At 36.8% G+C, this 1,136,376-nt stretch overlaps 4 protein-coding genes and 2 long non-coding RNA genes across 22 annotated transcripts; all 6 read left to right on the top strand.

The window, feature by feature from the left end:
• Nucleotides 1-66,614: 66,614 nt before the first annotated feature.
• On the top strand, nucleotides 66,615-78,556 carry LOC138105685 (uncharacterized). Its single transcript, XR_011148615.1, has 3 exons — nucleotides 66,615-66,905; nucleotides 68,494-68,587; nucleotides 78,206-78,556. It is a non-coding gene; the product is annotated as an uncharacterized lncRNA (long non-coding RNA).
• A 74,094-nt stretch (nucleotides 78,557-152,650) lies between these two features.
• Nucleotides 152,651-163,003, top strand: LOC138105684 (uncharacterized). The gene is made up of 3 exons (XR_011148614.1): nucleotides 152,651-152,768; nucleotides 160,330-160,408; nucleotides 162,317-163,003. It is a non-coding gene; the product is annotated as an uncharacterized lncRNA (long non-coding RNA).
• Nucleotides 163,004-185,205: 22,202 nt separating this feature from the next.
• Nucleotides 185,206-239,214, top strand: LOC138105683 (homeobox protein MOX-2). Its single transcript, XM_069005798.1, has 3 exons — nucleotides 185,206-186,032; nucleotides 224,733-224,905; nucleotides 237,922-239,214. Exons 1-3 carry the CDS (start codon nucleotides 185,522-185,524, stop codon nucleotides 238,144-238,146), a joined length of 909 nt encoding a protein of 302 aa, XP_068861899.1. The 5' UTR covers nucleotides 185,206-185,521; the 3' UTR covers nucleotides 238,147-239,214.
• A 17,682-nt stretch (nucleotides 239,215-256,896) lies between these two features.
• LOC138106448 (alkylglycerol monooxygenase-like) lies at nucleotides 256,897-454,091 on the top strand. Of its 2 annotated transcripts, none has more exons than XM_069007061.1 (13): nucleotides 256,897-257,079; nucleotides 263,697-263,827; nucleotides 277,160-277,311; nucleotides 335,924-336,027; nucleotides 341,189-341,284; nucleotides 359,395-359,461; nucleotides 360,940-361,005; nucleotides 361,111-361,190; nucleotides 362,099-362,233; nucleotides 362,720-362,830; nucleotides 369,856-369,938; nucleotides 371,086-371,191; nucleotides 450,640-454,091. In XM_069007061.1, exons 1-13 carry the CDS (start codon nucleotides 256,951-256,953, stop codon nucleotides 450,718-450,720), a joined length of 1,341 nt encoding a protein of 446 aa, XP_068863162.1. In that variant the 5' UTR covers nucleotides 256,897-256,950; the 3' UTR covers nucleotides 450,721-454,091. The 2 variants fall into 2 exon arrangements, with proteins under 2 accessions (XP_068863162.1, XP_068863161.1); XM_069007060.1 differs by having other exon boundaries at nucleotides 362,720-362,836.
• Nucleotides 454,092-496,137: 42,046 nt separating this feature from the next.
• On the top strand, nucleotides 496,138-921,843 carry LOC138106446 (diacylglycerol kinase beta). 9 transcript variants are annotated; one of them, XM_069007051.1, is made up of 33 exons: nucleotides 496,138-496,266; nucleotides 498,464-498,521; nucleotides 509,940-510,051; nucleotides 510,793-510,935; nucleotides 511,019-511,058; nucleotides 511,241-511,355; nucleotides 539,289-540,335; nucleotides 548,231-548,533; nucleotides 618,575-618,835; nucleotides 650,931-651,007; nucleotides 655,808-655,828; nucleotides 669,900-670,053; nucleotides 671,850-671,885; nucleotides 673,257-673,397; nucleotides 675,159-675,208; nucleotides 676,533-676,607; nucleotides 677,099-677,218; nucleotides 686,433-686,550; nucleotides 689,286-689,374; nucleotides 689,455-689,571; nucleotides 693,599-693,697; nucleotides 704,926-705,042; nucleotides 709,439-709,512; nucleotides 716,443-716,517; nucleotides 723,998-724,083; nucleotides 726,375-726,464; nucleotides 729,003-729,163; nucleotides 783,971-784,035; nucleotides 840,476-840,566; nucleotides 846,174-846,369; nucleotides 907,612-907,732; nucleotides 909,497-909,557; nucleotides 919,429-921,843. In XM_069007051.1, the coding sequence occupies exons 9-33, from the start codon at nucleotides 618,766-618,768 to the stop codon at nucleotides 919,534-919,536; spliced, it is 2,412 nt and encodes an 803-aa protein (XP_068863152.1). In that variant the 5' UTR covers nucleotides 496,138-496,266; nucleotides 498,464-498,521; nucleotides 509,940-510,051; nucleotides 510,793-510,935; nucleotides 511,019-511,058; nucleotides 511,241-511,355; nucleotides 539,289-540,335; nucleotides 548,231-548,533; nucleotides 618,575-618,765; the 3' UTR covers nucleotides 919,537-921,843. The 9 variants fall into 9 exon arrangements, with proteins under 9 accessions (XP_068863152.1, XP_068863151.1, XP_068863155.1 ...); XM_069007050.1 differs by lacking the exons at nucleotides 496,138-496,266; nucleotides 498,464-498,521; nucleotides 509,940-510,051; nucleotides 510,793-510,935; nucleotides 548,231-548,533 and having other exon boundaries at nucleotides 510,948-511,058; XM_069007054.1 differs by lacking the exons at nucleotides 496,138-496,266; nucleotides 498,464-498,521; nucleotides 509,940-510,051; ... (3 more) ...; nucleotides 539,289-540,335; nucleotides 548,231-548,533 and adding an exon at nucleotides 587,077-587,257.
• A 1,677-nt stretch (nucleotides 921,844-923,520) lies between these two features.
• On the top strand, nucleotides 923,521-1,038,789 carry LOC138106445 (ETS translocation variant 1). Of its 8 annotated transcripts, XM_069007042.1 has the most exons (14): nucleotides 923,521-923,636; nucleotides 923,865-923,936; nucleotides 973,646-973,779; nucleotides 974,605-974,692; nucleotides 976,440-976,487; nucleotides 986,288-986,341; nucleotides 1,006,143-1,006,272; nucleotides 1,007,843-1,008,031; nucleotides 1,011,875-1,012,122; nucleotides 1,024,125-1,024,193; nucleotides 1,026,576-1,026,644; nucleotides 1,029,679-1,029,848; nucleotides 1,033,372-1,033,473; nucleotides 1,035,970-1,038,789. In XM_069007042.1, the coding sequence occupies exons 3-14, from the start codon at nucleotides 973,735-973,737 to the stop codon at nucleotides 1,036,189-1,036,191; spliced, it is 1,434 nt and encodes a 477-aa protein (XP_068863143.1). In that variant the 5' UTR covers nucleotides 923,521-923,636; nucleotides 923,865-923,936; nucleotides 973,646-973,734; the 3' UTR covers nucleotides 1,036,192-1,038,789. The 8 variants fall into 8 exon arrangements, with proteins under 8 accessions (XP_068863143.1, XP_068863144.1, XP_068863142.1 ...); XM_069007043.1 differs by lacking the exon at nucleotides 923,865-923,936; XM_069007041.1 differs by lacking the exons at nucleotides 923,521-923,636; nucleotides 923,865-923,936 and adding an exon at nucleotides 973,009-973,133.
• Nucleotides 1,038,790-1,136,376: the final 97,587 nt, after the last annotated feature.

Below are 1,136,376 nucleotides of genomic sequence, written 5' to 3'. Positions count from 1 at the left end.
GGGAGCAGGGCTGGTCCTTGTGTGCATAACCCTGCCAGCCCAGGCTGTGCCACTGCAAATAGAGGTGGGGCTGGCTGGGGGACAGGCAGCTCTTTGGCATTCATTTCCAGGCAGAGCCTTCTTACCGATCCCTGCAGAGACTTTGCTGCAGGTGCATTGTACCCTCAGCCCAATCCAGACACTGGCTCAGCTCCTTCCCAGCCTAACAGGCCTGGCTGGGACAGTGGCTGAGCTCAGGACCCTGCTTCCCCAAGGGACCATCAGTGGGAAACATCCCCACATCCCTCTTCACTTCTGCCTGCTCTCTGCCTGGGGCTGAGGCTCGTAGGATGAGGAGGAGAAAACCCTTGGGAATATTCCACCTGAATGAATTTTTTGAAAGAAAACACATTGTCTACAAAGTTGAAGTGATCTCTGGAACAAAATTGGAATAAGTCAGGGTTTTTAGCTGATTTAAAATATGTGGGCTTCAATCAATTCACCAAAGCCATGGCCTGGCATTTCTGCATTGCCGTGCTGGCTTCAGAGGAGAGCAGCTCAATCTCTTGTCCCTATCTTGCAGCTGTCCTCTGCCAAGTGCCTGAGGGACAACCATCTTCTTCTTCTGAGGCACTGAAGCAAGCTGCAGGCACAGGGAGAAAGTCAGACATCTCTGGAGTCTTTCTGAAAGATGTTCAGCCAGGAAGATTACTCCACAGGCAAGACATGGCATTAAACAGCAGAATATTCCTCCCATGGGGCAATACACTATTATAGGGAATTGCAGTTTAATACAAAACAAAACAAAACAAAACAAAACAAAACAAAGCAAAGCACTTGAAACAAGATGAACTGTTTTACTTTGATTGAAAATACTCAAAAAGATGTTCCAAAATTTCCCTTTTCTCTCACTACTCATATCAAGAAAAAAATGAAAATGCCCTTTTCTGGCTTTGATATAGGCTGAGGATACTCAAATGTCAGACTTCATGGAGCGACAGAAAAATCATCTGTGCCCCTCAGTTCTTGCTGCAGAGCAGTGATGGGAGAGACGATGGAGAGGTGTGCTGGAGGCAGCGGTGCAGGAGGAGAGGGCTGTACCAGAAAGGGAGGGGCGGACAAAACAGCATCTCTGGAAGCACCTGAGAGCCACAAAGAAATGGGCTGAAACCCTAAAATACTGAGCAAGAGGAGAGAAAGTAAATGCTGATGAGGTTAAGATTGGTCCTGCGATAAACGTACAGTGTTACACCTTAGCATCCTTTTCAGCGGGATGCTCCTGCTGAAGGCGGCGGTGAGGGGTGGGTAACTGCCGGGGGCCGGGAGCAAACACGCCCGAAGCCGGCAGGAGCGGCGGGCTCGCCCTGCAGGGGGAGTCGAACACCAGGAATGGGGAGCGGCCGTCGCCGGCAGCAGCGGCGGCTCCCGGGGCTCCCGCGGGCGCTCGGAGCCCGGCGCGCTGAGCCCGCCTGCCGTCGGTCACACACACCTCTGCACCTCCTGAGCCCCTCAGCAGCTTAACCCTATTAGCTATGACTTATGTGCTGTATGTGGTAAAGGTTGGTCGATGGGTTTAGCTAATGCAAAGTACTTTATAATATTATGAGGAGGATGTGCATGTGTGGGGAAGAGGGAGGCCTGCTGGCATGTACCAAGGTTCAGGTTGTGGACTTCCAGCTAAGGAACAGCCTAAAATCTCTGCCCTCTGATGCAGGCAGTCAGTCCCAGGCCCACGGGTACCTCCATCAAACTTAAACTGTATTAAAACTTAAAAAAAGAAAGTATATTGTTCAGCAAATTCTACATAGAATTTTTTAAAATTATGTTTGTGATAATTCATTATCTTAAAAAAAATGTCATACAATCACATATTAATGGCTGAGGATAGAATCAGCAAAGGCTGAAGATAAATATCTGTTCAATACCAAAGTGCTTGCTCTCCGGTTCTTACTTGCCTTCTTTCTTTAGGATAGCGTGTGCAGAAGGTGTGGGCTCTTCCCAAGTGGGTCCAGAGCAGTGTTGTGAATGACAGTCTAGAGCCAAGGGAGCTGCACCTGGTATGTAGTTTGGGGAAACAATTACCAGCTCCTCAACAACTGCCAGAGCCAAGCAGGGCTTGAGGCAGCTGCAATAGCTGCCTGTGATCTCTGTCTGGCAGACACTAAAAGTACATGCACATGCACAAAGTCACGTTCAGAATTGCACCTGCACACATATTAATTTATAGGTCCAGTGTTTAAGCCAGGGCCAGTCAGTGCTATTCCCAGTTGTCATCAATCTCTTTATTCTTTTGCACTGTTTGTTGCATCCACTTATTTTAAGCACTAGTGCTAGAGGTGTAGTCAATAAGTGCCTCACCCCAGCTCAGAAAAGATTCAGCTCCAAGTTGGTTGGACTCCTTTGCTCAATGTCAAAGTTGTCTAAAGACCACTTACATGTAAGATGTTTGAATATCCTATAGATACTGAATCTTTTTACATACTTTATCCAACTTAAGTGCTGACTGTTATCAGTGTAATAGACAATATTCTGGCTGTATCAGCTTGCTGTATGTTTGATTGTTCATATAGTATTAAATACAAGTGTTGATAAATGACAGATTCCCTTTCTCCATCTATTTATGAACACATCACACTTTTCAGACAGATTTTTTTCAGATTTCACATATTTTACCCTGTCAGCTCTTTCCAATTAGTCTGACCTATTTGAGACAGACATCAAAGTTTTCCACTAGTTACTATTAGCATTAGCTTAAACAAGTACACGATAAAAATTCATTTTCAGTGGCTTATATGTAACATTTTGCATGGGAAGATGACCAAGTACTTTATAAACATTCATTGAAGGTGACAGCAAGCAATGTGTAATAGCCAGGGAGAGCTGTTCCCATTTTGCTGAGAGACACAATTTCTTAGTCTTGATTTACCCGCAGCCTTGACAGCGAGATAGTGCAATTACACTTCTTGACAGCAGCACAGCATCAAGAAGTGCTGCTATCTCTGCCCCCAACTTTCCTTACAATGTGACCCTTCTCCATAATAGCTCATTGGCTATTTCTACAGAAGACTGTGACAATCCAGCTGTTTTAAAGGATTTAGCTAGGTGCTGCATTAAAAACTAACATGACTAATTTTGGTTCACAGGTACTCCAACTAAAATCCATAGTGTCCACATTAAAGATCAGAAGCTTACTCCAGACAGAACTGTAAAGCAGCATATGGTTTAACCATCTCTTTGTGTATGCTATTCATAGAAAGAGAAAACAGCTGCTGAAACTGCAACTCTTCCTGGTACTTTCAGCCACGGACAGTCCAGTGAAGCTCCCCTGAAGTCGGCAGTTTTGTCCACCTGGAATCAAGTAAACAAATTGTTCATGAAGTGCTGCTGGTCTCCATGCTAATACAAGGGCATATTGAAAGCAACTGAGGGATCTCAGCTGTCTGTGTGGAAGGCTGAAAAGGGTATAATTTAATGTAATGGTTGCATAAATGAGAGGAATAAGTAGAAGCAGAAAAAAGACATGCCTAGATATCCCCCCCAGCAACCCAGTGGTCCAACCATACTTTGCAAGGTGTTACTTCTGGAGATTGTAGACAATATTCCCCAAACAAATCAGCTTCCTATTTATAGGAATTATTTGTTTCGTTCTGGGCTTGCGCTTATAAGCACTGTCTTTTGCAAGTCTTACTATCTCACTTGCAACACAGGCCTGGCATGACTGTGTTGATTTGATTCTTGTACTAGCCTGGCTTCTGTTACTTGTGATTCCTCTGCAGTATTCCTTTTCATGGTATAGAAGGAAAAGGAGCAGATACCAACAAACAGCTTGTTGCACAACCCTGAAAAGCCTTGGGAGAGTCCTTGTGGGGAGGTAACTTAGAAGGACATTGATGCAATGAATGATTATGGGTTTTCTCCTCAGGAAAAAAAGTTCAATGCATTCCTTATAAATATACAAAATTTTTTGAGAGAAGTATTGATTTCTGCACCAGCTTCTCTTTGGAACAGTCCAAACTCCTTGAATGTTGGCCAATTTCTCAGGTCCTGAAAGATAACAAGAGCAGAAGTTTTGACAAATTGTCCAAGATACTTTATCAGATTTCTCCTGAGGAATGGAGACCAAGAAACTGTATAGCTCAGTAGTCGCCGGTAAAAACATTTGCACTCTTATCTTCTGAAGTGGAACAGGATTTAAGTCACAGGTACAACCTATGGTAATCTCCAAGTAAGTTACTATAAGGACTGGGAAATTCTTAAGATAAAGGCTTGTGTTTTGTTGTTTTGGTTGTCTTGCCACACTGTAGAGATTTCTATCCTTTAGCAATCTGTGCACAGTTCAGGGGTAGAAACCAAAGTAGCTTCAGGGAGGGACAGAACTGGGAGCCCACTGCCAGCACTTACCACTGCCCACACTTCTCAGAGTGGTTAAGGCCTTCTGGCAGCTCCTGGTTGGACTCCTTTCCAGGCTGCATCTCAGCCTCAGCTGCATATCCTTCTGGACAAACTCCCTTCTGCTACACCAGCTGCAAAGTTTCTCTTCCTTTCATAGGCAGCTATTGTCAGCCTCAAATCCATCATCTCCAGCCCCATACTATCATGAGCTTCAGGTGTGCTTTTCCAGTGGAAGGCCTCTTTTCTATCCCAGATTACTTTTTTCTGGTCTTCTCTGAACTGAAAAATCTCATTGAGCCCTGTTTCCACAGGAGACCAGAAATCTCCTCTGTATATCCTTCTTCTGTTTCCAAGAACAATACTACCTGCACCCTTAATTCCTTAATTTTTTTCCTCTCCTGCTCTATAATATCAGAGACAAAGCTTTTCTTCTCATTTTTTATACTATCCTCTTCCACCTGGTAGAGCCACTAACTTACCAACTGCACATGGAAAGCGCCCTCAAGTTCATGGTACTCAAATTCTGTGCTGCTCTGTTGTCAACAGAAGTCTGTTCTGATGTTAAGTAAGCTTAAGAGATCAACAGGTGCTGTTATAATTCAGAAATATTCAGTTTTAGAGCCAAATCCTCAAAAAAATATATGCTCTAAGGTTGCCTATATTATATATATCATATGCAGTTACATCTATCTATAAATAAAATCTATAATCTGTATATAAAAAGTGTATGCATGCAAATATATGCATACGTATATTTGTTTGCATTTTAATGTCCATAGGCCTAGGAGAAACACATGTAAACAATATGCAGTTTGGGGAACAAGAATAGAACCTGTCAATATTCAAGATGTTAATGTTTAAAACCAGACTGCAGGTAAGTAATAAAAGAAGCGCCTTCATCAGATGTGTTCACAAATATAATGACAACCTAAGTCTGATTAAGCCAGATGTCAAACATGAAAGAGCAGGCAGGAAGCTTCAGGGGGCTGAGAACAACATGAAGAGACCGATCTGAAAGGCCATGAACAGCAAACTATGTTGAAATGAGATGGTTAAACCTGAGTGACACTGAGTAAGCTCCAGTTTCTTACTTGAAAGCTTTGTGGGTGGACCAACACAAAATGTTTACTCTCAAGACTTGGCAGACTGTTATCTTTCACCTAAGAACAACTTGCTGAGGCATTTAAAAACAGTACTGAACACTGAGCAGACAAAGTTGGCAAACATTTTTCCCCAGTAGTAGTTATTTTTTCTCTCACTAGTCCCTAATGCTGTCATAGTGTTTACAAAATGAAGAGGTGTGTGGTGTGGTATGGCACAGTAGTGTATTATGGAATCTTTTTTTAAGTTTTATGAGATCTAGAAAACCATATGCCAGGTACAGTGGCAGACAGCTGCATGGCTCTGAAGAGCTCTGCTCTGTACCATGTGTGCTAAAATAGCCTGTTTATCATATACAACACTATGTCTTCCTCTGTAGTTCCATCCATTCATTTATGTAACCCTGTAAAATGAAAAAGGCTTCAATTAATATTAAATACGTTTTAGCAGAACTGCAAAGTATAGAACAGTTTGACTTCATGAAGCTTTATTTGCCTGGTTAGGGGCTTTCTAATGTACCTGTATGGGGGACTCAATCCAAAATCCCACCTAAGCCAGTGGGAACACTTTCCAGGTCTTTAAAGGGTAGCAGAGCAGTTCACAACGTGGATGAGATGATTAGGCTCAAATTCAATATTCTTGTCCAGACAAACTTTGGTTTTCAGTTCTACTGTCTTACAATGAGGAAAAGTCATTCAGGACGAAGTGCCTTGCTCAGCTGATAAAATTTCACCGAAGGAATCCTTTCTGTTTAAACTAACTCTGTATTTCTCATGTACACTTCCAGATGATTCTTTGCCCCTGACTTCCCCCCCCAGGTTTGGCTAGTAGGAGGTACTGCAGACCCCTGCTAGCACAGGTGGTGTGACCCCAGACTCCTGTGCCAGGAGCCACATTGCTGCCATGCATTGCTGTGGCAACTACAAGGAAAATGCACTCCTGGGAGATTCTAGCTTAAGGGGAACAGAGAAGAAGGCTGAGCTCCAATGGGGACACAGAAAGGCAGGAAGAAAACAAGAAAATACTGAAAACCTCTAAGTGAACTTACAGAAACTTCAGAATGGGCTAATTTCAAATGGTGGGCTCTGTAATCTAGTTCATTCACCTCCTCGGTAGTTATTATGCTGTCACTATGATTTAGATAATGAGTGAATACCTTTTTTCAGCATTTGTTTTAATGGTCCTGTCCCATTTCATTAGCTATTTACTAAATCCTCTTTTTGTACATAATAATTGATCAAGATAGGATCTGCATTTGAAACAATTGGAGAGCCCTTTATGTTAGTTAAATAGTGTCATTTTGCAAGTATGATTTTCTTAGATGCATCCTGCCATATTTTCAATCTAATCTGAGGTCTGGATGAAAACTTTTAATCCTCCTCCCCAGCTATCTCCAACAGCCAAACTGGACAACCTTCATCTGGTTTTAGGAGCTCAGCTTCTTCACATACCACTAATAAATCCTAGTGATCAATTAATAAAAGCTCCACTCACTGCTTTCTTTTCTACCTTATGTCTATTCCACTAATTTATATCAGAAATTGTCTAATGGAATGATCTATCACAGACTACTAATTGAAGAAAGCTGGTTCATGGAACACCAAAGGCCTTGCATTTCTCAGAACCTGAGCAGCAGAAAGTCAAGGTGGAAAACCACTGGTTTCACAGGGTTTGTGAATCAGAGCTTACTCCCAGCTGGTTGGAAGCCCTTCAAGTCCTGGCCCTTGGTTCTACTCTTTGTCCCCGGTGTCTGGGGCAAAGAGCCTGGAAGTGTTTGGCTCTGACGAAGCCTTCCATGGGACTGGAAGGTGCTTGGTTCAGGAATTCCTGTCAGGAATCCCGCAGTTATTGCAAGGAAGCACAGAAAGTATCAGTTAAACATGAGATTTTCCCTGGAATACCTGGTCTGAGACCTGATGAGCCAGCACAGCTATTAGTGAAAGTGATGTTTTCCCTAGTTTTATAGTTGTTAAAATAATGGCTTGAGCCAAAGGAGAAATTTCTTTAAGGTACACCCCCTCTGCAATTGTTTCTAATGCAATTTGTTATAATGTCTGACTCAAGAGAAATTTGAAAAATAATAATTCATTCGTATTTGAGCTGAATCCAAGTTCTTGAAAAGTCTTGCAAAGGCAGAATCCTGGATTTTGGCCATTTCTTTCTGGGTGGTAAGCAATAATCAAATTAATGATTTCAAATTAGTTGAAAATCATCTTGAACCAAAACCAGCACAATTACAAGCAGATGGTTAAACAAGATAAACAATAGGAACTCACAATTTAACCAGCAGCTAGTTATTTTAAAACACCACTGGTAAAGGAAAAACAAACCAAAACATTTTTTAGGGTGTATTTAAAGGGGCAATGTGATTACATTAGCTAGAGGCTGTGAGATCCACGCTATCAGTGACACTACTGAAGGGACTCAGTTGTCCAACAGCTTCCAGGACAATCACAGAAACAAAACCCGGTCCCGTGGTAACTGCAGAGGGGAGCCTTGAAAATAAATTTGAAGCTTTATGATTTGTGGTTTTTTACAAAGAAAATTGTCTCTTACACAAAAAAAAAAAAACAACCAAACAAAAAAAAAAAAAAAAAACAAAAACAAAAACAAAAACAAAAAAAAAAAAAAAAAAAAAAAAAAAAACCACAGCCCTGTCTCAAAAAGTGGTCGATTCTGCCTCTCCTTAAAATAATGTCTCACTGGTAAGAGTTGTCTAGGCCTATGGATGGGCAGCTGAGACATTCCCAGAGTGTTCCCAGGAGCCAAGGCCAATGAGTAGAGGACAGCTCTGCTCTAGTAAACACTCTTATCCTTCAAAATCATGTGTCTGCTTACAAATTGTCTTTTGGGAATGGTTCTGGAAATCCCCCGCTTCTGATTTGTGCCTGGGAGTGGTTTGAACAGTAGTTGGCAGCAGCCTTGAGGCTGCTAAGGATGCCTAACTCTTTAACACCATAGATGACCATAATTCAATGCTCAGGACTGTTCCCAGGCCCTGTTTATTTCACCAGGATACATGTAGACTGAGAAGAAAATTTTGAAAGAAAAGAAAAAGGAAAGGAAAGGAAAGGAAAGGAAAGGAAAGGAAAGGAAAGGAAAGGAAAGGAAAGGAAAGGAAAGGAAAGGAAAGGAAAGGAAAGGAAAGGAAAGGAAAGGAAAGGAAAGGAAAGGAAAGGAAAGGAAAGGAAAGGAAAGGAAAGGAAAGGAAAGGAAAGGAAAGGAAAGGAAAGGAAAGGAAAGGAAAGGAAAGGAAAGGAAAGGAAAGGAAAGGAAAGGAAAGGAAAGGAAAGGAAAGGAAAGGAAAGGAAAGGAAGGAAAGGAAAGGAAAGGAAAGGAAAGGAAAGGAAAGGAAAGGAAAGGAAGAAATATTTGGTTTGTTGAGGCTAGAATTGTCATGTCCTACAGGACATTTATTACGGAGATGGATTGAACTAATGTGATGCTATTACCTGATGCTGAACTAACTACTAAACTCACAGAAGTATCCTTTTAGTAGCACTGATATTACTTCAGAAAATCAACTTGTACTCAGGGGATACTCCAGCACTTTGCAGTTGCAATCTTAATTTTGCCAGCATCAGCAAAGAACCAAATTAATCTGCAGCAGACTACAATGTGACCTATGAACCATATGAGTTGGGTTTCATTGGTGATAATGCCCAAACTGGGAAGCATCTGTTAATTTCTTCTCTTACTTTGTACATCTGTTATCAGTCCCTCCGTGTGATTTGGAAGCTGGATTTCCTTGCACACATACCACAATGCTCACTTCAATCTCCTTCATGCAGTTTACTATGAAGCCCTTGATTAATGCACTAAGGGCCAAACCTGAAGAGAGCCCAGACTGCTGCTGGTTTCTACCAGCTGAAAACAGAGCTTTTAGACAACACAGAGAAAGTCAAAGCCTACAATACCTATTTTAAAGATCATCTGTCGGTGTCAGCAACGGGAAGTACATTCACCTCCACAACCCTCGTCTGTAATTTTGTCTGGGTGGGTGAAAGGGAATGAGAGTACAATAGTTTCACCTCTTCTTGTTCTTAATGATCCTGCCTTTCCCCAGTCAACCTACGCAGAGACATTTACAGCCATCAAACATACGGACTGCCAGACCTAGGTGTGTTGGACTGCTCCTCCAGGGATCTTAGCCAGATGGAATTTTAGGAGAGGACACAGTTCATTTCAGAGCAATCCAAACGAGCAGCTTTCTTTTCTTTATTACACCATTGCATTTGGCAGCAATCCACCAGAGGCAGATTCTCTGCTCTCTAAGGAATGATCTGCCCACTCTGTCCATTTAACAGGACATTCAGCTCAGAAAATCCAGTTGCTGATCACACATGTGGAGCAGATGTGCGAGCATGCGTAGCAAAATAAAAAATAAAAAATCCCAGCAGTGTACTGGGAGAAATGTAGCGTAACTACTGAAAAACAGTGACACAAAGGCTCTGATTCTGAAACAGTGGTTATTGTTGTTGTAAGGAGGATTTTTCTTATTACTCTTTCTTAGGGAGGAAAAAAAAGTGTAATAAATCCTTTATTATTTTTCTCTTTGGAGGTCAGGGAGGATTGTTCATGTTATACTAATGTGGCTTCTTTGTTCAATTTCACAGACTTCTCCTTACAAAGATAGGATTCTGACTATTTTGACCAGACTATCTTGGGGCCCTACCTCTCAGGAACTGAGTGCTGGAAAACTTCCACTGGAAAAAAAACCACAGCCTTTTAAAAGAGAGGATATCAGAAGTATACATCTTTTATCCATGCCCTACACACTTGCATGTAAAGGGAGAGCACCAGCTGTTTTTCTCATGGTGAATAAGGGTTACTTGGGGAAATCTGACTTCCTGTTTTTACATGGACAGCTACATTGTTGCATAGCCAGTTAATTTTGGTTAGGTCAATAGAGCAAGTTTAATTATTGGAACCTACCTTATTCACTCAAGCTTCACACTGTACAGAAGAAAGAGGGAATGCTAGGAACTCCAAACTGTGCACAGAAGCTGAAAAGCTCATCTTAATTGCATGGCCCTTGCTCAAACATATAAAACCTTTTTTTCTCTTTTTTAGTTTGGGGGGGGGAGTGGGGGCAGTAGGGAAGATGGGATTTGCTGAATAGTGCAATATGGACTGCAGAAAAAATTTCTATCTTAGTTAAAAATATACTGAAAAAAATCTTATAGAGATTTATATTTTTATATATCTATATATAAGTGGTTGTATATATGTATATATACGTATATAACCCAAACCAACAAAACTCCACAAGCTCCCAAATTAACACATTTAAAACATTGGGAGCAACATAACTACTCATACAGATGTGGTGGGAAAATGGTCCATTTTATCCACAACAGCAAAACTCAAAACAACAAAAACTTGTGCAGTGTCAAATACAGAGAGCAATCCCTTTCAGTTACTATGAAAATACATCTCTCAAGTTGTGGCTCTCATAACCAGGACCACTGGTGATGGTGGAATGAAATAGCAACTAATGCCAGGTACAATCCCCTAAGAAACCAGGGGTATTTCTGTCACTCTATGATGTTCATTTCTAATTTACTTTAACTGGAATGCTTAGGGGTTTTTTTATTTAGTTCAGTCACTGGCTAAGCCCCTTCCTCCATTTCATACGGTGTTACAAGCTATGGTGGATTTCTAAATCTTGATCTTGGTTAATGCATCAAAGGACATATGGGCTGATTTCCTTCAGTTTCTCATAATATACATGTAGCCAGCTGCATGTTATTACATAACTTTAGACTTAAAGCAACCAGATCATTCTAGATACCATGATCTATTTCTGTGTTTTTGATACAGTAATATTACGGTGGGAGAAAATCAGCAGTGCTGTTACAAAGAAAGTTTGGGGTTTTTTTAAAATTCATATCCTTGTTCTTAATAAACATCCCAAAGAAAAATATTCAACAGCAGCAGGCAGTAATAAAGAGGCAAAAAATGGCAAAACCACAGTACTGAGGAAACCTATGTGAAAACACTGGTTGTGTCTTCCTGGTTACAGAAAACAAATAGAACTGTTCAAAGTGCTTGCCAATAAGGGCCTGCCAAATAAAATATTGTTTTATGAAGTCAGGAAAAAACTAATTTTAAAGGTTATTGTAGGTTATTTGTGGTCACGTCTTGTGTTCATAAAACATGATGTCATCTTGAACCCTTCACTATTTTTATTTCAGCCCTATAGGTCTTTGTCTGAGACACTATCTCAGCAATTGTAGACATTTAAAAGTTATTGGAAAATACTTACAAGAGTCTGTTCTACAAATTTAATAGGAATAAAATAAATTAGACACAAGCCATCAGAATGCAAGAACCCATCACCGCTGCTGTATTTTAGGGGAGTTTATTTACCTAATCCAGTAATTTGGAATGATGAGATCTCACCAGTTGCATTAAATTTGAAATGAGAGATTTGGAAAAATATTTTCCCTAGTTATGTTTGTTTCAAATTAGATTAACACCACAAAACTGTACATCACAGCATCTGATTCTCTGCCCTGTCCCTGGAGCTCTGGGGGAATGATTATGAAGGCCACTAGGATAAACATTGTGTCACCTTCTGCTTTTTCGGTGCAAAGAGTTTATTCACCTCAATGAGTGAGTCATCCCACAAGCCCATCTAATGTGTCTAGATGAACTGCAAACTGACAGAGAGGACAGAAGTTAACGAGATGGTCATAAGGAGTTAAAGACTTTTCCTGGCCACCATTAAAAACTTTTGCCTCATTTCTTTCTCTCTGTTCTATCTGACATTCACTGACCCGTCATAATGCCAGATGGAGTACATGAGATTTTGGTTTTTTTTCAGAATCAGGGCTTCCTATAAATGGTTTCTTCTATTTGAAGCTACCTAATTAACAGCTGACTCAGGCCTGAACACTTCCTTGAATGTGGCCACTCTGGGGATTTCTTCTTTTTAGCCACTGACAGCCCCTTTTCTGATGCTCTCACTGCTAAAGCAGTTTGTCAGAGCAAAGAAATGCTTATGATATCTTCCCTTGTGCCCCTCTAGGGTTGTGTGCCTACTAATTTTTTCATTAGGATAAGAATATCCCTCTAGTTCTCCTTCTCCTTCTTCCATTTAGGCTTTGTTTTATGGTCATGGGAAGTGACTTGACATGAACTAACTCTTAAAATATGAGATTTTAAGGTAGTAGATGAACTTGTCTTCATTTTCTTTCTGAAGTCCCTGACCTCATACTATCCCAGTGATGGTGGACGCACCCTGTTCATGGAAGAAGCTGTGTGCTGGGACCTGGCCCAACAGGAGGAGTTTCTTATGGCTTGGCTCATTGTGGGGATGCGAGGAGATTCATGGTGGGTGCTATGATGTTCTCATGGGATACCAGAGCATTTCTCGTGGTGCAACTTCTGGCTTTATTACTCCCACTCCTTTTCTCAAAATATGCCTATCTCTAAATTTAAAGGCAGCTCTGCATGGATCTCCGTGGCAGTGAGGGGTGACAGTCTGTGTCACCTGCCAAAGAGCACAGGACTCCTTCTCACATGGGAGAAAGAAGTAAAAGCAGTTTTAGCGCACTTCAGCCCCCTCTCTACCCCAGGCTGCTGCAAACACTGAGGCAGTCTTCAGATTTTTTGTGGAATTTATGTAGCCCAGAGGCCTGGGCCAGTGCTCTGCTGGTGACAGTGTTGCTCAAGGTCCCTGAAATGCATGTGGTTTGGCTCTGTGGCCCCATCTCCAGTGGAGGGCCTATTTCATGCCTGGGGTAGCCAGTGACTTTTAGAGGGACAGCTAAAAGCCTTCCTTATGGTTGCAAAAGGAAATCCTCCTTCAGTTGCATCTGAAATTTCCAGAGGCTCTTTTCACTACATGAGCCTTTTTCCTGCATAAAAGAACTACAGTCACAGGACAAATCTCACCCAATATATATTACCTGTAAAGGACACTTTTTCTCACAGATCAGTTTCTAACACTCTGTTGATGTTTGTTTTTCTGTTATGTTGCCAGTTGGAATTGCTGATGCTATTTCCATTCTGTACTATCACATTTGTGGAATGAATCTCAAGACCACAGTTTTTATTGAAGGCTTATCTTTTATATTTTCTGGTCAAACTTCTTACTCTACCTACAGTTGAGTCAGACTTCTATTCCCACTATCAGTTTCACTCCCCCCAGGTGTCTCCTACTGCCCAGCTTGTAAATACTTTTCTTTCTACTAAGTACTGTGGAATTCATGCTTGGGAAACCAAGAAAATCTTTCAGACAATTTGGGCTGAACTCAAAGATTCTTCTGTTCCTGTGGTTAATCAGTAATATTCAAGTGCAAAAGAGGAAAACAAACTTAGGCAGATGTTGTTAACATTTGTTGTGGAACAAATGCTGTTTTCTGGTGGTAAAAATGCTTAGTTTGCTTGCTTTCCTCAATAGCTAAGTTCAAAATAAGGCAAAAATGTGACATATTGAGTCACTATATTTGTGCATTTCTTAAAAGAAACTTGAAGAATCTCTATTACCATTTGGCTTCATTGGCTGAACTTTCTGATCTCTATCTAGTAACATTCCAGCCAGCCAGTCTCTCGTATTAAAAGTACAATTTCTAAAGCACTGAACAACCATGTAACTCAATTCTCGATTCAACCAGCTTCTATCTTCCTCCTTAAGCTATCTCCTACATTTACAGAAGGACTCATGGGGTTTTCCTGTGGGTTTTTTGGTTAGAGTTCCCTCACATGGTTTTTTTTTGTGTGTGTCTGCTCACAGGCTAAATGGAATGATCTGTTCTGTTTTTCAAATGAGGGAAAAATAAGCAGTAGGAGGTCTCAGTATTGGAGACAGTTGTGCCACATGGATAAGGTAGGGATGGGATGGGCAGGAAAATAATCCAGCTGCCTAATCATTTCTCTGTAACGTGACTGGAACCATGTATTGTATAATACTAGAGCAAAAGGGGGCCACAGCCCCTGCATTTTAATATGCACTCATGCCATAGCTAATAAAAATAAATCATACAGTGTTTACCATAGGAAATCGCGAATTGCCACCCCGGTGTGCCACAGAAGATTTGCTCTCGATGATGTATTCCTGTAAAGGATACAAGTAAGAAACTAACACTGCAGAGTTCAAACAAAAAGCCTAGCCTTGATGACAAAACTAATTCAGCCATTTCTGAGATAAATTATAAGAACCCATCTTCTGTATTTCTAACTCTTTACTTTTCTGGGGCAGTTCCCTGCAGGGGCTCCTCAAGGTGTAGGAACTGTATAGCAGATATTAGCTGATGGGAAATCTAGCAGTATTTTCCACCTCTCTTTGGAGAAAGGCCCCACTTTGATCCTACCAGGAACTGGCCTCCCTGACTGCCCCAATGGGACATTTTGCAGATGAGGGCTGTTATCAAATTCACCGAGATGGGCCCACCGCTGTGGATGCTAGCAAGGGCTAGCAGAGGAATTTTCCTGTGAAACTTTTCTTTCTTATAAGAAAGCAGTTAGAGAAATCCAGCTTCTCACAGCTTCTCTGTGAAAGCTTTCATTCTCATGAGAACTGCATGGACAACAGTTTGAGAGAATGCAAACCATTTCTACACCTGCAAGTTGTTGTGAGAACAGTGGAATTGTTTTCAGCCTTGTGAGAATAGTATTTGGAAATGGGTGTCTTACTGCTCAACCTATCACCTTCAGAGGTGGTGGGTCAATAGGCCAATCATGTAATTTCTCTTTTGTGAACCATGCTATAAAGGTTATGGGTGATTAAATGAGGTCACTTCTGCCATGTCATCTGACCTGGACTTATATCATGATTTTTGCCATTCCCTGTGAGCAACAGCGACACACTGCTGGCCAAGGCTGAGCCAGGCAGTGACAGTGGGGATAACAGGTATTTCTGGGATAACAGATTTCACAGAATCACATAGTGGGTAAGGTAGGAAGACAGCACCCCTAGAGCATGTTGTTCAGGTTTGTGTCCAGATGGATTTTGAATATCTCCAGAGAAGGAGACTCCATAACCTCTTGTGGCAACCTTGTCCTGTGCTCAGTCACCCACACAGTAAGGAATTCCTCACGTTTAGGTGTAACGTCCTGTGCATCAGTTTCTGCCCATTGCATCTTGTCCAGCTGCTTGACACCACCAAGAGCCTGGCTCCATCATCTTGGCACCTTCCCCTGAGATATTTATTGACATTGATAAGATCCCCTCTCAGTCTTCTCTTCTCCAGGCTAAACTGGCCCAGCTCCCTCAGCCTTTCATCATAAGAGAAATGCTCCAGTCCCCTAAATATTTAAGGATGGGGAAAAAATATGCAAAACAGCAACCAGAGAGAGGAATGAAATGTGTGAGAAACAACCCTGCAGATCTCAACATGTGAGAGAAACAACCCTGCAGACCTCAAGGTCAGTGAAGAAGGAGAGGGAAGAGATGCTGCAGATGCCAGGGCAGACATTTCCCTGAAGTCTGTGGTGAGGCAGGCTGTTCCTCTGCAGCACGTGGAGGTCCATGGTGGAGGAGACATCCACATGCAGCCTATGGAGAATGCTACACTGGAGCAGGTAGATGCGAAAGGGACGCTGTGATCCTGTGGGAAGCCTCAGCTGCAGCAGGCTCCTGGCATGACCTGTGAATGCATAGGAAGAGGATTCCATACTGGAGCAAGTGTGCTGGCAGGTCTTGTGACCCCATGGGGACCCACACTGGAGCAGTCTGTTCCTGAAGTGCTGCACCAGTGAAAAGGACCCACACTGGAGCAGTTTGTAAAGAACTGCAGCCCGTGGGAAGGAGCCATGTTGGAGAAGTCCATGGAGGACTGTGTCCTGTTAGAGGGGCCCCATGCTAGAGCAGGGGAAGAGTGTGACGAGTTCTTCCCCTGAGGAGGAGGAGGAAGTGGCAGAGGCAATGTGTGATGAACTGACCACAGACACCATTCTCTGTGCCCCTGCATTCCTGGCAGAAGGTAGAGGAAGTCAGGAGAGAAGAAAAACCTGTGAAGACGGGGTGGGAGAAGGATGTTTTAAGATTTGGTTTTGTTTCTCATTATCCTACTCTGATTTGGTTGTTAATAAATTAACCATGTTTCCCTGAATTGAGCCTGTTTGGTCTGTAACAATAATTGGTGAGTGATGTCTCTCTGTCCTTATCATGACCCACAAGCCTTTTGTTAATTTCCTCTCACCTGTTCAGGTGAGGAGGGGGAGTGATAGAGCAGCTTTGGTGGGCACCTGGCATCCAGCCAGGGTCAACCCATTAACTCATACACTATATAATGGAGTTTATTCCCCACCTCACAGAATGCTGTGGAGAAATTCTTTCTACATTTCACATGGGGATATTCAGGAGCAAGGAACAAATTAATGTCCCAAAACACTGTTTACAAACATAGATTTGCCAGTTCTGTTCTACTGTACAGTGCAAACACTTTCTGCACCCATTGTGGTCTACTGTACAACCTAAATCTGACCTTTTCCAAAGGTCAAAGCTGACCTTGGTGGTCAGCTAAGGGGGCAGGCTCCAACTGCGAAGCTGAAATTTTATTGCAGGAGGCATCTGCTGCATGATTTTAAAAATGTTGTATGGTATAGATGCTGAACCTTGAATGGATACTCAGAGGGTTAGGAAGGAGAATTCCCCAGAGCTCTCAAATTTCAGGTCTATTCCCATACCTGTCTGTCAAGGCTGACAGGAACTCAAACTGGAGACACTACACACCATGAGATTTTTATTCCAGAACTGCACAAGCAAACTGTGTAGTGGTTTCAGCTTCCTGCATACTCAGTAAGAAATTTGTATCAAAACCAGACAGCTGTAATGTTGAAGGATATGACTGAATATTTTTTGAGAAAACTCAACATTTCTGCAAGTAAATTGTAGCAAATGAAGCCCCAAAAGCACACTACCCTAGTCAGAAGGGCAGCATCGAAAGGAGAAGATGCCAGCAGAACCCTGACAACAACTTCCTCTGACTGAGCTAATTTTCCATAGATCCTATTCTGAAGGGCAGTCTTGAAGAGCATCTTTTCCAGAAAAACAGAACCCCCCGCCAGGCTGGTGGTAGGACAAAGGGAGATGGAGACACAAGAGAAAGTTCTGCTCCCATCTCAAGTCAGTGGGACAAAGACAGCGAGGGTCATAAAACTGAGGTGTTGTGACAAAATGCATGGAACTTGCTCTGCATCAGAGCTTAACCGAGTCTCCCAAGAAGGACTGCCCTGAAGTTCACACACACTGGTGAAGTTACAGTCTTCTACTAGAGGCATAATTTCATCAGGAAACACAAGAATACTTTAGCTACTCTAAATTTGGTGTGTAAGGGTCTGAAGGACAGAAGCTCTCTTGCTGTGGTCCTGTTGCCATCACAGGAGACAAATGAAGAGGCTCATCATGGGATTGGTCACAGTGGTGATACAAGGATGTACCTTCACTGTCCGAAGTGACTCTACACTGCAGCACAAATGCATGAATCTCTGTCTTCAAGGAGGGATTTTTGTCCAAGTCTGCTATAAACAGCTATTTCACAATGATGTAGTGAGGTCTGATGTGTACAGATTGCTCTGAAGACAGAAATCCTATTGACGAGTGCTGTTATTGTTGATGAGTAATAGATTAAAAATTAGGCATTATTTATTACGAAATCCTTCTCAAGACTACTTCAGAAGTACTCAGAAAGGGACAAAGGCACACAAAAGTCATTATTTAATTTAGTTTCAGTAACACAAAGAGGAATTTAACTCAAGTAGAGATATCTATCTATCTATCTATCTATCTATGCAGGTGTCTGTATTTGTTAGATCAAAGACATCCTTAAAATATTCAGCAAAGAATGCTATTTCCATTATTTGATTAAATCACTGATTATTATACAGATGTAAGTATAATTGCATTTCTGTGTGGTTATTGTATATTGAAAATTTGTTGTTACCCAATTTTTATCCTTCACTGGGATTTGCATGTGTAGCAATGAATAAGAATACTTGATGATTCAGGGATTGATAATGGGATGTTTAATCATTTTGTCTCTTCATCACCATTTTAATGAACATCTACCAAAATGCCTTATTTGTAAATACTATTCTGGAACTGTGTGATGAAATCAGCCTTGTTCCTGGTATTAATCTCAAATACAAGTCATAAAGTGTGGCAGGAGCAGAATATTTGTGTGCCATAAATGTCATGGCACAGTGGAATTCATCAAAAGATGCTCCTGATTTTATAGATAATTTTTCTTGGTGTATTTAAGAGTTGTTTCACTTCTCTTCTGTTTGAGAATTGTTCCACTACTGTAATGTTACAACTCTTGGTACAATTTAAGATTGCCATAGGCTTTTTCCCAAGTCAGGTTGGAGCTGGATCAGAGTTGGGTGGGAGTGTTGATGGGCTGGAGGGCAGGAAGGCTCTGCAGAGGCATCTGGACAGGCTGGATCAATGGGCCAAGACCAATGGCATGAGGGTCAACAAGGCCAATGCCAGGTCCTGCACTTTGGTCACAACAGCCCCAGGCAGTGCTACAGGCTGGGACAGAGTGGCTGGAAAGCTGCCCAGTGGAGAAGGACCTGTAAGTACTGGTTGATAGCAGCTGAACATGAGCCAGCTGTGCCAAGGTGGTCAAGAAGGCCAATGGCATCCTGGCCTGCATCAGGAATAGTGTGTCCAGCAGAGCTAGGGAAGTGATTCTCTCTCTGTACTGGGTCCTGAGGAGGTCACATCAGGGGAGGTTTAGGTTGGGCATTAGGAAGAATTTCTTCACAGAAAGGGTGATTAAGGTTTGAAATGGACTGCCCAGGGAGGTGGTGGAGTGAGGCACTGTCCTGGGGATGTTTAAGGAAAGACTGGATGTGTCACTTAGTGTCATGGTCTAGTGGACATGGTGGTGTTCAGACTTTGGTTGGACTCAGTGATCTTGGAGATCTTTTACAACCCAATTGATTCTGAGATCCTGTCTCAGTAACAGGTCTTAGCAAGCAATCCATTCAATGAACTTTCTGCTTATTGCATATTTGTACCCCGACACAGTCGGCTCTAAGAGGACTTGTTTGAAGATATACGCATATATTCATATATGTGTGTATGTGTCATTACCTCTATTGTTCTGAAAGTAAGGGTGTGAATCCCCTAGCAGGTAACATCCTGTACAAGTGGCTTTGTACAATTTCTGCAGCTTCTTTGCTTCTCTTCAAGTTGACAGAGAATCGTGACACAAAGTAGGCAAATGAGCATTGCCATATTTGTAATGCAAGAAATACTTAGGGATTTGTAAGATTTAAGTTGATATCTACTAGTAAGAATCACATTTTAAAGTTGTCCAAAGTAAATCTAGTTTGTTCTATTTATTATACAGCTGAATACTTAGCCGGTGGACAGATGTTCGATTTGCAGACAGCTGTGTTAGTTTAAGATGTTACAATCCCCAGCTGTTTGCAGCCAGCATGTTACTGAAGGCCCCTGCCCATACAGTTCTGCACAACTTTGCTTGGATTTCTGAGACTAGCTAGGGCAAGGTCATTTGGGCTAGTTCAAATCATCTGCAGTGGCCATTGCTGTTAAGCTGTGCTGAAGGCCATGAACTATTACTCCTATGGTGTCTTCATTGTAAGGGAGAAGCAATTTCACACTGGTGAGCCCCAAGCTTTCTGGGAGCATCTTTGCTGGGCAGATCAAATCCTTACTGAAAGGCATCTGTCCTGAGTCTCCTACACATAATCAGTTACATATAGATCATGAATAATCATCTCCTTCGTGGATCTTCAGTGCGATGAGGTCTTTGGTATGTAGGAAGCAATTCAGGTACCTAAAAAAAGGTGTATCTGATATACACACACTTATAATTATCTAATACCATTTTGCCTTTCTTTTTGTGTTGTAGTGTGGATGTCTTTGATATCTTAGGGTTAAGCTGGCAGCAAACATCTATTTTTCATAATCTCATTTTTCCCCTAGGTGTTGAAGAGCTCTCACTGACAAAGGAAATTGTTTCGGACAGCTAATAAAAATTTTTATACAGTACAGTCTGAATCCAGTGAGCTAAAATTCAAGGATTACTTTAGTGATGTTTAAATAATTTGAAGATCTGAATTCTTTGTGAGGAAGATCCTTAAAACAGAGTATTATGAAAAAATGTCTCTATAGACATTATAAAATATTGCATTAGTCAGAGGAAGTAAAAACAGTCTTTCTTGGTTAGAGTCCTGGAGATCTGTTTCTCATAATGTGATATTTAGGAGCAGCTATGAAATGTCAATATTAATGTTTGTATCATTCTAATTTTACAGACAAAATGAAAAAAAACCCACACCACAAAACTTGATTTTTTTTCTCATTATCTCATATTTGACTGAGGAAGTTATGTGCCTGATAGCAGTGTGAAACAGGCATGTGTAGTCCCAACAAAAGATTCTTGAGATTTTCATATAAAAGCAAATGGCCCCTAAATTACTGGTCTACACTTCTCAGATATAGGATTGGGTCAGTTCTTTTGTGCAAAACCCTTTGCTTCTGGACAGAGGGCTTTACTCTCTGGTTTGGACCTGTAATGGTGGAATCCTTTAGTTGCACGGGAGTGTGCATCAAAAAGTTGATGGAAGAAGAGGTGTAGATATTACACATTTACTGTCCACTGTTTTCTCTATGTGAGTTTTCTCTACCTGAAGGTATTTCAGAAAGCTGAGGGATAGTCTTTACAATTTCAAGCAAACAACTGAGTTTTAACTAAGTGATTCCACATGCTGGTTGAGAAAGACTCTTTATATTCGCCCTTCAGTGCGCTAAACCTACAAATCATGTTTGTAAGACCTTTTCTTTCTGTTTTTGACCTATCACTTTAAATTCAATGTATCTATTTTAGCTGCAATTTAAAACAAATTGTCCCACAGTCTGATGAAGACTACTTACTTTCAGTGCCAGAAAAGGGCATATGTCAGAAGAAATAGTCTGCACACGTACTTTACTGTTGCTTATTTGACAGATGACCTTGATGTGAATCTCCACTGGGGGCTGAGACTGCTTATGTCCATGTTTGGTTCAGGTTGTCTTGTTACTATTTCCTTCAACTAGGGCAAAGATACAAAGTTCCTCTAATTTTTGTCTCAACGCTTCTCAGCGTCATCCAGAAAGAATAACTTAGTTTTTAAACGGAGGAATCTGAGACCAGAACTCCCATTTGCCGTACACTCATTTTCAGTGTTTTACAAACACCCAATATCCAGATAACCTCAGTCTGTACTAAAATGGAATGAGACTCATGAGGTGCAAAGAGACTGAGGAAGCTACTGTATATGCCCATTACCTGGCTATCTCCCTAAAATACTAGCAAGAAAAGAAAAGGTTTTATCAATAAGAAAAGAAAAGGTTGTATCAATATGCATACAATCTTTGGGTCCCACATATTTCTCACTTCAAGGCATAATCAGGAAATAATATTAAAATGAATGATAGTTATGTAGTCCAATACAGAGAAGTGAACCAATTCTTTAAGACACATATTCCAGTGTCCCTTCTGCCTCAGGCATCATGGGACATTGAGGGACTGAAAAATTATGTTCAACAGACCCATGGAGGATGAGAATGACTGTGTTGCTGTGGGGTCACAGATTATGGCTGTGGACCAAGAAGAATATAATTGAGTTTTCACTATAACACCACTGAAAATACTTCATATTAAAAAGTTCTATGTATTCTCCTTCCTTTATCCTGTCCCTGTCTGCTCCCTGCCTTCAGACTGTCAACACTTATTGTAAAACAATACTTCTGAGTATTCTGATGCAAATTGACAACACAATGACTTAAATTTAAATTAACTCACCTAATAGCTAAGACAATATTTTGAAGGCATGAGCAATGCAAATAATAGAGAAACACATCTCTTTATTCACTGTTTCATGTCACAAATGTGTTCATCATCTTGCTGTGATGCCAATGGCACCTATAAACTGAAGATATATGTATATATTCAGATATGTGTGTGTCTCACCTATAAGCAGGGCAGACAGATTAAATATGCTATTTTATTCCAATCATAGTGAGTTTAAGTCTTTTGGGGGGAAAATATTCTTTTCATATTCTAAAATGGTTCTAAAAAAACTTTCCCAGTGGCTTGGTGTTCAAGAATCTTGAGTTACATTATATTTTTGTTAATTTTTAAGTACACCATATTTTCCACAATATTTTAGCATGCTTTTTCTATGATACTGTGTGTATGGTATTTCATACTGGGATGACAACATTAGGGATACATTCAGTGGTTGCTTAAAACTTTATCTAGACAACAGCTCAAAATGATGCATTTCACAATATTGAAAAGGAGTTACAGAGTCAGAGTGGGCCTCTTAGAGAGACACTGACTGGACTAAAATACCTGTTTAAAAACTACCTTTAAAGCAAGAATATATGACACTTTCCTAATGTTTTATATATTGTTGCTAAGCTTTTATTACAGAGGTAGAAAAAATATAGTTTTCTTTGTTTATTGGTGTTTACTCTGTTTCCATTTTGTTGCATACTTGTGCCATGATTCAGCCCCTAGAAATAGACATATTCTTCTGGGCTTCTAATGCTCTAAAATCTTGGCTCTCACAGCAAACAAACTTATTTAGCACCAAGTTGCCCTACCTACAAAAATAATTTCTGAAGGTTTTGTGAGTTGGAGTTGCATTAATCTGAATGATAGGCTCTCCTCAGCCTGCTTAGCATTATACCTCATTCAATAGACAGTTTAATGGATGATCCACAGCAGTACATTACATTTTTGACCTCTGGGAATTACTCTGCACAGCTCAAGATTTGGGACTGGATTTGGTGGCTGAAATCCAAAAGCGTTTTCCTTTTTTTAAGTACCAAACATTGCCTCTTGCCAAGTGGGATCATTTTCCCATCTGTTGAAGGGTTTTCTGCCCTTGGTAACAATATTCAGTTTTCTGGCTCCTTTAGGCTCACACTAGTATAAAAGAGAAATAGCAGAATTTAGCAGTAATGTCAGTAAGCAACTGAAGTCAAAGGCATCAGGGAATCAGACCTATAGGTGTGAAGGACCAAAAGAAGGCCTGTCTGCATCTGGAGTGGCTTAATATAACCTCCATTGTTTCCACCTCCTTTTAATAGGTGATGTTTTATTTAAAAATGGTTGAGAACTGTTTTCCTGTGATGCTTTCTTGATAAACACACCATCTGCCTTTGAAAAGCTGGGAGAGGAATAAGCTATGATGGAAGCCTTTGAGAGAAGTGTTTATGTCTTATCCCTAAGGACTTCTGGGTGTAACCCCCCTAGTTTTCAGTGTGGAGTGTGCCAGGGACACAGCATGATATGCCCTTTAATACTGCCCAAATACTGCAGCTTGATAAGCCCTGACCTTCATGAGTGACAACGTGAGCGACAGGAGAACAGGCTGTGCATGGGATGGGCTGGTGACAGCCGAGCTCAGCCAGGCACAGCTGGCTGCCCCAGAGGTGGATTGGCCTGGGACACCAGGCACACCAAGCTGGCTTGCTGGGAGTTGCTGAGCTGCTGAAGTGAGTACTGAGCTTGCCATAATGCAGTCCTGAGAAGACTATTTTATCTTGGATCCTTAGAGTTTAAATCTCCACTGTGGTAGAATATGCACTAAAAAGGGCTAATGTGTATAAATATGGATATACCAAATATAATAGATATATATTAGTACATGAAATGTACAGGCTCCAAAGAAATTACTCCAGCAGTTATTCACCAATAACTGGAAAATGTATTTAAAAATAATTTTGTGTGGCTATTTTTGTCACAACACATTTCAGAACAGCTGTCATAACACCGGGAATTTACTTCCAAAAATATATTCCAAAAAGTCCCTGTTATCTGGCAGCAAAATACTTAAAAGCAGAGACTACAGTGCACAGAGCAATATTCCAAATGTACATGATAAAAAAACTTCAGGTTATTACTGGGTTAATCAGAACTCTTCTGGAAAGTACCAAAAATTGCATGTAGCTGTTTCAAAAATCACAGGGATATTTTGAACATTTCCACTGGGTCAAAGCAAAAATAACTATACATCCTTTTTAGGTGATTGTATTCAGAAGACTGGTCTTGCTAGAGTGACTTAACACATCCATTACTGCAATTATAATTTAGTGATAATTACTCTGTAGAATTCCAATGTTCTATTACCACAAGTGAGGGCCCATGGAGAAAAACTGTGTGCAGCATCTCCAGGGCCTTGGAATGAGTGACTGTGAATTTATAATTTCCAGACTCATTACATTTAGTTTGGGAGAGGCTATACATGCATTATGTAGGTTAAGAGTCCTCTCTTTGCTAATTAAAATGAAGCACTGTCATTGACTTATCAAATCCAATATGTCTAATTAACATGGAAAATATATTTGACCTACACTGGTTAAGATAGATGATTTCCTTACACAAGTTATAAACACTTGTAGGCATTAAGCCAATGTTTAAAAGCAATTTGTGTTTTATGAAAATCTATTTAAGGCTCCCTTCAAATAGAACAAATCAAAACAAAAAACCAGAAAACAAACAACTTCCTCACACAATTCATGTCTTCAGTGTCAGAAAATCAACCCTCTGTAATCAGTATGTGACCAAATCCATGTAGACATACTACTTGGAGGATGTAGCCATCAATGCTCCAGAGACCATGGTCAGTGCAGTACTTCAGAGAGGCCTGTTTTGGGACTGTGAAGGCACAAATATGAGTCATCAAAACCTTCCTTCTTTTCATGCTTTGGTCTCTTAATGTGATCGTCAAGGCATAAAAAGCATTACATTTGTCCATAAACAGAGCTAAAGATATGAATACCGCAGACATATGTTACTTCTCTAACATGTCCTTCTGGCTGTGACATTAACCAGCTTTTGAACCAAGCAAAGGCACAAAATGGACCACATAAATATCTGTAACTGCTTTCACAAGAACACAAATCAGCCAAGTACTTGATTTGTCACTTTCTTTGTTTTTCCATGAGGAGCTAGGACCTAGCTGGATACCTTCACTTTCCATCCTGTGGCTCTAGGAAGGAGGTGGGAGGAGGAGGACATTCTCATCAGCCTATCTGATGTAATCTATAGTCTGGTTTTGCCTATCCTTGAATGACAAAGATTGGAAATTACCACTACATCCAAGCTCTTGCAGGCACAGCTGCTTGTTCACAAGGCAAGAGCTACATGGGAGGAAGAGGAAGGGCACTTCCTATCATGGCAGATGGGGTAGTGGTATACCATAAGATTAAAAAAGGAGAAGGGTTGAAAGAGAAAGAAAAGAGCTACTGCTTTTAGTGCTGGTCACCCAAAATCTGACTGAGACTTTTCATCATGACCTCATCTTCACCTCAAGGGAGGATCTGTTTTGCTATCTTTATAAATTTGGCCACCCCAAGTGGGATGTTGATGTTCTCATTGTGTTAAAAGTCAGCCTTGTCTGCACTGATAGAGCGATCTAAGACAGCTCTGCAATAGACCTTGATTTCCAAAAAAATATTGAGCTACAACACTTAAAGGGCCTTCAGGTTGTCCAAAAATAACTAATAATTTTTTTTCAGATGTTGATGTGCCTTTGTTCAATGACAGATTTCTGGAGGCAAATGTTTCAGAGTAAACTAATGAGCCATTTCTTGCAACACTTTCAGTTTGGGTTCAAACCGGAAAGGACAGATCCAAGTTCTACTGCCTTGGGGATATTTTTCAATGTGAGGTTTGGATCCAGCCCACTATAAAGAGCCACTATACATGCAAAATTTTGAGATTGCTGTAGGTTTGGACTCTATCCACTGTTAAAGTTCAAAAGGCTTTGTCTGGGTATTTTGACGTGGGCCTATCTCCATTTTAGTTTTGGAAACAAAAAAGCCCCAAATACATATAAGAAAGAAAACCCCCTTGCAAATATCCAACTTGCCTATTATATGCAGAAACAATTTCAGGACTCTCAGTCCTCCAGGTAGTTACTTATGCACCAACACCCATTGTTTTCAGTGGACTCCATGTGTAAATAATTATGCACCTGGGAACAACCATTTGCAGGATCAGGCTGTTGTAAAATAATATGCTGATGAAAACTTAAAAGGCAGCTGTAACACTTGATTGGATTGGTGTGGACTGTTAGCAAAGGCTGTCTGGATGCAGGCTATTGTCACTCTCATTTTAGGAAGCAATTTTTTAAAAATTACATTTCTTTGCCCTTGATTTCCAGGGCATCTCCTGCTCCCCCTTCCTGGAGGAGACAGTTTGCAAGTGCATGTTAGCAAATTCAAATGCTACAAATGAATTTTACAGTCCTCAGTGCTGGTTATTCTCACCTCATGAATCCAGAAGTGTCTATGAATCTGAACGTTTTTTGGGGGGGATGATCTCATCTCCCAGCTTTACATATTCTCTAGTTTCGTTTTCCCCTGCAACTCACTCCATGCAGTCAGCTAGCAAGCCAGACTTTCCAGAGAAGGACAAAGTGCTACTGCTTTTCGTCCTGTTCCTTTATGTTTGCTGCTTGTGTTCATCATCTTGCTGTGAGGCAACAGTTTTTGTCCAGGGATAGTAGTTATTTCTTATGTTTTTAATTTTTAATGTACTTTTTATGTTCTCAAAAGAAGTTTTACTATTCCACAGATCAAATAAATTCCAGCTTTCAGAATGATACAAGGAAAGCTTCAGCTTCACAAGCACAGCTGCAAATGAAGCTTTAATTGCCACTTAAGAAAAAGGGCTGAAAACATCTAGCCAGTGCAAATGCAGTAAATTTGAGAGGTCAGAGCAATAGAGAGCATGTCTGTCTTCCACAGGGTATAACATATAACGTTAGGAAACATTCCCGTGAAGTATATTGTATGTGATGTGTGACCAAACATGTTTCTATTGTCACTATTTTCATCACAGAGATAGTGCAAAGTGAACAATACTCTTTCCTTTTGTTATTAAATCCTTTCTGGCTGAGTGTTTTACCATCTTCAGTTATTTCTTCTTTTTTTTTTTTTTTTTCTATTCAAAGGAGAGATTTTTTAAAAATGGTGTGAGTTCTTTCAAACATTTTCTGTGTCAAGCTCAAGAAAACTTTGCAGATGTCAGGAACTAGTTCTGGAAGTTCAGAACAATTGATGGATCAATTGTAAAAGACCATAATGAGAGTTACAAAAAAATCTCCTCAACACTTCCCTCTAGCCCAAATTTCATATTCCTGTTCCAAAGCATGAATGTCAGAAAGCTTCTCAACAAGTTCATCAGGCCTTATTTCACAGGAACAAAACAACATTTTTCCTCCCAAGAGCTTTTCTTGGAAAGAAACACAATATTTGTTAGTTTGAAAAAAAAAAAACAGAAGTGGGTAATAGGAAAACAGAAAAAAACATGGAAAATTACAGCCCCAAATGGTTATAGGCAGGTGGCAAGAGGGTCAGATCCTGGAGTATGTTAATACAGTTTCAATAATACATGGTATTATTAGCTCAGCCTGTAACTGGTATTCTTATGGGATGTCAAATATGGGATGTTACGGAAATATTTAATTATATAATAAATGGGCTTCTCTGAACTACATCTCTCAACCTTTTGCCGCTGACTCATCAGTTGTTTCTGAAACACTGTGTCTCTGAAATTGCTACAGAGACTGCCAAAATCTGGATCAACCAATGCCAGCTGGTATTTGTGATAGAAATGTATTCCCAAAGGGCATTTGCTTTATTTTAGTTTTCACTATACCCCAGTTATGCACTCGTTCAGGTTGTCTGTTTTGTGCACTTAAGGGCAATGCAGTTCAGGAGGGTTTTGAAAAGAAGTGTCTCAAAAGTCAAGATAAATAATTACATTAAGAAAACATCATCTGGAAATTTTGCTGGGGCTTTTTACCTATATTTAATAATGAACCAAAAAAACCCTGAAAAAACTGAAAACCCAACCAACCCAAACCACCATAACAATAGTTTTGTTTAATTATGACACAGCAAAGGTACACAAACTATTTTAATGTGGATTTTGCAAACAATAGAGCATACGGTAGTATTCTATCCTACTGTATTATGAAAAGCCTGTCTGATAGTTCTCTCACTCAGCTTAGAACAGTTTGGAAAAGGATAAAAAGAAACAGAAATCGCAAGACCTATAGTACTTCCAAGCATCCTACTAAAATCTGTCAACATATAACTGGAACTATCTTAGAGGTCAAATGACTCAGAGGCACGCACTTTTAATGACTGCCAGCTGAAAAAGAATAAATGACACAACATTATGACTGTGCTGGATCAGTGAAAGAAGTAACGCTTAATTTTACAATCAGTCTGTGGGATTCATTGTCACAGAATGCCAAAACTTTATACAGGTTAAAAGACAGAGTCACTCATTCAGGAAAGAAAAGTCCAGCAAGAGCTATGAAATCTAAGAGTAAAAACTCTACCTCAAGAGCTCCTTAATGTCGTAATCTAAGAAAAAGTTGTGTGAGAAATATTCCTATCATGCTTCTCCTGCTCTTATACAGCAGCTAGAGAGGGGAGGGTGCTCATCTTCCCAGCACTACTGATGCAAGGTGGTGTAAAACAGTTCCTATGAGCCAAAGAGGCTCCATAGCTCATGATTGTGTTAGTGCAAAGAGAAGAGAGAGGGAAATCATTGCGTCTTGGCACTGTGGCTCAATAGTAATTTACTATTTTCTTGCTGGTGTGTTGCTTGTTCTTCTATCCCATTTTCCTAGACTAGATATACCAAGGTCTCTTGGCCTTTCTATGGTGCCAGTCCTAACACCTTAGTGATGGAAAATACTTCATTACTCCTTTCAGTTTGTACCTGTATCATCCTATTACAGTTCCTGGTTCTACTTCTGTTGGTATTTTATTGCTAGCTAGGATCCTGCAATAGGAGATATACACAGACCACATCAAAGAAAAAAATGTTACCTTCAAGTGGGAGCTACTACTCTAAGAGTAGCAATGTGTTGTTTTCCAAAGTATGCTGTGCATTTGTTACCCTACCTGTCTATGAGCAGAGATTGCTTTTTCCTGAAAATTCCTGCACCACAGCAAAGTCAGCAACTTGCAAAATAACCCAAAAAAAGGACAATAATAGGAAATTCATAGATGGGTCTGCATTGGTGTTTTTCAGGGACAGCAATGTGTTGTGCAGCTCATCACCAGGACTGCTTTTCTCCCATTTCTTCTGCATGCTGTTTGCCTGGCTCCCATGCCCACACAGGCCCAATGTACATGCTCAAATAAAAATCAAGGGCACAGCACTGATGAACAACTGCTATTTTGCCATCTGATCACAGTTTAGCTACTACTGTATATGGTTTTCTGCCAGTCCTTAACAAAGAAATCCAATCAACAACATTCATTCTGCACATTGCCTAGTTGGCCACGTCTTTGATGAAATAGCTGACCCTGTATTTCTGAGAGAAGTTATTTTCAGTAATAAATATCCCATTTAGGTGGTAGTTGGGGAATTGGAATTGAAATGATTTATTTCTCTGGAAACAAGTAATGGTTGATAAGAAAAGATTTGAGGTTATTATTTAAAATTTTAAATCCACTTTTGCTTCAGTCTTTTCCAAATCTTGCTGACTATTATGATCTTGGTGTTCAAATGTGTTTTATGTAGTTTCCTCACACTCCCAAGTAGTTCTGTTGCATTTTTGTGACTAAGTGCTGCCATTCATTGCTTAAAGTAGGTAACAAGAATTGTGCATTCCTTCAAATAGAGGAACATCTCCAAAGGCTTACTTCAAGTTCTGGTTTGGATTTAAAGCCAAAGTTTAAAATCTGATTATTGCATCTTCTTTTTAAACGTGCTTTTAAGTCTGTTCACATGTGGAAAATATTTTCAGTTAGAAAAACATAGTTAATATATTTACTCCTACAAACTGAATATGTGACACGTGGTACAAGAAGCCTTCATATGTATGAAAGCTATCCATATGAGTTTTATTGCTCCTGCTGTTTCTTATGTGAGTCTGCTGCTGATGTGGCTAAATAAAATTTGGCCCATCTATCACTTAGCAACAGACAAGGAGTTATGAATGCATATCACATATATCCCATATATCCCATATATCCCATAGACTCATAGAAGACCCTTCCTCAAACCACTGATATTCACTTAAGGACCATGTTTTGCTTATTTTGTTGGGGTTTTTTTGTTGGGTTTTTGGTTTTTTTGGTTTTTTTTTGAGAGGGAGTTTGTTGTTGTTGTTTTGGTTTTTATTGTTTCTTTTCCCTCTGTGTCCTTGATGTCAGTTCATTAAAGAGTCTGTTACGTCTGGTATTGGCCAAATTCTTAGCCCAATTTAGAAACTGCAAAATTCATTTAATTCCTTGGGGGTATACGGAGCTACTTCAAATTTATGGCAGTAAAAGGAAGTAAAAGGAAGATGAGCATTCTGCCTTCAGTGCTCATCTGTTCTGTATAAACTCCCTGAATTTGCAGAAAAAGGTCTTAAATGAACGTTCAGGTAACTGAATGCTATTGACCTTGGTAAGAAAGATTATTATCTTTATTGTTGTTGTTGTTGTTACTGTTCCTTATTATTATTTGAGTAAATAGAATTAAACCTAGGAGGATGTGTTTACATGCTCTTTTAGGCTACTGACTTCAGAAAACCTGGTAAGTGGATTAAGGCAGAGTAAGCAAGCAGAGTGCTAGGACCAGTGCTAGGGGGAATTCAAGGTCAGGTCTGTTTTGGTGAGTTCATCTTGGTTCCTTCAGTCATCCTCACTGTGGGTGGTAACTGTCTGAGTTCCCCAAAGTGTTTACAGCTGAAGTCATCTTAAGACAGGTGGATTTACTTTGAGTCCTGCCAATTTCATATTTATTTTCCTTGAATTCCACTGTAGTCCAAATTGCCCTGCTGTTGCCTTACGAAGATAGATACTTGCCAGAAACCTCCCCTTCCAGTATCTCTGTTGGAGGTTTCCTACATTTAAAAGGTGTTGCATATTGACTCCTGGATTATTTATTAAAAAACCTCAAAACCCACAACCACAAACCAAAAACAAATAAACAAACTCAAACAAAAAAATATAACCAAACCCTGGCAAACCCCAAAAGTTTTGACTTATCTGTATAGGGTAGTTCTCATGTGGGGAATCAAATCTCTCAAACAAGATGATCTGTCGCTATCCAGTCGTGATTGTAGTCTGCATTGCAAGGTGTGTTGCAGTGGCAGCTTTAGCTGTATTAGGTGAGACTTCCCAAACTTTGAAGAATGTTGTTCTACAGGACACTTAAGCATGTCCACAATTCATTGGTACTGATGAACTACCTTCTAAATATCTCCTAATTACTGTAATTACATACAGAAGACCATCCTACATGACCATTTCTTCAGCTGCAGTTTCTACCATCTCTCCAGCCTGTCCGTGGTCTCCTGTCAGCCCGTTGTTCTTACCTCTGTAGGAGAAGCCCTGAGCCCAGGCAATTACTGACTAAGTGCACTGGGAGAACACACAGGCACAAACTTCATACCCAGCTATACCACATCTATAACCACAGGGTAAACTTGAATTCAATCCTTCTGTCACACTTATAACTTGAATTTCAAAGCCCTTGCCACACATGAAAGAAAGTGCTTATTACAGGATTTCTGGTAGTTTCTTTGGGCTGCATTCTGGCTTCTCTGATGGGGTTTGTGTAGACAAAAGAAATGATGAGCAGCTCTGCAAGGGACTGTTTTGATACAGTTGGGTATTTTTACTGTCTTTGTATTGAAATTTGGAGATGGTTCCTACACATTCTTCTCACTGCCTAGAAGTTAGGCAAAGAAGAGAAAGGCAGTTAAGCTTTAGAGAAGAATTAAGACAATAAAAAAAAAAAAAAACAAAAAAAACAACAAAACAAAAAAAAAGCCAGGCAGAGATTAGAAAATAACAGAAACACCATTTGAGAGAAAATGAAAACAGTTGCTACATGACTTGAAGGAATTTCAGCTTCTCAACTGGTTGCACTTGTAGACAGCTTTGACACAAATATTTGCATGCTTAGATTTATAACAAAATGTACTCAAAAGGGTGACAGGCATTTATGTAGACTCAGGGACTGAGGTAACCCAGCCAAAATAGCAGAAATACAAGGCATTCTGGGAGCACATGAGGAGCACATGTGTACAGCTGTGCTTACCCACTTTCCCATCTACACAGAAACACGCTCACATGTAATTGTGAGTATGTGCCCTGGTATCTTTCCCAAACACCTCACACTTTAGATGATATATATACACCTATGTGTATGTATGAATATAAATGTAGGTACTTATGCATTGACTGTACATGTAAATTCACATGTTCTATGTATGGCACTGGTATATTTCCCAAAATGTATCCCCTCTTGGACCTGGAACACCTCTTATTGTGTGGCAGGGACAGCCATGGCCACCAGTATTCAGCCACAGCTGCATGTGGTGTTCCTCTTTCACCAAATAGTACCCAAGGGAGAGCAATGCTGCCATGCATTTCTGCCTTCAAGTATGAAAAATCCCCCCACTTTGTCCTGGGGCTGGGGTCAGCTGAGAGCCATCAGCCGGGAAATTTGGAGTAGTGTGTATAATTTAGTGAAATTTAAAATAATTTAAACCCCTAAAACATGCAGGATGAAGAGTGACTTTATATATTGGATGTGTACGTGATCTGTGGCTTGCAACACACAAGCGACTGGGTGCCTGCAGGATGAGGAGCGCTCGGAAAGTTGGTGCTGGGTTGGAGGTGGGCCAGGCACCCGGTGCTGCTGCCGCGGCCTGGGGGAGTGTTTGCGTCTGGGGCCTTGGCACAGCACCACGGCGAGGGCTGTGCCAGACACAGAGCACAGCTTCATGTTCAGCTTCCCCAACCACCCAGCTTTCTAAATCTGGAGTTTTGTTTCAGGGCTGCCACTTGTAATGATGGGAAGATTATCTGCTGTGGTTTATGCATGTTTTTCTATGACACAAAACAGGATTTTTGTAACTCTGACGATTGTTTCTGTTTCTCTTTTCGTTCTGGTCTTTTGGCTTCTTCTCTTGTTTGTTTGTTTACTTTTCTTTTTTTCTTTCTTTTTTTTTTTTTACATATCTCTCTTTTTCCCTTCATGCTTTCTCACTTTCTCTTTTTTTTCTTTGCCTTGCTACCGTAAGGGTTGAAATGAGTAAGACTCAGACAAATTTGAGGTCACTTAGTAAAATATCTACTGAGCCTCAGGGTCTGGTCTGTTAAAAAATTTCCCTATCATGAGAAGGACTTAAAGCACAGATGTCAATGCGATGTTTATTAAACTTGCTCTTGAAAAATTTAAGGTCAATGTAAACATTAGTCACCTACAGCCTGAGTTTGGCTTGCAATTTATCTCATGAAATGTTACCTTAAAAGAAAGTTGGGTTGATTTCATCTCACCTTGCTTAAATCATCTACTGTGTAGATGTTTACTCCAGGCTTGTCCCCACAGCCTCCTTTTATGACTAACACAGTGAAATAGGCACATTCTTCCTGAGATTTATTAGGCTGATTTCAAACTAAGAAATTGCACCCTAGAAGATCTGGAATATTTCCTGACTTGCTTCAAGATGACTTTTGTTCCTAAGTATTATAGCTGCACCAAACAGAAATTGAAGGACATCAGTAGTTTGAAATCCAATCCTTAAAAATGATTGGTTGTAAATGAATGGTTGTAAAATAGAATTCAAAAATCTGCAGTGATCTGATTACCCTCATGTAGTTTGATTATTTAACACTTGCTGACAATAAATTCTAAATTGTCTTTTTGGGTTCTAGCATCAGCTACAGAAAGATACCATATTTCTCTTAACTCTTTCTTGCTTCTTGTAAAGAAATATATTTGGATACACATATACATAAGAAAAGCTCTGCTCATGGTTGGAGCTGAGAACCTTTTGGTTCCTATGATAGTTTAGAACTATTAAACTTTCTTCAAAGCTTAAAAAAATTTGGACTTTTCCCAAGTCTGCTATGACCCTGTATTCAGCCACGTCAAACTTGTGGTGCCTGCTGTTGGACAGTTTCAGTCAAGCTCTAACAATGGAATGAGAACGTGCTGTCACACGGTGACACTCCCTGGAGAAGCCCCAGCCCGCTGGGGCAGACAGCTCTGGTGACAACCATGGCTGCAGTGTGGGATGCAGGCAAGGAGAGCTTTTGGCTCATGGTCTCTGAGATGGAAATTTAATGTCCTCAGCAGCACTCCTGTGTGAGATGTTAAAGATACCCTGATCATTAGAGCTGCTTGAAAATTTTCCAGTGGAACTCTTCTCTCTTGGAAAATGCTGATTTTTCAGAATTGAAACCTTTCACAGGAACATGTTGATTCCATTGAAAGTTTCAATGGAAAGCAGGCAGACAGGCTGTCCAGGAAGCCTGCGCTCCTGGTTGCATGCCAGCCTAGGCTCCCCAGGCTCCCTGCTCCCCAGGCAGCTGCTCCTTCAGCTTCCTGACACCCTGACCAGGCCTCTGCCTCAGCAGTGGGGTGGCTGGGGGGAAGGAAATGTAAAGTCAGGGGGCACTGGGCCCCTCACAATCACTTCTTTCCAGAACAGAAAGTCTGTTTTCTAGACTGCTCTACTAGCAAGGTGATACTGACAGTATTTGCTGTGTTTTTGCTTGCACATCACATTTACAAATATAATCCCAGATAGAAAGTATTCAGTATATTCACACTGAAGTAATGATGCAGCTGTTAGTGCCTGAAGCATTTATTCCCTACGATAAGCACCAAAAAAAGGACATGTTCACTGTGCAGACTGTCATGATGGTGAAAACAATTCACATTTTATCTCTGGACATACATAGAGCTGTCCCAGTAGAAACACACCAAACAAAAGAGATATCTGTCAAAATGTCATATATATGTGTGTGTGTGTGTGGGTGTGTATTCACATACTCTGTTTATTTATTTATTTATTATATATTTATTGTCAAATTTGCTCAGGTGAGCATAACTAACCTCATTTTATTCTCATCCAGACTAGAAACCAGATTTAGGGGGAAAATAAAAAGTGCTTGATTATGAATGCCTTCTATGTATTTTAATAGACACCATAGGAATTTCTCAGCCGAAAAAGCCTTCCATACATTTTGGTTAATATGCCTGCTGACTTGAGCTTTGTTGTTTTGGTCATAACTTGAGCTTAGAATTCTGTTTTGGGGCATGTATGGTATGATAGACACCTGTAGTAGAAGTTGTCACTGTCTCATCACTGCTCACATATACCTTAAGAGTGTGTCTTCATGTAGGTTCTGCTGGCATGTGCAAGCCAATTGTCTCATTAGCATTACACAGGCAGTAAAACTACTAACATGGTACTGATTGTTTCTGAAGTGTTTTGGGTGACTTGGATTACACAAACAAACAAAAATGTCCCAATCTATGTTCTGCATGTTACCACCTGTGGAGAAATACACAAGCTATCAGTTTTTATGTGCACATGCTTAAAAGTTTTGACTTGCATTGAGGTGTAACGCTGCTGATCATTTCTGTGCTATATCCTCAAATTTGGTAGGTGGCACACTTACAGTACATGCAATCAGTGAATCAATAAATAATGAAACCTGCATATTAAGAGAAGTTTAACAAATAAGGGCTCATAATGAAAGTTAGTGCTGTGGGTTTTTTCTCCATGGTTTCACTAGCCGTCGTGCTTTTGATCTGGGAGCTGTTAGGAGCCATTGCACCACAGATGAAAGGAGTTAGAAAATTCCATATCATAATGCAGTTAGATCAGTAATTCATGGAGCAGGTAATTCACAATGACTTTCTGGTCCTTTGATTGCACACGGTTTATGACTATTAGCAGTTTCCCCTTTCAAATTTGTATGCTTCCATACTTCCTTTCTGACCTCTTTTTCATCATTTATAGTCCAATTTGGTAGTGAAAAAACATAACTGGTGCTCAAGTGCATGGCTGTCATTCAAACCTCAATGCGTTAGTGAGCAGTTTGACATTTGTGACTGAAAAAAAAAAACATTAAGCAGGTGTACAGAACACTAACCAGGTCCCTCGAACAATGCTTTATGGGATTCACAACTTGCCTCTAGGCTATAAACCTGATTCAGACTGAGTTTTCAACGTAGATTTAATCTTGATATTTACACTCCAAATGTATCTTACATTAGAACATAATTGCAATATAAATGATACAAACACATTTCAAATGGAAGGTCACAGGAAGAAAAGTGTTACTGCAGGAGATTTGCAATTATGTGTTATTTGGGGTTTGACAATTATCTGTCCTCAATTTGTAAGATCGAGGGCTGCATCTTCAGCCTCAGTAAATTGGTTTGCTCAGAGGGGTCCTGGCTCTAACTGTTTTTTGCTACTCTTCTAAGGGAGTAAGGTTCAAATTAAAAAAACCACAAAAAATGCTATTTAATCACTTCTAACATAGTCATCTGCTGTACAGGTGTGCACATATCACATTTTATTTTGGTTATACTTACCAGGTTTCTGGGAACTGATGTTGCGGCTTTACAAAGGTAGAGAGATTTCTACAAGCTGGATGAATAACATCAGGTAAATATGTTAAAAGAAGTTACTGTTTTGTCTCTAAAGGACTAATATAATGTTGAAGTTGCTAAAAAAGGGCCCCTAAAAAGAACATTGAAAACAGTTGAGTTGTCAAGTAGGAATAAGAACTGTGAGTCTGAGAACTAAACACTTCTTTAAGGTGTTCAATTAAAATGATGTTTTTATATATAGGAACATAGAAACTATGCCAAAGTTCTCCCATGGAATCCCTCCCATCTTCCAGTAGGCAGTGGATTAGGGACTTCCTTCATCAGAGGGCATCTGGATCACAGTGCTTAATAGCCATTGATAGACATATCCTTCATGAATTAGTCTAATCTCCTTTTGAACCTTGTTATACTTTTGGCTTCTGCAGCATCCTGTGGTAAGGAGTTCCATGATTTAATTGTACATTGTAATGAAAAGTGCTTCCTCTTGTTTGCCTGAAAATTGCTGCTCAAAATTTTTAGTGGGAGCACTTGCCTACTGTATCTGCTCTCTTTTGTTTAGAAGACAGAGCTGGTTAGTCTGCTCAAAGTCTTATCCTTTTGTTTCTTGTGATAAAAAACCCCATAGCTAACAGAAGTTGGAGAACAACATTTTGAGGCTGCTTCAGTACCAATGTGTATGTACTCAATAGCAGAATATACAGGTAATTCAACTGCAAATACTTTGATATTGTGCCTGTGGTTGGTATGACACTTCTGAATTTTGAAACAGGAGTAACATCGGAAGGCTCTGATAAATGTTTTCAACACGTGCACTCACACATGTACATACATTATCAGATTGTTTCTAAAGTCATGTGTGCTCATGCCCTTTGAGTAGCATATTTTTTCAGAAATGTAGAGAGATTTTGTGGGCAAAATGTGGCAAGTTCATGGAAAGTGTGGAAAAGACCACACAGAAAAACTGTTTGAAAAGTCAACACTGGCAGCAGCTTGTGAGCAATAACAGCACCTTCTCTTTTGCTTTGGACAGGGTTGCCAGGTGGTGTCCATGCCCTGTATGAAATGGCTGACGCAAGGACAGTCCCACATCAGCAACTGAAAATGTGAGATAACTTACATATTTTGCTGCTTGTGTCATGCTATGAATTTAGTTTTGCCTTTTTTTGCTTCTTGGAAAAGATGACAAAAGTTTTGTTCAACTTTGTGGGGAAAAAAAGTATGTTGTTTTAGGACTACAGCATATTTTTTTAGATCCAGATGAAGGCTTCCCTGTGTTTGCGATTCTCTCTCTCTATGAATAGAAAAAAATTAAGAAGAATGAAAAACAAATATACAAGCAAATATATTAAATTTAAAATTTTAAAAAAATTAAATGCACAAAATATTTATATATTTTTCTAGAATAAGTTTAAAATTAAACATGAGGCCTTGCTGAAACATGGCATTTTGATATTTTCTTGGATAAATTATACACAGAGTAGATTATTTTCCTGACATACTTTTTTGAAATGTAAATTATTTAGACAGAATATTTTTTACTAAAGAATTTTCTCCTTCTCCATCCGGATATTTTTTCCTGCTCCCTTTTGCATTTTGCTATTCCCTTTTTCTCTAAGCACCACTAATTTTCGCTCACAGGCCTACAAAAGAAGTCAACCTTGGCTCTTGGTCTTCCTATGTCAAAAACTTGTTGAACAAGCTGGATGTAGGTCAGTAGGTACAGAACAAAACAAGCCAAATTCTTTTTCTTACTTGAGAGGAAAATAAGCCCCACATTTGTTTTATTCTTTTTTTTGTTGCCTTACTTGTTTTCCTGTTTAAGAGGGCATAAACCCACTGACTGTTATTGTTAGAAGACCTTCAAAGCAAATATTTGTTTTGTTAAGGTTGATACATTTCCTAGCATAGCACAGCCCTAGTCCTTACTAACCATCGAGGCAATTCTGCAGAAGAGTAAAAGGATGAATAATTTTACAGAGACCTTGGTGCTTTAGGCCTCACTCTACATTAACCCAGTTTTGGGGGCCTAAGGAAGGTGTGTCAGAACTGGAACAGCTGAGTATGGGCTGCACAAAGAGCTCATTAGCCCTCTACCCTGGGCTCCTTTTCTGTCCAAATTAACTCTTTTAGGCAGTGAAATGTCTGATAAATTCCAACTATCCCAAGGGACATAGGTTACTGACAAAGTATAGTTAAAAATTATCTCTGGATAAGAAAGAGGTCATCTTCAGGACATTCTATTAAGTCTACTTACTATTTATATTATTTTATTGGGTATTTTCTGGGTTGTCTTCTAATAGAAAGGAAAGTTGAGGTTTTCAATGAAATTCAGTGAATTAAAAGCAAATTATTATAGCATCACTGACAGAAATAGAAGTAAAAAACAAAGTAAAAACTTTAATATTCTTCTTTTTCCTGCTAGCTTATTCTCCATCTTTAAATAGTTTTGCAGATTTGATGATGAATATATTGACAAATGTCTTTGAATCAGAATCTACAGTTTTAGATGTGAGAAAGAGCAGACTCTTCTCCAAAAAAACCTAAACTTGAGAGGTGATGCTATTAGAAGTTTAACTTACAAAGTTTTTGAGACATTTTTAAGACTTCAACTTAAAAAAAGCCACATTGTTTCAGCGAAATAGCTGATTTGAGGTCGTAGTATGAAGACTACCAAGACTATTATAAAATGGGAGTTGAAACAAATGGTAAACAGTGTCTTTTGACATTTACTTGGTTTAACAAAGCAGCTCTTGGAAACTGTTGGGAAAAAAAATGCCCTGTAGCTTAGCAAGCTTAAAGAAAACAATTTCATAAATGTAGATTAATTTTTTTGTTGTTGCTTTTCAGGGTAAAAAAAACCCAGAAGGATTAGTCTTCTGTTCAAAATATTTGGCTGTTTCTTGCAGGTGTTTGGTTTTGAAAATGTTTGGGCAGAACACCAATAATTTGGTTTATAGATTACAGTGTTGCCCAGTTTCCTGCAGGTTATTGCAATGTGGAACAATACCATTACAACACCCCACATCTGCTGTGAACCTTTTCTGGGGTTTTTTTGCCTTTTTATACTGCGTGTCTCTTCACAAAACATTTAAGTGTTTCTTGGTCAGTTACCTCAGCTGTTTACCCAAGTAGCTACAGGACATCTCTTTCAAGATAGCTTACAGGCACATCACATTTCACCTTCTTGAAGGGGAAGAGGACAGGAAACTTAATTTCAAAGGTCAGCATTGCCAAAGCTTTCTGATTTCCATAAAGATGCCAGACAATGACATCACATCTACTGTGTGTTCCTATGCTTTATGGTGGGAACTTCGTTGCATGATGGAAATGTTGCAGGAGAATGACTGATCTTGACTTTCATCAGTGCTGTACTAGGCAAAAGTAACAAATGGTGTCACTGCTGAAGCCTGTGAAACAATATTTGTAGTCATGGTTGTAGCTGGAGCCAATGGCAGAGGCACTGAACCAGAACCTACATAGAACCCAAACCTTGCCAAGGTCACATGTTATTTTATTTATTTGTTTTAACTTGACTAAGTGGGGTTTTGATCATTTAACCATGGCCCTCATTCATAAGAGTCCTATGGGTTTGTGAGAAAACAACTCTTTGGTGTTTTTAAATATGATTTCAATTAAATATTGTTATTCGGAACAAATGTTTTCACCTACCACATCATGTAACTGCAACCCGTGTTTTTGCTTTCGAGTCTGTTATAGTGAACACAGGTTAAATGACCACATAAAATAATTGACAGTGGCCTTGTGTAAAAAACAAATACATTCAGAAATAAGACTGAAAAATTCTAATCTCTAGTGTACTTAACTAAAACAGCATTCTCTTGGCCAAATTCTAAAATACTGGCTTTTGAACCATGATTGTAATAATCTTCCCTAGAATTGAATGCAGGCCACTTGCTGCAGGGATACATTCTCAGCTGAATGGGGCATGTTGGAAGTGATTATTAGTATTTTTAATTATATCACGACAAGTGTTGTAACAAGTAGATACATTATTTTTTCAGTTCCATTTCTCAGCCATTCATTCTGTATAATGATGTGGCTGTGCTCTGCTCAACACCTGACACACGCTTCTCAAAAATGGCTCCATTTCAAAAGTAAGTGAAGTGATCCCTGCACAGAAGGCCTAATGTACAAAATTATTGAACCCTCATGTTTCTGATGGAAGTCAGGGTGAGCCATTGCTTAAAAACCCTTTCTGGACATTGTCATCTTATAGTGGCAAATGTTTGGGTAAAAAAGGGCTATATGGTATATCTACATTATAATGTTTTTATTCTTTATTCTAAATCACAGTGAAACTCCTAATGAAAAAAAAAGAACACAGAATAGCGCAACTTGTAAAATAAAGCTTTTGCTAAGTACTCTCAGTCTTCCCAGCTTTACTAGAAAAGCTGCCATGAGCCATCTTTTTAACAACCTTAGGAAATATTATGTTACAAAAGTTGCAAACATATATAAAGGCCCACTAAATGTTATGTCAAACTTAAAGGGTCTGACCTTTTTAACCTCAAAACTACAGACATTTTAACCAACCTGCATTCATAAAAGAAATATTGATAGACCCTTAACTCTTGTGAATCCAGTGATTACTGGTATAAAGAAAAGAAATAACACATTCTGCAATAAGTTACAATAAATCTGTATGCAATATAGTTTATAGATTTGTAAGTTTTAGATTGTCATGATAGTTTTCTGTGTTTATCAACAACATTAAAAAAAAAAAACCAAAAACAGTAAGCAAACCTGGAGTACCACAAACCAATCAATAAAGTTTAAAAGTTCCAGTGAAGCTAACCTATAACAGGTCCTTGTTTGGAGAACATGCTCAAGAAACACATGTGCCTTTAAGAGGTCTTGAAAGAATTTACACCCATGGACCATTACCATTTCCAAACACCCTGCAGCTTTACCAGCCCAACATGTGCTGACTGTATATCACCATGACCCTTTCACTAAAGCTCTTTTGACTGGAGTGCTTTTAATACCCACTTTCTCAGCTGAGCTCAGGAGTGATTTGTTTTACATGCCACATTAATCCTTTCCACATTTTCTGGATGAGGCAACCACAATTCCACTTGTGAGGTGTTTCTAAAACATAGTTATAGGAATAAAGCAGCAGGGTCCCAGACTTGACAACTTCCCTTCGAGCGGCTGACAAAGTGGGCTATCGTGGCTGGTGTGGGAGCTAGCACTTGTGCCCGGCAGCGAGGGTGGCCTGCTCTCCATGGTTAGTTGGAGGCCCAATTATTGTTGGCAATTCAGCCACAATTAAAACCCTGTAGGGATCTACGTAGATTTAATGTCCAATGAATGCTGATGCAGATTAATAAAATGCAGCTCGTCTTTTATAAGCTTAAGATGAAATGCAACAGAGAGAAACAGAACTGAAAGTATAAATTGCAGCTCCGTAAAACCCAAGAAGTTTATGCCTCACACCTACGTGATTGGAGGAAAAGAGCTTTTTATAAATGGGCAATTAGTGTTCAGTGTACTGGCTTTTATTACGTGGTAATTTTACAGTTTTCACTTTAAAGACACCCAAAAAAAAATCAAAGGCCAAATGAATTTCTGTTGTATGCATTTATGAGCTTTCTGCATTTATAATGTTAGCTCAATGTTACTAATGTAAGGGTTTGAAAATTTAGTGTTGTCAACAAGGCTAACAGAGTGGACCAACCAATTATAAAACTGTTTTTACATGTCAGCACTGTGCACATTTTATTAACAAGTTAGTATTATACTCCATTTTTTATGTGTTAAATCGAACTGTACAAGTAACTGCAGGACAAAAATTATGTTTCTATGCAATTTAATTTATTGCTCTTCCCCCATAAATTTTACTTACAAGTTCAATGGTCTGAGCTGAACTATAAATTAGAGTGAAGTGAGTCTTATATATAACTTGATTTACTCTGGTAATTTCTGAAGGAAGGATCTGAATCCACATGCCTGTCTACAATTGTCTTTATAGCAAGATGAAGCAACAAAATAAAAAAAGCAGTGGCTGATCAAGAGTTTTCTGTTAAAGGCTTTTATGTTCACACACAAGGCTGTTCAACAAAACTTCAAATAAAAAAGTAGCTTCATGAGCCATTCATGCTGTGTGGCAGGTGTCACCAGATGGTGCCATTTCAATCTTCCAGACTATTTTTTCCTTATTTAAGCACATAAATAAATATTCGCTCCTGGAATGATATACTAATTTTTGAAATTTGTGTTTTTAGAGTTGTGTGTGGAGAAAGCTGTGATATTGGAAGGTGAGGTTGCTATTTGCTTTCATCTCATACTAAAATGTGTTCTTCAGGTGGAATTGTTGCTTATAATCCCAATTTTATTGATGAGCTGAGACTCTTTAACAAGTGAATTACTTGCACACTGTTTGATTGTCTCAGTTTCAGTACTTATTTATATGTGTAAATAAACCAAGTTATACTTAGAATATAACCAGAGGCCACATACTTGATTTCCCTGATCTGTGAAGACACCTGCAATTTCTCTGCAGGGGGACAACAAAGATGTCTACACAAATTCTCTTTCTTTAATTTGCAATGAGATATTTGTTGATCTTTTAAGATATGCTAATTTCAAGATATGCTAACCACCTGCAGTTGGATGGTGGGGGCACCCAGAATTTTTATGGGTCTCCTGGGCATCAAGTAGAACCTCTCTGCCAGCTTTGTCAGCTGTATGTTAAGACCCTGTTGACTACACTCTTTTGGATTTTTCTCTTTTCTGACTATATGCTGTTGGAGAGCTCAGAAGCACAGAAACATCAGCACATCTTCTTCACATTTTCTTTTTGAGAAAGTATTACAGGTCTAGAAGTTCTGACCCTAAATTCACTCTTCCCACCTTAGCCTGACTGGCTATTTCAAATACTTCTCAAATCTCTTGGGCAAGGAGAAGTATAACTGAGCCACTAGGATACAGAGAGGAAAGTGAAGTATTCAAGAAATAAATTTTGCTGTCATTGAGGAGGTGTTGGATCTAGTGAAGAAGTGAGAACACAGCATTTGTGATACTATGCTCATCATTTCTCCAGCACATGGACCATGTTCCAGTATCACATGTGACCTGAGTGTGGACATTCACTCCAGCAGGGCAAAGCTGATACGTTGTACCAAAAGCCCAGGAGCACTCAGAGTCGTTCTAACTTGTGTCTGAAGCTACTTCTAATGCTCTGCATTTGAGGGAGACTGCCTGCATAGAAGCAGTCTGCATTCCAAAAGGAAAAGGACCACCTTTCATGGAATAACCAGTCAGCTGGATATTGCCAGTCATGCAGCAACCCCATTTCATAGAATTCAAGAATCATGGAGTCATAGTTTGGGTTGGAATGGACTGTAAAGATCATCTAGTTCCAACCTCCCTGCCATGGGCAGGGATGCCTTACACTGGACCAAGTGTCTCAGAGCCCCATCCAACCTCGCCTTGAACACTTCCAGGGATGGGGTATCCCTAATGTCTCTGGGCAACCTCTTCCAGTGCCTCACCACACTCACAGTAAATGATCTCTTCTAAGAATCTAATCTAAACCTACTCTCTTTCAGTTTGAAGCCATTCCCTCTTCTCCTGTCACTACATGTTGTTGTAAATAGTCTTGCTCCAGCTTTCCTGTAGACTCTCTTCAGGTATTGGAAGCCAGTTAGGTCACCCCAAAACTGTCTCTTTTCCAGGATGAACAAAACCTAATTTTCTCAGCCTTTCCTCACAGGAGAGGTGCTCCATCCCTCTAATTAACTTGGTGGCCATAAATTTCCTGAAGGGTAACCTCTGTGGTACCCTCTAAAGACTCAACTCTTCTCAAATAGAAAAACAGCCAAGTTCTGGCAATGATTCCTGTGGGAACAGAATAGACTGCATGGCCCTTGGATCATGATGCTCCTATACAGCTGTACATGTGCTGCCCTGGACTTCCTCTGGCAGGCTCCAGGCAGACTGGCACAGCTATGCAGGACATCAGCACTGTGCAGTGATATTCTCTCCAAGCCAGTGGAGCTCTGCTCATAGGGCATTGTGTCCACACTGACCAGCCTTGCTTGCCTGCTCAGCTTACACAGAGCATTGAGCTGTCAATTGTCACTGAGCATCAGTCATTGAGCAACATTGAGCAACAATGTCACTGAGCATCAGTCTGTGTGCTCTTGGAGCTGGCTGGTTCAACATGAGCTTGGCTCCTCCTGCAAGAGCACAGGCACTGCCCTCAGCCCTAAAGGGTCGCTGTGCACTGGTTTGACCACTCTACCTTTTCCCATATCTGTACATTTGGCTCTTGAGGAGTAATTTAATTTCCTGAATTTTCACTGACTTTTCTTTCTTTTTATTAAAGTGTCTCCCTTCCATCAAAAAAGCAATTTTATATACATTGAGGGGAACAGCCCCCCACACTCCTCCCAGTAAGTCCAACCTATTAAAATTATTGTAGCCACCTATGCGTGGGAATGTCACTTACTGTATGTCACAGAAATGAGTCACAGAAAATTCTGGGCTGTAAATATTATCCAGATAAATAACTTTTCAAGATGATAGTCTAGATTGAACAGAAGAAAACTTTTGATTCCTTTAGCAAGACAGATTCCTGAAGTTTTGAGTGTTGTTTTTTTAATATCTATCCAAAATGGGAATATTTTATCAAACAACTTTTTTTGTAGAGCAAACAGAAATATACCTCTATCTGCTTGTCTTTGGAAATTATTACTTATGGGTTTGGATTGCTTTTCTTTTTATTGTTTTCAGTAGCCATTTAACAATAGATTTCTGATTGCTTGTACCTCAGGATACAGATTTTTATTGTAAAAAAGACAACATGAAAATAACAATCATTGGGCTTTATAAAAACCTCAGATAGCTTTTGATCACTTTCAAGATCACATAATGTCCAAAATTCTTTTATATGCCAGTTCAAAAACCAACTCAGCTGTATTTTGTGTTGGTATATAATCTGAGCCACAAAAATTGCCTACTTGTCTTTTGCCTTTGGGCAATTTTTCAGTCTTAGCTAAACCAAGTCCATAATGTATGCCTGCTGGCCAACATTCCAGGTAAATGAATAGCTTTTAAGGAAAAATTATGCTGTTTTTCAAAAGCTTGACATTTTTAAAATACAAGTCCAGAATTGAAACCTTCAATAATTTTTCCATGCCTATATGTTGCAAGCAGAAAAATGTTGCACAAATGAATACATCTGGGATTATTTTCAAGCTGTTATTTCCCACTAGGGAAAATATTTAGAAATAAGGCTCAATTTTTTTTTTCTGTGCAGAAACTACAAAGAGGCCAGCCATCTTGATGCTTTTCCAGATTTTTTTAATGGTTTTACTGATATTATATAGTGACTTTACTGCCCTGTTTTGTATGCCCTTATATTCACCAATAGTAAGCATTTATGTTGGGTTTATTCCAGTTTTTAAATCTGTTTTGTGGCATTTATGACCTAAAGCTAATAAGGACATTCAGTATTTTCTTGTAAAATATTGAAAATACCTTTTACCATGAAAATAAAGGGGAAATGTTTTTAAAATTAAAAAAAAAAAAAAAAAAAAAAAAAAAAAAAAAAAAAAAAAAAGACAAGGGGCTTAACCAAAGACAGGAATGGAATGGCCCTTATTTTAAACTCAGGCTTTGCCATAGCAGTAAAGTGGTGTTTTCTAGGCATCAAGGAACTGGCAGGAGCTCATCAAGCCCAAAAGGAGCCCAGGAGAGGTTTGGCAATATCCAGGTACAAAGCTGTACTACTGGATCTGGTTAGGTGGAAAACTTTTAATGAAATGGATCTTTATAAAAATGTGAGTAGCTTGAAAATGAAACTTTCCTGCAGAAAAGGGTTTGGATCCATTTTTGGACATTAAAAATCTGGAAGAATTTTTCATTGATCAAAACTGTCTATTTTTATTCTCTTTGTAAAATAGTGTCCTGCTTCTCTGGCTTGAAATTACAAACCAGCTGAAACATAAAACATGTAAATAGTCTCACACAAGAAATCTTTTAGGATGTAATTAAGTACAATGCTGCTTAGGAGGAGACTTTTAGTTAAAGAAATATCTCATTATTTCAAGTTGGTTTTTTTCCATGGTCTTTTTTTCCTCAGAAATGCGAATATTGTTATGGAGCAGAAATCTGGTTCCTTCCTAGTGTGTGTCTAGTGTTTTCATATCCCTCAAGTGTCTTTTAGGGGGCTTATGTAAGGGCATGATCCTTATACCCGTTTTACCGACTGGAAGCCACGGTGTGAGCTGCCTTGCTAACCAGGCTGGTGGCAGAATTATTGTCCTTGAACCCCATTTTTACCGGCAAATATTGGCCAGTGCTTCCCAGGTGATGGGCAAGACCTGTCCTCCCCCCTGCTTTATAAATGCACTGCTGTCAGGTACTCAAGCAGCAATGCTTCCTCCCAGCTTATGTTTTCTCTGTATAATAGAGGGTTAATTTAAATAGATGCCTTATTTACATTCACCACTGTAAAAAATTGCCTACCAAGACCCTAGGTGCCCCAGCGTGCCACTTGGTGAAATCACAGTAACATTGAAATGATTATTCTGACAGGAACCCAGCCAGCCAGACGCCTACAGAAGCGCTTTTCCTCTCCTTCGCTCTGGGAAGCATGGCCTGCAGGCCTCTCCAGAAAGCTCTCCAGCTCCATTCATTTATTTATTTGCTGCATCGCCAGGTCACTAAATTCTGGTTTCTGCAGCCCAGGGCGGGGGGAGCGATGTGCTGGGGCGGCGGGGAGGCCCTGCCAGCTGCCCCCTCCTGCGGAGCCAGCGGCAGGGGGGAGCAGCTGCAGCTGGAGCTGAGCCTCTCTCCAGGGAAAGGGGGGCCATTGCCACACATCCAACACCACCAGGGCTTCCTGGCCAGCCACCTTGTCCCAGTGTTTACAAGGAATTGCGTGCATTTTAAAGGAAAATGGGACAACGCTGGCTTGGCTCTGCATGGGTCTGCTCCTGCTGCTTCATGTGTGATGGGTAGGATTTGGGAAGAATTTGGGCTTTTTTTAATTCTTAATTTAAAGTGTCCTGGCATTGCAAAATAGGAAAAGAAAGAAGAAAAATGTGTCTACAGTGAACATCACTCTGAAATTCAAATAATCTACAAGGCATTTCCAGCCAGTAGCTAATTATTACCCAGCTCTCCTCTCTCCCCTGCTTATTAAGAAAGTTTAGATATAAGTTCCCATTTGCTGTTCAGAATAGCACAGATGGAAGGAAATGAACATGCCATTTGCTTTTTGTGACCTCAGGGGAGTGGAGCAAAATATGGATGTGAAAACATTGCCAGAACCCTGAAAGTTATATTCTCTCATTCATTAATTTTCCTGCTTCTCCATTCCATATGCTCTCCTTTCCTTCAGCTCCATGGAAAAGTATTGACGAGCCAAACGAGTAATACAATTAGAGCTTATATATGACCTGAATGGTGCATGTGGCTTGAGTGGCCCATTAGCCAGGGCAGCTGCCATACAGCCAGAACCACTGAGAGCAGCATGGATGATGGGCATGAAAGTCACAACTCTCTTATCCTCCAGAACATCTTCCAACATACTATTTGTGGATTAGTGCATATGAATGGTTCAATACAGCAAGAAGTCACAATGAATAAACAGAAAGGACCAGATTCTTCATAAGGATGTACACATGGTTCTCATTTTAAGGCCTGAACCAATCCACTTAAGTTAATGTAAATCCTTCTCCAGACTTCAATGGGAATCTAGCCTTTCTGGCTAGCTCTAGTAAAGGACTTAGGCACCTAAGGCAGGATGTAGGTGGAACAGCATCCAAAAGCACTCTCCAGAAACCCGTGCTTGGCTGCTGCCTAATCCTGGAGGCGCCTAGTCTTGCAAGGCACTTCCCTTTTTGATTTTAAAGTTTTGTAGGTGACAATAGTCATCCAGATCTTGTCCAGATCAGCCCGGTCTGAGCAGATCATCAGCCAGTTCTTTCCTTGGACTGGTCTAAAGCCAGGAACTAAGCAGAAGACGCCTAAGACTTTTGAGGGCCACATCTGGTAGGCATTTTCAAAGCCTCCTGGCATACAGTGATAGATCAAACGCTCATCATATCATTCTGCTTTAATACTGGAATGTCAAAAGGCGTTTCTTCCCACCCAAACCTGAGAAGAACAGAAGATTTTTTTTTGTGAAGGTAAAAAGGGTAATATGATGTAGACTGGAAATATGTTTATATATTATTTATAATATTCAAGGTATCTTCATATTCCTTTTTTTTCCCTTTCTATGTGTTTAAAGGGTATTTTTAACTCCACTTTTTACTGCAGTGAAAAACAACCCCCTAAACAGTCTCATGCCTAGGAACACCCACATTCCTTAAATCAAGGTGAATGGAATAAATGTCAAATGATTACATATGGATAATTTTTTTCCACATCTAAGTTTGGAAATAAAACCTTCAGTCTACATTAAGATTGCAACTCACTAACAAAAAAGAACACTATTTGCAGAACTCAGCTGCTTTTTGCACAGGTAAAGCATGGTGCTTTTGAGGCATGGAGAAATCTCGTGTATTACATGAAGACCGCAAGGTTGAAGTGTTAATTCTGTGTCAGATATTTGGCAAAACAGAAATACAGCCACAGAAATAGAGCATTTTCAACACATCCTGCTTTGAAAATCAAATATCTTGGCTTCTAAATGGTATTTTTTCATTAAAATAGAGGTTTTGCTGTGGTATTTATGTGTCAGGAGGAGCCCATTAGTCTATGATGATATTCTTTTTCCATTGACATTATCTTTTAATGATATCATTCTGAGCCACATCACTAGTGGAGGATCGATTTTTACAGCCCAGTTTACATATCGCTTCAGCATCTAATTCTGAGGAGGTGTTACACACTTTGAGGTTTCTGCTTCCCTTTTTTAAAATAATTTGGAACTCATGACTGCTTAAAAAGGCATCAACAAAGGTGCCTGTCTTTCCTTTGAAGTCATTTTTTGCGGAAATCACAGTCACTGACCAAAAGGTTTCAAAAGATTAAATTGTGCTTATTTTACGACATTTTAAAACAGCAGGGTTAAATGCTGGGCCAGCTGCCAGGCAGTCAGCAGCACCCATACTTTCATGTTCAGCAGCCAGACACATCTACAGCAGTTATTTCTGAGTAGTTATTCCTGAAATATGTCACTCAGAACAGCAGAGGGGTTTTAGTATTTGTGCGCTTTGATGATGGACTAATGAAAATGTATTACATATATGTGTCATTAGTGTAATGAATTTCAGAGTTTAAAAAAAGAAAAAAAAAATGTAGTGGGCAAATTAAATATTTTTAATTCTCTTTGTCAACACTGACTTCTCCCTGTAGTTGGTATCAACTTGGAGAGCCACAAAATCATGGCTATTGGACAGCCACAAAATCACGGCTATTGGACACTTGTGTCCCCTAGTGCATTATCCACATGCGGCAAAACACTTTAATGCTTGCTGCTTTATGTGGAGGCTGTAATAGACTGAGGCTAGTTTAAACTCACAGAACTATGCAGAAAGGGATTCATAAATCTTGACGTCATCTTTGATGAGAAACCCGAGGAGAGGAAGGACACTCAGACACTGTCTGTCCTGGGCAGCAGTGCTGTGGGCTTAGTGGATCTTTTTTGAAGTTTAGCTCTGTTGCAGTCAGGAAGTGATTTACTCCATTTTACAAATTTTCATTCTGGTCTTTTCTTTCTAATCCTCATGTGATGCCTGGTTTCCCTTGCTTTGGTGTGTTTTTTTTTTCATCTGCCTTTTTTCCATTTTGAGGACTCACGGGCCAGACTCTCTGTGCTGGTTTCCGTCACTTTGTATTGTGCAGGTGTTCCAGAGCACTGCCTTAACTGGCCCCCGGGGGATGCTCCCTATGTAAGGAACCATGCAGCCAGTGCAAGGTGGTATAAAAAGCTCCTGTGCCAATGTTTCTCCCCGTGCTGGCACAGGGAGTGACTGAGAGACCCACAGAAGCAGAATAGAGTGCTCTGGATTGTTAACGGGTACATCTCAGGGTCTGAAACGCGAGCTTATCTAAGTTCTGCAGTGGCTCGAGCTGACACAGGAACAGCCATGGAGCTGTGTGACCATAACCAGCTCCCCATCTCCTGCTCAGAGTGGATCTTGGCACAAGGCAGAATATGGACCTTTTATTCTTGTCCTGCTAGCTGGATGAAACCCCACTGTCTACACATCAAAGGGGTTTGATGGACTGCCAAAAATAGTAACGTATACGTAAAACATGTGCTCCATTTATAGCGATCATTTGGAAAGTTTCCTGCTACTGCAGAAATTCAGATTACATTGATTTACTGTTCAGTACTGCAATATACTGAGAGGCTTTTCAATGAGTTCTATTGTATGCATTTGCAGAAAGGCTAGGGAGATTTCTTCCTTCCTTCCTTTCCCTTTGGTATATAATACATAATCATGTGAAGTATATCTTTCTGAGATTTTGCATAGATCTAGTGAAGTGGGTAAATATCTACTCCACGCTTTGAAAGACATTGTCACCTGTGCTGATGTTTTAGCCTTTGAAAAATGAAGTGCTGTTTCTTTTGATGTAAAGAGCATCTCTCCAGTATTTATGGAATCATTTTATTTTACCTCTCAGTCTATAGGCTGTTAGCTATGAAGTACGTCCTGCATGTTTTTAGAGGCACTTCAATGTCTTTTGTGGGAACAGTGATTAACATAGCAATTAAACAGTAAGGTACACATGAGAACAGACACCCTGTGTCTGAGCACAGATCTGAATCAGCACTTGAGCGTATCTGTGCTGTGGTCAACGCCCCCTTTCCAAGCCCCATCTATATTGTACTTTTAGAGTCCTTCCTAGAGGAGTCTTAGTACCACTGAACAGCCACAAAGGTGCTGTATTTGTAGATAGAGTGAGCTTAGGTTGTTACAACATGAAAACATGCTATATTGGGAACTGATACATATTAATGATACATATGAACTGATGTGGACACTTAGAACTAAATCAGGGAGCATAATAGTGCTACATCCTGTGCTGAGCCAACTTACACAGATCCACTCTCTGTGTTAACCAAATAGGATTTGATATCTCACTAATAACCAAGGCTGAAAAGAAAGGAGACCATCTGTAGCTTTTATGACTCATAAGAAGGCTCATTAATCCATGCACTCATACATGTATTGTGAAAAGCTTACTAATATAAGAAGAGAATAAAAACTCAAGAAACAAGCAGTGACAGTAACTGCTGGTCTACAACGTTTCATCCTATTTGGAAACAGTGGCCCCCTTTGGTTGATGATAAAGAAGACAAACTTGGCCTTCATTTCATGATTCATATTAGGGAAGGCTGTCACATTCTTCTCTCAAATATACAGTAATGGCCCTTTTCCCTTTCTGGTTTTATTTTTTTAAAGCCTTTTCTTCAATCCTAACTGCTGATAGGCACCATAAGAGTTAATTATTCTATCTCTGGATACTATTAAATTCACCCCAATTTTCTCCTCTGCTTCCCGTCTGTTAATGTCTCACGGATCAAAGCTCAATATAACTATTTTAGGCCGAGAGCTCAAAATGCTACCATTCATATTATAACGTAAGAGGAAAGCATGAGTTACTTCTCCTCCTATTAATTAATACCTTTCTGAATTATGGTGGGGTTTTTTTCTTTTTTTTTTTTTTAATCTGAAGAATTAATTCAGGTTTTCCCATTTTATAGTCTTAATCTCCACATTTACATCAATCTGTTTTCATGCATCGTCTCAGTCATTTGAAGGAGAAAAAAATAATTCAACTAAACACACCAAATAAGAAACGGTATATAACATTTCAGAAAGAAACATGGATTTAGGATGGTGGAAAGAAAAAGGAAAGCCTTTTGTCCACTATTTTTCCTTTACTTGTGAATTACAAAGCCATTTTTCTTTTAGAATTCCTAGTTGTGTTTGGAACCTGAGAGCTTTGAGCAGAAGGGGCTGCTTTAACAGCGCTCAAGCGGGACACCCTTCGCCCAGGCTGTCCCTGAGTTTCTGCCTACCCAGAACCGTGCGGGCGGAGCGCAGGACTTCGCCCTGCGATCGCTTCCATTTCGATGGCCACCAATCTGCTCTCCACATCGACGCTCCCAAACGCTTCCCGGATTTCCCCGCCCGCCATCCCGGCGCGGCACGCGGGCGGCCCGCGCTCGCGCGCCCCCTGCCGGCAGCGCCGGGAGGCGCCAGAGGCCGTGTGGCGCTGCGCGCGCCGGGCCCGCGTTCCAGCGGCAGGGAACGGCCTGGCGGCGTCGGCACCGCCGGCGGGCCGCTTCCCGGCGCTGGCCTGGGACGCGCCGAGCGGCTGCAGAAGGCTGGGACGCCCAGCCTCGTGAAGGTGATGGGAAGGAAAAGAGGAGCTCGGTACAGGAGCGCGCGCCGTGGCCTCAGAGCCTGGGCATCGCTGACACGGTCCCTGTGGACGGCAAGGGCAAAGGAGCTCAAAGCTTTAGTTCAAGTGACAGCTCCAGCGGCATAGAATTATTAATTAGGAATTCGTAATCTCTCAACACCTATACTCAAGGTGAGGTCGCCTCTGAAGGACTGAATCCAGCTCTGGGGTCCCTAGCACGGGATGGACATTGACCTGTTGGAGCGACTCCAAAGCAGGGCCACCAAGTTAATTAGAGGCACCTCTCCTGTGAGGAAAAGCTGAGAGAATTGGGATTGTTCAGCTTGGAGAAGAGAAGGCTTTGGGGTGATCTAATTGCAGCCTTCCAGTAACTGAAGAGAGCCTACGAGAAAGATGGAGAGGGACTTTTTCAAGAGCATGTAGTGACAGGACAAGGCAGGAAAGCTTTAAACTGAAAGGGAGTAGGTTTAGATTAGATGCTAGGAAAGATGCAAGGGTGGTGACGCACTGGAACGGGTTGCTCAGAGAAGTTGGAGATGCCCCATCCCTGGAAGTGTTCAAGGCCAGGTTGGATGGAGCTCTGAGACACCTGGTTTAGTGGAGTGTGTCCCTGCCTGTGGCAGGAGGCTTGCAATCTTTAAGGTCCCTTCCAACCCAGGCCATTCTATGATATGTATTTTAATATTTTCATTCCCAAAAGATAATTAAAAGCCTGGGCTATGTAATAGTTCAACCTTCATTTCAGGGTTGTGAATTCAGAAATAGGGCATTGGAGTATTGGTGTAAGATGAGAGATTGCAAATTCTTAATTACTATTTCTATGCTGCTGGCAAACTATTTATCCATGCCAAATACCTACCTAAGTTACATTATATGTAATTCAAATGCCTTTGATCTCAGCTCACACAAAATGCCCTCAGATGGAAGTAAAAATTTTGTAGAAACAACCATTCGTTTTTGAGGTGGTGCTACTCAGACCATGTGGAGGGACTGGCAGTGGCTCCAGCTCAAGGAGTGACACATCGCCCTCCACAGCCCACCACTCCAGCCTCCCTCCCCTTCCAGTTCCACCTACAGCACCAGCCCTTTCCTTTCTTCCTTTTAAAGTTGTTGCCTGGGACTTTTTATGAGTCATTTAGCCGTGCTCAGCTGTACAGCATGAAGAATGCATATTTTTCCTTCTGCTTGGTGTTGGCTTTATCAGTAAAATTTAGCTGGTGCTTGATGTTCAGAGGGGTGAAGAGATGATGAGGGGGGGAAATAGGCCAGGCCAGCTGTGTGTATACTGACTGCTCATTTAAGCAAAGGCAAGAAAGGCAGCCTGGCAGCAAAAGGTAAAATATTACAGGCTATATCACAGGGTTTGGATATGAACATGCATACACAAAGCTTCTTTCACAGGATTCCTGCTGTAAACTTTGTCCTTTACTGGCGGATTCAATCCTCTGTAATGAAAAAGTTTACCCACTCTGAACTTTCCTGACTTTTCTTTCTTTTCAAAGAATAGTAAGAACAGAAACTAAAACAAAAGACAGAAGAAGATATACTCCAGCGTGTGTTAAAAGAATCTTTCTTGGAAAATGAAAAGCCATGGTACCACTGGGATTGGCCATTCTTGGAAAATGAAAAGCCGTTGTACCACTGGGATCAGCCCTTCAAAACCTCTGAAATTTTGCCACAGCCTCCACAGCTGCTACAGAAATTCATTTGATACAGCACTGCATTCCCTTTATGGTTAATTCACACTTATCCGGTGGGTGACCTCTCCAGCTCGCAGACAGTCAGGGCAGTAAGTGTCAAGTCACCTGAATCCAGAAGCAGTACAGCTATATTTGTATCATCTGTATTCCCTAGTTCAGAGAGGTGCCATATGAAGCATCAGCTTTTTTTCTCTCTCTCTCTCTCTCTGATCTGGTCAGTTGCTGTAAAATATGTGCTGCACTATTGAAGTCTTTGGCTGGCCAGGGTACTGCATTCATAGCCCTGGGTAACAAAAGCCTAACTAAACCACAGCCACCATGCACCCATGGAAACACCTGGTGATAATCCTTATCACATTGCTGTTATGCTTCCTAATTTGCTGCTTGTCTCAGAGACATTATTTCTTTGCTCTGTGCAAATCTCATTCAATAAGCATGTCTTCATCTTTCTAGACCTTTGTTTGCAAGGTGTGCATGTATTAATGCATACAAATTGCTCCCTAAATTGCTAACTACCTTAGGACATTTTGTAATCTGATGGAATCCAGACTGTTTGATAAGTGTACAGATTCGTAGAAACTTGCTGGTCCGTGTTTTAATAAGGAATATCATCATGGGACTTGACAAACATCTATTTTTTAAATAAAATTATTCTGCCTTACATATGCAGATTCAGGAGACCCTAGTGGTACCATGGCTTTTAATTTTCCAAGGAGGATTCTTCTAACACAGTCACTGTGCTGCTAGTGATACAACCCCAGGAACACTACTAGAAACCTAGAGAACTGGAAAGTATTCAATCAAGATATCAGATTATTGCTAAAGCAAGATCATATTCCAGTGGAGAGAATATGAAAACCAATATACCAATAGACCACAGTCTTTTATTAACTACTGAGTGTTTTAAAACACAACAATGTGCAAAGTCTTTGTGCGAATTGAGTGCCAGGTTTCACTTTTGGACATTGAATGTTACTATTTTAATAGATTTTTAAAGATTCGGTCCAGTAAATACAAAACTGACATATGTGCACCAGAACAGCAAATTCTAAAAATGCACGTGATGCACAAAGAGCCCAGAGTATTTATTCTTCAAGTATACTGTGTTTCATATGTTGTCTGATAGCTGTTAGGAATGCTCAAAGAATTACTTTGTAATTGCACTCTCACAGGATGTCCTTTTGTTTTTCAGAGGAATATTCCTGTGTTTCTCTTTTCATTCAGATGCCTTGAGCATGACCACAGGAAGACATTATTTCCCCCTTACCATACAGGAATATGTATCAACATAAGATCCATGCCATGCTGTTACACTAACAATTGTTCAGTAATTTATTTCCCTTGTTTCTCTCTTTCCAGTGGAAATACGTGATCCAAACCTGAGCAAACTGACTGCAGACATTTTTGTTGACCTTATAGGCTTTGATTCAGAATCTGTGATACAAGAGAATCCGCCGTGCAGGATGGGGGTGTAATTCCATCAAGGACTTCTGGTGACCTCATAAACCATGAGAGCTGGCATGGACTTTAATGGGCACCACGTGGTGAAGTTCCCATGCATCATTTTGAAAATGTAGGCCTTCATTTGATATTGCAGAAGGATACCAGACCTACCATGTCAAATTGTTTCTCTTTCTTCTAAAGGAGCCACCCGCTTTATGTTACAGTCAGTCCTCTTTGGTAGCAAATGAAATATGCCATTCTGGAAAATTAGTATTTTCTCTGGCAAAATGAACTTGAAAAGTGCATTTCATAGAAAAGCACGTATTTGGGTTATATTCTTTTAAATAAACTTTCTAAAATGATGGCAGTAAATTCAAGGAAAGGTGTGGTTTGTGCAGGACTGGCTTTGCTTGCAGATTTCTAAGTAAGAGACATTTCAAAAAAAATTAATTTGTACCTCCGTTAGAAAGCATAGGAATAGAATTGTTATGGATCTGTTGAAAAAGTAGACCATCTTAAAGCCAGTTTAAGTCAAGGTAGGTAAGTTAGCTCAAATTGCTGATGCCGAATAACCTAAGTTAAAAGTTACTTAACCTAAAGCAGTTTAACTGTATTCAGTACACCAGTTCTAGGATTCTGTTGTTAGGAATTTCCAGGGGTTCAATAAGGTTGACTTGAAGTTTCAGTTGGTGGGATATGTTCTATCACCTCTGTAAGGCACTTGGAGATATTCTCCTGCCTTGTCTAACCTAGATTTCACCTGCTGAAACCAGTGTACAGCCATTGTGCAAACCTATACAAAGTTGATTGTTATCAGCCTAAAACTAAGGTCTGTCAGTGTGGCTATGATTCAGGTAAATGTGGCAATAGAGACATAACCTAAGCATGTGAGCTTAGCTTATTTATCATATATGACATCAGTCTATAACAAGGAGATTCTCTAAAAATTGCTCATCATGATGAGTGCATACCAGGAAAGGATCTGTCCTTCTTAATTCTGAGGGTACAGATCAGTGAACTGACTAGGCTCTATTTTGTTCTCAACATTCTAACTTATTTTATTCCTAGATTGGTCCATAAATAACAAAATCTTTGTGACATGGCAAGATGATGTTCCTGTATTATAATTTTTTATTCAGTTCTAGGTAACAAATCATCTTGATTTAAAGGGGGAAAAAGGATACCTTCTAGACTGGATATCCAAAAACTACTTGCTCTGGCCTTTCTGCCACCTTAGTGTGAAATAACTTGGTGTTTGTCATTCTCTGGGAGAACTTTTGAACTAAATGCATCACTGCTCCCTATGCTGTATTGCAGTGGGAAGTACATTTTTTCACCATGTGCACGGCTTTTTCATAGGGTATAGCACACCTTTTATATATTCCGTGTCCTAGACCCAGGTAGAATAATTGCATATCTTAAATTTAGTTTAAATCTCCTCTGAAAGGACTGCAAATGTGGATATATGGGAGAAGGCTGGTTCTCTGGTGTTGGTATCATAGTACAGTACATGTAGATTTTATACAAGAAGTTCCCTCTTAATGGCACTCAGAATTATTCCAGTTTTAATCTCATAGCTGAGATAGTTACTAAATTACAAGCATATGGAAGACTGTAACAGTCTTGGGATGCAAATTGTACTGTGCTAGGTTAGATAGTTTGTACAGGAGGGGGATCCCTAAGGCTTGTTGAATAAATAGATGCATCTTCTCTGTACTCCATGAAAAATGATGTATGTTTTTGGTTTGTTTGTACTACTTTCTCCACATGAAACGTGTTTTTCGTCCAACAATTCTGTGGTTTCCTCACTTTGTGATAATAATTAACACCCTTACTGAAGTCTAACCAGTGATGACATTTGTTTAGGGGCCTGACTCTGATTTTTGTTGCTGTTTTGCCTTATGTTACTTCCAATATGCAATTGAAACCATTTTTGAGAATCCAAAGGTTCAAAGATTGTTGTTTTCTTGGTCTTACTGACCATTTAGAAACTCTTTCATGCAATATATCCTTCAGCCTTTGTGGAAGCACAGCCTCTCCATCCACGTGGGTCTGGGTTGATAGTAGCAAGCTCAAGATAAAGCTAGCAATGCAGGGGTCTAAAGTTTTGGGGGTTGGGCATTTTTTGGGGTTGTTTTGTCTTTTTTTTTTTCTTTCCTGAAGAAACAGAGAAATGAGTATAACCAGTAAAAAAGTAAAACAGTCATAAAGTAACTATTGTTTAGGAGGTAAATGTGTTAGGAGAGAAAAAAAGAATATCTTAAGCCTTACTTTAAAGATTCCTGAAGCTTTGGGGAAAATTAATTTTAAGAAATATGACAATGGTTCTCTACTCTCGCCAGTAATCTTATAAAAAAGATGAATAGCTTTGGAGTAGATGTACATATTTTGAACTTCCTTTCTGGACAGAGCACAAAGAAAACTTGGCTTGTTTGTGGTTGTAGAAGAATCATAGGTGGCTTTGTATAAGAAAGGCAGGTAGCTGCCAGGGACATCCAAGCCTCCTTCCCTTTCCCTGTTCTTTTTTTCTGTAATAACTTTTTTCAATATGTTGTCATTTTTTTCCTGATTTTCCTGAATAAAGTGAAATGTCAAATCAGCAGAGAATTAAAATGTATTTATAAAAAAAACAACCAAAAGGGCATCTGATGTTTTACAGACATTCCAACACCTTCAGGAAATTTGAACTCACACCAAAGGGTCTGATATTCATTTGAATCTCCATCTGTGCTGAAGCACATGTGTGCACACAACACACATTGAACCACTACAGTGGAAAAAAAAAAATCCCTGCTTTTAAATTATAGCAGCTCTCTACAATTCTTCTGTAACCACAAAGGCTTTGGTAGTTTTGAGACATTGCAGTGGCTTCGGGTGATCTGATCACAGAGCTTAGTTTTGTTAAAGAAATCCCTCTGCTGAAAGGTATAGAAAAGCTGTAGGAGAAACACAGGGAGCTGGAAGTTCACCGCATGAGGGTAGTTTGGAGTAAGGGGGAAGGGTTCAAGAAGCTGTTGTGGCAGCAGACACCCTACAGCCAGAGTTAATGCTGGAAACACTGCAGTTTTAGTTCCCTCACCAGAAATCCCCCATGCTCGCAGGAACGGATATAGTCATTAGTCCTCAATGGGAATATGACCTTTCCCTTTAAGTATCTGTGTGATGCTTTTGATCCTTTTGACTCTCTCTAAGGGATAGATTAAATATGTGGCACAATGTCTACTCCTGAGTGAGGATTAAGCCTGGCTTTTGGAAGCAGAACTATATTGCCTAGCCCATCACCATTTATCACATTCTCTGGGGACCTGTTCTCCATTTTTCTTCCCCTCCCCCCTAGCTTTTAGAAAATTCCCCTTCTCTGGGGTTTAATATTGATCTCAGCTGCATTGGCCTTGGCTTCCCTGTAGTTACTTCTGATTTTACACTGAAACAGGTCCTATGTCTCAGGTATCTTGTTAAACAAAGTGCTATTCTGAGGCTCAGGTCTAATTCAACATGCACCTTCTTTAACATATTTTTGTGTTTGAATTTTAATAATAAATACTTTAACATGATTTATAGTTTTGTATCACCCTGTATTTCAGTGGAATTCCCTGAGGATAGCCCTTGCCTTTTAATACTTGTGTTCTGATTTAATGAAGCAGTGAAACATATGATTACCTTCAGGACCTGCGTAAATCCTATTAACTTCAATTAAGCCCAAGAACATGCTTTAGTGCTTCACTAACCAGGGATGCTTAAGGCTAACATGCACATTTTGCTGAATCAAGTCCTAGTGTTTTATTAATTTTTATTCCTGTTTCTCTTTTACTCTGATGATATAATAATTTTGCTCTTGTAATATCCTTGCACACTGCTTTCAAGTTAGAAGTTACACTGGGACTGAAGGTCTCATTCAGGAGAGGATAAAATTAATCCATTCTGCAGCTGTGAACCAGAGAAGTCCCAGCAAGCTTCCCAGTAAAATGAAAAAGTGATGGTATGCCACTCTGGCTCATAAAAATGTAATTTAAGCATTGCCCTCTCAATAAAAATATCACATTTAGGACACAGTAATCCCCTTCTGAACCTTATCTTACTTTTCAACAGCTCTTTGGACTCTTAGAATTGATGCACGTTGAATTTCCTGTTGGTCAGGTAGCATGACTTTCTGCAGCTCCCTCCCACAACCACAGCTTTGCGCGTCGTTCTAAGCAGGCAATATCCAGTCACAGGTGGGAAGCGGAATCTATGGTCTAAAATTCAGTAAATTCAGGAGCTTTAAGGTACTTAGTTGACAGACTTCAGAGCTACTACTGTTCAGAGCCGTGGCCTTTGCAATATTGCACCAAAATGACTGAAACTTCAAAAATGTTTTTCAATTGTTTTCTCAATACTCCTGCCAGAATCTTTGCCTTCTTTTCATACTTTTTTCTTTTAATGAGCTCCTGATTTATGACAAGAAATCACCAGACACCTAGGTTCTCTGGGCTTATTAAAGCAGACAAATTCTTTGGTGTTAGAAAATCATCGTAAGAACATATATTTTTTCCATACTAGATTGAATCATTGTAGGCAAGTGCCCCAATCCTCCTCCCAGCTATATTCTGGAGGTATTTCAGCACAAGGAAAAAATAACCCTTTCCAGTTTCTGGCTCAATAAAGCCAATGTTTTCAGTAGGGGCAGAAGGTTGATTCCTTTCTCATCCCCACAGTATTCTGCATTTTACCTATATCAAAAGATTTGCTTGCTCTGCCTTAGCATGTACAGTGTAGTTTATCTTCCAAATAGGAGTCATCTTTCTATATTCCATGTCTGAGCTGCACTGGTGATTTATATGCTCTCTGTCTGTTTTCACAATGTCTTTCCTGGCTGTCTTGTATCTCTCCCCTGTGGAGCACTGGGCCTTAGAATCATTGCAGTAAGGACAGGCAATCAGTCTTCTTTAGATACATATTGGATTTTACTGGTGCCTGAGTCTATAGAATGTGCCAATGTCTTTTGTGGTTCTGGAAGGGAAACCTCAGAAATTGTGGAGTTGGTTGGGACTTTTTTTTGGGACCAACAGAGGAGTTGGTTGGGACTTTTTTAAACAAAGTGTTCTTTTTTCATTGTTCTTTTCATCAGATAATGCTGAGAATAGATGAGCAAGTTTCAGAAGGAGTTTTGGAGCTGCAGGGTGGTTTTTCTGCTCAGAATCACAGAGCCATATGTTAGGTTTGGGTTCACTCTTTGGAAGCAGTCTCATTGCAAAACACAGCTCTGCTTCATTTAGGTAAGGGATTTAAGACTATAGGGATGGCCACATCAGGCAGCCCAAATACCTCTCCAGCCCTGCAGCCTGTCTCACAATAGTCAGTAGTATGTGTCTGCCAAACACACACAGAAATTTTCTGTGCCAGTGCAAGTTGGAGTCAGTCATTTGACATGTGTGTAATTAATAGTCCTTGCTTTTTTTTCCCCATTTTCCCCCATTTCCCCCCATTTCCCCATTTCTAGCCACTTTACGCACAATATAAAATTGTAGCACCTGCAACATCCTGTAAAAAGGATTCACAGAGCTTGTGTGTACCCTGTATGAAGTGTCTTGCATGAGGGATCTCTACTTTGGGCTTGCCAATTGCTATTTTATTTGATAATCTCTAGTTCTTATATGGGAAGAATCCATGAGCTGTTACTTCTATTCACCTTCTTCTTGCCATTCAGTGTTTTATTAGGCCTGTATTACTGCTTCTCCAACCAGAATAGTCCTGATCTGCTCAACCTGCTTCATACAGAAACTATTTCACACCTTTTTCCTTCAATGAAATTTATCTGAAACAATTCCAATAGTCTCCTGTCTGTATCATATCAAATGTGCATGGTCTATCCTCAGGCTACTGAGGGGATTTTTTTGGTAAATAAAGACTTAAATGTTACCTGAAGCAAGATTTCCCCTGGGGTTTTAGAAAAGTTGAATGCTTCAGTCACAGAAGACATGGATAGTCCTTTCCTTTCAGTGCTTCAATGAATTTTTTTTTTTAAACAAAGCATACTATTATTTAATACCCATAGAAATGATAGCAGTGTCTGAGATCATCTCTATAGCCAAAAGAGTTTGGCTTGGAAATAAACATCTTTGGACTGTCTGAGCTGCCTGAATTACCAGGTTATTTCCTTCTGTCTGAAACAAGACTTTCTTTTGCTTTTCTCTTTGAATGTCCCTTACTTCATCCCACCATAGCATGAGGGATGAAGAGGGTAAGAAGAGAAATATAACAAGGGACTGCAAAACAGCCAGCTCTGACCTCTGCAGTAAGTGAGACATAATTACAGGAATTTTATGTTCAGTGTGAAAAACGTGTCTTCAATTCACTTGCCTAAACATAGATAATGGGCACCATTTGAGGCAAAACAGGGTACCTGAGACACCAGATAATCTCTTCCCACATAAGAAGAACCTGTGTCTTTCTAGAGTGACAGCTAGTGAGCTGACTAGGTATCTTCAGGGTTTAGAAATACCACAAAACACGTGTTTGGAAATTGTATTTCACATCTTATTTCTTTCATTCTGGTTTTCACTGTCTGTGCCCTGTGTATTTTTTTTAATTTACAGGTGTAGTACAAGTCATGTACAACACCCATTTGGGTATAGTTCTCCTCATTTGTAAAGGATGTGCACAAAATTCCATTCCCTAAAAAAACAGTAGAAACAACAGATAATGTTTGTAATTTACTTGCAGTATCTCAGTTGCTTTCAGCACTCAGGTTGATGTTTCACATTTCTTTGGAAGTCTGCACTCTTGTGACTGTTTCCTCTAAGACTGTTTTAATGATCTTAAGGCAGTTGTTCAACCTTGCATTAGATTCAAGGATTCTAGGTCCATTTGATTTTGGCTAGGGTTAGACCTTCCTGTGTCCTTGGGTATTGTTTTCTGCCGTTTCCAGGTATGTCTATACATAAATACATCTTTCACTTAACTTGCTGAATGCAGAAACTTTATATACATCAGTGATAGGTTATTGGTGACAGCCTCGAAAACCTCCCATCTTTAAGATTTACTCAGAAATTCAGAAGTTACTAGAAATAGATTACAGGGGAGTCAAATGCCTGCAGCTGAACAAAGAAAAAAGACTATCTAAGCAATCCAGTAAGATATACAGATATCCTTTAATACATGTTACTTGCCAATGAGACGTGAATCTATTTTAAGATTTGCTTTTCTTTTCTGAGTTAATTGGACCAGATGTAAGTTTTCTCACCAACTCTTCCTTTTCTGCTCATAGACTCCATATAGGCAGCCATAAAATTGTGTGGGTTGGAAGAAATCTCTGGAGTCTGTAGTCCAATCTCCTTCCAGCTGAAGCAGACTGCTCAGGGCCTGGTGCAATCACCCTTGGTGTATCACCAAGGAAGGACTCTTTACAGACTCTCTGGCCAACCACTCTAACTGTTTTGGGTTTTGTTTTTTCTACACCTAGTCAAAATTTCCTGTGTTCCAGCTTGTGTTTTGTGTGTTGTGGCCCTCTGAGAGCCACAGTGGCCTGTAAGAGGCAGAGCACGTTACCAGTCTGAATACCTGTAGAATGTGTGTTACAGGGTGATAGAACTGTAGCCTTGAATGCAGGCGCACGATTTGAATGATCACTTGTGTAATAACAATTTCTGCCGCAACTTCTAGCATTGTCCTTTAAAATGAAACTTTTGAGAGAGAATCACATCTTATATAATGACTTGAGCTTGGGAAATACAGACTGATTTGGATACTAATAAAGTCTTGTTCCTTTGTATTCTATGCATTTGTGTTCTATTTGGATTTGTATTCTATGTTCACTTACTTCCTTAAAAGTTTTTGAGGAGAACTGGCAAGCAAGCTGAACAGAGAGATGAATGGGCAAACAGCACTATTACAGCTGTTTTATTTTTGGAAAATCAAACTAAAACACTATTTTTCCTTTCAAAAATATGTCTTTAAATCCATTTCCTAATAAAAAGAAACTCAATGAATTTACATTTTTAAAAAAAATATTTTCTTTTAAAGTGCAAAATTGGTATTAGATTTTGCAGTTTTTAAGGACATGTCTGTACTAGAAAATGGTGGTCCATGGTATGTTAAGAATGCCTGAATGGGTTGTCTCTGCTGCCAAACTGTTGGAAAAGTCCCCTGCAAGTTTTTGTCCTGCAACAATTACTGGTCTCTCGAAGAGCATCTGGGCATGATTTGGAATCTAGCAGAGACCATGGTTCATTCTCAATAGGCAGTTTTGGAAAGTAAAGAGGATTTGAACAGATATACACACTCTATTCCATAATGTTAGCCTTAATGGGAAAGAATGTTCATTTGCCTGTTAAATTCTACTTGTATGTACTTTGACATCTTTTACCAGATGGAAGTAAACCAATGCAATTAATCTAATTTATTATATATAAAATTATATACTTTATTTCTGGTAGATCTATTTTCAAAAGTCTCACAATTCCCAATACAGAAGGAAGAGTCCATTTCTGATCTCAACAGTTTATCTTTATTCCTTGTTGACTGCAGGTTATTACATGATGGTGGTGTTTAATTTACTTTTCTCATTTTGCCATAATTAAAAGTATACTTTTTTTCTCAAAGGTCTTGAATCCTTCTTGGCAGCTAGCAGTTACTGATTCATTATCTTTGCTAGAATAGGAATAAGAAATAGAATTATGTTTGTGGAGAGTGATGAACAGTTGTGAATCCAACTTGGCCATTTGACATCACAACCAATTCTGCTTTCATTCATTCATTGAGCAGATGTGTTGTGCGTCTGAATGCTTAGTCCTTGGAGATTTAAGGACCTGGAACTCGTATCATCTGTAGCATTTAGGGCCATCAATCTTTTTGGATCCAAATGCCAGATATTTCAGTCGGTTAAAATTATAATTACCTTTAAGTATTTTTCTTCTGATCTGAAGAGACTAACTTGTTCCATAAGTTAGGTGTCTAGATTCCCATTACTGTTTTAAACCAGTATCTAGAATAGTTGACTAGCTGACCGAGGAAGCACCTAAAATCAAAAAGAAAACAGTGAACTGCCCAGAGTAAATGAATAGGTAGTATCCATTTCCTGAAGATCAAATGATGCCTCTAAACTATTTCCAAAGGTATGAGCAGAGCTTACTCAAGTCTTTTGAATCACTCCAGAGTAAAAATAGAGAATATCAATGTCTGGTTTTTATACATGATTAGAACTGCATTAGAACCAATATGCATCAAATAATGGCAAATCCCAGTGAGAAGAATTACTTCCCCAGTGTTTTGTTGGGAATGTTGAAGACTGCATCTGTTACTGTATTTTTACGAATATGTGTCTTTCCAGTCTTGTACTAAGAGAACCAGCTGGGTTATGTCCCACAGGAGATTTAAGCATACCTGTGTGACACAGATGTGTGACAGAGTGCAGCTAAGAGGTGCAACCAGGAGATGCAGCAGTCTGTGTCAATTTGAGGAGAAGGCAGCAAAGAAGGGGGCCAGAAACTGGAGGATGGTGTATACACTCAGCAGTGGTGGTGACCTCTCATGGGGCAGAAACTAAAGCATCTTCCTCTGTCCATAACTTAACCTGAATTCCCAAGGGAGAATGGAGCTTTGCAGGCTCATGGATGCAGGGATGCCTCACTGATGTATCCTGGTTTTGGCTGGGATAAAGCTAATTTTCTTCCTAGTGATTGATACAGTGCTGTGTTTTGAATTTAGTATGAGAGTAATGTTGATGCCACACTGAAGTTTCAGTTGTTGCTCAGCAGTGTTTACACTAAGTCAAGGACCTTTCAGCTGCTCATCCCACCCAACCCCACCAGCGAGTAGGCTGGGGGACACAGTAAATTGAGTGGGGACACAGCCAATACAGGTGAACCCGGCTAACCAAAAGGATGTTCTGTATCATGTGGTGTCATGCACAGCAGACAAACTATGGAGAAAGCAGGCTGGGGACCACTGCAGAGGAGCTGGCTGGGCATCGGTTGGCAGGTGGTAAGCAAGTGCATTACTTTTTTGTGTATTCTAATTATTATTCTAATTATTCTAATTATTATTATTACTATTATTGAATTTTTATTTCCTTCCTTCCTTCCTTCCTTCCTTCCTTCCTTCCTTCCTTCCTTCCTTCCTTCCTTCCTTCCTTCCTTCCTTCCTTCCTTCCCTGTCCTATTATTGACTTAATCTTAACCCATGAATTTTACTTTTTCTCTGAATTCCCTCCCCACCTTTCTGTGGGGGTGGGTGAGTGAGCAGCTGTGTGGAGTTTAGCTGCCTGCCTGGTATGACATGATGCAGGGGCTGGAGGAGATGTGTCCTTAGCTGCAGGAGGTGTGCATGAACAGAGTATCTGTGTCACCAAATAAAAGAGCTGCACGAGGGCTACAGACTGCATTGCATCAGAGACAAGGAAATGAGTTTGATGAGATCTTCTCCAAGACCTTGTAGCTGCAAGAGCCTAAACTCCAATTGGATGAAGAGAAGGGCAGGCAGAGTCAGAGGTGTCAGAGACCCTCATGATGGTGAGAGCTGCAAGCTTCTGACTTGTGGCATCAGGGAAAGGGCTCCTGCTCTGCCTGCAGTTTGGCAGCTGCAGAACAAGGTCAGTGTTTTGGTTGCAGACAAGGGGGGCTGGGAGCTTTGCCTAGAGCAGACCCTAAGCTTGCAGAGCCTGAGCTCCAGCAGCACAAGAGACAATCAATACCTTCAAACAGAAGAAATTACATTTAAATGTAAGAAAAAACCCTTTCACTGTGGTCAGGGTAATCAAACTGTAGAACAGGGTGCTTGGAAAGTTTGTGGAGTCTGTACGTGGAGATACTTGAAATTGCCGCTGAATGTGATCCTGAGCAACCTGCTCTAGCTGATCTTGCTTTGAGCAGGGGTTCAGAGTAGATAATCTTCTGAGGCTCCTTCCAGCCTCAGCAATCCTGTTTTTCTTTGTCATAGTGGAAGGTTGTGAAGACATATCAAAAGAGGATAAATAGTCAGTGAGGAGCAATAAATTATGAGCTTCTGGTACACAGACTTTTTCATTAAGAGCTGGTTGAGGTACATATGACCTGTGTATTGGTGTGCAGGCATATTCGTATGTGGAAAACATCTAGTTTCTAGATCCAGATGGAGCATAAGGAAAGTCTAGTCAGGGTAGTTCTATCCATGACCAGATGTGGGATTCAAGAAACACATTTGAATATTGCAAAAGAAGGCAGTTATGGCATTTAGAAACCACCTGATTTAGGTGTAAATGAGGTCTTATTGTATGTCTTTTATTTTTTAAATTTTAATTATTGAATTTTTTGTGTATCTGTACTTTAATTGCTTAGGATATTCATAATTTTCCACCTTCAGGCTTAACCTTGCACAAGGAAGAGAGGAGTGAAAAAGTTCACATCCACCTCCAAAAGAGAAAACAAAAAGAGATTTTTGTCTTTCTTTCTGTCTACATTCCTACCTTTGAGGCCATATCATTGCTGATGCTCTGTGCCAGCAGTCCTGCATTCTTAATTTGAATATGTATGTAAAATGGATGACCCTCACCTTCCCACAGCTGTGCAACTATTATAACTTCAAATAATGTTTTACAGCTGGGGCACTGGGCTGAAATACTACATGTGGTTACTTCTTTATATATGGTATCTTTCAGTTCCAGTACGTGTCTGCTGTTCCTCAGTAGGGCAAATATTGACATACAGTATTTTGTTCCCCTTTAGCTCTCACACTTGCCTTTTAACCAGATGTAACAAACTCTTTCCTAACCTAGTCTGTCTCTACTGCTATGTATGTTGACACCAATGGACTTGTGAGTAAGTAGGCCTGTCAGCAGTGGATATTTTTCTCCTCCATTGTCATTGGAATAATGACATCTCTTTCTTTATATGGTTTTGTGTCCTACAACTCAATAATCCAGTGCAGACCTCACTGTCTGACTGCAAGACACCAGTCTGTAATTCGCTTAATAAGCCTAAACAAAGGAAATCCCTAGACTTATGGACAAGAATGTGTCCTGCAATCTTAGTATTCTGCAGGCTAGAGAGCAAAATTGCTCTCCTCTTTAAAGTCAGAATCGTTACCCATATCTGTATGGCCAGATTATTTTAAAATGTAGCAAACAACATTATACATAATTATTTTACAACAGCAAGATTTTATTTGGTATTTTAAATGTTTTCCTTGTTTTTCACTTTAAGAGAAGAAGAATATAAATGTTCTAGAAGAATACATGCTGAGGATGGCTTTCAGCTGCCGTGCTCTTAACTTCAGCCAAGTGCTTTGGAAGTGCAGGTATATTTACATCTGTGTTTTATTTCTGGCCCACCTTTAATAAAGATGCAACAACGATAAAGCAAAGCACAACACAACATGATAATATATGGCACATAATAAAGAACTGCCATAAGTACACAGGGGGCTCAATTTTGCTTTCACTCTATCTCTGCAAAACTCCACTGTTCAAGACTAAGCCTTTACAATTGTCAGAGTTCCTTGTGGTTCAAAAAGAGACATTTTCCAGAATAATGAGGTCACTGGTTCCCATTTGCCATTCCACAATATTCTGTTTATTCCTAGAATCCCTGTTCTTTCAGCAATAGTTGATGCTCTCTGTAGCTGTTACTCCTGCGGGAATTGAGACTTTAAACATTCATTAAAAAGTGAATTGCTATTGTTGACAAAATACAGATGGCCAGGCATGAACTACTGACACCTATGAGCACACTTCCAGTGCAGTGCATGCATGACGACGTAGCCATGTGAGTGCTCTGGTTGCTTTTACCAAACCAATGTGTGTCCTTTGTTACCGGACTGGCCCTGGTGTGTGCTTATATTCCTTTTCCTAAATATGGCACAAGCTGTTAGAGTAATTTCTTTAAAAAATGAACTGAACTTATTTCTGCTTTTGAGAGTGAGAAAAGATATGCTCTTTCACAGCAAAACTATTAGTAGACAATATTCATACAAGGCTCAGCTCACAAGATAATTACCCTGAGTCAAAGCTCTGCTTCAGACTGCTGCAAACATAACACTCGATGACTCCCAGAGGCTCTGTCTGAGCAGTGGGGTGTGCTCCATAACCAAGTCCTTGATCATCCAGGGGGGACCTTGCTGGGCTGGAAACTGGGGTGTGGGGGCGAAGGCTTGAAGGGAGTGAGCAAGAAGCCAGGGTGCAGCTGGGGCACACACAGACACACACACACACAGACACACACACACACCCTGTAGGCTGTAGGGGCTCGGAGGCACACCCGCCTTCCACAGGTCAGACACAGCCATTGCTTAAATCAGCCATGTATTTAAATAGTTTATTAAGCTGCAGCCGACAGACTTAGTCTCTGAAGAGTGCAGTTAGATGCTACACCTGGGTGTAGCATGCAGCATTACACTTGCATAATGATTGTACGGCACTCCAGGTTAACGTGGAAAAAGCTGAGGGAAAGCTCAGGCATTTAACATTTTCAGCTTTGGGAATACTGTGTGGTAAGCAAAGACTGAGACAATAAGCTGAAACTGTTTGGAGTTTTTTGCATCTTTTTCAACACTTCTAGAGACAGAAATTTTGGGCAGAGAAGTAGAAATTGCAAAGCTACCTTGAGCTTTAGGTTATTTGGGGCTTAAACTTTTTCTATTTTTATATCTTCTCCTCAGTGCCAGTATAACTTACTTTTTTTTGCCTCACCCTTATATATATAACATTTTTTTACACTTTTACTACTGATATATTCAAACTCTTCTTTTTTGTCTCCCCTTTCTTCATTTACAGTTTTGTGGTCCTCTTTTCTCCCTCATAGTCCTTTTTTTTTTTTTTCCCCCCGCTTTTGGTTCTTTTCTAGGTGTGGAAAATTGCAACTTGCCATTGTTTTTCTCCAAATGGTATTTCCCATCTATTGTGTGTGTGTGCATATGTGTGTTTGTGTGTGCATAAGAGAGAGGACAGAAGATACTGTAAGGCTGCCAACAAAAATCAAAATTGGAGGAGACAGGAGAGCAGAGGGAGTAAGAGACTGTCTTATTGAACTTGGAGAGGAATGAGGCCCACCTGGGGCTGAACCAGCCATTGGGAAGATTAAGGAAATAAAATAATTATGGAAAGTTAGTGCTGGAATTGTGAATGGGCCTGAGAGACCTGGCTGAGGCTCAGGAACTGGGAGTGGTGGCTGCCTGAGCTGAATCAAATGCTCAGCCACTCAAAAATGGAACAAATAAGGATAGAATAGACACACTGAGAAATTGTACTTTGACTTGAGTTTTTTATCCTTATGAATTGAAAGAGGGCGACTCTTTCTTTTCTAAAGAATGGAGTCTGAAAAATATAACCCAGGTCTACTTGGTGAACATTTAGAGTACTATGACCAAATACCCAGAAATAAGAACACAATCTGTAAGGAATATCTCCTCCAGTCTTTGACCTTTCAAATCAGAGCAAAGCTCTTGGCACCAATGCAGCGAAGCACAAACGGGGTCAGCACATTTAAACTGACATAACTGTGAGCTTAAGGTTCCTTCTTCTCCCTGTTTTTTCATAAGGAAGGCTTAAGGTAATCTCTTTCTAACTGAGTGGGTATTGTCTGCTTCTGAAATGCATTATCCCAAATTTCATGCTAAAATGTAAAGAACAGGACAGTAGCTTGAAAATTCCCTTTTTGCATAACCATCCAAATGACTCTAGTGTACACCACAATGAGAATTTAATGCTTCATCTTTTACTCTGTGGTTTTTGGGTTCTTATTCCTTTGAACTTTAAAAAGTTCATAGAAAAAAATGCACCTTAGTAAATAAAAGTATCTTCCACCACGCACATTTTCTTAAAAAATAAACCCAAATGCTTTAGAAATTATCCAGTTTAGCTTCCTAATACAGTTTTCATAATATCAAATAGATTTATTTGGTAGGATTTGTATTAATCAAACTTAAATGAAGTGTGGTTAGGAATTTAGAACCAGTTCCTCAGCTAGCATAAATTGTCACAATCATCCACTTCAACATGTCACGTTCTGCTTATGAGGAATTGAACTAGACTGGATTTAAAGGTGCAAAAAGTTGGTGGACAAGATGAAAATGAGATGATCAGCGCACCTTTCATTATCTTTTGTCTGCATCAATATATCCATTTGAATATATAATCATGCTACTTATGCCTTGTTTTTCATATTTCATTATAAATATCCCTTAATAGCTTAATTGTTATTAACATAATGACTGGACTTACAGTCTGATGTTGCATATGCAGCTCTTTTGTATTATGGCCTATAAAAAGTTTGTAAATACGGGGATATTTTAAGAGTGGTCTTGTATAATAATATGGGAGGTAGTACAAAACTTTCTTATGAAAGGGTAGCAAGTTTGATGCAGTGATAAATGAAGTAGAAAATTCTTGTATTCTAAATCTCGATGAATACCATCAACACTATGACTGAGGGATTTGAGGAAGGATGGAGGAGGAATAGGATAGCAGTGATCAGAGAAAGATTTTTTTTTTTATTGCAAAGAAAGAGAAAAAAGGCATACAAGGAAAAAATCTCTTTTAATTGCTGTATGCTACTTTTTTTCCTAATGACAACTTGCTCCACTGATACAGTAAACAAAACTGACACGAGAACACGTCATTATAAGATGGCACAACTCACGCTACCATAAGTAGCTTTGTAGGTCACACAGTCCCTACCAGACCACTGCAGAAAGCATACGATTTTGAAATGCTTGGAGGGGCCCACCAGATATTAACTTAAGAATTATTGGTTGTGGGTAGAAATAGGCTGAAGGCATTTCCTGCTGTGAACAACACTTGGAAGTTCTCCTTTTGCAGTACTGTAAAAAACAATGGCAGAATTTATGCAGCATTCATAGACAGCAGATATCCCCAGACACTTCAGAAATGCTATCAAATTAAAACTGCTCTTCAGTAGGGCTTCATATTTTGTTTTTGTTGGCTGAATAACAATAATTCAAGTGTGAATGTAAAATGAATCTTATTTGCTAGATTGTTGAAGTGTGGATATTGTGAGATACTGACGTGAATTTTTTAATATTTATTTTCCGTTCTGGTGGAGGTGATAAAGACTTTCTAAATTATAGCTGATGAAAATGCAATCAGGAACTGTGGACATTGCCTACCCTGAAATCACAATCAAGTCTCCATGTCTCTCTGACCTGACTCATGACTGGTTGCTATTAAACCTGTATGTTCTCTTTTCCTGATGGATTCAGTTCTATAAATCTTGTCAAACACTACTATACTCAGGAGGTGCAATATGAAAATCCCAGGTTATATATTTGGAAAGGGCTATCTCTCTAGCCCTGTATATTTGTTGATGACTCCATACCACTCAATGTGAGTCCAGATCATACTTTTACTTACTGCGATATATTTGACTTTGATGAATATTGACCCGCAGGCTCTGGAGGAAGTTTGACACTATGCTGTCCTAACCACTGGGAGAGACTTAGAGATGGACAAATATCAAGGTTTTCCCCATGTCCATGCAAGCCCAGACAATAGCATGTGAGCATCACCTGGGTACCTACTTTCCTTTTCTCTCTGTCACTGGAGGCAGGAATTGGCTTATAGCAATGGGAGGTGAGCAAAGGTTTTAGTGGAGAGCCATAACAAGCAGCTGCTATGAATGAGCTGTAATAAAGGTTAGTATGCTGACTGTTCAAGGCAGAGCAGATTAATTGCTTATGGATAGACACAGGAAGATTTTTTGAATCCTGCTGCTTTTTCTCATTTGCCCTAGGGAAAAGGCTACTATGAGGTCCCTCTGACTTAGGGCCATGCTAGTGGGACAGGCTTAGCACTCTGAATTATTATTCACATTTTCCTTTTAGACCGCAGTTGTGGTTGCTTAAAAAGATTTTGAATGTTTGGATCTGAATGTATTTAAGATGGAAAATTGTGCTCCATTCTTGTGAAAAGGTGCTGAGAAGTGCTGTTGTCTGTTTGACAAATCACACTATCCCTGCATTTAAAATAAATGGTGTAGCCTTCTAAATGATTTTCACTATCATTATAAGATATGGGATAGACTGGGCTCAAGACCAAATGTGTACTATATGGCTGGCTGGCTGCAGAAAAGAGGGGTTGAAAAATTAGCAAAGATTGATTTAATGATGTAGCAATTTCTTGAAGAACCCCCAATATCAGTCTTCTTTTTCCTTTTGTTTGAAGACTGAGAAAAGGAGGGATTGTCCTCTTTCAATATGTCCAAACAGATTCATATATGTGAGATAAGGACTTTGATGAAATATTTTTTACTTACATCTAGGTAAGAGTGAAACTTCACCTGGCTTATGTTAATGAGAATTGTGTACTGGATTTAGTAGAATCTCCATCTAACCCCATTAAAGTACAAAGTTCCTCTAAAGACAGACTCATTTTTTCACTAAGCCTAAGAAATATGTGAGTACATTACTAATCTTAAAATATTCTGTGTGCACAAGGAATAAAATGCTTGGCACTTAATTGAAGTTGGGTATATTACTGGTTTTTGGTATCATCTAATTCATTTGCACAGGGAAATCAAACCCACTTTTATTAGTTTGTATCAATTTGCATCACACTAAGCAGAGGAAGAAAGTAATTGGTAACATTAGTACTACTTCTAAGGAGTCATTAGAATTTACTTGACTTTCGGGATTAGCATGGACTTAGATTTGGTTGCTCCTAAAGTTGGAAATAAAAGAACCTTTCATTTTCAAAGTACAGGAAGAAAAAAAATATTCCCTAAACTCTATCATAACAGTGGAAAAAAAAATACTTGTGATTAAGAAATGCAAATTCTTGTGTAGAAGCTGTATTGATTTTGACCAAATAGGGCAAAGCTTCTTAGGTAAAAATGCAGTGTTATATTTGCAGAGGAGAAGGGGAAGAGAAATGATTGACTGACAATAGGCAAATTTACCTTCTGTCCTTGGTAAGTAGGACATAATAACACTTTAAGTTACGGAGCAGCTAGAGAATATTTTGCTGGAAGCCATTCTAAGCAGTGGCTGGAATAGGCTGCAAGGAATCCTTATCTGTCCCAAATCTCAAAATGTGATGAAGCCCACTCAGCAAAATGTTTGGATGTATTGGAGTTTGCCCAACTACAAACCCCTTAGGAAAGCCAATGATTTCTACTGCCTTGGGGAGTTTTTGTATCAGGACTTTACAGAGCCTCAAGTAGGACCTATTGTCGTATTTGAAAGCATAGGAGGGAATGAAGTTTGATGTGCTGGATATTTTATTTAAAGAGTTAATGAACTGACATATGTTTATACTTACTACTGATAATCTTCCTTTGGAAAACCCATCTAACTCCTTAACTGTACAAAATTGGCATCCTATATGACCTAAATTGGATTTGAAAATGATATTTGGATAAAAATCAAAAAAATACATCCTACTGGTTATATATGATTGCTTTATTATGTTTGATAAGAATGAAAAGCCAAAGGATTTGACAGTCCCAGAGCCTGGCATGTAAAATGAAATTCCTGAATGTAAATTAGACAGATTAAACTATCCTTTAAAAGACTCTTGATGGAGAGAAGGATGTATTTAAAATCCAATAAACTTCAGACCTCCTTAAAATGGCTTAAAATGAGGTCCAGAATGCTTGCTAAGGAGAAACTCCACTGGTTTTGATTTAATAAAAAAATTGTGGATTCTAATTTGAAAAAATGCCGTCACTGTATTCACCTTGCAGAAATAAATACGAAACCATATGGAGAAGCATATTTCCACAAATGTATTCCAATTTAAGATGAATTAACTGTATGCTCTACTTCATAATCAAACAACAGCAAATTTCTTGTATTTCTCTACAATTATTAAAGAAAGTAATTTCAGCTTCTATATGACTTCTCATAAGAAATGCACAGAAAAATAATGTGCATTTGATAGAAGTTCTACATGGATGTCTTCATAATTTTTTTGTAAGATATAGGTGTCATAAGTAAGGATGAGGTATTTTTATGTTACTAAGTTGCATATGTGATTGGCCGTGCTGGTAAAAGAGCACAAAAGAGTCTTTGTTATACTCTCAGTAGAGCTATTTATACATTGTGACTTACTGTGTCCAAAGACTGCTTCCTGCTTCCGTTAAAAAGTAGTCCCTCCAAATAAAATAAAAGCCATAAACCCTGACATTACTCAAGCCCTGTCTATTGAAACAACAACAAAAAAAATCACACATGATTTTGCATTCCCTGTATAGAGTTCTCTTGAGTTTACTTAAATAGAGTTCCAGATGAAGCATACTGTGAAAGCAATGCCTTCCATACCTAAAGAAACAGAGAGACGTTTTATTTGGTTTAAAAATAAGGATGGTCCAAGAAATCAGGTGCATCTACAGGGTATAGCTGAAGCTGGGGAGGACTGTAGCAGTTCTGGTCATTGTATAGACCATAAGCTCTGTAGTCAGCAATTACTCTTTTTGTGTTGTACTTGAAGACCCTGTGGGGAGACCTCATACACGCTTTGGTCTCCGTGAAGTTTTAATGCAATGTCTGCACGTCTTCCCTCCTGGTTCTCCATGCCCTTGGTCAACCACAGCTCTTTCCCCCATATCTGTATGTGCTCACTAATGAGTTTCACTTTTATTTCATGATATTTTAAAAGATAATATGCCAGGTTTCCTACAGCTTCTATGTAGATCTAGGAAAAGACCCCCAAAGCAAAAGAAAACAGAAAAGAAAGACACGGTCAGATACGATTTCTGTTCTTCCCATTCTGAGAACACACATGACTTTTTGTAGCCTTGTAGTGTTGGGCAATAAACTTAGTCCAAAAAGATGTAAGAAAAATCTCATCCCTTCCTACAGACTAGTGCTCAGTGTAGGCATAAACAAGAATTCCTAAACCAATGAATATTAGAAAGCTTCTCTTAAAATTTTCAGTATGGTGTAAAAAATTTTGATAAGACCCCAACCAGCTATTAACATGTCTTTTTTTATTGGGAATGAAAAAATTCCACTGTCCTATAGTTCCTAATCCTCTCATCAATATGTGAAAATTTAATATAAATAATGTATCTCTCTAAATATTACAAAATGTAGGATTTGCTGCCTCAGCTATCTTTCTGACTTCCCCCCTCCTCCCCCCTCACCCCCAAAACACTCAATATGGCCTTTGATTTTTCTGTCTATGATCATTCTATAGTGTGCCAGGGAGAACTCATTCACCATTTTCTTGCCAGGAATAACCTAAGCAGGCAACAGGTGTGAATGGGAATGAAGTGAAAATTGGAACTATTTAACTGCATCTAAACCAACCCCTCTGTACATAATACGTCTCTGTCCCTAGAGAACACTCAAATCTCTCATTTTAAATGTGTTAATAGCATTTATAGACTAATTTTGGTTTAATTAGTACTATTTTTCTGTAAGACTAAAACAAAACAGAGTTAAGCAGAATCTCTGAAGAGCCTTGATTCCTTTACACACATTTCTCCAGCAAGGAAAATAGACTCCATTTACCCTAAATCTTCTGCCATTTGCATTGAAATGCCACAGTGATATTTAAGGAAGAAAAGGAAAAAATGCTGTTGCTTATATTTGCATTATGTGTTTTTTTAATGTAAGCATCTAATACTGTTCCCATGCTTAAATAGAAAAGCATAATTAAATTTTAGTTTTCATTGCAATATTTTATTCACAGATATTTTCACCCATTCCAGGAACAACATAATATACACACAGAGACACATTTCAAATGAGCAGTAGGGTTTTCACTGATTCTGGTGAGTCTTAACAATTAAACTAGATAAACTGTAATTTTTCTGGTCATACTGTTAGGAATAATTCAAGGAGTGCTCTGTATAGATCCATTATTTTTGCCCTCACACTTCATAATTATTATGCAACAAGTTAAGTTTTATTCACAGTTTTACACATAAATCCTGAAGATCTTGGTTATTTTTTCCCTGTGTCAGAATGAGCTCCCAATAACGTGAATGGAAGTTCAACTTGAGTAAAGATAGGCTAATAAAAACTGGATCCGGATCTCAGGATTTGGCACATGGACACTGGATCTATTAAGTCATCTTGTCCATATTCCTGCCAATGCAGAATTGTTCCCTTCAGTATAATCTCCAGTGCCTTATTCAGTCCAATTTTAAATGACTTGGGTGAAGTGGTTTCCATTACTTCACTTGGTTGAAGTATTACTTATTCCACAGACTAATATAATGCTTTTCGAGCTGCTTCATTCTCATGGATCACTTCCCAATCCCAACATTTCCCCCAGACGAACGTGTATGAGTAAGGGAAAGGAAAATGTGTGTAGAGTATAAAGGCCAAAAGGAAAAAGTGGCATGAAGTCCTTCCCCTCACTCCATTTTTTTAATGTATTTCTCCTTGCTTCATATTTCTGAAGTCTGCCTCTTCACTTTTGCCAGTGAGACTTGGACCAAACTCCCTGAGAAACAGATCCACTGTAAATTTTTCCCCATTTTTCTGCTTGTGAATCATTCCAAAACTGTCCCACTTCCCCCCTCCCTCCTTCCCTCTTATATCCTATTATTTTTACTTTCCTCTCTATTTTGTTTATTTTTAGTAAGGCACTGACTTTTACCAGTTATTGCTGACTCTTCATTATTCATTATCTGTCACTTAAGTTATTTTTCTTATTAGAGGGAATTTTTTGTAAGGGATCTATGGAATATATTTTTTGCAGGTGAATATGGGTGTGTACAATGAATATGACATTTTACAAATTATCAGGAACACTAAAAGCAATTATAATAGTAGATGAACTTGATGAAAAAACTGTTGAGAAAAGGAACAAAAGTTTGTGGGCCCTGTTTTGTAGTATATCACATGTAAACAGCTAGTTAACACTTTAAGTCACTGTGCATGCAAAATAAGGTCGAAATACTTGGTACTGTAACTGAAATTCTGTGCTAAGATCTTTGTTTCTGTTTTCAGCTATATATACAGTAGATGCTGCAAGAACAAAGACTGAAACTGGCACCTTATTGAGATGTAGAAATTCAACAGCAGGAAATAATCTTCTTTGAAAGAAACCCCTTCCGTCCTCTTTTTTTTTTTTTATATATATATCCTTTAGTAGCTGATCACTTAAAACAGGTGCTGTAATTCACGATTGGACATTAAACGTTTACGATGGATGGTGTCTGTGTTTAGAGACAACTTTATGTACCACTGCTTGTAAGGCACTTCCTTTCAGGAATCAAGTGGAAATAAGATCATGTAACACTCTGGCAGATTATACATTCAGATATTACAGCTGCTCGAATTAGTCATTGGAATTCACTTACTCAGTTTATTTTAATATATGTAATTATTCAGAAATGAAACTTGATTCCTAAAAATATGTTCTTTCAATAAATGTGTTCAATAAAGCAGTAAAAAAGGATGCCGTATGGGTACAAACATGCCTGACTCTTGTGTACTATCAGTCCTACCCAGGTTTCTGGGCTGTGAGAGCTGTAGTGGGAATATCTGGAAGAAGTTGCCAGTCATTCTTAAGCGCAAGCATGCCAGGGCATGTCTGACCATGCCAGTGAGAAAGTCAGGGCAGGGTCCTGAGGCCATGGTAAGAAGTGGTGCCTGAGCACTGAAAAGGCTTATTGCAGCTTTGTTTAACAAATTTTACGTTCTCAGACAGAAATGAACTGCTACCAACTGCCATCCATGTGAGCCGGCTTCATGCAGAATGATTACTGTCAGAGGTATATACTTACCTGCACCAGTTTACAAAACATTCTCTTTACTGAGATGCCCATATTTGCCTCCAAAAGAATTAGCATCTGTGATTTCAGCTGTGTAGAGATGACAATTCACACTCAGCACAGACCACACTGTACTGAGCGCAATCAGACATCTAATAACATGGGTAGAGGTGTTTCAGAGCTCCATCCATAAGCTCTGGCAGGATGGCATAGACAGCTATCTAATGGTGTGGTTGAATCCGTGGGGCTTTGCACCCCTTCTCTTTTCTCTGCTCAGATAAAGGTTTTATCTGCTCTGGTATTTGTGCAGTTTTAAGAAGTTTTGAGATACTTGTAATGTAGAGAAAAAACAAGCTCTTTTCCAAGGAAAAGACACGTGAACTTTGAAAGGCATCCTGCAGCATGGGGATTTTCTTCCATTACCTTGTGAACTGTTTGTGTGCCTGGAATACACCCTGCAGAGACCGAACTGTGATGAGATAGCTAGACACATTTTGTCTGCTGGGCACAGCCTCTGCTCTTTTCTCATGCCACTCCTATAAACTATCTCCTTCTATCTGGTAGTGATTGTTCAGGAGACACAAGAGACCTGCTGCAGCTCCTCTGGGTGCAGCAGAGGTAGCTTCACCTGGCATACTGGGAATAGTTGGGCATATTTGACTTCCCCCTCCAGAACATGTAGGTGAGCATCCTTCTCACTTGTCCCAACTCTGCATAAACTGTGTAAATATAAAATACCTAGGATGTATTTTACATATAATATATGTATTATACATATAATATACATATTTCTATACAAAGAAAATATGTATTCATAATCCTTGTCTCCCATGTATGCATATTCATGATGAATCATGCATCTTTAGCCCTAGATGTACTTATACCAAGCAAGAAAAAGCCTAGTGCCAAATTTCTAAGGTTTCTTTAATAGATTTTTTTTTTGTTAAATTGGATATTTAAGAGAGTCCTTTACATTTAATCTCAATCCTGTCAGATTGGTAAATTAATTTTTCTGCTCCTTAGCACAGGAGACAGAACATCCATAAAGGCAACATTTGTCCAATGCATAGTATAAATGGTCTGCTATTCTAAGGACAAAAAGCAATTTAAAAAAAAAATGGGATATCACCCAAGAAAAGATTTGAGAGGCAAATAGAACCTGGAAAAGAGAGAACACAGGAAAACAAGACACAATACAGAAGGTATGTCGTATAGGAAACATTACATCCTCCTTCTGGAGACAGCTATCGTCAAACCTGCTATTATCAAAACAAAAGCTTCTTTGACCATAATTGGTCATAAAGGCATTGGATCCTTTTTGAGCTAGTCCTGTGTCAAGATGATGTCTGGGTTATTTTTTTTTTTTCATCAAAGCAGGCCTTACCAGTGATAAATTTGTTCAGAATACTTTTATATTGCCTCCAAGATGTTATTCACCAGGAGTATCTGCATGGTAGGAAGGGTGCTGAATGAGGCTGTAGCCGGATCTGTCCCCATACTGGTGCACTGTCATCAGAATATGGATTAATTAAGCATGTTCTCAGAGAAAAACTCCTACTGAAATATTTTATAAGGTCCTGAGTAATTTAAATGTCGAGAATATGAGCCCTGAGAACAGGATCTTTAAGCACATTCTTATTCACTACCAAACTACCCAGGGTATTGCCATGCAATGAGCTCATTCAGATGTTAGTTTCCCACTTACCTGCTCCAGAATAAGAGTGAATTGAGCCAAGGTTTCAGGCATTATTACCTAGGCTGTAGTTAATTGCCCATATACTCAGCTTCAGGAACACAGTCTGTAGGGCAGATTCTTAGCTCCCCAAGACTTAGCTTGCTAACAGCTGTTGACTGACAACTTATAGCACAAGCAGAGACAGTGACAGGTTTTCTTTGACAACTAAAAGAAAAAAAAACCAGTGTGTTTTTCATCTGATTAGGTGTGTGGACATTACTGCTTCATTTTACAGTTAATAAATGTAAGACAGAGCTTCTTTGAAGAATATACTTTAGAAGCTTTTAGAAAAAAACCCAAACCAAAACAAACGAAAAAAGCTGACAACAAAAACTCCCCCAAATGTTTTCATGCTAGAATTTGAAGTGCAGCAAGATCACTATGCAGAGCTCTGGCTGGAAGCCCACTATGAAGCCCATTACTGAGTCATGTACTGCAAAAGAGCTGAAGAATATCTTTGCTTTGTAGGTGGCAGAGTGCCTTCACAAAGTCCTGGAGTACTTTGCAACAGTCTTTGTCATAATGAACAAACATAAACTCCAGAGTACAGAAAAAGTGGTAGCAGATGAAAGAGCGTTTTTAAACTGTGTACATGTGTCTTGGACCTGAAAGGCCTTACAGTTCTCCTTCTCATGAAAGGAAAATTATTATTTTAACTTTGGATTAAAAATACACAAGTTATCCTCAGCTCAATGCGTTCTTCAGCATCTGTAGATGTGGATTTTTAAACAACCTGCTCATGATACAAAATTTGAGTGACTGTCACAAGTTGTGCAGGTGATGTAATGCATTTGTTTTACTTGCTTGAAAGAAACCATGTACTTTAGTGAAGCATTTGCTTTCACCAAAGCCCACCTATATTGCTGACGGCTGTTGTGCCTTTGGCTTGAAATGGAGGATGCTGTGTGGTGGGCAGGAGTTTTAGAGAACAAACAGGAACCTTTGTTTCCTTTAATTTAAGGAAAAGAAAACAAGGCAGAAGAAGCAATGCTGAGCAGCTGCCTGAAAGCTGCTTTGTCTCAGCTTCATTATGCCATGATCCCTGAATTGGTTTTTGATAAAGTATATAATGTATTGGAAGAAATCACCAAACTATATCAGTAGTAAGCAGCTCTATTTAGCATTTACACTCTCTGATGGCTAGAGACAGCAGTGTAAATCCTACTAAGCAGATGCTGCACTCTTTGAAACAGGACTTGTAGTCTCATATAGTATCTAATAGTAGAATTAACAGCAAATATGAGAAGGAAAATGCATGGCTGTCAAACTCCACTTACCACCTTTTTTATCATATGTGTAGCAAAGAAATTGTGACAGTACAACATACTGGCAGCATGAGAATCTGTCTCATTTAACATTGTGCTACTGTTGTCAGTTGGGAGAGCACTTACTCAGTTTGGTGCTCTCCCCTGAATAACTAGGATCATTTAAAGTTGGTGGAAATGTGAATGCTTTGTACCATCTGCTTTTGACATTGTAGTGTTCTGCAACCTTAAAAACAGATGTCTGAAATAGTTTATTGTGCTTTTCCTCAAATATTATACAGCACCGGTATGTGCAGAGCACAAAGGATTATCTCAACCGTATTGTGTAGGTCTTTGTCTTTAGTTTATGGTCTCTGTGATCTATTGTATGTAAACGTTTTTATGAGACTGGGAAGGGATGGTAGCCTAAGTAAAATTAAACACTGCACTGTGACCAAAAAAAAAAAAAAAATTATGTCTCTCCTGCTCTGTAAATGGCTACACTGAAAACCCAAAATCGAAAGCCTTTGGAAAATGAAATATTTTCTTCATGTAATTTTGACCCAGGGAAATGTTTAATGCTAGAAAAGATGTTGGGTTTTGTGCTAGCAATAAATAGGACTACTTTTCCCAAGGGATGGGGGAAGTGTTCTCTCCATTCTCTCACATTTTGAAATTCCAGTGGGGAAAGCCTAGCTATTTTTATCCCGTTGTCTTCTAGTTCTTGCATCACTTTCTTCTGTGAAACAAATCGAGTCAAGTACCAGCACGGCTACAAGCCAAAGAGCACAAGATGCTTCCAGGAGAAATGATTGATATTTATCTAATGCTTTGTTCAAGCATCTGTACCATTGTTGATTTTAATACATTCTTGTCTTTATGCCTAAAGAATCATGCCAGCATGAGGTCCTTATACTGAATAAAGAAGCATGCTGCTTCCCTAGAGGAAAATGCTGATCAAATCTGTCTAATTTACAGCTTGGTTTAATGGTCAGATCACTACTGGAGATTTTCATAGTATTGTAATAACATGGAACCAATCAGTAGATTGGCCAGGATGTGAATGCTTACATATAAACTCACTGAATGGCAGGATGTGATTGGAATTGGGTGCTAAGGAAAATATTCTCAAAGATACAAAAGAGTATATCTGAAAATCCCAGTTAAGAAGACACACTGGTGTATTTGAAAGGCATTGGAGAGCAGAAGTTCACTGACTCATTCCCTTGGTTTGCCCTTTCCCAGCATTTTATCTTTATTGGTAGCTGGGGAGTAATGCAGCTGTTTGGTCTTCTGCTCTCATCTGATGAACCTCATGTTGATACATCTTTAAAGTAGAGATAGGAATATGCAGAATTTTCATAGCTTGTCACTTTGCTAAAAGATGGAATGCATAAATTCATGGTTTTACAGATTAGGAAAGGGTTTCCCTCAGGCTTCCTGTACTTTGGGAGTGCTATAAACATTGAACTATAAATAAAATAAAATGTTTCCTCTCACAAGAAGGATTTTTAAGATGGCCTTGGTGCTAGGCCTTATGAGGAGTTCAGTCTTGCGCCAGATTATGTGTTTTAGAAAGCAATGCTGAATTGAAGTGGCTTAGTGATCTGCAAGTACAAACAGTTTCTTCATGGCTTGGCCATGTTAAGATCATGGCATTTTACAGCAACAAAACTTCAGAAGTCTAAGGATCTTCCATGTTGAAGTTATTGGTACCTTAGCTCTTCTGAAATTCTACTCCATTATCACAGGCCACATTCAACAAAAGATAGGGAATTTTTTACATGAAACTGAGCCATGTGAAACTTAGAGATTGTCTGTTCCTTAGTGCAATCTAATCCTAGAATTGCCTAAATTCAGGATGCCTAAATTCAGGTGTCCTCTCACTGTAAACTTTAATTTTTCCCAGGCCAATATTTCTGTTGTCTGTATTGCTGCATCTGCCTATCTCTGAGGAGGTGTTTATTCATCTTCCTCCAAAGCTTCATCAGAAGTATCAAACAATACATTTCTCTTTGATCTTGATAGAGTTCAAGAAGAATTTGGACAATGCTTTCAGGCACATGGTGTGACTCTTGGGGATGTTGTGTCCAGGGGCAAGAGTTTGACTAGATAAGCCTTCTGGGTCCCCTCCAATTCAGAATATTCTGTGATCTCTTCCAAAAGGCTCAGCATGGCAGGCAAGCATGTAGAAACCTATATCTTAGAGCATAGCATCATGGGGAAGGAACCAAATTCTATATTCACCTCACTTGAAGGAATTTATTGCTGCCCACCACAATATGGATGGAAATACTCACCTTTGTCTTGTCTTTGTTTTTTTCTATTGAGTACAGTGAAAGCAGTTGTAAGCAATGTTGTAAGCCTCACTAGCATAAGGCTATTTATCACAGTTTTCCTCTTTATAACTTCTTTTTCTACCTGAAAATCCTGTGCAGAGCAATCCAGAAATTGCGCATGTGCATTTTGCTTGTGCATATCAAATCTACCCCACATGTACAAATCATGTGTGCAGGCCAAATACAGTAACTCCAAAGCTTCTTGGAGACATCTGTCCTGCTGTGCATGTGACATACATATTTCTTGCATAGAAAAGACAACACAGCAGCCTTAGGAACATGCGATAAATGTGTGAGCATATACGAATACTTTTGTCTAGATTAAGCAGCCTTATGTTCCAGGCTCTTGATCTCACATGCCCAGAGATGTGACTGCCACCAAATCTCCCGAGAGGGATAAAGGGCTCCTGTGGGCGTGTTGCTTCTTGGCCAGTACTGGGTGCGCTCTACACACAGGGTCTTTTCTGTCCTTTTCTAAAGAGTCCAACTCTACACTATTCTAGCCTTAGATGGTCTCCTGCATTTTCAGGTATTTTTGATAAATAAACTCTGAAAAGCTAGTCTCAATACCTTGACAAACTCTGATGAAATCCCAGACTATGCAAATACCTAAGGCAGAGTGATTTGACTTGCAGTTCTTCCAGTAATGAGAGCTGCAGTCCATTCTAGAAGACCACACCAATATTATTTAAGTGCTTTAATGGGGAATTAGGTTTCAAATTTTAGTCATCAGAAATTTAATGTTGTGGTCATGGTTTGTGTGCGTATTGCAAAACTCGAGGGTAAAACATTGAATAGAAACTTTTTTTAGCCCTTAGTTGTCTTGGAAATCATGTTTCATTAGAGCAGTGCAAAATGTTCACAATGAAACACCAGACCACACAAAAGTCACCTGGTGTGGAGTTTCGTTACAAACTAGTAACGCAAACCATATTTATCAAAAGATTTGCTTAGCATTGTGCAACTCCTGAGTGACCTGAACTCAATTTTAAGCATATAGGGTGTGTGGCTTTGGATCAGAATCCTGCAAAATTCATAGCTTTGCATGGTTTTGATGTGAGGTGTGAATAAACACCAGGTGAAGCACAGCAATTCCAATTGAGTTTCAATTTGATCAGGATTCAATCCTCACCCGGTGTTAATCGGTGTAGCTCCATTGAAGTCAGTGATTTGCCCCATTGTTGAGCTACACCAATTTACTGTAGCCAAGGACCTGATTGAAATTTTTAGTTTGTTCAAACCTGAAAGTCAAAGTCTAACTCAGTGGGTGTGAAAGTATTTGGATCAAAATGAAAGAAAATGTTTGGACAAATACTCATGAAATAAAACTAGTTCTATATTTTGCAGCTGTAAGGTCACAGCCCTGAAATATAGATTCCTAATGATGTAACCATAAGCTTAAATTCTTCCTTCCTTTTTTTTTTTTTTTTTGCTAACCAGAAAAATGACTTTTGCTATATCTACCTTGTTTAAAAGGAAAAAGCAATATTTCTACTCAAGTCCTATAATAATCTCAAATCAAACAAATTCTGGATATAGCTAAGAAAACTCATGGCCTTGATTGCAAAAGAATGCCTAAGAAATCTGTATATTGTATTTGTACTTTTATGTTTAATATATTACTGCAAAGGCAGCAAAGGCATTCAAGTGCTACAGGACTACAAAGATGATCCTAAAAATAAACTTTTCTAGGCCAATCCTGGAGTAAACTGAAAAGTGACATCTTTAACTTGCCTTTCAATTCTGCTTCCTTTTTTTTATTGCTTCCTTTCCAACAATTCCATCAATTCAGACAACTTTCCATTGACTTGCCCTTTTCCCTGAATATACTTAATAGTGAGAAAATAGAGCTCTAGTAATGGAATGGGGTGTATCTCTGAAACATTGCTAGTGTTTCCCATAGAAACACAAGTGCGATATCATGCATTTATTATTAATGATCAGTGTGGCTTCACTGACTACATCCATACTCCTAAATCAAGACGATGTTCCCGGGTGCTGGGAATTGATCAGCTGTACTGTTAAATTGCTATAGCTGCCCCAGCATGGTTTGGTTTTAGGCCTGGATCCCTTAGCACTGCCAGACAAATTCTGGGCACAGTGACCATTTCCAAGTTGGATGTGCATCCGTCTGCTTGCAGAGTGAGAGAATTAAACAATATGGCCACAGTCCAGGACATGCCAGTTATTTACAGCTATCAGGACTGTTATGGCATGCTTAAATTACTGGACTTGTTATATTTATCTAACAACTTCTGGTCACCATGTGACGTAAGCAGCAGCAGTTCAGATATCATGTATGTTTGTTAGAATGTTAGGATCTTTTGGAATCTGCCAAAGAATCCCCAAACAACCAAAAACTCACTTCTCAAGAGACTAGTGCTCCTTGCCGGCCATACAGACTAATTCAGGATACTAAATATAGGTGTTTTTAAAGTAGGCTATAAAAGAAAAATGAAGGTGGATTTCTAGTATGAAAAAAATCCTCTTGGCAAAGGTATTAAAACTAAGAAAGGATAATGAGTAAATGTATTTTTCTCTGTGGAATAAGTGAAAACTCTGTATGAATTAGCTGGCAAAACATGCTATCACTGCTTTCTAATTTTTCAATGCTTTTATTCCTTTTTCCTTTCTTTAGGTGTAAAAGTGTTTAAGGTGCTATGAGCTGAATTAACAATTTATGTCATTGCTTTTGCTTGATAAGAAATAAAAGTAAGAACACACACAAGTATCAAAGCTTTTATGGGAAATGTGGAAATAGATACCAAAAACTTCCCAAAAATTTTGAAATCTGATCCATTTCTTGGGTTTACAAATTACTTGTGGAGAACTTTTTTGAAAACAAACAACTGACAGCATTTATGAAAACTATACTGTTTTATGGCAAAAGGGGGTGGGGTGGGGGAAGCATTTCATTAGAATGACTTTCCATGAGCATATTCCATTTTGTCACTTTTCACTGGAAAAATAATAGTCAAGTCTTTCCAGAGAATGCTTCCATTACAGAATTTAGAGGATCCTGTCATAGTCACAGCCTGTACAGTGAGAAATATCCTCTAAACTGAGTGCAGAGTTGAGATTATGATGAGGTAGGAGAGAGGCTTGGTGTGGGATCATTTCCAGGTGTAGAACTGCTTCTATTTTGCCCCTATCTGAGAACACATTAGGAAAAAGTAAGTTCCCTTTCCTCCCTATTAAGCAATCCTGTTCATCCCTGGCAACACTGAGGCTATATGTCATGATTGTTAAACTCTGGTAGATTAGATAAAGAGATCTGAATGTTGTAAGTTTAAGAAAGAAATCTGTTGTAAGGCTGGGGAGTCTCAAACTCCTCTCTTTCTCCCAGAGTCAGTGAATGAGGGAGATCTGTATCCTCTGGAGAGCAGTGGAACTAAGGAGTGAGCCTAAAGGAATGACAAGAGTGTTGAGAGGAATTGCCCAAGACATTCCCTTAGAACAGAAAGCACTGGAGAAGAGGGATGGTCCACAGGTTGACGAAAGGTCCAGACTGAGAGCTGGGAAATCAACGGCAGCCTGAGGTAGTTCTTGAAAGGCTGGCTGCTTGCCTGTCTGCCTGAGGTTTAAGCCCCAGACCTGTCAAATTCTGCATACAGCTCTGTGCTGTTTTGTGAGTTGAGACTTGGAGTTTTGACTCAGTGCCAAGGGCCTGTATGCTCTGCACCTACTGAAATATTTGGGATATTGTCAGGCATTGTAAACTCTTTCTCGGGGTGTATTCATACAGAGTTTTCTTGCTAGCATTCCATACAAAAATATAATTTTAAGAGGTGTTGTGAAAAAGATCACTAGCTGAAAAGTTAATTTCCTGCCCAAATGGATGACGCCTGCAAGGTAAAATAAATTCATTTAAAGAAATCGGCTATCTAAATCAGTCTCTTTCAAAAAGAGTTTACTTCTGTCAATAAAGCAGAATCTTGTGAATCTACACACTTTATAATTTGCACATAAGGTTGGCAGTTTTTCCCCACTTTTTTGGCAATGATTTAGTAGCTGTAGCAAGGGCTCAGATTATATTATATTACACAATATACTGCAGCATATCTACAGAAGAACCTTATTAATTTGTATTTATATGAACCCACCCACTGTAGTTTACTGCTTTTTTGTTTCTCTTTTTCTTTTTTTTTTTTTTTATTGCCAGGGCAAGGAGCACATTTCAATCCAGCATCCTGAAAAAGTAGTGACGTGGTGTGATGGTGGAAGTGTGGAAGGTGGGGAAGGGACCACATGTGAGAAATCTTCCTTTTAGATCCAGATAAGGTCATTTTCCTCCATGCTATTGGATTAGGAGTCAGAAGACCAGTGTTCTGATCCTGATTCAGGAATTGATTTGCTGTTCCATTAAGTCACACAGTTGCTGTATCTTTCATAGTTCTGCAACAATCTGTGAAATGATGGTAAGACTTTGATACTTTTGATATCCTTTGCTTTAAGGTCGTGCGTACATTTTGTATGAGGTATCATTATTTACTTTTAAAATGCATCCAGTGATTGCTTACACAGGAGTTTGGTTGGAATTGCTGAAAACTAGAATGGTTTAAAATACCTTTGCATATGCTGCAAGAAGAATGAGAATTTGGTTCTTGTATCCGAAAGACAGGAATTTGAGACCAAAACCAAACTAAGTTTTTCAACTGTTGTTGAAAACTGGTGACTTTAGCTAAAACAAATTCGTTCAGTTGTGAAAATTTTGTGTTCATCTGGACAATGATTAAGAATAGGAAAGAACAGAGCCTGGCCATGTATTATACTCCCTAATTTTAATGAGGGCATGGTATTTATTCTATCTAAAAAGGTGTTTCTGGCTAATGACGTGATTAAAAATTTGGCTTGACATTATCTGAACTTGTGCAGCAAACGTGACCTTGCATTTTATAGGATTTTAAATAGGATTATTATGAAGGAGAGAGCAACTAATTAGAAGATGGCAGGTTTCCAGTTTTCAGTTGATGACCTGCTGTTGCTGCTGCTGCTTGTTGCTGTCCCAAGAGTGAGCCCAGCAATATGATCCTCCGCTTCGGGATGTACAGAATGTTCTGTGGTGTTCAAGTCAGGCGCTCTATGGAAACTTAGCAGGATCTTGCATCCTCAGTGCTTTTCATCCACTTGAGCTGGGGAAACCTGCCAGAAAGCCAAACCAAACATTTTTATGGGTTTCCTCAGGCCCTACCTCCACATCTTGTTGAAAAATTAAAGCACACAATCATGGGTGGGTCTGTTGAAGCAAGCAGGCACTATTATTCCAGGTTTTCAAGGTTGTTTTTCGGTCTATGGATTCAGTCAGTTAAGGAAGAGCACGTCTGAATTATTTTCTGAAATTTCTTATGGAAACCCTGGTTCAAAAACACTTTCCAAATAACTCTCAGTGACTGCAACAAGAAATCATAGAAGGTAGAGATTTTGCTGGAAGCATAAGTATCCCAAAAATTTAGCAGTATAGTTTTATTGATGAAATAGAGTTTCAGATAAAAAGGTCCAGTAGTACTCCCACTTCCCACTCCCCATTTCACTCCCACTGTTTGAATTCATTAAATACTTAGAACAAAGTCATGTCAGAATTTTTTAGTCATTATGGCTAGATAGGAATTTAAATCCTCCAAATAAAGTGTCAGCTGTGGCAGCTTGGAGTTCAGTGCATCTTAACCACCTAAATATTTGTCCAAATTTTCAGATGAAGTTTTCAATCCGCCCTTTGCTCTGCTAAGGCTATGTGCTATATGTTTATCATCATTGGGCCAGCTAGTTGCAGCTTGTGCACATATCCTCAAACAAGCTTTAAATCATACTTCTTGGCTGCCATGTAGACATCTTTAACCTCTGCACAGCAATGCCAAACAGTAAGCTATTTTTTCTGATGCAATTTCATTGCATTCTTTCTGAATCCTCATCTTTGATCTAGAAAGAACATCCTGGCTGGATAGGAAGTTAGTTCAGGCGATATATTTAGTTCATGTTTTAAAAATTAGTTTTAAATCTTTCAAGACGTGCATACCTAAGACCAATTAAAGGGATTTTATTTCCATACCCTTTTAAGAGATTAAACAGTAGATGCCAATTGTGCCAAAATGCTTTTCTAGTATAAACTATCCAGAAGCCAAAAAATACAGGACATCTTCATCCAGAGACATTGCCAAGTGCAAGCATTCAAAATAAAGCTGTAGCATGATTGGGTTGCATGGCACTTTTTAATTGGAGGACACATTTGCAGAATTTCCTGGCTAAAAGCCCTGAACTATATAGTTCTACATGACACAAATGTCTGAAATTGCTGGGATTTGAAATCTTATTATTTTTTGGGGTGAATGAGGCGGAGGGCTGGGTTTTATGTCTTTTGTACCAAAGCTCCTCTTTAACCTAAATACTACACAGTTCTGCACTGTTTATGATGAAACTTACTCTTTGCACTCTTGATGTCTTACGCTCTGTTTTCCAAAGACTAATTTTGACTTGTTGTGAGTTATGGATACCCCTAAATCATCACAAATGAAATTCACTTGCATGTATTAGATCACAAAAGGTCTCATAATTGCATATAAATACATAAAAAACCATAAAATTTTGCATAGAAGGAAGTGAGAGAGGGGAATAAAATTATTTGGTTTTATTTCTGCATTGGTAGGAGGAGAAATGGTCCAACTTTGACAGACACGGCAGTGTCCTAAAAATATGCTTTATACTATGGGCTGTTCTCTGCCCATGTGAATACTTTAGAACCCTCAGTTTGCAACCACCTAGAGGCTCCTGGAGCTATTAAAGTCTCATTTTGTTCCTTCAAAGTGGAAAAAGGAGCCTGGCCCAAATTAAGCAAGGAGTGCTGCTCCCAAGACATACCAAGCTTTATGGGACTTCAAGCATAGTATTTCAAACTCTTAATTCAGAAGTAGAGGGGAAAGCAATCGCCACTATATTATGCCTCTTTTTCTAAACAATTCAGTATGTTTTCTTTTTGCATAAATGTGATGCAGCTGGTTCTAGTACCATATTTACAGTAAATATCCTTTTTGGTAAACTAAGGGCTTATTGAGGCAGTGCAGTAATAATGTGTTAAAGGATTTAATCCTCTTTTTGAACAGTTACTAAGCATATATATTTTTTGAATGAATGATCTGAGCATGTTGGACAAAATTTAGCAGTGCAAAAGATCAGAAATAAGCCAATGTTTACGTTTTTGATTCACTGCATATGAAGGAATTGTGGGTTTTGAAGGAATCCTGACTTTGCTTGAATTTAGTGAAGTAAGATCTAAGGGGTCTTCTGTGATGAATTTCTTCAGGAGTTCAAATGAAAATATGGAACTTTCAGCCAGAACCTATTGCTTAAATTTAATTAATTAATTAGACACAGAAAAATGTTAAAATGCATGGAATGAGAAAGACTTTCTTCCCTGCTTTAATGATGTTAAGAAAATGGACTTGTGTTATGGTTTGTATCATTGCAGCAATCTGTTTTAAACATCATTGTATCCTGGTTAATTTTTTTCTGCATCTTTTTGTATTAAACAATATTCTTCAGTAAAGATGATGGCTGTTACGGTCTGTTTTCTTCAAAGAGATTGCTTGCATATATCCCACCATGCAGAATCAAGTAATCTTGGAAGAAAATGCCTCTAGAGCACTTTTCTGTCAGTCTGGTTAACTAAAGCCAAATTAATTTATATGGCTTTCGATTACCTGTGAAATGTGTTTGTCAGTGGAAGTAGAAAACTAATGCTAGCTTACAAGGAGTCTTTAGAATCTTTTAAGGAGACTAAGAGTGTATAAAACAAAAAGTTGAGCCCTTAATGATATACTTTTTCAGTATATTTTATTGACATCTCATTGTGGATTCAACATCCTCATGAGGGGAAGAGGAGGGGCAGGTACTGATCTCTTCTCTCTTATGACCAGTGACAGGACTTGAGGAAACAGCACATGGTGTGATTCTTGGGGTCTCCTGTGCAGAGCCAGGAGCTGGACTCAATGATCCTGATGGGTCCTTCCCAACTCAGCATAATCTACGATTATTGAGTTCTCCTTAATTTCAGACGTCAAGTGCTATTTCAAACATCCTGAGGACCATTTTGGTCCTCAGATTTGAACTGTCAGTTAATGGATTTTTAGCTAGGTCAGATGGCAAAGTGGCATCCTTTTCTGTATAAGTCTGTATACATTATCTCATTGAAAATTGACAGCCTATTTATTCTGTTATTGATGCTTCTAATTTACAGAAGACTTCTTTGTCATAATGATAAAGCTGGTTGTGTGATGTAGCTCTTCTCAGAGAGAAGAGAACCAAGAGTTGTGTCCAGCTGGGCATTTATCCTTACAGATGAATTCTCCAGACAGAAACATAGGAATGCAAACAAAGTCTTGAGTGGCCTGTTCAAAAACTATTCTGTATTTTCTGTTAAGTGTTTATGAATTTTGCCTCTTTACTCTGGAGCAGTTCATCCTTCAGAAGTTATTGGTATAATGACTAGACACCATCTTTCAATTTCCAGCCTCAGTTAATTTACGACCAGTGCCTGCTGTCTTATTATTGTGCCAGTCCTGTCTGTTGGCTTATATAACTATTCTGCGTTCCTGATGTTTACTTGACCACCCAAATTTATTTTATAAAGCTGCTCCAATGACAGGTTATTAACACCTCTGGCTATCCTATTAACTCATTTCTGTACCTGTGCTAGTGATAAATTCATTTTCCTTGAAGAAAAGCTATATGTAGTATTGCAGACAAGGCCTCCCAAACGTTGCACAACTGGACACTAGAATTTGCTACTTTTCCTCTAGTGTCATCTTAAAAAAACACTGCTTTTGTAGCCTCCTGCAGTCATCTGGTAATTCCAGAGCAACTTTACTGAATCTTTTCCAAATGAGAGTTTTAGTTCTTAGCCTTCAATGCAAGTTTTGGTATTTTCACTACTGAGTGTAATCTCATTTCAATTCACAAATATTCAGTTCTTTCAGTGTGTTTTCTTCTCTTGTATGTTTATGTATGCCTATTTGGATTGCCATCAGTGAGCTCCCATGTTCTAGACCCAGAGCATAAATCAAAATAGTAACAAAATCAATCCCTTGTGAAATTGTTCATAATGCCAATTCCTCCCGGACCTTTGTTTCAATTTTGTGTACTACTTTATCCATATTTATGTTATCTCCATTTTTGTGCATTGGACTTCATGCTAACATACTCTTTATTTAGTCATTGCACTGTTTACTAGACCCAATGAGAGAATCAGGATCAGCATCTTTCTCCCTGGCAGATATCTAGCAAAAGAATTGAAAAATCCATTAACATGCTTTTTATCTTCTTAATCATGCCTAGCTTCAGTAGTTCCTATTAGTTGTAGCATCAGATGTGAGGTCAGCATTCATGGCTGGGGTAACTGTGGTTTTGGAATAGGGATTTCATTGGTTTGCCCATAAATAATTTGGAGTTTGTGTTTTTAAAATGTCTGGTTTATTTAGCAGTGAGAAAACATTCAAAACACATCTTCTAATTAAAAATTATGCTGAGACTCTCAACAATATACAGATGTTCCATATTTTGGTCATGTATCATCCCAGATTTTGATGGATAGCATAACACTTGACTAAACTGCAAGACTGAGACTATCTTCTCCTCTACTGTCAGAGTAGCCAAGTCCAGGGTAAACTGGGTTTTCCTTAATCTGAATACAAGTTTTTGTTGCTGTTGGTTGGTTGTTGAGAGTTCTTTTAAGGCAGGAGTGCATCACTGAATGGCAGCTTAGTAGAAAACCTCCAGAATTTGGGATATTGGCTGTGTCACACTCATAATGAGTCTGCTTTGTTTTATGGTCATGTCTGTCAGAGTGTACAAACAGCTAGTTGGCCACAGCTTCAGGTCTCTTACCCAGAACCACACATGGAAAAGCACCAAAATTAGGTCCAGCATCTGAAAACAAAAAATTCTTATTACATCATTCTTCACCTCTGGAATCCAGCACAGTGTCTATTGCTCTCTTTATTAATACCTCAGGCATCCCAAGCAATACAAACAGCACTATTCTTGGCCTCGTCTAAAAATGGTCGTGATATCAGGGAGAGCTTCATAGTGGAATCCTGTCTGCAATGAAGATGCACCTCATGTGGGCCAATGTTCTTAATCCTTCAGTCACATAAACCATCCAGCAGCTCCTCTCACTGGCATAAATAGCATTTAACACTAGGGCAATGAGTCTTTCAGATATGAGTTTCCCTGCTTGCAGTTCAACATTAGCATTTGGATTGAGGCAGCTGGATCTGAGCAGGTTCCAGGGCCCATTAAACTTCATCATCTTGAAGTTCACTGGCATCACTGTTATTTAAAAAAATGAAGCACACATTCCACATGTGCTAAGTATAACTTTCATCACTACAAGTATTTCCATATTCAAAAAATGTGAATTTATATTTGATTTGTGCTTTATGAAAGAAACTACTATACGAAGTTTCCATTTTGGCTGAGTAAGTGCTGTTTAATTTGTAACTTCTCAGAGGATTAATTACAGAAAGAGAAACAATAATGACAAATGGAAGGATTTGTTTATCCAGATTGATTTAAAAATAAACAGGATAATAGGGCTGGCCATTAATCTGAACTGGTACTAAAGGACACAAACCCCTTTTTCTTGTGGATAGGTGGGTCTTATTAATGACATCTGGGTCATGTCAAGGAAACTGTAGGTAAGATCAGTAAATAAATTCGAAGAATTAAAGAATTCATTTATGTTTTAGAATATCTGTGTCTTCTATACACAGAATTTGGAGATCTTCAAAGATATTCTGTCCTTCACACAACCGCTTTGGTTTTTAAAAACAAGATAAGGCCATGTTTCTATCCCCAAAAGTTGTGGTTTTGAATGAAAATACGGCTTATGTTGGAAGTTACTAGCCAAATCCTTAAAGGACTTTTTAGGGTGAGATTTCCATGGATTATGATGCAAAAATCTTAGGTATGATTTATTTATATTGTTAATAATAATTAAATACAATAATGTTTTTATTCACATCTTTACATTCTACACCACCACTCACCACAACCTTCCCACCCCCAACCTGGAAAACTGGTTTCAGTTCTGGTCATCTTCCTGTTAACCTTTTCCCTGAAAATTGATTATTAATTCTGACACTTTGGTTTTGGTTTCTTAGCCTGTTCTAATTCGTGGCAATATTTTACCTCTCACCCCAATTCAGTTGCTGTGAGGTTTTTTATGCAGCAAAGCAAATGCCACTTGTGCATTGTGAACTGGAATTGTGAAAAGTTCCTAAAGGAAACTTAACAAGTACTTTATTTTTTAATTTTTTTTTTTTTTTTACAAAAGGAATTAATATAAAAACATATTTGCAGTGTAAATTTAGGAAATAATGATACAGTGAAAATGTTAAAATATCTGTGCTGTTTTGCAAACATAACTATAATAGCTCTGAAGTAGCACAAGAAAGCCTGAAGGTGAAACAGAAAATGAGACTGGCTAACTCTGGGAGTCCAGCCAATCCCTGATTGCAGGGAGTTTAGATCTAAGGGGGAGTTAGGTGCTGAGTGGACATACTAAACATAGTGATTAGAAAAGGAAAGAACTAATAAATACCGAACCTTCATAAAATGAACCTCTAAGGCAATAGATAGTGCACAAAGGAAAGTTCTTGGCCAGCAGAATTCTTAGCCATTTACACATTCCAGCAAGTGAAAAGATACCATACGGGAAAAGGCAACATGGCTTCTAAAGCATCCTAGATATTTACAATATTCACAATATCCCTATTTATAAATGAAGAGGATGAAAGACACATATTGAATTCAGTTTGACATTTGACCAAAGATATGGCACATAAAGATTTTGCACATCAACTGATATTCTTGGATGCAAAAAAGGAATTTTGAATTGGATTTCCTATGGCACAGGAACTTGGAACAACATGAAAGTCAAAGTTTTGGAACAGCAGTCAATCTAGAGATAGAAAGTGACTTCAGTGAACATGAAGTAGCATACATAAAGGAAAAGGAAAAGTAGGAGGGAGCCATTTTGTGTTTTTACTCCCAACAGGTACAACTACACTGACAAGATGAAGGAGAATGAGACAAAGCAGAGACCGGCTGAAGCCATCAGCACAAGTATTGACAATGAGCCAAATCGTGAAGGTGACTCATTATGAAGACGTAAACAATCCTGGTCGGTGACTCAGTGGTGAGGAAGCTTGGCTGAGACATCTGTAGCCCATATAAAGAAAACAGGATGATGAGATTTCTCTAGGGTATGGTAAGATAAACTATGGGACAATAATATTGCACGTGGCTATGATAGCCTGAAGAAAGTTGGGACATACTTACCCTTTATAGCTCATGAAGGAATGTACATATCACCAACAAAGGAAGCTTTGATTGGCATTTGCCTGGGGAATCTGAGAGGAGTGCTGGAAATGGATATAGTGTGAATCTTCTGAGAGTCTGTGGAGGAAGGAAGAGGGTGGGTGATGAATATCATCATGTAGGGAATGAACTCTGTGATGCAGAGAATATTACACAGTTTGATCAGTTAATTTGTTATGTCTTAGAAACCACCATCTGCGTAGAAGGTCCATCTCCTTTCCAATTTTAAAAATTGTAGTGTGTGCCTGAGTCAATCTCAGCAAAGCAAAAAGAACATACATTTTGTAGGAGTTATAATTCATAGGTGATGGGGATGATTTTCAGTGAAAGATGAAGATTATGTATCTGTATACCACTTAAAGAAGCACACTGAAGAAGACAAAAACACTATCACTGATAAAAATTTGCTTGGTGTCTAAAGCAAAAAATTTTACACAATCATTAGAATAACTAGAAAGCAAACATATTGCACATTTTTTTCAGTCTGCATGAGAAGAGAAAGCTGTAGGTAAATACTTTTGAAAAATCACAGTTTTAATATAAAATGTTATCATTTTATGAATTATATGGAAGTGAAACCCTTCTGTTTGTGATGTGCTAATGAAAAATTAGGAATCAGTGACCACAAGCAAAGCTATAGATTGACTCTTGTCATTATTTGTAAACCCAGGCTTGAAGCAAGGCTGCATTCTGATAGATACTCTGCAAATATGCAACAGATCAAAGATCCTTAAAGCATTCTATAATTTACAGATGAACACAACTAAGAGTTTAGCACCTCTGTGAAGACTGACAAACATACATCATCAAAGGTGTTCTGCAGCAGATGCTGCAATGAGATACCACTTATTGAGTAGTTAGAGAATTATCAGGTAGTATTCTTCGATTCTGAAGGCTTTTACTTATTTTCTTTTCCTAGACATGTCTTAGAGAAATACTCTCCACTACTCCTATTTTTCAAAATGATTCCTCCACTGTTGCCATTCTATCACAAAGCTAATTGAATTTAAGTCACAGACATTGCTTCTGCAGGAGTGGATTTAGCTGTTGTGTCTGAATTTTGTGGCCACTGTTGAGGGAAGTGTGTGCGTGGCTCATTCCCACACCTGTTTCCTCTCTGTGTTTCATTGCCAGGGAGGTTCACTGAGGTCTGTGGAGGAGCCTGGGTCAAACGATTCTTCTGTAAAGTGTTTCTCTTTATGTCTATCTTCCTCTTTATACACATGAGAGAAAGAGAAAGAAAAGATTGTTAGGAAGTCTTTAATGAAGGAAAATAGAAATACAAGAGGTATTTCTCTGCTGAGAGGAGAGCTAGTGTTCAGTTATCCCCTTGTCATAACTCTATTTTTTCTGTTCATTAAAATTGGAATATTTTACAGTTTCTAGGGTACTATTAGGTAAAAAGCTAAAGTTGCAAATGATGCCAAGAATTCCTCTCAAGAGATCAGGAAATGTTACCTTCTTGGCTACTGCAATGAAACCCGAAACTTTTGTTTTGGAGTTTCATTTTACAGACTCCAATGCTGTTTGGTATTTGGTAAATGTATCAATTTGTCAGCTAAGGACTGGACTTCTGCAGCATTTTCTCCCAATGAATTCCTATTAAAACTAATGCAGGGAGGGTAAATTCCTGCCCATCATGAATAAATGTATCAGAGTTCGGTCCTAAATGAACTGGTAGCTATGTACGTGCAATCCTTCCCAGCTGCTGACAAAGACCTGACTGAGCTGGCTAAGCCAGCAAAGAAGCAAAGAACTTAAATTCTCAAGAGCTTGAATCATGGAACATAACTTTAAAGAAAAACACTGACTGGGGGTTTTGAAGGAACTGGGGAGATTTTGACCATTGTTGCTTAACAAATATGCTGTTGTCTGTACTCTTTCTGCATTTATAGAACATTTGGATTTCTAAATTACATTAAATAAGACCTAGATAAAAAACTACTTTTAGCATTTCAATGCATGCTGCAGAATACTGATAAAATTCTCTCTACCTTGACTCACAGACGGGTTTCAAAGGTGGGTTTTTATTTGTTGTCAGTTAAACATTTGAAAAAAACCTTATTTTTATTAATTTGGTGCAACCTTAAGTTCTCAGCATCTGACAGTAAAATTAATTGGGTAATTTGAGCACAGCCCTAAGTTCTGAGAGAGCATCCTGCACTGTCTATTCAGTAAAAAGCATTGTCTGGAATGTTGTTGCTCTAAGCTGCATGGAACAAGAAAAGCAAAACATCTGGCAGGATTCTAATACCTTAGGAAGACTTTCTACTTGCATTCATCCAGCTGGCAATCAATGTTGTACCACCTGTAAGAAAGAAAAAAAACAATTAATGCCCTCAGTCATTTTTCCCAAAATAAGATTCCAACAATTTGAAGAAATACATTCAAAACAAACTAGGATCATTACAATTTTCTCTCAAATAAGGTGTTAATTGAAAAGAGTTATGTTAAGAGATGCAGGAATAGCATTGAAGGAGAAAAAGGTGTCTCATTAAAAATAATAAGAAACTACCTTAATTCTAGATGTACCCTTTGTGGTTTTTAACTGGTACTAAACACTGTTTTGGTTGTTTCCTTAACCATGGGAAGCAAAGAGTTGCTATCTGCTGAACAGATTCACACTCTTCACTCTTATAATTAAGAACAATTACTTTTTGAAATTCAGGCTCAGGATCTCCAAAGCATCTCAGGGACTTTGCTTTACTATTAGATAGGCTCCCCAGGTGCCGTAATAACAAATGAGAGAAAATGTCCAAATCACTTACCCCTCCTGAAAACCCCACATCCAATGCACATCTGCCTATCTCTAAAGCAGGAGCTGTTGTATTCCCATACACCATAGCATGATGGCGAACACACCGGATATGGGGCTGTCGTGAGTCACCATGACATCTCCTCAGGGGGCCCAGACCACGAATAACCCTCAATAAGCTGAATTAGGTAGCAGTGAGGGAGGACCCTGTAACCCAGCCCGTTGCTATGTTTCAAACAATCCAGTGTGTTTTTATGCTTCATGCACACACTCCTTGTTAATATGCTGGGCCAGCTACATATTTCACAGCTAGCATCACAGAGGAAGCGCGCTTACTAATCGGATGTTACTCTCTCTGTCCCTCTTGGGTAGTTGAAAAGAAAGAAAAGGAAATTTTACATTGTTAAGGCTTTAAAAATTTTAATGTCTGCTTTTAGCAGAGATTTAGTGACAGTACACTAAAAATTATGAAATCATAAACAAATTATAATACATAAGCCATCCTGGGCTTTCAGCTATGGTCCCTTGATCTGTAGTGTGTTGAAAGGCAGGACCTTGTATGCAAATTGCAGTTAACTTGTAATTTGTTTTTAGGATCAGTTCTGTAATACCTCCATGTTTCTCTCACTAGCTGTGTTCTCATTTGAAGTAACTGGAGAACTCTATTCAGTTTTCAGGATTGTATCAGAGATCTATCAGTTTAAATGCTTTTGCATATCTTACAGTCCTTATGACCAGGAAAATTAATTGTCTGACACCAAATCTTTCCCAGGTCATGCAATCTCTATCAGTATTTAGCTGATGATCCATTTTACATTTTTTTATCTGTTATCAACATTTGCAAGGCTGTATTTTAAAACACCAGTATTTATTTCTCTCTTTCCTGGCCCTGAATGCTTGGTTTCTTAACCTCAGTTTTGTTCCAATCTATTTTTGAATCCCTTTGCATATTTCAATGATATATTACTTATGAGATAATATGAACATGTAGAGTTTTAAAAATATCCACTCTGACTTGTGGGTCATAAGGGGCTTTTTCTATTTTGCTTTTTGAGGGAAGTTTGGGTTGTGTGTTCTATTAACAGCAATTGCCTGAATTGCTGTGCTTCTGTCACATATTGGACCTCACATCTCCAGCCTAGACACCTGTTATTTTTTGCAATAGCCACTTCTCACGTTCTTTGAAGTTGTGACAGGTGTTGCAAAACATAGAGGGTTTTTATATCATGTTGGCTTAGTTCTTATTAAAACCAGAAAATATCTTTTTTCAATTACTTTTTGTGCTTGAAAAGGCTTCGTCTTCCCATGGTACAAAGGAAATGGATATTTGTTTCAGGGTTCATATGTTAAAATTAAGAAGAAACCAGGTCTAATACAAACACAGAAGTAATGACCCCTACCTTTCTTGTGGTTTATTCCATAAATGAGTTTTTATCACACTGGAACATGAGAAAGGAGACATTGTGTCTTGGTTAAGAGCACTAGTGGACACCAGTCTTTGGGTTAGTAAATATTTTCCATTTCTTTTGGACTGTACAGTTCCTTCACATCTGTCACAGCTCTTGCAAATCCTCCTTGATTAGTGCTGAGCCTATGAGATTCAGCTGAGAAATCTTTCTGTGTTCTTTTTCCTTAGTTTATCTCATTTTCTTTCAAAATCAGATTGGAAAAAAAAAGGGGAATGAAGTTGTTTTGATTCTATTCCTTCCTCCTTGTGATGAATAAAGACTGATTTTCTCTCTCTTTTTAAAAATAATTATTTTATTTGCTATACATTTGATAGAAAGAACAGAGAGCTAGTTTATGAAGAGGAGTGTTATCTGTGGTTTGGAAGAGTTAATAAGGAAAAGTTTCTTACAGATCTGAAGCACAAGTAACCTAGAGGTTCACATCCTTGGCTATAAATTTATAAGCAGATCCTTGGGGACTGAAAGACATATGACTTTTTTCTTTGTGATTTCCTCAGAGTTCTACCCTTAAATCCAGCCTTCTCAGAAGCATGGCCTAATGCTCCCTGGGTGCATTCCCTGGTGCATTTCCCCTGCTTGTAAGTTTTTGAAAAATCATGCCAGATCATGTTGTTATAACATTTTAACCTTGCTCCACTTGGAATCAATAGCTTGCTCCAAACACCAGTTGACAGATATTGGTCTTCCTGTTGAATTTCTAGTATTATGAATTACTCAGATTTCTGTGATAGCTTTTAGAAGAATTTCAGAGTAATTTGTAGAACAACTGCTTGCCTTGCAACTGCAATTTATGTGAACATTAATGTTCCCATTTAGCTCAGGACTTAAGTACATGCTTTAATTTAAGCTTTTGCATTATTCTACACATTCAGAAAATGCTTAAATGCATGTTTAGGTACTTTACTGAACTAGGGTCATTGGGTGGTATTTGAAATGGTAAATTCCCAGTATATATATAAAAAAAAAATCCAGGATAGTTTGTTTTGGTAGTACAAAAACTGTCAGTAAACTGTTAAGTGTTCTCTGCTTCACTTACTTCTTTCACTTCATTTTATGGCATGTATTATAAATGAGGAAGGATATCAGAATTTAAAAAAAATACTGGTCTCTTGACCTCATTTGTTTTGCAGATTCAGTCCATACTTGTAAAAATTGTGGCATAATGCTCAGTGAACAGTTTTGATCTTTTCTGCCCAGTGATCAGGGACAGGACACAAGAGAGTGGCATGAAACCGTGTCAGGGAAGGTTTACACTAGATATCAGGAAAATGTTTTTCACTCAGAGGGTGGTTGGGCACTGGAACGGGCTCCCCAGTTAGTGGTCACAGCACCAACCTGACAGAGTTCAAGGGTTTAGACAATGCTCCTCAGGCCCAGGAATTCTTGGGGTGTCCTGTGCAGGTCTAGGAGTTGGACTTCAATGACCATTGTGGATTATCTATGGTTCTGTAATAAATTTTAAGGACATTTGTATTGCTTTACCTGTTTGTATGTTTGTTTTTTTAATGTTTGAAGGAATTAAGAAAGATGTCATTACTTTCTTCAATTTTATTTCTAAGTGTTCTGCATACTAAACAGCTTTAACTAAAAGCTCACTTCAGGAACTATTTGGTAGATTCTTAGCTAGCATGTTTGAAGGCTGACAGGGCCCAAGCCAAAAACTGTACATCTCAGAGAAACGTGCTTGTGTAGCTTTTGAGTTGAAGCTGGGTTGTAGCCGGCTGGGGCCAGAGACACAGAGGAATTGAGGGAACTGCTTGCACCTGTCTGCACAAGCATATCTGTAGTTTCACTAGGTATAATTCACCTCACAGGGCTGGAAAAAAGCCCACACATTTTTCAAATCCCACTGGAGCCTTACTTTGAGGACTTAAGTGATAAAGAGTTCTCCTGAGACCCGTATATTCAGTGATAAATTTTACTCATTTATGAATGCATATACTATGCCTGCATGTTTTTCGGAGGTGCTACCCATAGGTACTGCATTTCTCTGATAGCTAAAGCTATTAAACTATTAACCAACTGAAAAACCCTAGATGCCATTTAAACAGATGTTGTACCTTTCATCAATAATGCCTACTGTGTTTTCAATCCACTGAAACTTAAGGTGTTTCCTGCAGCAGGTGATATGGAGCAATCACAGATGAAGCTTTTATAAACATATGCAAGAAAAAGATCGACATTTTGACATTAAATAGCTTAAATTCTGTGAGAGTGTCTGGTGTGTGTCCAGAAGGAAAACTTCTCCAAACATGGGTTAACAGCTTCAGGAAGAAAAGTAGGAAAACCATCTTCCTTCAAAATAATCATGTTGGCTGTGAGACCTTTTAAAAAGCAAAGTTATTGAGGCAAAGTTGTATGTAGCCGTTTGGGGTTTTTTGAGGGTTTTTGAGCTTTTATTGTAAAATGGTATAACGCCTATGTTGCTTTAGCAGTTTTGTTTCAGCTTTGGGAAATTGGTTTACATCTACAGCCTCATCTGAAGAAAACAATGTTTTATGATTTGAAGTTAGAAATAGGTTCTTGTATTCTTCTTGGGAGTGCACACACCTTATGGTCTAAGTTGATAATGTTAACAGCAGACAAAAATTTTTTAAGTTGATTTTTGTGGGTTTGGATCCTAAAGTTTCTTTAGAAAGATTAGTACTTGTGAAGGAAAAGCTGTGTTTAAAGTTGACATTGAACTTAATCCTGTAAGGTGTTGAGCATTTGTAATACCTATTAAAATGAGGATTTTCAGGGTTAGACTGCCATTCATTATGTCAAATTTCACATTGCACTAAGGTTTTAATCAGGTATCATTTGTAAGTGGAATTTCTCATGACTGAATTTCTCTTGCACTGCAACCTGTCATCTTGCAGCCTGGTTGGGATATTCAGCCAGGAGCTGGAGTAATTTCACCTGTGCCTGGAGTCACTTTCATGCATCCAGACAGAAAACCTTCTCAGAAAAGTACCTTTAGCTTTGCATGGAAACCAAACCTATTCCAGTGCAGGAGTCCTTTACTGACCCAGGCATGTATACTGAGAACCAAAAAGCACATCTACTGTTTAGGTGTGTAATGACTTCCTCTGGCTTTTGCTGTCACAAGCAATGGTCCAGCCATTACAGGCATTTGTTCTTAACCACCACCTATCTACTTCTCATTACTGGCAGGAGAAACAGTCTTTGCTTGTGTTTAGCCTTTATATGAGGAAAACTGCTAAAATAATCACGTGCCACTGAAAGCAGAATCCTCCTTTTTGAAAGTCAAAAGAAGAAAGGCAGGAAGTCTTGCAACAGTCTTATCTGTTGTTTCCTTAAAAAAAAAGGAAAGATTAAATGAAGGCAGAAATCTCTATACCCCAAAACAGTAGCTAGAAATGAGCAGCTTCTGCTACACCCATCCCTTAATGTTTGTGAAACAAAGCTAGACCTTGTATTTTGTAAAGTATTGTAAGTATAAGCTACCCTTTCATTTAAAAACCAAAATTTTCTAAGGCAATACTTGTTAACAGGAGAAAAGAAGAGGGTGTGCAGGGACAGGGAAGTATTTTCATACTGTTTTCATTTTCTAATACAATGCCCCTGGAAAAAAAGGCAGAGGATGACATAATAAATTTGGAATTCCAAGGTCACAAACAGGAATTCAGACAACAAATGGGAGGGTTTAGGAATGTACATTGTAAAATAAATCTATCAAATTTAAAAAGAGAAAATTAGTATTGAAATGTGGTATTTTCAAGCAGATATTTTTATGGTAAATGCATCTCTTTCCCTAAAGGATTATTTGATATATTCTCTGATCTTTTTTTTATATTCAATGATGTGAATGCAAATATTAACAGTTTTATAATTGACTATTTTTTTGTCTCAAAAAACTACCACTGGTCCCTTAATCTTGATTTTTATCACTCCACAGGAATGCTTAATTCAGTTTTCAAGTTCCATATGACACAGTAGAATTTTCTGCATCCGTGTAGGTAGCAGCCAGGGACATATATGTAGCAGTGATAAAACTTTATAGAAAACTACATAACAGGAAGCTTTTGAGATGGAATTTTGAAAGTCTTTTCTGGAAGGGATATTAGTACCTTTTTTTTTCTCTCCCTTTGTACCTGGGGTTTTGGCATTAGGATGACCTAAAAAAGAGCTGGAACTGCTGCTTCTTTAATGAGATTTTTCAACCTTATTTTTTAAATTAGCTTGCCCAGACTAAAATCATAAAAATCTACTGTACTGTATAAACTATGTACTGTTATTAAAAAGTGGACTTTTGCTTTGTAGGCTACCGTACCTATTTGTTCCTGTTTCCTTAATATTGTTTTCTCCAGATGTTGGAAGTTAAAACACCCTTGTTATTTTTTCCAGTGTCACTCTTTGTTACTTTCCATAGGCAATGTTCACCAAAGCCAGGCAGTAGAGGAAATAACAGATGTGTTACCCTCAAATTATGGGCATAAACATAACCTTAATAAAATAGATATTAAGTGACAGCACTTTAAAAAAATCCAGGTCTCATTTACTCTAGCCTAGAAAGCAATAACTTAAGGGACCTCAGACATGCATCCATGGAGCTCAGATAGTTTGTAGCAGAGTGACAGTAGCTTGGATGATGACAATCCCAGCTTGCTGTCGATGGCGCATTCCAGGAGAGGCTGTCAGGGTGTGTTTGTGCTAGACACTTTTCTGCCTGTAACCCTATTGTTTGCTTGTAATTAATATTCCATTATAGACCTGCTAATTCTGCCAGAGAAACCCTCCCTCCTCCTTAATAATAATAGTAGTAACAACATGACTAATAATAAAAAAATCAGCCACATTCTGACTTTGACTGCAGACAAAATTGTCACCCTGGGTTTACTCTCCTTTTACCAGGCCTTTGGTTCCTGCTGTTCACAGAAAGCTGCAGATGGCTGCCTCAGCAGGAAGCCCTTCCCCCTTCCTTAATGGAACTCGTGGGAATGCGGGGATCCTGGAACCAAAGCCCTCCTTCCCTTCCAAACCTCCTCTCCAAACCCCTACTGAGTAAAAGGAAAAAAATCCCCACATCCCTGGAAACATTTTTGCCAGCCTGTTTTTCAGTAAAAACTTAAATTAACCACTTCACTCCTGATTATAATAAAGATTTGTTATTGAAACAGCTTCTCTTTAATGTACTGAATCATTTCCACCCGCTTATTGAAGTCGTCCATTTGGGTTGAATTATAGCGTCCCACTTCCATTATGTAATAATTTAAAATAAATGAAAACAGGTTTGAATTCTCCAACAATTAGCAAAGTTTTAGCACATTCCCCCTCCCCCCACTCCTTCCCAGACACCCCTCCAAAAAGTGAGATGAAAAACCTCAAAATTTTGGTGAAGTCACATCCTAAATTTTCTTCTCTTGTTAAAATCTTCTCCCAGATTTCCTCAAACACATCATATGGGTTAAGTTACGACTTCCCTTAATATTTATTTTCAAGTGAAAAATAAAAACAGCTTAAGCATTGTGATTTGATATTAGAAATGAAAGAGTTAAATTCCTGAACAAAGCACTCCATTTATAATTTTTTGTTAGGAGTTCCACACTGAGCATTAGAGTGAGGTGTGTCTTATAAAGAGGGTGTTTATATTGGATTTGATATAGTTAAGAGATTCAGCTTACATATAATAGTCTCCTCTAAGAAGAAGCATAAACCAGAATGAGTTCAGTGGGATTTGCTGAAGTATAAAACATAGTATAAAAGTCTAATCTTATAGACTAGTATCAAGCACCAAGGAATTCGGTGCACTGCAAAAAGGGAATGAAGAATATGGGGCCAAATCTCTAGCCTTTTTGTTCTGAAGGTCTTAAAGCCTCCAGCATGCCCTGCGCTTGCTCTTTTGACTAAATGTTACATGGGTGACTCAAGGCAGTCAAAAGGGATCCATAGTTCAAATGATTTGAGGTGTGTTTCTTATTTAAAAGAAAAATCACCCATCAAATATGGGATGCTTTCACTAATTCAAATGGGTAGATCAGGCCTGAAGAAAATGTGGAAGCATTACAATGCAGAAAGAGATATAATAGAAATTTAAATGAATTAATCTGCTATAAAGAAGGTTACTAGTGTCTATTGCAGAGCATTAATAGCCTTGAGTTCAGTATTTGGAAGTTTATAGTAACTGTGTTGTCTAAATAAACAACTGCTGGAATACAAGAAGGGTCTTTGGATTTGAATGGTGAGTAGACCAGCTTAAAAATGTCTGACAAGCCTGTTAATGAAGGCTGTCCTGTACAGCTCCACTAATTGAGAAGATGCTGGGCAAATGGGAAAGGGTGGAGGAAGAACTGTTCTGCATCTGACTTAGGCAGCTTGGCTTCAGTTCCACCTTCAGTGTGATGCTGAATGTTTTATTTTCCTGACGCCCATAGAAAAAGCAAAGCTTCTTGAACCGGAATGTTATAAATACTGCAGAAGTAAGGAAATAAAATGCACACAAAAAAGAATTCTTAAATAGTAAGGACCATATGATGTACCCTGAAGGCCAGCAGGGATTAAAGCAATGGTTTCATTAGCTTTGCAGTAAGAACAGTTCAGGGAGGACCGTAGAGTGGAAAAATAAATGTACATCTGCACTTAAATTCTAGCCTAAAAAGAGGAACATATGGTAACCTCTGGGTGCCAGCTTATCTTAATGAAGGTTGCAAAGCCTGTTACATTTGATATAAAGTCTGAATGAAGACATATAAATATTACACAGCTTCTTAGAACTGATGGTATCACACTCCAAGATTGTTACTTTTGAGTTCATTTGCTGCCAATAGGGCCGTGATTCAAAATACCGTCAAAGGTTCAAAGTTTCCAAAACTGCATCTGTGCATGTAATTGTTAAGGAATCTTTAGAAGCACATATTAGGAATGAGAGGGCTTAACAGGAGGCACCACTTCGGAAAGCAGTTGACACTGCATGTGTCAGCTTGGAAAAAACAAAACCAACATTCCTGCAAAGCTAGTGAGTTCTGTTTGGTGACATATATTAGGGCAATGCCAGTAGGAAAACAGGAATGAATAGAAACATCATTAAAAATAGAAGCACTGAAAGGGCAAACAGCAGATTATTTTTTTATTTGCCAAGTGAGAATGCTATTATCTACCCAATAATAAGAAATAAGCGGTGAGTGATGTCGTCATACTGTATTCTTGTCAAATGGTCAGCATTTGGGCTTCGTGGTTTTCAGAGACAGATTTATTGCCCAAGATGAGGGGAAAGTTCTAGAAAATCCACTCCATAAAAAATGTTTTTGTGCATGATCTCATTCATTATGACTTTTATTATACAGCAGAAGCAATCATAGTAGAGATACTTGAAAGGTGAAATGTGACCAAATATTCCTTAAATATAATAGATAAAACATGAATTGCATTTCAGGAAAGAAAAGTAGTTACCCTGGAAATACTTTAAATGTTTGCATGTGTAATGGTTCTCCAAGACCCAGCACACTAATGATAGGCCATTGCACTGAGCTGAAAAGGAAATCCATTCCTGTACACTGCCCCTATCCAAGTCCATTAAGAAATAATGGTTCTAAGATGAAAGTCTTGTTAGGATTTCAGTGAAAATGTTTGGCACACCAGGATGAAAAGTCAACAATCTGCTTTTAACGAAAGACACTGGAAAAACTTTGGTTAACATACCACTGAAAATATTAATTCTCCTTAATGGCAGGATGCAACACAGCTTTTTATAGTTTGTGATCCATGTCATAAATTTGGCCATGACAAAGGGATACTCCAGCTTTAGCTCACTGGCAGGAACGTTAGCTGTTTCCCAACATGAAAAGGTTAGTCCTTTGGATTCTCTCTAATCTGCCAAAGGGCCAAATTCTTTGCATGGAAATAAAATGACATAGGCCAAAGAGTGAGAGTAAAAAAGAATCATAGTCAGTGTGTAAACGGTAGCAGATTTAATTCAGGACATTTTTTTGCATCTACTGCCCTGCTAAGGGGTCTAAATAAGATACAAATGGAAGCATGTATTTTAAGATGAAATGTACAGGGATGGTGACAGTATAAATATAGATGTTCCAGCTACTTCCCAACTATTTCTGGTCAATAACCTAGTGGAAATATCTCAGTCTGTGTGCTTTTTCTCTGTGTAATTGTATATTATCGTGTAGTAAAAGGAGGAAGTGTTTCTTTTATCAGTTCTGATGAAATTTGGAATCCTTTCTGAATCAGAATCTCTCCTCTGAAACAATGCTTCATTTGTTCAGCTTATGAATTTATACTTGCCTGTTTAGTGAAGCTGATGTAAAAACTTGATAATTTATTACTTCAATAGCAAAGGCATCTACTAGCTAATACCACCTTTGGTCCTGGTACAACATGATCTATTTCCTTTACAATAAATAGGAGTGAACAATAGAAATTACACACCATAGAAAAAGTTCTTGTTCAGCCACCTTACAAATACAGCATTGTTCCATAAACAGTAAATTTCAAATAAAAAAAACCTGCAAGTTTGGCAAACTGTGATTGATTTATGCATAGACTAAATTTCATGTCTAATGGCTTTGTCTATAACAGAAGTAAGTCTTTATGCTGAATATTCACTTTAAAATCTCAAAAGACTTTACAGAAATATCCTATTCTGTGATCTAGTTTTTAGATCAGGGAGCTTAGACAATCAAAACAGTTGTTTGACAGATAAGTGGCTGGAATTAAACTGGGGATTCCCTGAATCCCAGCATAATGCTGTAGTAACTTCTCTTTCCTAGGGTTAAGTGTCTGCTGAAATGTCATTTCCTATATTCTTCCTAAATTCCCCTTTTGGTTCCTTGTCTTGTTGTGCACCCATAGAATTCTGTATACTCCAAATATTTCCAATCAGTGAACTAAATTATCAGCTTTGTTGGTGCCAATCTACCCTGCAATCTGCTGAAAAGTAAAATACATACTTCAGAAACTAAAACTAGAAAGTGACTTGGTAGTAGTCAGTAGATTCTGTCCACCACAGGTCTCCATCAGGAGCATTGTTTGAGATTCCTGTGAAAATGTGGTCGCCACTGGAAACCACAAGGACAATCCATGGAAAATGTTACACAATCCAGGAATTTGAATATCTGTGAGTAATTGTCATGATATCAAAGGATATAAATATTAGTTCCACTGACTAAACTATTCTTTAATTTTTTTCTGTTTCTGACATTGGGCTTGGAAGCACCATCTATGTCAAACATTTGTGAAGATACTGTCATCTCCATGCATTTAAACTGCTGGGAATAAAGCATGCTGTCATTTCATGTTTGGTCCTGCAGTCTAATCTTGATTCTACCCACTGTTTTTTGGAAAAGGCTAACACTGGCAGGCTTCTTTGTGATTCTGTCCTTAGGTTAAAAACACTCCCTTATTTCTCAAAGAAGCATTGGTTCTTAACAATAAGAAACCCCCTATAATGTACAGAAGTGTGATAAATAATATCTTAGGTCACTGATCTTATCTGCCACTGTGATACCTCTTCTCCATGTTTGAACCTAAGAAAAAAATTATTTGAAATTTTCTACTCACGTTCGTTTTCCCCCATTATTTTCCTTATGAAGTCGGAAATGTTGAAATCTTGAGTGTGGAGAAAAAAAAATTAAGATTTCCCTATTAAATAAAGGGAAAAGGGATAACTTTACTTGATTTCTATGAAATACTGTGTTTTGTACCTTTTTCTTTTCAAATCCTCCCTTTTGATTCCATGAAATTGATTTTGTAAAGCAACAATTTTGGTTTGAATGGTATTCTCTAAAAGTTTCCTTGTGCTTTAAAAAAAAGAAGTGGGGTGCAAAATGAAGATAAGGAAAGAGGGAGGAAAAACTTGAAAGATTGAGATGAAAGTAGGATCATTAAACTATTCAGTAGTCTTTTTAATAAACACAGTGGTGTTTATTAATGAAAATGCTATCCTGTGCTTTGAACAGAGTGGGGAATTTTCGTGTCTTATGACCTCTTTACTGGCTTTCAGCTAACATTTTCTGGAACCTATGCTGATGATGCTAGTAAGAGTGAGGGAAGTGCTCTAAGGAGTGCACATTTTATGCAGTAATGAATAAAAGACATTAAAAGGTAAGTAGGAGCCTAAGGAGATACCTCCTGTCATATGCTGTTATTTATATGTATCTTTCTATGTATCACCATTTCCAATCTTCCTGTGACTCCCTGTGGTTGCTTTCAAAAAGTTATAAATTATGAGTCCCTTTGGCACTTCAGTTGTGACCTTTGCTTTGCTTTGTCTTCGTAGACTATTAAAGAAACAAAGAACATTAGATTAAAAAAAAGGCAAACCCAAACTATAATAACTTGGGTATTTCCACTGTGAAATCTGTCACATTTTGCCAAGTAATTCACTTTATGTGGTACAGTATTTGATTTTGCACAGAGATTAAAAACTTGAATAATGCCTAACAGTAGTCTGGAAAAAGTATCCAATTAACAAAAAAGAACTGTACCAGTTTGGCCGACAAGGACTTAAATCTGGGTTATTTTATTAGTTGTTACTTTCTCATGTATGTTTTATTTTAACAAATCCCTTTAACAAAGATAGCTAAGTAAGCAAAAGCATTGTTGTTCTCTCAGGATACTATCAGACTTGTTGGTCTGTATCATTGGGCTGGAAAGAGAGGGACACTACTGAGACTTCAGGTACTCTTTGAAGAATCAAAACAGGTCCTGGAAATCTGCCGTTGTCTAAGGGGTTTGGGAATTTGCCTCAGTGGATGGGGCCTGTGTGGGATTTCCCTTGGCAGCTTCAACTCCCTGAGATTTCAGAGACTGGTAGCTTTTTAAAAGATTATTTAGTCATCTATTTATTTATTTATTGATAATTTTAATTTATTTTTTGTTTAAATAGCTAAATGGGCCACTGGGGTCAACAATCAGCAGGCATGCTTTGGACCTGCCTGGGCATTGTAAACTAGGATAGAGCTGGCCTAAGAATTGACAGACCATCACTGGTTTCACAATCAAATAATTTACACCCTACTTGTTGCTGCCAGTTCCAAGCTTCCCCTCCCCCTCCCCAAGACACTTGCCTCTGCCATGTGCTCTGAACTCCTTTGTTGCAAGCTGGGGCAAAACCAAATGTAACTCAGACTCTTTAGCAGTGTCTGATTGGCCGATCACCCCGGGTCTGCCCCCAGTCCTCCCCTTTCCCCTTCTCCAAATAAAAGAGACCAAGGGGAGGCCTGGCCTCTTTGGCTTGCATTCTTTCTGCGAGCATCTGTGTGCTTCTGTTTCTTTTGAAAGCTTCTAATTGCGGGAATTAGGCAAACCAAAAGCTATGTTTCTCCTTTGCTTCTGCTGGTGGCATTAAATTTGCAGCTACCATTTTGCCGCTTTCAGAGCTACTGAAATGCTGGATTGCCCGTGCTACCTCTCTAGGCTGCTCGAGGCTTTCTAAGGCATTAAACTACGAGCCTAGCCGGTAAAAAGCTGTAAGTATACTTCCTCACCTACTGTTTCAACACCCTTCAATAACTGTTGGATTATTGCCTCCTGTTCACAAACACAGACTGGGTGACTCAATTGAGCTTTGCCATGTCCAGTTTCTCTGGTCTAAAGGAAGAAAAGTAAGGCCTGCAACCTGCATGACTTCAGATCTGAGAGGTGAGATATGTGTCCAGAAGGTTTTCAGTTAATTGTACTGGGACTCTGGTAGAGCCTTTTAGAGCAAGCAGCTTGCATTACCAAAAAAATGGAGGAAAAAAAGTCACTGCTTTTCACAGCCAGGATCTGTGTTTCTGACTAGTACAGGAGGGGCTTAGTGTCCTGTTTCTTTTCTTGGCTCTCCGTAAACATCTGGCAGGGATGCCTATGTTTTCACTCTCTAAATTTCTTATTTCTTTACTTGGTCTGAATAAAATTGCATCGCAAAGTTTGCCTGATGACTTCTGCAATCAAGCAAGTCAGTCACTAATGACTACTACTCTGCAACAGCTACATATGGACACTGTTTTATAAAATGGCAGAATCACATTGGATTCAGCCCGTGCTAAAGGCATCCATGGAGGAGTTGCTACCAGCCCTACTGCACTTCACCTGTTTATGCAGACATGCTCTGACTAATCCGGAGAGAAAATTTCTGGTTTTAGCTCAATTATGTCATTGCTCAAAATATATCTTGCATTGTGTGGAACATAAAAGGTGTGTATAAAGAGATAGGGAGAAGACTAGGGTAAGGAATTCTTTGACCTTGCCCTGCTAGTGCTGACCATCATCAATCTCACCTGCTCCCTCACAGCAGTAGCACAATATGTTTTGATCCTCAGGAGCAAAGTTGCATAAAAGAGGAGCTGCACAAACAGAAAATCATAGGATCATAGAACAGTTTGGGTTGGAAGGGACCTTGAAGATAATTTAGTTCTAAATCCCTGCTGTGGGCAGAAACATCTTCCATAGACCAGGTTGCTTGAAGTCCCATACAGCCTGACCTTGAACAGTTCCAGGCATGGGGCACCCACAGTCCCTCTGGTCAACATATTCCAGTTCCTCACGACCCTCACAGTAAAGAATTACTTCCTAAAAGCTAACCTAAACCTAATTTCTTTCAGTATGAAGCCATTACCCATTGTCCTGTTGCTATATGCCCTTGTAAAAAGTCCCTGTCCAGCTCTCTTGTAGGCCTTGTCAGGTGCAGTAAGGCTGCTGAGTGCCCTGAAATGATATAGAATTGACTGGATCAAAAAAGCCACACACCACGTAAGGGTCCATGTTGGAGTGCCACAGGACACTACCTCTGGACCTGATGTCAGGGCCCTGAGGGCACTGCCAGGATTTACTGTCCTTGACCAGCCTCCCCCAGAGCTACCCTGCCCTGCCCATCCCTGCTGTCTTAGCACCCAGGCCCCAGCCACAGTCTGTCCCTGCTGTGTAAGAGAAGGGTGGCAATTTGGACAAATTAGCAGGGTAAAAAAAATAAAATGAAATATGCTATGTAAAGCATAAATTACATAAATCTTCCTGGCTTTAATGTGAAGGATTGAAGCCTCTGAGCATGGCATATGTCACGGATCATGGAAGTGCCACATCTACATCTATACCCAAGGTGAGGGGATGTAGGAGATACAGGTCCATCAGTTGGGACATTTAAAAGGACTGCACTTCCATTTGGCTTAATTTCCTCTCACTTCCTCTTCATTCATATGAACATACTTGCCTGTGACAAAGAAATTTTTCTTCAAGCTCAATGAGAACAAAAATTTTATTAGAAAGATTTACTTTCAACCTTAGGAACTCAATACCATATTCCCTGACTTTGTCTATGTTTAACCATCTTCACTAATTGCCATGTTTAAGAATTGAATTTTACTGTTAGTGTTGGAAAAACGAGTCCTGCAAAGTTCTTGCCAAAAAGGCTGAAAGGCTTCTTCTTATTTTGCAGAATTTCTCCCTGCGTGTGCCTGTAATCTGTGCTTGAGCTATTCCGATAAGCAGCTCTCCTTAAGCCTCGATTTGGAAGACTTGTTTTCCAGGCCCTGTATCATTTCTGTGACCCTCCTTTGAACTCCAGGATTTGATATCCTCCTCAAAGTACAGGCAGAAGTGTGGCCAAGTACTTGCCTTAGGAGTGTTGAGAATAACAGCAGTTGGATCACTCCCTTCTCGTTGCTTAACAGTCTCAGGTTTACAAATCCAAAGGAAGATGGGGTTTTTTTGGTCGTTGCATAGCACTGACGTTAAGCTTTTCAGAATATCTTTTGTGGTAACAAAAATTCCTAACAATCTCATTAAGGCACAGACTTCATACTTAGTATGTTAGCAATATGTTAGCAAGTCTGCAATTTTCCAGGTTTGCAGTCCCATGTTCACCTGGGGAATATTGGAGCTTCTGTTACTTTGCACAACCTCATTAACTATATTTTGCAATCTCTTCAAAATGAAATGAAAAGTTCCAGAATACCTATTCCAAATCTTCCAAAGGTGCACTATACTTATAGAAGAGTATGAAGTAAGAATTTCAGTCATTGCTCCAGGGTTGGAAGAAAAGGGAGTCCTTCACAGGCAGGGCTTCAGCAAAATGATAACACATCTGGTGATGTAAATCAGAAAGGTAACTTGATATGTTTGGAGTTTTCCCGCTTTTTCTTTTTCTGCATTAATTTCTTGCTTTCTTTTCTCCCACTCCAAGAAAAAAGGGCTGAAACCCAGTAGATGAAAGAAAAACATATAACTAAGAGCTAGAAAAATGATCAATATCACAACTCAATAGGGGTAGTTTAGATGAGCTGCCAGGTCAACCACTGTCATGCTTATGTACAAAGGGAGAAAGCAGAAATGGGACTTGAATCCAGCTTTGCCAAAACTCTGTGATATAAGCCTGAGGTAATGGCTGATGTATGTCTTGGATTCTCTGTGTGTAAGTGGCAGCTGATAAATTGTTTGTTAAATACCAGGAGAATCACTGACAGAACACACATTGAAATTTTCTTTACACTATTTTGCTACAGCACAACTGTATTTCTTTATTTTCCAGATATCCTTCCAATTTATTGCAGAAAGGAATATAATTGCAATCTGAACCTCAAGCAAGCCCTAAGCCCCACCAGCAGTTTTGTAGTTCTTTGCAGCAGGGCTGTCTTATGGCACCTGTTTTGCCTTTGCTTTGCCTTTTTTTTTTAATTCACCCATGTGTATAATATGGTCAGCATAGTGGGACTGAAAATCACATTTTCAATCAGTATGTAATACATAAGCAAAGAATAATTTTAAAGATTCATGTAGAAATGGGTTGGTCTGCAGCTTCAAGACCCCAAATGTCCAGGGATGGATAAAAATTCTCAGGAAGACTGCAGATTCACTGCAGTGTTTCATATTCAGCTTTGAGATCATGCAAATATCTGTACTGACAAGTCAATGTTTTGAGAAAGAGGTCTGAACCAGTACTTGCCACTGTGGTAGAATTTTCACCAAACTGTTATGCGAATCAGTTCCCTTCACTTGAACACATTGCTGCTTTAAAAGACAAACTATGCTGTATATAATATACATTTTGCACAATATGCTGCAGTTAGAGTTCCCAGATCTTCCAATATGGGGCAGCAGTTGCCAAATCCTGGCACAAGAGTCACTTATTTCCATCTGTGAAAATACAGTCCTCTTTCTCTATGTAGGAAGAGAGAAGTTACTAAAATAAGCCACTGGAAATTGGAGGAGATGGAGTTTGTTTTACTCTTTTTCTTTTTTTCTTTATTTTAACTTGCTGGCTGAGCAAAAGTAATGTGGTCCAGGAATGTTTCCATTTCTAACATTCTTTATTATGGTGAAACCTACACATTAATCTTTCATGTGATGTAGTTTCTGGTCAGAACTGTGAATCATCCTTTAATTGCTGGAGGTGTTTTTAACTTATCTGAGTTGTTTTTCTAGCTAATTCAGTGTTCAAGACCACATTTGAATTTCTTCCCAATTGAAACTGATGCTTTGCTCACTAGATGCCACTACGATATTTTAAAAGACTTCTGGAATGTATAATTTCTCCTCTCTCTTTGTGGAACTTTGCTCCACCCTTGGATCACATTTATCCCACACTTGGAGGTATAACAGATATATATGAGGCTTCTGTATCTGAAAATATTGTTCTTCAGTATAGCAGTTTAGCAAATTTGCTCATACTTACTGACAAAGAGAACCTAATAAAACAAACAAAAGGGATGATGATTTTGGCTGAATCTTTCATGGTTTTGACTAGATTCTCTCACTAAGCGAATAGACTGTTAGCTTCAAATTTCTCCTGTTTCCTCCCATCCTCTGACAGTCTTTTCACATATGCCCTTATCTTTTATTTGCTTTGTTTTCTATGCTCAGTTCTATGTCCCTACTTAGCTTCATTCTTAACTACTCAGTTCTTCCAAAACTTGAAATGCTGTGTGCCCCCACAGCATTTCTGAGCTCTCTTCTCTGCTTTGATTATGGCAAAGGGCTTGTCCTATGTTTAATATTCATACATTGCCTATCAGAATAAACTATAAATAATAATACTAATCCTGACAGAGTGCCTGCTTTTGAACAAAGCACTGTTTTGTCTTTTTTTTTCCTTTTTAGGTCTGCAAAACACATTGCCACATTTTCCACAGGCTCATCTTCTGCACCTATCAAACTTCAGCTGTTATACAACCAGTGTCCATTTGGTCAGCCAACACTAGAAATGTTTTCACTGAGACCTACACTGAACTCAGCATAATAGCAAACAGGTGGTCAAATTAGAAGAAAAACAAGTTTTTAAAAAAATACAGTGAGTGAAGCAAATAAATATTCAGGATCTTAAATGTTGATCAAAGAGGAATTAAAAATTAGCATATATGGATATGTACTCGACAAAAGAGCCATCAAAGCCGTCCATATCTTGTGGGAAGGGACACTGATGAGGTTGAGAGGAAAACTCAGCAGATAATTCAGATGAATATTGTTTGGTCATTTCTTGCTTTCAGTTTACTGATGGAAATTATGTGAACTTTGGTAAATGTGTGTAAATGTATTTAGTTGATAAAATAAAATACAAGCTGCAGTGTGCTGTTGGAATTTGGAAACTCATACTGTATAATAATGTTGCTTCTTGTTGAGTGGCCAAAGAATTGCGTGGGCTTACATTTATCTTCTACCTGGGTGGGAGTTGTTGCCGAATCAGAATGTGAGCATGAACAGTCTCACTTTTATAAAACACTTTTACAATACACATTTCTGTATTAAATTACATTGACTGAACAAGCTTTAAACTTTCCTTTTTTTCTTTGAGTGCTGAATGACAATAAAATAATTATTATAAAGGAAAACAAATATTGCACAAAATAGATAGTATTGTTATAAATATGCTGTATGAATAAATATCCCAGATAAGCACATTGCAGATGGACAATAAATGTGCCTGTAGCATATCCAAGATCAAGCAGCAAATCACTAACTAAAAAGAAAATGTCAACATTCAATAATTTCTAATGGCAACAAATAATAAAAATATATCTTTTTCACAGTAGAAATAATGGTAATTTTGGCATACATGTAAGGTTATTCAATACTTTTATAGATTTTTAGGAAATGAAAAATCATCCCAAGGGGAGAACCTGAAAAAAATCCTCATTTACTCTAGTGTGGCACCATATTAAGAAGTTGCCATAAAACTTCTTATGAACCTTCACAAGGCTTCACTGATGTTTGTTTACACAAGAAACATCATGAAAAGTGCTTAAACTCAGTGCTTTGGCTGCAGCCAAATGGACCTAACCTATGTTCAGGCTGCAAAACTTATTATTTGTAAAGAGCAGTGATAAATGCAGTTAACTATTTATTTAAATGCTAACATTAGAAGTGTTTAACAAAAGGAGTGGAATCAGGAAGCTCAGTTAAAGTTGCAGATCTGTTCTGAAGTCTCAGCATTGTTCCTTTTATTTTTCTCAGCAGCATGGGTTCAGGATGGAGTTGTTAGGTTTAAGTTAGAATTTCCTGGCTTTTCCTTTGGTTTGTGTTAAACCTCAGTATTTTTAAACATACTTTCACAAGGGATTCCACTGGTCAATTCTTCTCTCTTTTTCCTTTTCCCCCAAGGTTTTTTTATGCATATGCAATCATTTTACAGATGGCATACAACAATTTGAAACAAACTCTCTCCAAGCAATCCATTCCAAACTAAAATAACTAAATTTAAATGCTATTTTCTGTATTACTCTTCCAGTGATCTTTCTGTGTTCAAATCATATTGGATATTTTGAGGAAAAAAAGAAAAAAGAAAAATGAACTGATTTTTTTCATGCTGTCCCAGAGATCCAGCTCCAGGCTCATCACTTCTGCAGATAAGAAATGATATCTGGCTTCCTCTATCTTCTGCTATCTGCCTGCTACTGCTCTAGTATTGTATTCCTCATCTTCAGTGGCAGCATACAGCTGCTGCTTCACTTTCCTCTGAGATCCACTATTGTGAAAGGTACTAGCTGAAACTATACAAATTATATTATCACAGAAGTTTTGTGTCCTTTTTTCATTTCAACAGAAAATTTATTCTTATTTGAAAAAAAGTGAATATGAGGAGTCAATACCAAAACATTAATATTGAACTTGAGTCAAAGTTTTTTTCCTTTTTGTAAGAAGAGGATAACTAATTTGATTTTTTTTTTTCTTTATGGCTTGGATTTGTTTGTTTGATTTTCTATCTATTTAGTTTTTTTTTTCTCCAGCTTGCCAGGACAAGGTATAATGATGTGTTTGAGTTCTCTCACTTTCCTTTTGCCAGCCCAGATGAGCCTCCTGTTGGGCTCCTGTGGCTGAGCTACCTAAAAGCAGTCTTGCATTAGCTTATGAAATCAAAAGCTGAAGTATGGGAGGGTGACTCTGAAATGAGTCAGTTAAAAACTTCATATTTCTTGAATAATGTCTCTGGTTTCAGTCTGTTTCAGAAATCATGTCAAAATAATGGAATTTGGCTTTTATGCATACTGTCAATGCAAGAGAATACACTGTCATTATACATGTATTTCACAGGCCCCACTTTGAATTACGTGCATGAAGTATCCAACACGTGTTGCATCCTCCATGCTGGTGGAATACTCCTTGGCACTCCCTGGTGCTCTGAGGATGGTTGTCTTCCAAACATCACTGTTCAGGAGAGGGCATTTCTCTGTTTCTCATTCTGGTTCCAGCATTCGTTCTGTTTTTCCTGATCACCTTTTCAAATGGCTCTCCTAAACTGTAAGAATGAGAGAAACCAATGGTAGCTTTGTGGAAAATCCTGAATATTTTGGACACTATTGAAAAAATAAGATTTTAAAGTGCCTCCTTTCCTAGGGTGTGGGATATTCAATAATTTGCACTACACATTCAGACTTACTGTGGGAACATTACTTTCAGTGGTGAATTTAGGGATAAACTCCCTAATTCTGTGGTGCAGGTGTGTAGCCACCTCCTAGAAGTGGTTTTGGAAAAGTTAATTTTCTTTTCATAGACAATATTTTAAATGGTTTCTTGACTCATAGGTTATTCTATTATTCCTGTTTTATTAGTATATTAACCATGAACTCTAAAATCCTGCATTATTTAATGTGCCCATATTGTGTAACTTTTTCTCCAGAGAAATTTAATGGTATATATTTTTTAAAATTAGAAGTGAGCTCACCATTTTGTTCCAGCAGCAGTTTTCACTTGAGAAGTGTAAACATATTCTGTGGTTACAGTTTCTTCATAAAATAATATAAATATAAAGCATTCCTTTGGGGAGTCCATTTGTGGAATTATCTTGCTTTCTATTATTCTGGGGTGTGTGTGCACCATGGGGATCTGTGCTTTGCAAATAGAAATAACCCATCAGATAGATGGATAAGATTATCCCCAATTCCTGTTAAAGGGAGCTAAGAATGCAGATCCTTTGGATGTTTTCAGATATTTCAGCCAAATTGGGTATGTGGTCTAACTTTATTACTGTGGGAAAGCCACAGGCAACATTCTTAGTTGTGTAAACTGATCCAGTAAATTCTGCTTTTCTGATTTATGTTAACTGATAATCTGACCCAATGTTTAAAGGATATTAAACATATCAGACATACAATAAAAAATAATTGTTGATTGGCTGTTTCTTACAGGATGCAAACACAGAGAATGGGCATTTAGGATTTTTGTAGTCATTCAATGTTTTAAGTGAGGGTTGAATGCAATAGAGCTATTCTAATCTGTGCCGGCTCAGCATCTGACGAGGAGTTCTGAATGCTGCTAAGATCATTTGGCTGTTTCTGTTTACTGTAGTGTAATACAAGAGCAATGGGAGAGTTGGCAAACTTAAATGGCAACAAGATTACTACAAATAAAAAAATATATTTTCAGAACACATAATTAATTATTGAAGAGTATCCTGCACCCCAATATTTTAAGCCAAGGAGGTTAGGATTATAAAAGTACCTTGTCCAGGACAAAAATAAAAAGCAGACCTGAATTCTTCTGTTTCACTTCCTGAGCTGACCACAACACTCTGCATGCTAGGTACATGCTTTTTGTTAGGCATAGTGTCGCTTTGTTTTCATTATGGATGAGCACAATGGTGGTCAGAGGAAGAAGATTCTGTTTTTCTTTGAAATAGTTGACACTTTTCCCTGTCAGAGGAAATGATCTTGGCTCAAAGGACTCATCAGTCTGACCAGAATTAGCAATTTCCAAACTATTAAGTCAATGAAGGGATTTGCTGGATATCAATTCCTCAGCCTTTTAGGCAGTTTAAAAAGAACTCTGTTCTGGCATTTCTCCAAATTTTATATTGTGCCTGGAATTTCAGCCTCCAGCCTTTCACTCCAGTTCACTGGAGTTTACCCAGTGATCATTTGATGTTGATGTTTTGCTTTGACACGGTGCTAACATGATGTGCTGAGGATGGAGAAAATATCAAAGAGCACAAAAAACTCTTTTGCTGTTTAAAAATATTTGAAACTAAATCTAAACTTTGCTGATAGCTGAATCCTTTCTTTTTGTGATTTTTGGAACAGATAGGCTTTTTATCCAAACTATTTATCCTAATCAGCAGTTGGAGGAGAGGAATGTTAAATAAACTATTTTATTCTGATTCTTTCTCTGGATGTTTACCAGGCTGTTGACAAAGGCCAGAGAATGTTTAATGACTTGGTGGGGAGACTTGAAACAGAAGTGGGGATCACACTGGATGCTCCTTATTTGCTTTCTTTCACAGTGCAACAAAAGGGAAATGATGACAGACCACCTCTTGATACCCAGTTTGATTAAGAAAATTTATCATATTCCTTGTCATGAGTTCAAGTCTCCCACATTGAATAATATAAACATTCTCAAACAGAGCCAGAAATAGGCAGATAAGACTCAGATGTCTCTACTAGAGAATCGCATTCTGTCTGGAAACGTGAACATGACCTCAAAATAACTCTCATGTAGAACTAGGGAGTATTTAAAAGTACTTGAAAGCCTTCTCCCTGTTCAATCAACTCAGGACTCCCAGTTTGGTGAAAGGAAAAGTGGTCTCTTCCATTTCTGAAGTCCGTACATTCCTTGAGCTGACAGTAATCAGACACATAATCGGGAACTCATTATTTCCTGGAACTTTGAATTTATTTTCATTCTGTCAGTTCTCATATAGAAAATTATCCCCCAAATTAGAACAGCATTCTGGCAGTCACGTTAGAGAATGTTACAAAGGAGATAAAAGTGGCATAGAACAAAAATATATTTCAAGACTGTGTCATCAGATTTCTCTCGCAAAAGTAAGCAGATTATTTTTTGACATGAAGAGTTACATTTAAACAAAAAATGTACACATTTGTTATTTAAAGAATTTGCTCTGTTTGTCATTTTGCACACTTCTGAGCTTGCACTGCAGGACATAACCAGAAAAAGATTCCTTTAGTGGCTTATGCACGGAAATCATGCATTTTAGTAGCATATTCTGAATGCATTTACGATAAGCAATAAACACCTTTAAGAAAAAAGCTCAAAAGTTGTACTCATATTTGTATTTATATGGAATATTGAATTCTGCGTTTGTATGAATGTTCCAGGGAAGGAACGAAGAGGAAGTCTGACATCAGGGTAGTGTTGATTTTGTGTCATCCAAACTTGGTTGCAGGAACACTGTAGAATGAATCCACTGTCTCCAGTCATGACAATGCCCACAAGTAGACATTAAGTAAAATTTCTCCAGCTGAAGCCAAATGTTTTTAGACCTTTGATACACCCAAACTGTGTGTTGAATTTTGGACAACCAAGAAACAGAGAATGGATTAAATTCAGTGAACAATATGGAGAGGCAAATAGTTTTTCCAGTCCTAGAATCAAGGTTTAGTGTCCTAGCCCTTCATCTCTGGAGACTTGATTCTCATTCCAGGGTAGGTAATAAATAATGTGCTTGTTTGGTCAAGTGGTTATCTTCTGTTTGGCAACTTTTAGGATTCTTATTGTGTATTGTAGACTGCCTTTTCACAGGTTGATTATATTATGTTTAGAGTAAATTCCCAAGCAGAATTTTCAGCACATTTTGGTAGCAGAATAGTCTTTATAGGTGGGTGGTAGAAAAATAACCTTTATTTTTATACAATACATGTGGTAGACATGTGGCAGAAAACAAAAAATGACAGGGGACTTAAAACACCATCAGAGCAAATCAAAGGGATAAATTCAAATGAAGCAGATGGACTTATGATGTTAATGAGAGTTGATATGAATCCTTAGATAAAAAAGACACAATAATTTTGCTTAATAGATGTCTTCAATTCTATATGTAGGGTTTTTACAATAAAAGGTATATCTGATCCCTGAAAATTTCAGGTGCAAAAGAAAAAGTCATGCAGTGTTTCTTTAGATAAAAAAAGCTCTGAAGGATGGGTCAGAGCTGAAATCTAGGGCATATAATTTGCTCAGTAAAATGACTAAGAACGCATTCATACAGAAGTATGTAAGAGTATTTGAAAAGGTATTTCTACACATAATATTGAATTGTTTTGTTTGGAAACTTTTAAATCTGTAACTGTTCAGAACTTTGACCTAGGGGTGAGAGGTCAAACAATAAATATGGTTAAATGGTGGGCATTTCTGGTCTATGGATATTTCACTTCGAGATGCTTTTCTTGTAGGAGTACCTCTGTATGTGTATCCTTTCAGATGTAGTTCTTTTTTCATATTTCTAAATTCAGTATCTAAGCACCCTCAATGAAACCACAACCAGTAGCATGGGGTATTTTTTTTTTTCAGATCTCATAGGGAAAACTATGTTTAGATTTGTTTTTGTAGAACTTCTTTTGGTTTGCTGTTCTGTGTTTATAGATACAGTTATGGTTTTACAAGTCCATCTAAAAGAAATGTTCTTTGACCTTGGAGCAAAAGGTGGTGGGATTTCCAAAGTTTATTACTTGGTGAGTGGGCCCATTTCACAGTTTTGAAAGGTCTGTGAGAAAATCGTGTCTTTTGCCTAGATAAACACTTTTGTTACTGTAGAGTGCTGTGCTGTTCCAGACAGCTTTTAAATACAGTCTTCACTCCAAACTTGAAGCAGTTTTATAAATGCCCTGAGACATGGACGTCAGAACAGCAAGTCTGAGATTGGTGTAATGATTTGTGATAATGATTTTCCCCATGGTGACTTCATATTCTGTGCCTGAAATTTACCTTAAGCTGATGCTCTAACCAAGACAGGATTTTTATTGCATATTTAGATTTAGATTGAACAGTATCATCTTTGAGACACTGTTTTGACGTTTCAGAAAAAGAAGGAATTTTTGTCTTTCTTCTGAGTCTGTTCCAATAATATATGCTCCAGTTTTTTAGTCTAGGCTATTTATGTTCTTAACATGTTTCCAAACATCCATGATGTAGTCTATAGTGAAAAATCTTATTCCCGAAGAAATAGGTTGCTTTCTGGTAACATTTCATGAGTCAGCAGTGACCTCAGCATTTCTTTTTTTTCCTGGGTAGCACAGGAGATAAAGATTTGGAGTCTGGATTCTTATTTCTCATTTTACATTTATTGACAGCTCTTGGTGTTTTGAACAGTTATATAGGGAAAGGAGTGTGGTATCATGATGAGTTCAGCTGGAAGAATGTCCATCTCTCTTATTTGACATCATAAAAAGGGAAGGCCTATTTGGTATTATAGATTGTGTTGTTCCAAGGAATGGCTTAAGGTCGAGCCAATGTTTTTGCAAGAAGTGGAAACACAGGGGCATAATGGAAGTAACTTCCTGGTTGTCAAAGCAAATTCACTTTGGATTGAAGATCGATTTGAGGTCCTTATGTATAACTACAGAAACATAGGTACTTGTGACAAAAAGAATTTAGAAAGGTTGCATTTTTTAAAAAATCAGGTAAACTTTGGAAAAATAGAATCAGTGAGAGGTGTTGAACAGATTGTAACCTCACAGTAATTAGACCAGAACCTGTGAATAAACATGCAATTATTATCCACATTAGCCAGGACCAAACTGATCAACGGGGTTAGATAAAACCCATTGATTTATAGGTTGTGTGAAAAATTTGGAAACACTGTATGTGGATTGGGCATCTGTACTGCAAGTCAATTGCAAGTGGAATAGAAAACTAATAGGAAACTAAAATGTAGAAGACTTCTCCAGCTTAAGATTTATTCAGCTGTCCAATACACTGTGCCTGCAAGAGTAAACAAACATGCAAGCTTTTACAGTAGGTAGCAGTGCTCTATAAAACAGAAATGATGTGCCAAGTAATACATTTGAGGTTATTTCATGTAGTAATTTCACTGGAGGTATGAATATTTCTGACATGATAGTGGTCTGATGACAACGTGAAAAAGAGCATGCTCCCATATTCTGTTGACATGGAGTTTAAGGACATAAGGCAAACATTTAAATCAGAGATGGAAGTGTGTATGGGAACAATTTTCAGCTGTATAACTCCATGCAGATTTGGTAGTAGTGTTCCTTGTTATCCATCTGTGTGTAAAGCTAAAAGATCTGATACACAACTGCATCATCAACATAGCATGGCACAAGCAATTACATTTGGAACTTAAGACACTGCCATTTTTTCTTAAGTTTTGGGAGGGATTAATGAATCTAAGAAACATAAAAATGGAGTAAAGCAAAGTGATTTTGATCTATGACAGGAAGTATACGTCAATCACTGAAAACTTGTGTGGTGTTAATCATTAGAAAACTTTGGGGGTTGGAGGGCCTGCTGTGCACTTACACCACAGTTAAGAGGCTATGAATATGCATAACTGTCCTTTGCACCTTGGCATATCTTTTGCACTACTGTTTGTTTTTATTACTATTATTTCTAGTTGGGGACAGTAGGTTTAAAAGGGCATTACAGCAATATTGGCATAAACTATAAAACTTATCAGATGTTCACTGCTTATAAACACAATACATTCCCTCTCTCACTCTTTGATCTTATAACTAGCAAAAAAAAAAAAAAAAAAAAAGGGAAATGACACTTAGAACCTTTTGTTCAAGGCCTTTAATTTAGCTTTGTAAGACACTCAGATTGCATACTGCTGTGTCTACTTAGTAGATCAAGAAGCTGTGGGACAGCGATATTAAGTGACTTATCCAAGTTGCAACAGAGACTCAGTGGCAGAAATGGAAACAGAAGCCAAATGTCTTATTACTCAAATCTTAGGTCCAAGACATCAGATTCAAGACTAAAAATCAGACAAAACTCAGGAGCTTGGCTGCTTAAGAAATGAGTAAGTTTTGTTCAGAGATCCTTAGGCTTACAAGTAAGTTTGTTTGTAATTCAGGTGGCAAGATAATAAATGAGATATAAATCATAATGCAAGTCATACTTTTGTATGATTATTTTTATTGGAAAGTGCTAAAACCAAATCGGACTTTACAGGGAAGCATGTTGGTTTCAATGAATTTTTTTCTCAAGAGAGGCTTTGCAGGCTCATGATGGAATTTCTAGTTACAAAAACCCAATGCAAAAACACTGGATGTGATGATGGCTAAATGGTTGGGGTACTTACCCTCAGTTTAGGAAAAAAGGCTCAATCTGTGTAGCATTGATTCAGGATGGTGATTTGGGTCTGGTTCTTTTGCATCATCTAGGGACACTGGTTATTCTGGTGACTCTCTTGCTGTCTTCTGTCAAAACTCTAAGAGTTGTCTGCTTCATTCAAACACCACATGCAAAAATATTCAGGGTTGTTTTTTTTTTTTTTTTTTTTTTTTTTTTGTTACGAAACTGTCCTTTCTCACGCAGCTTCTAATATAGATACTTGAATAGTCTGGTAGTAACATGTTCAAAGTTCAAAGCCAGCAGTGATCTAAATCATCATTCTACAGCCTATACAAAATATCTGAACCATCAAGACCAGGTGTTTACAACACAAAAACCATTACAGTAAATGCAACACGTTTCCATTAGTTTTTGACAGTTTTACTAAAGCAGCCAAAGCCAGAATGGCGCTTGAGCCAGAATGCTCTGCTTGATTGTTGAGATTGTCTGTTCTCTTCAGGGCAGAGGTATGTTGCAGCAGAAGGCAGAGGCTAAGCTAAGCTGTGATGTGGAGAGAGGAAGGAGGAGTGGAGCTCTGCAAACCATATGACTGTGTGTGACCCAGGGTTCACTGTGTGCTAAGTGATGCTCACTGAAGGGGAAAAGGAAAGAGACGGCACTATATCCCTCCTGAGTTTCCACTGCAGTCTACCCCTAGGAAGAAGACTGCTTTGTGTCTTTAACAAAGACTTCCAACCTTAACTATTGTGGATTATCTTAATTTTTTTAAAATTAGATTATTTTTTAAAAAGAAATTAATTGGATGCTGCATCCACAAATCCAACTTTGTAGTTAACATATTGGGATGCTTGGACTGGGGCCAACTCTGTATTTTACTTTCTGATTTTTGGAGCATTATGTCATGGTGAAACCAGAGAAAGTGTGTAATAGATCCATCCCCTTGTTATCTGTGATCTTACTAGTTCCACAGCTTGCAAATCCTCCAAATTAGGTTCACATATCAGCACTTCAGTAGTCTTCAGCAGCATCAGCTTGACACAACATAACAAGCTTTCTGATACTGGAATGAATAGCCACCCTTCAGCAGCAGTGGTATAAGCTAGATTTCACTTTCTTTAATGGCTGAGTAACATTTGTTCAAGTATTACAGGAGCTTATTTCAAACCCTCCCTCTATTATTGTGTGTGTTTGTGTGTGTCTGTATGTGTCTGTGAGTTAAAATTTGTCAGTGAATGCTCTCTTTCGCTTCGCTGCAGAAAGCTTGGGCCAGCTGAAGTCTAATATCGAGTGCAGAAGTCTTACTGATCTGTACATAAAAGAACATTGCACGTGTTCCTATTCAAAAGTATAGAAAATTACCATTATGTTTTTATAGATAACATCGACTTGGTCTCCCTGTGCATGAGAACTGCAAGAAGTATACTTAATGGCATGATTGTGGACAGCACTTTGGGGAGGCACACTGAGCACAGGATGAACAATCCTCTTCCTGCAGCCCTTTGCCTCATTTACCGGACACCTTCTACGTCGTGCAGCGAGCCAGGCAAGGCGAGGGACTGAGGGACAATGGGCTCATTCAGTGCAGAACACTGATTCATTTCTGCATCACCTTTCACTCTGCACAGCGGATGAAGAGGGGTGGGGGGAGCAAGGGATGGGGGGAGTCTGTGGAAAAAATAGTGTGCAGTTTGTATAATTAAAGATAGTATAATAACATACAAGCACAAGAGAACTCTAGCACAGTTGAAAAAAACATGCTTGATTTGAAGATTTCTTAATGGCTGCATGTGAAATGTCAAAAATACCAGAATGGGTGTTTTCTAGTAGTTTTTTGATTATATGTATACACGTTTGGAAGTGGCTGTTCTTTACATTCATATAGAGCTGACAGTAATTTTAACGTGTGAGATGATTAAACTTGAAAAGGATTTTCCATGTCAGTAATTGTGGCTTTATCAAAACAGAAATTTTAATAAGAAATGATTCTCTTTTTTTTCTCTTCCACTTTTCTGAAGATTTCACAGGAGATGGAAATATTTCAGCCCTGCCAGTCTTTAATTTCTGCTTCAGCATAAGCTTAGAAATGACATAAAATTTGTTGCTTTGGATTTTTCATGCTTTTCTTCCCTATAGAAAAGATGCTATGCATATGGACTATGTTTTCCATACTGCATGGCAGATAGTCCCTGGGGATGCACGCTAGCAGAGAGAATAGATCCTTTTATTTCAGTTTGGATTTGACAGATTAGATAAAATGCATTGATTCAAGGATATTAAAATAATTCAGCTAAAAAGCTGAAAAAGAAAAAGGAGAATTTTTAAACTTTTGTCTCGGTTAATTATAAAAAATAAGTATCAGAATATCAGACTTTCCCCTAGGGTGGAAATTTTTATCATCTATGCCATTTACAGATTAGGCAAAGTAGATGATTATATTGAAAATCCTGATTAAGACATAACATCTTATTTTCATCTTATTTTTTTTTTAGTGATTTATATTCTATTTCAGGCTCTGTGTGTGGTCTGGACAGGGCCTCAGTACAGCAGAAACTTCGAGACTTGTGCCAAGCTGTGCAATGTTATGGTGGTCTAAAGATATGGGTTGCTGCTATTTTCAATTTTAATAACAACTGTTTTCTTTTAACATTATAAAGCTGGCAGTTGTTAGTGCTTTTAATTGAACTATCCATGAAGTGTGAATGATAGGTGGAGCTGGCACAAAGGATGATCCAGAATGAATTAATTAATAACATTAATAACAGGGCTGGAGTTTATTTTGCCTGCAGAAAATCCCATCTCTGTGACCAGCCAATAGACTCAGCATTTATGTGTATGTGTCTCCTTCACCACCACAGGCCTTAGTATTTTGCATAGTCTGTTTCCCTTTAAATGCTGCTTCAGGCTTGAATTCACATGTCTTTCCTTAGCTCATACTATTTTTGTAGCAGAGCCAACAGACTGACAGCACTTTTAAAAAAGAATGAATGGGGTTAAAGTACCCAAGTAGTGATATGCTGTTTTGATGACTGTTCCCCATAGTTTTGACTGCTGAGGAGTCAGCTATTGGTAATTCATGGAGCAAAACCAATTGAAATTCAGATTGTAGTCTTCTCGTGAATTGTTGTAGTCTAACAGTGAAATACTTCCTTTAGAAGAGTCCCTCCTCATAATGTCACTGTCACAAAGATTACTCCAGTCTGTGTTATTCCAGGCTTACCCACTCTAGATGAATTATTTTATAGAGGTCGCACTTGTTTCAAACATACATGGATCGAGCCTGCACTGTGGTGTGCCTACTGGCACAGCAGCTGCAGCTTCCTGAGTCAACATGTGGGGGAAGAGACTTAGGAACCTTCTCCAGGACAGGCCAGTGAGCTCTCATTATCCAGCCATCTGGACCCCAGATTATTCCAGATGTGACATGTGCAGTAAAGGCTGCCACACAAATACGTGTTATGAATTCAGCTCATTTTATTTTGAGTTATAGAGTTTTGAATTCGCTCAGTTCCTTCATCTACAATAAACAAACACATGTGTATGTGTACACACACACATTACTGCCTTTATATGCTGTACCTATCTCCTCATCCACTCACACCCCAAAAAGCTTCACTGAACTTGCTCCTGTGGAAGTCCATTGTTCAGCTTCTACATGCTTCACGTCTGTGAGATTATTATCTCCACTCTTATCTCATCCTGGTCCTTCCAGCTTGCCTGACTTGCTTCAGTGATATTTACAATGTCCCAGGAGGATGATTTCTCTCTTTATCATGAGTGCCATGACTATGTGTGGAGGGAGAAACCTAGCAGTTCAAGAATGGGAAGCAATTATGCATCATACACCCTGTATCCTTTAAATTTTATATTAACGATTGCTGTGGAATGAGAAGCCAAGTCTTTGAACAAAGAAATATATAACAAGCTGGGACAAGTGTGGTGAGGCAAATGTTCATGTGGAACAAATATTTCTATAAACCAATTCAAGAGCACAGGAGAATTTTTAAGGGACTCATTTGCAGGACATAAATGCTGACCTTATGTAGTCTCTATGTATAGAAACCTTCCTGAAAGTAATATTACAAAGTACAGACTAGAGTTAAGGAATTAATTTATATAAAGAGTTGACCCCTGAAGTCTTATTTTACCTTAATCTCTGAGGCACAGGGATAAGGGATAGTTTGGGGTTAGCCACCATCTGACTTTGGACACTCAACTGAAGCACGCAGCCTGGAAGACTAACCCTAACCTTTCCAAAGTCCTGACAAGTACTCAGTGGAGGATACAGACACATCTTGGGACCATTTCTGAAAAACTGCCTGACAACTGCCTGTCCCTGTCTGCTCAGTGTAGAAATATTGGGGGGGCAGAGAGAATCCTGAGTCAGTAGACTAAGGTATGTGATGTGAAATGCTTCTGGGATCTCCCACTCTCTTCTGTCAGCTCCTTTTCTTCTTTCCTGGCAAATTAAAATATATGAAGATGGAGCAAAGAGTTTTGGGGTTTTTCCAGCTTGGAAATAACAGACATATATGGCATTGAATGTATTTTAGATGAACCCTCTCTAGTACAGTGCCTGCTGCACAATTGTCTGAAACTGTGAAGGAATGTATACCCTAACCCATGCATTACTCCAGAAAAGCCTGTTAGAGCGCCCTTTATGTTTAGATCACCATATGAAAACAATCTATTACACTAAGGAGGACACTAAGTTTATTTAATTATATTAATTATTTACAAGTTCATACATCATCAGACTCTTTATATCCTAAAATAACTGCAGTTGTTACTGGATCTCCATTTCCTGGCTCCTTGCTTTTTCTCTAAAATGAACACCTTTTGAGTTCTTGCAACAACAATTTGTTTTCCATGCAGGCTTTTTACTTGCCTTCAGCTCCCATTCTTTCCTAACCTGGCTGTCATACTTCCTTTTGACTGTAGCATAGTGCTTTGTCAGTTAACCACATTTCCTCAGCATTTAGTTGGCCCCCTTTCCAGTTAAGTTGAATAGGTACAGATTGCCATTCCAATAACTTCTCTTTACAGTCATTGCTTCTGGTGTCATGCTATAGTAAGGTCAGATGCTCTTTGAACTGGTATTTTCTCTTCACTTGATAGGTAACCTGGCCTTTTTCTCACACTAGAAAAATAATAAGGTCAGTTTGCAGAAATTCCTTCAAAACATTACTTGAGCATCCTGTCTGGTAGTAGAGATGAGCCTTTCTCTACACTTAGATAGTCATCCAAATCCTCTTTTGTCTCAGCCCTCTTGTGCATTGTTCTGGGAGTTTTCTTCCTGTGGATAACTAAGCAGATTCATGTGGATCATCTCCAGGTCAGTCCCTAGGTTTTGTTGCTTTACAGTTCCTAGCAAAGAAAGATTATAAAAAACAGGGTCATTGTTGTCTCCGTTCCCTCTTGTTCAATTTGGAGAATGTTCTGGCACACAGTAAGCCTCAGTGAATCCCAGTGATCTGGCACTGGGTCTGGACTTTGCTTGCTTCCTAACTTGGGCTTATAGGCCAGGAAAATGTTGTAATGTAGTTTCTTCTCTCCAGTTAGTCCTTGGAGATTCCCCCTCTTCAGATTCAACTGTAGACCTTCATATATTATTTTCTCTGCTATTTTTTAGCTCAGCAGATTTCTTATAACTTCCTGCCTAGTGGGTCCATCTCCTCCTCTTCACTCCTTATATGAGCATGAGGTCATGGTGAGGTTGTTTACTCATAAGTCTGCTTCCAAAAACCTTTGTCCTTTCAGTTTGTAACCTTTTAAACCCTTGCAGGACTTTAAACATTTTCAGCTCAGTTGATTCTTTTCTTCCGAGTTTTCAGTTTATGTGATAAATCTTTATTTTTCAGTGTGTGTACTTGAGTGCTGCAGGATTCTTATACAAACATAAAAGACAAGAAATATGTTGTACAAAAGGCAACTGGATAGGAATGAGAAACAGTAACTTCAGTTTTAGCCTAACAAAGAAAAGAAAGAAAAAGGGAAGATGTGATCAGGATAGGAACGCTCCAAAACCCAGGAACCAACCACCTGTTCTGGTGTTTCTCAGCTGGTATTGATTGCTTGCTTGCTTGCTTGCTTGCCTGATTCCCAAAGGACAGTGTTGTAAGATTGTCACAGTGAAGTTTGACACTTATGCTCTTTTCCCACATCTTTACATTTCCCTCTCCTGTGTTCAAGGAGATCTGGACACCTAGTGTGAAGTAGGGATAGTGACAGCAATTTAGAAAATTCTGGACATTGTTAACATCAATGGGAAAACGTTCCCTGATTTTAAAAACATCTAAAAGCTTTACCAATAGTTGGAAAGCTGGAAGATAACACAAAGAGAGGCTGAGTGTGATTATTTACCTCTGGGCATATAAAAAGTAAGCACATGTGGATGGCTGACCCCTCTGGTACTGGGAGAGAAGAGCCAGAACACAGCACCCTATTCTATCAAATTATGTTCCCAGATCAAAGGTAGCTAACAGCTGCTGGAAAGGGAAATAGGATAAGGAAACATGCAGACCTTTGGAATGATATGAATCAGTGTAATAAAAAAGATGTCTTGAGAGAAATCCTGAAGCAGCTGATCTTGGAAAACCTGGTAAGTGTACAGTTTGTGTTAATTTAAAACCTAATTAACTTTCAAGGTAATACAGATAGGCATTTGGAGGCTTGTCTTCTGTATGTATTCTAGGTGAGTTCAGCAAATTTTTGGAACTTAGGAGATAAGTACAGGATAAAGCTGATTTTGCTACTTGCAGAGCAGGCTCAACGCAAGTGAGTTAGGCAGATTTAAATGAAGAACGCATCTCCTCTCTGAAACAGAGAATATATCTGAGAGCCAAAATACAGAGTTTGATGGATCATATGTAAAAAGAGGTTTGGAACTGTTTTCCAATTGGTTTTTGGGTTTTTTTTCTATTTGAATTAAATCAGAATTGAAAAAATCTTTTCTCCCACTTGTCCAGAATTAGGTGGAGAACTTAATTTTGAGCAGCAAAAAACCCCCACAAAAACTCATCATCTCTACCCCTTAACCCTTATAAAGGTTTGGAGAATGACTCTGTAGGCTGATAATTATGTTGTTTTCAAAGCCAAAATATGTTTTAATGAAAATATTTATCAAATAGTTTCCTTCTTACTGAAAGTGATTTTCATTTTTAAAGCTTTTAAAGTGTTTCAGGAAATATTTTGAGCTTTATAGTTCCACCCTTCAACTGAAAAACCCATCCTAGAAAACCAGAATGTTTCCAACTAAGCATCAACAATTGCCAGTTCTCGTAGAAGCAAACATGCTGTTTTAGTAATGCCTTGTTAGCACTGCTGTGCTTTCATAAAGAAGGTCTTCACTGGAACTGTTCTTCTTTTCTCTCCAGCTATATACAGATACAGAGAAAGTTATTTCATTTAGTTGCAGTCTTTTCATGAACAGTGCAGTGGGATCTGTGCTGTAACCTCTCCCAGACAAAGTCTACTGTGCAGACTGCTAGAAAATATAACAATGTGTATATTATGTTGAAATGTGTGTGCATAGCACTCTTCCTCCACTGTATTAGATCAAGTCATAGTATTTAGTCTCTTTGAACACTTTGGATTGTGAAAAAAGAATGGAGATTTGTTTGTACATTGTCAGCACCTGACTTTATAGACCACACTGATTTCTAGAAGTTCAAATCAGAGCTTCAGTGTCTGGAAGTGATTCTCCAAAACACAGCCACCATTGGGCAACACCCTCCCATGTGGTACAAGGTAAAGAGAAAAAAATAATTGAGGGATGACAATGATCATTCTTAAGAGAAATGTGACATGTGGTACTGCAAATAAGATTTTAATAATGGGAGGATTTTGCCAAGAGACATCATAGAATCATAGAAAATGCTGTGTTGGAAGGGACCCATCAGGATCATCGAGTCCAACTCCTGGTGCTGTGCAGGACACCCCAAGAATCACACTATGTGCCTGGAAGTGTTGTCCAAACACTTCTTGTACTCAGACAGGTTTAACACTGTGACCACTTCCCTGGGGAGCCTGTTTCAGTGCTCAGTCACCCTCTAGGTGAAGAACCTTATTTCTGATATCCAACCTAAAGCCCTCCTGAATCAGTTTCATGCTGTTTCCTCGCAGCCTGTCACTGATCATGAGAGTGAAGACATCAGTACCTGCCCCTCCTCTTTCTCTTGTGAGGAAGCTGGAAGCTGCAGACTGCAATGAGGTGTCCCCTCAGTCTCCCTTTCACTAGGCTGAATAGACCAAGTGACCTCAGCCATTCCTCATACAGCTTCTCCTCCAATACCTTCACCATCCTCATGGCCCTCCTTTGGATGCTCTCTAGTGTCTTTCTTATGTTGTGGCACCCAAAGCTGCCCCCAGCACTCGAGGTGAGGCCGCCCCAGTGCAGAGCAGAGGGGACAATCCCCTCCCTTGCCCAGCTGGTGATGCTGTGCCTGATGCTCCCCAGGACAGGGTTTGCCCTCCTGGCTGCCAGGGCACTGCTAACTCATGTCCAACTTGCCGCTGAAAGGGGACCCACAGGTCCCTTTTCCTGGCACTTCTCTCCAGCCCTTCATTCCCCAGCCTTTACACAGAACAAGGGTTGCCTCATTCCAGGTGCAGAACCCATCATTTGCCCTTGTTAAAATTCATCCACTTGGTGATTGCCCATCTGTCTAATTTTTTGAGGTCTCTGTGCAGGGCCTGTCTGCTCTTGAGGGAGTTTGTTAGGGACTGAGTCCGGAGAGCTGGCCGGATAAACAATACATACAGCGATTCGATTAAGCATCATTCTCCCTTTATTGTTCAACTATGCCAACTCAGATCTACTTTTGCAAAGATTCACGCCCAGTCCCTCTAGACAGCTTCTAATCAGCGGGGGAGCCAGCCTGTGTAAAACTTTGCCAAGGACTCTCAGGGCTGCCTGCAGCCAGGTGCTTTCCAGGCCTGCCCACAGCCAGGGGCCAGTTCAGGGGCTTTCCCTCAGCAACCCTGGGTTGTCCAATCTTTCCAGGGGTATCATATGCCCTTGTTCCATAAGGAATCCCTCTACAGGAGTTGACAGCTCCTCCAAATTTAGTTCTGTCAGCAAATTTAGTATTCCTTCGAGGCCTGTGTCCAGTTTTTAATGAAGGTGTCAAAGAGAACTGGGGATGATGCCTTCTATTGAGATAAACACTCTTCTCAAAGGAATTTTTAGGGAGGGAGTACTATGAAGAATTTATTTGCCTTTTCTTTGATGACAGTGGCCAGCAGATGTGATTTCTGACACTAGAGTGAGAACTGTTGGGGAATTATATAGTAGTGAGTAAAAGCATGAATGATTTGTCATTGGAGGGCTTTCTAAAGTTCTAAAGGACTTGATTTACCTATTAATAGGAAAGTAGTAAGAAATATGGATGAGTGTAGCAGTAGTGATTTTTTACTTTTATTGCCATATCTAGTCAGTACACATGTCATTTGCTTTTTTATTGATTTATGAGAACTCAGACTACTCTTTGCTCTCATGAAGTATAAGAAGAACAAAATGAATATCCATGGATTGAGTTAGTTTACTGCCTTGGGGTGACTTTGTGATGTGTATCCCATATCGCTGCCCTATGCCCAGAAATTAATTCTTGTGCCTTTCTATGCCTTTAAACTGAGCCTGAGAGGGAGAAGGAAAACTGAGCAACTACTGACTGCCTCTTATTTATTGAATTTTTTAAGTGATATTATTGAAGACAGAACTACTCTGAAACTGCTTTTTCAATGTCAGGCAAGATTATCTGAGTCTACTATAGTCCCTGCATTTGCATTTATTTGTCCTGTAGATGTGAACTAGAAAATTCTTACAAAAGAATTGCTGTAAAAGAGATGACTTTAGACATACTGACCACACACACAATCAGTTAAAGCAGATGAGGTTCATCTCTTACAGAGCCTTAAAGATAAATCTTCACAAGATTCTTCTCTTAGGAATTCTTACATGATAAAAAAATCCCTAATGTTTTACTTAACTATTATCAAACTGTGGCCTAGATTATAAATAAAAAATATAAAATAGGACCTTCTGTTCCCATGTTTCCTACTTTAATCAACATGAATTTGAGCATATTCAGGGCTTTCCAGCATCAGATATGCTATAGGGCATTCATTCTTTTCCCAAAGGACTCTGAATAAATACTAATTAAAATTAAGCTAAAATGTTCAGCTTTTTAAATATGTGTCTTTTTTTTTCAAATCTACTTTTCTTCTGGGTAACAAATGTGAATACAGACTTGTTTCCTGCCTAACTTACTTTCCCATGCCTCTGTGTTTTCTTCTTTTTTGTCCTTTTTTGTATGAAGGAAAGAAATAGTTTTGAAGAAAGCTGAACCCTCCAAATCCACTGGGTATTGTTCTGTGTTAGAGATTGCTAAGCGTAGTATGCTAACAATGGGCAAATACTGTACTAATTTCTCTGGGATAACTTTTGGATTTGGGATTTATGCTCATTGAAGGAGAGACCCTTGCCATACAGCAGAACATTCAGAATACTTTCCTGAGCTCATTTGTCTATCCTACTGCGTAAGATGCCACTGGTCTTACAACTGGCAAGTTAATGTAGTAAGACCTGACATCTTACAAGATTACACAAATGCTAATTCTCTAAGGTCTTCTGTTATAACCCAAGTATCTGACCAATGTCTGATATTGCTATCCGGAATACAAGGAAGGAATTTTGCTGAATATGCTCAATTTTGGGTCACCCTTACATCTTTAAACTGACTGCTAACATGTCTGAAATGCACACTTCAGACTTCATGCTCTTTGTTGCGGGACATGTTAATTGAAATTAAACTTTCCAATGCAGTGAACTGGTGGTCAAACATGAAAATATGACTGGAGGATAAAGTTTGTGTCTGAGTATTTATATGACAGTGGTGCCCACAGAGCTTGTTAGCTCATGGGCTTGGGTCCTTAGTGAAGGGAGAAGTTTGAACTGGATGACAGAGAAGAATGATGAGATATCATGATTTGGACATCAGGAATAATCTTGGGCATGTGGAGGAACTTCTTCATGGAAAGGATTTTAAACATTGGAAATGTCTTCCCAGGGAGGTGGTGGAGTTACCATCTTTGGGGGTGTTCAAAAATCAACAGGATGTGGCACTTAGTGTCATGGTCTAGTTGACAAGATGGTGATCAGTCAAAGGCTGGACTTAATGGTCTTGGAGGTCTTTTCCAACATAAATGTTTCTGTGATTCTGTGATAGTGTAGTGCATGGTAGAGGTTAGGTCTGGTTTTAAAACTGGTCTCAAACTTCTGGCTAACTGACATTGTAAACACACCTTTGTGTAAGGCTTCATTGTCCTCTGCATGGCTATGGGGACGGGGGTAATGCGGAGTACAGAAAGCACTTAACAAGTTCCTCACAGCACACTTTTGTGTATCTCAGCATAACTCTTTCTTGCAGCCCAGGCCAGAGTTCTCACTTTGCAATTTCTTGGAAAGTACAGCGTGGAGTCAGATAGGGGTTATGGAATTTATAACCCTAAATGTTGTTATTAGTAACAATTTCCAGTTGCTGACAAAGGCAAAGCACCACACAGTTGCTCCATAAACAAATATTTATGTATTATACATGGCAAGTGTAAACAGCTTTTGCAGTGTTTCTTAAATAATTTCTCAATGCGATCAAGAAGTTAACCTACAAGTGTTTCTTCCTGAACAGGCTATTACAATCTGTTATTATCACATGCACTCATAGAATTAAAGTTTGTCTTGTAACATTGACTTATAATGTAAAGAATCAGTACTGCATTTGGATTTTAGTGCTTTAACAAATGTATATAAGGACATTCTTTCCCGTGCAATCTCCATTTCGGAAATTATTTCAATCTGTGTGGCCCGGAATACAGAGGTGCAACTTGGATTTTTTTAAAGCTGACAAAAAGATTTTCAGTGTTGCTTGTGACTTTCAAAAATGCTTCTCTTGTCAGCAAACAGAGGTTTGCCAGAGCCTTGTAACTAGACATATCCAGCCCTTTTTCATGACTTGCTTGCATCAGCTTGTGTGGGAGGAAAAAAATCAATTATGCCAAAACTGAGCAGTCAAACTTTATGAATTTAGCTCCAGAAATTCAGAAAGCTTCTTAAAATTAATGATCTTAAAAGGGATATAGTGACGAGACGGGTCTTTCTGCCTGCTCTGTGATGGTTCAACATTTTGAATCATGATTTTAAACTTTTCTCTGCAGCCAATACAAACCTGAATCTATTCTAAACAGGGAAATTACACTTAATTTCATGTGTCTTTGCAAGTTTCCAGAAGCTGGGCCTTGAGAAACACCACCACATAACAATAGACTTGCAGTAAAATTACAGTAACTGCTGGCATTGAAAGTGTGTGCTCTGTAGCAATAACATTACAGGTTTTGGGATGAGACCTGACAGTAACATTATTCTTTATCTAAAATTCAGCTCATCCTCTAGCCAAGACCCTTGATCTTCCAGTAACACCTGTGTGTAACCAGAACTGGGTGGAAAGCAGCAATCCCACTCCACAGAGTGTTTTGATATTTCTAAATTTAGTTTCTTTCACACAAAATGAAATTTAGACATTCTCTTTGAAACAAAGCTGTCTTCAGACTGCCTTACTTGAAGTCCATACTCAGAGGAAAAACTTTGGAAAATTGCATTGGCCTCATGGCATCCTTCAAGCTCTCAAAACATTTTTTAGTACAGGAGACAAAAAAACTAAACTTCACTGGAGTTTCCAAAGAATATGGTGTTCTGTCCAAATGGAAACTTTTACCAATATATCAGGTTTGTTTGGTTTCTTTTGGGAGGCAACACATAAGTGAAAAATATTTGTGGCCCAGGTTGGAAAAAAAGAGGTAGGCCCCACTCAGCTTTTTTTCTTGTTGTATGGATGAAGAACTATTCTTTCAAGAAACTGAATCTCTGATGTCCCAGGCTTTTGTAACAACCACCATCTGAGAGACAGTTGAATTCCTCCAGCCTAAATCTGCCACACACATACAAATTTGAGCAGCTTTGTTTTCATTCCAGTATGGAAGATTTCCATGTTTGGTTAAAAAAAAATAAAAATAAATGGAAGAAAATGAAGTTTTTCTGGAGTCAGTAGTAGTCTGAAAGCCTTGGGAAGCTCCAACCCCCTTGGAATTCTCCCTGCCCTGGACCCTATGGGACAGGAAGTGGGGCAGTGTGGATGCTCCAGCTACTCCTTCTGGCTCCTGATTCGCCATGGGGAACTTCTGCTGGACTGATGCAAACACATTGAACAGGAGCCTGCTCTACCTGGTATCTGACACACTATTTAGAGAAGGGAATTTTATCTCTGTAAGTATACTGATACAGATTTCTCTCAATTTCTCTCTCTGCATATATGCTTAAAGGTATTTATGCATGTAAACATTAAGAATTTATTTTTGAAAAATTCCAATAGAAATAAAAATTGCTTCTGAATTTTTGTGACTAACTTTCTTACTGACAAGTCTCCTGCCTAATTCAGCTCTGAGCCTTTGGGAGTGTAAAAAGTGCTAAACAGCTTGCCTGCATGGGTAACTTATTCAGGAAAGACCCCAAAATGTGTGTCTAATTACCCTACAATCTTCCAGCTGAAGTCTTCTCTTATTCTGTCTGCATGTAGGCAGTCACATGGTTCAAACAAAACATATTTCTCCTCTCCATTTTAGAAATAACAAAATGTTGACATTTGACACATCAGTTGTACAAGTAATAAGGAAGCTGAATGCGTGTGTTTTTGAAAAGCATCAGTTTTTCTTTTCCCTCTCTTTGGGAACCTCCCTGAAAATTTGACTTAGTTCCAATTTCTTCAACAATTGGCCAAGACATAATTCCCAAATTTCCCTTTCCATCTCTCCCCACTGAACAATATTCTACTTCCCTTGACATGCCTGCTAACTTTTCTGGGAATCTTTATACAGACCACAATAAGCTCAATATTTTCAAGATGAAAACCCACAGCAGCTTTTCTTTTGCCAGCCTCTAACCATCGGCTCCTTTCTTTTTTCTTTTCCTCTGTAATGCCAGTGTTAATGTCCGCCTTTCTTTTCCTCCATCTGTAGCTGGGCTGTTACATACATCCCACACATCCAGACCCTTGTGTATTATTTCCCTCTGCTCAGTCTTCAGCCTGCATCCCTTTCCCTTCATCCTCCATTGCCAGGATTATAGTTCATACAGTGCTTATCTCATGTCCTAACTACACTTTTCCAGTTTACCTCTCCCCACTATGCCATGGAACCATTGCATAGAGCTCCTGAGAAATCCTTCCTGTATTTTTTCCCAACCACTCAGCAGGAGAAATCTGATGATGTGAAATTCAAAATATTCTATATTTCTCCCACTCAGGTGTCTTCTCCTTTGCCATGTCTCAAAGCCTCTTCTGAGCAGTTGTACAGAGGTTTCCCATTATTTCATTCCCATTTTAAAGTATCCTACTTCACAAAATCTCCAATTATATCACTGTAAAGGATTAGTGATTTTTCTGCTTATCTTTTAGACCTGGCCCTGTTTAAACACTTCTGCTAATTTATTGCAGAGAGAAATTTTTTTATTATATTTTGACACAGCCAATGATGTGTATAGAGACATCTGTATATAAAGAACCCAAGTGTTTGGCTCTTAATTGCTAGACTGCAACCACCATTCATTCATCCAAAGATTCACTGTAGCAAAGTCTTTTATCAATATGAAACATTCATTCTCCCTTCTTTCTTTATGAATGCTCCAAAGGGAATCATAAAATCATCATAGAATGCTTTGGGTTGGAATGGATGTTAAAGATCATCTAGTTCTACTCCCCTGCCATGGGCAGGGACATCTTCCACTAGAGCAGGTTGCAAAAAGTTCCATCCAACCTGGCCTTGAACTCTTCCAGGGATGGGGCATTTGCAGCTTCTCTGGGCAGCCTGTGCCAGGGTCTCACCATCCCCACAGTAAAGAATTTTTTCTTAATATCTAAACCTACTCTCAGTTTGAAACCATTACCCCTCATTCTATTAGTGGAGTCTCTTGTAAAAAATCCCTCTCCAGCTCTCCTGTTGGCCTCTTTAGGTACTGGAATGCTGCTCTAAGTCTCCCCAGAGGCATCTCTTCTCCAGGCTGAACAGCATCAGCCCTCTCAGCCTGTCTTTATAGGAGTGAATTAGCTATATCAAACACACTTTAAAATCTGGAATTACATTGTCCCTTAGCTATTACAGCATCCAATAAAATGACATATGAGACTGTGTAATTTCATCTCCCCAAAGCATTAATGGTTTATGCTGCTTCATGGCCTTAATTTCTTGGTAGAACTTCTGAAATCTGCTTTCTGAGATTAGCAGTGCCCTCTTGCCTGATTTGAAACAAAAATAATTGGAAAGGCACATGTACCAGCTTCCAGTTTATAAGAGTTCATTATTTGAAATCCCCTGAGCTCCTCCAATTAGAAAACAACTTTTTGACTTAATATCCTTCAATTGTTAAAAACTTGCGTCACTGAGAGATCACAGTGAAACGTAAAGGTCCCAGCACATTGGCACTTGATTGTGAGGGGATGTGATTGTTCCACATTTAGACTGGAAAGGGTTAGGAACTCCGCTTCCCAATGTGCTTAATGAATGAAAGGAAAATTGGACCCTTGAGCCAGAGGCAATGACCTAACTGAGTGAAAAATGTTTGCAGGTTAACAAGGGCAACTGTTCCTTGCTATAATTCCCACTGGAGGTGAATGACAAAAAAGGCCAATAAACCTCAGACTCTGGATTATTTATTAACCTGTTTTCTTCCTAGAAGAAAAGACCTTACTGTAGATCTTAAAAGACAGAACTGAAAAAGTGTCCTTTCACAAAGACTAAATTAATGACCATGTGTGCTTCCTAAAAAGATTAAGATGTAATATTCAATATCATTGTGTTCTCTGTGATCAATCAGATTTTTAGAAAGGCAACTTTGCTGGGACTGAAACTCAAGGAGAGCAAAAATAAAACTGGGATTAAATGACACTAATGTAAGCCATATTAGAACAAAATGTAACTGGAAATGACATATAAGCATTGTTGACACTGAATCACAGCAACATATTTTATGTCTTGTCTTTACTTCTGCCTAACATGCTGACACAGCACATCCATAGCTTTCCTACAAGAACTCAGAAACTAGGGTGTGGTGGTATAGCCAAGTGTCCTGATGGAGAGTGGAGTCCTTCTACTTGGAAGTCACGCAGTTCACTTCTTACCCTGGAGAGCAGACTTGGTTTCCAATCTAAACCGTTTGTAATGAAGTAATGGAAAGATTGCTGTTGTCTACACTGAGATCAGGTCTGGAGCCTAACACGGAGGCGATGGAAAAAAATTGCAGGGTAAGTGCAGAACAATGCAGGAAAAGACTAGTAATAACCAGTAGAGCAGCTGTCAAACTACCTTTGCAAAAAATACTGTGATGCCTTTTCAGGAAACTGTGTAGACTAGTCAGGAGAGAATTGAAGGGTATGATCCAAAGTTGAGCTGTTTCAGTGGGCTTTGTATTGTATTAGTCCCTAACAGAATATACAAATAACATATTGCTTCCTGTATTTGAAGTGCCAAAAATGAGACAGTTGCAAGCATTCTGCAAACCATATGTCTGAATCAGTCTGGGACTGAAGCAGAAGGAAGGAATATGAATTTACATAATGCAACTCTCTCTGCAACATAGATATGATAACCACAATGCACAGATGTATTTTCAGTAACGGGAACTACATTTGACTTTCTGGTTAAAGCAACGCTGCATTTTTCAAAATGCTCTTTCCTTACCCTGTTGTGTACCCGCACATGAAAAGGTGAACACCATGTTTATGTACTGCTTTCTTTCTGAATGATAGAACAGCCTTCCTGCTCAGACCTCTTCTTGAAAATGTATGATTAAATTTGTATGGTCTTTGGATGTGCACTTATATTGACTTCACAATAGTTAAACAATTTACATGTGACTATTAATTCTTAGGTAAAGAAAAGATCCCAGAGAAGCAGAGCTTTGCTTTCTATCCCAAGGACTTTAAAATAGTGCAGATTTAGCAACACCCCAGGTCCTTTTTCAAGGGTCAGTTTTCCAGCCACTCTGCCCCCAGCCTGTAGCACTGCATGGAGTTGTGGTGACCCAAGTGCAGTACCTGGCCCTTGCTTTTCTTGAACCTCATAGAATTGGCCTCAGCCTATTGATCAAGCCCATCCAGATCCCCCTGCAGAACCTTCCCACCCTCAAACAGACCAAAATTCCTACCCAGCTGTGTGCCATCTTCAGACTAACAGAGTCACGTCATCCAGACTATTGATAAGGATATTAAACAATGCTGGCCCCGGCACTGAGCCTTGGGGAACACCACTAGTGATAGCTGCCAGCTGGATGTAACTCCATTTGCCACCTCTCTCTGGGACCAGAGTTTTCAACTCAGCAAAGTTTACCCATCTAAAACATGAGCAGCCAGTTTCTCCAGGAGAATGCTGTGGGAGATGGTGGCAAGGACTTTATTAAAATACAGATATACACATACACAACCCATCCCTCATCCACTAGGTCATGTGTCACAGAAGGAGATGAGGTTCATAGTGTAGGACCTGCCTTTCCTAAACCGATGTCTGCACAGCTGCCCACAGGAAGGTATTCTTGAGAGTGGCTGCCCAGAAGCAGATGGCAGTGCATCTCATGGAGATGCTCATTTCTCATGTTGCCATCAACATTATCTCTAGCACCACTGAATTAGAAGGTGTTACAGCTGTTTCTCACATCTTGAAGCTTGGTTCAGTTGTAGGGAAGTCTTCCCACCATGAAACTGTAGATAGCACAGAACCTGTCCTTCCTCTATTCTCTCTTTATGAGATCTTGTGCTCCTAAGCTGGGTACCTGAAATCTTAATCCTATGTCTTTGTCTAGACAGGCCAGACATATTTCTGATTTTAAGAGGTAATTAAATGAAAACATGCCCATCGTTGCTGGATATTGGCTGCAAAGTTTCATATCTTGTCTCTTTGTTGCATATTCTAGGGAACTGTGAAAGTCTGCATAGTGGACCTTTTTATTAATAAAAAGGAGGGAAAAAGAAATCAAAATAATTAAAATGAGAAAATAATGAATTAAAAAAAAATAAACTGGTGAGTGATATCTAGGTTAGTAGAGAAATGATTCTTTGAGAAAGTAGCCAAATTACTAGCAATGAAAAGGTAGAAAGAAAAACTTTTGGTAATATGAAAAATTTGTGAGTGAGTAGGAGGTCAGGACTACAGTGACTTGTAATTCAGCTCAGCTTGTATTAAACCTGGATATGAACTGCTGAACTAGGTTTTCCACAGCCTTTCTAGTTTGGGTTATTGGCTAAGAAATTATTAATCATGAAATATATCAATTGCTTTCTGAGTTATATGTGATGTTGATGACTCATGTATTGCTCAGAGATTTGAAAAGCTTGCTGCTCTCAGTTATCTTGGATAGTTCTTCATAAATATATACTTTTATTTGTAATTCATGTTCTTTTATATGTATTGTTTCAGGGTTTAAAAAGTATAATTTTCTTGTTTAGAGTCCTTTAAACATGTTTTTTTGTCTGTTAAATTCTAAATAGGATAAAATTAAATTTCAGTAAAAAGGTAAGGTTTTTGACACAAAAATATTGTTTAATTCTGCATGAACTCTGTTTTATTCTTTGTCTTATTTTTGGTAGGCAAGTACACTAGCACTCGACTATTGCTTTTGGCTGTCCTGGAGGAGAAAAAAATTGGGCAGATACTGGAGTTTTAGAACATAATCCATGTGTAGTAAATAAAGCTTTTGTGTTATTTCCAGCAAAAAATGAAATCTTGCTTTTTTTACTAGGTACCTTTCCCAGGCACATAGAACGTAAACTGAATAGGCCATGAAAGTTCAGTGGCACAGAACTCCATAAAGGTGTTATAATGACCCTAAAATCCTACTTATACACCAGTTGTTTCATACAATATTTGTAAACCACACAAATGTTACTATACACGCTTGCACTCACATCATCACGGGCTATGATCTTGTCTCATAAATTAAGTAAGGTTGGGTCTTGTCAGTTCTCGGATACAAGGCCTCCAAGGAAAACCCAGATGGTGCAGGCATTGATAGCAATTCAGTGGGAAGACCACCTACTGTGTTAGTACTCATTTTTCTTCTGGATTGAGAGCATTGTGTTTGGAAGGATGTTGCTGGGGTTTTCTTCTGAGGTTAAAAATTAAGAACCTGACCAAAATTAAGTATTTAAAGTGTCATCATAATAATCCTATAGCACCTTGCATGAGAGTACAGAAGTGGTTCAAATATTGCCAGCTGAAATCAGAAAAATATTAGAGTTAAGGGAAAATATATTTTTCCCTTTTTTTCAGTCTCTTCTCATTCAGCATCTATCCACCCCCTCTGTGAAATATTCACTGATAACTTACAAAACTAAAAGCAATTTTTATATTCATCAGCATTTCCTGTAAGCTTTTGTAAAACATTCAAAACTCAAAAAAGCATGACTGCAAAAGAAACTGGGAATTTCCTCAGCTGAGAATTTGTAATTTGGTCTTTATCTTATTATTTCCTTCTGTGGCATAGAACAAATAAAATGTTAAAACGTAATCTGTTTTGCATTATTTCATTGACAGATGTCATCATGTCCTGTGTGTCCATTACCCTCTCTGGGCTAGATCCCTGGCTGCACCACAGGTTCTTGGTGGAGCAGGAGGGGGAGCAGACAATAAACAGTGCTGCCTGAAAACCTTGGGGCAGGGGCAGTGTGGCAAGTGAAGCACTCTTTGCTTTGCATTGTCTCAGTAGTGTCTATACTCTCCTCATTGCTTCCCCAAATGCTGAGTTACTATTGCAATGCATCACAACAAATCTCATTTAAGAGAGATTTCATGTTCCCTCTAATATGCTTTATAAAAAATAAAATTATTCACCAAACTCAGACATTTATCATGAGAGTCTCAAACACAAAACTGGATGAGAAGCAGATATAGCAGAAATAAATTGTAATAATTCCAGACAGGCTATATAGATATAGCCTTCCTCACAGCTAAAATATGAATAATATAGTTGTGATCTTTGAATGCAGGTTGAGAAGATTATTATTGTTTAGCACCTAGAGTTTTAACATGGAAAGAGATTTTTCAAAGCCTAGAAGCTCTCACAGCATTAGAAGAAAAAAGTCTTCGTAAGTGACTATCGGGTAAGATATTCATGGCTATATGTAAGGATCATTTTTCACAGAGGATGTGAAAGGCACATTTGCCTTTTACTCTTGGAGCCCAGTTGCTGTCAGCGTGCCATGTCAGAGAGTGTCTAGTGGAGGAGAACTTCACATACAGCCTCAAATACCCAGCCCATAGTGCAGTCATTGAACTCAATGTCGATTCTTCATAAACACAAAACCGTTCTCAAGTCAAATAACATTTTAAGGGACAGTCACAAGGAAATTACATGTTCTGAAGACATCAGCAAGAAACCACAACCAAGTAGGGAATAACTGTAGACTGATAATGTGAAAGTCTCTATGCATCCTAAGGTTTCACATTGACTGGAGCAGATGAAAGAGGAGGAAAAAGAGAATAATTAGTGAATTTTGCTTATAGTTTCTAAGAGATAGAGCTTATGAAAATATATTTTGATCTTTTGCAGTTATGAAAACTTTGTTGCTTGGAACTTTACTTGTAGGATGGTATAATCCCTAAGTTACAAGAATTCATGTTGGTCAAAACTAACTCAGGCTCCTGGAAACTAAAATAGAAAACCTCATTTATTTTGCTAATGTTTCTATTTTAGTAACTGTTGTGACAGGGATGACAAGAATATTCTTAGTGTAAACACTACTAACAACACTAAACTTGAATAATTGAACTCTATTTTCCCTATATTCCCTCTGAAAATATATCAATGTAAATACAGATCCAGCCTTGACCCATGGTCTGCTTTTGGTGCAGACAAGAGAGTGGAGTGTGTTTAGGGATAATACTGTATTTCTGCTCACCAGGAAGAACAGTTGCCCCAGCCACTGGACTCAGGTGTAAGATGCTGTCTATCTTTCACTGTAACCTTGTAGGAAGCCAGAGGTACTTTAGGGAAGCAACTCAGGTGAAGGAACAGAGCATCATGACAAAGCAGCAAGATGAAGGAATGAAGCATTTAGGGAAAGAAAGCCTTGTGTTAGGGAAGGAAAAGGGGCTTTGATACTGCTGCAAGATTTTGCTTCCTCATCACCAGAATTCAATACTTTGATGTTTCTTGTCATCTTGTTTCTTATTTTGAACTAAATACAATATTAAAAACAAAATTTTTAAAATTTGAAATCAAGACAAGAAGACCTTTCACAGACTCTCAGAAACGTTGGTTTTTTGGTTTTATTTTTTAAGATTTGTGGGGCATGTTCAACATTTCCGAACTACAGAATTTATTATGGAACACGAAGAGATAACTTGAATTCTTTGGGCATTTCTAATTATAAAAAGCTTTTCTTACATGTTAATCTACTATTTTAGCAGGAGAAAATTTCAGCATGTAAGGTGGGCTCATTAAAGTGTAAATCGGGATTTTGTAGTGATGGGAGTCATTCTTGTTTATTGCAGAGGCTGGGAGTGCTGAATGAGCCTGGGACTGCAGAAGGTAGAAAGACCATCTTGCATGCCCAGCAAACCCATGGTGTCCTGATGATCTGGCTTCTCTTCCTGCCTCTGCTTCCTGGGAGTTGGCTCCAGGTAACTATTAAAACTCCAACAGTGTGCCATTGCTTTCTGGGTGTCTGATGGCAGAAGATGTGGAGGACCAAGCTGCAGAACTGCTCCACTCTCACAATTGCAGCTAAACTGAATGGAGAACTGTATAGAATACAATAAAACGTATAGAATATTTGCTGTGATAGATTTAAAAAAAATCATTCCTATGTTTGTGAAATTTGTCTGTCAGCTCTAGCTATGTCTGTATTTCTGTTTGTTCAGAGTAAGAATGTGGATGGCAATTTCCCCTAAATGTATACGGGTATTATCATACTTTGTAGCTGATGGAAGTACTATAAAAATTAATGTCGTGGTGAAATCTGGGAGAATCAATGTTATTTCTTTCTTCAGAGTAAGACAGAGCTGTGTACCACAATGTGACATCCTTTCACACCTTGAACTGGACAGATAAAATGGAATATTCACTACATGCTCACTAAGAACATCTCCATTGAAATACCTAGTGCATGTCAGTAACTTTTATTATTATATGTGTAACAAGACTGAATTAACATTGCCCAGGCAGCAATATTAAAAGTTGTGGATTTTGACTGTTTTGCTATGAAACCTCATTGTGCTTTCACTGTAGTATTTAAGTGCTTGTAAATAATATGCTGACTAGGATGTTTCAATTAAAAAAAATTGTCTTGATACCAAGCTGTATTTATATTTCTTAGAAGCTGAATCTAACTGAAATAAACTTTGTTTCTTCTACATTGCATCTTTTCCCATTTTCAATGCTGAGTTTTCTTTTATACTTCAGCTTTGTTGTTAAACCATGAGGGCATTTTAAAGACTTTAGAAGGCAGTGTCCAAATGAGGAGTTCTTATTCCATAATACTAGTAAATTGGGAGTAATCCATTTATAATCACACCTGCAGTCTGCTAAACTGCAATATACAGCTCTAAACAAAGCTCTTTTAGAACTTTGAATTTTGGTTCTAGGTTAGTTAAGGCTTACTACCTCTGGGAAGTTTTACAAACAAGACTGTCATTGCAGAGTTAGCAGAGTCATCAGGAGAGTCGTCAGCAGAGGGACTGACTTATTCAAAAAGCACATTGACAGAATAGGAGCTAGGATGGATTAAACACTCTGAAGGAACGGTTTAAATAAACAGACTTTCCATGGTGCTCTGTTTGGTGCCCTCTTCTTGGTGAGGTGCCCTCTCTGTTCTTACTAGACATAGGTCCATATGATAGCAAGACTATTCCAAGTTGATTGAAGACACTGAATGTTATCAAGTTCTGAGTGTTCAACGTGAATCCTTGTTAAAATTCCCTAAAATTCAGATAGCGATCAACACCTCTCTTTGGAAACTCTGTTTTCTTTGAGCTAGGCCTATAAAATTATCGGTCACCTCAGAACATATAGATCAGTGTCCTTCCCCACTAGAAAAAAAAAAAACCTCATCTAGGCAAAACTAATATTGCTTCTACAGCTTACCATGAATATTAGAGCTTGTCAGGATTTCAGTGCCTTCAGCTTCCTCCATCAGCAGTTCAGAAGAGTGGTTTAACAAATTCTGCCCTCCTTTGGAATATGGCCACAGCATAAACTGCTCAGAGGCAAGTGAGTCAGATCCGGCTGAGTGCTACCTCCAAGATAATCCCCTTTTCTCAAACCAGTGCTCCCTCCTGGCCTCTGTGGTTTCCTCTTTGCAAAAAGCACCCCTCCATATTGCAATGGTTAACTGCTTCTGAATTTGTATGCACTATGTAAGGTAGCAGATTCTCTGGCACACAGGTTATGCAATTTACAACCTTAAAAGGTAAATTATTGATAAATTTCTGGTGCTGCAAAAATAAGTAAGTGGAATTTTTACAAAGTATGATCTGGACATGATCTCTGCTTGAGTTTATTATACTGCCTGTTTCTCCCCCAAGTTTCCCATGCCTCTAGACAGACTCAGTTTAATATCCATCCCAGATATACTGCCATCTCCAAGTTTCTGGCAGTTGCTGTTATCTGTCATGCTGATGTGCTGCACAGGAAAATTGTTCTGCATTTTTTTGGTGGAGAAATAAAAAGTTATTGGCATAGGTAGTTTGGAAGCCAGAGCAGCTTTCTTACCCAGTGAGATATTATTGTGTTTCAGAAGCATCTGAAGGGAGTCAAACCTAGTCCACGCATATGTTCAATTTTACATGGTGTGCTGAGGCCAAAATTCAGGGCCAGCTGCTCCCGAGTCTCTGGCATGTGCTTTTCTTTAACCACATAGAGCGTTGCCTGTCTGTATCTGCTTGCACAGTTGTGGCTTCAGCTTCAGAGCCATATATATGTTTCTGAGCCTCTCAGTGTCTTTTTTTTAAAAAAAGAAAAGACGTCATTTGGAGTTAAGTCTAGAAAAGTGGTTTGCTGTCTTTTGGCTTATTAAACTGCAGTAGTACTAGAAAATATAATGTGACAACTACTGCCTGACTTTTGCATCTATACGGAATAGATTTTAATGTTGCTTTAAAACTTAGATAGTATAGGAAATAAAGCCTCAAACTTCATGTATTCTGGCTGCATGTAAACTGGTACTTTTTTGTCACACATGAGGACAGAGATTAAAAACAACTTTATAAAGTATTTATGAGGTTTTGATTTACCACAATTATTTTCCCTGGCTTTTAGAGTCTCTGAATAGTATCTTAATGCTAGATCATATTTTCTGACAGCAAAACACCAGATACACTGTAATGATTTGGCATTCAGCCTTTTGGAATGAAGGCCAAAACTGGTTAAATAAATCTTTTTCAACAGCAAGGAGCAATGATTGCATTGTAAACTCTGCATAAATCTGAGATATTACAGAAAGCAACTGTTTTGCAAAAAGTTGAATTGAAAAAAGCTATGGAAAAAATTTCCTTTACTGGAAAGATGTCAACATGGCATTTTGCTACCAGAGTCCTCTATACTGTTGCAAGTGAACTTTTAATAATGTGACAGAAAGTGTTTTTCTTGATTATTGTGCTTAAGGTTGTGTGAGAATTCCTGACCGGACTAGTATTTCATAAAAATATTAGCTTTATTAATAACACATAAAACACATTGGGATTTAGTAGTCAGTTCTACACATGGTTAAGAAAGAAAAGGCAGGTGGTTTGTGAAATAGCTTGAGCTCATGCTATGCAAGATTCCTATCAGGAGGGGCAAAGCTCTGAGGTACTTTGTATTCAACTGGAGCCAGTGGTGTGAACATTTACTGATGTGCATTTACTGCTAGCCGTGTGTATGACTGTAGGTCTTAGAAGTGATGCAAGACATCAGGGTTGCTGTGATAAACACTCTGCAAGGGTGTAGACAGACATCATCCTCACCCAGAAGAGCTTATAGCTTAAAATACAGATGTCTCAGACCTGATGGAAAGGGAAGCAGGCGTTTAAGAGAAGCAATTTATGCAAGCCACAAGCTGCCAGTGGCGGCAGTGAAAGGAGGAGTGTTCCCAGAGGCTGAGCCCCATGGTGCAAGCTGTGACTTTCAGTCCACAGGAGGGTAGGTTTGTTTATTTTCCCTTCGAACTTTCGCGCACGGAACGACTGCATGGGAACGCAGAGCCACACACTGATGTGACCGTGCAGCCGCGCGGGTCCCTCGGGCAGCTCCGTGCGTGTGTCAAGCCGGAGAAACGAGAGGGCCCCATGGTGCTCCTCAGGTCAGGGCCTGGGAGCGGAGGGGCGGGTGCCCTCTGTGACCCCCTGCTCTATCTCTTCTTGAGAAACTACCTCGGTTTGGCTTTAAAAAGGGCCGGGACCAGCTGAACAAATGTATGGCTATTTGGTGTAACGTTTCCATGCAGTTCAGGTTAATAGTTCACTTACAGTGCAAAGACTAAACCTGTGTTCTCCACATCGTGTAGACTCCACCTCAAAAGAAATAACAATAATGATAACCATAACAATAACGCTTCTTTAACTTTTACATTATTAAAAAACGTCTAGGGAAAGGTTGTCAGCAGAAATAGCGAGGGAAGGATGAACGAGGATGCAGAAGAGTGTACCGATGTGCAGTCCATGGCTCATAAAGCCCTGCGAGGGCAGGTTTTAGCTCCTTGGGCTTCGTGACGACCCTGTGTTTCACCGTATGAAGCTGCAGTTGGAGCGAGCGAAGCGGCGCCGTGCCGAGGGGCTGTGCCAGCCCGGGGCGCTGCTCCGGCCGGCGGGAGGCGGCAGAGCTGGGATCGGGCCCGGCCCGCCGGGACCCCGCGCTGCCCGGGACGAGGCACCATCCCCGGGAGCAGGCGGCAGCTGGAATCCCGCACAGGGTGCTGGTTAGGGAGGGCTGCGGTGTGTACATGCATGTAGCAGAGGAGCATTGGAATATATCCAGAGCCCAAATCCTTGAGTCTCAGCAGCTGAAAGATGTCAAATGCTCTCCTTAGGCTGAAAAGTGTTTGGCACGCTCCCGGAGTGTGTCAGTACAAGACTGGCACCGTGGTGCTCCAGGGACCACGAGGAAAACCTTAGGATTACAGCTGTAACTTGGCCACTTCCTCAGTTACGCCTTCAGCTTCAAACCTCTCAAGCCATCTGAAACGGAGCGATGTCCCAGCATGATGCACTTAGCACATCTGATTGCTTAATTATTATCTGCCTTTCCACACAGCTAGAATCACAGCTTCACCTGCTCATGTGGCACCCACATGTGCTGTCCTGAACATCAGTGTGTGAGCGGCTTGGGATCACTGACACTCTGGTATCTTCTCCTGCCTTCGCTAAACTCCTCATTCCAACTGCAGCTTCTGCGCACTCCCCTAGGTATGGAAGTGAAAATTCATTCACAAAATAACTATGCAGCTAGCAGAACCTTTGTTAACTGCTTTGAAAGTGAAAAGTGCCTTTTAAATAGAACAGTTAAAAAGAATCTCTGTGCAATAGCTAAACATTTGCCGAGGAAACTAAATGCAGTTTTTAAATTTTAGTGTTTCTTATAGGCTTCTCATCATTTAAAGCCACATGGACTTTAAATAAGCACTATCATGATGCCTAATAAATGAATATATGTCAAGTATTGCTCAGTAAGCACAACAACATGCGTATTCTTTCAGAACTGTGTCAGAAAATACATTTTTATTGTGAAAAAAATCTTTTTCGCAATATGATGTTTTAATGAAAGTTTTCACTTTCATTATGCAAAGAGTACATCCCCTGTCCTCATACTATGGAATTTTTAAAAAGTTATTAAGCGTTTAATTTCCAGTGTAAAAAATTTGATCTGAAAGAGGCCTCAAGACAGAGTTGGAGACAGGAAGATATAGGCATAAAAAAGTTTTGAGAAAAGCTGCCAGTAAAGTTATGTCCAGCAAAAGAATGCAAGTAAGAAGAAAAGGGAAGTGAGAAACAGACTTTTGGTAATCAGGTGCTTGCTGTGTGTACTAATTACATCAATTTGCTCCTGATCCAAAGCAAAGTGCACTGAACAATACAGTGATGGCATTTGGGTTCCTGTGATGGTCTATTTGCTTTGTTCTGGGACTTTATGAAGTATTTTTGCCACTGGGGCTGGTTTCCTCTGCCAGTCTTATCCTCTGGCAGGTTGGTACCATGGTGACACATGAACAGCAGCATTGCTTATGTCCTTGTAGCAAAGAACATAAGCAAAGTTCTTGGGATGCAGCCTCTGTGGTTGATGCTGTGGCTCTGGGTTTATGCTTTAATTCAGTCTCAAGGTGAGTGGGCCAGAGGGCAGATGAGTTTTTTTTCCAAGCAGCTGTTAACAGAGTTTCCAATGTGTGCTTAAGGTGCTACCTGAGCAGAGGCCAAGTGATTTAATGAAATGAGAGCTGTCTTGGGACTTTGCATCCTTTCCCATCTCTGCCACTGCTTTCCTGCTGAATCACGCTTTTAGCCTAATGTCTGTTGCTTATTCTGTAAAATGGACACAGTAAGTATTGCAGAAGACATCAGTAATGTATTTTTCTTTCTAGACAGAAAATGTGGTGTATAATAACTGGAAATTACTTTATCTGGGATGTTTTAGAAGAGAAGGCAGGTTTTATGTGGTCCCATAGTCTCCTCTCATCCTTGCAATACTATAGGGATGGTGTTAGTATAGTTTTTCTTATCATTTCTGCTTGGTTGTTTCAATCAATTCAGAACAAATGTGCATCTATGTCCTTTTGGGCAAGTTTAGAATGCTTGTTTCTTAACATTCTCTCAAAGAACTTGAAGATAATATATGAAGTGAAGTCCCTGTCATGGCAGAGGAATCTGGCAGTCAGGCAGCAATTGGTCAGAGAGCACCAAAATTAGAGGTAGGGAGTAGAAAAGAAATCTTAAGAGTCAGTCTTTGAGAGAGGTTTAGATATGCAGAGGAAGAAGGTGTTTAGAAAGCATTCCAAAACTTAAGGATGCAGGTTTACACAGATACTTATTTTAGAAAAATACATTTAAAACTAGTAGATTGTTCTCTATTTTCCTATCAATAGTGTATTCAACATTTTCAAGTGGTAGCATGTCAAGAACATCACAAGTGTCCACCCACTGTCTAATTGTGCTGACTAGTAATTTCTAATCTGATAATAAGCAGTGAATTGGTTAACAGTGTTGGTACTTAAGGGAGCATGTTTTGCTTCAAGGCTGACACCCTGGCAAGATGAATGGGGGAAGTTAACTTGCTTGATGCTATTGTTTTAGCTGGTGAGGATGAGGACTCAACAAGATGAAAGTATGTTGGTTTACATTGTCAAGGCTATCTTCACAACCAGAAGCTAGAAACTTCCTTTATTATGAGAAAACAAACACATAAATTCTGGGAAATAGAATAAAACACTCCATTAATCTTCATGAAAGAGTTAAATCATTCAGATTCATAGATTTGCTACCTGTGGTAATTTTTTTTCTTCTGCATTTGGAATAAGTATTTGTTGGGATCAGACAGCATCATTGCTTGCATCTACTGATGGTCTAAGAAATGACTAATAGATACAGCAGACACTTTTTCTTAGAAATATAGCTTTTTGGAAATTGTGCAGAAACAGAAAGAAAGTCTAATAGAATGCTACCCTGTTCCATTGAAGTCTGTTCAGAAAAATAAATGAGGTTCTATTTTTGGCTTCTTTTGCCTCATTGAAGAGTATAGGATAACTCATTTGATCTAGCTCTGCACCAGCTTCTCAACTGTGAAACAAGAATGAGTGAATTGTGCATATTTTCTAAAATGTTGAGAAAACACAGATGAAAAATTATTATGTAATCCCTAAGCACCAGATTGGGTAACCTTTATTCATATTGAAATAATGAGAACTATTTTTGGAGTAGCCTACTGTTCACCGTGAGTAAGGGTGAGAGAATCCAGGCTGGTTTTGTCTTGGCCCAGAGAATACTTCTGAACTGCTGTTTTCCTTTGGTTTTACAGTTCCATTTTCATAAAATTAAAGGGACCTGAAAATGAACGAAATTGCAGGTTAGTGAATGATACTGCGTGTTTGAAGGCATCCACACTCTGACAGTCTTTGACTAGATCTTCAATTACCAGTATCTCAGTTGTAATATCACTGCTGGGATTTTCACAAAAACAGCATATAATGTCAACTCTGTACTTAAACTGTAACCAACAAACCCTGGGGAGCTATCAAGTTATCAGTCTTTAGTATTGAAAGCATAACACCAGGTTTTAAGTATAGCTACTCAAAATGGGTCAAGTTACAGCTGGGTTGTGTTTTAGTGAACTAAAATTAATAAGGTGTTTCTAGCCAAGCAGAAAAATTCATGAGTGTAGATATTTGTAATCAAGTTCCTGATTCTATAAGTTAATTTTTATTTAACCCTGTGAAAATTAGGTGTACACACACATCCATACACACAAACCACCTGTGAACTGAAGTTCTCAGTACTTTGTTGCCTATAACCTCAAGCTGGAACAGAAACACTAGCACCTCAGCATTCAAAACTGGATCAGGTGCTAAGGTCTAAGATGTTTGGGGTTGAACTTTGAGTACTTAGAAGTAGATTATACATATTCTGATCTGAATTTAAATAAGTGGTAATTGATAGGAAATAAGACAAAATCTTTCCTTTCAAAACTGAAATATTTGTATATCAGATGTATCCATAAATGTTCTTCTCTGTAAAGGAAAAAATATTTAGAGATCATGATACAAGACCTAAATGTGAGCAAGTGTCTTAGTTTGAGACAAATTTGGAGGAATGTCCAAAATGAACGTACTCTGATATAAGACAGGTTACAGCTCCCCCTCGCCCACCAGGTTCAGGAAAAAAAATTTCCTTGGAGGAAAGTGAAAGGGAAAAAAACCTATTTATTTAACAAGCACAGTGCACACAGGCACGGGGGAAAAAACCAAAAGAATAATGCTAAATAATAAAACCTCTCTTTGTGGAGAGAGACTTGGGAAGATTTTAAAGTCCTTTCTCTGGATGTGGTCTCTCTCTCTCTTCTCTTTGGAGCTCAGTTTTTGGCGTAGGCCCCTCCAGGCCGGAGATGTAAGGTCTCCCAGGTATGTTCTGGTGTTGCCAAACAGTTCTAGAAGAGCAGAAGGAAAAAACCAAAGTCCCAGGAAAAAAAAGTTTACCTCTGTCTCTCTCCGGAAAAACAGAGCTGAAAGCTGGCTGAAAAGCAGCAAAGGGTGCTTCCTCCACTCTTGCTGCCACAGAAGCAATGCAGAGGAGATAGACTGATCTTGGAGCACAAACTGCTTTGAAAAGTTTGTCTGGCTTTTTTTTTTCTTTCTTTCTCTTGCAACCAGTTTTAAAGACACAGAAAGGCACAGGAATCATGTCTGGGCATAGAGTGGCAATAGGGGATGCACATCATAAAGTCACCCCAAGACAGCAAATCACTTCTGAAGCAGCAGTGGAGGAAACATCTTTGGTGGCCTGAGCAAAACAATTAATCATCATCCTATGTGCTCTTTAATTAAACATGTAAAGACCAATTTGCTTGTCAGATCAGCTACAAAACTGAGAATTTGAAGGCTCATAGCAGCCTTCATGTTTCACATTTGCATTAAGTATGTTTCTGTGATTCTGTAAAGATCATGTCTCTACTTTCTCTCCAGTTCCCCTGGTAAATCTCCAAGAGATGGTATCAGTATGGCCCCTAGTGATTAGTCTTTTTTGTCAAAGTACCTAAAATATAACTAGGCTGTTAATTCTGAATGAATCTAATCCCAGTTCACTATTGCTTTTAAAAGAATTAAATTCTGTTCTTCAGCCTATTTAGCAAGGTTGTCACCTATATGAACTCTTTGACACGTGCTTCAGTTAAAGACTCAGACAACAAACACTAAGCTTGCTTTTTGTGCCATTCACTGAAAATTCAAAAAATCCACAGATGCCTAGATGAATTAACATGCTGCTAATACAACCTTTAAAAAAACCAAAGATAGTATTAATCAATTTTTTTTTCCTAATTTGAGATTTTTCATAAAAAAGGAAAGGAAATAAAATATCCTTAGTACTATTGGCTTTATGTATGCGTATGCAATATTTAATTTCAAAATTAAGAAGTTCAGAATTTCTGAAGTGGAAGAGAGACACAATTGCCCTTTCCAATTGTACTTTCTAAAATGTAAATAGCAAAGAAACACTAGATACAGTTTTAGGATTGTTCTGCTCTTAGTCTTATGAGGGATCCCTTAAGTGGTTTTGTTTTTTAATCAGAGATACTTATAAGCTTTTCTTAGCATACTTTCCTGGACATCACATAATCTTGTGCATATGTACATAGTATCTGTCTATGTTAGAAAACTGTTATTTCAGTTTTCCTGATGGGAAATTGAGGCACAGAGAGACTAAGGGACTTTTCGCAGATCTTAGAGGACATGAGTTAGAGCAGGCTAAAAGTTTTAGAGTTTATGGTTTACTTCTAAAGCACTCCATAGCTTTCCTTTGGATAAATCAGTGCCAGCAATGAATTAAACTGCTAAATGTTTATTTGAAAATCAAACCAAACATTATCAATTTAATTTGGTGAGTAAAAGAAACCCCAACAACCCAGAGTATTTCTGGAATGAACTTTATTTTGATGTGTATTTGTGGAAAGGAAGAGCAAGATTGTTATTTTTTTCCCATCAGAAACATCTGTGTACTTTGCCAATATCTGCCTTGGCAGTACTTTACTAGTAATGTATATATTTTGCCTTTTAGAAAACCATTTTCCCAAGGCTGTGAAAAACTATGAGCAAAATTATGTGTCAGGAAACATTTAAACATGAAAATATGAAATATAATTCAGATTTGATAAATTCAGTGTGAAAAGACACACTACTTAGCAATTCTTAACAGACATCTTTAGCCTAAAAATATTCTATTGGTTGAGGGGGAAAAATGAAGGCAGAAATAAAAATTCACACAACTAAAAACAAGAGTAATAGCAGTGAATTTAAAACTGACTCTAGGGAAATATGGACAATTGATACAGGAAGCTGAAAATATCTTTGAAAAACTCTGTAGAGGGTGGAGGGAAATAAGAAACAATACATTAAGTATGTAAAGAAAAAGTGAGATCTTAGTCATGGTTTAAATCCTGTTCCCAGCAAGGATAGTAAAAACATGGTTCACAATGTGCAGAAGGCAGATGTGTTCATTCATATCTGTTTTGTCAGAAAAGACAGAAAGATCTATTTCAACCTTAAAGCTAATGAAAAGTATTTTATATCCCATCAGAAGCTAGAAATAATGCTGAACAATTTTTTTTTTTTTCAAATGGGCAGGATCATACAATAGATTTGATGCAAGCTAAGGTGTTTATTTCCGTGTACTAATATTTTTAAATCACAGAATGCTGGGGAATTTGCAGAAAACTTAATTAATGCCAAGATTTTAAATTAAAAATCTGTTAAAAATTATACAAAAGACTGACTAAAGTGGAGGTAGTAAAGAAATAAGTATAGATGAGGTATAGTCATGGAGGGAAAATATTTCTAGCATGGTCCTGTGAAGATCTATTCTTTCTCCAATGCCATGCAGTATCTTTAACAAAGTCTGGAAAATGTGAGATTATCAATAGAAAAACTTACAAGTGACAAAATAATTTGGTGAACAAGTAACAATGAGGAAAAAAAAATGAGCAAATGTGGAGTGATCATTATGATAAGTTCATTAAAACACAATACTTTTGTGTGGTCAAAACTAAGGTCAAAGGAAAAAGAATTTACATAGCAACTATTGTTGGGAAACTGGGTCCTCCAGAACAGAATTAAATAATAATTTGAAGGTAAGCTACAAGAATGAAACTATGATTAAAAGGCAAGATGTAATCCTTTCATGTCTAACCAATGGAATACGGATGGAGATGGTGATACTCCATCTGTGTATGTCATTAGTGAGAACATTCCTGGAATACTCTGTCCAGTTCTAGCATTTATGCTTTGTCAAGGACCTTTACAAACTGGAAGGGGCTCAGAAGAAGACTGCAAAAAAGCTGTGAGGTCTGGGAAATGTGCATCATCCTGAGACACTAAAGAAGCCCAGTTTACTCTGGGCTAGAAGGAGACTTAGTAAAGCCGTTCATGGAAATTATGGTCTTGACCAGTTCTATTACAAATAAAGTCTAATAAGGTATTTTCAATTAATTTTTAATTTTTTACTTATTGTTGTAACCTGACCATAATCCAATTAATGATACAGATGGAACAACTGGAAATTTAATTTTGACAATTCTGAGCTGGAAACAGAACACAAATATCAAGTGATAGTAACTAAAGTTTGGAATATTGGAAATATTGGAAATTCTTACATAGCAATGTGCTGAATTTTTCCATCTGTTGCAGTTCTTTAACTGAGATGTAACATATCTCTCAGAAAGACACCCAGTATAGAACAGATAGTATGGCTGATGCAGAAATTTCTGTGTCTTGGCCTATAGTTTGTATGACAGGTCAAGCTAGAAGACCAAAATGTATCTCATAGGTATAAAATCAGCCAGGAAAAAGTAACTAGGGTGTACATGGTGGTGAAAAAGAAAACACTCAAGTACTATAAATGCCAGTGTCACAATAAAAAATTGCAATTAAAACATTTAATTAAAACAATTAAAAGACCTTATTTCTGATACTAAGCCTGCCTTTAACTTCCTTACTCTGTAAAATTCAAGTAATTTTTGCTAAGTACAGTACTATCTAATTTGCTTTGTAATTTCTACTGATGAGTTTGAATTAAGTTTAAAGTAAGTAAATCAAACACAGCGACCACTGCAAAAATTACTGAATTTTATACATGGTTCTATGCACCAAGGAGGCACAGAGAGTTTTTCTTCAACTATTCTAAAAAGAGCTGGAGTGCAGATGAGTCTGACAGAAAAAAACTTATACAAATGTATCACATATGTGTTTATGGTCCTCTGTCCTTCTTAACACAGGTTCTCCACAGGCACTTCAGTCTATTCCATTGTTAAATGGGAAAATTAACAGCTACAATACAGCAAGGAAAAACTACAGGTATTAAGACTTTGAGGTTTGTTTTTCTTGTTTTGTTGGTTGGTGGGTTTTAGGTTTTGTTGGTTTGGTTTGGTTTTTCCCAAAGAGAAAGCATTTAGGTCTGTGATGCGAAAGTGCCTTATAGCAGCAATGGCACATGTATTCATTTAAGAAACATAAATCCTCTAGTGTCATCTAGCAATCTTTGGGAAGGCCCACAGATTCAAATATGCATTCTATTTTGTGCTCCATACATAGGGGCCAAAATGCAACTATGTTGGCTCAAATCTGTATATACTGTTATCTAATGCATTGTCTTCATCTCTACTGAAACAGGCAGGCTTCTCTCTAGTGACCAAAACCGTACACGGTTTATGCTCTGCTTCATTTTGAGAAAACGCCCCTGTTTATATTTCAAGCCCACTTATTAAAACACATATGTGCTTCTTGGACTGATTACAAAAATGACTGCTTGACAACCTTCGTTACAGACACTTTATGACTTCAATGATAACATAGCATTAAAATTGAAGGCTTCTTCAAGTAGGCAGCCATTTCACAATGCTTTACCTGAGAGCTTTTACCATTTATATTGCTTGGTCTTTTCTCTGTTTCCTCTTATGCTTCTTCTGCCAGTGTTTGGTATTTGTTAAACTTTCTCTTCTAGTTAGAATATTTTTTGAGCTTGGAAACTTTCCAGGTGGAAAAAAAGGCTTTCTGTGAGCTTTGATAAATGATTTTATTAAGAGTGAAAAATTTGCTAATCTTAGTTCTAAATACAAGGATTATGTGGTTTTGTTTATTTGTTTACTTGCTCTGTTTTTACATCCTTATCAATTATTCTGCACAGGTTTTGCTCATTTTTACACTGTTCTAGCCTCATACAGGAAATCTTTATGGATTTCATCTATATCATTAGAAAATACTGGGGGTGAGAACATCTGGAAGTAAACTGTATGACCCACTTTAGCATACTTTGCACTGTGAAAGCTTGTATATTATTTCAGTGGCCCCTGGCACTGCTGTTCTGGACAGTTTTGCTCAGCCTGCACCTCAAAAAGACTCACTTTTTCTATCCTTTGCTCCCCCAAAATAAACTCACAACGTTGAAGACTTTTGGGAGGATTGTGAGCACATTAATGTATAGATTACATTCGGTTAAAGATTACTTTTCCCAGTATAGCCTGCATTCTTCCATTTCACTCTGTTGCTCCCAGTGCAACCACGAAGAAATTGCTTCCTTGTCTCACCAGGAGAGTCATGATGGCAAGTATCTTGCTTGTTCCTGCTGTGTGGTGCATTAAAGGCATCTGTATTGAATCATTCTTTGGTGCAGCACTTTGCACAGAGCTTAGTGAATGAAGCAGTGAGCTAATGAATGAACATTCCTACTTAAAACAGACATATATATCTTTCAAGTTGTATTCCTTCATCTCAGTGGCATACCTCAGCCCATTGGTTCAGTCCAAAGTAAATCCATAACATGTCATAGCTGGACAGACCTCTGATGAGATGCTTTTCAACAAGTTAGCATACTGTTAAGCCATTATTTTCAAGGTCTCTAACACAGAAGTCCCTTGTTGAACAACTTTGCTTTATTTGGCCAACTGTGTGAAGGCACGTTTGAGTGGTATTTTAAATTCCCAGTTCATGAATATTATTCCAACACAAATGTAAATCTTTGTAAGCATTGAACTACTGCTGTGCATTCTAATAATATATGGAAGATAATATTGTGCCCATTCTTAATCACTTAATTAAAATAATTTCTGGAACAACTTTATATAGCAATATATAGTTGTTTGTTTGGTTTTTTTAATAAATCTGTGTTTTTAGAATAAGTCATGAGGAGGGATTTTTACTGACTTGTCAATAGTGGTGAGTCTTAAAGCAATAACTTTAGTAACAAGACACTATATTCATTCCCAGTTGGACAGTCTTGAAGAGGACAGTGATGCAGTGGTGTGAGCTGCTGGCGGGACATGTCTGGGGATCTCCTGGCTCTGCTCTGGAGAGGAAACCAAGGAGAGTGTTGGTTGGCTCCCTGAGCCTCCTGGCTGAATCTAACCTGTCATATTTTTAAAACACCCAAGCAACTGTGGATGTCTTTTAGAGGAAGTAATTGCTGTTAGCATTCTTTTCCTATTGCTTTCTGACCATCTCAACAGTTTCTTAAGGTGTTGCCTTAACAGGAATGTGAACTGTATGTAGGCCTGAAGAAAATTAACAGTGACTCAGAAAATGAAATTTATCTGGAAAAACCACATTCCTCAGGAATACAGTATCATGGAGACTTGATTATTTCTTCTTGTGGAAGGGGCCAAGGTGTTTTATGATACCATGCAGTTGTAGCTGAGATTGGCCTGTAGCCCAATCAACTAGTCATTCCTTTCTGGTGTATTTCTGTATTGGACTTGTGCTGAAATGCCCACAGGAGATTTGGGTAACTCTCTGCAAATGCTTTTGCAGGTAGTGAGTGTTAATATAATTTAAAAAATCTGTTGTTTTCCCACCCCTCTCCTTCTCTTCACCTCTCTTTGTGGAAAAGGTAAATCATTCAGGGGTTGCTTTCAGCATATACCAGTTTGTTGAATTTACAGGAAGGGCTGCAGTTCCTCTTTGCACATGATGCTTTCTAACAAGTCACAGACTTCTAAAATAAAAGTATAAAAAACATATATGAAACAAACAAACAAAAAATACTTTCCTCTCAAAATATCCACACAGGAAAATGCTATGTAGCTAAGCATGCTAATACAACTCTACCAGTAACTTGGGGACCAGATTATGCTCACTGAATTGTGGATATTCTTTTAAAAAACGAGGGCATAAGACTCCTTCTTTCTTCTACCAGCACAAGCTGAAGAACCTAGACATATTTAGCCGTCAGCTGCCGAAGGAAATGTCACTTACCAATGTTTAGGATGATAGATTGCATCCTTTAGATGTGCCATTCTCTCTCCTTCCTCTCTAAGGAGATCCATTCTCAATTTTTTACCCTTAAAACCTAAAAGAATCATAACAAAAGCTTCTCACTTAATTAATCACTTCCACTTCCTCCTTTTTGGGAGCATTTACATAGCATAAAATGTGGTGCTTGTGGCACTCTGCTATTTGCCCACATTTGAGCTTAGAATCAGCTATGCTGGTCAGAGAAGCAGAACTGCTTTTTAAAAGCTCTTTTATTTTTTAAATAAAACCCTGTCACAAATGCTCTTAGAAATACCTATGTAAAAAGAGTTTATCCCTTTCTCCCACATATAAAATTACTTCTAAAGTGTTGTAACAACTTTTGGATTGTCAGCATTCAAAGGTAAATGAGACCAGGAAAAATGAGAAATCTAAATCACCAACTTCTTATAATCTCACATCAAAAGGTCTGAAATATTCAAAATTATTCACAAATACATAAATGAATATTGGGAATCATGACCAAGATTGACAAGATAGCTGTGAAAACAGCCCAAACCCATCTTTACCAGCTCTGAGTCATGGAAATAAAACCTTTTAAGGCTTTTTTATAAAGACGTTGAAGTTCCTCTTGGGAAGCTGGTGCTTTTTCCAGTGTCCTGTACTGCTGGATGCAGTCCCTGCTCTGGTTTACAGCACCAGCCCTTACCCAAACCCCAGGGGTATTGCTTGCTATGTGCAGTGTCAGTATTTGGAAACTGTGTCTTTCAAGGCCTTCAGTCTTACAGCCCTGCTCTCTCCACTGCAATGGCAGCTGTACTTGGTGTGGACTAGACTCAGTACATATACACTTCTTCTTTACAGTTTACGAGTATCATCCAGAATAAGAAACATGCCTTTGAGCCATCTGAGCTGGGTCAGAGTAGCTCTGGGGGTACAGCATTATGGAAATGCGCTCACATTCCTTCTGGATTTAAAGCAGCCATACAAATGATATAGATCACAGAATATTCTGAGTTGGAAGGGACCCACAAGGATCATCAAGTCTAACTCTTCAGTGAATGGCCCATACAGGGATGGAATTTACAACCTCAGATTTATAGCACCACGCTCTAATGAATTGAGCTAATCCCTACTCTACTATATCAGTATTAACCTCTGATGTACCTGGACTAATTACTTAACTCTGCCTGAGATATATCCAGTACCATTTCTGCCCTGAGAGAAATAGTACTTTATCCTAGCAGAAATTCTGCAGGTCAGTAACACACCACTGCAAATGGACAGCAAGAGACAGAAGTTCAAGAAGAACTGAAGAAAAAACCACCAAATTAACCCATTTGGTATTTCAAAAAAACTCCAATAGTCTGGCTCAGGAACTCTTTCATTCACAGTGTTGTCTCATGTTTAATAGTCCCTGGTTATAGACATGAGCTTAGCTGGTAACCTTGGCAAACTTCTAGCATCCGACAGCTTCTGTTGCTTCATTTGTATGAAGAGCTACCACTCTCAGATCATTTGGAAGCTGGTACTTCCTTTATTTGATTCTCTCAGTTACTTCCTAAACTGGAGGAGAAAATGTCATTCCTTATTTACCATTATCACACTCATCATTCCATAGGCATTTATTATACTGCTTTGTTCTGGGACCTCCTTTTAGTTTTATAATTAGCCATTTAATTCTGTTTTGTCTCTTCAATTAATTACGATCTGAAGGCCTTGTTTCTTATCACAAGCTGTTTAGGTTTTCTTAAGAGGTTTAGTGAAAGATCCTTATATTTAAGGAATCCCCTCTGTCATTTCAGTTTATTTTACAGTTTATTTTAGCTTTTACTAATTTTCTACAGAACCAATGTATTGACCTGCACTTCCATAGGTGTCTTATTTCTAGGTATTTGGTATCAGTTTATCTGCCTTGTTGTTCATCACTACAAAAGAATTTTTAAGAGGAGGCACTGAAATGGGCTAATACATGTTTATGACCTATTAACATGAAGAAAAGGGAACTGAACACACTTCACCTGGCATGAACTGTAGCCCTGATTCTGTGTATGAGTGTGGGTCAACCTGCAGTTTCATGAATCATACCTCTTGTTTCTTTAGCTTTCTTTTACATACCCATGAATACATGCTATTTTGCATCAATGATATGTACATTGCTTTGCATTTTTAAAAAAGTATTTTGATTCAAATAGAATAAATTGTGTTTTTCAGGTGTGGGGGATTTTTTTGCTTTGTCTTGGAAAAATAAAATCTCTATTTGCATAGAGTACCTACTTTCCAGGAAACAGATTATGATATTTTATTTTGCTCTGAATATGCATTAGGTTTTGACTTTTTTTCCTGTAAGCTCAATATAATGTCTCAGTTCATACATCTGTGAGATCAAAAATGCACTGTTCCAAAGCACTGGGTAGGAAATGTATAAAAAAATGCAGGTGTCTGAGCAACAGTTTGACAAGCAGAGAGACAAAAGGAACACAAGAAAAGGAACAGTGTCAGAGAAGTGTGAAGACAAAGGGTCTGGAGGCAAGGTTCGTGCTCAGTGTCACAGGGGAAATGGAAACTCCACTGGTGTCAGCTTTCTCTCTATAATACATCTCTGTCTCAATTCATGCTAAATAGATTGGCATGTACTGCTGACAGCCTATTATTTTACAAGCCATGTGGTTTTTAAATGCATATATATAGATAATAGTGCACTTTAGTCCCTTAGCTAGATTATCAATAGGGCATAATGACAATCCACATATTTATAGATTTGGTTTATTGTAGTGTAACAGTGAGAGAAGTGTTTTCTTTTCTGGGGACTCTGGTGACTCCTCTAATGGAGTGGAGAGAACTGGTGTCTTAGCTGGCCTCTCCTTCAGCTACCAAGAGCTGTTTGGAGATTGAGTCACAGGAGCCTAGAGAATGGCTCAATCTTCTACAAAGCAGGCATCTGCAATAAGGCAGATGAGTTGTGCTTGGAAGTAGCTGCATCTTCCAAGTGTAAGTTTTCATTTTGTCTTTAGGCTACAAATGGTATAAGTTACACAGGTGAATCTCAGTTCAGGGCTGAATCTTTTTACCACTAATGCTGCTGTATTACTTAGCCAGCACAATAATATCCAGTTCTGCTTCTGGAAACAGAAATATTTCTGGGTAAAATTAATAAAATTTATTTGCAGTTTGTCTAGCTTCTGTAATACTGTTTTAGTTAGTTTTTAGACAGAGAAATTTGGCAAGCTTTGTATCTAGCCCCTGTAACAGCAGCTATCAGGAGAGGACAACAGCAAAACTGGTCCATCCAGCTTGTCATTCTCAGTGTCTTACTTTTAAACACCATTGTACACTGCTCCCCCAGCACACCAAGAATGGCACATCAGGAATATCCACGTATGAGGGCACGTGTGGATAACAGGTGTCATCTGAGGCTTGGTTCTGCTGGGTCGTATATTTCACTATATGAAGGAAGTACTACTAATAGCTTGTGCATGTGTGCATTTTCCACCATGAAGGGCACTTTGCCAATCTCTAGGCCTTGTTTAATACATTATCTTTCTGTCCCAAAATGTTTTTTTCCCCACTTTATTCTTTATACTGCTCCAGAAGTGCCTCCCAACCTACAGCCAGGCAAGCAGGCAGAGAGGCAGGTGGCAGCTGCAGACTGTTTCAGTGGTCCCTTTGGACAGAGTGATGCAGGAGCAGAGTTCCCACCGGGCTGAGGTACAGTGCAGCTGGGGTGACAGGACCTTGCCCTACCAGCATGAATGTCCTTGATTTTTAAATAAATTTCTATCAAACAAATATAAATCCTGGTCTGTGGAGCCTGGATACAGTTTCAGTGAGTTGTTTTGCTTAAACTCATTGATTAATGAGGGTTGTACTGAAATAAATGTGGTTTTAGCAAAACTCAAAATGTATCCAAAAAACTGTTTTCTGTTTGTTTAGTTTAAAATCAGCTTAATTAAATAAATTCACATTTACACCTGACAAAGGCAAGTGATAACTTCTATGTTTTATAAAAATAAAGTAAATTCATGTCTTAAAGTTATGACAATAATATTAAAAATACAATTTATGATTAAAGTTTACCAATGTGTCTATATCCAGATGTTGAGAAATGCTGAAAACTTTTTATGCCAAGGCCTTAAGGATACTTCGTTCCACGTCTGCTCTTTTTGACCATACTTTTTTCCAAGATGCAGTATAATCCCACATTTTAGCCAAAGACTCCAGTCTCATGCTATATAGGCTGTCAGTTGATTCTTTGTCTTCCTACTTTTCTGCAGCATGCCAACACTATTTTTTGCTCTCCAGCTTTCTTTTGGAGAGCAATTTAATTGCATTTGAATGCCTGATCCCTGGACTGCTCTGTGGAGCCAGGTAGCTGATGATCAGGAAGCCAGTCTTTGGAGTCCAAGATTGCAGCTGGAAGCTGCTGGAAGGGACTAAACAAATAGGAGTTGTTAAAAAATAGAGCAGAGGCTGATACACATGAGCTGTAAAAGACTCTCTTCGAATTCTCCCTCCTGTAGAAGGAAGTAAGTGCAACTCTTGCTTTCTGGAAAATCTCATGAGACCACAGATCTCCAGGGATTTTTTTTTTTTTCCTTTTTAATTAAAAATAAAATATAGTTGCTTGTGGCATCTGAGTGCTCCCCCATACAGGACAATATGTGGGGGTTCCTTTGCAGTTCTTCTTTTGCTCCTACTGAAATCAGCAGAAAATCATAGCTGATTTGGGTGGAAACAGAATCTACACAAAGTTCAACTGGTTTTTCAGCTGAAACTCACAAGGATTTTATCACTGGTCAAAGCCTCCTTCCTGTCTTATGCAGAATTTTCTATTAACCACAAAAGCTGTATTTTTCCACACTATCCTATGTTCACAGAAATATTAGAACTGCCATACCTAATCAAACCAGAGGTCCATCTAGGCCAGTATCCTTGGCTCCAGATGCCCCAGGGGAAGGTGCAGGAAAATTCATAATATCGTTTCCCAGGGGAGGTATCTTCCTAATCTTTGGCAGTTTTTGGCTAGCTATTGCCCTGACCGTGAGTGTTTATAATCATTATACACTTTTATCCTATCTAAGAGTTATCTATCATGTATGTTCTATTGTTTGAACTATTCCCTACAGGTTTAGGCATAAGGTCACAATAGGACAGAGGTCATGAGTCACAGTAGATCAAAAGCCATGGCGTGTCAAATGTTGTACTGTAATTCATACTCATGTATACAGCACATATATAAAGTGATAGTTCATGCTAAGGCATTGCCTCACATTGCTCTACAGCTATGGCTCCCCTAAGAGTGTTATAATATGCTATTGACTTTCTTGTGGATTCATCATGCTGTGAATTATTTCTGGCCAGTGGAATGCATGAAGTTACCTTTTGGGTATTACTTAAGCAGGCGTCTTGTGATTGTGCCAGAGATCTTTTTTGCAGGAGTCAAGGTGTGTATTGTTTCCCTAGATTTTTTATATTTTTTAAAGGAAAAAAAAAATAGGAAGGGGAAGAAGCTGAAGATTTACACTTTAGCTTAAAGATATACTGGGTATATGAAAACAGCTCTTTTTTTTCACTCCCATAAAAGAACTGATCCCATGGTCTCAGCAGGAATATGTACGTGAAGCCATATTCAATAAACCTTAGGTGTCACAATTTTTCTGGTTTTTTTAAACTGAAGAAAAGGCAACTGCCACCTATAGTTCTGTCCCCATCATTCAATCTTTTAAATTTCCTACATGTAGTTATTCATTTCCCCCCCCCCCCCACATTCTTTGTTCTGTTCCTCTTGGAATAAAAAAGAGATAAGAAATAAAACAAAAAACACTGTAAATGATCCTCTTCCTAAGGACGCTTTACTCCTTCTAACAGTTTGACTTTTCACCTTTTGGGTGCTTAGTGGAAAAGCCATTACTTGCTTGCTGAGGAAAAAGCATTTAATGAATCACAAAATCATTCAATTATTCTTAAAAACACTTCACATCACACATCTTTTTCCAAGTAAAGTGTGCATTTTTCACATTTAAATGGTGCATAACTGCCTCGTAGAATGTGTCCCTAGAGTTAGAGACATTTTAACAGAAAGGTTCCAGCAGTATACAGAGCAGTTTGATATATATAAGCATTAAAAACCTTGCATTAAAGATGCAGAATTTCCTCTTCTCTCTTCACTGTCTTTCAACAACATTTATGCAAAGTTGCCTTTCTGCTGTTGTGAATTTTCTAGCTTTGTGCTGAGCTTAGATCCACATGCTTTGCTTACTTCGGCTTGCTGCAGTACCACACAATAAAAATGAAGTAATAGTAAAGCTAATATGGGGCAGCAAAGCATTTAGAATGTTTGGGGAGGGGGTTGTAAATAAAATTATATTTTCTCTAGGAAGGGTAGTAAGATATTTTTTCCAAAAAGTATATTATTTACAATCTTTGAGTCTGATGCTGATCTCTCACCACTTTTCCTCTGCTTTTATAAGTGCTAGTGCTTTCTGCAGACTGCAGTAGCTGCCATTCCCTACACAACGTTTTCTTTTTAGTTTTTTTCCCTTTGAGGGTTTTTGGGTTTTTTAATGGACTTACATTGTTAAACTTTTTTTCTGTATTTTATGAAAATTTATTTTCTTTGCCCAACAGAATCAGGTGGCTGACTTGGTTTGCAAAACCAGCTTGAAGGTTGCACTTTTGCCAGGGCAAATGGGAGTCAGCCTGTTTATTTGAACGCGGGTATATGAGTCGTACCAGCTAAGGACCTGGCCTTGAATTTGTAAACTTTCCTGCCCTTTTATATCCCTGTACTTTAAGCAAGTAATTTTTTCCATAGCAATAATTTTTTCCTTTTCTTTTTTTCTTTTTAAATTTAATAGGAAAGAGTGGTATTTATACAACAGCTTTAGGCTAACTTAGATATCTAACTTAGGCAGAGTTTTAAGAACTGAACCTAGGTGTTTGTACTTCCCTGTGTCGCTGGCAGGGAGACAGAGGTGCCGGGGGCTGTAGGCGAGGGGGGAACTGCTGCAATTCAAAGGACCTAAATCAGATGCCTGAAGTAGACAGTGTGAATAACCCTCTGGATGACTGGAATTATTGGACCACATTAGAGAGAGAGGAAAAAAGTGAGGCTGGCATGTGGTGAGTGTCCTACATATGGTATGTTGTTTATATGTGTTTTTCCGTTAGCATTTCTCTTTCCTTTGTTGCTCCACCTCCTCCTGCAGTCTCTCCTAACAACAAAGTTAATTCAAAAACTTCTGCGGTCGAAGGAAAGTTTTCAGACCTACGCCGCTCTCAAAAGCATAAAAACCAGGCAAAATGAGTTAGCTCTCTTTCCCATTCTCTGCCTTGCTTAAACAGTGCACTGTGTGTAATTTTCTGTTTCCTTTTATTTCTTTGGAGCCGATAAGGTGTGGGTATGTGTTAAAATCACTTGTCATAAAATTTACCATAATTCACCTCCCAAGACTATGTTTTATACTCACTCAAATATCAATACTTTTTGCAATAACTGGAAAGAAGAGGTGTTAATAAGATAGACACACACTCTTCATACTGTATTCATTCCTTTGGTCCAGTCAAATCCTGCCCTTATCCAATGTAGCTTCAGGGGGAAGCTCCCTTGTGCTGCAAAAAGCAGGCTCCACCTGGTTCCGATTAAGTTTGCACTGGTTGGATCTGCCCAGTGATGGCGTAAGAAAATACGAAGCAGAGAAGCCTGCAATTGAAGCTGTAGATTCATGGCCCTTAAAACTAAAAGGCTATTATGGTCATCTATTCAGCCTGCCCCCCAGTGAAAAGGGCACCAGAACTTTTCAGAATTACTCTTTTCTGTGCGCGCGCGCGTGTGATTTTAACAGAAAAAAAACAAAAAAACATACATCTTGATTTAAGCCTTCCAGAGTGTGTCTCCAACTACATCTTCTTACCACTGGCTTCTGTTACACCTTTTTCACCAGACTGAAAACTCTAGTGTTATCAAATTTCTGTTTCTCACATAGTTATTTATAAGCTGTGATCAAGTAGCCTTTTAAATGTCTCTCTGATAACCTAAATAGATTGAGCTCCTTGCCTCTTTCATTACAAGGAATGTTTTCCACTCCTTTCATCATTCTTGTTGCTTTCCTCTGAACCTTTTCCAATTTTTCAACAACCTCTCTTGAATTGTGGACAGTGTTTCCAGAACAGGTTGCATCTGTGCCAGGGACAGAGGTAACACAACCATATTGTATGCTTATCTGGTGATGTGCTCTTCGGTTGTTTCAGATTCGGGTCTACTCTCTTGTACTCACAGCTCTTTGCACTGATTATCTGCTCTGCAGGCTTTTTCAGGCTGTCTTCAGTCTGTGGGCAGGGTCCTTACCCTGTAGCAGTGGCAGTCTTTGTTACTAGAGCAGTGTCTTATGTTTCTCTGGACCAAGATTTACCATTTGTTTGAATGTGGCCAGTTTCCCGAGCAATCTGAGTTCACAGTGACTTGGCTCACTCTCTATTTACTAATCTTCCAATAATTTCAAATGCAAACTTTCTAAATGTATTTTTTATAACTGATAGAAGAGTCACCAATAGAAAAAAAGATAGGGTCCTGCATTTGTGGATCATTGTTAAAATAACCACCTCTGGTTACTTTCCCCGCCTTGCTACCTGCTTGAGACTGAGATTTGATTCTATCTAATAAGTAAAATATTGATTTTAGTAATTTTTGATCAAAATATTATGATTAAAAACTAAAAAACTTTCCAATATTCTTCTACATATTTAATAGTACTAAAATTACCCTTATCCTACCAAATTTATACTCCTATTAAATGATATCGAGTTAACTTTGGCAAGATGATTTTCCAGAAAATTCTGTTCTCCCTGCTTCACTTAAAATGAACTAATGTTCCTAGAAACTGTTCCTTATTTTGCTTGAGATCAATGTGTGGTTGAAATGCTTACAGACATTTAGGTCATCACATTTATCCTTTTTAACTATTCACAAAAATTTTTGCATAGTTCTCTTGAACCTCCCTAGTTCTCCAAGACATAATAAAAATCCTCACTAACCATGCAGACTTCTCTGCCAAATGTATTAAAATACCTCCATGAAAATTATTCAGGTCTACTGATTTTAAAAATGTCTGGTTTTATTAGCTGCTATTTAACATTCTCCTGTGCAACTACTGAAACAGAGCTTCATCATACTCATCCGATATAAATACATCATTTGACTTTTTCCCAAAATACAGAAGAAAAGTACTTGAGAATGCTTTTTCTTTAAAATGTTCTAACAAAAAGTCCTAGTAATTTCCACTTAGAAATGGAGCAAGACAATTTTTAGAGTTTTTTGTTCATAGTAACATCTCAAAATCTCTTCATATTGTCCTTATCTCTATTTTCTCTTTGTAATATTTGGTTTTAAAAATGCTTTTTAATTCCCAGCTTCTAATTTACATTAATTGCTACATTTCCCCTGCACCTCCCTTTTGTTTTTTTGGGTTTTTTAGTAGCTGCCTTCACATTCAATGTCATTTTATTGTTTTCAACAAATGAGTAGAAGGTTTTTCCTTCATTGTGATTCCTTTTGACATGTCCTTTACAATGCGTTTAGCAGACTGAAATTGTCAGTCAAGTATTTCCTTTAATACTTTCTTCAAGTAACTGTTTCACACTCACTGTCAAATTTGTAAAAGCTGATTGTCTTAAATCAACAGATATAAATATTTAAGTAATTTTCTCATAACAAATATATTCAAGTTTTAGCTATGTGCACATAAGCAATTAATTTTTTTATTGTCTGATTCCTCTGTCACTCGACTGAGGTCTAGTAGAGAATTCCTCTGGATGCAGTTAGAGAAATTGACGTTTTTGATTTGTTTAATGTAGCTAGTATTTTGTTACGGACACTCTGAGGTTACCAGTTTATGTTAATACTATTCCATACCTCATAAGCATTTTTCCTTGTTAAGATATTTCATGACCAGTTGAAAGAAACACAGACTTTTAAAATTATTTAATTTTGACAGCAATGTCAAAATTTTAAAATGAGGCATATAAAGTGAGGTATAAAATGTCAGCCTGATTCAACTACAATTTGGATCATGGCTTCAAAATAAAGTGTGGTTTTAAAAATATTGGCACAGTTACTGAGAGGTGTGAAAGATTTAACACACAGAAGCCATTTGGGTTTTTTTGTTAGGAGTAAAGTGTTAACTTGGAGTCACAGTGTTCTCTCATAGCCTCTGTTTATTTACAGTAACATAGGCAGATTGCTCACTTCAATGCTTTTAGCAGAAATACAAAACATACTGAAAATGCAGCTACAATTATAACAAATTATAAAATTCTGGAAATCGGGTCTGAGGTTCCAGGCTCTTTGAAGTCAGTAGCGCTCAAACTGTTCGACTACCAGTAGTTTTCTTCATAAAACGCTGTTCCATATTATAATGATTTAACTTGCCACTAGCCTCATTCTAAAGTTCACTAACTGGACCATAACACCCAATTACCTCACCCTGACTTAATCCCATTCTTCAAGAGGGTGAAACCTATTAAAAATGGTATTAAATAAGAATGCTTTCAGGGAATGCATCTCCTAATTCTTTCTACGTGATTCTGCAGAAGCATTTTAAAAATAAATACTGCATTTCTATTTGTGTCCCGAGCACACTATTCTTAATGACAGACCTGAAGTGAATGGTTACAGTATACATTTCTAATTTTAGGTATAGCTGCCTCATAATTATCTGATTTAATTTCTTTGACCCTTTATCTTGCCTATTTAGATGCAAAGCTCTCCTGTTGTGCATGTCATCTGACACAAAAGGGCAAAGATCTCTGTAGAAATCCTAATAAAATATTATGGATAATTCAATAAGTCACCATCTAAACATTATTGGTGAGGTTTTACATATTTTATCAGCAAGAAAACAATATATTACCTGTTCTCAGCAATTTTTTGCCAGTACCTTATGAATGTACAATACTGACTTTTTAAGTCACAATATGTCAGTTCAGAAAGGAAACACCAAACATATTTGGAGAATAAAATCACTATTAAATGGATTAACAATAGATTTGGCTTCAATGCAATAAATCCAGAGAGACTCTGCAAACACAGGAACTAGCTACATTTTCTACACAGATTTATTTCCTACTATTTAATGTACATAAAACACATGAATTTAATTTGTTATTGGTATTCTTTACCAAGAGGAGAGTCAAGAAAAAATCCATACAACCATCCATGAGTGTAATGTTGAATATAAGAAAATAGCATACTGTACCAATCAGACAAGAATTCACACCAAAAGGGTTATTAGGGGATGTTCACATTGATTTGGGGGAGGCCAAGGTTGACTTGGCCTGGGGGCTAATACCCTACCACCAGTACGGAATAGTCCTTGAGGCTACGTATCTGGGAAACTGGACTTTCTCTGCTCATGCTCTTTCTGATCAGATTTGTCTTTTCCTGGCAGCTTTTGCCAGCAATCAGATTCACTGGAAACATAAAAGAGAAAATGATTGCTGGAGTTGTGCTGAACAAGCTCAGCGTTATCTTTCTTCTAGCTCTGTTTGCCCATATGCACAATGAAAGGAAGCTGGCGGAGCTCCTGGTCCAGGAAAAGAATTAGGGGCTTTATCATCAGACAATAAGCTGAGCAAATTGCAGACCACAAACTCCTTCTCTTCAGAGTACCCCTGAAGGACTCATGGCTGAACTCGGTGCCTTAGAGCTAAAAGGAGGAAGTACATGGATGTTGTAAAGATGAGTAGCCAGACAATGAGGGATGATTGTGCAATGTCTACTGTTGAGCACTGGGCAAAGAACACATCAAAAAGTCTAAAATTCTAGAGCCCTGAAGTCCTGGTAATTTTAATTAGTTTCAAAAGCTGCAAAAACCCATCATACTTTTTATTCCAAAATTTTTGGTTGTTCACATAATAATACTCCAAAGGAATTCACATGGATTATCAAAGGCATTTAATGAAGCTGTTAAATAAGAAGAGAACTATTTGTTTAATAGTGGTTCCATTCAATAAGAATCAATGAAAGAGGATTTTAAAACCAGGGAGTTATAATCCAAAAGGACTTGCATATCCGGTGAAATAAAATCTTTCTTCCCTTTGTTATCATACCATCCTTCCTCAGATTCTGGTTCAAGGTGTACAGGGGAGAGATTTTAACACTATATCCTGTAAAATTAAAAATCATGAAGCAGATCTTTGACAGAGTGACTGAACTCCTTTGAGGTTTTGAGATGATTTTGGAAACTTGGAAGGAGTCCAGATTTTTGCTAAATCTTTGTTTTCAATCCAAAATAATCTGGAAATAATACCTGTAACATGAATGATATTAATATATACCTGTAAAAAGTACATAAACTGCTGGAAATATATCTGCTTAGTCTTCTCAAATAACGATATGAACCTCATCTTAACATGATCACCTCACACAAATACTTTCAAATGCCAAACTGTTTGAGTGTTATTTAAAGGGGTTGGTTTTTTTCCCATTACGAGTTGATGTGCACACAGAAAGAGATCTGAAAAATATTGAGCAGAAATCTAATCCACCAAAAATCTTTATGGATAAACTGTTCCCCTAGTAATCCCTCAATCTATAAACACCTCAATAAGATATATAGAGAAAATAGTTTGAAATTCTTATAGACTCTGTTCCTCTGAAGATGCTGCAAAGCTGGTCTACTGACACTGGTTAACTAGTTACATAAGGAACCCGAGAGTCATAAGCACTGCTCAATTTGCTGAAATGAGAGGCTTTCTTCTTTTCCCTGCCTCTAGCCTGAGGATCAAATTTTCCATACAAATTGGCATGGTGTGGTAGATTTTCCCTCTGCTATTCCATATCCTTGATATTCTCTGCGTGGGGAACTGCCACTAATGCCAAAGGGATGCTTGGCTCGTTGTGCTCTCCCGATAGCTACTTCAGAAATGCTGTTAGATTAAATAGCGAGGGACAGCAGCGTTTTAGCCGTGATCCATCAGGCGGATCTGAGAGGAGCCGTTTGCCCTGAGAGAGGATAGGCTTTCGAGACATATGGTGCTATAATGGGGGGGTGGGGATTTTTCAATTCCAATCCACCCATTCCGGATGAGAGAGACTGAGCTAATACCCTCGTGTATGGTGCACTGCATCTAGCTACGGAAGTAGCGTTAGGGTGGAATTTATGGACTCTCTAAATTGTTTGCCAGGAAATGTTTACTAGCTATGCACAATAAACGACTGTGAAAGCGTATTCCTGTGTTTAATACGATACGGTTTTTTCCCTATATTTGGGTCGTACTATTATGATACCAATAAAGGAAACTTAAAAAAAAAAAAGCAGAAAAGGAAACAAACAAGGAATGTATGTTCAAATTTATGGAACTTCATTTGGGAATGTCTGATTGACTACAAATTGTACAGTGTAAACTTACTACGAGGACCCCTGGATACACGCCATGCCTTCCATATTAGAAATTAAATATATGAATTATTCTGAGATCAAAATAGTCTCATCATCAACTCAAGGTATGTTTTTAAAAAAGCCTCATTACCACAGCTGCAGGGGGTCATACATAATGAAATTAGCGTACATGTGTAAGAGAAGACTACCTACCAACTTACCAAAATGGATACATAGCTTCACAATTTAGAAATTAAACAGGCAGTTTTGGATCACAGGAATCTTGGAATTTTGCTCTGGGATGTGACTCTGTCTTCCATGTAGCTCACTGTTGTACCAGGGACTACTGTACGGTTTTATAGGGTGTGTTAGATTAGATACATTCCCAAACATTTTTCTCTGCTAGGAAGCAAAGACAGAACTTTCTCTGGTAATCTGTGCAAAAAGCACTTTCTGCTCCTTCATTTGATTTAATGTGAGGCTTCTATTTTAATATAATGCATCTAAGAACTCTCCTTGTTAATAAAAGACAGTGGGCACTAACCTAATTTGTTTTAATCGTACAGTAAGTGTTTGAGATTGGAGGTAAGCTTGTACTTTTGCATGACTGAACACCTTTCAGCATACACATATGTGCATTTATACATCCAGCATGCTGCTCATGATGGGATTTTCAAGTTTAGTACCTTTGTAACAATGCAGTTTCACGGTTTCTACTTGCATTTTCTGCAAACAAGAGTAACTACAATAGACAGACATACCTTCCCCCTTGCTTGCTATGAATATAACAGAGGAGATTAGGTGATAAAAATAAGAAGCAAAGAACATTTAAAATTAGACATATCGACTTCTATAGCAGATCATTTAACAGTTCTAGTGCAATAAAAAAATGAAAATTCATTAGTAAAATATTTTATTCACCAGGCTTGTTTCAAAATAAAATTTTCAGTAGTGTTGGTTGCTTATTATTTTTTTTTGTAATCACAAGGAATAGTATCTAAGTTTCCCGCACTTTTTAAAACTGCTATTGCAGTCTAACAATGAAGTTGAGCCTGTGAGGTCGTTGGGGAAAAGAAAAGACAGCACTTCCTCAAAGTCAAGTATGAAGACAGTTCTTGTTGTAAAACAGTTAAAGGGTGAATTGTTTCTTTAAAATGTTTTCAGAGTCTCTACCAAGCTGATCACAGTAGTAAAAGTATATGAAGAATACACTATTTCTAATACTACTAGGGGTAAAATGCAGTAATAATAAAGAGGCACTTCAAGTCATCTTAGTACAGCAAAATTTGCTTCTACAAATGGGAATGTGTAGATTTGGATGCACTAAGAACACATGATTCATACCGTGGGATATTAGTTTTGATTCAAACTCATTGTTTCAAGCAAAAGAGGTTTATGTAAGAGGTTTTTTTCTTTTCTATAATAAATATCTGTCTCAGCTTAAACCTATTGCCTACAATTAGTGAGACAAAAAAAGCAAAATGCTTCAAAGGCAGTTTACCTGGACAGTGTCTGTTTTACTAGTTTTAATCGGAGTTGCATTGGGTATCGAGAAGGAAAAGGCATGACTTACAGCATAGCACAGCCAAGAAGCTGACATGTCTCGTGCCTTTCTCTTCCATTAGAGACATGCTATGCCTCCAGATGCTGCAGTCTGGATTAAGGGGCATACACTGCTCTTGCACAAGTAAGAGTTGCATATGTTATGAGTTAATTTCGTTTTGTTGTGTTCTTTTGCACATGGCGTTTTTGAAACAGTTAAATGGAAAATATTTTTAGTTTACCATCTTGTATTGAAATACACTTGGATTATTAAATAAAATCTAAATCCCTAAGTGATCCGTTCTACAGCTTAAATGCACAAATGCTTAAAGTTCATGGACAAATTACCTATGAGGGAATTACAAATCCAGACTGTCCCCACATGCTGTACTTTGCATTTGTCTCTCAGTCAGCTGAAAAGTATGCCAAATAATACACCTCTTCTTACAGCTGACTTTCACTAAGCCCACAGTGCTAGATATTTTTCATTTGCAAAAAAAAAGACATATGAATAAATGGACTTCACCCCTTTATTGTGGGCATCTAATTTAAATGAAATATATGAAAGTGCATCAAAGAAGAAATGAAGGTGACTACTTAAAGTGTTTCAGTGCACCAGAGTCCAATATGTAAACTTAAATGATGTGAAAGTTCCTCAGATAGTCCCTTACTGGAATACTTTATTGAACCCAACCTGAGACCTACCCCATTGTATCAAAGGACATGCAAGTGGGATGCTTAATAAAGCGTGACAAGTACAAATATCTTGGAAAGGTTTATTTCAAGAAGAAGTATAATATATTCACAGCTCATCAGTAGAGATGCATTTTGTTTTGGGGAAATAAAATTAAAAACTAGTTTGTGCAAACATGGCTTTGGAAGGTGTCAGCCTCACAGTATGTCACTCGGAGGTTTCCTCATGACAGTTAAGAATTTACCTATGTTTTTTAGTGTTACAATAGTTTCCCGAATCTTTGAGACTTTATCTGCAAGTTAAGCACTTCTTGGCATATATTTTTTAGGGAAGTCTAACTTGCTTTTTTTTTTTTTTTAATTTTTCTCATTCTTTCACAAGACAAAATATTTGCATCTAGAAACACCCTCAGTTTAGTCTAAAATAATAATTCCAAAGAATTGTTACTTTGCATTTAACTTCTCCTATCAAGTATCTGTTGTTAGCATTATTTGATATTAGATGTTGGGGTGCATGGTGCTGCTATTCTTTAGCAATTTTTAGGTCTTTGTTTCCTGTACCTATTATTAATTAATGTTGCAATCCTGAAAATGTTTCTAGTCAAGCAAATCACCATGAGCACAAATAGGACTCTGTAAAAACACAGGATTACTCCCATGTGAAACTAGTGAAATGAATAGACCCCGAGCTATGCAGGGCAGTGAATATCTTTCTGTTCTGAATACTAGCTAGTTAGGGGTTTCTGCTCCAAGTCTAGAGTTCATCACACTATAAATCATAGCAAACACACCTGCAAGGTAAATAACATAATCCCAGCAGCTATTAAAACCGAGAGATTTTGTAATTATTTATTCTTGCTGCATAGATACATGCCTACGTGTCTTTTTCTCCCTCCAGAGAAAAGAAAATTAGGAGCTACTGCAAACACACACTGTGAGAGCAGTATTATACTCATTAACTTGTAAAAGAGATGACAAAAATTAGTGACTTATCACTCTCCCAATGATGGAGGAAGAGTTATGAAATATGCCCCCTGCTGCTGGTCCTGCAAGGACTTGGAAATGTCAGCCAGGAGACAGTAAATATTTCACATAGTGGCATGTTTTTGTCTCTATTTCAGTCTTTTTACTGTAAGCATACTGTGTACTTACCTGGTTGATGGGCGTAAGTCTTAGCATAAATATTTTGATGAACAAAGTTTTCAATCATCCATATTTTTTATTCTGGGTGAATGAGACTTGAAGTATAATCAGCAAAATGATAATTTTGCAGCACAGTTAGCTGCAAACATTGTTAAAAATATGGAATGATGAAAATGCCCTTCACCTTTCTTCCATGCACAACAGTATCTGTATTTTCAATGGGGACTCCAGTAAAATGTCTTTTAAATGCATACACAGATCAAAATCCACAATGTGAATTGTATCAAACAATAAAATGATTAAAGTGTAAAATACAAGCCTTTTTTTCCCTCTGTGATCAGTAATTTTATGAGGAAAATGGACTGAGTGTAGCGTGTAATTGTCAAGATCTGGAGACAACAAAATGGAAAACATATTTTCAGGCATTATTGATTTGCCTGCATATTCATTTTGAGTACATTTTTAAATACAAATGAAAGATATGTATTATTAAAGTGCTTTACAAAGCTGTCATAGCTGTTTTCTAGTTCAAGTATTCTAAAGTGGAGAAAATACTAGAAAGAATAAAAAAAAGTTAAATTGCAATACAACATGCAGCTTGGGAAACAAATAGTATTGTGCAAGATGGTTCAGTTTGAAAATAAATTACCTATTTAAAAGTTTTGAATATGACTTCTGGGATTTTTGAGTATCTAACGTGAAATGCAAGTTTCCCATAGCTCAAATTCTAAGAGCGTTCCTGAAACATCATAGCCCAGGTGAGAAGCCTCAAGTACATTCACAATTTTAATACTTCATCAGTTTATTTAAATTAAATAGGAAGCATAAGATATTTTACTAGTTGCAGTGGGCTGGCAATACAAATAACTTTTAATGATGCAATGCAAACTTGTAAATCATTTTCAATGAAGGCCTCATGGCTCAGCACAACTTTTCTGTAATATACTAAATTGCTGGCATAACTTTAAAATTTGTAATACTTGGAGATCGTGAAAATAAGACCAGAAGCCATATGTATGTGGAAGAAGTAGCTGAAAATACGGATTTAGGCTTAAAAGTTTTTACAGATCTGTAGAATTTAGATACTACAGTCTTTAAAGCAAAAATTGTGTCTGATAAGTGTTAAACCATGGTACATGTAAGCTCTATAGAGAGTGAAATGGAAGTACACCACAGAAATGCAATGTTAAAATTATGTGGTACACACGGTTGTAGCACAATTTCTCAGAAAAAAATGTTTTTATGACAAAGTATTGTAAAGATACTGGTATACCATAGGTTTATGAATGGTAAATGAGATTATAGACAATTTTAACTAGTCAGGGATTCAGTATTTTTGACTAGTCAGTGAACAATTACTCATTTTCTGTGCTAGGATTTTCAGTTAAGGCATTCAAGCATCTCTGAAATGATGCATAATCCCCAGGCTTTATTACCGCTTATATCTGTGGGTTTACATTGCAGCACAGGTACCAAGAGAAACGAATTATATTGCTTCAGTGGGAGTTAAACTGGCAAAAATTAAGGAAAAAAAAAAAGGCTGAAAATAAATATACATCTGTTGTGAATCTGGATTGACTCTAAGGTTAAATGATGCCTGCATTCACCAAATTGCCATGGAAAAATACGAACTGATCAAAATTACAGTAGAATAAAACTTTGTCCCCTTGCTTTGGTAGGCTCTTGAGTACAATAAAAACTTTGGCTAAAAGAAACTGAATTCATATTTGTAAGCTTTCCCTTTGACAGTAAAGAAAATATTCTTAAATAGTGTAAATTGCCATCCTTTTGCTGACTTCAGCAAAGTTATGGCAATTTGTATCACTCAAATGGTGGTCCCCAAGTATGACTTATCTATCTGATTTTATTGTAATACGTATATTGCAAATATGCAAACCACACACTAGAAAGAACAGGTAAGAATCCTACTTACATTCTGATAAATATTCAGGAAGGTGGTTCTTTCAGTCTCCAATGTAAAAAATCAGAAAGACTACAGAAGTCCTGAAGAGGAGGAATTGTACACTGGTTCGTTCAGGTCAATTTTACATGATCTCTTTCCCCATAAATGGTAAGTTAAAAAACCAAAAACGACCCACCAGCAAAACCAAGTAACACAAAGTGAATGCAAATAGTAGCCCATACATGAAAATATAAATGATGTTCCAAACTGTGTTGGCTCCAGATGTTTTTATGAGTTAAACAGTTTACTGTTTTCACATATTTAAAACATTCTGTTTTTTTCACTTGATGTTTATAACCTTTGGGCAAACTTGCTGGCATTGATTTAAGTTATGCTTTTGTACCACATGTAGGTTAAACACACATGCTGAAAAGATACAATGCGAACAAGAATTCAATCGTTAATATTGAGGGTTAATAACTGCTTATAATTTTTCCAGCAATTAGTCTCAGTTATTACTGAGAAGCTTTCCACTGAAGCTATAACTATAAAGTTATATTTTTTTACAAAGGATGCTATCGTATAGCCATAGGTATTTGGTAACTGCACAGAAACTTTCTGAATCATTTCAGAAAGTGTTTGAAGCTGTTTATTTGCCTTAACATTAGTTGCCTATATTTGCATTCTCCTTATGTAGTTTAAAATGAAAGCATAAAGCTCTGCAAAGAACTGCATTTCCAGTTCATGCATGCTTAAAGCTGATTTTTAAAGAAGTAATAAGAACACTCGCTGTAGGACTTGTGAACTTATTTGGGACCTCAGAAGCCCAGGGAAGCACATTCCTGATTAGTTATGAAGCTATTGACAAACACGGCGGTGTGCCATTATAGCTTTGCTATTGCATTCTTCTTTTTCTTCTTCTTCTTCTTCTTCACCTTTAGGAACCTCTCCTACCTCTTCCTAAAAAGTCCTATTTGGCTTGTCTCTTATTTCTCTTGTAAACCTTATCTTTCTCCCTCCCCCTCGCACCCTCGCACTTTCTTCATTGTGCTTCACTTATTTAATTTTTTTTTTTTTTGGTCATGTGCGAGAAATCCTGCATGGCCATCCTCTAGAACTAAGAAAAAGCATTTTTACACCGCCTTGGCTTCGGGACTTCCCGAGCCCTTCACAGCTGTGGCGGTGTGAGGGCTCCAGCGGCGGCGGCCCTTAAAGGTGGGGTCCTGGCATTCCTGCCCCTCCGGTCCTGGCCCCCCCGACGGCGACTCGCCCCCGTGGCCGAGGCGGGCGGGCGGACAGCAGCAGGTTGGAGAGCGGCGGAGGGCAGCGGCGCGGTGCGGGGCGGTGCGGGGCTGGGGGGCCGCCCCGCCGCTCCCCCGTTCCCACCTGGGGCCGCCCGCGTCCCCCGCCCGCCCCCGCAGCCCTTGGGCCGCCGCCGCCGGGGCCGCCGCGGGCTCGACGCTCCGCGCCTGTCGCTGCCTCGCAGATACTGCTTCATGGCAGCGCCTGTTTGTGAGGGACAGCAGCACCCCTGGGCCGGCAGTCCGGCGAGTTCCCAAACTCAAGAGGGGTTCAGCCATCGAGATTTCTTTGTATTCCTCTCTTCTAATATTAGAACACATATTGAAACCATAAACACAATGAAAAGCACAAAATATTTCATCAGTGTTGTAACTGTATATTTCCTTTATTCTGAAGAAATAACAAGTTTTGAACGGTGCACAGAGGCAGCAACTCCTGCTTTGGATGCTGCTCTCTTTGTAAAGACCGCGTTGTTACAGTTAAATCTAGAGACGGTTATTAAAAAGAGTTAGATGTCAGAAAAGGGGGGAAATCTTACCGTCGAAAGACTGCTGCAGGTTCCAGCTCAGTCTGAAACTGCAGGGAAAAGTGGAGCAGCTGCTGAACAAAAGTTTTAGATTTTTTTTTAAAGAAAGTCTGCAAAACTAATTTCCCACAAAATAGGACTCAATTTCCGTTTAAGAAACTAGCTCTTGCAAAAGTCATACAATTGCTGATTTTTTCCACTAGCAATTGAAATTCATTTTATCTTTCGCACATGGACCCAAGAATTTAGACTTGCAGGAGCGAAATGGTTTTCCTTCTCTACTTTTTTTTTTTTTTTTTTTTTTTTTTTAACTTTGACTTGGGAGGAGGAGGAGCAAGGTACATCGAGCAGGAAAAGCTGAAGAACAAAACCTTTCCGCAGTGGGCACCTCTTCGGTCATTGATCACTAAACGCGTTATCCTGATTTAAACCAGTTAAGAGCCGCCTTCATGGCTACTGTAATTTCACTACACGCATGTTTAAAAATAGTAAAAAAAAAAAAAATAATAATAATAAAAAAAAAAAGAAGACAGGCCCAGGCTGTCCAGGTTGTCTCCCCGACCCACTAAAGACATTTACAACGAAGCAAATGAAGATACGGGAAATAAACATAATGCGACTTCTTGTTTTGAAGGGGCAGGGGGCAAGAAGGGAAATTTCTCTTTCTGCAGCCAAAGCTGCTGGCACGGTGGGCGCCCGCAGGTTCGTTGCAGAACCAGCCGCCGATGCTGGGAAGCAGCGTGAGGCTCTTGAGGGCAGCCGGGGCAGCGCCGCGGCTCACCGCCAGTGCCGGGGCAGTGGGCGCGGGCGAACTGGGGGGATGACCCGCACCCGCACCGGGACCCTCGGTGCGGGGGAGCCCGGCGGGCGGCCCCGGCCTCTGCCCGCGCAGCCCCGCAAGCCGCCGCGGTCGCCTGCGCCCTCGCACCTGGGCGCGCAGGTGAGGTGCTGGCGAGAGCGCTTCAGCCCCCGGGGAAACGGGGCGGTGGTGGCCCCTGCGCCCCCCGCCCCAGAGTCACCCCCCGTGTGTCGCCTCACGTCTTTATTGCGCTCCCCCGCCCGCTGCCCCCGAGGGGCGGCAGGACCCCTAGCAGTCCGTCAGCCCCGACGGGGAGGTGATGGTCCTGCGAGGGCCGTGCGGCTGGGGGGCACGGCCGCCGATCCGCCCGGGGCGGGGGGGGCTCCGGGGCAGCCGCGGCGGGGAGGCGCGGTCCGCCCGGGGGCAGGGACGGGCGGGCTGCGCCCCCGCGGAGCCGCCCCCCCGCCAGGCCGCGGGCGCCCGGGGCGCGGGCGCGCAGCGCTGCCGCCCGCTGACGGAGCGGCTCGGCGCGGGGACGGCGCTGGCGTTTTGGAGGGAGTTTGCATGTGGTCAGTGCTGTGCTGCTGAGCCAGCCCCCAGCTCACATTACACACTACTGTATTTATAACCTCTCGAAGCTGTTTCCCCCTTCAAGCAGTTCTCTGGGACCACCTTCTATTGGCTTCAACCTCTCCCACTTCTTGACATCTGAGCGGCTCTGAGAACGGCTCATCTAGGTCCGAGTGTTTATGCAGCGGAGACTGGCCACTAGGGCTAAAGACCTGGATTATCTGAGCTCAGCTGCCTGCCGCAGAGTCTGTCGGTGCCGTTTTGGAAAAAAAAATCCCAGCCCCGATCTGTTTACAGTGAAAGTTGACAAAGGGTGGTGAAGTTGGATCTTTCCTAAACTCTCCTGCCTGGAACCTGAGACTTGCATGCCATGGATCACACACTCTTTGGCTGCCTGCGCAGCCCTCATGCCACTGCGCAGAGCTTGCACCCTTTCTCCCAGTCTTCTCTTGCCCTGCATGGAAGATCTGACCACATGTCCTACCCTGATCTGTCTTCTTCTTCTTCCTCTTGCATAATAGCGGGATACCCCAATGAGGAGGGCATGTTTGCCAGCCAGCATCATAGGGGGCACCATCACCATCACCATCACCACCACCACCACCACCAGCAACAGCAGCACCAGGCTTTGCAGACGAACTGGCACATTCCTCAGATGTCGTCTCCTCCCGCCGCGGCCAGGCACAGCCTCTGCCTTCAGCCTGACTCAGGAGGACCTCCGGAGCTGGGCAGCAGCCCTCCTGTCCTCTGTTCGAACTCTTCCAGCCTGGGCACCAACACCCCCACGGGGGCAGCGTGTGCGCCAGGGGACTATGGCAGGCAGGCTCTGTCCCCGGTGGAAACAGAGAAGAGGTCCGGCAAAAGGAAAAGCGACAGCTCAGGTAAAGGCTCGCGCGTTCCCCAGCGGGGCGGGATCCCCGGGTGGCGGGTGTCGGGGGAAGCGGCACGGTCGGGCCCCGCGGACCTGCCGCCGCTCGGCTGAGCTCGCTTAGCCCGGCTCGTTTGGCCCAGCTCAGCTCGGCTCGGCTCGGCTCGGCTGGCCCGGCTCGGCTGGCCCGGCCACGGCCGCCGCCGTGCTCTCGCCGCCGGCTGACACCGGGCTGCCGGGTTGCTCCTTCCCTCTAACGCGCTCTCGGGATCTCCATCACTAACGCAAGCTTTATTAAGGCTACGCGGGGAGAAATTAAAAGAAAAAATCCAGCACGTGATAGAGTATGAAATCAAGGTGGTGGGGGAGAGTTTCCTACAGCCAAGGAGAGAAACGTTTGTAGTTTTAGTGCGGTTTTCAGCATCTGGTTCCGCGTCCCCCTCCCCCCTGCCCGATACGACACCTCTGCTTCAAAATTCAGAATCCAGCGCGCTCTTTCCCCTCCGCCCCTTCGCCGTGGAGTTGACTGCGGCTCCGAGGCGATTGCACAACGCTTGGAAGCACTGCCGTGAAAGCGCGGATTCGGGAGAGGAGCTGATGCCTTGCTACCCCGTAGGATCTGAGTGAGCCTGCATCAAATCCTCAGCGTGGAAGGGGCAAAATTTGGAGTCTGTAAAGCAAACGGGTGAATGGGAGTTTCAGAAAGCTGCTTCACTTCAGTTTGCTGGTGGCGGGGACAGATGAATGGAAGGAGCTGTCTGACTTTTAAAATCACTGTAATTCTTACTTAAAGGCGAGCATAGAAACATGTAGATCCACAGTCATTCTAGAGCGATAATTTGGCATCAATGAATGTGCAAAAATCCTTGACATTATCTCTGCTTTCTAGAATAGCAAAGCCTGCCAAAGTCCCACTCTGACAAAAGCCACTCGGCAAAGGCAACACAACTGATGGGACTTCCATTAGGGCACATATGAACTGGCGGGTCACCAAAAACGTAGTGAGACAGGCAGGAGGCACTTGAAAGAGAGGGCTCAACAGACTGAAAACTCAAGAGCTGGCATAGCAAATTATTTGTTATCACAGAAGAGAAAGTGAAAGGCTTTGTACGATATATATGAAGTTCACAACTGAAACCATCACCTCTTTCACTCAAAAAGTTGTAAGCTTGGTAGAGTGTAAGCAACAGAAAGCATTTTAAAAAATAATCCTCAAGAATACCATCACTTCCTTAATTTTCCTTTACATTGGCAAACGTTTACAGTAATTCAGAATGTATTTAGCTGAATTTTGTATTACGTAGCTGGTATAGTTGCTAAAAACTCCTCTTGAGTTTAAAAGCTGTATTTAGTTCAAACGCTGCTGGTAAAAGCTTTTGTTTTGTCTTCTTTACCTTCAATGAGACAAAATGAATTATCTGATTTTGTGAGGTGTATGAAGAGTCCCTGTTATAACTGCGAAAATAACTGGATGTCTGCTGGTGTGAGGATTTATTGTATTTGTCAGTCTATTTAAAGCTAAAGGAAAAAAGGAAATTGGTCCCTTTCACTGTCAGGGAAGCATCTGAATCACTTTCTGTTTATTTCGTTCTGCAATGCAAACCAAAAAAACATCAGTGGGGAAAGTCCTAAACCTTTCCCTGAAGTGACTGGAGTCTTCCACTGCATTAGTGGACAAGAGGTCAAGCCTTTAGCCATGGTTACGTTTATCTTGCAATGTACTTCGATCCTCACTTTCTAAGGCTTTCTGAAGATCAAGGTAACTATTTCCTCCTCCCTTCCGCTAAGAAAAAAATATGACCGTTTACACAATTGTGAATCTCTCAAACTGAAAATAGATGTCTTTTGACAACAACTGCGTAGCTGCTGTATGTTTGGTTTTTCTTCAGGAAAACCCTGCATTTTGGACTGAATATTTAACCACACCCCTTTATTAATCCTGATCTCTGGTGTTAGATATTTAATGCCCTTCTAATATATGGCAGCAAGAACTATTTTTAATTTGCTGTGTTTCTGTATTTGTCATCCATAATTGCCCCTCATTTGGTTGAACATCATCTCCTTTATTTCTCATTAATCTTTTTTTTAAAAACAAATTACTGTGCTTGAAAGAATTCCACCCATGCCTTCATCGTACTTGGAACTACTTCAATAGACATTTGTAAAAAATCCTAATAGTAAATAACTAAGAGGTGAAGAGAGAGAGAGAGAGAGTTTTAAGTTTCAGTGCCAGCTTTTTGAGACAATTATTAATGCTCCTGCTTAATTTACACATATATTTCCTCTTCTTAAGCATATCGCTTAAAGCCACAGAATGCTCAGTGTTTTCTTGAACCGAATCTGTTCCGCATTTCAGAGCTGAATTAACCTTAGGCTACCCCTTTCTTGCACTACTTAGCTTTTGTTTCTGTGTGTTTAAGATCATAAAGCTGAGTTTGTAGATAGTTTAAATAATGTAAAACATGATCGTTCCTTGTATCATCTTCCAAACAAGTAACTGTTTCTTAGACGTATAGCTACTCTGAAAATTTACCAGAAGGTATACCCCATTTTACTTATTTGTTATGATGGCGGGAATGCAACTTTTTAAAATTATAAACAGAAATCCAGAGGGCAAGCAGAATTTCGTACAATGGACTGTGTGTTTTTCCTTGGAATTCACATATTGCAAAGGAATGGGAGGATATAGAAATATTTTCCTCTAAGCTGTTACAGTTTCATTTGGGATTGAGAAAGCAAAGTGAAATGTGCTCTCATGATAGTTTTATAAACTGACCTAGTTTTCTTTAGTCCTAACCCAGGTTTTAAGTAGTCTGGGACGTTCCCTTTGAAGATATTGAATAGACTGCTACTGAACAGGGTGAAATTTTCTACTGTTCTCATTGTAAAGGACTGGGAAATACAGCTTACGTAGTCATCGACCCCTGCTTGCTACAGCTGTCAGTGTCTCCAGGTTTTGTAGTTGCTCTCTCATTATCTGCAGAACATTCCTTTCAACCTGCGTAGGCCCAGAAGTGGGTCAGTAAAGTTGCCTGTGAACTGAGGAGTGGCGCATACAAATCTTTATATGTGAACGTTTTGCAGTGAATAATGGCATCTGCATCCTCACCTTTGTAACTCAGCTCTGCATATGTCAAGGGTGTAGGAGTAGAGAGACGATACTAAATTTGAGGGTAGGTTACAAATTAAATTGCTTATTTTGAAGTGCATTAATGGTCAGAATTATCTGTGTGCTAATGAGGTGCGGATGAAAACCATGCTGAGTGTATAGAAAACATATTCTTGGAGTGCTTTGTTGCTTTGTGGTATGAGTTATTCTAGATTTAATATTTTGGATTTTTCTAATGCCTCCCCTTCTCATTACTTGTCTGTGAGTTTCAGGGCCATTTTATTTCTGTTTGTTATAGAGTAGGTTTTGATTCTCAGATGATGCAGAACACATCAGATGCAAACATACTACTGTGTTTTCCTAAGTTATGTCACTTAGGTCCAAGTTTTCTTAAAACTTCAGTCAGGAAAAAAGCATATTAATGCCTATATAGGAAGTGCTATCTAGATTTACTGAGAAATATAAAAAAGGGTGAATCTGGTAGCCTTAAGGAAGTCTAAAATGCTGTGGTGAAAAAAGATATCTGTACTGTGCTGAAAAAGTTGGGGGGAGGCTGAGTATCGTTGAAGGAGTTGTTTTAAGCACTACAGCTATTCAAACATTTAATTGCAATAGATAAATATATAAGGAAATTGCATTCCTCTTAAAGTCTAGTGTAATTAAACACTTGCGCCCAGACATAAAAAGCCATTTAAAAAAAAAAAAAAAAAGACCAAATTTTGCCATGGGAAAATGCTTTCTGTATGGCACAGGTTTCCAAGGAAAGGCTAGCAGGTAATAAAAATTATTCATATTTTTGACTGTATTTACAATAGCATAATTTAGAAATGCCTCTGAAAAAGTGTTTTAGGAATCCACTGTTTCAGTGGTGCCGTCCAGTGTTTCAATAGCTGTTCTGCTGGGTTATTTTCATTGACAAATCACATGAAAAAAACCAATACTTTGTTTTCCCCTGAGTTTTAATATTTTATAACCTACCTATACTCAACATGCAAGCAGTTAAAAGTTACATCTCCAGGGAATTTATTTTAAACACATCCAAATATCATAAATCATATATACTTGTTTGAAATGGTCTCTAAAAAGCAGGTCATTTTGATAAATGGTTATAAATACTGTGAAATCATGAGTTTTGAGGACTTCTGATTGGTTTCTGAAACCTGTCAGTAAGAAAAATGAGCTGCACACTTGTAGTCAAAAAGCACTGTGTAACTGATTCATCAATACGTCTGTGCTTTTCAGTGTGGTTGTAAACAGAAGCAAGAAAAAATACATAATAAAGCATAGCGTTTCCAGAAAGAGTTAATTTGTTTGGTATCTGGTATAAAAGGATCACTTACACTTAAGAAAAACAACAACAACAACAAAAACTCTGTAGATTTCATAAATGAAACCATTTCAGAATCCGATGAGTAATAAACGTATTATTAGGAGAAAACTTTCAAGACTGATTGCATATCAAATGTTGGGCTTACTAGTGAGCTACTTGCTGAATTGTTTTAATAGAGGAAAACTTGCAAGAAATTCACTTTTGTTCTCAGGAAATATAATCAGGAACTTTTCTAAGACTAAAATTTGAAAGACTATTTTGGTGATACATTTTCAAAATTCTTTGCCCCACGCCAAAGAAGAACTTTCTGTGGACAAAAAAAAAAAAAAAAAAAAAAAGAAGAAGAAATATGTATAGTTTCTAGTTATGCATTTCTGTCTGTTTGTATAAATGATTCAGTAGGATTTACACTTCTCCCTCTTCCCCTCCTCGTCAACCCACCCATTTGGAAACATTGGAGGGCCGATCCAAACCTTCACTGGATCACAAATGTTTTTGTGAGAAGGTCCATTGACTCCAGTGGAACTCCTGAAGTGCTCAAGGTTTTTTTAAGCCATTGGAGCTTAATTCTGTTACATGGAGATTAAAGATTCAAACATTCTGGCAATATCTGGATAAAATTTAACTAAAAAATTTCAAAAAATCATAGTTTTAGTTAGTTACCTTTTAGGATTTTTAAACTTCTGTTACATAGTAGTGAAAGAAAAATGCTTTATAATCCTTGCAGATATTTACTGATGAAATGTTTGGATTGCCTGATTGTTTGAAAATTGCCAATTGAGCATTTTATATACACATTGAATTTTACCTACATTGCTTTTAACATCCTAGGATAAAATTTGTACTAACATATCTAGTATGAATTCTGTAGTATTTTGTAACGTAAGTAGTAAGATTATGATTCTCCTTTTTTGTCTTTTTGCCATTTTTAGACATGCCAATTGTTTAATAAATGTTTTTTAATTGAGCCTGTTAATCTGCATATCATTTTCCATTTGGAAATACTCGTTCTTTAGTAATGCGATGACTCGATATGCTGTATCTCAATTCCTCAAGCGTAGGATTGAGCTCTGTGTCTTGAAATTCAAGGGAAGGTAACATTATCTTTGCTTCTGTCCACTGATACCCTAATATTGCTCACTGGATTTATTGCTTCCAAAGACACCGTTACTTGGCAGTATGAATGGTCGCCATAGCATGTTTCTCTCAGTAGCAAAATGTACTCTACCAAGCAGTGCTATAAGCCTATGGAAAGGAAGCAAAATAAATCTGGTTTCATCTGCTAGACTGAGCAAAGTTTAAACCCATCAGTAAAATGTAGTTATGGTGGGGTTGGGTTCAATCCTTATTTTTGCTATGCTACCCTGTGTCCTTGTTCTAATATACTTAAGAATGCAACTTGAAAGGATGCAAAAGGAAAGTCATATTTTTTAAATATAAATACTTGCATATGTCGCTAATAAGGTTTCTAACTGAAATAGTGTGGTGTTAGAGAATTTTGATAAATAGGGCTTGAGGCTACTTCATTACTTCAGTGCACAGCTGGGCATTGAACCCAGTCCTATGATCTGTCTCGAGCCTGTGCCCTGTCCTTTTATGACTGTTTGCCCAACTTATACAATGGCCATACCAGTGCTTTCCTTCCATTTGTAAAGTGCTGTAAACTTTTATGGATTGAAAAGCTTTTGTGTGTGTGTGTGTGCGTACATGCTTTTTATTTTTAGTAGGCTTTAAAGACTTACAGATCTGCATCACGATTTCTCAAGTTCTGCTAGTTGCAGAGTACGAGCAAGATGGTGCACAGCCACCCTGCAGAAAAACTTTCCTCCTGCTACTCAGCAGGGCAATTGCATCACCTCTACCAGCATGAGCTGGGTGACTGCATACGTGGTCACAGCCAGGAGTCATTTGACTTCTGGGGTGAGCGTCTGGGCTCTTCCATGAGCATGTAGCCGTTTTTCTACTGTGTTTAATGCAAGTCTGAATTAAAAAATAGCCTGATGTCATTCTGCTGGATACATGCAGTCTAGTCTTATATTTTAAGTATTTGAATCAGTAAAAAGAAAGTTGTTGAAATAAATGGTTTATAAACAGACATGCTAAGGGAAATTTCACCAGGAAGATACTGATGACAAGCTCCTACTGATTTTCGTTCAGACCAGATTTTACTATAAATGTAGCTTAGCTTGGGAGGAGATAGACCAGTTAGCCATGGTAGTGCTTGTGTTTTTTTGTTATATGCTGTCTTGAATTCTTCCAGCAGCAAATATGGCAAAGGAATGCTTGTTTAAAAAGCCACTGCTGCTATTGGTCTTGGCTTTCTAGCATGCGTTGTCCTTGTTATTTATTAATACATATTACAAAATCTATGTCCTTTGATAAGTTTACCTAAACCATATCCATTTAAAATAATATTTTAGTAGAAAATAATATAAATCACAACGATGTTATTCATTTTACTCTGCAACTTTTATACATGTATCTGTGATATCACTAGTGCAGAGTTGCCTCACTGCATCCTAACATCCAGTGAATGACGCAAAGTGAAGAAAACCCCACATTAAAATAACGGGATATAGTAGTAGACAGTGCACTGTAATACATGAAAATGTCCTTCTTAAGTCTTCTATTAAACACTATACATAGACTACTTATGTCGACTTATGTTGTCAAAATTCTACTTGGTAACATCAGTGGTATTAAAGATGTAATGTTCACTGTAGATTAGGGATGGTATCTTTTATTGCAAGATCTTGGACCTACAGAAGATACTAAGGCACCTCCTATTCAGAATTCGAGCTGATTTTCTGTGTGAATTTTTACAAATAGTTTTGGGGATAGGTCACTTGATTGGAATTTGTAGATATTAATAAATAGACATAAGATTATATGTCAAAAGAGAAATCTGGAATAATATTTGGAAATTTGCTGCTGAATATCTTATTGTTTAATGATGGATGTAATCACTGAATGCTGTGAAGTCTGAAATCCCTGGAGCTTCTTACTCAATGAAATGGAAAATAAGCATTCAGAACTTTGTCTTGAAAATTACCTGTGCTGGATAAACATCACAAGATAACATCCATGAGAAGTTAATGGTCATGTTGTGGAAAGTTATATTGTAGTTGATTCTATGCTTTCTTTTGTTTTCCTTTAATAAATGAAACAAAATAATTGACAAAACAGAAGAAGCAAGTCTCAAAGCAATGAGTCAAATCTTTAATTTATGATAGAACATAATAGTTTTACTAAACCAATAAAATCCAGGGGATTATGAAACTCTAACTGGAAGCCAAGTGATTCTTTTATTTTCTCTTTTCTTTTCTTTTCTTTTCTTTTCTTTTCTTTTCTTTTCTTTTCTTTTCTTTTCTTTTCTTTTCTTTTCTTTTCTTTTCTTTTCTTTTCTTTTCTTTTCTTTTCTTTTCTTTTCTTTTCTTTTCTTTTCTTTTCTTTTCTTTTCTTTTCTTTTCTTTTCTTTTCTTTTCTTTTCTTTTCTTTTCTTTTCTTTTCTTTTCTTTTCTTTTCTTTTCTTTTCTTTTCTTTTCTTTTCTTTTCTTTTCTTTTCTTTTCTTTCTTTCTTTCTTTCTTTCTTTCTTTCTTTCTTTCTTTCTTTCTTTCTTTCTTTCTTTCTTTCTTTCTTTCTTTCTTTCTTTCTTTCTTTCTTTCTTTCTTTCTTTCTTTCTTTCTTTCTTTCTTTCTTTCTTTCTTTCTTTCTTTCTTTTCTTTCTTTTCTTTCTTTCTTTCTCTCCCTCACTCTCTTTCTTTCGCTCTTTCGCTCTTTAACTCTTCCTCTCCTCTCCTCTCCTCTCCTCTCCTCTCCTCTCCTCTCCTCTCCTCTCCTCTCCTCTCCTCTCCTCTCCTCTCCTCTCCTCTCCTCTCCTCTCCTCTCCTCTCCTCTCCTCTCCTCTCCTCTCCTCTCCTCTCCTCTCCTCTCCTCTCCTCTCCTCTCCTCTCCTCTCCTCTCCTCTCCTCTCCTCTCCTCTCCTCTCCTCTCCTCTCCTCTCCTCTCCTCTCCTCTCCTCTCCTCTCCTCTCCTCTCCTCTCCTCTCCTCTCCTCTCCTCTCCTCTCCTCTCCTCTCCTTCTATTCTCCTCTCTTTCACTGCTTCTTGGACTAGAGAAAAAGTGGTTGATTGAACATTATTTTATAGCAAATAGGATATGAAAAACTAAAACTGAAACAGATTACTGCAACCTTTTAAAAGCCCTTCTTCCTTCTGCATTCTCTCAGATCTCTAATAGCTATTTCTTATTTTTAGCAAGTAAGTCTGAACAAATGCTGCCTTACATAAACTGTGTTAGATGCACTTCAGTATCCTCTGCCACTATTGTGAGTTTTAATTCTTAGACTGTGATCTTACGACGGTTGTAGTATGCATTTAATTTTGTGTGTTGGGAGATGAATGAAATCTCGGGATGCTGAAGTCAAAACTAGCTATTGAGTGGAGCCAGGACTTCACAGCTGAAATAGTCACAGTACTTTGATATGAACACCGCTGAAGTTAAGTGTATGTTTACACATTTTGGTGAATTGAGGGCATTAGTCACTTAAATTTACCAAGCGGAAAAAAACTGTTTCCCACTTTGGTCCTTCCAAAAATAGATACAAAAAAAATCTGTTGGACATATGTGGACTGACAATATAGCTCTGAAGAGAGTTGAATGAACTGTGGGGTTTTCTACCTGCCAAGCAAAAAATGGTATATTCTAGATGCATGCAATATATCCTGAGTGTGCATTGGAAGGGGGTGTTTTGACACGGTGAGTGAGGCTCCTCAGGCACATTGGTCTCAATAGCTTTTCAAGCCTTTCATTTTCTTTCGTCTGGTGGAGAATACCAGAACACTGTAGGCTTCACAGAATATGTGGACAAGTAAAAACTACTTATTAAAATGTGCTTATTATTGTAAAAGGAATGGTAGGAACAGTGACTAGATGTCTCCTAAATTTGTGAAAATACTGGTTTAGTTTAGTGAAGAAAAACAAATTTAAGTCAGATGTGTTGATAAACTATACGACAACGTATTTTGCGAGGCTTCGTTACACTGAATTGCTAAAAATGGTGTGAATGGAAGCCTGGGCAGCTACAGCGATGCTGACCACTCAAAGATTTCTTGTAAAACTGTGCTTAGAATGCCAAACAGTATTTTCTGCCAGAAGAAAGCGCCAGTCTAAAAGGCGCTTAAGCACATTCACGCCTTTCACATTTATATTTTCAGAACGAGACATTAAAACATAGTAATAGTCTGCAATTCATACCCGCCTTACATAGGACTTAGGAAGAGCTGAGAACGTTAAAAGTTCTTTGCAGTTTGGTTTGATTGACTCAGAATTGACATAGTAATATTAAGCTCTTTTTTTCCCTGTTCCTATATTCTTGTTTTGGGAGTACCATAATGATCTCAAGCTGCAGCTGTGTATTCAGTCTTTGCGTTCCTGAGGACATTAGAACAATATACACTAATGGTCTCACTCCTGACTCCCGCTCCCTCTCTTCCTCCCTCCCTCTCTCCCTCCCTTTTTTTTTTTTACACAAGTCTATTTCTGAAGGAGTGCGTGCCTATATATCCGTTCAATTTCCATTCATCCATGCAAAATGAGCACTTTCTTAATTTCAAAACAAAAAATACAACCCTTTACCTTAATCAGATTTCCATTAGATGTAACCTTCAATAACTTAAGAACTGCAGTTATCTGCTAAATAAGTTAGTCTATCAAGCAATGCAAGTTGAAACAGTTATGAGTCAGTTAAAAATGGAAGACTTCATTAGCAGTTGTTCATGGGGCATCTTGAATCTGCAGAATTATCTTTTTTTGGGGGTATTATTACCACTTTAATTTACGTGATTTTTTAATAGCTGATTGGGTCAATAAAGAGAGTGACAATTCTGTCTGTATCATTTGTTTTTATGAAATAATACATTGTTATTAAAAGTTGTAAATGCAACATCTTAAATTTTAAATTAAAAGAAATGATGTGAGCACGTACAGGAGAAAAAGCTGGAGACAAGAGTGCAAACAATTTTGATTGTTCTATATTATGAAGAAATATTCTGCCAAACTTACCTGTAGTTTGGCTTAGCTTTGCACTTTGATTTTTACTCCACTCATTCTGACACCTTTGCTTTTACACTTCTATACATTGCTACAACTTTATGAGACAAATGTCTTTATTACTTTAATATGAGGGTATGTACAGAAATCTAACAGTATTCAAACCCTATAAAGCTATCTTTATTTCACTGGTTTCAAATGGAAATGTAGACAAAGACAGAAGGTGCCAATTGAGTTTGCAGTCTGCTGGCATGAGAAATATCATGAGAGATTTCATATTTTTGTATTTGCAAACATATTGGGAATGCTTTGCCAGACATGACACCCAAACAAATACTTCTCTTGGATAGAGGTTGTGTGTTTAAACTACAATGGCTAAACATTTCCAGCCATTTTTAAGTCTGGTGAAATATAACTTAGAGAATGACCCAGTCCATCAAAGTTCTTGGGAAAGCCATTTCCTTTCCTCCTGCAATAGTCACTCAGCTTTGCCAGTCTATATACTGATGCTCTAACTCTGTCAAAGCTTAGGTTACTGTGTATAGCTCTTCTGGAATTAACAGTATCATGTTGGCAAAGTTAAGCACAAGCATGTCAGTTACAAATTGGTTGTTGATTCCCTCAGCTTGATGCTGTGAGGCTAAGAAATGTTAGTAGTTCCACCAAATATGGGTAGATACCATGCAAATATTATTTACAGAGGCTCTGGCTTACCTTATGTATTTCAAGCATGTTTCCACAGCTAATTGATAGTCTTAATTCACACACAAACTGAAAGATGCTTCCATGTTACCCAGGAAACATTTGGCTGGCTTTCTTATATAGATAACTGGAAAGCTTGGTGCTACCCATGTAGAGGAGTCTGACTGCACCTTATTGCTGGCCTGTTAATCAGGACTTTGTTAACCTAACAGCAGAGTCTTGTTACAAAAGACAGATCTGAAATCTACAGTGAGCTGGAAATGCAAGAAGTACTGCTCCTAACTGAGGTGTTAATACAAACCTACATGGAGCCTTTCTAGTTCAGAAGATATTTGGAAGGGAGTACATACTCCCTAAATACCTCAGGGAGAGGGTTTCTGTGAATTTTGGAACTGAAACAAGTCCAGGGAATATGCGTATCTTGTTGCACAACAAGTACAAAAAAAGTCTCACCAGTCAGCCTTTGCACCTTCCCGGCCATGTCATTTAATGGCTCATATATCTCTGCTCTCCATAAAGCCAAACTTTATGCAGTAAAGGTCAGTTTCTTTATAAAAGCAGACAGCATTTCCTTTCCTTCCAGGGCAAGAATGCACAGATGTAGGAAAAAAATTGCTCACAAAAGAGACCTCGGGTGAGCACAAAGCATCTTTTACAGGCATAAAACAATTTTGTCCTTGGTTTCCCCAGTGCAAGGCCATGGACTGCTGCTTGCTCCGAACAGCTTGAGAACTATGGCTTAGAAGATATTATTTTGCTGTGAGACTTTGCAAGTTGCTTTTTGGTCTTCTCTCTCTCCAACATATTTTCAGACTGTTTTGCAAATGGCTTTTACGCCACTTTGCAGAAATTGAATCCTGTTTTTCTGCCCTGGCCCTCTCTTGGTTCCTATTTTAACCCTGCCAAAACCAAAGCTGATGTAATGATCATACCTTTCAATCACATCCTTTTGAAATTTCCTTCCTGGAATCATTCTTCTGGTTCCACCTTATATTCTCAGAGTTAAACTAATTTCACTGCAAGGCGTTGCCCAATGCCTCAGACAATGTTTTGGATCCTGTTTCTTATCTACCTCAATATTTTCTCCATGCTGTCTTAAGTGTGTTCTTCCTTTTTCCATGCACACTTTTTTCTGTCTTCATTACAGCTCACATACCTGCAAGAAACATCTAAAAACAATATTCTGTCATTAAGCATTGTCATCAAGCTATCATCTCTTTTACCCTGAACTTCTTTTTTGGTAACTGTAGGTCACACATGGCTTTTCTGTGGACTTACAGTCTGTAAGGAAAGTGTTCAAGACAGGAAGTGAACAGAGAAAAAAGAAAAAAGAAAAAAGAAAAGAAAAAAAGGTCCTTCATATGCCTTCTTTTCTCTCGATGTTTCAACTTCATAGGGGTGTGCACCACAGAGCAGATTCTGTAAACAGCTACAGCAAAAATCAAGCATGACTCAGAGTGACAATATTGATATTTAGTATCTAGTAACAGTGATGTACACAGTGTTGAGCAGACCTGTGTGTAAAAAGGAAGTACTTGAAACTAAGTCAAATGTGTGGAAAAAAAAAAATCTAAGTTTCTTAAAATGCACTCTTTTAAATCCAAGAATTTAGGTAATTACTTGTGGCAGAAGGAATGTGGTTCAAAGACAGTAAAGTCTCATTTTGAAGGGGACTGTAAACTCTTTAAATAGCACTGGCAAATTGCTCATTTACTCTAGTTTTCTGTAAGAAGAATTTTGAAAACAGTAAAATATTTTTATTTGATCCCATTTCACTGATATAATAGACATGAACATATATTTGGGGTATGTGTATGTATGCATGTCTATATCAAACCTAAAATAACAGTAGACAGGGACCTGGATAGTCCACGTGATTTTACTGGACCAGCACTTGGCTATTTTGTGTTATTATATTCCTAAACATGTTTTAAAACCAGTTTGGGAAGGATGACGAAGCTTCAGGAAGGGAGAGAAAAGCAAAGTTCTGATGATAGCTTTTGAATGCTTGGGCTTGGCAGTTTTGCAGCTATTTTCGATGTGTAGAGTTTTTCAGTGTAATATCAGCAAATATAGTGCAGGGTAAAATTAGAGACTGTATCAAATCTGAACTCTGGAGGATCAGCTCACAAGATTGGCTGGTTTTCGGCTAGTCTCCAGTGGGCTTTTTTCCATATCAAAAAAATCACCATACAGTTTGGCACAACCTTCAGGCTCCGCAAAGACGGTTTTATTCCAGGACTGAAATAGACAAAAGCAGTAGATGCCAGAATTGAGGTGCATTTGCAGAGTAGGATGGAGTTTTACAGCTTTTGTCTCAACTCTTCTCTCCCCTTGCTAGGAGTAAGTCTCTTTGGGTTTTTGATAAGAACTCTATTAACTTTATAGAGGAGGATGGGAGGAGATGCTAACAAAAGCCTCTAAGCGTGTTGTGTCAGTAGCTCACATTTCTCAAGTACACATTAGAATCTAACTATTGGATAAGATTTTTTTTTAAAGGTAAACAGATAATTTTCTGATCAAAATTTAGAAAAAAAATAGGAATGTTACAGACTTCTGACAGTGATGGAGTCCTTCTCCCTTCCCCCACTTCTCATCAGCAGGCTGATGTTTCCAACAACTTCAAAAACAGAAGACTTCTCTGTAATCCTAAATGTGCATAAGGAACAGATTAAAGTCCTGATTTGTGAAAAAAATTGAGCATATGCTTAAGAGCCATTGACTTCAATGAGAGTTAAATATGTCCTCACACACACTTCTTGAACTAGGGACTAATAAGGATATTAAAAAGGATCAAGAGGCTTTCCCTCTTCAGGAAATGCTGCAAAACTGTCATAACTGAAAATTATTTTAGTCATAATCATACTGACTCTCATCACCCCTCACCTCACTTCCAGTCTTCACAGAGAAGAAAAAAACCCTTCTCTCCATCTCTTCTACTCTCTTTTCCTTTTTTCTCCATGCTGTTCTATGCCAGGCTAAACTTACTCTGGTTCCAAAGAAGAATTACAGACTCTGCAGTGTCCATTAGGGATGACACTATTTCCAGTGTGATGAATGTGGACAACGGTCAGATAGTACAGTGGATGGTGGCTGAGCAACCCCCCCTGAGAGAATTAATTATAAGATAATTAATTACATTGCTGTATAGCTGATTTATCTGGAGGAATCCTGTGTACAGGGAAAAAGGTACCCCCTGCCAAACAGCAATCCATATTAATATTCTTTTATTAGACGAGTGACAGATGGAGTGAAATAGTGATGACTAAAAAGCTTGAGTGTGGGTTGATTCCTTTCAATTCAGTATGACAAAATGGGTTATATATATGGATTTTGAGTGTGGTACTCATTTATTAAATGCTCATTTGGATTTTAAAAAATAGCTTGCCTTCATTAGCCATCTCGGGAATCAGACTCCATGGTGTAATAAATCTCAGTTGCAGGAATTTTGGCCTGCTACTCATCTCAGAAAACTGAATTTTCTTTTTCTGAGCCTTGTCTCATACTCTACTACAATCCTAAGTGACTTATCCCTTTTCTTTGTTATCCACATTTAAAAGGCAGTTCTCATCCTTATAGACAGGAGTAGCCAGTTTGGGGAGGAGTATTTGTTCTCTTCTTCAACTCACTCACTCCAATTTTTTTTGTTTGTTTTCTTAATAAAAACTCTTTCTACAACTGAATCTCAGAGTTAACTTTAGCATAATGACCATTTAGCATGGCATCACTTAGAGAATATAATTTTTGTAAGAATTATAGAGCAGTAGAAACTTTAAACCTGCATAGAGTTTGGAAAAGAAAAACTGACGAGAAGGTTTCTTATTCAGTATATGAAAAGCTGAAAATGGACTCCATGTTTCTTTCATATTTTATTAAATTAGCTCATATAAATTAGTAGAGATGTTTCCTGCCAACTCTGTTTACATTCTTTTTGAAGCAGCTTTCTTTCATTCAAGTCAGAAAAAACCCCAGATTTCCATTCATACTTTTGTGTATTCACTAGTTGCTCTGTCCTTTGCTGCTGTGTGTGCTGTAAAAATAAAGTGACATATTCAGGTGTTATTTCCTTTTGTCCAGTCATGAACTTGCTTGAAAGTGTTGAATATTTCAGTGTTCTCTGTAACAAGACTGCAAAATTTCTGGTTTTTTGATCAAAGATTTTCTTAATATTTTTGAATTCACACTTTTCTTCAGACCAGGTTTCCCACAGTGGGAAGAGGACTGGAAATGAGCTATTATCCCCCAGGGTTAGTATCAGGTAATGCTGTGCTTTTCCTGTGTGATCTGTTTGAGTTGCAGAGGTGTGGTACTACCATAATTCCGGTTGGTCTCCATAGATGCCCTCTAACATTTAAATACATGGTCTTATGATTATTTAGTACAGATTTTAAACATCCCAGGATGTATCAGGGTCCAGGCATAATGACGTATTCCTGGACTCTTGCAGAGCATTGCAGCTCCTGTATCAGGATCCATGCCACTGTAGGTTGGACATAGCTGCCCTGAGTAGCAGGAATTCTGTACGTTTAAATCTTCCCTTAGCAGGGTGTGCCGAAGCACACATCGACTTATATTCTACTTCCACATCATGATGTGATCTTGGTTTTTGTCTTCTTGTACAATTTACTTGGTAATTTTCTGACTGTTTCTGCTGCTGTGTTTTGCTTTATGCTGATTTTCAGTCTGTTGCATCTTCAAATCCGTGAGTTAATCTTTGACCACTTTTGGAGAGCCAAGTAAGATGGATTCATATTTTTTTAAAGGTATTAAACAAAAAAATTTTCTTCCAAAAAATATTGTTTTGAAAGAGACAGTTTTACAATGACTTTATACAAAATTTATATACACTACTAATAAAAAAAAAATATGGCAAATAGTCCCTAACTGGGTATTTCGCAAAGTTAGTGTTTTATTCATCTTTCTATACTAAGGAATTCAAAAGCCAGAAAAGTTGGCATTAAACTTAAAGGGCAATGGAAAGTTGGTAGCCTAAACATTTGTTTTGATTCATATGGAGGGAAAGAATTTGGACCAGATGCTGGAAAGAGCTCAGAACCCAGAAGCCCCCATTGTTCTTCATTTAGGTGCCTAAATGGTAACAGTTGGGTGTGCAGCTTTCTTGAAAGCTGATCCTTTTGTGTTAGGCAGCTCTTAGGTTTTAGCCTATCTCTTCCTGGCTATAGAACTTAACTGTAAACACTTATTCCTGAATTGTTCCTCATCTATATCCTTCAAGCATTTGCTTATTGTTAGGAGATCAGTTGTTAATATTGCAAGGCTGCAACCCCTTCAGCATGTCCTGAGTTTTAAAAATATGTGTCCCTCACTTTGCTTTCATCCTGGGGACGTTCCTTCTCTGCATCTAATGCTTTGGTAACACATTTGCAAGGAGTTCAAGCAGAGTGTGGACTCTTAAAATACTGTGCATTCATATGCTTTTGTTTGCTTTAGGCTGGAAATCCTGTAAAATACAAAATATTTTAGAGGAAGCAGGGCTGTGCACTTTCTTCCACAAATTAAGCTTCCAGTCCTAGAAAACTTCTCAACAGAGCCTAGTGTATAGATGGTTGCATTTCAGTGTGCTTATATTTTAGTGTTGATAATATACAGATGATCATGAAATATTTAGTTGCAGGATTGGATTAAACCAAGATCAAACAAAGCATCTACTGTGCCTTCTTATAGTTAAGAAAAGGATGGTAAATATTAGCTCTCATTTTCACCTAAGTTCTGTATGCACGCACACACACACAATACACAAACACAATACAAAGTACCTTTCGAAAGTTTTCTGTGCTATGGGGTGTTTAAGATGTTGTATATGATTCAAAAGCACCTTTGGGCTTCACTTTTGGGTTATAAATTTTTAAAATTTAGATATAATTACTAAAAAGGTGAGACTATTAGTAGGCTTAAAAGATTAAGACTAAATTTTAGCAAAAAAGACCTCATGATACCCTGCAACCCGAAAGTGGAGAAGATGGGTTGCTTTGAACTAAGACAACGTCAAGAAATCAGGGAGAAAAAGTTTAGTTTCCAAAAAGTGAGCATTGTGATTTAGCCAGGCAAACTGCCCCCACAGAGAAGCAAATACATTACTGTGGGCAAATCTCCATGACTGTGCTCCCTACAGGAATCCCTGTGTAGATCTTCTAGTTTCATTTCCTTCAATAATCTTGACACAGTGCTGTAGTTACTCCATACTTCAGATCTTCAGTCTGTAGAGAGGACAAAACCAGCTTACAGTTCCTTACGTATAAACAGAGATAAAACATTCAGGATGTCAAACTAGACTGGGGAATAGGAGGACTCAAAATGCAATGACAATTCCATTTAATTGTTTGAATGCTGAGTAGATTACCTATCAAGGTATTTTTGAGCAGGTATGTGTCTCCAAAGAATAAATAGCACTCTTTAACATCTTAAATAGAGGCATTTTTAATATTTTGATGATTTTTTGAGCCAATTATTGGCAGATGTGCTTTAGCCAACCATATGTCTCAAGGTGATGTACAGATATATTTCTCTGCCTCAACAAATATTCCAGCTTCTTTCCAAATGGTATGTTTGTTTGGCTGGTGCACAGCCTCAGTCAGCTATTTTTCTGAAATTGAATCCAGATCAAATGGAATGCCCTGCTGGTTGTATCTCAGTGCTTGCCTTGACCAGCGTTCTTCACCCTTGCAGAGAACGAGCAGTTGTCTGGTTACCTGAGATATTCATAACAGGGTCCTGTATGTTATTTATAAATCTATTTTACCTTCTTTGATAGATGCAATTATTACAACCAGTTAGCATTGGAAGGCTATAGCAACATAAGTGTGGTAGTCTCTCTCTCTGCTATGTTTTCATTTATTTATTTTTAACATTGAAATTATGCAATTCTCAGAATAATCCTTCATGCATTGCAAACCTACCAACTGCTAAAACCCCTTTTCCTCTTTTTGTACTGAGTTTGATCAACTATATTGTACAATTTATATTGTCTCAATAACTTTCACATCAATTTTCATATTTAATTTCTCCAATGTAAATTTTTCATCCATTAGGAGCTATTATGAATTGCCATATCGTGAATTGTCTCTCCAGAGCTAAGAAATTCTCTTCTATCCTGAGATTTAATTGGAAGAGATTGGGCACCCATTTTTTTCTTGCCTGTCACTGTCTGACTCGTTGCCATGAGATATTCAACAGCCTGGTTCCTTTTGCTGCATTTTCAAGTCTAAATGTAGGCCATCAATATATCTGGATATGTTTCAGTACAGTGGTTATTAAATTTTGTACAGAGCTCTAGGAAATTGTGTGAAAGGTGCTATATAAATGTACAGATTAGAGTGGAGTGGATTAAATAGGACTGTACTTCTGGAATGCACATCACCCCTTACTATGAGTTCTCATAGTGTGGTTAGAGCCAGCCTGTGCTTCATGAAATTTTTTTTGTGTTGTCCATTTAACCAATAAATCTGTCATCACTGACTGGTCTCCATTTCCTCTGAAATAAACAAATCACTATAAGGTTCTTTGAAGCAGCAGACTGCCAGGAAACACAAAAGTCACTTTTGCTTCATCCACGGAGATAAAGTAGTTAGAAAGTGGAAATGAGCTGCAACTGAAGGAGCCTCAGTGTTCTCACACCTGCTAGAAAGTACAGTAGATTTCCACAGAGCAGGAATTCAAACAAACCTCAGATCACTGTATTCAGTGAAAGTGAGCTTGCCTAGCCAAGAAATGAATTGCAGGCCCTTGGAAACTACTTAAAGCAAGCCAGTTTCACAGGGACAGAGGAAATTCAAAAGAGTCCAGGAAACTCTTCTAGGTCTGTGATATCCATTGCATTAGCTGTTGTTTTCCTGGTCTGCATTTCTGACCTCCACACTTCTCAGACTCCATTTTTCAACTGGATGGTCCTCTGCTTGCTGCATTTCATGTTTCATTCCACAGATCACCCCTCTGAGCCTTGACTACCTTTAGTGCCAAGTGTTCTCACGTGTAAGTTTGCATCTGCTTTTTCTTTGCTCTTGAGCTGGGATTTATTTCATTGCAGTCTCTGTTCCCAACAACCTATGGCTTAAGTGTTATCTTCTACCTCTTTTCAATGTGAAAAATTAGTCTCAGAAAGCTAGCAAAGTCTTTAATTTGTTCTGGTTGTTCTCTGATTGTCTATTTCTGCTGCTGAAAAAGGTTATGGAAGTTAAGCTTCTGACAGGTGAGCATGGTCATCATGAACGGAAAAAAAGTATTGATTTTTGCTTCTGTAACTCATTTTTAGGTTAATTTAACTAGCACAGCTTACTTCTTTATAAATTGAAGGAAAATGCTCCTGTTAAAAGTTTGCAGTTACTTTCAGCAAAGTAGCTTTAAGCTTTCTTCCCAATAAAAAATCTCACTCTTTACTTGTACAAATGTCTGTGAATATAAACACTACAAGTGGCTTCTAACTGAAGGTGAAATCACGGAAAGAAAAATCAGTAATAAAAGAAAGCCAACATTTTTTAGGAGAATCTAATGAATCTTTTTTAAAAGTGGACCTCTGGCATAACAGAAGCTGAGAATTGTAAAATGGGACAGTTTTACAATGTAGTTTATAAATAGTGTTGAAAAACCTTTCACATTTCTTTATCCATTCCATTTTTATGCTTGTTTCTAAATAATTTAATTCTTGTAAAGAGTTTTTACATCAGTATTTCCAATGACTTATTTTCTTTGTTGGAATACTGTTATTGTTGGAAAACGGTGTTATTATATGCTCAGTAAAAGTTCTATCTTGGATTTGGATTCACAGACAGTAATTTTTTTTTGTTTTAGACCCATAAATAAAATATTAAGTTTGTTCTTATCCATATCCTTTCAAACAACTTATTTTCAGGCTCTTGCTGACATTCCACTCTATTTTTTTTGCTAGCAAACTTAATACTTCACATTTTGAACTCACAGCACAGTAGAAACTATTCTTGTAATTACTGCAAGTGTAACCACAGGCTTCTGTTGTATCCTTTCCAAAGCTTATTCTAACCCCTGTATTCAGATTACCTGCTGATGCTCTGAGTATATAGGGATTTCTGTAAGTTAACATGGACTTTTAAAAACTAGAAAAAATTGACTTAAGGGAATATTCTGGTATCTGTCCCTTTCCTGCTATGGACCAAGTGTTTGCATGCTCCCACCACAGTGCTCAAGTGTCTCTATCTTCCTTACTGGTAGTATACTGAAGTATTGAAAGGAATTGAAGAGAAAATTCTGTGTGGAACCAGTGAGGGGCATACCACCATATCCTGTCCTGACCCAGGATCTTACCCCATCACAAAACCTCATGTGATAGTGGGACGGGGCTTCCCTTCCTCTTTTCTTTCTTTTTCTCTGCATTAATAATGGATTGCATTAATGATGGGGAGATGTAAACCAGACCCATAGTAAAATGGTGTAAACCTACACCAAAAGGAGTATGATACTTGCTATGGAGGCAGATGCCAAATCTGATTTTGGAAAAACCTTGGGGCTCCAGCTGACCATATATATTTCCTGGCTCATGTTTAATCCTATGTGGGTCTTTTTGTCAGTAACAGAACAAAAGCAAGGAAAAGAAAGGCATGTATATTTCTGCCATTTATATGACAGTTCAATTCCTACAAAACATACTACTTGTGTTAAAAAATGGGATTAGTTTCCAAATTGCAATTGCCAGAGTATCCTGAAATGAATCCATGTGCAAGCTGAAAATGTGCTTAGAGATGATTTTTCCAAAGTGATTTTGGTAGCTATAAGTCCTGGAAAGGCACATTTTTTGAGGCTACACAACTCTTAAGTTTTTGATGTATGACAGACAAAATGTGTGATCAACACAAACAATAATAATGAAACAGTTGCAATAATCAAAGAAAACAGGAGAGATTATAGAAGTTGAATTTGCCAAAAATACTATATTTTAAATCTAGTTTTTGGTTTTTTGTTTGTTTCCCAGAGGTTTCATTAACAATAAAGGCTGATGGCTGTTCAAATGAGGAAACATCTGCACACCTGTATCTTTATAACAGTCAGGTAGCATGTAGCCTTCTGCATGAATGGGAATCCTAGTTTTGTCACTTTGAGCTATAAAAGAGGGGAAAACCCCCATAAGATTAAATAAACTCAGGTATAGATAAACGAGGTGTGCATAAAAATTCCATAAGGATTCTTTGATTATGTCTTTATATGATTTATTTTTGTTACTGCTAAAGCACCTTGTTACAGGGAGAAAGAAAATCTGGAGGCCACTAAACACTAAGCTCTACATTACAGGCACTTCAAGGAATGTTAGTTATATGACAACTGTAAAGATTGTTTCTACATTTTACTGAGCAAATAAGGGATTGCTTTTCCTATTGATTCATTCAATGTCTCTGAAGTAGTAATGAATGCAGTGAAGAAGCAGATTTTTTTCCAGATCAAAAATAGTTGGATGAAGTAGTGCTAAAATGGGATCTTCAAGCCAGGTTAAGTAATACTGAGCCAAAACTTTGAAACTTCTGTTTTTAGTTTGATAGCTAGTTTTGTAACAGTTTGTTACAAATGCTTGTGAATTTCCTGTTTACTTTGTCTTCCAGAGAAAATTGACCTGAAAAAAACTATCATGCATAAATCCAGTGAGAAAGACACATTCATTTAAGAGTCAGACTTGATGATCCTTGTGGGTCCCTTCCAACTCAGATTATTCTGTGATTTTATGATTCTTTTCTAAGAACTACTGCAGTCACATAAAATAAGTTTGGAATGATTGGGTGCGCTCCATATAAACATCAAAAATTTTCAGGTGTTCATCAGAAAAACTACAGTTGGTTTTTCAAGGCTGGTTCACTCTTTATATTTATGGTGGTTGAGTGCTTTTAGAATTAGATGAACTGAAATAATGAACAGTTATTAAGATGCTTTATGAGAACTGAAAGTCATGTTCATGAATTCTATATTCTATAAATATGGCAGGAAAGAATTAAATTCTTCCTGTATGTAACACATAGACTTTTGTTTGTGTTGTGTATATGTGCATAACTTATTAAATCAGCGTTAAGAGAGCTTTTGGTCTGCTGCTGTAAACCATGAATTCCGAAGTCTCACTTTTATGGGAATGGAGATTCAGTGTTGGTGGAAAAAAAGACCTGGCTCTGCAGTTATGAGCCTCTCACACTCCTGAGTTTTAGATTTGTTTCAGTAGAGCACAGTTGTCCTGTAAAAGTCTTGGAGAGAAAAAGCTGCCAGGTTGCTTATCTATATCTGTTGGGGTTTTTAAACAGCTGCAGAGAGACCTTGAGGCAGACTCCTTACTTCAAAGGGGAGCTGGTGTGCAGAGCAGGAAAGGAAAGTGGTCATGTGAATCTTCACGCTAAGCAGACTACTTGAGTGTTTATGTAGCAACTCAAATTTTTTTTTGAGGACGTGTGACTTAATACCTGCATATGCATTACATCAGTTAGCAAATTCTGCTCATTGGTGCCTGCTTTGTTTCGGGTAGGACAGGGCATAATCTTCATCATCTGGAGAGAGAGTTAAGCACGGTGAGCACCAATCCAAGCAAATACACAGGGGCTAGACAGTGACAAGGGCATCTGCCTGCACGTCTTAACATCAGGAGGAGGGGGAGTGAGGCGGAAGAAACTCAGAAAGAGGGATGCATTTCAGACAAGTGCTTTGGTCCTGTCTAAAGTCAGCTATGCTTTGTCCAAGTGATGATTTGTACTGCATAGAACATTGCCATTTCCTACATTTTTCTTAATATCGATTTAGAGTAAACGAGGAGCTTAACATAATTTTTGGCATTTCAACATTATTACCCTACTGCTTCTTAACTACTTTGTTAGAAATATTGAATACTTTGAGAAAGTAATGGTACAGATAGTCCAGGACATTGTACTCATAATAATTCACAATATTCTGTATCTGAGAGAAAAGTCTGTAATAAACAGTAAAAATGGGATAGGTACATTTGATGATCAATAGCAGCAGAAGATGTAGAGAAATTACTAAAATGGAACAACATCTTGTTTCATTGAAAGTAATTTTCCTTAGAAAAATGGGTACAAAAGGCAATGTACTTTTCTGAGTACTTTCTACTACTTTCTTTTTTCACACACTGGTAGTTGTGGAACAACATATTGTTCATATCCTGTATGAGTGCTCTGTGGGATTGTGATTTGTAAGCAGGTTTTCAGAACTGGGTTGGAGCTAATGACTTTCATACACTATGTGTGTTCTTTTACCTAGTTTAAAAAATTATTTTTATTCCCTTAAACATCTGCTGCATACAAAGGGAGTTTCAAAATATCCGTCTTCTCAATATACTTAGGAAGATGGAAGTCTAAAAACTGATTTTACTCTTTGGCAACTTGACATATGAATTGCCTAAAAATAAATATCTGATTTTCTTAGTTGTCTTATTGACAAGTGGTTATCTTGCATTTGCAATGACACCTGTATAATTTCAGAAATTGCTGTCACCCTGGAACCATTTTTGGATAATTGTATTTCTGCTTCCTAAATATATTTCTGGTAATTTTAGTCAGATTTCAATCTGTAAGGATCTCATCATCTGTTTAAGTTCTTAGTTTATGAAAGGAATAGATCATACCCACATTGCATATTACCAATTTTTCATGCAGAAGATATTCTGATTTATACCTACAAAAACTGGTGCTTTCAACTGTTAAATTACTATGTAGCTCAGCAGATCTGGGTATCTATTGACATATCTCTCACAAAAGATTTGCACAACTTCTCAGAGATGTCTACAAAGGTTTGCTAAGGACTATATATCATATTCATGTTGCTTTTGTCCTCTTTCATTTGTGGTTTAGACCCTGGCATGTTTCCTTTCCTTAGCCTTTTGCTAAACCTAAGTCTTAGGATATTACATATTTTGACCTTTTCCTATGATTATTTAATTTTCCTCAACCTTTGAGAAAAAATACTCTCTATTTTTGGTCATAAGCATACTGTAAGAAATTTCAGAATCAGACCACTTAAGAAAACCATTTTGACTTGGAAAAAAGACTTTGCTGCTGTTGCATCTGCAGTTGTACCTTGGTGGGATGTGACATGAACCTCATCTTATGCCCTGTCTGTACATCTTTGACTACATCATGCACAATCTGAATCCTCTTTGCCCTTCTTTCCCCCTGAACTCTTACTTAAAATGTGAATTTTGTCCAATACTATTTATATGTAAAACAGTCTGTAATTACACAAAATTGGTCATTTCTTGCCACACCTTACTTGAACAAGGATCAAAGTCTTTTCCAAGATGAGAACTGTTGTTGATGAATTGTGAGACTAAGTTGAAGGAGGTCACAATTCTGATTATCCCTGTCTTTCCTTAGAAACTGTTCTGGTATAATGCCCAGGAGGATGACAGCTAGGATGCAATGATGAACATTTTCACTTGTTTGTTACCACCATGAAGAAGTAGGGTGCAACATATGATAGATGTATTGCCAGCTCTTGGGAGCAGGGACTTTCCTTTGACAGCACACAGTATCTAGCATAATGAGGAAGCCCTTTAAGCACCACTGCTGCGCTGATGAAAAAGAATAATATATTTGGAACTTTCTTTGTCTCATTCTTTTTGGGCATACACGTCTTTATTCAAGAAAAGAGCTTCTGGGCTCTTTCTACAGTTTTTGAGCCAAAAAAATGTCCTCCTACCTAGGGAACTAACATTTCTAGCTTCAAACTTTGATTGAATTGCTGTCTTTTCCAAGTCGTAGTATAAAAACATATTTATTTAGTTAGTTCCCTTTAAGTCTTAGTAGGGTCAGGCATGAGTGTCCTGATAGTGTCCCTTCTCTGAGAATTAATGATCATTATTTTCAAGTAGTAACAAACTGTCTGAAATGAGCTCCTATTACCTGTCAGTGCAAATTAAAGCAAATTAAATAAAACCAAATCAGAACTAGTTCTTAACTAATTAAAAGGCACTTTTGAAATATTAAGATACTCAAAAGAAAGTGTGTTTGTGAGGGGCAGGTTCTGTTTACAAACAGGACACCATCCCCACAAATAATCCTATTTGCCTGCATGTTAAGATATGGGTGAATTAATGCTCATTGAAGGGTATTCAATTTGAACTTCTTATCTGGTCATTATTGATGCAATCCAAGAAGGAATGACTGGTGATTTTTTGATGTTCTCAGCCTTGTCTTACAGACAGACATCTTCTCATTTTGTCCACCAAACAGAAGATTAGCTTGTGTAGCAGTTACTCAAGACAACTTTTGTTACATCAAGGGCTTACTGGGCTGACACAATCAAAATGAGTGAAGAAAGAAAGGAGTTGATACTGAGATTTTAAATAAGGATTAAAGCAGCTTTGAAGAGGTGAACCAGGAATGGTAGCCATCATTGAAAAATGGGTTCATTTGTGCATTTTTGAATAACACCAAATAAATAAGTGGTCCAAAACCCAAAGCAGAGTAACTAGATGATGTAACCAATGAGGTCTTTTAGGGTGACAGTAGACCCAACTCTCCCTTGGAAATAAAGGAAACAAACAAACAAAAAAACAACCAAACAAAAAACCTCAAACAAAGAAACAAAAAAGAAAAAAAACCCAATCAAACAAAAACAACAACAACAACAACAAAAGAGAGAAAAGTCAGAGTTTAAAGTAAAATTGCAATGTATATGGCTTTTCTGGTGAGTTATTTGATACAAAATAATACATAAATAATTGATTTTTTTGTTTGTTTACATTTCAAGGCATGAGAAGATACAGATTTCCTGCTTTCAAAATGAAAGTGAAAATATATGAGAGTAGGAAGGCACCAAATTGTGTTTAGAAAAAGCTTAATGTTCAGCTAAATGCACAGATGCATAAACTAAACACATTTTATGCTTATACCACTGTTTATATAGTAATGAGGATTTTCCATCAGTTTTCATCAGTTAAACAGTAGCTGTCTTTTTGCTGTTGAATGGAAACAAGACAATCTTGCATAAAAACATCAGATGTATCAGCATGTTATGGACTTTGATTTTTCATATGAGTTCAGAACAGTTATAACCATAACAGACAAACATTTTAACTTCCTCTACTTTTGATTTTTGACTCAGATTTGTGAACTGAATTGGATCCAACTTCACTTAAGAAAAAGGCTGGATTTTTGGATGATAGAGAAAGTCAATATCCAGTTTTTGTTTCTGTTTTGAAAGATGGAGAAATCTTGTTTATGACTAGGAACATCTGCCAAATGCTCCAACACCAGTAAAAATTAACTATTTACTCAAACTGATGTTTATATCTGTGAAAGTAGATATTGCTCCATGTTTCCAGTGCCCTAGAGGCCTATAAATCCCCTGGAAAACATCACAACAATGTGAAACAACCCAGTGCAGTTATCCAACAAGAACCATTTTTGTAGGGCTGTGCTGTACCAGTGCATGCTCAGTCCAGCCTCTACGATAAATCCAAGCCTCAGTGACATTTGTTCTATTGACTGGAGTCACTAGGGAATGCAGACAGGAAAGGAGATGTAAGTCATGCTAGTTGAACACTTTAAATGGCCAGACAGCAGCAAGCAGATGAATCCTAAAAGTGCTGTGCTGCTAAGGAGCTCTAAGCAGAACAGTGGGTAAGAAAGTGAATGAAGTTGTTCAGCACTTTACAGCTGCCTCTTGACACGTTGTCCTGCAACAGACAGTTAAGATCAGGTTTTGTTTTGCATCAATAGCAACTATCAGCCAGTACATTGCAGGGGTGGTTATGTGAAGCAAACAGTCCCTTGTTTGTAGGTGTCCCCTTTGCCTCCAGATCCTGAGCAGCAAAAGCAAGAGGCCCACATTCAGGGTGGTCATCGATGTGTAAAGAAAGACTGGAAACGGTTTTTCAATGATGTGCAATTTTAAAATAAGATACCCTTGATAAAAATAGTATAATATCTAATAATTTCATTCAGTTGGGTGGAATTTCAGTGACTGAGTAGTTTAAAAGTAAATTAAATAAAGTTTTTATATTGGAAGGAGTAACACCCCAGAGCTTGTGTCTGATTGCTATAACTCATTTTTTTTTTTGAAAGCTTCAGACCTTTATTCCACTTCTTTATATTCCTCTTGAATTCGAAAGCTGCTGCATACTCTTTTTCAGAGCTGCCAGACCAGAGTTCAGGAGGTATTTTTTGAGGCTTAGAGGGAGATTTATCTACCTCCCCTCCTCACCTCATTAGCATGGGCAAATGCAGCATTCACTGCTATTGCATGAAGTCCAGCCCTGGAATTGCTGGTTACCTGTATACATGCTGGGATTTCATTGTTGTTTCGAGCCTCTGCTTTTTAGATTGTATTCCTACATCCTTTCATAGGTATACTAATAATTTTATTGACGTTTTTTCCCCTGTTTCTGGGATCTGATAATCTCAGGTACTGTACCTACTCTTAGTACAGAGATCCAACCCTAGATTATATGGATGGGAAGAAGAGCCAAGTAATAAAATACCAATTTTGATTTCCTAGAAAGATGTAGTTAACATTCATCAGAGTCAAAAGGCAGGAAATGTGTTACCCCCAGCTGCCAATTGTTACTGGAGGTGACAACTGATCACATTAAAGAATGCAGGTACAGATTTGAAATGTTTTAATAGTACAATTAAATAACCTCCTAATTTGTTTTGGGTGTTACAACTTTTAGGATGAAGAAAAAAGTTACACCTATCCAACTTTTATCTTCAATATTTATGAATTTTGTAAAATTTTCTTATCCCAGTAGAGGTAGGTATTTAAAATGAGCTTTTTAAAAAGAGTAAACAAATATTGTCTAGGTTTGCAAAACTTATATAGGATTTGTTAGGCTTTGACATGCACTGTCAGAATATTTCCCAGAACAGTACTTTACCAGGAAGGCCTTTATTCTCCAGCTCGTAGGCAGCAAGCTGTGGGAGGTGAGTGATGGAACAGTCAGGCCCTATTATTTAACATTTGTTTGCCAAATGGTCTCTCTGATTGGAGGAAACAAAAGTTTTTATTTTCAGATGAGTTTAGTAATCACAGAAAGACTTTTCCATTACTGAAAAGAAGTAAGAAATGAAGCTGGGGAAAAAAAATTACCTTTTAATTTGACTAAAATACTGTGGGCATGGGGTTTAATTATTGGACACTTTTGGGTTGTGGGGGTTTCTTGTATTTTGCTTTTTTTTTTTTTTTTTTTTTAACATATTTGTTCTCAGTGGGCTCACTTGAGACCAGAACTTTTTGTACACACTGACCTGTTTGCAAAATCAGTCCCTTGTTACTATACTTTCTAAAGAAAAAATTAGGACTTTGTTAGGAATATCAACTCCTTTGGAAGTAGCAGTCCATTTTTAAAGTTAAAAGAAGTTATAATCTCGCTATTTCATATAAAAGGGAACAGTACAGGTATGGCATGAAAGTTTTCCATCTCAAAGCTGTACTTGAACCCATACTTGAAGTAACTTCTCCTTTTGTATATATAGTACTTTCTTGCACTCTAATCTTAAAATAATAGGAAGGCCTCAAAAAATGATGCTGTATCTTTTTGCTCACAGGAAAGCCAAAGGTTTTTTTTAATTGTACCCTGACAAAGGTTTTCATTATCAATCACAGGCTTTAACTGTGTAAGTTGATTGTTAGCAATCAAAAAAAATTAGTCATCAAAAAGCCCTCCCAGACCATAAAATAAATAGTAGATTAGATCTAGCAGAAAACTTAAACCTGCATTATTAACCAGACTTTATTTCTTTTACAGGTTTATTTCCTTCACCCAATATACTATTTAGAGAAATATTTAAAGTTTTTAGTTTAATTATCTGAGCATTTCTCCATCCTTTAGCAATTGTACTATAGGTTGAAAAGGGAGTGGTGTTAGCAGCAAACATGACAAATCCTTTGGGTGTTTTTAACGGATTCTGCCATTTGTGATAATCATTTGAGAAAACAAAAAGGAAAATGTGGCATGGTGATAAATAGGGGAATTCGTAAGTCAAAACCAGCTGATATTCAGGACTTCTAAAGCAATCATTAGGAGGGTGTCTATCTCGTATTAACAGACAGTAATAGTTTTAAGTGAAAAACGAAACTTTCACGGTTGGTCTGAAAGCCAGTGGTACAAATAGCTAAAACATCTGAAAAATTTTATTTTACAACCTTTTTTATTTTGGTTTCCCCTGAAAGACAGGTAATTCCATTTAATTGTATGTGGGAAAGTACTTTTCACTGTTTTTACAGTTTTATAGATAGTGTTATACTTCAGTACAATGTTGTAAAGCAAACTGTGAATGAAACAGTAGAAGACACCCAGAACAGCAACCCACTTGGGTACAAGAGTGCACGCATGTGTGTGTTTTTCTGTTCTGAAGAAAGTCTGGATATCTGCTCAGGTAGGTTATGAGCACAGCTGGGCCTATTGGCTTCATTTTAATGCTTTCTGAGGGATAATAAGATTTACAAAACATGTCACTAAAGCATACGTGGGCAAATACATTTGCACAGAAATCTGTATTTCTTAAATACCCAGACAGAGATTACATTTGTGCCTCATGCTGAAAGCTGTAATGCCACACTAGCTGAGCCACTAAGGCAGAAAATGACCACATGGAAGTGCTTGTGGGGGCTGTGACACTCATCAGACAGTGAAATGGAAGGTGATTTGTGATCCTGCAGCTCTGCAAGGTGCTACATACACTTTAGAGGCCAGTTATGGGTGTTTAAAAAGGACAGGTTTTAGAAAGAGTAAAAACATTTCAAGCAGACTGATTTAAAAAAAAAATGGAGAAAGGGCACACTAACATAGGATTAAACAGAAATATTGGATGTTAGATTTGCTCCAGACACTGCTTTTTTTCTGTCATATGTTCAACATATATAAAATTTTCACTACATCACTAAGGGGTTCAAAATAAATCTGTTTCGTGATGAATGGGAAAAAAAATTAGCTAGTGTAACACACGTGGAAGAATTACATTAAAAATACCACTGTGAAATGGCTTCCTGTTTCCTGTAGCAGCAAAATAATTCTTAGAAAGAGTTAAAGTGGAATTGTTGGTACCCATTTATATTTTCCTTTGTGTAACTGTATCCTAAAGCTTTGAAAAGATGAGTGAGTTAGGCAATATGGAGCCCTCAAGAAACGGTATTAAACTGCTGTAAAGTGTTTCAACTTTTATTGCTAAGTATGGAAAACTAAAATCCTTGATTCTTTGGCTTACGTGCAAAGTATTTATTTTTTTGTTCAGACAGGAGGTTATGCAATTGCAATAAACTTTTTTTAAAAAGCAAACTTAGAAGTCAGCAAGATTTTGACTGTAAGTTCTGCCTGTATATTTTGAAAAAATATATATGAAGGAGCCTAAGAATACTCTTCTTTATTCAACTCAAGATTTCTCCTAATCCTACACAAAGTAAACTGGTACTTGTAATGAGAGCAAAATCAGCTCTCATTTCCTTGTGGCTGCAAAGAGATTCTACTCAAATTCTTGAGCTTCTCCAGTCTGCTCACGGTAATTTGGGGAAGAATTTGGCCTACCCTAAGAAACTGGCCCATATGGCCCCTTTCTAGGCCATTTGCTCTAGTGAAGGTGTACATTTTTGCACAATGAGGTGGTCTGTTGCAAGATCTACAAGAATTACTATAGATTCTGGCTTTTACTTAATTCTAATGTAAGGTCTTGTGTATGAGGAGTGGAGGCAATAGCACTGCCTATCTGTAGCACACCAACTATGGAAGAAAGAGCTCTAGGCTATACACTTGGTGAAGTCTGTAATCAAATTACACCTTAATTTCTGAAAACTATGGGTAATGTGAATAATGTGTAAAAAAAAGTTAAAGCCTAGTTTCTTCTAGATAAAATGCAATCATTATTAGAAGTATATTTGGAATTTCACAATGAAGAATTATTATAGCGATAGCAGAAAATTAAAATATTGACATCTTTTCATGGAGTAACTAAGTAACCATATTAAAAATGTTCTACTCACTGATTCAAAGAATATTATCCACAAGGTCTGCATTTTCCAAGCAAAGGAATTATTACCAAGAACTGACTGCCATTTGGGAAGCAAACATGGCTAGTTTTGCATTGGGGTGTACTGCTGCTTAAATACAAGGGTCTTTGAATGTAAATGTGAAAGCACATAAAACTAATGGCCATTTATGTAAAGAAGTTAATATATAAAAAAGGTTAGTAAAATGTACTGCTTCTCGTGTGTTCTCATCCTGCTGTGATTTGGATTCTAATACACTAACAGTGGCAGTCTGGCTTTACAGAGGAAAAAATAATCTATCTATTTCAAGATGTTCAAATTCTAGGTAGCACATGCAGGAAACATACTGGTATATTTTGGTATACTACTGGTGACTTTCTTAGCAGCAAATCACTGCAACATATTTTTTAGGTTCCTTAGCCACATCTCAATTTTTGCTGGCAATATCTTAAGCTAGATGTATAGCATATGTCATATAAAGTGGAGGAACCACAACTAAATTTTGCCTAAAGAGGCAAATCTATATATACTTGTGAGAAAGCATTTCCTCAAAATCCTTACTGGCCAAAGGATTAAATCATACATAGTGCATTCTTTATCACTTAAGTATTTTAGGTTTCTTTTTTTCTTTTTTTAGATATGAATTATATATGGCTTTTTGTTAAACTTGTGTCCCAGAACACTGCCTAATATTTTTGGCAGGACAAGAGTCTCTGATTTGCAAAGCTAAAGAGAAACACTACAACCTATCATTTTAGGAAGATAAGAGAGAGGTGATTGTCTAAGTAAGTTCTGTGTGTCTTACACTCTTTTCTTTTCAAGCAACCACTACCCTACAGATTTTAGTGCTTTAGATATTTCAAATACCATCTCGACAGAGAAGATCTCTTTTCCCAAGTATTTTTATACAATAATGTAGGGCCAAAAGGAATATTTTAATGCCTCCTTGGAGTTCTGATACAGCTGCTCTCCAAGGAAGAGCTTTCATGAGAATAATGATGATGACTGAGGCATGCACTGTGTTTGCGGTGGGTTCGGTTGCTCTTCACTTTTATTCTCTTCCTCTGAGAAAGAGTCTCTGTGGGAAATGTCTATGAGCTGAGACTCAAAAAAAGAGAAATGATATAAACTTTTACCTCAACTAGTGTTTTCTTCACTTGTTGGTCTTTGTTCTAAAAAAAAAATCTAAAAGATGTAGCCAGTAGAAGAAAACTAAGAACTTTGGTTCTTTGCATGGAAAACCTTTTGGTTTAATTTTATAGGTTAGCACTTACTCTGGAAGATTCACTCCTAATCACTGGGGAGACAGTCCTGGCAGGTCTCAACATCTTTTAATGAAGCTCGTCTACATGAAAGCATGTTATAAAATTCATTTGATTAAAAGGCAAAAAACAGCACATCTGTTATTCAATGCTGCATGTAAGAGATGTATCTGTAGAAGTCCAAATGGGAATTGCCAATCCCACTGGATAAAAAGTGGTATTAAAATGAAGCCTGTAAAGATATTTTCAGAGAAATCCCATGTCTCCTTTCCTATAATAGACTGTGATTATACACACACTTTGAACAGAGAATAGTGTCTTCCACATGAAGATCTACTCACTAGGGTAATTACTCACATGAGAGAATACATATGTTGTCTTCCATATCTGCATGGTTTGAAGAAGCAATGACCTGTACCTGGGATATGGTTAGAAGATAGAAGAACAGCAGAGGTATCTTCAAGAACCTGCAGCATTAGCTGCTACAATGTTATGAATCAATGTTTCCGATACTGCAGTATAATTCCTAGACTTTTACTTTCAGAAGGCAGTAATAACAAAATGTTGGCAGCAACAGCTAGTAGGTAATGGTTTAGGACAGTATACAGTGCGTTTGAGAATACCCACAGGTTTTGCTATGCCAGTTCAGTGTTTTTTTTGGGTGCAGATATGAGGCTGTTTTAAATTGTTAATTGTCACAGACTGTTAGAAAGCATTAACTCAATAAGCAAACAAAAGTTTGCTTTCATTAGACTGAAAAGAAGGATTCATGTAATTTTGATATCATACTTGTGCTACTGTGCAGTTTTGCCCATTTGCACATGCAGAGTTGTGAATTATAGAAATGATGATGCTGTTTGTTCCAATATTTAGTGAATTGCAGTTCCAGAAATACTTTTAATGACATTCTCAAAAGAGGTACTCAGACTGAATGTGTTCAGTGATTTGGAAGTATACTTTTTCACTAGGCAAAGTTTTTTAAGAACATTATTTAAATGACTGTGAAAAGAAGGAAAATTATGAAACAAAAATAGATTAATAAAGTCTGCAACATTTGGTGCAAATAAGAGTAGGTGCATCAAAGTAAACATAGAAATGTAGACTTAATTTTTTTTCTTTTGTACAAAGATCATATGCAAAAGGATTTAAATTATGATCCTGCAAAGCAAAGAGCAGTGTTTTGGATACAGGGTAACTCTTCATATTAATTCTGAGCAACTTTGAATTGAAAAATTATAAAAAAAGTCATATAAAAGCTTCATAACGTACCGTATTAAATGTCAAAAATGTCTGAAAGTAACTCTTTCTGGGTAAATCTTGCTCTCGCATGTAGTTTCTGGCAAAAAAATAGGAACCATATGGAGACCTTTGCACCATCCCCTTCCTACTTTTCCCTTAGTTCATATTGCTCGTATCTCAAAAGAAAAAAGAAAAGAAAGCAAGCATTTTGAATTGAATCCCATATTGTGTTCTATTGATTTCTAGAAGCTTTTGTTTACATGTTAGTGATTTAAACAAATGTGAAAGATTTATATTTGAAAGAAATTTCCTTTCACACAACATTAAACTACTTAGAAGTAGCAAGATTTTTGCTTTTATTACTTTGTATAGATTGCTTCATTTTAAAGTACATACCTGTGTAGAAGTTGTTTTCTGCAAACACTCGGTCATCATTTATAGGAAGGTATGCAATTAAGAACATTTAATTTATCCAACTTCACTATAAAGTAATAGTGAAATAAATTTAGAAATGGTTTGCTAATGGTAGGGGCTTTTCAAGGTTAAGTGTTGGAAACTGTTAGTGAAAGCTGAAAACCTGAAGATTGAACAATGGGGTGAAATTCTGATGGCCTTTTGTCACAAACCCCTAGTGGTTATTGTCACTACTCACCCTCAGTATGGATGTCAGGATCTGAAAACCTTCTGTAATTGCTAGTAGAACACTAGCAGTCTGATTTATTTTTGAACATTTTTGTCTGGGGTTTTATATTACTGGTATTAACTGAAGGTTCATTTCTGTCTGTGAAATGAAGGTATGTCAACTGTTGAACTAATCTAAGAAAAAATAATAGGTGCTTCTTGCACATTTTGCCTTTGATTCTGACCCTACCTGGTTACTAGCATATTTTTGTACCATGGTTATCCCCATCAGTCTCTTTCCATGTTCTGAGAGCAGTCTTTTTTTTTTCCTAGGCATGCATGATAAGTAAAACCACTAAAATTATCACTTTTCATATTCTACACATAGGAGTTTGATCCTGTGTTTGCTTGGCATGTTTGATCTCTTGATGTAGAGAGAAGGAAAGAGGAACTCTGGTAGGAGAATACAAATGTTAGGATTAAGAAAAAAACCTTTCCTTAAAGAAAAGCAGAAGTAACTTTTGAGGGTGGGGAATTGTGTGATTAGGAATGATTTTTTTTTTTTTTTTAATAAATCTTGAGCTGTTATTAAACTTGGCAAAAATCTAAGTCTTCAAAGATTTGTGGAACAGCCATTTATAACTTTGAATGTCTTTTCAAATGGTACCTTCTTACATCAGTTACCAACAAGCACTTATGTCTAACAGGAGACATTAAAGATGCTGCCTGGAGTTTTTGAAAAGTGATAAAAATGGTTCTAAGAAAGAGGCATGACCTGCATCCCTCAAAGCAGTGTTTAACTGCCTACATTACTTGACATCCAAAGAACAAAGGTTTCCAAAAGAGAGACTGATAAGGTACAAATACCTGCATGTAGGCTACATCTTCTGAAACTGTGCCAGAATTTGTCTGGCAGAAGGTGGAAGACAGACAATATAGATTACTGTATTTTTCATCAAGTGGTTTGTACCATCTGTATGTATTTTATGTGTGCCTTTTGAGAGGCAAGTAGTCTAACTTAGTTCCCTCTAGGCTTTGTTCTCTGCCTCTACACCTACCACTTGGCATAAGATGTAGCCAGTAGAAGAAAACTAAGGTTCTTGGGACCTTTTCCTTGTCTTAGTTGCAACAGCTGCAAAACAGATGTAGGCTGACGTGAGTTCTGCCAGGAATCTCTTCCAAGTCTCCCACCCATTTTCCACCAAAGAGAAGCTAGTCAGGTGATATGAACAGAGTCCTGAAGGTCAGAAAAAGATGGGAGTTCCCAATCTTGGCTTTATAGAGACTATTAAAAAAAACCAACAACTGATTAGCAAGCCTAGATTCTTTCTCCTTGGAAATTAAAACAACCTGAAGTTTTAAAACTACAATTCCAAGCAGTACGACATCAATAGGACATAAAAGGCAAGCTGTACATGAACACAAAAACACTGCAGTGAGCAGGTCAGATGACAGCAAGGGTTCATAACTCTTGATCACCTAACTGGTATCCATTTAAGTCTCTTTTTAGACATATTTTCAGTATCTCAAATGCATTAAGCAAACTACCATTGTCTTGCTGGCCGTATCTTTGTTGAAAGAAATTCCCTGGGATTCCAGTTTCTCTGTTGCATTAACCTCAATATTGAGAGGGAGTCAGCTTTTTGTACCTGTCCCAGGTGTCTGTGTACCTCTCCAACTTCTGCTTTCAGCAGTGTTTGAATATACCATGTGGTCTTTAGTGTATCTCAACTATTATAAATCCAATCAATACATTATAAATCCAATCAATGATATTCTCAAAAACAAATAAAACCCTGCAACTTTTCCACTGTGTCAGTCTCCTGATGGAATCTTACTGGTGACAAAACTATGGCTGTCAGGCACTTAGAATCCAGCACAGAATTAAAGATAGTATCCAGCAATGGCAGAAATGTCTAAATAACAAATAGTCCAGAAATGCTTACATTTGCACTGGATCTGTGTGGGCTAACATTGATAGCAGTTCTGAATCCTCTCTGTTGGCAAAGATGACAGACATATGCTACTCATGCCGTTATATTTTCCTTTCCTTATTCAGTATTCCTTCCCTTCCCTTTTCAGTATCCCAAGAACCATTGGCTCTGAATGTTATGAAAAACCATTTGCTGCTGTACAATGCTGGAACCATCTGCTTGCAAAAATTGCTCATGGTACAAGTCTCAGTCATTTAAAGAGATCAGTATCTTCCTGGGAAATGTTTGGATGGGTACTACTGAAGTTTTCCCTTCAAATATTCACAGTAGAAGTAGCTACCAAGGCTTTATAGCCTTGACCACTCTTTCTGTTGTGTATCCAGGCTTATGTCTTCACTTCTAGTGTTTAATTTTCAATACGGTATCAGTGTCATATGTAGGTACATTAATTTTATTTAAGGTCACAACATTTAGTCTCAAAACCAGTCAGCCATGGATCTTTCTTACAGCAAGTACTGACATGGAAAGACTTCTTGGCTCATGGCCTCACACAGGCATGGCATGCCCAGGACAGTAATAAAAGGACTTTAGAAATTACTTGCATGAAATTAATTTCTGTTTCATACTGCATATAAGGACTTTGCACATCCACCTGCTTTCAAATCTGTATGAAGCACATTTGGCAGGATAAGAATGGTAAGCCCAAAAGCCAAAAATAATTTGGTATTTCTCTTTAGGTATCTCTCTTCAGTGGTTCAATGGAATGGGGATATAAGGATTTAAGTATTTAAATTCAGGTGATCTACTAGTATTTGGACATTATAATAGCATGGCAGACAAGGAAATTTTAAGGGAAAAAGCAATGTGCATGTTCCTGAAACAGAAAAACATGGAGAGAAGTTAAAGTGACTCTAGTTTGCCTACTAGTATAAAGGAAGAAATGTGAACTTCTAGGTGTAAGGTGGTTTTGATATGTCAAGTTTTCTATGTTGAGTTTGGATGATGGACCTTGGCTCCAAATTATTGTCAATTGGCCTGCCATCTAATGTGGTCCTACCCTAGGAAATCCCTACTCCACTTGTGGCTGAACAGATCCACTCAACAACTTTGGTGGATACCCTCATTCATACAGCCAGCAGTACACTACACATTTGAATAAAAGTTCTGTGTGTCACGTCAGCAAAAGTAGAGGTTTGGTGATATGCAGCCATTAGCTCTAAAACATTTTAAATTAATGACTGTAGAATTCAGTCAAGCATCAACAGTTATCATAAAAAAACAAACAAAACAAAAACCCACCAAAGTTTCCTTCCAAGTAACAGAGTGACTGACAAAAAGTGAAAACATTCTTATACCTTTATAAAATGTAGATTTGAAACCAGAGTCACTGGCCAGTTGGACAGGCTCAGGCATGCCAATGATTCATCTGACACAGAGTCCCAGGGAGTGATTTTTTTGTGAGCCAGTTCATTTGGATGTTGATGCAGGTTTCTATTTAAATCAGCAGCTGAAGTGTGAATTAATCTGTGACATTTTTAAGATGGTTCGTGAGGCCAGAATTTGACTAATGATACTCGTACTGATCTCCTGCTAATTTTGGATTTATAGGTGTTGTATCATACCCAAAATTACAAACGTCTGGTCTTTTTATTTTTTTCTTCCTTCTTTTTCCTTTCCACTCTCTCTTTTTTTATTCTTACAGTTTGATCTTTCATTTATTTAAACTGACTTCTCTGACAGCAACAGAATGACTGCCACTGAGTTATTGAGTTCAGTAGTTTGGGTTAGGACCAAATGTACCTGTTTCTGAGAGTAAAAGGAAGCATGAGGGTGATAATGAAACTTTCAGAAAAGCTCCTCTGATTGTAGCCAAAGTATTCCTTAGGTAATGAGCTTTAGTGGTAGTAAATTTCCTATACTGATACTAGCTGTGGCAAAAAGTTCCTACCTGTACCACAGCATGAGTAGGAGAAGATCCCATGGGACATGCTCACCAATTTCTTTTTGACGTGTGTTCACTCTCCTATGCTTTGTCTGTTATCTTTCCCTGAAAGTGCAATTGGACTAAACCTTAAAGTGTATGCTGCAAAACAGCTTTGGCTTAAGATATTAGTGAAATGATAGGAGAGAGAGATTCTTGAAGTATTACTCATTACACACTAATCAAATGATACATATCCTGTACTGGTTGGATGCACTGAGAGTTGCCAGCTGTGGGAAGGAATTGAAGCTTTGCAGAAATTCTTCAGAGAATTGTTGGAAAATAAAACACTGCAAGGTTTTAAGCTAAAGTTTGATGTGTGTGAATGGAAGCAGCAGCTCAAGTCTGCCAGAATTACTTTTGCTTTCCTTATTTACAGTGAAGGATCAATAGGAATGAAAGCAGGGGTGTGTTTCAGAGACAGAAAGAAAGTTTGAAGAATGTAGCTTTAGCTTGTTGTTGTCATTGGGCTTGTTTCCTATTTAGCTGTACACTTGTCATTACATCCATTTTTGCTTTTTTTTTTTCAGATTCCCAAGAAGGAAACTACAAGACAGAGGTCAACAGTAAACCCAGGAAGGAAAGGACAGCTTTCACCAAGGAGCAAATCAGAGAGCTAGAAGCAGAATTTGCTCATCATAACTATTTGACCAGGCTGAGACGATATGAGATAGCAGTAAACCTTGACCTCACTGAAAGACAGGTATTGATGAAAAATAATGGACTTTAAATGCCTGACCAATATGTACCAGTGGTTAGTAGCTCCTGACATAGAGCTCCTGTTCATAATGCTAATAATTATGTTGATATGTCAGATTGAATGTTTTATCTCTCTGCTGTGCAAGTAATTTATACTTTTATATGTAAAACTTAAAGATTAATTTCATCCATTAGGCAGAAAAGGAAGATAAAAGCACAAGTCATAGATCTGTTAGATGAGTGCATGTCTTTTCTAATCTGTCCAAACTGATGTCATTAAAGACACTGTATGTACAAATAGTTGGTTTGTCTGCGTGCAACAAATACGAGCATCTTTCAGTCTATTAAGTATATCCAATGGCCGTTAATCCAGAGTTTCTGAACATCCTGTTTCCAGATGGCAGCAAAATGGGAACGCCAGCAGAACTGGGATACAGGCATTTTAAACCCCTTTATCTTACCCTGCTCTGTGAAAGCAGAGGAGATGATGGAATTTCTTATCACTGTTGTTGGTTTCCTGTTCACCAAACCCTGGTCCAGGAAACAGTTCATGTGCTTAAGTTTCATCATGCATGTCGTCACATTGATTTCTAATGGAAATATCCATGTTACACATGTATTGAAGTGTTTCAGGATCTCATCTCTATACACTAAATAGGTAGTGAAGTGACATTTCAAATAATAATTACATCAGCATACACATTTTGAAAATGTGTTTCAGTAAAGAAGTTTAGAATACTGGCCTCAAGTACACAAAATCTGATGAAATGTTTCCTACAGTTTTATTACTAAAATGGAAAGCTTTTTGCCTACTGATAGACAATCATTCTTTTTTTCAGGAATCAATATGAGATTGAGGGATTGCTTTAGATACAATCAGTAAGATGAGGATATAGTCAAAAGTAGGTACCAACATAGCATAATGATTTGTGAAATTTACATAGAAGCAGATATGCAATTTTCTTGAGTTTCTTTAACACCTGCCATAAGTAGACATACCAGCAAAAATCCAGCCTTTTCTAAAAAAAAAAAAAAGAAAGCATGTTTATTCACAAAAGCAAATGCAACAGCTTTTTTCTTTGAAAGCTTCTAGAGAATGGCTGTACCTTTGAACTTGTCAAGAAAAACACAGCAATTTCTTGTTTGATTTGACCACATTGCCAGGTTCCACTGGGGTAATTTTCAGTCACTTAACTTTCAGGTTGTTATGTTTGTGAATCACATCATTCTGTATCAAACAATGGATAAAATTTTGCCTTTTTTCATTTCCACGGCCTATTCTATTTAGATTCACACCTGATTTTGACAGTTAAGGGGAGAAGGAATGAATTCTTGTCTTGGTGACAAAGGTAGAGTCGACATGAAACTGAACAATGATAAATAAATTTTAAAAAATATTTGCTGGGCAATTTGACAGGAATCAGTCAGCTGATTATATCGCCATATTTATAACAGTGAATTTGGCCTAGAATTTAACTGCTCTCCCCAATAAATTCTATATTCTTTTCTTCAAAGATCAGGTTGAGTAGTACAACTAAATGAAGAGACAGTTCACCATCCTGAAGGAAACAGTTAATCTAAAAGCATTTAGCATACTGAAAAGAGACAGATAAATATCGAATATTGTCTCTGGAGGAGAAAAGGCAGCCCAGCTACATAAGTGCAGAGAATTCATTTAAGTCATGGCAGTACTTGCTGTTTTCCAGCTGTCACAAAACATCAGTTTTAAGCATTCTGCTGTTTATTGTGATCACTTCTATAGAATTGTCATTAGTCTATTTAATTATGCAATCTAATCCTTCTCTGCTTCCCCAGATTATCCCGGAGTGACAACTGAGCTCCCAGAGATTACTCCCTTCCTTCCTTCCTTCCTGCCTTCCTGCTTTCCTTCCTGCCTTCCTGTTTAACACCATCTTAGAAAAGGAAAGCATTACGATTTTTAGTTTGATAGAATCCAGTTCTGTATCTTGCCACAGTAAAATGGTCTAAAAAAAAGGAGAAGAAGAAACAAAAAAAAGCATAAAAACTGCATTGTAAATCAAAAAATGAAAATTGAGAGGAAATTCTGGACATATTTTTCAGTTTCTGAATCACACTAAGCCAAGTAATGTTGTAAACTAGAAATGTCTTTTAAATCAAATATACTGCTTTGATAGAAAAATGATGTAAATAGCATAGATCTGGGTGTGGGTTTCCACGGTATATGGCAGACTTCAGAAGCTGAATTCCATAAATCAAAAGACTTGGCTCTTCTTGCATACTTGTTTTACGTTAGTATTCCTCCAGTGACTTAAAAACGTACTTCAGGGTGAGCATGGTGTGACACTAATATTTCTTTTCTCTCCAGTTAAGAGAAGGTATTCTCCTTCAGGACCTGTCTTTCTGTCATTACCAAAATGAATCATTACTCTTGAGTGAGATACCAGCACTTATTTTCATTCTTACTAGTGTTACTACTTTCTTTTTTACTATCTGTCCCAAGAGAGGAGATCATATTTGATACCTACCTTTAGCAGGTGCAAAAAAATGATCTAAAATATATTGATGGAATTATCCACACCCGCCCCCCTCCCCCTTTCCTGTGAGGTAGCATTTTTAGAAAATTGCTGTTTGTAGAACCATTTTTCTTTAGTATTTTTCCCCAAAGCTGCATTGCAGAAAATGCAATAGTTGATAGTTCCTTTGAAAGTAGAAGTAGTTCCTTTGTTTGAAATAAGTGAACACACAAGTGATAGCTTTGAATCTCATCACATGCTGTAGACCTCTTGGTGTTGGAAGATTTCTTGATTGCTCATGAAACACTGAATTTGCACACAGAGAATTGAAACTTGCTTGAGACAGTACAATGACAAAAAAATAGCAGTAGGTGTTGGGTGAACTAATGTATCTGCTCAGAAAATAGAGAAGTTGAGAAGATTGAGAGCAGACCTAACCTCTGATGGAATTATTTGTTTAGCATTATTTTTTCACTAGGATTTTAAAAAAAATGAAAAGTGTATTATTCAGAGACAGAAGAACAACAAAATAATCCGGGGAAAGTATTGTTAGGTCATCCTAAAGCTACGACTTTCATTTATTTCCCAAGATGTGAGATAAATCACGGAGCCTATTATCTTAAGAAATCTCTATCTTCCTCTTGACTATAGTGATAATTTCTACCATACGCCACAGATTAAAAGAGGCACTGACCAACTAACACTTCATAATTACCTTTCTGGCATTTAAACAAGCTGTAGAAAAAACATATGTCTTACCATATTTAAAAAGCTATATAAGGGTATTATAGTTCTCTGCAGTCATCAAAGTAAGGCTCCATTTGAAATAACTTAAGAGATCAGCTCAAATATAAATGACTCATGGAAGGCCATTTCACAAAAATAATAATGAAAAAAAAAACACCCTAACAACATATGGCTCAGGAGAAGGAAGTAATCCTATCACTCCCTAAAAAGGAAACCTGCATTACAAGACAGGAGGATGAAATGAAATAAGTGCCTCAATTGCCTAGATATTAAGGGTGCACTTTGAGAGCATTATAAGCACATCTGGTGGTAGGATGGCTCTATTATGGTATTGTAAGAATTCCAGAAATATAGGTACATACAATTCCTGCTCCCTCTCCTATAGAGTGCACTCACAATCCCAGCTCAGGCAGCAGTTAATAATTTTCAGCTGGCAGGCCTCTATTATATTTTGAAGAGTTAGTTAGAGTAAAAACTATCTGAGCTCCCTAGATATTTGTAACCTTGACAAGTGCATTCTTGGCTTTTTTTTGTACCTCCAGATAAACTTGGAGAAGGTTCCATGCAGACTTTTTAATATCTCACTGTGGGATGAGGGGAGGAAGCAGCTGCAGTGGCGTATCAGAGGAGTGGCAAAATGGACATTTTTATGGAGTTGATCCTGCCAAATATAGAAAGAGTAGGAGATCTTTCCATCTCGCAAGATCTTTTTGCATGGAGCTAATCAAAAGAGTAATGTTGCAGTTCTTCAGGCTAGCTAAGGTTACCGGAATAAACAGTCCAAATATGTAATGCTTCTGCTTGCCAACAAAAACTGAAGATCCCACCTAGTCAGATTAAATTCTGCTGATGGCAACTAAAAAGTTTATTTCTTCTCAACTTTAACTTCCAATATCTGCCTAGAAACTATCAATCATTTATAAAAGGCCTAAAGCCACTGATTTTGCATAAGCAAAGGACAAAATTATGCCCAAATGAGGAATGATTTTGCATCAGCATTGGACTTCCATGCATGTGGTACCAACATGGAATGAGTCACAAAGAAAGAAGCTTTGTGATGCCTTTTTCTGCCTGAGATAGAAGCAAGAAGCACTATTATTTAAATTATACTTTGGTATAGTACCATAACCAATACTGTAGCACTGCATTGTTAAGACCATGCAAATACTACATGAAGTTTACCATTAGAAAATTTTTCTCCAGACCTGGTTACCTCAAAGCTTCGTCACAAGTGACATAATTAAAATACTTCTCAGCACTAAAAAGTTCCAGGGAGGCTAATCACTGCATTTTTTAGACTTCAGTAGTAAGGTAAGAATGGCTTCACTTGGTCACCCAGGCAAGAAAACAGGGAGTTCAATATTCCTCCATCATGTGTTTGCTCTGCACAGCCTTTGGAAGTGCAAATGTCTGTTCATGCATCACATGGCATAACTAGTTTTCTACTTTAGGGAGCTAGTTTTCTGAGGTTAGGTGGTGAAATATTTTCAAACAAAAATCAAACAAAATCAAACGGGATTGATAGGACAGGCTTGACCATATCTGTCTGATTTGTCATGCTGTCACATCTTCTCTGAAAGGCAGCTGCTCATTCCACACTTCCATGTGCTAAGCACTCTCTATGCACACAATAATAATGAGGCTGTGTGGTTTGAAATCCTTTAGATTTTTTGTTTATTTAAAGTAACACTCTTAATAAAATCAAACTTTGATATTTGTCTTGAACATTATAAGTACCAGCAGTAAGAGTTACCGTGCTACCTCTGTTCTTTCTCAGGAAAGAATGCAGCTAGAACACTTAGTTATAACTTGTGCATAATTTTGATTTGTCCAATAATTCTTTTAAAAAAATCACACGGCAAAAATTCATTCAGCATATTTAATTTGCAGTATTGATTGAATTCAAACAAGCAATTAATATGCAAAGATCCAAGTGCCTCAAGCTGTTAGTTGTGAATGGACCCTACACCTGCAGAGAAACCCTGTGAGGTGCTGGGTGGGAAGAAACCTCTGCCTGTGTCAAGAAGCATATGTGATATAGACAGAAATATTAGCAGCTCACACAGCTGCTTTTACAAAGTGTGTGAGGCTCTGCCATTACCTATGCCTGCTCTTTCTTAGGCTCAAGTTGAGAAAGATGTGGCTTCTCTGTCACCCGTTTAGGGAAAGAGGAGCTTTTAAAATTTGTCACTTTAAGAAATAGAATTAATCAGTGGAGAACAAATGATTTTGGAGAGTTAAAAATGAACATGTAGAATAAAGGAGATATTTTTTATGCAGGCCATTGAGAAATGTAGAATCTATTTCTGGTTTCACAGGTTTCTACTCCTCAAGGGACTTGCCTTTCTTCATAATAAACTACTAGCAGAAAGAGAAGCATCTACATACTCATCCAAAAGCCAGTCTTGGCTACCTACAATCTTTTAACTTTCACATTAAGTTGATCTGTGCAAAATGGGTGCAGAGTGATGCACATTACAATTTTTTTTTTATCATGAAGTGAAATACTCCACATGTGAGTAATTCATGGAGGTAAATGCCGACACAAAGAAGAGAAAAGTTTAGCTAAAGGTCATCTTCCCCACAAATTAGTTTTCCACCATTTGTTTATTTTGTAGATTTGGAATTACACAATCAAAGAATCATGGAATTGTTTGGGTTAAAGGACCTTAAAGATCATCTAGTTCCAACTACCCTGCCATGGGCAGGGAACAGTTCACTACACCAAGTTGCTCAGATCCTCATCCATTCTGACCTTGAACACTTGCAGGGATGGAGAGTTCACAACCTCTCTGGGCAACCTCACCCTCACAGTAAAGAATTTCTTCCTAATATCTAATTTAAACCTACTTTCCTTTATCTTAAGACCATTCCCCCTTTTCCAATCACTACATGCTCTTATCAAAAGTCCCTCTTTGTCCTTGTAAGCCCCCTTTAGGTACTATACATATGTGAAGAAATGGATGAAAGTAGACTCTAAAAAAGATGTATTACAGGAGAACAAGATAAACAGAGGTTTAGAAGCAGCCCCACAGATTGCCTTTCTTTGCCTTTAACTAAAAAAAGAAAGACTAATTTAAGAAAAAAACAACTTCCTTAGACTATGTAAAACAAGTCAGTAGGAGGAAGAAACCTGAGACAGTGTGCCTCTTTCTGCCTAAGATATATTAACGACAAAATCTACTTTGGAGAGGTTTTGATTCAGACTGATTAACTGTTTGATCATGAAATCAGTTTTGAAGACCATTGGTGGAGAAGGTGACTGTCCTTTGGACGGAGTAGAGGGAGGTAAACTGAGTGGTCTCAAAGATTTCTAAAACTGGAATGAAGTACTGCTCTCACTGCTGTGCTCTGAAATATAATGTCTATTCCATCCCCGTCTAAATGTGGGAGGTAGAAAAGAGAATGTATCACCTAAGCAGTACCAAAATCTCAACTGACTTTTATGTAATGATAAACCAGAACCCACTCCTACACCTTCCTGGGTGCCAAAAGCTCCAGCTGTCCTTTGTGCACCTGCCAAAACCTCCCCTTTTTCTCAACAGCTGCTGCAAAGTACTTGTACACATTCAGTTCAAAGTTCTGTAATGAAACACGGGGCAGATCATTTAAAATAAGTGAGCAGGTGACTTCAGTAATTTTAATCAGGAGGTTCTGGTACCACTCATTAATTTCCAAAGAGAAGTCAATTTTCTTCAAGTGATAGATTTTGGAAATATTTTATAATTACTAAGAAGATATTTAATACTAAGATTTATTTAAACTAGTTTTAATCTCTAAAATTGAAATTTTTATGAGAATTTCTTTGGAATAGAAAATGGAAATCCTTCAAGTAATATTCGATGAATACATATTTATTCATAGGAAACTTTCTGGTTGTACATTTCTATTTGCTTTTATAATTTTCTGAATAAACTATCATGAAAATACTATCTCTTCATATGCAAAGAAGGTAAGCTTCAGCTGTATAACACCAGGGATTTCTGTAAAGCTCAGGAGTTTGACTTTCCTTAAAACTTGGCAGCATAAGTGTACTACCTAAAAATAACAGGAATGTTTTCAAGGCCAAAGAAAGTTGAGAAGTAAACCTCATTTTTTTTTCTAATTTCAAAGGCTCAGGGTTATTTTTTGTTATTCACAAGTTTGTCTGTATTAGAGGAAAGTAAATCGACAGATTGAAAAATAATAAAAGCAAAAGGAAATGGACAGCAGCTGACCAGAGCAGAATGCTTTAAAGGCTTGATGCTTTGGACTTCATGACATATCATTTAGGTATATTGAAACATGGCATTTAGGATACTGACTGCAAAGACTCTTGCTTAGAAATATGGATCTCTTAAAGCAAAAGAACAGTTACAACTGGCACAGCAGTCTTGTTTCTAATTTTTAAGGTTCTCTAGATATAAGGCCTCAAATTTTAATCTTGTTTGGGACTCATGCCACTAAAACTTGGAATAGAAAACCTGATTTTAGGAATCTTTCATTTCCAGAAAATAGCTTTTATAAAGTATTTTTTCTTAAAAGAAAAAGGGAGCAGATAGTGCAACTAAAGTAGTTTGAATTCAGTCATTAATTTTTCAGTCGATTATTCTTAACGTGACTGAAAGGTGTTGCTGCCTGTTCTGAGCTTCCCCTCCCCGTCCCAAAGACACGCGCTCCTGCCCATGTGCTCCGAGCTCCTTTGTTCTAAGCTCAGGCAAAACCAAATGTAACTCAGACTCTTCAGCAGTGTCTGATTGGCCGCTCACCCCGGGTCCGCCCCCAGTCCTCCCCTTTCCCCTTCTCTGAATAAAAGATGGTCGAGGGGGAGGCTCCGCCCTCTCTCTCAGCTCAGCTATCTTCCTGTGAACGTCTCTGGTTGTCTGTCTCATTTTGAAAGCTTCTAACTGCAGGAAATTGAGCGGGCAGGGAGCTATATTTCTCCCTCTTTGCTTCTGCTGATGGTATTTGCTTTGCAGCTGATACAGCTACCGATTTAGAGCTACTAGAGTGCTGGATTGCCCGTGCCCTCTCTGGGCTGCTCGAGGCTTTCTAAGGCATTGAAATACAAGCACTAGCCGGTATAAAGCTGAAAAGATACCATCCACATCTGGCGCCCAACGTGAGAAAGGCTCTGCTGAAGAAGGAGCATTAAATCAGAAGTTTAGGAACTATTCACATTTTGAATCAAAAGGATGTGTTCATGTCCACATCGGGAAGTTGTATTAAAGATACACACGCAACACAGAACATCATGTGGCCCTTAAGACTACTAAGGACCTATATTATTTTGGCAATCTAGACACTAACAATGTCAACTTCCTTGTTTTGACTCCCCTCCTATGATTCCTACAGAGTAGACCTTAAAATAAATTGGTCACAGCAAAACCGTTTATCTCGTACGTCAGGAGATACGCGATGAGAAATAATTTACTCGTATCTTAAGCAACAGTCTAATCATCAGATGTGGAGATGCAGATGCTAAACAACTTGTTGACTAAGGGAAAGGAAACAGGGCTTTCGTGCCAGTAAGCAGATGTGCTCAATAGACTGGCTCATAAGCGCTGATTTAGAAACAGCTGTTAATGCTACCATCATCTTTAATATAGCTCATTTCCCGCCACTTCCTTTGTTTTCTGTGCGTACATATGCTTGCTCTGTACAGTCAAGTTGTGCTAGTCAAAGGGTGGAGAAGAGGGAGTGCATCTCAATAAACAGTAGGCAATTGGGACCTGATTCTGGGAGGTGGTGAGCACGCTTAGGTCCTGTTGGAGCTAACTCAGACTTGAAAAATAGTATTAAATGGTTTATAAATCTAATTAAGTTTGTCACAGTAGATCTTTAAACTACTTTAAAAAGATATAATTTTTTGCAAAAGTTGTAAATGTCACCACCAGTTCTTTCACCGGAAGAAATTTCAGGAGTTTTACAAATTCACTTCAGTAAGGAATTTTTTTCTCTCCTTTATTTTTATTTTAATTTTTCTTAATTTTTCTTTCAGTCAGTTACTCTCTGTCACTCTTGACCTTTCCCTCTCTATTCTATTCTATTCTATTCTATTCTATTCTATTCTATTCTATTCTATTCTATTCTATTCTATTCTATTCTGTTCTGTTCTGTTCTATTCTATTCTATTCTATTCTGTTTGTTTTATTTTCTATCTTCTTTCTTTGTCCTCTCTCATTTATGTTTCCCTGGGTGTTTTGTTTTGATTCATATTTTATGCAAGACCTGTAAGATTTAAGTGAGTTGTGTGTTTAAAAAGCATGTTATTCCATGAACCAAGATAAACTGATGCTCTGAATTACTTCACACAAAGTTTGCTTCACTTCCTTTCCATTACTAAAATATCAATGGATCACATATCAGTAACAATTATACCCTCTATAACTGGCTCTTCAGCTCCAAAGGAAGTTCAGAATTCCAATATCTAAATCTGATCTCTAGAGGAAATAACAAGTGAAGTACCTGTCTCATATTATCAGCACATGAGCATTAAAGTCTTCATTTAGAGTCTATTGAGCTGTACGAAAAAACTCACATTGACATTAGTGTACTTTGGATCAGGTCAAAAGTGGACTTCAATACTTCATAATGCAGGACATAAAGAACATGTATTAAAATATATCTAATGTATTCTCTCATATAAGAGCCCTGCTGTACATTAACACAGCAAATGACAGCAAAATAAACTCACAATATTTTCAATGATAAACTTCATTATAAATGATTTCTAGCTTTTGAAAATAATCTTTTACATACCAAATAAGGAAATTGCTTATTTTATATTTTCTAAATAAATCAGATGCCGTTTATTTAAAGTCATGAGTAAAAGCCCCTTTTTTGCCTTTTTAACATAGTTACCATTTTCTCTTTATGGGAAGGCTATATGCCTGTCAGTAGTATACTTCCTCCCACGAGATTGTCGGGGTTACTCTCTTCATTCTACACTCAAGAGAGTGCATACAAAGGTAGCTGGAGTCATTTCAGCCCAACTTTGCCCAGTGCCATGTTTCCCATATAGTGGGTCATGTGCAGACATAGCATTGCATGCTGGATCCTCTGAGGAATACGTAAATGTATCTTGTGCTTATTCTTGAAAAGGGAAGTCATCATCCCTTAATTGATTTATATCAACTACTATGCAGATGCTGACCTCTACTAATTCCATTGTGGAGGCACTTTAAGGCTCTTATGAGCTGATCTGAGGGTTGGTGACCTGAGTGAAGAAGTACTCCCCAGCCTGGATTCAGCTACTCGTTACCTGGAAGCTGGTGTTAATCTTTTGGGTTTAATGCTCAGGAAGACAGACTCCTCTCAACTCTGCTGTTGTGAAGTGGCCTGAATTATAACAAGCAGAATCAAAATGTATTGTCATAAAAAATGAAAAGCAGAATAATTTATTAAATTACAGCAGAAAACAGTCAAAAAAGGTCAGCTCAGCAAATGTGAGAATTAGCTTTGAGAGAACAGAAATGAGCACCTGTAACCGAAGCCAGGCAGTAATCATCATGCTCACTCCTGTCCCATCCAGGACAGTTTCAGACTGGCCATAGGAGTATTAGCTTCAGTCTCTCAAGTATCCACAAAAGTATCTGGCTGCATCCAGAAGGCTGTTTGCCTGGATGTCTCCTGTTCCAGTAAGTTAAAGCAGGTTGCATCCAGGCTGTGCACTGAAACTTTTACTTCAAATGTGTCATTGTTATTTTTCTTGAAACCATATTTAGTATATATTATTACTTTGTTTTAGGCTTTCAGTGCTGTGAATTATTCTGTGAATGTTCAAGGACATAAAAATATCCAGAGAATTGCTTGGACGTCTTAGCAATTACTCCAATCCTGTAATTTCTTCTTATCAAAGAAAATTCTCTCAGCCCTTATTTCATAAGAAGTGTGATAATATCCTGTGATAATGGGTCCAATCCAAAGTGTATTATTTTTGATGTTTAGAGTATGACTGCAGTTGCATCTACTGCACTATCTGGCACAAATAGAGCGGTGCCTTTTGCAAGGGAAACTTCACTGTTTAAAAAAACTCCACCAAAACTAAACAAAATAACATTATCACTTCTCCCAGAAAGCTGCCAATGCTGTACCCTTTTGAAGACACTGTTTCCAAGGACATTTCTGATACCAGTCCTGAGTATGATAATTTCCAACATCACAGCAGCCAGTCATAAATATCTTCCCTTTTACACTTATTTCACTTTGCAACCTAGATTTCTTTGACTCTGATGAGTTGACTGGAGGAAAGGATGTGTTGTGCTTTAAGGCTCTTAACTAACCTGGAATCATTTTGCTCTGTTCCCAAGTGATTTGCTTTAACAGCTCACTTTGGCTTTAACAGGAATATAGAGGATTAAAAAAATAAATAACCTCTCTTCCTTCTTATACACCTATATAATGACATTATCTATCAGTTCAATTGTAGTAGAATTTTAATATAAAATTCAAAGCGATAGTAAAGGTTAAAAACGGTGATGTTTCCTGGATGTGTAAGACAGATTCAGCAAAACAGCATTTTTGTGGCTCTATTACTCATGTTGTACAATATTTCCTGCTGTGCCTGTTGCTTGCTGATTCTTTTAAAACTCTGAAACACATTCTGCTAAACACAGCAGAGGATATACCAACATTGCAAGCTTTCTTGCTTTTTTTCCAAGTTAAATGTTGCAGGCATTGTTTATTTTTCTGCGGAACCTTCATCTGAAGAGCTGCATACACGCGCACGAGATTCAAACCGAACAATATTCTATTCATACTGTTTTCAGTGACATTACTTTAAGCTGATCTGAAATCGGCCTTTAATCTGGTCTAATATATTTGACAGCTGCTATGCACATCATTTTTTTCTTTACTTTTCTTTTAGCTATTGTGGTTTGCAGTGCAAATAATTTAGGTTTACTTCTCCCTCATATATTTCCATACAGAGAAGGGGAGGAGGGGAAATGAGTTTCAGCTGGAGTAAAATCTTGGGGTTTAACGTGACTTAAACAAAGATACACTTTCAGTCTTCCATATTATGATTTTGTTTTTCATTCTTACCTGAAATGATTTGTTAATTTTGACTCAAATTTATAAATGCCTTGCCTTCTGACTTTGGGGGTATTTTTTTCTCTGAAAAATTTGACCAGGGTCTATGGCTAAATGTGGCAGAATAAAGGATCAGTTGACTAGAATAATTTGAATACATTTGTGAAATAGGTGGGGAAGTCTTAAGTTCTGATGTTAAGAAATGCTCTTTCAGAGACTTCAGCAATAAAAAAAAAAGCACCTTTAAATTGCTGCACCTGAAACTCATCACCAGTTTACAGAAACAAAGCAGAAAGCAATGGCAACTTTTCAGGCAAGTTCCTTTCAAGAGTAACTACCCTCCTATGAAGGGTTCTCTGTTACTCACAATGTATGTTCTTTTGCACAGTCCCGTGACAGGAAACATTTTGCCTTTGTTTCTCTCCCTGACAAATGGTATTAATATGTTTTTCAAGAGTATGTGAACTTTTTAATGTTTTCTAAAGGGCTCTAAGATGTTCTTATGGAGCTGTCTGCTGCAGATAGCCCAGCTGTCTTCTTAGAGTAACCCCTTTTCCTGCCTTGCAGTCATTATCCCCAGTGTTCACATCCTATCCAAAACTGAATTGCCTCATCTTCAGGGAAAGCTTGCTAAGCTCTTTACCATCCAGACAGAAAGGCACATTAGAAAAATACAATCCCCAAGTGCTGTGCTACAGCTAGAAAGTTCATTTTTACCTTCAGTGACCCCATCTTTCTTTCCTTGTTTTGTTTTTCTTGTGTGAAGGTAAAAGTTTGGTTCCAGAACAGACGGATGAAGTGGAAGCGTGTAAAAGGGGGCCAGCAAGGGGCAGCAGCCCGGGAGAAGGAACTGGTGAATGTGAAAAAGGGCACGCTGCTCCCCTCTGAGCTCTCTGGCATTGGCGCTGCTGGGCTCCAGCACACGGGGGACTCACTAGCCAACGATGACAGCCACGACAGCGACCACAGCTCTGAGCATGCACACTTATGATACACAGAGAGTGTCCCAGCTCCGTTCTCAGGAAAGATGCTTTGCTGGCAAGCCTTACACAGGCATCGTTTACTTATGCAAGTGACTCTGGCTGTGATCTTTAAAGTTGTTATGGAAAATTCAGGCTTATTGTGTCTGCTTTTCTCGATTCTTAGATGGTTTACAGTAAGTGCCATGTCTTAAAGGTGCCTCAAGAGTGGAGAAGTGGAAGACAAACTTACTTTGAACATTCCAGATTTGTTTGTCGTGTTTATGACAGTGGGCAGGTATTTTTGCTTAAGCTTGCACTGAAAATTACATTGCTCTCAAAAGACATTATATTCTGAAAACCACAGTGCCACAAAATCACTATCTAGTGGATAAGAAATGTATTTTAACTCTGTATATATTTACCTTACAGCATTTTCCTGTCTTCACTAATTTTTAGCAATGCATTCATATTAGCTGATGGCAATAGTCACTCATGACAATAAATGGCTTTTTGTCTCTATATCTTTGTTTTGTTTTCCCAGACATACAATACATGCAGATACTTTTGTTCAAGTAGAGAACAATTCAATAGTGTCTGCTAGGACACATCCTTGTATGACAGACAAAACAAACCTTATGTTGCATTTACTATCAACTGCTGCTAATAGGGTATTATTAAATTTACCTAGCTCCTCAATTCTTCCTATCTTATAACTGCAAAAAGTGATTTTTACAATCATAAGGATAGTCCAGTAACCTGCCAAAAATGTCATGTTCCACTCATGCTCAGTGGAAACTTTCCAAAGGATTATTCATTTCTACTTTGTCATAATTGAGTACATTGATAAATACTGACACTCTGCAGAAATGTTGTTGCTTCATGTTCAGTTAAAAAAACCAGCAGATAAACTGAAAGTTATTATCAACTGCTTATGTTGGTAGAAATCAAAATATAATGGTAACTCTATATTGTGTCCCATGTGTAAAATCAAGACACATTTTCTGTTATAAGCTTTTGTGTACATATAGGCAAATACCAAACCCCAAAATCTAATGCAAACTATTGATTGTACTTTGTAAAGAAATATGTTTAATAAATAATCCTTTTTAAATAATTCTGGTCTCTACAATGATTTCATAGGATTCAAAAAGTGATTTTTGCCTAAGGGGCTCTGTCTCTTTTTGTGTCTTTTGGAACTTTGTCTGGGGACAACACAAAGCTGTTTCCAAATTTAGGCTTTTAATCTTGGATAAACCTTCTACCTTAATCCATTTGGGAAACTCTTTCTTTTAGCAGGAAAAATTTAACTAGCAGCTAATGATGTCTTCAGCCAAAACCAACAAGAGTGTGTTCAACCATTTTTCCAGATTTAGAGCAAATGTAAAGGGTTATTTTGTTGAAGCTTGTTGACTTGGATGAAAGGGAGTAAATAAAAGGAAGGGATGCATACTTATATTAATCATGCCTTTGTTCAATGAAGTTGTTCAGTACAAAAAACCTCAAAGTATCTCCCCAAAAATTCAGAGATTAATTGGACTGGGTAGGGTGATAGAAGGAGATGAGTGAAAAAAAGAGGGAGCAAGAAACATGTATACCCTATGCTTGTGAGCATTCACTGAAACTCTGCTATGTGGAGCAGTAGAGTATCATAAAACTTAAATGCAATCAAGAAATCTGTGTCTATTTTCCAAATACTTTCCACTGTAAGTTTGATCTTTCTTGCACATTAATTGTTGTCATGACGATTTTAGTTTAAAATATCCAAGCAATGGGTAATTAATTTCTTAAAAGACTTCAGAGGATTTTATTGATTCCAGCAGTTAAGGAATTCCAGCGTTTTTTTTCTCAGTTCTTTTTCAAATGCCTTTGTCATACAAAAGTGCTGCGAACAGGAAGGGGATAAGAGAATTAAGCTAACTCTTGTGAATACTTGATATTTTTGACTTTATGTCTGGATGGGAAAGGTTTTTTGGGTTTTACAGGGGTTATCAGAACAGAAAATAATTATAGTGATTCAGACTAAAACTTTTTATTCTTGACTATTTTTTTCCCACTCTTAAATGAAATATAGCTACATTTCAAAATGAAAAATTTCAATGAAAAGTTGAAAATAAGTATCTTTAATTTTCAAATAACACTTTTTAACCACAGAGATTTAGTCAAATATAATGTGACTTGTTTTGCTAGTAAAACGGAGAGAAGATGTCTTCTAAATACTCTGTTGGCCAAAAATGCCTTTTCAGGTTTGCAGAATTGTTTATTACTGTCATTCATGAAGAAATTACAACTGCATCTGAAAACAGATCAACCAAGTTTGAGCTGACACTTTACAAAACAAATGGAAGTGCTTTATTTACATTACCTGAAATGCACCAATGTGTTCCGAGCCCAAGGCATTTTGTGAGGTGCGTTACTCTGTTAGTGGCACAGGGATTGGACTGGGTTACTTGCCATGGGGAAGCAGCCAGCTTTCCCTACTGAGAAAGATAGTATTTTTCCATTTTCCTAGTTTTAACTGAATCTGCTGAGATTTAGAGCACAGGTCGAAGAAAGAGAAAGGTGCAAATAGATTTACAGTGCCAGGAGATAGTTTTTTTGTTTAGGTAAGTGAATGAATCTTGAAACAAAGGACCGAATGGTGTAACTTTTTATTACAGAACAAAAAGACAACTAAAAAAAATTGAACCTCTCCTATGCTTCAGAAGCAGCTCAGACTTTGAAAATGGTTGCAAGGTGCTAACTCCAATTTCTCAGATTACTTTGGTAAGAACCAGAAAGACCTCTGGTGGCTTTAAACAACTGTTGGTACACCACTGGTGTGCGCACTGCGGTGCAGAGATGCTACACTGGCAGCAGTTGAAGCTATGAAGTCTAGGCACAGTGAGCTTCCTACTATAGTCTTGAAGGAATTTCCTTGCATGCTCAGCTTCACAGAAATACATGCTTCTTCCAGATTTCAGCTATCTCATATTCAAGCCACATAGAGCAGCAACAAATGCCCTACACTTTAGCACCACTTTGCGGGTTAGTGGGTCTGCTCAGGACTCATCAATGCAGATGGTGTCTCATCTTCTTCCAAATACTCCAATTACCCAAAAACTTTCTTATGGAAGCTCCTGGGATCAATCATGTGTGGTAAGATGCTATGATTTTGTATCAAAGTTGTAGCACAATTTTGTTGCTGAAAACAGATATGGATAAAGCCTTTTGAACTATAACTTAAGGGTTTGCTTTATCTTTGTTGTTTTATATCTGTCTGCAGACTAAGTCTTCTACCAGTCTAGCCACGTGGTATAGCTAGACTATACCATTTAACAGATGGACAAAATCAAGCCCTAAGTTTGTGACTTGCCCAAAGTTGTGCAGGCACTTGGTTATGGAGCAAAATGTAAACATGCTGAAACCGAGTCAGGTTGGTTTATCTTTATTATTTCCTGCTATTAATAGTGGATTGTCATTTTTCATGACTTGTTGTCAATGACCTGGCTTCTGATGAATAATGAGGTTTTTGAGTTACCATAATTTTGATATTGTATTTATCCTGAGTCAACCTCTCTTTGATGTTCTTTTGGTGTGTCGCTGAGCCAGATGCAGAAATGCACTCAGAAAATATCCACAGAAAATATAATTGACTGTAAAAAGACAGTGATTTTAAACAGTTTAATTTTCAACATGATGGATGATAAGAATTCTTTTTTCTCAGGTATAAAGCTATATATTAATTGCAGGGCTTCTTTCTCTTCCTTTATGACTGTCATTTTTTTTTTTTTTAATTTCTGATTTTGATTAGTATAGCTTCATTACTTTAGATTTATTTTGACAATAGCAGCACAAGAGGTATTGTTCAAATAATACCATTTCAAGCTGGCTGAATTTATTTAACCCCACACTGAAAGTAGTATGTCTTCTTGACTTTTCATTGGATCCAAAAGTAGTCAAAGAAAAAGGGAGCACAAGAAGAGACTCTATACCTATATCTTTCCACCACAGGCCGAGTTTCCATGTATGTTTTCTGCTTTAAGTGAAGGCTCTGACTGCTGCAATAATATTATTTGTACAAATAAAGAAAGAAGCACCATTAGGACAAGTACTCTTAGTAGCTATGAGGAAACATATAAGTTAGGGACAAAATGTCAGCTTGAGCCTTCATTTAGAATTTCCTGGCTTCAGTCAGTGGATGGCTCTTGGGTGAGCTTGTATTAAGAGTACATGCATTATTTAAGATCAACTATAAGATTCAAGAAATTTTAGAGAATAACATTTAATTAATTATGAACTGTAATTTAATATCATTATGTGATGCATGTGGATTGAAAGGGAGAATTCTGTATACAACCTGATGTCTATATTCATTTTGAAAAGGCAGTGTAGCAGACAACCTGCAGTAACTGGCACAGGGCTTCAGTGGTGATGGACACTATAACCTCAGATTAATAATGACTCACTGGAGCTCATTTGCTTTTATAAATTTCTTTCCATTTTAATTTTAAGCCCATGGTCTTTTGGCATATTTACAGCTTAAAGCTGTGGTGTAGGGATCAATTTCAACTTAATTTAAGGCCCCTGGCTGTTAGTCAGGGCCTCCATATGGTATAATAAGAGGTTATCACATTCATCTGTAAAAACTGCAAAGGTCTTGGAAGTTTCTCAGTCCTTTATTACCTCTGTCCAAGTCATGCATGTCGGACTATCATCTGAACAGTACACTTCGTTGAGATCAATAAATGGAGAAGACCTCAAAAAGCATTATAAATGAAGAACTTGTTAGATAGTAGCTGTAGTAGGAAATAATCATAGCTCCATTTTTTTTTTCAGTGCTTTTCTTTGGAAAAACACCAAAGATTTTAAAAGAAAGGCCACTCAAGAAATTTGTATTGGCCACCTTGTATGACAGGCCAAGTGAGCCTTTTGGGATTCGGTTCAGTGCTCTAGTAAATGGGCTGTGATGGTTCTGTCCTTTTAAAATATTATTTGTCCCTTGAATGTCCCTTTTATGACAACCTATACTAACTCTTGTAACCCTCACTCCTTCCCTTAACAGGATTCACAAAAAAAGAGCAAATATGTGGTTCTTCAAAGAAGAATTGAAAAATATAGTTAAGATAAGGTAAAAGAATGTGATTCAGGACATTAAATAATAATTAAAATGGTACTAGTTTTGTTCAGAGGACTAATTGTCTGGAATAAAGCATACTGCCACATTCCTGTTCATTCCATAAATGATTTTTTTATTTCTGTTCATAATTTGTGAACTAAAATTTTAAAAATCTTTGTGTATTATGTTTATTAAGGTTATCTACTTGAACTGAAATATTCAATTCTGACATCTAACAAAATAAGATTATTAGGTCACAGATTGATGTCTCTCAAGAGAGAAAAAATTTGGACACAAGTACTTTTCTGCTAATGTTTGGATTTTTTTAGCAAATTTTGAAAATTTAGCATCCATTAAGAGAAATTTTGTAAAATGTTATTTTACATTGCTGACCAACAAATTAATGAGATCCCTTTAAGTAAACATCACAATAATTTATTTCTGTAGGAGCTTTATTGTCTTATAACGACATGATAATATAATAAAATTTGTATTATAAAAGCACGCTCCAAAACCATACGAAGCAATTAATGTGGCAGATATTGGTAAGAATGGGACAGATTCTTATCGTTAGTGTCACCATGAACATACAGACACTGCATATGTAACTTATGTTTGCTTATGGACTTCAGGGTTTCTAGAAATATGTCTATTCTGAATACTTACCACATTATTTGCCAAGAAAGCCACATGCGCAGCTGAGAAAATACTGAAATGGGCATTTGCCCAAATTAAAAAGGTATCCTGAAAAGTGCGCTTAGAAAAATTTTATGAAATCATCACAGAATGCATTTAAGGGAGTAAAATCTATCAGGGGAGAAAAAAAGCCCCAAAATTTGGAATTACAACACATTGTAAATAATTTTGTATACATATTTCTATAAATCCTATGTAGATACCTATTCACTGCAACTGTGGAAATAAAATACACAACTTTTCTTTCATAAGTGATACTAAGTACAACACAGAGCTGTCACTTTTCTAATTTTAGCATATTTGTGTAAGACATTTGATTCTGATGATAATATTATGATGAGATCTCAGGATTCCTTTTATATGCAATATTTTTGCAAGAAAGAATTAAAGGTTCTTCTAAGGCAGCAAAGGACCTCATCTAAAGCCTATAGATGGCAATGGAAAGATTACGATTGATTTCACAAGGATTTGGACCTAGCCCAAAGTACACACAAAAGTTCATACAAATCAGTGAACAGTCCAGGATTAAGACATTAGCCAATAATTTCCAAAGTGACTGTTGACTTTGTGCCTCCATTATGACACACAGTATCCTGATTTCAACAAAGTTTTGAGTACACAGTGAAAATTAGGACCACTTTATGGAAATGTGAGTTGAGAACCCCATATTACGGGGTTATGAAAATTCTGTTCTTGGTTCTAACAGGAGTCATAATACAGGATTTGTATAGCTGGCAAATCATCACATTATATTATTAAATTGTAGGTTTCATAAGCAGTAGGAAAGAAACTGGCTGCTTTCTTTCTGCAATTTGTGCTATTAGTAGATAAGAAAAATAAAGTGCATTATATAGAAAGGTAGGTCTGAACGGATGTTCCCAAATGGTGCGGGGGTAGGGGTGGTGAGGAAGGTAAAACTTTCCTTCCATTCAGATGTCTGTCTTGAATTTCTCACAGTTTTTGCAGACAGTTTGGCTTACTTCCAACATACATCGTTGCCTGTCTGGTATGAAAAATGCCATCTGTGGTGTATGGAAGTTCTTTTCTTTAAAAGTGGCCTGCTAATTATTCTTCAGGCAGGTGTTACTAAAGTGAAGTCAGGTGTCAAGCATAGCATAAACTTTAAATTGACTAAAATTGCTCTGTTCTTCTATACTGTTCTTTCCCAAAAGAATAGAACACAATATTACAGAGAATTGAAATGTTGGTTGATACAGGATTGAGATGACTCATGCAGCAGTATGTATTGTGGTGACACTCAAAAACCGAAAGTTAAAGGATAGGGGTTGAATGAAGTGTATAAATTTTCCAAAAAAAATATCCTTTTGATTCTTACAAACTTACTTGCTGGTCATTTATGCTTGCACTGCCATGTTGCAAAATGTTAAAAATCCTGATGTTCTCAGAAATTTCAGACAGGGTAAAAGGTGGTGGAAAGAATTTCCTTCTGTGCTCTGAAAGACTGGGAGAGCTGTTTGATGAAAAGAGCATGGAAGATGGCTGTTTTGTGTGAATGACACCTGCAAATTCTCACCTATATTCACTCTCCAAACCACTCATGCCTTAAAGCTTTTTGAAGATTAATAGGATGGTTAATGGGCCAGAATCAACACATGAGGGCTGCAGGCAGCCATTCAGCTGATCCATGAGCCCCAGCTCCCAGGATAAGCACTGCTGTGCCTCTCATTTGCAGCAGTTATTGTGCTGCTCTGTTCCTTACATGACATCAGCCCTCCCAACTGAAGATGAAAACTCACCACACTGAGCCAGATGTTACAACACTTCTCTCTCCCTAACAGATGAGTGTTGTTAGGAGGTGATGAATTACCAGTATGAATGCAAGACTTTGTATTTTCTATGCCATTTTCAGAAGATTTTTTAAATAAACAGTCCTTTTACTCTTTGTAATCTTGGTGTTCAGAATGACTGACATTGTTAGTGGCTTAAAAAATGAGGATGAGGAAAGCACAAGCACATTTACCCCTTTTGACAGTAAGACTTTGCATTGTTTGCTTTATCAGTGATGAAAGTAATCCAACTTTCTCTCCCACCTTAAGCAGACCCTTGACAAAATATTTACAATAGATTGATATGATGCTGAGATAAGAGCAGTCCTGTAAGTAACTGAGAATGTAGTGCTGTTACATTTTTGATCAGTCCTGAGACATCTGGATGATTTTGAACTACTAGTCTTCTACTATGAAGAACAGTTTTACTTCCATAAGGACTTCCTCTCGTGTTTTCAATATCAGGCTTAGCCTCTAACGGCCTTAGCATATTGCGATAATGAGATGTACACAAAGCACTGGCATGCAGCATTATTGAGATGATTTCCTTTTTGGCTCAGCCAGATTCCTGTTAAAAGTTATACGGACTCTTAAGAGACTAACAAAAAGAGAATTAAAGATCCAGAAATGGCACGAAGATAAGCCTGATGAAGCTGGAGTTAGGCTCTCATGAAATTAAAAGCAGACTTTGTATGAATACATTTATGAAATATACCATTGCAATTTCATTACACAACAAAACCACAAAGCCCGAAACCCCTTTTTTGGCCCAGGTTGAATACCTATCAAAATCCCAGTATTTACTTCGTAGAGTGGGTTCTTCACTAACATTCTTCATTGCAGAATAGAGGCTTGGATAAACACATTGCAATTAGAAAAAAAGGAAAACAAAGCTGAAATTTGCACTGATATTGTTTGTGTGCTGCATTGCATTATTGGCTAAAACCCATCCCATACCTGTCCACAGTACAGATTAAATGAGGATGAAGCCATAAGTTTGTGATCGAACCCATCCTACTATGGCATTTTAAATGATTTTGAGAATAGAACACTTGACAGTACAATACAAAGCTTTATTTTCATTCTAGAAGGAGACTATGATCTCCTAACACATTTGCAAATATGCGCAAACACCTTCCACTGCCTCACAATAGCATAAAATCACCATGGTTTAAAAAAAGGCTTCTGCACTGAACACTCTTTATGGAGTCAATTTTGACGAGTCTGATAAAACTCTGAGGATGAAGGCAGATACAAGTTTCTTAGAAATTTTCCCAGCAAAAGATTATATTATCATTGTAATATTTAAATTGGCATCTAAGGAATCATGCTGAAAGGTATATGCAGCTTTAAGCAAAGCATAGGCACCTCTTATCCCTGTTTTTGCCTACCACTGCTGTGCAGCTCTTTCTGAGGAGAAACTTCACAGCTGTGTAACAATTCAGAGAATGGCAATGGAAGAAGTGAACATGAATGATGATATACCTACCTGCAACTGCACTTTGTTAGAATGCTACTTGCATATTTCATTTTTTGTTCCAATCAGGAAATTGATAAAATTTTGGTCTGTCTCCACACTAATGCGGTGGCTTAGGCATCCTGCATAAGTGTGATTCAGAAAAACAAAATTAGATTAAGTACTTACACGAGAAAGGATTTTCTGAAAGCAATTCAGAGAATTTCAGTTGCCCAAAATAGCCAAGAAAAATCTTGTAGAGACCATTGCCCTTATATTTTCAAAAAATAAAATGAAAACTCTCAGCTTCTGAAATGCCAGTTGGCATAAGGTCAAAGACATTATTAATATGATAGTGTCAGTAAAACAAGATGCCTGTGGAGGAAGTTGATGTAAGAATGCGTTTCACTGGAGCAGCGTAACTGAATGTGATGGATAACAACATTTTACACACTATTTGCATACCTGGAAGTTCACAGTTACACACCAAATGCCTTATTGCAAATCCTACTATCAGGATGTTATAATGCTTGAGCAAATACAGATCTGCATGTAACCATTACATCTAGCATCTAGCAAAGAATAAAATGAAAAAACAAACACAGAAAAAAGGGAAAGATTCCTTTAAGAAGCCTTTACATTGAGAGTTTTATTTGCTCTGTACATTAGAACAAAATCTGGGGTTTGTTCAGCTAAAAGAGCTGAAAAATTGTAAGAGCAAAAAAGTATTATGAACTAAATTGGAGAGGTAGATTTACATGTTTCAAATTCCTTTCAAATTTGTGACAACACCTGGACTCAAACGGCATACCCATACTCAGTGGAACTTTCAAAATATGCCTGATGTTAATATTAACTTTCTTCTCTGACTTCTGAAGAGTTGATAGAGGCAAACCTGTGTTTATTCTCAGCTTCCTGCTTCCCATCCCTTCCACTCACTGCATTCCAAATTCAAAGACATACCTATCCATGGCCCAAAGGAAAGGACTAAGAAGGTTACAAAAGTGGCTAAAATATGTCAACAGCAATTTTACTGACTGAGAACCATGGTCTAAAAGCTTCATACGTTTACAGATAACCATAGCAAATCGAGAGGTCAATGCACATTTTTTTAATGGAAAAATATATTTTAAATATAATGTATTTAAAACATTTTATTGGTTGATTCAGTTCAACTATACAGATTATGGTAGATTTTGCAGTCTTTTAACAATGAACACATTCCCCAGATACCTCATCAGTCCCTTAAAAGCTAGAGAGATGATTCATGTCAAAATAATGGGGTTGATTCATTGCAAACCTACTATAAGTAGACAGAACTGACCTTGATAGTTGCATCTGGACTCTTGAAGATCTTTTTCTAATTTTCCACTATTTTGTCTTCCAGTTATCTTGCCACAAAAAAACCACAAACCCCTAAGCATTCCCCAAAACACTATGCATACAAATCTTACTATTCTGATTGAGCTTTGGCTTAGATATTAAAACAGTAAGTGTTTCAGAACAGGTAAACAACACAGCAAGGAAAACCTTACAAACATCTTGACCACAGCTGCTGTAGAAGTTACTCTGTAACACAGGAAGGATTCCCCACAACTAAATATCAGGGAATACATTCCATACTTATGACATATGAATTTGAAGCTTATTTCATTCCCCGAACATAAAAAGAGATTAGAAACATTCATGAATATATGGGAAACTAGAATAAAGGGGGAAAAAAGTAGGCATTTCCTAAGTGATTTTTGTAGTGGATAGTCTTTTTTCCCTCAAAGTGATGCGCATCCATAAATGAAATTTCATATTGCTTTTCACATACATTCATCATGTAAAAAAAGAACAAAAAAAGTAAGAAAAAAGCTTTTGCTATGGTAAAATGTGACATATATATTACTTGTAATTTTATTGATCATACTAATTTCAATAATTTGTTTTATTAAATAACTTTTATAGTTATTCTTGCTTTTCATACTATATTAAAGTGTGCAGCATGAAATGAACTTCAGGCTTGCAAAATGAAATGCACTCAAAGATTGAAAATATTTAACAGACATTTCCAACACTTATATATTACAGTAGTCTTTAATTAAGTCAACTAATATGCTACCTTGTACTGGGACTTCCAACTACATTACAGGTCTCGATTTCAAAGAGCCCAAAAACTTTGGAGTATTGATGAATTTTCACTTGCTTGCTTTCCTTTAATTTTTTTTTCCTTCCCTCTTTTCCCCCTAACAGTTATTTGCAGATTTTGGTGTATTTATTAATTATTTTTTGCTCTTGTTTTAATTCCTGTTCAGTCCACATTTAAGCATTTAGCTCTTTCTGTAAGCTTCCAGGGCCTTCTGGAGCTACAGTTTCAGCTAGTTACTTTCTGAAAGGAATCCTGTTGATTAAAAAAGGCCTCCAGCTTCTGTCTTTATCTAATGGCTGATTAAGAAAGAACATATTTAGGTCAGCAGGACTTAGTTAGCAGATAACAGATATTTAGTTGGCAGATGCTTGGGCAATTGAAGAGCCAGCTGAGAGGTGGAGAGTGTGCTGGAATGTCTCCAGGTAGGATGCAATTGCACAATATTGCAAGGTTTGGTTCTCAACATATGACATATAAATTACTTGGAGGATCAAAAGATCTGGAGCAATGTCCTTATTGAGGTTTAGGCTGCAGGGAGCACCTGGTACTTCCTTCTGGGGTGGTCTCAGTGGGAGGTGGGCTTTGGCACTGGGTCAAAGGAGTAGTAGGAGGATGTGTGCGACTGTGTGTCTTCAAGGATGGTAGGCAGGTGATGGGTAGTGTCTTCACAGTGCCCCCAGAGCAGTGTTAAACAAATGAAGGAGAGAAAGAGGTTATTTATGGATGAGTGGTGGATGGAGAGCTCCTGGGTGGAGAAGGTTGTCAGCTTGAGTCTGTGGGCAGCAGGAGAAAGACGCTTCCTTTGCCCTCAGACCTGAACTTGTGGTATTGATGCACTGACTTAAAGGAGAGGAAGGAGAACAAACTCTGCTAAACAGGAGCACAGAGGCAGCTGGACCAGAAGTGAGCACTCTCTCTGGAGTGGTAGGGGGCAGTGGCTGTAGATTTGCTGAGGGGGTGGGAAGCTGGCAGTGTCCAACTCCTAACAGCCCTACTGGCACAGAAGTCTTGTTGCTTGCCAGAGGCTCTGGTAACTTATTCCCTGGAAGTAAAGGGGATTTCCACCTTTCCAAAAGTGTTCTACTGCCTTTGGTAGCTAAGCTTTGTAGTCTTTTTGTTTTACTCAAACACATTAATTGCACTCAGCATGTATAAATCACTGTAATTTATTTAAAGGAGTCATCCGCAGAAAACAATCTCTTTTTCAAGGACTAGGGATTTGCAGGCTAGAAAGAAGTAGAAACTATGTGGTTTTCCTGGGAAAGAAAAATTATTCTCTCTTCCTTATAATATAGAAAAACAGCTGATTTAAGGCCAAATGACTCTTGAAGATCTCAAGCTTTAAAATATTACCCAAAGACTTTTATAAAGTACATCTGCTGCTGATACTGGAGTAGATCTTTAAAAAATGTTCAGTGTTAACAGACAACAGTCTTTCTGTTGAAGTTCATGTATATGGGCATACTCTTTATAATTCTCTATGACTGTTCTTTATTAAAAAAAAAAAAAAAATCAGCATTTTGGTTAGCCTTGCTGGAAAAGTTGTACTTTTTATGCTTCCACTCAGAAATTACCCAAATGATTCCTGCTTGTGCACATGGAGTAAAGTGGTAGCATGTGATATAATCTCATGTATGCCTCTCATGTCATGAGATGTTTTATAATTTTGGATCTACCTAGTGTTGATATTCATCTGTTCCTAATTCAAAAACACTAGACTGTTCTGGTGATAACGAATAGTAACATTCACTGGTCACATGGCACAAAGACATATTAAATAGGTTATAACACATCTGATCAAATGATCTTGATGTATAAGCTATCTGTCCTGAAGCTGAGGTTGTAAGCAACATAATGCTGACCTAATATGCAGTTTACATCACACAGCAGCCTGAACCCTGGTGTTCTTAAAAAATTAAACTATAATAAGGTTTTCAAAAATAAAAGTACAAAAAATTGCACAGCAGAGCATGCCAGATAAAATTTGGAAACACTCACAACAGGTGGGCAGGCTGTTCTTCTAAAGTTACTTACTTGATAGGTCTGCCTTGAAGATGGAATTTATTTTTCCAGTAACTCCCATCCCATCCCCTCTCACGCAAAAAAAACCAAAACACATTTTTCCTCAGTAAGAACAAAAGGTTAAATTATTTCAAGTGCAAAAAATGATGGAAAATATTACAAAAATACCCCAAAATAGTGTCTGCCTTATTCTTCAGCCTGCCTGAGTATCCCAATGACTGCTCCCTGACTCATTAGGCAGCTGGGCTGTCTGCATCAGAACTGAGCACGAGCATGTCAGCTGGTGTGGGGCTGCTCATGACTTAAAAGCATCTTCTTGGAGCTGTTTCAGGTTGTGCAGAGATAAGAAGCCAACTGAGGAGTGCCAGTAACTGACCTAGTTCAGAGTTCACCTCTCCAGCAGATGGGTAGTTGAATGCCCAATAGGTGTGGCAGCTGAAGAGCCCACCCATGGGCACTGAACAGCCCAGGAGATGAGGCATGCAGGCAAAGGATGAACAAGCATTTAGTCAGAGCACATGCTGACTCCTTAACAAACTTTCTACAGAGCTCAGGCATGAGACAGATAAGTTTGAAGTTCTGAAATTCCCAAGTTTTCCTCAGCAGAGTAGACTTTAGACCACTATGTTGTCCTGTCGCTCTTCCTGTTGTGCATGTCTGTCATCTTCAGTCCAGAACAACTCAAGCCAGTTTAGTGCTTTTTTGGGCCATTTTTTATGCTGATGGAGCACATTAGAATGGTTTGGTGCAGTGTCTAATGATCACCAGGGTCTGCAAAAGGGAAGCACCAAGAGTGCACAACATGTAGCTGAAGCAGGGAGGGCTCAAAGCACTACACAGGCTCTGTTGGGAACTTCTTGCCATTCCAGCACTGTTCAAGAAGGCTAACACGCAAACATGATGCAGGGCTTTCTGCTTATGATTGGTCTCCAAAATCAGAGTTTCAGGATGTACCACCTTGTCTGTGTTCCTTGCAGTCAGCATAGCAATCACACCAAAAGGATTTTCTCCATAACATCGTTCTCTTAGAATAGAAACTTAAACCAAAGTTTCTGAAATAGAGAAAACTGAGGTGCTTTTTTGCTGTTTGAGGACTAATAAAAACACAGAGTATGAATACCAATTCCTGCTGCTCACTGTATCCTAGTAGGGTGGCCCATACTTTCAGTGTATATCTCAGCTGGCAATCTCAGCAACTTTTCTGAATTGCAGCAACCTCTGTAAAGCTCCTCTGGTCTCCAGGAGAATTTCCCTCCTGCAGCTCTGAGCCACTCTTGTTCTTTTCCTGATCAGGCCTTTGTGTCCTCATCTCCTGTGGTATCTTCCATCTGCAACATGCCTTGAACTATCCCCTCCTGGCTTCCTAGCAGCCTGACGGGTCTTGTGAGATCCATGGAGAGCACCATACTCCTCTCCTTCCAGAAGATGTCCCATGACCCTATCCATCCTGATAGAGACTGACCTTACAGAAAAAAAAAAAGGGTAACTTTGAAACAAAGGCACTGAAGTAGTGATGTGAAGGAAGCACCAGCTGCTTGGGTGTGGTTGCCTGCTGACATGACAGCCTGCCACAGCCATTTTTACGACAGATGCATGTGAGGCAGTGACTCCATGAGCTGTTCAGCTGCTCTAATAACTTGCTGCTGATGAAATGAAGAAGTCCTATTTCCATTTTGTTCTCCCATCTCTGGTTTGTAGCTGTGTGGTCCTGCACTTTCTCCTGAGCCTTCATGCCAACTCTTGCCCTCCCTGGCCACTCTCTTGAGCCATTTAGCTTGCTAGAGCAGTAGAAAAAGGTAAAACTATTTCTTTTCTGGCTTAATTTCTTGCTATGTGAGTTTGTGAAGTAAACTCAGGGAGCAACCCTGTAAGTGTCAGTGCCAGGGCAAAGCAAATGATGGAGGAAGCATGTTGTCAGCAAAGGAGAGAGCAGTGTTTCCCACACATTTTCTAGAAGAAAGTCAGCATCTAGCTCAGCTAAGTAGGGAACAGGAGTCTAAGGTGCAAATGATTCATGAGGACACAAAAAATAAGATAAAGCATTTACAAAAGAGAAAAATTAAAAATATTTTCCCCATATGAGAAAGGAGGATTTCAGATCTATTACTATGCTGAAAAAAACCCAAACAACCAAAAACCCCAACAAGAACAAACTAACAAACAATAGCCTTCTATAGGATCAGGAAGAGATGCTAATAAACAAACAGAAGAGGATAAAGTTCTGAGATTGGTATACACATTTATCACTGTAAGGTTTCCCCAACAGACTCCCTGAAGGGTGTATTATTTTCTCTGCACAGCTTGGAAACCCTTGAATAAACTGATTTTGCTAACAAGTTGTGCTGAATTAAGTAACTTAGAATGATCCTATAGGAACACTGTTCTGTGGCTATCAGTTCTGTGTAGAAGCAATGGAATTGCCAATAAGTTGCCAATAAGTGCATAGCTTGACATTCTTTAATGTGCAAGATCATCCCTGTCTTCAGGTCTCTGGAGTAAGTTTATTATGCTCTTATTAAGAATTGTATATTGATATATATATATAGCTCATAATATAAGCAAATCAACTTTTTTTTAATGGTAGGGGTTTTTTAATGTGATATAGGGTTTATCACTGGCAAAGACAACACTGAAAATATATTATAATACCAGTTTTATAATAACACTAATACATTTAGTGCTCCTCTGATGACATCCACTGCCAAGCATGAATGTAGGTGCTGTATACTTGGAGTGGTGACAGAAAAAATTCTGACATCAACTTGTGTATTCATTTAAACTGTGCTCCTTTAAAGTGCTTCTATTCAAAGATACTACTACATAAACAGAGCACACTAAGCCCAGCTTGGTTCTGGATATGATTTAGTTTACTGTGAATGACTGCTAAGGCAGACTATATGGCCCATCCCTATTTCAACCTGCCCTAATTCCCTTTATGATTTTATTATTTAGTGCTGTTTTACTGCTTAGAGAGACCTAAACAGGAAGACTCTGGGCGTTCTCTGTTCATGAAGTGGGTGGGATGAAGTTCTTTAGAGAAAACAAAATATGATCCACCTACAGATCATGTTAGGCCAGCTCCCCAATTTCCTCTAAGTAGAACAGAGGCCTTTGTTGCCTTAGTTACTGGAATGATCTACTAATAAACAGCAGAATCCCAGTCTCCATACAGAACATCCTCCTTCATTTTTGATGGCAGTTTAGAATGGGAAATATATACTTTTCTGTTTGTTTGGTTTTTTTGTTGTTGTTGTAAAGAGGAAAAAAGTAGATTATTTAAGTCTTTGCAGAAAATAAAGTAATAAAAAAAAAAACAACTCTCACAAAAAACCCTTCAAGGTGACTGAATGGAGGGAGCATTGTCTGGGAGAGGGTTAGTGCCTCCAATGAAGTAACATTTCTTTATTTTCCGTTCCTTTCTTAACAACAGAAAGAAGGAGTACTGAAAACTGCATGCTAAGTTTCAAGGCACAAGTAGAAAACAGCAGCTACATTGGTAGAGCCAGACCACTGAAGCTTGTGAAACACTCATAAATGCTCCAGATAAGATTTCAAACTGTTCTCCTCGCCAGCAGTGCAGGTGTTGTAGTGCTATCACCTATATCTTCTTGGACATGGAAGCTGGAAAACACAACCCATTGTTTTCCCCTGTGAAGCATGATCAAGTCCAGTTTTCTTCCTTCCTGTTTGAAAGCAAGAGCTTCAGTACAATCATATTGGGGTGACAATTTACAGTGAAATGGCGGTCCAAAATAATAATCTTTAAGAAAGTAGAAAATCATAAAAATTTGATAGATTTTTTTCTTTCCCAGATAGGATGTAGTGGTTCCATAGCACCTAAAATGCATCTCACCTTGTGTGGCCATGGGCTCCCTTGCCCTGCTAAGAGATCTTACACCCGAGTGGTCCTCAGATGCAGTTCACTGATAGCAATTTTTGTGGGATTAAGTTTAGGCCACTTTAACTCTGAAGGCTGATGATGGAGCAAGCTGAACTCCAGCACAAAAGTAATGAAGGGCTCAGGGTGGCCGACTGAGATGGTATGGCTGAGGTGAGGCTGAGTTAAAGGAGCTCGAACATGAGAGTAATGTCATAGAAATACTGAGGCTAATCTAAATGAACAAGAAAATGTTTTCTCTCATTGCCTGTGATGAAGATCTGTCAGAATCCTGTTGTGTGTGATTTTGAGTAAATTTGGAATTTTCATTTAGATTAACTCAGATCATAGAAGTTAACAACTGAAGTTTTAAAAGAACCTCAGATTATCATAAATCACCAATGAAGTTGACAATAGAATGCAATTTTAAAGCATTTAAATAAATTTACGATTCTTTTTACTTACAGTACTAGTATAAACTATACATATTAAGAGTGTCCAACTCTATTTCATCATTAATGCCATTTTTCAATACTCCTGCTTTGTTCAGGTAAAATATTTATTGGTATTTTCAGTAATTTTCTAACAGCCATTCTCTACAGTATTGTAACATTATTGAAACTGAAAAATATTGTTTAAATCAACCTTCCACGCTGTTGTTTAAATGGTAACTTATTTAATACAAACATCACAAATATGTAATATTTCAGGTTTTTTTAATGTGAATTTTTCTGCATGGAACTTTTTCTAAACAGAAACTTCAGCTGAAATTACCCAGCATAGCTCCCTTCCAAAACTAAAGGCTGATTCAAAGTAAAAAAAATTGTGTAATGACTGTCAGAATTTAAATTGTGGTAAAATCCTTTACAGCAGGATTTGCAGTCCATTTCTTCTGCAAAGATTGTTACTGTAACTGCACATTTGAGATGAAGGCATTGTTGAGATATTGTGTTATTTTATTTCCAGCTAATCTGGAAAATTTCATCAGAAATCTTATTATTTGTACTAACACCAAACATCAAGCATGATTGACAAACATTTGACATGCTCCTGAGCTTCATACTGAAGGTCTTGGATGCACAAAGCCTGTCCTCACTCGCATTTCTAAAAGTAATTTTCTATGAGGATCTAGCATACATTTCACCATTTCTTTGTATTTCCCTAGTTTTCATTCCTTTGTAATTGAAAGCACAATAGATGGCTTCCAGAGGCTACCTTCAATGCAGTGATGTTAATTAAAGCTATATAAAATGGAGCCATGATAAGCCCTATTAAAAAATAAAAACTTCCAATGGGAAGAATGCTGGACTGATCCATACAGCTGAGCAGAGGAGTCAACGAGCACACCTTGGCTTGTTTCTCAAAACGCATAACATTTTATTTTTATGGAAGTCCAAACCTGAGCAGTAATTTTTATTTCTGTGTGGAAATCTTCTAAAACTGAGAAATGATAGCTTGAGCGCTGCTGATTTTTGAGGTTCTGAGATTTTTGAGGGTGAGAAGCGAGCTGGGGTGCGCGAGAGCTTTCTCGCAGCTTCCAGAAGTGGGCCAGGCAGTGATGACACATACGAAAAAAGGGCCCTCAAACCCAAGCAAACGTCCGAAACGGCAAGAAGCAGGGAAACCAGAGATGGCAAGCTTTCCCCACGGAAGCCCTGAAGGCCTCGGGCCCATGGGGTAACGAGGCGAGGCCGCGGCGGGGCGGGGCGGGGCGGCCGGGTTGCGCCGTCCCGGCCGGAGCGGAGCGGTCGCAGCGCGGCCGGGCCATGGGCGCTGAGGCGGGCAGCCCGCGGGACACCGCGCTGGGCCAGCAGCTCCGCGCCCTCTTCTACGCGCTGCTGCCCGGAGAGAGCTCCTTCCGCACGGTGGAGGAGGTACCTAACTACGTGGATAAGGTGAGGGTCCCCTCCTTTCCCACCCTGGCTGCATCCCTCGCCCTCTCCTCCGCCCACCTGTGCCTGTTTTCAAAAGCCACAGGCGCCTCAGAGAAACCATCCGCGAAAGGGCACCTAAATTAAGATTAAATCCTCTTTCTCTTCTGGGCTTTCTGCCTTTGTAAGCTGCCAGTTTAACCGTGCCCTCTATTATCATGTATTTAAATGGTGATTTCTCCTGGTACCAAGAGCTGAAGTTTTCAGAGAAGCACCCCAAATATCTGAGGTCTGGTGCTAATATTATATTCAGCAGCACTGACAAGATGAACAGTGACAGCAAACTGAACTGAGGAAAGCAGAAAATATGATACTGTGTTTGGCTATTATGTTTCTTGAAGCAAGCAAAAAGTCAGGTCTCTCTTGTGCCCTTAAGTCAAGCTCAGTCAAAGACAGAAAAATAAAAGGTTTCTAATTAAAAAATAAAGATTGTTTAAGAGAATTTAGAACAAATATTTATGCTGGGATGGTGCTCTGTCCTAAATATCCAAGGCAAGAGTACAGAGGTCAAGGGTGAGAACTCCCTTGTCAGCAGGCAGCAGCATAGCTTTCCCTCCCCTCCCACCCTGCCAGTTAATTCACTTCGAAGAAGATACCTTTGCTCCCTTCTGTCCTACCTATTGCACATATCTTGATTGTCAGCTCCTTCTGAACACAGGTCGATGTCAGCTGTTCACAGAGACAGCAGATAAATGCTATTTTGCTCTTGTCAAAGTAAATTCAGTCCAGCTTCACTAAAGAGCTGCACTTTTTAAGTGGGTCTTGGTAGTTCTGACAAGCTGCGCTGCCAGGTGTACCTTGGACTGCTGCGCAGCAGCTGCTTTCAGGCTGCAGTGGGGGTGTCATGGGCTGTGCAGAGCAGTGCAGCACCGTCAGCAGCTTTCTGGGAATTGTAGTATGCAGCAGTCCCTCACTGAGGGATGTTATCAGCAGAGGTTGCCCTTTTGCATAAGGTAAGCAGAAAGCTGCTGCAAGCCCAGCCTGTGTGTGCAGTGTCTGGTCAATGGACTGCTGTCCTCAGAGGTGTTTTGCAACTAAGCTATAGCGTCATGATCAAGGAAGATAAAGGAAGCTCGATGGTTTTGCCTAGCCAGCTGATCCCCTCCTCCAGGTCTGCCTACTATCTCAGTCCCTTTTGCTGTTCCCACGTTTCCAACTGAATATCATTCACTTTCTTGTCCGTAGCATTCCTTAACATCTTTGGGCTTTCTTCTGCCATGTGCTCAGACATTACCCAAACCTGGATTTTTTTTTTAAACTAGGCATACAGATATAAGTCTGTGAAAGGATTCTTAATACTTCGAATTATGAAAGTGCCTGCAGACATCTGCTGCTGTAGAGCACTGTTGTGATAAGTTTGTAAAGGAATATTTCTCACAAAAAAAAACCCCACTAAAAACAGGTTTCCCACTACAGTTATACTTTCCTTAAATTCCTGTCTTAGGTTAGCTGTACTAGATTTCCCTCCTGACAGTGTATTTGTTGCTAGAACAGATCTTTTGATGCTTGTCTAGGTGGGCATATAGAAGTGCTTTAGTGGGATAACTGTTCTAACTCTTTGGCTTTGGTCTGACCTTAGGCAGAGTTCATCCATCCTCTTTTGGCCATATTTATGGGCAGATGGCAGCTATCTACAGTCCCTCTCCAGCTGCTATTCTTGGCTGTTTAGGGAACAATTACCAGAGCAGTATATCCATTGGATTCATCAGCAACAGATTTAATAGTGACCTCATGAGCCTTTCAAGGAGGTCTTGGAGTGGTAACCCCTTTAGTTGGTACAGATACAGAAGTGGATGTCTGAGATCAATTCAAGCCAAAAAATTCTAGTGTAGAGCTGGTAACAAATGAAGGCCTCAGCTCAAGTAAGTCACTCTAAAAGACAATAATGATGATGTGTGTGTGTATAAACTGATTACATTAGGGTTTCCTAAATAGTGTGGGATTTTTTATTTTTTTTCCCTGAGACACTGTAGTGGAATTTGCATCTTGGATCTGTGATCTATTGGGTATCAGATGGATGAAAGTATTTCTAGGACAGTAGATGACATGGCTACGTCTGTGGGGATATGCACCTTCCAACATTAGACAGGTGGCAGAACCTCCAAATTCACTCAAATAAATATTCATGGTTTAGCGATCTGTGAAATTGATCTGGTTGGTTTACAAAATATATGCACTTCACAAGAGTGGCACCTTTGAGCTAGAGTCACCTGTGCTGTTACATATGGGTAGGAAATGACAGCAGTGGATGAAGCAGCTCTGGTTTTGAGAACAGAATAGTTAGCTTAACTTGTGCAGTGTGCTTTCTGTCCCTGGTTATATTGCTTCCATTTTCAGAAGCCATGGCCCCTGCCCTGTTGCTCTGTATGTTGGCAGAGCTGTATGCAAAGCCCCAAGTCCTGTTTAAAACATGAGCTGATCAGCTGCTACCAGTGACAAGTAGCAAAGTTCTGCAGCAGTGCCTAGGGAAAAGTCATCCTTCAAATCTCCAAAATTCTGGGGAAAGGGGTCTGAATCTTGGATAATAATTGTAGAATTCAGTTTTGTAAGAGTTTTTGTCATGTAGAATTCAAACGCCTTGATTTTTCCTTTATTTCTTGGAAGTATGTCCATTTTCTTTCTCCAGGACAGAACATCTTGACTTTTAAAATCTGTACTGATGCTTGGCCATTCCTTTTAAGAGCATCCTCTTTCCTATGGGTGTAAGATTAGGCTCTGCATGTTCTGTTGGTTGTTTGGTGTTTTTTGTTCTGTTTTTTTTTAATTCTCTCACAATCTGCAGATGGGCAGATGGAATGATTGTTTTTGTTTGCCAAACATAGTTTTCATAAACCATAAATTCACTTTGTTCCTTGCTATGGTCTGAAATTATCACTTGTGCTCGGTAAAGACTTCAGTGAGTCAGACTTCAGAAGAGAGAGTCCTTCTGCTGAGAACCCCAAAATGAAAGCTTTAAATTTAATAATCAGTGTTTTTCTTTTCTATTTACTCCCTCAAGAGCCTAAAGAATAAGTTCACATTTAAACTCAATTCACATTTTAGGGTTTGTTTCTAAATAGTGAGGCACAGAACCTTCATATTTAGTTTTACTTGAAAGTTGAGATTCTTATGTTATAAGGATCTGGGACTTTAAGAAAACAGAAACTTTCAAGAATTGCAATAAAACTATGAATATATGCTGAGTTTCAACTAGAATATTATTCTTTGCAAAAGTATAGAGCATAAACTGATTTTAAATGGTCCTTTGCATTCTGTAGAGTTGGTTACTTATAATGGAACCCTCTTACACAGTACTCAGAGCAAGGCTTTCAAGTTATGGATCAGTTATTCAAGTAAACCACAAGCTAATGCAAATCTCCATTGAGTATTTCTGCTGATACATGAAGAGAAAAAAACTGGAAACAGAGAGAGAATAAAACATTTATGGACCAGAAGATACCAAAAGGATCTGGCCTGTCTCTAACCTGTGATGCTAACAGTGGCTATTTCTTAACTTTGTGTTATTTTGTTTGTAGAGACAACCCTTGAAAACAGTTGTAGAGATAGCCATCCTCAATGGGTTCCTTAAATGTCTTCATTGTTCTTTTAACTTAAGCAAAAAAAACCCCCAAAACCCCCCACAACAAGAAAAACAACAAAACCAAACCAACCAAACAAACCAAAACATAACAAAACCCCAAAAACAACAACAACAAAAAACACAAATTAAAAAAAAAAACAGGGAAAAAAATAGTGGTTTGGCTAGTGAGACTATTTTCTCTTACTGTCTCCTTTTTTCCTGAATTATTTGCATTCTCCTGGTGTTGCATTACATCTCATCCTTACACTGTAGGCTGTTCGGGACAGGGAATGCCTTTTCATTCCCCGTGACAATAGCTGTCATGGTCACATAAATAATACATACTGTTCTTGATGTAGTTGATCCCATTGATCTGCTTTGGACCAAGCTTAATGTAGGTGTGTGAGAGAGATGTAGAAATTTCTTAGATAGTAAGGGGTATGCCATAAATCCTTCCTTTTACAATCTCCTTGATGAGCAAGAGGTTAAGGATGTTTGAATGTTTCTTTATCCTCCTTGCTATAACACTCCCCATTTCTGAGTCAAAAAGTGGTGTCAAATGCTTGGCTCTTTCACAGCTTCACAGTGGTAGGAAAATATTTAATGAAGTCAATAAGAGAGAAGTTATAATAGTGTACATTAGTATAAAGTCAAGTATTTCAACTGTTTCCAAGGTTGCTAGGTAAAATGAATCACCACATGGAATACAGACATCGTACATTTCCTATTAACTGTTTTTATTTCATTAAGAAAGCACCTCACTTTCTCTGTTCTGAGCCCATTCAATTTGCTGTGCATATTCTGCTGTTCCAGACCTTAAAACTGCTTGTAGCCTGTGCTAGAACTGCCTCCTAATGTTGTCATTAAATGTTTTGTAGTTTTTCTTATTAAACCTCTTTTTTCTCTGCTGGAGTGTACAGCTGTGCTCATCAACCTTTGTTTACTAAGTCAGGAATGTGTTTTCTTGGTATATCAATTGGGAAAAGTACATTAAAAGTCTTGTCTACTTAGAAATAAAATGGCTATAGAGAGCAAAACAAGGGGTATTTATATTTTTCTAGAATGTTTCATTGATTTCAAATGGAAGGTTGTAGGGTTTTATTATTCTTTTATTATTTTCTTTTAGAATATATTTTATTATTATATTATTTATTATTTATTTCAAATTGAAATATTTACCACATTGGTTTTCTTGGGTGCTCTTTAGGCTTTATGCATAGGTCTTCCTTTGCTTTAGAATCTTTATATCATCAGTTGGTACACATCACCAACAGGCTTTTAGATGCCTAAAGTGCTGTTACAGAGCAAGCTAGGCACCTAAATTAAAAAGTCTCATGTTGATATTAATCTCTGTTCATCTGTTATTGTAACCTAACCCTCTGCTGCTGAAGTTTATGAACTTTCACATTTTCTAGACACTATAAATCTCTTGCTGTTTGCATGGTTTGAATCATCCAATTCTTCTTCAGCGGAGCAATCTGGTCTATATCCATCTTAGTCTCTTTAGTGTCCCAGCCTAGTAGGAATTCCCAGATCATATCTCACTTGGCAACAAAAATGAGCACCCTCCAAAATGCAACGGCATTTGCAGAGACAACATGCTTCTATTAAAATGTTATATGGGCAGGAGCAGCCTCCCTTCTGCAGCAGTGTAGTTTGGAGGGTTTCAGGCAGTGAAGCTGTACATGTGTGCAGGTTATCTGAAGGGAGCAGAAGCAGCAGAAAACTAACAGGGCAAGGATGGCAGTGTGGTGGCTCCCGGAATGGAGCAGAATTGGTCTTGCATTTCTCTTGCCCTGCAAAACATGGTGGGGATTTTATGCCTTAATATAACCAAAAAGCAGTTGTCTAAATGTCTCAAAGGTCACCAAAAAGTTGTCTACAGAGCAAGTGAGGAAGTTGAAGGAACATTTCCATGCACAGAGATCTGATAACTCCTTCCCATTTTCCTTGCGACAGGCCTTCTAGATTTTGGTGGTGATGGCTAAAATGCTGCCATTGTCTGATTCCTTCCACACTTGAAGTGCAAGGACTGTTAGGACTGCAGTGTCAGTAAAAAAAAAAAATGCTCTACCAATTACTGTTCCTCAAGCCTTTTTTTGTTGCCTGAGATGATAAAAATTTGAGAACAGGTCTGACAGTCTTTGCTGATGAAAAATGATCTTGTCCCGAAAATGTTACCAGTCCTACCTCCAGTTCCAACCACACCTTTCACTAATGGGTGCTGTTCCTGGGCATTTTCAGCTTGCCAGTTTTCTGGGATACAAGATGGACATTGAATCCTCGACTGAAGCAGTGTTGTGAGTGAGAATGTTTGTCTTGTTCACCATTATACTTTTCTGCAAAAAGGCTGAAAATTATTTTGCAGTCAATACAATCCAAAAGAAAAAGGGGAACATTGTATCATTGCTACTTGGCCTGGAAAGAGAACATGGTGTATATGGCCCAAATTGGAATGGGCTGCATAGTTACTGGGTTCACTGATGAAAACTCGTACAGAAGTGCTGTTGTTGTCTGCAGTGAAAAGCATGGCAACAGAAATGCCAAGTAGAAAGAAACTCACTTTACTGTATCTTTCAGATAATAATGTTAGATGCCAATTTCAGTGGCTGAAAACACTAAAAAACTCCATACAATATTAAATCAAAACCAGATTCTGTTCTGCCATGTGGTTGGAGGAGTCCACAAATATTGCTGCTCTCACTGATTTATTAAAAATGAGAAATATAAGTTTGGAAAGACTTTTGTGTTTTGTTCTGATAACATTTGAGTTTATGTGCAGAATATACAAAAGAAGACATTGTGGGAGGATGTTATTGCAATGGATTTATGCTGGTGTTGTGGGTTAAATTGTAGCCTTGGTTGTTGTGATTTGTAAGGTTCATGTGGAGCTTTTTCACAGGAGTAGCTACTAAGGTGCCAGCCAATCTGAGAAGCATTTCACTGCATAAAATGCTGTTAGGAAAGGTCTATCTAATTTTATTTGTGTTGTGATTTTCTTTTTTTTGCAAACTATTTTTAGAGTATTCCATTCTTCATTACTTTTATTGGGCTGGAGTTTGCTGTCAGCTGGATTCAGAAGCGTAAGCTGCCGGGTCGGATCAATGATGGCATAACTTCTCTTTCCTTAGGTATCCTGTCCCGACTGCCAGAGTAAGTATATGTGTACAATATTGAGATTGTTTGGGTTTTAATTACTAAGAAGGAAGAAAAGAGAATTATATATTGAAGTTGCTATTGCTAATCCAAAATGATTAAACAAGGCATCTGGACCTTTCTTTATGAAATTTAATTTTAACAAAGTGTATAAAATCTTTCTAATCTGTAAGGCTAAATGTGATTCTTACAGGATATTATTCTGCTCCACATTATCAATTTATCATCAGTTATATTCGTCTGTATTGGATCTTGCTTGTCACCTTTTGCTATTTCTGGGACTTCACCTGACTTGACTATATCTTATGTTAGACTAGATTTTAGAATCTGAGTTTTCTTTCATTAAAATACAGAAAGAAGATAATAAAACCAACAAACCAAGTCTATTATTTTTGTTAGCCTTTAAAAATAAAACTGTGTGCATATAACCAGATCAATATAATTGCGAATATGCATGTGATGCAAAGTTCTTTGAACACAGTCACAATCTTATGTTTGACGTCAATGGATTTTAATTCCCAAGAGAATTGTTGCAAGCATGATCATATTATTCAGTCTCCAATGTAAAGGCCATAAGATTTACCTGAATTAGTTTGGAGAGCAGAGTTGTATTTTAAAGAAATAGCCACTGTGGATTAACTGTGAATTCCAGTGACAAGAAATCCAGCAAATTCTTTTTATAAATTGCTCTAAGTGTTTTCCAGAAGCTTTATTTACTTGTGAGTAATAGAATGTTTTAGATATGCCTTTGCATGATATGAGCTTCCAGATGATAGATTTTATTGCATTTTTTCTTTTCAAATGGGATTATATTTTTATTCCCCATGTATGAATTTGCAGATGACCATCAAATTGTATTCATTATAGGAAGAAAAGTTTATTATTTGAGTTTGACTATATGGTATATTTGCAAGTCTTTCAGTTATTCCCACAGTTCTTTTTCTGAATCCTCTGCAGTTTTTCAGCCTTCTTAGTGCTGATGTCTCAAGTGCACTCCATATTTCAGAAATTACTACATGAGTGCCAAATAATGAAGTCATTTGTTCTCTATTTCTACTTGTTGTTCCTCCCTTTATATATCCCAGATCCTTTGAGCCGTCCTTCATCCCTGAATACTTTTTTGGATTCTGCGGCTTACATTCCTCATTCATAGGCAATATGTTCTTATATCTGGCCACATAGAAATACATGGATTGTACATTTGGTCCTCCTGAAGTAGCCTGAATTCATGAAAAGTTGTCTTCGTTACTTAGAGATCCCTGGTTTATGTCACTGCAAATTTTACTAGAAATATTTTCTTTCAATCCAGATTCTCGATCAAATATATTAAAAGAGCATAGTAACAACAACAAAAAATTAGCCTTTCTGGCTAGTAAAATTCATTTTGTGAAATGTGTAAATCACCCACTTTGTAATCTATTGATCATTTGACATTTAGTTGATTTTTTTAAGCTTTCTAATCGATGCAATCTTTGACAAGGTCCATTAGGTACAAAGACAATTCCTGATGGATTATGTTCATTATCAGTAGTAAATATCCTAGATGAAACCTTTTAAGGACACGCTCCAAAACTCTTCAAATATGTGAAAATAAGATGCATGAGCTTTCAACACGAGAAATACTCAACCATAAAGTTATGGCTTCAAACAAAGTGATGTCTAAGTTATTTGAGATTTTCATGAAGTTATTTTTGCAGCTGTATTTTTAGCAGTGTACTACCTATTTTCAAACCATTTTTAATGACTTATGAGCGTGATCTTGAAGGAGCAACATTCAACTTTTCAATATGTTTTGTGAATTAACTAAATATTTATCAACACATTAGATTTGTGTGCAGCAACACACAGCCCTGATAACAGGTTACTGTAGTTAGCAGGAAGCTAATATGGAATTAGATCAAATGTTGCTTCTTCAACTTAACCCAAATTTTCTAAACTTGACAGGCTTACCATGTTAAATATTTACCTTTATTCGTCTGAAATATTCAGAACTGATTAAGTTAAACAATGGGCCTGTGATACATGTAAAATACGTTTGAATGATTTTACAAGTTCTTTTGGCTTTATTTTAAGAATACTGAAGCACTTCAGATGCACTCATTCCTGGAAGAAATGCTTGCTAAGAAAACTAGTGTTGTGTGTGTGGAATGCAGCTTTGCAAGGTGCTGAGTACTTTTATTATTTTGGCACTCAGTCCTCTGCTGCAGAATTTGGCTTGTGGGCTGTGCAGTTTTCTTTTGCAAGATTGTTTCAATAGAGTGAACCGAATGATCCTTAAGGACTCAAAGTTTGCAGGGTCAGGCAAACTTGCAAGATTGGTACACCTATTTACTGCTACACCAGCACAAGAAGTCTCTTCCATGTTGCTTGTGCAGCTCTCATGACTGGAAATACCAGACCCTCCTCAGCAGTTCTTTCCAAAAAAGAGTCCTGTAAAACTGTTAGCTTTTTGGCTGAATGTGAAAGAAGCAGGCAAAATACAGACTTCCTAAATTATTTAATCTCATGTTAATGTCACAATTCTAATGGTGACTGCTTACTGTAATACATCTTTCAGAAGTAAGAGGAGTTGTGTATAACAGACTGGCTAAAAAGACTTGAACTGAAAAAACCAGAACACTTTACCCTTCTGTCTTGTGCTTCCATGGTGTGAAAGAACTGGGTCAGACAAAAAAGAGGAAAAAAATAGCACAGGCAAAAATCTGTTGCTAAGACTTCCACTTCAGTCTTTCCCTTTCAGGCAGAAAAAAAGGTAGGGAAAGTTGACAGAAACTGCTAAAACAATATTTCAGCAGAACCCACAGCATCAGGGGAAATAGTAGTGCAAATCATTAACAGCTGAAGGTTAGATTAACACGCCATTGATTGTATCCTCTCCCAGGGACTAATTTTCATTTTCTCAACTAGCAGCAATGGTTTGCCACTTCCTTAAAAAAATCTGTGGTTGGGTCTAAAATGGTGGCTTCAGTCTATTAGTTAAAATGAAGCTTCAAGTGTGTCATTGCAAAGAGGTCTTTACATTTAATGAAAAAATTAGGAGTCACTAATCATATTCAGCCTCTAAGTATTTTTTCCATTTCATAGTCTGTATAAGAGAACTATTGCATGTCCTGAGGGCAAAAAGTATTTTTCTAGTGTTTTATACTTCAACTTTCAGTTGAGAAAGTGGAAATCATAAATTGTTGATGCTTGTATGCCAAATGTTAAAAATGTAGGTACAAGAGGAAAAGTCTAATCAGACAGGGCAATGTTTTTGTTTTCAGGCTTGTTAGACTCAACAGTATGTAGTAAGTTGAATGGTTTGTGCATGCATTTCATCTCTTGTAAAGTACCCCATACATTTCTTAAATATAATTTTCTCTGCATTAATGCATACTATGCATTCCTCTGTATGCATTGGATACTAAATGTTGTATGCAATGAAAATGAATTTGGGAGAAAGGGAGAAACTTGTATTACTAAGTTTACTCTCAGCATCCTAAATGTTGGTAAAAATTTTCTGAGAACTTTTATTTTAAATAAATAAATAAATAAATAAATGATTTTTCTAGCTAACCATTGCCAAGAGACTTTAAATGCTGCCTTAAAAATATTCTCCCAAGGGAAAGTTTATTTTGGGTATGAATATCCATTATACAAGTATGTGCATTATTTCATATTGACCCATTTCTTCTTTTAAAGCAGCAGAACATAAATCAAATCAAAAAGTGTTTGGGGGATAACTGAGGTAGATACATTTTCAAACTAGTTGGGAAAGTATTTGTTCTTTATGGTCATGCTCAATTGCCAATTTTTAGTGTTCTGCTCTGCAACACAGTTGTACAGTGTATGAATGTGTATGTATATAATGTCTGACACAGTTTGGTCAGTCAAGTCTGCAATGAATTTCTCCATTTCTAATGAGAATATCACAGTCTGTATACATTATTTACTTTGATTTTTGAATTGGAGGAAGTTAGAGTTCTCTGAATTGTTGAACATGAGAATGGAATGAGTAAATGCTTTTGGATTAGTTCATGTTATTAAGTATCTTAAGATATCTACACATCAACAATAATTAAATCGAAGGGGTACAAATCCTGTTTCTGCTGTAGACCAGTGTATTCAGTTTTGTACATAATTTGGATTTTAAACAATCTTTTTTCAGGAGTAGGTTTGAAGAGGCAGTTTCGTGTACATTTTAGACCAGCAGTGCTCCCAAATGAAGCACCTTTGATTGAGTGATACTTCTATCTAGTTGCTCGTTCCTCCCTCTGTACCTTCACCCCTCTTTGGCCAGCATAAGGATTTGTGTTGCCCTGTGGTAAAGTGGCTTGGGAAGCAGGTCTGGCACCTCCCCATCACATTAACCTGCATCATTTCTTACTATGTCTGTGCAAAATCTTGTGCTAGAACAAGAAATGGGATTGGAAAAAAGCAGCCAGGGTTACATGACAAGAAACACTCTTGCTACAATGCTTTTGTAGCATTACTGAGTTATCTGCTTTATAACATATAAAATTGCAATCTGAAACCAAAGGTTTCCAATTTTTAAGAGTTAACAAAATGCAGGGCTGATTAGAATACACTCGATTCGAGTTGGTGCAAGTTATTCACAACCCTATGGAGCCAGGAGTGTCCTGACAGAACAGAAAAAAACTGCCTTCATGGATTTAACCATTTGAAGTATGTTCTGGTTCCTGGAGTATCTACTAGATACTTTGTGTGTGACTATAGAAAATTATAATCCCATAAATTACCGATTGCATTTATCAGAAGAAAATTTTATACATGCAGTTTCTTATAAATTATATTTTCACTTTGAGACTTATTAGGTACATTTTTTCTCCACATCTGTTTGACTAAGACTTTGGACAGATGTTTGTTTAGAGCATGGTCATGTGTTGCTTCTGGTCCAGCTGCCCCCTCAGATCTGCCAACATAACTGCACATTTAATTGCTCCCTAACCTGGTCCTGACAAAGTGGTCTCACTAGAAGCAGAAACAAAAGCCCCCCAAGAACTATAAAAGAGGTGTTTAAGCTCAGCTGCATTCATTTTGACAGAGCCAGGTCAGGGAGCAGCTATGCACGCAATTATGGTGGCAGGTCTGAGGGCTGGTAACCACCACACTCAGGGCAGTGATGAGCAGATGGGGCCAAACTGGAAGGGTAATCACTTAACCTGGTTAAATGGGAAGTGGAGCTGCTGTGCTATGCCATGCCCTTAAACCAGCTGAACTTCTGGCCACTGCACTTCTGTCTTTCTTGTGCTCACTAAGTCCTCCCTTTCTCTTATGTTGGTTCAGGTGCTCATCTGATCCCAAGTGGAGTTATTTCTGTTCACTCTGTGAGCAAAAAGGTATTTGCTTTAGGCAGAGAGACAAGAAAATTGTTTGGGAGTGGAAATGGGGCAGCCAAGAGCTGTCAGCTTGTAGGTTCCGTCTCTACTGTACCTGCAGTCACGATCGTGCCTGCAGCAGCTAGTTATGGAAATTTAAGGCACTGTCAATAGATGTGTCCGAAAAATAGAATTTTTAATAAGTAACAGGCCTGAAGAGTCAGAATCTACTCACCTCCCCATTCCTTCCACTCTCCAAGTAGCACTAGGTAGTCATGTATTTCACAAGAGCACCCTCCTGGCTTCACTCTCCCATATACAGTGTTGATTGTTCCCACATTTTGCCAAAGGTCACAGCCCTCACAGCTCTGTCAGAAGAACAGGTTTTGAAATTACTCGCTAATATTCCATAGGTAAAGCAGTCAGAGTAAGATAAACAATTTCAATGATGGGGTAGTGCTGTGCAGCAGGATCTGATAGGATTTTCAGCAGGCAAGCCTCACTCTTGGAAGGGGATTTTCAAAATCAGATCAGTTAAACTCATGGCAGTAATTGTCTCACCTGAACAGTTTTTCAGTTTTTGTTTAATCTGATTAGTTTGTTGTTTGTGTGGGTTGTTTTTTTTTTTGTTTTGGTTTGGTTTTTTGGTTTGGTTTTTTTGGTTTTTTTTTTGTTGCTGTTTGGGTTTTTTTTTTGTTTTTTTTATTTTTAATCTGGTTTTTATTCATGAACCAGTTGGGACTAAGTTAGTAAATTAGTTACTCCTGTGTGGATTAATTATCCTATGTTCTTACTGTATCACTTTAACACAGTTTTATAAATTTAGTGTAAATCATCCTATCTCCTCCAGGAAGTCCAAATCCAGCTGTGCCCAGTAAAAATGCTAGTGCTTCCTGCCTGCTCTCTGGTGCTCATCACTACCTCCCTAATCCCCTTCTAGCATCTGAGCCCCTCCCAGGCATATCAGCAGCATTATCTTCAGAAGTTTGAAGCATAGAATTTTGGTACTCTGTTTCCATTTGTTTGAAGCAGGCTGGGGAGCACACATGGGCATAGCTGCTGGCAGAACACAGGAATACCAGTGAGCAGCTCTGGACAGTGCTACTTCTAGTGATGACTAAGGAAAGATCTGAGCCAGAATTTGAATCTCTGGAGTTTCTAATGAAATGGCATATAGGCTACCTTGCATTACAAGGAAGGATTTAGGAGAGTTTGGATATTCTCAAACTAATTGACTGAAACAACGGGTAGTCTCTATCTACCATAATGTTCTACAGATTGCTGTATTTCACAAAAACCTCTTAGGGATCCAATTAATCTTTTAGATTGTAACCTCTTACACAGAATGCATATTTTTCTACATCTTTAGTATTGTATCACTGTCTCTTTCTGTACAGTGGGGCCAGTAAGTGACTTGGTGATTGCCCATTCTTACTGCCAGAGCCCAGCTTTGCACCTGCCATATCTTTAGAAGCAAAGAGAAGCTGTCAGGGTAGATTTTCAAATATACTTGTGCTCTTCTGTGAAAGTACATACCGTGAACTGAATTTACCCTTATTGAAAATATGGTGTTAATTTCAGTAGTCTCTATAGCTCACAAAATATACCAATTTCTCAAATCCATTAAATGTTGTGCAGATTTTTTTGTTCCATGTTTTTGTATTTTGCTTTAAGCTAAATTGTGTCATTTCTCACACATTTAAAAAAGAAAACTCTAAGAAACTGCTTCTGTATAGGGTACACTTCTGACTGAAGGACATCTCTGCTAAACAATGAATTAATCTGAAATCAGTACTCCACTAGATGGAGCACAGGGGTAGCATTTTTAGAGCTGGCCAATCTAGTTTCTTGGGTCAACACTTAGAAGTTATGAAAATTGGAGAAAATGTCTCTTAATGATTCTGTAAACCAGTGTTACAGATCTCAAAAGAATAGACTTTCACCACTGTGTATCATGGATAAAAACAAGTTGTCTTTTAAAACATTCAGAAGTATGGCCAAAGGAGTTCAATATAAAGTCTCATGTAAATATTTTTCCTTATTTCATCATTTCATGTGCTATGATGCTTCACTGAGGCTATTTCCCTGTATTTTTATAGACCATAGTAACTGTTACTAGTTCCTTTGGTTTTTCTGAGTCTATCTAGAACAATCTGAGTTGAATAGAATACCCTTTTCTCATTACTTGTTTATATGTGACCTTTGAGAATATTATAGGCTTCTTCCCAATGTAACTTATACCACAGTGCAAATTTGCTCATTTCAGTGGAACAACCAAGTAGGACAGATCAAAGTCAGACCCTCAACTGGAAAAAGGTCCTAATCAAGCATTTGTATTAAACTCACATGGTGATATTTGTACAAATGCTAAAAAATCAGGACTGTTGCCTTGTAGAAGATGACATTGTAGAATTTTCCAGTCTTGTGTATCCTGAAGATACTGGACTAGAATTTACTGCCCAGTGTGCTGGGCAGGTATAAGTAGGTATAAAGAAATATAACTTCTGTTCTCATAAAAGAAGAAGATTAAGCTACAATGCCAGAAGCTCAGTCATACGGAAGGTTTTAAACTAGGCTTTTTAGTCTTTTAAAGATACCAGGTAATTAAAAGTATCTGAAGATCTTGCATAAACTTAGGGCATAATTAGTTACTATTGTGGATTATATCACTAAAGGCAGTGGAACTTCTCATGAAAATATTTGTGTTGAATTTTTAATTGATTATGTATGTAGAAATGAGCAAAGATAAGTGACTTGAATTCTGCAGCAGGAATAGAACTTAATAATAAAAAAGTGTAACACTGTTGCTATTTTTCTTCCAACACCTGTTGTTTCACATTTTATTCCACCCACTACTGTAAATTAATATTAGTGTCATAAATTAGAGGATAAAAAGTGAAGTGCAACAGGAATAGGTTTGGTGAATAAAAGGGCAGTTCTGTCAGGTAAAATATTGTGCAATACTGTGTACGATATAACTAGTAGGGATATCTGAGTCACCTCCATTTTGAATTCGGTATTTTCTTATCTCCTTGAAGAAAACTGGAGGTTTGTATTGTTTAAACTAAAATGCTGGAGAAGAAAGCCATACTGAGGAAGAGGAGAGGCTTTGATTCAGCTTTTGTGTCTGGTGGGAACGTTTTCTCAAAATGTAGGTGCTATTTCCTGTAATCAAGGGCTTTGCAGAGCCTGATAATAATTTCCCAGCTGTATCATTTTGGTGAATTATTTTTTAGCCTTGGGTTATTTCATGACTGGTTTTGCATATTAAGAATGGGAGAGGAGATCATATTCATCTTGATGATAGAAAACAGGGAATAGAACTCCCACAGCTCCCTCTCCCTTTCCCTCTACCTTGTGGAAAGTTTGGCTTTGTGCTAAAGCGTGAAAAAAGCCTTGACTGCAGTGTGTCAGGCATATTTCAGCTCGATTTGTGTCAACCCTAATAAGTCAGCTGACAAGGTAATAAATTGGGTGTCTGTTCAAGACCTGGCACCTGTACAGGAAATAAAAGGGGATTTCAGTTGCAGCAGATTTGCTTTGTTTTATAAATGGATCTTTTCTCAAGACTCCTCTACCTCCTTCCCGCCTTCTTCTCTTTACTGAAATCATGTTATCAAAATGTTTATTTCAATTGTGACTGGAGCCAGTTTTTCATTTGGAAAGGAAAGCTCTATGAGTATCCTTGGAAATGGAAATCCTTATGCTTTCCATTCTGAAATAAAACATTACATAGCATTTAATTATTCATGTATCCTGCTGTTACATAAATGGTCTGAATAATTTCAAATTATTGAGAAACTGCCTTTGTTCAGCATTTTGAAACTTTACATTCATATAGTGTGAATCAGGCTAGGAAAACAGAATTTATTTAACCCAGGGAAACTGTATTAGTAATATCTCACTATTTTTAATGATAATATAACCTTGTGACCAGGGTGTCTTAACATGTTTCCCTCTGTGCTTGACCTCCAAGGATGCAAGTCTGTTACTGCCCTTGAGAGCAGGGCTTTTGTAGGTCCAGCTGTAGGGTTGTGATTTTAGCTCAGGGGCACCAGGTCAATTCCCAGTGTGATGTGAGGTGGTGACTGTAGTGGTGGTGAGAGCTGAGGCAGTTTCTTTGGAGTATTCAGTTTTGGTATACAGATCTTCCTCCATGCTTGGAAAAGAGACAACAGCTCCTGTCTCTGACCCTTTTCATTTTTGGTGACTGTCCTGGGCACCATGGAAGAAGTTTCCTAAAGGTGTGGTTTCAGGCTCTATGACTGGAGGAAGCAAAACAGGACCTTGTATTCTTTGAAACGGGCAGCTGCTTTTTCTTCCAAGTGAATTTCTTCCACCTTTTCCCTCCTTCATTATCCCATAGGGATCTAGAATAAGTAGATCTTCATTTCCACATGGAGAGTTCATCTCCCAGAATTTCCTTCTTGGACTTTTTTAATTAGAGGAAGTGATAATCTGACCCAGTGGAAGGTGAAGGGGGAAATGGTTTATTAAAAACAAATATTATTGCCATTAATTAAAGTACATATGACCTTTAGAAACAAGGAGACAAGAACTCTCAAGGTCATAATAGTTGCCTAAGTGTGCTTTGCACATAGTAAGGAAATTTTCAGCAGCAGTGTTCAAAATCCAAGAAGATAAATCTATGGATTATATATAATAAGGTTTTCTATACAGTCTGTTTTAGGATTTATTACTCTTTATGCAGAGGATTGGACTAGATGATAAAAGTCTTACCTATTCACTTCTGTTGCATTTATAGTTATCACATTTAAATGAGGAAGAAGTTTTTTTTACGTTCTCTTAGTATTTTCAAGAAGTGAAAAAGGAACTTGAGGGGCAAAAGAGGGGGAATATAAACCTTTGAAACTCCAAGTGAACTTTCAGAATTGTAATTTAGTGCAAGCTCTGGTCTTCCATATCACACTGTAAATTAAAAAAAAAATACTTAGTTAAGCAACTCTTCTTTCTCCAGTACTGCCTAGTAATATGATGGATTACTCTAAATTAATTACAGTAATCAGCTAACGTTATGTGCTGTAGAGTTGTGATTCAAGCATGAAGGAAAGAATGTACAGCAAATTGCATATATAAAAAATGTGTTGTAGGGTTAGCTCAAGGTTTACACCTTGGCCTCAGCCTGTGAAAAAAAAAAAGGACTCTAGGGTGAAATACTGAAAGCTGATCAAAAATGGAGGAAATATTCCAGGTCACATATCTTTGGATGTACTGCAAAGGCATTATATGTTAATAAAAGCAGATGAATAAAGTAAGAAAACAGTACCTAATAATAACTGATACTCTGTGTTGCAAGAGGTGTTTTAAATTTCCTGGTCATTGAAAAGATGTTAAGAAATGCCCATTTCTTTGTGTTTGAATAATATCAGCTCCCTTCTGACCTGTTGTGAAATGGATTGAGAAGTTATACTGAACTTTACAGATTCCTCATGAGATGAATTGCAAAAATCTGCTTAGACACATTTACTCTTCTTTAAAAATATTTATAGAACACAGCTCTTATGAAAATTAAACATGTTCCAGGTGTGCATGGTCCACCTTCTGGGCATAGCCAAGTTGTTTTTGAAGTGGTAGATACACCTGTCCTTGCTAGTCAAGAGAAATTCTTCATGGTCGAGCTGCTGAAATGAAATGAAATTTCATGGGGTTTGTTGTGTCTTGGTTTTATTTGAGAGAAAAACTGGTATGATTATAGTAAAGCTGGAAATGAGTTGTAGGTAAGATGTGTACCTGGCTGTGGAAAAAGTATTAGTTCTTTTCTTCCTGAGCAACAACTACTTGTGGTGCTTCAGCTCTCAGGATAAAATGGTGGATGTGATACTAGCCAGCTTGCAGGCTCTTAGTGGGAGCTTGGGATTTTCAGATGAATTTTTCTTCATTAATAGCGAAACTAGCACCACTTCTAGTGAACTAGAAGTTCAAGGTGTTTTCTTCTAGCTTTATTCAAAACACTTATGGGAAGTGGTGCTAATGCCAGGAGTATAAAAGCTCTGAATGGATGTCTTTGCAAAAAGACAGAGGTGACCACAAAGTTCAGCTATAGCATGGGGGATGGCTTGCAAGCTGAAACAGCCATGTTTGCTGAGCTTCCCTTCTGTTTCAGTGCAGCTGCCCAAAAGGACAGGCCATGGCCAGACTGTTTTCTGGGATGTTTTCCAGATGCGTGAAAAAAGTCTTTAAAGGGGAACTAAAATCCTTTTTTAGTTTTGTAGATTCTAGCATTTTTGTGGCCATGCTGTAAACTATATCAAAAATAATCTATCTGAAAAAAAAAAAAGGCAAAAAAGGAAGGGTGTTGAAAGAAGTACCTCTAAGAACTGGTACTGAGACAAGAATGAGCAGATGTGGACAGAGGTGCACAGAGAATCTTTCAACTGATTTCAATGTAAGGTGAAGAACCAGATGAGACTGACGTGAGAGATGTTGTTCTGTCCTTCGGCTGAGATTTTGCATGGCTGTGACACATATATTCAGTGTCTTACCACTTCTTTTCAAGTAGTGTCTGCAGGTGTGCTATCAGCAATGTTCTCTGGAAGCTCCCTGAATTTATATCCCAGAGCTTTTCTTCAACTATGAATATGTTTTAGAGGTTTTTAAAGTCTTGCACAACTTTGTACCAAGGGGTTGCTGATAATTCTTTCACCTCCCCCCCAAAAAATAGCAGCAGCATAACGTCTGAGAACTACATTTTTTGTGTGTGTGTGATTATCTTTTTTCTTACTTTTAGGCTCTAAACTGAGGTGAATTTCATCCACTGATACATAAAAAAAAAGGATATTTATGACTTTTTTATAATGAGTATCTTTTCATTACTTTTTTTTTTCTGTTTACCGCTTTTCAGAGGCTGATGCATTTCAGTTCATCACTACATTTTCAACACACAACAAAGGAGAGTAGCTGGAGGAGTTGTAAGGAATCTACTATAAATCCTGCTGTGGACTAGTTTCTTCTGCAAAAATGCCAGTTTAAATATATATCCATCTGCAGCTGCAGCACCATTTCACAGCTACCTAAGCCAATTGTCACCTGGGCCACTCCGTGCCTACAGCCTCTCACTATTCATACCTGGGTTTAATGCTTCCCGATTCATCCAAAAACTCACCCAGCAAAATCAAAGCTATTTGTTTGGATATGGCTCAGGGCCCCAGTTGGTGAAATGAGGTGGTAGGGTATTGAGGGGAGGGTGTGACCTTGGCAACCCAAATTTGTATCAATCTGAGCAGCTGTTGAGAGTTATACTAGGTTTGGCCTGTCCATTCCAGGGCTACTTTCTTCTTCTCCTGGTCTCAGTGCTGAGCCTGTGTTAGGTCAGGGATAGCTACTCTGTCCCGGTAGTCCAGGAACTCAGCAGCAGTAAGAGCTGCTGTCTGGTGGCTTTCCATGCCTTTGCAAGTTCATTATTTTTTCTGTCCCTTTCTGGAAATCCTGCCATTTATCTCTATCGATTGCCTTTCCCCTTCTTTTCAAAGACACTGGCCTTTGTCTCCTCCTGCTGCATTTATCCTCTTTTAGAGTGAAACAATATGCTGAGCAGGTCAAACATTTCCCTGCTCCCAGAAGCCCTGTCCCCTTTCATGTTCTTTCTTATAATGGAAGCAGTCAAGGTATTTTAATGTCATACATTAGTATTCTGGCATAATTGCTGCTACACTTCAATCACTTCTGACTTACTAGTTGGCAAGTATGGGTTTCTTCCAGATTTGGGAAAACAGCAACACCATAACACCTGCAGAGCACAGGAGTGCTTCAGCCTTTGAGCATGCTTAGTACCATGGTGAGTGGGTGTGAGTTGGTTTTAGAAACCTTGTAGACACTAAGCAAAGGTTCCTCTGAAGGCAGTAGTGGTATTACTTGACAGAGGTTTAAGAACTTGGAGACTGGTTTTATGTGTTCTAAAAAGATTCCCAGCTGGTAAATTATAAATATATAAAAGGTTCTGAAATTAAAACTGACAGAATTACTGATAAAAATTTCTGAATCTCTGTTTCAGTGTTTTATTCAGAAGTATTGAGTTAATTAGTTACATATACATATGGAATAACTACAGACTCTTGGAACTGCCCTGGGACTCACCATGGACATGGTATTTGACACTTTTGGGAGTGGACTTTGCATACTACTGCTTTCATCGCATAAGCCATGGTAAGACTTAAGTTTTTCATGTTTGAAAATACAAAATACATTAGTTATCTATTAATAAAGTGAGGTATTTATTTTGGTTTCTGTACTTAATCTACTCTAAGCATATATAGCTGCTCTTCTTCCCAAGGGTTAGCAAAGATAAACTTTATGCACGGAAAACAGTTTATGCATTATACTCTACACAGTAAACATGATTTTCTGAAAGGAATGAGTATAATTTTGAAAGCAGTTCAACAGAGAAAATGAAATATCATTTTTAAAAAAGTAAGGAAAAAATAGTACATAAAAATTTGGATTCAGTATTCCTATATGCCTGTATGAAAAAATACAGCAGAGATACCTATTTAAAAAAAAAATCTGGTGGATGTACAAAATACAGAGCAGTAAAAAGCAGGGTGGCCAAAATAATGGAGCCTGTATAAATCATGTCAGTAATTTCGGTACATATATGTCTGTCTCTTAACATATTTCTGTTGTCTAGTGACAACAAATATCAGCTCTAGCCTTTTAAACCCTGTCTGAAAATGCAATAACACTTATCTATCAATCCTAGTTCTGGGCCTGACCTAAAGTCTGTAGCAATGAAATAAGTATCCTCTTGTTCTTTAAGAGACTTTGGACTGGGCTTCTCAAAACCGAGCGCCCACAGCTTGCAGAAGCTGTGGGATGTAGTAATGATACTTTATGTAATGTGCTTTCAGAAAGGGAAAATGCTCTGCTGCCAGTAGGTCAGTGGAATATATGGAAGTAGGTAAGAAAGGAGCCTGAGCTGCTGCGAGGAGTGGGAGAGAGGAAGGGTCCCTCCCAGGTGGGGATGGCAGGCGGGTGTGAGAACAATGCAGGGTGGGTGTAAGGGGACAACAATGGTGGGGGGGCGGGGCGGGAGGCGAGGAAGCAGGGGGAGCTGGAACAATGTGTCGAGGGGGACATCACGGCTGGGAGCTGGGAGCCCTGCGTGGGTGTACGGAGACTGGGAATACGCTCCACAAACAATGACATTAACAGTGCTGGCAGGGCTACAGCCTCAGGCTGAGAACTGGACCAGAGCAGGAGGCTATTCCTGTGTCTTAAAATAAAAATAATTGCCTTCAAGTGTTAGAAAATCACTAGCTTGGCTGTGCTTTCTCTGGAGTCAGGGATAAAATTCCCACTGGCAGAGAAGGGAACGGGGTCATCTCTGCACTCTCTATAAAGCAATGGATATATTTTTTGTTCCTGCAGCAACTTTATTCTTCTCTGTTTTTCTATGTTTTTGATGGAATACTTTGAAATTAATCTCAATAGGTGTTTTAGAATTAAAATACAAACCAATTCTATATGTAATGGAGCTGAAGAAACTGTAAGAAAATGCTGCTCTTCTTTTAAGAAGGTCAGTGCTGAGCTGTTCTATAAATGTTAATTTACTCTTCTTCAGGTAACAGAAATACTGTTTGCTGTTAGATCTGTGCTACTTTGCAGGGAACTGATGAAACGTAGAAAATCACAGTCTAACCAACACTCTGGTCAAACAATGATGAAATCTGTAGCGCAGCAACACATCTGCAAAAGTCAGCTGCATTGGAAGTTGCTGAAGAAATTTAAGTGTAGGAGATGGTTTTAAAAAGTCATGAAAAATATGTTTGTAAATTAAGAAGAAAGGGCACTGGAAAAGTCGCTGGTACAAGCAGAAAAAACGCCTTTGCACTTGAAAGTGACAGGGCCTGGTGATTCAGGCATGAATCCTACAGCAAAGTTAAAAATTAATAGCACATGTATATCCCAGGAAATTCAAGCTGTGTGGCCTAGATGCATGGGGATGTAAATAATAGCACTAATTGTTTCAAACTGTAAAACTGAAATTCAGATACATTTTTCAGTTGTTTCTTAGAACTTGATATAATTTTGATGCAAAGAATTATCATCATCATGTAGCTTTTCCTGACTGCAAACAATAATTTTGTGACTCAATCCCCTGGCCTTTTTGCTACCTTTTTTCATGTTGTCCATGAATAACTAGATTTTTCATTCTACTATTTCATAAATTCTCTTGAGTCACTACAGATTTTAAAGTTTCTTCTGTAGCAGAAATCCTACTTTGCAATATAAAATTTTTGCCCAGCATTTGAGGAGATATTTTTTCCTCTTCACTATATGCATGTAATAGCTATTATCCTAAACTGAAGTTATACAGCAACAAAAGGAAGTATTTTTAGGTGTGATCTCATTTTGCAAAGGATAGAGTTATTCTAAGTATGTACTTGTATTTTCCATTGTTTGCAGTAGCCACTGAAAGGTTAGAAAATAAAATGCTTCACCACTTACTCCAGCATTCTTCTGGGTCTGATCCAAAAGCCATGGCAGTCAATGGGTCTACTTAGCCACTGCTCTTTCTTGTGACATTTTAATGTATTTATAAATCAATGTAATTTTTCCTTTGTTTCAGTAAAAACACCCGTTTTTTATGGCTGTACTGCTAAGAAAAGTATGCCATAAAATCACAGGGTTTTTTTTAAATATATATTTTTGAGGAAGGATATGTGTGGGTTTGAAGGATTTTTACCAGGTATTTTAATCTACCATATATGGATTACTCCTCAAGTTTCCTCTCCAGGTGCAGAGACCTTGTAGAGTTAGTCCTGCTAGTAAGGGGGATTTGGTGGTCCCAGAGCAGTGCTGAGCCCCAGCACACCCTCCCCGCGCCCCAGCCTCGCGGATACTCCTGTTGCAGACAAATGACAACGGCAGTAAGGAATTTGGAGGCTCTGTAAACTGATTTCTTCAGCAGCCACACCTTTTAATCACGGGGGAAATCTAGAGAATTCCAGATCCATGCAAAAACACGGGTGCGGGTGCAGAGCCCAGGTCCCGGCTGCGTGTCTGGTGGCCAGCTCTGGTGTGGGGGGCTCTGCCGGACCCAGGGGCACCCCCGGCCTGAGTGGGTCCCTTAGCAGCAGTGTGCTCAGCCCTGTGCTCCAGTGGGGAATAGCAGGGAGTTGTAAGGCTCTGTAAGGGAGTAGTTTTTAATCTACACTTCCCAGGGGATCACATCCTGCAGAACAGTGTGTTTCTGTCAGCTGGGAGAATCTCCTCTCCTCTTTCGGGCCCTAGAAGAAATTGTCTCTTTTAAACAGCAGCTTCCAACACCTCTTCTTTTGTTCTCCTTTACTGCTGGGGAATTTCCATTGCTTCAGTGCCCCTCCCCTCAGTAAACCTGGGAGAAGCAAGTTTCCTTCAGCAGGGCCAACCTCCACAGCAGCTGCATTGTTCTGCCTGGGCCTCGGTGGCCGGTGTCAGCCGCTCGCCCCATTGTCCGCTGGTGGCTTCCAGCCGCCCTGCGGGATACGTGACATGGTCCCTGTCAGCGAAAGGCCGAGCCAATATGAGCTGATGGTCTGAGCTACATCTGAGGTCATAAAAAGAGACCTCAGCTGATGAGTATATCCTCAGCAGATTCCCCAGCTGCTACATAAAATTTTGAGTTAATGGTGTGTCTCTTAACAATTCTGAATTTATTTATAGTGGATGAGAAATGAGCCTTCCTACACCAGGTGTATAGTAGAGCAATAGACTCCAAGCTTCTCAGGTTCTCCCACTCCACTAGACTGACCTTTTGAAGGTTCAGAGTGATGCCATGAAGATTTTTTGCCTTTTCTTTTATACCCCTGTTATACCTTTTTTACAACTTCTGTATTCCTACTGCTTTTCCCCTACATTCTTGGACTTGTTTGTCAAGCTGAGAGACTAAACATTTTAGAAGCTTAGTAGCTAAGAATCAGTGTGCCCCAGACCCCAAGGTCCTCTCCAGAACACATTCTGTAAACTAAGATAGAACCATCCAGGGGAAGGTTCCTTGGGGAGGGGGGCTCACTTGAGCCTCTCATTGGGGAATCTTTGATAGATATGCTAATTAGTAACACCTATAATGTTATACCCGATCTTTTGGGGGATATTCGGCAGGGTGCATTTCACTGCATGTAACCTGGACAAGTGCTCCTAAGGATCCTTAAAAATAAATACCAAGGTAAAATCCCTTTTCCCCTTCTAACCGTGTTTGACTCTTGATTTTAAGACCAGGAAAAGGCATCAAGAGGACAAAGAAAGAAATCCTGAAACTAACTTCAGCATCGTCCTTCAAAAGACCGTGCCTCAGACTCTGGCAAAATGTCTCAGCTGAGGATGTTGAGAAAGTCTTCTTTCTAAGACTTAAATAATCGGAAGTTTTGTGAACATTTTATCTCTTGTTTTAAAAAGCTTTTTTAAAAGGGTGTTTCTCTTAGCCATGACTTACATTGCTTCTGCCTCTTCTCCCAGTGAGCATCTTTTGTTACAATTCCTTCAGCAGCAGAACTGACTTCTGAAATCTTCTTGCTGCTCTTTCCTACACCATGCTGCAGTTCACAACCCACTTAGTCCTGAAAAAAGTATGCATGGAGATTGTGTGCGTAAGATCACTGAAATAAACCATGTTAAAAAACAAGGTTGCGTTGCATTTCTTTCTTAACAATTCAACTCAGTAGTCACAGGGGTCAGCTTAGCTGTGGAGCAGGACATAAGACAGACATGCTAGCTGAGAATCTATGGGATTAAGGGGAGACTTGAGAGAGAGCAGACAATTTTCTGAGTCAGTAGTGCACAGACAGGTAACTGATTGTTTTGTAAGGAGCCAGAGTGGATTAACTGGCACAGGTAGGGTCTCAAGATTGATGCCATTAAAATAACTGGAATGTGTAACAGTAAAGCCCAGTCCTATTCTTTCTGATAATGATATATGTATTGTGTAATAGTAATCCTAATGTGTTACTGGACACCAGTGCAATACTGTGTGTGTTGTTACATGAGGAGATGAGTTTAACCTTGTTAGAGGAAAACACAGCATGGCTCAAAGTCTCTTCACCATATATATTTGCTGATAATTTTTGGAGGGTGTATTGAAATCATATGATTGTACTATATTTATCTGACCCATTCCTGCCTTTGAAGTGCTCCTTTCATCTGCTTTTATAATGTGCTTGTCTGAATTCACTATATCAGCATGGACTTGTTACGTAGATTTTATATTAACAATTGATAGTATATTGAAATAATTTTGTGTTTAAAGGGTTTTGGATTTATGGGAAATTCATTATAATAAAACGATGTCTGACTTTTCTTACAAGGTTTGCTTTTCAGGAAAATCTGTATTTCCCCTCGAAATACAGCAAATTGCAATGCTCTTTTACATGCCAAGCGGGGAGAGGGTTGGGTTGTGGTGGTATTTTTAGACTTATTTTTGCATGTGAGAAAATGTCGTTGTTTACCCAAGTAGAAATTCAGTACCATATTGATTATTCAAAATGAAACAAATTTAGTTTCACCCCAGTGAGAGACAGAAAATGTTTGGAACTGTCAAGTGACTGGATGAGGCTCTGCTTTTTTTCTTGTCACAGCTTGTGTTGATTGCAGAGGGAATTGATACACAATGATTAAGAGAAAAATATTCTCTTCTTGTGCATTGTACAGAAAACATTTTTTTGCTGTTCTGTCAATTGTTTTTTCTTATTTTTAGAACAGGCTTGTGAGAGCAGGATATTAAAATGCTGTCTTTACTAGCCTCACAAAAATAGCAAAAGGAGAATAGCTGGTTGTCATATTTTCTGTTCCATCTTGTGATTGATTCTAGTCTAATACCTGCAGACAACACAACATTAATTGAAAATAAGTACATAGTTCAGGTGATTATGACTCATTCATTGCCATTCAAGTTGGCTGTAAATGAACTATATAATTTATTATTTCTATATGCTTGTTTTTGTAACTTGTCTCCTACTATTCTCTTATGTTTTCGCAGTAAGAAGTGCTCCTTTACTATGTGTCTTTTAATTTTTTAAGTGGACACGGAATTTGTAGAAGACCAAAGTCAACCTTAGCAAATCAAGATGTTGCCATTCCTTTTCATATTTAAATGTACATTTTGTAGAGAAAGTTCACCTGAAAACTACATCAGCTGCAATGAGGCTTCCTGATATGGAATGTCTAGGGTCCCATAAAATTATAGGAGCCTGCTTGTATTGTTTTCAGGTTGTTATTGTTCATAACAAGTTCCTGTTGTTTGAAAGACTGATTTCTTGTATACTGGCAAGAATAATGTCCTGATATGAGGTGAGGTTGACTCATTTAGTCTGTTAATTTTATTGTGGCATATGCAGATAGCTAAAGCCTCTTTCTATTTTACTTTAGACATGATGAGATAATAATTGACTTTCTGAAAATTCTCTGTAACGTGAAGAGCTCAGAAGATGGAAATAAGAGGGAATCCACTAGAGAGTTTTTGCTTAATTTTGATTTCTGAATATCCAAAAGACATTTACGGGTGAATGGATTTTCTAAGTATTTTAAATGTCAGAGATAATTAAGAATGATGGTAGTAACAATTCTGCCAATAGGTTGGATGTCAGACAAAGTGACTGGCCATGGATTTTTGGCTCTTTATAGCTGCTGTAGGATGTGGTCTGGAGTGGGAATACAATGTAGTGAAGGGTAGGACATAGTTTATTGCTATAGGTAAGGAGTTCAGCTCCATGGTCTGGGTTCAACACTGTGCTTTCCGTGATTTTTGTAGGTTTTCTGTAAATATCTGGTAATTGCTTTCCTTTCCGCAGATTACTGGGAGAGACAGGGTCTCTGACTGTTACGAATTAGACCTTGATATGAGTACAAAAGCAATATTTTTTATTTTTTGGATTCCAGAGACAATGTGTCTTTTAAATATCATGAAATGCATGTTAATGAAAGCATGAGCTGATAAATGGCACAATTTTTATGCCAAAATTCAGGTGGTAATTCCATCTCCCCCCCCAGCAGTATTTATCTTCTCTCAAGGTCCCACCACAAAAAGACCTGGCAAGCTCTGCAGTAAATGGAAAAGAAACTATTCCTCCATGTTCCTTGTTTGTCATTTTATGGTTGGGAAAATGGCCAGCACAAGGTTAATACTCCTTTTAAGTATTACTTATTTTCCTACTTTGAGGATTTACATAATACATTGACATTCTGGAGGCTCTCTGTATAGATATTAGTTAGAAGTATGTATGGGTGACCGGAGTATCTTTTTTCCTACTTGTGGTGCCTGGGTTTTTCCTGAGTGCACAGATTAAGGAAAAAGTTCTGGATCTGCTTGCACAAAAGCGAGTTTGCAACATGCTTTTTCAGTAAGACATTAGAAAATGTGATGAAGTGGGAGAAGAAAGTTTGTTATAAATTAGCATGGGTTGGCCATTCAAAGAGTCAGCTGTCTTCACACATTCGTATCCTTGGCTAGTGCTGCCCTCTAGGCTGTGTTTGAATTTTAAACATAGAAAAAAATAATCCCTGTTTCATCTGAGTGGAGAGGTGAGTATGAAAGCGCCCAAGTCACTGCAGGGAAACAGTTCATTTGACATACTTGTTTCAAGTGTCCTGCTGAAAACCAATGAAATGGTGCATAACACTTGTATTTTTTAAGGTGTTATAGAACATAAAGTAAAATCTGAATTATCCACATTTTAAAGTGAATCTTTTTCAGTTAGTGAGTGTGGAAGAGGGGAAACTAGTTCTTCTGGAATAGTTTGGAGAGCTTATTGAAGTTTTACTTGATAAAAGGTTTGAAATAGTTCTCTTGTACTCTGTTTGGCCTCCTAAATATTATAGAACCACTTTCAATCAGGTAACTTCATAAGCTGAAGATAGAGAGCTGTATGTTTGGTAGTTCAGCTACTCATTCAAAGAAAGAAGTCCAGCTATGTCTATCTTCTCTTACTTTTTTTTTTTTTTTCTTAAACTTTGAAATTTCCTGAAGAAGTTCCAGAAAAATCACTTAATCTAGGCTCATTTTAAACCAAAACCAACTATGGTGATTTTGGAGATGCTACCTCAGTTTATGATACAGCAGCTCTGCACACTGTCTTGCTAGAGGGCTTTGTCTTGGGCTGGTGAGATATTTGAAGAGGGGCAAGGTTCCTTTTTATGTCGCTTCCATGTTTTACCAATCTTGAAATCAGCAGATCAGCAGTAAAAGGTACCAAATACAACTGTTTTTAATCTGTCATGTGAAACTGTGATTGTAAGGACTTAGATTTCGAGTAAAAGCACACTCCATATAATTCATCAAACACCAGCAGTGGTAACTATTTTTTGTCACAAAGTTTTAAAGTAGAAGCAGAAGCCTAGAGGAATGAAAGGCATTGTTAAAACAGATGGCTCAGTGAGATGCTTGTGCTTTCTCTGTTACAAAAAGAAGTGTTTTTCTCCTCCTGTGCTAGTTCAAATTGCCTGGTCATTATTGAAATTTCTTTTCAAACTGTGCAGAATTTACCTTTGGAGACTCTTGACGGTCTACATGCAGGGAAAGGTAAGGTGGTTCCTGTGGCACATATGTGGTTGTGTGGCTGGGGCATGTGGAGTGGGTACCCACATCCAGCTCTATTCCTGGGCACATGTGCTGCTCTGAAAGGCTTGGAATCAGACTTCTGTTCCTCAGCAGGTCATTGCTGAAATATCCCATTTCTGCAGTATTAGGACCAATGACAGTGAGAAATTTAGAATGCCTTTTTAACGCAGAATAAAAGTGCATTCCATCCCAAGCCCCAAAAGGCAAGCTGTTCCTTTCAGGATATTACTGAGATTTCCAGAAGCTCAATGTCTGTAATAGTTTTCCTTGCTTGCTAAAACTCTAGTGAGGCCATTACCATTTAAAATACTTCATTTTACATTTCAAGATTGGCAATTAACACTTAAAGTGTGTCTGGAGCAGACAAAACATTTTTGTATCTGGGAAATATTCTTTGCGTGTATGTTTCCTTCAATGCATCTTTATTGCATTAATAAGGTATTTAAACTGCCAGAACAGCTTTTTTGAGGGTAGGAAGGGCAATCTTTTTCACATCACTCTCTTATCTAAATTGATAGCATGCTGGTGGAAGATGTAACTTAAAAAAAAATTGCTAACCAGATTTTTTTCTCTTTTTTCTTTTTTTAGTAGCTAAAATTATCAGTAAATCCTTTTTTAGTATAACTTTTCTTTTGTTTTATAACCTACACTATTTCTCGATTAAATTTTCTCAAGAATCAGTAAATGTGAAACCTGAGTAAATTCATCAATGCTAACTATTTTAAAAGTAAAGTTGCTTTTTTATTCTAAATGAAGGCATACTAAATAAAATGTATACATCCTGTTGCAAGAAGATACCTACAGTGTTCCCATGTATAAATCTGTATGAAAGACAGGTATCCTAAATGGGAGTCACTCAGCTGTTTTTTGATTTTTATACTTGGATTTTGTAAAGTACTTGCATTTAAGCACTAGGTTATGGCCTCTGGGCTACTTATTTTGAGGACTGCATGGGAACAGAAAATTTATTTTTGCTGCTGGGAAACAGAAATTGTGACTAAGCAAATTGTATTGGTATGTATGCATGAGGAAGTGCAAGATTTTGTAGGGTCCGGGAGGAGGATTCTTGATTCTATCTAGTTACTAATTTTCCAGAAACCCTTGAAAACTTTCCTTCTGAAAAAGCTGTGGCCGTTCTCAGCCTTTCTGATGAGGACATTATACGAACTGGCAGTAAAATGGTCTGGCTCTTGCTTCAGAAAGTGCAGTACAACCTGGACATGTGACCTTGTAAAACATGGGTGAGATTTCCATGTGCTACTTTTAACTTCAATAAAATTAGAAGAATTCCTTTCAATTTAATGAACATATATCATAAATACTAAGCATACCTTGCCATTTTATTTTGTAAGTTCAGGAGGGGCAAAGCTATTGCTAAGTATGGAAAGGGAAGTGCAGACTCTCAGGCTGTAATAACACTATGGCATGTGACATGTTTTCACAAGGAATCATTTCAGACATCAGTGATGTCATGCTCATGGCTTCCATCACCTGGAAACCGGCCTTTTAAATTGAGACACAAAGGTAGGATTTTACTGACTTTACAGCATAGTGGTGTAAGGAAAGTATATGCTTCATGTGTGCATCATATATTTTATATACTTCTATGCTTTCTTTTATTTTCTTCTAAATTTTAGTCACTATTAACACATGGATGCTGAGATCCTAAAATTTTTTAGTTATAAAAAGAAAAAGTTGTATTTTTTAAAATGTGGTAACATATACTGTATTACAGAAATAAAAATAAAAGGAGTTTTTCACCCCAAACTGTCTTTTAATTTAACGTACTTCTGACTGGAGATTAAGATATTAAAAATCAAAACAACCATGCAATAATAAAAAAATAAAAACTCTTCCTGAGGTGTTTGTTGACTAGAATTGATGTGCGGCAGGAATGAGTGAACCTGTCAAAGCCAACACTAAAGTTTTTCCTGCTATTTCCAGCTTTGCTCTTCTCCTGATGTCTCTTACCCACTCATGCTAACATGATTTTTTTTTATTATAAATGGTGTTTTGCTACTTAAACATATGGGTTTTTGGTTGATTTACAGTTGAAAAATAAGTCTAAAAATATTATGGAGAAATGTAGAATTAAGTATGTAAGCTTGTTATATCATTAGCAAATTCCCTTGGACCATATGGTTAAAATGAATCTCAGTCATGAACACTTTGTAGCATTCCTATGGGACAAATGACAGTCTGCAAAGTGCTCACAGTACACATATAAAATAAATTCATACTAAATTATAGAATTTTAAGAAGTCATAATACTAATTTTTGCTCTTTTTTCTTTAAATTATGGGTATGATTATTAAGTTTACCCCTCTTGTAAATGCACTTCAACTTCACCAAGCAGAGTTAAGTTGGAAAACGTGAGGCTAGTTTAGAGAAATTATTGGGAAGATGTACATGCAACCTCAGCTAAACAAAAAAACTTCAAAAAAACTCTTTACATAGTTTGAATTTTTCATTTCTTGTTTGAAAATTTTTACTAAGCAATTTCAGATTGGATGTCAGGACAGAGATATGGAAACTTTAAATACGGCAGTATCTTTAAATTAGTGAACAGTAAGGATAGTAAACAATAGAGATAAACAAACTCAGATTCAGAAATTATTCACATTTTCCTTTGCTCAGTATCTGTCTTTGGTGAAAATAATTGAGTCTCTTAGGATGCTTTTTTTTCATAGTTAAACTGCAGAGTGTTTTGCAATGGAGATGAATTTCATTGTTCTCTTCTGTAAAACGGGAAGGATAGCACAAGCAGATGATAAGACCTTCCTAGCACAGTGGCAGAACAAGGGACAAACTCAGGGGTGAGTTCTTCAGGCTGGTACCTTCAGTCCAAAGGCAGTGCTTCCATTACAATAATTCTACAAGTGAAGTTTTTTTTTTAGAGAATCATAAATTTCTGGTGTTTTGTCTATCTGAAGTTTAGTTGGCGTAAGTTTTGCTATATAGTTTATTCACAAATCAGTCTATAATCTTGTGATTTGAGTGGTTTCTTCTGGAAGTATGTAATATATATATATATATTATATATATCTAAAAGCTTCTTTAAAGGTGTAGGACGTTTTACATGCATTTCAGATACGACCATGTTATTATTTCAATTGCATATGTATGCTCCCTGTGACTGTAGAAGTACATAGTCACAAAATAAAAACCACAAAGGAATCCAGACTGCTTATTTTTATACTTACTGATATCCCAGGGAAAAAGGTAAAAGGCAGTTTATAAAACCTGGACAAAAGAAGGATGTAACTTTTTTTTTTACTCCCTTGGGCTGAATCTCAGCTGAAATAACTGACAGTTTTTGGACTTACTGAAGGAAATGATGAGTGAAGATAAATATCCAGATGTTTGCTGGCCAGATGTGTAAGGTTACATTTTGGAAAGCATGAATTCTCTACCTGTGTCTTCTGAGACGGAAGTTGTAAATAGTAAACTTGCTATATTTTTATTTCTACAGTTTGGGGGGAAAAACAGGGTTCAAAGTAAAACTTTGTTTTACCTTCGGTGTAGTGTCTTAAGAACGGATGTAGGCTGAACATGCAGATTTGCACAGCATGCAAGTGGGATTTTTCTAATAGCCATTATGTCTGCATGGCTAAGTTAGCACCCTTTGTGCATTGTTTTTAGTTGAGATGCAGCTTATGGAACTGTCATAATTTTCCAGCAGTAGGATAGGGGTGTGTCAAGTCACTGAGAGTTTCCTATTTTCTATTCCCATGTTTCAAACTTATTATTTATGACAATAAAAAATTTAAAGCTTGACTTTTTCCCCTCTTTCCCCTCCCTACACTAAGTCTCTCCCTTCCCACCTAACATGCAGATCTGCTTCTTTTCAAATAAATAGTTGGAAGCGGCTGCCTGCTCATACAGCAGCACAGCTCATCTCAGCCTGTGCTTGCTCTCAAACTTGGGAAGAGGAAAGAAAAGTCTTGTTAAAGTCAAGTAAATAGCTTAGCTGCTAGGCAGTAGGAAAAATATTGGATTTGATTGTGTATTATTCCCATATGGGTGAGATATATTTAAAATTGAAAAGGAAACCAGCTCCCTTAAAACTTAAAGTGACAGATTTTCAAAAATTGGCAGCCAATTTTCGCCTATAATTGTACTTAATGTGGAAGGGATTTTCCTCTGCTGATGAAGGATAAGAGGGTCTTGCCACCATATTAGCAGTGAGGCAGAGGAGGCCCCTTCCAGCACGTAAAATTTGCTGGCCAGATATTTCTCCATTTCCTTGGGCTAAATATCTCCTGAGGGCTAGAGAGTGCTTCAGTGCATGGGAGGTGATGAACTAATTTATGTGAACTCCCCCGCTCCTTAGCAGCTCCAAAACAAGCATGTCAAGAGTGAAACTTTAAAAAAAAAACAAACAACAAAAACCACCAACCAAAAACAACTCAAAAATCAAGCAACCAACCCAACTTTTCGACAGGGTTATTCATCTTGTAGGCAGGCAGTGTTGCAACATGTTGCAGCATGTTCTAGCACTGCAAATTCCCTTAACTGGCATTGCCTATAATTTTAAATGCAAATGCCTGAAAGGGTTTTTATTTATGTGCTTATGTAGAATTATTTTTCTGTTCCCTTTCTGCCAATATATAAACATTGAAAATATAATATCAATGTAATTACAGGAGCCCAGCCTTTTCCTCCTTAGAAAAATAAAGAGCTTTCAGAAATACTTGTTTCAAAGACACAGACTTCCCAACAACAAATTTCTTCAATGGCTTACTAATTTTTTTTCAGTCGTTTATGAGAACAAATCAGCTCTGGAGCATGACCTGAAGATTAGATGTTGCAAGGACGTAGAAATAACTTGTCTCAATTTCTGTGTAATGCTCAAAACATTGCTGCAAAGTGTTATGTGCTCAGGATGAGGAAAGATGCTAAAAGGTGCAAAGAGAATGTGGAAGTATCACCAGATGCAATTCTTGCCGAGTCTTTGCATACAGAGAGGGAAGGGGAGCGGTTTAGAAGAGAGAACAAGAAAGAGAGTTGGAGAGTGATGGTGAAGAAGAGGTGACTATAGAAGTGGTATAATTCTGTTCCTGGGAGTTCAACCCTGCTCCTAGGATAGCTGCTGTTCCCCATGAAGAGAGACAAAATTGCTAGTGTCTGGGAAAAACCCCTTCAGCTAAAGGTTGAGGAACCGGGTGACACTTGGAAGCTACCCCAGCCCATCCCTGCAGCTATGGTGGCAACACAACTCTCAGAGGAGGTTCTGGACTCTGCCACCCACTTGCAGCTGTGGTTTCCTTTTGCAGGTGGGGAAATAAGAGAACAGACTGACAATCTGTTGTCCAGATTTGCTAGTCAAACTAGTAGTTCCTCAAGCTTGTCATGGTGGTTTATCTTCATGTGTTGCCAGTCTTGCAATATCATCCCCTCTCTCAAGAACTTTTTTTTGTGGTGTTGGCTTTGATATAATTCTGAGAATATTTTTCCTTGGCTTTGATTTTTTTTTTTTTGTGCCTATAGGATATCCTTTCTTTGGGGCTTTTTTCTGCTTCTGGGAATGAAATAATTTTTGTAATAGTGGAAAGGGTCTAGACTGCAACAGTTGAACCACAAAGGAATTTTAGATATCACAACAATTAGAAAGAGAAGGCTGGGACAGGCAAAGTGGAGTAGTTTCAGATAGGAAAATGCAATGGATCTCTCTGTGTAAGTGGGATATGGAAGCATTGCTGGATGGAACAGAAGGATGTGATAGAAGTCGGCAGGAATTGAGGCAGTACAGAGAAATGTATGCAGAGTCAGGACGAGTTTAGGAGGAGTAAGGGAATTTATGATGGATTGATTTATGGCTACTATATGGCAAAGTAAAGGGATAAAGCCCTATCCTGTAGAAGCTGTTAGAAGGCTTGCTGTTAATTACAAAATTAGGGTTTGCACCAAAAAATGAAGGAAAGTCCTGTTTTTATATTAAACACTAAGACACCATGTATTTTTTTTATACAGCTAAGATATGCTTTTGCCATTAAGTTGGGCAGCCCTGTTTGGTCTGCTGAAAATACTGTAGTAGCTTCCCAAATAGTTATGCTTCTAAAGTTTATGATTGTCAAGAAAATATAATGATTTTCCAATGTTCAGAACTAGCAATAGTAGTTTTGAGTGGATGAGTTGGGTAAAATAGTCCTCTATGCTGTTACAGAGGAAAAGGCAATGACAAGTACTAAAAGACTATACTTTTATGTATACTATGTATATTATTCTTGTATATTTTTTACCTCTTTGGAGAGATCTGAGATTTTTCATTTGCTTAAGTTCAATAAAAGGCTGAATTAATATTTTTTAGTTACATACAGTTTTATATCTATTAGTCAAGTAACACAAGCATCCCTTGAGAGATGGGCTACTGAACATTAATGTAATTGCTGAAAAGTTTCACACTTTTTTTTTAGTTGGGAATAATATCCAGTATGTAGTGGGGTTTTGTGTGAGGTGATAGCACAACATTTTACATATTAATCAAAATAATTCACAGAGGTTACTTCATCTTCCACTCTAGTAGGATATGGTTACTACACAAATAACTTTAGGACAGGAAGTAAGAATAATACTGTAATTAACTGAAATTGCAGGGGAACTTAGGTAGTCAGAATGTAATTATGCCGTGCAAAACTCAGTCAGGAAACAGGATTAACTTTCCTGTTCTTTTGAAAAATGCCAGATGATTGCTAATATTTATAAATGGTTTTTACACATCAACTGAGTGATGATGCCTGTGACAGAGGAGCTGCCTTTAAAATTATGCTAAGCAGTTAGTTCCTCTCTGACTCAGTGATAAAGATGCTTCCTCCAGAAGCAGCTGTTAAATTTCCTTCTTGCAACACAGATTTTCTTAAGTGTCACATCCAAAAATCAGCCCAATCTCTATTAGTTTGTCAAGACTAATTTGATTGCAGTATACCTGAAGTAAAGTGAAATTGAAAATGACTGAGTAGACTGTTTTATTTTAGAAAAAAAAACCCCAAAAGTGCATGTTGTGTCTATGTTATGTCAGACACTGACACAGGAAAGTTCAGTGTGGCAGGTACTGGCTCAATAGTGAAATGCACAGTTACCTCTATCTTTCAAAGGGTTACTGGACCCCTGCTGACTTTGGTAGAAATTGTTTATATAACATTTATATCATTGCTGAAAGTGTTTGCCATGTGGCTCAGAAGTAGCACAACAGAGGTAAAGTCAGAAATAAACTGTGCCAGAAGAAATAGAAAACAGGGTTAGCTACTGAGTAATGGCAGCTAAAATACAAATGCAGGGAATGATACCTAGATCAGGAAGAAATTCACTGTATGTGTGATTTGTTCCCAAGAGAGCTTTGCAATGCTAATTGAAACCAAAGTGTTGCAGGCCCTAAGTGTGATTCATGTGAATGTTGTATTGACAGTGGCTTTGAATGCTAAATATTAGCATGGTCAAATGAGTCAGAGTGTAGTCCTGCTGTATGGTATTGATTCCCATACTTGAACCACAGCAACTTTATTTGTAAGCCTGATGTTATTCTCAAGGCAATTCACCTTTGATTGTTTTGTTTATTTATTATTTATAAAATTTTGTTTGCAGTACTTCTGAGGATTTGAAATTTAAATCATTGACTACTATGTTAAACTTTGAAAAAGTTTACAGTTGTAAGCTATTTTGAGAGTGGTATTTATTTTAAAGTAAAAATTATTTTTTTTCTTCTAAATTACTGTTCTATCCATAACTGAGAGTAGCTCCATGAATTCTGTATAATCCACCAGGGTGATGCACTACATTTACAATGGGATGCCCATGAAATGTTATTTTGTAAAAGAGGGCATATTGTAATACTGATTACAGTTGAGTATAAAATACCTATAATTCTGTAATCTGATAGTTCATATATACATATATATTAATGTAAACAAGAATATTATTTGCTATGCAAATTAAAATTGTTAATTCTACACCTAATTTTACCAAATGACTAAGTTAGTCTACAGGGTAAAATCCCAGTAAATCCTCTGTCCTTTTAATGATCTTGAGGGATTTGTTTTGCTTTTGGCATGTATACTTGGATGTAAATAAGATTTCAGTAATCTGCATTTTCATTACATGCCTAAGGGCCAGTCTTTCTGATCAATTAGCATCCTGAACTCAGGGTCTCAGTTGTGACAGTTCTGTACCTTGCTTTAAGTAAAGGTTAAAGTAACCAAAAGGTTACTTCTGCCTTTTTGGGTTCCCACAGTGGTGAGCAGATCAGCAGAGAGATACAGAATGTTAATCCTTCATATGCAGTAAAGTATGTCTGACATCATGAGCTTAGTTCTTCAGAATTTCTTAGAGAAATACTTGCCAAGACTGTAAAGAAAATGTTTTTACAGGGAGCCTTACTTTGTCCTGACATTTATGCAAGGACACAATTCGCCATGAACCTTTTAGTCTTCCTCTTCCTTCAGAGCATAGTGAAAGGAGCCTATTCATCCTGGTCTCTTGGCATTTTTGTGGAAAAATAATAGTTCAACTGCACAGGCCCACTCCTCATCTGAAATATGAGTAAGCCCTGGAGCTGAAGCAATCTGTGCCCACTGCATATTTCTACCAGGTCATTGGACCATTGCCATTGTTAATAAGGTTGAACCCAAACCTACAAATGAAAGAAATAGATAAAAATACTTACAAAGTATCAATGCTTATAGTATAAATATACAAAAGATCACGTTAGAAAATGTATGTTGTGTAGCTGTTTATTATTACATTAGGTTTTAAAATATTTACATTTACAGAAATGGCCCTCACTCATTTTGTAGTTGGGGAATATTCCATTGGGAGCAATTGCAGGATGTTTTCTGTTAACCTCATTTATTTTATTTTAACTAGAAAAGGAAAAACTTTTTTAGCCAATTTTTTTTTTCCTCCCTGTAACTAGGTAATAAACTTGTATCTAAAAAAACACTTGCTAGAAAGTGCTGTTATCTGTTTAAAATTTACGGAAGCAGTGTATTTTAATGGTACAATAACTAATGCTCAATTATAGAGGAATTCCTCCGGAAGAACAAGTCACGACTGCAAGTGCCAAATAAATCTAGTGGTGTGACATGGATAGTAAAATTTCATAACAATAGTAATGTGAGGGCTATGTTTTCAAAGCAGATTGTGTTGATAGTACTACAGCTGATCTGGCCATGTTTGATTTTGTATGTATGTGAGGTATAATATTACTAAATATTGAGGATTGAGTCGTGTGACTTACTGTATATTAGGAGAAGACTCATGAAATTATATCAGGATTAAGAACTTATAAGAAAAAATTTCATGACTGTATGACTATATATAAAATGTAAGGAAAGACTCGTGTTTCTTTCAAAAATCTGCCTGTCTTCAGATTGGTACTCGTACCTGCAGTGTTGTAACCCAAATTCATGACCATCAAAATAAAGCAAAACACTTCTGTAATGCCCTGTAAGAAGAAAGAATATTTAAAAATTGAAGGTGAGAGATCAAGAAGGAGGACCCTTTTCAAAATAGGAATATTATCATATATGATAAATTTAAGAACTGAATTGCTACAGGAAGTCTCCAGGTGTAACATACAGGAGAAGAGTTACAACTTCACTGCTACTGTAAGTTGCAAGACTGCTACTGTGACTAGAATTGGAGGTAGCAGGGAAATGCGTAAAATTTTTGCATTCAAAATGTCCTCCGTATTTTTTCCCCTAAAGATTCTTAGATCTTAAAAAGTGAAAGTTGTTGTTTTCAGAGAAGGTATCTATGTTTAAATGCCTGTATTTTTACAAGATATTTAAGAGAAATAAATATTGGTTTATGCTTTTAGATAATTTAAAAAGGATTTATGTTGCTGAGAAGTTTTGAATACAAGCCTGCAACAAAATTTAATGCTATTATTTTATTACATGTGAATATATTTGCTTTAAAGTTCAGTGAAAAGATACTCCATACCTCTTTTACTATTGTGATTTCATTTTCTTCCAGAGCATCTGGTAAAAATGCAAATCTGACTTCTAAAGGAAGTCTGTTCCTCATTTATATTATGGAAATATGATGGATTAAAGAAGCAAAGTTTTCTTACAATTTCAGATTTCCAATTAGATGAGACAGTCCTGGCAATAGAAAACATATATTTTGATGAAATAAGATTAATTGTTTTTAGGGGTATAGGGGTTTTAGATGAGAAGTTTTTCATTGTTTTAATTTAAAAAGTGAATCTTTAATTTTCTATTTGACTGAAGCAATGTCAGGTTTTGTAGGAGTGTGATTTCCAATGGTATAAATTCCATACAGGGTGCACAAAATAAGATTATTTTTCATCTGTAAGAAGCTGCAAAAATGAAGGACTGGGCAATTCACTTTACACTTCCTTATTGAACATAGGTAACATAAGAAGCATAAATAAAAATATTATCTCAGAAGTAACTCACCATTTGGTTGCTGGAAGTATTAATTCCACAGCACAGCACAGGGAGTAATTACTGCAGCAAATGGTTGTTTTTCAGTGTCTTGGATATGATGATGGCACTAACTTTTTAAAAGAACATGTGTAGAATTCAAAAACGGTTTAACAGAACGTATTTAATGTTCAATCATGTATTAGTTTTAAAATAGTAAGCAGTCATTCTATAGCAAGTACCAAATCCTAGGTTTTAAAATTTGAGATGCCAAAATTAATTGTCAAGGTATGTAAGTCTATGGAAATAACATCATTTTGAGAGGAGGTGCTACACAAAGCTGGTATTTAACTATATCTGTTTTGGTGAGTATGTATGTGTATGTGTTGTCAAGGATTGCAGTTAATGCCTGGGAGCTGGTTACATTAATTCTACAGTGGCATAACTCTCCACTAGTTCTATGGATCAAGTGAAAAACCCTTCCATTGTTCAGAGTTACAACCACTTGGAAAATTTGAAAATTAGGTGACTTGAGAAAAAAGTACAAACACAGCTGACCGTGTGGTGGAGAAAATAAAAGAATGTCAAAGAAAGGCTGAATTTCTTAGGAAGGTGTTTCTAGTTAGCCTAACTTCTCTGGACAAGAGACTGTGAACTGTTGCAAAGTAAAGACTGAGGAGGGTTGCTGCTGTTGCTTGAGGAATTACGGTGTCACTTGAGTTGGAGCCTCGTTTACATGTGGAAAAGGTCAACGGAAATGTTGTTGGGGATGTGCTGAGACTGTAGCACTTCCCTGCTGGCTTGGGAGGGAGGGCCTTTCCCTCACTGCCCTGTGGCTTGTAATATACTTTACATCCAGCCATAGTGGAGGAAGTATGGAAAAGTCATCTTTGCAGGAAAAAATGTTTTCGAACCTGTGCACATTTAATAGATGGCTATTTTTATACACTTATGACGTTATAAATATATGGAATAATTTCTATTATAAAAAGTTTACTTAAGACAAATGAAAACCTTTAGACACTATGAAGGGTGAGGCCACTAGGGTAACAAAATACATTGTTTCTTAAAAATACATCTTTAAAGTTGAGTCATACAAGTGTTGAATTGAGTCAAACAACTTCTGATAGTCAATGTCATGAAACTCTTGAGAGCATCCCTGTGATTTTCTGTGTATGTATTAGCTTCAACTGCTACAAAATTTTACAACTGTTGAGTTGCACATATGAAAATATGGCCATAAAAAATGCCTAAAGATTTTTGTAGGTAATATTCATACTATAGTTTTTTAATGCCACATTCAATATATTTCTATTGTGTTTAATTTTGAAAAAAGATTTTTTTTTTTTTTTTTATTAAGTTGGTGATACCGTCAGTATGAAGATCTCTTAAACTGGAACCAGAACTTTCCATTTGCTGCCCCAAAGTGAATTGCCAGTCACATATTCAGGTCATATCTTGGAAGTCATGGAATTGAGAATCACTACGCTCTACTTTTTTGGTGGGATAACTTCTAGGGTGAGATAAATCAGTACACTGAAATAAGTCAGAATATGATGAAATTTTCTGATTCACTGGATTGACCCCAAGCTGTGATCCTGAGTCAGTGTGAGGATTAAAAGAATATTTATAGATCCATATTTGACCTGAGCATCAATATCTTCTGGTTTTTTAAAAAGTTTGCATTTAAGGGAGAATGGTAGTACTTTCTCATGTCCGAAGGGAAGAACCCGAAGAGTACTTCTTTCCTTGAGGGTGTGAAGAATGTTCTCTCTTACAGAAGAACTGTGTTCTGTTTTAGTTGCTCTTGTGGAATTAACTGCTGCTCATGGAGACATCCTTTACCTAACTGGTTTTTTTTCTGATAGCTGTGGGAAAACAGCTTATTGCAAGCTTTAAGTCTCTGACAAAACAGGATTAGTTTGTGTTAAATTTTGCTGTCTTGGTTTGCAGTATGCGAAAGACCTAATTGCCAATTCGCCTGGGTAATTCTACACAACCTGTGGTCACCTAGGAAAGTCTTCAGACTTGGTGACTTACATTGCTTTAAGCAGGAATGTATGCCCCCTCTGAAAGCATCCTGTGCTGGCTGCTGTTTCGCTGCCTGTGGAAAAGTTTGACTGTGGAGTAGGGGAACATACCTTAAAGCAACCTGCAAAATTTATGTTGCATAGAATCATTAGTAAGTTTTTGGGAATGGTTTTAATTAATGAAGGCAGATACATAGTTGCTAATATTCTCTTTGTAAAGGTAAGCTGATTCAAAAATTTGTGGTTTTATGAAAGCATTTTTGTACGTGTGAAATGGGTCAAAAGAGAGAAAAATATGGTTTTGTACAGCATGAAGTTTCTTTTACAACTTCCAGGTTCTTGCTTGATAGCAACATGTGCATATTTTCTGAATGACTTTTCCAACTGCTCAGTGTTCAGGATGAGTTTATTATGAAATATTAAAGTACCATTAATGTCCTCTGAGCAAAACAACAGCTTTTGTGTGGGGTCAATGTTAATTTGACTTCTTTCCTTACTGTTAAAATTGTCCATCATGTGAAGGATTTGCTTCACTGATCTACTGTCCCACTAGCCAAAAAAAAAAAAAAGCAGCACATTCTAATTTAAGACAGGTTAACCCCCATTTCTGTACACAGTCAATGGACATGGCAGGGACAAAATCTTCATTCCTTCTGTCTTATTAAACTTTGGAAGCAGTAGTCTTTAGTTTAATAAAGGCCCTGTCCTCCAGCTGGATTTGTGAAAGGAAATGCTCCCACACAGAGCTGATTTGAAACTAATGCTTCTTTTATGTGAACATGTTACACTTAGATCTTATGGCACTTGATACAGTGAATACAATCTACTAGTCATCAGTATTTTATAAAAGTGCACAGTTTAGTCTATGATGTCTCAATACTCTGTCGTATTACAGACGTCTATTTATCATTTAAATAATTTGCACTGTATCACTGTATAGTGCTCAGGGTTTCTTTATGTTGTTGCTTTCTATATTTGCTTTGAAACTTAATTTGAATTCCTTATGCCTTTTGCAGTAAATGACCAATAAATGCTTCTTGCACATTGTTCAGTTTATAGTAGAGAATATTCCTTTCTTATTGGTAATTGCACCACAGATTATTATGTGGTAAAAAAAAAAACCATTCTTTTCCTAAGGCAGAAACCCAAGTTCCTGTCTGTTTTGCGGATGTTAAAAATCCCTTGACACTCAAAGAAGAAGAGTGGGAGTATTAACTCTCAGGAACCCTTGGCTGAGTATTCATGAAAAGAGTCTTTCTCCTCCCAGCACAGGGGACTAAACTTGTTAGGAATGCTTACTGTGAAAGAAACACTTTATGTAATCTTAATAAATGAAATAAATTTAAGAGCATTTTCTTAAGCAGGAGGGGAGGATTGGGAACAAGTTCAACTTTTTATTTTATTAAGAAATATACCGAGAAGGACAGATTATCTGAGGATTTGTCCAAGCTTCTAAGCATGAACTCCTTTGGAGAAAATGACTGTAAAAATAATTTTTCCGTACCTATTTTTAATATTTGATAGCTGCAGTGGAAAAAAAAAATGCCGTTTTTCTCTCTTTCAAATGATATATGCAATGAATAGCCAAACCACTTGCACTGTAAAGTGCATAAGAGCCTTGGAAATAGCTTTTAACATGGTAGCAAAAAACTCTCTTAATTTTTAGAAATGACAGGAGTTTTTTAGTCAGGGTGACCACTCTACATAATGAAATATTAGGGACTGGCACATAAGAATAAGTCTTGCACTGTAGTTGAGTAGAATCAGAGCCTCTAAAATCCTTTTATAAGTCCACCTTGCAAAATTTTACGGATTTTGCAGATTTGCAAACTTTTCCTAATATGTAAAGGTATAACCCCACCAGTTACAAGAGTCAAGGCTTCATAAACCTGAAGTGATTTTTGGAGATGTGGGTTATCTCAGCTGACACAGGCCTGGCAGGCAGCAGGAAACGGGGCTACCGTGCCTATGGGAATCTCTGGCCGTCCTCGCTAGAGCCGAGGGCTTTGTGTGCGCCGGTTGTTAAGACAAACAGGGAAAGGGAGTGCCAAGAGAGACCGCCCTGCCGAGCTGCGGATAGATGTTATTATTTTTAAGAAGAAGCCCTCTGGTGATATAACAGGGCTGACCCTGTTTGCGGAGGCTTCATAAATCTTTCTCAAGTGAAAGTTCCTGGCTGCGCAGGTTGGAGGGCAGACAAAAGAATCAAAAGAGCCAGGATGTGAAGTCTCTGTACTGTACATGTGAGCACTGCCTATGGGACTCTGCAATAATACAACAATAGCCAAGACTGCAAGGCACAGCTTCAGTTCACTGCCTGCTTTCAACTGCTTCTAATAACAGTTTTAATTTTAGATTCCTCATGGCCTTCTGCATAAAATTTTAAAACCGTAACAATTCTTTAGCAAGAAAAAAAAGAATGAAATATCATTGAAATATCAGCTTAGAAAATTCTCTCCTTTCTCTCTTAGTACTAAAGGTAATAATTAAATATGGTGATTAGAATAGAAAATGCAAAAAGAGTGGCTACAGTATTAATATATTTGATTCACTTTGACTTTCCACACATTTGCCGTGCTGTGATGAAAAGATCTTTATATAATGTATTACCTGTCAACCTACAGGAGACCTTTTTAATCTTGTTATCATCTGTTAATCATTTGAGTTAGATGCTTTTGCAGTACAGGACCTTCTCAAAGCTGACTGAAGAAGCCTCCTTGGAGCGTACTGATGACATGCCAATCTCACAGTCCTGAATGAAATTGAGAAACTTTCTTTGTGGTTAATACTTGCACCTGTTCAAACAATATATATGTCTATGGAATATACATATCCTCTCTTACTCAATCAGTACTGAAGCCATAGACCTTGGTGTTTGCCAGCTGTGTACCGGTGACCCTGCAAATGGAATAGACACTTTTAGGTCCAAAAATCACAAGACTTCAGCTGTTTGAGCTAACTGAGCTTACAGTACCATTTAGGTGGGTTTGCATTGCAGCAGGTATAAGAGATGACGTAGTCCTTAATTCTAGGTTGTACCTGAATTTTTTCTTTTATCCCTCTGTGCCATTGTATATAAACAGAAATTAGTTGTGTTACACTGAAATTCATACTTCTTGTGCAAGAAGAAAGGGAAGACAGAGGAGGGAGATTATAATAATTAGACAAGTATGCAGGGCCAGCTTGAAAGCCATTTGAATTGAAGAGGTAGACTCTTACATTTTTGTACTTGGAGCTGGGACAGGAGCATAATATATGTTGGTAGAGTTTATATGCTGTATTATTTCTAGGGCAAGTTCTCCTTTCTTTATTTGCTATTTTAACATTTCAGCATTCCCCCAAGTGGAAACCTCACATGAGGGGAAACATAATGAAACCAAATGAGGATGTCTTGATTGGCTTTGCAATTTGCTTAAAATGTTGGCAAGAGCTTTGATTAAGAGTTTAAATTCACACAGGCTTAATCAAAAAGAAATTAAAATCTTGTAAAGAGGCTGCTCAGGATTCCCTTACAGAAACCAGAATTGTCAGCAAGAGCTAATTTTCTGTGTTTATATCAAGACCAGGAGAAAGGAGTGAAAAATAGAGCACAATGGGCAGTTGAAGTGTAGTTAATACATGTCCATAATGTACTCACAGAAAAGAGAAAAAATACTACATGTTGTAGGTTTGTGAGCTTAAGGCAATGCTAGCCAGTGGAAGACCCAACCTGATCTGTTTGACAGAAGAATGTATCTCCCTGGCAGGTGAGCTGGGAATGAATGAGGGCAACCCTAGCAATGGATAGTGGGTGGACTTAATGTTCCTCCACTGTAAAGCTACCCAGAATTTATCTCCTTCTGTTACAACCTATCCTCTTTTGTTCATTAGTTCAGAAAATTCTTACTGTACATGTTGAAAATTTTTACATATTAGACCTACCTTTTATATATTAGACCTAACCAAAATCAGACTATATTTTTCTCCGTATGACTGAGTTGTCATTATCAGGAATGGAAGTTCTACATTGCTGTGCGCTGTAATTACATACCACACAACAAATTGAAAAGTAGTCTAATTAAAGTTCTGATTGGAAGAAAAAAAGTGAAAAAAATAGGAAAACATTGGCAGGAAGATTCTCGGCATTAAAGAAAAGCCATTCACATTCTTTTATGCTGTCTTTTACGGCCTAGCCCGCAGGAGAAATGTGATTTTTAAAGTGAAAGAGAGCATTTAAGGAAAATAACTTCATTGTTTCACAAATAAAGATGGAATTTTTTATGCTACTCATTGTTAGTATTTTATTGTTGGAGCCGGAGCCTCCTATGTTATAGCAAAATTCACACAGATCTGAAAATAATATAGCCCAATAAGTCTTATTGCAGATTCCCTAACACCCCTGTGCTTTCAAGTCTAAATCAAATGAAAAAAAATTTTCTAGTGTTTGAACTTAATTATGGAAAATTTAGGTGGAAAATAATTAACCCTATATAAAATAAAATAACCCTAATAATTTCCCTAGGATAATGTTAATACTGGGATAGCTAATAATTTACCTTTTAAGGGTGTCAGCTTTTAATGTATTTGAAGTTATTTTGTATTTTTGGCAGGTATTTCACAATGATAATTAAATTTGAAATATGCCAAATGTTATGATATTAATGAACTGTGCACAGACAATAGCTTATAGTAATTAGGAGAAAATCAAGGTCCTATGTATTGGTGTGTATGTTGCTGCCGTACTGGGAGATCTTTATTTTATCCAGCTACAGACCTCTTCTGTTATGGGGAGAGTAGTCGATAAATTGTGTGCTAGTAACAACTGTTCCATGTATCACATCATATTTCTGTATTTCAGTTCCCAACAAGGGTAGAAGGTCCTCATGTTTTATTATACTGAACTGTACCTGTTTGGTTCTCAAAGCCAGGTTAGGAGTTGTGTTCCAATTCACAGTAATTGCAATGACAAAAAAAAAAAAAAAAACAACACTTCCTTCTGCCAAAGGGGAACAAAGCAAGGCATTGAACAGAAAGATCCATTTACCCAATGTTCTTGCTTCCTCAGTGTCTGTGGCTCTACTATGGAATTGCAAATTGTGCAAAATAAACTACAATCTTTTTAAGAAATCTTCAGGACTAAACCACTCAAATGATTGTCACTGTCCCTTAAAAAAGTCAAAGGTGCTTTTGATAATAACAGTCTAGATGCTTTCACGTTGAGGTCTGAAATATATAGACTGATTTAGGAGGACACCATTTTTATGTACAGTTGCTCCCAGTTTATGTTGTAGGATGTAGATACCATATATGAATGCATATACTGTGTGTGATTCTGCAAAATATATTGACTCTTTAATTCCTGTGAAAAATGGGAATGGCCCATCAGCAGCTTTCAAGTATATGTTCATTTAGTAAGTATTCAGAAAATACCAAGTATGTCAAGTCTTGCTTTGACAACAAGTTTCTTGGAGTTGCTCAATACATTGTGACTAAAGTGGTGAGGTTAGAAGGAGGAACTAGAACAAATGCAGAATAAAATCGCTTTTGATGTCCTTTCTATCCAACCTTTAGGTAGCCAGACTTAAGAGTTGAATGAAGAGGCCATCTTGAGTTAATCAATGTAATTGCTAGAGATTTAAATACTGTTGCACACAAGTAATTTTTTATTAAAACTGATTTGTGAGAGTCTGCATTTAATATAAAGAGCAGGCTTTTCTGCTGGCATGGGAGTGAGAACAGCAGCGTGATGTATGATGACAGCACGTGACATGTCCAGTGTTCTAAGATCCAGTGGTTGTTTTGCTTGGCCAGTGTCACACAGCAAATTCCATAGGATTTTGTACCCCATTGACTGTGCTGGTGACAAGATCTGAAGTCACTCAGCAGACACAAAATCAACAGCTATTCAGCATATTGCTTGCATGTGCTCAACTCTACTGTTTTCCGTAAGGTTTATTAGCTGCTTTCATTATTTTTTGTAGTAAGCATTGCATTTTCTGATCCAGAACAAGTTTAGACAGCTATAAAAGGTGATTGTGTGCTGCTTTGTATGGTTTTAACTGTGTTTAAAAGTAGAAGCACATGACTCTTTATTGAGCAGCATTGATTTTAGTGAGTTTTCAACAGCTCATCTTGGGTATTTTTTAAAAAAAAACATTGCAATTCCAGTGTGAAATCTCCTCCCTAAAGCATCTCAGTGAGTTGTTCATATTACACTGTAAAATAAGAGATTTCCTTTTTCCTTCTTTACTTACAAAAGTTGGCCTACTGTTTGTTTCTCAGTATTTGAAAAAATTGCCCAAATACCCATGTTTGTTTAAAATAATTTCCAGTTGTGTGTACTGGATCCTCTGTCTGCACCTGTGAAAAAGAGACAGAGAGCTGGAGTTGAATTCTCAGCCATTAGCGACCAAAATTCCGTTTCGATCTGTACAGTGATTCATACGTAATGGTTTTGTATGACCCTTACAACTAGAATATCTCATTACTTCACAAATGATATAAATTATTTCCTCGCAAGGGGACATTTTCTTTTCATAGCACCTTTTGCAAACTTCAGTGTAAAAATAAAATTATGTATATTTAAATACATCTTTCATTTCAGTGTTTGTTGAAAGACAACACACTTTTAACAGACAAAGCCAATTTCATTCTATATCCTGTCTTCATTAGCAAATAATGTGCTCCAAAGAAACTGAGAAGCATTTTGAAATATCATTTGATGGATGACGTTTTTGCCATTATACTGATTCTTATTTTAATTTATGTGTAAAAAGCTGCTGTCAAGAGAGGGCACATGTCTACTGGTTAGATCAAAGTTGCTTTTTCAGTAAGCAGTAATTCAAGAGTGCCAGTTAAAATGAGTGATTTAACTCTGAAATGACAAAGAATGTCAAGGGGTTTCTTGCTGTGAAAGGCCCAGGAATTGTTTTTGTGTTGCATGTTTTGGTGCCACGTGTGTATCGGTAGTGAAAGGAAAATGCCTTTTCTCTTAACGTCTTTACCATCTATGATGGGAAGCAGCAAACAAGTGCTGGGAGTTATTCTGCTCCTCCCACTCCTTTCTCCCCTAACAACAAACCACTTCCATGTAAAGCCATCCATTGGCTAGCAGGTTGAGGGAGGCGATTCTTTTTGCTCTGGTGAGACCCCGCCTGGAATAGTGCATCCAGCTCTGGGGCCCTCAGCATAAGAAAGACATGGACCTGTTGGAGTGAGTCCAGAGGAGGGACACGAAGTTGATCAGAGGGATGTTGTACCTCTCCTTCAATGAAAAGCTGAAAGAATTGAGGTTGTCCAGCCTGGAGAAGAGAAGGCTCTGAGGTGACTTGTTGCAGCCTTTCAGTACCTAAAGGGAGCCTACAAGAAATCTGGAGAGGAACTGTTTCCAAGGACATGTAGTGATAGGGCCATGTGGGGAATGGCTTCAGACTGAGAGTTAAGATTAGATATTAGTAAGAAATTCTTTACTGTGAGGGTTGTGAGGTACTGGAAGAGGTTGTCCAGAGAAGCTATGGATGCCCCACCCCTGGAAGTGTCCAAGGCCAGGTTGGGTGGGGCTGTGAGTAACCTGGTCTAGTGGAAGGAGTCCCTGCCCTGGTCTAGTGGAAGGAGTCCAGGGGTTTGGAACTTAGGTGATCTTTAAGGTTCCTTCCAATGCAAACCATTCTATGATTATATGATTATTTTTTTTTTAATCTCCTCTTCCACTGATTCAACATATGCATATTTTGTAGGAACACCTGTATTACTATGACTAATATTTGATTTCTTCGTAAGGAACACTTGGTATGTGTAAGCCCATACCAATATTCAAAGGAAGAAGTGTAGGTGCTGTTATGATCTAGTTTTAAGGTTCTTAGAAATGCCTCTGCCTGAATTAAGGTGCAAACGAGACCATATGCCAGTGCCAATATTAAAGATTTTATTTGATGGTAAATATGAGAGAGAGAGAGAGAGAGAGAGAGGGAGAAGGAGAAGGAAAGAAAGGAAGAAAGAAGTAGAAAATAGGTGGGGGGGGGGACAGAAAGAGTGACAGGGACAGAATAAGGAAAATATCACCACTCTGTGGATCCCAGTGATGTTCATTGATCCTCTCCAGCTGGTCTCTTGGTGCTGAAGGTCCCCCCAGAAGGCACAGAGTCCCACGGATGTACATGCTCAGGCTGGGTGGGCATGTTTGGCCATGTCCCCCTGGGGGGGGGGTCAGTCTCTCACAGCAGACTCTGGGTCTGTTGCACCACGTGCAGCCCTATGGGGCCAAGCCTCTCATGTGAAAGTCCCATGGATGTGGCCTGTGGGGTTGGGTGTTCCACAGCTGGGCCAGTTTGTGTATTGGAGGATGGGTGTTTATTGCCTCTCACCAGAGGCTGCACCATGCACCCAAAACCTCCTCCTCCCCTCTCGGTTGGGGGCAGTCTGTGTAAACCTGGCTTCTGTGAGCTGGGCTCTCCCCCCACCCCAAACTCAGCCAGGAATAGTTGCAGCTGGTGGCTTTGGCCTTTTGTGGATGCATACCTTTCCCTCAGCCTGAGATGACTGAACAATGTGTTTCCCTTTATCTAATCGACAGTTTGACTTCCAGTTCACAGTCCCACTGTTCAGGGAGGCTTCTTTGGTTGTAGCTTCTTTATAATGAGCAAAACTTTGTATCAATGTTTGAAGCATGAACTATTTTCAGTCTCTGACGGGTGCTTAGGTTGATTTTTAACAGTCTGAAACTTTGTACAGATGATAAATGAGCTGAGAATGGTCACTCAGAGAAGACCATAAACAGATATTTGTTCAAGGAATTAAAAAAATAATTCAAAGCATGCTGGAGAGCAGGGTACCTTTAATGTGAATATATGTACACATCTCTGAAACTTTGTTTTTTTATGATTTTCAAACAATCTGTCTTACTTTGTACAAGGTCTTTGGCTGCAGTTCTGTGATGAGTTTCAAGAGATGGTTCTATTATTTTTTGATTGGTCTTTAAGTGTGCAAAATGGTTGAAATTATTAGCTCTTCTACAATGACAAACATTTAAAATCTTGAATTGCATTTCGGAGGCAGTCTGGATTCACAGTCTTATCTAGGATTGGATAAGATTCACAGTCCAGGGATCTCTGCACCTACTCAACTGTTACTGTTTGCACTGTAACCAACACGTCTTGCCATCACACCAGGGAACAGCAGGTCAGTCATCTGTATCTAACAGGATGACTTACGTTCTTTAAGCAGCAGCCTTTCAAGTGAGGGGTCCTGCTTTCCCATCTAAGGTACAGATCTTGGGTCTGCAGGGAAATGATAAAGGATAAAATAGGGTTTAAAAACTGCTTGTTTGATATTTACTTTCAATTGTCTTAAATTCAGACCACTGCCTGCCTTCTGGGCACCAAGACCTTTCCCTGTGGATGTGCTGAGGGATAAAAGCACTCTCTGAACTTCATGCCTGACTTTTAGGTGTTTCTGTGCTCACTGTTTTTAGGAGTGTATTTTTATAACTGGGTCTAAGTGCTATCCATGCTGGGAAAAGCAGGGGTTAAAAGGAAAACTAAACAGATCACAGAGCCAAGGATGACAGTCCACTTCTCTTGTTTTATAATCCCAGCCAAAAACTAACCCAGTGAGCTGAATTACCCTGCTGAGTGTTGTTGTGAGTGCCAGAGCGAGCAGGCGCGTGTGTGTGGGTGTACAGGAGGACAGAGGGGAAGAGCAGCCGAAGAGGGCCTTGTGATCATCACTTTGGTTAGAGCAAATGACCAGATGGGCTTTGCCGTGTGGTCTGACTTTTCCCTGGGGCTCTGCTCCCCATCCCACAGAAAACATTTCCTTTCTATGCCTCCAGATGCAAACTGAAGCAGGACTTTCCACTTGGGGAGAATCCAGCGCAGCAAGGGTGCCACAAGGGAAATCCTTATGGTGCTGGAGTTGGTAGATTTGCATTGTCCCTCTGTAGGTCCTCATATTTCCATTTTTTTTGCACACTATTGAGCACTGCCAGGGGAATCACCAGGTATGCAGAGAGAGCTCTTAGCTCTCCATTGCTGCAACAGGCAAGTGCTAACCCCAGGTACCACTGGCAGAGATGGAGCGTCAGCACCTTCTTGCAGGGCTTTGGAGGAGGCAAACTGAGAAGGAAACCTGTCTCAGGATTTTGAGAGGGGCAAGTTTGTATCTGAACCAAAGCCGCTGATTGAAGAGAAGCAGCTGCCAATTCATAGGGCTGGTAGGAAGAGGGAATGAAAGTAGGGACTGGCAGGAGCTGTGGGAGAAGTGGGAGTTTTCCAGATACCCAAATGTGTTTCTGTTTTTCTCCTGTTTCCCATTTCTTCCAAGATAAAGTTTCACTGGTTGCTACGCATTTTCCACAGAATTTTGTCTGGATTTTTTTAATCTTATTTGGCCTTTTTGCATGAGAAAGTAAGGGGTGGGTTGGGTGGTTTGTTTATTTTTTCCCTGTTGTTTGTTTTCTGTCAAAAAAAATGTTTCAGTGACTGTTCTGTTACTCCACTAAAAAATGTGCTAGTGGTGCTTTAATTCCCTGGTATTCTAACAGAGGGGAAGAGAGAGGAATTCAGAATAAAGATCCACTGATAAGCAACAACTCTGACAGTATGTTTCCATTTTCTCTTATACTTAATGTGCTGCTGCAGAGTCAGCAGTTTTAGTGATGTTTGACTTTTTACATTCATTAAAACTTTTGGACAAGGTGATTTCTATTATATCAGCTACATAAAATGTGTTAAAGTTGGTTTTCTGTGCTTGCTTAAGTCAGTTTTAGCTTAAAACAACTCTGTACTAGACTGGTCCAACACTTTCTAGGAGTCTATGTGAATCTGAAATAAAAGCACAGTACCATGGGAAGACAGCTTGAGCTAGATAACAAGGGAGGGTTGTGGGGTGTGACTACAAGAGTGTTGTCTGTGGGAAGCTGCCAGAAGCTTCTCCCATGTCTGACAGAGCCAATGCCAGCCAGCTCCAAGATGAATCCACTGCTGACCAAGGCCAAGCCAGTCAGTGACAGTGGTAGTGCCTCTGGGACAACAGATTTAAGAAGGGGAAAAAATAGGTGGGGGGGAAGTTGTTTTAAGATTTAGTTTTCATTTTGCATTATTCTACTCTCATTTTGATTGTTGATATAATTAAATTGATTTGCCCAAGCTGAGTCTGGTTTGCCCATGACACTAATGTCCTTGTCTCAACCCGCAAGCCTTTTGTTATATTTTCCATATCCAGCTAAGGATGGAAGTGACAAAGTGGCTTTGGGAGGCACTTGGGATTCAGCTAGGGTCAACACAACCCACAAACAATTTTAATTCTGTAGGAAGCAGAATGTTGACTTGTCATTCTGAAATTTTTAAGAGTGTAAGGAATAGCCTCTCGCGTGCTCCGGAAAACATTAGCAGATACCTGTACCCTCATGCATTGTTATAATTTCATTCTCTAAAAATATTTTCTTCTTTACTTTTCAATGGAGCAGAAGTACTTATTTTGTTTTCTGGATGTTTTTATTTGAAATGCTTGATGCAAGGTTAAATTTAGTGGAATGCAGAAAGTAAACTCAAATAGGGCTCAGCAGATGTTGTAAGTAGCAATAATTATTGCACATTTAAAATGTTATCAGTGAAGTATTAAAGAACTGTCAAATAATCATTGGAGTTAAGAAAACCCAATCATTTAAGCACAATAAGCATTTAACTTAGATATCTAGAATGTGCTGTTACTATGTTCATTTCCACAACTTATGAAAAAAGCCTACTCATAAACTTATAAAATGTACTTCGAGTGGCCCAGCAGGATAGAAGAAATATATCTGTTTTTTGTTAACAGTGCATCTACTCACTGTTTGAAAAAATTCATAACATAAAGACACTCAGAAGGGAAATAAATATTTTATCTCTTTATTTCTGATTTAAAGTTGAAAAGGAAAGTGAAGCTTTTTCTGTCCATAATAAATTCAGATTTCCTAGAAAGACACACAGGTTCTTTTGCACTTATCTTTCAATTTTGTATTCAATAACTCCTCCAAACAACAGTACATCATAAAATATTATTTACACAAAACATAATAAAACCCTTTCCTTTAAAACCAAGTACTTGTTATATTTGAGTAGTGCAAAAGCAGAGACATTAGGAAGATAGGATCTCTGGTACAGCCATTTGTAAGAATGGAAAGGTCTTCTGTTTCAAGCCTCTACTTGCTTTTATATCACTCCAATCTCCTCTGATAAAGTGTAAAACTAATGAAGGTTGGTTGGTGCTGACTGGTGGATTCTGGAGACAGAATGTTGTAATGCCCTGGAAGACATAATGAGGGTCAGTCTAGAGAAAATCTTGCAAAGAGCTTTTGAGCCATTCAGATTTGAGAAGAAAGCTGACACTGTTTTCTTACATTAGTCAGCAGAGCTGGCCTGTGCCATCTCCCAAACTGTGCCCATTCAGATGATACACAAGGGAAGTGTCCTCTCTTCAAAGCAACATGAAATTTCTGTTTGTCCTGTTTGTACTTCCAGCAAAATGACCAAGTGTTTAATTGTTAATCCAGACTGGTTTTAATGTTCCACAGCTGAGATCCTGGATATTTTTGCTAGTTCTCTAAACACCTTTAGTGTTTTGGCAGAGGAAGTCTGTACTGCACAATCTGCTGAGCAGGGAAGCTAAAGAGTCCAGCTCCCTTCCTTTTCCTGGGGGGCTCTGGGATTGCACATGTCCTCGCAACAGAGCCGGAGAACTTGGCCAAAAATCCCACCACTGAGGAAAGATTCTGGAGGAACAGGCTGTGAGGGCAACCAAGGTCTCCTGGGAATGGCAGCATGGGGCTCAGAGTGCTTTTCCCACAGCCCGAGGTAGTCGTTTGGAAAAGCCCATCTTCCAAAGTGTCTTCCCACTGAAAGTGGGGTATAAACTGTTTATCTGTTACCTGATTAGGGGAAAGGCTGCAACAGGAGATGAAAAAAGGAGATTCAGACTTCGTTCCATATGCAGAGGATTATCTGTGACTTTGGGGAGGACAGTGCCTGCCCAGCCCTGTTTCCAGGGTGTTTCCAGCCACACCAAGTACTTTCTAGAGAAACCCCAGGAGCACAGTATTTTGCAGGAACAGGATGTATTTATTTGCCAATGTGTGGATTTAGAGACTGATCACATTGGAAAATCTTGGTCTTAACCTTGGGTTACCTAGATATAATTTGTGTATGTATCCACACTCTCACTATATGTATTTATACACACACATTCTTGTTACCTGTGTACATGTAACATGTACAGTTCTTGTGAGTTGCAAGTATCTCATTCAGGAGAAGACAGAAAACACCAGGCCAATATCACTATTTTTCTCCTACACAAAACTTAAAATTTTGATTGTAATGCTTGATTGATTCCAGCTATAGCCAATTTTGCAAATGAAAAGTAAATTTTTCCAGTTTTTTAGGCAAGCCCATAGAAACAGTGCTGAGAAAGGAAATTGTGTCTGGCAAGTTAAAGTAGTCTGGATTGATATTCTTTACTTCCCAACAACATACACCCACACAAACTTTGAACTCCATTGCATCTTAAATTCCTGCTGGCTGCATTTCCAAAGATTCAAATTATTTCTAATAAAAGAAGTCATCAGCCAGTGTTTCCCTCTGAATTTTGAAATAGATGGTGTGACCTGCAGTTACCAGTTTCCAAAATTAATGGATGAATCATAAGAAGACACACTTTATTCGTGTTTATAATTTGAAAATGTTGGCCCTTGTGTTTAGGAACTTCTTTTTTTTAAACTTTGTTTTTATTATTCACAATTTCATTATTATAAATGTGGGAAAAGATCCTAATGGGAAAAGAATGCTTCAGACACACACAGATCCCAAAGCCAACCCCCGCATTGCAATTTTCCTATTGCCTCACATCTGGAATGTGTAACTTGCAAACTCAACCATAAAAAGAATTATCGTTGAGCAAGTTAAAAGGTTTGTATTTGATGAAGAGAGGCGTTAAGTTGACCCTGATAAGGACTTTTTTTCCTTTACATGAAGCCACATCTTTTTTCTTAAAGGAGAAGAAAAAGAATATACACACTAAGTTTTAGCCTAACCTAGGAAGTTAACCCTGTTAAGGAGAGCTCAAGCTCACACAGCTGGCTTGTAGTCAGGACTGACTGTACTACACATTGTCTTGCACATATATCCAGTTTTTCTACTTTTTAAAAAAAATAATCTGTATGTTGCAGCTGGGATGTGGTTATTTTTTCAGTTTATAGTTCATAGCTCATATTTAGTGAACACCATAGTGAAGGAACGTTAGATTGGAGATTTTGATTTTATCTTCCATTAAACATAATTCTGAATTTCTGGCCTAATACTTGGAGGGAGTAAAATAAGACCAAAATCAAAACCATATAACTCACCTAAAATAATTATATATTTCAAGGTCTGCTAAAATCAGCAGCATAAAAAGTCACGAGTTTATCATTGACATAACTAAATTCAGTAGATGTATTTCACAGCTGATTCTGTCCTTTCATAATTTCTAATTGGACATTGGAGAGTTATTATATTTATGGAAATGTTTGCAAACCTGATACGTCTGAAATCCTGTTTATAGATTTTGTGTGAATTGAGAAAACATAGTTCATTAAAGTGTCTAAATGTGAGTACATGTTCACGGCAGCTATGCAAGAATGTATCAAAAGGTGAACCTAGAGTTGAACATTCATTTTTTTGTATTCTCTAACTTATTTTAATAGCTAAACTGTCTGAGCTTATAAACATCTAATAGAGGATAACCTGAGGCTGATTCAACAATCTTACAGTCTTTGTAAAAAAAAAAAAAAAAAGATCAATTCAAATTCCATTTACCGTGGTCAGAGTTATGGATGGAAGAGTTACACGAAAATTCTGTGAGATCATAACCACCAAGTTTCATGTTTTCAAGGCTGATACTGCCAAGTAGATACTTGATGCTTGCCAAAGGTAAACTCCATCCTGCATGAGCAAAGAAATGGAAGATCTGCAGGCTGACAGAGATCAAGCAAAAAGCTTACTGATAACTAGAACAGCAGGAAATTTTCACTGTGCACCCCTAAGAAAAATTTCTCAGGAAGTGATGAGTCAATATACCCACAAAGACCTACTGCATTTTGAAATAGTAGGAACTGGGGAGGCATTAATTGAAAGTTTTGCTTACATAACAATGTTGATTGTAAGAAAAAAATAAAATCAAGAAAAAGAAGACATGAATCAATATCAGGACATCATGAACACTGAGGGATACAGAGGCAAAGCTTTATCACCTTACTAATGCTGAAGATGAATAAATTTTTACAGATAAGTAAATTTTTGCAGGTAAGATCTCCACAACTACAGAATAATCTTTCTATTAGCTGCTAATGAAGTTACATGAGTTATTTTGTTAAAAAATGGAAAAATTCCTAACTACTGCTGCTTGATGTGTAACATGTGTTCAGCACAAGTCTTTCAGATGTGTGCAATGAAAGCATCACTCATGGAATAACTCTCAAGGAGGAGTATGATATCCTGAGAGCTTAAATCCTCCCTCTCCCAAAGTGCTCAGATCAATATGAAGACTGCTTGAACCATTCTGCCTATGTGCTCCCATTGCCAATCTGTATGAGAACACTTCAAAATATGGGTGCACATATGATTAATATATCAAATGCACACTGAAATTTGCTCATCATCCAAAGTTCAGTATAAAGATTTTCACAGCAGATGACTCCATTTGGGGAGGAAACAGTATCTTTTTCAAAATAAGTTGAATTACCTAGCAGCCTCCTAAAGAAATGCAATGTATTATATTAACCTGTCACTTCCTTGCAATAGCTCAGTTTCCAGATTTTTTTCATTTCATACAAATTCGCTGATTGCTGTACTTGATGTGGTTTTGGTGGTGGGTTTTCTTTTCCTCAGTTTAACTGCACAGAGGCAGCTAAATAATTTAACAAGGAAAATATTGTCTATGCAAAAAACTTGGCCAAAATAGATGCCGTTGCACCTCTGGATATCTAAAATGATTGGATGTGAAGCAGGAACCTGTGAGTGGTACAAATTTCAAGTAAATTGTGTTCCAGGTACTGAGTCTGACACTTGGCACCTAAGCATATCTGTGGTAACTATAGGCAAGATGGTGAAATAAAGGCATTTCCCTTTTCATCAGCTTTCCTCTTCGCTATTTCAGTCAGGTTGTTGTCTTTTAGAAATCCAAAACTGGTTTGTGCTGACAAAGAGTTTGAAAGCCATTAGTATTATGGGCTATGCTTACCTTCCCACTGTACTGCAGAAAAGTGGTTGAACTTCTGAATCTTACAGAGGCTCAGCTTTCTCAGGTCAGTTTTGAGCATGTGGTGTGGGGGCTGAAACATCAGCTTCACCACTTCATTATGCTTTTGCAGTAAGCCCCAATAAACAGGAAATAGAAAACCCAAAGGAATGTAAATCCTAAAATATTTGGTACTGTCTGTGTATTTGACAGACCTTTCCTGGTGGTAGAAATCAGCTGGGAAATTAGTGACTGCTCTCCAAGGATGGGTTAAAATGACTAAAGAACTACCTTGTGATGATGGATAAAAATCAAAGCTTGAAAAATTTGATCTATGTATTTTTAATTATGTTTTTAAAATTTCATTTTGGTAGCATTTTTAGTCTTTTATTATCTGTTGTAGTGCAAGTTTGCAAGTTTCTGTTGATAAGGTAATGCCAGGTAATTTTCATGATTTAAAGATGTGTAAAATTTTGAAAGGAAAATTTTGCCTCACTTAGGAATAATCCCTTTGGATAAGTTTTTGGAAAAAGCCCCCTGTGTAGAAAAAAATTGCTCATCTTTTCTGCAGCAGCAACAGCTTTGCTTTATTTTAAAATTACAAAAACACCCATAAACCACAGCCCAAAACCTGCTACTGGATTTTATTTGGAAATATAGCCATATGTTCACCATCCCTTGCTATTATTAGAAAATTATTATTGTAGCAACAAACATGTTTCCTCATTTTTGGTTGATATTGATTTTGAGTTCAGGATACACAATGGCAATGTCATGCTGAGGGCATTTCAGTCTTTTGGGGGTAATTTCTGTGGTGATGAAGACACTGGAAATGTTTCATGTAAGTTTTTATTTTACAGCAATTTTGCTTCTACAAAGCTCTAGTAAATCCTGAACTTAATATTAAGTCAGTAGAACTTTGATGCCATGAGTTGTTTTAATCTTTGGATTATTAAAAAGTTAATAGAAAATAAAGATACCTATGCTTTTCTGATGTGTCAGACTAGTGTGAAACTCAAAAGTAAGACTGTGCCTTTTTTAATATGCAAATCTTAAAATTGCAAAAATTTACTCACAACAATTGTTTCTGTGGTTAAAAATGAATCAGATTTCTTGAATGTAGACAAAATTTGAAATGAGAAATATATACTTATTATTTCTTTTGCCTGTAAATTTAGGCAAGGCTTGTGCCTTGTGGAAAACTGTATTCAGAATTTTAACTTTAAACGATAAGAATATTTTGATGTTGATTTTAGAAGATGTTTCCTTCCAATTTTTCTTATAATATAAAAAAAAAAATTCTAGTCCTATCAACAAAAGATTTTAATACTGAAGACCTTTAAATTGAACCTTAGAGTTTTTCCACATATGCATTCCAATCTAAAGAATTTTTACACCAAAAAAAAAAATGTTTAAAATAAAATAAAGGTTTGGGGTTATTTTCACATTTAAATATCAGAATTAATTGTGCAAATGAAACTGATGCAATCGGCCAGGCTATTGAAAACTGTGAAAATTGGCTGTTAGTCACTAGGAGAAAGATTACACCTGTGTAAGGATTAATTTGTTGTCATGTTCTGAAATCTAAGGGGAAGGTAGAAAACAAAGTCCCATTTCTTTTTCCTATCCATCTTTAAATACATCAGTAGAATCTGGACATCAGTTTGATCTCTAAAATCTAAACTGGGTTCAGTAGAGTGCCATGAAGTGGCACTTTCAAAACAGCAATAAAAGCAGCTGTTGAATCTCCTGTGTAAGTGTAGCAAAGTGATGTCTCTAACCATGTTAAGGCTGATTGGAGAACAGACCAGAAAGTTACTTAACAGAAAGTTATATTCAGGTTAGAGGAGATTCAATTATTTAAAGATAAATATTGAAACTCTTCTTGCTCTATGTGAGGAACATCTGCAAAATGAATCAGATTTCCATTAGACTGCTTTGTGTTCTGTGGTCTTTGTCATTAGCCTAACTGAAAGACCCCCCTGAACAGACTATGGTACTTTTCTTGCCTGTGTAAACTTTGGTGCTGCCTGGCTTAAGTACACATTTGCCTTTCAGTCTTAAAGGTCTTTTACAGCCTAAATGTTTCTATGATTCTATGCCATCAGTATTGACCTGCTGTGAAGTCAGGTGATTGCATTCAGTTTCTGGAACAGAGGGACTGTCTCTTGTTCTTGCTTCACTTTTCTGATTACTTCAAGCTCCACTCTGCCACACCATTATTCTCCTCCATTCACACTCTCCCCCCTGGCATTTTCTTTCCTTTTAAGTCCAGCTGCCATCTCACCCTATCTGCTTTGTTTGTCAGGTGTGCATCAGCCCTTTCCTTGAGCTGATACAATTTACTAATCCACTATCCTGTCAAGGAAGGAGATATTTTTAATTTTTCCTAGGGGTCAGATCCAGAGATATGGGAAATCTTGATCTGCAGGTAGTGTTACAGCTACCTTTTTGAACATCTCTGAATCATCTCATCTAGCTAACCTTCAACAATCTTGTAGGAAATAAATGAAAGATTTTTTACTTTAATTTTGATATTCATTGCATTATATTATCTTTTGCATGAAATTAACAGAAAACAAGATTTCAGTTAACGATTACTAGCTAGAGCAAAGCACAACATGATGAAATTTCATTTTTATTGAAGAATCATTAATACTTTTTGAGAGTGATTAATGACCATTTAATGTCAATTTATAGTATAATATTAAAAATTTGGGGCCCTTTTGTATGCTTTAGTACTTATAATAAATCTGGATAATCCTGCAGAATACTGTTTTTTGGAGTGATTCATGTTAGCAGGATAATACACACTTTTTTCCTTAATCCCGCTGTCCATGGGCAAACATGGTTGGTCAGCTTGTCACCAGTATAGCTTGTTTATATATATATATATATATATATATATATATTGCTAATCCGTTTAAAAATGCTCTCTACTATTTATAATTTCTTTGTTCTTAAGTTACATCCCCTAACTTCTTTCCTTCATGGCTCCCTCAGCACTACTGAGGACAGACATAGCAGATACATAGCTGATTTACCAAGAATTTGCCCTATCCCTTTTGGTTGCCCCTTGAAACTTCTCTCTTATGACCTCAACATTTCACTCAGTCAAGTACTATAAAATTCTCTTTGTGGAAAGTACTTTTTATGAGAGAGTATAGTATAATTTTCCTTGGTTTTTGGTCATAGTCTTCACAATTGCTGTGGTAGATTTGGTTGCACAGATGTTGCATTTTGAGCTGAAAATTTTTCATGGCAGTTATGTAAGGCTGCCTTAATCACAACAGGCTTCCTCAGCTGTCCCTTGGCTGTGACCTATGACATCTTCACTCCCTTACTTCTAAACCCATTTCCTAATAGAACCCAGCAGATCTTGTCTATGATAAATTTTTACTCTGGGTTGCAGCTGGAGATCTCATCATATGTGCACTGTGTTCTGGGGCTTATTCATTAATCCAAAATAGTGGCCACAGGCAAATCCCTACATGCACACTTCAAGTTTTAGAGTTCAGTTGTGATGAGAACTGGCCTAGTAAAATCAGCTATGAGTAGGATCCATCTTCACAGCCAGTCACTGCTGCCTGTAACCAGTGTGTGACTGTATTGCAGGGGGATGTAATTAAGTAATACATAGCAACATTTGTAAACAGAAGTGCACAGAGTATGGCATGATTATGAATGCAAAATCCTGTGTGCATGTTGCTCAGATTTCTTGATTTTATGTTTGTATAATTTTACCTTCAGATAAGCCATCCTGTTAAGAGCTCAAAATTGCAATCTCCTTGTGTGTTGTACATAGCCAACTGTCTCTTCTGTATTTAAGTGATTGTGTACTCATCATCTGGGCTGAAGAAGCATCAAATCCATCTTGACATGCAAAATGACAGAGTGAATAATTAAGGTGCAAAGGAGCATTTTAGTTCTTTATCAAGGGCGTTATTAGTCAGTAAAAGATGGTCGTGAATACAAGGTGGTGCTTTTTGACCATGGTTTGACTGCTGTAAGCATCACTTGGGAGGAATTCTAAACCAGAGTTTCCTGTGAGGATGTTGTTGAGGTAGGGCAAAGCCACATCTAGGAAAATCAGCAGCAATATATAAGCTGGAGCTGGTGAGATGCTCCCACAGGCCCTGGAACTGTAGTTTGGCCAGTCCAAAAAATGTGCTTGACACCCAGACATCAAAACATTAGATACCATACTGAAAGGATTAACTTACATAGATCTGGGATAAATGTTTTAGAGGAAATAAAAACCAGAAATTTCAGGACAGAGCATATATATTTCTTAATAATAATCTTATTAATCTTCTCATGTACAAACAAAGGTTAGTAAGTAGGTTAATTTTTCTCATCAAGACTTCCTCCAGCATTTTGATATATTACAAAAAGTTCTAAAGAAAACCATTTTTTTAGTACTCTGCCATCAGCAAAATTTTTTCTATCAAAAAATACAAAATTCATGTTGTATGTTTCTGAAAGTGACAAGGAACAATCTTCTGGATATGTATGGCTGGTGATAACATTGATTTATCTGAGAATGTAGTGCAAATGTTTGTCATTTGTGGTTCACTCTTGAAGGTGCAAGGAAGCCCCCATGCCTGTAGATTTAGTGGTACATGAGGTCATAAACTGCATACTCCTTGGGTCATGAGGTTGGCAATTTATATATAAGCTCCTAGTATCCATAGGACACCAATGGTGTGAAATTTTTCTAGAGTTTTAGTCCAAGCAAGGTTTCTATGGACTCTGTAGAGTCCCACTGTTTCACAGGTTTTATTATCTCTTGTTGCTCAAGTCTAGCAGTGCAGCTCAAGAGAAGACAGCCAGTATACAGTATGTACTCACTGCTGAGGCCTCAGCAGTTTGCAGGTTTAAGCTCTGTCTGAAAAGCTGTTTGTCTACTCTAGTTTGATAGAACAAATTATGGTAAGAATACTTAAACAGTCCCCAAACTACTGAAGCAATATAAGGCAAAATACAGAAATACTAAATACAATAATAAATCAGATCACTTCCAAGTTTTGTGTTTTTTAATGAAGAACCTAATTACAGAAAGAATAATTACTCTTGATCATTAAAATGGATTAAAATGAAAGTTTCTAAGTAATTTTAATGAAAAAGACTGCTCAAAAATCTTTAAACTTTTCAAAAAATGCCAATGCTTACAGTAAAACCACTCACAGATTTTTTTTTTTTTAAACAGATCTTTGTCCCTGGTTAGGTTCCTGAAAATGTGAGGTCTGATTTCATCTTTTAACTTGATTTCTCTACTGAAAGCGAAGAGAGTTGAATTAAATGTGAACAGGAAGCTGTAACCATGCTATTTATTTAGTGTTTTTGAGAATTCTTGAGAAATGTGCTTTCTATGCTTCCAGTTTTGTGCATGTTCATCTATTGATCCAAGAGTCAATAGAAGAGTCATAGAAAAGACTGCGGTGGCTGGCCTAGAGTATGATGGTTTTATTTTGCTTCTATGATTTAATTTTTAAGTGTCCTGATGATGTTCAGACTGATGATGGATGAGCATTCTGCTCTTCTCTGCTGCATTAAAACAGGGGGGAGTAAGTAGTCTACAATAAACATTTTCATTAAATTATGCAAAGGGAGAGTAGAATCTGCATAACTAAACATCTGTATATACGATACACTAACAGTATTTAGGCAGATGATCATCACACAGGGGTTATGGCTGTGGCCATCAAGAGAAACCCTCAACCTGTTTATCTCTCAGTATATTTTGCTTCATAGTGAGCTCTTTCAGCTCAATTTCTTGCATTAATGCTTATTTTGTTGTGCTGAATGAATGAGGCTGGCATAAAGTAGTGGAATACATAGCATAAATACTAAGTTGTTTCAGTTGTTCAGCTACTTATACGAAGGCTATCAATACTGCACATGGTGCAAAATAAAGACAGAAATTTTAAATCTCTGTGATTCTGACTGAACAGAACACTTGAACATGCCAATAATCACATTTCTATGTGAGGAGGTCCAAAGTTAATGAGACCCTTAAGATACAACTACTTGTCTGACTTCCCTTGAAGTGAGAGAATGCTGGTATACAGTGAAGGCTTCCAATGTCTGAAGTTCTGCCTTACCACAACAGTAGATACATGTATAAACTAGAAGAAGAAAATTCTTTGAATTCAGTACCCAAAAACTTCAAAGTGTGTCAAAAACCGTGTATTGGCTGCCTGCTGTGTCACTCCAGGGAGAGTTGCAAGTCCGAGAAACTTATAGTCACATCCTGATTTGAATAGTACCACTCAAGGGGGTTTTTTCTGTGCTACTGGCAAAGTCTCCTTCTTTCCACTGACTTTAGCTGTGCTCATTTCACCTCTCATTCCAATGACAGGCTGGCCTAGTATGTCTAAAGAAAATGTGCTGTGTGTTGTCACTATAAATGGTAAACAAGCCAGCCAAAACCCCATAGCATGTGTAAATAAAAGTATTTGCATGTCTGCAGAACAAGGATCAAGAAAATTTGTGAAGTATGTTGTTAAGCTATTCCTGAAATATGACCTATACTGGGAGCCACAGTAAATTTCTCCCGCCAGCATTCCTCTGAAATAATTACAGGGAAATGAAGCAGCAATCAATAACTATGAATATTAGTAGCTGTAGGATTTACTGCTTTCTATGCACACTTTAATAAAGATATGTGAAAAATAGGTATAGATAGTTTATACATTTTTGTGGTTTCTTCTAAGACGCCTGATAGATATGAACTGGAATTTAGCAGTCCTTCATGTGGCCTCAGTGCTCCTTGCACCTGGACTGCTTGAAGACCGTAGACTTTAATTGACCAAGGTGATATTTCAAATGTTAATACACGTAAATGCAGGATGATTTCTAAAGTTTTATAAAGTGTATGATAGACACAGTTTGCTTTGTCTCAATATTATTATATGTGATATCAAATTACAGTGGAGACTGCTCTTTTGGAAAATAGGTATAGATAGATGTTGAGTGGATTGCTCTGGTCATAATACTGCAAGTCTTGTCTCTCTGTTAACTTTCTCTCTAGATTATTAGAATCTTTACAGCATCAGAATGTACCCCACAACTGGCAAACTTTGCTTTGCTAACAGTAGTTTAGATCTGTTGTCACAGAAAAGCCATGCTTGTATTAGTCTGAATTTATCTGAATAAGCTGTAGGTCGTGAAAATTGCTTGTGAATTGTATAGTTTTTAAATAAGTGAATGCAAATGGGGATCTTAGAGATGTTACTTTTTTTCTTGCACCTGTGAAATACTGTTCTGATTTTAAATTTATAGCCTCTCAACTGTATCCCATGTTAGATGAAGGAGAGGTTTAGACATGGTTGATGCAGTTGTAAATTAATGTGTCATGCAATCTGTGTGACTACAGCTTAGTCACGCCCATTAGTTTTCCATCAAAATTTCATCTTTTAATGCAGGAAATAGGGTTTAACTTTAGGTTTTGTTGTATTTAGTAGTGCTTAATCTCCTAGATTAAGTTTTTGGGGGTTTGCTTGGTTTTTTCCTTTCCTTTTTTAAGTGGTTTGCTGCGTAATTGGTGTTGTAAAAGGCAAAACTTCTTCTGTTACACCTACCAGTTTCTCCTCTGGGCTGGCCGCATTGTAAATTATTAAATAGAATTACAGACAGTGTCATGATAAGTTTTAATGTGACAGTGAAGTGAGAGCATTGATCTTATGTAATTTGAGTCAGAAAAATCTGAACAGGTAAACTATTTGTAACTTCTTACAGCTGAATAGGAACATAAGTAATATTAGTAACAGAAAAAAGGCCATCTGGTCCAGCTTGCCTGAGTTTGTTTGCCTGGTTGATCATAATCTCAACCACCTGCTTTTCCACTGAGCTCTACTTCACCAGCCCTATCTAATTCCAGAAACAAATGTATCTGTCTCTTGTACACCTTTATAAATCTTTCCTTATAACTTTGAATATTCAGACCTTATGTGGTCTCATGGCACAGGAGATCCACAAAGTCTCAGAAGAGATCAGAGCTGGTAGGTTCTGTATGCTCAATAAATGCACAGAAAGAAGTGCTCCTGATCTAAGGGTTTGTAAGCTACTTTCATAGGAAGTATGTGGATGATTAGAAGCCTATTGTAATAGAATTAGATGAACATCTATGGGGTGATATGATTGCCCTAGCCAGTTGCAAAATGCAGATGTTTGTTTTGCTTTTAGATTTGGAAACAGACTATCTGTACTGATATCCGGCCAAAACATTTATTATTTTATCCAAATTTTTAACAAGACAGTACTTTCTTTCTGGTAATGTTGGTGGGGGAATAAGAAGAGTACTTAGTACTCTTAAACTATAGTTCTTTTTTTGGCAAGTAGCAGAGGAAGTAAACAGGCCTGTGAAGTAAAGTTTTCTTTCTATAAACTAAAGAACAAAGAAATTTGCTATTCTGACCATGTCTTTCAATTCCCACTTGCTTTATCAGACATGCTTCTTCTCTAAGGCAGTGGTTTATTAATTGGGAATGTTATTTAAGTGGGATTAAAATTATTTAAACAATCAAATAAAGTTTTGATCTGCTTCTGAAAAATCATGTCAATCTTTATATACATCAAGTTCTTTTAAGTGAATTTACTGTTCTGATGTGTTTCAGCAACTATCTCTAAATTAGGTTTGTTTGTGTTTCTACATTCTCACCCCTGCCCCCCTCCCGCCCCCCCGCCCTTTTTTCTTATTTTCCCTTGCTTCTCTCTGCCTGGAGGTGAAATAAAGAAGGTTGGTGCGCTATAGCCAGTTGTTCACAGCTTAGATGTTGTGATATTGAAGCCTGTCAGTTATACTGATTTGATTATCTAGGTCCTGATTCCCTAGTGTAAGCTCCTAGCAATTTCTCTGGAGTTTTGGCTAAAGAATATTCTTAGCCTGGACTGGCACAGCTGTGCACTGCTTCCCTCTAGCCACTGTTTTGCTGCCACTGAGTGTCTCTTGGCTGGGAAGTTAAAAAATATTTTATCCATTGCTGGGACCTTCTATCAAAGACTCTAATGTAGTGGTGAGATGAGTATGGGGTAGTCCTTTAACTTAAAAGTTTTGAAAGCTCCCATGCTGGGTATAGAGATAATGGGTACTGGAGTGCATATAAAATATCCTGTGAAATGATACATAAATGCTTACTGTTCAATATGTCTTAACAGACTGTAAAACTTTGTACTTACAAGTATGTTTTCCATAAAAAAATCAACACTTTTAAGATAAAGAGAAAGATTCTCTTGTTTCCCTCTCCTCCCCTGCTAATAGTAGGCGGAGATTGGCCGTGGAGTAATAGGATTTTTTGGTAGACAAGAATTGTGTTTGGCTCAATCTGCCTAAAAAAGCCAACAGCACACTCTTTTTGGGTCAGTTCTTTCGTCTAGCGATGGATTTTAACCAGAGATCTCAAAGCAGAAAAAAAACCCCTTATATTTTTATATTGAAAGTGAAATACACTACCCTTGCCAGATAATAATGACACTGTATAAAGTAGAGGAGCCTATTTTTCTTAGGCAGATCTGTTTCCTATATACAACTTCAGTGGTTGAGGTAAGTCTGCAGTCTAGTATCCTGCACTTCATAGCTTTAATGCTGACTTTTGTGTGATTGGAAAGTACAAAGTACAACAGTTGCATCCTGCATTAAGCTTTCAGTCTTAGCTTGTTCTGTAACTTAGAGCAAACAGATAAAGGATAAAAATGAATTCTTTTACAGTGGGATGTGTAAAAATGTTGTAATTAATCAGCTGAAAATATTTTTTTCCAAACTTGCTATTTTCTGTCCCTGAAATCCTTTCATTTCTGTTAGCTCTGGTACTAATTATCCAGCCACTAGCTATTGGCCTTTAAAGTCAGAAAATGCAACATCATTCAGGAGACATGTGGTTGCCAAACCCAGTGAGCATGTAGGAGGAGTTCCTTTACAGGTCAAGTGCAATAGCTGCTCTTTGACAAATCAGTCTGAATTAGCATCATAGGAGTCTGTTGGTATTCCTGCTCCCCCACACCTCCGGCTTCATCTGTTAGCTGCTGCCATTGTTTTGCACTCCCAGACCTGCAATCTGTTTCAGTGCTTGCTGGTAGTGCAGGAGCACCTTCAGCTCTCCAACCTTATTACCAGAACTTACGGCACATGTAGAAATGAGGTCTGTACCTGAAACTCTACTGTGTGTGGCTTCACCTGTCTTCAGCTAGTAATCATTTATCAATATTTTGGAGAAAGAGGAAATGTAATATAAAGTTACTCCTCTGACTGGTATTTGGAATTCCAGAGTTAGCACTATTAGCAAGGGGCACCCAAGTAAAATGCTTTCTTCAAGTCTTTCATCCCTTTTGGCTAAATGCAAGTATGCTGCTGGTACCTGTATCCTTGTTGATGGCTCCAATGTTAAGACCTATTTGTGTAGTCCTAATTTAGGCTTTTGTCTGTTCCCTGCTGAAGAGACAGGACAGGGAGTGGTGGGAGACAAAACCTTGAAGATAACATTCTGGTGCTAGAGACATTCTCTAGATAATCCCAGCTGACACACTTAGGGGTGTGCTCTACCAGATAGATCCCAGTTTGGTGGGGTATGGAGGCAAGCTTGTACCTTTCTTTTCACATTTAAATTGAGGCTGCCTGCTTTGACAATTGACTGTGTTCTGCTCTCTTTATCTTATCTGTCTAAATGGCTTCCATGTCGTTCTTGTTAGGATGATAAATGGAAAAGGCTGTTAAAGTTTTAGCATGCTTAATAGTGTCCAGAGCCAATCTGTTGCAGGTGAGATGTAGCCATAGGTAATTACTTAATGGACATAGAGGATCTGTGGTCAGCTATATACTCTTAGGAATAGGAGTATAATATAAGTACTGACAACACTGGTCCAAATGTACTTTGTGGAAGTGCTGGTCTCTTCTAGCACACATCACATATGCTATAAATGAACCGGATGGCTGCCAAATACAATGGAACTACCACTGTTTAATAAGCACAGGGCTTTCCCGATATCTCCGTAAATTTCAATAGATTCATTTGCAAATCTAGTCTGCATTTCCACACATCTATCATTCAGGAACTTGGCTTAATAAGTCATTTAAAACACTTTGGAAGAGAACACTAGGGAGCCAATTCCTCTTTTATACCAGAATAAATGGACTTATCAGAGTTAATTCTTACTGTATCTAGTTGGAAAAAATGACCAACCAAATAAATGAATGCAAGAATTCAGCCTAAAAGGTAAAAGTTACATGAAGGGGCTGTGCATATTTCCTTTGAAAAAGTATGTTTATGCTTTTAGGTTGGAAAACTTGAAATCATTCCAGTTCATCCTTTTCTTTTTTTTTTTTTCTTTTTTCTTTTTTTACCCTTGTGAGTGTATTTCCCTAGCATTCTTTGAATGTATTGTTCTGAGGGGCAAAAAAGTAAGATTAATGTGCCTGAGTTACTATCAGTTATTGTTTTTTTCCTAATATCCTCCATCTTTATGTTGCTTTAACGTATGCACATTCAGAGTTTTGAACGTTGTGGGAAAAGGTTTCACTGGTATACATTCTTGCCATTAAAGTGCTTCCCTTCTGAATATTGCCTGCCAAAGTATGTGGTATCCTGCAGAGCAGGAGGATGAGGACATAGATTGCAATGAAGCTGAACAGTTTGCACTTCCTAACAGTGACACCAAACATCAATCTTTTGTAAAGACAGCCCAGAATACAGGAGAACTCTCACCCCCACTCCCCCACACAGAAACAACAAAAGGAGAATTATCTTCTCTCTTTTTTCCCATTTCATTTCAGCAATTTCCTTCTAAGATCCTCCAAGATGAATATGTTCTCAAATTGCATAAGCTGACATTTCAGTGGCTGAGATTCTTTTGGGGAAGGAAAAAAAATGAAAGAATTGAGGTAAAAATTCATCTTTAGGTTTTTTGAAGTAACTTTTTTTTTCCTTTAAAGATTTCATTTAATTTAGTCTCAGTTCTCTTTTTATTATCAGGCTAATGAATACAGTGCTAATTTTGTCACAGTTAATGCATTTCACACATTTATACCTCAGTTTGACCTCAGTATTCAGTAACACTAAGTTACAATATACAGGTTGTCAAGTGCTCAGAACTGAAGACTGCCAGTGCTGTTATTGGCCATACTGGGAGAAGCTTGAGTCCAGTCTGCAGCTTGTATAAAGAGGCACCTATAGAAGTCATTTTGAACCAGTTGCTGGGGATCTTCTTTACACAGAAATTTGTTTTATGTTTTATTTTAATATAGAAATGTACCTTCACCAACACGATGATTTAGAATTGTGAAATTAATGAGCCTTATTCTCCTCTTTGTAGTAAAAAAAGGTGCAGAAAGAGCGAAGTGCTGCAAAAAGTTTCTACATCAATGAATTTCAGTGTGTCAGTCAGGAGGCTGTGAGGTATAAGGTGGATAACCTTGCTATAACCAGGAGGAGCCTTTACTAAAGAAAGGGTATTTGAAAAAAACCTGAGGCCAATATTTGTGGAAAAGGCTTGACAGGGCTTGGGACTGGGTTCAAAAAGAGGATTTTATGCTATGGTTTGGTTATGCTTGAAACTGCCATGGCACCAATTTTTTTTTTTTTTTTTTTTTTTTTTTTTTTTTTTTTAATTTTTTAACAAATCAGAGCTGTTTTAACACTTCTACACATAAAGAATCTGTGATGAAATCCTTAACAACTGGAAAACAGGATACCTGAATCAAGCCTTATAGACATGTGAAAGAGAAAAGTGAAAGTGCAACAGCTGCCGCCATCTTGGTTCCTGATGGTCCAGAGACTCCTGTCTTTGTTACAGAGATCACCCAGAGCTCAGGGAAACAATGCTTTGACCAGCTGCAGAGCTGCTCTAGACAACTAGAGCACTTAAACAATTGGTTTCAAGAAGGTGTGAGAAACAGGCTGGTCAGGCAAGTTGTTGTAGCAAGATTTTTTGTGAGAGACCTACTGTGGACTGAAAGAGTTGCCAAATGTTCCACTATTTTCACAGTTAACATATATACACAGTACTAAAACTTCATCCCTTCTGTATTTTTCGTCATTTTTTGAATTTTTCCTATTTGTCTTTGTGGAAGTGTCCAAATCCAACAATCACATGCTAAAATTGCTTTGGATCATTTATCTTCTCAGTATCTTTTTGCACAAAGGAATGCAAGTTCATTTTCTGTTAGAACTATGAATGAAGTCAGAGATTGAGTCACTATAATTTATTTCTGACTCTTACCTGATAACCTTTATTCCTTTGTGGCTTTCCATGGTGTATGTGGAAACAGACTGTTCAGTTCCTGGAAATTGTATGAAAAGCTTACAGGCCATGGGTTAACACTGTCCTAATGTAATAACTGAGATTCTTACTCTGGTTTACATGGATATAACAATGCTGCATGAGGTTTGTCTCATGCAGCTTAGTTTCCAAGAGAACTGCTCCTACTAGAAGAGACTGAATCTTTGGGTATGCTGTGGCTTTTTCTAGCCTTTGCACTGATGTCCCATGCTTATGAGTTCGCCAGGAAATAACATACAGCACGTATGGGTTGAGAGGACCATTATTTTTGACCTGGCCAGCTTCTGCTTTCCTAACCACATGATATCCTAAATACTTTACAGATTCAGAAGTGTATCTGAGTATAGTTCACAGTCCCCTGGATTCTTGCTAGAAGGGGATATGATCTGGCCTGTTGTTTATTCTGGGTAGCATGTGTAATACTTTGGCTTATCTTGATTCTTCCCACGTTTCCCCAGACCATTCTGCATCTTAAGTTTTGCAGATCTTATTGTGGATTTTTTTGTGTGGGAGCAGATTTGTGTTTTCAACTGGTATGGCAGCAGATCAAGCAGGAGGTTTTGGCTTGTGCACACATTCTGGAGGCAGGTTTTGTAGAAGGTTGCTCCAGTTTTTGGCTTACAAACCATGGGAGTGTATACCATGTATTACTTGATTACAAGTTAGCCCACTCACTAAATAGTTTGCTGACCACATACAGTAACATAAGAAGAAGGCTGAAAAACAGAGATAATCCTGAGCAAAGCTCAGAAAGAGCACATCTCACATCACGGAAGGATCAGTTGCAGAACACCAAGTGAAATTTCCTAATTTAGCTGCTGGATTGTGATTATATAGGTCACAGGGTGTCTCTGGGTAGCATCATTTTCTGTTTGATACTGGCTTTGAGACATGCTGTGTGATTGCCTATCCTGGCATTATGTGGGTAGCACAATATGTATTTCATTGCAAAATGACCAAGGAGGACTAGATAATACTGAGGCTGAAAAGATGCGTCTGAGTTGTTCCCCTTCTCCTGACACACCAACTCAATGAGCAATGGCTAATATTTTAAACAGTGGTGAAATTCCTACTTTCTAAAGGCTGAGAACTGGTCTGGGTCAGGTACATGCACAGATAGGTGCTTCTCAAGAAAAATGTGCAGAAGAAGGTTAAGAAAATTGTTTGAAGGTCTATAGTAAATCAAGTCTAGTTCACTACTTGAACTCAGATCTCCTTACAGCCAGTCTTTTGATTTACAAATGTGATTATCTTGAGAATACAAACTGCTGAAACTCACTGTAGCCAAGGCCACAATTTAAGAAAAATGTGTCTTCTTAAAAAAAAACCAAACAAAAGTGTACATTTTCCTGTATACATGCTTCTTAGTGTGTGGTATATAACAGAGCTTTCCAGATAAATTCCTTGGATCTAGTCCTGTTCTCATTAAACCCACACAGCTCTATGCTAACACTAACGTAACCGAGGAAAGAATTTTTCCTATAAGAATTATATTTCTAATAAGCAGGAAGCAGAGCCTTTTGGCAAATCACCTATCCTGCAACTCTGCCTGAACAACACTAAAGCAAAAAACATAAAGCAAAATTGGCTCAGAAGAGTCACAAAAGAGGGGCTACACCATAACAGACTGAACAGGAGAGTTGCACACAGTTCATATCTACTTCTGTTGTGGAGATGATAGCTAATCTGTTAGATTTCTGGTTTTATGCAAGGTGGATCCCAAATAGGTCCCAAAATACAGTTTTTTAGCCAACTTTTATTTTAAAAGTCTGGTAATTGTCCTTTCCGGTAACAAAATTTAAGTGGTACTGTATCTCAGGGGTTGCTTATCCAATGCAAGTGTAGAATCCAGGAGGGAATGACATTCTGTGAAAAAGCTCTGCATGAGAAGGAATTTATTAAAATTCTTAAAAAGCATCAATAGTACACTAAATTGGGAGGAGCTGCTGACTCCCTTGAAGGCAGAGGCCCTGCAGAGAGACCTCGTCAAATTAAAGGTCTGGGCAATCACCAGCTGCAGGAAGTTTAACAAAGACAAGTGCTGAATTCTATACCTGGACCAGAACAACCCTGGATGTACAGACTGACTGGGGAATGAGATGCTGGAGAGCAGTGCTGCAGAAAGAGACCTGAGGGTCCTGGTCAGTGGCAAGTTGCACAGGAGTCAGCAGTGCCCTGGCAGCCAGGAGGGCCGAGCGTGTCCTGGGGGGCATCAGGCACAGCATCGCCAGCTGGGCAAGGGAGGGGATTGTCCCCTCTCCTCTGCACTGGGGCGGCCTCACCTCGAGTGCTGGGGGCATTTTTGGGTGCCACAATAAAAAAAGACATTAAACTCTTAGAGAGTGTCCAAAGGAGGGCAACAAAGATGGTTAAGAGCCTTGAGGGGAAGCTGTATGAGCAGTGGCTGAGGTCACTTGGTCTGTTCATCCTGGAGGAGAGGAGACTGAGGGGAAACCTCATTGCAGTTACAACTTCCTCATGAGGGGAAGTGGAGAAGCAGACACTGATCTCTTCTTTTTCGTGACCAGTCATGCAGCTGCATCAGGTAAGGAAAAGGTTCTTCACCAGAGGGTGGCCAGGCACTGGCACAGGCTCCCCAGGAAAGTGGTCACACCACCAATCCTGAGAGAGTTCAAGAAGCATTTCAGCAAAGCTGTCAGACACATAGAGTGATTCTTTGGGCTGTCCTGTGCCAGGCCAGGAGTTGGACTTGGTATCCTTGTGGGTCCCTCCCAACTCAGCATATTCTGTGGTTCTATGATTCTATGAACAGATCAATTAGAAGAAGGCAGAAAAGTAGTAATTAATCAAACAGCTGGGGATTTTTTGCAAATCAGAAGAACTAATAGTTTAGCAGATAAATTATTTAAATGCTATGTATTTTCCTCTCTATTATCTTTGTAGATAGGGTTGGAATGCATAGAAAAGGAGTGACTGACGTTTCTTCCTTCCAGGCCATTTTTCTTTCCTCTGTCATCCTGGGGTTCTACTAATTCTGACTGGAGAGATGTAGACCCAGGAGATGATCCCTTTTTGATTGCTTGTAGGTGAACACAGCACAGAGTACCTGCCTCTGAAGCCCTGTGGGTTACACCTGCTTTAGGAACCAGATTCCACACTGGGGTCAGTTGGGACCATGCCATCTTGTAAAAGATGACTAGCATAGCAAAACTGAAGGCTCTGTTTAAATTTAGGTACTGAAGGGAAAATTTCACCTGTTCTCCTAGCTACAGTTGGTGTTGACTGAAAGAGAATGGAAGCTCTACATGACTCATCATCTGTATTTTTTTTTTCTGTATTATTTAAGATCTGGGTCTTATAAAGCTTGTGTGCGTATTTTAATTAAAGGGTCATCTCTAATCTTTTTTATTTACTCAAGGTTCATCAAATCTTTACCATTTCACTGATCCTGAGGATTTCATTAAATGGCTGTTGTCATTGAAATCACTCTTTAAAATGAGTGTTTTTAACAGGTGTTTTTTTGGCATACATGTTTTTTCCTGTTGTTAATCAAAATGTGTTGGGATGTGGAAATCACTTAAAATTACAGAAATGAACAACAACAAAAAAATCTCATTTTGACCTATCTGTATTATGTATTCTTCAAGAGGAATCTTATGTGCACAATGACCATTTTCTACTACTACAAAAGAAATACTTCAGAAATAGTGAAATATAGCCCAGGCATTTGATCTGTCTTAGGGATTCATAGAAAGGAACTTGATTAGTAATGAAAAATTAATTTTAAATAAAAAAATTAAGCCTAAGTAAAATCATTGGTTGCCTTACTGATATAATTTTGAAAGTGTGTGAAACATTACATTTTATGAATTAATTAGGAGGAGGGAGGCAGGAAGAAGTACAAAAGAAGGATAATATCAATAATCTTTTTTCATTTTAGAAAATCCAGAAGAGAAGATAAAGTGGGACTGCTGAAAAAAGCCTGGCTCCAGCTTCTTGTTAGCCAGTGCTTCGTTGTTGTTACAAGGCTATTAAGTTCCTCCAAAGCCTGTGCTTCTCCAGGCCAGTTCCCTCAGCTTCTCATTTTCTTTTTTCTAATAACAGAATTCATACATTGAACTAATGCTAAAATGACAAATCCTTGTTTTCTTTTGGAATTAGTTGTAGGATAGGAGTCTCTCAGCTGCTTGGAACCCCCTGCTTTTAGCACGTGCAGGTCTGATTCTGAGATGACTTCACAGAGGCTTAAAGAGCTAGAATGAAAACTGTTGGAAGCCTGGGTTCAGAGAATTGCAGTCTTTTAGCGCTGACAGGCAGTGATCCTCAAAAGCACACTGCATTTGACCTGAGGCCTTGGGAAAGGCTTTCCAAATTATGTGATGGCACTGAGATTGTTGCTGTGTAATTAAAAAGAAGTTTGTTAGATCACTGGGTGGAATATGTAGAGATATAGAAAATTTAGGTTTCTGGGATATAGTAATATACATGTAACAAGATGAAGGATTTTGGCTGTAGGTTAGTTCTTCTTTCTTCTTCTTCTTCACAAGCCTGGGTGATCTGGTATTGGTTCAAAAAACCCTCAGTGCAGAACATGAATGATTAGTTATTGGATTATAAGTAAAAATAAATTAGTTGGAATTCCATAATTGGGTAGTTTGGGCTTTAAAAGACCTTGGAAGGTAGCATTCAGGGGCCATTTTCACCTTGTTAACTTAGAGGCACATACTGTGCAGCTGTACTATAGATAAGAAGTAATAAACACCTGAGTCTGAAGAAAAGCTCGGTGTCTCCTGCATTTCAGTCCAAACTCTTAGTAAAAAAACCATGAGACAGAGGCAGAGAAAGAAAAGACCAACAGAAAATATAATAGAAAACTGAGGGCCAAATTATAACCTGTCCCTTATTTAGCAATTGCTGTGTAGCACCAATTTTCTTTCCTTCCTCATCTAGCTACATGGCTTCATTTATTCTCTGTTGGGATTACATGCTGATTCTTTAAGTTGGGTGATGGATGAAAATATTAATTGATTCAGTAGGTGATGGTAATAATAATAATAGTAATAAATTCAACAGTTACTCCAGTAGCAAGATGCAGTTGCTCTGTTGTTCCCCAGATGAGAATAGCTCATCAGGTCTCCATCCATTAACAGGAAGTTGGGGAAAGACAAGGCAGGAGAGGAGGTCCTTGCTGTGCTGTGTTATAACTTGTATAACTTTCCTCACGACGACATGAAAAGGAAATGCTACCTTTATCTTCAGTTAGAGGTAGTTCGCCCTAATAGCAGAAGATGCAGAGGTTTTCTGAGACCCAGCTGAGTCTGAGGAACTTAAAGCTGGTCCTGCTGTGAGCAGGAGGTTGGTCTAGAGACCTTCAGTGGTTCTCTCCCAGCTGAATTATCCTATGATTCTATGAGGTTCACTCTCCTGAATCAAAAATAGGGGGTTTGTGCATAAGCATATTGAAGTTATCGATTTTTTAAATTGTATTTAACAATCACATTTGAATTATGAAATGTCAAAAATTCCATTAGGGCATTGTCTCGGTGGCTTCTCCAATTCCATTGCCTACTTTTTTCCTGTGGCTTCACAGTAGAATTTGATAATCTATAGAATGCAGTAATACTTCCTGTTTTCTGCATAGGTTTGTTTTTTTTTTTTTAAATCTATGTTAGAATTGGCTCAGCCTTGCTCTCTTTATTGGTCATTATGTAATAATACATATGAGAAGGAGTCTTTTATAATTTTATCCTCATTCAAATAATTTTCTCATTTTCTTTCAAGTTACCATCATTAGGAATGAAAAAGTGAAACCGCAAGTCTTCTGTAGACAGATACAATTTAATTTCTATTGCGGGCAGTTGGTGAGCAGACAGCTTTATTCCTTGAAGAATGCTTGGTCTGTTTCTTAGATTTGAGACGTCTTTTTGGCATTATGGTTGTAATATTTTTAATGTACTAATGCATACAGACTGAGTTTTGGGGTGATCTATTTCACACATTCATATTATTCTTCTGCTTCAAATAAAAAGTTCTTGGTTATCAGTTTCTTCAGATAAATTTTTAATACAAAATTTTTTTCCGATCGAGTCTGCCTGTTTTTCAAAGGAATTTAACGTAGTCTGCACCATTGGTATCGTCAAGAATAGGATTAAGGAGCAGGGTTTAATTTACTTAGCTGTAACAGAAGTTAGAAATAGCTGTAGCAGTTAAATTACTTGTGGAAAAATTGTTTGTTTATCTCCCAAATATTCCTCTGGTGCATTTTTGAATGATAGATCATTTAAGCTGACTCGCACATCTGAAAGGCTAACATTTTACCAATATTTGGTTACCTTATTCCATACACTTGTTAGTGTAAGAGGCAGTTTAGCTGAAAAATGAATCCTAATAAAATGCCTTTTTAGTAATTCATTTTGAAAACCATTTGACCTTAACTACAATGAAAGTAGACTGTAAAAATCATCATAGATTCCCTTCCTTGAACTTTTCATAATGCTGAAAAATGACTGAGGGAAAGAAGAAAGATCCAGTTACTGTACCCTGTTTGCACAGCTGTACTTCATTGAGTGGAGGCTTGTGTTACACACAGTTTGTGATAGGAAGTAAATGCTTTTAAAACAACTAAGAAGACAGGTCTTTAACCTCCACCTTTTCAGATGCTTTGTTCACTCATTTAGCTTCTGTTGAGGTCTTGAGAAACATTTCAAATACAAATTATTATTGAATACTGAAGCTCACCCGAATAATTCATTTCCTAGTGTATTTATTAGGCAGAGATACACTGAGATGCGGTTGTTGTTTTGGTTTTTTTTTTGAGAGGCATCACTAATTCTTGACACAGTGAACACTTGTCCCTTCAGGAATAAATGCATTTAAAGAAGAAAGGATTCTAAGACTCGGTGTAAGTGTTTTTTGATAGTTGAAATTACAGATTTATTTCAGCAATTTCAAGTATTTTTAAGGCCTTAGAGGTCATTCAAAAATTATTTTGGGATGTTAATTACCAAACTGTCAAAATTAATTAGAGTTAAAAGTTCCAGTTGCTAGCGTACAGGACTTTTACCTCCTCTTAAAAGACAATCTAATCCCCTAAATGGTGAAGATACCTTCAGATTCATTAAGAGGATTTTTTTTTGCATTACTTTGCATTGCAAGTGCATGTTAATCACCAGACCTAAACTATTTGATGTAAACTTGACTGCAGATAATTACAGGACTTCAGACAGACATTATAAACTGGTTCTCTGAATATGATTCTAGCATCCGCCAAAGGCGCTTCTCTAATGGCCCTGGTGGAACAAATCAGTGGCAAAAGGAGTGTGCAGCTGGCAGAGAGCCAGTCAACTTTTAATTTCTGTAATCAGCTAGGGCTTTATGTATAGTATACTTCATTACTTGGAATACATGAGACCTCAAATTAAGGATTATGATAAATAGGCATTATTTGGGCTGCAATACTTTTTCCTTTTTTCCGGTAACGAAGGTAATCCTTATAGCTATATATATGATAGCCATGAATATTTCTATTTTAACATCCCACTTCAGACTTTCCAGCTACAGTGCAGACAGACTACCCAGATCTGCACTTGAGTGAGAAGATGCCTTGAAATATAATCAGAATTTTGAAGTATTCTTCATTTCAGTGCATTAGAGGTGTCATGGCTTCAGAGGACGTGGCTGACACTGGTTTTGCCCTTACTCCAGCAATTTGTTTTTTGACTGTAATAATAGAACCACTGCTCTCCTTTGGCTGGGTCAAGGGTTCCCAGCAAGCATTGGTTTGTTTTTCTGTTTGTCACTAGTGGGCAGGCAATGGCTGTGTTTTGTGGTCTGTGGCACAAATGGGTTGAAGAATCACACATTCCAGAAAAATTTAAGCATAAAAGCTGACACCAATTAGGTCATTTGTTTAAATTTGATGCATAAATTTTTGGAAATTTTGTGTCCCCTTCTAGTCTTTAAATATACCAAGTGCAAGCATGAGAGCATCCTCAGTCTCTGTCCCTCTGAATCCTGTACAGAGTTCCTACTGACTCATGTTACCAGGACTCAGATGAGGCTGACTATTTAATTCTCATCTCACACGTGCTTCTACTCCTGCAGCAATGATTTTAGTTCCTGCTACACCCTCACTTTACTTCAGCATGAAATTTACTCTAACTTGTGTGCACTGACAGACATGTAACCCAGCCTACTGAAACTCAGCTTTGAGCATTAGGTTTTATTATTTTATGTTAATGTAAAATAGCAAAGTGTAAATTGGGGGATTAGTTGCTTTTAGCTTAAGAAAAAAAGGCCTTGGGAAACAGGTGTTGCCTTTCTAGTACAAACCTCATTAGAAATTTTGTGTTTTACAGAGGTTAATATACTTTGGGCTGCACACCAAGTACACCATAGTTCAGAAGATTACAACTTATTCACAGCCTTGAGACAATCTGTACTGCAGAAATACACCTCCTGGGTAAGTTGCACAAGATTTGAGAAACAAATTAATATCAACAAGGTTCAGTAAAAGTGAAAACAGAGCATTTATTTGCCTTCAAAGAAAAACAATTTTTTTAAGGATGTTTGACACTGAAGGCACAGAAGATGAAACTGAAGAATCTGAGAATCACAAGTTTTAAAATATATTCACTAATGTTGTACAAAAATCATGAAAATAGCTATAAAATTAAAGAAGGCTAGCTATATAACCCTGTGTTTATATTTTCATAAATTTTTGAGTAGAATGGAGAATTCTCATTCAGTTATTCATACATAAGTACAGAAAAAGAGCAGAGTATAATTCAACTGTTTCAGAATATTTCTGTCTAACTAAAAGGAGCAGGGAGAGAAATCATCATTAAAAATTCCTTTGGAAATGCAGATGTAGTTATTTGTCTCTGCTCAGTCAGGTCATGTCAGTACTGTAGTAGGTAAGGGCAGTATGTAACCTAGTGTTAGATAAAAAGTAATTTGAAATGTTGAGCTGTGTACATATTCAGTATTTTTATACAGATTTTAAAAAGTATATTTCCAAATGCATTCATAAATGTAACATAATATTTAGGGTTTAGTTCTGTACCCAGGGTAACTGCTGATATCCTCAGGTGAGCCCTCATGTTCTCTTTTGACTTTTTTCACTCGGATTGTAATTTTTCTGGTTGTGTGTTATTCAAAAAGAAAAACTTCAAAATCTAATTTTCAGAATTAGAGTTCAAAAGGAATATTAAATGTATTTACATATATAAATACATACATATAGTTATATAATTATATATATTCTCCAACGAGGTATAATATGGGTGGTGAAGGAAACCCACAGTCCTCTGGCAATCTCTACATCCAGCCTGTGAGCGAATGACTCAAAGTCAAGAGAGTATGCTCACACATGCAAATCCAGTGTAACTCCATTAACTTCGGTAAAGTGGATTTATGTAACTGAACATGGACTTAGCCTCGAGTTGATAACTGTTTAAAGCACATGGCATTAAATTAGTTAAAGTGCTAGGTTCCAGAGAAATTTTCTTCTGAAAGTCATGAAGCAGTACTATTTCTTAGATAGTTTTCTTAATGTCTTCTATATAAATTCTTGTTTATGTACTAAGAAAGTAATCATCTGACATTAGCAGGATTGCCTAGAATTTAAATTACTGTAATGAGCACTAGCGGAAGGGATGTCTGTGACAACTCTGCTTCCTCTGTAAATACTGCTATGTTAAAGATTTAACCTTTGCCCATTTACCCATTGGGACCATATGTGCAAATGCTTAACAAAAACAATAATTCAAAAAAGACAAAAAGCCTGTGTGTACATATGGGTGTGTGCATGAGTACTTTGTCTGCTGGCATAATTTTTAGGATGATACCTCAGAGAGCATAAAATAGTCAAAAGACCAAGATGTCTGGCCACCTTGGATTCCAAAGACCATCCTCAGGACCACACTGGTATCACTTGGCAAATAATATACGTGTATTTAAAATTCATTTGCTTTGTGCAAAGGGAAATGAATCTAAGAATACATGGTACTTTTGTGTGCCAGGTTTTTTTCACCAAGTATTTGGTCTTAGCCCAAACATATAGTTAGTGTAAATACTGTTTTGCCTCCTCCCTGAACCTTTCAGACATATGCCAGTTTTCTTTCTGCAACGCCTTACTGTGCATGATCACAATTCTTGCTAATTCTTACAGAACTGCTATTTTTTTGGATTCAGACTTGTCCAGAACCATGGATGGATCTGCCTTGAAGCTGAAATTCAGTGAAATCCTTAGTTAATCTATGAGAGTGATCTGATGTTGTGGAATGTGCACTGTTGAATGCAGTTTGACATCCAAGTTTGTGGAGACTGTGAAAAACTTGTGGTGGATGGCGTGGGATTATGGGACTGTTCTGCTGCCAGCTCTGTTGTGTTTTAAGTTAAACATTGTAAGATAAATAAATCAGCATGTTAATCTATGATTGAAAAGATATGAAATGAAAGAGAATATAAAAACATGCTTGACAATCGGTGGTGTGAGATGTACTCCTGATTTTGGAACCAAATGTATAGTGCTTCATGTTGTTTGCATACACAGCTTTTCTGTTTCTCCACTGGAGGGGCCATAGAGAAGCAAATCTGCTGTGAAGGCTAAGAGATAGTGTTGAGGCCCATTTGGTGGGAAAAAGATGTCCAAGAAAAAAGTATATTACTTTTTAAGAAGAAAACAGCAAGCTAATGCAAGATAATGCTATATAAATGAATATAAAAGTGATGAAACAGTCAAAGGGCAGTTGTGAGAGATTTGCACATAAACTTTGAAAAGCTATGATTTAATGCTTTGAGTACTATTCTCAGCTTTCCTCTAAGGGTAAGATTTAATTGCAAATATTAGATCCATAATAATTTGATGGCTTTAGACTGTACATTTAGATAAAGGGTTGAACTATGCCTTGTTATGAAAGCAGTGGAAGTGTCTACATATAAGTCTGAAAAGGGAATAGGTAACACAATTTTCAGCACAGTCAGCCACTTCTTGTCTACTGAGGAGCCTGCCAGGTCTGGGATCTGTAAAAAATGTGTTGGCTTTTTTGTTTTGTTTTGGTTTGGTTTTTTATCCTTGCCTTTAACTCCTGCAGAGTCCTCACACGAGTTCATGCCCACACGAACTTGCTGTCGGCAGCTGTCCTGCAGCCCCCCACGCCCCGCAGACCCTCCGCAGCCGCATCGGCAGGTGGCCCCAGAGACCCAGCACGGAAACTCAGCGCTCCTGCAAAAGCTCAGGAGTTTCAATGCTCTCCCTTTGTGTAGTGGAAGTGTTTGTCAGCTTTTACTTAAAAATGGGAGGGAGAAAGGTAGAAATGCCCACATGGGAGAGTGGGTATTTCCAAAGGAGCAATGCCTTTGGTGTGAGGGCAAACAGCTGTAGTGCCACAGCCCCAGATGCAAATGCCTCTCCAGCCTCTCTCTGGGTGCTTTTCCCATCAGCTATTGTAGCACTTTCTCAATCTCTGCTGCTGAATCCACACTTGAGAAAAGATCTGGCAGCCTGATAAAAATTTTCCTACAGTTTTGACTAGAAATTCCATGCTGGAGCCAGGAAAGCTTCTCCTCTACAAATTTGTGAAAGCTGGTACATTGCCATGAAATCTTTTGGTTTGGTGAATTGGCATTTCCAGTGAAAAACTATTTAATGATTTTTTTTTCCTGAGATCGATCTTCTTGTTTCAGTGGAGCCACAAATAGGAAAAGTCAGATCATGGTATGGGAGAAGTTTTCATTTCTCCCTATGAGTTCCACTTCTGTAAATTATCTTTAAAATCCTTTCTGTGTGAAATAAAGCTTACATTGCAAGAAAATACGAGGCAGTTAGCAAAGCATTCTCCTTTGACAGTCTCAAATTTACCTGTAGATTTATATAAAATTTCCTTCATCCCGCTACTTAGCAGGGAAATCCTAGTACTCTTGTGAAAAGTAAGTTAGGAAATAAATATGAAGATGATCCTTCTTTCCCCCTTGAGTCATCTGTAAATACCACCAAATTGCCTCTGATACTTTTACGGAAAAAGCATATAATTTTTTAACCCTGCTTTCAATCCTGTAACCACTTCCATGAATAATCTGAAAACCATCTGGTTTGGTTTTATTTGGTTTTTTTTAATCAATTTCCTCTCCATTCCTTTTTTAAAAAAATCCTGCTGTTATCATGCCATTAGACAGAAACTCAGTACCCTTCTACTAACTTTTAATTCCTTTACTTCTTGGAAAGCAACTTCCGAGACAGAAACAGAAACACCCCACATGTAATTTGTGGGGCAGCTGTGATCCATGAAGCCTTAGAGTGTAGATTTTGAAATCCCAGCTGTCCCAGCCCTGCCAGGTGATACTGCAATGGCTTCAGGGTTTTGTCCTAGTGTTTCAGACATTGTCTGGTGTTGAAGCCAGCAGATGAAGCTGATATTGCAGGGTCCTAGTCCTCCATTGGTTTGTCACAGTGAGGTATGTCTGTGGTGACTTTATCGAGAGTATCAGTCACATTACTGGGATGGAGGTGCAATTGTTTCACAGCCCGAGTGGCTTCTAAGCTATTGGGCAGGTCTTTAGACTAAAACTGAGAGAATACCAGTTTTAAATGCTATGTTCAGACCCTCACTAAAGGAATTCCTGGTCCAGGAGGCTTGTCATGGCTATCAGACTGCTTTCTTGGATGTTCAAAGATTTGATTTTTGTGAAAAGGACATAGTAATTTGGAAATGGATTTTGCTAATTTTCCTGTTCTTCACAGGGAGCTGTTGCCTGCCACACAGATATTCCCTGAGTGCTAAAGAGATTTAAACTTTTGAAGATACCTCTGCTAATGTTTGGTTTAGGAAAAATCTCTGCATTTTAGAGAAGTATTAACTTTTCAATGCAGATGATATAACAAAATCGCAGGTAAAAGGGAAAAGAAAAAGATAAGCCATTTTCTGAAGAAAGCAGACTGACTGTTAACATACGAAGTTCTTGGAAGTTTTATTCTATTGCTCAGACAGTTGAGCAATTAACTGTGAAATTCCTAGGACTTTATTCTGTATCTAAGATACTGGGGTTTCCCAGGCAAGCAGTTTTCTGATACTGTTTCCACACTAGCATGTTTTTAGGACTCAGCAATATATTGGGACTTTATGGGAGATGCCATGAGAAAGTTAGGGTGAGAATTACAATTAACTTGGAAAGCCGAGTAAGCTGTCTTACCCTCATGGTACTTACATAGGGAGTTTGGATGGAAAAGCTATAGTGTTCTAAATTCACACCTTGCTTAATCTGTGATCATTCTTCCCTGTATGTGAGCCCTTCCTGTCAAGGATATGTTGCTGTCTGCTCCATACAGTACACAGCATAAGCATCTAATATCAAAATTTTTGAATTCTTTTCTTGAATTTTGGAGTTGCTCAGTGTGGCTTTTGGAAAATCACTTTTGGATCAATTTATATCTCATTTGCTGTAACACATCTAGTAGTAACATAATAATCACTATCTATGTATGCTATATAATGTCTGCATTATGGATGTGTTAGAAAAAGCAAGGATATTGTGCAGTGCTTTGAGCTCCTGATAGTACATCATTATCTCATCATGAGTTTAGAATTATATATCTAATGTATGTTTTCTTTCTTGTTTTTCAGATGTTCAACTTGCCCATGGCTCTTTTCATTCCCCCTTCGGTGTTTGCTGTTCATTTACAGTTTAATCTACTTTACCAGTTTTGGATACATACAGAGGTAAACTAAGTTTTTAAGCCATACCTAAACAGTTAGCCTGGAGCATTGTCCTGGAAATCCACTAGCAGCTGATTTATTGTGTAAGAAAAATCTTTGTCTGACTTCTTTAAGGAGAAACATCTGTTCATTTTTATTCCTTTTTCTGAATATATATGGCTAAGTTTATAAGAAGCAATGAGGCCAGTTGGTCCCAATTAGATTTGGAAAAAAAAAATAACTGTAAGGAATCAAATTTTTTTATATTTTTAATACTGTATTTTCCTGTCTTGCAGCTTATTAAGCATTTTTGGCAGATACTGAAACTGATTTCATTTCTAAGATAAATATTTTAGGGAAAATATCCAAAAGCTGGTGCTTCTTAAAGATCATTTAGAGTTGCCACTGAAGTCAGATATTATTTCTTTCTTAGTGCAAGTAATTCGCAGATGAAAAATGCTCTCTGATTATCTCATGGCTATTTGTTTCTGACCACACTACTTCATTTCTGTTTTGTGAGTGCATATACCATATCTAATTAAAACACATACACACTTATAAGGACAATGTAATTAGTAAGATGTTTCTGACAGTTCTCAGGTAGTTCAATGGCTTTTGTCTCCTTCCTTACATTACAGTAGGGGTATTAAAAGGTATTTAAGGTTATGAGTCAGTAGCATATTTCTCAGGAGCCCCAAGTGGGCAGCAAGCAAATCATTTCCATGACACTTACTCCATTGATTATACTACCAAGAAAGAAGCCTTTCCGATCTAATTCCATGAAAAAATATATAGAACAGATCTTTGGGAAAGTAAGTTTTGTTTCTTGACCTACTATTTAAGGTGATACTAGTCTATAAATTGAAGAGTTTCCTTTTACCTTTCTGTGTGTTTCCTGAAAACCCTGAACCTAATCCTAACTCTAACACCCTAACAATAACCCTAGCCCTAACCTTTATCCCTAAACGTAAAGAATACTGCTAAACCTAAGCGTAAACCTAACCGTAAGAGTAAACCTAACCATAACACAAAAGCCCTAACCATAACCAAACCCTAACCCAAAGCCTAACCCTAATCCTGACCCTAACCCAACCCCAAACCCCACACCCTAAACCTAAACCTAACCCTAACCCCAAACACACTAATCCCAACCCTAAACATAACCCAAACAATAACCCGATCCCAAAACCCTGACCCCAAACCCAACTGTAACACAAACCCTAACCTTAAACCTTAAACCTAACGCTAACCCTAACCCTGACCCTAAACCTAGCCCTAACCCTAACCCTAACCCAACCCTAACCCTACCCCAAAACCTAACCCTAACCCTAAACCAACCATAGACCTAACCATAAAACTAACCCGACCCTAACAAAACCATAGACCTAACCCAAAACCTACCCCTAAAACCAAAACCTAAACCCTAACCTTAATCAAAATCCTAACCAAACGCTAACTCTAAAACACATGCTATCCCTAACCCTACCCCTAAAACCTAACACTAACCGTAAACCCTAACCCAAACCTTAACGCTAACAATAACGCTAAACCTGAACCCTAACACTTAACCCTAACCCTAACCAAAACCCTAACCCACACCCTAACCTTAACTCTAACCTTAACCTAAACCCTAACCCAGCCCTATCCCTAACCCTAACCATAACCACTAACCCTAAGCCTAACCCCCTAGCCCTAACCCCAATCCTAACCCCTAACCGTAACCCAACCCTAACTCTAAACCTAACCCAGAGCAAACTTTGATTGAGGACATTTCATTTCTGTTGGACATGTTTCTCAAATCATTAACACACGTCTGGTGCTCTGCAAGCCCACGTGAGCAGGGAAGGCCTAAATAGAATGTTACAGCACTGGAAGTCAAGCAATACACATTTAAGATTTTTAAAATATTTTGAACAAATTCAAGCACTCTTTGAGACCATACCAAATGAACACTGGGAATCATATGGTAGCAAATTTTCTTTCACCATGCTCTAGGCTCCACAAACTAGTTTTAGTGTGTTTTGTCACTAAACAAATGATGGTATGCTTCATCTATGTCTTCTGTGGGGTTTGAAGCCATCTCCTCCTTGGCTGAGAGGTTTCTAACATTCTGCTGCGTAGCAGTAACTCAGTGAGTCTCAGCACTGGTGCCAGAGTGTGCGTGTAAAGTTTCTAAAGGGAATTTCAGAAGCTTATGAATTGCCTACATCCCTCTAAAGTGCTAAATCCTTCATAGGGCTTAAAAAGAATTTCCATAGCATATGTGAAATGTGCCAAGTTTAGACACTAGTCTAAACAAGAATGAATTTCAGTCTCAATGACAAGATAAGCCAAATTTTTGTCTCAGTTTGAGACAAATTAGGAGGGAATGTCCTGAGATGAACATGTCCTCTAACGGAAGGCAAGTTTTGGCAGCCCCTACCCCACAGGTTCGAAAGGAATTTCTTGGAGGCAAGTGAAAAAACCATGTTTATTTAGATAATAAACCTTCAAGTGGTGGAGAAAGATGGTGGATTTTTTAAAGTCCTGCTCCACTTCTCCCAAGCTCCTCTGGAGCCGGGGTGCAGCGCCCGAGGGTGTCCCCTCTGGGCCATGGTGTGGGGACTGTTCTGGTATTTTGGACCGGAGCAAAGCTGAACAGTTCCAGAAGAAGAAGAGGAAGAGGCCACAGTCCTGGGAAAAATTTCTTGCCTCCTCTAACAGGCCAGCAGAGGGAGCTAGCTGTGGGGGAGGGGCTGCCAAAACCTGCTTTCTGTTAGAGGACATGTTCATCTCAGGACATTTCCTCCTAGTTTGTCTCAAACCGAGACAATTCCTTACTATTAAATTATTGTGCCACTAGAAAAACAATGGATCTTTTGTATTGATCCAGTTGATCCACTCATAGAACTTTGCTCACAAGGGAAGTTATTCTTCATGTTGATATTGTTGATTTTATAGCACAGCTGAAATCGGTTGAAATATGTTGAAGTCATGCTCTAAGGTCAAAAATTATGTCGAAATAGAAATAGGGTTACACCATGTATTAGCAGATTTCCTGCTCTCAAGGGCAAGGGATTGACAGGAAAAAATAAGGAAAGGAAGGGAAATGGTATCAGCCATGAAGGTTTATGTCACCTTATATTTTTGGTGAAATTAATATGATGCTTCAGCATTATATTGGGTTTTCGTTGCAACAACTATTACAATTTAACAATTTAAAGCTATTGCAGATCTTTTTTTTTTTTGTAACAGTCCTTTTCTGAATTTTAATGATTCTAATTACCTTGCACAGTTTATATTAGTATGAAAATCCTTTCTGCAAGTCTCTGTTTTCATCAGTTTCCTTACATACAAAGTTTGTTCAAGACTGCAGCCTGGGATTCTATAGCAAACAGCATCCTGTCTCAGTAACTGCTGCTGACCCTTACTCTGAGAGCAGATATTTATCATCCCCTAGCAGCTCTGGTGTCCTCTGGGAGCCCATGGAGGATGCTGTTACATGTCGTTAGGGATCCAGGGGAGATACACTTCATTATTTTCTTTCTGCCAGTGTAGTGTAATATTAATGTAATAGTTTGCTTCTAAAATGCAGGAGCAATTGATAAGAAACTTCTTTTCCCCTCAGATTTCTATAGCTTTTCATCCGTATCAGTTTCCTGAGATACAGTTTGGCCCCACACTGACTAGTTGAAGGTGTTTGGAAATTGTCACTTACCAACTTTTGATTGGACATCTTTCTCTTTAAGAAAAATAAAATCTAGTAAGATACAGGGAAATCTTTTTTTTTTAACAGTTGAATTTTTTTTTTTTTACATAGGACTGAAAAGTTTGGGAGAGCACATGCAGAATTTATTGTTTTATAGAAGAAGAAAGGTGATATTTAAGTAACAGGAAAGAATTTAAGTACATGAAAGTTTCTGAGGGAAGATGTTTTGTTTTGAGAGTAATTTAAATTGAATTCAGTATCTACAAAAGAATGATCATGCTGTGCTGAAACTTTCTGTGCCGTGTTTCAGCCTAGAGCAAAAGTTTATAGCCAGATACAATCCCTGATATTTTCCTATACTTAAATTTTACATGTGTCCAGTGTTGTTTCAAACAATGTTAAGAGATGTTTCCTTTGTTACAACTTTGACCTGTCTCAGTATTTGTTGTGTCAGTTTTTGTCCAGCTTTATTACCAGGAGGTCAGACATGGTCTATTTTATTTTAACTCAAGTGACTCATTTAGTCTTGTGACTACAGTATCATAAAGATCAAAAATACACATTCGTTCTACCTCATTTAGACTTCTGTATTTCCTACATACTTGGCATGCACTAGTTTGTCATTTTATGTAGAAGAATACAGCATTTTAAGCACTATAAATCTTATATATAAGTGATATTGTTATTGTAGTGCTGGCTTCTTTTACTATTATTTATTATTAGAATGGACTATTGATACAGGAAGGGCATGTCTGAAATTAATAAAGTTGTGTATGCTAGAGTGAAAACACAACTTTGTGACATGTCATGCACTTGTGTTTTTTCACTACTTCCGTTCATTCTGGATCTGTGGGCCAAGACCAGAGATATGAGATTCAAAGCCGAGTTCCAGGTCCTGCATTTTGAGCACAACAACCCCATGAAGGGCTATGGGTTGGGGGAAGGGTGTCTGGAAGGCAGCCAAGCAGAGAAGAATAAGGGGATGCTGGTTGTCAGCAGCTGAACATGAGCAGTCAGTGTGCCCAGGTGGCTAAGAAGGCCAATAACATCCTGGCCTGTATCAGCAATAGTGTGGCCAGCAAGACCAGGGCAGTCATTGTCTGCCTGTACTCAGCACTGGTGAGACCATACCTTGAATCCTGTGTCCAGTTCTGGACCACTCAATGCAAGAAGGACATTGAGGTGTTGGAGCAAGTCCAGAAAAGGACAATGGAGCTGGGGAAGGAGCACAAGGCCTGTGAGGAGCGGCTGAAGGACCTGGGGTCGTTTAGCCTGGAAGAAGAGAAGGCTCAGGGGAGATCTTATTGCTTTCTACAACTGCCTGAAAGGAGGCTGCAGCCGTGTGGGGGCCATTTTCTTCTCCTGGGCAACCAGTGACAGAACCAGAGGAAATGGCCTCAAGCTGTGCTAGAGGAGGTTCAGGTTGAACATCATGAAAAATTTATTAATTGGAAGTGTGGTTAAGCATTGGAATGGGCTTCCTAGGGAAGTGGTGAAGTCACTATCCTTGGAAGTGTCCAAGAAATGACTGGACATGACAGTGCTATTGTTTAGTGATATGATGGTGTTTAGTCAAAGATAGGAGTTGATGGTCTCGTATGTCTTTTCCAAACTTAATGATTCTATGATTGTTGCACCATGTACATGGCAATCTGAAATTGTATCAGAATTTTTTCAAGCATTTAAAAAAAATCTCTTGAGTAGCACCAAAGCATTGAAATAAACTCCTAATAATTTATTTAAATAAAAAATGAAAAAAAAAGATCAACCCAAAAAATCCTCTGAGGAAAACATTTGGCAGTGCTGGGTTAACTGTTGGACTTGATGATCTTAAAGTTCCTTTCCAACCTAAATGATTATTAGTCTGTGATCTCAATAAATCAAGAAAAAACAATTTTTAGTTCTATCCAATAGTGTTTAGGTCAATTGAATGACTCAGATCTGCTCTTAAATAGTCTGGGAGAAATGCTTCTATGACGAGACAGACCATTCTCCTCTAGATCATAAGGAGAGTAAAAAAAAAATAGTTCAGTCAAAGGCCACTAAAAATCTAATTTTTCAAAAGCCACAAAATGTTTTAGGACTGTTACTGACAGACAGAAATACTCCATTTCAATTTATTTTTGCAGGTGATTCAGAAGGTCTATGGCTTATATTAAACTATATCCTTCCATTATGCATTTATTACAACCAATAAGTTAGGTGTGTTTATAACCTGATAGACACCTGTGAAAAACAGAAATTAATTTCTGTTGGTTTAGCTGCAATTTTTATGAGATGTCAAACTGTATTTAGAAAGTATCAACTGATCCGATCCCTGATGGTAATAATTGCAGCAGCAGATTATTCCTTGCCGGTTTGATCTTTGACATATATTGGTTTCTGTTTAATTTGCTAATTTAAGGAAAGAATATGATCTGCCCTTTACCATACTCACAGAAGTCAGGTTTTTTAAGGCATCTCTTTTCACCTTCTGTAAGTCTTTCTACCTGATCCAACTCGGAGCAGAAAAAGGTGAGCCACAGCTATTAACCAGGAATAACATGGGTGAAAACAGGTGAGGGATGGGAATAAATTTAGCAACACCTCATGCAGACTGGAAAGAGAAGCATGAAATTGCTTCAGCTATAGGGAAAAATACTTTTTTTTTGGTCAGAAAACACCTATTAGTAAAACTGAAACTTGCTGAGGAAGTGTATGGTATTTGTCAAAAAAATAGTTTGCACTTATGCACAGTGTGTACTGGTCTAAGTTTTTGTCTATGTCTTTTTTTACCTTTGGCTTCTGCTGAGTTTTCTTTAATGAAGAGCTTTGAAAGAGAGAAATTGGAAGTCTCAATGCTTTCATGCCCTGCAGAGCCCATCCGGCTCCCTGAGTTCAGGGGAGTTCTTGTGGCCTAGTCCTTAAGTTCTTGCATCAATCAGCTCATACCTAGGAAGATGGCCAGATTCAGAAAAGATCTGTTTCATTTTGGCTTTATTTTCCAATAAGGAGATTAAACAATCAGATTGAAGAACCAGGTAAAATTAAGGAAAATACATGAAAATAGACATAAGTTCTAAGTAGCAGTACACCTGTGATTATCATATCAATAGCGAAAGCTGTTCTTGAAACTGTAGAGGACATAGTTGTCTTTTTAAGCAGAAGCTATTTGACACAAAAATCTATTGGATGGTGAATAAATTGGATGAAAGAATCATAGTTGGGACACTGTGAGAAATAAGTGACAGCATGATACAATAGATAAAATATTCAGTTATTGATTTCCAGGTTCTAACAACTGAGATTGGTCTATTTTTTTGTAAATTTTGCTTTTCAATTTTCTTGGACCTATTTTCTCCACATTGTATGCTGAAGTCTCATTTAAATAAGCAAGAAGGGATTTCAGGAGTAAAAAAAATATTACAATATCTATTTCAAGAACTTGCAGTAGTTTTTTAATCCATTTCTCAAAGCTGAAAAGTAAATTTGATTAAGGAGTAAAATTTTGACTTAAAAAAGCATTTTAACAAAACTTACGTGACTATTAAAAAACTTAATTTACTGTTATTTTTTTAGTATTTGTATTGGAAAGAAGATAGTTTTATTCTTGTGGTTGATTTGTGGAGTTTGAGGTAGGTTTTGGTGAAAAGCTAAAGTATTCAATAGTTTGCAAATAAAAAAGGGGATGCTTTGTTGGGAAGTGTTGCAATCTGGTTTAAACCCAGAAGAGCAAAGAAAACTAAGTCTCTATGTATAAACTGGGAAGAACTTAGAAGCTTCAAAATACACACAAAAACGAGATTAAAACCAAACGAGGTTAGATGTTGGTGCCAAAAAATTGATATATTTCATTTAATATTAAAGGAGACGAAGAGAAAGGAAAAGAAAAAAAGAAATAGAGAAAGAAGTGTGCGTGGGGGGGAGTAGGGGGACAGGAAGAGAGTGACAGGGGTTAGGTGGAAGCATATCACCCATCCGAGGGTCCCAGCGACTTCTCGTTGCTCCTCTCCATCTGGTTTTCTGGTGGTGAGGGTCCCTCGCCGCTGTGCCGCCACACATCGCCACACATCGCCACACGCCGCCACACGCCGCCACACGCCGCCACACATCGCCACACATCGCCACACATCGCCACACATCGCCACACATCGCCACACACCGCCACACACCGCCACGCCACACACCGCCACACGCCGCCACACACCGCCACACGCCGCCACACACCGCCACACACCGCCACACACCGCCACACATCGCCACACATCGCCACACGCCGCCACACGCCGCCACACGCCGCCACACATCGCCACACATCGCCACACGCCGCCACACACCGCCACACGCCGCCACACATCGCCACACGCCGCCACACATCGCCACACATCGCCACACGCCGCCACACGCCGCCACACGCCGCCACACGCCGCCACACATCGCCACACACCGCCACACACCGCCACACACCGCCACACACCGCCACACACCGCCACACGCCGCCACACGCCGCCACACACCGCCACACATCGCCACACGTCGCCACACATCGCCACACGCCGCCACACATCGCCACACGCCGCCACACATCGCCACACGCCGCCACACGCCGCCACACATCGCCACACGCCGCCACACGCCGCCACACGCCGCCACACATCGCCACACACCGCCACACACCGCCACACATCGCCACACGCCGCCACACATCGCCACACGCCGCCACACATCACCACACATCGCCACACGCCGCCACACATCGCCACACATCGCCACACATCGCCACACATCGCCACACATCGCCACACGCTGCCACACATCACCACACATCGCCACACGCCGCCACACATCGCCACACATCGCCACACATCGCCACACATCGCCACACGCCGCCACACGCCGCCACACACCGCCACACTCCTCCACGTGCTGCCACACTCCGCCACATGCTGCCACAAGCCAAAGAGTAACAGAATCCCATGGATTAATATACGTTTTGGGCCAGGTAGTCCCATGTGCCTCCCTTGGCAGGGGCCAGTTTGACACTGTCCCTTGCAACACTGAGGGTCTGTTGCATCATCTCTGGTGCAGGGTCTGAGGACCCCTTTGGGGAGGGCTTTTGATGGGCCATGTCACCCCCTCTGTCCTTCATGTGGATGCACCTTCTTCCCTGAATGAAGGGGCCCCTCAGCTGGGCTCTTCTTTACAGTGGTGCATGGGTGTTTACTGCCTCTGACCAGAGGCTTTTCCAGCACTGTCCTCCCTCCACCCTTTGGCACAAGGGTCTGTGGGAGCCTGGCAGCTGATAGCCCTGGGGCCATGATCTCCACTCCTGAGGCGTTAAGCTTGTGCTCTGTGAATGTCCCCAGCCCTGAGTTGTTACTTTATCTTATCAGCGATTAGTCCAGAGCCTCTCAGAGCCCCATTCAGGGTGCGTTAGTCTTCTCTGTCTGCAGCTTTTGTAATACAGTTTTGCAAGTCCTTCATGAAAATGTTTAAGTCATAAACGAATATTTCAGTCTCTAACAGAAGGTAAAATACGTCTAGGCCTGGTTTACAAAATCATATATTTTTTCTTAGTTTTCTGTATTGTGGTTATTTCCTATAAGGACAGTAAGATATGAGTCAAATTTAATGTGTGGAAGTTTTTGCAAAATGATGATATACAAGTGGTATTGAATGGATCACAGTGGAAACAGAGTATGGTGGACTGATTTGATTTTCTGGCCAGGATAAAAAATGTTGTTTGGCTTTTGCTTTTCTGTTGATGTTGTTTTTCTTTGTGTTTGTTGGAGTTCGTTGATTTTTTTTTTATCTAAAAAATATCATCAGTAAAAGGTAAAATCAGTAATAATCCAATGTATTGAGTAGAACTGTGAAACTGCAGTATCTCTTGAATTTGTTTCTGGAAGGTCACTTTGAATTCAAATATCATAGGCCAAGAAAACCCTTATTTTTCTTCATTTTAGTACATTGGTTCATTTAATGAAATAATGAATTTATTTCATTCAATTCAGCCACTTTAGCCAAAAATAGACACAGCTCTGTCTGATGTTACCTTTCAAATTAGAAACACACACATCTGTCCTTGTCAGGTTACAAGGAATCAGAAACTTACCATTCAGAAGACTTTTGCTAGAAGTCATCAAAGGGATGAAGGTAATTAGAGGTGATGACAGCCATTCTCCTAGTCTGATGTTCAAGATTGTGTCTGTCAACATTCAGTGACATGATGATTTACTGGAATTCCTAGAAACAGGTGACATCATCCAACAGTCTACTGCATACTTTCTTGCTGTTACAAAGATCCAAGAAGTTATTTTAAAACAATGGGGAACCAGTTATTTTCTGATTTGCATAAAGAACCAAATTTGGTTTGCAAAAGAAAGTTCTTTTTAAAGGAAGTTTTGTTTACAAAAGAAAGCCACATTCTTGATTGCTGATGCTTTTATCATTCATAAATTCATTATTTGTCTGCTGCAAACTGTCAAATCAAACATTTACTCTGTAGAGAAAAAAAACAAATTCAGAAAACACCAGGAAGATAAACATACTTTCTTTAATGCAGACAGTGACTTCGTAGGTTCAGAAAGGCTATGTATACATAATAGACATTAAAACTTAAGCATGATTCCAAGAAACAAAGAGATCTATCTCCCTGCTTCAATCCAGCCTGTCTGCCAAAATGGCTTATTAGATTTTCTGACCAACCTGCAGGATGAAAGTCTTGTCATCATTGCACTTGCCAGAAGGCAGAGAAAAGCAAAGCTGACAACGTTAGCATTAAACACAAATACTAGCAATAACTGTAAAATATGTTCCAGTCTTCCATGTTTCACTTCTCCCATGAGGGGAGAAAAGTATTGTCTTTCTAGATATATAAGGCATATAACTCTGCTTTTTGTTTTAAATAAAAAGAATAACAAAAGAGAGAGAAAATAAAACATTCATAAGAGAGCATATTATTCCTGTCCTGCTAAGTGTGGGCTGCACTTGAACTCAGTGTAATCAGGAAAAACATAGCAGGATGAAGTTTAGAGTTCCTTCTGTGGCACCTAAAAGCTCAGTGATGCTTAAGAATGCCAGTGCTACACCTGGGTAGCATGAGGATGAGCATCCTATTTTAACTGTGTGTGTGAACTCCTCTTTTAACTGTGCCGTGCACCCAGTAGCTCTGAATTCAACACGCAGCACAGGAGCCACGATCTTTTTCATTCAAAAGTGGCTGCTCCATGATAAGAGGATTATATTGGTGGTTTGCATTTGATAGGCAACAATCCAGACAGAAGAATCCTCCCCTATCCCTGTTGAAGCTGGGTCACTAGTGGGGCCAGAAATAAAAAAGTTTACGGGACAAGAACATAATCAAGAACTTCAATTTGGATCCTATTAGTTAAATCCTTGAGTGTTGGCTTCTGGTCCTTGCACCAAAGGCTCTTCTTTGCAAGCGACAGCTGTGAAGTGTTTACTTCAGGAGCAATGGACCTGACTATTGCTAACCTGCCTGCAGAAACCCTAAAACTAAAGATCGTACTTAAAGAATTTTATTTAGGCCACTTCTGTCTATTACGTTCCTGGAGAATTACCAAGATAAAAGTGAAGTGAGCTACTTAAAGATGTAACACCTTTCAGTACATTCTGCATCCTGGAAAAGAATCTAAACAAGTCATTTAACAAATTTAATACAATAATGGTAGGATACCACATTAACAATGTTAGAGATACTGCTCTTTGTAAAAAAGAAAAATCTTATTTTCCATCTTAACATATTACTTGTAATTCTCTTGAGTTTTTCTCATAGCTTGTACTCACTGAGAATCTATTTAAATTAGTTATAGCTTCAAAGCCAACAGAAAGTTTGAAAGACCCTTCTTTGTTAAAATCTCAAAGTATAGGCTGCTGACTATTTTTTGATCTGTGGTAAAAAGGAAGATGAAGAGCCTCAATTGACTATATTTTAGTTTATTTCAGGACTGGCATACTGATTTATGACTTTCTGGTTTTTTTCTTGCCATTTCCAGAATGTATTATCAGGCTGCTGAAAAATACTGAAATTGTATAGCAATTTTTCTTCTGGAGTTTGTTTAAAATGCTTAACTTGATATATGACTGAAAGTGTGACTTGCTCCATGCTCTGCTATTTGTAATGCTGCAATTAAACCAATCAGCTATTGTAAGTTTTTTCATTTTTAGTGGAAAAATTTATTGAAACTTCCTATATGTGCTCACCTTTCCCACAAGGCTTAATTGGACCTATAAAGAAAAAAAAAAGGTTGCATCCACTTATCAAAACTGTTAACTTAAATATTCATGTAAGATGCCAAATTGATTCAAACCTTACCTCCTAGTTGAGATGTATAACAATGAAAAGTGACAAAAGCTTGCCTTCAAGATAATTTATTGTAAACACATTTCTTAAGTCTGCATGTTTATTATATAAATATGCCCTAAACCAGACTGTCCATTAAAACTAGGCTTTCACCTCCCATTCCTACAAACCAGATTTATCAGAAATTCACCCTCTATGAAACTCTTTATGATCCCAACAGGCCTGATTCCTCTCACATGTTTTATTTCTAAACTATAAATATTGTTTTTTCTCTTCTCAGTGTGGAAATTCAGCTATATCCATTTTACATGCTTACTGGAGTAGAAAACTGCCTAATCAGATAGGAAAACAGTTGGCGGTGTATAAATCAGACTTTGCCAAGGATTTCAAAGTGTGAAACTGGCAGACGAGCACAAAACCTAGGAGTTCTGCCTTTCCCCAGCTTCCCTGTAGAGATTTTACATGGCAAATCTGATCAGCAGAGCCATCTGTATAAATACATGGGCGTGTTGTCCTGAATTAACACAGCAGCTCTACTGGGGAATGTAATTAAGGTCATATTTTTAAATTTCCCCACCAGACTGTCTGAAATACAGATTTATATACCAGGAATAAGAATCTTATCTTGATTTTGATGAGGAAATGACTTGTAATATGTGTTTTACTACCAACTAGTCTTAACAGAGAGCCCAAAGTTAAGTTCAGAGTGCTCCTTAGTGATGCTCCAGGGATGAATTTACCCTCTCCTGTCCTGCAGATCAGTAACACTATGATATTGAAAGTAATGCTGTGCTACAAACAGCTTTCCTTATGCTCAAAGGAAAAAAAATAACCCAGAACCTTTTATATGCGAATGGTTTTACTGTAAGGTTGCCTGCTTTACTCAGTTGACATTCCTTCCTGCGTTCATGTTGAAACAGGGCTGAGTAAAGATTCATGTGGTAGTGGTGACAGGAGGAGTTGTTACACAAGATGTAAAGTTTCCCTTGGATTTTATGTTACGATTTTTTCTCATTACTTAAACAAGAACTACACTGAAGGGGTGCAGGTACCAGGCAATAAAGATTTCCCTTGGTGCTGACAAACTCTGAGACCACAAATGGAGGTGCTTACATGCCACAAGTGATACTGCATAATGTTATTTTCCTTTAGGCGAGGGATTTCTGTCACAAAGGAAACATCTTTATATAAGAACTACTATTGTAGAAAAAAAACATTTAGTCCTCATTATACTTGAAGATTTCAATTCCAGGATATTTTATTCAGTAATGTATGGAAAGTATTTCTAAGCATGCCTTATTTATTACACAGCTTTTGGAGTTGCTTCAATTATTGTCAGTTATTCTGCTTTATCGTTTAGTCATACCCAAGTACAACAGAGGAAATACGTTGGTTTTTAAAGAAAAGAAGGAAACAAGAATACATGTTCTGTGGACAAAACTTTCATACCTGATACATATAAGATGCCTACATATCTGATTTGCAGGTAGTTTATTGAGTCCATTTGTGAGGATTTTGACAAATGAAAAATTTTTTTTTGTGGCAATGGGTTGTTAAAAAATAAAGGAAACAGGAAAAGAGTTTTTTGGAATGCTGCAGTTCATCTGTGGGTCACTGGCATGGGAGTTTTGGTGCACGTGATGTGTTAATTGAGAAAGGAAAAATCCGAGACAGGAGTTGATTTAGAACAGTAGGTGTCTGTATCAGGGAAACAAACAAAAATGTAAACCCCCAGTCATATTGGTCAAAATACAGATAAGGTTATCATTGGACAACAGTTGGGGTATTTCAGCTTTTAGGGGATTGGTAGCTATTTTTCTGTACTCCTCAAATCACTGCAAGGTGATGATATATAGAGTAAGAATATTTTATATTCACAAGCAGACTTTTTTCTTTTGAGTAATATGAAATAAGGTTGGAAGTACTGGTGGTAGGGTTATTGAACAATGACATTTCAACTATTGGTTTTTTACTTTTTAGAATACTTTACAGTAAAAAGGTGAGATACAAAAATTAAAGTAGCAGAGTCTTTTAATGAAAATCCCAATTACAAGCATCAAAAACTAAGCTGATCTTCTTATCACATTTATTTGGTTTTCTTTAAAAAGTTTAGGTTTTTTTTTCCTGATATGTGAACATCATGAAAGCTCTTACTCTAATAAGCCAATTTGAATACAATTACATTATAAGCTGAAAATGTTTCTCTGTCTTGAATGTCTGAAACTTAGTGTATGTGCTTTGGCAACTGGTTGCAACTGCAGTGAAAGCCAGGTTACTGCTACAAAGAATGCTTATGAGCTCCTCTGAAATTGCCATTCTCCAAGGAAAATGTCTGGACATAATAAAATGAGGATAGACTGACAAATGAAAGGTAGATGGGTACGTGGAACAGCTGCCACTGCCTTCTTTCTCTCTGGGTATTCTTTTGAGCAAGGGCTGTTGTTACACCACATTAAATTTTCTTATGAGTCAGTTCTTACGAACTTCATTTCTTTCAGTATGGCTGCAGTAAGTTCATGTCAGACTGACATGACTATGTCAGAATCTTGTCTGGCAAATATTGTCTTACTATCCTATCCAATTTTCTTTGGTGAAAAATCTGCTTGTAGGAGTTTTTTCCCAGGTAAGATGGCAGAATATAGAAAAATTCAACAAATTTAAACATTCTTTGCCCTGTAGTGCTGCAAGAGCCTTCAAAATTCAGCTTTTCAGTGGTGATATCTTTCTGTTTCTTGAAAAGATATATGATTATATTTATAGCATATATGCTTATAAAATATTTATAAAAAATTTGGCACTAAAACCTTTCCTCTGACAACAGTTTTTTATAGTGTTTTTTTAGGAATGTGCTAAATATCTACAAGTAAACTTACTGATAGCAAAGGAAGTTTCTAGGAATAGCACCCTGTACAATTTTGACTGTCTGGTGGAAAAATATTTGTGATTTGTTTTAGACAAAGCATTGATTTATGGATTGCTAATGTCAACATACATTTGCTAGATTTTTACTTCATCAGGTACAGAGTTCTGTACCCCCTCTGAGCTTTAAAGTCATGTGCTTATAGTTGTTGTCTCAGATGATCTTTTTGTCAGAGTGGGGCTAAAATGTTTTTGCAATGGAGGTGACCTTGACTGAATAATGAATCAAAGTAGGCTCAGGTATCAATCACTAATTATGCCATAGAGAAGATATTTCAGTAGATTTTTAGATGTCATCACTCAAAGAAAGACTGTTTTAAAGGATGAGAGAGATTTCATTATCTAAAGAAAATACTTTCTCTACTATGATTTAGAAAAAATTATTTAAAGTTTTACATAAATCTCTTAGGTCCTTAGGGAGTCCCAATTTCTGCTTTAGCATAAGGATGTACTATGTAGACTTTCAAAAGGATGTATTTTAGTTTTAAAATTTTAATTCAACCACCTGGATATTGAGGACTGAAGGCATTCATTCTGAGGACATTTTGTTACAATCCACCTGTAGGCCAAAATTGAAGACTGCTATGCCTTACTGATTCCCTGTTCTCCTCGTGCACATTTGGTTTATTTTCACAAAAATTGTTAAAATACTGAGATAAAAATATATTAAAACCAACTGGATCAACGTTAGTTCTGGTCTATTAGATAAATCAGTGTTCTCTCAGGTGCTGGGCTGCAGTTCAAGACATTTGGCTCAGATTAAATTAATTTAATAGTCACATCTCACATATCTTAAAACAGTGGGATGTTCTGCTTGAGAAAGGCAGAAAATGGAACTAGCATGAATAATGGATCATTTCTTACCTTTAGATGGTATTTTCAGACTTGAACTTATTTTGAGGGAGAGCTGATCCTGCTTATGTTGCCCTTGGCTTCTGAGTTAAATGAAACAAAACAAACTTGTCTCAGGATTCTGTTTTTCCAGTCAAGTGTGAGCAGGATTTTGAGAAAGATGCTCCAAATATTACAGTTCTCTGTAGAATTGAGACCTGAAGAATTTTTGTATTTCTCTACTCCTTTAATTACAGAAATTCTCAACCAATTAAGTAGATGTTCCTTTGCTGTTATTTAAGAGAAAAATGAAAAAAATTTTTTTTTTCCTGTCTTATATTTAACTCATTCATAACAATTTAAATACATCTGAAGAATGTCCTGAGTCTGCTTTTTGAAACTAAATCTTCTTGCACTTGCAAAACAGTAAATTAAAGAGACATGGAACTGCCATATTTCAGGACTTTGTTCTGTATATCTTAAAGGAATGAAAATCCTTTTTAGATGATTGGACCTGCTCTCATGAATAATGACTGTTTGCCACTCTAAATTTTTTTTTTGCCAGTATTATCTTATCTCTATTATTATATTACAGATCACTCCTTTTGGCAGTATGAGTATTAAATTTACTAATTAAATTCCTTAAAAGGAAAAAAATTACAGATTCTTGGGCTTGTTTCTTAATGTCTGAGCATTTTTGTTTAGCTGCTTTTATGCCCTTTGCCCCCTTTTAATTTCAAGACATTATGGCCATAATCAGACATGGTGAATAGATATCATTTCAGTATATATCGTGAATAGATGTCCTTTTTGGTCATCCAGTGATTACATCAATTTGTGACAGGTTTGTGTTTGGGATTAAAGAATGATTGCTGTGTTTAGGTGTCCACACACTTCTTTTGAGCTAACCAAAGCACCACATTTGAAGTCAGTGCTGGCTTTCCTCTAGTTCCATAGTAGCTGCGGGTACCTAATTTAGCATAAACCCTGCTGATACAAACTTAATTCACCAGCATTTTCTGACAAAGCTTGAAACACTAGAGTGAGTTTTTGGCAGTGCATACTTTCTATCATTTTTGGTTTGGTGCTAAAATGATCAAGGCCACCTTTCTGTACTGTTGACTCATTGCCTTAGATTGTAGCTCCACAATGAATTTATGCTGGTCATGTCTCTGACTCATGCATTTGTGACCATATGTTGGACCAAAATCAGGAACTGATCCAGTTAAACTAACTTAGAAAAACAAAACAAAAGTCATTTTGATTTGCATCAGTTCCTCAATCAGGTTTGATGTGTTAATACATTCATGCCAGAGTAAAGGAAGGTTATTGACAGAAGAAACAAGCAGTCAAAGGTACTAAAGGGGAAAGGAGTACTTGTTTCTACATCAATGCCAGCTATTTGCTGACATAAAGTGTTTACATAACTGGGATTATAGAGTTACACTGAATCCCAAGCAGTGTCACTGGATATGGGTAAGAAAAATGAGTGAAACAATTTGTATGGAATCACAGAATTACCAAGATTGTAAGAGACCTTCAAGATCATCTAGTCCAACCATCAACCCAGCATCACCAGAATCACTCCTAAACCATATCCCCAAGTGTCACATCCAGATGCTTCTGGAACTTTTCCAGAGATGGTGACTCCACCACCTCCCTGGGCAACTTATTCCAGTGCCTAAGCACTCTTCCAGTGATTTTTTTTTTTCTAATATCCAGTGTGAACCTCTGCTGGCACAACTGAAAGCCATTTCCTCGTCCTTTCATTTGGGACAGGGCAGAAGAAGCCGACCTGCACCTCACTACAACCTCCTTTCAGGTAGCTAGAGAGCAGTGAAGTCCTTCTGAGCCTCATTTTCTCCAGGCTAAACAACCCCAGTTCCCTCAGTCACTCCTCACAGGAGAGGCTTTCTAGACCCTTCACCAGCTCCATTGCCCTCCTCTGGACTCGCTCAAGCACCTCAGTGTCTCCTTTCCTGAATTGAGAGGCCCAAAACTGAACATGGTACTCAAGGTGCAGCCTCATCGGTGCTGAATACGATGGGACAATCACTTCCCTGTGATTCTATGTTAGTAACAGCTCATGATTGCCAGGTCTTTCAAAGATTCTCAGGGAATAATGATAAAAACAGTAAGAAAAAAATTCACTGCTAGATCAAAAGAAATTAGCTTGTGGATCAAAAGGAAATTCAAATTTTAATTTGTATTTTACTATTTTTAAATGAAAATTTTTGAAAGTGTAATGCAGTGAAATGGTTCAGAAAAAAACTTTTTAGGCAGTTCTTCAGAAGATAAACCTCCTCTTTTGCATTTCCTCCTTTCATTCCTCTGCTTCTTCTTGATCTTATACAGTATTTTCAATTTCATTGAAGCATTACATTTTTTAAGGTTATCACCAAACTTGGGCCTCTGGAATGGATTCTTAATACTCCCAGTCATCACAGAGTTCATCATGGTAAGATAAAAGTGGAACCCCTTATTCCTTGGTGTGTTTTTTTTTTTCTCAAGGTCACTATTTGTATAGTAATAGTAATGTAGTAAAATTATATTGTAAAATCAGATTTACAGAAAGATTTTGATTTTGACCACTACTTCAGAAATGGTTCCTCTTCCGTAGAAAATTTCACAGTATTTTAAAAAACATTTTCAGATATTATGTTTAAACATTTTTTATGTTTAAGATTAATTATTGAGCAGAAATTAAGTCTGGATAACATGAAATAATTTGAAGACTTTGAGCAAAAAAATTCAATGATTTTAAGTATGAAGTGATAGAAAAACATCTCATCCTTCCCTGACTACTGAGTCGTCAACAAACACGCTTTTGCATTCAAATTCAAGCACTGTATATGTGAAAAACATGGCTAGGTTTTAGAAGAACTTTTAAATATTTTAGTGGAATTTGATTTCACCTGTCTGAATTATTGATATCTCACTTAACAGAAGTGCACGATGATTGATTTTTCACCAGTATTCAGAGGCCTTCGAGAGTGTACTGCGTATGTAAATTGTATTAATAACTCCACCGCATACTGAAAAATATCATGAACATATCTAAGAAACAGAAGTGAATTTCACAGATGTCCTTAGCTCATTCAGTGTGCAGAAATAGTAAGTTTAAAAAAAATATATAGGGGAATGGAAGAACAATTTGAAACAGACTCAAATGTACAGAGGATGTTACTAATGTTTATTATATCCTCAAAATCACTGTATCCACAGTGGTGGTGCTGTAAGTGTCTAGTCCTTAAAATTTGCACAACTACTGGTAATCTTCAGGGAGACACTCTGCTGTTATTTGCTCAGCTGTAAATCTAAACTAATGCTCTCATCCTGATTGGAGTTAAGCTGAATTGTTCCAGAGCTGATCAGGGGCTGTACAGTTGCTCCAGATTACCTGCATGAACTTAAGGGTATGTAACCAATGTTTCTTCGCTCATAAGTTTGAGAGGACTGCTTATATACAAATACATTCCCTAGAAAACACAGAAGGAGCAGTTTTCCTCACACTGAAATTAATAGTGCAGGATCAGATGTATGACATAGAGGATAGAGACACCTGATAGCTATTAATGAGATGATTACACATGCATTTAGCATATATTTTCTTAGGTATAAACTGGTGGAATCATTTTTGTTTGCTTTTTAATTTGTTTTTTATAAATATATTTTGACCTGGTTTTGCTCTCCAAATGAATCCTTTTATTTCATAGAAGTTTTGGGTGTGACACATTGGATTTCTAAATAGAAGGAGAGCAGTAAGGCTGTTAAGGAAAAAGAAATTTCATAGAAGTATGAGGAATGGTGGGTTAGCTATCTTTTAAAGTTATTTTTAGGCTATAAAGCAATGAAAATGATGACTTTCCTTCATAATTCAGTTGCTAGTATTCTTCTTTATCCTGTTACTTGTCTCATAATTGATTTTTTTTGTAGGTAGAAATCCCTACTGCATTGACAAAAATTATGGTGGCACACTCATTATCTGGGACAGGATATTTGGTAAGTTACAGAAGGTGTTCTCTGTCATGTTTGGTCGGTGTGGCAAAAATATGTATACGTTTGAATTTGATTGTTTGTCATTCTTTTGTTTTCTTCTTCCATTAGGAACATTTGAGGCCGAAGATGAAAAAGTTGTATATGGCTTAACTCATCCAGTAAATTCGTTTGATCCCATCATGCTCCAGGTGCTATAGTTTGTGTCACTGACTGTGATATCTTCAACATTCAGTCATATTCAAAAGAAACCCCTCTATTAGGCACAGTTGAGGCCATCCTTGCATTGCTGACCAGTCAATTACTTTATCTACAATTTTTTCAGTATTTCATTCTGAGACAGCCATTTCCACTCGCTGCGTTGAGTATATGCAGAGTTTGTAGTAATCATGAAAATACAAAACAGTAAAATGAAAAACTGATTAGAACAGTGATATATAAGGTGTTGGACTGAGTGAGATCTGTTTTGCAATATGCAGTGCAATACGCAGTGAAGCACAGACAAAAGCATATATTTAAAAAAAAAAGAAAAGTAATTAGTGTGGTGCTTCTTAGATTTATTGGTCCAGGTTTAACTTAAGCTAGATAAAAATTCTCTGGAAAAACATGAGAAGTGGTGGAGTCCATATTTGCTTTTCATGACTGTTCATCCAAGGAGGAATCTCAAAGAATGAGAAATTCTGCTGTCAGGGCTGTCAGGGCTGGAAAGTGGGAGGATGTGCAATTATATCCATTTCATTCAGATATGAAGTAATTTAGTTATTGAGAGTATGTCATGTCATGTCAAGATCCCAGTAGCATAAATATAGCTATACAATATACCACTAAATACTCTGGAGTGATTACAGGAGACAGATGGAAGAACAGATTTTCCTCTGAGCAGAAGTCATTGTAATCCTCACCAAATTAACCAAGGGTTTCATATGACTTTTGCCTATTTCAGACAGGTTTTCTGAACTGTCTTAATCTATTTCTAATTTATTCTCTTTACAGAGTTTGAAAAATCATTTATTTGAAAGTTAAAAATTTATAAAATATAATGTTTTATTAATCTTTTATTTTGCTAACAGTGAAAAATTACTTACTCTTTTTTTCCCAGTTACGTCCCTTGGCTCATATTTGGAACACGTTTTGGGCCACACCTGGATTCTGCAATAAGCTTTCTGTCATATTCAAAGGGCCAGGCTGGGGACCAGGCAAACCTAGACTTGGCCTTCCTGAGGAAATCCCGGTGGTAAATAGAACATGCACAGGCTTTCAGTTGTGTGTAATTTACTTGGACCTCTTAATGCTACTGGATCAACGTTAAAAACTCTACACATGCTATTTTAAATTAGCAAATTAGCAGTCATAAAGCATAGGGGAAGATGAAATGGGAAAAGAAACTGAAGGAAATGAATGTTTTAGCTGTGGGGTTTTTTTCCTTTTTATTTGAAGGAAAAAACATATTTTTAATTTATTTTTTCATTATTCATTTCCTGAAGAGATTTTCAAAAATTTTCAATGGAATATAATATTTTCTCTTTTTTTTTTCTGATGTGGACATGCACAAACAGAGTTAAACTCTGTCTCAGACTAGGTAGTACATAAGTTTGACAGCAGATTATCCTTCTTCAATTATCTGTCTCCCTTTTTGTGTTTGTAAGTGTAAAGAATATTAAGGAGCAACAGGCCAGAGCAGGTCACTCTTGAAGGCAAGTATCTGTTTTGCTTTATACAGATCACTGGAAAAGAAGTTCCCTTCAATCCACCTGTACCAGCTTATTGTAATTGCTATGCACTTGTACATTTTGCTATAATAGTGGACTTGTACACCGAACTTCTTGCTTCTGTAAGTGTAAGTAATTCCTTCCTTTATGAAATAATACCTCCTGCTAAGAGCCATGACACACGACATGTTTAAATATTAAAGCATTGAGCAGAGGCTCTATAGCTGACTCGTATCTTACTTGAACTATTAAAATAATGACTAGATTCTGTAAAAAGAATCAACATAAATGGCTAAATATATAATTCCATGCTATTAAAGATATAGTTTGATACTGTTTAGTAAACAGTTTTTAATAACCATATCAGTTATTTACATAATATAAATAATTTGCCTAGAAGATGTATGTTTCTGCTTCAGTTTTTAGAACCTCATGAGGCTTGAAACTCTGTAGGTTTTAAGATGTCAAGGTTGGTCATACCATTGGATGCCCAGGCTTTAGAAGGAAGATTGCAATGGTCTTTCAGTGCTTGCAGTTGGGAACGTTGGTGTCAGCATGAGTTCAGAATTGGAGGAGAACAAAGTCAGGGCAAATCCTTCTTCCAGTCTCCAACATACAACAGCATTGATAGAAATATAGCAAGGAGAAGCATGTATTTATGACCATGGGTTTGGGCTGATGGGATCTCCGTGGTAACTGGTTCCTCTGTGGATACCTGGCAGCCTCTGAAGGCCATGCCCACCTATAAGAAGGGAAACATTAACTGTTTCCAAGGTTTCACATCCTTCCAAGCTCCTTTTCTTTCTTCCTTCCTTTATAACTTTCCCTCGTGTACTAAAGCTAAAATTTTCTTGTTATGAAGCAGAATGTGAAACACCTCTCAAGACATATCAAAACACCACAAAAGTCTATTATTTTGGTAAAATGCCCTTTGGTCTTCTTCATAAACCCTTTCTAAGACCTTGCTAAACAGCAGTGTTCTTGTTGAGTTTGTGTCACCCATGTTGCTGTAGCAGGCTGTAAGCGTGCCAAGGGCCCCTTGGGTTCTTCAGCCTCTGCCCTCCTGTGGGCCTGCATTGTCCTGGCATGCTCACCTGGCAATTTCCAACCCTTGGCCAACAGCAGTCACAGTCCCCTGCCCACCTCATTGGACACTGCAGCACGTAGCATTCCTGGTATGATATAAAAGGCATACTCTTCTGATTAGTATGGAGTTATTCTACATGCCGTGTTTGCCTCTGCAAAGGGTCACACTGCAATTGCAGGGAATTAGGAGATTACTAGGTCATCTGAGGCTTAGTCTGTTCTAGGGACAGGAAATTAAGCCTAGGCTAAGAATAAATGCCTCCAAAATATACAAGTGAAACAGTATATTATATATACATGATTGCCAGTGTTCTTATATTGAGAAAAACCTCTGCAGGGTTGTCCAGATCTGCTTCTAGATTCCTACATGCATTTGCATAGGAATCAAACTCTGTGTTTGAGTTTTTTTCATTTGTTTTGTTCTGCTGTTGGATTTTGGTTTGGTTTTTACTTTGTTGTTGCTTTTAGCAGCAAGAATTAAGGAGTCTGATTTTTTCCTATTTTACTATTTTCCTATTTTTCCTGTTTTTTCTTTCGGGCTTTTTCTGGTCCTGGAAGGAGAAATGGATGGTCCAAATTATTTTATCTGCTGGTAACTGCAGCTGTTTAAGAATAAATAATAAAGAAAGTTGAAAAAGGCACTCAAACTCCAGATAATCATTAAATTCTTTCAGTCATGGAGGAAACATCCTGAAGATCCACTATTTATGAACTTACTGTAGAAAAGCAACTATAAAATTCTCTGCACAAAACTGCAGGGTAATAAGGTAGGATAAGAAGGAGAGTACAGGGACTGGAAGCACCTCGTCTCAGGACATAAACCTTCAGTGTGGGTGTAGAAAGTGCTGGTCCCAAGGCAGAGTTCCAGCATCGCTCTGCAGCACAGTGGGGAAGCTGTCATGAGAAGGAAGCTTGTGTATGAATAACTTTACTTGGCAAAAATCTTCCTTCAATATCAGTTTTCCACTACACTGAATTATGAAATGTCTATGGATACAACTGGAACGTTCTGTCTGGCTATGAATTATGTCATAACTGTGGCATAGCTCCATAAATGGAGAAAACTAACTGTTTTCCTCATCTTTAGGTATAAGTTCCATTTCATAACAGCCATAAGACACAGCACACAGCTATTACATTTCTCAAGTGATTACAGTTGCTCAGTGTTTGGTCTCACGCCCTGTAGAAGTGTTAAATTTCTCTATTCGTAAAGAGCAACCATATACCTTCTGTCTGAATGACCTACATTTAACTTATGAAAAGAGCAAAACAGGAAAGAAAAAATACATATTTTCCACAGGAGAGAGCATACAGTGTTTGTTTTCTGTATAGTGGTCTGCACTACATCCAGTGAATAAAAATTGCATTCTGAGCTCTGCACATCTAGATCTGATCCAAAGATCATTGAAGAAATGGGATTTGGATCAGTCCCAGAGAGAGTGCTAGGAGTGTAGAACTGCAGTACATTCAAAGCAAAACTCTCATAGCTCCAGAACTGCAGGTATCGTATAAATCGAAGTGAAGTGCACCTTAAACACATTTTGCAGTGTCGTTTTTTATTGTTGATAGATACTATAACTTTTACTGTGCATATAATTATATGAATAAGTGAGCAGTTTCAATTAGATGAAAATTAGTAAGGGGTAAGATAGATCTCTTGAAAGTTAAGAACACATTTAATGTATCCATTAAGTAGGGCATCACCAAGTAGTGTGTATGTAATATTGCTAAGAATTAACAATTTTTTCTAGGATTCTAAGTTAAAATAAATTCATACAGCCAAAGACACCTAACAGCAGAAAATTCATAGCATTGTATTAGCATTCCTAATTTGAATGTTGAAAGTGTCTGATGTATGAGAGCAGGGCATCTGTTAACTTAGGAAACATGCTGGCATCATTCCTAGAAGTTCTTTTGAACCACTGGACAAATCAGAATGAGAAAATGCATCCATGTTATTCTTCAAAAGGAATAAAAAACCTGTTTCTTTGCAATATAAAAGTCAATTTGGAATATTTCAATGCTCATCTAAATACAGATTTGGAAGAACATTTCCTTTGTTTAAATTAATTATTTTTTCATTACTAAAAAAACATAAAATAATAATGCTATGGCATTCTGTTGATTACAAAGCCGTGTAAACCTCTTACTAAATTCAATAATCCCCTTCCCCCTCCTTTTTTAAGGCTCAAAGATATTTTTAAAGCTTTGAATGAAATGAAAATCCAACAGAAATATTTTTTTCTGTTTGATTGCAGCCAATAACCACATTGCAAAGTTGTGGCTGACTTGTAATTGGGGAACCTGCTGTGGTCCCACATGCTTCTCTGTTTATACAAATACTCCAGTATATAAATAATCATTTATTTTATATATACGTCCATGCATATGTTTAAGTGGAACAAGGATGCTAACACTAATGAAGGTGTAAAAGGCACATTCTTTTCACACTGCTGCTTGCAGTGCATAGATTTAATATATGATGTTAGTTTAGTGATATAACCCACTGACTATTTTGTTGATTTTGGTAGAGTAATGCCTAGAAAATGGATGCCTCAGCTGCCAGCATCCACTTCATAGGGTGATACATGTTTGAAAGCAAATAAAAGAATCAAGGCAGCATATACCACTGGAACTGTAAGAGAAAGTTAGGGAAGCAAACTAACAGTGGTAAAATTTATGCTGTATGGCTGGTTTTCTAAAACCTATTATTCCCAGTTGCATCTTGGTGTATTTCACTGAAAATTTCTCAGTAATCCTTGACTAGGAGTACAAATGAGGGAACAGGGGTTTTTTTGTTGTATGTGAATGTGGTGCGTGTACCTACAGTGAAGGGTAACTTACACCTTCTGCCTTCATGGTTCCCAGTAAGGCTTTTTGTCTCACCCTTCACTACTCCAAAAGCTGATGTTCTGGGAAGTGGAAAGCTGCCACTCTATGCTCAGGCATTACAGTGCCATGGTTTTGTGTGAATCTGATGATAGTGCCAATTTAAAATTAATCAGGATCTGCAGGTTGTGCTTTAGTGTCCTCCAGTCCTTCACATTCTAAGCCACAGCGGGTATTGACCATAAGGAGTTTTACAAATAGCTAATGTTCAAAATAGTATGGTTCAAGTAGGAGTATGTATGAAGAGAAATGGAAATTGGCCTGAAAAAACAAATCTGTAAAATATGATCACACCTGGCTTAGGTAGTTACTATGCCAAAGAACGTCATATAGCATTTCAACCATTTAAAGATAAAGGCTTGTTTACATTTGAGTTTGATTTTTTTAAAAATCATAAGGGTGCTTCAGTTCTTCTGGTTTCCAAACAAACATTAAAATGTATTTCTATTCCCATTTTTTTTGCTGGAACTCCATGTTTAAAACTGATCTGAAATTTATTGATTTCCTTTCAAGTTCTTAACCTGTTCTTTATTCTTCTGTGTTAGATAAATGTAGGGAATAATTTTAATTTTTTTTCCTAGTCTTATGGAAATGTAAAATAAAATATATCTTTAAGCCAAGAAAAAAGTCCTTGATAGAAGTTATAGGTAAAACTACCACTAAAATTTGACCCAAAATTGGCTGCTTTTTGGGAAGTGTTTCCATCATTTGCTCAAATCCAACTCTTAATGCACTACCAAATTTAGGCTTTAGGCTTGCAGTCTAGCTAATGGCAAGAAATGGAATTCCTGAAGTGCTTGGGCTATTCCCACATTCCCAACGTGCTCTCTCCATGAGTTTCAGCAAAAGATTGGGTTAATAACAGATTTTCAGGCACTTCAGTGAAGGTACTTAAAGGCAGGTAGAATGAATCAGCACCTCAGTTTTCTGCAGCTGGAGTTGCAAGGAAATCCCGATGCCTGGGATTAACTAGCCAGCTTGGGAACACTGGAAAGTCAGAAAAGTTTGAAATCATGCAGCTCTTTAAAACTGGAAACCGGGGGCACCCTTGCTCATTCATAGCATGTACTGTTGGATCCTTCCTGAAGACAAGTATTAACACCTCTATGAAAACCATCACAGTTTCATTCATTTTCCACCAAGTGTGATTTTAGCCATATATTGTAATGCAGCAATTCTCTGACTTGATAGAAATCTGGATTTGATGTTCAGTTCTCTTTCCTGCCTAAGAAGATACAAAATCTTGCTCTCCTTTTCTCAGAATAGTGCTCTACCACTCTGGGAGCATTTTTAAGGCAGTCTGCAGAACCTGGTGCATCGCACTGGAAACAAAGAAAAATCAGACCCACCTTGCAAGAATAAGTAGATTTAAAAAAAGGTTTGATTTTTCAACTTAAAAGTGAGGACAGTCTTCAAGGAGAAAAGTCTTGAATTTCAATCCTCATTCCCTGGAAAACTCCTTTATTTGACAAGTAACAATCATTGAAAAGCCTGTCAAAGCATTTCTAAGAAATTTATGGGTGAGTTCCATTACGCCTGTGCCAAATCATATTTTTCTTTGCTTACTTCTTGAATTTTTGTATGACTCAGTTTGTACAGGAAGCTGAAGAGGGAGTTGAACTCAGTGTGGCTAGATGAGCAGTTAAAGAACTCCTCATTTAATTAAATTCAAATAGAGTCCATGCCTGATTTTTATAAAAAAGCTCTGTCCAAACATTATGTCACTTCAAAACAAAATCTTGCTATTGCTAACAATGGAAAGTTTATCATAAGGAGAAATTGAACAGATTGGTAATGTAAAAATGCAGTAGTAAGTTTGATTCTCACCTGGTACAAATCTGTGCAACAGATTGGCTTGACAGGTGTCATTTGTAAGAATTGTGTTCTGGCTTGTAAACTGGTGAGGCTGCTGTTTAGCTTGCTCATTGCTGGGATTGAGTTTTCTTTGTTCAATAACTGTTGAGGATATCTAAGTAGGTGTTTGTGATGCTTCAGTAAAACAACAGAAACCCGCCCAGACTGAGTGTGTGGTTTGATGTGTTTTGCAAACATGGGCACTCTAAGTTCACACAGCTGTAAAACTTGAGAATATCCTCCTGTGGCCTCCCATGCTCACAGATACTTACCTTAGATCTCTTTGAGGGGTTGGGGCCATGACCGAAGGAAGTTGGGCATGTCACTGAATGGGATTTATTGAAATCAGGGCAGACATTCATGGAGGCTTTTTTTCCAGTGGCTGCAACTGAAGTGCAGGATGCTGTTCATAAACTGTTTTGCTGTTGAAGCAAGAAAGGATTTCTATAATTCAGTCAGATCCACTACTTTTGTTTTGTTTTTGTTTTAATGAAAAAACCGAAAGCTTTTCAAAACTAATATTTGAAACAAAATCAGGGAGGGAAAAAGAATACTGATTAAATATTTGATTTTCAAAGGCAGCTTTGTAGAATACAAAGTAAATATTTAATAAATTTTAAAAATTCAAACTGTACAATCAAAATAATTTCTGTTTTCCTGGATTTTTTTAATGTAATTTTGATGTAAATTTTAAGGACGGAAGTCCTCATGCTGCTATTCTTTCAAGTACTCATGCACATGTTTATTTTTAAAAGTGTTTTAGGTCTGATTGAAATTAATGATAGGAGTTAAAAAGTTTTGCTAATTTAGGAACCAAGCATTGAGTTATCATGCAGGGAAAACACTCATTTTGTTTCTTCTTAAATATGATCATGTCATGTGAGTTGTTATTCTCACCAGTACATTGGCTTTTGTGTCCATTGGGATTCAAAGATGACTATTGTAAAGACCTGGTAACATATGATGAAATTAAAAGAACAGGGCTGCTGTGATTTTTATGTAGAAATACGTTTCTTCCCTCTTGAGTAGAGTCAAAAGGAAATCAATAACGTTGGGAAAAAAAACACATAGGACAGAAGGGAATAACATTAATGTTGTTTTGGAAATACAGCATCCAGGAAACGACTATGAAGGTGGTTACTCCAAGTATGTGTGCTATCCAGAGCAGATATTTTTTTTTGTAAAACTTAAAGTAGCAAATTACTTTAAAAGGGGACACTAGCATCACTGACTGAGGAAGTTGAAGCTACTGTTCCATAAAAACTCCATTTTCTCCAGAAAATTACTCTAAATGAATTCTTTGTCTGCCTTTTAACAGATGCTATCACAGGGAACAGTTCTCCTGAGAATTGGCTTTATCATTCTGTCCCTGTCATCTTTTGGACTACTTTTGGAGAACAAGTAAGATACAAAATATGTGGGGTTTTTTCTTCTTTCGTTATGGATTATTTATAATTATATGTAAATCCCAGAAATTATATCGATAAATAAATATAGATACCCAGACCCACCTGTGGCTGTCTGTTGACTGGAAAATAACACATGACTACCTGGCACCTAAATCCAGGAGTGTTCCCATAGCAAGTAGTGACTACATCTGTATTGTTCCTTGCAGAAAAGTTCTGGGATGGGTTCATCGTGTCGCCCTTTGTGCTTGCATTTATTGGGTTCTCTCCTCTGGGTTTGGGACACTGGCAGGTGAGTGGGACCTGCCAGCTGTCCCGAGGCTGTTCAAGGTCAGACTGCAACCATATTGTGCCAGCCCTGTGTAGCACGCCATAGGTGCCAGATGCAGTGATGATATATGAAGAGCACACAGTGTAGCTCAGAGTAGGCTCAAAATCTTGTGAAAGATGGTGTAGGCTTAAGACTAAACTTAATCATTATGGCTTCAAATAAAATTGAGTCTTGAATACACCAGGCCAGTGAGATACATTATGAAGTAGTCCATACGAGCACTGTAGCCCTAAAGAAGAGTAAGTTGCATCCAGAGTTTCTTACGAAGAAGTTATTTGCCCTGCCAGAGAAGAAATGTGGAATAGAAGTTTCCTTTGAGACTGAGGTGCCAGTACTGCTTTGCACCTGCTGTTCATTATGTTTTCAGAAAGGAATACCTTTCACTTTTATAGACTGAACTATTTAATTCAGGATAGGTAAAAATCTGTCAACATGCCAGATGTGAATAACTCCGGGGAGTTAATAAAGAGGAATTAGTAAAAATTTACAGAAGTAGACTGTTGAAATGATTCTGAACTACTTTTCAGAATTTTGTTGTGGTAATTTTTGAGATCAAAAGACAGTAACTATATATACAGCCCCATTTGTGTGAGTTCAAATATATTTTGCAAGTATGTGTATTCTCACCAGCAACCGATTCAGTGTTACAAGTCTATGTAAGGTATATACTATAAAAACCTAACTATAAGGTTAAGAAAGATGACTTGATGTAAGTGCAGGACATCACAGACTAATTCTATTTTCTCCTTTTCACTGAACTTGGAAAAGAAGAAAAGATTGGATGTTAATCTGAATTTATTCCCTTTTCTAGGTCCAAAGCAGGAATTTTGGAAATCATCCGCTGTTTAGTCTTCATAGGTGTTTACAAACTTGGCTACTTCAGGAGTCAGTTTTCAATCTTGGGCTATGCATATGAGGTAAGACATTTATTTTAAAATATCTATGCTGATTACTCTAGATTTTTTATCTTTTTACAAAAAAGCAGAAACACTAAACATTTACATTTTGTTTTCTTATTTTTCATTATGCTATTTGAATAGAGTATTTTTTTTTCTTATCTCTTTGTTTTTCATGTTTTATGGTTATTTTGTAAGAAAACTATTCAGGTTTGCTACAGAGATGTCCATTTTCCTTGAAAAATAGGTTATGAAGGAGAGCATTTACCACTCCCTGCAAAAATAATTTACCCGTGGCCGCATGCTTTGAAGTGAATGATAGTAATGCATTGCTGAATTTGAATTGTTTTATTCCCCTTTTATGGGAGAAATCAGAAAATGCTTGGAGGCTGGAAGACTTAAATATAAAATATTTTGCTCTGTACTAATCCTGTGCCTCAGAAACAGACTTTTTGTCATTGACAAGGAGTGGATACAGGACTCAATAGACCTGTGGTCTGATTACGTGTGGCTACTTTTGTGTTCTTAGCATTTTTATCCTGTTCATGCCTTTTGCTTTTTATTATTTTCATTTTCTTTTCTGTACAGTTGGTAGTTCATGTCTCTTTTAATATTACCACAATAAAATAACAATAGTCACTGATATTATTTCTATCTAAATAACAGTACCAAGCTACCTACTGTTGGTTACCAGAAAAGACTGGTTATTCATAACCAGCAAGGGTATGAATGGGTGGCTCATCAGAAGGTTACTCTTTGGCTTAAAATCAGAAAAAAACTCAAATAAAACAGTAGGAACTGAGACTCAAACAAGTTCAAAATGGTTCCTTTGACTTCAAACATATGCAAAATTTATAGCATCTTTCCCAGCTGGAGGTTTCTAGTAGTGGCCTTGCTTCTTCTGCTTTTCTAAGGGAAAAGGAATTAGAAAAATGAGAAAAATCTACTGCTACTGTGGGTCTGGGAGGTTTTTCTGTTCTTTTTTTCTGCCTGTGTTGGAAATCAATAACTAGTAGACAATATTTAAAGCTAGATAAATGCCACTAATTGAGAATTGATTAATTCTGTGCTTCCCCCTACCCCCCCCCCATTGTTACATTGTCAAAGCTTTGGTGTATAAATCTAACTGTTCTTGAATTCATTTAATAACAGTCTGCAAGAACTCATCAGGTATTTTAAGGGGTTTGCTTAAATATAATTTGGAAAATGTTTGTATAATTTTTTGAGTAGCCTAATACAGTAGAAAGACTTGAAGTAACTAATTCTAAAATTTTGGAACTAATTATCTTGCCCTTGAGACATAGCTTTCAGACTTGAATTATTTGGGTATTCTAACTAAATTCTGGGAGAATTTTGTCATAATATACACCCTTAATACCTGCCTTGCAGAGTTCTGTGTGCATATGTAAAAGTGTCTCTTACTAAGAAATGAGTAAAGTAAAATTATTTAATTATTATTCCTATTTTTGTAGGGAATTCTATAGCTTCCTATTCTTTCATGAAGAAGATAACAAAATGAAGTGGTTCTTGCTCTGTTCTTTACATACTTCTGTCATTAAAAAAATTACTTTATTGCCATCTTGAGTTCTTCTCTACTGAATTTTCCTGTTCTTTCTTCCTTTTGTTTTTTTTCTCCCTCATATTACAGTTCTTTTTTGTTCTTTTTTTAGTACTTTGTTTGAAACTATGTAGTCCATTTTTAACAAGAGACAGGAGTACCTTGCTCACAATTTTTCTTTGAAAATACTGAAAAAATAGGTGTCATTCAAATAGTTTGCTCTTGGGCAGGCCAGAATAGATAATTCTTCCTAGTGATGCCAGTATTTCCACACTAGACATTTTATCACAAATCAACAGTTTGGTGATATTAATAGCTTTTGTAATCAAGAATCATGGAATGGTAGAATATTTTGGGTTGGAAGTAAAAATGTCCTCTTGTCCAATCCCCTGCAATGAGCAGGGACATCTTCAACTGCATCAGGTTGCTCTGAGCCCTGATCAACCTGATCTTGAAAATTTCCAGGGATGAGGCAACTAACACCTCTCTGAACAATTTGTTCCAGTGCTTCACCACCTTTATAATAATGTTTTCCTTTTTGTTTGAATACTTGTGATGAACTTCAAAGTGTTCCCCATTTTAAAATAAATGATCCACTTATAAAATAAATGCTCCACTTTTGCTCCCAATGCATTATACAATTTCTGGATTCATGGTAGGCATGTTCTTATGGGTTTAATGGAATTTATGTTAAAAAAAAAAATCTGAGAGGTTGCTGGAGATTTGTTAATTCATGTTGAAAAGTCTTCAAACATCAACATTTTATCTCAATATTGACCTGGTCATTTTGAAACAGCAGTACCAGAAAACATAAGAAATACATACACAGATGGTTTTCCAAGAAGTTAGGTCTAAAGTTTATCCTAAAATTTTTTTCTGTTCATATTCCAGGTTATTTATCCTTCATAATATAATAGCATAGATAATTTGCTTGGTTTTCAATGTCATTTTCTCTGTTTCATTTTCACATCCTCTTACAAATTTTAAGAGGTGAAAATTAAAACATTTATTTAATAATTTTGTTTTCCTCATCTAAGTATCTCCTCTTCAGCATATAACTAGATTGAGCTGACTTTAATCTTTTAGTCTAATATTTCTAGTAATCATAACCTGTAATATACTCAAAAATGTTCTGTTTACATCTTCATCCTTATGTGTTACCAAATTAACAATTCTTTAGTAATCCAGTGTTCACGAATGAGAGCACATCATGTAAAAGAGTTTGTGTTGACTTTCCTATAAATTATGCCTTCAAGGGCATAATTACTTAGGGATGAAGAAGTGTTTGTGGAATTTAACAAACAGTTCTGTCCCAGAATTTTTAAGTTAATGGTGCACATTGCAGCAGATAAGTGCAAGACTGATTTTACCAACAGCATGTTCAGTCATTAGTGTAAAAGTGTGCAACTATTTTTGATATGTGTGGGGTTTTTCTGCTACTATGTTTCATATGTTCCTATTTCTCAAGACTACTTTAGAACCAGTAAATAAGATTTCTAATCTTTGCCATGCTATTTGCAGAGTATTGTAACTAGCAAAAATAGGTGCTTTAAACTGTAAGTGATTGTGTTTGGCTCATAAGAAGGCTTGACAGTTATCAGAATTACTGCATGGGAGGAATGCCTTCTGGGGGGAATCTAGATGGGAAATACAAAAGAAATGAGAGAAAACTAGGGGGTCAGTGAGAGAAGGGAGAAGAACAGAGGAAACAAGAAGCAAGCCTTTCCTACTTTGCCATTAGATTAGCTCAGGTGGGCATGAAAAAAGCAGCTGAAGATGTCAATTTGGGCAGAAGGAGCAGTCCTGCTCTCTGGCTCTGTCCTCTTACCCTCCTTGCTGCCCTGCTAACTGGCTTAGCTAGCTGGGCTGGCTTAGCCAGACAAAGATTTTTCTTCAGGTAAGTGATGCAACTTGCTGTGGAGCAAGAAAGTTTCTTAATGCTAAGGCTCAAGGAAGGAGGAAGTAAAATGATGCTATAGGTGTGTAAGAAAGAAAGCAAGACTTCTGCTTTTGCTAAAGCTGCAGTCTTAATATGTTGTTTTCTTTGTCTGCAGTCAAATAAAGATGGCATTGGCTCCATCGATACTTTGAAGTTGTGTGTTACCAAATTTGGTTCCTTATGAAAATTATGTTATTTTTCTGATCATTTAAATATATTGTCCTTCCTGCTGTTGTATTTGAATTCATTCGATGATATACTCATGGGGATCTCTCCCAGTGTCCTTTTCTTCTTCAAATAAGAAAATAATTTGAAGCTATCATCCTTACAAAAGTAATGTAGGAGGTGGAACAGTGTACATTCCTCAGCATGCATTCTCTGTTCCTTTTCCTGTATGTATTTCATATGGATGATTACCTGAATGTAGAAGGGGGAGGGAGTGTGGGGTTTTTTGTTGCTGTTTCTTTGTTTGAGGTTTTATGTTTTGTTTGTTTATTTAAGAAAAAAAGTGCTGATATATGAGGAAATTTTTAGATCTTAAGAAATTTATTTCTTGGGTGGAGGTCATTGAAAACCTTGATGACAGGGAATATATTTGACTGGTTTGAAGAGCTGGTGTGTTTTGAGAATCTGTGCTGCCACATCCTATACTAGTTAGCTTTCTTTAGGCTGATTACTTCATGCCTGTGTAATGTGATGATTGTGTGTATTACTAAAGCCAAATCATTTTCTGTCAGACTGGGCCTGGAGCCCCCTAACCACCTGGAGGTAGCAGAAAACATTGCTTGTGTGTTCAGTTATGTGACGGTTCAGCAGGCACGATATGTAAAAATAAATCTGTGATGATGGTCCACCTCTTTAAAGTGTTTCCATCCAACTGCTCTGGTTTGGCATCAGCCAGCATATTCCATGAGCTGAATTTGGTCAAGCACTGGCTGTTATTTGACAGTAGTACTAATGAGGAGCAAGTAGAAATGAGAGCCATTGACATGTTGTTGGAACTCTTGTTTTAAATATTTTCACCAACTCTCATAGTAGCTGCAACTCAGACTCTTGAACTAACGGGCTAGGAGTGAGGAAGAGGGAGGAGGAAATAGATGTCTGTCTTGATGTGTGTATCTTTTACCCTTGTTGCAGCTAAGGTATTGTGTCTGAGAGTAAATCTTTTCACCCTGACTTCAGCATTGCAACTTAATGATCTGCCTGGCTATGAGCATGTTGGCTGGCATGTATTAATTTACAGGTAGGAAGGACAAAAATCTCGGGCAGCTTTCATGGTGGAAAAGAGAGAAAAAGGGAGGTTTTATACATGTGTGATGTTTTAAATTAATAACTTGTTTTCTTTTCTGTTTTATGTGGGCATGTGGTACATTAGAAATATAACCAGCTTTGGAAGATATACAGAATCTTGTGCTGCAGGGTATAATTCAGCCCTTAAGGTAGAAATGAGCTTTATTGTGGTCAAATTGCTTATTTACTCCTCCAAAGTATCTGAACTTGGTAGATGCAACTGTTCCAAAAACTTTTGGAGACAGTATTCTGTACCAAATGGACTGCTTCTCTAATCTTTGATGCAATTCTGGTATTTCTTAGGGCATGGGATCTAATTGGTCTGGATAAAATACAAAATATCTCTTTATTAAAGAACTGATTTACACAGTATCCTGTGTTCCACAGAAGTCCCTCTTAATGTGATATATTATCACACTACTTATTTCTCCTTTCATCGTACAAAGAGTTGCTGTTACCTCACTTGTTTCTTAGTATAATTTACCAGTGTTGGAGTACTGACTTATGAGTACAGACATAAAACAAACATTTACTCATAAGAACTTATTTCCGCATCAACGATAGTTTTCTGCTCTGTAGCATTTTTCTTGGTCCCTCGTTAAGATCATCTGTGCCACATTTCAAAGAGCCGCGTATCCCATATTTGGTTTCCATTAAGGTGAAAGCTCCATGCCCTGTGCTATGATTTATGACCTCAGCATTTATGCAGTCGCTGTGCCCTAACTAGATTGGCTGGTGTATTTCAAATATATCTTAGAAATGAAACTGGGGATGGAAGGAAACTCTGCTGCCTTATGATAAAAAGCCTTGTCAACACACATGGAATTAAACAAACACGCGTTGTAATCGGTTTTTTCTATGTTAGCTCCATTCAAAAAGTTTGCTATGCCATGCAGTGTATCCTAGGGACTGGACTTTTAATATTCTTGACAACTGCCCTAAGGGGAATAATGTCCCTTAGAAAAAGACACAGTAAAATCTGGCAGTAGATTAAGTTAGTTTCCACTTAGGTGTGACAGCAGAGTCATTACTGATTTTAGACTTAGCCAGTTTGAGAGTCGACTTCACCACCATCAACTAAAGACTATGATGTATAGTTCCAGATGCTCTGGCCAATTGACCGTAAAATTGCTCTGCATTTCTGGCAGAGCAGTTGAGCTGGAGCTTTTAAAATCTCCACTCCCTGAGCTCAACACCCTTCCCCCTCTGCTTAAAAGCTGCTCATTATTCTTCTTCTGCCCGCTGATCTTAGCAAAAGAAAAACTTCTGGAATCAATTAGAAGTGTCTGCACTTGATGAGATTTGCACGTGAGTTCGGAATTGCGAGGCTTTGATAGTGTCAGCCAACAGCTGCAGTTTCAGGTGGTAAAATTGGGGAAGGAATTTTCCAGGGTTTATTTACAATCATAAAATAAAACAAAAATCAAGACAAGTTGGAAACCATCTAATGCGTTGTTAAAATGAAGCCTGAATTGGGTTATATATTTATTTTGTCTGAAAAAAAAAAGTAAACTGGCAGTTTATTATCAGGATCTTTTCAATTACCTTTCAATTACTAAGCTGTATAGAACGGGTGTAATAAAATGCAAGCTATGGTCTGCTTGCTGTAGTTTTAACTATGAAAGAAGCATCTGCTATTACTTTTGTCACTTTAATTGTTTGACAAGACAAGGAGGTAGTCGTACTTAACAGAAATCAGAAGCATGCAGTCAAAGATAAAGCAAAGGTAGTACTCTGAAGATAGAAAATACATGCTCACATATACCGACTGAAATTTTGTGTTCTCTTCTGTCAACACTTGCACTCACAGATATAAAGTTTATTTTCTAACCCTTTGTAGCCCAAAGCACTTAGTGATTGGCATGTAGCTGTATGCAGTGTTTGCATTTTAAAGGTGACAGCCATGCCAATGAGATTATTAATGTTCATTTGTATATCTGAGGGTGTCTTAACAAAAATGAAGCTGTGCTGTTTCACACATCTTGTTACGGATCGGATAGGGTTTGTACGTCAAAGCACAATTTTTCTATTAGCCAGTAATGCTACAAACCCTGTCAAACTGCATTCTTTTCTACATCATAATAACACATTGATAATGATAGAGATCTCCATACTAGCGAATTGCTTCACTGATATTAGTCCCTAGTGACAGCTGACATATTCCACATGGGTAGATGTTTGTCTGTGTAACTGTAGTTGCAGTGTCAGAGTATTAACTAGGATTTTTTTGTTGTTGTTAATGCACAAATACATAAATTTGTTTCATACCTGTTTTTTCCATAGATGTGGAAGACTCATGTTTCCTACTCTTGACAGAGCTGTTGTTTATTGATCAGTTTACACTCTCGTAAATTTTACTTTCAAAGTTGATTTAAAGGTGTCGTATAAAGTACATTGCAATGTCTAAGAGTCAAAGGCAGGGTAAGATGGGCAATTCGTGTATCCTGAAGGCAAGACATTGGCTTACTTGCAGAGATTCCCCATCCCCATTCTGCCCCACGTCGTGTGGGCAGAAGCAGAAGATGCAGTCTGAGGAATGCAGAAGGTATCCCCCAGCCGTGCAGAACACCCCTGAGTGGGGAGCCTTCCAGCATCACTGTGCATGGCCGCTATGTGTGCGTTCTCTGGGCTGTCTTTAGCCCATCAAGCTCACCCACATGTATATGCTTGTCAGCACAGCCTGATATGCAAAATTAGTAGACTGCTTTCCAAAACTAGGTAGCTTACCTCCAAAGCTGTTTAACAGGCAGGTGGGTATATCCTAATCTTAAAGAGAGAAGAGTGGTATCTGTGTTCCCAAGACCATAAGTGCAGATGACTTAGTTTGAATTTTATCTTCAACATGACAGGCAGAGGGATTGAATTAACTTGTAAGAGATAAAAGCTTTAATTAAACAAGCTGTTTCTGATGTGGAAAAGATCTGGATTTGGCACATACAAGGTGACCACAAAGAACCAACCTACTATTTAAAATATTTTGGATATTTCTATCTCATACGGTTTAAATAGAGAAACCCCAAATATAAAAAATACATGCAGTCCAGGGTTACTCAATATTTTTATCTTGCAAGAGAAATAGTATAAGACTGTTCTTCTCATAAATGTCTCTTCCTACTTCTGTAATAGTGAGCAGAGCATGGCAGCTATGAAAACGTAAGATTTCTGCACCAGAATGTCTGTGTATGACGCACTGATTTGGACTGTAATTTAGTCCAATGGAAATCTAAATCAATAACTTTGTGTAGGAAAGCAGAAATGAATTAAAAATGTTCTATAATATGTTTTATTACTTTTTTTTAAAAATCATAAATGCTATCTTTTGCTCAGTCTATTTTTTTTCAGAAGCTTCTTGTGAACAACAAAGAAAGAAAAGCACAGTAAAAGTTGAGCCTCTGTTTTTCTATTAGCAGCACCTGAAATAACCACAGAGACTGAAAACTAGTTCATGACATCTGGGCAATTGCATGCTAAATTCTAACCAGCCAGTGCCTTTTGTCTAAAGTGGGCAACAGATAACTAAGATAAAATCAAGCCATTATCTGTGCTGTGATTTATTTTCTTTATTACTGCCTTTTTATATCATTCCCCTGTACAAGTTCTGTTTTCTATGATGTTTAGAGTCAGGGAATAAGGGAATACAGAGAAAGCAACATTGCTATATTTGATTTTATATTTGGGTATTACGCAGCACAAAGAGAATGTTTTAAAATTTCCTTCTCCTGCCAATGCCAAATAAAAATTGCCTGATGAAAGAAGATTAGCAAATGCTGTGTTTAACAACTGATTACCAAATGCAGAACACACAAAACACTTTGTATGTTTAAAAGTTGGAAATAGGTGTTATGAGAAAAAAGTAAATGTAAAGCTCTAGTTATCACTTGAAACCAAGGGAAAATAATACAGCAACCCCCTATAGAGTCTGGGAGTGATCACATCTGTCCTGACAGAATTTGTTTGCTTTATCTTCATGTGGAAACCATGAAATGTTTGAATAGGTTGTTTATTTTGCTGATTGGAAGCTAATACAGTTGAAGATGCCTGGTTTTAGTTTGAACATCCCAGATTTTATTTTATGGAGAAAGGGATGCTATATTTTGTCCTTAGCTATTACCTGCACTCATTGCACATCTGCATATAACTCTCTAGATCTATTAATTTCTGCTCTTGTTGGCTTCATGTAGTTTGCCTACAAAGAGTGGTCAGATACCAGGAAACAGCTAGAAGTGGTAGTGAGGCAGGATGCTCAGAGGCAGAGTCTGGCCATTAACTGCATTGTGTTATACCTACTTCATAGCTCTTGCCACTTCCTTTTGAGACCAGCCTAGTTAGTTTATAACATTTTAGGGAAGATACCTGTCATTGTGCATACATAAAAGGGCCTGTTCCACTTCTGCTCACTATGTAAGCAGTGAATAGATTTGCCATCATCATGGTTGAATTCCTGGTCAATTTTTTTTCCAGGCCTAGAAGTGAAACCTGTTAAACAGTTGCCTTATTTAGAAAACTCAGGGGGTTTTATGTATATGTATTTTTTAAAGTTCTTTGTCATTTTCAGCTGAGAACATTCTAGCACGAGATGAGAAGTGTTCAGGAGTATAATTCTAATATCCTTTTGAGCCATCTTTGCTTCTAATGAAGGTGTTGCCCAAAACTGAATCCATTCCAAATGTATCTTCCTTACTATGTGCATGGATGGTAATTAGCTCCTGGGGTTATCTGAGGCTTATTAAACTGCATCCTCAGACCATAAAACATGTGAAAAGTAGGAATTCATCTGTCAGACTTGTGAATTGGACCTAAAAATGTGTTACCAAGATACCAGCAGCTGAGAAGAGCTTCATAAATTATAAAATTAGGCTACATACAACTTGCTAGAATTTGCCATGCCCTCTGGATAGCTGTCTAAAATGTACAGTTCACTAAAAAACCATGGCATATGCTTTGATATGTTTTAACAAGCACTGAAAAGAAGCTGTGACTTTTCTAAATAAGAGGATACAGTACTCCTTACTCCTTTTCTTCCCTTTTATTACTTTTGCTTTTTTTTCCCCCCTATATGTGAGAAATAAAAAGATAGTAAAGAAAAATGGAGAGGATTAGGGAAAACTTTATTTTCTAGTTTTCTAACCAAATCAAAATAAAACCTATAAAATATTTTGAGGTCCACAAAAATTGGAAATCTCTTAACTTCTTTTACAAAATGTTAAGACAAACACAAACAGGTGGGAGGTTGGAGGTGGGTACTTGGAATTTTTCATTCTACCTGAGTTGATACACTTTTATTTCACTTTGGGTTTTTTTTCACCTCACTATTATAAAATCAGAACAGTCAAATAGCAGAACAAATTATAGTCTGAAACAAAAGCATCTCACTCAAACTTCTCAGTTTAAAATAAAGTCCAAAATTTTCCACTTGCTGTGAGTTCACTAATGTTAAAATAATGCATTTCAAGAAAAAAAATTCTGTACTTCTAAGAGCACAGAGAGATAAGTGAGTGTTTCGTCTAAGTGGCTATCTGAGGATCTTGCTGTTGGAAGTAAGAAGCTTTTCATTAGCAGAGGGAAACTGGATATTTGAAAAAGCAAACACTGTCTAGTTTTAACACAGTCCTGGGTATTGGTAGAACATTAGCGCCTTGGATTCAGGTCAGCTTTTTCACACTCTGATTTTCTTTCTGTCATTATACATTACTCAAGGGTAGCTCACTTGAAAGAGATGAAGAATTCTAGAGTACTCTGATTAAGAATAGTGATAGAACCAATATTGTTATATAGCTTTAATTTTTATATAAATTGGTGCAATCACAACTTGATGTTTTCAAGTCTCTTATTGGACTATTTATCACCTTCTAAATAATTGCTAATTTCTGCCAACCTCTTATAAAGTCTCAATCCACTAAATGAATCAAATCTGCTCATTCCAGTGAACTCCTGGCTAATGGAGAGTTAAGAAGGAGGAAAACAGGTTCTTTAGTGGATCCAGGTTTATTTTTTTGGCTTTGCAAGCTCTCTTGCTTTCAGAACTTATTAGCATCAAATAAAAATCAAAAGCATCAGATTGCAAAATTAACAAAAATAATAGCTCTGAAAACAGCATGCAGGCAAAACTGGTCCATTTTTCCTGGACAGTCCAAATAAAATCTGCCCAACTAACTATTTTTCATTCTCTACTGTTTTATTTTGATCTTTTTGGAGACTAAATTGCATGATCTTTATGATTTTATTTTGCTTTGTGTAGTAATCCATACTAATAAACTCTACACAGAAGCACATTTGGGCATATATGCCAATAATTTCAGAGAATCCATAATAGATTTGGTGGCAGAGATTCTGATTTTCAGAACTATACATGTGTGGAAAAATGTTCGCCTCTTGGCTTAGACAGAGTCTTCGGAATGTAAATCATCTTTGGAAAAGTGTTGAAAGGGAATCATGTTGTTAGCTCAATTCCAAAGAAACAAGCTAGGCTTGATACCCTTCAAAATTCTGCTGTTTGAAGGAAACTCAGACAGGAATTGTGTCTTTAGTCCAAAGTGTGGTCTCCTTTGGGAGAAGGATGTGAAAATTGGTGCCTATCAAGTATACTATTAAATGCAACATTATTATTTTTTGAATGGGTTAAAAGTGTAGCAGAAAGGAAATGGCACGAGGGATGGCAGACACAGATGCTCCCCATTCCATGCAGGGCACACCTGGTCCAAAGGGTACCTGTAACAGTCTGGGAGAGTGTTAGGATAAAGATGGAAATCAGGGAGGATGTACATTCTCCCAAACTGTTATTACTTCATTTGTTAAGGATCTGAGTGATTAGAAGTTGCTTATGTGGACTCATCCCTACAATACTGTAGAACTCAAATTTTGCAAGGAGAGTGGGAAATGAGAGAAGAACCTTAGGTTTGTATGGCATTATGTGCAGTTATTAATTATCTAATTTGACATCTCTCCAGCCCAGATGCCCTGCTTTCTAAAGTCTTTAGACAAGTCCTTGCAGGCAGGTTATCTCTTTGTAATTTGGTGACAAGGTCATGGAATCGTGGTTGGATATACAGGCACATCCTAACCTTATCTCCTCAGGGGTCATGAGTTCCTGAATCTGTGATTTAAGCCTAAATGTGGTGTTGGATTTTCTGTCCTAAATTACAGAGGAGACATTGCTATTGTTAATACTCATTAGCATAAGTTTTCTTCCTCGAAATTTTTATGAAGTTGTCAAAATTGCAGGTTCAGCTAATGTTGTACTAATGCCAGGCAAGAATGCTGTATGACTTTTCTCCACCATCGTTTCCCTATTAACAGCTAATGCAGTCCATCTCACTGAAACCAAAAAGCTATTGCCAGTACACCTCTTAAATTATTCTCAAGCTGCCAGCTGTGCCATTTGCCTTTGATCCTTTCTTTCATGGTAATTGTCATACTGAAAGGTAAAACTAAAATATATTCTGTACCAAGAGCCACTTTTTCATACTTCTGGAGGATATTTGTCCTCACGAGATTTCTGCAGATTTTGCATACTATTAATAGTCTTCTCTATGTGCTATTGCTGCCATCAAGTGCAATTACGTAATTATGCACGTGTACCTATTCATGTACAGTAATTTTTAAGTAATGCCAGCTCTCCAGAGCTCCAGCATTTTCTTACTGCTTAATTTAAAAGTAACACTTAGCATTACATGAAACACGTGAAGCACCTCATTGTTTTATTTTAATGGGAGCTAAAAAATTGAAAAATTCTGGTTGAATATGCACTTTGAAGTATGTTGCTGACCAGAAGAATAGACTGCCTTGTTAATAGATGAAATTTGGTAGTTTAGTTACTTGCTTTCATAGTTTTATTTACTCTCCCTGATAAGATAATTGAAAAAAAAACGTGGAGTCATCAATGTAAGCAAATCTCTCCAGCAGGGCAAACAATTATATTTGCCTTACATGTCTTATTACATGCAAAGAGGAATGCCTCCAAGATGTTCTTCTGACCAGTGTGGTTTAAAAAGTGCTTTCCAAATATGAAATTTTTTATTATTTCTGATTCAAGATATTTAAAGAGGAAAATACTTTTCAACTGTTTATTTAGTGCTTTAGGAATCTCATTGAAAACATTTGCGTGGTTTTGACCTTTGCTGTATTAAGAAGGTCCTGAAGCATCATGTTGTCCATTGACTCTACAGTAGTAAATTAGGATTTTAATGTACTAATGAGAGGCTGGTATGCAAGTAGCAAAGCACTTCATCACTACATTCACTGCTTGCAATGTGCTACTTAAGAATAAATATTTCCTTTATGGACTCGGAAGTCAAACCAGTTGGCAACCAGGCATTCTAAGAGTTGTACAAGGTACTGTCAAGTCCCACAACAATAGTCCTGTTTCCAGGCATGTGCTATGTAAACATGAGATGAAAGGCAGCAGATAAAAATAGATAAATCTTAGGGCCAATCACAAAGCATTTTTCTGAAAATTGAGCATGTTCGTAATGAAAGATACCAGAAGTAGCTCAGGGAAGAGAGATATGTGCTGAAAAGATCCTTAAAATGTTGAAAACTATCTTACTTTTGAAAAGGGAGCTAATGGAAATATACATAGAAGGTAATCACTTATCCAAAGGGACAGTCTAAGACCCATTTATTTCAGTAGCACTCTGGATGGACATCAGGGAGGTGTAAAGGTTTTGACAGAGAGAATTGCTACATTGGAGATATGACAAGACAAGAGTCCAGATAAGAATCCTAGATGCATGAATGAATAAGACTAAATATCTGTGGTGTGTTAGAAAAGAATTTTTGCATGTGGATATGGGAAGAGGAGGAATTTGAAGATGACATATAAACAGTGATGATATCTAGAATTATGGGAAAAGGAGGTAAGATTTATTTGAAAATACAGGGATAAATAATTTAAAGTATATTTAACCTAAGCTAGCATTCAAACACACAATGAAAACTGTTCAGATACACAACATAAGAATAGATTTATCCCTTTATTCATGGTGGTGAGACTTATTTTTTGTTTGTTTTTTTGAATACATGAAAGTTAAATTTTCTGGAAACAGGGACCAAATATGATTCCTGGTCATGCAGCAGTAGAGTGTTCTAGCACTGCAAACAGACTTTACTGTTGTCAGAGAGGATGAATCTGTGAGACAGTGATTGTTCAGCCACCAATGTCTTCTGCAAGAGCAGGAGTGATCTGAAGTAGTGTTGAGAAATCAGTAAACAATGTTTATGACATATCAATAGCCAGAAGAATTAAAGATGAGGGTGCTAAATGGGGTTTAAATCTTTGCCATTAACCGTTCTGACTGGTGCATGCAAAAACATATAGATGCTTCCATTTAGTCTGTGCAAAACGTTATTCCCTCTCTTCATATGGAAAAGGGCCCTCTGAAATAAACCTTAGTATTTAAAACATTTCCAGAAGGAAGGAGGTAATTCATTCAATAGCAAATCTGAAGTAATGTATGAGCAACAATAAAGAAAGGTTTCAGGAGAGAACTTCAAATAACTGAAGTGCTAGTGAAACATAAGGACACTGCAAGACTCTATGATGGGAAGGAGTGAAGAAAAAGATGAGTGAAGAAAAATAGTGATGAAGTTGTGTGAAAGGATGTAATACAGTGAAAGGAAGAAAGAGAGAAAGCAACATGTTTTATCAGGTAAATAAAAAATGTTATAAAAAAAATTAGTAGTAGTAGTAGCATTGTAAATGGTATTTCTATCACATGTTGCTAGGAATCAAAAGTTAATATCTATTCACTGGACTGTTCTCATGTAGTTCTAATAGGTGAAAACGGGTAAAATTAAAGTTCAGATCAACACAAATGCTCAAGAAGTTTCATAACAGCAAGTTTGGTGCAATTTTGAAAAAATAAATAGCATACTGAAAGTGAGATAGTCTGGGTTAATTGGGCTTTTCTAAGAGAGAGAGAATGAAGATGCGTAGTCAAGTATTTGTGGTGAAAGTGGTACACACTCCCCTTGAAAATGTTTTCATTTTTTAACAACTTTAACTCTTTCTATGATTTGGGACTACTCTGGATAATCTACCACACCTGAGGGAGTGGCTCTAAAGTTTCACTATGATTTTTTTAACTATGATCACTACTGGGTTTTTTTTTTTTGCATTAATTTAATAAATACATACATTTTCAGGAGTAGAAGACATTACACGCTGACCTACATTTCAATAGTTGATAGAACCCAGAAGAAATTATTAGCTTCTTGAAAAGTAGTGCAGTGGGGAAAGTCTTAGATAATTATGACATCTACTGTAAAGTTTTGCATTTGATATTGCTATTTAAAATATTATTAAAATAGCTATAGTACATACTTTGTGTGTGAGTGAAAAACATAATTTGGAAATGTTTACATCTGACTGATCTATTTTAAGTAAAAGACGTATATTGTTTAGGTGCTAGTGAGAAGCGTGAATATTGTGATTGGCTACTGCACAGAAACTTGCAGACAGGTAGTATGTGGAGAGCAAATGAATTGCTACTGTGTAAGTTTAAAACTGTAGTTGCAAAAGCTAAAATAATATTTAACTATACGTGGTATAATGAATCTTTATTGGCAACTGGCATTCACAGACTATTTGAAAGGCGGTATTGGCCAGACACGAGTTATTTGGCAGAGATCTTGCCTAGTATGTATTTGCAGAGCCTGTCTGCATAAGGATGCTGGCAGGTTTATCCTGATTTCTATTCCAGGTGACACATTTCTATCCAAGCATATGAGTGATCAAATATTTTCCACTGGAATCTGGGCACTGTAAAATTTCTGAAGCTGAGTAGAAAAATTGAAGGATTTGCTTAAAGTATAATAGTCTCTGCATACCAAGGTGACGGCAAAATATTTCCACTTGGACAGCATCAGGGTGAACAGTGCAGAATTGACCTAAACATTTTTCTGAAGTACTGATTGTATTTTGTTGCCACTTCACAGTGGCAACTTCTCCTAACCTAGAAGTTGTGATCACTGTAGTCTTCAATTAATTTCTGCATGAAAATTAAGCGTTGGAAAGTACTAGTGCACCAACTGTGTACCAAAGCAAAGAACTCTGTTCAAACCAGATGAAAGCTATACCATTATACCATTAGCTTTTTTTTTTTTTTTCTGATGCAAAGCCAATTAAAAAATAGAATAGTTTCCATTAGTTTATTTGTCTTTCCTGGAGCAATTACAATTGCTAAACTTTCCTAAACTATATAAATGTGGAGTCTCCCCTTGTGACAGGTTGTTTAAATTTATAACTAAAGCTAGCATTTCCATCTCCAATAAAAGCCAAACAGACATTTAATTATGGTGCGTGACATTTCTGACTAAAATAGAGCCAACAGAGCCTGTCAGACAGCCCTCATTGTTCATGGATTTTGAACAAATTGGGGATCTGTGAATTTATAGCCAGGTTTTTCTCTACTATTGTTTAAAATAGCACACATGGAAAACACGCCATGGGTGTGTTGTAATTCAGCTTTAATGATGTAACACTTGGTTTCAGTCAATCGTTGGAGGATTGCAGTAACGCTGGTTTAGTGCTTCAGACGTTGCATGTTCCGTAGCAATTATAGTCCAGCTTTCAATAATGGCTGTTGGCGGGGTATCCACAAGTGAAGTCATAGCAATTTTGAGAAAGAGCTAATAAAAATACACCTGCCTTGTAGTGGAAAACGAGCCTTTAATATCTTTGCTTTGAAGTTGAATGAAGCCCACAGCATTAACTAAAAGATACCAGTATTATGATGCAGTAATCCACTCCCCCAGGGGAAGTCAGGGGATTGAAGTATGAAAGGCTACCATTTTCTAGTCACATATTTTTCAGTCACCGTAATATCAAGAAAGAAAAATGGAAATAACAAGATGATAATAAAAACTGGAAGGATTGTTAATTCTAAAATTAGGAATATGCAAAACAATCCCAAACCAGAATTCAGGCATGCTGCATCTTAAGTGATGTGTAATGATTCAGTTAGTTTTAATGCAATTCTTTACTTAAGTATATCCAAATCTACTTTTTGTTGAAATTGATGCCACAAAGATTTTTTGCCTGTTCTTTTATACCCCTGTTATACCTTTTTACAACTTCTGTATTCTTAGTGCTTTTTGCCTACGTTCTTGGGCTTGTTTTTCAAGCTGAGACTAAACATTTTGGAAGCTTCGGAGCTAGGGATCAGTGTGCCCCAGACCCCAAGGTCCTCTCCAGAACACATTCTGTAAACTAAGATCCAGGAGAAGGCTCCTTGGGGAGGGGGGCTCACTTGAGCCTCTCATTGGGGAATCTTTGATAGATATGCTAATTAGTGAAACCTATAATGTTATACCAGATCTTTCAGGGTGTGCATTTTTGCAGGGTGCATTTTGGTGCATTTGACCTGGACATAGTGCATTTAAGGATCTTTAAAATAAATACCAAGGTAAAATCCCTATTCCCCTTCTAATCGTGTTTGACTCTTGATTTTAAGACCAGGAAAAGGCATCAAAACAATATATAGAGTATTAAAACAGCATTTAAGAAATAGGTTTTTTGGGGTTTTTTTTCAGCTTTCTATTCTGAATCAGTATAGCTTCTGACCAGATTTTACTCAGCCACTGACTGAGTAAAATACAGCCATTAATAATCCTCAGTTTGTTTTCTTGGCCAAAGGATCTAGGGTTGATTCCTGTTGTCCTTTTGTTACATTTTCTTTTATATTCTATCCTGATTGAATTCATATGTTTTGAATTCTTCTTCATTTTAGGAAGCATGTGTGGTTACCTCTTTGTGGCATATACAGTCAAGCTATGTGTCTATATAGAGTAGTCCATAATGCAGTAGTTGTATGCAGTTATAAACTTCTGCTTGGAAGAAGTGTAGCAAGGTATATTTTCAATGAATAATGGGAAAAAATGCAACCTCCTTAACTGCTTCTAAGATGAGAATGGGAACTTGGAAGATCCATTCCTGCTTATTGCTAAAGTAGTGACTGCTTGAGCGAATGACAGAATCTTTCTTTGTGTTGGTCAAACTGAGTGGAAAATGAATACAAGAATGCCCACATTCTAATGCATTTATTAGGTATGATTACTCTGGTAGCAAAGAGGCTCTAGAATTACCCTATCAGAGGGCCTTAAGCAACTGGAAGTTAACACTGTTGAAGGAAACCAGTTCCTTGCGTCCTTGGTTTGTTGGTTTTTTTCCTGCACAAAACTCCGCTGCCTATTGTGACACAGTGCTCTCGTCGTGCAGATGGCTGAACTAGTGTTACTGTGGTAAACATGCCTAAAGAAACTTCAAGTCAGACATGTATAATTAGACCTCAGCTTAGGCTCACAGTTGTTTAGTGTGATATATTATGCAGCTATATTGCAATCACTGCTGTTGAAATTAAAATCCAAACTGCAAAAAAAAATAGTGTGAGTCTATACACAAATGGGCCTCATATCGTAGTGAGAGTGGATAAGAGATTAAAATGATTGGTGTATTCTTAGCACAACAAGATTAATATGGAGATCAGCAGAACTACTTCTATGTTAATCACTAGGTATAATTTATGGAAAAAAATCTAGAACATTTTGTCAGGAATTTTTCTTCAACCTGGAGCAGCTCAGGAATTCACAGGATACAAATCCTACAATCAGACCTCCAAGTTTCAGCTATGTTAGAGATTCCTTTTAAAGTAACCAGAATTTGTATAGCTTCAGGGCTGGATGTTGCCTCTCACACTCACCAACATGGTAGGGTCCTCTAAGTGGAGAACGGAAAGATAAAGGGTGCTTAACCCCATGCTGGTCTGATCAAACACCATTCCCTGCTAACACAGGAAGAAACATTCATCAAAGGGGTATCACTTGAGTATGATCCTACAAAAACATGCACACATGCTTAACTTCACATTAATGGGACTATTTAGGTGCATGAAGTTAAGCATGTGTTTTAAATCTTTGCTGCATTGTAGTTTGTATTTTCCTTTCCGCTAACCTGAGCCTTTATGCAGGGTAGTTACTGTACTGGTCTGAAATGCCAAAAATTCTCTCTGCCTATGAAGAAGATTTTGCATGTCTGAATTCAGTTTTAGATCATCCCTAATTGCCATAGGATTTTAATCATGCTGTGTCTGGGGTTTCTATTTTTTGTTTAGGGTTAGTAGCACATATTTACAAATTTCAAGTAACTTGTATAGACTTGCTACTTCTTCAGAGCAAGTACATAATTGCATTTCAAATAAAAACCCCAAATAATTATTCTTTTATATTAAAAATGCTATTAATAATGATACAGGCTTCTAACTTTCCTACTAGTTTTTAGTCTTAAATGAGGCTTTAATTTTCTCTCAACACTGCTATAAAATAACTAAGGGAACTATCTGTTCTAATGATTTCTGTTTATTATTTTGGGAGTGAGCGAACTTGTGCTGTGGTTGGAAGATTTCTATTCAGTGTTCAATTTAGTAAAAAGAATGTAGAGAAATGCTGAACCAGAGCAAAATATTTAGGCTCTGGAACATAGTGAGCTTTTAAGCAATTACAATGTTGAATCCTGGAGCTAAATTTAAAAACACTCTGCAGTCAGTGCTAGTCACAAAAGTTTTGTTTTGCTGGGTGAACCACATATATCAGGAAGCTGAGCTGTTCCACTTCTTACAGATTTCATACTACTGTCACTACATATTTTACTGCTGTTCTTTTCTTTGTAAAATTCAAGTGTGTAATTTGCATCGCTACTCTGAAAGTAAATTGCTATTGAGTCTTGACACCTGCCAGCACTGGTATTCATTTCAAGCTGTAAAACACTACTTTGAAATAAATATTGGGAAACTCATTAAATGTTTTCAGCTGTGTCATCTGTGTTAGCATAAAATAATATAGCTAAGTATTTCTGGATTCTATTTTCTACTAAAAAAATGAGCAAAACTCTTTGTGAATGCTTTTTTCTACTTTAAAATTATTTTCTAGAGTTAAGTCCCCTGATTTTTGTCAATTCTAAACACACACAGTTTTTTTCATGTGGGTTTTTTTTTTTTTTTTTTGAGAAGCATGTACAGTTTCTGGTTTTATACTTAGAGAATTCAATATCCAATTAAGGGATTAAGTGGGCCAAGTCAGACAAGAACTCTGAAAGTGAAATTCCCCTATAGCCTCTGCTATTTCCAAGCTGAGACAAAAACTAAATTTAAATGAACTTAAAAGCTGCATAGTGCTTAAACTCAGTAGAACCTAGATTCTGACCTTGACTAGTTCTGGATAGCTCCCAGTTGTTGCAGATGAATGGAGTGTAATATCCAGGGAAGTATTTTTTTGTTATATTAGGAATTTCATTAATGCTTATTTCTGCTTTACTCTTTACTATCAGGAATCCTCCCTGCCTCATGAAGCATATTTATCTGCTCCATGCTTGTGTATACTGTGAATAACCAGCTTTAGTTGATCGGGACCAAGAAGGGTCATAATCAAATAACCCTTACAAAAGTAATGTATTGAGACAAGGATGGTTGTAATCAGACATGTTGAGCAGATATTTTCAATTTTCAATACAATTTTGTATTAATTTGTTGGTGTGTTGATAGGCTTATTTTTCAGAAGATGAAAGGGAGACTGTGAGGGGGGAAAAAAAATGTCCTTGTCATTAGCTTGATGAGCCCTTCATACTTGTGGTCCCACAAACCTAAATCCCCAATCTGGATCAAAAAAGGTTCCTTTTTTTTTTTTTCCTCAGAGGGAAGAAAATGCTACATAATGCTACATCTGTCATGCCTGACAGATAATTTGTGATCATCCCACATTTTTCTTGAATTTTCACCAACTCCAACCCTAGTGAGTTCAAACTTCTTGCCTTAATCTTCAGATCTTCCAAGCAAATTCCCACTCTCCTCCATGCTCCTGTCTACATGGAGTTGTCTCCCATCTCCTCCCATTTCATTGGGAAGGTCAATCTTGAGCCTATGCCTGATGGTTTAAGTGTCTATCTTGTTACTCTTCTCATTTGTTGAAATGACTTCTTAAGTTATTATTTACTAATGACTCCCTCAAATCCTCTCTCAGGATCTGCTTATTTGAGGGCTTCTGAAAGACAGGAACCAGTGTGTGTTAGTGTTGGCCAAAAAACCCCTTTAGATGGCTGCTGGCTCAAGGCAGACCATGGTACAAGCATCCCTCACAATTGCCTCTCTTATCTGTGAGCTCTTGTTTGTCATTTTGGGTTATAAGCTCCTAAGAGAAAAGGCAGTTTAAGGCTTGCTTTTAATCCTTTACTTACTGAAACCCTAATCCTGATTTCAGGTGCAGAAGTTGACTTTGTTGAAATAGTAAACTGACAAGGCTACCCTCAATGAATTGCTGAATTGCAGGTTGATAGGCACTGTTAGTGCTGTTAGTAGGAGATTTTCAGCCAGAGATACATTATTAATGTGACCTCTCTGAGGGCCCTGTCCTGGGCCATGCAGCAGATGTGTTGTGGTGGCTGAGAGGGAGAAACCCTGAAAGCAATTACGTAGTATAGTTTGTCCTGGAAATCACTGGGGAATCCTTCAAATAGTATTAGACAGCATTGTTATCATGAACCTGTGGATCTCTGTACAGGACTAGAAATGGAAAATAGCTGCTCAGAGGGAAGCTTATGGCTGAATGTATGTTGGGAGGACAGAAAAGAGTTGTAGATAAGAGCCCAGGGGCACAGACCTTTCATGCTCAGAATCATGGCCTCAAGCAGAGGTGTTAAATTGGTGTTTCCAGACTGAAAAATTTTACGTCACCACTGAGACAAATTCAGGCTTCCTGATGGAGCCATCTGATGGAAGATTTGAGCAGGGAGTTGGATTATGAGCATATAAATTAGAACAGATTTTCTGAAGAGGAAATAATGCAGCCGTATACACTTACTGAATTGGGTTTTTTAAGCGAAATGTCATGATGAAGTACGTAGACACTCTCCATGTTCCTTTGAGGTATAACTTATAGCTACTAGACACACTAAGGAAGGCAAATCATATGTTGAAAGTTGTGTAGTTGATAGGCAATGACTAAGCATTAACCAGATAGCCAAATAAGAATTTTGCTACTTTTGGTAAAGAAATGTGCTTGCAATTTTACGTGTACAGCTAACTTCTATCACGGAATGATAGCCACTGAACTTAAGCCTCTTGAAGTATTGCATTTTCTTGGATCTGCCTAATAAAACCACTGCCATTTATGTGTCCAAATCAGTTTCATCTAGACATAAGTCCATGGGGAAAAACCCCTGTACTTTTGCATTTTCAGTCATAAATCAAATAGATTTTCAGTTTTTTACTTTAGTGTTTTACACGTAGACTGGTATGAATCTCAATGTTGTAGCTTTTCTGTGTATTTTGCGGATTACACCTGGCAGTCTGACAGAAAACTGTCAAAGTAAATGACAAGAATTAATTACCATTTAGTAGAGTAAAAATTAGACAGGAATGTGGAACTCATAGGAGCTCCACAGAGTAATATACTACTTTATATTTCTCTACGTTATGGTTCATTAGCTATATAAATAAGTCTTTTCAATACACTCTGGCAGTGTGGAAGTAAATTGTCATTTTAAATTAAAATCCATTAGTGAGATACTACACACCTTGATATCAGAAATACACTTATTTTTGTATTGATGCCATGTTACTGAATTAACTGTCAGTGTTCTCCAGTCACCTGAACTAGATAACAATCCAAAGAGATGTGAAATGATTCTGTTGGTTTTGAATTTGAACTTTCTTATACCTCTTTCCACTGCTGCATACCCAAGGGAGAAGAATTCCTTTATTAAGACTGAAGCCTAAAATTCCACTGCCTCAGCTCTTGAGAGAATTGTAGAAAATAAAGAACCCTGCCTGCAAGAGAGGCTGAAAAAAGGAAAAATAGCCAGTTTACAGGCCTTGGGGGATTAATAAGTCTTCCCATATTCCTTGGAATCCCATTGAACTAAAGTTACAGTGAGGCCATGGAGACAAAGGTCTTGTGTCTTTTTCTCTCCTGATCAAAGTGGAAAATATATTTTTCCCCACTTATTTTATCTCTCAGTCACTATGCCACCATTTTTAAAATAGCTTGGAAATTCAAAACTTCAGGTTAGCAAATTAATTTACCAAATAAAAATTAATTATAAAGGTTCTTACACTGTTATGGTTGGGACATTCTACATATTGAAAGTGAAAATCTCTGTGTTAATGTGGGAGAATTTGCAAAATGTTTCTGTAGTCTGAAAGTACACTGTTTATGTCCATGTTGGAAAGATCAAAACAGGTTGTCAATCTGAAAAAGGTAAAAGAAGAGAATTAAAGAATTTGCATGTTCTCATCTGAGAATTGCCATGATAATACTCCTGCAGTGTGCTTATTTGAAAATAATTCATCCACTGAATGCAACAGAAGGGTTGACCAAACTTTTTTAAGCCTAGATGTAAGGACAGAAAAGAGGGGAAGGTCAGTGGAGAGTGTATATTCAGGGGGAAAAAACCCACACAATTTTGAAGAAAAGGATCTACTTTCAAAAATATTTTTAAGGCTGGACACAATTAGGAGACAAATATGAAAGGGTGGGGAGCTGTGGAACAGGCTAGCAGAGGAAATAAGAAAAGAAAAAAGTGTCAAAAGGTTCCAAAATACAGTATTTATAGTTCAACAGGAAATTAGAAAGAAAGTCACAGTGCTTGTGAGTAGAGTTGAAAGGAGAAAATGGACAGCACTGAAGGGCAAGCTAAGGTAATCCTTTCCACAAGCAGCAGAATGCAAAGGGTGGTAAAGAAGGTGTGTTTCTAAATGTAAACCTGTGATGAGTGTAGTTGTGTGCCTATCTTACTTTGGCAATATAGCAGGAAACTGGGTAAGTTGGGGTATTTTACCTCTAGAAATGGGGCCTTTTTTGAAAATGCCAGTCTCTGTATTGGAACAGCTTAATGGTGCATTTGGAATGTGCTGCAGCCTTGTGTTGGGTCCTATGAACTGAGAACAGAATGCAAATGTGAGAGAACATGGTCAGAGTTACTTTTGTAGAACACTTACACGTAGTAGTACCTCACGCTCTCTTTGTCAGCTGCGTGTCACTAATGGGTCACCGTGGTGGTTTGTTAGCACTCTTATCTGCCTGAGCTTGACTTGCACAGGCAGAACTGACTAAACAAGGGACAAAAAGGGAGAATGAACTTGTGTGAAGACTTTTTTTGTAAGAAAAACAGGGAAGGGAGCAGAGAATGTAACATTTCTTCTGTAGCAAAGAAATATGGGTCAACTTGTAAATTTCGTCATTCTATCAGGCCTCTTTGTGTTCTTTGCATACTAATACTGGTTTGACGATACTGGAAGGCTCAATCTTTCATTCTCGTAAAATACCACTGTCACAGAAGTCCTGTATTTATTTTATTTGTGGAAATTAATGAGTTACCTGATAGAAAGATGAGAAATTTCTAATGGATCAATGCCAAAAAACATAATGGCGGATGTGGTTTCAGGTCAAAAAGGAAAAAAATGACATAGACATCTCTGAAGGATTGCTGCGTATGGTTTGTTGTAGTGGCATCTAATTTAAAGCATCAAAGTTTATTTTGGAGCTGTCCCCAAGTGACTTATATAAGTCTGTCTGTCATCTCCCATTAGCATGTGCTAGTTGCAAAAGGATGTGGGAAAAAACAGTGGAATAAATATCTTGCTTGGATAAATAGCTTGGATCTACGATAAAGGAAATGATTCCAACTACTAGAGGTTCTTTCCACAAAAAAATTAAAACCCCTCTTTCCCACTCCCAAAATATGTCTTCTAACCATTAGCTTATGTCATCTTAATTTTTAAAAATATTATTTAGTGCATACAAACTTAATGAGACTTCTTTATAGATTGCCCTTTCTGTCAATAACTGTTTCATGTTGTCATCAGTATGAAGTTATTTGAATGTTGCAGCATAACATTCCCTAACATTATCAGGAAACTCTGACACATTTTTGTATCCAAGACTAAGAGCAAATTCCAGTGCAGATTTAGGAACAAAATCTTGTGAGATTTTCTTCATTATAAACTTTTCAGGGGAAATTCTATGTGTCTTTTCAGAAATTTTAACCTTACTTTTAACTATTTCTGTTTGAAATCTGTATTCTTAGCAATATATTCTACCAATTCAATATTCAGGAGTAGTATTAAAAAATAAGGAGACTACATGGTGCTAAATGTATTATTTCTACTCACAGTTATAGTAAAAAGCATCCATCAAGTCACTGACATCTTCTTCCCTTTCAGTTGAAGTGTGGTGAGCCATTTGTTAAAGTGCCAAGAAACATTTAAAAAATCAAAGGTAAAGACAAGAAGGTCATTCATGGCTATTTACTCCCCACTGAAGTGAATACGAAAGAATGTTATTTGTCATGAAATTCCACTTTTGTCCATTTTTTAAAAGAGATAAGTGGAGAAAATAGAGGACTCAGACATTAGTTTAGAAATGGAATTAATAGCTATGAGTTCATGTATATATAAACAAAAATAATAGACATATATTTATTGACCACATAAAGTAATACACATGAACAAGCATTCTATATATTAATATAATATGCAATATAATATACAATGCATGGTAGGAAACACATTAAAAAATGAATTAATATTTGTCTTCATAATAATAAGCCAGATCATCATTCATCCTTTTTCTTGCCTCTGTACTTTCTTCTGAAATATTTTGAGTTTGGCTTTGCCTATCAAAAATACAGTAACAGAGGTGGGGTCACAACTTGCTGGCACTTAGAAATGCATTGATGATTTTTGATACATTGTTTGGCACTGAAGTGTTTTTTTCACCAATATTGTGATTGAGAAAACAAAATCCTTGAAAAACAGTCACTTAGCTTTAAATATTTGTTCAGTGTTTTGTAAAAGAAACATCCTGATCCCTTTTGTTAAAAAATGAAAAAAAAAAAAATTGCTTGAAGTGAGCCTGAAATCGCCAGCTGTTCTACTTTTGTCCTCCAGGTGAACTAATAGTGAGTAATTTATGTGCAAATTTGGCTGCGATATTTTGTCTCATGTTCAGTGTTTTTCTTCTTAGTGTTCATGTCTAATCCACAGTTTGCTAGACATCACTCCTTTCTTAATGAATGCCCACCAAGTGCTCACTCCACCATCCAACACCATTATTTTTATTGCTATGGATATATTGTTCTTATGTTGAGCTGTTCAAGAGGGAATATTCTTAAATAGCAAAATTCCATTGCATTTTTGATTTGGCCTTTTTGATTCATACTTCTAGATTGTAAATTCACCTGTTAGTCCTGCAGCACTGCTGTGTGCTGTAGCCATCATCTGCAGTATGTTCAACAAACACAGGATAATTAATAAATTTAGACAGAAATTAAGCTCAAAATTTATGTATTAGGTTGGCTTCTTAATAGCACCCTAGTAAACAGAGTATTGAAATACTGAGAGCATCTAAATATACCCTTAGTTGTCTTTAAGCAATCTGGTGACAGGTGCATAGAAGTACAGGCTGATCCATGTGCTTGGGTTTAGTGATGGGACATAACAACTGACAGAACTAAGAATGGTTCAGCCAGGAATGGTAACACATAATAGCATACTTTACTGGGGAATGCCCTTTACACTTCACAGATGCAAAATCTGAATAGTATTCCAGTTAAAACAAAAAAAAAAAAAAAAAGAGGAAGCCCTGAAGTGGTACTTTGTGCGTTGTAATTGATAGTATTTTAAAAATAATTGATTACTTTCCCCTACTCCCCAATCAAATTCTCAAACTGTTCAGTTTAAAAAGTCCCTTTACAAACCTATTGAGTTGTAGGGAATCCACAGCTGAGGAACATGTGCTAGCTCAATGTAGCAATGAGAAATACCTAGTTATGCAGTTTGTTCATGTTTTCATTACCCGGTTTCACAATGGACCTCTGCTTCCTTGATGCAGTTTGTAGTGCACTGTTTTCATGGGAACACAAAGGAAAAATTTCTAGACCGCTTACTGTCAACTGAAGCTAATATGGCATGCAAAACAAAACAAAACAATGTAGTTGATGACAAAATTTGGTTTTGGCCTAGAACTTCTCATGAGAATCATGTTGTAAAAACAAAAAGTTCACAAATGCCTAAGTAGGTTTTTGTACAGAAACCATGACTCTGACAGTTTAAGATGTGATGTTAAATTTCATTTGAATTCTTCTGCGTAATATCTGATAATTATTTTTATACCAGCACACAACTAAGAAAGATCTGTCAGCCTGAATTTGGAGGACTGCAGGGTTCTTTTTATTTGAACTCTAAATACCAGCTTTCCGTGAAACTTGGCTGTTTTGATTTTATAGGTTTGTGGTCAAGAACGGCATGGTTAATTCCTAGTAGATATATGCTGGTAGTACACTAACTTGTGTTCTATGAAAAGTGCTGTTTTTCAAGCAGTGATCACATCTTAAAAGAACCTGGAAATTACTGATTCAAAAAAAAAAATCCTGATTTCTTTAAGAAGTTATTGTCTAATTGTCATAGTAACACAGCTCAACTTACAAGCATGGACAGATTTAGCTATCATACATTCTCACACTTGTACACTATTGTACATTCATCCCATTGCTGATTTTGGGTAAGGACTGTATGAGATTTGAATGTGAAAAGCTTTTCAAAAAATCGTGAGAAATCGTAAATAACTGAGGAAAACATAAGAGCTTACTACTGGCCTTTGCCATTTGCACCCCAACAGCCTACTTTTCAGACAGAAATGTGAATTTTCATATACTAGCGTGTTTACATAAATTTTATGGTAGGTACACAGGTGAATATACATATTTAAAGTACTTCAGCTTTGAAATGCCTATGTTACATATACGAAGCTTTCATTATGGAGTAAGAAGCTGTGACGTTGTTACTGGAAGGGCCTTTTGGATTAAGAAGGCCTTTTCCTAAAGTCAACAATGACAGCCATGTAAAAGAAACTTTCATGAGTTTGCACATGCTTAAGTGTAGTTATAGATACTGTAGGAGTGTTGTCAAGCTGTAAATGGTTGAAGAAATAGTGACAGTAATGATTGCGTGTCTGTGTTCCAAAATCTTTATGTGGCTGATTGTCTTGAGATATTTTCCATAACTCCCAGAGAGCTCAGAGTAAGGGAAGGTGAGGCAAGACAAGAAATTTTGCTGGTTTCCAGGGCCCTGCTGCTCAAGGGCTAGACAGTTTAGGCTGTTTAGTAGTTTTATCACAGGGGGACTTGGCAGTTTCAGCCTTGGCTGTCTTCCTTGGCTAAAATGCACTAGGGCCACCACTGTGCGCCAGCAGATGAAAGGTAAGATGTGGAATACGCAAGGAACTTCGGGATTACTCTCTAGCCTTGCACTGTTGTCTGTGTTATCAAGAAATGGGTTGCTATTTTAGCCAGCTGCACTCTTAAGGATTCAAGGACACCTGAAATTCGTTGCAAACAGTAAGCAAAATAAGAAACATTACAAAAATAATTGGGATTTTTCTGGCTGTTCATTACTTACTTGCCTGTCCCCACAGACCAAAAACCATCAGCTAAATATTGCTGCTGTTTAAAATTCTGTTGCCTGGCAATCAACTTTTTTTTTTTTTTTTCTGAAAAATACTAAAAGCTAAGAAAAACCTTCAGGTACATAAAGCACAACAATTTGCAAGGCTTGTTGTCTTAGTGGAATGGTATGATAACATGGCATAGTCAGTGCTATGTTGCTTTGGTGCCTAAGCGAATACACTTAAGTTTTCTCAGGCCGATCGTGGCCTTTACCCTTGTGGACAGGCTATTTATTGACACCTTTTTAAAAACTTCAAGAAGAGTTTTCTTCAGGAAAATAGTAATTTTAAAACCCTGCACATATTCCATAGTTATTGCAGCAGAAATCCAACTTTTAATAAAACCTTTGATCAGATATTTGAAAAGGAGGTCACTGTTCAGTGAGCAAGGTGCACAGTCCTTCTGTGAGCAGTGATATTGCACCAATGAATGCATTTCACAAGCATCTGTGTCTTCTTTACCCTTATACAAAACACAGAAACTCAACTTCCTCCTTGTTTTCCCTCCCTCTTGGAATTCTCTCCAGCCCCTGACTGTAGTAAGCAGTGTTCTTCTCTTGTCCTCTGTCCAGTTCTTTCCTTAATATGCTAACAGTGCTATCAGATACTGAGGAGATAGACCAGTTTCAGCCTTGGTATAAGTAATACTGAGACGAATATGATGAAGAGCCACAGGTTCATAGAAACAGGATAAGTGAGATGGTGGGCTGTGCTCTGAAGGGCACAGAATACGACACAAAACTGACAGAATTAGTGACAATGGACACTGAACTGTGGGGCTGAAGGAATCACACATAGAAAAGCTCTAATCCTTCTCCCTTCCCCAGGCAGGGTCAATAACAGTTCATAACAGCCCTTCTGGCAGATGGATTTTTAACCTATACTGAAGACTTTGAACCATCGTTATTCCCCAGGCAATATATTTCAGTATTTAATTGTTCTTGCAATTAAAAAAATTACTAAGCCTGAATCATGCTTGCTATCTCTTGTCCTATCTAATGTGGGTCTATTTTTATTCAGTTTGTTTTCCATACAATTATGTTATTTTCTATGCTTTACACAAGCATTTTTGAGGGTATTTTTATACATATATCTCTATTCATAAATAGTTTATTTGACCTTTTGTTACAGCATGTTTCAAATACTTACTGTGCATTCCATCTTGTCTTTGGAATCACGAAAAATTCAAGATTTAGGGCAACTTATTACTCTTTCTTCATAATGATGGTTTTGTTGTTTTTCTGTGTTGGTGTGATGGGGTTCTTTTTAGGATTTACCTCTTTTAGATTGTGGTTTTTTAAGGTATTATGAACACTCCTTAACTCCTTTTCACCTTAGAAAAGTTTTCCTTAAAAACTTACAACAATTATGTAAGTTCATTGATAATTTCATTGCTGCAGTGAAATTCATTGGTTTCATTTCTTTCTTAGTCCTTCTTCCTATCTTAACCCTTCCAATATCTGAAGGTAATATTTCATGGTCACTGTGACCTCCGTTGTCAGATTATGTTTTGATATTCTCATTGTGTTACTCCTGAAAGTAAGAAGCAAATACAGAGGGTCCTTCTTACTGTTTTTATACTTTATGTCTCAAGAAATCATATTGTAGTAAAAAAGTTTAAAGGACAAGCTAGCTAGCGTTTAATTTTTTTTTCCCTGAACAAAATGTCATCGTAGTTATATTTTTGTATTATTACCATGATTTGTATTATGGATTTTGCCAGTTGCTCACAGAAAACCTCATGCTCAATAAAATAAATTATTAAGCAGCCGAGATATTGGATATGATCTTCAATAATATTAGCTTGGACTTGTCATGTCTTGTCAAGTAAAATTGACTCAAAATGGAAATGCAGACTTTTATGAAGATTTGGTATCACAGTGGATATTTTTCTAGTCTCCTTGAGAAGAGGCAGTAGATTTTTATATGTTCCAAATGTTTGCAGGTAATTTTTTTTATTATTATTATTTTTATCATTATCTATAAGTTACATATATAGAGTAGACTAAATCAAATATTATTCAAAGCAGCTATATTAACATGTGATTTTGAACTTAATCATGAATGACATGCTATAAGCAGTAAGAACTAAATCACATGAGAATCAATTAGTTGGCATTATCAAGAAGTCTGTAAAAATAATTACTAAAGCAAAAGTCTTTAGGATTCAGAAGCATTGCACTACCTGGAAGACAAGCAACAGGCAGCAGAAATTCTATAAACCAGGAATTTTGCCAAACCTTCTCAGGCTGAAGTCCAAATGACATTTTTTTAACCCAGCCAGATTTTCCGTACTGAACCAAGGAAATTTCAGCCCAGCAGAGTCCTAGGAGCCCTTGCCTACACTTCATTGCAAGTGACTGTCTGTCTTTTCTCTTTTAATAGTGTCTGTATTAGATACCCATAAAAATGTATGTTAACAGGCTGACAGAAAATAAGATGTGAAAATACTGGAAATGATGCTTGCATAACACAATTTATGATGTGATATGCATAATGTGCAAACTGAGGTTCTGGTGCTGCAAAAGTTTACATACGTTATTAACATTATGTACGTGAGTAATTCCTGGAGGATTAGATTCTATAAGTCTCACTAAAGTCACTATTATTTGAAAATGTTTATGATTGCAGTTCTGATTGCTTGCTTATCAGAAGGCATGAAAGCACAATAACTTTCAAAGATCTGTAACAAACACATTGCTGTTTGTTTATTATAATGTTCTTGCAGTCGTTTGTTTTCATAATGCCACAACATTTCCCTTTGTTTCACAGTCTCATCTCAGCACACTTACACATTTGAGTCCATGGCTTTGACATGGTTGTCACCGGTATGTTTTAACCATTATGCTGAAAATCCAGCATAGTTCCTAACCCAAAATTTAATCATTCTTTCAATTAGCAGACCTGAAGTTGTCACATAAAGTCATCCAAATAAGTTAGGTAATTACAGTTCTTAGGTCCAGGTGAGAAATGGAAAATCATGCAGGAGCAGAAAGAGAAAAAAGAAAATGGGAAGTCTATATGCAGCATCACCTTAGTAAGTAGATCATGATGGCTGAAATGTGCTGAGATGATAAATGGGCAAAGACTGGCCTGTTCTGCCGTGACTGCTGGTGCAGAGGTCATTCACACCCTAATGACTTGGACAGTGCTATCCCACTGTAATGGGGGAAAACAAAAGAATTAAAACTATTGCTGATGTGATTGTAACCATCCTGTAAGAAAAGGGAACATAAATAACCACATCTTTGATCACTTACTGCAACTGATTTTTTTTAAGCTTTTAATGTTTATTTATGTAGCATTACTGACTAAAAAAGAAATTTTTTAAATGAAAACCAAACCAGATCCACCAAACATGAGCCAAGTTGTTCAGATACATAGCTGCTCCCTGTTGCAGATGCTTCTGAAATAATTACCTTGAGAAAGAACAGAGATAGCTTTTACTATGACATGTAACTGATGAGTGATGACTTACTTAACTGTAGAAGATGATTTGCAGTTTTGACTATAGAAAGGGTACACTGGAAGCATTCATATGCCCAAGATAACCACTAATAAAGATGATTTAAATGAAAATTTTCTTACCTGAGGCTAAGAATGGAGGAGGATGGGGCCCCTTGTGGGTGTCTGAGTCTGTATGTGTGTTCTTTTGAGGGCTAGAGCTGTACCAAATGATGAATAGCATAGAAAAACATTTTTGTCAGAATAGTATAGTTTGCTGTCCACATGTTCTTGGTACAAAACTGATTTCAAATACGTAAATTATGAAGACTTCTTACCCAGAATTACATTCCAACAGGTGTTGAGGATAAGGTAAAATAATTTAATTGCTGCTCTTTCAGATGGGGGCAGAACAACTGTCATAGAGCACAGCAGAGCATCAGGAAGCAGGAGGTCTGTAAGATTCCTGCTGGGAATGCCTGTGATGTGAGGAAGTCCTTCAGAGGGTGGAACCTGATCTTGTGTCTTCTGCCTATAACTACTGAAACAAAACTCAAGAGAAATTTTTAAGCAACTGTCTTTCAGGGTGAGGGAGTGCTGGTGTCTGATAGCATCTGCCAGATTGCGAACATAAAGCCAGTAGTCCTGTCCTGGTGTGATGCTGGTGTGCATGGCCAAAGGTTAAAGCCCATCTGGGTCCTGGTGGTAGCTCTGAGTATTAGATCGAGGCTTTTCTGCATGAAGAAGTTGCAGCCACTGATCTAAGCCTGGTTCAAATCATGGTATGATTTTTTTTACAGTTTGAAATAAGTATCTTTCAAGCATGGTATCAAGGCAGCGTAGCTTTGCAAAATACAGCTTATTCATGAATGAAACAGCAGTCTCTTTCTCTCTTGCTCTGTCTGAATTTTTTTTTTAAATTGTAAGAGTGGGTTGGTTGGTTTGGTTTTGTTGTTCTCTGGTTTGTTTTTTTTTCCATTCTCTCAATTACTGTATTACATTGTAGTGACTTGTTAATGAATAAATTCATGGACACGCTGGCACAATCTACCTAGCCCTCTTCAACTTGGGAACATCTGGGTGCTAAGTCACAGGCACTCCTTTAGTAGAAAGGAGTAATTTAGTCAATACAAACACTCATTGCCTAAACAAGCATGTGTTTAACTGTTTTCAGCAAAAAATGCAGTTTGTCCATTTTCTCTTTCCTGGAGATATTGTTTGGTGATCCTCTGTTAATTGCTGGAGGGTCAGAAGCAGTGCCCAGCAGCACAGGTGTCATAGGTTAGCAAGCATAGTCCCGGAAGGGATATCTTTGCTAAGGGGTGCTTACAGCTTCCTCTGGGACCTGATAGAACCTATCAGCTGGCCAGTTTGAATATGGACAATTCTTTAAGCCACTTAAAGTTGTGACCGCCTCTGTGATACACACTTAAGAATAGACAAACTCCCCCCCAAGCTCTCTCTCGTTTCCGGCGCTGGCACAGGTGGCTGCAGGCCCCGTGCAGGGGCCAGCGGGCCCGGCCAGGCCCTGCTTGGGCCAGGCCGGGCCGGGCCACGGCCAGCCTGGAGCCATGGGCCTGTTCCAGCCGTGGAACCCCCCCCACTGCCTTGCCGTGGGCGACCGGAGCGGCTCGGAACCCCCCCCTCCACTGCGGCCGAGATTCAGCAAAGCGGCACCTCTGTCCGGCAGAGGTCAGGTGGCCAACAGCGATAAGCCACATTCCAGCTGCAAGGCCGAGGTGAGATTAACCCTTTTATTGCTGTGAAGAGCTGAAAACCTGAGGGAAGAGAGAGAGGAGATGCTTAAAGCTGAAAGTCTGTTGTGAAGCTGTGATATATCAGAGTATCCTGTTGTAATTTCATGAAGATATGGGGGGTGGAGTGTTCAAGTCATAAGCAATAGGCTGCCGCAGCTGTAATTTCAGCTGCTGCTGCAGCTGTAATTTCATGAGAAGTTTGGACAGAGAGAGATGAACCAGATGAACCAGATGAGGACTTTTGCTCCAAAGAGGAAAGGAGAAAAACCTCAATTCCTAGAGATGCTTCCAGAGATAGTCTTAAAGATGAAGATGACCCTTTGCTCCCAGGGAAGGAGAAGGGCCTCTGGTTTTTTTTGTTTCTGAACAGCTCAACCTTAAAATTGTACCCCAGAAAACTTTCAAGAGTGGACCCTCGAAAGCAGTTGCGGGAAGAGCTGCAAGTCGGGGGAAGGGACTCACATCGCAAGCAGAGAGACTCCTCTTCCTGAATGGACTGAACAATATTTGGAAGTGGGTGGCTGTCTCGGTGTGATACTGTTTTCATAGCATGAGCAAAAAGAGACTTCTCTTTCTAAATGGACTGAACCAGGTTATTATGGAAGTGGTAAACAGACTGAACATCTTAAGGGTTGTCTTTCCATTGTCAGTGGGAGAAGGGAGGAAGGTGGGGGGAGGAGGAGAGTTCTAAAGGTGGTATAATTTTTTTTTCTTTTCTTCTTTTAGGTCTGTTAATAAACTTCTTTATATTCATTCAAGTTGGTGCCTGCTTTGCATTTCTCCTAACTTTTATCTCACAGAAGATAAACAGTAATCAGTATTTTAGACCAAACCACTACAAGGCTGTACTCTTCCCTTGCACAAGCTTTGACAGGTCAATGTGAACAGTGCCTTTCCAGCACCTCTGCCAGGTCTCATTCAGGGCAAAAACTGTTGGTGGATTTGTATTTCTAGCTTAATTCCTTGGAAATACTTAAAACACATCTTTGCAAGACATTGGGAAATAGAGTCTGAAGAACTTGTTAATCTCATTACCAATAATTTCATAATGTTTTGGATAACTTCACTGATTGGAAGGAATAAGGGCTCAAAAGTATCTGTGGCTGTGAAGAGCAAGATGGGCAGATGCTCTGCTAGACCTTCCAGTTCTGTTGCTGACTTGGTGGCAGGCTGCAGGAAACCTCTGTGTGTGTGCACAGACTCACTCTTAGGTATGAATTTTTTGGTGAGGCTCGAGTCCATTTTAACAGGCCCTTTTTCCATGTTACAGGCAAGTCCAATCCTGTGTGAAAAGCAGCTACAGAGTCACTTTTGATTGTCACTGTGAGCCCTAGCAGGAGCTGCATCTGTACTGTCTGTGGGCAGCTCTGAGGCTCCTTGTCAGACCCACCCACCCTGCAGGCAGTGAGCCTTTCAAGAGGCTGTAAGTGAAGATATAAAACGTGCCCTGTGGGTTGGGGTATGCACCACAGACATTTTACATTTCAAGTGACCACTGAAATAACAGTTTTATTAACATATTAGCTATTACTGAATGAATGCAATTTTTAGAATTTGGACTATTTAGCTGATGTATTGAGTAAGAGCTCTTGCCTCCAGCAATAGGCACTGTGCATGATCTTCTTTCAGATACATCTTTCCCTTAATTTTGTGAATTGGAAATCACTGGAGACTGAGAGAGTGTTTTGGAAAGATATCACTGCATGCTTGCCCTGTACTAGCATTTTTTCTTAGGTATTCACTTTTGGCCACTGTTGTAAAGTGAATACTGGGATAAACAGCCTTTTTGATTTTACTAAGTATTTCCTTCATAATAATCTTAATAAATGAACAGAACAGAAAGAAACCTGGCTTTTTTTTCAGGTAGATTCATTCCAAAAATGCAAATATTTTTATATCATTTTACATGGATTGCATGTTCAGTGTGGTCTATTTCATTCAGTCTACACAAATGCATCAGGCAGTGCTGCTACATACAGATAATCCCCCAAAGAAAATAAGTACTTTGAAGTAATTTTTCTTCCTTTTTTTCCAAGATCTATACTATATTTTTCAAAGACTCTCAAATTTATTCTGAACTTGTCTCCCTTCTGAAAAGAAATTCCAAATTCCTTCATTCCTAGTGTCTAAAGGTATGCTTGAATAAAAAAAAAAAATAGTCATCCACTTAAAACTTTATTAGACATCCCCACATTACTGTTTTGAGATTTTGGTTTTACTACCAATTAATTAATATGACAGTCTGCTTTGAGTTATCCACTGCAACTTATCTAAGCCGTAGATGCACATCCTAGAAAAATACAGAGATGCTGAGCTTGATGACTGCAACCTGGATTATTAGCTCAGTTTTGGAATTTGACAAACATGATTGTATTTTTTCTATGAAGATTTTGTCCAGGACAGGCTACGAGTTCTTGCTCAGGAAAGAGCATAACCTAATGAACCCAGTGAGATATGGATTGCACAGTGACTCACACACACGACCATCTGAAATCTCCCTGCCCATGTCCCCAGTCGGTGGAGCTGGAGGTCCCATGGCTGCCTAAAAGATTCCTTAATGCTGCTAATTCCAGGAACACTTGCCATTTGGACTGTTACCCTATTCTTTCACAAAGAGACAGCTCACATCTCAGTTTGTGCCTATGCTTACAAACCTGTCTCTTCCCTAAATGTTGTTTTTGGTGAATCACAGTCTCAAAGTACCATGCTCTCTGCAGAGAGCTGATCAAACAAAGAGAATTTTTTATTTCTGGCCGAGATTTCACCTGGACTGAGCGTGCCTCTGTCTTCTGCTCCTCTGCATTTCTCTGTTCCAGATGGCCAGCATTATCATATATACCAGAAAGGTGACAGTGGTTGTGTAACTCTTCAGTTAGACAATTGGAGTGCTCTCCCAGAGATGTGAAGAATTTGTAATGTAAGGAGGAGACATAAATACATAAACAGAGGGATCAGGACAGAATGAAGAGATAATACATGCTTAGGCATATTATTCGAAGTCACTTATGGTATAGAATTGAAGCTGTAGTAATAATTGCCCTTCAGAACTTTTTTTAAAAAGTATTATTATTGCAGCGTGGAACACAGGATGTACAAGATTTTCTGGGTCAGGATTAGAGGACAGACCATAGAGACACTTGATCTACAGTCTTTTTTCTCAAGTAGAGGAGATTTGTGGGTTCCATGCTTCAAATGGAGCCCATAAACATGAAAGAGTTTTTCCCTACACTTCTGCAGGGGAAGGGTTTTCTCATGGCATGCTTTTTCTGATGTTTTGATATGGTAGGGAATTTCGGTGGTTGCTGTGTGTGCTTTCTGTGCATGTGTCATTTCCTCAAGCTTAATGGCTTTCTTTAATGGCATACATAATTCCTTCACTTTTTTATAGGTGTCCTCATGTTAAGAAGGCGTTTTCAGTTTGATCTATGTAAGAAACCATCATATTGGAGTACAAACTGAAATTTATGCTGAAGGTCTGTTCTGGAACCCAAGGTTTTCTGTACACTTTTGTATAGATTTGAGTGTATAAAATTACAGGTTTTAGATTTTTCAATTTACTGTTGAAAGTTTCTAGTTTTCAAGTTTGTACTGTAATATTCAAGTTCCTGTTTATCATACTGATGGCAGTAGAAAATCTTGTGATATATATATATATATATCATTGTGAATTAAAATCATACTTTATCCAGATCCTAAACTGAATGGGACAGCATTATCTACCACTGCTTGTTCATACAACTTAAAATTACTATTAATGGACTTAATAGTAGCCTGCCTTACATGTATTTTGTTTTGATAAATATGCCTTGAAAGTGATACATTTTGTTTAAATGGTGCAGGGTAATGTCAGGCACACAGACATTTCAATGGATTTATTATTTATTTATGCTTAAATTAACTAATAAATGAGACAACATCATCATATAAGTAGTTTTCCAGAAAACCAATTCTAAAGTAAAAAGAGCCATGTTATTTATCATTCTGAATGATAACAAATGGAACCTTCACTTTATTGTAATAAGCTAATACTGTCATGTGCAAACCTCCTTAGATACCTTGGATAATAAAATAGCTGTCACTTTTGCTTGTGGAATTAGATATGTGGTGATTATATATATAAACGAATATTCTTCTGCTTCTAAATGTGAAAAGCTGACCTTTTAAAAACACTTTGACAACTTTTAGTGTTATCATAAATCTTACCAATTCTTTAATGTTGCAGTTTTTTGGTTGCATATATTACACTAGTTCTGTGAGTCAACTTTTGTTACAGGGAAATTTGGGCCTGGGGCCAGGTAGAGCTTTGGAGAGCTTTTAAGTTCAAGAGCCTGTTTCACAGCTGGAAAGCTCCCCAAAGTGAAGTGATCCCAGAAGAATATGTTTCCCATTACCCAAATCTCTACCAAATCATGCCTTGTAGCTCTAAAATAATTAAGACTGTGGAAGCCCCAAGAGGTCTTTTTTGATCCATGAATGAAGCTACCCTAGGTTCAAATAACTAAAACCTGACTCCTTCTTAACCAATGAAACACAAAACCCCTCCATTTGTCAATGTAACATAAAGAGAATGCTCAAAAATGTCAGAGCCTTTACACTTTAATTGATTCAACCTCAGGACATGTCAAGAGTTTTGATTGCAATTGTTGGAGATCAGGCTGAGGTGTCTGTGCAAGTCCCCAGGGCAGAAGAATTAATGTTCTATAAAATGTGATGTTAAAAGACACGTTGCTTTATACTGAAGTTTGAATGATGATGAAATTCATAAAATTAGGAGAAATCCTTCAAGTCTCTGGCACTGCTCTTAGTAATACACTCCTTAGCAGAGTACACTGATTAATTTTAAGAAGTGGGCCACTGCTACTACTATAAGATAGGAAGTATCTATTTGTTGGAAAAGGTAGCATACCAAGGTATTATGAAGCCTTTTCTTTATTTTAGATACAATTAAAATGATACAATATTTTATTAGAACCTGCTCTAGGATTATAAAAAACAACATAGTCTGTAGTCTACCTCTGATGTCTGTGACTTCAAAAAGGGTAAAATTTTGCTGCACGCTAACTTCTGAAGATTTATTCCTGTATTGTTGTGCTTGCTTAGTGATTTGCAGATAGAAAAAGAAAGTGGGATTGTGAGGGGAGAACTGATGTCACTTGGACATCTGAGAGTTCAAATGTGCTCACAAGTCAGCCATCCATTTAAATTTAATAATACTCATTTGTAATTGCTGATGAAATATTAACCCCTCAATTATGGGTACCTACAAAATCTAAGGACTTGAAGTATATTCCTTAATTTGATTTTTTTTCTGAAACCAGTCTACTGACTATAATTTCTGATGTCTAACAGGTGGCATAATATATTATAATTCCATGTTTTAATACAGCATAAACCCATAGTAGTTAAAGAACTCATCAAATACAATAGAAGTATTTACACATCTTCCCTTTAGTGTGTGCATATTTATGGTGGGACTACCTACTGGATGATGATACTGAAATGAATGAGGTTTAAAAAACAGTCTTAAGTTGGCCAGTGTGCCTCATTTTTGGCTAGATGAAAGTATTCCTTTATTCCATTGTTCAGTGCTTAGTCCCTGTTTTGGAAGAAGAGATGCCAGCTGATGAAGATTTTTTGCAAATACAAGTGTGTTTATGTCATGCATTGCCAATGTTTCATCAACTGGCACCAACTCCGGACACTGCTGATTTATAGCTAGACTAATCTGGCAGATGAAGGATTTACAGCCTCAGGAGAGACTGTTTGAAGCACTTAAGTCTAAGATTGTCATTAAAAAATCTTTCTTACAATAAAAGTACCCAGACTTCAGCTGCTTTTCTCTCACAGCTTTAACTAAACAGCTGCTACATCTTGAAGGGAGCTTGAACCTGCAAGTGCCATGACATTTTATACCTTCCTGAGCAGTACCTAAGTAAGCAGACTTTCCCATCCCTGGAAGTGTTTAAGGTCAGGTTGGATGGCACTTGGAGCAACCTGGTGTAGTGGAAGATGTCCCTGTCCCATGGCAGTGGGGCTGGAACTAGATGATCTCTAAGGTCCCTTCCAACCCAAACTATTCCATGATTCTATTATTTTATTGGCTGATTTTCCTTTTTATGTGAAGGTTCATGTTGAAGTTGCATAAAAAGCAATAAAAGCATGGAGTGGAATATAGAGTTCTCAAGTTAGTGGTCTGTAGAATCATGCTTACCTTTTTTGGTTGACATTTCTCTCAGTTCTTAAGTCTTTTATTGTATTCTTGGGTATAATTTCAACAGAAGTGGAAGAGTGTTTTCCCTTTTTCAATATAGATTTTTTGTATGGCAGTTGGAGTATGCAAAACAATGGATGTGGGTGTGAACTCCCTTGGACTGAGGAGAAAATTGATGTAACCATCCTGAAAAACTTATCTAATTACTTTATAATAAATTAATTTTTGAAGGGGGTTCAATGTTGTAAAAGGGTGGTGCAAATATCAGCATCCGCCTCTCTGCCTACATTTTTAAAAAAGGGAATCTTGTTCACCTCTTTGAGGCACCCATTTTTTTGGATGTCTAAATTTAGGCTTGAAAACCTGACCCTGAAAATAGACTTCTACTGTAAATGATCAGTTAGATCCAGAAGTCTTCAGTTGCAGTATGAATTGAAGTGCTTATTCTCTGTGGAGAGAAGGTATTTTTCTGTGAGTGCTGTTTGGGGTTCTCCGTTCAGTGTCCTAACCCTCTCGGGCATCATTTTAAACATGTTTATTTTCCATGTACATTTTTAAGGCATCTAAGCATCTGTGCAGAGTGAGTGGAGTCACAATTTTGTAGCAGGTGCCTAAAGTTTAGGCATTGTACTGTGGATCCTGCCCTTGAGCTTGTGACCTAGAGACGTAAAATTCTATGTTATATTTCCTGTCTTTTGAGTCATCTGTCTCTATCAAACATATTCTTACTGTTGCTAAAAATGTACTGCATATTGACTGCTGACAGGTTAGGCTCTCTCTGTCCAATTGCTTCACATATTACCAAGATTTGTACATCAGACCTGGCAGTGTTATTCTTTTGTGCTTATATTTCAGGATTAAATTAGTGTTCCAGAAGAAATAGCTGCAATAGAATTAGATTTATTGTTGCATTTACTGATTTTTCTATTAGTCACTTTTACAATTGAAGGCCAAATTTTCAGCTGAAGTGAATTCCTTTAATAAATTCCTTTCCTTCCAGAGTTCCCTTAATAAATTATCCTTCTTCTTGAATGTGAAAAGGAATGCCTTGATTTGTGCTTTGAGATTGCATGTGGCGGCATGATGATTTTTTGCCTTTTCTTTTATACCCCTGTTATACCTTTTTACAACTTCTGTATTCCTAGTGCTTTTTGCCTACATTCTTGGACTTGTTTGTTCAGCTAGGAGACTAAACATTTTAGAAGCTTCGTAGCTAAGGATCAGTGTGCCCCAGACCCCAAGTTCCTCTCCAGAACACATTCTGTAAACTAAGATAGAACCATCCAGGGGAAGGTTCCTTGGGGAGGGGGCTCACTCAAGCCTCTCATTGGGGAATTTTTGATAGATGGGCTAATTAGGAAGACCTATAATGTTATACCCGATCTTTTGGGTTGGGCATTGCAGTGTGCATTGGGGTGCATTTGACCTGGACATGTGCACCTAAGGATCCTTAAAATAAATACCAAGGTAAAATCCCTTTTCCCCTTCTAACCATGTTTGACTCTTGATTTTAAGACCTGGAAAAGGCATCACATGGATTAACTTTGACTTCAGCTTTTCATCTGTTGCGTTGATCATATATAACAAAAGACCTACAGGGACAATATGTTTATAAGGACTGGATGTTAAGTGGGCTGTTTCCTGAACTGTAGATAGCAGACATGGTCAGTAAGCAGCCAATTGTATTTTATTTTACTTTAGTGTTGCCACATGGGAAGGCTGACAGTTAATCTCTCATGTGCTCATTTTTCAGGAATAGTGTGTTATATTTGTACTGATACTAGAAATATTTACACATTCAGCTATTGGAAAATAAGAGTGTTTGCTTTTTTAAGGGAGAAGGTGATGAGGTGGGTGGTTTCTGGATGAGAACGATTAATCATGCTCTCCATATGATGAGTTAAGAGTCCTAAATTTCTAATTTGAAGATTCATATAAATAATATAGAATTCTGATGAATAACATTCCCAAATAGAGTTGGATTAACATTTTGGTACTTTTTTAATCATATGGAACAATACTAGAGTTATTTATTGCTTTAAATATTATAATTAGAAGTTCTAATATGTTTTTAAGCACAATATTGGTCTGTGGAGAGTCAAGGAAATGGCATGTTCTTTGATTTGTTTCTAGAATAGAAATGTCTTGGTTATGAGTAAGTTTATTTAATTTTCTTCTTGAATTTCTTCCGCTTCCTCCTCCATTTAGCCTTTCATACCTACCTGAACAAACACACTTTCACTTCCACAATCAATAATTCATTCTGACTTTCAGCATCATTCATACTCCTTGCATTCCTTTTTAGCAATGCACACTTGCTCACTCTTATAACAAAAAACATGCATTGTGGTTAGGCACAGAGGTCAGGACTAGTGTTGTGTCACAGGTCAAAAAAGATCACTTACATTCTTTATCAGGGTCATTCCTTCTCCCTGGGTGGGATATGAACTTTTCTTTTTCTCAGAGAGGAAACATCACAGATGTTCACCACTCCTTGTTCAGGATTTCTGCTGCATGGCTTGCCATCATTTTTCATGTAAACTTCCAAAACAACAAGGCATGAATCACCCATAACTTATCCTACTTGTTATGTTCATTATTCAAACAGCAAAGTAACTGCACACTGTATTTAAATATACTTGTGATGTATGTAAGTGTTAATTCCATATTTTTTAAATTGCATGTTAAGGTACCTCCAATACTCACAGGAAATATTTATAAAATGCTCAAAGTGGTTATATTTGGATTTTCATAGAGACATGAACATTTTTTTGTTGCACGTGATTTCATACTTCTTTATATAACTTGATTTAATATTATAGATGCTCTTTTTACTTCTTTCTTTTTCAGGTCTTGAACAAGATCATAGCATTTAAATTAAATTATTCTGGTTAAAAATGTTTGCAGCTTTTTGTGATGATTTTTCTCTAGGTAAACAAAGATCTGTTGCCATTTTTTCAGCTGTAGAAAGGCAGTGTTATCAATATTTCTTATTATTCTTGTGGTTTATTGACCCTAAAAGAAAAAAGGATGTTAATTATGCTTTCACCACCAAGTATTTATCTTTAATTTAAGAGTGAAGTAACACAGAAGAAATTCTCTTGGTAATCTTCCCATTCGTGACTGAATTTTTTGCCAGTAAGCATCTGCAACATCCCACTTCTAGGTAGTCTTACATCATAAGCATTTCCTAGAACATATGTCATTCTTTATTCCTTTTACTCCATGCTTGCCCTTTTTTTTCCAAAAAAAGTTGAAATAAGGAACTAAAAAAGCCCAATCAACCAAATCCACAACAACCTTTTTTTGAGAAGTTTCTTTATTTCAGATGCTTTCTTCCACTTTTTAAACAGTGTTTTTATTGTATTTCAAAAACAATAGGTTTTTTCCCCTAGCTCTTGTGTACCCTTGCTTCAGAAAGCAATATTTCTTGTTTTGAGGCATCAGTACAACTACTGGGCCTTTCTGTTTCTCTCTTGAGTGCCTGTGTGATACAGTTCTGTCTCCACCAGAAAGTTGCACAGCACAATGGAAGCTGATCTCTAGAGCAAAGTGGTTGGTGCCAAGGACCTCAGTCTACACTGAGTGTGTTTTACTTGGGCCTGCTCTGCAGACTGAATGCCCAGCAGCAGCTGGAGAGCATCAGGAGAGCTGCCAGAAGGCATCTTCCAGTTCTGTTTCACCCCAAAGGAATCCAATTCTAACACTTCAGAGCTGCAATGTGAACTGAAGCTCAGGAAGTGGGGGTGACCAGGAGATTTAGTTTTGAATTATGATCTGAAATAAAACACTGCGGTAAACATCCCTGCACCTTGGAATCTTCTTACTCAAAATTTGGTATATATACTGAGAGCAGAGTTCATTTATTTTTCCCTTGTCAAGATCTACCTCATAATCTCATGTATTCTGTCTCCAGGTTGGTTTGTCCCTTCTTGCAGTCAGGCAATGAGGAACTCAGTTTCTTGTTCTCTTTTAAAGGCTGTGTTAAACAGATTGAGAGTTTTGGTTTACATTTTGAGTGAGTCAGGATTTCATCCCTTAACTGGGTATTCCCAGAGAAAACAAGTGAAAAAGGAGAAAGATAAGTTTCATGGGAGGCTGATGTTCCTTATGAAAAAAAAGACAGAACAATGGTACAGCTGAGCCCATGTAAAAATTACAGATTCCTATAACAAGAATAATTAGGTAAAGTCAGTTCACTGACTTAACAGCACCACCTTATGTTATTATTGTTTGTCTTGCAGTAATACCTAGGTTTCTGTTAAGTTTCACCATTCCATCATGCTAGAAAGAGTCTGTTTTCTGCAGTCCAGGGACAGGACAGAACTTCATGTGTAGGTAAAACAGAAGGAAAAAAGGTCAACCAAGAAAAAAAAAAGAAAATCCCATTTCATTTTGCAAACTGTACAGTAGTTATATAACAACACATTGGCAAGGTGTTGCAATAGGTTAGGTGTTAGGGAGTTGAAAGGAATAGTACCAGGCAAACAGTATTTTGCAGTATTTGCATGGATACAATCTGAAAGTTGCTCTTTTTGTTCAAACCACCCAATAAAGCAGCACATGTATATTATATGTTGGGAAATACGTGCAAGTAATTTCATGTCTTTCAGGGGTGTTCCGTAGCAGAACAGCTGTCTTGCTGGAGTTGTGGTTGTCAACTTAGACATAGTTAATGGAGATTACCATGTAAGCTAAGTATTAGCTGTTCTTATATAACTGTCACTTCATAAGACAATGCAGATATACCCTATATGAACTATGATGTTCACATCACCACTATATAGCACACTTACTTCACACATACACTTCTTGACCAAATACCTGTGTATGACTTCCTTTATTGTCTAGCATTTCCCTAACTTGACCCAGAAAGTTACAAAGGGGTCAAACTTGCTCAATAATGCCATTTTCCTTCAGCCCAGGTGTTGCATCTTAATGCCACATGTAAGTGTAAGCCATAAATTTTGCATTTCCACTCCAAATCTTCTAATTTTTTTGTTTTAATCACAAGGTTTAGGGTTCATATGCATATCATTTGTCTCTAGTTTTGAAGAGATAATGGTTTGTAATATTTATGATACATTTTTTTCATGTAAATCAAAATCTATTGTGGAGATTTGTTAAATGATAATTAATGCTGGAGTAGATTGACAAATCATTCTGTTTGGTGAAAATCTAAGAAGCTGTTGATTTCTTTAAATGGATTAACTTTGTGCAACCTTTGAGCACAAATTATGAATAGGAGCACAAATTATCTATAGGAGCAGCAGACTTGTCATCACTCTGCCCAACACTTGCATCACATTATAGTACTAAAATAGCTTACTGCCCTATTTCCATTAATTTTGGTAACTTATTTTGGCTGTTGTATGGGCCAAATATTGCGGAGTCCTGGTATTTAATTTTAAAATTTATGTACTTTGAAAAACTGTATAAGGCAAGAAATACTCTTTCACTTCTTATGCTGTAGCTCAGATTTACATTTTTAGAGCTTCCATCAGCTTTGGCAAAATGAAGATTAGCTTGATCCAACTTCTGAAGCTGGGAGCTAAGCCAAGACTCTGGTAGTCGGAGATCTGCAAAACCATGTGGCTGCTCCATTACCTGATATTTCTAGACCTATTTTCAAGATTTTTATACACACTTTTTATTTTCTTTTGTGTATAGGGCTCATATATTCTTTTTCTCTGAGGTTGGAATCAGATCCTATTTTCACTTAGAATCTTTTGCACATCACTGAAGGCATTATGAAGCAGTTCCCTAAGCCCAGCTCTACTACTCTGGGTATGTGTCAACAAACAAGTGGTTAAGTTGGCATAACTATGGACATTCCCAGCTCTTGTGACTATTTCATCCTAATTAATAAAACAAGCCTAAATTTTGCCAAAATGCCGATGCTTACCAGAAGTAGCCTTTGTTCCATCCCATCAGTTTTCTCAGCACCTGAGCATTTATTCTGAGTGGAAGAAAGTTTCATATAATATACAGATGTACAGTTGAGGATTAACAACCCAGGTATAATCAGTCAAAGCAGGAATGGTCCAATTATTCTGCTGACATTATTTACTGAATCAGTATGTGTGGATTAAATTTATCACAGTGTAACTATCTCTGCTGACAATATAAATGCATTGTGAAAGTAGATATATTGTTAATGGCAGTCTCTTATCTGCTTGTTTCTATACTTGCTCTGCAAGCAATATTTAAATTAATTTTTGAAGATACACATTTCAAATCCGAAATTTGCAGAGCTGAGTTCTTATTTACATATATTTTTTTGATAATATCTTCTTCATGTTATATGTTATGAGGCTTTTCAGAAATGGCTTTGAAAGCAGTCTTTTCATGCAGATAGCTTAACCACAGAAGAATCTGTATTATCATTTCAGGTAGAGCTATCCACAGAGATAAAATGATATAGAGGTGGAAATTGATTTTTACTCTTTTAGCTATATGGGGCTTATTTTTTTTTGCAGTTCAATGCCACAAAAATTGCCACATGGTGAAATTTCATCTGCAAGATAAGATGTAACCTTTGCAAATTGGAGTTTATTGAGGTATTTTAGGAGTCCTTTTGTCACATGGTAAAAAAAAAAAAAAGCAAAATAGGAAAAGAGAATGGAAAAGTTGGCAAATGGTCTTGTGGTAGTAATTTTAAAAATATCCAGAAAAACAAAAGGTTCATTAAAAAACACACTGAATTAAAAACCATAAATTTATGCTGCCCCAATTCTCCTCTTTCAAATTAAATAGCGTAAAAGGCTGTGTTGCTAACTATAAAGTATCACGTTGTTCATTAAGTCAAAAAAGCATGACAGAATTAGTGGAAAAGTAGGATGCTATCACTTTGCTTTCTGATAGAAGTTAATTTAATGTCAGATACTTCAGAAGTAAATTTTTTACCAGTGGAATGTTTTGAAAAGTTAATATTTTTGAGGTTTAGGGTGGCTTTTGTTTGGAGTGGGGGATGTTTTTCCCTTAGTGTCTAAATACACTTTTCTACCTCTGGAAAAAAAACACAGTCCCTTTCACTTTGTTCCTCTTCCCTCACATCACTATCGATGCTCATTTTCAGGGGAAGGAAAAGGAGATTAAGGATGTGGGGTGTAGGGAACTTTTGTCACACTTTGCAACACAACAAGACATAAATTGAACTGAAGTGACTTCGTCAATTTGTTGCAAATGTTTTCAACTGATCCTCCAAGGCTTTTCCCTTGACACCAGAAGAATTTTCCACCTTTTTTAGGTTCAGTCTGTTGTCAGTGGCCTACACATGTGTGTGCTTCAGCTTGACAGGTCACAGAAAGTATAGACCAGCCATTCACCTCCAGCTGCCCCTCCACTCAACTTCCTCTGAGCAATATTGGCTTCTGCAACTAAAAACTGCTTTTTACATATAATGAAATTCACAAGTGCATTGGAGGAAATGTGATTTTTTTTTTTCTGCCCCCACAATTTCAATAGCAGTTTATTCCTTTAAAAGGCAAATTGAAGAAGGGAATAACTTTGAAAGCAAACTGGAAATATAAAGACAGGAAATGAGTCTGTGACTGTATAACAGTGTTCATAAATGGGTCCTTTTTTGGTATGAAACTGGGCTTTTAAAGTAGAAAAATCACCTACTTAACAAAACCATTCGCTGTTTCAGCACTGCAGGAGCATGAAATAAATCCATGTTTCTTTCTAATATATCATTCAGTGTATCAAACTATTTCCAAATGACCCGAACTCTAGCAGTGCAGCAGAAGGTTCCATACCTCTGCTGGGACAGTGATTTTTTTAATATAATCCTCTGAATTTCCTTGTTCATTCAGATTTACAAAGATGCCTATAAATCGTCCCTTAATCTGAAGGTGGGGCAAGCATACTCTTTCTCAAATTACAAGCGACAGACACTCTAACTTCCCTTAGAAACCCCTTTCATTTCTTCTGTAGGGAGAATTTCTGCATTTTAATGCATTCAAACCTAGTCTTCTGTAAAAGTCTCAAGAGCATCTGTACCTGCTCATTCTACATCAACAGTTATTCAGAATCAGCAGGATTGTCCCTAGTCACTGAATTACGGTGCTGTGAAGTCAAAAGCACCGAAATCACTTTATTAGCCTGGCATTAAAAAAAACCCCAACCCTTGCCAGCTCTGTTTAGACCAGCATGCAACCATCATAGACTTAAATTTTCCCTCTAGCTCGACTCCCATTTGAAAAATTGAAGTAATTGGCTGACTTGTGTCACCCCCCGCCCACCCCCCAAATCAATAAGTAAAATGTACACACAAGGCATGCATATTGTCAAACAGTTTTGTAGGATTTCGATTTAATTGACTAAAAAGAGCATTTCCTTCAAGATTTCCTAGTTTTTCTGCTTCTTGAGAAATATTTTTGTTTTCCTTTTCCGAACTTTAAGACAAGATGCTCCAAAGTATCTTTTCCTATGGGAACAACTTTTCCTCCAATTCAGAGGTTTGAGGAGAAAGAAATATTGCAAATGCTGTTTATGCTAAATGTAAAAAATCTTGGGAACTTTTGCAGATTTGGGTCATCTCAGATAATGTTGTGCATCAGAAGGTGAAAGGGCCCCATAGCAAATGTACCTTGCAAGTAAATGGAGAATAAAGGACAAATTAATTGTGCACATTTGATGACTAGGGACAATTTCTGGATATACAAAGTGTTTAAAAAAATAGATGTTGGTGAATGAGGTGGAGATGATGTCAGTGTCCTGTTGAGTCCATGTGGCTGGGGCTAGCAGCTATGATGGATGACTGGGTTCTCTGCAGGTTGTGATATTCTGCTTTCAGTGGAACCAGACTTAACCAGGGAACTTTAGCAATCTTGTCCTTTTCTTTATTTTTTCTCCCTGCTTAGAAGCACCCCTGTGCTCTAAAAGGCTCCTTTATTGCTTTAGTCTGAATGTATCATGATATTACCTTAAGGTATGTGAAGTGTAGGGATCACACTTAAGACGACTGACAAAACGGAACATCCTGTAAATCAGAAATTTTCATCTTGGTCTTATTTAGCCTTAGCAGTTTTGTGTTTGTTGGGGGGGGGGGGGGGGTTGTCTTTTTTTTCTCTTCTTTTTATTTTTGTGTGTGTTTTTTTTTTTTTTTAATTTTGCAAGGAGATATGAAACAGGGAATGATAACTACATTTTCACTCTAGGCAGAGTAGCAAAATACACTGCTATCTCCAATCATGATTATCTACTAAGAAAAAAGGTATAGAAAAATATTATGTGGGTGAGAGAGTGGAGGAGGGTGCTAATGGCAGGTGTTTGTATTTTTTTAAATAGTAAAGGTGTTACTCTGCTGAGTCATTCTGCTGTGTATCTCAAAATGGCTGATTAAAAAAGTGTATTTCATTTGACATTTATTGATGGTCAGCAAAACCTGTGAAGCTATCATACTGCTTCCTCCTGTTAGAACGTAGGGTTTTGTTCCTTTCTTTTGATAGGTTATATAGGAATGGTATTTTCATTATACTTGTGGAAGGGAACTTTGAGAAACAATTTAATTATCTTCACTGACAGATGAATTATATTTTTTTAAGGAAAAAAAGAATGGACTGGATAACATCTTAAACTTATTTAAATATAATTCTTTTTATGCTATTTAAGAGAAGAAAATGTCGACTTGAGTAAAATGGAATAGACTGTAAACATCTTAAACTTATTTAAATATGATATTCTTTACTGTGTCTTATGGAAAGAGTTTCTCTTTTAAATTCTGAGCCAAATTCCACCATGCTGCAGTCATACAGTTTATATTATTTTTAATATTAGTATATTGAATGCTAACTATACCATTCTACAATACATTTTCTATTTAAAAATAAGATACACTACCTACCTCATAATTACCCAAGGGCAATTAATATAATTTAAAATTTAATAGTCACTCTTCATCCAGTCAGACTTGTTAAAACATACAGCTTTTGAGTCATATGCAAAACTCAACCAAATCAAAGTTGATTTAAGTATTTTCTTTCCATTAACAGTTGGTTCATTATTTTCTTGAAATTTATTTTCAGTATGTTCTTATGTTTAATTAAGCCTTTTGCTGAGTTTCTTTTCTGGACAGTTTTCACTTAAGTGTGTTCAAAATAAATCAATGTAACTTCTGTCCAGAGGAGCATGCATATATAGTAAGTTTTGGATGGTGGAGTAATCTGTATAAGCAGTACTACTTTCTAAATGACTGTTTTTCACTTAAAAGAAGATAACTTAATGTACTGTCTTTCTACAGGATACTTTTATCAGATATCTAAGGGTATTCAAATCCATTCATGTGCAAACTGTCACTAGAAATAATTTTGGAGTTCAGTAGGGATAGGTACCTACCTGACTGCCTTTCATACAACTAGATCCAATTTCTTCATCACACCAAAATTCTCCCCTTTTCCCTCTGTTGTTCACTACACTTGATGCCGCAGAAACATTTGTCCCTAAAGCTCTGAGGTGGCCAGCTGGGCAGATGCCCTAAGCCACCAGCATTTCAGCATCTAGGTACAAATTCAGATACAGCTCTACTGGTCAGACTGCACACAGAGTCACAGAGAAGTTATTTCTCACTTATTCTGCTGGGATATACTAATTTGGCAAGTTTAAGAGCACAGTTACCTAACTACTGCATCAAGGATCATCATAAGTGAATTGATTTACAGCTCTCCTAATCTGGTCAGCATCAGCTTGGCCCATTTCTTAGGTGTATCAGTGAAGTGAGCCTAGCTACTACTGGCATCACTGGTTTAACCCATGAAACATAGCAAAAGCATAGCAGTTGTAATGCCCGTCTCAAATCTGTCTGGGACTTGAAAGGAAGATTCAAGTTCACCATGCTTTTCTGCTGTTTGATTTTGCCCATGCTTTTAAAATTAGGGCCTCCAGTGATAAGGAGAGGGCCAGACTACCTTTTGGGGATGCTTGCATTCTAGCACTTTTGGTTGAAGCTCTCAATTTTGTATCATTTTGAACATTCTGTGAAGAAATTGAACTCAATTCTGAGGGCTAAACTGAGTGATCAAGCCACAGATCTGTAGTCCTTGTCTCTCTGGCTCAAGGTCATACTGAACATACAGAAGATGCAAGACTCTCCTCCAGTTTTGACTTTAAAATTAATAACATTTCCAGGCACTCAGATCCAAAGAAGAGGTGAAAATATTGAAGGGTAGGAAAGAATTTCCTTCACTCCTACATCTTTGAGAGACAGGCCTAAGTCTCCTATTAAGTAGCTTAGGTGGATTGCTCCTCCATTTGGCTGTATTTAAAAAAATGGGGTTTTTGGTAATTTTAAAACTTTGTGTGTTCTTTATGGTGCCTGCACATCTCAGGCAGAGTATCTGAAGGTGTATGTGTCTTCAGGTGTTTGTCTGCAAAGGTTGGACCATGACTACCTGAAAAGTAAAAATAAGCTTTACAAGTATTTTGCTTGTTTGTTTATGCCCAAACGTTACAATTTTTTAACTTCTCTCAGGCATCAGAGAAGTGCATAGTCCCACGGCTTTATGTATTCTTAAAGTTCACTTTTCTATCAGTGAAGCTTCATATTCTTGGCAGTACTGAGCTTCTAATTTCTAACTTGATTAACAAAATTCCCCAAGCTAGCCTTAGTTCAAACTCAGATCTCTGAATTAAGTCTTCTTCAAGAATGTTTTTCCACACCTATTTGCCAACTGTTTCTTTCTGACCTTCCTGTTGAAGCCTTTATCCACCCTTGAGAAAGCTTGCAGGTCCCTGGACGTGCATTATCTCCTACGTTCCAGGCTTTGTTCCCTCCTGTAACCATCCTGGTCCCCCACCCAGCAATGTTATGAACTCCTGGGCTTCAGGACACATTTTCTTTCCATGTATCATTAACTTGGATTCTGGGTACATAGTTTACTCTTATTATTCAATTCTATTCTATGATAATTTTTGTTGTTATTATTTTCTTTAAAGTAAGAATCATGATTATTATTAAGCCTGGTAAGGAAAAAAAAAAATCATTCATATATTCTGGGTCTTGCTTACGATACTATGTGCTGAATGAGTCCTGGAAGAAAATACCTATTAGAGAGAAAAGGAAGATGATGAAGTTCAATATCCTATTCTATAATTAGTCTTTTGTGATGGAATTAATGGAACAGATTACTGAACTTTAGCCTGATTTTTTAGAGGACTTTCAAACCTTTTGTGTTTCACCAACAAAAACAAACATAAGTGAACATTTCCTTGAATCATAGGCTAATGATAAATAACTCAAGGCCATTTTCAAAACCTCCACACTGTTAATTAAGCTTTTCCCTTAGAGAAGGGGATATGGCCAGCATGTCTTGAACTACAGTGTTTTTTAGCTGGCTGCACATGTAACTGTGAGAGCAGTTTATAGCAGAATGATATTGCTGTGGCCCTAGACATTTCAGGAATTGCTTTTCAGGGCTGGGTGGGAAGTCCAAAGGTGAGTTATGGTTCTTTTTGAAATTCTTGAGTGGTGAAAAATACCTATATTCAGTCTGAGAACTTTGTTAGGAACAAGAAAAATCACCCTAAGTACCTCTTTGTCCTAAAAAGAAATTATTCACAAAAATTTATTTTTATCTCAAGAAATAGAAATGAGGGAATATGACCTGGGAATATCCTGATAATCAGTTCAGGCAGGGATTGAATGTTTTAGATTAGGTAACTCTTCCTGCTGAAATCTCTTGCACCAGAGTGTCTGTTAAGCAGATGAAGAAAAATTGCTGGAACTCATTTTACTAGAAGAATTTCTTTATATTTTTTCACTTTAATTGGTTACCTTAGTACAAAATAATATATTGAGAATAGTGTTCAGGAGCTTTAGCTTCCTGTGTTACCTCATTAAGCTGTCTCATTAAGGAAAGGGTAGGACTATGGACACAAGTCAGTTTGGGATTTCACCCATTGGAACATACTATTTATCACAAGAGAGAAATTGAATTTTCTCTAGTTTGCTGGTTCTTCTGGTTACTCTCTTGCACTCTAAATCTGTCATCTGCTTACAGTTTTGTGAGTGCTTTTGTGCATTTAGCTGAATCTTAGAGAATTGCAGATGCATGTGTATTTTGAGAAAGGTATGCCTATCATTCGTCTTTGAGTTAAATGGTCTTTCAAATACCCTTCAAATACATATTTTTCTCCGTGGAAAGGCATTCTGTTGCATGAGAGTATTTCTTCATTCAAGCTAGGTCATAGTTATAGTATTGATAATTCTTAGTTCAATAGTCTTAGAAATTTTAAGAAAAGTTCTGTGTATATGATGTCTTGAATACCCCCCCCCATGTGGAAAGAAAATAGATCACACTGGTATATTTTTTGTTTCATATTCATTCAGTTACCTGAACACATGCTGTTGTGGTCTACACACAATTCTACTGGCTTGACTTTCTAGTGTAAAGCATTCTTAGATAAATTCATAATTCTGCTTTCATTGTTTATGTTTGTATCATTCTGAGTTTTGTTTTGGTTTTGGAGCTTCTGTCGTGGCTGATTCTTAATAATAACACCATCAAAATAACATGCATCTCCATGGGGGAGGACAAAATGAAATGAGGGAATGAAGCAGTCATGAGAAAGAAAAACTAAAACCTAAGTGTATCACCTGCTTAGATTTAACCCATTTTAACATCTTATAGAGACTTATGTGAAATTTTCTGATAGCATTATTTTTTCCTATTTAGAGTTGAATGCAGTCTCTAATCCTTTTATGCTTTTAGCTTTGGCAGCGAAAATGCCACACCGATATCTGTAGGTATCAAGCTCTAAATTCAGAACTTACTGAAACATTAGGTTTGTATTATTTTACTCAGATTCATAAATTACAAGTGAGAGGGAATTGAAAGAGGCTAACCATAAAGCCCTTCAGTAATTTAGGCAAGTTTAAGGACGCTGAGAATTTGGCAACAAATATATTGTGGTTTAGTGTAGCTTCTCCAGTACTCAGCAGGTAGCTGGTATTTTTGCATATATCACCTTCATATATTGTCTTTTTCCTCTACACCTTTTCAAAGTCTCTCAAATCTAATTATGCGTAAGAAATAAAAATAAAAAAATAATAATAAAAAAAAAACCCAAAGAAACAAAACAAACAAAACAAGGAAGATGTACTATTTCTGTGATCTCATTTTCTTTTCAACTAAAACCTCTTTGCCCCCTTCTTTCTACAGGATTTTATAGTACGTGCAGTTCTAAACATTGGCAGCAAAGGAATGAGAATGTGTGCCTTATCCAAGTATATTCTCACATGCTCTGATTGCTTTCTTTTTTGGTGTTTCCACTACTAGTAGTATGATCACTCTGCTCTCTACTTCCACCACTTTCAATCTCCAGATAAAGTGCACAGGAGTTGAGTCATTTAGTGCACAGAAGGAAACATTCACTGAGCAGAATTCCTCTGTGCCTTATGGCATTCTGCATAAATCGCTGCTGATGTAGACGATGCATATTTTGATGTTGTATCAGTGCTACAATTTGATAATGAACACTCGTATTGAGCTTTGTATTATTTTTTTTAAATTTTCCACGGTTTTGCATTTTAGTAAGAAGATAAATACATCCAGACTGAGTAAAAATTATTATCACATAGAGGAAAAGTCATTTAAATGACATTTTGTCTCCAGTAGTGAATGGCCTGTTAGAGAACACATGAAATACCTTTCTGCAAAACTGAAAGATTAAAGATTTCCATGAATTCTGCTATTTACAGCAGTATTTATAATGTGGAAAATTCTATTGCCCTTCAACTTAATTCTGAAAAGCATTCCTATCATTCCTGTTTGAGTTAAACAGTGTAATATGTATCATGGAATCGTAGAAATGTTTAGTTTGGAAAGGACTCCAGAGGTCCTCTAGTTCCAGCCCCCCTGCCATGGGCAGAGATACCTTCCACTAGATTGGATTACTCAGAGCCCCATCCAACCTGGTCTTGATCCCTGCCAGGGATGGGGCATTCACCACTTCTTGGTGAAATCCTTAACTGAAAACGTGTTTCAGTGTCTCACCATTCGCATAGTAAAGAATTTCTTTCTTATATCTAATCTAAACCTACTCTCAGTTTAAAGCCATTATCCCTTGTTCTATCTCCATGTGGCCTTATAAAAGCTTTGTGGCCTCTCCAGCTTTCTTGTAGGCCCTGTTTTAGGTACTGGAAGTCTTCCCAGAGCCTTCTCTTCTCCAGGCAGAACAATCCCCAGCTCAACCTGTCAATGACTTTTGGTATCAGTTTGTTGAACTGCTGAGTATAAGCTGTTAAATTTGTTTGTTTGCCAACAAGTCAAGAGAATGCTGTTTCAATTGACAGAAAAATCATGACTCAATGGGAGAAAAATTACTTAAGTAAACTAGTAGTAAACCAAACCTATTTCTAACTAGCCTTTTTTCTGTCCTTTTATGTATTTTTTCAGTCATTCCAGAACATACTATTGTGTCAGACAGATTTTATAGCAGAGCTAATCACAGTTTTAGCTGTTCAGCAATTTCTAAGTGTCAGTAAAACAAAAGCACCAGCAGATCTTTGCACAAAAATACAGACAGCATTTCTGAAACAAAGGTGGCCCTTGATTTTTTTCCTTCAGTAAATCATGATAATGCACTGGGTGAGAATGTGTGCTGTATGTGATGTGAGCACATCACAGAACTGGCAGCTGGGAGTAGGGCAGCTGCAAGTCTTTGATAGCACTGATTCTAGTCTGCTCTGGGACCAGCACTGACAAGCCTGGCATGATTTAGAAAGTCTTGAAAGCTAGATCCATTCTGCCCTAGAGCAGCATATCTTTGTTTCCTTATGGGCAGGATCATGACCCAGCGTTTCTGTGGTGTGAGCAGATTGTCTTGATGTACATGGTGGTGGCCCAGCACTACCCTGAGGTATCTGCAGGATTCTTGGAAAAACAGTTCAGGAATGTGTTTGTATGCATCTGTGCCTGAGAGAATGTTGCTGGTTTATGCTTTATCTTATTTTATACTTGGAACGTAGAGTGGACAAGAATCTGATCTTTGTTAGCATTCTAAATTTTATGTTAGCACACAGCAAAGTATACATGTGCTAAAGAGAAAAGCACAGAGTCATTCTGACAGGTTCTTAATATGGTATATTCACTGGATATTGTTTTGACTTACCTGAATTAATGGAGTTAAGCTTTAATATCAAATTTTACTAGAGATGCATTTGCAAAGTACTCTCTTATTACTTAATAATGGTTAACTGATTAAATTTCTGTCGTTCACTAAAATTGTGAGGGAGGAAAAACAGAATTTTGAAAAACTGAATAGATAGAAAGTGCTATAGATCAGTTGTTGTTTTAGTACTAATCGGGTAGTGCATCACACCAAAGCAACTCGTGGTGATTTTTAAGTGTGTTGGAAAAGATGATTGAAAGACTTTCACACAAAACCACCAATTGCTGTGGGCAACCAACTGTGCAAATCAGTGAATTGGTACATAAATTCTGGCACTGTCAGTCCTTCCTGTTTAAAAGCATGACCACAAAATCTGAAGAAATAGAACATCAAAGGCCTACTGAGTTAATATTTGGAGGACCTATGCTAAAGAAATGACTGGCCAGTATTTGCTAACTTCATCTTTCCTTAGCAGAACCCCAAGCAGCCAGCCAGTGTCACTCACCACATGAGCTCCAGGGCAGATTGTCCATTTCCTCTTTATTCCATTATATTTTTTAAACATGAAAAAATTTGCTTGAAGCAGATCCTAATCTCTTATCAATAGAAGAAATAATTGGCTTTGATTTCAGCTTCTAGAAATAAGTATAATGTTATGATTTTCCTGTCAGCAAACACGTTTTTGAAGGGGGAAATATTCTAAAACTAGGCGAGAGAGAAGATGAAATCAAGCGGAAATGCATTCCTCACAGGAGATAGGCTAGTTTTTTCTTCTTTTCTTTTTTTCCTAAGCAGTCATTAAAATCTGTTTCTGAAATCTTAACTTTATCAATTGCAGATAGGAGAGTAGAAATATGTGTGGAGAAATTCTTGTTTGAATTAGTTCCATTTTCCCATAACTCCAGTCGGGATGCATGATAAAATTATCAATGAAATGTCCTAATTTGATCCTTAACCAAAGGGATGTTGTCCTATGAATCATCTGTGTTTGTGGGAGGCAACACTGAAACTAACAGAGCAGGAATGGGACCCAGATGTTTTCTGAGAAGCTGGTTGCACTGTAGGCTGTGTGTATTACCTAACGTAGGCGACCATATGGAAGAAAAGGTTGGAAACATCCCATTACAAGTCATATATCATTGAGCTGACAGCAAGGATTTCAGCTTATTTTTATTTAAATCATGAAAGCAGCTGCTCAGCTGTCCAGCTGTATTAAATTTAACCCTTTTTCTATCAAATGAATTTTGCTTTATGAAAGAGCAGCCAAACAGTTTGGTTTCTGGCAGAAATACCCAGGTTAGAGGGTGCTGTGATAATAACCCTTGTCCTCTTCAGCACATCAGCACTAATGATGGCAGAGTCTGCCACTGGGTGACAGTGTAGCCACTCCATACACCTCAACTTCATGAAATGCTAGCAAGCCTTTTTGCTGCAAAGGTTGCACAGGAAGGGCATATGCACTATATAAAGGGAGTACCTGGAGATTTTTTTTTTCCATTTAGTTGCACACCTTTAGAATGAGCAATTGCAAATTTTTTTTATCATACTTGTTCCCTTCCTTTTCTATTGTTACTGTTTTCTTTTCTTCCCTTAATTTTCCTTCTTTTTTTCTTTTTTGTTTGTATATGGTGTTCATCAGACTCCATCTCCTTTAACTAACTTCTTAACTCTCTGCTTTTCCTTTTCCTGGCTCTACTCTTTTTCTTTTCTGCTCTACCTCATATTGTTTTATTTTTGTCACTAGTACATAAATTGCTCTGAGGGATTGCCCCTTAACTACTTCTCTGTCCCATTATATACACTGTATATTCTTTACTGTGTTTTTTTTTTTTTAAAGAATTTCCTTTTTCCATAGATTTGGCATTTATTTAAAAGAAACACTTAATTTGCAGAAAGCTGTTCCCATCAGTAGGAAGCAATCTTTGGCTTCCAAATCAATCCTTCATGACGTGTTTCAAGCAGCTTATTGATTTGTTATTTTTTAGCACTCCTTTGCTAAAGAAGGAGACTTTAACTGAAGCCTAACAGTTACAGTTAAGTAACAGCCATGCAGTAAGGACAGACTTTAATTTCCTGTGTAGAAATCTGTAGAAGAAATAAATATAAGAAGTATCCAGCATAATACTAAACCAGATTAGTAGTTTTGGCATGCTAAAGCTCTTGCTGTTTTGGAGACTACATGCTTTATTGTGTTCTGTGTCTACCCTGCCCACCTCCATGTCAGAGTCCTCTGTTTTTCTGTCAGAGCCTGGAGGTTTTCTTATTTTTCATTCTTCATGTTTTATATTCTAGTCATAGGCCTTTAGATCTACAGAATATTTTATAAGGATTTCATTCACATCCATCAATGTGAGGCATTACATTAGCATTTCTATTTGATACAAATATTTACATCCAGATTAATTCTCTCTTCCTTAAACACAGTGGAACCCAAGGAGTTTAGCAGCAATTGCTTCCAACCAGTGCTTTCACTCAGTTACTGCAAGAGAGCTCCAATCCAGGCACTGAGATGCAACTCAGTAATAGCATCCATCCCTAGTTAGCTTTATAAAAGAGGTAAGATCAGGATCTTAGCTCTTCCACTCTGAATAAGAGCAGCAGAAGTTGTTGTACCTTGCCACAGGGAAGTTCTTCATGCCCAGATGCTGTGAAAGGCAGCCAAAACACTGCCCTCTTGCAGAAGTAACTTCTGTAATAATGCTCTGTCAGTAATTCCATGCAACTTCTCTAGTTCCTGAAAGTTCAGCTTTGTTTTTATTAAAATGACTTTTTTTTCTCTCTCTTTTTCTGTTTCCACTTCCATTTCTATCTCCTTAGGCTATTCTTCTGAGACACACAGCTGTACCTAGGATATTATTTTCATACCCATAACAGGTGGTGTTTTCTGCCAAAACCTACTGTTCTGTCTTTTCAAGATTTTCCTCCTCATTTAGTTCACACTCACCCACTGTGTATAGGATAAGGTTTGAAGTTCTCTATTTCCTAAAAATTCCTTGCATTTGAAGTAATAATCCAATCACTAGTTGTAGTTATCTTCTGGTCTCATGCTGATCCCACTTCTGCAGAAGCAGCCTTTCTTTGTTGGTGCAGCAGTGTCATCTCTGTGTGCCATCTAGCATCTACTCCTTTCATGAATACACCATGACTTGGATCTGTGGGAAGACTCTGATCTGCCCTGAGTAGAATGTATCTGCTTGACCAGCTAGAATTGCAACCAAAATAAGCCTGGAATATTATGTTCCTTCAGGGGACATATTGGAAAGGTTTAAATTTTTTTTCTGAGAAGTTTTGCTTCTTGCAAATATGTCACTTGGGTGAAAACAGTTTTTTTCTTGCTATCACATATTATTCTCTCCCTTTCTACCAAGCTACTCTGTTTGCATTATTTTAAAACCAGTTTTCTATCTCTGGTTGTTATAAAGGACATGTCTTTACTGTCATTCAAAGTACCGTAATCTTATTTTCCTTCCCAAATATGATGTCTTAAGGGCACCATTTGCTCTATATTTAATCAGTAGGGGTTTTTTTGGTTTGTCTTTTTTTCAGATGGTCCAAGTTTTTGACTGACTTTTTCTCTGATTATTTGCCACAATTTTAGGTAGTGCAACTGGACTGGAGAATTTAAACTCTTCATTTTGCTTTTGGCTTTCAAGGAGCTGTATTCTCATTTCCTCAGCTTCTCATATGTGGTTTCTAACTGAGCCAGAGCCAGACTTTCACAATTAAGACAACTAATATAATCATTAGTATGTACACTAATGTAAAAGCCAGTGTGGAGGGAAGTTAGTGCAGTCTATTTTCCATTTGCATTAATTGCCATACACCTGGTTAGGCCTCTAGACATCTTCCAGGCTATCTCGGCACTTTTCAGGGCTGCCTCTTGTGGGGGGCAGTGGGAGGTCACGGTGGGGTCTCATCCTGCAGCACGAGAGGCTGCTTTAAGTCCCGGAGTCTTAACACAGAATCTCGCACAAGGAATTCAACCTGACTTTGCTGAGAGGCCCTCCAGGTGGCAATGCAGACAAACTAACAGGTCAGAGGGACAGCTTGGAAATACTGGACTGAGAAGATCTAAAGCTTAGATTACCAAAGTGGTCATTTTAATTGTATTTAACGTAAAATATTTATCATTTGGACAGGACTGATAAGTTCGCTTAAATAACAACTGGGCACAAAACAAGAGTGATAAATTTGGTCTATGTAATTCCATTAACGTTGTTAGTTACTAAGATTAGAAGATTTAGATATAAATGTGAAAAAAAATATTAACACACAACATTTAAAGACACTAAAATTAGTCACTTTGGTTTTTACTATTGGTGCTTCATTCTCTGCAGTCATGTATGTTGGTAGCCACTTATTCCTTGAGGAATGAATACAAAGTATTACTTCTGTGATTTCATGTTATTTATACCAATTTTACAAAGTTAAAAATATGTGTATAGTTATAACAGACGGAGATGGAACTTCTAGGTGATTTAAAAATATTAACCATCAGGAAATAGAAAACATCTAATATGTTTAAAACTTGAGATTTTCAGACAATGAATTTCAGTGTGAATATATATTGCAAATTATTTATTTATCAAAAAGGTTTAACTGGTGATGTTTCATGTGCAAATGCATAATCTTCAACTTGAAAGAAAGCCAAAACCAAAGCCTTAGTAACAAAAAAACACTCAACCCTAAGTTACATGAAACCTTTAAATAAGTTCCTTCTCTATACTTGTTACAGAGATGTTGCAACAGTAAACAAAACTGAAAACAAGCTCCCAGTGCCAACCTACAGGAACTGATGACTTAAATTACTGTTATTTTTGTGATTAGGTAGAAAAGTGATTAACTTTTCCAACATGTCTCTATGTCCGTTCCTTAGCAAACCAACCTGGCAAGATTGCTTTGTCAGGGAAAAGAACTTTAAAGGGGCTATATCTTCTCAATGAGAGTTATTTGCCAGCTGCACTGATTTGAAGCTACTTGTAAACTTTTTTAGGAAAGAAAACATCTTCAGGACTATTATGAACTGATACGTGATTTCTTAAAGAATATTTTTTCAACCTGATCCACTATCTCTTTGAACTACTGAGTTCTTGCATGAAAGGAACAAATACCTGCATGGCCAGTTTGAACTGGCTACTCAGATGGCTAATATTGATAAATCCCCACACCACTTTTCTGATTTGGAGATCTGTTGGGGATTTTTTTCATCTAAGTTACAGATCTATAGCCAAACTTTACTACATGGATTTCATTTTCTTGATATATTATACTTATGTCAATTCAACTGTTTGTATTTCACTTTTACTTGTAGTTCCATGTCACACTGCTATTTTATCCATGTAGAAAACCTTTAAACGAAATGCTACTGACATATCTGTTTTGTTTTCTTTTTTTTCTGCATTCATTGATATGAGTGCTGCTCTAGCTAAGCATTCCATGGACAAATATACACAATAAATCTTTTGAGACAGATTACCAGGCCACACAATTATTTACAGAAACCACACAAATGCTCCAAGGGGTAATTAATTTTATGCAAATAAATAAAGACAAAAGTTAACAATATGGGTTATGATAATGCTGTGTAATTTAGAATATTTTCCTCCTAGAAAATTCCAAGGCACACTCTAGGCTGCATTAGTCAATTCAGAAACTCTGATATGGAAAATAGATTTCTGTTTAGCAGTATGTTATTAGATTTTAGCAAGAACATAAAAGAGAAAAGCTGGTTCATACACCCATGAATTTGAGGAACTGTAATCCTGTTCTATGTGTACTTCTTTAAGTGTCACCATGGCTTCCCTGATCTTTCTGTTGTATATAGGTGTTGTAGATTTTGTGATTTTTTTACAGTCTAAAGCTTAGCACAGCACTTGAGGAAACAATTTTAGCTTCTGTTGTGTTCTGTAGGCTTTTCTGGACAAAATACCTGTGTGTTTTCTTATCACTGTAGGAACCAAACTTTTTTCAAAAAGTTCTTCCAGTTATGTTTCTAATACATTTATCCTATGAAACTCCTGTATATTTGTGTTTCTTATTGTGGAATTAATGTAGTTAATGGATTTCTAGAATGTGTGTGTGTATATAATGTTCTCATTGCTACAATAAATGAGCAATGATAGCAATTCAAGTTCCAAACTGACCCGTCATGTTCCCTTTGCATACAGGTGAATTGTAATACTTGTTTATTTATATTTTATTTTGGTTTGCTTTCTGGTCTTTTGACACAACCTGAGTTTTTAGTCACAGTTTTCTGCCAGGCTTTCAATGGCATACCAATATAAAGTAAAGACATCATTTTTTCCTTTTTAAAGACAACATACCACTTATAAAGCAGTTTAATGATGTGAGTATATAAATCCTTAATACTGTTTTCAATTGGCTAAAATTCTTTCTGACCTTTTTGCCCCATAATTTATTCTAGTATGTTGTCACTATCCAGATATTCATAGATTTGGTCCAATGTGAGCTGTCCAAGATGGGAACTGGGTATTTGAGGGGTAAGGGTCTCATACAGGATGCATACATGCCTGTAGTTCCTACAACAGATGGGATGCCAGGCCAGGCATTAGTACACAAGTACCAGCAGAGACTGAGTGACAAGATAAAGTAATTGAAGAGGGAAGAACTAAAACCAGCCGGGGGTTATTGTTTGTTTTTATGGTTGCTGGTGGTGCAATTTTTGGTGTAAGAGCACAATGTCAAGTGTAACAATGGAAAGAAAACAGGAAAAAATAAAAAGAGAGAACTATGAAGGGAATCATAACCATCAGTGTGTGAGGAGCATTTTCCTTTGGAGAGCAGCAAAAATTAAGTTATGAGAGTTCTACTGCTGTTCTGGGGAAGAGGCAAGTGGGCTTTATATGTTTATTTGCCATGTGTCCCAAGAGCCTATCTTTTTAACTTTTGTAAGCTTAACAGGGATTTTAGACCAACATGGGGATGTTGCTGACCTGTTAGCTGTTTTAAATCTCCTTGACATTAAGAAGATACTACTGACTCAATATACAAGTAGATAAGCTTTCTTGTGCTGCTCTTCATGTATGAGACAAGGTTGATTCTTCCTGAATGGTGCTTCTTCCACCTTATGTTGGCCCTGGTGATGGCAGATTGCAGGTCTTCTCTTTCCTCTGTACAACAACCTAACGTTCCCTGAACTCAGAGCTTTATTTGACTGAGTGCAGGTAGAGTGGTCTACCTGCTTGCTATTGCTTGGGAAATAGGAATTTAGTCTCAGTCCATAAAATCATAGAATCAGTAGTTTGGAAAAAATTTCCAGGGTCCTGGAGGCCAACTGTTAATGCAGCACTGCTAAGTTTAACACTAAACCGTGTCTGTAAGCATCACATCCACATATCTTCTAAATACTTCTATGAATGGTGACTCCACCGCTTTCCTGGGCAGACTGTTCCAGAGCTTGACAAGCCTTTTGGTGAAGACATTTTTCCTTATCTCCAATCTAAACCTCTTCTGGCACAACTTGAAGCCATTTCCTCTTGTCTTACTGCTTTTTTCTTGGGAGAAGAGGCTGATCCCAGACCTTGCTACATCCTCATTTCAGCTGTAGAGAGCAATAAGGTCCCCCCTGAGCTTCTTCTTCCTCTAGACCAAAAATACCCCAGCTCCCTCCAGCGCTCCTCATAGGACTTGTGCTCCAAACTTGTCACCAACTCTCTTGCCCTTCTCTGGACACGCTCCAGGACCTCAATGTCTTTCTTGTAGAGAGGAGCCCAAAACTGGACACAGGATTCAGGCTGTGGCCTCACCAGTGCCGAGTACAGGAGGACAATCGCTGCCCTGGTCCTGCTGGCCACACTGTTGCTGATACAGGCCAGGATGCCATTGGCCTTCTTGGCTACCTGGGCATACTGGCTGCTCATGTTCAGCCAGCTGTTGAGCAACACTCCCAGGTCCTTTTCCATTGGGCAGCTTTCCAGCCACGCTGTCCTCAGCCTGTAGAACTGCCTGGAGTTGTTGTGACCCAGGTGCAGGATCTGGGCACTTTGCCTTCTTGAAGATTCACCTCATACAATTGGTCTTATCCCATCAATCCAGCATGTCCAGGTCTTTCTGCAGAGCCTTCCTGCCTTCAAACAGATCAAACATTGCCTTTGATCTTGGTGTTGTCTGCAAAGTGACAGAGGGTGCATTCGATCCCCTCATTCAGATTATTGATAAAGATATGTAACAAGATTGACCCTAATATTGAGCCCTGAGGAGCACCACTTCTGACCATCTACCAGCTGGATATAAGTCCATACTCCATCATTTTTTTGGGACCAGTCATCCAGACAGGTGTTTTACCAAGAAAATAGTGTGTCTATTTAAGCCATGAGCAGCCAGTTTTTTGAGGAGAATTCAATATTTATGCCAAAGAATGTTCCCAGTCAACAAAGCTGTAAACTTCCATCTGATTATATCAGTTGAAGAATCAGCATGGTTGGGTACTGTTAAACCTGTGTGTGATTTTGCCCAGTTACCAGTAGATATAAAAAGTATTGTATTAGACTTGATGGACCAGATGGGCTCAACTAGACTCAAGAGAGGAGAGGCTCTTCTTGGAGGCTTCTCAGGGACTGCCTTCCCAAAAGTTGTCATGTTTTTACAGGTTAGATGTCTGGAATAAAATAGGATGTCTTCATACAAGGTTAGATGTGTGTTTAACAAAGATAAAATCGAGTTAATAGTATGATGCAGGCACATCAAGCATTTGTAATAAGATGTGATCTGCAGGAAAAGCAGAATCCATAGAGAAATAGCCAAATAATTTTGATTAATAAGTCTATTGCCTAAGATTTTTGTATAGCAAAAGGGATGAAATGTATTAATTGAATTATTTTTGTAAATCTAAACATACCTTACACAAACATAGCAAAGTTTTTTGTGGAGATAAATCATTTTCAACTGGTTGGTTTTGGTTTGGTTTTTTTTTTTGTTCTGTTTTGTTTTGTTTTTTGGTTTGGTTTGGTTTTTTTTTAATGCAAAAATATCCAAGAAAGCAAACTCAAATCCAGAGTTAGATCTTTTAGGTTGATAAGTTCTTCCTCTGCTTATCTCAGTAATAGGCTTCAGTTGTATCAATTCCACATGAGTCTCAGTGAATTTTGACAGAATAATGATAGATATATATGTCTTCACCATTATTTCCTAAATCCAGATATGTGTCATAATACAAATTTTATTTCATTTTTAATGAAGCACACATTCTGCACAATTCTTTGGTTAAGGTTTTACATCATCACAATGGAACTCTTATTTGATTTGTTTTTTAAATTATGTTCCAGTACAGTACTTCATAAAGAGAATATGGGTTTATGGAGATCAAATCATTAATATAGGTCTAGTTGGTTTTGCATATGTCTTTTTACTCTAAAATGGGTCAGCTATATTAAAGACATATAAATAAATGCTACTTCTTTCTATCTCACATTTTCCAGACAATTGTATTTCAGTGCTGAGTATAAATTCACATAGTAATCAACAGACTTGGAATTCATAAGACTGACAAACCACTCAGCAAAATTACAAAACTATGAATAATAAATTTTTTGGTTTTCAGTTATTACATGTTCTTGTTATGAATGTGTGTGGGAGAACAACTTTACAATAAACCCATTCAAGGCCTGTTTTGGAAACCTAATACCATCAGAAAGTGGCCTTTACCATTGTTGCAGCCTTTTGGAAGGTACTCCAGCTCTCACCCTGTGTGGATGCAGAGAAGTCACTCCTCATGCTCCAGTTGCTCAGTATTTTAGCATGGCTCATAGCCTAATGAGCACAGTAATTCAAATTGATCCAGTTCCTCATCTGTGGATTCGAATCAACCCTGTGAGAAAGTTCCACAGAAAGCTGCTAGTTACAGATAGGACAAACCTATTCATTTAAATTAGATAATTGTGTGGGTTTCGTTAATGAAGAGCTCATGGTTGTCTATTCAAAAATAGTGTCTGTGTTCAGACTTGTTTGGTTCTTCTTCACTTCCCTCTCTGTTCCTAAATGCATTTACATAAAACTGTAGGCTGCAATAAGCTTTTTTGAATCTATAGGTAGCTCATTCATTTCTTTTTCTCCTGTTAGAGGCAGGTGGAGGTGCTTTTAAGTACCTTTTTTAAGGAGTTAGCTTCTCCTTTATTCAAAAAGTCTGTTCTCTGATGGTGTCATTATGGTATCAGTATATGACTCAGTAGTTAAGTATGAAGGCTTACACAAAATAGAAAAAGCAGTGGGTTTTTATAGCACTGCTGAAATAATGATATGGCTGATGTATAACTGCAAAAAGCTTCTATTCTGAGAAAGCTTGAAGGATGTAAAAATGGGATAATTTCAATAAATGTGGAAGGATTGATTATGAGTTAATTTAAGAGCAGACAATAATTAAAAGAGCTAGCACAGCAAAATATTTCAAGTAATTAAACTAAAACTAGAGATAAACGTACTATTACCTAGATTAATTAGTCATCAAAAAAACCTCTGATTCTTAATGAACAATTGAAAATGGTGACATTCTTACATTTAAATAGGTAGGGATTGATTCTTATTGTCACAAAGGGGCACTTTATCTTGGGCAGACACCTAACGCTTTTAAATACCTCTGTCAATTAGTTTGGAGAAAAAAAGGAGGATTGCTCACTTTTTAGCTGCTAGAGTATTAGTCTCTATTTCACAAATAATGGGACAAGAAAGCAGAAAGGTCAGGCACTGATTCTTTTGGAAGTGCAATACATGAGTTGCAAAGGAGTAAATGAGACATGGTAGAATCAAACTCTAGTGTATAATACAGGCAGCAAAATTACCATAACACCTTTCTCTGTTTGAAGAGTTTTAGGCAAGGTGTGGCTTAGATACAGTAGTTCTTTTTCTGAATTTGTGGCTTTCTTAAAAGCTCAGACCTGCTGATTTCTCATGGTTTGGTCAAGTAAAAGCACTTTCTTCCTCTTGTTCTTTCCTAGACGGATTCATACATTGTCCGTCTTGCTGGTGGCTTCTAAGTGGGGAGCAGAAGCCTACATGGCTAAGCTATGAGATCACCACCTAGAGCAGATCTAACTTCTTATCCTTCTGCTTTAGAAATATTTTATCTTCCACAGTGGACTTGCCTTCACCAGTTTTAAAGCTTCTCTGGTTTGAAGGAATGCTCAGACAATCAACAAGAGCACCTTTGTAGAAACTGTCAGGCCAAAGCTGTTGTTCTGTCTGGGGAATGTACTGGCTAGGAGGGCAGCTTGGCTTTTAGTGCAAGAACACTGGTAATTTAGTTTGATCACTGAGCTGATGTAGAAAAAGGTGTCTGGTGTCTAGGTGGCAATCAATACATAAAACCCAAAAAATCTGGGGGATTGGATGTAAATGAAAGGTCTCGATGAACAATGGGGTAGAGAGGGATTGCCCAGAGGAAGAATGGTCAGTGGCTGTTCAAGTAGCCTGATGAGGGTCTTGAAGTGAGCATCATTCAGATGTCTTGTGAGGAGAATGCCCTTTTGATAGTCTGTTGGGAAAATTACCGCTTTTATAGAGGTACTTTTTCCCAAAGCACTTTCCTAAAGATTTTGCAGACATCAGTGTTCATCTGCTTGCTTCCCTTGTTGATAGACAGATGTTTTTTTCATTTTGTAGCACAAAGGCTATGACAGAAGGGGCAGGCACTGACTGCAGGTTGCAAACAGGTGCAGCTATGAATGAGATGGACAGAGATGTCCTTAAAATAAGCAAATAAACCAGTGAGCTGTAAGCTTAACTGAGAGTGCTTTTGCTGATTAATTGAGCAATCAATAACCATTAAATCCAGGGGGGTTGCAGTCTTGTATATGTGCTGATCTGCTGTTTACTTACCAGCTGTATCTATCTGCTATTCACTTTCCACTTACATTTGTTTACTGTATTTTAACAGGACTAATTTATCCCATTTAAGAAATATTTCAGTAATACTTCAAAAGGTAAAATTGGAGAAATGTGTTGAACAGTGCCAGTATAAAGGCTTCAAACCATCTATGTAACCTGTCCTGAACAGAAACATAGACTTTTGATCAAGTGTATCTATGAAAGGATCTTTGGATATCAATATGTATAGGCAAAAAATGGAAGGTATGAATAAATACTGAACAGTTACTGAACAGTGTCGTGAGCCACATCCTAATGTAATTTAGCTGATGTAAATACAATTCTGGGTCAAATCAATGTATAATATAACTTTGCATAAGTGTTTTTTTTGACTTCAGAGTTACACTAGGGATAACTGTGGCCCCAAAATGCAAAATCAAATCCATATTATGAGAGTCAGCCTACTGTCTGGTGGAAGAAATAAATCTTTCTAGAAAATGCATAGGATATATGTATTTTATATATCCTCTTCAATGTCTGTGTATGTATATTCATATTCATACAAATGCACACTTCTGTGAGTGATATCTTTTCAATGGTAAATAGTGTCTGCTTTCATAACTAGGGTTATTATTCTGATCACTAAATTTCTGCTGAAAATGGGAAGATGGGGAGCATTAGTGCATGCTTTCACTTTTTTATAGTTTGAAATCCAGAAAAAAATTGGTTGTGAACATTTTTAGTGTTTAGGCATTCACTACATGTGTTGCCAAGGTTTATTGAAAGCATCTGGATGCCTGCCTCTGTCCTTCCCCTTTCATGGAACTGCTGCCAGAACAGGTAGTCAGAAATGGAAAGTAGAGAAATATTTGAGCATCTGTGCTCTCTCTCTCAGGAAAACAGCTGTGGCTTCCATAGGAAGCACTCATTTTTTCCCATCAGCAAAGACTCTGAATACCCTTGGGTCCAGTTTTGGCACAGCAAGCCAAGTAGGATGCAGTTTATGGCTTAAAACTTATGAGAGAAGTCATTCAGGCAGTCCCATCCCTGGCAGAACATTGAGAGAAATTCCCCAGGCTGCAAGCCACATGTGGGTCTCTGACCTTTTATTAGCTCACCATGGGAGAGGTTAACAATTGTTGAGACTTCAGTCCTCCCTTTGACATACAAATACAACAATACCAAGTTGCCTTTCCAAAATGAGCATATTTAGGGCATAACATGCTTTTTAATGCAGGGTTCAGTGTAGCAGGGGAAACACCCCAAAACAAAAACCCAACCAAAAATTTGCTATAAAAATGAAGCCTGGATCGGTATTTTTTCCAGCATTCTGCCATTGTTCATATTACTGTGATTTGTGACTTTTTAAAACTGATACAATCATGAGCCGGAAACAAATTCTCACCATTTTTAGCTCTTCATGTGGTCAGTGTCATGATTTATGGAACTCAGATTGCTCAATAGCTGGAGCAACATAAGAAATGCGTGCAATTATCTGATTTTTAAGGAAGCCTGTTATGTTTATATAAGTACATTATTGTTGAGATTAAAAAAACAAAAAAGGATCCATAATTATTGATATGAGGATTGTCTGAGAAAAAAACAACAGAGGGCCAAATCTATGCCTTTTTGAAAGATTTTTGTCTTCTCAGAAATTACTGTAGTAAATGCAACTATGTTGGATTTTAGCAAAACAGGGTTTGGAAAGTAATTATTTTTTTGTGAAACAGACTCACTGCCTGTTCTGCAGCTAAGAAACTACAAAGATTAAACGTCTTGCTCTATGCTGCATAATCTATGGCAAAGAATGCAGATTGAATAGGCCAGTGTCCCAGGCTTTTACCATAGCTACTTGATTACTCTTTCAGTCTTAAAAGCAAATGATTTTTACTATGCAGTCCCATGGCTTTAGTGTAGAGTATGCTGAGCGCAAAATAGGAGCAAATTAGCTCATGCTTCTGCTGTGAGGCTTTGCAGCTATTGTCAGAAGAGGCAATGCAAGCTGATCTCTAAATATAATAGTCCTATGACTTTTCTGATGGGAAGCAGGTTCAGCCCCATTCAATGCCAGAAACTGGGGAAAAGAAGCATCAGATTCCGCTTTTGATACTTTTACTGAGGTGACAACCACATCCAAGATTGAAATCAGTGAAGTCTTGCACAAGCTTGGTTATTGAAAAAGAATAGTTGCAAAGTCATGATTTCTCCCTGTGCTAAGCAGTCATATCTTTATTAACCACTGCTGGCAAAGTTGATCTGAGGAAAAGTTATTTAGAGTTGGAGAGTGCTTTTGTGTTCATTAAGAATAAACAGAAATACCAGACTGGCAGAGATCCTGCACTGGAGAAAGATCAAGTACTGCTACACGATAGACACGTGCCTGTCTCACCATTCACATACAGACCAGCTTCCTTGCATAGCTGATTCCAATGCTATGCCATCCTCATAGCCATCCATTATCTAATGAAAATTTTAGTTGGAAAAGATACTAGTTTTGTTTCCATTACCCTAAGCACCAGCTTATCATCTTTTCTTTTCGTATTAGTCTTTTACATGTCAAAAGATTGATCTTATTCCCCTCCTGGATATTTTTGTTTGTTTGTTTGTTTTCTCAAGAATGCACAGCAGAATTGCTTCAAGCTTTCCTACAGGTCCACTTTTCTAAACCTTTCATAATTCTTGTAGTCTACTTCATGACTACATCCAGCTTATCTATGCTTTCCTTGAAGACTTCACCACCTTTCAGTAGGCTTGATCAATACATTAAATGCTTCTTTTATATAACTCATATATATACATTATATAATAGTTATATATAAATGCTTCTGTAAATATCTTTCACATTGATACTAACATCTTTTTGTATCAGCACTGTTTGTTTGAGACGTTTTGTTTGTGAGCTACTCTAACGCCAGTTTTTTTCTGATGTACTCCTTAATGATTATTCTTCACAGGATATTTATGTATTTGGTTTCTCTCTAGTATCTGCCATCTCTACTCAATTACACGTTTTCTTCAGTATCTCCAGATTTTTAAAAACTATTATGAATCTCACATATTCCAGGAAAAGAGAGATGTTTCTTTTTTATTTTTTTTTTATATATTATAATATGTTATAAATGCCTGCTTTTTCATCAAAATTCTTATTTCTCATTCATTTTGTGATATAATCTTTGATTCTTCCTTTCTAGATGTTTCTTCTCCAACTCAGTTTTGCACCCTCCATACAGAAGTTTCATTTGGACCATAGCCCCTAGTTTTCCTAGTGAAAAGTCACATAGATTACTTCCATTAAGGTTTTTTTCTCTAACCCAACTGAACAGTACAACCGTATTCTCTTGACATAATAAGTGGGAATATGAATGAGTTAGCTCATTTGAATACATCTGTGGTTAATGTCAGTAACAACTTCTTTTATATAATTGAAAGATGATGAGTTTTTGGAATGAATGGGAGTTTCCCCAGACAAGAATAGGAGCAACAAACCACAACACAGGGAGAGTCTTGAGAGCAGGGAAGAGAGACACCAAGAGCCAGGACATCTACTTTTCCATGTAAAGGGATGGACGGAGGGCTGGATCAACCTCAGCAAATTTTTCTTCTCCTTGAACTTAAAGACAGTCACAGCTTACTGCCTTTGGCCTCAAAAGAGGGTTGGCGAGCTGGATGGCTGTGTTCTATCTTTAACTTGGATACGCATCTTTTATGGCAAGATTTTTCCTTTATGTTATTAATGAATATTGACCCACTTCCTTCATTCAGAAATTGGGGGTGTTTTGGTTGGTTGATTTGGTTTGATTTTTTTTGGTGCTGAGAACAGCCTTCTGTGTTCTCCATTTTTCAATTAAAGGATTAATTTCTCCTTACAACATGTTGGCTTTAAGAGCAATCTTCATCTAGAGTGACTTTTAGCCTTGATCTTCCCCTGTCTGTCTTGAATACTTCTCTGGTGTTTGTTCGCTGTACTGGAAATCCCTTCTGCTTGTCACTCAATTGTTTTATCCGTCTCTGCACATTCTTAATCCTTTCTTTCACGTCTGCCATTAGTCACAGTAGCCAGCTTTTCCCCGTCATGTCTTTTCAACATCTGCAGCAAAGTTTTTCCTGTCAGTGATCTAATGTCTGTGGGTTATAATTAAAGGCTGGGATTACTTTTTTAATATTTTTTCCCCACACACAATGGAAAAATTTCCATTTTGGAGCTCATAGCTAGTCAGCCTTCTCTCAAGAGGATATTTAGTATACCAGTGAGTGGAGATCGCTTTGCAGCACCTTTGTCAGAGCTCTCCAGGCTGACAGAGCGCTCTTGATTCTCTTCACCACCTGCAGGCAGTACAGCCACACTCTGAAATGCAGGCATCCATATAGAAACATGCATATAGAATATTTTATGTCTGCTAATGATGGAGAGATTAGACACTGGATTACTTCAGTATAGGATTGTGTTAAACTGAAAAATGAAAGGATTGAAGAGATTGAATTACCTATTTATTAAATTATCTCTGTCGATGCCTCTTTGGAAAATATTACACAGCCAGGTTCTATCCTGTCCAAATTCTGCAATGTTATGTTTAGCAATTTTCCTTCCATGTTCAAACTACTTTTTTTTTTTTCTGTATCTGTAATTTTCCTGTATTTTCAAGCGAGGATGAATGCATAAAGGAGAGCTCCCTCCTGCAATGCTCCTTTAAATGAATTTGTCCCATCTTTTAAGTAAAACTTCAATGCAGGAATTTGCAGTATGGTACCTAAACATTTCTTAAAGCCATGACCATATAAAAATATACCCTAACTCTTATATATATGTATAGCCTTTCTCACTTAGAATACTGAATTTAAAAGGATTCAATTCTTTGAGCCTAAGAGAACAATATAAATTTGATAAAACATAAGATCTGTGCAGTAATCTGTCAGTTAAAGTAAAATGAGCTTCATGGGTTTTTTTTAATAAGGAAGATTAAACTATTCTTTACATATAAATTAAATAATATCTTGTGAAGTGAAATGCTTCTTTGCAGATGTCTGTTTTACCCTCCAAGTTGTGTTTGAGCTATAAGTGATGCAGGGGGGTGTATGCAGTTACGCTGCAGCTTCTGACATGCATGAAAGTAAATGCGATGTTTCATCCCAATGGATACAACTCCTGTTTAAATGTTTAAGATAATAAACTCAACAACTTTAGCCAAACTGAGACATATTTATCTCAAATATTTCATTTCTGCAATGAATGACTATTAATAACTCTCTCAATCTCATTTGGCCTGCTAGCCTGCAACAGATTAAACTGGTATAGTTTACTGGTTAAGTTTTTCATCTTTTTTTGCCATCAGTTTTGTTAACTTTTCTGAAAACCTTATTTTTACTTGTTGATTTATCATATAATAATTAAGACAATTTCCATGGCTCTTGTTTCTCAAATTTGGGGTTAAATTGAGGCTGAAAAAAACATAACATTTAAAATACAAAAAGTGACATTCAGAATTAAGGTCTTCTGAAACTGTTGATATTTGAACTTGTTTTTCAGAACTGTTTTGTCAGAAATAAAACTAAAGCAGTATGAAAGAAACTCTAAAATACTGTTATGCTATAGAATGTGTAACAAATTGTAAATTCTGTTCACATGTTTTACAAAATTTTTAAGATCAGGTGATGATTGCTAGTTTCTAAACACTAAATTTCTTCTTTTGGAAATTAGTTGCAAAACAGCGACACAGGCTTAGTTCAGAAGTTATTTTTAAATGTTTTTAAATGATAAAAAGGATTTTTCTGTTTAACATGGTTTTGCTTTGAGGTCAACTTGAAATAGATAAACATTTTAGGATGATCTAGAAATTTAAAGATGGAATTAGGTAACACTGTGGAAAGTATTCTCTGATGTTTCAATAAAATACTGTAAGACAAATTTTATACTGAAGAGATGCAGAGTTTATATACATGTTAATGAGAACGATGTTGATACTGCCTCCAGCTTGCATTAGCTCATCACAAGGTGAAGATTTAATAATTATTAACATATTTTGGAATTCCTATTCATATGACTGACAGGAAAGCTTCCCACTTCAGTAACTTTTTTTGTCTTTTGGGGAATGAGGTAAAATCTTCCTAATCCTAGTTCTTAGATTGTGAATTATTCTGTGACTCAAGAGAGAAGGTATTTCATAGGTAACAGTTCAATAGGATACATTTATCTACACAAGTGATTTGAGAGGCAGTGGGCTGGTTTCTCCTGAGTGAAGGACATGATGCCAGATAACATGCTGCTTCCACATAAGCCATTTTAGGTCTAAATATAACTGCAATAGCACTGCCTGTGTAAAAATCCCCACGTATTTAACTGAGGAATGTGACTTACTAGCTTGTGTGCAATGCCAGGAAAGACAGAGTCAAGCTGGTGCTGTGCAGAGATTTAGCAGCTTATGTGCTTGCTAGCTCAGGCATCTCTGCAGTGCACTTGATTTTGTACTGGGGATGTGTCCAGCTGTGAAATAGATATTCTTTCTCCAGATCTTTCTTTGTCTTTCCTGGGTAGGTAATATAAGCCTTTTAAGGTATGTGGGCTTTTGCAGCCTGTGTTTTCATGCATTATCTAGCTTTAGAGTCTCAGACCATATTTTAATAAAAGAAGGAATGTTTAAAACATTTAACAGAATAAAATGGAGATGTATATATCTCTTCCCTATTGTTTTGTCATTATTTGTTAATAGTGAAGCATAAAACCAATGAGATATGTCATAAAAGAACATGTCATTGTGGTGAACTATCAATATGCTTTGAGGGTGTTGAAGATACTTGGTTAAATCCTGTATGTGCCATTTTCTTAATCATAGAATAGTTAGGCTTGGAAGAGACCTTTAAAGATAGTCTGGTTCCACCTTGTCTGCACTGAGCAGGGACGTCAAATACTTTGTTCTAGGTCAGGGGCATGCTGGATCTATGAGACCTGCTGCGCCAGTAGTCTGAATTTGTGTCATGAACCCTTGTGGGGAATTTCCAGACATCTGCTACTTTCAAAGAAATCTATAACATAAGCTGTGAAGCCACTATTATTGTAGTTGTCCCTGTTCCCTTGTATCCACAGTTCCTTCACAAAAAAAAAGAAAAAAAAAAGAAAAAAAGAAAAATCAGTTTCCCACTTCTGCATATATTTCCAAGTATAAGATAGTCAACACACAGAGAAGGAGGAGGAACCTTCCTGTTTCCTAGTTTCCCTTTCCATCTGTTATTATTGCAACTTTTTTGATAGTGCAATCTTCTTGAACTGTGCACTGTACAAGATTAGTGATTTCTGGATTTGCTGTTAATGTCATGGCATTTCTCTACTAGCCTCAGACTGCTCATCTCCAAACTTTGTACTGAGAATAAAGATCCATGCATTTGTTATCCAACTCCTGACTTACATAAATAGTAAACCACTTTCCTGCCTTCTGAAACATAGATTTTCTGTCTCTGTGTATTTCAGCACCTGTAACAATCCTCTGTAGAGAAATGGGGGTAAAAAATGGTATTTGTGAAAAATGCATCATTTGGGTACTTTTGAAATCTGGAGTAGTTTGTTCAACCATTTTGTTATTGATATTGGCAATTTTTTAACCTTTGTATCAGTTTGTGATCTCCATCCTTAGTTGGAAAGGACAGTGACATTACCCAGACACAGCCTTCTCAAAGTCTAAAACTCACACCTTCATTACTATTGATGGTATGAAATTATGTCTTGTGCCTGTGAAGAAGCCATGTCCAAATTTGTATATAAAGAATATAGAAAGAGCCTTAATCATGTTTGTTTTGTAGTATCAGTTCAACAACTCTAACATCACATTGATGATTCTCAGCATCACATTGAGAGGACTAGTTGTTTATCATATTTGCCAGTACGAGGTTCACTTTATGATGTGAACAGCAAACTTAATGAATTATAGGGATGTGCTGATCTTACTGAGCCCTCTCCGGAGCTAAGAATACTTTATCCAGCACAGAGGTGTTCAGAGAATTCAAGATAATAAACATGCCCATTCATATGGTGGTGTACCCCAGAAGTTGCTAATAGCAGTTGCAGATTGCCTCTGCAGCAGAATTTGGAGTGAATGTGCCTGGCCAGAATCTGCGAAATGTCAGAGAATCATTGAATGATTTAGGTTGGAAAGGATCTGAGGTGGTGTGGCTCGAGACTTTTCCCCCTCCTTAAAGCAGAACTATCTTTGGACATTTGTCTACATTTTTAGACCAATGTCTAAACCCTTCTAATTCTATCCAGATGAAATCTGCAGGAGGAAAGACAACATGTCTAGGCATCTCAGATATACAAAGGCATTACCAAAATGAAAATGGCAGAAAACAACATTAGTGTTCAGCAACAAAGCTAATCATGCAGAAGTGGGTGCCTGAATTTAGCTAATGATTTTAAAGTACTTTACAGCCTAATAAACTTCAATTGCTCCAGTGGGAATTTCCTGTGAAGAGCAGACTCAGTCCTGCAGTCAATCCATTAGTTAAGCCATCTTTGTTCTTGTGAATAATGTGATTTGCATTTCTGTAGACTTATTCAGGGAGAGAACATGGGCTGTATGGAAATAGACTGTATGAAAGGAGGTAATATAAATATTTGTACTCTTCCAACAGTCTAAAGGACAGTCTATAATTAATCTGTAGCTACTCAAACAGGTAAATGTAACAAGTGTTTATATTAAGGTGACAAAAAGTTTGCATTTAACTATAGGGTTGTGAGAAGTTCTGCTTTTAGGCTTGTTCCATATATGACTACTGTCCACAGTAATTTTTCACTTTAAGACAGAAGTGAAACTATTGTTCATATGTCATATTGTTTGTGGGGGAACTTTTTTCAGTGTAAAAAAAGAAAAAGGTATACTACTTAATTCTCTCTTTTTATTTCAAAACTGGCTGAAATATGAAACTGATATGTGAATATTTTTATCAAAGGAAAAATATTAGTGGGTTTGGGCAATATAAGAAGGAATGAGAATTTCTGTGACAATAATTTAGAAAGTGAAATAACCCAAAACTAAACAACCAAAAAAAACCCCTAACCTGTTAGCATATGAGAGTGTTGAGTAGAAAATACAAAATATCTGCACATAGGATTCAGGAAATATGTTTTCCCAAGGGCATTAGAAAAATACTGGTCAACTATAGTTGAACTTGCCTGGTGGAATGCTCTTTTGCTGCTTCCTGCTGCCCACACTGTAGTCTGCTCAGAGTTCTGGCACGTATCGTCTCAGCTTTCCATTCCTGACATCACCTGATTGCACAATTCATTCAAGTGGGTCAAGCCTTGTGACTCCGAAATATGTAGCAGCAATCAAAAGAAACTGAACTCCAACCTACACAGCAAGTTTCTGCTTGGTAGCCCCATACAGCTGGCTCTGTTCAGGGCAGGTCAGCATTACAGCAGTAGAGACAGCCAGAACTGCTCTCATGCAAGCGAGGATGTGGCCCCTTAATTTTTTATCCTGATGTTTGGGTTTTTCTTAACCGCGCCGCTCCCCAGAACCTTGCAGCATTATTGTTTCCTGAAGGCGTTATTTCCATCAGGTACTGGCAGTCCTGACATTGATAGGCAGTGAATCAATACTTTTGTACAATTGTGAAGCCAAACTAGTTTTGCAGATCCACAGTGTGCAATATGTGGTTTTCCATTCTGGATATAATAACTGCAATTTGAAATACTCCCCCACAAGCATTGATTGCATGCTTTAGGAAGTTCACAATAAAGAATTTAATTAACAAAGAAGAAACTGCATCACTTCATTTAAAAACGGGAAATTCACCTGAGATATTTTGTTCATTTTCAGGCTCTAATAGCAATAACCATCTTTAGCTGAGGACATTTCCTGGGGTTTAATGGCCCATGGCTGTGCTTCTTCAGGTGATCATCATCATCTCCCAACAGTCATTAATCCCCTACAAATGCCCTGCACCTCAGTCATTAAATGTGCTTCTTCTGAAAATGAAATAGTTCTATATTTAATGCATCTTCCAGGAATAGGAGGGAAATTTCTGAGGTGAGGAATGAAAGAAGTTTATTAATGTGTCAAAGAAGTACTAATTATGACAAGTGGATAAGTTCTGTTTCTGGAGATAGCACGACAAAGAATTTTTCCACAGTTATGAAGAGAATGTTATGTGTAAGTCATTGTTTTATGTACATGTGATTTACACTTATCTCAATTGCATAACAGCCAAATCAGAAATACAGGTAGTTATTTGTAGTTAGATTTCTTCTGCAGAGCATCTCAGCATAGAACTATCTCCCAAAAGAAGCAGACTGTGTGACTGCAGTACTGCTTTAAAAGACTTTCCTTTCCATATCTGTAAAAATAGAGCTATGCAGGTTTATTAGATATTTGTGATAATGAAAGAAAATAAAAAGAATTTATATTTTTCATACCTAAAGTCTTGAAACTCTTACAAAAAATCTTTTGGTGAGAATTTTATGAGTCTTTCTTACAAATAGGACTATGACTACAGCACCAACAGCATCATCAGAAGTTTTAAACACAGTAGACAGCCTACCTCTGCTCAAGTAGAATTAAAGCCTTCAATGAAAATAATTGAAATTTGTTAAGAATTGAATGAGACTTGGGGGTTTTTGATTTTATTTTATTTGAATTCTACTTACTCCTACGTTGTGCTGTTTTCATCTTGTGCTACTAAGCATGCATAGCATACACCTAATGTACACATTGCATGAAGCCTGTACCTGTCCCAGAGTGTGAGAGGGATCAGAGCAGACACTGCCTTCACTGACTGAAAAATTAGTACCTTTTGGGTATTATGGTAATTTATTATTTATGTTGGACATTCTGATCCATGTACTTCGGTGAGAGACTGTGTAGATGAAGACAGAAGTAGAACTTTGGGCCATGCATTATTAAATATTGAATGTTAAATTATATTAATGTTAAAATTAGAGCTCTCCTAGTCAGCGCCTTTGGATTGCAGATTGACCTGAAAAAAAGAATTATTACAACCTGACTCAAAAATTCCTTGTCAAAATTTTCTGTTTCTTCTAACAAAAAATGACAGGATTAAAAAAAAATCTTTCAGTATAAACAAATTGTTTTGTTTCATTCACAGACAAAAATTCACTTCAATAACCAATAACAATTTCCTTAATTTTGCAATTTTCCAAATAAAAGAAATTTTTCTATGTGACAGACAAAAGTTTCTTTCAGAAATTTTTGGATACAAAATACCACATGCACACGTGCACACACATTTTATCTTGCTCCTTCGTGGGTTCTGGACAGAACAATTACCTAATTTAGATTTTACTCTGAAATTTTTCTTACTCATCCTAACGCAGTTTTCAGCATATAAACTTTTGAAAAAAATTTATTAGATCTCTCATTAAATTCACCAAATAAAAAAAGTAAAATTGCACAGAGCCAAGGACAAGATAAAGAGAATTGTGCTTTTAAGTTGTTTTCAATCTACCTTATATCTCATCATAAACAGCAGGTTGGGGAATAAGTACTGATGTGTTGTACTGCAGTAAGAATATTTCTTTTGCTGTAGATCCTGTTTAAGCTTATTCATACCCTATCATGCAACTTACAGTGTCAGCATTCTTCAGACCATTTGTCAAAATTCAACAGGAATGTCCACAATAAGGAGTAGTAAAAAAAAGAAAGCATATTTTTCTAAAGTGAATTTATCATATACCTAGAATTCTTGGGGTTTTTTTTACTCAAGTTCTCTGTTTTCACCCATTCATTATGTTTACAGATCAATAGAACTAAAAAACAAACAAACAAACAAACAAAAAAAAAACCAAAAAAACAACCAAACAAACCTCATATAATGTTTCTCATTCTCATTCTAAATTCTGTGTTGTAGGTCTTGTTTTCCCTCTGTGCTGCATTCTGGGGAATCCAAATTATGAAGCGGATCACTTCATTCAAAGATAAACACCACTGAAAGAGCAGATCTAACATCACCTCAAATATGGAAACAGCACTTTAGAATAAGTGTCTAAGTTCCTTGGAATTAATCGACCATGAATCATGCTGAATTGCAATCAGTTCACTTAAGATACGAGAGATTTGTGATCTTTGTTTAGATGTTTGAAAGATTCCTAAGGGAGTATATTCATTTTTATTTGATTTTTTAAAGAAATACTTAATTTCTCCCCAATTTAAATCAAGTATTCATTCACAGCATAGATTTTTACATTCATAGGATTACAAATTCTTAGAAACCATGTAAAACTAATTTCATTTTTGCAGTGATTTTTTTAGTAATAATATGTGAAAAGTATTTTTCACAAGAGGAATACTTAAAATCATATCTGATGTAACCTGGTATAAAGTGATTGACTGTCTTCTTATTGAGGCTAAACATAAACATATGCGAGTGTCATTTTTTTCTGTAATGATTGAATTACACGAGAATCTCCATGTCATGCCTAATTCAGTGTTCATAACATACAGCTACATGAGGATGAGTAGTTGAGGCAAGAAAATGATTAAAAACAGCATGATAAAATAACTCAACCTAGTATGACTTGAAACATCTTCAATAAAATTGGCTGATGTATGTGTTGCATAATGCAGACATGCAGTTTAGGCTGAGTTATTTACGGAATACACCTGCATTGCCAACTTTAGATAGTGATCAAACCAGGATTTACACGTGGGTATCCCACTGACACTCACTCACGAGACAAAATATTTGCAAGGCTGAGCCCTTAATTTCTGGTAATTTCCTGCCAGGTGATGTCAGGGGAGATGCATGTCTTGTCTTTCAGGAGCTGTTGGAAAGAAGGTTTGTACTAAGATAGGAAAATTAAATACAAATGGTGGAGGGAGTCTCCAAACAGCAGGACTGGCAAAAATACTGGATCTAAGTTGTTTTTCTTTCCTCACACTCATCCAACTCTTTTTTTTGGCTCCAAACCTTTTAGAAGTGCTTAAAGTCAAGTAGCTCAAAAATGAAGTCTGTCCTAGATGCTTCAAACTAGTAATAGTACCTGGATTTAAAAATGAGTTTAAGTTTGTGTTCTGTTTTTTTTACCCATTTCATTTTCCTTTAAGATGTTAATGGCTGTCTAACAGACATCTCAGATTTAGACACATAGCCTACTTTTAATTAACCCATATTTTCAGTCTCTAGCTGTAACAGATGCCACTGTCTATGTAACTGGATGTTTACAATAAATTGTTAGAAACACACTAATGTTATATAAATAAAATTGTTGCAATGTCTAGTGATAATATCATCTTGATTGTAAAACAGAACCATCAAAATGCTTGGGTTACAAGGAGCCTTAATGATAGGTTATTTAATAGATTATTTTAAAAATAGCAGAATCTGATTCCAGAAGTACAAGAAAATCCACAAACTTCTTGTGTGGCCCTGTGAGTTAGTGCACCTATATTTTCCAAATTTTTAATTATGACATGGTCAGTTTAATATGACATAAGAAAGAATCCTATTGAAAGTCAGTTTCCTTATTAAAATAAATCCTTCAAAGAGACAGGAACAGGACAAAAAAATAATATTTTCTGCATTTGAAGAGTGGCAATTTTGGAGGGACAACAGTGAAGAACTAAGTAAAATTAAATTAATTTTAAAGCTGTCCTAGTGAATGTCATGTATTTACATGAGGAAAGGAATGTGATTTCAAGGCAAATATAAAATGTGTCTGATGAGGACAACCTAGTCATTAAAGCAGAAGCCAAACAAATTTCCACTTTTCCAAGGGTTTTTAGACCCAAATTTCCTATTTCCATGGACTTGCCATAGTGTATAGGTTGTTTGAAAGCAAGGTGCAGGAGAGGAGCAACATTCTTCCATTGCATACTGATCAGTAGGGTCTGAGAGCAGCTTCTCTGGCTGAAGGCTTGAAGAAATTTGTGGTGGGTGTCCAAGACTCATGTGCTTTACAGTAACATCACTGGGTATGTATAAGCAATCCTTTGGCTACAGACTGAAAGCTAGGATTTGCCCTTCTTAGAGAAGAGAGTTTCAGAGGCAAGCTCTTAGAAACACCTTTGCACCATTCTTTCAGTAGCTATGTGGTAGGTAACTATATCCTGTCAACTTGCTTGTCACAAATTTTTAAAAATATAAATTATTTCGTATTTTAGGCACCTAACACCACTACTGGATCTAGTTTATGCTGTCTTTATATCCACGGCAAAAAGTGAAACAATCATTCCAAAGGTATCTGGGTTGGAGTAACCAGGAGACTTTGGAGACTAGTTGGCCACTGAATTGAATTATGTGCAGTTAATATATATCATGCAGTTAATTGAACTGAAAACAATGCTCATTGCTAGCATGTATGAATAATATTTTGATAAGCCACCCTTCTCCCCTGGACTTTTTAATATTCCATTACTTATTTCTTTAGAATATTTGTGGTTTGAACAATAGAATAGGATCAAGTGAAATAAGGTGAATTATGTGAAGACAGTAGTGAACAAAATATTGATGCAGAACTAATAGACATTGTAGGAGTAACTACCTTTCTTTTGGCAAACCACTCTTTCAGGTCTCTAGAAACAAAAATATTCTAGAGACTAACAGCCTAGCCTCACATGTCCAAGTGTGAAACTTCATAAATAACATTTTAATTTGCACTATTGCATAAGACTTCCTTTTGGTCTTGTTTGTTACTAAATTCCCCAGTGATACACCTTATGAGAAGAATGTGGATAAACAGAACTTTTTTTCATCAAGACTGTTAAAAAGTGATTCCCCTGCTCTTACCAGCTGTTGTAATGTTACATCCCTACACATGGCCTTTCCTGGACTATGTACACAGCAATATCAAGTTACTGAAAACCCAGAAGTAAGCAGCTGAATCCTGTGTCACTTGAGACCTGACCCTGCACCATTCAAGTCACCAAAAAACTTGCTGCTGACCTCAGGCTCAGGGCACAGTATTCCCTGTATGAAAACAAGAATGATGCAATATTTACTGCAACTCAAGCTTTGGTGCAGTGCATTGATTAACAGAGTTTCACGATTGCTTATTCCCAACAGTGGCTAACATCATATCCTTTCTGGTATAATAAAATCAGAGCACCTTGATGGATAAATGCTGACAGTGAAAGTTGTAACCTATACTTACCAGATATAAAGGACTCAGGGCCCTTTCTCTTGTCTCTGTTGTCTTCAGTTTTCTCTCAATCTGTGGGATTAAGGACCTCATTACTTAAACCATTACCTAAAGGAGGTAGTTGATCAGTTATTTTAAAGCTACCTTTTTACAGACAAATGTCTGTGAGCTTTTAGGAATTTATGTCATGTGATTAGAAACTAATAAACTGTATGGCACCAAAGGTATGAGTTGTTTGGAGTTTTCTTATTTGCTCTTTAATTTCTGACAAAAAAAGCTAAATCTCAGCAGTGGAGTTCATCAAGAACAGCAGTAACTGAGAGAATACTCAAAGCATTGCCTATTATGTAAACTGTGTTGTCCTTAGTTGAAGTTTTTCTTAAAGCTCTGGCTCCTGAAATTGTGTGAATACAGAAATATTTTTGCCTCCTGAAAACAAGACCTATAGAAAGTTCAAAAGCTAAAAGGCAGACAAGAACATTTTAATCAGTAATATTTTAAACCATTTTCCCTCTTAAAACACCCTAGTGATAGCACGAGCTTGACTCATGATTTTTAAACTCTTGGGATTGCTAAAGCTGAATGGGAAAAAAACTATTCTTGGTGTACCCTTTTTCCATAAAACCTCTGTTTCCAGCACAGGCATACACAGGGGCTATGAGGCAGAGTTTTGCTGGGTTTCCTGGTTCCCTGCTGGTGTTTGACCAGCAATTTAGTTTGGAATTCAAACAAAGCAGGCCACAGGCTGGCTTTCTGAGGGCCCCTGACCCTCAGTAACTCTCAGCAGACTTCACCACACTATGCCGTGTTGCCTTCCACCCCCAGCAGTTTGGGCAAAGCAAACAAGAGATGTACTGTGGACTTCAGGATTCTCTCTTTAGAGAAAACAAGTGTTAAAATACCACATTTGAAACTCAGGTACAAACCACAACATAAAGCTAAAATAAGATATCTCACATGCTGGAGAAGCACTTCCATATTAATATCAAGGCCAATGGAAAACTTGGCTCGGTTCTTTGTCTTTTTTGCCCCACCTATGGAAAACAGCAGAAAAATGTGGAAACACTGAGTAAAAATGAACTGCTGAGTGTCCTTGTGTTTATGGTTTGGCACAGAAAAGCGATACAAAATGAATTCTCTCCACCCCACCCCTTGCTATATTTTTACTGCTTCCTCCTTTATTCTTTCTCCCCATTTTTCTCTTTCTCTCTCTAGTGTTTATTCATCTTTGCAAAATATCCTCTCCTGATTTCCTTAGGTTTGTTATGTGTGGAGGTACATAGTGGCATATTTCATATCCACAAACATTTTACTTTTTTTTTTTTTTTAATGGGAGCCAATACTTACATAAAGGTGCCTACTTTCTTTACTGTTCCTATCAGTCAACAGGCTCTTCTAATATTCAAAAAACACTATGTATACACTGCTCATACATTGCTACTGTTATATTTATTTATTTCACTTGTATTTGCCTCGTTTCCTCTAATGATGCATTTTTTTATTTACATTTAACTAACATGGCACTGTCCTTTTTCCAGTTTCTACTCTCTCTCTCCTGTTTCCTTGTTATTAATTCTTTGTAGTTACTTTTTGTCCCTTCAGCACCATGCTTTAGCTATCACTGTCTCTTTGCTTCAGGGTGTGTCACTACCGTTTTTGTGGATCATTTAATGTGGCAGAGACAGACAGCCCAGTATTAGCAATGGTTGATTAAAAAGAGATTAAAATATTGAAGAAAATCACGGAACATTTTAAGCACTATGGAATTTGTGGTGCTTTCTGCTGCTTACATTTTTTCCACAAACCTTGAATGCAAGTACTTATCAGCACATAAATTACAATTTGCCAGGAAAGAAAAATACCATAAGACAATTGAACTACAATTTTTAGATCAAAGAATAGCTTACTAACTTACTGAGTGTGATCATGTCTTTTGCTGCTGTCTGTCTGCATTGAGGTCATGAGCCTGTTATTTGAACATAATGGCATTACACTCTTGCTTCACGTAGCAGCATTTGCAATTTCAGATCTAACAGCCCTTTACCTTCTCTCTGCTCATGACTCATGGCTGACTCACTACCTTTAATCATCCTGAAAGCAAAGGTTTTATTTTTGCTCTTCTTTTAATCACAGTGCAAAAAAAATACTTTGAGGGAAGGTAAAGTGTTATATAGTGCAGCAGTGTAGGTATGTACCAATGTGCTTATTTTTGTAAAACCTCAAGTATTCCCAGTTTCCTGTCTGTGACCATAAACTGGATTTGACAGCGATGTCTAAGAGAGAAAAGCCTGATGATCAGGGACTGGTGGAAGAAATAGAAGGCAATTAAAGGCAAGTTTCTGAGAACAAAATCTGTCATTGAAGGTCAGATCACCTTTGGTTTTATTTTATATATTATTTATTTTATCTGAAATATGGCTGTAAGAGAAAAGTAATGTCTTCATGAGTTCATGGCCAATAATAAGATATATACTTGAATACATTTTTTTCTTTGCTAACAATATTCCTATTATTCATGGAAAAATCTGTGAGTGTCTCATGGCTATAGTTTATTATGGTTAATTATGCCTGGTAATTGGTCTGTAGTATGTGTGTAAAGGGCCTTATTAGTGAAGAACAATTATCAGTGGTTTGTGCTACAGGAGAAGGATTGTTGTTCAGTATTATTTTCTCCAGGTTTTCTTCTTGCAAGAAAGCCTGGTGGTAGAGTTGGAATTTAGCTAACATAGCCCTGGGTATTATACGATCATGAAAACTTTCTGTATTCTACTAATGGCTTCCTCCTCGCACTTCTTTATGGAAACCTGTGGTATTTTTCCTGAGGAATTAACCAGCTCTTAAGATGCTACATGGAAAATAACTCATCTCTCAGTATGGCTGAGAGACATTTGAGCACTGGCGGAGATGGGCATTGTACCGTGTCAAGCAGCCTGAACAAGGTGAGGTGTCCAGTCTCCTTTCCTCATCATTTCCAGGCAGGGAAGCATAGATGGACTCAAGCAGCAAAACTCGCAGCGCAAGAAAGGAGCACAGGTTACAGCAGACTCTGCTGGGGCAGCCAGGGGGGTGTGCCCTGGCACAGGGACAGTTACAAGCTTATCACGAGTACAAACCTATCAGGCACAGCAGTGAATGCTCAAAGTCACTGTCATTCAAAATAGAAATTTAATAAGAACAGATGTGACAGAGGAGATGGTCCACAGAGAGTTCCTGTGGCCTATTTGTGGTGATGGTTGTTATGATAACAATGCATAATGCTTGCTTTGTGCTTTTCCTGTTTAGGAATTTCTCTGTTACCTTGTGCCTTGGATAAGTGCAAAGCAAATGGGTCTTCTGCTACACATCAGGGATTTTTCCAACAATATTTGCATAAAGAGGATGAAATGGTATGCTGGTACATTTGAGGACTTGATGTATATTCTCAATGCTTCTCTTTATGGTCCTGTCAGATTCCATTGCATTACATTCAAGATAATGAAATTAAGCAAGACAGACCACTAGACATTGTAGCTGTGATAAATGCATCCACTAAAGAGGGTAATTTAGCACGTTTCCTATTGTAATTTTCTCATTTAGCAGGATGACTATAGGGTTGTATACAATGATTGTGAATCACCATCAGAAACCACTTTTCTTAGTGGATGCTGAAGTCCAGTATTTTAAAATATATCTTTCTTTTGAATTTTCAGAATGAACAAAATTTCGTGTAATATTTCCTCTAGATAGTATTTCACAAAGTTGTAGGCAGTGTAACACAGAGTAGTAGCTATGAAGTTAATTTTTGTAAGTATGTTGAAGAAATTATCAGATGTCTTTTAGTCAGATTTTAGAGGGAAACAGTGGTGATGACTGATAAGTGTTAATAAGGGTTATAAAATATTAGTCATTATACTATTAATATAAGTAAAAGTAATTCAGCTTTTTAGGTTCAGTTGCACAGTCTGAGTTCAGTCAAATTTGCCAAAAATGTGCACTGGGATATTTTTGTTTTTTCTGGAAGATTTTCTGGAACTTATGGAAAATGTAGTTATGTAGTCTAAATATACTCTGTGGAAAATATTCAACTATAAGGTCTATTTTCCTGTTGAGGAGATCTCAGGGAAACAGAATTAATAGTTCCTGAGTCCTTGAGCTTGTCTGGTTAGCAGATATGCATTTAGTTTCTAAGATGTAGAGATTTATGTCTGAATTCTGACAGAATGGGATATGTAGATGAAGATTTGTGTTTTCCAGAAGGTAACTGATCTGTAGTAACTGCAGTAATTTCTGGGTACCTGCAGTCATAACCTCCATGTTTTTGACTGACTACATATTCAGCAGACACTAAAGTTAAAAAGGTGCAAAATAATAACACTACATGGCTTTGTTCTTACATTTGGTTCACCTAGGAAACAGCTTCTGATTAGGAGAAGTGAGCTAAAATTATGTTGAAAAATATTTTTCTTCCATGGTTTCTGTTTCTTCTTCTCTTGTCTGGAGAAGGTATGTTAATTTTTTTAACTGTGCATTAAAAGTCCTCCTAAAATTTTCAGGCTTTCATACCTGTGATCATTGTGAACTTGACATTTTATTTTCTTTGTAGGTAGTATGGAATCACAGAATCACAGAATATGTTTGGTTGGAAGGGATCCACATGGATCATCAGAGCCAACTTCTGTCCCTGAAAAGTCACACCATGTGCCCAAGGGTATTATCCAAACACTTCTTGAACTCTGTCAGTCTTGGTGCTGTGACCACTGCCCTGGGGAGCCTGTGCCAGTGCCCAGCCAGCCTCTGGGTGAAGAACCTTTTTCTAATATCCAACCTAAACCTCCCCTGGCACAGCTTCAGGCCATTCCCTCAGGTCCTGTGACTGGTCACCAGAAAAAGAGATCAGTGTCTGTCTTCCCTTCACAAGGAAGTTGTAACTGCAGTGAGGTCTCCCCTCAGCCTCCTCCAGGCTGAACAGACCAAGTGACTTCAGCCACTCCTCATCCGCTTCCCCTCAAGGCCCTTCACTATTTTAGGCTAGGTAAAAGCCTGTACTCCAGATGTTTGATAAAATCTGATTATTATAATCCCATTAATGATTTTCTGTGCTATTGCAATTGCTACTGGAGAATGCTGCTTTTGGCTTTTTTTCACCTGGATTCTTTGAAAGGTCTTAGTGCCTTTCTTACACCTCCTGCAGGGAAAGCACACAAATGGGGAAAGCCAGCTAGGCTGAGGACCCTAGTATCATCTCCTGTGAATGGATTATCTATGGAAGATTGTTTTAAGAGTCAAGAGGGATGCTGTACAGTTTAAGCCTGCTTTCTGTCTTCCCATTTTACTGAATCTCTGGAGGTGGTCAGTCAAGTAAACTGCCTAGACACCATGTGTGAGTACCTGGAGTCTACTTTTCTCTAATGAACTAACATGAAGAGAGTCTCACAGATAAATTTCCTGCTGTCAGTAGCACATCAGAGACTATTAATAAGAGATGCAAGAATAACTCCTTCTCACAAGAAACAGCAGGTAAAAAGCAAATGGAAAAGGCACTTGCTGTGTTCCCTAAGAGCTAATTTTAGATTCTATGTACTCAGGTCATGTCATTTCTGGTGGGAAGAAACCTTGCAACCTGTAGTGAGTGCTCATATTTTATGGTCTCCAGCATGCCCCAATGCTTATACCTTTTGGAGGTTCCCATCATCCCAAATCAAAGCTGGTCTTGGAATAGAAAAAATATGAAAATAGGTAGATGAGAGAGAAGCAGTAGCTTGGTCTTATTCCTATAGTGTGTCAGTAAAAAGAGCCTGATCTTTGGCTGACATAAAGTAGGTAGCTGTCCTGACCTTTGTGTTTGGTTGGTTTTTTTCTTTTTTTCTCACTGAATTCCCTCACATCCTAAGCTCATTAAACTGTGGCTCAGCCAAATTGTTTTAAAACATGGTTTAAAAGGTAGGTGCAGTAGCATATCGTAAATTCTGTAGCTTCAGGCATAATTTTTTTAAGAGGCATTTGTATCTAACAAAAAGATTCTCTAGACTGTAAGTCACAGATTTTTCTTTAGCAGAGCTGTTCAAGTGTCTGTGTCTGCAAATTAATGCACAGGTCCAGAATTCTAGACAAAGCAAAAAGACTTCCTACATGAACAGTGGAGATCTAGGCTACACTGGTCATCCTGCAACAAATTATTCAATTCTTCTCTTTCATCCTGCAGCTGTTTGCTTGTAAATAGACTAGCAACCTTTGGGCATACTTGTTGCTCAAGATAACTGCAGACTGGAACAAGGTTCACAAGCAAATCATATGGAGCCACCAATATGGGAGTTGTTTGCACTGACATCTTGTGGTATGATTTAGTTTGGGGATGAGTCCTGATGCAAGGACAAACTTGACAAACTTTCACCAGTGAAAATACTCTACTACTTGTTCAAAATGACATTCATCATACAAGCTTGCAGAGATTTGTAGAAAAGCCACAAGGTTTTTTTAAAATTGGAAAGCCTCCCATTCCCAGCTGTGTTCCCAAGAATTAGGGGCTACATGTTTTTTATTTATTTAAAAATAAATAAGTAATTTGTTTTAATTTTTAAACTAGCTAGTTTCCCAAGGCAGGAGAGCTAGTAGACCCATCTCAGCATCATATAGTAGAGGTAACACAGTATTTACATAGAGTTTACCTCCTCTTTCAAGCAGTATAAAAAAGAGATTTCTCAGAACAGTGAAAGATTCCAATACTCATACAGAAAGTGTGTGTTTTTTTCCCAAAGACTTAAAGGTTAGATAAAAGAACAAAGTATTTTCTTGGTTAGTACAAAAGCTTAAAGATTTCTGTAGCCTGGGCAAATAGCTCTGAAATAATTTTACTTATAAGCTTTACTTATCCATTTCAAGCAGTGCTGTCATGTTTTGACATGCCATTCCAAAAGCAGTAGTAAAGCTTCACATCAAACTTACTCCAGATGTGATCCAAACCAACAGGAAAAATGAGCATTTGTAAAACACAGCACAGTAATGTGCAAAGTGGGCTGAAGAAAAGATAGGTCGTTTTTTTGAAGTTGAATGGGCAGAGAGCAAAAAACCTAACAGGAAACTGCTTATTAGCCCAAACACCCAGTAGGTTCAGTGTTACTTTCATGTTTAGTGAAACTATTAGATATTTTTGATCTAACAGTGAGGGTTTAAAGAATGAAAAGACATGCACTCTATGGCTGGCAGCTCACTTCGATGTCTAGCTTAATGAGTTGTGCTCTCATGCTGGGGTTTGAAGCAGTCCAGCAAGTGAGGCTTCCCTGCTGTGTTTCTCTTTGACTGCATTACACAACCAGCTCTCTTTTATATTTTGATAGTGACATCTATTGGAGCTTTGAAGAATAATGTTTTGGAAAAAAAATCGCAATGTATATTAGTGAAAGCAATATTGTTGGACAACAAAAATTTCAGTTTAAACAAAAGCATATATATATATATATCTGTCATCAAAACATACCCAAGAATGAAAATACTGATGAAAAAAGAAAAATTGTAGCAGCATTTCAAATCAGATTCAAGAAGAAAAATGTGCCTTTCTCTTTTTTGATGATGGATGAACTTAGAAACTTCCCCAGCTGTCTGAAGTTTGTTTAGAAGGAAACCATCAACTATAGCTATAACCTCAAAGTGAAACAAATACAATATTTGATTGAATTCTCTATAGATATACACAAGACTTTGACAAGTATTAACAGAACCAAATCTAAGAGAGTGGGTACAGTAGCAGTCAGCCAGTCAGCAAAAAAGCCTTCCTCATGAGCAATGATACCTGGTGTCTGTGCTGTCAAAAGGACACAGCCATCCAGAGTATTTGGAATGAAATTAACTCTGCTTTGAATAAGCAAGCCATCTTCATGGACTATACTGAGAATATGGCTTGTGTCTGTTTAGAGCTTACAACAAGGGTCCTAGACTTCTCCAGAGGTGTAAGACTGACAAACAATTAGTAAGTGTGGCCAATGGATTTACATTGCACTAAATTACCAATGTATATACATTTTTTTGAATGTCTGTGTGAAACAGCTGTAGCAGTCAGTCCTTGGTTTCAACAATAGGCAGTACTGAGTAATGCTACTTCACAAAATTTCTAGGAGAAATTAGGAGGACTGAAATTTGTAAGGAAAGTGTGCTGTGGCAAGTCCTCAGGACTCTTTCAGAACCTTTCTTTTCTGTTTGTTCCTTATTCTTCTGAATAAACTCTCAGAGTTCCTTAATGCACACTGGAGAAATGCACATTTTCCTCAAGCCACCTCTCTTCATACACATCTGGCCGATGAAGAGTATCTTCATATGAAAGTTTCATTTGGTAGAAGTTGTGACTTTGGGGCCTTTTCCTGGCTTTTTCAATTCTACAAAAATATGATAAGGAATTCCCTGCAAAAGAAGCAAGAGTTTTCCTCCTTGCCTCAGACTATAGATTTTGCTAGGGTTTTATTTTGGCTTGGGTTTTTTGCATATAATTTGATTTCAGTTAATTCTGATTTTTAAAGAAAATTTATTTTCTCAAGCAAACAAAGGCTTAAATGGGATTTTGCTTTTTGATATTGTTTCACCTATCTTAAAATTTGGTTTTGCTTTTATTTATTCTGGTGTGTCTTCCCCAGTAGCAACATGGCTATGTCCTATTCACTCCATTATGATAGTAAACCCACACATCAGTCAGGGAACTAGTCAGACAGGGAACTTACTATGAAATGAAAAGGTGAAGTATGATCTTAGAATAGCAATGTAATTGACTCAAACAATCTTAGTGCAAAAGTACTTGACAAAGCCTCAAATTACTTTACTGTTTTTTGAAGTGCTTGTTTTGCAGATTTCTGTGCATAAACCCCAGAATATACCACATAAAACAATTTATAATGCAGTTATTGTTTTCATATGAATCACATATCCATTTCTCCTGCTGCTGAGTGAGAAATGTTCAATTTTTACAGCCAGTGGTATGTTCTCCATTCTTATTCAGTATTTACAGAGCCTGCGGGAGAAATTAAATGTTAATGATGTTGTAAAGACACTTTTTATAATGAAAATATATCCAAATTAATCACACCTTTCATCTATTTAAGAGGAATTCTATCATACTCTTTGGTAGTTTCAGATTGTCTGTAAAAGAATAAAACAGGAATTAAGTAGTTAGCATATTGTGACTTTTCTGTGCAAATATTGCTACATAAAATAATGCTGGTTTAGTGCTGTGTCCATTTCACTTTTATGGACAATTTTCATGACCTAGTTCAGGTGAGCAAACACTGCAGTCACTTTTCTCTGCTGAACACTGCTTTCAAGATGATTGGTTGCAGAAATGAATATAAGGAGTGAATACTAGAAGCATAAAGTTTCTTTCTCTAATCTTGAAGATAGATATTCAGGGAGACATTTATTTAATCTAAATGACTAAAACTCACTGTTGTCTCTGTTGGGTACTTAGCAGGTAAGATCACAAGAAACAGAGGGATAGGAACACCACAAGGGAATTTTATGTATGTATCTGTTTTCTGGTATGGCCAGGAGCTTCTAATATTCCTGACTATTCTCAACCAGACTCTGAAAAAGGTGTTTAGACCTCTGCTCTTTTATCATGCAGTTGAGTGCATTAAGCTCAGAAAGGCTCCAGCCCAATTTGCACAGTGCTGTGGTGATAAGCTCCTTGGAACATTGTGTACTGAGAGCACAGGACAGACATATCCTGGCTGAGCCTGTCCTGTCTTATTAAAATCCCCCTTCATCTGAGCTGTGACAGAGCACAGCACTGTGCAGAGCCACCTGGATGCCTGCTACATCACTCTCCCCCTTATTCAGGCTGTAGGGGTAGCATGCTAGTTCAGGTACATCACTAGATCCATGGTCATGCAAGCTGGTAGAAAGGCACTTTGAAGGAATGATCCCTCCTAAACAGTGGCACCTAAACAGCTTGTACGAAGATAAAACAAATTATTATTATTATTATTATTATTATTATTATTATTATTATATTATATAATATAAACAGAATAAAGAACACAAATATCCAGGGAAAAATCTAAGCCTAACTAAATGATTAGTTGTGTTAAAAATATACTAGGAGTAAATCTGAAAGAATTGAAAAGAACTCATCAGCAAAGAAAACTTTACCTAGGAAGCTTTACACTAGTAAAGATCAATTGAGAGCTGCAAAACATTGAGCTCAGAAGCTGTAAAAGGAATGAAAAAATAAATTAAAAGAGTATGTCTACATATCCAAATGAATGCCTTGTTTCAGTTTTAAATTAGGAGGAAGACATAGAACATGAAAGCAAAATGAGGACGATTCGTGAGTTTGAATATATAAAAAGGGAATAACTCTTGGAAACAAAACTAGGTAAGCTTAATGAGTTGAGCTTTGGGCACCCAATTATTTAGTGTTCCAAAATAATGAAACAATAAGGATGCTTTCATCCCTGGAGAACAACAGATGCTGCACTTTTATTAGATAAAAGAAGAAAATAATTGAAGTAATTTGATGCTCATTAATCTGACCTTAGTAGGATTCAAAAGTGTTTAAGAAATGAAGAAAAATTAAAAATGTTCAGGTAAAGAGGAAACAAAATGCAGCATGGTTAACAAAAGCAAGGTCATTTCAGATTAAATTGCTGCCATTTTTCCATGGGGTAAGTGATTTTTTTAGACTAGAACAGTGTATTGTCTATCAATACTTTAACAATTATTGCAAATTTGAGAGAGATTGTGATAAATGCAGTAATATTAAAGTATGTAAGGAAACAGAAAAAATTACTAAATACAATTGGTCTTTTCACCTTCAGGAAAAGTAATATGATTGTGGTGTAAAAAATCACAAGTAGAAAGGGATGCTCATTAACTTCCTTTAATGCTGAAAAATTTAGTAACATCAAATGAAGTTATAGGCTGTTAGGTTCAAAAGAAAATGGAGTTCACCTGCCACATAAAACTTAAGTTCACATAGTTCACATTAAACTGTGAACTTTACAGTTGTAGAATATTATTAACGCAAAAAATGTTTATGGAGTTCAAACATACTTGTATTTATGGAATAAAAAAAATATCTTTCGTAGGCTATTCAACACAAAAATCATATAATTTCCCTAAGCAATTAGGTAAAAGGGAAATTCTGGTCTCATGGAGTTCACCTGTTCTAATTTTCTTGGATGAAGCTGATAAAAAACACCCTGGGAGTTAATATTATACTCTTAGTGACTCAGTCTTGGGGTTATTATTATTTAACTTTTCTCTAATTACCTTGGCACAGAATGTTTGAGTGCAGAAATGAAAATTAGCTGATAAAGCTGAAAGACATTGGGAAAGACAGATCTGGATATAGTATAATCTTAAATAAATAGAATAACAGAAATTTAATGCATTCTAGTAATACAAACAGCAGTGTCATTCACTGAAAAGCTAATGACAAAAACCTGCTGTTAACTCAAAGCACAAGTGACTAAGTGTAATTGAGAAGGAATAGCTGGGTTTGCTGGTCAGTTCCAGGGGTCTCTAAAGGATTGAGAAAGAAGGTGGTGTGCAATGAGAAATTCCTTGTTAAGAGGGAAAAGGCTTAATGCTATTTTTGCAAGATGCTGATGAGACCCTCTCCATATTAGCACAATATTAGATACAGTTCCAGTCACCTATATGTAAAAGCAGTCAAAAAGGGCTATTTAAAGACTGCAAGAGGAGTCATCATTGTAAGAAATAAACCAAAAGCTAAGAGGCATCATGATTGGTTTTCCCAGGCTGTCTGTAGATTGCATGGTAGCTGGAATTAACAGGGAATTCCTCTTGTTTAGATTGAGGACATAATACTGCTTTCAGACTGGCATAATCATCTTTCATAGTGAGGGAACGAGTGAGAAGTTCCTGCCATATGCCAGCAGGTAGTCAAAACACAACTGGGGTGCACACCAGAACCTGGGAGAATAACGGGTCAATTAGCATATAACCTTTGAGTCTTCAGGGATTAAACAATAAAAACCAGAAGCTGGTAAACTAATTGGCAAGGAAACCTTAAAATACAATGGGAAAAGTAATCATCAATAAATTTAGAATAAAAATTTGAAAGTAGATGTTTTGGCATTGCTTCCGAACAGGACTGTTAGGAGTATCAGTAGTAGACTGTAGTATCAGCGTTCCTTGCTCTTCCTGTCCTAACCAGAGTAATACATGCATTCTTAGGGTATAAAGTGAGAGAAAGAAGTGAAATAGGTACTTCCTTTCTTATCATCTCTTGCAAGCAGAAAAGCAGAACACACCTTGAAGGCCCAACTGTGTGGGTGAGTGATGTGATGGAGTGAGGGAGAGTGCTAGTGGAGACACAACAAAAAAGGAGTGGGAAATTGAGATTTCAGGTTTTGTGTATCTTCCACCTTCTATAGTAACTGAAACACAGATGAATTGCAGAAAATTCTGAGTTATAAGTGACCCACAAGGATCATCTAGTCCAGCTCTTGAATGTAAATGGCCCATACAGGGATTGAGCCCACAATTTTGGCATTTGCTATCAAGAAGTGTCTATTTCCATATATTTGTTATTGTATTTGAGGCATTACAGAGATTTGCATAGGAAATATTATTGCTAAATTAGAATTTTTAATGGTATCATTTGTATACGTTCATATACAAGCTGAGACCTTGATATTTAACAGCAGCTGTGATCAAGATAAAATATTTTGCAGATTTAATTTGGTGCTTGCAGCAAGGAGATGTTACTGACGGATGATGCACTCATATTTACTGAGTGTGATTCCATCATCCTGACACCTAGCATGCTCTTCATTCTCAATGGGTTTGTTCTCCGGTAAGTTTATATTTAAATGAGGTTTTATCTTTACTAATCAGAATTTGTCATCTTTTAACAGATTCTATTCCATTTATATCACAGACTGTGCCCTTTATTTGTGTGGAGCAATGTTTCCTGATACAGTGTACTTTCTATATATCCTCTGACTTGATTGATTTTGATACAATTACTGTAATTCTTTCACAAACATATCAAACTATGTTTTCTAAACTTAAATCAGAGAATCAGAGTGCTTGCTTGCCAGTATGAGTCACTGTTTTTCTTTTTTTTTTTACACTGCAGTGTATCCTAGATGAAATATTTTGTTTTCTGGGAATCTTAAGTAGTACTTCATTATGTCCTGTAACTGTTCTACTTTTTGTTTAAATATTTTAGGGTAACATTATTTATAAAACTCAGAGTTCTCATCCTTTATTCAGGAAAGACAGCAACAAAATATTTCATTAAAGAAGGAACAGTAATTTATTTCTGTTTTTTAACTGAGGTAAAGCTAGCATCTTTTCCCCTCCTCTTACGCTGCTGTAAGATGTGGGTCCTTTGAAATTCATTCACTCTTTCATACTGCTAAGAACTGAGCACCCTATTCTCATTCTTGTCACTGCATTTCATTTTGTTTACTACTTTGATCTCCTTCAAGATGTTGCTTGGTGCTCTGTTAATCCATTGGTTTGTTGCTATTACAGTATTTCACAGCTCCTTTGTTGCTAAGCTCCTACACAAATGAATCATATGACCTTGGCAGTTTCCCTCTGTTAACACTGCTGTTATTTTTCCTTGAAATTTTGCTCTTCAAATTGTAACAAACAATAGGTCTACTAAGTCTCTACATGTTTGTAGGTGCTTGTAGTTAATTTAGGCTGTTAATAGACTAGGCAAGGAAATTTGGCTAAACCAAGTACAGCAGGGCACCCTGCTGCCCTTAATGTAAATGGTCCAATGGGGAAATTGTGAGGTGGAGTGTTTTCAGTCTTCCTCAGACTTTTCACTAGTATAATGAAAAGGAGTGGAATACCCACTCTAGAGGTATGTGTTATGAGAAGCTGTTATAGTACTATTGATAAAGAACAACTTTGGCTTTTACAGTCTTTTTACTATATACTTAAAAAGTGGTTTTGGGATTGCTTTTTCTCTGGTGTGAACTAGGGCAAAGGATCTTTGTCTTTAGCTTGCCTGCAGGTTTGTTTCATTATGTTCTTGATTTCGTTTTTTTTCCATTTTTTGCCCTTTCCTCTGCATCTTGCTGGCGTTCTGCTTGATTTATTCTCATATCTTTTTCCTTCAGCAAACTTAAGAGAGAGTTAAAGGCCTACTTTTAGAGGTTGGGATTTTGAGGGGGTTTTTTTTGTTTGCCAGCTGAGATGTCTTTGCCTCCTCTTATTTAATTTTCTTGAATATTATTCAGCTAGCTGGTAATACAACATTTCTATTTTCATATCTGAGGACTCTTTTCTTAAAATGATCTGTGTAGCTTTGAAGTAGACTCTAGTCAGATATAAATTTGAAGAGAATAGCAAAAGTCAAATGTGGCGATGGCCATCACAGTCACTCTTCATAGCCATCTTAGTGACTAGCAGGTCCAAAGGGCTCTCTTTCTCTTTTCTGTACTGTGCTGGAAGACACTCTTTCTTACTGTGTTAAATGACAGTGTGTTATTTTGTCTGTGCCAATATGTTATCTTTTTAGGACAGGGGTCATGTCTTCTTAGAATTTAAAACTATGAACAGCAATTCAAGAATAGCTCCTAACTTGCTCTCTCTTTACATATTAATTACCTTAGTATAATTTAACTTGTGTCTCAGTATGTGTCCTGAACATTATTTTTACTGAAGTGTGTCAATTTTCATTACATTAAATGAATACTCATTTAATTTCCTATCTCACCCCTGAGCTCATTTTGTTAATGTCAGGATTATTCTTGCATCCCTCTGAGTCTTAAATACTCTGCTTATTTTAGTATCATCTGCAAATTTAATGATCTGACTTATTATAGCTTTATGTAGACCATTGAATAAAATATGGAAATCTGGTGGTGTTAATCTACAATCCTGTGAGACTTCACTTCTCAGCAGCTGCCTTTCTGTTTTCCACCCAATCCCCTTTTTTTCTGGGTAGTAATTAATGCCTTAGTACTGCTCAAACCTGAAGGCAGGCAACTGCATCAGATCTGGAGTCAACTGAACTTTTCACAGTCTTACAGGGAAACCAGATGCCCTAAAGAACCCAAACCCATCAAGGATGGGAAAGAGTCAGACTTCAGGATACAGACTTTCAGATGTGAATGCTGGGTCACAAGTGCTCGATATTGGGAGAAAAGTTTTAATCAAGATTTAGTCCATCCACAACAAAGCTTTCTTAATGATAACAATAATCCATCATTTTTACTTTACTCTGAACCTTTTTAAAACCCCAGCTAAGTCAGGACTCTTGGTTTATCTAGGTTAATAACATCTTTCATTTTTAAAAGTAACCAGATTTCTTTAACATGATTTACTCTTTTCATATCCACAATGACTCATAATTATTAAATTGTGCTTATATAATTATATCCTCTAAAATGATCTATAAATGTAACATCTCTTTCTTAAAGATCAGACTCTGAGGAATAAAACTTCCGTGATTTATCCCTAGAGATAAAATGCTAAAGGTGTTCATGGCAGGATTAGGCAAGAGACTGACAGCTCTGGAAAAAAGGTTTGAAACTTGGTATTGGAAGGGACTTCCATTATTATTGGAGTAGTGGGGAATATGACACTTGTAGATTTAAGAGCAGAAGAGCTAAGAGCTGGCTTCATTTGTGTGTGTATGAACAAACTGCGAGAAGGAACTGTGTGAAGTATTTTTATGTGAAGACTAGAGATGTGTAATCATGGGCAAATAAAAAAATACACCAGGCCTTGGACCTGGAGTCTGGGGGGGCTGTACTGGCCACCAGTTTGGTGAGAAAGGGTTAGGGAAGCCTGGGTGTTCATGTAAATAAAATGTATTCTCATGTCAAGAAAGAGGGAAGCTGATAGGTTGAATGCTTTTTGTGAGTAAATTAATACAAAGGTGTGGGGTTTTTTATTTTTCCCTGAAATGTTCCCTGAAATGTATAAGCCCTAAAGTCAGGGCTTAGAGCTTGCCTTCATTTTTGGAGTCAATAATGAAATACTGTAAAATACGACTACTCTAGGTCCGATTGTAAATCTGACTATGTGGTGTAATAAATCATATTTTTCCTAGTAGCTAGAACAGTAGGGCAAAAAAGCATGCATAATTTCTAAAAAGGTCATGCATTCTTGTCTGGTTGTGGTGGGGCTCTTGAGGATGCTTTATTTTCTGTTTTGGGATTTTTTAGTACTATACTTTCACCTTTGAATTACAAGTGTCTGAGTTATTTTCTGTTACAAATAGTAAATATCTAGAGAGCTGAAGTTCAGTCAAGTGATTGAGGGAAAGAAGACAACTTAGAGAGGATACTTGACAGTGATGCATTTGTAGCACGCAGGCTGCAAACAGAAAATTGCTGCCATATTCATTCCTATTCATTGTGGGGAGAGGAGGAGCAAAAAATGCATCAGCAAAAATTAACAAGTAACCATTAAGTTACAGGGCCAGGTTCAAAACAAAACAACAGGGATGGTCCTTCACATACGTAGGTGATCTGTAGAACCTCTAGTCAAAGAATACGGTATATTCTAAAAACTCAAATTAAGCCTGAACAACAAATGTCTCCTCCATGAGCTTGTTGGTGTCTAAGATAAAGGAGGAGAGTGCATCTTGGGAGGAGCTGAAAATGAAGCACTGAAGGGGTTGGAGGATGGTAGAAAGCTAAGTCCCCTATTCTTGTATTTCCTCCTTTGACATTGACTTTTTTTTCCCCTTAGCCGAGTAGTTGCTTTTGTGTTGTGTTCAGCTGCAAAAAGCCACAGCATACCTGTTTGCATGGCTGAGGGGAGGACAGAGATCTGGTGACTTACCTGTTCCTCTTTCTTCTTTGACATGACCTGTAAAATGTGCATTAAAGCCCTGGAAGTGTTTTTTTTATAGTGCTGGTGTTGGAAATTGCCAATATTAGATGAGGTTTGTTAGTTGTAATCTTCTAAATTCTTGTGTAGTGAGGTTGGTAAGTGGAAAACGTTTAAAAGGAGAAGGAACTAGAACTGCCTATATTTCAAACAGTTGCAGCTTCTGACCTAGACTTCCTGTAGGCCTTTTCCCTGTACTAGTCTTTTACCTTGAGTACTGTGTGCAGTTCTAGACACCACAATATAAGAAGGTTATATAGCTACTAGAGAACATCCAAAGGAGGCCAATGCAGATGGTGAAGGGTCTGGAGGGGAAGTTGTATGAGGAGTGGCTGAGGTCACTTTGTCTGTTCAGCCTGGAGGAGACTGAGGGGAGACCTCATTGCAGTTTAACAAGGAAGTTACAACTTCCTTGTGAGGGGAAGAGGAGGGGCAGACATTGATCTCTCTGGGGACAAGCGATGGGATCTGAGGGAATGGCATGAAGTTATATCAGGGGAGGTTTAGCTCGGATATTAGGGAAAGGTTCTTCAGCCAGAGGGTGGTTGGGCACTGGACCAGGCCCCTCAGGGAAGTGATCACAGCACAAGCCTGACAGAGTTCAAAAAGCATTTGGGCAACACTCTTGGACACATGGTGTAATTCTTGGGGTTGTTCTGTGCCAGGCCAGGAGTAGGACTTTATGATCCTTGTGGTTGCCTTCCAGCTCAGGATATTCTATGATTCTTTCACAAATGCAACTTGATAGAGTCGACACAGAAAACAAAAAAACACAGGTAATATTGAGGGTGATCCTAACAACATGATCCAGGCACTTCCCAGCCTTTTTAGGGAGTCAGTAGCTGCAGTGTTTGCTTTTCAAGTGCCTATGGAACCACCACCACACCACCCACCCCTGCTTTTGTATCCTCCATCTTGGAGGATGATGGCGTGGGGAGGAAGTGGGAATTAAATCCCTGTTTTTATATCTTGCACCTTGCATCTTGGGAACTTACAGTTCTGTCCGAACTTATGCCTGTGTGTGGGTGAACTCTAAGGAGAAGGTGTGGGAGAGCAATTTTACAAGGCTGGAAAACTACTGTTCAATACACTTTAGTCATCTGCAAGACCTTTTGCCAGCTGATATACCTTATTAACTGCACAGGCAAGGTATTTATAGAGCCGCTGCATCCAGAGTCTCTTTCATAGACAAGCTGTTCATACTCTGCAGGACCACATCACTTGGCGTAGGAGGTTGAGCAATCTTTATTGAGGCAGCAGTGTGACCTCATACCCTGCTGCTAACAGAGGCATAACAGCAATGGAAGATTAATTTTCTATTTCTTTCCCCCAAGGGTGTGAAAGTGTATCTCTTCTAGGTTCAGTCTCCAATCAAAAAATGGATGGAAAAAATCAACTCTGCTTTCACTGTTCCCCAATTATTAGGTAGAGAAACAATTCTGTTAAGTCAGATGATACACAGATTATTAGTCTTGTGTTTTTATCAACACAACAACATTTTTAAGTAACTATGGTGGATAAAAAGGTGTGTAAATCCTAAAGAAGAGGAGAAAAATAAGTTTTAAGATTTCATTTCTTGTACATTCACACTTGATATTAACATCTCCTGATTAGAAAATGTTCTGTATTGTTTTCATAATGCCCTTTTCCAGTCTTGGGATGGACCATCAAGATAAAAATCATGAGATCTGGACAAAAGTGTAATACACTTCATGCACTTAATTTAACCTAGACTTAGTTAGTAGACTGGCGCACGTTGGGCGCCACTAAATTTGTTCCGGTTTGGCCAAATTTAGAAATATATCCTCTGAGAGAAGGCAGGTTACAACCAGCCCTTCCCCACCAGGTTCGGGAAAAAATACATTTTCCTAGAAGGAAAGAGGTAAAAACTATTTATTTAACAAACACAGAGGAAGAGGATAATGATGCTAAATAATAAAACCTCTTGCTCTGCTGAGAGAAACCTGGAAAAATTTCAGAGTCCTTCCATAGATCTCTCTCTCCCCCTCCTTGGAGCTGGGGTGGGGTGGTGGGCCCACCTCCAGGGCCAAGGCCTTGGTGGGAATTCCTCCCGGTGTATTCTGATGTTGAAACAGTCCAGCAGAGAGAGTAAAAGGAAAAAAACCAAAGTCCCAGGAAAACAAAAGTTCAACTCTCTGTCTCTCTCCGGAGAAAGAAAAAGGAGCTGAAAAACTGGCCGAAAGCAAGCAGGGTGCTTTCCCCCCTCTGAACACAGAGCCATCTCTATCTCTGTGTCCTTGAAAACATGAAAACAAACTGCTTAGAAAGTTCCCTCAGTTTTGTCTCTCCCCCCTCTCAGGCTCAGTTTAAAGGCACAGAAAGGCACAAAATTATTTTCTGGGCATGGGGCAGCGAAACGGGGATACACATCACAAAGTCACCCCAAGACAACTAGCTGTAGCTAATGAAAACAGCAGGAACAGCATAGCACATCCAAATGCCGTATTTTAAAATGCATTGGCACGATTCAGGATCTGGGTTCATAACAGCAGAAAGTAGGAGCTGATGTTTGAGAATTACAACAGTGACATAGACCATAGACGTTCTTGAAGATTTCCATTAAAACACTTTTCACCATCAAAGAATAATTCTGTAGTTCCTTCTCTACTGTCTCTGGTAAAATTGCAAAGCAAACTTTTTGCTGACTGCTTTGAGAAATGCAGTGATTGAAGTATTATTATTATTATTATTATTTTTTCAAAAATTCTTCAGGTACTTTTAATAAATATTCAAAAAGTGAAACTTTTTATCTAATTGTATGTAGCAGATGAAAGTATCAGCCATCCTGGACTCCCAATTTTCTCCATGCCTCTCACAAGGAGAATTTTGTCAGGAAAAAATATTCTGCCATGAACTAGTTTGGAAGTAGCTATTGTTCTATAATGAATGGTCATTAAATGGGGCTATCTTTAACTCTCATTCTGCACATCCTTCTTATGTAATGGGAATCGCACCCCTGGTGTAATTCCGTCAGCGAAATACATGTCATTAAGGTGATGCAAAGTGTTCTGATGAGGATAATGGGGTAACTTTGTTTTAGTTGGTGGGAGTAGCATATTTACAAATGTGGAGATTGGAGATATCCCAAGTGGAGATACTTCTCAGTGAGCAGTTGACATCAATCAGTTGTGTCTGGCCTGAGATTGTATGTAATGTAATGTAGTGTAATGTAATAATGATGATTCTTACGATTAGCTCCCCAAATAGCTGGTGCTAAACCTCGGCATTTTGGAGCAACAGGATGATAAAAAAAAGAAAAAAAATTACAACAGTTTGCTTAGTTTATTCCTTTAACGTTAAATGTAATTCCAGAGCTATATATGCTATATCTACTTTCTCCCATCATGCAGCATGGAGAGCACAATGCCTGCAAACAGACCATTTGCTTCAATCTGAGAAAACATGTCTCTTCAGGAAAAAAAAATTAAAATTATAACCTGTCTTTTGCTTGAGCGAGCACATTTACAAGGACGTTTTCTTCTCATCTAAGGTTATTGGTCAGATCACACTTGAAACCCTGGTGATGAGTCGAAAATAAATTCCAGTGCCACAGTAATATCCAAAAGGGGAACTTAATTTGTTGGAGGTTTTTGCTTTAAGTGTGGTAATTTGTGGAGGCATTGGACTTATGCAAGAGATATTTTTGTTTCATATGATCGAAGTAATAATATTCTTATATTTTAGTCTATTTGCCTTCTATTGGGTGATTGTCTTAAAATGTGCTTTATTTTCTTTAATTAGAAAATGTTTTTCAAGCACTTGGAACAAGTTGTTTTAGAAAGGGTAGATTAAAACACTGTAGTTTGAGGAAGTTGCACAACTACAAGAGATACTCTCTGAAATAATGGTTTAGAGTGGAACTGATAAGAAGCTGGATAATAGGCCAGCAAACAGGATGCCTGTAGTCCATCAAGGACTAAATGAGAGCTATATAAAGCAACAGCGTAATTGTAAAATCAAGACACGTAGACTGGAAAAGATCCAAAAATAACATTTGAAGATATCTCATAAACAGACCATGTGGTTCTCATAAAAGACTAGAATGACACTATTTAGCACACAGGTAAAACAGAGAAGTCAATTCTAAAGTCTTAATAGTTGCCTGATTACATTCAGTAGAAATCCAGTCAGCATGTAAGGTACCGGTTCCCTGTTTATGAAATAGAGGTGTGGCTTTGATGTTATATATTCAAGCTGCGGGAGAGGTAATTCCTTGTGGTGTTTGGAGCCAGTGCAGAGGGCTTATTACTTGTCATGTTGTCTGAAGAAGGAACCCACTGGATAAAGACAGAACCTTAAGGACAGCTGAATGAATATGGTCTGTGGTTGGTCCAGGAACAGTTTTTCCTCTAATTCAATCACTGTAGTGGATTGGTAGAGGTTGAATTGTTGACATGTTTTCTGCAGACATTGGAAAAAGCAGACCGAAAACCAAAATGGAGCATCCTTTCCAAGAACCACTGCATGTTCCAGGACATTGTGGCTTCATCAACAGCTTGGGCAGACTAATTACTCCATATTTAGGTACCGAGCTCTGCCTCAGGAAGCATTTGGAAGCCGCCAGACAAAATATTAGCTGATCTCCGTGAATTAATACCTTTTTGAGCTCTGGTGTCTCTGATCCACAGACTTACCTGTCTAGTGGTGAGGGGTACTGTCATAGGTTAGCAAGCATAGTCCCGGAAGGGATGTCCTTGCTAAGGGGTGCTTACAGCTTCCTCTGGGACCTGACAGAACCTATCAGTGGCCAGTTTGAATATGGACAATTCTTTAAGCCACTTAAAGTTGTGACCGCCTCTGTGATACACACTTAAGAATAGACAAACTCCCCCCCCAAGCTCTCTCTCGTTTCCGGCGCTGGGACAGGTGGCTGCAGGCCCCGTGCAGAGGCCAGTGGGCCCGGCCAGGCCCTGCTTGGGCCAGGCCGGGCCGAGCCACGGCCATCCTGGAGCCATGGGCCTGTTCCAGCCGTGGAACCCCCCCCCCCCACTGCCTTGCCGTGGGCGGCCAGAGAGGCTCGGAACCCCCCCCTCCACTGCGGCCGAGATTCAGCAAAGCGGCACCTCTGTCCAGCAGAGGCCAGGTGGCCAACAGCGATAAGCCACATTCCAGCTGCAAGGCCGAGGTGAGATTAACCCTTTTATTGCTGTGAAGAGCTGAAAACCTGAGGGAAGAGAGAGAGGAGATGCTTAAAGCTGAAAGTCTGTTGTGAAGCTATGATATATCAGAGTATCCCGTTGTAATTTCATGAAGATATGGGGGGTGGAGTGTTCAACTCGTAAGCAATAAGCAGATGCTGCCGCAGCTGTAATTTCATGAGAAGTTTGGACAGAGAGAGATGAACCAGATGAACCAGATGAGGACTTTTGGTCCAAAGAGGAAAGGAGAAAAACCTCAATTCCTAGAGATGCTCCCAGAGATAGTCTTGAAGATAAGAAAGACCCTTTGCTCCCAGGGAAGGAGAAGGGCCTCTGTTTTTTTTGTTTCTGAATGGCTCAACCTTAAAATTGTACCCCAAAAAACTTCAAGAGTGGACCCTCGAAAGCAGTTGCGGGAAAAGCTGCAAGTCGGGGGAAGGGACTCACATCGCAAGCAGAGAGACTCCTCTTCCTAAATGGACTGAACAATATTTGGAAGTGGGTGGCTGTCTCGTTGTGATACTGTTTCCATAGCATGAGCAAAAAGAGACTTCTCTTTCTAAATGGACTGAACAAGGTTATTATGGAAGTGGTAAACAGACTGAACATCTTAAGGGTTGTCTTTCCATTGTCAGTGGGAGAAGGGAGGAAGGTGGGGGGAGGAGGAGAGTTCTGAAGGTGGTATAATTTTTTTTTCTTTTCTTCTTTTAGGTCTGTTAATAAACTTCTTTATATTCATTCAAGTTGGTGCCTGCTTTGCATTTCTCCTAATTCTTATCTCACAGGAGATAAACAGTAATGAGTATTTTAGCCCAAACCACTACAGGTACATCTCCAGACACAACGGTTCCTCAGCATGTAGCTGTCTTCAAATATCTTGGATCTGTCATCTTAGGCTTACAGCTACCAAAGGGCAGCTAGAAGACTGCTAGATTTGTCCGAAATCCAGAAAGTATGGTTTTAAGATAAAAACAAACCACAAACCCTCAAAATCAAACTAAACAAAACCTAACAAAAACATCTAATCGCCTCAGCTCCTGTCTGAAGATGCAGAGAGAGGAGTAGATTCTGTATTGTGTAAACAGCAGATACGGACAAAATAGAACGGAATAGTTTAGATCTATTTGAGTATTGTTTGTTCCTCAGACTTTTGAGTGAAGGAATCTGTCCTTTTAGCTAACCTTCGTAATAACTACTGTTCTTAGTGATTTGTTCTTTGACTAAAAAACAGATCTGGCAAATTATGAATGAAATTTATAATTTCAGAGTTTTTTGCAATTTTAGGGACCATATCTGGTCCATATTACAGTTCATTAATAATGTCTCTGAAGGTGGTCCATGTCTTATGCCAAGCATTCAGGACACTACCAAAGAAGTGGCAAGATATTTTGACAAATGAAATTGAGGGTTTACAGAAGTCTTAACTGAACCCTCAGTTCTGACTCAAAGCATGACAAAAGCTATATCCAGTTAATTAGATACAGCAAATAATTGCAGGATTATCATTCTATCCAGGTACAAGCTTTGTTAAGGGTAGCTTCACATCACTCCAAGGAGAGGAGAGGCCTCTTGCCTGCTAACTTCCTTGAGAAGGAATCAGAAAGGGATTAAAATTCATAAGTATCCTTTGAATTACTATTTTTAGGGTGTGTAATGTGTCTTGTAACTTCTTTAGCAAAGAGCACTTGAGAAGGTCAAGATCTATTCAGGAAGCATCAGAGCTACAGTTCTCATGGGACAAAGCACAGCAGTTCTTCCAAAAATAAACCCAGTTACAAGAAATAACTTTTATTATTATTATTATTATTATTTTGGACTTTTTGAGCCCATCTATTAAATTAAAATATGGTATGTACTCTGTCTTCCAAAAGCTCAAAAAGTTGTCATGGAATGCATATTATTCTAACTGATTATTTAAATTTTGTTCTGTTTTTGAAGTCTGTGAAGTACAATGACTTCACATTAACTTCAGAATGTTGATATATAGCTTAAATCAAGAGCCAAGTATTTTGTGATCTAGTCTACCCAAATCCCAGTTGGGCACTAAGAATATTTGCAAGTATAGAACATAAATACCAGACAAAAATCCAGATAGTTAATCTTTTGTATATAAAGTCATTGGGCACTATAGAGAATCCAAATTCCCCAGGTATTCAACTTTTGCTGTTGTGGGAATTTTTCTTTTTCTTTGGGTTTTGGGGTGGGTTTTTAATGCCTGTTTATAGAGAGAGAGAGATGTACAGCCTGTTCTCATCCAAACTTGAGGAGAAAAATATTGTTTATATCTTTAAATTTCTTAGAAAACATCAACATTTTTAGGGCTTCAGTTGTTCATTGGAAAAAAGGTGGTGATCTTCCTCCTGCTAATCTAATTGCTTTTATTCTGATGGAATTGCAAAAACTAGATTGGGCGCATTGTTGGAAACTGGAAATACTTGTCTTTTGTCTACTAACATCAGTTTGAAGCAAGCTATTCCATCTGTTTTACCCTCATCTTAGACCAACCAAGACGTTGCTGCCAGTTGGAGGAGCGTGAGGGAGTGGTTATGTTACATTCAGTGAGCCACACAAATGTACGTGAGCCCCAGAGTGATTTACAGCAAACTGCCTGGCAAGGTTCAGTTCTGTGCCCATCAGTGGAGGAAGGGCACACCTAATTTAGTCATACAGGACTTTTCTTCAAAGATTTTCAATGACATTTAACTCTCAATGGCTGCATATAAAGCATTAGGTGTACCAGACAGGCCTGTTATCTTGATCCCAGAAGGCACTTCTACATTTCTCCTCCCTTAATACTCAACTTCCAGGTTTTCCAGTGTTGCTGAGCACTTTGAAAGTATAATCCGTTTGCTTTTGGTAATGCAGCATATGTGGAATATTTTTGTGTATAATCGTTTAAAAGCCAATGGAGAATGGTTGATTTATTTTTTTTTCTTTTTGGGTGGCAAAAGTTGCTTTAAAAAGGAGTACTATACAATAAGAAGCTTATGTAATAGGGTCTAAAATATATATAAAATTATTGTTATATAAGTGGAGTATAAAAATTACTTGAAATGTCACCAGTTAAACTTTAGCATCTATAGTCACTCTTGCTAAATTAAATTCAATTGGCCTAAGATTTGTCAAAGAATATGAAGCTAAAAAGATAATTTAGTACCAATACAGAATGCAAAAATGAGTTGAATCTAATGTGATGGAAGAAAAAGTATTTCAAATAATCTTATTTAGAAATGGAAGTCAATATACTCTTGATGCAAAAAGTTATTTATAGCTACACACAGAGAGTAGTTCTAAACCCCATTTTATTTATTCCAACACCTAGCTCTCTATGGAAAAAAAATACATTAAAAAATCCATAGAAAGCATGTCTTTTTTTCCCCTAGTAGTTCACAGATGGATAATTCATCAGCCAGTTCTCAAAATATGGAGAAAAATTTTCTTCCTTTGAATTCTAATATATCTGTATCTCTCAAAGTAGCTCCCATTTATGACCAGATTAAAACTTGAAAAGGTGCAAGAATAAAACTCCCTTTCCTCTGCCTTTTTCCCCGTGTAATGACGATGAAAATGTTTTCTGAAGGAGCTTCTAGAAATCTTTCAAGAAAAGCAGTTGCCAAAAGAATATTAAATGTTTGGAGGAGTTTTAGAAAGAGGGGTGGGTGAGCACTAAACTTTGCATTAGGGACAAATCTGACTGTATCAGAGTCTCTTTATGTAACTTAACACCATGAGCTTGTCATAAAAACAGTTACTCATCAATCAAAAAAAAAAGGGAAAGGAAGGTAGGGACTTGTGTCTTAGAAATCTGTGCTGTGTTATCTACATTTCATCTAGTATTTTTCAGGCAAAAATTGTTGCAGTGGATCACTATTCAGTGATTTAAAGCAGAAACATTTCACAATCCCCGTAGGTCATAATGTTGAAATATTAATGTCTTCTTCCTTTCTGCCTTCTCTTCTCAGTGTTTTTTGAGTTATATTATAAGTTAGACACAAAAGTCCTTCATATTTAGGAAAAGTAAAGGATCCAGTAAGACACCTGACTAAACACAGACTATGAATTTATTTTTTGTGGTTCACTCCCACCCATGTGAGTTAATTCATCTGAGTTTTGTCTTTGTTGATCTGTCCTCATTTAACTCTTGACCCAGTCATGCACCAACAACCAAAGACAGGCATTGAGCTGACTTCATAACCCTTCTGAAAATACAAAAGCCAAATGTGCCTACATCAAGTAAGGTAGTGATGGAATCTTGTAACAACTCATGCACAAAACCAACTAGGCCAGGTGAGAAAAATCCTTGGATTTTAGGAGGGAAGAGGGAGGAAGGAAAGAGCAGAGCCATGTGAAACTGGCTCAGCACCCAGGGCCTGCAGCTGTGTCAACACCACGTTGTAACTGCCAAACATCTCTGTGACTGCAGAGAGCAGCTTATTCCATCTGGGAATAAGGAGCTATTTTTCACAAACATTGCCTCCCTTTTAATAAATGAGATATACTAGGATCTGTTTGAATGTTCTAATGGACTTATAATTTGGCTGTAAAGAGTAATTTTGATCCTGTTTTGAAGTCTGCTGGGGCCAATGCAGACACATTGCACATGTAAGTGAAATGACACTTCAGAGCAATGAAGCATCTGGAGAAGACACCACGAGTGTCACTGTACTTGTTTTATGCCTTCTCCACATATCTCATGGGTATATATAGTTAACTAAAGTTAAATAACATGCAGCAAAGAAACTTCTATCAAATTTTGTACAAATCACTTGCTAACACAAACAGAATCATTGAATAGCCCAGATTGGAAGGGACATTGAAAGATCACTTGGTCCAACCTGTCATAGGAAAGAGACTCTAAATGAGATGGTGTAGCACCCCATCCTATTGCACCTTGGAAACGTCCAGTGACAGGGACTCAATCACAACACTGCATAGCTTCCTCTAGTTATGGATTGTTCTCACTGTAAAAAAAATGTTACTTATATCAAGATGAATTATGTGGACTTCATCCAAATTCATATTGCTGCTGTAACAGATGAATCAGAAAGAAACTAGGCTCAGTGCTCACTACTATTCTTAAGTCAGTCGAATAAAGAATAACCTAATCATCTAGACCTCTTTCGCTGTAATGTCCACTCCCACAATGTTTAGCAATGGATATCAGATAATTAGGGATACAAGGCACATAATGCTTTCTAGTGTAATTTTAGACAAAGTCTTTATTGAAACCACTTTACTTTCTAAGAGAAGTAAAACACTTCCTTTAAATCATCTCTCCTATCAGAAAGAGCCCTAGAAATGTGTATTTTTTTCTTGAGCTGTCAATGAAAGTTGTGTTTGTGGGATTTGCTTCCCTGCGTAAAAGATCAACCCATTCTGATATTAAGCCAATATTTAGTTAACTATCTTTAGACAGACGCTGATAGAAAGCTTCAACCTACTTATTTTTATTAAATGCTTCATTAGAAGAATACCTGCCATTCCTAGTAGTTTATCGATTGCTAAAAATCTTTTATGGTAGCAGAACATGTGGTAGGGAGTCTTGAATTCAACATTTTTTGAATTAAAAGTTTTCTGACTATAAATGTAAAAGAGCATAAATGAGACTGCTATTTATGGTTAAGGTGGTGGGAGTTTTGTGAACTAAAGTTAGGGCAGATCTGTAATGTAGTCAGCACTTCTTTACAGTCTTCTGTGGCATTTTATGGACTCTGTAGCCTTAATCATTTGTCAGAATAAGCTAGTGTTTATGTTTATGTGTTTTCCCCCCAAAATTAACAGACATTTGAAATTACTTTTTTTTTTGCCTTAGTGAGAACCTCGTTTGTTTTTTTGGTTTGGTTTTGTTGAGTTTTCCATTTCTCATAGAAAGCTATTTGTACAATAATGTAGTTGGATCAATACAAGGAATTTCTATGTTTTCATCGACCACTTCCAAGCAAGGAAGGAGGCACAATCCCACATGATGTCCTTTTTTTTATTTGGGGTGTCAATTCTTTGACTGCTAAACAAGCAGCCGACTCATTGTCTCCTTCCTTTTGAGAGAAGATGGCAGCCCAAATAGAACCACTTTGGCATAGCTTTCATCCCACTATTGGTGCCCAGTGTGGAGAGCGCCAATACAACCCCTTTTTCCAGGATTTTTAGTGAGCTACCCCAGGAAAATGGAAAGGCATTGCACAACAAGCTGCATGTGGAGCACAAGCCCTCATCATGAAAGGACAAGGTTTGAGCAGTGGTTTGTACTACAAGGGCAGCTCACTACTTATTGCTTTATAATCTTCTAGTTCAAAGAATTGTACTTTGAGAATCACTGATGTAGTCCGTGGAACTGGTTTTATATCTTACTGTGGAACTGGTTGTATGTATTTCTATGTAAAAACGTTTTAAAATAATCTCTTAAGAAAAGAATCTCTTTGAAGTTTGGTTTGCCTTTTTTTTCATGGGCATTTGATATCTGTTTAGAATGCATAGAGTATCTAGATATATAGAATAGAGGTTTTTCATTTGCTGAAGACTTGATATTTAAATTGCAAGGGAATGGTTTTGGAGGAAATGCTAAAATGGTTCCATCTTGAAGACCACAATGGAAATATTTTTATAAAGTCATATAAATGTTTTCAAGAGCAAAAACTAGATACATACAACTAAAGTTCAGATTTTTCTATCTTAAAAACAAAACAAACAAAAAGCCATCAAAAAGAAAACACAAAAAAACCTCAACCAACAACCTCTTTCATGAGGTTCTTATTGACAGTAAACAGATACCGATACAACTTTTTTTAAGAAGCACATATTTTAATTCTAAAAAATGCTCTCTTCAATTTAGAAAACATGCAACTATATTGACTCAAAATACCTAATAACAACGAATTGGCTTTGCACAATAATAACATTGAAAAACTCTCAGAATTAGTGTTCTTGATTTTATCTTTCACTTGCAATATTCTGAAGCCTATTTATACGTTACTAAATATTAAAACACCTAAATCAGCAAGTCAGAAATTTGGCTTTAACAGTGGGCTCAATTTCCTGTGTTATATCCAGCAAAGAACTGGTAATGAAGCACAGAATATTTCACAAATACATACATACTTCATAGGATTGTCTGTCCGTGCATGTGGAAAAGATAAAAGTACTCTGGAAGAAGTTCAAAGGAAATGTCCTAGTAACTATGGAAACAAAAGCCCTTCTGCCCTATGTTGAGAAGAAAAAAAAGATTAAATAAGACTACATGAACATCTTCTTTTTAGTGCCAGTTTGGCTGAGACAGATTTGCCCTGCAGAGTTGATGAGGCTTTGAAAGAGGTAATGATGAGATATCTCCATAAAACTCCAAATGCTTTTCTTATGACCTGGGGACAGCCTTGAAACAAGCACCTTACCACATCATTCACTCACATATGATTGAAATCAAGCTCCATTTCAGAAAAGCTCTTCTTTACATTTGGCTGGAATTCCGGATTTTGTGCCAAATATGGGAATTGGTCATTTCAGTTTTAGTATGGCTCAGGCTCTGGGCTTTTTATTAATAAATAAATAAATGAATTTCCTAAGTTCAGTATTGAAGAAATTACAACTCTGAATCAAAAAATGAGAAACATGAGCATCTTTATTCCAGTCCTTACATAAAACTTTGGATCACATTTTATTATATTAAACATAACCTAATAATAGTTGCATAAAGAGAATAATACAAGAAATTCTTACAAAAGGAGTGGAGTCACTCAGTGTGGGATTTATATAAGAATTCTTGTCCATCTTATGTTCTTCAACCATTTCACCACTGTAATAGCAATGGGCAGCAAAAGTAGTACAATATTAATAGTACAACTTTATGTATCCCATGTTACTCTGAAACATCTTTTTCTATTAGTATTATTTAAATATAAAAATGCAACGTTTCCTTATAATTTTAACTCTCATACCTCTTCTAAGTTCATTTATTTATCTGTTTCTCTTCTATTCAGAAAAAGTGTGTATGTGGGAAACCTTGTTCACTTTTTTTTGAGTTACATCAGTGTCAGAGTTCAGCAACTGGGAAATATTGCTTGTCAAAGATCTCCTGGAAAATTATAGGTATATTCTTAAATTTTGTTGTTAATTCTCTGAAGACAGCTCTTGAAATGCATCTGTCCTTTCTTCTGGCTTCTCTCATTTCCTGAAATTCTCATTTGCCCACATGTGAATTTTTATCACTTAGCTTAATCTTTCTTAACTTTGTGTTTTCATTAGGTTGGCAACTGAGGTTATATGCCATGAAGTAGATTAATTGCTTTTGCATCTACTGCATGTAAATAGTTTGAAGTACTGAGTAGTAATTTTGCTCTGTATTAATAGTTGTGTAAAAAGTATACTGTACTTAATGTGAATTGTGAGATATTTCTATAGACTCATCTATACTTTATTTGAAAATTATACTAACTGTTTTTTAAACTTGGAAGATTCACTCCAAATTTTAAGCATTTTCTTCCTACGCTAATGAGCCAGAAAGTATTATTAAAAAGTTCTTTACAGGTAACATTTTACATGTAAGTTTTATAGAGATTTTTCTTTTCTGCTATCTCTTTAGGATTCTTACAAAGCCCATAATGTTTTAAAGCATGTGAAGATTGAAAAGACTGCAGAGAAGTGATGTTACTCATTCCAAAATCCTCATCTGAGGCAGTTCAGAACACAGTTTTGCAAGAGATGTCTATTCAAGTCCCACTTGCATTTTTTGATTCTGCATTATGAGCTTATACATGCCAGCTGTAGGCTCACTCATAATGAATGGAGTTTACTGCAGGAAATATGTAACAGTAGGATTTACTTAAATTTATCAGAAAGGCTTTTAACTTAGCCAGCAACATTGCCTTGCCAGGGAAAGTTCCTCTAAGCACTTTACTAAGATTTCAGTAAATAAACTAATGAGGCTCAGTTACCATCTTTTCTGTATGTCAAGAATAGAACTTAAGATAGCAATGAAATTGTTAGACTGCTGTATTCAAAAATACAACCAAAGGAATGGTTGTGTTCTCTTTTATTCACATGTGGTTAATTATAACTACTTGCCCCAATTATAACCTGATTATAACCTATGCCCACAAAAAACAAAGCAAAGCAAAAAACCCTCCACAACATACCTTTCTGGTCTTATTCTCTGCCCTTATGTCTCTCCACATAAAATGAGAATTGCTGCGATTACCAACCTTCTGCAGAAGACCTGGCAATTGATAACTCAGCAGACATAATGAATTGCTTTTTCCAATTTGGGTCCATGGCCCTAGGCAGAGATAAAGCTCTAAGATCATCCTATTCTCCTTTTCTACTACATAATTATTTCTGCCACAGCAGCGCCTTGGAGCCATAATCAAGCCTGAGATTCCTTGATGCTCCAGAGCATACAATTACAGAATAAAAAGGAGTCTCTCCCTGACTGCACTGATACACAGAGTAGTAAAAAGAGAGACATGAGATGGCTAGACTGATGCAGGAACAGAATGAAAAGAGAAGTGGTACTAGACATGACAGTCAGAGGTCTCTGTGTATATGTTCAGGTTTTTTCCCATCAGAGGTTAAGTTTTGCAGGCTGGCTTGCAGAAGAAGAGGGAAGAGACTTTTCAAACCTTTGTGGGGAGTTCTTCTCCAGTGGCTGTGTGTGCCAAGGCTGTGATTGCACTTGCAGCTCTCCAGCAGAGCAAAGCACTTCTAGCTGTTCCAAAATCCTCAGCCATTTGCTTTTTTTGTGCAATCATATTGCTTTGATGGTTGGTTTCCTTAGCAAAGGGTGCTTAAAAAGCAGAGCTATTTGTAATGTATTTCCTGCATTGCAGGACTTGAAGAAAGAAATCTCTCAATTTACAATTTACTTTATATTTAAAAAGCTAATTTACTGCACTTTTGAACTTTTCCTAAACAGTCATAACACAAACAGGGTGCTGGCTCTGTTACACAGAAGATGATGTCTAGAGACACAAGCAATGCGTTTCAAATTCATTCGAAACTAATTGCCAAGATGAAATTCTTCTTTCTTGTAAGTCTGTCTCTGCATACTTTGAGATCTTGTGAATACTATTCTGTACATAATTATTCTTCCATGCAATTTCTTAATTACAAGAGGTGAATCTCTTAAAAGATAATTAAATTTATAAATTGGCAAAAGAGCCCCTCTGAAAAAATTAAAGTTATTTGAATATATAACAGGATCACAATACTTCTTGTGAGGTTTTAAAGACAAATGGACTGAGGAAGATGAGTAGGATTGTTTTGATATCACTACTGTGCTTTCAGAGAACCCACAGGGTGTCCCCATCCATACTATGTCATGAATCTTTGCTTTAGTCTGAGTAATTTCAATTATCCAACAGCAGTGCTCTGGGGAAAGCAGTGAACTTGTCTTCAGTATCAAAACAGAGGATAAAAATAATCTGTGCTTTTTCCAGAGCTATTTCTTGACCTTTATTTCAGCTGACTGCTTCTATCTTCACTTAAAACCTTAGTGTCAGCTGTGCTGTTTTTATGTGAAGAAATAGCCATTGAAAACTAGACTTGATCTTTGCACCTTTTAGAAATGTATCTAATAGTCTTGCTTTATTATTTCTTTCAAGATATATTCTAAGCCATAGTACAGAAAAAATCTATTATACAGCCTGGTGACATAGCTCTAACTTAGAATACTTTCTCTGCGCCATGTTCTCTCAGTAGTCTATTTTCTTTATGCTACTCTGGCATCTATTATAATGATGATAATATCTGGGTGCTAGGTAGCATGTTATTCTATCCCTTTCAAATACATGTCAATTTAGAAAAATGTCTTAAGGCTTTTCAACTTATTTGCCAACTAGTCAGATGCACTACACTTTTTAAAATTAATTTTATGTTCCAGTGAGGGAGTTAGCACTAAGAGTGAATTTACACAAGATGATGTCATGATGAATATGTCATTTCAGATGGCTTCTTCCTTAATACCTCTTTTGTATCTGTATATCTAAGGAGCTTCCAGGTAAATTAGGGAAACATGCTTTAAGGTGGGTGCAAAGCTGATGGGGTAACTGTATCAAGAGAGTAGGAATTAGTTGCTATCTGTCCCACTGAAAGGATGTGTTCATGGAAGTTTTTATTGATCTTTGATTCTGGTACTGTTCTGTATTTCAACAAGGACAATTAGAATAAATTATATGTTCACTGAACTGTCCAGCAGTTGCAAGCGAATAGAAGCTTTTTCAGAAGATGGATTTGTAAATTGAAAATGTTTTAGTAAATTGAAGAAATAATAATGGTAGTAGTAGTAGTAGTAGTAATAGTAGTACCAGTATTATCAGTACTATTGCTGACACTTCTGGGGTTGTCTTTTAAATGTGTGCAAAGTTCTGTCCTTCATAGAAATCATCAAATGTGGAAACAGAGGTTGGGGAATTATGCCTAAATAGTACTAATTCCTGAGAAAGGGATCCTGCTTACTGTGAATTCTAACTCATTGTGGACCAAAAATTTGAGACTGCTGTTAAACCAAACGTTTTAGGAATTGGATAAAACAGCACATTCAGTGTAACATGTCTGTTCTACCTAGTACTACAGCATTAGTAGCGCCTGGAATATTTTGTCCCCTTTTGGGTATCACATTGAAGAAATGCCATTGGAAATATCATGGAAGAGAACAGCAAACTGTATTGGAAATTTTGAAAACATGATCTTAGTGGAAAAGTTGAAGGAAATGTTTATTCAGTTTGGAGAATAAAAAACTATGGAGTGACAGAAGTCTTCCAACATCACAGTGTTATCTACAAACAGGAAAGGACCACAACATTTTCTCTCCATTCTAGTTCTGAGGAGGATTAAATAGGAGGCAGCACAATGCTAAAACAAAGCAGGTTGAAGCAGTTTAGATAGGCATCAAATATAACAGTAGGGACAGTGAAGAATGGGAAGAACCCAAAAGTTTAACTGGTAGTTTAAACCAATTGGTCGAACATACTGTGAAATATTTACAAATATTAATTCTGTCATGGAACAGGAGGTTGGACTGGATAAATTTCTAGGGTGCTTTTCACTGGGTTTTTTTTGTTTGTTTTCCATTTTTTGTCATAAATTATTGTGATCCTTTAGCATAAGAAGAAGAAGAAAAAGAAAGGTAAAGTTAGTGGAAGGTAACTCTTTTTAATTTTAAACAGTATAGTTTGAGGAAAATCTTAATCAAAAGATAATTATGAAACATGATATAATGGAGAAATTTCAGTGTCATGGAAGAAAAAAATGTATATACACAACTGCTGCAGTGCAGATAACATTTGTTTGCTCCGTGTGTAAAGGCTAATTGTCATTTTCTGCCTCTGATGAAGACACAAAGTGATATTTTGCAGTTCGATATTTCTAAATACATTATAATTGCAACTAAATCCAACATATAGCACCACTTGCTGAAGTCATATTTGCTGTAACACTTTTTAACAGTTTGGTTCCAGTCTTTCTCAGCTCAAACATGTAGCCCCTAAAGTAATATTAATATATGGTAGATATACAGCTTGAGTTTTTAAGAAATGGAGTAAAATGACATGGTTTCCCTACAAAAATTGAAGGATGGGGAATTTACAGTAGCACTGTAGGAAGTCAGTACAGAATAGTTGTTGCATGCTAAAAGTAGATTAGCTAGCTTTCTCTGTTTGTAAAATGTGTTTGTAGTGTCATTGTACTGTATAGGATTAATGTAAGGTTTGGTCCACATTGCTGCACAATTCTTTAAGGATAAAGTTAAGAAAAAAAATGTTTAAAATTAGGAACTAAGCAGCAGAAGAGAAAAAACCCCATAGAATTAAGTCAAATATGTCAGTGAAAAATCACAGACAAATCAGTGAAAAGAATTATATTGCAATGTCTTTGTCCTAAAAGCATATGATACTAAGGGGCTGGAAAAAAAGCCTGTACATGCTTACCAACCAGAAGTAAAATCTGTTTTCTAACTCATGGCTTGCTCATGCACTGCCATATTTCATCCTTTCTTCTTTAGCTGGTGATATACGGGTATGTCAGTGAGCTAATGATGTTTTCTTAGAAGAGGCAGACTGGTTTCTCTTTTAATGGGACATATAAATGAAACAAATTCAGCTGCAAAAACTACACTAACCTGAAAAATATTACAGAACCAAAAATTATTTTCAGTTCTTATTTTGACTGCACTTTAAAACATTTGTAAAAATGAGCAATTATCCTCTGAAGCCCCAATGGATGTAGGCAAGCCTGCACACACATGGGCAGAATCCATCCTTGTAGATCCCCAGCTGAGGTTTGTGAATGTTCAGGAGGAAACCATACATCACTTCAGCAATACTCCATGAGGAAAAAGGAGAAAACACGATAGCCTTAAACCAATTTGTACAAACGATCCTTTGGTTTCTTTGGAGGCCCAAAGAAAGAGAGTGCATTTTCCAGTTTGTTTATTGACAGTAGAACTCCCCGATGGCTTTCCATCAACGCATTCCCAGTTTGCATCTTCTACAGAAGTTTCACACAACTTACCCACACACTTACCCAAGGTGGTGGCTTTGGAAAGGGGATGGTAAGAAGGGGGAAAAAAACCCAAAGTCTTGAGGAGTACTCGGCTGCTGTCCAATTTTGTTTCTATATAGGGTCTTACTGAGGTTTTTTTATGCCCTTTCCGTTCCTTTGCTGCAGGAATAGATAAAATTACTTGACACTGATTTGCTGATGTTTGACTAGATCAAATTAGAAATCTTAGGGTTTTGTTTTTATGTTGGGGATTTTATTAGCATTTATTGCATGCTACTCTTTATTTCCTAGAGAGTTGCAGATAGAAGCTTGCAGTTCCAGTGGTTACCCTGAAGGGGGAAAACCTCTGTGGTAAGATCAGTGAGTCAGAATATTTTACTGTAATGGAAATAATTGCATTCAAAGAAGACATACCTGTGCTCTTAGAGACTGGGATGTGTTTTGAGTCTTGAAACATCGAGCAGAGTTTATGAAAGCAATATGCAAGGGAGATAAAATGTTAAAAGGGAAAGATAGATTTACTTTTATTTCCTTCAGAGCCTGCCGAGCTTCAGATTTTCTTGGATGGTGGATTTGCTCTCAGGATATATATATGTATATATATATATATATACACAATCCTAGAAGGTGAAAAAGTTCTACTCAAGTATTTCTTCTTCATAAAGTGACCTGGTACCAACCCTATCTCTTATTCAGGAAATCAGGTCCATGTGGCTTTAGCTGAATCTGCTCCCTTTCAGCAGTAAGGTCACCAAAGCAACATCTGTCCTGAATACTACATTTTCACATGCATCACCAAAGGAATTTCAAGAGATGATAATTTGCTATGGTGATGTAACAGGAAAGGCAATAGTACTTTATTAGGGACACTAGAATAGAATGAAAGAGCAAGGGGATTCTAGCATGCTAGATATGAATTTCTTTTTTTGTTCTTGTTGCTAATACAAAAGAAGAAACTGCCTATCTTGTCGTTTAAATAGTAAAATTTGATTGTGTTTAGAAATGTACTTATTACAATTATTGTTAAACGTTGGTAAGAAATTGAATGAAAGAAAATACAGGAATAATTTAAACAGTCTATTATTCTCACTTGATCTATAAGTGGAAAGATAATGTTTTATAAGCTCAATCTATAATTAAAATTTTTCAATTATCATCTTGGTTAAACTGTTGAAAATTCAGTGTTCAGCCTCTGGGTTTTGTAAATTTTTCTGATCTTTAAAGCCCCTTTTGCTGTCAATAATTCAGTTTCTTTCTCAAGCCAGGAAAAACTGAGCACTTCTCTTGAACCCTTTTTATCTGCTTAATTTCAATGTATTGTCAGTATTCAGTAGTAGATATATTGGGGGGGTTTCCCTTGCGTGTTCTTGAGAACATATTTACATGACTGTTCTCAGGCTTCAGGAGTATTATTCAAATATCTACAGCTAATGCAAGTGACTTTTTGATAGCTGGACTCTGTGGAACATGAAGATTTTCAGAGATCATATTGGTGGAACTTGTACACTTAATGACACATGATCTGACTGACACACAGTTGTTTAATTGTAAAAATTAAAAGTTGTGCTGTGAAGTAGTATTTTCAAATATAGGATGGCTGAATGTTGTCTGGCATACTTTAAAAAGGAAATATTTCTAAATTTTTTTTCATCTGCTGATTCCTGCTTCAGTTTTCAGCTAATTACAACATGACCAGTGGTTATAAAACTGTATGGCAATAAGGCACTAAGAAAATGACTCAGAAAATTAAAGGACATTAAACAATGAAAACCACTATGATAGTTTTCTGTTATTCTGCTCAGAGAGAAAGAATCAGAATATCAGAAATAAGTACAGAACAAGTAATGTCACCAAAGTATGTGTTATAAGTCTCTTACTTGCTAGAAACAAGGGACCCTTTCTTTTCTCCTCTGCAGGCATTTATACTTATATCAAGCTAGAATGGTGGCACAAAAGTAGAGACAGAAATTCCAGAGTTTTCTAAAATGGTACCAAGAAGTGCAATACCAAAGTTCCAGTGAGTGTGCTCTCTGGGTCAGAACTGTGCAGGAGGGAGCCTGGAGGGAACCCTCCTAAGGGAAGCAGGCTTAGGGCAGGGGTAGGGCTGCTGCTCAGGGCTCTATAACAATAGGACAGAGTGGAGTTGGTGGCATAGTGTGGCACTTCTACCACCCTCTGTAACTGTCTACTTTACGCTGGGAGCCTGTCTGGACTTTTTGAGAAATATGGAGGAGGGAAGGAAGGAACAGGAAAGAGTACCTGTTGCTCCCCACTGCCTTGGGAACCATGTCTTGCCCAGCTCTCTGGACCACAGGCAATACTACCAGTGTATACATCTTCCTGATTAGTGTCCTAGCCCAGAAACCCACCAAATTGCTCCCTTACTGCATTTTGATATAATGCATAAAAACTATTAAGATGTAGTTCAAAGGAAATACTGTAATTAGTGTGAAATAAAATTACATTAGAGACAAAATAATCTTGATAATAAACTAGTTTTCTTAAATGTTGTTTGTTAGTACATAGATGGGCAAGGAGAAAAACTCTGCAGAGAAAGGATGCATGAAGTGGTGGCACTGGCATACTTGGTAGTGGAATTCCTTTCTTCCTCCTTAATTAATATGCTCTGTAGGATCAGAAAAGCTGCTGTTTTCACAGAGAAATAAAGGGCTGGGTTATAAATAATTAGGAGTGATAGATAACAGTATTTATTCAAGAAATGTCTCAAGAAATCTAGATGCAGCCAGAGATATATGAAGATGGCTGGGAAGGAGAGTTAAGAAGTAAATATAATGCTGTACAAGTATTAAAGTCAGTTTTTCTCAACTTTTTTCCTGAGGGTTTCATGTTTTAAAATATGTTATTGATAAATTACTTTAAGGAGTAGTAAATTCTAGAAAAATAATTACTTGGACCCAGTATTTATTTTAATAGAGATCTGTACCTATATTTGTAGAACAAATAGTCAGTTTTACTAGCTGGGTAAGCAGTTTAACTGTTTCAAACCCTGCATGCTCTAGAACTACAAATCAGTGATGGAGAACATGGTAATTCAGTGCTCTATTCCATTTAAAGGTATGAAAGAACTATGAAGCCCTAAGGTACTAAGCAATAATTACTATTTGAAAAGCAATTTAAAGACAAACTGTATCTATGCTTGTCAAATGAAATAGACCAAATTTAATGGGGTTTTTGTAAGTTAAGGACTGAATGCCCATGGGTGCCCTGTGTTTGCTTTCTCAAACAGCAGAAAACATCTGGACTTTACTTGTCTGGAATATTAGAAGAAAAAATGCTGGATGAAAGAGAAAATCAGAGACCAGAAGTTCCAGGCATATAGCCAATTTTGTATTACAAAGATTGTGTAGCTGATTCAAAGATTAGTGTGCCTCCGGGATATTTTTCCAAACAGAGACACTGGGGAAATTAAGAGGAATTAGCCAAAGGTGTGAAGTTAGACTGCAGTGTATTACATCTGAATGGACATTCTTTTTCAGAAGCATGGTCTTGAGTTATTGTAGTCAAGTGAACCTTTGTGTGAAATAAACAGCAGCACAAGAATTGGATGATGCAGCTCAGTTCACACTTCCAATTAGCTCATTTTAACTCTACTAAATGCCCTTTAGCAGATGGGTCCAAATTTTTGGTCAGTGATATCATAATGTCATGCAGGAGAGCAAAGGAGAAAAGGCAACAAACCCAGTTCAAGTGTTCAAGATTTAGTAGGGAACAAAGTGAAGTCTCTAAAGGTGTTGAAGATTTGACAATATAAGTTGGTTTCTCCACTTTATGCATGAAAAATAATAATAATAAGAAAAAATCTGCAAAATCCCACATAATTACTAGGTGTATAAGAATTTATTGCCTCTCAGGGCTTTAGTGCCCTTTGCTAAAGAAACTAAAGCACAATATCACAAAACACGTCCTAAGTCATTGACTGAGGTGGGGTGTACTCCTATTGTTTCTTTTCCTGGCGTGCTGGACTCACATCCTTACTTCTCTAAATGACTGCTCCCATTTCATGTATTTGTAAGTGTCATATTCTCTCATCTGTAGCAGTCAGTTCACAGAGCTCAGTTAATTTAATTCTGAAGAAGTGACTACAATCACTCTTCCACTGAGCATGAAAATATCATATGCGATATAATAACATATTTTTCAAGAAAAAATATGTTTTCTGCTGCTTAATCTCCTTAAGCTCTGTCCTATTTTTTACAGTTACTATGGAGCCAGTTATTTTAAATTATAATTTTTTTTTACACCAGAAAAAAGAAACCATTTGCAATGGTAGACTTTTAACAGTGTTTGAGTTTTGCATTTTCAAGAACATGCTATCACATACTATGGAAATGTGAGCCAATTAGGCAAAATCATGTCTTCTTCAGTTGTTTTTCATTGATTTCCTCTGTTGTCAGCTGAAATTAACAACTGGGTTTAGATCAGTTTAAACATCCAGGATTTATAATGATTTCACCTGTTAAGAATGGTTACAGAATGCAAGGACACTGTCAGATAGATGTACAGGAAATGTCTAGAAATGAGAGTGAATGGGATAAAAGCTTTATGGAAGTCTTTTCTGTGACCTCTTTTTCTGTAACCCTTTAAAGCTGCTAAACAGCAATTTCACTCTGAAAATTAGTACAATCAGAAAATAAATGCTTAAGTCAGTCATGTCTCAAGCAAAAAATACACTCAAGATATCTAAAAGTAATCAGCAAAATGCCTATTCTCTATGTTAAAATACCTATAAATAACCTGGTATTTTGGTCTTGAGAAGTTGAGGAGGACCCATTTTATTTTTTTTTGTTTTTAATGGTGGAAGTTAAAATTCTATTTGAAAAAAAATAGCGAAAGCAAGACAAAGATTCTAAATAAATTGACATGATCCATGTTTGTAAAAGCTTGTTAATTACTCTACTTTTAGTGAATTTGCACTCTGGCTATGGAACATATAATATTTCTGAGACATCTAACCATAGCATTCATATGAACAGGAGCTGAGTCAATGGCTAGTAGCCCACAAGACATTTACTTCAACACATTTCTTCACCAGATTTATTCTTCAGGTGTGAAACTGACAGGACCTGTGCAAATCCTGTCCCAGATTACTGAGCACATTATTGCTGAGAAATACTGTGCTTCAGCTTCTGCTTGGGGAGATGGTTCAACCTTTTTCAGGTTTCCTAACTTTTGAATGTGAGAGGAGATCCCATATCTTTCCTGGTTGATGCAGTAATACTAGTCAGACAAGAGCTGCTGGTATGCCCATTCTCCAGCTGCAGGAAGTTTTTTCCTTTTTTCACCCTTTTCTTAAGGAGCTTAAGATCACATTGTTTATGTATTAGTGCATTTTCTTTAATATAACCTTCACTCTATTGTATTTTCCCCTGGAAGTGGTGAACTACTCATTTTCTTTAGTGAGTCATTTAGTCATTTGTTGCATACATAAATAATATTTCATAGGATGAATTCAACATTAAAAAAAAAAAAAAGGAAAATAAACTTCTTTCAAAATAATTAAATAGCCAGTAATTTTCTAAATTGCTCTAAGGTATCAGTGCAGTCCTCATCATGGAAAATTTATTGTATATGTCCCTTAGAAACAGACATTTAAAACTGCTTTGATTTTCTCTACATACATTCCAGTTTTTCTGTTTCTAAGTTTCCCTAAGCGTCCATATATTCAAGCTTTTGTAAACACACATATGGAGATATTTCAGCAGTTTTTGGTTTTTCAGCTGGATATCAGACAGTAACAGAGCACACTTGGTTCTTAACAACCACACTTCTAGAAATTCTGTGAGGTTTGTTGTTGTTGTTGGTTTGGTTTTGGTTTTGGTTTTCTTTCTAATTCTTCCATCATGTTTGAAAGGCATTGTGCCTTTCAGATTCCAAAATCAGATTCCAGCTCTGTAAGGAGACAAAACTGAGGGACAATGAGAAGGATGAATACAACAAAGTGAACACACTCTTTCTGTCTTCACTTGTGCTATTATAAACACTTCAGAGAAACATTCAGGTATTTTTCTTAACAGATAGACAATTCCTTGTTTTATATGTGGCTGTATCCCACCAGTTCCTACCTTGGTATTTTAGCTTAGTTCAGATAGTGGGGGCATGATCATACCACTGCCAGAGAATAGTCCCTGGAGAAACTGAAGGGGAGATCTATTTGAATAATAGATGTTTTGGGTCAGTGACTGGTCCAGAAATGTTGCACAGTGAAGAAGGAAAAGGTTACATTTATAGCTGGGGTTCTTTTTCAGATGGAGTGGGAATATTTTCTTTTATTTGGGTAATTTCTAATATACTTCAGAAGTTAAAAACAGTTTAGAAACAAAAACATGCTTAAGTTGAAATACTTTATTTTGAAAATGTCAAATTAAAAAAAATATTATTTTGAACTCATCTAGCTACTTGGCTTATTTTTTCCTTTCCCCCTCCTTTTTTTTTTTTAACTTTGAATTTGCTGAAACTATATCCAAATTCAGGAAATTGCATTTTTAGAAAAGTTATTAATTCCAACTAGTTTTGCTTTTAGGGTTGGAAGCTAGCTGGCTGAATCACCCACAGACTAAATGATCAAAGTGACTCTCTTTGCTCCATTATGTTGTCAAAGACACTGTAGATGAATTTAGTGACATACATAATATCCTGTGCTACTGAAATGGGTATATAGTGATGTACTCCTAAATAATTCTAACATTATCCCATTTCGCGAAATGCACTTTTTTTCCTACATTTGCACTCTAATTTTCTGTAGTCAAGAGTGATAAGTCAAACTATTTTTCCCGAGTTCAGACTCTGATTTTTATCATCCACTCTCTTACAGCTATGAAATGCCTGTGAGTAAGTGCTAAATGTTCAGCATTTCAGAAGGAAAATATTTTCATTGAAGAAGATGTTTCTCAGATTCTTCAGGAGCCAAAAACATTTCCTGAAAGTGTTGCTACTCCCCACAGGGTAAGTAAAGACTTTACAAAACCAACTATTTATTTGAAATGGCTATTGCTACCAGTATTATTTTCTGTGCAACACAGTAAAATAAAATTACCTTCTATATGAAATGAGTAATTAGTGTACAGAAGACATTTATTCCTTCAAACTAAATGTTCTGTTACAATCACAAAAATGGCTCTGATGTTCATTAGCTTGTTTATGTGAACATCTGATTAATTGCTTTCATCACGTCAACCTTCCTACTATGGCTTTGATATTTACTAATGAGTTGGGTTTTTTTAATTTCCTAAGTGTCTGGGGAAGTACTAGAATATGAAACCCTATCAGTAATATTTGGAAAATTTCATTGAAATGAAACCTATGAACTAATCATTCACTGCAATTGCATTAATCATATGTCACATTCTTGTGACATGTAACTGTGATTCATCTCAGTATGGGTACTGGGTACTTGAGTTGCAACCCATTGAAACAATGTGTCTTTCACACAAAGATATAATATTTAATTAACTGAAAAATAAGTGCATTTTTTTACAGAATTAAACATAAGTGACATAAAACATTAAAAAAATAAATAAATGGAAGCTCGAATTATGAACTAGAGAGCCAAAACACATTTTTATGTAAAAAGAAAAGGCTTAGAATATAAAGGCAATAAGGAAATAGTATAGTAAGTTTTGTCACTGTTCACTTTGGTAGTTTTACTGAAGCTGTTGCCTACAGTCTTAGCAAGTGATCCTTTGTCAGACACACTGCATTAGTTACCTTTTGCAACCCCTCAAAAATACTTGTAGTAAACACATTAAAATAGCAGAAACAAATCTTCTACAAACTGAAATGTTTATTTTACTGTCATCACTGTAATTCAGTCATTAGGTGCAGACTCCTCCTTTCTTTGTAGATACCCTAGTTTAATTGAGAAAGGTTTCAGACCCATAAAGGCAACAGCCTTGAACTGTGAATGGAAACTACTTTTGTATCTACTGGCATTGTGTTGCTGAATATTATGATTCTGTTATACTAGAGATCAGCAATTAGCATCTTATAGAGAGGGTTGAGTAAAAGCTTCTGGTTTACCCTCAAAAAGCAGTAGATGTTTTCCTCCTTTCTCTTCTCTCCCCCTTTTTTTTTGCATTCCCTTTTTAATTGGTATTTTCTCAAAGTTACTGGTAAAAGATACTAAATTCTAACAGCAAAAGAGGAATTTTATGCCTGGACTGCTCTAGGGCCAGTGTAGATGCATTAATTACACTAATTGTAAGTTGACAATCCTAGTCCTTAGCCGTCTGGGGCCTTGTCCAAGGCTCACTGACGTCAATGGGAACATTTCCACTGCCTCCATTTTGGCTCAGGTCCTAAATGGCTGTGGCAAAATGTAATGCTGTGAACTAAGCTGTCACAAAAAAAATGTACTGCAACTCTTTAGATCTCAAAATAGCAGAGTGTATACAAATTCACAGTAAGAATTGTATTGCTGTTCTGAGATGCTTAAGCAGAGAGAATACTGGTGCTTTTACCTCCAAAATACTGGTTTTCTTCTATAGAATAAAATAACCTATCTCAGCCGCATATGTTCTGTATAGGGAGAACAAATTCACTTTAAAACTGTTCCATGATGCAGCTTCTTAGGCAATTCTACTGAGATTAAGAACATTGAAAGGGTGATGAAATAACTCTTGTGCTTCTCAATAGTAAATTCAGTAGAAGAATTAACACAAATACTTCTCTTCTCAGTTGCCATAGAGCCATTTCACAAAAGTGAAGTGCAATTTTCCCCTCACTGTTTCTGAGTAAAATGATTCCTGCAGTCAGAGAATTTAAGGATAACATGGTTTATTAGGAGTGTAGCTTCCTGATTACTATGCCATTCTATATAGAAATTCCTGCTTATTGCCTTTTTATTCACTGGAACTTTTTAATGACTCATCTGGATCTGTGCTCAAAGTAACAAGGCTCCTTGCCTTTATACTTGCAATATAACATGGCTTGCCTGTTGCATCAGCAACCATTAATTAACAGTAATTGTTCTGTATTAAAAAATATAACAGGCATACATTGAAAAGGTCATAAAATATAATTACACCTCAGATAATATATATAATGATAGCTTGTTAATGTTTTAACATGAAGTTTACAAAAATGTAACCTGTTCAGCTCACCCTATGATTACACTTGTATATTGTACATATCTGGCTTTCAGGAAAGACAGAACAGATATTCATGTGGAAATGAAGCATCTCGGGATGAAAAAATTTTAGGTGAGACATTTTTGTCTGAAATTATGATAGCTTTGAAAGACACATACTAAAATTGGATCTGCCAATAAGTACAGGGTTTGTCATATTTCTTTCAACTTTGGATTTGCAGCCTTTTGGAGTCAGCGAGTAAAACACGGTATTTACCATAATTAAGAAACTTGCTGTCCTCTGGGCTGGTAAAGAATGATTTAAAGAACTTCAAGCATAGTTTTATCCACAGGAATGTTATTTAACATAATTTTGCAAACTGAGGAAGATAGCACCAAAATTGGACAATGTTACACAATGGATTTGGGGGGGGGAAACCAAGGTTGGGCTCTCAAATTTCTGCATGATTTGGGAATCTGGCATAAGGTTCACATTTTTTACAAATGAAGACAAATGGAGTTCAAGAGCTAAACACTGCATATGATGACTTGTCATCATATTACACACAAGCTGTGACTCATGAGGTACTGTATGAACCATTTTTAGTTAAAGTTAATTATTCTCCAGTCACAGTGTGAGAAACTTTACGGTTTCAGAGCATGATTCACTCACTTTCTCCATGAAGGTAAACCAAAAATGCAAGGTTTCATAAAAAGATCAATAATAGCAAATAAGGAGACACAATTCCCCTGTGGAAAAAAAGAGAACTCCTTATGTATTTCCTGTGAAAATGTCTTCTTTTTTCTTTTTTTTTATTTTTCCACATTTTAGGCAGTGAGTTTTTTGCAAGGCTGTTCATTCACGGGCTGTGTGAGCTATATATAGCAATTTTACTGCTAGGATAACACCTCAGCAAGCACTTTTTTCTTTGCACATCTAAGCCCGTCTGCCCCATTTTAGACTACAAATAACTCTGCTGCAGCTGTTGAACGTGACCAGTTTGTCTCCCACACACCCTCAGCTCAAAAGTGCAAACTCCACTCTTTCTGCAGAATTTCCCTGAGACAGCAGGCATCAGTACATTTGAAATATGGATACAGTGTCTCAGAGAGGGATGCCATGGATAAAGTAGAAAAGAGTTAGGGATATGAAACTTTGTTTCTGTAAAATACCTCAAAATAGTAACTCATGTATCTAGTTGCTAATGGGAAAAATGTAAGCGCAGGTTTATGGCTTTCAGACATGGTCCAGGAACACTTAAGCATCTGTGGTTTTAGAGTAGATCCGCAGAAGTCTGTTTTTATAAATAATATCTGTCAATGCGTTGTCATTCTGTCAGTAAGAAATTGTAAGGGTCCAATCTGGTGCAATAAAAAAAGCAAAAAACCAAATCTAATACAGAAGTGCTTCTTTACATAAGAATGTTGATCCTTTTGTTAAACAAACAAAAAAATACTCCTCAGAAAACAACTTAAAAAAAAAAAAGAGTGATAGTTTACAGAGCAGGAATTTGTTTGGGTCAATTAAATCAGAAGACTATATGATAATCTCTTTTGGTTGGTTTTTTTTCCACATTATCCATCTATGTGAGAAAACTAAGCTCTAAAACTAAGCTTTAAAACTAAGTCTTTTCAAATTGAAATGGAAAAGTGCTTTTTCAATGACGGCTTAATGTTACTGAAAACTCACATACATTAAGGATGCCCTTTTCCCCTGGGAGAAGATAAGCTCAAATTCATGCTGAATTCACTCTGTTTCTAACCAGCCCAAGTGTACTGGCTTCTGTTTTTTTAATCCTGCTTTAGGCAGTTATATCCAAGATTATGGTCATATCCTTAAAAATAGAACTGCAGGTAAATCTAAAGCTTTAATTTGACAAGTAAACACTAAAAATTCAAAGCACAGATATTTCAATTATAGATTCTGTAGATGTGGAGTAATAGTCTACGAATCTATAAACAATCAAATATGACAAGCCTCAAACTTTAGAATAAAATATGCAGCATTGAAGATACACTGTATTGATTTGCATTTGCAGGCTCTGTAAGTCAAACTACAGGAAAATCACTGCTGATTGTTTAAGGGCTTTTTGTTTTCAAGCTAGCTGCTAGCATACAAAATCAACTCTTGATTGCTCCTCTTGATGTTCCACTTGTACTTAATCTTTCAATGAACAGCAGTATACATGCAAAGTAATGTGGGGAAGGCACTTCAGTGATTTATCCTGTGTTCTGAAATGTGAGTTTAAAAAAGAATTACAGAAAACATTTGCCTGTTTTGTGGGATGACACAGTGATTTTAAAATCACAAGTCTTTTGAAGAAGATAGCAATATTGTATATGTCAGTGTTGCTTTTATTCCCAAAGAGCTAAATATAAGAATATTATTTTCACTGTAATGAGTTTTTGTCTTTATATGAACTCAATTTATAAACAGTAAAATAAATCGTTGCTGAAAATTCTTCAAGGGTAAGATTAGAAGAACCTTGAACACTTTTTTGTATGATGTAGGTTAAACTGATTGAATAAAACTCAGGTGGCTTCATTTTATAATGTGAGATTCTGAACTGGAAACTTTATAACTGTCTAATATTCTGACTGAATATCAGAATCAATGCATTGGAGAGGGTCTTTTGCATTTGCATCCAAAAAACAATAGCACAGATAGAATGGCAGTTTGGATATGTGATTGGAATGCCATTTTGATGTCATTTTGAGCATTCCACACAAGATCCCCGTGTGGTTTTTAAACACATTTAATTTTAAGCAAATTTCTTACATCTCCTGAGATTTCTTTTAGAATATATTCTGAAGTCTTGTTTCACAGTTGAGGATGGTGTTTTAAGAACCCTCTTTTACCTAATTGAAAACTGTTAGGAAAGCTCAGGTTTCTGTAAAACAGTGTAATTCTCATATAGGAACATTTTCCTAGTGAAATCTGAGATTCGCCAGGGGATAGGAGGTTAATGTGAGCTGAAGATAACTAGATAGATTTTAGAGAGGACTTCAAGAATTTGTGTGAGAAGGAAAACAAATACTGCGGTTTTACAAGCAGGAGGTAAACCTGATCCAAGAATAAGTTTAAAATACTCTTCTGGTGCCAATCAAATGTTTCACATATTAAATGCTGGAGGATAGATCATGATGGAAGTGAAAGGCTCAGTATGCCTTGAGTCATCCAGGCTCCTGTCACGAGCTTGAAGTGATGAAATGTGGCAACAGCTGAACTTTAGTGAAGGAGCGTGTTTGTCACTGTCCATGGTGCTGTTGGACAGCGCCTGAACACGTTGTCTACCGGAAGGATTGTAATCATCACTGTTAAGAACAGTCATTCTTATTTTCATTAATATATTATGACTACAGTCTTCAAATAAATAATATATTCCCATCACAATGTGTCATTCACTTCCGTTTAAATCTTTTCGTGTCAAACATACTGCCAGACACAGCATTGATTCCTGTATATTCAAAACACTGATTCTTTATGAAAATGTCTAAGTTTTCAACTTGAATGCTTTTAAGGGTAACTATTAAACCCAAATTTATGAATCTAATTAAATGTCTTTATTGACATTTAATGTCTGTAATTTCCTTTAGAAAACATATTTTATTTCTCCTAGCAAGGAGAAGGTGAGAAGAGGTGGAACCATGGGTGTTTGGAAGGGAGTTAAGTGAATGGAGACAGAAAAGAGGGAGGTACACATAGGAGAAAGCCTAAAGATGAGATAAAAAGAAGATAGAAATTAAAATCAGGAGATGGCAACAGAGTAATGAAACTAGGAAAATGAAGAAAACAAGAAGACTGCACTCCTCTGCCTAAGAACCAAATTCTGCTAGTTCTACTTTTTTTTCAGTAGTACCTACCTCAATATCTCTTGACCTCTATCACCTGTCAGCACTACCTCTCTGTGCCATGTTTTACTTGGTACTTCTGTCCTTTTTAATTTTCTTCATAGTCCTTTCTATGATCTTTTTCCCTAAGACACATTAGCTCTTCATCAGAAATTCTTGCCACATGACAAATGTGGAGACATGTAGACATTAGACTTTCACTGAGTTTGGGCATGTTGGTTATATACACCAGTCACCATGCTCACTCTGATGAAACAGATGAGAGACCATGTTCAAAAAACCCCAAAGTGAAATCGGTATGTTGTCCAGAGAGCCTGGTATATAGTGCTCTTGGGAATGATTTCTTGCTGTCCATCCATTTTGTTACCAAGAGGGCAACTGCAGTAAGTTTCTTCTGAATGACTGAATTCCTTCTAACACTATGAGAAAGAGACCAAACCTTTTAGCTCGGGGACTTTCCCAAATGCAATCAGATAATGAGACTTCAGTACAAGCTTGTGCTGATTTTTCCAGCCTACAGACAAGTTCAGCTGTTCATGACTGTTGGAGATTACTCATGTGTACATTTTAATTTCTAAAATCTATCATTATTTCACTTTGGATTCTTGAAATATATCTTACTTTGATGGCTGAAAGCCAGTTTTATACCCTTTGTGATCCTCACGGTCTTATATTGATGAGCACTATCAGTAACAGCTTATTTCTTTTTCCCACTAGCCTAATTTTATGGTTTATGTCTTTTAGATGCAAATCTTGCTGACATTATGTTCTTTTTTAGGGTTTTAGAAGCAAGAAATTCAGAATGTGAAACAGTTAGAGGCTTAAGGTTAGGTACATGACACATTTGTAAGATCTACTTTTCCTTTGAAACGGCTCAATTTTTATTATATTTCTTGAGGCACTTGAAGCCGTTTGAGCCCTACATAACACAGCTGGATAGTACCTAGAAAATCAGAAGATGAATGGAACTGCTTCCAAATATTTCAAAGTACATTCTGATATATAATTGATCTCTCTAAAATTAAATTATTAAAACCTTTCAAATGTCTACAAGGACATGTAGAACAATAGCCTGTTTGAAAACAGTATACTATTGAAAAATATATTTCCACCATTCTTTACTAGGAACCAGAGTTAAAGTCATCGCTGAAAATCACACCAGTAATGAATTTAGGGTTCTTATTAAATGTTTTTGTGTATTACTGATTTGAATACTTGTAAAATGCAAGGAAATTTATAGTTTGTATTTTGTGAGGGCAGAATATTTCAGAATTTGTGGACACTTTATGCTCCATTGGACTGTATTGCATTGTACACTGTGTAATTGTGACGAATCAAGCCATGAAGTGTGGCAGTAATAGAAATTTGTTGCTGTACTGACCATTTTGTATTGCAGTGTTCAGTCTCAAAAAGCTCTCTTTTGCCTGCCGTTTAGTGTTCCAAAACTCTTAATTTTTAAAAAAGCTGCTAGACAATAGACAGTTTTTTTTGAGATTAGGTAGCCCAGATTTTCCTAAGTATCAAGGTCAAGGCTTGAAGCACAAAAAGAAAGCTGTTTTTTAAGCATTTTACAGTCTTGTGAGATGTTCAAAAGAAAGACACACCTGACACACTTGACAGCATCAGGGGAAGTAGAAAATGTGATGAAAAAATGTGTTTGAGAAAGCAAAGAGGTGTTTTGGAGTTCACCTCTATTCTTCACAAAAAAACATAATTTGGGGGTATTTTGTATAAATACTAAAGTAATGCCAGATTTTGCCTTACCAGTTTCTTCTCAGAGCTGTTACTTATCTACAAGGACACAAAATTTGCTGCAACTCAGCAAAATGGCTGTATTATTAAAGACTAAGTTCTCACATCTTTTCCTTTCCCAAGGTTATTTGTTGATTTAGTAGAAATAACTACATTTGTTTCACTATCCAGAATTCAACTCACACAGAGGTTATCTGTCACTCACTTACCAAGTGTTTCCAGAGGAGGACATAACTGCAGTACTATGTTTCAATTCTGTCTCTGACAATGAGAAGGATTTGTTAAGAGGTGACAAGCAAAACTGTAAAGAACATCACAAATGTTAAAAGAATAAATATAAATGCTGTTTGCATCTGGGCAAAGTGAGATTGAAATCATCATTCCTGGTTATCTCGCCTGAGGGAGCTGTCCTTGCCAACACATCTAAAGGTGCTAGCAAGACTAGCCAGGCATTTCAGTGTAGAGAGGAATACCACAGGAAAAGTGAATTTGACCAGCCCACATCTGGGTACCATCAGGTAAGGTAAGAAAAGAAGAAAAATAAGGAAAGAAAAGGGAGAGGGAAAATTCCTGAAGAAAATAAAAATAGACTAGAAATTTGGCTGGGCTATAATTTATGGCTATTCTAAAGGAACTTAGTTTTAATAATAACTGTCAGAAGCCTTTTGTGTACCTATGTAGTTCAAATATGAAATTATAAGTGAAGCTGGAGAAAAACTGAATGTGGCTTGAGTTCGTGTTTCAAGGGTGTTTACTCCGGTTGTTATTGCAGTTAAGGTGCTACCCAATTTGCCCTGCCTTAGCTCTAGCTCCTTCACATGAAATACCTCGATTTTTTTTTTTTCTCAGACACTTCATAGCTCTTCTGTGAGGCAGAAAAAGAAAGAAGAAAATACATTTTCAAGTGAAACCTCTTCACACTAAAGGCACCAGTAGTTTTACATTTAATTCAGTGGAACCAGATCTGAATTGATCCTTTTTCTTAGTTAGTGCAAAGAGAAGCAAAACTAGGGTTTTGTGCATGAAAAGAACAATTCACTGGTGCACGTAAATTATGTGAAGAATTCCAGGTTCTTTTGTGATGACTAGGAGATTGAATATAAAAGGACTTTAGTGTAAAGTTTGATAGTGTCATTATCCCATTCCTATATTCCTTTCCATGGGAATTGGTAGTTGCTGACCCTCAAAAACTGTTGTGACTTTACATGATCTGATTGTATAGCTGAAGACTTTTTGTTTTGTTTCCAGTGTATTATTCTGTTTTATCCAGAGTGAAGTTGTGCTCTGCAGTCCTTTAACATTGCCTCCCATAACAGCACACAGGCAGATACATAATTTCTGTCAGTCCTACCTAGAATTTCAATCATAATTTAGCATAATTTAGAAAGTTCTGCTTTAAATGTGAATTGCTCCATGTTCAGAATTAAAGGATCAGAAAATTTTATAATTCCTCAAATATCAAGCGTTAGTGCAGGATTATGAAGATGCTTACTGCAAAGTGCCTCTCTAATTGAATGGTCAATAACCTTTCTGATTTATTGATTTATTTTTGCATGTGTGTGTTGGTTTTAGCATTTCTGGGAAACAATGACAGCTCCATATATGTTTTAAGGTGAGAGAGACATCTGAATTCCAGAGAGAAAGTATGCTTAACTGTTTATTTTATTTACCATATTCATACTACAGGCCCAAATATCTGTGTTTGACAAGAAAAATTTATTCCTTCTTGGCAATAAAGCAAAATATATTAATTTGGATACTTCATGGCATTTTTTTTAACCTTAAAAAAAAATAGTCTTTTATCTAGCTGAGCAGATGTCCTGGGCATGTAGTATGAAACAAGACAAATATATTTTGTCTTAATCATTGTTTCTTCTGTGGAGATTGTTTGATTCATGCTCAAAACCAAAGGTGACCTAACCATCCTTCATGTATTTTCTTCATTACACAACAAAATCATTAGATCTTCAGTTTCTAGTAAAGCAAAATTTTGCAAACATAAATAGATATAAGTAAACAACTAAAGACCTGTAAATTTGTTTCAGTCAGGAGCTAATTTCAGCCTTCTCCTACCAAAAGTAACAATGTGGGGAGGAGAAAAGTACTTATGAAATAATAATAATAATATATTTATATATAAATAATATGTTTTTATTATCTCTCGTTCCCTTGTTAAGAAGCAGGGTCATCAGAATGTTATCAAACTGATGATGCTTCATTAACAAAATGGAATTGTAGGAAAAGCTTTAAACACTCTCTCTGCCTTATCTTCCCACTGTGAAAGGGCTCAGACGTTGGCTAATTTCCAAGAGACACTTAAACAAAGTCTACATGAGTAAGCAATTACTGAGCAAGTAACTTCTGAACTGTGCTACTTTGTGTGGCAGAAGTGCCCTCGTTACAGCAGGAGACAGAAAAGGACTGTAATGCAGAATGTCTCTGAAAAATCTGTCTGCCGTCATATTCATGGCAAACTTTACAATGCACGGGTAAATGATCAGCCTAATTACATTTCTTATATCCATCATAGAAGTCTCATTATTTCCTTCTGTTCCCCCATCTGTCTCTGCCCATCTGTTTTCTCTTATGGTTGGCCTATGAGGTCTTTGGGGCAGGGGTTGTTTTTTTATATATATGTACAATATCTAAGGTGGTCCTGCTTTACAACTAGGAATTATAAGCAAAATGATACAATAAATATTTTGTAACCAAACCTGCATATGTAAGAAACTGAGCTATCAGTAAATTATAGACACCTGAAGACCTGAAAACATCAGATTTGAAGCAAATTAAGGGAGCCTCTTTAGCATATAGACAACTTCTGGTTCTGTTTAACCTGTGTCTTCATAACCTACATATTTTTCCTTATGTCAGAAGTGCACAATTCAGCACATAGTTGTTCTCTCTGTAAGTCTATCAGAGTCAAGATTGTCACAGAATTGTAGGATTGTTGTCATTAAAGCATTGCTTCTGAAAACATGGAATGAAAATGCTCCTTTGGGACTTCTACCGGTATCCCGGCTTTGTCTGTTTGCAGCATGCTGGGTAGGATGTATTTGCAATGACACAGAGCCCGCTCTGGGTTTTTTCTGTGCAGACATGTAGATTCTACTCCCTGTCTCAGCAGGTTAGGATTCTGTCTTAAGTCTGGAAGAGTTTCTCTCTCCTAATTTGAGATTATTGAGGTTTCACTGTGACACAAAGGTGTTAGAACAGTCCAAGCAAAAATCGCCTATTTTCCCCTAGAATATTCTTTTTTAAAGAAATAGTGGTGTTGAATCCTTAGAGCAGCACAGATAATATAAATAAAGTACCTGTGGAGTAAAATTTTCAAAAATGATAAAAATGACAAGTTACAACTGTGTTGATGAAGACAACAGAATGCAAGGGTGTTTTTTATACATATATCTACTTTTCATAATTAAATTACTGATGTAATAAGTGTAAACTGGGTATTTAGGATTAAACTATGCTCTCTTCTACCTCATCCTTTGTTGATTTTTTTGTGTGCATGTGATTCCATAAGGTCAAAAAATTTATCTAGGTGATACACAGAGTTCTTAATTTTAGGATTTGCATCATCTGTGCCACCTGCCTCTGTGTGTATGCTTATTTATAAGTACTATAGCAACACTCCTCACTTGTCTAGTTAGAAACTCACATTTCCCCTTCCATGAGTTTAACACACATTTTCTTTAAAATTTCACTAATATAAAAGGTTCCAGAAAAAAAGCTTAGGGGTTCATAATGGAAGAAAGAACAATTGGAGTTGTGAGTTTATGACACAGGCAAACTTGTAGATATCTTTAAAGCCTGACTAATAGAAAACAAGATTGTGGGACAGTAAACAAGAAACCTTAGTCCACAGCAAAATGATTGGTGCAAGGTATTTATAACATGCCAAATTATAACAAATTATAACTTTTGCTTTATTTTGGGCTGTCTATAGGAACTCTTTCCATGTCTTCTTCAATAATCAAAATATGAGAGCATGTCCAAGCCCCTGCTCTCTAATGCTATTGACATTTAGTGACTACTAATGGTAATCCTCTGGTTGTAGCAATTGCAAGTATTTTTATAACTTTGTTGTTTATCTGAGAACAATATCTGTAATTTCTTTATTACATAGCAATTTCATGAAAACACCATGTCAAAATGTGCTTTGTTGAATCCTCGGAAAGATCCAATATACATTTCTAATCTTAAATGTATGAGTTGTTTCTATAAGAAGCACAGGAAAGGTTTGTCTCAAGTGCTCTCTCAAGTGGAGTGATGCCTTCCATGATGTACATTAGAGTCCTGAGCCCCTGGAATTGCAATATGCAGGGCATGGCCTCTTGTATTTTCCTTTCCACTCTGGTTTTCCTCCCAGCGAAAAGCAGCATGCACCCTGCAGTTCTTCACACCCGCCTTTGCTTCAATAAGCAGTCAAGAAAAGGCAACAATTCAGACAGCAGGGTTTCAGCTCACGGGGATTCCTTGACAGTACGTGGTGAGATGTTCTGCCTTTCCCACTTCTGCCTTGGAAGCCTTTTAGTGCCTTAAGTTATATAAAACTAAAAAGCTACTCTAACCAAGGAAGGACTCTAGCCAGACTTTGCTTTAAACATGCAACATAAAATAGTTCCAGGCAGTGCCCAGAAAAGACAGCTGTAGCTCCTAAAGGAGACAAGAAAATATTTTGTTAGCATCCTTTAAAATTACAAGGAACAATAACACAATATAGTCAGAAAAAAAAAAAAAATTGACACTTTGTCAGGAATAAAAAATGATTTATAGGAAATCTTAATCTGAGGATATTTAGGGTCATAGAAGAGGATTTTAGCCATTCCCACTTTGGTATATATGAATAAGGTAAATAAGTGAAAATAGGGATACAGCAAAAGGCCACTTTTGCTGAATGTGTGGAAGGGACAGATTGCAGGTTTGATTCCTTGTATTGAAGAGAACCTTGTTAGTAATATAAAATGGGAAATAGATTCACAATTTTTGATACATAAATTTCACCACTGTCCCCAAACTCTTATCAGAAAATATATTTCTTTTATATTTAAAACAAAAAAGTGACCCAATAACCTGGGGTATTTCTTTTTCTTTTAACTCTGGTCACACTCTTTCGGGTGGGTCTTTATAGTGCATATGGGATTCTATTTCCTTGTATAATCTGCCTGCTTTTCCATAAGTATGTAGGAAGTAAATTATAATAGATTTTGTGGGGAAGAAACAAAACAAAAGCGAACAAACAAACAAAAAAACCCAAACCAAAAACCCCAAAGCCAAACAGTAGAATAGCTGAGTTTCAATATAATTAGAAAAAAAATCTATCTTATTCCATTTATATTTTGTTCCATTTTCCTCTTTATATTCCATGTAAATACAAGACATCAAGTGGTGAGCTGTACTTTTCAGAAAGAAAAATACAGCTATATTTAGGCATCTGTATTTTTTACTTAGATGTTTGTAAAGAAAACTCTCAAACATCATTTTAATCCTTCTTTAAGAAAGAGAGGCAGAACTAACAACTGTAATTTCATACAGTATTTTTATATTTTTTACTTATTTTAATTTTAGAATAGAAAATTGTTCCTACCATTTTCATATTGGTGAATTTTCATCTTATAAATAGTGATATGTAAGTGATTAGGGTAAAATAAGCAACTGAAAATTATTCTTTGTGTGTCTCACTCTCTGGAAGTCTGTGATTTGTGTAACAGTGCATTCTATCCTTGTTAATCATGACAGATGCTAACTGGAGTGACTCAAAAGGAATCAAACCTGCAATAATTAATGCAAGATGCTGAAGACATAAAGTAACTGTGAATAAATCATTTCACTTCAGTTCATGATTTGTTGATGAATAATCATGAACTATCTGGAATTAATTAGCTAATAAATGTTTATGAATAACTATTGCCTTTGTATGTTTCATGATTTCATGTCTGTTTAGACTACTTCCGAGGAGGAAAAAAGACATGAACGTGTAAAGAGGAAAGCTGAAGAAAGATGGATCACAAAGATTTGTGATTACTTCCAGAATGTTATTTCAGAAATGGCAAAAGGTTAGCAGTGTGTCAGTTCATTTCTCTGAGGTGATTATGTGAAACGAAATATAAAAATAGGCTATAGTAAAGCAATTTGCAGCTACAGAAAAACCAGGTTAATGCTCTGATTGTTAATACCTTTGTACCTTTACAAATTTTAATTGGCTAATCTATCGTCAAAACTTTATTGTATGTATGGCAAAAACCAAAAATTTAAAGGTAAATGTTTTAAGGATGTGAATCTGAAGACAGACTACTTTTGATGTAAGTTATGTCTACGTTTCATTTCATTGCTTAGTGCATTGTCATTCACTATCAGGGAAAAATATTTTTTGTTCAAAGTTGTACTAAACAATTCATGTCTTTTCATGTCATATATTTGTAAATAATTTTAAATGTATTTTTAAAAAATTGTGCAGTTTTTTCAATTGCACAAATGTTTTCTTTAATTACATAGAAATTTGTAAATTCTTTTAAAAGCAGTTAAGGGTATAAAATCTGTTTACATTTCATGGGTTATCTGGCTGCACATCTTCTAAGAAAATGGAAACAAAATTTAATTCTCTCACAATTGAAAGAATTATTTTTTGGTCTCACAAAGTGTTTATTCAGGAGGTGAAACATTAAATCACTTTGATGAAAGCTTAAATCAACTTTAAAAAAAAGTATTTTTCACACAAACCCATAAGAAATTAAGTTTGATACCTCAGGATCTGCAAAAAGCGTATATTGTGTTCTAAGCCTAATCCTATCTTTCAGAAGGATAGGACACCAGGATTAATGAAGAGTTTAATGATCTCCTGCTGTGATGAAGAGTCCAGGAAGTAGCTGCTGTGAAAGCAGATGTTCTGGTACCAGCTGAGGAGCATTTGTGGAGGAGTCATGGAAGATATTTTTGCAGGGTGGGCAGTTGACTTAGGAAGGTCATAGGGAAGAGGAAGGAGTGGTTGCTAATATCTAATTCAGATTTTGGTCTTCATTTAAGGAAGAGGAGGTGTCTGGACTGATTGAGATTACTTCTGAAGGCAAGTAATGGCAAGGATGCCAGGACTTATGGCAGACTTATAGAGTACTGTATAACCTAGAGTTATTTGTAATTTCCTGCCTCTCTGGTCAGAAGAGTTATTCAAAGCAGTATGCCAGTGGTGGCTTAGGGCCCTCTGTGGCTCCTTCAGATACTGATATTCCCATATGTTCCTCAAACCAGGGTACAGAGTCTCCTACTGATGGAATTATGGACTTACACCTATCTGATGCATCTGGATGTGACCAGCAGCCGCAAATCTCAAGAAGATATATAAAGCATCTTTTGCAGAGATCAGGTACTGTTGCTCTAGCTTAACCATGATAAATAAAAAGATCCACTGACATGAACTGAGCAGTGCAGAAGTGCTATGGGTACTGACTGTCCTTTTCTGCCTGCATACCAGAGTTGGAAGAGCTTGTTCACAGATTACTGCTGTTTAAATTTCTTTTTTTTTTTATTTTATTTTGGGGGTGGGGGGTGGTCAAGTAGTGATTTCTTCTCCTTTTGAAACATAGAAAAAAAAGGAAAAAAAAGCCTATAAGCCATTTAACTGATACTTCAGTCTATAACAATCTATAATGTTGCACTAAAAATAGTTGAAATTAAATTCATACTTATATTGCTTTAATAAATACTTCAATATACTTAGTATATCTTGAGCACTTATTAACTCATCTTTTACTGATGTCTTAAGATAGTTTCAAAGCTGTCTTGAAAACAGTATAAGTTTAAAGATATTATCTTGTATAACTCATAGGACATTGCTTTGGGGCTAGGTTTCTTAAAGGTAAAATTAATTCTCATTTTATAGCTAAAATTCACAGCGATAAAGAAAAATTGAGACAAATTTTGAGCTTAGAAAATGAGGACAGTAGAATCTGTGGGTGACTATTTCTGTTGAAGGACCATACAGTCATTTGATAGGCTAAATATCACTTTAAGTAGTTTAATCCAGCTCAAGTTTAAGAGTCTCTGATACTGGGCCAGAATTTAAAGGACTTGAATGCTTGAGGTTGTATTTAGAGGCTTAGCAGTGCTTTAGAATCCTACTAGACTAATTTGCAGTTACCTGGTATCTGTAAAAACTCCATCAGGTAGAATAAACTGCACCAAAGTGTTTTCATTGTTTAGCCAAACCCCTGAGGAAAACCCCTTTGAGGAAAGTATGGCTACAGGAGGACTGAAAGAAGGCTTAGGAGGAGAGCTTCAAAGGAGTTTTTCTTTTCCACTGTAACAGTGCTTTTGAAGTAATTATGTTATGTACTAGCAGAAAAGTAGGCATATGCTGTGAAAATTGCTTATTGCCCTGTTTGTACCTGCCTTTTTTCTATCCTTGGCACCTTTCTTACACCTTTTCTTTGTCCGAATATGTTTGTTTTTCTTATCCTGAGGTTGCAAACTCTGTGTCACAGAATGGTCTCTTTATAGTTGTATGCTGCAAATTAAGTATGATTTGAATCATACTCTAGAGGTCAGTTCAAACACATTTTAGATAACAACTGTCAAAAGTTATTTTGTTCTCTTCCTAAAACTCAACTTTCTGTAAGACTGATTTCAATGTAGTTGTTCTTGAGTACAATTTGTCACAGAATAATTTGCTTTTTTTTTCTTAATTAGCACCTCCTGGTAAATGGTGCATGTGTAACTGATCAGTCACCTGTCACAACTTTTGTGGTTTGGGGTTTCTTTGTTCGCTTTTTTTGTTTGGTTGGTTTTGGTTGGTTCTTTTTTGTTTCTTTTTTTTTTTTTTTTTTTCTAATCAGGGAATTTGTATGAACTGAGACCAAGTGGGTGGAGGTCCCACGTGAAATGGGGACAGCTGAAGCCTTGTTGGTGCACTCAAGGTCTTGACACAAGGTTCAAATAAATATTCATGATAGCAATTGCAGTAAAACTGAAGTAGTTCAGGTATCCCTCCGCAGTCACTTCCTGGTCAGGGTTTCTGTGTTATCTTTGGTCTGTGGTGTAGGCCATAGCTCATCCACTGGTGAGAGGCTGTCAGAGGGGAAATGTAACATCATGTGCTAAGCAATGTCTTTACTGAGATAGTGACAACAGCCTGTTGAGGACATGAATGCTGCATATTTGGCTCAATAAGTATAATAAGTATTTTAGCCCAGGTGTCTGTGATCTCCAGATGGCACAAGGCAAAAATAAAAGAGGGAAAAAAAAAAAACCAGGGAAAAAATATGATGTAGCTTTGGATTGAAGAAACTTCCAGATATGGCTTCAACAGAAGTGTTTTTAATGTGATAAGCAAGAAAAATGAAGGCATATGCATACAAAGAGCATATGTGAGGAGTATAGCAGAAAACAGCTTGTGTGTCACAAATACAGTTCTCACAAATACAGTTCTCACAAACAGAACAATATTCTATCTGGGTATTTTGCCTATTTAAACTCTTTAGGGCTGTCAAAAGGCACAAGTCTGTGTCTCTAGTGCAAAAATAGTATTCTAGTCATTTCCTCCTGACTTGACACCACCACTCTCATGCCCCCAAGAATCAATAACAGTGTCCAGCAGAGAGGGAATATTACTGAATGTTAGCTGTCTGAGGCTCAGACTTGTCTTTATCTCTTTCAGATAAATTAATAGCCTGTCTCATAGTTCCTTCTGTAACTGCAAAATTCGATTGGAACTCAACACAAACTTACTGTGAAGGTGCTGCTGATTGTTAGAGGTTACTCACATTTCCAGCCTGAGGGAAAGGATATGGGAAAGACACTACCTTATTCAAATTAAGACCATATCCCTGTTACCTTGTTTGTCAGCAGCTGAACTTTCTTGTGAAACAGGGAAGTGCAACGTTCTGATTGTTTAAACTGGTACATATGTCTGCCTGCTTTTTAAAAGGCATTTCATGCTGAGAATACATGCTGAAAATGTTCATAAAATTCAGTGGCTTGCTGGGCAGGGTGAAGATGTTAACTTACTTGAAATCTTCAATGCTTTGGCACTCTGAAATATTAGACAGCAGAGGTAATGTAACATTAAGTACTGTTAGGACAGCTAATATTTTGTGTTGTGTGGCTTCTTTATGTATCTGTATAACTTCAACTTAGCAATAATTCTCATGAAAGTTATGGATAGTTCCTCAGGGTGACACCTACAGAATGTTTCTAAACTACCAGAGATCTTCAACACTGCACATATGTAGTTAGAAATACATAATGTTGATTGTAAAACCTATTTCTTTCTCTTCAATGTCTCTTGCTCTGAGGAAGTGTCTTTTGTAGTGCTTAGCAGCCTGAGTTGTGACTATTGGTGTGGAAAGCAGATTATGATGCAAGACTAATAAAATCAATTGAACCCTATTGAAACACACTAAAAATTGATAAATTTATAATCTAACAGTTTGAGACTCTGTTGGGGGTCACCAGGATTCTTAACAATACTCTAGAATTCTAAGTGGGTGAATTTATGTTTTTTGAATTATATAAAATTGTTTAAAAGCAAAGTCTTGAACATAGAGGTCACTATTTTCTGCAGGGATTTCTCAAAGGAGTTAAAAGATAAAAACTATTTTACTCCTTGTTTTGCAGGGTGCTTGATCACCTGCTGGTAACTGAAACTTGGCTTACTTTGTAAAGGCCTAGAGAAATGCTTGATTTTAACTATGGTCCATGTTTGGTTCTTGTTTGGTTGGGGTTTATGACTGGCAGAGGAGTTCCATTATTGGCAACTCCTTTTCCCTTAGGTACCCAAGGAAATTGGCTAAAAGGAAAATAAGCAGAGTATGATGACAAAGGAAAAGATGATGAACTATAGGGAAAAGCACTGAGTATTTTTCCCTGTTAAAAGACTGTAAATTATTAAATGTTTGTTGTTTTTTTTTTTTAATGCACCAAATACTAGAAGCACTGAAATTTTTATAAGCATATCAGTAGAAATGCTGATAATATAAAATATTCTCTTGCTTTGCTGGGTATATATGATGGAGAAATGCAAAAAAAAAAGTATATTAATGAAGTTTATCAGGGAGCAGAAATTGTTACCGACTATGCCCAGTCTACAGACATAATTATTGAACATGAAAATACCATACCAGAGAGGCCTTCACTACAGCTATGAAAGAAGTTGCATGGGTCATACTTGCAAAAGAAAAAGAGAATGTTTGGGTTTTGTTCATTTCAATGAATATTTAAACAAATAGGATGTTTGAGTTTTATGGGGAGTTTGGGGTTTTTGAGTTCTTTTGTGTGGTTTTGGATTTTTTTTCCCCCAAGTTCTCCTCTATCGGGAAACAGGTGATAACAACAAAAGCAGAATCAGTGTTGGACAGGATGGGAAAGAGTAATATAAGTGGCAACAAAGCCTCGAAAGAAACCTGAACATTATTTTAGTATTTTTAAATAGGAGTAGCACATTGGGAAGAAATTATTTACTAAGGGGATTGATGTTCAGGTATGCTATCTTGACCCTAGAAATCTTCTTTCTCCGATCATTTTGTCCCTGTAAAAAGCTGTGAGTGAGTGCAAATAGACTGCCAATAAGAATTTATGATCCAACTGCTATAAACATAAATTCCTAAAATGCAAACCTCTGTTATCACCCAGGTAAAGCAAAATACTTGTAGCAGAAATTCTAACAATATTTTTGCCCTTTCCCAGCCCTTACCAAGATATGCTTATTTCTAAAGATAATTTCGGAAATTTGAAAGGGTTTTGATGTTTCTGGTTTTTACTATGGAAAAGTAATTATGTTTTTTTCCTTATGACTCTATTTTGAGGTTAACATAAAGTCATGTTTGAGTTGGAAAATGGGGTCAACTTGTCACAAGCAAATCTGGTTTCTGAATTTTTACTGCCAAAATCTTTCACTAGAAAAGTTTCAGTTTGTTTTCTAAAATTATCTTTATGCCACCTCCTCATACTCCTACTCCCTAACCCTCACTTCTGGAGTGTAATGAAATTAATGACTTTTAAAGAGGAAAGCAGTGGAAAACACAGCAAAATGACAACAGTCTTGATGAAGAAAAATCATATGGTGTGTACAGACAGTGTTTAGCTTGATGGAAGGTTCCACAATAAACCCTTTGCCCTCTAGTTTTAAGCTTGCTGTTTCGATGTCAGTGTAGTGTCTGCTTTCTAGAAAGCATAAAGCAGAGGTTTTTATTAGTTTGACTTTACTGGGGTTGCTATTAGAGGCTATCATTCTGCAGAACGTAAATTGCATGTGTGGCTGCAGAGCAATAAAATTACTTTAATTCATTAGATTACAAATCTCTCAGAAGAAATAGCACTGGTATTTCCCAGCAACTGCAGTTCAAATAATGCTTAGTTTTTACTGGTCCAATAGTACAACTTTAGCTTGAGGCTTGATTTCTGCTGGGTGCGTGCTCTCAGCTGATTGCACAAAGTAGGAGAAGTAAGAATTTGTTATCCTTCAATGTACATGACCAAGGAGTCTCCTGAGAGACAGCATAGTGGGAAGGGAGAAGTCTATTTATCACACATTACTGGGGCAAAGAAATATGAAAAATAAATATTACTTGTGTTAAATTTGGTTTACTTAAATGCTTGGTTTGCAAAACTGTTTGAAACATTCAAAGCACCCCAACGGGTGCCAGGGGGTCCATGAAAATTAACCTTAAAATTCTGCTTCAATAGACTGTAGGTAAGCGGAGTAACCGCTTTATCGGTTTAAACTGGAAATGTTTATATGTTGTTAAATAGGTCATAATCACAGTTAATAAGAGATGAAGCAGACATAGTTTTTATATTCCAGAGAAGTTAAAAAGACTCTGTATGTCTAAATATGCACTAAATTGCCTAAAAGGAGAAGAGAAGGTTAAGTTGTCATCTAAATGTGCTTTTTTCTTCTTCTCCCTCCACCCGAAGTACCAGCAGGAGTATACCTGAACTTCCATTAATGCCTTGACTATGGACTTCATGGTACAACTTATCACTTGACTACTATGGATGCTGAAAATTCTTTAGAAAAATTACATTAGAAAGCAATGAAAAAAATCCATAGAAGAGAAGTTTTGTATTCATTCTTTTAATAAGAAAATGTTGGTATATACAAACATCCTTTCCTCAGGGTATTTCTGAATGCCAGATAACTGCGGAATGAAAGAGTTATTTAGAAATTTTTGCTATAAAAGCAGTATGCTCATAAAAGCTATTGTAATATAGGGCAAATATCTTACTGTGCTGAAGCAGAATGTTGAAATAATGAATGCTGAAAACAGTCTACTTCATCCTAGAAAGAATGGAGGATATGAAAGAATCAAGTGTATTCATCAAGTGAAAACACTCAATTCTCCTTTATGAGTACAATAACTCATAAGTTCCAGGTAGTTTGTTGTACAGTTGTTACAGAGTTCAAATCAATCAGACAACTGGTAATTGGGTTAAATTCAACATATACAAATATATAAACAATATATGAAGTTTTCCTTCACTGTGAAACTTCGTGGCATCAGGTGAAGATAACAAATTAATCTAATTACTTCCTTGATTATATTCACAATATATTGTCATTTGGCTTGCCAGAAAAGAGCTCCATTCCTTAATAGTGGGCCTGGAGAATTTCTTGGAAGTACCATTTTACAGACAAGTTAGTCATCTTTAATGTTACTTTGGAAACCCTATGGGATCACAGAAGACCAGAATAAAATTCTGGTTTTGATGTGGGAAATTAGCATTTTTATGTCTTCTTATGATAGACAACAAAGGAATTCTGGGTTGCAGTATGTGGTGGCAGCTAACCTTGGCCTTTGTTTAAACCAAAAGAAAGGCCTGTGACTTTCCCACACGTGCACACACCATGATTAATCACAGCTGCTTTGCAATGTCAAAAGGTGGGGATAAGCCTTTCTGAAAAAGCTCTTACTTTCAATGATAATTTGTATGGCAGAATCTGAGGAGGGGAAAAAAAACCCCAACAATGGAATTGGCATGACAAAACTACATAGGTTCTCTTATGTGGATGGTTTGTCTGAGGTTTACAGATCCTGCTTGCCAAGTACGTGAAGGCACAATCCAGAGGAAACATGGTTGAATTTCAGGAGTGTGTGCCATTTGAGAGGCCTTCCCAGCACTGTGAGCGTGACCATTGGTCATCTCGCGCTGCTACTGATGGATCTACTGCACACTTCTTGTGTTGCATGCTGAAGTTTGGGGTTTTGATGTAGAAATACACAGCTTTAAAATTCACAGTGATTTGTTCTATAAGCTAACTGTAGTTGCTATGGAATCCAAATGAGGAGAAACATTGCTGACACTTCTTGCTCTCCTCCCTTGCTGCTTGTTCTTTTGCTTAATTCAAGTTTGATTCTTTCCATATCCTTTGATGGAGGGAAATGACCATTAAAAAACAATTCTTCTTGTGATGTTATCCAGCTTATTATGCAGAATTATTATAGAAAATTCTGATCTGAAATAGGAAAAAAGAACACATAAAGTAAGTAAGATGTTTAGGGTGGTTTTTTTTTTCAATGCTAACACAGGCTAAATATATGTCTCCTTTCATCAGTGATGTAATTATTGTTTAAAAAAATGAAAGCAACTGGCATCCTTTTTTGTGAAGAAGAAATAGTATTTACTGGGGAAAAATATTATTTTAAAGTAGTAATTTATTGCTTCGTCTTCGGATTTACTAACACACAGTGTGGAGAATCCTATTATTTGGGCCATGTGGGATACATAATTTGATAAGCAGCTTCCACTGACTGTTGTAGGAACTCTGCTTTTTGATTTCTATGATAATATTTGTCTTAGCCAACAATGATGGATACTATTACATATCTTAAATGTTATATTAGGCCACAGCTTCTTGTGAAGTATAATCTTCAAAGGAATCATTTATTCATTTGTGCTCAAAGTCATGTGTTCTTTAAAATTCCCTATAATTTAAAAATAATGGTGGCTCATACACTAAAGCAATAAAGAATAAAATGGCAAGGATGTTTTCTTATGATATATCTGTAAGGAAGTCTTGGCTCCCATAAAAATGAGAGCAGACTCTAATATTTTTTTTCTTTCTCCTATTTCATGACCTGCCAAGTCAGGGTAGCCCCTTACTAAAACGTCTCCATCATAAAAATTAAATTCTTTCACTTGACTGAAAATCTATGTGTCAGGCCCAAACCAAAGTGCAGCCAGACAAATTCCTTCACTTTTTTCGTCTTTGATGCCTTTTGTTTCTGATGCAACTAAAATAGAATAAGTTAATATATTAAAAATTGATAAAACAACTGATATATGGGTTTTTTTACTCACAAGAGAGGAGATAAGGTTTTATTTTTAGTCTTTAGTCATGGGAGAATGGAATTGTGTGGAGTTTTTTTTCACTTAACCTGACTTGCTTCTTTGGCAATAAAGCTCACTTTTCTTTTAAAGTGGTTACAAAACTGCTCTTCCAAAGGCTTTTATCTCTTAATTCAATTTCCAAATTTTCTCAATAGGCTCTAAACCACCGACCAAAACAAATTGTTGCTCCTGTTGCAGCCAGTCCACCTTCGCTGTCATTTGATTATAAATGTTTCAGTGGTAGTACTGTCTAAATATTTCTCTAATTCTGTTCCCAAAAGGGGAGACTCATTCTAATGACTTTATGCTTCAGGGGACCATTTATTAGTCTTGTTAGTACACAGGTAATGGTCTCTACAGAGAAAGGGAAATTTCTCTGTCCTGAAAACTTAAATTCAAATTAGTCAGTATTTGTTTTTTTTAAAAGTGAAGAGTAGGAATCCATGAATTAAAAAACACTAGCACATTTTGATTTATTTTTCCAGTTTATCAACAGTTTGGCTTATCTGTTCCCTAACGTTAATTGGTTAATGTGTTAACAAGTAATTAACTGTTTGCTGAAATATTTTTTGTTCGTTTTGACTGTATATTTTATTCTTCATTGAAATTGCCTACCAATTTCAGGATCTATCTACCTATTTGTCAGCATAGATGCATCTTCTGAGTAAATAATAATTTCTTCGCAGTTCCCAAACATAAGGTTCTGTTTTCCTCCGGCTTCTTCATTTATGTTACTCCTGGAAGACAATATGTCTTTGCAGTTAATAGAGCATATATGACCCAAAGAGGGTATAGGTTTTTGTGTACAATTTTCCATATTTCTTACTGGCTATCTTTAAATTCCACTTGGAAATCACTTATTTACAGGCTATGTGCCCAAGGTGAAGGTTTAGCATTCCAGTTAAGCAACCGTTGTAATAAAAATAGAAGATCTTATATGCTAAAGTGCTGTAATAACATGTTCTTAATACATTTATTGCTTCTCACCTCCCTTCCCAAAAAGAAAGTAGCTTTTCCCTCCGTGTGTACCACTGTGAAGAGTGTGTTTCAGGTCTTTGGTAATATGTAAGAAAGTGTGAGTTTATATCAGGAATAAAAGTCTGTGCATTTACCAGTTTTTACAGTCATCTTCAATGATCTCTCATACTGCCTGTGTGACTTTCTGTGACTCTGGTTTCCTTCAGCTACTGGGACACCTATGAACTGCAGTACTAGATGCTTCTGGAGAATTCAGTACTGTGAAAGATATTAACCAAGCAGGCCAGAAGGTTCTCAACTTTCCAAAATGCATTAGATGGTTGAGAAAAGGTGTGCAGAATTTCCTCTGCAAATACTGAATATTAAGAAACTTCAGACAGCTGCATGCTGTCTACTTTTTAAAATCTATTCAAGTAGTATCACTTCCTTCAGAATAGGATATAGTGCAAATCTTTCCTACTGAATCTGACTTTTATTAATTATTCTTTTTATTGATGGGTGGCTAATTGTGTTATAGTCCCATATGGGGCCATTTTCAGGGCACTAGAAAAATGTAAATAATGCCAATTTTTGTTTTGAATCTTTTGTTTGGATCTCTGCACGGCAATGTTATGGTTTTTTGATTTGGGACTAAGCCTATCCCAAAAACTACCTGACCTAGCTAAAGCTGTTTCACTGTTTAAAACTTAAACTTATTCAGGATTTATTTCATAGCAGCCACAGAAATTTCATTTTTAAAAGAAAAAAAAAAATATTTGTTAAAAATATAGTCTTCAACATTAGCTTTAATATTAAATTTACGGGCCAGAAGACCACATTGTGGGAAGTGCTAGATGTTCTGTTTTCATTTATTTCAGAGATCAATGATGCAAGATAACATAGTGTGGATTAATCTGTCTTTTGAGAACTATGAATATTCAGAGTAAACTTAATGATAAGGAGAAAATAAAGCATGTGGCTCAGTGCCTCTAATATGTTTTGGCACTGAAGCCTCAAATTAAAATGCATGAAAGAAGAGGTAACTATTCTTTGGCAGATTGTGTGGGGTTTTTTGTTACAGTATCTTCAATAATTGTTTTAGCTATTAAATTTTTAATCTTGAGTGAGTACTGATGTAATTAGTATATTAAAATAGCCATGACTGACAAACTCCTCTGTTGTACTTTTTAACCAAAGGGAGCAAACATGCATCTCAAACCACCTCAGTGTGGTCAACTGCCTTACCTCAGTAAGGATTTGAGTAAGGAGGGTAATTTTGAGCCCAGGGGTGCAGGTGGGCAGGTGATTGTGCATGACGTTGGGGGCATAGAACCTAGAAGATGCAGGACTTGATTTGTTCATCTGGCTCCCTCAATTGTAGATCTCTCTAGAATGTGGAAGAAAGTAGTATGTGGAATAATTTTAGAACTAAAATGTATAAATAAACAGATTGGCTAGAGAGTTTGTGGAATCTCCCTCACTGGAGATATTCAAGAGCTGTCTGGATGCAATCCTGTGCCATGTGCTCTAGGATGACCCTGCTTGAGCAGGTAGGTTGGACCAGATAACAAGTTGTGGTCCCTTCCAACCCCACCTATTCTGCGATCCATAATCCATTAATTTCAGAAATCCAAAAATGCCACCCACACAACTATATGATTATTAATCTGATTTAACACTAAGAGTGTTCAGGGAACAAACTTCAAAAGAATGAAAAACAGGTCAAATAAATATAATTTAGAAACTGATGGATAGTGCCTTTTGGCCAAAGCAAGATATGTCCAATTCATCTTATAGGCTTCCCTGATCATTTGGGCAAAGGAAATGTTGCAGGTTTAACAGCAGTCATTCTTACAGCTTCAATCCGCAAAGATTAAGCGGATTGAATAGCCTGGTAGACTGTGAACCAAAATTCAGAAAATAGATTGATCATGGAGTAATGGAGAGAGGTTTTCAGATGGCAAAAATAGGTTGCCATGTTCCTGTTACATAAAAAAAAACCCAAAACCCCCTATTTCCCACCCCCCCAAAAAAAAAGAAAAAAAAACCCCAAACACCAGCCCCCCCCCCCCAAAAAAAATCCAAAATAAAGAAAAAAACAAGATAAAAAAAAGAAAAAAAAAACAAACCAAAAAGAATAACCAAACCAATGAAACCTCTGGAAAATTTGGGTCTCCAGGAGGGGAAGCATGCTAAAGCCATCTAGTAGAGAGCAGCAGTTGTAAAAGGGCAAGTGTCTCTTGAAGTTTCCCTTTTGAAACCTCTTTGCCAGGGTTCAAAGATGGAGCTATCTTCTGAAAATGCAACCAGGGAGGAAATACTTGTTGGTTTTTATGCAGTAACCTTGGATTGTGACATTCAAGAAACAAAGGCTATCCTTCTATGTCTCCTTCACCTCAAGGGCCTTGAACCTAGAGATCCTGTAGCAAAAGACTTACCCTAATCATGAGGCAAGATTAGGAAGATTAGGTGTAGTTTTTTCTTTGCTTCTGCTGAAGCTAAGAGGGAGTCCAGCAATGCGTACAAATTTATTTGGCTTAGTGGTAAAGCAGGCAGTTTCCTGTCTAATCCAGTGTTACTCACTGAACTATTATTTCAGCCTGAGAGTCCTTGTGGTTTGTGATATTTGTGGGTAGTTTATTGACTGTTTTTTCTTCCATCCCTTTCCTGAATCTAAAGTAAAAGGCAAAAACATTTTGCCCTTCAGCATGATCAGAAATCAAAAGTGTGTTAGAAACAAACTTACTTTGCCCTTTGTATTCTTAGAGAACAGAGGCTCAGCTTGGACTGAAAAAAAAGGTTGCTTTTATTCATAATGTGTCAAAACCTGGATAATGAAAAACTCTAGGATGTAAAAGATACAGGTTTAAATCTCCAACTAGAGATTAGAATTCAAGACTATTTCTTGAAAAAGTCTTTAGCCTCTAGCCCTGTGCATTCAAAATATGTAGTGAGACTGTGTTTGATGTTGTTTTGATGAAGGTTGGGATTTGTTCTCTTACAAATACCAGAAGAAAAAACAGGATATAAGTTTCCATTATCATAACTTGCCAGTATCAAATACTTACCAGCAATGTATTCTGTGTCTCAGAGTGACATATGAGTGAGTCACATTTGATTCATCTAAATGAATGTTTAGGTGAATAAGGCTGTTTCTCCATTGACATTGGCCAGCGATAATGTAAAAGGAAATTCCATGTCCAAACTTCCTTTATGATTCTCTCTTCCTAACATGACATCAGGATTACTTCTTTTCTTGGTTTTTTGTGTATTACTCACATTTGGGTAAAAATAGCAGCAATAGAAGGCACACACACGAAAGACTGAAGTGGAGCGTCCTATGCGGAGCATGAGCCTAACATGGCTGCTCACTTATAGCTCTGATATCTTTCAGTAGAATTCTCTGCCCCTTCCTTTGATCTCTGTTGTGGATGGAGGTTAATGGTATCATTGTCACCTTTAACCCCTCTTCTGAATGCAAATAAAGGTTATCAGGTGTGTTAAGCAGGTGTTGCTTAATGCTTATGGAAAGCTTTTGTATTTTATATTTTATATCCTGCTTGGCTGTTGCTTGAGAATATGTGTCTCTGAGCTGCAGATCATATTTCCTTTGGTGCTCAACCTTGGGTTGTGCTCATCCTGAGCTGAACTTTGCTTGAAACTGAGAAGGTGGCACCTCCCCAAATGACCACCAGAGACCACCAAATGTGCCGTGACAAGTATTACATAAGGTTGCAGAAGCTTAACAATTGTGCAATAGGTAAGTGGTAACTGTATTAGATAGGCAGGTTTCTGGAGATTTCAGTGTATAAATTCACTTCCTTTTTATTCCTTGGCACGATTGATTTGTAGAAAACTTTTACCTCTCACCCTGTGCAGAATAAAAAATGTCCCCTTTCTAAAACTGACTGTTTGTGTTTAGAGAGTTCCAAAATTTGGCAATTTATGACGTATTGAGAGGGTCAGTACCTGCACCCATTGAAAACTTTTTGGACAAAAATATACTCAAATGAACTTGTGAATTTCTAAGTTCTTATTTCAAATGCCAGATGCTTTAGGGATTTGCTAATAAATTTTTGCATGTATTTATAGACATATATATATAATGTTCTATTTTCCTGACTGTTTTTTTTTTCCTTTTCTGTCCCCTTTTCCATTTTTTTCCTTTCCCTTCACTGCTATAGTTTATTTAGCTTTTTTCTCCTTTTGCTTCCTTCTTTATATTGCTTTTCCTCCTACTACCTGAACCAGTATGAATTTACGGATCTACTCAGTGTAAGTAATACTAATTACATACTGTTGGAGTCATAATATAGTCAGAGATTTCTTTTGTATTTCAGCCCTGAGTGTAAGTAATTTCTATCAGTTACATAATATCCTAAACAGAAACCTATTAATTTAAAAATTCTGAAGAACCCTGTACCATATTGATATTTGCGCTTGTACAGCAATATGTTCAGACATCTGCACAGGCAAATGCTTCATAAACTCTGAAGTATAAAACATATATATATTAAAGTGATTCACACCTAGTCAGATAAATAAGGAGCCAACCACAAAACCATGAGGAAAACAAGACATGCACAGAAATAGAATTTCAGGGTGAAACTTACAGTATGCATTTGAGTCACTTACATGGAAAATTTAATGAGATTAAAATTTAATCCCTATTCTTTTTGGAAATGGAACACATTGATATATACATGATGACAAAGTCAGTTAAAAAAGATGTTTTGAATAGAGCACCAAACAGATATTAGTGTTAGAGGATTAAGAATTAGCCTAAATGAAATAACATTAAGATATTTTCTAGTTCACTTCTAAATTCCTTTTGAAAAAACACTTAAAGAGTTTAGAATCTGACCAAACTTTAGTAAAGATTTATTGAAAGTGTTGGAATGCATTAGGTAGAGGCAACATTTTGTTTACCAGTCCAGACACATTGTTTTGGACTACAGAAATCATTTGAAGTACATGCAAATCTTCAAGTGCAAACTGTTATGAAAGTTGAATGCTACTTTAATTATTAAATCCCCCCCACTTAACTGAATTTCTGAACTTTCCTGGAAGATCATTTGTTTTACATATTTTTGGTTAGACTATAAGGTCAGACTCAACAAGTATGCAAGAAAGAATATCTCACTGAGAACTAGTAACACTGAGGCTTTTATAACTAATTTAGTAAAACAAAGAAAGTTTTATTAATTATACTTTCATTTTAATAGTCTCAAAAGAGTACCAAGCATTTTTCTTCACATTTTTTCTAAAGTGAAGCAAGTAATTTAGAACTGCAATTGGCTAAGTTTTCTTTGCTTAACTTATTTTTATCTTCCTATTTCCATTCACCAAAGTTCTTGCATTCAACTTTCTCTTTCCTCTTGAGTGATTATTGCCCTGAAATTTGATTTCAAAGAGCTGCATAAGAAAGGATGAAGTATTTTCACTGCGAGGACAATGTTTGTCAGAAAGCCTGAGATACGCTGAAGTGCCCTTCAGTGTGACAGAAGCATTTTTCAGTGCTGGGTGACACAGCACAGAGACGTCAACAGGAGTTCTGTTGGCAGCAAAATGAATTAAGCATGGTTTCATAAATACCTGTCTCTTGGTTGAATTGTCTCACACTTTAGATAGTGAAAACTATCATTAAAGGGTATCTGTCTCTGTACCTCCTCCTGCCCTATGGTTGGAGTTTTCATATTCTTTCTGTCTTTCTGTTTTCTAATGTGAGTTGAGCTCGGTGGGAGACATAGTGAGTGTTTCCTCTAATTAACCATGAATTTCACAAACATTTTAGGCATACAATATTATTAGGGTTTGTAATTCTTTGATGTAAATCAACCCATATATTCAGCTGTGAGTAAAAGAAAACCTGATGTATATTTATGCCTTACTGTACAAACCTCAATTTCTTAGGAAACTGGGTTAAAAGTGCTTTCGTCAGGCTATTTTGATGCTAGAATTTGTGCACTATAGAGGTCAGGCAACAACATGCTGCCAACAGCAAGCTGTGGACTGAGCTGTAGACAAAATGAATGAAGTGAATAGGGGCCACAGCTTTAATAAAAGGTCCTCAACTACATTCTTCTGCCTGCAGGCAGCTATATCCATTCTTCAGCTATATCCATTCTTCCCCTATTGACAAATTGTCTGACACTTTTTAGATATAAACTGGTCCTGCTTTGAGGTTACTGTTGTACTCCTCAGGCCTGGTGAGGAGTCCAGCTGAGGGTTTTTTCCAGTTCTGTAATATCCCCCTATTTTATCAGTCCTCTTTTGGAATTAACTTACTGAAAGCAAAGATATTTCACTGCTATTGACAGCACTGGGGGGGGGGGGGGGGGGGGTGGCAAGGAGGGAAAGAAAAGAGTTCAGCATGCAGGCAAAGTTCCACTGATAGAGCACAAAAGAAGGTTTCAATCCCCCCAGCTCTGTTTCTGTAGCTGCTCATGAGATTTTAACACTTCAGCCAGATTAACACTGTGCAGCCGTGCTGAATGTATACATACAAGCAGCTCCTGGACTAAGCTTATCGAAGGCAGAAAGATGAAATAAACTCTGCACTAATTTCTCGTAAGGGCTTGGAGTCTGAGTAACTGCAGTTAAGGGATGGCTTCTCATCCTTTTCAAATAAAATTTGATTTGCCTTCCACTTTTTATGGCCAGAAACAGGGTATTGAAGATTTTAGCCAGGAAGCTAAGAAAGTGCCTTGGAAATCTTCAGCGGGTGATCTACGCTTCAAACCATTGTACTGCCAGTGCTTCAGGAGTGCAGGCAAACAAACATCATAAGTATTTTGGACACGTAGTTAATAGAATGTTGGAGCTGGAGAAATCTAGTTACTACAGTCAGAGAAGGGCAGAGAGACTGATGAAAACAAAGTGCATGATGGCAGTGGAAAACAGGCATGAAGAGAAAAAGCTGACAGAAAACATTTGTAAGTTATGCTGACACTGAGGAAAATAGGATGGGAAGGGAGCAGAAACCAGGCCTATTTTACTCTGTGTCATTCTAATAAGCTCTGAGATCCTAGCCCTTTTGAATAAAGGGGCTGAAAGTTAAGTTTGTTATATGATAGTTTTCAGAGTTGCTATAACTGGCTTGAATAATGCTGTTACCTCCTTTATCTATGTAGATTACCAACATATTTTGATGTGAAAGGAATGAATTCCATAGTGTGAATTTTAATACCTTTGTGCTTCACTCGCTAATGAAAAAGCGGGGGAGATCTAGTGGTAGGACCCAGTCTGGTCTTTGAGAAGCAAAGACTTTGTGTCTTATTCTCTGTGGGTAAGTCATTAACAAGTCCTCAAAGCAACTTAGGTGTTTAAAGCCTACACCCATAATAACTAGTTTGACTCCAAGTGTCTTTATCTTTACTGAGATACCACTGAATTGAGTGTTTCAATTACAATTTTTAACACACATGCATCTCTATATATACATCACAAATAAAGCAAACAAAAATTCCTAGTCATTAACAGCTGCAGATTTTTTTGTACTCAAAATAGAAGCCATTTAAGTTCATACTGTCTTACTTTAAAGCCTTATTCATGTAGGTAATTTTTGTTCTTCATGTGAATTTCTTTGGGGGTATTCATATTCTACGGTATGGGGTGTTAGCTACTTGGGAATGTAGCTAGACCTTAGTATTTCAGTTCTTAGCTGAGGAAAAACTTCAGTATGTCTAGGTTTTATACACTATTTCTTGCTGTGATTTTTGAGTGATGTATAAAATATTATGACTTACATCAAGCCTTGTGAGCCTTTGTTTTCCATTCATCTCCTCTATATTTCAGCTTTCTACACTTCTAATAGATGTCTTCTATTGTTAACACAATTACACTGCTTTGAATGGAATATTTGTTCAACAGAACATACAGAAGGTATTGTTTTTGAAAAAAAAATCTGGTGTATATTTTTGAAGAATGTCAGAATCATGCTAATTTCTGTTAACTTCATCTTTATATTCCAATATAGGACCAAAAATAACTAACTAACTAATACATTTTTACCTGGCCTCTAAGTGATTCAGTTCCCCTAATTAAAAGATTCAGTTGGCATTGCTCATTTGTTTTCTTACCTGGAGATTCCAGCATAAAAAAATATAGTAGAAATTCAGCTGGACTAAGTGCCTCATTTCATTAGCATATCTGGGCTAAAGATACAGTTAGCAAAACTAACTGTTACCTAAAATGATGATTTTAAAGTAAACAAATCCGGAAACCTTACCCTATGTTTACAGCCTAGGAAAGAATTTAAAAAAGCATAAAGCTGTTGTAGTGGTCTTAAGGTAGCAAACCCACATGGTAATTATATTAGTTAGATTAGATAGCAGCTATTTCTTTTCCCATGCAAGTATGCTCAGCATACTGGTTCAATAGTTCAGAGGTGTGGATAGGCTGGAGCAAACCTAAGGCCTTTAAGGGGAAGGCAGTGGAAAATATTTCCTTTTGGGAGTTTACCAGTTCACATATATTTCTTTTTCCAAAAAAAAAGGATTTTGATCATTTCAATTAGTTTACTAATATATTCGAAGAAATTTTTTTTCAGTTCAGTGTCTCTCAAAGGCTGCAACAGAGTACAGCCATTACTGAAACTCTAAAAGTGTGTTCTACTTTTGTTATAAGAAATCCCCTAGCATTAATGAATTTGCAGTTTCCTTTAAATACAGTTATGAGTTTATTACTGTAGTTTTGCTTGTAAGAAGTGGACTCCTTTTAATGAATCTGGTAGCATTTATAATTCCTGCAGGGAAAATTGATTTGCGTCAAGGTTTTTATCAGGAGGAAAGTGGGAAAAAAAGCTAACAGTAGCTGAGAAGCCTAGAAAGAAAATCTGGAAGAAGAGACTAACAGGATTTAGTACTGGACATCCTGTAGAGACCTATGAGAGAGACACTATCAAAAGAATATTTTGCATTTCTAGGAAAGATGGTAGAAATTTCTGTTAAATTGAAAATGAAAAATGTTGCAACATCTCTTTCTAGTTGGTCTTGAGACTAAAAGTTCTGATATTTCCAGTTCCACTAACTGTGCATTCCTGAGCAATTCTACTGCAATATTATGGTGCCAAGAGACACAAGTCTTTCATAGATAATGCCCATAGACATGCCATTTTTACTTTAAATAAGTCAACAGTAGTCTTAGATAATAGGGATCATGTTTTATGTCTTTCCCATGTAGCTTCCATATTATACTTATAGACCTACATGAGTGAAAATCAGAAATCTTGCAAGGAAGTAAAAAATTATGTGTGTGCAATACTAATGTCTCCCATCTCTGCCATATGCAAATTTTCCAGCCTATACTTGCTTCCTCTATGAGATTGGATAAGGCCACAGCCCACTGTGGTTTGGTTACAGGCTGAGACTTTGCATCAGGAGATACACAAAGAAACGTGCTAAGTAGCAACAAATTCAAGTAGCACTGACATATTACCACTCTTTCAGCAGGTAAGAAATATCATAGACACAACCTTTCCCACTACAGCTTTGTAAAGCACAAACATTCAGAGCAACTGCTGTGGTATATAAATATAAATCCTCAGAGAAAAAAAAAAAAAACCTTCACAATCTCTAAGCGATTTGATATTCTGTAGCAGACCAGCCACATAATCGTTTTGTAAGATACTTGATTAGAAAGATCTTTGGTTTAAATGCTCTCTCATTGACAATTAGAAGTGTTAATTCAATGGCTAAAGGTCAGGAATTACTCACTGTGTCTCAGAACCATATCCGGGAAATGGTCATCAGCTCAAATCAAAGGTGTTAATATGCAATTAAAGGTCACAGTGGCTTTTGCTGAATGAAATTAGCTGTTCCCTAGATTAACTTTTTCTGAAGGGATAGCTGCTTAGTTGAGGCAAGTATGCCTCCACAGGAACATTCCAGTTAAGCATCTGCTTTTCAGAGGAGCCAAAGGCTGTGATGAGACAGTTTTTATACCTGCTAGGGATAGTTTCAACGTTTCTTCCATTGCCTGGGTAGAGATGAATTTTAAAAAGAAAAAGTGAGTAAATTCATTGTAGTGAATGACTCTGAGTGTGGTTGAAAGAAGGTAAACTTTATATAAATGTAAACAAAGGTAAGCATGCTTACCTGTGATGCAAGCTGTGGCTGCCAGAATATTTCACATTGATGTTCTGTAAATTACTTTTTGTTAGTTCAGTGCCCCTGTTTTACCTTGTCAATACCACAGCTGTTGAAAATACACAGAATTACTGTATCAGTTGTTTCTTCTGCCTGGGCAGAAATATACGCATGTGGAGTCTTAATCTGATCATGTTCTTTTAGACAGCTTGTTCAGTTTTTTGTGACTCTTTTTCTTTCTTAAAATCTTTCTACAGCAAGTCTTAAGCTTCTCCTAGCATGGTATTGTCTACAGAGAAAAGGGATTTTTCTACTCTGTTGACCAAAACATTGAGTGATGCCAAAATTCTTCTCACTATTGAATATTGTCTGTGAAAATATTGAGGAGAATGAAAGGACATATCTGTAAGAAATTTGATTGAACAAAGCTTTTTAGTTTAAAAATGAAACTGCTAACTACCAAGATTAGTTTCCCAACCAGTTGTTATAAATTAAATTCATCCAGACTATGTGATATATTCCTAAACACATAGATACATCTTCAAAACAGAGATTATAACCAATTCAATTACACAGTGAGCAGCGTAAAGAATCTCAATGGTTAAGCACAGTTTATTAAATAGACCACTAATTGAGCTGTAGTAATTTGTTATGTGTAAAGGCTATGAGCCTGTCATCTCCTGCTGTAAATGAGTCATTTTATTTTCAGTTTGATAAAGGCAGGGTAGCACATGTAGGCGGTCAGAACTTGTGTTTCTGAACCTTCAGTTCTACTACGAATATTTTGGAATACTGTTGCATTCAGCCCTATTTAACTTTGCTCCTATCTCCTAGTTAACAAGCATGGTTGAAAAACATTGGCAAGTTCACTCACTTTAAAGGACACTTGCATGACAGAAATGTTTGTGTCGTTGCAGCTGCTCACAAACCACACGTCTGACTTACATGCATATAGTGATAACTCTTTTTTTACCTCTCAAATGTGCTAGTGTCACTATCTCTGCATGAACATGCATGCTGTCATTAGAAATGTTACTTTGATATCAAGAACAGTCTTCAGGGAAGAACTTGATTACAGATTTTTTTTCTTCAAAACGCTTATTTTTTCTTCAAGATGCTTATTTTTTTCTTCAAAATCCCTGTGACCTTCCATATAGTAGTTTTGCATCTAAAAATATCCTAAATTATGAAGTTGTTCCATACATAAGAAAGCACACGAAGGTGCTTACAGCTGTTGACTTTTATTAAACTTTCCAGGACCTCAGGGTAACTACCTCCAGCAGAACAGAATTAGCCTGTTCCATTCCGCCAGCATCCTCCAGCACTCACTAGATGGCTGTGTATCCTTATGAATGCTTCCTTGTAAAGTTTCAAAGAGTAGTAATAATCCACTCACCATTTGAGGGTTTGTAGGAGTAGTGTGCATTTCAGTATATGGCTTGCTTACTTTCCCATCTAGGTCATCTTTCTTTAACTTTGGCTAAAGTATCCCTTGAGTTAAACTAGATTTTTCAGCTATAAAAACATGTTGCTCTCTCTGTACCAAGTTTTACAATGCTTCCTCAACCAACCTCAAATATCCTCCATCAAACAGAAGTGAATATACTGGCCTCTCAGCAGGAGTATTCTCTTTGCAGATTCATTATTTGGAAAAGAAAAATAGCTAATTATAGCTCTTTATCCTCTAATATCTCTACAGTGGTGGTTTTATGGGGAGGAACACAAAATGAGGCAGTCTTCAAACAAACATATAACATCTTGAAAGCAAACTGATAACATGAGTTTATAAGCTGCATTCTGAGAGAGTCCCTAGTTAAAAACCTATGTCTGGATTGTGCTCTGGTTGAGTTAGTGCAACATGATACAATTTGTAACCCTGCTTGTTAACTGAGCAGCTGAAGTAGTTGAAGCCTTGTCATATTCGAGAAGAAAGAAAAATGCATTTCGTTATTGACAGTACTGGCTACTTAAAAAGCAGCCACAAGATACTCCAAAATAGAAAATTGCTTCAAGTAACTAACAATTGAAACATGACACTTCAGTTTCCTTCTAAATTTTTAAATAGCCTTTTTCTTATTGCACAAATCAATTTCTTTCTTTCTTTTTTCTGTCATAAGTTCTTCCCTAAAGTCATATATTGAAGCAATGCATTCCACTTTCAAATTTAGGTGAGGGGGAATGAGAATTTCTCCTTTTTCTTCTTTTAAGCCCATATTTCTGTTTTATGCAACAGTAAAATACAGCTTTCAATCTTTGTACAATTTTATTTTTTGTATCTTCTGTTTTGCCTTATCTTTCTACAATAAAGTCCAAATATACTTAGCACTCTCCTGATGTGAAAGGATGTCTTCTATTTTTATTAAATAATTTTAATCTAGATGGAATATATTTTTTGGACATTTGTTGAAAATTAGCCATACAAGCATGTTAAACAGGTGGACTGAATATTTTACCATTGACTAACATTGTATTAATCTCAGTTTTATTTACTATTGCTCATTTTACATCTTAATATCTAGCTTATTGTCACATTCTCAGTAGATTACTAAGTTGAGTTTTGAGTCTAAAGAGCTACATCATTCACAGTTGTAGAGTTGTTTAAGATACTTAGCCCTGGTCCTGCATGCTTGACTTCAAAAAGGACTGAGCAATCACCAACTATGTTAAGTTCAATAGGGGAAAATGCCAGATTTTGCACCTAGCATGGGGCAACCCTGGATGTATGGACAGACTGGGGAACGAGATGCTGGAGAGCAGTGCCAGGGAAAGGGACCTGGGGGGGGGTTCTGGTCAGTGGCAAGCTGAACAGGAGTCAGCAGTGCCCTGGCAGCCAGGAGGGCCATCTGTGTCCTGGGGGGCATCAGGCACAGCATCGCCAGCCGGGCAAGGGAGGGGATTGTCCTGCTCTGCTCTGCACTGGGGCATCCAGAGTGCTGGGGGCAGTTTTGGGTGCCACAATATAAGAAAGGCATGAAACTATTAAGAGAGTGTCCAAAGGAAGGCAGTGAAGATGGTGAAAGGCCTTAAGGGGAAGATGTATGAGGAGCAGCTGAGGTCACCTGGTCTGTTCAGCCTGGAGAAGACTGAGGGGAGACCTCATTGCAGTAACAACTTCCTCATGAGGGGAAGCAGAGGGACAGACACTGATCTCTTATCTGTGATGACCAGCAACAAAAACTGAGGGAATAGCTTGATATTGTGTCTGGAGAGTTTTAGGTTGGATATCAGGAAGAGGCTCCTCACCCAGAGGGTGGCTGGGCACTGGCACAGGCTCCCCAGGGAAGTGGTCACAGCACAAGCCTGTCAGAGTTCAAGAAGCTTTTGGACAACTTTCTCGGGCTCATGGTGTGACTCTTGGGGATGGTCCTGTTGCCAGGCCAGGAGTTGGGCTTGGTGATCCTTGAAGGTCCCTTCCAACTCATCTGATTCTGTGAATATAGTGCCCCAAGAGCTATTTACAGCTATTTACAATTATTCTGTCCAATTGCCTAGTTAGACTAAGGGTCTCTGCAGCTCCTTGATTATATTTGGGTTTTCTAATTGGCTGTTTGCTTTTCTGTTGTCTTATAGTGTAACTGTAAAGTGATTAGATAGATTTCCTAATGTTCATATATTGCTGCATTCTGAAACTTCTAATTAATTAGAAGGGCAAAAAAACCTGTGTCCTTGATAAAAATAGGACACCTTAGTTCTTCTAATTATTTTAATATAGAATATTAATATATGATGACTCACTGTTAATTTACATAGCCAAAACTTCTGCCTCTGATTGCAGCAGTGGGTAGGATTACTTTTGAGATGAGCCACTTTCACCTGTTCATTTATATTCTACTTCCCCAACTTCCATATTGTCAGAAATATCGCTTTTGTCTCTGCCACTAGTTGGCTAAAAGAGGATAAAAGCTATCTTGTGAAATACATTGGAAGGAAGAGAGAAATCATAACCTAAATTTCTTTTTATATGAATGTGAATAAAACAAGCACTGGGAATGGAAGCCTTAAATGGATAAAAACAATTTAAATCCAAATGTCAGGTTTGAGTTTATTAAGATAAATAAATAAACTTCTACATACATAGCAAAGAAAACATCTCCTGAGATACCCGAAATCATAGAAGGTCATCAGAAAATAAAGAAGGGGTAGACTTTTAATTTATTCTTACTTTTTTGTTAGTGTGTGCATCACAGTGCCTGTGGTTAAGGCTGGAGTTGGAAGTGAAGCTGTCGTGTGATGCACTAGAGTATAATTGAAAGGATTGAGTGGTGGTTAGAATCAGTGGTTACAGCAGGAGAAGCAGTCAGCTGTGTGATGTGTGCATGTGTTCCTACTTCAAGCTTTAATAAAATAGTAGGGAAACACCATAGGTGTTCTTGAGTATGCTGCGTACAAATTTTCAATAGAAATATATGCTTGATTGTCATTCTGAATGCTAGCAGATCAGACTGAACAAAAGGATCTGGCTTTCAGTCCTCCATTAGAAGATGATTCTTCAGGTTACTATCTCATCATACATTGCTTGTTAGTTCTGTCTCTTTCCAGTTTCTCAAGCTTCCCACACACAGCATGTTTTGTGAGCAGGAGCTGCTGTTAGGCTGATCTTTATAGTCTGAGACACCTGTCCTGAACTCTCACGTTGCCTTGCATGTGTTCTTGGCAGTGTATCCATTGATTCATGAAGGGAAGGAACCATCATCACAGTTAAAGAAGTAGTACTGGACTCCAAAGCAGTTTGTCTGCATGTACTTAGTTACTCAGGTCTTTTATTTGGTCTAGAAATGGTAAAGACAGTGAGCACTAAAGGCAGTGTAGCACAAGTAAAACCAACCTAAATTTACTAGGACTGCAAGGAACCAGTGTGTGTCAATGTTGTTTTCTTGCATCCCAGCAACAAAAACCTGACAAGCTTCATCATGTTATGTCTGGATTATCATTTAAATTGAATCACAACTGAAAATATGTTAGTTTAGAATAAATTCCTCACTTCAGATATGGGAACTAAATGAAATATAAACAGTGGAAAAAGTCTAGTAATCCTGTTACTAAGCAGCAACATCAGTAATGGAAACACTCTAGCGGATACACGAGAATAGTTAGTCATTTTAAGAGACCTAGATTAGTCTGCTTCAAACCTGTAGTTACCAGAAACAGGTGGATCTACCATAATGTAAGATTCCCATAGACTCATCTTTGCCCTACAGGTATTTTATCTACTATCTATTTTCTCTGTAGTTATCTCTAGTCCAACATCTGACTAGAGAATTCCCTCTTATTGTGTACAAACCCAAATATATAGGAGAGAGGTTGCATTTAAGTACAAGTTAGCTGTCTGGTGTCAGAGGCCTTTGGAATGTAAGGCAGGGATTTGAAGACAGCTGTGTATCTTCACTGAGCTTGAAAAAGAAATTATGTGTTTTAAAAACTAAAGGTAAGTCAGTTGTATTTATGATACAATGTTGCAGATAGAAATTTTTTGCAAGGAACAGTCTAAATCAGGTTATATAACTAACATATAAAAATATTAGTTAATTAGCTGTGAATTTTAAAGAAGATAAATTGACCCTGTAAGTATTTGCTATGGCTTGAGCAATTGCAGGGACATGCTGCACCCTTATCAACAATAGTCATGCACACTGTCAGAGGTGAGCTATTTTGTCATGAACTAGTAAGGAATTTCTCAAAAATAAACTAATTCTGGCTGTCCAGTATATGCCCTGATTGTTGAAATAAACCATGGTATGGTAAGCATTTTATTTCTTTGTTGAGGTGTTTTGCAGTGAGCAAGATGACAAGAGCAGTTTGACCTTTTGAAAACTAAAGAACTGGCCTCTGATAGCTATTATAAACCCCAAACAGATAGCTTCTCTTCTTCAGCACACTGACCACAGTGTAGCATAGTGGGTTTAGAGTTATTGTATAAAATAATAAAAATAAAAAAAGTTGTATTTAAGGTCTGTGGATTCAGATTGATGTGCAGTATCAGTTTCCGATACTGGATGACTATAAATTCACTGGCTTTCTTAGGGATCAGTGATATACAATGATATGAGATTGATGGGAAAATTTCTTTGAAACAGAACTGACTTTTACTCTAATTTCTTCATTTGTTTTCCTATGCCATTTATTTCTGCCCAATGAGATTTCTTAACTGGACTTGTTTTGATTAATTTATTTTAGACTTACCATCTTTAATAATATCAAATTTTTTGTAAGAGGTTCTTATATGATGTTGTATTATCACAATTTCATAAAAATTACAAGGTTATGCAGGGGCTATGACTCAATAAAAGGCCATGAGGAAAAAGCTTCAGTTCTTTAATTATAGAGATTATAAATATCTAGGAAAGCAGGTACCTTCTCTGCCCTGATTCATTATTCCATATTTCAAAATCTATTACTTCTATATATATATAAATATATATATATATCTCACTTAAGAAATCTTCTAACTTTATTATTTGAAAATAGACACTTTTATATAACCAAAATATATACCCATTCACAAATGTCTGCATGCAAAACTGTGGTTATAAAACTTACTTGAGTTTAAAAAGGAAAAAGAAAATAGATCATCACATTAAAAAGTGCATTCACGTTTCTTTTGTGTTATAAAAAGATGCATATGATTGTCCCACATTTACTTCTTGCAAAACTGCATCACATTAATGATCCTCAAGGGTTTTGTTAGGGTTTTTTTTCAGATATTGCTAGTGGTTTATAATTAGAGTTCTTGAACCTGAGATAAATACTTTATCTGAAAAAATCCTTTATCTTAAAAGATAATTAAGAGTTTCCCACAACAGAACTGGTAGAAGGACTGCTCTATGATTAAATTGAGAACAGAATGTCTGTTCCATCACACTTGGTTTTGTATTAAAACTTGATAATGATCTTCATTTACAATAGTGATACCCAACTAACCATATGGACAGAAAGATATGAAACATCCCCTGTGAAGTGAACTTAGGCACTTGTGGTTTTAATATAATAAAAGATGCCACAACTATTTCTGAGCTGCTGGATTTTGTTGCTTTAGCACCTTGCTTAACTAACCTGAATGCTAGGCTAAGTTGTAACGATACTTTATAAATTGGTAGGGTTTTTTCTGCATTGGTCAGCTGGGAGGCTCGCCATCTGATATTTCTGTGTACTCTTGAAATAAAATTATCTTGTGTTTTCACTGGTATGATTTATTCTGAACAAATCCATTTAGATGTACTTGTTTCATAGAAAGTAAGTGGTTACACCCAGGAAGACATGCTAAAGATTTAAGTATTAAGGTATCAGTTAAAACTCAGGGAACTTGTGGCTTCAGTTTTCTTTATATTTAGGTTTCCTAATATTTTCACAGCTGTTCTTACTGCCTTGAAGAAAAATTTTTTCAAATATCACCATGCTGTTTAAATGAGATCATTTGACTTTTAAAGCAGTCAATCACAGAATAATTTGAGGTCAGTACTGTATTCTGTCTTGTATTGTTCTATAAGGAATAGCATGTTATATAATGATAACAATGAAGAACTGAGTGTCAGATGATTAAGAGGAGCAGCTGGTGGATATTGTCTCTCTGTTGGCCTTCTGGATGAGTAATCAACTAATAAAGGTATCAGTTATGAAGAATAACTTCAAAAATAACTACTAAAATATTCCAATATTTATAATGCTATCAACAATATTTTGCAGTTTAGTAATTTAAAAGCTTCTAAACTAAATTTTTTTTCTCCAGTAAGTTTACTTTATAAGTAAATAAAACATGCTTTTTTTTTGTTTTGAATCCTTAATGCACTGTAGACTACTTATTCACAATTTGCATGGCAAAATCAGTGTGGCTGGTTTTCTATTTAAATATGTGAATACTGTGGTGTAAATACACCTGATTTTGTGCCAAGTACCAGCTCACAGGACAAGACTCTGATCTACTGCTCATCCTTTATAATATAGGTCTGGTCAAATTTTTCAAATTATTGTAATATAATCACTTAGGGATAGTCATAAAATGCCTGAGGCAGTCAGGCCTCCCATTAACTGCTGCAGATAGCAAAGAGCCTGTCTTGTTTATCAGGTAGTGCAGTAATTGCATTTCAGAATAAAAGGTAGCCTTTCTGCTGAGTATAACCTTAGAATTAAACGTGGCAACCTAAGCACTGCAACTTGCATTGTTCTGTGTGTCTTTATTTAGGAACATCCTGAGAAAAAGGTGGTGGTTTGACCACTTGAGAGTAGCTATTGAAGAGACTTGTTCCTTTGTGAATGCCTGTATTCTGAGTTTCAAAAGCACTTTTTGCTTATGAAGTCTTTGATTACAGGTATTTGGTTAATTATAGATAGCAGTAGCTTTTCTCCTCTAAATCTACTACCCGAACATTGGATTTGGTGTAGTAAATGTGAACCCATATTTATTCATGATGGGATGAGCCTTTTAAGAGACCCAGGCTAAGCAATGTGTGTAGTTTGAGATAACTATGGTATGCTAGACATAGCTAATGTAGATGGTAGTTAATGGATAGAGAGAGGCACGTTTGGAGTTTGAGAGATCCCAGTAAACAAAGATGTTTATATGGCAGAGTGAATTGCTTTTTCAGGCTGTGTGAAGTACAGATGAGTAACTGAAGTACAGACCCAATGTGGCTAATATTAGGTGATAGGAAATGTAGCTTGTTTCTAAAAGTTATCCCAGTTTTCTGTATTTCTCTTTTTTTGACTATGCTTTTTATTTCAAATGTTTACAATTACAAATACATCAAGATATGGGAACGTACTGGATTTATTTAGTAGTAGAATGTTATTTCCTTTTTGTTTAGAAACTGGAAGGATGTATTGGGTTAATTCCCACTTAATGCGTTGAATAAAAAAGGAAAAAACAGGTGGTCTGGTTCAGGATTCAAGCTATTGTTTGTGAGTGTTAACATCAGAAAATATTTTTTTTACAGTTGTACCACTTGAAGGAAGAAGATGAAATCAACAACGAAGTTTATCATTTGTTGTCTGAAAATTATTTCTACTATCAACAGAGAACACAACAATTAGCACTAATTTGTTGCCTTGGCAGATTTCACACAACACAAAGATTAGATTAGTAGGAGATGAACTGCAGATTTTTCTTACTTTTGGTGGAAAAAAATGTGGAATATACACTTCATGTTTTGGGAACTTATATGAATATATGTCATGTAGCAATTACTGACAAAAAATGTTAGAAGTTTCAGGAAGGTGACAAGTTGTAGGTTGAAAATGGATGCTATAATGATGCGAAGAATGATCATGAAACAGTAGGATTTTAGTGGACATATGGTATTTTCCCAGAAAAATATACTTGAGACTGAGAACATATCACCTTTTTCTAAGTGAACGTTTTCTTCTGTTTTGCTGTATGTATAGTACTTTATACTGTTAAATAACCCGTATTTGAAAAAAATATTAGTATAGAGTCACAGAATCAGATCTAGGAGGTCTCTGTGTTACACTAACAAATAACAGACATTGTAATTTGTAGAAAGAAATTTGGTGGTCAAACTTTTTTGGTTTGTATTATTTTAGTTTCAAAATATTTTCATTTCAGTGGTTTTTGTTTGCTTTTTTTTTTAACCAGGCTGCTTATAACCAAAATAATTAGTGCAGTCACATTTGAATTAAAGAATAGTGCAAAAATAAATTATCTAATGAGACTGGAAAAGGAAGTCAATGCAAAATACACTCAGGAATCAACGCTGGTGTTGTCTCCAGAAAAATTGCTGTACTGATTTTCATGAAGTATATTGATGTCACTGTCACTATGACAACATTGTGACAAGAACTAGACACTCTAGGCTACCTTGTAAAAAGGATCTGTCATCTGTATTTTTTTTTTTTTTGCATAAAAAGTGATAGAAATGAGAACCTCTCCCCCAGCACAGGATTTCATTTAAGGCTAGATGGATTGTTACAGGCATCGGGTCAAGGTATTCCTGAACAAGTGACAGGCTGGCTTTTCAAGACAGGTAAGATCAACATATTCAAATATAATATGCTTTTACTTTTCAACTAACAAAAAGAAGAAAAAAATTTTATTCTCTGAAACAGAAACATTTGTATGCAGAAAACTAATGTTTTGAGATATTTCTCAAAAGTATGGCAGGATTTTATATCTGAGGATGTAAGAAACATTTGGGATAGTATGTATATAATGCAACTTCTAAGAGGATGGAAGGGGGGGTGGTTTCCATGAGATTCTTTTTGCTCTTTTAATTTAAAAACGATGTCTCCAACTTTTTGTAATTCTGGTTCTCTGTTATTTTAATGAAGCCACAGAATCTGTGATGTACTGAACTTTTTCTTTCCTTTTCTTAGCTATATTTTATCACCCGCAGATCTAGTTTATTTTCTCATTGTGTATCTGTGTGATCTCTACTGTCTCATAGTTTTTAATGTTTGTGTTTTCTCACATCAGAAGTACTACGTGGTGTCAGCATAATAGCTTAAGAAAATTGCAGTCTCTGAAATTACTATATTAACAATATTTTCTGTGTTAAGCTACGTTACTTTTTTTGCAATTCTATTCATCAACTATAGGGCTTTTTTTTTATTAGCTGTTTAAAAACACAGAGTACCAACATGGTATCAGCATGGAAAAACACCTAGATAAATTTTTCCCAGAGGTATTTGAATTCCTAGTAATTCCTAAGCAGATCATACACTCCTATGAGAAGTTTGCAGGTTTGTTTTGCTGCCTTTTAACTATATAAGGCTAAATGAGCAGATTTATTAAGTTCTGACTCTCTTGATCTTGATTTCAGTTAAAACAATTAGCTGGTGTTGATTTCTAAACATTAATAATATAACATTTAAAACAAACATACTTATCCTAAAATGGTCATGATTTCAAAATAAAATTTTATTCATTTATCAAATATAGCATTTGGACATTAATAAGAACAATGACTTTATAAGTTTCCTTTATACATTAATAAATATTCTGTTCTTCAATTATTCACCAAGTGAAACTCATTTAATTGGAAAACTGAATAAACCAAAAAGTTATTATTTAGCTAGTATATATTCCTGGGAAATAACTGAAAAATACAATGATGAGGCAAGATTTTGTATATAGAGTTTGAAGATAGGCATATGTATTCAGGAGTTATAAAGCAATCTCATCTGAGGGGAAAAGCTATCAGGCTAACAGCAGTAGTCATTGCACCATTGGTGCTTAATATACTGAGATGAAAAAATCAGAGTGAGTTCTATCTCCTCTAAATACAGGCTTGAACAGCTGTGGACCCCAATGCACATTATCTTAAAAAAACCCCAAACAAAACCAACCAACCAAACAAAAACTTCCCTCCTCTACACCCATCAAAAAAGGGAATAGGTCATTTGCTTTTAAAACAATTGTCCCAAGGTCTTGAGCAGGTTAGCTGCTTTATTCCAAGTCATAAAAGTGCATTTAGGTTTTCTCAATTGCAATGTGTTAGACTAATTACTTTAAAAGTATTCTAAGCTTGGGTGGAATTTCTCTTGAAAAATGCATGTTGAAGAATTGTAAATTCTCACACCAGAATTTCAGTTAACACTGCAGTGAAATGAAGTCATATGAACGTACAACCTTTGCATAAAGGGATCAAGTAGCAACAACCAAGGGAGATGGTGTGGTCCTTTGGCTCTCTTTCACTCTGTACCATGTCAGATCACTCTAAAACGCCTTGTGTCTATCTAGAAGTGAGTTATAAGGAAACTCTTCTCCTTTGCCCAAATACACTTAGGGCTCAACTTTAGCTGAAAGATCTTGTCCTGGTACAATAACAGCATAAGGTGGGTATTTGCTCTGTGGATGAATTTTAGGCACAGGTGAGGTAGGAAGACACCAGGGCATTAGACTGCAGGAGATGGCTTTTCCCATTAAGAACCTGAGTTAAAAGCAAGCTGGATGGCAGGGCCCAGAGAGTGGTCTCTAGTGGGCTTCCCTAGGGCTCAGTATTTGGCCCAGTCTTGTTTAATATATATATTGGTGATCTGGATGAGAGGGTCGAGTGCACCCTCAGTAAGTTTGTGAATGACACTGAGCTGGATGGGAATGTTGATCTGCTGGAGGCAGGAAGGCTCTGCAGAGGGGTCTGAACAGGCTAGATCAATGGGCTGAGGCCAATTGTGTGAGACTCAACAAGACAAGTGCTGGGGCTTGCACTTGGATCACAACAACCCCAGGCAGCACTACAGTTTGGGAGAAGAGTGGCTGGAAAGGTGCCCAGTAGAAAGTGACATGGCGTTGCTGGTGGACAGTCAGCTGAACGTGAGCTGCCAGTGTTCCCAGGTGGCCAAGAAGGCCAATGGCATCCTGGCTTTTATCATAAATAATGTGGCCAGCAGGACCAGGGCACATTGTACTCGGCACTGGTGAGGCCACATCTTGAATCCTGTGTCCAGTTCTGGGCCCTTCACTTCAAGAAAAATATTGAGGTGCTGGAGCATGTCCAGAGAAGGTCAACAGAGCTGGTGAAAAGTCTGGAGCACAAGCCCTGTGAGGAGCGGCTGAGGGAGCTGGGGATGTTTAGCCTGAAGAAAAGGAGGCTCGGTGGGGCCTTACCACGCTCCAACTTCCTAAAAGGAGGCTGTAGCCAGGTGAGGGTAATTTTCTTCTCCCGGGCAACCAGGGACAGGATATGAGGACACAGCCTCAAGGTGCAGAGGGGAGGTTCAGGTTAAATATCAGGGAGAATTTCTTCATGCAAAGGATTGTTAAACATTGGAATGGGCTGCCCAGGGAGGTGGTGGATTCACCATCCCTGGAAGTGTTCAAGAAACGACTGGATGTGGCACTTGTTGCCACGGTCTAGCTGACAAGGTGATTGGTCAGAGGTTGGACTCAATGACCTTAGAGGTGTTTTCCAACCTAAATGATTCTGTGATTCTTTAGAAAACCCTTCTGCAGCCCGCAGGGGCTGGGGGTACATTGGCAAGGGCAGAGAGACTGTTCCCTCTGATAGCACAAGTCGCCATCTTCTATTGCTGGCTTCAGGAAGTTCCAAGTCCAATTTCCCTGGGCCCCATCCTATCTAAAGCCTGTTCCTTTTCAGCTGTGTTCAAGCTTTGTGTCCATTGGACAAGAAAATTTAGTTTCGACCACTTATTGAAAAACCCAGAACTGGTTCTATCACTCCATGATTTTACTTCTCAGAGAGGTTAGTTTAACTCTGATGTTGCTTTGTGATATAAAGTTTGACAAATCATATCCGGTTGCTACTGACAGGCAGTGGGATTGAGGCCTTATTAAAATTTAAATCCTTTTTAAAGCTTGCTTTGTTATCTGACCACTAAAAAGATAATTTATTAGCTTTGTCATGATCAGTATAAATGAGAAAATAATGTATTTCATGTGCAAGTATAAATTCTGATTTTTGAAAAATAGTTATGTTAGTGGAATGACCATATTATACAAATGTGCGATCTCAGATTCTGTTCATGTTTTGAATTCTGTTAGAGCTTATAATATTTTCATGACTTTGATATTGGAACCTTCAGTACTTTGTAAAAGAATAAATATTTTCAAAAAAATATAGAAAACCCCCTCATTTTCAGACCCAGATTTAAGTAACTATATGTATCAATTTATAGTAGTGTAAGCAGTAACCTGTTTTGGAAAATATAAAGAACAAGTTGTAGTCAGCACTCACTCTGATGTTTTTATGATTTTATGGTTGTATTGTATATTCTGTTAATGAAAAACATTTTGTAAACAACACAAAGGATTAGTAATCAGATTAATTAATATTAACTAAGTGCTTTTAGAATATAACACAAATGTGAAGCTAATTCCTTCATTAATGTTTCCAAATAAGCTGATTTTGCACTGATTTTGAATGAAGTTATTCTCCATTTCCTCAATTGCATATTTTTAAGATCATGTGAAGAGGTATAAATCTATAAGACAGTATAATTCTGAACAGCACCACTCTAAGTCTGGTGCCTTTTTAGTAATCATTTTCACCTGCTGAGTATAGTCTAAATAGTAGTTTGTGTTCCTCTCAGAGAAGATGATTTACTGCTTTTAATCATGTAAGTGAACACATGAGGGAATGAAGCTGATTCTGTTATTTAACTCTTCAGAGGAATTAGTGAATCCCCAAATATATGCAAAACCACTAAATAGCAAAGCTTTAAGCAAGGACATCATACAGATTCTGTAGATGGTGCTGCAAGCTGTGATACACAGTTTATGAAGAAATCAGTCTGAGCCTCAGTTACCTATAGGTAAACATAGTGCATAATAATAAAAAAAAAATTTAAATACCCCCAAACAAAAAACAAACAAGCAAAGAAAAACTCAAAAAAACACCCCAAACAAACAAAGAGGACGAACCGCAACACATAAATTACACAAAATAAAACCTGGATTTGAAAGTTATAAAGATGGAATAAGAACAGAAATTTTTCTGCATTTAAAATTGTGCGTCTGTACAATTATTTATATGCCACATGATTTATATGAGTGGGAACTTACTCCACTGGCCTTCTATTTCCATGCCTAGTTAATAAGTGTGGGGTTTTTTTCTATTGTGCTTTTTTGGGGGTTGTTTTGGCTTTTTAGATGTTGGTTGGTTTTGTTTGATTTTTTTTGTTTGTTTTTTGTTGAGGAGTTTAGAAGATTTAAACTTTCATGTCATATGTCTTGCTGATGATGAATTATGTATTTATGTATTTTGTTATTTTTATATTTTTTGCTGCTGAGGGATTTTTTTTAGAATAACAGTTTTATTTGGAATTTAAATTTTTTACAGTGGCAACTTCAATTTTAAATTAATCACATCTTGGCATTAGCTCAGATCAATCCACACATAACAATCATCCACAAAGGGGAAATTGCAAGTTCCCTTTCAGATTGCTTTTAATACTCTTCCATGACTGCCTCTTCAAAAATAAATGGGAGATGATCCTCTATTTCAATTTCCCAGTCAGCCCTGGAGTAGATTCTTTTAACATGGTGGATACTTCAGACAAATCTCCACTTTTTCTGAGAAGTAATTGAGAAAGGCATGTCTCCACATTTCTTTTACAGACGGCAGATTTGCTTCTAGTGTTCTTCTGAAATAACTGAGTGGCTAAAAGAGAAAGTATTTTTTCCTTTTGTTAGTATATACTTTTTTGATCTGACATCTCCTCCATGATGAAATGGAGGCAAGTGAAACTGAGCATTTATAAAACATGTGCAATGTGTAATGGAAAATCTGAAAAATCAGAAATAATGGATAAATTATGTGTTGTTCTGGTTACCAACAAAGGCCTTCGTGACACAAATGTCGTATGCTTTGTGTCCTGCAGGAATATTAAGACTTGCTGCATGCTGGGAAGTACACGCAGGTGAGATCAGATCAAAGATCCCAGTTAACTTTGCACTTAATCAGGATATGGATACATACTGTTAGACAATTTTTCCTTAGAAGGAAAGAATTGTTATTCTAGGTATTGATGGGTTAGTAATTATGGGAAAGTCTGAGAGCAAACAGGCAATAGCTGCATTGGTGAACAACTGCTTCTCTGCTTTGTACAGTCCCTTCTTTTATTGTCTTGGCCTCGAAGCCTGTGAAGCTTGTCTTATCTTGAAATGTCATTGCAAGGATTAGTTAAGGTTTGAGATAGTGCTGAACACTTTCACTGTGTATCTGTTCCTCAGCCCTTTAGTGTGGTAGCATGTGCCTGTGTGCAGCCCTCATCCAGAATGTGGGTCTCTTGATGGTTTGTCTTGCCAGCACTGCTTGTGAAGAATGTGAAAATGTTTCTCAGTCAGATTTGAATAATTCTTTCTGCAGCGTGGTTATTTTGTGGTATAAATCACACTACACACTCTCCCTTTCCCCAGAGAAAATATCCACGTAGCATCAGTAATATTGACAGTAGATATAAAAGTATTCATAAATAAAACAAAGAAAACAAATAAGTCCTTTTACTTTTTGAATAATCTCATGGTTCCTCTTGTCTCAGTGCATATAAATAGCAGTTTTTCCCAAATATGTGTGTCTCCTCCAAATCTGAAAAATAATGATTGATGTCAGCTATATTGCTTCTGATGAATCAGTGCAGAACCTGTCATATAGACATGACAAAGGCCACAAAGAGCCTTCCCATAACTCAGTCCTGCCAACACTGGCCTCTTGATATTATTGCCTTTTTAGACATACATACTTATTAACATTACTTAAATCCAGTATATATCTGACTTTAAAAAAAGTTATGGGACCAATCAAATTTTTAAATAATAGCAATGAAAAATTTTGAAATAGACTTTGTTTTGAAAATCGCAGATAACTTAAAATTTATATGGTGCCTTACATGTTTAAAGCACTGTCTAAGTACTAACTAGTTTTTCACCTCTAGCTGGTAGCTAAACAATGCAGCAATTTTATGATATGGAAAAGTGTGAGAGCAAAAATTAACAATGTAGCGAAACATACCAGATAAGATTTTAGGAAATGTGTTCCCAAAGCTATCACCAGCCATACAGGAGGCACTGATTCTTAGATTATAATTTTGACTATAGTCTTGCTATAAAGGAACTAGAGCATAAGTGGTATAAAATATTTATCCTATTAGCAATTCCTGCTAGAAATTGTTAGTTGCAAGGGAACACTTATAATGTATTCTGTGTTGTCAGCAATGTGGGTTGTTTATTTGTGTCATTTGGGGTTTTTTGGGATTTTTTTCTGATTATTGAGACAATATCATTTCATCAGTTTAATCAATGACATGATTTGATAATAAATAAATAATAAGAATGACTGTGTTTGGTGTACTATTCTTCAGGATTTCTTTCCAAGTAGATACAAAGGCCTTTGGATGGTCTAATTGCTGTAAATGTGACTTAAATTTCTGATTGATTTAATGAATAAACTTTTAGGGATTTCTGTTTAAATATGCACTTGCTAGCCAGGTAGGCTGCTAGATCTTGTTCCATGTTCAGTCAACTTTATATTTATAAATTTCTGCCAATTGTTAAGGAGAATTTTTTATAACTTTAGCTACATGCAACTTTTTCATCTGTTAAAACATTTTCACAGACTTGTTGGAGAAATAAGCCATAATTTAACTGACTTTTTTTAAAGGAAAGCCTCTTTCAGCTTGAATTTCCTTTTTTGTTTTGGTTTTTTTCTTTCAAAAATGTTACTACATAAGGTACATTTATGTTTCACTATATTGCAGTTTGGTTATCTGAAACCAAGAATCTGGAAATTACTGAACAGCGTACAGTTATTACTCATTGCTCATTATCTCATTGCTAATAGCAGACTCATTATGAACACATTTTATTTGCCTTCTGTATTAAACAAACTATATCAGGCACTAGGCGTATCCAACTGTGGTCAGTGATGGATGCCCCAATTTATGATCCATCAGGTTGCAACATGCCCTGTCTGTGCTCCATCCTTTCCCTCTCACAGGGAAACATTACTGCAGCCTTTCCCACCCATATCACAGCTACGTGGTGGGAGCTGTTGTAAGTCCCTTAACTATCTAGCTGTACATGTATTTTCTATAATTTGCGCTGTTTAGATATACATGTGTTATTTTACCTAAGTACGTTAATTTAATATTAGTATATTTTAAATGTCATGTTAAATAAACACCTTAATTCTTAACGCAGGTGTCTAGGAATTGCATGCTTAGTTTTTCCTGTTTTTCCTGTGTTTGGTTGCAGTTATAATATGAAATTACTGAGAAGAGTTAAGCTTTGCCATTTTCCCTTAAGACTTGCATTATGTCGTGGGCCAGTGTCTGTTCATTGTAACAAAGTCGTTCATCACAGCAACTTCTGTGGCAGAATGGTGTAATTTTATCCTGCATGTAATCTGTGGGCAAAGAAGTTACAAAATGTAGTTAAGCACATTAAAGTCTTTATTTGAAACAGGTAAATACTGCTCACTTCTGATCTGGTTCTGCATCCATCCTGCTTCCCATGGGGATTACTGCTGGAAGGTTTCCCGATCCTCTGAGCTGGTATCACATGGAGTAGTCTTCTTGGAGAACTGTAGTTTGTTAAGGAAGCATCCAGTCATTCCAGATGTTAGCTGTGTTGTCTTCACATGCTGCCTTCATGAAGAAAGGGCTGTAGCATCTCCAGTGATTGCTGCATTGGAGTGACTTTGCACTTAATGCATGTCCACTTAATGGGTGCACACACAGAACTTGTTCCAAGCAGACCTTTGCAAAAGTAAGGATCTTGGAAATTACAAGATTATGGGATCTCTCTATCTTGCTGTCTTTTGACAACATTATTTCATGAAATTTCAGTGAAATCCAAAAATAAATTTGTAGGAAAACCTGTTTTGAGATGGGAGTTTTGATTGGAGTAAGACTTACCTGAACTGACAGATGTCTTTCAGAGGGTTCTGAGCTTCCCTCTTCTGCTACAAAAGCAGAGAGAATAATAGTAGGTTGAATGTGTATTAATGAGGCATGTAATACATTCTTTGTGACAGAAGAATGTCAATGTTTAGAGATTAAATAAAATATTAAAAATTGGGCAAAAGGGTGCAGCTAGATTAAGTAAACCAATTAGGGAAAAACCTCTGGTCAGTAAATAAAGTATTTTTCACCTTTGAGAAAGGAAAATACACTGCGAAAGCACCAGGTAAATAATCTTGACTTCAAAGTGAGAGGCTTTAAAGTATCTCAAAAATATGAAGTAGTTAATAAAAACTTGATGGGAGTTTTAAAGTAGAAATTGTTCTTGTATATTCATGACTAAATATCCTTTCAGTTAGAAAGTGGAAAACTAAACCTAATAAAGATTTGTGCTGCCATGGCATGGTCGATATATCTTCTCCAAAACTGTTACGAGATTTCTGCAATATTAGACAAAAAGCCCAGCAACAAAGTGAAAATACAAGTGGGAGATTTGAAGCACAATTCACACAGAAAGAAAGCAACTTTGTCATTGCAGATTATAAGAACCCACAAAGACAAGGTACAGAATCAGATATGGCGCAGATGATCACTTTGATAGAGTTTTCATTTTTTTCTTTGTAAAAATAAGACCTAGGGCTTTCCTGATGTTCTGAGATGCAAATACTTCATGGCATTTCTTTTTGAAGGCTCAGAAATGAAGGTTAAAGGAAATTGAGACATTAATTTGTGAAAAATGGTGTAAAATTTTTACTTGTGCTGTTTCTTTTGGCAATTTCTTGCTCACAAGAAATTGATAAACTTCAAAATGTGTTTGTAAGAGGAAAGTAAAAGGGTAAAAGTAGTATCAGATGGAAGAACTTAAAAGTAAAAATGGTAAAAATATCATTCAGAAATACCCTTATTCAGATATTTGAGAATGAGAATTATGAGATTGCATTGACCCTGATATAAAAAAATGTAATAATTTTGTGTGGTTTTATTAGACTTAAAGAAATTGCTATTTTCCTACAGAAATGATGGTGGTAATGTTGGAAAAAATTTTGAAATTTAAGTAATTATAGGCATATAATTTAAATATGGGCTATAAAATCTGTGAAATACAAAGAGCCTTTAATTTGATGAATTCTGATTGTAAAGCATATGCACAAAAAATTGCAGTAGCTTGTCATAATGTATGGACTCTTAAATAAACATAGGATCTTAATGAAAAAAACATGTCATTGTCAAAATGTCAGGCATCTACAAAGAAAAGTAAAATAAATCTGATTGATTTTTCTTTAGATTATATTTTAACAATGGCTAAAGTTTTGAGGGTTGTTTTGGTTCATAAAATTTATAGAAGGAAGAGCATGTTTGCTTTATTTTATTTTGATTTAGGAGTTTATATTGATAAAATAGCCATTGAGATGAAAAATAGTACTAAAAATAAACCTGAAAGAACCCCTTCCATTCAGAGAAAAAAAAAAACATACAACATCCTCCTTCACAGCTGGTTTTGGAATATCTTCAGGTATTGCTGTCTGCTGACATGAATAGTTAACATCTTGACAGCTTAAACCATGAAGCATGGAAAAATTAAAGTAAGCAAAACTTGAGTGGACTTGAGAAAACAGTGTCTACCATAGGCACTGTTGTCAGATCCAGTTGTTTTCCCTCCTGTGTTTTGCATTGATATTCATTTCATTATGACAACAAAATATGTGGATTGATGTAAACAGCCTGGATTTTGCACTGTGTTCAGTTTGTAAATCTTGCTGATGCTCCAGGCCTGACAGCTAGAAGCTCAACCAGTATGAAACCTGGATATAATAGTAAATGTCCAGCAGTACAAAATATAAAAAAAGAAACACAGAACACCTCCCCTGCCCCAAGTTTTAAGCAAGGGTAAGTGTGAATATATATAGTGATGCTCAGCACATCTAGCTGTTGCAAAGGAATTGAAAGTACTTACTTATTTTTGGTGGCACTGTGATCCAGTTCCAAGCAAGGAAAAAGTGGACTTTGGCACAGAATAGGGTGGCAAGACTATGGCAATATTGTGGGAAGACTGCCTTGAGCCTAGGTGGATTTTAGAGTCTTCTCTTGGGGAAGTTAGTTGTCTTAATGCCAAGCTGCTGTGAAAGATAGAAATTAAACCCTCCTTTTGTATTTTCTTAGCTGAGTGTTGTAAAGTAACTTCACCAAGGCCAGACCATGCTAGGTACCTCCCTAAGGGGCTTAAGTGCATCATGTTTAGATCCTAAACAGCTTTAGGCTGATTCCAATGGAGATAATAAGCTCAAAAAGGCAGTGATATGACTTGAAGTGCTTGAGGACATAACCCTCCTATGGGAAGGTGCAATGGACACAATTGAAATACCAGAAATTCTGTTTAAGAAGATTCTTTCTGGTGAGGGTTGTCAAACACTGGTATGGCTTGACCAGGGAGTTTGTGGAAATCTTCAGAGATAGCCACAACCTCACTGGACACAGCCTTCAGTAACCTGTTGCAGCTTCAGTAGTCCTGTTTGAGCAGGATGTTGGGCTAGATGAGCTCCAGGGATGCCTCTCTGTCTCAGCCACCGTGTACTTGTGGGTTTTGTGTTGTGTTATGCTCCTAGAGTACATACAATTGCAAATTTAACTATGTATAGAAAAAAAGAGTAAGAAACACTTTCTAACAAGAATTTCAGATCTGATGCAGTGCAATGAAAGGTGACATTAAAGGTGAATCAATCACTTGAGACATTTTAATCAAGATATCTGTTCAGAGAGAAATCCTGTAAACTAGAAAAGAGGGGAAAAAAGGGTACAAGAAAAAAGACTATAGAACCTTAGTAATATTTAGAGGTAACTTTAGATGTTTCATTCTTTTTCAAGGCATAGAGGTAATGGTACCTTATTTCAGAAGAGTGTTAATTTCCAGAATGGATGTTGTTGAAGAATTGGAACAAGTCCAATATTTTTATAGAACCTAGACCAGGTAAATATACAATATTCTTGAATATTTCCTAAGGTTTTAAGGTTTTTTTCACAAACAGAGCAAACAAAAGAGATAGATTTGCAATAGTGTTTGTGCATCAATAGCTTTAACAAGTGAATTATTTCATTAAATACAAAGAACTGTGAAAAACAAACTGAAATTAGATTCCCTATTTATCATTGCATAGCACTGCATTCCACTTTTCTCCAAATATTGATGAGAGAAAATTAAAGGGCTCTAAATATAAATACCTTGTGTTAGCCACAGTAATATGCAGCTCTGTAGTCCTGTACTCCATGTGCATCTGAGAGATAAAATGGTATAACAAATGAACAGGATTTTCTGCCCTCTACAAACATGTTTTTAAGCTATTCCCAGGCAGCAATTAATAGTTTGCCCTGAACATGTCTGTGACTTTTTAAAGTTATATGTTGATGTGTATGCATGCATACTCCAAATAAACAAAGATGACATCAGTGTTTCTGACATACAGAGGAGCCTGGATGTACACAGCACTAAATAGATATTGTAATGTAAAAAATGTTTGTCTTCGATTTAAATATGTAATTGAACAGGAAAAATGAAGACTTGAGTCTAAGTCTTTGGAATTTATGATGTCTGTTGCTGATCTCATTGTGGCAAAACCAGATATTTTTCAAGTTGTGTATTTTGGTATAGTGCATCATTCTCTGAATCAAAGGAAGAACTCCCTGAAAAAAATGTTACTTCTTTGCAAAGAAGTATCCCTTAAAAGTGAAAAAAAAATCTAAATCAATCTTGCAGTAGAGAAAATCTGTACATTAAAATTTTTATTCTAGAAACTAAAAGAGTGCTCAAAATAATTTGTCTGTTTATAACAGCTACATGTCCCTGTAAGTATAAGCAGAGTCCAACAAAGAGATTTTCTCAAAAGTTTTGTGTCAAAAAAGAAAAAATGAAGATGTACTGTTCGGCTCACTTTTTGTGCTACCCAAATGTTTCAGATGTAGGTTAGAGGATTGCTGCTTGCCAAACAGGGCTGCTTTTCAGGTTAAGTTTATCGTGTTTCTCCACAAAAGATGACCTCTGCATACCAGTGGTCATTTCAGAATTTATATCAGCCAGCACTTGGTAGTTCAGACAGCAGGCAGGACAATAAACTTGCCTTCTCCCAGATCTTTGGCACCAAGTGGGGTGAGCACACTCTGCAGTGTTGATGCTGCTGGCACTGGAAAATTACACTCCTGGACACTACTGCAAGGAGAAACAGAGAGAAAAGTTGTAACTTTTACTGGTTTTGTGGAGAGGAAGAAATGTTCAAAACAGGTGTGTCATTTTCTTCAATCAGCCTATTTTCTTCATCTGGGTCTCAGAACACAGAAACAGTTGATCTCTGTAACATCTTGCTTTAAGAGCTTTTATATTCCTGCTGATGCTGTATATTTTATCCTCAATGTTAACTTTAGTGTGAGAAATACTAATGGTTAAAATATGTGGGGCAAAAGAGATTTGAACTGGAGAGACAACAAGAAGAGGAGCAAAGCACTTGAGAACAGCTCAAAGGCCAAAAAAAGAGCATCACAGCACCTTGGTTTTAATATTGGCAGGTGCTCTGTCTCACACTGTGTTCTCCCAGCAAAAAAATGTATACTGTTATTCAGAGGTATACCTTGTAAAAGAAAAGGCTGAATCGTATGTTCTGAATAGCACAAACAGCAAGTTATAAAATGAATTCTGTTTGAAATTATACAGGTATAAAACCACTTCAGTCAAAGTGAGAAAATAAGGGCCCCATGTAATAGAAAAGTCAATTTTTGATGGTTCCTGTCACTGGAGTTGCTTTTCAGGGTTGACAGGTCTGATAGACGTTCTATTCTGTCTGCTACCTTGTCAGACAAAATCACTGAAATGGAGGAAAACACTATCAATGGGATACTAATGTTTTCCTTGCTTAAATGAATTTCATGTTTCCTTAATAGCTGTGAAATTCTGTGGCAGTTTGCTATTTGGTGTCCAGTAGCATTCACATCGCCAACTAAGTATTTCTCTCTTCTTATCTAACTGAAGGAAGTTAGACTTTTTTAAAAAATACATTGATTTTGATTGATAGCATCAAAAACATCTTCACAGATTCTTTTGAAAGCTTCCAAAGCTGCTTCAGTATTTGTGTCCAAATGTTATTCCAAAGAGCTAACAAGAATTCATTTGGTAGCATCTACTAGTTAAAAATTGTTTTGACACTCTTGTAGAAAAAACTGGGTTGAATGTTAGCTAACTGTCCATAAACTTCATCGATTGGTAGACATAAGAAACAAGCTTATTTCAGTCCTGAAGAACCTTAATTAAGGTATTTAATTGTGGTATTTAATTGCTTCACCTTTCAAAAGCTAGTATTTTGAGAACTATACATTCTTGATGCATTTCTTTATTTACCCTCGGTTTTGAGAAAGATTTTTTTTTTTTAGTTATTACACAAGCTATTCTTCCCTGTGTTTTTTACAGTATTATGCAGACTATTTTCCATCAGCATTGTAACTGCAGTGTGTGTAGAGAAACATAAAATTAGAGGAGGAAGGAAAATAAATTATGTGTCAATACTGCACTAACTTTGGCTCCAATTATTTTGGGAACTTCTGCTGCACATCCATTTTATGAAATATAATTATACAGCTATGCTTATCATTTGTTAAGTACCAGGGAAGGCTAGAAACTCTACAAGGTGAAAAATGAATGCCAGTTTTGTCCTGTCTGACAAACAGTAGAGTGTGATTGGTTGTTGAGTGCAATTATAGAAGCATTTTTTCTACGTGGCTTCTTTCTTTCTTTCTGTCAAAATTATAGAGGCTTTTAACAGGAGTTTGACTGAGGGTATTGTGTGAAATATGGATGAACTGTGTCATCCCACAGTATAGATCTAATATGTAAATTCTGTTTCAAGAGAGAACAATGGAGAAGACTCCAGTGAGTTGTCTCGCATTTGAAATTCTGGATTAATTGATTCTCTGATCTTTATTTTGATAGTTATTCTTAACCAGCATTACAGCAGTGATTGCAAAGAAAATTACTGTGGGTTTGATACTTTCTGGAATACATATATATATATAAAAGCATTAACTCTCGCTGAGTATATTTTTAAATTAAACAAAAGGACATATTCATATTCTAATTTATTTATATAATTAATGATAATGGGTCATAGAAGGGGATTCTAGCAAAATTACTATCATATCCCTTATCATTAAATAAACAATTGTCTATAAATATTTGCATAGTATATGAGTAATCAAATTAATCCTGACATATAGGTATTTTCCACTGCTGTAAGGAAGTTTTTTGATTACAGGTAGTCAGCTGGCATTCAGAAAAAATAATCTGATATGCTTGTTTCTCATGTTATATTATAATTACTGAAAATTTCAGGGCACAGACAGACCTAAATACTACATAAAGTTCTATGATATTTTGTCTCTTGTTTTCAAACCTGAGCTGTTTACAAATTCAGTAAAAAGGTTATTTATTGCTTAAAACCAGAGTAAAATAATTTCATGTAACTTTGAATTTTTTGTTGTTTTTTAGAAAAAATGGAAACTATTTTCATATGTAGTTGCTCATACTTTTCTTATAATCTTAATTTCAGCATCAGGCTTAAACTATAAAGTTCCTGACTTCTTTAAGCATTTGCAGGATATAGTGTTGTTACAAGTTAAGGTCGTACCTCTTGATAAATTCTTGTAATGAATAGTTACAGAAGGATTTTTATGATCATTTGAGTTCTGTCCTTCCGTCCTTCCTTCCTTTCATCTGTCCTTCTTTCCTTCCATCCTTCCTTCTATCCTGTCTTTTTGAGACTGTAGCCATATTCCCACTATTTATATCACGTGTTAAAAATGTAAGTATTTGGTACATGCCACCATAGCCTCCCTTGTACTCAACCAAGACAAAAATGCAACCTATAAGGACAACTCATACCATCCTGGAAAAGGTTACATGACTCAGCCTCTACCATTGTTTACATCTTGCCACTAACTGTAGAAGAAGGTTTGCAGACAGATTTTGAAGATGCTTATCAACAATATAAACTTACAGTAATGTAGTTTATCTCAAATGCATTAAATGCTATTCCAGTGCATATAAATCTAAATGACTAAACAAATAGGTTAAATAAGCATTTGGACTTTAAGGAAAATTACAAGTGAATGGGCTTCAGGTCTTGCAGACAAGTGATGAAAACAATTTCTAATATGTTGGTATAGTACTTTTTTATATAAATTGGCTGTTTAAACAATGCTTAAAATGTGACAACCCTGTTGTTGTGAGGTTTTCTCATGCCAGTATCAAAGCCTTTTCCATTGGTTTGTAATAACAAATTGAAGGGTTACAAATTTGCCAAAGGCTGCTTTGTTCAAAACTTATTTACACAGGTGAGAACTATCTCACGTGAGCTGTTTGACTCATGTCAGAGGAATCCCTCACACGAGCATGTTCCACCATGTGAAAAATATTGTTTCCCAGTCTTTGAGTGAGAAACCAGGTTGATTTGTTGAAGTGTATGCATCAGTTCTTGGCAATTTGATGATGGTAATATAAATTCCTCTAGACTGTGGTTAGCTTCTGATATATTCTTAGTGTAGAATAGTGTGGAGACCAAAACCCATATAGTTGTTTCTTTTGCACCGAGTGTTCACTCATGTAAGTAATCTACACAAGAAATTTCCAAGGTAGTTTTGAAATCACACCATGACAGGACAGTATTGATATTCTAACTGTTCCATTCTTAATATCTGAAGATCACAAGTTTCTTGAAAAATATTTCACACTTGTAATATTGTTGCTTTTCTTAGGAGACCAGGGCTAGAAAGCCTGTGTCCCATTTCGTAACACCTCCAGCACCTGCTATTATATCTCACTTATGCTATCATTCCTGCCAGGCAGGCAGTGTTGGAAATCATAACGCTGTCCTGCTATCAGGTGGGAGGATCTCAGTTCAACAAACCAATAAATGTATTCTTTATTGGGAGATGACACCACTGAATTAAAAGAGATGAAGACTAAATTGCTAAAATAGAAAGTAATATATATACATATATATACACACATTTAGTCCTGAACTGAGAACAGATGCATGTTTTCCTTGTCACATCACAGTTAGAGCTTAGTGAGACTATTGTAAAGAAACTTATGCCATGATTTGATAATTTCATACAGCTAACCCTTTTCCACCTAAAATTTAGGGATGGTTGGCACTATCCTTAGAGTGGGTTAATTCAATATATGGGGTGAGTCTTAGGCACTCATTTAAAGACACCTATTTTTTTCTGTAAGAAGCTGTGAGCCCATTGAATATGGTGATAATTTCAATAATATGGTGAAATGTAGGAGTGACTTAATTCCAAAACCTATTCTCAGTATTTGAAATAGTGGTGATTTATTTGCAATAGCAGACAAGTGGCAATCTGCAGTCAGTTTTGGGGTGGGAGGGAGATATCAAATCTTCCCACTTTTTATTTTAAGACAGATATAATGCTAATTTAAAGAACTATGCTGAAGATTATGCTGATGATTAGGAATATAATGGAGAATAACTATGAAAGATTATTTTTTCTTTTTGAGGAGATCGTTGTTCTCAGGTGCCTCATTCCATACTTTTACTGGGCAATTAAAAACAGATCCTGCAGCATAATTTATCTTTTGAAGCCTTGGAAGGAATCCAGAACTGAAATCAGTTTACTTCTGTTTCCACTGATGCTGTGACCCATGAATGCTCGGTCCAAGTCTGGAAAGGTTTTCAGAGTTTTTGCTGCCAGTTGCAATTAGGGTATACAAAAGATTATGCCTTCTGGATTTCTTTGTTCTACTGCATAACCTGGCTCCATTTTCATTCATATGGAATTGAGATTGACTGTACCTGGACCTACAACTATTTATCTTGCACTTCACATCTTATCTGTGATTTTTTTTTTCTAGATTAGTTGTAAATTGTAGCATGAATTTACTATTATAAGGTTGATTTTGAAATTGCAGAATTTATTTAGTTCCCCCCCAGTTATTATCCAAAGTCTAACTTGTTATTTAAACAATTAATTTGAAAAATTATGTTGTCAATATACAAAGATAAAAAAATACCTACAATGCAGAAAACCTTTTGGATTTTTTTTACCCGTTTTCTATTTTTTAGGAATATTTAAGTGTGGTAGTTGTATTTACTGACTATGAAAGGTTGCTCATACTAATGGTGACTCACTTAGCATTTTGCTGAGTCTCTGTGATTAGCAAAATACAATAACGGTACAAAATTACTGCAATTTGGGACTTGGATCTATGACACGACTCCACTTTTCTGTTTGCTTTTCTTTGGGGCTGAAAAGGTTAGATTTCTATAAATAGGACATGATCCAATAATCTGTAGAATTGTCTGTCCTTTGCTTTTGAGAGTCTGTGACATTTTCTTTTGATGATACCAAGTTCAATGGCTTTAGAGAAGTACAATTGTGCTGGAAGGAAACGGTTCCCAGACTGATTTCAGCTTCATTCTTCCTTTCCTAATACTTGTAAATTTTTTTATATCATCCTTTCCGAGAGGCAGTTTCCAGAGGGTATATTTTTGCTGGGGTTGGGGGGAAACATTAAATATGATCACACCATACTCTACAATGTGGAAAATGGCATGTTCCATCATGAAGCCTATAGTTATGGCAAGGAATAGGCAGTAAAGATGATAATGAATGGTCTAAAGTGTGTTCCTGGTCCCCATGTGTACTAGCATATCAAATACCAATCCATTTTGACTGATGTAGACAGTTTGGCAGACAGCAAGATGCTCGCACTTGGCAAACTTCTAAATCCATGTTTAGGCATAAAAGTTCTAGTGAAATAATTTTTAGTACTTTTGAGCCTTGCCAGCTGCTTTTGGCGTGAAAATAATTTTTAGTTATTCACTGTTGCTGGAATCATTAATGATGGTAAATGGCAGTGAGTGGGTTGTATCAATTGTAACTTTTTAAAAGTTAAAAAGAAGAAATATGAGAATCTGATCGTGACTTGGAATCACTGCAGTCTTATTTGCCTATTCTAAAAATAACTGTTGCCATGAATAAATGAAAGGTTTTACCATGTTAACATCTGGCCAGAAAGTCAGGAGGTGCTGTTACTTTAGTTCATTTACATACAGAAGAATAATTTTCATTGTAGGCACTGTGATGATTAAGGGAAATTTAATGAATTTATAGGTAAAGGTCAGCTATTAGAGTATGCTAATTCCCCACATTAGAAATACCTCATGTTGCAGGTAATCCACTATCCTGGAATGGCTTAAGGGCAAAATGTCATGGAAGAACAACAAGGCCAAAGTTAGGTTATTTCAGAAAGAGTGGGCTTTTAGATAGAACTTCAAGAAAATGACAATATTTTATCCCTCTTGATTTCACTTTCTCTATCTTTTGTGTAGGAAGACCTCTATAATCAGTGTCATTCAGTAAGTAACTGAAGCAGGAGCACCTCTTATCCTACATCTGAGTTCCTTTACAAGACTTGTAGACTGAGGTTCTTTTTTTTTTGACCAGTGTCCTTTGCTGCGCAAACTTTGAATAAAATATTCCAGAAGAATATAAAATGTTAGTGGAAAATGGAACTTCCTTAAAAAAAAAACATCAATATCAGTTCTGCTTTGGAAAGCAACTTCTTCCACTCTCATGATACCTTAAATGTCTGGTATGTGCTGGCTTATGATGCCTTCCCTATATTTATCTACTTCTGAGACAAGTTGGCATAACTCTTCTTTGCATCTCATTTATTAATACCAATTAAAAGTTACAGGTGTTTAAAATCTGGTATGAAAGCTGAAATTTCCCATACCTGTATAAATAACTGTTGAAAAGACCTGATTGTCCCATATCTTCTCTTTTAATTTCAGTCTGGATCTCAAGGAAACAGCAGAAACAAAACTGCTTCTTCGCCATGAGCAGAGTCTGGTGGTCTTTTCTGTCATTCTTAGAATATATAAAATTAATTTTAACATCACCATGCCTCATCCTGATAACAAGTCTCGAAGATTAAAGCAGTACTTCATAGAATGTACTACTAATTTTCTTTAATTTATTTCATTAAATAAGCATGAATAATAGAATTTGCAGCAGTGTCTTACTGTAGCAGGTGATATGTGTTTATTTTTATAAAAATGAAAATATATTGAATATATATTATTTTAACCAGCATGTTTAGATAAAGCAATTTAAATAATTAAATTATATTTCCCTAATTAAGAAATGACAATTGGTAAGTGCTTTGGCAACATTGCTGTCTCTCACTGCATTTTCTACTAGACAATAAGCTTTTGTTTCTGAATTGTTTTCTCTTCCCTTTTTTAGGTAGTATCAGAAAATCACAAAATTTTCGATTTACTATTACCATTAAAATCAACAGGAGCTTTTTAGAATTTAAGTCACTTCCTCAACTTCCTTTCCAATTACTATAATTATCTTTAAAATTTAATTCAGATACATGTCCATATTCTGTTGTGCTTTACTACTATACTCATTCCATTAGAAGCACTACATTTCCCTAAAGATAATGGGCATTATTTATCTATTGCTATGCATTTGCAGTTTTCTGGTTTACACCTGTTTCAGTGTTTGCTGTTTTCTGGTTTTAACAACAGAGTATTTTCTCCACACTTTTTTATGGCTTTCTGACCGAAATCCATAACTTCACAGGGAGCAAGAAGTAAGGAAAAGAACTCATACAAACATGGATGGTGTAATTAATTTCAAATTATGACTATAATGGTTCCCAAATAAACTGGATTAAAATAGCAGCTTCATCCAGTGTCAATGCTTATAACCAGTTACTGGAACATGTCTTCCATTATCACTACACATGATGATACACATAACTGATGGAATGAATGATAGGCTTCCTCACGTTCCACAGCAGAGGCTGTACATCAAAAATCACTGACTGTTAAGTGTGTATTTATTTTTTCTAATTTCTTTGCCCATGTGAATGAAGAATGAAGTGGCAATAAATAAATAGATAGTGATGGGTAAAGGATATTTTAATAATCCTAATGATAGGGATGCAAGAAACTTTTATTTGTTCTAATTATTTCAACAGCTCTTTAGATGATGCATAAAAATAACCAGTCTTCTAGAAATTTTCTGAAAATTTATTAATTCTGTTGTAAGTGTCTAATTATTTTTGCTAGTGAATCTAATTTCTGATCGATTTGATCCCAAAGACTGGAAACATGACTGTCCTATCTTTCATGAATGTATTTCATGGATTTGTGAAAATAGGCACAGTGATAACTGTGAAAAATATTAGTGAATATTGCATAGAATGATTACTGCATGTGTCCTACATAAATTCTGCTTACATACGTTGCAAACATATACCATTTTTCATTGATTCCTCTTTGAAATTCGTTACCCTCTCTGAATCCCCAACATGTAGATGAAATAGATCTGCTGAAGCTATACTATGCAAAGGATAATAGAAAAGGAAAACTACTGTGTCTATGAATCCATAAATATCAACAATGTATGGAGTTTGTGTGAATTAGCTGCATAATGCACATGGCATTAAAAATGAGTATTATGGATGAAGATACTCATTTGGGAAAATACAGAAAAACCCCAACTTCCTAACAAAATTGGAAGATAACTTCCATTATTCAAATATGTCTTTTGTTTACAGCTTTATTTTGTACAGAATTCCCCGTGGTGCTTCATACCTAGTCAAAAACTGTAACCTTTGTGGCCAACTGTTTTGTAGGTGTTGTTCAACACCTTCAATTTAGTTTGTATACTTCTCCTAACTGAAGATATAGCAGTGCTGTAACTTTTAAATCAATTGGCACAGAACATTGTTGCAGCAAAGAATGCTGTTCTTTCAAATTCTACACACTGTGAGGCAAATACTAGTTCTAATTTTTCAAGCAGTCCAAAGGCAAGAGGATGTCCTTTATTTTTTCCCATAAAAATTTCTGATGTAGCTAAAATTCGTTCAGCACTTGATCTAAACAGGCTGCTTTGACCATGGCAATTGTTGAGACTGAGAGGCACTCATGTCAAATAAGATTAGCCCACATTTCCTATATCAACTGGCTCTGCATGTTTTTGACTCTTAGTGTCTCTGTGGTACATTACCCTCTTTAAATCTGATGCATAGTCATTTGTTCCTCCTCTTGTATTTTTCCCAGCCAGAGATTATTCCTATGTGTGATACTTTGTACTTTATTGAATTGAATCTTTTTCTCTTTTCTTTTTTTTTATTATTTTGGATTACTTTTTCAATTTGTCAAGGTTACTTTCAATTCAAATCCTATTCACCAAAGTGCTTGCAGATGCTTTCAGCTTAGTATTGTCTGCAAATTTAATAAATGTACTCTCTATTCCATCATCCAGGTCCTTAATGAAAATATTGAATAATACTGGATCCAGGACAGGCCCTGTGAAACCCACTCAGCATTTCCTTCCAGCTTGACAGCCAGTAACTGCTCTAATTATAGCTTCACATTCATGGTGCTCTGCAGTTACAATAGTGTAATCCAGATTATTTAATTCTTAGTTTAGTTATGAATATGGTACATAAGACTGGCAAATGCTTTGAAGCAATTAACATGTATTATATCCACTCCTTCCACCTATCAGTAGGGCCTAGTCACAGGGACTAGATGGGATTGACGTTTTCTCTTGCCAAGTGGATATCTGCTCTAAATTGTCTGTAGTCTTTACCCAAAGACAACTATTCCATCATTTCTGTGAGAATTGGACTTAGACTGATTAATTTGTTATTCTCTGGATCCTTCTATTCTATTTTTTCAAATTTAAGCACAGCTGTGTACATCTTTTGATTTTACTGTCCTCCCTATTCTCAGAGGAAAGATAAATGCTAACCTCGTTTCAGTTCATTCCTGAATTGGTTCCAGTAGCCTGTAACTTGCTAATTACTCAGTTGAGCCACCCCTTTTTGAATGAAAACTGGAATAAAAATCTCCAGTAATAAGTTGGTAGCTTCCCTTTTTGCCCTAATCAGGTTTTGACAAATTCTTATTATACTGTATACTTTCCACAAAGAAGTTCTTAGTATGCATCTTTATGTTTAACTGGGTAGAATCTCTTTTTTTTTGTTGTTTTTTTTTTTTTGTTTTGTTAATTCATTCTTTTTTTCAGATACTTTTGCAATTCCTTGTAATAAGTTTATCTCTCACTTGTATGAATTATTTCCCACTCTTTCTAAAACTCCTTGAATTTTTGACCGTGTTTTATTTACCCAACCCCACCAAAATTCTTAATTTTAGGGTTTTTTTAAATCATTCATGTTGTTTTTTCATGCAATGATCTTTAATGCAGAGGGCTGGAGCACCTCTCCTATGACAGCAGCCTAAGAGAGTTTGGGTTTTTCAGCCTGGAGAAGAGAAGGTTCTAGGAAGACCTTAGAACAGGTTTGCAGTACCTGAAAGAGTACTCTCCTGATGGAGAGGGATTTCAAAAGGACATGTAGCAACAGAACAAGGGGGAATGGCCTTGAGATGAAGGACGGTAGGTTTAGATTAGATATTAGGAAGAAATTCTTTAGTATGAGGGTGCTGAAGCACTGGAACAGGAGATTTTTGCCCAGAGTTGTGGATGCCTCATCCCTGGCCGTGTTCAAGGCCAAGTTGGATGGGGCCTGAGCAAGCTGGTCTAGTGAAAGGTGTCTCTGCCCATGGCAGGGGGTTTGGAACTAAGGGATCTTTAAGGTCCCTTCCAACTGAAACTGTTCTATGACTCCATGATTCTATGATATTTTGAAGAAGCTTTCAAGACATCGGTCCTCTTTTATTAAAATAAAAATTAGTATCATAGTCTAGTGATGTGCCCAGAAGTAGAGTAGACCAGTGATTATGTTACAAATGAAGGACTTCAGGTTCAGTGTTATCTGACTGAAGTATTTGAGGCATTTCTGGCACAGCCTCAGTAGGGCTGTGGAGTATGGCTCCATGGTACCCCATAAAACACAAGGAAAGAATATGCAGTGAGAATTTACCTAAATCTGTTCCTGTTCTAGGAGATGGCAAAACCTGCATGAAGTTTACTGGGAAGAAAATTAAATAATTTTGAGTGCCAAAGTATGTATTAACAAATGCATTTGCAAATTATATTTTGTTTTCATCGTTCAGAGAACAGGAAATACAGTTTAATTTAAGAGCTCTTATCTTCAGCCACTAAATGACATATCTTGATTAAAACAACTTGTAATAAATTTGAAAACTTTACTGTCTCTAAAAAATATGGCAAGGAGTGGGAAAAAAACAACAAAAACACCTCCTTGAAACCTCAGGCTAAGTTTAGAGCTTGTGAAAATATGCTGGAATGGCATTTTCTTAAACATTAGGCAGTATTCTTCAGACTTAAGAGCAAAAGAGTCCAAGAAAATCTCAAAAGAGATTTTCTTGAAAAGCATTCTCAAAAAAGTTTTATTTCATTGCCATGTGATAGAGCAATTTCCGATGGAACAAAAAATTCATGTTGAAAGACTGTATGATATAATTAATTATTGGAAGGCTAAGAAATATTTCAATTTTACAGTAGTTTACCAAATCAAGTTTAATCAGAAGAGGGAAGGACCTGAAATTGTATAGGATGTCTTAGTTATCCAAAGGCATCTTTTAATTTTGAAAATTGGGATGAATGGAACCTGAATTTTTTAGGCAAAATCTATGAAACAAGACTTTCGGTTAAATAAGAGGATGGATTTTTGAACTTGCATGATTAGAAGTGTTAAATCGCTTTTTAGTTAGAAGCTGTTTTATCTTAGCTTTAGCCTCAGGAGGAGTAAACTATTATACTTGGGTGTTGCTAGAGGCAATGGTTTCTTCACAGATGGTCAGCTGCTACTTTCTTTTGCTTTATTTTCTTTTGACTCAAGTTAAAGAAATCTAGCTACAAATATCTTGAAGGCACAAGATAACGATGAAATAAATGATGATAGATAAAATCCTCTACTTCCATCTTAGCTTTTTAATTCATAAAAGTATTCAGAAATGCATCAAAAAGAGTTATAAAAAAAGGATTAGAAGTCTCTTAAATTTTTTTAGCTCTGACACATACAGTTTTTATGATGTTTGGCATCAGACAAAAACTGTCATCCTAAACCTCTTAGGAAGCCTGAAGTAGTTCAGGAATTGTTAAAATGAGTAGACTTTTAACATCTGATTTAACTAGTTAAAATCAATCACAAAAGTAGTTGTCAGAACAAATAATTTCAAAGATGCATTAAAAAATCATCTCTGATATTCTCAGATGAAATTTTGGAAAACATGCTTGCTATCCAAGCTGTTTTCAGCTAAGTAATGAGTCACCCGTGAAAATAAAACTCCAATTACTCTGGCAGATTTCTCATTTACAAATGCGTAATAGTAATGCCAAAATCTGTTCCACTGCTCTCAAGTTCAACTTTAGCTATGGAAATGATGTGAAATGATATCCATCAAAATTCTTTTAAGCAGAACATACACTCTGAGTAGTAATGCATACAATCTAATTGTTTTTCGATAAATAAAGTTACAAAAAATTGTAGTTCTGTTGATGAAGCTGCCTTCACTAAAGATAGTATTTTGTTATTTATTTCCATAGATTTAAGTTTTAAAAATAACTTTAAGTCTCAAAATATGTCCAAAGAAGTGCTGTGCAGAACAGTGTCATGCAGGCTACCGTTAGGGAAATGCAATTATGTCAGTCTCACCCTTATTCTATTGTAGCAAAATTCTTCAGAAACCTACAGGGATTTGTTTTACATTACTTTTCTTTATCTGTCTTTTTCTGGGATTGAAGATTGATCTTAAGGGGTTGTTTGTACATTTCTTTGTCTATATATTTCATGTTTACATTTTAAAAGCTTGCTTGGATATGGTAGCATCAGCTAGAAAAGCAAGGGAAAGCAAATCTTCAGTGGCAAGACCCTCATCTAAGATTTTATTACAGTTTCTGCTAGGGCAACCTAGCTTAACAAGTCCATGCAAACTAGTTTCCAATTATCATTTGTAGAGGTTGTTTCCAGGCTAGTATTTGATTATATTCATGGAAAACATGCAAGAACACAGACTCCATGTTTGTATAAAATTTAAATTAAGATTCTCAGCACATCTCTGAATTTATTTATGATAATTTGTACATCCCAACTATTCACAAGATGGATTTGACTAGTGCAAAAAATGCTTCTATCTCTTCACTTGGGAATGCACCAAATGTATTGCCCAGCCCTTGACGCTGCTGTTTGCACCCAAAAGTGAGCCATACAGAGGCCATCTTCCGACGCCTCCGGAACTGCTTGATCTAATTCCCAAGAGCTCTGGTTTTATAACTTTGCATGTGCAGCCTCAGAGTGTGAGGCTGTGCCTGTCTGCAGTGGGAAACTGAAAACCCCTGGGTTTTCCTTTTGGGGAAAACTTTTCTTTCAGCCTTTCATTATTTTTCAGTTTTCCAGCACTGCATAGTCATTTGGAATAAACAACAATATCAAATCTATTGCAATACAGCATTAGTAAGTATGTTATTTTTATCAGACATGCGATGATTTTATGTTTGATAAATAGCAGCTGTTGTATTTAGTTCTGGTCATAAAAAAATGAAACCTAGCTTCTGAAGCCAATATTTATGTATGGAGAACTGGTAATGTAGCCAGTATTATGGTGTTTGTCCTCAAAAAAAAAAAAATCGAATAGCATCATCAAAAAATCTATTTACAGACAAGTGTCTATTCTAATTGTTCTTTCCTTATTTTGTACTACCAATTTTGTATTCCTTTTTAAGCTGCAAACTACAGTCCCAGTAGGCTTTTAGCATCTAGAAGGTCTGTCCTTAAATGGGTTATGCTGAGCTTAAGTGGGTTACGCTGAGGAGAGATTTCTGCAACAACTATGAATCAAGATTTAAAAGACTGAGGAGCTAAAGACAGGCCAGCTTCTTTTTGCACATAAAATATTAGTAGTTTGATTTAGAATACATTATTTACACTTCATCTAGAAATTAGGTGGTTGGCAATTATGCTTGTGCAGGTTTGTCCCATTTTGGGTTTATTGCATTATGTGTGTATAGACATTCAAACAGATTCTGTGCAGACTCAGATCAACTTTGCCAGCCCTGTTCTTCCAATTGAAATTCTGGGGAGTTGAGGCAAGGTTGGGAGAGAATGTGGGAGGAAGATAAGGAATAAATTAAAGGGTGGAAGGTAAACCTTGAACTGACACTACTTTTGTTACCCTGAAGCTTATTTATTCTCCAAAGATCAGATCCTACAAATCTTGTTGACACTGAATTTTCATTGTTTTAAGGAACAAAAGTAGAATCCTAACTTTTTTGTTGTATGTGTCCATGTCCCCTACCCAAAATTTCAACATTTTGCTATTTTAATTTCTAATCTGTCATCAATTTATTAAGCATATTTGTTTCATTTTAGGAATAAATTAAGAAATAGTTTCTGTGTACCTGTGTGTAAATAGAACAAAATATCTTCTGAAATAACAACATAGCAGAAAGTGTTTTACTCCATTATGCAAAGCTTCACTTAAGAATAACTTTCTCATCATACAGACTTCTGCTCAAGAAATTTATCCTGCCACCTACTTCACCATATGGAGCTTTAAGAGTGCTAAGCCACAGTAGAGGTATCTGTAAGCATTTGTGATAGTGCTGAACACGTGCCTCAATCAGTGAAGATGCAGAACCTGTACACTCACAGCACAGATAATTTGAGCACTACTTTCTTTTGGAATCTATTTGCTGTAGTAGGGATTTAGACACTTTATATGTCCTCCAACACCATGTCCTAATATAATTATTGTTCTGAGATTCAGACTCCTCTTTCTGCAAAACAATGTTTGATTTTCTTTGTTGTCGCAAAATGTATTAACTTTTCTATTTTAAGTACCCCGGAAGAAAATATTTCATGCCCTTTTCTGAGATGCAAAATGATGATCTGATTGATCTTGCAAATTTATAGCTGGGGATAAACACAGTTACAATGGTAGAAAGGGGTATTATTTCACTACTTTAAAATTATACCTGTTTTATTGTTGTTTTTTTTTTTTTTTTAACTAATTAAAGAAACCCCAACCTGTGAACAACAAAGAACAATAATTTATAATAGCTGTAACTCATGTCTGAAATCTCTAATGGTTGACAACCTTGTCTTCTGCCCTGTAAGCAAATATTTGTCTTTATTCAAAGTACTAGGAGACCAAGACAAAGAAAAAAAAATGCTATTCCATGCCACATAAAACATCAGTTTGCACTCTTTTTATTTAGTATGGTTAGATCTTTTTCCTGCAGAAAATAGTATTTATTATTTACCATTTCAATAGCCATTGTCAAAAATATAGTTGCGGAGCCACAGTTTTAGCCTGGCACACAGGGTATAATTTGCTTTTTTATTTTTTTGGCTATGAAAATCATAAAAGAGTTTGCTAATAAGAGGGTTTTCCATACACAAGCCTGAATTTTCTCAATTGCAAAGAATATTACTATTTTTAGTAAAAATGCAAGATTTTTTGCTCTTGCCCTTTTTTGTTTTCAAGCTATAGTTTTTACATACTATCAATAATATAATCCTAAAACTGCTTTAGATGATAGTTTTATAATGGCAATGCTGGTACCAAGAGTGTGTATTTTTTATGTCAGTGTTATTCATGTTGTGCATGGAAGTCAAGTAATTTTCCATTCCACTGAAATGCTGAAACATTTTGTAAAACAAATCTGTTAAATGCTTATTAGTAGCATGTAAAATGATGAAGAGTTACAGATTGTTCTTATAAGAGTAACCTTTATTAGTTTCTACCTTAACAAAACCTGGTCTTTAGTTAGCTGGGTACATTTGAAAAATGTCCTGACCAGAGAAGTATAAAGTGGAAAGGAATAAATTGTATGTGAATAATTAGGAAATGTTTTAATAACATCAGTAAAATAGACTTACCACGACAGAAATATGACTTCTTTCTGATATTGCCATACTTTTTTTCTGCTTCAGTTAGCTATTTAAACAAAGCTTTGCACTCTTGCAGCAAGTTCATCTTCAGAGAATAAACTTTCTCACTGGGCAGCAAAAATGTGTACAGTTAGTTAAAATGAACTTTCCAGAAACAAATGAATGGGGAGATTCTGAGCCAGCTTCTAGCAAAAGGCTTATCTAATGCCCTATGTGAAAGCTCAGTGTATTGTTTTCATTAAAGCTTGAATGAAAAACTGCTGATCTGAGGTGGTACACATTATTGAAGATGCAGGCAAAGCCATTTTCAGCTGTGTACACTGCAAAAGTGTTACTGGTAGAAAAACAAATTGTGTGCCATTCCTTGGGGGTACAGTATGTGTTCAGACACCAAGCATGCATGAATAATGTTTCTACCAAATTTATTTGCAAGTATGCCTTATTTGCAAAGACTGAGTTTAGCAGGAATATCACGCGATATGTGGGATAGCATTAGAGAAAGTGTCATCTCTGACTTATCTTCTGCATGTTTTCACTTCTACACTCTTCCATGATATACCAACTGGTTTAGTTTACTGTAACTTCACAGTCGTTCAGTTTCCTGTACTTTACACATCACTATCTTTTTTATAACTAGCCTAGAGTACTAACTCCATCAATCTTGGTTGTGACAATGTAAGGCTGATTTATTTTCTTTCTTGTAACGCCCCCAAAAATGCAGACTTGAAAAGAAAAATGACTTGGTTGATGAAAATAGTCATTCATTGATGCAGACACCTTGATGTCAATGGAACAACAATATTACTACAAGTGGGATTTTTTTTACAAGGGTACAGTTGCTTTACTGTTATTCAGTGTTATACTTTGTGTGTAAATGCATTTCAAATCTTTTAACTTTCCAATTAATGGAAACTGAACACAAAAAACAAGGACAGGTTTTGAAACTTTTCACTGCCCAGCTCAAACCTGTCAGGTAACAAAATTGTTCTGTTCTTCTTCTGATCCACATTTGTAAATGAATTGAAAATATGCAGAGCCACAGGTGGTAAGCATGTTTGGAATAAACAGTAGCCCCTGGTAGTATTCTTGTTGCTCAGTCCTCTTGTTCAAACAGCCATGCTAAATCAGAACACATGGTAAATCAAGTACTTCATAAAACAACAAAATTGATAACTCTCTGCATAATACTGTTTATTTTTGGTTTACATTTTTATGGGAATATAGCTTCTTTTAATTTTTTTAGTATAATAAATTTATATCAACTCATTCCCTAACTGATGCAGCTCCAGGAGAAGGCAAGCTGTTGTCTCTATACTGCTGTGTAGGAGCCAGCTCCTGACAAGGCTATAAAGGGTACATTTTCTGCCAACTCAAAATATTTAACTTCTGGAAAATTCTTTGTAGCATCTGTGAAACACAGTAGTGATTATTTCTCATGGCCTTATGAGAGTCTCATGGTTCAGCCCATGCCATAGGCACTTCAAGCTTGTCCCATCTGACTGTGACGCATCATGCCTGCTGCTCTTGAGGTTCACCTAAGAGCAGGGAATATCAGAAATGATCCTACAAGGGCCCTGTTGCCTGTCCCAGGGGTATGTTCCTCAATAGGTGTTCTGAAGTCAGACCGAACTGCTTGGCTGTAAGAAAAATGTGAATGTGAAATACCAACTCCATGAGACACCAAAGCATCAGAACCCAACCGAGACCTCTCAGGTCAGAGAACTGCAGAGAACTGTGTAGCCATGACATCTTAAAACCACATATTGTTTGTCAAAGCTGGTCTGGCAAAAGTACCATTGTCCTGGTACAGGTTTTTAAGCTGGAAGTTTAGCAGTGTTTCCATGGAGACAGAACAACACCCATTGATTTAAAAGGAACTGCTACTGATTTGCAAGAAAAAAGAGTTAATTAGAGGGAGGTCAAGGCTGCATACTCCATATTAATTAAGGAAGCTCTGAATATTATTTAAAAAATGCAAGTCAAATAGTCCTTTAAAATAATAATAATAATAATAAAAAGAAATCTTACTTTCCTCTATCTTAAACACAGTTTTAAAGAAGGGCTTAGTGACGGCAGCAAAATTCAGCTAGCAGATTGTGACAGTGGAATTGAAATGCCCATACATGGGTGTCTAAGTGGAAAAGTTGTCTAAGTTGTAGCTGATAAGGATCTGTTTGGTGCAGCCTAGACAGATACAGCCTAGACAGCTCAGTTCCAAGTGGACCCTCGCACTGGGGCTGCTGAGCATCTCTAGGTTCTATACACTGCCCTGATTGTACTTTCATTGCCAACCAGTGGACAACCAGTCATCTTAAACTGTGAGCTAATGCTTACTTAAAGAACTCTTAGGGTTTATGTTATAGGCTTGTTTTGGGTTTCTAAAGCCACTTTCGATGATATTGTGGGGCGTGAAAAACCTGTTTTCCAGCTTCAGTGCTGGAGCCAGCAATTGCTACAGATATCCAAGAATTTGAGATAACTTAATATTAGAATAAAGGAGATTTTTTTTTTGTAAATTCTGGTCCAGTGGGCTGATAATGCATTTTAACTTTTAAATGGTCCTTAAAGAAGAGCGTATCTATCTGGAGAAACATTTGTTATCAAATTCATTAAGTTTTTTGTTCTGCTTTTGTTACTGATTTTTTTTTTTTAAATTGAATCTTTTTGCAATAATTCTATATGCCTATAAATTATTTTGACAGAATAACTTTAATACTATTGTGTGTTCATGAGCTTCCCCTTAATTTGGTGTGTGATGGTGGTCTGTATTTTATTTAATTTTTTGGGGGATGGACAGTACACTTTAAAAAGAGAAAAACATCTGCTCAGGCTTTCAGGGGTAAATGGGTATGTTTTGAATTGGGGGTAGTTCTTGAACAGTGTGCAATTATCTTGTGCCTCTCAGTGATGTAACTTCACAGACTGCAGCAGTTTAATTGGATACCTTTGTATATACATAAAGTATAAAATATTTGTTGTCAGTCAAGCTGCAGTGAAAATATACAGAAATGGAATGAAATCCATAAAATATATTAAAAGTACTCTTCAATAAGTATCTTCCTGTTTAGAAACAGGTTAAAAATAATAAAAATCTATAATGACTGGTATCCAGAAGAATGTTAGCTACTAGCACAGCAGGAAGTGCTTCTTTAAGGTCAGGCTGTACATATAGTAAAGTAGGAGAACTTTGTATCTCACAGGTGCTTGCCTGTTTCTGTTCATACCATGTGTAGCACTTCTGATGTATGAATCATTTGGCATAACAGACAATTTAAATATAGACAAGCACATTTAAAATCATGTCTGAAATTACCTTTTAATTAAGATGAACATTGTTTCCCATAGCTACAAACAATTTTTTATTTTTTATTCATGAATAATAAAGTTGGATTTTCATTTGTTTCCTCAAGGCTGAGGATTGATTTTGCAAGATAAAAATTGTTTTGGCACAGCTATCAAGGGATAACGAGGCAGCAGTGAATCTGGTTATGGAATGTCCTGTGATGTAATCATCTAATACGTTACTTTATGTTCACTTCCCCAAAGCAATTTTATTGCGTGAATTCTGAGCAGCCTTACATTCAGTCTGTTGCAAATCTTTTATTAGAAGTCTCTAGGTAAAACTCTACACTGTGCTTAATATTCTTCTGTGTTGCTTTCAACTAAAACTTAATAACAGCTAGGACAACTAGACGGATCATTCTTTACATGATCCAAGGAAAAAGGGGTCTCTTACTCTATTTAAGTATGCTTCACTTTTTCTCTGTCCTAGGTTCTGAGAGGTGATTGGTTTAATGCAGAAAATCTGCTCATTACTTATGAGCTATACTGAAACAGATATGATTTCTAATTATAAAAATTAGGGCAAAATACAAATATTTAAGGCAGCCTGCTACAAAACAAAATTTAAAAAAAACCAAACAAACTGTAAATAGATGAAAATCTTACTGTTTTTTTGACTAGTTTGTTCAATTAACTCTTTGCAATTATTCTGTGGAAGGAAATTTCACTATAATCTAGTGGAGATTTAGTTAATGGGTATAGATGGAAAACTAATTAAGTATTTAATTTCATACTCACCGTTTTCAGCATTCCTGCATTTGTAAAGAGAAAGCCAGAAAAAACTTAGAGAACAGCCTCTCTAGCTTCTGTGGAGGTATACACATCCAAAAGACTGATTTTTAGTTTTTTAACTGCTATTTCCAAAATATCTCTCAGTTGTCTCACTAAAATGTCATAAGCCGATAGGGAATTGTGTTGCATCTGTGCCAGGCGCTATACAAAAAGAAGCAGTTCTACCTAATTCACATTTAGACAAGACAGATGAGTGGAAAAGCAGACCTCAAGTTAACAGAAAGAGGAGTCTCAGAGTTATCCTGCAAGCCAGCATCAGGACCAGGAAGAGAAAAGATCTCTTGATTCTCACAGTAATATCGTGGGTTTTAGGTAAAAAAAATTTTGTGATTCTTAATAAAAACTAATAACTAGTTTAGTTAAAGAAGCACTCTGAAAGGTTCCATTTGTTTTGCAACATATCTATTTTTCATTTTTAATGCAGCAGCTGATTGTTCCACAGGATCTGAGTATCTATATTCCTTTGATCAACTTGGAGTACACAGGAAAAGAAACAAATATTCCATGGCTGTACAGCATGAATCAGTATCCATTATACTTTTCCCAGGATACATTTCCTCTACAGAAATCAATTGGTTATCTGCTGTGCAGAGCAGTTATGCTAGTTCCATAAAGTAAAAAACAAAACAAAAAACAAAACCCAAAAACCCCCTCAACAACAACAACAAACAACAAAAAAAGCCCCAAAAAAGCCCCAAAAAACCAACCCCACCGTCCTTCATTACACACTACCAAATTTGCAAGTGGAGATAGACCTATAAAATCTGCTATAAATTCAGGGAAGTTTTTGCCCAGACATGATCTCTTTTACAAAGTGTAAATTTCAGAAAGGGCTGGCTATTACATGAATAAAAATCTCAACATTTCAGTAAGACTATTCATTACAATTCCTTTTATATGCTTTTCTCTTAGCTGGGTTGGTGGAATACAATTTCCCTTAGCTATCTGATCTATCTACTGCAAGGGAAAGCTGCTGCTCTTTCTCTTTCTATGTTTTCTTTGCTTTTGAAAATATATCAATTTAAGGAAGCCTAAATATAACTAAACAATGAAATAATTTTTTTTTGCATTAAAATTATTAAGCATATCTACTTCTTTTCTGCAACATATTCAGTCCCATTCTTGCTTATGTATTATTTTGCCAAGGCCATAGCTTTGGTTTTGATGCTATGGTTCCAGTCCAAATATCAACTGAAGTGTTAGAGACTCTACTTTTTATATAGTTGGTACTGGATTATGCTTCAGTAGCCCAGTGGGGAATTAGAAAAGCAATTACTTTTATTAAAAAGCTTAATTCAATGAAAAGACTTTTTCAAGGAACTTAATCTCAACTGACAGCTCATTGTGCCATTAAAAAATAATATGGTACTAGGGCATCAGCAAACCAAAGTGTTGCTTCTTTGCAAGGGATTTTACAGTGAGTGCTAATGATTTTGTTCTTCTTTTGTGAATTATGCAACTTTCTTGAATTTTTGATCTATTCAATCAGTTCAGCTGGGAAATTGGAAGGTTTCTAACAGCAGCATCACTTACTGTTTCCTAGGCTTGACAATTATTCTGAAAACCTGTTAGTAAGAAGGTGTTTTTCAAATACATTTTTCTTATTCAGGTGCATCATTTTTATACAGACGTAGCATCTATGATTTTGGCAAATTACTATAGTTTACTTTTCAGTCCTGTTTATCTCAGGATCACTAAAATCTTGCTGACTGCTTCCTGAAAGCTGTGTATCATCACTTTTTTAGTTGTTTTGCAGCATTTAATGTCAAATATTACAAAAATAACTAACTTCTTTATGGGCCTTACAGATATTTAAAGCAAATATCTAACCCATTTTTATATTTTTTTCTAGCTGAGATGTGATTATTAGGAAAAAGGATTACAGACTGAGCATTATAGTTTGGGGAATTTCTCTGTGTTCTTATCTTCCCTATACATATATATATATATATTATCCTTAATTTATACCTCTTTAATTTATATTAAACAAACTTTCTATTGTGTTTTCAGAACTTTTTTCCATTTTCTCTTTGTTATTATTTAGTTTCTTAAAAATATGAAAAGTTAATATGAGTTAGTATTTGGAAGTGTCCAAGGTCAGGCTGGGTAGGGCTTTGAGCCACCTGGTTTGGTGGAAGATGTTCCTGCCCATGGCAGGGTTGGAAACAGCTGATTTTTAAGGTCCCTTCAAACCCAAGCCATTCTATGATCTATTATTTTACCCATTTGCATCCATCAGTTTTTCTCTGACCTCTTTATTTAAGCCTGTCTTTCTGCTCTTTGCATATAGTTCATTGGTCTCATTTTTTTTTTCCTAAAAGCAAGAATGAAGTACATTTATATAATAGTAACTAACAAGATCTCTTAGTTTTCATATATCTAGGATCCCATCTCCCACCACTTTTAAAATGAATATTCACTAACATGGACTAATTTCTCCCAGTGTATCCTGAATGGTGTAATTTAATAACTTCTAATTGACTACAGTTGTGACATTTAATTAAAAATTTAAAATAATGTGAAGAATTTTAAAACTGTAATTGAGGTCTTTTCATTTGCTGTACTTTTCAGTCTAGTCAAAGCTCAGCATTTTGTCCTAAATGCAGGGCACTTTTTCCTTAGAAAGGAGAGAAGCAGCTCTTGTGTACTTTTGCTTCTGATAAAATTTGCAAATTTGGCCATTCTGGGAACAGACTGATCGCTCAGGCTGAGGAAGTAGCTCAGTTATTTAAGAAGTAGCTTTGAGCAATTAGTGGCTGTATCTGCATACTAAAATTGCTTTGCTGCAACATTTCTATTTAAAATGGAAATGTGTCATTGCGTGGCCAACTTTGCCACAAGTCCTTAGTGGGATCTTGAAAAACCTGCAGAATCTGAGTCTCTGGAAGGGGCTGTACTGTAGCTGTACAACACCATGCTGAATCCTTACAGGGACAGAGTGTTTGTACACCGTAAGTCTCACAAATTCTTCTCTCCTGTCTGTTTCAAATGCTTCATGCCAAGTATTACCTCTCTTAGTACTTTCAGTCTCAAGGAGACCTTGCATTAGGTCTTTGTAAATTGGAATCCTTACTCTTTTGTAGAAGTGACCCAAATTGTCCCTGCTTCCCACTGTGTGCATGTGAGTCAGCTGACAGACCAAACAGAATAGGTAACTGCTTCACTTATGCTGAAGCCTTTTTCCCAGCCAAGTTGCTAAACTAAGCATCTCTTACCTGCTTAGCCACTGGCTTTTACAAAGTTTACAAGAATTTATCATCCCTGAGATTTCTGCCCATCATTGGAAAATAGTGTGACAGAGCATGAATGCATTTGTAACAGAACCAGCTGTTTTAAGCTTTTGTACTAAATCAATGGGGATTAGTTAAAATGCTGTTATATCATAGAATCACAGAAAGGTAAGAGGTTAGAAGAGACCTTAAAGATTTTCTAGTTCCAAGCCCCTCTGCTGTAAGCAGGGACACCTCTCACCAGACCAGGTTGCTCAAAGCACCATCCAGCCTGCCCTTGAACACTGCCAGGGTTGGGGCATCCACAACTTCTCTGGGCAACCTGTTCCCGTGTCTCACCACCCTCACATTAACAAATTTCTTCCTAATATCTAACCTAAATTTCCACTCTTTCAATATTTCCCCATTACTCCTTGTTCTATCACTGCAGTTCTGACTAGTAGTCCCTCTGTGTCTTTCCTGTAGGCCCCATTAAGATTCTGGAAAGTTGGTATGAGGTCTCCATGCAAGCTTCTCCAGGCTGAACAGTCCCAACTTTCTCAGCCTGAAATGTGTCTTAGTTTTCTGGCACTAAAATCAGCTTTGCAAATAACAATTTTTTCACTAAATATTCCGTCGCCTTTGTTAAAAGCTGAAAGTTGTTTTTAAAAGCAGAGTACCATTTGGATAAGACCTGAATTTACACTCATCTCAAAAAATAAATTGAGTTGTAGCTTTATGATGACCATCACAGAAATAAAAACCAAACCAAATACAACAAAACAGGAAACTGTTGAACTTTGACAGTTGCAAGCTGTGTTTCCATTTTCTCAAGGCGGTTCAGGTGAGGAGCTGGAGAAGTTCTTACGTGTATCTTACTCCAGAACCCCATACATCATAGCAGTTCTGATGGTTGCAGCACTATTTGGAATTGTTGAGCAGGATGATATCTCCCTTTCCCCTCCACCAGTCCTACTTCCCTCAGTATCTATGTCAGGTGAGGCCTCCTACAGAAGAATCAGGGATCAATCAATGGAGAGTAGAATTGGTGCATAATGTCTGAAATTCCAGCTCACAAGTGCTAAAACACTGCACCAAGAATAACTGTATGCAGGTGGATGACTATTCATGCATATGCAAATGTACAATATCAAGGAGATAGTTTCCAGATAATAAGCCTGAATACATAAGTGATAGAAATTAGCAAAATTTTCAGGATTGGTTTTTGTTCTGAGAGGGGCTGTGCATGTTTATTCATACTATCAGACAGAAGTAATTCCATTCAAGACAGTCTTGAAAATAAGGGCTAATCAAAGTGTTTGTTATACATTGAAACAAACTCAGCATTGCAAAGCTATTAAAACTAAAATATTATAAAAACTGTTAAAGTAATTACAGAAAACAGAAGAAACATTAAATTAGTTGGTATACTCAAAATCTGAGTGCAAAAAAGCCTGAAAAGTGAAACTAAGGAGTAGCAAATGCATGCATTGTATTTATTGTTTGGTTACCTGATTTTGGTTTCATTTAGCTTTTAGAAGCAAACATTTCCTATGCCACACAGCTATAAGGTTGGAGTTCATATAAGCCAGATGAATATACACAGTTCCGTGGACTCATTTTATGTTAGAGATCAAACCAAATTTGCTACTCCATTATGCTGGCACCGTGTAAGTATTTCACATCAGAGAAACTCATTGCTCCAGATACTTTCAGTCTAGAAAAGTAAAACATATATAAGTAGATAAAAGGCTTGCTACAAAATAGTATAAATGATTGATTAGATTATCTAGGCAAACATTTAATTTAAGCTCCATGTATGTTGTTCTTGCATCTTGCTGTTTAGTGCTAAATTCAATATGTCTCTTGTTCTTAAAACTTAGAAACCTGGTGTTGCACATATTCACATATCCAAAACAGCTCTAGTCTTCATGGCTGAGACATCATGGTAGTTTTTGGAAAAGTTGAACTAGAGTCAAAAGCAAATTCATAGCATAGTTATTTAAACAACTTTATCTAATAGACATTTCAGGGCATCTCCAACAGGTATTCACATCATCTTAAAAGTGTCACCATTCCTTTTTAAAAATTTGTCAGAAGAATGAGAAAATGACAACATCAAAATTAGAAGAACTTGTTTCAGACATTTTCTGAAAGTGTTAAAAGTCCTCACCTCCACTATGCCAGAATTTTAACATTCAATCTGGTCTTGATAGAATCTGTCTCTGTCACTTCTTTTGAGTTAAAGAAATTTTATTGTATTCAAATTCAGTTCAAAACATGTAATTATAGACCCACTAGGTGGAAAAGCATCCTGGAACCCAGAAGAAAGAGAAGGTGGAATCAAGTTCTTGGCCCTCAGTAGGAGTATTAGTACAGTACCATTCCTGTGTTTTGTCCAATTCATCTTTTCTCTGTTGGTTGGCATCTGCAGGTAGTGAGGATGATGAATTATCTTCCTGTGAAGCAAGATATGCAAATTTGTGACCCTTCAGGAAGAGAAGTCTGAACTAGGCTACTCAGGTCATGTACTTAACCCCTGGGCAACCCTAGGCAATCTGCTCTTGGTGATGCTGATCGAGCCAGGAGGGTTGGACCAGATGACCTCCAGAGCTCCCTTCCAACTTCAGCCATTCTGAGGTTCTGCTAAGTTTTTGGAACATTACCTCTTTGACTTCTGGCTTTATGTCTGAGTGAAATATCAATTTCCCTGTGGTTTGTACAGACCTTGATTGAGTATTTATGGTAGTAATGATATAAATGTGTATTATATTTAGTCTCCTGAGGGGATATGAAAGAAAATGGCCCACTAGTGGCCTACGCATTGATCTACTAAATAGTAACAAAAATAAGGAATTTGTAGACATCTTTGAAAGCAAAACTTTAGTTACACAGGGATTTTTTTTTCTTTCTGACTAAATACTTGAGGTTTGTTGTGTAAAGGGAAGATTTTAAAAGTTGCAGTCTTGAATCACAGTGCTGATTTTACGTGTGTAGATCCTGGATGTCAAAGTCAAGTAATGGACCAATAGCAGAACCGGAGTAGACAGCAAAATTACCTAAGCTTGCCACTGAGTGCTTTACTCACAGGATCCTGCTGCTTTCAAAAACCAGTTCCCTTGTCTTCATCCTATTTATATGGTGTAAATCTAGAATAAACCATGCTGATATCTGTGACAGTACAACTAGAAGAGAACTTAGCTTTTAACTATAGCGCATCTTGTAAAACAAAATACAAAGGCAAAAATATGTTGATAAATTTCTCTAAATTTTCCCTGGAATCTGTATGTGAATTTGTTCCCAGAGAAGTGAGTGGAATGTGTTTTTTGTTACATACATGTTTAAAACACTAAAAGACACGAAAATTTAAACAACAGGAGAAAGTATTAAGAACAGAAAATTTATTAACTTTTAACATGTATATAATACCAAATTACTTGATGTATCTGCAGTGTAATGCTGATTTGTAGATTACATTTAAATCCTTTAAAATATAACAGTAAGCAAAGACAGCAGTATCAGGTACATAAAAGTAAAATGTATGCTTCTTTAGGGATCTACTTTATTTTAGATATAACAAAATATCTTTTATTACATTGTTATAAAATATGTTGTTCAACATAGATCGCTGAAATTTCAGCAAAACAAATCTGAGATGAAGAAAAAATAAAATCATAAATTCCCCCAAAAACTATATAAGTATCTGAGATTTAAGGGCTATAGATAGAGTAGGTGCTAACTAGCCACTACTTGCCACTACTGGTTTCTCTTCTTTGATTGCCTTGAATCCACCAAAAATTTCTTTTTGAAGACTGCTGGTAGCTTTCTTGTTAGTAACTTGAAGAAAAAGTACTCTTAATTTTTTTTCATTGTTCAGCCCACGTTTTCTGCTTCCCTTACTTAAGTTTCACTGATACCAACGATTTTTGGAGACATTCTTCCAAATGCATTCCATCAACTCTCTGGAAAACCTTATTTTAAAGTAATTAAATTCAATTAGTTCTCTTTTCTCTTCTTACTATTTTTTTTCCATTTCCTTTTACAGGTAAGTCTTCTTAACTATTTCTAGTTTATTTCAGCTTTTAATTTCTGTTCACTTTCAGCCATAATAATACACATGCCTCTTGAATATGTAGAAGGGTAGTACCCAAACCCTAGGTCTTGCTGATTGTGTTGTTAATTATTCTCACCAGTCAGGTATACTCATGCCAGTATAGTTTGGTATATAACTCTAGCTTACTAACATAGTATATCTCCTTCTATCTTTTGTTTTTCCAAAATTTTTTTCTCCTGAACACATTTAATGAAAATGCAAATGAAGTAGGGCTAATTAGTTAGGTCTAACTAGTTAGAAATGCAAGTTTTGAATTCTTTTAGTTCACTTGATGGTTTTATGACAAGTTATACTCAAATATTGTGAATGACAGGCATATGTGTACTTTTTAATTTCAACCCTACTTTAAAATAATTTCTTATAATTCTTTTTCTTTTTCTTATGCTGAATTTTTTTAGGGTGCTTTTTCAAGCTAAGGAAAATTGTAATACCATTAGTTTGCTATGTATTCCTTTTCCTTTCTCCTCTTTCCTTATGCTGCATCAACCAGGAAAATGTTGCCATTTTCTTTTATGGTTTACACTAAATGCTTTCCATTTTCATGCAAATTTCTAGATTAAATGAAACCCATTTTTTTCTTCATTACTGATTCATTAGTTCTTTAGTCAGCTATGTCTGTACTGATACTTGTTTGATTATAATCCACAAAAGTTCTATACTGCCTCTGTGGCAGACATACATTCTGTTCTATGTTACCCCTGTCAATCTAGGGAAGAGTAGCTATTCTGTTTGGTTTTTCTCATCAGAAATAATGCAGGGAGATGATTCTTAGAAATTTCTCCTGCATATTTATTTTTTAGGACATGACATCCCACTGTTGCCCTTTCATTGATCTACCTGCAGGAAGCCCATGTGCAAGCATGATATTTAACATAAGCAACATGAGCAAAGCAACATTTAGAAGAAATTTAGAAAACAGAGGAAGAAAGACACTACACTCAGGAGTCCTTCAATATCTTTCATTTTGTATTTTAGTGACAGGAATGATCTCTGCACTAGATGATTACAGTGAATGAACTAAAATCATCCAAGTTTAATAATTTTGTCCATCAGTTCCACTGATCAGAGAATATATTGTACTTCAATTGCTCTTGAACTAAGTTTAAACCATAACAAAAAACTTTCATGTAAAAATTACGTTGGTCATTGAATGTTAAATAGTGATTCTGCAATATGTGTTAAAATTCAACAAATGTTTAAGGACATGTTCTGTCTTTTCACACAGTTGAGACAGTTCAGTAAACATACATATGGTAATTTTAAAAACATAATTTAAAATATAAATGCATATTTGAGATATATAAATAAATACATCTCTTTTTTTTTTATGTCTGCTAGCCATATGTTCTTTTTTATATCCTGCATATATACTTCATGAAATGTAGTGAAAAAAATATGAATATTAGTCTTTTAATACTACATCCAGAAACAGACAGTAAGTGCATTTTGCCCCTTACCTCTTGCCCCAGTTAGGTACTATAATATTTGTATAGAGCTAAGTAGTCTTTATATTTTAATTTCAGAATGAGTGAGCTGTTAGACGTTTACTTCTTAAGCAATCTTTAACTATATAATATCTTTTCAGACTGAGCAAACATCTCTCATTAAGTATGGCTAAGGGCTCATTCCTGCATCCAGTTGAAACAAATAATGTCTGTCATGTAGATTTTAGGAGCTTGTCAACCCATTGGCCTGTCACATCTCTGAAAATCTTCCCACTGACCTAAGGTTTGTCCAAGGCCCCTCTTTGAAGTAGGAACAACAGAGGGGAAAAAAACCTGCATATGTGCATGGAAGGTAAAGATGAGAGTAAGTTGTAAGGAAAAAAACCTTTAAATTCACTGAAAGGTACTCTACTATACTGCCTTTGTCTTTACTTCTTTTGTACTTGTCATTTTTTCCTGTAAAGCACTAGAGGTAATATTATGAGACCAGAGTACAGACAAATCCATTAGTTATTCAAGTACTGTTACACCTATATGACAATCTGTATAACCACTGGCTCATCTAGGACTGTCCAGCCTGGCAAAAGGAAAGCTTTGGGGACACCTAACAGCAGCTCACAGAGTTAAATGCATGAGGAATCTAAAAAGAAGGCAGAGATGTGTTCTTCAAAGTTATGCATGGTGGGAAGACATGGAGTTATGAGCATAAGTGGAAATGAAAGATTCAGACTTGATATATGGAAAAACAACTTCACCATGAGGATGCTCCAGCCCTAATCAGGTTGCCCACAGAAGTTATGCTGTCTCTGTCTTTTGAATGAAACCCCTTAGTCTGATCTCAGATTTGATCCTAACTAGAAATGTCCTGAGAGTCTTTTCAGCCAGAATTATCCTATGATCCATTATTCAAGGTGTGATCTATAAAATACTGGTTGGAGGGGTTAATAACACCCCTTGTTATTGCCCAGGATGGCATTGGCTTTCTTTTCTGCCAGGACTCAATGCTCATGCTCAGCTTACTGTCTGACAAAACTCCTGGGGCTTTTTCAACAGACTTGGTCCCCAGCCAGGCCCCATCACTGAGGGTTTTTATTTCCCTAGTGCAGGGCTTTGCCTTTATTCTTGTCAAATTTCATAAGGTTCCTGCCAGACCTTTCCTCCAGCATATCTAGGTCCCTCTGGATGGCAGTCCTACCCCTGGCAGGGGTTAATTAGTCCTCACCTGCAGACTCTAAGAACAAGTACTCCTGTGTGTCCTTCAGGTCACTGACAAAGATGTAAGGACATATCCTCTATCCTTAAAGATGTCAAGATATATTCCTGGGTAATGACACTTGCTATTGGCATTTAGAGTACAGCCCATTAACCACTACCTTCTTGGCCCAGCCATGCAACCAGTTGCACACATATCTAGTCTCCACCAATCCAGTCTGTTATGTCCCAACTTGGACAGGAGAATGTTGTGGGAATAAACATAGAAAGCCTTGCAAAAGCCAAGATAAGTACCATCCACTGGTACTTCCATTTTTCTCTCATCCATATATTCAGTCAGTTCATCATAGAGGACAGTCAGATTGATCAGGCTAGATTTACCTTTAGTAAATTAATGTAGATTGTTCCCACACATCCTGCTGTCCTTCATATTACTCAAAATGTATTCAAAGAGGAGTCAGCCCAGGATTCTCCCAGGGCAGAAGCACTGAAGCACAGAAGACTGATCTGTAGCACTTGGATAATCAAGCAAATAATCTTGTATGCTGGTGTTGAATCAACAGGTGTGAATTTAAATGCTTTCAGTCTTAAATCTTGATTGCATTGATGAAAGAACAGCTAAAGATTCAGTCAGAGTGTCTGGTATACTGGATAACAAGCCCAGAAATAATAGTTCAGCAGATTAATGTAATTTCCTCTAGTTTGTCAACAATCCTTGATTTTCTCAAGTGCAAATGTATGGCATATTTTCTTTTAGCTGCCCTAGACTTTATATATACACACGCACACACACACATATGTATATACACGCATATATATTGAATATCAGTAATGTGAGTGATAGTAGACCAGCCAATGCCTCTAGGTATTTTACAAGAATTTTTCCCATCCTGAACTGTGTAAAGTATATTACTGTGTAAATAAGTATATGAGTCAAGTGGACTATACCTACTATTCTACGGTGTATCGTTATCACTACAATAATTAATGTCAAGTGACATAAGCATAATCTATGAAAGATCTTGTTTCTGATGAAATGGTTTGATTCCTTTGGATCTTTATTACTGATTGCTTGTGAATTTGCTGTTTCTGGGAAGAAGCAGTGTAGTCTTACTGTGTTTTGACATTTCCTGATGAAAACACACAAAGTATAGAATCACTGTGAGGAAAGATGGGGTTTTTTTCACTTAATTCCATTTTCTCCACAAAACTCTTCATACAGTGTAAAAATGTTCTAAATTAGATGAATCAAGTTTTGAGAAGATTAATTTTTTTCTTGAATGAATTTTGTAAACTACATTTGTTTCTTATAACCATATATTCTGAAAAAGATTTTCTTTATATATAGCTTGCTGTTACCTCAGCTGATTTCACATGGAGTCAGGCTATTTTTCAATAGTTAGTACCTGTGACATTGTACAGTCACACCACCACTGAAGTCAAATTTGTAATCCTGAACCTTGTTTCTTTCAAAACTACTAATATGCTATAACTGCAAATGACTGGTATTGTTGCAATATATTGAAAGAAAATAAAACATATTGGAAACTGAGAATTATTTTTGCTGTTAGGATTCTTGAGTTTGGTGCTTTATTCTTTCATGAATCATATAAAAATGTAGGGCCCCAAGTTCATCATAGTTTTATGAAATGAGCAACCTAAAGTCATGCCTAGCAAAAAAATTCATTTAAATATCCAAAAACAGATCTAAGTAGCTAGTATAATAAATTCAATATTTAAAATTCTGGCTGTGGCCTCTAGACATCTGTTATTTTCTTTGGTGAGGGAGTGAGCTGTTAACAGACAATCTTTTTGCATATTTTAATCTGCTTATGGTAGGAGGTTGACTACGGGAGGGGAGGACAGGAGCATATACAGTTTGGGCAGCATCCTGCTTCTGGAACAGGAAGATGGAGCTTTGTATTGAAACCAGAACAAAGATGCTTATGTGAATGTGCTATGCACAAACGCTGCCACTGAGGTCTGTGCTGAGGAAGCTCTTAGCTATAAGCCGTAATCCATCTATCCCCATCCTCTACCTGTTCTCAAAACAGCACATAATACAGCAATGTTTCTAAAACCAGGCATGTGGATAGCAATGTCCTAAGTATTTTCCAGTGGAAAAAAGAACCTTAATGTTGGAGTCCTTCAGTTTGACATCTTTTACATTAATCTTTCACAGCTCAGCTGTACTGAGTTAGCGTTCACCTGTGTGAGGGTTGCTGCTTTCCTAAGGCAAATGGAAATGTTTAATAAATGGGTTAATTTTTCCTTCTGTATTGCAAGACCTCCACATTTATCTCTGGACTTTTAAAGCTACAAATGACAATGGAGTTGTCGTTCCAAACTGTAAATGAACTTGTGGGACCTTTTCCCTTTCAATAGGAACTGAAGTTGGACCCTGTTCTAATACACAGCAGAAGAGAACAGTAAAGGCCTAAGTTAAGTGAATATATGGAAGTTATTCACAACATTAAAAAATGTATTTTTAATTATGAACTTTTTTTTTTGCAGCAATTTTCATTTTTTATATGACCTTGTGTAACTGAGAGTGCTTCAAAGCAATTTTTAAGGCAATATGGTGATTCAAAACCAGCCCTCTCCCCCATACCACGAGATCAAACATTTTATTGCAAAGCCTATAAAAATTTTGCGTCGTACTGAAATGATTTATCACAATTAAGTAACTACTCACTGTATTTCAGTGCTTTGATCCATATTTAGTAACTTGAGGCTCAAATATACTGGGACTGAATTCTTTCCCTGGGAGAAAAGAATCTCTTGAAATCAGTGTTTTAAAGGGAAAGCAATACATTGGACACAGGGAACTAAAGACAAGTACTTGGCCTGTGCAACTGTGAAGCTGGCATTTGGAAAGATATTCATAAAGTTGACTGCTGGATGTGAATTTAAAGGCTATGGTGTATGATGCTACACCTCTGAGAACATATTTTTCCAAAGTTACAGAAAAGTTGTTGTTTCTTTTGGTTTTGTGTGAATATGAAGAGAATAGAATGGATTTTTTAAAAAACAGTGTGAGTTTATTAAAGACAATCAAAACTGTATCAAAATGAAATTTTAGTTATGAATGCCTCTGAATCACTGAGGATATGGTATAAATATGTATTTATTGCATTATATAACATAAAATTGCATTTTACTCGTATACTGGAAGCTCATCCAAATTTTCAAACTCTTGTTAAACAAAAACTTGGAGTGTCAGTTTTGGAAATGTGCTAATTCAAAAACACTTAAATGTTTTTTATGGTGTTGCAGAGAATTTATATTAATAAGATATAAGCTTATCTCTAATTTATAGAGAGGTACCACTTACGCTGAGGAAACCATGTTCAGTGCACTAGGTGAATTAAGGAATGCTCCTTTAAGAAACCTCTTTATAAACAAAATCAGGCTGGCACAGTTTTGCATGGTTCCTAAAATAAAGAGGATTCCAAGAATTTCTAGCACTTGTATCTTATGAAAATGAAACCCTTTAAATGCACATTTTAGAAAAGAAGAATGGATACAAGTACAAAAGAAACAAAAAATGGTAAATGTTTTTTTTATTTTCAAAGTTCTACAGATTTATTATATAAAATTATTAGCAGTATGCTAAATCTCATCTACATTGCCTAAAACACCTTTCAAAGCTAAAGCCATTTAGTGCCATACAATTAATAAAGTGAATATAAATAGAAATTAGTACCATTATAATTAAACAAAAAATCATGTTCCCAGCTGAAGTTCTGAGGCTTATCTGACCACTCAAGAGTTGGTGAAGATGGAAGTTGGTAGTGCATAGAAATCTCTAATTACACACACTGGGAACCTGTCAGTGAAAGTTTGATCAGCTCCCTAGTTCTGTGTCTTGCTAAATGTTAGGCACTGGCACAATGACATTAATTTCCATGCCACTGCTACTCTGGTCCCTCATTTTTTCTTTTCCGAGTAAATCTGCAAATTCTTACAGGGCCTGGCTGGGTTGTTGCTATCCTCAGAGAGGTTCCAAAACAGGTGCTGAAGGAAAGCGGGAGCCCAGGGCAGCATTCCGCGGAGCGACGTTCGCGAAGGTCCCTCGGCCGGATGGAGGCTGGCGAGCCGGGCACGGCGGGCAGCTGCTGAAGCGGCTCCTGGGCGCCGAGCCGGGCACTGGGCCGGCCTTGCCGGGGCACAGCGGCTGCCGAGGACCGGACGGTGCCGTGGAAGGGAGGGCGCAGCCTCTCCCGGCTCCTCGAGCCGCGGACTCCAGCGGCGCAGTGCCCGCGCACCTGCGTGGGAGCCGCTCCGCAGCCGCCGCCTCCTCCCCGCGGCCCCGCAGCAGCGCTCGGCCGGGCAGGTACGCGCGGGGCCGCCGTGCAGGTGCGCGGGGCGGGCCGCGCTCGGCCCCTCCGTGCCCCCGCGGCTGCGCGGGTGCGCCCGCTGCCACAGCCCCGCTACCTCGCGGCGGGCGGGAGGGAGAGCGACAGGCAGTCCTGGGCGGTCGCCACCGGTGGGGAGACCCTGTAAACTTTGGGTAAGTGTTGCGCGGGCTTAGCGCCTCTCGGCGCCGGGGAGCAGATAGAGGAGGGCTAGCGGAGCTTTGCGGAGCGGTGAGCGGGTCTTGCCGCACCGCCGCCCCAGCGCGGAGCGGGCGCGGAGTCGGCGGGCGGCGCCCGGGGGATGCGGGCTCTGGACAACAGGTACCGCAGCTGCGCGGGGGGCGGGAGGGGCTGCGGAGGGGGTGTCTCTGTGTGTGTGAGTGAGAGTGTGTGTGTGTGCGTGTGTGTGGCTTCTCCCCTCCCCCCTGCCGCCCGGCCGGGAAGGGGGTGGGAGATGTGCTGGCGCACCGCCGCTTAAAGCCGCGCCGCCCGGAGGCGCCTGCCCGTTCCCGAGAGGAGGGCGGCTGCCGGATCCGCGCTGTGCCGCGGAGGGCGGCGAGAAGCGGGGCGGAGGGCGGCGGTGACCCCGCGGGGCCGGGCCGGGCGCGCTGGGCTGCGGCAGCCGGCGGCGGGGCGGAGCGGGGGGGGCTGGCGGCGGTGTCGCCGCCGTCGCTGGCGGCGGCCCGGCTGGATGGCCGGTCCCGTGGCTGCCCAGGGCGTCGGGCTCTCTCGCATCCCAGGGCCGAGCGTTCCCTCCGCCCGCATCGCACTGCAGTAAGTTCCCGAGTCGCTGGGCGGCCGAAGTGGTGGGAGCCGCGGAACTGGAGGGGGGGGGGTGTGTGATGCACGGCTGTGTGTCTGGGCGTAGTGGAGGGGCTAAGCTGAAAGTTGTAGCTAGCCGTGCTGTGTTGAATTTGGCACGATGCGTCGCTTTGATTTCCAGTTACTGCCAATTTGCCTCTTCGACCTATGTCACTTTGCTCAACCCCAGTCAATGTCCTGATGCTGCCCCTGATAGCCGGGTTTAAAACGGTGAAGTGCTGAGACATCCAGTGTAGATGCGAACACGTCCAGGGCAGGAAACAAAATATGCAGCTGCAAACTTAGGCTTTAAAGGCTGGTCTTCTTAAACTTTACGTGTTGATGTTACAAGCTCATTCTTGTGTTTTGGGTTTCTTTTGTTTTTGTTTGTTTTGTGGCCCAGTGTTGTTCTGATTCTTTTTTAAGAACAGTTCTATTTGTCAAAAGTGAATGTAATTACATTTTTCATTTTGAGTGTCCTGTTTTGGAGGTGGATTAAAGGTTTTCTCTCTCATCAGATTATTATATCATAAGTATTATTTTTCTATAGATAAACAATCTAAAAAAGATTGTAGGGTCTTCAGTTCTTCAATGTTTGACTTTTTCTAGAAATTTAGGTAGAACTTTGTTAATTTTCAAAAGCAGTTTTATCTGGTTGATGTAAGCTTAGAAAAAAATGGAAAACTTATAAAGTCCTATCATAAAATAAAAAAGGCAATGCAACAGGATGGGGAAAACCAATAATTGTAGCAGGAGAAGTAGTCTTTTTAAGTTTTTATAAAAACTACTCGACAGTTCATACTCCCATTTAGGTTAAATGACCTAATGTAGCAAGGTAATAGTTCTTCTTTGCACTTGAATGGTATGATGCACATATTTAGAAAGTCATTATGCATCTGGAAGAAAATCCATACCAAGAACCTAATGCGCATTCCCAAATGACTGGATTTGTGCTATGCTTTATGGATAAAATGACAGGAAATAAGTCCCTTGTTTCTCCCCAAAGTGGTAATTCAGTATTGCTCAGAGCCTGAAATGTCTATCTGGTATAGAAGCATCAAGAAACATGGGACATCACAAAGCAGCACCTTCCTCCAGGGGCTTCTCCTGTCTCTTGTTCATTTATCGAGGTAGAAGGACTTTGTTGTTTATCATGGCAGGGAAGGCCTGGAACAATTATTCAACAGTGTGAAATGTTGGTGGAGTGATGTGTTTTACTCTGTGGATTTGAAATATTTGGGTCCAGTTGTGTTAATTTAATTTTGGGGCCTGCAAACATCAGAACTTGCTGTTCTTAGGCAGGTTTAGGAAAAAACCCCCTTTCTTATGTATTTTTTAGGAAGAAGTATATATGAATTGTTACATACCAGGTGAAATAATCTTTCCTAAACACCTATAGGTGTCTTGAACAGTATTTGGTAGCAATGCGTGAATAAACAGATATTTTTTAAGAGTTCATACAGTATGAAAATAATAAAGTTAATTGTTTTGAAGAGCACTAGATATCAGCCTTTTGCTTACAAGGAGGTTCTGCACTGTTACTGCTCTGGAACTGTCATTCAGCTGTCACTATAGGATGGGTCTGGGTACCTCTTGCCTTTGGAATGAGATCAGTGGAACAGGAATGAAGAGAATGATGAGAGAGTTGTAGGAAACCTGTTAGAGCAGCATTTTGTTAAAGCAGAGTGTAAATAGTACGTTTGGGAGTAAAGGTAGTAATAGGTTAATGCTGGAAACCTTCAGTCAGCTGGCTGGAGAGCTGGACTGGGCTTCTTTTGTTTTGTGTGTGCATGTCAGCAGCACTGAGTTCTTGTGAATGGCACATACAGAATGAAAGATAATAGCTTGAAGTCATGCTTTATATTTAGTGTAATAAAAACTAACAGTATATAGAATAGAATCATGGAATATATCGAGTTTTAAGTGACCCATAAAGATCATTGAGTCCAACTCCCTGCTCCTCACAGGACTACCTAAATCTAAACTGTGTGACTAAGAGCATCATACAGATGCTCCTTGAGTATAGATAATATATGATGTATCATTCTTTTTGAATTGTTATGACCTTTATTACATCATTGATAAGGTAAGCCTTCTGCATACAATTTTAACAAGTCTTTTTAAGGCTTTGATTATTTCTGATGTTTCCTTGGTTAAAGTTAACTTCGTTGCAAAGAGCACTTTACATGATATCTATATTCACAGAGTAACTTCTCATCCTGTGTCCTGATGAGAGTTGTGGATCCTTGTGAAAAGTAGATGATGAAACATTTCCACCCGTATCTGGAATTATGGAAGAGTGGTGACGATTAGAAGGGAGTGGGTTACAGAAACAATTGGTCTTCTTTTGTGGTTTGGTGTGAAAATCAAGAGAATTTCAGCCAGACTTTTTACCTGTGGAAAGGAGAAGGCACTCATTTATTTTGAAATTATGATAAAGTTCTCCCAGTCAAACCTGGGAGACATCAATAGAGTACAGTGCTGTGCAAGAAAAGGATGCTGGCCTCCTGAAAGCTCCCTACAGCTTGTTGCTATCCAGTAAGGTTTGCAGCCTGCTTCAGCAATTCCCAACTGAGCTTTGCATTACTGTCTAAAGTGAAAAAGATATCAAGAATATGGACTACACCTTGCTTGCTCTGGATGTAATTCCCAACTTTTTTTACACTCGTGCAGAATAGGTTCCAAGTGTTATTCTGAAGGAATTACAGCATTTCACAAACAGTTTAATCAATAGAAGCTGGTATAAAAGGTTAAAATCAATCTTTTTTGTGACAAGAATTCCATGTAAAGGATCTCTTGACCTTCAGTTGTGAGTTTCTTCAGTCAGTTTATTGTTTACTGTGGCACTTATGAAATAATTAGTAACAGTAATAGAAGGTTTAAGGCTTGTCCGTAATTTTAGTTTTTCATAACAGTACTTTATTAATAATTTTCTCTTTGGGGACTACTTTTATAGCTAAACTAGCAAATTGACAGTACTGGAAAGCTGAAGAAGAGACATGCTGGGTCTCACCGAGAAGAGTTTGATGTTTGTAGTTATTTTTAATGACTTGCCTAAAAGAGGGAAAAAAATTAAAAATTTGGGCTTTGAAACTAGTATCTTGATTTTGTCAACCTGACCTAGTTTTCAGTACACCAATAATGCTCTTACTTGGATGGAAATGATCAGATGCAGGTAAAGTATTTAGGCTAATTTCGGAAGTTGAGAAGTAAATATTTATTTATTTAGTTGGAATTGAGATGAGTAACTGTCCCCAAACACCCTGTAAAACAGCTTTATGCAACGTAGAACACTTTTTTTTTTAAATTGTTTCTGAAGAAAATAAAAGGCTTCTCTGAATAATGTTTGCAGCAGTTTAGCCCTGAAGGGATATAGTTAGTTTGCCACAAGTTTAAAAGCTTAACAAATGTAAGTATTTGGAGGCTGTTTAATTATTTCTTGTCCTGCCCCTCAATACAAGTTTGGAATGTAAGTATACAACTCTGACACTATTGTTTTGCCCTAAATGATTTTTTAAAAAGTAAATAAAACAAAGACAAGCAAAGCTGTAGACATGTTTGTCAGTTCAGTGTTACTAATTAGACTTTAGCTTTATATTTTTAGATGTTTGTTGTTTACCATAGTAAATCATGACTAAAACGACCTCTAGATACTTCCTGGTTCTCTGTTAAGGATTTTAGGAATGACTTTTTTTATGCTGGGAGAAATATTTAGTTAATACAAATGCCATGAATTATTTAATCCTTGTTAGTTTGATTTTTCAGCCACATTTTGATTACTTGGTTTGGAATTGTTACTTTTTTTCATTAGACATTCAATGAGATGTCTAGTGCTCAGTAGTTGTAATAAGCTCAGTCTCTAGTCCTTGCAGTAGTACCAATCTCAATAGAGATGTGATGAAAATTTTCACTAAAGTTTATGTTGGTGCATCCAAATCTGTGAGCCTTCTGCGTGACATGGTGCTTCGCTTGCCTTTTGGGTTGCCTTGTGGATATTATGAAGCATTCCAATGTGTTGGTGGTTTAGTCAGGGAATAGGGAAAACTCAGTTAATGGAAATGTCATTGTTTTCTCCTTTGCCTTTTAAAGCATATTGTGTAAAGTAAAAGCAACGAGTCAAATTTATTTTCTTTGATCTAAATTTGTCCCCAGGTGGATGCTTCTGATTTATACACTGGTTCGAGTTTGGAAATTACCTGAAATCAATCCTGAATGCTCTTGAAGTATACATGGCTTTTCTGTGCAGTCACATATTTGTATGTTTGTGGTCTTAGAGAACTGTTAAGCTAAATTTAAGTGAAATAGAGGAATGGCAAATAGTAAGGCAGCCGTATCAGCCTAGGAGAGAATCCCAGATGGTGTGAAATCAGCAAGTTTTCCTGTCTTCTCTTCTGAAAGGAAAAGTAGTGTTTTCTTGTAAATCTAGACTACAGAGATTACTAGACATAAGAATATGAACCCCTGTGTCCTGAGACTCAAGGGTCTGCTGCTGTTTTTGCCTCTTTAATTGGGTATTTTCTCCTGTTTCCTGCATGAATTTATGAATTAATCAAGTGAATGGGAAGCAATATTATGCCAGAAATTGGTTTTAAGAAAGGAAGAAGGAAAAAAGAGAATAAACAAAAAAAAGAGATATCAATTTTTTGGCTATAAATGTTACTGGAGTAGATGAAAACTGAAAATATGTGACTAGAGGCAGGAATGAATTAAGCATGCAAAAGGAAATGTAATGCTTACCTTTTTTTTTCGTTTTCAAGATTAGTCTTCAATGAAAATTTTTTCTAAAATTCAAAATTTAAAAGAAACCGAGGTAGTGAATTCTGTTAAAAGGTTTTAGGTTTAGAAATGTAAAACTTCAATTAATCTCCCTTCTGTAACCAGAATGCTGCTTTCGTACACCCCTAGAATATTTTCCTCAATATCTTTACTTTGTCTATTTCTTTCAATTTTGATAATTTGGTCGTCATTTAGAAATAAAGTTTTAAAAATGTTAAAAATATACATTAATGGGTCTATTCTGTCTTTTATTCAATATCTAAATACCATCTGGTAACCTTCTGTCTCTCCTACTATTACTAATGGAAAGTCAAAAGCACCTGCTGGGGGAAATTTTAATTTTAAGATGAGCATCCTTTATAGGTCAGTTGAAGCACATTCTGGATGTTTCCAGGTCTCTCAATTCATTATAAAGGGTGCCTGGCTGGTGTGAGTCGTTCACATTTTAAAATCTAATTTTAAGGCATCCATCTTTGCATGAGATAAATTATACCCTTGGATATTTCCTCAGCTAGGAAGGTAAGGAACAACTGAACTCCTAAGAATGTATCAAATCTTCTCCATGCATTACTGATTATAAACGCAAAGTAAAATAGCCTTAAACCAGTGGTTCATTAGAATGGGCCACGTACCAGAAGTTAAATATCAAAGGACCTATTTTTAAACGTCTCTAAATAAACAAGTAGTCTGGAGCATTTCTGTTTTTCTTCATGTCCCAAAAACATGACTATGGTATGTTTTTATCAAAAAGTCTGTCTTAATTCGTTATTGATATAAAATATCCTAGCAGTGCTTTTTAATGAAAAATAAAATTACAGGCTTTTCTAAAAATTCTGGATTTACTTTGAAACTAGGAAGCATAACTTAGGCATTTAGGTTTACTTTGTTCTACATGTCATACGCATTGAAAAACTACTACATCTCTGATAAGGTTTATCTTCATAAGCTGTTGTAAATTAGAGTTGTGTAGTACTGCAGCTACTTCTGCTCAGGAAGTACAGTGGGTCATTTTGCCTGTTTTTACTTTAAAAGCACCAATGAAGATTTTGTGTTTAAACAGCCCGACAACTTCTATGTCAAAGAATTCAAACCTTCTAAACAATATGATGTCTTATATAACAGAGGTATAAAAATTTGCATTGCTCTTTGTTAGGCTTAGTGCTGTTGACACAACTTATTTCATAAAAGTAGAATGACTGGGGTAATCCTGGGGAAACTCCCAGATTTGAATATGAGATGATGTTAAAAGTAGTATAGTACTCTGATAAGAATATTCTTTTACTTCCTCTTTAAATTTAAAATTCCCAGTGGTTATTTTGTTTTCCGCACATTGGAAAATATCATGTTCTGTTATGAAATGTTTTGGTTTTGTAAATTCAAAACAGTTACTCATAGAAAAGCTTTATGTTCTGTCACAGACTGTTTCCTATAAATATTCACCCAGAAATTACAAAACTGGCTTATATGAGGGTTCAATATAATTTTCTACCCTGTATTGCACAGTACACCAGGGTGGTAATTTTTATATATCTCTGTTGGTGTTGAGAAAAAGAGTCTCAATAAAGATCCAGTACTTATATCTAGTTGCCTATTCAGTGAACAAGAAGTTGTTCAAGTCTCTTTTAAGAATTTTGTGTGTTCTTATTTAGTTCTGATGAGGTGATGAGGTCAGGGTAGGTCATCTGTCAGTGACAGAAGAAATTGTAGAATCTTACAAATACACTTTTCCAGCTAAAAGAACATATTCAGTCATATTTGAGTGTGGTTTAACAAGCAGGTAGCTGTAAAGGAAACTAACAAGGATATATGGGCTATATAAAAGATCTTATACTTCTGAGAGTGCTCCTTCAGGGTTTAGGCGATACTCCCTCTGACCTTATCTAAGTTCAGGGCATATGCCTGATAACTCTGGTCACTCCATGAAGCTTTTTCATTTTGGATCTTAGGTTAGTGACTCAAAATGCTGTCCAGCTAAAGGAAGAGATGACCCTAGTATCCTAGTATGATGATGTATTGAGACAGTGAGTTCTGCATGATTAGTCCAGGACCCTAACTAAAAGGATAACAACTCCTGTGGGGGTGGAGTAATGCTTTCATCATCTAGAAACCTTGAAAGCTTCTGTAATTCATCCATAATTCATCTACCATCTTAAAGTAAAATGAAATAAAAGCTTTATTTTCAAAATCCAAAATAAACTTCTGTGGAACATGGACTTTTAATGATAGCAATTGTAGAACTGAGACATTCTTGTTTTGTTTATTTGTACTAAAATCAGATCAAAATCTATGTATCCTGACAAGTTACAACTCCTTGGATTTGCTGTTCGGTCAAGCTCATTTGTCTTGCATTATTTACATTCTTGGCTGGTTTTCACTGGAGAGCATCACAAGCAGGAAAGGTTTTCCAATTCTTATACATATTTCTTGTCATGTTCTGCAGTTTTCATTCAGATTCAAATGCTTCATCCCTTCCCCATGTAGAGTTCTTTAATTTATTCTGGAAAAGTTTCATTACTCCTCCCCTTGTCTTGTTTACTGCTCTCATTCTTTGGAAATGCAAATATGTATTTGGCAGAGCAGGTGCCATCTCTTTTAAACTGAGAGCAAATTATTAACTCATGAAGGAATAAAATGCTGTTTCTCTCCAGGGAACTTGATGCACATATCCCAATATGAGATCTTGTTGCTGAGCCTTGTGTTTTCATATCAACATGTATGTTGATAGCTATGCTTCATAATAACAAATCAATATGAATCACATGTGTAGATCATTATTGCATGTTAATATCAAGATTGGTTTTCATTCAATTCTATGTTTGAGGGACATGTAGACACTGTACAGAGATGCATTGAACCTGTATGTGTACTTTCTTTATGTAACCTAAATGTCTCAAACACTTTAAAGCAGTGTCTTCTACAGCCATTTAAATCTTTTAGGGATATGCAAGAAATGGTGTAGCTGTTTAAAAGAAAGTTCCTTGTGCAAAGCTCAAAGTTTGGAGAGATTTTAAACTGTTAAAAAATCAAGCACCTGAAGTAAGAACAGCTTTGGAAATGATTTTCAAACTGTGGGTGTTGAAGAGGAGAAGATAATACATAGTATTACCTTGTCTTTAACAATGTTGTCATTGATTCTTCAGATTTAACACATACTCCACTGAATATTTCTTTTTAAAGATATCCTAATAGAACTGAAGAAGGGGAGGGAAGGAAAGGAAGTTCATGACAGCATAACCTTTCTGACTTAGTACTTTAAAAGCCTCATAATACTATGAAATACTTTAAAATGGTTGTAAACAGCATGATGAAGACTTTACATATTGTTATTAAATTTACCATGGAGAAGAATCTTGTGTATTGTAGATGGATTCTTTTGAAAGAGTTAATAATGCAGATTACATTCCTCAGTATAGTTGGAGCTGGATTCTGTAAATGACACCAAGCACAGTTACAACTAAAGGGGATGTTTCCATTGGTTATTATCTAGATATTTTTGAAAACTGTATATTGCCAGTAAAATAATTTGTTTGTATGCCCCTTCTCTGTTTTTATGGGAAGTATGTGTTGGATATGTGGCAAGTGAACACCCACAGTACATAGTGGTAAACATTGTGGCATTTACTTCTTTTTTTTCCCAGAGAAAAAATAATTACTAAAAATCAGTTTGTCTGGATTTTTTGTTTGTTTTGTTTTGTTTTTGTTTTTTTTTCTGGGGGAGTCATTCTCTGCACATTGTCCTGAAAGTTCACTGTGGCTTATTTATATCCTTATCAAGGCACTATTAGAGGGGCAGGTGAATGGGATCATTCTTCAGCCTTCTTAAAAGCATAAGGATAGCTTTACTGTCTGGACTAGTATGATGTCTCCTTACAGTGATTACTAAGGAAAGAATATAAGAATAGGCTGAGCATTTCCGGAGTGTTCCTTCAGGTTCCAACGCTCTCTACACATTTATTATTTTACTGATATCAGAGATAGGCCTGTATAATTTTAAAACTGGAAGAATTCTAGTGTACTCATATTCTTTATGTTCTCTTTTGTCCTCTTTTTCCATTTCTACTGTAATCAATTTGCAAATCCAAAAAAGCTCTGCATGTATTCAGAATGCAAGTATACCAGGGATCTATACAATGAAATAATTTTTTTTATTTTAAATTTTCTTCTGAATACTCTTTTTGAATGCTGTTGAGCACTGATCTGATCTTTACTGATTATAATTACAAATTTTTATTTTATTTCTGAGTGGTAGCTCATCAGTGATGAGCTCACTGGTCATCACTGTAAGTGTATTGCTAGGATTTTTTTTATGTGCATTACTTTAGATTTATCAATGCTAAGGTATATGTATCTATTCCAGTGGGAATTGGAGGATAGCATTAGCAAGCAAGAGAAGGGACAGTCGGACTTAGGATTTAGTACCTATATCATACCTAAATTCTGTTTGAACTCTCTAAATCTTTTCCTGTACCCATCCATAAAAACATTATGGAGTCTGTATTAAGTATTTCACTGGTATGGATATAATAACAACTAGAACAATGACTTGTTAATCCATTGGAAAAGGTTTTGTTTTGTTTTTCTTTGTGAATAATACATAGCGAACTTTAAATTATTTAAAAGTTACCCTATGCAACAATCTAACGTGTCACGCCTCCTGCATAAATTTACTCATTTAAAGAGTTATTAAACCCAAAAATTTTTAAAAATATTTTTGAAATGTTTACCTTTTTTTGTTTTTCTGTGTTTGCCAGTCTTCTAATCTTAATCTAATGCAAAATACTCTGCTGCATAGTCCACAGATACTTGGACTTTGTTAATTTAGAATAGGGGTGTATATATGTAAGTATACATACCTATTATATAAATTTCTATTGACTACATGTTGAATATGCCAGCAAATATTCATTGCAGTTATGAACATGATTAAATTTATAGCTGTCAGAATCCATCTAACAGTTTAGTTACTTACAGGAATTGCACTTTCAAAGTGGTAGTTAGAGAAACAGTTCCTAACCAAGTGACTAGCCCTAGCTGGGGTCACATTAGATTGTAATGAACTCCAGCACACGACAAATGTTTTTATTTAGATCATATGTCCAACAGAAGCAAACTCTGTAATGGGTGTGCTGTGTGTGTATACATTACTACTAAATATTTGGCATTATATTGCAATATTTCTATTATCATTATTTTTTTTAAATCAACATCACCATGGTCATCCTCTTTTCATATAGCAATGGGAACATGGAGCTGGAGTTGATCACACGGACCATTGTGCCTAGTCATTTACAGCCTCAGGGAACATGTCATTAGATGCCTCATGCAGACTGGGGTTCATTGAGCCTCAATTTTGCACACCGTTACCAAAAGCCACAGAATGTCTCTATGCAGTCTAGAACACAACTTAAGACTTATAATACAAGACTAAGTCATTAAAACAATAATGTTACAAGAAGAGAGGACTAAATACTCAGATAATTTTAGAATAAAATCTGATACTATGTCTGTCTGTCTTCTGTGCTCATCTGTGAAGATATTTAAGCAAAGCAGTTACTGTCATATTTTTTTAGGTCTCATATTTTAAGTTTAAATATTGAAAAAGGTGTAAACAATATTACATCTTACTTTGTAAATGTGACTATTCACACTGGGAGGCTGTTTCCAAGGATTGTACTTCTGTGAATTTGGGGATCACATTTAACTGAAAACAATATATTTCCCATAAATTCTTCTGTATGAACTGCTCATCGTTATTTATAATGCTTGTAAATAATAATGCTTATAAATAATAAACTATGTAGCTTGGAATTGCATCTTTTTTTAATCCTTTTAGTAGAAGTTACAGTTCTGTGACGTGTTATATGAATCTAAGAGAAATATTGTCTGGTATTTCATAGTCTGAACTAATGAGATAGACTAGTGCCCCCTGTTAGGTGTACAGTAAGAGAATTTACATTACAAAGAAATCCAAGCAATTTTACAGAAAGGTATGTCTTTAGTAAAAGCTATTGAAATGTTCTGGGCTAGTAAAATTAATGAATACTGAATGCTATCAAATGACTGTGTTAGTCCGTGGATTAAGAAGGTGAATATGATAAAGCAAGGCAATGGTAAATGAGGAAGGCCGATGCTGTCAGATTCCTGTTACTACTCCTTTTAAAGTTACTTATTCTAAATATATTGAGATATGAGCAATGCTTTTTGAGGTGAAGTTTTGATGAAAAAGTGATGTATAGTTTAAAATCAATGCATCATAATTCTTACTATTGAGGTGTGGCCTCTGGTGTTGTGAGTTTATTTTCTGTATATTTTCTCCGAGCTGTATTTGTGTAATTACCCTCATAGCAGATGCATGGAAAGCAAATGCAGATAGCTTTTAACCCGCTCATACTTTGAGGGAGTTAGATTAAATCATGACGAATTCCTGCCTCTGGAGCTTGAACTTTTTTATTATTTTTCTATTTGTCTTGACCTACTATATTGAAACTGTTTACAATTCTGTTTTCTAGAAATATGTAGAACACATACATTAATTCTTGGAGAATTAAACTTTCAGTCATCAGTCTGCAGGTACAGCCCTCTGTTCTTGATCACTGTTGTTTCTGTACATTGCTCTACATTGTGATTAACTGTGCATTACATGATAGGTTTTTTTCTGTTGTATGGATGCTGTGGTGGTAAGAGTCTTAGAAATATGAAAGCATACCAATATAATCAAGAGAATTCTTTAGTAGCAGTTATATATTTCTCATACTACATGAAAATACATGTTCAGTCATACATAGAAGTAGGGCTGTAAAATAAGAATGTTAATCTCTATGAGTAAGCTTTTTCCTACACCATAAAATTGTAAGAGTCAGTAAAATGTGCATCAGGTGAGCTCAGCTCAGAGTTATTTCCCTTATTGTCCACTCTGTTTTATATTTTTTAAGAAGCACCTGTTACATTTCCTCAAACAGACCACCAAAAGAGCAGCTGAGGAAACTATGTAACTATTGTAACTATGTCTGCCTTGTACTTCATCTTACATCCTCTGACTGCCTCTGCAGCCCTGGTTTTTTACATCTCTGCTGCTGCTTCCTCCTATTTCCATGTCCTTGAGCTGTTCCTGCTTTTCTTTTCCACTGGATGTTGACAATCCACTCCAGAGATTAGGAACTGTGAAGGTGGGACCTGCTTGGGCTCACATCAAATGGTGATAAGGCACTGCTCGTCGTGACTACGGTGGAGGCAACTACAGCAGAGAGAAACTGAATTTCTACTCCACAAGTCAGCTATTTTGTGGTGTTTTTTTGTTTGTTGGTTTTGTTTTGTTTTTTGTTTGGTTGGTTTGTTTTGTTGTTGTCATTGTTGTTTAGTTTTGATGGGGTTGGTTTGTTTGGCTTTTGGGGTGTGAGTGTGTGTGTCCCAAGATTGGGGGAAATTGGCATGTCTAGGAAATGAAGGGGGAAAAAGAGAAAGCATTGCAATATTTTTTTCCCCTAAATAATTATTGCCTTGCAGAGTCAGTGAGAGCTTTTTCCCCTCCCACTCTTCTGAAATGGAATTCCAGTAAAACTTGAGGATGGTTTTATGTGTTTGACTTAATTGTGTCTTTTTTTTTTTTTTTTTTTCAATTTCTGCAGACATCTGTTTTGGTTAGTACAGACCTGATACAAGGGGATAGTGAGTTTGCTGGTATCCTTTTACACTGCCCGGATTGTCTTATGCACAGTCACACTTGATTTGCATTTTCTTTCAGTGTGGATTGGCTGTATTTCCATATAAAAATATTTACTTTTCTACTTTGGGTGATTACAGCGGTTAGTGATATGTGAAGAGTCATTCTTCTTTCCTACTTACTAAGTGCTGTGGCTAGAAATTAGCAGTGTGTAAAAGTGAGAAGCTCCTAGGCAAAGTTGCTTAGAGTTGATTAAGTCGTTGCTTTTCAAATGAAGGAATGGACTGTAGTATTTGTATAAATTACTCTCTGAGAATTGCTTCTTTAGACACCCAAAGTGCTACTGCTAAGGATGGTTGTAAGTGAAGATAACAGGTTGATTGCCAGAGCAAAGCAGAAGGAAAAGTTGGTAGGAATAACCAGACACAAGCAAATAAAATCTGTCATATTTTTTCCCCTTTTTGTGTATGTATGTGTAAGAGAGATGTTTAGAACCAGCTTCTTGATAGGTTAAAACACAGTGGTAAATGGTTGTGTGTTTGAGAGGTATTCTGGAAGTGCCATTGGGTTTTTTAAAAACCTGTTGACCTGAGTGGAAACCTAGTGATCACGTCTTGCTCAGGCAGAAAAGGAAAACTACGTCTGCTGATGGGTCCTCTTGTGCTTGATGGGTCCTCTTGAATCACAAGAATGTGAGAATGGGAGGTGGAAGATTCAAGAAGGTCACATTCCTCCCGAAGGGTGAGAGGAGCCAGGGCAGCTCACAGTCTGTGCACGAGGCAATGTGCTGTGGCTTTGGAATGGGTAAAGCAAGGAATGTTTGAGGGCATGAACTAAGCCCCTAGTGAATCTCAGAGCCCAAGAGGAACAAACAAACTCTTGTAGTTAGTGAGTAACATCCAGTCAGAGAGATGTGAAGTGGTGCTCAGAAGAAGGAAGCACACTGGGATCAAGGATAAATTGGAGGCCTTCATGTCTGGAAGGTGTCAAGGGCATAAAAGGTTCTTTGGCAAGGGAAAGAAAGATGTGTCTTGATGTTGATGTGGCAATTACTGTGATTCCATATCAAGTTAGAAATTTTTAGTGATGTGTTGCATGTCTTTTTTTTATTGCTAGTATTCCAGTTTGGACCTATTTTGACAGGCATATCATCTGCATGACTAAAGCCATTCTAAATATGAAAAAGAAATTCTGCCTTACATCATTCATATTCAAACAAACCCAAACCAGACCAGTCTCAAACCCAGATCGCCCATGTGAAGTGGTATTGCAAAAGCCAGTGACATCCTAATTGTGCTGTGTGGAGGGTGGGAGTTAGATTCAATATACATCTTGGGTATTTTAGAATACATATTTATATCTATAAAACTTGACTAACAAATACTAATAATCTAAGAGCATTGGTTGTGCTATGAAAAGATTGGAATTATTAGATAACAGCTGTTTAATGAAGTTCATAGGAACTTTTGTTCTATTTGTAAGTCAGACATGAGATAATATGGAGCTCTACTGATGCAGAAAGTTATTGTTCTTTGGAAAGGGGTTTCAGATGACTTCACCAGGAAATTTCTGGGCATGTTCCTCTGTATATCTGTTCTAAAGTAACAGCTCTTGTGCAGTGTAAACAAGGATAGTATGCTTCTTTATATAAAGTAATTTTTATATAATCAGAAATCTGAACTTTATGCATACTTCGGTGTTTTACAGAGATCTCAATTTCAAAAGTAACTAAAGAAGGAAGGTCTTGGTGTTTTTGCAGCATTAAAATTTATAGTTGCACTTTGTGTCAGAGAACTAGTCTTAAAAGAGAGTAGACAATAACAAGACATGACAGTATTTTTTCCTTTCTCGATGTTCTGTAGAGCTGGTGAAGCGCATCGAAGGTATTTGGTGTGATAAAATTTGTTCACGGTGTTGACACAGACTAAAAGAAAGGTCCGCTCCCTCCCCCAGTCCATGGGCCTTTGTGTGGCTGTGCCATCTGTACTGTTTGCAGTGTATCTTCTGTAAGGGCTATGATGGCACTGGTCAAATGTGAGGGTAATATTAGACTGTCAGATCCCAAACTTTTTGCTCATGGCCTTCTGGCTTCTCTAGGACTGTGGCTCCATGCCTCCTTACTTTTTCTGACGTGGATGATGCTGTTGGCTGTTCTGCTGCTGCCACGGCAGCACAGGGTGTTGCTGGTGGGGTAGTGAGTGGAGGGGAAGGGAGCCAGCAGGACTTGTCTCCTGGGAAAGCTGACTCCCCATGCAACCCCTGCATCGTGGGGATCATTACCTGCTCTGCAGCTGTGGAGCTCTTTCCCACGTGTTACTGTCAGTCCTTACTGTCAGAACCCTTCTCACTCATTTGGGAATAGATGAATATTAAAGGCATAACTTAGTGGTAATGCTACAGCTTTCTAAATTTTTCAGAACATTTTTTCATGAAAAGTATTTAAGCTAGGTAAAAAAAGTACTTTGGGACATGTTGTTCCATTTATTTTTTAAGCCTATTCTCCATAGAAATCACTGGAGAGTTTTTAAAGCAGATGTCTTGATGTGGGCCATTGTAATGCAATGTTCTTTGGAAAATTCTGTGTCTCAGGACAAATTTACCACAAATGGAGCAATCGTGCTGTCCCATAAAAGAGAAGACATGTGTTTTTGCAACATTTGATAGATTGGAAAAGTATGCATAACCCTGCCAACTCTGCAAAGCAAGCAAGTCTGCTATTTTCAGTAAAGTATTTTGGGGCTTTTTGAGTATTTTGAAAATGCTAGTACAGTAACTGCTCTGACTATTCAGGAATACTTAGTACAACAAAAATTTTTAACATTAATAAATACAGTATTATCTGAAATTATGACTATGAAGAAAACATGTTAGATCTTTCTCCCCTTGAATTTTTGGCAGAAAAAGAATATACAGTTTTTATTAATAACGGTTTACTGGAACATTTTATTTCATGTGTACAGATTTTAAGGCCATAAAGCAAAGGAATACTGCATACATATCAAAATAGAAATACTATAGAGTAATCTTTTTGGTTCACAAATAATCAGTGGAAGTATTTATCTTGTTTATTATCTGTGCTAACTTGAACTTAGTAATTAATTATGCAACACTATTGTAGGAGATCTGCTGCTTTTATTTGTGGTATTTGTGATATTTGTTATTAAAAAGACTAGATACATTTTGTGAATAATTAAAATAGGGATGAAATATGCAAAAGAACGTGAAATGTTACTTATTTTCATCAGAAAATTCTGATGTATCTGTATAGAAATATGTATGTTCATAATTTCACGGCTATCATAGGTAGCTTACTAAAATACTAACAAGGACAAGGATAACAGTTATGTTAGGTAAACTTATCTTGAATAAAAATGAAAATAGGAAACACAAACATATGGTGTACATATATTTACGACAGTATATTTTACAGTGAATTTTTTAAGTATACTAAGTCTATGTTTTTAATTCTTCTAAGATGCCAAAAGAAATAATTTGCTTATTTTAGTTGTGCCAAGTTAAGAAATGTATGCTAAATCTAGTGATGCAGTTTGTGCCTGGGAACCTTGAGGACTGGAAACCGCTAGCAAACATTAGACATCTCTAATAATCTCTTGAATAATCTTTTGTTTTGTATATCTGAGAAGGCCATAATCTGAAAAAGGCTAAATGCGCTGAGTGCTCCTTTGCTTCTGAAAGCAGAGGATTTGGCATTTTGCAGTTCTGTATTCCAAGCAGCATCAGCTTTTTCATAATTTCTCTTTACTCTTCTTCGGGTACATACCTTTTCTTCCCTCATGGGGAAAGACAGCACGGTAGTTGAGATTCAGGACCAAGTGACCTGCATTTGGCTTTGGCACACTGTTCAGAATTCCCATTCTCCTTTTTTTTAGGGTGCTTTTACTGGGACAAACAAGTGGGTAGATTAGGTGTGTTTCTGGTCCCTGGGGTGTAGGCTCAGCCCTGGGCACCTCCTCCCAGCACCATTTTGGATAAAGCTTGGCTTGTGCTGGTCCAGCTCTGAGAAGAAGGAATGGTGCTGCTGGAACTGGATAGGAGTCGTGACGTTTTCTAACCAGGTTCCCAGCATGGGTGACTGGAAAACCAGGACCCTGAAGCAAACCACAGTATAAACCTCAAGTAATTTAAAAAGAGCCCCAGATTTCTGGAATGGTGTTATTATTGTGTATATGTAGTTAAATCTGTAAGTGACAAGGTTTCATCAGAAGTATCTACTTCCTTTGAACTACATCATGTTTTAATTAATGGTGTATTAACTAAAGCTAGCTGGACATGAGAGACAGGGAATTTTATTTAAAATTCTGTGGCTTGCTTAATTAGATATCAGTGATAATTTTTATAATCTATAGCTTTATTTTAAGTTATTAAGTATATTTTTTAGGCATTTAGACTTAAATTTGCCACTTCCAAATTGATAGGATAGACAAAAATAAAGCTGTTAGGAAGTACAACTGTTTTGTTGACTTGCATAAATTAGCATTGTTTATGCATTTAAATATATTCAGTTACAAATCTCAGCTCAGTTCCTGACTTTTCCACACATGCTTCCTGTGTGATAGTGAGCAAATTATTTAAGAACAAATGTTTCAGTGTGTCTAGTGACTTTGAAATGTAATAATTAATGTCAGCTGAGATCTAGTCTTTTGTTAAAATTCACCAGTAGGTCTATATTAATTTTTAGGAATTTCAATTCTTCACTTCCCTTCTGTAAATTGGGATATTTCTCTTTTTCTTATTTTCTAGTCCTTGTACTTAAAAGAAGGCTGGTCTGTACCATTGTCCTGTTTGTAATATAGCCACAGAATCATAGAACAGTTTGGGTTGGAAAGAACCTTATAGGCCATGTGGTTTCAAACCCCCAGCCCTGACCATAGTTAACGACACCTTCCACTAGACCAAGCTGCTCAAAGCCCCATCCAACCTGACCCTGAATATTTCTGGGGCTGAATCATCCATCACCTCTGGGCGACCTGTTCCACTGCTTCACCACTCACATTGTAACGAATTTCTTCCTAATATCTCATCTAAACCCACCCTCTGTCAGTTTCAAGTTCCCCTTGTCCTATCACTACCCGTGCTTGTAAAAAGTCGTCTTTCTTGTAGGATCCCTGTGGTTACCGGGAGGCTGCTTCATGATCTTCTCCAACCAGCAACCCCAACTTTCTCTGTCTTCATAGGAGAGGGACTCCAGCCCTCTAATCGTCCTGTGTCCCTTCTCTGGACTCACTGCAGTAGGTCCATGTCCATGTTTGGGGCTTCAGAAGAGGATGCGGCACTCCAGGTGGGGTCTCACCGGAGCAGAGCAGAGGGGCAGAATCCCCTCCCTTGCCCTGCTGGCCGTGCTGCTTTGGATGCAGCCCAGGATACAGTTGGTTTTCTGGGCTGCAGGTGCACACTGTTGGGTCATGTCATGCTTCTTGCCCATGAAAACCCCAAGTCTTTCTCCCCAGGGCTACTCTCAATCCATTCTCTGTCCAGCCTGTATTTGTGTTTGGAACTGCCCTGACCAAGGTTTGGGACCTTGCACTTGATCTTGTTGAACTTGATGAGGTTTGCATGGACCCACCTCATAAGCCTTTCAAAGTCCCCCTGGATGGCATTCCTCCCCTCCAGTGTGTAACCCTTATCTCAGTTTCTTCTTTTATAATGCAAGCACATAACTACTAATTATGTTGTTATTACTTGACATTTTTCATCTGTTCCATTGGTCTAGCCAGGTTGTAAAGAAGGAGCAGAAAAATGAAGTCGATTTAGACACTGAATGTCAGAGTGCAGACACTGTAATTTGGGTCAGAAAAGCAATAGATTCCCCAGGCTGCATAATTCCAATTGCCCAGTTTATTTTAACTCTGTGATTTCTGCCTGTGCAGTCTAAGCAGCTAAGTGTAAACACTAGTACCTCAAATCCTGAATCACAGATTTGTATAGATGCACATCACCTGAGAGTGCATCATCTTTCTCTGTGGTGATTTTTGTTTGTTTGATTTTTCTTCTTGTGGCTAATAGTAATTTTTTTTGGGTAAAACACCCCATGTTATATGGCATGCATCTAATGAGAAAACAGAGGGGCTATTTTGGTTCACTGCAAGTATAAGCAAAACCTTTTAATTATGAAAGTTACTGGGGTGCAGCAAAATCAGTTCCGTGAATATCCATTGGAACATATAAGCAAGTTTATTTTAAGTTAATTTTATATTTTTGAGGTTGGAGGGCTTATGAGGCTTTAGCGAATCTTTGGTGAAGGTTCTCAGAAGATAAAACCTCTGTTTTGTGAGGAAGTCTAACTTTATCATTTAAAATACAGCCTTTGGAAAGAGAACTTCTTATGGAATGGTTTTAAATAACAAATTTAAATAGAATATTTTTGCTCTCTCTTTTTTTTTTAATGATGTGAGCTATACCAAAATTGGATGACATTAGTAAACCAAGTGACTTACAGATTACATAGCTGTGATATCCTTGTGATACAAAGAGCGTGAAAGTAGATCAGACTCTTTTAGGCTTATTTCATATATAGAAGGATTCAATTGTGCATATTTTAATGCAGGGCATGTGAAAGGAATGACTCATAATTAACAAATCACTTAGTAAAGTTAAACAGATATTCTTTACTGTGGGGCACTGGAACTGGTGAGGCTCTGGGCGCTGCCCAGAAAAGTTGTAGATACTCCATCCCTGGAAGTGTTCATGGGCAGATTAGATGGGTCTCTATGAAATCTGGTCTACTGAAAGGTGTCCCTGCCCCTGGCAGGGGTATTGAAACTAGATGATCTTCAAGGACCCTTCCAACTCAAGCCATTCTATGATTTCTATTAACATAGGTGTTTTTAAAATTCACACATTCTACAATTGATGAAAATGGCTGTTACATGGGTGGCTCCTGGTAAATGTTTTAGAAGTACGTCCTCTGCCTGGTGGTAAGAGTAGAGCACACAAGGGACTTTGGAAAATCTCTTCATTTGAAGACTTTCATGGATTGAATCAGAAAGGTAGAACAGAAAATAATTCTTAACCCCTAAAAAACCTGCTTTTAAAAAATTGTTTTCATATTCTGTCTTGCAAGATTTCAATGGAATTCAAGCTCTGTAATATAAATGTTTCATATGCAGCCTTCTCATAAAGCATCTAGACCTTTAGTGATGACTTTGTACAAGTACATGGAAGAACTATTACAGTAGTTGCTAAGTACCAACTGAGCTTTATAAAGCAAATACAGGGTAAAAAGGTTGAAAACCAATGAAAGATGAAATGTGACTTAACAAGCTTGTGCCTATTCATAACTTACAAGGTTTCTTTCATAGTTTCTCTTTAGTAATAGAAAGCTGAGCATAAATATTATAGGTAATTTTGCCATTTTTAGGATCATATGGAAGTTCTACAGGGCCAATTTTTAAACTCTTTAGTTATCAGTGTAAAACAAATTTTAGACATTTCTGTTTGAGACACCTTTGTTTCAGTGAGTAGACCTTCAGTTGGCTTAAGGTAGTTACATAGGTACGTTCTAAAAGTTAAGTTTTAGAATCATAAAGTTTGAAGCAAAGGAAACAACTAAGAAGGATGTGAACATCTGACTTGCAATGCAATCAAGTGCAGTGTGTTCATCCCAGTGCTTCAGCTGAGAAACCAACAAAACCAATAGAAAGGATTGCAGGTTGAAGGCAGAAAGGCTTCTATAGATGTGAAATAGTGTAATAGATACAGGTTTGCAATTGTTTGCAATTAATGGTGCTGCTATTCAAGTTAAGAATATAAATTCATGGAGGTAGTACATCTCTAATTAGTATTACCAGGAATGTAGTGCTCTTGCGTGGTGCTTCTGTTCTGTGTGGGAGTGGAGTCCAGAAGATTGAATCATGTAATTATTTCTCATATAGAAGCACAAATGTAGTGTTATCCAGTTGCCATCCATTTTATTATTCTTTTTTTTTTTTTGTAGTTGACAAGGAATTCTTCAACAATTTAAGCACAGAAACAACAATGAATCGTTGAGTTTCTTTTTGTGTTTGTGTATTTATTCTACTTTCCTTGCTTTATTGCCATCTTTGATTTCTGGCTTTTCATTAGTTACCGTATTCTAATATATAAGCCTTTTTGATGTAAGGCTTAAAAATATATTCAAAATAGACTAAATGTTTTCATTCCTCACTAGATGTATTTGTTTACTTATTTTGAAAGAAAATGGAAGGAAATATATAAAACATTGTTTATATTTTGCTTTTTAAAACTATGGTAAAAATGAATTGCACAAAAAATGATTATTTGTTTGAATAATGATGTTTATGATTCAGAAGTAAGCATATAGATGATTTTTAGTTTATGACAAATATAGTAATAGCAGAAAAAGGCTGACCTACACTGTAAAAGTGTTCCAATATGAAGATTATTTAGTAATTGTTTGGCTCTTGACTACAATTTGTGAGTAGGATTAAAACTCCCTTGGGCAAAATCCTGTGGATCCCCAGGGGAATTGCAGAGGATGAGGAAACACAAGCATCAACATTCAGCAAAGTCAGGGGAAATTGTTTCAAATTTCAAGCGAAAGTCTTACTAAGCAGGTTCAGGGTTTTTTTATCCAACAAATGCACTTTTAAGGCAAGCTGCCCGCTGGAGTAAAATAATGCTTTCCATGTGTTTATCCTGTGTCTCTTTTCAGGTATATTTGGGCATAGTTTATTACTGTATCTAAGCAGGTTGTCCCCAAGTTTATCAGTAGTAGAGGCAAAAGGAACTGGAATGTGACAAATTTGGACATTTGTCTTCACAGGCTGGTGAAGACAGGCTGTGCTGTTGCCCTCCAGATGTCAGGAGGGGCAAAGTCCCACCAGTGTCCCCCTAGCATATATTTAGCAGTCTATAGACAAAGCAGGCAAAACCAAAACCAAATCCTGAAGGGATATATGTGTGCATTCCAGACCTGCAATAGGAGACCAGCTACCCTTTACTCTCGAACTATGTTACACTGTAGCATAAGTTAAAATCAGTCTTAGCCTTCACTTAGCTTGAAGTTTCCTGCATCTGTTCTCAGTCTTGAACAAAGGCTTGTTTCTGAAAGCTTCATTTATTAGAAAATACTCCTTTCTGCCAGTCCTACTCTTCTCCTATCTATAGAAAAATCATACATACAATAGCAATAATTTCAGTGTCAAGGACTACTGTGTAAAAACATAAGCTAAATCTGAGGAGAATTAATTGCAACATTTAAAAAGAGAAAATAATTAGGTAGAATTCCAGAGAAAAACCTGCTAGAAAATGATAACAGAAATGCACAGCCTCTCTCAAGAGAAAAAGTGTATTTAAGATGCAAGCATAGTATAAGCTAGCTCAGACAAAGGATTCCCAAGGGAAAAAGGAGATAGGATCTACTTTTTTTCTTCTTCCCTTTAAGATGGGAAAAACACTGGGAAACTCAAATTAACAAAAGTGAACTTTCGTATTGAAAACTGAACACCACGGAAAATGAACACAAACTTAAGTTGTTTAAAACTGTAATTATGTAACTTTGTCAATTAAAAATGCAATCAAACACCAATTTTTAGTTGTTAAAAATTCCATGGGAATGTTGGCACTTCTTACCTACAAAGCATTCTGAAGTAAGTAATATACTGAAGTCAGTAGATGGAGGACATAAATTTCACTGTTTTCTTCTCATACTCTGAAAAAAAATCAGCTCAGTTAACCATGAAGATGTAGGGTTTTCCCATCTGAAAGATGGGGCAATGTGTTAAAGTCTTTAAGTTGGTATGTCTGTCTGTGTGGGATGGACAGTCAAACAAACAAACGAAGGACCCTCAGTCAGAAAATGCACTTCTGTCCCTGAATAGACCTCTAGAGTGTAGTTCTGCAAATGCCAGCTCTCTGTCTCAGTTTACTCAATGGCAGTGTATGAACTGCAGGAAAATATTTAAGGATTTTATAAGAGACTGATAAGGTGTGATAAGAGACTGATAAGGTGTACTTATGCTGTAGAAGGATGTGAGGCCAAGCCACCTTTAAGTAATGGTTTTGGTATTGAGAGCTGTGGACCTGTGACATCCTGGCCTTCAGCATCCCTTAGACATGTGTGCAGGAGGTCAGGCAGAGGTGCAGAGCCTGCTCTGATGCTTGTGGTGCTGAGCCAACTTGGATCTTCCCTTCTGGCTTTGTTTCAGTAAAACTGCCTCACTCGTGCTCTGCTTGTGCATCCACATCTCTAGTGTCAGTATGGACACCATCAGAGCAAATTCTAGGAACATGCAAATGGCAATGCTCACTGATCCTTCACAAACCCAGAAGTTGTTGTCTTCTTGGAGCTGAATTTGAATGGGTCAGGAATTTTTTCTGGGTGAATAGGGAATTGTGCTTCGAGATGCTGCTGCCACCACATAGTTTATTTCAGGTGAAGATATGCATTCTTGTAGGTGAGGGGGCCGCCTTATTTCGATAACCCATTTGGTATCTCACTATCACTGAACTCTTTTATAGTAAAGCTAATGAAGAAATACAAAACCATTTGTAGTTGTCTAGAAGGCTCCACACTATCCCAGTGGAGAGTGACATAGCGCCAGCTATTCATATCCCAGGACTGCAATAATTTAATCAACTTCTCCATACAGCTCGCTCCCTAGGGGAAAAAAAAAAATTCCACATAATAGAAAACAATCTAGCATGAACTTCTCCTATGAAATCCTTTAACCTGCCTGCTAACCTGATCTCTATTGTCTGTACAGATTTTCTATTGATTAAATTAGGTTCACATTTTCACAAGTTATTTATAAGGAATTCCAGTGCCCTGTTCCCAGTTTATTTTAAAATTGTGCAAAGCATTTGAATGAGGACAGCAGTTAACAAATCTTTTCCTCTAACGCTGTGGAACATTTTTGTCACAAGACTAAAGAACATTTCTTCAAAGGCTTATTTCCGAGCATGAAGTAGGAATTTCTGCCCCAGGAAATTATGGATCATCAGGATTCTTCCCCAGTTGTAAATTATGCTTTTCAGCTTTGCTTTCCTGTAATGTAATCACCCCTAGAGCACCTAAACATGGAGAGATTAATTAAATCAAACAATTAAACACAAAAAATCCTTGTAGTTTATTGCCAACAAAAGTTAATTGTTAGGCAGAATTTAGAGGTTGCCCCATGAGAGGGAAATGAAAGAAAAGAGGAAGAACACATGGCAGGTAATAGTCAAAGAGCTTAACCTCTGTTGATATGGGTGGAGATACTTGTGGTGCTGGTTGTGGGGAGGTCTGTGTAGAGCTCATATTGAGTGATGCACTTCTGGAGCTGCCTTTCCTGGGGAAGACGGCAGATGCATGCTTTGGAAGACAGAGATTGTCCCCAGGATGTTTAATCTATGATGCTCCAGATTTTGAAGGAGTTTCAGTGGATATATAGAAATAATGGTGAGCAATATGGAAAGAATTGTTTGAGTGATTGATTAATCCTTCCATCAGAGTGATTTATCTAGTGGACAGCCTAATGTGCTTTGTTAGAGAACTTACCATAGATTACACAGATATACCTATAAAAGCCAGTGCTTTCTGTCCCAGATTGCTTTTCTCCATTTATTAAAGACTATCAGTCATAAGCTTTGGTGATTCAGCCTTCTTTTAATGCTTTTAATATTCAAATAGTATATATTTTTAAAAGTCACCAATTTCAAAATTCTACCCACTGTCTAGAAATCTTTTTATCTGAACAGTTTATTTTCTACTTTTTGTTGGGGTCAATTTTTTTTCTCTCTTTTTTTTTATGCCTCCTAGTTTCAATATGTTTATAATTAGTCACTTATACAATCAAAATATTATTCAATGTGATCATTTAGTCATAAAAAAAAATGGTTTCAAATTTTAGTGGCCCTGTGGAAAAATTTGCTTGTTTAGTCATTGATGTAAAATAGTAAGAAGGATGAGTAACTCCTCAACTTTTCTCTTCCAATTTTCACTTTTTAAATCTGTTTTCCTAAAATTGTTACCGAGATGTTTTAAACATTGGGAACAGTTCCATGACTCTCACTTGGAGGAGATTTTTCAATTATGTACTACTTGTCTCGTAAGCATAAATTAAATTCCAGTGGTGTTTTTTTGACTTTTAGTTTGTTCAGCTGTATTATTTAAAGAAAGAAAAAAGCCTTTATAGACTTCTGATGAATCAGCAAAAATATGTTGTGGTATTTCCTTGTACCAGAGTCTCCTCAGGTTTCATTTATTTCAGTATTTCTTTTAGTGAAGAAAACACTGAGAAATTTGAATGTAGTTCTTCTGACTTGGTAGGTAATTAATGTAACAACCTGGAAATAGCACACCTAGGAGTTTTAAAATTTAAGGTCAATCAGAAGTTTCCTTTAAAGAATTCATATGATGAAGTTAAGGTACATGAAAGGTGTCCTGGTTTTGGCTAGGATAGGGTTAGTTTTAAACTTAGTAGCTGGTACAGAGCTGTGTTTTGGATTTAGTATGAAAATTATGCTGATAACACAGTGTTTAGTTGTTGCTAAGTAGTGCTTACCCTAAGTCAAGGACTTTTCAGTTTCCCATGCTCTGCCAGTGAGGAGCTGCACAAGGAGCAGGGAGGGAGCATATCCAGGGCAGCTGGCCAGAGGGATATTCCATACCATGGACTGTCATGCTCAGGGTATAAACTGGGAGGAATTGGCTGATTGCTGCTCAGGAGAGGCTGATTGGTTCTCAGGTGAGCAACTGTATTGTGCATCACTTGTTTCCCTTGGGTTTTATTTCACTCTCTCCTTTTGGTATCTCCCTTTTCATTAACATTATTCTTAACAAATTTGCTTCAGTTATTAAACTGCTCTTAAATCAATCCTAACTATACTCAGTGATGTTGCTGTCTTGCATTCTGATCGGTTTTTATCAGTGCTCAGTTTTTGTTGCTAATATTTTTCCCTGTCACAAACTGTAGTATTGGTGAAATATTTTCACAAACATTCAAGTATTCTGCTTGCCATGCCAAAATAGGGTTTGTGTTGCATGTCTTCTTAGTGTTTACTGATATATTCCATATAAATAATTCAAGAAAGTGAATTTGAATGATTGCTTCTCTGAGGAATACAGTCCATATCTTTGTATTAAAATTTAAATGGATGTTTTTACATGTCCCAGACTAGTACACCTGGGAATAAAGTAGTCAATAAAACAAGTGGGCTTGTGAGTTGTGCTGGTTTCTTCTTTAAAGGGGAGAGATTTCAGCTTGATAAGGAAACTATCAGTGATTTCAGTGTGTTGATGTTTATAGTTTATATTTCAGAATTGTTTTAATTTACATCAGTAAACATCCTTTACTAAATTGAAAAAAAAAAGTGTACTACCGAAAAGACTTTATACTAAATACAGTGCAAAAACAAGGGATGTTGTTATGTAAAATATGCAACTTAAATTACATTACTTCTTTATTTGAAAGTAAAGAAACCAGAATGGTGGTGATTAGCAGATATTTTGGTTGGATTTCTTGCCCATCAGACTCTTCATACTAAGCTTTCAACAATGCAAATTTGGGGTATTTCTGGCATCAGAGACATTGTTCTCTACAAAGTGTAAAATCCATTGCAGGAACACCTACACATGTCTTGTATATCTGTACATAATGCCTGCATTTCCAGGCAAGAAATTAATGATTGTTAGCATGGTTTTTTTTTTTGGAGAACAGAGAAAAGTTTCAGGCACACATGTAAGCATTTGTTATCTGATATGTAAAAATTCTCCTTTGGAAAATCCATGATGTCACCCACACTGAAAATCACAGGATCTAGCTAACCACGGCAAAAGTGTAGGACCCTGCTGAAGAAAATACCAAGTACATTCTGTACAGAAAAGCTCCTGAAAGGCATAATTGCTGCAGCCTCCATAGCAATTAAGGTATAAAATATTCTGTTATTTATTCCTATTGTTCAGGCAAAAATCATTAATCAGTCCTGTTGTGGAAAACTGTAGTTTCTGTGGAAGGAAAGTTGCTATAGCTCTACCCAGTGCCTCCTTTATGGAGTAACTGTGAATTGAGGAAATTGCATGTGAGATGTACTTTGGGAAAGGGCTGGTAGAAAGCAAACGATGGCTGAGCAAATCCAAAAGCCAGTTTCTGGGCTGTTCTAAGTTTCCCTGTTATGGTAGTTAGAAATAAGTCCCTTAAGGCATGCATTAAGATGAATGTCATGCTTTCAGACACAACAGTGAGGTTGGACCTCAAAAGAAACTCCTGTCTTTCAGGGAGTTGTGTTGGGTTGGTTGAGAAACTGGACATGTCTCCATGGGCCGAAGTTCAAAGATGAAACTGGTGTTGTTGATCAGTTTTGTAGGACTGATGTAATTTTTTTTCTCCAAATACTCTCCAAAAACTCCTCTTTCCTTGCAAGGAGGACTGAATAATGTAAATGAGATGGAGTCGTGAGGTTGGCGTATAGGGAATTTGCCTTTATGTTTTTTTTTTTCCTCCATTGAATATTCCTTTTTCTTTTCTCAGCCTGGCTTCTGTACAGCAGCTGAGGATTTCGGTGGCATGGGGAATTCCTGGAAATCTAAGTTTGTTAGCAATGTTGGCTGAATGCTAAGTAATTTGATTTGTATAGTTTTTAACAAAGCTTTGCTTCCTAGTTTGGGTATGTGTCCTCGTAGGAATCCTGACAGAACACTTAATAAACTTTCAAATTCAGAAAGGAAAACATGTTATGAGAAGGAGACTGGAATTCTAAGACTCATTATAGTCAATGGCTAGAGGAGGAAGATTTTTTTACAATTCTTTTTGTGATTAAATGAATGGTTTATTAATGTAGTGTTTCTAGTTTCTCTTATTTGTTAGGCCTGCTTTGTGACTGGTTGAGAGGGCAGTGAAGCTTGTCTAAGTGTATATTAACAAAATGCACACACAGATCTAAGTTACCCAGAATTTTTTCAATCTCTTAGAGGATTGCTGGAAAGTTCCCTACCTGACATTGTATGTATTTTAACTGTATGCTGTGTTGTGTTCTTCTAAGTAATTTATCTCTGTATGAACAGGTCAAATCACTCAGTGTGATCTGTTTAGAGCTCCTGATCTTTATTTTGCCTCACAGCAAGCACATTTGATTAATGTTGTAGTTCCAGGTTCTTTTTTTCCTATGTGGTAGTATTATCGCTGTTACTACTTTCCTCTTCATATACTTATGTATAGGTTTCTCAATGCATGGCCTTCCTGGAGCACTTAAAGAACACTAATTAAGTATAAAGAAGTGAATTTATATTAAACTCTTCTGAAAAAGATAATATAAATGACCTCATATTTTCTTCTACAGAAATTAGGATATTTGCATAGTATATAGATGATCTTCCAATGTATACCTTAACAAATAACACAACACATAACACAAATATGCATTGATGACTTTTGTCTTCAGCATCTGTATACTGTGCTTGCTTTCTTATAAACACAATACTATCTACCTAAAATGGAAAAATATCACTATAAAAGGTTTAAGTGTGAAAAACTAAATATTGCAGGGATCTTTCCTTATTTAGGACTCTGCAGCAGCAGAACCTACCAGGAAACTGAAAAAAGGAAATACTTACAAGGTTCCTTTTGGTGATATCCTCTGCATTGTGTGTCTGTGTATTTCTGCATCACATATACTGAGGTGGTCAGGACCTGGCTGCAGTCCAGAGACCAGTGACCTACCCTCAGAGGACTGCATACCTCCCCTTTCCTGTTCCCAGATTACACTTGGCAAATTACATCCTCTGTGTCGGCCTTAGGCTCCCCTTTCAAAGGACGGAACTTGCATTTGAGAGTTTTCCAGAATAAAAATGGAATTCTGCTGTATGTTCCATGATAGCTGCTGTTCTTACACACAAACTCCATCTTCTTTCCTGTGAGCTGCCATGCCCATACTACATTTTTTCCATTGCTGTAATCTCATGCAGGACATGTATGTTTTGCTGCAACGCTGGTTCTAGGCTGCAGAGCCTGGGTGTCTGGTAAAGGGGAAAGGATGTCAGAGTTGATCATTTAGATCTGTTTTCCCTGCTGATGTTCTGTGTATACAACAAACTTTGTAGACAGTGGTCAAAGGTATTGCATATGAATAGATTGATCAGACTAGAGTGCACAGCATCACTACTTTGCTGGCTGTAGTAATTCTAATGGTAAGCTGTTTATCACAAATATTCATATTAAATAATCAAGATAATCTCTAACTGTACAGTATTCAGCAATGTTAGCTTTTGTAGGTAATGAAGCTAATGTAGTTAAGGATGATGCAAATAGTAAAACTGGATGAAATCGTGGTAGAAAATTTTGTGTACGTTAAATCAATTATGCAAATACAATTTAAAAAAATCAGTAAAATCTAATCAGTTCCCAAGATTATAAGAAATATGTACCTACTTGAAGATATAAAACTGTCTTCAATACAATCTAATCCACTGCCAGAAATGAAACATCTCTAATTTGATTAAAATGGCCCAGTTGACCATAGTTATTTTTTTTAGCCATGGATAAAAGGATTGAAGTTCACAAGACAGAATGATAGCTTTTCTTACTAAATAGCGCTTTTAGCTTTTGTAGTTGCTGACCATTTTCAGGCACTGATCTTGATTCACAGAGGTTTGAGGGCTGATGTGCCTTGTACTTGGCCAGTATCATTCACATTAATGTTACATTTTTCGTTCCAATCTCCATGTTCCTGTTTAGTTTTCATTATTTTTTCAATTATATTATACAATTATATATTCAATCAGTGTTTCTAGATCTTCCAACTCATCATTGTTTTTTCTAACTTGAGGAGATGAAGAGCATAGGAATCTCTTCTAGTACAAATTTTTAAAAGGCAAGGCAGCTGTTTATGTACTTACACAGCTTAACTTGCTCGCAGTATAGTCCCTGCATTCAAATGGTTCACCAGGAAGGGTCTGAGAGCAATGAAAGCATGCTCTGGGACTAAGGTGTCTTCCTTAGTGTCTGCATGAATTTCTTTGTACAGTAATGATACTCGTGTATGTAAGACAGGCAGGAAAAAAAAAAAAGAAGAAGAAAAGGTGTTGTCTGATTGGGTTAATGTGGGTTTTTTTTAAATGTGCTTCTCTTCCTAGTAATTTTTTTGTTTTTCCTTTCTTTCCCCTCATGACTCCTTTTCTATTCCTTCTTAGCTACCAACATCTTCCTCCTTAGCACTCATTCCATTAATGTGTTACTCTCTTCTGGTCTGAATTTTTTGTTTTCTCTTTTTGTAATTTAACCCTTATAAATGATATATTGCTAGACATATGAAGAGATTCCACTTACTTTCTAAAATTAGCTTACTAGTCTAAACTGGTCTTCTAGGCAACCTCTGTAATCAATAAAAGATAAATACCACAGGAGGCAATTAATCACATTTTAAGATTATGTTGTAACTGGAAGGATTAATTGCTGCCTGGGCCACCTGTCTCTTTGTGATGATTAAAGGGAGTGCCTGAGATGACAGTCTCAGATGAGGTACCTGGCTCTCAGATGGCTAAAATTAGATGAAAAGTAGCATACCTGTTGTTCCAGGAGTGGTGTTGGTAATGCATTGCTTTCAGAGGGTCTGTCCTACAGAGGTAGAAACTGCATAAAATTGGGATGGGAAGGCACCCACAGTTTGATTTCCCCCCCCACCCCCCCGAACTGACTTTTGTGATGATACCAACAGTTATATTTGATTTTCACTAGTGACCAGCAATGTTGTGATGTCCTAGAAATCAACCCCTTACTATTTTGTTAGAATAGTTAATACTTGCATAACTCTTACGTGAACTTCTCAGCGAACTGCAGAATCCATTTGATTTTTGGCATGAGGAGTTAGAAGCTTCAGAGCATTTCTGACAAGGCTACACAGTGCTGTATAACAACATAATTGGGTACAAATCCAGTTACAGCAATTTGCTTTTAAAATCATAAGGAACTAACTTTACTGATAAGATATTATCTACTATTTCAGTGGGTGTTACTAAATCAGGAACATCTCCATACAGTGTGTCCAGGTACATTTGATCATAAACAGCTGATAATTTTTTGGTGAATGCTGCACATAAGCATTTGGAATTAAAGGAAAAATAATTTGGACATACATATAAAACTGTTTATAGACGAATACTGAATGGAACTGCATATGAGAAAATATTTATTAGTTACAAGTATTCCCATGGGAAAACTGGTATTTATTCTGGTATTTAATATTTTTTATTTTATTCTGGTATATTTGGTATTTATTCTGGTATTTGATCTTTTAACAGTGTTGTAACTTGCCACTGAACCAACACATTTGGAACAGTTCATACCATCAAAAACTTCTTCCACATAGACTGATGCCATCTTGGCACTCTCCAGACACTGTGAACTGAAGTTAAAAACCTTTATGGAGTTTATAACAGCGGGGTCAAAAGGAATATTCTTCTGATATACAAGGAGGACCCTTACTGCCAGTATGACGAGCCAGGAGAAGTGGGTTAACCTTAGCCCTGGAGAGTTCTCTCAGCTTCAGAAATATGCAGAATGTAAGTAATATTTAATATATTTCATTTTATGGCTAAATCAAGAGTATTTTGAATGCAGAACATAAAATTGTTGTATTATTGATACTATTCACTGTCAGGTAAGAGGTTAAATTATGGTTTATGTTTATTTTTTTAATCCAAAATATATGTTCTTTAGAGGGAAAGAAAAAAATCAGTTGGGGTCTGGAACACTTTTTCTGAACAATTTTTTTGCGGTATGATACCATGTAGACTGACTATGGGTTGGTTAGGTAACTGAGTATTTGGAGAACAAATTTTTTAGGCTTTGCCTAATTTATCTTAATTTGCCTCAATTTGCCATAGCAATTTGTAGGCCACTACACTGGCACTTTTAGATAAAACGAAGGTTTGCCTCAGTCATGGGGGAAGCATGGAGATTCCTGAAGAAACACATCTAGGCATCCAATATTGAAAAGTTTCTAATGCTTCAAGCAATGTGAAGGAAAAGCTGTCCTGTGAAAGACCAAGAAATAAAATTATCTCTTAAGACGAAGTTCTTTAGTTACTGCTTAGGGAAAATTCCTTTCAGTTGCTTGAGACACTTAAATGGCTCAGAATTATGTACTTAAAGGGCAGATACTGAACACAGATTTTGGAGACAGTTCGTGAAGCCTGATAAGACCTGAACTGAAAAAGCTCAGTAACATTTAGGAAGTTCTCCTGTGTGATAAGTAATCTAAATTTCAGTTTCTAAAAATGGAGAAAAACTCATATGATTTATGAATGTTATTGATTTATTACAAGAGGAAACATTTGGTTATGAGGTAAAATGAAGACTGGTGATTGCTTTGGGTCTTTTTGTGCCTATGGCATCACAGTATATAGTTAATTGTATTTTGGTGTAGTCATGTAACAGAGCAATCATAAGATGATTATTAGAATGATTAATGTAATTATTATGGAATAGTACATTCCACTGGAATGTGATTTAGATTCTTAATATTTCCTTGGTTACCAAGTTAAGCCATGAATTATAACCTATATAGGGCAATGTCATTGAACAACAACAACAAAAAAATCAGGTAGAATTATTTAAATTGTGCATTCTGGAACAAGTATATCGGAGTCTCACAGTTCTCTGCAGAAATTGCTGTACAGTTTAAAGTATTCTATTCCTTAAAGTGTTTCCTCCCCATGTCACCATCTCACCTGAAAGGATAAGCTGTAGAGTTGAAGGAAATTTGCTTCATATACTGCTTTACATCCTTAGTGATGTCACTGAGAAAAGAGCTATTTTTTTTCTCATTTCATAGAGAAATATAAAACATTGCATTGTCCGGTATTTAATGAGTTAGGACTTCCGATGTAAAAGAAGGCCTTAAAAATCTGCTAGAAGTATGGGAAAAGAAAGTATCTGTGCTTTTTAGTAGTTCTTTTTTTTTGTATGTGATACATAGAAACATTAAATAAAGGGAAACAAGGTGCAATTATACAGAGCTTAAAACATCCACGTTTTATATTGATAATTCATTGCTTTCAGAGACCATTGTGAAGAAAACTTTGTATTTCATATGTTTTAATATGAATAATCTTGTTTGTTTTAAATTACATCACCAAATAAATAGTAAACATAATAGACCAGTTTAAAAAAAATCACTTTTGAAATGATTTACCACTTCCTGGGAAGATATTTTCAAATTATTTTTCTTTTTTTTTTTTCAATACCAGAATCTGAAGATGTCTAACAGAGATAGAAAGTTAGGTGGTTTTTTTTTGTTTTTCACATGCATTCTTATAATTTAAGCCTCAGTGCAGCCATTTGCCAAAATATTTGCCTTCCTTGTGGGGGAAAAAAGGCACTTAAGATACTCTTTTAATTTTGGCTTCCCTTTGCTCCTCCAGCATTTCCTGCACACACAATAGTTCAGAGCCGTTGTTTTAGTAGAACTGTTGATGTCAGGGAAATTGTTCTAATATGTTTGTGTTCAGGTTTGTGTGTGTACATTAAAGAAAGATATGTTGTCTTTCTAGCTTCCTCTGCTCCTCTGTAATGAAATCTTTTTGGAAATGTGAAATGCGGCACATTTTTGTATAAATAGTTCAATTTCTGAGGCAATTAGAAAAAAAATTGTTAATATTATATAAATTTTTGTGTATAATACCAAGGGAATAAATCCCAGGTATGGACATTGAATTTTTGGGCTGTCCAATTTAATTTAACTAAATGACTGAATAACAGTATCTTTAGTGTGTGATCTAAGACTTTAAATGCAATTTAAAAAAAAAATGGAATCAATATTTTTGAATTGGATGTATTTTTTATGTAACATGGCAAGATACAAAAGGTTGTGGTAGTAGATATCTTTACTCATTACTAAATAATAATTAGGTTGTATGGAATTTTGTGAAGCTTGAATATATAATTGCTTTGCTATTTGTTGAACTTGGAAACAATGAACTGAAAATCCCCAAATTTCATTTTGTGACTTTGTAGAGTTTGATTCACTTAAAAAAATAAAAATAATAATAATTAAAAAAACCCAAACAAACAAAAAAAACCCCTAAACAACAAAAGTTCTCAAACAATTAAAAAAAAAATGCACTGCTCATTTTTCTCCAGCATGGAACTTGAAGTACCAGGGTTCTCCTGCAGGATGGATGGCTGATCCGGGTATCAGAAGGTGACACTGTGGGGAGGTTTGACGTTTTGGCAGTTGTCTGCTAACAAGTGGTGGTGATGAGCACCCAGCTGTGCCTCATGCTAAGGAGTGGGTTTCACTGCAGCTCTTTGGAATAAGTAGGGAGTTCATACAGAGGTGATTTGTTTTGCATTCACCTTCTGATATGCAGGCTTGTAATTTGCTTTGCCTTTCAGTTTGGTGTAGAGATTTTTCTTCATCTTACCCAAATAGCAACGTTATTTTGACTGTATTTATAAATCCTATTTTAGTTCGCATCCACCTTTAGTACTAGAATAAAGGGTATAATCTACCAAAAACTTACCTGCCTTGGATCATACTCTTAGTGGCTGATAGTCACTTCTGCCTAATGAGATCACTGGAAATCAAAATTACTTTTATACAGCTGTGATGGGTTGATTTTGGCAGGATGCCAGTTGCTCACCAAACAGTTCTATTACTCCTGACTCTCTTCCCATGTTCTGGGGTGGGGTACATTCCACGGGAGACAGTCCTCCACAAACTTCTCCAGTGTGGGCCTTTACCCTGGGCTGCAGTTCTTCAGGGATACAAAACAGGCACCTTTAGCTGGTGCATGGGAAGAGGGGGTGTGCTGAGCTGCCTTGTGCTATAACCAGTAGGAAGTTCTTAAGGACAGAGTGGATTTCGATTTCTGCTTTTCTTTGGAGCCTAAGTAAATTCGGTTAAGAAAGTTTGCTCTTCCATTTTAGGCACTTCATGTGTCTATTCATGCAGAACATGTTCTCTTTAAAATGCATTTGCTGGTGTTTTGCATATTGACTTTGTGATTAGAAAAAACTCCTTGCACAGTTCCCTGCTGACACTGAATCTCCTCAGCCTAACCTGGCTACAGAGTGAGGTAGTGTTTTACTTACGTGGCAGCCTCTGCTCTGGGCACGAGCACACACCACTGCACGAGGCTGAAAGCCTTAGTTGGGATCCAGCATAGGAAGGGGTGCTAACCCAGACTATTCTGCTGCGTAGCAGACAGGGCACAGAGTGAGGGATTTGGGTTTGAGCCTTTTGAGGTTGAAGCTCAGTTTGAAGCCATATCCTTGATCTTTCCCCTATCTGGAAAGCAGTACTATCGCACCTCTACCTGTTTTATGAAGATTTGCTGCCGGACTTTGCTGAAATCGGTCACACCTGCAAGTGTTACAGTTTCCAAGAGGAACAGCTTCAAAGAGACAAATTTAGTGCCTCTTATCTTTACACTGAAATAGAACTCAGGTGGCACCTAGATGAGCTGCTTCTCTTGGCATCAATTGACTTCAGTCAGGCAAAGAAAATCTCAAACCAAATTGAGATACAGACTGCACAGATAATAAGTACTTCCAGAGTTGAGCTGATGCCTTGAGATGCCACCTAAAAACAGAGACTAGACAAGAATAAGGGAATAAAGGTAGGTATTTATTTGAAAGGCCTTCAAAGGTACACCATGGGGAGCCAGAGGCTACTCTCAAAATGGACCCCAAGATGGCCAACAGGTCACGAGATCTTCACACTTTTGTAAGTTTGCGTCATTTGCGTATCAGGGTTAATTCTCCAGTTAGAGCTTTAGTTAATGATATAATTTCCCCAAGCTTGTCTCCCCTTTAGAGGCTTTTGGTTTATACCTTTTGGGCCTAGGACAGCCTGAGTGTCCTTGGAGAGCAGGCCTGGAGAGGCTTTGTTATGTCTGCCTAGCATGAGAGAGCAGAAGTTAACAGGCTACAAGAAACTTCAGTTACACACTAGGCAGTACAGGATTTGAAAAATATGAAAGTTAAAACCTAAAGCATCAGAGTCATATGTGCATATAGAGCTCATATAAGAGTGGACATTATAGATTCAGCTGTCTTGGACTTATTGCTCTGAATTCAGCATAAATTCCCTTTTTAGTCACCGAAGTAGGTGTGTGGATCTTTCACTGTATAAACCCCTTTAAACCACTCATGTGGATTCTAGTACTCTGAGAAGGACATGTGCTTTTCCCTTTCTGACTGAAAGACACTTTGCTCTAGTTCAGTGTAGTTCTTCTTTTTATTAATCTTCTGTGAGCTTGATGATAGCCTGTCTACTCTGGCACCTACTGTTAAACAAGGTCTGCTCCTAGCTCTGTGTGCAGGTAGTGTCCTTGTAATCACTTTGAAAAATTCGTACCATGTCTTGTCTGCCTGTTTTCTTCTTCACATAGTTATAGTATGATTCAGTGCTTTATCCAACTGTACTGTTTGGTGAACCCAAACCCTGAATGTAAAATTTCTTTCTTGAATATATAAAAGCTTTTCTCAATTTCCATAAATATAACTTAATAGCAAAGGAGAATGAGTTCTCCACCATTTGTTCCTAATCACAAAATATTTCCATCTAAGCAGCACTCAGAACTTCTTAGTAAGTGAATATCGTCCTGTAAATTAATCCAAGGAATATCTGTAATTTTGTTTTAGTGAATTATTTTTGAGCTCAAGTCAAGGCAATTTCATGCTGTCAACTTAGGACCCTTCTTTGTCTGCCTGCCATATTAAATAATTTGGGGCTTCAATGAATTTTTTGGAACAGTTTAAATATTACTTACAAAATTTCTTGAGTCCAAAGAGTGTATTGCCTAATACTTGGCACTTTGCAGTTGATATGCATATGTGTGGTTTTGGAAGCATAATTATTTCCAAAGGCAGTTCCTCTATGTCCTTCTTCCCAGTCACATTAAAAATCTGCTCTCTCCTCTTGCTCTGAAGATAGAACAGTAGAACATATTTTGCATTAGATCTTTGCCTGGTTTTAAATTGCCTCAGAAGAACAGGTGAAAAGAAAAGAAAAAAACCTGGGATAACTGGTGTGATTATTATATAATAGTGATAATAATGACAGCAACAGTAATGTAGCCCACACCAAATCCTGAAGATTATAGGGAAATAAATGCACTTGAGAGAAGAATATTTTTTTCTCTAGATTTCGTGATCAATGCTGGCTGAGGGAAAGAAAGGTGAAGAGATGTAGGGATTTTTCTGTAGAAAAGTGTCATTGCATAGGGTAAGGTACATACAGGATGTTTCAGGCAGAAACAGTTTCTTCTAAACGATATGGTACCAGATATGTGTTTGTAAGTTGTATGAGCAGCAGCTGAGGGAGCTGGGGTTGTTTAGCCTGGAGGAAAGGAGGGTCAGGTGTGACCTTATCACTCTCTACAACTGCCCTAAAGGAGGCTGTAGTCAGGTGGGGATTGTCCTTTTATCCTACGAAACCAGCAACAAGACAAAAGGACACAATCTCAAGTTGCACCAGGGGAGGTTCAGGTTGGACATCAGATTTTCCTCATGGAAGGGGTTGTTAAGCATTGGAACAGACTGCCCAGGGCAGTAGTGGATTCACCACACCTGCGAGTGTTCAAGGAAGGAGTGGATGTGGCACTTAGTGCCATTGTCTGATTGACAAGGTGATCAGTCAGAGGTGGGACTTGACGATCTTGAGGTCTTTTTCAACCTAAATGATTCTGTGATTCGCTGATATGTGTCATTCTGTACTACTCGAACAGGAGCCTGAATTGCAAGGGCATTAGAGGCAAACAATATAAATAGCTTCATTGTGATTATTATCTGTATGGTAAATTGGATTAGTTTGGACAGGGTTTTTTTTTTAATCCTTTTTATTAAATGAATTTTGTATCTCCTTTTTATTAAATGAAGTTTTATGGCTGTTGTAGTCCAAATTATATGTTAAAAGGAGCTTAGAGGATTCTGCTCCAAAAGAAAGTGGGGAAATATTGAAGGGATTTGAAACAGTTAAAGCAAGACTATTTCATGAGTCAGCTAAGCATTAAAAAAGAAGGAAAAAAAAAAAAGGAAGCTCTTCCCTCAGTAGGGGGAGAAAAGGCCTCTGAGCTCTGGCAGCATGTGCACTCTGGGGAAATAGCTTGGTTTTGTGTTGTCCTTTTGAGTTTGTCAACAAAACGTGCCCTGAGGAAAAAACCTGAAAAAAACTTTTTGCAAAACTTTTGGCAGTGATTTTTTCCCAGGCTGGTGGAGGAAAACTTGGGCAGACTGTCACAGCCCGAAGATAGAAATAGATGCTGGAGTGCTACTGAAATGACTGTGAGAACAGAAACAGCATCAGCAGCTGCAGCATCTTTTGATGTAGCATCAATAGCTACTGCAAGAACTAGACAGTGAAACAATTTTATAGGGGAACAGGAAGGAGGAATTTGTGAAAAAGATCACTGAAGAAAAACGGGAAGGTCAGCAAAAGTTTTGGTTCAAAATTAAGTTGGCAGAGACTCTTGAGTGGGTTTGGCTCTGTGGTCCTAACAGAGGGAAATATTATCTTTTACAATGGGTATAAATGATGACCTGGAGTGAATTTCGTAAGTGTGGCAGCTGGTCACCAGCAGCTATGGGCCATTACACAATCCCTCAGAGGGTCTCAGACTTCTAATGCCACATGGAATTGTGCTAATTCTAATGAGGGACTGAACCTCATCAAGAACAATTTGACAAAAAGCTATTTTTGACTGTGTGGAAAATGGAGAGAGAATATCACTGGTGATTACTGAAAATAGTTTTACCCCAAGTATTGGATTTTAGGATTATGGTGTTTCTGCTGCTGTTAGTAAAGATGGAGGCAACTAGGTTCTCAAAAAGTTTTGACAGAATCTATTAGACTGGCTGAAAGGTGGAGTCTGCCATTGCTGAGAGTACAATATTCCATGCACTTGGGAGAACTTCATGGAGAAGGATAATGGGTCTAGTGAGAGATCCAGTCTTTGCATGCAAGGCCTGTTGGGGGTAGACTGGGCAGAAAAAGGGACCAGTTGATAATTTGTAGAGTCTGAATCCTTATCCTAAATCTGTGATTGGAAATTAAAAATCTAAGTAGGAGAAAATGGAGTGGAGAAAACTACTCAATGGTTTGGTGCAACACTTGCTTTAGTTCTCCTGAGAGGTGAATTATGAAATATCCTAATTGATATAACACTGTAATTTTTATATTCAGATCTGTGAATTTAAATCCTTTGTGCACATTCCTGTGTTGCATCAGTTTAGAGAAAATGGGATAGGAATGTTACATATTATTTATTTAGGCTCTAGTTAGATTTACTCTTAAAAAAACCCTGAACTCTGTCCAAAGGAAGGCTGTTACATCCAGTCTTCACTGATAAGGATTATTAGATCTGACTTTGACTTGTGTTAGACTGAAATCCAAAATAGAAGAGATACAAAGTTGTGAATTTATTTTTCATTTAACCAGTCACAGTTGAGACTTGACCTCTGAAGATCTTACCACAGATAAGGTTGTTGTGGGAGATTGAAAGCTGGGCACCAATATAATCCACAGAAATATTAGTGGATTCCTTTCCTTTCTCTAGTGAGGGTTTCTGTGCTAGGTCCTAAAGAGAAGGTAAGATAGGAATGATGAGTTGAGCATTTCTGAAGAAAAAAACCTGATAAACATTCAATAATACAGTACGATCTGGATCTCTGAGGTGGGCTTTCTAATGAGATAAAATGCTTAGTGTTTCTGCCATGATAAATGCCTACTGGTGTCTAGCAGTTGTGTTTTTAACCAAACAGAACCTGGTCAATTCTCCAGTTAGCCTGTCAATGGTAGGCAGTATCATACTGACTGTCCACAGTTGTGAGTAAGGAGGAACCTTTTTATGTCTGTCAGGTGGGATACTCATGTATGCAGAACTTTTTTCCTGCTTCCACACCCATACTGAAGAGGGGCTTGTTTAAGGTATAAACTGTTTAGGGAAAGGAAAAACTGTTTGGGGAAAGGAACGATGTAGAAGAGTTCTGAACTCTTTGGTTAAAGGGACTATGAAATTATTCAGGAGTTTCTTTATTTTATGAAAAGACAAATGCACTGAAGTACGTTTTTGTCCCTCTCAGGCTGCTATACATTCTAATTTGAAGCATTCTTTTAGAAATATTGGCTTTCATAGAACTTTGAATTGTACATAGTAATGGCACAAAGTAGTCACATTGAGTGACTTGGAGTATCTTATTACAGTATTATGTTCATGTCTTAGCTAATTACAGGGATCCTCTCCTGTCTTATGACTGCAAGAATCTTCATATGTCAGCAGCAGGGAGACATGTTGTGAGAGCAGAAAATAGTGAATTTATAATTGTTACTATCAGCTGGCAAAATTGGGACAAATCTCCTGTTTATAAATGCCCCAGAATCATAGAATTGTAAAGTCTGGAAAAGACCCCCTTCCTCAGCAGAACAGAAGATGCTCTCGGAATATCTGATTTGTTCAAGAATACCGATATAAAGGGATTATAGTCAGCAAAATGCAAAACTACTGTTGCTACTCTGTGCTGTTGACTGGAGACTGCTAACAAGAGATCATATAACATGAAGAGACTTAGTCAATTTAGTAAAAGCAGAGAAGGCAGTAGGTTGTTAGAGAAAACCTGTAATTCAAAATTTTTGAAGATGTTGACAAATTGGTCCAGAGTTGGATCAGCTCAATGAAGCACCAGATGTTTTTAGCATCAATATCTTTTTTAAAGAGCTGCCTCTGCTTCCTGAATAATTGATTGGTAGGGTCAAAATTATGATGCCTCTGAAAATTGTATCTTTCATTTAGGGGTAACGAAAGTATTAGGAAGCAAATGGTCTCAGTTGTGCTAGTGCTAACACACTTTATTTGTCCATTTTAGGAAAGCTAGTGGAGGTGTCAAAGTTTTGTACCTATTTAGATCATATATGGAAGAAATGTTAAAGGAATTGGAGAAGGAAGAAAATTGATTCAGCCTGCTCGATAGTACCAAGTTGCATTGATCCCAGAATCCAGAGAGAAAATTCTGTTAGAGAAGGCTGTTATTATTACAAACCCATCATTTGTGCATAAAGAGGCACTGGAAATGCTTTCTGTGTGATGAATAGGACAGCATCTGTGTGATGAATTAGAAGCATTTGGTGGTCTCACTACAAGATGATAATTTACCTGCAACCTTCTTGCACATTGGCTTCATCTGGGAGAGGGGGGAAGAGAAAGCAACCACAACACCTGGAGAAGACTGTAAGGTTTGCTCAGTCTTGCTGAGCAATGAAACTTAGTAGTTCAATACACAGTAGTTCAGTACAGATGTTGAATTTGTTGTGCTGAGACTGGACAATGTTAGGCCCTTATTTTCAGGATAATCATATCATATTCTAGATTATGCTACTAAGTTTCCAGTGTTCCTGTTGAGGGCAGAGTGGCTGTTTCAGTACCTGGGGAAGATAAGGTTAGTCAGAACTGTAGCATTGCCAGTAGTATCAGGGCTTGAGTTAACTCTTAGACATGCAGATAATGGTTCTTAAATAATATAGTTGTAGTAGAAGGGAATGATGAGAAATTCTTTAGGGTAAAAGTTAATGACTTTGCATTTCCATTTTCAAGCATATCGTTGCAAGAAGCAAAGGTAAGGAGTTCTTACAAAGTCCAAAATAGAAACACTTGTTCACAGAATCACAGAATGGGTAAGTGAGGCTGAACAGGACCACCTCCCTCAGTCTTTCCTTGTAAGAGGTGTTCTCAGGTTTCTGTGGCTGAAGTCTTCATGATTTGTGGTAGCTAGTAGTTGGTCTTTGAATTCTGAAAGGCAAATGGTGTCATCTCACCTTGATCTTTGTTTCCTTGATAAAAAGTAGTGATTTCTTTCTAGAATTGAAGCTGCATATATACATGGTGCCAGTCATTAACACCCGGTGTTGCAGCATCAGCTGTTACTGATGCTGAACATACATTGTGTCTATTACAAATCTGACATATGGTCATCAGATTACTGAATGTGTATTTATACACTCTAAATATGTAAACATTGATTGAACCTTTGTTATATTTCCTGTGTTTTTTTGTATCTTTCATATTTCTTTTCCTTTATTGTTTGGTTGTTTCTATGGACATTTGCATGTAAACAGTAAGAAGCTTTTGTTTCTTAAGTGTTCATCTGTTCCTGTTGCTTATTCTTATTATAAGGATTTGGGGGATAATTCAATTGGTTGCTGTGGAAATGAGCCTGATGTCACAAACAGAGAATTACAGTTCACCAAGCCTTTAAGAAACAAAATGAGGGGAGAATGGGCTAATTGGAGAGCCATGTGACTAGCAGAATCTCAGCTCTTATTAAAAGCATGTATTTTTAGTCCCTGTGTTTCTATAGAAGAGCTGGAAAGTGTAATTCAAATGGTGACAATCCATGACTCATCAGACAAACTGAAAAAAAAAACGTGGCTCTGAGAGAAAGGATGATCCTGCTTTGCCTTTATGGGATTCACACTCAATAAACCAGTAGCCCATGGTAGGTCCCTTCAGCCCATCAAAGCTTCATATGCTTGAAGAGAGAAGGGGAAAGCTGCTTGTCCAACTTGTCCACTGAAAAAATATACTCTATTAGCTTTACCACTTAGGCTGTTCTGCTTCTCCTGGGTTTCTGAAGAGAAGAGGGCCGAAGTTGCCTTCCTTGTTCCTCTTGAGAACAGAAAATAGGTTGGTCTTGATGGCTCAAGTTGAGAATCAGGGGTTTCTGTTAGAAAAAGAGTGGACTTAGGGCTGTCTGATAGTGTCAGGCAGCTTCCCTCCATCTGCCATTAATTGGGGTGAAGGGCCCTGGACTGCCTTCCACTCTTTTGTTTTCTGCCAGTTAAAAGAAGCAAAAATTTACAATGTGCTCATAATCACATATGTTTTCATTATGTTTTTAGGCACTAAAAATACATTGCTTTTTGTGTGGCTCTGGAAGATTTTTAGTGGATGCTATGCAGTGTCACTGCATAGTTTTGTTGGCTGCACTGCAAAATTGAATGGCTTTTTGAGGACATTACAGATTGCTAAATTTGTCTTTAGAACTGTCCAGATTTTGTGTGGGTCATAATTTTACTAAAACCAGTACAGAATATGGACAAAAGAATTTGTGATTAAATTCCAATGTAATATGTTTTTATGTTAATTCTGAAAATAGAAATGCTTGATTTTATTTTAAAAAGTTTCAAATAATTTTTGTTATTGCAGGTGACCCTGCCTTGGAACAGGGGTTGCACTAGATGATCTAGAGAGATCCCTTCCCACCCTAACAGTTCTGTGATTCTGATATTGAGACGCTTGAATTAATTGTAGCAATAAAGAGTGATAAAGAGTTTATTTTGAAGAATGTATTTCCTAGAATTAAGTGGCCTAGTAATAGATTTTTTTCATTCATGAAGGCAGACTGAAGAGCTTTAAAATGCTTTGTTAACTGTTGTTTCTTTGTTGTTGGTTCTGGTTTTGTTTGTTGTTTGTGTTTGCTTTTTTTTGGTTGGTTTTTGGTAGTTTTTTGGTTTTTTTAAAGTACAGTGCTGTTTCTACTTTTAGTGTGTTTTTTGTTTGAAATTCACTAGAGAGATAGGGCAGACTCTAGTATCCTTACCTACCTGTATCAAAATAAACACTTTGGCAATCCTGGTAATGGCTTTGAAAGAAAGCATAGGCTTTATATTAAGAGCCTAGAGATAGTAGTAGTTGAAATGAGTGGAAAGAAAAGTGAAAATTTTATAGATGTTTATGAGAGGAGGATGGGAAGTTGGTTTATGTACTAAGTATATGACTGAATTTTTTGTTGAATAGTGGCACTTCAGTACTGGATAGGCTTTAAGAGTTGGAGAAATTGCTGAAATTACACTGGAGATGGTGAAAGCACATTGAAAAGATGTGAAGAAAATGAGTGAGTGACAAGAGTTCCTGGGATAAAAATATAAAAGTCCTGAAAGGGAAAAATTATTAAAAAATGGAAAAAAGAAGACGTGGGAAAACAAAGCAAAACAAATGGCTTCAAGTAAAGTTGGAGTCTATCAAGTTATGGTAGACCAAAATTCAAGTATCTGTGCTATTTTTACAACCCATGGGTGGTGCCATGAATGATGTAAGAAAACAGAGAAGAAATGTTAGAAATAGCTTATTAGGACAAAATCAAAGTTGGCTTTTAGAGAAACAGAACAGCAGACAGGAGCCAAAATAGAACTCAGTGCCTAAAACTGAATGTTTGGAAATTTTGATTTGACATTTGGTGTTTGGTTATGAAAATAAATAGTAATAATGAAAAAACATAATTGTGAAGTTGAGAGAAATGACCTGAAGCAGAGGGAAAAGAATTCTTATAGAACCTTGGTGGCTAGCCAGAGTTTATCTTGTAAAAATTATTTAAATTATTTTATGTTAACTATTTTGTCTTCTGTAGAGGGCCCTCTAGTAGTTTTTGGCTATAAATTCTTTATTGTTAGAATCTGTGAAGTTGTACACAAGCACTATTACTTTTGAATTGAAAGCTTGACTACTTATTTAGCTAATTTTGGGTGAGTGTGAATCCAAGCAAGTACTCGAACTGGAATTTGAAAAAAAGCCACTTACAGGCCCTTTGGAGGTGCTCTTATTCAGGAATAAATTAGAAATGGCTGTTCGTTCAGATTTGTTTTAGTAGATAAGAAGTTAGTTAATTAGGAACTCTCTAATACTTAGAGGTGCAATGACCCATTTCATATTCCCTTAAGTATAGAACCATATTTTTATATTTTATGTGAAACACAATGAACATTGTCACATTGCTTGTCAAGTCCAGGCTCACTGTTTTATCGATGGTCTAAAATGAAACACCTTCAGAGAAGACCACACTGTTAAAGATATATGACATTATGATTTAAATTTAAATGATCTTTACTTTAAGTTCTGGGAGTTTAAGGGATTCACAGAAAGAATGTCAATTAAGTTGTCCCAAGTGGTACAAAAGCACATTCTGAAGTATTTCCCAGTGTACGTGCTTAAATCACAGCATGCACTGAAGTTGCCAGAGTAGCTATCCCTTCTAATAGCAATCTAGAGATGTAATGACTGACGAAGTATGAGGACTACTAAACTGCTCTTCAAACTTCAAACTCTTCAAGGCGAGCTCTACTCTTGAGATAAGTACTTTGCAGCTCTGTGTAGATATTGGAGCTTAAAGTTATCCAGTCTCATATTTTTAGAAATAACCTGAGTAAGTTTACATTGAACTCAGGGTTTTTCTACCAGTAACACATTTCAGAAGAACTTGATTTTCTTTTTTTTGTTCCCCATTTTTTTTCATCCCTATTTTGTTATCTGTCCACACAGCCTGTGTAGCATCTTTGGCTAACAACACCCTCTCAAAACCCCCAAACAAAACAAAGGAAAAATACCCAAACAAATCCAGTCATCTCTGCAGCTTAGCATCCTGTCCCTGGGAGGCATGCATCTCAAAAGTTTTGTGAGTGTTCCAGGCATAAATATGTCAGTCTTTATTCAGGGTCTGTTTGGACATAAAAACCAAATCTAAATCTTGTGTAGTTATGCAGAGCAAGTTACAATCACATCTCCATTTAGTTATTTTAGTGGAAACTAACAATAAATATGATCTCTGCACTACAGAAAGTCTTTGGCTTTAAACCGAGTCAGACCTCATTAAGTGTTGTGTTGTATCTAGTGAATAAAAAAGCTGCATAAACTGCTCTAAATAACTTGGGTTAATGAATAAGGAATATATCATGTCACTGCACTTTGTTATGTTAAATTTGCTGGTTTTACTTCAGGTTTTATCCTGGAAGTTGTTATTTAAGGTAAGAAATTACATCATTTTCTTGGATAGGAATGCCCACCTGTATGTACAGCAAGTTGTTCTGTCCCATGCAGAATTTGTCATGTCCTGTTTTTCCCCCCCAGGAGTTATGACACCCAGGCATATTTCATATGGGTTTACTCTTCATGCTGCCAGTGATAGAAAAGTTGTGTTCTCTTGCTACTGTCTGCTACACATATAGTGCCAAAGAGTACTATGTGTAGTGTTCAGAGGCGGTGATTGAGGCAGACTGTTAGGGCTTTTAATTGTGATTAGTGCTGTGTATAGCAGCAGATGAGTTTTTGTAAGTTCTTCTCTTATTCAAACCACTAATATATGACTATGAACTCATCTCTAGTAACATTCTAGTATTTTTATACCAAGCTTCTTACAGAATTCATACAACTATCTTTTAGAAGTAAAGAATGGTAATAATAATAATAAAAAACCGTACACCACAGCTGTCAAATAGATTTAGTTTGAAAGAATTGATCACCTGCTTTGTTTTAAAGATTGTGAAGCATCTCTGGGGATTTGATTTCTGCGTTGTTTTACTAAATGTTTATGTTTAACTGTTCAGTCTTTTCCAGAAGCACTCTCTCAATGCCCTATTCTGTTTTATGAAGTGGATTCTATTTCATTTTCTTTCTCCTTTTGTGAAAGGGATGAAACTGTTTCCCATTTCTTCCATTTGTTTCATTTTTTCACAATTAGTGCTTTATAATGACTAAACAGGTGGGAGAAATAGGAAACAGTTTCATCCCTTTCACAAAAGGAGAATAAAGTCTATTATTGTAACAGATTTTTTATTATTTTCACTATGTTTTTTTTTGTATTCAGTTTTTGGTGTTAATAATTACATAGAATATCAGTCTTGTCCTAATCTTTTGTGAAACAACACCTACCAGGAGAGATTTCCACTTTTATTGATAGACTTTCAGTTTAGTGTAAATAGTAGTCTTCCATGTAATTCAGAAAAAAATATTTTCTTTGCATGCATATTTTGGAGTTGTGTTTTGTTTTCTCCCCCATTTTACATATTTAATCTCAGATAAAAGTCTAGTAACTTATGCTGCATAACTTCAGTGACTGATGAGCTGTGTAAAAGTTGTTAGAATTTGGCCAGCCCTTGCCAAATGACCATGAGTAGAAGCTTTGGAGCTTGGTATGAGAGCTGAGATTTTTCAAACTGCTTTTTTGGTTGGCATTCAGTTGCATTTTGAAATTTTATGCATTAATGCTGTTGAATTCTAATAGTCATTTGAGGGAAATGTAGAATGTTCTACTATATTTTCCACTTGCAAGTCTGGAAATTCAGATGGCATCTTAAAACTTCTAGGCAATTTCTAGGAGCCTGCTTTTTGAATTTTGAAAAAACTGAAAAAATCAAATTTAAATCTTCCTGACCACAAAAATTACATTTTGTTTTAAAAATGTTAATTTGTGCAGATTATGCATTGCTGTTTTCTATGAAATCAATCAATTATCAGCATTTCTTATGAAAAGACCTTTTCAATTCTTCAGGCTTTTCCTATTTTTAAACATAGTCAGAACATAATAGATTTTTAAAATGACATTAAACCTTTGCCTTAAAAGATGATGCAGATCAAATATAAACATGGAGAGAGTGAACAAGGAGGCAGATAAAGTATTTTTTAAAGTTATTTTGATTAAATATTAAACATTATACATTATACGTTATTTTGTAAGTACATAGCCAAGTACATCAGAAATAAAGGATAAGTAGTTAGGAGGCACTGGTGAAAAATGTGGCAATTAACATCAGAGAAATTTTGGATAAAATCAAGTAAAAATAAAGAGGAAAGAAAGCTTAATGGCAAGTAAGGTAGTATGCATGAAATGATCAAGGGTTTATATGAGGGTTGAAATAAAGAGAGAAGCTACAGAACCAGGAAGAAAGTGAAAATAAAGAAGTATACAGTATTTCTCTAGTGGAGGAATTCCACTGCTTTTTCAGAAAGGTTGGGATGTGATGATTAAATATCAAAAATGTTTTTGTTTTTCAGTATTCAGTTTATCTACTGAATGGCATGCAGGCTTTTAAACAACTTGAATTTTAGCTGTTCCCTTTAAAATTGGACAGAAGTAATTTCCTGATCTTTGTAAAGTGCTCAATACCTTCACAGGACACACAGCAAGCGGAATGAGAAGGCTTCATTCGGATTTTCCAGCTTTTATAGGGCTGCAGTTAACTCCATATGATGCACATTGTTGTCTTAGTGACTGAAGTTTCCAAGGAATGACTTGAATTCTGATAGCAGGAACATGGTGTATTTTCTGTGTGCAGCATAAGTGCAGCACATGCAGCTATGTTGCTTTGCTGAGCTTTTGGGAAGCCCTGGTGGCCTGCAGGCTGTCCTCCTCCTTGCTCACCCTTTCAGCAGCAGTCAGCAGCTGATCTCCTGCCCTCTACACATGGGTGTCCCCATTCCCACCCTCTTTCCTCACGGGGTTCACGTCCTTCCTTCTTCATCCTCTTGAAGCAGTGCCATGTCCAGTGCCACACAAGCAGCTCTCAGCTTCTGCTTAAGGCCATCCTTATAATGCTATTTGGCAAGGGAATGAATGCTCGTGGGTGGAACTGAGAAACTGTGTAGAGCTAGAAGGGGCTCTGTGTGTGTACCTGTGTTGTGGACACTGACTTGGGCCATCTGACAAGAATAAAATCCTGTTACGTTTGGGAATTTCCCAGAGAAGCAACGTGCTTTGTGCTGTACTTTGCAGTGTATTGTAAAGATTCCTAAGCTAGAAATGAGCAGTAAAGTGGTGCAGCAGCACAGCTGGAGTCTATTTTCAGTTTATTTCAGGAGCTCTAGAATTCCTCTACTGCCTGATTCAAGCTAATGAATACATTTTTACATAATAGTGCCATTTGTAGGCACATAGAACAACACATTTTTTGAAACAAAACACTGCGGTGTTCCTCTTGAAATATTTTGCTGCTTACAAAATTGAATATCTCAATATTTTCTTTGGGGGAGAAAAAAAGAAAGTTAAATGTAATTGTCAGAGAATATGTCCTGGGCTGCATCAAAAGAATGGCCAACAGGTCAAGAGAGGTGATTTTGCTCCTGTGCTTCGGTGTTGTGGGATTCCATCTGAAATGCTGCGTGCAGGTCCAGGGTCCCCAGGTCAGGGAGGACATTGACCTGCTGGAAAGAGTCCAAAGGAGGGCCACCAAGTTGTTTAGAGGGATGGAGCACCTCTCTGCTGAGGAAAGGTTGAGGGAATTGAGTTTGTTCAGCCTGGAAAAGAAGGTTTTGGGGTGACCTAATCACAGCATTCCAGTACCTGAAGGGAGCCTACAGGAAAGATGAAGAGAGACCTTTTGCAAGACTGTGTAGTGACAGGACAAGGGGAGATGGCATCAAACTGAAAGAGAGTAGGTTTGGATTAGATATTAATGAATTTCTTTTCTATGGGGGTGGTGAGGCACTGGAACAGTTGGCCCAGAGAAGCTGTGGGGGCCCTATCCCTGAAAGTGTTTAAGATCAGGTTGGATTGAGCTCTGAGCAGCCTGATCTAGTTAAAGGTGTCCCTTACCACCAGGAAGGTAACTAGAGGATCTTTAAGGTCCCTTCCAAAACAGGCCATTCTCAGATTCTATGACTGTTAATATCACGCTTATTGGAATATGTTATCTACTGAAGCACTTGTTCTTCTCTTCAACAAAGGAAATTTCTACAAAAAATTATAATTTTGATGGGAAAAAAGCAAAAATTTGCACAGCTTTATATTAAATTTAACTAAAAGTAAAATAAATACAGAGAGATTTCTGTACTGTCTTAGAATTTTGGTTTGGGTGATCAGATTTCTGAAAGCGCCCTCAATAATATTTCCTTTGTTGTCTAAAAAAAGTTATTCTTCTGACTAGCAATTTTATTTATATTCATATCTGTATCTTGGGTGTTGGGTTTGTTTTTCAGATTTAGAATTTGTTAAAAGACACAGAAGGGGGATAAATCATAGATTATTTTAGATGACTTTTGGGAGTATAACCTCTTCTTTGCTATTTGTGAGTGACACTAAGATTGAGATATTCTGACAAGGGTCTGGCATATTTCTTAATGGTGCAGAGGATTGTGAGTCACTACTCAGGAGACTGCGTCTTTATTTCATGACTTATCTTGAAGCCATGATCTCATACATATTGAAAATTAGTAAGCCATTTATTTTCTGAGGTTTTTTTTGGTGTAGTCTGAGATAGGCTTTATTTCACTGATGGCATACCCTGTTTGGAAAGCATTGGAACAAAACCAAGTCTTTTCTCTGTGAGAAACTTGAGCATAAATGTGGTGACAGTTTTCTTTGGTGTCTAATTCCATACCACATCCAAGCTTAAAAAAATTACCTTGTAAGAAAATTTACTTTGTAAGAGAATGAAGAATATATGGGGCCACAGAAGGAGTGGAAGAGACCAGCTTGAATCATCCTAGACACCAAGTAAAAATGACATGTCCTATACTTATTGCTAACTGTGTTTGTTAGGGAAGCCTGTTACCTGCTAAAGAGCATTCAGTAAATTCTGGTTTTACAGTTTTATGTTTGTCTATACATTGGTATTTAAAGCATATAATAGGCTCCAATAAAGTGTGGTACCATTGCTTAAGAAAAGCCATACTCCCTACAGACATTCGAGTTTCTCTTTCCTTGAGGTGAAATGTCTTAAAACTTTTCATAAGTTCTTGTCCACTGTTTATTGCACTTGCTGCAAGACTGGCAAGCTCCAGGACTTCCAATGTCTTCTTAACAAGAACGGATTCCTTGGGTTAAAATGATCTAGAACAGTATTTTTGCAACATAGTTATTCAGATGTTTTCCTTTGTCTAATTCTGAAACAGGATATAAAAGAGTAAAGGGAAAGCCCATCTTGAAAAGCAAACGAAAAGTCTAACTTGTTTCCTTTACCATTTTTTGACAAAGTTCTGAAGTCTAGTTTTGTTGTCCTTTGCACTCTCAGAGGTCTTTCACTGTGTCAACCAACTTTCCTTTTTCTCATATTTCCTGAACCAATGCAAGCTAAGTCTATTAAGCCTGATCTCCACAAGAAGGTGAGTCAAAAAGTTCACAGGTGGTTTACTCTTCCATTTACTTGAAATGTAACTGTTGGAATTGGAATGTAGCTTCCTCAAAGCTAGTCTGTTCCCCAGGTTTTTAGGTGAATTTATTTCCAATCATACTGTTCCTTCTTTTTGTTTCCTCAAAACAAACTATTTTATTAACTAATTACTACATTGAAATACTTTTATTTATCAGGCATATGGAATATTCAGAATGTTCAGCTGCGAGTTAATGATGAATAAAAAACATTGGGAAAAGTTAATGTTTGTTTGTGGCTGTAATTGCCTATTTCTGAATGTTCTAATGTTAACTTGTGATGTTTTAGGGTTTTTGTCCTCACATTAAGAGCATTAGATGGAATATATTCATTCTGAAATTGAAGTCATCCTTTTAGATCATGGGAAAGTTAAGGTTTCTGGAAACTCAGAAAATTATGAGATCATACTTTTAGATTTTTCTGTTTAAGATATGTTAGTTACCACTTTTTTAAAAGAGGTGTGAAGGAGTAGAAGAAGAGAGATGTGAAATAAGGGAAGAAGATCAGAAGATTGAACTTTTCTTTCTTCTTTTTTGTCTTGCTATGTTTGAAGTTTTATCTGCCTCATCCTGTTTTTTCTTCTCCCTATTTTTTATTGTTTTCTCTTGTTCCTTTTATCCTTTTTCATTATTAACTCCTCATTCTTCTTCTCATATATTTTCTGCTTACTTTTGCTCTAATTATCTGTATCTTACATGCTCTGGAAAGTATCATTGTTAATCTGCCTAACTGAACAATATAAAATTAGATAAACAAGCATATCCAGTGTGATCATACTGAGGTGGAACTGGATGGATTAGGAAGGGATATAAAATTGAATCCTGGGACCTGAAAATGTTGATAATTCATTACTATTATGTTGTCTTCTATCCGTGGCAACATTAAGTTGATGAATACCAGTGTGATGTTGCTGGTGTTTTGCTACTAGGTTAGATAACTTAATGTTGTTATAATACCTGTACTTTAGGGCTACATATTCATAAAACATTTGAATAAGCTTATATTAAGTTTATGTTAAGCTTACAATAAATAGACATTTATCTTTTTCTTTTAAAGATACATTGAGTTTAGTTTAGGGGCATATCTATGTAGTTTGAAGCATAGGTGACAGAAAAGATATTTTAGTAAATTGATTTGTTTATCTCATGTCTTTTTTTTTTCCCCCAGAATGTAATATTATGGATTGGCAATGTAGATTCTGCTTACTGCAAAGTTTATTCATTGTTGTCAGGATTTGTGGCAGGAATGTTTTAAGGAAGGACCTACCCAAAGATGGAGAACACATTTGTTATTTGGAAACAGAGTTTGCTGAGACAATTTTTTGTAAATTTGCCAGAACTTGCTAAAAGATGTTCTGACTGTAATGACAGGTAAATGGCAAAATTACTTTATAAAATACAGTGATTTGATCAGTATGGTACTTATATCAACTGTCCATAGTAGGTGCTGGCCTCTAAGGGTTCTTTTCATGGAATAAATTGGTACAATCTATGCTCTTTAAAATGTTTCTTTATGTACCATGTCATTTTATAATAGACCTTTCAAAGGGCTGCAAGTTTCTATAGAGGAGGAAGATACTAAGTTGCTTGATACAAGTAGGCAATGAAAAACTCAGGGTATGCTCACATTGCAGTTAAATTGTGAGTATGTTTCACAGAACTTTGAAAGAACTGGCTTAATTTAGCTACTTTTGATACCTCAGAAATAAATTTTTGACACAGGGACCTGTTGCTCTCCTGTTCCAAACTGTTAGATAAATATCCAAATAAATTCCATAGATCACTATTTGATGGCTTTAAAAAACCCTTGTGGATGTTAGAAATGCATTCAAGATGGCTTATTGTCTTGGAAATATTAGAAATGAACCCCAAGCTAATGCAACTTAATTCTGAAAGATTTGTTCTTGTTTAAGCAGTCCTTTATCTTATTTTTCATAGTTCTTGGCATTCTTGTGGGCAAGAAGCACTGTTACCATGTATGTGTTCAGATTTTGTATAACTCTCTTTTACCCATCCTTCTGTTAAACTATATGCATTTTTAGTATAAGCTGCATTTTTCACAGATTATTTGATGGGGTCTTTAGTTTGTTGGGTGGTAGATTTATTTCATGATGTCATCCTGTATATCTGTCATGTACACTCAGTGACTAAACTTTCGTAGTAAGTAGGAGTCACTTGGTTTCTCTCCTTTTCACATGATGCCTTCATAATTATGTCTTAGCTCATTCATGCAATCATAGTGTGATAGAATAGTTAAGGTTGGAAAGAACCTCTGAAGATTATCTATTCCAACCCCCCATGCCAAGGCAGAGTTACCTAGATATTCACTCAAGGATATTTATCCAACAGTTCATCATTATTGTTTTAAGGCAAAAATCAGTCTAGATATGTAGTACTTCTCATTTCTTTCCCTTTCCCTGTCTTCAGACTCCCTGTGATTCAGATTTGCTGAAAACAATCCATTTTTTATTTCCCTGAAGTGATGCAAAGTGATTCTTTCAAAAGCCAGGGGTAAGCTATAGAACGTGACAGACTAAAGTTTTAAAACACAGAAAACTGTGTATTACTATATGTGTAACACAAAAACTGGTAATTGGTGGTAGCACACAAAAGAGCAACCATCTATCCTGGGGAATAAGCTCAGAGAAAAATGAGGTAAGTGTGAGAAAATATAAATGAAGAACAGATTGATGGGATAAAACCATAGAAAACTGATTATAGGATAATTTTAGGATTAAAGCTGTTTCTGAATACTTGTACAGAGATGGCTGAGAATTTATGTGTTCTTGTTTGCTTGTTTTATTAGCTGAATAGGGAATTGTAGGAAGTGATAACAGAGTGAAAAATAAAGCTTAAGAGAGCAAATGGGCTTTGGTTTCTAAGCCTGTAGAGGACAAGTAACCCAAGTGTTTTAAACTGCTTAAATTAAAGAGTCAAGCAGATATTGTTTAGGATGATTAGAGCTCTCTATAAGCTTGCTTGTGGGAGCTGTTTATCTGAATAATGTTATTACCTTGCCAAGTAAATTTCCTTGAAAGTGCAGTCTTCCTTGGAGTGTCTCTCCCTGATACTCTGACACAAAATGACATTTGATAAAGTCACAGATAATCCTGGCAGTAGGGTTTAATGCTGCCTTTGTCAATGTACTATATTACAAGGTTTATTCTTGCTTGCCATCTCCTTAGAATCCTGGAATGAGCAAAGAATTACCCTGTTCCAGCTTTGATATTAAATTGGTAAGGCAGGAGATGAAATCTCTTTGTACTAAGGCAGATACAAAACTCAGGTCTAATGTTTTTATAGAGAATGGGAAAGGATTTGAGATGCATCAAGCAAGGATCAGTAGAAAACAGATCTCTAGGAGTGTGAACTGATCTTAAGGGCTTTCCTTTCCTTGATGTTCATGCGTGATACCTCTCTTCTGTACACTCAATTTCTCAAGTATTATCTATTATGGTCCATATTGTCCATAAGGGCACATAAGAAATCAGTGAGATAAAGCAGTTAATTAATTGAAGAAAGTATTTAGTGATGAAAAAAAAAAAGTATAGCAATGCATGAAAAACGCTGTTTAACTATACCAATCTTGAAAAGAGCTGGCTTAGATGGAAAGAGAATTTTTTAAAATTTGAAAGTCCACATCTAGAAGATTTATGGAAGTAGTACTTGAAATATTTGTTTTTTATAGCAATGAACATAAAAATCTATCCCAGGATAGATTTACAATGACAATTGTTAAGATAAATGAGCATGTATTAAACTTATTTAATGTGTGAAAGTATAATATAAATACTGACTTGCTTTGCTGTAGTAATGAAAATAGGCAAACTCAAAAACTTCCTATCATAAAGACACATTTGTAGTCTCTTACCATTTGTTTATTTCATTAAACTTCAAGTTACAGCAATTAGGAGAACAATTATCCCAGAATTTAGGTCTTGAACTGGAAATGACTTTTTATTTTTAACTGATCAGTCTGTAGCCTATTTCCTTTGACTTTTAGTTTTTAATTCTATCTATTTAGCAGTAAACTCTTTCAGTAGCCTTATAAGGTAGCTGAATGCATAAATACCACAGTGGAAACAATCTCTGCATCATACCATGCCTTTGTAATTAAGCAATGGTTGGGAGGCTGCGACTCGTCGGCAGATGTCTGCTAGCAGCTCATTCCCATGGACGATAAAACTGTTACTTTTTCAGTGACTAACTTTATATAATAATAATGTTTCTGCAGGCTCAACACGTGTAATACTAGAAGTACTCAAAGATTGAATCCAAAATATATATGGCAAGATTCTCAGCTGAAACAGTGATAAATGAGGACTGTTGTTGCAGTGTCAACACTTTCAACATGCACAAACTTAAAAATATTCTACAAAGGAAATAGAAATTGGAGAAATGTCATACATGGAATAATGATTGATTTTTTTTTTTAATTTTATTTTTAGGCAGGAGTATTGAGTCATGAACCTTCAGGCAATTTCTTATTATGTTAATTGGAGCACAATTTAAAAAAACCATGACATATTTGCCCCAAGAGGCCAAATCTGCTTATGCTATCCAAAGATGCGTAGAATGTAAAGGAGACGTTATGTTTCCCTTTCCCAACTTGTATATGGCCACCTTAAGCTAATTTTTTATAAAGATTTGATATATTAGATCAGGTAATATCTTGCTGATTGCAAAAACTCATCTGAATTCAAATTGTGCATATTATGTCTATGTGTATTTATATATAAATGAAAATGCAAGGGCTTGGCAACATTGTATACAGGGTCATGATGCAGATACATAGACAAGGTCTATGTATCTGCCTCATGTGAATTCTCCCCACCCAAATGTAGTCAGGCAATAGAGAATTTTGGACATGCCAAAATACCAGTGGCAGTACTACTCTGCTTGATAGAGTTTCTGATAGTTTTGATTGCCACTAAATGTTGAAAAGCTTTTGATAGCATTGTCAGGGCTTGTTTCTCTGAGTCCTGGGGAGAACAGGCTCTAGTGATCTCATTTTTAGCTGCTCTTCATGACTACACCAAGCATGAGACCACTGAGAACAAAAGTTTAGGAGTCATATTTAGGACACAAAAAGGGCAATCCAGTTTATACTGGTACATATTCATGGCAAGTGCAGGAGCCTTCCTCATTTGTAGTTCAAGATCCAGATTCATGTGTACTTGTGTTGCTAATTCTCTCAGTTTTATGGCCTAGGTATTATGTATTTGACTTTAAAGGCTTTGCTCCCAAGATAAACTATAATAGAGAATCATGATTGCAAGAAACACAGATTTTGTGATGTCAAGAATTGTCACTGTATAAACATTTAAAACTTTGTAAGAGGAAGGGTAAAATGAGCTTGATACTTTTGGAAACAAGAAACATGATAAAGCAAAATGGGGAAAAACTTTTGTGCTCAAGAAGAGGACAAAATCATTTCAAGAACTGTCTGTGCTGTATGGAAGAGCAGAAGAACCAGATGTAGCTTTAAAATTTTGTCTTGCAATATATCCTATTCAATGAAGTTTAGGTTAAATAGGTTATGAGTTCAAAGTATACAAATACGAAAGTTCAGAGAATCGCAGAATCAATAAGGTTGGAGAAGACCTCCAAGACCGTCAAGTCTAAACTTTCACTGAGTGCCACCATGCCCATTAAAACACATCACATAGTACCATGTCGCTTTTTTGAACGCTTCCAGGGATGATCACTCCTCCACTTCCCTGAAGAGCCTGTTGCAATACTTAACCACACTTTCAGTGAAGAAATTTTTCCTTGTAGACAATCTCAACCTCCCCTGGTGCAACTTGAGGCTGTTTCCCCTTGTTCTGTTGCTGGTTGCCTGGGAGAAGAGCCTGACCCTCACCTGGCTATAGTCTCCTTTGAGGGAGTTGTAAAGAGGAATTAAGGTCTCCCCTGAGCCTTCTTTCCTCCAGGCTAAACAACTCTAGTACCCTCATCTGCTCCTTGTAGGACTTATGTGACAGACCCTTCCCTGACTCCATTATCCTTCTCTGGACACACTCGAGCACCTCAATATCCTTCTTGTTGTGAACACAGGATTCGAGGAGTGGCATTTTGGGGAAAACAGAAACAAGTGAACTAGCATATTTTTTAAAATGTACATTTCAAAACCAGTAGAAATATTCTCAAACTTATGAAGCCATTTCCCTTTTTCCACTTAAAATCAGAAATAATACCTGCTAAATTTCTAACCAAACTGATTTGAATCTTCACTACTTAGTGCTTAGATTTAGTGTTTGGGGTGAAATATGTTATCAACATTATTCCTTCCTTAATTTAATAGAGAATTGTTTTGTCATCATTCTAACTGAAAAAGTTTTGAGCTGGGAGCCTCTATCAGATGATGTGACCATCAAAAAATAAACAGGAAATGAAGAAAGGGAAATAAACAAGCACCTATTATTTCCTGAAGGTTTGTATGAGTTTTCAAACTCAGTTGTGATGATGGGATCTGAGGACTGGAGAAGCTCCCAAGGCTTCGTCTCCTTCCTGGTCTCAGTGCGAAGAGCTTTTTAACAGGCTGACAGTCTTGGGGACTTGCCCTGTCCCCAGGGAGGTGCCCAATGCCCAGCCCTGGGGCTGCCCTCTCCCACCTGTGGTGATGGGACAGGCCCTGGTGGTCAGGGCCTGCCCTGCTGACCCAGAGCATCCATGGGGTCCTGGTCCCACGGAGCCCAAATACTGACAGCACCCTGATGTCCTGAGTCTTCCTCTCAGAGATGTACTCAGAGGAGCTTTCAGACTGTTGAAGACATAATTTTCAGAATGCCAGGAAACAAAGGAGTCCAAAAGACACTAAGAAAGTTAACTGGAGTCATTTTACAATGTAAAAATCTGATGCATTCTTATTTGACAGTTTTTAAGTACACACACGACTTAGCTGCAGTTCTGCTCAAGTTCTGGAGTCTGTTTTTGTCCTTTACTTATTTCTTCCTTTGAAAGCTCATCCCACTAGCAGACTAAAATTAAGCCTCCCCAACTCCCTGTTGTTTGCCATATACTTTTCACTTGAACATTTGCTTAGGGAAGAGGGATTTGATGGACATTTTTTGTTAATGTGGACTAAAGATGTGTTGGCACATGCAGTCAGTATTGCTTATTTCCACAGAGAAGTCCTTGTCTAAGTATCATTTAGTTCATAGCAATGGGTAAAATGAATCTGTCTTGCTCCTTGTGTTGCTGAGCCCCAGCAGGGGAGGATGGGTGGAAGAGGCAGCTCCTGCTTTGGGTGTCAGGAGGAGGTTTTCCTCTGCAGCAGGAGCTGCTGCTCCTACTTCTCTCTTGTTCTACCTCCTTCATTCCCTGTTGCAGAAATCACTTGCCACTGTATTTATTTAGGCGGCATCATCCAATTCTGACTTTCTAAGAATCGATTTTCCTAATTGTCATAGAATTCAATGAGAATGTAATTTGCTGGAGGATGGAGTCCAATTCTTCCGATTACAGAGTGTTACCCAAACGATTGGTAGCAGCAGGTTTAGGAGGTCACCTTTAGGCCACGGGACAGTGATTGCCTTCTCTTCTTGGCCATTTTTTACAAGGCCACAATAGGTTTTAAATTCTCCTTAAAAGAAAGCCAAAATCAAGTGTTTATCCTATTAAAGGTTTTAAATATTTGTTTCCTTTGTGAAATTTGCATCAAAAGACCACTTATAAATCATGAACCAAAACCAAGGTGTGACCTATATTGAAAGAGCTTTGGCAGTGAGCCTGCAGCCATATGTATGGACAGGACATGTAAGCCACTGCCTTCTGCAACCATCAGGCATCTCATACCAACACAGACATGCTGCAAGCCTGAGTCATGCTCGATGAGCCACGTCTTTACTGGAACAACTGTTTTGTTGAAAGGTGAACAGTCTTTGCTCAATGGTGCTGCATACAGGTTTGTTGGCAGGCTTGGCTGCTTTAATATACTGGAATTTCTAGACTAGTAAAGGTTTAGAATAAGCACAGCTATAGCTCGAGTAAAAGCATTATCCAGTTCTCTGAACAAAATGAACTAGGCAAAAAGAAAAAGAAGTTATGGGTATAAATTTAGATATACACACGCTACTGTATTGTTGCATCCACAAAAGAAAGAAGAGTCCATAGAAAAGAACCTGTATAAAAACTGTAATGTCAACTGATTGCTGGATTTCTCTCAGTGCTTCTCTTTGGTTTATCTGTCAAGCAGAGCTTTTGAATTGGAGCTAGGCTTTGTTGGCATGCAGAAAATTGCAAATATATGGTTGGACCTTTTGCTTTTCTAAGCCCTAATAAGATGTAGAAAAAATCTGTGAAGCTTTTATGTTTTGTATGTGATGTGTTTCATATTGTATTAAGTTTACAAAAGGGATATAGAGGTAGAAAGTGGTTATTACTCTACGTTTTATTGTAGGTGTTAAAATTAGTTATGGTCCAATAAATATGCAGGTTGTTATGATTTTCTGTTGAGAATTATAACTCATAATAGAATATTTTTTTTCTAATGCTTATTTCCTTTTAAACTGAAAAACATTTCTGTGTACATAGCATGTGAGTTTTATATAAGTTGTCTTATGAGTCTTTTTTTTCAAGAAAAAAATTCTCTTGAAGGACTTTTCTGAGGATGAGGAGAACATGTAGGCAAAGTGTGTGATCTGGGAAAGTTTTCCTTCTGTTTCATGTTTTCTGATTATAGGAGAAATGATATACCAAATTCCAGTCTCAACTGAATGCTCAATTTTCTTCATATGAAGTTGAGTCACTTTAAAAAATGAATAATAATTTTTAATGTGGGCTAAACCTCAAACGGTTTTGAACTTAGTATGTAAATTTGTCTTTGGTTATAAAAAGTATCTTTGTCAGGGCTGAAAGCTAGTTAAGGAAGAATCAGACACTTTGATACTTTGCTTTTATATATGCAGGTTTCATATTTCTAGTGTCATTATTTTGTTTTGCTTTTATTCTAAAAAAATACAAGATTATCCCAAGTCACCTTTATATCTCTATTGTTTTGGAGCCTTAATTTAAAACAGAATTTCGTAGCACTGTGTAGAATCCAGCTACTTTTCTCCCATGTACTTATAATAGCTTTTCAGTTAGCAGTCTTCCCCACCATGCCTTGCCTATTTATTCTGCCCCAAACTCACTGTCAAACCATCATGGGTAGGAAACAACATCTCACCTCATCCAAGGCAAACTCTGAATCCTGGGCCACAGTTTCCCTTTTTCTCTTTCCAGCCTCTTGACTAAATGTAAATTGCAACAGAAGATGGGTTGAACAGGAAGAGTTGAAATCAGTTCAGGCAGGGGACAGAATTGAAGCTCTTCTGTATTTTGACTGGACACCCAAAGCTCTGCCCTAGTGGGTAATAAAAATAGCAAAATTGTGAAAACAAAGAAAACAGAGATTTTTCATGAAACAACATTGTATTTCAAGCTACATTAAGTTTGTACTGTGCCAGCTATAAATTTGCAGATAACATGGGATTTAAGCACTGCCATGACAGGCTATATACTATATATATACACATATTTGGAAACTATCTCTCTTGAGGAGAGCTTGGAATGCAGAGACTTAGACAAAGAAGGGATTTGTCCTTGATTTTAAAAATTAAGTAATCCAACAGAGTTTAAAATGATGTTTGTGTTTTAACATGAGTGGTACTTACGAATTTACTGAAATTGCTCCAAAGTGCTAAGCTGCTAAGGCATGCAGAACATCTGTACTTTTAGGAAACAGTGGGAATACAGAATCTGTTCTGATGTTTGTGTTTACACCAGCATTTTACAGTGATTATGTAGATGATTTGGATCAGACAAAACTGTACAGAAATCCATACCATTGTTTTTACTTCCTATTTAGAAAGCTTAGGGAAAAAAATCTTAGGAAAAATTTCTAGTTACTTCTAGAAATTTCTAGTTATTTCCAGTTACTTCTAGTATATATTTTATGCATTTTTTTGCCTATTTTTTGATGGAAAGCATGTACTTGACTGTTTTTTAAGTAGAGTTGATAACATTTTATTGGAGTTTCTAGTCCATAGGGCTTTCTAAGACAGTTCTTTTTGGTCGGTGTTTGGTTTTTTGTTTTTTTGGTTTTTTTATGTGATTCCTGAATAAGAGTGGAAAATAATCCTATTCTTCAAATAGTTGACATACCTTTATGTCAACTTATTAAAGATGGACCATGTTCCCAATATTTGCCTACTTGAGGCTGAGGAAGAAGAAATAATTTTTTCTGAGGGTTGTCAGCACTGTTAAAGAATATGCAGGCAGAAGATTGTGTGTTGCCATTCTGCTTAAAATATCGATATGTCATTTTGAGAACTCTGAAAGATCTCTATTTTAGCTTGGATACAGTCACATGAACTGGAAAAATGATTGAATGACTGTGAACAAAAGATTGTAAAAAATTATACTGCCTTGGCTGTAGTACTCGAAAGAATTACAGCTACTGATCTGAATGTGGAAATCTTTTGAAAAGTTTTGCTGGACAACTAAAGCAGAATTTACATCTAGAGACCTTTTTTTCTTGACAGTTATTTCAAACACGAAGCTAGCTATGCTTTTTGGATGTGACTGTTTTAAGCTCATGCATGAAAAAGGTGAAAAGTGTTGTTGCTGCTATAGAGCATATTTTCTATCTTGATACTTGACTAAGGAAAGTATGAAAAAAATGGAAAGCAACACTTTAATTTATTTTCAATAAGTAACATAACATAGGTTTTTATTACAGTTGCATAGGCATAATATTGATTTAAAGATGAATAGACTATCTGGCAAAATATGAAATGAAAGCATGGTCATTGCTGAAAGAAAACCTCAAGACGTTGTTTTAAAGCCTCTAGAAAGCAGTCCATTTCTATTTTATGTATGTATTTTTTAATTTGAATAATAAAAGAGGTGTGAGGAGACTTTGCTGTCTTTCCTCCAAAGTTCAGAAAAATCCTTTTTTAGGATAAGGTTCAATCACCTCTGTCATAACACCTGCTCATCTCACACTGCTGCTTTTGTAGTTATTGACATCATTATCATAAGATGCAATGATTTTTATATATAACCATGTATATCAATACTGAAAAGTACATTAAAATTATAGAAGCCAAATAAAAAATGAATTTCTGTCAGTCATCAATTTGTGTGCTTGTCCCGGTCAGTGTCTAACCCACCAGCTTCTAATCACAGCTGATAATAAAATTTGTTGCTGAACATAGTTGTTTATTTATTACTTACATGGTTTTTGTTTATGTAAAGTTGTGATTTTTGTTCTCTTTCAAATGACAGAACAATAAGATTATAGATGATTTTATCAAATAAATATTTGCTTTGACTGCCCATGAGACCTGCTAAACTCCATTGCTTACAGTTGGCAGTAAAACTGAAATATACCCAGTTAGTGAAAACAAACAATTTTATTGAGGCCACACATAGTCTCAGGCATTTTAATTTAAGAAAATTTGATAAATGAAAAACATTGGGAAAAGCCATTCTTTTTACTGTATAAACTGTATATGAGAGTGGGAGGGAAACAACTCCTCCAGCATCTCTTAAAACTGAATTTTAGTGTTGTATCCTGTTTATAAGTGCTATGAGCTGTTACAGAACTGTTATGTAACTATTGTTCAAATCCTTGGCTGCTACATTTTCTCCTTTCAGGTCACATAATTTGCTAAATGTACTTTTTAGAGTCAGGTTTAAGATGCTGGTTTTCTTTGAAGTCTAATAACTATTACAATGCCATATTTTGTTTATTTAATTAGTAAAAGCCATATTAGGTCCTAAGGTTTCTAATATTACGTGCCTAAATAATTGCTCTAGATAATCCTGTTCTTGGTTCACTCTTTGCTTCTCTACTTTCCTTCCAGGTTTTGTTGTAGAAATAAAAGTGCAGATGCAAAGTTCACCTATTCTCTTATTCATTGAATTGGAACTCATTACTAATTCATAGTGTTGTGGCCATTATGCAGATTTGACCATTATACACTGAACTACTGCATTTTAAAGAAAAAACTGAGTTATTTTTATTGTATTGCTGAGATATTTAATGTGGAAAAGATGGTTATGTGCATGATGAATTCTAAGTGAATATGAGTTCAAGGGTTTTATTTAATGGCTACTTACTGGAATAATTGCTTTGTTATTCTGCCCATAGTTAAATTGGAAAAATTATATCTACGTGATTCTGACCTGCAGGGATTTGCACAATTCTGTTAGACAAAAGTTACTGAAGCTGACAGTTTTTAGAATACCTGAGAGCTCTGCAAAAATTGAGGTTTTGAGAGCAACATTTGTTTTCTGTGATGTGAACACTGAAGAGTTTTTTTCTGCAAGGTTCCCATTTATCTTGATATTGTCCAGCTCCTCTACTCTCTGGCAGCTCTGCCAAAGGAGATTTTATAGTGCTAGTGGAAATGATCATGTTTTGTGGCTGACTCAAGGACAAGAGAAGTGACTTGAAATAGTCCTGCTAAAAACTCCTTCAGAAATATGCTATTTAATAGTTAGGGATTAGATCAAAGAGTGTTCATTTCTGAGCATTTTGTGTTTACTGGCTGGTTTTTACAGTACTCGTGGAGAAGGTAGAGTATGTTCTCATTTTCTTTGTGCCCACAGATCTCATACAGCTACAGAAAATTACTGACGTGTATTGCAAAAAGCTATTAGCAGTTTTGATTGTTTTTTCTTTAATTACTCTTCATGTTATGTAAATCAGTGTTCTGTATTTTCATTTTCTCTCTCTCTATTTTTTTTACTCAGATTCCACCAAGAAAATTAAGGATGTCTTAGAAGAATTCCATGGCAGTGGTGTGTTAGCAAAATATAATCCTGAAGGGGTAATTTTTCTTGTTTCTTAATGATCAGAAATGAGGGGGACAATTTGCAAATTCTGTAGCCATTCTAAGCATTTGAAATAGAAGATTATTTATAAATCAGGTGTTTGGGGTATTTGAAATTGTTTGAGAAGTAAAAAAACCAGGATGCCATATGATCTGGAATATCCCTATAGTCTGTTGGGGTCAGCTATTCCACCTATGCCCCTTCCCAAATTCTTATGTACCTTGAGCTGCCTTGCTGGTGGGCTGGGGTGAGAAAAGACGTTGACTCTGTGTAAATACCTAAAACATCCCTCTGTTATCAACACTGTTTCCAGCACAAATCCAAAACGAAGCTTCATACAAGCTACTGTGAAGGAAATTAACTCTATCCTAGCCAAAATCAGTGCACAGACTTCACCCCCTCCACCCCTGCAAAAAATAAAAAACAACCCCCCAAAACACCTCCACAATCCTTTGAATAAGATTAATATGGTTTTCAAGTCTCTTAAGATTGGAAATGTCAAGCATAATTTCAAAAGTTATAAAAGTAACATCCATTAAGATTTCTTTTTAAATTCTGTTTCTCTTGTGTTGTTTCTGGTAGTGGGATTTTCTGATGTTATGAAACAAAGAATTCAGCTGAAAAAAAAGCTGTGTGTGCACACTGTCACTACAGATTCACCACTAGACAAAGTATTCTGGTTTGGCTGGTAGAAAAAGCCAGATTGTTTTCTTTTCTTATCCTCAATTGAAATTTGCATTCACTTAGCACATCCTAATAGTGTGATTCAGAATGTAGCTAAATAAAAACCTGTTTCAGTAATGTTTCTAATAGTAATATTTCTGACTGTGCTCACATTTTGTGAAATTCAGGACAGAAAAATGTGCTAACCATTATGAAAATTACTTGATCTTACATTTCAGGATGTAAAGTACAAAAATTATTGACAACTTATTGGCAATAATACAATTACTTGCAACTAATGAGTTAATTTAATAGATATTGAAAAATTGTTTGATGCTTTGAACTTGGCAAAGCATAATGCGGGTCATTTTAGTCAGTTTATGAGGAAAAAAATTTGTAATTCAGTAAAATAGTGTAAGCTGATCCTTAGATTATCATAAATGATTATCTTTGATTTCCAGGTTTCTAGTTAAATACATTTGTAGAATATAAATGGATGGGAATACTGTGATCCTCTACTTTATCCCCCGGTGTAATATAGGGAGACCTAGGCTGTAGGACCATCCTTATCTGCTTTTTTTTAGAATATAGACATATTTTTGGTTTTGTTCGTTTTTTAGGAAAAATGTGAACTGATAAAATGGTCTTAATCTATTATATGTTTTTTCTTCTAAATTCTTCACATATTTTCAGTTATCATACATGTTATCAACATAACAAAACATGTTCAGTTTTGTGAAGTGTACCCTGTTAAAGTAAAAAATAACTGTGCATTTAATGCATATTTAAATAATATGTTGCCTCATAGGTAACATATTTTCAAATTATCAACTGTCCATAAACATGATTACTGAAAGTGGTGTGATTAGTCTCTTTTAACCAAGTAATTTTTCCAGTTTGGGGCTACATGGAAGTTGAGTCATGGCAAGATGGGTACCCAGGAAAACTGTTCTGACTGAAGCCAGGTGAATTGGCAAAATCTGTGCAAAGCTGGAAATAATAAGCACAATTGGTCGTGAGATGAGTCTGTGACTCTGCACGGTATCTCCCTCTTCTTCATTTCACAGCTATTCGTTTGCAGAATTCTACCAGTGTATTGAAACATCCAGGAATTATAGAGCAGCAGAATATCCAGGGCAGGGAGCAGGACAGGAGGAGGGTAGGGGAGGAAGGAATTCAAGACAGACACCCTGTGATGACTTCAATGTCTTCAGCAGGAATCAAGCTATTCACTACTCCTGGGTCAATACTGGACCTAGGCTGACCCTGACAGCTTTTGAACTTTGCTGCTTAGCACTTAGACTTCATAGAGTGCAACATAAAGAAAACCTGGCTAGCAACAAATCTGCTTTGGGTCTGGTAAGATTTGTTAGCTCAAGGTTCATGCCGTAAACTGCAGAACTGGAAGCAAAGTGGCTGAAATTTCCTCTGCCACTGAGTGAATATTCTGTTATGACAAGCGAACTGCCTTTGCACAGGTGTGTCCATATTTTTGGCATGCATTCAGCCTGCTGTGTGGATAAACTCTTTACAGAATGATTTGCAAGTTGATTTTATGTGGTTGGATGAGGACTGTGGATTGGGTGTAAGTAATTAATTATTATCTGTAAATGAGATGACAAAAATTAACTGATCCAGCTGGCATCAATCTTAGTGCAGCTATTTATTTCCATATATTCTGGACAGCACTGCTGTTTTGTTGTTGTGTTTTGTAGAGGATACCATCATATTTCCATTTTACCTCTCTCTTTCCTAGATCATTATCTTATAAATACTCCCATTTTTTTTTAAAGTACCAAAAGATGATGCCAGTTTTTTAGCAGTAAACATGCGACATAGAGCTATGGCAAATTTAGAAGAGTGATATATTTATTTAAATATTTACTTATATATTTAAAGGGTTCAGGAATTTATTCTGCTCCATTGGTTTTACAGAGAAGTTTTTTATCACAAGCTGATCTAATGGAATGCAAATAGCAAAAGAAAAGCCATTGGTACTCAAAACTTGCAACCTGAAATAATCTGGTTTGTTTTTATATTATTTTATATCTTGTTCAGTGAGTGGATTTTGGGTTTAGTGGAAATGGTGTATCTACTTATCAGAAAGTTATCTACTATAGGGAGTTTATTTATGGAGCTTTTACTTTCTCATTTCAATCTAAGGGAGATGCCTAAAATTTCACAAATGCTACTGAACACCTGCCCTTTCACCTTCTTCTCTAAGTCAATATCAAATAGGTAATTAAGAATGGATTTTTTTACGTGGTATAAGGCACATAGGTAGGCTAAGACCAGACTCTAGGAAAGCTGTGATTGATAAATATTCTTTTCATCATTTGAGATCTATTTATATTAATTAATTTCAATCATTTCACTTTGAGGGGAGCGTTGAATTGGTTGGCAAGACTTAGGAAAGCAGATAGAGCTACAGACTGTTAAAATGGGCAGTTGTGTTGCCCATTACAAGCATTGTGTGCTTGTGGTCCTAGTGTTGTCATCCTTTCTGAGTGCATCCTAATTTTTTGTTTACCAAGAAGTCCACTGGCTTTCTTGGCCACCTGGGCACATGCTGCACCATGTTTAACTGGCTGTCAACCAGCACCCCCAGCTCCTTTTCTGCTGGGCAGCTTTCCAGACACTTTTCCGCCAGCCCCTGGAGCTGCCTGGGCTCATTGTGACCCAAGTGCAGGACCAAGCACTTGGCCTTGTTGAACCTCATGACATCGACCTCAGCCAGTTGATCCAGCCTGTCCAGATCCCTGTGCAGAGCGTTCCTACCCTCAAGTAGGAAATCAAAGCTCTTGCCCAACAGGGCATCATCTTCAGACTGACTAAGGTGCAATTCATGCTGATGCCTTGAGAGGCCAACTAGAAACAGAGACTAGACAGGAGTAAGGGAATAAAAGCAGGTATTTATTTGAAAGGCCTTCAAAGGTACCCCCTGGGGCCAGAGGCTACTGCCAAGACAGACCCCAAGATGGATGACAGGTCATGAGTTCTTCACACTTTTATAGGTTTGGTTCATTTGCGTATCAGGGTTAATTCTCCAATTAGAGCTTCAGTTTAATGATGTAATTCCCCTCAGCTTGCCCCCCTTAGAGGCTTTTGGTTTATACTCTTTGGGCCTAGGACAGTCTGAGTGTCCTTGGAGAACAGCCCTGGAGAGGCTTTGTTATGTCTGCCTAGCACGAGAGAGCAGAAGTTAACAGGCTACAAGAAACTTCAGAGTTACACACTAGGCAGTACAGGATTTGAAAAATATGAAAGTTAAAACCTAAGGCATCAATACCTTTGCCCAGATCCTTGATAAAGATATTATCCAGGACTTAGTAAGTGCTGGGAAACACCACTTGTGCCTGGCTACCAACTGGATATGACTCCACTGACTACCACTCCCTAGGTCTGGCTACCTGGCCAGTTTATTACCCAGCAAAGGGTGCACCTGTCCAAGCCATGAGCAGACAGTTTCTCCAGGAGAATGCAGTGTCAAAGGCTGTACTAAAGACCTTAGAGGTCTTTCCCACCCTTAATGATAATGATTCTACAGAAGTCTAGGTAGACAATATCCACAGCCTTTCCCTCATCTACTAAGCAGATCACCTTGTCATAGAAGGAGTTTAGGTGTCAAGGACCAGTGAGTCAGGCAAGATCTGCCTTTCTGAAGATCTGGCTGGCCTGGCCTGATCCCCTGGTGCTCCTGTATGTGCCATGTGATGGCAGTGAGAATCATCTGCTCCATGACCTTCCCACTTTGAGTTTAGAATTATTCAGTTCTGATAATTTGTTTAATTTATGACTCTTCTTGGTAACAATTAATTTTTTATGCTTTTTAAAAGTACGCAGGGTTGAAAGACTAATATTATATTTATTTTTCTTTCTTGGTTATCTGTCATTGCATGTTTAGAAATAAATTGCTTACACTGTCTAATCAAGACTAGAATGCTGACTTAGAACCATTTTCTTGACTTATGTGCTAATGTAAGAAAATGGGATATTCTATCAAATGTCTTAAACCTGCTCATCTAAATCACTAACCTTTCACTAAAAATATTTTTATTATAAAAAACAGAGCTTGAGTGTTATGACACTGCACTAATGTATGTATGTTCTCTCTTTCCTTGCATGTGTTACAGAAACAAGATATACTTAATCAAGTAAGTAATGCTAATTTGATTTTGTCTTTCTTTTTGCGTAGGTGCAGTATCTTTTATTTTGTAAGCTTCCACTGAGATGTACTTATTAATAAATACTGCATGTGGCTATTCTTTCAGATAACAGAGTAATATTTAAATCTGAAAGCAGAGTGCACTCCTTTTCTGGTGGCAGAATTTTTCACTAGGTGAACTTCATTTTTGTCATTCACAGTACATAATTTTACTAACATTAATTGAGTTGAATATGAGAAACAAGAGCAAATAAATTACTTGTTCCATACTTTTCACAGAAATTTCACTTTACTGTGAGATCTTGTAATGATCTGTATTATTCTGAAATGAAAGAATATGTCTCAGGAAAAAATATTAAATACCAATTTCTATAACCATATAATACCATTCATATGGAGCAGGCTTAAAATTGAAGATTTAATAATTTGAATTAGGCTTATAGTGTGCTTTAAGCAATTGTGACTTTACAGCAATTGCAAGAGAAATGGCTAAAATGCTGAACATCAGCTACTACTCAGGAGAAGCTACTCCTGAGAAACTTCATTGGCCTAAATCCAGGTATAAAAGTAAAACAGGAAAAAAAAAACCTAGGGAAGAAGGACTAATCAAATGGACTAGTTTTTTAAGTGACCTAGTTATTCTTTCTTCATAGCACAAAGGTGTTAAAAAGCTCTGGCTCTGCTGTTCAGGGAAGAGGCAGCCAGAGCATGCGAACAATGAGAAAGTCAAGAGAGTGAAAGCATTAGTTTTATAGGAACCCCTCAGTTTCTGGGGTCAGAGGCCAGTTGAGCTTTTGGAGATGTGTTAGTAAGATCAGAACTGCCCAATCATAAAAGGACTTTCTTCAGATGACCAACATTATCTTTTTTTTTTACAAGCTAACAGACTGACTGCAGAGGGTTCTGAAAGAGGTTGCAACATTAAAACAGTGTATCTGTGACTAATCTTGAGCATAATCTCATCAGTATTTAGCTAATTACTTTGTCAGATGAGTAGATGAATACTAATAGAATCAACAAACTAAACGAAATTTGGGAGTTAATATCACATGGGAAAAACTTGATGATGTTGTGGACTATAGTAAATGGAATGAAATGCTCGTGTGCAGGCCGCAGTGTAGCGTACCCTGGTACCACTGGCATTGTCAGATAAATTAACGTGTATGTAGTTGACCAAAGGTGAATGCAAAGCATCATTGTGGTTTGGGCATGAAGAGGAGAAGGATGTTACTGGGATGTTGTAATAGTGTTCCTGTGGCCATGGCAGTCTGAAAAGAAGACAAAACTTGTAAGAAGAGGTAGTTTCTTAGGCCTGTTGACATAAGTGGAAAAGTAGTTAAAATTTCAAGCACACAGGAATATAGTTTGAAAGCATATTTTGTGTTCTTTCCCTCAGCGATGTTCTTTAATGTGACAGAAGATATTAAATTACTGTAAAAAACCTTGCCTTATTATAATGTATTAAGTGAAGTATTTCTACTGCAGATAGGAAGATTTAATTTTCTTTAAAAAAGGTACTGCAGAAGCCACGTCTTTCTACTTTTGTCCAAATGATGGGATGAAGTGAACTCAAATTGAAACTAATTTACAGAAGGTTAGTAGGATGTGCAGAATTATAGCATATATAATGTAGGAGAAGCCTGTCCTTCACATGTAAGAAGCTTAAGTTGTATCTTTATAGCTACAAAAGAAAAGAATGTAGCATCTTATGTGTGTCACCAGCAGTAAACTCTAGGTTTCCGACACTGGGTACTCTGTGTTTCTGGCTCCATGGGCAAAATTTCTAGGGAAAGCTTTCTGGATACCTAGAGAGTTGGGAAGCCTGCCAGGCAGAGATGTTGGCAGTCTGGCTGTGAGCCTGCTTTCTGTGGAGTGTGTTCAGGGCATTGAGGTGTAAAATACTTCAGATAGTCAATTTCTGCTGCAAAACTGTTTGGGTTAGAACATTTTTTATGATCTTTGCTGGTCTTTCTCCTTTTCTCAGTCTGTGCTACTAGTACTAATCTCCCTCTTTGATATCCTCCTTTCCTTTTGATACACTTCTCTTCCTTAAGAACTTATTTTTATCCTTTTTTTCCTTTACATTTTTGTGTTGCACAGTACCTTATGCTTTAACTTCATGAACCTATTACCACTTTTGTCTACATGTCACGTGTTAAAAAAGACAATTTGAAGAGCTTTAGATGGACTATTTGATTATGGTGAGGGGGTGTAATTTGTTTTCTTTATGAAGAACAATATATTATGTTTTGTGTTGGTTTTTTTCTCATGATAGCTTCAGCTATGCTTGATTCATGTGCATGGTGGCATCTAGATAATATTTATGAAACTGCATAGAAAAACAAAATATAAGGAAAATACTTTAAATCATAGTTTATTGCAAGAATTAATCAACAAATGTCTTGAAGTTTTCTTGGGCAATACAGGTATTGATATATATGAATGTATACATGTATAATTGAACAGATGCCACTGCTCATATCCTTTTAATTCTTTCTAAGCTGTACTTTTAAATACTGGTGAGGAGAAACTCAAACTTAGGTCAATTAGTATAGTTCCACTTTTACTAAAATCTTTACATTTACGTAGTATAAAGTGGATGTAACTTGTTGACAAATGGAATGGGGCATTTTAAATGTTTTTCTATTGGTGTGATTAATCCAAGTGAAGGTTCCAGCTGGGCTCAGGTTTGGTTAAATCTCAGCAAACCATTCATTCATGAAGTGAAAGTTTATTAATTTGTATTCTTCAAAACTTTAAAGAGGGCGGGATTAACAATAACTGGTAACATGACATTGTCACATATTACTTTTCTTACTAAAAGTGTTATAGCAAGTATTTTTAATAAATGTAGCTGAAATAACCTCCACAAAAATTTGTAATGCACAGATAGGGTCAATACGGGTGAAATATGTGAGAATACCATTACCATACAACATGTATAGAGAAGTGATTTTTCCTACTTTTAGCTGCATTATGAAGATGCCAATGCAGACATGTTTTTCTGTGAGTAGGTCTTTACACAATCTTCACAAGCAGCTTAATTGTTCAACCAGAACTTTTTGTCATAACTGACTTTTTTTCAGGGATTCATTCATTTTGCTATTTTATTTGGCTTTTGTCTGAACCATGCCACCTAACCCATTTTTCCTGACCAATTCTTCTGGGGCAGAATGCAAACTATCTACTTTTCACGTTATTTGGTATATAATAATTTCAAGTAGACTCTGAATGATAATCTCCAACAAGATATTCTAAAAGTATGTGATTTACCACTCTTCTTAAAAAAAACCCCACCTCTGTATAGTAAATATAGCATATTTAGGGAAAGTTACATATTAAATACAAGTACGTATGTGTGCAGTACTTATGGATATGCACACATAGAATCATGTACTAAAGAAAACCTGCTGATAAAAATTTTTTGGTTTTTATTACCTGCATGTAAGATTGTGATGAGACTGCAGTAGCTGGTGAATACATTCCAGACTTATTTTGGTAATTAGCATCAATTTATTTTAATAACATGAGAATGTTATGCTTAAAAATCTAATTATTGCATAAAAATGGAGTTCTTCCCATTTCCATTTTAGATGTTTTGTTGAGCTTACTTCTTTGAAGAGCTGAGGGAAAATTTTGGCAGTAATATATGTCTGTGTATTGGTAATATCCAAATGTAGTTTGTCCATATGGAGTATTTCATAGGAGCAGCCTGTGAGAGCATGTGGGGTTTTTAGATTTTTTTTTAAACGTTCATTTCAGTAGATAAGAATTTGAATGCTGATATAGCTAAGAAATAGTTTTATTTGGTTACTAGAATTTTCAAAATTAATTATGTAAAAACTGTATTTAATGGAATGCTTTGAGCAGAAAATGCTAAGGATTTTGAATTTAAACCAGATTTTACCTTGATGCACAAAGCCAGTCTTCATGAGGAATTCCAAATTTTATTTTAATTTCTGCCTTATGAACGTGAGAAATACATTTTAAACACCAAAAACTTAACGCATTCTCATGTGATTCCTGGGTTTTAACTTGTTAATCCTCTCTATATATATAGTCTCTCTACTTTTTTTCCACATCTTTTATCAAAACAACAGCAGGTTTTGAAATGTGATGATCAATAAATCTTCAAGACTTTGACTTTTGTGGGAATGCTTTAGCATTGGTGTTCACAGTTAATCATGTAATTGTCACTAATGCACTCGCATAAGCGTTTGCCCCTGTTGTCATAGCACTATGTGTGAATCAAGGCCCTGTAACATCTACTCTTACTTAACAGTTCCTTTTTCACATATTAGGTTAATATAAGTAGTTTAAAAAGAAATAATCAGTTAAAGGAACTTACTCAACCCCAAAAAATAACCCAGAGCAATTACTGTCAGTAGATGAAAGCTGATTATATTTTTTGCACCATTTGGAGATTGGACAACATAATTTAAAAAGTAAATAATTGAAAATTACATTTCAACATAATTCTCTTTCCATTATCTGTGAAATGGTCTTTTTAATAAATCAAAACCATATGTTGTGGAAGTCTCTTGAAATGAATGATTTTTTTTTCTTTTCTCTATTACCTTCTGTTTTTCAGGATGATAAAAATAGTGGCTTATGTTGAAATATTTTGTACAAATCTAAAAGAAGAAAAGACCAAAGAGAATGTGGTATTTTAAAAGAATTTATGGGAGGAGATTAACTTCAAACACTAGATCGTGTCTTGTTCCCATTTATGTGGCCAGTGTGGTGGGGAGGAATAAAAGAAGTTGTTATTCTACCCCTCCCTGCCCTGCTCCATCCACAATGGCAACTCTTTCGTCAAGAGACTATTAATTTTTTGGTGTCTTGTGAGGAGAAAGAGAGTGATACAGCAGCTCTCCCTTCTTTCTACATATCATCCAGAAGAGCTGGTTGTTGCCTTTACACCAGCTAGGAAAATACAGGAGACAGTTAGAACTCCTTTATTGCAGTTGTTAGGATAGATCTTGAGTCAAAAAGCTTCCATTTTCTTAATAAATTGTTGGTTCTTTTCAAATGTCTTAGTATGGTAGGAGTTAAAATATTATGCAGCATAGTTAAAAAACTTCTATATAAAAAGAGGCACAAATTTCCTTGTATATATCCTATTTTTCACTGAGAAACCATGTTTTCTGTATTCTCAGTATTGGGATATACTGGCTTTTGATGTCTATACCATGTAGAGTTCTGTGTGTTGGCACAGAACATACACAAAATGCATAAATCTTCAAAATATGCATGCATATTTGGATTTTTCTTGATCTTACATATCTGTGTTTACTATCAGTAAAGCAGAAAAGCAAATTGTAAAATTGAACAGCTTAACTATTGTAGGAGAAACAAAGAAGTCAAATACACACAGTGTTTGTAGGTGGAGTTCAGCCTCTTCCTCTCTGTTGTCAAGGTGTTAGAAGCCATTCTGCTGCTTGGGACAGGATCAGATATTTTAAGGCACCTCCATAGCCTGTTGTAGCCATAAACAGGAGATAAAGACCTGTGGTTTTAGCTGAGTGTTGGCCTATATATGTCTGATTCAAAACTAGAAGAAACCTGAAAGTGTCTGCTATTTTGTCAAGCAAAGTCATAACTGCTACTTGAAAATCAGTCCTTCAATTCCTGTTCTTCCTGAGACTGAGACTCACCCTCTATGAAGCAGCGCTAAATTAGAGTAATGCACTTATCAGTGAGTGCTTGAGAAGAAACAGAACTCTTATCATGGTAATTGGAGATTTTTTAAAGCATGTTAAGCATAGACTGATGCACATTTCTTTATCCTTGGAGTCCCTTATAGTCTGCTTATCTGGGATTCAAAAGAAACTGTAGTGTGGGAAGCAAGAGCTTTGCTTTATGCTGTTGGTGTAGAGTAGAAAGAGAAGTAAGAGATATGCTTTCTTTAGTGATGTTCATAAGATAAAAAGCATCTTATCACACATCTATGAGATACATTGGATACACTGCCAAGAAATTCACATATGGTCATGATACTATGGAAAATAGTGCCTGCTTTATTGTCAGGTTTGCAGTATTTTATGCCGTAACAGAAGAAGAAAAATTCCAGACTACTTTTTTGACTATGAATAAAGTGAGATTTTTAGTGCATCTAAAACCCCTAAACTATTTTAATGGTTTTGTTTCTTCACAGTTGTGAATTCTTTAGTCAAAGTAATCAGTGTCAACCTGGAAAATCTCTTGAAATATGTCATTTATCCTGAAAACTGTATTTAAACAGTTGCCAGGTCTTTAATTTCTTTGTGACTTCCACTTCTTTAAAGTTAAGATTCTTAGTAATTATTTTTTTCTAGTTCAGTGATTGCCATTTGTTCAAATGTGTCTTTTTATGTGTGCCTACTGTTCTTTCATGTGATTTCGTGTGGTATCTTAAGAAGGATGAACTAGTGTTCAGATTCAGGGTAAAATAGTATCAGCTTATTGTTTGGGAAGGAAGATCATCTATTTCCAAGACCCCTGCTATGGGCAGGGACACATTCTACTTGACCACGTTGCTCAGAGCCCTTGAGCACTGCAGGGGATGGGGCATCCACAACTTTTGTGGGCAGCCTGTTCTAGTGCCTCACCATCCTCACTATAAAGAACTTCCTAATATTTGTCCTAAAGCTACGCTTGTTCAGTTTAAAAGCATTAAACCTTGTCCTTTCTCTACCTGCCCTTGCAAAAAGTCCCTCACCAGCTTTCTCTTTAGCCCCCTTTAGGGACTGAGAGGTGCGATAAGGTCTCCCCAAAGTCTTCTCTGCTCCAGGCTTAACAACTCCAGCTCTCTCAGCCAATCTTCATAGCAGAGGTTTTCTGAGATGTAGAAGAACAACAAAAGGCCAGGCTAAAGAATTTTCTACATAGCTGGCTTTTTAAATGTATGATTATAGGAAAACAGTGAAATATCTCAGAATGCATGGTGAGCTGCTCAACAGTTTGCCAGGAGCTTTTAGCAGCTGGGGAGGAAGGAACTTCAGTGTTCTGAGAATCTACTTTTACATCTTATCTCAGTTTTCCCACTGAGTGCAGAATATTCTTTATAACTCAAAAGAAACCTCCTTTTGTCTGCTCCACCACCATTTTCCATAATATGGTGTCAGGCAGCTGTCCGAGTAGGTTGCCTACAGATGTGGTTGAAATCTCTGAGTTGAAATCTGGGGTCTGTAGCTCAATCTCAGCTTTCTTCCCCACCCAACACATAGTTACCCAGTGATGCATCCTTGATAGCAGAGATGCAAAGGAGATAGGGTTGTAAACAAGTTTGGAGGAAAGACTGATAATTTCCACCTGTCTTGCATGGCCCGGATGTTGCCTCCACACAAACTCAGTCTATATGCAAATGGCATTGCCTCTTTCTTTCCAGACTTTTGTTTTAAGTAAAATAGGTGCTGCATGGTATTATCTTTTGCAGTTGCTGCTTTTTATCCATATAGCTAGTGATGCTTTAGTTTTATATTTTCATATTTTACAAAATGCGTAAGGCATAACAGAGTTCCGTGATAAACTTTTATTGTATTCTGTTATTCTAAGAATAATATTATGAGGATAATTATTGGCCTAATTATTTTTGTTTCATCCTGGTTCTTAAAGGGCTATTTGAGTGATGGAATTTTCTCCAAAATAATGGGAGTTGGCAGAGCAAATCCTAATTGTTTGTAGCTTCCTTGTGAAGTCAAGGATGCCATAAGCCATAACCTTCAGAAAAATTTCCACCACAACACATTGGTTGGGTATGGGTTCTTTACCAAGAACAATTCAGTTGAAACTACAGATCTGGGCAAATCTCTCTATATTTGCTTAGTTGGACATCATGGCAGGAATGTTCTCGTAGTATGTGGATATGTGGAAATAAAGACAGATTAGTCTGCTTTGTTTCACTGTAATGAAAACTGCTTCTTCTGTTTTTAATAATAAGAGAGTGTACAGTGAGTTATTTGCACTGATGGAATTTTTTGTATGTAATCTTTTCATGTCGTTTACATTAAAAACCCCACAACTGATAGATTTTTTGGACTAATGCATACATCCCTAAATTTAACTGTAAAATATATGCAGGATGTGAGATGACATGTTATAGTCCCAGAGGCACTGAAGTACCTCACTGAGCAATCTATATTTGCTGTTCACTGCTTCATTTAGAATTAATATATGGTAGTATGTATAGATGAATATTTATTTTTAGATATGCAATACATATATTTGTTCTGTTTCTTCTAGCATAGGCGTGGATCCTGAATGAGTTATTTGCTCTCTGAGTAAAGATAGCATCCAACTCTGTTATGACAATTTAAAAAAGAGAAGAAATAAAAACTTGTCTCGTCTATTTTCTTTAAAATTCACCTAAGCATCTTAAATTTGTTCATGTGTCCAGAAGTACTGCCTTAACAGCGGAAACATTTTGGCCTCTTTTTTCATACATCTCTGTGAGTGCATGTTCAGATCACCTCATTCATAGGAGTTTATCCGTAATTTGTTCAGTCACATTTTTACAAATAAATATTTAAAAATTTTGTTGGCATAGACATACAGAAACCTTCTTTTTGCCCTCAGTGACTCTTCAGCTCTTTCCTGATACTTGGATGCTCTTTAGAGAAAGAGACACAGGTTTGAATTTCCTCAGGCAAATGGGAAATCAGCCAGGTGACTCCCACAGGCGAGTTGTCTTTACCAGGAGATTTTTTTCCCCCACAAGAGGGAAAATCTGTTACTTTTTCTGTGCTTTCAGAAGGAAGTGATGGTCTCAGTTGTACTTGGTGCATAGCACATTTTTTGTTTTTGTAGATGATTCTATTTTTTTGTGAACGTATATACTGAGAACCTTCTTCTCTGTGGCCAGTCAGCGACATAGACCTCATTGTAAACTTTGGTCTGTTTCTTCTTTATCAGTTTGGAAGGAGCGTAGAGGGGAAAAAACTCCCAATACTTATGGAATAAATGCTGGTTGGAAGTTTAGGGCTAGGATTTTAATTTTGAAATTTTGTGGGTGGTTAATTAAAGGTTATGGATTTTCCCTGACAATTTATTGTGTAGGAAAAGATGCACATTTTTAATATCCCTATGCATTGAGTCATAGGGAGTCCAGTTCTATGTTTGCTTTCAGAAAAGATGAAAATTGTTTTATAGTTTACACATTTTACTTGCCAAAAATAATTTTAAAGTTAAATTTCTGCAGTGTTGCTTATGTCTTCTGTTCCTTCTCCTTTCCTTTTCTCCAAGGTGGATATATAATTTTAAATTTTTTTTCTTAATTTCAGGTATTTGGAAATATCGATAAAATCTATAAGTAGGAACTAACTACTTCTAAAAATATAATACAATTATTTTATATTAATTTTATGGTTTAAATTAGCTGAAACTCAGTGGTGGTTTTAAATGTGTACTTCTCTGGACTTATATCAAAATCTTTCATTACCAAATGAAATTTTATTACCCAGTAATACCAGAAGTCTTATTTTGTAAAGTTTCTTTTTGTAAAACATAAGAAAAGGAGTTCCAGTAAACTTGGTGAGTCAGTTTGACATGTAAAAATAGAAATTCAATTTTATATGATTAGTATAAAACCCTTTATTTTTCTGAGACCTACAGGCAAGGATTTTGGTACCCTTTTTATTAGAGTCAAAGCTAAAACTGCACAGATTTTTTTCTTCTTTTAGACTCCCTCAGAAGATTTAGGCCAAATTATTTGAAAATTCTTTCATGTTTTTCTGATTCAACTATGTCATATTTTATCTCTTTGTTATGTTGAAAATTTTCCTGAAGTCCCTAAATTTGTGATCATAGTCTCTCTATGCCCTGATAGTCTCTTGTGAAATGGAATGAATTAATTTATGTGCCAGGCTAATTGTTGTCAGTTTGGTGCATCCTCTCACGCTCTCATCCCCTCACTTGGGAAACGTCATGGAAAATGCCTTTGAAATGCTAAATCCTTCTTTCTCAGGTTCATTTAAATTCAGCTGGAGCTTCTGGAAGGCAAGCAACTGTTGAAAATTAAGCAATTAGCCTGCATGCTTAAGAAAACCACATCCACCATTATGGTTTATATATTATTCTGATGTTATTGATTTGAACTGTTTAATTAATGTTTGAGAATTCATTAGCATAAATAAATTATTTTCAAACCATACCAAAATTCTCTGAACTTTTCATTTGAGAACTTCTGATAATGACAGTGAGATTTAAAAGGAAGATCAAGCATGATACATTTTAAGGTGGAAAATGATTGTTCTCTGCTTTCCTTTTTTTTGCCCTTCTGCTTACCAAAACATTGTACAATACATTTGAAAAGTGACTGGGGTTGGGGGAAAATGCTGGTAATTAAAGGAAGGGTAGTTCCTTGCTGCAGCATTTCGCTGTTTCAGAATGGTAAAGTTCAATGTGGAAAAAAGAAAAATTGTGTATAATTGCAGAATAGAGAAATGACTATAATATTGTGTGTTGTTTCCTCTATTGTGAAAGTAGATTTAAATTAAGCTGAGCAAATGTTTTTCATCTTAAGGTGCTCTGTTCTAAGTGAACCATACTCTGCTTGGTGAGAATGCTCTAACACCTCTGTCTTCTACAGTGCTCCTCTCAGGATTTCTTTTAAGAAATTCTTCCATTTTTCTATAAGTTATGTATATTACAATGAAAGAGAGATGATAGAGAGGGGACTGAAAGCAATTTCAAAGTGAGCCTGGTTTTTAAAGATCACTCTTTTTCATTGTGAAACGTGATGGATGATCTGAACTGCTCCTAGATCTGCCATATTCTAGCTTAGTTCTGTTATTTACTGTATATACATTTACAAAAACAAATATCCAGAAATGACTATACTATTTTAGAGCTCACTTCTAATAGGATAATGTACACCAATTATGTTAGGTCATCTAGAATGTTTTTCAGCTATGGAGTATTAGAATCACAGATTTTGGAGTTTTAGGCGAGAACCTAATCACAGGGCTCTACACAGAGATCTCCCATAGGCAGGACTAGTTTTACACATTCTTTGCATACAGCATGTGGTTTTGCATCTGCATTTTAAACATTTGCATCTGCCATTTTAAACATTTCTGATGTGTATTCAAGTCATTTGCCAACTCCTGACTAACTTTTGTTATAATTCGAAAGCTCTTGGGTGTGGAACATCCGAACTCTGGTTGTATGAATATTGCTGCTTCCCTGGGGGAATACCGGTCACAGAGCATGCTAGAACAGAGGATAAAGCACTTTCAGCTGAACAAATCTGACTGTAGAACAACCTTTAGAACAACCACACACTTTCTGTTGTCCTTTGCTGAGCTACTGTGATTGGTGGCAGTCAAGATGTCAAATATAAATAAATGGACATGGCAGCCAAGTCATGTGTTATTATAGTATCTCTTGCCTTTTCTTGAGGTTTGGAGCATGTGTTGGAGGATGCTGGCTTGAATGATAGTGTGTGACCCTCTTTACAAAATATTGAAAAGTTTGAACATCTTTGAGAATGAGTCTTCAGGAAGAAAAAAGTACATAATTTCAAACTTATTTATTTATCCAATTCTCTACACAGATACAATTCTGAACCCAAAAGTGGAAAAAATGTAGCCTTAGGGATTTAGTTAGTGCTGGCAGCTTGAAGGACCAATGCTACTCAGCAGTTTAAAAATCTAAGGTGGCTCTGAACTCAAAGAATATTTTTTTGCAACATATACATAAAATCCACAGACGAGGTAAATAAAGAAAAGATTAATGTAATGCAAAGATATTTTATATGTCTATCCATAAACCTTAGTTTAAATGGGGTTATGACTTGGGTTTAGTTTCCTTTTACACTTAGCTGGTTTTTTTTGTGTATATCATTTAGTGAAATAGCTAAGACCCATTTCATTAATGCACAATTTAACAAAGCAATTTCACATTGTGTAAAGTCAGTTGATTTAGTGATTTATGTGTTTGTTATGCTTGCGGATAAAAAATGCAGTTATATAGTGTATATTAGTGTAACTAATTATTGGTTTACTTGGATGCTGAGACAAACCCTTTTGCTATTGTGATTCATAGTTTATAAACAGTGAACTAGATGTCAGTGGTTTTATCAGAGAGAAAAAATGTTAAGTTTGTAGCACGAATGAAACAGTGTATGATTTGCCAAAGTAAAAGCGTGTGGCTGAAACTGTCTGGTGACATAAAGATAGCAAGTCCATGTCCAAGGTGATTATTTCTGTTTTACACCCATCTTGAGCATTGTGTGCAATTTTTTTCGGCCTCTGCTATTTTTGTCTTGAAGAGGTGAGAGTGTTATTGCTTTCGCTGCACTTCTTTCTCAAATGAGATGTTCTGTATTAGAAGCTCAGCAGAGAGACCCTCATGCCAATCTTGCATTCCTAATAATAATAATGACTTGCACAAGAGCAGTCAGATTTTGCAATTTGTGTTGTTGGTGCCTCATGAGGATAATGATACACATTTGAAATATTACCGTTTAGCAGTTAGGTCTTGATCTTAATGGGAAACACCTAATTTAATGTGGACATAAAATTTCAATGTCTCATAAATACATTGAAAAAGTAAAAGTCAAAGAAGTCAGGGGAAGAGAAGTCTCTGCTCCTAAGTCTTAAAATTATATTAAAATAATAGCAAAAATTATTTATACTGACAGTTTGCAAATTCACTGAGGCGTTTTGAAAATTCAGTTTTGATTTTCTTTTTTCTGGCATGGTTTCCAACTGATTCTTGGTAGTGTTTTCCCTCCTTCCACATTCACTGTGATGATCTAAAGGAGTTGCACTAGAGTTTTCTTTGGAGAAATGTAGTCTTCCTGAAGCACAGGGAAATTTCTCAAAATAGTTTTGTGGTATCATGTGGCTTTATCCCTTAATTATTTAATGATGACAAGTTGCTGTTCTGTTTGATCTATAAACAAGGTAACACTATGTTTTTTCAGATTAATAATTGATAAGCTGTTTTAAAATCACATGTGTAATGAGCAGCATCAGTGATAAATATGCAGTTGTGTCAGTATGTTTCAGGATACCTTTATCTCCATTCTTGATTAGCAGGATAAAATGGGATCATAATGCTTTGCATTGCTGTGATCCCATTGCAGCCTACACCTTCCTTGAGGGGGAGGTGCTGAAATCTCCCTGGTGACCAGCAACAGGATATGAGGAAATGGAATGAAGTTGCATCAGGGGAAGTTCAGATCAGACATCAGGAAAAGGCTCTTCACTGAGAGGGCCGTTGGTCAGTGGAAGAGGTGTCCCAGGGCACAGCTTGGTCCTGGCACCAAGAGCTCAAGGAGCATTTGGATGATGTTCTTGGTTATATGGTTTAGTTTCAGGTAGTCCTGTGAGGAGCAGGGAATTGAACTCAATGATCCTTATGTATTCCTTCCGACTTGAGATAATCAATGATTCATTTTATTCCTTGAAGCAGACAATGCTGTTTTAACAGAAGATATCATCACTGGAATTTTATTAATTGGCTCTTACCTTGCTGGCAAAAGCAAAACCAAATTAAACTAAGTGACAATTGGTTTGAATCAACAATTTTTGGTCTTTTCCCCTCTAAGTAATACTCCATGTCTAAGCACTCTCATTTGACTCTTCAAACCTATTTGAGACAGGGTGATTAGTAACTCTTTGGCAAAGCATGTTGCCACCTAGGAAAAGACAGGAGGCCGTCAATTCCCTGAATTAGGCATCCAAAAATCCCCTGCTTTTTGTCTGCCTAATAATAGGAAAAGCTAAGACATACTAAGTACATCCCTAGGAGCTCTGTAGGCGCCTTTGGTTGCTAATGAAGAAATTTGAGAGCACGGAACCTGATTTCAGGGTCCTGATATAAGTACTCAGAATTTACTTGGGGCTGTTTTATACTGTGCTCTGAGATATTGCAGAAATACTGTGAATTTTCAAAGTAATACTTAATTCAATAATCACTTTCAAGAATAGGTGTGCCAGTCTGTATCTTCAGAAGTCAGTATATTCAAATACAGTACAAAGTTTTTGTCAACAGGATATTATTTGATGGATTAGTATGAATTTTTTTTACAAAACTTTCAATAATTTTTCTTGTTTTCTTCCCCTTCACTGCAGACAATTGATTTAGAGGGGTTCAAGCTGTTCATGAAGACTTTTCTGGAGGCAGAGTTACCAGATGATTTTGTTGAACATCTTTTTACATCATTTAGGAACAAAATCTCTCACTGCAGCCCATTAATAAAAAACAAACCACAGCACCTTTCTGGAGGTAAGTAGTAAAACCAGTAATATAAGAGCTAAAGGTTCCCTCCCTCTGCTGTTTTACTTCTAATAGCTGTAAATATGGAATTCTAAACTATACGTGGAGGGATTTTTGTTCTGGTGTTTGTGAAATTAGAGAAACTAACTCAACCATGATAGGAAATACTGTGAAAAGGAATGGAAATTAAGTGGTTTTGTCTTTTTAATTCACAATAATGATGCAGCTGAGACACCAAGTGGACATTCTTTGTAATGTTAATGCTAATCAGATTGCTATGGTTACGTGATCTTGTTGCCTACTCTCCTGTATAAACACTTAGAAACCTTCAAGCATCATGCAGGAGGCTCCTGTTTCTGTGCCAGTTGCTGCTGTTTCTCTTAATTGTCTAGGTGTGATTTTGTTGTTATTAATCCTACATACTTAGCAGCTACTGATATTTTAAATGTTGGGTAAGTGTTAATATATCCCTAAAAGGGATTTTGAGTTCAGAGAAAATGGCATGCAAAATAGTTTTAAAAACTGTCAACTACAAAATTTTATAAAACCTTGCTAAAGAAATTTATGGTTACTTTCCTAGCTTGAAATACTTGGTTTAGTACTTCAGCAGTTTGGGAAGTCTATCAAAATCCAGTACCTAAAATCAGAAGCTGGACTAATTTATTGAAGTAGTCTCAAATGCTTAGACAAGGTACCAAATGGTTTCATGTGTTTATTCCATTTAACTTTTCATTGACCTTTTCATCATGATTTCATCAATGACCAGCATCAGCAATAGACATGAACCACTCACCAAAATTTGTAGCTACTTTTTGCCTGATAATTCCAATAATACCTGCCATTTAATGGTGCATGTTTATTTATTTTTCTGTGTTTTCACATATATTTTCTGATTACTGTTATTTAAAAAAATCATCTTTTATGACTCTGGTACTGTATATTTATGGTTTTGACACTTCATCTGTAGGAATGACAGCAACTGATTTTAGGTCATTGTCAGATTTATAGCTAAATTCTGCCCTGTATAGTCTGTACTCAACTTTCTTCACTTACACTGTAGTTCTCTCTCTATATTAGATATTAATATAATCAAATATATTTTATATATTTTATTCTTATGTGTGGTAAAATTACAAAAATGGTAATTATTATAACATCATTATTAAGGATGGTGCTGTTATTATTTTTGTTGTTTAAACTGTATGTTAAGTTTCTTACTCTAAAGTTGCCTCCTAAAATTTTTTTCTCCCACGCTAACTTTTCCCAGTTTGTAATGAGTTTTCATCTTTTTCTGTTACTAAGGACTTCAGAAATAATATAATGTAATATGAGCTTCCATATGTGTTTAGCATAATACCAGAAGGACTGTTTGATAAATTGTTATATACAAAATGTGTTCAGAGAGGCAGTTCACCTCCTGCAAGAATTGTTTGGGCTTGAAATTTGGTTTTATATTTTAATTAAAGTTCATTATTTAAACTAAATGTTTAATCCTGATAAATTGTAACATTTAAAGGGAAACTGTGCATTGGTACATTTTGATGTGCAAATGGAGATTATGGAAACACTTTTTTTTGGGTATCTAGTAAATTTTAAATGTTACCAGTATTGAAAAAAAATCCGACTGTACTGGAAAATAACTTTGTCAGAAATATTTGACATTCTTCTGGAAAATGGAAAGGTAAATGAGAGCTAGAGAAAAGGACAAGGAAAGTTGCAGGGTTCATGAATCTGTCAACTATGTGTTTGTTCTTCACTTAGTCTCTTTCTGTCCACTCATGTCTGTTTATAAATTGTATTTGCAGTTAAGGTGTCTGAAGAGAGATGGAAACAGATGCCAGGTAAGCAGCAGGACTGGAAGTCATCTGTAAGTCAGAACATTGCAGCCAACCCTTCCCAGCTCTGATTAAGAAGTAATAATTTAACCTGTACCTTGCAGCTGATGATAGGTTAAAAGATACCTTAAAATTTGCATTTCTTTTCATTTGGATTTCAGGACTATTTATTTTTGAGAAGAGCTATCCGAGGTTTTATAATCCTTTTTATTCTGGGAAAAAGATTTACATAAGACTGAAATATGAACTGTTTGTGTAAGTTGTGTGATTAAAGCTAGCATTTAACTGAATAAAATATTATAATGTCTTAGTTTTACTGACACTTAACTGAATGCAAGCTCATTAAATAGAACATTGCCTTATTAAATATTTTTATTCATTTAAATATTTACTTTTAATGTTTATTTGCCTGAAACCATGAAAATTAACTTGATTCCAAGATATGTTTTTTGCGTGCCAGTTTGCTCTTATTTACCTAATTTTATTGTTTTAACGTGTACTTCATAGCATGTAGACCTATCTTTTAAAATACAGGCTTTTGAAGATGTGTCCAGATTGCAATGAAGTTTTTCAAGCTAAATTTAGGGGGAGAGGGGACAACCCTCAGTCAGTGAGAAATGTAAAACACTTGTAAAGAAAGTTTTGTTACTTCTTTCTCTGTGTTCTTCCCATTTTTCCCCATTTTGGTCCTGTAGATTCCAGTAATATCATCAGGTCTGGTGATACTAATGTTGTCCTGAAACAGAAAGTTTGGCAATTTTGAAACTTTAATTCCAAGTGGTACGCTGGAATGGCTATTACTCACAATGTCTGAGCAATTATTATGACTATTATTTAAATTCTATCTTTATTTTCTCAGTAGTCTGTTACTGAGACTTCTCTGTGTTAAATATGTGCTGCACTGACACATCTGGCTGTGTTTTTGGGATAACAATACACTTGGGTATTATAAGAGTTTTCATTTACACTAAAACATCTTCCATTAGTGTAGTTGTCAATCTATAAATTAGATGAAGCTTCTACAAGCACAAGGAAGTGGATGCAGAGTTGGGTAGGGATTATTTTTAATACTTAGCATCTAGTATGCTAGAATAAAAATTTTCACCAAATTATTTTGTAGTCAAATGAAATCAGATCAACACAAATTATAAAAAGGTTATGCCATTCCCGTATCTGGGTCGGGTTTTTTTGGATAGTTAATTTTAATTCTATCTTTGCTGGATAAACTATGAACATGAATTGTTTTAAACTTTACATTTAAATTAAGAAGTAATCTGAGATTCACATAAAACAGAGATGAATGCATGCAAGAATTATGTTTTCATTTTCTGCTTGTATCATATGTTCAGGCTAACAAAGGCTATGGGTTATTTCCAGGTCTGAGGCTTAACAAGGGTACCTCTACATCCAGACCTCCTACTCCTGCCAACTCACATTTACCAGACATGATCCAGCTAAAAGATATTGTTTGCTATTTGTCACTGCTAGAAAGAGGAAGACCTGAAGACAAGCTAGAATGTATGTAATGTTCTTTTTTAATTTTAAATATTTATTTCCACAAGTCATCAAATAATCTGTTTCTGAATTTAAGAACCAGTTTTGAGCAGATGGATTATAAAAATATGGTTCTAGGTGACCCTTATTGCAGAAATGATCTTCTGTTCTTGCTAATGATGAGATTTTAAACTAAATTTGTTCTATCTAGCACTTGCTAAGATGGGGAGTAAGGATTATACATTCTGTAGTTACAGTAATCCTCTCTATACTGTCATCTCTTGATTAGTATCAGGTCTGAGAAAAAATATACTGAGTATACTCAGAGATATATAGATGGGTGAATAACCTGTACTAAGCATCCCAATTCAAACAAAGAATAGTTGCTAATATAGGCTGTGGGCTCTATAATATTACTAAATAGTGAAAAGCCAGTTATGATCTAAGTCAGCATCACTATTGGGAAGGAATGTGGGACACAGGAAGTTAGAAATTACTTGTTTGGTTGTTTGTTTGGTTTTTTTCATTAATTAGGGGCATGAGTCATGAAGGTGCAACACCACTACCTTTTAAAACAAACAAACAAACAAACATAAAAACCCCTGTGAGCTTGATCTATAAACTGGAGGAAAAAAAAGAAGAAAAACTGTTTCCTTACTGTGGAATTTTAGAAGCCAGATTTTCATGTGGCTAAACAGATGAATCATATAGTCCTTATTGAGATGAAATATACTTCAATATACATAACTGGTGTGTTTATAACAGATTTGTGGGATCAGGCTCTCATATGGAAAGTAAATATTCAGTATGATAGAATGTCCAAACAGTAGGCTGCTTCTGCCAGAATAAGAAATCCATACAAGGTTACATGTTGCTGAATTATCTTGATGTTTTGTTACCTGTAGTTAGCTTACAGTGGCAACTTTGTACTGCACAGCAAATCCCCCAAACGCCCCAAATTTGGTAATACCGTTTTGGTATCATATGATTAAAATGTGAGAATGTACATGTGAATGGTCATTCAGAACACAAGCAGAGAAAAACTGAGATCCAAGGACTGAATTTAACTTCCAGTGTAATAACTGCTGCATGGTAGCAAGCTATGCAAGCCTTATGGGAGCTCTGAGGAGCTCAATGCTCAAACCATGGCATGAAATGGAGATCAGTTGCCTCCCCTGGTGTCAGGAATTGGTACAGGGAAAGGAGGAGAGACAGAGGAGCAGATGGTAATTCTAGTATGGGGATTTTCCATGAACTTCCTGCAATAGGAGCTGCATGGGCGAACGACTATGTTCTATATGATTCAGGAGTGAGAGAGCATAATCTAATATGTGTGTGGTACTTAAATATTTTGTGTATTGAAGGTCAATTGCATTTGCTACATGTTATTCTGGGCATGGTTATTTTATGGGTTTATTTTCTTCTTTGTCATACAGAGTTGAAATACACCACATATTGTAGCTTTTTAGTATATAAACTTCAGCTTGTACTGCACCATTGTGTGCAGACTTTCCTGTTGATTTCAGTTGAATTCTCATTATAAATTAATGGTATTATTTAACTCTGAATTTGAAAGCAGTAGATCCTGTGGCTGTAATGCAAATTCTAAATGCAATTTGTTTGTTGGGTCTACAGCTAGTCTGATCATTAAACGAAAATGTTAATATTTGTCTTTGAAACTCAGGCTTAGTTGTTTTGTGTTTTGGTTTGGTTTTATTTATGAAAAAGAGAAGTATTTGTTATGTATTCTAACTGAGTTGCCTTCTCTCTTTGTTCTCTTTTCAGTTATGTTTCGCTTGTATGATACAGATGGGAATGGATACCTGGACAGTTCGGTAATGTTTTTATGTATTGCATTGTAAGAGTATGTAAACGTGGCAAAACTATGCAAAACTACATTAATTCAAATCAAGTTTATATTTACCTTGAATTATTAGAAGCAGTATAAAATATAGTCAATAAAAATTCATTCATTTGAAAAGTAATGCTTGGGTTTTCTTTTCCAATAAGAAATAGTGCTTCTACAACTGTATAAATTTTCAGTTGCTGACACTGCTGTCATGGAGTCCTGCTCTATAGTCTTCTGATTTTTAATCATATTACTGTAGGGGACACATTAATATGATTCCAATAATTCTAGTATGCTGCTGGGACATGTGTATGAAAGCAGCATTTGTAAAGATTTCATTAAAAAGGGTAAGTGTGAGAGTCACACAGTGGATTTATGTGGAGAGATGTTATAACTTCCATGTTGTTACTAAGAATGGAGGAACAATATTAAGGGCAAAGTTTTGAGGAGTAGACCAACCAAATGCTTGAAGAAAAGTCAGAGAGATGGAAATAATTTTGAAAGATGTAACTATTTTTTTTTCTGATAGCTATCAGAAACAAGTGTTTTATTTGCAGTGTTCTTTTTTAACTTTTCTTTGGGTTTTTTTCCACCTTCTTTTGTGTCTACTGGTATCTACAAGACACCATAGAGTGGATTGGTAAGGAAGAGGATTGCCATAAACTGCAGGGAAATAGGGAAGCTAAATTGTATACGGGTATAAAGCAAATACAGCACCATAATTCTAGGCAATACCAAATTTGAGTTAGGTAACTAGATACAATTGAGAATTCAGAATGGTTCTAGATAAGCATTTGAGCATGTTTAGAAAGCAAAAGTGTATATATGAGTATAGAAAAGCCCTAGTGATACATGATCAAGGGAAATTGCAATACTGTAGTGGTAAGAAAATAAATCTGTAGTAGTTTACAGAATCCACTTTATGCCTTATTTCTATTAGAAAGTTGTGATTTATATTTGTTAGAGTGATGGAATTTAAAGACATTACATGATTGTTTCACAGGGTGGAAATCAGATCATGAAAACATGGATGCTTGAAAGATAACAAAGAAGGAAGTATCTATGACTACTTTCAATTACTTTGATTGTGGGGCTGTATTTCACCTCCCTGAATGCTTTGTAGTCCATACAGGATGTTTTACTAGTAAGCAGATTCACTTGAGAAGAGATTCCAAAGTGAAGTACATTTCCTCAGGGACGCTGATGAAATAGTGCCACTGGATGCAATATGGTTGAATTATTAGTTGCTTGCAGTAGAATTTTTCTTTATAACCTTACACTAAATATAATACTTTTTCATTCATCTCCAGGAGCTGGAAAATATCATTGCTCAAATGATGCATGTTGCAGAATACCTTGAATGGGATATTACTGAATTAAGTCCAGTAAGTATCCATTTATCACAAATTTTTTATGTTGCTAGAGACAGCTGTCAAAGTTTTGTGATATTTCATACTCACATGGGATATAGGTGAGTATGGTAGAAATGAGAATAGTCTGTGTTCCATTATGGCACTGTGAATTAGCACTTTTACCAGTATTTTGCTGGTTAAATATGATCCATGAAACGTTCAATAAATGTAATAATTAACTTTTATAACACAACCAGTTTGTCTCTGAAAATTTCTTAAGAGTGAGTGCACAAAGGACACAACTTGGTTTGGGACCTTTAGGTGTTAATAAAATGTAAATAGGAACATGACACTTCATTTTCTGAACTGTCCACACTCATTTTACTACAGCTACCATGCAAGTAATATTTTTCTTTTTTTTGTATGAGAGAATTGGAGATCTGCACATGTCCTAACAAGCTGCTATATTAGAATATAATAATAATAATAAATTATAACTTAGGAAATTTTTCATTAAACTTTAGATTCTTCATGAAATGATGGAAGAAATTGACTATGATCATGATGGTACTGTTTCTCTAGAAGAGTGGATCCAAGGAGGAATGACAACAATCCCACTCCTGGTCCTTCTTGGGTTAGAAAATGTAAGTATTAAGTAATAGTGTCCCGTTTCTGCTTGCATATTGACTGTGGCCTTCAGGTTAGTTTCTCTGTGGCCTGAATAAAGAATGACTTTGTTCCTCTTTACTATGGTTGAATGAAATGCAAAGAATGAAAGTGTCTTCAGTGTCAGAGAGACACTGGCAAGTTTGAAGCACCACCTAATAAGCTGGCTCTGGAGCTGGAAGTTGTAAAAAGTGGAATAATTTTCCCTGCTAACAACATGCTGTTAATTCCTAGCTGTGGTATTATCTGTTAAGAGTGTTTTACTGCCCATGTGTGTGTTACAGCTGGCTTGGAGCAGTGTCTAGGCTTCTCAGCATGGTACTGGGTTGTGTGGCCTAACTGTACTGAGTCACAGAGCAATCTAGGCTGGAAAGAACTTCTGGGGATCTTCTGTTCCAGTCCCTAATTAAAGGCAGCGCCACAGATTGAATTATCCAGGGCCCTGTCAAGCCTGAATAATTCCAGTGAGGTGGATTCTACCAGTTCTGTTGGCAAACTTTCCCCTTGTTAATTGTTCTCAAGGGAAAGATCTTTTGTTCTTATGTGCAGATGGAATTTCTTCTGCAGCAATTATTGCTGCCTCTTGTCCTGTCATGATACATCCCTGTGAAGATCTTCCATCTCTGTAACTACGTTAATAAAGTATAGGAAGAAGCAATATCAAAGGGAACACTTACAGCAAAGGGTAGAGTATTGTGAAAGATGAGCTTATGTTCTCTACATTTACAACATCACATTAAAGATAATACAGATGTAATATGATCAATTTTGTACCAGTTCGACACAGCTGTTCTAAGATTGGCATGCTGTCAGTGCCACCTGCTGTCCTGTATTTGAGCTAATTTTGAACTCATGTATCAAAACACAGGTTTCAAATGCTTTTCTGCTATTGGAAATAAAGCCTTTTCCTCTCATCTTTTCTTAAGTAATTTTCACATATTGAAAATAATAAATAATATTTATTTTCTGCATTTAGTGCTATGGCTTGAACTAAATCTAGACTGCTGTAGTTGCTCTGTGCTATTTTATTTGCACAAAGAATGCTCAGATTGATACTTTGTGCAGGGAAATAGGTAACAAACCAATTTGTTGAACAGAAGAACTATGTCTTGCAAGATCTTATTTATTAAATTACAAGTAAAATGTCTGAATTGAAGATAACTTTCATTGTGTCCGGATCACTGTAGTACTACTTCCCTAATTCTATATGTGAGACTGAGTAAGAAAAATGTCAAATTACTTCCCTGTCATCAAACAACAGATCTTTGTGAGGATGAGTTCCATTATTTCCACAGAATTACTCTTAGCAATGGGCAGCAAATGCTCTCAAGCGAGCAGTATAGCAGATAACTGATAGTGATTTTCAGCACAGATTTTCTTTTATGACAGGTAGTCTAGGTGTTCTGGGAGTACTTTTCTATGTCTACATTTCGTTCTTTCTAAATTTGAAACTCCTTAAATTATGGCATAAATTAATGCAGATCATTCTGTAGAGTTTATTTTCATATTAAAGCAAAAGCTCTTGGAAAGAAGCTGTGTTATCAAACATTTTATCATTTTGAGTATTTTTACTAGTTATTAGATATTTATCTTGCTGCACATAGCTTTCCTATGAAAATACTAAATATACATAAATAGTGATCAAAATTCTACAGCCTGTTATCAGCACAGGTCTGTGTTTCTGCCATCAGGAGTATTCCTAGTATTTGATGCATTTAATAGACATAAATGCACAGTTGTGGAAAAAATATTATAATAGCATCCAAAATATCTGTATTATACATAAGTATTGTTTATGTGATGTCCATTACCTACACATGAGCTGATTTGCTAGTAATTTGCTAGTGATTCACTAGGATATTTTTGATTATGAGCTCTTTAAAATGGCTCCTATTTTTCTTTTTATGTTTAAAACTGCTTAATTTTTTAAACCATCACATAATATTTAGAGAAAAACAAAATTTTTATATTTTTCATTAAACAACCAAAAATGTACTCCTTCCATTTGTACACAGTTTGAATAAAAGTGTATTTTAGGACACATCCCTGTGAAGATCATTGAAAAGTGAAATCAATAAAGATAAAACTCTAATGCCTGTCTGTTATTTAGAGTAAACTGATAGCATGATTTTGATGGTTTTGCTGCATCTAATGTATTATCCAAACTCTTCATTCCAGTGCATCAATACCGTTAGTGGGATGCTGTTATTTCTTTTGCATGCCGTTGTTAGATTTTGCAAACCTAGCTTCCCAGGTCTCTGCTTTTTTGGGTGTCTATCTCTCTCCTTTTAGTTATGGTAATGAAAAGTAAGATAAGAATCTTTTGGACTCACTAATGAAATAAAAAAGTGCTGTGATATCTTAAGGTTTTCCTCAAGCTGATTAGTATGCGAAAATAAGGGGCATAACCTACTGGATTATGCTGCTTAGACATGTCCAAGTAATCTTCATATGATGAAAATCAGAGGGAAAAAAACAACAACAACAAGACCACCTCCCACCCCCCCCCAAACCTTAAAGCAAAACCACAAAAAACCCCAAACAAAACCCACAAAGAACCCACCAACCAAACTATTCTGTCTCTTCTTTTAAGTGTTGGTTCTATGCTGAAGTTGGCAATGACAAAATTTTAAATCCAAGAGATCAAGTTCAGAGCATTTCTAGTATGATGATGACAAAGTATTGTCACTATAGTTTATTTAAATAAATTATGATACCAGTGAAATGTTTAATTTGTTTTGGGCTGGGGTCCATTAACACTGTAATATACTTAACTGTTTATAGAGCTTGTAGGAAGGATAGAAGATTCTCAGCTGGTCTAATTTGTTATGCTAATATCAGTGAAGCTATGATAATTTATTTCAGATGCAGATTTGTCATAGTACTTTTAGAATTCAGCTACATTGTTTGTACTTAATCCTTAGTTTCCTGTAATAGCTATACAGAAAGGTCAGATATCATGTAAAAGTTCCATATTACATTTAAAGACTCTCAGTTTTTATTACATAGTGTATTAGATGATTTAGTCAGAATAATTGCAAAAAAAAAGGACCATTTAAGTGAAGTATGGAACTATATTATTTAAAAAGAAAAGAATAAGCAAGTCAGTGTTTATGAACATTGGGGTTGAGATAGCCTAACCTCTCACAGGTTTCTGGCCTTTGCCCTCTGACCTCATCAGTAATCCCCTTCTGAAAGAGATAAGAGTGTTAGGCTGTTACTACAAGTATTTGCCAGCCACCTGTTACCAAGTCAAAGAAGTAACAAGGAAATCTGCCTGATTGCCCTTCTGCGCGCTCTCTCTCTCTCTCTCTGCATCCCCTCCCACCCCTGCCCCCCATACCTTTTTCCTAGACTTTCATGAAATTTCTACTGCCCTTCAAATTTATTTGGATTTACTAAACTAATTTAAAAGTTGCTGGCACAGTTTGGAGTCATGAAGATAATAGGAGAAAGAGCATAAAAAGGTCTAATTTCCCTAGGAAATCAACCTTAATATCCAGTTTGTTTTATCTTGCTGGGTTTTATGTTCTGTTTCCTCCTAAGATTTGATTTTGGAGTTGTTTTGAAGGTAGACTTTAGAAATACAGAGTTTTATCTCTGAGAATGTTCCAGGATAGAAACCATGTATTTGATTTGCTGGTGCTTTTGAAAGCAGTTGATGTTCTAAACAAACAATTTGGGTACAAGATAAGGAATTTAAATAAGAATTAATTGGTTCTTTTTCTATAGGGGTTCTGAGATAGATACACATACTATTAGGCAATTTGTTTTAGAAGAAAAGATCTTGGAAATGTATACATGTATACATTATATTGTATATATATATTACATGTATTGTAATCCATTTGTAATTGGGTGACTACCCTTTTTTCTAATTAGCAGTGTCTAAATGTGTTCTATATGGCATCTACTGAAACCTTTGTTAAGACAAAGTAATTCTTACTGCCATGTTTCGTTGTTCCAGTTTCATGGATCTTTTTTTTGTAGAAATTCTCTCATGTAAAGTGAGAATTTCATGAAGAAGAAGAAAATGTTAACTATAGAGGAAATTGTTATTTGTGTGGTCTAAGTTTTAGTAATAAACATATGAGTTAGTTTTTTTGCTGAGTGTCACACTTCAGTCTGGAGTTTTCACAGTCCTCATCCAACTTTCCATATTTATTTTTGCATCTTAAGCTAATAGTTAGTCTCCCACCCAAACACAAATTGGACAGACACATCCCTGGCAGTACTCCTGATTCCTTTGGGAAGTGGTCTATTGCACATTAGTGACCACTAGGCTTTTTATTCTACTTCTGCACAGTAGAAACCTTTGAAGTTTCTGACCTTTTTATTTGCTTCTGCCTTAATTTAAGTAGATTAACATTGTAAGAGAAGGTGGAGAGTGACCTCATTGACTCTCCTAGCATCACTTAAAATTTCTTTTGTAATCTGTGAAAAAAGGCCTCTTAATGATGGGTTTTGTGAGCCATAAGCATTGTACTCTGCTCTTTGGTAGGTGGTGTGCAATATTATTCCACCTTGATTTGATAGAAGCACTTGATTTCTCTTTTAAAATAATTGCATGCCAGATATTTGGTCTCACGTTTCCTGTCACAAATTATTACTATCACCTCTGTCAGTGAGATTGCACAAAAAGGAAGTATAAACTGGAAGCTGATAAATGCTAGTGTTTAAAGAAATCCTGTATTTTAGGGAAGTATTTTATTCCTCTCTACTGGCCACTAGATGTCACAGTTGCACTGTACCTGGTACTGTACAGTTGCTGAAAAGCTGCCCTAGGGTGAGAGAGAAGTTGAAAACCAGTAAATAGTTCAGTCATCAATAATTTGAAATCAGGCCAATATGCCTTTCTTTTAAATCACTAATTGTAATTTTCAACCCAGTTCACCTTTTAAGTCAAGGTAAATTTTGATGGAACAAAATTTTGTGTTGAACTGTGACTATATTTAAAGAAATCATAAGGAAATACTCTTAAAATGTTATTTTGGATCCTCAAGCAGCAAATATTATGCAAATGCACTCAAGTAATTTCAAAAGCAACATTTGAAACTCTTTTGATTAAATGTGGCATGGAATGTTTCAGTGGGAGTCCATGCTTGGGAATACTGCTTCTCATGTTGTATATTACATTACTGTTGCCATACTTTTTGAGCTGTGAGTGTGTTAAAAAGGAACCGAGCTAGAGACTCGCAAGCATTTACAAGTCTGGAGTGGGATCTGTCCTACCATGAGTGAGCCCTTCAGGCTGAAGCTTGAAATGACTGCTTAACACCTGGGCAGTTTCATAGACTTCTGTTTCTTTTGTTCAGAGAGGAAGAAGGGCCGTCAGGCCTTTTGTTGTCCTGAGTGACATTTCTGCAAGTCCTCTCTGAAGTGTGGCAGGTGAGTTTTCTAGAAGGCCGAAGTTCCGGTGCACCATATGCTATTTCCATACAAACAGGAGGCAAACTCGAGCCCTCTGAACTGTAGCTCATTGCCTTTGTGCCGGCTCGCTCCCGGCTGGAAGCAGGTTCCCGTAAGGGATGAGAGGAGCTGTTTGGGCGGTCTGGTTTGTCGGCACGGCCCGCAGAGGGCGCGGTGTCCCCGCTGTGGGAGGCTGCGGTGGCCGGAGCCGCTCCCGGAGCGCTGCTCGTCCCTCCCCTGACCGCGCCGCCGACTCCTGCGCTGGGCTGGGCTGGCTCCCGCTTCCTTGCGGGAAGTTCGCAAACGCCTTTCCTTACTGCAGTCCCGCTTTTCCTTTTGTCTCTAGGTTGAAAAAAGCCCAGGAAAAGTCAGGAGTAACTAACCTCTTCTGTGAATAAGGTGTTAAATAAATGGTATTTCATGCAGGTATACAGATTTACCATTATTTACAGTTTAGTTTCTGCATCATCGAAGTCTCTGCAGATGACAGATGGTTACAGATTTTGGACAGGGGAACTTAATACTGTGGCTATTTATGAAGCTTTTAAAAACTATTTAATTTTCTCTCTTGTGGTCCTTTTTTTTTTGTTTCTGGACGACTGCATGGATGAAGGCTGTAGAAGATTTTTGTTTTGTTTTGCTTTCTCAAACACACACATACACACAAAATCTCTCCGAAATTAGAAGTGAGGAGCCCTCCCAAATAGTATGTCCCGTGAGTCAGGTTACTCCCTCTCCACTTGACCAAGAACAGACTTAAAACCCTTTCTTCCCAAAGGAAATTGAACTAAACAAAACATGATATGAATTCTTTGCTGAGAGCAAACCAAAGGAGTATATATAGAGTGTAACTGTATTTGTTTTAAAAGGAGATGCTGCATAGTTTAATGGAAACTCTTCTCACCTTCCCACTGACTGAACAATACCTAAAAATCAGTAATAAAATTCTCTTGTATAAGTCAAGTAAATATTTTAAAATAAGTGGAAACAAAAGTAATCAGTAGAAGAATAACGACTACTCCGTAACATCCTTCTCACTTGGACGCTCTTTATTGACTCTTCTGATAGAAAAAACTGAACATTCTGGTATTTTAGACACTCCGTAGTTATTGGAAGAGGGCATGTTTGCTGGGATCAAAATTTATCAGTGATTTCATTACCTTTTTTAAGTCTCAAAATCTTGAAGATCTCTTTGTCTACCTTTATACACAAATATCTGAAAAGCTGACATAAGTTAATATTAAAGCAGATTGGGGATGTGTAGCTAAAGTCTCTGATAGCATAAAATTTCCCACTAATTCTAAGGTTGTCTCTTTTATCGTTGACTTGCTTTTTAAGGTCAGGTAGTTTTGGCAATCAAATCCATGGTAGCAGGGTCAGGACCACAAGTTAAGAGAACCGTTGTTAACAAAACAAATGTTACTATTGTCATTATGTTTTAAAGTCTGTGTATGACATATGGAGGCTTGATTTTCAGTGATGTGTATAATGAAGTGAGGAAGAGATTTTTACTGTACCTGCCCTGCTTTGAGATCTTCTTAATGTCTATTTGTTTTTAAACTCTTTCTCGGGATATGGAAGCAAAATGAGTTAATGTCGGTAAATGCACTGATGTGTCAGAATTGTGGATTTTATTCATACTTAAAGACTGGCATTGAGGTGGCTTTGTTTCATATTATGTATTTTTTTTTCTCTTGGCAGTGTTTTAAAAAGTTATATGCATGCATAATCATATGCAGCACTTTATTGCTTATTTTTGGCAGTGCACAAGAGCAAAAATTTAATTTGCTCTTTTCCAAAAGTGCATTGTGTTTATGTAATGGATTTGCATCAGTTGCAGTCTGTAACACAGCTAAGTGTTTTAATTGGCAGAACACCCACATCAAGACTTGTTTGTTTTTCTGATAAGGAAAATGCCAGCTAAGTTAGACCATATGTTCTGTTCAAATAAGAAGCGACATATTCACATGTAATGGTCATTCTTTAAAAATAAAATGAAAAAGTAACACAAAATTAATATGGAAGAGGGGCAATTTTATGCATAATTATGCATTTCTGTTAATTTTCATAAACAGCAACTATTTTGCTGAGGAAGGCTGGTCAGCTCACATTTTTAAGTGCTTATGGTTTATGACTGTATCTGTTGATGACCTGAGTGATGTTAAAATTGAAGTATACTACGTTTGCTGGTTTTTCTCAGAAGGGTTTCCATGGTCTTTGTTGTCTAGTGAATAATTGCTTCTTTCAGAAGTCTTGAAATTCACATACTATATTGTAGTTTAACAATTCTTTAAAAACGTGTGGAATATGGTAGTAAGATGGGAAGAAAAATAGAAGTTAGAGAGCTGTGTTTAATGAAATACATCCTCTTCAGCTGCCAGTCATGAAGGAGCTTGACAGGCTTCTAGTGCTTCACAGCTGCAGAATCTATTTCTGCTTCTTCAGGGGAAATTGGAAAACTTCCACACTCTTTGCCAGTGAGAATCCCACATTAGGCATCTGCTGTGCTTTTTCTGCAGAAAGGGGACCCTGACATTGCCCAGCTGTCAGAGATGGCATTTGAACTCCTGCTGATAAGATTGGGGGAGCTATTATTTATACTCTGATCCTGATACCTCACTGGAGAAAAAAAAAATAATATTTTAACTGGCTTCAGTTCTTTTTGTTTCTAGGTAACTTGTAGGAAATATTCAAAGTTGTGTCCCAGCTTAGACTCAGCTTTGAGCCAAACATTCTTAATTTCTCAGAGTGCTGCTTTTGCGTAAGGATGTTTGTTTTTGCCCACAAGGATGACGACGTCTTCATCATATTTGACTTCTATTAACTTCTAACTCCTAGAACAGAGCAATACTGATTTTTAAGGACGTAACTCATACAGTATATGCTAATATAGAACAAAACTAAGTTTTTATTAAAACTTATGCTCACCAACTTACATTGACTATTCTCATCAGTGAAAACCATCATATTATTGAAATTTTAGCCTGGAATATTGTGTGTGCATGATGCCAGGTAATAGTATTTTGATGTGAGAAATCAGAAACTGGATAAGAACCAGCTGTTGACGTGTTTTCTGAGAAACAGAGCTGGGTGTGACTTCCTTTAGCTATGTGGCAATTTCTTTTTGGCAATGACATGACCAAGACTACAGAGTTTCAGCGATACAGCAGGAAGCAGCCCATTTGCAGGTGATGGACCTTAACTGCCTGTGTTCCATTGGATGTTATATTGGGTAAAAGATTTTTTTTTTTTTTTTTAATCAAGTGATATTGCATTAGCTTCATCTAGTTTTTTGGAATAGTTATTGTGGTGTGGTTAGTTTTCCTGTTTCACATATGTTGATGTATGTACTTAATTCTGGCAGTCATTAAAAATATCTGTGTGGTTTTAGAAAACTCTTTCTATTCTTTGTTTTAGGGAGTTTTATCTTCTGACCTGCAGCACCTTTATTGTTAGGATTAGTCTAGGAAAAAAAGTATTTTCAATATTAGTCGGAATTTAATATCTCGCTAGATACATTGTATTGCTGTGGCAACAGCAGCCTGGTGGCTTTTTCTGAGTTGTTTTTGAAACATATGGATGTCCATGAGTTTCTGAAGAATTTTTCTATTATACCATTGCCTGTGTATATAGAATGATTATGCTGTGATCTGGTGCAGAGTCTTAAATGAAGTAACAGCTTGTCTTTTATGTTCTTGAGTCAATCTCCAATTTTTATTGGCACTTATATATTCCATTGTTTATTTTATTAAGTGAAATCTGTTTCTCTTATGTCCTGTGCAGAATGTGAAAGATGATGGGCAGCATGTATGGAGATTGAAACACTTCAGCAAGCCTGCCTACTGTAATCTTTGTTTGAACATGCTAATCGGAGTAGGCAAGCAAGGTCTCTGCTGTTCTTGTGAGTATAAGTATTTCAGTGTCCATTTGCTTACGTGTCTATTGCTAGAAATGTTGTTCTTGCCATGTAACAGAGAGATCTAGTAGCTTCCTATTACAAAACCATTGCCACCACAGTAGAAGCTCCTCCTTCTCTTCTCTGCTTGAGTGTCCAAGGTTCTTCTTGTAATTTTTCAGAATATTGGGCTTTGAAATATGTTGTTTGACGGAGTTTTCTTCTTTCTAAGGATTATCACTGTTAGTTCCCTTTGAAGTCTATTGCTCCTTTTTTCTTTACTATTATTTTTTTAAATTTTCTGTAAGTAAGTATCAAGCTTAAGTTTTAACTTTCTACTTTTGTTATTTCTCTATTGTTTTTATTAATAATTTTACAATAGGTATCAGCTTGACAAACATGTAAGTCCCATGTTTGTTGATTCAAATTTTGCACAGAATTACTGTTAATTGTGAAGGTGAAAATCCCTGTTTCCCAGAAATCAAGTTTCTGTAATGGTTCTGAAATTTTCTGTAATTACTTGTTTTGTAGTCATAAATCTCAATCCATATATTAACTGATCATAGATTTTAAGAAAAGGAACGCAGAAAAGCTACTGCATCTAATTTGTCCTTCATTAGGCGATTAGATGCAGTTACTACCTTTCAGTTCCTTGAGCTGGATCTATGTATTTTCTGTGATAATCTGTTTGACCACCTCATAACATGTCTCCTAAGAAATCAAGGCTTGCTGAAAGATACCTCGTCTCCATTTGAAAGTTTCCAGAAATGGACGATCCATATCTTTCTCTTGTGGTGTGTTCCAATGATTAATCATCTCTTTTTTTTAAGACCTATTTTCTGATTTGAATATGTCTTGTAGATGGTTCCAGTGACTGGTTCATGTTATGCCCTGCTCCATTAGTTTAATGGTATCTTTAGTACACAACTGTCTTCTTGTCATGATGGTACCGAGTCACCCTCCATTTTTCTTTTTTGGTAAAATAATCAGTTTCTTAATGTAACTGACTTTCACCATTTTTGGTATGAAAGATAGCCCCTCACAGCTGATGAAGACCTTTCTGCCTGTACAGTTCTATTGATTTAATTTGAGGTTAGTCTGAATGAATCAGAGTTTTGAATTGACCATTTCTGTCCTCTGGGGGCCACAGACCCCTCTAAAATATAATTCGTATGTAAATACTTGTATGCATTTTCATGTCATATAATTTCATTCACTATACTATGAAATGGAAAAAATACATTTATTAAATTCAAACAAATTGAAATTGCATAACTTGAGATTAATAAATGCTGATGACAGTAACTGAAATATATATATAAAATACTGATTTGACTATTAGATCTCGAAATGTTACATTCTTTAAGATTCTTTTTTGTCAGACTGTTATTGTGAAGAAATAAGACCCATATATGTTGGAAAGAGAGTTCTATTGAGCAAGTGACGTAGATCACCTTCTTTAGTAGTTATCAGAAATGGGTAGGCCGGTTACGTAAACTGTCCCAAAAAGACCAGCCTTGCAGGAGCTGTATTTTTTTTCTGCTGCAGTGTATCTTTTGAGAATGTATTTGTTATCGTGCTTGGCATTTATTTTGTGATAACGATGGTCTCAGAGTATCTGAAGAACATGTTCCTTTCAGTTACTTCATGCAGCAAGAAGCATGAGTCTACTTGCAAAACTATTTCACTATTTCCTTGTTTAGCTAAGCTTTTTCTCCAGTATATTTTCAAAGCATTGCTATAGATTTCATTATTTGCATTTTAGATTGTGTGGGAGGAAAAAAAAAAGGGGGAACCACAGGGGTCCTCACCATCCCTCCATGGTCCAATCAACAATGTTACTCCCTGCAGTTTGTCTGATTAATGGCTGCGCCTCCCACTGGGTTTGTGTAATAGGTGCAAGCAAGGTGTTTAGAAGTACTTTGTGCTTAATTGCTCTCGAGGTCAAAAGCCTGAGACATATACCATGCCGGGAGAAATTCATTCTCAGTTTTTAATAGTTGACTCTTTTGAATGCAGGCATAAGCTGTAGCATTATTTCCTCATCTTGGCACAATTGTATCATTGAAGTCAGGAGAGCTTTGCATTGTACCCTGACATTTGTATGTTTTCCAAATGCAGCTAGCATGATCTTTACAGACCTGGTCAGCAACAGTAGTTACCTAAAACTGGTGCTGGAAGGCTTAGTGGAAAATAAAGCTTCTCAGGAGTTGGTATTTTGTAAAACAAGAGTTAAAGTTATGGTGATTACATGGAATGCATGAAAACAATTCCTATTGAAAAATGGACTAATCAGCCATTTCAGATTTATAAATCAATGGGAGGAACAGCATAAATTCATTGGCTTTTATTTTTGTGCTTGCCAGCTGCTCTCCTGCCTATAGTTTGTAAAATATATATTTCTTCCTACTAGCAAATGACACCAAACCATTCGGCAGTCACCAATTTGTCTTTAAGATTTTTGTCATTTGGGAGTTATTGTGAAAAAATTTAGTGAGGTCTGATTTAATTAAGCATTTCCTGTTATGCAATGATAGTGCATTCTTAGATTTCTCACTTGCATAATATTTCCTGTTCTAATTGGCCTTTTGTACTCCATGGAAAAAGCAGTCTAGTTTGAGTTTTCATTGACTGATTGGATTGATTATTTAGAGATGACATGCTGGTAATGTTATTTGTTTCATAGAAATGTAGGCAGAAACACCATTGCCTCAACATCTAATAATGTGTCTTTTTTTCAGTTTGCAAGTATACAGTCCATGAACGCTGTGTCTCAAGAGCTCCTGCATCTTGCATCAAAACATATGTGAAGTCTAAAAAGAATACTGATGTAAGTTTGGGGTAGCATTAACTTTGCCATGTACCAGTTAATTTAGTAACTCTATGTATATCCACATTTTTCTTTTGCAGGTAATGCACCATTTCTGGGTAGAAGGAAACTGTCCAACAAAATGTGATAAGTGTCACAAAACTATAAAGTGTTACCAAGGCTTGACTGGACTTCACTGTGTTTGGTGTCAGATTACAGTGAGTATACTACAGTAACACCTTTCACGCAGGTTAGAGAGATAAAAATCATGGAATGCCATTCTATAGCCTCGTAATCTGGAATGTGTCATTCATTTGGTCATCAGCAATGATTAGTGTGTATTTAAGGAATGGTATATGCAGAATATTCTTAGGACTTCTTACTTGTGGCAAGCAAATATGCTTAAAGGTAAATTTTGCTTCATGACAATATCCATATGAAAACAATGTGTGCCACTAAAGAGTGGAATTCCCAATCTACACTACAGAAAGATTACGGAAGAGTTTTCAGTACCAGGAAAAATCAAGGTCACTGTGACACTTGGTCTAATTGGCCATGTACTGACAGGCAAATGAAATTGAGGACATCTGGTAGGATACAGTGATTTCAACGTCTGGGAATAATAGCAGAGACAAGTTGATAATCTACTAATCTGTGCACCAAGTCAAATATATACAACTTTTGTGCACTCCTTATTCAGCAGGAACCAGTAACTGGAACTAATGACATTCAAGGAACACTGCCCTTATAAGTGGGATCTTCATGCTAGAAGGAGCAATGCCAGTATTTCTGTTTCTAGCCAGGGCAGGATTTAAATCTAAATGGGGAGAGATTTCAGCCTTCTTCTCCTGTATTTGCTGGTTTTGCTGATATCATTATTACTATTGTTACGGAACAGCAGTTGTTTGTTCAGTGCTTTAAATAATAATATGAGACTGAGGCATTAGTGAATGTTTGTTTTAGACATACAAATTTGGATGTTTTATGAAATATTTTCTTAACACAAGAATGCAAAATATGAAACATCATCAAAGAAAATAGATCCAGGATACTTTCAGTGATAAGCTGTTATGATTACTTAAAAAACAATATTTTAGAAGAAAGCAAATATGTAGTCCAGATTGCTGTCAAAATTTGGATAATTTATGTAAAGAGTGAAACACCCAATCCAAAATGTTTTGCATGCAGATAATTAAACTTAGGCAATGGCTATATGTGTTTAGCAAGATAGATAAGGGTGTTTTGCTGTAGATATAGAAGTGTTTACATCTGTATAATATGTGTATATCATTCAAGAAATATATATTTTGTAATATATATTGACTTTTAAAGTCAAAGGAAGTTGCAAATTCTGTCTTTCCTCAGTAGAAATTATTTTCCCATTATTTCATGTGAAGCTGGACCAGATTTGTAAAGGTCTTTTACTCCTTGAAGTTGTACATCAAGATTCAGAGGATTTTCATAAGAATTGTTATTCACCAAAGAAGTACTGAGGAATTATTTATAATTGAAGTCACTCTAAAGAAAAAGGCTAAATTCTTTTGAAAATATCTTGGGTGCTTGTGTGCTTATTTAAATGCCTAAATAGCTGTCAAGATTCCAATTAGAAATGGGTGTGTGTTTTTTGAGAGCTGAAATTGAAAATGTTGGCACTAAGGTTTACAATTTTTCAATTTATTTCCATCAGTAATTTAAAGATTTTTTTAAAAAGTAATTTTTTATTTTCAAATAAATTTAATAATATTTTTAATTCTTTTTATCGCTTCAGATGTAAATTAGACACATAAATGAAGAATGAGTATTTTTTAATACTGCAAATTATTTTTCAAACTCCTATTCACTTGCAATTCTATGTATTCGATACATTCTGTTGCAATAACTTCATTTTCTAATAGTAGCACCTTTATTACAGAAAAAAAGTGTTTTAAATTTCTAACAGATTTTTGAATGGATGTTCTGAAGTTATATAATTATCATCACATCCTTCAGGCATTTTTCAACTCCTTGTACCACACATTTACGGCTTACAATCGAAGCACTGATTTGGAGGCATTTTAAATATCTGTCCTTACAACTTAATAGGGTCACTTCTGATGTCAAATAACTGACTCAAGTCCCAAAATTTAGAGGTGTTTTTCACTAAGGAGGCTTGTTATACTGGCTTGTCAGCCAAATCCATGATCCCTCTTCCATATGAATTTCATAGCTCTCTACCATGGTCATGAAAATTTTCTTTCCCTCCTTTTCTCTCCAGCATATACACTTTTTCCTGCTTTACAGGTTTGTGAGGGAGGTAATATTCTACCAGAAATAGGTTTAGGATAACAGAGTTTTTGGGAAATGTATTTAAAACCTGCCAAAATACTTTTTTTTTTGAGAGGGATGCATATTATTTTATATCTTTGTGTCAAAGTGTTGTTTTCATCGAAGCTACATTTCTTCTACCTTTTTTGTTATTTGCTATGTGCCAATTCTGTTGTCAGAGATCAGCAGAGACTAATAAGAAGATTAAGCTATTTTTTCATAGATAAGTTTGCATGCCACTGAGTTGCAAAGCTGCTAATTACCACTGAATGTGTGAAGATACTTTTATTTGATGTAACATGGCCTGGTGTGCATTAATTATGGTACAAGTAGCCTTACCACTGAGGCAGAGAATTAGCATGACAAATGATTTAGATTACAGGGCTACCAAAATACCCTCACAATAAGGCTTTAATACTCAGAGTAAATTGAAACTCGTTAGACTTTTATTTTCTGTTGCTAAGTAACTGCCTAAAAAGGTAACTTTGCAGTATAAATGAATATGGACAAGGCTAATATTAGGTGCCATTCAGTTCAAAATTCAGAAATGTCATGTCAAAATTAACTGTACCAGATAATTTTATGAAGACCATATTACCAGTAAAGTTTATATACATCAGCAATTGGTACATTTTTATTGTAATTTTAATAGAGTTCATATGAGTTAAACCATTTAAGAGAAAATGAGTCAGTCATTGAAAAACTTGTAATTTACAGGTGCAGACCCTGAACTACAGATTTTGTAACAGCTTTTGAACCTGATGGACTAATTCTGTATGCTACCTGTTATACTAGTTAAATTTTATGTTTGTAAGATTTTTACCTCACAACTCCTCATATTTATTAGCCTGATTTTTTTTTACTGTAAATATAAATATTATTTTAAAAAATATCCATCTCTATGGGAAGTGGATACTATCTGAACACCTTAATGCATTTTATTGAATCAATGCAGAGATGAAAATGCAGAATAATTTAAGTTGGAAAAGACCTTTAACATCATTGAGTCCAGAGAAATAAACTTCACAAAATTTCACGATATTAAGTTTATTTTATTCTGACTATCTCTAATGATACTGTGAAGTATACCAATTAAATGTGAATGCTTTGCGTGATCCAAACATGCAACTGTGCCTTTGTACTGCATGGCTGAATATTTAGAGACATTTGAATTAAATTCTAAATTATGAACAAGAACTCTTGATTGCTAATGTGAAATATTTCATCATTTATCACTAGTTGTTGCCATTTTATGTTCCCGTTATATACACATTTGTCCATTCAACCTCTGTAACAAAACGGAAGTCAACCACTGCTCTTCCAGTCAGCAGACTTGAGGATATTCTTTTCATGTTTTCAGAGTAGAACTAGTCATTGCTTTCAAGAAAACTGGATGAATTCTAAGCATAAATTAGAAAAAGGAGAGTAATTCTGGTTCCTCAGCACTCAGTGGAAGGCTGAACACTGATTCAATCAAGACCAAAATTTACGTAATGAAGCTTAATGTAGGATATTCCTGTATTCTTCTGTTATATTTAAATCTATAGTATCAGTTTCAGGAAGGAAACAGAGTCACACCAGTAGTGCCAAAAGCTGCCTTGAATTACTCACTAGTAGTAGAACAGAAGTTCCTGGCTCAGTGCAAGAAGCTCTCTTCTGAAATGAAGCTTTTGGTCACTATTAACAGTATGCTGGTGTTACTGTACTGCTGTGCAATGTTCTTATTTTGTGTGCTGATCCACACATACAATTTCCCCTACTTTAATCCATCATTCTTCACTTCAATATAAATCTGCTTTCCACTGTAGTGTGTTTCATTTTCCTTCCAGTACTTTGGTAATCATTAATTTAATGAAATTCACTCCATTCTAGGATGCCCATTTCCTTATGCTGTAATAGTAAAATGTCTAAGTTGAATCTTAATTTTCTGTTTTCATGTAGTTGCATAACAAGTGTGCTTCACATCTGAAACCTGAATGTGACTGTGGACCTTTGAAGGACCATATTTTACCACCCACATCAATCTGCCCAGTAGTATTGGTGAGTTGTCTGTATGTTAATTTCAGATGTAATCCTCTATCATATGCAGCATTAAAACACTGCTGGGACTGACTGCCAGGTATTTGTTAAATTCACAGGGCTATGTGAGCCTTAAACACAATGTGTAACCCTGGATGATGGGTTTATAGGCATAAGTGTTTTACCCTCTGGGTATTGCATTTTCCTTCATGTGAGAATGAACTTTCTGTAGGGCATATTATAACTGAAGCTGACTCAGGTTTTATCACTTATTCAGACTGTACTTACCAGAAACTGTATAGGCAGGACACTTCTACATTTTACATCTTTTATAGATCCAACTTCCCAGAATAATGAAGTTATTCTTATGGGCAGTTTTTGCTTGGGATGCATATTGTATATCTGCAATGCTGAGGTCTCTGATCTAAGCCGGAGGTTACCTAGAATGATGACACTGGTCTTGCAGTAAGCTATGCATCAACATTATGGTATATTTTATTCTGCAGTCGTGGACAGTAAATTTCTCTGTCCACAAAAACAATAACTCAATTCAATGAAAATAAAAATGCATGCTATGTGTAGGTTGCATAGAAAAGAGCTGACCATTTTATCATTAGAAAGGAGCTTTAGAATTAACTTACGTATTCACATATTAAATTGGATATTTTATGCTGATGAAAGTCATAGCATCATCATATTCATAAGAGAACAGATGAGAGGTCCTCTTTAAACATATTTCATAATAAGTGTAAGAAATGCTTGAACTTAAGAAAGCGTAATTTATTGAGGGGAGGCAAAAAAGAAAATATACATCCTAATCTTAAACCAGTTGCTGATCATTTGGAATAATATTCATCCCTATTGTAAATTACTTGTTTTGTAATGAATCCTTTCGTCCATTTGTTTATAAATCTGCTAAGGAACAGATGCTAGGCTTTGGCCCTCTTCTTGTGTAAACTGGGATTATTCCATGGCTCTCAATGAAATAATCCAATGGAAACCTGCCTTAAATATTTATGAAATATTTTAGGTATTTTTTAAGTCGCAAGAGTGGCTTTCTAACTTGTCTCTATGGTATTTTGGTATTATCTGGACAAGTTCTGATTAATAGTTATAAAATACTATTTTAAGTTTGTTGGATGATTATATTCTGTATTACCTTATTTAATTTTCAGGATTTGAGGTCATACTTTAAAAGTCTGCATCTGGAAACTATGATTCTGTTATTGGGCTATTGTTTTCATTTTAATGTTATTTATCATTTGCCATTGGTATAAACGGAATGAAACCTCAGCATGAAATTTTATCTTCAATTATATTGGCGTAACTACATTTTCTTTTCAGGAGAGGAAGAGGAATAGGGGAATTAAGATTTTTATTCCACAGTTGGAGTTTAGTTAAGTTGTTTAGAGGATATGTAAAACCACTCTAGAGTCAAATCACCCTTGAATAGGTTTGTTTTATCTCCAAATTTTCAAGACCTAAGCAGAAGTAAATATGTTTTCCTGTGTTGGAATCATGTTACTGACAATGCAACACAAGACATGTATTTCAGCTCAATTTATATTGTTAGGAATGGAAAATACTGTGATTTAATGGGGACTTTATAATTTTGTAGTACATTTGTTCATCTAGTAGTTTCTTCCAAAAATGCATTAAAATCCTGAGTTTAATTATGTTACAGATACTACCTCACTGAATTAGCTAATAGTAATTTCTTCTAAAACTGATTGGTTATAGTGTGCATATAATTTGTGTTAGTAATTTTTTAATTAGTGTCTCCTGTTTCCTGTTATGGGGATTCCTTTTGAGAAACATAATACTTCAGTGTATGTGAGACCAGCATTCTCAATAATGACAGCAAAACCAGTGACTAGATCCTTGTCCAAACTGTCTAACCATGCAATAGGAAGTGTGTCTGTTATCAGACCTACAAATCTGACAGTGGAAGGGTCCTTTGCCCAGGTCACACATTTAGCTTCAGAGATCAGCTGAGCATTAATATTCTTGCAATGCAGTGTATACATGGAAGGTAAATAAAGCAGATAAGCATAATGCTTGCTGTACCAGGCTTATCCTTGAGTATTTTGAGGTGCCAGAGAATGTATCTTCTTCTCCCATAGAATATAGGGAAAATAGCAAGATGAAAAATCTTGTATTTTTGATCTCCTAAAAATGTTTGCCCTCCCTTCCACCTGCAACTTTGGAAGTCCGGATTCCCTCCAGAAAACTGCAGAGTTCATCTCAGAACAAGATGCCTTCTCCTAAGTTTTCCTTCAAGAGTACAGGCTGAATCGCTTCTCATCTCTTCTCTTTTGCAGAACTAGGGACATTCATATTTTTGCCTTTTTCATCCAGCATTTCTCATGTCTCATTTCTTCAGTTCTTGTGAGGTCCAGCCTCAACAATTTCTGCACAGTTAAAGGACTTTTTCAGACATTGCATTTCACAGCACCATGTATTATACCAGTGCTACCAAAAATCTCTCAGATGACTGACTCTTAGTGGCTGGAGAGAGAACCAAAATGCCTCATCAAGTGAAAGTTGGATGGCTAGTCTAAGTTAAATAATGGCCCTCCCGTCTTCAAAACTGCACAAAAAAAGAGCTTGTCAAATGTTATTCTTAAATACAATAAGCTACATTGTCAGCTGAAAAAGAAACAATGGGGAAACTCATGTAGTTGATACTGTGTACATCATGAAAACATCACATATCTGTCAAGATTCAATGTCTTATAAAGATTTTTCATATCTCACTGCAGTAATTTTAAGTGTCTTAGTAAAATATAGTCTGTCAACTTTAGTCCTTTTTACTTTTCTGTTTACCATATATAAGACTTGTTGTATGGTGAAGTTTTTTGTTCAAGTTAAATGAGTTTTGTTATAAACTGTGTGCAGATCTCAAGTGATAGTCTTTTAATAGATGTCAGATACACTTTAATGTTACTCTCTTTTATTTCAGTAACATTTTAATTAATTCATACTGATTGAATAAATGTACATTGAGACTTGTTTCCTAATGAGGGCACATTTAGAGGAAAGGTTTTGCATCATTCTGATATCCTGTGGGTAATTATATTCTAATTATATGGTGGGGGGGAGAAGTCTATAACTCAGTACTGATATTGTTCATTGGACCCAATTAATTACATGCACATAATGAAAGTTCATGATAAGGTTGACTGGCAGTGAGTTTAAAAATCTTTAACTCAATTGAATCCTAGCCTACCAGGAGTACAGAATTAGATCATAACCAGGTTTAAAACTGGGGTTTGGAATGAGATGAGTGAGTAGTGAAGAAAACAAGATGGGTCTCTGCTTATGAGACAGTTTTCCTCACTCTGTCCCTTTATGAGGCAGAAAGGGAAAAATGCTAGCATACGTTTTGTCTTCATTTCATGCCTTCCTTTACTTTGCCCCATTTACTGATGACCATATAGGATGTTCTAATTTTTATTTATGTCTGTAGAAAAGTAATTAGATTTTCAATTTCCCACCAAAATAGATACAGCATTGGATAGTGACCAACCAATAAAAGCTTACTATTTAATAAATAATGATGTGTATTTATTTTATAATGCATGATGATTTTGATTCTCCTATTATATATGTGAGTTTTACAATGAATTTTTTCACTTAATTTCTAACAATTTTAATTGTTTTTCTAAAATTATAATTAAAACTGTTAATTGTGGAATAAAAATTAAATTAAAGGATAAATTGTAAAGCCTAAGGTACCCTGCTTATAATGTGAGCATTACTATACTGCAATTATCACTGTCCCCATAGTAACCAGTTTATTTCAAAGGTGGAGACTCTGGTATAATATGGAAGGTAAGAAATTAAAAAAAAAATTAAAACTGGGTACATTTCTTTGTGTTTTGATATCCAACTTCATTGTTTTTCATTCTGGGAAAAATGGGTCATCATGATAAAAAGTTTGAAACAATATGCATTTTGTTTCTTTTCTCTTGTGAATGAATTTGACTTTTGTTTTGTGTAGTGAAGATGTTATAACATTTTAGGACAAAGTCATCTAAGCATAAATACAATTTATGTAAATATGGAATGTAGAGATAAATTGATATATTTAAAATATATAGAATTTTTATACATCATAGTGTAGATCTGTTTAGATACACTAATATAAAATACCATCATAAGTTGAATTCACTTGACCTCTTATTTTAAAATATAAATGGCTACATATTTTGGAGGAGAAAACAGATGTATCTGATTCCTCTTTGATTTGGCATTTTATTGTACAAAACCATAAATGTTCAAAAACCTTTTGTTTATGACTAGTTCTATTTAGGCATGTAGAACAATGTACACAGCAGATTACAAATATTTTAGATAGAAAATGTGCCTTATTCAACTAAACAATATACATTATGATCTATAGCTTCAAACTTTTTGTGTAAATATAACAAGTGTGTTGACATTCTGACCAAAAGTAATACAGAATTAAAGTTGAAAATACTGTTTAAGAATTTTCTTCCACTATCAGTATTTAGACTAGATAGAATAGCTATTGGCTACGTTATAATTGCAACATAGTTCAATAGATATTTCTTCCATGTCTGGTAATATGTTTTACTAATACTATTTTCCTGTGAGGTATGTAGACGTTATTCACATAGGAAAGCAGAGTTGTAGAGAGAGAAAAAGGGAATTAGCAGTGCCTGGTTGAAGAATGAGTTTTCTTAATCCCCTTTCCAGTTATTAATCCTAAAATGATTCTTCTGTTTTTATAATAGTAGAGATCAGTTTTAGCTCAGTTGAATCCAAACTCAAAATGGAGCACAGAAAGTCAGTGCAGTGTGTAAGCATTTTATGAGCAACTCAGTCCTTTGAAGTTGAGTACTAGCCTTATCCTGAGTTTCTGAACAAAGATACTATAAAAAAAAGTTATTTGAATATATATGCTTGGGGGGGGAGTTGAAGTTAAGTCTGGTTGTTGAATATTAAGTAATGACATAGCAATTGAAAGAGATTTAAAAAACAAAACAAACCACTTTTTTCCTTTTCAATTGTGTATCATATTGCAGCTTCAGTTCTCTGAGAATCTAAATCAGACTTGAAATATAATGGTGTGCTTATCTACACTAAGAGCTTTTTCATTTCTTTGAAGTCAGAAGGAAATTAATAATTGCCCTGGAGGAAAATGTATCTTCCTAACTAATTAGCTGTTCGACAAACACAGTTCAATGTTAAAATAATAAGATGCTGATAAACTGAAATGGCAGCCATTCAATCATTTTAAGTTATGTCCACTAGCCTGCCCACAGCTCATCACTACTGTCTAAAGTTTATTCCTTACATTCTCTCTCATTGGAGTTTAATATGATTTTATTTTCAAAATTCTTTTCCAACACTTCTGTCTTTCTTGGATAGTGTACATAATCAGCTGCTATAGCCCAAGTTCATTTTCAGTTGCAAATCCAGTTGAAAGCCTTGGACCATATATTGATGCATACATTGAATGGGTGCAAGATGTAAGGCAAGTTGTCCTCAGAAAACTGAATGAACTAAGGCCAACATGCTAAATGAGAAAGACTTGATTGTGAATTGGTGTGTAATTCTTTACCTTTTTACTTAGAAAAACTAAAGAAGCAGCACAAAGTACGTTTAAAATGTTATCACATAGTGATTCCTTGTTCAGAAGAGGGAACAGTCAGCAGTTTTAGAAGTTATTCTTAAATGCCATATTCTCCATTCCAGCCTTGTCTTGTTGCATGTGTTTTGGCTACCAGTGTTATGGATGACAAAATGTAATGTGATTTTTCCATTTATTTTTTTTTTCCATAGCTGCAAATGCTTTTCTCAAGACAGCTCTCAAATTAAATAGAAGCCTTAACTTTCCTTTTATAGTATGGGCATGTGCAGCTCACTGGACAGTATTTTTGCTGAGAATTGGTTAATAATCTTGTCCACAGGATGACTTTTAGCTTCTGCCTAGGGATGTCTAGGGATGCCTAGAGCTGGGTATTGTGCTACAGCTCTATGAGCTTTCAAGACAGCATGATGTGGTATTCTAATATTGGCTCTTTTGATTAGCATGTACACAGAGTTAGAGCTGGAAATGTGGAGAATTTATAAAATAAATTTTCAAAATAGTTTAGCTCATCTGAATCACAGTTACTCGGATGTGATATCTCATGGATACTACAGGTAGATTGCCCCCCATGGTTTTGGCATAGTGGCAATGTGTTGGGTTTTTTTTGGTTTTCAGGATTTTTGAATCTTTAATTCTTTTTGATTATTGTATAATTATGGACAGAAATTTCATGGAATGGGAATTTTGTAAGTAGGGTCTTGAATGCCATATAAGTTTACAAAATTACAGTCTAGGAGTACCTAATATTATTAATAACCTATTATTATTATTATGTTCTTAAAGATTCCCATTACATTAAACAAAATAGATCTAAGGAATCAGGAGCAACCTTTCTTCAAATTCCTTAAACCCCCCCCCCCAAAGCATCAGTTTGGTATTCAAGTCACAAATTTAAATTTCCATGGCCTTCATCTTGCAAGCATTTGAGGATATCTTTACTTGGTCTTCCATGTGTTCCATCTGATCTGTGACCAAATTCCTTTGGTCAGTATCATTTAAGTTCAAGTTCTAGAGTTCCAGAATAAGATTTTTTTAAAATAACTATTTTAGTTTATGCATAATAACATAAAAATATACTTCCCTCGTTATGCAACCCCATGCCCAAACAGGGTGTATGCTTCATCCGAAAATATATATTATAAAAGAAGCAATTATAATTTAAGAGAAGTAATCTGAAGTTTTAAGTTGGCAAACTGTGTAATGGTATTAAGCATTTACTAATGACTTTGCAATCCTATATAATGTATAAGTAAATTGTTGTTTCATGTTATGAAATATATTAATTTAGATAATCTTGTGTAGGAAATAATCTACAAAAATATATTTGCAGTTACTGATTAAAAGGCAAAGTGAGAAAAAGCAATTGTTCCCGTATTTGCCCTGGATTCTGTGTCAGCAGTTAAAATATAAAGAGGTATCTCTTTAGTAAGCCTTTAGTAACTATTCATCTGTTTTTATCCTAACAGCTATGATAGAGTATGATATTTATAAATGTTAGTGTTTTGTGTAAAGGAAAAGATTCTACCTCTATTTAAAGAAAGAATATGAGCATTTTTTGAGGATTAATGATGCATAGCTTGTTAATTGTAGCAGAGGAAGGCTTTTTAAACAAGATTTCTTGATTTGGATGAGGATTCAAAGACTTGGAAGATAAAATAAAAATAGCTTTCCAGGTATCAAGTAGCTCTTTTTGCTATTCAAAAGACTAAAGTCCTCAGGTTTTGTAATATTGTTAGCTGGTGTTAAAATGATCCCACACATACTTTCCAGAGTGTAAATTATAAACTATGACAGCCAAACATTGGGAAAGTACACTTGTGCAAAAGTGTAACAAAGTACCATGTACATTTTTGTTAAGTATGACTGCTGCAAGGTAACATTCCTTGTGAACACTCTGTCCATGCCCTTTGCCATCCCAGCTGTTTGGTGTTGCAGCCTAACATTCTCTTTTTCCAACAGACGCTTCCCACTTTAGGAGGTTTGCTCCCTGAGGTGCGTAGCAGGAGGCGTCTAGGAACGCTTGAGTACTAACAGTTCATGATATTGTACGTTCTTTCTGCTATGAAGTGCATTTTGGGGCTGAACCAAAAATCTAGAGATGATATTCTGGGTTATTATTTGCAAAGTCCTTTCTTACTTGTCAATTATTTTCTGATTTGGAGTATGGGATAGATGCAATTGCGTAGTTCTCACCTGGCAGTGGTCTCTCTGGAGCAGTATGAATGGTAGAAGCTCCAGCTAATGAATATTGACTTCAAAGTGGGAATTCAAGGGAGAAAATAAGATATGAGAAGTGCAAAAAGGGGTGGAAAAATTTTTTGTTGTGGTAAGTACTATTTTGGAAGGTATGTGCTCTGGCACATATCAAAAGCACAAAAAACTTCATTCCTTGAGCCATCAAAATGTACACTAGCGTCTAAAATGCTGTATTCAGTACCTCTGTCAACCTCATGCATGTTCACAAAACAAAATGGTTCACAGGTACATTGATCATTTTGTATGCTTTATTTAGCAAAATATTAAAAATAGCACAACTGTTAGAGAAATATTTCTTACCTTGAAAGGTAAATTTTTGCATTTTATAAAACCATTTTATTAATGCATGTCAAATTTTTCTTAACGTTATTAGAATTTTTAGCCTGTTATCCATTCTTATCTTCTTATGTTTTTGTCTCATTTAAAAATTGCGTTGTTTTTTTCCTGACGCTCTCTGATATCTTAGTAATATTGTAGCTCCCAAAAAGAAGATAGTCTAGGTCAGGCACAACTGGTATTTCATATGTAAGAGAAAGGGTCTGTACAAGAATATTTTAAAAATATTTTTTTAATGAAGTGGTAAATATTTTTGTGTTCCATTAACAGATTTATTCATTAGAATTATGATACAGTTTGTCACATTATGTCACATATGTCAAGTCCTCACTAGTGTGACACAAAGCTAAAAATTACAGAATATATAACTCTAGGAAATCTAGAATCTCTTGTCAACTTCTTCAGCAATGTTTTAGAAAGCATTGGTAGACATGGTGACACGTATGGGGATATCATACTCATATAAGATGGGTGATATGAAATACTTTATTTGTACTTTCTTCAAAAATCATCAGTGACGAAAGCAGAGTTTCAATGTTAATGAGACCAGGTATCCATCTTTGACCATATTATTCACAGACAATTCTGTATCATGAATATACTTTTTCCTTTATGTTATGTGAGATATATGACCTAATCTTGTATTGTCTTTTTGAGTCAAGCAGTGGTTTTCTTATGGGACAGGAAATATAAATTGGAGAAGGAATGTTTTTAATGCAGCAGTCATAGGTCTAAGGCCAGCTGAGGGTATTTACTGGTTTTTATATCATGCTGTATTTGTATCACCCCAATATCCAAAACTTTGCTTTGGGTAATTGTTACTGTGTTTTACTTGAGTCATAAATAACAGCAAGCTTGGGCACAGGTCTTAGCAGTGTATAAATATTTTTCCTCTAAATAGTAGCATGATACATGCAAGAAGATTTTTAGTGCCACACTTTATAAGTAGGCCTGTTTTTAATGTTTTTTTAACCTCTAAATGCACAAACTCAACGTGCTGAATCTTACTTTCTGTTAACTTTTTCTCTGAATTATCACAAATGTGTCCTTTAGCTTGAGATTTTTTTTAGACCTTTTAAAATTTGCTCACCCTCTCTGATTTTTGTTAGAAATCACAATTTTTACTAGCTTTTACTCTGCTTTACTGCCATCTGATTTGATTTTTGAAGATGTTTCCATGAGACAGATTTGGCCACAATGTAAAATCCTATTTAGCAGGGTATGCTTCCTTTTTATAAAGGTAGTGATTTTTAAGGGTAATTACTTACAAAGTTGTTTAAACCCCAAAGCAACTTCTTAAATTTGTAATGAAGTGTGAAGCTTCCTTCATATTGAAGTATCTTACTTTCTATCCTTGGCACTAACCAATACCATTGTGCAAAATGTTTTGTGTTAGTTAAAAATTGTATTCTCTTTGGGTGCCTCATCCTAGTTCTACTTTCTGAAAAAAATTATCAAATAAGTAAGTGCAGAGTTGGTGATTTCTTAGGGAGTGATATGTACAGTGTTTTTAAGGATGAGGTGAATAGCTCTAATTGCTTCTACTGTTTTCTCTTTAAAGCAAGGGTGTTGTAGTCTGGAGTCTTGGACCTCATCTTGCACCAGCCGAGTTACTCAAAGCATCCAAGAGCTCTGTTAACTAACCTTTTAGGAATCTCACTGCATACAGACAGTTATGTAGACTCTCCTGGTTGTTTTTTTTCCTGTGGCATAGGTTTGTCAGTCCTTTCATACAAAATGTGGTCAGGTTGTCACAATTCCCCCAAGCACCTGGCTACCCAAGGTAGCCTAGGATGACCTGGACCACTCTTTGCATCAGGACTAGATTGAGACTCTGTCAGTCTCAGTTAAAGAAACTAAAGATGCTTTAAAAACAGTCAGGGTCCACATCTGTGTTAGAAGGCACTGTATTAAGCTGGGAGTTATTCCCTTCCTGACAGAATCTGTGTCAGTGCTTCTTACCAGTAAAAACTGCTCCTGAAAGACTTTCATGCATTAATTGCTACTACGATCCCTAAGGCTTTATCAGAGGTAGCACAGAAATGGGTTTGGCCTGGTATGGAATGTAAATGGTAACATTTAATGAACTTGTTACTGAATGCAGTTGCAGGGGGTGCAACAATGTCCTTCATGCTCCTTTCTAGTGCAGCAGCTTTGTGCCAGCCCATTCCCTTGACTAGTTTAAAACCTCCTTGTGCTTGTGAAGTGAGAAAAGTGGTTGGGGTGCGGTTGGGATTGGAGACACTGATTCTATTTGATAAACATCTGCTGTTTTAATTTATGGTGTGTTTTTTGGACAACCTGAAAGGACATGCTGGGTGCAGTTTATAAATAGAATAAATGAGATACAAAGAATGAGAATACTTTTTTTTTCCGTGCAGAGTTCTCTGAAATGGCCTGATAACAGTTGAAAATAGGATTTCAATAGTATAATTCTGAGTTTTTATCTTTCAGATAGCTATCTTATTGTGTATCAGCATCAAAAGTTGCCAGTGACTTAGAATCTGATTAGGTTCTGGTTTCCTTCTGATACAAAAGACATATTTTATAAAAAGCTGCTCAGCCAATTGATTATGGTACATTTAGACCAGGTATATTTTGCCAAAGCGGTAAAGTACTCTGAAGCATCCAACTTTTGCTAGCAGTCAGGATGAAATTTTGAAAAATTACTCATCTCTCAGCAATGTCCTTATTAAACAATCAAGTGTATTGTATGATTGGCTTTCAAGTTTCAGAATGGAACCCTGGTAATGTCAGATTATCTTTTCACATCATTGCATTAATTTGTGTTGTGACTGCACACTTTTCATCCATCTATTGCCTAGTCATTATGGAATGTCCAGGCACATAGATAGATGTTATGTGAAGTGGCCAGACATTGTGTATTAACTTGACTGAGATCTCATTTTCATTAAAGCAGAGTCTGACATTACTCGCTAGTCAAAAAATAACTTTGTGGAGGTACAGTCTCAGTTACAGTTGTATAGCATTATATAATGTGTTACAATGCTCCCTTTTCTCCTTTTCTCTTTTCAAGGAAAGACAGGCAACAGTGAAAAAAGAAAAGAGTTGCCCCCAGCAAATGAACAAACTGGGAGAAAGGAACAAAATGCAAAGAGCAAATTCTGTCACCGTAGATGGACAAGGCCTTCAGGTGTGATTATTGGTGTTCTAATATTAAGCAGATGATTTTAGGTATGAAGACAATGATAGAGTGAGAAATGTTTAAATTGGAATATGCATTCACTCTTCTAATACTTCAATTTTACATATTTAAAAATGCAATAGATAAATTCTTCTATTGGTTTTGGAATCCTGTGATACACACCTTCTTCTCATGTGATTGTTAGGATTTCCTAAACATTAAGGGGGAAGGAGGACTAGCTCTAAAACATTTCTGTCATAGGGTGAAGCTGAACTAGTTTATTTTGGTATCTGTCATGCAGTGTTGTGTAAATCTACGTTATTCATCTAAGTCTGTCTTGATAACTGTCAACTATTCTCATTTGGACCATTTTGGCATATCAACATTAACAGTGGTGAGAAGCAACGTGTTTTCGTTACTAGCAATATCTATAATAAAAATGGAAGTTTTTCTACTTGAAAGAAAAACTTGTGTGTGATGAGCTAATGTTATTTAAGGGTGATGACTTCGAGGCATGCCAGAAGTTCTGCCTGAACTGCTGACTTTTTTCCCTTGAGATATGAGTAGTTTTGAGTGAAATTGATGTCCATATGCAGGATGCTGCTGCTTTATTTCCTCAGGAGTTAAATTACCATAATGATAACAATATGATAATCATAGTTGTCTGTTCTCTCTATCTTTTGATATGTTGCAATTGAGCTTCAGTAAAAAGATTCTGTTACCGTATATCAATTACTTTATGCCTCATAATTATTTCTTCTTGTGTATTGTGTCAGGCTAGGAAGGCTTATTGTATTGTTTTGTCTTTTTAGATTAGTCAAACATTCTTGTTATGACAACCCAAAGATGGGAAAAAAATCCAAACAAAACTCGAAAAAACCCCCCTAAAACCTATCCAGTCATATGGCTGCTCCATTGATGGTATAATTGGACATTACAGCAATCATTATCCATTGCTTTCAACAATCTCTTCCTGTACTTACCAATTTCACAGGCTTCATTGCTACCCAGATCATCTGTGACAAAACATGAAGCAAAAAGACTAGAGTCTTAATTGAAAAGAAAGCTCAAGTTCTGTGTAATCAGTCACAGTGTGATTAATAAGTTTGTGCTAAAGGAAACACACAGTGTTTTCTAACTTTTGGGTGATACCCATGCAATTCAGTGAGCCAAAGTATTCTTGATAGAGGAGCATCTTTGGCATCTCCTTTTGGTTGCAGCACCATGTATCATTATGAATTTTGTGTTTACTCCAAGCATTAGATTACTTATGCTCATCGTTTATTTTCAGCTGTGTTTGAAGTCTCTATTTCCCACTCATGTGATACCATGGCGGATATAATACTTGGTCTATTCAAAATAGCAACTTCTATCACCATTGACTCTTTGACACTAAACTTTAAATTATTATATGTTCTGCTTTCAGGTCATAAGATTTTCTCTTAAGTTTTTTAGTGCAATCCAAAACCTGTGTTCTATCTTCTTTTTTCAAGATGAATTAAAAGTCTGGGTTTCATCCTTGCTTTTCTTTATTACCACTAGAGACAGAGAAAAAGAGAGTGGGGTTGAAGACAGTAGAATTATTATTGAATAGATCTGAGGTGTTTTTTGAAGTGCTTGGTGTTCTGTAATGACACATTTGTAATGTAGTGCATGACACAATACTGGTAATCATGGTGACAACATTAGAAATAATTCTGCACTGATGGCCCTAATTTGCTGATTATACTGTGATCTTTGTTTTTCACTGATGGATTAGATTGGTTTTGAGCAGCAGGAATCCACCATAACATCAAATACTAAAGTTTTGATTGGCATTAATAAGGATAACCTGATTATTGTGAAGGCTGGGTGGACCTTGAAGGCTATCCTACTGAAAGGGATGAGATCAATGAGAATGTTAGGGCTTTTTTTTCCTCACAGATAGTGTAATTTTTCAACTATTCTCACAAAGATGTAAGATGCCATAAATATAACTGGTAATTAATATAGTACTTTGCCCAAAGATGGTCTGGAGAAAACATTCTAAATCTGATCAAAGTATACTACTCCAATTCTCCCATATCTGGCATGCTACTCAATACTCTGATTCTGCTGGCATGGTCTCATTTTAATAAGATCTTCAGTAAGCGAGGATTTTTTTTCAGAAAACTTAATCAGTATGTTAATTGCATTCATTTATGTTTTAAGTCAGAAGGTAACAAAGCAAAGATCTTCATACTACTGCTGTTAGACCTCTGTTTTCAATATGGGAGAAACTGTGTATAAGTGCTGCACCACTTTTTCTTTTTACTTTAAGTCACTTATCCTATAACATCTTGAAGATTGCCTATAAATTGAGCTAGATTAGGGCTTGAAGATGTTCACTGATTTAGTCCAAATCTTTAGTTGCATTTCATTGTATAAAAATACCATATGTTATCTGGAAAAGTAATTTGGAAAAGCTCTAAAAATTTAATTAAAATTTATTTTGGAACCGAGTGGAACATAGACTAATTATTCGATTTTTTTTTTTTTTGGATGATTCAAAACCTTCTACTTGAAGTAATATTGTTGAGTCTTAGAATAAAAGATTTGAAATAGAAATAAGTCCATCACTTAGCTTTTGTTGAGAAAAAGATCAAGACCAAACCTTCCTTCCATCAGACAGTGGGCAGATAACTTAGTGGCAGTGGAGGTCTGCACGACTTAAAGACAATTAATCATAGTTAAGGACATTCATCTTGCTTCTTTCTAGCTAACCAGCATAATGATCAGGATTATTATTTCTAATTAGAGGAAGTAATAGATCATGTATAACCTTAGGATGAGTCTCATTAATTAACCTGCGTCCTAAGGGATTTCAGTAGGTATTCCATCTCTGTCACAGTGAGCACCATTGGTTTACACTTAGTTCACAGGAATAAACACCATGGGAATTGGCTAAATAACTAAAATTGATTAAAAGAGTAGGTAAAAATTAAATATATGACAAACTTCACAGTATTCTGCAATTTGATGTATGTTTCAACATACAGCACTTTACTGTGCTAGGTGATACTGAGTTTTATGCTAAGCTTAATACCACTGAGTTCGTGGAGTTTTCCATTATTTTTTGTATGCATTGGAACAGATTTGATTCTATTTTTTGTGAAATCATGAATAGAGTTGACATTTCCTACCAAAAGACAAGTGCTTTTAGATGCCTGTAGGATTATATGCATATATCTATAGTATGCTTGTAAAACTCCTTAGCTGTGATGTTTCCCAGGTTCTGCCTTAAATTACACTTTATGAAATCTTCAGATTTTGTTATTTCAGGAATTATCAATAAGGATTTAGAGCAAGGCCTTTCAATGTGTCATTTTGAAACACAGATGGTCTAAGCTTCATCTCTGAAGTTGTTCGTATGTGACTTTGGAGATGTTGACTTTGAACTCTTAGTAGAGTTTGAAACATTCTGGAATTGATATATGTCTAAAAGTTATACTTTTAAATATGAATGGTCTAGCCAAATGGTTTAAAAACCTGTACTAGAGATCATCTGATGTGATTTTTTAATGTTCAAGTCTATGGAGTAAAGGCAATGAACACACATATCTCAGAGTGTCTGAAAACACAGACAAACACTATTACTTAGAATGAAGGTGTTTGTAAAGCTAAATATTAATGTGAACGTGTAAAACTTTCCATACACAAAAGGATTTTAAAGAAATAATAGTAGAAGTCATTGTTTCCTTCCTTCTCCTCAACATTCTTTTCCTGTGACTTGCCTTTCTTCCATATGTTTTCTCCTCTACCTTTTAAGTTTTTCAGCTTTATCAGCTGAAAGGTGTTCCTTTAAACACCTGGAAATATTATGGGTGCCACATTTAAAAAAGTTTGTGATTTCTGATCCTATCAAATATTACAGGTAATCATTGTCGTAATTAAAAAAAAAAATCTCTTAAGTTCAATGTTCCATATAGCTATAGTTTACCTTCAGAGTATATAATATAGTGTCATTTCTCACTCCAAAATACAGTTTCTTTTAAGCTTTTTTCTCTAGGGAATTACTGTCAGAGTAAGTCATGCATTATTTGCATTTAAAGTTTTCTTCTCTACTGATGGATATATATATATATATACACATACACACATAAATGTATATATAAAGAGAGATTATATATATATCTCAATATTTCAGTGGCATTATAGGTTAAAATTGCAACACAGCTGTAAAACAGAGAGCATTAAAAGAGAAGTCACTTGCAATTTCTGGCAAATTAATGAAATGAGGATTGTTGCAAATTATGGTATTGCTTCCAGCTGGATTACATAGCATAACATAGAGTTTGCATTAAGCTTTTTGTTTTCTGTCTACTATAGGAAAAAATGAATGCAACACACAGCATTAATGAGTGGCTGTGTTATTCCCTTCTTTTAGATCACTCCAGTTCCAGGCACTCATCCACTTTTAGTTTTTGTCAATCCTAAAAGTGGTGGGAAACAAGGAGAAAGGTAAGGGTTTTTTTTCTTTCTCTTTTTTTCCTCTCTTTCTTGATTCTGGTCTGTGATACATTTGAAAATGAATTTTAAAAGTTTGTACATGAGGAAAAAAATCCAAAATTTTATATTGTTATTCCTCACAATTGGACATCCTATATCCATGTACTTATAAATTCTCCAGTTAAAAACTAGTTAATTTTATAGAATAGTTTTGTCTCAAATCAAAAAAAGCTTTATTCAGTGTATGGGTTTGTGTGATTTGCATGAAGATGTGAGTTGCTACATCTTGTATTAAAACTTTGAAGTGCTGAGAGTTTTCTTTTAATCTCTGTAATGATTATACAGGCAGGCCAGTAAATTAGAAGCAGTATTCAATTTTCTAATGTATGATTTGCTTTTTAAAGACTTAGTAGTAGAGGCTCTCAAGCTTCTTCATAAGATTTCCTTCAAAGAAACCTTTTGATTTCTGTAGATAGGAAGCATTCTAAAAATCCAGTTAAAGTATTAGAGTCCGATCACACAAACTTGAAGACATATTAATTTTACATGTGTCAGTAATTATATTGATTTAAATTAAAATGTCTGAGTTTATTAGTTTAAGTGTTACTGTATCAGAGGCCTGATAAAGTAGAGGTACTCAGGCAGGAAAGCTGAAATAGTTGCCCCCTAAACAGACTTTTCAGAGCATGTTTCAGAATCCCAAATGCTAACACTATCGCCATTTATGATCATCACATAAATCCCTAAATTTTTATAGCCTAGTTCACCATGTCAGTGCTGTAACTTCAAGTCTTGGAAAAGATTATGGTCTTTGGGCCAGGATCCAGCTGAAGGTGACACCTATGGATACTGGTGATATGGGTTGCCAGAAGCACAAAAGGAGGGATCCAGTGTGATTCTAAAGCTGGTGGGTCAAGTTTTTTCTACCTCCTCCACCCTGCCTCCCTTAGACCACGTCTTCCTGTGCCCCTAAAAGTAGACTGTCAAAGGGGAAAAAATCCTGCAGAGTAGTTGTTAGAGTAATTCTTAGAGCTGAGGAGCATTTAACTAAAACTGTATTTGAAGGCCTCTGAGAGAACAGGTTATCACTTGAGAGCTGATTATGTGTACCTAGATATCAGCTAGGTGTGTCAAAGGCAGTTAATGATCGAAAACATTAATTCTCAGCAGTTTCAAGAACATGCCTTTGCAATTGGAACAAAACAGTGTGAGCCATCCTGAGTTTTCATGTTTCAGCCACAGTCACAGTGTGAGGTAGCCCTGGTCTGCTGTGCAGTCAGGGGTCTTGTGGAAGGTAATCTGCACTAGCACTCAGCTTGACTTCTTATAGTACCAATATGAAGTGAATAGATCAGAGATCCAGTCTGCAATTATGTAGGTGAGAGGCAGGTTAGAGAGCTGCACTTACATAGTTAGTTATAGCCTAGAAACAATTTAATGAAATGCTGTTTCACAGCTTTCAGTTCCCAGCTTGTAATTGGTCTCAAGTGTTACTATCTGAACGGGCTTAATGCATTAGGGATGTCATTTAATGTTAGATATTCTCCAGGGTAAAAGCAAGTTTAAAACCTGATCCCCATCTCAAGCTCCTACTCCCCTTCATGTATTACAGTCTAACACTTCTCAGTTTATGTCAATAAAACTGTTACTGAGGCCAAACAGATCACAGGAATTATTTGAATTTTAGAAATGGATGCCCTATACACACTTCATTCACTAGTACCATTATCCACAAGTGTCATTACGCAATTAAGCGTATAGCGTGAGGGCAGGCACCAGAAATGAGTATAGTGAAGTGTAAGAACTTCTTAAATTGGCTTTGATACCACACACACACACAAAATGTTAAATTGCATACTAATGTGTAAGGTCGCAGGCTCAGTATTTTTGTTTTAATCAGAAGGTCAACTGCATAGTCATGTAAACATGTCTCAGGTCATCCACCATCAGGAGATAATATCTCATGGTTAGATCTAAAGCCAGATTCAAAAAGGTTTCAAAAAGTCCACATATGGACTATTTGGTAAGAAGGGGTTTGCCCTCCTTTTTTTAGATGTTAATGTTTCGTATCAATGCCAGCAGCAAAAATCTAAAATAAGGATGTTAACAGTGTATATTAGTTTGAGTATTCAATCTAAGTGATGAAAACATTTTCAGGAGAAATAATACTGAACTTTTTTTAGTTTTCTTGCGTTTTATCTGTCTGCTTTACAGTCAGTCACCAGAAAGAGAAGATTCCCATATATTCCCTACCCTCCAATTTTGTGGCAGTTATATGTTGCGGAAAGTAAAATCACAGACATTTCAAGACATAAATTACTTTGCAAAATGCACAGTTATGGTGATTCACAGATATTCTGAGTTGGAAGGGACCCACAAGGATCATCGAGTCCAACATTTAAGTAAATGGCATTCAGGTCAGGCTTTTTGATTATAGCAATTTTGTAATCTGGTCAGGTGCTGAGAGGATGGGACTAGAGGATATGCTGCAACAAAAATAAGATTTCCACAGCAGTGAGGGGAGAAAAAGAAAGCAAAATAAACCCACAACCTTCTAATTTTTGTAGATCAGAATTTCATTATCTTGATTCATTCAGATTAAGCAAATCTTCCACTGAAAACTATTCCTCAGTTTTTACTTAGGACTCTCTGTGTTTCAGAGGTCACAATGAATGAAATTAAGATTTTTAATTGACTTTCATTGAAAACAGAAAGGTTATTGCAGATTATCAAGACTCCAGTGTTCCCACAGTTCCCCGTATGAGATTTTATGTCTTGCCATGTGATAACACAGCCCATTTCATTGCCCTTATTCTTTGAGAGAGTTTATGCATCCAACTGAAAACAAGTTGAATAAATGCACACCCCCAGTAATACATTGTTGTTTCCACTTGTATTTTGTAATTTTTTTTCAAATCTCTCAAATGCAAAAGAAAAGAACTGAGGATGACTTAAAGGTAAAAAAGTTTTGTACTTTAGTTTAGTTTTTAAATATTCAAACAGAGGGGTGGTGGGAAACAAATGGATATGTAGAAAAAGTGCCTTCAGAACAGAAAAGTGCGTTCTTTACAACCATATCCTATCAATACATTTTAAAACTTTCATTATGTTAAAAATACATTTTTTCAGAATGTGTAGTGATAAATAGCATTTTCTTCCTGAATAGGTTTCTGTTTTAAAGACCATTGACTTTACAAAATGAAGAATTATGACAATAGCCCAATTACCTTCTCAATTAAGAGGTTAATAATTGCCCATCATGTGAAACTCAAGTGTATTTACCGTTATTTGGACTTGAATGATTTTGTGTATTAGACAATACATATGTTTATAATAGAACAAAAATATAAGTCAATGTTTATTAAGAAGAAAGTAAAAAAATAGAATTAAAGTGGATGAATTTAAGGCTTACACATACCAGAAATGGATTTTAACTGAGCATGAGACTGAATAGGAGTTCATCAAACCCAGGCAAGTGAATTGCTCAGGCTATATCACATTGTAACATATTTTCAGTGGTTGTGCATGAAATGGACGGGTGCAGTTAATTTCATCCAAAAAAAGTGCAGGACATCCATTTCATTCTAGGGCTACCAGTTTGGGATGTCTGCATTTATGATCTGACTAATCAAGGCAGCAGTTTTCAACAATCTGTGAATAGAATGTATATATTTGGTACACCATTGACAAAATAGTTTCTTTCAACAGAAAGAATGGACAATGAGCATGTAGTGCTTCTAAAGGCTGTTGTTAAGGATAATGTTTCTCATATAGGAGTCCTTCTAAATCATGCTGTTGTTTTGCCATACTCATTACTTTGATTTCCACTTCCCCATTTTCCAGTTTATTTGCCTGACCAGCAGGTGAGTTTACACAATTGTTTCCTTGACAAATGTGCTGTTGGATGCACTGGAGATCAGCTTCCGTACGCTGACGTTTCCTGCTGACTCCACGTTCAGTGTCTGTGCAATACAGGTTGATGATATTTTTAACCTTTGCAGTTTTCAAATAACTTTGGTTCATAGTAGCTCTTCCCTCTTCCCCTCTGACTAATGTGGCTTTCTGAGCTTTCATTTAACATTGAGACAAAATGTAAAAGCAGTTCCAACCTATCTTTTTCAAATACTGTGTGTCTGGGAGAGAAGATCACTAGCATTTTTTAATTTTGGGGAGGAATCCTTGGCTTCTTTCTTGTCTGACATTAGGGTTAAATTAAGCCTATTCTAGCCACATCCTGAAGAGCCCCTAGATGACTGAAGATGCATCCCCCAGTTGTGGCAGAAGGCATTGCCATGACCAGGTTTCTCCACAGTGTAGTCAACTTTATTGCCAGTTTTGAATTGCCAGCAGGTTTTTGTCTATTTATTTTCTTTCTTCTTCAGAAGACAGCTCAGTCTAACTCAGCCCAAGGGGCATTCAGAAGTATTTTCGTCAGCAGCCGAGCTGTTTAAAGATGATGCCAGCTCCTTTGGCCAGTCCTGAGTTAATTTTCTGCCTCCTCAGTTATGCTAGCAGAGTATTTTGAGGTTTATATGAGATTCATGGGCATGATTTAGGTAAAAGGAAAAATGACAATGAAGAAACTTCTCTGTGGATTTGTGTTTTAAATTGAGTATTTTTAGTATACCAGATCACAGAATAAACCCAAATATAGGCACAGAAGCGCAGCTGTTTGTGGACAAGTAAGCTTCATAAACCAGCTTTGTTCATGAAATTGCATTTCATCCCAAAAATGTCTTTTGGGGCATTTCCCACCACACCACCTCATATCCTTGTCTGCACAAATCTCCAATGACAGCAAACCACATCCAATTCCTTCCTTACATGTGGAAGCAAGACATTCAGAGCCCTGTCAGTGTCACTGTTTGGTACTGTAGATGTAAAACTGGAAGGTTAAGTTACTGTCCATTTCCTTGGCATCCATGTGTCACCCTGTTAGGTCTGAGTACAACTTAGTGTGAAGGAAACATTTATAGACAGTTTCTAACTTTTTTTGTTTTGGAGAATGTATGAATGGAAATGAGCCATCAATTTATGAATTTTACACAGACTAGAATACGTAAATGCATTTACTATCTTAAAGCTTGATGTGTCATTTGCTTAGCTGGTACTGATGTTCGACTGGAACCTGTGAATGGTATGCACTGAGTCAAGTACGAATCAGTGTAATCTCATCGTTGCAGTTGAACTTCTGTGTTCTGAGTAGAGAAACCCAGCCTTCTCTTTATTAAGAAGGGTTTTATAGCATTTCAGTGTTACCTGACAACAGCAGAGTGAGTGTAGGTAATGGCTAGTATGTTTTGTAGCACCAAGCTTTAGGAAAATAACTCTTAGACCTTTGGGACTTTGTAAAAATACTGTTCATGAACTTCTTAGGGCCAGCTAGGCAAATTAAATTAGCATCACCTTTGACCAGGTTAAATCCTACACGTCTCTGAGAAGCAAATCACACACACTAACTAAAAACCTCTCCTTTTACATTTGTAAAATGGGAAAATAGGTATTATGTTGCAAATCCATTCTCAAAAGTCTGATTTAATCATCGTCACAGCCATCGACAATGATGCATACATACTTGGAAAATGAAACTAGTCATTTCATATTGACTTATTCTGTCAGGAATGGCATCAGGGATACATTGTGTGAGTGTGCTTGAATAAAATGCTTTATGAAGCTGATATCACTAAATAATTGACAAGTTAAGAAAATGTTCCAATTTGGCAATTTTAGAGATAATTATGAATTTGTTTGTATTCAGTATTTTTACACACTTGTCTTCCAGCTACCCTGATAAATTATGCATTGCTATTAAGAAAAAATATGGAAAGAAAAATCCCTGAATGTGCACATAGATTGTGTCTAGACAGTTTTATTTTGCTGTATTTGAAAACGTGGACATTTTAACCTAAAATTCAGCTCTTATTATGCTTCTATTTTATTTAAGCCATTATAAAGAAAGGAAGCAATATTTCAGGGGAAAAAATTAATGTTTTCTCAAAAATATTAAAATATTAATTAGCTTAAGGATAGAAACATTAAAATTAAAAACAAGAAACATGGGTTTGTAATTTAAACTATTGCCATAGATCCCAGGTGTATATTTATATATTCTGAGCTTCAGCTCTTTTGTGTGCTTTCTTGTTTCTGTGTGAGAAACGAATCAACTACTACATTCTAGTCAATGTAGGAAATTACATTTCCAATATTTGTAATGAAGAAAAAAAAACTCTATCATACTTTTAGGACAAGTAAACTCAAATTTCTAAATTTACAATTTTGAAGAAATGATTGCTGGGGGTAGGACAGCAAATAGGGTCCCTTGTGGGATAGGCCAATGCTTGTCATGCTGTATCAGTAAATTACTTCCTGTTATTCAGATAATTTTAAAATAAGTCTAATTTAGTAAAACAGTGGCTTCAAATCATTTTCATTTTCTTCCCATTCAAATGTAATCCTGAGGAAATGTAGTTGACCATAGGTTTTCTGTATCAGAATGTTTTTCAGCCTATGGAGATATTTTTGGTGGGTGGCAAAGCCAATTAGCTTTTGCAATTAATTATACTTGTAATTCTCTGTTTGCAATAAATTTCAGGAAGAAATGTCTCCTTTGCCATGGAGTTACTTTTAATACAAATCGATATGCTTTTTGAAATGCTTTTGTGACTCACCTTTTCTTGTGTAATTATACCTCTTTGTTGCATTTTGTTTCTGTCTATACACAGCATTTAAATTGTAAATAGCTTGTATTACTTCTGTCTCAACTTTCTCTATGTATGAATTATAATTGCTGTGTTCAAGTATTTGATTTTTTGTATAAATGAGATCCTGCAGTTCAAATAATTATAGTATGTTCTAAGTTCTTTAATTCTTTCATTTGAAAAGTTTAAAAAAAATTCAAACATGTCTGTAAATATTTTCTCCTTGTCTCTTTTACCTCTTCAGAATTTATAGAAAATTTCAGTACCTTTTAAATCCTCGTCAAGTTTATAGTCTTTCTGGAAATGGACCAATGCCAGGGTAAGTCTACAGTTAATATTATTACCAGGAACTCATTTAATAAAATGCTGTATAATCAAATGAACAGACTGAAATACATATAGCATGTTTGGAATGTATCAACACTGCAGTTCTCTGCATGGCTGCAGAAATGTATAGGTATTATTTTTTTACATGTACAAATAAAGCTATGTCTCATATGTCTTACTGAAAACCATGCATTATTCTGCATGGTTTTCTGAAAACATATGCATTATAAGAACTGTAGGATAAATTTAATTCTCGTTGCAGCTTTAACTGCCATATCAGCAACCCAAGTTCTTGGGGGCATTACTTCTGTGTTACAGATATCAGCAGCCTCAAAGACTGACCTGCAGGACGTCCATTTCTTTTACATAAATACACATGTGCACATGTATATGTGTCTGTAATATATTGGTAACTGCACACTCCTTATCAGTTACATAATCTTGGAAATGTAGTGGTTGGAAAATGACTGGCCAGGCTAGATTATGCTGGCAGGGACATTTTATGTGGACTGAAGTGTTCTCTGAACCAGCTGGCATTGCAGTCCCTTGCTTAATGTGCTTCCTCTGTGATTCTTCTTAATTTGCGTTCGAGTGAAGACAGGAGAATTACAGTTTATCAAATACCAACCTTTGCCACCTGATTTTGTCTCCTTTTTAAGTCGTGGGTGCTTTGATAGAAGAAAATAAGAACAGAACTGAATATGTGCTCTGTATAATATTTTTTACGTACTGGGTGCTATTCACCTATGTCACTGATACATGAAATTTTACATCAGTGAAGAGTTGCAGAAGGATATTAGGAGATATATGTTCATTGACATTAAGTTTACACTGTTGTTTGAATACTTCTCTTTTTAATCTTTGCAGTTTGTATATGTTTAGACTTTTTTTTCTTTGAAAATGGAGGAAAAGAAGTTGAAGGTGGAAACTTATCTGATTTGTGCCCTGCAAAGTTACATTTAAGTTTTCACATTTATATTACTGGAAAGAGTATGCTCTGTTTCTGACAGTACTTCTGGGTTTAAGGCCCAATGTACAGGAAGCTATTCTCTCTTGAAACTATATCAGCTATTTATTGTCTTAGACTTGAGATGTGTGTAACACTGATGAAAGTGAAAAGCATATTGGGCTCAATCCTTTTAGAAGTTAAGATATCGTGCACTGCAGTGTGGTTAACGTTAACCTGCTGAATGGTGCAAAACCAGCTCAAAAAAATGGAGATAATGACGTGCATGTGATCTTTCATGCCTGTAATTGTCTTGTACCTGAATGCTAGTGCTGTTTTTATTAGTCTAATGGAATTTGTTGATTTTATGCTAGTCTTGACACATATGGAAAATTTAAGTACCCTTAGTTCAAAGAATAGACTGGCAGAATTAACTGAGACAAAGCTAGTAACCAATATTGTTTTACATACTGTATAGTAGAAATACCATGCTAGAAATTGAGAGGATGATTTTTAAAACAACTGAAATAATTTTGTTCAAAGTCACCTTATTTCATCGAACTTAAAAAAAAATCTGACTGCATTTCTGTCCATTGGTGATTTAGTTTTCATGAATCTGGCTATGTGAAAGAAAATGCATTTTTAAGGCAGAGGCACAAGAGGGCAGTGTTAAGTTCAAGCTGAAACGGTGCACTGAGGCAATTTAAACATAGTCTTTTGAACCAGGACAGTGTTTTTTAGAAAATGTTTTCAATTTCTCCTTCTATTAGGAATCGAAGTAGTTTTAGTTCAGAGTCACTTTGAAGAAAATTCTAATTAATTTTCAAACAGACACTGCTTGTTTTGGTATATTTTTTTATTCATTTCACAGAAATGAATAATCCTAAATTTCCAGTTTATCTCCTTCTATCACTTCTTGCCCCTGGCAATACTCTGTAGGCTGCATATAATTTGTCCATTAAGTGAGAAGTTGAATAAACTCTGGTATTTCACTTACCAGTACTTGTTTTCTGCGACGGCTGAATTGCCTAATAAAACCTGCCCATCCATCCATCCATCCATCCATCCATCCATCCATCCATCCATCCATCCATCCCCTCATTCATCCATCTCTATACTGCCAGTTATACTGGATTGTCAATCAAAATTTTGTGTTTATGTTGTCATATATGAAATTTAGATCAAAAGGGAACAGATCTGGGTACTGTACAGCACAGAGAAAAGCAAAAGTATATCCTTCATCCCAATAGGTTATTTAGTAGAAAGGGATAAACATAATGTATATTTATTTTAAAGCATTTATGATTATTGCAGTACATTTCAGTTGAGCATATTTTGAGATTTGTTTTTTTTTGCTTTCAAGTACTCTTTTCGGATGTGTTTACTCAACCTAGAGAATCTTCATAGTATTAGCTAAGAATTTGCATTTTTTTGGTAGAGCCAACCTGTCTGCTTTAACCCACAAGTTAACGTTTTTAATTTTTGATGGTATTTTTGTCATGGGCTGCTGTCATCAAGCAAGAAAATAACATTCACAAGTTTTCTAACTTGAGTTCCAAACATCTGTGGCTGACATGAATTGATATTTCAGTTCATTTTTGTCAACAATCTAAGTATCCTCTTTTCAAATAGCAGAGAGGACAAGGGAGCTAGGAGACTAATAAAATCGTAAATCTTAGGGGGACTGTGAAACTGCTGGTTTGTTGGGTTTTTTTTTAATGGTCAGCATCAATTGCTATGTCTGTTGTTCTACCTCTTTGGTGGGATAGCCATGCTATTGCAGAGAAATGTGTTGGAATACAGGACTCCAAATTAATAGCAACAACAAAAAAAACCCAAACCAAAACGCAACCCCCAAAAATGACAAAAAATCCCCACCTTTCCTCGTACCATTTATTGTGTATTTTTTCTGTAACTATGCTGGCATATAGCAGGACAACAGAAAAATACTCTGAACAAGTTGACAATGAATTTTAGTATCAGTATCTCGGTGTACAATTACTGAAGTGGATGTGTTGCCTTCTTTCATAATAGATGGGAAGGTACATGAAGCAGTGCAGGAACAGTAGCAATGACATTTCTGTTAGTTTCTTTGCCTGCCTGAGTTAGGGTTTCTGGAGCAGTTTATGTGAAGACACGTTATGTACATAGTCTATGTAAAAATATGTACATGATGCAAATAAACCTCATGGCAGCAACTCTTGCATTGATTCCTTTCCAGCAATGGAGACCTGCTGCGAGGCCTGAAAATCGAGCCAAAGGGCAACAGTACGCTTTAGGCATGGGTATAATAATTAATGGTTTAGACATTCTTTAATTGGCAGTAGAGGAATATGAGTGAGATGGAAAAACCTCGTAGGCTCTGCAGCTGAACACAGGAAAGAAAGGTACTCCACAGTTACAGACTGCCACAGTTAACACAGTGACGTGAAAATTGCTGGGCTGATGCATTGTGTAATTTGTGCCTAGCACCTGTGTTTTTAGCCATGAAAAGAGTTTCCCTGTTTGGTTGTTACATCTCTATAGGAGTCTTCTACTTCTGACAACAACTGTTATTGTGGATTTAATGATCTTGAAGAATGTGAAATTCAGTTATTGTTCACCTCACAGAGAGGTAAATAATAGCAGGATGAATAGCAGTCGAGCCACAGAGCCGCAGGACTCTGTGGAGAGGTCAGCGTTTCACAAAGCCTTTGTCCCTCTGAAAAGGCCTCTGTTCTCTAAAGTTCTATTATTTAAAATGTCTAATTTATGGTATTTTTATACTCTATAATAGAAATTATATCCACGAAAGTTGTATTTCTTTATAACTTCCTTAATCATTTAATTTGAAGAACATCTAGTTTTTAGATTCTAGCTGCAAGTTTGCCTCAACAGGCCTTTCTAAATCTGAAATTCTGCCCACTTAAAAGATGCCCAAGATAACAAAACTGACTCCCTACAACTTACACTGTAATTTACTTAGACTGTTGGGAATCTACAGCACCTGGGCTTTTTTACCTTCACAAAGCCAGAGGCCTGTTTTGAAAATTACACTATTTTCCTTAATTATTTGAATTTCCTTAATCATTTGAATTGATTGCTAGAGCATTTCTTTGCTGTTGGACATTTGGAGTACCCAAATTCTGGAAAGATACATACACCAAGAGTATTTTTAGAAAATAATAACTGTATAGTTATTTTCTTCTGAACAAAATATTGAATCTGGTCCATATTTTCTTAGAAGAATTACATTTTTGCCAAAGAATGGCAAAGCCATTGGATTGATTGTACTCTAATGATCAAAATTATTTTTTTACATCACGAATCAGTAGTACTTAGAATTCATCAAGTCTTCACATATGAAACTTAAATCCTGAATTTAGAGATGTAGTTTAAGCAGCTGTTTAACAATATTTTTGCTTCTATGACATCTGTGGTGTTGGCACCTTATACCTATCCTGAGATCCACTAGTGGATTATTCTTTGCTTGGACTGTAGACAGTCTTAAGTTTTGCTTCCACTGTGTGAAGAATGCTGAATGATTTCATGCATTGCTCCTGTTATGCCACCTTGTGTGGCTGAGCACCTGAAGTTCTGCACAGTGCACTGTGCTTGGATATAAGAGCAAAAGTCATGTGCAGGGAAGTAAATGGAAAACATTGCAATTTATGTTTTCATTACTATGAGTAAAACTTCAGTTTTACTCTAATAAATTAAATTAATTAAATAAATTTAAATAAATACTTTAGGTATTTCCTTAAAAAGTTTTATAAGAATGTGTATGTGTTTGCTACCTGTGCATAAATCAATTAATTACATGATTCAAAATCAAATTGTTACATCTTCTAGCATTGGTATTTTATTCATAAATAGATCCCCTGCACTCCTATGGATTTGATGAGGTGATTATGAAACCATGTCAAAAATGGTGGACAAAAAGTAACAGGTGCTATTAAAACACTAACTGAGCACAGTTTTCTTGGTAAGCAATACTGAATTTCTCCCTAAAGGTCTATGAAGAAATCTGTCAAATTCTTTCTTTACAAGTGTAACGCTTACTGAGTCTGAATGAAACCTTATAAAACTGTGTTCCCTTCCCAACTCCTAATGTGGGCTGCACATTCTAATTCAATGAATAAGATTTATTTACATATATAATTATATAACTATATTTAATTTTATAAATTAATTTGATTTTATAAATATTTATATCTGCTATACTATATTTATATACACTACATTTATATATGCAAATATACAATGTAACTTATGCATTACTTTATTTTGTGTGTTAGACTTTTATATGATTTTTATATTATTTTTATATTTAAATTAATGAAAAAGAAAAAGTTATGTGAATTTAATGCTGTACTTTGGAAAATTCACTGTCTGTGAACATAAAAAGCTCCAAGGGAAATACAAATGCAGCTTATTGAAAATGTTTTTCACAATATGATTTTGCCGGATTTTTCAGTCCCCCATTTTTTTGGAAGTTACTCTTTTTTGATGAAGATTAAATATATAGTCAAAACAAAAAGAATGTTTGATAGCCATATGGTGAAGAAGCTTATTTATAAAAAATGGCAGAGGTTTAGGTCTATATTCTGCCAGTCTGGAGCAATGCTAAAATCAACCCTGTACTTTTGGTGTTGTTTTAGTTGGTTGTTTTTTTCTGGACTTTCTTTTCCACATCTGCTACATGAGGTAGAAATGCTTAAAATTTAGAAGTCAGTCTGACGTCACCTCTGGGCTATAATTTGACTTTAAATTAAGCTGAAATACCTTCAGTATAGGAAGCAATGTAATTATACCTGGTAACTTTCTGCAAACCCAACGCATTGGGTCAAAGTGGGAGTGCTGGTGGCAGGAGCATTTGTCTCTATGCCAGGCCTTGTGAGGGGATGGACATGCACACCTGGGGGCCAGGGCATATCTCAGTGCCTACTCTTGCAGTGGTGTGAGGTGACTTCCAGAAGAGGATCTTTCAGCACATACGTGTATTAGATCTCTTCCCCATGTGTACCCAGTCGGATTTGGCACTCGACATTTTGAATCGCAGGAAATCCTAAAGCACTTTTCTTGCAGATGTGTGAAGTAGAACATAAAAGGGGTGAGAAGGGCAAGGCAGCCTTTAATACAAGGTGAATAAGCATCTTTCAGGCATTATATTTGCACTTGAAATTGCTTAAGAGCTCTTCTGAGCAAAGAAAATTACAGGGAGTGGGACATGTGATGGGCTTAATTCTATGCAACTTGGCTAAAATTGAAATTCTGGTCAAAAACTAATAGAACAAGAGCTTGTCTTGTCATCTTCTACATTTCACATAACTTTTTTGGTCATTGTTTTTTTCATTTCCTTCTCCCATTCTAACTCTTTTGCTCTGTAATTTTTCATGTGTTCTTGATTTTATCAAGAGGTCCAAAAAAATTTTAAAACTTTCTAAGGACAGGAGCTCCATTCCCCCTGCAGCATTAAAATTTCATATGGAAAACAGCTGGAATTAAACACTTACAAGTTATTGTCTATATTTATTTGTCTTCAAGTCTTTGTGTAAAATGTATTTATTAGTTGTGCATTTATTAGGAGATTGCAAACTGGAAATCAGATCTGGTCACTAGAATGTACAATATCCATTAAGGTATCTGTAACACTAATGAATACAATATATGTGAATGTACATATACATACATACAGAGTAATACAACAAAATTACTGGAAGTTTTTTGTCTAGTCACAGTTTCTGTGTAAGGGCTGATTTCGGCATATATCAAAAGCTATCCTGAAATGATGCTTTTAAAGTAAAATTATTGCACCCTAGCATTGTTTTGATATATCCTCACTTTTTAGCATTATGCAACAATGTTGCAATAGAATGAAGTGGCCAAGTAGGTGCTGATACTCACTTGATGGATATGGAGGCAGAAATAGCCAAGCAAATATTACCAAAGATATTTTACTTTTAAAATACGATTTTTAAGATGATAGAATGTGTCCCTTCAATCTTCTGCTTTCTCATTTTGTATTAAACCATGATGCAGAGTTGTTTTTACCAACCGCAGAATGTCCAGCCTTAATATGCACCAGTGTCCTACCAGAAGTATGAAGTTTCTTTATAGAAAGAACTTCAGAAATAAATGTTCTGGCTAATACATTTAGACAACATAGACTTTTCTGTCTTGACAGACTACCTATCCATTTGCAGCTAGGTGAACAGATAATGTTTTCTGATAATGGTTTCAAACAAGACTTGAAGTGAGACAAAGGTTGGACTAACCATCAGGTAGAAACTTTTTTTAGTGTTAGTGTGCTATAATAACCCTTAAATTATTGATTTTGTTTAAAATATTTCAGATAATACTGATAATAGTTAATAATAATGTTGGATAGTATTTGTCTAAAAAATGAATACGTAAGCACAATTGATTTTTATTTTAAGTGATCACTTGCTATTTACTAATAAATGAAATGTCTTAAGGCATAAAATGTTTACATAATGCACAATTATATTGATCATAATTAGGTATCTTCATTTACTCTTTTTAGGTTAAATTTTTTCCGAGATGTTGCTGAATTCAGAGTACTAGCATGTGGTGGAGATGGAACAGTAGGCTGGATTTTGGATTGCATAGGTAATCTATAGCCTTTACACAGTTTTGCTTGCCTCATGGTTTTCATTTTAATGGTCTTCCTTACATACCAATGCATGGATACAGCTATTTCAAGCAACAGCTTGTTCATTTAAATTTTTGAAATGTGTTACTTTGGGACATGATTATTTTTAAAGGCACTCAAGTTGCAAAAGTTATATAAAATCTCTAGACAAGTTCAGTGTTGCTGGATTTCCTGAATGCAAGAAATTTGAATTAATCTATTTTAATTTCAGTTCAAAGTCTATTCCACAACTGAGTCAAATCTGATTTGCTAATTTTAAGACAATTTAATTTAGCTCAGTTGCTTTTTTTAGTTACTGAATTTTTGGCTATGCTCTATTATCCTGTAATGGAGATAATGTATTAAGAGATAATTCAGTTTTGGGGTTCTTTCAGTCAGTTGTCTGCAAAGTTCTCTGTACAAATCATAAGGAAGGCCCAGAAGTCAAGGTATTGCAGACTTACAAGACTTAATTTTCTCAAGGATTATTAAGGAGAACGTCTTCCACATCACATGAACATTTATTTGGTGTTAGGCTGCAGAGAAAAATAGTGGGCATGTGTGACAGTGGAATCAGAAAGAGGATCAAGAGAGGTCAAAAGACTCAACTGAAATTTTATCTAAAGTGTTTAAAAGTGTGTGCTTCTTGGGGGACCAGAAAACCTTTAAAAGTTCACTGAAATGTAAACCTGATGTCATGAAGGAAGGTTAGCAAAGGAATATTTCTAATCTTGGATGGAAAAACGTCTTTTTGCAAATGCAAGCTACTGGTTGTAGCTCGCAAATAGCTTTCAGAGTCATAAATTAATGTACATAAACATCAAGTGCATTGTCTAAACTTGGAAGAAACAAAGTTTTGCAGCTGTTAATTGTGTCATCAATGTTTTCATGAGGTCTAAAATGTCATGCAGTTGCTTTCTCTTTCAGTAACATACTATATTGTGCAGCATTTTTTGTGGTATGGAACTAAGAAATTACTTGGGGGATCCAGGAACCATCTTTTTTCATAGGTGCAGAAAATATGTTTTGAGTGCTGCCTTTTAGGGAGCTAAAGCACTTTAGCATAGAAACTTTAGGAGCACACCTGTTTCCAGACACTTTCTAATTTGATTTTCCCTGATGTCTTGATACACAAAGAGCTTTATCTGAGAACACAGCAAGAAAAAAAAAAAGGGGAAAAATTAAAAAAAAAAAGAAAGGAAAGAAAAATTAAAAGCAAAAAATAATTCTCATCAGTTTGAAACTTAAAAAAAAAATGTTCTATTAAATATTACATTCTCTGAAAGATTTCCATTAAACTGCCTATATGAAGGTTAACCCTTTCTAAAATACTGATAAACATTGATGTCCCCTGCTACATCCATTGTATAGATAAACTCCTGCTGATTATTGCTGATAATTGTGCATAATTCTATAAACAAAATAACTGATTAATTAATTATAACTTTTAAACTAGACATACTATTCATTCACATTAAATGGGAAATTTGACAAATTATATATTTGAAATATATATTCCAGCTTTCAGAAAAGCTTTCTTGACAAGGGTTTTCTCATTGGGTTTTGAAGAGATCCTTGGGCTTAAAATGCTACAAAAATACCAGTAAAGACTGAAAAGACACTGTAAATTCATTCATTTCAAAACACTGCTTAGTAAATACAAAATTGCTACTTAAAGACTTGACAGACAAGTGCTCCCTTTGGATGGCAGGTTTAATTCCTGACAGGCAAACCCATCTAAGGTCTTGTGTTAGTTCCAAGGACTTCTTGGTAGTGGTGCTCAGGTATAGATACAAATCCAGGTGAATACACAGTTAAACACAAATTTGGTCACCCAGGTGAAAAAGTAGAAGGTTCACCTCATTATTCATGCCCTTAACTATTACTTTTCTGCATTCATAGCTGGGGATGGCAGAGCTGAGAACTAGACAGAGAACACCATACTCAGTCTTGGAAAGATCTTGAGTATCATTGTGAATGTTTGTCCCATCTATGATTTATGAAATCCTTATGATAACAAATGAGTAAATTAGGATTACAAAATCCTTATGATAACAAATGAGTAAATTGGGATTAAGGATTGAATATCGAGTGGAGAAGGGGCTACAAAAGGGACTGACAGTGAAATGCTCATTGCTGAGCAGGCAGCATAATTTCATATACAAAACAAGTCTTTCACTGAAACAAAACCTAACACAGTTATCATATAATAACATGCAGTTAGATCATTTTTGTTCCTTAGTTATGTTTTTTCCTTCTTTATTCACAGAGAAAGCGAACTTGATTAAGCATCCTCCTGTTGCTATCCTGCCTCTTGGGACTGGCAATGATTTAGCAAGGTGTCTGAGATGGGGAGGAGGTAAACACAAATGAAAATGCAATGTATTATGGAACTAAAATTAAAAATAAAAACCTTTTGCATCAACATCCACATTTGGATTTGTTTTCATAAAGAACCATTATCACCTTTTCTATTTTTGGAATGATCTGTTTGTAAATGTTGTACAGATATGTAAGATATTAAAGGTTGTAATCACACTTCATACTTTGTTTGTCGCTTCTGCTGACACCAAAAATGTTCCAAAGTGTAATGAGAATAGTGTATAGCAGTTTGGTTGGCTTTTTACCATCTGTATTGCAGTTACTGCTTTGATAAATACCTTGTAAAGGGAGCAGTCTTAAATGGATTTTAATTGGGACGGTTCTGAAAGGGTTACTGAAAACTTCAAATAATGGGTTAGGAGTGGTTTAAGCTTTTTTAATCTTTAAAAATATTAAATGAAAAACATGTCTCAGCCTTGGACAAGTTCCTTTGATCCACTCCCTTTCTGTTTTCCTACAGAGGATTCCAGACAATAAGTGCTGTGGTACTATTTATCAGAAAATGAGAAGGCAAATAATGCTGAAAGAAGAATATATAGAAAATCAAACGTTTAATACCCTTTGCATCCTTTCCTGGATGTATGGAGATTTACACTCAGCTTCTCCAAAAATTCTGTTCAGAATTTGTATTACAGGATAACTTGAAGGAGACACAAGGAAGAAAATCTTAGACCAGAGTCAATCTGTGGTGAAAGCACCTCAATTTATGGGCTCATAGCCAGGTCTATTTCAGGTCTTGGTTGTTTCAATTGAGATGTTTTGTATTTGGAACTTGGTTGGGGTTTTTTTGGAACTTCTCAGCCTTTGCAGATATCTTACTTCTTCTGTCTCATCAGTTTCCTTTCCAAATGTCTGCCTTGTTGCCAGATATTCTTTAGGAAATTCTCAGTAGTTTTCATGCTATAGCACTTTGTTAACCATAATGTTCTGTCAAATCATTTGAGAGCCTCCTTTATTTTCTCTGTCACAACTGTTGATTGTTTACATTCTTATAGTCTTAGGGGAAAAAAAGGAAAACAAACGAGCCAAAACCAAATCAGCCTTGCTTAACTTTCTGAATTGTTCATAGAGCCATAGAGTAGCTAGGCTGAAAGGGGTCGTAGGAAGTCACTGGTCTGTGTCACTGCTGTTCTAAGCACGGTCCAGCCATGAGAATATTTAATCACATTAGCTGGGACCTGTCCTTACCTTCACTTTTATTTATGTTCTGTATCTTAAGTGATTCCATTTGGACTAAAGTAGAAAAAGGCAATATGAAAATATTCTGGGTTTCATCATTCTTTGCCCAGTTGCTTTGTGGTAAACAATACCATAATACAGATTTTCTGGAACTTCCATAGATGGGAGAGGAGACAGGGATTCCAGAAACTAAATTGCTGGTGAGTGATCTCAAGGATGCAGAGAAATGGAATTGTGCATGCTGCTGTCATGTGGTGGTTGTCAGTAACTAGCAAAAGTGTGCTAGACAGCCGTAAACAAATACATCAGCAATGGGTTTTGAGCAAGGAGGCTTTGATTGGCTTGGCCTGCTAAAGGTGTTAATGACACTGGCAGTACATATTTCCTGAATAGGAGATCTTGTTTTTTCTGCTTTGAAGAAGGACTGAATCCCCAGATCTTAGCTGTCTATTACAAAGTCATTTGTTCTGAACAATACTCAGAGTTGATAATGTGCCGTAGTAAAACCCCCACAATTTTTCTTCATGCACACATGTATGTTGTATATACTCATGAGTGCATAAACAAGTTTTCTACTCAGTTTAGTGAATTACATGTGGGTGCTTATTTGCAAGTAAGAGTAAGCTCTCTCTACAAAGCAGGATGAGGCTCATGAAGAAGTTGTTGGAATATGCAAAAATGTTACTTTTGCTGATAAAGCTATCAGCTATAGATTTGCAATTTTGGATTTTTTTATGCTAAACCAGATTGAAACAATCCATGAAAATTAGTAGACAGCCTTTAACCTTTCATTTTCTTGTCAGGCAAAACTACAATATGTCTCTTTTCCATAAATTTTGAAATCAAAGAAATTTAAATATTAAGATTAATTTCACTTCAAGAACAATTTGCAAAGTACCACAGTAGCTTTTTGAATCATTTGGAAAATTCAAGAGATTGGCAAATTTTGAAAATCTCATTATTTTCTTCATCACAGATCTGATGTCCACTGAAATCTGTAGAGTTATTCTAAATTTACATGCTTAATTAGCTTCGTATTTGTACTTCTTTTAATGGCAAGTGCTGGAAAATTGTCAATACTTCAAGCACAATCCTGCTTTTAAGGTATTATATGCATAGATTTCATTTTTCCAGTCATAGAATCATAGAATATTTTGTGTTGGAAGGGATCTTTGAAGGTTGGCTAACTAGTCCAACCCTCCGTGCAATGAGCAGGGGCATCTTCAATTAGGTCAGGTTGCTCAGAGCCCTGTCCAACTAGCCATCTAGAAAGAGAAAGAAAATGTAATGAAACTTTATTATGCTTGATTAAATAACTGGTTTTATGTTTTGCTAGGGTATGAAGGTGAGAATTTGATGAAGATCTTAAAAGACATTGAGAATAGCTCAGAGATTTTACTGGACAGGTGGAAATTCGAAGTAATACCCAATGATAAAGATGAGAAAGGAGACCCAGTGCCTTACAACATCATCAATAACTACTTTTCTATTGGCGTGGTAAGACTTACGCTTATCCTTAAGTGATTTTCTTTTTCTGTTTTGAATAAATATTTGCATCACATGCCTTCAGATGAAGAACTGTTGGCTAGAGATAATTTATAATGTTGTTTTGCTAGTGAAATGAATACATAGATGACTGACAGCAATTTGCATAAATTTGCTTCCTCTCATTCAAACCTGAATTATTTTTCAGGACCTTCTACCTTCCCATTTGTAAAGAAGATATTTGTGTTGTTCTTAATGGTTTATGAGCAGCCATAATAATAAACTTACATTCTCATTTTGAAGGTCCTATAAAAATATAAAGGAAAAACTAATCAATAAGAACTCTTAAGTAACCTTTTCCAGTAGTATTCACATAGCCAAAACTGTTTAAAAGAACAGTTGCATTCTTTATTTCTTCAGGGCAGTTTTAAATAATAAAACAATAATACAAAAAGAAAGCCCTGCATGTATTTTCTTGGTTCTGCCTTGTAGGGATATTCACAGTTTGAATTAATTAGGAGGAAAACAGTTTAAGCAACTCTTCATGTCTGAGGAACTGCATCTCTGGTTTGTGCTTCTCTGTGGTTTTCTATGTACTATCTATGCTTCTGAATATTAGCAGAATTTCTTTATTCATATTTGATTTGTGATTTGTTGTTAATTTCAGATACTATTCTGAAGAACCATTATTTCATACCTCATTTGGGTTTTTCCTGGGTGATTCTTCCTGCCTATACGCAGAAACTTACATTTGTTTGAGTTACACTCTCTTTTAATTTTTACTGTTTCTCCAAGGCACTGTGAAAACTACAACATACTGCACATTGCCTCATAGATTCTTGCCAAATAATCACAATCTCTAATCCAACATGAATAGAACTTGCTGTATGATCTTTGTAACAGTGTGGCAGAAATTGTACTTAATAATGATATAAATGCATGTTTAGAGAGGATGTGAAAGTAAAACTGAATAAAATTTTTCTTGACATGGGGCTCTTGATGTTTTAGGACCATAATTCAGGATGGAAAGGATTGCAGGAAGTCATTAATTCTAAACAGGGTAAGCTATGAGAGCAGATCATATTGCGCAGGACATGATCCATTTAGGTCTTAAAAGCCCCCAAGGATGGAGGGATGGCACAGCCTCTCTGGGTGATGCTTGACTGTCCTTACGATGAAAGAATTTTTTTTCTACATCCTGTCTGAATCTCTCATTTCAACATAAATTATCTGTCTCCCATCCTCCTGTCATGTGGGCCTCTGTGAAGAATCTGGCTTTGTCTTCTTGATATCTCCTCATAGGTACTTGCAGGCTGCTATTAGACCTCTCTGGAGCTGCCCTTTTACCAGTGAACCACCTTACCTAGTCAGTCTTTTTTTTAAAAATCTCTCCAGCAATCAAGACCGTAATATCCCAAGCTAGATACAAGAATGTTGGGGTAGACAGTGTTCAAAACCTTGCTGAAGTTGAGCATGACATCTCCTGCTCTCTCCTCATCTACAAATCTAGTTGTTTGACCATAGGTAGCAATTAGAAAGTAATTTACCCCTTGGAAGGAAAATTATACGCTAAGTTGAATGGAGCGTTGGAGACAGCAGTGTATCTATGTGAAAAGTTTGATTAGTATGTTCAAGCCAAACAAGCCTGTTTTTTTCCTATGGCAATCTCAAAGCTCTGATATGTCCATAAGAACTGTACTTTGTCTAAGTACAGGGAAAAAGGTAAGAAACAAACTGAGATGTATGTGTAACAAAGTGTGAATGAGTATGGGTAATGTTCAACCTGATGGAAGCACAGAGCACGGAAGGACCATGAAAAGTGAATGCCAAACCGTGTGTCAGTTTCAAAGCAGGAGCTAGAAAACATCTAAGAGCAATGTAGAATAAGATAAAGATTTTTCAATTGCTCACATCCATCATTCTGTCAGGATGGCAAGATACCAGGAGAGAAGTTCCATCTGCTTCCTAATAATACTGGAGTCACTGATACCAGCTAAATATCCAAGAAAAATGTGCATTAACATAGTCAAATCATATTTGCTTTAAAAAACAAAAATGCCACCACCCCAAGGAAAACCAAATGAAACCAAAAAACCTCTTCAAGAGTATGATAGGGTCATCTGAACATGAAAGCTTATCTTGGAAAGTCACAGATTTGGTGAGCTGGACAAACATAACTGGTAGTATTAGAGGATTAATGAGGAGGCATGACAGAGACAGGAAATGTCAGGCCAGCTGTCAGACAGTGGCAAGTTCAATTACCAATGTACTTTAGAGAAAATAAAAGTTATTTTCCCTATAATCTACCCAACCAGCATTAATAGTCATACATTCATGCACTAGGTTGACATTATCCCAGTGATCATCAAAGACAGACTTCAGTAATGTCAGTATTGTTGTGTTATCACAGACTGTTTTTGGGCTTGAGATGCATTTCTGCAGTTGCTGCAGTAATGGAATTTCAGTCTTGTCACTTCATTTAGCCAACTTGCTGTTGCTATAATCAGAGGGAGTATATGTGTGTAGACAGAGTATTTTATTGGACATATTGTTTGTCATGGTTAACCTCTTCCCTATGATAAAACAGCTTAACTTTTGCTGCTTTCTTCAAGCACTCAGCTGCTTACCATTAATGGTGGCTCAGCATGTATACGTGGACAGGATAAGCTTGTGTGCTGTAACACCCCTGCACACCTGCTATATCTTATCCTAGCTATTTTTCATTTCTGTATGTCAAGTCTGTAAAAACTCCAAAAACCAAAAACCCAACACTTCCCTAATCTAATGCTATCTTAGAGAAATAGTTTCACAAAATCGGTAATAACTCTTCAGTTCAGTGCTTAAAATAACACTCCCCCCGCCCCCCAGCAAAAAATACCCAAAACAACATCCAAGCAAATAAAATAATCCTCAGATTAAATCTCCATATATTCATGACTATGCGTTATTTGAAAACTAAGAGGAAAATAGTGGATAATGATATCCTGAAAAAAACCCCTATTTTTGCAAACAATTGTTATCAAGTCTGCTCTCAGATCTTGCCTGGATTGAAACATTTTTTTCAGTTATGCAGGCATAATAAAGCATAAATGCACATTGTTAATTATGAAATGGATGGGCCTATATTCTATTCACAATAAATGTACCCAATTCAAGTACACACAAAACCAGGTAAACATGGAAGATGGTGAAATAATCATGTGCTGATTGAGACCTGAGCAGCAGTCATGGAAGGTGAGTGACCAACAGACAGTGAGGCAAACTCTCACATAAAAGCAAAATAGAAAAACAACTTGAGAACATTGTTACCTTGAGAAGGACTTCCATGTGCACTGTTAGGAAGCTCTGTCATGGCACGGCCAAAAATTTTACATAGCACTAAGGTGCAAAGAAAGAGTTCTTTTAAGCTTAGGGATAAGTAGCTTAGTTGTCAAGCAATATTGTATTGTTGATTCTAATCACTGAAAAGGGAGTGACTGTCAAGGCTGTTTATCTTTTATTGGGAAGTTTTTAAAGAATGTCAACTATGTAGGGAAGTTATATTGCTTATTTTTGGTGCTTCTCACATAATTTCGCACACAAAGTGAGACAAAGTGGGTATTTTGATAATGGAAAGACTGCCTCATTAAATGTCCCATTGTGATTAAACATTAGAAACCTTGGCTTCCACTAAATGCTTGGTTGAAAAGAGCATGTGGAAGGGGGAAGAAGCCATCTTATGTACTTGTGGATAGAAATGTGTGAGAGAGCACAATATCTCTGCTTTCTGTGCTTTCTCTAAAGGTGGGTATTCAAGAGAAATGATGAAATCAAGCAAAAACTATAATGAAGTTCTTTAAAAAAATATCTCATTATTCTTTATCTCATAATTGATAATCCTGGAGATAGATGAGTTTTTCTGAGGCTCCTCCTTGGCTGGAGCAAATAGCTGTAGGCCAAACCAAAGGCACAGCTGTAGTCACCTGAGAATCAAGGTTGCTAGACCCTGATTTTTTTACCCTTATTATGCAAACCACTTGAAAATATTAAATAAAAAAAACAATGATTGGACTCAGATAATGGCTTATCTCAAAAAAGGTAACAATTTTTAAACCAAACAACTAATCTATTTCCCATTGACTTTCCTGTTAGTTACTAATAGCTCTTTTTATTGTTTTCCATTTTGTGGGTAATAATGCTGAAAGAAATTATGAATAGATGTTAAGATGGGAGTCCTAAAGTAGGTTTTCCAGAAGCAAGCATAATTTTGAATTTACTGTTCTGCTACTGAATTAGCTTAGAGTTTAGACTTTATGGAGCCAAAATTAGGTCAACATGAATCAGTACTGAAGATCTTTAACCATAAACATTTTCTTTCTGCTTTTTTCCTTTTTTTTTTTACCTTTTGAATAAATCATAAATTTATCTAATATTAATAGGAGATAAAATGTTATTAATGCTGTTTGTCACTTGAATTTTTTGTAACTGCATAGGGTATTGCAGAGCATATGCTGCTGAGCCCCTTGCAGTTCTGTAATTAGACTGTTGGAACATCATAAACTGAACTTGGAAACATCTGCATTGTCTTTTAGTACAATTTTGTGTAGAAAGAAATATTACTGAGCTAGATTTTAAGGAAAATTTTACTAGATAAAGTGTGGCACAGTGCAACCTTCCCTATGTTAAAACAGTGAATACCATTCTAAAATGAAAGCAGTTCTCACTGGTGTTTAGGGCAGTATTCAAAGTGTAAGAGTAAACCAAATGACATGGTACTTACTGGTATTTACATAAGGCAATTCTAAAGATTATATTAGCAGTCATTGTCTATCCTTGTGTTTGACTAGAAATGTTTTATATGAATGACTGATTAGGTAACTCTCTGATTTTCATCTCTATTTTCTTCTTCTTGGGCCAGATTCCATTAAAATGATGAACTTTTATTTTTGACCAAGTTATGAAGCTGTTATATATGTAAAGAACATACAGATTCTCTGTTCAGGCTTAAGTAATTGCCTAGTGTTCTGGGCTGTCCCTTAGGAAACCAGCAGATTCCTTAAGAGGCTTACATTCTTTGTAGATCCAGAATTGCTTCTCTCTTGTCTAGACTGATCACCTGAAGGCATGCTTTAGGGTAAGCCTACTTGGGATCTTTGCTATTGGTGCTGTTTTATCTATGTACCCTAAAGAGTCATTGTCAGCAGAATCAAGTTCCTTTGGAAACTTAAAGCTACAGCTGATCTTATTCACACTATTTCATTTGCAGACGTACTTAAGATATGGAAAACATCTTGTCTGTCTTCCTTACTGATAAAGAATTTAGATACGGATCTTCCAGCCTCCCTTCAGCTGAAATTTTGAATGCATGTGCAAACACATACACAAGAACATATTGGAGGGGAAAAAAAAGAAATGGAATGCTCTAGGACAGCAATTAAGACAGTAACCTGGAAGAGAACTGGGATATCCAGATTCCTGTTCCATCTGTTGTTTTTGTCCATTTGATTAACTTGTACATGGAGATTCAGAAACTTACATTACTCTGAGAGACTTCTTTTCTAAAATCGATAGGTACAAAATTTTAATGCTAAATCAGAACTTACAGAACTAGATCACCTCAGTCTTTCATTCAGTCTTTACAACATGTGGTAATTGATTTCATTGCAATATGGTGATATTCTCACTTGGATGATCTACAACAAAAATATTTTTTGCCAGTGTTTTTAGTTAAGGCAGTAAAGATATCTGAATGTGCCTGGAAATGTTCTGTAAGTTCTTTGAGAAACAAGTCAGTATTATATACTGGATTAATAAAAAAATAAGCAGTTATCACGTAGAGGGGAAATTTCATTAATACTAGTAAGTAATACTACAATCAGAATGTGTTCTCTGAAGAATTATTGCTATAAAGTAATAAAGGTCTACGACAAAGACGTGTACTTTTATGACACCTAATATGTTACTATCCAAATGCACTATCAAATAGATATTTGGGTGCTCATGATTTAATATTCTTCAGCCTTAACCAGTCACTAAGAGCCTCTTATTCTGCCAGTAGGGAAAAATATGACTTCTTAATTCTCATAATCATAAATTTGAACTTGCTATGGGTCTGCTTCCCTATGACTATACTCTTAAGTCATCAACCTACACTTCCATTATATCTTATTAATTTTTTTCTTTTTTTTTTTTTTTTGCAAGACTCAGAAAAAAAAGTTAGAAAAATCTTACATAGAAGCCAAAGTTTTGGTTTTCTTGAGAAAGGACTTTCATTAACATCAACAGAAATTTTGACTACCAGACTTTTTAGTCTCAAATACCGGAGTCTTAAGTACAGTTGTTTCTCTAACTGACTATGGGATCCCATAATCCTTTATTTTCTATGTTATTTTATTATCTATGTTATTTTAGAGTATATTTATTACTGCTACTACAAAAAAAAGGAATTTATTATTGTATATAATATTTACAGCTGTGAATGAATTTCAGTTTTATGCTGGCCCCATATTTTGAAATTTTAAAGCTTCATAGCATTTTGCTGTCCATGGTGGTGAGAAGGAATTTTTTTTCTGCATAGGAAAATATCCTAGGGACATTTGCTGATTCAGTGCAGAATTTAAGTTCATGTACGTCTTAATGCTGATACAATGTGACTTCTAAGTATGTGTTTAAACTTTCCTGATCTAGTGAAGCACTTAAATACTTGGGTAATTTTTTAAGCATTTTTTGCATTTTCACTAATATGACTGGACAATTGCACATGTTGAATTCTGGGCATTTGGTGGAAGCTAATAAATTATTCAAGTGGGATTTTTGGTATACATAACTAAAAATCATGTTTATTGGTTTGCTGAACTAATGTGAACATAAACACATGCCTAAGTGATTTTGTGAATCCTAGTCATCACTTTGAATGTGCTAATGGAATGTTGTGATATATTGCATTATTTCTGTGCCAAGGAGGGAGAGAACACTTCATAGTAAACAGTATTACTGCTTTGTAACCCAAATCACTTTTTTTTCCTGCAAAAAGGGTTAAAAAAATGAACAATTAATCCATGTGTGAATGCACATGTAATATTAAAAGATCCATATTGGTATTGGGCGAGTCATAGTCTCAGTCAAGTAGCCAAATCTGTAAAACTGGTTGCTGTATCTGTGGGGAGAACTCTGCTCTCTTTCAGAAGGAGCATGTTCAGAACACTTTAATCCCAGATTTGAAATACTGTTATTTTGAGGAGTTGTTGATAGTTCAATGTATCATCTTGTTTAATTTTTTGCTCACATTGCTAATTCTTGCAAATTAGTTATTCTTACAGGTTTTGCTATTTGCATGTTTGAATCTTCTTTACTCTTTTCAACTTTATTGTTGAAATATTGAAATTCTTCTGCACAAATGTTGGGTATCATATATGGCAAGTATGATGATTTAGGAATTTTTGTTGCAGGTGGTTATTTTTTTCATATGGCAGAAAGTCACAAGCATATACTGCATGCCATGGCAAGCAGGATCTGTAGAATAATTCATAAATAAGGAGCGATAGGAGGCTCTTTGTAGGTTTCCTCTCACTAATGTGCTGCAATATTTCCCTGGACATGGAGAATGTGAATTCCATAACTAAGATATACTTAGAGGTGGTAATATCTATACTGCAACACTGCTGGTGGTGTTTCCTGTTAGGTAGTTTCTCTCTACCAGTGTGGATTTAGTTTACCTTCTAAATCCCTCTTGCCATCATATTCTTCTACCGTTCATAATGTGTATTGTGGTACCCTAGCATGAGATTTGTACTGCACTGCATGGGATGTGGGAGGTAGTTTTTCCAGAGAACTAAAGTTTTGTAGCTTACTCTACTGTGTAATGAGTCTTACTAATCTTGAAATCACTACAAAAATCTACACCAATCACTGCAAAAAGATTATTTCCAGAGGTACCATTTCTTATATTTCTTATAAGGATAAAGAAATTCAAAGAATTTAGATTTTTCTTCCTGTTTGGTTGGTCATTTATTTATTTTTATTTTAATGCTAAAGTGTGAATTTATGCTAGTATGTGCTGGAACTTTCTGAAAATATTTATGTATATCAAATGAGTTTATTAAGATTTGTGTGTGTATGATTTCTCTTACAGTGCAGTAAGAATACCTAGGTTTGTGCTGAATTCACTGTAGGTTTTGTCAGGTTCAGTGAAAAATACGGTTCTGTGGGCTATATTTAAAGCAGCAAGGAATTTTGCTCAGTAGGAATGTAGCAATTGATGCTGAGTCCCTTCTGTCTGCAAAACAGAAGTTTGGGAGTCTTAATTCAAACTGTATGTAGTCTGTTCTCCTGCTATGAACTGTCCTAAACATGCTTGTCCTAAAGTGACCTAAATGACTGGTCATTGGTTTAGCCTGTGTATCCCCATAATGTGGAAGGAGCACACTGGCCACACTAAATATGTTATCTTCCAAAGATATCTGACTGACATACACCATTCTTTGCTTCAAAGAGAATCACAGGAAGTAGGAATGATTAAAAATTTGCTTAAAAATTTAATTGCTTTATAGTTTTGCAATGGACCTGAAAAAGTCAAATAGGTGTATGGTGTGTCTAACTTTGGCTTACCATCTTTCCCTTCTAGTTTCCCATGTAGATCTTTTTCTTCTGTCATTTTAGGTATTTGAGGCTCATTTAACTTTTCATGTTGTGGGGAGAACAAGGGTGAATACCTTGAACTAGGAAAGGCTCCTTTGTTTTAGGTTTATGAATATCTCATTCGCTTGCTAGTACTTAGTACCCATTCCTGTCACAAAATTATTCTTCTGGCATGGAATCAAAGGGTAGAAAGTGACTTGTTTCCCTTAGTCGGTAAAAAATTTGAGAAAAATCATAGGTAGAGTCTTTGGCAGTTAGCTATATCCCTCTCTTTAATTTGTAAGGGACTTGTAAAGTAGGACAATTTCTAGAATTGAGAAGATGCTGAATTTCATCTGTGTCAAATTTGTGAAAGCTAGGTATTAAATAAAATGCAATGAGGCATAACCTTACTAAGTAGATACTGCAAAGAATATTTTTTGGGACAAAATGCAATAAAATGAAACTTTCAGTCCTCTGGTGTTTTGTCATTGCATACCCTAGCTAGCGAAGATTTTGAGTCTTGTTCAGGAATTTTTCTGGGGTTTGTTTGTTGCTTTCATTGTTTTGGGGGTGTGGTGCATTTGTTTTCATAAAGGAAGGGTCTACAGAGCAGCCTTGCCAACAGCTACGGTTGCAAGTGACAGTTATAAATGAGAATATATGCCTAAAGACATAATTAATTTGCAATGAGCTTGGAACAGCTCCTTAGCTAAATGCAACTAAATCAGCTACACAGTGTGTAATTAACTTACAACTATATTAGTCCTACAACAATATTATTCATTATATATGTAAGTTATTATTTTCTCCATATGAAATTTGTAATATTCTAAGTAATGATTAAGAGTTCATTATAGTATTTTGTTCATATTATCATAATATAATTGTGATGAATGTTCATCTTGTTAATGCTGTTATTGCTACTTGTTCTTAAAAGAAATGTCAAGGATGTCAGGAAAATATGATGTGGTGTTTTTTTTCACACACACTGAGAAGCATCTCTATTCAAATGACATTGAAATTTTGATCCTTGTCTAGATTTTGTAGTTCTGCTTGTTAGTGATGACAGGAATGTGTCAAGGAATGGTAGAAGCCAACAAGACTTTATATTAAAGTCAGGAGTAAGGTGAATAAGCTTTAAGGTTGGTCATAAGACTAATTTGGAACTCAAAGTAGGAAGAACAACTGAGGAAATTGCTTGCATTAAAAAGGCAAAGATTTTTAAGACATGTGAGTGTAGCAATGGAAGTAAGTTGAATCTGGGAAATGTTTATGAGGTACGCAAGCTGTACAGAACATAAGGTGGGCTGTGTGTACCCTGGTACCTTCACCTGGCTAAGATGCAAGACATATGTCTCTGTGTGCACATGTAGAACTATGTGAAAAATAGCTCAGATTTAAATTGTAATCATTCTGTTTTCATGTGAGAGTTAATCCTGATATATGTAAACAAGTTTATGTAAATTAGTTGCTTTACCAACTTCTCCCTGACAACATCATTTACCTTTTTGCCATGCCATTAAAGATCCTGTCTCAGAACTTTACTTTCACAGGTCTGCCAGAGCCCTACTGAGTCTTTTCAGACTGCCTGTGTGTAGCTGAGAAGGGACCAAAGAAATCATAATCATGCTGACTCAAGTGCCCATTGAGGACATGAAGTACAGTTATTTCTGAGAACACAATATAAAACCCAATCTATTACAGGTAACAAAGAGGGAGATCCATTTTATAAGCATTTTAGATCAAGTTAAATTTACAGATGTTTTATTATATACATTTAAGAAATATGTTCTTAATTAATTGCTTAGAATTACTTATTGATTAGGAAATTAGGAGCATGATAGCTATTGGAAATTTCTTCCTCTGTCTTCTAATTTTGATTGTCTTAGTTTAAAAGAAAAGTCCACCTGTTGATTACATGCAAAATTGCTGTTAGTACTAGGAAATTAATCTGAGATATTGATCCTTTGGGTGCATAATGTATAGGATATGATGCTATTTTAGTGTGTTTTATGTAGTCATAACTTTTGTGATCTTGATGCTATGAGGTAGAAAGATAAGTCAAAAAAGAGTTAGAAAGGCATTCTGGACACAGAGGGGTAAAGAGAACAAATAAACATAGAAACCTTAGATTTAAGGTGGGCACCTCTACATATTTAAAGGAGAAATTTGATGTGTGAATTAGATGTTAAATAGGCACAGGGAATTGTTATTTTGTCATCCACCATATAATCATATGTATGGTATGTAACTGCAGTCAGTCTTGAGGCCAGATAAACATTCATCTTTAAGAAATTCAACAAATGCTGTTTAGGAAGCAGCTTACAGTTTGGGGAGACTTGCATATATATATATATATGAGAAGATCTCATGTGCCAAAATATGTTAAAATAGCAATAGTATATCAGACATTTAAATTATGTGCACTATTGAATTTGTGGTATATGTTATCCAGGGGGGAAATATATAAAAATCTCAGAGATCTAGAGTTGCCTGTCATTTAGCATTATTTACATATCTAGAGAGTAGATAGCTTAATTGATATTCCTGTGGTATAAAAATATTCTTTATATCTCCAGATCTGCATGTTTTCTACATTTTGATGGCAAAGTCCCAAAAGGAACATGATTTAACTAAACTGAAAGTGGGTGGATTTAGCCAAGAAACACTTAGTCTTATGTTACCATCTGAACCAGGTGGAACTAGAAGCAAATTACTGAACATAAGTTATTCCATGTCCTTACTGGAACAATTTGTACTAAAGAGCCTCTACAGACACAGCCAAGGCACTCTCTAGTCACTATTTGTGATTTTACAGTTTCTTCACTTAAACTGGAGCTCTGAGGATATAACATAGCATATTTTTTATTTCTATGACAATCCCAAGTCTACTTAAGCTTATAAAATGCCAAAGAGTGTGTCAAAATTGTTGCTCTTATGCTGCCCTTTTATGGTACGGGTGATGTCACCAAGGCTGAATGGACTGATGTGGCACACAAGAGTACGAGTCGGTGCTTTCCAGTGCATCCTGCTAAGCGATTCCCATCCAGATCTCTGGAGGCACATGGACACCACAGTGTGCTGCAGTACAGTGTGCACCCACTTACAGCTGCACCTTATTTTAGCACCACCATGCCACATGCACACTCTTCAAGAACTGTGTAGAGTAGACAGAGCACCTTTCCAAGGCAGCCCGTGGTACCATCCTGGTAATGAGGTTTCTGTCTGGAGGACTGTCCTTGGCTTTACGTTTAGTACTGCTGCGATGGAAGGACTGTTCATGCAGCCATTGCCGTCCCTACACCGACGAAGGAAGAGCTCCTCAGAGGCTGGATTGTCTAGGGTGTTCACATATGCTCTCCTTACTTTTCTGCTCTGGCTTTTCATGTTTCCCTTTTCATTGTGCTCTGTAAATCATGATGTTATACTTTATAACTCATGTTGCACCAGGTTAGGTTTAGTTCGGATAGTAGGAAAAATTTCTTCACTGTGTAAAGTCAGGCATTGGAACAAGCTGCCCAGGGAAGTGGTGGAATCACCAGGCCTGGAAGTGTTAAAAAATGTATGGTTGTTGCACTTTTAGGGACATGACTTAGGAGTGAATATGGCAGTGAATTGGACTTAATGATCTTAGAGATCTTTCCCAACTTAGATGATTCTATGATACGAGAGAGGCATCAGAATTGGCACCAGTCACTTCAGAGCTGCTCATGGTATTAGCCATTTACAGTTGCTGTTTGGAGCTCTTATCTTAAATTTTTTTTGCCATGTTTATCCCATATTTTAAAAATAATTAATCTGCATTGCATGTTATTGAATTACTTCTTTCTTAGAAGTATCCTTGCATTCAAACAGATCAGGTAATACAGAATGTTAAAGGAAATAAATAGCACAAGTCTCAGTATTCTCTGGAGAAGCAGATGTAAATTGGGATTTCTGGACTTTTATGCAGCTAGTACTTAGGAATAGCAAGACACGTAGATTATATCGATCCAGCCTTGCCGATCTTGGCCAAATGGGGAAAAAAAACCCAAACTGTAAAACACATAGCCTGGGAATCCAATTCTGGTGCCCTGGTACATAGGGCTTGTCTAAATTACTGCAGCATTTTGATTCCCATAGAGAGTGGCAGGAAAAAGATCTGCTGCCTTGCATTTGTAAAATTCCATAGCTGGTGCCTAAAAGAATTTCTCTTGCCATTCTTCCCCCTTGGGGAAACTCCATGTCAAAGGGGGTGATGTTAGCTGTTCACTGATGTGTCTCTGTGCTTAAAAATATTGGTTTTAACCTGACACATGAAACTGCTTTGTCACCTACCTGAAATATCCAACCACATTCCCTTCTACTAGGATTACAAGGAAGGAAGTATCCCTACTTTTGAAACAGCAATGGCTGAAGAATCTTTGGGGAAGTGAATATACCCAGTCAAAAGCATTGATGCTGGGGTAGAAGTTGGGTAATAATGAAAATGCCTTTTCACTCTGGATTTCTACTTGTCTCTCTTGATACTCAATGAGAGTTTCACTATGGTGGTAATACTTATTTTATTCTGCACTAAGTATGTTATGAAACTGAGAGGAAGAAAGGCTATGCCAGTGTCTAGAAAAAATGCTATGTTAAGCCAGAAAGAATCACTGTGGCAGGAGGGTTCTATGATGGTTCCTCAGGAAGATAAATATCAGTTCAAATAATGACTGTTTTCTGCTTTCTTCGCAAAATAACTCTTAAAAAAGAAAAAAAAAAAGAATTAAAAAAATAACAATCGGAGTCTAATAAGAAAAAAGTAATTTTCTGTGATCATTTTTGAACTTATTATATTAATAGCCACAGCCTTAGTTAAATGACATTTCCCTCCTTAGGAGTGTTATTGACATTTTGATATGAGACAGAGAGACCTTTAATGAGATCTCAATCAAAGGTAATATTTATATAATGATACATGAATTCATAAATGCTAGCCAAATAAAAATGCTGTAGTCCATTTTGGCCTTCACCTTATGAAAATCTGTACAGGTCGTAAGATGAAAAAGCTCAGTGCATGACAACTAATACTCTCTCACCTGACTGTCTAATTATTTCTGGCTAGTTGTGTGGGTTAATGTTTGAAGCTGAATTTTGCAATACAACTTCATCCATCACCCAGAGAAAATGCATGGAAAAAGACTGACATCTTCTCCCTTCCTCAACATATGATCTCCTTAATGTGTGAGTTGATGGTGATTTCTGTTCTCATATTAAAAAAAAAAAGGTAACATTTATGTAAGCTACCAAAGAAATGTGCAGACAAGTAGACAGATACTTGAAATTCCTGCTTCAAACCTTTGTTTTTTCTACTTTTTTTTATTAAAACACTGTTTTAGTAGCCAAAATCACAGTCTCTTGGATTTTGTTTTAGCTTCAGAGGGCAAAAGCCTGTGAAAAAGCAAGTTGCCCAAGGTCCATCCAACTTGACCTTGGACACTTCAGGGATAGGGCATTCATGGGGTATCCCTTAACTTTCTTTGCATGTTTTGAACTTATACTATTAAGCACAAATAAAATAATGATGCTCTTGTACTTTTGTTCATCTGCAAGTAATCTGTTCTGTGGATTTTCCATTACATGTGTAAAGATATACACCATGCTGCCTGAACATGATCCCAGAATCAGTGCAGCCTTCTTCATGTAATGCTGTTCTGTGTGCACATACCAGATCACGTCAGAGATAGCTTAGGGATGCTCAGTTACAGCAGCAGATTTTTTTCTTCATTGCACCTTTTTTTTTTCCTGTGTTTATAGCTTAACTGACATAATGCTTAATATGGTTCTTTCTTAGGTTGTGCCAACTCCACGTATTTGGAAGTGCCTTATAATTAATGAATTTTGACCTAAAGCTCAAGTTACTTTGTTACATAATGTACAGCCATATAATCCTTCTACTCTCACAATGTCTTCAAAATCTGAATAAAATAAATTCCTAAAATTATTTCTTGATGAGTAAAGAAGTAATATTATAAAGCTTTTGTAGGTAAAATGAAGAGATAGTAAATGAGTTGTGGTTGTATTTTATGTATGAAAATATGAAAAATTTATTTTATGTATAAAAATACTGTTTTCAGTATTTACTCAGTCTAGATTTATCTGTGTGATTGAGAGAGGCTACCAGTGTCTCAAGAGGAAATTTTCATTTTCAGGAATTCTGAAAAGCTCTGGGCCACTTCTGTCTAGTCAGATTTATCCATCTAATTTTAATATTTAGTTCTGAAATTTTCTAATTTCATTATACCACTCCCAAATTCTTTTCACGTTGTTGTGGGTTATTGTTTTTTGGAGGGTTTTTTTGGTTGGGCTTTTTTGTGGGGTTTTTGTTGGTGGTTGGTTGGTTATTTTTTTGGGTTTTTTTGGTTGCTTTGTTTTGGTTTTTTTCTTTTATTTTCCAGAATTTCAGAGGAAAAAATAAGTCTGTGCCAGAAAATTACATGAACAGCAAATAATGATGAGGATCAGTACTTTGGAATTGTCAGATGAAATATAAAAATGAAACTTGCAATGTAAAGCAGCACTTAATCTTTGTGTGCACAATATTAGATATCAGATTTGCCTATATGGCACTAACATGTTTATGCAAACAAAACATTAGAAAGTCATGGGGCTAATGAAATTGGGTTCTTGTACCTTTTTGTTGCTCCATTATACCTGCATTTCATAACTAATTGTCAAAAATTTAAGGAACTACCTCACCTCATTTCATTTTGTAACCCCAGAAGTAAGTACTCTTGTTATCACTTGATTTGCAACTACATTCATGTTACTAGTTATCCCTTAAAAATGGCTCTCATGAATAATGAAAATAAATCCCCTTTCTACTCCCATAGCAAGAGGTTTTAAGTGCTACCACCTGGCATCTTAGCAAAAGATCATAACAACCATGTTTTCTTACAATAGTTCGTTGAGAGGGTACATGGCAAGAATGAACAAATTTCTACTTTTAGAGCCAAATTAGAAGCTCAGTCTCTACTCAGGAAAAAATCAATAGCAGCTTTGCCAGACCAAGACATAGGTGACTGTTCTTAGAAGTACGGTTTATAAAATCTTTACTTTGTCTTAACTATTTCTGTCTTTGTTTGTTCTCTAGGAAGTTTAAAATCAAACTGCTCTTCTTTCCCCAATGTGTGTTTGGCCTTCTTTTCTGCTTCTCACATATATCTGTTTATTAGTATCTTCATTTGTATTCAGCCCTTCACTCTTTTTCCCTCCTTAAGGTTCATTCATTTATCCTGTAATGCCCATTTATTACAACCTCATCTTCACCACTCTCTCTTTTTAACTCTGTTACTTATCTGTGTGATAGGAATTGTTCCTGCTTTACAAAATCAGTTTCTAATTCCATTTAGCTAAGTAGGTTCAACTGCTTTGTGTGGACATTGAAGCAGTTTAAAAGTGGCTAAAACAGTTTTAGCTTAACCCAATTAAACTAAATCAATTTTGACCACTCTTTAACCACTTTAAAAGCAACCACACAAATGAGTGCATCAATTTTGTCTAAATTAATTTAGATAAATCAGCAGATTTCACATCTGTAATCCCTTAGTATCTCTTTTCACATTCTTTCTCACCAGATCACAGAGTCCCACACATTTTCTTTTTGATCCAGTACGCTAATTTCCAGACGAAGCTGATTCTGGAATACCTCTGAAAATTGTTTCAGATTATCAGACTGCAAAATACAAAATTTAAAACAGAAATTCAGACAAACTCTGTTTCATTGCGCAACACTGTGATTAACTTAATACTAGGGCACAGAATATATTCTTGGAGATCAAATTCACTCTCATTGATTAGTGTACATTTCAGCCTGTCAGAAAGGTTAGCAGGGCTTCTCAGATACCAAATATTGGAAATAGCAAGGACAAATCTCGGGAATAAATTATTTAACAAGCATGTTATCTAGATCAACCTCAGTCTTTTCTCTCTTCTCATTTCTGGGTGATAATAGCTAATCTTATTAACCAATCATAGGGGGTTTCTGTTTTAACCCTTTCAGATTGCTAGGAATGAAGCACAGGACTTACAGGTAGAAGACGGCATACCACAGAGCAGCAACACAGAGGCACTAATTTTCCATGTTCAGCAATCACTTAAATGTAAGCTCTTTCTGGAAGGGCAAATATGATACTTGAATTTCTTCTGAGGGGAAGACTGAGTAAACATAACATGCTTTGGATACAGTCTTGCTAAATTTGTCCAGCTGTGACATCCATATTTCAAAAAGGATGTTGAAAGATTCAAGGAAGTTCAGAAAAGTGTGACAAGAGTGGTTCAGAAGGTTTAAGAGCTTTATTGCAAAAGACAGTGAAGAGAGAACTTGATCAGTCTAAATATACCTTAGTGGGAAGAAAATACATGGTAGTCAGCAGTCTGTTAAGATGGCAAAGTTCTTCAAGATATAAGGCGAAACTAGACAAATCAAGGTTGGACATGAGCCACTGAAACCTAAAATGAAAGGAAATTAGGGAGATAATAATCTGCTTTCTTTCATCACCTGAATTTTCAGATCAAGACGGTACCATTTCCGGAAAAAAAAATTGTATAGCTCAGGAAGAAATAATGTTTATTTAGGAATGGCAGCGTTCAATTTTATTTCCTATTTAGACAGGAATCATAATAAACTATATGTATGCAGTGAATTCTTCATCAGTGGGACCTTTTCCACATACTTCAAATATATCAGGGATTCCCATTCCAAAAGAAATAAGGAGGGGAGGTAGCAGCACACAGGGAGGCTGTTGCTGGGGTTGCTGGAGTTAGTCCTTCCCATTCCAGCTTGCCAGAGCTACTCGTGACTTCTCACTTCCTCTGCCTGTCTACAGTCATTTTCTGCTGTCCTGTCCAGAATGTTACAGTGCTGTGTGTGTATAGCAAAAGAAATTTCAAATGGCAGAGTAGATATATAAATGAAAATAAGCATAATTTTTGAAAGCAACAGAGCAGCAAAATAATGCATAATAATGAGCATATTATTATTAAAGCGTAATAATAAGATTTAAGGGTATCACAGTATACAGTATATATAATAGTATTATAGTGTCTCAATGACCACAGTACTTACTAAGCAAGCTTTTATTTGATATGTAATACTGTGGACTTCTTATCTGTATGTTATCATGAGAAAGAATTTTTTATGTAAAGGAAAATGTGTGGAGAAGCGGTGGGCAAATTTCCCATTCCTTGCAAAGCTAAAATATATAGCAATTTGATGTTTAACAAGCTGGCCTGCTTGATTTGAACCATATTACATATTTCTTCATAGGATGGTTCATAATGTTTCCACAGTATTGTCAATGCAAATACTTCACCTAAAAGACTTTCTGTTCTTTAAATGTCTTCCATCATCACATCATCTCAATCTCCTCAGCCTTTACTCTCTCTTCTGTTTAAAATCTCAAAAGGTGATTGCAGTTGATATGTGCCATATGAGGCTTCACTGAAGCTATTTAAAGGCTACTGAATTTAAAAGACCCAATTGATTTGTATGACAATTTAGAAGTGGAGTTAATGGCAAGAAAAATTTTGTAGTTCACAGAAAAAAATAATTGAAAATGGAGAAGAAAAAGAACATGTACATATGTGAAATACAGTTGAAAAGCAGCATAGAATAATTACAAGGTCTTCCTCACCCTTGGCTCATTGCTTAAACTGTGTGGATCTGTATCCTTTTGTATACCATTTCTTTTTAACTATATTTGAAGTTAAACAGCATGTATGATGTCTTTTTTCTGTCAAAAAGAGTGACAGCTTCTATAATTCCCTTGTTTCACAGAGTATAAATATTCCAATGACTGTTTTGATGGCTACAGTCACTGAGTTTTAACATGTATATTTATTGGTTGCCTTGTTCTGATAATTTATGGTCAACTGCCAAGAACAACTAAGCCTTGCAGTTAAAGATGTTTTTTCAAGTTAGACTAAAAAAATAAGGTTTCTAAATGTAAAACATGTAAAATAACACAAAATTATTGTATTTGGGTGATAGAAGGAGACTGGGAAATCAATAATTAATTCCCCAAGAGGTGACTTTCTGGAAGCCCCTGCCTGCCATTAATTTGCATAAAGTTTCATATGCAGACTGCAGTTATGAAAATGTTCCTGAGGAATGTCTAGCTCCAGAATGTATGACATAGCTTTGCTGGTCATGTCAAGCTAGAAGATTGCATATTGGGCCTTATATTCTTCTTGAAAATATACAGACATTTACTCCTGGTGGGTGGAATATAAAACCCCCCTAGATGGCTACAAAAATCTGTGTTTTCTGCTAACCTGGATATATAAAAACATATATATTGAACAGCTAACCAGTTATGAACACCAAGTGGATTTAGGAGTCTTATCTTTCTGTTCTCGATTTAGCTTTCAGGAGCAGAAGCAAAAAATTGGTATTGTTAAGTACTTAACAGATAGACTCCAAGGTCAAACTAGCAGCTAGTGTCTCAAATGGATGCAGAATGCATGATAATTGCAATGAAAAAATAAAAGCAGACTATAGTTTACTTGGAATGAGGCTCTTTGTAATTCAGTCACTATATAAAGATGTCTCATGTCAGTGCATATTTAGTGAAATGGTTAATGGGGTTAATGGTTAATAGCCCTTTTATTCCCAGTGTTGTGCCCAAAGCAATGCATATCTTAACCTTTGTGGTATTCAGAAAATTTAATATCACAAACATTTGGCTACGAAGGCACAGTCTTCATATGTGTAAAAGCTGATGATGAAGTTGTACCTTAGTTTGTCCTGATTCAGAACAGGAATGAAAGTTTATCTTCTCTTAGATAAGTACATTATTTACATCATTATCCCATGTGCCAATACGTCGTAATCCTATGTGCCAAGAATAGCATCATTGTGCAATATTATTTATACCATATGTAGGCTAAAGGACTGGAATGTCTTCAGCTTAGGGCCCCATCAAAGAGAGTCAATATGTTCCTCTCCAGATTTGCTTTTCTAGCCAGTTGGTTGAGACCTTATGTCCTGCTTTGTGCAGTCATTACCATTCTTGAAAGTGAGTGGCCCAAAAGCATGATAGAAATGAGAACCAAGGTTTGTTCTCTCAAGTATGGGTCAAACTGCAGCCTCTCTGGAAGCTGGCATTTTTATGCCACAAGGGGTAAAATACCTTATAATTTCATCATGAAATTTGCCTATGGATTTGCACTGTTGAGCTCTTTATAAGCTACTGCTTGCAAACATTCCTTTGAGGATCATACAGAACTTCTTTGGTTTTTAAGGGTTTTTCACAATACTTTGTTTGAAGCAGATTGTACATATTTTGTTAAAAGGGAAAACAAACTCAAAACCCGTATTAGCACAGTTCTGCTTTCTATGGTGGACCTATATTTAGCTCTTGCAAAGGCAGCCAGATGAACTCAATATTTCCTAGAAAAACCAGGGGGGCTTTTTTTCCACCCAGACTTTCTAATAAACGAAAGGCTTGTCCCTTTACCTGGCCAAAGTTCTTTTAACTGTGCTTTTAAATTTGCGGCGACATAAGATATCGTATATATACTGACTGAATTACAAAGAGCCCCACTGCTAGTAAAACTATACATTTTTTTCATTACTATTACCATTGGCAAGTGCCTGCCAATAAGAATTATAACATTAACTAATTAGCAGTCACTACCAAGGCATAAATCACTACCATAGTCCCCAGTCAGTGGTTTTTCTCTCCATATAGGGATTTGATTGTGAAATTTTGAGACCCACGATCAAGGTCTTACTGATTTCATAGGTCTGATAAAAACACACAGTCCCATAGAATCCTTGAAGAATTGCATGTTTAAATTCCAGTTGCTCTGGTCATTACTCTGACTACCGAGTAAACCCCTGCAGGTAATTCTAGCTGTTGGTGCTATTTTAATATTAATTTGTGGGTTTTCCATATTGCATTACAAAATAAAACCCCCAGAATTCTGAGACTTACTGTTTTATTCTTGCACTGGATCAAGTTTTAAATAATATTTTGGGAAGCATCTAAGTACAGTACGACATTGAACCTGAATGATGTACATCTGAGTATCAAAAGGTACTAGCCAGCACTGTCAGAATGCCATCTAGACATTAATGTCCCACATAAAGGGTTTACTAGCACTTTGCATGTAAGTTGTATAACTTGTGACCAGCTGCTTCCGTGTGCAGTGCGTAACTGATGGGAACATATGGCTTTAATTAAGTAGCCTATTCTAGCTGATTTTTAGGCATCTATCCACATGGCAAACAATATTTGTTGAATCCAAATCAAGTTTCACAGCTGTCTCTCGAGATAAACTGATTGACTGACATGAGCTGCTTTTAAACACTGTCAGGTTAGTTCCCATAACCTCAGGAGATTCAAATAATGGGGGGAAAAAAAGGCTCAGCCATATGCATGAAAGCTCGCATGACTAGACCTTATATATATATAAATGTATGTATGTTTAATATTTCAGGCTAACCTTAACAGATCTCTGTAGCTACTGGTGCTGGAATACAACAACTCAGAGACCAAATGATCAAGAAATACCCACATTTTTCTGATTTGGCTGTATCTTGTACAGTGGTTTGACACCAGCTTGAACTTTAGCAGTAAGGACATGCAGAGCAATTGAGAAGTAGAAAAGGATAATTATCAAAGTGCAGAACTGGTGCCTCACTGGTTCACATCAGTGTAGAACTGGCTGGTATTACCTGGTATTAAGAAGAAAAGTCAAAAAGACAGCAACCAAATGCAATACAACCCTTGTTGAGTTAAATACTCATTTGTTTATTTATTAAGTGCACTGAACAGCAGCGGAGTGAATCTGCATGTCTTTAACTATGATCATGGAATGTATTTGCTGATGTAAAGGGAAGAATATAAAAATTATGAAATATGGAGAAATATTCATCCATCTTATGAAATTGCAAGTGTATTCTCTAATTTTTTTTGAGCGATCCCTGCTGAAAGAGAGGGCAGATAATCACAGCTGATCTCATGTAATACACTGCCCATACGTTTTCCTAAAAGTTTCATGTGTAAAATTAAAGGTTTTGTGTTTCATTGGCAGGACTGGGGAATGCTTTATATACCTAGCTACATCACTAGGTTTGTTTCAAAAGGTTCTGTTTTATTACACAAGAAGTAGAGAGGGAAACATGGGCTAAAAAGGATTATGAAAATAATTTTAGAGGCCATGAAATTCTTCTTGGGTAAATTAGGTACTTGGAAAACTGATTGAATCATATAATGAATTCTGATTTACTGATTTTCTATAGTATAGTGATGGCAAGAGCCCAAAACTGACAAGTGCTGTGAGAGAAGGGTGAGAGCACTCTGAATGCCAAGTTTGGAACTCTGTATTTAATAAGCTCTCTCTGGTCTCTATGAAGATAAACCAAATATTGTGAATTTGAGAAGATGTATTAGCAGTGATAACTTTTTACAGTCCATTACTTATACATCTGTGGTAGACCTGTGCTCTGTGACTTGCAGCACTCTTTAAAATATTGTAGTGAGCTGGAATGTTAAGCCAGAAGAAATAGTCAAAGGATGGAAATGAAGTATACCTTTCTTGACACATCTACACTGGATAGCAATATCAGCCAGACTGAGAAGAAAATGGGTATGTGACCCTTAAACAAAGGAATAATGAAGGTACATGTAACCCCTCAAGGCTTGCTCATTCATGGGGATTAGGGGTGGAATCGTTTCTTTAGCCAGACAAGGTGGTGTAGCAGTTGGGAAAGATCTTTATTACTAAAAATAGTCTTGGAATATGTTTTGTTGTTATTTATTATGTAATATTTCATTCTTGTAATGACTGCTGAATTTTAAATCAAGAATTTGCTCCTTTTTTGTTAGAATACTCTTTCATATTTAAGCTTATGTAGTATTTAGTGTGAACTGTGATGTAAATAAATATCAAATGCCAGATTTAATCAGAGCTAATAAATCCAAAGGAAGTGATGTTTCAGATAAAGCTTTTCATGCCTCCAATTCAGGACAGTCATGACAAGAACTGACCTTTTATTCTGTATTTGTATAGCTCTTCTTTGCCCTTGGGATCATGACAACAATTCTTAAATGCTGTGTTAATACAAATAATAAATAACTGTGGCCTGGCACAGGGCAACAGGAAGAACTTTTGGGAGGCAATCACAGTATTTTTGGCTGCTGAAGGCAGAATTTTTGTAGGGCAAGTGATACTGCTTTCTCTGTTCACACCAGAATTTCTAACCAAATAGAATTAATCTTTTAGAATTAATCTCTACACAGTGAGGTTCAGGAGCCTGGGGACTCTGGAGTGTCCATGTCAAACTGCTTTGCTCAGGGTTTTGCATTTGGAACAATATATACCTGCAAAATTTATGGTTCTGCCATTTAGCAGCTAAACCATTGCTGTTTGGAAACCATGGCAGCAAGATACAATGATGTCAATGAGAAAATGACTGTGTATGAGACTGACACTAATAATGGTTAGTAAACTGAAGACAGTTGTTTAAAAGAGAACTGTTTAATGTTGAAATATGAATATTAGAAGTTGTTCTGATCTGTGATCAGGGATGCTGAACTACTGAATTTGACTTGTGTAATTGTGTGTTGGTAACTGAGCTCTGCCTAGTTTCAAGGGGAAGTGACAAGAACTTTACACAGTGTTTCAGAAGATCAAATTAAAAAGTCAGTGTGATGATAGGACAAAGAATTGGTTGTTTTAGTCTAAACCTGACCTGCAAGTATCAGCAACAAATTTTAGTGCTGACTTCCTCTACATAGCAAAGAAGAAAGTAACAGAATAATGACACAAAAGTGATTTTAAATTTGCCTTTCCCTCCAAGTTTCTTGTGCACTGTGAATTACTGAGAAACACTGCTTCTACTTGTCATTGGTTTGCCAGTGGTCTCTCTCCAGTTACAGTTTTTCACAGCTCAAGGAGTTGAAGTTCTGTTTCACTGAAGAAAAGTGTGTTACCTGCCAGTGTGTTAGAAAGATTTGGGGTTTGGTTTGGTTTGGTTTGAGTTTTTTTACTTTATCCAGTTAACATGTCTTGTTGGTTTGATTTATGAAACTGTGTTTTCCATCCCCTAGAGAACAAAAAGAAAATACTGTCCTGTAGGGTCTGCACCTGGCTGTGAGTTGAGTCCAAGGTACTCTAGCTTGTTGTGCTTTGGCTGTTGGTAGTGCTTCCAGTGTGAGCGAGGAGTCTGACCCCTTCCCACTGTTCCATGCTACCTGCTTCTGGTGTAGATCAGCTTCATCTATACAGATCGCCAAGTTTGCTATGTGTGTAATTTCCATTATTGGACATATTTGTACCTTGCAGATTCCATTTTTTCAGTGGGATGACATCAGATAACTTGAGAATAAACACAGACATAAGAGAATAGAACTGCAGGGGCATCTGTCAAGTTATTGGGGATATTTTTAGCAGACTGGGACTGAACCATCTGAAGCCAGTTTTGTGTCATGGTTATGGAGGAGGCTTCAAATTCAAGCCAGCCCCTAGTTTGCCTCCTGAAATTCACCACAGTAGTGTTAAAGAGTCTTGTTCCGATATTTCGGAGATTTGGTGATAGGAGGAGGCTAAAATATAAACAGTCAGATTGGGTGAATAGAGATGAAGCTGAGCAAGATGTAGCAGAGTGATGAAGAAAAAAAGCACTAGGAAAACTTAGGACACTGCTCAGTGTTCAAGTCCCCCTGTGAGACAAGGAGTCTAATACTTACTAAATGCTGTAATGCACTTTAACCCTATTAAAGTCATAGAGAGTGTTCCTGTAGACTTTAATAAGAGTCCACACAGAGCCTTTGAGATTTTAGGTAAAAGGATTGGTCAAGGAATCCATTAGTGCTCCCATTACCATTATTATTGTTTTATTAAAAAATAAAAATAAAAAAATCAAACAGAAACAACAAACACCATTTAGTAAACACATCTGAGGTAGTATTTTGACTACTTACAGACTCATTTATATTTCTGGTGGTTTCCTGTGGCAGTGAAATCCTGATAGAGAAGGGGCGGGGGGGGAAGGAAACAGCAGTAACAAATATTATCAGTATTTCAGAAGGTTCTATATCTCTTCTTAGCAGTAGTACATATTTTACAGTCTTGATTATTTGTTTGTATGTGGAAGTTACGTATAAAATCACTTTCCGGAATTCTCACCATTGAGTATGTGAATATAAGGCTATCTAGACCATAATGTGTTTGTTTATTGAGTGCAGTCTTAGGATTAAATCTCTCTTTTATAATGATGAGTTGAAAAACATTTATTTCAAGCATGTTTAAGTAAAAAATGTGTGAATGTATGATAAGAGATGTATTGTATAACTAATACATGTCAAAACCAGAATGTCACTAAAATGAAGATTTATTTTTGTTATGATTATAGGGATAAAAGTACTATTCACTTAATGCATAAGGATTTTTTTATCATTAGATTCACTTGTATTAAATGCTGTATATTCAAAAAACCAAACATAGGGAGCAGGGTAGCTTCAAACTTTGTACACTTTAAACATTTGTGTAGTCAAAAAGATTCAGCAAAATCATTAGGAAATGCTTTTGAGAGATTTTTTTTAAATGTTACAACATTACTTTTTTGGTCTGCTTGTGCATTCTTTGTTTGTTTTGGGCTTTTTTGTTTGATTTTTTTCTTTGGGTTTGGTTTTTTTTTTTTTTTTTTTTTTTTTTTTTTAAGGATTGCATGTTTATACTTCGGAGTAAAAGAGTTCTTCTGGAAATGCATATCAGACATGTACCTAATATGCATAAAGATTGTTTTCACTAAAGTAGCTTCACAATTGCTTTATATTTACTAAAATGTATGGGTACTTTTGTTCAGAGTACTTCTACCACTGTGAAGAATTTTACAATCTATCATTTTACTTCCAAGTCAAAGAATTTTCTCCCTAAAGTTGTTCCTGGTAAACTAAACTGCAAAGTGTTTATGACTTTTGTTGCAATCACAATCTAGTGTAATTCAAAACAGAAACCTAAGTAGAGGGAATTTCTTTGTAAGGATCAGAAAAATTGATGAAGTTATCAACTGGATATGAATATTTTTAGTAACAGTCTTAATTTGATTCTCAGCTGCACCTTCTACCATACTACTGGTGATAGCCTGAAGTAGAAAAGTGAGCAGCTTTTCTCCAGGCAGGGTGAGGAAATCATTGCAGTAAGATAATGAAAAGATTGCCACTCTGAATTTGTTACTCAGATAGTTTAAGGACAGTCTTCATTATAAAAAGAATGCAGATAAACAAGAGTTTATATTTGTAACAACTTTTGCTTTAATCAGTAGCCCTATACCTATTTTAATCTAAGTCACACAGGTTGAAGCTACAGAACTGGATGTTTCTTTTATATCTTCTAGATAAGGTAGCCATCTATTTGTTGATAGCTTAGAGGGCAAAGCTGTAATATGCAGAGCTAAAGTTAATTTTATTCTTGTTATCTCTTGCAATACTTTTTTGGTGAAATATAAAGAAGACTTCCTCTATATGTTGTCTCATGTTTCTTCCCTTTGCAATTGCTTGAAGTCACTCTATTAACCTAATCAAGAGTTTTAAAAATTTCTCCATTCATTATATCTTATAGTGCATTAGTTGGCAAAAAAGCAAACTACCGAAGTGCTGTTTATGTAGTTGTCCTAAGTTGAATGTTATGAAGTCAGTTTTGCCTGGTCATTTTTTTTTGTTACAGCTTCATTCCCTGATGTATTCATGAGAAAAGAGACTCCATCAATAGTATTTGTAACATCTGCTGATGTAGGCTTTCATAACCTGTGCTGAAGAGGCTTTCAGGAAAATACATGAATTCTAGACTCATTAGCAGTGTTGAACTTGGGGGACATTCTTCTGTGTGTGCTCTGTCTCTGTGAGCATAGCTGCAAGAAATGATGCTTTGTCCCTATTTACTTATTTTCAAATAATTCAGTATGGAGCCCTCTCTCATACAGCTGAAGGGTCAGGAGTAAAGGAGTGAAATAAATTGCACAGAAGTGCAGTTTCCTTGTAACTGAGGTAAATTTTGAAACCTCAGTCTACTATGAGTCAGTCTACTATGACTGAATTACTAGAGCAAGAAGTCTAAATTAATGTTTCTCTCTTCCTTGTTGGCTGAGGGGTTTTTGTAGCATCCTTTTTTGTAATCATCCTTTTTCAATCTACAATTTTTGTTTTACTTGTATTATTTATCCTAGTGCTTTTAAATATATATATTTAAATTGATTAAGAGGCTGAATTGGCAACACTGATCTAGTAGGTTAGAGTGCAAACACATATGCTGAGTATAGAAAAGCCTTTAGTAGCTTTTAAGGTTGATTAGTTAAAATAAATAACTATTCTGTGATGTCCAGTAGCCAGAGAAGGTTTAACTACACAGCATTTTACTGTGGATAATTCATATGATTTAGCATTTAATAAATTGAACTTTTAGTCATGTTTAGAAGAGAAGCAAGAGTAATTTGTATGCATCGGCTACTGATTGGAAATTATAAATCTGTGGGATTGAGTTCAAATTTGTAATTGGTGGAAAAAAATCAGTAATTAACTGGGAGTACAGAAATGATTTTCTATCAAAGCTGTCTTCCACAGAGAATTCTTCTAAAGCTGTTCATGATTATAAGGGTTATGATACATGGAAACACTATAATTTGTAAATAAATGTCAACATGGTATAATCTGATTATAAAATGCTTTTGGAAATTAGAATGTTCCAATTGGGTAAAATAGTTGAATGCACAACTATCTGCTTAGAGCTGTGTAAATCAGGTTCCACAAGAGAAGCATGCCTTGAGAACTAGGGTAGGTGTGAGTTATAGACAGTAGGAGCAAAGCAAACAAAATATTTTCATTCTCTGTAGTTGTAGTCTGAGGGGTAACAGACAGTTTACAGAAACATAAACTTCATAGTGCTATAGTGCCCAAGTGCCTGCAGTTCTTAGCTTTTTTGGACAATTATAGTTATGATCATTAGACCTGATTTTTCAGTTGAAATTTATTTGTAATGTCTGTTTACTCATCTGTTCTAAATATTTTGTGAAGTGTTTAGCACTTTTGAAAACTGTTGGAAGGGGGTGTATTGGGGTTTTTTGTTTTTTTAATAAATTCTTTATAATTCACACTCCTTTTCAGCAAATTACAGGAATTAAACCTTTACTTTTGTAAATCAGCTGCTTAAAAAATTAGCAGATTAAAAAAATAAAAGACAGCAAATATGTGGCTGTGTCCACTTCCTTATTTCACTCATGCCTTCATTTCCTACAGTGGGCCAATAAAGTGACATCTCAATTAAAAAGATATACTACTAAAATTTTACATGAATTGGCTTGTAGAGACTCTTCAGATTGGTGACGGGCAGTGATTTGGTGTTTTGGGGTTTTTTTGTGTTTTTTTTTCTCTTTGGGGGACTGGGTAGATGGTGGAAAGATTGGTGATCCAGCTCAGATAGAAAGTCTATATCAATATTTCATTTTTCACAGGTCTACTGGAAAAGTTTAACCATGTCTAGAGACATAGTGTTGAAAGAAAAGTAATCTATGTCCCTGGGGGCCGTCTGGGTACTGCTTTCTATTAAGTATTATTATTCTAACCTTATTGATCTGGATTTTTTCATCTGCTTCAGATTTTAAAGTAGAAAGGAAACATTATGGTAAAAACAAACCTTTTCTTGTGTTATCAAGCTTTTAAGAAGTGTAGCTACATACCTTTCTTCTCCTCTTTGAAGTTCATATTTCTGTCTTCATTACTGTGAATTTTATAAAAATATCATTACAGATAGAGATGCATATAATTACTGAAAATGTGCAAGTGTTGACAGGATATGTTTTAGTTGTATGGGCTTGCATGAGGTCAGGTACCAGAAACTGGTTGGTCTGTTGTGGACAAATGAAAAAACAACATTTAACTGTAATGAAAATTATAACCTTAACAACTGGTTTCTATATGAAAACAGTAATGTAAGAGAATTCCGTTTCTTTATAGTCCTATCTTGTGCTGTGTTAAAATTTCAACTGAAGATGAATTGCTAGTGGATCTGTAAAATAATAACTCACATATCTAAATGTTCCAAGGACTGTAAGAACTTCAACTCATCTTCATTTCTTTTTCTTGAAAAGTGTAAAATATAGCCTTGCTAGAACTCTGTGTGCAACTCTATTGGTATTATGGTAAATTTATTTTTAGAGGAAAAGTGCTAAGAATGAGCATCGTCATGAAGATGCCGTGTTTATTTGAACAACAGATGAAGAACCAAATGATTACGATAACTCAGTAGCAATTTATTTTAAATTCAGTAGCACTTCTCAGCTAGGCAAGGTGACTTTCGACAAAGGTTTATAATCTCTTCTCAGCCATGTGAAATTTGACTCAGTGCTAGAAACAGACGTACAAAATCAAAAATGTCATGAATGGCAGAAAGCAAATGAACCTTCCCTTAGTTTTCTTGCTTTGTTGGTCCTTCCCCATAATTTTTCACTCCTGTATTTCTGCACAGTGTTCCTAAAGGCTGAATTGCCTGCCTTCTCGTTACTCTGAGAAATCTGGGTGCAGGGGGAGAGCTTGAGGAGACAGCAGGAACAAGTGAATAGATGGGAGCAGAGAGTATCAGAGACGCAAAAGAAGGTTTCTTTAAATATATATATCTAAAAAAATGAAAGTGCAGATATAGGATGTCACAATACCTAGGAGAGACATTTTGCTTAAGCCTCAAAAATAGCAGGTGATAAGTTGCAGATACATTTCAAATGAAAATGATGCACGTACCTGGCAAGGATTTGTAGCTTGTTTTTTTTCTTGCCTCAATCTACCCATCCTACATCACCTTTAGCTACATAGACCAGGGGACTGTACATCATTTAAATCAGTCTTTGGACTACTTTGAATGTCTTAAACTAATTTGTCCCTCTCTTCACATTCTTATACAGGAGATAAACATATGGGCTTTTTTTCCTGAAGCCTCCAAACATATTTTTTGAAGCAGAGTTGCAATCTAGTGTGGGCAAGTATTCACTGAATAAATAGGATTTACAGTATGGTTTATTTTTAGACTTGTATATGACTCTCTTTGCAGTAGAAATGCTTGCAAATTAATATAATTTCGCAGTGAGGTTTAATATAAGAAAATTGTATTCCCATTTTACAGAACCCAGGGCCTGAGAACAAGAATTTAAAAGTACCTAAATCTCCAGGAAATCTTGTTCTATAGTGAATTTGTTTGAAGAAACACAGGTAACATTAGGTGATGGTCTAGAAAAACTTCCTTATTTTTAGTTGTTATATTGGCTTCCTGCAGAAATACTTTCTATTTAAGATTATGTATCTAATTGTACTGTCTCTAGAAATTGCTGTTCTACTAGGGACTTCTAGAAATACAGAAGGCTGATGTACCAATCTGTGTCAGTCTTCCTCAGTTCAAAGAGTGACTTGAAATAATTTTTTTTTTTCTCTCTGCTTATATTTGTGTTTTTAGCAAGACTGTTGTATGAAAATTTCAGATGGGATTAGTAGGAGAATTGATTTAAAATGTATTAAGATGGGCCCTTTTGCAGCTTTGCTACTGTCAGTTTTCTTGGGCATGAAATTCATGGACAAAATATTTGGTTTCAGATCTGTTTTTGGAGAGGTTTGCTTTTTGGTTTTGTTGTTTTGTTTTGTTTTTATTAAAGGGATAAAATGCATCTTCTTTGATTTTTCAAAGAAGCTGAAGGAAAGATTTACAAGGTGAAAGGTCTTCAAATCATTTTATGAGGGCCACATCCATCGAAAAATGTATGTATCACTTGGGAATTTTTGCAAATCTAGTTCTTTGTCTAGGAACTCTGTGGGGGGAAAAAACCCTCCTTTAATATAAATATCTTAAACAATCTTCAATCAATTAATGTCAATTAATATGATATTTTGCATTTTTGTAGACAAAACAAAGAACTCAAAGTTGTATTAATTCCTACTGTAACCAATCAATTAAAGAAAGAAAGTCATTGTAGGAAACCCAGCATAATAATAAGTAATAACTCTTATACCTGAAGTGAATGAGAAAAATTAACTTTTACTTTTAATTAAATATCATGCCAAAAGGTATTCAAGCCATTCTGACATATGTAGAAGATAGAATAATAAAGTACAGACCCAGTCTTAATCACTCTGCATTATTAAACATTCATATACTGTCATTAACAGTACCTGTTATAATCCATGTCATTTTATGCCTTGCAAGTGAAGCACTCATCTCCTTTCAAATACTAATCACAAAAGCAGATGCTTAAGGTACTTGAATAACCCTTTTATTGCCATGCTTTGCACATGTGTTTTCAAAGTGACTCTGAGCAGTGTCAGTGAAGAACATTATAAAAACCATATTATGCCTGGCTGTGGTGTGGAGGCCTTCTCCATTTACATTTTAGGCTGATTCAAATACTGGATTCCAATTTGGATCCATCTCACGTGGACATTTTTCTCAGTATTCGCCAAGGTCTCTAGAAAAGTGTGACTTACAGTCCTGCAAGATACCCTTTTTTGAAATTATTTTTATTTTTCTAATCACTTGAGAATTGAGGTTGCAATGTACTGTCACATTTTCCATCAGTGAACTGGAGTTGATACACCACTTTCTTGGTGTGAACTAAACAGTACATGTTATAAAATTGCCCAGTTGGCATAAATAAAATAAGTCACTTTGTAATAGAGATGAGATGATGTCCTGCTCTTCAGACTACATAAACCTTATTGTCTGTATGTAGGGCTCCTAACAGAATAGTATTTTTTCTTACCTTTCCCTCTGTGATGTTAAATCATTTAACATTGTCCTAATACCTCTTTGAGGTATGTAATTGTCCCCTTGTTAGATCCAGTTAGATTCAGAACAGAAAGAGTGTGCAGTTAAATCCAAATCTGGGGAATTTGAAATACTGATGTTAATGTGGTCTCAATCATTATGCCTCTACTTAAATCTCCTACAGTAATTTTTAAGGATTGTGGAAGATAAATGGTTTTCATTTTTTTAGGTATTTATTCATTTTACTATCCTCCATTGCTGTCTTAACACACTCATGCTTAAGAGCAGAAATTACACGTGTAAATACTAAAATACAGGAAGAGACTTCTGAAGTTCACTACATTAGCAAAATGGAAAATGGAGAACATTATTTTTCATTTATGTCATAATGGTAGTAGATTTATGCATACTAATACCAGACAAATCGTAATAACAGGAGCTAAGTCATTTTGAGGCAGAAGTATATGAATTACTTTTTTTAGTTGACAGTTTCCCAGTAAGTGAGTTGAGCAAGGTCACAAAGACATACTAGTACTTTTTATCTCCCAGAAATGTGCTAAATGACCATAAACCCCTGCCCTTCACTGTAAGTGTGTCTTAGATTTCAGCATAGAAATTTGTGACCCACTTCTTGTAGAAGCTACTGCTTTAGTTTTAAGACTTGATAGGAATGTGGTTTTGCCCAGTGCCATACTGAAATGTGAAAGTTAGAAAGATTACTTATTTTTATAGGAAGAGTGGATTTTTTCTTGGGTTTTTATTTCCAATTACTTATATTTTTATCCACATTTAGATTCACCACTGGAAAAGAATAGAATCATTCTCTACCTGTGGATGAGCTCAAGAGATACTCCTCTGGGAAACAATTCTTGCATTTCTTCCTTGTTTTCTGTCTTCAGCCATCTTTGCAGCTTCATTAATTTTAGACGTGATCCCAGTGAAATAAAGTGTACCATGAACATATTGTATATTGATGTCAGCATCAGGCTGATTCCTAAGAGAAGTTAAAGACATGTGAAGTTCCCCGTAATTTACAAAAATCGATACCTGGTGTAGGAGAGATGCTGCTTTTGAAAGAAAAGCAGAGAGAATTCAGCTGTCAGTCTAATTCATAGTAATAGTGCATTAACTATCATACATTTAGTTTTGCAACAGCTAGAAGATGGCACAGTTTCTTGTCCATCAAAGTTGTCTTGGGAGGTAGAGATATGTAAGTTTAACAGACTGATATGTAAACATAACAGACAGACATATCAGTAAAAAAAAGAGTTTTCAGGAGTTCTGCTGCTTGAAAAACACTTTCTTAATATTCAGTCATCCACTCTATTTTTTAATCCCTTTTTTTGAGTACCTCATTGGCATAATAATCTCTGATAAACAGTGCTTTTGATTGTTATTTTAGTTAGTTCAACTTTCCAGCTCTTGCCATTGAGCAATGGCTGTTTAAGTTCTTTCTTGACATATTCATAATTCCTGTTCTTCAACACTTTATCTCCAAAATGTCTGTGTCTTTTTGAATAGTCCTAGCATTTTGTCCAAAATTTTTGGTCTTTTCTTCAGATTTAAGTAGCTGTCATTTGGAGGTTTCTTGTGGGTCTTCATTCTGAATTTTTCTCTTTCCCATTTTAATCAGTGCTGTTGTTTGCAGCTCTTAATTGGTTAGCCTGAGAAGATGGATGTCATTCATTAATATGTTTTTTCAGTATCCTCCTACATAGAATAAACATTCCATTGTCATCTCATAATGTCAAATCCATCATGGCTTCCAGGTCTAAATAGGGCAAGTTTAGGAGAAATGGGCCTTCTTTTGGATTCCTGAACCATATACACTATCTGCTGTTGTTACAGCTGCCCTAGACAAACAGGAAATATGAAAGGCTTTTACTTGCCCAGCTATGGTAAGTATTATAGAGGGCAGATGGATGCCATCACCAAATATTTATCCCTCTGCTTAACATGCAACATCCCTGTCATCTGCATGTATATGTAATTTATTCTCCTTTGTGTGCCTGATCAGTTTAACAACCCAGGCAATAACTGTGGTTTTGATGCCACTTACTGAGCCAAACTGATTTTTTGAGATCTAGTGTGAAGAAGAGGTTTAAATAACTGTACATTTATCATTTACTGAAAACTACTTGAAACTTTCAGCTCTTGGGGCAAAAATATGTTTTGCTCTTGTAAACTTCATCTCTGCTAGCCTATTTTACATACAGTTGTACTGCTAGATCCTTTTAAGATTTGACAGGTTCTCTCTGTAAGGTTGAAATGTTCAATATGTTCAAGACATACTGCAAAAGGAAAGAGCTATTTTAGCAGGTCCTTGACAATCACAGCTTTGTTTTGGATTATATGCTCCTTTTTTTCTCCCTGAATTTTGTTTTCCATTTCAAGCAAACTGCTCTCTTTTGGTCAGTTCCTTGCACAAGCCCAACAATAGGCAACTGCTAAAGGTAACACAGCTTTTCCACCTCAAATATTTCTACAATTCTCTGTGATTCCTTTTATATAAATCTTGATAATCTGGAATCTGTAATATGTTTATGGGCCGTTTCCCAAACCTGTTGAAATCTGTAGTAGACCTTCTGCTGTTGTTGTTTGTTTTCTTTCAAGGGCACCAAATTTGTCTTCTTACTTGCCAGATTATTTGGCATATGCAAAAGGCATCCATCAAGACATGTCTTAAAAGACTATAGTTGATAGTTGTGCATTCTATTGAGTACTGGTAGGTACACTATTGAATCAGCCCAAGTTATCCACAGAGAATCCACTCTTCCTTACCACTGAATTTGTAAGGATGGATCATTTAGTAAAGCTAATTAAATTGCAGCTGGCAACATTTTCTCTAAAAATTGATACTATTGCATGGTAGGTGAGCAAAAAAATCTTGGACCACTGGATTGGTGCTAACGTAGAATCAAATATGGTTGTTTGAAAATAACATTTAGTATGTATCATAGGAATAAAGTTTAGTATGTATCATATTTTAAAAAATAAGTGATCATGTTTTATTTTTTTTCAGATAGTCAATTCTGCTTACAGAACTGAGTCTGTCTCTTGTGGAGTTTTTTCCCCCAACATTTAGAAAGATAAAAATGATAAATAAAATAACAAAGTAATGTTTATGTTGCATGGATGTACATTTACTAGCAGCGAGCATTTTTAAGAAAAACAGAATTTATTTGTCAGAATTCTCATTTGGAACTTGAAATTGCAGATGTTTGTATCAAAATCTTGATTGTAGAATTTCAGTTCATCCTGACAGGACAGAAACATTGTCAATGTAACCTTTGTATGCAATTCACAAACTGAGCTCTATGCTAAACATACATAATGAAAATCTGTGGAGATTTAAGGATAAGAACCAATCACTAAAATGACATGTAAAATCATTTCAAGTAACTAATGATCACAAAGATAACTTAATCTTTCTTGGGCATTTTGTAAGCAGAAAATTAATTAATTCTGTTGGTTGAAAATAGCTGGTTAATAATTATTAGCTGCACTAGAGGACTGAAGAATTTAAGTGAAATTTGCTTAGGCAAAATCATTGCTTTGGATTTTCAGATGTAGCTGAGGTACACTGTTTGTAAAAATTCCAGGCAAATTTAAATCAGAGCTGTTTTGTAGTTCCATGATTATGGAAAGATAAGGTTTGTAAAGCTCCAGGTACAGTTGACTGTTCCTAGCCATGGGTGTATTCATGATGATTTGAGTAAGTCCTGTGAACCTCCACAGTAGAAAAACATTTTGTTCTTTTATTTTTTGTGCCAGTTATATAATCTGGGAACAAGAAAAAGGAGGAGGATGTTGATACAATCTATGTGCAGTTTTGCAGCACAGGCATTCCCTTACCCAAGTTCCCTTACCCAAAGCTAATTCTCTGCTCCTCAGATCAGGATCTTTTCTGTACACTATTACCACAGCAGCAAGCAACAAGTAAATGGGTCTGGGAAACTGGAGCCTGTTTTCATCACTGTGCTTTTTTTTTCCCTTTTTTTAAAAGTTGTTAAATGAAGCAACAAAGAAATGAACAGAGGAGTTCTCCTTAAACTCAGCTGTCATTTTTGTCTTCAGGAACATTTTTTATTTTAAGGATAATTTAGTGAAAGCTGGATTATTGATGACAATTCTCTATAAACATGAGCTTTTAAGATCAGGATGGACAACTGTTTAGACCTTCATGGCTGGGAATCATGCCATTACTACCCACAGCCGATGCACATACATGGCTATTTGGCTGTGTACCTCATGCCATCTGTTCAGGTGGCATTTTGCCTGCTCACAAATTGGTTAGACCTGTGCCAAGAGCAATTGCTCTAGATGGTTACACTGCAAAACACTGCAAGTAGTTCCTATTTTGTACGAAGTCTCTCTCTTTTGGACACCACTTTAACACTTTGTAATATCCTGTAGACATACCTGTATACTGCAGTGATTAGAAACAGAAAAAGTTTATGTGCTCATCCTAACTCTTTTTTACTGCTGAAGCTACCTTTTCTAAACCCTTAGAGGAGGAAACAAAGTGCATTTCAATTGAGTTGAATGTGTTTCTCCTTGTTTTCCATCTGAAAAATATTCATTCATTACAAGTTGGCAAAAAGCTAATCAAAAGCTCACAGACGTTAATAGGAATATTTGCACTGATATAAGTATAGAGTTGTAAATTATATTTAAGTTTGCTTGCTAGTGGACTAAGGTAAGTCATCTGACAGTGGCTACTTGCAGTTGGTTGGTTGACTTCTGGAATAAGTTTCTAAGAGGAGTAACAGGTTACAGGATTGAATGCAGCTGAGATATACAGCAACTAAAAGTTATCACCAAGTGACATTTATACAACCTATGGAATAATTCTGCTGAGTCCTCTCTATTGAATAGATATCCATGTTATACAATTGGCACATTTGTTGACAGCCTCAACTGTGAACCATGGAAGTGAACTTATTGCTTGCCAGCAGAAGCAGCTCCTGTAGGTAAGAGCCAAAGGAAATTGGCAAGGAAACCTAAGCTTGGTGGATAAATATAGGACTTTATGTAAAAAATGCTGTCATCCTGCCAGTTTTCATAGCCACTAATATAATTTTAAAATCAAAACTAAAATAATGTTTTTGTTTCTAACAAGAGGTACAATGTAGAATTCAGAGTATGTGGAAGTGTAAAGCAATTATTGGCCTGTTTGTCTTTGAGTATAATTAACTGTAGGAGTATTGTTTTTTTCCTTTTGTGGACTTCTCCCTGTGCATGAATGTCACTGCTCAGTTTGAGCATGCTTAGTTGAATCAGGATGACATCATTTACGTGGGTGAGTTTCCATATATTGGTTAGTGGGAGATATGATATTTTGCTGATTATAATCTGGAAATGTTGCCAAAGCCCTTCATCTTAGTTTCACATAAGTAATACTGACTAGGTTTTGATTCCTGGAGAAAACCCAGTGGGAAAGAGCTGGGTAAACCTCAAAAAGGAAAGCTAAGAGATCAAAAGTCAGAACTGTTTGGAATGCAGGATGTAGTTCGCTTGTAATTTGGGTGGGTATTTTCTTGTTTTCACAAACCACTATCAAGATAAGATAAAGATAAGATAAAGTATAGAAGAACTTGCAAGGTACTTTAAAGTTCATTACAAATATTATATTGTGCAGCTTCTGTATTATGAGGTGATGCATAAAGCTGATGACCAGAATCCTAACCACCTGAATATCTGTAAAAAAACTTCTTTTCTCATTAATTTAAAAGAGGTTGTTGTTAGACTGCTGTTATTTCTCACTGAAAGTTTCACTCACAGAGCAGTTGATATTTGTTCCCATGATTCAAACCATTTGGTTCCATTACTCATAACAGCTGAAATGTTGTCTAAGGACTGTATCAGTTTTGAATGTAGAGAATGCTTTAGAAGGTCTGTTACTGTGCATTCACTCCACATTCATACAACCTTTTATCCCATTTTAATATGTCAAACAAGCAGCATTGCATGTTCCTTGTTCTAATAAGGGTTAGTAATTCAAATTTTGTTCAGTAAAAACAGATGACAAAAACTGTAGAGGTGAAAAAGATAAGTAATGATTTTGTAAGAGTTGATGCATTTGGTACTTTCCCATTTATCTGTAGGAAAGATGGTTAATACTGAAATCTATTGTGTTCACACTGAAGCTTTGTGGTGGTACAACCGTCCCCCCAGCCCTCCTCCTCAGGCTGCACTGTGATCCCAGAATAAACTCCAGAACTGGCAGGACATACATGTGTACTGCAGTAGTACCATAAGGGTAAAAAACAAGATTTTACATCTACTTGTTTTTCATAGTAGAACATTTTCTTTTTGTAGGAATGGTGAAACTTTACTCTTTTATGTGGCATAAACATGGTAGCAATTTGATGGGCAAAGTAAATTCTCACAGGTCTAGTGTGCACTGCATTCTAAGTTGAAAATTGGACGTAGCTGAATACTGAGTAACCCTTTAGCTGAGGCATTCTGAAGTAATTTGAATAGCAGTATTCTCCAAAAATCCCTGAAACACTGGAAACCGATTTGTTTTACTTCCATGCAAATGAATGGGAATTTTCCTTTCACTTCACTGGGAGTAGGGTTGAACATTTTTTGAGTTGACCAGCACAAAGTAACATTTATAGGCAGAAAAAGGAGAGATTTTTTCAGCTCTGACAAGTTCATTTTTAAAAGGCACTTTGCTGTAACCATGTAAACCTCCGTAACCCTACAGTTTGTTAACACTGAACTTTAATGGGTCCTGATAAGAAGCCAGTCAGTGGATATCCATTTAGCTGGTGATGATCTGAACTCCAGCTGATTGTCCTAGCAGCTGTGTGACTTCATTACCATTAGAAAGGCATGCAGCCAAGCCAGCTGGAATCCAAAGAGGCTACTCAATTCACATAGCATGTCAGTTTTTTTGGTTTACGTATCAGAATTACAAAGGACCAAAAAAACCAACTGAATTTAAAAAAAAAAAAACTACAAAAAAGATTCTTTATGAAGATACAGTGTAAGTCAAAGTTTAAAAGCATTACTATACAAAATTGAGGCTATGTTGTCATACAGATGTTGGGGTTTTTTCGTGCCATGTTATAGCTGTTCATATCTCTTTAATGAAAACTAGACAGAAAATTTGCACTTTTGGCTATAAACACAGTGCTGTACTGTAATTCCTCATTTCTTAGTTAAGAAGGCAACATTTAGTTGTCTTCTCTATTAATGTTTCAAGAACACATTATTAGCTTCTCTTATTGTTAGTAGTGAAAAAAGTCTGCTGCTCTTTGACAATACAGGTTTGTGAAAAACACCCCAAACCTGTTGTAATTCATAGTATTTAGGTGCTAGAGACAATATCGCTGAGGAATGGTTTTACTGCTGGCTGTGGATATTTTTAAAGCGTAGAATGGTACAAAAGCCTTAACACTGGCTTATACATGCAGCAGACTGTAATCTTCTGCTAAAAAAAAAAAGAAAAAAAAGCCAAAAATACAAGAGAAGCACATTGAAATCTACAAGAAGGGAATGAAGGAGGACCTATGAAACTACAGAGCTGCTTTTAGATGGGTGCAGACTCACTTGAGTAGTGTGTGTAGTTTTGGGCCCCATGATTTAAGAAGGATGTTTGGGTACTTGCATGGATCCAGAGTAGGGCAGCAAAGCTGATGCAAGAGCTGGAAGGCATGTTCTGTGAAGATCAGGTAAGGATACTGCCTTTGTCTAGGTTTGCAAAAAAGACACCAAGGAGTGACTTCATTCCTCTGTTGCTTCTTGATGGAAGGGAAGTGGAGAGAGAGCTGCTGATCTCCATTATAACCCATGATAGGATGCATGGAAGTGGTAAAAAGCTGAGTCACGGGAGTTTTAAACTGAACATGAGGAAATATTTGTTTAAGGAAAGAGCAGTCAAACTCTGGAACAGGCTTCCTAGAGAGAGACATGGTTGAATCCCTATGCTTGTAAGTGTTTAAGAGGAATTTGGACAAGGCCCATAATAATATGCTTCAACTTTTGGTCAGCCCTGAAGGGTTCAGGCAGTTGGACTAGGAGACTTCCAACTTGCAGGTGCCTTCCAACTGTTTAGTTCTAGCCTGTTCTAAAAGGTCCTAGGAACTATTTTCCTAAGCTTGTGTCTAAAGCAAACTTTTATTAATGAATCTGTTATATTCAAGCTAGAGAAGAGGAAATAATTATATGCTTAAACTTAGGGAAATATCCCTGTGAAACTAGAATGGGTAAAGACTCATCTTGTTAGTCAAGGAGTGTTATTCCTACTTCATATTAAATTTCTTTTTCCATGTACTGTGAAAGTAATCCATGCAAAATGGACTTTTCTGTATTAATTAATTACATTGTTAGTCCCCATATCAGTCTGCTCTGTTCCTTGCCTGCTTCCATCAGAACAGTTATGTAGGCTAAAATCCATTGGTATAGAAAGCAGGTGATGGAGTCTATGTAATCATAAATTAGGAGGGGGTTGGTGGTCAAGTTATGTTTGCTGTTTCTTCCAGTACAAAAACTGACAGGCACCAAATGAAGTTACTAGATTGCAGTTTCAAGGCAAACAAAACAAAGTATTTCTCTATACCACCTGTAAATCAACTGCAGAACTCCAAAGATGCTTGCAGTTCATTTCATCAAGAGACCGTGAAATTCATGGGAGGGACATTTGGTAAGAAATACTCAGCAGAGACCTCTGGCTCTCAAAGAATATTTCAGTTTAAAAGGATCCTCTGGAGATCCTCTAGATGAATGTCCTACTTGTAGCAAGTCTGATCAGATCACTTTCCTTAGAGACTTCTCTAATTGAAGCTTGAATACCTTCAAGAATGGAGTTCTCACAACCTGTCTGAGCAGTGTTTAACTTGTTTCTTGTTGCCTTTCATCCTATCCTGTGCACCTCTTACAAGAGTCCGTCTGTCTTTTCTGCATCAGGTAGGTGTAGGCAGCAATAAAATCTCCTGTTACCAGCTTTTTGTGAGGCTGAACAAGTTGCCTCAGATACTGCTCAAGTGGTATGTGCTTCAGCCCCTGCACAGCCTGCTGTCCCTCTTTTGAATATATTTCAGTGTCACAGAATCACAGAATTGGTCAGGTTGGAAGGGACAATAGTGGGTCATCCGGTCCAACCCAGAGCACATGGCACAAGATTGTGTCCAGACAGCTTTGAATATCTCCAGTGAGGGAGACTTCATACCCTCCCTGGCCTCTCCGTTCCAGTGCAAGTCACCCTCACAGTAAAGAAGTTCTTTGTCATATTCGGGTGGAACTTCTTGTGCGTCAGTTTCTGCTCCTTGCCTCTTGTCATATTGCTTGGCATCACCAGGAAGAGCCTGGATCCATGATTTTGACATCTTCCCTTCAGATACTTACAGACATGGTCTGCCCATGTCTTTCCAGTATTGGGAAGCCCAAAGCCAAATAGTTCTCCAAAGATGAACAGAGAGGGAGGGTCGCTGCCATGTGCATGGATGGGGGATACACTCTTCTGATGGAGCACAGGATGCTATTTGCTTTCTTTGCTGTAAGGGCACACTGGTAACTCATGTTCATATTATAGTCCACAAGGACCAGTGTATCCTTTTCTGCAGATCTACTTGACAGTCATCACCAGCTTGTATGGTAGCCTTATTCCACCCAGATGCAAGTCTTTGCATTTGCTTTTGTTGAAATTCAGGAGTTTTCCATCAGCCCAGTTTTTTTAGCAGAAAGAAATTTGGGGGGGGTCTGAGAGAGTATAATGAGTAAGTACCACTTCACACTTACCTTTCTAAATTTTGCATTAAGAATCTACTTTTAACCCCAACAGAAAACAGGACACTGGACTAGGTGGAGTTACTGCATAAGCTCTGCTAACCTCTCTTAAAGAATAGATGTAAGTACCTCCTTGCAGGTCTCTGGCTGCTGAGTGAGTGGAGGAACTTTCCTGAATGCTCCAGTGAAGAGGACATAGTGGTATGGCCAGATATAATTGAATCATAAAACATGGGATTTTGAGTCAAGTAATAACTGATAATATAGAGGTTTGGGTATAGACTTGGGGTTTGGGTTCTACTTTACGTCTAAGATTGAAAGTTAGGTATTGTGGATTCTTTATGTCATTTAAGTGCCTCAAAGAAAACAATATTTCAGAGATCTTTAAAGCAGAAAATTTAATGAGGCCTGCATAGATACTTAAAAACTGGTGTCAGTTTGTCAATAGCTTCACTTTCAGCTCTGAACTCTATCCTTGGATAGTCTGTTTGTGCTTTTTAGGTAAGCTTGTAGTTTGCTTTGGAGTCAGAGAAATTTCATTATTTACAAATTTTTTTCCTTGAGATAGAAAGATATAAATATATAGATATAGATGTTTTGTTTGTTTGTTTGGATTTTTTTGTTTAATATACACTACAGGAGTAGTTGAGGAATAGAAGATTTCTAGTGCCTGAAAAAGAAGTCTTCTTCCATCATACAAAAACAACCCGACCAACCAACCAAAACCCCAAACAAACAAAAAACCCCCAAAAAAACCCCAACAAAACAACCCCACCAACACCTAAAAAATATAAAAGAATATAATAGTTCAGCTGTGCAGTTCAACCTAAGCCACATTTATAAGAAACCTGATTTCTGAAAATTTTTTATTAATGAGATACATTTAAACATATGACTCAGTCCATTCGTTGTCAAAACTGTAACTTGGGCGTTAGCTGTGAATATATTTACATAATTAAATTATTACTTTGTCAATAGCAGTGTTTGTAAATTAATGGAAAATTGTTGTCTTGGACAAAAGTTTGAGAACCAGACTTTTGGTCAAATGCAAGAAGAAAAGCAATTTTCAAGAAACCATTGGTATGACAAAAATACCCCCCCACCACTAACTCATATCTGTTTTGTGCTAGTACATTGACCATCACAGGAATGAAATTATCTTTATCATTAAAAGGTTAAGTTTTAGTTAAGACTGCGTCCACAAAAGGGGGAAAAAGGCACAGCCACAAAACTCTGAAATTGTACTTTTGCTCCAAACAAAATCATTGCATAGCTGTTCAGAAGTTTGTAAAGCAGATATGCTTAAAGGCACCCTATTGTTTCATCCATGCCAGTTGTATTTAAAAAGAACTTCTTCATGTAAATACTCTAAATAAACATTATATTTATATTCTAAATTTTTTTTGCCTGTATATTGTCCCTCCCAAGATGATTGATATTAGACATTGCAAAAAATTTGTTTATAGTAGACTGTTGTTCTTAAAGTTGAAATTAAAAAAATGCTATTTCAAAAGGAGAAAAAAGAAGGCATTAGGTTAAATATTAATTTGAATGTCTACAATAATGGGTACATACGCTATTTAAGGAAGTCATTATTCCACTGTGCAGTCAACAAGAGTATTGATTAGAATTAATTCACTACAAAAAGTCTCCAATCATTTTTAACATAAGTTTTTCCTCTTTAACGGTACCCTGAAGCTTGTCTTTTTCGTGGTCAATTTAGCAACAAATTTGCAATTAATCATTTGTTGATTGCAATGAATGGTCTGTCGATAATATGTAGCTTACATTGCTAAAAGGCTTATACAGAGCTTTATTGTTTTCCTTTTGTCTTGGGAACACTTTGTCTAGCTCTGTTTCCTAGAATGGATTTTGAATAGATATTTTGAAGTAACTCATGCCAGTTTTAAAGAGACACTACGGACTGCTCTGAGAGTGTTAATCGAGATAGGCCCTAACTTTTCTCTGGCATTACAATATATTTGGACATCTGTTCTGACTCCTTACATGTGAAGTAGGACACATTGGCATAAATGAAGGGTTTCATTATCTTAAATGTCATAACATTTGTTTGAATTATTTTGTGTAGATTTAAATACTGAAATTGTAATCTTGGTTTTTTTTATAGATTTCTTTGTCCTTTCAAAAGACTATAAAAATGGAAGCCTCTTAAAAATTCCACCCATAATTCCACCCATAACTTACAATTTGTGCAATAACACTGAAATTGATGTAGATGATACTTTAATAATTTTGAACAGTGTAAGTATTTTTACTAAAAGAAATCTAAAGAAAAAAATGCTTATTATTCCAGAAACAAAATTGTTGTCACAGATAATGTGTACATGAAGGCCATTATGAAATGCCTCTTTGAGGAGTGTTGACATAGATTAATTTATTTGGAATGTAATGGCAGTTTGAAGGGCAATTTTCATTTTATCAGTAAGAAACTGGGATTAGCTCAGTTGCTTGGAGCATGGTGCTAATAATGCCAAGGTTGTTGGTTTGATTCCTGTATGGGTCATTCACTTAAGAGCTGGACTTGATGTTCCTTGTGGGTCCCTTCCAATTCAGAATATTCTGTGATTGTCATTCCTAAATGTGTATTGCATCCATTGTCCTTCAAACAGTCTCTCAACAGTATATTTCTTCTGGCTAGGAAATAGCTTTGAATACAATGTACGTGATTGAAACTAAATGAAAGATTACTTCTGGTTCCAGGCTTTTGCAAATGTTTGGAAACATTTTGTTTGCACTGATCTTTAAATTGCATATGTTTTTATAGGTTTTGATTGTTCATTAGCAAAAAAAAAAAAGCCCAGTAGTAAAAGTAGGGTTTAACTGATTTACATCTCCCTTATTAATGCTAGTATTATACAAAATAGTTGCAAACATTAAGGTAATCTTACTCTGAGATAATATCTGATGTCATATGGATGTGATATTTATGCTTGAGGAAAAGTTAATATTAACAACATTTGTCTTGGCTAACATTATAAGGATTACTTATTACAAACATCAGCAAGACAAGTGTCTGCTTACTGTGCAGCAAATTTGGGAATTCTGGCTTGTCATTTAGTATTGATTACATTATTTAAGTAGTTGAGCAAAGCAGCACTTTACAAACAGGTGCTCTTTGATTTGCAAATTTATAAAAATCTAGGAGCAGCTTTCAGCCAACTGCGCTGTTGTTTTTTAAGATAAAAAATTGAAAGGTGATTTGACTATGCTTCCATTGAGACCAAAGATTTTTTTCCTTAGATCTTCTTTCTCATGAAGCAAATTGATTTATTGTCAAAAATGATGGGGTTCTCCATCTGTAAAATATATTTATAGCATAACTGTCTGGTCTAGAGTTCAGAGAAACTTCCCCATTCATGTTGTTTGCAGTGAAAATTCGTGGACCTAACTTTGACTGTATGCTTTAGTTCTCTCCTGAACTCACTCTGCTCATCCTGCCTCTGCACTGCAGCTGTTTGCACCCTTAGTTTGATCATTTGGGGAGTAACTTTGTAAAGTAGATCACTAATTTGGGGAATTGTACCCTAGTATTTAGTGTAAACAACTTAGCCTTCTAGAAAACCTCCTATGTGTTGTAAATCCTGAGTAAATGGGTCTTATGCAAAGACGTTTTATGCAGATATAGAATCCTCCCAAACAATTTGAAGCTGAGAATAGGATACTGGTATAATATATTCAAAGCTACCATGAAAGTCCTAAGTTGCTAAACAACCATGACGCACTGAGTCTGTCCAGATGGTTAGGCAAAAAGCATTATGCAAGTGCACTCTTGGGAGAGGGAATTTTTTTGCTAGAAAATTTAAGGAATTTCTCAGTTTCACTACACTACTCTAGACTTTTCCACTAGTCTTCTGCAAATTTGGATCCTTGGGATGTGAAAAGGCAGAAAAAGCATTTCTTTGACCCTCTATGAAGGATTAATTCAGCACTTTGAAAGCAATTTGGACATTTTTATTTCTTAGATTCAAAATTCTGTACATGTTAAATCATAACAAAGTGCTTTAGTGCAGTTTCCTGGGTTTCTGACTGCATCAAGAACAGTATTTTTTATTTTGCTGTGAGATTGCTTAATACTGAAACAGTTTAACATAAACCAAGAGTGAAATACAGAACTGGTAGTTTCTAAAGTTGCTAGGTGTTTTTCCCTTTTCAGTGGAAACCATTTTTAACTCCATGTTGATTTTGTTTAAAAAAACTTTACAGTTCTCAATTATTAGTGCCTTTAGTGCAATAAAGAACAAGGTTTTTGTTGTCCCTAAGTATCAATATTCTGATAATAACCTGTGACTTATTCCCTTTATAGCCCATAGTAGAATCTCTCTGTGTAGTAAATAGATATATTTAACCTCTAAGCCTTTCAATGTCCAAAGTCTACAAAAATAGTTACTGCATAACCTTTGTATGTCATTCTCTGGGTGGTCCATCACTGTAAAATGTTTTGCATATCTAAATTACTTATTCAAAGCAGCTGTAGAAAAAGCTTGATTTGTTTTGGAAAGAAAATATATGTGAATTAATTTTTTTAAATTTGAATTCATCTTCCACAAACACATGTTTATATTTGGACATATTTTAACGCTTTTCCATATCCAAATATTAAGTCCAGAAAAGGCTTTTCATTCTCTAAGCCATAGCATGTTTAAGTTGTTTTTTAATGCAGCTCCCTTTTATTCAGAGAGAATATCTTTTTCAGTCCCTAAAAGCTCAGTAAGATGGCATCAAGTTCCATTTTTTAGTCTATTTCACATTTCAGGTAGCTGTTACTGCAAAGCCTGGGCTTTATTTAACTTGAGAGGAATGATATCAAACACTGTTCATATGAACTTATTGTATTAAGTTACTGGGTTGGCAGACATATTTCAGAGAATATTAACCCCTTGCTTTTCATGAAAATATTGGTCATTTACATGTAGCATGTGATTGGGTTTTTCACTCCAGAAAGGAATTTGATCACTTCCACTGTGCATGAAAACAAGTATGCATTCACCTTTTAAATTGCAAATTTGATTAACAGTAGCAGTTAAACCAGTAGGTAATCAAGATGATCTGCTAGGGTGTAATCTCTTCCATCTAATATTGTTATGAACAGTTTAATTTAATTTTACTTCTGCAGTACTGTTTCAGACACTCAGAGAACCAATGTGGTGGGAGTAAACTTGGCATGACTAGCTCACGTGAATCGAGCTCATTCTTGGAGGCTTCTCCAAGTTGGACAGTTATTTTCAGACTTACTGTTAAATAGGTTTGTCTCAGTTTGTCTCAGTCTTGTGCCATTTTTGCTATTCTGGCCTTCCCACAGCTACCTCACACTTTGACAGACCCTTAGGGTCTGAACTGAATCTCAGGTGCTTACTGGTACAAGGAGGTGGCCTGTGTTGGTAGAGGAGAAAGAAGGGAGCAAGCTTGAAGGAACCTCCACAAAGGTGGGAATTAGAAACCTTATACACCTTAGCAAGAAAATAAAGGAGAAGGATTCAGGAAATATTTTGATTGATGCTGCACAAGACAAAATTGCAGATATTGAACAAAAGTTAAGGAAGTTGCTTCTAGGGGAAGACCTATGAGACGGAACAAACTGGCTATGTGAAAGATGTAAGGGAGAGGATCTTGAAAAGTTTGTCGTAAATCAGCGCAGAGAGAGAGTGAACATCTGTAGATAAATAATCCAACATCTAGCCCTAATTTATGAGTATGTTAGGGGTTTTTTTATAAATTAATATTTGTTTGTCCAATAGGAAAGACAATAAATAATATTGTAATGCAAAAATTTAAATTTCAAATCAAAAACATAATGAATGAGGAAAACAGTGACCTTTTTCAATTAAGAGAAAAATATTCTTTCAGAGTATAAATCAATGAGAGATGTTTTAGTGGTTTGCATATTTCTTATAAAAATAAATATCTGCTATGGAAACAAATGAATAGCATAAATATGTATTAAAATTATAAGACCCTGTTGCCAAGGCTTTGACTAACAAGTTATGGGAAGTTGCTAGGGAGAAGTCAGGTGAACATTTATTATTTGATCCCTATCAAACAAATGAGTGTATAAAATGGGTGGTGATACAAGATTTGGCTTGAACCCCATCGAGGATTTCAGAGGACTGCTCAAACTGTGGCATGTCAGGCATACCTTCATAAACTTGAGAAGCTAGGTGTGCTCAGTTTCTTGTATGATTAGTAACAAAAGACCTTGAACTAACAATTCAGAACAGAAACTTGTCAACATGCCTTTTGGGAGAATCCTTCCAAAGAGCTTTCTTTTAACTCTTGAGCATACTGGGAGGATAGGGAGATCACCCTGACAGTTTAGGCACCAAAATTAAGGGCCTACATTCAGCCCTCAAGAATACTGCTCTAATGCAAACTTAATCAGTGTTCAAAATAAAAATACTCAAAGGGATTTATGTTTGGGGGTTTTGGGGGGTGTTTTGGGTTTTTTTATTATGAGAGTTTTTGAAAAATCTTATTTGAGTATCATTTTTCAAGACACTACACAAGCAGTTATTCCTTATCCCAAATTTACTTTTTTCTCTAAGTTTTAATGTGATGACACTAATTAGTATTTCAGCAAAAAAAAGCTTAGTAGTTGAGCAAATTACTCACTTTTCTCTCCTAAGAACTGCAAAAGTGCTGGGCATGAAAGTCTAGGCACTCCTTTCATGCTAGACAAGCTTTTAATGTAAACTTAATTTCTATGCTTTTTATTGAAGACACCTGTGAGCTATTTCTGTGTTTCTGAAGAACATATAAAGCAACAACCAATTGAATTGCATTGTGTTGCTTGTATTGACTTTCAGCCTAAGCTATGTCCTTGATTGTGTTCTGCTCAAACTCATTTTGCAGGATAATTTGGGACTATTTCAACGTAGTTCTTGATCAGCAGTTATCAGAAGTGCTACTACAGGTTTACCACAGAGATCTTTTTAATATACAAGATATTTAATACACTGTCTATATGGCTATGTTGGCTAATTGCCATGTGATCACTTTTCTCCTTCTCTTTTTAGTGACCACATAAACACTTAGCATGGACCTAGAAGAACCCTTCTCCAGTTACAGTAAATTTAGGGTGACCGAATATAAAGAAGGGAAGATGTAGTGCAGTGTAGACTCAGCAGAGATCATCTTACAGGGTACATGTCCTCTGCATTGCATTGAGTCATGGGGCACATGACACATATGGTCTGGTAACAGCCTGTCTTACCTCCAGTCTTGCACTTGATTAATGACTTTAAAATATAGATGCATAGGAATGTAATATCAGTTTCTAAAACCCAAAATAGCTCCTCAAAGAAGGTCCTTGAGATACTGGTACAAAGGCTTATCTTATAGGTCTGGTCCCTACACAGATGGAACTTGTGGGGTCACCCAGTATAAACTGATCAATAGTAAATACCAAGGAATCAATTGCTGTATGTGCCCACAATTTACAGAGTTATACACAGGCAGAACATTGGAGTGGCTGAGTTTTTTTGCACAAATATTTTGTCTTTTCCTGCAAAATGGATTCCATTTTGTGTACAGTGTCAGAAACTCAACAGAATTCTGACTTCAAATAAAAAAGGGAGGTGAAATATGCTTACCTTTGAAGGTCTGTTTCTGATTTTTTGTTACAATTTCCAGATTTACTATCCTCTGGTCTTTTGTCTATCACTTATAAATACTGTGTTACTTATGTTTCATCCTGGGTTTTGGGATATTGCCTATTTAAATGAGTATTTAAAGTATGAACTGTCGATTGACTCAGCAATGCATGTACTGCTGAACTGTATTTAAACTTGACCATCAGAGAATATCACAGATAAATAGCATTATCTTCACAGTTTCTGTGTTCTTCTTTAAAAGCCAGGAATGCAAGTTTCTCAGATTTTTGTTCTCAGATTTTTTTCTTAAGAAAGTGAATTATCAGTATCTTTTAGTAAAGCTGTTTTAAGAAGTGCTTGTAATCTCTTCTTGCTCTGATGTTTTCAAACTACCATCTTTCTCATCTATACCCAAAACGGCTCAAAATATCAGCAGAAACTAATGCAATTATAGTAACTAATGTTTCACCAAAAACTAATGTATTAATGAATTTTTTTTTTAAATCCCTTTCCCTCTCAGGTTAATTAATGTAATTTAATCAAAAACCTGGGAGTCAAATGTGAACTGACAGCTTGATTCAAACAAGGCAGAACCTGAAGCTTCTTGACTGCCTTTTTCTATACTTGGTCATTCAATGGTTCAATATGATTTGTTTATCTGAGATTGTTATTATGGGGTGGGAAATACTAAAATTAAGGTTGTACTGTTTTTCTGTATTTTATATATATGCACAGAAAGTAGAATGCATAGTTGTGAGGATGTTTGTTTATCTAGAAAATAATTTCTAAAAAATAATTATCTAGAAATTATTTTAAGCCACCACAGCAAACTTTCTTCATCTATTTTCAGTGATATTTTTTGTACATCTGTACTATACCACATTAATAACTGATGTGAGCAAACTGGTTGTTCAGGTTAGATTTGCATTCTGATCCAAAGATTACAGGTTGCTGAATTATCCCTTAAGCTTCCTAGCCTTGTCGATCCATTAAGCCTTAATTAAAGAAGCATCTTAGGAAAAAAAGAATAATCAGACCATTTGTATCCAAAGAAGATGCACACTGGTTATTTGTTTGTTCACCAGCATAAAAATTATTATTTAATGGAAATTTTAATCACAGCAAACTTATAGATAGACATATATTAAATGCATTAATCTTTCTATAAGGTTATTCACAATGTATAAGGTTACTCCTCTGAACAGACTGCTTCAGATTGCTTTCCGGTAATGCTAATACCCATTAAAAAGATGAATATATATGTGTGTAAGTCAATCATAAGGTATTAAAGAGGTGTAGCAACTTAAGCTTCTTTTCTTCTTGGCAGGTCACTTTGAGAAATGTCCTAGTTCAATTAAAATATTTTTTCCATTTCCTAGGTGTAGATTCAGATATGCTCTGTCTGTTCTCTATCTTATCTTCACTGTCAGGATTTAAAACAAACCTGAGTGAGGTGTAAGGCTAGTCCAGCTTCAGAGCCTGAACAGGTTCAGATGTAAGGGTGCATATATCTGTGTATGTCTGCATGTTCATCACATATATGTCCTGGTTGAATACTTGTGTGATATAAAGGTACATTTTTTAAGAGCGTGTACAATTTTGTAGAATTTAAACTGGGATAAACTGCATTTTCTGTTCTTCAAATACTCATTCTTTCATCTCTTGTTTCTAAATGCTACAGTAGTGAGTGGAAACCATCTAAACAAGAAAGGCATACAGAAGAACACATGGTGTGGTCATTTCTTTCAGATTAGATTGGTACTATGAATTTAGTTAAGAAAAATTATCATGTAGGCTGTTGTCATGACATGTAAATGACTAAAAATACTGTGTATCTTAAAAAAGAAATGCAGAATTTTAGAATAGTACCATACAACTCAAGCATTCGTATAATTGTCTCAGAAACACAAAATTGCCTAATTGGCTGCTTAGTTCTGCTGTAGATGCTCTGTATTCAGCATTACTTTGTGCCCAACATTGATTCTGATGCAAAATGGCTCCTGAAAAAAAATGTCAATTCTTGGATGGTTTGGTGAAATGTGTTACAAGTATAGGTATAAAATGAGCTCTGTGGCTGAAATGTGGATGAAGGGAAAGGTGATAGTTTCGTAGTAGAGTGATGCCATAAACTTTCCTCCTCCTTTCATCTTGTAACAGGCTTGACAGCATTGTTTCTCCTCAGATTATTATTAGTAATAATAAAAATTTCACAAATTTTGGGTATGTTTAAGTATGTACTTATGGTGTGTTACTTGTAAAACTGGAAAATACTCAGATTCAGATATAGTAATGCTGGAAAATTTCATTTCATGCCAGAATGCAAATCAGTTTACTAATAAAAATTAATAATTTCCAGAGATTATATTAATTATAGACTAGTATCTGACTGTCAAATGATCTTTCTTTAAAAATCCTGTTCACTTTGCTAGGTAATATCATGAAGCATATGAGTTTGCTTTACTGAATCCTGGATTTTCTCTTTCACAACAGTTTTATAGTAAAATGCAAAAATTATTTCTCATATTTTACTGGCCATTCACAATATCAGGTACCAGGAAAGGTCAGCATATTTTGCAAACTATATTTGATTTACCATACATGTGAATATTGCTCTGTTTCTGTATAGTTAATTAAGTGATTTTAATACGGCTTTTGACACAAAAAAGAAAGAAATTCTCCATTGGTCCAGCAACAATTGTATGTCTAAACAGGTTCAGCTAGATGCCTCTATTTGAAATGGCTGAATGAAGTCTGCTGAAATTAATCCTGTTTCAAATGTAGCCAAAAAACTCACAATGAAGGACTCTCTGCTCTCCTCACCCAGGAAACTTCTAATGGTTGTTCCTCAGGATTCAGGGATGGCATCTGGTAATTCCAGCAGCTCTTAAGAGACAGTACTCCTATTCAATCTCAAGTCACAATTAATTTCAGTTCTTCCCATTGCTTTTAATTTACTTATACCAGTTTATATGCTGCTGTCTTAACAAGTAAAGGAATAGACATCTGAAAACCAGAAAACTCAGCTTAGTTTCTTGGGTGGATTTTTTGGTTGGTTGGTTGGTTTTGGTTTTATTTTTTTCTCTCTTATGTTTTTTTTGCTCCTAAAGCAGAGGATTGTTTTGTTAATGCACAGCCAGCACGGGCTGGTGTCAGATTTTCTTACAGCATGGAGTTATGGTTGGGAAGAGGTCCCTGTGCTAGGGAATCTAAGGACTCTACTTTGGATTTGATTAAAGGTTATAAAGAATAGTTGGACAGTATAAGCTGAAGGAAGCCTTAGCAGCTCCCCTACTTTTGAGCTTATCTGTGTGTAGTTGCTCTTCTGGTTTACAGTTTCCATCACTAAAAGTAGCTTTTCAGCATTTTTTTCTAGTGAAATTGGCCTGGTGTGTGTCTGTCTTGTGTTGTGCCTGTCAAAATTAGCTGTGTGTATTACTTTTTTTACCTCTTTGCTCATTAAGTTAGTTGATTCATTTTGGAGTCAGAAAGTGTTCAGGGAGGGGAAAATTTTGATCAAATCAACCTTGCATGGAAACAACTGCCTGTTTGCCATCTGCAGTGGGCATTGATCCCTAGCTTGTTTGTGCCTTGCATTTGTTATGCATGAGTAAGCACATTAGCCTTTTCATTTAATTCATTAGACAGTTAGTCCTTGATTAGTGTTTCCAGTTTCTGTCAAAAATGCTACTACTCCTTTATTCATTTTGTCTTGGGTCTGTCTTATGCTTCAGTGTGTAGAAAATGAACAGTTAACTACAACAATAGTCCTTTCATTTCTTTTTCATATGAAACTGGCTAACAAATATACTTTTCTAATGCCGGCACATCTAATGCAGGATAAAGTATGAATGATGGGTCTTTCCAAAGTTAACAGAGTTATTTTTTTTAGTTCAGCTGGCAGGCTTTGTTTAGAAGTGTGATGTCTCAGGGTTTACTGTCAGCTTTATTTCATCCGTCTCCAAGAACTGTGGGATCACCTGGATACTTGTGGATATTTGCCTTATAAAATTGCACGTAAAAATAAATTTAAATTAACAGTGAGTGCAGTTTGAGAATACAGCACTGAAAGTTTCAGATGACAGTTTGGATGACAGAACAGAACAATAAGGCATTTTTTTACTAACACTATTCACTTGGGAATTTTGCTGTCATTTCCTTGCAGAACAGTGAAATGTGGAATGACAATTCAATCCTTAAATATAATAGAAAAATACATGATGTATGTGATGTGCCTAAAGCAGGAAACTATGTACATCTTTTGAAACTACATAACAAGATCATAAAAAAAATTGAGTACCTTAATGGAGTCAGCACATTTAATGTTGCTACTAACTGATTTCATTTGATCAGTGATCACAAGTTTTGCCTAAAAACTTTATACTGTGTGACATCCTTATGTAGATAGTATGTGTGATATTTAATGAATTATGTATTGCTTTTTATTCATAATTGTATAATTTTATTTATATGTTATTAATCTATCTGAACAATTTGACTTCAATGGTTTGTATGTATTAAAGTTCATACATTTATCTTTTCAAAGCACACATGAATTAGTAAACCAAACCTTGAAGCTTGGGCCAGTCAGTTCTCTGGTGCATGCCCTGCTTAAGTTCTAGTAAATAAAAACCTTTATAAACACAAAGTGTTGCAGCCATGGTTTATATTAGTGGGTATCTTTATAATTGCATTAAATGCTTGCTTATTTTTTATTCAGATTAACATTGATTGGTTTAAATAAATTATTTTGAACCAAAGTTTTAGTCATATTTGGAATCATTAATAAATTATTTAATTATTTTATTTGGGTTTTTTTGCCTGCAAATTCTAATTCTCATTGTTCGAAAATAATTTAAAATGTTTCTAGATATAGGCTTATACTGAATTTAATATTTCTTTCAAAGTTTTAACCTTTATAGTTTCATAATCTTTTAAATTGGTAAATAATGGGTGGGGACCCATATATATGAAAGTTGGTTATAGTGACAGTTTTATTTGTAGTTTTTCTCAAATACTATTTGCATGGAAACTGGAATTAATTTAAATTTCTTACTAACTGAACTAACTCTTCTTATATTTATATTGATATATATCTGGAATTTTAGGACATAATTACAAAGACATTACAAATGGATTTCTCTGTGTTTACTATCCCCTGCAAGACTCAAGAGTTGGTGGATTTCATACTCTCATAACTCCTTTAATACATACATAAAAAATAAAAGATTAATTCCCAGTTTGTAAAGTTTTAATGATTAGTATGAGAAATAAATATTACATGATCTGGACTGAGGAAAAAATTCTCTTCATACTTGCAAAGGAGATACAAAAACTACTTTGAAAACTGATTCTAGCACATCAGTTCCAGCTATTCTATTTTCAACAACTCCCACCAGCACAATGGGTTGATTCTCTTCTAAATGTTATACACTTACATCATTCAGCTATTTCATTTCACATACATGTTTTTCAATTATATTATTAACATAATTTACTACATTTTAAAATATTGATTAAATTTATTTAATTAATAAATCTCTTTTTTATATTAAACAATATTTCCCCACATGATTTCACATCCTGACATACAGCAAATGGGGAATCTTCTAGGAATTATTCCTATTTTCTACCCAATTTTAGAGAAAGCTATTGAATGTCATATGCAGATATCAACTTGTATGCATATAAAGTAACTTTGCTGAATCTGTCACTCACTTTTACTAAAGAAATGGATTTCAAATAGCTTATTTGGTATTTCTAAAAGACACAACTGTGTCAATGGTCTTATAGTGAACCTTTACTATACCTGGATGTTATTTGCGGTATAAAATTTGAAGACATCTTCACTACAGAAAACTATCATGTTTGATTTGTAAAAAGAAGTAATGCAGACTGCAACAAGAATAATAAATTATTAAGTTCAGATACATCCCATTCTGGGAACAATGTACCTGTAAGCTTTCTAAGTGATAAGAGTATTGCTGTTGTAGAAAATGACAGTTCATGAAGCACCTTACAAATGATATGCATTTTTTACAGATTCAGTCTTCTGTTTTGCAATTTTCCTGTCACAATACATTCATGGTGCTTTTTCTTGTCATCCTGTTAGGACGCTTCAATTGCCCACAGATTCCATATCATGAGAGAAAAACATCCAGAGAAGTTCAACAGTAGGTAAGAATCTAAAAATACCTGCATATTAAAATATTTTTCCATGTTACTAAGATATGGTCTGTGAGGGGTTAAGTTTTGCACATCCTTTAAAATATTGATTCTTATAAAAGAGAGGAAATTGGTTCATTTTATATTAAGCATGGGCTTCCAGACTGCTTGTAGTGTAACTTTTTCATATCTGGTATTTCAGCTGAAATGAATAGCATTATAAATAAACTGTTCTCACAGGTGAAATGTTTGCCTTGTAAGACTAGCATGGACAAGATTATGCATTGTGTTTGTGAGGATCCCTGAACTGACACTTTGCCATTAGGCACTGAAGAACACTTCTTAGACAGCTGCAGATGGTGATCCTTATGTTTCATTCCCACACTCACACTAGTACATTGACAGGGGGCTCTTCCACATATACTCTTAGTAAGGGCAAGTGAATGCCATTTTACACATAACTGCTTTTATCATTAAGAAACTTTGTTTCTATAAAAAAAGTCAGGAGTGAGACTTTGCATCTGTTTCTTGTGTTGCTTTTTGAATCTTCAGTGCTATTGCAAAGCTTTTCTGGAGATTAAAAATGTATTACATTTACTGTAAATTCAATTATCTGGTTTGTTGAGTAGATAACATTCATAATGCAATGTTTATATTTGTTTCTTCTTATTTAGGTAATTTAGCAAGTAAGTTGTGGTGGTTAAAAGCAACATTTCAGAAACTTTAATTAGCATTTAAAGACACATGGGGAGAGAAAAGTAAAATACAACATTATTTGGGATAAACAGAGAATGTCTAGAAATAATTACTAACAGAAATGTTTTTTCACTGTGACCCCAACCATAGACTGTTTAGTTTTCCATGAGGGTGACCTGGAAAGTCTTCTGTAGATGCAGATCTTTGTAGACTTTAGGATGATAAAATATGCTGTTTGTGTTCTCATCTAAGAGCTGTACAGAATGATGTTCAAATATGTTTGAACATTATCTTGCTTACTGTTTTTACATTAAAAGTATATATTTTATAGCTAACAGTCAGAATGGGGGCTTTTTTTTCTGAAACACTCAATCTGTTTAGCATCTATGCAATGGCATACTCTGAACCCAAGTGTATATTTCAAGTAACACAATATGTATTTGTTTTCTGTGACCTCCTTTTCCTAGCTCTGATGCTTCTCATTCTGAAAGAATTATAGTAGGATAAGATCTGAACTCAAGCCTGATCTATGGATCCCTAGGTACTGTACCCTACCAGCAGGTCTAGAGATACTGGACTTTTAGCAAATGATGATATTCTAGGCCCTGAAGATGAAGCTAGTTTATCAGTGGTCTTTCTGCATATTTTCAGCAGTTGGCAATTATAATTTGTAAAAAGCTCGGCTAATAACATGAGTTTCAGATCAGATTTCATGTCACAATAAATCATATGCCATTAATAACATCTGCTAGCAGACTCACCTTGAAATTCATCTATATTTTAAGGAACCTGATATTTCTAACATTATCTTTAGGAAATTAATTACAAAAATATATAGTCGTAGTCCCTATGTACTTTGGTACTGTGATATTGAAAGAACTTGAAAAAAAGAAATGATTCTCTAGGTATTTAAAAATTATTCAGAAAGGTTATGCCTTTCTAAAAAACAGTATAAAGACTCGAGCAAAGTATAATAGAAACTGATATTGTAAAATGTGTTTTCTTTTGTCTAGTGAGAAAAAAAAGTGGATTTCTATTTCTGTTCAATAGAATTTTCCAGATGATGTTAGTTCACAAATCTTTTCGCTACCACTTATTTGCGTGGAGAAATAAGTCCATAATATGTTGCAGCAGCATTTTCCTGGAATGTGTGAAAAGAAACCCCTTTTTCAGTTGTCTGCTAAGCCCCAAAACTTAATTCAACAGAATGTAGAATTTTCTATGCAATCTAAATTATTTAGGCTCAGCAAGTCCAACTCAAGTCTGATTCATAGTGGGCTCTGTAGTTAACAGCACCTGCTCCTTTGAAAACCCTACATTACTCATTTGAAAATCCTACACTGTCATATGGGCATATCTCTTGTGATTTAAAAAAAGTAATTCTTTTTTGCTTTTATGTTAGTTTCCTCTTGCCTAATTTTCCAACATTTTAACTTCCACAGCTATCATTCAGAGCAGGTCGTTGCACTGAGGTTCTACTCTGAAAAATGAATATACAAAAATTTTCCTTACTGAAGAGAAACTTTAAGTTTGTATTGTGTGCAGAGATCTTTTGGAATCCACAGGTATTTGCTTCAGTGAAGTAATTTAGTTAAGTTTGGAGTTAGAGAATCTTTTACATTAAATCCTGGTAATCATCCTCAAATTCCTGAGGACATTCCTTGCCACTCTGACCCCAAAGTTCATGTGTAAATAGAGCATACTAATAGGAAAACACATCCTGACACATTCTACTTGTGTGGAAGCAAAATCTTCTTGCACTGTTTTTCTTCTCAAAATGAAGGTGAGAGAATATTGCAACACTTAGAATGGCTTTTTTTAATGACTGTTAGCCAATGTTGTGGCATTCTTTGGAACTAGGTCTTGGGAACTGTGACATATTCACAGTGTATTCACAGATTCTGGACATAAACACTTAGTATTACATGTATAGTAATACATGTATAGTATACATATAATAGTATACATGACTTATTAAAAATAAAAAGAAATAAATTAAGGTGTAGGTTTCTAAATTGTCTAGAGATAGTTGGACATATAAGTCTTTGGAGAATCTAAGTTTGTGTCAATATTCATGCGCTAAAAATCCACATTATCAATTGTTTCCTTTGCAATGAAGCACCTGGTTATTTGAGTTTCTTAAGAAATTGAAATCACGTTCCTTTGTCAAAAGGGTCATCTGTGTTCAGAAGTTTAATTTTCAATTAAAAAATACTTTATACATGCCTTAATATCTTGAAAATGTTATACTTGTAAGCTGTGATATGGAATGGCTCCATATAGTTTTCCAAATAAGGCTCAGCATAAATGTCTACCAGTGATTTTAAAATATACATTACTTGTTCCTAAACCCAAGTCTGGAAGAGAAGAATTCTGGTGATGGTTAAATAGTAGAGAATGGAAGTGAGAACACAGCAGTAGCATCCTGAGCTCTGTCAAAATAATGAATATTAATATGTCATTTTAATTATATCTTTTGATCATTAGCACACATTATCAGAAACCAGGAATGACATTGCATTAAGATTTAAATGTGTTCATCAACCCCAAAATCTCAGCTGTCACATTACCCACTCTACAGGTCTGAAGTGCTCACAACCCTGTGTTTGGGAAATCAGTTTCCTTCCCAGCATCTCCTGCTTAAGAGTAGGGTCAAACTTTCCGATGTAAGCGTGGAAGGGCTGAGTTAGTGCCAGTGGGGATAAAACTTGCAAAAGGCAGTATTTCAAGTGAAAGTATCATTAAACTAGGACATTCTGTTGAAATAATGATTCAGTTAGTCCAAAATGCCCTACAGGGAGATCTGTGTAAACATCATAGGCTCGATGCTGGGAATAACAGATGTATGAGTTATGTGACTGGAATATACACAAGGAAACAAAGAATATGTTCAACAAAAAAATAATTCAAGTTGATGTTAGCTTTTCTAAAACCATATTCAGTTCAATTAGGCATACTAATTTGACTCTTTGGCATCCTATAGCATAAAAGATATTTCTTAGTCTCAATAAACTAAAGCAGAATTTATAAATTCCATTTACAGTCTTAAGTATGTTGTCTTTGAAGTTTCCAAACATCACTCTATTTCCATCTTTTATGAAGAAAACTAAAGCAGAAAAAGTTCCTAATAGCTTGAGTTGTCATATTCCTGACCATATATTTTTGAGACTCCCTCTCAACTTGTTTAATTATGCTTTTATTTTGTGCTGATATCTATGCATTTAATCTCTAAGAAAGATTTTAAGTAATAGAAATTACTGATTTTACCGTGTTCGAGTGTTCTCCAGGAGAATAAGGAAGGGCCACAGCAAGAAAAGGTAGGAGAAATGGCAGATAAATTAGCAAGTTATTTCGTGTGTCCTGAGTACTGCACTATGCAATGTTATAGCATCATATCTTGGCTAACATTCAAAAAAAGGGAAAAAAATCCTGGTATGCATACCCTGTTACTGTATTCAAAAGCTGTATTGTAAGGGATGTCTAGTCCTGCCTGACAGCAAAGAAACCATAACACAGTTATTCCACTTGAATACTGGAATTGAAGTTCAAGTTTTGTGACTGAAAGTGAAAAAAATCAGTTTAAGAGCAAAATCAGTTGTGATGGGGTGAATTAAACGGTCTATTCTCATATGTGCTTGCCTTTGTTTTAAATTTGACTTGCTTCATCTTTGAATCCAACAGTCAAAATGTTTCATTTTGAAAAGAAAAAAACTGTTTTGATATTTTCATTATTCTTCCAGTTTTTCGGTTTGGGTGATGGAGTCTCTTGGATTGAATCACAACCTCACATTTTCAGTGAAGATACTAAGGATCAACACAAATTCCTAACTTTAATTGTAGGCCTTTCAGCTTCTCCTTCAACTTCTCCTCTCTTCCTAGTTTTGACTGATACGAAAATGCTTAAAAAGAAGACACTGGCCTCACAGAGAGACCAGATTGCAGGCATCTGTTACCTGTCCCACTGATCCCACAGGTTCCTTTTCAAAAAAGGAAAAGGCTGCAGGGAACGGTACCTCTGAACTCAGGCAGCATTGCTGCAAATGTAGTCATCAGAAGAAGCAAAGCAATGTGAAAATACTTGTGATAGAGTGCAAAATATTTTCCCACAGGCAAGAGATGTCTTGTAGTTAAACTACTACTCTGCCTAGCTCTTGGTTATAATGTTTATAGAGAGAAAGAAAGAAAAAACAAACTAGCATGTTCTTTTGCCAGACTTCAAACATGTAGTAGCCCACCTTTAGAAATAATGCCTGAAGCACATAATGTGTGCTTGAGTTGGGACAAAGGAAGATAGTTGGAGCACAAATCTGGTTTAGCCTGTATCTGCTGTCTAGAGAGCAAAATCACAGTAGTTTGCATCTGCAGTATCTGCACCTCTCTCTGATATAAGATTTCATGTTTTCTAGAAAGTGTTAATGGGCTAAGGCCCTCTGTTTGAGAGACTTCTTACTCTCCTAAACATTATTCTATAGCAGCTGTCTGGGAGGCTGGTGTGGTTGGGGAACCTTGGGTTCAGACTCATGAGGGCTAGAGGCAGTGTGCTGTATAAAATTTATGTTAAGCAGGAATCCTTAAGTCCTGGGCATGCCCTGGGATTTCAAAGTACATCTCTGAAAGCAGTGTGCTGTATCAGACCATAAGCAGAGCAGTGAATTTATGTTTGTATTCTTGGGGTCTGCAGCTATTGAGTTCACTACTGCAGGACTAAACTGGGATCAGATTTTGTACTGTTAGAGTGGTAAGGGCTGCTCATTCATTGGGCACTTCCATTGGGGAGGATCACCATTCTGCACTTTTAAAGACAAATGACTAACATATATACTAGTACTATTGACAAGATATGGGAATGTTGTCTTTTTTTTCTTTTAAGAAAGTTCTATGTTTATAAGATATGTAGTGATACCCAGTTTTTAAAGAAATAGTTTCTTTAGAAATTGTCGAGTAAAATGTATTTGGGTTAATGTCAAAGGGTTAAAATCATTGCATTTCCAGGAGACAGAACTGTTTATGGTGCAGAATCATACAGAGGGATTGGCCCAGCATGCATTGTGGAAGTAACAAACTGTTGATTTACAAAATGTCTATCCATATGCTACAGCCCAAGGTCAATAGAATCTAATTTTCTTCAACTGGCGTCAGGCTGGTGAAGAAATTTATTGCAGATGATGTTTTGTTACTCAGAGCAGGTCACTGAACCTTTTCTATGTATTGAAGTGCCTAGTGAATGTTTTACACATTCCTTAATTAATTAAAACTACTGCCTTTTATTACAATGCGTTAAAGGCAAATGTAACTCCATAGGAATTAAATCTTGGTCTCTTCCACAGTATAGTCCCACCATTTGAAATAACTGTGAATACACAATGACAGAAAAAGTTTTCTAACTTCTTTAATTTGTAGTAAATTCAGATGTGAGAGGAGTCTATAGTAGATGCGAAAAACACTGTAACAAAACTGCTAAACTACAGCTTGCTATTTGTTCCGTGTTGATGAAGTATGGTCAAGCATTTCTATACAAATCAATAAGGTTATTTTCTTTGTATTTTCATGAGCACACTAAATAGAGCACTTTGTAATAAAATTGGGTTTTATCAAATACTGCTTTTTTTTTTTTTGAGAGGGATTATAATCAGAACTAATGAACACTAACGTGGATTTGCAGCTTCAAGCTTCATTTTGAATGAATTAATTTTCAAATCTCAGAAGCAAATGGCAAATCTTTATGTAAGTTTGATGTGGCTATAATTCATGTTTACAACAGATGCTGGGTTTTATAAACAGTTCAGCAGCAGCCCTTTCTAATATATGTCACAAACCCAACAAAACCTTCTTTCAAAATCCAGTCCATATTGCTAAGTGGCCACAATGCACCTATATATAATATGATTGACAATATCCAATCCATTAAAAGCAACAAAATTAATTGTTAAGGGATAATTTTTACACTTCCTATTTAATAAACATAAACACAATACTCTTTAGTACAAAGAAATTAAAATTTAATCAGAACAATGAAAACCTTTTCTCTGAACTGTGGGTGCTTTATGGGGCTTTTTTTTTTAATCCTTTAATTCCGGTAATTAAACCCCTACTACAGTACACATAGATAATGAGGAGAACCCAAATACTCCTTTAGTACAGCAAAGACTGACACAATATACAGCATGTGCTTTTACTTGCCTTCTCCTTTAACTCACAAGAAATTGGTTCTTAGATTTGCATCCGATCCTGAATCTTGTGATTAATATACTCCAGATTCCAACTCTACACTCTGAAATTGCGAATTGGTTTGCATCATATTAGACAAATTTATGTAATTGGGAAGAAAATTTTGAAGAATGTAGCCAGTCCTTCCTAACCCTTTGTACTACTGTTCAGAATTCACTTTTAATAGATTACCTGAAAAGTAATGCTTTCAGCCAATATGTCAGTTCCTGATTAAGTAGCCAAAATTCTTATCTTATTAATTATATAACTGAAGCGATTTTAAGTACTTAATATATCAAATGAAGAACCTGTGTCAACATCTCCGTAATTTCAGATAACATTTTCCATTTGCCTCATTATCCCATTTGAAAGTAGTTTGCCTGGCTCATGTCTGTGTGTTTTCATGTAAGTATTTTGACTGTTTTCTGATCTGATTCCAAGTTCCTTATTTTTATTGCAATAGATTGCATAGCCCTTTCTAAGAAATGTGCAAAGCTAGAGGTATTTCCAAACTTGTAGTATGAAGTAAAGTATAATTTGTGTATCTCAGAAAATAAGATCAATCAATCAGATCTCTCTCAGTTAAAATTCTTATTCTCTTCCAATTTATATCTTCATTTTATTAACATAGGATTTATTTTTCCAAAGAAAATGTTTTGAAAATATTTGTTTTTAATATCACAGAGCAATTCACGTAATGCATTTTTATGAAAATTGAATGATAGATGCAGCTGAACAACAGTACCTTTGTTATAACTGCATTGTCCTAATGTTGCCTTCAGAATAATTTTGGAGTTTGATTTTACTTGTAAAATAATACAGACTACTACTTCTTTTTATTTCACCTGATAAGGACACAAGTATATAATCAAAATTGAGAAGTATTTGTCTTAGTATTGAAGATGTCTTTAGCATTGATATAACCAAATTTATGTTTTCATTCTTTCATATTTGCTTTTTCTTTTTAGATATTTTTTTATTTTGTGTTATGTAACGATAGCCAAAATATTATTTTTTTCAGTGTCTTTGTGTGTGTATGTGTGTGTGTGTGTGTGTGTGTATGTGTGTGTTTGTGAAACAAATTTTAAATACATTTTTAGAAAAAAGCACAAAGCAAAAAACATCACCAGAAAAATGTATTGGCTGACTTGGTGATTTAAAGGGAATGGCTGTTGCTTATTCTGATATGTGACACTACTACTATTGAAGCCATGTTTATCTAAGAGATAAAATTTGTTTAGAGTTATATTGTCCATCTTTCCCCCATGATGCTTCATAGTCTGCCTAACAGAAGTTCTGATGTGTTTTGGGAATACTATTTTGGTCATTTATGCCTTTGAGACTAAGTCATATAATTTCTTACATTCTTGCCATTCCTAAGACAGGCTTACTCATTTTAGGATATTTCTGTGTGCTGTCATGGCACTGAAGGAATTCCTCTCTGGCTTCTCTTACAATTCTATTGCTGAATGATTGGCAACTATTGATCTACATCTGCTTATGAAGTGGAAGATTAATGGATAGTCATTTTCTCTCACCATTGTGTAGGGCATTAGGACCCTGCTCTCACCTTTTCCTTTTGTCACACAGAGAAATTGTGGGAATTAAAAAAATTTGCCAGATTGCTCAAACAAAAGTAGTTCATGTTCAATTAGCCCTCTCTTTGCTCTTCAGGAAATACACATTGTATATGTATTATTTGTCTCGAGTGCTCTCTAATGTTCAGCTCTGGTTTGGGTAAAAGGGTTCAGATCAATGAGGCATGTGGCAGATTGTTGGCTAAGGGATCAGTATACCCCTGGCTCCTTCCAGCTCAAAATATCCAGGAGTACTTTATGGGGAAACTACCAAGATAGGATACAAGATGGGCAAAGAAACATGTGGAGAACAATGTAATTTTGGTATTGATTCTCAGAGTTTTAAAGTCAGGAGTTACAGATTTCTGAATTCCTTACTGATCAGAAATTGGGAGAATGAGCTTGATGTTTCTGTAATGTTTGCATGCCATGGCATAAAATGGACCACAACAGGAAAAGGAGAAAATCATTGGACATAACAACTGTTATCTAGTAGTTGCTTGGAATTTATTAAGCTTGGAAAGTTTTCAATTCTATCCAGTTTCAATCCCTGTAAGTCAACTTAGTTATGGCAGGAATTAACACTGTTCCTTAGGTTAATAAATTATTATTAATTTTTAAAATAATATTGACCTTAGGTTATTTTTTTTCTTCTGATGAGCTAAAATTCAGGACCAGAGTATCACTTGAATACACGTCATAGGAAGATGTATTAAAAGCTACCTAGGATTTTAATATAATAGTCAGAGGAAGAAGTTGTTTGTTTTGCCTTTTTTTTTTGTTGTTGTTCAAATTAGACTTAGGGAACAACTGCAAGTAATATGGTTTCCTGATTCTTGAGAACCTTTCAGTTACACTGTTTTTAATAAAGATTTGTCCATATGAGGGACAGCAAGGTCTGTTAACCTTTCTTGCAGCATGCTATTTCCGAGCCAATTATGAAGATGTCTAAAGGCATCGAATGCTCTTTGGAACAGTAACTTGTGATTTGGGAGTGTAATGGCCAACTGGAGAACTTTCTCTGTGGTTAGTGTATCTGTGCTCACAATATATAAAAAACAAGGGCAGCATTGATTTTTTTTTTTATGAGCTAAAATACTTCTTGGAATTTTTCTTTTAGTTGTGGTGATATATTAATAACTATAGTAACAGCAGAAATAGCAGAAGCTTCTTAAGTGATTTGGAGTTTGATAGTAAAGCCTTGAAGGCTGTGTTAAGTTGTCAATCTAGGGTTTTTATCAAGATTTTGTTGATGTTCAAAGAAAGAAAAAAGTGTTAATCAAAGAAATATGTTCTTCTTGCTGATATGAGGCAGCTGACTATTCACACTGAATGAAATCTTCAATATGTTTAGCTGCTTTGATTTCATAGAGAATTGTAGTGTAAATCTGCAGTGAAAGTGATTTGGGAACATACATTTAATTGACAAATTGTTGTGGGCTTTTCTAATTAAACCTGAGTGGATTGACCTAACTAAGTATGGCTTATCCAAAGAAACCTTGCAGAAGGAAAGCTGCACAGCAGCCAGGACACTGCAGCCATGGGGCTGTTTTTCACACTGGCATCATAGTGAGGGCAGTCAGCCAGGAAGAGGGAGTTTGGGGTTCAAGTCGCCCTTCTAATCAGATACACTCCTTTACTTGGAAAGTGTTTTAGTCACTAAACAGCAAAATAGGAGCAGGCCTACAATGCAAATGCAAATGTCATCTTTCACAGCTACAGCAGAAACACAGAAAACAAGTAAACAGGTGGGAATTTGACTGTCATGAGGTTGCCAGGTGAAGAGGCAGTTCTGTATTATTTAAAGTCTGGTGAAATACTAACTTTTTACTATATTGCTTAAATTATTAACAATATTTATCCACTACTTTAGCCACACAAGCAAAATAAGTATCATGAAACCTGGATGCTTCTGCTGCAAAGGCAATGGTTTATGTGCCGTATGTGAGTATCTGCATGCCAGAACGAGAGATTCCCAGCTGCTTCTGTTAAGTCTAGAATAGGATAGCAGCAGCAGGAGACAATAAGCCATGAACTGCCAACCCTTTTTATGACAAAGGGCATGAAGACCTGTGGTGCTAGCCAGGTGAACGAAGATTGGGAGTCACAGCAGGAGACAAATATTCAGGAGGAAGAGATTTGCATATGCTTGGACTGGGAGGTTATACAAGCCCAGGGGTTGTTGCTTTGTTGGGGGTCCCTCCTCAGAGGAACCAGCTTGACTTGCCTCTCTGTTACTGCAGTATGAATAAATTGCATTATAGAATGAGGCATCTGAGACTCTGCTGTGGGAAACCTAGAGCTGAATTGGTGGGGAAGCCTGGTCTAACCACGTGTGAGTGGGGTGTGGAGTGAAGCAGGCACCTGTCAGCTCACTGGAGCTGCTGTCTCTGAAGGGACTTTGGTCCCAGCAGTGGCAGTATCTGGTGTTGGAAATGTGACTGCCAGAGAGTCTCATGAATGGTCAGACTGAGTAATTTCCTTAACAACCTACAATGCCCAATGACACTAAAATTTAGAATGAGGGAATATAGGCATGGTGCAGAACAGTCCCTGTCAGAGAGACATATTAGACACAGCAAACACTGCCAAAGACAGAACTGCTTAGAGGTACAGAAAGAAGATGCCCATCAGGGCTACCCTGAACCTTCACTGATTCTGACAGTTTCTCAAAATGATTCATGGACAGTCACAGCTGACCTGTGTAGTGAACTACTTCTGAGCTGGATGGCACTGCAAGGTCTGCATGAAGCACAAGACCACGTGTTCTTCTGATGTTTAGGGTAGATTTAAAGTACTAAAGGACAAGGCAACATCACTATGGCTGTTTTGCTTCTACTTTGAGGGCCATCTGAGTTGGCACCAGCTCTGCTGTCCTGGAAGCGTGTTCCATTACAAAATGGAGATGTGGCAGAAGTGTTGGATAAAATGTGTGCACTGGTTGAGTACACTGAATCACAAGCCAGTGTTCCCTAGTCTCCTATATTATACCAGCTTCTTAGTCCTTACAAAATGTATTTTAGCTGTCTCAAGTGAAGGAAGTCTTTGAGATTAAATTTTAACTTACAAATTTATTCTTGCTATAAGGCACACTCATCTTTTCCTTCCTCTGGCATTTTAGGACTTCTCTTGCTTCTCTTTCTGACTTGACTCCTTTTTTCCTTACCTTTCTTGACTTAACTTTGTTCCTTCACCTTATAAAATAATCAAGGATACAGATTTCAACAATACTATACTCTTGGTTAAGAAGGATTTCAATTTTTATTATAAAGCTAAATTAAGAGCTTCTTAATGCTCATGGTTTAGTATTTTAATAAAAAGGGAAAGGGAGAAGCTGGCAGAGAAAGAGGAAAGTGCTTTTCAGCCATGTCTGACACTTGAAGTCCTAAGTGTTGCTTTGTTTTGTCTATTTATTAATTTTGTCTGAGTCCTGTATTGTATATTGTCTATCTTCTTTTATTCTCTGTGAAATAACGTGGTGTAAAGCTGCATGTGCTGTACACTTCTACTTGAATACTCTTTGACAATGTAAAGTTAAGTAATAAAACCATAAGTATGGCCATTTAATGCAGTGAACTGGTAGCACACTAAAACCTGTAGCTTGGAAAAGGATATATTCAGTTTCTGTGCCAAGATTTTGATGCACAGTGAGAAGTCTGTGAGAGCTTCTGGAGGTGCAATCCCTTTTGAAAGCATATGGAAATAAAAGCCCAATGCATGCTAAAAAAATGGGAAAGTGACATTAAGATTTAGAGAAGTGATTTTCCTCATGAAAGTCTGTAAAGAAGCATGAAGCAAAGTATCAATGCCACTGCAGACTAAGTAACTGCTATCCATTTTTTCTAGAATTAATTACTTTTATGGGGCTTTTTTTTTGAAAGCACTCTGACATACCTAACTGTGAATATTATCTTATTCTGTTGTCCAAGAATTTAGATTTGGGAATAAGCACAGACCTGTTGCCTGGCAATGTCAGACAGTGTATCACTGAACTCCTGATCTGTCTGAGCTTTTATATTTTTCACCTTTTGTCACAAGACATGCTTTTGCTCTTTACAGTTGTAAGTCAAAAAATGCAGAGATGGAGTTTACTATAAAACAATGACTTCATGGCTTGTTTCATTAACTCAGGTACTGTCTTGTACATTAAAATTAAGTAACGTCCAATATTTCAGACTGTCTTATTTTACAGACTATTGGTAATGTCCATGTATAATATCACAGAATATTGAACAATTTTTATGGCTGGATATATCTTACCCACAAGCCACAGGAGGTGAACTCTTAACAGTATCAGATAATACTTAAGGAAAATCAGTATCTTTATAGATCTTAACCTTATGAAATTCTATATTGCCCATGAGAGCAAAGTATCCTGCTTTCTGGATGAAGGAAAAAATATGGAGTTAGTAAAGGTTCCTCAGAGATAGTGCTGAGCAGGAAATAGTTTCCCTGATGTGAAAAAATCAGAACCTGCCCTCATGACAGAAAGGGAACTTTGCCTCTCTTGCAGTTGCTGCTACACTGAGAGCTGAAGTGCTTGCTTGAAATGAGACAGTCCCAGCTGCAAACCCCTGATTAAGACTCACCTTCTCCCTCTGTGCTGCTTAAGTAAAGTACAAGTTGTCTTGTGACAGACAGCTTGGGGTTTTGTTTCTTTGTTTGTTAAGTGGTGAATGTTCATTTAAAAGAAACAGAGCACCTGAACAGTATAGGCTCATCCAAGGGGCTAGGATGATGGTTATGCTGTCCTGCTACCAGGGTGACAACTTCAGTAGGTAACAATGAAAACTGTGGCTAGAATTGCAGAGGTAAGAGCAGTTGCCTGAGATTTGGATATTAATTTATACCTTTAATGCAAATATGGTACACACAAACTGTGTTTCCTAAGTCCCAGGTGATGACTCACCAGAGATAGTTAATAAAGGGTAGCTAAGCATGCTTTTATATGTAGCTTTAAGCTGATATTCCATCTGTTAGCTAACAACTCTTTCTAGATGAAAATTCTATTAAAATTGGCTTCATTATGTGTAGGGTTTTTTTTTTTTATTTCACTGCATAATACAGCCTAATCAAAGATAGCTAAAAATAATCCAGGTTACCTCTACACGGAAGTCATAACATGTATCCTGAGAGGGGAGAAAACTCAAAGGTAACAACTTGCACCATATTTTTTTACCATAGTGACCAGTAAAAGAAAGTCTTTAGTTACTGGTGAGCCCAATAGGATTTCTTCATTACAGGGCAGACAGTACGACCCTCTATTGGTTTGCAAGATGGATTCCTGTATGTATTTACCAGCTGTGACATTCTGCATTTCCTTTACAAAAAATCTTTGAAAATATGGGGACCAAATTTCAGTCTTAGGTAGAATGATATTTTAAATAATTATGTATTAAGTATTTCTGTCAAGATTCCTACTTTTTGTGACATAGGTCAGTCTAAAGACTTGTTCCAGGGGCATCCTTGGCAGCACTTCAGATTATGTTTGGCTTGGTTTTGTCTTCTAGGTTGCAATATAGAATATTAATTGTCAGTTTTACATAAGAAGAGCTACACATAGAGAGATGTTCGTTTTGTCCCACAGCTTATGACTGAGATCAAGAAGAGAAAAAATAAATTACCTTATCTACTTTGGGTTTAACATACACTTTCTACATTGGAAACTAGTGAAAATGGTTTAAATGTTTGCTAAGTTATACCTCACCTTAATAAAAAAATGCACATAGAACATATTTGTTTCTTACCGTTTTAGAAACAGTTGATATCCTCATTTGTACTTCATAATCCACCACAGTGAAGGCTTAATAGACCATTAAAGAAACGGTGGGAAGTTAATTTTAATATGTAATGGTGTGAGGGGTTTTATTTTTTCCTTAATACAATGAAGCCTCTAACAATTTTATTTGCAAAGAAGATGATTATTTAATAAAGTGACAAACTGTCCCACTGATAGGATACATTAATTTTCTTCTAAAGCTGTTCCTTGTACTCCATAAGAAGGTGATAATTAGGTTTGCAGATTAGAATAACATAATCAGACCACTTGTGTGGATGCTTGTTAAAATATATTTTCCTCTTCATATAAGCCTCGTAATAATTAAAAACTGTTTAAAAAGAGAACCATTCTTTTTCAGTATGGACTTTTTAAATGAGTCCTAATAATATATCAAGTTATTCTTAAGCTAATTCAACTTTTTAAAAGGTTAATATTTGAAAAAGAGTATGGGAAGTGATTAACTGGTGAGTTTAAGTATTAGCATTAGGTTTTGCAGGAACACCTACAGTATAAAACAGCTCTCATTCATATCCTGATTTAATTTCTTCCACTGTCACTCCTGATTGTTCCATTTAATCTTTCTTAAGTCACATAAAATTATCTTGTATGTGTAAATTAACAATCATTTTCTAATTTCACTGCAAACTTTAAGCACTGTCAGAGAAAAAAAATATATATATACTGGCAGTGATTAATTCTCTATTTTAAGCAAAACTAAATGCAGTTACTATTGAGGACACAGAGTGATTTTTTTGGTGACTCTAGACTCCAATAAAGACAATGGAGAAATAGCAATGAATGTAAAATGAGTGGTTCACATCTAAACAATCAGGTCTTGTGTCTATCACATTGAATCAGTGCAATATCCACTGACCTTACATTTTAAAACATTGAAGCCAATTTCCTTTGCTTAGGATCCGTGTAGTATTCAGTTCTTCTTAAAACTAACTTCCTGGCCTAACCCAAGGAGGAAACTGTACAGCCTAAGATCATTTAAAATGTCTTTAAATGTTCCAATTTTTTCACTTTTAATAAGATTGAGATTTTTTTTTCTATAGCTCAATGAAGTCTTATTCTAGGGAAGAGGGGAAAGTATATTGTCTGGTATTTTGTTTTTGTTTGCATCAACCTTGAAATTAATCTTATGCTAAAGAATAAAAACTGTTTTCTTAGTATTACATCAGTGTGTTCAAACTTTCAAGATCTGAGATGTTCCATTACAGCAGTTATGATCTGTGTGTTGATAAAGGAAGGCTGATTTAAACATTAAAAACCCAGCATGTTCTAGCTAGAAATCACTTCAATTTCAAGTAACTGAATGCAGGAAAAAAGTGTTACATTAACAAGGATTCTCTGAGTTATTAAATATTGCAATCATCTAATTTGTACATACTTCCAGTAAGCCTTACTTTGCGTGCACAGTTCCATATGTATATTTGATATACTGGCCTAATGAGCTTCAGGTTGTTGTGGGGACATGTTTTATGGACAAGTAAAAAGTAATCAGGTTCGTTTTATTACCATTATGAAAGAAGTAAAAGAATATTTTTTGTAGTGTGCTAAATATACATACAGAAAAGGACAAATACTCAGTCATTTACAAAATGGGATGCAATACTGACTGATTTAACAGTAGTAGATTAATATTATATACTCAGTCATGAAGGTATTTATAAAATATATTTTTAATATTGTTAAGATTTTTTTTTTATCATCGTTGGATATTAACAAATCTTTCTTATTGTGTAAAGTAAATCATATGACAAAGATTAACCAGTGCTCTTACCCAGAAATTTATCAATAATGGCTCTGTAAGCCTATAGGCCAACAATTTAGAAACAATTGACAATAGTTCTCCCTTCCTAAATAGATGATTCACAACAATCATGATGGTAAATAGCTACTTTGAATGACATTTTACATAACAACTCTAGATATTTTTGGTTGAACAAGACATGCTCACAGTGCATCCAGAAAAAAATGTAATTTTCCAAAATTTCTCAGACCTACACAAGTCTTCAAGGTAGCAGTCATTAGGTACAAGTCCTTTGTTTTACGCTGTGGGAAAAGGTGATGCAACTGGGGCGTTCTGAGGATATGTTTTCATCCTGGGTTTCCAGAATCCAGAGCTTGATGAGGTGCCTGGCAAGCTTTTCTCTTGGGACTTTTGACTTTTATAGGTAAAAAACAAACAGCATAGAGACAGCAGGATTATCATGTCCAATCCTGTCCAATGGATTCTTAACACAAGGCCACCCATAAAATACCACAACTGAGATATTATTGAAGAAGCATGATGGTCTCTCATCAACTTCTATATATGGCAAGTTTTTCACAGTTTAAAAGAAGGACCTATAGGTGCAAGTAAGTGTAGAAATCCTGTTACAACTCTGTGTACTGGCCTTCCTTACATAGGAAATATTGCCATGTTGAAAGTAGATGGTTTATAGAGATCCAGCTTCCACTCCAAATTAAAAGAGGAAATGCTTACAGATCCCTGATGTCCTGCCTTATCTCTAGTTTTAGTGTTGTCTTAAGAGGCCTGGATTTGTCTTTAAAATAATAGTTTGTGCTTTAACACCCTAGAAAGTTTTGCAAAATTAAGGAAGAGAATTTAAATTTCAGTTATATTTACATCGTTAGCTCTATGTTTGTTTATAGTTGCTCTCTCACAGTCCATTAACATATAAGAGCTCAGATGAAGTCTTCAAGGCTAGTGAAACAGGTATACAAAGATATACAAAGGTTTTCCAGGGACTCTAGGACCAAACTGATACCCTCTGGAATTCAGCCCAAGGCGCATTGACTGTCAAAGGACACGTCATCCTTTTTATGTATGCTAGAAACATATGCAAGAGTGGAAAATGTGATGTAATTGAGAAAAAAATTTTGAAGTAGAAATATGTAGTAAGCTTTCTCCCTTAGCCCCTTTGCAAGAAACTTACTAATCTTACTAATTATTGCAGTGTTTATTGATTGCATTACTAACCCAAGTCTTCATCTTGCCACAGGGGGCAAGTAGACTGGGCTCTCCTAAATGGAAAAATATTGAACATTAACAAAGTTATTGTGGAACATTAAATAGTAAAAATGTCTTCGAGAGTAATAAAGGTTAGAAAGTTTAGCAGATCATCACACTCTTTTTCTTATTACTCAGATTTTTAAAGCATTCAAGTGTTAACCTTTTGAAAAGGAGGGGGAACAAAAGGAGAGGACAGATGATTGGGAGATACTTGATTATCTGTTTCTTTAAAGAAGAGGTAGTCAGGTCCAACCTCATTCAGCTGCCATCACTTGCATAAAGCTGCTGGAGAGAGCTCCTGTGAATACCCAATTGCATGGCTCTAATTTGAGATAAAATAATGCATCTAACTATACTGTTATCAATAATTGATAGACACTTACGAGTGTAATTCATTGAAATCTCACCTCTGGCCCAACCTCTGCCACTCCAGGAAGAAAAAGACAGCAGTTTTCTTTCTGGTTCTATCCAAATCATTGTGTGAGCTTTATAAGGGATTTAAGCAGTAAATTGTACACAATAAACATATAGAAGAAGCCTGGCATGATGTAGAGCCTTTTAATAACAGTGTCTGCATTTTTTTGTTTCCTTTTACCCCTCTTTAAGAATATATATAAAAAATAATACCCCTTCCTTTGGTTCCCTGCTAAGAGTAAGCTTTTCTTTGAATGTCATCCATTTTCTAGAAGTTTTAAAAATTGAAAAGCTTTGCCCTTTTAACCTACTAATACATCTCAGTCACAGTTCACTGTGAAGCTGTGACAACATACACAGTGATAACAAGGCAGGCTGTTACATCCCCATTTTTTGTAATATTAAGTATATCAGCATTACTGGGACACAATTCATCAGGTTTGGAATAATGTAATTAATAGATGAGATTCCACATAATTAAACTAGCCACCTGTGAATATATCCAGAGGGATCTTTCAGTGCTCTTAATCTGGATATTTCATTCCAGTTTTGTGTATAACAGATTATTTAATCTGCATATTATTGGATGAGTGCCTACAATATCATTTCTAGTTTAAGCAAGCCTCCTCTCTCATTTGCAGAAGCCAACAAATGAGGTGATGTAACAGTATTACCCTCTATATGACATTCTTCTCCTACCTCAGTTCTGCAGAGTCTAGAGACCCAAAAAGAAGTGTAAGTGCCATGGTTCTCTTACACAGAGGCATATGTATGAACAAGATCTGAGAAGGGATCATACACACTATGTGGTGTTTGCTCTTCTCAGGAGTGCATGAAGCTCAGGGGGAACAAGATTGTGGATAGTGGGTTAGCTGGCTGCAGTCATTAATCAGAAGTCCTTTAGAGTTGCGTAGGTTAAAAAGCCACTTGGATGAACTGTTTATTCTATTTTCTAGTATTTAAAGTTATGTGATCTAAAATTTGAATTTTACTGATGAAAAATCAGTTTACCTTGATGTAGTATGTCCTAATTTGAAAGAAGAAAAAAAAAAATTGCATTAAGCTCATTTCCACTGAAACAAAGGAAGCCTTTGTGTACTCACTTGCAAATAAAACCCTCTTAGAAAAAAATGCAACAAATACAGGTTTGGCCACTGATTTAAGTAAAAGGGTACAAAATCACCTGGAGTAAACTCAAGGCAAGGGCTATGCAATACATTGTTAAACTTTCTATTGAACAGCCACCGCTTGATCAACTGTTGACTAGGACACTTTATCTGTTACTATCCCTAGAATAAGGGAAAGGGTTCTGTCTGTATCACATCTTGTTTGTTCAGGTCTTGTTTTCAGGAATCCCCTGACAGCCAGAAATAATTTATTTTTATATTTATTTCAATGGAAATCCATTATATATTCAATTTTTAAAATTGTACTATGATAAGAAGATTTGAACATTTTATTTTTTTTCTTTCCCTAGTCAATGCTAAATATTGAAGGCAATTATTACAACTCTGTGTGTGAATTTCATTTGATTCAGCAGAAATAACCTTGATAAAATGCTCAGTTTTGCAAAGGTGCCCTTTCAAGATGTAAATTAACACAATTACGTTAGTTGAAAACATATTTTGGAGGTATGCAATCAAAATAATAAACTAGTTAAGTAAAGCTTGCATGTGCAATCAAATTTGGTAAATAAAAAAATATTTCTTAATAAGAAACTTGACAAGTTTTGCTTAGTGCAGTTTTTAATTCAGGTTATACATAGGTTCAGTTTTATGCCATTGTAAAAGTGAGTGCTTCCTTGGTTTTCATGGCAAAGTAAGAGATAAACAGAGAGCAGTTCCAGAAATGGTGTAATCTACATGTCTGGAGAAGAAAAACGTAATACCAGATCTATCTCTTCACTCGCACTCCCCAAAATAATTATGTGGGACAGCACTCAGCACAAAGCAGATGCACGGGCTCAACTTCGTCCTTCACATTCCCTAGTCTGAAATGCTGAGTAAATGTTTCTTAGAGAGGGAGAAAGTACATATTTATTGCAATTAACCCCACAGCAGTTCATCTTCAGATGATGCTAAAGCAGGCAAAGACTCTTCCTAGTGGCTCCCAGGCAGTCACAGGGGCAAAAACATTTCTTTAGATTTGCACGCTGTGCAGTAGTGATGCCATGAGTCTGCTTTATATATGGGTGTCAATCTGTTCCTTTATGCCTTGCAGAGAGTCATAAATTATTTTGAAAATATAATGAAAATATAATGAATTAAATATGTCATTAATTTCTCAGCAAAAATTTTAAGCCATACCAGAAGAGCCATGTAAATACAGTGAATATTCTGTTGTAGGCCCTGCTTTGAGGGGTAATTTTTTTCTTCATTTATTTTTTCTTCTTTTTAGTATGGTACTTTGTGACTTGAGTTTTGAGTGGTTTTTTTTGTTTTTTTTTTTTTTTAAATACTCTTATTGACCATCTTACCCCATGGACTTTAAATGGCAATTTAGAATATGCGCTATTTTGGCGTCAGAAGAATCTGTCATGTGGGTTGCCCTACTTTCCTAATAACATTATTAACAGAATTTATTACTGATTTGGCTACAAAAAGCTAATTCCTTGTAAACATAGAGTAGGAATCCTAAAGAAACCAGTGAAGCTGCAGTGTGAGCTTTGATAATAAAAGTGACAGGAGAGGGTTGACCATACTGACTCAGAATGAATGTGTATCTTGTACCTTTGACAGAGAATGTGAGTTGACTATGTTATAGTATAACAAAAACTTTTGTTTTTATGGAAATTGTGTCTGAGTAAGAAATGTGGGATTTCCTGTCTCACTAACCTATGTTGGTTAGGGATCTGCTTTGTTTGATTATCCCAGATATACACATTCTCATTAAGTATCCATCCAGAGGTTTATTGTGGATAGAAGAGTCAAATCTATTAGCTTTCAATTTCTTTTTACTCTAATAACAAAAACATATTTTTAATAAAATAGACAGAAAGAATAACCTGAGGGAGTAGTTCAAACCCTCCTGACTTAGATTTGCCAATCCACAGAATGACGTAGTATTTAAACAAAAGGATGGAAGATGTAGATGAAGAGCTGTTAAACATTATAGTCTAGTTGCACCTTCCAGTACATAAAGTAGAGGTGTAAAAATCTAGAGAGGAAGTTTTGCCCTGTATTTTTTCTTGTCTGTCAGGATAGGAACTGAAGTAAACATCTGGGACACCAAATTGAATTTTTTGCTGTCAAAGATGATGGTGCAATAAAATTACTCAAAAATGTCCATGGGTTGTCAAATTCCCAGAACTCTTACATACTTGTCTACCTGCTACCAGAAATTAATGATAAATAATGAGACACCCAAAATCATACTGTGTATTGGAAAGAATAGAGATGTGATCACAGACTCCAGCAGCCCTACATACCTGCAATATGAGGAATTTAAAAAAAAACCAACCAACTAAAAACTAAGGATAAAAAATCCAAACCCTTCCAAATGAATCCAGAAGGCAGACCCTGGTCTAAGGTGGTAAGAAGATACCAGCTGGTGTAGAGCAAAGTTTCCCACATTAGCAACTGACTTGATTATGTGAACAAGAGTGGCACTTCAGGTAACTTAGTGGTATCTGGAGTGCTGGTAAATATCTGATCTAAATATTTGTTTATTTATTTATGGCCAATCCTTAGTTAAAAAAGAGAGGGAAGAAGCAACTCTTCATCTGAGAAGGGTTACATATATATCAAGAAGACAAAACAATTTTCTTAAAAGACGAAACCTCTTTGTTATAAACATGCCTTAAAGATACCATGCATATGTCACAGATTACTTTGTTTAAAAATTAACTTTTTTAATTTTTAAAGTTGTCAAATCAAGGTTCCATCTATCCTGTTACTTTGAATTTATGCAGACATTTCAAACATGGTAGAAGTGGAGTTTTCTTGAAGAAATTTGAAGGAGTATTTCGTTGAAGTTTTTTATTTTGTTAAGTGAACACACTCAAAACTGAAGGCAGTGGAATACTTCTCGTGATATGAGAAAGGCAACATGTTTTAATTAAATTCTATTAAAAAGAACCATAACTGAATTTAATTTAATTTCTTAAAATATTGTCAGTTTCAATTTTCTAGAATCCAGACTAGCCTAATGATAAACTATTACCTTTGGTTTTTGAATTTGTAGAATATTTTGCCATGTATTTTATGTTGTGCTATTAACTTGCCTGAAAGAGATGGCTTTTCATATTTGATCACATGTTCATAAACCCAGCTTCTTTCATGCTGTTTCAATATCCAAATTTCCTTTCCCATCCTCTGGTGCTGCTTACAGCACCTACCTACCACAACTGAAAACCTAAATGCTTGTACTTTGGCCCGTCTTTTTGCCTGTGTTTTAGGTAATGCCTGCTTACATGAAATTTGATTGAATTCCACGTTTACCCATTAAAGACGCACAGAACTGTTTGTGAAATTGATTTGATAGATGGGTTATTAAAAAACCCCAAAAAACAAAAAAGAAAATTATTAAGATGTTTTGATGTATGTTTCTGACACTTCCCCTGTTACAGTCAATCAACACTATTGATTTTGATGGAGTAATGCTCTCTTACAGCCAGTGAAGATCTTATTTTCCAGTAATGAATTTGTAACTATTTTGGCCGTCAGATGGAGCATAGCCTCTTTTCCAGTAGTACAGGAATAAATTCTTTTATTTTCCAAGATATATCAACCATAGCCTTTACAAACAGGCAAATGTCAAGATGCTGCAAAATATAACATTTGTAAATAATACATCTGATGTACATTTCCTCATCCCTTGGGCAGACATATATTGTATTCCATTTCTGAAAAGTAACTTATAGTTCTGTTTTATTAATGATTGCACATCCATGTATGAACATAATACTAACAAACTGTTCCATGAGCAGCCAGACTAATGAAGACTGATTTCCTACAGATGTATGTCCTGTGACCCTTAGTGTCCTTGCTGTGACAATCCCATTTTCACATATGGTCTTAGTTCCACATGCTGCTCTGTGCTCTGTGTTTCCGATTAACCAATCAGTATTTGCTGATTTCTGGGCTTTGTTACAAATGGAAAAAGTGCCAGACACTTTCTTTAAACTGCAATTATCTTGTTTGTGTACAGGGCATGTATCAATGAAAGAAGTAGTTAATTCTTTAAGGGCTCATCAACTATTTGGTGTTTGGCAATTTTGACACTTCTTCCTTGTCCCCACTCCTCAGTATAAATCATTTGTGGCCTTATACAGTCAGATTCAAATAAAATTTTGAATTTGATTGATCCACAGTATTGCATCCAATTTAGACATATTGTATGTGATAAAACTGTAAGGTCTTAGAGTAATTGACTCTTGAACATAATGGGTTATAATGCTGTCATTAAATGACTGATTGGTTGTTCTATGCTATTGCAAAGAAATCCTGTGGAAGAGAACGTCTGGAAAGTGCAGATGTTCATCCATCGCAACTGGGGGTAGATTTGTTTCTTTTGATGTGTAATTGCAACTGATAATTGTATAGAAAAAAAATCAGGATGTTAATGTTTCAGATCTCTTTCTCTTAACATGCATGAGGTCTATCCTAATGTTGTTTTGTCTCTGACTCCTAACAGTATCCCTTTCACTGAGCTACATTGTAGTGCATGCCCACACAGAAGTGACCATTTTCAGTATTTCTTAATTTTATTGCCCATGCTCCCCATTATCTCACCTACTAAAATTCTGCTGGTTCTTCTTTCCTCTCAGCCCAGCCTAGGACACAGTATTCATCTTACTGTTTGTTTTCCTTCCAAGAAATTGGCATCTAAAAGTGTCCTCAGGATAATCTTAGGATGGAGAGAGCACAATGCATGTTATTTCCCAAGCCCCCCTACAAGATATTTTTGGTGTTAGACCATTTAAGTTAATCTATAAATTTTGTTAGGTTTTAATAAGTCATTGGAAGGAATAAACTCCATCAATGAGTCATTTGCCTTATGCAGGTCATAATTGATTAATAAAAAATGTGGTCGAGCAACATTTTCCTCTTTTTAAATTTTTGTTCATTATCTTGTTAAGCCCTCATTTGTGCCTGTGCCTGTAGTCCTGCATGTCTGTATAGATGTACATCAGTGTGTGAACTGGGTGTTCCTTGGAGTGCTTCCTTGGTACCAAGCATACCCATGGAACCTCTCACACGAGCACGTAAGCATGTCTCTATAGTGTGCATTTAACTCAAAGTACTTTCCTGAATGTGAGTGGGGGCGCTTAAAACTTTTATAAAATAAGTAGATCCATGGGTACATTAAATAGGAAATAACATTGCCTGAAAGAGAAGGAAGAAATAATCCTAACATCCTATGATATAAAATAGAATTTTGTCAATTTGATTTGGTTTAGTTCTAATTTAATTTACTAACTGTTTTATAAGACACTATCTTACGACATAACTCTTTTCCTCCTAAATATATTTAATGTCCTGACTGAAAGATTTCAGTGATTTCCTAAGTTATTCCTTATTTCCTTTGACATTTGTCATCATAAGGAATTTGTCTTCTTTTATCCTTTAATCAAAAGAGGGTGCCCCAGATCATCAACTACTTTGATAGAACCAAACTGAATAAATTGTGTGGCTGCTCTGAAAAATTTGTTTCAGTGATATTATTTTATGCTATATATGTGACCTGTAGAAATGCATATCAATTATATATATTTATATATATGTAAGATTATTAGTACATGCACCACTGTAGTGAGAGAACTTGAAATTCTATTTCTTACTTTGAAGATTTAAATATTCACTGCTTTCAGGAGAGTTCTGATGACAATGATTGCGATTATCAAAAAAGTTTGTTTGGGTTGCATTTCATGTAATCTATTCTGTAATATTTTGTTCTCCTCATTGTATGTATATTCCTTTATAAAAAGTTTTCTTTTAATACAATTGAGTAGATAGGTGTGGATAGGATTTGTTTATCAAACTAAGAATTCTGTTAGTTTTGCAGTAACCCCTGTTCTCCTCCTTTCCTGCACCATGGTATGTTTTGAATCACCTCTCAAATTTTCAAGAGAGCAGCACCAAAATTGGGTAGATTCCATTTTGAGAAACCTTATACAAGAAAACCCAAATTATGAATAATAGTAATTTAACAGAATAGACACATCAGACACTGTACATCAGGGTGGTACAATAGTTAAGCTATGATTGTTTTCTGTGTGAAGTTTCACAGTTGTGATTAGACCTAATCAATCTGTTTTAAGCAGCCATAATAATTTCAGATTCCTGTTATAGAGGCATTTTACAGTGTATCCAAAAAAATCCTATAGAAAAAGGCTTCTTCAAAATTGTAAGAAGTTTTTGCATTTGTAGAGAATGAATTAGGCCCATTTTCTTCGCTGTTGACAAAGTACATTCCTTTTAATCTAGTCATTATAGGGAAAGTCAGAAAAGCAATGGAGGAAATACAAAGAGATTATAGGAAATGACTGTTTAAAATACATCTGCAAATGAGTAATGCTGGGCTTGTGTTGTAATGCCCCATCAATTTTCCTTTTATTGTATGCACCAGATATGCTACACTGTGCATTTGTGTGTCTTTGAAGTCTTTTTAAGTCTTAAAGGTGCTCCTCTGTTACCAAACTTCTCAGTATTATATAGCTAGAATTCAAGATGTATTTTGAACTTAATTTAATAGGCAAAATACCAGCTTTATTGGGCTATGTATATTTACTTCATCGCTGTTTAGAGCCCAAGCTCATTGTTTACTGTGGTGAAAATGTCCTGCTAATTCCTTCAAATTCAACCAAATTAAGGATTTAGTTAAGAATTAATAAGGATGTAATATGTAGAAATAGTTGCTTGATTTTTGAAATATTAGATATTAATGATGCTGCTAACTTTCAGGGTTAGATGATCTCTCAATCTTTTTTTCTATAGACACTAACTCATTAATGCAATGAGGGGTTAGTAGTCCTACAGATGATTTTATGCAATTGTCATTGAAAGCACTGACCTATTTTTAACAATGGACTTGTCCTGTTTTGGTTTTTTTACTAAATAACAAATCAATTAATATAGTTTAAAAATTCTTTGGCTCCTAGAACCCATTTAAAAATCAATTTTTAAGCTTTAAGTCATTCATTCTTGCATTTTTATTTAAAACTCAAATATAGATACATATTTTTCATTATTAAATTTTGTAACCAATTTCATTCCTAACCCAACTTTTAATGACAACTTTAAATGTAGAACATATTTTCAAGAGCTAAGAATAAGAATTTATTGATAAAGGAAAGGCAGACTGTAGTGTACCTGGACAAATAATTTTATTGTAGGAGTGATAGATCTAGCTGCAGAAACTGTAGGAAATAGAATATAGAGTTCCAGGACAAAATGCTAAATAACTGGTAAGACTGACTATTTTTAAATAAAGAAATGTTCACTCTAGAGTCCAAAGCTCCTTCTTTTAAAGCTAGAAATAAACATCTGTTAGTTTTTCCATTGTAAAACTTCATTTTTATGGGTTTATAGTAGGGTCATAAAAACCTATTCCTTACTGAAACTTGACATCATAAAAGGCTAGGAAAGTCCTTTGGGTAGGTAATAAATAGATTAAAGGATGATGGAAAAGTATGCTTTCAGTACAAGCACACCAAAACACACACAAAATCTCACTCCATTGTCCATTTGACTTGTATCCTTTAATCATAGCTCAAAACTAAGCAGAATCTCTCCTTTTAGAAGTGTACTGTTGGATTCAGGAGATACTTTTCCAAATCCATCCCAAAGTAAAGGGAGAAAATTCATGGGAAGTGAACCATGAGGTTCTGGCTCCATCAGCAGAGGAAGCCTGGAACTCGTAAGAGATGTCCCAGAACTTTAGCAATTCTAGGCCAAGTTGTTGGCCCAATGTATCTTCAAACCTTTCTTTCTTCTTTCATTTCCTTAGTTCCTTCCTAGTTCTAGCTCATTAGAAGTCATAGGCATATGAATTTCATTAAAATCTAGAGTCTTAGTATCTGCATTACTATTTGCAAAAGTAAACTAAATAAAAATATATATTCATAACAGAAAAGCCTTGTAACCTAGCTCAGAAAATTTATGGTGATAAGCTGTGTTATGTACCAAATTGTAGCATAGGCACACTCCCTGGACGATCAATATAAAAAATTATTTGTCTTTGGTTTTTGTTGTTGGTTTTTTTTTTTTTTTTATTCTGGATGCAAAAGTGAAAAATTAAGGCTAATTTCAAGCACTTGTGAATTCTTTTAGGAAATCACTGGCTATTTTTACATTAAATATTTTCCTAAGGTGTGATCTTGCATTCACTGAAGTAACTACTTAAAAATTAAATTAATTTTAGCCATACATAAGCCAAACAAACTGTGACAAAAGTCCTCGAGGCCATGGTGTGAAATATTTTTTTTTTAGATTAGTTGACAGACTAATTGGATCATAAAAGGAGACAAATCACTTAGAACTAAATAAGGACAAAATTTGAAGCATCACTAATGTGAGCAAAAACAGTAATATATGGAATTAGGTGCTTATCTGTCTCCTGCTTTGTGAATGATTGACCTGAGTACTGTTACTCTCAAAGTCCAGTGTTTGAAAACATGCATGTGGAGAAGTCAAGTAATTCTGTTATAGATTCAGCTTCATTGGGATGGCCCTTTTTTTCCTTTTTTTTTCCCTTTGGATGTAATTGGTCCTTGTTTTTGTTCACCATTTTAAAGGACAAATTTTTGAACATTATTACTCTGATTTTGTATATGTTTATTTACTTATTATTTCTTACTAATTTTATTATTCCTTACTAACTTCCATATATATTGCTAATAGTCCATGACAATTTAAAGGATATTCCGTGATTGAGGCATATTAAAATCCATTGCATGAAACAGACCCTGATAGTTTCAGACTTCTTTTTATGATCTTTTTGTTTATGCTGGCTGATCTACTTATGACTGTGTGGTAAGGACTGATCTGATATTCACAGTATATTTTCAAAAAATAAGGCTCCTGTAGTAATTAATATGAGAATTTCTTCTAATGTGAATCAGGCATGATCATTAGAAAGGTAAACACTGGAAAGGGAAACAACTGTGTGATACAAAAAATATTATTATTTAATCTCATAGATAGCTCGTCAAGCAGTTCCACTGTAGAAAGTCTTGTTGAGGTCAACTTTTGGGTGATGATAGGCAACACTGTCAGCTACAGATAGACTGGGTTGACATCATGTACATTTGAAATGCTAACCCAAGAGATATGAAGGAAAATACAAGCTTGTCTGAATGATGACACAGGATGATTTAACTTAATAGCTAAGCACTGTTAAGATGAGGTTCACACCAGAATCACAATGTGGCTTTTCCTTTCTGTGACTGTGTCTCTAGTTAGTAATGTAGCAGAATGATAATGGTGTGGAGTAGGGGATCAAGTGCGCCCTCAGTCAATTTGCAGACAACAGCGAGCTGGATGGGAGTGTTCATCTGCTGGATGATAGGAAGCCTCTGCAGAGGTTCTGGACAGGCTGGATCAATGGGCTGAGGCCAACTGTTTGAGGTTCAACAAGGCCAAGTGCTGGGTCCTGCACTTGGGTCGCAACAATCCCACGCAATGCTACAGGAATAGAGAAAAGTGGCTGGAAAACTGCCCAGTGGAAAAAGGCCTGGGGGTTTTGGATGACTGCCAGCTGAACATGAACTGTCAGTATGTGCAGGTGGCCAAGAAGGCCAATGGCATCTTAGACTGTATCAGCAATAATGTGGCCAGCAGGACCAGGGCAGTGACTGTCCTCCTGTAATCGGCACTGGTGAGGCCATGCCTTGAGTGCTGTGTCCACTTTTGGGCCACTCCATGAAAGACATTGAGGTGCTGGAGGATGTCCAGAGAAGGGCAGCAAAGTTGGTCAAGGGTCTGGAACACAACGCTTATGAGGAGCAGCTGAGGGAGCTGGGATTGTTAAGACCGGAGAAAATGGGGCTCAGAAGGAACCTCATTGCTCTCTAAAACTACCAGAAAGGAGATCATAACACAGTTGGGGTCAGTCTCTTCTCTGAAATTGCAAGTCATAGGACAACAGGAAATGGCTTCAAGATGTACCAGGGAAAGTTTAGATTGGATTAGGAAAAAATTCTTCATGGAAAGGGATGTCAAATATTGGAACCGGCTGCCTAGGGAACTGTGAGTGTCACCATCCCTGGAGGTGTTTAACAGATGTGGTAGGCTTGGCAGAGCTGAGTTAACAATTGGAATCAATGAACTTAAAGTCCTTTTTCAACCTAAGTGATTCTATGAAGACAGACATCACAAAATGAGAAATAAAAATCATCAGGTTGGAGGAGTATTTTATAAAGGAATTGTTTCTTAAGTAGAGTTACATGATGTTTTTCCCATAGTAATGCCAGTTCCCAGTTCGGCATAACATAATGTAACTCTTTAATAACAAAGATAATTAAAATTGCCAGAAGAAAAACTGTTAGATAAATGTGAAAGATAATAAGATGAAGTATGGAAATAGCCCAGTAGTTAGTACAATACAATTTAATGAAGCAGCATTTGTTCATGTTGTTATTCACAACCTGAAATACTAATGGAATTAATTTTTTTCTAAAGGTTTTCAATTTTCCAACTTCAAAAAATTGTGGGAGAAGAAGGACCAATTATTTTAGAACTGCCATAATTTTTGTCTGCCAAAGAGGAAAATTGAAGCTAAATATAGGACTAGATTTATGCTGTCTAGTCTAGTACATTTGTCTCAATGCTTAAGTATATAGTGCCCAGTAACTCATGTGAGGTGGTCTTCATCCTTCTAATATTAGCGTGTCTAAGATCTGCTTAAGTAGATTTTAGGTAAGTATAAAAGGTCTCAGTAAAATCCATGGCACTTACCAAAACATCCAGCAAAACAAAATAGTTAGTCCTCTGTATGCATTTGGCTCTGGATCATTTACCTTGCTAGAACATACTTTGTTTTGGAAGGGATATTGGAATGGACAATTAAGGAAGGAAAGTAGGAAAAAAGGTCCAGAATATTTTTATAAGCAAAGACTTAGAACTAATTATCTAAATTGAATTCCTAAGTATTCAGTAATAAAACTGAAGAATAATTAAGCATTTACTCTCTTTCTCTTTTAGTGCTAGCCTTCCTATGGAATTTGCTTTCAGTTAGACCATAGTGCCTCATTTTATATCTTTCATACATGGGAGAATCAGAAATAAAAGATTTATTAAGCAAGCTTCAACATGTCCATTTGATGTTTTACTATTGTAACATGAATTTCTTCAGAAAAGATACAGATTAGCTTATCCTCACTTAGTGAAGAAACCAGTTAATGCAGTGCCAGATCAGGGTTATTATAAAAAGCCAAAGGCCGGCAATAGTATTTGCATTTAATGAAACAGTGATTTTTGTAGTGTAGCTGACTAAGGGAAAGAAATATCTTATGCCAATAAAAATCTCATCAGGTGATGGCTTTGACAGAGCATCTCAGTATCCTTGTCACCCAGAGCTGTCGTAAACAAACTACTGATGAGACAGTGATAATAATTAACACAGTGTTAGTGGAACATAGATGCTCACAGCTATTTTTCAGCTACAGTGATTTGAATGAATGCCAGGCAGTGCATGCAGTATAACATCATAGCATGCTTCTGTTTTTATATGCTGTGAAGCTGTTGGGTCTCTCCATATTTTCAACCACAGATCCTTGGTGTAAGTCCTTGCTGTAATCTGATGATACTTTTTTGCTTCTAAGAAACTGTACATCAAATCATAAAATTTAGAAATATCTAATGGGGCGGAATCTCATGTATTGTAATTTCAAAAGCTGACTGTTTTTTGGAGCTGTTTCACCAAGTCAAAATTCTCTCCTTTCTTCTGCATTTTTAACAATAGATCATTGCTGGTGAATATTAACCCTATCTACAAAATAATGATTTTACTGGTAAAACTCATGTTAAAAAGAAACAAAAATAATCTTGAGGTTGGATATAGCAAAAAGCCTCAGAACTTCCTTCCTTCCTTCCTTCCTTCCTTCCTTCCTTCCTTCCTTCCTTCCTTCCTTCCTTCCTTCCTTCCTTCCTTCCTTCCTTCCTTCCTTCCTTCCTTCCTTCCTTCCTTCCTTCCTTCCTTCCTTCCTTCCTTCCTTCCTTCCTTCCTTCCTTCCTTCCTTCCTTCCTTCCTTCCTTCCTTCCTTCCTTCCTTCCTTCCTTCCTTCCTTCCTTCCTTCCTTCCTTCCTTCCTTCCTTCCTTCCTTCCTTCCTTCCTTCCTTCCTTCCTTCCTTCCTTCCTTCCTCCCTCCCTCCCTCCCTCCCTCCCTCCCTCCCTTCCTCCCTTCCTTCCTTCCTCCCTTCCCTCCCTCCCACCGCATCCCCCCGCCCCCGGGTGAGTGGAATGTCAAGCATGGATGGTCATGGCTATAGAGCATTTTTGGCTAAAGTGCTGGCTTCTTTGGCTGATACCTGAGGTGTGTTCCCTCTCTGGGATGTTTGGCATTGATGCTAAAGAACTGTAGGTTGTTTTTCATGGATAATTTAGGCAAATAATGAAACACATTCCACTGTGTTCTTAGGCATGAGGTACAGAAAACTAATATTGGCTTTTGTCTTGACTGGCTATGTCTCTACCTAATCTTTGATTGTAAAAAGAAATACCATCTCTTTGCTTTTTTTTAATTAAAGTAGTACCTGACTGGCATTTTATCCTTGCAGATGTGGTTTGAGTCTGTCCAGATGCCATATCTTAACTTCTTTTCTGTCTTCCTCTGCCTCCTTTTCCTTGGCTTCCTAAATCTCTTTTCTAAACAACATGTTCTATTAGACAATAATCTCCAACCATTTAAAAATAAATGCAGAAATAAATGTGAAATAAATGCAAATTGGAGGAGAGTGCTATCCTCTCAAGTAATACAAAATATTATTGTTTTCACCCTTAGTCCTTGGTGTTCCTCCCTTTTTTTTTGTATGAACCTTGACCTGCTCCTTGCAAAAGCTCCCTATGCAAATAGGAAGGGTTGCCCAAGGACTTTACAAGACTGTCCTTGAGTTAAAAGTGACTCATTGAACACAGGCTTTTTAATTATTGTATTGGCAAATAGTATTAATTTTTTTCATATAAAATGTTGGTATGTTTGAATTTTTCTGGTCTCAATCCTAAACTTTTTATCAGAAAAGCTTACTTGCAAATGTGGACGTTTTGTCTATATTGTGGTAGAGAACACTTTATTGTTATAGTTTGAATGCTTCCTTAGGCAAAGTAGTGAAGGACAAATATAAAATACCCAAATATTTTTTTTCCAGTCTCATGCTTTTTGAGCCCCAGTGCATGATTTTTTAATATTAAAGTTGACAATACTGCTGTTTCAAATTGGAATGCACCATTAAATAAGAAATAATATTGGTATTCTCTCAAAAATCTTTTATCCTTCCAGAGAATAGAAGCCTCTTATCTGATCAATAATGTGGAAAAAAACCAAACCCTACAATTCCATTAAATGTAAGATTTCTGATTCATAGACCATCTTTTTGTTTTGTCATTCTGGCATAATGGTGTCTTGTTCCATGAGAGAGGCTTTGCATTGCTGTAGGAATAATAAGAATGACAACAAAAATGTTCCCATAAAAATTAGAATTTTTTGCTGCTGTGACCATCTCGTCAGTTGCATTTCAAGTTTGGAAAACGTGTTCTTAAAATTATGCTCATAAATAACTTTAAATAAGCCTACTTGCAGGCTTGGAGTACCTGGACTATCTGATCTCTGGAAGACAGCTCTCTTCAAAGACTGCATTTCTTTGGAAGATGTCTACCTAGGTAGTTAGGAAAGTGTTTCCGGCCTGTGGGATGCAGAGCACAGCTGAGTAGTGCTCCAGTTTTAGAGGGACTTCAAACTTCTGGTATGATTTGAGGTTGTAACAGCAGTTTAAATGGTGTATCAGACAACCCTGATGTGTGCACAGCTTTACCACCCAGTCCTAGGGAACTGATGTGCACTGGCAGTGATAGTTTGCTGTCTTAGACTGTACTGTGTACATAATGTACATAATGTACTCTGTAGAGCACAGATCCTGCCATGGGCTAGGCTGTACTGTGTCCTGCACACATTCTTCTACTACTCTGTACTCCTGTAAGTTTAGTCAAATCTCAACCATTCTGAGAAGTCATCTGGGTGACTTATTTGTGGGTCCAGAAATAGGAAACAGCCACAGCTTTTCCTTGAGCTCTCCCACAGGTGTCCTTGTGCAACAGTTTGGAAACAAGGCAGGTCTGGGCTTTAGTGTGGGATTGAGCTCATGTGCAAGAGATGCTATTGATGTAAGCACAGACTACTGTGCAGCTAGAAGTCTCTTAGATCTTGGAACATATGGCAGTTTCATTGATGTAAGTTACATCAATTCATTTTTGACATTATATCGTTTGTAATTTTGTATAATTAATTTAAACTGATTATTTTGCACTTCAAGAAGACATCAAAGAATGGTAGGTAACTTCAGAGCTCTAGTTCACAAAGATTTAAATTGAGAAGTTATGTCATCTTTCTGTTTTTAAGTTTGCTTAAAGCATCATTTGTGCAGAGGTTTAACACCAGAAAGAATGATGCATGAATTTCAAATTAATGTTATTTTTAGTAGAAAGTCAGAAGAGGTTACATATTTGCCAGAAAATAACTTCTTGTATTTACTTAGATATATAATGCAAAATCATTACATACTTTTAGGTTTCTTGCTAATAATAGAGGAATCTTTTTGGGTGTTCTAGGTCCCTCTTGTGCTCAAGCTATAATAGGTGATTTTTTAATGTAAAATATGTATTTTTTTATGAAAAAGTAAAGTGTCGTTTGTTTGTTCGTTTGTTTTGGGTTTTTTAAACAATTTTAAGACCTTGCGAGAGATTTAGAAAATAATTTCCCTAAGGAGAGACATTGCAACTTTACAACTTTATAGAGTTGCAAACAAAATGGAGATATATTTTTTGGGAAAGTTCTCAGAAATTATCTGATACTCTTATAATTACTCAAGAGCAAAAAAAAAATTGAATCTATGGAAAAATACAACTTTCTGTTAGACTTAAAAATAAGAGCTGATGAATAACGTTCCACAAGTGATTTGACAACTCTCTATCAACTTACAATGCTTGGACTTGTCAATATTGTACCCCATATTTGTCCCTGTGCTTTTATGGGGACAAACAGCTGCTCCAAGAGAACAGGCTGGTGGAGAATATGCCAGGTATCCCCTCTCTACCTTGAAAATGGAGGCTTTTATAGATTGTTCGTACTGGCACTACAGCACTATCCAACTGCAACTTGCAAACAAAGATATCTGCTATATATGAATGCACAAGCAAGCATTAATGCTGATAGAAACCACTAGATCTATATCTCTCTTTGCTGACATGTGAGCTTGAAACAATATGACATAGTCCTCCCTCAGCCTAAACAGCTCACTGAGCTTGACAACGACTCTAATAGAAGACAAGCAGTTCTGCATCGTAAGGTTTTTGATGGAAAACATAAAAGTACTGCTCTGTCCAACCACTCTCTGAACGTGGTAGAAAAATGACAGATTGTCAAAATTAAGTGCCATGTTCTTCACATGAAAACAAAGCAAACATGATGAAAGCTTTTAGCAATAGGCATAGGTTTAGTTTATACTATTTTTCCAGTGCCTTGCAACTATACATTAATGATACTTTCTTCAAACAGCTGTTTGTGTGTAAAGCAAGAAGATTATTTTGGTAGGCTGAAGTTTGACAAGTTCTTTCAAAATTGGCTTTTCTGTTTCTAAACCTTGCAGGATAAACAGCTATATTAAAGAAAGGGCTGTAAAATCCAGGCTGAATTAAGACACATATATTAAAAGAGCAAGCTATGGATGCTGACTTTTGAAGCCCTTTGATTATGTCAGTGACTGAAACATACTTTAAATCTTGTGGCTATGAGAAAAAGTTTGAAAACATGGCCTCGCATAACCAGTAATATTTCTCTCTTTGTCTGTTGGCAGCTTGAAACAATTATTTGTAAAAAGTGTGAATTATCCCATTTTTGCTTTGCAAACCAAAAACGATGAGAAGGGAAAACTGCATATATTGTGATACATGCATATAAATTTTCCAAGTTCTCCATTTTTCTACTCTTTAAACTAAAATTGATTTTCTTCTGTAAATCAGTTTTGTTCTTCTCATCCTTCTTTCTAGGCTTATCTTTTATATTTTATTTCCACTTTATGACATACTTATTTAATGTTAAATATTATAAAATAAAATGTCTCATATGCTGCTTCCAATCTTTAACTTAAGGGTTAAATAATATGCCTTTGTTAAAGAGGAATCAGGCCTTTGAATACTTTTATGTCCCATAAGGTATTTTTAGTAAAATCCAAGGCTTGCCTTAGTTGTGGGAGAAGCTGCCAGGTTTTATTGACACACTAATAATCTGGAATGGGAAAATTTGCAATGAGTATATCCTTTGAGATGAATGCGGTGCACCCTTGAGATGTCTGGTTATGTAACTTAGACGTTTAGGGACTGTAATTCAAAGGAAACAGCAGCAGCAAGACAGAAGTCTGGCTCTGATATTGAAAAAGCAGAGGTTTTTGTGCCTATGTTGGAAGAGGAACAATAGGTCACGTTATTGTTTTTGCATACTGCTCTTAATCCAGATGTTTACTTTTACTGCTCTAAAGGTTGTTTGTCTCCTAATGCTCTTTGTATTGATGCTTGATTATATCTTATCTGAATCTTTTGTTGCAGCTAACCCAAGTTAGATGATGGTGAGAACTGCAAATATTTTGCCATTATAATCATCATCATAAATCACAGGCCATAAGATCTGCCTTGTGTTTAGAGGAATCATCTTTTTTATTGACTGTCTTCCATAATTAATAGCACTTTACTTTGTAAATCAAATTAGCCCACTTTTTCTATAAAGATTAAGTGTGAGATCATTTTTTAGAACATTAAATGACCTTGACAAAAACAAGGGATCAATAACACGTTGATTAACAGATTGTTTTCTGTTATATTGGATGGTTTTCGTGTTGTTAGTTTTTTCTGTTGCACGACCTGTAGAGGTTGAAGGTCATTGATACCTCCTGGTAGTTCTGTTTTCCCTAAGTAGTTGATTCTACTCTTGTCTAATACTGATGGATTCTCTTAGGCATGTGTGTAGGTTTTTAGATTTACACGAGCCCTTACCATCTTGATTCCCAATTCTGCTCATAGTGACAGAGCTATTAAATATCCTGGACTTCAGGTCTCTCCTGTGTCCACGCCCACATCCTAGGGTCAGCTACGAGGCACCCAGTTTGCTCAGGTTTTTATGTGGTCTGGCCTGAAAATCTGAGAGGATGGAGACTGAACGTCCTTTTTAGGCAAACAATTCTTGTGCCTTCAGTTGTTGATTGAAAAACAATCTTATGTCCTATCAGACCTTATTTCAATTTATGCCCTCTGTTTCTTTGTGTCATACACCATTGTGAAGAGCCTGGATTGCTCCTGTGGGCACCAGGGGGCTGTTACTTCTTTCCCCGCCTCTTCTCCAGGTTGAATCAAGCCCAGCACCCTCTACCTCCCCTCACAAAGGACAAATGCACCAGCCCTAGCCAGCTTGGTGGCCTCTGCTGGACACCCTGAACTTCTTCTCCTTTGATGGTAGGACTGCCTGTGCTCTGTTCTTCATGGATGAGGTTACTTGGATCCTCTCCTGTCATGGCTCCTTACGAGCCCTTTATGTTTACTTTGATTTGCCTTCACTCAGGTAACATAAAACAGAACTCCTTGTGCCAGAAGCCCATGGCCGATCAAACTTGACACATAGTGTCCCAGGGGGACTATGAGGCCAGGACACTGCATTGCATTCAGCAGAGGCCTTAATGCCGAAGGAAAGTCATATTCCCGGCTATGAAAACTACTTTAGTCACTTGAAAGCAAAAGCCTGTCACATAACCTGCACAAGCACCTTATTCCCAATGCCATGTCATGTAATTGAGGAATTCTTTCAGAAGAGCAATGTTAGCAAATTAGGAAGTCTCTCAAGTTCAACAGCATGCTTCCAAGTGCTGAATATGTCAAGAGAGTTGTAGTTTAGGTGCTTTTGTCCCATTTTCCCCCATGTTAAAATCACCTCTTTGGCTACATCTCCCTCGGTGTTTTAAGGCTGTCAGGATGCATTGTGCAGCTCTAGCCAGCCCCTAGGAGCACACTGCTGGTCTCACAGAATAACAGCCACTCTCTCAAATTCTCTATGTGCAGCAAAGAAAAACAGGTGCATCTTGAAGTTAGGCGCCCTGTGAGTCTTTGCGCTGGGAAAAGTCTGTTTGTGTCCACCATTAAACAATTTCCATCAGGATGATTTGTTGTCACTGCTTCTGATAACTTTTAGCTCTCATAATGCTCCTGTTCTATTGATGCCATGGTGCTTTATGTACACTCGTGAGAGTCCTGATTTTCTCTTTTATCTGTAATACAAAACTTCCGCTGATATATTGATCAGCTGAAAATGGTGATCAGCTCTGAACATTTAATCCTCTACTTAAACTTTAAGCTATGGGTAGCTTTGAGTATCTTGTGACACCTCATCAGCAAAGTTTTGAAAGATGTGTTCCTGAGTTCTAGCATTTGGGTAAAACATTCGGCTGTAGACCTGAGAGACAGCAGGAGCAGATGAGTGAAGAAATAAGAGAATGTCTATACAGAACTCATTCTCTTAACATTTAAAAATAACCAAATTGATTTATTTTTTAATTTGCTCTCTAGCTAAAACCAAAGAAAAAAAAAAAAAGTTTTACAAATGTGCATTATGCAAAGGAAAGAAGAATGCTAAAATCAGACTCAAGAGTGCATTATGCTAATGCCTTGAAAGATCAAGACTGAGACCCTGACCTCATTGAAACTGGCGTGAATTTGATTTTTGAATTAGCAGGGTCAGATTTCATTCTAGATACAAGATGTTAGGGCATAAGTTTCCTTACTAGCTATTAGGATATGAAAGTATTAAAAATGTCTGAAACAATTATTAAATTATGCAGATTGTGTAGAGGATTTAGTTCCTGCACAAAACTAGCATTAAGTAGGAGTGAGATGAGGATACTGATGCCTCTTCCTGGTCTTAAAATCAATTCTCAAACACAGTTAGAAGGGAAAAGGGATTTTACCTTGATATTTGTTTTAAGGATCCTTAGGTGCACTATGTCCAGGTTGAACGTACCCCAATGCACACCGCAATGCCCAACCCAAAAGATCTGGTATAGCATTATAGGTCTTACTAATTAGCATATATATTAAAGATTCCCCAATGAGAGGCTCAAGTGAGCCCCCCTCTCCAAGGTACCCCCACAGATGGTTCTATCTTAGTTTACAGAATGTGTTCTGGAGAGGACCTTGGGGTCTGGGGCTCACTAACCCCTACCTACAAAGCTTCTAAAATGTTTAGTCTCTCAGCTTGACAAACAAGTCCAAGAATGTAGGCAAAAAGCACTAAGAATACAGAAGTTGTAAAAAGGTATAACGGGTATAAAAGAAAAGGCAGAAAAATCATCATGGCATCAATACAGAACTGAACACAGAAGATACTATATCAAAGAGTTATCTTAAAGGTTTTCATTTCTTTAACAAGATTTAAATTTCAGTACTTTCTAATGTAACAGGAGAGTAAAAGTATATTGACTGGAAGGAGTCTGTAATATGCTACATGAAAGACAAAATTAATTTTATTTCGTTTCTAGTATTTTCTTATAAGTGTGTTATTCAATAGAAGTGTACAGTCTACACAGGCTAATTCATGGAAATAATTGCTATTATATATTTTTATGCTTTAGCTATTTCTTCTAATGTCTCTGTTAGTTGTAAGAAATCATTGATAGCAAAGTTTTTGTCTTACAAAAATTGGAAGAATGTTAAGTAATGCTTGAAAAATGTCAACAGTTGTCTGGGTGAATTGTTTTAAAAATAGGTAAATGGAGGGTCAAATATCTAGGAAACACAGAGGTAGGCCATGTGGAGAATGATGAACTTTTATTTTAGAGAACAATGACTCAGGAAAGTACTAGATGGTCATACCTGGTAATGAGCTGAACAGGAGCTTTTGAGAGTGATTCTGTGGCTTGAAGACAAGGTATGTGCTTTGACTTTAGGAACAGGGGAATGAGATGTGGGAAGATGATTCTTTAAAATTCATGTGGTCATAAGAACACCGCTGTTTTACACTATCCTAGTGTCCAGTCTTTAAAAAGAACATTGAAAATTACAAAGGTTTCTGAAAAAGCTGCAAAAATTGTTTAAGAAATTGTTAAAGAAAAAGACACAAAACAGTTGAATACTAGTCATTCATCATAAAAAGGAGAATATTAAATTATGAGATGATCATAGCAAGTGTCTGCATAAGATATTACTCATTTGTAAAAATTGTAAAGGGTTGTTTGGTCGAAGGTATTCAAAGGCACAGAAACTGCAAGTAGGTAGATTTGATCTGGGAATGAAGAATACAAATGCTTATCAGTCAACATAATGAGCTGGTGAAAGAATTGTCTCACAAGTCAATGCCATTACAGTTCCATGAGAACAAACATAATGAGGGGAACAGAATCCCACAATAAAAATACCAAAAGTAAACAAATAAACCCTCCTAGAATATCAATTGCATCACTTGGGGGGGTGAACCCCCAAGTCCTGTGAAAAGGTAGAGGAAATACTTGTTTTTTATTTATGTCTTACATGCTAAAAGAGTGAGTACAAGAACCAACATTTATGAAGAATTTTGGAAGGACACCTTCTGGGCTGCTTTTTCAGGCACTCTATTCTATGGCTTTGATCTCTTTGACTTGTCTTTCCACCAGACCATATTCTCTGCTGAGGATTAGTGACATTCAGAAGACCTTAAGGCTCCATTTTTAGAGTGTATAAGCATTATTTCACACAATATTAACAGATATTTTCAAAGTGACATGTACTTAAGAACTTGAGTTCTATTGATTTTCATTACGGTACTGTGTGGGGTGATCTAAAAACTTCACCAAAACAAGTGAATTGCTCTAGAGCAGAGCAGAATTGTCAGAGATGTCCCCAGAGCTGGGGAACTCTGGGTGCTCTCCAGCTGTCACCTAGTGGTGATCCCAGTACCAACAGCAGCTCACCCAAGACTAAAGCTGCATCTTGGGAATTTTCAATGTCATAAAGCTCCATTTGTCCTTCTGTATAGCATTGCTGTTTGGGCTTTACCTCTGAATTTAGAAGATCCATTTTAAGGATCAATTCCTTAATCTTTATTTAGGACTCTGTCAGCTCTTCTTTTGATTTGAAGACTGTCACTCACCTAAATGTGGTTGAAATCCGGATAGGCAATTCTGAAAGAAAAAAAGCACGGTTACTTATTATAGAAGCTATTGCTGTTCAAACCCCTTGCCTGAATAGAGCCCTAGTCCCCATCCTTTTCCCGTTTCATTCTTCCTAATAATTCTTGAATTAGAGAAAAGAACTTCTGGCAGTTGTGGCTGTGATTTTTATTAATATTTCTGTAACCCCTCTGAGGGCTAAATATGAGGCTGCAGATAAAGTGCAGCACATTTCCCAGCAGACAGCACTCTTTATGTGCATAATTTACAGTACGGAACTAGTCATAGCAACTAGTAAGTAGTAAGTGGGTTTTTTTTATACTCAGATCATCTGCAGAATAGTTTCTAGTTGTTTTTTGGTTTTTTTTTTAATGTTCTGTGTAAAAGCAGTAAAATTAATGTGTTATTTGTCATGCTGTGATGGAATGTGTATGTTTATCAGAGAAAATGTGCGTACACAGTGAAACAGAGTGCTCAGATCAGAGGCTGAAACTCTTTCTGGCTGAGAGCAGAGTACAGGTTCTGTGATCTGAGAGTAGAGCCTTTTAAAACTTCAGTGTTTAAAAATGAGAGAGATTTCTTTTGCACTTCTAGGTAGAGGGAGGGGAAATCCTTTTAGTCCAGCAAACATCTGGTAGCTGAAGAATGATAAAAAAGTACTGATTGGTTCTGACAGCTGCTTGCTTTGTAGTGGTATTTAACCAGAAATATTTGAAACAGATTGATATGAATAATGAAAGATTGCATGATGTATGACACAAATAAACTTTACCACAATTTAACTCATTAACAAAGAAACAATGTTACATAAGGAAAAATCCTTATTTACTGTTTAACTCATTTGTGATATTTCATTTTTAATAACCTGACAACAGATAAGGTTTTTATAATAATTTTCTCCATCAGGTATTGCAAGTATTTCATTGTGAAACAGGTTGAATGGGATGTCATTGTCCTTTAACTTTAACAAGTGCTGCTGATGGATGTGGTCCATTTAAATGTACAACAGAGAGCTGAACTAGATAATGAACTTATTATTACTCTCTGAGGATTACAGGTTAGTCCCAAAGGAGTGCAGTAAGCTAGAGAAAATCCATATCTACTGGCTAAACAATAGCCAGAGGGCTGACTGGAGATATTGATTTACTTTCTAGGCCATTTAGACCTTAATGGTGGAGAAAAGCTGAAGTGCTGTTTACTTTTCTGCCAGAATCGACCAAACAACCAGTCCATTTTTTAAAGACTTTTGATTGATTTCGCTTAGAGGAATTAGAGGTGATTTATTTTTAAGCTGAAAGCAACTCGTAAATATCTCCCACTACACAGGTTCCATGAGAGTAAATGTTAAGTGGAAATGCTTACTGAGAAATACTTTGCTGCAAATCAATGTGAGCAGGTAATACTCCTTGATAGGAACAGTCAGGTGTTGGACACCTTTTTCAAGAGTGGTCAAACCTCTGGTTGCACTACGTGAGAAACAGCATTTTTAAAAGACTGAACTTTTGTGAAGGGGTATGAATCTGATTGCTTGGCTGAATTTGTGCCAGCTGTACCCTGCTGACTTTGAAAAGGGCCATGGCTCTGGCAGTGTAAGTGGTGCTCAAGGTCAGTAGTGAGCAGCTTTAATATTTGATGGATGAAAACAGTAATTTATCACGTGACAATTGCCCATGATACTTCATACTCATAGCAAATGAGCTCTAGCTCTAAGAAACAACTCAAAGGAAAAGCAAGCTAGGATGCTGGAATTAAGTATTTTCAAAATTATGCAAGCTTAAATAAATGCTCCTGAGCCACATATAGAGACACATCTAAAGAAAATAATAATATGATTTTTATTTCCTAGAGATAACCTGTCTGGAAAAGTCATATGTTTATACAAATGACTGTCAGGTGTTTTAGGGCTGTAAATGTAAAATATATGTAGCCAAAATCATGAAGCTTACTATGGTAGAGCTGCTGTATTGATAATATTCTTGTTTAGAGGTAAAGCCACAATTTAATATTAATTCCCAACGCATAGTCTATGGCTACTACTTAGAAAAATTGTGCAGGAACATTTTTTTGAAGTCCACTTGCAAAGATAAGACCTTTCCTTGGAAGGCATTTTTCAGTTCTGCTTTAACATGATAGTCTGTGTTATTTATTGGAAACAGCACTGTTTTCACTAATCAGGCTTGGCTTTTTCCTTCCTTCCCATCCCCTTCTCTGAAGGGAGTTAGACTTGGTTAGTAAGCTACTTATATCATAACACAGAAACATTAGAATTACAGTCAGCTCTGGGGATCTCACAAAAATGTGGAAATATGCATGTTTTAAATCTGGAAGTTGCATTTCAAATCCTACGTGTGTTTTATGCCACCTCTCCTACCAGCTAAGTCATTAACTCTGTTTGATTCAGCCTTTGCACCATGCTAAACAGCTGAAAACTGATGGGAAGAAAAAATATTCAAGTATTTTCCCATTCTCTGGGAAAATCCCTGAACAACAGAAAAATCCTATTACTGTGAGGTAGAGGTCGTTAGGACTTTGCACAAAGATAATAATTTTTACTGCCCCCTTGTGTTTGTGAACTGATGCCCAGGACCTATGGAAAAGCTAAGAATTTCAGTGTATACTTCGTGCTAGTTCTGCAATATACATTAAAATTAAAAATGGTGGATGAATGTGTGTTCTCTGTTGAAAAACTGAAAAAATTTGATAGACCTTATTTTTTATTTTAAGTATGCCTTTTGTAGTCAGCTCACTAAGCTTTACTATAAGAATTTAGTACCTGCTTTTGTGAAGTCCCAAGAAGAAAATTTTCCAGACTGCTCAATATATGGTTTCTTTTTAGCTTTTTTGTTTGCTAAGATTTTAAAAAGTTCACTTACCCTTTACTTTTCTTCAGCCTTAAAAAGTTTATGGCAGAATACATTTTGCAGACCTGTTTTAGCTGCTAGGCTTTTATGCTTTAATACACTCTTAAGATTTTTTCTTTTGAAAGAAAGGCAAGCTTGCAAGCTAACTTCTGTGAGCTTTATACAAGTGTCAGTGGAAGTGTTACCTGCAGTTCTCCTGTAACTACAACAAACTGTGTTACAGCATTTTTTGAGTATTTGCACTTCAAAAAAAGCTGTGCATGTATATTAACAAAAGCTGTGCAGCTGATGTTTTCTGTATGTCAAATAACATGAACTGATTAAAAAAAATGCCAGTTTAATATAAGCGTTTCTGTTTCTTTTGTCATTTGGAGTTGGTTTTTGTTGTTACTTTTTTAATTAAATCAATAGAATGATTGAACTAGAACTAATTATAGATTAGCTAAATTTTAACTTTCATTTAAGAGCTGGTTGATCTGGCTAAGTTAGTTAGCTAGAAAAGTTTTATCTAAAATTTTGAAGTTTTATACTGAAATAGAGTCCAAATTATGCAAAGTTGAAGAAATCAGATCACTGCCCCCAAATTACAGTATTGTCATTCACCATGTTCAATTTCCTTATCAAGTTTAAGTCCTAAAGTATTACTGAATTTAAAGCACAGAATGATTACTTCCATTTATTTCAGGAGCTGAAAAGCAGTGAGTAAGGATGAGGTTCAAAGAAATCTAAATCTGTGAGGTTTTTTGTTGGGTTTAGGTTTTTTTTCTTTCTTTGCAAGTGAAGTGCATTAGGAAAGAAAACAACAGCTGGTAGCATGGAGCTGTGTGAGATTTTAAAAAGCTGGGGTGAAGTAATGATTAGAAATGCAATATGGAGCTGTAGTGTAAAAAGTAAAACCGAAGGCACTGAACTAGGCAAATATAATTTAGGCAGCACAGGTCTAATTACTAGGCTTGATAGCTTAGAGTTATTACCCATAAAGGTTGATTCCTCACCAATTCTCTGGCTGCAGAAAAGAATCCTACTAGACATTGGTGCTAAATTTACAATTTGTGTAGCATGTGATGATAAAAAAATTACAAAGACAGATTTCTTTGTGTATGTTCCTGTCAAAAGGGTCTGTATAGACTTTTTCAAAGTGAAATGTCACAAGGACATTCCATGAAAGACACATAGGGAACCATTTTACAGATTTATTTTAAACATGCTTTAGAAAAATTAATCGATTTCTTCTTGTTTGCATGTATTTTGAATTTTAATGGAGCAGGATTGAAGAATAAGTGCTCTCACTGCAGCCATGTAATAAGTGAAACAATTACATGCTGGATATATAAATGTTATTTGCTGATAATCCAACACAGTTTTTGGAGGAATGATCTGTGGTCACATAGTTTTGTATGGAGGACCAAAACCACTATACTCTTCCTAGCTTTACTCTCTGTCTGGCAATCTGCCTTGTCCTTTAAGGTGCTGTTCAATGTAGAAAATTTTCTAAATTTTTATTGTGAAGGATAAGACAGTAAGTAATTATAGCAGTAGAATTTATTATTTATACAGCTACCATGTGCATTTTCAATGCTAAGTCCTGATTTCCACTAAGTAAAGACCTTCTGTCACACTAAAAATGCATTCTGAAGTCTCTGCACATTTACAGAACAGCATTTTTAACCACAGCTGATGACTGCGTTCAATCTTCAGGGGAAAAAAGTTGCCTAAAAATATAGACTCACAAATATAGCATTAATCGTAATATTTTCAGGTTTTTAAAAAATCAGTGGCCTTTTAAAAGCAAAACTCATCCCATCCTCCACAAAATAGAAAGTAATGTACCATTATTTAAGAAATATGAACTTGTTTTTTCACAAAGAGAATGAAGCTTGGCCCACATGTTTCACCTGCCTGTTCTCTCCTGAATGATCTGCACCTGAGATCCAGTAGCTGTGCTTTAACCCTCCTCTAGGAAAGCAGGTAGCAGAGTGTCCATGCATTTCCACAAGAGAAAAACAGGTTATATGCCTATTTAGAAATTCCCTGAAGATGAGACTAGAGAGATGGGACAGTTTATGTGGCCTTTTGAATTGAATGTGCTGCAGGGAACACAGGTGGCCTGGGTTCAGATCTTGGATTCTTTTGTGATAAGTTACTAAAATCCATAGGTATGAGTGCATACTTGCAATGATATGTTTTGTAAATTCTCTTTTAGCAAGTGAAGTGAGAAATAATGAGACTTCTTTTATGTTGAAGGGCTTGGGAGGACAGTCTTCTATCTAGGTGAAGTGTTTTGAAACAAGATAGGTTTTCAGTTTTAGATTAGAGAGCTTAATCTAGGACTCAAAAGTGTCTATCTACATATGAACTAGGTGTCAGTGCTCTCACTATAGTCAGTGGAGAACCAGTTATTTCTCTCAATGAAACCTGGAGACCAATTCTGCTTACTCAGGCCTGGTAAATCACACCTTCAGTTTCACTGAGTAGATGTCTTTTGTCTTGGATGGAAATACGGTGTCTTCCTACTTCACAGGCAGACAAATGCATTGTGGTGGTAAACTAAATCCTAGGCAAGCCACTTCCTTCTTAGAAGTGGTATTCTCATAGAGGTGAAATCAGGAGACAATGAAACTTGAAATGAGTGAGGCTTCCTAAATTTATAAACCAGCTATTTCAATAGAAAAATAAATTTTAAACTCTTCTGAATCCCAGCCAGACAGGCAGAGTCTGACCTGTAAAGGTTTAAACCAGTAAGGTTTAAATATTTCTGGAGGAATAATAAGGAGAAAGATTTAGTCAAAGATCTTCTATCCAGTCTGATTTTCTCTCGTGTGCTCACAGAAGAGATGCTTATTGTTTGCCTTACAGCATTTGATTGCTTTTTCCTTTTTTTTTAATTTCTTTTCACTTAATCTTCTCATTATGTCCTACTTGGGAATGGTGTAAAGCATGGTGGTTTAAGTACTTTATGGTAATGGAAGGATTTATTTGGCAAGAATTTAATAGAAGTATTGAGATAACTTCAGTTTTTCAGTGAGAGTTAAAGTATGGGCTAGAGAAAAAGATTATTTAATTACATGTCATCACCTGCTTTACAGGGAAACAAAACTGGTTTATATGATTGTTAGTTTGCTAGTTTTCTAAAACAAAGGTACAATTTTGCATGTGAAGCAGCCAGTGAGGAGTTCCTCCTTCAAACCTGTCCCTGAGCCTCTGAACTATAAGTACTGCTTAGCGTACCTAGTGTCATGTCTGTGTGTACATATCCCTGTTAGGGCATAAGGGAAAGGAATATTGTTTCATTCCTCTGACATAATAAAAAGATGAAATGTGGAGGTCTGTGTCCTTGCTCTGAGCTAGTCAGTCTATTCTAATACATACAGAGAGGGCTTTTTTTGCCTTTTTTTAAATGAGCTTTGTTGGCTCTCTAGTATGACCAAGGCTGGTAAATATGGAACTGTTCAGAGACTTTATTTTTGTTCATGATAAAAAACCTCTTGAGATTAATGAGTCATTGGTGCCTCAGCATCTGCTCCCAAGGCTGGGGAATTTTGGAAGGAAACTAGGAGAAATATAAGCATAAAAATAAGTAAAATGTTAAGAGAAGAAATCTTCATGATGGTGAATGGACACAAAGGATTTAAGAAGTGTAACATGTTTGTTTAGGGGAGCAAAATGACAGATTAAATCAAAGCTATAATGAAGACACTTTTAAAGTAAATATTTTGAGAAACAACTATTTTTTTGGTCTTACTAATAAATTTGTTAAAACAATATATTCAAAACAGGTATTACTGTCACAGACTAGAAACAGTACCCTCTTTCATGGAGAAATGTCTTGTTGACTATGTCAGTCAGGTATCACGATGTTTTATAGTAGCTAGGTTTCATATCAGTTGCTGTAGGTTAACCTCCTGCAATTAGTCTCAGTTGAATAAGCCACTTTTCTGTAACCCTGGAGAAAATATTTTTTTCCCTTGTGAGCATCTTGTTGCATACTGGAAGAAATCAGATACAATGTGAGGCAAAGCTCAGAAGTTCTTCCTGCATTATAGCACCTAGCACATACTACAAAGATCTTAAAACTTTTAGGGTGTTTTGTTTATATTTCCATATGGGAATTTTTACTTGTATTTTAGGATAAGATTTTCCTCCATATAGATGTTAGCAGTAGGCTCTGTGCTGGTGTCTGTAGTATAAGGAGGGTATGCAAGAAAGGTATCATAATTAATAAAACAACAACAGGATTCACAGCAAATGAGATTGTGGCTTATGGATATCATTATCAACCTGGTGTTGCTCTTGTGTTGGTTTTTTTCCTGGTAACCCTATAAGAAGTAAACACGTCCAGTCTGGCTACTATTTCTCTCAGAAACCTGAACAAATTGCATTCTGATCTGTAGCTCAACGAAATCAAGAAACAGTGCACAGACCTGCAATGAATTCGCTGCACCTTTTGTCTGCAAATATACAGACAACAGATGATATTTGGGAACATCAGTACCTGTCTGGAGTGTGTGAATTGACCAGTATTCATAGGTGAACTGTCTGTACAAATATTTCAATCCAAATGGATGGTTGGAGCCTGAGATAAGAAATGGTTTTCTCTCTCCCCCTCCATTAATCCCCTTGGGGAAATGAAAGTTTAATTCAGCTATTTGTAAACCCAAGACTTTGTCACTGAGAACTGATCACTCTTTGTAAAATTATAATTACTTTGTTATTTTTCTCTATACATCACTTTAAATTTATCCACATTAAATGTCATCTACATTTTTATACCCCAATCACTAAGTACTGCAAGGCCCTTTTGCAACTTTTCATGACTTGGGTTTATTACTGAAAATGGTCAGGGCAAGGTGTCCAGGAGTGGCTTCTTGGCCAGATGTGAGAGCAGAGCTGAATGAAGGACTAGAACTGAATGGAGAAGGGGGAAGGATGAGAATTACAGCTGGAATGAACTGCTGAGGGTTTTGAGAAAATTGGGCAAAGAACTGGATAAAGGGGGACAGGCAGGCAGGCAGTGGAGCTTGCAGCCCAGCTGCATGGACGCCTTTGAGCTACAGTGCAAAGCTATGACAAAGCATGAGAGAAAATGGAGCCAGATTCAGCTTTGCAGCAGTAGAACTGATAATGTCAGGGAACGTGATCTCACAGTGTTACTTAGTGGTATGACTACTTATGGGGTAGCTTTTCAGCCATGGGTAGTATCATTTTATGATATGTGAAAATGTTATTTATTGTGTAAAACTGAAACTGCTCTATGAGGATTTTAGCTTTTCTGCACTTACTTATATGGTCTCTGCCTAAGCTCTGTGCCATAGGAGATTAACACTTAGATTTGCCAGAAGTACAGTTGGTAATGGAAAAAAGAAAAAAATTGACAAAGATGTCTCTATTAAAATCATGCCAGTCACACATAAATCTCTTATGGATGTGCATCTCCACTGGCTATTTCCTTACCTTTGCATATGATTCATTATAAAGAAGAACAGAAATTATATGATTGTTAAGACAGAAGTAGAAAGAAGAGAACATTAGAAAAAGTCATACATTCTTATTAATATATATTATGTGCTGCAATGAAATCATTTTTACCTAAGTATAAAATTACCTAGATAATAGATTTATGAACTGTAAGAAAAGATGGAAAATATGTTGTCTGTTGAAAACTACTGTGAGAGATCTGGTAAAAATATTCTTTATATTGAATTGCAGAAAACATTAAAATATTTTTTACCAACTGAAGTTTTATTTTATACAGTGTTGAGTATTAAATTAGATAAAATCCTATATATACACATATTTTTATCACCAGAAATACAAAGTACAATCCCTGTGACATATAATATGCTGCAAAGTTTTACTTCACAGAATTGCAGAATGAATTAGTTTGGAAAATACCTCTGAGATCCTCAGACTATCAAGTCCAACCTGTGACCAAACACTACCGTGTCAACTCGAGCATCGTACTAAGTGCCACGTTGTCATTCCTTAAACACCTCCAGGGATAGTGACTCCACCACTTCCCTGGGCAGTCCATTCCAGTACCTAATCACCCATTCTGCTAAGAAATTCTCCCTAATGTCCAACAGCTTGACACTAGGTCCTCTTGTCCTGTCACTTGTTGCCTGGGAAAAGCACTGACACCCACTCCCTTCCCCCCCCAGTCACAGCCTCCTTTCAGAGAGTTGCAGAGAGAGCAGTAAGGTGACCCCTGAACCTCCTTTTCTCCAGGCTAAAGAACCCCAGCTCCCTCAGCCGCTCCTCTCAGAACTTGTGCTCCAAACACTTCACCATTACCTTTCACTGGACTTGCTCCAGCACCTCAGTGTCCTTCCTGAATTGAGGGGCCCAGAACTGGACATGGCATTTGAGGTGTGGCCTCACCAGTGCTGAGTACAGGGGAAGAATTGCTTCCCTGATCCTGCTGGCCACACTATTCCTGATACAAGCCAAGATACCACTGGCCTTCTTGGCCATCTGGGCACGCTGCATTCAGCCACACTTGTTCAGCAGCTGTCGACCAGCAGCCACAGGTCCTTTTCTGCTGGGTCATTTTCTGGATATTCTGCCCCAGGCTGTAGCGCTGCATGGGGGTGTTGTGGCCAAAGTGTAGGACCTGGCTCTTGATCTTGTTGAACCTTACACTTCTGGTCTTGGCCCATTGATCCAGCCTGTCTAGGTCCCTCTGCAGAGCCTTCCTGCCCTCCAGCAGATCAGAACACCGATCCAGCTTGATGCCATCTGCAAATTTGATTATTGTACCCTCAAGCCCTTCATCCAAATCGATAAAGATGGTAGGCAGGACTGATCCTGGGGAACACTACTAATGATGGGATGTTGACTGAATGTGGCACCATTCAACATTGGTGTCTGGATCCTGCCATTCTGCCAGCCCAGAGAGGAGTGTGTCTGTCACTTGCTCTTGAATGTATGTCTTACAGGCTAGGACTCATTAAACCAAAAGAGCAACTTCAGACCCACCTTAGTATTTTTCCTTATTTTTCCCAAGGAGACATTTTTTTTCCCCCCATACATTGGGAATCACTTTCATACTGCTTAATGGTGTAAGTGTCCACAAATTGAATTCAAATCATAGAATGCTTTGGGTTGGAAGGGATCTTGAAAGATCATCTGGTTCTGACCCCTCTGCCATGGTCAGGGATACCTTCCGCTAGACCAGTTGCTCAAAGCCCCATCCAACCTGGCCTTGAGTGCTTCCAGGAATGGGGCATCCACAGCTTCTCTGTGCAACCTGTTCTAGTGTCTCACCCCCCTCATCATTAAAAGAATTTTTCTTTATGTCTAATCTGAATGAATTTTGCAATTTGATGGAATCATAAATAATAATAAACCTTCCATAGAGTTAGATGTTTACTACATGGAGTTTTATATTATCTGCCATGGTGTCTGGTAATAACCGCTGTTAGTGAGAGAATATTGGAAGAGATGCTCAGATTTTTGCCCATCATGGTGTTTCCTATACTCCTAGTTTCATTTTTAGACCTTATTATCTGTATTTTCAAACTTAAGAAATATGTGTTTTTATTTAGGTCTCTTTTAGGGTTATTTTACTTCTCTTCTGTATTTTATCACCATACCTTTTTAAGTGCTGTAGAACTTCAATGCATTTTGAAATTAAGTTTCTCTGTCCTGCTCATTCTTCTCTTTCATGATTCCTCTATTTTCTGATGATGACCTCCTCTTTTTTCACATGTACTTGTCAACCCTTTTTTCCCTTTGTACTGCTCACAGTTTCTCCATGGAAATATACCTCCATTTCAGCAGGCTTTTCTGGTATTTCTGGTTCCCTGCAGAGGTGGTTCTACACATTATTCCACATTTGCTTGGAACAAAAGAGTGAACAAGGGAGAAAAGGGAGGTAAAGAGACCTGTTCCTTTTAAATATATAGCATTAATCTATGGCTCTGAGCACCTTCCAGACTTGTGGTGGTTGAGATGATAAGCATCTACTCTTTATGAAATAGATTAAATGTTCTTTGCTACTTTTTTTTTTCCTGCCATAGAATTTTCTTTTAAAAATTTATTACATTCTGTACATTGTTGTTCATGAATGCTGCTCTTAGAATGGGAGCTTTATGCTGAAAACTGTATGAGTTTATGATATAGATTGAGATCAACTCTTGACACTCACTGACAAAGAAACAGTACTTTTGCAAAAAAAGTTGGAATAGTCTTTAAAAAAAGTATTTTCAGAAAGCAGTGCTAAGAGGTTATATTTTGGGGAAAAATATACTTTCTGGAGGAATTCAAGTTCTGCTTGTCCATGGGCAGACATTGTTGCACAGATTTGTATTAGAGGTTCCTTCCTGGTAGTGGGCTTTTCAAGGAATTTACCTTGGAAGAATGAAGAATTCTAGTATGTTCCTGGGTAAAAAAGCTCTATATTTAGTACAGATTAAAGGAAAAAAATTGACAGAGCTGGAGACAAAAATTTGTTGTTTCTCTGCCACAGAATATGGAAAACAAAGCCTTCCCAGGGTCTATTTCCAACAGGTCATAATATGGTTAAATTCTGTATGTATTTTCATGCAGACAGCTAGAGGCATATTCTTGATTCAAGGCCATTCTCATGCTAAATTTAAAATCTCTGCTCAGAAAGTGTAGCTGTTTTAAAACAGTTCAAAATGTATGTTATCAAACACTTCTAATATAAGCAAACATACAAGTTTTTAATCCAGTCATTTTCAAAAATGGTCAAAGTATTTCAGCTGACACTACAAAAAAAAACAGTCAGAAATTTTCTGATGTAGAAATTTTAGCTAAAGTCATTGAAGCTTGACACTGCATAATTAAAGTGGAAATAAATATAATAAATTTATAAAGCAAAAAAGTAAAAAGTAAATTTAAGAAGTGTAAATAGGATGTGGTAGAAAGTGTGAAAAACTTGCAAGTGTATCAATAAGCTCTTGCCCTGAGTATAGACCCTAAATGCCAGAGTAAGAATTTGTTACTTGAGTTAAAGGTACTCCTCTTTTATTGTGACCTTTTACTAGCAGCCCATAACTGGTGTATTGTTATGCATGTTCTGACAGAGTGATCATAGTGCAGTGAAGTACACATGCTCTTCAGGTGTTGAATAAAGTATTTACTATTTCCATATTTAGATACAGGACAATTTTTCAATGACATGCCTTGTAATTGCTTAATCAGAAAGGTTATATAAAATAGTTTTAGCAGTAGGGGGGTTTCTGATTAACTGATAATGGAGCAAACCCATATCACAGACTATTTTGATTATTTTGCCTTGATTACCAAATATCAGTCTGAACTTTTCCAAGAAATGTATCTAAGTTTCTAAGTCTGATATCTACCCACAGTATAGAAATACTGTAAGAAATGGCAGTATTAGCCTTTTTATACTGTTGTTATGACCTACTCCTGAAGGTGAGAGTAGCTGAGGTTCTTGTTAACAGATCCCTTGGGGCAGATTAGAGTGAAATGACACAGAATGACCGGTGTTTATACATACATGGATATCACCACCCGTGGATCCAGTGATGAGATTTGGTTGTTGCTTGGTTGAAGTGATGGCCACAGTCTTGATCTGTGAGGGCTGGGGGAAGCCCCTGAAATGTATAGTTCAGTGGGTTGATGTGCGTTCAGGTTCAGGTAGGAACACACCCAGGTACCTCCTCTGAGATGGAATTCAACACTCTCTCTTGAAACACTGTGGATCATGCTCAGTCCTCTGGTGGAAGGCCCCAGAAATGAGTCTGGGGGCACTTTGGGAATCTTTGATGGTTTATGATGTCTTCTAAGACATTACAGTTGCTTCTCATGTCTCTGCCCCATCAGAAGGGATGAACACCTTCAGGCCTGTGTCAGAATGTCCTGGTACTTCCCCAGGACCAGAGTTTTATACCTGAGCAAGTTGCATAACTGAGGACATTGGCATGATAAAAAGCATTATCGCACCTAGCAAGATCTGCTCCTCACCAGCCTCTTCCCTTGCTTGCCTCAAACCCCAGCTTGAGGCTAAAGAGACTGGCTTGTTGCGGTCCTCCTCTAGTGCTTGCCCCCTCTGCACCTGGGGTGTTCTTGGGTTTCACCACCACACATCCAGAAACCCTCCTCCTCCCCTTCGGTTGGGGGATGCAAACCTGGCCGCAGCAGAGCACCTGCTGCTTTTGCAAATGGCCAATTGTTTGAGTCATTAACCATTAACATTTCAGTCTCTCACAACTGTCTTGCAAATTTATTTCATCCCCGTTAAAGAAGATCATTCCACTTGTCAGAAGATTGATCAATACTTGAAATGTATAACATTGCCAGCATAAAAAGTTTTTAGGTTCTTGAAGTCCAGTTTTGTTTTGTCATTCCTACACCCATAGGCTGTGTATTTTGACATACGCTAATACAATAGCAACATAGGTCAGCCTTTAATCATGACTGATGCTTTATTTATCTTGTAAAGTTGTTTAAGAGTTTAGATAAGCGTTTTGAGGCATATGGGAAAAACAAAAAAAACCCAAGCCCTTTTCTTTAGAATAATCCATTCCCTTTCCTATTCCAACAAAACCAGTGTTGTAAAGAAGAAGCAGGCTTCAAGCTTATTTTTGGTCATCTTATTAAAAGCTGAGAAAAGTCTAAATCATTTCCTCTGGGAGAGAGAGAAAATATACATGACAGAAGCCTGTGATGCAGTTTCTTACAGTTTTAATGTGGCAAAATTGTTATTAAATATGTATTTGTTTAGCAATCTAAAATTTAGTTACATTATGGAAGAAATTAGAATGGCCATGATAAGTAGTTCATTAATCTTCTGAATGGATTCTTCTGCTGTTTGCTGCTATATTGATAAGCAGATGAGCTTTACCTCTTTGAAGCAGGAATGCAAGTGGAAGATACGAACTAGAAGTTGAGGTTTTTATTGTTATTAGAAAAATTGTAATATTTACTAGAATTATAAGACTTGTCTTGCTTATGAAAATTTCGGTATGATTTCTCTGAAGTTCTTTATTTAACTCCATTTTGTAGCTATGAAAAGTTTTAATACAATCCTCTGTTCAATAAAAGATGTAGTGCATTTGAATAAAACCATGGAATTTGATCTATTTCATGGCTTGTAAAAGAAGTTGGTAAACCATTTGGAAATTAAGCATAAAATTATTTGTATCTACATCTATCTTTGTATTTGAAAAGCTGTCAAGTAAGTTGTCCTTCTATGCTTAAAAAGAGACAGTCAACCAGAGATGGAGAACAGGCTCACAATACATTTTTCAGCCTGATAGAATCTTAGAGGTTTTATTAAAATTATAAGAAAACAAAAACTCACCTGATATATTTACTTAATCTTCTGTCATATGATTCTACAAGGTTTAGATTTATAGATCTAAATTTTCTAGTAATCCTTGAGTGCATTGACAATGCTGGGTTTTTTTGGTACCTGAATTTGACACAGTATATGACTTAAAGTATATGACTTAAAAATATATGTCTGTTTTAACTTTGCATAAGTCAAAGAGTTTGTTAGATAGAGTGCTAATAAGTGAGTCAGTTTAAAGCAGTCTTTTAAATAAAAAAAAGGTTCTTCATTTGAGGTAAAAGTAACTGAATAGCAAAAAGAAAGGCTATCAAAAGAAGATACAAAGGCTTTTTATCTTAATAGGATCAAAAGAAATTACAAAGTATTTTTAGGAATACTTACATCAAGGTTTCGTTGGTTTTTTGTTTTGTTGAGGTTTTTTGTTTGGTTGTGGGTTTTGCTGTTTTTTTTGTGGTTGGTTGGTTGGTTGGTTGGTTTTGGAGGGTTTTTATTTCTTTGCTTTGGGGTTTTTGTTTGGTGTGGGATTGTTTTGTTTTGTTTTGTTTTGGGGTTTTTTTGGGAATTTTGATTATTCATCATCCTTGTCTAGAAAGTAGTGGGAAGATAGCTGCATCCAGATTTTCCAAAGGCACCCAATGGAAATTCAAGACTTAGTTCACATTTCTTTGGAAACAAAAGGTTTCTAAATTTTTTTCTATACGTTGGCATAAATAGAGCACTTGATCCCAGGTCAGTATGGCAGTGTGCTAAGTAAACTGCAGGGGTAGAAGGAACATATGTCAGACCACTTCCATTCATAGACTTGAGGAATCTGCACCTGAATCTGGCCTGAACCCTTCTGGTTGTTGGAGCTCCTTCGAGAATATGCCTTTATCTGAGAACAGGTTCTCAAAAATAGTTTCCAAATATTTTCAGATTTTCTGTGTAAAAACCTTTGGAAATTCCTGTAATTTTTTTCATTGGAAATGTGTCATTTCCTTATTACTCTTCTCTTCCCAACTCTGTGTAGGCTACCAGGTTGGACATCTTTACACCCCTCTAATACTGCTCCAGAAATTGCTGACTCTTGTATGAACAGGTTTCTGGAAATGGCCAGTACTGCGATACCTCTTTGCATTTTGTAATTCTAAGAGTCATTAAGTAGACTTTAACAACAACTAAGTAGCCTTTTATATGTAATTTGAAATAATTACGGGTAGGATTTGTACTTTTGACATGTTTTACAGTCATCTACATTTATGTTTCACTCTTCTCCACTTCTAGCTCATGCAAACTCAGTCATTTTCAAGTTAAAAGCACAATGTGCTGTGTCAGAGAACAGTTTATACAAGTGGAGAAACTGTGTTCATATCTGATTCTTAAGTGGGAATAATGAATTCTAATTCAGTGTCTTTTGTTGTGGTTGTTTAGCTTCTTTTTTTTTGTTACAGAATAATAATTACTCATGAGAATTCACAAAAAGTACACGTATTTATTTGAAATGGTGCTGTTGGCGTCCTGATTGTATTTAACAGTATGCTATAAATCTGGTAAAACAGAAGTGCAGTCTTTATGTATTTAAAAAGAAAAAAGTGTAAATTCTGCCTGCTGTCATGATAAACTAAGCAATTTACTAGCATTAAATCCAGTTTTATTTTCCTGTAGACCTGTTAATGAACTTCAAGATGCAGGCCTCATTGCCCATTTAAAATGTGTCTATGAGTGAATTACCTGGTAATACAGCTCTCCTACTGCAAAATATCTAAAGATTGTTAGATCTGGAATTTTTATTTTCTTGTAGTATCTCATCTGTCACCATGCACAATAAGCATTTGCCTTTACTTTTAACTAGCTTAGGGCAAGCTGCATTTTTGTCTTGGCTCGTCTTCATGATGGGATTGCCCTGCTTGCACATTCTACTACTCTGCAGGATAAAGATGTTAACTGTGAATCAGAAATAGTATAGTAGGTGTAAGACATGAAATAAAATCGATACATTTTTCTGAGGCATGTCACTGGTTAAGTGACAAAAAATATTCTGATAGTCACTGAAAAAGAAAAGTCAAAGGTACATTTGAACCTGTCAGTTCAACACATTCCTGTTATCCCTTTAGGGGATATCATACAACTTGACACCAACATTTAAGCTTTGAAAATTATGAGCTCATCTATTTCAAATGGGATGTCACATGTTCCCAAGCCTTTGCCATTACTTATAGTGGAAGACAGGATGATCACTTTTGTCACATATTGATAGTGAATAAGATCTTTCTTTTTTTCTTTTCTTTTTTTTTTCTTGTTTCAGAATGAAGAACAAATTTTGGTATTTTGAATTTGGCACTTCGGAAACTTTCTCAGCCACCTGTAAGAAGCTGCATGAATCTGTAGAAATAGAAGTAAGAAACTAATTGTTGCCTTTATCCTTGAAATGTCACTAGTTTGGCTGAAATGCAGGGAGCAAGGGTGCAGAGTGCCTGAATCCAACAAGGCAAGGCAGTGCACATCCTTTCGACCCTATATTCCAAAATATTATTTTTATCATGTCTATTTGTAGTGTAGCCCTGCACACTGGAACAAAGTTCAGTTTGATGATTAGTGAAGTCTTAATACAGTAGACAAGGTCAAGAGGTGAAGTATAACATTAGAAATCAATAGGGAGTGTGGCTAGGTCAGATGGAAAAATGAAAGACTGTTGGAGGGAGTGAGAGCTGTTGCAGGATTAAAATAAAAAAAATAATCTTATTATTTCTAGGTCCCAAGGTTTTCTAACCTTTAAAACTCAATTCCCTAAAATTGTACTTACTTTCCTGAATAAAGGTTAAAGAATATATATATATATTTTTTGAATTATTCCCCTTCATTAAATAGCTTTTCTCTCTGCACAAGGGGTCATCTTGCCATTATACATTGAACATTAACTAAAAAGACACAGGATACGTACAGACAAAACAGGAATTTAAAATAATGTGCCACTGCCACTTTGATGGGTGCTAGGATAAGTGGCTGTATTACATAAACTGTTTGGGGGTCTGATGTTTATAAATAAGTACATGAAAAATGAGAAATGAATGAAGATACAAACTGAGAATTTAGGTCAAATAATGAAATAATTTCTCAAGACGATTGTGGTGCTTTTCCTTTCCAGTAGTAATGAGGAACCACATGTGCCAATGGAGTATTTGTGTCACAGCATGAGGCACTCAGAGAGGTATGGTGGGAGCTATGAGAGTCGAGTCAAAGCTTCCTAAAGGGTGAAGTCCGAAATGATCTGAGGGAACCATGTGCCTGGTAGCAGAACAAGTAGCAAATACTGAGACTGAAACTGTAACACCAGCAGTGCCACACTTGCCTGTTATGCTGTTATGTTTCTCTTTGAAGTGAAAACATGTTCCTCACATTAGATTAAAATATAATAAAAATTAAACAAAACTCCAGCAAAAACCTTAGAAAAAAACCCAAAAAATCCCCCTTGTTTCCCAAGAGAGTGCTTCCCATCCATGAGTTTAAGAAAATGTAGCATGAAGAATATTTTGTTAGTTATTGCAAGAAATACTTACCTGGTTTGATTAGATTTGAATAAACTGCAAGTTAAATGTACCTTTTGATTAAATACAAATTGAAGAGCAGGCTTTCCCAATAAAATATTAATATCTAGAGAAAGTCATACATATTCTGATACATACTAAGATGTGAACTTTAACCATATAATTGTAACCACTGAAAGTGTTAACATCACAAAGCAAACAAGTAGGTATACAAGTTTGTGGTGCTGCTTGTATCAGTTGTATAATTATTACCAATTCATGTCAATAACTATTATTGCCAGTAAAGTGTTACACTGCCAGTATATGAGACGTTTTTTAGTATTCACTTCATCTATCCTGGTCATTACCATTAATCATACAGTGAGGAACAAAAAGCATAGTTTCCAAAATTTACAGGAAGTGTTAGGAGGCAGTTATTTGCATATTTATTTACAATGAGTAAATTACAATGCTTTCCAGTATGCTTGTATCTAATGTTTCTTGTTTGAACATTATCAGCATTTTGGAGTAGCACCATTTTAATCTGATTTTTAACCTGATGCTCCTTGGGGATGTCACTGTAAATGGGAGGTTGATGTATGAGACCACATTTCACTCCAGATAAAATGCACAAAGAATGTGTTTGCTCTACAGCCAAATCTTGAATGCACAATCCTTGGGAAGATTAAGGATCTGTATCTCTGAGCTGTGAGACAGTGATCTAATGTTCTCTGAGCAAATATTTGTTCAACCATGTATTTGATTTCTAACCTGATTAAGCTTGGTTTTTCTGACATACATTCTTGACTCATGTTCTCTGTTTTCTTCTGCGTGAGTGTGAGATGCAGAAAAAATTGGACACAATTCTTATGTTATCCAGAATAAGATGGATTTTTGTTTTCAAAATGGGATGCAAGGAGTTGAAGAGAGGTTGTAAAGGAAAAGAAAACAAAATGAAACAAAAAAAACCCAAAAACTAGGACAAAATTAAGTATTTATTTTCAATAATAATGTGTCAGTAAGCAAGGCTGAAGCTTTTACAATTTAGAGAACTTGCACTTTATTTTGACTTCAGGAAAAAAGAAAGGCATGTGAAAGGTATTTAATGAGAGTAGGTATAGATGCTGTGTAAGTAGGGGTGGCATGGACAATATCTGCAATGCTGTAAAAGCGTAGTGGGACCAATGTAAGCCTTCTATACCACCTGGTATTACTGGGTAAAGTAAAGGAGTTTAAAACATTCCCATGCACTTGCTTGCTATTGCCCTTGCTTTCACAGCAAAGCCTTCATATCAGCTCTTTTCAAGCATAGATGCGTATTTTCTCAACAGAGAAATGATCTGAAAATATTTGATATGATAAATAAGGCATAAACAATAATACCCAGGAAGTGACTGAGGCCAGAAAAGAAGGTAAAAAAGAGTTAGAAGAGCTAGTGTTTCTTTTTAATCTAGGTAGACATACTCCGCATTGTAAAAACATGCTTTTGTTTTTACAGCATCATTACATTATTTGAAATAAAAAGAAAAAAGAAAACAAGCAGAATACATGTGTGTTTTGTTTTTGTAATATATGAATGTGTTAGGACTATGCAGAGGTACCTGTAGGGCAAACTTTTTGACTGTGTACGAACAAAAGAAATGCTCCTTTCTTAATTCAGAAAGTTGCTCATCACTGTGGGACTCTGAGGCCTCGTCACATAATTGTCTTAGTGTACTACCTGCTGTGCTCAATATTGAGTGAAAATGGAAGCTAGACCCCGCGCCATCCTATTTCACAATTCTTCTTTTATTTAAATAATTCCAGTCAGTTTGGGGGACGCCAGACCTTTATAAATTAACAGCAGGGAAATACCAAAGGTGTCAGATTGCATATTTATCATCTTTCTCGTGTAATACTTAAATATGTATTAAGAAGTGACTGACATAAATTAGGCAGATTTCAGAAGCCACAGGCCGTGGCTTGTAGAGGACCCCCTTCTGCTTGACATTTCATCCTTGTCAAAGATCAAATTATTTTAATTTAGGCTGCAAATTATAAGAAATGAAGACTTCTTTGTGGGAATTCCCTGTGGTAATCTGACTTTTGTTGTTACTGCTGCTTGTCAGTGTGCAAAAGATATAATATGCATGCAAATAAGGTTAAAAAATATGTACTATCTAATTATCCAGCCAGTACATTCCACTTGAAGACAGTGGGAGGCCTGACACACAGTATGTGTTTGATTCATTGAGGCCTGCAGGGTATTTACACAAGATTACTTTTAATTATGAAATTAATATCTGTTTATCTAGAATGTATAGCAGTAAGTGAGCATACACATGAGCAGAATTTTTAGCAAAATAAATCATCTTAGTATTTAATACATATAAAATACCAGGGAAAACCACAAATTTGCTTCCAAAAATCACAGTAAAGACCTATGCCTTTATTCTTGTAAGAAAAGTGTTATTAAAAAGTTACACTTTCAATTGCAGTAGTTGCCACAACTGCCAATTCACTTTCAGATATGTCTTTTGACTTTAAGGGTTTCCCTGTATGAATATAATCCACAGGTTTAAAATTTAATTCTTGAAGAGCAAATATGAAATGGAAATCTTAGTGTTGAAATTGTTCTCTCTTCAGATTTATGCTCTTCTTAGAAGAATTAAGATGTGTGTGCATTGTAATACAGTTCTGTTTTATGATCTCAGAAAGTTTAAGAATAAACAATTATTCGCAGTTGTTCTTGAGTTGTACTTGGCTTTTCTTCTTCAAAGCTGTGATAAAGGTTTAGGCAGAGAGCAAGAAGTGCCAGTGACCCACAGAGCAGCAAGCTGCAAGATGTCAGTGGACTACTACTGAAGCATGCTTAATTATTTTTCCTGTTTTCTTCCTGATTATTGTATATTGGAATTGTAAAATAATATTCTTAATTAGTTTGAAATGGATGACTAGGTCTTCTACAAGCTTGCAGAACATTGCAGGAGTAGGATCTAATGTATTAAAAATGCGCTGCTCTACACTGTGGTGCATGTGACTTGCCAGGATATTGATATACTCTATGTTGTTTTTTAAGCTAATCTATCTCTAGCCGAGGTGCAACTACATGAATCCTGGGCAGCTCTGGCTGGTTCAGAGAACTCATGAGTAGAAATGGATGCTTTGCTTTCCACCTGCAGGTTCCGCTTTTGTAATATGAAGCTGGGTTGTTTTTTTTTTCCTCTTGGAGAGGTTCTTCAGTATTTTGCTACATTTTATATGGGTTAAAAAATTCCTAATGTTGGAAGAGAGGAGGACTTAGCTTGAGTAAATTATAGCCAGTGAAGGCTAGGTATATGCTGTTAAGCTAGGTTCATCTCATGCAGTGAGTCTCAGGTGAACTGTATCTGAAAATGTTGTAGGCTTCAACCACCTGAGAAAATGTTGCAGTTTGTCACTGAGCAGTCTGATATGTTAGGATCCCTGAGCCATTTTCCAGAAGTGAAAAAATGGTCCCATTATAAGATATAAAGGGAAGACAGATTTAGCAAAGAAATGTACTTGTATAAAATGTCTTAATCTCCAGGGTTGCTATAGGAAGCATGAGAAATACACACTAGTGACACGGGATGCCCTATGGTTATGATTCCAGCACTGAAGGGACTATGCCACGGGCTAAGATTACTTCTGTGTGTCCAGTAAGTCTTGGAAAGGTTTTAGATCACTGATTCCTCTTCTTTAGCTCCTTATACTATGTTTTCCCTTAGTAATGATGCATATTTCAGAGAACTGGTTGGCGAAGGTTCTGGGATAAGAAATGCTGTACCAGCATCAGCAATTGCTGTACCCACTTCTACTAATTTTACCTCTTGCTAGGAGCTAGTAGTCAGGCATAGCCCTGTGCTGATATGCTTGTTGTGCCTTTGGATTGAAACTAATGCCTGTGTGATGTTCTGTGCTCTTGGGTCTTGCTTAGACTCCTTTCCATAAATCTGTGTATTCTCTGCATGCAGAGACTTTTGTATTCAGTTTGTTGTGGGGGGGACTCAGTTGTTAGAGTGACAAGTATCATTGAAAAATCATAAGGCAGAAAATTTAGCTGGAAAAGGCAACAAAAACCCTCCAGTTATTGATAAAGAAATTTTGGTAGTAAAAACATTTTTCTGCTAATAGCTGGAGTGAAGCTAGAAATATATTTTACTTGGGTCAGTAAACAGGTATCAGATAACAAGACAGTACCAAATGGTCCCACACTTAAGCAATCAAAACTTGAATAGCAATCATATTTTACCTTCTGAATGATGATCTGTTCTTATCTCATACCTCCTTTTCAGGTACAAAATTACTCAGGTACAATCTTAGGTATAAACATTGAATAAACTATTAGCAGTGTTAAGAGTGATAAATTGTTGAAGAAAAATATCTGAGAAAAAGAACATTCAGAGTTTTCTTTCTCTCTTACTGCTTTCTCTCTCTTTTTCCTTTTTTTTTCCTTTTTCTTTCTTCCTTTCTAATCAGTGTGATGGAATTCAGCTAGACTTAATCAATATCTCTCTGGAAGGAATTGCCATTCTAAACATCCCTAGCATGCATGGTGGATCGAATCTCTGGGGAGAGACAAAGAAAAGACGTAGCCACCGTCGGACAGAAAAGAAGAGGTCAGATAAAAGAACCACCGTTACAGATGCCAAGGAATTGAAGTTTGTATGCCAAGGTAAGCTTACAGATTGATATGGGCTATCTGGCTCCATAATGTCAACTTGGTTATATAATTGACCTTGTCAAGAAAAAGGATAGGCAGCTCTTAGATATTTCCCTTCTTGTGCTTTTAGCTTTCTGATGGGAAGCACTGGCACAAGGACACAAACAAAGACATACTGCCAATTGCAGTCTCTATACTTACAAGCCTGCCTCAGGTATTACCTGTTACGCAGACTAATCACACCATGTGGCACTGTTTGCTACTGTGACATTCAGTCTAGAGGTAGTTGGAGATTTTAGAGTTGGAAAGTGCTTCCCGAGCATTTATAATGCTTCTTAGTATCAGTGTGCATAAAACTTGGGGATAATTGTGCCCTGTTTCTAACAAGCTGTGGCCAGAGGCGATGGAAGTTACTTCAGAGTAAAAAGAGCAAGCTGTCTATACATTTTATGTTACTATGTTGTAATGCTGTATTAATCCTTGAATACATGTGCTGTAGTTGGCTTGCACAAACGTGATAATGTTTTTCAGGGCTTATATACTTTCCTGGTGATTAGATGCGCTTTCTCAATAAATTTTATTATTAAACATAACTCTTGACAAAACCAATAATAAATAATAATCTCTATTCTTCTCTGAGAATCTGAATACTATGCATTGTAACACACAACTACCCATCACAAGTCCAAACAATTATAAGCCATCACTCTCTTCACACCAAAGAGATGGACAGACCAGACTTTGAAAATGTTTTGGGGTTTTGTTGTTTGTTTGTTTGTTTGTTTGTTATCTTTTTACCCTACAAAAAGGATTATCTTTTGCTTCAGACTATCTTGCTTCTCCTCTTCATTCAGAGTGTATAAAGATTTGGACTTTACTGTCTCATGCTGTTTGGATCCTTTAAGTAGTTTTGAATATCCTGTCACTACATTTCAGCAACAGTAATTTTTAAGTCACTAGTTATAACATAGTTCATTATTATGTGTTGTAGTTTTAATTCAGCTAAATTATCTGGGTGACAAAAGTTTAGGAATAAAGTAGTTTTTTGTGGCTGAGGGGCTTCAATAGGCACTAGCATTCAATTTCTGTGAGCTTGAGCAATTTGACATATGTTCTCAGTATCTCAGTGTGACTCACTGATACACCCTGTCAGCCAAAGTCTTACCAGGCACTAAGCTTCTGTGTATGCTACAATTCTCTGTTATGCCCTGATGTTCAAGAGATGGAGGCTGCTGCGTAAAGGGCTCACCAAATTTTTCCTTTTGTTTTGCTCCTGAACATAGGGAGACAGGACGTTTATCCTTTTGATAGTAGTGAAGCAGACATTATCACCTGTTTAATTATTGAAATTATGTGCATCTTTGATACATATGTAACAGTGATTTCAATCTACTGACTACAACTGGTGTATTAAAAGGGCATTGCTACACTCGATTTCCATTTTCCTGGACAGGAGAAAATAAAATTAAAATAAAAATATTACAGACTGAACAGAACTTCCCATGTTACCTGTTGAAATGTTCATAGAGCAGACATTAAGCACTTTACTTTAGAAAAACTGCTCATTACTTAGTTTCTAATCACTTGATGTACAATATGGATGGAAGTAGCTTCATCCAAAAGGCAATTTTAAAGCAGAGATTGACTTCTCAATATCAAAAACTAGAGCACCTCTCACATCACTGAGTACATAGATAGTATTATAGTTTCCATGTACAGTAGCATTCCAGTGCTGAGCAGGAGTACCCTTCTTGGATTTCAGAGTAGTCCATATTTATTTTGTTCCAGTTTGAAACACTGGGTAGTCTTGAGCATGCAAAGTGGATTCCTTTTAAAGGTGTGGGGTGTATGGGTTTGGGAGGTACATGCTCTGACTTCAAGTGGGTGTTTAGTCTATGAAACCAGGTTAAAGCAACTCAAAATAAAACTCAAAAATGAAGGTGGTGTGAACATTTCAGAACCAACTGATTGGCTTTATGGATCCACTCCTATTTTATACTGCAAAGAAGAGTCACTTAATTCTGCTAGCTAAGATCTGTTCTTAGGCTGAGTGTGCTTCATCAACTCAGAATTCAAGATTATTGCTGAATAATGGAATTCAATCAATTTTATGTCTAGGTTTCTCAAATAGTTTTGTTAAATCTGAGTCTCCTCACTGGGGAAATAACTGACTCACTTGAAAGTGTTATGATTTTTTTCACTAGCCGATTGTTTTCTTAGGCACTATGTACTTTTGGCACATTGTACTTTTTAGTTTGAAGAAAACATTTTGCTAAGTATTAATACCTGGTGCAGAGATAGGTATTGCTGTATTGAGAACCATGATAAATACATGCTTGTTAACTTCTATTTATTAACTTGTTCTGAATAAACACCCATGCAGTTTGGTTTATGTCCAAATAAAGCATCTAATCACTTGACAACTAAACACTGCACTTCCTAGGAGACAGCAATCAATCCTCATGTTTTCCTATGGATACCTATGTATATAAGATTTTGGTGTTGAATTTTGTTTGGTTTTTATAAATCTAACAGTATTATATGGGACTCCTGAGTGACATGCACATTTACTTTTAGACTTTTTCAATTGCACTACAACTGTGGGTTTTTCAGCTGTATATCAATCTGTATTCTTGTCTCTGCTTTTATGGTTTTATAACTTGACCATAAATATATGAATTGAAGGTTAGTACTAGAGCCCTTAGGTGGGGTACTTGCATGGACTATTGGAAGCTGTCTCCTCGCTCTGCATCGTTTGTTGCCCCTGAGCATGTTGAACAGCCCCAAGGAGGACTTCACAAACTGCCCAGGAAACCTCTATGAGGTCCTGGTGCTGTCTTCCCCATTCTTTGTGTACAAACCATGTACATGCAACACGATCATTGCTGCAGGAAAAAGGGTCCAGTTTCTGCCAAATCTTTTTTCTTTCTTAGATATCTGTACAACACAGGGAAGGTGTATTCCTCTGAGCCCACTCCCCTCTTCTTTTTTTCCTATTTAGCGTTGCCACCTGTTGATGTAAAAGGCTTGTATTTTCTTTGCACTTCCTATTATCCTCCTCTGCACACTCAATAGCCAGACCATAATTTGCACTTTAAGTAATCAAATGGATGTCTGCTTGGAAAATGGTCTGGTTATGTGCGTGTAGTCTGAAAAACAATATTCTGAAATGTAGTGGTTTAAAATGTGCGCTATTTAAATACATTCCCTGCTTATCTTATTAGGGATTTGTGCATGTATTTGGCAGAGAAATATTTGGTAGTCAGAGCATATAGGTGTGTGTGCCTGTGTATTGCATTTCTGTCTAACTAGTAACATTTCAATATAAAATATATATGAAAGTGTATTTGTCTGATTAGATTATAACTAATTGGAAAATAAAAAAAACACCCAAACATATTTAGCTGTAGTGTACTAAGTATTATCATAATCTTTCTTAGTGGAAAAAGTACTACAGGTTTCATTTTAGCTACTGCGTAGAACTAGAGGGGATCTTTCATCACATTTTGTTAGGCTAAAAATTATGTGGCCTTTTTATAATTTATTTTCATTTTAATTTCTAATCTATGAGTACAATTTGTATTGTACAATATCAATGCATTTGGAAAAAATAAAACTACAGACATATGTGACAATTTGTGAAAGTAGATGACTTAGTGTTTTCACATCATGAATCTCATACTTTCAATTTTTCCATTTGTTGTTTTATTTAAAGTCTTCTAGTATGTACATATCTATGATGCATCTATCCACAGGCCATTTACAGATTTTAGTTACTGTGAACTACCCTTGAACATTATTTGGATAGGAATTTTTTTGGATATACACAGATACTGATAAATTCCAAAAGTCAGTACTTTGAAAAGATTGACATACTGCATAGAAACAAAACTATGAGTTGAGAAACATAAATGCACATAACTGCACTACTTGGTTGCAAATTGCATCTAAAACATAAGTTAAATCATGACAACATGTCTTACATGAAAAATACCTACCCCTTATGTTGAGTCTTAAACAGTTTTCTTCCTCACAGAAATTCTAAATAAAATTTTCAAACCTTTTGTGACAAAAAGGAATTTTTTTTTTAAATCTCTCCAGTAAACTTTTCGCTAAATGAAGTTTCCCTCGGGGTGGATGTTGTTATGCTTTTGATTTGCTTAGTTAGGGCCCTGTCCTGAAATGGAATCCCTTTTAAACTCTCTTCAGATTTGATGGCAAACAAATACATAACTTGTAACTTTCCACCACCTCAATGGACTCAGGCTTGAAGACAATATCTATGAGTTTAAAGGTGAAACCTTTAAACTATAAATATTTCAGTGCAATACCTTTTCATATTTATTTTGTACATCACCAGGCACACTGATACTTAACCAAGTACTTGCCAAGTTGATCTGTGCAGCTTGTTAAGAGCTGCAGTGAGCTGTCACTCCACAGACTATTAGACTAATTCAAGACAATGTGCATTCATGTCACAGCACCTAGGCATAAACCAAGCTTACCAATATGATTCAATAACTCTGTGTGGAAATCTCTTTTAATAACTGCATTATGATTTTCTGAATGGAAATACAGTAGCTTTGGAGATGGAATAATGCATATGCAGGCAGTTCACTGCAGTTAAAAGTAGTTCGAAACATGCAGAGACTGTGAAGACCTTAAAACACTTCAAAATATCCATAAATATTAAAAGAATAGAAAATGCCTTTCTTATTAGGTGTCAAATTCTACTCTACAGGGAGAGAGAAGCTTCCCTATAGATAGGGGATTCCTGACATGTCCCCTAAACAGCTTATAACTTTGTGAGCTAGCTGCTTAATTTAATTTATGGAGATGTTTCATAATCTATATTCTGGCTAGGTGACCTTTGCTTGTTAAGAAAGTTGAAACTGTGTACTGCATACACAGTCTGTGTAATATATGCACCAAATATACACCGTGTATGTTCATTATTGGTAGACTTTAGGTTATTTTTGACAGGGTAAGGCATGTATAATGAACTCTCTATGATAATATTTTTATTAAATATTATTGATAATGTCATGGCTACATAAGGTAATAGCCCTTACTTTGTATCTTGTTTAGACAGCTTTTTACAACATAGACATTAACACATTACCACAGAGAAAAAATTCTAATTAGAGCTATTTCATAACTGGTCTATGTTAAGACCAGTTTTAACATTAACTTTTAACATTAGTCTAAACATTAGAAAAAAATTTTTAGATTTATTCAAACAGTATTTTTTTTTCTTGTCCATGCATGTGCCATATCTATTCTGAAGCTTTAAACTAAAGGGCATGTATTTCTGTGTAGAATTTTTTGTTACTATTTTGGGAGTGTTGTGTGTTGTTTACAGTAAATGAAATAATTGTGAGGGCTGTTAAGTTAGTGTGGCATAAACTTCAGTGTCTAAGAAATCAACCCTATAGCCAGTAGATAGAGTCACCTCAAGAAAAGTGTTTATCCTGCATTCAAATCAGTATCTAACGTAGACAGAATAAAATGCTCACTGGAGGTGACTCTCTCTCCAGTTCAGTAGAACCTAAGGAATAGGTTGGGTTAGACACCTCCTTTCCTGCTAACTAGATGGTGAGATGAGTTTCTGTATGTTCTGCATGTGGAGACAGTTCATCAAATACTTAAACAGTTCTTGGAGCAGGAATGGGAATCGGGCACCACTGCCAGATTAGACTTGTTGAACTGAGCCATGTTTGCTTCAGTGGATCAGGTGCTGGTGTGTCCCCTGTCTTTCATTAGCTCTGTGGCCACCAATCTACTGAGCAGAAATGACTGTGGTAGAGGATCTGTCTGTCCAGTTTGTGGAAACCCTGTTTGGAGTGCAGTTTCCAAGTGCTGGGGACTAGAGCAGGGGAACACCTGTTTTGGATATTATTGTATAAGCAGTGTTGGGAAATAGGATAGTATTCAGTGGCATTACATACTGCCCCATATTTAGTGTGTACTGCATTATTTTGTCACCTTTTAAACATCTGAAGGACATGCTGAGTATCCCGTTTCCTTTGGGTGCATTTGCATTGCAGCACTAATTGTACACGGGCCTCTTCCACCTGCTGAGCAGCAGTGACCAGCCACTAAGTAGGAACTTGGTGGGCAGTGGGAGCTGCTCTCTCCCTGAGGCAGCTGCAAGGTGCAGCTCATCAGTGTGTGGTGTTGGATCTCTGGCTTTGCAGAAAGTTCAGCCTGGGCAAGGAAGCCTTACTGATTTCTCCCAGTGGAAGCACCTGTTCTTGCAAATCCAGGACTTTTGTAAGGCAAGATGCAACTGAGAAGTTCCTTCTAGTGATACTTATTAGTTTCCATGTTTTTGTTGGTTCTTCTAGAAACTGTGGAACAGAATGCTCCATACTGTGATGTGTTACCACTAATCATCAGCTTCTTATCTCTCTGGAGGCAGTGATTTGGGGAGGGGGGATAGGGGAAGGGAGAAGAAAATTAAAAAGAGAAAACAAGGAATGTAAGAAATAAACATTGAAGTTTCCCCATGGTAAAAAAGTAGAGTTGTAATTTTCCTAACTCAAAACTGGATTTTGGCTGACTGTCTGAGGGAGAGGTTGGTATTCAAATGTTTTTGTCCCATATTAGCTAATGAAGGTTGTGTGGCCTTGGCTCCTTATTTTTGCTTCATGCTCATATTTACTGGAACAATATATTCAGATGTCATAAAGGGCTGAATGGCACTTTGTCCTAACCATTTAGTTAAATTGTGCATAGCACCATTAGTTTGTGAGATCTGTGTTCAAACATTTACTTTACTGAGCTGTTAAAGATAGTACAGGTTTCCAAATAGGAGAAGGTAGGCTGGAAAGTCATGATTTTATTATGCTATTGAAAAGGCCTTTTCCTGTCTTCTCTTCCACCCTCACTAACCCCCTATGCCCCCATCCCCAGTGATAAAATTTTGTGGTGTCATTATCTCTCTCCCCTTATCTTTAAAAGAGGCCATGTTCAATCCAAGCCTTGCTCATACAAGTAGTTCCATCGGCATGCAAGATGGAGCCCATAATTCATAACACAATTTTAATCTTTCAGAAATATAAATACAATGCCTTTTGGCTGTGAAACATTGAGTTTATTGTTATTAGAAAGTAGTAGGACCTTAAAAAATGGCTTGATAGTCTGATTTGGTTTTTTATTTATCAAGCATGTATATATGTTTCTGTGCAATATAGATCATAGCAGAAAAACAATTTCCTTTTATTTAAAAGGCACTTGAGATTGTCATTGTATTATACTTTTTGGTGCACAGAATGTTCATTTTCTTTCAAACGTTATTCATCGAAAGAGGATAATTATGGTGTATTTCACAGTCTGCCAGAAGGAAAATGTATCTTTGAAAAGTTTCATTTCCCTTAAGTTGCTCATTTTCTATAGGAAGACAGAGCTATTAAGTAACATACCCATGACAAAGATTGATTAAAATGGCATAAAGGACTATCTTATCTCTAAGTACAGGGATTTACATGTATAACTCCTATGACATTAAATGCAGTAGGTGAAATTAGCTTTTGTATAAAAAAAAGTCTCAGTAAATTGGTTCGTACAGAGAAAAAGGTGAGGGTGGGAACGATGGCATGTTAAGTAGCCATGTTAAGAAGTAGGAAGTTGCTTATTGCTTCAGGATACACCTACCATGTAGCATCCAAATAATCACACCAAGTTCTCTGCTGTCAGCATTACTGCGTTGTTCTGCTGGGACTTCGGATGCTGGAGTGGGAACATCACCTTGCTGATGTGCATTCTCATATTGGGCCAGCTACTTAGAGTAGCTCAGGCTCCTCTGCAGCGTTCAAGGTGTATTTAGCCTGGGTCTGGCTGACCTGGAACAAAGGATGTGCTCTAATGTGCACCTTGTGCAGGGCCTGTGGCACATACCTCAGCACAGGTGTCTGCAGAAGGTTCGTATGACCTGTTCCACAGTATTCCCAGTGCTTAACTTGGCTTTGCTAGGAGCCCTTCATAAGCCTTGCACCTCATTAACCCAGGTAAATGAACACTTACCTGTATGCCAGCCATTAGTTAAGTCATAAATGGCAAGGGATGTGAATGCAATATCCGGATATTTTGTTGGGTTTTTTTTCCCCTATCCACTGCAAACTTAGTAACACATATCATTCTTTGTTGTAGCAAAAAACTGATCAGCTTACCCAGGTTTTTTTCTGTTATTTTTCCTCCTTTTTTGTTTTTTTAATTTTTTTTCCAGTAGTACTGAAGGCAATGGTTATCCTGCTACTGTTAGACTTGACTGTCATTTGAAAATACACCTTGCAGGATGTGAAGCTCTATAACTATCTCATTTGTACATGACAGGAGAAGCTAGAGTTTGCCTTTTGTGCACTCTTTCCTTGGGTCTTTCCTCCATGTTGATCATGCTTGGACTATACTTTTGCTCCCATGTGTCAACTACCATGTCCAGCCTAGCGGCATAACAGTAGATACAGCAGATGAGTCTCTGTTATTTAAAAGTACCATGTCATGCCTCAAATACAGATATTTGTGTAAGAGCATTAGCACAAGTCATAAGTCCTTTTGCTCCTTTTAAGGAGGGTAATTCCACTGAAATTACCGGATTTATATGAATGAAAATAAAGTACCATACCTTAGGGCAGAATTTCACTTTTTTATATATTAGAATGTGGCTGGAAATAATTAGCAAGTCTCAGATTAAAACTATTACTACTATTACAAATATGAGTGCATATGTGTGTATTTTTTATAAAGATAGGTTTAATTGACACTTTGGGGTTTATAATCATGTAAATATGTGCCTTTTTCTCTAATTCACCAAGAATTCCATAGAAACAAGTGAATTAATTTCTTAAATTCCTCACTGAATAAATCTTCTACATTGTATAGAGTTAAGTACACAAACTTTTTTTTATTCTCATACTTTTTTAAGGTTTAATTTTTTTTTATTTTCTCCTGCTGTATAGTGGCATGAATAACAATTATTGCAGAAATGAAATGGAACAGAAAGTAGCCCCATCTTAGTTATAAAATAACCATATCCTATTATGGTACTTTGATACAGAGTTTTTCTTTAATTAACAAAGTGAAAACATCTGTTACTATCTCAACATACATTTTGAGTTTCATATCAGTTTTAAAATTCATGTGTTTCTCAGCTTCTGAAGATTTTCAGTTATAAATTATTTGTAAATGTTAGTTTTCTTCTGAAAGCTTACAAAAAGTCAGCAATTAACCAACTACAACAGGTGTTTCCTTTCTTGGGGAAAGGAATGCATGTGATTATTGTAATTTAGATTCCTGTGTGAGTTAAGGGATTGGCCTGTTATTAGAAAACATTGCAAGCACATGGAAAATGTTTAAAATTAAGTGGAAAGGTTGCATGAATTTAAGACTGAGATAGGCTTAACCCCTTCAGGCTCTCTTTACATGTGAGTGATACTTGCATTTATGGCTTAGATTTACAATAAGAAATTTTTGACACCAAAGATGTGCTTTTATATTGTGACCTTTGCATGAAAAGCTTCAATAACCATTTTGCAGTATTCAATTTGTGTAATGGCAGACAAGCATTCCCTAGGAATACTGATAGCATATTACTCAGATTGTTTGCTCATTTAACCCTGCCCCAGGTGCCGGAATCTTTAGATTAAAGATACAGAAATAAAAATAGAATAGCCTAGCAGACCATTTTTGGCTGCTGTAACACATAATCATATCCTCTGATCCATTCTAGTTTTCTATTAGTTGTTAATAGAAAATTTCAAGTTCCTTGAGTGTCTGTAAAAGGTGTCAGATTGACAGCAATTTAATTTTGAGTAACAACAGGAGAGACAGCTTCAGTTAATGCACACATTAGTATTACTGATAAAAAATTATGTAAAATATTCTAAAAATATTGATGATTTGAAGAACCTGATAAGACCTCAGATTGTGTGTATATACATTTGCATTACTTACTAGAGGTAGAAGTAGAGTTTACAAGAGGAAATTAGTGTTTGGAGTGTAAAAAAGACAAAAATTGTGATATTCAGTTTGTTATATTAAAAAGACTGAATTTGTTCTCTTAGTGGTGGGGTTTTTTTCCTTCACTCTGCAAAGGCTTGTATTAACCAAAGCAGTCAATTGCAAGTAGCTATAAATATATATTGGAGTCATGCAAGTATTTTACTAGTGCCTAATTACTCTGCAAGGAGATAGGGCTTTGGGTGGGGTTTTCCATACTTGCTGTTAAAATCAATTTAAAGATTTATTTTTTCCCCCCTTCTTTCTCCATTTGTTTTCTTTAACCCATGGTCAGCTAGCAGATATGCTATTAGCAGAATACTGTGTAGGAAAAGCACCAACAAAAAGAGCTGTTTGATAGTAGCATTGTTTCAGTCACATATTATGGAGACCAAGTGTAAATCTGGTGATTCTATGCACTTGTGCTGATGATAGTAAAATTAAAGGAGAGGAGGTTTGGTCAAACGATGTCATCTCTGTGACCTGCTCAATTTTTTACCTGCTGCCTTTAAATCATAACCTCCCTCCTGACACTGTTGAGCATTGCCAGTAAACCACCAGCTTGTTTATAAGAGCACATTGTAAAATAGTTTGTGTTGGAAAGTATGAGCTGCCCAACAAATTAATGGCATTGTGAGGCACTGCCTGCTGGGGTGAAAATAAATTGTAAGAAAATATGGGGAGACAGGTAATGGGCACTAGCCATGCTGCACAACACTTCTCAAACTGCTGCTGAGTGTGTGCCAATAGATATGGCAATAACTGTCAACAAGATTTACACTACTTTCACATTTACACAGTGAGAGTAGAAAGGTTGAAAGAGTTCTATAATTTTATTTAAAGTTTAGCGCCAACTATTTCTGGACCTACTATTTCCAGGCAACAGGGTTACAAACACACTGCTTATCTTTCATATGTGTCAGTGGGAGGGTTTTTTATTATCATCAAAAGTCCTTGAAATTTGACATCAGAAAAATACCAGTGAAGCAGAGGTATATACTTAATTGCAAAATCCAAGTAGGTACAAATTTCGCCGCTTATTGTATATGTTGTGATTTCTGATAGCACTAAATTGTGCTACCTATCTATAGCCCTAGTGGGTGGTTCCTGCAGGTAATACATTTTCTGGCTGTGCTTCTTTCCCTGATATTTAGAAGGCACAGCTTAAAGTCCCTGTGTTGGCTTTGTTGTCCCCCTGGCATTGCATTCCATGCTGTAGAAATCTGCATGAGGCTAATTGAACAATTTTAAAGGTCCACTGTGTGGGCTCAGGAGTTGTCCCATCATCCTCCTTATCAGTATTCAGACACAATAACTTTCAATAGTTGCTAACACTGTAGAAATGGTAAAATTATGGGCTTGAGCTGAATTTTCTTATTCTGGTTTGCACATCCTCAGTGGAACTTTTAAATACTTTCTACATGTGTTATTATATAATGAAAACTCTGGTTACTAGTTAAATAACATTGTCCTACCAGAAAGGCTTGCTTATCATTTTCAGTGGCTTCAGCTGCCAGCCAGTAAGAAACCTTTTTTTAAAATATGGACTAGAGCAGCAATGTTTTTGCAATAGGTTAGGTTTTGCAATAGATTACAGATGCTATTTGTGTACCTTTTTTGTTTTTCTTTCTTGTGTGTCTGTTATAGTCAGGAAAAAAAGTGATATCCTTAAAAATCCCCAGTAATTTTAGAATCCAGTAAATAATCTGAGGCTGACCAAACCATTCCTTGTATTACTTTAGATCAACTGTATGAACAAATTGGCAGTTAGTGATTATTATTTATTTTTTCTGTGGTAACACCCAAAGGTCTCGGACACTAGGTGCTTTACAAGCGCAGATCAAATGGACATTTCCTGCTTGAAGAATCAGAGGCCCAAAGATAATTTAGGTTGGAAGAGACCTCCAAAGGTCATCTAGACCAACCCTCTCTGCTCAGAGCAGGTCTAATTGGATCAGGTTGCTCAGGGGCTTATCTAGAACTTACACTCTAAAAAATCTAAGAATTTATGATCTAAAGTTCATTTGCTAAAATCTAAGGGCTTGGTTGCTGAATGCAAGGTTAAGAAGTCCAATTTCATACTGCATGTATGTGGCAGTCAGTACGTAATTAGTTTTATTTTCATCTGTCTTATGCACTCAATCATAGACTTAGCTGACCCTGTAGTCCTCCTATCCTAGAGGCTCCTAGTTCAGTCTTAGAAATAAGAGTTCTCTACTGGGCACTTGCTTTTTGGAAAAGGCCTCAGAATACCCACCCATGGGCAAAATCAAAACTGTCAAGTGAAAACACAAAGGAATTCTCACCCCTACTGGAAAAGAGTGCACTGGAATTGATCCTCATTGCTTTTTTTGATCAATGTTCCCCGCCTTTTCCTCAAGTTTGCAAATGATCATTTTTGGCTGCTTCAGGTAGAGTCCCAGTATGTTCATCAGTTCCTTACAGACCTGCTTAACCCATTGATGGTCAACAAGGAGGCACATGTTGAATTGTAAGATTGTTTTGAAAGCCAAATAGAGTCAATAGGACTTAGGGGAGTTCCTAGTATGTTCTAGAAAGCTTCCCATCATTTACTTGGACTCTAGATATAGTTGAGGATATAATTTTCCTTCTAGAGTATTTCGTTTCTCCTTACTGACCTCCTATTTCATGTTTCATTTGATTTCAGCTCTATTTTCTTATGAAAAATTAGTTGAAAGTTTAGGACCTCTGGATCCCAAATGGCTTACAGACCTGTAGAAATAATGGCAAAAAGCTTTATAGAGTGCAAGGGGCCTCGTATTTATATGACCTTCTACAGAGAGTAAAACATTTCTCATAGGTGGTCGTTTCCTCTAGGCTGTGTGGAAAAAAATTATTCATGACTTGAGTTTTTAAATTTATTCCATTTAAAATATTCTTTGCCAGTTTGGGGATGTTTAGAACCATTACCTAAGAACTGATAAAATGGATGATTAAGTCTTTAGAGCTTGAAAAAGTTATGCTAGTAAGAAACAATCAGCAATTTTTGTTATAACATCGGAAATAATATTAAGATGTAGACACTTTGAGAATTACTGAGTAAGACGTAATCAGAAGACATTTAAAACATCAGAAAATAATTGCTGTATAATTAATTGGGGTGATGGAGTTGATTAATCTAGCTCTGTCTGAAGCAATTTATTAAACTATCATTTTCTACAGGTGGAAATCTTTATGGTTAGTCTCATATATACTGACAATGCTTTTCAGCTATAAGATTGCCAAAATATATAAGGACAGTTATGTAGGTATCCATTCATGAGGAGATATGTCTTACTTTTTGTTATTTTCAGCCTATGGGGCTTTTTCTATAGTGAGACACAAAGACTTACTTCAAACCTCACTGTGATGATGTCACTCTATTTATAAATGTGTCCAGATTTGTAAAACTTTGTCTGATATGTACCAAGCTCTAACTGGGTGTAAATGCTAACAAAATAAGACAGCATATTCTTAAATTACTTTACAATAACCTGTATTTTAAAGTAAGCATCAACCCAATATGAATATAAAAGCGAAGGAAAAATTTCTACATTACAGACACCTACTGGAGCGAAGAAATCATGATACGTAGCTGCAATAGATATGTTTTCCAGTTTTCCAGTGTATGAGTTTCCTGCTTATATTGTACCAAAAGAACTGGTTGAATATAAAGAATGAAGAGGTCACTTTGAGCAGACCTCTATGAAATAATTTATACTTCTTAGAGGGAAGGACACTGAACATAAATTCTAACATTACTTGTTGTGATGATAATTTTAAAACATACATATTCATAGTATTCAAAACTAAGATCATCTGCTAATTTTTGCATTGAGTGGCGACCCCTACTAAAGCATTTCATTCTGTTCCTATAAGATTGTCTCAGAGTTATGATTTCTGTATATGTGAAAAAGTTTAATAAAAACGAACAAGCAAAAAAGATTGCAGTACAGCATATGAAAATTCCAATTTTTTTATCCCTGCTAGGAAAACATGTTGTATTTCTTTCGTTTTATTTACCTCATGCTTTAAATTATCCCTATGGAAAAGAGAGAATGCAGATGCATGATTGACAAGGCTTTCTTACCTGGACATCTCTCTTTGGCCACACTGTATCTCCTTGGGAAAGGAGTCTAAAGCAGCTTCTATTGACCTTCTGTTTTGAGTTGCTGAGGCTTGTTGCCAAGATCTGTGTGATGAACAGAATGTCTCTTTTCAGACATATTCTTGCTACCTCAGACATATTCTGTCTGAGTATGAACATTTGACATCATCTACTTAACTGTATTGGTCCAGTTACAATTTTTTTATCACTTCTTACTCATGAGTTCATGAAGTATTGTCTGCTTTGCTAAATTATTTTAACATATTGTGTCTTGTATTCTATGTTGAATTATGAAGTACTCATATGCCAGAAGATTCATGGTAATTTGTTGTCAGTACCAGAAGAGAGACAGATGAGAAGGGCTTTGGCCATATTTATCTAGGTAAAATTTCATTTCATTTTGTGTAGCAGAGGATTTGTGGGTGAGATGGCAACTGTTTGTTTGAATGATTAAAGGTAACATAAAAGTTCACTTTTACATTACTTTGGTTCAGCTGGAGTCAGAGGATATCACTGGTATAAAATTATTACTATATTTATGATTTTTTTTTGTCTTTTTGTAGGTCACATTTCTGAGTATGACTCTTTTTATTATTGAACAAATAGAAGAAGAGATATTTTATAGAACTAAGGAGGAAACTAGTATGCTTAATGGCATATTATCTGTGTAAAACATCCTCCAAGACTGTGTTAAGACTACCTCTACCAAATTGGTAATGTCTGTTTAGTGCCTTAGCATTCAGAAGTTATTTCTTTACAGGTTAACTAGAACTTTTTATAAAATCTATTTTGAATAGCTTAAAAAATGTGTCAAATAGTATGTCTTGTCAAAATCTGAAAAAAATGCCCAAATTGTCAGACATTTCTTGAGTGTAATATCAAGGCTTTGGGTGGCTTTGAGAGGTAGTTAAAGAAAATTTCTCTTGGCAGTTGGATCGTGGAAAAAGATTTGTTCTGCTGGGGAAATGAAAGGACTGTGTTAAAACAAAAGCTAATAGGAGAGAAGATGGCCTTTTAGCTTTAAAAGTAGAGGAACTACTTGCAAGAACTTGAAAGAGAGAGTGACATTGTGACCAGTGAATTCAAAAATCACTAGATTCCTTTCATTGTACATGCATTAAATATCTTTTGGTCAAGGCCACATGTTTGATTTTCTTTTTTTTTTTTTTTTTAAGGGATTTAGGGCTCTTCTTAACATATGTTCCATCATTATAGGAATCTGACAGATCTATGAAGTTTATGACAAGTCTTGCCAATGTGAACTGCTAGATAATTGACAAAATGTTGCTAGATAATTGAAAAAGAAAAATCCATTTAACTAACATGTATTACTTGAACAGCATGGTAGATGACACTGTTACATATCTAGCAACAAGAAGTGGCAGTGCATATGAAGTGGCATAGCTGGGTTATTTTGGCAGGGAAGCCAGATGAGTGTGTGTTTCTTCCCCTTAATAGAAAATGGTTCATATTGTATGTTGAGATCCCAAAAAGGCATTACACGCAGCCTAGACGTTGTTGTTGTGATGGTTTCCATGATGATAATACTGCTGCAGGATTTATGCTGTAAAGTATGTGTGTTTACAGTGGCTCTGTTTTCAATGTAATCTTGAAGGCTGCCCTAATCTGAAAAGTTAATTAACCCAGTAAACAAAGTTAATCTCTTAATTCAGTGTTATGAAGCATATGGGTGTTTGTTGTGCATCAGCTGAACTTTTCCCAAGTACTTAGTAAACACCTGTGCAATCACAAGATACTTACTAATGAGTATGGTAGCCTATCCTTATGTGCCTAACAACTTTTGAATGTAAACATTGGTTCCCAGTAGTCTTTATTAATGCAGTCTTCTTAGTAATGTACATTTTGTGAATTAAACCAACTGCATCTAGATATCACCCAACTTCTTATGGCAGTGGCTCCTTTTTCTCTTCCTTGACTTCCCTGACTCCCCACAGCAGCTGCTCTTACAGTGATTATCATCCAGTTCAGCGTGCTGCAGTAAAACAAGCTTGCTTTTTAAAAACAGACCTGTTAATGTAGCGTACACTCGTATTTTAAAAGAATTAATTTAAAATTTGGAGAGAAAGTTAAGAAAAAGAAGTTATTTTAAAGCAATTGTTTACTTTATTATGGTATTTATGTATCCCCATTTCACCCACCCATAAGACAATACTTTCTAATTGGCATGAATTCAGCACTCTCAGAATCGGTACGTGAATACAGAGCTGCATAGCTAATAGTTTCATTTAGAGGACCACACACAGTTGCTGCACATGTGAGGGAAAAAAGCTGACAGATGTCCACATCCCCTGGCTCTAAGAATAATAATAACCCTCCAACCTAACAGACTGTGAGCAGGAAAGGCTCTCAGAGCACTGTCACCTTTTCCCCTCACTGAGAACCATGTACATTCCTGCAACTTCTTACATGATTTTTCCCAGTCCAGAGATACAAGTTATGTATCTGAACAGCATATAATAAATCCCCTTATGAGAGGAGATTCATTTTTGCTTATTACACAAAAATAGTATCACTTTTCCCTATAATAATAAAACCTTGAAAGCCACCTCAGTCTCCTGCAAGCAAGAATAAAAAAATTAGAATTCTTTCACACCATAAGTAAGAGTGATGTTATGGTTCAGTAGTACCTGGAATTAGTAGATGAAGTACTTGCAGTCCCACTTCCCTGCTTCACAGAAGGCCTAATTTATTTTGCCCCACTTGTAGTCTACATCAAATTTTCAAGGTCTTTTGAAAAGCTTGGGTTTCAATAAAGAGGGTCTGTCTACCTTTTTGGCTCTTTTGGTCACAGAAAGTTATGTGATGGAAACTTAAAGACTAAAAAACCAGAAGGAAAAAAATTAAGAATTATATTTCTTTGGAGAAAAAAAAAAATCTCATGGGTGTGGGATATTGCACGTCAGTTCTAACTGCCTGAAACTAGTAGCACTATCAATTTTTGCCACCCATTACACAAGGAAGAATAGCAAAAGCAGAGTTTAGGCATTTGTAAGAGAGACAATACATTATTTACTTCTAAAATTTCATAAACTCAAAAGTTAGAAATACTGTTGCCATTTGAAAGTTAGTAATATCTAAAAACTGTGCTTTCACCTGAGGTGTTCTTTCAATTTTCCCCTGACATACTGAGTAGATTTTGAAATACGCGTCACTGCATGAGATACTCAGGAAGAAATGTTTGTATAGGAAGAGTCATGGTCTTTTAATTACAGACTCTGTTTACACTAATATCACAGCCATCAGCAACTGCATCCATGCAGTGTCAGCAGTAATTAGCACTGAATATATAGGCCTCTGCTCAGGAAGAATTGCTGAATGTATGATTTAACAGCACTGGAAGTGCTCCTACATTATCCCACACAATAGCATTTTTAGTATAAACTACAAATGTCTAAAAAGGATTTGCTGTTTAAGTATAGATCCCAGCTTACTCTGCAGAAACCTCCCCAAGAAGACAAGACCAGAGCTAGTGGACAACTGAAGGTGAAAAACATATGAACAGTATAATGCAGCAGCAAATCTCATTTGACATGAAAATTTTGGTCCCAGTCCCATTGCCTTTCATGCAGTTATGAGTCTGGCTATGCTTGTTAAGGAGACAGTCCGGTGTCAAAGCACTGATAAAAGTGCTTCTGACTTGCAGTGCAGCCCCAGTTAATGTAATGGAGTCTTAAATCCTCTACATTGCAGAATATTGCAAATTGAGTATCACAAGTTACTTGGACTAACTTAGTTACTCAGATTTATGCAAGCCTATTCTTCAAAAGTGTATTTTTCCCCTTCAGTGCTAAACACATCTCTGCTACATTTGTTTACTAGGTCACTGGTTTTCAAATCTGAGTTTCTTCTTAAACCAAATTCCTCCATCTTCTTAATAGCATGCAGAACATAGTCCCAAAACCACAGGGAGGGTAAATTCATTTTTATTTTATTTTTAAATAATGGAGCCTTTATGCATTCTGAAATGAAAGTCTGCCTTCAAATGGAGGTTTCTCCTCTTCCGTCAGTCATGAGGTTTTGGGTGCAGAAAGCTCACTGAAAGATGGGTGAAAATTGTAAATAATTAAAAAAAAAATACCATACATTCTAGAATCTCCTGCTCCTTGCTGAATTTGTTTTGGCATGCAGAGACACTAATGCACCTGTGGAGAGAATGTTCTCCGTAATGGATGACATCTGGTTTGAAGACAAAAGTGGAATGTCAGTAGACATTGTTAAGGGAATGACAGTGGTAAGAGCCAATCGTGCTGGTAGCTGCGAAGAGGTCTCTGAACAACTGTTTGAAAACATGCAGCTTCCTCAGAAAACTCAGCATATATGTAAAATATCTGCAAACTGCTTACAGACAATGCTTTAAAAAAAACCCCAAACTTTCTTTTTTTTTGTTAGAAAGATCTACCCAAAGTTTCTAAGATGTTTTAGAAGCAGTCTTGAAACAGACTTTTATTTCCAGTAGTGTGTAGAGCAACAGTATATCTGTTTATATGGGCAAAATTCTGCTGTGTGTAATATTTCTTCTTCAGGTAAACATAAGGATAAACTTGCTTGTGATTTTTAATAAGTTCTGAAGTTATCTTTTTTTTTGTTCTAAATTAAGTTTAGCCCTAGTAAGTCTAAAGAATTGTTCAGCATTATGTAGCCTTCTTAATTTCTTGGATTACTGACTACTATATGGTTGAACACACGCACAGTCCACTTCAAATTAGTTTGTTGATGAACTTTGAAAGACTTGATCAAGATACATTTGAGAGTTTGACCCAAAATTAGGATACAATGTCAGGTTAATGCTTAACTTTTATGAAAATTCTTTAATTTGTTAGCTGGGAGTTTCTCATAAATTATCCCCCCTTTGAACAGAAATAGATCCTAACGTTTTAAGACACAACATTCTCAGTATATGTATACTTAGATGTGTATGAATCAAAAAATTATATAAATGACTGAGGAAATAAAAGTAAATAGATTTACTTCTACTTGTAAAGATCCTATATAAAAGGAATAGCTCTAATTTGCACTGATGGTATGCCTTACTATTAGAAATAAATTCAAACCCCATTTATTTCCATTCATTTTAACAGTGAGTGCCATGTAGTTCTTTTAGAAAGCAAGTAGAAAATACCTAGACTTCTTTGCTGTATGTGATTTACAGTTCTTTCCTACCACCTGCCTTCAAGAGCAACCAAAGGTCTCTTCCTAATCACACTTTATATTCTGAGTAAGACGTAGATAGAGAAAGACCCTAAAAAAAAGTAACAGTGGAAACTAAAGAAGGCAAGTAGACTTTTTTAACTGCACAGTTGTCTAGGTCTTGCAAACCTTGATGTAGAAATTCGTTCTGATGTTCATCACATTTACCTGTCAGCAGTAGCTGCACCATAGCTCTCTGCCTAACCAGAGCATGGTTCCTTTTGTGCTCTGAGGTAAGTATTTGAAGTAGATCAGATGAATCAGATTGTAGTCATGTCTGTTATTCAGACTCAGTTATGGCCATGAATAACTGAAGTTAATTATTCACAGGAATATTGCCTTCAGAAATATTTGCTAAGGTGTAGTTGACGAAAAAAAGATGTCCCAATAGCTCACTTGCCCATGTAGCTGTGACAGGACAGTCTAAAACAGGCATAAGGTAAACCTGAAGGGCTTTGCTGTGATAATCCTTCTTCCTACTGTCTAATGGTTTCCTTAAGTGTCAATATTTCATTTACATTCATGTGACCGTGCTCTGACGGGAATGCCAATAAAGCCTCCAGATGCTAAAATCGTTCCGAGTTATTTCTGTGTGTGGGAGTCAATATGATACAAACCAGGTGAGAGACTTGGTTGATTCAGGCCATGGCAGATGCAGAGTTTTCCAGAAGCTATCCCAGAAATTTCTGTCCTTGCTGCTCTTTGTACCCATCCCTACACTGAAGACAGGCCACAAGGAGCAGGTGGGGACCGAAGCAACAGTAGCAGGAGTAGTCAGACTGAGGTGGAACATGAGCTCATGCCTTCACTGTACTGGGGATCAATATGCTGCAGAGCCCCTTGGTAATGACTAAGAGGTTTTGATGGCTCTGTTTTTAAAGATAAGTTTCTCCTGCAGAAAGATCAAGAGATTCTCTTCTGTTTCCAAAAGCAGGGAATATCTGTGATCCTTTGTAAAGATTTTTCTTTTTGTAATAGAAAATAGCAAGTATCTCCAAGGTATATCTCGTTAAAGACACTGTGATTTTTGTTCCTACAGGTATGGATATATAGATGTAGCAATGCTGATATGATTTGGGAAAAGAAATGTATTTCAGGACCAATTGTGATAATGAGAAAAGCATCATGTGAAGGTGGAAGTGAACAGGAGCTGCTTCTTCTCTTGTCTACAGCAGTGTCAATATATAATTTGTGCAAAATAGCGTGTGAAATATTTAAAAACATCAGACCCAATGTACCTGTGAAGCATTCTACATTCCAAATAAGTTCAAGTAGAAATAACATTAAATAAGTGACTATTTATTTTTTCAGTGGAGATATGTTTTTGAATGTTATTGTTAGCAGGCAGATAAAATATTTGGAAGTTTATTTGTCTGCATCTGGAAGGCTATACTGACTTACTCAAGTAGGCCAAGAGCCCTCAAATGTTTGGACTCGGGGAAACTAAGAGGTTGCATTCGAGTGCTGGCAAATTGAATCATTCAACAGCATTCATTATTTTGTCCTCTTATTAAGTGGAAGAATATAAAACATAATAAGCAGCTACATAAGGCAGATTCTACATGAAATTATTTATGCTATTCATAAGCTTTTTAGCAACAGGCAGATTTCCAGCACAGTGATTTACAGGTGTTTTTCAAGAAACCTAATCAAAGTATTATCTCTTCTTTTGAATAAGCCTCTGTAGGAGCAAACAATGAATAGGCTGTTTTGTTTAGTTCACTTATTTTTTTCTGAGTCCCAGGAAACTTAGATGCCAGATACATAGCTATACATCGTGTATTTTAAGGAAAAAGAATATTTTAAGGTTTAGAAACTTCCAGTTCTTTAACAACCAACATGTGATATTAATGGTCAAATTTCAGAGTATTAATGAGGCTCCTAATATCAGTCAGGAAATTAGATATTAATAATGAACCTGAATCTAACCCAGTGAAATACACCAGAGCTTTGGCAGCATTCATATTCTGACCTGAATAGAAGAAAAACAGCTTATGTCACCATGAAAGCAATCCAGCTAAGTCACTTATGTACAGGACAGCATGCACATGGCAGCCTAATATTTCAGGTGCACCCCAAAGTAAATTCTTTCCACATCTGACTTAACTTTCCAGATGTTTTCAGAACAGTGTGTCTGAGAGGAAGGACAAGTGGAAAGTAGTCTTTCTGTGCAAAACATATGCTTGAGAACCACCTAAAATGAACAGATAACTGAAAAAGTACCATATATACTGTTAGTTTTGTATATTAGTCCTGGAAGATATTTACAGACTAAAACCAAAAATTATGTTATCCTGAAGGCTTTGTGAATGGACTTTTGTATCAAAGTATTTGAACTGCAAGCCTCTCTATTATTTTCTATCAAGGGCCACAGCCCTTTCTCATTTTCATGATAGCATCTGATTTTTATTAGTTTACAAAGACTCCAGTACATAAAACATAAGCAATAGTAGTAGTTATAAAATATACTGTACATAACCATTTCCAGTAATTGAATATATTGCCTTTGGCTTTGGGTACCAAAACAAGTCTTAAGAAAACTCTTTTCCTACAGGCCGTACTTTCACCAGTCTCTAAACTGGTCACATAAAGTAGCTTTCTTTCACATCTTAGCAATCTGCAGTAAAAGCAATGATAATTTCTGTCTGCTATTGTTGTTTAAATGATAGACCCCTAATTCTCAGGATATAAAAACTGTACTCCTTCTCCAGAATAAAATGAAAGCTTCTTTGGAAAATGTGTTTGTTTGAATAGTGCGTGGAAGGATGGAGAGTGAAAGACTCGATCCAAACCCAAGTGTAATACATGGTGTACTCCTGGGGCTTTTTACTGAAGGTAAAGGTAGCATGATCATAAGAACTAGCAAAATTCAGGTTGCACTTTGACAGAATCAGTCATATTTCATAGTCTCAGATGAAAAACTGTTCTGTCACAAAGCACTGATCACCCTTTCCATTCAAATTAATTCATAAGACGCTGTTTATCTATTTACCTCTTTAGTCTGTATTGCATATCAGTCTGATTTAACTGTCTCAAGTTCTGCAGCAACCAGAAGGATTCTCTGTATATCCAAAAAAATCTAAATAATCCACAGAATTGTAACCCTGGGTCTTGTTTGATTTCTCTTACGTACATAACATTCCGTGATCTAGACGTGTTGATGTCTCCTTGTTTTTGTTGGAGTACTGCTCAGGAATCTCCCTTAATTTTCATTTCCAAACTACATTTTCCACTTGATTTAATATGATGGGATATCTTATAGATATTGGGAACTGGAAGGGATGGGGGGAGGGAGCACTGAAGAATGCGTAGGAGATAAATTTCAGGAAATTTGGAAGACAAGCCCCCTCCTCCCCCAAAGAAGACTTGATTCTTTTATCCATTCATCAACCACTTAGACAGACTCTCTCCTAATTTTTGCATCCCATTATTCTTCCATTTTGGTAAAGATTTTTTTTAGGAATGTAATGTGTAGCAGGAATTGGGTATCAGGATGAAACTTGCCTTATTAGCAATCAGTTTGGCTGTTCTACTGTCCTTATTTCAGTATCAAACATGTAATGAAGTGAATAGATAAAATGTTTAGATTTTAGGTATGTTTGATTTTAGGTCAATATATTGGTCACCCCAGTGTAGAAAAAAGCTATAAAGACCTATAGGGATGTGAGTTTTTGATAGATCTTATGCCCACTGGAGAAAGCTAAAGTCTTCAAAATAACAAATTTCAGGTTGTTAGTGTTTTGTTTGGTTGCTCAGTTGTTAGTTTTGTTTGGGGATTTTTATTTTGTTTTGGAGTTTTTTGTTTGTGGGGTTTTTGGGTTTTTTTTTGAGGGGGGTGTCTTTTATGTTTATTTGGTTGGTTTTTATTTTTTGTTTTGTTTATTCTTGTTGGCACTAGCTTTACCTTTGTCTTGTGCAGAAAATGAGAAAGGTTTGGGGATTGATCCGTACCTTGTGGGTATTTGAATGAGAATCTACCCAGTTTGATAGGTGATATGGTAGGCTTTGTTATGTGAAAATTACTTAAACATTGATCTGTTTTAGTTAAGAATTTCAAGAATTTCCAGTTTGCACATTGTCTGAGAAATGCTTTCATTAGGCTGGCTAGGCCTGGATCACCGGTGAGAAGGACTATGAAAAACACTGTCTGCCCCTTAGAGTTTTCTCCATAGACAAGGTACACATTCATGAAACAGAAAAACACAATCTGACCGCATGAAGAACAAGCAAGAACAAGCATTTATTCCTATTTGTATAGTGCCCAGCACACCCTCGCCCAGGCTTTGAATAGTGTTCTGTGGCCATGATAATTCAGGTGAGAAATAACCACAATTAATCTTCTTTCAAAATTTTGGTATAAAGAATATTGAACTTTGTTCACCTGAGGGTAGAATTAAGAGGTGATTAAGTGTTATGCAAAACATTAGGTTGCAGATGTCTTTGGAGATGCTTTCTGGGAACAAGAAAGGGGCATTCCCCTGCCTAGCTTAGGTACTGGTGTTAGTCTACTGTGCACTGCTTATTGCCTCATGCAGGTAATTACTCTTTGGAAAAGGTGATTGTAGGGACACACATCTCATTTAGATACTTTGTTTAGGTGTGTAACTGTGGGATGCCTGTTCTATCTGCCCACAGCTCCTAGCTGGCTGTCTGGTGCATCACCATGGTTTGGTATATAATGCTACCAAAAGTATAAAGGCATTTGACTTGTGGACTAGATATGCATACAGTCTTTCCTTATTGGTTCTTCCTTTGTAAACTTTGTTTTGAAACAACTAATTTATTCAATTATTTTAAAATTCAACAGGCTCCTACTGAGAAAGAGTTCTTTGTCCTGTTCTTGACCCTGCGACAGTAAGGAAGAATCCCACCTCCCATCTAGTGGGATTCTTCCATACCTTTTAGTATTACTTTCCTTCATCAAAAAAATAAAATATATTAAACAGTAAATCAGCTCTGGAAGAAGGAAAAAGATGTATAAAAATATTTAATGAAAGCTAATCACTGTATATTTTATAGGTATAAAGTAAGCCTTAATCATAACCCTGCTAGGTGCTAGCATTTTGTCTAACAAAAATTAAGTGTTTCAATAATACCAGGCTATTATATTGGTTGTGTTTACACTATGGAATTACTAAAATTAACCAAGAACTTCATGCCCACCTCATGAGCTGCAATCTCACTGCTTTTTGTGGTGGATGTGGGGTTAAGTGTAAGCAGGGTATTGTAAACTGAAGTCGGGGTTTATGAGCCACTACCACATGAGGACTGACAATACGGTGCCCTTCATTTAAGGAATGGGAAAATTCTAAAACAGCTTTGAAATTTGTAATAGCTGAAAACATCAGCCCAGCTCAGATTCCATGTTTCTGTTTGCCCTTTGACTGATCATTAGTTTAACTTTGAACCTACAAACATATAACAATAGCTTAAAAGTAACATGTTGCGCTTTTTCTGTAGTAAAATAATGATTAAAGACTCTTCACCTGGGAAAATTCTAATCTTCACCATAAACATAATGGTGCTTCAAAGGGGAGCTAATGATATAGTTTATGAATTTTAATTTCTGTTTTAAAAGTCAGCAAATGCACTTTCTATAAATGTAAACCATCTGTTGGCACCTTCTAAAAGACTAGAATTCAGTTCATCCACGTATGAATTATTTATTTAGGATTTTTTAAGTAAACTTCAGGTTGTTTTTTTCTCTTTTTTTCTCTCTCTCTTCCATAATAAACTATGTGTCTGTGTTTTATGAAGTTTCAAAATCAACACATTCATAATGGTGACATATACAATATGAAATGTTTTGAATTAGGATTGCATCATAAAGGTAGTACAGAATAGTTTCTTTCAGTGGAAGCATAGTTTGCAGCACATTAAATTACACTGATTTTAGTGGGTATTTTTGGTTTCAAGTAGCATTAATTTCAGGTAAAGAGTAAGGCAGTGGTGGAGTTGCTATTGTAGTTGTATTCCTTGGAGAGGCATGTTGCTTTCATAAATCTCTACAAGCTAAATGAGAGCATATATCTGTGTAGAGTTGATGATTAATTTAACAAGAGCTGAAGTTAAATTTTAAGAATACACTTCCAATATGCATCTATATTGAAACAGAGGTATGTTGATGACTCTTTCTTCGGTAGGAATTGAGCACAAAGTGCAGCTCCAAATACTAAAGAAGCTGTGGCTGGCACTTGCTAGTTTTATGACACTTCCATCTCACATGGTTTATTTATTTATTTATTTCCTGGCAGCTGTTCTTGATGAGATATATTTGGACACTCGGGAGAGGAAGCAGAAACAGATGATCTATCTTGTTGCACTTTGCTAATTAGAACAATTCCCAGTGACCTCCATCTGCATAGTTTCAATTTTGCCTTTAAATCATGAATCAACAAACATTTTCTCTATTTGATATCCCACTGTTCCTTGATGCTGTGAACTAATAGTATGTCAGCCTTGTCTTTCTTTTCCAAAAAAACCTCTTTGCTAGGAATTGACATTTATTGCAATGCAACCTGTAGAGATTTGCTTGGCCATAACAATGACCACACTATCAGACATAAACCAGTGTTGTCACAGCACGATGGGTGCTAACGGGGAGTTGTTTAACTGCTTTAAAAACCATTCTTATTACACATCTTATTTCCGTTAGAGCTTTGTACCTGTCACTCAGTGGCCTGTCACACTCAGTCTCCAACCATTTCCTGTCTGTACTAAAGTCAGTCTCTATTGCTCATACTTTTCTGTTCTTTACTAGATTAATGTGAAGCATTTACTATGCCCTAGATGTTTCTGTCACTGCTGTCAATTACAGCACGCAAAGGGATGAGGGATTTTTCTGGAAATGTAGATCAGTAAAAATTCATTTTGGACTGGAAATGTGGGTGCTACTTCATGATGGGCTTTCAAAATCTATGTGCCCCTCAGCTGTGGTTTCTTCATAAATCCTCTTTAAATTAATGCCAGGAGTTTTCTTCTCATTTCTTACCTGTTTTGTACAGGTATAAAAGTTGAACTGAGGTGTGATGAGCAGTGCCTTTTACTGATTGCGTATTTTCTCATATGGTGCGATGAGTTTCCTGTGTCTGAGCTGTGCTTTCAGGATCACTAAGGGTAAGCTTGGGAAGTGACAACTCATAACTATTTAAGCACTTTGAGACTCATCCAGTCACCATCTGGGACTGCCCATTTTTCTCCATTTGTTGTAGAGACGACCTGGAGTAACAAACTGACTTCAGGTGTTAAAAGTTAAAAGCCTAAAAGCAACTGAAATAAAGGTGTATTTGCTCTTGCCCACCTGCCTTCTCTCCACCCCCACTACTTCAAGAGCTTTTGTTCCCTGAAATTGTGTATATATTTTGGTTTGGATAATTACCCTGAGCTGTTGTATTCTACGTTCTTAAAGTACTTTCAAAATTGTTTCTTCCAACCACATGCATTTGTTAAAGTAAAAGCCACTGTGATATAATTTCAATTTCAAACCAGATTCAACCCTATGTAGATCTTGACTGGGTTTAATATTTGTATGTGTCCATAGCTTTATGAACACTCCCCTGTTGCATTATTTTCAATTTATGTTCACTGGATTTGGATATGTACTAAATGTTCTCATAACTACTTGCATCAGTTTCTCAGGCACAAGACCTCATCAATTAGTTCAAGTAATTTAAATGTTGAATAAGCTATGTAGTTAGAGATCCATTATTGTCATAAAACCTGAAAATTCATTTAAATGTGTATTATGAAAATTATTTAAATGAGATTTTCAATCTTAAAAATCAATTTGATAATTTTTATTCTCTTAATGTGTTTTAATAATGTTTATAATACAATTTTAAAAAACCAAAAACATATCATTGATTATATTTATTATTTATGTGATACACTTTCCAGAATCAAAATAAAATGTTTCAATGTTATTAAAGCAAAATATTTCCATTTGTTTAAAACATATTTTGTAATAATTTTAAGAAAGTTTCAGTATTTTTAATTTTTATTCCAAAAACACTGGAAACTTTCTTGCCTACCTATTGAAATTATATGCTGGCTACTAGCTTTTCAGTCTTCTCATTTTGGATTTGGACCCAACACAGGTAAAATTTGCATTTCTTTTAGCTGACAGTTATGTGGCTTTTATCTTTGCTAACATGCTTTGAGACCACATTTGCACAGCAGAGCAATCTTTTAGATCAAATAAATGAGGGAATGACCCAAATTCTCTTCTGTTAGTTGGTGTGAGCAGTTTTACTTATTTCAATAGAATTGTTCAGTGAGGAACAAAGACAAGCCAGCAAGGTCAGGAAGTAAATAGCTTTTATTTAATCCATTTGGATCTTTCTTTGTTATTTCATTCTCCTGCCCCTTCCTCTGGAGAAGAAACAAAGTTGGTTGGGAAAGAGATTTGCGATTTGAATTTTAAGGAATCATTCCATGTCATATATATAGCAACCACTGAAACAAAATTCGGTGTAACTTGCGGCAGGGTTGCATGGTCTCAATTCATCATTTAGACGGGAAGAGCGCTGCTCCGCCCCTCCGACTGCAAGCCTGCTCTCCCGAGATAGCGACAGAGCTCTGTGCGCCGGCGTTGGTCCCTGTTTGTCAGAATAACACATGCCTCCTGCCTTCACCTCTCGGCGTGCCCAGAGATGCTGCTGGCCGACGCCGAGGGCTGGGGGCCAGCAGAGCCAGAGCTCCGCCTTGTCCCCCCTGGGGGAACCAGGGAGTGTGTTTTCTCATGAGAGCTCTGCGTACACTGGCATCTGCTATTATCCTAATCGAGTCTCTACACAAACATAAAGTCATAGGCAGCTTCCCAGTGCTATAGGCATTTAACTTAAACATTTATCGTTACACTGTAGCAACTGTGCGAGGCCAACATCTCTCAGTCTAGTTGGCTCAGAGGCTTGTTTTGTAACACTCTCAGAGCTGCCAGCTCCCAAGACATTTGGTGTTTTTCTTCAATCCCCAAATCATGGAATCATGTGACACAGTAAGAAGATCTTTCATTTTATTTAAAAATAAAAAAAAAAGGGAAAACAAAACAACAAAAAAAAGCCCTGAAACATGAAAGAACATTTTTAGCCTTTCTGAGCGCAAAGAAATGCTTAGAAATACTTCTCTCATCAGAACCTAAACCTGAATAAAATGACTCTTCTTCCAAGCTGTGTTTTTAAGAAAGTCTAGTTCTGAGGGGGCAGATAGATGATTTCTTGAACAACTGAAGATGTGTGTTCTGCACTGGAGATACATTAGGTGTTCCTGGGATGGAGCCAAAGACTTTTTCTTTTTCTTCTGTTTATTGAAGAGCTTTCATGTCTTTGGGTACAAGGTCTCCTTAAAATTTACTGTCACTGACATTTCGATTGAATTTAGGTGGTCTAACTTCATATTCAAATATTATTATTATTGATTTGGGAAGTCATAGTAGGAGTAGTTATATTTTAGGTATTAGCACTCTTCTGAGGTCACCAATTACATTTTATGGAGAGTAGTTTTCCTCCATTCTGTTAGTAACATAAGTTATGAATAGTCATAAGTTATTTCTTGAAAGTTTATTTCACATTTTAAGACATCAGTGGGTTTGGAGTTCTGGTAAAAGCCTGGCGTACACTGCCTAGGATGAAAGCTTGGTAGGTCTCTGCCTTTTTTGAAAAAATAACCCTTACATAAACAGAAGGGACACTGTAGATTTTACCCTTGGTTCTGTGAGGACAGAATCCAACTCCTCAAATACAGTCAGACATTGCAGCCAATAATCTGTACTGTGGAAGGATGAGCATGTAGCCTGAATTCTGTCTTCTCTAACACAGTCTAGAGATCACTGCAGCATAAAAACCATTTCTTACAATTGTTTTGGCTTGGAGGATTTATTTAGCCTAATATCCAAATCTAGATTGCTCGGTAGTTTGCAGAAATACAATTTTGTATTAGATGAAGTCAAAATTTGTATCCACCAGAGACTAGTAATAGTGAAGGAAAATTATGTCAGCCTGCAGGCAGGTCATTGACTGAATTAAACAAAATCTATTTAGTTTCTTGCCTTCTCTGAACTGAAGAATGTAGATTTACCTCACACTTGGACTTTTATGGAAATGTGTGTGGAAAAGTACAAATTACAAATGTTCAATAATCCAGTGCAGTTTGTTATATTTTTCTGTCTACTTATATTACAGCTGTTGCTAGTATGATACTGTGCCACACAGTATTTTATTTTTATTTCCTTTCTTCCTTACTTTTTTATAGTGCTCTTGAAGAAGAGCATTTGACACTCTTTCTCAAATATATGGTTATGATTTCTCATCCTTTGTTAGTTTTGGGTTTAGATATTTTGTGGGTTTATTTTTCCTTTAACATTTTCTGAGACTAGAGAAGTGGCTTATGTAATAGGGTGTCCAATTTAATAAATAAATATATGCACGCTCATCTCAAAAAAAGGGTTTTTTTAAGAGCATTTTAGCACAAGAATGAACTTTTTAGATTAAAAGTAGAAGAATAACTGCTATATAATCAAACTATGTCACTTACTCATTGATTCAGTTCTTCTTTCTCTGAATATGCTGGCTGCCTAACGGAGATGGCAAGAATTCCCACATGATAAGTATCAATACCTGAAAGGATTTATTTCCTTACATCAGGCAAAGTATGGTTGCTTTATATGTCTTGAGTTACAAAGTCCCTATTCTGCCTGAAACTGTAATCATAGTTCAATTAATATTTCTATTTATCTTACTTATTTAAGTTTGTTTCAGAATCCACCTTTACTTACTCCTCTGGTAGCATTTTCTGCTGTAGGTTCAATAGTTTATTTCATAAATTTATTTCATAAGGAAGCTGCTGCTTTTTTAAATTATTTTTAAATTTTGTCTTCTTTTTGTTATCTTTGAATGTTTCCATTTTCTTGCACTATAAAACAGTGTATCAGCCTAGTTAGGAAGTCCTGTATTTGGAGGAAAAGCTAAGATGAGAACTGATGATGATAGAGAAAGTAGGACAAAATTATGCTGATGTTCATATGAAAAAGATTTACAGTAGAGAGGCTGAAGAATCTCTTTTGAGTTTAGCGATATTTACATAAACCTCTCTTAAATCATCTTTTTACATAGAAGATTGCAGGTAAAAAGGTAAAAAAAGGTGATGCTCAAAAAATTTTGTTTTCCTGTTTGGAGGATCTCTGATTTGTTGCCGTTATACAGAAAAGCCAGACAGCCTGTAAGGTATTTTATATTCCTTGACATCAGAAATCTGTTATGATTCCTATGTTTTGGATCCGAGGTATTTCTCATTTATCATGCTTTTAAGCCTAAAACTTTCTGGGTAGCAGTTTTGAACATTACTTTTCTCTGGCATCAGTAATAACCTTGCCGAAGCTTAAAAAGCTTGGGGTTCAAGCTACAGTTTATTTTGTGTTCTCATACTCTTTCTTGGCTTGATTGCTTATATAAGTTTAAAAAAACTCAGCAAGTTAGAAACAGAAGCTGCAAATATTATATGAAAAGAGTGCTGTGGCTGCTGCACCATTTCTATTGTAGATGAATAATAGACTAGTATGCAAACAGATGCAAGCCAAGGATGAATGCAAAATGAATGAGGAGAACCAAACAAAATAAAAGTTAGGAAAATAGGATTTGGGATTATTTAACCATTCTGAGAAAATACTGTGCCAGTGACATGGCAGATCTCTCCTTCCATGTGGTACAATCAGAATTTCAGAAGGACATTTCTGCTTTGGGCATATATTTCAAAAAAAAAAAAAAAAGGATAAAATCTACATATGCATCTACATATGCATTTACTGAAATTTTTTGGTGAGGGTTCAAAATTAGCTATTCATCAGATATGTAGCTCTAGGTTATTACTAGACCAAACAGGGTTCTGCTTTGTGAACTTTGACAACTAAAAATATTTTCTTCAGACAAATAAAAATATCTTACAAGAATCATGTCTGTAGTCAAAGTAAAGACCATTATCTTATGTTTTAATAACTAAAACATTGCTTAATTCAAATTTAGTACCACCGAATTTAGTATCACCAAAGCATGAAGGAAAGCAGAGGGAAGACACAGAAAGAGAAGGCAGGCAAAGAAAAACTACTTACACAGAAAATATGCAGAAAAAAACACTCTAGCATTGAAGAATTGAGGTGTGTTATTTCTATCATGCTAGTTTTGTAATGTTGAATGTAAACAAACTGGTAGGGCTCACTTGCAGCATTTTGAGTCCATAGGATTCAGGAGAGTTTAAGCTGTTGACCTGCATACCATTTTGGGACTATCTCAGGCAGAGAGCATTGAAAGTCATACTAACCCCTAACACAAGGAGCAAGAAGAAATATCTTGCTTTAAGTCATTTCACTGTAAGGAAACGTGTTGAATTGCTCAAACTTTTAAGCCTTATGTTGTTTCTTTCAGCTAAAGACTTGCAGTCTGGGAAAGTTCATCTAAGTAGGCACAAAGCATGACTGCAGAAATATTCCCTCATCAAAAGATATATAATATTGTGTTGGGTATCTGTTCTTCATACTCTTCATCTTCTCTCCAGTCTATAGAAATCTGTGCTGTGCTAATGCTGGAATAGTTTGTGGCTCCTTCTGTAAATCTCATGAGTAGAGAGAGTACTCTGCTTTTGCACTGGGAAGGTCTAGAAGCTGATTGATAAATCTACCCTCAGCAATATAATGTTCAGCTATTTTTATAATAAAGTATAATATTTATTAAATGTGTATTTCTCTTTTACTCTCACAGTAGATTTTTCACAATGTTAAGAAATAAGCTCTTTTTTTTAAGGAATTGTGCTCTGATGGGCACATTGAGATTTGAACAATTAAAATCCCATTTTAATGATCTCTTACTGTCATCATTAGAGTTGGATAAGAATAGGAGCATTCGCTGTAGTGTTTCCACATATGTACATTTCAGACTGAAATGTACAGTGCACAGTCATTCAGGGCCATCACTAAAATTAATTGACTTAGCATATTTGACACCTTAATAATTTTGACATCAAGTTTTTGCAAAATTATCACCAGTGTAAATTTAATGGGACTGACACTATAAAAGAAAAATAAAACAGGCAGTCTAGAAACATTTCTGTGCAATTTAGGCACATCTCTCATGTTTACTGTCATAAAATTTTATGGCTGCATAGAGAAGTCAAATTATCTACAGGAAGCTAAAAATTAATAAATACCTCTTTAAGTATGCAAGAATAGATTAGGTCTTTTCAGGAGAGGTGAAAGCAGCTTTAGACAAAGGAATCTACACTCGCTTATGCACATATCCCATTCTGTTCCAGTTTAACCAGTGGAGATTTTGCTGTTACATGAAGTAGGTGCTAAATCAGAACTACAATCTAAATAAATACTTCAGTCTTTTAGTTTTATCTTGTTATGGAACTTCTTACTTTTAAGAAGAATAAAAAAAGGCAAGATGTGAAGGCTGAGGGTATGTGTCAGTGCTGGACTGGACACTCCCAGTGCTTCCAGATGGCATAGAGAGAGTGGAAGGAGAACAGTAGTCAGCTGGTCACAGTAAACCTATAGGTCTTCTGGCCTCTCTTTTAGTCTCTGTATGAGCTGAGAGAAAATCCTGTGGTCTGTCCTATTGCACTATTGCATGTACTTTCAAAGAGGTTGTACTCACTTTCGAGAACTTATGGCATAAATATGACTTGTGTGCCTTTCAATTTACTGTTTGCAGTAACAGAAATTCCTACACAGGATGGTGTGAGCTATACAGAGTTTTGTAGCATTTTCAAAAACATTATCTCAAACTCTTTCTACTTGGCAGATGACCAAAACATTTTCATTAAACCTGGTTTGTTTCTTGTGTCTCAGAGGCATGGTTCTGGCCATATACATGTTTGCATGAACACAGTATGTACGTACGTAAACAAAAGTGCACGGACATCGTTGTTGCTGTGGCAGCTTAATTCAACATTAGGATTTATAAAAATCTTTCTACTCTTTGAATATGAAACTTACCCATTTGAGGAGTGGGTGCTGTAATAACCAGGCTATCAATTGCTGGTGAGTATCCCTTGGTGCCTCTTCGCAGTTCTCCATCTGGTTGCATGTTTGCAACAATCTCTTCTCCCTTTTCCTTCCATTTGCATGGTCATTCTATGCTAGCATAGCATATCCCTTCATGGAACAACCCTCTTGACAAATTTTCTCAAGGATTTTGGATCACATTGTCTTTAGAATCACTGTTTTCTCCACAAAAAAAAATTAATAGAACTTGGCTCACTAGCTGACCTAGCTTAGCCTAGCTGCATGATTCCTCTGTGATCATATAAACCCCCAGATGAACAGAACATAGGTAATCTCAGTCTTGTGCTGTCTTCAGGTTTGATGTTTAAACCCTGGAGATTCACAGAACTTGGGTAAACTAAGCAGGCTAATATTAAATCTGTTTTCAGGCACACTGATTTTTACTATATTGGGTCTGTTCATTAATACAATGACTGAGTCACCAATTTCAATAATTTTCTTTACCTTTCTTAATGGGACAGTATAGAAGTTTTTGAACACACATCCTTCCCATTCCAGTTTGAGCATGCTGCCAATTCAGAGGCATTAGAAGGGAGCACTGGAACTTCAGTTACCCAACATCCACTGGTTTGTTACAGGGGTGAGTTTAGTGTTTTATTTCCTTTCCTGATTACTGACAAGCAGATATGTGTTCTCTTTCAGCTAGTGGCTTTCCTTTGATTATTTTTCTTAAGCACAAAAAGTATCTCTTGTGATTACAAACAAAGTAGAAAATCTGAATCAGAAATTCCCCAGGTGTCTTACGCTTTCTTAATATTTGCTGGTAATTATAACAATTTTTCATATTATGGAAATTATACAGCTCTTGTACAGTGGCATAAATATTCTGAAACATTGTGAAATGAAACAGAAAAGCAAAGTACTGTCACAATATGAACTGTTCAGAGACAGGCAAGGGATACTATATTCAGAATTTTTCTTTGTGATCTGACTTAGAGAATTTTTCTAATTGAAAGAAAAAAAGGTTTGCATTCTCAAGTTTTTAATATATTTCTTAAACCGTTCCCAGTGTGAGAAAAAAAGGAATGGCAAATGGGTCTGTTCATAGTAGCTAAGAAATTAGTCTTTTCTGGCCTCACGGTTTGAAAGTATGATTTGTCTTGTGCATCAAAAAAAGAAATTTGCACAAAGACACATATGCAGTGTCTGGAAAGAGCCTGGCTCAATCTTCTTTGCACCCTCCCTTCAAGTATTTGGACGCATTAACAAGAGCCCTCGCAGGCATCTCTTCCCCAGGCCATAGAGTCTCAGCTCTCTCAGCCTTTCCTCATAGGAGAGATGTTCCAGTAGCTTAATCACCTGGATGGCCCTGGGCCAGTGTGTTCATGTCTTTTGCACCGAGGAGCCCAGAACTGCACCCAGGACTTCAGGCACAGCCTCGCCAGTGCTGAGTACGGGAGAAGGATCACCTCTCTGCATCTGCTGGCCTTGTTATGCCAAATGGAGTCCAGGATACCACTGGCCATCTTTGCAGCAAGGGCACGTTCCTGGGTCTTATTTAACCTGGAGTCCATTAGGACTCCCAGGTGCTTTACTGCCAAGCTGCTTCCAGCTGGGGGGCCCTCACATGTACTGGTGCCTGGCGTTGTTCCTTCCCAAGTGCAGGACTATGTACTTTGCCCTGATGAATTTCATGAGGTAATTTCACAGCTCCTCAGCTGTGGTTTATGAAGACTTCTCAGCATCTGAACAAGGGGTTCACATTCTCTTACGGTGTGTTTAACAAGGGGACTTTGCATGGATATAGACCCATATACAGCTTTCTACTTAGGCTACCCTAAAAATGATACCTAGGAAGCAGGGAGATGTAAATAGCCTGGTGTTAGAATATTTACAAAGTAAAACTATCAGCCTGGAAGTGGCATAAGGACTTTTTCTGGAGGCTTTTTCTAAGGTACTAGTTAATCTCAGGAAGTGAACACCATATCCCAAAGTGTTAGTGGCCATAAACTTCTCCTCTAACATGATAGAGTCAACATCCTTGGCTACATTTATGGCTGTAAATTAAACAGGGAAAACCCTCAAGTCCTGGCTCATGCTTATTACCAAGACTACTGTCTGGTGGAAACTAACTTTCCTAGATAATGTCTGGGTGCAGGCCAGGGACTGTTCCCAATAGGCAGTACTGACAAAGCTATACTGTTATCTGAGAAGAGAGATTTAACTGTATGGGAGGAAGCCATTCTGTGCCAGTTAGCCCCAGGGCCAGAAAACCTGACCTGGTTTCGTTTAGCATTACAGACAGAATACTTTGACTGGGAGGCAAGAGGAGGGTAAGGCAAAATGCAGGGAACGCAGTTGATCCGTGGGTGTAGCAGGAGGTATCATACTGTGTGTTCTCAACAGAAAGGTTGAGATCTACATGTGCAGATAATATTTATTCTCAGATGATCCAGTAATGCACAGATCCAATCCTTATGATTACTTAAGAATGATCTCAGATCCTAGAGGGCGTTTCTTTAAAAGATCCTTGCTTAGTTTGGAAAGCCTGACAACATGAGGATGGCTTCCAACTTCTTAAAGCAGAAGGAGATCATCTGTTTTGTATGTACATGGAGAGCAGAACAACGAGTAATGGGCTTAAATTCTGTCAAGAGATTCAGCTAGACTAGAAAATCTTTGTAATGGTAATGAGAGCAAGAAGCTAGAATAGGCTGCTCAGGGAGTTGAGGGAGGATTTGTGGCAGTAAGGCTGTGAGAATGACTGAGTGTCATAGGGGGTCCCGCAAGTCTCTATTTTGTTGGGGTTTTTTGTTTGTGGGTCTTTACAGACGTCTGTAGTGGTAATTTTTAAGATTTGTTGTAAAAATGTTGGTTGCAAGGGAGCATCAAATTCCTCCTGCTGTTGTTGCTTGAAAACTTCATCTTAACAATGCAGTGCCTGCTACCTAAGGTACAGTTCTGTAGCCTGAGAAGCCTCCATCCAGCACCTCACCATCCAGCAGCTGTGTGAGGACAAACCTAATTTTACACCTAGAGTGTATATACAAGCTGCTGTTTATACCATGCATCCACAGTGCTCCATTTTAGGCCCTGAGCTCTTCAGCATCTTTATAAATGACTTGGATATGGGACTGGAAGGGATACTAGGCAAGTTCACAGACAATACAAAACTGGGATGAACCTAGAGGGCAGGGAGACCCTGCAGAGAGACCTCAACAATTACAGGACTTGGCAATCACCAACCACATAAAGCACAACAAGGGAAAGTGCTGAATTCTGCACCTGTCTTGGGGCAACCCTGAATGTACAGACAGACTGGGAATGAGAGGCTGGAAAACAGCGCTATGGAAAGGGACCTGGGGGTCCTGGTCAATGGCAAGTTGAATCTGAGTCAGCAGTGCCCTGGCAGCCAGGAGGGCCGAGCGTGTCCTGGGGAGCATCAGGCACAGCATCGCCAGCTGGGCAAGGGAGGGGATTGTCCCCTCTCCTCTGCACTGGGGCGGCCTCACCTCAAGGGCTGGGGGCATTTTTGGGTGCCCCAATATATGAAAGATATAAAATTACTGGAGTGTGTCCAAAGGAGGGCAACAGGGATGGTGAAGGGTCTTGAGGGGAAGACATATGAGGAGTGGCTGAAGTCACTTGGTCTGTTCAGCCTGGAGGAGACTGAGGGGAGACCTCATTGCAGTTACAAATTCCTCATGAGGGGAAGAGGAGGGGCAGACACTGATCTCTTCTCTATGGTGACCAGTGTCAGCATCCAAGGGAATGGCCTGAAGTTGTGTCAGGGGAGGTTTAGGTTGGATGTTAGACAAAGGTTCTTCACCCAGAGGGTGTTTGGGCACTGGAACAGGCTCCCCAGGGAAGTGGCCATAGCACCAAGCCTAACAGAGTTCAAAAAGTGTTTGGACAATACTCTTGGGCACATGGTGTGAGTCTTGGCGATATCCTGTACTCCTGAGGGCCAGGAGTTGGACTCAAAGATCTTTGTGGGTCCTTCCAACTCAGTTGTTCTGTGATTCTGTGATTTCTTTAATGGAAATAGGCTCTCTTCAATTCTGCTTTATTTCCCTCGAGTTGAAGCCCTGCATAAGAAGAGTGGTTAACGTCATTGACAAGGGCAAAGAAGAGGGGCAAAACAAATAAAATTCGTGCCGTTTGTTTTCTACATTTACACATTTCCTTCTCTAATTCGATTATATTTTTTTCCACTGCTGACCACTGATGTATCTTCTAGTTTTTGAGAGTTATTTTCTGTTTTCTTTAGGAAGTCACAATTCTCATGCAGAGGGCAGAACCTCTCAGGGTAGGCATTAACTATTATAATCTCAGCGTATTTCTAGAAAGTCATTTGTATTACTGATCATAGCCCAAAAGCAGTTTCCAGAATGTTTATATTAGATTTAGTGTCTTTCCATATTAAATATCTAGTTTTTACGAAGAAATAATGAGGTTAAAAATTCACTATCACAACAAGCAGGTTCCTATCACTTCCACGGCACTCCGTGGTATTAAAATGATAATAACTGCATTTTATGAATTAATTCAGCTCATGTGGCAGGGGATAGTGACTGGCTTTGCCAGAACTCTAGAGCAACAACTTTGCCTTTGTCCTTCAATGTTGTTAGCCTCCTCATTTACTTCCTTTAAATTGAGGAAATAATCAATAATACCAGCTGCAGCTGTTTCTGTCCCTTTGTCTGCCAGCCAATCAGTTTCAATTGCAAAATCAAAATCACAAAGAAGCCTGCAGTCATGGAATTAGTGAAACCCAGAGACTTATGACATAATACAGTCTCTAAGCTTTTAAAACTAGAAATTCTGCAATGAGAGCTAGGTAAGTCCTTTTACCTCTCTGCCTTCTTTCTCTCTTCATGAAAATACATATATAAAAATACACATACCCCTATCTACATGTTTTTGCCGTATCAGACTAATGTACATAATATTTGAAAGTTTGTTTGGGTGGTCTTTTTTTTTTGCTTTCTTTTATTGTTTCTTGTTTATTTGTTTTATTTTTTACAATTTCAGAAAGATACCTGCAGATGTAGGTGATGTATAAAAAGGAAACATTTGGATATTGGACTTCCAAATGAAAGCTTCCAAAGCAGAGTTGCATGACAGGATTTGTATGCTGGACTGTTCTAGAATCAAGTCACTGTAACTTAAACCATAAATGCATACAGATACACTTATCCATCTGTACTGGTCAGACACAAATAGTTCTTAGTGCCAAGTTCTATACCCCCACTAGTAAATATGCTAACCTGGGAACACTTACTTTCTTTTAATACATTCAACTTAATTTTTGAGACCTGGGGGTTTTTTCTTTCTAATGTTGTGCTGCTCACCTGGAAATTGAAACACTATACTTATGAGCATAGTCATAAAAAGGACTGCTTCCTGGTTATAATACTACAGAACAGGTTTTTGTGGAGGTTCCCAGAATTGTAGTAGAGGCAAAGAGTAAGCCGGGATTCCCTAGCTGTTAAGGTGTGGTCAAGTTCAGCAGACTGAATGAGAAGTAAATTGCTGGTTTTTATGTCTTCATTAAAATAGTTTCATAAGAGGGAATGGGCTCATTCCCTTTGTGCTCAATATAAATTTTCTTTCATTTCATGTGTTTCTGAAAGTAAATCAGTCTGAATTTTGCTTTCTAAAATTAAAAACTTGATTCATAATTAGGATAGTATTTTAAGGAACACATGACTAGTATTCCCAAATCCAAGAAATTTAAATTGCGTGCCTTATTGTTCCTCTACCAGAGCTCACAAACAGCTTTTATAGTCATTTATTACCTGCTTCTCTGACAGAGAGAACAGAGAAATCTGTGCTAAAATAGCCCCTCTGAATGCACTCCTATCTCCTGGCAGTGCTCTGTAACGGCACTCAGGAAACTCCGATCTGCAGCAGGTGGGAAGCCACGAATCCCACCAGTGCCTGTACAAAGTTAAACCACGTGAACTCTGGTGTTTTATGAATTTCTATTGAGAAGGTAGATATTTATTCATAAACACAGAGATAGAAGATGAAATGGCAATATTCAGCTCTTTTTGAAAATTATTTTCAGACCTCTGAAAGTGAAAGTACAGTGACATTTTTCCAAGTAGATCTAACAGTATTCACCACTGTTATTGCTGATGATTGTTCAATACATTTATAAACTGTGAGTTTATTTTTGACTGATACTGTCAGTTTTAGTGGTTTGTTCTTTGCTGAAATTCTTGCTTGTTCTTACTGTAGCATGTTTGCATATGTTAGAAGCTATCTAAAATCTAATACTATGTGAAGGTTTGTGATTTTATTCACTAATGAGTCACTTAATTTTTATTCAAATATTGAAGTTGGAAATCCTCAATATAAAGGCCAAATGGTTCTGAATGTTAGTGTTGGGTGAAAAATGGCTTATGAAAAATATATCTAAGTAGCTACTTTTTTTTTTTTTTTAAATTTAAATTGTGTTCCCTTAATATAAATAAGTTTTCAGGAAAAGATATCTTTCTTTGGGGGCATAAGAGGAGTGAAAATATCATTATAAATTAAATATTATCAAATAATCTATTAATAACTTTATAGAAATTATAACAATGTATTATGAGGGCTAGAGAATTGAGGGACAGTATTTCAAGTATTAAATTTCAATAAATGTCAAGAAGAACAATTTTCATAACATTTTCAAAAAAAGTGTGAGCTACTAAAAAAATTTTTGTGTAGCAAAGGTATGAATACAAGAAGTGTGAATCCTGTGAAATAGAAAAATTACATAATCTAGAAATTTGAGGGTTACTGTCACTTGGGTGGTTATCAGTATCTAAGCCTGTTAGCCTTTTGTATATTATTCCTTGAGAAACATCATTACCCTATCTTATCAATGTATTGTAGGTGGAATTTAACGTAACATACTATAATAATACTATAAGTGCCTTATTCCTGCTGAGTCTATGGACTGTAGGTGTTTTCAGCAAAGTGCTGTATTCTGTGTGGGGATAGTCTTAGAGAGCAACAGAGATGCTCTCGTCATTGTCAGAGTACTCTGCTTTATCCATCACTGATTTTCCTGTTACTTTGTCTGCTGCAGCACTAACAAACAGGTTCTTTTCATATTTCCAAAGGTATCACCTACTCTGACTGGAAATGTGTCTTTTACCAGGAGTATAATCTTTGTTTATGTTACAGATTTTTAACACTTTATCACTCTTTCAGAGTTTGACTAATGTTGGAGATTTGTGTTTTAAAGTGGTAAAGATAACAACATGCCATATGTCATTCTTGTTGTTTGGAGAGGGTTTTTTTTGTTTGTTTGTTGAGTTATATGTATCTGATTTGTGCAGACATTTCAAAAAGTGATACAGTAAAAATGGAGATTTCATCTTTTTAGTTTGGGTAGAATAGAAACTAATAAAAATTATAACCACTGTGGAGCAAATGCACCGTTCCAGACCAAAACCACACATGACCCAACTAAGTTTGGTTAGTTGAGCTAGCAAAGCAATAGCTGAGTTAAATCTGAGCCAGCTTTCTCTCTTAATGTGTACAAATCCTATACTTAGTGTAGCCAAAATTCTGGGAACACAAGGTCCTTTAATCCCCCATAACGTTTGCTAAACAACCCCTTGTAAGTTTGATTTTTCCCTGGGGGAGAAGAGGAGGAGGGGAGCACTCGCATATATATGCACAATCTAATTCTACAATTGCAAATGCAAGCTTACTTAAGCAAATCAGGAAGGGAGATCTGGCATGTTGATTATTTTAATTGAATTGTTTCCCCAGATCAGTCAAGAGATCAGAGCTTGTTTATTTCTTTTTCTGCAATGGTTTTCTTTATGCAAGCAAAGTATGAGTATTTATGCTTTTACTACTTCTCTGTCCCTCTTTTACATTACTTTTCTTAGGAGGGGAAAATTCCTCCAGTTCTTTCCCCTGTGAAACTATATACTGCAAAAGCTTCCTTTGACCAGGTTTCCATCCCTGTAAAATGTCTGTTCCCTAAAAGGAGAGGTCCGTACACTGTAGTTTGGAAATGTATTTCTGTGTGTCTTACTGATTTTATTTATTTATTTCTTGTAGGTATTTTATGTATGGATTTACACATAATTTTTTCTTTTGTCTAAACACATTATGCAGATCAATTTGGGGAGAGAAAAATTTGATGCTAACATAGCATGTACTGAGATAGAACTTTAGTCCTATCAAAGCACAGTATTAGTAAACAGTACATATTATACACAGGAGCAGCATAAAACACGTCATTTCTATGTTACTGCTTTGAAATTGCATAAAAAGTGGTTTGCTTCCTACCACCATTAGATACTGTTTTCCAGCATGGTTCTTTGTGTCCCTTGGATCAATGTAATTTATTGTTTTCATTCAGTATTTGCTGAAGGTGTGGGCTTGTTTCCAGCATGAGATGAAGCATTCCTTCAGATCAGTAGACTATTATACTGTCACTGTTACAGAACAATTCAGTGTTTTCATCACTCTACCACAAGTTCATAATCTAGCTACAGAAATTTCCTAGGCCAAAACATGACATTTAGGAGTTTCAAGGACAAACAACATATTTTAAATCACATCTTGGTGCTCAATTTGTAAAAATGTAAACTTTGATAATTTAATTGCATTTCATTTAGGAACTGTTTAATTTTCAAGATAAATTTTGACTTTCAAGAAGTTAGGCATAACACTTCACTGTGCATCATGGGGTTTGGTAAGATTGGCAGGAGAAAGTAGTCCAATCAGTTCTGTGGAATCAATTTTAATATCAAAATATTAGTATTGATTAATAGATGGGATCCCGTGAATCTAAATACAGCTTAACCTGTGATTGAAGTGCCTAAAAATCCATCTAAACCACAGAGAAAGGTCCAGTACTTTTAATTTCTAGTGCTGTGTAAACCTTGCAGGCAATGAAATGCATTAGGCACTGTTCAGTTGCCTGAAACTACCTGCTTGGTTGGATACTGATAACAGCTGTGACTTCTTGCATTAATCTGGGGAGATGGGTGTGTATTTCCTAGTCTGTTGTGACTCAGTTCAGACAAGGAGATACCCAAGTGCCATACTAGTCAGGAGCACAGATAACTTACTGGGTATGGTTTCACTATGGACTGCTGGTTAGGGGCCTCATCCAGGAAAGGTGTCTGGGTACTCCACTCTCACATGCTGATCCATGTTTCTTGTTTTCAGGAATACTTTTTCTTGCTTTCCTTATAACCCCATGAACATTTTTGTTCTTACACATTGATGGTCCTCCAACATGCTGTGAAAACTGGTAGGCACTCTTCTGTATGGCTTAAACCCTAAGGGTATCACCTACTACCAGGAGCTAAGCAGTCAGTACTGCTGCTGTGGCTATAATTGCCTTTCCTAATAAAAGACAACCTTGGTCCATCAGTTCCCACCTTGTAACATGGTTAAAGAATCAGATCCTAAATGGAAGGGAGTCTTTAACACTCGCTTCTTCCCTATACAGCCAATGAAGAGAGACTTAATGGAGGTAGGCCTCTCTCATGATGAGACAGGGAGCTTGGGTATGTGTCTGTAGAAGAGTTGGATACACTCAGCTCCTTCTACTTCAGTGTCCCCTGAACAGAGGTGCTAGCATTTACATGCAGTAGATTGCAACCTGTTACAATAGTGCATAAACCAGTAAACTAGTAAAAAATTAAAATATACTTCATTTTAAAGGGAGATACTCTGACATTAAAAGAATCATCATGCCAGTATCCAGTAAGCAGTGTTAGTAAGAGGTGGCAGGACATGGAAAATGGCATAGAATGAATGATACAATAATAAAGGCACAACAGATGGCAGTTCTGGTACTAAGAGTACCAGCATGGTTCTCCATAAGCTGAGATAATGAAGGAATTAAGAAGAAATAAGAAAAAAAGGAAAAGGCTAGTAAATACATGTTACGGATTCTGCTAATCGGAGATACTTGGCCAGAAAATGCTTACGCTTTCCAGAAGAAGTGAAAAGTGATGATATAAGAAATCTGAACAAACTAGTCGATGAAAAACAAGGCTGATGTATGCTTTTACCAGAGGAGATGGTTGTTGGCATTAAGTGTCTGGGTTGGGAGAAGTTGTTTTTTCCTTCTGAATCTTTTTAGCCTGTCTTTTGCTGCATAACTTACGGCTAGAGCCTCATGTCTGGTACTTAAGAAAGTATTGGTGCTCTTCAGTTTGTTTCCCTTGTTAGTAATTTGTGGGTGTAAAAGGAGAAGGGAAGAGGAGAGCGAGTGCTCCAAATTCCTTCATTTGTTCATAAATGTGACTGTACCTGCTAAACAGGAATAACCACTTTTCTCTGTTAGATGGGATAACCATGCATCTGCATCCATTTAGTATGTTTTGGTACTCCCCAAGAAGAAGCAGGGAACCTGCAGTTTTTTGGAAATACTCATCAAGATTTGTTTTGAGGGATTTGCAGGGATTTTTTTCTTCTCCTTCCTCACTCTGTCTTCAGGATTATTTTCTTTTTCAGTACATAAACATAGAAGAAAGCAAGCTAACACGTAATGAAAATCATTTAAAATGAGTGCTATTGAAATAAGAGAATACCTAAAGACCCCTAAATACATACATAAATCAGCAGGGACAGATGATGTTCAGTCAAGGGTTCTTAAACAACTGTCAGAATAGATTGTGGATCCACTCGCCATAATTCTGACAAGGCATTAGAACAGGTGATGTACCAGAGGTCTGAAGAAGAGCAAATGGTTTGCCAATTAGTTGTAAACTGGCAGATTGGACCACCTGGTCCAGCTGTATCTGAAATGTATTTCCCTTAAAGTTTTCCTCCCAGATCTTTATTCCTAGGCTACTGGGTTCACAGTTTGCAACAAAGAAAAATAACTGAAGATTTTTATATAACACAGAAAAGGAAACACTACACAAACAAAAACAAGCCCCACAAGCCTGATTTGGTCTTTTAACCTGGTTGTATAGTTGCTACTTGTGAAGCTTGCTCTTTTCAGGTATTTTTCTTTTTCATTTTCAAAGGATCTTTTTATACCTTTTCTAACTTATTTGTGGGCCGCAGCTGTGCTTTCAGCACAGAATCAATTTGGAGAGATTTAAAAATATAAATGTCTGAAAGGATACTAATATCAATGATCACTTTTGGCCATCACCCAAAAGTAAAAAGCTAAATAAAATGCCTTCAGTTTTTAAGTAAGAAGTATGGAAAGCATTATCATTACTATTATTGTCCATTTCCAAATTTGTAGTTTATTTCCACAAGCAAGTGTTAACACCCATAATTTCAGGTCTTAAGCTGGAGTATCTTTCTTACACCAAAAGTGGATTTAGGTTGTAACAGTCCCAATTTAGTAAAAACTGAGAAGAATAGTTAGATAAAGAAATATTATGACATATTTAATGTTATAATTTTATAAACAATAAAGTGTCTGTCTAATAATTCTTAGAGGGTTTTTTCCCCTTGGTTAAGACTGTTTTACTTCTAAAAGATATGTTCAGTTTGGTATAGAAAAAAATAGTGTTGGAATGGAAAAAAATTGTATCAAGCCAAACACAATCTGTAGACTCATCAGCTTTTGTTGCATAGTTTGAAAGTAAAATTTCAACATTGGTCTGACATCCTTCCATATCTATTCAAATATATATTTTCAAGTGAAAGATCAAGGTTTCTGTTTATCTGTGAAGGCCAAAAAATATTGCGACAAACAACTAAATGGACTTTAATTTCTTATCACCATCCATACAAGAAAGTATATGGAGAAGTATATAAATGTTAGTTTGTATGAGTGCTAATGGAATATAGGGGGATTTTTTATTTCTAATTTTTTTAATTACAGAAGTTGTCATTTTGCATGCTTTGTGGATGGCAAAAAGCCATTAAAAAAAAAGCCTGGATGTCTGAGCAGCTGATGTTTGTAGCAAGAGGAAGAGCAAGGACAGGCTTAATTCTGCAACCAGTGTTCACATTGAGTAACATCTGTTCATGTGAATAGTCCTATTGAGCTGCAGGCACACTCACAAGCTCAGAGAAAAGCCATGCTACTGTGTACAAGTGGCTTTATGATGGTCAGCAGAGAAAGAGATCACTGGCATTGTTCAAATGAGCAAGAGCTAGTCAGCTTGAAAACGATGTGAAGCCTGGATGCCCAATTAACAACTGAGTTTCAGGGCTTTCCATTACACTGTGAATTTCCTTCATAACTGTCCCCATTCGTGCCTATTAAAACCCCCATGAGTGAACAGTAAGCTGACATTTGCAAGAAGGCTGAGTGACTGACCTGAAGAGAGGAACACTTCAAGTTAGCTGAGGAAAACACAAAGTAAATCATCAGTCTGCTCTGGGGTGGAATTTGGAATTTCTGCTGAACTGGAGAGGCAGCACTGCTCAGTGACAGGGCCTAGTACGCACACTCTCTTTGCCAGACGTCCCCTGGGAGTCAGCAGAGCAATGCAAAGTGGGTAGTTTACATCTTAATCTCATAGATTAATAGTAGCAATTATTTTTTTTTAATTGTCTCCTCTTGCTTATTATTTATGTATATTCCAGTACCTCCTAAGGAGCCTAATCAGATAGTGGAGTTACAGGGAACAAACAAAAAAGCAGTCCATGCCCTGGAGAGCTTGCAATATGCTCAGTGTTTTGTTGGTGATCATGACTGATCATTGATTTCACATGTGAAACCAGAGTCTGCAAATTTTGTGAGAAGGTATATAAATTAAGATTTTCCCATTCCCACAAGATCCAGAAGAATGCAGACATATATTAACTCTAAATAGCTCTTTTAATTCAATAGGTACAATTGGACCAGGGTTGTAAATGAGATATGGTGGCTTTATATAGTTGCATAGCAGTTTTTCATATAGTTAAATAGCAGTTATATGGGTGAGTGGAATGAAATTTGAAATCCCTGTCTTTTCTCTGTCACTCTGTGATTAATATATAGATAAAAATAAAATGAAAGTGTTTAAGCCATAATTTCTTACAGAACTCATCTGATATTGCATCAGTTTAGGAAGTTAAGATACCAAACACATGGTGGCTATTTTATTCCCACAGAACTGGCAGGCTTTGGAGCAGATCCCAAATAAAGATCTATACTTCATATTATTAGCAGTAGTCATGACTCCTATGATACAACATCAAAATGTGGTCCTAGTTTGTGAAATACGAAAAGCAGTCTGTCTCAGCCTTTACAGCTGAAATACTGCAACAGGAAAATCTTTAGTGGGGGCTCAGCAAAATGTATTTTCAGTTTGATAAAGCTTCTGTTAAATTTTTAAACAACAGCTTTTGCCAATTAAAAGACTAGAATTTCATTGAAAAGAAATTACAAGTAGTGGGATTAGATAAACATAAAATTTGTATAAAAATGTATTATACATTAATGTGGAAAATTCTCTAAATTTACTCTGTTTTTATGTTTTATGTACAATGAACATAAAAACTCAGTTAAAAGAATAATAAAGGCTACAAAGTTAGAACTCAAAATATAGAAAGGGCCAATATTCAGACAGTCTAACCTTAATTTAGTCCTCTTGTGAAGGCCACAGTTTTCTGGACTTCATATAGTGTTGTACATTTTATTTTCCGTGGTAAGTGCCATGAACTTCAGTGTGTATACTGTGCTTTGATGATATAAAGAACTGTTTAAGCACTGGGAATTAGCATTGGCAATGTAATATTCCAGGATATTTTGGAAGAAAACATATGATGGAGGAAAAATATCTCAAAACTTAGCCATTAACTCTGTTGTCCCTCACTGCTTTCCTTTTATCTTCCTCTTTGTTTTTGTTTGTTTTTCATGCTATAGCCAAAATAGCATTGATTAATTTTATTTTATTCTGAGAGGATACTTTTTCCCTTTATTCAATAGATTTAGGACTGGGTCCAGTTCTCATTATATCTGAATATGGGTTGAGTCAAACTTTTGTTGAACTTTCTCTATGCTTGCTATTGAGAGAACACTTGTTTTTAGAGTTTGATTTTGTTTGCTTTTTTCCTTGCATAAATGAGGATGAGGAATCTTGGGGGTTTTTTTCATATGTTAACTGTATAAGGATGTTTCTGCTCTTGTTTATTATTTTGTATATCTGTTGAATTACACAATATGTTTCTATTAATTAAAATAGAGTACCTGGAATGTTCAATTGGTACTAGGTTTTGCAACAGCTTGGGGATTTTTACAAATTCAAAAATAAATAAAATAAAAATAATATCAGCCCCTGAATTTTAAGCTCAGATTGACTTGGCAGTTCCCTTTATATTAATTGTATACATACCAGTTTCTTGCAAGTAGTCAAAACACTAATGTTTTTACTTGTACTTACAAATGAACATCGCCAGAATTTACAAGAAGCTGATAACTGCCATACTGTTACAGATGTTTCAGCTTCTGCAGTAAGAACTCAAACAAGATTTTCAAAAACACTGTTATTTTTAGCATTTTGTAACTCTAGTGACCATTATCGAGTAAAGGCCGTGAGAAATTAGATATCTTAAAAGTAGCAAATGGCAGCTTTTACAGTTATTAAATAAAGGTTTGATTCATGTGGGTTGATGGCACAATTACAGCATGTTTAACCTAACTCTTGAAATATGATTAACATAAGCTGATATTGTAGTTAAATATTTAGGTGATGCATATGACATTTTTTTCTCCTGGATTCCTGATTTTGTTGTCATTTTCTGGAAATGTCACAATTTGTATCACACACACCTATAAACCTGGATGAACTCACTTTTCCTTTAATTTCTCCCACTCATATATGGGAGGATTAAAATTATGTTAAATTTTTCATAAGTCTAATATCAATAAATGAATATTTAATGAAAGACAAAGCAGGCATACAGAATAAACTAGTTCCAGCAGCTGTGAACACGTTTTCATTTAGTGCATGCCATACTTACCTTGGATTCTTGGCTCAAAGAAATTAGATTTGTTACCAAAAAAGGACTATGAGTACTAATGCTTTAAACAGAAGTCTTTTTTTCTATATAATCCATCAGTTGTGAGATCTTCTTTCACAACCCCTAAAGCATTGTTCCTTTCCATTTTAGTCAGCCAAAGCAGCTGGGTCTTTATAGTTGCAAAATGTTTGCTCATGACCAACTGCTGTTTTGTACACCGCTTTTCATCACTAACAAATATTTTATTTTTCGCTGTTACTCCGTGCTTGTCATAACTTGTCGAGGAGCAATGTAGTAACATATATCCAATTAATCGATGACTTCTCTGTCTCTTCTGACCTGATTCCTCCCATGATGTATGCCTAGGGAGGTGTGCACTCTGCAGAAGCTCCCCCAGACTAGTGAAAGGGTCCATGTAGGCACAGAAATACCTCTGTAGGACTCCAGCAATAGGATGATCTCCTCAGATCTTAAAACATTTGTGGTAGTAGATTGAAAGTAATTGGCTGGCCAGAATTATTCTGAAGCCATTTTGAAGTGTGATTAGATATCTTATGACAGTGACATCTGATCCACTTTTGAAATGGCTCCTGAATACCCGCAGCCATTTGGTTTATTATAAGATAACCACGTCAGCCATATGGTTTGTAATCTGTTGCTGCAGATCCATCAGGACCCTCAGGCTGTGATCTCATCCTCGGGGCAATGATTCTTATGAGTCTGTGGTGTTACCCTTGTCTAACAGTAGTAGCAATAATAATGATAATAATGTATACAAGAAATACAAATCAAGCATATGGACATATGCATCTGATACTTTGTGACTGTGGAAGCTCATCAGGCTCATGACAGCTTAACACTAAATGCGAGACTGCTTGGGAGCCCCAGGTCCTCTAGGCAGACAGAAAGTCACAGCACAGCATCAGAGCTCAGAAATTCAATAAAGTGAGTTTTGCTAATGTATAATTGTCCTTATTTATGAAAGATATTTTAAAGCAACCATCCAATTATTTCATTTATTTAGAATTGCAACATGCTTTTGCCAGATGGTGTTTCATATCAGGTCAAAAAATAATGAAGGAATTTGGCGTTAGAACTGAAGTAACAAGAAAAGATGAGTGACTAGGGATTGCAAATTCGTTATAGCTTTTTCATTTTTCTTTTTTTTTTCACATCAAGCTTTTGTAGTTTTTTTCTGCATCTCTTCCCTGTGGATTTATTTGTATTTATTGCATTTTTGTCACACCTTATTAGAAGTTAGAAAAGATAATTTACAATGTGGTGAAACAAACTCTCAATTCCCAGGGAAGTGTAGACTTAAATAATTTGTCCTTTCCTTTTTTAGATTATTTATTAGACATGTTCAAAGGGTTTTAACAGTGGCTGGGGATGGAAGGAGGTGATTTGGAATTGCCAAGAGAAAGAAACAATTTTTTGAAGAAATTCCTTCAAAGCTCATTATGTCCTGTTTTACTATTGACGATGTTTTGTTCCTGTCTTGAATGGGAATGTAGGGCTTGTTATGCTGGACAAATAAAACCTTGAGAGCTGTGTTTCAGACTCATTAATAGTGCAGCACAACATGAGTAGATTCTTCCAGAATACAAGCACTATGCTTATATTTTTCTCTTTTTTTTCCCTCTCCCCTTCTTCCCCCCCCCGTCTTTACAATTCTTTCTTGGGAACAGTTTCAAATTTTGTTGGTGTCATGGTAATGATGAATGGGCCATTGACTTCCACCTGAACTAACATTGCCACTGGTAGTTTTTATAGGTTTTCAGCTTTAAAAAACAATTGATTCCTGAAATCTTTGCCTAATTAAGAAATAAAAGATTGAGCCTGAGCCACTTAGTACAGTAGGTCATGGTCTCAATGGACTCTGGTGAGATCTCAAATATTTCAAGGATTATTAGATTTGGGCTTAAAAGAATACATCACAAGTAAGTAGTTTTGCATTTCCTAGCATTTCAATCAGCTGTCTCATTTGTTCATTTCAAGTCTTCTACCAAATATTATCAATATTTGTATGAATCAGGTATGTCACCTGAACTAAAAATTTTCATACTGTTTAGAGAACTGGTTTTAAAAAGTGACTTTACATGAAAATCTAGAATTTCCCAGAATGGATGTTGAAATGTGAAGTTTCAATCCAACTTTAGTATTTTAGAGAGGAAAAGCTTTTTCTGCAGGCATTTGATCAACTTTAAATAGATCAAAGGTAAAGTTCTTCCTTTAATGGTTCTTTCTTTCCTGGGGAAAAATGCTCAGTTTCCTCAACCATACATTTAGAAATTACTAGTGACTCTGGCTTTATGCTTCTATGAAAAGCAAGACTGAAAAAAAAAAAAAAATCTGTGGCTAAGATCCAGGAATTGAAGGACTGAAACCTGTCTTTTGCTATGCTAGAATCTAAAGCCAGATGTATAATACAAATACTCTAGTGGAATATGGAGGGAAAAGAAGAGATAATCTGATATATACAGATGCTAACAGTCAAAATCACTCAAGCTGTACTGAAATGTCCTTTGCACCTGGCACTGGAGGTGTTAGCCATGCCAGTTCAGTTCCCCAACACAGATGTTCTTGTTGTACCACTTCTTAGTGTAACATTTAGGTTTCTGTTTAGCTCGGCATAGCACACATAAATACTGTACTCCAAAGGCCACCCATTTATTAGTGCACCTGCATCTTCTGCTTTCTTTAATTCCCTCAGTATATTCCGTTCTCCTTGTGCTGCTGATCCTAATGCAAAGTAGTGTTATGGAAAAGAAAATTAAGCTGACATTACAATGTATGAATTATATTAATGTGTGATTGATTTTGAAAAATATTTTTCATCATATTATAGGTGTAAGGCTGAATTTTCAGATGCTAGAAATATGTAAATGGGAACTTGCTTGTTGTACGCAACCTTATTTATATTGCTTTGTAATTAGCATTCTGAAAGCATGTGCCATAAAGTAGTTACCATGGCAATAGGCCTGTATAAACAGAGCACCTAACAGTCATGCTTGAAACATGCATGTAGTCCTTTGGATATTACTGAATATTCATGCTCAAATGGTTTATTGGGCAGATACCAACATTAAGGTCCTTTAAAAATTTGTCTCAGAGGCAACACTGATCTCCTTTTCTGTTCCTCATGTACTTTCTCTTACCCTTCATAATTCAGAAAAAAAGTAAGAGTGAAAAAAGACAATCAAAATAAGATGAGAATAATGTTGTTAGTTTTATAGGTCTCCTATTTTGCATTAAAATCCTTGAAAATATATTTTCTTACCATGTCCAATCCCTCTAAAGACAAATTCAGTAAGGCTCCACATTTCAGTATACCTTTTCAGCACAGGATTGTTGGAGGTTAGCTCTCGGCAAGGACTTTGCTTCTGTATTTCTCAGATACCTGAAACATCATGAATGGTGTTGCAACTGAATAGTGTGTGCTCAGATAATTTTTTTAGTGAAACATTGTGGCTTCCCTTTTGTGGCAGAATAAAGTAAAAAATAAATTGTAACCAATCTGATTTTGCTTGTAAGTAGTCTTTTGTTGTTTGGAATGAGAGAAAGGTTTTTTGTTTTGTTTTTTTTTTTTTTTTCTGTGAGATACTGTTAAGGACTAGATCACTAAAAATAATTTGAGTCTTGCTACCATGATGCTTGTGGCTGGCTTTGGTCCTATTGTCCTTGAGAAGAATTTGGAACTGTTCTGTACTTGATCACAGAGACGGAAATGCCTTTTCTTCCTATATGTGTTGTAAGTAACTGCTGAGAAAATATATTGAAAAATACCTTTATGTCAGTCATTAATACTTAAAATATTGAAAGGTATAATAAGAAATTTATTTTTGCTTTCTTTGTGGTCCTTTGAAATGTCATTCCATGTAACGCCCACCAAAGATATTTTCTTGCAGCACTACTAGAGGTAACTTTCCCATTGCCTTTCTCCAATAACAAAGGTTTCAGTGTATCCCAGATGTGTCTTCTTGTAAACTAGTAACAGTATAAAAAATAATGAATATTTAGCAATGTGTGTAGTTCAGGTAGGAAGAAAAATAATGGCAATTCTCTGTATGTAACTAGATTAGATAGCAGAGACTAAATCCCACAATGACAACTAGTGAGAACAGAACAAATGCAAGGAAAAGCCCTGGGAAAATCTGCTCACATATTTGGAGCTCAGTCCTGGAGCTATCAAGCAAACTTGTTGCCCATCAAACAATGAGTAAATAGAGGGTGTATCAGTTCTTCGGGCCTTAACCTCTGCAAAGAAGCCAACACATGGTAGTTTTGAGTAGTAGATTTAGCAGAATTCCTAAGTTGTCCAAGTGTGCTAACTTGTCTCCCAAAATTCCTCTTGGTGACAAGAGAGAAAAATGTGCCTCTCCAGAAAACCAGACGTCTTAAATTCTTTCTCTGAATCACTGTCAGAAGAAAACTAGACCTTTCTTCAATTCTCCATATATAACTTCTTAACACCATTAGAGTTCCTCTCAAGATACCATCCTTTCATCTGCTTCTTCTGTTGCTCCTTTGTCAGGCTTGTTTGTCCTTGTCAGGCCCATTGGGAATGTCCTGGAAATCCTAGGCCGCCTCAGACAACATCAAATACATTTAGTTTAGTGGGAAACTAAATCAAAGCTTCTTTAACTTTGTGGACTGCAGGAAGTTTAGGAAGATTGTCTGATTGACTTGCATGTTACAAATATGTGCCCCAGCGTTCACTGGATTTGAGTTCATCCAACTGTCTGATGCTCCTTCTGTACAAAGAGAAGGTCTGAACAATGTAATTGAAAGTGCAATCCAAAGTATGATTGTAGTATTTATTTAATTAAAATAACCCAGGTACAAAGAGTGAGGGCAAAGAAGCTTAGGAGGCAAACCAGCCACCGAAAACTTGGAGTATCAGCAAGCTCAATAGACTATATTGATGCTTTCACTGCTATGTTTTCTTTCCTGTTAGTACCTGTCCAAACTACCTTGGACAACGTTACCATGCTGAAGGCTATTCCCCACCTACATAATCTTGAGTGCTTTAAGGCAGACATTTTACCCCATCATAAATGATGAGAAGTAATCTATGACACATCTCACTGATGTTTAGAATACTTTCCTGAGTTAGCCCCTTGGTTAACAAATAAATAAATAATGCTTTTGTTCAAACTGGTATCCACTCTGCATAGTGTGATCACCAAACACCACGGAATACTAGCATGGTAGAGGAAGAAAATGGAATTGGCTCTCATGAAGAGCAAGAGAAATGAAGATCATCTTTGGGGTTTTCTGAACTCCTGGGCCAAAGTCAGTACCACCTTAATCAAAAGGAGTTTTAATACTCACATAAATGGAATGAGTATTTCTTTCCGGCAGATGATTAAAAAACTCTTTGGTGGATAAATATAGGGATAATGCTGTTAATAGAGCTTTCTGCCCTGCAGAAGGAGAACATTTATACCCTGTTAGTACTAGTTCTCCTAGAAATGTACAAATCAAAGCTGGTTTTCATTGATCAGACTTCTACATTTCCATAAATATTACTGTATTTTTCTTTTCTAGTCTGTGGCATTTTTATAGGCTAATCAAATATCTAATATTACTAGGAGCCATCTAAAGTGAATGCCAGAAGTACTAAGGAGTAATTTGAGAATTAGATCTATTTTTGTTAGTTGAAGTGATCTTGACTTGCTCATATTGTATCGTACCTGATGCTCAGTAATACGATAGTACCAATACAAATAGGAAGATATCCGGTTTGAAGTTCTTAAATATCTGTTAAAAGTGGTGAGCAGTCCAAGCACATTAAAATTCCATTTTCCCCATACAAGTGTTTGCTGCAGATGACCCCCACTGATCTTAAATATATTTCTGTATCTGTAACTGAATAGAGGTTTTCCGTACAGCATGTTCTAATGGTACTCTGGCCTTTAGCCAACAAGGCACTGAATAAGGCTATTTTTAAAATACAGAAACTGGGAACAGCTGCAGCAATCAAATTTGATAAAAACAGAGAGGAACTTTGCTTTTTTTTTTTTTTTTACGGTTTGTCCAAGTTTAGACTGCTTTCATAGAACAGCTTTTGTTCTCTTGGATGAAGGGAGTATAAGAGTAACACAGTGAAATCCTTTTGAACAAATAACTTTTAAAAGAATACCGATTAAAATAATGGGGGGCTTTTTGGTGCAGCAGCATGTTCAGTGCAGTTGTACCTCAAACCATTAACAGAAAAATTCCATTAAAAAAGAATACATTTTGTCTGCCAACCTTTACCATAAAAGATTTACACATAATGATCTCCCAAACTGGAAGATGAGATCTCTTGTTTCAAATTTTGAGCATCTGAATACTGGTATTTTGGAGTAGTTTCTGAGTGGAAGTGATTTTATTTGAATGCTCTGGGGTGGGTTGGGCTTGTTGTTGTGCTTTTTTTCTTTCTTTTACCATTATTCAAAAAAGTTTCATAAAGAACTTTCCTCTCCTTCCCCCCACTTAGCTGGGGAAAAAAGTTCACTTAAGCAAAAGTTTTATGAAGGCCTTCTGTGCACTTTAAAAAGTTTCATAAAATATTTCATTATAAGGACTGATTCTTCCTTGTTTGTCTTGCTGGTTTTTTGGGGGAAATTGGTCATTCTGTGATTAATGAGAATTGGGAGATGACTGTGCACACAGAAAAAAATCCCTTACACAGGAGTAGGCTGAGCTGTGTCTGCTAAATGATTCCATCTGAGGATAGGGCCTCCGTGCTAGACTGATGCAAGTATGATACTGAGTGAAATTCGCATTCCACTGAAATCACTACGAGTTATGCCACTAAATTCAGCAGAGAGAGGATTTATTGGTTGCATTCATTTTAAGTGACAAAACTAGCACTTTTGCATCTTACCCCATTATCCCATTAGGGCTATTAAGTACACCATCAATTCTGATGCTGGAGCAAAATTCTACTGAATTTCTCACATATGCTTAAATATGGGTAATGTATATAATTTGTGTATGTCCACAGAGGTATAAAATGTGTATGTATTTTTGTGTGGTTTTATGTATATAAAATACCTGCTTAATTTATTATCACCGTATCTGAGTATCTCTCCAGGGTGAGAATTACACCAGTGATATATCTTCCTTCATGCTAAGTGGAAGGTTAACTTCTTTTGTTTTGTTTTAAAATTAGGAAAACAAAATATGAAGACAAGAATAAAGGCTAGAGAATCAATACTGGCATGAAATAGATGTATGGATCCACCTGAGATTTTAATGTTTACAAGCAAACTCAGCAACACAAAATACTCAAAACTGGGTGACATACCATAAATATAGGACTTGATATATATCCTTGAAGTCAACATTAAGAGGGATAACAGACTTTTGATAACAGAATGTTGAAATTTAGGATTTGCTGATTTATTTCCTGTCTCTTCTCCAAACTTCACATGTGATCTTGGCTAGGTCAGTTCTGAAAACTCTTGTACTTAACTTTATGTGATAGAAATAATATTATGACTCTTGCAGGTCTGCACACAATATATTCAGCTGAATATGAGAACAAATATTTTCCAGGACCTAAACATGTCTGTGTACAATTTTCACTTTGTAAAATGGACATAATAATATTATTTTTCCCCAATGCTTTGTCTGTTTTATTTGTCTATAAATTCTTGGATAGGAGAACTGTCTTTTGTATATGTCTGCGTATCAGTAACAAAACAAAGCATTGACATCATCTGGACCTTGAGTTATAACTCTGATATAAACAGTTATAAATGTTGAGGCATATGTTACTTCAGGTAGCTTCTCTAAAGGAAGATATAACAAAACCCAGGATGTACAGATTGCAGAGGATATACTGATTTTTTTTTTTGCAACCAGGAATTTAGAAAAAGGTGTTCATTTAAAATCAGGAAAATATTGTGACAGTAAACACATTTCTAGCATTTTTTTACAACAGTCCCTATCACTGCATGTGGAAGCAACCTCACATTCCTGCATAATGGGTAACTGGAGATTTAATACATGCTGTGTTCTAGGAAGATACTGAAGCATTCATGTGGTGCAGAGCATTGAGCTTGGGAGTTTTTCAAGGATCCACTGGCATCATACCAGCTTTCAAATTCTTATCCAGTATTTTAACTGGAACCAAAAAATTTCCAGTGTGATGATTACTAGGGTTTGATTACATTTAGTAAGCTATGGAGCCCCTTCTCTTTGAAGACAAACTGCTGCCAGAGACAGATTTACCACTGACCAACAGTGTTTTTATGCAAATGTGCCTGAGTGAGTGCAGTAACCCCAAGTTATAATAGAGTCATTCAATCTCTTGCCAGGACAGCAATATTTATATATTGCAAAGATAAATTAGATATCAAAACCAGTTCCATTACAGAGGGAAAGTTCTCTATGTAAATCAGTTTTTCTAATCACACCATGTTTCTTCTCACCCACCCCCTACCCCATTTTGCTTTCCTTGCTTTATCTTCATAGATGAATTCCAAATGTGTTTTTCTCTTGTGTGTTCACTTTGAATGTTGAGGCATTCAGCTAATGCCAAGATAATGGATAACGTAAACTCATTACGAAACTTTAAAGTCTCAAAGTGTATTTCTTCATGCCTTGAGAAGGGCTATAAAGGGCTTATAGTCGGATACAATGTTTTGTCTGCCACTTGTGCAAGTTTCTGTTTGAACTTCTTTCTTCTGCTGCCTTATGGGAAGAAATGGACAGTCAGCTCCCTAGTGACTTTATCTCCCCATCAGGAATGAGTGCAAGGGGTCAGATCCCCCTCTGCATGCTAGTCACCGTCTGCTGATAGCAGTGCTCCCCTGGGAGAGCTGGCTTTGTTTACTGACAGGGCTAATATGAGGAGACACGTGAAGTACTTTGGTTTGTGGAAGAGGCAGGAGAGACATGGTGCTGTGAAAACATTCCCACACACTCTAATGGCTCATTCACATAGAAAACAAGCGAGAGCCTTCAGCTCTTTCACAGAGCACAAAGTAGAACAAACGGACTCGGGAACCCCAAGGCACCAGTCAGAAAACACTTTCCTAATGGACTGAGATGCTCTACATGATAGCTTACCTATGAGACTTCAGCTCTCCTTTAGGCAAATAAATGAACTCGTTAGAAAGAAAAACCGCTCAATATCTGATCGTTGCTTTTGTTCACTGTTAGCTGTGAAATTCTTCTTGAAAATCTAACCTTTAGTTTCCTAAATCTAAGCTTTCTAAAACTAGTTACAACAGGTGAAGCATGCATTGGAGAATTCTATCGTTGCAATCACCAATTATTTCTCTTTAGAATAAAGTCTGTAGGATGCAGAAGAAATGTGAGAAAGAAACACATCCCTAAAAGGGGATACTTTTTTGCTTTATAGTTGGTAGAGACACAGATGCATACGAGTCTGTAACTTAAGAATATAATTTGAGGATGGAAAAGAGTGACTTTCTCAATGAGGTCTCAAACACAATACTATGACAAATACATGTCATAGAAAAGTCCATATTATAAACTGTTTGAAGTGACAAATGATGTTTAGTGAGCGGCAGCATTCATTATTTTTTACTACAATTTATAAGAAGTATAAGAAGTCAACAAGAATAGTGATACAACCCACAAGTTTGTGTAGCTCAGTCCAACCTCTAACACCAACCTGTGTTAGAAATAAAGCACAGAAGTGCAAACTTATAGTGATTCTTTTCTGTTAAGATATCCTACCGAATATGCATCATTTTTGATTTAAGTAATTTCAGAGTCTAGTGTGGCCTCATGGCATAACAAAATATTATGTAAAAAGGATTTCCTTCTTGTCTAGAAGCACTATGAAACCCCTTGGTTCTTGCATTTTGAGAAATACTGAATTACATTACTGTCTTCACCTACTCCATTGCACTTATTATTTTCTCATCTTTCCTCCATTCATCTCCTTACTTCTGGAAGGCTACTAGTCTAATTTATTTTCATACAGAAGTTGCTCCATATTTGTTAGCACATTTGTTCATCTGTCATTTCCAGGTTTTTTTTATTCCTCTTCGTTGCTGAGTGAACTGGAACTACAAATTCCATACTTTATGGATGTACCAATTGTAATATTTGATGATCTGAAATTGAGCATTGAGCTGATATTTTCGCAGAACTTGTCACAGTAACTTCACAATATTTATTCCTGCATGACATTATCAACTGTAGTCCAGAAAATAAGCATATACATATGGAGACACACCCACACCATATTTATTTCCTAAAGTTACATATAGGTATATAACAATCTACATATCTGTAGTGAGCTCTCTTTCTCCTCATGGATGTTAAGTTACATATATTGAACTTTCTGACTTTGTAAAGCCCCATTACTTAGTACTGTAAAATTCCTAAACTTTTTTTATAATCGGCTTTTCTTTTTCCTTTGTTGAATCCTCAGTATTCACTATCTACTTCTATTTCCAGATTATTTTGGGGTTTACGTTGAGCAGTACAGAGGCCCGCACTGATCTTTCTGAAAAATCAGTGATAAATTTCCACCAGAATGAAGCATGACTTCCCCTTTCCTATCTTTTAATTTATATAGAAGATCAGATCTCCTTAAACGGAGCTTAGTCTCTTTCAGAGTCTTTGGTGGAGATCTTTTAAGAAGAAATATAATCCATTTGTTGATGTCTTGACCCTTTATATTCAACCATTGTACCTATAGCCATGTAACATCATTGAAGAATGGGACTAAAATAGACACACTCCCTTTTCCACTTTTCACTCGAGTTCTTATCAAAGTCAATATATCTCAAGGATTTGTTGAAATGGACATGACTATGTAAAAGCATGAGGTCAAATATATTAGCAAGGGCAGGAGTGTGAACTAATGCAGTCAATAATTGCATGTTACATTTGCTTTAGTTTTTACTGCTTGTGAGGGAAAGTTATGTCTAATTTAAGCTTGATTCTAAAAATATTCATATTTGGCCTAAAATAACTCCACTTTGGGAATGTGCCACTGCAAATGTGAAGTTTTTGAAAGGGCTTCACTTTCTTGGTAGATGAGAGTATTGTTCAGTTCCATCTTCCAATGTTTAATATATCAAATTTTTTGAGGAGCGTGGTAGAGATCAAAGTGCAGGATTTGGCCCTTAGTTACCTGCTGCTACTGGCACTAATCTCACAGCTATTGAAAAATGATGCATCAAATATATATCCCTGCAAATGTCACTATTCTGAAACTTGCACGTGTTGCCTGAGCTGTCAGAAATAAAAATCTCCTCATATTTATTCTTCCATTTAAAAAATAATAATTTTCTAATGGCCCAGTGAATAGGAATTTGATGGTTTTTTTGTCTAAACATTTTAATGATTTAGTACATCCGTAAAGTTCTGTTTGCTTTTATAGTAACTTTTGAAAATGAGTAGTGCTTTCCCAGTTAAATCTCTGTGGCTACCAAGAAAAGCAGCATTTGTTTAAATCTCAGTTGAGTTTAAATGTGAGTTACTTACAGGAAACATTTTAAGGAAAAAAAAAAGGCAGTAGAAAGCCAGACGTACAAAATTGGGCTTACATGTGTTACAGGGATGCAAACTATAAAAATGTATATTTAGAATTAATCATATTGTGTGTTTTAAACTTTTGACTGTCTTATTGTTTTCCCTTAATGGGCAAAAATATTTATTTTTTTCTCCATTAATATTATATGGAACTGATTTCACTGTGATAACAAAATTAATATAGCAGAAAATATTAAGAAAGTATAAGAAGAAAAATGGAAGGCTTTGGATAGTATCAGATTTTCTATTGGAAGCTGAATAATCCAGATCATAAATCCTATTTGCTTTTAATATTTTTTTTCCCTCATCACAGTACTTCTTTCAGTTAATTACCTTCATTGAAAGCCCAAAGAAGTGAACAGAAAAGACTCCCGTTGAAACTTTGGAATAGCCTCGTAGATATGATTGTTAGCATGAAATTTTACCTTCATTAAAGGTTGAGGGGTTTAAAATATACAGAGTAATGTGGTCTCTTTTCTTTGGGTTTTTCAGTGTGATGATAGACTAACATTGTAGCTCAACGCTTTGCTTCACGGAATAATGTACCTTTTGGAAACATTGATGTTAACAGCCAATTTATAAAACACACGTATAATACAGCTAGAAAGAAATGTTTCTTTTTCTCGTCCATTTGGTCTTGGCAACATATATTTACACAGGAGCATATAAAGAATTTCATACAAAACACCCTAGTTGATTCTGGATAATATTTCATTACCTTGCTTGGTTGCTTCTCAAAGCAGACTGCTTATTACTGTTTAGGTTTCTGTTTGTACCTGAAATTCCAGACATAATTTGTCCTTGCTACTTGAAGTCAAGCAAACTAATGTTTATTTAATGGAGTTTTTTTTTGAAGTTTAATGCCAGAGTTCTATTTAGTCAAAAAGAAACGTGAAACAAAAAATATATAACTGAGTGCAAACAAGCACTACAAAGTTCAGGAAAGCTAGGTGGAAAGTTAAGGTGTTTTTCTTTCTTTTTGCATTGCATCTGTGTACTGATTAAGACACTGATCCAACACAAAAAGTAATAATGGTGTCATAATGATAATGCATGCACATAAAGGCTGAATTAAAGCTGTACACATTGTCTGAAAAGTACTGTACAGAGGCAGATCCTTTAGGGTCTGGAGTACTGATGTTTTCTTCACAGATTTTAAATATCTGTTGAAAAAATAAAAAGCATAAATTTGTGAACTGTAAATATCTCATTTTCTGTGTGTCAGGTAACCAAAATGGAGGAATTTCTCCTATTTTCTCATATAATTAAATTATTTCTTCAGTCTTCATGTAATAAAATAAACTATGGATTTAATTATTCTATTTCAGAATAATTTTGGTCAGAATATTTTATAATCATGTGACAGCAGGGCCCAGTTGTGTCCAACTTAAAGCTGTAATTCTTCTTAGGAATCATCAATTTTGCCAGTTCTGTTCTCCACATCTTTTATTATCAACTTGTCTTCTGGCAGTTCTTGTTGGTCAATGTGACTGCTTTCCAAATGTTGTTGAGGCAAAATGTGGGTTTTTTTCAACTTTTGCAGATCTAAGTGACCAGCTTATGGAAGTGGTTGGTCTGGAAGGAGCCATGGAGATGGGACAGATATACACAGGTCTGAAAAGTGCTGGAAGACGGCTTGCCCAGTGCTCATCTGTTGTCATCAGGTATCAGCAGCTTTAATTTACACTGCACTGTTGTAATGAAACTAGAGTTTTCTATATTGCCAGCTGACTTTCTTTTGTAGTTTAACAGTCATAATTATTATTTCTTGTGGAAATATCATTTTTGTATATGAAATTAATATATTCCATCCATATTTTATGCCCATATATCTTCCTTTCTTTAAAGGTGTCAAAAAACTAAAAAGAGGGTGTTTACATTCAAGCTTCACATGCCCTTATTCAAGTACCATTTTGTCCTATGACAAAGTATTGTCAAGCATTTGGCGTAGAAGGAATAAGGCATGGACATCTTGGGGTTTATTGTTGGCATACACTCCATGCAATTTCAAGCCAAAAGTAATTTAGCATTACTTTGTCACATTTTAACCCATTTATAATGCATACCACACTAGTGAATATTAGCATGTAATTAGTAATTGTAAAGCACTTTTTTGATCTGTGGAAGTCAAAGTGCTCTGTTTTTAATTAATTTGTTATTTCCTGAATTCTGACAAGCCACCATTATTAAATCTGTTGGTATGTGTGAGCTGATGGTGGTGGAGTACTCTAATTTCATTGTGTTTTATCATTTTTAAGAGATGAACATTCACAATAGAGTAAACTTGGATTAGAACACAAGGAAAAAATAATTATTCTAACTTTTGGATTAAATAAGGACTGAAAAAGAATTGACCATCTCTCTCTTTGTCAGTGAAGAATTACTCAAGAAAAATTTTCCAAAATTTATTAAACCCATAAGGTCTACAATTATAAGCCTAAAACAAAAGAGCAACAATAAAAGCTTTAAGAAAATAAGTAGGAGCCCTTCCCGAACTGTAAAGTGAGAGCTCATTAAACATTCTTCCCTTCCTCCATTTATGGGCATAGGTGATAGTGGATAATTCCATGAACTATTGGTTGTTTTCAAATAACATCCAAACCTGAATTCCCACTGACCAACATGCGTGACTAATTTCTACATCATTAGATTTTTCTATTCCACACTGTTTCTAATAGTCTTGTATGCAAACTATTATAATGCAGAAATACAGGGTTGGAGCAAACTATTATAATGCAGAAATACAGGGTTGGAAAAGGCCAAAAACATAGTACATTTTTCTTTTTTGGTTCTCATTTTTCTACACTTTTCTTAACGTGGCATCCAGACCTAGGGAGGGAATACTGTCTGTATCTTTATGTTGAAATCAGCGCCCCTTTGCTAACAATTTAAATTTATAACGTGGCTTGTTAAACACTGAATATAGCACAGACTTCATTCTCTGTGACTGTTCTAACTTGGAGTTAGACACAGTGGTTCTAATAAGTGGGGATGACAGACTTAAAATTTATTTGTTATTTCCTTTATAGTAGTATAATATATATACTATATACTAGCAGGGTCTAAATTATAAAAAAATAGCAGAAATTTGTCTTTTCTGTTAATAAGGTTTGTTCCTGAAGTTATTGTGTAATTCACTCATTATTTCACAAATTGCAGACTCTTCTTCCATGAAAGAGTAGTATATTACTAGCAAGATACATGAGTATTTGCCATGTTTTTGCTTTGTGTGTTGAAAATCAGACTACACCTACTAAGTTGACTGGGTTACTTCTGTAAGCATTTTGAGTCATACTGGAAACTTCATACAAGTTTAGGGGTAAATCAGGGTTATATCTGTATACCATCACATATATGCCTTTTTAATAAATACATTTATTAATTTTGTCTAGTTTCTTTTTCTTACATTATGAAATTTGTACCTTTAGGACCAGCAAGTCTCTGCCTATGCAGATAGATGGGGAACCTTGGATGCAAACTCCTTGCACGGTAACTGCAACTGATTTTTTTTTTTTCCTCTTCTTTTTCACTGATAGAAATATTTCTCTTTTGTTTAAAAGACAACCATTTTCATCGGCATTAACTCACTTTACTTAAATAACGTCTTCACAAACTGTTTTTATGTACTTCAATACCCCCTGCATTTTCAAGTTATCATTCTGATTTCAACCACAGGTTAGAATGGAATAAAAAGGCATTTATTTCAGAAGTTGGTACTTTAAGATTGCAGTCTCAATATACCTTTACCCAATATGATCATTTATTTATGATGGTGTATCAGTCTCTATTGCTGAGGAAAATTCAATCTTTGTTTTGATGCTGAAATGTATAAGGTAACTAATATTAGTCTTTAAAATTTAGAAGATTTTCTATTGTGTTTTTGAGAGCTCATATCAAGAAAGTTTTAACTAAAGCTGAAGTCTTAACTGTGCTGATGGTATTATGCAATAGGGCTAATATTTTTTTAAGTCCTTACAGTTTAAGGGAGAAATAAAGGAAATTAATTCGTTTCTTGTTTCAGTACCCACACATACAAAGTGAGGGCAGGTTAACATCAATCTGGATAGGTTAGGATAAGCTAGGATAGGATAGGAGCTTTCTCAGAGAATGTTCTTTGAGTGACTGTTTAGAGACAACGCAAGGAAAGGTGTATTTGTAAGAACGCTCCATTTTCATGTCTCTCCAATAATTAGAGAGGCTAACCAAGCATTCACAGAAGAGGTTGAAGAAATACAAGTTCTTTACTGTCCTGTGCAATCTTAGTGACACGTTTTAATATGCAGTTCTACTAATTTTGCTTCCGTAAAGAAGACCTGTGGTTTTAGGTAGACTAGTTGCTGTAGCCTTTCAGCTTGTAAATATCACAAACCAGTGTTGTGACGAGGAAGAAATCCCACTCCAAATGGGAGTAATTTTCCAAAAAAGGATACTGGATTACTTCCATAAGTTTATGTCTGTGGTAGAATTAAAAGTTACACAAAAAAATAGAAAGGACGACGTTCAGTAAGGTGCTAATAGGCGTTTAATTGATAATATATGATTTAGGATGACAGATGAGAGTTGTGATAGTTCGTGTTTACTAGATACACCATAGTGTACAGCTGAACAGTGTGAAGGGTGCTGAATTTTCATTCTCTAGGGAGGTGCACAGATTCTGCAATAGGAGGAGAAACATATGAACACATAGTTTGTAGAAGCAGAACGGAGGGAATTTTATGAGATTAGTTGCAGAAAACCTTTTGGAGTTAAGAGATATCATTATCTTTACCTCTTCTACAATGATGGCTCAGTGCAGAGCAACAGCACTGAACCCAGCAGTTACTTGTTCAGGAGAAAGACATGTAATTTTCAGTTGCCAGATTACAGAAGAGAACTTATGGAAGAATGCTGGCAATAACATGTGCTTTTTTTTTATCCTGATGCTTGCTCTGTGCAAAATCCCTGTTCTCTGATTGATCATGGTAGCAGAAGCTGCCTGTGCAATTGAGAACAAACCTGGAAAAAGAGACAGTTCTTACATTTCAATTACTGTCCTGAGGAAACAGTAAATTACTACTGATAATTACTGCTGTCCAGTTTTAAAGGGAATAGAAATGGCATACGCTTTTCTGAGGAACGTATTCTTTTTGCTATACCATTGTTAAGAGAATATACTTGGCACTTGGTAAGAAAACCATGCTGTTGAATGTACTTGTTTCCTCTGAGGAAAAAAGACATGAACCATTTGTCTATACCAATGCACATCCATGAATTTAGACATAGAAATATTATTTTTCTTTATTCATATTTGAGGATTTTTTTTCTGCGGAGGAGCTTTAGTATTTGTTGCAATAGCTCCTTGCCTTGTATATATACAAAGTAAAAAACATGTATGGTCTAACCTCTCTTCTCCCCACTAATTCTAACTACAGTAGAGATTTTATTGAAGTTCTCTGCAAAGTAACTAGGAATTCTTCCATAGATAATGACATAGGTGGATATTAGCTTTCTTTCAACCAGAGAATAAGATTTGATTTCTGAGTTTGTACTTCACAGCAGTCTTTGTTTGGAAGCCAAAGCGTACTTGATCACGTAAATACCAGGGTGATATCTGTGATGTGTATCCAAACCAGAGTCTATACAAAACCCCCATGAAATCAAAATAATTCTTTAGACTTAGTCAGCTACATAGTCTGTCATTTGAGCCAGAAGGAGTTCAAATTTCAAAAAACAATACAAGGAGGCCAGTATAAAAATCACAGGGTTTGTCTTTTTCAGAGAAAAAACTGCCTTTTTCTCCCAAAATGAAAGAAAATTATTAATGACCCATTTTTAAATGAAAAAAAAAAAAAAAAATCATCATGGCCAGATAAAGAACTCCATAAGTTTAATTCCTTAGTACACATGTGATAGTTTGGCTTTCCTTTTATTTCGCCTCTTAGGAAATTTCTTTCCCTAGCTCTTACAAGAAATTGAGGCCCATATATAAAGATGCTGCTATTCCTGCATTGTGCAATGAGACATGGGGAGACATTCCTATGCTACCTCTTTTTTCACATCAGGATGCTGAGGCAAGGCACTTATTAGTTTACTAGCTATGTTGTACGAAGGACAAAAGATACAGTTGTGGTTGGATATACCAGCTCAGTAGTTTTAGGGGAGAGAGGTCGGCACCTTGTTAGGTTGCACAGATTATGTGCATCAGGGAGACAGCAGCTGAGCCTCAGGTTTTTGATTCTTTGGTGTTCCAGCCAGAAAGTTATTGTTTTAAAAAAAAAAAAAAAAAAGACTGCTGTATTTCCCCCTTCAACTGTCCTTTATGATGTTGAAATAACACACTTTATTTTTGGTATCTTGGGAACTTCAGTGTCATCTAAGTTCAGTAGTTTTAAGGGCTGACCTATAAATATTACAGAGACTAAGTGAGAAAGAAATTCAGAGAATCTGCAGCTATTGAATCAACTCTTGCCCAGGTTGCAAGTACTTAAGCTCAAAAGTACTTTTCTGGATTGCTTCAGGTTTTGATATAAATGAGAGTATTTTTCAAATGATTTTTCAGGAAACCAAGTTCAACCTGATCAAAATTCTCCAGCTTTTCTATTATGCCTATTCAGGAAAACAAGATCAGCATCAAATTCCTGTTATGTATAGGATGCGCCCTGCACATGCAGGCTTGGAAGTTTACTTCCTGTTGAAGGAATAAACATGTTTCTCTTTGCTGACTCTCCTTTCTGAGTGGAAAAAAAGTTTCACACAAATAGCATGAGTTGCTGACACTGTCCCTTCTCATGCATGTGGAGGCTGTGCTACTCCAAAATGATACTGTGAGCTCTGAGAAAATGTTTTGACATGTGGTAGATAATGCAGTGATTCTCCAGAAGCTGTGATCTGTGTTTTTTCCTTCCTGTGATCAATTTTAGTAGTAAACAAATTGTTGTATGTTTCTTTTAAAATCATTTGTGGTGTATTGCTTAGGCACCTAACATCCCTAGATGAGAGCAGGTATGCACTCCTGTAGCTTCTGTGCATACTTAAAAATGTGAGTGGTCTAAAAATCTGTCATCCAGAATTATTCAGTATGTTGAACACATGCAGACTGCAGCGTCTAACAAAGTCATTCTACTCCTTCATAATAAGATGAAGCATCTGAGCATCAAATTGTATTGTTTTCACTGTTTTTTTTATAGAAGACTCTTTGGAAGAAGGAAAGATGATAATGTTAATGTTATGTTAAACATCTTGTCTGATTAGCTGAAGAGGAAATTCTATCAGAGCTCTCCCAGACAAATATAGCAACATGAAAGATATCTATGGTTTCACCTGATCTCCAAACACGTCATTAATAGTAATGAAACTTCAAAGACTCTCAAGTTAATTCAATAAACTTCTAGCTTTAGCCATCAGGGGTTTTTTTAAGAAAAGTAATCTTTCAATTTAGCTACATAAATTATTAGCAATGTTTTGAAAAAATCTATAACAGTGTTCCATCTTAATTAGAAATAACTGCAATTTCAGTTCTTTCATCTATTCCTGACTTGCTTGGCATGATATCTGAAAGAGTGTCAAGCTTCTAGAAACACTAGATTAAAAGTAGAAGACAGAAATGTCTATAGAAGATGCAAGAATATTGCTTAAATAAAGAAACAAAAATAAAAATCTATAGTCAGAGCTCACCTAATGGATTGTCAGAAACACAGTTTCATAGCTATTTGAGACACAGTACTTTTAGACTTGTTTACTTATATAAAAACTTGGAGTAAATCGTGGAATAATGTTACTCGAAATTAGTATTTCAAAATATTATAATTTGATGCACCTTAAAAATAAGTTTTGAATGAGTGATTTCTCTCTAGTTTTTCCTTTAGTCCCTAGCGATGTGATAAGCCAGGGCACAGAGATCCTACTGCCCTGTTGTTAAATCCAGAGAGAAACAAGAACTTAAAACACAAAAAACCAAGCTTTTATTAATAATCACTATATGTCAGAGCCAGGTGAGAAAACTAAAAGACATACAGATTTGCTTTTATATAGATCCATTTTCTCCAATACCCCACACATCACATGAAGCAGGTGGAGCAGTATTCTAGACTCTGTCTCTAAAGTATCTTCTTTTCATGCCTCTGGCTGTACCAGTATTTTCTTATCAGTTGTTTATAATGCAAGCATTTAAACTACTGTGTCTGCCACTTTACCGCTGGGTCCTAGATGGTGGCTAATTTCAATAGCATGTTAGCCAATTACTATATAGTTAACCCATAAATGGAAGTCATTCACTAGAAAAGACTTGGTGTATTACAAAAATGCTGCATTTTTTTTCCCTTTTGAACAGCAGTGTGCATATATTTCTGTTGCAAAGCCAGATTGATTTATTTAGTTTTTAACATTTTATTTTGCAGCTGGGCATTATTTTTTGTGGTCACAGGTACACTGTACTTTAATTATTTTTGTTTATGTATGCATATTTTTTTTTAATTTCACAACAGTTTTTTGTAATTGACAAAGCAATTTACTGCATGTGTGCTTTCTGCACCCCAGACAAATACTCTAACATGTAATGCACCTTTCTTTCCAGTTCAGATTGTTAAGAAAAGAATTAGTTGTGACTAATTGCCAATTAATTTGCAGTGGTTTTAGGGAGGAGGGGGAAAAACAATTGCACCTACTAATTAAAATTTAAAATATTCCAAAGTGTCATCTTTAGGTATCTGTGAAATACATAATTTCCATTTTAGTTCTGCACTGGATCTGTAACAACCCTGAGCTGACAGCTCTATTAATTTAAAACCTCAGTGATACCTATTAGTACAAAACATGAAAAAAATGCCATTAATCATTTATTTTAATTTTGCAGCTCTGTCATTTTCTCAGTGTGTTTAAAAATTATGATGACACCGTAACGTTTTCCAATCTACCTGTGCAAAGGGGAAATGGATCACACTACTTAGGAGAGAGACTAGAGTATATTATTAGAGCTTAATTAATGCCAAACTGATTAGATTTGATTGCGCTTTGCACAATAATATTGTTTAGAAATTTATTTAAGATGCGTTGCATAACGCTTTTAAAACAACTAGTCTAGATCTGAGAGATTTTGTCCAAAATGCCACATAATGAAAGTCACAGTTTAATTTTGCTCAGCACTGCCTACATTCTGTCAGTCTAATTCATAGCATGATACCCCATAAACTCTTGATCAGCTAAGGAAAGATAAAAGTATTTGGCACTCCTGTGATGTAGAGGTGTTGCATCCCTCCATTTCTGGTAAGAGGAGCAGCACTAGGGCATCTAGACTGTGAGAAAACCCTCATACCTGCAAAACAACCAACATCTAAACCCTGCTTAGAACATGGAAAAAAGTGACCACAAACTAAAAGATCCAGCTGGAAATAAGGCTGGGGTTTTTTTCTGCAGGTTTTTCCCCCTCTGTCTTTAAAATACAGCAATATGTTCTTTAACATTAACTGAAATACTATAAGCAGAGCTGACTAGCTCTGTTTCCAGTATCCTATTGTCAAAGCAGTACTTTAGAACCTGTATTTATAGCACCATGTCTTCTGAAATAATAAATATTTAGGCATTCTGTGAAGTTAGGAGCATGAAGGTAATCAACACATACTGCAGAAAAGGGAAAATGAAAGCAAAACTGACAGACCTAAAAGATATTGTTATCATGCTAAAATTATTGATGCTCACTGCATTTCATTTAGTGGATACATTGTATTAATGGGGCTTCAAGGCCTTTAGAAACCTTGACCTGCTCCTGAAACAAATAAATGCCTGGCTTATGCACTTGTAAGTATCTTTAGTATCAAAATTCAGGTTTCTTTATCAAAAAATTTCTATTGACATATAAGGAGATATTATCATCTCTTTTGAGAATTATACTCTTTCAATATGACCTAGTGTTCCTTGCCATGAATACAATCACTGGACATACTTTTTAGTACTGGAAAGGTGATTTCAAAGTTGCAAATGAAGTGTTTTTCTGCTAAACCTATTTACTAGATATACCAGCCCTCATCTTGGTTTCAATTAGTGAATAAGAGGTTTGTCATTGCCATCAACAGTTTTAAGTTTAGCTTAGAATGTTGTGGGTCAGGCTTACAACAAATATCCATGGTATCATAGCAATTCATGTGACTACTTACTTACTTCTAAGTGGAATTCTGTTATTTCCTGATTTTGCCTATTTTTAAATATAAATGTGTGCCAAGTACATCAAATAATTTCTTTTTTGTTTTGGTTTTCTTTTTTTGTTTTGTTTTGGTTGATGTTAGTTTGGGGGAGAGGGGTTGTTTTGGGGGGTTTTATTGGTTGGTTAGGATTTTTTGGGGTGGTTTTTGTTTATTTGTTTTGGTTTTGTTCCAGCAGCAATTCAGGCACTCAATTTATGTTTAAAATGTTCTCCATATTACCCTCAAGTTATTATATATTTTCAATAAAATTGAGTAAGTGATCTCAAAAACTGTTTTCCAGAATTTCATAGTGATTTATACGAGTCTGTTTGTCAGTATGTTATCATCAATTCCTAAAAATGCATTAGGTAGGATTTTAGCTTTCTGGATTTTCGCCTGTGCAATCTCTTTTTCTCACGTGCGTGCGTGTGATTCACAGGTAAATCTAAGAAACATTAAAAATTTTGTAAGAGGGTCTTAATTAAAATTTTTATAGTTGTGTTTCTTCTAAAAAAGACACGAAGTTGCTTGCTGAATGGAAGAGAAACTGAATGGTAAAAGTCTTTAGACACTCCATGTGCACACACACAGAATCTCTATACAGCTGTAAGTAGGAATTTTTAACTTAACGAACTCTCAGTTGCTTGTAAGTAAAGATTGTGCTCTCTCTCTCCCTGTCTCTCTCCCTGTCTCTCTTTCTGTCTTCTCATAGAGCACTTTCAATGTTCTGCCCTACTTTGACCTACAACACTATTTCTCAGTCTGAGATCCTCAGTGCTTCTTCCCATCTCGAAGTGTGTACTGACACTCGTCACCCAAACTCACAGCTCCAACTCTGGCAGTGCTGGCAGTATGAGAACAGAAGCAGAAGTGAGAGACCAGGGCAGAAATGCAGTGCCTGAGAGTCTCAGGAAAGGCAAAATTAGCCTTCTTCAGGCAAAAGAGCGTAGTGGTTCAGAAACATACTGATCTCTTTTCATCAGCCAAAAATGAGAGGTTTCAATTTTTTTTTTTAGGGTAGGAAAGTAAGGAATCAATGGGTTATCATTGTTAACCAATGCAATGTTAACAGACACTACTATGCCTAAGTAAAACATATATTTTAATTTAAACTTTATTGTAGTGTTTCCAGAATGTAAAATATATTTTACACCATTGAAATTGTGCCAATTTATAACAGTTGAAAATACAGGACTTTCCCCAGTGCATGATAGTGGTTAATCATGTTAAGGTATGTTAGCTGATCTCAGCTGATAGGAAGCAACATACTGAAGAGGTCATGGTCTCTGAAACAGATGTCTCAAGCCAAGAAAGACATTACAAATGATAAGCATTTACTCAGTATGTAATTGCATTCATCCTGAGCAGCATTGAACAGCCCCATCCCAACATGCAATCTGTCCAGGGTCTCAGGATTACCTCACCCATTCATACTAAAGCCATCTTTTATTCCCTTAAAGATGGAATTACTATGTTTTACCTCTGAAAGGAAACTTAAAGGCATTCCTACTGCCACATCATGGCCAAATCTTGAAATAAGATAAACTCTTAATGGCTTGAAAAATTCACTCACAACAGCTGTAGATTACTTCATGTCATGATCCTCAGGATCAGGTTGATATCATCACTGCTCCCGAGCTCCAAAATGCATCTTATGAAGCATGTGAAAGTTGCAAAAATCCTTGAGGCAATTTTCCAGGACCAGATCATCAGCTGGTACTGACATCAGTGGAATAATGCCAGTTTACCCCAACTACAGATTTGTCTTCCAAAGTGATGCCTGAAGCGGAATTTATTGTGAGAAAATATATTGGTGCCAATCTTTGAAAGCAAGAGTTATTATCCATGTGAAAGTAGTCTACATTGCCAAAAACCCCCCATATGCTATATTCAATACTAATGAACAGTGTTGACAAAAAGAGGTCCCACATGAAATTTGAAGTTAATGAAATAAGGTGGCATGAAAATGAGCATTTGGAGAGTAAAGTAAAGGCTCTAGTAGAATTAAACCAAGGCACACACTGTTGAGATTTTTATTTTTTCTGTCTCCTTATATTGTAAAGTAAATTTCCACCCCAAGAAATGTCCTGATCTATATTTTAATGAGCCTCTCCACGTGACATACTTTTTTTGTTTCATTACTATTAGTGAATGACAAGTGAAGGATATTCATTTTAACTTGAAAATGTCAGGTATGCACTTTAAGAGATATATTTTTCCAGTTTTTAATGAGGTGGTGTTTCTTTTTGAAAGAAATACCCATCTCTGATGTGGGTACTGTGCAGGTGACAACTGATATTTAATAAGTGATGGTTCTTGTATTAGTCGTAGTTCACTAAAGAAAATGTCTCGGATTGCTTTTGAAAAACTCTTAACGTCACTAGCCCAAAGGCAAGATGTGACCTTTTTATTACATAATGAGAATCATTTATTATCTTACAATGTATCTTAAAGTCACAGACAAAATGCCACTTTGATAATTGCTTTCAATTAGCTTTGAGCATAGCATACATTCATAAAATGTCTTCTCTAATTTAGACTTGAATTAGAGAAAATTGCAGACATAATCTACTTTAAGGTTGTCTCATTTAAGGTGATTCGTAGTTCTATATCAAAGAAATCAAAACGGGTGGCTTTAGAGCAGTATTACAAAGTGTTTTAAATAGTCTTTTCAGTATTTGAGTCTATTCTATTAGAAATTAATTAACAAATTAGAATGCTAGTTCATCTTTTTGGACCTTTTCTTGTGTATTAACTTTATACTTTTGTCCATAATGGCTGTTTTGAAATTAAGTAGTGTCTTGTGGTAAAAGAGTACGGCTTGATTAGATGTATAAATAAAGCATATAAAGATATAGCTTGTCTTAATAATAGGCAACAGCTTGGTCTGTCAGCATGTATGTTCTTTCCAACTTTTAAATTCTTCCTCAACAACAAGCAATAAATCCCACACTCAAAAAGTAAGATTATGTATTGGCATTTATTTCATGGCTTATGTTTTTAATTTTTTTTCTGTATAATTTAAATTATTTGTGGAAGAACAATTACACATAGATTGGTTCATAAAAGAACCCAGGTATTTTCCTTTCATCTTAGATTAAATGCAGAAGGTCTGTAAGTTACATGTAAAGATAATTCAGGCATCTCAGATAGTTGGAACTGAAGTAGCTCAAGGGATAACTCTGTTTTTCTTTTTTCTTCCCCAGATAAAAATTACTCACAAGAACCAAGCCCCCATGTTGATGGGACCTCCTCCAAAAACCGGTCTTTTCTCTTCTATCATCAAAAGAACAAGGAACCACAGCAAGGAATAAACCTATGTAGTTTAGTTAAAAAAAACAATTAGCTTCGTTGGGCTTTGGAATATTCATGCTGGAAATCTTTCAAGAGTTTTAGAATATCTTCTGTTTGCAAAATCTTGGATTTTGGTTTAACCGTTCTGTAGCTAAGCTGATGTAAAACTATGCTACTAGAAAAAAATGTTGTCACAGTTTTGTAGGCATTTTGCATGATGAAAGCAGATGTTTACATGAAGTGATACAGCCTATTTTTTGTTGCATGCGTTACCATTTACTGATCTGTGGGCTAATTCTGCCATGGAATATGGGAAGAGAATGTCATGAGTAATTTGATTTCTCTCTTTTCTGTTTCAGCTTTTTCTACTACAATAATCATATGTCATTGGTTCAATAGTATCTCTTCAATCAAACATCTTTACATCAGTAGTCAATCTGACCTGTTTCAGAGTAAAATCATTACAGGTCTCATTAACCTGTATTTTTAGTTTATCACTTCTTTCTACCCTGAGAATATTTTTATTCAACTAAGTATTAAAATCTTGTATCTTATTCTGATAACTCCTATGTATATGAGTAACTGTACCTGCTGAAAACATCTAACAATATGCACAGTATTCAAATGATCATGATTGTTCTTGTGTAAGGTTTTTTTAAGATTAGAAGTTGATGAGAGTTTGAGCAAAAGCTATAAGAATAAGGAGATCATGCTGAGTGAAGATAATAATACTTGCAAAACTAGCCATCAGTGTTTGTTGAAACCCTGGAATTATTTTCATGAGCAATATATCTCTGTAACATGGTAAACTTTAAATCATTCTGCTCATTGACCAATAGCATAGTGCATATGCACACAAATAACCAAAGCTTATGCCTAATTAAAGTGCATTTCCCACCAAAGATTTAGAGAAGGATGCTTCAGAGAAATGGGTTAATGCATAATTAATCAAACTCACTGGAGTAGACTCACGTCTGAAAATTTACAGTTCTTTTGATTACACTGTCAATGTCCAGACAAATGTTGGGGTAGGGAAAAACATTAAATTAATTGCAAGTAAATACTCACTTTTCATTTGTTTCATATGTTGATAGACATAGTCACATACACTAAATATTGAGACATAGATATGAACTCTAAATATTAGAAAACTAAAATTATATTTTTTATGTCATGATAATTTATAAATTTGTGCCATTCATAATTTACTTATCCCCTAAGTTAATCTCTCAAGGAAAGGATAAACTGCTGTCTAGTACCCTTTTGTCGTCTGCTATCTGGAATCCAACCATTTCTTGTCATAAATTTTGGTGAGGCAGTTGCTCAGGTTTTAACTTTCTTAGCTCTCTGAGAGACTTCCTAACAGCTTAGAAATCATATTACAGGGATTTTTCTGAGGTTTGCACAGCACTGTCTAATGTTGAAGGGAAGTCCAAGAATGGCAGGTTTTTTCAGTCTTACATATAAACAATCTCAAACAAAACTTTTTGTGCAGTCTTAACATTGTTCTTTGTTCAGAGTGAGCTGCTTCTCAGCTCTGCATGTCTTAAGTTCTCAGAGATTTCCTAAAAAAACAAGGAAAAGATAAAACTTTGCTTGAAATGCATGATTTCCCATTTTTATCCAGACTTTAAAATGTTAATTATTTATTAAATCTATTTTTCTATTGATTCGTTCATCCATTTTAAAAATAATACTTCATCATGCTGTAGTGCACGGTACTGTGCATGTATTTAAATAAAGTTACTATCATTTGCTCCTCAGTATAAGAATTCAACAGAGTCCTAATTTATATAATAGACACTAAAATAAAAGTATATAGTTGGTAAGGATTATGTCTTTAAAATATAGAGTCTATGTTCTGTAAACATTAGGAGGTAAATACCAATTAATGTTTTGTTCAGCATTAGGTAGAAAAATATGAAGGTGATTATTTGCTAAAATTAAGATCTTGTAATTCACCATTCTTGGGTCCAGTGGTGTTAACATTTACAGTTACCATAGGAGTAAACTAGTATTTTTCCTGTGCATTGCAAACACACATACACACAGAAGCACTTGATGCACTGAACTATGAACATGCATAAGTATAGAGCAAAGGTTATTTGCAAAAAGAAGGAATTTGCTGATATAATATTACGCAAAGTGTATATTGGTTTTATGATATTATGGTTACAGGTGATAAATATTTTCACATAACTTGACATAGGATTTTCTACCAATGCTCTCAACTTTTTGTGGCAAAAATGTGTTTAACAACAATATATAATGTGTTCTCTATGATTATCTCATGAACATTGTAACTCTGAAAACAAATAAAATTATACATAAGCTATTACTTAATAACGTGTGCAATTTTAAATGTGTCAGTCTGTGATAGCAAGTTGGTCACTACATAAAAAAGTGTGTTAAGAGGGATAGATGAGTCCATGTCATCAGAATTACATACCATTCTGAATAGACATATAAAAAGTAAATCAGATCTGCTGATGAGTATGTATAAATTCTCACTGTAACAAAATAGAACAGAGCAGCCATTATACTGAATTAACAATTCTCATAGCAGAGACTGTCTTTCTGTTAGTCTTGGTTGTTTGGGTTTTTTTAGCATGGCCTCTAATTATTTAAAACCATGCTCAGGCTGAAAGTATTGATGGTGAAGAGAAATTCTTAGAGTACGTAAAACATAGTATGAAAAGAAAGTGGTTGATTTAATGAAAGAGAACTTCAAAGGGGGGTTCTTTTCAGTATGCACAGAACTGGCATGAAACTATTGATTGGTGTAAGAAGTAAAACAAAGAATATATGCATATATCTTCATACAGCTGAAGTAGTTGTACTGTTCTTAGGTTGACTGAAGAGGGTACCTGTAAACCTTCTACTCTTTACAATGAAGCATTCCTTAAGGCTTTGTTAGTGACATTCGCAATGTAAATGATAATTAAAAATATATAGGTAGTAAATGTGACACTGGATTTGCAAATCTTTCATCATTGCATGTCAACTGGGCAATATGCTGACAAAAGAACATCATGTCTCAGGAAACGACTTTAACTTCTGATATTGGTCAGTCTCTCACTTCTCATGAGTTCCTGTTAAAAAGAAGTGGAAGAAGAATTTCTTGCAGAGACTAATAGAGAATTACTGTTTCCTGTACTTTTAAGATGTTTGTATGCAAATCATCACAATTATTTAAAGCTAGGGGTAAGACCTCATGGTTTAGGCTTATTGGTGTGCATATGTGTATGTGCATGCCAGATCGGGTAACGTGTTGGTACGCTCAGGACTCTGATGAGATAGGAAATACTTAGTTCCTGAAACCAGCTAGAGTTTCTGTTACATTTGCTCACTCTTTTCATCTCTCTAGAGTTACATGTACATTGCCCAACAATGACCAGCTTATATCCAGAATTATTTAAGGCAAATACAGTTACAGATTTCAACACGTTTCAGAATATCAGTGTAAGAAGTAATATAGTCAGCTGTGGTAAGAAAGGCAGAAAAATGCCTTTTTTATATTTTTAAATCTATAGGTTAATATTTGTTTGCCAAGATTATAGCATTTTAGTGATTATTAGTGATTTAGGGTACTAGTGGTATTCTGCAAGTTACTGTCTTCAACCTCAACTGGTTTCTGGGGCTTGTAACTTTGAGGCAGACCATACCAAGACCAACTGGGAGGCTGACACTTCTGAGAGGTGTTGTCCCTCACATCTCTGTGGGAGTGACTAGGGAGAATGGCTACAAAATGGAAAAAAAAAATCAGGAAGAATTATGTCTAGACAAGGAAGTAGGAGAAGATCAGAGAACTCTGCTATGGAATGAGAAAACAGATGCTCAAAGTGAAGAGTGTGCAGTGGCATCCACAAAAATGGTTGGTTGGGACCTGGGAGGCCAGATGAAGGCACTCAGGGCTAATGAGCAGCAGTGAACTAGAGAAATGGGTTAATTACATTTATCTGGAGACCCCTTCCATTTAAGGCTGAAGGAGTAAAATAGCATTTCCTTGTTTTGGGGGCGGAAAGACTGAGAGAAATGGGGCTAACAATACAACTGAGCCTTTCATGGGAAGTGAGGAGGACTTGCAAGCGAAGGAGAGCTGAAGGATTGTCAAAAGAAGGTAAAGGATTTTCAGGACTTTATCTATTTCTTTCATACCCTGAAAAAAAAAAGAGGAAAATTTGCCTTTGCAAAACGGCAGTTTGCCAAGCTACTAAGCAGTTAGCCTGAAAATAAATAAATAAATTTAGAAAGCTGAGGTGGGCCAGAGGAGCACAGCTCAATGTTTTATGCAAGAGCGGTGAAGAACGTGTCAGCCTGTTGTCAGCTAATTGCTGCTTGTCTCCAGCTCCATCAGGTCTGAAAGCATTCTGTTTTCTCCCTGTCCATAAGGAAGGAAACTTCTTGTGGTCCTGCTGAGGTGAGTAAAAGCCTAACTGTAGCCCTGGCTGGAAAATGAATAAAACATGGACAGGACCTGGAAGCTGTTAATGAGAAGTAAAGTAATAGCTTAAAATCCGTGGCGTGTGAGGCTCTGAGGGTGTGCTGTGCAGCAACGACTGAGGTAGAAACTGTCCTCATGTCTATCAGGTTTTGCTGATGTCTGCCCAACCTGGGCTCATGCCATGGGGAGCCTGCTGGCTCTTATTCCTCATTTTTGGTCAGACTATGGATTTTCAGTTGATTTTGAAATAAGGAGGTTTGACCTTTTCTGTTTTGCATATAGGCGTGTGGAGCTTTTCCATTATCAGGTTCTCTTAATTTTACAAATACCACTGAAGAAGAGGAAACTTTTCTGTGACCATTGACTTCCATTATGTGAAACTGCCTGATGGCTTGAAACTATAAATAGGCAATGATATGTTCTAGGCATCTAGAGTCTGGGTATGGTAATATTTCAGAGGCTGCTTTCTTTCCTTTCTGGTTCATGATTCAAAGAGACTCCCTGAGAAGCACCTCAGGGCTCTCTTTAAATGTGACTCATACAAAGAGTAAGTGATAATCATCAGGCTTTGTTATTTATAAAAAGGGGGTGGCTGTGTTGATGGTAAAGAAGCAGCTTCATGTGAGGTGCCCACTCTAATTAACATGGAAAATAATTTACTGGGTCTAACTGAGCAAGAAGGAAAGATTTTGAAGCTTTCAATTTTTATTCTAATGTTGATGTGAAAATACTTAGCTGCTGATGGACCTCTTTGAAATAAACTTTTGGTTGGTTGTTTTATACCTGGGGTGAAAATTGCATGCTGTGAAGGAACACAGAAATTTGCATTGATAAGCTGCATTTTTGGACAGGGAAATGATCACTTCTCACTCTTTTGGTGAAACCATCTTTATGAGCCAAGTTATGCCAGCCAATAAGAAAATACAAATTGTCAATCTTCCGGGCTGTCAGTATATTTATATTAAATATACAAAAAAAAAGGTCAGCCAAATAAACCATTTTATAACAACTCTTCTTTAAACTATTTGTACCTGCAGAGAGAGAGAATGGTGATACTCCTGTCCCTCGGTGAGGTGAGCAGACACTGCAACATGAGCATTGGCACCGTAACTTCTGCCCAGCCATGAAATTGGCTGTTGCAAAAGGTGTGATGTAGGTTTTGTCAGTGTGATGATTTCTTGGTTTTGTTGGGTTTTTTTTAGTAACTGTGAATGAGTTCTAAACCTCTCTTTTTATCCCAGAATGATAAGAACTTGAACTTTGATTGGACAGATATAAAATATGTTTACTGTACACACATATGTAAGCAAGCAAATGCCGGAAGATCTATTCCATCTAAGTTGAACTTCCATATGTTTCAATTCAGTCTTATTCTCCAAGGAAAAAGAAAAAACTCATTAATTTAGGTAGCTTGAGAGAATTCTGGGGGGAAATGGGTGTATTGGGCTTTTCTCCTCAGTGGTATCACCTTGTTACAACAATATATACATGTAGATTAAGGAATTTATGCCTCATTGATATCAATCACTGTTTCCATTGAATATAATCTGAATAGTAAGGGAGGGGGGGGGATTGTTGTTTGCTTCTTTGTGTTGTGTTTGGTTTTTGTTTTTTTTCTGGAAAACCAGCTAAATCTTCCTTTTCATGTTTCAATACAATTAATTTACAAGAAGCTTTGAAAGATTTGGTCCAACCCTCTGATATACAAAGTCTGGGCTTGGATTGAGATGCAAATTCAGGCCTGCATACTTTGTCAGTAGTGCTGGTCAAAAATTCCTTAACCTCTGCTTCATCAAAATTTGTTAAACTGTGTGGAAGAACCCACCTTCCCTAATCAAGGAATTTTTTCATTGAATTCCCATTTCAGAGCAAAATAAGACTTACTTTTTAAACATCTAAATATTTTGTCCTTGAATGTCAGAAGGCAATGTAAAGTTTTGTTTAATTCATTAATTCTGGTTCATTAATATAGTGATTAGCACTGTGGTATAACTGACTTTTCACTTCAAAAAGCAAAAAGTTAATAAAATTATGCTAATTTTAATTCACTACAAACATAATTCTTATTTCCTTTAAGAGAATTTTTAAACTCTTGTATTTGTTCAAGATCCTGCAATTAAACTTTCTACCTTTGTGCTTCTTAGTTGACACCAGACTAAAAGGCTGCACATCAAATTCTAGTATTTATGTAAAATCCCTTCATTTTTGGTATTCCAATAGGTACACATCTCCTAAGAGTTATATCCAAGGAATGACTTTTTCATTGTTCCTCCTTTTTCAGATTAATTTTTCAGTACAGGTCTACCTGGTCACCCAACAGAGAAGGGAAATTACATTATTAAGTTATCCTAATTATTATAAAATCACAGAAGAATATTTTAGACTAGGCTTTGTAAAACAAGTTGCTGACAAGGCAGATATAATGCTTGGTTTTGTTCTAAGATAAAGAAGGCACTGTAACTCAACTGAAAATAACAATTCAATCACGTTGATAAGGCATTTGTGTGTCACTGTAATTCTCAAAATCCTGCGGTCTTTAATGTCTCTCAGTCTTTCAGGTGCATTATCAGCTACTACTATGCCATAGCTAATCTGTGAACACTTTTTACACCATAGTTACCCAAAACATGTACACTGTCTGAAGTTCTGCTATCTTCTTTTTGGTCGCTGTACCTTTATCACTAAGTACAGTCTAGCGATGTCTAACCCAGTTGATACTATGTTAAAATTCTTGCCGTGACAATCATCAGTCTTAATTTTATGATCTTGGGACACCAGGAGAGTGGAATTGCATGAGGTTAATGGGGCTTTAAGAAAATGTTACGTTTCTTTGGCACAAGATAAGGTTTCCTTCTGATGGGAATCCTGTCACTTTATAAGATATAACAGCTTTCTCTGTCGAAGAGTTGAGATATTAGTCTGTGTGAAATGATTTATAGTTTTTCCTTGGCTTGCCTGCTGAATCTTAGGCAAAAAAATAAATCTTATGGCAGATGCCAATCGTTTCCTTTTGGTGTGTGTGTAGAAATATGTATTACCATGAGAGCTAGTCGAAGCATTCAGATAGAACCAGAAAAGCTGTACTGACAACAGAGAGCAGAGCTCTCTGGAGTCAGACTCACACAGGCAGAATTTGAAACGTTCAGAAAAGGGTTAAACTTCCTTTATTCGTTTCTAGGGTGACTTCTGTCTAAAAATGCAAGGGTACAAGTAGATATTAAATACGTCTGTAGCTTGCCACTGCTAACGCTCGTATGTCTGCGCAATATCTGTGTTGTTTTCTTATCTCAGATATAGCACAAATGGTAATTTTTAACTGTTTCTACTATGTGCTTCCTCCACAAAGCACAGTGCAATAGCACAGCATAAAAGCAGATTTTAATAAGTGCAATAAAAAAATGTTTTAAGGAACCCAAGATACCTTCTGGTCCAGCACCACAGGATAGTAAAGGGATTTGCAGGGAAAAAAAAATCACATAATACCAATTCCATCTATGCTCAGTAGAAGTTTGCAACAGGGAGGACTTCTAGCCAAATTACAATGTCATTTATTTTTTCATTCTAACTTCACAAATGAATTTGAAGAGTTCCTATGACATGATCCTCATCAGAATATGCAGCCACAACTGTGTAAGGGAGGATTGAGAATATTTTGGCAGATCTGGTTCCCCTTATATGCATGCCATGCTATTTCTGCTACACCAATGGGGATCCCTTGAGAGCATTTAAAGTCCTAATGTGAAATGTGTTACTAAGTCATAGTTTTGGAGATTATGATTGAAATATAGCATTATTTGAGACAATTTAAACCGAAGTAAGGATGTGGATGTGAAGTCCCAACTCCACTGAAATCATTGGTTTGCCATTGCAGACACAGAGCCTGGGTTTTATCCTTGCTGTCTTGCGGTAGGAACATCTAAAATGTTAAAATGTCTGCAAAGAAGTTCAAGTAAGACATTGAAAAGTTATGTGCATTCACACATCTGTAAAAACCTACTGAATGGTTGCACCTATGAAGTTTCCCCACACTATTAGCCTGGAAATGAGGTCACCAGGTCTCTTCCCTTCAGCAGAGTGCTCATGTTTTCCTTCCTGACTCTTCTGTGTCCTTAGCAATTCTGTATTTCTGTCTCCAAAAGCATTAGCTTCAACATGCTATATTAGAATATGTTTTCATCTACACAGTTCTGTAGGTTGGTGGTTAGGCACTAGGCTGAGAAATAGAAATTTTTAATTTCTCAGGTTAAGGAAGAAATCAGACCCCAGTTTTCTAGCAAACACTGTAAGTGCTATAAGCAATATTATAAGAGAGTTAAGTTAAGGACCTGTCTTAAACTCCACTCTCTGAATCTCAAAGGCATGAGAATTTTCAAGCTCCTACTAGGTGGAGTTCACACATCACTGTTTTATTTTGCATCTGCCAATTCACATGTAAATTTTATGGATTCTATGTGCAACTGTGCCTCTTCTCCCTATTCAGAGCCTTAAAAATCTACCCTTAATGTTTGAATCACCCTGCTGGGGTAATGTAACACCAAACTTGAGTATGAATGAATAAATAGTTGCTTTGAACCCAGCTTTTAGGACTTCAACACAATATTGACTTGGTAAGGAATCCTGTCCCGTTGCCTTAAGAGGCCCTGGCACGGTGCTGCAAAACCCAGGTCTGTGTACAGCATAACACAACCCACTCCTAATTATTTCTGCCTAAAGTAGCTGCTGCTGTTGGGTTTGTCTTTTATTCTTAAAACAGCAGTGACGCAGTAGTGAGTCAGGCCTTTGCCAGTGCTTAAATAGCCAGGGCTAGGTGCTATATAAAAACATTTAAATTTTTTTCTAAAAGCTGGCATGTGTGTAAACTTGATTAGGATGTCATAGGTCTAAGGTATGCAAATGGTGTACAAAGAGTGCATCTTCAGCCTCCTTCATTTACATACTGCTTTTTGTTTGCAGTATCAGCTAATGTCTGTACTATGACTTCTGTTCTGTAATCTTTTTGGCACCCACTGCACACCTTCAAGTTTGCACTGTTTTATGTATAAAGCCAATCTCATAGCTCATTTTTTCAGTGTTATTAAATTGTTAATCAACAGCAAAAAGCACCATATTAAAACATAAAATAGAAACATTTGGAAGCCCTTTTCATTCATAACTAAAAAAAATTAATTAATTTTCTAAAGACTGTTAGTCTTATTCCTTAAAAACTGTATGCATGCAGAATTATAAAAATATTTTAAGTTAACTCATTGCTCTAATCCAGTGGTAAAGAAAGGCTGGGAATGCTTATTTGAAGCAATAATTTAATTGTCGTGTGACAATAGTGAACATAGAGAAGGCACAAGGTTCTTGTCCTTATTTATTTGATTTCCATTATTTCTTAGTTTCATTCAGATATTGCCATGCATGTTATTAAGCTGGACTACTACTTAGCAGTTCTCTGACTTCTGGCTCATCACTGTTCTATCTTTATCTTCAGTCATAAAATAATAACTGATGTCTTAATTCCCCTCAATCGTTTAAGTTTTTGTTTGTTTTCCCATCACTTTGTTTCCCATCTGCTAGTTTGCTTCCTTTGCTTTGTTCATAGACTTTTAATTAGAAGTACTTGTTATTTTGATCTCAGTCACAGTCCTTGTAAATTTTCTTTGCTATTCAGATCCATTCAGAGTTCACCTCTAAAGGATTCCTGGTCTGTCAGTTCACAATCTTATCTTCTGTCAGGAGCCGTTCTCAGAATGTTTTCTTCCCTGACACCCTGCCCCCACTTCCCTTCCTTTCTGGTTACATTAGGCACAGGTTATTTATTTGTCTGTACTTATGAGGCCTTTAGTGGCTTATGTCTACCTTGACAAAAAATATTTTTATGTCTATGCCTAAAAACATTTCATGTTGAGAGCTCTCATTTCATAGAATCTCTTTGATAGAAAGGCAAATGCTTATTCATATTATCTACATCCGGTCAAGACATGGCAACATTCTTTAGCCAGTAATTTTCGATTTTAAAGCAAATATTTTGGCAATTTTAACATATTTTATACATTATCAAAATTCCTTTGGAAATGTCAACAAAGCTACTCCATTACCTTCCTTCAAATCCTTCCTTTAACTATGTACAAAAAGACTATGTTGTAACTATTACCACAGAAATCAGAATCTATTGTCTTTCACATTCCTACATATCTGTATCTGTACTTAACAGCTTTTAAATTACAAGCTTGTTTTTAGGCATGGGGGGAAGGCAAATCCGTGTTCTGTGGTGTTAGAGCATCTAGCACAATAGGAGTTCTGATCCACTACTACATCATTTAAATGTTAGGCCAACAGAGATCTATCTATGTAATTTTATGTTAGCAGATGGATTTATAGCCCACTGATGATTGCATTGCATATTCCATCTGCACATGATCTGCAGGGAACATGAACCCAGCTAGAGGATTTACTCTGTCACAGTTTTAGCTTACTGTTCTGAAACTTTTTTCATTCATTCTCTCTTCTGTTGGTCAAAACAACAGCTGGGATATACGGTGATTTCACTTCTTCCCACTGCACTCTTCCCACAAGTAGAAGAAACTGTAAGATCTTTGTCTCACAAAGGCCCTGTTGGTGTGCTTCTTTAAAGTCCCACATGCCCTCCTGCCTAAAAAAAGAAAAAAAAGATGTGGATGTAATCCCAGATCCAGCAACACTGGAGACTTTTTAGGAAGATGCTGAATAGATCAAGTCTGCCTGCTTCCTTTCTCTCCTGCATGCACCGGGAAAGCTGGCCTTGTGAAATTTTTTTAATATTTAATTTATTTGCCAGTGACCTGATCCAGGATCAGAAAGATGTGAAAAAAACTTAGTCTGGATTTTGACTTGAATTTTCAGATAAAATACCCTAACTGTGATATGGGCATGGAAGGTTAGAGCTGGAAGGCTAAATCTGTCTACCTGAGGTCACAAAGAGAGATTCCTGGCCTAAAGTGCCTCCCTAGACAGGGTGGCACAGTAGTGAGGGAATGGATCACATACTCCTCTCTGTCACTATTTATGTCTTTATTTTATCTGCTATCTTCTGTGACTTGTTTCATTTCCATTCCTCCAGTGAGAAGCTGCATTGTTAAAGCTCACTCCATAACTTTAGTGGGGGAATTTGCAAGAATAAAGAAGTATATGTATTAAAAATTAGGAGAAATAACAAAATGCAGAGTTTGTCATAACTTCCAGTAAGCTACTTCAGTTTTGTTGCCCCCACCTGTTATTTTCCCTTGGTGTTCACCCAGGCAAGATGTTTTCAGGGATAAAAGAGAGCAAGTAAGATTACTTGGAGTCAGGGGAAATTAATGTGTTATTTGCAACAGAGCTGAAGTTCAGTGCATTGTATAGAAGGTAGCTTTAATTAAAACCTCTGTTTCAAAAATAAAATAAGTAGGTTGAAGTCCATGTGAAAGAAAGGAGGGAGAAAAAGTTGAATTGTCTTTCACATTTCTGTTTTAGAGGCTGCCCAGAAGCTGAGGGCACTCCCTGTGCCAGGCTACACCTGGTTTGTCACAGGCTCTGCAGGCAGGTGAGGGGAGCATGCTGGCCACAGCCTCCTAGATCGGCTGCCTTGAGTTTCTGCAGCCTTCTCAGTCTGCTTTATGAATCACTGTCTTAAATCTACATAATACTGGTTACCCCATCCCCTCTCTAATGTGGCCTACTGGCCTGACACCATTTAATAAAACTTAGAAAAAGTATTTAAGAGTAGTTAAAGGATTATCCTGGTATTTTGTGCCTTCTTGTACAAATCTTTTCAGTGTGTTTTTCATCACTGTCTGTACCTGCAGTTCTTGCTACTTTGTTTTCCTGTACAGCTAATTCTTTTCCTAGATCTTCATACCTTCTTAACGTAGGAACTAAAATTTCAGAGAAAAACTTACCGTACAGTATTTCTTTACCATATATTTTTTGGCAGGGAAATGGATATGTTTCACCTTCCACTCATTTGCTGCCCAGGTAGTATGCACAGAGAAAGCTAAGGATTAAAGCTAAAAGGATTAAATATTTTACTTCTCCCAAGATATATTTTTTTTTATTTGTTTCAGTCTGTTCCCTGAATGAAAGGATAGAGGAAACACCTCTATGGCTGTCTTGTGAACTTCCTTTGCAGAAATGCCAACATTTGGACTGGAATCTCATTCATTGTAATGCAAGTTCACAACAGTCAGTTAATTGTTCTAGATTTTACATTAGATTAGAACCCAGCCTGGAAGGTTGGTTAAAGTAAGATCAGGATAAGGAATTGTTCTGAAAAGTATTTTGGGCTGCCTCATCTGGTTTGGGTCTACAGCCATCAATGTGTTTTACAGATGTGAGAAGAAATTCCAGATTCTGCTAGCTGTACTGACAATGGTGTTCTTACTGCCTTGAGTGGTCCTTCTTTTCAGCAGCAGTGTGAATTACAAAGTCCCAAAGAGAACCTACCTATTTTAGAAGAGGTCTTTGTTCAGCAAACCTGTCTTTAAGAGGTAAAATTTTCTCAGCTCCGTAGAGACTTATTTATCAGTTATGTCAGAAGTGCTTTAGTAAAGCTAAGAAAGTGAAGTGGTGTTAAATATGTGACTTCCATTTTTTAAAATAAATAACTAGCTTTTACAAAAGGGTTTTCATTCTGTATGTTAGACAAGACAAATCCAAATGAAACCTTTTTTTTTGTATTATTTGCATTAGAATTATAAAATTGTTTTTTTTTTACTCTACAAAATGAACTTTTGGGAGATCTCTCAAATTCTCATTGAGAGCTTGCTTAGTTCACCATGAACTCAGTTCATGGGTGATGTTGTGGTGTCACCACTACTATGTTCATAGTATTCAGTTTATTCCAAAGAGGGACTTCTTGTTAATGTACACAGGGTGCAAGCTTATTTAAGGTTTGCTTGAGGAAGAGGTTCAAGAGCTTGATTGAAGGTTTTCAAAACTGACTTTATAGTTAATAGAAAGGGCGTTATCAAGACAACTCTTTTCAATGAACAGAAAAAAAAGCTATAGCCTGCAAAACCCACAAGACTGGTTTGTTGATTAAACACCTACTTCACCACAGGTAGCTATGACTTGGGACCTAACCTGAGATGTGTGACTTTGCTTGTTCTTTTACTCCCTGAGAGCATTTGTTCTCTTACTGCCATGCAGATAATGCATTGCATTTCACAGCACAGCAAGTTTAATCAGGACATGTCATCATTAATTTGTACTGATATGCACTGATGGACAGGGTTTTCCAGGAGCATGACTAGCTGTTTATCAAACGATCGTCAATTCTGGAGAAGAAATGGTGCAATCCCCCTGTTGTTTTACAGCATCTGCTTTATCATCTGCTCACAGGAGTACCTTTTTTTCCACTCCTTCTCTGGGTTTCCCTTTGTAGCTGTCACTTGTAGACAGCTTCATTTATTTCTGCTGCTTTCTAATTCCTTTAGGAGAGATGTCTAAGAGATGTGCTTGATTTATTGAAACATGTTGTGTAACTGAAATGGTTAATGATGGCAAGACAAGACTAAATACCACAATCTGCATTTGATTTCTGAGGCTTTCCTGTTATTTACAAAGTGTCACTTTGAGTACCATAAATAATTTACAGTTCAAAGTGAATAATTCTAAGTGCTAAAAAGCCAAAATCACATTTATTTCATTTGCTAATGTTTTCACAATATAATACAAAGCATAAAACCCTCCTCTCACTGCTCTACAGTTTAACAAAAGAGCTGTTAGATTAGCACAGAAACTCCAAAGGACTCTTATAGCAGTAGGTTAAGGAGAGGTATCAGTTCTTCAGTCTTGTAGTTCCTACTGTGGTAAAATTCTAACTCCAAACACAGACAATTTTACTCAGATTTTTACGTGACAAAAGACATCATGGCTTTTAGCATGCAAAACTTATAAATATATTGTTTTATTCCTTTGAAGAGTTGAACAGCGGGAATAACTCTGAAAACTAGTCCTAGAGAATGATTTAATTTTGTTTGGACATACTGTGACTTGTCTGTAATAGGTAGAAGTAGCACATATGGCTTACAAAATGAAATCATAATCACAAATACTTGAAGAAAAAAGCATCTGCAGAAATCAAAATGTTTTAAACAACTCTTTCTATTCTTTTTACTCTCATATAGTCTAAGCCAAGTTAAGGGAATTTGAAGCATTGACTAGCTGAACACTCCCAGTATTTTATCCAAAACATATAAGTCCTTATTTTAAAATGCCTAGTTCTTTTTGAAGCTAAACATCCCAAATGCTACTGACAAGACAAGAAAAAAAAAAGAAAAAAAAAACAGCCATTAATCTTGGGGCAAAAAGCAAAAACTTACACAGAACAAGAAAAGCTTACTCTTTTAAAAATTGAACTTAATACCTGTAAAATGGTTATCCCACCTCAAGATAAGTGACCTCATTAAAAGATTTACTGAAGGAGATCAGATCCTGACCCTCATTTTCTGGAAAAAGATAAATATAAGTTCTGTCTCATATATGTAGACCAAACAAATCACTCTGAGGAACATCTAATTTAAGGTGAAACAAGACATGATCTACATCTGAAAATTATATCCAATACTTGAAATCTTATATAATTTTGATATTATAGCATCAAACATTGACCAAAAAAATCAAATGTGCTCAGAATTCTTGTAAAGAGAGGGAAGATGTTAAGCATTTGTCTGTATTCAGTTTATTCTAACCAAAAAGTCTTGGTATTACTAGCACTGACTTATGAAAAACTTGGCCCATCAGATGTATTTATTATCTGTCATTATTTATGCACCAGTTTTTCCTTCTGAATGATCAACGTTTCCTTTGCCTACCAAAGCTGATATAAAGGATTGCTACATTCACAGTTAAAATTAGTCTCTAATGTTTAACTTTGCCTAACAACTTCACACACTAGTGTAAAGAGTGAAGAGAAAAACAACCAATTCCCAGAAGGAATTTTAGGGGAATAGATACTAACTCATCAGATCGACATTTCAGCACTGGGGACAGGTTCTTAGCTGAGGTAAATAGTAGTTGTCTCAGAGTCAGTGGAGTTGATTTATTACCAGCTGAAAGACCAGCACTAGACCAACAATGTCCCAGGCCTGTGAAAGGACATGTGCTATTCTCGGTGAATACCAATGGGCTGGGCCTTTTGAACGGGCCTGAGTGGACGTTTTGTACGTCTGTGTGATTTGGCAAGTGGTTCGTTTTCTGAAGCCTGAAACGATTTGCAAATTTGGAGGAAGAATTCAACCAGACGAAGGGAGGGGAAAAGAAAAAAAGAAAAAGAGGCCAAGAGTTTTGGTAAATGAAACCATAAGGACAGGGTGTCTGTGTTATCCTTCTAAAAAGTGAGATGGAGCTAAGGGCACTACAGCAAGTACCAGCCTCAAACAATGTCTGCATTAAAGGACTTGTGCCCTCACCCTCCAGTTTTTAAGAGAGCTCTCTATTGTGATGCCTGGTATACTTTAAAAGTACTTTGGAGCAAGCCTAGGGTGTGCTTTTTGGGAAGGAATGAGTAGATAGACTGTTTGATGGGCAATAACTGCCTCAGGACAAGGACTTGAATTTCTCTCTGACTTGATAGGTTTCACTGAATTTGTACTTGACAACTGAAGAAATAAGGGATTTGGTTGCAGGCTAAGAAGGTGCTTTGCACCAAGCCTCCAACTTTAACTCTCAGGACCCTCCATTTCCTCCAGAACTGCTGAATGCAGAGATATGCAGGAGAGGAACAAACTGGCTGTGATGCATTGGACACTTAGGTTGCAAGTACTCAGCCTCAGTTAAGGTACCCTAGTGCACAGAATGAGATTCTTAAGTAGTATATTTCATGTAGCTCTTGATACATACTTTTCTTAAATGTATTTGATGCCATTGTCCTTCATAATACTTTAGTTTACCTTAGAAACTGCAGTGTGCGAAGTGGGCAAGTATTGCTTGTGAAACAGTTACTTCAGCTATTTTAATGAGTTGTTTGTCAGCATTTCACAAGAGACTTGCAGATTATTGAATCTTGTTCCAGCTGACACCATTTAGCAAAAGAATACTCTTTTATGAAATATAAATATATAGCCATATATAAGCATAGTTATGAACCGAAGACTGCTACGAATGTAGCAGTTATAAGTTTAATGTAACAGCTAATTAAGAGGTGCAGTTTCAATGAATAGAGCTATGGATTTGGTCTTTAAATCCAAATTTTCCTCCATTTATATTAATCATTATTGTATTGATATTGCCTTAATAACTAAGAATGCAAAGCATTTCTCTTAAAAAACAAATAAACAAACCCCAAAAAACCACCAACACCACCACAAAAAAAAAAAAAAAAAAAAAAAAAAAAAAGATAGGGACAGTGTAAAATGCCAGAAATCCTTGAGCTGTATATTCAAACTGAAATATAGTTACAACTGCAGGCAGCTTTAATGATAATGTTAATTGTCCCCCCTCCCCCGTTCTCCCAGCCTCCCCATCCCTGCTAGCATTCAAATCCACTATTTCTTCTGGATTTCATTTGGCAGTCACATCCCACTCAATATGAAGGCGTGTAAAAGAGAAAAATCAGTCTGCTAGCATACTATATTGGACCCAATTTCTTACTCATCTCATGGCACCAAGACTTCTTTTATCTGCAGGAATGCCAACTGACAGAGCTAATGACAGATGAAGCAGTCACTTGCAACAGTTTGGCTACAGAATTAGGGATACTTTTTTTCCCCATTGTGAAATGCCCTTTGGTACTGGCAAAAAAACTCCAACAAACCAACAGGAAAACAACAAAAAAAGCTTGAAAAATCAGCGACATTTTCAAAGGCATCCAAATTAATTGGCATCCAGATCTCACTTTCCTTTGTACCATTGCATGAGAGCTCCACATTTATTTTTCCTAGATACACAAATTGTTGAAAGCCACCAGTTACTGACTTGTTAAAGAGAGAAGTGCCCTTACTTCCTGAAAAGCTTGGTTACTCTTATTAAGTGACAGGTATTCTAGTTCACCAATGTGTAGAATGCTATGAGAATTCTACTGCAGTATAGGGAAGACATACAATTTTTTTAAAAGGTAGTAGCACTGTATTTCGATGTTTTCTTGTCTTAAATCCTGTTAATTTTATTCAAAAGGTTTCCCACTTAATATTTTTAGGATTTCTGATCTTCTCAAAAAGAAATTTCTTATTTCTAAACTTTCATGGAAACTTCATTTTCCATTTTTATTAGTAATTGTATTACTAGTTAGTAATTAGTCCTTGTCAATTTTTTGAAATATTCTTGTACAAAACCACAAATGAGAATCACAAAATAATTTAGATATAAATCTCTCAAGATCATCAGGTCTTAGCCTCTTGCTTAAAACAGTCTTGCAGGCTTAATGTCCCTGAGGTTAGACAAAGGCCTTTTCCAGCTGAGTTTTGAATATGCCCAAGGGTAGCGGTTCTAATTTGTCTCTGCTACAGTGTCTGACCACCTTCCTGCAGAAGATCTCTTCCTAGTGTCTAACTGGAAATTCCCTGCCTCTTCTCCACTGGTTAAACTCCAGACTAATCTGCAGTTCCCCAGATCTGCCCTTCCTGAAAACAGGAGTGACATCTGCTTGTCTCATTCTTCAGAGAGCTCCCACATATCTGTTCAGTGACTGCAGAAGTGTCTCTATGAAACTTGCTGGCTCCCCCAGTTTCCTCTGAAGATTATTCAGTCTGATTCCATGGATCTGCATGTTAAATTTACTGTGAGTCTTCCATGCTTCATATTAATACAAGTAATACATGTCCCAGTGGTGTTCCCCAGTTTTAGCAGTCGACCTGAAAGAAGCCTTTGCAAGTTACAGCAAAGCAAAGCAGACACCATGTTCTTCAGTATTTTCTTGTCTTCTGTCATAAAGTTTTCTGCCCCATTAAACAATGGGTCTACATTTAGTCTTCTGAGATAACAATAAGTTTTTAACTGCTTCTTTTGTACCTCCTGACAGCTGAGCTTTGGTTTTCCTAATTTTACTACTGAATGCCTGAGAAATATTTTCAGAATATTTTTGGGTAGCCCAACATTGCTTCCAATTTCTGTACAAGTCCCTTTAGCACTTGACCTCACTCAGAAGTTTCCTATTTAGACAAGCTGGCTTCCTGTGCTTGAACTTTTGGCACATTGGAATGGACAATTATTGTTCTTTGAGGAGACTGTTGTTGAAGGTCAACCAGCTCACCTGGCCTCCTTCAAGTCAGTTGGTCATGTGATTCTGCCTACAGGTTCTACTTGACTATTTGACTTTCTCATGTCTCTCATGATTTTAAACTCTGTCTCCTGCTCATTTATGTCAAGGTTATCCTTAACTACTGAGTTTCCAACCAGTTCTTTTTCATTTCTGAGTACTATCTATGCCAAGAACTTATGCCCTCCCTGTATCTTCATCGCCTGTACAAAAAATTTTCCCTGATGTACTCCATAAATTTTGTGTGTTTGTGTTCTGAGATTTCCCTACTCCAGCAGATATCAGTGTGGTTCAAGTTCTCCTTGACAAACAGGGTCTGCAGCTACAAGCCTTCTTCATGTCAAAGTGTGCTTATGAATGTAGTAACAAAATATGATATGTCTGTAACTTTTTTTTTTGGTCACTGAAATGTAGGACACAAATTCTTGTGCTGTTTGTTTGTTTACATTCATCACCTTCTCAGAAAAATAGCTTACTCAGATTGGGATTTGCTTTAAACAATCTGTGCATTCCAATGTTTGAAAGTTTGCTGTCTGAAATGAAGGTTAAAGCACAGTTTTTCTATGGTCTGCATGCCCTGAGCTTTTAGTATAATGCAGTCTAAATTTTCTGAGTGTTGATAATTCTCCAGTGAATCTCTAGCTCTCTGCCAAAAGGACCTACACATAACTAATGCAAGACAAGGAAATAATACAACAGTGTCTTATCTTGGGGAATGGCCTAGGTGCCCCAGTGAGCACAGGGAGAATGACAATATAGAAACCAGGATATGGCACTGCAGTAGGGTTCTTGCACCAGCCTAACCTGTACTATCTGAGATTCCAGTCAACAAACTGTACTATGCAGGTGAAGCTTTTATATTTTATAAAGTATGGCTATATTGTGTCTTGAAAAATAATACCCTCTCTCACATCATGAAAGCATAAGTTGCAAAGACATTATTTTGATTTACTGAAATTTATTCTTTATCTCCACAATGAAAGAAAAATAATTACTTTAGGTTATGTTTCACAAAATGAAAAAAAAGGTTTGTTCTGTCTTGAAGGAACAAAAAGACTTTCATACACCCATGTACATCAGAATAACTGAACTTTGAAGAAACCAGCAAATGGTGGTTTAGTAATTGTGGGTTTGTTTTCCTCTTACCTATTCTGTTGCTCAAAGATTTCACCTAGAAGTTGCTAAAGATCTTAAAAAATACGTGAGTGATCTGGTGTAGCAAAAAGGCAAAGATACTCAATGACATGGCAAAGACCAGCAGTGGTCTAAGAGCAAAAGCTGACTGTGAATCTTAATGACTGCAAGACTCATTTATAGCTTCTAAACATACAGAATTTGTATATATGGTGTATATAGTATATGGTATTTCCATACCCTGGAACTCAGGATTCTTGGACTCAGGAAAGTCCTTAGATGACACTATCCTTGTCACTTGCCTGCATTGAAGTGGAAAATTCTGGCTCTTTTAGAGCCAACTCAGCTTTTTGAGGATTGTCTTTTCTGTTAAATACTTCAGATAAAATGCTAAGTATTTCCTCAACTTGCTAAAATTACTGCAATCTGGTTGCTAGCAGTTTCATGACCCAAATTTTTGTAAGTGATCAGAAGGTATTCTGATAAATACAGAGTATACAAATAAAACAGTAATAATTCTTTCTTCCCCTTCTGTGGAGGAAATAGCTCAATTAGCTATTTTTATTTGCTTGCTCATACGTATGAGAGAGTAGTTACCATCCATGCAGAAGTTAGGTCCACACAAGACAGCAAGTCCAGTGAACTTCATCATCATCAAATGATGTCCCTTTAACAATGCTTTGAAACAGTTTTCAATGTCTAGGATTTATGAATTGGTGAGTTGTTGCTCAGGTTAATTTTATTTACATTTTTACAGATTTAAAAGACTCCCTGAGGGCTTTGTTTGGAAAGAAATTTCCTTGTGTTTCAACCAAGATAAAAAACCCCTTTTTTTATCCTTCTCACCTTCATCTGCATGGGTTAGTTACTCAGCATGAATAGGAACACACGTTATCCAGCTGAGCAAAGGAACTCTTTTCCATTAAAGCAGATTGAATGGGGTTCATAGACACAGACTGAAAGATGAGTTCCGTTCATCTAACATCAGTCAAATGAAGCTGGCACCCTGGATGTTTATATGTTGATAAACAACTTCAGAAGTCTGTCTGTAAGTTAATCATTAGACTACCTTAATGTACTTTCCTCAATGCTGTCTTTGACCTAGGTGTTCTATTTATTATCTCTTTTATGGTAGTGGTGAGTTATTCCAGCCTATTTCTGATTTTGAATTGGAGTGTGTGTTGGTTCAATTGGAAATTCAAGCAACATCCAGCAAATTTTGGAGCATATAACAAAGGGTTTTTTTTAGTTTAGAAAAAAATGGTGAGAAGACTAGAAGAGAAGCCCCCCAGGAGGTGCACAAGAGACATCAGGGAAAATTTCTGACTCATTTGAAAGCTCACATCATTAAAAAATTAAACAAGCAATTTACCAGAGCAATAAGGCAAAAACCAGAGAGAAAATTGGGGCTTAGATTTTTAAAGATAGCAACAAGTTACTCAACTGTTCTTGGTCTTGTTTCTATAGCTGCTTGTCTGGTATACTGTCTGGAACCCTTTAATTTAGAAACATCTGGCAATAAAACTTAGAGATTACCTTTCATGTTTTCATCACTTTCAGTCTCTAAGTCTTTGAGCGCTCTGCTTCCTTGTCTTTCAAAAAATAAATATAAGGCTTTTTGAAAATTTTTGCATAAGTTCATGGAATTGGATTTCACTTTTGTGTAACAATACAGATATTTAATCACTGCAAATGAGTTCCAGGTGCTGGGATCTTCACTCGTCAGGCTAAGAATATCTTTCTGGAATAAGTGCACCTCAGTAATTTTGTTCCTTCATAAAAATGTTCATTTCATCTCTCACCCCCAATTCATTGGTGGTAGCATTTAACTATTTTTATTTTTTTCATCAAAGATGTCTCTCTTCTTCATGCAAAGTTGTATTAGTTGATTACAGGACCAGAAAAATAAGTTATGCTTTGCACTTCTTTAAAAGCTTATTTAATTTTGCTGATTAATATATAAAGCCTTACAGTTTCAAAGGAGTTGCAGTGATTTTAAAATATAAATCTAGAAAAATTGCAAAGTGAATAAAGAGTTAGTTTCTAATGAGAAAAAAAAAAAAATCTTCCTGGAGATTTCTGAGTAGTATTTGACCCAATAGATGTGTCTCTTAAAATGCAACCATCCTAAAAAATAAAAGTATTCTAATTTTGGAAACAGTTGGGGGTTTGTACATTCTCTACTTTTTCAATTGATCCTTACACAACTGAATAAAAACATTCATCCTTAGAATTATCTGCTACTTATTCCATCCATTTTGTTTCAGGATCAGCTGCAGATTACTCCTCTTCTCAAGCAAAATTTAAGGACTGTATTGATTTGTTTGTTTATTATACGACTCTGTATTGTTTCTACTTTGAATTTTATCAATTTTCTTTGGTCACTGGGTGAGAACTAAACCTTGCAGTGCACTCCAGCTGCTGTCTACTGTATTGTACTGCATGCTACACAGACACACAGATCCTAAAATGGAGCAGTGCTCCAAGAGAACTGATGGACTTCTGGCATAGAATACATTGTGGGATTTGATTGTTGTTTTTTAAATTTCTCTTCTTGAAACAAGTTGCAGTTTGACAAGCATTTCAAGTCATAGCAAATTAGACAAGCTGCAGCCCATCATTTTTCTTCCTACTCCCTCAGTCAATGAGGAAGGAAAACATTGCATCATTTCTTTGTACAAGCAGATTTCTCTCTGATGTGCTTGGCCCACTACTCAAGGCAGTGAGAAGTGAAGCTAGAGTCATTCCTTTTCTTTACTTCATTTGGTCCTTTCCCAGCTTTTTGTCACTGGAGTTACAAACCGAATGCTGCTGAGGGAAGGTAGCACTATTTTCCTGGATAACCTGAAAAAACAGTGACAATCTCCCTCTCCGTAATAAACAGTCAGTAGTCTTGTCCTCCCCTGTATTTGTTATTAGCCAATGAGAATCTGGGAAGGATAGGAAAAGCACCCGTGGAAACAAATAACTTGGGATTTGCCCTGAGCTTCTGTCAGCTCAGGAGCATAAACAGGAGTACTTCAGTAGCAAGCACAATAGAAACATTAGTCTGTTTATTATTTGTTCCTTGAGATACAAGTATACTCACACTCTTCGCTTTGAAATGTGTGTGTGTAGCACGTTGTGAGGGTTTTTTTGGGGGCTGGGAATCATAAAGGCAGCTTTTCTCTCAGTGAATAATTAAGTTTGAGTGGTCACACCCTGGGCTTCAGAAGAGGACAGGCACCAATGCTGGTGGGAGCAGCAGTGTGGCTGTGATAAGACACAGATGCGCTCAACCAGGTAGTTTACTAACCTATTTTCTGGCATTCCAGCAGAATGGGCTTATCTGTTCAAATTACATTATGTTATGAGCAGCAAATAAATTTGCATTAGATTTCTCTGTTGCTTGGTTGGGTTTTTAATACATCAGTGCTTCAGATATTTTGTTACTCAATCTAATCTAACATCTATTATTGAATTTTTGGTTTCCTAATCTGACCTCCATTATTTCTCAAACTTTTCCTTCAACACATTTAACACACAATAAAAACACATTTTCACTCATCTTAGTCTTAATTTAGAACACAGTGTACTTTTGATCTTGATTTGTTCCTTTCCTAGACATAGAAAAATGAGAATGTTAAAAAAAAAAAAAAGAGAGAGAACATTTTGTGCTCTTTATTTTCTTTCTGGTTTGGGGTTTTTTTTGGTTGGTTGGTTTGGGGTTTTTTGTTTTGTTGTTTGTGGGGGGTTGGTTTTTTAATCTGCCTGTATGTGGTATTTTTTTGTTCTCATGACTTCATAGTTTGTAATAGTGTTTGTTTTCTATCATCTTCTGTATATGCCTTTAGGGCTTGTGAAAAGTGACAAAAGTGATGAACCTGTGAAAGCAAAGGCTTCTGATAATCCATAAAGGAGATACTCATAAGCAGCAAAAGAAATTCTCATTCTTTTGCATGTCCCTTAAGACTTAATTTTTGGGATATTTTTAAGCTTTTCCCTTGATATCTTGCTTGTGGACATCAGATACAGAAATAATGGCTGCTGTTACTGAGGCAAACTAATGTAGTTGATTCATATTTACAACAAAGTCTTACCTGTGAAGAGGAATTTAGATTGTTTTGGATGGTTTTTTCCTGACAGCCAACTGATCCAAATTTGTGTGGTTTAAATTCATTTGGCAGTTCAGGAAAAGGTCATTGATTACTGGTTCTTGAAAAATTCCCTAGTATGCTAATTCTAGTAGAGTTTCCACCTTGATATTTTTTTGCATTCAAGAAACTGTTTCTAGTTCTAATCCAAATACTGTATTGCTGGCAGACTAGGTGCTTTGGGGGGTTGTGTTTTTGGGTTATTTTAACTTTTAAAATTTTTCTGGGTTTTACTAGAGACATAGAAATGCCTATATGAGTTTATTGCACTCCAATATACACACTTAGGTATCTAATAGTGCAACCTACTGTCTAAGACAAGAAAACAGTAAGAAATCATAACAGATGGCAACCAGCAGCTTTAACCTGGAATTAATGATGGATAATAAGTTGATGGCAACACTGATAACAGGATTGTAAGTATTTTACCTTTAAGTGAAATTAGAATGAAATAACCAATTAAGATTGTTTTAGAACCCTTATCACTGTTAATTTTCTTTGCAATCCAACTAAACCTCTCACATTTCTTAGTTCTGCGTACATTGCGGTATCCACCTAAATGATTTGTCTACAAATAGGAAATAAAAGCCTTATGATCATCATTTAGCTTTCAGTTTGAGGGCATATACCCTTGGTTAAAATAAGCATATGGAACTTATGTCAGCTTTGAATTAAGCCATTCAGAAAGGTTACACTTCTTAATGATAATTTCTGACACCTCTTTTTAGAGGTTTTTGGTAGATATTACTATATTAAATTTATCCTTTTTTTAGAGCCTTTGTAACAACACACTGGGTACTTAAACTTGGAAAGCAGCTTTGCACAATGTATGAATTCTCTTTTACAGCTCAACAGGTTTATCACACATGTTTATTTACTCAGAATGTGCCTATTCATTTAATTGGTAGAGACTGAGGGACTACTTTGCTGTATTCATCCCTGTGCAGTGGCATCAGCTGGCTTCCTTCCTGCTTTCTACATCAATAGAATAATGAGTCAAGTTTAATTTTTACTTCCCTTTCTTGGTGACAACGATAACTAAGGAGGAATTTGGGTTCCTGTCTGACTCTGTGGCATCTATTTTAGTTTGAGTCAAGTACATTTGTGTGCAAAATGCTACTCAGAAAAGAACTTCTTACTGAAAACTTCAGATTACTTAGGTTTCAGACTTTAAATATAGATTCTCTAAATTTAGGGTGAGATCTGTCATCCTGCTGGAACAATAACCATTCTAAGATTATAGCTCCTACTTAGTAGATCTGAAGGGAGAGAGATCTCCCAAACTATAGCTTTTGTGTTTAAGGGGGTTGAATCCTAATTATCTTGAATACACAGAATTAAACATTTCCTGTAGACACTGGAAAGATAAACATTTTTACCTGGGGGTGAGCTGGGTCTAGTGGGCTCCTTGTTTTGAAACGAGCATAAAGTAGAGCATTTTCACAGTGTGCAGACAGCATATATGTATTCCATATATCTAGATCTCCTCTTCAATTAAATTGCTGGACTGCACAGATACAACTCACATACTCCTTGTGTGTATAGCTCACACAGTAGCCTACTAAGACCTTTTGTGGTCTGCTTTAGTTCAGGAATTCTACCAGCCTGACTGAAATTTCTGAGAACAGAAGCTTACGATGTGATTTTCTCTTTTACTGATCCCCTTAGACAGGTTAAGAACATGCTCTTGGACAGCACAGTGGACTTTAGTACCTGCTGTAGTGGGTCACCCTGTGTTAAGGAAAATGTGACAACTCTGGTGTGGTTGAGGGTGCAAGGTCCCTGGACATACATGCACACAAGTCTGTGTGTGTCTCAGCACAGTAAGCACCCTTTTCACACAATTCAGTTCCACTTCTTACATCAGTGCATCTGTTGCAAGTGTTGGTTAAATATAATACACAGAGCAGCTGAGGAACCTGTTCCTTAAAGCAGAATATCTCTTGCATTGTTTGTGTGTGGAGATTTTTGGAGAAAAGCTTGTGTTGCTAGCAATGAAGGGAAAGAGAAATTTCTTTTTGAAAAGGAAAATACGTTTTCCTGAGGTTTCTCTTGCAGTACATTGAACTACAGATAGACATCAATGAAAATTCCAGGCACAAGATTTCTAGGTGAACTGTGGTATTGTCAACAAAGCAATTTACATCACAAAACTATTTATTAGAAATAAATTTTTCTGATTATAAAAGTGCCACTTAAATGTCATTCCTATTCCCACAGCACAAGAAAACAATGGACTCAGAAACTTAATGTACATAAGAGAGTCTGCCTTAAAATTTTTGACAGCATTTGGCAAATTTCATTCCCAGACCAGTCACAGTAAGTATTGATACTACAGCTCAAGTTGTTGGTCTTGGGTACCAACTTACCACTAATAGTTGAACATTAATGTCAAGCACCCTATTACTATTGCCAGAAAAGACATAAAAATGTAATAAAAATTAAACTTTTAAAGTATTCAAAAAAAATCACACCAAATCCATGGATAAAATAAAATTATGCTATCTTGCTAGATGAAGAATAGAATTTAAAAATATCTTTTATTTGCTCCTTGATATTTTTTTAAGTACTTGTTTTCAGTGACTGGGACTGTCTCGGATCTAGCTGCTGCATGATAAGCTAAAAAAATCAGTTTGAAAGTAATTGAGTAAAGTACAATTGGGTACTTATTTCATGTGATATGTATAATTGTTGCTACAATTGCTGACCTAAAACTAAACTAAATACCTCTCCATGTATATTCCAGTTTAGAAGAATATTTTCACCTAGTATTTCAGATATATAACTGTGCATCTAAACATTTAAATAAGTTTTTTTTGAAATTTACACTTAGAATACCTAACAGGAGTTATGTGTGTGTGTCTACAACACTTTTTTATGTTGCCAATATTTTGTGTGGTTGGGCATTATTCAGCAGTGAGATACCTGTACAGGCCTGGAGGATGTGGCCAACAGAGCTTACCTAGTAGCAAGGAGAAGGTGTGACTTAAACCCAAATTTTTAATTTACTTGCCATCAGACTGAGACATACTTTAATTTTATGAATTCCACATATGTTTGGATTATTATCAACTAATGGTCAGCATTTGATACCTCAAAACAGAGATAGAAATCGCTCAAACTCCAGAAATATGTGCTATATGAGACTTCTGTTTCATAAAGGCCTGTGGTTTATTTCTGCTTTATCTTGTTAACCTTACCATTTGTCCATGCACTACTTGTGTAAGATTTATTTTGTCAAGTTAGAAACTCAGCAACAAGCTAGCATGATAGCTTTTTTATTTAATGTTTTTTCTGTTCAAAGATAAATATTTTCTCCTTGAACTTATTTTCTTCACTGTGATACAGAAGAGGAATTCACTTACCTTTTTTGTTCATATGAGTTTTGCAAAAGCAGAAAAGTCATTGCCAGTACTGTTATTTTGTCTGTATTTCATGATCTTTGAGCTTTCAACCTTTACCCTGTTACAAATCAAGTTTGCGCTAGTACAAGCAGCTCCTGAAGCAGCCACTTTGGCCATAGTCAACCTACCTGGGTTTCCTGAGGATGTTCACCCCTTGGTTTCACAGATTCTGAAACAGGAAGCAATTTAGTGAATTCTATTCACTGAAAAGATCAAATGCCCTCTGCTTGGAAAAAGACAACTGACCTAACAAGCATTACCAAGTGGAAATAACTCCTTGGGTTTGCTGCTCAGTTACTTTTATTGTCTTTCTTACAGTGTTAAGCATTTTATCTTGTTTTCTGCTCGTGCTTTACATTTTTCACAGCACTACTCCTTTCAATAGGTGTACACAGTTGAAATTTTTATTTAATATCTATAAACAATTTATACTTAAATACAGACAGATCTGCATAAAGCAGTAATTCTGTCATTCTCTGTGCACTGGGGAAAGGAAGTTGGGTAAATCAGGTGTGCAGTTCCAGCTGACAAGCTCAGGACTCATAATCTTGAAGTTGCTATTTAAGTTATGTGAATGATGACAAGATAGTTAACTTTGAAAATAAGAACAGTTGCTTTGAAAGCAATTTTTTTCCTTACTAATGCTGTGGGAATGAATAAAGATTGAGGATTCTTCCAGAAACACATATGTACATTTTCCCTCTTCTAGATGCAGGAACAGAACTTGCAGAGGTTCATAACTAGTGCTTCATCACTATATTTTCGGTGAATGAATACTGCTCATCGATAAAACCTCAGGCAGACAGTCAATAATGGCTGAATATTAGGTAAGGCTACAACGAATGCCTGGGTAAATTTATAGGTTGATGGTAAAACAACAGAAAACTCTGAAGGCTAAAGACAAGGTTTTTAAGCATTCTGTAGAAATTAGAGCCAAGTCGTTCATTGGATGGCAATGGTTACCCCTTTGGGAAACCTAAGAGTTATGTGGCATTTTATTGTTGGAAATGCTAAAGAACAGTCATGTCAGCAGCATTATCTTGTCCTAAAGATTCTTGCTTAGTTCTATATATAATTTTATTTAGTCCCATTGAAAAGCAAAATAGATGTTTGTTTGCTAGACATTTATAATGAGTTATACCTTGCACCGGAGGAATTTTTTAAAAAATTTCAAATGTTACACATGGTACCTTAGAGCTAGATATATGTGCCAAGCCAGGCTTTCACAGATTGTGAACCTAGTAAATACAAAAGTAGGGTAAAGCAGAAGCCATCCTGTCAGGTGCTTTTGGATCACATAGAACCACTTTTTTCTATTTCTGTGGTTTGAATTAAAATTTTTCTTCTTTATTTGTAGTACTGTACATATTTTTTTTTTTTTTTATGACACTTAACAGGCATATTATCTGTTTCTTTTCAGACCTGAGTGCAAGTTAGACAATTAAAGAAAAAAAAAATCTGAACTTAACATGTTTGAAAATGTAGGCAAGAAAGAGGATTCTTAATTTGTTCCCCTGGTATAAGGTCACACTTGGGAGCTTTATCATCACACTGGAGTTTTCTCCCTCTCGTTGTGGGTTCACAGCCATTTAATTTATCTGCCAAGACTATTAGAGAATCTTTATTTATCCTCCGTCTGCAATAGGTACCAAATGTAACATTGCTAGAGCTCATTTATGTTTTTCCTGGAAAGTTAAAAGCATAACAAATCTACTGCAGAACAGTCTTTCAGTCCATCTCTGAAATGTTTTCAGAAACTTCTCATTGCTCACCTGTTTTGACTTCCTTTGCAGCTGGTTCTGGACAGCAGAATACGAATTAATGTTGTTTTGTGCCTGAGAAACCTCCTTGACTGCTGCTCTTTACGGTTCCATCAGGAAGGTGTGAATGACTTGTGTAAAAGAGTATTTTCAAGTGTAGAAAGGTCCTGGAGGCTGCTTGTACACCAGCACTAAGATAAGACTTTAACTCAGGTCCTGTAAAATGTAGAACTCAAACCCACGTTGTAGGTGTCTTTATAACTATTTAGTTCATTAAAAATTATCATGATACTTGACTGATAGGCACGGGGTCCCTAAAATATAAGATACCATTCCTAGGAATAGTGGGAAAAAGCGCATAAACTCACCCATTTCTTAATAGGGAAGGAGTGTGTTACATCTGAACATTCCCTGAACCTGCATAATTAGAATACCCAAATATCATTTAGTCATTAATTACTGGTGTTTTCATAGATATGTAGAAATGGAGTCCTATTCATTACCATTTTCTGCTTACATAATATTCAGGGGACTTAAGGGGTCTCTTGACAGGGAGAAAGCCTAGAGAGAAAGGTAATTTAGACAGAAGACAACTGATATGTTAAAAGACAAGTATTTCCATCATTTGGAACAGGCTGTTGAAAAATATGGTGAGGTGACTTTTATCCATTTTGAATATCATTATCAATGATTATCAGTGAGGTTTTTCTGTACATCTTTTTTACTTGGGCCTAGAGGCTGTTCAATGAAAGATATCCATGTTCTCTTTCTTGAATATGAAGGATAATTTTGCAAAGATATAAGTAGAGTTATCTACCCAAAAGACTAGCTTAGGAAACACAGAAATGGCCGTACTACAGCACATAAAAGGCAGAGCCAAGGTGAAGTTGGAGCTGAACTTGGCAAGGGATGCAAAGAATAAAAAGAAGTGTTTCTACAGGTATGTCAGCCAGAAAAGGAAGGTTAAAGAAAGTGGTACCCCTCTGATAAGCAAGGCTGGCAGACTGGTAACTAACGAGGAGAAGGCTGAGATGCTCAACAGCATTTTTACCTCAGTCTTCTATGACAGCCTCTCTTTCCACACCTCTCCAGTGGATGGACCGCAAGATGGGGACTGAGGGAGCATGAAGAGGGACCTTGACAAACTTGATAGAGGAGTCCAAGGTAACCACATGAAATTTAACAAAGCCAAGAGCAAGGCGGAATCCCCAGTATCGACAAAGTCTGGGGGATAAATGGATGAAGAGCAGCCCTGCCAAGAAGGTGGTGGGTGTGCTGGTGGATGAGAAGCTGGACATGAGCTGGCAGTGTGAGCTCACAGACCAGAAAGCCAAATGGGTTCTGGGCTGCATCAAAAGCAGCATGGCCAGCCGGGCGAGGGAGGGGATTCTGCCCCTCTACTTCACTCTCATGACAACTCAGCTGGAGAACTGTGTCCAGCTCTAGGGTCCTCAGCACAGGAAGGACATTGACCTTTTGGAGCATGCCCAGAAGAGTGCCACATAGCTGGTTAGACAGATGGAGAACTTCTCCAAAGCTGAGACAATTGGGTCTGTTCAGCCTGGAAAAGAGAAGGTTCCAAGATAGACTTTAATGCAGCCTTTCAGTACCTGAAGAAGGCCTACAAAATGGCTGCTGAGGGATTTCTTTGCAAGAGCATATAGTAATAGGACAAGTAGTAATAGCTTTAAATTATTTAAGGTAGGTTTAGGTTAGATACTTAGAAGAAATTCATTGCTAGGAGAGTGAGGAGGCACTGGAACAAGTTGGTCAGAAAAGCTGTGGAAGCATTCAAGGCCAGGTTGATGGAGATTCGAGTAATCTAGTCTGGTGTTTCCAAGTCCCTTGGAACAAGATTATCTTTAAGATCCCTTCCAAATCAGACCATTCAATGATTCTATTATAAAAATGATTAGTTTGCTAGAGGTATCATTTTAGAGTCTGTCCACAGGATGATGATGTTTGCTTGACAAAAGAAGTCCTTTTTTTTAATCATTTATCTTTCTTTCCCTTTTCTACCTTCCCCCCACTTTGTGTTGTTGAAAGGTAGCAATATATTACACAATGATGATGGTACTCTGAATCAATAAATGAATCTTCATGTTGCACAAAGGATACTGAGCAATTTTATTTCATAATAGGATGCAGAAAGTGACCACACTTTGCATTTCCTGCCCTTACAGTGGTTTTTGGCTTTCAAAGTCTCCATCAATATAAAGAAAATAAGAGTCAAGTGAGATACAACAAGCAGTGAAGAGACATGAAAACTAACAATAAGGTAGGAAGCAGACAGATCTATACCAAAGTTCAGGTTACAGTCATACCTCTGTCTCCATGTATGTTGTCACACCACCCCCAAACTCTGCATACTGAAGAAGCTATTAACATCTGAGAGACAGGTGCTCTATCTGAAGAAAAGAACTCTATTGAGCACTGAATTACCACATTGCATTTAATTAACTAGCAAAACACCCTGAAGTAAAATTGAATTAAAGGTCTTACTTAATCTAACGAAGGTGAAGAGTTTCAGAGTTAATTTGCCAAATGGTATTTCATTATTTCAAAGGTAATGTGAAGTTCTTACACAAAATCTGTTATGGTCAACTTGGTCTTTGATATTGTAAAATTTTTGAATGTGTCTGTGCCTTAAGCAGAATTTCTTTTCTTTTGGACAAAGTAAATTGACATAATTTGCAAAAAGTTTGGACAACAACTTCATGTTGGCTGAGACAAATTATGTACAATACCCCAGGAGCAGCAAACAGACTCACTGTTTCGCCCTCTAATTGGATGGATGAGATAAGTTGTGAAGTTCTTGCTCTTCCTTTACCCTTGGAAAATCCTAACAAAGATGTAGGATGCTACTTTGGAGTGGAGAAGGAAGTTTTTACTTACCTTCTGTCTTCACGTAATTTTTTTTTGTGTGTGCAGTACATATCACAATCTATCACTCAGTTTCTACAACAGAAGAAAAAAACCACGTCCTTTTGGAAGAAAGTCAGCACCAGCTATCTGTTCATAACTGACAGAATACATTGAAAAGACAAAGTTTCCATACCGAACTTCTCCATTTCTGTTGTTTAGATAGACTGTTACCAGCCTGTATGAATACGCCACATGTTTACATTTTGAACACGGAATAGGTCTAAAATGTTGTCTTTTTCCTTTCTTTTATAGTAGCCAAATGACATATAAACTTTTTCCATTGACATCATAGTGGTTGAGAAGTCAATGGAAGTGTAGTAGATAGGAATATTTACAATATCAGTGAAAGTATACAAATTCTGCAATTGGCATTTTCAGTGGAACCTTAAAAGTAAATTTTCAGAAATGTAACATGCACTCATTGACACATATGGAATAAATTTTTAGATAGACTTGGCCCAGGGTAATTTTAAATAATTTTTGCATGCCTTTGACATTTAAATCATATGTCTAAAAGGTCATGAAAAAATCTACAGGGCATACACATTAGCTTTCTTTAAAATGCTCACATTTGAATAGATATACTTTGTACCTGCTTAGAACTTTAGCTTAATAAGTTCAGTTGCACAAAGAGTGCTGTGGACCGTGAGTATGCAGATAATGCAAAGATCAAATCCCAAGGACAGTAACCAGTGGTTAGTCCGAATGTCTAACAGATAAGAAATTAAGTGAGGAAAGAAAAAATATGTTTATTTCATATTTTAAGACACTAACTCAGATTAAATACTGATACTGTACATTTGATAGCTGTACAGTAGCAAAAATGTCAGTAGAAAACAATTGTAATTAGAAGCAAATTCAACTTTTGGCTAGGAATTTTCATGTCAGACATTGAATTCTTGGAATTTAAAGCAACTGCCACACAAAAAACCGAAAATCTCTGTAGAAGACGATAAAGGTAATGCTGATAATACAAAAATCCCCGTGGATATTTTATAACATGTATTGTTAAAGAGATTTTTCTAGTAAATAATAATTTATGAATTCAAGTTGTATTTTTTAAAAAATAGATCACAATGCAATAACATCTGATTCCTTTCCATTATAACATCTCAAATATTGTCTTCTAAAAAAAGTGCTTAGAAAATACCTCTTATCTATATACTACTTTATTTTAAATCCCATCTGCAACTAATGCTGATCTTCATTTGAATGCAGGCAGCTATAAATACTTATATGTGGGGAAAAAAGCTACTGTCATTACACCTGATTTTTAACTTCCATTTCTGCAGTTAGGAGATTATACCTGCACAAATGATAAGAAAATATGGTGAAAGTTGTAAAACTGTTAGGTAAGTTGGCATTACCCTTCATGGAAGAACTTATATAAGTATGGTGTCTTTTCACCATTATTCTCAAAGCATGACTGTAGAATATTCACCTTAATATTGGAATTAGTACTATTTTGTATTGCTATCTGCAGTATGTCCCCTCATGTTCTGTGCAAAGATGAAAGAATTGAGGTAGTTTATTATGGAGAACAGATAATTTTGGGGAAATGTTAGGGCTTCTATATGTAAAAAAGTTGATGCTCAAAGAGAAAGATCTCTGGATAGGTGAAGAAGTGATGTGTTTAGTTTGACCATCAAGAACAACCATCTTGCTGTAAAGGACAGTTAAGCACTGGAGAAGTTTGCCATGGGAGACTGTGGATTCTCTGCTGCTGGAGGTTTTTAGGAACTGGTTAGACAAATATGTTAGGTGTGGGGTTTGTGCCACTTGTTACTTGGAACACAGGATGGACTAGACAGCCTCCTGAGGTGTGTTCCAGCCATGTTTTTCTGTTTCTTCTATAAAGGTTCCAAGAGGGACTGCATGAAAATCATTACTAAAAATCTATTAAAACAATTACAATCACTTTACCCAGCAAACCACCTCTTTTAATTTTTTTCAGAGATGGCTTATGTTTATTGTGGCCTGATAGGTTTTTATTAAATTGATCCTTGTCATTTATCATTCACCATCTGGTCTCTCCTAAGTGTTTACATATTGATTCCTTTGTTACTTAAATCTGACCGGGTAAGAAAAGGAAGCAGTCATCTTCTGTTCACAGAAAACAAGAAAAGTTAACCAACACCTGTAACATGGCCCCTGCAATTCTTATCACGTTTTTATGTTGATAAATCTATCCAGCACTTTCAGTAGTCTAGTCAGTGCTGCTTTGGTGTCCTGAGTAATCTCTCAAGTCTCACACTGTGGCAGCCTTGTGGCATGCAGTTGGCATTAGATACCCTTGACAGGATTTACATAACCTCCACCACCCCTGAGAGGAAGTGTTTTCTTCAAGCTGCACTTGAGGCCCTTACAATATCACAAGTTTTAGTCCTACATGGACGTATGTCACACAGACATTTGCTCTCTCTAGTGTTAATATGAATGTCTTGAACCCAGAAATATTATATTGTAGAGTAAGACTATGAAAACTGGAAAAGGAGAAAAAGACAAGAACACTTTTTCTCAGCTAGCTACAAGAACTTGAAAATAGAAGAAAAAATCTCAACTGAAATCTGCTCTAGATTTTATAAACCATTCATGTGAAAAACATTTCTTAAGAATCTTTCATACTATCAATTTTTTTATACATGGAGGCTGTGATAAGCATTTTTCACTAAAAATGGTGGAAGCAATTTCTGTTCTGAAAAAGGAAACATTAATTTAAAAGACAATAGAACAAAAACTTATGAGAATTTTATGATGCTACTTTATTTTGGCATTCTTTGCTCTTCTTGTCTTTTACAGTTTGAGTATCCATTCCCTAAGACTGACACTTTCAGTCCTGAAACATAGAGTTTTTCTACCATTAGAAAGTCTGATGTCTATTAAGTTTTTGCCTGAGCTAGGCATTTTTGCATCATGTGTTTAGAGTAGAGTTATATAATTAAACTAATAACATTTCCATTAGCTATAAAATGTCAGTGGTTAATATTTTATTTTTGCAAGGTGGGGGGCTTTAGAAGCCCCCATTGCCATCAGACAGTAATGTACCTGAAAACTGAGTGCATCCTTTTACAGATCCTGTAAAGAATTAAAGAAATTAATTGTCATTTACAATTAGTGAGTCCTATTTCCTTAAACAGGCATTTTATAGGTGTTTGTTCAAATACAACATAACCTTCCAGGAAAACTTGTTCTTCTGAATTGAATTACTGAACATTCAAATGTTAACTAATAAAGCAGCTTTGCTTTAAAAATTACTGTGGCACATTTCCATAGAGCCATTAATTACTGTTACCTATACAGAAATCAACTCCATTCTATTTACTTGTGCGCCACAATATTGCATATTTTCTGAAGGCTTTCCTTTGGAATAACTGATACAAAGCAGAAAAATGGAACATGGAGAGCAGAGATACTGAAATTTGCAATGAAGTATATTGGCATGGTATAATGTGTAGTGATCATTAGTTTGCAACACGGAGACACACCTAGGATAAGAATATACAGGTCTACAACATCTATGCTTTTTCAGGATACCACGTTATTGTTGCAATGGAATTCAATTCACTTTCCTCTGCATATCCTCAGCGATTTACTGCAGGTGTCCAGTGAAACAGAGGGTCATAAGGCTTTGAAGCCAGTTTGAGGGAGAGCATCTTGGGATGATCGAACCCTTTTGGTGCCTCAGACCCTGAGATTAGCTCAAGACTTCTCAAAATTGCCTGATGTCCCTTCGTTTTATCCCTATTCTTCAGGGAAACAGTAGTAAATTGGATCCTTAAAAATGCCTCGGTCACCGTGTGCATCCTCACAGTGAAACAGTAAGAAGCTTCTTATTGTGACTGGTTTATATGAAGTGTTAAGAATTGCTGGAAGCATGTTTATGATATGACACAAACCAAGATAGTTGAATATTCAAAGCTAATGCTTATGCTCTCTTCTTTGGCTTATGTTTCTTTTCTAGATTTTGTGTGGGGGAATAAAACACAACTAAGCACCGTGTGAGACTTAAGTAATCCTTTATGCCAAAATGCTAACTACTATTAATGTTAAATATTTCCAGGGAACATAGCTTCTATTTCAACTAAGTTTAAAACAAGTAGCTCCCCACTTCACCTACACAATACTACAGATTTAAAGTTCACTTATGGAAGCAAGTTTTACTCTAATTATTTCACACCATTTCATATGTGGCATTAGGATAAATATTCCTTAAAAGACATAGTGGAAGGTTGTAAAAATATGGAATGTAATGTGATTAAACTTTTCTGAAATTAACAGATATGTTTGCATCAAGTTAATACAGATTTGCATACAGATATAAGGGACAGATAAATAAACAACCTGGTAACTTAAAGTAAGTGTAGGTAGATTTGTTGCCAAAGTTGAAAGATTGCAAATTCCTACTTCTGTGCTCTGTTTCTCCAGAGGAAGTCAATAGAATAGGCATAATCTTTCTTTCTTCTTTTGAAGTTACCTGTCAGTTTAGGTATAGGTGAATGGGTTGAATTGAAAGGATAGAGCAGCTGAACAGTGACTGCAACAAAGCTTAACTAGTGTCCATCAATGGCATTTTTCTGCCAAAATAGCACCATGAAACCAGTTCAGTAAACTTCCTTAAGGCTAAAACAAATTATAGTAGTCTGAAGTGCACCATCTTTCATGTATTTGAAGACCATTGTTTTCTACAGTGCCCTGAATTATGCTAATTTTTGAGCACTGTCATCTTTTAGAGAATAAGACTTGATATAGATGGGGATTACATTGTTTCCACAAACAATATATCAAAATTTTCCACTTGTCTGTGCATTTAGTGGCTACAACGAAATTTTAATTATCCAACAATGGACATTATTTTGGTATGAAATATCTATATGTGGAAGTAAACTATTTGCTTCATGTGCATTATTATGCAATTATTTTTAAGATGAAGAGGTGTTTTAATGCTGAAGGTGAGAGGAGTTACACTTTCTCAAGTATTACACAATGACCTTTTTTCAAAGTCCTCTTAAGTCATCACTAGAGAGTTGATGATGCTCTTGCAAAACACTCAATTATTGATTTTTAAGCACTTTTCAGATTCTTGAGATGAAGCTTATATGCTTGTATAGTTTAGAAGATACGCCACAACTTATGCTTTGAAAAAGATGCCAGATATTTATGGTTGTATGTCACACATGAACTCCCAAGGAAGTACTCTTCTAGTTGAAGTGCAGTCAAATCAAAAGAATAAAAAAAAGTGAAAAGCTTTAGCAATAATTAACAGTACCTAAAGCCATCAGTATTTAAAACCCAATAGACATAACAACATGAAGTAAAAAGGTACTTTTCCTTCCATCTAATTTATTTCTTAGTATATTTCTCAAAATCCTTAGAAACCTTGGTGGTAAATTCTTTTAATTCATCCATGGAGACAGATGTCAAAACAGAAAATGGTGTTTAGCCTGTGGCATACTGTGAATTATTTTTGTTGTTATTATTGTTTTATTGGGGCAGAGGGTTTTAGAATTTTTTTTTTACATTAAGGAACTTAGTATACAGCACTTTTTCAAGCAGGCTGTAGTGCTACTGTATAATGAGGTTTTTATGTGGAAGTAGTGCCATTTTTACATGCTCGAACAGATGTGGATTGAATTCCCCAAATAGGCAACACAATCTCATTCACATGAATTGAATTGATAATACAGTTTTCCTTCAAATTGTTGACACTTATTGTGAGACTTCTATTTGTCTTTAGACTTCTGAATATGTTGGTAATGCATAGCCCCTATTAATTTCAATATGGGTTGGAAGTTACTTGTTTATCTTTAGGCATCCTTTATGTCTGTCAAAATCATAGTTTTAACTCTCTGAATAGAAGTTTTATCCTTTCAAAAATATAAGGATTAAATAAATTTATTAATGAGTTGTAAGAAAGAATGCTCTAAACAAAACATTTCTTTTTCACAAGTACGTATCTAAATAAATTTCTCAAATAATTTTAAAATACTTCAGAACTTCATTTTTAGTCTAAAACTCAGAGACTATAGGCAGATAAACTTATATTCATTTATGTTTTGTGACAATACTTCAAAGATCCATCAATTATATACCAGTATATGAGGCGTACTTCCTGATGCTATTTTCAATTTCTGTTTGTACTAGTTTTCAGAAATATTTTAATAATTTTCTATTTCTTTGTTAACAATCTAGTCCCTAAAAGAATTTTAAATAGAGTTAGCTGTAATTTTTGAATACAGAAACTATAATCTGGTTGGGTTAGAACCACATAGACAGGACTGAAGTGGAATCTTTAACTCAGAAATTTTACTTTTATGAATAAGGAGAATTTAAAAATTATGCTGATGGCTCTGCAGATTAATAAAAACCACAATTAATGGACTAAATTTAGGATTATTATTATTACTATAATTATTATTAAATATGCTACTTCTCTTACAAAATTTTTGAAGTCGCAATTGTCAATTTTCATCAATGAATTATTCTAATGTTTTGTATATATCTTCATACATAATTATTTTCACATTGCATCTTTTTGGCAGAGGACAAGTTGCACAATATATCCAGGTGAATGATGAGGATAGCTCAAGGACAGATAATCTGATTTCACATGTACAGACAGAATAGTCCATTTCATGTTCATATGTCTACAAAACTGGATGTTTCTTCAGAGATTTCAGACAAAAAAACAGCCATATGTGTGATTTCATGACTGAGAAATTTCCCTCATGGGCTCTTTATCTGTCTTGTTTCTCTGTAGTCTCTATGTTACAGTCTGTTAAAAGCCATGCAGTTTGGAAAAGGGACACTCGTGTGCTTTGGCATGACTGCTGGACACTGGGCAGGGAAACCTTCTAGATGAAAGGGGAGATTAGTCCTTTCCCATAAGCAAGTCATCAGGCATAATAAGGTCGGCAAAACCTTCTGGGGTTCAGCATGGAGTAGTTGAGGTTCCCATTTGAATAATATTGCTTATTCCAACACCCCCACCTTTAAAAATGTAAAGCTTTTCATTTTCAAAGAGGAGAAATGAAAAGCACTCGCTTCAATGAAAAGTTGCAGGAAGTTCGCCTTAAGATATTGGCAAAATTGAAATGACATTGTGCAGATAAATAACAGACCATTTTGTCAGATTCCATTTTATAGCTGCCTGTGCTGTAAAAAAAATTGTTCTACTGCTTAAGAATATTACTTTTTTAGAAAAAATAGAGCATACTGAAGCCTTTTCCCAGGTTTTTCTACTGAAAAAAACCAAAATGGAACCAAAAAAACCCACCACCACCACCAACCCCTCCACATGGTCTGTGTGGTGCTGCCAAGGGTTGATCTCTGTTCTTGTGGCTGAACATAGGGCAGAGGGAGGTATGCTACTTAGCACCCTAATTGTTGCTGCATTATGAAACAAGGACAGTGTATAATTCTGAATAGTATTATTGGGCAAGGGTGACATCCTTATCATCCTCCTACTTTTACATCATTTGTCCCCAGTAAATCACTCTCTAATGTGTATTAGAGATCCAACACTTACAGTCCCATTGAATCTCTGTGGTGTACTGGTTCACCACCTACAGAAACGAAGAGCTGGCTCAAGTGAAGACTATAACTGAAAGGAGTGGATACTTGCTAAAATTCTCTATTATGCTCTATTGGCATTTCATAACAGGGAATGGATGGATTAAAAATGTGTGCTGATTACTATACAGCTGGGACTTTTTAACAAAAGGGCTGCATACTTGTGGTACACCAAAGAGCTAAACTATGTTCTCACAAGCACTTAAACTGTGAATCTATGAAGACTCTTACTTGCAGGGATGAGGTCCAGCTTCTGTCCCTCAGCATACTGGGTTATGTTCCTTGTGTGGGTGATGTTTCTTGGAAGCATGGAAAAGTTCTGGGAGTCGGGTTTGATATGTCAAGAATACAATGCACTCTGCTGCTTTCTGTCTCTTTGTTTCTTCACACACATTCTGCTCAGCTGTCATAAAGCAAAATACCATATTGCATAAAACCCTCACCAATATTTGAATTGCATTCTCTTTTCACTTTAAGGGCTTTGTTTACTCAAAATACTAGGTAAAGTAGGTGAACTGAAACTCACAATTAACCCAGCTTACCAAGCCAAATCGAGCCCAACACTAAATACAATCATTGCTACCATCCTATCAGTAGTGTGTGCTGTGTGAATTGAGATCTAACAACAAAATTCACTTTGACTTAAAATGTGAGATGAAGGTTTTCCTGACATCTCCATCAACATCTTACAAAACTTTTCACTGATATTCTGAAGTCTTATATGAAAGCCTTACACAAAATTTTGGACTGTAAAAATCTAAGCTACCAGTTGCTTTGACTATGCTCATTTCTTCTGTTTGTCTAGTGTTGATGTGATGATTTTATATTTTACTGCACATGCTTTTTGTTTTGCCCACCACTCTGGTGGGAAAAAAAGTAACTCCTGTAAATGAGACCTCCCAGGTGATATTCTACACCCCCCCCTTCCCCCTGTTCTTCCTCTTCCCTGTTTCAGTGAACATAACAGTTGTAGATAATGTCAAAGTTTGCCTTCTCTTCTTTGGCACAAAACTAAATAACAGTATGGGCTCTCCTAGTCCCCTAACAAGACCTCTAAACCCCACTAGTAGTAGTTACACCAGACATTACCCAGGGCATCTCTTAGGTTATCATATCAGACAAAAAATTCCTGAAGTCATTCTTCATAATTGCCATCCCTATGGAAATTTTAGTCAGAACAAGAAAAATAATACGAGTTAGGCTAGTTAGACTAGTATCAATAAATAAAATTAAAATAGGAACTTTTGTGTCAAATTTGTATTGACGAGGTAAATTTTGATTTAGAATTAGTGAAATGTGGTCTGCTCCAAGAATGACTCACAAAATTTGACCTGGGTTCTTAACCTTTTTTTTATCCTTACATTCTTAATGTCTCAAAAATTTCTTAAATTTTATTTCTTATGTAAAAAAGAAAAAAAAGAATCAAAAAAAAAGAAGAATGGAGACCATCTTCCCACATCATGTTGAAAATCACTCAGCTGATGACTATAGAGTGAGTTGGTCAGCTCTTGCAGATCTCATCTTCAGGGGTGCTGGATGTGGCTTTTTTGATATTTAACACTTATGATAGCTTTCTCTTTTACAATAATGGTTAGTGTTCCATTATTAAAAAACCCTGCTATTAATAAATAGAACACAACACTATCATCATTAGTCTAAACAAGCAAGCAAGCTACTTTTTTTTCCTTCTTGTTATTCACTAATTTATCGTAACAGTGATAAATAGGATGAATATGATTTTGTATTCATGATGAGGTGAGTTATGTTTAGTGTTTCACTCTAATGTGATCTGCAGTATTTTTGCAAGAGTTGCTTCTGGAGATGTTGGTACAGATAAGAGAGGTCTTCTGAACATGCTCCTGTTACATTACACTATTAAGCATTCAGAACAGCAGATGATACCCATATGGAAAGCAAGAAAATTATAAGAAATGCTATATTCAGACGGAAAAAATAAACTCTGTTTAGTGGTCTTGCAAAAGCACCAGTGTAGTTGGCAGGAATACTTTTTGTGTTGACAGTCTTTGCTCAGAAGCCTAAATGCTCATCAAGAGTCAACTGCACTCTACCCATAGACATGCTCCTCTTGGAAAAGCTGAGGGATGTTTGTCAGCTGGTACTGGCAGCACAGATTTCTCTGCTATATTAAACCTGATATAAACTGCTACTTTTTAAAGGCACGGTGTGGGTACTTCTTTGAGTTGCCATTCCAGCATTTTCCCAAAATGCTCAGTTCCCTACAAGATGATGTGTTTTCATTTGTTTGGGGTTTTTTTAAGCAAATGCCAGAAGTGTTTGGTTTCTCTTAGTTCTCTTTAGGGACATGTTTGTGCTTTTAGGAGAAAAAATCTGAATTTAAGCTCTGATAAGGGCTCTCTAAAAGAGTTTGCAAAATTTGATAGGCTGCACAACCCACTAAGTCATATTTAGCTGACAGCATCACATGCAATAAAAGAACCATTGCTAGAGAGAGACACAGGATAAATTAGAAAACCTTAGAAGTTATAGTAAATTATCTCTAATAGTCTTGACTTACTATGCTGTTGCAGCAAAGTGTCATGGAAAGGACTATTGAAGAACCTAAGCAAGTTTATGCAGAAACTACTTCTGTATCATCAGGTGCCTTCTGAAAAATCAAAAACCACTAAGAAGCAACCATTAATTGGAATATGGTGAAATCACATCCCTTTGCTAAAGCTATTGAAGGAATTTTAGAGATATGGCTCATTTGTTTTGTGACCTGAGCTTTAAAAAAAAAAAAAATCTGTGCAGCCTACAGTTGCTCTTTTCTAGTAAGGATTACAGCTAAAACAATTAGAGAAGCACTAGTTCAATCATCCTTTGTTACTGTACTATTTACTACTAGAAATTAGGCCAGCATCCATGGTATTGGTTATCTTTAAGAGGAGACACCTTCTATTTTAGAAAAATAATTGCTAATTACATTTTCTTTAATATTTCAAGCTCTCAGCTTCAAGGCTTAGTTTATTCTTTTTTTGCATTTGCTGGTGTGGATGCAATATTAACTCTAGAATATAGATACGTATTTTATGGACATCCATATTTTTACTGTGTGATTCAGCCAAAATACTTGAATATTTTCTCTTTTTACAATTGTAATTTGTTGATGGCATTTTTAACTAATTTGACTTTATGTATATAACGTAGCATCCTTGTGTATGAGTTGCATTATGCATGGCTGTAACAATTTACTTATTGCTTAAGCTTTTGAACATTGTCCAAGGATATTCTACCAAACTAACCAGTACATGTCATGTACACCCCCTTTTACTATCCTAAGGGTAGAGCTATGAGTAGAATATTTAGCTTTTGTGTGATTTTAGGTGTGGCTGGGTGCATAGGTGATTCTTTGTGTATATTCCTGCTCCTTTTCATCTGTCATTCAAGGCATGTGTACCAAAGATGGCATGGTTACGGTCATGACATGGACTTCTCAGGGAGGCAAAGGTAATTTTCATCCTGTACCTCATAGTTTTTGGTATTAGTATTTTGGCACCTTGTTAAGAGACCTTGAAGGTAAAGAGTGGCATCCAGCCCAGACAATAAGGCAACAAAACCATTCTATCTAATTAGAAGTCCTCCTTGGAAGGTTTTTCTTTGACTTGTAGCAAAGTGCTAGCCCTCAAAAACTTGGTAAATATTTTTGGCCACAAATTGTATTTTCAAAATTAAATTTAGTAATCAGAGTTGGTAAAACAAATCGACGTTAGAAGAAAGCAAGCAAGAAAGTTCTGTAACTCAGATATGTTTTCATTTGTATCTTCCTTGTCCAAAGGGGGAAAAAAAATTACTGTGACTCAGGGGACTGTGCTTAGTAAATTTGAGCTTTCCTTTGTAAAATGTGAATAGAAAACATCTTTCTTCCTTAGGCTATCACCAAAAGCATAGAGATGATAATAGAAAGATTCAACAGTTTGCAACAGGAACATCCTGAATAAAATACCAGCTTGTGGAGATTGCAGTCTTAGCTATAAGGAGCCTTATATTCTTGGGTTTTTCTGAGGCAAGTGTACAATCTGAGGAATTTTATGTCATTCCGAGCTTCTGCTTTTATCTGCATAGGATTATAAGTGAATGAGAAGTTTTTTTATTTCTTTTTAAATATAGTCTGGCCCTGTCCACAATGGGATTCCAACATTTCCTGTTAGAACATGGTCTATCAGGAATTTAATTAATCTCCAGTTCAAACTGTAGTACAGGCCTCTAAATTTAAAAACAAAAATAAATATAGTATTTAACACTGAAAAAGAGGTAAACTTAGCCCTTGAAACTAAAATTACAATAAATAAAGATTAACCCAAAAATTGGAAAAAAGAATGCCAGTCAAGCCTGTTATAGTAAAAAACCAAATATGATCTCTGTATTTTAAATCTTAGGTTAATGGTATAAAGTAATTAACTACTCTATCAAACATAAACTGTAGCTTTTATATTGCTGTTTTTCTTACAGATGTTTATTTCTTGTCCTCCTCTCTTTCTCAAGCTAGATATGATTTTGAAGCACAAGCAAATAAATGTCAATTCCTTTGGCCTCTCTTCTACCATTCCATTTCTGAAATTCTGCCCAACTGAAAATTTCCATTCAGACTGACTGGCATTTGTTAAACTGGTGGTTGTTGTTGTTATTATTATTATTTTACATTATTTTAACACTCTTTTTCAAAAGTCTGGGACTTTGTGCAACCTTTGCTGTGCCTGTGCATGACATTTTAAAAGCAGCCACTTCTGTGGAGCTTTTTCACAATAGTACTTTTTTTCTTGAAGCCACTCTGAACCTCACAAAAAAGCCCCTTCAATTACTTTTAAGCCCTGGTCTATGATGTTTCCAAACTTATATGTGGAGTATTTAATAGTATTTAATACTTTGCCAACCGAAGAAATACAGAGACCAAATAAAAAGGTACAGTAAAGAGTAAATAAGATCACTGGAAGATTTTTCAATATCTCTACCCCCTTCTCCTCCTTTAAAACAACATAGGACATTGTACAGACTTTGTCTTCAAAATCTCTGCTCTAATACTCTGTTACACTTTTCATAATCAGAATTAATAGGCAGAATAATGTGCACAAGGAAATAGATGGAGCAGAATGGCTTATGAGGCTTTCTTATGTAAAAAATGTTTTTCAGATTTACAGCAATTTTTTCAGCCTGCAATGTGTTAGAAAAGAACATAAGACCGTAAAATGTCACTATGCTACGAGAATCCTTCTTGCTCTTTGGGACTGTACACATGCTGTTTGCTTATTAAAGCAGCAGACAGTTCTCAGAAGATGCATTATTTTAGTTATAGGAACAATATTTTTAACATACATTAATGGAAAGTGACTGGAGAATCCTTCTATGGTTGCACAGTCCCGAAAAGACTAAAACTGTGTGAGTTCCTCGCTATATATTTCAGAGAGCAAGAGCTCGGGAGCTCCCTTTAACCTACAGTCATTTTTCCTTACTTGCTTCCCTGTGGTGAACCTGTAGCTGTAACAGCAGCAGTTGTAGGTGGAACTAGACCATACTTGCCCCATTTGGCCCTTGTCACATATATCAGGGCTTGAATTCCACCTCCTGATTTCAGTTCCTTTTATTTTTGTTTGTTTGATTGATTGATTGATTGATTGAGTGTGGGAAATTTAAAAATATAATTTATTCTTCAAAATAGGAAAAATGACAAGAAAAAATCCAATAAGAACCAGTAACTTAATGCCTTATTAAAACATAATACTTTCAAAAATGAAAATCCTAACATTCAAAGGTTGTATGTTCTTCCCTTCTCCCCTCTTTTTCAAATACTGAAAACTAATGAATTGCAAAATTGTGAATAATGGTAACCTTGCGCACTCTGTGTGGAAGAAGCCTCTAACATCAGAGCTGAGTTTGGTGACCCAATATAGCTAGGTCAAAGAAGAAATAAAGTCCTGGAATATTACTGAAATCCTCCCAGCATGCAACATTTGTCCCTATTATTGATCCTTGGTATACTCGCAAGAGCCTAATTTTCCTTTTTTGAAAAACAGGTATAATTAGTCTTTCCTATCTTGTGAACAGATTTTGGGAGGTGCAAATACAAGTTTTTAAGCACACTAAATTTGCCAAATGAAAAGATTGCTTCCTGCTCCTAAATTTTCTGTGTTTTATAATTCTAAGGGTTCAAATGGTATCTCCTTTTTGACATTTATTATTTCTGTGAACACTTGCACAATTTGTCTGGTGGGACTCTGACCTATAGTTCCTGTACATCCTATTATATCTGTACATATAATTTCAGTCTCCATTTTCAGTTGATTTTTTTCCTACCTGGCATTTCCTTCCAGTGAAGAATTTACTTACCAAATGACTCAACATAGTTGTTTAGTTCTCACGTTAAACCGTGCACTGCCTACCAACAATTTTCTTATATCTGAACTTCATTTGTTCTTTTGTCATCTCTGCCCGTGTGTGCCATGTAGTGCTACCAAGGACTAGCTCCTTGTCTGTATTGCCATCCTCTCCTGATTTCCATGCTCTCCTCAACCACCTTTCATAGATGCACCCCATCTTTGGCTCTTTCTAATACAGTTTAACCTGAACGTGATATTGTCTGTTCTAGGTAGCTAATAGCTGTAATAGCCATAAAAGCGGTAATGACAGCCTGCAGTGCCCCACATTTTCTATTTACTTTTTGCTTTGGATGGGAAAAGTTCTCATGCAAAGCTCAAGAACCTCATACATTGTGTTCTTTCAAATGTTGCCTTAAAACTTCTAATTTAAAATTCCTCTGCTAGGCGCAGATAGAAGCCATACATAGCTACTGTCTATTTTGTTACCTCTGCCTCTCAAGGATATTGGGTTTGGGTGGGAGGGAGAACACATTCTAATTTCTGTTTTGATGAACAAACACCTTTGCTCTCTTGCCAGAGACCACCATCTTTATTCAGCACCTTCACGGGTACAACAAAGCCCTGCTACGAAGGCTGGCATTCTCAGCAACTAAAAATAGAGAATGTATTAAATATAGCAAAAGTGAGAACATAATGCATATGATCTCATTATCTTCACAGAAGTTAACATAGCCCGTTTCTCCTACATTATCTACTCTATAACAAAATACATGTCCTACTGCAAATGGGCACAAAAAAATTAATTCCTCACCTGAACACCAATGGAAACACATGCATCTCAGCCTCTTAATAGCAAAGCCACTTCCTAATTAACTGGAGATAGGGCAGGGTTTGCCTCTGAAGCTACATTTACAATGCGCTTTTCAACTAATGTCTTGGTTTATTTATGTCTTTTTATCATCTTTACTAGGTCTTTGCTACTTAAAAGACCCTAATAAATACTTTTTGTTTTCTTTTATTTTTTTTTCTTTCTATTAGTAATCAGTATCTACTTTTCTGTATCTTGTCTTTTTATGTGCGTGGAGCTGTGTTTAGATTTTGTCCCTTTTCTTTGACTCTTGTGTTGCTTGTTTTGGAATACTCAGGTGTTGTACACAGATATCCGGGCTTAAGGATGGTACACAGGTGGAGGTGGATGGCTAGGTCCTAATGGTTATACATGTTTATGATTTCACATGTGCATATATATGATAGAGTATCAATATAGTCATTGCCTGCTAATAGGAAGTAATAGTTTTGATTATTGCTGTAACTATCAAAATTCATAAATGAACACTTGTAGAGAGAGATCATCTTTTTTACTAACCCAGTTGATGCAGTTGCTAAAAAAATGAGGAAATAGGCTTAAGGCCCTTCTTTGACTCCACAAGCTTGTTTGGTCTTTTGTCATTATAGCCACGCATTTAATAAATGGCATTGCTTTTTCCTACAGACCTCTTGCTGCTATGTTAATTTCAGTGCTCAAGCTCTGAGCATGTCCAATAGTGATCTTGAGTGAGAGTTTGTAATTCTGAAAGGGCACGTTGTGTCATCTTTGTGTCTTCTGGGTTTCAGGAGGGCTTAAATGATGACCAAAACCATTTAATGTGCGCTGAACAACTTCTAAATGAGAGATTTTCCAGCAAACTCAGTAAACACAATCTTTAAGCATTTCTCTTCCTGTTCCTTTTTTCATGTTTGCTTTAGACTGTAATTGCATCAGGAGATTTGAGTTTTCTAGAACCTCTATGAGCTACAGTGGGACAGAAATCTTACACAAAATATGTGAAGGATTCTGAAGTGTTTGCACGATTCTCTCTTGGTATCCATACAGGAGGACAAGGAAATTAAAGCCATCTGTGAGATTAGGGGTTATGTGAAAATTCTTTTACTGGCCTGATATTCAAGTGACTTCTAGGCTTCTTCATTATCACTTAATCATGGCTGGCCATTTCATTAATTTAATTGCAAGGAGAGAAACCTGGAAACTCCACTGACCCTGCAAGAACCTATTGCAATTTACATTTACATGTTTTAACTTGGTTTGTTCTTCCAGTGACTCATACATTGCTATAGTAGGTCCTGGACTAGTATAATTTTTATTTTATTTTGATTTTCTCAGTTGCTCAGGAAATGAATATTGTTGTGATAGGATTAAAGTGATTTATACAACTCAATCAAAAAGTCATCTGAGTTGTTCTCTAGTACTTGCACTGAAGGACTGCCTGGTGCTTTGGTCGTGTTGTTACACAGAGATGAGAATTTGTCCTGATCATGGATTCACAGTTCTAGATGATTCAGTTCTGTTGTGTAGTAACTGTCACAGAAGTTAATACATATGTGTAGCATTTTTGCTCCTCAAAGGTTCAGAAGGAACTAGATTAGGTCAATCCAAGGAGCTAGATGCAGCCTGTATCTCCACAATCAATAGTAGTAGACTATTATTGTCAAGAGTACTTCTCAAGTTAGGAACTCAATGCTCAATGTCTCACTTTATAGGCACAAAAAAAAATCAGTGAGATGACAGGGGTTGCCTGTGTAGGAATTACCCAGAAGACTACTAGGAGATCCAGAACAATACTGAAGTTACTCTGCTCCAACAAGTGGGCGAGTGTTCTAAGTGAGTTGCCAAGCCTTGTCCTTTCTAAAGCTTTTATACCTTGAAGTCTTAGTTATGATGAAGGCTGAAAATACTGTTAAACTAAACTTACTTTTCATCTTTCATAGAATGGTTTGGCTTGGGGCAGGCCTTAATGGCCCTGTAGTTTCAATCCCCCTGACAGGGAGACCTACCAAAAGACCAGGTTACTCAGAGTTCCATCCAACCTGGTCTTGAACGCTTCCAGGCATAGGACATTCCATCATTTTGGCACAAAACTTGTTCTAGTGCCTCATCACCCTCACAGTAAACAATTTCTTCCTAAGATCTAATATAAAGTAGCCCTCTTTCAGTGTAAAACTGCTCCCACCTTGTCCTGTCACTGTATGCCCTTGTAAAACTTCTTCTCCATCTCTCTTGTAGGCTTCTTTATGAACTAGGAGGTGCTACAAGGTCTCTCTCCCTGGAGCCTTCTCTTCTTCAGGCTGAACAACCCCAGGTCTCTCAGTCTGTCTTCATGTGAGAGGTTCTCAAATCCTCCGATCAACTTAGCGGCCCTCTCCAACAGGCGCACATCTTTTTTATTTTGGGGGCCCCAGAGCTGGATGCAGTACTCCAAGTGAGGTCTCCCAAGAAGAGAGTAGAGGGGGAGAATCTCCCTTGATCTCCTGGTCACACTTCTTGCTGCAGCCCAGGATATGGTTGGCACACACTGCAATAAAAAATTTTGTTTGGACTTTTAATTTCTTGCACTCTTAGTGAAATATCTTAATTTCACTTTTCCTGTGTAGCATAATTTTCTAGTACATAGACATTTTTCTGAACATTGCCCTGCATTGCATTATTGGGTAGACATTGAAATGCAGTTGCTTATGGAGGACTCTAGGTGTGTGCAATACTAGGTCTAAATGACAATGACGTATGCAATGCGCTATTAATTTATACAGTCAAACTGGGATTACTCCTTTGTTTTCTTTCCTTTTTTCATTGAAGATACTTGTTTGCATGTACTTTTAATTCCACATCTCATAGTTTCACATATGAAAATAACCACCATGTGTTTTCTTCCTACTGGTACTTTCCTTTTTCCTGATTTAAGGTTTAGTCCTTGATGCTGCTTTTGAAACAAAGGCTTCACAAAAAGCCATAATGTTGGGCAAGTATCTGTAGTATTATTTTCTGGTTTTTTCTTTTTAATTTTGCTGTTATGTACTATTTTGTTATAGGCCATTAGCATCACAATAAAATAAGCACTATTAATCTTCTCAAAGAGTCAGCATCAAGAGGTTAATATGTGGTCAAGGGTTAATTTACCAGACAGAAATCTCATTAGGTTTTCATAGATTTGCTGTAGTCAGTCACATACATAGTTGTTATTTTAATGAGTCTCCTATAGACTATGTTTTAAAAGTTGCTGCTCAACAGTTGTTTGGATGGAGGGCATCCTTTCTGTTGTCTATCAGGCTCATCAGTTACATAAAAGTTTACTGGGGAAATGCCTGGAAGGAATGGATAAAGTGAAACCATTTCAAAAAACAAAGAAGGGTTTTTTTAACTGAATATTGTTTCGAAATGGACCTGCAAATTATATTTTAATTGTGACTATCCTTTTTCTGAAGGATTTTCTTTGGTATAAGCATAATTTTATGAAGGTGTCCCAAAGGTTTATTTTTCCATCATAAAGTATTTTTGAGTGTATTTCTCTGTCTTGTTACCAAGTCAATTAATATTATTTCTTTTTTATTCTTCCTTTTTTTCCATATTGAGCTTAGATTTTATCATACTGGATTAAGATGGTTTATTTTGTGATTTGAAAATGTGCCTAAATTCTTTCCACATTTTCCAGAAGAAAACAGTACTTATCAAATCTTCTCTCTGCTCTGTCTGGATTTACTTTTATTTTTTACATTACAGCAATTATTTGAAGGTATGTAGTGTGTCAAATTGAACAGAAAATATATATGTCATTATCCTCTTTAAAATAAGTGTGTGAAGTATATGTTGCCATTAAGAGATGGAAATAATATATAATTTTCAGTATATAGTGAAGCTTTATAATGTACTTGAACATGTCTGTCTGTAAAAGAATATTAGTGTCTTGCTATCATTAGTGTCAGTATCATTAGAAAAGTTGATTTTTAAATGATTTCTTATAGTGAAATAAATTCGGCACTTTTTTTGGATATTTTCAATTTGATAAAAAACTGTTACATCTTTTCAACTAAAAATGGAAGTGATTTTGAGGTTAATTTTACATTTTCTAAAAGGATTATTTTTTAGAAAAGCTATTTAATAGTACTGTTTTCTAAAAAGAGTAATTAAAACATAAACCCTTTATTAATAAACCCAAAAGTTGCAAGAATTTTGAACAAACATGCAAAATTACAAAGTAATTACCATGCCTTCAGCAGTTAACATATGAGACAGTTTTGACTGATGATGATACACAACTGCAATTCAGCACACAGAGCTACATCTACAGCATCTTCCTCTTAATAGTTAATGAAGTTTTTCTGAGTACCACTCAGCACAATGGATGAACAAAGACGAGGATAAAGAGGGCTTCAAAACAGCTTTACTTTTCCTTTCCTCCCTAGCAAGTGTAACAGGGCCAGAGAGAGGGAGGAGGGAAGGAAGAGATATGTGGCATGAGGAAGAACAGCAAGGCATACAGAGCTTCTCCTGCCAGGGTGCATTTATTGCTCAGCTTCTGCTGGAGTTACAGCCCAGCCGGGACCACAGAGAGCTCGGCTGTTTGCAGAGTGTTGACCTCCTAGAGATCCATAAAGCAGGATGCCAAACCTGTACACATGGAGGTGGGGGAGTGGTATGTGCTGGAAGGTGGCCACTGCGCTGTGCCAGACTTTGTGAGGTGCAGGTTGTGGTGTAGGGAAGTGCAAGGTGGGACCCAGAAGTGTGAATTTCATAGGTAATACCTAATATATGATGGCTCTGAGGTAATTCTGGAAACTTCGGTTGATGTTGGTTTAATTACCTTGGCTGACTGACACACCAAAACTTTTTAGTGCACTGTTTAAAGATAAGAAAATCCATTACTGATTTTGATTTAGAAGGATACGTGGTAATGTCTAGTGCTTTGGGAGCTGTTTGATGGTGGCTCAAGATATCCATCCAGTGGGGTGGGATGGTCAGCTGGAGACAGGGGCTTCATCGGCTCTGCTGGTCCAGGGGTTAAAGTGGTCACTTGCTTCCCAGGGTCATATCTGTAGCCACAGCCTTCCCATAAGCTCGGCAGCTGCTCCAGTCTGAGTATGGGTATAAATAAGAAAACAATAGCCTCGTCAGAGAATCTGTGAGTGCCCCATCCCTGGCAGTGTTCAAGGCTGGGTTGGATGCAGCTTTGAGAATTCTGGTCTAGTGAGAGCTGCCCATGGCGGAGGGGCAGAATTACCAATTATTTTATCACAAAAGTGGCTTACAGGAACAGCAACTGAGAGACTTGGTCAAGAGCACAATAAAATTATTATAGGTTTTTGCATTTAGGATATCATTACTCTCTTGTAATTCCGGGTGTGCTGGGATGGGTGTGTGAAAACAGAAGGAACAAGAACACAGAAAACAAGCTGCTGTTTTCCCTGGTGGATGTTTTCTCTACGAAGGCCGTATGGGAGGGACAGAAGTTGTGGGAACATGGTGCTTCTCTCTCCCTCAGCTGGACAGGACAAGTGTCAAGTGAGTATGGATAGTGAGATCAGAAAGGAGGACAATAAAAGTGCTGTGTCAGAAAGTAATATGCTCCAGAATAGAGTGTAATGAAACAATTACAATTTTCAAAACAAAGTCGTACAGAAGAAGAAGAAACCTGAATATTGTTAAAACCACCACAGGGAAATTATGCAAAAGGTTTCTTTAGTTGGCTTTACACATTAGCTATAAAGTGAGCCCTCAGAAAGGGCTGAGTGAGAAGCTAGACTTGCTAGCTTGGGGCTCTGCTTGCTAAGCGCTGAACTACATCAGATCATAGAAATCTGAAACTTCGTATCTCACAGCAAGACAGCGTCATGAATACCTAAATTTACCACCTGACTGCTGTGATACCTGGAATTCACTGCTCAAAGAGAGGACAAATATAGCTGTTATGAAACCACACAATCTGCTTTGGTGCATTTTGGCAGTTTTCGGACACAGCCTTCCAACATCCACTCTGTTCAAAGAACAGAAAGCTTGTTTTCTTTAGAGAAGTCCTCAGAACTCCTTAACTTGAGAGGTCCTGGCTCCACTACACCAAAAATTCCCCTAGATCCGGTGTATGCATGCTGCCAAATTCTGTCCACAAAACCTAGAAATTATGTCATCCTCGTAGAAATAAAAATTGCTTTCTATGATTCAACGAAAGAAAAAAAAAAAAAAAAGAACCAAAAAAAGAACCAAAACCGCCAACCAAAACCGCCCAACAAAAAGCCCCAAACCTAGAGCAAGCATGAGCCCTGGGATGCCACCAGCTCCGGGCAAAACGGTACGAAGTGTCTCTCGCCGCGCTCACCCCCGGGCGCCCGCGGCGTTTTGCGGGGCAGCTCTGCCACCAAGAAAGGGAGCGCGTGTGCGTGGGGGGAGTGTTTTGCTTTACGGAGTCAGGGAGGCGAAACTTTTTCTTTAAATATATATATATTTATTTTTTTTTTGTGAATGGAAGGGGTTGCCTTGCCACCCGGGGGGGCGTAGGGGACACGGAGTGCTCGCGGCACGGCCCCGGGGTACCCCCGGGCACCCGAGTGCCCGCTTCCGACGCCCTCCCCCGCCGCCGGCGCGGGTCGGGGCGGCGGCGGAGTCGCCCCCCGCGGGGCCGGGCGGGGCGGCGGGGCCGGGGCCGGGGCCGGGGCCGGGGCGGGCGGGCGCGCGGCGATCCGGCGATCCGGCGGGGGGCGCGGGGAGCCAATGGGCGGCGGGGATCCGCCGGCGCGGCTCGGGGGCCCCTGGAGGAGGAGGAGAGGAAAAACCACGGGATTGAGCTCTGTCAGTGGCGCTCGCGGCTTCCAAGGGGGAAGTGCCGGGGAATAATTAATGTTTTTATTAAATTTGGAGGGAATTTTTTGCAGCCGATCGCCGCGCGTGGCCTTCAGGTGGGTCTTCCCCAGCAACTTTGCCCACCGCCCCGCAGGATTGCGCGGCGGCGGTGGGGCTGCGGGAGCGATCCCGTGGGAGAAGGTGGCTGGTGCGTGGGGCGGGGGGGCCGTGTGTGTGTGTGTGGGGTGTGTGCGGTGTGTGCGTGGCCGCCGGGCGCCGCCGCCGCGAGGTGCGCGGCGAGCCCCGCGTTCGCCATTACGAGTTGAGCACACGCTTGCGAGAGCCGGGGCTGCCGCCGGCGCGGATCGCCCGCGGGCGCGGCGCGCAGTGTAAATAAAGCCCTGCCTCTCGCCCCGCTGGCTGCCGCCGCGGAGTGCTTTTGCTCCGCGTTTTGCTGGCAGAAGCGTGTAACCCAGGTGAAGGCAGAGAAGGGAGGGTTGTTTTTATGAATGGGACTCTTTGAGGTTAATTAGGTATGCAAATGCAAGCAGTTCATTCATGCTGCCTTTTTTTTTTTTTTTTTTTTTTTTTTCCTTAAATCTAAAAGCCATCTTGTATTCCCCTCTAGGCTGATTGGAGTCCAGATCCCGAGGAAATCTCCAGATCAAATGCCCAGTAAATAAAACACTGAACTAAGACTCCTGGAAGAGCTGCAGAATGGATGGATTTTATGACCAGCAAGTGCCTTACATGGTCACCAATGTGAGTGATCAGTTCAAAGTTGGTGTTTATAAACTTGACTCCGACTTATTTCTGTGGGGGAGTTTTACAGACACAGTCTCTGCTTTGTTACCGCTGTAGGGGCGACTCTTCATCTGGGAGCTTTGCTTGCAAGATGAGCCTATCTTCTTAGTTGTTGCAATAAAGCATCGTGTTCTTTTAAAGACAGTTTTGGGATGATTAAAAAATCATGCACATGATTAGCGGATGAGGGAGGCGAGAGCAGCAGCAGCTGCATTCAAAGTTTCTGGCTGCGTTTGCCTGCAACGTTCAGAAGAATGAAGTTGAGGCAAACATTAACCTTTTTTTTCCCTCTGTTTTTTTTGGTTTTTTTTTTTTTCCTTTCAGGACTTTGCAAACAATTTTATAAGTAACACAGGGAAACAAAGCAGTCTATTAAAATTTCATATCTGGTTTGTCCTGCATAGCTTATGCTATGGGGATTTATGGGCTATCGTGTAGGTTTGTATACTTTAGATGCTAAAAATACGACTGGTATTGTGTTGCTGCTTGAGCACATTATATATGTATCTGTACAAATAGATGTCTACATAGATAGGTAGAACTGTGTTGCGTTTAGACACAGGAATCTTTTGGAGGATGTTAGGTACTCAGCAATATCTTTTGTTAGAAATTGAAGGCTTGCAAGACGTAAGTCTCCCTGTGGTAACCGTTTCCCTGTTTGAAAATGTAAAGAATTTATGCCAACTTTGCATATTCCTGATTAAATAAAAAAAAAGCCCAAAACAAACCCAACCAAATCTCAAACCTCAGATTTCTAAAGTAACTGATCTTTCCTGTATATAGAATCCGCGTGGGAGAAACTGTAATGAGAGACCGACAAATGTCAGGAAAAGAAAATTCATTAACAGAGACCTGGCTCATGATTCAGAAGGTGAGGGCTTGTTGTTTCCCCCCCCCCCCCCTCTCTCCTTCTCCCTTTCTTACTAATGCAGAGATGCTTTTTGAGAGCTCTTTATTAATTTATTTTGGAGATAAATATATCTAGATCAATCTGAATAAACAAGACAAGAAAACTACATTTACTAATGTGAAACAAACTGGCAAAGGCAATAAATTTATAAAGTTGAAAGTCTTTCCTTAACTTACCCTGTTGCATTTTGTGCACATGTGGCACGCGGATGTCATGCACTTCAGCCAAGCCTTTGCAGCATCTGACACAAGTCATGGCACCTGGTGTTTTCACCATCAGGCCTCTTCAGATTTAGGCATTCTTCATCCCTCCCATCTTTTAACGTCCTCTTTCCTGGTATGTCTTCGCTGGTGGTAGCAGGAGTGAGAGAATGTGGGTGTGGAGACTTGGTTTTCACCTGCTTCACTGTATAGTCAGACTTCTGTTGTCTGATGTCCTGTTTCTCTAGTATGACACTAACAAGGTTAAAGATCCAGGGAATTTCGGTTAAAGAAGCCCAGTGTGGAGAAAGTTTTGGAGGGCCAAAGATTTGTAACTTAGCCCCATCAGTAGCCACTCAGGATTGTAGCTTGGGAACTGTAGGCTGGTAATAGCTGTTAACACTTCTTTAGGTTACAAGGTATGTACATATGCTACGCCTACAGCTCTGAAAGTACATAAGACATACAGGAAGATATGTAGAGGCCTATAACTTACTCCTGTATAAATATTATCAGGGTAAGAACACATTGACACACTTTTCAAAATCCCTACTTGCCTGGAAAAGTAGATTGAAAAGGAAGCAACTTTCTGATTTTCAGTTAAGTAATTTCCCAAAGTGAATGTGGGGTATCAGTCCACAGGATAAATAAATAGCCTCTGTCATTTAAGTATATGTAAATAGTTATCTGTCAGCATTCATAAAAGAGGAAGTCTCTCTCAAAATACAGTAAATTAAAAATAAACCATTTGTTAGTTCAAATATCCTACTTAGTCTTAGCAAACAGAATTTTCGTAACTGAGTTCCTGAGATTTGCAAGTAAGCCAAATGCTGCTCTGGTTTACACCCATTGTAAGTAACTGATTTCAGTGAATTGCAGAAGATAAGCTGCTGCAAAACTCAGTCCATGAAGAAAGTGGTTTTAGCTTTAAAGAAGTACAGTGAGTACAGCACAGAGGAAATAGTGGTGATTCTCATGGCATATGAAGTAAAACATAAGGGGAAGTACAAAAGATTTCCCATTTCTCTTTGCTATTGCAGCATCTCAGGTCATGGCTTCAGAATTTTTATATGATAGTTATGACCCTACTATTAAAAACACTCAGTTATTGCTCAGGCAGAACTGTGGAAGTCCGAGCAAGCTTTATCTGGGGCAGATATTACAGGAGGAGGCCTGAATTGTATAAGAAGAAATAGTTCACATGTAAGAAATACTATAATTTTTAACTTTTCTATGTATTGCTGAATGAGGCTTTTATACTACAGAGCTCTGTTAAGATTCTGGTTATTATTTCAGGAGCTGAAAATACAGTAATTGCTTGGGTTTTTATTAATAGGTGTAGAAAAATCATTAACTGCCTCAAAATGCCTGCTTTGTCTGTACATTTGACTGCCAAAACAGAATTAATGTATATTGTTCTTAGGGAAAAAAATATTTTTGAACATATTTTAATCTTATGAAGAGATTAAAGATGTGAGTCTTTTATCCATGTCTTTATATTTTTGCAGAACTCTTTCAAGATCTGAGCCAGTTACAGGAGACATGGCTTGCAGAAGGTAAGGGAAAAAACTGCTTGTAAAAAGAGGAAAAAACAACTCTAGAGGGGAAAAAAAAAGTCCTGAACTTGCTGTCTTAATGTTCAGCCCAATTAATTGAGCTCTAAAAGAGCCACCTCATGTGTCATGCATACATTAGAGCCTCTGATGAGTTTGTCTTTGGGGACTCTGGGGCTGCTCTACCCAGTGTCATCACAAATTACCAGGAGAAATTGCTTCCAGCTCACAATCACATCTGCTTTTGGCAAGAACTAATGCACCAAGACTTCAAGTTCTAAGCCTCTGTTCAGATTTTAATTGCAATTGATCAGGTTTATATTATTGTACCTCGAGAGACTACATACAGCCAGAACTGGGCTTGCTGTTTCCTTTTCAGCAGCACATATAATTATTTGGTGTTCTGGTGGAGTACTTTTCTGATGGCAGAAATTAGTTTCTCTGGGTTCATCGGGACGGGATGCTTCAAGATTTAAGTGCAAGTGTCTTCTTTCCACCTTGTTCACAACACAGAACATTAGGTGTGTATGAAGTACTTAACCAGTACTTTTTATTTCTTTTCTTTTTTTTTTTTTTTTTTCCAGAAACCTTTAAATATTTTGCATGTTATTTTTGTCTTTGTATTTGTAATTGTGAGATTCTGTACCGGGTGATTAGAAAACTAACATCAGTCTGTTTTACACATGCATGTTCTTTTAAGTATTTCAAATAACCTTGCAGAGCACATTCTAGTGAAGAGAGAAGGTTTAAGAACAATAATGTACAAATCTGAATTTTGGGTAGTTGTTGAGAGATTCATTTAACAATAACAAAAATGTGCTGCTGCATTAGGAGAACTTTAACAAGTTGCAAGATACCTTTCTGCTCATTCAAATCTATTTGTTTTCATCAACATTTTCTGATTTTTTTTCCTTTGATATTTGCAGTACTGTTTATTTTAATCATAAAGATTTTTGTGCATTATCTGTTCTTAATATTTCTGGTAAATTTTTTTATGTAAACTTCTGCATCTGAAATAGACATAAATTTGATGCAAGTTAAAATAATCTCTCCAGATTCATCCTGATTTAAATGAATGTGAGTATTCACATATGTTTAATTTTTTTCCTGTACAGGACTATGCACAGCTGTCTATAGAAGAGATGTTCTGGTTTTGGGTTTTTTTTGGTTTTTTGTTTTTTTTTTTTTGAAAGGAGGGATGTTAGGGTGAAATGCTTGCTGTTGGTGTTCACAGAAAGAGGGAAATATTGCTGATGACTACTTTCTTATGTCGTGATTCTGTTTTAACAGCTTTTTGTGTAGTTTCTTTACCTATAAATAAGTTGTGAGGTATTGTTTATTTTGATGACATTTTTATTCTGCTAGTATTAGTTTGAGTATGGGGTTATTCTGTGTGTAATCAAAAAGCCCTCCTGAAATTAATGGAACAGAGGATATATTTTTATGAACTAATACAATTCTTCCCTAATAATTGAAAACAGGATGTCCTGTACTAAGATCATTTTTGTAGTATAATGGTCAGATGCAACTGTAGCTGTCTCCCTGTGGTAATTTTCCTCAGGAACTCTTTACATTGTATCATCTCATTCATGTTAGGAAATCAGAAGCATGTTAAAATGCTACTCAAAAGATACTATATTTTAATGGAGAGGTTAACTTTCAGTTTAATATTTTTCACTGGCATGGATGGTTTTGTTTCTGAAAAATGATTAAATTTCTTTGATCTTCGGTCAGAAAAATACAGGCAGATTCATAATGCATGTGCAGATAATAATGGAAGTTTGAAAAATAATACAGAATTAAAAACTAATTTGATCATTTCCATAGGTGCATAAATTAATGTAATGCCAATTTTTATTCTGAAGGCACTGCTTATTTTAGACTAGAATCACTTGTTTGAGAGTCTTTTTACCTCTTTATCAGTGTATTTCACTGAATAAATTTAGATGGGTTTTGAGAGAGAAGGTGTCTGGTCCCATGTCAGCTAGGTTGAATAACCTTTATAAAGGCAGATAAAATAATCTGGGATGATTAATGAATAAAAATGAAAAAAAAAAAAGTTGTTTTTTTTCCTAGCAGAAAGTAATAAAGCTAAATAACGCTATTTGTCCATAGTATGTTGCAACGAAATATTACAGGTGTTTCAGTGTTCTAGAAATACTTTAAGAAACCTCTGTTTTGGGCCATGCCATGGTTTCATTAAGCACAAACTTTGTACAGCTTTTCTTAAGGCTAAAACTAAGTTAAAAGTTAAGATGAAAACATCAAATATTAAGCTATTAACTTGTTCCCAAAGTTTTATGAAAAATACCCACCCTTAACAACTTCTGGTAGTCTTTATAATATGCTAGTGTTTGAGGACATTGTAGCTCTGCTCAAATGTCTATATGGATGAGCTTAGCCAGGAAACAGATTTTGAAATCAGACTTGTTTACCCATTGCTAGATGTGTCCATTTATGTTCTTCTGGACCTTCCTAAGCTAGAAGTCTGCCAATTTGGCAGCATCAGTAGTGTTTACATATTTCTTTTCATAATGCTCTTGAGCCAGGGAAATGACCATGAAATTTTAAAACATCTTGACCCTTTTTAAGAAAAGCAGTGGCAGTTGACCAGGTTTCTCCCACTAGTTCAGATCCCCACTGGGGAGTAACCAGGTCAAAAATCTACTTATTAGTTAGGAGAAGAAAGTGAGTTGCATTTTATGACCCACAAAAATAATGCTTGTGGATTTTTCTTTGTTTTGCTTTTCCTGAAGCTGTCCTTACTGCATTACGTATTTCAGCCTGAAGATTTTTACAGCCAGTGTCACCTGTGACAAGTTGGTGGTAAACAAGTAAACAGAAAATAAATGTATTCCTTTTGTGTTGGAAATGGTGGGAGGTTCACTTGTATTAAAGTATTAATCCAAATGTAAACAATTCAGTAACCTGTTTAATATTTTATTACTACTTAATTAACAAGTTGAATACTACTTACAGAGAGCTCACAAATGTATTCTACTACCTGCATAGTAGATTTTTATGGAAATGAGTTTTGCTTCTTACTCTGTGTAGTAGTATATATGTAAGAAAGAATATCAATTATTTTGATGTAGAACTTACTCTGAATAAGGTTGCCCCATGTCAACTGTTATGCAAGACAGAAGATAGAGTATAGCTGTTTTCTGATGCTAGAAATTGAAAATAGGAAGCCTTTAATAATTTTTTCAATGTTCAATCTTGAAATAGTCAAAGTTGCCTATTGCTAACCAAGAGAAATATTATTCAGATCTTTTCTTTTGTTTTATATTTAATTAACTCAGTGGCAACATTTTGACATGATAATACCATAAAATGACTTTATTGATTCCAAGTATTTGGAATCAGATTGGTTCTGTCAGGTAGAAATTGTTCAATGACTTGAAAAAATGGTTAAAATATTAATCTAATGTTGTCTTGTCATGGTAGCTCTTCCTTCTTATTGTGGAAAAAAATGAAGAGAGAACAAATTGTTAGTGAGTGAGTGTCTCCTTTCTATGGTGAAAGCATTTGGTTTTGGGGAATAATAGATTAACAAAAAACTCCGATTTTTATTTAATATTATTTAGATACTAATTTCTCCCACAGCTTGTTCAAGATACATAAAAGGCATCCCAAGTAAAGACAAATAATTAATTTATGCACTAGATTTGCTTCTTAGAGCAATAGATAATAAGCTTATCAGATAGTAATATACTAAAAAATGAAATAGTGTTCTTTGTGTGATTTGAAAAACATCCAAAAAGTAAACAGTAAGTGGTTTGAAGTAACAGCTACAGGTAACGGGTTCATGCCTCTACCGCAACTCAGCTAAATTGTGTGGATGGCTTCTTCAGGCTACTTGTATTCAGAAGCTGCTTCTTAGTAGCTAAAAGTTATTTCTGTCAAATAATTATTGGCCAACTTTGGAATGAACTTGAGAAAATAAGTTTGTTCCCTCTGTTCTCCTGATGTGAAGGACCCACTAGTGTTGCAGTGATGTCTAAGCGAGTGTTGACTTGTAGTTTATTTCTTAAATGAGGAGGTGTGAAAGGAAATAATTTCTAGTTCTTGAAGGATTGTTTTTAATAAAAGAAAGTACGGGATCTTCAAATATTAGTCTAGTTAGAGTGGCTTTGTTTAATCTGGCTAACTAGCTCTTTTCTGCCATAAAGTTGTAAAATTTACCCGGTGTCAGGCAGATGGTATGTAGCCACATTCAAGAACTATCCACATTTTTATAGGAGCAATAAGAGTCAAGAAATAGTAATTTAATACCTCCATGGCTGAAATCTGCCTGACAGGAACAAACACTCCTAAAAGCAGGGAAAACACTTTCAGTTTGTAGGACAGAGAATCGTCTTTTTTTTTTTTTTTTTTTTTTTCTGGTGGACTCTAGTGATCTGATAGATTTGATTTTCTAGTACTCACAGCTCATGATCATAAATACCTGCACAAAAAAAAATGAACAGATAAGACAAAATGGGAGGGAAGGGGATGTTACTTAAAAAAAAAAAATCCAAAAGAAATACACCCACCAAAAATCTACAGGTCTGAAAGTCTGTGTAGTAATAAACTTTTTCATGTTTTTCTTGTTTTCTAGAAAAGTAAATAATTTTACTCAAAACAGTAATTTTCAAAAGTGTAGAGGGGTTTGCTAGCCATGAGGCATGTAGCAAAACATTAAATGTGAATACTCCTTTTAAGCTAAGTTTTTTTCTCATTTTTAGTATAGCAGCAAATGAAGAGCAGATTCTGCAAACCCATCTTCATAGTCCTAGGGATTATTCACATAAGGAAGAATTTTGAGATCTGGAGCTAGTTTTGAACTGCATTTAAGTTTATTAGTCAGAGCATCTCACGTTATGTAAAAAGGGTTTGGGGTTGTTTTGACAGCAAATCCAGTGCTTATGGGAAATAATATTTTTTACCATCTTGAAATTTATCACTGTTTAGCCTTCCCAATGTGTCTTTGTTAGAAACAGTTGTTCCCGTGGAAAGAGAACAACCACCAACCAACACCCCCCACCGCAGCTCTTGCAGGAATATTTACAATTTAGCCAGTCTTTCAGATATTCCGAAGTGACAATGAATCAAAGAAAACTCAATAGACCCATTACTGTTGAGGCCCGAAGTCTTATTTTAGCTGAGGCCAAAATACTACTGCTCATATAGAATTTCCTGTCAATTTCAATTTCTTTTGCCACTTTGAATAAATGATGGATATTTTAAAACTAATTGCTCTTAGCTCTAAAAGTGAAGCATGAGGTCAGAGCACACAGTACCGCAGGAAGTGTTCTGCTACCCAAAATAAAGTTTTAAGTGAAGCATTTTCAGCTTCTTGTTTTTCTGGAAAGTTTCCAGTTTTTTTTAACAGGAACACCTTTCTCTGGAGTGCAGCTGAGCTTTTGGAAGCAGTTTGTGAGTGGGAGAAGGAAGAGTTAAGTTTAAGTCCTTTATAGTTTGCTTAACTTTTCATTTATTAAATAACGTTCCTCAGCAGGTCTGTGCTGCATCTTGAGACAAAGCAGTGAAATCACTGTGTTTATGCCTAAAGTTCAAGTTTACTTTGCTGTAGCTTTCTGGAAGGGTGTGACATGAAAAGCTTGTGGTTGGGGCCACATGGTTCATGCTGGACTGTGTTTTTGTGAATGGAGGCAGAACTCCAGTTCTGACTGCTTGTCTTGAGGAATTGCTTCGGAGATCAGCTGTCTCATTCACTGGCAGAAAGAATGACTCATACATCTTCTGCCTTGTTTGGCTCCAGGTCATTGTTACAGTGGATAGAGCTGGTTTTAATTAAATATTAACTCCTTTTGTCCTGGATGCTTGTTAGTGGGGACTTTTTGTTTACTTGCAATGAAAGCAAGCTAACAGGCCCGAGTTCTAGACTTTTTTTCCTCCAAATTGCTTTTCCTTTGCGAAATGAGCCATCAGTTCAGCCTTTCAAAGAGTGTTTAAAGCTCTGAAAACTACAAACAAGTATTAAGTATTTTTGTGCTGTGAATGTTTGCATAGCTCAGTAGGTAGTGAAACTGTAAAACCTAAACAGATAACATCTTCAAGATCATCATTAACATTTCTGCATGCTTTCCAAATCCTCTTGAGACATTATAGCTATAGTCAGAAGAAAAAGAAAACTTTTGTAATATTCTAGGCTGAGTTGGATAGTTTATGCTGCAGATGTTGTCTGCTTCAGGAGTCTGAGACTTGATGGCTCTGAATGTGGAATGAACTAATGTAGCTGCTTCTGCTGTAAGCAGTAAAAGCCACGTGCTTAATATCCTTCAAAACCTTTTATTAGTCTTTTGGAATATACTTGCCTTCTCAAACCCCCATAATTAAGTAGCTCAAGGAAATGTTCTCTTTCAGATGAATGATCATTTCAGATATTTTTTTTCAATTTCCCTCTGAATGGCAAAGTAAAAAAAAAAAAATTTGGTGATTTATGCATTGTGTCTTGTGTATGTTAACAGAAGCTTTTATGGCATCCTTGCTAAGTTGCAGTATTTGTGAATAAAAGAGGAAATTAATGGCCTGTGTATATAAATGTGTAGACAGTTGTGACACTGCAAGTTATATTTTCCTTTTAGACATTCATGTTGAAGTGTCTTTACCTGTCTGTTTAATTTGCTGCAAAATCTACCTGTCATTATCCAAAATCCAGGTACAAAACCCCTCTTCTGCTTGAGTAATGGGATGATGTAGCTGAACGATTTAGCATCTCACTGTGAGATGCTGGTGGAAGGAGTCTCTGTATGATGAGGACTGCTTGCTTTTCAGCAGTATGATCATGTGCAAGTTTCAGTTCTGCTTGTTTAAGAATAATGCCAGATTAAGTGAAGAAATAATTTCTCATTTCCACCAGTTAGCAGGTCCTTTTAATTTCTCCATATAGGCTTGTGGGCTCATTGCTAAGGTACTGATGCTACTAAATTTACATTCCAGTAGGAAATGCATGTTCCTAGTTTGAATGTTTTGGATATCGTTATTTGTTTTGTTGTTATTTGGCAGGGTTTCTTAACTTGCTGTGTTCTTTTCTCTGCAGAGGCTTTTAAGGCTATGTTAATATTGCATTTAAAGTAAATTTTGACAGCATAGCCTCCACCTGTTTCAAGAGTACCGATAAAGTGATGTGCTCTTTCTCTATTAAATATGCCTTCATAAATTTTGGGGATCCATGAATGAAGTACATCATTCTTGTTTACTCCATAAACAAGAGCAAATCAGGGTTAATGGCAGTTATTTAGTGGTTTCCATGACAGTTCAACCAGATATATTTTATTTTTTTCTTACTCTATGGCTGAGGAAAAAAAAAGGACCTTAATTACTGATATATACATAAATCTCTACAGCAGATTTTTTTCTGGACTAAGTCAAATTAAACTGATAAAACCAGAATGAAACACTGGTGAAGCTGTCCAGTGTGCAGAGAGAGTATGCTCTCTGGAAAGTTAGATGAGATTTCTATCCCAGCTCTGCAATCACTAAATGTAGCCTCTTTATTTAAACAGGAGGGGTTTTGTTTTCTTTGAGGCTTTTTAAGATATCCTAGATTCACAAATTTTATATATATATCTCTACATATACATGTATATATAAAATGCAGGTGCATGTTAAAAAATTAGTTCTGCTAACCTCCTTGCTGCATTTTAAAATGATAGCTGGCTTAAGAAAAATGTGTGGGATGTCTTCTGTAAACAAGAAGTTACTTGATTCAATTACTTTAACTCTGAATGTACTCACAGGTGCTTCAAAAACAATTGGAAATATAAGAAATCTTAAAAACTGATTTTTAAGTAGGCGACCTTGATTTCATAATCAGATTTTTCTGTGACAGTCAAATAGTTGGCATTTTTGTAAGGAAAATGCCAAACATCCACGTGTAGTCAATTATGTGAAGTGTCAGAAATTGCAGAGTGTTAGTATTTGGGCTCATCCTGTCCCTGAGTTCATTCTTGGTAAAAACTTCTGTGGTTTCTCTGAAGAAAGAGAAATTGAATGCATCAAAATACTGGGAATATTTGGGTTGGTACTGTTTTATACAGCTTCAAACTGCGAGGAGCCAACATGTCCTCAGAGGTACTGGTTTATTCTAGAGGGATGGGTTACTGTCATGTTTGATTTTGTTGGGTTTTTTTTAATTAGAAACTCAAACAACAAAGCAACAGTAGCTATGTTTTTTTTATTTTTTTTTCAAATTAAGGCTAATTACACTTAGTGTATTTATCATACTCACACTTCTTTTCAAATCTGTATTTGCACATTTCCAAGGTCATTTGTTTTTAAGGGACATTTGCTGCAATTAAGACAGTAGGATTTTAAATTTATTTTAAAACCCCGAGCAAATAATTTTTCAGTATAATGAGCCTGATTCTGAACTCTTTGCCCAGGAAAAAAACTTCCAGTTAAGTCATTAGAAATATTTCCTGAGTAAGGAGTGGAGATCTGGTCCAGGAAGAGTACTGTAGTGCACATTCAAAATAATTGTGAGTAATTTTAATTAAATATCTATTTTTAATTCAAACTAATTATATTAAAACTAGTAGCAATTGCACCTATATAATGGGGAATATGCACTTCCTATACTAGAAAGTGTTCTGAAGGGCATTAAAGTTACATTTTATCATTTCACATATTTGAGGACATTTGATAGTCACAGTTTCGATAAATGGTTATATAAGCAGCATTTACCTTTTAAATCTTGTTGGGTAACCAGATCATGGCAGATGTTAACTTTTAATTAAGATCGTATGAATTATTTGCTTGTCTTTAGACAAGAACTGTGTAAAGTATTTTTAAACGATAATTTTGTGCAGCTTTGCTGTGGTGATTCCAGTTAGCTTGTACGTTGAGGAAAAGATGACAAAGTTAGAAGATGATAAGCTGGGTCTCTCTCGCGATGTACCAGAGGCAGTCATGCTCTGAGGATGCCGTTTCTCAGTGTAATGTTCTGCAGTTATCTGAATGTATTCGCCTTTAATAAACATTTAGCGGTATTTCAGCTTAAATGGTTTAAATGAGTTTACCACGCAATTTGAGAGATGGCTAATGTCTTGGATATACAATGAAAAGGAACTGTGGTACCAGAGGAGCAAAATTATCTATCAGCAGACCGTGAAATGATTGTACTTAGCAGCCCAGGTTTGTGATGGAAGTTTCCTAAAAGCAAAGACGATCTTACATAAGGCAAATGGATATTAATCATGATTTTTGCTTTAAGTAAATCTTTTTTCGATTTCTGAAATGTTGTCATTGAACCAGGAATTCTGTGGTCTGGTAAAATAGTTCTTTTTGAATATTTAAAACAATAACAGAAAATCCCTACTGTGTTGGCTGACTGCCACGAACAATTGGAATCACTTTTAAGTAAGCTGAAGGTGTGATAATTTCAGGTTAAAGAAGCATAAGCATTAATCAGTAGAATTTGGTTTTATGTGGACTTTATGTGCAGATATTTTGAAAATGAGCACAGATGCGTTTTACCAGTGGCATGGTAGGTCCAGACCCTGGTATAGGGAGTGAGGCAGGGCCAGTGAGTCCCCACATCCTCCCATTCTCATTGCTCTGTGCCAGGACTTCTCTGGACTCACACTGCACCACACAGCTTCACCCCAGGGTTTATCTGATATTAAAATGACGCGCTTGCCTGATTTTCATACTCAACAATGAAGAAACAAGAAATCATAATTTTAAACTTGACTGTGCTTTGAATTAAGCACAAGAGTCTTTATTTATGCTTTAATGGCTTGTTTTAATTCTTGCTTTTTTGTTTGTTTGTTTTGTTTTTGTTTTCCTATCTTCAGCTCAGGTACCTGACAATGATGAGCAGTTTGTGCCAGACTATCAGGCTGAAAGTTGTAAGTATACTACAAAGCATCACTTTCTTAGAATATATATATATATATATTTGATTATTTATATCTGTGTCTTCGTATTTGTTATTTATTGTGTCATCTGTGGTCATGTGATAGCTCCTTTTGCTGGTCAGTGACATCAGTGTGATGAGTAGATAAAGCAAGTGGTATTTTGATGTGCAGCCAAAAGAACTTGTTTGGGCTGAATGTATAACCTTAAGCAGGGGGCCCTTTCCTGTCATTTCCACCCACAACCCCAGGGAAGCATGGAAAAACCTAGGTTGCAGAGGTGGAAGGAGTTTCTTTGTCTGTCGAGGGAGCAGAGGAGCTTTTTAGCCAGTACAGATCAGATACTGTGGGACATAGGATGCATCTGCTGAGCAGAAGTCAGGCTGCTCAACATGTTTCGTGTATGAATAAATAGATAAAATTCTCAACATAATCAATCAGATGCAGCCACAGCTGAAGCATTTTTAAGTTGTCTGAGCATGTGGCATTTTCTTGCTCAAGCAATATTTTCCTCTGAGTTAATTGGTGAAAGCAGGAGTTATGTTAAGCTCGGTGCTTTGCACTGTTTTCCACTTACTTAACAAGACCCTAAACTTATTTTTATTAGCCTGCACCCCTCAAGTTTCACCTGTTAAAATACTACTATTCTGTTAAATGCTGGCTCCCTTTTACTATACCTGCTGTTCTGTGGTATTGGGTGATGAGAATGTCCCAGTTTGAGAAACATCTGACAAAGTCACAGACTTCTTGGAGCTTCTTTTTGCAGTTTTCTTCTTCCTGGTGAGGCTTCTCCCCATCATCAGAGGTCTCTTCTAAACAGTGTCTGCTGATTGTAGCAGAACACATGGTAGCTTTTCCATTTTGCTAAATAACTTAAATAGTTTATCCTATTGGGGTGAATTACTGCAGTTCGCTAAACCAGATAGCTGTTAAACACAGCATTCATGTACTGAAATGTTAAGATTAATATTAGAGAGATTAGGAGGAATTGCATTAAAATAGTTTTTAACCCAAGAAACAAATTCACACTTGCTGAATTTTCCTATAAATCTTTTAGATTATTTTTTCCAGTTATTAAGAAGCTGTTTTAAGAAGAATTCATTGAGAGTATTCATAACAGCATTTTGTGAGGCAAAAAAAAGCCCACAATTTTTTAAAATCCCCTGGAATTGTTGCTGTGCAGGATAGTATCCCTGCACAGCAACAATTTAAATTTGTTTTTCTTTCAAAGTTCCTGTACATATGCTAACCAACAATCATGGTCACTTTTAAACTTTGAAAGTTGTCTTTTATAGCAGAGGGGTTTTTTTACCTCTGTCTTCAAAGACTTTTTGGGTTTTTTTTTAATTAAATTATAATATGAAAGACAAAACAATCTATAAATGGAAAATCAGATATGTTACTTTACATATGGATCTGTGTCCAAATATAGTCATTCATGCATATATCCTTTGTGTAAGAGTACAAAGTTCAGTTGGGGCTTCTATTAACCCACAATTATCGTTACACAACAAGTCAATGATTCTTGGAAAATAATTTGTGGACTGTGAATGAAAAGCCCCATTGAAGCTGGCCACTGCTTTTGGTGATAAAGAAATTCTCCTAATATGGCTATTTTATTAATGCTGTTGTGTTTCAAAGTTCCTTAGCCACAGCTTACACAGTATTATCAAAGGAACATTTATTCCTTCATTTCAGTTGGTTTCTTTATCTTAAGTAAAGGTCAGGAGAGCTTCCTGGAGAGTTACTCTGGCAAAGGTTATGGAGTTTCAGACATATACTTGGATATAATGTATGTAGCTGTGGGCTCTGCAAAACAGGAACAGAGATCAACATAACCAAAGCCATGGGGAAATTACTGCTGCAGAAGTAGCACAGTTGTGACTGTTTTCTCTAGGATCCAAGCCTGCCTTCAAACTCCATTATAATGACTTGCTCTGTATAGTCTATAACTGTGCAGTACTGAGCCCGTTACTGGCAGCAGGCTGGTAGAAGCACTTAACTTTTTTAAAAAAAAATTATTTAAATAAATTTTATTTTTTTCTAATTTTATTGTATTTTTTTTTACATGGGAGAGAATGGACAAGCTTTCATAGACTTAGTGTTTAATACATTTAATTGACCCAAAAATGAGGAAGGGCAGAAGTCATAGCCACTTTAGTTCAAAGGTATCTAAACGAAACTGTGGTTTGCTACAGAAATTTCATTTATGGAGCTGTATATAGGTGGGGGGAGTGTGTGATATGCAAAGTATGTAAAGAAAACTGAAGTGCTCCAGTGAAACAGTTACAATCTGCAGCCCAGGTACAGAAAATAATGACATTTTATTTCTAGCTTCATTGTTTGAGAAAGGAGAGACAGATTAAAGCCAAGTCAGATTTATGCTGTTAAATTGAAACTTGTGATGTTAAATTGAAACTTGTGATATTAAATTGAAACATTGAAAGGAGACTTAAGAAGCTTCAGTAACAGTAGCAATTCTGGAACAATGTGGTTAAAATTTTCTTGCCTAGAAATGACCAGCTTGGTGATTTGAAGAAGTCAGCTCTTGAAGCAAGATGTGGAAGGTAGTGGAGGAACTGATACTGCCGAGATCATGTGCTGTGTCCTAGCACTGAGCAGGATTAACTGCCCCTTAAAGTGCTGTGGGTTTTGCATTTGTTTTCTGTAATAATGATTTTAACTAGTGAAACTCCACTGGTATTAGTAACTAAGGGAAACATTTAGTTTAGATTAGATATACAGTCCACTTTATCCACTCAGGGATTTAACTTCAAAGCTAGCTTGGGACCATGAATATTTCAATTATGAGTTGCTATTAAACTTCAATCAGTTTTCAAAAAGCAAACATAATATGTGTATTTATAGTTAGGTGTGGGCTTTAGATATTATGAGTGAGATCAACAGCTAGTGTAACTTTATGTGGTATTATTGATGTTATTGGAATTACACATATTTCTGTTAGCTAAGGATCCAGCATGTCAAGCTTCCCCTTAATGCTTTAAGCTTCAGTTTACCTGTTTAAAAGTAAAATTTATTTTGTTGCTCCTTTATGTCCTCTGGAAAGAGGTCCTTACTAACATAAGAATAAGTAATGCCTGCACTTTCAAACCTTTCTTTTTTGTCATCAAAGCTCTATCTTCTGTTACCTTTTTATTAAATATTTTTTAACTTGGCATACCTATCACAAAAAACCTTTTTGTAATTTTGTTTAGAGTGAATGGAATTTAGAGTAGATAACAACTAGCTTGTTTGGTTGAAATTTGAAAATCAAAACACAGTTTAGCTTCTTGTAACTTTCTGCTTTCTGTGAGCACTGAACTTATTGAGTTCTAAGGGACAAAAATATGTATAAAAAAGATTTTTTTTTTTGTTTGAAGTTGAACTGGAAAAATATTGAATTGAATATTAAATAGTGTAATTTTCTTACTTTTTCATTTCCATTCTCACAAGAAATAAAAATTCCACAGAAGGAGTGAGGAATCACTTCTACAGGCTTTTACTCAGAAATTCTGTTTAAGGCAGGTTGGTTTTGCTCTTTTTGAATCTCCTTCTATAATGCAATTCAGGTGTTTGCTGAACATTCAAGTGACTTCCTAATGACTATTCTTTAACAATAACATAAAAAGTTGTGTAAAGCAAATATGTAAAAATCTGTTTCCTCTAAAAAGGTGAATGTTTTGGGGTGTTTTGTTTTTTTTTTCATCAGCATTCTGTATGTGACACTTTTTCCTAATTTTTATCCAATTCATAAAACCTAATTAAGCTGGTTTTCTGTCCATATAAAGTCAGTATTCACGTTTGGAGAAGGGTGACCTGTGTTAACTTCCTCAGATAAGGTTTCCTATTGTTTCAGGTCCATTTTCATATACTGAGGAGGAGCCAGATTCTGAACTGGTCGTAATCAGTGGCAAGGCTTTCAGATACTGTAGAACAGCAAGGACTTTCCAGTCCAGGAGTAAAAATGAATAAAGTGTTCAGTTTGCTCGAAGTCAATAGCTGTTGAGGTGAAGATTACTTGCTCCCATTGTTTGGATGGTTTCTGTGACAGACACAAGAGGAAGTAGGTAGGATTTGCTGATGTTTAAAAGATGTAGTTGGCAAAGAAAACTTGGTATTGTCAACAAAACACTGAATTGTAATGCGACCTTGATACAATTGGTTATAAATGGGGGTTACTCTGCACCAAACTAGATTGCCTGGTGTCTTAATAGCATAATCATATTTTATTTTGTTTTAATAATATGTATTTGCATGGATCTATTTCTTCAGAGTTTTCTTTTTTTTTTTTTTTCTTTTGCCCTGAAATGTCAGTTACATATTTGAAATTACTGATAAATTCTAGGTTTTGGCTTTTATTTGTTACTGAGTTTCTATTAATGAGGATTTGTCTTGTACTTCACCTTCTTGATCAGTTTCCTTCCTTCTCGTTCGTTTTGTTCCTGTATTGTTTCCGAGATCATCACAGCCTTAACTTAACACTGCCAAGGGGTAAATGTTAGTGTTAGACCACATCTGTTGACAGTAAATGGGAAGGGCTGGCTGTAAAAATCCATGCTCCTCCATGTCTGGTTAAACTTTAAGATAGAAAAAATACCTTTTTTAGTAGTGATTTTGTCGCTGATCTTTCATGACCTTTATTCTTTCTCTTACCTTTTTTTTTTTGTTCCTCCAGCCAAGGAGCACTTTCAATGTAGATGCCAGGAACCTTAAATTATTCAGGGATGTGCTTTTTAGATGCTCTGGCTTGCAATCTTTAAAAGCCTGTTAAAGAGAGATTCTTTACATAGGCTTCAGGTAGCTGTATTCTTCTGTCATTTTAACTAATGGTGTAGGATATTCCAAATGCAGTTTAAATGAGGAAAAGCTTTAATATTTATTTATATATTTGCAGCATACAAAATAATGACTTTTTTTTGCATTACCACATGAAAAATACTTAGTTTGTTTTATTTTCTTTCTCTTTCATTCTGTGATTTAAATTTCAAGTGAATTTCAGAATTAGAAGAGCATTTCCTGCTTGTTTTAGTATAGCTAGAGCGGGTGAGAAATTGATAAAGGTTAATTTTCCCTTATTTTGACATATTTTGGAGAAGAAACCCCACACAATTTAAGTAGAAAACACCAGAATATTAGGAATTCTGACAGACAAACTGAAGTAAAAATGAGGTGTATTTACTGGATTTGTTTTTTGGTTTTGATGCAGAATAGTTTAATTTTGTATCTTCTAGAAAAAAAATTTAGTGGACTAAAGAAAATGACATTTTTTTAATGTGATGATTCACTTCATAGGCAGCTGGTAGTCATGTCTTGGTAGTGCACAATGTTCTAGAAATTGCAGTTGGTAGCGTTTTGGTTGTTTGTGTGTGGCAAGTTGCACACACCAGCATCTTTTCAGGTTGTTTTTTTTAAGAGGTTTTGGTTTTTTTTTAAATTTTATTTTGCCTTTATTTAGTGTCTGTGTGTCTGGAATAACCTTTTTTGTGAGTGTAGCTCGCAAGTGTGGTGCTACAGCAGGCAGTCTGACAAATATCCTGCAAGGTGGTGCTACTTATTCCTGGTGCTGAGCTATTCCCTGGTAGGGCTTTCAGCTGCAGCTGTGTTTTGTTTCTTGCCACTTGTCTTGAAACTACTTCCTTCCATAGGTCAGATGTTGTCAAATACAGAGACATTTGCTTACTTCTTTTAGTGCATGCCCGACTGTGATGGATTCTTTCTTAAGGGCTGTGAGAGTCGGGGCTCTGTGGTTTGTTCCTGCCTTTAGCTTTGCATGACCTTGGGCATGTTGCTTAACATCTTTGTTTCTGGTTTGAAATAGGTACAGAAATGCATGTATCACTCTGCTGTGAGATACACAGCTTTCTTAATGATCACTTATCTGGAGATCTCAAAAGCATTTTACAAAGACAGTCCAGTGCAATTGCTGTTGTAAGAGCTGGAGAGGTCAGACTGAGGAGTCGATGCTGACCACCTTACCTCCCGTCATAGTTGCCTTAGATAGCCTTGCTTCTTTCATTGTGTCCCTGAGCACTTGTTTCCTTTGTTTAAAGCAGGACTCAAACTGTTACCACCTGTTAACTTTCTTTTTTCTTTTCCTTTTTTTTTTTTTTAATTCACATTCAAAAGAAATTAGGATTTGGTGTCTTTCAGAAAACTCATTTTGTGGCTCATTGATGGCATTAGCCTGTGCTAATAACGATTTTGTTTTTCTTTTTTCCTCTAGAAGATTTTTGGAAATATTTAAATCTGCCATAGTTGTGGCCATAATTGCGAGATTTGATTCTTGAAAAAGTTTTACCATGAGGGAGAGTGTCGACCGTAACGCCTTTAACTTGTGATCTTAGTAGCGGAGAAATTGTGGGCTTGCTTTGATTTTAATAAGCAGTTTCTATTTATTTGCTTTTCTGCTTATATTTTTATACTAAATTTCCAGCTTTGAAGGTGCAAAGATTTAAGATTCTCCTGGATTGCAGTAGTGGTAGTGTCTCACAGATTATATAAATAGTGCTGGTGGCAGTAGCACTGTGAAACAAATTGGAAGACCCCATCAAGAACATAGCTTTTGATTTCTAAAATTTCTAAAGCGGAAGCTTTCTTTCAGAGTGCCCAGCAGGCTGTGATGTGAATTTTATTGCTAATGGAAAGGTACCTCTGGGCATCCACAGAGACAGCAGACACCTTATGCAGACGTGGTTTAACTGCACAGGACCAATCTGAACCTGATAGTCTCCAGCAGTGCGGGGCATGGGGGAGCCCAGGCAGCTGAACAGGGCTCTTCTTGTGCGGTTTTGTGCCCCTGTCTCCCCCCTGCCCTTCCACTGCCATGTCCCTGCTCAGCCAAGCTGAGTTAGTTTCCTTTCCTTAGAGCCCCATCCTTGTTTGCTGCTTTATTGCAGATTAAAGGCTTGGGTTGCATGTGAAGGTTATCAGCTAATGAATAAACTTCAGTCATCCTGTCCTGTGATAAATCTGTCTCGTAGATCAAAGATGAAGCATGTAGACCTTTTTTCTTTCAAATGGTAATTTCTTAAGGCTGTCAGATCACTTCCTAAGGTCTGTTTACATAAAAACAAAAACATTAAACATATTTTATTCAAAATGTTAAATTCTCAGTTTTGAAAAAAACCTTCTATTTCCTCTCTGAGGAAACTTCCCCTCCTTCCTTCTGTGAAGGTCCCATCTGTGGCAATACAAGAGATACTCACATTGTAACTTGTGGTCACAGCAGTATTTTTTTTACACTGCAGTTATTTCTGTTGATTTCATCAGGAGTATGTATACACATTAGAACTTTTTTTTCAGTTCCAGTCGGGTTAAGCAAAGTGTGCATAAACTTTTTAGTTGTATTTTCACACAGAAACCAAGCAAGGCAGACTGAAGGGTCTTTGTGATTCCACTTTGATACAAAACCCTTATTCTCCTAAAACTCCTTTCCCTGCAGTGTTTTTGCAAAACGAGTTTGTATTTCAAGAGTCTAAATAATGATTTGAAAATTTATAAGCTCTGGAATGGTGTAAAATAAGGAGGCACTCTGGAAGTTGATTTCATCCACTTCTCTTTATTATATATGTTTCTTTATGTAAAATGTATTTGCAGTATGTATAATTTTTTTATCTTTTTACTTCTGCTTGCTGCCTCAGCAACTGGAGATGGAAATCAGGCTCTCCTACAGAGTGCTGTGAAGTTTTCAAGGGGTATAGTGGTCAAAAAAAGGAGGAGAGAGTGAAACTCCTCAAGACATCAGTTAAGCACTGAAGTGTGTGTGACACATTCGTGTCATGTAGGACAGAGGTAGCTCTCTGTAAGCATACAGGAAAAAATAGTCCTTGTTTCAGGTTCTAAGTCCTTTTGTTTTGGTCCTGTGCATTTCAGTACTTGGAAGTAATTACAGTGAAGCCATTTATAAGCTGACAAATAGGAATAAATGATTATATTTATTAATTCTTTTGAGTTTTAGAAGTCATCAGTGTTCTTTCTAGGAATTATCTAAACCTAGTCTAAACTTGTAAATGGAAAAGTGATTACATTATCACAGCTTGTGCTCGTCTTTTCCCTGAGAAGGATTCTTTTATTTTCCTTTCACTTATTCTTCATTTTCTTTGTCTTCAAGACATTACTCTTACCTGTTCCTGGATTCTAGTATGACCTTGATGAGGTGAATGGAGAAGTGAACTGTCTTGGTAAAGGATATCTTTATTCTTACATATCTATTTCTTCTGTAAACTGAGGATTAGGCATGTTAGAAAAGAGTGAATCATTAGCAGCTTTATTTCTGGTTGTCTTTTTTCCTGTGGCTGTTTATGAACTTATTCAGCAAATGTGGTTGCCAGTAAGTTAATGTAGTGAAGTATTTTTTAGCAGTGACATTTACTGCCGAGTCCTGCAGTCACTGAATAGGAAGGTTACTGACTGGCCAGGTTTTTTGTCTTTAAATTTATATATTATGAGTCGTCATCAAGGACATTTGAAAAATTACATGTGCAAAAACAATTCTTAGTCTTGCTAATTTGATCCTCTGCTCAAAGGTTGTTTCCTTTCTGCTTATAATGTACACCTAAAAAAGATAAAGTTTAATTCTTTTTTAATACTCTGCCTTCATGCTGAAACTGAATGCAATGTTTCCTTACTAACCATCTGGTAATAAAATTTCACATGACCAAAGCAATAAGAGACATGGAGACAACACAGACTTTTTAAAGTGTCAGTATTCAGTAATGACAAAGAGTTTCAAGCATTTGGGATTAGAATTTGGGAGCTGGATTAATACAAGTTATATACTCAGTGTGTCTCTTTCTCTCTATATATGCATACATGCATACAGGAAATACACCATGTAATTGTCAGTCTTACTGATTGTATGCACATATAAAATAATCATAAAACTTTAGGAACACTTGGCTTCAGAAAGCATCAGCAAGTGTATTGGTAATGTGTGTTCAGTTGCAAGTCTCATATACAGTAAGAATGCTTTAAGTAGCAGCAGAAGCCTTAAACATCTGTGTTGAGAACTAGCACCTGGTTGCAGGTGGTAAAAATTCCACTTGCTCCAGAAAGAGCACTTTGCTAAGTCTTTGAAAATCAGCCTACTTAAATACAGTCTTGACTTTATGTTCCCAGACGTAACCACTTCTGACAATGGCTTTTTTGTTTCCCTGTTGAATCAGTGATAAAAATTGTGGGCTGAATTTTACTGTTGACTTATTTCAATGGCCCGCACCTTTTCCACTGGAGACTGCAAGTTTTGCAGTGGTTTTTGGTAGTGAACTAAAGTATTAGATTTCAGATAATCATTCTATTGATGTAACTTGAAACTTTTCTGTAAGAGGGGAAATGAGGCAGAATCAGTTCCTGTTTGTTTTCTGCTGGGGGCAACTTTCCTAAATATTAAGTTGATGATACCTTTAAAACAACAAATAGAAAAAATACAAAATTGTATGCTTTAAAGTTTCTTGTTATGTTTGGGGAAAATGTTTGTTGCAGTTTACAGAGTTTTCTTCGTAATTCTGTCTGTACAAAACCTATTTAAATCCAGAACTGAAAGAGTCAAACTGCAGATTTACCTGAAGTGGAAAGTGTGTGTGTGGTATGTGTAAAATGGGATATTACTGGATATTTTAGTAATGGAAGTTATGTAGCGCTTAGCCATTACCTCTCACAATTTAAATTAAATTTTGAAAATTGCTGCAAATGGAAATCCTGTCCTCAGAAAAGCACACAGACCCTGATATAGTGGCCAGCTCTTCTCTTTGCATTTAACTTTATTGATAATTCCCAGGTAGGAATACAATTTAAGTTTTCTCCCAGGCTTGATTTTACATTAAGAACTTCCTCTTTAGCTGAAGCTCTAAAGGTGGATTGCCTCTTCTTGCACCGTGCCTGGGAGCCTTTGGAGCCAGATACATTATCAGTAACTGTAGGAACAAATGCCCCTGACCTCCTCCCAGGATTTTAACATGGAAAGCAAATGCAGGTGAGGAGCAGCCCTGTTTCTCTGTGCGTGTGGAGGTTGCAGATCCAATATAGAGGGATTAAAAGTTCTTTAATTTTTTTTCTCTGCCTATAATCATCTTCAGCTATCCACGTGTTTTACTTCAATTGCTACAGAACCCAGCTGGTTTAATTTTATTAGGTTACCGCTTCCTCCTCCAGAGAGCCCTAAAGCCTCTGTTTGTTTTGGGGGCAGGGACAGCTCTTCGTCCTGCCTCACCTGCTCTCCTCAGACATCAAAGTGAGCCAGTTCACTCCTCCTAGCTTAATCCTTCCCTTCTCCCACCCACCAATGTTCTGCAAATTTCCTTGTATTCTTCTCAGTTATCCAGTGCCCGTGGTATTTGTCAGCAGATTCACTTTTGCCCTGGAGGTACTTGCTGGGAGGCAGAGACTCTCTGGCAGCACTTTCCACTCGACTGCCTGCAGCTGTGAGTCTCCTACAGCCGGACAGGTAAACTGTCTGGAAAGGAAGGAGAGCACTGCAGGAAGGGGACATAAATTTGAATAAAACAGTGCCTGTGACAACATTTCTGTGGGATTGCTTCATTTGGAGGCTAGGAAAATGTGTTGGTAACTGCCGCTCCTGCTGCCTGAAAATACCTTCTAGACAATTCTTAACTGGAAGGTGGAAATATTTCAGGGATAGAGGCAAAGAGGGATCAGCTAACCAAAATTGTGCCAAAATGTTTCATGCTTGGGGGTAGAAGAGTAGAGACAGTCTCCTAACACCCTTTGGCAGTTCAGCCACTTAGCAGCTGCCCAAATATACCATCAATTTACAGCAAAGGACCTATAGTGCCTTAACTAGGTGTTTACTGGAAGCCTCTAGAAAAGTTTGCCTTGGAATTGCTCTACCTTTGTGTTTAATGAGCAGGTTATCTTTTATTGATATTTACTGAAAGTTACTCCCCTGATCCCCTGTCAGGTGGCTTACCTTTTTGGGTGGGTTTTTTAATTTTTGTTATACTGAATATAATCAGTGAATGTACTATGCAATTTTCAACTGACATGGTCCTTTTAAATGAGAAGCCAGTGGCTACAAATATCTGAATTATCTCAGTGGTGCCTTCAGCACTTCCAGTGTCAGAGGGCTGCAGGTGTACCCTCAGTAACTAATGAGCATTTCAGAAATTGCAACTGCACAGACAAGCAAATCAGGGATATCTTGCACTAAAAATGGGGATTTATAGCAGTGAACCAATTATTAAGCTGACTGGGTACAACCTCTAATATTGTGCTTCCTCTCCCACGCTAACTGGGAACCCCTCCACCTCTCAGGGAGGGTACATCTGCCATGGCAGGGGGGTCTTGGGTTAGCTGCCCAGAAATAGCTATACTGGCAAAATTTTTCAGTCTTAGCACACAAGCTCTAGAAAAGAACATTCCAGTTAAAGAATGACACTTACTTTCTTTCGTGAGGAAGCTTCTAGAAGAATTTCTTTGCTGAACAGGGGCAGGACCATCACATTTAATTGTCAAATAAGCTGTCCTTGAGGGAAATGACATATGCCTGCATTATTGTGATGATTTTGTTGGTCGCCTCTTCCCTGTGTACAAATGCCCTCATATAAACCTTCCGAATGGGTGCTGATGCAACTTTAATGTGCTTTAGGTACAGTGAACTGTTCTCTGTTTTCTATTTCAACACTTTTTTTGGTCTCAGGTGCTAGTCTCCAATACTTTATATTAATGTCAGATCAGAGTAAGGATAGGGAAAATTATGGTGAATATATGGCATTAACATAATCTATATGATTATGAGAAGAGCAAGTGATTCAATTAATTTAAAATTTATTTTCATCAATGCATTTTTTAGTCTTTTAGTTATTAATATGTAATGCTTTTTGCTTAAAAATTAGGAAAGGAAAAAAACTCTCACTCCAAAGCAAGAGCAAGTTATTTTAGCAAACAATGCTTGCTAAGATGGATGCATTACTGTAGATCTTAATGTCCAGAATTTCCCAATATCAATTGTAGGAAAATGAGCTGTTATTTTCCATCTTGCAACTCCTTGGTAGTAAACAAAAATAAATTCCAGTTTTGCTGCAGTTCATTTTTACCTGCTTGCTACTTTTTCCTAATTCAAATTCAAAATAAATTTTTTTTTCTATTCTCATAACATGTCATCTGAGAACAGTCCATGTAGGCTATGAGGACAAAATCCCACAATTTTGGGCAAAATTCACAAATTTGGGATTCTTTTATTCTTTACCTTTCCCCCATCCATTCCCACCCCCTAAGGATTTTAAAGACTATACTATTGCAAAGTGTTTGTATGATGCAGCATTCGAGTAGACCATTAATTGACATGCACAGTATTGTAAGCTTTAGTCTGGAGGAGAAAATAAGCAATTTGCTTCATTTTGCAGTGTGAGTTCTAACTGTTGTTAAAGTGCATTTGTAGTTGCATATTTTCCAGTAAAGGTGACAGATTACTTCAAAGATGGTATTTTCTTTTTGTTAAACAAGATTCTCAAATAGATCCATCTTGCCCACGTATTCTATTCTTGCCAGTTGGCTTTGAAAGCTGGTGCTTGGGCTCATCGTTCAGAACTAGCTTCCAAAAAATGAGGTCCCATGCTGTTTCTATCTTTTGAGCTAGTAGGGGCTGGAAGGATCTGATCTGAAGCCAAGGCGAAGACTGAATTGATGGAATGATATATAACAGCTCTGCCAAGTCCTGCCCAGTCATGAAGTCCCACTTTCTGGGAAAGAGCACTGAGACAAGGGGTGGCAGAGCATTCTCTGTGTTAAAGGCTATCCAGAGATTTCCTTCTCTGGACTTAGAAAGACCACATAAGAAAGAACTAGCTTTTTATTGAATGCTTTTTCACACATTTACGAGTTGTTACTTTCTTCTGCATTCTGCTTCCCCATTTTCTCCCCAGTTATACATATCCATTTGAAGAGGGAAAAGCTTTCTGCTCTTTATTACAGTATTACACATATTTTGACCATATGTAATGTATCATTGCAGAGGCATGCTTGCACATTCATTATGCTTACTTTCATTGACTCTATGTGCACACACAAATACCCAAACACACATGCAGGCTGTTCCAGGTGAATGGTCACTACTTGGTGAGTCTAGATGGAGCCCAGTTATATTTAGGTCTGAATTCTGCATCTCAAAGGAGTTCTAGTTTTCTAGATGCAACCGTAAAATGGAGAATAATATCAAGATCATGTATTTCTCAAAAAAAATACTTGACAGGAATGCATAGATTCTTCCCATCCCCACCCTCCCTTCCTTTGCTAGCAGCTTCCACTTGTAAAGTAGTGAAAGTTCAGGTCTCTTGTCTATATTCAGTTTTTCTATAAACTGCCAGGATAGCCTCTGAAACCACAGTGATGATACATATCTGTGTGTCAGATATCCAATTTGTCACCAACTTCTTCCAATATCTGGCAAAGAGCAAGACCTAAATGAAATCCAGTTGACTGGAGCTCAGCTAAGATCTGATAGAGGTGACTTTGATAGATAAATGGTTGAAGAACTTGGTGGAGTCTGTGTAGATGTAATCTGTTCAGCCACTTTTAAATCAGTCCACAGTCTTCAAGTCTTGCTCATTCTGCAGCTGTTGCAGTGGTCAGAAACAAAACGGTTTTTTGCAAGAGATCACGTGGAGTGAAAGCAACCGCAGATCTTGCCTCAGACATCCATGCTTGCAGTCACTTCTGTCTTCAGCTGTAGCAGTCTTACATATTTATAGGCTTTTAATTCAAAATCAGTGGGAACAGTTTAGCTGGAAATAAGCTTGATTACCTGCCTTTACTGTCCCAGCTCTCTCAATCTGTCACCCTTCCTACCTGTTGTTTGTATTTCAGGTTTTGTTAATATACTAGGCTGCATACCACATTCAGCAGCACAATAACCTCCAGAGTACGAATGAATGGTCAGCTACATCGAGTACCTGCTTCTGATGACTCCTGAGCATCTCAAAGTTACCAGTAAAACTTCTCATCAAAATATATAGTACAATGAAATTGAAAGAGCACCCTGCTTTGGCACCCTGATGTCTTTAATCTGACGCTTATTAAATGATTGTTGAAATTCAGAGTGCAGCTGTCTTCAAAGGTCTAAAGCTCAAATCATCATGATCTAGAAATAAATAATCAATAAATACCTTCCAGAATGCAGAAGGCTATTGTTTCATGAGTTAAATGCACATTTTTGAAACTTCTTTGGAAAATATGTATAAAGCCTGGCATTCCCTCCTAGAAAGCTATAGAGAAAGTATTTAGTTTCATAGCTCAGTGCATCAGATATGCAAATACCTATACTGAATGTATGATTCAAGTGTTAAGGTGACCATTGCAAAAATAAGGCATTTTAGGACTCATGTGAACCCACAGGGTTTGTGTTTGGATTTTTTAAAAATGTCTACTGATAAGAGCACCCTAGGTCATTTCTATCACCTAAGATGTAACTGGCATTTTACGCTCTTTGATGAACCATTCAATAAACTATTTGAAAGAAGATTTTTTTTTTATTAATGCTTACCTGTTGTACTTACAGGTAATAAATAATTTGTTTGAATCATCAGGTGAGTGCTGTTAAGTCACAGTGAGCGAGGAAAATAGCAAAAACACGAATTAGGGTCCCTGTCCTTAAGTGTATTTCAGTTTGCATTTTGATAGCAGTTTAGAAATGTTATCGCCTGTTTTGTCACAGACATAATTCACATCTTTCTTCAGGCACTGTAAACAAGAGAAATGGTTTAATGGCTCCATAAAAGGCACTCTGTGCTGATAGCTGAGATTAGACCCTTTAGTAATGGATTTTTGTGTGTTGGGGGAAGGGGAGGGCTTGGCAGAGGTAAATGTACTGGAAAAGAATCTTGGAGAGACTGATGTATCTGAAGTGCCTGCTGCATTGCTGTGTGTATCGAGAGATAGATTTAAAGTGTGACAGTGTTGGCTTTATCAGTACAGGGGCCTTTTCTTCTTGCATTTGAAATTTTACCAAGTATTATCTCGGGTCACCTCAGTCAGTCTAGTACCTGGAGTTTCAGTGGTATTAGCTTAAGTATTTTTGCATCTGTCTTTTCATCTTGCGGTTAGTCAAGTCCCCTGTATTCAAATGTGTTCAAGAAATCTCTCAAAATTTACATTGCATATTAAAAATTTTGCCTCAATCAATGATAAAAATTGGTGAGTTTATTTACAGAATCAAGTTTAGAGAATGATTTGAGAGCATAAATTTGAAAAGCAGCTCAGAAACAGCATGTTAGACCATGACTTAGTGTTACTTCCTTTTCTTTCCAGGTACTCAAAGTCCTCAAACTTAACATACGTGAATGTAGTATTACTTAGGAGACATTGGAGTTCACTAGCAGGAGCAAGTGTTGTATAAAATCAACTGCTGTCAATTGATTTTTTACCATATAGTACATGCTCTTGACCTACAAGTGTTGAATGGGACATCTTTGTCTCTTTTGTCAGTGGAGTCAGCATCACCTGCCATTAGCCAATGTCACTGAATTACCAGTTATGTTTCATGGCTTTTAAAAGTATGTTTAAAACCATTCTTCAGAAAATAAAACAAGATTTTATCATGTGTTCTGGGCAGGAATCTGAAGTTTGAAAGTTAAAATGTTACTTTTAGTTCAAAGGAGAAATGACTTGCCACTTCACATAACATATTCCTCATTTCTTCTTCATCTTGAATAATCGTCTCCTGAATTGAAAAATATTTTAAGTCATTGCTTAATGCAGTGCATTTCAGGGCTTTCTCAAAAGAACTAGATCAGTTTTATCTGTACAGAGGTGGTACACTTCTTGTTTCTCAGATTAGAAGGTGTACATATCAGACTCCTCTGAGACAAACCAATTCCTCCTTTGATGTCAGAGTTCTTAATAAAATTGTTCTTCATTTAAGTCTTCTTTGGGTGTTATAATGAACAAAATGTTCAGGGATTAGGCTGTTGATGGATAGCAAAGGAGAAGAGCACTTCTGAAGGAAGGATGGCAGGTTTCACCCTGTGTTTTTGCATGTTACATGTGAGCTTGCTTCATGGTGAAATCGTTACTGCTTTGTATAAAAACTAGGTCTGTACAACAGCACATTATGTATAATAGGCAAGCCCTTTTACTCTGCAGATATAAATAGATATATTTATGCACAGAGAATATGCATACAGTAATGTATTATACTTTCAGCAATTTGCTACAGATGGTAGCAGTCCTTCTGCTTGCCTTATATCTCTGTGTTGGCTTCGGAGATGCTCCAGACAGGGTCTGTGGGGCAGGGGTCTGTTTCTGATACCGATAAGCCTGACTTTGCATGGTAGGTGAGATGAGGTGTTGAAGCCATCCATCTAAATACATATGGTAAGATTGTTTGCCTTTCAAGTTCGGAGGTAGTTATCTGTAAGTAATCACTCGGGATGAAATCTTGGCCCTTGGTCACTTCTTAATAAGATCTTTATTAAAGCAGAGAGCCCGTTACTTTAATAGGGTTGAGACTCTTGTTCTGGGGTTAAGTAAAATGAATTTACCATCAGGAAGAAAGAAGTGGTGAGGAGCTGGTTGTTTAAAATGTCACTTTGTTAATTTGAATGTGTTGGTAGCTGGTATGCTGCACTAAAATTAGATTGTATAAATAAGCAACCCTGCTCTCCTCAAAAGAAAGAGGACTGAGAACATAATATAAAATACAGTTTAGCAAAACAGTGTATGTTTAAATTCTCTTTTAATAGATGCACTATAGAACGAGTGTCACACTAAAATCAGAAGTGACAGGCAGAGGGTTTCAGTGATGATACAAAAGCTGCTTCGAATGTTTAGAATTTTATTGTTAAAATAAGTCTGTCATCTTCAGCCACACTTAGGATATGGTCTGAAAGGGCAAGTAGCCTTCAAGAAAGCCCCCCAAAATTGCAGTAAGTATTTTTATCAGCCTATCTTTTTTTCCTTTCTACCTCTAAAAGTGTACACTTAAGGAGTTACAGATAAAGCTTAGCATGGTGACTGTATCAGGGGACTGCCCGAGGAGGGCTTTAAATTTTACAGCTACATTGTCTTTCTGGCTGTAGTTAAGATAAAGATCTGATATAAAATCACTTTGGTCTGTAATGCTTCCCCTAAATGAAGTGAAGGTGTTAACCTACTTGATTTGATACACTTTACCCTAGCTTATAAAGCTGGGAGGAAGGTGAGGTAAACTTTAATTAAAAGTACAGCACAGATGCCTTCTAGCACTGTGCCCTGTACCTTGCTAGGACTGTACAGTAAGCAAAATAAAATGTACCTCGCAGTTGAGGCAGCAGGCTGGAGCCGTGTTCAGTGAAAGTAATTTAATTAGTGTTGATCATGACTCCAGATGATGGTGATTTGATAAGGAATAATTTAGTACTTAACAGCCTTTTACATGCACCAACTCCATGTGGGAAGGTAAAGCAAATTGCACAAAATGAATGTGCTGCTTTCACTTGTGCCTGTGCCAGTGAGCTGGAAAACTGCCTGTTAGCAGACGTTCAGGCTCTCAGCGCTGTGATGAAATACCCAGCCAGTTCTCCGCACAGGGCTGTAGTGTGGGAGTCTCTGTACTCCCGTTATTTAAAAATAAATAAGGGAAGTAATTTTTCATAACAGATTAACTCCAAGGAAGTAGCAAAGTAAAAATTAAAAAAAAAAAAAAGGAAGTAATTTTTCATAACAGATTAACTCCAAGGAAGTAGCAAAGTAAAAATTTAAAAAAAAAAAAAAATAGAGCAGCATGTGGCCTTTGTGCAAATATGTGATACTGGCTTTAAAAAAGAGTCCTGTTGCAGTTGTCTTTTAATTTTCTGATTCAAGTTAAAGAGATTGCCTACCTTTGCATCAGAGCCACCATCCCAGAGTTGTGGGGCCCATCATATGCGTTAAATGTGTGGCATGCATTATTTGACCATGACATGCAAAAGAGAGTCAGCAGTAAAAGTTCACTAGCAACATCCTGAAACAAACTACTGGATATCGGTCTGTTTTGCAATTACTTTGGAAAGCTGGCTGGGCTGCATTTTGCCATATTATTAAATTTGAGAATCTCTTTTCAAGAAGTCTATATGGTCTTCTTTCTAGTCCAAGTTCAGACAGTTTTATTCAGGAAGAATTCTTTTCTTCGTGTGCTGTTCACATTTTCCATCTCTGTTTCCTAAGTTGCTGTGCTGTGCATATGTATTTGTATATGTTTTATTGTCTGCTTCTCCTTTCTAATCTTTCCACATAACTGACTATTATCCACCAAATATAATAGCTGAATAGCAGTTTTCTGCTAACTCTTGTGAGTTTTGTGAAAATATGTGGCAAAACAGGATAATGTTATGTTGCAGATGACTCAACTCAAAGGCAGTAGTAGAAACTGTCATGTAATAGGATACAAGAGGATCTATTTGTAAAAGAGTTCTGTGAACATTGCCCAACCATGGGAAAACCCATGGCAAAAGTCTGGAATCCAGACCTTACTCACAGATGCCAGAGTTTAGTGGTTCTGATGCTCACTTCTTAGACAGCATTTCATGTATCGCCCCACTGAACACTGGTGTGTGTATGCAGACGCATTAGTATCAGAAAATATGTAGTCTATAAAAAGTTGTCTTTCCCAAGTTCAGGTGCAAGGGAAGGGGCAAGATGCTACTTGATGGTATGTAATGATAGCCTGACTTTGTGCTGAGGTTGCCTAACAGGAACTGCTGCATGTACCTGGATTTTCATGGAGATACAAGTGTCTATGTCAGGCAGGAATGTGATGTTCATACTATGGTGTTTTGGTGACAACATCAAAAATCAATGATAAAATTATCTCTGATTTCTAGGCATCTCAGAGTTAAAAAATGTATTTACAACCTCATTTTATTTAAAACCGGACAGGTGTGTTTTCAAGCTCTTACGTACCTGTCTTTTAGTCCTTTGTCCTCCTAGCCACTTACTGAGGTTTTCCAACGTCAGGTGAACTTTGAATTTTCTTCTGCTTTAATTTTAGTTAAAGTTGGATATGAAATAAGGAAAGCTGTCTGGCGTAAACTAATTTGCTGGTTAACCTTGTCTTTACCTTTGGCCTTTTTCTTAACACAGACCAACTTGTGCTTCTAATTAATGCTGCATTTCTGTCACACGCCCTCTGGGGTTTTTTTTAGCTTTTAGAAAGTATGATCTTTTTTTTTTTTTCAGTTTGTATCTATATCACAGTCACTATTGAGTTTGGTCAGGCCAGGATTTTATCACGTTTATTTTTAAGAAAAATTACTTAAGCCATTTCTTCTGCATTTTTTTAGATGTTACTTATAATTAAAGGTGCACATAATCATACAGTTTCAAGAGTTTTGTTGCAAATTTTCAAGCATTCTGTGCGACAAAAAGATTACTGGTCATCTACTTGAGGCTGATATATCTGAAATTTGTTTTGGAGTCATTTGTGTGGCACTCTTTGAAGTGGACTACTGTTGCATTTATAGCTAAAAGCTACCTACCTCACTGATATTACTTAGAAACATTTGGTGCCTGGGAAGTATTTTGCTTCTGACAACATTTACAGTAGTTAAGCCAAATATAAGTGGGCTGTTATTTTCCTGCTAATGAGATGGGATGCTGGCCATCATTCTATTAAACAATAGAAGAGATAATAGCCAATGTGAAGGATCTCTGGTGCCTATTTTTCAGTTGACACTCAAAGAATGATTTGAAATGTTTATTTCCTATATTGTTTTTATTATTACAATGGTTTAATTAATCATGTGTTTAATTAGCAGTGTCTAGCTTACTTGGGAAAGCTAATTGTTGATATTGTACTTGGGTTTTAATTGCATTTTCCTTCTCTTTCCAGTGGCTTTTCATGGTCTCCCTGTGAAAATCAAGAAGGAACCCCATAGCCCATGTTCGGAACTTGGCTCCGCTTGCAGTCAAGAGCAACCATTCAAGTTCAGTTATGGGGAAAAGTGCCTGTACAATGTCAGGTAAAGCAATCAGGAGCATCTTTGCAGTGAGAACTGCTGATTTAAATGAGGACTGACTAAAGAGTAATAAAACCATAATAGAGATCTTATAAAAGTTACCTCTTCAGCAGATAACAGACTGATGAGATAATGCATTTAGCTGATGAACACTGATGGATTTGTTTACAGTTGTATCAAACACTTACATAATCACTTTAAAGCAGTGTTTTTCATGAAAATGCACATCCTCCATTTCTCCTCCATGGGAGATAGCCAGAGTTTATACCCAGGGTACAAGCGTGGAATAGAAGGAAGGAGTATCTTGTTTCCTATGAGCTGTGTTGGAAGTACTTTCAAAATGCATTATGCACATTAGGAAAGAGAGATCTGTGTAACAGGCAAGAGATTGGCAGGTCTGAGCAACACATTAGGTATCTGACAAATTTTGCAGATGTTGTATGTGTATATTCATGGGTGATTACCTTTTAAAACCGTGTTTTGTTAGTCCCTGCATCTTTGGTACTTACCCAAAAGCAAGTTGTTTTCTTCTATAGGCATAGATAATAAAACTGTTATTTATTTGTGGGGGGTGGAGGGGCTTGGTACCTCTTCATTCCTTATTGACTTTCTTTTGGTTGCATTTACATGCCCCTCCTTCCGTTAGTGTCAGCAGCAGTGAAGGATTTCTTATTGACATCTCAGTCTATTTTAGAAACTTTCATCTGTGAGCTTTGATTCTCATTAATGTATTACAAAAACTTAGTGCTTAAAGCATTATAACATTTAACTTTTTGGATATGAATAGGGGGGAAAAAAAAAGGAAAAGACTGGCACCTTTGCCAGTCATAAGGAGTGATTTTGGTTTCAAAAATCAAATAAATCCATTGATGGGTATTTGATGGGTGCTAGGGGACCTGACATGGGAAAGTATGCAAGCTTGTGCTTACTATATTCCTGATGTCTGCATTTCTCTGGTTAGAAACAGGGATGATCAAAGTGTTCTCAAGTCCTTTCCTGATTTGAGACACCTTTGAAAATAGCATCTATGTATTTGTAGAACCAGCAGTTTATTTTTGAGAGAGAGGGGTAAAAAAAACCTGTCGGGAGAGGCTGCTGACATCCTAGTATGGGCAGCTAAGCCAGCATACCATTGTTTTTCTGGGTCAGATCCCTTCCCTCTGGCTGTATTGTTTTACTGTCTCACTTTGTGGTTTGTGCAAAAGAAAAAGTCTTGACAGGCACTGTCAGCTCTTTGTGCTCTAGTCCAGGTGCTTCTACTTTTATGTATTTTGTATACCTCCTGTTAGAATGTGACTGTAAGACTGAGTCCTTTAAAAATACACTTTTGTGCCCCAAAGAAAAAAATGCTCTGCTGAATCGCTGGCCTCTAACATGACTTCTTCTGTGCTCTTCTTAGTGTAAAGTAGAGAATTCTTCTGCCCCAAACAGGTTAATAAGTTAACTATAATCAAAAGCTTCTAAATGGGGTGCTTGTGGTGACTTTTTTCTGGATGTAGATGCTATGGTTTTGGTTTTTCTTCTTTCTTTGCAAAAATTAACCTGCCTTGCCTTTCCCTTGCCTTACTAATAGTGCCTATGATCAGAAACCACAAGTGGGAATGAGGCCCTCCAACCCTCCAACGCCATCCAGCACTCCCGTGTCACCGCTGCACCATGCCTCCCCAAACTCCGCTCAGACTCCTAAACCTGACCGGGTTTTCCCTACCCACCTCCCTCCATCCCAGTCCATTCAAGACAACAGCTTCCCTATGGATCACAGGTAAAACACAAAACACGTGAAGGACCCATGCAAAAGGTGTTTCAGTTGTGGCTACAACTCTCTTATACAGGGTAGTACTGGCTTCCTGCCTGCAAGTATTCCCTTTTAGGCTGGGGGATCAAGGTGAAAACCAGCAAGGTTCATAGTGTCAGAAATGTGTGTGTTTATGAAAGGCTGGCACCCAGCTTGGTGCACTAGTGTAGGAGTTCATATTGGCAGTGACAGAATTTCATTTACCTGTTGGTTCTGTCTCGTGAGGGTGATTGCAGTATGCTGGATAATCTCATCTAGGCTCCTTTTCCCACGAAAGGTTGGACCCGATAGTCTTTCAAGGTCCCTTCCAACCTGGGCTGTTCTATACTTCTGTGATTCACTTGAGGCTGGAAAGCCCTATGAGGTGATGAAGTCACTAGCAAGCATGTTCCTAACTATAAATATCTGGCCTCTTGCTAAGCAGTTCACCTATCTAAGTGATAAGTGGCCATGTTACAGTGTTCCTGCCTCAGAATATTCTTTGGAAGAGTGGATCATTTTTCCAAGCCCTTTTGTAATATAGCATTTCAAAAAAAGACGCCAACAAAAACCGTGCTTGAATAACATTAGTCTGAGTAAAAGCCACAAGAGCTAGAGACTAGAATTAAAGCTTAAACTGTCCTTAAATCACCCTGTTTTGTTTTGATATGTTAGAAATCCCCAGACAACTATCTTTCTTAGCTCAGTTTTGCAACAGATATGCTCAGTGGATTTCTCTGTTTTTTCAGTCCAAACACTTGTTTGTGGAATTCTATTTACCCTAACCTTTATTGCATGAACCTGTTTCTGTATGCTGAGTTGTGATTTCTCTTGAACACTTAAAATTCCAATGGTGTGTAAAGAGATATATGTTCAGAAACTTGTCTTACCTCTTAACCATTATCAAATTAAGAAAAGACCTGAAAAGAAAAACAGTTGTTAGGAGTGTGATTTGCATGCTTCTGCTCTAATAAGGCCCATTATCTCCAGGGATTTGCGCAGATCACTTCTGAAGGAGGTTGCTAAGGTTAATATTGCTGTTTTGTGCTGCGCTGAGATAGCTTTAAATACCACCACAAACCCTTCTGGCAGTGAGGAAACACTGAATCGGCCCCTTCACCTGCCATAGTCCCTATCTCCTCCCCAGCTGTGGACTGTGGTCTAACCACAAAGGCCCCCAGTGAAGCCAGGCAGTGGTTTAGATTACAGGATGGTGGATAAATGTGTTTCTGTATATACAGCAAAGTCAAGCTATCAGGAGACTGAAACTGACAGAAGCTAAATGGCTTATGTGCAGAGAACAGTAGTAAGATTTTTCAGAGGAAAAAAATCTTTTGTTATAAAGCAACTTGCAAAGATAGCGCTGAACCTGTATGTCAGTCCTAACCTGAGTATTTGTAGACATTTGCTTACACCTTAGTATAGTTTCTGTACCCATAACTCTTGCTCTGTGCAAGCTTTGTGGGCTTTTTACATGATTTCTGCTCCCTCCCTTCCCTGTCTTTGATATTCATGTCCTTTAGGGCATTTTTCACTAATACTTCCCTTCTACTATAGACCATCATGTGTTCTAGTGAAATCCAAAATAGCTGACTCAAGCAAAAAAAAAACCAAAAAACTCATTTTTCTCCTTTTTTAAAGAAAGGTGGAATTATAATGGAAGATATTTTTTTCTCCATTTTCTTATTTGTTTTGAATCTTCTGTATGAAGCAAACATGTACTTCATATTTTTGTGATATTCAAATTTTCCTGATTTATAAGATGAGCTACTACTACAACATGTGTATTCAGAAAATGTCATTTAATCAAATGGCCTGCCTATATGAATTCATATATGAATCTATAATTCAAGGCGCAATTTTTTGGAACACACATTGGTGGCATAAGATAGCAGTAGTATCTGGTACATACAGCCCATACATCTTCATACAGGCCATGAGTATATGAACGATAAGTGGTCCTAACAAGTACCAACAGGAAACAAATCCACTTGTATAAACAAATGGCTTGATTCCATACAAAGCTTCCAGTACAACAAGTATTATTAACTTCCTTTGAGGCTTTGTGAGTGAGCCTGTTTCTTATTTTATCTTCAAGTTGCAATTTTCTGATTCACTCCTTGACAGTTCTTAATGATAATTTCTGCTTCTTTTTTTGGCTAATGAAAAAAGGAAAAGAGGGAAATGAATGCAGTGCCAGTCAGCCTAACTGTTTCATAATACATTTGAGTTTCTAAGTTTATTTTCTGCAGGTGTAGGTGGAATTGCAAAACCCAATGTTACAGTGCAGTACTCTTTCTACTGCAAAAATTATAGTATTTACAGCAGCATTAGAACAATTCACTTTGTTTCCACTGCTACATTGTAATAGTTTCTATCTTTGTAGTTTCCACAGTATTTATAATTAAGCTGTGATAGTAAATATTTGTCAGAACAAGTTACAGCAGTATTATGACAGATGGTAGTAGAGTTCAAATTGTTTCAGAAACATGTACTATCTATGTGATGATAGTCAAGGATTTTATTGCTTGTGCAATCAAACCCCTGCATTGTGCTTCACTCACACAGTTTTCTCCAGGAGAAAGTCTTTTGCTTGCATGAACCAAAGCTGGTTCAGATCCAAAGTACAGGAAGCACAAGAATGATCAGGTCTTCATTTCTTTAGTGTGACAGTAAGAAGCTTCCAAAGAAAGGCACAAGTTGGGTTCTTTTGTTGGTTTTTTTTGAGTTTTTTTACATGTGTTTTATTTATAGCAAGTGATAATAGGACTAGTAAGCAGTTTGTTGCAAGAACATTGCATCTGCCATTGATTAGTGTGGGCACAATATTACTGCTGTGGTGGTTACTACTGTGGTAATCTGCAGGAGGTAACAGGAAGACATCATGCAGTTCATCAGGGTCCAGTGGGAAAAGAGCATCCCTGTATTCTTCTGTATGCTTCTGAACCTGCAGATGTCCAAGTAATTACATTCAGGACTTTTAGTTCAGGTAGATAGGTTTTATGGAAGAAAAAACAAGCATAGATTCTTGAGAGCAGCATTGCATGTAAATTAAGTTAATTTAAAACTGAATTATCTTATTTTATGCCAACTAAAGAGCATTTGGGAATAGCAAATGGCAGCATGGCTTGTACAGATTACAACTTTCATGTAGAAATGACTAAGGGGAAAGGTTAAGGCAGGAGAGTAATTAATTCTTGTAGCAAAAATTTGTACCCTCTCCTTTTACTGGGGTGCTGACATTCCCTTCCTGTTACAGTTGGAATGCAGTGCCATCCTTGCGAATCGATCTCTCATGACACTACCCCTGAGAGGACAGAACAGTGGGCTTTTACCCTGGAATGTTTCCAAATGTTAGAGCAGACAATACTCTATTCAAAATGTGTTTATTGTGGTCAGAATGGTTTCCGTGTAACAGTAAGACGGGTAAGAGTGAATTAGAGTACGAGCAAGATATTTCTAACACTTGTGAAAGAGCAGATAATTCTGCTTACACCTCCTTCATGTTACTGTGGTAGAATGTCAGTCTTTCTACTGTTTTGAAGCTGGTGCATTTCCTGTTTGCCTCTTCTGTTGAGAGAAGATATTGAAAGCAAAGAGGATGTGGTGGGGACAGGTCTTAGAGCTGGTATTAATAGGTGGGATTTTTGTTTCTTTGCTTGCTGCTGTTGTACAATGAAAGTGATCCTGATGGGAGCACTTGGCTTGATCATAAGCAAAATGTTTGTTACTGAGAAAGTAATAACAGCCACTAATAATGGCTTGTGAAGATCTTTGGGAAATGGAACATAGCTCAAGTGCTTTACATGACCTCTCTAATCTGTGTTCTAGATTTCGCCGCCAGCTCTCTGAACCTTGCAATTCTTTCCCACCTTTGCCTGCAATGCCAAGGGAAGGACGTCCAATATATCAGCGCCAGATGTCTGAACCAAACATCCCTTTCCCGCCTCAAGGTTTTAAGCAGGAGTACCACGATCCAGTTTATGAACACAACGCTATGGTTGGCAGTGCAGCCAGTCAAAATTTCCCCCCTCCTCTGATGATTAAACAGGAACCTAGGGATTTTGCATATGATTCAGGTAGGTGAGATTCTCCTTTAGTTCTGCATAACAAAGGGGTATATGGGTCCAAGCCAGTGCTATTGATGTTTTGAGCATATGAATTGAAACTTGCTCTTTTGACACATCTCACAAATTATGTCTGAGACAGCTTACAGAGTACTAAGATTTCTACATAATACCGTGTGACTCGTGCCACCATTGCTTGCTCTTTAAAGGGTTTCATTTTCTAGAATGAATTTTCTAGAATTTCTCTGTCCAGAAACTGCACACATTAAAGAAGTTGAGGAAGAAAGTCATGGGTGCAAATCTGCTTTAAGTGGGAACTTGTTCTGTACTATCTCATCTTTGACTTCTGAATTTGTGTGCTCCATTTTATGAGTTTTTCCATTTGTCTGCCAGAAATAGAGGACTCTTTCTCCTCTTGCTTGCATTACTTTAAATCAGGAGTAACTCCACTGAAGTGGGGTTTATACAGCTATAAAACCGATGAGGGAGAAGAATCGGCCAAATTGGTGTCAGCTTCTCAATTTGTGCATGCTGCAGTGTTTTGTGGAGGTACATAATCTGAGATGCCAGGTTGCTGATGTAGAGAATACACTGTTGCTATTAATAATGTTTGTTATGGTTGTGCTTATGGGGCAACTGGAATGGAACCTTATTGCTTTACAGACAGTACAAAACAGAGGAGGTGGTGGCAGAGTCTGCCCTCGATAGCTTCTGATCAAAATTGAAAAGATAAGCAAGGATAGAAAAATAAATCAAGGGAATAACATTGTAAATGTTTGACACAATTGCAACATAATATTTATATTGTATTTGGGAAAAGAGAGAGAGAATTAGGAAGTCAAAAATGAAGTTTAGTAATGAGTACCAAGTAACAAGGCGAAGGAAACTACAAAGAAGAAATCTGGAAAGGTGGTATGGAAAGAAGCTGAGTTTAAAACATGTGGAGTGCACTAGGTGGGGTTAAACAGTTGATTGGTATGGAGCCAAGAAAATGCAATCAAAATGTTTTTCAGTTTCAGTGTAAGTGATTTCTGCAGCTCCTCCTCAGTTTCTGCCTCAGTCCTGTTTTGTGTAAGCCACACTTTTGAAAGGGAGGGATTTCAGCATGTCCCAGCTATGCTTCTGGAGGAGGGTACACTGCTTTCATACACACCCATGCTGAGGTGGGCAGGGGGAGTGGATGGCTCTGTCTGACTTCACTCTAACTCCCTCTTCTTCTTGGTGCTGCTGTACTCCCAGGGCTTTCCTTCTGGTTTAGTCTCTGGCTAGATGCTTTTGCAGTTTATTTTCCAAAGGCTGCATGGCAGCTGAGTTGATGTGTCCTTTGAAATTTTAGCTCATGACAAGCTATCTTGCAATTTGATATAGTTTAGAACTGGTTTTTTATTTTCTTTCTGTAGCACTGTCTATTTGGTGGGGTATTCTCTGGTATCCTTAATGTAAAGTGCTTGTTACAGAGTTGATCTCGATGTTAGAATGAGGGGAATTTGGAAAGTAGAGCTGCCTTTTCCCTTCTTACTCTTGACAAGCAAAGAACCAATCCTTAGGTAAATTTGCATTAGCCCTATACAGGAAGGGGATCAGGGTGAAATATTTCTCCAAGCTGAAATATAAAACAAGATGAAAATGGATTTGAATTACAAGGATCAGATCCAGAACTCAACCTATTCATTGATGAAGGTTCTGAGATCTGTGGCTTTGTGGAATTGTGTATCTCTAGTCCTACAGAGCAGTATGGGAGAGACTGTGTAGTTCATTTGGCAGTGGATAATAAATGGGGGACTGCAGCTTCAGGCACTTCCAGTCCCTTGCAACCTTCACAAGCATCCTTTATTCATCCTGCTAAATTGAAGGTCAAAAAAAGGCCCTTTTGTAAATATGCTTCTTATTTGGCTTGGAAGTGGGATCTCCTTATTGCATACTGTTGCTTTAAATCTGGATTGGCTGCTAGCATTCATCTTTTTTTGGAATATTCTGTATGGAAAAAAGCAGGAAATTTTATTCTGAAATGAAGATGTACAAACTTGTATCCAGTCCTGTCATGCCTATTTATTTTGTGCCAGCAAGAACAACATTCCACTTTATAATAATGATCTTCAAGCAAAGTTGTTGCTTCTTTTGTAGATGAATGATTAGTTTTTAAAAATGTAATAGCTGTGTAACCAGTGGTCATGAAAAATTAATCTGTTGGTATCAGGAAGTACTTTTATTGGCCTCAGAATCACTGCATTTAAGTTGACACATCTGTACACTCCATAAATTGCAGTCAACAACTGTGGTCTGTTGATATTTTGTCTTGTTACCATCTGTTCTCTAGAAACCATCATTTTCAATCCTTGCTAAGAGTACATTAAATAACCCCTTAGGAAACATAATGTATTTGTCACTGAATCATTGATTTCATTTTTCACCTATGGATGTTCGGGGAAGGAGGGATGCCAGAGTAAAAAGTCTTTTTTTTTTCATTGTATTTTATGGCAGCTCAGACAAATATATAGAAACATATTTAAAAAGTTCATTGTAATGCATTGAGATGTTCCTTTTGGGATGTTTTTGAAAGGGGCTCATAAAAGTTCACTGCTTTTGTGCACTATTCTTTTATACTTTGTGGGAAGCTGATGAATGAAAAGCATTATTATAGAATGATTACAACTCTATTAAAACATGACATTAATTATGACATGGGAAATGGCAGATCAATTAGTTGTAATTGTAATTGCAGGTATGCAATTTCTACTGCAGAATAGAGATAATGGAGATGTTTGAGATAATGGAAAAAGAAAAATGTCAACAGAGTAGAGGCTCTTCTTTATCCATCCACACTTCTAGAAGTCACAGTGCATCATATATGTTCGATCAGACATTTTCTGCCATGTACCTTTTTTTGTTCATGGCTGACAGATGTATTTAGTACTTGATCTACCAACTTTAGTCACAGAAGTGCAGCCAGGGGCATACAGAGCTTTGAGATTTTGCATAATTAATGAATGTACTTCAAAAGGCTTCCTAAGACCATTGTTTACAAGGCCTAATAGTGGGCATTCCTGTACAGTTAGCACTTCTAGAATTCAGTGAAGTGTTCAAGTACTTCCAACAAAAAGGCCAAACTTGATATGGCTTGTCTCTTCTGGGCTTTATTTTTGAGCAGGATCTTCACAGGCTTAATCCTTCCTACATGATGTAGTGTATTTGCAGATATACTAAGGTGTGACTCTAGTTGTATCTAGTGTATATCAATTAATACTAGAAATCAAGTTTTTAAATGACAAATTATTAAGTTTAAATCTCATATTTGGTTTTGCCCAATTGAAATAGTCATTTTGGTTGAGAAATTTTTGTGATCATGTCTTTGGAAACTGAAATTTGTCATACAATAGTAATGGAGATAAACAGAGGAGGAATTGTTGCTTCCATATACTTCTTACTGATTGCCAGGAATTTTTCTGTTGAAATTTAGATAGATTCAGTATTTTCTGAACGTGTTAGAGGCATTAGCAGGGCTATTCTCACAGTTTCATTTCAGGGTTGCCTCACAATTAATACGCTTGAACGGACATTAGAAAATTTGGATTCTCTCCCTGTCACTTCTGAGACACTAGTCACATCACTTAAAGAATGAACTTTCCAGACAGAATTATTAGCCTCCATGTCTTGCTTTCTGAATTGCTCATCCCTTTAATTCCTGAAGCCTCACAAGCAAATACCTTGTGTTTGCATGTGAGAATGGATGGGGAGCTGCCCTTCTGTTGAGAGAAATGAGCGGAGGCCGAGAGACAGACATATAAACCTGTTTGTTTTGGATACCCAGTTAGAACTGTGTGATTTTTAAAAGAACATTATGTACTACATATGTTCCAATCATAACTCCTAGGGACTTTCTTCGTATTTCTAGATGAAGAAGTACAGGAACACAAGATTAGGGTCTCAGTGTAGGCAGTATAAAAATACATAATACGAAAAATCTGGAAGAAGCAATGCGGCTACTCTGGAAAACCTTGTTGGAGCTGGAATGGGCTTTACTAGGGCCTAAAGTTGACCATTCAGCTGTATTATCTTTTCTTATCTTGAAAACTTCTGCCTCGTTACATAGACAACTTCCAGCCCCTGTAACAAATGAAGCAGGGGCTCCACCTGCTAAGGTGTTTGCAGCATGGCTCTTCCTCCCACAAATAGTTTTGACCTGTGCACTCAAGACAAGAGTGCCGAAGCAAAAGGCTGTATCATATTTGCAGCAAATGATTTGTATAAAGTTCATGCAGGAAGTTGTTAATTGCAGCACTTATTAACCTCCTAAGTTTGCTCTTACAGGTATAGAATGTTAGCATTCTGCCAGCCAGGTTATAAATGCATTTACCTAATGATGGGAAACAGAATAGAATGCAAGAGTCCTCTCAAACAGCTGTTGAGGTGTTTCTTGAAAAGGAAGTCAGTTGGTATTAATGTGGAAAAAGACCCCTAGTAGCACATCCTTCACTAGGCATCAACCGACATATTCTTAAATTTGGGAGTCAGCAGAATAGAATAAGAGAAAGTGTTGAATTGAAATTTCAAGGGGAATAAAATTATTTTTTCAGATTATATTTATTTGCAGGTTGCTTCCCCTCCCCCCTATTTCTTTTTTAAACAGTTGGTTATTTTGTTATACTTCTGAAGGCAAAGTTTAGATATTTGGAGATGCTAGTGTAAAGAGAAAAAGTCAGTCAGAGACAGTGCTGGTTTCCTTTTTCCAGGATATGCTCTAGTGCATTGACCAGTGCAGCATTTAAAGTGACATAACTCATGGTGCTTCTACTACTGTTTTTGATTATATTGGCTAATTTTTGTACAGTGTTCTGAAAACATGAAGTTCTGTGTGAGTGCTAAGTATTATTACTGCTATTTTTCCCTGGAAGATTATTTCACAGACAAATAGACTTCACAGTTAAGAAATATTTCTTGATCATAAGCCTAAATTTTCTCTTTGACCAGTTCCATTCCCTTGCTCATAGCTACACCTCTTTGTAAACAATTTCTTGGTATTAATGTACCACCTCTTAATCACTGTAGATGGATTGCGTGTATGCTCTGTCAGTGTGACTCGTTGAGATCTTGTATCTTGCTTCAAAAATCTTCCAGCTGCTTAATCTTTTCCTCAAATTCTCTCTAAGTTTCCTTTTTTTTCTTTTTTTTTTTTTTTCCCTTTTTTTATCAGGCTGCAAATACTTGCAGTATTTTTGAACACAGTCTTGTAAAATGCTCGGTGAAACAGAACTGACTCCATTCTTTTCCTGGATATGGTGCTTCAGTACACACTTCTCAAAACTGCATCTCCTTATGGCCTTAAAGAAATTCTTATACACACAGAAGTACAATTGTTCTCAATGAAAATCCAGATGGCATAACGGCAGGAGCGGAGAAGGGATGAGGTTTTACTCTTGAGTTAGGAGGTTTGAGAAGTCTCCCCCCCTCTATTTTGGTTTTGCAGTTTTCCCTGTCATTTAAAATATTTCATCCTTGTATTTTGGGAACTTGTCTTTGCTGTATTGCTTCAGTGAATGAGTATGGATTTTGTTCAGTAGTTAAGCTGCGCTGGACTTTGTACTTGCTCTTAAAACACAAATCTGCTGCAGGACCCTATGACAGCAGAAAATAAGAGATCCAACAGGGAAACTTGAGAAATCTGAACTTCAGAAGATTGCTGTGAAAGGCAGAAATTTAACTTTTCACTTGCTTTCAATCTAGCTGATTTCTTCTCTTCACAATTTCTGTCTGAAATATATCTGTAGTTAGAATTCAGTTTGTAATGTTATCTTTGTGAACAAAGGAAAACTTGAATACCAAGTCAATGTGAGTATATAGGCAGGAGACCATACATGTATTTTTGTTTTCAAAGCAGACAATACAATCTGAAAAATTGTCCTGCAATTCCTGTTTTTCAAAGAAATGGATAAATATCCTGTAAATCTACAGTTACAGTAAGTGGCACAGGCTAATGATTTGATTTGAGGATTGAGAGCGCAGTCTGGATTTACTCTTTGTGCATTAAGGCAGGTCAAATGGACACAGGCTGCATTTTAAATCAGTAATGGAAGGCTGAAGCCTGCCTTAAACCAATCACATCAGCCTTGTCCAAGACCAATTGATCCCGAGAGACTGAGCCCTGTGAGCATAGCTTTTATATGAATGGACTCTGTGCAGCCTGAAGTTTCATTCATAAAATGGATGCTGAAGGGAAAAAAAAAAAAAAAGCCAACCCACACACGCCAAACCCTGGAATGTCCATTTATGCGGAGCTGAAGGGTGTAGTGTTCCCTCAGCTGCTGCTTTTGCCAGTTGCCTTAAAGTAATGATTAATGCTGCTTGGCCCTGCCTGCCTGCAACCTGACACCATTTATGGCCTTGGTGTGTTTCTAATGTATAGTGAATGAGAAGGCTACATTCTCAAATCAGAAACATAAACAGGAACTGGTTGGTCTGAATTCCATTCAAATATGTCACTTCAGCCGTGCAGTGTTTGTCCAACTTCGATTTTACAGGCAGGGGATGGGGCGGGGGAGAAAAAGCAACACAGACATTTTTGCAGTAAGATTACCAACAAAAGGAGAGAGGGAGAGAGAAAATACTGCTGTCTTTTGTTGAATTCAAAGGACAGCAATGTTTAAGGTACATTTTACAGTTACTGAGGTTAATAAAAGCAAACACACGATTTTAAAGTATGCTCAAAAGATCAACTCCATGTGGAATTTCAATTCAGAGCTGAATGTATGAGCCTTTGTTTTCCTGTTCTGCTGTACAAAAAGTTACACATCTCCTAGACAGGCTGTTGACATCTGGTCTCACAAAATGCATTAGATGTTGTCATAGATCTAAAAACCAAAGTTGTGGAAAGGAAGCTGTTTGCTTAAGGTTTTTTCTGTATGTGTGTAGTATTTCCACTTAGACATGAGCCGGTGGGGCCAAACCTAATTCTCTGACAAGTTTTTGTGAAGTGATATGTAAGAAACTAAACTTTAAAAATTTTAATTAGCTATTTTTTCGAAGGAAGTCTATGTGTATCTATGAGTGCACATACTTGTAAGTTTGGTTTTTTTCCTAGATTGCTGGTGCAAAGGCTGGTGACAGAGAAAATGAATAAAACCTTCCGTTCTGAATGTTTCTAAGTTGCATAATGATTTGGGAAAAGATTGCTTAATTTTTACATTGATTTTTAGAGAAGTTGTCTGTTTTCACCCATGTAATTTCAGGGCACCTACATTTTTCATGCTGAATCTCCTACTGAAAAAATAATGCTGACTTTTTTATTGCCAGGACTTTACCAATTTGTAAGACTCTGCTCATTACATAGCTTGTGAGGGGATAATGCTTTTAAAGGTGGTTGAACTAAAACTTGATCCACCAACATTTGAGTGGTAAAATATGCTCAAGCAATTCCTGTATAAGGAGATTGTAATTAGTTCCAGTATTTCTACCTGAATGTTTTCTTTTGGGGAGATGTGAGTTTTAATCTAAATGTGTTCTGCAGGTTTAAATATCCAAAAGAAGAATTTGTTCCTTCTCCCTGCTAAGCACAAATCATGCATTTTTCTTAGTGATGCCTGGTGCTACCTTGGTGACATGTTGCGATCTCGTTTGAAGAACTCCTTTGTTACCTAAAAAGGTCCTGTTTTCTGGTGATTTCATTATTATCTCCACCCTTGAGCTGGTCAGAACTTTTCAATGGTGTGGTAAACAGCTGCTTTCCACCAGGAGGCTGAATAAGTTTCAGTGGTGGATGAAGTGCTCCTTTGTAAACAGTTTGTCGGTGCTCTTGGAAATCCACGAACAGAAAAGTTATTTGCAGTGGGATTGTGATGTTTTAAGTTTAATGCCAAAAGTATGATGTGTTCTAGTTTGAACATTTTATTTTTAAAGGCTACTTTTTTTCCTCTGCACTTGGTAAAAATCTCTCCCAGTACACCTACCACCTGCTCATGTAGCAGAGAAGTGCTTGTACTGTGCAAGAGAAGCTCTGTAAGGCACTGAAGGGATGGCTGGTGTGTTCCCAGTGTGTGTAGCACAGGGGCAGGCTGGCACATGGGAGTGACACCTGGGAGCCAGGTTTGTCCCAGCTACCTGAGGGGCTTGTGCATGCCCTTCTGTACCCAGTAATACAAAGAGAGAGAAGCTGCATGTGCTGCATTTCTTGTCTATGGGAAGACAAGTGCCGCATTTAAGTCTAGCTGTATAGACACATGAAATCTGAATTGCCGAAATAGGGGCCAAAATTTGCATAATTACTTTTCAGACCAAAAGGAAAATTTAGAAGGATTTGATATAAGTGAAATTGCAGTGAAGTCCCTTCAAAGTTTTGGGGAACAACTCCTTTCGGAACAGTTCCTTATGGAAACTACTTCTAATATAACTTACTTGGTAATAAAGTATAAGTGCTAAAAGTGGGCAGGAAAACTGTAAGAAGGTTCCAGCCTTATTGTCATCACTTTGTTTTAAACCTGTAGGGAAGTAAGCACGTTTCACTATGAGTTGAGGTGTTTGGTGAATTTGAATGACTTGTTAACAGGCTCCCTGACTAAGGCAGCTGCCCACCAGTGCACCACAGTGTTCACCTGAGCAGCCACATGGAGGGTGAGGCCAGGCAGGCAGTCCCCTTCTTCTCCCACCCTGTTTCAGATGGCACATGCCTTCTAAGCCTTCACCTCCATGTCTCTCCCTCTGCACATGCACATGTACAATCCAATACCTCTGTATCACACTGTGCTTTGTCACAAGCACATGGGCATGCCCTGGGCCTCCAGATCTTCAGCTGATGTTGATAAAGTGAACTGAAAAGTAATTCAAAGTTAGAGTGTAACATAACAACCTGTCCTTTAGTTAGGGAGGCTGTGTAAGGTTGAAACAGAAACGGCTGAAGAATAAATCCTGGTTCAGATTTCCAGTTCTTGCTTTGCTCTGCTTCATTCGGAAGAAGACAGTCAGTCACTTCATCCCGTAGAATACAGTCAGTCATTTCATCCTTTGCCTGCGGAAGCTCCATCTTCCCTGTGTCTGTTCCGGCTAGTGACACAGGCTGAAATTCTGTTTTTTCTGTGCAGGGTGAGATTGTGGGAAGGAAATCTCATCCTTATCTCTGAAAAACAATCAGAAAAGATGATTTAAGGATTCTTTACCTGCTCTGAGTTACACAGAGCTGAGACAACCTAACCCCTTAATTTCTGACATGATAATTAATATGAACTACCTTACCACTCAACTGTCTTACCCAATAATGAAACTTAGAACCTGTGCCTGCTAAATTCAATAGCAGGTTTTTCTTGTCCTGAGAAAGTCTGTTTGGGCTTTTTCTGCTTGGATGTATTTTGATGAAGGCATAGCAGATCTTATTTCCATTATTTTTCTCTGTGACGGCCCCAGATGAGAAGGCATTTTTGCAGTGTCTAGATTACATGTAATTTTTAAAACAGCACCTATTGGGAAAAGAATGGTTTCATGGTCTATGTTATAAGACCATATTCATTGTTTTAAGATGACTGCTATGTTTCTGTTAATAAGAAGAGCAATGAAGAATGACCCCTAAGTATTCTAAACTGATAATAAAAGATAAGCAATTTTTTTACATTTCCATATTTTTAGCTAGTTTGTTAGGCTTTTTTTTAAAGGGGTTCTGCTGTTCTTGAGCTGATTTAACCTTAAAATGTGAATTACTTCATTAATAGTCTGAAATAAGCTTGTGGTGTGTCTAAATCCACATTTTTCTTCAAAGACTAAAACTTGCAAAAAGGTGATAAATCAGTCGCCTTAAACACTTGGATCTTGCCCTGGAAGTATTTCATGCCTGCTTCTGTCGTACTTGTTGTCTTGAAACAATGGTTTAAGGAGAAGAAAACATATAATTGCTCTGTAATTTCTACACTAAAATGTTTTCTTTTGAAGTAGCTCCACTTAGCCTGTAAAAATACTTCTGGGTCTTAGTCAAGCATTTAGTACAATTTAAAACTGCAATACTAAATTTCATTGGTTGGACTTTTTATTAGATAAGGTAGAAATGAAAGCAGCAGGCAATTTAATTAGCAGTAATTTTTCTGGGCAAGTCATTACTTTGATGAACTTCAGAGCAATGTTTATGGCTCCTAATTAACCATGTTAGTCATTTGATTGAATAATCACTTTGGAAATGTTTCTACAATTTGATTAGAGTCTGACCCACTCTGATAGTCATAAATTAACTGATAGCACTTTAGGATAACAAGACTCTAGTTACTTTACGAGAAATAAACTCTTCCTTGCTGTATTTTTTTGGTCCTCTGTGGACTGTTTAAGCACAAGCTAACCAGAAAATAAAGTAATGTTGGTACAAACAATGCTTGCCTTAAAGAGACTCCAAATGTTAATTATAATTGACTTAGGAGCATGGGAGATGAAACCCCGTATTGGCTAAGAAGACAACTTTGTGGATGCATGCATAATTCTTTATTCATTATACTCTGCTCTATCACTTTGCAAGAGTGGAGTTCATGAGTCAAAAAGGGCTTTGCTGCCAATACTAGAGAATTTTTACCTAAAATAGAAAATAGCATCTGTTTCAGTTCTACAACTTCCTCTTTTTTTACGTAGATTTTTCCATTCTCCTTAGAATTCAATCTATGTGGTAACATGAATGATTCCTTGCAGGTGAAGCACTGCTTGTAGCCTTGACTTCTAGTCTGCAGAGCTATACTTGACTTGGGTGATCAGTGAGTCACTGATTCCTGTGGTTGCTCAGAATAGCTGCCAGAGACATTAGAGATTCTCTAGGCCTGAGGAGGCAGGCACCGAGAGTTTCATTGAGAGAGGAGGTAATGAAGAGTTTGGCACAGATGTGCAAGAGGGACCATGGACTGTTAGAGGAAACATTATTACTGCCCTGTGTTTCACTTGTTTGTGAAGTCAGTGTAAAACCTCATTTTCTTATCCTGCCAAATCTTTGATACTCATCACTAGTCAGTGAACAGTGAAATTTGGAATCACAGTCTGAAAGAGTCTGTAGGCAGTGTTGGAAAAATAATGTCTGCTCTTTCGACCTCTTTTTGCATCTCTTAAAGAGTTACAAGTTACGGGTAACAGATTGCATAGTTTAGGGTAGGAGTTCATCACAAGATCAAATAGACTTTGTTAAGCAAGACTTTTGATATCCAAGAAGCAGGTTAAACATGGTCTAGAAGGGCAAACATTTACGGTGCGTTTCTGTTTGCAAGTCCCCGTGCACAGGATGTGACTACTTGGGGACAGTGCAAGACATGGGGAAGAAAAAGAAAGACATTTAAAGAATACCTTTTTCATTAGTTCTATTTGGCTTTTCTCATTCTTCCTGCAGATTTGAGTAGAGGTGGAGAATATCAAATAAATATCAGTATTATTTTAGAATATGCACAGTATTTTTTTTTTGAAAGGTGTCATTTTTGTTTTAAATGCACGCAAGTGGAGAGTGATACAGATAGATCTAAATTCCTGGACAAAATGCTTAGCAATTGCAGAAAATTTCATTAACCCTTCACGTCCTTAACCAGAGTATAAAAAGCTTTATCCTGCTCTAAATTCACTTTGACATTCCTTGTGTAAATATAGAGTTTATAAGTCTCCAGTGTGACTGGCAGTCTTTTCAGTGCAATTGATAACATATTTTGGGTTGAATTAGTTACAAAGACAGATATACAAGCACGGGGTTTAAAATATTCATGGTCACTGGTGTGGATTTTTTTGTCTGTGGATGGTCTAAAGTGTAATTGCCATGGGAGTCCGCTTTTAGCAAAGTTTCTTACAAAAGGTTTGGAGTTCAAGTGCCTATCATAGATAGGATCTCTGATCCTCACATCATGATTTTCCCTTTGGCCATGCATTGTGTGTGCTGCTCTGAAATGCTGACTGTGTGTTGACAGGTTCCCTCTCGCTGTAACTTGCATCTGTTTTTGTTGCTCTTCTGCTTGCAGCCTGTCTCATTGATAACCTGCACACTTTTAATTCCAGACAGTCTTTTGACTTGCATTGTCATCTTCTCCTTTCAGAAGTGCCTAGCTGCCATTCCATTTACATGAGGCAAGAAGGCTTCCTGGCTCACCCAAACAGAACAGAAGTTAAGTTTTCTATTATGTATCACTTTTGTATGAGAGAAATGTAAAAAATTAAAAAGCCTGGGGGGATTTGGGATTAATTGGTTTAATTCTGCTACTGGGAAGACTTGCATCATCCTTTCTCCCTTTTCAGTGTTGACTTTCTGATGCACTGAATTTTTTGTAGTTTCTTTTAGTGCCATGGGTTGATCAGGATAGAAGCAATTATATTATGAACTTAACTCATTCTGCTTTTCAAGGCCTCTAGCAGTTGAAAGGAAGAGCACTTAAAAACTTGTCTCTTTCACCCATTTTGCTCAAGTGACATTTTCCAGGCTGTTAGCATGACAGGCTCAGTTAGCTGTGTTAAGTAATCCATTTTAAACTTTAAATTCAGTGAAGGTTTTGGGTTTTTCCTTTTGTTATTATTTCTGCAATGTTTTGATGTGTCTTATGCCCAAATCGAGATATGTACCAAAATTCCCAATGACTTCAGTGGGACAGAGCTTACATAATTGTCAAAGTTAATTATTCTGAGTGAAAGTACTTTATGTGTCTTAAAAATAAGAAGTCAAACAGAACTAAGATGACTGAAAGGGAGGTTATACCCTCCACTGTCCTGTTTTAGTTTATCTGTCTTACCAATATATTATTTTCTGCTTGTTTGTTTAGGGTTTGTTTTTCTTCCAATGTGCAAATTTCACAAACATGAGAATCTGGTTTTGAAATGGATGAGAATCCAGATAGATGTGTGAATCAAAGTCTTCCAGAAAGACTTCATTTGCTATTGTAAAGACAGAATCGGAAAGATAACACATCTGGCTAAAATCCCATCTGCTTCTGGGTTGAAATAAAGACAGAAAAAAAAATGGTAGTGTTTAACAAGGAAGGTGAAACAGGAGATGGAAATTTCTAAATCTTGTTATATGAAATTATATGAAGTATAAAAGTTTGATAAGGGAGGTGAGAGATATCAGGAAAAAATCCACAAACTGCAGGGCCAATGGAAAAAGATTTTGAGTTTTAATCACAGCATAGATAGGGGAAAATCCATTTTAGCCATGTTATGTTCTCGTAAGGAGTTGGAGGTGGCAAAATTGTTATGAATGACGTTAAAAAAGCGGTGATGTTTGCTAAATATTTGTTTTCTCTATTTGGAAATCAATCAACATAATTTTACAGAATAAAGGTCATGTCAAATCTGATTGTATTCTTTGCTGAAAATAAAAGTTTGATTGATAAAGATGCTTGTATCTTATACTTAGACTTCTTATGGCATTCAATTTTCCTCTGCATTACATTCTGATTAAGAAGTTAGCACAAAGCAGTATCAATAAAGTACACATTAAATACATTAAGACCTGGCCAACTGACAGATCTAAAAGAGGTTGTCACTGGGCAATCATCTCTGAATGGATTTTTTCTATTATAGTTCTGTAGGAATTGATATCAGGAGTGTTGCTATTCAATATTTTCAGTAAAGATATGGAACAAAGTTAATGGATAACTTTATGGCACAAAGATAGAGCCGTAAATAACAGGCAGGACAGGGCAGTCACACAAAGCAGTTTGAATTGTTTGGTAATCTGGGCACATTAAACAAAATGGTTTTTTTAATACATGAATGTAGACCAGGAGTGTGGAACCGTGAAACAATATATTGGGAAAAAGGATTTTGAGATGGGCTTCCTCCTCCTCAGCTTCACAGTGGGAAACCAGCCCAACTGAACAGTGTAAACTGAAGGCAAAAGCCTTCTGTAATACTTTGGCAGTCGAAAGGAGGGTCAGAGGGCGGCAGGAGAGGAGGAGATGTTTTGTCTCGCTCAGGAGCACTGGTGAGACTGATACTGATATGCAATACAGTTCTGGTTAAGCAAAACATTAGCATAATAGGAAATAGTAGGAGTGTGTACAGAAAGGTGTGCTAGAAAGACTGCTGGGTTGTTGAGAGTGTCTTTTAATGACAAAATATAATTTTACAAAATTATCTTAATTGGAAAGAACATCAAGAGCAGTGTGTGAAGGTGACTTCTGTGGGTGTGAGGAGGAAATACTGCGTAGTAGTTCTTTAGTCTTGCAGGGAAAAGACCTGCAGGAACTAATGGTTAAAAGTCAAAGCCATGCTAGTTCAAACAGGAAATGAGACAAACATTTTGTAATAAATCATAGAGAAAAATGGGTGCTTTTTCATTTTAGCAGGTGGAGATTAACAGTCTTTTGGGAATGCATACGTTAATTAAACACCCTTGTACTTAGGCCAAAATGTTGGGATTGGGCGGTGTGTAAAGGATGTGGGATATTAATCTGATTCCTGTATAACTTAGTGTTCCCTCTGGCATTAAGGCTGTGATCTCTTTTTTCTCCATGCATCTTTTATATAAACACCTCTCTCTTTTTAACTTACAGGCTGCATGTTTGAAAAGGGACCTAGGCAGTTTTATGATGACACTTGCGTTGTTCCAGAGAAGTTTGACGGTATGTATGACACATCTCTCTTTTTCCTGTGTAGGGAGATGAAAAAGAAAGAGATGAGGGACTTTTCTCTGTTGCTGATCAAAAGAGCCCAGTAACGTTCCAATTTAGGATTCCTTAACACACCATTTGTGGTGTGCCCAACCAAAGCTGACCTTTGTCTCTTGAAACCAAAGTCTCCTCTTCAATAGGATGTCATTCGACTTTTGCCAGCGAAAGATGCCTGCATCCAGAGTTGTGGCACAGGAGCTCAGTTCCTGTACTGTTGAGAAGTAATAGGAGGATTTCCATTGCACTGATGATCACATACCGCTTGTTGTTTGAGATTTAATGAAAGCTGTTCTTATAATTAGCAAAACAGTGGATAAAGCAGTAGCTTTGGTTTTACTGAGGATTAAGCCTCTTGTCTTGCTGTCTGTGAAGTGATGAATAGTGGGGAGTGAGTGTATAGGGCATTTTTGTGTTTGTGCCAATGTATTTGCACTAGGTTGAATGTACTAGTGGTTTATTTTTCAGTGGGATTGATAACAAATCAATGCTCTGTTCACAACACTACCAATTATAGCAGATTTTTTTAAGAGGAATTCTGAGGTCAATTAAAATGAATGGTCCAAATTATCCTCAGTTACTCTGACGTAAAATCAGTTTCCTGGTGTAACTCAGTTGATTTCAGATTTATTTCATTATAAGCAAAGTAGACGGACACTGTATTTCTTGCCAGTGACTCTGTTAGTCTGCAACTTTGGGAAGTAATTTGGAGACCAATTACTTAGATTTGCTAGAATGGCATTATGTTAGTGTACGCATGCTAGTGTAGTGTTGTAACTTTTGTGTTAGTATGTATATGTCCAGCTTTATTTATATTAGCAGGAAAGATTAGGTACTTCCTGATAAACTTGTGAACACATCTCTGACCACAGCTAAAAGTAGAGCTGGAGAATTGGTGTTTTTCTTCTGCTTTATTTTGCTTGTTTTCCCCTGAGAATCACTTACGGATTACAAAACTATTGCATGTTTAGCAGCATTTGCTGTATTTGCTGAAGATCTGGAGACTGAAATGAAAGTAACCCAAAGAATTGTACATTCTTCAAACAGAGTATCACATGTATTTTTGTGTTGGTAAGAAATAGATAAAGAATTTTAAACAATATTAGACCTAACTGAAGGTTGCTCTATCCAGTGTTGCGCTGTCACTGCATTGACACATTCATGGAAAGGGTGATTTATTGAAAGTCTACTTTATACACTGGCTTTGTAATGTGAGCTTGTTTGGATTTTTTTTCATTTTTTTTAAAGCACATTGTGTCAGGTATTTTTTTGTTCCCCACAAATGATTGTGGATCTGTTCTGAGTACCAGTGTCAAATTCATATGTACATTTATGGGAATAGGATCAGACCCTGTACTACAAGAAGTTAAAACTCGTGAACAGTAGCATTTGTCTATGTCTTCCTTGAAAAACCTTTTGGCTAGTTTGGGTTTATACAGGAAAGGGAATGAAAATGAAAAAGGAATACAAATACAGTAAAAGAAATGTTGGGAAGTATTTGTGTACCTGCAAGGCAAGCAGTCTGCTATTGGTTTCTGTGACTGTTCATCGAGAGAACACCTTGTACTCTAAAAGATTGATGTCATGATGCAAATAGGGGTGTTTATACTTGTAGCATGATGTTTTGAGGGGAAAAAAATAGCAGATGTGTCATCATATTCTGGCCAGTAAAGCAAAAGTTGGATAAGCCCAGGACTAGTCTTGATGTTTCAGAAGTAGATTCTCAGCTGCTTCTTTTGAAATCAAAGATCAGCACAAGGAAAGAATTTGATCCTGTGTAATTCCGCACTTGCTATTTGCACATTGCTTAGCTATCATTACAAGAAAAAAACCTGTCCTTGAAAAAGAAGGCCTTTCAGGACTGGAACTTGAACCTCACATAAACCAAAAAAGCCTCGTGTTGATTTATTTGTTTTCCACAGCTATTGAGTCAATTTTCTTTCCTGATTACAAAAGGAAGTGCTCCATTTTTAATATTATTATTCTGCCTTTCCTTACACAGAGCCATTATGTAATGGCTGTTAGAGCATCCTAATACTGTAGTTGAACGTAAACTCCTGACTTTCCTTATTAAACAGGTCACACTGTTTATTGGAGGCTTTTGCTGTTCTGATAGTTGAAATGAGGAATTTTACCAGTATATCAGGGGTTGCAGTCCTTGTGTGGAGAAAAAAAATACTGTTTCAGCATCAGACCTTTCAGCTGTTGTTGTTTGCATGAGTTGTTCAGTATGAATATGTTTTAAAAACAACAAAGACAGTATAGATGTAGCAGGATGGTTTTCTCATTGGCAATTTGCGGAACAGATATAAGGACATTTTTAATATTTTTTAAAAGGTTTCTCTAGACTTAAAATTTTAGAAAAATTAACTTATTGCTTTTCAGAAGGAACACTAATTTAATATGTAGATGTGAGTAAAAGTAATTTTTTCTCATATGCAAGTCCAATATGCCACAGAGGAAGTTGCATGTCTGCAGGATTTACATGCCTATACATAAAGCACATACTGTTTAAGTCCAAGTCAAATACTTTGTCAAATTTTCCTTAGAAGCATTTGCATGCAAGAGAAGTTTCACTCAATAAGGTTTTGGAGCTTTATGAAGCTTACATTACTTTACCAAAACTGGGCCTGTGCAAAGTATAGTACAGAAACACAGTTCTTCAGATATCAGAGTTGTTTCAAAAATAGTTTATATTCTTTCAGAGAGAGGGTATTACAAAATGGTTTGCAAGAGATTTGCATTTATCAGAACTACACAGGGAGAGGCTTAGTGAGACTTCCATAAATCATGAATGAATTTAAGTGCTTTTTAGTATATTAATATGTTATTGTAAGTCCCCAGCAAACAGGGGAATGTTGCATTTGAGGGTGATTGATCCTTCCCTCTATTTTGTTAACCCTAATGATTGCTTTACCAGTTTATCTGACAAACTGAGGGAGGGTGTTTCAGGGCATTGCTCCTGTAACGTTGTTGCTGTTGTGTGCAGGTGATGTCAAACAGGAGCCAGGCATGTACCGCGAGGGACCCACGTATCAACGGCGAGGCTCGCTTCAGCTCTGGCAGTTCTTGGTAGCTCTTCTTGATGACCCCTCAAACTCTCACTTCATAGCATGGACTGGCCGAGGCATGGAGTTCAAGCTGATTGAGCCAGAGGAGGTGAGTTAGACAGACAGCGTGCGCTCAACATCCACTGCCCTGTCCTGCAAATTTAACTGTCCTCCTTTGGACTTGGGCCTTATTGTCCGTCAGTATTTTGCTTCAGTGGTGCTTTAGAAGGGTGACAGAAAGGACTGGCAAGGGAAGTGCTTCAGGTGGGACAGAGGTGTGGTTAAGCATAGATTTGACTCCTAGTCCCATAAAATAATAAAAATGTTGCAAGTACTAGAGTTATTAAATACTTTGCTTTATTTGTGGGGTTCACATTTTTCAGAATCATTTTATGGACAGAACTGTATTCCAAAAGCTGTTGAAAAATTGTCCCTTACTAGTCTTTCAACACCAAATATTAGGTTCATTAGATTGAATCATTAGGTTGTTTAATACAGCCTTAGATCCTAGGCTTACAAACACTCATGCACATGCATGGCTCTTCTGAACCATGAAGGACTCATGGGATAGATAAAATTGCTTATATTCATGAACATTTGCTGAAGCATGGCTTAGTTCACTTGTGCGATAAACAGGAATAAATTGAATGTTTTATTACGTAAACTGTTTTGGACTAGGTAACGTTACGTAACCTAGTCTGTATTCTAAACTATCATGGAAACTGTTGGAAGATCAGGTGTATATGAATTTTGTTGTGGAGGATCTAATTAGGGTTGTCAAAAGGCAGTGTAATTCTGCTTTACTTTTTTGCCCCTTGAATAGGGTTTGCTGATAGAGGAGACCACAGCAAATTTTCTGACAGGATCCCCTCTGAGTTAGAGCTGAGTGGGAAGGCTTGGGGGTGTATGGCTGCTTCTGCATTCCACCAGCTATTTCTGCTGTTTGCCATCCATCTGCTGGCATTAACAGCCTGAAAGCTTTCTTGCATTTTATTTACATTGTCTGCTTACAGCTCTGTGGAGATGGTGGAGTAGCTGGGGATGGTGTCAGGACTGATGTCCCTTTTCTTCCCAGTGTGGTCTGGCTGAGGAGCAGGTTGCTGCAAGGGCCCCCGTGCTGGCTCTCATTTGCCTGAGCATCCCCTGCTCTAGTGATAGTCAGTCTGCCATGGCAGATCCTGGCTTTGTGTATCTGAGGATTTGAACTCAGAATAATCTCAGTCAATACGATACCAAAACTTTGCTGGCAAGTCTGCAGCCTTAGCAGGCTACATGGATTCCTTAGTTGTGTAACCTGTCCCGGAACAGAGTGAAATCTTTGGAAAGTCCTTTGTTTGGTTTTGTTCAATGATGTACCTAGTTTTCCCCCTACCTCAGTCTCCTATTTTTTACTCTTTTAGTTTTGTCTTGTCTTTAAGGTATGTCCAATTTTTTTCAAGATTGAAGAGTTTTATTGAGAAATGGTTTCCAGCAGATGGTGCAAAAACTTTATAGATTTTTTTAGCTAAGGAAAGAAAACTAAGAAACCCCTAAGGCTTCCTTATTGTGTAATTCCCTGAAGAACTGGATATTCTAAGTTAAACAGATCATCTGCATGTCTGGCTATGTAGAAGTTGCTTTGTGTTTTTGAGCAGCATTGCATCCAAGATTGGGAGGAGGCTTGAAGCTTGCCTCACTCTGTGTGTTCTTAGGAGTACAAAGGAGCCTAAGTTGTTTTCATATGAATGTCATGAATCTGACAGAAACAGTAGATTAAAATAAGAATAGCCTATGGGAAGTTGCACAATTCTGTTGGTTGCCAAGTGTAAATTGAAGGGAAATCAAAGTGCTTGTTGGTTCTGCTGTGGCAGGTTAGGATGTCGGTGACATGACCTTTCCATCCCATTCCTTACTGGAGGTTTATGCCCTTGTAGAAAGAGTGACAACAAAAATGAATATGTATCAGCTCCTGGAGTGCCATAGCTCATTCAGAAAGTAAGTAACTGTGAACTTTGGAGCCTGAGAATTGGGCATAGGTCCATTTATGCAGGCTTGTCACAGGGACAGCAACCTTCAGCAGGAAGGTAGGGCGGAAGGGTAGAAGCCTGAATCCCTTCCACAGGGCAGGACTAGATAAATGCTGTGCAGTTCAGGGAAGGGAACTGGACCTGATTGCTTGATTTGGAGTGTCAAAATACTACACAATGTAATATATTCTTCACCATTACTTGTTGTTTATCTTTGCTGTGTATTTATTTATTTTGCAAGCCTTATGTTGGGGACTTTTAGGACTCCAATTAATGCAGGAAAAAAAGCCTTGGAAGGAATAAAAAAAGAGTGATGTGGTCATGTGTTACAAAATTGACTAGGTGAATCAAAGTTAGACATCTAGGCCAAATCTGCAGCTGGAATAAATTTACATGATTGGAGGTGTGTTCCAGTACAGATAAAATGTAGCTGAAGTTAGCAGAGCTGCGATAATTTACATAAGCCTGAAAAGCTGCACCACTGAAAGGAAATAATGCTTTCAAAAGAAATTTTAGAAATTATTTTCCAGGTGGAGACCGAAATCATGGATTTTGCTCAGTGCTGCATGTTGTCATGGCTTGCATCAAAAAGCTCCAGACAGCTATGGGAAGTTTCACAGAGCAGTCTGAGGAGAAGCTGCTTGGCTACTCTTTCCTTTTTCCAGAGCTGTATGCATATGCACCTCTCAATCATTTTTATAAAATGTACTTTAAAGAGTTCATCAGCTTTGCCTTTTTTTCTCTCTGGTGATATTATAGTCATTTTTACAGACAGTAATTGAAATGTCACCAATAGCTGATTAAAATTTCAGACAAGGAATAAGGAGTTAAGCTCTTTAAACAAAGGGTCACTTTGTCCAAAACTATCTTTAGCAATAAAACAGGAAGCATGAAGTCAAGTTGAAAACATAAGTCAGAGAAGAAGGCATATTGTTCTCTATGGAATAGTTTCATGAGTTACTTGCAACTTTTTATTGTTATTTTTAAGGGTAATTATATGACTGCAACTATGAAATTTCTGTTCCATTCTTCATACCACCATATAGTTCTTCCAAGTGACTATTCTGCCTCCTCAGATAATTCATTTTTTTTGCTGAAGTAATGTTTAAGACTGGGAGTTGTCTTTTGACTTGTATCTCCTAATAATCTCAACATTGCTGTCATTCCAAGTACAGTCTGTATTAGTTCATGAACTAAGTGTGTATGCATGTGTATTTAAAATAACTTCGTTTTCTGACAGCAAGGAAAAGACAGGCATGGTACAATTATCCATAGTATCAAACTAAAGAAAGGTTTTGTGAACGTTTTCTGGTGTAACTTGCTAAATATTTTTTGTCTCTCATCTCCTTGTAGGGCTTTATTTTTTCATTGGTTTTCTTTATTAAAAAGCAAAGAAAAAGTCTAACTCTCCACCACACTGGCAAATAAGTATGTTTCAAGTTTAATGATTATGTACATCCAATTAAAATTCATAGTAGTACGTGGGATGTTCAGGTCATGGCAACCTTTTCCTATTTGTTGCTCCTGTAGGGTTTTCTCTCCTGCATCCCCAAATGAAGTATCTGATGATAAGATCTGCTTTTTAAATGCTTTTAACAAATCATTGCTAATCCATTTTTGTGGCAGGTGGCACGTCGCTGGGGGATTCAGAAAAACAGGCCAGCTATGAACTATGATAAACTTAGCCGATCGCTTCGCTATTATTATGAAAAGGGAATCATGCAAAAGGTGAGTAGCTAATTTTGTGCTACATTTCACCAGAGTCTTGCATGTTAATCTATAGGTCAGTTTACAAGGAGTACTTGTAATTGCATGGCTTAGGTCGTTTTTTCATCTGTTTAGGCAAACACGAAGCTTTTTGACCTACCAGGTTCAGCATATGCATTAAGATATTTTTTTTCTATGTAAAAAATGTCTGTGGTTTTAGGTCACACAATGCATTTCATGATTATAGGGAAAGAAGTAACATTCAAAAATATCCAAAAGAGCTTCCTGGCAGCTGGGAAAGACAAACAGTAGAGTACAGTATGATTAATGTTTTGCAGATCTAAGTCAGCTGCCCAATGCTTGAGTACTTTAATAAGTGCAAGATAGGGGATAATAGTTATACCTATTAACATACCAAATACTTTAATATTTTTACTAATAGTGTTGTAATAATACTGGCTTTGAGTGGAATTTAATATTTATAATAGACTGAATTAGGAGAAATACTTAACAATCATTTATATATTACAGGCTAGTCTTCGTGACAGTATTTAATCCATTCTCCTACTGTGGCTTGCTGATTTATATGTATATTTTTAAATCTTGCTGTGTAGTACTATGTAGATTGACTGAGAAATCAATAGGAGAGACCTGTCTCCTGTATCTACAAATCTGGCAGGTGTGATCAAAGATCATAATAAACACCTTGGACTGTAAAGCTTTTTCCATATCTTTTCACATTGGTCTTGTGACCAGTGATGATGAACTGAGTGCTCCCAGCTCAAGTTACTGGGCAACTTTTCCAGTAGGTTTTGTGAAGTCTTACAAGTTCTCTTGCTTAGGTTATGAGATTGTTGTAGTGCACTGCTTTTTCACTATGCAGGAGTCAACTTGGGCAACAATCTGGGCTAGTATTGGCTTACAGCTCTTCGGTAGCTCAGCGCCTCATTAAGTTTTGTGTGTCACGTCACTGCACGCCGAGTCTTTGTGAAGTGGATTGGAAACTGGGTCTGATCAGGGAGCAGCAGAAGCACTTGGTTTCACTGACTGGTGCTTCAGGTAGAGGAGTTCCTTGTTGCAGGTTACAGCTCAGCAGCACAGGCAACTGCACTGCCAGCACACTTCAAAGGCAACAGCGAGGCAAAAAAAAGTAGCAGAGGGAAGGAGGGAAGCAAGTTGAAAAGATGGGGATAGAAATACCAGAAGGCTGATAATGCTGCCCCAACGCACACACCCATTTAACATGGAAAGTTTACAAGTACTTCTGACAGCTAGCTTGCTACAGCCTAAACTACTACTTTATTATCTACAAGAATGTGTTTAACACACATTTTGAAAGCTAGCTTGTATACTTATTTTTCTGACATACCAATGTTTCGGTTTTGTCCTGGGATCTCTCTATCTGACCAGTTCATGTATGTTAAAATCTAATGGGGGTTGTAGATACAAAGCAGGTTTCTTTATGGCAAAGTTTGTATGCATATTTTCCCTCTTTTTTTTAAAATCAAGCAATGATAGCAGGTTAAGCAAAAGCTTGATTTCTGCATGCAACCTATAGTCTTATCAAACTTGCTGACATTATTTGATTTTAAAAAATCTGCTGCAGATGCAATCTCTAACAAATTCTATTTGTGGAATACATAAGCTGAAATTTTAAGGAGGTGCTTCAAACTATTTTGCACCCATAAGAAGAGAGTTATTAAGTTCGCAACACTTTTTCCATCTTCACTAACTCACTTCAATGCCATAGTAGCTGGAGTTGCAAGAAGCAGATAATATAAGCTTTATTTTAAATAATTTTAATAAATTGTGAGCATGCAATATAATGCATATTTTTAAGTGCAATTTTTTAAATAAGGTCCTGGAGAAGACACTATATTGACTTCTGTTTGTTTGTAATAAGACAGCAATTCTATGTTGTTTTTATCATTCTCTAGCTTTTAGGGAATTGAAGCATAGACATTTAATGCTATTTCTGATTAAGGGAAAACTTTAGGATCTTTGGACAAATTGCCCCTCCATAAGCAAATCCCAGCTTTGCGTGAGCAATTGCTAAGTACATATTAGCCTACGTATTTGCTTACGCTGTCCCTGTACAATCAGCGTGCACTATAACTAAAGTGCTTTTATACGTAAGTATGAATCAATCTGTGTAAAGTGAAATCCTGATCTCTATCGTGCAATGTGATTCTTTTTTCCACTTTGCACACAGAGTGTGTAATTTTATTTTGCCACTGTAGTGACAATTTGTTTACATTTTCCAATAAGAACTTCCATTTGTGGTTAAGTATAGGAAACGATCGCAAAAAATGTTTAGAGGTAGAATACTTAGTCCATCTTCTAACAGGATGTCATGTGTGGCAAGAGTACTCTGCACAGTCTGCTTTGGCAGGTCCCACTTGTCTTTGCTAGGTCATTGCCTTACCAGTTCTGCTGTCACATTATTAATTGTGTAACTCGGAGTTGCAAAAGACAAGGCCTTATGCTGCACCTTTTTTCCCCTTCTGTTGTCCTAAGGTGGCTGGAGAAAGATACGTCTACAAGTTTGTTTGTGACCCTGAAGCGCTTTTCTCCATGGCTTTTCCGGACAACCAGCGCCCCTTGCTGAAGACTGACATGGAGCGCCACATCAATGAGGAGGACACTGTGCCCCTGTCCCACTTTGATGAGAGCATGGTCTACATGCAGGACGGAGGCTGCTGCAACACCCACCCCTACAACGAAGGCTATGTCTATTAACAACAGTGACAGTGACGGGGATGTTTCCCCCTCCCTTAAGCTTCTCCTCTTTCCCAAGACCCAGAGGAAAGCTGAATCGACTTCAGTTTGTTTTTTAAATAGTACACTAAAAGGGGCTTTTCCTGTTGCATTACTCCTATGGTCTGCCATGGACAGCGCACTTTATTTGAAAGGGGAGGGTTGGAACCTAAACGTTATTCTGTGTAACAGGAGGAAAAGGGTGGGTTTGCTTTTTACTTAAGTTTGGGAAGGGAACATACAGGTTTTAAGTACAAAAAAAAGCTATATCATGTCTGTTTTGTTTCATATCAGCATAAGATATTGTACATTTTCTCTGGGTATCCGTAGTACAGTTAATTCTCATTGTGCAAAATAACCACTTGATGATGATATCAGCACAGCATGCCTAGGGCATTTGTTTCTTGCCATTCTTAATTGTCTTTCTGCAGTTATAAAAGAGAAGCAAAGCATATACCACAGCATTTAATTTAGGAGCTTCCAGTGGCAGATCTTGTACCTTGCCTCTGAGAACAACCGGATAGTTTTCCTAATTCTTTTTGTTTGTTTGTTTGTTTGTTTTTGGGTATGACCTTAAAAAAAAAAAATCCTATTTAATAACAGACTGGCCGTAAGTAGCGTGACCAAGCAGCAAAATCCCTGACTTCAGACTGAAAGCTGCATGCTGTATCTGGTGCCACATTGCTATACATATATGGCCCATGCTATGGCGTTGATTTTTCAAGATCCATTTGAGGGTAGTAATTACATGGGTTAGGCTTTCTGATGATCATGTCAGCATTAAATACAGGATCATGATCAGGAGGGAGAAAACATTTTGTATCCTTCCATTTCCTTTGGTACATAAATAAGTTATTTAATCAATAGGAATTAACTGTACTAAGTCACATATCTAATTATGCTGTTTAGACACAGCAAGCACTCCTTGAGAAAAATATCCAATACACTAAATAGGTACTTTAGTAATTTTTAGACACGGTATCCATTAATATGCATTTAAACCTTTTACTGCTGTGTTATGTTGATAACATATATAAATACTAGATAATGCTAATGCTTCTGCTGCTGTCTTTTTCTGTAATATTCTCTTTGATGCTGAATTTACTATGACCATTTATAAGCAATGCTGTAACTACAGGTAGCATTTCAGGACAAAATAGATGACTTGAACCATTTATTGCTTAGAAAATAGCTTACGCCATAGCTGTGCTATAAGCAGCTTTTATGCGCATCCACAATTGACTAGTAAGCTTCAGCTTGCTAAGGAAAGCTCTGCAGAACCTTTCGTAATTTTCGGTGGAACAGAGATGAACTGTCAAAGAATACCATGAAGTTGCTGTATGACGTTGTAGTGCTGGCACTGGTGTTACCAATCAACTTGTTTTGGACACTAAATGTAAATGTGATCGGATATGCTTGGAAGACAATTTAAATTTTGAGGGGTTTTTTTTGTTGTTTTGTTATTTTTTCAAATTGTTTTATTTTTTGAGAGGGGTTACCTTGAACACAAACCACACATGCCATTCTGTATGTAAAAAAAAAAAAAACACAAAGCCCTGACAAAACCCCAAAGGTTTAAAATATTTATGAGCACCTTTTTTGAAATACAATAATTCATGGTTTGAAGGTGTGGAAAGGGAGGTAAGATCTGGATTTCATTTTTTTGCCCAGTGAAATTTAAATAGTTGTTATATGAAGTACCTCATTTTCCTAGATTGCCAAGAAGTGGGAGAAAAATAAATACATAACCATAAAACAACAAGAATAATTTTCATCATAATGGATGGATTTCAAAGACAGTCCTAGGTGGTAGGTTAATCTTCCATGCTTTGTCAGTTAAGACACTCCTTAAGTTATGAATATTTTAATACACATTTAATCAAAAGTAAAGTAGTAGTGGTCACTAGAAACCACAGGTGCATAAAAAGCATTTGGGCAGGTATTTAATTTACCCAGATCCATGAGACAACATATTTTATGATATATGCCTTAATATGCCACCTAATTCTGTCATCTGTAGGTCTCAATGGCACTTAAATACTTGGTGATCAACCAAGAAAAAGAAGTCTAAAGTTGAAGAACTAGCAAAAAGGAAAGGGAAAATGTTGAGTAATATTGTTTAAAAAAATTGTGGTTTCCATTGAAATAAGGTTCAAATGAAACATGCTTTGATGAAAAGTCCTTGGATTGGTTTTGGTTCTTTAATGTCAGCTCAGAGCGCCTCTTGCCTGTGGCAGGATGTGGGTGTTTGGGAAAGGGGTTGGACAAAAAAAGGAAAAAAAAGATGAAAAAATTGCATTGAATGTGTAATATTTAAGAAGAAAAATATATATATATCTGTATACGGTAGTGACTCACTGAACAAAACAAGCAGTCAGACCAACATTACATGATCTCTCAGCAGAAGACAAAAAAGTCTTTCACTGAACTGATTAACCCTTTTTAAAATGTACCTAAGAGGTTTATTTAAAGTCTATTTTTATTCCACTTTTTTGTTTGTTTGGGGTTGGGAGGTTTTTTTGTTTTGTTTTGTTTGGGGTTTTCAGGTAGAATAATAAATCTGGCAGCTGATTCCTGCAAGATTGTTGTGTATTGGATTCCTAACCATTTGGATTGAAGAGGCCCCTGCAGAAAGGTTATTCTTTTGAAAGAGGAGAGGATGGTCTGTTCCCAGTTCCCAGTGCCTGGAATGGCTTGCTTCAAAGTGTAACAAAACAGAAAAAAAAAAAAGAAAAAAAAAGAAGAAGGGAAAAAAAAAGGAAAAAAAAAAGAAGGGAAAAAAAATAGGTGAGGAGTATGTACAATTCATGTGTGTGTATATATGAGTTATAGCTAGGAGTTAAGTTACCAAAGCACTGTATTTGACTGACAAAATGAAGGAGGATGGTCTATGTGGTTTTTGGGATTGATTCCTACTAAGAACATTTACACATTTTCAGAGGGCATTTTAATACCCTACTGGATTTGAATGTGGGATGTTTGGGGCTGTGGTGAGGGGCTGGGTTTTTCTTTGGTTGGTTTGGGGGTATTTTGGTTTTGTTTCCAAGCTGTGCCACAAGTGGAGAGAATACACAGCTTTCACCTGTTTTTAGTAGGAGCTGTAGGAGAATGAGCTTCTCTGTGTTTTGCTTGTCTGTCTCTGTGCTGGGCAGAGCACTGGGGCAGCCAGGGCAGAGCTGCTGTGAAGCAAAGTTGGGAGGCATCGCTGGAAGACCCAGCACTGTGGAACAGCTGAAGGGGCTCAGGTTTCCTGTGCCATCACAGTTCACTCACACTAAGAGCTGAATGCAGGTGAAATTAGTGAAGGGCTTGGCTGATCCCCTCAGAATCCATTTGAGAGAGTTAACATTACAAGTTTAGGACAATGGACAGATTTTGCTTTAGGGATATGACTTCCAAGAAGCCTGGCCTTTTCCTTCCGAGATTATTCCAGTCTAACTTTCTCACACACCAGCAATAGGACAAACCTTAACATTACATTAACTGAAAGAGTAAATTTCATCTGCTTCTCAGACCAAATCTGCTTGCTTTACTTACAATGGTCTGCTGAGGTTACCAGGGGAAACTGGGATATAGAAATGATTGTTTTTCTCCAGAAATTCCCTGCAAAGAGCCCTTTGCTCAGAATCTTTTCATTTTCGGGATTCTCTGCTACCTGGGACTGTTCCCCAGGGATTAATGGTTAGAGTTTTATTGCCCTTGACATCTGACTGGTTTGGGCTGCAAGTCTATCTTCACAGGACCATATAATCTATTAAATATTTTTGCCTTCTTTGTGGTTTTTTTGTTTGGTTGGTTTTTAATAGCAGGAAATAGATCAATATGTACAAAAGGTATTATGAGGAAATCTTTGAGTTGTTAATGGCTGTACTTTCTCCTCTGAAGAGCATTAGCTTCAGTTCATGTATTACAGGTAATAGCACCCATAAACAGCCCTATTCAGTGCTCACATTAATAGTAATGAGGACTTTTCTAAATAGTCTCCTTCAAAGATGTTTTGGGAGTCTTAATTAATATGGTATCTTATACTCTAAGAATCGTCACTTTGGAATATTCCACTAACATAAGAGCCTAGGATCTAGCAATAGGAGGCTAGGAAATTACTTTCTCAGTTATTTTTGTTTATCTGAGGGTTTTTCTGTTGTGTGTTTGGTTTTTTTGGTTTTGTTTTTTTTTTTTTGTTTTGGTTTTTGGTAGGGTTTTTTTTGTTGGTTGGTTGGTTGGGGTTTTTTGGTGTTTTTTGTTTTGTTTTGTTTTTGGGGTTTTTTTGGTTGGTTTTGATGGTTTTGTTGGTTTTGTTTGGTTTTAAATCAGAGGCTACTCTGCTTGGACAGAACATAGCAGCTGAGAGCAGGTGCCTGTGCCTCAGAAATTCCAGTTCAAAGTCCACTGCATTTTGCTAAGATACCAGGCTGAGAACTAGAGCATCTGCAATACAGTACTGAGCCCTGCCCTCCCGGTGCTCTTACAGAAGAGGGAACTACAGTGCATTGTCTTTTGTTACTTCTGCTTTGAGAGCAGTAATCTCTGGCAGAGCAGCAGAATGGAAAGCTAGGGGCAGTCGCATTTTAAAACTGCAGGATTACCCAGATCTGTCTGTCTGTCCCTGAGACTCAGAAGTGCATCAGCAAAGTGCTGTCCCTTACCTCCCAGCTTTCGTGATTGTGTCGGTAGGTAAAGTTAACTTCATCTTTTACTTCAGGAGGTTGAAATATTGGTTTCCTCCTTGAACACCAGTTTAATTTCTGTGGAAAGGAAATATCTGTGCCATCTTCTCATGTAATAGTCTGAAAATGTCTATGAAGTGTCTTGTTGACATTTCCCCAAAGAACTTTTTTTGTGTGAAAATGCCGCAACACACATCACCAAAAGAAAGGGTAAATAAACTCCAATAAGATATCCATACATCAGGTTCTCCAAAACTATAGCAGTATTTACTCTAGCAATGTATCATGTCTTTAATACTGCTGTATTGTCCTCATTACATAGTTTCATTGGACTGACCTCAAAAATACTCGGTGTACCTTGAAATTTTGTTCATTTTAAATGAGCTCTTAAATGAGTTATAGGAAGGTACCCCTGAGGCAGCGTTACAATCAAGCATTTGGATCTGGTAAGCCGTAATTCCGTGTCTTTGTCTTTGCTCTTACAGAGCTCTGTGGGCACATATGCCCATATAAATGCTTTTTAGTTGTGTGGTAGAGAGGTAATTACAGCCACTGGCTGGATTTGGGGGTTGAGGTGGTTCTGTAGTTTTTGAGTATCTATGATTGGCTTTGTTTCAGAAGGAAAGTCTATATGTATCACTTTCCACAGTTACTTTCCAAGTAACCAGGTAGAGAATTGGTGTCCAAAATAGCATTTTTGCTATGCAATTTACGGTAGAAGCTATGGTATTTCCTTGCTGCTGCCCTAGAAAGGAAAGAGTTGAGGAGATTTCACCATTTTCTTTTCCCTTCCCTTTAGTGATAAGACCCAGCTGATCTATCTGAAGATAGCTTAAGCCAATTCTTCACTCACCCGTGATATTTTAGTGAACAGTCTGCTCATCAGTACAGTGGCACTTTGTAGAAGCTTGGGTACAGAGTGTTGAGTATTTTAGATGTACTGCAAAGGGCTTTCTATGGTGGCTTTCAGTGAAAACCTTGCATGGGCAGTGGCATATGGCTACACCACCTAAATAGAGGCAGAAAGAGATTTTTTGCAGAGGCACCAGCTCCTGAGAGTTTGAGACATTTGCTGAAATCTGCAGTTTAGGCTGCTTCCTGGCCAGCCAGAGTGAGTCTGCCCTGGAAGATCTGGCAGGGAGCTCTGTGTGCATGTAGAAGACCAGAGAGAGCACAATCCCAGTATGCTTGAGTGAGGAAGCACAGAGATGGGAAAAAGTCTGTCAGGGGCAATCTGGCTCTACCAAGTAGCTATTCCAGAGCTGATTAGTACAGGAAGAAGGAGGTTATATGACCGATACAGTAAATCAGAGAGATAATTATTTGAAAGACATGCTGCAGGAGAATCATAAGAAATGATGGAAAGTAATAAACTCTGTAAACAGCAGTGATTTTTTAAGACCCTGGTGCTTGTGGGAGTGCTTCAGGAAAAGGAAGAGAGAAAGTAAAACACAGAAAAGGATGATAATATTAGATGAGAACAACAGGAGTCAAACCATGAACTGCTTTAGGGAACTTGGAAGATTGCAGTGTTTTAGATAAATGGAAGGGACAAAGATAAGTGCAGAGTCAGTACACTGAGATAAGAGCAAGAGAGAAAAGGTAATTGGAGGCAGTGCACTTTATGGTCAGTGGGCCAAATGTGTTAGAGCTGCACTGGGGGTGTTTGGCCCTGGTAGTATATCCCCAAAGACAGGAATATCAGTTCTGACTTTGGAATGGTGGTTGATTATTTAGTAAAATCATGCGCACAGTGTTTGGTAGGTGTTGAAAGAGCAAACCAGATATTGGAATATGCAGAGTGTTTGGGGCTGTAAATGTAGTGTCTTTATCATCCCACTATACTTAAAAAATTCAAGCAAAAACCACAAACGAAAAAAGAATACCTTTCAGGATAGTGGGGCAGGTTGTGGGTTGGTATAACTCAGCTTGGTTTCCTTGAAATCAGCTATGTAGCTTTATGTTAACAGAGACTATAGCCTGTATTTGGTAATGTGTATGCCTGCCTAGCATAGTATATACACAGGAGTTTTTTTCTTATTGCATTATTCAGAAAGATATACAAATGATCAAGACCTGGGGCATAGCATGAGACCAATAATAAAACATGAAATTAAGCAAAAGTACATGTCTTCTGAATTCTACTGATGTAGACAAGTCATTCCCCTTTTCTATAAAGCTCTCTGATGGAGCTCTATACATACCTCTAATCCTTGCAGTTAATTTTTTTGACCAATGCTGGCAGACTCTGTGTGCTGGAGTCTCTGCTCCAGGTGGCTCAGCACTAGTCTCTACAAACGTATCTGGGATCTCTAGGGTCAGGCTGCCTGCCAAGATTGTCACAAAGACTGTGAACATTTACAAGTCTTAAGGAGTACACTAAGCTTCCAGCCATTCTCTGTAACAGCAAAAATCGGGTACATTGTAGATATAGCCAGAAAGGCCAGACCTGCAAAGGAATGCACCTCTGGCTATGGGTGACTTGGATATACCTGGACATGAGTATTTGAAATGAAGGCACAAAGTTCTATTGGCACAAGGTAGTTCTGTGTACACCATTTTGTTTGAGTCCTCTAATTGAACTGAAAAGGGGGTAACACAATCCACTTAAGTAGTTTGGATTTTTTTACACTAAATTGCAAAGGCCTGTGAATGTTTACAAAGCTGCTAACATTGGGGTTGGAGTTATTTTTAAAGGCAGAAGAGAAATATTGCTGCATTTATGTTTAGCTGGGAAGTATATGTCTTTTAACAGAGAAGAAATGAAAAAAAATCAAGAATAAAATTTGACCAATTAGTGAGTAATACCCATTTTCTATCCCTAACACTAACACCTAACATTTCACCATATTTGCTCTCTCCGTAATATTTTTTCATAAAGGAAGTTAAGGCTATATAGTAACATAAAGGGTTGAAGTAGAGCTAGGAAGTTATAACCCTGAAAAGTAAGGAGAGACAGAAAAACATGCTGATAAAAGTCTTTCCATTCTCATATTGCCTCTAAATTTATCAATTCCATATTCCATAATGCTCTAAGTTCCAGCATCAACAGATAACATTAAGCAGTACATATCATAATTTCATCAGACTTGGACTGTTCCTTAAAACCTTAGGTGACTTCATGCATTTATATCAATTTCATCAACAGAGCAGTGCCTCTGACTCTCTGAAAGCAGGTGTGGATCCAAGACCAGATTTCTCATGACAAGAAGGTTTGGATTTTGATGGAGTGCTTATGACACACACAGAAAGAGACCCAAATCTCTCATGTAAAATAACAGGAGAAACTCTGGAAATATTGTGTATGTTATGTCTTCAGTTAGTAATATTTTTGGAAGACTAAAGGCGGTTTTATTTGGCTGATTTGTGTTACTTGGGGGGGACCATGTGCATAAACTATAACGGGAAGTCAGTATTTCTGAAAATTTATATAAGAGGATTTAGCCAGAAAAGTGTGACCTGCTGACTCATTGTTCCAAAATGGTATCAGTCTAAAATATCATTGCATGTGTGAGCTGAATTCTCATACAAGCCCTAAATGGGACAGACAGTAGCTCCATACATTAGGACAGGCTGTTATAGTTGTATGAGTAGAGAAGAGCACGGAAAGAATCCTGAAACCATTAATCATAAGGAAAGAAGATTAAAACTTCCAGTGTTGGTGCAAATTGGCAAAAGCAAGCAGTAAATTGCAATTCATGAGAAACAAAAATTAGCTTGGAATGGCTTGCTGAGAGACCTTTGATTCTGGGACAGCCGATGAGTTCAGCTTCTGTTGGACTGCACATCCAGGACATATAAGTAACTCAAGCCAATGAATTTTTTTGCACTACATGAAGTGGTCTCAAATTTGCTTAAAAAAAAGCCCATCTGGAATGTTCAACGAAATGTGCTAAAGAAAACATCATCACATAAGAGAATGAACCTCTATATTGATAACAGAAAAAAAAATTCAAATCAGTACATGGACAGCAACATTATTGCTAAAGAAAATGGCCCTTAGAAGGGCCTATATACATAGCAAAAAAGGACACCAAGAAAAACAAGCCTCTCCAGTATCTCAGGTTTTAAATGTTAGAGAGGTATAGTGTGCCTTGCTTTTCTCGTGACCCTGCTTTGAAGGAAAAATAAGCTTCTCCTTTAAAATTCAATAGCTATCAAGATTCCTAATATTCTTCTTTATTCTTATTGTTGAAAGGTAAAATTCAAATTCAAAGCTAAAGCCTGAAACCCACTCTTTACCGAATACAGTTACTGCTATGTCACAGTTATAGAATAATCATGGAACAATGTATAGGGTTTTTATTGACATGGATATGAAGGAGTCGTGTTACTGTGCCCGAGCTGCTTGTTATTTCCATGCTGTTTGTTTCTGGAGACAGAAGTACATTTTACAGCTTTCCCCCTGCCCAAATAAAAAAAGGCTTTTATAACAACAATTCCAAGCTTTTTTTTTCCCCCCTGAGCCTTGTACGCTTAAAAAAAAAAAAAAAAGAGAGAGAGAAAACTATTCTTCAAATGTTTAGAAATTTTTAAATATTGGCACAGATTTATTTATTTCTCTGTTTATAAAGTTAATGACTGTAAAGGAAAGTCTCAAGTCCTGACAAAAAATTTGAAAGTGAGGTCAAAATAGAGCATCTTCGAGAAGTAGCACAGATGTGTTAGCTAATATTTTTTTACTCACACACATATTCGAACTTCTTCTTTTAACAAAAGTTTTCAATTATTTCAGAGTTTTATAAGATAGACATTGGTGGTTCCTATTTTGCCTAAACTTCAGATTTTGTGGGAAAAGAAGGAAAACTTTATCAGAAAAGAAAAGAAAGAAAGATTAACTTTTCCAGATTGCTGGAATGTGAGATTGCCCAATGGAGCAGGGAAAAGGAAGTTAAAAATGAATGGATAATTACAGTTGACATATAGCTTTGTGATTTACTACATGGATACTATTCATGTACATAGACTCTATAGGCACTTTATATAATAGCCATGTAATTAATGTATACATTATTAATATATAAGTGCTTCTATTAAGACATGTCATTAATGATTCGTCCATCCCGAAGCTGTAAGACACAACTTAGTGTGATCCCCATAAGGCATTTATTCCCGTCTGTCAGAATTAGACAAAAAAGCTGCACTAAATTTTTACCAGTACATAAAATCTCATAATAAAAGTCTATGAAAGTAGCCAGTCTAATTGCCCTGGAAAAGGGAGTACAGAGGCCAATTTTTGGTGAAATGGGTAGAAAAGATACGGAAGTGGACCAAGGAGGAATTAAAATATAGTCAGGCCTTATAGTCAGATCTCTAAGAAAAGACTATAAGAAGGACTGCACTGATATATATTCAAAGTTCAAAAATATAAAACTTTTGCTTTTCCTTTGTCTAGTTTCAAAATAGCTGTGGAAATTAGAAAGGCATTGAGCAGTCCTGAGAGGACAAACATTCAACAGATTCCCACTACTGGCATAAGACAATCCATTTATTTGTTGCAAGTTTCTGCATAACAATAGAAAAATGTTCACCTTCCCCCGAGAACTGTAAAACAGAATATCTTCACAAGACTTCAAGAAAAAGAATAATAATTAGTGAGTTGAAGGCTAAATATAATAATTACAGCTGGTAGCAGAAAGTTAAGGACTGCAAATATAATCAGCTCTGTCAAAATAAGTTAAAGAGAAGAATATTTAGTCACAATGTTTTAATATACACAGTTCCAGTGTTATCTCTGAATCTGCCTTGAGGTCTACAGACTTTAGCTCCCTCTGCCTTTTTTATACCTGTGAATGATGTATGGTTTCCTGAATGCATGAACATTCTCTGCACAGGTGAAACTCTGAACTGTGAAGCGACAGACTTCAAAGGCCAATCACAATCAGAAGCATCAGTTTTTGTCAACATTTTCTGGCACTGGAACTCCACTCAATGGCTTGGTAAGTTCTCCAGCATTTCCAGTAGCTCTTTGAATGTTTCTGTACAGTTTAGTTAGAACAAGAACTCAGAAGTCTATTTAATGCAGTAGGACTGGGCCTAAGATTTCCCTGTTTCTCTACCTCATTTTCATATGGATGAAGCTAATCTTGTATGCCTTATTGGATTTTTTGTGTTTGCTTGCTATGAGAAGACTGATTCATTCTGCCTCTGCCCCTTCTTTATACATTTATTCTTGTGTAGAGGGTGTGAATTGAGCAAGGTCAAACCAATCAGCACTAATGCAAATGAAGATAAAAAAGTAAAGAACTGGGCTGTGGCATCCAGTTGTTTGCTATCCTCTCCATGCAAACCCAAGAGTTTTTCTTCCTCTGTTTTTTAGCAGTAACAGACTATTACTTATTTTTATTCTGTATCTCTGTCAGCACCAGAATACTGCAATCTGCTTTTTCACCTCTTCAGATGAGAAAAATAATTTTTTCTTTTTATCCCATGTACTTCCATTTGCTTATGTTCTTCTTCTGTGTTTTACACTCTTTCATTGTGAAAATCCCATTTTCACAAAGCTAAGGCAGACATACCAACTTATTCAGACAGGTTAACATATCTTACTGAGAGTACTCTCAGATAAACATTACAAAAGGCAAGTATCTGCAATATTTTGTCTTAGAGTATAAACTATTCTAGCACTGTCCACTACAATAAGACCACTGTAAGTCTGTAGAAGGATATTATGTAGTATCAAATTCATCTTCCTTGCTGAAACATGGACAGAACAATTTCAAACACAAAGAAAGCATTACACATCTCTGCCTTACCCCCGTTCCTGTTTTTCAGGTGACCATCATCCTGTAATGGGAGGATGCTACTTTTATACTGCCTATTGCCATCAATATATTTGAAAAAAAAACCTCTTTTTATTGTCCTCCACATTTCTGGCCAGCTTGAACTCCAGCTGAGCTTTGGCTACACGAATTTTCTCACTACAGTAGAAAGCAGCATCTCTCTATTCTTCCCATTGTCACTTGACCTTGCTTCCACTGGGCACACACCCTCCTTTTATTGCCATATTTCAAGAGAAGATCCCTGTTCAGCCAAACTGTCCTTTTGCCTGGCCTGCTTGACTTCTGACAGTTGGGAGCTGCCTGCTCCTCTGCCCTTAGGAGGTGATGTTTAAAATGTGGCCAGCACTGATGGACCTCAGCAGCTTCAAAAAACAAGGGCCAATACCTGATTTCTGCAGGAGTGCTGTCAGGATAGGCATCTCCTGCTAACCAGGACCCATTATGGCAGCTCCACTCAATGGGAAACTATAGAGTAAGGTTGGAGGCTTTGAAATCTCAGTAAGAGAAAAAATCAATCAAAGTGCTTGCCTATCAACTACACTCTGGACTTACTAGGAAGTTTTTCTATCCTCTTCCAATTCCACCTATGCCCAAGTTATTTTGTATTGTGAAAGGTCTGATGGAGCAATACTGAAAAACTAAAATTTTTACTACCATTCCCTGACTCACAAACCAGGATCTGTTTCATTTGATATTTTTTATTCATCTAGGAGGGGAATTCAGGATGGTTCTTTGTTTTTCATTATTATTTTTAATAAATTATCAAAGTAGCTAATAATAACAGGGGCTAAAGATCTATTGTGTAATCCATCCAAATCACAGTGACCTTTCTTTGAACATGAGCTATCAAAAGTACATCATGAGCATGACTCATATGAGACCTCAACATTTGTTTGCTTTTGTGCCTAATGCCAGAACTTAAACTCTGTTCTTCCAAGGCTGAAAGGCTAATGTACTAATTCACACTGTCATGCAGCTGCCTATTTGGTTGAGTTTTCTGTTCTTCTCACAGAAGGTTAATTTCCATAAAAGGGATTTTGATTTCACTGGGTTTGTTTGGACAAGATTTTATGGGATTTGGTTTCAGTCGTGGTGTTTGATGTCTCATTACATAAAGAAATACAGCACAAGAACAGAAAATACTGTTTAACTTTTCACTGCACAAGCCTATCAACTGTCTTTTTGTATTGAATGTGTGTGCAGGTATGTTGCCCCGGGCTAGTGGACTATTTTACTGTGTCTAATATTCAGCAACATTATTTTAAGCCAGAGGTCTTTGTCACTCTGCTTTTTATGGTGCTTATTTTCAAGAGATATGTATCAGAAGATAAAACTGGTTGAACTAGGTGATAGGAAGTAGGAACCAAATAGTTCCACTTATCAGGCCATAGGTTCATAGTGATCACAGGAAAACATTTGATTGCTAGAAAGTCACTGCAGAAATCCTAAGATTTTCACAGCCATGAGTTAGAAGTGTGACAGATGCACAACAATCCCAATGAGACAAAGCAAAGTTAAAGTTAAAGCAGCTGGTAGATATGCACTTGATCAAGGCATACAGCTCTTGAAGAAATTATTTTTCCACAGTTGTCTTGTAATTAGAGCTAATACCACTGATTAATAATAGAAGAAAGGTGAAAGAACCTGTAGATTGTCATGACTCAGATTCCTTTTTTGTTCTGGCCTCTCCAGCATGCAAGAATCAAAATGTAAAGCAAAAATTTCCATCAAGAACCCATAATATAACTAAAGCAGTGGAAAGAAAAGTCTCAAGGAAGTAAACAAATTCATCTTCTTTAACTCTAGTGGAAGAAATCTAAGTTGAGATCAGTCTTGTACAACCTTGCTGAATTTAAAGCCATTTGCACGGGGGTAACTGATGGCAGCATTTGCCCCTGCAACTCATTTAGAAATACATCTTCATTTGGCACAATCCAGCAGAGATGAAGGGCAGCAGCACTTTGTGAGCTCTGCTGAGCAAAAAGGTTTAAAGCAGCTGACAAGCAGCATAAGATATTGTTGTACCAGTTTGTATTGATTGTGCTGGAGGGCACCTCCTTCTGGAACAGGATTGATTTTTGTGTGTTTTCACAAAAAGATTTTAATAGTCTTTGTACTTACTGTCATATCGCAAAGACCCATAAGCAAGGCATGCCTGATACCACAGCTTTAAATGATCAGCCCTCCAGCTTGCAATAAGCATCAATTAATACTGTATAAAAACATCTCCAATGCACTTATACCGAAAACCAATTTTTATAAGCTATAAGGTCAAATTTCTGCACTTGTGCTATAGTGAAGAAATCAGCGCCATCCAGGAATTAAATTAGCTCAGCTTCAGAGAGTGATTAAGAGAAAGAGTACTCAGTTTCTGCTTCTTTGTTAAGAAGGTCAAATTTTTTCTTAAACTCATGAAAATGTGAAAGCTGTTAATTGCAATCATTTGAGTCATTGAATAGAAAATTGTTCCTAGAGTTTTTTCTTTTGTTACTTCACTCAGAAATTTAATGCCTCTATAATTTCCTGAGGTAAAAATTCACAGCGAAGAAATTACTAGCTAGTTAACTTTTTAAAATTTGGACAGAAAAATCACAGAAAAGAGCGTAGGGGTTTGTGCCTTATATATGTAGGCATGGTCAAATGACTATAATATTACTAAAGCTTTATCACAGATCATTGATACTACTATCAATACAATAGTACTTCTCCACTTGGAAAACTCATGGAAAATTTAGCAGAATTGAAAACCAAAAATGGAACACAGAATATTATGTGTAGATTTGAAAAACATCAGTGATGTGATAACTACAGTAACTTTCAACGGGTCTGTCAGAAAAAAATTATTTTCTTCTATTGAGCTTTTCCATAAGATGAGGAAATCCTTTATGAGTCTATATCCAGTCTGCCGTCAGATGCCAGCTCTGCTGGGATGCAGTGAAACATCAGCTCTAGCAGAACTGAGACACTGGTTGTTGTTGATGCTCCAAACAGGAAGTGGTTAATTTGTGGTTGCTCCTGACCACAGTAGGTGATGCTCCTTGCTGAGGCAGTAGCAACTTCTAGAAGTGCTTATCTGCTGCAGGTACTTAAAAACACAAGTGAATGTGGCACTTATGGACATGGTTAGTGGTGGACTTGGCAGTGCTGGGTTAATAATTGAGCTTTACGATGTTAGAGATCTTTTTCAACCAAAACAATTATATGAATTCTATGAATGTCCTCATGGGGCATTCCTTGAACTACTGAGCCCTGTATCCCAGATGCCAGTCCAGATGTCATATTCTCTTCTTCCATCCCTCCTGTAGTTATAATTCTCACCTTCCTTCTTCATGTCTCTTACTATGGTCTTGAAGAGAAGCTGAGGTTTTGCCACAAAGACAACAGGTAGTGCTACCTTTGCTTTCTGATTTGGCTTTTAGAAGCAGCACTGACAATGCACATGCCTAAATTAGTTGCCCAAAGTCAGGGAAAATATTCTCTGCTGCTTTGGTTTTGTATTGTCTTAGTGCTCACAAAAGCCTTGAATTTTCAGGAGATTGTATGTGAGTTGCAACCATTATAATGCAAATTACAGATTGAGACCAAATCAACATGGAGGTAAATAAAATCATTAGGACTATTTCTACTGACACCTATAGTAGGTTGATCTGAGTTAGTAAGATTTCTGAATAAAAGCTTTTCTTTACTATATATTCGTGCAGTATTTTGTGAAGTGGGGTCTGGAATCTGTTTTTTACTCCTGTTTTTTACTGCTGCACTAAAAATAGCAGTGATGTAATGTACTTTGCGAATACTGAGCTTCAGTTTGGAACCTAGAGTTATAGATTCTAACTTTTTCTAGTTTGTAACTGCAATTTCTTACAACTCTACCTGCATCTTTGCACAAAGAAAACTCAAATATTTAATTGTTGGGAAAAGTAAAGAGCAAAGAAATGAGATGATGGAAAATTGGATGGTTCTTAGGAAATAAAGATAGTTTCTATTCAAAATAAATGAAGAAAACCTTCATTTAGTAGCTCATTTGTCTAGAGCATAGAAGATGGAGAGTGGAGAGAAAAAAACACGTGTCTTATTTTCAATGAAACATGAATATGGAATATTTCAAGATAAATCATACTCTGGTCATTATCAGAACCATCAACACTATTTTTACAGAACAAATATGCAAACAAAGAAAAGATTGCATCTTTTGTACAATACTGATCAGAAAAATAGGGAAAAGAGTAGAGAAAATGTGGAAGACAGACAAAGAGAGAATGAGTAACACGACTTTGTGAATCAGCAAGTATTGGCAGTGCTCCTTAAACTCTTAACCAGCTGGGAAAAGTTGGCTCTGACTGTAAGCTTAGATGCAGAATATTTATATTCTTCAGTATAACAAAACAAAAAAGCAAATATATTAACTAATTGTTTGAAGATGAAGGAAATTATAAGATTAACTAATATACATGTAAATTTTTTTTATATGCTGTATGTTGTACATTATATATTTTACATCTTGTACACAGGGAACAACTGCTATCTCCTTCAAAAATGTGAATCTTAATTTCTGATGTTAGATTGTAGTAGGTCTTCCATTATGGTGTAGCTTTTGTCTTTCTTCAACAGCTTTTTTTTGGGGGAATGGAAGGATAAATTCATTTGAAAGAGACTAGATGAACAGTAGAAGAGTCTTGAAATGACAATGTTTTTCCCATGCAAACCCAGCAGGAGAACATTCTGCCTCAGAGTTAATTTTGAAAGACTGTTGTTTTTTGTGCTAGTGTGTCTATGACACAACTTAAGAACTTTTTAAAAGGAAAGTGCTACATGAGAACATTTTGGGATAAAAGCAATGAGATCCAAGGCACTTTACTTAATTAAAAGATTGGATCATAAAAGGCAGGTCAAGATATTCAGGGATCAACTGCACAATTCTGTCATTCAAGGAGTATAGAAGCTTGATCACAGATGCTTGTAAATATCATTTGTTAGAGACAGAAAAATACTGTACATGCATTATCTCACTCAGCTACCTGCTATGTGACTGTTTCATACAATATTCATTGTACTGTTTTAAAAATATCACTATTTAACTTCCAAGTCTGCCTTTAAAAACAGTGTTGAGTAACTGAGATAATATTCTTATGCAAATATGATGCTTTATTCTTAGAATTAGCATGGAATAGATAATGAGAGAAAGGTAATGAGTTGTGATTGTATAGTTGATACTGCATAGACTTTAACAGCTACTGTTGCATGTCTGAGATAGATATCAAATATTTTCTTATGCATCATCAAACATTTCACATGATCCTCTACATAGTCAAAGAAATTTCTAGCTATTTCTTTCTAGTCCCTCTGCACCATTAGAGATACAGCTGGATTCTGCTTTTAGGACCTTGCAAAAATCTCTGCGTGTATCAGCAGATATATTTCTCAGACAAGGGAGGTAGAGTGATGACAATTACAGGTCAACCACCTGCAAAAAGATGAGAAAGGAATGAGCCCAAGGGCTCCATTGTTAACCTAGAAACATGAGCATGTATGATGAGTTTGCTGTGTTTTTTGAAATTGAACTCCTTTTGTTGCACGATGCTCTCAGTGATGAAGTATTGTTTTCATACTCAGCAATGGAATTAGTTCCTAGATTATATGTTTTCACCTTGATATGGAAGATTTCAGGTAGGTGACTTTTCTTTAATGTTTATCAGGGGGAAGTATGCTTAAAATTTGTTGCTTAAAAGTATGCTTAAAATATGTCATTTGCACTACAGAAAATGAATAAACCTCAGTGCTATGTGTCCAGAGACCTGTCTGTTCATTCAGATCTTTACCTGACCTATTTTACAAGGATGGCCACCATCTCCATTTTTCTGTGCTCAAGTTCTCTGTCTGCAAAATGGGAGTAATTGCACTGATTTGATATTCCCAAATATTATTTTTAAGCATAAACAATTGTTAGTGCAATCTGCTACCAAGACTAGGGTTTTTCAGAAATGGCCACAGGGGAGGCTGAGAAAAGAACACCTAAGCATTCAAGGAGTACCGAAAACTCTGTAACTTTTATTAAGCTGTTGACTGATTTTTGGAGTGTGGTTGCTGACATCCATAGGACACATGTACATGTATAACCACAAGGGAAGGGGAGCAGATTGACAAGTAAGGGGTGAACAGAGAAATGTGTGTACTTCTCTAGGCATTATGAAGTGGGAAGCAAAGTGAGAAGAAAATTAAGTTGAGGGAAAGTAAAGAAAATGAGGAAAGGGTCATTCTGTGACTAGAGCCATATGAAGAATTAGGGTTGTTGGAGAAGGGATAGAGATTAGGGGAATATCTAGAAAAGGCTTAGAATGGAGAGAAGAGAACTGGAGAGTCACAAGTTAAGAAGAGGCAGATGTATCTGAATGAGGACTCTGTATTATTAAGTTCTTTCTAAAGAGTCTGGCCTTGAAGCAAATTTTGCATGGAAGTACTTATCTACTGCAGAAGGATGTGATCTGGTAATGAAAAAGCAGATGAGGTTCTAGAGTGGATCAAGGAAGTTATCACCATCAGACACTGAAATCCATCAGTCCCACTGCTGCTTTGTGCTGATTATGTACTTGTTAATTAAGTACTTCCATAAGGACCTGTAACTGTGATGAATGCAGAGAAAGGAATACTCAGGGCTTGTTTATTCTAGACTGGTCCCAGGACTGGAGAGTCTGTTATGTGCCAAAAGACTCAGTTGAGTATAGTGGTTACAGGAAAAGGGAATATTATTAGTACCTTAGTACCACACTACTTTCTGTGGTTCTAGGCAGCAGCTACTGCCTCGAGTGGCTCCTTGCTCTTCTTCTTTGGTTCCTTGCTCAGGTCATTTGTGGCCCATCCTGTTTAGGATATTGATGCAATAAGTGACATTTCTAGGTGGTCCATCCACCACTCTTCTCTGGAATTGAAAAAAGGGCCATAATATGACTCACTTAATGTTAGGAGGCTTTATTGCCACAAATTTTACTAACAACTTCCATATGTGCAGTACATTTATTTGTACAAAAGCTAAATAAGGAGTAGGACAGTGTTGTTATTGGTAGAAGACTGCTGCAATTGTACATCTTGTCTAGTACTTCATGGGAGTCAGTCACAGTGGAATCCAGTCACTAAAATACTGCTAAAAGCTACTTGAGACAAAACTCTGATGAAATTATAGTAGTTCAAATAGTATCTTAAAAAGGAAAATATTGAAATTCTGGAAGTTACTAGAAGTTATTTCTAGCTAAATGAGATGGCTTTGGTCTCGCAAGTATGCATTTGGAAAGCAAAAAAGCTGGCAATATTAACCTATTTGTTTGTTATACTTTGGATAACTGCAGAGTGTTCTTGGAAAAAAAAAGGTTATGTTTAAATGGACCATAGGAACTAATTTGTAACTGAAACACTGATGATATTTTTATGCTTATTAGCTTCTATCATTTAGGAGGGAGATTAAGCTTCCTACAGAACCCATAAACATTTAGTTTGTTGTAACTACAGATTTTAATGGTTGAAAAACAGGCTTATCCATCTGTTGGAGACCAGCAAAACAAATACCTTGAGTTACCTGTATAAGCTGTTTTCTCTGCACACATAGTTCTAAATAAGCATGCCATGAACAGATAATACTGATCATTTTTTAGACAGGATGTCAAATTTAGGGTAAATGATGCTAAAAAATATTGTAAAATGGTCCCTAGCCTCTGTCAGTGCAATAAAATGATCACAGCAGGTTTTTTTCTCATCAAAGCAGATGGCTTTAATGATTTTTCAAGCCATGCTTAATTCATCTGCAAACAACAGAGATTGGTTTCCAAATGTGTACTGAAAGAGAGAGATGTTACTGTTCATAAATGCTCTGCAAGTTTGTTTTGCCCCATCATTAGTGGCTAATGGTGTTTACTTAAGGTAAATTACTTTTTGTGAACTGCCTTGGAGTTAGTGTTGCAGTTGCAATAAATTACCTGTAAAATGAAATGAGCATCACCTGGTTAATGTAGCTAGTACAATAGGACTGATAGAATATACAAAAGTATATATTTTCTTTTGAATTAAAATTGCGCTATAGAAATGCCTGCCATCTTTTCCAAGTTCTTGTTTGTTTTGTACTACATAAAACTGCAGGTTTTTGGTTTTTTTCATAATTTTCTATTGTGAGTTTGTTATTGTTGCCGTATTATTCTTTAACACCAAGTAGAGAAAAACACATGGCAAACTCACATATGGGTTCATATTTTAAAAATATCTTTGTTTTTATATAGTGTTAGAAGTTAGACAGAGAACAATTGAAGAACTAGTCTATATGAGATATCTTACAGGAAGGGAAGCTTTAAATACACTGAGTAAATAAAAACAATGTTTCCAGCTTCTTTATGTCTCCAGAGGAGGAAATTCAGTTATTCCTAAGATTATATCATTCCTCCATTTAGCTAGTGACTGAAATATAACTGGAGAAAAAAAGTTTGTGTTTAATGGATGTATTTCTGAACACCGAAACTTAGGTCTGCAGAGGCTTCCTCACATTAAAAGCCTTGGTTTTATCAATAACATGTTGCTCTAGGTCATAAAAAAATGGAAAATTTTGTTTTTTTTCTATAGATATATACCAAAACTCTAACAAAAAAGAGGTTTCTTTTCCAGAACAGGCATTTATCACTTATAGGTGTGAGTAATGTACACATTTAGGCCATAGAAGGCTTGTTCTCTTTCTAAACTGATCTTAGTTGAAGTTAAAATATGTCTCATGATTTATGATTGATGGCTTGCCAGCTAAACCATTTAAAATGTAGCAAGAACAGGCAAAGGTGTTGTGATGACACTGACTATAATAAATAACATGAGATATGTGTTAAGAAAACTGTGAAATTAGATATTGAAGGGCATTGATGCTTGGGGTTGTAGATGTTCTTGATTTCAAACTGGAATTATAAACAAAAGTTGTACTAAATAATTTAAAAGAAAGTTAGATGCAGGTGGTAATCCTGATATGAGCATTATATGTTTCTTCGTAGTCTAGGCATTCACGCTCAAGTTCATAAATGTTGAAATGTGTGTGATTAATATGAACTGTTCACTTCCTTTCTATGTCATATTCTGTGCTCTTCCCCATCACTTCCCTTCCAGGTGTTTGTAAAAAAACCCATGCTTGCCACATTGTTCAGGTCAGAAAGGGAAATTCAGGGCTATACCTATACAGAGAATTTGGACATGCAGAACAGAATTAAGCAGAGGTGAGGAAACCTGACCAAATCAGTATCTACACTAAAAAGAATTTGTTGGCCACTCTCATTTCAGTGGGTGGTTATGCAAAAAGCCTTTTCTGATTTCACAGAGCAGAGTTTTCAAACCTTGGTCTGAAAATTTTCAAACCATGACTTTCAGATTTTTCAGTCCTGAAAAGTTCAGCGGTAAGAGATACACAGGGTTTATGTGCCAGTATAAAATTTTCATTAGGCAGACAATAGAAAAGATATCTTCCAAATAATCTTCTTGTTTCACATTTAGAAAGAATATTTTTAAATCATCCTTATTTTAAAACCTTGCTGATACAACATTATTCATGCTGTCGGTTGTCTGAGAGGAAGATAGCAAGCCCCTACATACAAAGTTGTGACATTTTTGAGTCACAGCAATTAGTTCAGTTATCTAACACAATACAAGTGGAAGTGAGAAAGAATGGGCCAGAACAGGAATAATCTTCAACATGTCTTTCAATTCAGAAAGGAGGTCAGGGTTAGAAATATTGCATTCAAGATGTCAGAGACAGTGTTAGAGAGCATCATTTAGCAGTGACGTTCATGTCTAGTGCCAGGAAAGCAGCTGGCATCCTACAAGAAATACACTTGAATAGAACATAGTTCAAGACATTCAAGACCTTTCTGAGAGGTGAAAACCTAGATGAAAATGCAGCCTCAGAGTATAAATGGAGGATCTGTCTAGCACTATGCTGTTGACATTCTGTCAAAAAAAAAAAAAAAAAGAAATAACCCACAACAAACCCCACAGTTGGAAGGTGGGAGGAGGGGATTGTATCCTGCTAAACTGTGAGTTTCAGTAATAAGGCTTCACTAAGAAAAGTGCAGCATAACTAAATTTAACATACATTCTAGAAGAGCAATCAAATCATATAGCCAGAGCTTCAGTGAATAATTCATGTGAAACCTGATGAGATAAAAGGACTGACATGAGAGAACACCATAAATAACGTACCGTAAAAAGACTGAAGACCAAAGATCTAGGCTTTCATCAGCAGATATAAGACAACATTCTTTGGAAATGCTTGTGGTTCTTCACTCAATCTAGTCAACTTGCATTTTCACAGTTTTTAGGTGGGAAACTGAGAAGACAAATTTCCCAAAATTATTACTGCTAACTTGCTACTAAATTCTAATTCTTGACAATTCCCTAATTTTCTCAAATTGACATTTTGCTGAACAGGATAATAAATACAGGATCTTCTTGCCATTCCCAGTGACTGTGAACACCAGAGTGATCTCTTCTGTTTGGTCTATAATCCACACAACACCTTTAACCACTTCTTGTATTTGGTGTAAAATCAATGCCTCCTTGTCTGAATCACACTGCTTTTCTTGATGTGATGTTCTAGGCTAGAGTAGAGACATGTAAAGGATGCACCCACTGAAAGACTGAAAATAACTTTTCTGGGAAAAATGAACTTTTTTTGAATATGTTTCTGCTGAAAAAGATTAATGTAAGTGGAGCAACACTTTAAAAATAGTAATAATCCACTACTGTAATGGACCTAGGGCAGTAGCGTAAGTGCTGCATTGGCTAAAAGTCCATCTCTTCCCTCTCATAACTGTGTTGCTCTTACATGGGAGTTTTGGTTGTGATGATTAGGACAGTGTGTTTTTCAATTTTTTTTTTTCTGGCCTTTGCAAGAATACATGGGTGACCTTTGTTAGCATCTGCCAAACTGTAGCAATGACAATCTGCTTTATTGCTTCTGATAAAAAAGGACACCTATGCTAGTGTAGTTTACCCCAAAGCCAAGCTAAAAAAGGTTGTAAAATTTCTTTACATTCTAGATGTGTTATGGTGTGATGTGAATGCTTGACAAGCTGTAAACCACTCTCTTCCTCAAATATTTGCCTTAGTCAACGTACTTCTGACTACATGTTGGATGGGATGCAGGCATAGTCCCTTTTTTCTTTGTGAACAAATACTGATAGATGGGGAATAACAGAGTGTATGTAACTCCAACAGGTTCTTTTGGTGTAAATAATCAGGAGACCAGGATGTGTGGTAGCCCACTGAGAGAGTTTCCATTGATGGGAAAGAGTCAGCTAGAGACCACAGTGAACTGCAAACTATGCAGGTACAGTACACATGCTGGATTGTTCTTGTGTGTAAAGTTAGATATACTTTACTCTGCTTTACGAGACCAAAGCCAAGATGCCAGCACTTTGTAAACCCAAATGGCCTATAGCATTTAAACTAGATCTAGTCATACTATTTTCAATTAACTTGATTATTCTGTTCAAAAATGAGTATTTCGCACAAAAAAAAAGGCAGAAAAAGAAATAAAAGTACTTCTATCATTATGGTATGGTAACTTATAATCCCTTAACAACAATTTATTTGTTAACTTAAGTCAAATTAATTTCTTTTTAGATAAATTTAATATTAAACAGTAGTTTCTGGTTTAGCTTTCTGTGAACAACTGTTCAAAGTAACTCAATTTTACGTAGCCTGGGTCATTTAGAGCATTGCCTTGTCCACTTTGGAAAGGGGAATTCCACTTATCCCAGCTGCTTGTTACAACATTTTTTGGAAACCCAGAAAGAGTGGAATAGTATCACACAGCTCCTTAAGACGGTCAAACCAGACTGACAGTTTCATAGAAGGAAAAATATCTTCCAGCTTCACTTGTACTTGGTATAATGAAACTGTTTGCTGCTGAAATGACCAGAAGCAAATTGCTTCACATTTAGTACCATGATTTTTTTTTCCACTATAATGTGTGAGTAGTTCTGTTTCAAGTTGTCAGCCCAATTTGAAATCATGATAAACATTAATGTATGGCTATTGCCTATAAAGCATATTTCCACTCCTACTTAGGTCTCAAAAACTTTTATTCCTGGTCTATCAGAGATATTGCATCTTAGTGAACATTTTCTAAACCAGTGAAACAGCCTCCCACAGCCCAAGTTGGATTGCTGTGGTGGGCCAGTGCTTAGTTCACTGCAATGCAGTGGTAAGCCACAATGTCTCAAGAGATACTGGACGTTCTGGAATGCAAAGCTGAAATTTGTCATTTTAGTCTCCTGTGCATTGCACTGAACAGCTCTGCCTGCCCCAAGGAGAAGGGCCAGAAACTAACCTTGGTTAATTATTGGATTCATTCTTCTGGCAGTTCTCTCAGCTGATGCTTCTTTTCTTAATCTATGAAGTTATTTCACAGACTTTCTATTTAAAATGCATTTAATGTCCCCTACTGGTGGTTTATTCATGGAGTATAGTGGTATAAAAATATGTATTAAAAGCAGACGATATTAGTGCTAGATGTACTTCTTTTCTCTGAATTTTACTGAACAATTTTTTCTCTTCCTTCAGGCACTGATTCATTACAACACAATCCAAAAAACAACCTTGCATTTCAAATAAGTAACTGAGGTCAGAAATTTGGCACAAAGCTCTTAAACCAATAGTGGAGGAAATTACTTTATTAGAGAGTTAGGCTGATATTTTCAGAGGCAAGAATAACTCCCATTAACATTGTTGGCAATCACGCAGCCTAATCCCAAGCACGTAACTTAGAAAACTTCCCCCTGTGTGGACAAGTGTTCTCAATGAGTTTCTAAATTTATAGAAGCCTCAAAAGCCCATAGTCTCTATGTTCTGTTGTTAGAGTCTACAGCCAATTCCCAAAGGTAGGACTCCAGCATAGCAACAAGCAGCATTTTTATTAGGCCAACATTCAGCAAAGTAACATTGTTTATATGATACATTCTTGTTTTTGCACATAATTTTCGTGATTCCATTTTAGCCCTGTTCCCAATAGATGTCTGAAGTACCATGGCTCTAATCTCTACTGACTAAGAAAACATGCAGTAGATTAAGCAGTGGTAATGGTTACCAAGTGTGGGGTCCCTGCTGTTGAACTCAAAGGACAAGCTCATCATGAGCTGTTTCTGATGTTCAGCTGTTTTACTTCAATATCCTCCAAGAAGCAAAGCTGGCAAGGTCTCTGCTCTGAGAACAAAGTGACAACATAAGAAAAGTCAAGGCCCAAATAATGATTTTCACAGCCCTAAGGATTCCAGCAAAATGCCTTCTTTGTTAGTATGATCTGTTTTTAACTTTCAAGGACAGCATGTAAATGACTTTTAAAATAACAGCAACATCAGCAAGAAGTTGCCATGACCTATAGGCTTGTGTTATAATATCCATTCTCTATAGCTCAACAGTCTGTCTGAAATGCTAGTCAGACCTGTAGTACTGCCGAAGCAGAAGTTCCTTGTGGAACAATTTTGTTCTTGAGTAATAGAAAGTTGCAAAAGCTGTTAATGTGACAGAAAGAGAAGAAGCTGGAACAAGAATCTAACATCTGGATATACCTTGAAGAAGTTCCTATTTCTCAAAGAGGTGAGGTGCTAATTTCTTTACCTTTTTTGGTATTGTGATTGCTATTAATTCTATTTGGATAAAATTCAGAGCCTCACACTCCTCTCCCTCACAAAGACAGGGCTTTCAAGCTGTCTGCAGAGTCAGGGAAACTAGCAACTCCTTTGCATTTCCCATCTTCTGGTTTTGAGGCCCCAGTCTGTGTACTTTCATATGTAGCTACATTAAGTATAATTGAGAGGCTCCTATAACATTTCTTGTTGCTGGCTTTTTGCTGGCTGACAGCCTCTGAAATCTTCCTGGGAGGATAAATGTAGAAGAGAAACAGTACTGTTTGCGAAATACATGAATAAATAAATAGGATGCACAGAAGAGTCTTCTAAAATTCTGCTGTTCCTGGTCCTGGTTCAAGCAATAGAGACTATGTGATCCTTGAATGATGAATATGCCAGTATCTAGAAACGTGGTTCCACTCATTTGCATTTTACTATGAAGATGAACACAAAGACAGTGTTACCAGGAGTGCTCAGGATCCCATCTTTCTCTGACGAGGTAGAGAGTGCTGCTCACCCAGTCCTTCGGGGGACTGGTAAAACCAGTCCTGAAGCTGTGTGTCCTCTGCTTGGTTGATGTTTTGGGAAGGAAGAAGTGATGGCTACAGTGAGCTGATGAAACCTGACAGGAGCAGATATGGTATGGACAACAGAGGCAACCTGGATGGTGACGTGTAGCAGGGGTGGAGACCTACGGGGCTCAACCCAGCCTTTAAATGAGAGTAGTGGTGTGTGGTTACTGTTGCTGTCTGGGTTTGGCCAGGATAACAGAAAGTCTATTTGGTCTTGATAGAGTGAAAGACAAATATTTGGAGTGAGATAATATTTGACTGAGAAAGATAAATAGGGTGTGGATGATGAGTTATGTATCAAAGAAGATAGGAAATCTCTGGCTGTCATGCAGGACAGGTGGGTAGGCCAAGGAAAGTGAACAAAAACACGCAGTCAACAGCTGACAGGATGGAGAGGGTAAAATAGTAGAAGGGAAAAGTGCAAGTGGAAGTCCCTATAGGTAAGGGAATATGAAGATTAAAGAGTTTGCAGTATTTTTAATGAGATTGGGAATAAAAAGGTAATACTTCCTGAGAAAGAAGGCATTGTTGTGGTTGATGAAGCTGTGTTCCTGCAAATTATGTAATAAGCGGATAGACGTGACTCCAATAATGCTTTTTACTTTTTGTTTGTTTGTTCGTTTGGTCTTTGGGAGAACATTTTGTTCCCAAGGAAGCCATTTTGAGAAGAATTTTCACTTTCTTATTCCAAAAAAATGTCATTTTTTGAAGACTCTGGGAAATACAGATCCAGTTTTTGATCCATTCATGCTTAGCTTTATCTATGTTGTTCAAGAGAGGAAGTAATATTTTTAGATTAAGAGACCCAGATGCTATTTCTTAATAAAACTTCTGAAATTATGTAATTGTAAACTTCTCATTATTTTGACTGAACAAAGTACAGTCATTAGTACCTGTACATTGGTACTTAAGAAAGAACCAAAGAAAGCCAGTTCTCCAGCACCAAGGTTAGATTAAATATTTGCTATGTACCTGTGGCAAGAAATAACCACTTTAGTTATATTGGTGGCTTTTACCTTATTGTCAATGTACCATTTGGATTTTTAAAAAGTGGAATCTATTAACCCTGTGCTTCAAAGTTACTATGTGTACAAGGAAAGGTGATGCAGAACTCTGGACTTAATATGTAGCCTTGCTTGTGACAATTTCCCAGCTTCTTCCTGAAAAGCCTAGTTTTTTCCATATTCATGTCAAAGCTGAAATGTGCAAATTGCTTTGAAGTGGTAATAAATACATTCCTGGTAAAAGGGGAAAAAATAAATTAATTTCCCCTGAAAGCTGAGGTTGTTTAGGAACAGTTCAGGCTTACACAGTAATTGTCTAAATTCTGCTGTTTTCAGGAAGGTGATCTGAGACGCATGACTCAATCTTTAGGATACGGAATACCTAGGTTTTCAATGATGCTAGTTAGAGTGTGTACGGATTCATGAGACATCCCAACAGAATGCCTATAGAGGTCAGATATACAGCTGGAATGAAACAAGATGCTATGAGCACCACATTTGGAAAAAAAAGATCAGTATCAGAGTCTGGGTAATTTTTGTGGAATCAGAATGTCTGAGGTTGGAAAGGACCTATGGAGGTCATTTGGCTCAACCCCCCTGCTCAAATGGGACCACCTGGACCCAGTTGCCCAGGACTGTGTCCAGACAGCTTTTGAATATCTCCAAGAATGAACACTTTTGATTTTCTAGAAGTGCTCCACCCATTCCCCCTTGAATCTGTTACTGAAGGAGCAGGCTGTACACCAACATGCACAGTGCATCACTAAAAACTCGCAAGTGGTCTCAAGAGCTTTGTTTTGAGCCCCATCCCTCAGAGCATTATTTTGCAGTAGTGTACAATCAGCCAAAGCCACAGCTCTGCCTCTTTTCCCCAGCCTTTAAAAAGAAAGTGATTTTCTGCTGACTCAGCTCTGTGAACTAGCTCCGTGCCAAGTCACAGAAACAGCAGCATGGGTGAGAAGGAGGGAGATTGAAACTGCCTGGCCGAGGGAGAGATGAGGAGTAGACAGGATTATTGTAGTTTGTGTTTGAGTATGACTAACAGTCACAAATATATGACATAAGGTGGAGAATTGAAAAAAAGCTATGGAAAAGGATGAAGTACAGTTTATTCCCCTCATTGGTGAAGAGCTGATTCCTTTCTCAGTCCACAAAGTGCCTCTGTCATCTAAGTAAGAAAAATATTAAGGTATCTTTACTGAATTTTAAAAATAGTCAATTGTAATTGCAGAGTAGGGTAGAACACCATATAAATAACAGTGGTAATCGTATTGCTAGCTAGATCTTTCCTATTTAAACTTACTGTCTTCTTTGGTTAATACCCTTAGGTTTTTGTTGTAAGAGGTTAAGTATTTTTTTTCAAATGTCACGGACAAATTGAAGCTAAAGCATCTTTTCTCATTCTGTGTCATGCTTAGCTACAAGAGTCAAACTAAGTTATGCACTGACTTCTGAAGTAACAAATTACATTACTAATGTATGTGAGCAAATATTATAAGAATATCAAAATTAATTATGTTGAAGTGATAGTTGAATTTTGTATTTCAGCTGCTTTGGATTTTACCAGGAGAAATTTTGGTATCTTTTCCGTAATGCCATGTACATTCCAAATTTTTTTCCTGCCTGTTTTTTCTTTATAGAAATATCATTATTCCAACCACATCACTTTTCAATGTAGAGCCCTACATGGGCAGTGATTTGTGAAGGATTAGGTGCAAAGCTTACACTATAATTGCCTGAAGTGAAAAAAAAAGGAAGAAAATAAAGCTTACAGGTAGGTAATGTATACTGGTAATATCAAATTTATTCTACATGCAGAGTGTCAAGCCTGCTGTGGTTGCAAATAAATATTGTTTCAGTTTCTATATGTCAAAGAACAATAATCCATCTGCAAATGAGGATTTGCTTTAATCTGTGTCTTGTATATGAAGATTTCAGCAAAAAAACCTGATAACTAAAATTTGTAACTTCTATTGTTATTATTATGCTTAAGGGTAAAGGGGCCATTTTAAACTTATGAAACCAATGAAATTTATTATGATTAGCATACCGATAACCCAACTGTGTTTGCACCCCCCTGTATTGCCAGATACTTTATAAATCCTGTGGCTTAAACATCAAAGCTGTTGTTCACTCTGTGCCTGACCAAAGGGACTAGGTGCCACCTTGTTCATACAAGGAAAACAGGTAGGATAACTAAACTAGCCTCTCTAGCTACACTGTTGTAATCCTCTCAGAAACAGCCTCACTGCAGTGAACTGGAACTGGCAGCACATCAGCTGTGCTCAGTTTCCTGTTGCATTGCTCTAGCTGGAGAAAAAGCATCACTGAATGCATCATTCCTATAAATATAGGGTCTGTTGGAAATGTAAAAGAGGAGTATGCAGTAAAGCTGGCACATGTAACTGGAAAGCATATGTGTAGAGGTAATCAGGTGGTTTCAAAAGTGAATGCCATAGGAGGAGTGCAGTATTTGGTCTTATCATTTGTCTATGCAGCACAGTGAAACACTGATGTGCTGTTTTCTGCTCTTTGTCTTCTGGGATGTTTCACTGTCTTTAAGATTGGCGTAACTTCTTTGTCTGGTATTGCAATGTACTGAGCTTCACACACATTTTCAGCCTGTGGGACAATCAGCTTTTTTAATTTTGGTTTTGCACTTCTTCTTCCCAGTATCCAGATATCATAAGCCTTAGGTAGATCTATCTTAAGCTTTCATAAACAAAATTAATATTTACCTCCTTCCTTGGTTGTGCCAAGGATGAGGAGCAGAGACATTACAAGATTCAGGACTCTCTTACTAGAAAGGTTAAAAGTAAAAACTAACAAGATAGGCTCTAAACTTTCTAAGTGACAGCTACAAGTCTAGCTTTCCTGGGACTCAGCATAAGCCAAAGAGGCAGAGCAGTCATGCTCTAGTCTGCTGCTGTATATTTATGCCTAGATCTGATCTTCTTTATAGCATCAGAGCTCTGTAATAACAACATAGTTTTTGTATTTCTCAATGGCTTTGATAATTTTGCTGACCTGCTAGTCTTCTTGATTAGATCCTCAAGGGTCACCTCACTTTTAATTCGTTGAACATTAGATACCCAGATGCAAGCTGGGAACACACAAATAGATCTGAGGACTGAGTGAATGTTTCCTTTGCTGTGCACCCTCCCCTGGCCCTCCTTTTTAGGTGAACCCTGACTTTCCTTACTTTCTTCACTGTGGTATATGTTTCAGCTATGTGTTTTCTTCCACTATTTGCATATTTCTAACAGAAAGCCCTACAGTATTTTAGTGCAAGACTTATTCTGGTGAGCTTCAAATTGATCATAAAGCAGCTTTCCTATTGACTTCATTTAGATTTAGGTCAGGCCTAGATGCTTGGATGGGATACATATTTTAAGGATACAGAGTTATGCAAATTCCTGTATTTGAGTAATGAGAAAGTAGGGGATGATCCTTTCAGATAGTTACCTGCCTCTTATGAGTGAAGTGAAAGGCGCTGTGTGTTCTGCATGGTGCTGTCCTGGGTACCTGAAAACGCCATGTGGGCTAGGCAGTGGTTTTAGTTTCTGAATATATGTATGAGAAAGTACATCAGGGGAACACTCAACTTCACTTGAAATTGTATCATTTGACATCAGTGCAGGTGTCCAAGGCAAGAGCTCACAGCTTTCATCTGAAAGATTTAAGGATGGCCAGTGTTTTGAAGGAAGCCCTTCAATCCAGAGCTTAATCCCCCTTGTTGGTGTCGCACAGCCTAGGCATGTAACAGTTTGCCTGTGAACTCTGGGTTTCCTTAAAGGAGTGGCCCAGGCCTAAGTGTGCTGTCCAGGCATAGAAAGGGCAAAGGGAGGGAAGAATGAGTAGCAAGTGAAGAGAGGCAGGTAGCTAATACTGTAATTCTTTACAGCCATAAGACCCTCTGAAATTTGGAATGAACTTTTAAATATTTCTAAAGCTGTTGGTGTTGCAAACAGGCATTTTTTGCAGTGAAATGGAAGCAAACAACCAAATCAAGTAACTCTTTTGTTTCTAAACATTCAGATTTTGCTTGGCAGGTCTGAACTTTTGACAACCTAAGGACTAAAGTTTCTCATGTGGAATCCCATGATCCTTTTCCAAAGAATAGACTTGAGATTAAAAAAAAGAAGAAAACAAATTAAAAAAGCACAGAAAATAAAAGGAGAAAGAAGAAAGCAAAATAAACCTCAAAAATCTTTCTTCCTTCTATTATGTCTCTCTTTCTCTCTCTCCTTCTCTCTTTCTGCTTTCTTGCTCCACCACTTGACTATATCATACTGTGTTGCTGGTTGTTGAGGTGCTGCTTCACCTTCTGCAATGTTGCTTGATCTTTGATTTCCTGTGAAGCACAATGAATCTTACATTAGAGTGTGCAGAGTCAGGTGGTGCACCATCTGTTCCCAAGCTCTGAAAACACTGAGTAACAGAGAGCAACAGAAAGCAACAGCTACACCAGTTTCATCAGAATATTCATATTCACACAGTAACAAAAAAACAGATGACTCTACTTTCGAGCAGAAAAAAGCATTTAGTTTTCCAAGTTACCTATTAAATCTAACATGTTGGGCTGGTTTTCTTTCATTTTGTTAAAATATGCTTAATAGTCTTTAATATGGCTCAGTCATAAAATATGTTAACCAATTCATACTGCTTAAGTGATTAGGTGTTATGGAGACCATGTGACATGGACTGCAAGTAGTGTTAATTTAACTATTTAAGAACATTTGTGCATGCAGTGACCAAACAACTGCTGGAAGACTATGGTAATAACATAGTGAAGAGCAGGTAATGCAGAAAATTGGTAATTCCCTAGTCACCAACATATGATAATACTTTTTTCTTTTAGTGTGCATTAACACTCTGTTGAGAAACATTATGTATACCTGACTTAGCCTTAGCAATCTCTGTGCTACCCTACTAAATATTGATTATGAATCATAGGTTACAACTATTTTAATTATATGTTTTCATAACTGCATTTTAATCAGACAAAAGAGAAATACCTTGAGTGCCTTGGAACATGATTATTGCTTGAGAGTAAATCAGCTATAATCAAAGTTGCTAAGAGAAATACTTCTAATTCTTTAATGTTCCTCTCCCTATTAATGCTAGAACAGCTTAAGTCAGATTTACAGGAGCCCAAAATTGCTTGAACTACTTTGCTAAACATTGTGCTTATTATAGAAGAAACTAGAAGAAAGATTTATCACATTTTTAGAAACCATTTAAAAAGCTTCATTGATCTTCCTGCACTTTAACTTTCCGACACTCTTGTTTTGAAGCACTATATTACAAGAAGAATATAAATGTTCAAAAATAAAATTGCTTCTGCCAAAAAATGAGGAAGTCAGGGAAGAAAGAAACACTGTTTTGTTTAGCACTGGTATATCAGTACCCTCTCTAATGCCTTCCATCCCTCAATATACAACACTGAAAATAAATTGCATCTCATGGCTACGGTTGCCTATTCCCACTTGTGCTCATGATTTGTTGAATGATCTTGAGAATTTGCTGTGTGCTATAGTTCATCCAGACATGAGTAGGGACAATGATGATTGTATACATAATGATTTTGTATATGCAGGAACTTTGACTCAGAAATGTTCACATATTTTACAACCACCCGATTATCTGACTTCATAATTTTCTTGAGGGATTACATATGTCTAACTGGCAACAACATATAGTGTTGTATAATCATATAATGCAAAATGTATACTAATATTTGTATTATTTTACATATGTGCATATGTGCTATATGGATTATATATAATGCCTGTAAATGTAGCTGTACAGATAGACAAATATACAACCCCCCCATGATATGCAGCAAGATTACTGCCTGGTTGTAAAACATTTGAAGATATCTGCATCAAAGATATTGTACTAACACAAAGTGAAAAAACCTCTCCTACCTTAAAAAATGCTGAGCCCCTCACTGTTGCAAACAGGGCAATGGGGAAAAAAAGTCAGATAACTGAAAAAAGCTGACACAAACATATTCTGTGGCTTGGCAAATGTTGGTAGCAAAATTGATTTTGCATTGTCTGAGTCTGGAATGGCTGATGTTGAGATCAAGCTGCTAGTCTGCAGAGGAGCTAAGGCTTTTGGCAGATAGGAATAAACACAGCATATCCAAGTAAAATGCAGGAAAAAAAAAAAAACAAACCCAAAACCAGTTAAATTAGAGATGACTTCTGATTTTCAGCCTGGGCAGTGCTCAGTGACCAGCTGGCTCAGGCCTATGCTTCATGGCTAATTGGGATGATCAATTAAAATATTTCTCATTGCTTAATGTGCAAGTATGTCCTAGATCAATGAGGCTTAGAAGTCCTATAATCAGATGTCCTACGATTTTAACCTTTAATAATTGAGCTGTAATAGACGTTTCCTCCTCATTCTTCTTGAAGCCTTCAGAACGTGTCAGTTTATTCTTTGCCTGTTGATTGTTCATTTGAATGCAAGAGAGTGAATCTAAGAGAGTCTGACCCTGCGTTTGCTAACCTAACGAGCAAATTTCACTGAACTCAATGGATTTGTCTGCACTGTTGCTGCCTGGGGGTTGGTCAGCTCTGAACCTATATAAACACATGGGTGCCATATATGCTGGAAACAAGCAAACAGCCAGACAGAGGTTAAGTTGTTAGCAAGATAGTAGATTCACTGGTTCTACAGCCCGTGCAGCAATGTTTGTGGACATAAAGCACTGTGTAGACAAAATTGAGTTACCTCTAGAGAAGGAATTAGGATCAGTCCAGCTGCAACACTGAAATTATTTTCCAGCATTGGAACAGGCTGCCCAGGGAAGTGGCTGAGTCACCAACCCTGGAGACATTTAAAAGATGTGTAGATGTGGCACTTGAGGACCTGGGTTAGTGGTGGACTTGGCAGTGCTGGGTTAGTAAACTTGATGACCTTAGAGGTCTTTTCCAACTAAAATGATTCTGTGATTCTATCTGCAAGTTACATCCTGGATAATTTATTTTGCTCTGAAAAGTAAATGTGGGATGTCTACCTAATTTGGCTTCTCCTTCAGAAGCAAGGAAAAACAGCCTCTGGTCTAAAAACAGGCTAATGTAGCAGAGTTTGATCCATTAATTTGTCCATGTTCCCACTGGAGGTCTGTGTCAGAACTAGAAATCAGAGGCAAATATTGCTGTATCAAGATGATTGGAGCCTTACTCCTGTTCTTCTTATGTAATGACAGCTTTAGACCGGCAGAGGATCTTTGTTGTGGGTTGAGAAATAGACACCAACAGCACCCCCCAAGCTCCCAGTCACGTATTTGTGCATGTAAGTTCACCAAACAGCATCCGTCCCAGTCAGCTGGATCAGGTTCTGGACTGATCCTCCTGGGACTCTTTTTAGATATGAGATGTATTTCCTGAACAGCATGGTGATGACTAGAAGAGGTAAAGTTTTCTAAGAGCTAGTCTCACAAACAATAAATTTAAGGTTAACTGACCTGATTATTACGTTTTTCTCTCAAAGTGAGAGTAGAAGGTGTGTGCGAAGCTGAACAGGAATCTGTAAGAGCAAAAGGTAGTCCTTTTCTACCTTTTTCAGGGTAGAAAAGAGTTTATTCTTAAGTTCCCTCAAGGTACTGTGGGATGTCAGCTTCTGTTCAGGAATTCCTGGGGTTGTATCATGTCAACAATTGTTATGGACTGATCTGAACTCTGGTGCAGATGCCTCTGGGGTGGAACTATGTGCAAAGACCATCCAATTGCCAGGATAATGGCACTGAAGGCAGCAGTGAATATATTCTCTAGGAAGAACATGGACAGAGTAGGGAGGGGCAGCTGGGATGGTGTGAGATTGGACTTGATGTATATATCTCTTTCGATTTAAAACTTTAACCATATAATCTTTTTCTCTGTTGATTATTAAAATTTCATTATGTACTGCAAAAGAAGCTTAAATTAAAATTAATGCTGACCCATTGACTTGAATAGATGATGGCTCTAAATTTCAGGGATCTGAATTTGCCTATGTTCACATTTCCTTCAATTACAATGACAGCAGTTTTAATTTAGACTAATATTATCTGGTACATATTTATCTTTCTGCTGCCAACTAGGATCTCCATGGAGAACCTGAAAGATTGTGACATAATTAGTGGAGACAATTTCCAAAATGCCAGAAGTGAGTAAAGTTGCAGGCAATCCCCTTTTGAATTTACCTGCCAATATTTTTTCTAAAATGTGTTATGATTCTAATTTGTTTAATATTTATGAAAAACTACAAAGTACTTTCCAGTAGCTATGTTCTGCATTAATCACATTTTTACTATTATACCAGTTTATGATTCCATTAATTAATTATCATTAATTAATAATATAAATAATGCTTACATTTATTAATTCTTAAGTATACTAATGAATTAAAGGCAATTTATTAAAGAAAGTGGAAGTGAAATATTTTGAGGACCAACTGGCTCTTAAATTTACTGTAAAAATTTGCAATGATAGTTGCAACCTGTACTTATCCCACAGAAGAAAAGCTGTCATGTAACAGATTTCAGAGGGTTGCCTGACACAAAATGCTAGCAATTTCTGTCATCATGGACCAGGCTCTAAGCCCCAGCTGAGATTTCACCAGACTGGATATGTTCTGTCTGAAACATCAAAATATTTCTGAATCACAGGTAAATGTATATTTTTTTATTCGGCCTATGGCAAGGATCAACCCGGCTCAATAAGAGATTTCTGAATGCAGCAATTCATTTTAGGATCTATGCACTAATAACTACTTTAATATAAACATAGGCTGACAACTGGTTTCTCACTGGCAAGAACAGTAGAAACAATTCTACTCCTTTTAGCCACATTGAGTCAAAAGTTTGATGTCACCCTCATATTTTGGAAGGTAAAATCACATCAACTGATCATTCTGCTATAAATTACTCCTTAAAAATTTTAACCTCATTTTGTGCTCTACCCCATATACTTAAGAACAGTGCATCTAGATTCAAGCTCAGTTGTGAATATATACCAAAGGTTTTATACACAGTTGACAAAAAAACTTATTTGTCAAGATATATTTCCTTTATCCAAAGCTAATAACAAGTTTAATTTGCATCAGCTGCAGACAGTATGTGCAAAGTTGACACTGAGATTTTGCCTTTTTTGACTGAAATGATGAAGGAGAGGAAAAAACCCAACAGCTGATTTTAGAAAAATTCTAATTGGATGGTGTTCATTTTGCAGAAGAAAATTCTTGCTCCATTTTAACACAGTTGATTTTCTTTTTTGACATGCTATATAATCTTCTGAGAAGACAGAGCATGTCTTGAAATTGTTATACTGCATTGTTGGGGGTTGAGTTAGAGCAGCAATGTGCAATATGTTGTCAATGCCTAATAACTCCTCAGCTATGTCTGTTCTTGTTCCTTCAGACACAGGTGGTAGATGACCCACCAGCAAGAAGTCTCCTGTAGGAGATAACATGCTTTGATGCTTTAAGTGGCTATAGATGAGTTGGGCTACCTGAACCTAGTCTGATTTTATTCAGTGCTTATTTTACTTGAACAGTAAATGTGGTTTCTGCCCTCCCCTCCCCTCCCCCCCCCCTCCCCCCCATTAAAATACACAGATGTCTTTTGGCCCTTGTATAAGTTTGTTAGTGATGTTTGACAAATAACTCATTTTCATAGTACTTGATGGATTTATTTCAAAGGTTCAGGAATGTGAACAAGCACTTGTACTGGATTTGAAAGACAAGGACAAAATTATTTTTTCATCATTTGGTAAAAATTACAAAAATTTTTTAGATCAGGGTAAATCTGATAATTGTGTAACATAATTATTTTCTTGAACGTGAGTGTAATTTGGAGTTCAAAGAGAAGGAGTGTAGACTCTCTGTTCCTCTATACCTATGAGCAGCTGAACTGTATGTAAGGTAGTTATGTGGGGAAATGACAGACCCTTTGCAATTAGGACCTATGGAATAACAAAAGGAAAAATATTGAACAAACTCTTCAGCTTGACAGTGGTTCTGTGAATTTGCCCACTGGTTTTCAGGAATACTGACATTACTCAGGTTTCCTTATAAATGGGAGGACCCAAGAGTCCTATATATTTCTGTTTATATATAAACCAGACATAATGTAGGACTTAACAGCACTTTTTCCTAGATTTTGTGTGGCTGCTAAAGCAAGTTGTTTGAAGTTAAACTGTTTACTCAGCTCTTGACATCTCTGTACGTGATGACCACCATCACCAAAAGAAAACACCCTTCCTCTCAAACACAGGTAAACTAATACCATTTTTCTCCTCATCCTTGTGTGGCATGCCATACCTTACAGATCTGCAAGAGAGTACATTTTTATGTGAAAAACTATGCAGAGGTTACAACAGATGTCAGGATGGAAGCCTCCTAAGAAATTTGCATCGTGGGGCACAAACCTACCAAGAATCGCAGAAAGGGCAATGCATAGCAAAAGTTAATAGTCTGAGAAAACAGTGCTGGATTTTTCAGAAGTAATGTATTGTTATAGGTCAATACTGCCTAAATTCATAAGCTTTTAACATCTCCACTTGTGCTGCTTTACTCTGCCCAATGATCTATCTTTTGTTCTTTGTAGACTGTCTTTAATTGGAAAATTGTTTAATAAATCCTCACATTTTATCTCATCAAAGACAGACATAGCGTGTGTAAATATTCATTACCACTTCATGTTTAAAACCACTTTGATAAATTAACTTCATAACCTTTAGAGAACAGGAAGAGACAGGAAGCCTGGATGTAACTGAGATGGTGCATAAAAAAACGGAATAAAAAAAAGTAACTCAACACAGTCATTTGCAAATGTGTTTAGAAAGATTTTGATTGTGTCTATTAGTCAAAAGGAGATTCACATGAGCTCTCTCAGTGTAGAAGATGAATTATCTTCTTGAGCTGCCAATCTCACTCTCCTGTCTGTAGATGTAGTTTCAGCCACTGTCTTAATATAACTTAAAGGTCACTGTGAATCTAAATCTTGTGGATACTTAATAACTACAAACAATGTAATACTGTAGGATGTCTTAGTCCAAATTTTACAACAGTCTGGTCTCATGTAAAATGATGTTACAACAATTTTTTAAACTTCTTTCTTCAATCCTTTAAAGGATTTGTCCTTTTTCTGTATCTTTTCCCACATTTGTTATGTAGGGGCTGAACTGCTTGTCTTCACGATTTCTCCAGACTCTGCCTCCACCCTCGATATCCCCCTATTCACACCTGAGTCTTCACTATTCACTTCTTGTATCTTCAGTCACCTCTGAACTTTCTCTCCCCCTGCTCTTCATCCTGGGGAAAAGTTTCTTGTTACTATGCACACAACTACTTTATCGTATTTTTTCATTCCCTGCTTAAAACCCTCTTCTTTGGGGCCATAAATTTTAGTGAGCAGCTGACAGCAATTATGATGTGCATGTGCTTTGACCCCTATCAAGATGAGTGACCAGCATCCTCTAATATTTTTCCCTTGTGTTCCCCCATATGTCTGTATCTCTTGCCTCTTACCATACTTTAGGTACATCTCCATAATATTTATGGAGCTAGCTGCAGAATAGAGAGAAAATATCTGAAATATCTTTAAATGAAATTATTTTATCATGAGCAGTAGTCTCCTGTACAGTATAGACATATCCTTAAATGGTAATCTTGCTGAAGCAGAGTCTGCTTTTTTGGCAGGAGTAGCATAATTTCAGCTTGTAAATACATCTCATAAGTACCAAGGCAATGCAAATAATTACTAATAATGCCAACGAAAAACCATCCTGTAAGCAGACAAGCTGATTAGCAGATGAAGCAAAAGTAGAGGTCCTGTCTGCATGAAGTGTTGAGAAACAAGCAAATAAAATATCCTATATCACTTTGTACCAGCCCTCTTCAAGGTTTGCTTGTGCTAATACTTAACAGCATATGCACATCATGCAATTTCTTCTGCTTTAATTAGAGATCTGTGAGGAGTGAATTCTCTAGAGATAAAATTTCTGCTTATCCTATCCACTAATTATCTGCTTTTTCTTTGAAAAAAATATTTGATATTAGAATCTACTATTCTTGAGTAGGGAAAAAAGTTACTCTGACCTTTGATGTGACATAATGCATAGTGAACGAATATAGAGAATATGATGAAATGTAGTTAGATGGGTCTTTGGAGGAGTTAATATACAGCACATAAAAATAATTATATGAGGAATCTTGAGAGATTGCTACCTTTTTTGCTAGCTTATTTTTTTTAAGTAGTAGTATCAATTTAATTGCAAAACACTAGATTCTGTTATTCTGTTTATTGCTGAAAAAAATTGCCAACTGTTTTACAGTAGAGCAGGGTGTTGTGCTTCCTTTCTGTTTCAACAGTGTACAAGAAATATTTCAGATGCTGATGTATCTTAAAAGAACTCTTACATAAGTTAAGAAGGCTGAAGGGCAAAAATAATTTTGACAAAAGTAAAAAGAATGGTCAATATTAGAAAGAAGATGGTACTGGCACATTAACAATTATTAACAGCGGTGAGGTGCTACTGTTCAGATGGCATCTGTCAGTTTTGGAGATGTTAATATTTCCACATTTTTCTCTGCAATGCTACTGGGTGAATCAGGTTTGACTGTTGCTAAAGAAAATATATTTACAGGTGTTCTTGCTGGAGTAGGACAGTTGGACAGTGGTGTTGTAGTATAAATTCTCCTTGTGAGGAAGGCAAAACAAGTTGCCAGTGCAAATCATGGCCAGTCACCACCTGCTAGCTGCAGCCAGACCTCACTGTTCAGTTCTGGCCCCAGAAGATGCGATGGCTTTGCCGCCAGCCGCACGCTGCTCAGGGGGGCAGGAGGAAGGAGACACCCCTTGGGCTCGGTGGCTGGAGCAGCTCCTGGAGCTGCTAATTTGATGCCCCCTCAGGCTGAAGAGAACACAGTCCCCCTTCAGTCTCCTCAGGGAGTGCCTCTAACTGCCAAGCTATTACATGTGGCTCCTCCTTTGGATTTATTTTTGAAATAAAACAATGAGTTCTGCACAAAGAGCAATTGGTAAAGCTTCCTTCAGGAGAGCATTGGGGACTGAGGGTCCCAAGTGGAAAAGGAGTATCTGTCTGCTCACAGCTCAGATCAGAGAATCAAAATTCCAGAGGAAAGAGAAGGGATTGCAGACATGATTGGCATTTCCTATTAGCTAGACATACGAGATTCCCAGCTCCTTAGGAAGCTTCCCTTCACTATGTGATTTTGTTAAGGATATGTTTTAGTGGTGCCTAATTTGTCATGTAAATGGCTCTGAGAGGTTAGGTATCTAGCTCAGTTCTTGGGACTCCAGGTGAGGGGTTAGAGATGCCTGGCATGAGCAATAGTGGGAATAGTTGAAAGAGACTCATGCCCTGGGTCATACTCTCCATCTTCATTTTGATTTATTAATTACCTTGGATCTGATAAATTATGACTCTTTTCAAAGGGCTCAGGAAGAGTACATTAGGATACAGAGAAATTTTAGCTTTATTATCAGACAGTGTCAGGTTACTCTTGCCCTGGTGACTGAACTCTTCATATGGCAATCACTGACTTCATAAATTTTTGACCTCTCCTTAATGCACAGCACTTTTGTAAACCAGAAAGAGGACCACAACTGTAATTTCATATGTAAGAAATCTCCAGCCAGAAGCCTTACACCAGTTTTAGGTCAGTTTGACTTCCTGAATTTCTGAAGTGTTACTCCTAATTAATACTGAGATGATGTCTAAACCAGCCCCACAATATTGCAGATTTTTCAGTGTACTACCCTCACCTCTTTGTATTCCAGTCTTTAAAATAATTTTAATGTATTTAAAAGAAAGACAGAAAAAATAATGTAAAAGTGCTGGATAATGAATTTTTTCCTTTAGATAAAGTATATACATATAAAACAAAACAAACTTGGTCACTTGAATAAATTTCACAATGCTTTCACAGAAGTCAGAGGAATTACTACAAAATTCCAGTGGATTTTCATTCCTAACTCTTTCCATATAAATGATTGTGCCCTTGGAAGTTAGATTTGCTTTTGCCTGCACTGGGAACCAGGCAGGTTTTTAGAAGCACCCAGAGGCCAAACAGTTTTCAGGGATGCTAGTATGCATCATTGGCACATACAGAAATCCTAGCTCCCAATGAATGGGAGGAGTTAATGACATTTGTACAGACAAGGCCACTTTGTCTGATAAAACATAGATACCTAAATTCAAAAGAAGGAGTCAGAGAGTCTACTTTCCATCACTACCTAACTCTGATGGCCAGAATCAAAACAGATAAGTGGGACAGCAAATCCTTAGCTTATTGATTAAGGACTCTGGCACGGTGTATGTGAGATCTGGATTTTGATCTGTGTTCACTGGACTATTTATGCCTTGTTACATTGAATGGTCTGGGTGAATAACAAACAAACAGAAAAACGAGACCAGACTGTGAGAAAAGGCCCTTAACTTCTGCTCAGATAGGCACCATTGGAGACCACCAAGGGCCACCACTGCCTAGCAGAGCCAGACTGCAGCTATGGAAAGGCTGCCTGCCCCCAGCAGCGCAGCACAGCTGCCAAGGCGTCTTGGCAGCACACTCCATGTGCTGCATGGAGTCTTTCTTCTGGAGATGAAAAACCTCTTAAAGACTGCTGAGGGAACTGAAATACAGTTTCACTGACTTATAGGTGTGACTGTTAGGAGAAAGATAGGCTGTGCTATGACAAAGGAATAGACTTTTCAGTAATTTTGTGTTAGCCAGATAGGCAATTCTGAGGGCTGCTGTAACTCTGTTTGTAACCAAACCTTGTAAACACATCTGCCTTTCTTCAGAAATGAGACAGGGAGCTGGGCATCATAAAATCATAGAATGGTTTTGGCTGGAAGGAACTTTAAAGATCATCTAGTTCCAACCCCACTACCATGGGTAGGGACACCTTCCACTGGATCAGGTTGCTTAGAGGCCCATCCAACTTGACCTTGAACATTTCCAGGAATGGGATGTCAACAACTTCTCTGGACAGCCTATTCTGGTGCCTCAATACTCCCACAGGAAAGAATTTCTACTTAATATCCAATCTTAATCTACTCTCAGTGCAGAGCATGCATGTGTGCTCTGGCTTACTCTCCTGGGCTGAGTGGAATATCTTCTTAGCCAGTGAGATGCCTTATTTATCATTATAGTTTTGAGTATCACTTGTTCAGCCTGAGAGTACTTCCACATTTCAGGTGGAGTCTAGAAAGCTAAGCTCTGCAATAACATTTTGTCATGCTGCTGGAAGAGGTGTAGCCCACAACAGGTTTAGGTGAACTTATCTTCTCTAGTTTACCTGCTCTTTGAGCCAGATTGCCTTAAGGTGTATAAAGATATCTCTGTATCTGTCAGATGTGTTTGCCACACAATGTGCTTAATTGTGGAATCCTCCACAGATTTAACTAAGTCATACAGGGCAGATAAGACGAATCTTGAATGACTATTTTTGTAATAACATTTCTGATCAAAAAATTCAAATTTCACATTACCTTTTTTGTTGTTACTCTTTATAAAACCACTTTGAAAGAGAATTAGAACTTTCAGAAGCAGAAAAATGTAAGAAAAGCATGACAGACAAAAAATGCTGACTCTTTGATATACTTGATTATAAATCCTGTAATTTAGAAAATTAACTCTACTGCAGCCAAAACCAGCACAGGCATCATGTCAGTTACCACGTTACTGGCAGCAATCACTGGGAATACATTTAAATATCTTTTTTTTTCTTTCTCTCAGACACTGCCATTCTTGGGTGTCTGTTCATGCATAATGTGATAGCCCTGGGGTGTATCTACAGAGCTTAGTATGACAATGTCATGTGCTTAACTGAAGGTTGTATGATATTACCTTTAATGAGAAAAAAAAAAAGGAAATTAGCCAGGGACGCAAATGTATTAATTAACTTAATAATTTACTAATGAAGTTGGCTATGTTTTCTGATAATGCATTCTACTATTCTGTCACTATCCTAGCTGTTTCAAATCTTTGGAGAACTGCCATGCAGGAAGGATGTCCAGTTCTGGGGAAGGATAGAGGGTAGATAATTCTCACAGAATTCTCACAGAAAATTAAGCATGTTCACTGTTACGCTGCTTAACATAGGAAGTTGGTTTACATGTTTCTTAAGAAGATGTGCAAGAGATATGATATAACGTAGTTTAATACATGAAGTAGTAATAACAGCTGTCTGTGAAAACAAAGAAAACTCCTTTATCATTGCTAAAATTTCAAATTTTACTCTCTCAGCTTAAAAATGGTTTTATTATCTTTCTTTTGGTCACCAATGGCAGCAGAAAAGGTCTGATTCATTCAATCCAGATGTTCTTTGCAAAACAGTAAAGTAAAATCACAAACAGAAAACTGATGCAAGGATGAATCTGTCTTTCTAGTTATGGAGAGTGTACAATGGTCATGGCCATCTTTGAGAATCTTCCTTCCTAACACAGAAGCTTCAGGTTCCTTGTTGCTATTCTGTAAAATAAGTTCTGTTGCACAGTGGCCTTCTAGGTATGAGGTCTGCCTTTCTAGTAGTTTTCAAAATGTTTTGCAAAAGGGTATTTAATATATTACTATTACTCTTTTCACTTCAGCAAGATGTTTTCCTCCGTAATCTTTTTGAGGGCACTAAAGAGAGACTGTCAGAACTTCTCACATTTTTGCAGGCTCAGGAAGTAACAGGAAGGTCCAGCCATATGAATTTATCTTCCTCTATTTTTCTTTCTCAAAACATAGGAGGAAAAAGAGAGATGAGTTACTTATGGTCCCAAGAAGACATGGTAGGACTTATCATCTCTTGTTCTATTGGTTTATTGTAAGTAAAAACCCAATTATTTGCAAGGACATGGAAAGATATTAAAGAAAAGAGAAGAAAACAACTCAAGCTGTGTATTGAACTAGTGCAGATAGTTAAAAATATAATTGAAATGAAAATTTTATTTATTTAAAAATTAACTAAGATTCAGTCATCTTTTGAAAGACTATGAACAAATCATTGATATGAGACAAAGTAGTGGTACCTCTAACTCTACTTTTACTTCTTATTTTGAAATGATGAAACGCTTATTGCATAGTTAGCGCTACTAAAACTGTAATGGCCAGATGGAGCTCTTCACTTGTGTAAAATCTGAAATACAAAGACTTAAGTAAATGATAGAGTAAAAGATTTTTAGTTTTCATTCTGTTAATCTGCCCATCACATAATTAATACAGAAAAAGAATTCTCTTCTCAGCTTCTCAAGGAAGGATTTGATGTTTCAGTGTTGCACTATGGTTTGAATCATTTGTTGGTTTTTTTAGTTTGTGATTTTGTTAGTTTTACGAGACCATTTACCATGGGTTAGCATTCTACTTATTATATGATGGTATAAAATATATTAATATATTACTATATATGGTTGTAAATTATATGTATGTTTATATATGTACTATTATTATAAACAATAGTTGTAGTTGGAATGTTAATTATTTTTTGATGCAATTGCTTCTCAGGTTTTTTAATATAATTAGTTCCCTGTCATTGAATGCAGGCATAATGTACTTAGAAACTTCTTCTCCTTCCCTGTGAATCCCTATACAGCTTTTATTAATCAAGTTGCTAGACCATAGAGATGAATAAGTACAGGTGTTAATGGTGACTAGTTTCTCTGCTTTCTTTTTTTCCTTCTTATGAGAAATATGGGAGGCCACTTAGGAACTGTGTTCCTATTGCTCTAAGCAGACACAGTAGGATGAGTAGCAGATGTAGGTAGCCAGCTGGATAAGAGCCAGCAGTGTGTCCAGGTAGCCAAGAAGGCCAGTGCCATCTTGGTCTGTATCAAAAATAGTGCGGCCAGCCGGACCAGGGCAGGGGTTGTCCTTCTGTACTTGGCACTCGTGAGAGTGCATCTCAAGTTCCCTTATCAGTTTTGGGTCTCTCACTTCAGAAAGGACAGTGAGTGTGTCCAGAGAAGGGCAATGGAGCTTGTGAAGGGTCTAGAAAACCTCTCCTGTGAGGAGTGGCTGAGGGAGCTGTGGTTGTTTAGTCTGGAGAAAATGAGGCTTGCGGGGACCTCGTTGTTCTCTACAACTTTGTGAAAGAAGGTTGTAGCCAGGTGGGGGTTGGTGTCTTCTGCCATGTCTCAAGGGAAAGGATGAGAGGAAATGTTGCACCAGGGGAAGTACAGATCAGTTTTTAGAAAAAAATTCTCTGAAAGAGTGATTAGACATTGGAACAGGTTGCCCAGGGAGGTGCTGGAGTCATTATGTCTGGAAGACTTCAAGTGTCTGGGTGGGGCACTTGGAGATATTGTTTAGGGCTGACTACAGTGGTGCTGGGTTGAAGGTTAGACTAAATGATCTTTAAGATCTTTTCCAAACCTTGATGGTTCTGTGATTCTGAGCCCTATCTAGCTATTATTGGTAACTTGAGGATATAGGGGAAATTTTCAAAATTAAATTGAAAACAACTTAGGTAATCTACTGAACCCTCATGGGTAGCTTTGGAAATTGTGCCATCAAAGTTTGGTAGTTTTTTGGTGATACAAGGACAACTGATTTACCTATATAAGATGTAGTTGGTGTACTGTTATAAAACTAATTATTATTGGCTTTAATCCAGAATATACTTCTTCCCAATCTAAAATATTTTGATAATTTTTATTAACAGAGCTTCCTCCAGGGAACAGATTCAAAGAGTTCAGATATTGGAAGTGGACTTGATTCCTTTTGCATTTATTTGATTTTAGCTGATAATGTTAATGATTATTTTTAATAATTCAAATGATTTCAAGTGACGTAAAATTTGAAATATAATTCTGGCTCTTCCATGTCAATTGCTCACTAATTCATTATAGTCAGTCTCTCTCTTTCTCAAGAATGACTAGTAGAGTATTGAAAAATTTTCATAATTATTCTTCCTGATGGCATCATAAAGCTAATTTTAAAATATCATATAGTGATTATACGTTAGGTAAGAAATAGATGGTTTTGTTCACTGTCCAGAAATAGAAAACCTCTTCAATATGTCTACTTAAAATTGATGACAACAGGAGTATCTATTCAGTTTGGACTAAACTGTTTACATTTCCAATAAGAATGATATTTGGAAGCACAAACAGAATATTCAGTGACATAGGGAAGAAATTTGATGAATTGCAGTGCATCTTGTGATGTAGTTCCAAATGCATAAGGCCAAAGAATATCAATAAATCTGAGTGGTCATCATCTTTCTAGAGAACCAGATGCTCCTGGCTTGCTCTTCCTTTGCTGGAGAAGCCATTGACAGACAATGGCAGTCTTATTTCCTACCACATTTTACATTAAAAGAGGTTGTGACAAGACAATTCAGTCTAAATGCCTGAGCCTCCATACTACTTGGGAAGAATTTTTACAATTTAGGTAGAAGATAGTGAAGAAAGCATGCCTACTGTTATCATGTTTATTGTGATCTAAATGTGATTGAAAAAAGGAGCTTGAACAAGTCTATTCTGTTATGTCAGCAAGGTGCTTTTTTTGTCATTACTGAATCAAAATTAGACCCCATTGGTTCCAGGATGGGAAAGGCCCTTCAAGGGCTCCATATGCAAATTTCATGCCAAATACTGTAGTGCTCTTAGGGATCTATTGAGCTCAAATTATATGCTGGCTTCTATGGATCTGGCTTTTGTACCTAGATGAGCCATTCAGCAGGGGTACCAAACAGGGCAAAAATACATCTTTGTTGAAACAAGAAGGTGTCTCCCTGGCTGGGCTATCTGTGTGCATGTACACATACATGCATTCTGCCTTCTGTCAGTGATCCAGCAACCAGAGAACTGCAGCAGAAATGCTGCTCCCAAATAACTATAGAGAACATAATTTAATTTTGAAAAAATGAATCTTCTCCTTCAGCTAGCTTAATGATGGTATATTCCTTTAACCATTGGCACAGAAGCTCAGCACAGACACTCTCATTCCCACATACTTGGATGAGAGTCTGACCTATTGTACTCAAACGTGATGCACATACTGATTCTCAGCATGCCAACACTCATGACCATCTGCTAGGGTGGCACTGTGCCCACCACAAAGGTGGGACACCATTCTCAAGAGGCCTAGGTGCCAATTGCCTATAGATTGAAAAGGATAGTTTAGACAATTCAAAAAGTGGCACTTTCTTTGTGGGTGTTCTTCCTGATGCCAGAAACTAGCTCAAATATTGTTTGCCTGCGTCAGGCAAAATTTTGCTAATTCTGCCTGATAGCATGTATCACCACAAATATGGTCTTTGAAAAGATTCACAGACAAAATTCCAGACAGAAAAAAAATCTTTAAAATGTTGCTAGGCAGAGTCAGAAACCATGAGATAGAAACTCTTCTAAAGTTGTGCTGAAAGCACAGAAGCTAAGCAACAAGCATCTGGAGGAGTGGGGGGGAACCTGACACACCCACTGCTGGGACATGGAGCTTCATACAGCTGTGTCTCTCCCTTCTCAGCGCTCCTTGCTTTATTTTGGAAAATGCAGTTTCTTTCAAATCAAAGTGGTTGCACACAAAGCTCAATATGCAATCAGTCAGATTTTCAAAAAGATTCTGTGTGTACCAAAACAAATGTCATATTCCTCTCCAGGGGAAATGAAAAAGAACAGGGATGGGGGAGGAATAAGATTCTCAGATCCTTTAAGCTTGTTTCACCTTTTTCTTTTGGCTTAGTCAGCTTTTAAGGACAGGAAATTTCAGTTTACTAAAATTTTTGGACATTGAAAGTCCTCTGAATCTTTCTAGAAGCAAACTCTATGCTCTGATACTGATGTCTGGATATTGATAAATCTGCATCAGAACTACTCTTCTGCGGAAAACAAGTGAGTGATGGTAGTGGAAAATGATACAGGTTAAGGCCCTGCTGGAGGCATCACAATTGAACATGTTAAGGGTCACCAGAGAATAAAAATTAGGGAAGTCAGCACTAGTAAAAGTGAGAGGAGGAAGAGTTAGATGAATCTTGTTGCTGAGCTTGATCTATTTAACAAATCCACCATTCTTCAAGTCACCATTCAGATCATTGCCTTATCCATTTCGATGCTATTGGATTTAAGTCCCCAAAGCATGTCAGGTGTATTTGACTTCTCAGTCCGTCACATCTGAGAAAAGAGTTACATACCACAGAGGGCCAGTGATTTTGAAGGGGTATTCCACTTCTTTGCAATGAATTTTTGTCAAATGTGTATGCTATACTTTATGAAAGCAAGAAATGTTGTGATTCTTCATGGCTGAGCATTTTAAGTCAGGATTTAGTTTGCACACAGACACATACATGTCTGTACATATTTATTTTACAGTAGGCAACAAAAGGGAAAAAAGAGCTTATTTCTATCATATGGCTTTTAGAATAAGTGCTAAAAAACTTTGCACTGCATATTAACAGAACAATATCCTTAAAACTTCAGTACCTTAAACCTTCACTCAAACCTATGCCAGGATGTGAAAGCAGAACCCCAAATGGTTGGTCTGTTAAGCTATACTGGTTACAACCTCAGTAAAGATGCAGAGGGTTCTCTTATTTCCATATAAAAGTCTTTCACTCATGCTGTACAAGAAGAGAGTACGTCTCACACATCTACATCTAACAGGGAAAAATTACTAAAATATTTTGTATCTTGCTGGGAACTTAAATCTGTTTGGAAAGTTTCTGGAAAAAGTCTAGATTTCGTTTCACTCTGTGTTGTATGCTTTCCGTTTTGTGGCTTTGAAAATTATTAGATGTTTAGGGAATGGTTGCCATGATCAGACATTAGCTCACTGTTGAATTTGATACAGATTTAACAGGGTGAATTGGCTTGTGTTTTACAAAGGTTGTACTAATATTCCCTTCTGGCCAACAAACTTTATGAATCTGATTTTCTCTGAAAGATTTTTGTCTCCTCAGAAGATTATAAAATAAAATTACTGAAATCAGAAAAAAGATTTAAAAGAAACTGCTTACTTCTCATTTCTGTTTCTGCAGTGTATCTTGGCCATAGCACAATCAAGATATGGAAAATAATCTGCACATTAAGCATGTATGCTTAGCTAATTTTACAAATAGCTTTGGGGTTATATTTGTTATGTCTGGCATGCATCTAATGAATGGATTTATTTTCCTCTCTTTCTTCCTCTTTGTTTTCCTGCAAAGCAGAACCTGCGCAACTGGCCGACAACCCCAATCAATGGTGTCTGCACAATTAACTACTAGAAAAGAGCCAAGCCCACTAGGTAGCTGACAGCTGCTTGAATTTAGGCTGACACCTTTAAACAGGAATAGAGATAGCAAACGTAGCTGATGCTGGGTTGCATCCATGGGGAATACAGCAGATTAGCTAGCTCAGGATGCAGCTTCTGTTGCATAAATACAAACTACTGAGCATTTTATGGGCCTGATCCTTTGAAGCACCAGGCTGGCAGCATCTCTAGATCGTGCTGAATGTTCAGGCAAAGTGAAGATAGCTGTGTTATACATAAAATTTCCTTACCATTTTGTGGGTCAGGTCAATTATCTCTTAAGTCCATTCTAGGGAGCTAATAGAAGAGTCTTCGGCATGTTTAATTACACAGAGAAAGGAAGAAAAACAGACAATGGACAGAAAGAGCATAAGAATTGATTCATCGTCTGACCACAGTGAAGTAGAACTGCAGGACCAAACTGAAGAGCAATTCTTCAGGACTGGATGAACTCCAGAAAGTACTCAGACATTAGCATGAAATAATTTAACTTTCAATAGGGCCTCCTCCCTTCCTTTCTTTCTTTACTCTCCTTAGTTGAGGAAAGAGTTCTAGAACTGAAACTTTAGGTATAAATGAAGATGGTGCTAGATGTATTTTTCATGTTACAGATCTTTTCAGCACTTAATAAGAGATGTAGTTACGGACATTAAAGACAACACATTTCCACCTAAAAGGATTAGCCCAAGTCACTGTGTTGTCATTTTAACCCTTCTCATAATCCATTCAAATTAATCTTCTCAGGAGTTAACTACAGTTTCCCAGTTTATGAATGTTGAGTTAGGAACTGAAACATGATTATTTATCTTACAACTGTGTATAACATATCCTACCAAAGATACAATGATTTGATACCGGAGAAGCAGTCTTTGCTGTAAGGGTTTTATACTCTAAGGAAACATGATAGTCAAAGTAAGAGAGAAAAAGAAGTATCAGCATCCCTGTCTGAGAGAATGAAGGAGATTTCCGGCATTCAGCACATGGTCATGCAAAAGTAGGTGGCAGCTGTAGGATTTAACCTAGATCTCCTGACTTTCCATCCTATCCATCTCTATAATTATTCATTTAATCTGAAAAATATGCCAGCAGAAAAGTCTTGTGCTGCATCTGGTAGTAGACAGGATACAGAACTTTATACAAGAAGGTTTGCTATCTCTACTGGCATACAACATTATTTCAGCAGAGCTGTGTTCTGAATTTTCTTTAAAATTCTTTTAAAATGAAAGAATGGCATCCATTACTTACTGAAAATAATTTTTCACTGCCTCAGGATTCAAAGGCTGAATACATCAACCTTTCAATCCTTATTTGCAGCAGAGGTTGTTTGGCTTGCCTTTTTTTTTTTTTCCTATGGTAAGAGTGCATAGGAGAATAACTCGAAAAAAATTGGTGATCAAGGGCATACCAAAAACATATATTATTGTCATCCTAGATGTTCTTGGCCTTGACCATCTTTGTTAGTCCTTATACATTTTGGCACAAAATAGTCTTGAACTGATACTGATTAGATTGCCCTGGTTTTGGGCACACAAAACAAACTAAGGGGTTTGTAATCAGTATTAAAAAAATATTGTTCTAACCAGAACAGCTGCTCCAAATAATTTATTCTTTATTTAACCAATATGCATAATTTTTTCGGGTAGCTTACTCTTCTAAAACCTTTAATACGCATATTTAAATTAAACCACAGTGTGAGGTTGCACCTGTACTTCGTAGGATATTTAGTTTAGAACAAATGATCACTCTGATGCCTATTGTGCTCTAAACCAACTCCACTTTTGCTTTAAGTGAAATCTTCCAATCAACCAAATCAACTTCCAATGCTCTATATTTGTGTGGAAAGCAAGAGAATATTTTTAGAAGATGCCATTTTTTATAAACTGAAAAATATGTAGCAGAAAAAGCTGTGACAGGATAAAAATATCTATGGAAAAAACCTGATTATTAAAATCATAATATATAGTTCTTTAAAGCAGTAAACCTGAAGATGCTGATAAAACAATAAAAACTCGTGAACAGGAAGACTCCATGGGAACCAGTGATGAGGAAATTAGCCTAGGACTCAGGAAAGCTGTGCTCAGATTCCTGCTCTGCTACTGAGAGTTGGCACTGTGCTGGGCAAATTCATTGCCTTTCTGCCATCAGTATAGTATCATGATACAGGGCAACAGCACTTCCCAGCCTCACAGGAGCATTGTTTGGGTAAATTAATGAAAGATTGAGAAATTCAGGTGTCATGGTAATGGGGAAAGAAGAGAAGGAGGGAGAGGGTGTGAAAGAGAAAATCCTGGTGGCCATATATTCCAAACAAGCAACAGAAATGCTCTTTTCCCCCCACTTCTTGAATACATTATCCCAGAGACACTACCACCATTGGTGATGGGCTCAGCCTTTGCCAATAGTGGGTCTATCTTGGAACCAGCTGGCTCAGTTGGACACGAGGGAAGCTTCTGTGGCTTGTCACAGAAGCCACTCCCTGTAGCCTCCCGACTGTCAAAACTTTGCCAGGCAAACCTATTACATGTGCCGGTCCATTCCTGCAGCTGTGGCTTGGGATGGTATGGCAAGAAATATAGGGTGAATAATGTTGGCAGGGGACTGGGGGACAAGCTCCAGGCACTGTGGCATTGGGTGGGAGGGTGCAAAAATTGATAGGAATGGGGTTGAAAATGGGATTTGGAGAGATACTCAGACCATGTTGTTCCTTATTTGTTCTTACTGCAAAATTCAGGACCACATTTCAATTTTTACTTTGGGAATGATTGTGGCTAGCTCTGCGATAATTACCAAAGTGAAAATAATAATTCTTATAATTGCCATCTATTATCAAGACGAAAGTAATTTCCCCTTTATGCCTTCATGCCCATTAATTTCAACCTTAGCAGAGATGTCTTGCAGAGGTAGTAGTGGTGAGAAGTGCAGTGCAGCTCTTTTCTAGAAGCTCTTTCTGAGACCTCAAGCAGCTTTCTGGGCTGTTGAACACTGCTTCTTCCCTGTCACCCTGTGAGGCTGGTTGTGGTTGCAGGGCACTTAGCCCCTGCATGGCTTGTGCACAGTGTGCTCTCCTGACCTGAATTGTTTGCTGAAGGACCAGCCACGTTTACTGGCGCCGTGCTGAGAAAAGCACAGGAAATGCTTCATCTCCATTCTCAGCACCAGTAAAAGGGAGGGCAGACCGGTAGTGGAGGAGGAGAGGAGCAGTGGTAGCCAAAGGGGACAAGGGTCTTGTCCCTCCATCCATGAATTGGTTTGTGTTGGAGCTGTAGATCAGTAGGGGTATAGCAGATTTGAAGGCTGCATGGGAAATTCTGCCTCTGTAGCCATGTGGAGACACTTGAATTAATTTTTAGATGAAGGAAACAGAGCATAGGGTATTAAAAGGTCATGGTTTTCCAGGTCAGATTTCTAAAGGTTTGCATCCAAATCTGTTCTAAGTAAAGCAAGTAGAACTGTTACACCTTGAGTCACTGCTTGGTGCAAAAATTATGGTAGAAACACATGCCTTAAAATATCACAGGGAATAAATTTCCCTGTTAAGATATGTATGTTAGGGGGAAAAAAAAGCCTATGCTTTCCTTCTAGCATATATTTACAAAACAGAGATTTCTATCTTTTTGGTATTTAAGAGTGTTTAAAATTTATATATCAAACCAAAACCATAGAAAACCTGCTTTTTGGATGTTTGAAAATAGTCATAATACCTAAATATAAAATTGCATGATGATTTCCAATGAAGAGCATAATCTATACTTTATGCCTCTTACAAATGCTGGAAGTACATCTATATTTATCTTTCAAAACAGTAGTTAGGTGAACGAGGGAAAACCACTTTTTGGAAAATTTTGAATTTTTGTCTGAATTCAGTTTTATGCTCCAAACTTTCCATGATGAATTTGGACCTTGTACTTACTGAAAGAGAACTGAACTTTCTTTGGTAACTGCAAGAAGGTCTTCATATCCCTTTTGTTTTGTGTCTGAAACTAACTAAAAGATTTTGCACTGTCTTTTTGTCAGACTTTCCCAGTTTTCTATCTAAACTGATCTGTGCATTCACAGTAAAGCTTCATTAAAGATCAGGCCAAGCAGTCTTTAAAAAGTACAGGGTTTCAATGATAGACAGATGGTGGCTTTCATGATGTCAGGAAGTGTCAAATATTATGGTTGGCTGCAGAATGATGGCTACTTTCCAAACAGATTGAGAAACAGACAGAAAGAGCAAGAACACCATTTGTTGTATTTAGATACATTGTGAACAGAAGGAAGCAAGACAGAGCATACTTTTACACATCTTTTTTCCACTCCTTGTGAAAACAGTTTAGGATTTGTTACGTTATATTAGCCCTATCATTATGCAAAAACATGTGAAAGCCAGAAATGCTGAGATAGATAGATAGAGATATATATAGATTGATAGATAGATATAGATCTATAGATATAGATCTGTTGAGATATATATATATAGATATATATATATATATATATTTCCATTGTGACTTTCTGTGTCTTTATTTGCAGTTCTGTGGATTTTTTTTAATATTATAGGCAGATAGAAACCTGACATTTCATTTAATGTATTTAATGTATTTATTTATTTATTGATTGATTTTAGGAACAAAGCTGTCCTATTTAGATAACTTGCAAAAATATTGAATTTTTTATTATTATTATTGTTATTAACCTATATGTTATTCTGAACCCCTGTTTGGGATAGTGCTCATTAAGGTACTTACATTTAGATAATTGCTTTGGTGTTGAATAGGGGTAAGGTTTTTTCAATATTTGTGTTGGTGCTTCGGGAGTTGGGATAGTTTTGGTTCTTCAGAATGGGACAGTTTTGAAATATAGTATGTGCCAACAGCTAAGTGGCAACTTTTTAATAAATATCCTGAAAGACAAAGGCCATGAAATGGTCTCTGTCTGGATGAGTGGCTTAAGCTGCACAGAGTTACATCAACAAGTCAAAGATTGTTCATGTCTGAGGGATGGGACAGATTTTGTGCCTAAGAACTAATTAAGAACTATAATTTTTTACTTGAATATGTTTTTGGCCAATGGAATTCAGAGTGAAGGGTGCTGAAATGCCTACCCTTATTGCATACCATTATATCATGGGTGTCTACATCAGGTCAGCATTTTGGTAGAACAAGGTGACTGCTCCTGATGACTGTAATTTTGAAAAGTATATTCTACATGGGTTTTATGTGCCTGGCACAGTTACTGGAGAGTCTGTCTGCCCTCATGGCTGTAAGGGAGAGGTGTCAGGTTTGCCTTTGCTTTTTTAAGATCTTGTTTAGGCTCCTCTGTCAGATGGCTAAGCAATGGCTGCTTTAAAGGTAAAGGAAGGAGCTGACCTTGGTCAGGAGGAGTAAAGAGGGAGAGAAGGCCTGTAGGAAAGAGACATCTGAGAAGCTGGGAACTAGGACAGCTGTCCTGTGTGTGTTCCTGCTTATTTTACTTATTTATGAGCTTTTCCATGATGTCATTCTCTATCTGTGTATAATCACTCCTTTCTTCCCCAGTTCTCTCCCAGAAAATCTATCTGTTTCTCTAAAATATCAAAATACTTAGAGAGAAAATACATGCTTATATTTGTAATAATTAAATCCCCGTAAAAATAAATGACCACATTTTGGAATATTCTTTTATTTTTTTTGCTTGTTCTCCATTCAACAGTGGACTAGCTGAATCCATGGTACCATCATGTGACAATAATTTTACACTTCCAAATTATACCAACATTTGCAAACAGCATAGCAATTATCGTCCACAAGGAACCTCCTTAACCAAAATCCTGTTGCTCTGTGGAAAGAAAACAAAAACTGTAGATTGGAGCTTATTCATGGCTTGTTAAAGTGTGTTTTTTGATTAATGATGCAAAATGGAGTGATGGATTTTCCTGTTTCTCTGCTTTTGCCAAATTTGCTGTATGATTCAGCATTCCCCTCTTTGAATACTGGAATTTTTTTTTTAATATTTTTTGTTATTTTGGTATTTTTCTGTCTTTTGTAAGGATGTTTTAAGGACTGAAGGCCTTTTTTATCTAATTCATTCCTTGTAAATAAACAAACATGTCATGAATAATACAAAAAAATATCCACAATTAATCATTGCAATTCTTAAATTAATTCTCTTTACCCATAGTCAAACAGAATCCATTCGAATTTGCTTTTTGGTGAAAGAACAATCAATTGAGATTTAGGTTTAGCAGAAAGGTGTATAAAAAGAAATAATGCAAATTTTGTTTCCCACGAGCATTTGTGGAGGTCTGATTTTGAGGAGGAACACACAACTCTGTGCACAGGAAGTAGTGTTCCTCACACTACTTCGGTCGGAGAGAACAAACAGTGTGACCTGATTTACCAATCCTAAATAAATGATGCAGCTTGAATTTCAAATATTTGCAATCTGTTTGCAGGGAAAAATTCAGACTTATTTGTTGAGTACGTTTAAATGAGAAAATCATGATCTGCTGATGGATATTCCATGAGAAGAAAAAGAGGCTAATTTAGTCGAAGAAATTACAGGCAGAGAATTACTCACTCAGCGCTACTGGCAAATAGTAAACGAGTGGCACCAAGGTTTCAATTCAAACACTTAACAAAGAAAGCAACTAATAGCGTCTTCCTTTTTCATCTGAAGTACTATAAAGAAGAGGGCTAGCCCTTCTGCCAAATTGCTTTTGCAGAAATGTGACTTCCGCCTTCGTTATTTTTACTCAAATTGCCTTAATTAAGAAACTAACTCTGCAGCCCTGACTTTTATCTTGTTTTCAGACTGGATGTGTCCAGGTTCATCTTTATGGACTTGCTGATTTTCTGCTGGATTCAGGTCAGAAGTCACAGTCTGCTGCAGAATATTCCTCCAAATGATACATGTCTAGGGGGAAAAATCCTTTTGATTTGATACTTTTCTTAATATTTTAAGAAATTGAAAAGTTATGAAACAAACCCCCAGGTTGGGAGATACTGTCCATCCCAAGTTTTTTGTCCATTATACTGTAAAATTACACTACATTGAGCTAAATAGTAATTTTAAAATATCGTATTCTTTTTCTTTGTTTTGGTGGGTCGTGGTGGTGGTTTGGTTTTTTTTGGGCGGTTGTTTTTTTGTTTGTTTGTGTTTTGTTTTTTTCAGTCTTCCATAACTGGGAGGTCTTGCATAGAGCTCTTTTTCTGGAGCCCAAAACTCCTTCTTAGGCAGAATTCTACTATGAACTGATCTACTGTGATCTTTGGATCCTTTGCATAGTGACATTTCAGGTTCTTACCTTGGTTTCAAAGGGTTAGTAATGGATGATTTGCATATGGCATCAATTCCAGATAAGTACAGTACCATGATAATTGATAATACAAGTAGATTATTGTTGCCTGGGGGAGCACCATGATGTTTGGTTTAGGAAGGATTAAAAAGATGGTTTTAGCTCCAGCTGAGGTGCGTCTAGGCACTGTTAGAAGATGGAAATTCCCGTGGGTATTCTATTAGCTTGCTTGAGTTTTGTCCCTTTCTGGGGCATGTGGATTCTCATAGGGCCTCTCTTATCCTGTCTTCTTCATTGTATTCCATGCCCAGAATAGTCTCTTTTCCTTGGGCAGGAGAAAGGGAATGAAAGATGTTCTATATCTAGAAGTCTTTGCAAGCTGTACATTCAGTCCCCATCCTATCGCTTTGCTGAGTGATGTGTGCCTCCATCCATCTCCTGGGAGACATGGAGCAGGCTGTATGCATAAATATGAGATAGCCTCTCATTACATAACCTGTCCCAGTTACTCACTTTCAAGACAAAGTGGGGTTCAGGGTGTAAAAAAATCTTCATTTTATGATCAGAAGCCCACGGATCCTAATTGTTTATGACTAGAAGGCTACTGGGAGTAGGTTCTGGAAGCATGTTGATATCTAAAAGAATTAGTTTTCTTTTGGACCTTTTGTGTTCTCCTGTAAATCAGCAAGGTCCTCTATAGCATCCAAAATGGCTGTACATAGCATAACATTACAGAACAGACTTAGGTACACTTGGAATCTCCTGCTTGGGCCACTCATGTATTTCCCTAGACACTGAGTTCAGTCCTTCTGTGAAAGGTGCTCCATGGACCAGAGAAAAGCACTCCCATCTTAGGCCTCTTCCAGTCCTGTTGTCACGCAGAAAAAATTGTATCACTTTAAGGCAGAAGAAATATATTTAAAAAAAAAAAGGGTGAAATTGCCTTGTAAAATAGTCAGGAATGGGAAGGGGGAGAAAAGAGAGAGTTACAATAAATAAGTGAATGTTGAGATTTCATAGGAAATTTAATTTTCAATTGCTATCTTTATAATTCCTATATTTCTTTTTGTGGTATGGGCTACACAAATAGAGCATAGCAGTAGATAACTTTTGTAAGGTTTTTTGACACTGTTTTTTATATTATTTAGACAAGATATCATAATTTATTTAATTAACACAGAACAGTTGTAAAACTGAGTGATAAATACACTGGGAGTAGTTGTCAGATTTGGTGAAGGTATGTAAGGAATTGGTTGCTCAAAGGTCTATTTTGGTTATGAATGTGTTCAATGTTTTCATTAATAGCCTGGATAAAAGACCAGAGCATACAGTTGACCTTTGCTCATAGCACCATGATGTGTAGCAGTGAGTTTACTGGGGTACAGGGTTACAAACCAAAGCAACCTTGACAAATGAAGAAGCAGCTTGGAAAAGAAAAATGTAAGAAATCAATTGAAACCAACTGCAAAATATTGCCCTTGGGCAAAAATAATCAACTGTGCAAACAAATGATGAGGAACTTGTTCAGCAACATTTCCAAAAAAGATCTGGGAACAACACACTCAGCATTAGTCAACAGTATCCTTCTTTTGAAAAAGGAAAAGAACACATCAGGCTGTATGTTGAGTTGTCTCTGGTATGCAGAATATGAGAAGTGAACTGTCCACCATGGCTGGCATTGACAGAACCTCAGCTTTACTCATGTGCAGTAGGATTCAAATTGATAGGGGGTCCAAACAAGTCCAGACAATCTGGTTAGAAGTTGAAAAATAAAAGACTGAAAAAGTTGAGTTTTTTGATCTAAGAAAGCCTGGGGAGAAGGGGGCTTTGGCAAAAATTTTCAAAATGATCCAGGGAAGAAAATAGTTTATCCTTAGGGAAGAAAATTTATCCTTAGGGACATTTGGACAAGAAGTAGGTTTAAACTTCAACAAGAAATGCTGAGTTCGAACAGGCTTTTCTAGGTGTCCAGTAAGGATGATAAATCCACACATGTTTCCTGGGGATGTGGTGGTAGCAGGTTAATCCTCACTCTTTGTTGAAGGTACAAGTGCTTTCTGTCCAAGGAAGTGGGGTACAGTTTGTGATCTCCTGAGATCCACTCAGACCCTACTTATTGCTGAGTTGTGATTACTGTCTTGACCCAGCTCAAACATACCAAAATATAACTGCATGTTGCAAAGTTTTGTTAAAAGGGACTATCTGCATAATAGATATTCAAGGTTGCTCGTTTTCATGTTACCTAATTACAAAGAAAATACATTGATTAAACAAATTCTCAGGCTTTCAGTATATCAGCTGCTCTTTCTGAGAGCTTATTTCCTTGAAGCTATCAAGTTTGTACAAAATAGAAATAAAATATAAATGAATGGTTCTCCACGAAGATGGTGCCATTCTTTATGGAGCTGCATTAGTGATAGGTCAAATTTATATTGCTCTGCAGTATGATTTTAATATCATTCTGGCCTGGTTTAGGCATAATCAAGTCTTCTGTTGAAAGAGGTCTTGTAAGGAGCAATTAAACATTAGTACTTTAGCTAGACTCATATTAAATTATGCCTTGGAATTTAAGTATCTGGGAATCATCTTAAATCTCAGCTTGAATTTTAGGTTGTATTGTATCTGCAATTTATATTGAGGCATAAGACAATCTGTTTCCATCTTGATTTAGTATTTATAGCTTAAAATGTTATTTCATTATTAAGTGTTCTGTGCAACTGTTAGTAAGACCACTAATAGATTAAGGTACTATTATTTATGATTACAGCTTCTGCTTTTCAACAAGAAGAGAAGCTGAACATTCAGCAAGTGAATTTTAACATGCTTTTTGAAAGCCTTGTAATAAATCAAAGCTAGCTGGGTACCCTTCAGCAGCCATGAGTGGCAATTCCAGCCCTTGCAGTGAATACTTACAACACAGTGGAAGCAAAGGACTTTGAACTGCTATAACACCAAGGGCTCAACAGAACACCTCTGTAGGGCAGGCGCAGGAGAATAGTATCTGGAAAAGATTTAATTTCACTTATCTCACCTTCTCTTTGCCGTGGACTGACAGGACTAGCACTGAGCATTCTCATGGACAAGCTGATATATGACTCTGAGCCCTTTGAACCAGATTGTGACAGTATGAACAATAATTGGGAGTTCCACTCACTCCAAAAGAGTCCTTGCCATAGGAAGTCGTCAAGTATGTACAGTTTAGACTGACACATGGATGAAAGAGCAACAAATGGTATCTTGTATCTTGATCAAGGCAGATCACCATTCAACATTGTATTTGAAATCTTTGATGCATAGGAATAGCTTTAAGTATGTCACAGTAAGCTTGTCACATTAAATACATACATTTAATGGAAATTAAATATGTTCATTGTTTTAAATATATGTTCAGTTTATGTCAGTATTTTGATCACTGATGGTAGCTTACAGTTTAGTTCCCCTGTCAGCACAGAGATTTCTTAATGCATTAGGGAAATAAATGCTTCAAATCAAAAGGACTAAAGAAAAATATTTAATTTCATTTACATCATAAGAAAGATGGGTTCTCTGCATAAACCTTGTATTGAATACGTTATCTTTATTTGGGCCAGAGTAGATGAGTATGAGCTGCATAATTTCCTTTTCACTCTCCATAAGACATAGTGTAATGGCTTGACAAAGAAAAAGCAGAGTTACACTTGCTGTACTATACATCTGCTTTGTTAACACAACCAGTAAAGAGAGATTATATAACATGATATTGCCTGAAGATCAGTTCTCTGGTTTAAAGAGCTAATTTCTTCATACTGCCAGTCTGTTCTGCAAACTCTTTTGTGTTTTAAGATGGGAGACTTTCCCTTCTCCCAGTTCTGAGGAAGAAACAGAAATAGGGAAAATAAACTTGTTTCTATGTGTTTCTACATTACACGAACACTGATCCCCTAACATCTAGTTACATTTTTGACAATTTTGCAACTAGGTTGCAAATAAAAACTATTCACTTCTACTTCAGCAAGCTGTGCGAGAGCTATTGATGGCTTGAAGACTTGCCTAAAGACGCCACATTTCAGCCTGTGAAGTCTGTCTGACATACCTAAAGTTAGTTTTTAGGAGACTGAATGGAAACCATGGCCTTCATTTTTTCTAAGCACATTACGCTTGCAAGTAAAACTCCTTCTTGTGTAATCAATTGACCTAAAGATCAAGCACAATAGTTATCAGATGACATCCTAAACATATGTATTAAGACTTTCTGATTTGGCAGTATTTAATATCAGCTTTCCAGTAATTTGAAAGTTTATGTTAACATCTAATAAAACTTTGTCAAAAAATCAAGTGTTAACTACTTGATTTTGAAAAGTGGTGCAACCAAGCCTGTGACTAGAATATCATTCAAGGACAGGCTCAGAAGTCAATTCAACACAGGCATCATTATTCAAGTTTGGAGTAGGAAAGACTCTGTCTGTCTTGCCTTAATATATTCAGTATATTTTCTAGTATTTGAGCTATGTTATGTCACAACATTTGTTCTAGAGGCTATTCTAATTCTGTTATTTGGAATAATTTTTCTCCCATTCTATATATTCTTCTTTAGCTTTTCTTTCTGTCATCCTATTTCTCTTAAATCTATTAATTCTGATCTTTTACATTTTCAGTTAAGATACACCAGCATTCTATCTACCTGGGGGCATGGGATTGAGAGCAAGGTGGGAAAAAGTACATCTTCCTGGTGAATTTACTATTAGAAGAGCAGGAGAGAAACATAACTACTGCAGTCCCATCCAAGCTTAGCATTGCCACAAAACACCAATGTTGGCATTCATCTGAAATGCTCCTCTGTAGAGATTCTTTGTTTTACTTTAATTCATAGCTGAGAGCTTAGCCTATAGCAACCTGATCCATAGCTAATGAAAATTGAAAAGTTACATTATATATTGTCCTTCAGGGTAAAAATATTAAAGCATCAACTTTATCTACAAAGACGGTTTCATTCCAGCTACTGCATTTAGGGAGAGAAATGTACGCAAGGCGTATACATTATCCAAATGTCTCTGTCCCCAAAGGGTGGATGAAAGAATGTTTTCTGGGCATGAGTCTCTAGGTTTTTTAGAAGTGTTACGATAATTTTTTGTTTATAGTAGACTACACCATAAGGAAGGTCTTACATGCAGTGTACAGACTGAGTGAGGAAGTCATTCACAAACTCTGCTAGAAAGGCATAGCTGGATGAAGTCTATTATTGAAGCAGTGCCTGATTTGAGTAAAATAAAAAAGGACAGTGTAACAGCAAACAATTTTACTGTCTGTGGGAGCCATCCCTGTCTTTTTTCAAGAAATAAATTACCGTGACTCTGGTTCCTCACTACATCTGATGTAGCAGATGCATCAGTAAACAGTGGTCCAGGAGTGAACTGTAACTTTCTGAAGCACTTCCATTTACAGAACAATCCTGCGTGGTTGGTCACCGGTCAGCTACTCTCTATGCCATGAAGATAAATTCCTACATACTAAAGGAAGACAATGCTTAGCTGAGCTACTCCAATATGAGTTTTTCTCTACTTGCTCTCCTCTTCAAGCCAACATTCCGTCCACAGTGTTGTGAATACGAAGTGGCAGCAGTAGCATTTGTTAGGTACCTCTTGCATAAGGTGCGTGCAGAAGACCCATTATAGTCTGTGTGCAGCTCCTGGGAGTTCTCCTTAACCACCAAAACTCCCCAATGTCCCAGCCATAATTCCTACCAGGAAATCTCAGGCTTAAGTGCATGGTCTCAGGTGCACATATAAAGCAATGAGAGAGAGTTTAATGACCTGGAAAATAAAGTACATGAAGTTTTTTTATCATTTTTAGTATTATTGTATATTGCAGATCAGTTTTTCTTTGTTATGTGAAATGTGGCAGTTATGCCAGGGCTCCAAGGGTTGCTTTTCTGGCACCTCAGTTCAGCAGGAAGGACTCTGGCCTGTAGAGTACAGTAGATTTCCAGAGCCAGATGCTTGCAACATAATATTTATACTATAATAGATGCTTTTTAGTATGTGTTTTTTCTCCAATACACCTTCAAAGAGTAGCAAGCAACTCCCTGGAAACAATCTCTACTGTGTTTCATGTTCTCCTGGATATCTTGATCAAAGTACAATTTACCTTGAACAGCAAGTAAACATTTCATTATAAATCTTAAAGTCTTTTAGCATGAGCTTCAGAAAACACAACGTTATAAAAAATCAAATTTTAAAATGCTAGTAGATCAGACCTTTATGCATCCTTAAGAATCCTTAAGTCGGAAGCTGACCACCAGATGGGGAGATCTGGTGTTCATATCAGTGAACTATCCTTTATGTATTTTTATTGGTGCAGCATATCTCCTTCTTCACCTTTCCCAGAGTGCTTTATCCCGTATCAGCTATATGCCTGTGGAACTGAGTTTTAGACTACATTTACATATTGGTGTATACTAAGTGAAAAGGTATGTTAATCAATATTGAGCCAGGTGTTTGTAGAAGAGGAGATATCCCATTCTTGGTTCACATACACAAATAAGCTGTACATGTTGTATGAAACTGTTCATGACTGTTTTTCTCTGCATTTTCCATACCTAAAGATTATTTTGCCTGTAGGAGAACAGCTCTAAAAAATGTTACTGCTGGAACCACAAAAAATATATTGAATTCCAGATGTGCACTGTGGACACATTTCAAGAAATTGACGATACCTGCTATATTGCCAGCTTCCTGTAGGAACCCACCATTACACATTACTAACAAAGAAGACAGGCCCAATTATGAATTATTCTATATGAATTATACTGCTGGGGTAAGAGTAATCTTTTCATCTTCTCATTTTTAGGGATTTGTGTGTCCTACCTGCTTCTGCTCTCTTTTCATACTTCAGCCAAGATATCTTTCCCATAAAAATAATATGCATTTAGGATTTATTCCCTTGCAGTCCAATTTCTAAAACAAAACAAAAATCAGCAAATATGGAGACATACGACATACTCAATTCCCATTAACATTTATCACATATAGTCAAGGTGTTCTTATGATTAAGGAAATGACCTGGTACTTGAGAGACCGAGATTTAAATTCTGTCGATAATTCTCTATTTATTTCTGCTGAAGAAAAACACTTAAACATGTGCTACAAATTAAGGACAAGCTTAAGTGGTTTTTGAGTCCCAGACTATAGACCTTGGGCAAACCACTTTGTCTCTTGGAGTCAGAATGTGAAATCTTTTATTCAGCTTGGTGAGCAGTTTCATGCACAACTAATGTCATTGATTTTAATATGGTTAGTCATGGTAGTAACCACTTGCCAACCTCAGACTGGTACCTCAGCTCTTATTCTGTAGAAGGGGGTAATTAAATTTCCATGCCTCCCAGAAATACTAGTGTATTACACACTAGGTAATTTAGGTACATTTAAAAATCCCACTCTTTGGAACTGCTTGAAGTCTTTTCACCAAGATTCTGCATACATGCTTTTGCTCAGATACAACATTTCTTTGTCTTTCATTTTCTTCACTGAAAAGTTGTGCAAAAAAGAGCATATTAGCATCCTTAAGAAAATTGAAATGATATGAGAAATTATTATATAAATAATTTCAGAGGAATATAATCGTTGTATTTAATATGACATTTTCAGAGAAAATATTCCCTGCCTGTCATATTAATACTACCAAGTCAATATGCTTTATATGCAATTTATATCAGAGCAAAGCTTGGAGGAAGCTTAAATGCAAAAGAAATAGCCCACATTACTGAAATATTTGGGGTTTTGCCTTGTATGTCTTTTATCTATTACGATTTTTTAAAATAACTACCAGTAGTGCTGAACCCACTGTGATATGCAAGATAAGCTATTCTGAGATCCTTCATGTTCCATAAACCAGGGTATGTTCTTGATTAGGCAATCACTGAAAGAGGAAACTCATAGGGCAATTGCACTTACATGTCAAAAGAATATTTATTAAGAGAAGAAAAGGAAATGTTGGAATCTGAAACAAAAGAGTTTAACATCACTTGGCCTAACCTTTGATATCTCAGTAGAAATCAATGGAAAAAGAAAATAATTAGCAAAGAAGCATGGATTTGTATAGAGATATAGACATTCACATGTATACATACATACATGCACTCGCACACACACATATATATATATCATATTTGAGTTTCATCTTCCACTATTTTAATCTCAAAATCAATGGAGAATGTTTGATTGGAGATTTTCCTTTCAAATCCACCACAAATTCCTTCAGTACATTCAAAATAAAGGCTTTTTTTCTCCCTCTACTATTTCTGGTGGCCCACAGAAAGCAATTTTTGAATGTTGAAACTGTAGGAATAGAGTCAGTCATTAGTCTATCTAATTAGATGCTTTGGTCAAACACAGTAAGCGCTTGAGTAAACCTGGACAATTATGTCATAGCAAGGCTGGGACTTTATGGGACAGAAATACTCTGATTGCATAAAAAGTGTCAATTGTCATGGATTTTGTAGTAACCAAGTTACTTGTGAACTTGACCTATTCCACTAAGCTTTTAAAAGTGTTGATCGTGAGGCTTGTAATGAAATTTGTTCCACTGTGTGCAATCATGTGCAGTCCTTCAGCTCGAGTCAGCCAGGCTAGTAGGCTCCTTTGTCAGGCTGAGCTCCTCCTCTCTATAAACCTCCCAAACAGTGCCTAGCTCAGCTTTACAGATCTTAATTCTATTTGTTCCACTTTGTGCAATTAGGCTCACTTCATGCCCCCAGTCCACCAGCTCTCACGTGGGACTCCAGAATGTTTCAAGTCATGGATATTTATAAGAAAGGTATGAAAATCATGGAATCCCAAACTGCCCTGACAAACAGGGAGACAATGCCAGACCTCAATAACACAGTACTTATCTCCACAGCATTCAGCAGTGAGGGATTTTGAGTGCAGAGAGAGAACAAAATAACCAAGGAGATATGTATGTGTAGAGAAGAGGCTATGAGAAAAGGTAATAGGAGTCATGGCTACTACCCCCATGTGTCACTATTCCTCTTTTACATTGATTGTGTGGAGAACGAAAAATGTTACATTTTTTTTATGCCAGCCATATGTACCAGCTTCATTAGACTCAGCTGACTTTTGCAAACACTTCTTATTAGATGCCCTGCCTCCTCTTATTTGAGATAAGTTAGAGACAGTCTGCATACTTCATCTACAACATTCAGTACAGAAGTTGCTTTAGGAGATCAAGAAAAGTTTATTTTCTAGCCATGTTGATATGGGATCAAATAAATTTCCAAGGATATGGTGCTAAGGAAAGATGAGATATGAAGCTACCTTGTCTCTGTGTATCTGCCTGTGGTTGTTCTCCCTCTGTCTTTAAAATTAATTTAATTTTAGTATAGTAGTATAGATCTCAACCCTGGTCAAAATCCTTTTCTTTTTTCAGGAAAGGAGAGGAGATAGAATCTAAGAATTGTCTAGGCAAAATCACAGCTGAATTAATCCTGAAAAAAAAACAGTATAAAGAAATTTAAAATTAGTCATTAACCTGGTATTACTAGGAAGCTTCCAGGAAACTGCATTTCCACAGAAAATTTCTCTGTAAATGTAAATGTTATGCTATGAAAACTTTCCAGGCAAAACTCATTCAAGCTCTCCAGTGTCTTGAGTCTAGTTGTATCTGTTTACACCATAGATGACTTTGCCACATTCTACTTGTTGAAATTTTGCCTAATGAAGAACATAAAATATGAAATAGCAGGTATTCATCTAAAATGCAGGCAATACCTGTGAAAATCATAAGTAAATATAGGCACTCAGTATTGCTCTTTCTTCATTTCAATGATTAAAACACCATTACTCATCATTACTCAGATCCCCTTTCAGTTTAACAAGAATTTAGTGCATTCGGAGGGAATAAGGCAATATTTTTCTACATATTATCTGCTCCTTTGAACAACAGATTGTGAAAGCCAGAGTTCTTGTGCCATTAGTTGAAATGGCACAGCAACAGTCAAACTCTGAGATGACACTCAGTGGTCATTTCTCCATGTTCATTCATCTGGCAGAAGACGTTGGCTCTGTCATCTCTTTATCCATCCTTCATGCCACCAAAAAAGTGGCTGCAAAATATCTGGTTTTAAATAGCTTCTGAAAAGTAAGAATTTGCTAGAGTTTTTTTCCTAATCACTGAGAAAACATGTGAAACTCAGACCTTACAAGTCAACATGAAATGCCACTGAACAAAATATAAAGTATTTACTTATGATCCCATTTTTGTTGTGACAATATTCCCTATGGCAACAAATTAGATTTCAGTACAGCAGCAGTGGCAGAAGTAATGACCTGTCACCAAAGCATATACTTTTAGTATTAAAAATAGTAAGTCTTGTGGGGGCTAACTTGTCTGGTGTGCCCTAGAGAATGAACCTCTGTGCATGCATCATCATTCTGTTGCCAGACAACTTTCACAGCCAGTGACATGACACGTCTGAAGTCTACGCCAGAAAGAAAGCTTAGAACATTTTTTTTTCAGGTTTATCAAGGCTCTCCAGTACTTAACAGTGCAAGCTGTAACCACACAAATCTATTTTCTAAACTAAACTAAACTAAACTAAACTAAACTAAACTAAGAAATGATGAACTGCATTAAAACTGCAGAGAGAAATCACGAGTCCGTGTTCATGGCAGCATAACAAGACGAGGCACATTACCATGCTTTGTAGGTAAGACATTCATAAACCATTATTTTCTTTGGGTAAAAATCTTGGTTCCATCTTTTTCCTTTTAAAGAACAATTCAAAATCAATAGGTCTCAAAAACTTGTGATGACATTTTTGCAATAAAATTACTTTCTGGATATATTTAAGTCTTTTAGGTAATGCATAGGAAATATCCAGGAGGCTGAAATTTAAAACTTCACAGTAACTCCACTGTACTCAGGGGCCTCATATACGCATCTTATCAACTGCTAGAATAATTTCAGTTTGAATCCCTTCCAGAGTCTGAAAATTTTGCTATTCCTGGATTTATTTCTGTGGTGCTAGTGCTATATCTGTGCCTAACTTTTTTTTGAGTGCCGTGGGAACCTGACCCACCCAACTGAAAGGAAATGTGATGAGTGCAACCCTTCAGACACCCACTCGTGCCTATAGATGAGGCAGTTGGAAGTGGGGTAACTTTCTCCTAGATGAGAACAAAGAAATGTAGTCTGAACTGATGGGAAATAGTCAGCATAGTAATAAGGTTTTCAAACTTCTCACCTGAAAGCCAATAACTCTCCCTCCACATGCTCATACTCTGCACTCACCATTGGCAAGATCTACTCTCATGTACTAGGACAGATGCACTGATGGATGGAAGTCTCTTCTTGATGCCTTTTTTATTGTCTCTCAAACTCTCTTTCCTTCTCATATTCCTTCTCTGTTTCTCTTGTGCCAACTTTAAATTGGGATACCAATTTCTAAACCCTCGTTTTAAGTAATTCCATTTCTTGCCACTTTTGGTGCTTATGCCCACAGAGGTTTGCTGTGCTGATGACAGCTGTCTGTCATTAGTTTCATTCTTCTTACACCTTAAAACAAGGGTTCTTACCTTATATTCTCTGTGAATTCTGGTCTTTATTTACTGCTGTTCTGTGTCTGTACTTGCACTGTGTGCAGTTTTGCCTTAAGTATTTTAGGCAAAAATTTACCACATAATTTAGTCATCCAGTATGAAATACAAAATGAGCCAAATTAGATCATAAATATTCCTGAGAGTTATTTTAATGACTGCATATCAAGATAGAGTGTTTGATGGAAATGGTCTGGAAAGTAGTGACCTCTTGAGAAGAGCTGGAGAACACTATTACCTGCATTGGTGAATGAGCAAAGCATTGTTGGACAGAAAAATTTGGGTAAGAGTAATGAAATGTCCCACTGTCTGAGGACACCTTGTACTCCTTCCTGCCAGTATGAGTGGAGAGACAGAGGAATGTTGCCAGACAAGACTATTCTAGAAAGTGAAGGCTGTATATCAGATTTTTAAATTATTATTTTACAGCTGCTGCCAGGTGATGCTGTTCATATGTTAATCCATAGTGAATAAATAATACATATGCTATTTTCAAATATGTATATAAATATAATATAATATTCTGATGTTTAGGAATCAACTGTAGCAGCATCTTCAATATGTCTTTCTGTTACCATGTCAATAATTGATGTGGAGTAAACAAAAACGTCAGTTCTCCCTCAAGATTTCAATGAGAATTTTTCCAGTACTTAAAGTGTCTTTTGGTTTTTTGCAACCAATTTTAGCACTGTTGCCCTTAGGCATCAATATAAGCTTAAGCATGTAAGTATTTGTATAGATAGTAATGGAGGAAAATAAGCCCTTTCAGAAGCAAATTTGCTTAAATTATTTTAGGCTAAAATTTCAGAAAAGATTGAAACCACCTAAATGTATCATTATGAGAGGAAGTCCTGCCTTGTTTTCAGTTTTTTACCATCCTCTCTTTCATGTTGCTGCATGTAACTGTGGATAATATCAGGGAATTGATCCAGATGGATATAAGAAATATAAGAATATAAGAAATTTAATTCACTTTTTCTAGCAAATTTTGCATTGTGGTAGCTGATTGTTATCTGAGAGCTCCTGATCCTATAGTACTTTTCTTTCATTTAAAAATTAAGTATATTTCTAGACTTCATAATTGCACAGAAAAACCTGAAAAAGTGTTCTGAGTTCATTTGAGCTTATCAGATTCCTGAAGTTCCTGAAAAGGAAGAAAGCAGACTTTAATTAAAGTTTTTTTGAATTTCAAAAGATTCTTTACAAGTTAAGATTTATTAAACTGAAGTAGAATGAATATTACTTTTGGTTTTAACTTTTAGAATATCAAAATCTTAATGCAGTAGTAGCCAAGGGCATTTTTTAAGGCTGAAGGAACACAGAAGGAGAATCGCAGGATCATCTAAAAATTTAGGTTATAGGAAGATTTTGGAGGCCATCTGGTCCAGCCTTCTGCTTGGATCAGGGTTAATCTCAAACTGGATCATGTCACCCAGGGACCTGTCCAACGAAGTTTTGAAAAATCTCCAAGGACAGTTTCCCACAGTTCTCGAACAACCTGTTCCAGGGCTTTTTCGTTCCCTTTGTGCATTGTTTTTTTTCCTTAAGTCCAGTTGTAATTTTCTTTCTGTAAACTGTGACTGTGACTTCTTTCCTTTCACTGTGCACCCATGTGAAGCATCTGTTTGCATTTTCTGTAACTCCCCTTGAGGCAAACAGATACCCTCTCAACCTTCAGACCCAGTTTCCTCAGCTTTAACCTGCATGTCAAGTGCCCCAGCTCCCTCCAAATCAGGGTTTCCATTCTCTGGACTCTGCAGCTTCTAAGTGTCTCCTTTGCGACAGTAAGCCCAAAGCTGGACTATGGGCAAGGCTGCACTAGGACTGAGCAGGGAGGGATAATCACCTCCCTGGAGCTGCTGCCCATGCTCTGGTTCCTGCAGCTGTCTGCACTGAGCCTTCCTCACAGCATGGAACTTGGCTGGCTCATAGTGTGTTGTCGGCCACAACCCACAGGGCTGCTAGGGTTAAAGTCACAGACAGACCAGAGGAAACCTTGGAACAACAGGTGAACAGCACTTCTACCTATGCATGATTAAATTAATTTAACTCAAAAAGCGTTGAACTTTGATTGTTTATAGCTTTTTAGGACAAATATTGTAACCTGATGAAAAGAAATCTCTATTTGTTTTGGCTAAGGTGGTAAAATGCTTCTGATATCAGAGCAGCTATGCCAGGTCAGAATCTGACATGATATGCTGAATAACAAAGAGGCAAAAAAAAAGGTAATACATTATATATTAGAAAACATATACTGGAAACCATTATTCTATGCTTGGAAAGCTTTGGGCATTTTTTAAAACGATGAATATCTCTGCTGGTTTCAAAGATGATTTAAACCAAAGTTTAGTTGCAAGCTGTAACTTGAGACTGTTGTGAGTTATACCACTGTTTTATTATTCTTAATAGCATCAAGTCAATCCAGAGATATTTCATCCTGCAATTTTCTTCTGATATGAAAATGCATAATGTTAATCTTTGTAATACTTTATAAACTGACTATAAACCAATGTTTATGGTCAGTTAATCATTGTATTACTTTGCTTTAGGTAATTTAGTACATTACCATAATGTAACAATCTACTTAATATAAATTTTAAAGTGAGCACAGCACAAGTTTCAGGGCATTAATATATTACATTTTCTAACCAGAAATTCAGAACACAGCTAAAGTTTAGATGCAGATCAGATATTTTCTGCTTCAAGTGACTTAGTGTTTTGCCTAAGGAATGTTCTGATTTTGTGAAAGTCACTACATTTTTTTAATTATTATTATAGTGTGCCTTGCAGTCCATTTAGAAGTCCCAACAGGATTGGAGCAACCATTGCAATAATTACAACACAAGAACATCATATGAGGAAGTCTCCTAGAGCATCAGTTCAAGTGGATACATTGTAGGGTACTGTTTCCACCAACACTGAGGCATGTCAAATCCCACTGAATCCTGAGATTTTAAAGCTGTCATTAGTGGGAGTTCAAATGAAAGGCATTAATAATGATTACATTATTGATTGTATGAAAAAATAATACAGTGGGGGGAGGATGATGCAAAAGTAATAACTACCTGTGATTTTGGAATTTAATTAATTTAATTAATGATTTTTTAAACATTCTGTATATTGTTAGATGGTGAGATTTCATTAAATATAATGAAAATTGGTGGTCTCACCACTAGTAACTTGCATAGACTTGTAAGAGACAGCTCCTCAAAGGACAGCTGAAACTAAGGTAGATTCCAGACAAACAAAGAGACCTTCCACAGTCCAAAAAAGAAAGTAAGTCCTCCTAACATCACTTAAGAACTTCAGTAGTAGGGACAGTCATTTTTCATTGGATATTGCACGATTAAAGCTCTGTGTACATACAGAGACTAATGTCTCCCTCCCTGAGAGAAGAAAAATATTGTCAGAAGAACACAGAGAATCTGGACATGAGAAAAAGTAAAGTAATAAGATTAATAATTTAATGATCTAAGTGATCTGGGTCAGATTCCTACTATGATTAGGGATTGGGTAAGACTGTTTTTTTTGCCATTTTCAACTCTTAGGCACCAAATTTTAGCTAAGTGCTCTACTTTAAAGAAAGGACTGTATTATATATCTCAAGAGTGCTCTTCCTCTTTTATGTAGCCAATTCAAACTAGTATTTTTTTGTTGTTGTTAATTGCTTCTATAACTTGCTCTATACATAATCTGATACATAGTGTGCTCACAAGTCTACATTTTAGCTTGAGGTACCTTCATCACATTTCGTGGTGACAGAAGTAATTTGTTCATCTGCAAAGCTAAGACTCTGCTGAAGCTTGAGCTGTTTGCAATGAAAAAGAAAGGCATGGCAGGAAACGGATCCAATCTCTGACTGCTGCATGGAAGGGAAAGACCTTTATGTATTGGGCTTAATTGATGAAGGCATGACACAACCAAAAGAATCATACTTAATTATGAAGGATAACACAATGGTATTAACTTAGTTGTTCAAAGAAATACCAATACTACACATAGAAATCAACCACTTTTCACAGAAATAATTACTGCAGGGTCTTAACTACTCTTGAGACCTGAACAAAGCCAAGCATATTTTTGCATTGCCTTAAAGTAAACGGAGAGGCAAATTGTGGCTCAAAGAGACAATGAGTCTCCTGGCTTCCCCTTTCAGTGCCTGAGTTCTTACATGCTGGTGCAACTAGGTCATACAGTGCAAGATTCCCTATTGTGGTTATTCTTTTCATTCGCCTCTTACAGCTCCCCTGGGTATTAGCAATAAAGGAGTGTTTTATTCCTTTATTCTCCCTCCTATCCTGCATAGCCATGCAAACTGGGTCACAATTTGGACCATAATTTGCAAGACATCTGTGGATCCCTGCAACACTTTATAATCTACATATGTTCAACCTGCCCAGAACTGTATAAACTTTGCAAGCCTTTTATTTGGGAATAGGGAGGGAGCAGTGCAAGGTGGATAGATAGTCCTTTTTTTTTTTCAATCCTGTAAGAGAAAAAAAACCATAAATGGTTTCATTATAATCATATTTACTGCATTTGTGTCACTGCATAACAACATCAACAGGGCTGAGATAATCAGAATGATTTCATATTTTATTGTAATGAGATTACATTGAAGTTTAACCTCTGCTCTTATTTCCCAGATTTGTTATATTTTATCCTGTTATTTACATTATTTTGTAATACATTTTTCCATGAGTTACTTACATGAGTTACTATTTTTCCAGAATTTTAAGTTCAATTGAGTGTAGTTTTTCTTCAGAAAGTTTTCCTGATTTGATTTTATTAATATGAAATAATATAGCTCTCTTGACTGTTTACAATGATGGTTTTGTCAGACATTTAATTGTACATATATCGTAGTCTCTAAAACAGTTAAGTTATTTAAATTAGATTAAGAAAAAGAAAAAGTATGTTAAAAATTTAAATGCTTACATGGAAAATGTGTATTGTAGGCTAGGCACTGTTTTACATTTCTTATTTTTACTTTACAACGATCCATTTCTTCCTCCTCCGACCCTGGTTAGGCATATTAATAAATGACATAAAAGGAAAGATTTTGTGAGACTACTAAACAGAAGTGCAATTGGAATGGGACATAAGCCCTAACTTGAAATATGATTTTACATAGAGTCCAGTCATCCTAAGAGTGGTAGTAGAAATATTTCTAATATATCACATAATCCATGTCAAAGAGCATGGCTTCAAAACCCTGGACAAAAAGACTATGCTAAATGCACTTGATCATTCTTTTGCCTCTTCCTCTCACACACTCATGTCAATATAACTGAAGACCTTGTTAGTCTTTAGCTGACAGCACTTGTACCAATTGGACTTTTTTTCAGGAGGATCTGATTCCCTTTCTAGATTAACTGACCCATTTTACTGCTGCTTCTGAGCTGCTGGGCTTCCCTGTAGTGGCTACAAAGCCACTGCTTACTTTTCTTTAACCCCTGGTGTGATGCTTCGGGGTCTACACATAGCAGAACTTACTGAGAGCTGAGAGGACTTGCCTGATTTGCTTTGTGAAGACTGAAAATTTATCCCACCGACTCATGGTAACAAATCTGCTATTGATCAGGGCCAAATAAAATCCCACATGCCTGTGTAACTAGAGAGCATGGAAATGGAATTGGTTGAAAAAATATTTTAAAATGAAATAGCTATAATTTGTACTATTAGAAATAGTACAATTCCTCATGGGAGATGGAGATTTAATTCTTGGTTTAAAAAGAAATCCCCAAGTTTTCCAGCAAAAGAACAGTTTAGACAAAGTGCTGGAGACTAAACACTACAATGAACCAGGTTTAACCCAATTCTCTGTGGAATTATTTGTGGTATGCTACAAAATACTACAAAATATTTGCATTACTCTTGAGAAGGTTGTGAAAGGTATTCTTGGAGACTAAGTCTCTGTTCAGAGAAAGTGGCCTAATCCTGCCATCTCCAGAACTTAAAAAAGGGCAAATGTTCCCCTACTTCCTGCACTTGCTGCTGCACTCTAGAAACAAAGCTGGCCTAATTGTGAGTTCAAGACAGTCAGATGGTACACGCATTTTTACGTAGAATTACTGGCAATTAAAAAGAAACACTTCTACTACAAAAGGAAACTCAAGACAGGTGACCTGATCTGTCTGCTACATGCAGCTCATTAACTAGTTACATAAAAAATTTCATGAGAATTTGGTAGAACACTGTATATTGGCTTCAGATTCATTGTTAAAAAGATTAAATAATCAGGAGTCTTTTAAAGTAGAAGATACATTAAATAATCAATAAATACAGGTTATTTTCTCTGGAACATCCTATATTTATGTGATAAGAATTTTTTCATCCCTTTTTATATATATTTTTACTGATACAGGATTCTCCACACCATCCTGCCCCCACAAAAACTCTATCTATCTATCTATCTATCTATCTATCTATCTATCTATCTATCCATCTATCTATCCATTTCTGCTCTTTAAACATTTGATAAAACAAACTGTATTCCTTCTCCAAAACATACTGGAGGAGCTGCAGTTGTTCCCTAGGAAGACTTGCCCAGGGAGAGCACTGATTGTGGGGTAATAGTCTCTTTTTCCATTTCTGATACCTCTCCCACTTCGACTGTCTTGTATAGCCTTATATTCGACACTGAGCCATGCCACATGTGCTTTGTGGTTGGTGATATATGTTTCTTTTTGAATTTGTTCCAAGTGTTTCAACTGAGCTTTCTGTTCTTGGTATTCTGTTTGTGGGTAAAAATTTCAGCTGTAATAGTAATGCCTTTTCCAAAGCCAAGGTATACAGAAGCAAGGGTGAATTGTTCAAAATATTCAGATAAAAATTTAACATCGACCCATCTTGGAAAAGGCACTTAAAATTTCTGAGGAGTTGCAAAGGGCTGAGTGTTTTGTCAGCCATAGAGAATTTTTGTCCCAATGCATTGAAGTGTCAAACCAGAAAAAAAAAGTTTGTAGATGCTCAGTAGCAATTTGCTAGAGTTTGGCAGCAAAATTATCCTAATTTTCCAGTCACACTGATCCTCCCAACTTTTGTGTGGCAGACAGCTTGCACACCATCACAAAGCTGAGGCATTTTGTTACTGTTTTGGGCTGACAGTTACCCTAAAATGTACTACTTATTTTAAAACATTATCCCTAGAGACACGTGACATTTTACAAGACAAGGAAATGAGAACAACAACAGCAGCAAAATTAAGATAATCCTTTTTCCCCCTCTTCTTCCAGCACATCTCTTAATGAAAATGATCAAATCCATGGTGCAATCCAACTATGCTCAACTGCATAAATGTATGGAACTTCAATTTTGGGTCCTGGGAGTAGGATGAACAGAATGAAACCAGCAATGTACTTCCAAATAAAAGCAGCAGCTCTATTGGAAGAATATCTCTCTAGTTCACTTGGCAAGAAAAACCTTCCCACTTTAATACAGTAAGGCCTAAGTCCACTTTCTATATAATGCAATGAAAATAGACACAATTTAGTAAAAAGAGAATTTGTCTTACTGTATTTCATAACTGCTACATATGTGTCTGTGTGTTTGTAAATACAATTTCTCAGTGTCCAAGAATTAAATCCTTGCCTCATAATGATAGTAATAATAATAATAATAATAGTGGTGTCCTTACATTCCATGGAAAATAAAGATGCTCTATTACTTTCATTAGGCACTGGTAAGGGAGTGTGCACAGGTCACAGTATGCAAGCTATTAAGATTGAAGGCATCTGCACAAACAGCCTTGACTGCTTTTTAAAGGCTAAGCTGCACAATTTGTCTTTCATTAAGAGCTGTTGTGCAGTTTTGTGATTTGTAGCCAGCTCAACTCAGCTTCCAGAGTGTGTACTTCTATTTTGAGATCTTGTCAATAAACAAATAAGACATATGCTTCAGTGAGTCATCTGAGCAGAGCAGACTATCACAAGAATCAGTTGACCTGTACTTCCTTCCTGCTACTGAATCTTTCTCTACCTTTTCTTGTTAACACAAAGTGTGTCCCTGTACGCATCACAAAACAGAGAAGCCAGGGATGGGAAGACAAGGTCTCTTTCATCCATATGGGTTTATTTGTGTTCTGCTGGCACCGTTATAGTCATACAGTAACCAACATAAATTTTTAGTTTTATTATCACCTCTAAAAAGAGACAGAAATGTGAAAATTGAAGCCAGAAGGTTTGTATCACAGGATTAATTAGGCAGGGCCAAGTGGAGTCACACTTCTCCTGGCAGTGAGTGCCTCAAGAAGGTGCCTGCCTTCAATTATGGAGCGCACAAAGCAATTAAAAACCCTGTTTCTTTTTCCTGGGGTGTTACTTGTTGAGAAATCTTTTTTCTTTCTTTTTTCTTTTTTTTTTCTTTTTAATTCTCTGGAGATCTGAACTGGTTTGAGGTGTAATCTGCTAGGGTAGATATTCATGAAAAATTGATTTAGCAGAAACCTAAGTGCAATAGGTTTAAAATAAACCTGAAAGGAATGAACAATGTGTTTCTTGGCCGAAATTTTATTGGCCATTTTTTAAATACAGACTCACATGCACAGAAGACCAGATAATTAAGGACCCAGACATTATGGATCTCCAGGAAAGAATTTTGTCACTGGGACACATGAATCAAATCAGCCAACCACTCTATGCATTTCCTTAAGCCATACAGCATTCTTGATTAACCTTTTCCTCAGTACTTTATACAGATATATGAAAGTTTCTGAATGGCAGGGTCGTGTGTATGTGTCAGTTTTAAACGTTATGTTTCAGGCAGCCATATTCCACGGTCCATTGGAAATTAGTACCCTGTTTCACCTGTACGTAGTTTACAGGACACGATAGCCCTTCTCTGGATTTATGAGCCTCTTTGCTCTCCTGGTGTTACCAAGAACTTTACCACTGTCACTGACTCTGACCCTTTGTACCAGGACTCAACATCTGATTTTGTGCAGCTGGACCTGCACGTTAATGCTTTTGCCACATTCCTTTCAAACACCCAGCTAACTCCTTCCTGTCCTGTTATTTCCCATGACAGATAAATAATTCAAAATATGATATAAAGTATGGTGTATATCTGGTTTGAATAGTGCTCTATCAAGACATGTTTCAACTATAGCAATGACCTCATACTTCCTGTTGAGTAAGGAGAAGCAAAAAGATATTTAAATCAATAGAATAAGGGAGCCATAGCAGTCGATATTACAGTGCATGTGAGTATTCTTCACAGGTATTATGTGACAAAAAATGTATGCTAGGACATTAAAAGGATGTAAATAATGACCACTGGTTTACTGTTGTTTCTAACACTGGAATGCCTATATTCCCAGGCTTCCTCATTAATGTTGCCTAAGAAGTGATTATATTTTTGAACAAAAAAATAGTGGGTAATGGAGATTTTTTTCTCCCATTGTGCACTTCAATTTTATTATTTCCTAGTTTAAATATAGCTCACAGAAGAATGAGAAAATTCTTTATAAAGGTCATTAAATAAATGCTGCTGGAACAAATCTTTAAACAGGATCATCACTGAAATGGTAAGTTATGCATATGGAACACTTTTACTTGTAGTACAGATTAAACAGTTGGCAAAATAAAGCTTTAGATTGCCAGACATTATGTGTCACTAGAAATCAATTCTGACAGATTTTATTGAGGCTTTTACCCATATTATTGCTGCTATATTTTTTTCAATTAAAAAAAAAAAGAGGAAGAGGTTTGGCTTTTTCATTACAGGTCAGCCCATTTGGCAAAGGCTATCCTGTCACATGGCACACTTTTATACCCATTTTGATTTAGTGTGCATAGTATGTTTATCAGTGGGGAATGTCAAGATGACAATAGTTTCACATTTCTGAGCCATTGCTAGAAGAACTCTGACACATTCTCTTATGACTATTTCAAGATATTTTAAAAAGTTTCAGCAATTCCACCATACACATAAAACAAAACACAACAAAGACTTTTTTCTTTCTTTTCCACAGTTATTTTTCATTTGGTTCGTGAGACTTAAATAACTATTTCTTAAAATTAGCTGGCAACTAGGGTATAGCAGAGCAATATTCTTTCACTCTATTTAATGTCTTGTCACAGGTATAAAACCATAAATTTAGTGCCAGTGGATTTTGGAGTTAGCTAGCCATATTATCTATATGTTGTTTTCTTCAAAAGATCATATACATTTGTACATACAAAGTCCAGTATTTTTGTAAAAAGCCTTCAATTTTCACATCAGTTAGGGGGTTACTGATGCAATTTACTTAAAGAGATATGTATACATACATCCGTATACACACGCACCAGGACAGTCACTGGAGAAGTATATAAAATAATTCATTGTATTTGGATTGAAAATCCAGTCCTGGTATTAACTGTCTTTTGTACTGCAAAGAGTAGATAGGATTCAGTTGCAATACTTTTAGAAATAATTAGGAAAGGTTGTTATATTCTTAGTGTAGCTACCTTGGACCCTGCTGCCACACGATGTGTCTGAGGCCAGAAGTTTTGAGGTTTACAGAAAGAGTGAGAGTCACACTGTTAGCAAAAAAGACTTATAATAGACTGAAAAAACACCAAAGAATCAACAGCTTTATAGGTGCTTTAAGATATTCACCAGCAAATAACAAGCTGAAAAATAGGCTGTGGTTCCTCTCTCAGTAACTTTATTCACCACTGCAGGTGGGTCAAGAGTGAGCTGAATATGGTGTGTTTCAGCCACTAACATTGAAACTTGTCTTTATAAAGTATCTCTGTACCAGGAACTGAGGCTTCATTGTGTGCAAAAGATCAGTCCTGCTGGCTTTAAGAAATAAGAAACACATTTTTTAGACATCCTCCTTACTTTTGATTATCTTTCCTCCTCTCCTTAAATTTTCTTTACGTAGTCTTCAAGACAAGTTCAAAAGGCTCATTTGGTTAAATAGCAATAGAGGATAAGGATAAAATTGTTAAACTTCTGACTTTGCTTGGTCTATCTGGGCAAAGGCAAAGAGCTGAAGTCTCAAGTAAGCAAATACATTGTCAAACTTCCTGTGAAGCCTCATAATAAAGAGATTATAAGAAAAATAATTAGGGACAAAAAATAACATAAACAAAAAGTGAAACATTTTGCAACTCGGTTACCATTTTGATTGAGGGTTCATGTTTATGTGTTGTGATTTTTTCTGGATGTTAAGATTATACGGATGCTCTCCCTAGGCATTGCACAGGAACACCAGATTGCAGACTGACAGGGTGGGCCTTGCTGTGCTGGTGCAAAGCATTAACTTGAGCCCTGCTGTGGGCTGAACTCCCCTGTGAGAACCTTTGAGAGGAGCAGGGGAGGCATTGCTTGAGCCCCCTTACTGCTCCTTCCCAAGAGGCCAACACTCCTCCATTACTATGTGTGTGTGTGTCTTTCTTTTATGCTTCATATGGCACTATACAGCATTATCCATTTACAACATGTGCATTTATCTACCTAAAGGGAAAGATATTTTTCTTTTGAATAACATTAACAAAATCATGCTTCATATACACATAGATGGTTAGGTTTGGTTTCATTTACACATAGATGAACTTTACACAGATCTGTTGTGACACGAAATTTTTTTTAGGAACTTTTAGTACGTAGTGACTACGATGGCGTTGGGTTTAGCAGCTGTTATGTTTCAAGCAGGAGCTCTACATGTGGTTATTTGGGGAAAAGGGATACAAAGAGTAGAAATTTGAGGTGTGAGACTGTTCAATGGGAGATTCTCCCAAGTTTCTTTGTTATAAATATTGATAAATACTAATTGAAATCCTTAATAATAAAAGAATGATGCAATATTGGGAACAGAGACATTCAACTGGAATTTTGTAGAGATGTAAGGCAGGCAAAACTGCAAGATATTAAAAGAACTAATCAATGTGTCCCTTGTCATTTTAGGGGCTATTTTAGAATAAAAATAATTGTGCTTGTAGCTTTCCTTTTCTTTCTTAATTTCAGTAGATAATTTTTAATATAATTATTTTTTGAGGATAAAACTCAGTCTTGACTTGGGGCATCTATCATATGAATTAAAGGTCATTACGAAGTAGGAATTCTCCTGTTTGTGTGTTAGTAACATCCAAAGTTGTGAATTCTTCCAAAAATATTTTTCAGAACTTCACTTGCATAATAACCTTTTATTCTGTTTTTTTTTATTTTTTTCAGAACGGAAAAGCAGCATTTTGAGAGCATATAAAACAGGTTTTATAAGAGTTTACACTGAGATACACACAGAGTCACCTAAGAAGTTATTTAATAAATCATTCATCAGATTAGATAATTTATTTCTAAAATAAGGGCAATTTCAGTAAATATTATCATTATCCTATTTCAGAAATATTTGCATTGAGACAATAAGATATGACATCTCTGCCCATCAGAAGAGTGGAGGGAGTCATCCTTAGTCAGTCAGTATGAGTATGAAAATACAAGGATTATTCAATTCTTTGATGGATAGGTGAGATATTTTTCAGTGTTTCCTGCTTTTGGTTTGTAAGATGAGTCAAATCACATAATTTGCCAATCATACACTTGTAGGACTGCCTTATTATTTTAAACTAAATGTAAAATGTAGACATGTCTTCTTGTCTGTAGAGTCCAATCAGAGTACAGGTTTCTTCCATCACCTATTCTAAGGATCATTTAGCAGTGCACTCAGAGGTGTTCACCTACTTCAACCAGAGCTCATGATGTTAAGTGGTGCCTAACACCACATTTTAACTGCCCATTATCTGTTACCACCAATTTAAATTCTGGGAAAAGTTGCCTTATAAATGAACATCCTCCCCTGGCTTTTATATAAAATACTACTACTCTAATAATAATGCAAGTCCATCATCTTTAATAAATTAAACAGGACCTTCATTCTCCTTTAATAGCAATACAGGAAGCCTAAAACTTATTCTTAAGCCCTTAAATTTAGGGGAACACTAAAGTAGATGCAAATTCTCAAACCTAATAGTATTTCTGGTCAGCTACATAGAAAATTTCACTAAATGGCCAAGGTGGGAGACCACAGTTTCTAACTAGATCCAAATAGGTCAACACTAGCAAATAAATTTTGATCGACTGGTTGTTCTTTGGTGGGGAATGAACAACATGAAGGGCCATGAAAAAGAGACATACAATAAACTAAAACTGCAGCATTGGTTTATTCTCATATAGTGTCTGTGTGATGGATTAAAAAATAATAACAACTTTCTCCAAGGTTCTCATCAGAAAAATCAATTTGACTGAGACACAGGGGTTTGTTATTACTATTTTTAAGCAAAAGCTTTATTGACAGGATTTTTTTTAATAAGAAAATACCATATAAAATTATACTCCACAAATAAATATCACAAAGTGAAGGAAAGCCTTGTATTACATATACTTCTCAAAAGGCAATTGCAAAATACACACAAAATGTCCATATTTTCTGGTTTTCACCAATAAAAAGTTTTAACAGAAAAAAATTAATGCCTTTACACAATAAATAAAAATAAATACAAATTTCCAAGAGACACTACTTGCAACTCATCTGATACATGGATTTCTTTTTTTCATTGTTTTTAAAAAACAAAACACACATTCAAAAAATCTCACCCCAAAACACAGCAACTCTAAGTTTTGTATATCTTGTAGGACAGAGCCACAATTTCCAGTGGACAGACAATGAGTTCTGTATTAAAGACTTTTATGCATTTATGTATTTTCTTGCAGCTATGAAAGTATAGTTATTATGAACCTACTGCTAAAATAATTAATGGGGGAAAAGAGGCAATCTTAGAACTGATTTTCACAAGTTGATTTGGGGGTATGTAGAATGATTATGTTTTTGAGGGTAAAATAATTATGCCAGTGAAGTAAATAAAAGTATTACTACTGATTTGAAAAGGACAGAACTTTGAAATATTTTTCTGTGAACTAAATCATCTGTACACATTTAGATATCAAAGAAAATGGAGAGAGATAATGCAAATGCGTTTACGGGAGTTTCAGATGCAAAACCACTCCACTTCAAAGGCACAGTAAGTGTCTCCATCCCTTATGCATTACCAAGGATTATGATTTCTGAGGCTGATACTTTGGAATTTCATGTAAACAGAAGAGATTTAACCAATACGTACCTAAAACCTAAATGTATAAAAAGAAACGTACTTTCCTTTTTTTCTATATGTGTTACCTGAAATGGCAACAGTGTGCCATAGGCATTGTAAACTGTGTTCATGAAGCCTTGGTTATTGCTCTTTTTTATAGTGGTGTGATTGCAGTTATAAGTATTACAGATTACTTGATATGATGCAGAGAGATCTTGTCAGGGAGTTTTGTTTCTTGTTTTCCAACTGACTCTTGACTGGGGTGAACAATCTGCCTCGAGAAGTGTCAGCTTCAACCAAGTTTTCCCTGCAGTGGCAATATTTGCTTTCTCCTTGGAGCACACTTAATGCCTGGCTGCCCTTTCTGTCCCTCTGCCTGGAAAGGTACTAGCTGTGCTGCAGGAAAAGATCACAGGGCAGAGGACAGAAGCCAGCTCTAGCTCTTTCTCTTTTGACAGTTATACCCTTACTTTCAGTGTGAATTGGGTGCTCCTGGAAGTTTCTTCTCAGCAAACTCCTCTCCCATCTTGTGGCAGTTTTGCTGATGTGAAGCAGACAAAAGAATCGGGATCTCTTTTACAAGGCTGCATAGTGGAGGAATTACAGGGTAAGGAGCAACAGGTGTCCACACTGCTGCAATAGTGACATGCTTGACTTTAAGCACAGGCATAATGTCAGTTATTCACAAATAAGTGAATAATAGGAATGGACATTAGTGTTGTTTACGAGCTACGAGAGAAGGAGCTATTTTATTTGTGTTGTGTAATAGTTCTGCTTTATTTCAGAGGTTTTTTTCTTTTCATGACATTTCATCACTTCTCATTTCCCCCAAATTAGATTGTAAACCAAAGTGTTCATTCTCTATTCCAGTCTCACAGAAAAAAAAAAAGAAAAAGAACAACAAAGCCCCTGTAAAATAAACATTGCTGGTATCTACATAATGCATAGATTCTAGTGTCCAGTTTATGCTTTTTAGTACCTAGTTATGATGCATTGGTAGAAATAAGCTCAGTAATGTTGAAAGCAGAACAAGAATATTGTTTAATGTGTAAACAGATAAAGCTAGGTATAAAGTGTTTGAAAATAATTACAATTTTTTCAGATAAAATTTAATTCCTTAATTTTCATTTGCAGTAGGGAAAACTAAGGAAATTAAAAGTAGTAGAAGATGAAACATAATCTTCTGAAGTGCTGGCATGACTTCATCATCGGTTGTTAAGACTTTAACTAAGAACTTGTTCCTAGTTTAGCTAAAACTTCATTGTACACCTTAATCTATAAGATTATTCTGCTGTGTGACACAGATGTCACTGAAGGCTTCCAGAGTATGTGAGATTACTTTTGTTCTTTAGACAATTGACAAGATTTCTGTCTTTCCCTCTGTGACAGTTATGGAAGTACTGAACTTATCAGAGACATAATAAGGTAAACCCTCATACGTGAGCATGTGTATCATGATGCTCTCAAACAGTAATATTTTTCTCTTCACTTGAGCAATTTCTCTTAGAATTGTTTAATGTCAATGCTTATATCAAGCAGAATAGAATAAATACCAGTATTCAGCAGTAAATCAGAGAAACAAAACAAACTAACAAACAAAAATAAAACAAAACAAAACAAAAGTTGAAGTCGGCAACAAATGGAAACATATTTCAGAATATTTCCAATTTTTAAGACTACTGGCACCTGGAATATAAAAGTCTCAATCTGCCATAACACAATTGGAAATTTCAGCAAAAAATCACGGGGAAAGTGAAAGCAAAGGCATGGGACTACTGAGGTGCAAAATGAATAACATATATATATATAACTCTTATAAAAACCCCCCAATATAGTTCACAGAAATTGTAGTCTGAACCACCCGTGGTATTCTCTGAATGAATTAATCCTACCTTACCCTCTTGCACACTGTAAGTACCATGATACTGTAGGAATGTTAAGTTCAAAGTTATAATTCAGGAGTTTGAAACATGGATGTTTAGAGAGAAATAGTAACTACTTTTAGCTGAGAAAACTCTCTTCTGGAGCACTCTGCTGATTAACAAAGCTGTCTGTGAAATTCATGATGCCACCAGAAGATCAGAACAGAAGAGGATAAAATGTCCATTCGGAGATCAGAAAATTGATTTTGCTGGCTAAAAAAAGTATTTTCTCTACTGAATAAATGTATTGTGAAATTCATTAGAACTGAGTTATATTCTGCAAGCACAGTCTTTTTTTTTTTTTTTTAATACCAATTACTATTTCATTTTAATTGCACACCAGTATAACTCCTTGAGTATGTATATAAGCAGGCTTATGGAAAGCTGAGAGAGACACTAAAGATCATAACTTCTCTAAGAGATAGTGCTGTGGTTATTCAGGGGTTTTTTTTGAGTCCTATGCTAAGTCCTCAAAAACTCACAGAGTATTAGAAGCATCAGTCCTCTATCCTGCTTTTAAACACCTGTGGCTGCGACCGTGATTAGAAATGGACAAAAAGGTTCTCCTTTTGCTTGTGATACAAAGCACTTGCTTCCCTGGCTCATTTATTCTCCATCACAGATTAGCATCTTGTCAGTAGGTGCTATAAATATGTCTGTTGGAAAAGATCAAAAGGTTACTCAGTGATGAAATCTAGCACAAATAGGGTATAGTTTCTTTTCTTCCTTACAAACCCTTTATGTTGAATTCAGCTTTTTAAGTTCTAGGCAAAGTTTATGAGCCACTCAAAGATAATTCTTGAAAACCAAAAAATAAAAGCAGAACAGCCTACTGTCAATAATATTGATAAGAATTGAGCCTGAAATTATAACTTGATTTCTTAGGCCCTAACTCATATAAACCATTATTGCTTGAGATCTGAATTATATTTTTTTATTCAGCAAACTTATGTGCTGTAACAGACCTTGAAATAGTGCTGGAAAGTCTAGAAACAGTACAGTGGAGACAACATTATGTGCACATATATGTTATTCATTCTGACATTCATCTGTTTGCCATTATACACTCTAATCCAGTCTATCATGAGCAGGGCTCTGCATCCAAGAGGACCAGCCCTATCCTGTTATACCAAGACATCCCTTGTCCCAGACATCAGATGGGTGGGACTCATCTTTTGCTCCTTCACAATTAAATACCTGAGAACCAATTCACTGCTGACAGAAATCCAGTGACAGGCTACTGACTTCCAATGCCAAGAGAGGAGCCTAGGCAGACCTATGGCTCTGAAAAGTAATACACTTTTTTTTTTTTTTTTTTTTTTTTAATGTTATTTTATTACTGCAGCAAAACTACAGAGCCCTCTAAGTCTACATCTCCTCTGGCACTGCGCTGCCCTGTGCGCTTTTTCGGCTTTTGGAGCCAATTGTTTGTGAAGCTCTCCTAGGGACATCTACAAAATCTGGGTTTGGGGTTTTTTTTAATATGCTGGAAGTTATAGAAGGCTCTCAATCCTGAAATGTGTCCTCCTATAAAATAGATATGTTATTGGTTCCAATAAAAGCCTAAAGAGAAGCTACTTTCAAACCATACAAAAGAACCTCAATTTAAAGTTCTATAAAACTTGGAGAAGAGGTCTATGTATATGAAAATGGTGAAGGCTTGAACATAAACAGCAAGTTGCTGCTTGGAGTCCTGAGCGATGGATTTTGGCTGAATGACTGACTAAATACAAATATTGCTTCATTTGCTGCTTTTAGTGCATAAGGACTCAGCTCAGAGACTAGTTAAAATATCCCACCAAGCTCAGGAAAGGAAATCCTGCTAGGATTCCACCTAGCAGGATCATAAGAAGGTCCAGGTGACCCAGTACACCTAAGGTTTGTTTGGAGTACTTCTTTTTCTGGGCTAGTGGTGCATCACCATGTAGTCGTTTAGAAAATGGGTGAAGTAATGAATGCAAACTTTGCAATATTCTGTAAGGTTCAAGATGTGTCCTAAATGAAAAATAAAAATAAAGCATTATTACTGTCAAAGAAAGAAATATGTTCATCTGTAGGGATCTCCAAGAACCATGCATAATAAAATGGTAGTAAAATGAGCTAACTCTTGAGCACAATGGCTCATTCTTGGTTACAAACATGCAGAGTTTTATGTAAATAAATCTGCAAGAATTTTAATGACAGTGTCTGTTGTGGAGAATAGGATTTTTTAATTTTATTTGATCAATGTCGGAGAGAATAAAACATCAGAACTATTATTTTCTATTAACTGTATCTGGCATTGGCATAAGCAGTCTATTTTGCCAATGAGTTGAGTCGGTAAAGAAGTAAGAAAAAGAGAAAAAAGTTTGTCAAACTTAGTAAAAACTTTATAATCTATGTATAAAAGACCTCACTTACTTGCACCTTTTTGTTTGAAAATATTTTATAAAACCAAAATCCTGTTGATATTGTTCAGCTAAAAAAAATGATAAAATCTCACACATGTAAGAGCTTGAATGTCTGGCTCATCACAATTTTAATTGTAAATCCCAGGAAATGCAGAATATGAAAATTAAATTAGGAAGTGCTCAATGGATTGCAGAGTAGTAAATTTTATTAAATTTCTTTACAAAATAACATTTGGAAAATAATTTAATAAAAAGCTGTATGTGCCTTACTAAGAAACAATGAAAAAGGTTCAAGCAGTTTTTAGTGTAGCTAGAATTTTTCTTTGCAATGCCTGTGGTCTTGGGCAAAATGTACCTCAAGAAAATGTGAATTGATCAAAATATATGTGCCTTTAATCTAATATGTAATTTATGTATAGATTACTGAAAAGATAATTTATGACAAACAACAGCATGATTCTTTAAAGCTCTTTTTTATGGACACTCTTCATGACAATATAGGGAATGGTTAACCAGTCTTGGAGAGCTGCAATCTAGTGTTTGTCACAGACAACACATTTAATTTCAAAATTAAAAAAAATGTGGTATTCCTGAACTGTATAGACGTATGTAGTATTCTTAGCAGAAGCCATAACCTGCTGTCCATATCTGTTCTGCCGTAAAAATCCACATTTTACAATACAGGCAAAACATTACATTTTTATGTGCTTTTTTCATATCGATGTACACGTCTCTCACACCAAGAACATCTATTTTTCAAAAGGTTGGTTCTTGGAGAGACAAATCAGAAGTCTTCATGTATTTTTGCTTCTGTAGCAGTATTATGAGCTAGGTATGAAAAGAAAGAGAATTAGAAAAATACACATTTTCTATGTACCTTGGAATAACTGCAACGTTAGATCTAATTGCTGAAATATATAGGACTTGTGCTATTTGGACAAATAAGATGAAGATTTCTGGTTTGACATGAAGACAATATTAAACCTGAATTTAATCACGCTGGTCCAATCAATATTGCAGTATCATCTTTCCTATTGCAGTTTAATGAAAGACAATGACACCAATATATAGATCTTCCTTTCAGGATGGTTATCATTCTATAGGGCTGTTGCAATGTCCTTAGAGCAAGACCTCCAAATCCTCCTAACCCAAAATCTCTTCCACTACCAATCTGCAGCAATATTTTTCTAAGTCACCTTGTCATGGAAGCCTACTGAGTGAACAGCACAATTTGGACAAGAATTTTCCACCAGATGAAAAGAAAATTCTGATGTTAAGTAGCAAAATCCCACTTTTTTTTCTACAGGACACTCCTCAGTACAAGCCAGTCAGAGTCCTTCAACTTTTGTTCATGAAACAGCTGGAACTTCTTAGATTGATCCACTTGATTAACTTAATTAGTATTATTGATAATAGCAGAGAGTTGCTCATTACTACAATATTTACAACACTGTCATTGGATACGCCCAGTTCATGAAATGTCTAAAAAAAAAAAAAGAGTAAATCATGTAAAATCTTGTTTTTAAGTCTTCTGACATTGCCATGAACAAGAATAGCACGTGACACATCTTGCAGATCTCATCATCATGAACTCAGAGTGATAGTTCTGGGGTCATTGATGTCATCAGCTCAGGAGAGTGTCTCACACAGTGGACTCACGCCTCACTCTCCTAGTGCCTTGCTTAATAGCCTGGATGCTTCTCTTTAATACAGCAGGTTGCCTTACATTCCCGAGGATCAGCAGATAGTGCAGGAAGGCTTTTATTTCATGCCTCATTTCTTCCAATATCCTTGGAATTATTTACCTCACTCACATTCTCCTGGCAGTTGTGGAAAAAGAAGAGAGTTGCAAATGAATTGTTATTTCCTGTATGTGTGTACACAGGTGTAAACATCACAGCACAAGGGATACAGAGCAAACTTTTAACAACAAATATTTCAGAAATGACAATGGTTATCTTAGCAGCCCTCAGTCCAATTGGGTGGGGTGGCCAAATGCCTGTTAATTAGCTGAGAGGGAGTTTTAGTCAGTACTAATGTGATTCAAAGAAAAATACTATTGATTTAATTAAGGTTAATTGGTGGCTCATCAAGGAGGAAGGTTGGCTGCCTTCTATGCCCCAGAAAGGCCAACATGCAGCTCCTGTCTGAGACACAGCTGAATTGCCTATGTGTCACCCAACCAATATCTATACGACATTTAACATCTAAGCACCAAAATGTTTTGAATATTCCCTTTGAATATATCCCCTTGTTCAAATGCAAAACGAAGGACATATGCACTAATCACATTTCTACTGTGGATCTGTCAAATCACAAAATTTCTGTGAAAAATACAGGAGTTTTACAAGAGAATCAGTTGCTTGCCAGTGAAATATGCTTTGCCTTAATAGAGTCACATGGTAAATCCTAATCATGTGGAATTGAGTTTTATTCAATTTTCAGGTTTTATTTAAGAATTTTACCTGGAAACCAGGTAGAAGATACAGCCAGCCAGTAAAAAAATTGATAAAATAAATTAATCTATAACTTTCTGTAATATACAGTGTAATATTGATCAGTAAATAAATGTAAACAATATAGGCACGGAAGAGTTTCACAATGAATTTAAATTAAGAAACTTGCATCTTTTTTAAATAGCTTTCAATCATAGTCTGTTCATCCCTCCAGCAGTCCATCCCAGCTTTCCATGATAAATGGTGGACTGTGGTACCTGAATTACATCTTTTGCACAGCAAATATTGCTTCAGTGCCAAGACTCCTCCTTTGTTGAAAAGCAGAGGTTCCCTTGGAAGGTGGCACTCCTGGCAAGAGGTTTTGGTCAATTCAGCTCATTCAAAAAAGTGACAAACATGACAAAAGGGTCAAAAGTTGTTCTACCTACTGGCTCTGCCATCCCTAGTGCTGTTGAGAGGTTGAATATGGTAACTGACTGTCGCATTTTTTTCTTCAGGCAGATGTAAGTTCACTAAATACACACAAAGGTGAGCAGATGTGAGCCAGTGGTGCACATAAAACTGGAAAGCTGCAATTCATAGGAGGTTGCTCTTATAATACATGTTAGACTAGAACAAAAACATTCCAGTAATATTTAGTCAACAAGAATGGCAGGGCAATAGACAAGGGAGGTAGAGTAAAATTCATTTTCCTACAGCAGCATTGTGTGATACATCTAAAGTTAACTACAATGTGGAACTTCAGCCCTTTCGCTTTGACTACAAAATCACAACTACCCTTAGAGAAAAACCTGTAAGGAAAGAAGATTTAGAAGCAAGAAAGGAAAAAAAAGGCAGAAAAAGTTTAAAACAGAACCAGCCCTGTTTTTTCTTTGTCTCTTCTTCAGTCTTCTGCATCCTTTTGTATTATGTGTTGAAATGAGAATCAACTATGCAGTATTTATAGTGATGTTACTCTCCTGATAAAGTATTACACAGGCTGTGGCAACAATCTAGGGCTCAGCAGGGAAGCTGTGAGACAGCTATTTTTGTAATGTTTAAAATTATACTAAATTAATAAAAATAAAATCTCCTGCTGGGCTTCCAGTTTTAAATAGCACATTGTGGTGTAAATTATCAGAGCATCAGGGTTCTGCTAATTTAGTACATATTATAACACTGAAGACATTAAAAGATCATAGCATTTTTCATTTTAAAAACAACACTGTGAAGTGGCTTAATAATTTCAATAGTTTATGCTAAGAATGGCTAATATATGCTCAATGGGATAGAGGGAAATGGGAAAACTGCATATCATAACTTTTAGGGGCTTGAAGGCATAATTGTTTAGAACTCTGTCAGAGAGAATTCTGCCTGTTCCTCAGATTATGACAGTCTAACTTACTAAATTATCACCTTCCAAAATTAGAATGGTACTTGAAAACAATAACTATACATAATTTTGTATTAAAGCAAGATGACATATTTCCTAATTAAAAAAAAAAAAAAAAATTCTTTAGAATAAGAGAACTTACATTGTCTCATACCTGTATGGAAAACTTCTGCAAAGCAGTGGGGAAAGTCCTACCACAAAGCATATATTAGGTTAGATAGTCATCAAGCATACACCTTTTGAAATCATCGAGAAAGTATCCACTAACAGAGAAGGAAAGAGCTGAAAACATTTAGTCAGATGTTGGGCAGCATGAAGTGCTAATGAGTGTGCAAGACCAAGACCTGAGCAGAGTAAAAGAGAAAGGTGATGACACATGTCGCCAGAGAAACGATGTTAAAAATAAAAAATGTCCACTTGACAGCACATATTGGTTCCTTAGATATTTTCCCCCTACTACTAGAAACCTCTTGTGGCCATTCATCCCTGGTAGAAAAGCATCAGAGTAATGGCAAGAAAAAATGGGCTGCTGTAAACCAAACTGTCTGATACACTTTGGCAAGGTTAGGCAGATTGATAACAGAGTTAGTGCTTTGCAAGTACTTATTGCTGCCACCCGTGGGTGGAGCTATGCCCAGAATAATGGCAACAGGACATTTGTGGGGAAAGTTCAAGCAAGACAATGGGCTGAGACATCTCTTCCTCACACCAGTTTTTTCTCAGTCTGCTTTTAAAATGCTAGAAGCTGTGTTTGAAAGCATGGAAGACTTATGACTACTGCTAGAATTTGTGTTTGCTCATGCCAGACTATTTATTTTCAAAAGTACTGCTTGTTAAGTAAATAAAAGACAATATAATTTTGGCAATTACTATGTTTACAGGGAGCTGGAACAAGGTGAAAGTCACTGGCATTCTTGTTGAGCTAGCTGATAAAATGTGACCCGAAATAATGTGTTACTAGTGAAGTCATGCAAAAAAAATCCCTAGACCCAGTACACTGAGACCATGTCCTCATTGTGAAGAGAGCAATATTCAGACTATGCTGTGGCAGTCTAATATGTGTGTATCATAAAATACTGAACAAGCAAATAAAAGCAAGATAACTGCAGCTTCTTGGGATGACTTTTGGACATCAGTTTATCAAAAGTTACATGCAAAGCAACTCACTTCTTTTAGAAACCTTGAGTCTGAAAAAAAAACACTTTTCAAGCCTGATCAGGTACTGCTTTGCTGGCTCACTTGGGTTTTCATAAAGGGTGAATTGATTTAGAACACCATTGAATTCAATGGAAAATAATAAAACTGAATTTAGTGTTAGTGTTGTAATGCAGAAAACTGACCAAGATACTTAAAATAATTTTTTTTTTAATCAGAAACAGAAAATTTTTCAAAACTGGAATTTTTAATACAAATTCTAATGATTGAATAAAAGTTTGGATAATGGGGAATAATGGATTAGCAACATCTCCCTTTCCACCAATCTTGTGGCACCTCAGAGGCCCACTTGGCACCTGGGAGAGCAGCAACTGACTTTTTGGTTTTCAAAATTATTCTAAATTATTTGAATCTGGGTTTTCAATATTATATGTCAGTATCATGATCATTGTCTATACTGGATTCAGCAGCTGAGTATGTTAATCCTGAGTATATGAAAGAGCTCAAACTGATTTTCATTTCTTACTAGGCTTCCAAATCAAACTTTTCTTTGTGATGTCAAATTCTGATTTACTAGCCAACATCAATGACAGAGTCAGAAAATCATATGAAATTCCCCAGTTTTTGGGGCTTCACCACTGTGACGAGATTTTTTTTTCTACCACTAGTTCTGTTTTCTCTCCCAGCTGCTCAAGTGGGGACAACACATTTTCCCTCTTCCCCAGAGGACTTCAGAGAGGGCCAAGAGTTTTAGTCCATAAGATATCTCAGGAACAGAGGCTATAAAGGTGACACCTGTGGTATTATGAGCACTGGGAGTAAGCCGTGACAGAGGCCAGCTTTGCTCCTTGCTCTCTGGAGCTGTGCTCAGCCTGTCTGCTGAGGGCAGACTCCTCAGATGGGAACTCACTCTGCAAGCCATACCATGGCAGTATTGTGCCAGTGAGTGTGCTAATTATAATTCATATGATAAATACAGTGCCCAAGTTGAGCTTATATCCTGCTTTGTGTAATTTGTTAGTACAGCAAACTTAGAAAAGAGAAACAGACAAGAAAGACGCAGGGAAAAGGACATGTAGATCCATAAAGCTAGCTAGAGACATATCCTCTTGACTCATATATAATTTTTCTCAGGTTTCTGTTGAGGTTCTATGGAGCCATATTTTACTGACCCTCTTCCAGAAAAATCCATGTCTAAATAAGTGGCCTGCTAATTTATCTGGCTTTATTATTAAGAAGGAAGTATTTAGTACTAATAAATAATTAATATTTAGACAACACTTGTTATACTTTGGGTACAGGTGGAATATAAATATTGCCCCTATGAACACACAGAAGGACAGTTTTGGTTTTTTTTTTTCAACCACAAATGCTCAAATACTCACTGTCTTGGCAGGGAAAATGCACAGATACATGGAGGAAGATACTTGCACCTTACCTGGCACACTGGAATAACCTGTGTGATGACATATTTTTATTTCTATGGAATCAAACATTGTTCTAAAAAGGCCTTTGGCTCAGATGTGTACCACAAGGCTTAGTGTTGGAGGCTTCTCTTCTCCCCACAGGCTGGTTGTCTGGGTTTTCACCATTATTCTGAAGCACTTTTTATTCTCGTTTCCAACCCTTTTTTTCTCCCTTCCTTGTGCTGGCATGTATTCATATGGATTTTTTTTAACTGTTATTAATTACAGATGATGTTTCTTCTTCACACTTGACCGCAAAACCAGACTGAAATGGACATTTATTGAATGGAGATGCAGTGTAGTGCACTACCAGTTCATGTGCTGCTCAGGCAGATTTTGAGGCCTTCCTTCCCCCTCTACTGATCCATAATTTATTAAGCTCAGTAGCTCTGTCAAAAAACTGAAACTACAGCTCAGCAGCACTAATTGCCACTTCCATCATTAAAACTGATTCATTTTCCCTTGATGCAACCTAACCAAGGAATAACATGACAAAGAAATCTTAAGCTCCCTAAGACAGACAAAGAGTTACCACTCCTTACAAGATAACTCTTTCAAAAATTAAATAAATACAAAATTATGAACAGCAGCAGAGGACATTGGCATATCTCAATGTTGTGAATATTCCCATTTATTTAAAGGATGATGAAAGTATTGGGAGGAATAAGAAGGTTGCCACAATTTATAATTTAGAGAATTTTTTTCAAGACACCAGCTTTGTTGCAAGGAGCCTGAGATCAGATGAATGGCACTAAGAAAGCACACAGTATTCTGGATAGCTCATTGTCCTGGAGAAAAGGAGGAATAAGGCTTCAAAATACATTTCCAGATTCTATGTTGAATCACAATCTCCATGGAGATAGACTCACATGAGACATTTGTGTGTACAAAATGAAGTACAGCAAAACACAGTCCATTTCTTTTGTCAAGTGAATAAGAGCTCATTTGTCAGGAACAAGTACAAAGCTCATAGGATTATTGCTGCTGTGACACTAGAAGCAGGAGCAAAACATTTAAATAGAGCAGAGGTAGTAAAATGCTGTGGAAATTTGAGCTCATCCAAGTGCTCTAGAACCTCTTTGCAAAAGACAGATGTTTGTAGAGATCTGGCCAAGACCCAGATGAACCAAAATTTTTGAGACATGGTGATAAAAATGAGTATTTGCTTTCTATGTAGGCATATAGGAGGGAAAATGTCTACTCTTCACCCACCTTTCAAAAATAGGAAAGAGATGAAACAAACTGTAAAATTTAAAGAAGATTAAATCAGAATTCAATGTAAATAACGTAACTTTAGTGAGGTGACATATTTTTGTCTTCTTTCCATGGTGGTTCAAATCCACAAAAGAAAAAAGAGGAAGTGCAAGCACTGCAGAAGCAGAAATAATATCCGACTAGGTTATTAAAATAATAATTTGCAATACTCTGCTGATAGCATATATTCACAAAATAAATGCTTTTACCATTGGTTAGAAATGCATACACATTCAAAGACAAATCTAAGTCCTTAACATGGATAAGAAAGATCTCATAGAGGATCTTGATTATGACAGTCATAACCAATTCTCTATCCAGCATAAAAGAAGGAACAATATTCCATTAGCAAAAAGGTGTTAGGTAAACTAACAAAGTTATCTTAAGGATACATCTCAAGTTACATATATCTTAGTTTATATCTAAAAATACTGGTGTGCAGATGTACACTGCTATTATGATTATCTTGCATGACTCCTAATATGACTACAATCTTCTTCAGTGATTTCTTAGGCTTCTTCTCATTTTCTTTCTCATGACTTCTAAAGATATCTTGAAACAAAGTCAATAAATTTAAACATTTTTTGTGTTTCTTTATATTACTGCCTTTGGCTGTAACACTGAAAAAGCCTTCATTGCTCCAACTATTTACTCTAGTCCAATTTGCACTCCCTCACAATCATTCCCATGTTTCTCTTCTTTCTTTGAGTTTATATAGCCAGCATCTACTTTTACCAATTACTGATCTCTACTTCCAACCTATTTTATTTGATAAAGCAAACTACTTTGAATAAATAATGTATTCAAGTTCAGGCTTCCTGTGGTAGATTATCCATAAGGAAGGCAATTACAGCATTGTCTAATTTGTTTGGTTTTGAAAGTGTTCACTAATTTTGTGTGAGAAATTTCACCCCATGGCCCAGTCAGGATAAAACTTTGTTGATATTTTGAATTAAGTCTGATGTTTATGGCATAAAGCCCAATGTAGGAGAGTGAACCAAAAGTAAAGTAAAATGCTGTTTCATTTAAGCTAATGAGAAGCTCAAAGATCAAATTTGTATTGTTTGTCCTCTCCAGAAACAGAAGAATCCATATTACTTTGTTAGGGTATGTAATGTGATCATAAAAACATGATGATTAAATAAAGCTGAGCACCCATTTCAACTCTTCTATAACACTAAAAAAAAGAGGAAAAAGACACATAAATTAAACAATTTTATTTCCTTACCTGGTGTGGCCTCATTAAGAAATGGTATTGGTTCTGGAGTTAGAGCTGTTTGAGCTAGAGCTCAGGACTTTTCTCTTATGCTGAGATACCTAGAGAAGAATAAAAACACTTTCAACTTCAAATATCTAGATTTTCTGTTTATGTAAAGGAGAGCACTCTTTGGGATTGTTTTTGTTGTTGTTGTTTGGTGGGATTTTTTTCTTTTTTTTTTTCTTTTTAAGTAGTTGAAAACTTGGAATTTCCAGAAAAGGCAGAAATAGCAAAAGCTTTATAAAGAAATCTCTGCCAAAATCTCTCCTTGATTACTTTGTCCTTGCATGGAAGATCCTTTTTAGCTTTGTTTCAGTCAACTTGGTGGCCTTTTCATTTTGCCTCAAATTGGACAGTAGCCTCTGATCCCCAGGAACTTATGGTTTCTGCCATCTCTGAAGCCAGAGCTGTTTCGTCATTGATTCTCTCAGTGGTTTCCAACCCTCTTCTTGAGATGTAAAGCCTGTCTCTGTGCTGTGAGTCTGTTCTGCCTGCCATATCCTCTAATCCAGAAATTTCCGTCCTCAGCAGACCCAGTTACTCCCAGGAACAGGAAGACTGTCTCCACCTAGCACATCATGTCTTTTCTTTCCTCCCCATGACTTACCCCAACTCAGCTTGCTTTACTTTTCCCAGAGACCACCCTCTGATGATGCCCTGAATCTGCCTCAGCTATCTGCCTCTTTCATAGCTTCCTGCTAAGTTTCTCTGAGCAGTGCTGGAGCTATTAACATAGCTGCCTAAAGTACAGGGAAGCTTCCAGGAACTGAAGGAGGTGAAATTGCTGTAATTCTGCTTTCAGAATACTAAGATAGGGAAAAGGCAGACAAATGTCTAGAAAAGGAAAAAGGAAAGCTGAAATCATAGTCCTTTCACAGGGAGGACTAGCGAACACCCAGACCTTTAAAAAAGTGGAAGACAAGCATAGTTTCATTAGTTTTGAATTATAGAGAGGAAAAGAATCAGATACTGAAGTGTTAGACTCGGTTTTAAGCAGCGCATGGACCAGAGCAAGATTCTCACCATTTTTGTCCAGTAAGGGATTGCTCTCATAAAACAAGGAAGGAGCTTTGCATGGTCCTATTAAAACTTTCACAGACAGCTTTTGGTATAGTTACCAGCATTCAAATCTAAATATTGGAATACACTTAGACCAAATAAGACTTAGTTAGTGGATCCATATCCACAAAGTCCAAAATATTTTTTAGTCACAAGACATTTGAGACCAAACAAAATATCCTGCAGTTACTCTTTTTCTGCATGAAAGCAGATTTCATGCTGCGGTTTGCATTCCTGCTCTGTGTGCCAGACTTGATGACCTCTGAGGGAATGCAAATCTATAAAGATGAGCCATATTTGCACCAAAAGAGATAATTAAAGAGAGGAAGGAAATTAAAAAAGAGAAAAATACACTGCAAATTTCAGAAAATCTACCTAATAGTGGAATAAGTGGATTGAGGGATAAATGGTCTCCCAAGAGATACAACAGAAAGGCTATCTGCTTGGATTAGTACTAAATGGAATGAACAAAACACTAGAAATTACATTGCAAGGAATAATATTGCACTGACAGGGGAATGGTCAGGATAATCTAATAGTACTGTTTATGTCCAACCCCCCCAAAACTGCAGGAGATAGTATCATGAACAACACCTTTTTGTTCACTCACTTTGTCACTCCTCTATACTCAAACTCTTTCTTTTATCCTGCCAAGAACTGCTTTTGATATGATTTGAGGATGTGTCCAGCCTGAAAGGAAGTGAAAAGAAGGACAGTCCATGAAATATTTTGAGAGAAGCATGTGCTCATCATCCTCAGGATTTACAGCAGGTATAGTATTTCAGCAGGTGTGACTCTTCCAGCAGGTATGACTGTTCTGGTGGGGTGTCCGTATTTTCCTCCTTTGCTGTTCAACACCTTGAAGAGATATAGGAGAGGGCTACAGAAACCTTTGTTGCTTTGGTGCAGCTGTTCTGATTGCTCATCAAACAGCAGTGATAGTCCTAGAAAAGCTGCTGACAAATAGAATGTAGGAGACTCACATTTATGGGTTTTGTTTCTGTTTTTCAAGGGAGCACTCCCCTTTGGAAACAGCCGTATGACAGCAGGCCAGAGGGGTGGCATACGTGTGAACATATGTCACTGCCCCCCGTGGTAATGTACATGCAAACATATGGCATTGCCCTCCTGGTGCATATTAGTTGTCAACAGACACAGGAAGGACCTTGCCCTGGTTATGTTTTTTATCATCCATATGGTTTTCTATTACTCCTGATAGCAGATAAATTACAGCTACTTCCAAAATCTCTGTCTAATAATAGTTTGTGTTTATTCCAAATATAGATGCTTTCTCTTCCTTTGGTACTTCCACAAAATTCATTGAGAACCAAGCAACAGTTTTTCATTGCACTGCAGGACTCTGATGATTTGAAAACAGAAGAAAAAAAAAGAGAGGAGTCAGCACAGACACAGCCAACAAGATGAATATCTGGAAGTAAACACGCAACTTGACCCCTGTAACTTGGAAGGGACTCAGCCTCACAGGAAGGAAAAGCCTCACTGCCACATTGCATACACACCACTGTGGTCACCAGAGAAAATCAGGATAGTGGCCCAATATAAGGGCACAGTGCTTCTGTATACAGTTTTACAAAATGACATGATTCTGTGAAAAACTCAGTTGGAAGATAGCAAAGTTAAATCAGTTAGCACATGGACTCACATTTTTCTAAAGAGAGAGTAATCTGCTAGACATTTAATAATGAAAACTCCACTGGCAAAAGCACAGACCATCTCTAGATGATGCTGAAGCCAGTAATTTCAAAGACTAGTTACATGAACTGTGCCAATAAGGAATCCAAAGAGCAGCTAGCAGTGGTTCTGCATTAGTTTGCTGCCTTGTTGTCTATTCCAGACGCAATCCCAAACCTCTAGGCAGCCACTTCAGTGAGTTCAATAATCAGTCCCTAAAATGGTCTAAACCACAAAGTGTACAAAATCAGTGTTTGTTTGAAAGCACTGCTTAAGTGACCCAAAGTCTAAAAGACAGGAAAATTACACAGCTGTCCTGCCCCCATATGTCAATCTCCTTGTCTGTTCCCTTTCACACCCCAACATCTCAGTCACACTACACATACAGCAGCTGCTATTTGCTTGCTGCTCGGTTTAGTGTTTCTGTTGAGAGAGAAGAAGACATATGCATTGCACTAAAACAAGCAATATTATTCTTGAAACTCAGGTCTTAGTATGCTGAAGCTCAGGTTTAAATATGTCAGGGCATATGTCAGACACCTGATCTGGCCTTTCCTGTTTGACTGGCAGAAGAATATCTTACCTATAAGATTGGTTGTGGTGCACATCAAGTTTGCAGAAGTACAAAACAATAAGGGCAATAGATCACAATACTTTTTCATAAAAAAAAATGCTGTGGGTTTGTGGTACTTCAGTTCAGCTTAGATGATCTTGCAGCACTGAGAAAAGTCTTCCAACATCACATGTCAGTAAAATACATTTGAATAGGTTTATGCCAAAGCTCTCAAAACAGTTTTAGATGGAGTGTACATAATACAATTGACATGAAAAATCTCAGCCTAGCAAAGTACTCTGTGCTATCAAGAATCATAACATGGGTCCTTAGGATGATTTGGAAACCATTTTACTGGATCAGAACTGATGTTATTATTGTTAGATGTATTTAGTATAATAATTGCAAAGAAAAGCTGAGAGTTGTATACAATAGCAAATGCTACAGGTAGATAAATATTTCTCACTTTCAGTAGTTACTGAAATGATTTGGTGGAGTCATGCTCAATGACTGTTCCAAACTACCTATATTTGTAATAGTCTAGGAATATTATAAAAATGAACAAATAACAAAAGTTTAGGATGCATTGATGGGGTTGTCTTTATCTTTCAGGTGGAGAGAACTTTATGACAGGAAACAACAATAAGTTAATGTAAACAACTTATTTTGCCTACCTTCATATTTCAATACAGTTGTTCAATATAACCACATTTCTCCAAAGACTCGTATTCTGTTATTGAAAGGTAATGGTGGGAACCAACTTAAGAACATGTAAAATGCAAGATTTTTTAATCAATGAGAAGCTATTAATTTAACCAAGCCTTCCTGTAATAATATTGAGACAGACTGTCTGCCTGTTTTTACATTATAGCTAGCTTTGCAATCTGTACGGAATCTAATGAGGTGTGTACTTTTTGTGAATATATTGATTGAGAGTGGTCCTTAGGAATTCAATACTGCCAAAAACTTGGTATCTCTCCATGATTCTTGAGGGGTTGTTTGCTTTCTAGAACAACAAAGTTGTTATTTTAGTAGGAGTTGTTGGCTATTGTCATTCACTGCATATGGAACTCCTTTAGCTCATCTTCACTAGATCACATTAAGCTCAGACCTCACTAAGTTCAGATTTGATGTGATCCAATGGATCAGTGATCTGACAGACCCCCATGTGAAACCACACTGATGCATCACTTGACAGGTTCATTAAAGTCATCACATTAAAGTCATTTTGCACATGTGTGGCTCTGCAGCAGCAGGATTCCTCAAGTACCCAAACAACCTAAACCAGAATTCTGAGCAGTTCTTGACCTGACATATTTGGAGTTGACTAAAAATTCAAGGCAAAAATTTGAGGTAGACAATCTACTTTTTAAGACTTACAGAAACCCAATGGATCTTCTTAATCTAAAAACATGCCTTAGTTTAAGAATCTTTATCTCACCTTCATGATGTCTCATTGCTGATTTCAGCAGAATCATCCACAGCTGAAATCCAACAAAGAATTATGGTTTTTTATCAGCTGTGGCTTTATCATAGTCAGATTTTATTAAAAATTGTTATTAGCTTAGAAGACAGAAAAGAGAATCTGCAGCTAAATATACTCAAATCATTGAAAAAGTAAGCTTTTTGCTTGCTGATTTCTTTAACATTGTTTTATAGTTATTTGATATATTTTTTGTTCATGCTGACTTTTTGTTGTAGCATCTGAGTGTGTTCCATTAGCTCATTAAGCAATATGACTAATGTCTGAAATATGATACGTACTCTGGAAAAATTTTGCTTTGTG

This window comes from Aphelocoma coerulescens, chromosome 2 (assembly GCF_041296385.1).
Source record: "Aphelocoma coerulescens isolate FSJ_1873_10779 chromosome 2, UR_Acoe_1.0, whole genome shotgun sequence".
Classification (NCBI taxonomy): Eukaryota; Metazoa; Chordata; class Aves; order Passeriformes; family Corvidae; genus Aphelocoma; species Aphelocoma coerulescens.
The sequence above is the reverse complement of the archived record's forward strand: the minus strand, read 5'-3'. Positions and strand labels throughout refer to the sequence as shown.

Coding starts and splice junctions, on each gene's coding strand:
- LOC138106446 (XM_069007051.1), top strand. CDS start 618,766: ATGACGAGCCAGGAGAAGTGGGTTAACCTTAGCCCTGGAGAGTTCTCT. Junction 693,698..704,925: donor CAATCTGCCCAGTAGTATTG/GTGAGTTGTCTG, acceptor TCTCTTTTCAAG/GAAAGACAGGCAACAGTGAA. Junction 907,733..909,496: donor TGCTCATCTGTTGTCATCAG/GTATCAGCAGCT, acceptor TTGTACCTTTAG/GACCAGCAAGTCTCTGCCTA.
- LOC138106448 (XM_069007060.1), top strand. CDS start 256,951: ATGGGCGCTGAGGCGGGCAGCCCGCGGGACACCGCGCTGGGCCAGCAG. Junction 359,462..360,939: donor TCATCACAGAGTTCATCATG/GTAAGATAAAAG, acceptor TTTTTTTTGTAG/GTAGAAATCCCTACTGCATT. Junction 362,234..362,719: donor TTCCTGAGGAAATCCCGGTG/GTAAATAGAACA, acceptor TGCTTTATACAG/ATCACTGGAAAAGAAGTTCC.
- LOC138105683 (XM_069005798.1), top strand. CDS start 185,522: ATGGATCACACACTCTTTGGCTGCCTGCGCAGCCCTCATGCCACTGCG. Junction 186,033..224,732: donor AAGGAAAAGCGACAGCTCAG/GTAAAGGCTCGC, acceptor TTTTTTTTTCAG/ATTCCCAAGAAGGAAACTAC. Junction 224,906..237,921: donor TTGACCTCACTGAAAGACAG/GTATTGATGAAA, acceptor TCTTGTGTGAAG/GTAAAAGTTTGGTTCCAGAA.
- LOC138106445 (XM_069007043.1), top strand. CDS start 973,735: ATGGATGGATTTTATGACCAGCAAGTGCCTTACATGGTCACCAAT. Junction 974,693..976,439: donor CCTGGCTCATGATTCAGAAG/GTGAGGGCTTGT, acceptor ATATTTTTGCAG/AACTCTTTCAAGATCTGAGC. Junction 1,033,474..1,035,969: donor AAAAGGGAATCATGCAAAAG/GTGAGTAGCTAA, acceptor TGTTGTCCTAAG/GTGGCTGGAGAAAGATACGT.